The sequence below is a fragment of the Schistocerca nitens genome, chromosome 2 (assembly GCF_023898315.1).
Source record: "Schistocerca nitens isolate TAMUIC-IGC-003100 chromosome 2, iqSchNite1.1, whole genome shotgun sequence".
NCBI classification, from domain to species: domain Eukaryota; kingdom Metazoa; phylum Arthropoda; class Insecta; order Orthoptera; family Acrididae; genus Schistocerca; species Schistocerca nitens.
This window is the reverse complement of record NC_064615.1, coordinates 729,036,268-730,079,361: the sequence shown is the minus strand read 5'-3', so window position 1 is coordinate 730,079,361 and position 1,043,094 is coordinate 729,036,268. Positions and strand designations below refer to the sequence as shown.

The 1,043,094-nt window shown below is 40.2% G+C and overlaps 2 protein-coding genes, 1 non-coding gene and 1 pseudogene across 6 annotated transcripts; 2 read left to right on the top strand and 2 right to left on the bottom strand.

Annotated features, from left to right (window-relative positions):
• The first annotated feature begins 31,452 nt into the window (after positions 1 to 31,452).
• On the top strand, positions 31,453 to 31,525 carry Trnam-cau (transfer RNA methionine (anticodon CAU)). The gene has a single exon. It is a non-coding gene; the product is annotated as a tRNA-Met (tRNA).
• Positions 31,526 to 210,808: 179,283 nt separating this feature from the next.
• LOC126236931 (transcription termination factor 3, mitochondrial) lies at positions 210,809 to 263,273 on the top strand. The gene is made up of 5 exons (XM_049946612.1): positions 210,809 to 211,338; positions 231,377 to 231,559; positions 231,658 to 231,781; positions 258,323 to 258,413; positions 262,926 to 263,273. The coding sequence occupies exons 1-5, from the start codon at positions 210,854 to 210,856 to the stop codon at positions 263,204 to 263,206; spliced, it is 1,164 nt and encodes a 387-aa protein (XP_049802569.1). The 5' UTR covers positions 210,809 to 210,853; the 3' UTR covers positions 263,207 to 263,273.
• A 38,455-nt stretch (positions 263,274 to 301,728) lies between these two features.
• On the bottom strand, positions 301,729 to 982,732 carry LOC126236930 (obscurin). Of its 4 annotated transcripts, XM_049946608.1 has the most exons (66): positions 982,620 to 982,732; positions 960,704 to 960,773; positions 942,451 to 942,546; positions 788,993 to 789,085; positions 736,478 to 736,642; positions 733,252 to 733,389; positions 724,291 to 724,453; positions 706,161 to 706,787; positions 704,972 to 705,937; positions 699,592 to 699,792; positions 695,050 to 695,295; positions 694,513 to 694,654; positions 694,073 to 694,257; positions 689,124 to 689,251; positions 684,839 to 684,962; positions 677,683 to 677,818; positions 673,558 to 673,733; positions 666,228 to 666,333; positions 665,801 to 666,085; positions 665,396 to 665,680; positions 649,606 to 649,781; positions 644,501 to 644,606; positions 642,341 to 642,522; positions 638,171 to 638,365; positions 635,671 to 635,826; positions 623,193 to 624,248; positions 611,159 to 611,267; positions 610,245 to 610,417; positions 595,813 to 595,933; positions 586,994 to 587,174; positions 570,419 to 570,540; positions 555,129 to 555,307; positions 536,259 to 536,367; positions 529,355 to 529,472; positions 514,619 to 514,794; positions 492,897 to 493,072; positions 492,424 to 492,538; positions 491,977 to 492,267; positions 491,220 to 491,398; positions 481,239 to 481,432; positions 475,602 to 475,760; positions 472,573 to 472,817; positions 466,704 to 467,005; positions 461,405 to 461,638; positions 455,819 to 455,939; positions 453,605 to 453,745; positions 420,123 to 420,308; positions 419,730 to 419,967; positions 415,148 to 415,430; positions 414,906 to 415,062; positions 381,802 to 381,940; positions 381,586 to 381,691; positions 375,808 to 376,174; positions 364,202 to 364,429; positions 350,771 to 350,915; positions 350,486 to 350,680; positions 349,163 to 349,275; positions 348,901 to 349,056; positions 337,704 to 337,849; positions 332,800 to 332,964; positions 325,027 to 325,210; positions 322,498 to 322,786; positions 319,037 to 319,217; positions 306,183 to 306,408; positions 302,865 to 302,970; positions 301,729 to 302,769 (listed from the first exon to the last, which is right to left on the bottom strand). In XM_049946608.1, exons 1-66 carry the CDS (start codon positions 982,715 to 982,717, stop codon positions 302,629 to 302,631), a joined length of 13,497 nt encoding a protein of 4,498 aa, XP_049802565.1. In that variant the 5' UTR covers positions 982,718 to 982,732; the 3' UTR covers positions 301,729 to 302,628. The 4 variants fall into 4 exon arrangements, with proteins under 4 accessions (XP_049802565.1, XP_049802566.1, XP_049802567.1 ...); XM_049946609.1 differs by lacking the exons at positions 942,451 to 942,546; positions 960,704 to 960,773; positions 982,620 to 982,732 and adding an exon at positions 806,987 to 807,199; XM_049946610.1 differs by lacking the exons at positions 623,193 to 624,248; positions 635,671 to 635,826; positions 638,171 to 638,365.
• Positions 855,996 to 856,113, bottom strand: LOC126238373 (5S ribosomal RNA; annotated as a pseudogene).
• Positions 982,733 to 1,043,094: the final 60,362 nt, after the last annotated feature.

Here is a 1,043,094-nt window from a genome sequence, read left to right as displayed (position 1 = left end):
GTCTACAAGATATTATCCAATGTTATTCAGTCTGTACAATGAACAAGCAATAAGTAAAGGAGCTGGAGATGAGACAATGAAAATATACAGGTCCTTAAAAAATGAGATATTTTTACTGAATTATGTTTTAGAATGTGCTGATTTCAAAAGTGATGTCTATTTTTTCTATAACATAAGGTTTTTTTGCAATTTCAGACACAAAAAATTGGTAAAAGCACTTGTTTCTTCAAAATTATCAAACATAATATTTTTTTTACAACCAATGAAACATTATTTTGAGACATATAGTAACAATATTATACTTATTCATGTTTTTAATGAAACCTTTTCTTCTTTTCCTTGGTACTTTGCCGAGTCCTTTTCCGATTTCCATATTCAGTTTCCCGCTTAAGCACCCAACAGTAGTCAGCAAGCATAGTGACTTCCCATCTTCCTTGGTAGCATCTCTCGATATCACGGACATCCTGGTGAAACCGCTCCCCTTGTTCTTCACTGTAAGCTCTCGGGTTTTACACCCTTGACCTTTGTATCCTGCTAGCATCTGTTGAACAATGGTTTTGAAGTCAGGATCCTTAGTATTTCCCAAAAACTTTCGCACTACGTCCTTGAACGATACCCAATCTTCTTTTTCCACAAAGAGGGTGTCAGTTAAAAGTTTTCTTATGCTGGGGCCAGTGAAAACTCCCTCTTTCAACTTTGCTTCTGACAGCTTCGAGAATTTTGTACATAGATATTTAAAACAGTCCCCATCCTTTTGCAGCGATTTTACAAATTGTTTTATCAACCCGAATGTTTTATGGAGAGGGGGCAACAAAACCTTTTCTGGTGGTACCAAAGTAGTATTGACAACATTTTTCTCTCCAGGTTTCAAAGTTTCTTTGGGTGGCCAATCACTTTTAGTCCAGTGCTGTTCTCTGGCTCTACTATCCCACAAGCATAAGAAGTATGGGTATTTAGTATAGCCTGTCTGCTGACCCAAAAGCATTGTGTGTACTTTGAAGTCCCCACAGATGGTCCCCATTGATGGTCCTGATATTTGATTTTTTCCAGGATAATGGCCAAATAGTTAAAGTTTTCATCCATATGCACAGAATGTCCGATCAGAAGGGATACAAATTTATTTCCATTGTGCAATACTACTACTTTAAGACTAGTTTTGGAAGAATCAATGAATAGGCGCCATTCAGATGAGTCATACTGCATATGAAAGCAATGCATGAGTCCTTCCACGTCATCGCAAAAAAACCAAATTTCCTTCTTTTGGGAAAAACTAGGTAAATAACCTAACAGCTCAGCTACATCTTTTGAAAGAGGTGAATCAAGGTTAGGATAACTTGTGCTTCTTTTGTTTTTTGAATTGAATCCAATTACGTCAACTGAACAGAAGTAGCAATCAGTGGTATGGTTTTTCTGCTCACGCCATATCATTGGAATTCCAAATTGAAATGTTCTACATAGCTCATGCGGGACTCATGGTTAATCTTGATCACCAAGTTTTAATTTAAAGTAAGCAAAATAAAATTTCCTCATAAAATCATTTATGTTTCTCTGTTGACTTTTAGTAGTTTATTCACCACAGATATAACAAAACTGTTTGGAGAAATAACACAACATCTTGTAGCCATGACTAGACAGAAACAACAGCACTGTTCACGTGAATAGCAATATCTGTACTGTGAGTTTCTCTTCATTTCATGCAAGATACAAATCGTCATTTGACTTGTCGTAACACAATAAAACTGAACAAGAAGACCGTTTGCATTTGCTTCTGGCGCCCAGGAGTTCATGGTAAAACCTGGAAGTGGTAACAAAGAATAGTTAACATTGTAAATTTTTTAAATACAAGTTTATTTTATCAATTATAATGAATATAATTTTTAATAATTGTTAAATAAAAACACATAGGTTTATTGCTAATGAACATAAATACTGCAATATACATAAAACCCTTTGTGATAGAATTTTTTGAATATTATTCTTGTTTTTGGGAGGTCAAAATCTATATGAAAATGTTAAAAAATCCTATGCGGTTTTTTAGTCGCAAACCTGTGATATTACACGTTTTTCTGTTTGGGTAGCAAAATAAATGACCACGGCCGAAGACGAGAGGAAGTAAAATGTAAACTGGCAATAACAAGGAAAGAGTTCCAAAAAAATAAATCTGCTACAAGTGAATGTAACTATGTGTTAGCAAGACCTTCTCAAGGTATTGTTGTAGAGTGTAGCCTTGAATGGAAGTGAAATGTAAACGATAAGCATTCAGACAAGAAGAGAATATAAACTTTCGAAATGTGACGCTACACAAAAATGCCGAAGACTGGACGAATAAATAGGATAACTAATGAACAGATTCTGAACTGAACTGGGAACAAACGAAATGTATGGTAAAACTTGACTGAAAGACTGATGTGGCGAACACTGAGAAAGCAAGAAATTCTCTGTTTGGAAATCGAGGTAACTATGGAGAGAGAGAAAATGTAGAGGAAGACGAAGGCATGATTACACTAAACAGGTCAGTTGCAGCAGTTATGCGAGATGAAGCAGCTTGCACACAGTAGACTAGTTTGCGAAGGTGCATCAAACCAATCTTCACACAAAGACCAGAACAACAAACTGTTTTATAACTATTGGGCAATTACAACCCAGTGGTCAATTTACAGGTAGATGTATGTATGGTAATACATAGTCTGTTCACAGTTTGTATAAGAATTCGGAGATATAAAGGAAAAGCTGAGGTGTGTTCCGTATACATCATCGATCCAATTGAATATCAGCGACACCATAAAACATATCAGCAGATACCTTGGTTCATACCTGTTGTCAACTCAGCACTTCAGGATGATTCCGAAAACCACAAAAAAAAAAATCGGTGGTTATTGAGGAATATTTCCAGAGTATTTTGATGTAAATGGGCCACTAGTGTCTGGTGGCGTTTACAAAGTAATAATGTAATATGTTTTATTCTGTTTGTTATCCCCGTTGCCTTACTTCCTGCGAAAATACCTTTACAATCACCAAACGTACAGCACAAAACAGAGTGTAATTCAAAAACCTCCACAGAGATGCAGGAACAGCTCAACATAGCATCGTTGCACTGCTCGTCCACTGCATTCAGTGAACCCATACACGAGGTGCCACTGCTTCATCAGTAAACCCATCCACGCTGCTGTGCATCACTGTTAATGTTCAACTAACACTGCTGGAAAAACAAACCCGCGGCAGAACCCAGCCGTATTGAAAGCAGTTTTGAGGACGAAAAGTAACGTGGGCAGTAAGACTATCAGCACAAATACCATACAAGACACATAGCATACACCTGCAACATTTACGCTGTTGTGTAGGTACATTGCCAGAAAAATAAGACTCATCATGAAGGAATTATGCGAATGGGATGGAAACCGATAGATGTGATGTACAAGTAAAGACAAACAAAGAATTACTGTACCAGAAAAAATTGAATGATTTATTCAAGAGAAAAAGATTCACAAATTGAGTGTGTCCGTAATACGTAGGTCCATCTCTGGCTCTTATGCAAGCAATTATTCGGTTTGACATTGATTGATATACACTCCTGGAAATTGAAATAAGAACACCGTGAATTCATTGTCCCAGGAAGGGGAAACTTTATTGACACATTCCTGGGGTCAGATACATCACATGATCACACTGACAGAACCACAGGCACATACACACAGGCAACAGAGCATGCACAATGTCGGCACTAGTATAGTGTATATCCACCTTTCGCAGCAATGCAGGCTGCTATTCTCCCATGGAGACGATCGTAGAGATGCTGGATGTAGTCCTGTGGAACGGCTTGCCATGCCATTTCCACCTGGCGCCTCAGTTGGACCAGCGTTCGTGCTGGACGTGCAGACCGCGTGAGACGACGCTTCATCCAGTCCCAAACATGCTCAATGGGGGACAGATCCGGAGATCTTGCTGGCCAGGGTAGTTGACTTACACCTTCTAGAGCACGTTGGGTGGCACGGGATACATGCGGACGTGCATTGTCCTGTTGGAACAGCAAGTTCCTTTGCCGGTCTAGGAATGGTAGAACGATGGGTTCGATGACGGTTTGGATGTACCGTGCACTATTCAGCGTCCCCTCGACGATCACCAGTGGTATACGGCCAGTGTAGGAGATCGCTCCCCACACCATGATGCCGGGTGTTGGCCCTGTGTGCCTCGGTCGTATGCAGTCCTGATTGTGGCGCTCACCTGCACGGCGCCAAACACGCATACGACCATCATTGGCACCAAGGCAGAAGCGACTCTCATCGCTGAAGACGACACGTCTCCATTCGTCCCTCCATTCACGCCTGTCGCGACACCACTGGAGGCGGGCTGCACGATGTTGGGGCGTGAGCGGAAGACGGCCTAACGGTGTGCGGGACCGTAGCCCAGCTTCATGGAGACGGTTGCGAATGGTCCTCGCCGATACCCCAGGAGCAACAGTGTCCCTAATTTGCTGGGAAGTGGCGGCGCGGTCCCCTACGGCACTGCGTAGGATCCTACGGTCTTGGCGTGCATCCGTGCGTCGCTGCGGTCCGGTCCCAGGTCGACGGGCACGTGCACCTTCCGCCGACCACTGGCGACAACATCGATGTACTGTGGAGACCTCACGCCCCACGTGTTGAGCAATTCGGCGGTACGTCCACCCGGCCTCCCGCATGCCCACTATACGCCCTCGCTCAAAGTCCGTCAACTGCACATACGGTTCACGTCCACGCTGTCGCGGCATGCTACCAGTGTTAAAGACTGCGATGGAGCTCCGTATGCCACGGCAAACTGGCTGACACTGACGGCGGCGGTGCACAAATGCTGCGCAGCTAGCGCCATTCGACGGCCAACACCGCGGTTCCTGGTGTGTCCGCTGTGCCGTGCGTGTGATCATTGCTTGTACAGCCCTCTCGCAGTGTCCGGAGCAAGTATGGTGGGTCTGACACACCGGTGTCAATGTGTTCTTTTTTCCATTTCGAGGAGTGTAGTTGTTAGATGTCATCCTGAGGATTATTGTGCCAAATTCTGTCCAGGTGGTGCATTACATCGACAAAATCCCAAGAAGGTTAGAGGGTCCTGCCCATAATGATCCAAATAATCTCATCTACGGAGAGATCTGGCGACCTATGCTGGCCAAGGTAGGGATTAGCAAGCACAAAGACAAGAAGCAGAAAATCTCGCCATATGCGGGCAGGCACTATCTTGATGAAATGTAACCCCAGTATGGCTTGCCATGAAGGCCAACAAAACGGGGTGAGGAATATTGGCTATGTACTGCTGTGCTGTAAGGGTGCCATGGATGACAACTAAATAGGTCCTGTTACTAAAAAAACTGGCATCCCAGACCATCGCTCCTGGGTGTCAGGCCATGTGACAGGTCACAGTCGGGTTAATATCTCACCACTGGCCAAGGCGTCTCCAGACACGTCTTGGCTGGTAAAGGGGGCTCAGTTCGAAGTGTGACTCACAACTGAAGGCAATTATAATCCAGTCAATGAGATTCCAGGCCCCAATGACCAGTGAATATGTCTCTGGAGACACCCGCGACAGCCGTGGGTTACCAAATTAACTCTCATCCTCCCTATGGCTCGACAACCAGGAGTGATGGTATGGGGTGTCATTTCTTTTCATAGCAGGATCCGTTTGTTTGTCATCTGCGGCACCCTTACAGCACAGTGGTACATCGACGATATTCTACGCCCCATTTTGCTGCTCTTGATGGCATGCCATGTTGGGCTTCCTTTCAGCAAGATAATGCCCTCTCACAGATGGTGAGAGTTTCTACTGCTTGTCTCCGTGTTTGCCAAACCCTTAATTGGCGAGCAGAAATTGCCGGGCCTTTTCCCAGTTGGAAACGTTTGGATCATTATAGGCAGGGCCCTCCAACCAGCTCGGGATTTTGATGATCTAATCCATCATTTGGACATGAGGACATCCAACAACTCTATCAATGCCAAGCCGACTAACTGCCTGCATAAGGTCCACAGGTGGATCAACGCGTTATTGACTTGGTCAATTTGTGAAGCTCTTTCTGTTGAATAAATCATCCACTTTTTCTGAAACTGCAATTATCTGTTTGTCTGTACATGTACATCACGTCTATCGATTTTCGTTCATTTCGGATAATTCCTTTGTGATGTGTCATTTTTGTTTTTACTTTGAATGTATGTTGAGGTTAGTGCAGATACGAACGTAGATGAGGTTAAGGAATCAACCCAAATGCAATTACTCTGTAAAGATGTACTAGTGATCACACACTATCCGATCAAAAGTATCCAGACACTTAATAGTGGACGTCAGTAGGGGGTGTGTCCACTCTTCGCCTTTATGACGGCTTGAACTCTGCTGGGACACTTTCAGTAAGATGTGTGAATGTCTGTGGAGGATTGGCAGGACATTCTGCCACAAGAGCCAAAATAGAGACGGTAATGTTGTTGGACACTGCAGTCCAGGGTGAAGCCGACATTATGACTCACCCTAAAGTTGTTCCTTTGGGTTGAAGTCGGAAATCTATGCAGACTCGTACATTTCAGGAACGTTACTGTCCACAAACCCCTGCTTCTCGGATGCTGCTGTATGACTGGATATATTGTCATGCTGATACAGTCGGTTATCATCTCCTAACTGTTCCTGTGCCGAACAGAGTACACAATGCTGTAAAATGTGCCCATGTCCTTCCGCATTTAGCGTTTTCTTATGAGCAATGAGTGGATCATGATCCACATACGAAAAGCATCACCATAACCTAACACCACCGCCCCCATACCCAACTGTTGGCATTATACATGATGGCAAGTAAGGACTTCCACGCATTCACCAAACCCAAACTTTTCCATTGGATTGGCACGGGGTGTAGAGTGGTTCATCACTCGAAATCGCTCATTTACAGTTATCCACTCTCTAGTGGTGTGTCGCTCTTTACACCACTTCTAGAACTGCGTAGCATTGACTACAGAAACCTATGGCTTATAACGAGCAGTGTGACAATTGTACCTCATTCTTTTAACGCCCTACACACGGTCATGTATTAGCTGGACTATGGTAGCAGTTTGGAACACATGAGTGATCCTTTCCGCTGATGTCATGCTAATTTTTGCAATCTCACTTCACACTGCTCGACAGTCCCCGTTCGTCAGCAACTGAGGTCTGCCTGTTCTCGGTTTAGCTGTTGTTGTCCCTTCACATTTCCATTTCCCAATCACATCACCAATAGTCGAGTTGGGCAGTCCACTGACGAGGTATACATTCAAAGTCACTGAGCTCTCTGGACTGAGCCATTCAGCAATTACTGCCCCTCTACTGATAACACAATGCTCCTCGCTTCATTTTACTCTACCGGTTCCCTCTTTCTGACATTAGTGGTCAATAACGCATTATATAGGGACGTCTGGATACTTTTGATCGAACAGTGTAGGTTCTTTACACCAAAGTATTCAGAAAATACCGGTAAACAACCTCTGAAATTTTGTCAGTTCACTTCGTGTTCACCCTATATAGCATAAATAATACTGTGACGTCATATAGACAAAGACATGCTGAATGTACGCAGTACAAATTTCTAGACCACACGCTGAGGGGGAAAATTACCAAAGTGTAAGAAGTACTCAGTCCTTGCTAATCCAGCACAAATCGTTTCTTTCACTGTAGTATATTCTGAACCCTCACAGTACGACGAAAAATGTGTTAATTTGCGAGAAACAGTGTTGTCAAGGAGCAGATTGGCGGAAGGCAACTCTGAAGACGCATCTTTGCAGCTTTCTTTTCATTGTTTGGACCTCATCTGCCTTCAGCTTCCAAGAGACTGGGACCCCATTTCTCGCTTTGTTACTCGTTAGTTAAGTTTTGAATCACATTTTCAAGAGGTAACAACTACCCAATCACACCATTCCCGTTGATTCTTCTTGTCAGTCTACAAAAAATAAAAAAAAATCTGCTTGTCAGTTGGAATATTGCAAATTTTATCTCCGTATCTGTGTAACTGGCTCGAGGCCTTAAGGATTACCCCAGCAGTAAATCGCCACACACTAAGTGGGCGGCCCTGTGGGAAAAATATTGTTTTATCCTGGTGCTTATCAGAATGAGGAGTTGTTAACATCATCCATTTTGTACACCAGTATTGCCATCTGCAAACAAAGCACACACCACATGAAATAAAATCTTGGTTCTGTGAAGTTGTGTCATTTCTGAAGGTTTCTTCCACTGTTGGCGTTGTATGGCATTATTGTCTGGGAGACGTTTAGGGTGTATGGTCCTACAAGCACAGATGATTTATGCTGCCACTCTCATCTCCCCCTTATCAGCGATTCATGAGCCCCTCCTTCGCATCTCTATCCCAGTAAAGGATCCTTATCAATGATTTATTACCCTGATCTCTTCTCATATGAAACATCTCAAGTGGCTGGCCCCAGAGTGAACCTTTACGTTTAATTTTAATATAACGTTTGTTGAGTAGTTCTGTAATATTTTTGTAGGCAATAAGTATCGAGAGTGTCTTCGACTTCGCGCGTCTTCAGCACATAAGCATTGTTGTCAGTGCTGTGCAAGTTGGAAAAGGGGCAGGAGCTGTGAACACGGCATGGAAAGTTGAAAAGTTTGTGATATTGTTACTATTTCTGGTGTACAAATTTCTGTGAACGAGAGGTGAACAATAAATATCTTGAGTTGAAATTTAAATTTGAGTTGGATTATATTGCAGTATTTTTGTATAGAATTTTTTTCTTTTTTTTGCAGATTAATTATGTTGAATGTAGTTTTTCTGTGAGTTTTAAACTCTGCAAATGGCTCTTCCGTTGCTAAATTCACAATGTGCATTCCACCCTTTTACATACATTATTGCAATCGTTTTTAAGCAGAATCAAAGGGAATATATGTTTATAAACAGTTTTTGTGTATCTTTTCATATAGTAAATGTCCTTGAATCTCTCATTTTCTGCAAGCACTACAACATGTAACAACTTACCACTGCTGTTTATAGTAAATGCTGATATTTTGTATTCCCCAGCCATATCCAACTTTTTCCATAAACTGTTTTTAAAGTAATTTGTAGGCCTTGCTTGCAGGTCTGTAGTCTGCAGTGACCTGCTCTTTTTCCAGTAACAATTACTTTGTGGCAACTGATATTACCAAATGCTCCAGTTTTCTAACTTCGAATTCTTCCATTTTCCCTTTTTCTTCTGCACTTAAAGGTATAATTCTTTTAATGGACCATAGCTTAAATCTGTTCGATATGTTCATTCTTTTTCTTAAGATTTGGCGAATAACTTTACTCATGGGGACCAGTCCCAGTTCAGCAACATCTTTACCCGATGTTGTTGTGAAGAAGAATGTTCAGTATTGAGAAAAATATGGCCGGCCGCTGTGGCGAAAGGTTCTAGGACCTTCAGTGTGGAACCGCGCGACTGCTATGGTCGCAGGTTCGAATCCTGCTTCGGGCATGGATGTGTGTCTGATGACCTCAGGTGTTAAGTCCCATAGTGCTCAGAGCCCTTTGAAACCTTTTTTTTTTTGAGAAAAATATGTTCCTTCAGTTTTAATATAATACTTAGGTATAATACTTTTCTCGTCTTTGTTCCAGTCTGTATAAAAAAAATTCCAAATAGTTTACAGACAAATAATTGAAGCTATAGACAGAATATTGTTTGTAAAATTTCATTGGTTTTGATTGTCTGGAAGCTTTACTTGTACACCAGCCAACCTTTGGGTATTCTTATTGGCTCAGTAGACAAATTGTACTAAAACACTGTTAAACACAACACAACAGCTGTTTTGCATGTTGTTCGTTAGTTGACACAATAGAAGTGACTAGCACGGAGTACAGTGAAGCACATTGGAAATACTGGAGGTTGGTGTTTAATACACATAGGCAGTCCTCCACAGGATCAGACGAACTCTTTACTCTGTAGCTGTATGTCATAGCTTCCAGTCTACCACTTTCTTTACCTAAGGAAGACATAAAACTTTCTTAAGGTCCAATCTCTGGATGCTTTATAAAATCGATAACGTGGTTACTTAAAACTTTGTTCATTTTTGGGCTTGTGATATGAGATACAGAGTTAAAAAAAAAGTATAAAATATTTTGGAAGGTGGTAGTACCCACCAAAACACGATAAAAAGTCCAGTAAACATGGCCTATAAAATGCATAACGTAAGAGCTATGAGCACTTGTTCATTTTTGATATTATGAAGCACATGTCTTCTATGGCAAGCTCTTTCCTTCCCATATTTTGGATGGAGGAAGTACAGACCAAAACAAGAAAAATGTGTCCAGTAAACACAGGCTCTAAAATTCATACCTTAAGAACTAAGAGCACTTATTCAATAGAAAATATGTATTTCACAGTAGCGAAGTACCCATATCTCTTAAGATATGCGTTTTGGAGCCTATGTATATTGGACCTTTTTTCTTGTTTTGGTGGGTACTACCATCTATCAAAATATATGACACTTTAACACCTTGTATACATGTTATTATATGTCTTCATTCAATTGTATGAGTCAGCTACTTTAAACAATGTTCAAAACGTGTGTGAGTTCCTAAGGGACCAAACTGCTGCAGTCATCAGTCCCTAGACTGACACACTACTTAAACTAACTTATGCTAAGAACCACACACACACCCATGCCAGAGGGAGGATTCGAACCTCCGGCGGGAGGGGCCGCGCAGTCCGTGACATGGCGCCTCAAACAGCGTGGCTACTTTAAACAATCTATTCCAACTGTCTTATCATTGTTCACAATGACTTTGCTGTTTCGTTTGTAGTCCGCTTCCTCACACAAGCTGTGATTTGATAATTTGTTAAAAATACCAGCAGAATCTTGTGTTATAATACAGGTCCATAAGATAGTAGTCATTTACACAGAGCTGCTGCAATAACCTTGGCAGATGGTCCATCAGAACATCTAATTCCAGGACAGCCAACTCCACTCTTTGTGGTATAGCCACATGAGTTTTATTTACCTTGAAATGGTTGTCAGTGCTTCCTTACCTATCTTTTCCAGTATTCCTCTTGCTATAACGTTGTTCCTCCCATGCAGGAGAAATTGTAGTTTCACCTTGACATATGTCTCAGAGATAAACTTGGAGAATTTACCACATAGATAATTGTTAAACCCACTATAATGTTTCTTTTTAACATTACAGATCGTCCCTTCTCTAATCGTTCTTGGTAGAGCATGGTTTTCTAGTGGGCATAAGTACATTTACACGTTTCTTCCTATGGAACATCCCATTTTCGCCGTAATTTATGTTATCAGGGCCAGTGACAGGACTGTCCACGTTCATCAATAACAACCACAAACCAAAGTGTTCATTTGTTGATCTCATCTTCTTCCCCAATAACTGAGGGGTGTTTAACAGTTTGAAGACAGCCTTATTGACACTTCCTGCTACCACAGAAGTAGCTACTCCTTATATATTCTAAAGATTCAGAATAGCAGAACTTCCCGTCACATGATCATATCGTCACTTCAAATTTTCTTCACAATTTGCAATTTGATTCTGCTTGCAGTCCAATTGTAGGCTACTTTTGTGTGTATGTGGGGGGGGGGGGGGGGGGAGCATGTGTGCATAGCCGATACCCCCAAGGTCCTGGGTACAACTTGCAAAACATCTGCTGTTCTGTGTTTTGAGTGTTTCACATTTGTCTGGAAGGTTTACCTGTACACCAGCACACAATCAAGAACAAGAAAAGATTGTAATCTATGTTCTGTCTGCCTATAGTTTTAATTATTTGTCAGTGGACAATATCGAAATTGTTAATACGAACTTCAACAAAGATGACATAAATATCATACACAAGTTTTATAGTGAAGCTGGAGAAACATTTTTCTTAGTCCAAAAATTGTTTCCCTTAATAATGTCAGATACAGATATTGTCGAATGATGACTGCTTCCCATAAATGGCGTCATTTCACAGCTCTCAAGAAAAAGAACCAATGTCCCCTATTAAAATATTATTCCTTTAGGTGCACAAACAAACGGAAACTGGAGTATTTGGTGAGAACAATTGTCACAAAGGAAGACTATAAACCGTTACTAGAAAAATAATGTGTCTTTGAGAAACCTTAAAAAAAAGACAGGTATGGCGTCTTCTTGTTGTTGCTGCAACTTATTGCGCTGCAGACGCTCCCGTTTGTAAAAACCAAAATGAAGAACTACTACTCGCTTCCACTTTCTCGATCGCGCCGAACTTAACGGTTTTACTTACTGGTCGCTTGGTGCGCTGCTGGAGCAGCAGGCAACAAAATCACTGCGAAGTGCCGCGACTGTTGTGTTACACTGTGCTACGAAATCTTGTGATGAGGCTGTTTCGTCCACAGAGTTGTGGTGATGACTATATGTTTCAATCAGCATATGATGGATTTTATAAGGAAATAAAACAAACGTATGTGGCTCTCACACTTACTTCATTTATAAATTCTTATATATAGTTGGATACATAAACATGTTTACGCACGAACGTGGCTCAGAGCCTACAGTTGGGACAGTGGGCTGATACCTATTAGTATGTATTGATGCAAAACACGTCATAATATTGAGTGACGATTTCTTCTAACAGGTGCAGAGCTTGGCAGGCTAGCTCCATCAGAGTCCTTCATATTATCTCATGGAATCTGTACACACATAGTCGCCATCTTTGTCGTTTGTCTAAAGAATGATGGAGTGCGTAACTGACCTACATTAATTTTTTTAACATTTACCCTTGAAGATGAGTGCACTCTCTGTCATTAATAAGTTTAACTATTTGTGGGAAGTTCCCTGTGGAGATCGTATGATCACCTTATATTGCTGATGGAGTTTGAATACTTCTGCTGAACTTAGAAACAATTTGTATTTCAGTATCACATATGCAAATCCATTCATCCAAGTATAATGTCACTTTCGTAGCACTTCATTGAGGATTTTCGAAAACACTACTGGGTAGAACTCACAATTATTTTTATCTCAGATGGTTGTGATTACGTTGCGTTATTGGTACAAAAAATGCAGATATTAAATTACAAACAGATACAACTACAATCACCACCACAAATACTTACATGATGTGTACTTATGTTGCTGCTGCATTGAGAACGAGAGGAGCTGCCTTGCTGCTGCATGTTTTGATGTGTTCACCCTATGAGAATTCTTATGTGGCCCTTAAGACACTTCTATATTATTGTTTGTAAATATCATTTGCAGCAGTATATATAGCTGTAAAACACACATAAGAATATACTGCTATATCGTCTCTGTTTTGGGTGTCGAATGCGCAATCACTATAGTTTAGTTAGTTGAAGGGAGGATAGTAATGGAGCTTCTCTATTTTAAGAATTAGTTACCTTACTGAATGAGCTACAAAGATTGGGCATATTTATAAATTTTTAGAATCAAAGTTGACGTGGTGGAGTGAGATACAAGCACACTGCAACAAGACAAGCCAACTTGCAGAATGGAATAGTGGCTTATGAGGCTACAAAAGTGTGTAATATTCAGCATCTATAGTCTAGGGCTGGGAAATGGTCGATGACACTCTGCAAGTTCACGACATAGCCAGCCTCGTGGGGCATATAACAAAACGAGGGGTAGATAAGTCAGCAGTCTATGGCTTGAGATTAAAAGGTTTGATATGTTCCATTGCATCAAATCTTCAAAAACGTTTAAATAGACCATGCAATATGCATCTATTTAAAACACTTCAAGCATTCTATCTCAACATTTTACAGTTAGCACAGCGCTGACAATGCCCTGTTAATTAAATATTACTACACACATGCACTTAAAAGGTGCTATGTGTGTTATAAACGTCACTAAATATTTAAATAAAAACACAGTGCAGAATGCAAGGTATCTCAATTGGATGGTTTGCCGTTTTTATACTGGACTGCACTCATACTGGCAGACTTAAATGACAATTTACAGAGATAAACATGTATGGTTGTTGTTGTTGTTGTTGTGGTCTTCAGTCCAGAGACTGGTTTGATGCAGCTCTCCATGCTACTCTATCCTGTGCAAGCTTCTTCATCTCCCAGTACCTACTGCAACCTACATCCTTCTGGATCTGCTTGGTGTATTCATCTCTTAGTCTCCCTCTACAATTTTTACACTCCATGCTGCCCTCCAATATTAAATTGTTCTGAGGCATCAAGGGATCAACATGTCCTACCAACCGATCCCTTTTTCTAGTCAAGTTGTGCCACAAGCTCCTCTTGTCCCCAATTCTGTTCAATACCTCCTCATTAGTTATGTGATCTACCCATCTAATCTTCAGCGTTCTTCTATAGCACCACATTTTGAAAGCTTCTGTTCTCTTCTTGTCTAATCTATTTATCGTCCACGTTTCACTTCCATACATGGCTACACTCCATACAAATACTTTCAGAAACGACTTCCTGTCACTTAAATCTATACTCGATGTTAACAAATTTCTCTTCTTCAGAAATGCTTTACTTGCCTTTGCCAGTCTACATTTTATATCCTCTCTACTTCGACCGTTATTTTGCTCCCCAAATAGCAAATCTCCTTTACTACTTTAAGTGTCTCATTTCCTAATCTAATTCCCTCAGCATCACCCGACTTAATTCTACTACATTCCATTATCCTTGTTTTGCTTTTGTTGATGTTCATCTTACGTCCTCCTTTCAAGACACTGTCCATTCCGTTCAGCTCTCTTCCAGGTCCTTTGCTGTCTCTGACAGAATTACAATGTCATCAGCGAACCTCAAAAGTTTTTATGTCTTCTCCATGGATTTTAGTACCTACTCCGAACTTTTCTTTTGTTTCCTTTATTGCTTGCTCAATATACAGATTGCATAACATCGGGGATAGGCTACAACCCTGTCTCACTCCCTTCCCAACCACTGCTTCCCTTTCATACCCCCTCGACTCTTATAACTGCCATCTGGTTTCTGTACAAACTGTAAATAGCTTTTCGCTCCCTGTAATTTACTCCTGCCACCTTCAGAATTTGAAGGAGAGTATTCCAATCAACATTGTCAAAAGCTTTCTCGAAGTCTACAAATGCTAGAAACGTAGGTTTTTCTTTCCTTAACTTTCTTCTAAGATAAGTCGTAGGTCTTCCATTCGTCTGTATAGAATTCGCGTTAGTATTTTGCAGCTGTGACTTATTAAAATGATAGTTCGGTTATTTCCACATCTGTCAACACCTGCTTTCTTTGGGATTGGAATTATTATATTCTTCTTGAAGTCTGAGGGTATTTCGCCTGTCTCATACATCTTGCTCACCGGATGGTAGAGTTTTGTCAGGACTGGCTCTCCCAAGGCAGTCAGTAGATCTAGTGGAATGTTGTCTACTCCCGGCGCCTTGTTTCGACTCAGGTCTTTCAGTGCTCTGTCAAACTCTTCACGCAGTATCATATCTCCCATTTCATCTTCATCTACATCCTCTTCAATTTCCATAATGTTGTCCTCAAGTACATCGCCTTTGTATAGACCCTCTATATACTCCTTCCACCTTTCTGCGTTCCCTTCTTTGCTTAGAACTGGGTTTCCATCAAAGCTCTTGATATTCATGCAAGTGGTTCTCCTTTCTCCAAAGATCTCTTTAATTTTCCTGTAGGCAGTATCTATCTTATCCCTCGTGAGATAAGCCTCTACATCCTTACATTTGTCCTCTAGCCATCCCTGCTTAGCCATTTTGCACTTCACGTCAATCTCATTTTTGAGACGTTTGTATTCCTTTTTGCCTGCTTCATTTACTGCATTTTTATATTTTCTCCTTTCATCAATTAAATTCAATATTTCTTCTGTTACCCGAGGGTTTCTACTAGCCCTCGTCTTTTTACCTATTTGATCCTCTGCTGCCTTCACTATTTCATCCCTCAAAGCTACCCATTCTTCTCCTACTGTATTTCTTTCCCCCACTCCTGTCAATTGTTCCCTTATGCTCTCCCTGAAACTCTGTACAACCTCTGGTCCTTTCAGTTTATCCAGGTCCCATCTCCTTAAATTCCTACCTTTTTGCAGTTTCTTCAGTTTCAATCTGCAGTTCATAACCAATAGACTGTGGTCAGAATCCACATCTGCCCCTGGAAATGTCTTACAATTTAAAACCTGGTTCCTAAATCTCTGTCTTACCATTATATAATCTATCTGATACCTTTTAGTATCTCCGGGATTCTTCCATGTATACAACCTTCTTTTATGATTCTTGAACCAAGTGTTAGCTATGATTAAGTTATGCCCTGTGCAAAATTCTACCAGACGGCTTCCTCTTGCATTTCTTAGCCCCAATCCATATTCACCCACTATGTTTCCTTCTCTCTCTTTTCCTACTGTCGAATTCCAGTCACCCATGACTATTAAATTTTCGTCTCCCTTCACTACCTGAATAATTTCTTTTATCTCATCATACATTTCATCAATTTCTTCGTCATCTGCAGAGCTAGTTGGCATATAGATTTGTACTATTGTCGTAGGCGTGGGCTTTGTATCTATCTTGGCCACAATAATGCGTTCACTATGCTGTTTGTAGTAGTTTACCCGTACTCCTATTTTCTTATTCATTATTAAACCTATTCCAGCATTACCCCTATTTGATTTTGTATTTATAACCCTGTATTCACCTGACCAAAAGTCTTGTTCCTCCTGCCACCGAACTTCACTAATTCCCACTATATCTAACTTTAACCTATCCATTTCCCTTTTTAAATTTTCCTGCCCGATTAAGGGATCTGACATTCCACGCTCCGATCCGTAGAACGCCAGTTTTCTTTCTGCTGATAACGACGTCCTCTTGAGGAGTCCCCGCCCGGAGATCCGAATGGGGGACTATTTTACCTCCGGAATATTTTACCCAAGAGGACGCCATCATCATTTAACCATACAGTAAAGCTGTATGTATGGTTAGCCATACTGAATTCTAACATCAGTGAGGCTGCCATGTTGACCTGTGATGTGTTTTGAGGCGACCACCGCGACCTTGCAGCACATGGCCAAGCAGAACCAGCAGATAGCAGCAGCTCCTGCGGTAAAAAGGCTTGAGTTGTCAGTACAATTTTGTATGAACTAATGAACAGCGTAAGCTATCATATACAGGCTATGTAATCAGCAACTACACACATCAATAAAAGTTTTGCAACACCCCAGTTCCCAGAACTCCTGAACACAGACGCTGATTGTCGATATTGTATCACAAACACAGTCTCTCTAACTGTTCAGAGATGTCACTAAACCCGCCCAAAGATGTAAACAACCATGCATGAGCAGCGCCTATTAAACGGAGGGGGTCCAACAGCCGATCAGTTCCAATGGTTTAATCAGGAAGGAGGTACACGCCTTGTGTTGTCTGTAGTTAACCACGCCTACACGGTCAATACCGCGGTTCTGTCGCGTCCGCATTGTTACTTTGTGCCAGGAAGGGCTCTCAACAAGGAAAGTGTCCAGGCTAGTGTTGTTCAGACATGGAGGAGATACAGAGAGACAGGAACTGTCGATGACATGCCTCACCCAGGCCGCCCGAGGGCTACTACTGTAGTGGGTGACTGCTACATACGGATTTTCGTGCAGCCACAGGACGTCGTGTTACGACGTAAACTGTGCGCAATAGGCTTCATGATGCGCAACTTCACGCCCGACGTCCATGGTGAGATACATCTTTGCAACCACGACACCATGCAGCGCGGTACAGATGGGCCCAACAACATGCCGAATGGACTGCTCAGAATTGGCATCACGTTCTCTTCACCAATGGGTGTCACATATGCCTTCGACCAGACAATCGTCGGAGACGATTTTGGAGGCAAAGATAAAATTTTTCTTTGACAAGACGACAATCGATACTTAGGTTTTATCTTTGACAAGGATTATGTCTGTTACTTCGACCACGCCCCCTTTCCTACAGTATATATGGCGCTCTCGGACGTCCGACCAGACAGTCGGCAAGACTCAGTGGAGGAGTGCCTATGAGGATGTCCAGCACAGTCCTGGACGAAACGTCAGGAACAGAATGCTTTACCAGCAGCTGTGTCATCAGGTCGTGAAAGACTTCATTCTATGATATTGGGTAAGTTCAGTACCATAATTTCACAAATTTTATTCTTCTGCTCTTACTTCATGTTATAGCATTATAGAAGCATTTTCACACCACAAATATAAAAATATGGATTTTTTTCCCCGGAGTCTTCCGACTTGTTCTTATTAAACTCCCGATTTAATTTTTTCTGCATCTGATAGCACTACACTGGCAACCAATCCACTGTCTTGTTCTGTGAGTGAACTGACACACGGGACATGGCACACTTGGTTATTCACTTACTCTTTCGTCCTTGCTGGTTATATGCATGACTGTACGTGGTGTTGCGTTTCCTTGAAAGTTACAATACTGGCCATTAAAATTACTACACCACGAAGATGACGTGCTACAGACGCGAAATTTAACCGACAGGAAGAAGATGCTATGATATGCAAACGATTAGTTTTTCAGAGCATTCACACAAGGTTGGCGCCGGTGGCGACACCTCCAACTTGCTGACATGAGGACAGTTTCCAACCGATTTCTTATACACAGACCGCAGTTGACCGGCGTTGCCTGGTGAAACGTTGTTGTGATGCCTCGTGTAAGGAGGAGAAATGTGTAGTATCACGTTTCCGACTTTGATAAAGGTCGGATTGTAGCCTATCGCGATTGCGGTTTATCGTATCGCGACATTGCTGCTCGCGTTGGTCGAGATCCAATGACTGTTAACAGAATATGGAATCGGTGGGTTCAGGAGGGTAATGCGGAACGCCGTGCTGGATCCCAACGGCCTCGTATCTCTAGCAGTCGAGATGACAGCCATCTTACCCGCATGGCTGTAACGGATCGTGCAGCCACGTCTCGATCCCTGAGTCAACAGATGGGGGTATTTGCAAGACAACAACCATCTGCACGAACAGTTCGACGACATTTGCAGCAGCATGGATTATCAGCTCGGAGACGATGGCTGCGGTTACCCTTGACGCTGCATCACAGACATGAGCGCCTGCGATGGTGTACTCAACGACGAACCTGGGTGCACGAATGGCAAAACGTAATTTTTTCGAATGAATCCAGGTTCTGTTTACAGCAACATGATGGTCGCATCCGTGTTTGGCGACATCGCGGTGAACGCACATTGGAAGCGTGTATTCGTCATCGCCATACTGGCGTATCACCCGGAGTGATGGTATGGGGTGCCATTGGTTACACGTCTCGGTCAACTCTTGTTCGCACTGACGGCACTTTGAACACATTTCAGATGTGTAACGTTCCGTGGCTCTACCCTTCAATCGATCGCTGCGAAACCCTACATTTCAGCAGAATAATGCACGACCGCATGTTGCAGGTCCTGTACTGGCCCTTCTGGATACAGAATATGTTCGACTGCTGCCCTGTCCAGCTCATTCTCCAGATCTCTCACCAGTTGAAAACGTCTGGTCAATGGTGGCCGAGCACCTGGCTCGTCACAATAAGCCAGTCACTACTCTTGATGAACTGTGGTATCGTGTTGAAGCTGAATGGGCAGCTGTACCTGTACACGCCATCCAAGCTCTGTTTGACTCAATGCCCAGGGGTATCAAGGCCGTTATTACGGCCAGAGGTGGTTGTTCTGGGTACTGATTTCTCAGGATCTATGCACCCAAATTACGTGAAAATGTAATCACATGTTAGTTCTAGTATAATATATTTGTCCAATGAATATCCGTTTATCATTTGCATTTCTTCTTGGTTTAGCAATTTTAATGGCCAGTAGTGTAGCTTAAGGGCTAATGTAAGATGAGCCGTGCAAGAAAAATAACTGTTTAATCTACTCTCCTGCATCTAAAAAGCGAAAGCTTTTCAATGATACTAGTGTGATTAAGTCAGAAATTTCGATGTTGTCGGCGGATGATAAAAGTGAAAACAAACCTGAACATGAAACCCACACGTGAAGAAACAGTGAGCGAACGTGTGTGCTTGCAGCATATGAGTTAGGTACGATCTTCGTTTGTGAAAGACATGCATCTTGCTGCTGATACCAAAGGTGCAAGTTATGAAGACTACAGCAGCCATGAACTGCAGACAATTTGGAACCTGTTGTCATGCTAGATAAAGTTAATTACAATGAAGTTTTATACATAAGTACATAATCAGCTACACTGAAAACTTCAGTAATTGTCACTGCATTATATTTAGTGTGAGGATAGCCTGAAACGTTTGTTTAGAAAAAGAGTAATGCATACAAATATTTAGGAGTAACAGTGTCCACACATATTAAGTAAAGCGACTGCATGGGAGCAGTTTACTTAAATCACGTGGAAGGGCCGGCCGGGGTGGCCTAGCGGTTCTAGGCACGAATCCGCAGGTTTAAGTAGTTCTAAGTTCTAGGGGACTGATGACCTTAGAAGTTAAGTCCCATAGTGCTCAGAGCCATTTGAAGCACATGGAAGGCCACGTTTTACCTGTAAGATTGCAGACTTCCTACAAAAGAGACTGCATACTTAGCACTTGCATGGGCCGTAGTGGAATTCTGCTAAAGTGTACTGGACTCAAACTCAGCTGGACTCTCAGAGGATACGGAATGTATATCAAGAAAGCTGCGCTTTGTCACAGGCTTCTTTGGCGATAGTGTGTGAAAAAAAAGGTGAAAAACTATAATTGGCCAACTCTCGGAGGCAGACACCGTACGTCTCGCTGAAAAAAAATCCGAGAATCTGCTTTCTGAGCAGAAATACGAATATTATTCAGATCCCTACATAGCCTGTCTAAATCTTAAAATTCTTGAGGATAAAATTAGGCAAGAAACAGCGCAGAAATCAGTCATTTTTCCATCCCTCATTCGTGAATGGAACGGGAAGAAACCTTAACATTTGAATGGGTCTTTTTTTAAAAGGGCATAAATCACTACTTTGGATAAGTTGCGTTTTATAGTGGTTCATATATTATGAGGGTTTAGGCTATCATTTGCGTTTAAAACGGCGCCTCTAACACACTCGGTTGCCTTGTAACATGGAATTGAAAATCACAGTTTGATTCAAATGGGCGTAAGTCACAGACAGGCGCCCTTATAAAACTGAGCAATTAGCAAACGTGCGTTTAAGAGTTGGGTGCTGCGTGCATAGCGTCTTCCGAGTCTGTAGTATGTGTGGTGATGAATGTGTTTATGATGATTCTGAAGATAAGACGCGAAAAAGAATAGGACGAAATCTACTTTGTTAGAAGAGCATGAAAATAATCTCGCTTGAAAGGCGTCTGGACGTTTCAAACTTACTTAACAGTATTTCCACTGAGAGGACACAGCTTTTAGCTTCGACAGAATATATATGATATTCACTCTTCGCCAAATAACACAGCATAGTCTACATAGCAGTACAAAACCAAGAAAATTTATAGTTACAGAAGTTGACAAATCTGACATTCTGGATTTTAAAAGTTGGTGGATAAAATATTAAAGAAGATGAAGGCTTCTGAAAAAAACAAGGAACAAACCAAGATGTGACAAATATGACTTTGCAGTCAGTAGTTTCTTTCGCTTTGTGTACTCGAATGCCAGAGTTGGTTTTGACGTGTACCTACGGCTTAGTGAGTCACACATTCTTCCTGGCCCATTAGTGATAATTTGTTCCCCCACAAACAAACCCCACCTACCCAACAGGACCTTAAACTGACAGGTGATTCAGTCGTTTTACTGAAGGGTTTCTGCAAGAGAACTCACTAACAGTACTAACTTACTTTATAACTACTTACTTTAGCAGAAATTACGACAAGTACTGCAGATGATAGTCGCTCGCTGCGATGTACACCTGGCCAAAGGCAGTTTGTCAAATGGGAAATAGTCAGCAAAGTAATCAGTATTTTATTTTTTATTCTAACCTCATTGGTGGGCAGATATGGACAGTGGACAATAGATGCGGCCTATGGTTCGCACATATACTGTAATATCCTACTTTGATATCGAAGACACTCCTCCTCTTCCAATGATATATGATAGATCGCTTTGATGGCCACGCTAATCGAGTTTCTTGTGACATTTTCGGGAATTTCCCTCTTTTCCTTAAATTTTTACTGGCATTATCCTCAGAAATGCATCAGAGCGGGCTGCTCCACTTCATGAATAACTACTTCATTTGCACTTACATTGTTCATTAACTCAATCTCAAAGTTCATGGGGTTTATCCTTCTTCAGCACGATTAATTCTTCTTACACATAGAAAATAACTGGGAGTTAAAACTATTCAATATACTGTATTCACTAACATTACTTAGCAAAGACTTAAGTAAATCAATTTTTAGTAATAACTCATGCATTTATAATGTGACATCCTACAGTCAGCTGGAAAAACAAGGATTATAGAATATAGCAGAATTTTTATTTGCCTTTCAGTATGTTTTCCATACAACTGGGATCGTCAGTGTGTTCAATACATTTTTTTAAAATTACAATAATTATTATTGTACATAATTGTGCTGTGCAGGGCAAGCAGATATGCATGCTAAAGTAATATTGATAATACAACAATTATTCATTCACAATAGTAATAATAATAATAATAATAATACATCATAACAGTTACATATGCAATAGTATCAAGATATATTTATGGTACATCTTACATATCCATGTAAAAGTCTTTGTTGGTACATTACTGTCACAAACATATAGGTTGATTTCATATGGCAGTTTTTTGTTTCATGTAGCATATCTCTTTTGTGTCACTGTTTAGAAACTCATCAAGTGAGCCACACTTCTATTGTTTGCTTAAAGTTATTCATCGGTAGTTCGCTCACAGTCTTAGAGTTTATTATAAAATTTCAAGCTAAGGTGTTTATGGCTCTTTTGTGTTAATGTCAGCCTTGTGTATGGTAGGTCTATTTTACCATTATTTCGTGTATTACGAACATGCACTTCAGATCTTAAATTAAAGTCCTTTACGTTCTCTTTAGCATATATTAAACAATTATAAATGTATATACTAGGTAGTGTCGTTATCTTTAGTTCTTTGAAATGATTTTTGCAAAAAAATGGCTCTGAGCACTATGGGACTCAACTACTGTGGTCATTAGTCCCCTAGAACTTAGAACTACTTAAACCTAACTAACCTAAGGACATCACACACATCCATGCCCGAGGCAGGATTCGAACCTGCGACCGTAGCAGTCGCACGGTTCCGGACTGCGCACCTAGAACCGCGAGACCACCGCGGCCGGCTGATTTTTGCAACTTTGTCTTGGTGCTAGTCCTAAAATGCACCTCACTGCTTTCTTCTGCCACTTGAACCCACTGAGTTACCCCAAAGAAGTACCCCATATTGCAGTTGTGAATGGAAGAAAGCAAAGTATGTGGAGATTAGCAGATTTTTACTGATAACGTGTCTCAGCTTGTGTAATAGGAAGAGAGTTCGACCAAGTTTGCCACATAGATAATGTGTGTGTCTGTCCCATGTAAGTTTTCGATCTATATTTAAACTTGGTAACTTGACATTTTTTGTATTCTGTTCAATTGGTTTCAGGGTGAAGTAAATTTTTTCATTTTTCAATTTGTTTATCGATAAAAGGTTGACTCTGCACCTGTCACTGCTCACTTCAGTTACTACTTTGTTGTATTCTATAACATCCTTCAGATTTTCTCCATCTGTTATTAGTGTCATATCTTCAGCATACAGTACATTGTTGCACGGCATATAATTTGAGAAATATTCATTACATAGCAGTAAATATGTTGACTTGAGAAATGTAACATACTGATTACCCAGTTTTCATAGCAAAATGATCTTTTAAAGTGTACATTATGAGTGAACACACGCTTAAGTTGCCAGCCAAGACTTATTTTTTAGCCTTGCTTACTTTATTTATTAATTGCGAATTCCATTGTTCCATTTTCTGATGTATGACAAGGATGTGGAATGAATCACATTCACATCATTACACAATATAACAAACAAGGAAGACATGTTATGACTAACATTATAAATACAAAATTGTAAAATATAAATAAAAAGGACAATACAAATTTACAAAAACAATTATTTTCTTAATGCAGATTTAACTGTAGATAGGACATTAATGTGAACTTTAATATCCGATGGAAGAGAATTAAAAACTTTTAATGTTGTAAAGATTCTGATGTCGGAAAGAATCAAGAATTTTTATTTGACAGTGATTATTTTACTGTAAAACAGACTTCCTCATTGTTGTATAATAGAGGATGTAGTAATACGTACAAGTATATAATAATAATAAACTAAAGTGAACAGCTAGTGTACATAAGTTATACTCTGATGAAGTATGTTACAAACACTGTGCAATAATAATGGGATAGAAAGTACAGGACATAATTATACAGAACGTAGAAGCATAATTGTACAAAAATAAATGCACCATATAATGATACAGTCGACTATAGAAAAATTTGTTAAATGCTGATATGCTCCGCAAGCATCGCAAAGAATTCTTTAATGTGGTTAAATGGGTAATCTGGTACCCAGCTGTGCCATTTAATTTAAAAAAAATTTTAGATCCATAGACCGATCATAGATTGGTAATTTATTGAAAATTTTGAGTGGGTTCAGTTGTGAGAATTTCCAATTCTTGCTAACCTGTACCTCAGTATATCTAAATTAGCTTTAGCACTGATGTTACATCCGTGAGTTTCTCCCCGAGCAGCAAATTCTGAAATATTATTTTTAACGTAGATCATGGACACACAAGTATAAATTTGTAATTGTCAGTATTTTGACAGGAAAAAAATAAAAATAAAAAAAAGGACGACAGTGCTGTATGTGCGCTGTTTACGTCACAATACATGTAGGACTTTTTTTCGTATTTTAAAAATATTCTTGATATGAGGGTATTGTGCCCATACTATCAGACCATACGACATGTGACTAAAATAGTCCAAAGTACATCACTCTAAAGTAATCCAAGCTCACTAAATCCACTATCTTCAAAATGGTGTTTGACACCCAAGATATTTTTTCACATACATGACTGATATGTTCCTCCAGCAGATTTTGGAGTCAATGTAAATATCTGAAAGTTTTACTGACATATTTTCTATTTTGCTAGACATTTCTCATTAGGAGTGCCTGGATTTTATCGGGATTACACAGGAGTTCATTAGCTGCAAACCACTCCAAGATGGCATCAAGGGTTTCTTTTGTTACCTATTCAGATCAGGGATTCTCTGTGGTAAGTAGCGTTGTTTCATCTGCATAACATGGCAGAATGAGCTATGTTATTAGGAAAATCATTGATAGCTGCAATGAAGAAAATGTCTGAGAATAGATCCCTGTTAAACACCTGTGCTGATTTCCATCAAGGAAGAATTTACGTTTCTGACAGAGAAAAATTGTTTTCTGTTACCTCAAATTTCTTAAAGATAAATGTTCAATAGGCTGTTGTGAAAACAGTATTTCAATAATGAAATGTTGTTCAACTGAACTTAGTAAAATATTGAGTTACTTAAATAAGAATGCATCATAGCTAATGTGCTTCCATTCACCCCATGAAACTCCATCTTCCTTTTTAGTATGTCAACAGAAATGCAATCTAATGTTTTGCTTGGGTGACATAACAGCAGTGATACCATGCTTTTGTCTTCAAGAGCTGTAAAATTTTGATCCACAATTTCCAAAATGGCTACTGTTTTTCTCCGCTTGCAAAAAATAAACTGATTGTTATACAGGAGATTGCGTTTTGCCTAAAATATCTTTGAAAATATTGGCGCAATTGAGAGCACTCCACAGCTTTGTTCCCTTTTTTAAAATGTGGGATAACTTGATACCTTGAGTGATTCTGGAAATACTCCAGATTCTACACATTTATTACAAATAAAAGCTAGTGATATGGAGACAGAGTGTATTGTCTTTTTGACGATGTAATTCGACAACCAATAGCAGTCCATGTTTAAAGAATTTGAAAATTTGGAAACAGCTCTTATAATATCAGCAGATAGATGCATTAGTACTCCACTGAAATACCTGGTCACATCTAAGTGGGGCTCTAATCAAGTCCATTAGTGATGAACTTGTTACTTTAATACTATTTCCTATTTCTTTAACTGAGTTTAAAAAGTTGTAATTTAATTCCTCAGGACCCGGAGGAGCTGCTTGTGTGCATTTTGATGTGTCCCCTTGCTTTATTATTTGCCATGCAGCCTAGCATTTATTGAGAGTCCTTTCAATATAGCTTTCCACTGTTAGTTTTTTTGCCCAAAGGAGCTTAGCTTTGTAGATTTTGTTTCCTTTAAGATACTATCTATAAATGTTCTCTCTCTCTCCTGTGCTTTGAGTACAGGCATGCTTATGCATTTGGTGCAGTATGAGTATATTTTCTCTGATTCCTGTAAGTTCATCAGAAAACCAGTTCAGCTATTAATTTTTCGTTGCACTTTGAGATTTAATTTTTGTTACTGGTGGACACGAACACCATAAATCTGTATATTTCTTAAAAAGATCCACCGTGGTATAACAATCATGTACGAAAGGTACTACGGAAACAAAGAAAGCTTCATCATAGGTTTAAGAGTAGTCGAATCATAGCTGATAAGGAAAAGCTGAACGAAGCGAAAAAGAGCGTAAAGAGAGCAATGAGAGAAGCATTCAACGAATTCGAACATAAAACATTGGCAAACAATCTAAACAAGAACCCTAAAAAGTTTTGGTCATATGTAAAATCGGTAAGCGGATCTAAATCCCCTATTCAGTCACTCGTTGACCACGATGGCACCGAAACAGAGGACGACCGAAGAAAGGCAGAAATACTGAATTCAGTGTTCCGAAACTGTTTCACTGCGGAAAATCGTAACACGGTCCCTGACTTCAGCCGTCGCACGGACGCCAAAATGGAAAATATTGAAATAAACGATATCGGAATTGAAAAACAACTGCTATCACTAAGTAGCGGAAAAGCATCCGGACCAGACGAGATACCCTTAAGATTCTACAGTGATTATGCTAAAGAACTTGCCCCCTTTCTATCAGCAATTTATCGTAGATCTCTGGAAGAACGTAAAGTACCTAGCGACTGGAAGAAAGCGCAGGTCGTTCCCATTTTCAAGAAGGGTCATAAATGTTGTTGTTGTTGTTGTTGTGGTCTTCAGTCCTGAGACTGGTTTGATGCAGCTCTCCATGCTACTCTATCCTGTGCAAGCTTCTTCATCTCCCAGTACCTACTGCAACCTACATCCTTCTGAATCTGCTTAGTGTATGCATCTCTTGGTCTCCCCCAACGATTTTTACCCTCCACGCTGGCCTCCAATACTAAATTGGTGATCCCTTGATGCCTCAGAACATGTCCTACCAACCGATCCCTTCTTCTGGTCAAGTTGTGCCACAAACTCCTCTTCTCCCCAATCCGATTCAGTACCTCCTCATTAGTTATGTGATCTACCCATCTAATCTTCAGCATTCTTCTGTAGCACCACATTTCGAAAGCTTCTATTCTCTTCTTGTCCAAACTATTTATCGTCCATGTTTCACTTCCATACATGGCTACACTCCATACAAATACTTTCAGAAAAGACTTCCTGACACTTAAATCTATACTCGATGTTAACAAATTTCTCTTCTTCAGAAACGCTTTCCTTGCCATTGCCAGTCTACATTTTATATCCTCTCTACTTCGACCATCATCGGTTATTTTGCTCCCCAAATAGCAAAACTCCTTTACTACTTTAAGTGTCTCATTTCCTAATCTAATACCCTCAACATCACCCGACTTACTTCGACTACATTCCATTATCCTCGTTTTGCTTTTGTTGATGTTCATCTTATATCCTCCCTTCAAGACACCATCCATTCCATTCAACTGCTCTTCCAAGTCCTTTGCTGTCTCTGACAGAATTACAATGTCATCGGCGAACCTCAAAGTTTTTATTTCTTCTACGTGGATTTTAATACCTACTCCGAATTTTTCTTTTGTTTCTTTCACTGCTTGTTCAATATACAGATTGAATAACATCGGGGAGAGGCTACAACCCTGTCTTACTCCCTTCCCAACCACTGCTTCCCTTTCGTGTCCCTCGACTCTTATAACTGCCATCTGGTTTCTGTACAAATTGTAAATAGCCTTTCGCTCCCTGTATTTTACCCCTGCCACCTTTAGAATTTGAAAGAGAGTATTCCAGTCAACATTGTCAAAAGCTTTCTCTAAGTCTACAAATGCTAGAAACGTAGGTTTGCCTTTCCTTAATCTTTCTTCTAAGATAAGTCGTAAGGTCAGTATTGCCTCACGTGTTCCAATATTTCTACGGAATCCAAACTGATCTTCCCCGAGGTCGGCTTCTACCAGTTTTTCCATTCGTCTGTAAAGAATTCGTGTTAGTATTTTGCAGCTGTGGCTTATTAAACTGATTGTTCGGTAATTCTCACATCTGTCAACACCGGCTTTCTTTGGGATTGGAATTATTATATTCTTCTTGAAGTCTGAGGGTATTTCGCCTGTTTCATACATCGTGCTCACCAGATGGTAGAGTTTTGTCAGGACTGGCTCTCCCAAGGCCGTCAGTAGTTCCAATGGAATGTTGTCTACTCCGGGGGCCTTGTTTCGACTCAGGTCTTTCAGTGCTCTGTCAAACTCTTCACGCAGTATAGTATCTCCCATTTCATCTTCATCTACATCCTCTTCCATTTCCATAATATTGTCCTCAAGTACATCGCCCTTGTATAGACCCTCTATATACTCCTTCCACCTTTCTGCTTTCCCTTCTTTGCTTAGAACTGGGTTTCCATCTGAGCTCTTGATGTTCATAGAAGTGGTTCTCTTATCTCCAAAGGTCTCTTTAATTTTCCTGTAGGCAGTATCTATCTTACCCCTAGTGAGATAAGCCTCTACATCCTTACATTTGTCCTCTAGCCATCCCTGCTTAGCCATTTTGCACTTCCTGTCAATCTCATTTTTGAGACGTTTGTATTCCTTTTTGCCTGCTTCATTTACTGCATTTTTATATTTTCTCCTTTCATCAATTAAACTCAATATTTCTTCTGTTACCCAAGGATTTCTACTAGCCCTCGTCTTTTTACCTACTTTATCCTCTGCTGCCTTCACTACTTCATCCCTCAAAGCTACCCATTCTTCTTCTACTGTATTTCTTTCCCCCATTCCTGTCAATTGTTCCCTTATGCTCTCCCTGAAACTCTGTACAACCTCTGGTTCTTTCAGTTTATCCAGGTCCCATCTCCTTAAATTCCCACCTTTTTGCAGTTTCTTCAGTTTTAATCTACAGGTCATAACCAATATATTGTGGTCAGAGTCCACATCTGCCCCTGGAAATGTCTTACAATTTAAAACCTGGTTCCTAACTCTCTGTCTTACCATTATATAATCTATCTGATACCTTTTAGTATCTCCAGGGTTCTTCCATGTATACAACCTTCTATCATAAATCAGATGCGAATAATTATAGGCCTATTTCGCTTACGTCAATCTGTTGTAGAATAATGGAACATGCTTTGTGTTCTCGTATTATGACGTTCTTAGATAATACAAATCTCCTTCATCATAACCAACATGGATTCCGCAAACAGAGATCATGTGAAACTCAGCTCGCCCTATTTGCCCAAGAAATTCACAGTGCCGTAGACACTGGCGAGCAGATTGATGCCGTATTCCTGGACTTCAGGAAGGCATTTGATACGGTTCCGCACTTACGTTTAGTGAAAAAAATACGAGCTTACGGAATATCGGACCAGGTTTGTGATTGGATTCAGGATTTCCTAGAAGAAAGAACACAACATGTCATCCTTAACGGTTCAAAATCTGCAGATGTAGAGGTAATTTCGGGAGTACCGCAAGGAAGCGTGATAGGACCTTTATTGTTTACAATATACATAAATGACTTAGTTGACAACATCGGTAGCTCCGTGAGGCTATTTGCAGATGACACGGTTGTCTACAAGAAAGTAGCAACATCAGAAGACTCGTACGTACTCCAGGAAGACCTGCAGAGGATTAATGAATGGTGCGACAGCTGGCAGCTTTCCCTAAACGTAGATAAATGTAATATAATGCGCATACATAGGGGCAGAAATCCATTCCAGTACGATTATGCCATAGGTGGTAAATCATTGGAAGCGGTAACGACCGTAAAATACTTAGGAGTTACTATCCGGAGCGATCTGAAGTGGAATGATCACATAAAACAAATAGTGGGAAAAGCAGGCGCCAGGTTGAGATTCATAGGAAGAATTCTAAGAAAATGTGACTCATCGACGAAAGAAGTAGCTTACAAAACGCTTGTTCGTCCGATTCTTGAGTATTGCTCATCAGTATGGGACCCTTACCAGGTTGGATTAATAGAAGAGATAGACATGATCCAGCGAAAAGCAGCGCGATTCGTCATGGGGACATTGAGTCAGCGCGAGAGCGTTACGGAGATGCTGAACAAGCTCCAGTGGCGGACACTTCAAGAAAGGCGTTACGCAATACGGAGAGGTTTATTATCGAAATTACGAGAGAGCACATTCCGGGAAGAGATGGGCAACATATTACTACCGCCCACATATATCTCGCGTAATGATCACAACGAAAAGATCCGAGAAATTAGAGCAAATACGGAGACTTACAAGCAGTCGTTCTTCCCACGCACAATTCGTGAATGGAACAGGGAAGGGGGGATCAGATAGTGGTACAATAAGTACCCTCCGCCACACACCGTAAGGTGGCTCGCGGAGTATAGATGTAGATGTAGAAAACGTTATCAAGGGCCATTTTGGCTTCCCTTGCCGCGATTGGCAATTATATACGAAGTCCCAGTTTATGATGCCTAATTTCTCAATAAACACTCTTCCATTTGCCCTCTCACCAGTACCACTTTAGGTTCTTCGATTTTAATTGGTTGCCTCTTACACAGTGTAAGGACTCCTTACACTGAAGGAGTAAAGGCTCATGACCAGCCACACCTTCTCCAGCAACTATGCCTGTTAAGTCTTCCCTACGGAAATCATCACAAAACTGCAATATTGTCTATACAGGCATTGTACAGTATTAAGGTCCAATGACCCTGGCATATTTAGATATGTCCTTGTGACTTGCGCCTCTGTGTTTGTAATTTCTATCTCAAAATCGCCATATTTAGCAATTCTCGACTTATTCAGCAAGATTTTTTTTTATTATTAACTCGCGGTTTTCAGTAAACAAATTTACATCTCCATATGGAAATTCGAACATACTGTCCGTGCAGAGTGTGTGTGTGTGTGGGGGGGGGGGGGGGGCTAAAATTAGTTTAATGTGTTCTATACGTAATACCTCCTCTGTAAAGTATATTTTTTGTCCCAAAGAAAAAACTTACCGACAACTTGGGAACAATAAAAAAGAAACGATTTGCCTTCTTGGGAAAAAATATTAATGTTTGCTCAGTATATATCGCCTTATATACTATGTTTGTACGCGTGTAAATAGTAACCATAGCCGAAGATAAACCAGATACATAAATACAATTATTAACAAATACAGAAATAAAGGAGCAAAAATGCTTGTCACCTAATATGCATTCAGGTAGCCTTTAACACGCATAGCCTCGGTAGCGCAGTAGGCAGCGCGTAAGTCTCATAATCTTAAGGTCGTGAGTTCGATCCTCACCCGGGGCATAAATTTTTGTTAACGAAGGTTATTTTCGTGATGTCCGCGACGTAATTCTTTTTCTTAAACATGATGGTATGAAAGGTAAATTTAATTAAATGCGTGTGTGTCATGTGTTGTAAACTGTTCTTTTAATTTTTAATATTTTTTGGATTTAGTAACACAATTGGCAGCATCAGCCAACCGTAAAGCTCTCTGAATATAGAAATGAATTTTCAAAATAATTTTTTCGCGAGTAATTCACTGATGGATGCGGATTAAATGGTACTAAACCCTGGATGGCAGATGGGGTCACAATATCATACAAAACCACAAGAAGACTTACTGGCAACAAGGGGTAAGTGATGACACAATTAAATCACATTACAAATTGTACAGTACCATAAATTCAAGCAAAATCGTCAACATATCCAAATGTACGTACTTTCAAGAAAGAATAAGTTCCTCCAGCAACGCATAGTAAAAAATTAGCTAGGAAAAATTAATCAGGAAAATGAAGAAATTTCCTTAAACAAAACTTTCAGGAGGAGATCATTTAGGTTTGAGCACTTCCTTAGAAGATACTCCACAGTTCTGAAGAAACTCCTTTCAAAGCAAGCTTGAGAAAAAGTAACTACACCCAACGTCTCCAAAAGGAGTTTTCAGTTACCTCAAATTTCTTAAAGATAAATGTTCCACAGACTGTGATGAAAACAGTAGTTCAATAATGAAATGTTGTTCAACTGAAATTAGTAAAATATTGAGTTACTTCTGTAACGAATCTTGACAGCAGAACTTTCTCAAAGGGATATAATACGGTGTTTCCAAGCCACTTTACAAAAAAGGAGACAAAATGTTAGCAGACACAATATTAGTACCGAATTAGCAATCCATCTCATTACGTCAGTATTATGAAAAATTTTCGAGAAGATAAAACACTTAGTACAGAAAACGTACTCGGTAACAAACATCAGGTTCAAAAAGGGCTATCAAGTGAAAAGGCTGCGTTATCCTTGATAGACAATATACACAATGACACAAATCACATTACAAACTGTACAGTACCATAAATTAAAGCAAAATCGTCAACATATCAAAATGTATGTACTTTCAAGAAAGAATAAGCTCCTCCAGCAACGCATAGGTATAGACAATAGACAATATACCTTAACACAAAATTTAAAATATTACAGAATGTTAGGCATAGCAAGTTCGTGGTTTTTATATTATCTGAATTACACAAAGCAGTCAAATAGTGATGCTCAGAATTTGAAGCAATGACATGGAGTACCACAATGTTAATTTTGGGTCCCCTGCTATTTCTGAGGTACTTAAAAATGATATTTCGCTTGCAGTTTCAGAAGATGCAAATTTTGTAGTTTTTGCAGATAAAAATACAGAAAAACTAAAATAGTACCAATCCCCTTAATGAAAAGGCAGCTATTGAAATATTCGAGAAGTCATAGATGGCATAAGGCAATGGATAATCATTACATTTTGATAAGTCCTAGGACGTCAAGTATTTCTCAGAGCTGCGCAAGCTGTAAATATAAATTTCTCACTCAATGAAAAACTCGAACATGAAAGTTTTAAATTTTTGGGATTATTGCCGTAGAATCGTCTTGTTACACGTATCAAAGAAAATTACTGAATAGACGGTTCCTTCGGGGTCATACTGGATAGACGGTTCCCTTGGGGTCATACTTTTCAATATCGATTCCTGTATTCCAATAACAAGCCAACCTAAACAGAGAAATAGTATCCAGCCGAAGAACATTCTTTAAAATCTCTAATTTCTCTGAAATTTAGACAGTACTGGTAATGGTTTCAAGTTTTTCTACATCTCGGAATTTCAGTTCATAAAGCTGCAGGTTGATAGGACTCTCCAATGATTTATTTCTTCCAGAAACTTCTGAGACTTTTTGGTAACCTCTATCTCTAATTCTCGGATTTTCTCTTTAGCATTACAGTCCACTATTTCAATCTCTTCATTCACTGACTGGTCAAATGTTGAAAAAACTTCGACTTCATTGGCAGTAAGTTTTTCATTTATGTCTTTTATTTCACATCGACTTTGACCTCTAAAGAGTGCAGCCATCCCTCCACATTTTTCACACTACAATCAATGTACGAGTCTCACACATAAAACTCCCATCTCACTTCTTTAATAAATATGCTAAATTATTTCTTGATAACTGCATTTGAATCTTTTGGCATCTAACTTTCCGATACTTTTATTTCAGAACTGTGTGGGTCTACTTTACTGTTCCTTGCTAATAGTACTTTCATCAGTTCATCGATTTCACCGTTTGACTCGTCCCCGAAACAGTTTTTGCATTCAGTTCACATTTTTGATCCATTACTGAATTTTCAATTCTCTTTGATCAAAGTAGTCACTCTCTTGTTCCTTTGTTAATCTGTAAGCCAACCTATTTTGTAATTTACCTCTTTGCAGTTTTCTGTATCTCTAAAACCTTTTTGTTGTAGATCTATATCACCAGTTATGGCTGCATTTGTCCTATACAGCATACATACATTCTGCCATGCCACCTCCATTGACGTTATGCCAGACACTATCGTCGCAATCAGTTCATATTTCATATATTTGTTGTTGTGTAAATACAATAGTAAATTAATTTTTGTGCTGTCTAAACAGTAACCACTATTTGTAATGCGGCCGTTGGGTTGTTTGTTACTCATCTCCCATACTGAGTAATGCGGACTGGAGGTTGATGCAAATTTTGCAACTAACATACATGCAACTGCAAGCAGTAAAAACTGCTCTATTTTAAAAATGGTTCAAATTAGAAAACACGATTCAAGGTTGACTGAGGTGAGATCAAAGATTTTTATTATGCCTAACAACACTTCACTTTCATAATACAATACATGAAACACGGCAGTATTATGGAACACATTCAAACACAAGCACACAAAATATAAAAAGGGGAAGTTCATAAGCAATATAATATTTAAGATATTTTGTAGTCAAAGCGGTCCCAAGAAACGATTATGCTGACGTGAAAACACCGATTCTTTGAAAATTAATTTGGTGGCAATAGTTGTAGGCAAACCAAAATTTGAGAGCGAGATAATTGTAGAGAAATTCGGTGCATTGTCCATGTCCCTGACGCAGTTTGTGCTGGCGTAGTGATGTGTGTGTTTTGCTGAATGTTAACAAAAACATATAAATGAATACCGTCTTTAATGCTACGCATTTTTTTAAATTTCATATTATTTAAATCATTAATACAAAATCGTAAATTTATCATTGACAGGTAATAAAAATTGTAACTTAGAATAGATAATGCAAAACTTGGAACAGTTTCAAATGCCTTCAACAGGTGGCACAGGTTGTTATTCTCCTATAAGCTTTGACACACACACACACACACACACACACACACACACAAGCGTGATTAAATTAAATAGGGCTTTCTGCACTGCACAACACTCATTAATCCAAGTTCTTTAGCATCCTTTCTTTCTGCTTTTTGTGTCCTCGTTTCTGAATATAATGACCAGTATTTTTTCTTTCGTAAATTTATATTTGTTGATTAAAATGTTTTATTATTGCTTGAGCACTGTGGTAAAATAAATCTGTGCATTTAAATCGCAATGACAGATCTGAAAGGTCTGCCAGTAGCTATTGCTCTAGTCTACGTCCATATGTCCTTGCTGTCAGTAAAAAAACAAACTGAAGGAGATCACCAGTAAACCTAAGTACACATTTATGGTAGAAAATTAAATAAGAGACTGTACAGGAATACCTCAATGCTACAAGACATTCCTAGTGTGATTATATGGGACTGAAGAAGTTCGACGCTGGCGATTTACGAATCCAGCAGCAAAACGAAACCATAAGATCACAAACCGAATAATAAACCCAGATTTGTATTTGAACGAGAACCCTGTTATCAATAGCAACATTTAATTTGCATGTGTTACTGAGTATACGAGCATTTGCAATGTGACATCTACAGACACTCAGAATCTTCAAGAAACTTGCCATAAAAGCTCAAAACTTCGCAACTAGTTCCACAAAGCAGTTTCGGGTCGCTGTATCTTTCCTTGAGCAACAAGAAATAACTGCCACAGTACCATCAAATGGCTGCAATGACACTAGTTACGGGATACAGTGCCGACACGCTTTACAAGCCGTAGAACAAAGTAAACATGACTCGAAGCCGAGATCACGGAGTAATAAATGTTATCAATCACGCTGGACGAAAGAATGCCATCACAAAAAAATTGGCTGGCAAAAGAAGCACATATGGTAGCACATTGTTCCTGATCACAAAACTGACTCCAGTGTCCTGTGATACATCCCAGATCTTTGCGTATGGGACATCGGAGCGCTAGGTTTGGCAGCGTCCTCGGAGCTGTTCGTGAAGAATAGACTGACATGTCTCTCGGTTTTCACCTATTTCTTCCTCTTGTTTTGATAATAGTTTGTATCAGAACAAACACACCAATGATCTGAACAATGACAACCGACAACCGTCTTTCATAGGGCACGAACACAAGTTTGACGCAATGATTAATTTATCGCATATGCACTGTAACTGATACTGAAAATCCATCTTGGGGCCGTTATTGCATTACGTGGACGGCAATGCTCAAGTTCCGTATAAATGGCGTGCTTGAAACAACTCTGAAACCATTTTTGTGCCGTGCACTTAGCTTTATTATCGATGGGAATTTACTAGCTGGAAAAATCGGGACGTGGTGATCTTCGAAGCGTGCCCAGCAATTACCTAAGAATGGTGGACAGTTGCCTAGTAACGGCCGTTCTGTATGAGTCACTATCGACGTTTGCTGCTCTACTTGTTTTGAATTACCTGGGCTAGTTCGAGAAATGTGCATCGTTCGTTGTGTCGCCGAATGTGCACGGTCTTCCATCAATAAGCAGCACAGCGTTATTCATACAAAATTTTTAATGATAGGACGTTGTCAAATTAATATTATCACCTGTCGGGAATACACTAAGTCTGTTACCCGATCTACGGCGAGGATGTAAACTCTGGACCAAGTTTCCAGGGCAAGATGAATCCGCGATACTAGCCACGACTTTGACCAACGGCGAATGGTAACTGCTGATGCGAGTTCTTTCTTGGTGCGTATTTTGATTTGACATTTATTATACTGTTATTCATTGGCTAATTTTTGTTGGTTTCCGGAATTTTTTTTTTAAATGTCTGCTGCCTATAAGAAAAATATTATCTCTTCTGTTTCAGAAGAATGTTTCATCTATTTATCAGTCTTTCTTCTTTGTACTGAATATTCTATTTTTTTAACTCTTACTGTTTATCGTGGTCCCTATTACAGTTGTACGCTGCGAAATTCGATTTGTGTTCTTTCCTGGAAGTACACACTTATTCTTGTGATTATCATTTTGATTAACTCATGATATATAGATGTATTCGTAACTCTGTTCGTTTTCTTTCCGATAGATAATTAATCATCTTGTGGAAATCATTCCGATTTACTGTTGATACATATATTCGTTGCGACGTATCGCAATCTCCATTTGAACTATATAGCTTAAGTGCATTTTACACTACATCCGTTTGCTATATATATATATATATATATATATATATATATATATATATATATATATATATATATATATATATATTTGTTAGTTTGTTCCAGAGTTGCCAACCTTTCAGTATTACTGGATCGTACAACTACATGAAATTATCGTACATTTCGTTAGGTGATCATACATACACAACATGAAAATAGGGCTGTTCCAACTATTGCACATGAACTTCTCTGCATTTTAATGTCATTGATATTAAATTAGGAAATGATTTATTAAAATTAAATATCGTTCATAAAATTATTTTAAAATTACTTCGTTATTTGCTTACCTTGCAAGAAGACTTCAAAATGGAACCATCATGATCATCATTCCGAGCGTCAGGAACATAAGAACTGGAAGTTGATGGCCGGGAGTACAACTGTGTTTTTTTCAAGCTTCTGAGCTTATTTTCAGTACGAACAATATTTTTGTATGAGCTGCTGCTCCTTACACACTGGCTGACAAGCAAACATCCATTCACTGTAGAAGTAACGAGCCTATTCCTATTTTTCACTGTCAGAAGATTCACGTTACTTCAAGCTCTTTCGCAGTCAGCATTTGAAAAGGGATAAACACGAGAGTGCGAATTTTGGTAAAGCCTGGAATTCTACCTCCTGCCGGATAAAGTTTACGTGTTGAATGTGTACCCCCCAAAATACGCCCACTTCTGAACAGCTCTTAATATTATCGTCTATTTTTGCATTAGGAAGTTCCCTCCAGTCACCATCGATTTGTCTTAAGTGACTGTCACATCGGAAGAGACTATTCTTGGACATTTTGACGTAGGAATGAGAGAGGGAGCTTTTCCCTACCTTTGTTAGAAAGAGATATTTTAGGCGTTGAAACTGCAAGCAATGGGAATAATTGATCATCAAAGTTATACCTCTTTCTCAGCTCTGAAAATCCTGCATCCTGAAATCCCTACAATTGTGGTGAAAGTCTTTCACGGTATCCCGTTCATTATACATATCTGCTTTCTGAATGGCCTTCAGACCTTGGCAGCTCCTTAGGAGCTTTGGCTCTCAGGAACAAACTTCGACCTGTTGTTGGGGTCAATGTCAATCAGTGATTGATATACTGTCTGTCCATGTAGTACAGTAACATTTCTTTGTACCCTTCTACCATCTTTCCATGTTAGTCAATGATAACAAATTTACCATTCCGGAAATACTTTTTAAATCTATGAATTTAGGTAAAATATAGTCAAAAAATAAATAAAATAATTTTAAAACACTGACATTGAGAGATCAACGAATTGCTCCTGCCGCAACCAGCCTCTCTTGTAGGTACTTAAAATAAAAAATCAAAATAGACACAAAACGTTCCAATGTTCCACAATTCCCACTACAACGGTCTGCCAAGATAGCCATCTTGTCTTGGTGCATGGAAAGTTTTACGAATTTTGAGGTTTACAAAAGTTTGCAATTCATGCAGATGTGCCTCTTAGCGCTAGCTTCGAAATGGTTATAAATGTTCCTAGAAACGGAAGACATTTACGAGCTTAATTGGCACATGTGCGAAGCGAGTGACATATGCATTTGAGAATAATTGGTTCAAATGGCTCTGAGCACTGTGGGACTTAACATCTGTGGTCATCAGTCCCCTAGAACTTAGAACTACTTAAACCTAAGGACATCACACACATCCATGCCCGAGGCAGGATTCGAACCTGCGACCGTAGCAGTCACGCGGTTCCAGACTGGAGCGCCTAGAACCGCACGGCCACACCGGCCGGCTTGAGAATAATTAATCCAGGAAATTTTTCAGTTAACAGAGTAGCAACAGTTTCTTGATCCCCATCATAAAATTAAAACCGTCAGAAGCAAATCCTTTAATATTATTTTCACGAACACCGTACTCAGAAAATGGAAGCATTAGATCAGAGCAAAGGTGTTTGCTAATTTCAATTTAGCTACATTTATCACATTTACCTGGCTTAAAAATTTCAGTAAGATTTCAAAACTTACTTTTCAGTTTTGTTCCTTTATCAAAATATCTAATTACGATGTAGGACATTTTAAGAGAACCTGTATCTGTTGACTCATCACTAAGAACACTGAATTTTATGTGTCTCAGATTTTCTGTAGGTTCGATCTTACGGCTATCTCCAATCACGTTCTTTACGATTTGGGCACATTTAGTGCGACGCAGACGTATAGCCGGCGATTTTAGAATCGGTAAAGAAACTTTTAACTACGCCCTCCAGGTGATATAACACACTGGAAGGAAGACTGTCCTGTCACGGATCGTGGTAGTTTAATTTCTTCACTGTGAGCCTCATTATTTGAAGAGGTATCAGCAGCAGCTGATTTCACAAATTTGCTAAGAATATCTAGCTTTTAGATGACACTCCCTACATTTTTTGACATAATTTTCACTTTTAGAATGTTTGTAACGCATCCTAGTTCGTACACAGAAGTTAAGTTACAGACTCTACATCTAGCCCTTTCAGTGTTCGATTCATCAGCACACAACTAACCTTTAAATTCGGAGTTTGTTTCCCAGAATTTTCTACATTTTTGTTTTCGCCTCTTATACTGTATTTAAATACGTCCGCTGTAGATTTCTTGGGAACACTAGGACCGCTATCACTATCTTCTGTTTCCATTCTCACTGTTTTTCACTACCTCATTAACTGCTCACTGCCACTCACTGTCCTCACCTGAGACAAGTTACCTGTAATACTTTTAACATAACGTATAAGCATCGCCACGGTTAACGCAGTCTATTCGGTGAATCCCTACGACGATTCATTCCGAGGAATAACCTGAGTTATGCAGCTGCAGCGTAGGCCTAATGAAATTGGGGAATCCCACAGCTGAACAGACTGGCATGTAGGCTGCTCAAAATCGTATTTGTGAAATACATTGCCAAAGTTAAAAAACCATAAAAATTAAAATAATAAGAACGATGAAATATTAATAATAGTAAGCGTTTCATAAGATCGTACAATAGAAGTACGATTCGAGGTGTGGATGGTGTGTTCCCATCATCTTAAATGTACATGTACGATCAGATCGTACGGTTGGTCACGCTGGTTCATTATATGTATCGTGGTAGCTGGAAAGCTTTTAATGCAAATCTGGCTATTGAAACAAAGATGGCGACTTGCAATTAACGTCAAATTGACATTAAAATGTATTAAAGGCTTGGATGTGTAAATTTTCAGTATTTCAGCACAACCACACAGAGTAAGTAAGAATAAAATCATCTATATTCTGTATACAAGGAAAGATTACACAGTAGGTTTCTTATTCAGAAATCGGATCTGAATATTGTTCGTTATGCCAATGGGCGCATTGCAGTTTGCTACGTAAGACTGCACCCGCCATCTACCGGCAATATTGCACAACGGGTCCACAGTTGCACGTTGACGACGATTGATGGCAGCACTACTGTAATATTCATGGATTTAATTACTTGGTGACTGTCGAGAACATCATTTGAAACATCGTTCATTTTAATATGGTGCTCTGTACCTTGTAGTAGTAGTTGATAACCCGTGTTGATACAACTTCATACAGTCGTTAACCTGTCCTAGAGACGTAGTAATAGGGCTGCAATCCCCCAGTTCTGACTAAGGTTTTCGGGAGGTAATAGTAAGGCGTATGCCGGAACTGGTAAGCCCCTCCCATTTATTCACAAGCGGGATCCCCATTTTGTCCCGCTACCAGCTTGTCTGATAATTGGCTGAGCAGAACTGCGACTCTTAATGGGCCGGATTCCCATCAGCCGCTCCTCTCCTAGGAGTGGGGAAAAAAAGTTCTCTTTATCCATTCACCGCGTTCCTCTCCTCACTGTTACGGACTGTTTTGCCAACTAGCTACAACGTTTGTTGCTGACGCATTTGTCTCCACTCTTCCACGGCGTAGGGAAATTTGCAAATGAGGGCCTCATGTTTTGCCTAGACAGAGATAAGATTCGTTGAAACGTTCGTCAAGCCGTAAACCCACCCGAGCTTAGGAAGGCATGTCTGAGGACTCCTTGGAGTCACAGGAAGGGGACTCAGCAGAAAACCATAAAATACCAAATATGTTACGGAAATTGACAAAAAACTACGCGGCAACTAGCAGCCCTTCGAAGTAGCCTCGACTGCTCGCTGCTCTAGCGCGACACACTCACCTCAACCTGTGGAAAACCATCAGACAAATATTTTCGCAAGTCCACCACCATTAGTGACCAAAAGTTATAAAATTCCGCTAGTCATAGCCGAGTTTCTGGAATCGTACAAGGCTTTATATGACCAGGCAAAAATTTCAGCGCCAAATCAGCAGGGGAGATAGGACAAAACTCACCCTAAAATCTACCAAGGACTACATCACAGTGAAAAACGCGCTTCAAGAAAAGAGTATTCCATTTTATACATTTAAACTTGCTATATCTAAGCCAACGTAATTTTTAGAGGAATCCCACTGTCAACATTGGGAGAAGGTAAAGCTTGAACTGAGAGGGCAAGCGTTCGAAACATAGTAAGACTAGAGAGAAACAAAGGGCCACTCGTCACAGTGATTCTAACAGATACGCCACAAAAGAAGAAAATTTTTTAAGTAAAAAGAATAATGTCGCTGGAAGTTAGTCGAAAATCAGAGAGAAAAACCGTTTTAGGGAATGCTACATTTCTCAACTGGTATGCAGTGTAGCCAGGGACAATACCATGCATGCACACTGTGTGCACTGCGCAGGAAAACACGCCTCCAAAGACTGTCCCAAAAAGTCGGAGGGGGAGCGCAATGTTTTAATTGCATGGGCCTCCATCTAGAAAGCTTTCAGGGACGTCCCCTTGACAGAAGGCCATACAGTAGAGCGTCAGCAGCGGCAAAAACCCCAACAAAAGACCCTGTTTGGTGTCTTGACACTCATCTCAAACCAGGGGTGAGGGCCTCAGCACCAAACTACAATAGCTACCATATAGATAGTCTTACAGCAAGAGGTGTGGTTGCAATCTTTGTAAAACGAGGCATCGCTCGCCACCAGGTGAATCCTCACCAGATGTATTACAGACAGTTTTGATAACTATTGAAATACACATGGCTAACGGCCCCCTGATGTTTGCGGCAGCTTACAGACCACCCAGGAAAATCTTAACGTGAAGATGACGTAACGGCACTAGCACAGGTGAGAGGTAAGCTCCTAACTGGTGGAGACCCCAGCATTAAACGCTGAGACTGGTACTCAAGAATAATCAACAGCAATGGCTGCCAGCTACAAAGACCTGTGTGCACGTATCAACTCAGTGTGTGGTGCTCGAAGAATTCAAACACTTCCCTCCAGGTGGTAGGAGAGTTGATGTGCTAGACGTTTCTACGACCAAGCGGATTACAGGATTCGAGGCTGTGAATTCATTAAACAGAATAATCCTATACTTCTAGAAACAGATGTGGGAGAATGGCTCCCAATCTCCATCACCACACCTTGTTCAATCGTATAAATTAGGAGCAATTCCAAAACGAACTAACAGCAGAGATTGCCCTAACCCTACTACCAGACGAGGGTAATACGGGACAAGCTCTAAAACCGCTGATGCAAACAATCCACTAACCAGCAGAGGAGGCAACGCCCAGGCCTCCAGAAAGCGCTCTTCATAGCACTCGGCTCCCACTACATCTGCTTGTACAGCCACACTACCAAAATAGGATTGTGAAAGAGTGGAAGCTAATTCGAAGTCCAGGAACCAGGAGACTATTCAACAGATTGCTACGAGAGCTGAGAGCAGTATTAGACGAGCACAGAACATGGAATGGTCTGCTTATCTGTCTGCTATTAAGGTGGAAGACATCTACCTGTGGCTTGCGACCAGGCAGTTCTTAAAAAAGCACGCAAGAATGCCGCCTCTACACGGCGAGTGAGGCCTCACGTTTAGCATTGCTGAGAAGGCTAGTGCACTCGCAAACGTCTTTGAAAGAGAATTTCGAATGTGAGGGCCACAGGACAGGGCCCATGAAACCAACACCAGAAGGCAACTCAAGGTCTTTCTTGCCGCAGAAGATAATGAACATAACGCATCACCACCATTCACAGCAGAAGACGAAATAGGCAACAAAGCATTACTCACCAAAAAGAAGCTAGGCCATGATGTAATCATCAACGAGATACCAAATAAAATCTGTCACCTGCCGCAACTGAACACCTTGTGAATACCTTCAATAATATTACAAGAACATGTATGTTTCCAAAAGCATGGGAGCATAAAGAAGTGATCGTGATCACCAAACCTGGAAAGGACCCCCTATTCCCTAGAATCTATTCGCCACACTGAGCAAATTATTTTTTTTTGAGTGCCTTCTGTTAATCCCCATACAGTAGCACATCAGGAAGGAGCAAATACTACCCAAACAGCGGTTTGACTTCTAGGAGTGTCACTCTGTGACAAGGCAACTAATAGGGGTGATTGAGGCTGCCACCCTAGCATTCATCTTCAAAGGCAACTGTGGAATGGTACTACGAGACACAGCCAAATCTTTTGATGAAGACGTCTGGCACACAGAATTACTTTACAGGTTATGCGTCCAAGACTTCCCAGAGCTGATGGTAAAACTGCTGCAAAGCAACATTTCTGGGAGAGGCGTCGAGGGGAAGTAGATAGTGCATACTCCACTAAATGATACAAATGTACGGGAGTCTCTTGTAGATCAGTTATATGGATCATAGGCTATAACCTTTATCCAGCTGACACTACTAGAGATGCATATGTAAGAAATAGACAATACACACGCAATATCATGTTCTTTGCACTCAGAGGGAATCATAAGATCACTACCCTATTCCTTCAAGGCATCTTAAACAGACAGAGACATGAACAGAAGAGGGGGCAAATAATACTAAATGCAGAGAGAACCCAGGTTATCATGTTTACCAAACAGTTAGGCAAACAGCCCCCTCATCGCCAGCCAACACCAGTACTGACATTCCAAAGCAGAAATGTACGAGGGTTGCCCAGAAAGTAATGCACCATACATTTTTTTTGTCAGCCAAAAACAATGCTACAAATGTGAAACGTTAGATATGTATTATTTGAAGTCTCCTGAGTGAGTACACCAATTTTCCGTCACTTCTGACAGATAGCATAGCTGCAGGACAGTTTCAAAATGGCACCTGTATGTGATGCACGATACAACCCGTGTGTCATCATTGAATTTCTCACTGCAGAGAAGAAGCTGTGGGGAATATTCATAGCCATTTCTGCGAAGTCTACGGAGCATCTGCTGTTTACAGAAGTGTAGTTAGTCACTGGTCATCAGAAGGCGGTTCGGCAGAGCTCCACGATTTGCAGCAGTTGGGGAGGCCATCCACAACTGTCACACCTGACACATCTGACCTATCCTCCTCAGACTTCCATTTGTTTGGGCCATTAAAGGATGCCATTTGTGGAAGACATTTTGAGGAAAATGAGGAGAAGATTCACACAGTGAATCATTGGCTCCACCATCAGGACAAGGATTGGTACCGACAGGGCATACAAACCCTTGTTTTGCACTGTAGGAAGGATATAGAATGGGATAGTGATTATATGAAAAAATAGGGTGTGTAGATAAAACACCATATTTTTTTGTGTGTATTTCTCATTATGTTCAATAAAGAATTGTTGAAGAAAAAATGAAGTGCACTACTTTCTGGGCAACCCTTATACAATGGAGGTCAACACTTAAGTGTCTAGGTACCACAATGAATAAAACAACCTGAATGGCAGGTCCACATTGTGAATGGAAGAAAAAAAGCTAGTTCAAGGCTGAGTACACTTTATCCTATATTAAATCTGAATAGTGCATTATCTGCTGAAGAAAGAATTAAAGTGTACTGCAGTCTTATACAACCTATGTTAGAGTATGTGTGTATTGTGTGGGGATACACAGCGAAGACAAATATAAAAAGGCTCCAAGCCATACAAAATAGGACCCTATTGATTTCCAACAATTGATTTACATGAAGTCAAAGGAGTAATGAAACTGGAGGAAAGGTTTAAAGCGATATCAAAGGCTTGTTATGCACAGGCACATTGATCCCCAGTTCAACTGATCAATATGATCCCAAGCAATTCAGAAGCAAGTGACCAAAACTGATCATCAGGATTAGTAATAAAAACAAATAAAAGCAAAAAAAATAAAACAAAAATTAAAATATAATAAAACAACATAAGAAAATAAAACCAAGAGAGCAATATAAAAAGTTTATTTAATCGTGTCTGAGCTACATCTGTAATTAATTAATACGCTATATATGCTAGATTACAAATACAAGTAAATGATAGTTTTTCATTCATACATACATTCATGATCTTCACATATTGTAAGTCGTCATTATTGTCTAAAGCAAGGCTCATATCTCTCTCCAGTGTTCGGCACTCTTCACTGCAGCGTCGTTGGCCAACCACAGGTCTTGGAAAGTGCATGGGGCCAGCAAAGATGGACAGGTCAGCAGGTGTGTCATAGTTTGTTTTCCTCCACATTGGCAGGGCTCTTCTTCGGCGTATCCCCACTTGATCAGGTTATCCTGTGATCTTCCCATTTGACATCTAAGTCTATTTAGGCTCTTCCAGACTCTCCATTACAATTGTTATCCAGCAGGAAGTTTTTCTTTAATGTTCCAACTTTTCAGACTGCCTTTATCCAATTTCTGTTTCCACATTGATTCTCTAGTTGTAGACTTACTTTCGGTTAGTGGACGTTCAACTTTTATGAAGTCTTTCCTAGATTTAAGTCTTGCCTCCGCTGGCTGATGTGCGTACAGGGGATGTCTTCTATCTTCGCACTGCCTGCTTCGTTCGGCCATCGCCAACGGTTGCCGTCTGATCTGTGGGGGGGGGGGGGGGGGCTATTCCAGAACACATATAAAGGAGATCACGGTTTGTAGGCTTCAGGCATCCCATGATTAATCGACATGAGGCATTCAGTGCTGCGTCTAGCTTCTGGGCATGTGTCGATCTTCTCCAGACGGGGCATGCATATTCAGCTGGAGCAAAGCACAATGCCAGGGATGATGCACGTAGAATTTCAGGGTTTGCTCCCCAGTGTGAGTTGGTAAGTTTACGGATTATGCCGTTCCGTGTGTTGACTTTCGCTCTAGTTTTCTCTACGTGTTTCTTGTAAGACAATGTTCGATCTAACGTGACTCCAAGATAAACTGGGTTTGGGCAATGTTGAAGTTTAACTGAGTTCCATTCCAATTGCAATTCCCTGTTTGCTTCCTTGTTGTTTAGATGAAATAAACAAGTCTGCGTCTTTGCTGGATTAGGTCGAAGCTGGTTCCCGTTGTAATATTCAGTTAGTTCTTCTAAGGCATCTGTTAGGTTTCTCTCAATCTGTTTGATTAATCTAGATTGGCATGCAATGGCTACATCATCAGCATAGATAAAGCTTCTTGTCGTCGGTCCAACTGGTTGGTCATTTGTATACAGATTAAAAAGTAGGGGGGACAAAACACTACCTTGTGGGAGCCCGTTCTTCTGGTTCCTCCAGCGACTTCTTTGTTCTTGAAATTCCACATAGTATCTTCTGTTGGAGATCAGTGATCCCACAACTTCAGTAAGGTGGTAGTTTCCTGTCATTTTGAAAATTTTTCCCAGGAGGATTTTGTGGTTTATCGTGTCATAAGCTGCTGATAAGTCGACAAACACCACGCCAGTTTTTTCTCCCTTCTCAAAACCGTCCTCTATGTATTGTGTTAGGCAGAGGACCTGGGCAGTGCAAGATTTACCTGGTCTGAATCCTGATTGTTGTGGAATGATTTGCCTTTCTAGTTGTGGTGCTATTTTATTCAAGATAAGACGTTCATATAGCTTGAAAGGGCAGCACAGCAGCGATATTGGACGATAGTTCTTAGCATCATCTCTTGGTTTACCTGGCTTTGGGATAGCTACTACCTTGGCCTTCAACCATAGCTTAGGTATCGTCTTGTTTGACCAGCAGAGATTATAGAGTTCTAAAAGCCATTCCTTAGCTATGGGCCCTAGGTTCTGTATAAATTCATTAATGACGTCGTCGGGACCCGCGGCCTTCCTGGGTTTCAAGGAACTGATAGCAGCTTCCAGTTCTGTTGAAGTGAAGTATGGCTCAGGTGGTATTTCAGTCACTTGTGGCCTCTTATATGAGGTGGCAGTCTTACTGTTCCTGGTTGGTTTACCATTCAAAAGGAGCTGATGTGCGATTTGGTTAGCTATTACGGAAACCTGATCCTTGGGGGCTGCCGGGTCGCTGGACAATCGCTTTCTGAGGTTCCAAGCTCTTCTGCTACTGCTACTTCATGTCAAGACTCTCCAACGTATGTTTCCAGGACTCTTGTCTGTCTTTGCTTATAGTTTCAATTAGCTGATCCCCAAGTTTTATGGTTTCTTCACTGAAAGGGTCCATGCTGTACTGCTCCAGGTATTCGTTATATATTTGTTTCATATCGTTGGAAACTCCAGGAATGTAGAGTGTTCTGCAGCCTCTAGGTATGCTGAGTCTTGCTGATCTTTTAACAGCTTGGACGAACTTTCCGTAGTTTTCAGTGTTGGATGGTAAATTTACGATTTCCATGTCTAAGGTGTCCGCAAATTTTTTCCAGTTGGCCCTTTTGAAGTTAAAACGTCTTTTAAAGGGTACTTTTTGTGGCGGTATTACTGGTCTAAACTTTAGCATGATTGGTCTGTGTTGGGTCTTTGGGATAGGGCTGAGAACGAATTTGTTGCATGACCCGGACAAGGTTTTGGAAACAAATATGAGGTCTGGGTTATACCCTCTCTTCCATCTTGCACTGTTGAATGACGCAGGCTGTTTCTGATCATGGATGAGATTCAGCTCGTGTTCTTCTGCCCAGCTTTCCAGTAGTTCTCCATCCTCATTTGTGTCTTGATAGCCCCACACTCTATTGTGACAGTTAAAGTCTCCCATTATTAGCTGTGGGTGACAGACATGTTGGCTGAAAGCAAACCTTTCCCCTGACGGTTTATATATTGATGACACCGTAATGCTTCCGATAGTAACAGAAATGATTTCCGTGTTGTTAACGGTGTAAACTTGAATGTTGGATGCTTTGATTCCAGGCCGAATAAACAGAGCACTTCCATATTGGTCGTGAGGGCACTCCTTCACCAAGGTCATCCCAGGAATATTTGGACGGCGTTGTGATGGCCCTCTATGTGTCTCCTGGAGGCACAGGACGTCGCAGGAATGAAGTTTACATGTGTTGGATATAAGTTCTTCTTTTTCAGATGATCTGCCCTCGATGTTGAGAGATATGACTGTCAAACATGGCTCTGAAAAGGGCCTTTCCTTCGTTTTAGATTCTGAATACATGTCGTTTTAGACGTAGCTCAGTGTGTGGAAGGATCTGCCGGTATTTACCGTTGCCCAGGGGACGCCCGACTGTACTTGTACAATCTTCTGGGAGGCTCCTTCCTTGTCCCCCAATATAAAAAGTAAATGAATTAAACAGGCACTTTTGCCTGCCAATGTATATAATAACCAACACTTAAATGCCAGGACAACCCAATATAATAACAGTGCCAAACAGATTCACCCCATTAGGAAGGAGGAAATATCATTCAGACAATACCATCCAAAACATACAGGCACTTTAAAGACAAAGAGCCAAATATTGGTGATCAGCAGCCTCCACAATACAAAAAATTCAGTGGAATGTACAGCTCAAGAAATGCACTATTTTTCATTTTTATTTATTTATATATTTTCAATATTTTCATTCCCTACCCCAAAAGATAGAGGATTGTCCTAGTAATGACCCACCGAAGAGCCAGGGGGCTTACTTAACAGATGAGCTGGTAGTGGGGTGGTGGGAGTCCCAATTGAGAATAGATGGAGGGGCTTATCAGTTCTGCCATATGCCATACAACAAAAGGAAACCTCCCAGAAAAACCTTGGTCAAAATCAGGAGGATTGGAAATATTTTTATCTATTTCTGAAAAATCATCCTTCGCAGTTGACATCATCCCAGCCAAAAATTTAAATGTTGTGGGAGTGAACTGCATATTCACATTGTATATGTGTGTATGTGCTACTCAATGGCATGAAGTGTTGTGATAATAATGAGTTCTACATTTCACTAAACTTTATACATGGTGGAGGGTTTATACTGAGAAGTATCTGGGGCGGTAATGTACATAATGTGTTATATGGTCATGAATTGTTTTTATGCTAATGTGTCTTGACAACAATGGAAGCTTCACTAGTTTATAAACTGCCTTAAAGTAGGTACATCCAAGAAGTGTGAAATTTATGGCCTTGACAGATGTTGTAAACGAGAAAATGTATCAAGCCTTAAGAATGATATTTTGCTTTATTTTGTTGTCAATGTCAGCTTTGGAGTTGTGTGCTTAAGATCCTCCTGAGGGGCGAGTGGCATGTAAAATGTGAGCAGTAGAGCACAAATTATGGTTAAATATTTCAGTTTGAGGTGACTACTGCTGGCCACTGACCACACAGATTGACAGTGATAATGAAACAAAGGACCTAGGTGGAAGACTGGGAATACTTTAATGGCTAATTTTTCACGTAAAATAAGTAGTGAGTCAGTCATGAGCCATTATACATTGCAGGAGTATGAAACTGAAGAACTTACTTGCTTTTGTAGCATTCTGTGTCTGAACCTATGCTAAGGTTGCACTTCAGTCTGCATCTACCCATAATTTCCATTGGAAAATACTGGGGACCTCCCGAGCCCGGAAGTACTTTGGGTGGGCAGACGGTTTCAGCTGGAGCAATGCCTGAAAATCTTGAGCACGGCCAACGCCCGGTGAGAAGAGGTCCTGGAATTTCGTGCACAAGGTATCGACTGCCAGAACCGGAACCTGGGAAGACACCAGATGAACACTGTCGTCGGTGGTGAAGCCAAAGGCAGATCTGTTTGTTTAGAATTAAACAGTATTGTAATATGAAAATTAATTTTGAAGTTAAAAAATTCCTTCCCAAACTGAACTACCAAAAGGATTAAAAGTGTCACTGGATCAGATTCTTTGTATTCTAGCACAAAGAAAATTTAAAGTTGAATCATTCATAGTACTCTATTATTTTTGTGTCATCATCAACAGGATACTAAACCACAATGAAAAAGAGTAGACGTGTCTCCAGTTTTCATGAACATGAGAAATTTAATGTTTCAAGTGGCAATAAGGTAACAACATGCTGCACAACCTTACAATCATCCTGACGCATACCTGAACTAATTTAGGAAAACTTTTGATAATTTAAATCTGCATGACCAGACAAGGGCTTAAAAATTATTTCTCCCAAATGTGACTCCAACCAGCTTTCAGTATAACAGTTTCATTCCCCATAAATTAAAAGAGAAATTAGGAAGCAATGTTGCATGAGAAAAGGTAAATCAAAAAGGGAATTTGCTAAGAGAATTTCCCGGTAAAACAGGAAGATAACTAAAAAATGTGACAACAGGACGTTTAAGGACAAAGTGGTGAATTATATATGATGAAGACAGAGCAGAGTTCAAAGTTTAGTTGACCTGAACACAAGCAAATGCAGAGAACTGATGTTTATGCTCAGGATAAAAGGTGAATGAAAAAAAGTAAATCAGAATTTTAAGAGGACATAGATTTTAAAAAAGATAAAAATAAACTAGGTTTTTATTTCTGATGATAGACATGGCAGAAAGAAAACACGTGACCTAGTATAAAAGGTGCTGTCGAAAAGTTTCTATCCAAAGATAGTTACCGTAAATTCTCGCACAAGCACCACCACCTACTTTTATAGTGACCATTTGTGGATACGCAAGTCAAATTTTGCAGCTGGAGCTGTTTTAGGTTTGGCACTAGGATGCATTGCATACCATAGTGTAAGCAAAGTGGCGAATATGGAGAGAATCAAGAACTGTGTTGTGATTCAATATCTTCATTTTAAGAGAATGACACCCAAGGAAATTATTATGCAACAGTGAGTAACTGGGTGTCTGAATTCAAACATGGAAGAATGAGTGTGGAAGACGCGCCAAGGAGTGGAAGGTGTGTCATCATTGCCACTGATGAAACAGTAACTGCAACTCACTATATGATATTGCAGGATTGTCGAACAACATTGCAGCACATTGAAACCACATTTGGAATCTCCCATGAGTACACTCAGGATATTGTTGTGGATATTTTGGAAATGCGGAAAGTTTCATCTCGGTGGGTTCTGAAAGACTTGAATGCAGATCATAGTCGGGAGCATGTGCAGTGTTGTGGAGAAATCGTCTGGCAATTTGAAGCAGATAAAGATGGCTTTCTCACAAGGTATGTGACATGGATGAAATGTGGGTTCACTGCTATGATCCCGAGATGAAACAACAGTCACAACAATGGAGACATCCTTCATCCCCTACCCCAAAAAAATTCTGGGTGCAAAAATCAGCTGGTAAGGTGATGGCATCAGTATTCTGTGATGCAGAAGGGGTAATTAAGGTGGATTACTTGTAAAAGGACATAACTATCAATGCATCATACTATTGCACCCTCCTGCACTGTTTGAGAGAAATGATAAAGAAAAAAAGCTACACAAACTTGACACGTGGAGTTCTTTTGCATCAGGACAATGCACCAGTACACAAAGCCCTTGCAGCACTGGAAACTCTGTGTGCCCACAAATGTATTTGTGTACACGGGTAATATATTTAAGAATAAATTGGTATTATGAAATTTCTGTCATTCTTTATTTGTTAGGCTAGAAACTTTTCAATCCCACTCGTGTAATCAGAACCAAGCATGTCAACTATACTGATAAGGAAAATTTGAATTCCATCGGTGGTAGAGACAGAAATAACTCTTCTAACTATTTTCACAAGTGTTCTCCTCATAATTTTCTGATGATGTATTGAGGCACCATGTGACTCACCTTTATTTAGTATTTTACGCTCTGAGAAAAACTAAAGGGCCTCGCAGTAGAAAGAGCTCCCCACACATATGAGTGGGAAAAAGTTTTTTCAGGTATGTGGCACTTTACACTGTCAGTTAATAGTTGTCAAAAGTCTCTTAAGCAGTATGTTCTACTTGCCACCCACATGTACTTCAGTGAGTTCAGCATTATTATTTAAAAAATGGTGAAGACTACATGTGCAATATCATGGAAAAACATTCCTGCTTGCAACGATTGCACTGGTTGCCACAAAATCTAATGTCTGCTGATCTGCTATGATTCATATATTTTAAAAAATTCTGTAATGAAAATAAAAGGCAGACAAAACTTACTTTTATCAAGAATAAACAATCAAAAACAAAACAAATCATATTCTACAGAGAAATAACTGCCCAAGGAGATTAAAGAGTAGATTGAAATACAAATACTTTCTTAGTCTGTTGAATCATTTTAGTGCTTCTTAAATAACTCGTACTACAAAATCAAGGGTTATTTAAATAACACAATGTCAGGAATAATAAAAATGTAATATTATTTAACAATAAATGGCTGTCATTCTACAGGCAACTGTCATTGTGTAATGAATCTTACCACAAAATCTTATGCCCAATATCTGTGAGATAATTCTTTCCATTTTCTTTAGCTCAGCACCTCATTAATTGTGGTGAGGTGCTCACTCAGAGCTGGCCAGAGTGGCCGAGCGGTTCTAGGCACTACAGTCTGGAATCGCACGACCGTTACGGTCACAGGTTCGTATCCTGCCTCGGGCATGGATGTGTGTGATGTCCTTAGGTTAGTTAGGTTTAAGTAGTTCTTAATTCTAGGGGACTGATGACCTCAGAAGTTAAGTCTCATAGTGCTCAGAGCCATTTGAACAAGTTTGCTCACTCAGACAAGCCAAGGCGAAAACACCAAGAGAGAGAGAAATTGCTAACAACAAGTTTTCATTTTCTTGTTATTCCATCCTTGACTGTTTTCTTTTCAATGACTCATTTGAAACATGCAAATAATGAGTTCCTTAAAAATGGAGATGTACCTCTCTTCAAGGCTTCATGATACTAAAGCTGATGCACCCCCTACTTCCCTACTTTAATGGAATTCTCTGATACAGTAATGTATTTTCCACTCACAAATTATGGAATGTATCAATCTTTTATCTCAGGCTGGATTATGTGCACAATCTTGTCATTCATGTATGCAACATAAACACTTCCCTTCTGTGAATGTGGCCAGAAACTACATCAACAGGAACTGTTAGACCGGCTTAAGTAAAAATGTCGGTTAGATTTCAGTTTTGACAGCACTTTGTCACAACAGTCAAGATTAGGTGTTTTGTGTGTGATAAATTTATTAAAAGTGCATAACAACATTTTATTCTGACAATGTATTAATTCTGTAAATATTAGCAGTTCCAGGTTACTGTAATGTATTCACCTATTTTGACAATCTCCTGACAATTGATCAGGGTAGTAAGTGTTATATTCAAATGTTTTATGTCTCTTATGTTATAATTTCTGACATGTTCCACACTCACGAGCATCATCTCATTTTGGAGTCTATGGAACAAAAATTGAATCTAATCTAACCTAATCATTCCGACAGTCTTCAGAAAAGACATCCTGTATGTACACCACAGTGAAAACAGCATGAAACACGGTTTTGTTAAAGGAAGTTTTATTTTTGTATTCATGTTCAAGCCAGAATGAAAAATCACAATCTTCAAACTACATTATATGCTTGTTTTCTAGGGTCTGTATGATGACTCTTATACTAGGGTGTATCTACTTAACTAGTAATAGAGACTTTTGAATGTCTGAAAGAAATAAGATGCAGAAGTTGTAATTATATGCCAGTCCAGTGGTATAAATTAGATTTCTGCAAATTATGAAACCATTCAACTTTATGGATGTGAAGTGAGACTTCTGGAAATGTGAGACCATGAACCAACAAACAATAGAAGATAAATGTGATATTGAGTTTTCACTAGCATTATTGTGCCCTGAAGGATGAGACATTTCTGCAATGGGACTCTGAAATTTGGAGTCCATGTGATCTTTCATCCTATCAGTTTAACAATGATTTTACATCTGTTTAACTTCAAACATAGCAGATCCCCTGGGATATGCTGAAGAAATTTAATATTGGCCATATTATTTATATGTTAAAATGTTCTAAAGTATTTTAGGCACTGCACTTTGAAATTACCCATTTGTAACAATGATTAAATTTCCTAGAAATGAAATTTGTGACAAAAGAAGTAAACAGTATTTTCCAGTGTGTTATATTTTACAGTTATCTACAAAATGCAGAGGACGTACTGAACTTAACAATATGATACTTTTCAACAAAAATAATTTCTAGTAAAACCCTGTTTATATCATTTTTAGGAGGAGGAGGATATTAGTGTTTAACGTCCCGTTGACAACGAGGTCATTAGAGACGGAGCGCAAGCTCGGGTGAGGGAAGGATGGGGAAGGAAATCGGCCGCGCCCTTTCAAAGGAACCATCCCGGCATTTGCCTGAAGCGATTTACGGAAATCACGGAAAACCTAAATCAGGATGGCCGGAGACGGGATTGAACCGTCGTCCTCCCGAATGCGAGTCCAGTGTGCTAACTCATTTTTAGTCATCTGTGGGGTAACTTCTTCTGATATTGGTCCCCACATCAACTGACTGCTAATCTTAGTTACCTTTAATTTCTATCAAATTGAGAAGGGGGGCAGGAAGCAAGTGCACCCGTACCCAGGGGCAAGGGGGCTATGCACCTCCATACCCCCACCTCTCCCCAATCCCACCCCCATCCCCACAGCTCTCAGGGAAAGGAAAAAAATATAGTGTAGTCAGGTGTTTTTCTTTCAAGAAAATGATTGAACATCCATGTTTTGGAACTGCATCTTTTTTATGGCTGCTTACAAGTCGCCATCCCCCTTCCAAAATATTAAAAAAACTCCATACCCCAGTTCAAGACCCCTTGTGGGGTGGGGGATTCAATTGAATGAAGAAAAAAGTGACTTGGAGATTGATCTCACTTCATGATATTTTGCATGGTACCACATGTTAGACATTCTTCCCTTTCCAAATGCATATTAAGCACAGAAAGAATGACTGCTTAAATGTCTTATTAGGCTGATCGTCTCTTTACAGTCAACAAGGGAACATTACATTTGAGGCTGCAGAATATCTCTGGATTTTCCAGTTAATATTGGTTCTTGAAACTTTATAATTAGGCTTACACAGGATAACTGATATCCGTCTTCAACAGTCTACAGTTCAAATTTTTCATCATTTCCCTCGCACTCTCCCATGTATCAAACGAACCTTTTACTGTTCATGCCACCCTTCTTTCTATACATTCAATATCTTATTTTAGACATATTTGGTATGAGTCCCACACTCTTGAATAATCCAGTCACAAATTTCATTTTATATTGCATATAATTGTTAATTTTGTTAGTAAATTTTGCTGTGATACTGAGCCAAATGGTTTTTGTAATTCAGGAAATACTGAATCAGTGGACTGAGGATGACTGTGTGGCAAGAAGAATTGTCACTACAACACCACAAGAAGATCACAGCATTGTTTGACTCAGGTGAATGGACAGGTGGCAACAGCTGAAATCTGGGCACAGGTTACAGGTAATATGTCACAGACCATCAGGAAGAGATTACTGGAAGCCAGGTTGAGATCATGCATTGTTTACCACTGACAACACTGCAAATAATAAAGACATTGCATAGCCTAGTCAGGGTCATATGGGATACTGAATGGCATTCTGTGGTTTTCAGTGATGAGTCTCACTTCAATTTTTGGTGGTCATATAGATATCCAAGTGTCTACAAAAGAAGGTTCGAAATGTAAAAGGCAGTGATTCTTGAGACCTGTCTGCACCGCCTCAACGTCTGGAATGATGTTATGGGACACTGTTTGATATAACAGGACTGATTTAAAATATAAGAGGAATTCCACCTTATGCAAGACACTTTTGTAGTTTTGTTTTCACGTAGACAAGTTTCAGCACTTTTTATGCTATCTTCCGTGGGTCTGCTAATTTTCCTTCTCACATGGAGCAATTGCGTATTTGTACCAGTAGCTTTAGGCCTACTACACAATCTACAACTTGTCATAGTTTTTTTTTTTTTATGGTAGCGAAAACTCTGTAATTGGCAAGAAATCTTATAAAACGAATGTGTAAGTACAAAAACAAATTAAATACATGTGCTGTCTTGACTCAAAGAAGTAAAAACACCACAGCATAAAACAGCTGACAAGTTGTCGATTGCATAATAGACCTAAAGCTACTAACATACTTAATAAGCCCACTGAAGATAGCACAAAAAAGAGCTGAAACATATCTGAAGGAAAACAAAACTACAAAGGTGTCTTGCATAAGGCAGGATACCTCTTAAATTTTCTTAGCAAGTATGGAAATATGAACTGCAACATTCACACGATGATTAGGACTGATTTAGTAGTTGTCGAAGGGAGGCTGAATGGTCACCAGTATTACACATGAATGTTTGTTGTTTGTGATAAGATAGCATAATGCATCATGTAAGAAGGAGAAACTTCTGTCCCCGGTGTTAGAATTCGACAGTAGCAGGACTGTTGCCTGTAGATATTGCAGTTCATCGTTCCGTGTTCTTGCTTCTCACGTCAATAAGGATCCAGTTACTGTCATGAGAATATGGAATATAAGAGTCCAGGAGGGCCATAGCTAATGCCATATAGGATGAGGGCACAGGTATATTGTTCACTCAGCCATGCAGGATTGTACAGTCAGAAAATGGACTTGTTTACAGCACGGAAAGTATCCACATAGACAGTTCAATTTGATTCAATCTATTACCATAAATTTTAGACCTGTCGTAGAAACACTAAGCAAGTCACAGATATTGATGATAAAATACAATGCATTTATATTGTATATGTCATTATAAAGTATGTTAACAGTAATTATTGTTATTAATGTAGAAATAAAACAAAATCTTGAAAATATAATCTAATAAAAATGCAATGAAAAATAAAAGGAATTTAATTAAAGTTCTGAGTGAATAAGTTCAATCCTATATTATTACATCTGTTACTAGCAGCCTCAGATGAGCTTAAGGTTTGCTATCTAACTACAACTACACTTTAATCTAGACCTGTTGCTGCTACATTATTCTATATTGCCCCCAATGGTATGTGTGTGCCTCAGCAATCGTTGGGTCTACACATACCTATGTTTGTGGCCATCATATTTTCTACTTATTTTTAATTTTTATTTTATAGTTTCTCTTAGTAGATTTTATTCATGCCTGTCATTATTCTATTATGGAGGTAACACTTCTTGATAGTCTTCTAAATTTGTTCTTCTGATCTGTTGTCATTATTTTAATTTTCATAGTGTCCACTGAATCTTATACTAAAAGCTGAGAGGTTTCTTTTTAGATATTCAATGTGCAGTCATACTAAGTGTAGCCCATAATATTTTTTTCATTTACAATTGTTTGCAAACCACAGGCTAATTTTATGCATTCCCTATCTACTTGGAAATTGGAGGAGCTGAAAATGAAATGATCAGCAGAACCTTTTTCTCCACACTGGTGTGTGTGTCCATCCCACTTGACATAGATGTTTGGGATATGGACCACAATGTGTTAATAGGTACACCATATTTCGAGTAGGGTCACTGTCGGGCATACTGAGCCTGTTCTTAATTCTTGGGAATATGCTATATACCTGCCTAGCAGTGCTTCTAGTGTTCCAATCATACTGTGATTCATCTAACCAGCTGCTTTAGATTTTTTAACTAACATCTGTATCCTTAACACCACAGTAAACGTCTGACACATATGTCTGTCTTTTTACATCATATTTGTTATGGGTGTTTACAAAAGAAAGTCAAAGACTTTGTAAGGAATCCTTGTAGCAGGGGGAAGGGGAAAATATCAGTGACAAGTACCATGTCAATAACATGGTCATTCCAAGATTTTCATGCACAAATATGCATCACAAATCAGACATGAAGCAATTTACGATAGGTTTCAATATTGGCACCACTTAACATTTGGTGCTGAAGTCATTGTGGTGAGGCAAAACAAATAAATTACTGGGTTTGGAGCTTCCCAGTGTCCACCAAGAAAGGAACTATTTGTCATGGGGAATCAATGAACTACCGTTTCTGAACTGTGTTCTTACAGTGTGTCAGTTGCATGAAAGTTAATTAACTGAGTCGAGGAACAGTTTGTTATAAACACACTCATATGCCTTGCTGGAAGGCACAACTGATAGAGCTCCTGTGCAGCCTCATAGAAATGAAAGGCAAAGGCGTTTTGAGCAGTGGAAGTAACAAATGCAAAACAGTGTTTATGCAAATCAATCCTACTTTGAGCTGGGCACAATTAATGAGATACCTTCCTCCCCCTCCTTAAAAAACTAACGACCTAAATTATTTCGCTGCTTTTCAATGTCAATGGATAAAATAAAAAAATCTCTGCTTTTCACTTTCAGCCTCAGACCTTCATTTGGTACGGTCAGCCAACAAATTTCCAGACATTGTACTCTTTGTTGGTCCTTACTTCAGATACAACACAATCTACTTTTCATTATTCATTTGGACATCCAGTCAACTGTCATCCTCTCCATATGCCCTGATCAACATAGTCTCTGAGATTTTACAAATGTCACTATATCTTTTCCATGTACAAGCTGTTGTATTTCATGGTTGAGTCATACTGTCCAACCTTCTGCCTCTCTCAGGTCTATAGATTTTTCACAGGAGTTTTCTTTCAAATGGCCTTAGGTTTTTTTTATATCCATTTCTGTCATCCTACATGTTTCCTTATCGTATGTACAGCTGGTCATACAAGTGAATATTATACTCACAAAACTACTTTGGTGATTCACAAAACCTCTTTCCTTAGTGCCAGATGTCTTCCACATTATCCGGTGTCACACAAGAAGACCCATGTATGAAGCTGCTCATCCACTGGCACTGTGTTTATCGATTTTGATAAAACTTGGCACAATGAAAGATCACTGTTTCATGTGAAAACACAGTAGTGTACTACGTGCCATGACAATTAAGCTCGTTAGACAAAATACAGGCTGTATGAGGAGGAATGGTCAATATTTAGGAGTATGACAGGAAAAATCATTCAAAACAATAAAGCGTAGCAAACATGGACTCTAAAATGAATATCTTAAGAGCCATGAGCATTTGTTCATCTTCGATACCATGAAACATGTCTTCTAGTGAAGAAAGTGCTCATAGCTCTTAAGGTATGTATTTTAGAGCCTATGTTTATCAGACTTTTTTGCTCCAGATGATCATTCCTGTCATATCCCTGAATATTGACCACTCTTTCTGGGACATCCTGAATATTAGCCACCCCCTTCAAAGAGCACATTGGTTGTTATGGAGCACTGTAGATGGTATACGAAGGGTGGCTGAAAAGTTTCTAGCCCAAGGTAGTTACCGCAACGTCTCGCACAAACACCACCACCTACTTCTATGGTGACCCTTTGTGAGTAAGCAAGTCAAATTTCGTGGCTCCAGCATCATTAGTTTTGCTGCTAAGATACATTGCATACCACAGCATAAGCAAAATGGTGATACAGATTGAATCAAGAACTGTTTTGAGTGAATGTCTTCATTTGAAGGGAATGACACCCAAGGAAATTGTGGAGGACATGTGGAATACACTTAAGGATAGTGCTCCATCTTATGCAACAGTGAAAAACTGGGTGTCCGACTTCAAAGTGGAAGTATGGATGTGGAAGAAGAGCCAAGGAGTGGAAGGCCAGTCACCATTGCCACTGATGAAACAGTGACTGCAATTCATGATATGAGTTTGCAGGATAGCTGAACAATGTTGCAGCACATTGAAACCATATTTAGAGTCTCCCATGGGCATGCTCATGACATTTTTGTGGATATTTTGGGAATGTGGAAAGTTTCATCTCGGTGGGTCCCAAAAGACTTGAATGCAGACCAGAGTGTTCAGTGCTGAGAAGAAATCGTCCACCAATTTGAAGTGGATGAAGACAGCTCTTGTGCAAGGTATGTGACATGGACGAAACATAGGTTCACCATTTTGAACCCGAGACAAGCAACAGTCACAACAATGGAGACATTCTTCATCCCCTACTTGAAAAAAAATTCTGCGTGCAAAAATCAGCTGGTAAGGTGATGGCATGGGTAATTATGGCAGTGGTAATTATGGTGAATTACTTGCAAAACAGCAAACCTGTCAATGCATCACACTACTGCACCCTCCTGCACCGTTTGAGAGAGGAGATAAAAAAAGGCTCAGAAAATTGGTGCACAGAGAAAAATTCCTATTGGAATTGAATACAGGTGATCATGCCACTCTTATGACAATCAAGATGCAAATACACTCATGCTCATAAATTACAGATAATTGCAGAATGTGGTGCCACACAATATGGCACTACACAAAACTGGCACTAATAGCATAGGCACATAGGGAACACACATCACACAGATCTGTAAGTCCACAGTATTGGTGATAAGTTGAGAAAACTATCCCAAAACACACTTGCTACAAATGCCACTGTTTCCTGCACATGTAACCTGACATCAATATGGGACATGATCACCATGCACACGTACACAGGCTGCACAATGGGTTGGCATACTCTAGATCAGGTGGTCGAGCAGCTGCTGGGGTATAGCCTCCCATTCTTGCATCAGTGCTTGTTGGAACTCCTGAAGTGTCCTAGGGGTTTGAAGACGTGCAGCGATACGTCGACCGAGAGCATCCCAGATATGCTCGATGGGGTTTAGGTCTGGGGAACAGACAGGCCACTCCATTCGCCTGATTTCTTCTGTTTCAAGGTACTCCTCCACGATGGCAGCTCAGTGGGGCCATGCATTATCATCCATCAGGAGGAAGGTGGGAACCACGGCATCCCTGAAAAGGCAAACATACTGGTGCAAAATGACATTCCAATACACCTGACCTGTAACAGTTCCTCTGTCAAAGACATGCAGGGGTGTATGTGCACCAATCATAATCCCACCCCACACCATCACACCACGATCTTCATACAGGTCCCTTTCAAGGACATTAAGGGGTTGGTATCTGGTTCCTGGTTCATGCCGGATGAAAACCCGAGACGAGAATCACTGTTCAGACTATACTTGGACTTGTCCGTGACCATAACCTGGGACCACTGTTCCAATGACCACATACTGGGTTCTTGACACCAGGTTTTATGGACTCTCCTGTGACCAGGGGTCAGTGGAATGCACCTTGCAGGACTCCAGGCGAATAAACCATGTCTATTCAGTCGTCTGTAGACTATGTGTCTGGAGACAACTGTTCCAGTGGCTGCGGTAAGGTCCCGAGCAAGGCTATGCAGTACTCTATAACCGTTGCGGGCACTGACTGTGAGATATGAGGTATCAATCTTCTTGTAGTGTTGTACACTGTTGACATCCCATACTGTAGTGCCTGTACACATTTCCTGACTGCTGGAATCATTGCCATAATCTTGAGATCACACTTTGTGGCACACGGAGGGCCTGTGCTATGACCTGCTGTGTTTGACCAACCTCCAGTCGCCCTAGTATTTTACCCCTCATAATGTCATCAATATGTGTTCTCTGAGCCGTTTTCGACACACAGTCACGTCTGCAAACATCTGGACCCTTACTCGCTGCACCATACTCTGACATGCACCAACACATTTCTGCATATGGGGACTGGTGCCAGTGCCACATTGCGATGGCAGAAGGTCAAATGCACTGCATGGTCATACCCTGAGGTGATTTAAACCCGCAAACCACTCACCAGAGCATTGTTTCACCATGTATCAGCATTATCCTTAATTTATGAGCATGAGTGTATTTCCTGAATGATAAGTTTTGCACAGTACATACAAAAATTATTCACTATGATAGTACACATGTGAAGGGCTCTGTGTATGTAGTTAATGTTGCTGTCGAAGTTCACAAAGTACACTATTCATTGCCTCTATATGTTGTAAAGTCATCTGCCAGTTCTACTGTACTGGGGAGAGACTGGGTAAGATCCATTCCACTTAAATGGGACAATATTATCAAATTACATCAAGCTAAACAATTAGAAGTTTTACGCACACAAATAAATTCTGTAGAACAACTTGTGAAGGCCTATTCTGAGATTTTCACAAAAGAATCAGGGACCTTACAAGGTGACAAAGTTACCCTAGTGCTAAAAGAAGGGGCTCAATGTATTGCTCTTCATGCCTGGTCAGTCCCCTACCTCACCACTTCTTATAGAAAATAAAATACAGAACATAGTTGAACAAAACCCCTTTGTCAAGTTGTCAGATGAGGAGTTAGCCAAAGCCGGATGGACTACACCTGTTGTGCCTATCATTCAGCAGGCTAAAGGCCAAACACCTAAATTAAGAATTTGTGTGGAATTTAAGGTAACTGTGAGCTCAAACCTTGTCATTCCTCAATATCCCTTACCAGAAATTGATGAGACTTTTGTTAAGTTAGGAGGTGATCAGTTCACCAATCCTGACTTAGTGTATTTACAATTAGAAATGGATGAGCCATCTCAAGACGTGCAAACCATTGTTACTCCTTGGGGGTTGTATAAGCTTACTAGACGTGCCCCCAGCTGTATGGTAAGCAAAAATGGATAACATTAATTTTGTTCTTAAGAAAATACATTGCTATATTGATGATAGTATCATCACAGCCTTCCCCCAGCAGAGCATTGGTGTTCACAGAAAGGTATAAGATTACAGGACTAATTGTAAATATTGAGAAAAGTAGGTTTTTTCAGAAAATTGTGGGCATATTATTAATAAAAATGGATTGAATACTAGTGATAGGTATTGATAAAAATGTATTGAATGCTAGTGGTAGGAAAGTAGAAGCTGAGCAGAAACTCCCAAAGCCAACAACCTAAACTCAGATCTTGATATTTTGTGGTATGAGGAACTATTGTGGAAAATGTTTACCAAATTTGTCTACAGTTCTAAGACCTCTGTATTCATGTGCCAACCAACCAAAATTTGAAGGAATGCAAAACGTGACAAAGATTTCAAAGAAGATAAATGTTGTTACTGTCACAGGAAGTTTTGTGTCATTATGAGCCAAAATTGCCATTACTTTTAACTTGTGATGCTGCTGAGTCATGCATGGGTGCGTGTCTTCCTCATGTACTTCCTGATAGAACTGAAAGATCTTTAGTGTTTGCTTGTCCTACCTGGAGAAAAGCAAAAAAAATTATTGTCTCTTGAATAGGGAAGCTAGAGTCATTTTATGGAGTGCAAAAAAAGTATGATCTGTACATAAGAGGCATGTTATGGTGATGACAGATCACAAACCACTCATCTGTAATTCAGTCCCAAAGATTCATTGTCTTCCATTTGTGATAGGAGATGGCAAAGATGGCCTGAATTGTTAACTCAGTATGATTATGACATTACGGAGATGGCAAAGATGGCCTGAATTTTTAACTCAGTATGATTATGACATTACATATCATAAAACTGACGAAAATTGTAATTCTGACTGTTTATCAAGTCTGCCATTACCTGGGCAGATTGAACCTGACAATTGTGCTGTTATGTAAATTTCCTCATGCTTGATAGTGCCAGTGTTACAGCTAAAGAAATTTCCAAAGAGACAGTCACAGATAAAGTACTATCTATTGTGTTGAACTGTGTCAAAAATAACCAATGGCCACAGAAGGTACCAGTCATACTTAAAGCATATTCAGGGCATTGCAACGAGTAGCCTACTCTACTTGTCATAACTGTGTAGTTAGAGGGGAGAAAATTGTAATTCCAAGTAGTCTAAGACCTCAGATTTTAAAAGAAATACACTCAGGCCATTTGGGAATGACAAGAATGAAGTCTGCAGCTCGAAGCTTCGTATGGTGGCCTGATTTGAATACAGAAATAGAACAAATCACAGCTGTTTGCAGCCGATGTTCTGGAGTGAGTAGGGCACCAGCCAAGGCCCCTTACCACCCATGGGAATGGCCTAGAGAGCCATCATATGGATTTTGCAGAGTTTTGTGGCCAGAAGTAATCACGATACCCATTTGCTTTAGTGTATGCATTAATCGCTTCATTTGCTCGGATTGGTTCGCCTAAAGTGATTGTGTCAGACAAAGGACCCCAAAAAGTAAAGACTTTGCAACATTTTGTGTAACAAATAGAATTAGACGTTTAACCATTGCACCTTGCAATCCCAGTTCAGATGGCCAAGTTGAGCGAAATGTCCAAAGTTTTAAGCATGCTCTGAAAGCCAGTATGTTTGATGAAACAGCAAACTTTAATAAATTGTATACATGGTTACTTGCACATAAGAATGCAGAACATGCCTTTAAAGGCCAAAGCCCAGCCATGCTTATGTTTGCGAAGTATCTAAGGACTTCATTAAGCCTAACCAAATCATCTGACATCCAGGCCAAGTTCAGACTCAAATTAATACTTGAGAAGAACTGTACATCCTGTTATAACCTTTAATCACCAATAATTGCGTGGATATTCATATAAACTATCAATGAATTGCTTATGCATGTTGGTGAAGGCGGATCGCTCTCCAATTGTACCGCCTTCACTTTTCCGTTTTTTTAACAGGGTGTACCAAAGCTCTCCCGTCCGCACTGATTTTCGACGATGTTATAAGTTGCGCTAGGGACCGCATCTACCTTGTTTCGAAGTTAGCAGGCAACTACGCTGTTATGCGGCGGCTCGTTTCGGCCCATTCAACATCTGTCTTTCAAGTGTAACGAGTTTTTTTTTTCTTTATTGAATTTCAATTCCCCCCCGAAGGGGGCGGGCTGGCAGCAGCTTAGTATGCCGCTCTTCAGCCTACAGACTTTGTTAGAAAGATGAAGAGAATAAATAATAAAAACAGGCGATAAAATCGGAGACTTAAAGAGTAACATGGCGAAAAGAAATCGTGGAACTTAAAACAAAGAACAGAGGGATGATGATGCTAAGAAAATACATACAAAGCAGACAGGTAAAACAATAGACAGACAATTAAAAAAACACGGCGACAGTCTGGTTTCTGTTCGCAAAAGACATAAAATTCACACCCAGCGACAGCATGGTTTCTGTTCGCAACATGAGAAAGACGAACAACACTGAACAGTCACTGGAACACTGCACTAAAAAGTTGTCAAATGTGACAGACCACAGCCGAGAGCAGGTGGGGGGAAACTGGACAGATGATGGGAAAATAAAAAAGGGGGGGAGCCGGGAAAGGAGCTGATGGAGGATGAGGACCCATAAGATGGGTGGGGGGCGCTGGGCAGACGCGACAGGGAGTGGGGTAGGCAGAGGAGGGGAATACAAAAGGACTCGGGGGGGGGGGGACATGGGAGGTAGGGAGAGGTTTAGTGGGGCGAAAACAGGACGGAAGGGGGGGAAGAGGGAGCCCAGGGAAAGGACAGAAGAAAGGAGGGGGAGTGAGGATCAGAGTTGATAGGAGGGATAAATGGAGGGAGCGAGGGCATCATCCAGGAGGGGGAGTTGATGGAAGCCACCTTGGGAAAGGAGATGTAGGGTGTAGAGATGGAGGGTAGGTAGGACACAACGGTGAAGACGTGGCAGGGGGCGGGGATCGGAGAGGAGAGGAGCAACCTGTAACGAGCGAGTAACGGAGTTTATATTTCATACCTGCCACAGTAACTCCTGTGGACAAGAAGAAAATAGAAGCTTTCGAAATGTGGTGCTACAGAAGAATGCTGAAGATAAGGTGGGTAGATCACGTAACTAATGAGGAGGTATTGAATAGGATTGGGGAGAAGAGAAGTTTGTGGCACAACTTGACTAGAAGAAGGGATCGGTTGGTAGGACATGTTTTGAGGCATCAAGGGATCACAAATTTAGCATTGGAGGGCAGCGTGGAGGGTAAAAATCGTAGAGGGAGACCAAGAGATGAATACACTAAGCAGATTCAGAAGGATGTAGGTTGCAGTAGATACTGGGAGATGAAGAAGCTTGCACAGGATAGAGTAGCATGGACAGCTGCATCAAACCAGTCTCAGGACTGAAGACCACAACAACAACAACAACAACCTGCCACAGCAAATTTGTGTTCGTGGGGTCTCTATTCTAATTCGAACATTTGACTTACGCTATACGTATTCGTTTGGGAATATCGTTTCTACGTCTTCCGTTAACTATATATATATATATAAAATTACAAAAAACAAATACTAAAAAAAAAAAAGGTTGCATTGCGCGAGATTCCGGATTACGAGCCCGAGCGCGTACCGCTGCGCCACGAAGCTGCGGAAAACTGTTAAGCGTAGAGAGTATTTCACCGCAACGGTTTCTTTTAACTGCCGATTTTCTCGACAACGGCTGAGAAGTGCATCTTGGTGCTTTGCCACATTACACCTCTGGCCATGAGCTTTTATTATGCGCAGTATGAATCGAATCTGAATTTCACAATTGGCGGCCTCCCCTTGTTAGTGGTAATATTCGGAGAAAACATGAGAACCAACTCTTGTCATCCATTTCTGGTGATAAGAGTGGCATTTCTGAAACTAATGTAATGCCAAAAACTGCTGGCCAAGTAGCTGATTTCAACTCTGATCCTGAAATCGACAACATTCCTTAGAGTTAGACATTACCAACTTCAGTTGTAGCTGCGCCACCTGTAGGCACGCAGAATAATGAACCTTCTGTGACACCAGGACGTCTGAAGTTGCGCCGTAGCTCCCAGATTGTTAAAAAACCAAAGAGACTTTATCTTAAGTTGTCCTTGTCTTAGATGGGAGAATTGTTATATCTGCTATTTAAGATGTCAATGGTACCTTAGTGTAAGTTCCTTCCTATGTTCTTTGCTATGATATCATCTGTGTCGTAGCCTTTTGTGTGTGTACAATCATGTAGTAAGCAAGATGAAGCGTGTGGTTTTTGTATCTGTGTAATACTGGACAATCCAGTACAAAACGCAACAGTAACAGTAACAGTGGGGACTGTGCAACGTGTCTACAAGTAATGGTGTTCTCACAGTCATGAAACCTGGAGTAACAACAGTTCTCGCAAAAATATTCTAATCTACAGGGACCAGAGACAAGTGTCACCCCTTGTCTAAGACAACTAACTGGTTTCAAAATCGACAAAAACTACTGATGTCAGCGAATGCAGGTCCATTTCAACCAGTTTAGCAACAAACATTTTGAAGGGAACTGCATGTAGAAGACATTAGGAGTCGGATACATCACAGCAGGCCATTGCTGGCAAAGGCAAATGCAGCTGCATGTCTTCAATGGGCCATATAATACCGAAATTAAACAGTAGCTGACTGGAAGCGTGAAATATGGTCCTCCTCTCAAATCATGCAAGGTCTCAGCTGCACTGACAGCCCCATAAGGTGTTTTACCCATTTTGTGTGTGTGTGTGTGTGTGTTTGTGTACATGCGTGACATAGCAATACGGAAATGACGCCTAGCAAGCTGTAAAGGGGCCTGCACCGGTTCAGTATTTCTAGTGTATTTGTGGTGTCTGTCCTTACCGACAGTGCGGCGCTAGGGAAATAGTGTGCGACAAATCGAGAATTGTGGGTTGAATGTGAAGCATGCTCGGATACTTACTTAGTTTATTTGGCCCCTATGGTGACACAGGTCATCCAGGAGAACTCGCCATCCATCTCTGTCTTTCGCCATTTCTCTCAGTTCCACCTAGGTCTTCCACCGTCCTCTTCCACACACCTCTAGGCGTGCCTCTCTTTCTTGTTCCTTGCGGATTCCTTTCTAATAATTTCTTTTCGATTGCTCCATTTGGCTTTCTCAATGTATGCCCGAGTCATCTCCACTTTCTCTCATATATCCGTTTTTCTATAGGTATCTGCTTTTTTTTTGCAGGGATCCTCATTAATTATTTTTTCTGGCCACCGGGTATTCATTATGCGCTGGAGACACCTATGTATAAAGCTCTGCATCTATAATGTATCTTTTTATCTACTTTCCAACTTTCATTGATGTAGAGAAGAATAGCCTTCACATTTGTGTTGAAAATACGAATTTTATATCTACATCTGAATTTTGGTTTTGAATGTGATTATTCTGTTTCTCGATGTTGGATGCAGTTGTATGAAAGCAACTCAAACATTTTCTGTCACAACACTACCGAATAAAGGGATAAATTGACAATTTACATTTGCTGCTCCCCTACAAGCAACACTTCCATGTTCGCAGAATTTATTCTCATTTCCTTTGATTTACCTATATTTATCTTGAGCCCAACAGCCTCTGCTTCTCTTTTCAGAGAGTTTAATTTAGCTTTCATATGAGTCAGCCTTTGAGCTAGTAAAATTATGTCATTTGCGAAATCTAAATCCTCCAGACGTTCATGGATCCTCTGTTGGATTCTTCGTCTCCTGCCCGCTTTGACTCTTCTCATCACTGAGTCAAGAACAAGTAGGAAGAGTGTTGGTGACAAAATACAATCCTGATGCACTCCAGTTATTACCTCTTCTGGATCTTTGATATTTCCCTTGTGGAGCACACAACATTTGTAGCCATCATACAGATTTTTAGCCATTATACAGATCTTTGATGATGTTTAGAATCTTCTGTGCTATACAATACTTCCGCAACACCTGCCGCCACTCTTTGATGTTTCACAGAATCGAAGACTTTTTCAATACCAATGAATGTCAGTACATGGTTGCCTGGAATTCTTTGTTTTGGTTTAATATGATTCTAAGAGTATTAATAAGACCAACAACTGGGTTGTGCCCAAAAACCGGTCTGTTCTTTATGCAGTCGATTTTCAACTGAGTCTTTAATCCTATTTTAAATAACTCTGGTGAGGACCTAACTGGGCACAGACAGCAAAGTAATACCATGCTAGTTGTTACAATTCAATGAATTTCGTTTTTCTGGGAGCTTCTACTTTTACACTCCTTTGGGGATTTCTCTTCGAGCCAAATATGCTTAAGCAATGGGGTGGGCCATTTTAACAGTACTTCTGATATAGGCTGTTAATAGCTCCGATGCTAAGTTGCCTAGGCCTGTAGCCTCTGCATTTTTTAGGCTTCTCAAAGCACTTCTAATTTAGCCCATTGTGGAGTACTCCAGATTTATACCTTGATCTGCTTCAACTCCATCTGGAACATTCCTCATCTGTTCCTCTTGGTTCTCTTTTTCGTTTAACAATTTTTTGAAATGTTCCTCCCATTTCAGTATCTGTTCCTGTTAGTTTGTAATCATCACCCCGTCCTTGCTATTAATTGGTCCTTCATGTTTAAAGTTCTTCATTGAGAATCATTTCATGATACTATACATCTCCTTTATATTTCCCTTCTTGCTGTCCACTCATCTATCCATTTCCTTTTATCTCGCTGTATCCCCATTTTGAGTCTTTTTTTTTTTTGTCTTCGTATTCCTTATGCATTCCGATCTTCTGCTTGAGGTACACTAAGTGCCTGAGACGTCAGTCTATCTGACTTTGATTGTACCATAACATCCAAAACGAAAGTCGAATGGACGTGTCGGCCACTCAGTAACCGCAAGCCGATGCACCCTGATTTATATCTGAGTGCCCAGATTTTCCACCATTCTGTACAGAAGAGGGTGGCTTCAAATGCACTAGTACAAAGAGCAAAAACGGTTTCTGTCGAAGGCCACTTGGATTCCGAAATCAATCATCTGAAGTATGTGTTCCCTAAAAACGGATACATGTCATGTGTATCAAGTCAGCATTCACCAAGAAACGGAAACGTGAGAATGTTGAAGATTCACGTGATGAGTCGCTGATCGCATTCCTTCCCTTCCGCTCCGCTACATCCAACAATATAAGTGGGTCCTGGAAAACGAGGTATCAGATCTGTTTTCCGACTTCCTAAGATGATTAAGCAGATTCTACGCTCTGTTCAGAGCAGTCTCTGCCTCGGGATTCCTGGAATTAACAACATTCTATGTGAATGCGGAAGCAGTAACATCAGGCAATCCATCCGCACCGTTTCCGACCGCTGTGGAGAACACCAATGGCATATCAAAAATCGCGAGCTGGAGAAATCCGCAGTTGCTGAGCACAGCCGCAAAAGCAAACCTAAAATACTGTTTGACGGAACAAAAGTTTTGTCTCAGGCTCCCACTTACTGGGACTCTATAATTAAAGAGGCTGTAGGAATAAAAATGTGTGGGAATACCAACTGTGACGCTGGATATGATCTTAACCGTGCATGGAAGCGAACTATCAACGCAGAGAAGAGCCGTAGATATTCGTCGTAATGTTTACGCTACGGAGGGAGCGATAGCGCCACCATCGCTCACGTTGACAACATCTGTGGCAGCATGACGTAATACCGACGAATCTGAAGCCCTCTTTGGGCTATAGAACACCACTACAGCAGCGATGTTGCCAGGCTGTTGCTCCGGACGATGACGGTGGAAATCGTCGGAAGCTTGACGTTCTACCCCAAACTGAAGTGCCAAGAAGCGCGAGAACGTTATATACAAATATCCACATGTCGCCTTTTAATTATTTCAGTGTTCTCATGCGGCTGACGTCGCTATTTCTTCATGTTCAGTATTTACTAACAATAATACTTTTTAAACCTCACACCATTAATAACCATAATAACCAATAACCATATTGTCAGTTTGCAATGCGATTTTACACGGGTAAGATGTCGAACACCTAAAAGAAATGCGTGCCGCGTTTATATTAGCTATAACAACAGGAAACAGCGAAAAAGACGAAATTGGTCAGAAAATGACAACAAAAGAGTAGCTTGTCCACATGTTAATTTTCTGACTGAAATCAGAACCGCGTTGTAGCGGTTTAACCCCCCTCACTAAATAATTAACTCAGTTAGGATGAACCACTGAATATACTCCTCTTGGGACCCATTACTGTTTATGAGATGCTAACATCATAAGTTGTCCTTTGTGAATTGTTGTACGTGGAGGGCTATGTTAAGCCATTCATGAGGAAAACTCACGAGGTATCTTGTCGAGGTCTCGTTGCCTCCCTAACATGCGTACAATAAACAACGAATGATGAAATGGCTAGTGGGAAAGCCACCGTTGCTACAATGAAAGTACGAAATAAAAGGGTGCCGCCAAAATGTTTTTTTTTATTTTATCAATATTAAAAATTAGGAAAAATTGTCTTAAGCAGTCTAGCGGCAATACTTGCATCTAAATTCACGGAGTCTGATCTCCATTTATCGAGCAGCGTTGCAAGTTCACGATTATTGCCCCACGACTTCACTGACCATAAGAAACCGTACACGTGTGAGATCGCATATAAAAGTTTTCCGATGCACTGTTATTAACTTATTACTTTTACGTGGAAATAAAATCCACCCAGAGCACGTAAGTGTTGTCTCTCCAAAACCTAGTGCAAGACTGTGCAATAATCGTTTCCCAATGCTAGCTAATACTTTTCGCATAATCTGAATAATACTACATATCCTCTAACAGTAACGGTGCTAGCCTATGGTTTCGCGCCTGTCCGCACAGGACACGTTTGTGATTGGTCGGTTCAGTCGGCCAACGATTGACAAAATAGCATAAAATTCTAATATTTGAGCTTGATTTTGGATTTATTTAAATTATGGTTAGAGCGGTGACAGCTGGAAGCGTATATAAACATTTAAACCGTAAATATTAATAAGCGAAGTTGTGTGTTTGCCGCCAGCAGAGTGAATCACATACTGCAGCGTCTATACTCACCAGTACCGACGCGGCCACTACCCACACCTTCGTCCTCACACTTCGTGACAATCTGTCATTCTGTGGCATGGGGAGTGCTACTGAACTGCTTGTTGACTTGCAGTGGCGTGAACCTTTCTATCCTGTATGATGAAACCTGCTAAAACGTGCGTTCCAATGTGGCGTAAATACCACAACGTTCCCGAAAGGGAACCACTGTTCAGGAAGAATGCAGATTTGAACAGCATGTTATTGACGCTGGGGGAAACGCCATGGAACACAAAAAAATTAACGAAAATTTGACCAATAGATGGCGTTGTAAGCGTCAGAATATGCTAAATAAAGGCGTCAACCGATACCACTTCATTCTGCAAAGGCAACTGTTTGTTGCGGACTGAAGGCATCGTTTATGGGTGTAGGGCTGAAGTTTTTCGAGGAGGAGAAGAGTCCCGCGAGCCGTCTCACCTGTCCCGTCACTGGTGAACGCTATGAGAGTCTTTTGTGCTCCACCGTCATTCCAACCTTTCAATAGAGTGGATGTGTGGGTAGAACCGTTTTAATGCAAGATAGTGGCCCTCCGTACATTGCACAACCAGTGAAGCGGCTGCTGCAGAGGCGCTTCGGAAATGCTACGGTTATCAGTCGTCATTTCCCTACAACCTGGCCCTCCAGGTTACCCGATCTTAATCCGTGTGACTTCCGGCTGTGGGGTTATCTAAAAGATATTGTGTCCAGCGCTCCAATTACAAGCGTAACTGAAATGAGCGCACGCATTGTGCACCGCATCCTGAAAGTGACCTCTGAACACTCCTACCTGTTGTGGAACACGCTGTTTCTCGATTTCCAACTTATGGCAGGAAGCATATTGAACATGTCTTGCGCCAGCCTCACGGCAATTAGAAACCGATGTCGCTTTGTTTCTTATGCGATTTTTGGACTCAGGACAATTAAAAGCCGAATTTTCCTATCCGATGTGGTAAGACCTTACCGTGGTGGAGGGGCTTGTCTAACAGTGCCACAGTTGCTGACTGCCGAACTTGGGCACTCATGCACATTAAATAGTGTGGATGGTGTAATGTGCAACTCAAGCCATAGCCTTCGTGGTGCGATTCATTTGTCACTTGAAGCGGTCCTCATTTACGTTAAGACGCTTACAGCGCCATCTATTAATCAAATTTTCATTGTTTTCTCCTTGGCGTTTCCCTCTACGTCACGTTAAAAAAAAAAATGGTTCAAATGGCTCTGAGCACTATGGGACTCAACTGCTGTGGTCATCAGTCCCCTAGAACTTAGAACTACTTAAACCTAACTAACCTAAGGACATCACACACATCCATGCCCGAGGCAGGATTCGAACCTGCGACCGTAGCAGTCGCACGGTTCCGGACTGCGCGCCTAGAACCGCGAGACCACAGCGGCCGGCTACGTCATGTTAAAATTTGAAGTAATTATGACCCAGTGGTTCTCTTTCTACAGCGTTTTGAAACTAGAACTTTAATTATGGACACCCTGTATACATTTCGGTAGTTAAAGTAAAACAATTTCCTACTTTTTTTGATGATTTTGTGAGATGGACATGAATTCCGCGGATCTCTTACTAGGCATTGCAAATATATGACGTATGTTTCGAGGTAGAAGCATTTTTGAAACTGCTACGTATTTCATCAAAATATACGATATTTTCAAATTAACAAAGCAAGCAATGTCAGAGTATCCTTTACTTAGCATCCTAAAGTGGTATATGGACTGATCGTCATAAAACGAACTGCACTCAGAAGTACCCACCAAATCCACCGCTACTGGCTGGGTATGTTGCACACCATCAGCTATGCCAATGATTGCTTTTGCACGGTCGGCCGCGCACTTAGATAGCGAAAGTTGGGCCATGACGTTGTGCCTGTCGGTTGGTATAAGAGGGGCCACAAGGCCGTGCCAGCACGCCAGTACAACAGCAGGTAGCTTCATTGGAGCGTCACCCGCACGCGCACTTTGCCCAGGCTACGCGTTCCGCAACAGGTTGCCCATCTAGGCGAGCTCTGGAAGGGGCCGCATCCTGGGACTGAGGAAGGCTGGGTTGTTCTGTCGTCGCATTGCGCGCCGTATCGGTAGTAAGGACACCACCATTATTGCGGCAATGAACGCAGGAAGGCACGACATGTACGATCTGGACGCATGACGCCACAAGGAAGGAGGTCGACGGACTGTACACCACGCACGATCAAATCCTACTGCAACGACAGAGGCCATTCAGCGGGCTGTCCTGCCTCCTATGCAACATCCCGCAACTACATGCTTGGCAGCATGAAGCACGGCGCAGGGCTCCCAGCACGCTGATCATTACGACAACGCCTGCCTCTCGCATCCCCGTTATGTTTGCCGATTCGCCTGGTGTAGCTAATTTCGGACATGGGTGCTGCAGACTTGCGGTAGGTCATCTTTAGTGAAGAGCCCAGCTTCTGTCTTGGAGGCGACGACCACCGCGTCTGTGTCTGGAGGCGCAGCGGAGAGCGCCACAAAAAGCACTTCGTGGTCTCCCATCCCACGTCCCGCCAGCATAGGGATTAGTGCGGGGGGCGATATCGTATTGTGACCGTTCACCTTCAGTGTTTCAAACGTACTCTGTGACAGCCGCATACCAGGTCCCGCAACCTGTGGCTCTGCCATTTGTGAACGCCCACGCCCATGCCCTGCTTCAACAGAACACCGCTCGCCCCCATACCGCTGCCACCTCCGGAGTGTGCCGTGCAGCTACGGTTGCTGTGCAACGGCCAGCAGTAATGTCCCATCTTTCCCCAATGGCGAGGGGTTCCATGGAGTGTGCCGTCAGAACTACTACTCCACTGATCAGTCTGTGAGTATGCGCATTGGTGGAAGCTGCGTGGGATGGAATTATCACAAGACTACATTCGACACTTTTACAACTTCCTGCTGGGACGTCTGCATGCTTGTATTCACAACCATGGCGCCCGGCACCGTACTAATACTGTACATACGTTTCGTGGCCATGTAGCGCAACAAATGTTCGTGGAATAATTTTGTATGTATGGTACAATTTACCTACCTGCCAACAATAATCGCAATCCACCTTGACCTTACGGGTGCAGCTTTTTCATGACGATCGGTGTACAATGATTACTCTTGCATAGGCCTATTAAAACTGTTTTGTGTTAAAAGACTACTTGAACAATTGAACCTTAGATACAACACTGAAAACATGAACAGTACACACTAACGCCGTGTGGCTGGCTCATAGAACTGTGTCGACACCTGAGAGGAGCCGGCTGCTGTGGCCGAGCGGTTCTAGGCGCTTCAGTCCGGAACCGCGTTGCTGCTACGGTCGCAGGTTCGAATCCTGCCTCGGGCATCGATGTGTGTGATGTCCTTAGGTTAGTTTGGTTTAAGTAGTTCTAAGCCTAGGGGACTGATGCCTCACATGTTAAGTCCCACAGTGCTTAGAGACATTTGAACCATTTGAACCTGAGACGAGGATATTATCAAACCATCAATACATACCTTCAGTACGTACTGACAATACTGAGAATATTTCTGAGGCCATCAATACCGCTCATCAACACTTCTAGTATTGACAAGAAGTCAATACGCACCCTTACCATTGAAATAACATTCTTACACATTAGCATATTTCCAAAATTGCATCAGAGGATGATTTAAAATCAATAATTAGTCACCTAAATAATTAATTAAATAATATTTTATTTAACATATACATTACGGATTGTTCTCATCTTCCAAAGAGTAATTATTTCTTCAAGTGGTTTGACATTATTATTTTGATCCTTTATGTTGTCCAAGAGAGTTAGAGAGTGTATTTGATATATGAATGGCAGGGTGCAATCGAGCAATAACTCAAACTCATACTTGGCGCGATGTCCTCAATGTAATGTAGCCAGTGTAAGAACGTAGAAGCAAAATCTTTGCTTCATTCCTTCAGCTTCATACAGCTATGAATATTATTTTCAGTTCAAGTATCTTTCAGAAAGTATAGAATTTGTAAACTGATGAAAAGTAAATTCAAATTTACTTTCGTTAAGAAGCAGAGCAGTTCAGGAAACGATTGAGATCTGCCGTAAACACCATTTTCAGAAGTGTTGAGGAGTTTCGAGAATTTTGCGACTTTCTTCTAATGGGCTTAAAAATTCCGCATGGCGTGCTAAGCAGTCGTAATTGGGAACTTTAAACTACTGAATGTTGCTGAAGTGTGTAGTATTGAGCGAGCATACCAGAACTGGTAACCACAGATGAACTTTGAGAGCATTCACTGACTGTTTTAACCTGTAACTGGTGAGCTACTATATTACTTACGTAAATGGTGACATGGGGATTACACTTACTCCAACGCAGAAAATAGTTTCAAGGTACTGGAATACAATAAATGTGTTTTGGTGGTACTTAACAGTAATTTTCTTCGTTTCGTTTTGGGTTAACACAAAAAACAACTGTCAGGAGACACACTGGGAGGAGATCAAACTGGGAAACAAGTCGAGTCGAAGTCAACTTTAATAAAAACAATTTTTTTCCCTACAATATTCGTTTAATAAAGAATAATTCTCATACGTGCTCTGACTGAGCATTGGTATCTGACTAAAGTAGTGTTAATCACAGAAATTACTCTGGTTACAAAATTTTAGTGTTAGTCAGTTTCCACAGAGTCTCATTCACAGCAATTTTCGCAGACACGAACCGTACGCTGAGCACACATAGGTACCTTACAGTTTGCACAAAGGACTTCCGTTTTGGCGATCATTTCACCTTGGTCATATTCCACATCTCACTAACTTACCTGAATCAGTCTGGAGCCATACAGCTGGTACAGATACTTTCAAGATCCGGCTTAGCAGCAGCAGCAGCAGCTACCGATTGGCCCAACAGCTAGTGTTCACTGTACACTTTTTGTCGCTTGCGTCAACGCCTTCCTTAGTGTTGTTACAAAAGATGACAATTTCTGCCCTGCTGAATACGTATTTCCACTATGGCGCATGGATGATACTAGTAGAATTGATTTATTTGTCTTTCTTACAAATGGTAACAGAACTCTGATAAATCTCTAGAAGCTAGACATTTCCTTTCCGCCTCGTGCTGAGAGGAAAGCTATTCTCCGTCTTACTTTACCTAATGTTGCCGTCGCTATCTTTCCTCGAGTAAATATACCCATTCAAGAAGTAATACGTCTTGGAGTCGTTTTTTGGTTCGTTCACTTCATTCCGTACTTACAAGGTATGGACATTTACATTTTAAACCTGCAATTGCCTCTGAATCCCACCAGCTTGTCAGCAATGCATGAACACACTCCGATTGAGCAATAATTCTGTCCGATTTTTACGAAGCCTTCGAATAATCAGGAAAGTGGAGCTGTTGGTTCAGTGTTTTTGTTTCCTATCAACATTGTTGTCAACTCAAAGGCGTACTATTTATAGGACAGATATGCGCTTTCAAGCATATCTTATGAGGAGAATGTAATACTAACATTTTTTGTCAATTTCAAGTATAAACTGAATGTCTGTCAGAAGATTATTTAAACTGCCGATTGTGGATTGGGAACACAAGAAAAAAACATTATCTAAATGTTTTTCATGTTCTTAAAAAACAAAAGTAAGGAAGCGTGGACTTCATCTTCTGCTCTTTTCTTCTTGTGTTTCATTAATGAGCAGAGGTACGTGTAACTGCTTTGTGCAATTTGTAATTATTAATGAATAACAATGCAGTTTCTTAAAAATGTGTCTGCACTCATTCGTAGAATCGTTTGGAATTGCCCGCATCTCGTGGTCGTGCGGTAGCGTTCTCGCTTCCCACGCCCGGGTTCCCGGGTTCGATTCCCGGCGGGGTCAGGGATTTTTCTCTGCCTCGTGATGGCTGGGTGTTGTGTGCTGTCCTTAGGTTAGTTAGGTTTAAGTAGTTCTAAGTTCTAGGGGACTGATGACCATAGCTGTTAAGTCCCATAGTGCTCAGAGCCATGTTTTCCTTTGGAATTATGCATTTTAACCTGGTTTGAGTTTTAAACATTTCAGATTTGTGTATCACGACTGAGCACACATTGTTTGGAAGCAAAAAGGCCGATAGCTCATCGCACAGGGTAGTTTTACTACTACGTACATACAAAGTCGAACCCTTGCATCGTTTTTCTTCGAAGTCCGATTTCATACTTTTTTCCATTTGGTTACGCACGAAATATCAATATATTTTCACGGTAAATGAGTTCAAACAATGACGACGCACAGTAGCCACCATGGTCTGATACAGCGAGAGGACATCAAAATAGTGATGACAGAAGTAAGATACTATAGTTAAAACTTAACCAAACGATGATAAATTTTATGGCGTTTGTTAAACTGGTAACCACATCGTGCCGTCGTACTTGTTTCGTCTTTCGCGAAGCAAGCCTTTCTTAATTGCGCCTCATACATTTTGCTTACTGCTAAATATTTTTCCCAAATTTTATTCAGCCACTAAGGAAGGATACATTACAACTGGCGACCGTAACAGGACCGATTGCATGTACATGTTTTAGAAATATTTTTTCTGCTACATGTATTACCGTGAATACGATGCCTGACGACAAAAAATATAAAAATACGAATCCAAGGACAAAACGAAAAATGAAAGGAAATCAAAAGAAACACCAGTTTTTATGTACCGGTACTGGAATTTAAAGAGGAAAATATCCAATATAAAAATAAAATAGGGCGGCCATAGCGATGAGCAGCAAAAATACCAGGTGCGGGCATCCTTGAATAGCCGATTGCCTTTTAATGTTACGAATCTTGAGAGTTTGTCATAGATGTATCACAACCCCCCCCCCCCCCCCAAATTGGGAATTTTTAGTTTGCAATACAATGCGATGCACCGCAGTTACGAAATTATTTTGAGTGATATTTGAACAAGACGAGATATTGGGATAAGCCCATGTCCCTCAAAGACGTAATCAACCAGCTGAAGACTAAATTACCTGCAGATACAAAGGAGAGAGCGATACACACGCAGGAGGTGGGTCTGGAACAGTTCATGTTAGTTCTACATTCGCTAGACTTCATACAGCAAGATTTAAAGATAAATTCTGGCAACGACGCTAGCTAGCCAGCACCCAGTCAGCGACAGCCGGTAAAACTCGTAACAATCAAACTGAGAACGTCAGCTGGAGCGGCAACAGCTTGTAACCTTATTATCGATATTACAACTGTCTTATCTAACTTCTTTGTCTATTTTTACTTCATATGATTTCCGTATAACCGTGCTCTTTGATGTAGCATCTATATAAATGTTTTATTCATTATTTATAACCATTTATGTAATTAAGCCATGTAATCAATTTCGAAGTAATATACTGTAAAAGATTGGAAATGATAAAATTTTACTTGTAATATTTTTTCATGCATAGGGCATGTAGATTTGTAATCATGTAAAACATGGAGGGTAGCCCCTCTGCAACGACACTGGATTGGAGGGAATAGAAAAGGTGGATTTGGTTGTCGAACTGCATAGCTCCTGTGTGGCATCACTGGCATGAGTTAATCGGTGGCTACCAGGCAAAGTGTTCGTATCTTGTGGAGTAAATGAAGCAAGAAGAACGGTGCAACGCATGTGGACGTAATTTGGCTTATTATTCATGGCATACTTCGGTTAAGTCTGTACTACGCAATTTGGACGCTAAGAAGACAATTTTCAGAGTTTTTTATACAGCAAAAGCCATGGATACTTTTGCCTCTTCTTTCTAAATATCACGGGAAGATCGACTCTGCCACAATATTCATCTCAAATTAAATGCCGTGTGGCTAGGGCATCCCGTCGGGTAGACCGCCTGGTGCAAGTCTTTCGAAGTGACGCCACTTCGGCGACTTGCGTGACGATGGGGATGAAATGAAGATGATAAGGACAACACAACACTCAGTCCCTGAGCGGAGAAAATCTCCGACCCAGGTGAGAATCGAACCCGGGCCGTTAGGTACGACATTCCGTCGCGCTGACCACTCAGCTACCAAGGGCGGACTCATCTCAAATTAACAGCTGAGTACTATATAATTGCATGGACCAGTTATGTGGTTTCTTTTTCAGTAATAAGTTTGTGTTCTGTAAACTTTATGTTGAGCCCCAGTATTTTAACTTAGTCGTTTACCCAGACAGGGTTCTATCCCAAGTACTACGATAATTCCAAGTATTCTATTTTATTAAACCGAAAAGCAGTTACCTTCCCTGAGAAAAGGTAATCAACTTTGTGGAGTAGTTAAGTGCATAATTATTTAGTGCATTAAGCACGATAACAGTCAAGCAAGGATACTTTCACAAGAGTAACATTCTTGGTTTATTTCTAATTTATTAGTAGCCACTAGTGTTGAACGTATCACCGCATAACTCATCTTAAGCTTATTGCGCGGTAAAATACAGACAATAGCATACGTTCTAAGACAGAAACAAACAAATTGCAAATACTGAATGTTCAAAGTCACAACTTGCAATGAATTTATAAAAAAACAAATAACAGCAAATATATGGGAGTTTACAAAATAAATTGTAGATCATATTCTGTATTAAATGGACATAAAAACAACAGTAGATAAAAGCGAGCAGGACGAGACAGTATAGGGCATACCGACAAACAACATGGAGCCCAAAAGCAGTAACCGAAATGAATAAACAATAGCGCCACAGAATGGCAATAGACTTACGTAGTGTACTACGAGTATGTAAACGATCAGATTCTGATGAGGAGCCCGTCACAATGAAAACTGGAAGTAACGGACGGAACAAATGAAAAATATTACGTGGAAGATAGTGGTTATGCGACTGAATCGGTTGGTATGTTCAGTTCGCCACAAATCGAGAAAGAACCGATCGAGGAACATGAGGTAGAATCAGAACATGAAAATACGGTAGAACAAGACAGTGAAACATCTTTGAGCATGAATAATATGTTAAAAATTTTAGCCTATACAAATTATAGCACAAGGTAACAGCATTAACAGTCAAATTGAGGCACAAGTTAGTGGTCTTGGTAATCAACTCAAACCACAAATTAGTGGTCTTGATAATCAACACAAAGCACTAACAGGTAGCCTTAATAATCAGTTGAAAAAAAAATCGAGTTGAAAAAAAAAATCGAGTTGAAAAAAAATCGAGTTAAAACACAGAGTGTAAAGATCAGGAGACAGATAGAAAAAAGCAGAAGAAAAAGCAGTCGTTTTGGGAACTGCAATCAAAGACCTTAAACTTGAAATAAATACCAATGTGCCCACTATGCAGAGGCAGATCAGTGATCAGGTTCGATTTAGAAATCCTAAAGATACCAGAAACGGTAGAATCTTTAGTAGTAGCTGGCAGTGTTATAAGCTGGCAGCCATCGAAACAACGACCAGTACTAAAACAAGAGAAGGAAAAATGACCCCAGGCATAACCCTGTACACAATTATCCACGTGATAACGGAAATCCGAACTGGCAGAACAGAACAAGTAAAGCACGGAGGCCGAAACGAATAGATAACGCGTGTCAACCCGAATACGGAAGATAGGCGAAGGCCCAGTCATGGCAGGAACACGAACTGGTCACACACTGGCAACCAAAATTGGTCGCCGACTCAAAACCAAATCGTTCGGATGGTGGAAGTGGCGGATAGTCACGCTCCACGGGCCCCGAACGGATCAACAAACTAGACGCGGCTGTACCCAGCCCTCCGCTGCGTGTTGCAGGATTGGGCGAGGGCAGTAGATGCCATAAACAAGTTACGATACAATGATGGCTTAGATATTCGAGGATAATTATGTAGTGACACAGAGGATGTAAGGAACAAAGGAAGAGATAGTGCAAGCCGCTGTCAATGCGACAGTGAAAGGCATTCCGACTATTGTTATTGTGCCTCTGGTGCCATGACAAATGTTATGGACGGTAACTTGCATAATAAAATTAGAGAGACTACCAATGCAGGACGGCAGAATTTCTGGAGCTGTTGGCGCGAAATCCCAGAATGTTAAGTGGTAGGAGCAGTTCGAGTTAGATTCTGGGAACGGAGCAATGAAATGCACATCCCTATCAGTGAACGGACTATTCGTCCTGCATAATATGTCTACAGCTTTTGCGTGAAGAGAACAGTGTAACTGGCTCCTCACGCGGAAAGTGGATTTTGACAATTAATGGCAAAGAAGTCATTGTCGATCTTTTAAAAACGAAAGAGCGGCATGGCAGAAACTGCCATGGTGGTAGGTTGAGAATTATATAGAACAAATTGCTGTATATTGACTATCTACAATCTCACAATTTTGATGATGTAAAGTCAGACAGAAGTGGTGTGAATGTGGGATGTAAAACGAGTCGCATTCATAACAAGATAAAATAATCGCGGTGCCACAATCAATACAACAAAACGAACTAGCTGATTTGTTGACAAATTACATCCACATCTTTTCTGTCAAACTCAGGGTTGATAAAGATTATCAACATAGACCCTAGTGCTTATTTACTTGTCCCCAAACCGCGCTGACGAAACACCATAGTGTAAGAAGGACTATACCGCGTACAGATTTGAAAATATATGTGCAGTAGTGATAAGAGTTTTATTTTCCTTATGTTGTTTAATATGTTGTCATGTTTGTAGTTGTTTTACTGTAAGCTAAAGTAAACGAATCAGATTGGCAGTACTTTTGTGCCTAATGATTTCCCGTGCTAACAATGAGCAAAGGAATGATACAGGCATGGCAACGTACTAGTTACCACGAATAATGTAGAGACATTTTTCAGATGGAATGATTTTCAGTACAAAGGGGTACGATAATAAGAACTAATGTTCAAAGGAACCACTCAGATTAGTCTAGGTAAATACGCAGTTGAACAGTGTAGTTGCCGGCCGGTGTGGCCGTGAGTTTCTAGGCGCTTCAGTCTGGAACCGCGTGACCGCTACGGTCGCAGGTTCGAATCTTGCCTCGGGCATGGATGTGCGTGATGTCCTTAGGTTTAATTAGTTCTAAGTTCTAGGCGACTGATTACCTCAGAAGTTAAGTCGCATAGTGCTCAGAGCCATTTGAACCATTTGAACAGTGTAGTTACTGCATGTTATAATCTTCTTCTGTACTGTAATGAAAGATGAACTAAAGTAAGTGTACAAGAGATCATGAACTATGGGCAAGGTCTAACTTCACTGGGTATGAAGAAGGAACATCTGGTTCACTACTATCGGGAGTGAAATCAAAAATCGAAGCATATAAGCAGGGAATAACACAAGTGAACCAAATCAGAAATTGTCAAGGCAATGGACTATTAAGGACAAGTTAAAGGAAGAAGCAATTCTGAGTAATATGAAGCACAGAAAACTGTAAATACACTTATATATAAACTAAGTGGTTGAGTAAGAAAAGAAGACTTTCACAAGTAGCTAATAGGTTGTTTCTTGATTTCTATTATCGTGTAAATGCAATTTCGCATGCATACAACCAAACGGGCTACGATGGTCTTTGTGAAGCCTCGATTTCGGTGGCACTTGCCCTGCAAGTCCCGCATGCTTGTGTTAATGCGGTAGGTTTCGTCTGTGTTTTGCAAGGTGTTTGTTTACGTTTGTCAGTCCCGGGGAAATAAAACCGCTTGGGATGTTTGGGAACTAAGAAGGACGCCTTACTAGGATTATATGTAATATAAACAAAGATGTAGATACGTGCATTTAAAACAATTTAAGAATAAAAAGAACAGGCGAAGACAAAATACACTCGTGGAAATTGAAATAAGAACACCGTGAATTCATTGTCCCAGGAAGGGGAAACTTTATTGACACATTCCTGGGGTCAGATACATCACATGATCACACTGACAGAACCACAGGCACATAGACACAGGCAACAGAGCATGCACAATGTCGGCACTAGTACACTGTATATCCACCTTTCGCAGCAATGCAGGCTGCTATTCTCCCATGGAGACGATCGTAGAGATGCTGGATGTAGTCCTGTGGAACGGCTTGCCATGCCATTTCCACCTGGCGCCTCAGTTGGACCAGCGTTCGTGCTGGACGTGCAGACCGCGTGAGACGACGCTTCATCCAGTCCCAAACATGCTCAATGGGGGACAGATCCGGAGATCTTGCTGGCCAGGGTAGTTGACTTACACCTTCTAGAGCACGTTGGGTGGCACGGGATACATGCGGACGTGCATTGTCCTGTTGGAACAGCAAGTTCCCTTGCCGGTCTAGGAATGGTAGAACGATGGGTTCGATGACGGTTTGGATGTACCGTGCACTATTCAGTGTCCCCTCGACGATCACCAGTGGTGTACGGCCAGTGTAGGAGATCGCTCCCCACACCATGATGCCGGGTGTTGGCCCTGTGTGCCTCGGTCGTATGCAGTCCTGATTGTGGCGCTCACCTGCACGGCGCCAAACACGCATACGACCATCATTGGCACCAAGGCAGAAGCGACTCTCATCGCTGAAGACGACACGTCTCCATTCGTCCCTCCATTCACGCCTGTCGCAACACCACTGGAGGCGGGCTGCACGATGTTGGGGCGTGAGCGGAAGACGGCCTAACGGTGTGCGGGACCGTAGCCCAGCTTCATGGAGACGGTTGCGAATGGTCCTCGCCGATACCCCAGGAGCAACAGTGTCCCTAATTTGCTGGGAAGTGGCGGTGCGGTCCCCTACGGCACTGCGTAGGATCCTACGGTCTTGGCGTGCATCCGTGCGTCGCTGCGGTCCGGTCCCAGGTCGACGGGCACGTGCACCTTCCGCCGACCACTGGCGACAACATCGATGTACTGTGGAGACCTCACGCCCCACGTGTTGAGCAATTCGGCGGTACGTCCACCCGGCCTCCCGCATGCCCACTATACGCCCTCGCTCAAAGTCCGTCAACTGCACATACGGTTCACGTCCACGCTGTCGCGGCATGCTACCAGTGTTAGAGACTGCGATGGAGCTCCGTATGCCACGGCAAACTGGCTGACACTGACGGCGGCGGTGCACAAATGCTGCGCAGCTAGCGCCATTCGACGGCCAACACCGCGGTTCCTGGTGTGTCCGCTGTGCCGTGCGTGTGATCATTGCTTGTACAGCCCTCTCGCAGTGTCCGGAGCAAGTATGGTGGGTCTGACACACCGGTGTCAATGTGTTCTTTTTTCCATTTCCAGGAGTGTATGTGTGAATCAAACCCTTGGCTGCATACTGAAGCCACGACATTATTGTACAGATGGTAAATTATCAATGGAAATAATAATATTAAACTAATTACTTTAGAGTATTAATGAAAACTTCAAAATTATTGCAAATAAAAATAAAATTTCCAATCCGTTGTGGATATAAATTACGCAGAGCACAGTAGGACGAAACCAATAGAACGCGACGTGTGTACGAATGTAAGAAATGTGTGTCGCAGTGCGCACAACAGTACAGGTTAGGCATTCGTGTTAGCACGCGTAGCAAAATTGTGGATGCTCATGTGAGTGATAATCATGAATGATAAGAGGGCAGAGTAAAGCGAAAAAATATAGTGAAGTGGGTACTTACCTTCTGTGGTCGCGGACAGTGAAGTGTTGAGCAAATCTCATGGCAAATGACGCAGCGTAGGGGGAGTTCCAATAAAGTGAAGTACTTCGCAGATCACAACGTTAAGTCAGCCCGCAGAAGTAAACGTCGCGCGCGCGAATGGCAACGCCGGACCGAGGAGGGCGCGGATAACGGCAGCGACAATACGGCTTGCGACGACAGGCAATTGTCATTTTTAACATGTATGCAAATGTACAGTGTAGTTATGAATTAATGGGAGACCGTGATTAAATCCAACCATACAAGGATATTATAAAAAGTGCTAGTTTTGGTCATTATTGAATGTATAAACACCAAATTAAAGAGGTAACACCGCGTCATAGCTAAAAACCTCTCGATGTTAAAAGTGAAGACGAAAAGACATTGACTTTTAATATGTAGGCTAACTTTCATTAAGAAAAGTAAAATCCCCAGTAACTAATACGGATCGAACAAAAACAGCTATTTTAGACTATTGTAGAGCAAAAAACCTATATGTTAAAACTATTTTTCTTTGTGTATGGTAAGACAAACTGTAGAGAGCTAACACTGGCGTACCAATGTTGCATGAAACCAGCTCCGATGTGCAATCGTTCAAAGATGCAGCAGGGACAGACAGAAGACGGCGCCACCGTACTGAGGCGGCGATGCAACACCCGTCCCACCTAGGGTTGCCACAACTACGTCGGGAAACTCTGAGATGGTGGTGTAGAAAGGAAGTAAAAGAATTATTTGATATAATTACTTTAGAACACAATTACATTGAACGTGTTGCGGCAGAAGTTGTTGGTACACCATATTTCTCGGAAGGTTTAACCTTTTTCAGAAAGTCTTTTTTTTTTCACTTTTACGTATTTATAAAACTCCATACAAGTTAGCATGTAGTTAAACTGGCTCTGAAAGACTGATTCCACACTCCCTGGCAGCAGTCGAATTCTTTCATCAGTCCACTGGTTCGACATCAGCGGGAATACTCTTTCCAAGGTGTCGTTGTGTATGGGAATAGAAACCAAATACTCGCGTAATTTTAGCAGTTGGCATTTGCGTTCAGGATTTTCGGTTTCCTTAAGAAAGTAAATCCGCCTTTTTTACACGGAATGTTGAGACTTCCATTATTCCTAGTCACCCTTCGTTTCCAAAAAGCTCTTCAGACACTTATATTCTTAAAAACAATTTTCGCCTGAAATCTTAACACAATTTTTAGTCAGGTATATAATAGTGTTTTCAGTAGTCACCCAATCTGGGGTTTCAGATAGTGCCACCCAATCAAATACTTGAAATTTATTAAACTAAATAGCCCATTTCTCTATGTAATCAAAGTCTATGGTATAGACAGCCATTGTCTCTTCCTCAAATTTCGGAATCAAATTAATTAGTTCTTGGTTATGGTTCTCATTCCTTAATTTGTTCAAATTCATCTCGGTTTGTATGCCAATAAAACTGGTAGTCTTCCTTTTAATCAGAGTGCTTTGAGTGTCGATTAATATATTTCTTAATTAGACTAAGGAAAATTTATTCTTCTCAACGCTTTTTATATTTATTTCAAAGAGAGCTAGGTTTGACTTCTTCTTCTTCTTCTTCTTCATCTTCTTCTTCTTGCGCTACGGCAGGCCATGGTGGCAGAGTGGTTCTAGGCGCTTCAGTCCGGAACTGCTCGACTGCTACGGTCGCAGGTTCGAATCCTGCCTCGGGCATGGATGTATGTGGTGTCCTTAGGTTAGTTAGGTTTAAGTAGTTCTAAGTTCTAGGGGACTGATGACATCAGATGTTAAGTCCCATAGTGCTCAGAGCCATTTGAACCATTTTTTTCTTCCGTTACGGCCTCTGTAGGACCACGGGAGAGGGGGGGAGGGGAAGCTATCCAAACAAAATAAACAAGTGCAATCCCCCCTCCTCCCCCTCCCCCCCTCCCAAAACCTTCTCCACTCCCCACAGAAACAACATCTACATGACATCCCGAAAATTAAGCCTAAAAAAAATAATGTGAACTGAATTAAACACTCTACCCTCCACACATAAGTTCAGCTCACAACCTTTGGTCCATACATGTTCCCAGTAATTTCTTCTTCTTCTTCTTCTTCTTCTTCTTGCATTACAGCCTCTGTAGGACCACGGTTAGCCCCTTCGTGGACTGCATTTTCCTCTTCTTCTCCCAGAACCTCTTCATTCTTTCTTTTCTTCTCTCCCGCTCTTCTTCCGAGATCTTCAGTTTCCGTTTCTCCTGTCGGCTCCACTGGTGACACTCTAATCTTTTCCTGTATTCTTCTCTGTCATTGAACTCGGGCATATTGATCGGTGTATATTTGTTCCTCCAATTTTCCTTTCCTTCGACCTTGATCCCCAATTCCAACCAGTCCTTCCGAAGTTCAACAACCCACTTGGTTCCTGTCTTTCCCCTTGTCCTCCCTGTTGTTTCCCACACTCTCTTCGTCATTCTGCCCATACTCATCCTAACTACATGTCCAGCAAACCTTGCCCTTTTGAGTCTGATTTCCCCGGATATTTTTCTCATGTTCCGGTAGAGATCTTCCCTAGGTCTTCGCATCCCCCTCTCTCCACCTCTTTTGGGACCTAGTATTTTTCTCAGTATTTTTCTCTCTTCTTTCTCTAGTTGTTCTGCCCCATTTCTTTCTAGTGTCATCGTCTCAGCAGCATATAATACTGCATTCCTCACCGTAGCCTTGTAGTGGCGTAACTTCGCCTCTGTGGATATATTCTTTTTATTGTATATGTCCAAGTTTGAGTACAGAAACAGAAGTAAATTTCACTGGTAGGACAACTGAAAAAATGTGAAATTATATTAGGTGGGCTGTCTTCGGCGTCAAATAAATGTTTTAATGGAATCCAAAGCTGAAGAATTCTCTCAACTGCGGGCCTTAAAGATAGCCATCTTGTTTTTGAGTGAGATAGAAGAGTCTGATGATTGACACCAACGTAGAAGGAGATCTCTTTCAGCTTCCATGTTGTTGCCGTGTATATTGAAAAAACATTGACTATTTTACATCTACATCTTCATTTATACTCTGCAAGCCACCAAACGGTGTGTGGCGGAGGGCACTTTACGTGCCACTGTCATTATCTCCCTTTTCTGTTCCAGTCGCGTATGGTTTGCGGGAAGAACGACTGCCTGAAAGCCTCCGTGCGCGCTCGAATCTCTCTAATTTTACATTCGTGATCTCCTCGGGAGGTATAAGTAGGGGGAAGCAATATATTCGATACCTCATCCAGAAACGCACCCTCTCGAAACCTGGCTAGCAAGATACACCGCGATGCAGAGCGCCTCTCTTGCAGAGTCTGCCACTTGAGTTTGCTAAACATCTCCGTAACGCTACCACGGTTACCAAATAACCCTGTGACGAAACGCGCCGCTCTTCTTTGGATCTTCTCTATCTCATCCCTCAACCCGATCTGGTACGGATCCCACACTGATGAGCAATACTCAAGTATAGGTCGAACGAGTGTTTTGTAAGCCACCTCCTTTGTTGATGGACTACCTTTTCTAAGGACTCTCCCAATGAATCTCAACCTGGTACCCGCCTTACCAACAATTAATTTCATATGATCATTCCACTTCAAATCGTTCCGCACGCATACTCCCAGATATTTTACAGAAGTAACTGCTACCGGTGTTTGTTCCGCTATCATATAATCATACAATAAAGGATCCTTCTTTCTATGTATTCGCAATACATTATATTTGTCTATGTTAAGGGTCAGTTGCCACTCCTGCACCAAGTGCCTATCCGCTGCAGATCTTCCTGCATTTCGCTACAATTTTCTAATGCTGCAACTTCTCTGTATACTACAGCATCATCCGTGAAAAGCCGCATGGATCTTCCGACACTATCTACTAGGTCATTTATATATATATAACTGTGTGGTCGAGCGACACCCTCGGCTCGCTCTTCCTACATGATCGCTGCTGCGCGGAATAATTCCTAGCGCGCCGATGGCATCAGAGTTGGTCTTCTCGAAGTTTTCCTATCGCACTGCATTCCGCAATCTTTTCGTTATGAGTCGTGTGCTTCGGTTTCCCGACTTTCTTATGTTTAGTGCGTTCGGCTTCTCTTAACCCTTAGCCACCCTTTGCCGAAATTTCCACACTGTCATCTGTCGATCTGCAGAGCTCGATGAAGGCATCGCGTCCGTTCCTGAGCTCGTGAAACGGCCGAATGATAATTATTATTTCAATGTCGACAGCTAAGACTATAGCAGCGCTTCTTCTTTAATTTGGCGAAACACATTCCGCGCCGGCCGGTGTGGCCGAGCGGTTCTAGGCGCTTCAGTCTGGAACCACACGACCGCTACGCTCGCAGGTTCGAATCCTGCCTCGGGCATGGCTGTGTGTGATGTCCTTAGGTTAGTTAGGTTTAAGTAGTTCTAAGTTCTAGGGGACTGATGACCTCATATGTTAAGTCCCATAGAGCTCAGAGCCAGCCCATATTCCGCTGGCCGCGTCGATGGAGCTCTCCGAAGTTGGTATTGTCTCCACCAAAAGCGATTAATTTATCTAATGGAATTTGCAGTTGTCTTGAAGTGTCTAGACAAAACTTTGCAACTGCCTTCGATGTTTCGTTATTCAAAGAATCAAACCAACAGCTTCTGCTGGATTACTTCAGTTTCAGTAAAGAATTGAAAAACTAAAGGAAACGTCTTTTCAGCCTTGTGGTTCGACGCGTCGGTGCCCATGCCGTAAAATTGAACTTCTTGCAATTATTTTATGCATTTAGACACGGAGTGTGGTTCGGGAATATTTTTAACAATCGCTGTAGCCCTGGTCCTGGGTGCAGACTGCTGTGTCAGGATACACTGCGGCATTCAGTTTTACGGTACACTCAAGAGATCTGAAGGACTGATGATGCTTAACAACTTTATAAGCTGTTGTTAGTTCTGCAGCAGCAACGAGCAATTCTTCCTAGGTATCTTCTTTAATCATGAATGTAGAAATAGGCTTTGATGTTGATACTACCGCGAATCTGTTTCTATGATTCTCTGTAGAAATGTGGTGCCTCACATCTGCCTTACCTCCTTGAGTTTGAGAAAAGACCACTCCTTTGCATATTGACAATAACACTTCAGTCATCGAAGTACATTTCACTATACACTTCACGCCATACATACCCGCAGTAAACACTTAAAATAGTACTAATTAGCACTCGTTGTTCGTATTACTTTTAGAAAGACTCGTCTCATCAAATCGATGTTCGAGTGGTGACTGCCCGATTCTTACACCTGGCACTGCTTAAATAGTTCCAACGCCGTACTGCTGGAGAAGTCTGGTATTTTCTCCAATGATGGCGCTAGGTGTAGAAGGTGCTTGCATCGCCGCTACAGGATACGTAACATGCAACGCCATATGTGAGACGACGTTGTCAACACAAACTTGTTGACATAAATAAAACTGAGGCTGCATTTACGTGGGCACTAACAGATGGCGTTACTTCAGGACTTGAGCCAAACTCGGGACAGTATTTTGCAAAATCGTGTCAAAATTGGGTCATGTCGGGACAAGAAGACCCATAACGGTGACGGACAGCAACCGTAGTCCCACCTCGCTGAAGTCACTGCAACCCAGCTATCAACAACGTTCACCTCACAGCGATGATTTGAACTTTACACCACGACACTACTTTATCAAAAATTGTTCTACGAAAGTAATATTTATGTAAATAAAAACTAAAAGCAAACTTACGTTATATAGTCAAGCTGGAAAGAAACAAGTTAGTTAACCTTGCTGATAAAATATTACAAAAACCTTATGCTATGTAAGGACAATGTATTAGAAACCGTAAACATCGAAATGCAAGGAAATACGTTAAGATACTGTACAAACCAAAGCAAATGTGTCAAAAAGTGCCTCAGTCAAGCTTCCTTTTATTTGTCACAGCCAGAGCGTTTTCTGAAGTGAGAGTGAAAAGGTACCTCAGTTAGTGACTCTGGTTCCTTTTAACACTCAACCATTAGTAACGCAGGAAATTTTGGGGATACACGAACATATAAGCTCATTTGCTGTGTACAAAACGCAGTATGCATCTGATACAAACTTCACGTATCTGTCATCTGAACTGTCCATCAAAAAAATATATGACTCGTATAAGGTAAAACATCTTGGTGCAAATACGAAGTATGAGATTTTTAATACATATTTCAAAAAAATTTAATCTAAAGTTCCGAAAACCACAAAGTGACATCTGTTTTTGGCGAGGAAAAAAGAAGGTGCGAATATGTCGTCCTCATTCACAGGATACGGTGAAAAGAGTCGAGACTGCAGAATTAATGGTGCACATGAGGTGAGCTAAACAGTTCACATCTGCTCTTAATGAAACGACTTAAAAAGAGTAAAGAAAATGAAAACATCTTAGGCCCTGTATTTGACTGTATGTAAAATGTAAGTTTACCGAAGATTCTTGTTTATGAAATTTGTTGCTTGAGTGAACTTTTTTTGCATTTTCAACATTAAAACAGGTTCAGCCCATTACATCTACCTCGAAGGGCAGGCCCACAAGGGACCCGACGAAGCCGCTTCGTTCTGGTTGGACAACATTAAAAACCATGTACCCGAGACAGTTAACGAGTTAGACACGTTTTCAGATAATTGACCTAGTCAAAACAAGAACCATACATTGTCAAGAGTTTGTCTTACCCTAATCGATACGTGCAGTTTTTTCCTTTACGTGTACCTAATTGTAGGTCTATACACATATTTTAATACATAATTTTACCAAAGCACTATTTAATAACACACAAGAAAAATTAGTTATTTTGTTTTTATGAAAACTATGAAAAAGTGACTTAGGTACAATCGTCCTTTCATATACATGTAATACATATTACGTAAAGTACTCTTTATTTTTAACAAACTGAAGAATTATTCTGTATTGTTTATCATTTTATGTAACTGTATTATTTCTTAAAGAAACTTTGTAATAACAAATTATGGGTAATATGGAAGTCTGAAGCTTCATATGGGGGCTTTCCAGTCCGTTTTCCGCGATACTTAGCCTGAATGGGTTAATGACAAAAGTTATTCGGCCCACAGCTAATGCAATTCCGGACTTCCTGAGCGAGCCAGTAAACGTTCAAAACTGCTGCACCAAAGTCATTTCTATCAATTTGTGAATCAGAGTGCAACTGAAATAAAACATTCGTATTTGAATTAAACAACTATGCCTCAGTACTGTTAGTTAACTTCAGTTGTATTCTGGAAGTGAGGTTCCTGCGAACCATAACTTTCAGAATTCAAGAGGGCAATGAAGTGTAAGGAGAATGTAAATTTTTACATTTTTGTTGTAAATTTCAAAGATAAATTTAATGTCATTGAGAAGCTTATTTAGTTCTTAGATTGTGTATAGCGAAAACTGGGTAAGGCTGTATCTAAATATTTTTCATTAAAAAAAAGGAAGCATGGACCTCTTCATCGTTTCTTCTTGTAATGCAATAGCGAATAGAGGTACGTTTAATTGCTGAATTCACTTTCTTCTCCCTGAAGTTCTGCATTGACCCAGTCCTCTAATACTGCCACATCTCCTCTAATAATATCCCTCGAAGCAACTATAAGCTTCTGAAAGATTGAAAAGAACATTCAGAACTGACAATACCACAAGTGCCATAAAAATGTTTATAATACGAGACAACTCATCTTTCGCAATGTGATCAATGCAGCGTTCGAAGAGCAACTGACCTGCTGTGAGGTGCCAAAACGCATTAGTCCCTGCGTGTATCTGCTTCGCGCGGGTTTCTTTTGATTCACCAGTTACGGGTTAAGCTACTGTTCTATAGACAGCAGGCCGCAATTTTGGCTACTTTTGAGAGAATGAGCTATGTGCGTGAACGTGATAGTGCCAGCTGTGAGAAAATATATGATTGTGCACCAAGAATTGTGCCTTAGGGCGGATTTGGTAGTAGCGAGTGTATGATTCAAATGTGAGTATAGAGCAAACATTTTATGTCATAACCTGTTTCCCAGAGTAGCTTTAGCTGGAACTATGACAAAGAGCCCTCTCTGCAGCAGGAAACAGAACGTTTCACGCCGGCCGAAGTGGCCGTGCGGTTAAAGGGGCTGCAGTCTGGAACCGCGAGACCGCTACGGTCGCAGGTTCGAATCCTGCCTCGGGCATGGATGTTTGTGATGTTCTTAGGTTAGTTAGGTTTAAGTAGTTCTAAGTTCTAGGGGACTAATGACCTCAGCAGTTGAGTCCCATAGTGCTCAGAGCCATTTAGAACGTTTCACGTACCCCGTTCACACACGCAGTATAGTCTGCACTTCAGTTTTTCCAGGTTGATGAACGTTATATGCCGCTTGAGGGCAGACCGTGGCTCTATGGAAACTCAAGGAGGTAAGTGAATAATTTATAAAGTTGCGTTTGGAGGATATACTTCCGGCCTGAGACCGTTCTGCGATGTTTTGGGGCTATTTTTTGTGTCATGAGTAGGCTCCACTCATTGAGATCACTGCGAATGTGAACCATGATGTTTGCTCCAACATTATTGGTAACCAAATTTTGTCCAGTCTTCGACATCTTGAGGAAAAGTATATTGTGGACAGTCCAGTCCTCCAAGTTAATGACAACTGTATTGTCAGGGCTGCGCGCATACGTTGCTAGTTTTACGAAGACGTATCCTATTGTACTTCGACTTCCTCACTCAAAATAACCTGGTCGTAATTCAATATGGTGTACGAGATGTATGAGACATGCGAAATACCCTCAGACTTCAAGAAGAATGTAATAATTCCTATTCCAAAGAAGGCAGTTGCTAACAGGTGTGAAAATTACCGAATTACCACTTTGATAAGTCATGGTTGCAAAATACTAACAGGAATTCTTTACAGAAGAATGGAAAAATAAGTAGAAGCTGACCTCGGGGAAGATCATTTTGGATTACGCAGACATGTAGGAACACGCGAGGAAGTACTGACCCTAAGACTTATCTTAGGAGATAGTTCGAGGAAAGGCAAACTTACATTTGTAGCGTTTGTAGACATAGAAAAATCTTTTGACAATGGTGACCGGAATACTCTCTGTGAATCTCTGAAGATAGCAGGGATAAAATACAGGGAGCGACAGGCTATTTACAACTTGTACACAAACCAGACGGCAGTCATGAGTCTATGGGCACGAAAGGGAAGCAGTGGTTGAAAAGAGAGTGAGACAGGGTTATAGCCTGTCACCGTTGTTATTCAATACGTACATTGAAAAAGCAGTAGAGGAAACAAAAGAAAAATTAGGAGTAGGAATTAAGGTTCAGGGAGAAAAAATAAAAACTTTGAGGTTTGCCGATGACATTGTAATTCTGTCAGAGACAGCAAAAGGACTTGGAAGAGCAGTGTCTTGGAAGGAGGATATAAGATGAACATCAACAAAAGGAAATCAAGGATAATGGAATGTAGTCGAATTAAATCAGGCGATGCTGAGGGAATGAGATTAAGAAATGAGGCACTTAAAGTAGAAAACTAGACTTGATATTTGGGCAGCAAAATAACTGATGGTGGCCGAAATAGAGAGGATATAAAATGTAGACTAGCAATAGGAAAAAAAAGCATTTCTGTAGAAGAGAAATTTGTTAACATCGAGTATAGATTTAAGTGGTAGGAAGTCTTTTGTAAAGGTCCGGAGTGTAGCCTCATATGGAAGTGAAACATGAACGACAAACAGTTTAGATAAAAAGAGACTACAAGCTTTCGAATTGTGGTGCTACAGAAGAATATTATAGATGGGTAGATCACGTGACTAATGACGAGGTACTCAATAGAATTTGGGAGACAAGGAATTTGTGCCACAGCTTCACAAAAGGAGGGATCGGTTGGTAGGACACTTTCTGAGGCATCAAGGGATCGCCAGTTTAGTACTGGAGGGAAGTGTGGGAAGTAAAAATCGCGGAGGGAGACCAAGAGGCGAATACAGTAATGAGATTCAGGAAAATGTAGATTGCAGTAGTTATTCGGAGATGAAGAGGCCTTGCACAGGATAGAGAAGCATGGCGAACTGTATCAAACCAGTGTTTGAACTGAAGACCACAACAACAACAACAAAAATAATAATATCACAGAAAATATTAGCGGTTTCTTTGAAGCAGCGGGTGACACATAACAGTAAACATCCCGGCATTTTCGTAGATCTACGGGATTTAATTGTCAATGAGTGGCTACAGCTGGATACGGCATACCCGAAGAAACTTGTGAACTGTCTTCCTCTCTTAATTGAGTCCATTATAAAGGCTATAGGCAGTGTTACACGCTGTTAGTATGATGCTCTCTGGAGGTGAGGAATTTTCGTCCAACGTGTTCAGTTCCTTAATTAAAATGTCGACCACCTCATTTTTCTTAATTTTTTGGACTTAGTATGACAATCTTTCATTACACAAGCCGTGAAAAATGTTATTCAAAAAGAATACCACAACTTTAAAAATGTGTATTTAATGAAAGAAACATAATATAACCTTCTGTTGTACATCATTACAAAGAGTATTTAAAAAGGTTTTTTTTTCACTCAAAAACAAGTTCAGAGATGTTCAATATGGCCCCCTCCAGACACTCGAGCAATATCAACCCGATACTCCAACTCGTTCCACACTCTCTGTAGCATATCAGGCGTAACAGTTTGGATAGCTGCTGTTATTTCTCGTTTCAAATCATCAATGGTGGCTGGGAGAGGTGGCCGAAACACCATATCCTTAACATACCCCCATAAGAAAAAATCGCAGGGGGTAAGATCAGGGCTTCTTGGAGGCCAGTGATGAAGTGCTCTGTCACGGGCTGCCTGGCGGTCGATCCATCGCCTCGGGTAGTTGACATTCAGGTAGTTACGGACAGATAAGTGCCAATGTGGTGGCGCTCCATCCTGCTAAAATATGAATTGTTGTGCTTCTTGTTCGAGCTGAGGGAACAGCCAATTCTCTAACATCTCCAGATACTGTAGTCCAGTTACAGTAGCACCTTCGAAGAAAAAGGGACCAAAAACTTTATTGGCTGAAATGGCACAGAAAACGTTCACCTTAGGCGAGTCACGTTCATACTGAGTTGTTTCCCGCGGATTATCAGTGCCCATATACAGACATTGTGACGGTTGACTTTCCCGTTAGTGTGGAAAGTTGCTTCATCACTAAACACAATCTTTGAAACGAAAGGTTCATCTGTTTCCATTTGCCGTGCGGTTAAAGGCGCTACAGTCTGGAACCGCAAGACCGCTACGGTCGCAGGTTCGAATCCTGCCTCGGGCATGGATGTTTGTGATGTCCTTAGGTTAGTTAGGTTTAACTAGTTCTAAGTTCTAGGGGACTAATGACCTCAGCAGTTGAGTCCCATAGTGCTCAGAGCCATTTGAACAATTTTTTTGTTTCCATTTGAGCCTAGTCAACAGCGCCTCAAGCGAACAAATGTACAACTAAATGAAACTTTATAGCTCCCTTAATTCGCCGACAGATAGTGCTTAGCTCTGCCTTTTGTCGTTGCAGAGTTTTAAATTCCTAAAGTTGTGGTATTCTTTTTGAATCACCCTGTATAGTTTCAGCGCTACTAGAAAATGCACTGGCTGAGAAAAAAGTGAAGCATCCACAAGAAATGCCCGAATGTCAATGTAATTTCGTTCACACAGACACCATTCGACGAGTATGTTGCAATTCCTTACGACATGTAGAACGGCCACCAAAGTGCACGAGTATTTTTCGTGTTTAGTGTTGTTGCCAGGCTTCGTAGGGTATAAAAGTGGCATGAGCAACGTCACATACTGAGTGATCACTGTGAAGGATACGGAGACGGCACGTACTCAAGTGAGACAGCATTCTCAGCACCTGACAGAGTTTGAAACGGGTTTGAATGTAAGTCTCGATTTGGTCAGCTGATCGAATCGTGGAATATTCAGATTTGTGGGGCATTCGGATGTGGCCACCAGAAGGGAGGATCGCCATGTTGTGCAACATGTACATCATAGATCCTTCATATCTCCGCGTGCAAGCCACGAGGAATCTATGACTCCCTGCAACATTGTGCGCCATGCCGCATCATTGGTCAGGGCGTAGCAGCAGCCACACTAGAGAATTACAATTCCATGTGTAGGCTGTGTTAACACCACTACACGAACGTCTGCTTTTGGATTGGTGCTGTGATCATGAAGTATTGACTATTGATGAAAGGAGTGATGAGTCGTGATGCTTCTTTATCTGGAATAACCATCATTGGCGATTATGGTGGCGACCTGGGGAGAAGTCCCATTCATCTACTGCGTCATGGTATGGGGAGCCATCCGGTACGACTGTAGGACACGGTTGGTAGTAATGGAGGGAATTCTGACAGCACAACGATACGTCACAGACATCCAGTGGTCTTGTGCGTTGTCTCTTATACGATACTATCTTGGTGCGATTTTTTAACGGGACTGCGCTCATCTATACATGGCACTTGTCTCTATGGCCTATCTGCGTTACGATAAGGAACTCCTGTAGCCAACAGGACCCCAGATATGCCGTAAGAGAACTTGTGTCGACCATCTTGGACTACAATACTGTCCTAGTACCAGCGTTCAGGATATGAAGGACCATTTACAACACTTGTCGCTAGCTTGCGTCAGAAGAGGATACAATGGCTTCATGACATCCTTCCCAACCGAATCAGTGCACATCCAGGCCAGAGAGGGTGGAACGTCACTCTGATAAGTGGCCTTATACTGGGGCAATTTGTAAGTTTGACTCGATTTGGTAATCACTGAAATAATGTCACAGACGCTCTCAACCCATAAAGTTTCATTTCGTTTCCTTCTTTCATGTGGCTGCTTCACCTTTTTTGTTAGTCAGTGTATATACTTTTAAATGCGATTAGAGTTAATTCCTGTGTTAATGTTTTAATATGGATTTCACCGTATGTTTCCAGCATTCAGCGATTTTTAAAGTATAAACCAATATGGTCTTCCTGTCTGAGCAGACATTTGTCAACGTGTATGCAGTCCCTTCTTTGACTGTGTACTTTCTCCAGATCGAGGGGGCAAACTGCGGTTACCCACCGCCGATGATACAGGCGACCTATATCTCTTTTTTGTCATCGAAGACTTTGCGCTGGCAGAGAGCCGTGTCGTGGACGAGAGTGCAGCCAGCCAGCAGCAGCCGACAGACAGCTGGCCGGACAGGCGGCCCGCCACGGTCAGAGGTCGACGTCGGTGTAGGAGGAGACGTCGGCGTTGCTGAGCGAGTGCGTCAGCATGACGAGCACCTGCTGGTGCGGCAGCCCGCCGTCGTACAGCGGCCGCTCCAGGCTCATGCTCATGCTGAAGCTGTAGCTCCAGTCCGCCTCTGTAACACATCAGCGCTACATCACAGCATTGTGGTGGTCGTCAGTAGTAGGGCAACAGGGGCATCAGCGCACATTTCGGGTTGCCTACATTCAAGGGGAAACCTATTGTTCTTTTTTGATTGACAGGTCTTTCACCCATTGTTCTGCTATGAGGATTATGACCCCCTGGGGATAATCCAACTTTTTGATTGACAGGTCCTTAACCTGTTGTTTGGTTAAGTGGTTTTCTGTGTCACCCCTACCCCTCCCCACCCTCTTCGGAACCTGGCACCACTTCTGAGATATTATAATTCACTAATTACTGAAATTAATTGAAACAATTGGCGGGAAATAGCTCAATTGTACCGATTTCGGTATTCACGAGCTGCTTCAGGTTATTTGAAACAGCTTGTGAATGGTGATAGTGGTATAATTGAGCTAGTTTCCAACAATTTTTCAATCGATTTAATTAATTAGTCAAATACTTTGGTGTTTGTATGAGTCTGAATGTTATCACTTCCAACGAAATGATGAAAAGATAATAGTTTGCCATATAAGCTGCAGCAAACGAATGTAACAATTTCATAGTTTTCCTTGTGTTCCATCGAAACATATGTTTTTAAAGGTTTTGTAGTTTTCCACATGTAAACCATCAAATTCTGCTTACGTACATGCAAAATTTGAGCATTTCATGGAATTTTGGAGAGTGAAGTTGATTCTGTGTGAGAGCTTGAACTTTGATAGAAGACACTCAATCACATAAACAATACTCGTCTTTGTACCTGTGCAACTCTGCAAAATCGTAGAGTCTTTTTGCAAAATATTTCACTTCTCGAAAGCCAGACACATCTCACAGCTGCACAACAGGTATACAACCTGGAGGAATGGAATCATATCTACCTCTATGTCAAAACTGTACAATGCCTGTTTCTTCTGTCCTGTATAGCTGTCAAGGAGTGAAGCAAAATCTTTGTTCATGCAGAAGGATGATGGACATGTCAGTGGCTGGACGGACAGTTCATAACTTGTGAAAAAAAGAAAAAAAGATTGGGCATGACGGAGATATAACACGAATCTCCCACTTTACAGTCCAATGCCGTGGCTCTGCCTATTTGATTGATGTTGCGCATATTGTGCTGGGACCATTCGTTGTTTCCATCTTGCTTCTTTTTTCACAGTTCAGTACACCTTCTTCCTGTTTTCATGTTTGATTGGTGTTCAGTTCTTGATGGGCTATCCACTGGCCCATCTTACCACTAAATCTGAGGGGGTGGGGGTTGCGATGGGGAGATTCCCATGTAAGAGTGTTCTAAAAGATGTTCTGGACCCTACTTGCACATCAGTATCTCTTTAAAAAGTTTGTTCCTAATAAAAGTCAACAACAATTAACAAAATTTTGTTTTATTTTTTTATTTTTTGTTGTCATAAGTATCCTCCCCCTGCGGTAATAGACATTGTTCAAAATATGTTGGTATTGAGACTGTTAATGCCTAACTAAATTCTGGGATGAAAAAGAATTTTCTTTGAACTCTTTTACTATGTAGCATGACAGTTTACTCACAGTTGTTTTGGAAGGGCAGTCACTTACGCAATTTCTTTTAGACCCCCCCCCCCCCCCCAGAAAAAAAACCTGGCTTGAGAACAGGCGCCCTTGGAGATTAATGGTGTAATGCGTTCTCTATATGGCCGATCCATCGTTACAGCGGTTCATTGTTAAGAGATGCTTTTCTTTATCTTTGTTTTATTTCGCTGGTAGAGCTTGTACTATATTTATCCACCAAAAATCCAAGTTTTCATTGCATTCTTACTATGTGGAGAAAACGCATAGATGCACATTTATGGAACTGAAAGCTCAAGCTGTCAAATTATTTCCGCAGTTAATTTTTAACAAACAGTATCATAAGTAAACTAGACATTTTTGTGTTATCAATTCTCTCTATATCTTAAATTTAACTATTTGTGATACACAGAAATGAAAACGGTAGAGAAAAAAACGAGCAGCAGGCTGTAAAATGAAAACCGCTGAAGGGATCGTAATGTCATTACCTGCGGGAGAAGGTGTGGTCGCTGAAAGAGCGTTGAGGACCCAAACTCGCCACCAGAGGGACACGGGCGAACACCCATGCGACGTCAGAGCGAGCACTGGACTCGTCGACGGTCCACTGCACTCAGTCGTGCTGAAAGAATAGAAAAGGGGTGTAGCGCGTTTCCTTACAGCAGAAGAGGCGCGGGGAACGTAAATTGATCGAAGGGTGGCACAAATGTGTGGAGAGCACTGCATGTCCGTTGCAAGGGTCTACGCTCATGCACAAGCGATTCAAGGATGGACGGATGTGATTGGCACCTGACGCAGGTCTGGAACGCCACATCGCGTTCCTAATATCATAGTCCAGCAGGTGGATGCCCTTACTGTTGAAGACTGGTGAATTACGGGGCACCCATTACCCCAGAGACTGGAATGAGCGTCGGAATCGCGCCGGACATTAAGTTTTCTCCGTATATTTGTGCTATCCTTCAATGAGTTTCCTTTCACCGCACTCCTTACACTGTAAGGAAACACATTACGCCCCTTTGCTGTTGTTTTCAAGCCTCAGTTTTACTGTTTCCAGCCTACTGAGTGAAGTGGACCAACACCGAATGCAAGAGCTCGTTGTGTGCACCCGTGTCCCTCTAGCGGAGAGTTTGGGTCCTCAGCGCTCTTACAGCGGCCACACCTTCTCCCGTAGGTAATGGTATTATGATCCCTCCAACCATTTTCATTTTGCAGTCTCCCACTCGTTTCTTTTTGAATGAACTGAATATGAATACTATTAAAAATCACGGATTTTTCCCTGTTCTTAAGGCAATTAATTACTAAAGACATTCGCCTTCGATATTCACGGAAATCTACGTGTTGTCGTTTATCACTACACCGAGACGTTGCCTTTAGTAATCAAAATAAAAGAATCTGAAAGGGGAAGGTGGTATTCTATAATACCAATGACTACAAAAATTCCGATCTTTCCAGTCAAATTTGGGACGCGAAAACAAGATGTATTTTACATCAGCTTCTGACTCACCACTTACATGCAGGAGAAAAGTAAATGTCGATTCTTCGTACGTGCAGAGAAAATGAGGTACATTTAAAACAGAGTCTAATGACGGTGGAAATCGTTGATCAGTGCAAGTGAGTCCTCGTAATCCAAGGCCTTCTAGAAAACGAAAGGTTGTAATGGTGCATATTATCCACCTTTCATTTGTTGTAACACGTTCCACATTTCTTGCCATTGATGTTTTCCATGGCGCTACACATCGCGTAAGTAGACGGTATACGGCAATTTCAAATGGAGGACAGTTACCGTGGATGCAGCTTGCATCGCTAAGGCGCCAGCTTCAACATTTAGCGAATGCTAACGCAGGAATGTACGCACAGCAGATGGGGTGTCTGCTCTCTCCATTTACTGCGAACCTATTACAGTACCGCATCCAAAACCTAAAGCTGTTAGTTGTTTTATTCCATCTCCGGTGTTGATTATTTTCGTGCACACTCTGGGTGTCGGACAGGGTTAATATCTTTAAGAAGGGAGTTACACGCAAGTGCCAGCGCGGCAGTGTTCCCTCCTGTTGAAAAATAAAATGTTCGCCGCGTTCTTGCAGTCGAGCGAAGTGCCATATCTCCAACATATCGACGTAAATGATTCCTGTAACTATCTTTTCTGAAAAAAAAAGAACGTGTCGTAAATCTGTTTTCAGCAAACGGCACAAAACACACGAAGCTTTGAAGAATCTCTCTCTGGCTCGACTGTGATATGAAGCTGCTGTGTTCCGCGTGTTTTTCATAGTGGCGGTTCAGTTTTAGACTTAAGTGGAACGTAGCCTCATCGCTGAACACTAAACGGGAAATGATGTCGTTTCTGCCATCTCCGCGTCCAGAATGGATTCACAGAAATCTACGTTTTGCCGTTTATCATCAGCTTGAAGAACTCGTAAAACTTCAATCCTGTATGACGTGAAAGGCAAACGTCACCGGATAGGCACAGTAGGAATGCGTTGCTTGAATATGTTTGTACCATCGTCGAACGATTTGAACTGAGGAGATTCAGTGCGGTACTACCGAAAAAACACACCGCACAGGTGTAACTGAATTACACTAGTTGGAACGGAGAACCCAAAACGTTTTTTGTTGCTGTGTTGAGCGGCATCCTAGCTCGTTGCACACCCGGCGAGGCCCTACGTGCTGTAGCGGATAGGTTAGCCATCTGGCCGGCCGCGGTGGTCTAGCGGTTCTAGGCGCTCAGTCCGGAACCGCGCGACCGCTACGGTCGCAGGTTCGAATCCTGCCTCGGGCATGGATGTGTGTGATGTCCTTAGGTTAGTTAGGTTTAAGTAGTTCTAAGTTCTAGGGGACTAATGTTAAGTCCCATAGTGCTCAGAGCCATTTGAACCTTTTTTTTTTTTTTTTTTTTTTGAGCCAAACTGTTCCCGCAATGAACCCGCCATTTGCAGGGACAAATATGAATGTTAGCCTAGTGACTTGAAGGGTATGAACGGCAGCGAAAGGTAACAGAAGAACAAAATAAAATGATGTTCACTTCAAACTCCTACTGAATAATAAAGTCTGTCTTACATGAATGTAGTTTCCTAGCTTTCTGTATTACGAGGGCGCGCTGAAGAGTAATGCCTAACAATTTTTTATGTCAAAACACTTACAGCCTTTTTAGAAAAGCAAATATTATTAAAACTCTACAACTTTATTCCTCATGTCTACATACTCACTGCGCTTTGGCGCTAGAGGGCTCCGAATTACAGCTTGTAACATATCGGTGTGTTACGTAACTATATCGGCCCCTGAGAAACAGTGTGCTGTAATCGACTTTAGAATTCGAAAAGTTCGTTCACACATGGAGCACCCTCTCCTTCAGCATGACAATCCCAGACCACATACGAGCATGGCGACATCTACAACAATTCGCCGTCTTGGGTTCACTGTCATTGATCATCCTCGGTAGCCGAGCGGTTCCAGGCGCTTCAGTCCGGAACCGCGCTGCTGCTACGGTCGCAGGTTCGAATCCTGCCTCGGGCATGGATGTGTGTGATGTCGTTAGGTTAGTTAGGTTTAAGTAGTTCTACGTTCTAGGGGACTGATGACCTCAGATGTTAAGTCCCATAATGCTCAGAGCCATTTGAACCATTCTTCTGATCATTCTCGGTACTGCCGCGACTTGGCCTCATCCGATTTTCATCTGTTTCCAAATCTTAAAGAACACCTTCGAGGACTTCACGTTGACAGAGATGAAGCGGTACCAGCAGAGGTGAGGTTGTGGTTCTGTCAACAGTGCCAAACAGTCAACAGTGACGGTATCAACAATCTGGTCTCTCGTCGGAAGAAATGTGTTCATTGGCACGTTAACTACGTTGATAAATAAATATGTAGACATGAAAAATAAAGATGTGGAATGTTAATAACGTTTGTTCTACTTGAAAAGCTGTAAGAGCTGTCGCATAAAAATTTCGACGGTATTACTTTTCAGTGTGCCCTCGTAGGTCCACATCAAAAGACGGGAAGTTATACTGTAGATATCTGCTCAAGATTAAATGAGTCGTTTCTTATAAGTATGAGTCGCAATGCAGCAACTTAATGGTCCAAGATAGTTTAATGAAACTCACGAAATAGCAGATAGAGTATTTATCCAATCAATAAGTGTTCCACTTTCGCTTCTTGCTTAATATGCCTTGGAACACCCTCTTCCACTTATTTTCCAATTTTATTTTTGTACGCCACAATTTCATCTACCTTCCTATGCCCAACTTATCATGTTTTTCCTTCAACTAGTTTGGACTTGAATAATTGTAATCTTCAATATAATATGAATAATATGAATTTCATACTCACACTTGTTTTTTAACAGGGAAACAGAGTCCTCATAAACTTTGTTTGCATGCTCTGTATGCAACATTTAATCAGATATTCGACATAATTAACTAAATGCAAACACAATGTTGCCCTGTAAATGTCGGAATATGGAAATGCTACACTAGCACCAGTGAGAGGTCTCTTATTTTTACTAAGTCTATATGTGGGCAACGAACGAATGAGAAAACCAGCTGCGCTAGGGAGACCCCTCATGGCAACTGCATGAACCCGCAACTCGCGAAGAGAACCGAGATACACATATGGTTTCGAAGCTTTAGCTAAAATTCACCAAAGGTTTCTGTCTTCATTGGTGTACAAATCAAAAGGATCTTTTTGAAACAGCCTCCATTATTAATAAAGAAACACACGCCACTAAGAGGGTGAGGAGAAAATTTCTTGCGCTAGTAGTGAAAGACTGCTTTTTAGCTCAAGAAGACCACGTTTGGCACTGCGGTCTATTTTCAGACTCCAGACTTAATTATGACCGCCTTATTGCATCCTTCCTCTTTAATCGGCCATTCGTTGCCACCATTAACAACACCAGTTCACGCACCTTCCATACCACTGCAAGCGTGCCCAAGGCTCCGTCCTGTCTCCTCACCTCTGCTTCCTCTACACGGCCGATATGCCTAAGCCACCTCCACCAGCCCACCAGCCCACTCCTTCTGTACGCTGATGACACCACCTTTCTCGCTCTCTATCCTACACTCAGTAAATCCCAACTATCCCTCCAAATCCACCTCAATCAGTATGCTTCCTGGTGTAACCAACGATTATGCAACATCAAGTCTTCCAAAAGTTGGGCAATAATTGTAGAACGCACCACCTGCACCTTCCGTCTCCAAGACTTACTTCTACCTTACTGTTTACGACCGTCGTACCCAACTGACTAATACACGAAAATATCTTGGACTATCAATGGACCAGCATCTACTGTGGAAACCTCAACTACTACCTATCTAACAGAAAGCTCAAAATAGACTCTTCCTCTTAGACCATGCACTCCATCCCAGCGTTTCCCCAATCTACCAGCTATAAGTCCAGCCCACCCATTCCACTTCGTCAGGGCTATCTCTCTCTCTCCACTTCCTACATTTCCTTACCCCCTTTTTGTCCCCATCTGTCTTTCTTTCCCCAACCCCTGTCTCCATCAACTATTAGCCTCACCGTACTTCTCTCTACTCCATCCCCTTTTCTAATCCAACAGACACTCCTAACCCATCGATACTAACACCAGTCCTGCATCCTTATACCGCCGCATTCCTACCCACCTTACCGGCAAACCTTTTTCCCTTCATTAGCAGACACTTTATCCTAGGGCAGGTCCTTCCAGTTTTCCTGCCAGGAAAGCGCTTCTTTTAATCATAGGTGTTTCAGCTTCATGTTTTAAAATTGCACTACAAATGCAAGAAGTCATATCTCTTGAATATATAAAAACGTCCATTTTATATTCACCTCAAAGTTTGAAATTCATTGTAAATATCTCACTTTTCTGCTTCTTCTCATTTAGTTTTTTGTCTTTTGGCTGAACGCTGGTTGATTGTACCGCTGACAGCCCCTCCCCCACCCCCATTTGGGGAAGGGGTATGAAATTACAATAAAGGAAAAACATTTTATAAGTCAACGAACTTTGTACAGTCACGATCAAAACTATCTGTCGGCGACAAAAAGCTCGAATCACAACTTTGGACTGTCTTTATGCCTACCTGACCTCAAGAAACGCGAACTTTGCGGACTGATTACTAGCGACAGTGCGCCGAGAGATTTTCGTAATTATTACTTGTGAGTTGCGTCAACAGTTGCATAAAGACGAAGAAATTATAAACGCCAGATAGTCTGCACTACCTAAAAAAAAAGTAAAACACCCAGAAAATAGCCACTAGAGTGCATAAGTGTTGTTCGTGTTTAGTGTTGTTACCACCTTGGTACGGTGTGTAAGGGGCTTGAACAGCGTCAGATATCGAGCGATCACTGTGAAAAACAGGAGGTGTCGCTTAACTGGTGTGACACAGTGTTATTGGCACCTGACAGGAAGGTACATTTCCATTTCTTTGGCTGGTTGAATAGAGCAAAATCAAGATTTGTGAGGCATTTGTGACAGTGGCCCGATGTTAGACTGCGTGGGAATGTGAGGGCAGGTTCCAGTTGGTTGCGTCTGATCACCACAAGGTAGAATTGCCATATTGTGCACCAGGCACATCATAACCCACTCTTATCTGCACCTGCCATGTGAGAAAAAGTAATGGGCTCCACTGACTCCATTCAACGTTGTGTGTCATACCACAACATTGTTCTGAGACTAGCTGCAGCCTGACAGTCCCATGCGTACGCTGCCGTTAACACCACAGCACAAAAGGTTGCATTAGGACTGGTGCCGTGACCGAGAAGCATGGACGGCTGACGAGAGTCGTCACATTATGTTTACTGATGAAGCAAAGTCCTGCGCTACTTCGGATGATCATCACTGGCGAGTACAGTGATGGCTTCCAAAAGGTCCCAATTTTACAATTTTTTGGGGAGGTACAGCGGTATTACTCATGGAGTCATGGTGTGGGGGAACCATCAGGAATGACTTCAGGTCATGGGTGGTAATGATTGAGGGAACTCTAATCGCACAACGGTACGTCACAGACATCGTGCATCCTTATTGTTTGTTACCTCTCATGCGACGGTATCGTGGTGCCATTTTTCAACAGGATAGTGCTCGTCCACATATGACACATGCCTCTATGGCGTGTCTGCGTGACGATGAGGTACTCCCATGGCCAGAAAAATCGCCAGATCTGTCCCCAATAGAACGTGAGTGAGACAAGCTTGCATGAAACGCCATCTCAGCTCTAGTATCCAGGATATCAAGGACCACTTACAACAGCTGTGGGCCAGCTTGCCTCAGCAGATGACAAACCGAATCAGTGCATTCATCAAGGCCACAGGATGTGAAACGTCATACTGGTCAATTGGGTTGTAGCTAACATGCCCTTCGTAAATTTGCTCGATTTTGTAATCACTGAGCCGGCCGCTGTGACCGAGTGGTTCTAGGCGCTTCGGTCTGGAAACGCGCGACCGCTACGGTCGCAGGTTCGAATCTTGCCTCGAGCATGGATGTGTGTGTTGTCCTTAGGTTAGTTAGGCTTAAGTAGTTCTAAGTTCTAGGGGACTGATGACCTCAGATGTTAAGTCCCATAGTGCTCAGAGCCATTAGAACCTTTTTTTTTTTTTTGTAATCAGTGAAATAAAAGCACATACCCTCTAACCGTGAAATATCCATTTCGTTTTCTCCCCCCTCCCCCTCCCAAGGGTGCTTCGCTTAGTTTGTCAGGCAGTGTATTTAGGTCCTTGCTTTACTTATGTGAGGTAATGAGCGGCTACTTTGTCGGTATGTGGTCACGCGGTCGCCCGATCGCTAATACACCAAAGGCAACTGGAGGAAAAGATATCTAACGGAATCTGAAGATGATCTCAGTAGTCGTCAAAACGCTGGAACGCGTAAAGAGTTACTAGGGATCTAGTCCGAGATGGTTTCGATCCTAACTTTTAGAATGCATCCATATCAGTTTCAGAAGTGGGCAGAAACTTTGGTCTGCCAAAGACGCCAACGCCTGCTTGCTGCTGGCTTCTATCACCACAAGAACTCAAGTGAACAAGCTATTGGTTACATCTCGGCATCGCGACGTACGCGCAGCGTTCTGCTTCCAGGACCTCAAGACCGGAGAACTCTCGATACTCTGTGAACACCTTGTTGCTCCTGCGCAAAGTGGAAGAATGACTCCAGCTGGAGTGAGACAATAGGCTGCAGTTTCATCCTGCATGCACTCGGAGGAATACAGGCAAGTCTTAAGAGAATGTATGTTGCTGACGCTTCGTTTCTTTCAACAAAGTATATTAAATGCATCGTAATATCCAATGTAGGGGTTGGTAAGGAATCGAACCCTATTCGTGGGTAAGAAGAAACTCATCGGAAAGATAGTGTGCTCCATCCTCCTTATCACGAAATCCCTTATCCAGCCACAAATTTCGCTTGATATCCCACACATTCGTATTTTTTATGTTTGTGTGATAGTGAATCAAATCCTCTTCGGAAGCCAGGAAATACTGCATCTACCTGACTGCCTCGATCCATGGATTTGAGTATCTCATGTGAGAAAATAGCGAAATGGATTTACATGATCACACATCAGTGCTGGTTGGCATGAAGGAGTTCGTTCTTTTAGAATACTTCATTACATTTGTGGTCAGAATATGTTCTACGATTTTACATCAAATGGTCATGAAGGACACTAAACAGTAGTCTTGTGGATCACTCTCCTGCTCTTCTTGTAGACGGATGTGACCTATGCTTTCTTCCAACCAATGGTCACGGTTTGTTATTCGAGGCATCTGCTGTATACTTCGGTTAAAAGAAAGGCTAACTCAGCCGCAAATTCGATGATGAATCTGATAGGGATTTCATTGGCCTCCGGAGCTTTGTTCAATTTTAACGATTTTAGCTGTTTCTCAAAGCCACTGATAGTATATCTATTTCACTCATCGTTGCAGTGGTAAACGGCGAAGTCTGTGGCGCTCATCCCATGGAAGTGCAACTGGCCTGGCTGCAAGCAGAGTGCAGCCTTACGTTCGACGCGGCACTAGGAGGGGGAGGGTGGCGAGCCCATCGCCCGGCGGCATTTTACCCCAGAGAAAGATCCCCAGTACACAATCTGATAGCGGGCCGAGTGGATCTTGAGCTGTTCTGGAAGGACTGGAATGCGAAGAACGCCCGCTCCTACCCGGGACTGAATCGGGGACCACCATCGCGAGAGTCTAGCGCTCTACCCGCTGGATTCTCAAAGGCCAACTATGCAGTGCTGCGAAAATTAAATAAGAGCAATCCACCTGGATTGCTATCATTAATTTCAGTTTTTATCTTGTCCACGAGTGAGTGGCCACAAAATTTCGCGCCACTAACAGCCTTTACAAGACCAGAATTTCTTCGGGTCTTGTGAAAGATCTGTACATTCCCAGTTTGTATCAGAGTATATCGTGACAGTATATCGTGTATTATTTTGGAAGATAGACTGCCCACTAGGAAGATGGTCATTACTGACTGAAACTGGTCATCGTCGAAGCACTTTACATTGTGATCAAAGACTGGAATAGAAAACGTTTGAATGAACTATCGATAATACTCCGCTAAGGAAATCACTGATGGCTTCACGCATTGTCTTCTAACAGCCAAATGGGAAAAGGAATGTAGTTTATTTTCAGTTTCTCCTTTTAAATTTTTTATCATTATTTGATAATTTCGAATCATTAAAGTACACCCATGCAAACTATTTTATCTACTCGAGTTACTATCATAGCTCGAGACATCTTTCAACAACAACAAAAAATGACTCATTTTCTCTTTATAAATGCACACTTCATCTCACTAACTCTAGAAACCATTTGAAAGTTTCTTGGTCCAGTCTACAGGATTATCTAACGTGGAAAACAGGCATTTGATTACTGGAGAAAAATCCACCAACTAGTCACTTTTAAGAACTCTGTATTGTAAATGCTTTATCAGTTCTGTAGACTTTTGATCAAAAATGTCTTCTCAATTTCAGAAGTGCTTAAAATTTAAGAAAGTGTATCGAAGAGTCCACGAGTATACTGCCTGTTCTAACGCCCAGCGAGCACAAAATTTCGGCGATTAGACATGGAACCATCGTGAGATGCACTGACAAGCATTTGCACATTTGACGATGGCGTCGTGCCTAACAGCTGAAATATTGTGTTCGCTGGACACTGTGAATAGACCGTACACCGTGGACAGGTACACCACCTACTACTACGGGAGAAACTTAAGAATTGAAGAAAGATGTGTATATGAATCATAACAAACATATTTTCATGTTCTTTTTTCAACCCTGTTACGTCATTTTTTCTAAAAATCGTCTAATATAAAATAATGATATATTAAACTATATGCCTGAATTTTTATCTAAAATCTCGTAAAGCTTTTTAAATAAAACAAACGTCAGTTATCATTGTAGCCAAGATAGACACGAAGCCCACGCCTACCACAGTACGAAAAGTTTATATGCCAACTACCTCCACAGATGACGAAGAGATTGAAGAAATGTATGATAAGATAAAAGAAATTATTCAGATAGTGACGGGAGGCGAAAATTTAATAGTCATAAGGGACTGGAATTCGATAGTAGGAAAACTCTACCATCTGGTGAGCAAGATGTATGAGACAGGTGAAATACACTCAGATTTCAAAAAGAATAAAATAATTCCAATCCCAAAGAAGTCAGGTGTTGACAAGTGTGAAAATTACTGAACTATAAGTTTAACAAGTCACTGCTGCAAAATACTAACACGAATTCTTTACAGACGAATGGAAAAACTGGTAGAAGCCGACTTCGGGGAAGATCAGTTTGGATTCCGTAGAAATGTTGGAACACGTGAGGCAACACTGACCCTAGAGGAAAGATTAAGGAAAGGCAAACCTGCGTTTCTAGACTTAGAGAAAGCTTTTGACAATGTTGACTGGAATACTCTCTTTCAAATTCTGAAGGTGGCAGGGGTAAAATATAGGTCGTCATCGTAAACATGTCCCTGCAGATGCTGCTCGCCGACCGTGGCCCGTGTTTGTTTCAACACGCAACGTCGGAGGTTTCAAGCGTCAATTTGCACAGAAACCAGAGGGCAGTTATAAGAGTCGAGGGGCATGAAAGGGAAGCCGTGGTTGGGAAGGGAGCGAGACAGGGTTGTAACCTCAATTTGTATATTGAGCAAGCAGTAAAGGAAACAAAAGAAGAAGTTGGAATAGAAATTAAAATCCATGGAGAAGAAATAAAAACTTTGAGGTTTGCCGATGACACTGTAATTCTGTCGGAGACAGCAAAGGACCTGGAAGAGCAGTTGAACGGAATGGACAGTGTCTTGAAACGAGGGTATAAGATGAACATCTACAAAAGCAAAACGAGGATAATGGAATGTAGTCAAATTAAATCAGGTGATGCGGAGGGGATTACATTAGGAAATGATATACTTAAAGTAGTAAGTGAGTATTGCTAGTTGGGAAGCAAACTAACTGATGATGGTCGAAGTAGAGAGGATATAAAATGTAGACTGGCAATGGCAAGGAAAGCGTATCTGAAGAAGAGTATAGATTTAAGTGTCAGGAAATCTTTTCTGAAAGTATTTGTATGGAGTGTAGCCATGTATGGAAGTGAAGCATGGGCGATAAATAGTTTAGACAAGAAGGGAATAGAAGCTTTCGAAATATGGTGCTACAGAAGAATGCTGTAGATGGGTAGATCACATAACTAATGAGGAGGTACTCAACAGAATTTGGGAGAAGAGGAATTTGTGGCACAACTTGACTTGAAGAAGGGAGCGGTTGGTAGGACACATTCTGAGGCAAGAAGGGATCACCAATTTAGTATTGGAGAGCAGCATGCAGGGTAAAAATCGTAGAGGGAGACCAAGAGATGAATACACTATGCAGATTTAGAAGGATGTAGGTTACAGTAGTTACTTGGAGATGAAGAAGCTTGCACAGGATAGAGTAGCATTGGAGAGCTGCATCAAACCAGTCTCTGTACTGAAGATCACCACAACAACAACAGTTACTAACATTATACATTTTAATTCTTCGTGTCTACATACTTATTTCTCAAAGTAGCCACACTGACTACGAAAACATTTCTCCTAATGAGAGGCCAGTTTGGTGATAGCGTCACTGTAGAATGTTTGACTTTGTTGACGGAGCCACAACCTCACCTCTGCTTGCACCGCTTCATCGCCATCAAAGTGAAGTCCTCGAAGGTGTTCCTTAAGTTCTGGAAAAAGATGAAATCAGATGGAGCCCAGACCGGACTGTATAGAGGATGATCGGTCACAGTGAACCCATCGCGTCCTATTGTTGCAGATGTTGCAAAGCTCGTGTGTGTTCTGGGATTGTCATGATGAAGGAGAGGGTTCTCCAAGTGTAAACGAACTCTTCGAATTCGTACTTTCAGTTTTCTGAGGGTCTGTCTCGCATCGACTCTGTTACGTTACACACCGCCATGTTCGACGCTGCCCTGTAGCGGCCGAGGACTGCAAATATGGGTATATGAACGTAGAATGTTAATAACATTTGTTTTATTTAAAATTCTTGAAGAGTTTTCACACAAAACTTTCGGAGTCATTAATTTTCCAGCAAACCTTCCTATTTTGGAGGGCATTCGCCTGATAACCAAGTAAAACCTATCGAAAACCCCGCTCGAAAGTGGCGAATTAGTATTATTTTACTTTAATTCTAGAACAATGTTGTCCATTGTCTCAGCCAGCAGGTCTGAGGGCTGCACATTGCAGTGCACCAAGCCAAATGTGATTTAGGGGTTGGGTGTTTCGTAATGAGCAACCTACCATGAAATGCTATCCTCGAATGTCTGCAAAATGCACGGCACGGTGTGGCCCCTTTCTAGAACTCAAACAAAGCCCTATATTCTTTTAGGAGTGAAAATAAGTGCTAACAGGTGTCAAACCTAGTGAATAGTATGGTTGTTACGACAACTCATGCTTCAAATCTCCCAGATTTCCTATTGCCAGAGCACTTTACATTGTCATGAACAAATATGATTTCTTTTTCTTGTACAATCCAGGCGCCAATCACGTCCTTTTCAACCAGACGAGTTCTACAGTACTTATCACTTTTTTTTGTACCTTGTGCAAAGTAATATACAGGGTGAGTCACCTAACATTACCGCTGGATATATTTCGTAAACCACATCAAATACTGACGAATCGATTCCACAGACCGAACGTGAGGAGAGGGGCTAGTGTAATTGGTTAATACAAACCATACAAAATGCACGGAAGTATGTTTTTTAACACAAACCTACGTTTTTTTAAATGTAACCCCGTTAGTTTTGTTAGCACATCTGAACATATAAACAAATACGTAATCAGTGCCGTTTGTTGCATTGTAAAATGTTAATTACATCCGGAGATATTGTAACCTAGAGTTGACGCTTGAGTACCACTCCTCCGCTCTTCGATCGTGTGTATCGGAGAGCACCGAATTACGTAGGGATCCAAAGTGAATGATGATGGACCTTAGGTACAGAAGAGACTGGAACAGCACATTACGTACACATGCCAATACCTTTTTATTGGTCTTTTTCACTGACGCACATGTACATTACCATGAGGGGTGAGGTACACGTACACACGTGGTTTCCGTTTTCAATTACGGAGTGGAATAGTGTGTGTCCCGACATATCAGGCCAATAGATGTTCAATGTGGTGGCCATCATTTGCTGCACACAATTGCAATCTCTGGCGTAATGAATGTCGTACACGCCGCAGTCCATCTGGTGTAATGTCGCCGCAGGCTGCCACAATACGTTGTTTCATATCCTCTGGGGTTATAGGCACATCACGGTACACATTATCCTTTAACGTACCCCACAGAAAGAAGTCCAGAGGTGTAAGATCAGGAGAACGGGCTGACCAATTTATGCGTCCTCCACGTCTTATGAAACGCCCGTCGAACATCCTGTCAAGGGTCAGCCTAGTGTTAATTGCTGATACCACATACGTCGACGCGTTTCCAGTGGGACATTTTCGAGCAACGTTGGCAGATCATTCTGTAGAAACGCGATGTATGTTGCAGCTGTTTGGGCCCCTGCAATGAAGTGAGAACCAATGAGGTGGTCGCCAATGATTCCGCGCCATACATTTACAGTCCACGGTCGCTGTCGCTCTACCTGTCTGAGCCAGCGAGGATTGTCCACGGACCAGTAGCGCATGTTCCGTAGATTCACTGCCCCGTGGTTTGTGAAACCCGCTTCATCGATAAACAGGTAGAACTGCATTGACAGAAGTGCACTCGATGATTAAAGTCATCACCATGTAATTGCTGATATAGCGACACATGAAACGGGTGAAAGCGGTGACGATGCAGTATGCGCATGACACTACTTTGACTCAGTCCACCGGCTCTCGCAATGTCCCGTGTACTCATGTGTGGGTTCATGGCAACAGCAGCTAACACACCAACTGCACCCGCTTCTCCAGTGACGGACCTGTTACGGACTCGTTTGTGTGCTACGACCATACCTGTTGCATACAGTTGGCGGTAGATGTTTTGCAATGTGCGGCTCGTTGGATGCTCTCTGTCCGGGTACCGTTCTGCATACACCCTGCAGGCTTCAGCTGCATTTCGTCGACACTCGCCATAGATGAGTATCATCTCCGCCTCTTCAGAGTTCGAATACACCATGGTCACAGTTCCTACAACACTACACTATCACAGATGTCTTGTAACACGGTGTATTACAGTTGGTCTGCGTGCGGAGATGGCTCTGAGCACTATGGGACTCAACTGCTGAGGTCATTAGTCCCCTATAACTTAGAACTAGTTAAACCTAACTAACCTAAGGACATCACAAACATCCATGCCCGAGGCAGGATTCGAACCTGCGACCGTAGCGGTCTTGCGGTTCCAGACTGCAGCGCCTTTAACCGCACGGCCACTTCGTTCGGCCGGCTGCGTGCGGAGACGAATGCAGAATAACAATAGCAGCAAGCGCTACATGCGGACACTGCGACAGCTAGACCAAACCACAACAGTGCACTACAGCCACATTCGTAAACACGGTCGTCATCGTAAACATGTCCCTGCAGATGCTGCTCGCCGACCGTGGCCCGTGTTTGTTACAACACGCAACTGAACGTCGGAGGTTTCAAGCGTCAACTTTAGGTTACAATATCTCCGGATGTAATTAACATTTTACAATGACAAACGGCACTGATTACGTATTTGTTTATATGTTCAGATGTGCCAACAAAACTAACGTGGTTCCATTTTAAAAAAACGTAGGTTTGTGTTAAAAAACATACTTCCGTGCATTTTTGTATGGTTTGTATTAAACAATTACACTAACCCCTCTCCTCACGTTCGGTCTGTGGAATCGGTTCGTCAGTATTTGATGTGGTTTACGAAATATATCCAGCGGTAACGTTAGGTGACTCACCCTGTATAAGAAGATTCCATTTTCTATACAAGGAACAACTGGCCGTAACCATTGCAGTAGCAGCTGATTTTACCTATTCAGGTACTAGCTATTGTCTTCTTCTCGCTCCTTTTATTTACGAGTAGCCGGCCTAAGTGGCCGAGCGGTTGTAGGCGCTACAGTCTGGAACCGCGCGACCGCTACGGTCGCAGGTTCGAATCCTGCCTCGGGCATGGATGTGTGTGATGTCCCAAGCCCGGTTAAAGTTGGAGGGTTAATCATTGGGCTAACCATCCAACATTGTAAAAAACTGACGAGTTCCTATGCACTCACACCCAGCCTCGGGTTGGGATGGATCTAACGGAAAACGACCCAAGCTTATGAATAAAGGACTACGAATAGGTACATGGAACGTAAAAACACTCTACGCTGCAGGACAAACAAAGATACTTGTTAAAGAACTAACAGAGTACAAGATGGATATTACAGCCCTGCAGGAGATAAGATGGCCTGGACAAGGTATGCACGGAGAAAAAAACTACACTATCATGTACAGCGGATTTGCGGTTCATAATAAGATAATGGCCAATGTGATGACACTAGAAAATGTCAATGAAATAATATGCTACATCAGAATCAAAAGCAAATATAGAAATATCTCATTAATTAAGTGTTCATGCCCCAACTGAGGACAAGGAGGAAGACATATAGACGAATTCTGTGACACCTTAGACCAGATGTACTCCAGATTACCACAGTATGACATCAAAATTATCCTGGGAGCGTGTTCAGCCTTCACACTGAATGAAATGATAATGGCGTAAGGCTTATCAACTTCCCCACCGCTAGAAACATGAGAATAGCAAGTACATCATTCCTGCATAAACACATACATAAAGCAACATGGACCTCACTGGATAGATTAACTAGGAACCAAATAGACCATGTTTTGATAGAGAAAAGACATGAAAAGGCAATAACAGATGTTGGGACAATGAGAGGGGCTGAGATAGGATAAAACTATTGTCTTGTGCTAATAAAGATGAATCAATGATTACCAAAACCACCTAGTAAGAACAATAGTGGTAAAAGAACCCAAAGAGTAGATGTGAGTAGGCTAAAGGAGAAGGAGGTGAATAAACAAAAAAATGGTTCAAATGGCTCTGAGCACTATGGCACTCAACTGCTGAGGTCATTAGTCCCCTAGAACTTAGAACTAGTTAAACCTAACTAACCTAAGGACATCACAAACATCCATGCCCGAGGCAGGATGCGAACCTGCGACTGTAGCGGGTGAATAAACAGTTTAAGATTAAGCTTAAAAATAGATTCGCTGAATTAGAGAATGATAACAGTAGAAAAGAAGGTGAAAATATCAACAGAAAACGGAAGAAGATGAGAACAGTTATGAGGGAGACAGCGCATGAAGTACTAGGAGATAATAATAATAGCAATATGAAACGAAAGCATGGTTCAGTGAAAAATGTAGAAAAGTAGTACAGGACAGGAAGAGAGCCAGACAGGTAATGATGAACAATAACAACCACGAAAACCAAAGAACTCACAGGAAAGTCACGAGAGAAATGAAGATTATAATAAGACGAGAGAAAAGAGCATTCATGTATAAACAGAGAAGGTTGAGGACGACTATAACCAGAACAATAGTAAACAGTTTTACAGATCAATGAATAGCTATAGAAAAGAGTACTGAGCTAAGTCTGTGATAATGAAGGACGAGAATAGAAAACTTATCACTACGAATGAAGAAAATTTAGAGAACTGGAGGAAATACTTCATAGAACTGCTGAACAACCCGTTAGATACCTACAACTATGGAAACAAGGCAGAAAACAATCAGAACGTACAACAATTAGTTGAAGAACCAACTCTGATGGAGGTGAAGGAGGTAATAAAAAGACTAAAAAATGGGAAGGCCCCTGATGTCTATGGCATCAGCAGAGCTGATCAAAGAAGAGGGGAGGAGATACATGAAAGGTCAGCCGAACTGATAAAAAGAGGTTTGGAGAAAAGAAGCAACGCCGGAGGAATTGAAAACTGCTGCTGTATGTCCCATATACAAGAAAGAAGACAAAAGGCTTGCAGGCCGAAGTGGCCGTGCGGTTAAAGGCGCTGTAGCCTGGAACCGCAAGACCGCTACGGTCGCAGGTTCGAATCCTGCCTCGGGCATGGATGTTTGTGATGTCCTTAGGTTAGTTAGGTTTAACTAGTTCTAAGTTCTAGGGGACTAATGACCTCAGCAGTTGAGTCCCATAGTGCTCAGAGCCATTTGAACCATTTTTTTTTGAACAAAAGGCTGACGCAGAACTATAGAGGGATATCTCTCCTATGCACATTCTGTAATGTAATATCAAGAATTATACTAAGCAGGTTCAACCCATACATTGAGGAAATATTAGACACAGCACAAGCAGGGTTCAGAAAGGTAAATCAACAATCGACCAAATGTTCACTCTTAGACAAATATGAGATAAGAACTGGGAGCACAATCGTGATACCTTTTGCCTGTTAACAGACTTCAACAAAGCATATGACAGAATAGTAAGAGAGGAAATCTGGAGGATAAAGCTAACTAAAATGTGTGTGATGGAATCGAAGTGTAGAGTGAAAGTGCAGGGGGAGTTCTCAGAAGCATTTGAAGTAAAAATAGGAGTGAGACAGGGAGATATTATATCACCAACCCTGTTCAATTTTGCCCTCAACAACGACCTGAGGAGAGTAACATGTGAAAGTGCAGGAGTCGCCACAGGATAAAAGATAAATGTCGTGGCTTTTGCGGATGATATTGTGCTGATGGGAAAGAACGTGGAAGACCTGGACAAAATGGGGACTGTGCTAATGGAAGAAGCTAAGAAAATAGGTCTAATTATAAATGAAAGTAAAACAGAGTTCATTGTAGTAGGAAGAAGAGCTCATTTAGAACCAAACCGTCTAAAAACCGGAAATCTAACAATACAGAAGACAGACACATTCACGTATCTCGGTGTCAACATGAACCAGCAAAACCTTAAAGAACACGAATTAGTAACAAGAATTCAAGCTGGGAGGAAGATGTCTAGGAGCTATGTACAGTATCATAAGATCGAAGTTACTATCTAGGCAGGCAAAAATAAGAATATATCAGACCATCATCAAGCCAATAGTGTGCAATGCAAGTGAGAAATGGACCCTCACAAAGAAAACAGAGAAAAAACTCATCACTTTTGAAAATAAAGTACTGAGAAAAATATATGGTCCAGAGAAAGAAAATGAACAGTGGAGAATAAGGAAAAACAGAGAACAAAGACAATAATGCACACTGCCTGACGTCGTAGCGAGTGTGAAAATAAAGAGACTAAGATGGTACGGACATGTGAAGAGGAGAGGGGAGAACAAGGTAATAAAGGCTGTAATTGTTGGAGAAGCTGAAGGAAAGAGACCACTGGGACGGCCGAGAAAGAGATGGAAGGATAATGTCATGGGAGACATGCAGATACTGGGGCTGATAAAGATGCAGATGATAGGAAAGAGTGGAAGGCTGGACTGCGGTTTGTGTGGCCAGTATAAGTAAGTGTCTCATAAAGACACCATTTGATCTGCAACTTGTGTTGGAAACACCGTCCGTCGTGGAGAAATTACTCTCCCTATAAGACCGCCATGTAGCGTCCGGCCACAACCAATTTAAGAGGACTTGGGGAAACTGACCCATCAGCTTCAGCTGAACAGAAACCTTCTTCCTCCTGCAGCCCGATACCGGCCCAAGCGGCTACAAGCAAACAGGACTAGCACACGTGGGCGACCAGGAAATGATACATTATCTGAATAAAGGTACGCGGACATCTATTAGTGGAAATTAATATGGGCTGTGACCACCCTTCACCTTTATCAAGGCTTGAACTCTGCGATGGACACTTTGAATGATGTGTCTGAATGTCCGGAGGAATGGAAGTCCATTCTTCCTCAAGAGTCGAAATTAGAGAAAGCAGTGATGTTGGACTCTGGGATTTGGAACGAAGTCGATGTCCTGACTCTTCCAAGAGATGCTCCATTGGGTTCAGGTCGGAACTCTGAGCAGATCACATCATTTCAGGAATATTATTGTCTACAATATATTGCCTCGGAGACGCTGCTTTATGGCAGGATGGACTGCCATGCAGATACACGCATCCATTGTCTCCAAACTGTTCCTCTGCTGTACGCAGTACACAGTGCTGTAAAATAAGTTGACATCCTTCCGCATTTGACGTTTTCCTTAGCGCAACTAGGGGGGCACACCCTAAGGGAAAACATCCCCTTACCGCAAGGCTACGTCCTCCGTACTTCGTTGTTACTACACATGAAGGCACTTAACGTTGCCCAGGCATTCTGCAAACCCAAACCATCCCATCCGATTCGCATAAGATATGATGTTGTTTATCGCTGCAAATCATTCGTTTCCAGTCATCCACCGCCTTTTCAGTCAGTACACGTGGTCCGCGCGGTCTTTTCTTAGTTGTGGTTGTTACGTGATGGATTTGTTACTCATGTGACATCCAATAACTAGTCCATATACGATGTCACAGAGCTCTCTGGACCGACCAACTCCGCTGTTACTCCTTATCTACTGACAACACTATACCCCCCCCCCCCCCCCCAAACTTCATTTACGCTCGCAGGTCCGCCTTTCGTCACATTTAGTGGCCAATTCGGCGTTACATATCGCTGTCTGGATACTTGTAATCAGATTGTGTATACAGCTATGTAGTTAGGTAAATTAGCTCTAAGATATTAATACTTTATTAAAAGTTGTCTCATTTTTGCAGACATGAAACGCCTCTTAGTAGTACGACAGTGATAATTTGACTTTTTTTGTACTTGCCTTTGTAAAGCAGCTGTTCGTCTCTGACGTGCTTCGATTTGCGACTGTAGCAGCAATCATTCTTCATCGTTGCTAAAAAATAACTTTTTAAAAAGAGGAGAAATACGAGTCAGTATACAAGGCGAGTAGGACAAGGTAGCCAACGCAGTGCAGCCCCCTTGAAGACCTGTGTCTGGTGGTCTCTGCGCTGCGGTGTAGTGTGGCCAGAGCACTCACAGCACTCAGAACGGCCACTGGAGCTGCTGTGTCCGATCAGATTGTAAGGATCGGGTAAGAGGAAGGATCTTAAGACCCTGACGTCCTGCGCGATTACCCCGTTTGACAGAACAGCATCTTCGACCTCGCCTTCAGTTCAGTCGTTCCCACCTAAACTGATGACTTCATCACTGGTGAAACGTGTTATCCACAGACGAGTCCACATTTCCTCTGACGCAAGGTGATGGCCATGTGAGTACTCGGAGACGCTATGGTGAGCGGGACCTGCGAAATGTAGTCCACAAAATCGACGATTCGGCCGATGTCCTGTGATGGTGTAGGGAGGCGTCGGTGTTGACAGCTGTACGGATCTACTGGTTGGCCATGGTCTTCTTGCCGCTAGGCAGGACATCGAACAGATCCTGTGAGAGCGTACGATGTGTGCTTTGTACGGTGGTGGCCTTCACATGCACGGTTACGCCAGGACCATGTTGCGACGTCTGCACTTTGAAATAGTGGTGTAGTCAGCGGTGGGTGTCGACCCAAATCCCATCGAGCATGTGTGGAGAATGCCTGAAAGTCGTGTTCGTGGCCGCTGCGTTCCACTGCAGACTCTCCAAGAACCCCCATTGAAGAATGGGTACAGAGTAACCTCCATAGACTTACACGGAGCATGCGACGTATGTGTCAGGCGCCGATATATGCTCACGGAAGGCATACACGTTAGTGAAGCTCTCAAAGTCCACTGAAAAGCGCCCAACATGACGCGATGAATGGTTGTTCCCACTTTGTTTTCCATACCTTCCTGACAATTCATCCCTTGTTATGTAAATGAATGAAGGTGTAATGATATTTTGTCGAGTACTTAATTTGTGAAAGATAAAGGTATACTTTGGTAACATATCCAGTCCTCAGTTATTGCTCAATGGAGTATGGTAGACGTCATTCTACGATCCTAGCCTGGTGCTGTCGAGAGGTGCAGTACACTGCACTCACTGCATAGGCACGCACAGTACGCACCTGTGGGACAGCTGCTGACGCTGTCCTCTGAACCGGCAGACTGCAAGAGGGTATCTTCGAAGACCCTGTAGGCGCCGTCCATATTGTCGGTGCTACCGCCCAGATACAAGAGGTCGTTGGATGTCTGCACACCGACTTCTTCTGTGCTGGTTTCGTCTCCGGGAACGAGTACTGTGTCGAGCACCACGTCTGACAGCAGGCTGGCCACGACATCTCTGGCTACGGCGGCGCTCTCAGAGTCAGTGTAGGAGCCCGCGTGGCGAGAGTGCGCCTGCGCGAAGCACGCGATGTCGCCCTGCTCCTGCTGCGAGCGCGTGCTGTCCTCAGATGTGGCGCCGACCGACAGCCAGGAGGAGAACGGGCGCGCCGGCAGCTCCTCGCAGCTGCGGAAGGGGCGCCGGCCTGGCGGAGGCGGCGGGGGCGGCGCCAGCGGCGGCACGTCGCCCGCCAGGTGCTCCAGGTCGAGCGGCAGGTGCAGCCGCGCGTCGCCCTGCAGCTGCACGTCGCAGCACAGCACCGACCCGTCCCCCTCGCGGCTGCCCTCCCGCGAGAACACCAACCTGCCGGAAACACACCACATGCCATCTACTACTTGCTCCTACTGCAGCACTTACGCTGTTGTTGTTGTCTTCAGTCCTGAGACTTGTTTGATGCAGCTCTCCATGCTACTCTTTACTGAGCAAGCTTTTTCATCTCCCAGTACCTACCGCAACCCACATCCTTCTGAATCTGCTTGGTGTATTCATCTCTTGGTCTCCCTCTACGATTTTTACCCTCCACGCCGCCCTCCAGTACTAAATAGGTGATCCCTTGATGCCTCAGAACATGTCCTACCAACCGATCCCTTCTTCTAATCAAGTGTGCCACAAACGTCTCTTCTCCCCAATCCTATTCAAAGCCTCCTAATTAGTTATGTGATCTACCCATCTAATCTTCAGCATTCTTCTGTAGCACCACATTTCGAAAGCTTCTATTCTCTTCTTGTCTAAACTATTTATCGTCCATGTTTCACTTCCATACATGGCTACGCTCCATACAAATACTTTCAGAAACAACTTCCTGACACTTAAATCTATACTCGATGTTAACAAATTTCTCTTCTTCAGAAACGGTTTCCTTGTCATTGCCAGTCTACATTTTATATCCTCTCTACTTCGACCATCATCAGTTATTTTGCTCCCCAAATAGCAAAATTCTTTTACTACTTTAAGTGTCTCATTTCCTAATCTAATACCCTCAACATCACCCGACTTAATTCGACTACATTCCATTATCCTCGTTTTGCTTTTGTTGATGTTCATTTTATATCCTCCCTTCAAGACACTATCCATTCCGTTCAACTGCTCTTCCAAGTGCTTTGCTGTCTCTGACAGAATTACAATGTCATCGGCGAACCTCAAAGTTTTTATTTCTTCTGCATGGATTTTAATACCTACTCCGAATTTTTCTTTTGTTTCCTTCACTGCTTGCTCAATATACAGATTGAATAACATCGGGGACAGGCTAAATCCCTGTCTCACTCTGTTCCCAACCACTGCTTCCCTTTCATGTCTCTCGACTCTTATTAACTGCCATTTGGTTTCTATACAAATTGTAAATAGCCTTTCGCTCCCTATATTTTACCCCTGCCACCTTCAGAATTTGAAAGAGAGTATTCCAGTCAACATTGTCAAAAGATTTCTCTAAGTCTACAAATGCTACAAACGTAGGTTTGTCTTTCCTTAATCTAGCTTCTAAGATACGCCGTAGGGTCAGTATTGCCTCACGTGTTCCAACATTTCTACGGAATCCAAACTGATCTTCCCCAAGGTCGGCTTCTACCAGTTTTTCCATTCGTCTGTAAAGAATTCGCGTTAGTATTTTGCAGCCGTGACTTATTAAACTGATAGTTCTGTAATTTTCACATCTGTCAACACCTGCTTTCTTTGGGATTGGAATTATTATATTCTTCTTGAAGTCTGAGGGTATTTCGGCAGTCTCATACATCTTGCTCACCACATGGTAGATTTTTGTCAGGACTGGCTCTCCCAAGGCCGTCAGTAGTTCTAATGGAATGTTGTCTACTCCCGGGGCCTTGTTTCGACTCAGGTCTTTCAGTGCTCTGTCAAACTCTTCACGCAGTATCATATCTCGCATTTCATCTTTATCTACATCCTCTTCCATTTCCATAATATTGTCCTCAAGTACATCGCCCTTGTATAGACCCTCTATATACTCCTTCCACCGTTCTGCTTTCCCTTCTTTGCTTAGAACTGGGTTTCCATCTGAGCTCTTGATATTCATACAAGTGGTTCTCTCTTCTCGAAAGGTCTCTTTAATTTTCCTGTAGGCAGTATCTATCCTACCCCTAGTGAGATAAGCCTCTACATCCTTACATTTATCCTCTAGCCATCCCTGCTTAGCCATTTTGCACTTCCTGTCGATCTCATTTTTGAGACGTTTGTATTCCTTTTTGCCTGCTTCATTTACTGCATTTTTATATTTTCTCCTTTCATCAATTAAATTCAATATTTCTTGTGTTACCCAAGGATTTCTATTAGCCCATGTCTTTTTACCTACTTGATCCTCTGCTGCCTTCACTACTACATCCCTCAAAACTGCCCATTCTTCTTCTACTGTATTTCTTTCCCCCATTCCTGCCATTTGTTCCCTTACGTTCTCCCTGAAACTCTGTACAACCTCTGGTTCTTTCAGTTTATCCAGGTCCCATCTCCTTAAATTCCCACCTTTTTGCAGTTTCTTCAGTTTTAATCTACAGTTCATAACCAATAGATTGTGGTCAGAGTCCACATCTGCCCCTGGAAATGTCTTACAATTTAAAACCTGGTTCCTAAATCTCTGTCTTACCATTATATAATCTATCTGAAATCTGTCAGTATCTCCAGGCTTCTTCCATGTATACAACCTTCTTTTATGATTCTTGAACCAAGTGTTAGCTATGATTAAGTTGTGCTCTGTGCAAAATTCTACCAGGCGGCTTCCTCTTTCATTTCTTAGCCCCAATTCATATACACCTACTACGTTTCCTTCTCTCCCTTTTCCTACTGACGAATTCCAGTCACCCATGACTATTAAATTTTCGTCTCCCTTCACTACCTGAATAATTTCTTTTATCTCATCATACATTTCATCAATTTCTTCGTCATCTGCAGAGCTAGTTGGCATATAAACTTGTACTACCGTAGTATGCGTGGGTTTCGTATCTATCTTGGCGACAATAATGCGTTCACTATGCTGTTTGTAGTAGCTTACCCGTACTCCTATTTTTTATTCATTATTAAACCTACACCTTCATTACCCTTATTTGATTTTGTATTTATAATCCTGTATTCGCCTGACCAAAAGTCTTGTCCCTCCTGCCACCGAATTTCACTAATTCCCACTATATATAACTTTAACCTATCCATTTCCCTTTTTAAATTTTCCTGCCCGATTAAGGGATCTGACATTCCACGCTCCGATCCGTAGAACGCCAGTTTTCTTTCTCCTGATAATGACGTCCTCTTGAGTAGTACCCGCCCGGAGATCCGAATGGGGGACTATTTTACCTCCGGAATATTTTACCCAAGAGGACGCCATCATCATTAACCGTACAGTAAAGCTGCATGCCCTCGGGAAAAATTACGGCTGTAGTTTCCCCTTGCTTTCAACCGTTCGCAGTACCAGCACAGCAAGGCCATTTTGGTTAGTGTTAGAAGGCCAGATCAGTCAATCATCCAGACTGTTGCCCCTGCAACTACTGAAAAGGCTGCTGCCCCTCTTCAGGAACCACACGTTTGTCTGGCCTCTCAACAGATACCTCTCCATTGTGGTTGCACCTACGGTACGGCTATCCGTATCGCTGAGGCACGCAAGCCTCCCCACCAACGGCAAGGTCCATGGTTCATGGGGGTGGGGGTTACTTACGCTATCTAAGCGATATTTATTGTATTCTGGAGACTGTTCTCTTGTGCCTCTAAAGCACATCCCACAATACATTCACAACAATGAACATTCTATGGAGGGTGATTGAGTTGCCCCTAGCTATGAGTTTTCTGCAACCCGCAACACCTTCAAAGCCCACGCTCCAGATTTTCGTATTCTCTCGTTCGCTACTTGCAAACCATTAGTCCCATAGAAAAATGAACGGGACATTTTGTAGGAAATTTATTGTTGTTAAATTTTTTACTGGGATATGTTTTCGCTGGAGGTCATTGTTTTCGAGTTATTGGAGAAAAATGCAACTGAAGGTCATTTTTAGACGTTTTTCTCGAGTAATTCGAAAATTACTGCCACTAGCGAAAACATATCCCTGTACAAAGTTGGAGTACATTAAATCTGTTACAAAAAGATCCCACTCATTTTTCCTGTAGGACTAACATTTGTGTATAGTGTGCAGGAGAATACGAAAATCTTGCACGTGCGTTTTGGAGGTGTTGCAGGTTATATAGAATCCATTGGTAGGGGCAGCTGAATCACCCTGTATATACTGCTGAATGATTTCTCGTTGATATCCATACATATCGTAAAAGTATTTGTATGCATGTATCTTCCACATCTTCTCCTAAACCTGTGGGCCGATTTGCGGCAAAGTTGGTACACATATCACTTACTGCCTAGAAAGAATCACTGTGTCGATAAGAAACACCTGCCTGTCAAAAGGGAGGGGATAATGGTGAATAACTAGTGTAGGTCACGACGTGCGAATTCCCAGATTTTATTCATCCTGTGGTTGAGAATGAGAGCACTTAGTGACTTGCAAGAAACTTTAAATATGGTTTCAAACCTTTAAGAAACTTTTTCTTGCTGACACTCTGCACAAAATGATAAAAAGGAAAAAAAAACTTTATCACTTACTACATCTTCGCTGTTCAAGCAGTAAACTGCCACATCAGGCATGATGTTTTCATTTCTTTTTCTACTTTTTTGCTGCTAACTGTTGAATATACCTACAAAATTATATCATTGTATTACACATGCACTCATGCTCATAAATTAAGGATAATTGCAGAATGTGGTGCCACACAACGTGGCATTACACAAAAATAGCGCTAATAGCATAGGCACATAGGGAACACACACGACACAGATCTGTAAGTCCATGGTATTGGTGATAAGTTGAGAAAACCGTCCCGAAACAAAACGCCACTGTTTCATGTCCAAGTGCCCCAACATCAATATGGGATATGATCACCATGCACACGTACACAGGCCGCACAACGGGTTACCATACTCTGGATCAGGTGGTCGAGCAGCTGCTGGGGTGTAGCCTCCCATTCTTGCATCAGTGTCTGTCGGAGCTCCTGAAGTGCCTAGGGGTTTGAAGACGTGGAGCGATACGTTGACCGAGAGCATCCCAGACGTGCTCGATGGGGTTTAGGTCAGGAGAACAGGCATGCCATTCCATTCGCCTGATATCTTCTGTTTCAAGGTACCCCTCCACAATGGCAGCTCGGAGGGACCATTCATTATCATCCATCAGGAGGAACGTGGGACCCACTGCACCACTGAAAAGGCGGACCTACTGGTGCAAAATGACGTCACGATACACCTGGCCTGTTACAGGTCCTCTGTCAAAGACATGCAGGGTCGTATGAGCACCAATCATAATCCCACCCCACACCATCAAACCACGACCTCCATATGGGTCCCTTTCAAGGCCATTAAGGGGTTGGTATCTGGTTCCTGGTTCACGCCACATGAAAACCCGGCGACAGTCACCGTTCAGACTATACCTGGACACGTCCATGAACATAACCTGGGACCACTGTTACAATGACCATGTTCTGTGTTCTTGACACCAGGCTTTACAGTCTCTCCTGTGACCAGGGGTCAGTGGAAAGCACCTTGCAGGCCTCCAGGCGAATAAACCATGTCTGTTCAGTCGTCTGTAGACTGCGTGTCTGGAGACAACTGTTCCAGTGGCTGCGGTAAGGTCCCAAGCAAGGCTACTTGCAGTACTCCGTGTGCATCTGCAGGCACTGATGGTGAGATATCGATCTTCTTGTGGTGTTGTACACTGTGGACGTCCCGTACTTTAGCGCCTGGACACGTTTCCTGTCTGCTGGAATCGTTGCCATAATCTTGAGATCACACTTTGTGGCACACGGAGGGCCCGTGCTCGAACCTGCTGTGTTTAACCATCCTCCAGTCACCCTACTGTTTTACCCCTCATAACGTCATCAATATGTGTTCTTTGAGCCATTTTCAACACACATTCACCATTAGCACGTCTGAAAACGTCTGCACACTTACTCGCTGCACCGTACTCTCAAATGCGCAACACACCTCTGCGTATGTGGACTGTTGCTAGCGCCACCGTGCGGTGACCACAGGTCAAATGCACTGCTTGGTCATACCCTGAGGTGATTTAAACCCGCAAACCGCCCAGCAGAGCGCTGTTTAACCATGTATCAGCATTATTCTTAATTTATGAGCGTGAGTATAGTTCAGAAGCTATGACGTGATAAACAATTCCGAATTATGGGCAAAACCATGTAAATTTATAAACAATTAATTTACAAGACAGTTAAAATATAATCTTACATACTAAATGTTGTAGATGGTGTATAATCATGTCTGCCGACACATACTGCCTTGCTGTTAGTGTAGCTGTCTTGGATAAAATCGTATGCTGATTTTAATTAAAAGGTTTTCAGAGGTTAATTAATTATGTTATGAAACAAGTGACTAGCTCAGTGAGGTGCATTGATGGGTGCTACAAATTGATAACTCGTTCTCTTTTGTGTAATGAAATTTGTAAAAGATATTAGTTATTTACATGGTTTGCAGTTAAACAAATCTGCTCAGCTCTCTATCCTTAGAAAGAAATTATCCGCAAAGAATATCTGCTTATCGATAGAATCGTCTTTACTTCCCGTTTAACGTGCTTTTCTGTATCCAAATAGCTTATGCTTTGCATGCGCAAAAGTGAACTACATAAATCTGCTCTTTGTTCTCGCTAGTGGGAGGAGGATCTGACATCATGTCCAGAGGGTTCATATCTGACAGAAGCACATGGTGGGCCCCACGCCTCTCTGCCACGCCACACCTACAGCCACTTGTCAGAGGCATACTCGGCTGATCCCCATACCACTGTGTGTGCAAAGCAAATGCTGCGTCCGGTCAGAAGCGAACATCAGTATTCAGATGTGTCACAAGGGGATTGGAACTATTTTAGTTTGTTGCTGACACAACGTTGCCCAAGAAAAAAAGTAGGCCCTATGTAGAATAGTAACTATTGTTTCTGATTGTGTAGCTGTTTGTGTATGTCAAATTGTAAGATCATTAACCTGCTCAGCAAGTGCTACAGTGTACCTACCATGCCAGCCAACATCAAAAAATGAACCTGCGTGTCATTCGCTTCAAACGACAGTTTTGAGTGCAGGACATAAATCAGTGTGAAAAGACTGGCAAGTGAACTAGCAGAGGGAGTAGCTTTGTGTTTGCTTCATGAGGAAGCCTGCGTTAGTGCACTTCGTGAACCACTGGCTACAGCCAGTATTGTAAATAAATTTAAGTGTTCCTCCTGCTTGCTTCAATGACCTTGATGCCTTTACCCAAACTCTAGCATCCTTCCAGAATGAGGTTGTCTAATTACCAAAAGGACGAGATACATTTTTTATTTTTTGTACACTACAATCAGCTTAGTATTTGACAAAGCTGGTTTCACCAGCCAGTGGTCGTTTTCAGGCTATCACTAGATTGAAAGAAGACGCGAAGAACCATTGTAGCATTTGTAAAATCTGCTAAGAAAGTGTCTGTGTAATAATATGAAAGTTAATGTGCCAGGCTGGCGTGGTAGTCAGGGCATCTGCTTAGTGAGCAGGAGACCTAGGATCGAATCCCGTCCTTGGGCCAAAATTTCATTCGTCACTTCAGTCTGCATATATATATCATAGATGTTTGAGGCTTGAAAAGGTCTCTGGGTACGGTGGCAATATAAATGAAGGTCAATATCACACCTTACATAAGAGTTTTATACATCTTAATGGGAAGGTGAATACGACACCTAACCTGCTTTGGCAGTAATGAGCAGATTTGCCTATAAGTATCTAATACAAAAGGGATGACATTCGATCGACAGTATTAACACGCCGCTCCTATATAATGCATGTCACTGAGCAGAAGGTGAAACAAGTAGCGAGAGGAAACGTTTTATGTGGAAGCAGGTGCAGGCAGAAGCAGAGGTCGCACCAAGGGAGGCACTACAAAAAGCTCTTAGGGGGCGTCCCTCAGCGGGAGGCAGCGACCGGAGAGGTGACACATACTGGAGAGCAAGTAACGGGCCACCAGAAGTAGGACAGAAAGAAGCTTTAGAAAACTGCATTTCGGTATTCCAAATGGATATGAACAAACCCAGTGGCTCAGTCGATCACATGAACAGCGAGTGCTACACGTGATGTACACATGTAACTTTTAGGCGTCTGGAGCGGGCACAAAACGTCCGATTGGCGGAAACGAACTAGGAACGAGTAAAGTGATGAGATTTCGATGCAGTTTAATGGTAGGGCCCTTGTGATTGGCAGAGAGAGTTTCCACAAAATAAGAGGAACGCTCCTATTGGTCGAAAAAAGCCGTGACGTGGATAACAAAAGAACCCAGGTGGGGGAGACAGTTCGGCTACGAGAAAGACAAGAGTGAAATTTTCGCGGACTCTTCTCTGAACTGCCGTTAAGTGTAGAATGGGGCGCATAACGCTCTGTACGACGCAGAGGAGAAATTTGTATGAACACTGGGTTCACTGCAGCTGACAGTCAGCTAGATACTAGCTGTAGCGTCGTTGAGCTCCGACTATGGAGAAACGAAACAGCCAGTTAGGTATTTGTTCTTGCGAGGACTGAGAGGGCACTTTAATATGCATGCTGCTCCAGCCATGCGCGTGCATATCGCCATATAACAAGACTAGGGATGAGTACATGTTTTCTTGCATAACGAGAAACATAGGGAGAGTTTCTTCTCCAATAATCAGCAAAGGCTTAATTAGTTTTTATAGGAATTTCAGAGGGTGAGAGTAGGCCTGCAGATGACAGCTCATTGCAGCTAAGGTAAATACAGTGAGCAGAGGCATGAACTTGTTGGTTCAGCAGCTTGCGTCCACTGTAAACTCGAGCGACCTTGGGTAATCTTTCGCTCAACTTGTCACAAAACTAACCATCCTCTGTATTTATTTATTTATTTATGCATTTATTTTACCTGGCAAGATTAGGGCCTTCAGGCCCTCTCTTACACCTAACCAGGCATACTCAGATTCAACAAATTTCAGTTTCTACAGAGCATTAAGGACATATTACATGTTATACAGTATTAATGTTAAGAAAAAAATAGAGATTATAAACGTAGTACAATGATAATTATAACAATCAAAAATTAATTATAACAATCAAGAATAATAATAATAGTAATAATAATAATAATAAAATAAGAAAATAGAACTGAATTCAGGAACATCATCAAAAAACATAAATTTGACACCACAACACAGAAGAGAACAGGATGCAAATGGACAGCGGAGCGAAAGAAACAACACAGTGAACACATGAAGAAAATTTGGGCTCAGAAAAAACATAAACAATCATCATAAAGGAATTCAAGTTCAAACGCTCTCTTAAATGGGAATAATCGAAAATAATAATAATAATAATAATAATAATAATAATAATAATAATGACTATGTATATGAAAGTAAACATATTTTTCTGTTATGAATGTCAGTCCTATTGCTAGTTGGGAATTTTCTCGTTATATTCTTGCAGCTTGTGAGTTATTCTCATCAAGCAGAGACATAAGACGATAGAATGGGGTGAAAGAGATATAGAAGAGGTAGATAGGTTAGAGGAAGAGAAATAGAATGGTAAAATTCGAAGCTATGATGGAGAGGAGAAAGAAAGAGATGAGAGGGGCCCAACAATGGTGGCTATACCGTCCCTAATATGTAAGTCTTGAGTTCACTCTTGACATCCTCTGTAGACTTGATTGTCATCCTAAATAGTACCGAACTTTGAACTAGAATCAGATGATTTATCATAGTACTGGCCAACATCATGACGTAGTTGTAAGAATAATTTTGTAAGGAAACTTCTAGTTAAAATTTACCATTGTTGTGTTTAGGATTATTTCACTTTCTGAGGACGAGATGCGTTCGTTTGAGAACTGTCGTAACATTGTCACATTGTAAACTGTGTAAATGCGTGTATTTCTGTGATAAGATTGAAACATTAAATCAAAAATATTTACAGCTTACAAAGTTGTTGTCTCAAAACCTTACACCTGGAACCATCTAATTTCATTTGATTAAAAACACCCACGCCTAGATATCTGGCAGGATCCACATTTCGTTTGATGTTCAGGTACTTTCCAGTACAGTTGGAGAGCTTCTGCAATGCTGTTAGAACTTAGGGAGAATACCGAGTGGGATGAGATGTGACTGGGAATCTGAATAGAGGAGAGAGGCACTCTACGGTAGTCCGTGCAGGTGCACAAAGGTACAAATTTTCAATTGTCGCTTCAGTCTGCGTATATTGAAAGTTCAAAAGGTCTGTGGGACCATATAGTTTCATTTAGTTAATAATAAAGAATAAAATTATGTAATATGCTAATTGTTTAGTTTTTATTCTTTTTCATCATTACATGCACTGATGAACCAAAACATCACGAGATTGAATGGCATTGATGGCATTTCAGACAAATGGAGAAATCCACAGACATATTTTGGAAAAGGGCATCTCGGAACTGAGGTAGCTAGTCAGCTGTTCATATTCTACTGTCATGAGTACCTATGGAAAGTGGTTGAAGGGCGGTGAAACTATGAGTTGGTGACAAGATGTTAGACGTTCGCAACTTACTACAGAAAGGGAAGTCGGACATTTGACCCATATTTAAAGCAGGATAGGTGCCGATCTGTGACAGATTTGACAATGGAGTACAATGCTGGGTCAGGCACAACTGTAACATTGCTCAGCGCACTTTCTATAATACGGAGACCGACAAGGGCTACCCGTACATTTCCCATGTTGACCCAACGACATCGTCTATTCCGGTTGCAGTGCCACAGGATCATCGAGATTGGGCTGTGCATCAATGGAAAAATGCCGCTTGCTCGGGTGAGTCATGTTTCTTGTTACACCAGGTCGTTAGATGTGTGTGAATACAAAGGCATCTAGGCAAATGGCTGGTCTAAACGTGCACTGTATCAGAGACACAGGCCAATGTGTATAGTGTAATCATATGGCGAACATTCACCTGGGGTCACACGAGTCCTGTAGTAGTAAACGAAGGCACCATGACATCTGTTGACTGCATGAACATTATCGCAGACCATCTGCATACCTTCACATTTTATGTCTTCCCCAGTGGTGATGGAATCTTCCAGCAGGATGACCGCCCATATCAAAAGGGCAGAACCGCGCTATTGTGGTTTGCAGAGCATGATAGTGAACTGAGTTTGATGCCTCAGTCACCAAATTCGCCTGATCTGAACCCGATGGAACATGTCTGGGACGTTAAAGGGCGCCAGTCCCATGCTCACAAACCACCAGTCTGTAGACATCTGGTGCCACATACCTCTGGAAACCTAACAAGGAATTATAAAATCCATACTACGGAGAAACGCTCCTGATTTTGTTTCAGTGATGGGTCGACACACTATCAAGCGGGTTGTCATAATGTTTTGACTCATCAGTGAAGATAGTTCCATGGCAGATTTTGTTGATTCTATAATTATCTTGGTCTCCTCTTTTTAGGAGCTGATAATCTGCCAATGACCACTGACTTGTTGGAACCTGGTGCAGCATTGTAAATCATCATAGGGTTGTGTTCCGTAAACTTTTTAGTAAGAAAATAATGTAATTAATCTATCACTTATTATCCATGGTCATCGATAGTTTAATGTGTATATGCAGACTGAAGTGACAAATGAAAATTTGTACAAAGACCTGGATTTCGACACAGGTCTCCTTTTCATTTGATTCAAGCACCTGTGTCTGGTTTCAGGTAGCATCCCAGCATCCCTCGTTTTGGTCGATGCTAAGGTGCTATTCCAACACAGTTGCAGCACTGTTCGATTCTAGAGGGGATAACAAGTGAGCTGAAACGTAAATGAGAATTTGTATTGAGGAGCGAGGCATGCTAGGATAGTCCGTGCAGGTGTGCAAAGCCACTGTGGTATAGTGATTTACTGGTTAGCACATCTACCTAGAGTGCAGGAGATCCGTGTTTGAATCCTGGCCTTAGTACAAATTTTTTATTCTTCGCTTCCGTCTGCATATATACGTCATAGATGTTTGAGACTTGAAAAGGATTCTAGAACCATGTAGTTCCGTTTGATTACTTACTTTACGTTGGCAAGGGTCTTATCGACCATACGTCTGCTCTAAGAGCCCCTTCCATTGATTTCTGTCGAGTGCATTCCATTTGGTGTTGAGGTCCATCGTAGCTATGCCTTCCAGACGTTATCTTGCCACCTAATTCTGGGTTTCCTCTTCCTCTCGCTCCGTCTTTTTTTCTGCAGAGTGCTATTCTAGGTAGTCCATTCGCAAAGGACGTCATAAGCAGGTAAAACATTTTCTGGGGCAGGGTGCTCTGAGCTTAGAGAGGCCGAGCGAGAAACAGTGAGGCTGCCCCCACCTGATGGGCGTCCCTGGCGGCGCCGCGGCCGGGTCGAGCTCCGGCTGCGCCTGCCTGCGGTGCGCCTGGCTGTACGGCGGCAGCGGCGGCGCGGGCCTGCTGGTGCCAGCGCCGGCGGCGGCGGCGGCGGCGCTGCTAGCGGCGCCAGCCAGCTGCGCCGCGTCCTCGTGGTTCCAGAGCTCGCGCACCGTGCTCAGCACGTCGCCCCAGCCCACGCAGCCGCGCACGTACCGAGACACCGCCTGCAGCTTCAGCTCCACCGGCGCCGAGCTGCGGCACACCACGGGCGGCGCGTCCCGCACGCAGCTCATCTGCCGCACCACAACACGAGGCGTGCCCACCGTCTCGTAGCGTACGTGCACGTTCTATACCTACGATAACTAATCAGAGGTATCTGTACAGTGGACATTAATATGGCTTCTGTCATGCTGGGGGCACTGAAGCATCAGAATGTCTGTGGAGCAATGTGAGGCCATTCTTCCGCAAGAGCTGAAGCCAGAAAGGGCAGTGATGAGGACCTTCTACATCATGTCAAAACCGTTTCGCTGGAGTCAAGTTGGGACTCTGGACAGACAATTCAATTTCAGAATGTCCACCAACCATTGCTTCACAGGTACTGCTTTATGACGGGGTGCATTGTCATGATGATACAGTCAATCACCATCTCTGAACTGTTCCTCTACTGTACAGAGAACACAGTTATGTATAATGTGTTCATATCCTACCGCAATTAAGAGTTCTCTTTGGCGCAATAAGCGGACCACATCCTAACAGCAAAAACTACCGCCGGCCGGGGTGGCCGAGCGGTTCTAGGCGCTACAGTCTGGAACCGCGCGACTGCTACGGTCGCAGGTTCGAATCCTGCCTCGGGCATGGATATGTGTGATGTCCTTAGGTTAATTAGGTTTAAGTGGTTCTAAGTTCTAGGGAACTCATGACCTCAGAAGTTAAGTCCCATAGTGCTCAGAGCCATTTTGAACCGAAAACTACCCTCATACCGTAACACCACCTCCTCCGTGCTTCACTGTTGGTACTACATGTGATAGCAGATAACGTTGTGCAGGCATTTGTCAAGCCCAAACCCTTGCACCAGCTTTCCACAGCGTATAGCCTGATTCATCACTCCAAATCACTCGTTTCCAGCCATCCGCTATGGAGTTCCGGCGCTCTTTACACTACCTGGAACATCTGCTTAGCACTGACAGCAGATACGTCTGCCTTGTGCGGAGCTGCGCGGCCATTGTGCCACATTGGTCTCAACTCCCTGCGCACAGTCAGTGTGCTAGCTCTTCTGCTGGTAGCAATTTGGAAATCGCCAATGATTCCTTCTGCTGATTTCATCTGATTTTCTAGGACCAACAACTGCAATGCTCGACAGTTCCTGTCCACGAGCACAAGAGATACGCCTGTTTTTCGTGTGACTCTGGTTGTTTTTCCGCGTTTCCGCTTCACAGCTACACCACCAACAGTCGACTTGAGCAGCTTTAGAAGAGTTGAGATGTTCCTAATGGATTTCTTTCTCACGTGATGACCAAAAAAATGGTTCAGATAGCTCTAAGCACTATGGGAATTAACATCTGAGGTCATCAGTACCCTAGAACTTAGAACTACTTAAACCTAACTAACCTAGGGACATCACACACATCCATGCCCGAGGGAGGATTCCAACCTGCGACCATAGCGGTCGCGCGTTTCCAGACTGAAGCGCCTAGAACATCTTGGCCACATAGGCCGGCTCACGTCCCATGGTTAGTCCACGTTGGAAGACACTTCTCTCTCCTGACCGAACCATTCTTCTGTCTCTGCTTCTCCACTGACAACACAGTACTCCCCGTCACCTCTTGTAGCGCCTGGTCTTGAAACGTCCCCTTAGAAAAATTATACATGACTGTGCTTAAACTGACACACAATATTTTTAGCACAATGCAATCTGACTTTCAAAAATCCCTACAAAAGAATGGCCCTGACTAACATTAACCTATACGTTTCACAAATCACCTCACAAAAATCTTCGTTACTCGAACTACTGCAATACAGCGAGCGCCACTACTGCCAGCTAAATAAAAGATTCAAACTACTAAAGGCACTAACTACTGATAGGCATAGTTAGCAAATGAAAGATTTTGATAGAGAACAAACAATGTATTTACCTTAATAGTGTTCAAAAGTCATAATATATATATATATATATATATATATATATATATATATATATATATATATATATATATATATATATAGCAGTTCATGACATCCAGTCTTACAAATGTACTGTCTCTGATGGACACACGTCCAGATCACACGCTCTCACAATTCCGCCATCTCTCTCCCCACATCCACCACTGCTGGCAGCTCACCTCCACCTGCCCAACGCTACGCGCTGTTAACAGCCAACTGCCCAACACTACAATAGCCAACAACAATGCAAACTAGCCGCAGACTGCACACAGCACAGCCAGTGATTTTCATACAGAGCGCTACGTGGCGTTACCAATAAAAGAACCTAAACAGTCTACTTACATAGCCCCCATGCTCCCCACAAAAAATTTTACAAATTGTTTTGGGCACTGGCCAACACATATTTGTTAAAATTTTTTCACAATTACAATAACAAAGAAATCAAATGCACTCACTTATTGATACAATGTTGGTCAAAAGCTAAAATTTTCTCACAGTCCATAAAGACAGTCCTGATCGTTCATCACAGTAAAATAGCAGTGTTTTTCTCAAAGTTTGAGCAGTAAAAGAAAATGCACACGGAAGTAGTGGATTTCCATGCAGTCTTGAAGAAGTAGTGTTGTCCTTCCAACGGAAAGACAGTGCTGACTCTTTACATGCATAAAGGTAATGGGCCACAACAGAACAAACCCACAGCAGAGTCAGTCGAAGTTTTGAAGAATATTGGTAGGTAGGTCATCACAGAGCAGACCACTGTAGTCCTGTTAGAGATTACGGTACTGGTGGGCCACCAGAGGTGCAGACCCACTGCAGTCCCTGTAGAAATAATAGTATTGGTGGGCCATCAAAGATGCAGACCCACTGTAGTCCTTGTAGAGACGGCCAGCAGCCATTTGTTGCGACTGTGCAGGTGCACAATCACCATCGAAGAGTCTTGCGGACAATATATCAAGTCCATAAACCACCACTTGTGCACTCACAAAGTTTTTGGAATTGTCCTTAGAACCAGCAATGCTGTTAACCAGTCTCTTGCTGACTTATCAACACACGTGCAAACACGAACAGTGCCAACTTCTCACATATTGTGCATATACTATAGCAGATCAGAAAGTTCAACTACTTTCTCTGATAATGAACTAATTTCCTCCATGTGTTTTTCTGAACCAATTTTCAGAGTATCTACTGTGTCCTTTAAGTTTTCCTGAGTTTTTGCAAGTTGCGTAACCGAATCGGTAGATGCAGCTGAGTCAATTTTAGCTTGCAAGGTGTGATTTTCATAAACAATAGCTTGCAGTTCCTTTATGGCTGCTTCGTGATTCTGTAACGCATTTTCATGACGCGAAAAAATAGATTGGAAATGCTCACAAATTTGTGTTTTTACGTCATTACAGACTTTTTGACATTTAGATTCGATTTTATGTAACTCAGTAGTTAACTCTTTACGTGTTTCTTTAAGCGTGGTGTCTAACTTCCGCAGATTTTGTTCCATTGTGTCTAACTTTTGAAGCTTTTGCTGTGTTTGTCTCTGATTTTGTTCCATTTGTTGCATTAATTGTAATAATAATGTATTAGTGTCTGGAATCTGTTTCTCTATGCTTTTTGGCAGTGGATTTTCACCGGCAACATTTACATTTTGACAAGCAGAAAATGTGTCTTGACTCATTTGAGAAAACGGTGAGGACCCAAAACCTGAGTCTACAGTATTTGAAATATTGTGTTCTGTCAATTCGGATTCCTGAGGCGAGCTGTTGCCGACCGATCGATCGATAATGCTTCCCTGTTCACTACTTGTTTCATTGTCTACACCATTATTTGCCGCCCGCTCCATTTCCCTATGCACAGTTACCAAATTACTACTTCGAATGTCTGTTAATTCATTACACAGTGGTGCTGATAAGCTACGCTCGTCGTCACTATTATTTCTCAGTTTACTTTGGAGCCTAGTGTTACGTTTTTCACACGCCATTATTGTCACAATATTTCACACGATAACACAGAAAAGCACAATTTGAAGAGCAAAAATAAGAGAACACATTAACATAGCACTGAAAATAATATATAGTTAATTGCAAGCGCAGCTGCGAAATACTTGGTGCAAATCTACATGCATGCCACAACTGTTTTACTGTACAACAATGAAAGACTGCAACTACAAAGGAGATTCTCTCTACAATTACTCGCTAGCAATAAACAAAAGCTACACTAATAACACAAACTACAAGAAAAAATCAGAAGATTCCAGTGAGGTATCCTGGCAGGGTCGCCATATGAAACGTCCTCTTAGAAAAATTATACATGACTGTGCTTAAACTGACACACAATATTTTTAGCGCAATGCAATCTGACTTTCAAAAATCCCTACAAAAGAATGGCCCTGACTAACATTAACCTATACGTTTCACAAATCACTTACCTCACAAAAATCTTCGTTACTCGAACTACTGCAATACAGCGAGCGCCACTACTGCCAGCTAAATAAAAGATTCAAACTACTAAAGGCACTAACTACTGATAGGCATAGTTAGCAAATGAAAGATTTTGATAGAGAACAAACAATGTATTTACCTTAATAGTGTTCAAAAGTCATAATATATATATAGCAGTTCATGACATCCAATCTTACAAATGTACTGTCTCTGATGGACACACGTCCAGATCACACGCTCTCACAATTCTGCCATCTCTCTCCCCACATCCACCACTGCTGGCAGCTCACCTCCAACTGCGCAACGCTACGCGCTGTTAACAGCCAACTGCCCAACACTACAATAGCCAACAACAATGCAAACTAGCCACAGACTGCACACAGCACAACCAGTGATTTTCATACAGAGCGCTACGTGGCGTTACCAGTAAAAGAACCTAAACAGCCTACTTACAGTCTGTGTCACGAGACATCTAGAGCTTAATTTCGCATAACATTCGGGTGTCCGGATACTTTTAATCGGATAGTGTACACACATTGTGAAAAACGCAACTCTAAGGAGGATACATTGATGACAGTGTTACCCCATGGTCAGAAAGTGAACAGACGCTGAATGAAGTGGAAACGGGACAGCAAGTGACCATTTGCGCATCAGTTTCTTTTTTACGTTATTGTTATTTGAATTCCCCATGAGAGGGCGGGCTGGATACGGATAGCGCCACTCTTCAACCTAAGTATTTTATGTTTTACTTAGCTGTATAATTCGAAACGAACTCTAAACTGAGTTTAATATCCCCACCATCGGACATGCACATGGACTCAGTTGAGCTGGAGTCAGTCTCGTAGTGTGGAAAGCTATCAGGGACAGCGTAGGAAGAACATAATATGAATAGATTTGCTGATCCAGGCATTTATTTGCCGGCAGCAGTGTGCTTGGCGCAGTCGTCCCTTATGCTGAGAGCGACTCACATGGACCTAGGTTTCGCATCATGCCATACTCTCGGTTCTGCCTGTTAGTCATTTCAGTCATTCGTGCCAGTTGTGTCTTGTACTTCCCTCCATGCTTTTCTGTACGCGGTGTTCAGTGTCACTGCTTCCCTGTCGACTGATCCAAACGTTGAGTTTCCCCTCTTCCTGAATCCAGCTCGCCAGATTCCGAGTCATGCAACCACTGTCGGCTACAGTAGTGACATTTGTGCTCATAGAACAGTTTCACGGCGTTGTTGTGTTTGTATAGATACAAGGCAGGGGCAAAAGAGAAATCAGCAGCTGTACACAGACACTGCAGGGGCCAGTGAGCCGACATGTGAAATGAGGAAAATTGGCTAAATTTTGTCCGGCACATCCGTAGAATGTGCGACAGCAGATTGTGCTGGAGGATCTAGGAGTACATGAAGATATGCAATAGCATCATGACGTGGATGAAGGAAGCTATAAAAGACTCAAAGGGAGTAGGCGTAAGCATAGAAGACATGACGCTCAGGAACACATAAAGAAAAGTAATAGGCATTGCATAATTTAGGAAACTCGGGAAATAGCGAAGCACACTAAGTGACCAACAGAGGGGGGCTGGAAGTCGGAGTATAATAGGCAGGGAACACGAAAGCATAAACTAACCGTGGTCTACAGAAGACCTAAACGAAATGAACAAAAAATAAGGCGATAATTGAGGACTTACAAAATTTATATAGATGAAAATTTTAGGAACACTATACTTGTTTCAAACAAATTGGCAGTCTTTTCTGTGATCCACTGGAATTCCTCGTATTGTTATTAATTTGCAGGACATCATTCCCGGCCGCGCACATTTGCTCGTCTTGCTCGCTATTATGGACGCCAGAGCTGTTTTCCGTTATACAGGTCTTCAGGCTTTTGTCCAGCCAGGAGAGATGGGTCAGACATTCAGTAACACTTATAAATGGGCTATGGTTAGGGCTTATTATGCTGTTTCTTTGGAGAGCCGTTCTTCCATAGTGGCCGATATTTCCCGATACCTGTTGGAAAAAACTTCTGAAAGTTGTAGCAGGAACAGTCTTATCAGAATGGTCCTATTAGAAGCAGCAGGAAATGGTCAATGAAGGTGCTCGCATTCGGCTCTTCAAACTGGTTGGCAGGAAGGCTTCAATGTTGAAACAACTTCCTCACGAGTGGTAGGAGGGAAATCTTGAGCCTTCTGCGACAGAGGTATGTATTTCTGAAGACAATAGTCAGTGATCCTAGTATTTATATATTTTTCAAGCATGAAAAGCCTGCAAGAGTCTGAAAGTTCGTTCCCGTGCGTGGGCATGGAAATGTGATTGAGGCAAATGCTGTTTGCTGGGTGGGAGTAGTGTGATTTAAAGAGCATTCGCGTGCTCTTTAACCACTTCACGGATCCAGTAGCCAGCTGGATGTAGTGTTCAGTGAATGAAGCACGCTTGGCGGGATATAATCGAAACCAATAAACATAATTTGTTTCTCTGGAAACTGGAGTAAGATACACTCCTGGAAATTGAAATAAGAACACCGTGAATTCATTGTCCCAGGAAGGGGAAACTTTATTGACACATTCCTGGGGTCAGATACATCACATGATCACACTGACAGAACCACAGGCACATAGACACAGGCAACAGAGCATGCACAATGTCGGCACTAGTACACTGTATATCCACCTTTCGCAGCAATGCAGGCTGCTATTCTCCCATGGAGACGATCGTAGAGATGCTGGATGTAGTCCTGTGGAACGGCTTGCCATGCCATTTCCACCTGGCACCTCAGTTGGACCAGCGTTCGTGCTGGACGTGCAGACCGCGTGAGACGACGCTTCATCCAGTCCCAAACATGCTCAATGGGGGACAGATCCGGAGATCTTGCTGGCCAGGGTAGTTGACTTACACCTTCTAGAGCACGTTGGGTGGCACGGGATACATGCGGACGTGCATTGTCCTGTTGGAACAGCAAGTTCCCTTGCCGGTCTAGGAATGGTAGAACGATGGGTTCGATGACGGTTTGGATGTACCGTGCACTATTCAGTGTCTTCTCGACGATCACCAGTGGTGTACGGCCAGTGTAGGAGATCGCTCCCCACACCATGATGCCGGGTGTTGGCCCTGTGTGCCTCGGTCGTATGCAGTCCTGATTGTGGCGCTCACCTGCACGGCGCCAAACACGCATACGACCATCATTGGCACCAAGGCAGAAGCGACTCTCATCGCTGAAGACGACACGTCTCCATTCGTCCCTCCATTCACGCCTGTCGCGACACCACTGGAGGCGGGCTGCACGATGTTGGGGCGTGAGCGGAAGACGGCCTAACGGTGTGCGGGACCGTAGCCCAGCTTCATGGAGACGGTTGCGAATGGTCCTCGCCGATACCCCAGGAGCAACAGTGTCCCTAATTTGCTGGGAAGTGGCGGTGCGGTCCCCTACGGCACTGCGTAGGATCCTACGGTCTTGGCGTGCATCCGTGCGTCGCTGCGGCCCGGTCCCAGGTCGACGGGCACGTGCACCTTCCGCCGACCACTGGCGACAACATCGATGTACTGTGGAGACCTCACGCCCCACGTGTTGAGCAATTCGGCGGTACGTCCACCCGGCCTCCCGCATGCCCACTATACGCCCTCGCTCAAAGTCCGTCAACTGCACATACGGTTCACGTCCACGCTGTCGCGGCACGCTACCAGTGTTCAAGACTGCGATGGAGCTCCGTATGCCACGGCAAACTGGCTGACACTGACGGCGGCGGTGCACAAATGCTGCGCAGCTAGCGCCATTCGACGGCCAACACCGCGGTTCCTGGTGTGTCCGCTGTGCCGTGCGTGTGATCATTGCTTGTACAGCCCTCTCGCAGTGTCCGGAGCAAGTATGGTGGGTCTGACACACCGGTGTCAATGTGTTCTTTTTTCCATTTCCAGGAGTGTATTTTTGTGTGTAACTTTTCCTTCACCGACTTAAAACTGTCATGCTGTTTTCTTTTTGTGGAGACTATCGGGGAATGCTGCTAGGAGATAGCTGGAGGCGGTGCGCTGAACACTGAACACTGAACTCGCCTGTGTACACGTTGACGTCCAATGATCGGATCTCGGAATTTTTCTCAGAGCAGTTGAATAGCTACGCTGATTGGATTATTGAGACCGGAGTAGTGAGAAGTTTAACCCCGTCTCACTGGTCAAAGTGGTGCACTTGCTTTTACCGATTTAACAGTGTAACAGCACTGACGATTGATCCGAGTCCGCTAAGAAACGTTTCTGAGTAAGTCTGAGGAGCTATACGTCACATAATTTGTCTCGCACGCCGCACAACGATAAAGGTTCAAATGGCTCTAAGCACTATGGGATTTAACATCTGCCGGCCGGGGTGGCCGAGCGGTTCTAGTCGCTTCAGTCTGGAAGCAGAAAGGAGAAAGTGACAGAAACATATGTTAAATAAAAACGGAATCAACAAATGATACTGAGGACAAGAGAACCAAACGGTGTCGGCACTTTCTGAGGGTGACGCTCGCTCATTTCATGTACCCTTACAATTAAGCAAAAAATACCCATGTCCGAGACGGTATTACTGTAAGCCAGCCCCCGTAATTTTGTTTATGTTATTTGGCTACATGAAGTTCATTTGCACACATAAAGAATCATCAGTGCCAATAAGTCTAATCGTGATGAAAACGTGTGGAACAACGAAGTTTGGAACAATACACATAAATAAAGGAGGGAGTTCATATGTATTTAATGATCAAATTATAGTTATATTTGAGTCACAATGCATGCCTTGCCTTTGCGGAAAGTTAATGGCAACGAGGCACCATAGTGTTGGCTGCAGCTGCAACTCCTCTTTCCGTAGCACTGGTGCTTTTTTGAGTTCCTTTCTATAGTTCATCCGCAATGAATTTATCTTCGTTATTAACTCAAGCTTATCTGCGTCCGGATACATTCCCCTATATTTTTAGCACGTTACAGTTGACAGTAGCTGTTTGATGTTCTGTTGTTTATTATTATTTGAGAAACAACGTATAGCAGATTTACTACACAACAGCGTGCATTTGTTCTGCAAACATGGTGGACACATGACCATAATTGGAATGACGTTTGCGATTTGTTTGTGGAACGTTTTCCAACCATCCAACCTCCATCTTGACAAGATATTTGCAAATTAAATTAAAGATTTGAAGAGACTGGATCGGTAGCGAAGATCCTCTTCAGTTAAGCCAAAGTCCGCTACAACAGAAGAGAACATAACCGTTTTCGCGCAATATTTTGTACAACCGCCGATTAAACCTCAAAGAAAAATGTCCAAGGAGTATGGAATACCTAGATAAAGTCTACGAAGGATTCAGAGAAAGAAAAAATTCAAACCATATAGGTCTACTTCACTTCAAGGTCTGAATGAAGGTTTTCCAGACAGGTGATGGAATTCCCTGAGATGTATACAATCCGACAAGAAGGGATCCCAAGTTTCACAAAAGCATTTTTTGTTGCGACGAAGAGACTTTTAAGGTGAATGGAAGAGTCAACATACCACAACTGTGTCTACTGGTACTCCACCAATACGCACGTGAGTGTTTGGGCGGGAATTTCGCAGAGGGATAACCGGGCCTTATTTTTTTAACACTACCATCAGTTCTGTAAATTACTTATATAAGCGTTAATAAGTGTTGTTAGAACTGGAAAAGAGTCTACTTTCTCAGCATCTGCTGCCCGTTAAGGAAAAACTGATATGGCAACAAGATGGAGCACCCCTGTATCATAGAGTTATTGTCAGAGCCTTTCTAAACAAAAACTATGAGGAATCCATTGACAAACGGGGTACTATAGAATGGCCTCCGCGGTCCCCAGATATCACACACATGGATTGTTCAGACTGGGGTGTGCCGTCCGGAGTGGCCGAGCGGTTCTAGGCGCTACAGTCTGGAGCCGCGCGACTGCTACGGTCGCAGGTTCGAATCCTGCCTCGGGCATGGGTGTGTGTGATGTCCTTAGGTTAGTTAGGTTTAAGTAGTTCTAAGTTCTAGGGGACAGATGACCTCAGAAGTTAAGTCCCATAGTGCTCAGAGCCATTCCCAGTCTGGGGTGTACTTGAGTGACCGGACAAGCGCGAGTAGGACTCGCTCTCTAAGGGTTCCGTACAAACTAAATTATGCGTGTAGACAGTTCTTCTACAGGTTTTGATGAGTGAGTACGCGAGTCTCAAAATAGGTGGCTTAAATGGCCGTATCATTTGATTGCATTGTCTTAGAAGGTTACATTTCTTACACCGCCGAGGGACCATAGACCTTGTTGGTTGACATAAATTTCAACTTGATATCTCTAACCATTCCTGAGAAAAAGAGGTCTTAACAGACAGAGAGACGCAAACTCGGATGGCCTTACACGATCATCACTATGTAGATGGCAAAAGCATCGTTTTCACGTCAGCGGTCTTGACTTCATTGTAGTTCAGCCAGTTAACACGAAATATTTGTAAATTATACACACAATCCTTCCTTGTGAATTAATCTACCTATTGTCGAATACCAGATCATAATCCCTTCAGTAATTGCTGAAATATTAGACATATTACGAATGCAATGTAAGTCTGTAATGACAAAATAATAATAATTTTTATGTGATATAATAACAAATTAACAGTCTTCGGATTTTTTGCTTTTGCTTGTGCTGTGAAACTTTGCTTCTTGACAAATTTGATGATTTTAGGTCAATGGGAAGTGAGTGCGCGAGTATCAATAAATGGCCATATCTTTGGATTGCATTAAATTTTTTGCACGCCCAAGTGAGCGTAGGCGTTAGTATTTCACATAAATTTGAACTTGATACCTCTACCCGTTGCTCAGAAAAAGGGTCTTAACAGTCGGACAGACAGACAGACGGACGACAAAGTGATCCTATAAGGATTCCGTTTGAACGGATTGACTGCCGAAACCTAAAAAAACAAGGGTTATTCCGTCAAGATTCGTGATGTTGAGCATTTCAAGGAACGAATCCATTCAACATTTGAAAACCTACAGTCCTGGTCGATTTGCGACAAATTTTGGAAGTCAATTTTGGAAAGATGTAATGTTTGCTTAGAACAGCATGCAAACCACTTTGGACATCTTTTGTAGGTTAACTGACCTCTATATGTATTTCTGTGTTGAAAATAAGTTCGTGTTTTCATTTTTTTAGTATTACTGCACCAAACCCATTTTTGACAACTGACTTATGGTCTTTGCTGTATTGTTGACAGTCTAGGGACGAGTTAATTCCACTGCTCCACAGGTCTGAGGACATGTTTAAATGCGGCCCATAGGTTTTTCTGAAGTACTATTGAAATGTTTACCCATAGCATTCTGCCGATCTCTCACTGTTTCGGACGAGTTACTTCCGTATCTCGGTGAATAAAAAAGTTCTGTGTATTTATCATACAACATACGTGCTACCATCTGCAAAAAACCTTGTTTCGATATGTTGAACTGTTCATGAAATAGGACCACAAGATTCCCGATGCGCAAGAATGGAAATGGGCGCATCTGCACTGTTGCCTGCCAAGTACAAAAATCAATAAATCGAGAGTGAGTTGAGATAACGTTCTGCTCTCAATTTTAAATAAAATTTCAATACCTTATCTACATTTCATACACAGCAACGTGTGAACTAAAAGCGACCACACGGAAAGTTCATTGCAATGATATTTTACCCCCGCAAACCCTTTAAAATTTCGTGGAACGTTTTATTTAACTTGATGCAGCACAGTAACTATGTTGTATAACTAACAGACATTGAGTCCTCCATCGAGAGAAGGTATCATGCTGTAAGAAGTGCAAAAATCAATTTTTTTCAACTAGTAGTTTCCTTAAAATCGCATGACAAGTACTGACTGAATCAAAAAGAAACATCCGAGTTGGCACGTCTATATTTTTGAAACCCATAAACATATACAGTGAATTTTGTTTCTTGATGAATGGGAAACTCAAAAAGTTGTTTTTCATACCTTTTCATAGGTCTTCAGTATGATCCCCTTGAGACACACGACATATGTCAATGCCGTATGCAAATTGTTCCCGCACTGCAGCGAGTATATCTTTAGCTACAGCTTCCACAACTGCTGTTACGTATCAGCTCATTCATTGCTGTTGGTAACGGTGGCACGTAAACAGATTCTTTTATAAACCCCCCCCCCCACAAGAAATAATCACATAAGTCATTGGAGGCCAGCAATGTAAGGCTGAATCATTTTGTCCAGTGCGACCGATTCACCATTCAGTAATCCTTTGATTTAAAAATTCCCGCACTTCAAGATGCCAGTGTGATGGCGTCGCAGCCTGTTGGTAAATAAAGTCGTTCTAATCAGTCTCAAACTGTGGGAAAAGGAAGTTCTCAAGCATATTGAGATATGTGCTTCGTGTAACAGTGTTCTCGGCAAAGAAAAATGGACCACACACCCTTTTCCCATAAAACTGCACAACATTTTGGAGAGTCCCTCTCATGTTGTATAGCCTCATGTGGTTGTTCCTACCCCATATTCTCACTTTACGACGGTTCGTCCTTCCATTTAAAAGGTATGTTGCCTCGTTACTAAACACTAGGCGTGGATGAAAACTGTCATCCCCCATCTTGCCGAGAACGAAATTACAGAACTCCACACATTGTTGTTTGTCACCTTCATGTAGAGCTTGCAGTAGGTGAAATTAGTATGGTTTCATGTGTAAACGTGGACGCAACACACGCTAGACGGACATAGGGGGCATGTTGAACTGTCGATTTCTGCGGACTCCTTGTGAAACTATGGCGGATGCGTTCGACGTCTGTGTCAGACACTCTGGGACGGCGCGGGGATTTGCCTCTACACAAACTACCTGTTTCTCGGAATTTTTCATGCCATCGTTTAATGCTCTGTGCTGTAGGAGGATCCACATCATACCCAGTATGGTCAATCTGAACAGTTATTACTGAACCGAACTGCGCAAAACGTAGAACGCAAAACGCTTTCTGTTGTCCTGACACCATTTTTACTAGAACTGAAGTGGGTGCTCACTACTGCTACCTAGCGGAAACCGTGTAAAACTCGAGAGTTTGCTCTTTCCAACAATACGTTGTTCACGCACATATCCCAAATAACATAATATTATGATTTTTTTAAAAATCGGATGATTCTTTTTGATATACCCTGTATTTCATAGTAGCAAGAACGCCGTCTCTCGGCACAGGCAGCAGCGTTTCGCAAGCAGTGCAGCCACAGCAAAGTCGCGTTCAGCACAGAATGCCGAGAGCACAAACGTAAAGAGGAAACAAGCCAGACACAGGAGCGGGCAATCATCGTAGGTCGTACCACTCGCTCCTTCCGGTTCCTGGATTTCTCCCTTACCATCTGCGCCCATCCTGTCCGCCTCTCCTCCACCCTCACCTGCCTAGGCCTCACCACTGACCGTCACCTCACCTGGATCCCTCATCTCTGCTCCATCCAATCCAAAGCCCACAACTGCCTCCGACTCCTCAAACTCCTGTCTGGCCGGACATGGGGATTGAACCCCTCTACCATCCTCCACACCTACAAATCCTTAATCCATTCCATCCTCTGTTATGTCAGTCGCACCTGGATTCCCCCCCCCCCCAATATCTATACGTCCCTCCTGATCCTCGAGCACCATGCACTCCGCCTCGCCTTCCGTATACACCTCCTGTCCCCCACATGGATCCTCTACAACCTGGTTCCTTTCCCCCATCTGCTCCTATTCCTCGATAGTATCCGCATACTCTACAACTCCCGCCGCCTTGATCCCCCTCATTCCCTGGTTGCTCCTCTCCTCTCCAACCCCTGCCCTCTGCCATGCCTTCACTGTTGTGTCCCCCCTACCCTCCGTCTCTACACCCTTCATCTCCTTTCCCAAGGTGGCTTCCGTCAACTCCCCCTCCAGATAATGCCCTCTCTCCCTCCATTTATCCCTCCTATCAACTCTGATCCTCACCTCCCACTCCTTTCCTCTGTCCTTTCCCTGGGCTCCCTCTTCCCCCCATTCCATCCTGTTCTCCCCCACCTACCCTCTCTCTGCCTCCCTTCTGCCCCCCTCAAGTCCTTTTGCATTCTCTCCCTCTGACTTTCCCCTCTGCCTCTCGCATCTGCCCAGCCCCCCCCCCCCCTCTTATGGGTCCTCGTCCTCTGTTGACTCTTTCCCCCCTTCCCCCCACTTCGTTTTAGCTCCCCTTCTCCCCATTTTCTTTCCTATCATCTGTCCAGGTTCCCCCCGTCTGCCCTCGGCTGTGGTGTGTCATATTTGTGCGAACTTTTTAGTGCGGTGTTCAAGTGAGTGTTCAGTGTCGTGCATCTTTCCGACGTGTTGCGAACAGAAATCGTGCTGTCGCTGGGTGTGATTTTTATATCTCTTGCCAACAGAAACCAGACTGTCGCCGTGTTTTTTAATTCTCTGTCTACTATTTTACCTGTCTGCTTCCTGTGTATTTTATTAGCATCACCAACCCTTTGTTTTATGTTTTAAGTTCCACAATTTTCCGCCATTTTACCATTAAGTCACCGATTTTATCGCCTGCTTTTATTATTTATTATCTTCATTTTTTATAAGAAATTCTGTAGGCTGAAGAGCGGCGTACTAAGCTGCTGCCAGCCCGCCCCCCTTCGGGGGGAATCGAAATTCGGTAAAGGAAAAAAAAAAGACGCGGGAGGAAGTGAAGTTGGTGCGTGTGAGGTACCTGGTACCTGCCGGAGAGGAGGAAGAGCGGCTGGCCGGCCTGCCTGGTGAGCACGAGGTGGCAGGCGGCGGTCTGGCTGCAGTCGAGCAGGTCGACCAGCTTGACGCCGAAGGGCGTGCGACGCGCGGGCAGCGCGGGCTCGACGCGGCTGTCCAGGTGGTCGAGGAAGTCGTGCGCACGCAGCAGCAGCCGCGCCGCGTCGCCCGGGTCCACGTGCGGCAGCCGCGGGCCGCGCTCCACCGCCAGCGCCAGCAGCGACGACGCCTCGTCCAGCAGCGGGCCCGCGCCCATGCACAGCGGCCACCGCTCGCGACGCATGTACCTGCGTGCCCGGCACACCCAACGTAACGTTAGCGACAGCCCCGGACGGTGCACAAGTCCCGCCCAATCACCCCCCTCCACACCGATCCATATCCTAAGCCCCGCCCAAGGTCTGCCGCATGTTCCAACATCAAAGTTGTTCGTATCACAGATATGCCAGTCATAACAAGGGAGAAAATCAGTAGTTAGTACGAAATATAGTTTTTCCGGTACCATTGTGAAAAGAAATAGAAATATGTTCATTAATTTGCGAGTTGAAAAATCATCAATAAGAAAGAAAAATAAAAATGGTATCCACCCTGTCTTCTTTATTTGATGAGCTTTCATCTGCTCTATATCAAAAAATCTGATATTTGTTAACTGCAGTGAGCGCAAATTTCCGTCACGTCGCGCAGTGTAACAAATTCTGTTGGGAAATATTAATTGGTAGTATCGCCAAGGATGCTATCCATTATCTCGATTGTCTAAAGTCAATGTTGTGCATAAACAAGGCAAAGTCGATGTCTTGGTTTGTTTCTGATTACCTCATTAAGACTAAAGAATATAAGAGTGGGATAATGTAGAAATGCGTAATGCAAGCAGTCAGATACTTATACAGTGACATTCTTCGTTAATATTTGCCTGTGTAAAGGGTGAATTTTTACTTGTGAACTCTTATGACTGCTTGCTTATAGCAGACACAATATTACTTTGAGTTCTTCTTCAGTGTTTGAGAGCTTTAGAGCTGCCTATTGTTAAACATATGTACATAATTTCGTCAGTGTCATTCCAACACATCTTATCGTACTTTAATGTCTGTTAGATATCAGTTTTGACAGCAGTTGGCCACAACAGTCAAGATTAGGTACCTTGTGTATGATAACTTTATTGAGAGTGCATATCTATGTTTCATTTTGACAGTATTACACAAACTGCTAAGAAGTACTAACAGCACAACACTGCTAGTATGAACAACCCCGGTAAAACAAAAAACGACGAATAAAAACACGACAGCGACGAGGACTACCAAAGATCATATTGATGCGCTCTTGGTTGGTGTGGCGGATGGTAGGTGTGGAGGGGGGTAAATGGGCGGGGCTTGTGCAAATGTCCGGGACTGTCGCTAACGTTTCCTCACACAAAAACACGACAGCGACGAGGACTACCGAAGATCACATTGATGCGCTCTTGGTTGGTGTGGCGGGGGGGGGGGGGGGGGGGTAGGTGTGGAGGGGGGTAAATGGGCGGGACTTGTGCAAACGTCTGGAGCTGTCGCTAACGTTTCCTCACACCCACACTCAGCACGCCACGTTGCTCCACTGCGACGCGTATTAGACAGCTGAAGTCCATTTTGCAACGGGCGACTTTCAGGTCAAAATTGACTGCTCGAAGAGCCTGCACCTATCGCGCCTCTGTGTAAATCAGCAACCGACAGATGCGAGTGTGTCTGTGACGTCAGTCACTTACAGACTGTGCTCAATGTGGAGTTCTAAATTTCCGAGTATGTTACACACTGCGCATGCGCTGAAACGAGGGACTATTGGCGGCGTCTTGTAATATTTCTGGCTTAGTCAGCCATCATATTAGGCTCCAAGAAGCTGTTCCCAGAGCAGTCGAGATGCAAGAAGTATATAGATGACGAAATGTGATGTGAGGTACCTGTGACAGATGTTAGATTTGGTACCATTCCCGTGAGAAAGACCGCCTGCATAATGCTACTGCTCTGTGATTGGCTGCTGTGTTCGGAGCAAGGGCGCCAAAACATTAAAGTATAGTTATTATTATTACTTAAACTAATCATTGGAATGACTTCACTTTTTAATATAAATATCACTCAACAGCTGACTATCAATTAGTCATTTTAGAATTATTAAAAACAATTTAAATCAAAAACAAAAGACTGACGAAATTGCAGACGAAGCACTTCGGAAGCGTTCGGGTCACGCCTTTTCTGTTATGGCGCACGAAGTGTTTCGGGCTGTTCGTCACTCTGGATCAGGCAGTCGAGAAGAACAGACATGTTGTCTGTCGTAGGATGTGTTTCTAGTTTTTATTTAAGTTCCTGTTCGTCACTCTGGATTAAGCAGTCGAGATGTTCAGTCATGTTGTCTGTGGCAGGATGTGTTTGCCAGTATTCAGTATTAAAAGATTCACTCCCGTAGTCATGAGGCACAGACACGCGACACAAATAATGTAAAGATACATTTTCGTAAACATTGTGTTTGATCATGTACTTTGCTGTATCAGAAGGTGTTGTATTAAGATCATGTAGTCTTCTCGTGTGGCTATATTAAAATACGCGAGTGGCATCCCAAAGAAGTGATACATTATTTCAGAACAGAACCTCGCTAAAAGTCAGTTTCAGCCTCAAGATACGGAACCTACGACCTGCGTGCTGTTTTCTGCGCTGGGGACATCAACTTGAAGACAACAGGTTAGTGAACTATAGCAGAACCTTCGTATTCCACACAGTGTAGTGGAACCAACGAGGCACCTCACGTGTACTGCATGCGCAGAACAAATGTGTTCAGAGACACGTCATCTGCAGAGGAGGTAGAGGAGGATGATCGTTATTAACACCAACAATCAATTCATTCTTCCTTTCTTGCCGTAGTCTGCCAACATCGAAAGTCAACCTTTTCTGGCCGGGCCAATTCCTGTTATAGATATGCATTTCGTGGTTTCGTTTCTTCTTAATCTCTATTGTATTGTTTGCTTTGTCTTCCTGACACACTGAAAAGTTGCACAAAATCTTCGTCTTTTCTCCTACTAGTGTACTTCTACTGGAGAGATGAAACCTCTGATAGCAATGGTCCTTATGTTTACAGAGAAAGGCCTCTACTACGCATAACTAAGAATGTAAACAGATGCACGTGTTTTAATGAAAGTTATTTCAACAGTGGGAAAGTCAGAATTATTTGCGAGAAAAATAATTTTCGATGTACTTTGGCATTTAGCAAGGAATACACAAGGAGAAAGCAAAGAAAGGCGCTGTTTACTGTGTTCTAGGTACTGTTTTAAGTGTTTGAAGCATATATTTAATCAAACAAGTAAATGCATATGTTCTGAAATGTTTGGATTACACTTTTCCTATTCAATCGGTTCTCAAGAGTTAAAGAATTCACCACATAAACTCTGACAAGAACTTCCGCTATGAATTCTGCTATTATCATTATTTGCTCCCTCATTTCGTTATTATATTTCGATTTTTTCGTAAAAGGGTAGTCTGTCACAACCACACTTTCACAGTTCAGATGGCAAACTGCACAACAGACAGCTCTCAAACATGACGTTTTGGTGCTGACGTGGAAAAAAAAATCACCACCCGAAATAGACGAGACACAGTACTGGAACAAAACACCAGGGGCTCACTTGTCTCAAGTAGTCAGTTGAGACAAGAAAGACGATCGTGTAAAAGGGGCTTCACACTGATGGGCTCTAAAATTGCAACACCAAGAACGATATCAAATTGTAACATTATTTCCTATGTAAGAATACTTCGCCAGCCTCCTCCCTCTGTTAGCCACTGTGAACATCTTATTAATAACTCAGGCGATTTTATCAGCCGAGTTTATCTTCCTCGCCTGCTGTTTAGTAGTGTGCCAATCACTCCTCACACCTAATATCCCACTTTTTGAAAGCTACACGGTCGAGACATTTTGTCACACTCTTACGTCATCATATTTTTTTCTACAATGACCAGCCTTACGATCAGACAGATGGTGTTTCGATGTGAAGCCTGTTAGCTCTAGTGGTACAAACCTCTTTATACAGAATGTCGACGATATTGCCTTCCACACAGCACGACTGGAGCCTAGTTGTTTCTTCCGATATTTTGAGACACGTTCATTTAGCCCCATGGACGTCAAAAACTTCACTAATTCTTGGAACATATCAACAGTACTAATAGCAAAATCCAGTTCACTGTGAAGTGAAAAAGATGATGCACTGCCATTCCTCAACGTCCTCGTCTACTGAAAACGAAAGGGCTGCCTTGGGTACAGCATCTATAGCAAACCTTGTAAGGTGGCAGTCCAGTTTTACAATCTTCCATGGGCTATGGATAAGGTCACAGTCCATTCTACCACCTTCCGTGGGCATCTTATAGATGGACGATTCGAATGATACGTCACACGCCATACCCTGGGCATAACAGACTTGATTTGCATATCAAATGATAATGAAAGTGTACTTCATTGACCTGAATACAATACTAAGTATTGCATTATATTGTATTTTATGTTAACTGGGGGCCTAGAAACGACGGAGAGGCGCCATCCCCGCCGCAGCTGCAGTCGTCCACAACCCCACGACGACTACCGCAGTCCACTTCACCCCTCCGCCGCCCCACACCAATCCACTCTTTCAGGGTTATAGTGCGGTTCGTCTCCCTTCCGCCCCCCCACCCCCCCTCCCCTCGGAAATGTCTCACGCCAGACGAGTGTAACACCTATGTTTGCTTGCATGGTAGAGTAATGGTAGTGTACGCGTACGTGGAGAACTTGTTTGCACAGCAATCGCCGACATAGTGTAGCTGACATAGCGCTCTTTCGCGGCTCGTAGTAAAGGCTTATGGGACTGTGTAATTAAAGAAGCTGTCAAAATAAAAAATCAGTGAAAACAACCTTAATAGAGGAAGCGGCCTGCAGCTGAGTGCGGCGTGGGATCCAGCGATCGCGCGGTCGGAGCAGTTGCATCAAAAGCAGAGTCAACATATACCCGTATATGGCGATGCCACATTCAGTAGTGTCAGCTCACCCGACAGCTATAGTGTATAAAGGCATACCACTAGCCCATCAGCAGTTATTCTACTTGACAATTGCCAAGGAGTGCTTGGTCGAAAACTTATGGGTTTTAACCACTTCACTCGGCTGGACTCAGGGGAATGGGTTTTTCCTCACCCTGGAGCTGATAGTGTGGTCTTTCTCCAATCCCCTTTTTAAATGGGTTATGGCCAGAGCCCACATGCCAGGGTTAGGCGGAGACTAATTTCCCCTTAAGTGTTGGTATTTTCAACTTCTGTCGCAGAAAAAGTTCTTCATTTTCTGCTGGGAGGCAGCAGCTTACAGAAATTGGAGCAGGAAGTGGCCAATGAGAATGCCTACATTCTGCTGCTGGTTGTCTAAAAAGGCCTATACATGAAATAATTTCCTGGAGTTGTTGGAACTCGCGACAGCAAGAAGTCGGCCAGTTGCTGTCGTGCAGTGGAGAAATAGCATGCTCTCTGGAGCGGATTGAACACTAACCTTTCCGTTAACAAGATTGGTCACAGAACCTATTGGTGACTCATCGTCTGAACTCAGCGAGGTTCCTGATTGAGATACCCACTTCCGTCGTATCTTGCTGTAGGTACCTGAAATACACTGACCTGTGTCTTTCAGGTGATAGCGTCCCCTCTGCACAGTAGAAGCAATGGTTGTGCATTGGTTGAATTCAGGATCTGGATATTGCTGTAACGGTGTAGAACGACGCAGAGTCTGACAGGAGTTAGTGGCCGAATAATACTTTTGGTGGGCTAGCATTTTTAACTCTAGTAATTTCCTTTGTGGTGGTTTACAAAACACCATCTATCTGGTCCATATGCAGATTACAATGGTCCTGCACTCACATATCACGCCAAAAAAATGACAGTTACATTTAACAAACTCTAAACAGTACCACAATTTAACTGATAAGTCTTATTCTATCGTGTTGAGTGCGATCTATGTCTGACACGCAACCACTCACCTCTGCCATCTCTTCCCGACTCCCGCTTTGTTATCTTGACACAGGGTAGGAAAGTTCATCCTTGTGTTTTGGGCCAATCAGAGTCCTCCATTTTGTTGCCTATATATACACACATCAAAGAAAGTAAGTTTTACATCACCCCGATCTCAGAACTCCTGAAGATAGATGTTGACTGTGGATATTGTATCACAGACATAGCGCCTTTGACTGTTCAGAGATATCACTAAACCCGCTCAAAGATGTAAACAACATCAGCCGATCAGTTCCAGTCATTCCACCAGGAAGGAGGTAGACGGCTCGTGTTGTCTGTAGTTCAACCATGCCTCGATGGTCAATACCGTGGTTCGATCACGACCACATTGTTACTTTGTGCCAGGAACGGCTCTCAACAAGGGAAGTGTACAGGCGTCTCGGAGTGAACCAAAGCGATGTTATTCGGACGTGGAGGAGATACAGAGAGAAAGGAACTGTCGATGATATACCTCGCTCAGGCCGGCCAAGGGCTACTACTGCAGTGGATAACCCCTACCTACGGATTATGGCTCCGAGGAGCCCTGACAGCAACGCCACCATGTTGAATAATGCTTTTCATGCAGCCACAGGACGTCGTGTTACGATTCAAATTGTGCCCAGTAGACTGCACGATGCGCAGCTTCACTCCCGACGTCCATTGCGAGGTCCATCTTTGCAGCGCGGTACAGATGGGCCCACCAACATGCCGAATGGACCGCTCAGGATTGGTATCACGTTATCTTCACAGATGAGTGTCGCATATGCCTTCAACCAGAAAATCGTCAGAGACGTGTTTGGAGGCAGCCCGGTCAGGCTGAACGCCTTAGACACACTGTCCAGCGAGTGTAGCAAGGTGGAGGTTCCCTGCTGTTTTGGGGTGGCATATGTGGGGCCGACGTACGCCGCTTCCGTGAGGAAGGCACCGTAACGGCTGTACAATACGTGAATACCATCCTCCGACCGATAGTCATATCGGCAGGATATTGGCGAGGCATTCGTCTTCATGGACGACAATTCGCGCCCTCATCATGCACATCTTGTCAATGACTTCTTTCAGGATAACGACATCGCTCGACTGGAGTTACCGGCATGTTCTCCAGACATGAAACCTATCGAACATGCCCGAGACAGATTGAAAAGGGCTGTTTATGGACGACGTGACCCACCAACCACTCCGAGGGATCTACGCCGAATCTTCGTTGAGGAGTGGGAAAATCTAGACCAACAGTGCCTTCATGAACTTTTGGATAGTATGCCACAATGAATACAGTCATGCATCATTGCAAGAGGACGTGCTACTGGGTATCAGAGGTACCAGCGCGTACAGCAATATGGGCCACCACCTCTGAAAGTCTCGCTGTATCATGGTACAACATGCAGTGTGTGGTTTTCATGAGCAATAAAAATGCCGGAAATGATGTTTATGTTGATCTCTATTCCAATTTTCGTACAGGTTCCGGAACGCTCGGAACCGAGGTGATGCAAAACTTTTTTTGAAGTGTGTATGTTGCTTCTGGGGTCGACCAATGGCCGTCTTCTAACGTGGCTGATGTAATGCCATGTCACCAGGGACACTACGAGGGATACTCTCTGTCCCCCAGTCTATTTGCCACCTCTCCCTCACAATCCAGTGGCAACACATTGCCCAACATTGTGTAATTTTAGGTATAATTCACTGAGTACTCCCTGTCAACATAGTCATTATACAGAGGCAGTGTTTTATATTATGTATGGCACAAGTCCAGAGTAAGGGAACCTTTTGTGCAGTCAAGCTACTTAGACAGTGTGGACGACTGAGAGAAGTGGTTGTGTGTACCTGAGAGTGCGCGTGAAATCCTACTCAGCACTTTCCTGTTTCTCTCGGCGAGTATTGCGGTTTAAGGACTCTTTCTTAAAAAAAAAAAAAAAAACAGAGGTCTAAGATCCCAGCGTGGAGACATTAGTTAGCTGTAGGTGTTTTGATATAACTGATGGACTTGTCTAGGCTTAAATGATACCAATAAATTTCATTTCTTTCCTCGCAAATTTCAACGTGATTTTTTGAGTGACGTTTTCCCTTTTTGACTTCGAGCTGTGTATCTGTTTTGTTGTTATGGTAGCTGTGAGCGACAGTTGGTAATAGCCTGTTGAAGGCGGTGTACTGAACTGTTAACGGTGAACATATTGGAGTCCAGTGGTCGGATGCCAGAATCTTTCCTGGAAGTGTGAGGGGCCATCAAATAAAAGTCTAACACCCGACAAAACGGGACCATGGAATGGTTCCATGCAAAAGTAATCACCACACCTGTTAAGACATTTGTCCCACGGGGAGACAAGACTGTCAAGTCCTGTTTCGAAGAACGCGCGGCTGTTGGCGTATCCACAACCGCACCCACTCTTGCACTTTCTAGTCTGTCTGAAACCGACGTCCACGCATAATTTTCTTCAGGTTCCCAAAGATATGAAAAACACACAGTGTAAGATCCGAGCTGTGGGAAGATGTTTCCCAACCAAATCGCTGAAGCATAGCCTTCGTCCGATTATCAGTGTCGGGCCGTGCGTTACAGTGCAACAGGATGATTCCATCTGACAGTATTTCTGGACGTTTCGACTCTATGGCGCATCACAGTTTCTGCAAAATGTGTTCATAACATTGCGCACTGACTTTGGTTCCACGCTCGAGCAACTCGAGGAGCAGAAGACCCCTGCAGGAGAAGAAGAGGATAATCATGAGATTACTGAAACTTGTGTGAACGCCCTTGGATTTCTCTGTCCGGCAAGATGTGGGATGTTCCCACTGTTGGCTTTGCCCTTTGTCCTAGGTCCGTCGGAATGCTGAAGGACGGAATGATTTAGTTCCTCAATAAACGCTCAATGATACTACAAATCGGACGAAGGCTATGTTTCAGCTATTTGGTTGGGAAACACTGCAACATACTCCGAGTAGCCTAAAGCTTTGACAGTCTGATCTAAAGAAAGTCATGCGTGGACGTCGCTTTCAGTAGGACAAGGGAGAGCAAGAGTGGGTGCAATTGTGGATCAGTCAGCGGCCGACAAGTTCTACGAAACAGGAAGAGACCGTGTGCTAGACCGAGACTCGAACTCGGGACCTTGGCATTTCGCGGGCAAGTGCTCTACCAGCTGAGCTACTCAAGCACGACTCACGCCCCGTCCTCACAGCTTTACTTGTTGGTACTAGTTGGTAGAGCACTTGCCCGCGAAAGGCAAACGTCCCGAGTTCGAATCTCGGTCCAGCACACAGTTTTAATCTACCAGGAAGTTTCATGTCAGCGCACACTCCGCTGCAGAGTGAAAATCTCATTCAGGAAGAGACCGTCTCGTCTCCCACTGTGATAAATGTCTTAACGCGTGTGGTGATGACTTTTGAATGGAACCATTCCGTGATCTCGTTGTGGTGGCTGTTCCATTTTCATTTGACTGCCCCTCATAGTTGGCATTTAATTACGGACTTTTAGTGGTGAAGTTTAATCCTGCCTCGTGAGTTAAAGCGAGACTGGCGACACTCATTTATATTGAATTGGGAATGTGCCAGTATAGACAATTAATCAGGGTCTGCCAGTTAACGTTTCCAGTTAAATACGCGGAGCAGTGCGTCGCGTATTTCGCCTCGCGCACTGCACATAGCCAAGAGTACTGTGGGTCGATATCGCGGCCACGAGGGTGACTTCGTGCGACGTTATGGAAGCTCCGAAGGACGGACGAAAGGAACGTTTCAAAACGACGAGATTTTACTTATCGGGCGTATACAGTATAGGTGGAAGAATACACGACTAAATTTGTAGTTGATCTGGGATTGGGGTACATCCATTATGGAAGACAGTACACAGAGCTGCCACCTCTGCCAGCAGCGACAGCTCTGGACAACGAGACGAACTGAGCTTGGATGACGAATACGGGTGTGTCAATCAGTGCTACATCACCTCTATAGCAAAGTTCTTCAATCGTAGTGGCTGGCGGCGACTGGTCGTACAAATATGATTGTAACTGAACACTTTATTTGCTTCTAAAAAATTATATTTATTTTGCTGTCAACGGCCTTGCTCCAGTGGTAACACTGCTTCCCGCCAGATCACCGAAGTTAAGCGCTCTCGGGCTTGGCGGTGACTCCAATAAGCTGAGGATGACACGGCGGTCAGTCGGTACCTTTCAGCCTTCCGAGACCTGTTCGGACGGAGTTAAGTTTAGTTTATTTATTTTGTTACTGTTGTTAAAACTGTAAGCATCTGTGGGAGAGACGGTAACAATCTGTGATCCCTCCATGATACGAATCCCTTACCTGTGCCTGTCCAGACCTCTGGCGACTAGTCGGTAATAGAATTCCGGTCGTGGTGGCAATGTCAAGTTGCGCTGAATAATGCGACCCTGCTACTTTAAAACGTACACGTATGTCCTCTAGCATATGAACAACCGAAAGTCACTTGTAAAAGCTACTTCTGGAAAATCTGAAATGTGGAAACATACCCAGAAAGTGGACTTCCAGAAGCAGCTGCCGCAAGTTAGTGGGAACAGTTTCTTACATATTGGTGCAATTACTTGTCGAACTTGGCGATTGCTAGAAGCTTTTCTCAAATCTGCGGAAGTTTTGTATTTTCAATACCGGTATGAAATTATCTATGCGGCAGGCCGCTGTGACCGAGCGGTTCTAGGCGCTTCAGTCCGGAACCGCGCTGCTGCTACGGTGGCAGGTTCGAATCCTGCCTCGGGCATGGATGTGTGTGATGTCCTTAGGTTAGTTCGGTTTAAGTAGTTCTAAGTCTAGGGGACTGATGACCTCGGATATTAAGTCCCATCGTGCTTAGAGCCATTTGAACCGTTTATCAGTGCGGTAAAGTGAGATATACGTGTGGACCAACGAAATAACGCGACTGTTAATTTAGAAAGTGCAGTGATTTAGCGACACGAAGAATAGGTGATGCACTGGAAAACACTGCGGTAGATTTTGAGACAGCACTTGCCTATCCCACGCCGGGAGTCTAATGGAAACTTTTCAGCAAGTATTTACAGCGAGGTACTGAAATTAAAATTGACCAAACGATTTGAACACGTAATAAAAGGAAACAAACACAATCTACGTCTCTGTGTGGACAGGAAACTAATAAAGTGTATCTTGAAAAATTCAATATGCAGGCCTCTACATCTATTTCTTCACTTAAATACTTCTTTCTCTTTAACTTCTGGTTTTTTAAAATATTTTCCTTTGATAATAATCGTGCATCAAAGGTACCAACTGCCCTATTTCTTAAGAACGACGCTGTAAATTCGCCACTTGCGTATCTAGCGCTGCGACTCTAGTGGAAACACTTGAGCAAGAAGTTGTAGCAAGTTCCTCAAAACTAAATTGCCCAATCTACATGTTGGAAGCTTTTGTTGGACTATAAACTCCTGAGCAAGTACACTATAAAAAGGTATCCGGCCATTCGTACATAATACAAACTTGACTTCTAGATGTCACGAGAAGCGGATCCGGTGGTATAAAAGAAGGGGAAAGAAGGTTAATATATTGATCGTCCCATCGACAACAAGGTCATTGGAGACAGATCACAAGGTAGGATAAAGAAGGATGGGAAAGGAAGTCGTCATACCCTTACAAAGAAGTCATCGCAGCATTTACGTTAAGTGATTCAGGGAAATCACACAAACCTATGTCTGGATGGCAAGACGGGGATCTGAACTGTCGTCCTGCCCAGTGAAAGTCCAGTGTGCGCCACCTCGCTCAGTAAAAGTAGCGGGGGGGTATTGTCTTGTCATAGGAGGAGCAGACAGCAGAATAACTCTATATACTTATATGGATATGGTGTCTGTTCTTTCGGACATGTCAGAAAGAATAGACACCATATCCATATAAGGATATAGTTCTGGCAATACCGGCCATGACCTTCTTCTTCTGTGCAGATGCACACATATTCCCCGAGGTGAGAATGTGGGTCTCGCGGGAGGCGTGCACGAGATAGTCCCTGCAGTCGCTCCATCCTGTGTGCCCCCGGTGGCTCAAATGGATAGAGCGTCTGCCATGTAAGCAGGAGATCCCGGGTACGAGTCACGGTCGGGGCGCACATTTTCACCTGTACCCGTTGATATATATCAACGCCCGTCAGCAGCTGAAGGTATTACATTAATTCTAATTTCGCAGAATAAGTCGGTCACGAGAGCATAGTGACTTCGAAAGTGAAAGAGTCACTGGATGAGACCTGCGTAACAGATCCATCAGGGACGTTTCAAGCGTTCTGAAGTTGCCCAAGTCGACTGTTGGTGATATGCTTGTGAAGTGGAAACGAAAAGGGAGAACCACAGCTAAACCAGGACCAAGAATACCTCATGCGCTGCCGGACAGGGACCGTCGAACATTCAGAGGGTAGTTGTAAAAAGTCAGATGAAATGCGTGGAAGAAATCACTCGTGAGTTCCGAAGTGCTACCGGCGATACAGCTAGCACAATGACTGTGCTTATGGAGTTATAAGGAATGCTGCACAGTGGACGAGCAACCTCTCTTAAGCCACGTGTTTCTGTAGTGAGTGCTAAGCGACGCTAGAGGTGGTGTAAAGAGCGACGCCATTGGACACAGGATGACTGGAAACGAGTGATTTGGAGCGACGAATCACGCCATATGCCGTGGCAATCCTATTGATGGGTTCGTGTTTGGGGAACGCCTGTGGAAATTTAGCTGCCATTATGCGTAGTGCCAACAGTCGAGTACGGATGAAGTGGTGTTACGGCATGAAGGTGTTTTTCGTGGTTAAGGTGTGGCCCCCTTAGTGATCTTAACAAAATGCTGTTAGCAGAAGGATACGAACACATTTTATAGCGCTGTGTACTGGGTGCAGCAGAGAAACAGTTCGGAGATGATGACTGCAGCAGTGTGACAGTGCAACCTGTCATAAAGCAGCATCTTTGAGGCAATGGTCTGTGGAGGATAACATTCCTGAAATGCACTGGCGTGTACAGAATTCCGACCTCAACCCAATGGATCACCTTTGGGATGAGTTCGACCGTCGATTTTGCTCCAGACCCGAGTGTCCAACATCAGTACCTCCTCTAATTTGGGCTCTTTAGGAAGACTGGGCTGCCATTCCTCCATAGACATTCAGACAGCTTACTGAAATTGTCCCCAACAGAGTCCAAGCGCCGGCCGCTGCGACCGAGCTGTTCTAGGCGCTTCAGTCCGGAACTGCGCGTCTGCTACGGTCGCAGGTCCGAATCCTCCCTCGAGCATTGATGTGTGTGATGTCCATAGGTTAGTTAGGTTTAAGTAGTTCTAAGTCTAGGGCACTGACGATCTCAGATGCGCTAAGCCCCATAGCGCTTACAAGGGAACCTCCCCATCCCCCCCCCCCCCTCAGATTTAGTTATAAGTTGGCACAGTGGATAGGCCTTGAAAAACTGAACACAGATAAATCGAGAAACCAGGAAGAAGTTGTGTGGAACTATGAAAAAATAAGCAAAATATACAAACTGAGTAGTCCATGCGCAAGATAGGTAACATCAAAGATAATATGAGTTCAGGAGCGCCTTGGTCCCGTGGTTAGCGTGAGGATCTGCGGAACGAGAGGTCCTTGGTTCAAGTCTTCCCTCCCGTGAAAAGTTTAATTTTTTAATTTCAGACAATTATTTTCTGTCCGTTCGATGCGATCACTTTTTTGGGAGTGATTATCACATCCACAAGAAAACCTAAATCGGGCTAGGTAGAAGAATCTTTTTACCCATTCGCCATGTGTACAAGTTAGGTGGGTCGACAACATATTCCTGTCATGTGACGCACACGCCGTCACCAGTGTCGTATAGAATATATCAGACGTGTTTTTCTGTGGAGAAATCGTTTGACCTATGACCTTGCGATCAAATGTTTTCGGTTCCCATTGGAGAGGCATTTCCTTTCGTCTACTAATCGCACGGTTTTGCGGCGCGGTCGCAAAACAAAGACACTAAACTTATTACAGTGAACAGAGACGTCAATGAACGAAGTGACAGATAGTAACTGTCTGAAAATAAAAATTAAGCTCTTCCCTCGAGAGAAGACTTGAACCAAGGACCTCCCGTTTCGCAGCTGCTCACGCTAACCACGGGACCACGGCGCTCCTGAACTTTCATTCTCCTAGATGTTGACTATCTTGCGCATGGACTACTTTGTTTGTATGTTTTGCTTATTTTTTTCATACTTCCACACAACTTCTTCCTGTTTTCTCGATTGATCTGTGTTCAGTTTTTCAAGGCCTATCCACTGTGCCAACTTATAACCAAATCTGAGAGGGGTGCGATGGGGAGGTTCCCTTGTTAGAGCCATTTGAACCAAGACTCCAAGCAAGCGAAGGGTGGAGACACCTGAGGATTATGTCCACTAATACTTTTGAGCAGGTATTGTACTTGCGGACGTTTCCTGCTAGCGGACGCACACCTCAAAACTAGGTCGGAGCGAGTGGGGCTGGGCGTACCTCCAGCAGCAGGCGCGGATGACCCTGATGACGGCGAGCAGGAGGCGCAGCACGGAGTGCCGGCGCTGCACGTGCAGCAGGCCGCGGCCCGCCTCGCGCCCGCCGGCCAAAGCCGCCTGCGCCGCGCGCCGCTCCAGCGCCGACATCTCGAGGCGGACGGTGCGGCACAGCCGGCCCAGGCGCGCCCGCAGCGCCGCCGCCGCCGCGCGCCTGAACGCCGCCGACACCGCGCCGCAGCGGCTCAGCTCGGCCGCCGGCAGCTGCTCCAGGATCAGCGCCAGCAGCGGCTGCGGCACAACACTCCACTCCTGTCACGGTCGCCAACCGACTCCAGCCTCGTGGGCCGTCAACCGAAGCTCTACACCTGGGGACAGTCGCTACGAGCGACAAGCCGCGTTTCCACACCAAACTAAAATGACGTCACATTAAGTGACGGTTGACATGGCAGTGTCTGAGCAGTACACCCGTGTAAGCAGACAAGTAAATTTTTATCCAAAACACCACAACAGTACACAAGAATGACGACTTTGTAAATCCATACAAATACAAGACTAGATGTTTGTACATATACAGGGAGCGAAAGGCTATTTACAATTTGTACAGAAACCAGATGGCGGTTATAAGAGTTGAAGGACATGAAAGGGAAGCAGTGTTTGGGAAGGGAGTGAGACAGGGTTGTAGCCTCTCCCCGATGCTATTCAATGTGTATATTGAGCAAGCAGTAAAGGAAACAAAAGAAAAGTTCGGAGTAGGCATTAAAATCCGTGGAGAAGAAATAAAAACTTTGAGGTTCGCCGATGACATTGTAATTCTGTCAGAGACAGCAAAGGACTTGTAAGAGCAGTTGAACGGAATGCACAGTGTCTTGAAAGGAGGGTATAAGATGAACATCAACAAAAGCAAAACGAGGATAATGGAATGTAGTCAAATTAAATCGGGTGATGCTGAGGGAATTAGATTAGGAAATGAGACACTTAAAGTAGTAAAGGAGTTTTTCTGTTTGGGGAGCAAAATAACTGATGATGGTCGAAGTAGAGAGGATATAAAATGTAGACTGGCAATGGCAAGGAAAGCGTTTCTGAAGAAGAGACATTTGTTAACATCGAGTATTGATTTAAGTGTCAGGAAGTCGTTTCTGAAAGCATTTGTATAGACTGTAGCCATATATGGAACTGAAACGTGGACGATAAATAGTTTAGACAGGAAGAGAATACAAGCTTTCGAAATGTGGTACTACAGAAGAATTCTGAAGATTAGATGAGTAGATCACATAACTAATAAGAAGGAATTGAACAGAAATGGGGAGAAGAGGATATTGTGGCACAACTTGACTAGTACTGGAGGGCAGCGTGGTGGGTAAAAATCATAGAGGGAGACCGAGAAATGAATACACTAAGCAGATTCAGAAGGATCTAGGCTGCAGTAGGTACTGGGAGATGAAGAACCTTGCACAGGATAGAGTAGCATGGAGAGCTGCATCAAACCAGTCTCAGGACTGAAGACCACAACAACAACAACATGTACATATGTATGTCTCTATGTATGTAAATATATATGTGAATATACAGAGGGGTCCAAAAAAATGTATCCACTGTTTAAAAGTCCATAACTTGCGGAGTTGTCTCATTTTTGGTGAAAGTGTAGCTTAAAGTCCAACTTAAAGATATCACTGTAGGTGTTCGAAATGGCCACCATTAACATCCACGCAGAAACGATGCCGTCGAACTGCAGCACAAACTACTGACTCCAACGTGTTCAGTTGGATATTTGCACATGAATGTACGATGGATTCTCGAAGTTCATCCAATGTGCGTGTTCCCCACAGGTAAAAGTCCAGAGGAGTTAGGTCTGGGGAACGTGGTGGATACTCCACAGCACTTCTACGGCCTATCCATCTTCCTGGTAAATTTTCGTCGAGATACGCCCTAACACGATTTTGGTAGTGGACTGGGGCACCATCTTGTGAAAGTAAATTCTTCCGTCTCCATACAAGTCTTGGATGACAGATAAAATGGATGTCTGAAGCTTCTGAAGGTACACCTGACTGGTAACTGTGCCGTCAAAGAAGAATGGCCGGCCGGTGTGGCCGAGCGGTTCTAGGCGCTTCAGTCTGGAACCGCGCGACCGCGGCGGTTGCAGGTTCGAATCCTGCCTCGGACATGGATGTGTGTGATGTCCTTAGGTTAGTTAGGTTTAAGTAGTTCTAAGTTCTAGGGTACTGGTGACCTGAGATGTTAAGTCCCATAGTGCTCAGAGCCATTTGAACCATTTTTTGAAAGAAGAATGGCCCAATCAAGCCCCGGTAGGACAACCCATACCACACATCTACTCCTGGCAAATTCACGGCTTTGTCTACATGGACGTTCGGATTTTCGGCGGCCCAGTAGATGCAATTGTGGCGATTTACTGTACCATTGAGTTTGAACTCTGTCTCATCAGACCACACAATCATCTCTGCAAACTCTTCACCGTTGCGCACCATGTTAGTAAACCACTCGCAGTACTCCATTCTACAATCTGGGTCGTCCTCGTTCATTGCGAGTAGCAATCGTGGGATGTAGCACTTCCACTTCGCTGTCTTCAAAATTCGCCGAAGACTTGAGCGACTCACTCCAGTTTCACGGGCACACTGTCTCGCAGACTTCTGTGGTGAGCGAGTGAATTGTTGTAACACACGACGGAAGATAGCTGGACTTGTTACTGTCACAGGTCGTCCAGATCGTTGTTTGTGTACATCTTTAACACAGCCTTCGGCTTCAAAATTGTCTCGAATGCGACGAATCGTTAAACGTGTCGGTGGCTCTGTTTGTTACTCATGTCGCCATTGCCGTTGAACCTCATTAATGTTTTCGTACTTAAAATACCACTTAAAGGCTGACTTCCTTTCATCGAATGGAAGCCTTGCGCCAGCCATGTTTACCTGAGTAACTAGGTTGGCTCAAATGGCTCTGAGTACTATGCGACTTAACTTCTGAGGTCATCAGTCGTCTAGAACTTAGAACTAATTAAACCTAACTAACCTAAGGACATCACACACATCCATGACCGAGGCAGGATTCGAACCTGCGACCGTAGCGGTCGCTCGGCTCCAGACTGTAGCGCCTAGAACCGCACGGCCACTCCGGCCGGCTGTGTAACTAGGTGCAACTAAGAACAAAACACTGACTATCTGGCGACTGTCATCTGACAAAACAAAAAAAAAACGCAATACAACGCTTGTGTGGCGATTCCCGGAACTACAAACTATTACACTACCAAAGATGAGACAACTCCGTCAATTAGTTTGCCAGTTAAGGACTTTTAAACAGTGGATACATTTTTTGGACCCCTCTGTATATGTGTGTATGAATTTATACACTAGTGTCAAAAACTAAAGCGACAAACCACTGTCTCCCCATTCTCTGTTTAATTCACGTTATAATCATACAGACTGTCAACAGATGTCCGTACAATTGTGTGCTGCATGGGAGATGGCATTCTGGTCAATGGATAACCGTGCTGACGATTGCATCAGGGCACCGCTCAATCAGGGTGGTGTCTGCCAGGTAGTCCCACATCCATAATCGCCGTGTGCACAGTCGCAATCGCTGCAGTATGGCACAGAGAAGACGCCTACCAGACCCTCTGTGGTGGAAGAATGGAAAGAGGACAGTCGCACACTGATATAACCTGATAGCTCAATGTGAATCGTTATGTTGTTTGTCGGATGTGGCGACAGTTTAGAGAGACCGAAACTGTATCTCAAAGACCAGGGCAGGGCCGACCACGTGTGACATCAGAAAGACAGGACCATTATTTGGCTGTAAGGGCACGACGGTACCACTTTAGTACTGCACAGCAACTGGCACCTGACCTCGCAGCTTTCAGTGGATGTCTTGTATCGAGGCAAACGGTGTACAGAATGCTTCGGCAGAGTCGGCTTTATTGTCAGAGACCAGCTGTAAGGGTACCTCTGATGCATCTGCACAGAAGAGAACGTCTAGAGCAGAGTCATTAACATGCCCCCTGGATGGTCGAACAGTGGGCCAATGACCTTTTCACAGAAGAGTTTCGATTTTGTCTGTCGAGTGATTCTCGACAGATTCGCATCTGGAGTGAACGTGGAACGCGATTTCGGGAACCAGACGTTATGGGAACAGACCGATATCGCGGAGGATCCCTAATCGTACGGGCAGAGATTATATTGACCAGTCAAACACCTCTTCATGAAATTGTATGGGTGAATCAGCAAGGTTCAACTGCTGTCAGGTATCGTGACGAGATCTTGGGGCCTCGTGTGCAGTTGTTACGAGGAGCTGTCGCCCCAGACTTCGTTCTGATGGATGATAATGCTCGACCTCATAGAGCACGGAGGATGTTGCACACACGGTGTGGTCTGCTCACTCTCCCTGTTTGAATCACATAGAGCATGTCTGGGATGCACTAAGAAGGCGCTTTGAGTCACGTCAGCACGCGCCAACCACTCTCGAAGACTTGCGAGCGGCTCTGCAAGAAGAACGGGCGTTGTTGCCTCAACATGAGACTGATGACATCATTTACAGCATGCCCCATCGTTTTCAGACCTGTATTGCTGTCAGAGTTGGTCGCAACCCATACTGATCACATTAACCAGTTGTCAGAATGTGTGTGCAAATCTGACAAGCTGGAAAAAACAAAGAACATTATTGTCTACCGTTATGCAAAAAAAAATGGCTCTGAGCACTATGGGACTTAACATCTATGGTCATCAGTCCCCTAGAACTTAGAACTACTTAAACCTAACTAACCTAAGGACATCACACAACACCCAGCCATCACGAGGCAGAGAAAATCCCTGACCCCGCCGGGAATCGAACCCGGGAACCCGGGCGTGGGAAGCGAGAACGCTACCGCACGACCACAAGATGCGGGCTACCGTTATGCATGTTGGAGTTGTTTATGTTCTGTATTCTTACGTTGCTTCCATTTTACTATCACCTGTTTATACTGTCCTGCGGCAAAATAAACGTAACCTTGCAAAATTTCCATTTGTTGCTTTAATTTTGGACACCAGTGTATATAGTATGTGTATGTATTTGTATGTGTATGTTCCACATCTTCTCTTAAGCCACTGGACCGATTTCAACCAAATTCGGTACACATTTCACTTGTTGTCTGGAAAGAATCACTATTGGGTTAAGAACCATCTAACTACTGTATCAAATGAGTGGTGGTGAAAAAGCAGCGTAAGCCAGGAAGCGAGAACACCTATATTTAAACCATCCAGAATTTGAGAATCAGAGCAGTTACAGACTTGCAACGAACTTTAAACATAATTTCAAATCTTTACAAAACTTTTTGTCGCTGGCGACTCAACAAAATGATGAAGGGTTAAAAATGTTTATCGGTTACTACATTTTCGCTGCTCGTGCAGTAAATCTGCACATGAGGCATGACGTTTTAATTTATTACTTCCTCACTACTATCTGTGTCCATGACACATTTTGGATACAGTATTCACGTATACCACTGAATACACCAGCAAAATGACATCACTTTACGACACTTAGTTTAGGAGATACAATGTCATAAACATTGAGCTGCGTGAAAATGAAACTGCAGGTCGAAATTCGCTAGATAAACAGGTGAAATATGTACAAATCCACATGAAATATATTAAATATATGTGAAATAAATTTGACGTGGGTGGCGAACCCACAGGTAAAAAGCTCATCATAAACCTGTGGGACGATTTCAATTAAATTTGGTACACATATTACTTGTAGTCTGGAAAGAAAACTATAGAGATAAGAACCACCAGCCACCTATTGAGGTGAGATTGATAACATGCAGAGACAAGGAAGGACGAGTAGATGGACAGAACGTGAAGGGAAAGCGGGAGATAGGCACAGATATGACGTGAAGGAGATCGATGAAGATAGGGGGAGGGGGGAAATGGATAGAGAGGGGGGATACAAGGAGATGGACAGAGAAAGAAAAGAGGGGGGGAGGGACAGAGACAGGGGGAGGAAGGAATGGGCAGAGAGATGGGGGAGGAGTAAATGAACAGAGAGATGGGGAGAAGGAAATGGAAAGAGAAAGAGAAGAGAGGAGATGTGCGGAGACAAGGGAGAGGAGATGGACACAGAAAGGAAAGGGGAGGACATGAACAGGGGGAGGGGGAGCAGCAGATGGACTGAAAGAGTTTATGTATGCATAAGACCAATTTTGTTCATTTTCTGAGTTACTGACTTTTTCGTTGTTACATGTTGTTGTGACCAGACGAAACTACAATCGTCCGGCCATAACTGTCGGTTCTTTGACTGCTCTTGAAGATGACTCATTGGAACTACAGCGTATGAAATATTACTTCACTTTATTACGTGAATGATAAAAAGATTTACTTAACTTTCCCACAGAGGTGCTTGATAATTTACAACTGTTACTGACTATTAAAGCATAACTTGATATGCTAATTAACAAATTATTCTCTTGAAGTACAATGTTCAACATTCACAAAAGTATATTTCCAACTGAAACTTGCCTAACACTAGCATGTGTCTGGGACAGGACGTGAGTACAGTCCCGGTATTTATCTAGTTGGACGCCGGAGACCGCACATAAACCACATCTAGACTGGCCGACTCACTAGCCCTCGTCGTTAATCTGTGAAGTGGGTTCTATCCAGGGCAGGCTCGCCATTCCAAATCCCTGAAGCGAAGCGGTTGTGTCCTCGGATACGAAGTCGATTCAGGTTTTTCTCTAATGCAACAAAAGTGAGTTGTAGTAGGATCCTACTAAACTGTCCTACGGGGTATTGGTTTCCAGAACCTACTGAAAATAAATTTGTTATGAGCCCTGGCATGAAGCAGCACTTTTCAGACGAATGCAGCAGGCAATAGAGGCAAATGACCAATGAGAATACTTGTGTCTGCTGAGGCAGATTAGCTGAAAAATCTTTGTATCTCCATCCTTGTGATAGATGGTTACAAGGACTTCGCCTGTTCAATGTGAAATGAAAATTAAAACCCCTGTCTCCTTTTCATATAATTCATTTACTTTACCAGTTCTGGTGTTCCATTACACTATCTCCAGGTTCTTGACCAACGTCGGTTGGGAGGAGTCCAATCTTGTATGTTGTTACAACGGGAGCCAATATTAAATTAACTGTGTCCGAAGATCTCTGGTTTACACGACACTTCACCTAGTTCATCAGCTGACATGAGTCGTCAGTTTATGAACGAAAGGATTTCTACCATTGACTTTTACATTAATCTTAAGCTAACTGTAATACTTTTATATGTTGATTTGTACATGACTCTATGTGCTTGACTAGAGTCATTCATTATTTCTCTCTCTTTCCCTTTCACACACACACACACACACACACACACACACACACACACACACACACACACACACACACACACATATATATATATATATATATATATATATATATATATATATATATATATATATATATATATAATGGACCACCATATATATATGGTGGTCCATTGATCGTGACCGGGCCAAATATCTCACGAAATAAGCATCAAACGAAAAAAACTACAAAGACGAAACTTGTCTAGCTTGTAGGGGAAGACCAGATGGCGCCATGGTTGGCCCGCTAGATAGCGCTGCCATAGGTCAAAAGGATATCAACTGCGTTTTTTTTAAATAGGAACCCCCATTTTTTATCACATATTCGTGTAGTACGTAAAGAAATATGAATGTTTTAGTTGGACCACTTTTTTCGCTTTGTGATAGATGCTTATTTCGTGAGATATTTGGTCCGGTCACTATCAATGGACCACCCTGTATATATACGCCCTATCTATGTATATATTTGACGTCAAATTATAACGAAATGTTATCGGCGAAGGGGGAAAACGTATATATGTGTGTGTGTGTGCGCGTGTGTGTATTTGTCTGTCTGTCTGTGTGTGTGTGTGAAAGGGGAAGACAGAGAAAGAATGAATGACTCCACCAAGCACACAGTTTTTGTTTAAATTAGCATATAAAAATATTAGAGGTAGCTTAAGATTACTGTAAAAGTCAACGGTATAATGGCCAGTAGGCTGCTACATTTTTAACTAAGAAAATTTGTTACAGTTGTGAACTACTTGGCACAGCGTAACGAGAGATTGCACTAATGACTCACGAAACATGCAAAAAATTAGGAAAAGGAATAAGAAGAAGGGCAGGTAGTAGATGCAACCTGTTCTTCATAGCGGCATCTTCTCCACATACAGCACGTGGAACTATAAACATGGGTTTGAAAACAGGAGCCATCGCAGCCCTAATAAACGGCTTCTTACATCTCACGTTTGTTACTGCACGAGGACACCGTTGCGAACATGCCACAGTTGACAAATATTCCTTTCTTCGACGCCGCTGCAAAGGCACATGTAATCAACTTCCGTAACAACAAAAGTTGGACTCTGCACTGCAACATCCACATTAACGGCAGTTTAGTATAAGGGGCGATCAAAAAGTTTCCATTTGAGAGCATAGCAGCAGCGCATATGCAACATAGTGGGACTCTGATGCGGGTTATAAAGGGCCGATATGTAGACAAGAGATTAGTGCGCCATTCGTGTCTTTCCGAGATGTGTGCCGTAAATGCGGAAATGTGAACTCCGTCCGAACAGGCCTTGGAAGGCCCAACGGTACCGAACTATGGCGACGTTATTATCAAAGGCGCCCAAACAGGACCAACGTGCTGTTATTCTTTTCTTATCTGCTGAATGACAAACATCGGTAGACATCCATCGGAAAATGAAGAACGTGTCTGGGGCAGCACATCTGTTGAAAACCATCTTTGTGGAACTATGCGCCAAGTTCCATGCAGGTTGTGATTCGACACAAGACGCCAGTCGATGTGAGAGGCCAGTGGAAGGTACTCAAGTAGGAGATATTTGAGTTCCCGCCCTATAGTTCTGATCTCTCGCCATGTGATTATCCCTTAAAAACGTCTCTAGAGGGTCGACGATCTCTGTCGGGTGAGGATGGCAGCAGACAGTTACTGACTTTCTCACGCAGCAGGACACGCTGACTGTGGGGGGGGAGGGGGGGAGGGAGGGATGATTGACTCAATGCTCACGGCGAGTTTGCCTGATTGGCACACCGATTCTCGAATGTACAGCCTTCTTTTTGTTCAGCCCTTATATGTTGATATCCTCTGCTGATCAAAGTGATGATGGCGGATTTTCTGCTTGAAAAGTGTTACACTTCCCTCCTACCTTTCCCACACCTTTTAACGTCGACACCGAGATAATTAGAGATGGAGCACAAGCTTGGAATGTTTCAAGGATAGGGAAGGATATCAACCGTGTCTTTTAAAAGGAACCAACCTGTCATTTGCCTTGAGCAGTTTAGGGCTATCACGGAGAACTTAGATCAGGATGGCCGGAGGCGGGTTTTCTCCCGAATGCGAGTCCAGTACGTTCTCCGAGCAGGACACGTTGACCCATGGGCACAGACCAGTTTTCGTCCAGAGCTCTGAGCGAGTTCTTCCGTTTGTTCAAAATGGGAGGCCGACATTGTCTGTCACCTCTCGGCCGGCCGGCGGCGACAAAATCGAGGCACATGCCCTGCAGTCTTTCTCAACCGATTTTACGGGAACTATTTGGTAAAAAAAATTAATTTTTGCTTAACCTCTAGCTTTATATATCATATTCATGACGACACGACCGTCATTTCCTAATTCGTCGTCGTTATTGTGATATTTACGTGGAAATAAAACACTGCGCAAAATTAGAAAAATTTTGCAATAAAAAATAGTGGTCGCTACGAATTTGCGTTTGGTGCATATTACATAATATCTTACTGCTTATGAAATTTATCTAAAATATTGAATTTTCCTTTAGACTTGGGTGCCGGTCTCTATCTTTCACCATTCTCGAGAAAATTGATCTGATGTAGCAGACTCATTTGCGATCGCACCGCGCCAGCGATAATGCCAGAGTGAAATGTCCACAACATTCCTCGTATTTCATAAACGGTTTGAGATATCGAAGTGGGATTTTGGCAAATGGCAGCATGCAAAGAGGAGGGTATTTTGGTAATGATTATTATGCAAAACTTCATTATCTATCGAGTTATTCCACGAACTATAAACTTTTTCGTTGAAAGAATGTAGTTTTTAAGGGCGAAATGCTATAGGGTTTGTAACAACATAAGGGAAGATATCACAAATTTATTTTCTTGCTTGTGCACACGTTAGCGAAGTGAAACTGTATAAACTCTGCTGAGTTTTGGCAAAAGAAGTAAATTTTAACACTGCAACAAGAGATATGTGTAGGTTTTGCTCAAAATTCGCCACTTGCAACTCTGAAAGTCACACATGGTTAACAAGCCAAGTGAAAATAAATCACTGCATTTTCGGCGGAATTCTTTTTAGGTATTAACCAAAGCAGAGGTGACAGATCTTTTCGAATGGTCACATTGGAAGTGGGGGCATTGAGGGGCTCCGCTTAATATCAATAAAAATTGTGAGCATAGGCTTCAGTTTAGTAAGGTACTTCCCCTCCACCGCTCAGCATTTCCCCTGCAGCACCTACCCACAACCCCCATCACTACCGCTCTCCCCACACTTGCCCTGCGGTCTGCGCACTGAGTGGCCATGGTATTCTGTGCACACAATAACCACTGCACCACAGGGCAAGGTGGTCCAGAATGGAATTCTATATTCTGGTCAAAAGACTATTGCAGATTGCAAGCTGACAACAAAGAGGAAATTGAAAGACTCCCAAATATTTAAACATAAAGCAAAAGAGCAGTTCTTTAACTGATCTTCCTACAATAAGTCTGAATACTTGAACTCATAAACGTAAATTTTGCCCAACTCTAACACTCGTGTAAGATAGATCCTGATTTTACCAGTATACAAGCTGTCCCAGGAGAAATGGTCAATGTTCAGGGATTGGCTGGAAAAATCGTTTGAAGCAAAAAACTTCATCTGGCCATATGCCCTATTCTGCTTGGTTTTCGAAACAGAAAACGTTTAAAGTACATTGTTATTTATTTTCTATATTATTCAATACTTTGTCAGGTTTGCATATGTACAGCAGTTAGCAAACATTACAACACGCCTATAACAAAGTATCAATCGAAAAAATACACACTTTTAACACATCACCGCTGTGCATTGTCATACAAGTCACATTACAGCTTTTGAACAGTTCACAATAAATGTTCGAATATCCCACCGTCAAGTCCAATGCATTTATCCACTCCTGGAGGAACATGTTGTGTTCCTTGCCAGAGTGCCTCTACACATTTGCTAGTGAGGTCAGCAGCATCCATGAAGTTCACCTTGCACATTCACCTTTTGTTTGTACACCTCATACTTCATGCAACACCATTAACAGACATCTAGTGGCGTAAGGTCTGGCGATCTTGGTGGCCAGTTACTTAATACTGCGACGACCAATCTAGCGGTTAGGGTAAGTGCGTCTGAGGTGTTTTCTCACACGTCTGGTAAAATGTGGAAGGGATCCGTCTTGATAGTGGTACATTACAGTCAGCGTTGCTAAAGAAACACACTCTTGATGTCAACAAATGAATTTTCCAAAAAATGCGACTAATTCTGGCCTGTCATTCGCTTTTCTAAAATGACTCGACCCATCAACACGTTACCGATCATGCCGCACCAAACACTGGGCGAGAAACGAACTTGAAAATTCGGTTCCGCTGTAGTGAGCGCATTTTCCTGCGATCACCGATGATTATTACGTATGTTGTTGACACCATTCCGTGTAAACTCGGCTTCGTCAGTCAATAGGATTAATTGAAGCAAATGACAGTGTCGTTTAACTGCTGACAAAATTGAAGTCGTGTGGTATTGTCGCTGATGTGAAGATTGTGGACACGCTGTATGTGAAATGGGCACAAGTTTGCCGCTTGTAATGTTCCCCGTACACGTATTCGTGGGACAATAATATGTGCAGAAAGTCCCCATATGCAGGCAGTGGGACCACACTCCACCATTTCAACGATGTTTTTCTTGATGCAATAATTGACCATCAGCCGTATGTATTGTAGAAATTTATTTTATGAACTTCTTGTGTGCTACTAGTTTCGGCATTATATTGATGCCGTCTTCAGGCCCCACACGTCATAGTCGTAAAATCGCTCTACACTGAAGGAGCCTTATAACTGGATCCGTGAATCAAATCGCTATGCAACAACCCTTGGTGGCCAGGCGACACATGTTGCATCAAGAAATACATGCCAGCCTTTGTCCCATGGTCCGTAATGGATCAACGAAGATTTCAACGATGTGTTGCTGTCCCTGAACGGGTCGTCGAGCTAAACATTCAGAAGAAAAATGGGGACTTGGAACATTGCCTGTTGCACCAATGCGCTGAAAACTTTTGTGTACGCTCCACTATCAGGAATTCGACATGTCGGAAAGCGCCGACGGTATTCTTCGACAGCGGCAGGAGCACTACCATCTCACAAGCCGTAACCGTACACCATATCTGCATATGCTTCATTAGTATAGACGTGTGGCATTTCAGCCATCGCGTTGTAGGAACCAGTTAACCGATGCTTCTCTTTGACACACTCCCAGTCCCCCGCACTACTTCACTCACGACGCACCGCTGACAGCCGCGCGTTCAAGGGCTGGTTTAATGGCAGAAAGACGTTTCCTAGCGAAAAGGTTGAAACCAGTGAGGTACGTTGCGCTAGAATAAGACGTCAAAGAGGCCGTGATGGTAATACATACACGCGAGCGTCACTAGCCCAAAAACAAATGTGCATCAAATGTGTTCTATCACGGAAACCATTCGGTATGAGGCTTCTGTCCATGCAGTATTTTGCTTCAGATGAGCATCTGCTGTCGTATCCCTGAATACTGACAATTCCTCCCGGGACACCCCGTACAGAGAGCTAATATTATAACATTAGAATGTTTTCGTCGAGATATTAAATAATTATGGTAGTTGAGTAGCATAAAAGATGGAGACGTGGCTCTTTGGAAGTAACTGTTTTTCTCTCAACATGCGTATGTTCAGTAATCTAGAAGAAATTAACATAAGTGTGAGTTTACATTGATTTAAGTAAGTCACTAATTTGATGTTAGCACGCTTTACAGAAGTAATCAGTAGTTCAAAAATGGTTCAAATGGCTCTGAGCACTATGGGACTCAACTGCTGAGGTCATTAGTCCCCTAGAACTTAGAACTAGTTAAACCTAACTAACCTAAGGACATCACACACATCCATGCCCGAGGCAGGATTCGAACCTGCGACCGTAGCGGTCTCGCGGTTCCGGACTGCAGCGCCAGAACCGCGCGGCCACTTCGGCCGGCTAATCAGTAGTGATTGCCTCTGTTTGTAATATACACTGTCTGACAAAAAAGGTGAAGCGCCCAGAAGTGGAGGAGGAAACAAAGTGAAACTTGACTATTTGAAAGGGTATGCCATTCTATTTCTGCCATCCTGAAATCAAGTGTAATTTACAAAGAACTTGACAGTACGAGCTCACGTATCAGTCTACGTTTCACCTCATCTGGTCTGGATGTATGCAGTGGCGGTTGGAAAAGGTGTCGTCAAGCCGTTGTATTTATTGTCTCAGGAAAACTGTCCCACAGGTTTGTAAGTGGTAACTGGTATCCTGGATACTGATACTGTGACGAAGTTACCGTCTGAGCTCCTCGGACATACGTTCTACGTGTGACTGCTCTGGGGATATTTCTGGCCATGGAAATATCTAAACTTCTCGGTGACACTTCATAGAGACACGTGCCGTGTGTGGACGAGCATTGTCCTACTGAAAAATGGCATTACGATACTGTCGCATGACAGGTAACACACGAAGACGTAGGATGTCATTGCCGACAACTTGCCTCAGTCATTACCAGCCGTGACCATAAGTCACAGTTGATGGCTTCACACATTAAAGCGCCAAGAGCAAGACTGCTGCGTCTCTCCAAAACATTGGAAGAATAGGACCTCTCCCGAGGTCGCCACTTTACTCGCCGACGATGGTCATCCGGCGAATTGTAGAACAGTGATTCATTCTAGTACACACAATGCTCTTCACACGCCATTTATCAGCAGTCGGTGCTTCCTGATAGATGCACCACTTCAAACGCAAACGTTTGTGCACTCTGCACGTGGGAGTGAATTCCCCAGACCAACTGTTGTTAGTCGCGGACCAATGGCGGGGTGGTGGTAAGTTCCTATGGAACCAAACTGCTTAGGTCATCGGTCCGTAGGCTTACACACTACTTAATCTAACTTAAACTAACTTACGCTAAGGGCAACACACACACCCATGCCCGAGGGAGGGCTGGAACCTCCGAAGGGGGGAGCTGCGCAAGGCGCCTCAGACCGTGCGGCTACCCCACGTGGCCCAATGGTGCGGGATAACACAGAATGTTGCAGGGGTCCGTCATTTGTTCTCGCATGGCAGGCACGAGTCTGTTACAGTCCTCCCTTGCGGTAGTCAGACATTGTCGAGCAGATCCTGTCCTTACGTTGCGATGCAGTCCAACAACGGGCTACTGTTGCGTTCTAAAGCCCCCAAATCTGGATACTGCACGATTCGACCAGCCAACCAAATGGAAATGAAATGAGCGTTTGGCGTCATTGGCCAGGAGGTCCCTTGCGGGGCAGGTCCGGCCGCCTTGGTGCAGGTCTTATTACATTCGACGCCACATTGGGCGATCTGCGCGCCGGATGGGGATGGAATGATGATGAAGACAACACAACACCCAGTCCATGAGTGCAGAGAATCTCCGACCCAGCTGGGAATCGAACTCGGGCCCGTAGGACGGCAATCCGTCCACTCTGACCACTCAGCTATCGGGGTGGACAGCCAACCAAATGCAGACCCACAATGAGACCCTTTTCAAATTCTGTCTGGCGCTCGTAACGCTCTCACGCGAGTACGCAACATCTCCGTGCCCTTCACACCAATCACTCAACACCTGATGCCGTCTGTGCCTCTTGTGTACTCCGCGTGGTCTGGTAACAGCAGCCCGCCCTGTTGGCCGAGTGGTTCTAGGCGCTTAGTCCGGAACCGCGCTACTGCTACGGTTGCAGGTTCGAATCCTGCCTCGGTCATGGATGTGTGTGATGTCTTTAGGTTAGTTAGATTTACGTAGTTCTAAGTTCTAGGGGACTGATGACCTCAGATGTTAAGTCCCATAGTGCTCAGAGCCATTTGAACCATTTGGTAACAGCACTAAACGCGACCAGCGCTAATGCACTGTGGTCGCTCTTCTACCTACACAGCGAATTGCAACACTGAACGTATACATATTCACTGATAGCGTGTACGTGTACCAAGGTACACGGTCATCCGACCGTGCCTTATGGGCGCTACACTTTTTTGTCAGGCGATGTAAACGTGACTCGCTCCATACCCGTGAACGCTGTCCTTCTAACGGGACTGGCGGAACACGATGAGTGAACGACTGAGAGAATGAATGAGTGATTGCAGCCGTCACCTGTGGCAGCGCCTCGATGGCCGCGAGCTGCTGCGGCGCGCTGGGCTCCTCCTCCATGGCGGACCGCTGCAGCCGCCCGCTCGCAGGCCGGCCTCCGCGCGGTCGCCTAGCAACGAACTCGCGGCGAACCCGCTATTATCGTGCCGTAGGTCGAGGCTTCGAGTGATGGGACTACATCTCGTTACAGATTTCTGAAGAGAACGTCGACAGTAATGCGCCTTCGGAACATCTGTGTGAAACAACCTACACGACTTTGTCTGACCACTAGCAGCCTGGACTGCGCAGAACACAGCGTGCTATTCTGAACTGAGGGAAGTCTTCAGACGTTAAAATAACTTCGGCCGTGCCCCAGGGGAGAGTTACAGGACCATGACTTCTCACAATATGCACTCTCAGTCATAAGAAAAGAACGACGCACCACGAAGAAATTATTCGAATGCGGCGGAAATCGGTAGATGTGATAGTGTCAATTCTAGTGTCAGTACCACCCGTGAGCTTTGGGTCTAGCGAAGCTGGGGATACAACCCGTCGGCTTTGACCAATGACGTCAGAATTGGCCAGAGAGCAATTATTACACAGACGAAAGAGCTGACAAGACTGTTCGGAAACAAAGGAATACGAGAGACGAAAAATATAGTTGACATATATCAAGGCAAATAGTATTTTCACGTTAAGGATATCGCGTGTCTCTATCGTAATATTCCTGTGGAAAATGAAGGGGAAAAATTGGATGGAAATATTGGTAGCATAGAATATCTCACATGACAAATATATGGACTGTATCTCGAACCTCATTCGAACTGTATTGGTTAACTGCAGTACGGGATACTTAATACCCTGTTGTTCAGTTGAACTATATAGGTCAACTGAAGCACGGGACACAAATTTTACGTGTGTTGTTTCCTTCGCCTCCGCTACCAGTAATAGTCTGTCCTTGCGTAGATAGTAGTACTACTGAGGCCGGCCGAAGTGGCCGTGCGGTTAAAGGCGCTGCAGTCTGGAACCGCAAGACCGCTACGGTCGCAGGTTCGAATCCTGCCTCGGGCATGGATGTTTGTGATGTCCTTAGGTTAGTTAGGTTTAACTAGTTCTAAGTTCTAGGGGACTAATGACCTCAGCAGTTGAGTCCCATAGTGCTCAGAGCCATTTGAACCATTTTGAAGTACTACTGATGGCAGAAGGAACTACGTACATAATATTTGTATCCCATACTTCCGTTGACCTATATATATGTACACTGCTAATGAAAACGTTGAAATGGACATACGTTACATTTGCAACCTGTACCTCAGTTGAATTACGTGAAGAGGCATTAAGACGACACATATACAATTTGTATCCCATACTTCACTGTGGGGTATAGGTTTTTTATCGCCTTCGATGCTAACAGTATAGACTGAAAGACAAAGTTTTGATCACAGCAGCGACAATGATATCCCATTCTTTGGTTGAGCTATACAGCTATACATAGCATTTGTATCCTGCTCTCCAGTTGACATATATAGGTAAATCTCACCTATGTTACATATGTCGTTCTTTTCGAATGGGTAGTGTCAGTGTAAAAGTCAGCTGAAGGACGGGATACAAATTGGAGATGTGTCGGGCGTTTCGCCTTTAATATTGCTAGTACAGGACCGAAAAATCAAACTGATACTAGTGCTGGGAAACGGAAGAAGAACGACAGCTGCGAAATTTCTATTAAGTACTGGACTACACAAAAACATACGTAATGGTGTAATACAACAATGAAATACGTCAAAATAGTCAAATACAGTAAAAGAAAAAACGGAAAACTGAACTTACCACACGGGAACTTCTTAAAAGAACCGAAGCTCGCCTAGACAGATATAAACAAAAATCAACAAAAATCACATACCCATATAACACAAAACATTACTAAAACACACACACACACATACACACTGACACAGACACACATACACGCACATTCGCCATTGCTAACATATTTCGGACGTATACATTTGCCCAACCCGTGTAACAAAACATTTAAACGTGCAATATGTTTGGGGAATACTACCCCTCCACGAATATTCGTCTAAATGACTTTGAAGTGTGGGAATCCGGCGTTTCCCCTTCCATACAGGGGATTTCACAGCTGACCTATAACCGTCTATGCTATTTGTGCAAGCCCCTGTGGATAATGATTTGAACTCAGTATTGTGATTAACTACGAGATGCTGATAACGTCTTTCCCCTAAATCCCTATGTGAAGGAAAACCATCTGAAATTACAATAGAACCCTCTGCAACGTGATCTACAATTAAGCTGGTCAAAACTTCCTTCCTTCGATTAGGTACTATTTCAAACACTATATCGTCACATTCTTGGCCAGAAACTACAGCCCCCCAAACCCATAATCCCACCGGAGGTTCCCCCCTGTTGAACTTTCTTTTGTCAAAATGCGATTCGTCTATTTCGACCATAACACCCGCCCACCCGACCTCCTCCCCCCTCCCCCCCCCCCCCCCCCCCCCCGTCACGGCCCGTTATATTTAATGTATTCCCCACAAACTTCCCTACAAAAAGAGTACCAATCCACAACTGCACGCTTACTCACACGACATTCATGGACACACAGCCACACAGGATATGTGAAACACAAACAGTACATGATTTTCATAATGCCTCTCAAGGCTAGCTTCGATTTTTTGAACCACGTCCGTCGACTAATGGGCCACCACAACCGATCTTTGCTGCAGCGCCATACGAATAAGTCGTGAGTACGGTGACGAGATACACTTCTGAGGCGCATATGTTCGCCGCACTCACGACATCGAACATACTAAGCAACGAGACCACACATTTGTAAAAAGCAAATCGTAGCCAACATGTCTACGCCCATAGCGTCTCTCAAATCATCCATGTTCATCGGGACAGATAAATCCATACCTAAAAACGAAAATGAGATACTAAAAATCATCCTAAAACAAGAAACTTATACTCCAAATTGCCTCAGTATCACTAAGAATGAAATTAAGTACCGAATTAATTGCAAACAACCAATTGTTTAAATAAATGCACACGAAGAATATTTTGAGCAATACGTAGCGATCTCTTTTAAAATCACATTCAGTTATTTTAATGTACAATGATAGCGAACTGTTTTACTATCTATGGCTGAAAGTGAAGACATTGTTATCTATGAGTAATGTATGACGTCATTGGTCAAAGCCGACGGGTTGTATCCCCTGCTTCACAAGACCATGGGCTTTGACCAATGACGTAATGTGTGATGTTATTTTGTTTGTGCCACAGATTGCTGTCAATGAACGTTAAATGGTTTCTCTGGATTTCCACGTTACACGCGTATATTAAAAATCAGATGTAGATTGTTTTATTTTCATCTCGTAATTTGTTTTAGGCATGTTTTGTTAATGAAACTAGTCGTGATTTATAAGTAGTCGTGATTTATAAGGTCTTCACGCTGTTCGTTATGGTTGAGTCAGTTGTTTTTACTGCGAAAATTCTGCTTCAGAAAATGAGTGACTGTAAATCAACTATAAAATTTTTGCAATCATTAGGCGTCACTGCTGAATTTTGCAAGTGCAGTGTCTGCGGAAATTATATGGTTTTGACGAAGGTTGCGTTATCACGAACTTCCGACGAATACATGTGGAGGTGCAGAAATAAGAACATATGGAGATCCATACGCAGGGGGACGTGATTCGAAAGATCGAGGCTGAATTTGGAAGTAATTGTCAAGCTAACCTACTATTTTTGTTATGAATATTCTTGCAAATCTGTCATGCAGGACGCATGGGTTTCGTGTGGCACTGTAGTCGACTGGTTCTCGTTTTGTAGAGAAGTCTGCAGGGAATGTATAAAGTATAGGAGGTCATTGGGGGGAGCCAGGGGTTATAGTTGAAGTAGATGAGTCACATTTTGAAAAGAGAAAGTACGAAAGGGGGCACGAGGTTGTTGGGCTTTGGGTTTTTGGAGTAGTAGTTTCTGGAGCAGATTGTGCTGATGTTGTATTTAGGGTTGTACCAAATTGGACAAAGGAAGTATTGACATCTTTAATAGAAGAAAATGTGTAAGAAGGTCTGTAGTCATGTTGGATGGGTTTGCTTCGTACAAGAGGTTATCACCATTTGATCGTGAATCACAATATTCATTTTAATGATTATAAGACGGGGGCATGTACTAATACTATCGAGGGGTATTGGGGGGCTGTAAAATCTGTAGTCAGGAGGGGAAAGCGAAGGATTTCAGTGTTGCAAGGCCGTTTAGATGAATACCGTTGGAGGAAGAGTATTCCTAAACGTTATTGTTTATTTCTTGCATTTATGAAAGTAGTCAGCAAAATGTACAAACAATGGCTCTGAGCACTATGCGACTTAACTTCTAAGGTCATCAGTCGCCTATAACTTAGAACTAATTAAACCTAACTAACCTAAGGACATCACACACATCCATGCCCGAGGCAGGATTCGAACCTGCGACCGTAGCGGTCGCTCGGCTCCAGACTGTAGCTTCTAGAACCGCACGACCACTCCGAACGGCTCAAAATGTACAAGCCTCGTTTTGTTCATCTACATCTACATGGATACTCTGCAAATCACATTTAAGTGCCTGGCAGAGGGTTCATTGTTAGTTACGTGTTGGTGGGTTTGATACTTTTATCTTGTTTTACGTTGCGTTTTTTTATGTTACTGTATTGTGCGAATGCTACTTTTTCGGTTTCAATTGGGGAAGGTTTTTCTGTCGTTTTAATATTTCCTGGTTACAATTGTGGGCCGAGGGGTACTGCTGTGTCTTTGCCAGAGGGTTTATGTGATTGGCTCGTAGTTTCATTTTTTTAATTATTATTTTAAACTTTTGCGCCTGATTGAGGGCGGGTGGTAGGGAAAAACTGATTTGTGTGGTACCTCATTCGTACCTGGCAGTTTGTGTTTCTTATCATTTTTTTCATTAGTTATTCTGGATTTTTCTTCTTCCGTTACAGTTTGGCCTTCTAACATTATTATTTCTTGTTATGTCCTTATTTCGTTCTTGTCAACCTCGATCTTTGACTCCTTTGGAAGTTCATAAGCGGAAAGTTTCTTTTTATGTAGTCATTTTTATGCTTTTCTTTTCTATGTTTCTGCTACAGTTCTCTTATTTTTACTGTCACTCCTGGTATATCGATTTTACTGAGTGTTACTTGGAGCTACTGTAGCTGGTGTGACTTTCGTGTAGTTCAGTTATCGGTTACAAGGTTTGGGCACTTTGTGTTTTATTTCTTTGCGTGTGCAGTAATGTGTGTAAAGATTTTCGTTTTCTGAAGGTCTAGTTGTATTGTGTAGTTCACTAACAAGATCATTTTAAGCACGTTTCTGATGTGTTACAACATTTTTGCGCAACAAAGAGTGATATTGGAATCGGTAACTAGAAATGACCTCCTACATAGGTTGCTTCTAGTTACCGATTCCAGCTATTCGACGGTTCATTATTCATATCGTTTTTGCAGTACCTGTGGAAAATATAATATAATATATGCACTCGTAATAGTTCTCGTGTTCTTATTTATTTCAGTCATCTTCAACTCGTTTAAATGAAATTCGCGCGTAAATAATAGTCGCCTTAAATGTATTATTTTATGGAATGCTACATTCGTTTGTTTACGAGTATGATCCGTTCCATTCATAGATTGTCCATTGCAGCATGTTTGCCTCACGTGTGAGGTCATTGGTCAAAGCCGACGGGTGGTATCGGACACTAGAATTTATCCGATGTGATATACACGTACAGACAAGCAAATGGTTACAATTTCAGAACAATTGGATGATTTGTTCAAGAGGAAGAGCAATGGTAGAGTTTGGCAAGCACGAAGACAAGCAGTACAATCTCTCACGTGTGCAGACCGGCATTATAGTGCTGAAATATAAGCCCAGGATGGCTTGCCACAAGGGCAACGAAGCAGCGCGTAAACACTACGGGCCATTAAAATTGCTACACCACGAAGATGACGTGCTACAGACGCGAAATTTAACCGACAGGAAGCAGATGCTGTGATATGCAAATGATTAGCTTTTCAGAGCATTCACACAAGGTTGGCGCCGGTGGCGACACATACAACGTGCTGACATGAGCCAAGTTTCCAACCGATTTCTCATACACAAACAGCAGTTGAGCGGCGTTGCCTGGTGAAACGTTGTTGTGATGCCTCGTTTAAGGAGGAGAAATGCGTACCATCACATTTCGAACTTTGATAAAGGTCGGATTGTAGCCTATCGCGATTGCGGTTTATCGTATCGCGACATTGCTGCTCGCGTTGGTCGAGATCCAATGACTGTTATCAGAATAGGGAATCGGTGGGTTCAGGATGGTAATACGGAACGCTGTGCTGGATCCCAACGGCCTCGTATCACTAGCAGTCGAGATGACAGGCATCTTATCCGGATGGTTGTAACGGATAGCCACGTCTCGATCCCTGAGTCAACAGAGGGGGAGGTTTGCAAGACAATAACCATCTGCACGAACAGTTCGACGACGTTTGCAGGAGCATGGACTATCAGCTCGGAGATAATGGCTGCGGTTACCCTTGACGCTGCATCACAGACAGGAGCGCCTGCGATGGTGTACTCAACGACGAGCCTGGGTGCACGAATGGCAAAACGTCATTTTTTCGGATGATCCAGGTTCCGTTTACAGCATCATGATGGTCGCATCCGTGTTTGGCGACATCATGGTGAACGCACATTGGAAGCGCGTACTCGTCATCGCCATACTGGTATATCACCCGGCGTAATGGTATGGGGTGCCACTGGTTACACCTCTTTTTCGCATTGACGGCACTTTGAACAGTGGACGTTACGTTTCAGATGTGTTACGACCTGTGGCTCTACCCTTCATTCGATCCCTGTGAAACCCTACATTTCAGCAGGATAATGCACGACCGCATGTCGCAGGTTTTGTACGAGCCTTTCTGGATACAGAAAATGTTCGACTGCTGCCCTGGCCAGCACATTTTCCAGATCTCTCACCAATTGGAAATGTCTGGTCATTGGTGGCCGAGCAACTGGCTCGTCACAATACGCCAGTCATTACTCTTGATGAACTGTGGTATCGTGTTGAAGCTGCATGGGCAGCTGTACCTGTACACGCCATCCAAGCTCTGTTTGACACAATGCCCAGGCGTATCAAGGCCGTTATTACCGCCAGAGGTGGTTGTTCTGGGCACTGATTTCTCGGGATATATGCACCCAAACTACGTGAAAATGTAATCACATGTCAGTTCTAGTATAATATATTTGTCCAATGACTACCCGTTTATCATCTGCATTTGTTCTTGGTGTAGCAATTTTAATGGCCAGTAGTATAACAATGTATACGCACCGCTGTGCTGTAGATGTACCGCGGATGTCAACCAAATGGGTCCTGCTATGAAAAAAAAAATGGCACTCCAGACACCAATCCTCGTTGTCGGGCCATACAGCGGCCTACAGTCAGGCTGGTGTCCCACCGCTGTCCGAGGCGTCTTCAGACTCGTCTTCACTGGTCATTGGGACTCGGTTCGAAGGGGAACGCTGAAGACGATTCTGCTCCAGTCAATGAGACTTCAGGCCGAATGCGCCCGACACCACTGCAAACTGGCTTGTTGGTGTACGGAGGTGCACGGTAGTCGGCGCAAGGATGCCGTGAGGTCAGCCCCCTTTCTGTGAGCCGCCTGTTGCTGGTTCTTGTGGTCACCGAAGCACCACTTGCACGTTGTGTAACGTAGCACATTATTAAGAGTTGCGTTGAAAACGTAGCTTGCCGTGGAGCCGGGAGTACAGATGTTGGTTCTCACGCTCGCGCAGCTGGCGCTGGCTACTGGCCCGAGCGACCTGTGTGCTTGATGAACGCTGCGTGCAATACGTTACACATACTCTCTATGAATCTGAAGAAGTACTATTAAATATTATTCGATCTCTTTCATATTTTATATACCAAATTCTATGGATAACACAATAATGCTATTAAAATTTCTAATAAATAATTTCAATAGTTTTGGAGATATAAATTTTTATCCAAAACACATAATAACCGGGCTGGCATTGTAAAACTGAGTTAGGAATTGTAATGTATTCATCTACAGTATCAATTGAAATTACTGCCAAGAGGATAGGTTCTTTCGTGTAATCTAATTTTCTGGAATTTTCTTTAGTTTCGTATCTACATATTCCTGACATACTTAACAGTACATTGGAAAATTATTATTTCATTGCGTTTTCGTTGTGTGAGTGTTTCGAAGAGACTGATAAAGTGAATCGAGGACATACGTAGAGTGAGAATGTGAGATTTTATTAAAACTATGTAAATGTAAGCACGAGAAAGTTGTTGTGTAATGGAGGAATTTGTGACGTATGGCCGAGTGTGCTCGATTTTGTAAAAGGCAGCCAGAATGGCTTTGCTTATTAAATTTATTAATAATTTATTTTGTGGAAAGGAATCGAATTTTGTTTTCATTAAATTTTATATAGTCTAATTGACTGCTTGACGTCAGAAATACCGCGAGTATAGATGTGCTCGAGATGACCTGGTTGGCTGCTTAACATACAAGCCAATAGGAACTCAGCGACTGAATAGGGCTTTGTGCCTCAGCTCTATGAATCGAGATAGTCGCTCGGGAGCCGTCTCCTGGGAGACACTTTTGTTCAATCGCGTTGATCGGATTTGTACCAAAATGAAGAAATTCGCGCGTTTGATCGGTTACTGTGTGGTTGATGAAAAGTGACTACAGTTTTGAGTGTTTTGAGAAAGTTTGAACTTGGTGAGTAGTTTATTTTAGGAAATTTCGCGTGTGAACATTTCAAGTCGCACATAAACTCCACGTGCTGTGTTTCGTGCAAATCGAGACTTCGTGGCGAGCACTTCTTCAGAAGGCTAATGAATGTGTGAACTCTCAAGTAGTCGTGGATGAGTGACTGTGTAGGATCTTTAAAATATCGGGTCGGACTAAATAACTTCTGGTTGCTTTTGGGTGTGATCTTCAGAGACAGTCAGTAACATTGCGTAATTAGTATCTGAATATTAAATAAGAACTTGATAGCCATTTTCTGTGGTTTAAACACAATAAACCAGCTTACAGGAAATTTTAGACATTTTTCAAACGAGTCATGCAAGAATCCCGAACGCCCGATAGTTTAACTAACTTTCAGATGCTGTCCAAGGACTGGTGTTACGTGGCCTTTGAGTGGTAGGTATTTAGTCGAATTTTTGTCAACGCCGTTTTTGTCGTCTAAACCAGTATCTACCATCGCTGAGGGAAGGGGGAGACCAGCCTGAATCCTATCCAGGTAAGTGGACAGATTGTTTAAAGGATAGTGAGAGAGAGACCCGACCCTCGCAGTCGGACCAATGATAATGATGAATCCGAGGCTGTGGGAACCACCCTCACGACTCACGTTCTGTCATCCTCTGGATCGACCTCTTCCTTGTTGATGCTTTGTTCGGCCGTCCTTCATCCACTCCTTTCAATATCGTCGAATAGTGGCATCGCTCCTATTTAAAGGCGACATGAAATTCGCAAAGACTATATGCCCTGTTATCAACGTGTTCCCCGTTTACCATCATTGCCAGCTGCGTGGTGAAATCGCGCTGCAGCGTCACACATTCATCCATGGACCGTCAAAGTTCACAGTTTTGCCAACTCCAGTGGCAGACGTTACGAAAGAGGCTTTCTGCACCACGGTACGGTCTACTGTTAAAGCTCCGAGAGTGTATATCACCCGAAGAACCAGTGAATATATTGCTTCCTCCGCCGAATGTCTCGTGGAAAGATCAAGATACAGTAAGAGAGATCGGAGCCCAAGCGGAGGCTTACCAGTAGCTTTTCTTTTCGCGAACCATATGGACTGCATCAGGAAAAGGGAGGAAATGACAGTGGTACCACAAAGTGCACTTCATCACACACCGTCAGATGGCTTCAGAACTGTAGATGTAGATATAGATGTGGGTGTAAATTGGCACCGTCACTTTCTCTGCCTCGTGATGACTGGGTGTTGTGTGACGTCCTTAGGTTAGTTAGGTTTAAGTAGTTCTAAGTTCTAGGGGACTGATGATCATAGATGTTAAGTCCCATAGTGCTCAGAGCCATTTGAACCATTTAGCACCGTCACCAATACACCAGTGTGCCGGCTGGAGTGGCCGAGCGGTTCTAGGCGCTACAGTCTGGAACCGCGCGACCGCTACGGTCGCGGGTTCGAATCCTGCCTCGGGCATGAATGTGTGTGATGTTCTTGGGTTAGTTAGGTTTAAGTAGTTCTAAGTTCTAGGGGACTGATGACCTCAGAAGTTAAGTCGCATAGTGCTCAGAGCCATTTGAACCAATACACCAGTGAGAGGCTGGCATTGTCGGCTGCCACTGCTTGTCTGGTTCCGCTGTGCAGATTATTGCGCCTACCAGTTCTCAAGCAGGAAGCTTTACCACACGCGAAAACTTTTCCCGTTTCAAGAAGAAAATAACTCCGGTCCTAATTAACAGCAGTTTTTTTCATGGTTATTTCCGTTATAGAGGTGTAGAGGGGAGAGAGTTGTATCCGTGCAGCTGGAAAGGATAGTAAACAGGAGACATGACAACGCCAGGGCACAAAGTGTTTGCGAATTTCATTTCGTTCACTCAGTTGGACAGTAACTACGCCTCGCAGACAGGCGCGTGAACGATATACGCATGGGTCAGCTTTTGAAAGAGTACGTGTAGGTGGGCTCACAGTTTCCAGTTGGGGTAATCGGCGAATCGCTCGACTTTTGAATAGGGGCGATGCCACTATTTGACGATGTTGGCAGGAAAGTGTGAACCGTGGGCGAGCAGCGGTCGATCTACGGAGACGACAGAACATCTGGATCGAGCAGTCAAGAACAAGAAATTTATCATTATTATCGATCGAACATGCAGTGACTACAAGGTCCATAATACGCTTCTCACTGGAAGGAGGCTGAGCTCACGGTGTCCTTTGTGCCGACTCCCATTGACTTCTGTACATCATTTGCAGTGGTGTGTAGCACATTCGGCCCGGAGTAGAATTGTCTTCGGTGATGAGTACCACTTCGACAGAGTCCCGATGACCAGCGAAAACGTGTCTGAAAACGCCTCGGACAATGGTGGGATCCCAACCAGACTGTCGCCCGCCATACGGCCTGACAGCCAGGAATGATGGTCTGGGCCGCCATTTCATTTCATAGCAGGTCCCTTTCATCGTCATCCGCAGTATCCTTAGAACACGTCCATACGTACATTTCAGCAAGATAATGCCCACCCGCACACGGCTAGAGTTTCTACTATCTTCATGCTTGCCAAACCCTACCATGGCCAGCAAGGTCACAAGATCTCTCCCCAACTGAGAACGTTTGGAGCATTATGGGAGGGGCCCTGCATACAGCTCGGGATTTCGACGATCTAACGCACCAGTAGGACAGATTTTGGCACGATATCCCTCAGGAGGACCTCCAACAACTGTAGCAATCAGTGCCAAGCCGAACAGCTGCATGTATAAGGGCCAGAGGTGGACCAAGGCGTCAAAGACTTCCTCTTTATTTTGAATAAATTATCCAATTTTTCTGAAATTTTAATTATTTGTTTGTCTGAACATGTACAGCTCATCTACCGATTTCCATCCAGTTCGGGTGAGTCCTTCGTGATTCGTCGTTTTTTTTTTTTTTGTATTCTTACTCCACTGTTAAATGGTGATATTCAGTTTTAGTGTGCTGCAGTCTTTTTCTGAACTTACAAAAATTACAATGGAGAATTAAGGCTTTTGCAAATGTGAAATGTTCCAAGGTAGACATGGTCATGATGGTCATGTGCCTAGAAACAAATATTCGATTGTAATTTTAAAGTGCTGCAATTGAGAAAATCTTGTCGATACTGTAGTTAAGTGTGTTTCTTACATTATTACTCTTCTACACACCAATAATCAGTAAGTAAAATCAATTAACCAAAAATTTTTTTTCGAAAACCACTTAAAAATTAAATGCATTTTGAAACAGAAGCTATTGAAAACCAACACATATCTCCATTTTTAAGACAGGCGAAATTGTTAGGACATTGAAGAAACTCAGTTCATTTGCAAGCATCACATGTTCCATGTTAAACCCTTTTTCTGTTTCAAGATAAGAGATGGTGCACAATCGATGAGCTACACCTTAACTGTCCACATGTCACATAAGCAGTTCTAAAATTATCTAGCATTCTATACATATAATAGCTGTATAGTATACTAAAGCTATTTAGAATATATTGTTAGTTCCAGAGGTCCACAATTTTATGGTGGGTAAAATTATTATTTTATTTATTTTCTTATGAACATGTCAAGAGATGCGAAGTTTCTTGACAGTTTTGAGCCAAACGAATTTATGAGGACTTATATGAAGATGAACCAGATTATCACCAAAGAAGAATCAGCAACATGAATTCCTTGGGAGGAGTTTTCAATGATGATACAAGCACTGAATCAAAATCTTCATCAGGTGAACCATTCTACATATTTGAATAAGATGGATTTCCAGTACTACAGAGCAAGAATCCATCCCCGATGATTACTTATCATGTGATGAAGACAATAATTATTTAAGCATCACTCCTGCTCAACAGTTTGTGCCAGGTGTAGACTGATCAGATGTTTCAATTCATGATGTTAACTTCATTTCAAATGCAATAGAGGCCAATGCCTTTGTGAACCATATCATCAAGAGTGATTTGGGGCTATATATGACGAAAACAGATCGATGGTGAAAAATGATACCTGAGACATTGTAAACAGATCAAGAAATGAAGGGATGATTAACTGCAGGACTGTTTTGAGGAATAAGTGCAGAATTGATGGTCTTGGTGAGCAGAAAAGCAGGAATAGTTGCATGAGCATTACCTAACGACCTCGAGTTGCCTTTGTGGAAACATTCTCTCCAGTTGCACGAGCCAAATCATTTACATTACTCTTGGCTTTGCCAGTAAAATTTGACTTGCTTATCTCACAACTGATGATCACAAATGCATTGCTCAATGGTGAAACTGACACGGAACTACTCATGAAACAGCGGAACTCGCTGGTCGAATTCTTATAAAAGACGAAAGATGTGGAGAAAGTTAATTATATAGTCAAGAAAGCTAGTGACATGCCCCAGACACTGAAATCTGGTGATAAATTGTGTAAACTTCGAAAAGCTATTTGTGGGATGCGCCAATATGTTCGACAGTGGTGTGCTAAGTTGAATACAATTCTAGCATTAATTGGATTGCAATACACAAATCACATGCACGTGTCTTTTTGTAGATAGTGTAGGGAAACGCCCAGTCTTCCTACTCGTTTATGTAGGTGACACTATAGTCACTTCAGCAGACCAAGAAAGGACAGAACAAAACAAGATGATTATCTTCCAGATTTGATGTCAAGTATCTTGATGCCTTAAGCTTTTATCTGGGCTCCGAGGTAAATCAGTCTGTTGACAAAATTAAATTATGTCAAAGTGGTTATACCAGAGTAATTTTACTTAGATTCAGAATAGATCACTGTAAACCAGCAAGGACGCCATTGGCAATGAGTGGCAAGTTATATGCAACAGGTATGAATACCAGAAAATGGCACTCGTTGTCTAGTGAGGGAGCTGAAGGAGCACTGATGTACATCACCATCGGTACTCAACCCGAGTGTGCTACGCAGTCACTAAACTAAGCCAGTACAATAACAGTCATAATTTGGTTCACTGGCAAGCTGCTAAGTGAATCCTTAGTTATCTAAAAGGTGCCATAGACAAGAAACTGACCTACATCAAGGATAAGAATGGTATCATCAGTTCTGCAGATGCTTGATGGAAAAGTTTCGATGCTAATAGCTATCTACAGGTTACAACTCCAGTTTATCCAAATCAGCAATTTCATGATGTTCACTCCCATGAAGAGTCGTTGTTCTTTCATCAATCGAAAGAGCCTCACCAATGCAGTTGCGAACATGATCTACCTGTCAATATTCATGAAGGAGCTGGATTTAGGAGAGCTGTCATGCTTCACCTTATTTAGTGCAGTAATTCAGCTGCAAAGGTAACACATAACCCAGTTTTTCACTCAAATGCTCAGAATATTCATATAAAATATCACTTCATACATCAGTCTCAACAAAAGTGTCTGCTAAAACTGGAATAATGGCCAATAGAAGATGTGATAACAGACGAAGTCCCTCCCTGAACCAAAGCCTGAGAAATGCATTGAAGTTCGTGGACTTCTGTCCTAGAGCCACGAACTTAAGACACATTTTTTGTAAAATCTTTAGTGGCGGTATGCACATACAATACAAGTCTATTGTTGTTAGCTTTGTCTCATTCTCCACCCAGTGAGTTACAAAAAAAGTTGTGCAGTAATTCCATGTCGTGCTTATATTTTCAAACCACATCTCAACAGTGTTAATAGATCCACTCAATATTTTGTTCGAGAGAGATTCTTTGATAGTGAAAAAGTAAACATATTGCATTATTACATGCAAAATACAGCTGTCATGTTATCAGTATTATTATGGAAGCCACTCTCTTCAGTTAATCATCTGAAAACACATCCTCGCACGATTAAATCTAGTACATCAAATGAGTTAGAAAATAAAGATCGAAAATACAAAAATATTTTACCATATACTAACAATGTTAGTTGCCCAAAAATTATAAATTCGTAACACAGAAAACCTGAATGGTGGTAAAAATCTTGTTTTATATCGGTAAAAACAACCAGTAAATCGTTCCATTGATTAATACTGTTTAAAGTATAAATCTCTTCCTCAAATTTGATATGTGTAATACTGTGCCTGTTTACAAATTTTCACATTTGATTGTTTAATGGATGAATCTCGTTATTTTCACATCTTCTATTTTTTAAAATACAGTCCGGGAGAAAGGATAGACCTATATTAAACATAACACTAGGTAGGAAGCAGATGGTGGAAAATTTCGAGCACCTGGGAAGTATAATACTGTTTTGAAAAAGTTCATATCTGCTAGAAATCACCGCCGCAGCAAGTAAGTGGCTTAGTTTCCAGTGAACAGTCTGGCATCCAAACAAACACAAGTTATATCAGTGATCGCTGTTATATAAGTGATTGCTGCAACCAATATATTTATCGTCGCACTTCACACTAAAATCATAAGCGGTTTCATGACCTGAGTGTGGAGTATCCGCTTCATAAAGCCCTTTAAATTATATCGAATGCGTTAAGATTCAACCTCCTTTTGTGAACTAAAAGCAAGCCATCGTCACGTGTGCGGCCGTTAGGGATTGAAATCCCCAAGTGCGTTAGATCAGCTTCACCTACGATATCTCAAGTTCTTTATTTTTATTTTATATTTGCTTTAGCCACCGTGCTAGATTAGCTTCACCTATGGTACCTCAAGTTCGTTTCTTTGTATTTTATATTTATTTCAGTCACTGTGATAGTTTAGCTCCACTTACGATACCTCAAGTTTGTATATTTGTATGTTGTATTTTGCTATGACCACTGTGTTAGATTAGCTTCACTCGAGGTACGTCACGTTCGTTTGTTTGTAATTGTATTTTGCTTTGGTCACTGTGTTAGATTAGATACACTCAGAGCACCTCCAAGTTCATTTATTTTTATTTGCGTATTTTCTTGATCACTGTGGTAGATTAGCCCCATTTACCAAACATCAATGACATTAACGTCGTTTCTCACGCTGTCTTAAAAAAGCTGTGTAAACTGATTCTCCACACACAAACGATGGCCACCCCTAGAGTGTACTTGCAATGCCTTCATGAGTGGTGGGATTACCAGACTGACTTGACTGAGAGTTTTTGTTCATTGACATTTTTATAGCAACTTGCCTTTGTGAATGCTTTATCCATTTAATTGTGCCTGTTAATGTTCCAATAAAGGAACTGTTTTGTATTTGGACATATTTTTGGTACACCGTTTCCATGCTTTATCCATACCTTTTACCCTCCAACCACGGTATCCACCTACTGCGTTCAGTGAGGAACACAGTTCCCACAACTGCATATATACGATGCGCTTTTCGAAGTACAAGCCCTTTTCTACACTGTTTTGTAGTGCAAGAAGCTAATAGGCCTCCTATGTTTTCAAATTAATAAAGAAATCAGTGCCATAGCGAGTCCTCCTTTGGACACCCTAAAGTAGTAAACACAACGACTACCCCCATATAGACCAATTAAAACTCTTTAACGTTAAAAGATTACTTAGAAAACTGAATCGGAAGAATGATGTGCACAAAGAGGAATTGAAAACTAAACAGTGCACGCTGACGCTGTGGTATCTGTGTCGCGAAGCTCTGTTGAGATCTGAATGGTCAGCGTTGTCAAACTGTCAATTCTCGACATCAAACGCTCAGTACGTATCGATAAAATTGAGAATATTTTTAGGGCCAGTAATATTGCTCGTCAATATTTCTAGTACTGACAGTACATCAATATGTGCCAACAGATGGCCAGTATATTGCAGGTTTGACAGTATTATTCAAAATGTGAGGACGTCTTGTCACTTCTTCTTTTGACATAGTTGGATTTCAATTGACCACTGCTCTTACTAATAAATAATGCTTACACAGCTTTCTCTTCTTTCAAGACTAATTTTGAAATAAGTTTCCAGAGAAACTGGACTGGGACCATTCATGTAGGACCACTAAACATAATACCAGCATTACATCTGCATTAAGGTTTCCTGTAGGACTCTAAACAGTCTCAGTTCTCAAATAAAAAGTTCCGAATATATCCAGTTCATAGAATATGTAAAGACTTACAGGGGAGCGACATGAAGAGCAGGAAATTACACTTATAATTGCTGATGACAGTAATATTGGCCAAAAAGAACTGCCTTATTAAATAAATGATTCCCAAATACAAAATTTAAATCTCACCAATCAGGCTAAACTGAACTATCGTGTACTGCCATACAGTATGAGATTAGCTCCTATTAGTGAACATGAAGTACGAGGGTACTCCCAAAAGTAAGGTCTCCTACTTTTTTATAAGTACAGAACTTTGTTTGTTTGGCATTTGGTCACACTGATATGAAGAGTGCTTCACGCGTTGTGTGTAAAGATGCGCACGCCACGCCGAGGCGCTCAATCTTTGCTTGGTAGCCGTTGAGAATGGAGCTGCCGTTGGATGTTACCACCAAGTGAGAATTGCGCGCAGTTATTCGGTTTCTGAACGCAAAAGGGCACTGCGCCGATTGAAATCTATCTCCAATTGACGGAAGTGTGTGGTGAGTCGTGCATGAATGTCAAAAATGTTCGTAAGTGGTGAGAGAGTTTGCAGCTGGTCGGACCGAAATTCACGACGAACAAAGGAGCGGGAGACCGTCAATTTCTGAGGAGACAGTGTTGAAGGTTGAGCAAAGCATGCGTGAAGATCGGCGGATCACCCTGGAAGATATCTGCACGTCGGTTCCTGAGGTTTCCCGAAGCACCGCTCACAGCATTTTAACGGAAACGTTGAACTACCGGAAGGTGTGCGCAAGATGGGTGCCATGCATGCTGACTGAAGACCACATGCGGCAACTAGTTGATGCTTCTCGCGCATTTCTTCACCGACTTGCAGCCTAACAGGACAGCTTTCTGGACTCAATTGTCACGGGTGACGAAACCTGGGCATACCACTTTACACCTGAGACCGAGCAACAATCACGCCAGTGGCAGTATCCTTCTTCGCCAAAGCCACGGAAATTCAAACAAAAACGGTCTGCCGGTAAAGTCATGACAACCGTTTTTTGGGATCGGAAAGGGATATTGTTGGTCGACTTTATGCCCACTCGGATCACTATTAACGCTGACAGATACTGTGAGACTCTGAAAAAACTCAAACGGGCAATTCAGAACCGGAGAAGAAGAATGTTGAGCAAGGGCGTACACATTCTCCATGACAACGCTCGCCCACACATCTCTCGGCAAACCGTTGCTCTCCTGCAACAGTTCCAATGGAACATAATCACACACACACACCCTATAGTCCTGACTTGGCGCCCATTGACTATCACCTGTTCCCCAGGTTAAAAGAACATTTGGCCGGAAAGCGATTCAGCTCCAATGACGAGGTGAAAGAAGAGGTTCATAACTTTCTGAACAGCATGGCGGCGAGCTCGTATGACATGGGCACACAAAAACTGCCACAGCATCTACAAAAATACATCGACAGAAATGGTGATTATGTCGAAAAATAGCTAAATGTTCAAGTTGTAAACTGATGTAAACCATTGTAGAAATAAACAGGACTATGTACTTATAAAAAAAATAGGAGACCTTACTTTTGGGATTACCCTCGTAGTAAAGACGATAAAAAGCGTTAAAGTCAAAATGTCGCCAATTGTAGATGAAGTACCAGTGTCAATTATAATCTGTACTGTTTCACAAATTGTAAAGCCCTTGGCACACACTGTCACTTTATCATTAACTGATGGAGTGTTCTCTAACTGATTAAATATTTCAAAAGAGATATCTTTATTCAATAGTGGTAATAGGTATAAAACTGAATACTATCCACCCATATAACTTCTCTCAATACCCTTCAAAGAATCTTAGAGATTAATTAAACAACAAATCACCAAGTACTTAAACAACCATGAGTTGCTGTATAGTAGTCAACATTGTTTTTGAACAGGTAGAGTACAAAAACATTGATAATGGATTACACAGATGACATATTTAGAAATCTAGATAGCAGCAATAGCCTTGTAAGAGTTAATTTAAGTCTTCCTAAGGCTTTTGATTCTGTTAGCCACCAAGTTCTGTCAGTTAAGTTGTAAGCAGTGGGGAGAAATGGGTTGTAAACAAGAAGTTTAAATCACATTTGCAAAATAGATCATACGATGTGGAGCTTAGTTCAGCTCATTTTAATGACAACTCAGATTAGTATATGATGCAAAGAAAGTCGAAATAGGTATATTACAGGGTAGGATGTTAAGTCACTTCTACTCCTTACTTATGTAAATAACACAAAGAACTCAGAAAATTCATTTCAGATCATATTCATAGCGTGTAGGCTGTGTTTGTACACGGTACTAGTACAAGATTGTGTGACATTAAAGAACATCTGTGTGCAGCAACTAATCCATTCCTCATCTATGGTTCACTGCCTGAATGCTGATTGTAATATGAAGAAAATAAATTAGATTCGATTTGGAAAAATGAATCAAAACCAAGATGTCCAACTGGTATTGAGTGGAAATGACTTAGAAAGGCTGTAACAAACAAACATTTTAGGAATGTATGTTGGCCAAGACTTAAACTGGATGATCATATAACAAAATTGTCCCAGAGACTCTATTCTACATGTTTTGCTCTGAGAATCATTTCTAAAGTTATGTTCCTCAGAGGGTGCTAGAATGGTTACTTTTGTTACTCCTTGTCCCTTGTAGCTTATAGAATAGTTTTTCTTGGGTAAAACTAATAGCCATTTAAATGAAATTGTTACATTACAGAAAAGGGCTATTCGAATATTGTCACATAGCTTTTCAATGGCTCACTGCAAGTCCGTATTTAACAAGTTGTGTGTCATTAACTCATTACAGTACCTTCTTATGCATATACAAATGAGTATTTACGACAAGAGCTACCCTGGGGACCTGCAAACTAATAGTGGCTACTATAGCTATAATACATGCAGTTGTGGATCCCTCCATGTAGAGTGAGCAAAAACAACTCACTCTCAAGGACATGTCAAACAATTTGGTGTTTTTTGTATAGTGCATTGTCAACATATATAAAGAGGTAGGAGAAGGAACCAGATTTTAGAGCAGATTTAAAATGATTTCTTGTTGAGAAGTGTTTTTACAGAAACACTAAGTTCCTGTTTATTTGAGTACATTTTAATCGGTGTACAGATGTACTATCTCAGCTGTGTTTGTCTTTACACAAGAAAGCTTCTGCTATTTTCTTGCTGTTTTCTCCTTTTCAAGTCTGATGTAATACGTCTCTTCAGGGAAGATTAGTTGTGATGGAAATGATGTTGGCAGATGTTCATGTGTTACACTTTTCAGCAGTGCTATGTAATGTGTTCATGTGTTTCCATTATTGAGAATTGTATTATATTTGAGTTCATGTTATAGTTATAACAATGATTTGATATCTTGTGCATGTGGTAACTTTCCCATTCACTATGTATGAGGGGGATTTGAAAAGTCCATGCAAAAATAAAAACTACTTACTTTTTTGGGGTAAACCTTTTTTATTTTTCTACATAGTCTCGTTTTAGACTTATACACTTCGTCCAATGCTGTTCTAATTTGTTGCTCTCTTCCGAATAATTGGAATTGTCCAAGTCTGCAAAATAGCTATTAGTTGCTGCAATCACTAAATGGTTCAAATGGCTCTGAGCACTATGGGACTTAACTACTGTGGTCATCAGTCCCCTAGAACTTAGAACTACTTAAACCTAACCAACCTAAGGACATCACACACATCCATGCCCGAGGCAGGATTCGAACCTGCGACCGTAGCAGTCGCGCGGTTCTGGACTGCGCGCCTAGAACCGCTAGACCACCGCGGCCGGCGCTGCAATCACTCTTCAAATTGAGGAACAAATGGTAGTTCAAGGGAACCAAGTCTGGAGAATAGGGGGGATGTGAAACGAGTTGGAATCCTATTTCCATTTATTTTGCGACCACAACTGCTGAGGTGTGTGCTGGTGCACTGTTGTGATGGAAAAGGTCTTTTTTGCGGTACAATCGCCGGCGTTTTTCTTGCAGCTCGGTTTTCAAATGGTCCTTTCACGATGAATAATATGCGCCTGTAATAGTTTTACCCTTTTCCAGTTAGTCAATGAGCATTATCCCTCGCGAATCCCAAAAGACAGTCGCCATAGCCTTCACGGCCAAAGTAATGATCTTCGCCTTTTTTGGTGCAGATTCTCCCTTGGTAACCCATTGTTTAGATTGTCTCAGGAGTATAGTAATGTATCCATGTTTCATCCACAGTGACAAAACTACGCCTAAAGTCTTGTGGACTCTTCCTGAACTGCTGCAAGCCATCTTTGCAACACTTCACACGATTCCGTTTTTGGTCAAGTGTGAGCAATCACGGAACCCACCTTGCGGATTGGTTTCTCATGTCCAAATGCTTATGCAAAATATTATGCACTAGTTCATTCGAGATGCATGTAGCACTAACAATCTTACGCACCTTAACTCTTCTGTCATCCAAACCATATCACGGATTTTATCAGTGATTTCTGGAGTCGTAACCTCCACAGGGCGTCCAGAATGTTCAGCATCACCTGTGCCTATATGGCCATTCCAAAAATTTTGAAACCACTTATAAACTGCTCTAATCGAAGGTGCAGAGTCACTGTAATGTTTATCAAGCTTCTCTTTAGTCTCCTGAGGAGTTCTGCCTTTCATGAAGTAATGTTAAATCACCACACGAAATTCTTTTTCGTCCATTGTCTGACAATCACTTCACTTCCTTGATTCACACGAATGCCAAACACAAAGAAATAGACCAATATGGCTGAAATTTGGTGTGCGTTCTTCCCAAAGAAGCTACTAACTAAGCATGACCTCGATCCACACCGATGGTACCATCTCTCGGACTTTGATGGACTATTCAAACACCCGTCGTATTTCTGGTCTTCCTTTGTATCATGTACCAAGAGAGGAGGTTAAGCCAATGTTAGTGAACCAGACTGAATTTGGGAGAATGAGGGTTTGTACATTGTCCAGACTTCCTATCCTACTTTTCATTCATTTACATATACACATACTATTTCTGTAATTTCTCTGACATGTTCGATGTTGTTGTGCCAAATAGATGTTGTGCCAAATAGTCTAAGGGCGAATAAGTAACTAAAAAATGATAAAATAAATGAATGTACAAAAACATAGTTGGTAAGTGTAACATTAAACTTCCCATATCAGCGTAAAATGTAAGCAAACCATGTTTAATGAAGTCACATACAATTCTGACTTCTGGTTTGATGTTGGTCCAAGGAGAGTTTGGCCTCCTTGTGTTGATCACATGCATAGCAGAGAGCACTGGCAGTGTGCTTAACTTATTGTGTAGATCAGTAGAGGTCCCTGGATAGCGGCCAAAAAATTGGAATTGTGTGCGAAATTTAGAAGATATAAAAGAGAAGAGAAAATTACTTTTATCTTGATCTTTAAAGGACTATAGCGGTCACTCTATTAAGGATAGTGGAGACTACCTGAAAACCGTAAAACATTTTCGACTGTTGCCAACATTGCACAAAATGAGGTTAGAATAAAAGGAGATGGGGTGTTCTTTCCTCATAACAGCTGAACATTTTAATTTTTAGGCGAATTATTAGCTGTATTAGTCAACAGTACAAATGGCACAAGATTATTCTGATAATTTCACTATCAGAATGTACAATTTTCGTAGTTTAAGCACTGACATAACGTTTATTAATCAGGGGAACATTACAATATTGTACAAAAATGATTGACTGAACTTAAGTTCAATTAAGCATTGCCACTAAAATTAAAAGCTTACACCTAATGTCAGGTAAAAATTATCTTTGCCTCTTTCAGACGTTTTTCCTCTCTTCCAAGAATGTTTAGGTCATTCTACACACTGTCAGTTTCGTTTGATATTTTTAAGCAATCAGGAAAATATATTTCACTCATTGTTTTAACTTACTGTTGCAATCACTAGTGCACATATATTCTGTTATGGTGTCCGAAAAAAGGAGTCTTACGACAAATGGGCTATGCACAGAGAAGAGCAATTTTTATTCAACAGAATAAAGGTTATTTTTTTATTCAACAAAACAATACTCCAGTGCTTGGTGAAATTACCTTTTTTCACTTTCACAGATAAAACAAACTTGCAACTCATTAACCAGTGAATTTTATCAAAAATATAGTTTACTGTCCTCCAAAGGTAATTAGATTACTTTATTTGCATTCACTTTTATGTGAGAATAAGACTTTCAGAATTCTCATTGCATGAGTCATATTAGAGTGTAATATCAAGTAAACATTGATGTCTATCGTGAGCACTGAAGTTCATAAATAAAGTGATGATATGATTCTGAAATCAACTTATAATGCAGACAATTTGAAGGAATCAATAATCAGCAAACTAAGCTTGATCCATTAACATTAATTTTAATGAAGTTAGCAGAGAATGAAGAATGGGAGAAACACAAAGCCAAGGAAAGGGAAGAATGGAGAAAATTTAGAGAATAAGAGAAGGAAGAGCAGAGGAAACAGAAAGATAAGAAAAGGGAAGAACGAGATCAGAAAATCTTGGATGATCTAGCATATATGAACCAAAGGTTAGATGACATCAATAAAAAATATGAAAATCTGCCCAATCTAGTAAGTCAACCAACTATGTCAGTAGATGAGATCACAATGAAACAATCTAGTCTAAGTAAGACTGTAGAGTCATTGACTGAAAGAATCGACGATATAGGGTTAACTGATCAGAACCAGGTTGAGGCACACATAACAAAACAAGCTCAAAAGTGGGAAGAAGAGGTTTCTGATTGGTTGGAGGCAAAGAGTGGCGCAATAAACGAAAGAGTACACTCTATAGTTTCAGAATCAGTGAATAAAGTGTCCAGTGCTAAACCATCAGACAATGTCGATACGTTTAAAGAGGAATTTTGTAAGATTAAAGACAAGGTAATTTCAGAACTACCAAAGTGGCAGAAGGAAATTAATCAAAAATTAGACTCGTTGGCAGATGAAACATCCATTAGAAGTGAAAGAGGTGTTAGCTTTCAGAATAGAGAGAACAACATTAATGATTGAGTGGGGGCTTGTGAATCAGCTGAAGGGAAAAGTAATAGACATTATGTAGAAAATGATTCGATACATAGTTGTCCAGCATTATCTGTTCTAAAAATAGAACAAAGTATTATTAAGAAGCAACAGTTTCAAATGTACTCTTCAGAAAAAGATTTACCATACCCAGTAGTCTTTATTAAAAGCTTTAGGAAAATATTTCAAAGAACATGGAACAAAAGGCACAAAATTCAGATTGTGATTTCTCATATTGTAGGAAAGACAGCTTTGTGGGCATATGACACTGCTGTTTTCTGTGGTTCTTGTCAGGAGTTTGAGTATAAATTCATTAATAAATTTAGGTCATTTAAGAAACAAGACAAATTATGTAAAGAAGTTAGTAATCCAGAGCATTATGATCCTAAAAAGACTACTTTAAGAAAATACTTTGGGAAATTGTTAATAAAACTAGATATTGGGATGAATCCATTGCACCAAGAGAGTTCATTCGTGTTTTAAAACGTAAATTACCCCTTGGTATTAGAGATAAGTTAATTTATATACCAGAGAGTGATTTAGAATACTTTCTGTCAGTAATAGATTCTATTGGTCTTATACAGGAAGATATAAATCAGTTTAGCAAAAAAGGGAACAGGAATGGTTCGAAAGGGAATCAGTATGTAAATGGGTATTATATTAATGGGAATGCCTATCATTGATTTAACGGTAACAACGGGAAAAGAATTGGAAATGGGAACATTTATGGTAATGGGAATGGTAATAACAGTTATACCAACAAGCCAAATAATCCTGAAAACTTTGTTAATAGCATGAGAGACGATAATGGTCAATATCAACCTAATTATGTACCACATAACAATAATAGTAGTCATAAAAGAAAATATAATAATAACATATGGATCTAATAATAATTCTCAAAGTAATTGGCAATCCCAAAGTAACAAAAGAAATAACACAAATAATTGGTAGAATAACAGCCAGGGTGCTTGGCAGCCTTCTGCTGCAGTTATTAATAATGAACAGTATCCTCAGATGTCCAATCCCATTAATAGTCAGTGTGATTCAATGAGATATGACCAACTTATCATATCAAAGGGTGGTCAGGATAAAATCATTCTATTAGGATAATAGATGTTACCAATGAACCACCTAATGGGACTAACAAATCAGAAAACTTATAACGACCAAGCTTAGCCTTCTGAGGCTAGACGCACAGCAGGAGAGAGATAATTCACAAAACATGTTGCTATGCTGAGATATAATGACGGTAAAAAGATTGAAGACGAATTAGGTAAAGAGAATGTTGAGGATAAATCTGATAATAACATAATCCAAGCTGTAGTTAAAGCTCATATATATACTTGTTCACATTACTGTTGATACCAGTGCTACTATATCTTTGCTAGATTATGAACTATATAAGCAATTGAATACGCTAAGAAAGATTCCAAAATTGCCTGTTCAGAAATGTAATGTAACAGGCGCATTTCGAGGGCAGATTCAATTCACCAAGTTCCAGATCATGCTCAGCAATATAGTCCAGAAGTATGACATACAGTGCAACTTCTTGGTCATGGATAAATTATCAGTACCATGTATGTGGGGATGGGAATTTTTATGTAAAAATGAAAGCTATGATAGACCTAGGTGTAGGTACTATTACATTAGCTAATTGTGGTAATGTGATTACATTAAATCTGGTGAGCAATGTGGATTGTCTTTTAAAGTATGGTAATGGTATAAATATAAGATATATTGTACCTAATATTGTAAATTGGTACAGTGAAATGCATACTCAGTCCATAAATACAATGGACATACAGATTAGTGAACTTATGAAATACATACTCAGTCCATAAATACAATGGACATAGAGATCAGTGAACTTATTAATGAAAAAATAGCTGAGTATACTTATCTTATGGACATCAACGGATTGAGTTAAGACATTCATTACAGTGGTATATCAAGATTTTTGATAGTAAACCAGGCACAATAAGAGGCTGTGTCTGTTATCTGGAAATATATCCTCATAAAACTTTTTATAGGTCATCATATTCGATACTTGGTCTAAGGAAAGAGCCATATCTAAAAAAACTTCCTAAGGTATTGGGATGGAATATTATGGAACCATCAAATCCGCACCTATAGCAGTCCTTCGTTAGCTGTTAGCAAACCAGATGGCAGCATTAGACAGGTATTGGATGCTCGAGATATAAATTAAAATTATTGAGCCTGTTACAACCCAACCAGAGAACTTAGAAGAGTTGTTACAAAATTTTATGGTATAAAACATTTAACGTCCATAGACTTAGGACATGGTTCTGGCAAATAAATTTTGATAAGGAATCCAAAAAATATAGAGCTTTTATATTTTCTAGAAGAAGCAGCCAGTTTCTGGTAATGCCTTTTGGGCTAAATATGACTGGTAGAGTGTTTATAGCAGCCTTGGATACAGTGCTAGGACCTGAGTTACTAGACAGAGTTATGTTATATGTAGATGGTATTTTAGTCACTACAGAAATATAGGAAGAACATATCAAAGTCTTAGAAAAGGTATATAAGAAGTTCAATGATTATAGTGTAACAGCAAATTTAAAAAGTCTAAGTTTGGTAAGAATCAAATTAAAATTTTAGGTCACAGTAAATCAACTATGGGAATCCAACCAGATGTGAAGAAACTGGACACATTGAGAAATATGCTATATCCAAAAAGAATAGCAATTAAAATTGTTTCTAGGTTTGGCCTCGTTTTTTAGAAAATTCGTACCCAACCATCTATTGGATAACGATCATTTGTTAAATTTGATACGGAAAAATACTCCTTGGTACTGTCATTTATTTGAATAATTTCACTGACTATGTTGCAGCCACCTCTCTGACTTTAAGCGTGTAATCTGACCATAAAACTTAATAATGACGAATACAAAGACTTGTGAATAAACAATTTACGACGATGTCGAGCTATGTTACATCCGCTATTACTGTTTCAAGAGATTTTAATGAAGTTTGTGACTCATCCCACCAGTTTTAAATAAAAATAAATGGAACACGAGCCTATAAAGCGCAGACATCGTCACTCACCAACTTAATAAACTCAAATTTAGCACCCACAAAAGACTACAAGAAGGAGGAGGAACCACATCATGTAATTTTGAGGTTTTGCTTCACAGCTGATACATCCACATTGTCACATTCTCCACTTACATCAAGGAAGGCCACTGTTAGATATCCTTGTACTACAAATGTGTGTTTGATGTCCATTGTTAGAACAAGAGATTTTCCATGATTCATCTTCATTTCCATAAACCATATCTTCTCTGTAGTAAGAGGGCATATTTTTCTAGCCACCATTCCAAGAGAGTTTTGATAATCCATTGAAACGTCTTACAGATGCAAAATAACAAGGAAATCGATTGACAGAAAGAAGCCATATATGGATCCTTTCCCAGTTTCAGGACAGGAATAACTAAAAGTGTGCTCCGCCCCATAGGAAATGTAGCGGTACTCCACAATGCATCACAGATTTCGATAAGCAGTTTTTTAGTAGGTCTCAGTAATCTAAGGATCACTGAATATGTCAGGTGATTGATCACTGGTGGGGCATTATTCCTTTGCTTCAATGTTTGTTTGACCTCAGCTGTAGTGAATGATGTTTCCAATATTTGTGCTGGTTGTCTGTAGGTATTAAATAACTGAAATGTAGGCATCCTATAGTCGGTCATTGTGAGTGCAATTCCATCAATGAATTTCTCTCTACAATAGCTTAACAACGATGCTTATTTGATTTCTACTTCTTTGACTATAGACTGCATGTCAGACAAAGGAGTGTCTTTATTGATCTTCTGTGTGTAATCATGCCAACTATATCTCTTTAGCTGCGAAAATGTGTGTTTCGCTTTAGTATGTCCTTGTTTATACCTCATGAATATGAGGTTAGAATATTTTAACAGCTACTTCCCACTTTCGAGGAACGAAGTGTCAGTATTTATTCCACCTGGGTGCTAATGTTCCTCTTTGTATGTGGGGTGGATTAATTGTAGGAACTGATGTAATCAATGCATCACTGATAATACTGAACAATTTATAATAACCTTCAACAGTGAGGACAATGTTATTAGCATCTTAATCTGGTTCTCTATTAATTCTTGATATTTTACCCATTCTACTTTCTTAACCTTCCACATCCTTGAAGGGCTAGTGGGAGCTGACTGATACTCTTGAGGTGTGTTTATTTCTGTAGCATACTTTTCTGGTCCCAAAGGATAACTGATGATATACAATTGGTAAAATGGAAATGAGCGTTTGGCGTCATTGACCGAGAGGCCCCTTATGGGGCAGGTCCGGCTGCCTTGGTGCAGGTCTTATTACATTCGATTCCACATTGGGTGACCTGTGAGCTTGGTGGGGATGAAATGATGATGAAGACAGCACAGCACCCAGTCCCTGAGAGGAGAAAATCCCCGACCCAGCTGGGAATCGAACCCTGGCCCATAGGACAGCAATCCATCACACAGACTGCTCAGCTATTGGGGTGGACATATACCATTGGTGATCTGTAACTAGATTTGAAGAGCACAAACCTATGTCATTGAAGACAGTCGTTTATCTAGTTTCAAAGAGAAAGTTGGTGTTCCACCATAATGACTAAACACTGCAACATAACGACTAAAGTCATCTAAAATTTCAGGTAAAGCTGCTCTGTAGTCGCATGCAAGGTTGGGGCATTCAATTGGCGGTTGTATCTGGCTCAATAGATTGAGCCATTCCCTTTCTGAAACAACAGATCTCAGTGTCAATACAATGATACCATTGATATTTTTTGTCGATTATTCTGGCCCTAACAGCAACCACCGGCAGACCATTAAGGCCATCACACCATCATTTCAAAACATGTCAAAACGTTCCACAGTGCATTTCAAATGGCGCTGTTCACACTGGCCATAATGTTGTATCACAGCACTGTCAAAGTTTCGCGGGAACAAAGTTTTTATGGGTGAATCATGGTCCATTGTTGATAATGTAATTCTCAAACACATTTCCACTTGATACACAGCCATGCTCTATACTCCATACTTCATTGTGGCATTTACATTTCTTGGTTCATCTGTGCATAATCCTGACGCCATGTAATGTGGTAGCTATGTGACCTAGGCTGGTTTTTAGAGTTGCTGACAGTCTCGCTCGCATCATTTGCCGGTCTCTACACTGCCATGCCAGTGATTTTAGGGATGGGAATTTCGTGTAATAGTTAAATGCAAACAGCTTATTTAAGATTTCAGCTTATGTGGTCTGTTGTTGTAATGGATTTCTCACTACTTCTGCGATGTTAGCCTGGCCACTTTGTGTATTATTTCTTATTGGTGTTTGCAAGCTTGGAATCATTTGTTGTTGGTGAGATGTGGGATGCGACAATATAAACGACACTGAGATTCTTCCACACAAAAATCCATTCAAAGTGGCCCACCACATTTATTATGCCTGACACGGCATCTCCACTGCTAGGTCGATGGTTATACGAGGGTTGCCCAGTAAATAATGCCCCATATTTTTTCTCTCCAGAAGTATTTATTCCACAACAATCAAATTTACATATGTGAAAGACTGATGTTTTGTCTACTTGCTTTATTTTTCCACATAATCTCCTTCAAGTTCGACGGCCTTTTTCCAGCGAGACACAAGAGCGTGTATTCCCTGCCAGTAAAAATCTTTACTCTGCCTACGGAGCCAGGTTGTCACTTCGTGAATCACTTCTTCGTCATCGGCAAAACGTCTTCCACGAATGAAATTCTTCATTGGCCCAAACAAGTGAAAGTCTGAAGGAGCCAAATCGGGGCTGTAGGGTGGATGGGGTAACACTATCCAACCCAGTTTCGCGATGTGTTCACAAGTCCTCAAACTTGTGTGAGGACGAGCGTTATCATGCTGAATCAAAACATCCTGTGGGTTAACATGACGCCCAAGGCGCCGGAAGCGCTGCTTAAGTTTGTCTAATGTTTTGACATAAGCCTCTGAATTAATGGTACTGCCTTTTGGCATCACATCAATGAGAATTACGCCCTCGCAATCCCAAAACACAGTCATCATGACTTTTCCGGCTGAAGGACCTGTTTTGAATTTTTTCTTCTGTGGAGAATAAGCATGACGCCATTCCATCGATTGTCTTTTTGTTTCGGGCTCAAAATGATGCACCCAAGTTTCATCACCTGTCACAATCCGTGACAAAAAGGCCTCCCCGTCAACGTGAAAGCGTCGCAACAAATCGAAAGAAATGTCTTTTCTTTGGGATCTGTGATCGACAGTAAGACACCGAGGAACCCATCTTGCACACACTTTTGAGTATCCAAGCTGATTGATAATCACATCCACACTTCCTTTGCTTACTGACAACTCCAGTGCCAATTGTCGAGTCGTAATGCGTCGATCCCGTCGAATGAGAACATCAGCCCGCTGCAACATGTCAGGCGTGACAGCCGTGGGAGGCCTTCCCGACCGCGGCAAATCTCGGAGCTCCGCAGCACCGCCCTCTGTGCCCAGCGACCAACAGTACTCCTATCGACTGCAGATGTTCCGTAGACGTTGCACAAGCGTTTATGGATATTGCCCACGGTTTCTTCCTCTGCTACGAGAAATTCAATCACTGCACGTTGTTTCTGACGGATGTCACTTGCAGACGCCATTTTAGAACATTCCTACACCACCGCTCTCTGTCGGAGGAAATTGAAACTTTGCGTACACACGCGGGAAACTTCAAATAACTCGCACCTAAAGTTTCACATTTCTAATATTTTTTATTTCGGAGAAAAAAAAAATATGGGGCATTATTTACTGGGCAACCCTCGTATTTTAACCAATTCCTGCATTGTATTCCTGGAGTAATATATGGTTCTACAAAGCATCTTGTACCCAAGATTATTATGTGATGCGGTAATATTTGCGACCTAAATGCGGTGCTGCCTACTAGTGTTGGGACACCCCTTTCTGGGTTTGTACCAACTTTTCGTGTGTATTGTTTGATACTAATATCTGGGTTTCATTCTGTATTTCTGTGTAGATTTGTTTATCTGTCAAATCTGTATCAACATCATCTATGATCCCATATGTAAGTAATGAGAAATTGGTGCTGTACACATCTAGCTTTTTTTCTTTAAATATAGTTAATTCCAGTAACCTGTCACTATGATTACTGACTTCAGTTTCTATTTTCACTCTCTCCCTGTCTAACTGACTTTTATTTATATCCTTTTTAAGGTGGACATTGTACAAATACATGAATTACCTGTAATCATGAGATGTAACTTTCCGATAGTTTTGTCTAGAGTTTTCAGAAAAACAAGGAAAGGACCCAGATCTGTCCTGCTATATCTGATACTTCTTTTGAATTAATACATATTTTACACTGGGGAATGTCTCTGATCCCTCACCCGGTTAGTGACTTCTTGAGTGGGTTCAGCGGAATATGTATCAGTTATCTCCACTTGCCGTTTTTCTCCAGGTCTTTTATTTGATATCCTTTTTGTCGATTTAAAGTTTTATTTCAAAGTTTTCTTTCATTTGCTGTATATTTATAACGCCTGTTTTATTCATTGCATTAGAAGAAGTCTTCTCGCGCTGTGAATGGCCGATACCGTGTGCTTATCTGGTACAAGCTTTTTTCGTCTATCTTTTGTTCCTTGTTAACGAATACTGTGTTTCCATATTGAGGATACCCTTGCAGAATCTGTACTACATTAGTAACAGTTGCCAATGTTTCAAGATTTTGTGATAAGTCACGTTGGTTTCCCTCGCTGTAGACACCGCTATCCATATTGAGGATACCCTTGCAGAATCTGTACTACATTAGTAACAGTTGCCAATGTTTCAAGATTTTGTGATAAGTCACGTTGGTTTCCCTCGCTGTAGACACCGCTATCCATAGTGAAGTGTCCGCTATAGACCATTAGATGGCAAAACATAGGTAATTTCACCTTTTCTAGCTACTAAATTTCACCCACTCTTCGATTTATCGGTTGCTAACCAAAGATGGTACATAACCTATGGTTGGTACTGTGTATTGTATTGTATTGTGTAGTGTTGAATATCTCTACGGTGCAAGGCCGTAGTAATCTGTGATGTAAATATTATTATGATACATGTTGAAAATGAAAGGCGTAACTGGTTTGTATAGGAAAGTATATAAATGTATAGTGGAACAAAGTCGGTGTTCAGTTTGCTGTTCGCAAAATAATAACCAATGTTTACAAGTTCCTAAGTACACTCTCCCATTTTTATCAAGGAACATCAAGTGCTTTCCCTCAGCCAAAGTCGAACAACATACAACTTATGATGTTTTGAATGTGTGTGATAGAAGAGATGGGGACACTGGCGCTGAAGATTCTCCGTCTGAAGTAAACGGAGAAACTAGGTACACACTTTCGAATTCGTGTACAGAAGATCTCTCAACCTACGCACCATATTTCAAGCCAGCGTTTAACTTCGCTGCTTATGTCAACAAATCGCCGACGTTGCAGCAGTTAGTCAAACTCGGTGTCGATTTACATCGTATTGAGAAAAGCAGAAACAGCCCGGAGTACATACTGCAACTGGATTTTGAGAAAGATATGAGTAAGCATATAAGGTACAATGTTGAAATTTTTGTATGCCTTCTCCCGCCAGTAAAAGTTACTTCTATGGGTCTCTGTCCAAGATAATTTCTATGTTTTGATTCTGAGTAAATTGTCAGTGAATTTCGAGTGGGTATTTTTTATGAATGTATTTTCCTTAACAATAGTAGGTGGGGTTATGATGTTGAATCAGAAGCCTAACTGTTGTCTTGGACAGCTGAAAATGTAATATAACTCTGTAGGATCAGTTCTCCTGCCTTTTTTTAAGTGACCTGTATCAATTTACAGTCACGGCAACAATTTGTTCTCAGAAACTTCTGTAGTTAACCTAGATTTAGCTGCTGATCTGTCTCATTGTAATTATCTCATCAGTGTTTCAGTTCTATTGGCACTGACATTTACCGTAATGTAATGTGTACTGTATGCGTGGATTGTTCGTTTAAGGGACAAATTTTCCAAATCGCATGTGACTCAAAGTATTGTTGGTTTAGTGTGATTAGGGTTTGTTGATTTTAAGCTGATTAATTCTCGGCACATGGGCAGAATGTTAGTCAATTCCATTAAATAGTGTTAATTGAAATGAGTACAGCTCAGTGTTGACAAGTTGAATTAGTGTAACGGAAACGTCCGATTCCACCCGCCTGCTTTGACCAATGACGTCACCAATATGTCGGAAACGACCATTCACAACTACTCCCATGTCGCGACTATTACGTCATAACGTAAACAGGGTAACAAACACAAAAATAGATCGAAAAACCAAGTACATATTCCTCCAAAAATATAATGAAACTAACGGGACAAGCGAGTGAGATTGGGGGTAAAAATAAACACACGCCAGTAAACCAAACGACAAAAACGATAAAATAAAACGACCACAACCTTCCCAAAATCAACTAAAAACAATATCCACTGGAATCGAACACTTCCCTTGACCTATATAGGTCAACAGCGACTGCCGGTACCACACTATTAGCCTCAAAACTTTCCTAAAAAAAACCTTACGACATCTCCACATATTGCCGTCCCTGATCCGATACGCCGGAACTTTAGTAAACCTCATTTCTTCGCGACAGGCTGAACACTTCACAACTTCAGCCAACAGGCCGAATAGCTGAAGAAATTTTATTAGAGACAACGAACTGTCTGAACAGAAAAAAAACAAACTACAATAACGTTGACATAACAAAACCAAAATCATTAACTCACTGAAAAATATTTTGCTGAAAGCACAGTAACCACCGATACCACACACGTGCAATGCTACCACGCAAATAAACCCCATACGCCACATAACATGCTAACCATAGACACACCACCAGAGAGAACCACCGACCACAACAATACAACACTTATAAATACGCCACCCGCGCAAACTAAACCAACATCACCTAACACAAACACACCACCAGAGAGCACCACCGATCATATCAAAACGACAACCACAGATACGCCACTCTCGCACACTAAGCTCCGCACCATCGTGATGTCACACACCACAACAGTCTTACATCACGGGATGAAGCCGATGGTTGGAACTGGACGCTTCGGTTAACCCAGTTGCGTGGATGCGTCAAAGGGAATGTTCAAAACAAGTCATCAGCTTCACTGGCCTCACATTTTGATTCATATATTCACAGCCTTCTAGTTAGATGGCTGTTGTTGTTGTTATGGTCTTCAGACCAGAGACTGGTTTGATGCAGCTCTCCATGCTACTCTATCCTGTGCAAGCTTCTTCATCTCCCAGTACCTACTGCAACCTACATCCTTCTGAATCTGCTTAGTGTATTCATCTCTTGGTCTCCCTCTATGATTTTTACCCTCCACGCTGCCCTCCAACGCTAAATTGGTGATACCTTGATGCCTCAGAACATGTCCTAACAACTGATACCTTCTTCTTGTCAAGTTGTGCCACAAACTCCTCTTCTCCCCAATTCTATTCAATACCTCCTCATTAGTTATGTGATCGACCCACCTAATCTTCAGCATTCTTCTGTAGCACCACATTTCGAAAGCTTCAATTCTCTTCTTGTCCAAACTATTTATCGTCCATGTTTCACTTCCATACATGGCTACACTCCATACAAATACTTTCAGAAAAGACTTCCTGACGCTTAAATCTATACTCGACGTTCACAAATTTCTCTTTGTCAGAAACGCTTTCCTTGCCATTGCCAGTCTACATTTTATATCCTCTCTACTTTGACCATCATCAGTTATTTTGCTCCCCAAATATCAAAACTCCTTTACTACTTTAAGTGTCTCATTTCCTAATCTAATTCCCTCAGCATCACCCGACTTAATTCGACTACATTCCATTATCCTTGTTTTGCTTTTGTTGATGTTCATCTTACGTCCTCCTTTCAAGACACTGTCCATTCCATTCAGCTCTCTTTCAGGTCCTTTGCTGTCTCTGACAGAATTACAATGTCATCAGCGAACCTCAAAAGTTTTTATTTCTTCTCCATGGATTTTAATACCTACTCCGAATTTTTCTTTTGTTTCCTTTACTGCTTGCTCAATATACAGATTAAATAACATCGGGGAGAGGCTACAACCCTGTCTCACTCCCTTCCCAACCACTGCTTCCCTTTCATACCCCTCGACTCTTATAACTGCCATCTGGTTTCTGTACAAATTGTAAATAGCCTTTTGCTCCCTGTATTTTACCCCTGCCATCTTTAGAATTTCAAAGAGAGTATTCCAGTCAACATGGTCAAAAGCTTTCTCTAAGTCTACAAATGCTAGAAACGTAAGTTTGCCTTTCCTTAATCTTTCTTCTAAGATAAGTGGTAAAGTCAGTATTGCCTTGCGTGTTCCAACATTTCTGCGGAATCCAAACTGATCTTCACCGAGGTCGGCTTCTACCAGTTTTTCCATTTGTCTGTAAAGAATTCGTGTTAGTATTTTGCAGCTGTGACTTATTAAACTGATAGTTCAGTAATTTTCACATTTGTCAATACCTGCTTTCTTTGGGATTGGAATTATTATATTCTTCTTGAAGTCTGAGGGTATTTCGACTGTCTCATACATCTTGCTCACCAGATGGTAGAGTTTTTTCAGGACTGGCTCTCCCAAGGCCGTCAGTAGTTCTAATGGAATGTTGTCTACTCCCGGGGCCTTCTTTCGGCTTAGGTCTTTCAGTGCTCTGTCAAACTCTTCACGCAGTATCATATCTCCCATTTCATCTTCATCTACATCCTCTTCCATTTCCATAATATTGTCCTCAAGTACATCACCCTTGTACAGACCCTCTATATACTCCTTCCACCTTTATGCTTTCTCTTCTTTGCTTAGAACTGGGTTTCCATTTGAACTCTTGATATTCATACAAATGGTTCTCTTTTCTTCAAAGGTGTCTTTAATTTTCCTGTTGGCAGTATGTATCTTACCCCTAGTGAGATAAGCCTCTACATCCATACATTTGTCCTCTAGCCATCCCTGCTTAGCCATTTTGAACTTCCTGTCAATCTCATTTTTGAGACGTTTGTATTCCTTTTTGCCTGCTTCATTTACAGCATTTTTATATTTTCTCCGTTCATCAATTAAATTCAATATTTCTTCTGTTACCCAAGGATTTCTACTAACCCTCATCTTTTTACCTACTTGATCCTCTGCTGCCTTCACTACTTCATCCCTCAGAGGTACCCATTCTTCTTCTACTGTATTTCTTTCCCCCATTCTTGTCAATTGTTCCCATATGTTCTCCCTGAAACTCTGTACAACCTCTGGTTTAGTCAGTTTATCCAGGTCCCATCTCCTTAAATTCCCACCTTTTTGCAGTTTCTTCAGTTTTAATCTACAGTTCATAACGAATAGATTGTGGTCAGAGTCCACATCTGCCCCTGGAAATGTCTTACAATGTAAAACCTGGTTCCTAAATCTCTGTCTTACCATTATATAATCTATCTGATACCTTTTAGTATCTCCAGGCTTCTTCCATGTATACAACCTTCTTTTATGATTCTTGAACTAAGTGTTAGCTATGATTAAGTTATGCTCTGTGCAAAATCCTACCATGCGGCTTTCTCTTTCATTTCTTACCCCCAATGCATATTCACCTACTATGTTTCCTTCTCTCCCTTTTCCTACTCTCGAATTCCAGTCACCCATGAGTATTAAATTTTCGTCTCCCTTCACTACCTGAATAATTTATTTTATCTCATCATACATTTCATCAATTTCTTCATCATCTGCAGAGCTAGTTGGCATATAAACTTGTACTACTGTAGTAGGCATGGGCTTCGTGTTTAACTTGGTCACAATAATGCGTTCACTATGCTGTTTGTAGCAGCATACCCGCACTCCTATTTTTCTTATTCATTATTAAGCTTACTCCTGCATTACCCCTATTTGATTTTGTATTTATAACCCTGTATTCACCAGACCAAAAGTCTTGTTCCTCCTGCCACCGAACTTCACTAATTCCCATTATATCTAACTTTAAGTTATCCATTTCCCTTTTTAAATTTTCTAATGTACCTGCGTGATTAAGGGATCTGACATTCCACGCTCCAATCCATAGAACGCCCGCAGACGCGAGTGATGGACTATTTTACCTCCAAAATATTTTACCCAAGAGGATGCCCTCATCATTTAGCCATACAGTAAAGCTGCATGCTGTCGAGGAAAAATTACGGCTGTAGTTTCCCCTTGCTTTCAGCCATTCACAGTACCAGCACAGCAAGGCCGTTTTGGTTAGTGTTACAAGACCAGATCAGTCAATCATCCAGGCTGTTGCCCCTGCAACTACTGAAAAGGCTGCTGCCCCTCTTCAGGAACCACACGTTTGTTTGTCTGGCCTCTCAACAGATACCCCTCCATTGTGGTTGCACCTACGGTACAGCTGTATTGCTGAGGCACGCAAGCCTCCCCACCATCAGCAAGGTCCATGGTTCATGGTTAGATGGCTAAGGCATTGAATGTGGGGGGAAAAAAAAAGAACTAGTCATGGTCACAGACCGATCTGTAGGTTAGCCTGTGGTCTAGCGTGTTTGGAAGGTGACAGTTTCCATGGGGGTTGGCGAAGCCAACAAATGTGAATTTAAGAAATTGTGGTTGTCGTGACTGAGTGATCTGTAGCTTTGCCCATTTGAAAACATTGACGCAGATATCAGGTTATAGTTGCCATGTTGTTTATGCTGCTTCTCACATTTCCTATATTCATGTAGAATATTCCTCTGTAGCCGAGTGTTGTTGTTGATGTAGATGTGGTGTAGGTAATAATTACTGAGCCCCCTTTAACCAGGATAGATATAGGGCCCATTTTGCAATTGACTTAACTATGTGCATACAGGTACTGAGTGAGTTCATATATTGTGATCAAGATTTACTGACACAAGCTGCTGTTGATAGGAGGCAGTTCTGCAGGCATTTAAGTTTGTCTCAGGATGAGGAAGTTTTGATGGAGAACCCCTGGAGAACCCTGAGTTGTGGTTTGATAAGATGAATTTTAGACGCAGAATCAAAGAGACTGGGAAATGAGTGTTTGTAGTCATGGAGAAAGTGATGTATAAATACTTTTCTTGGGTTGTGTCTAGTTGGGCAAAAGCTGTTCAGTATTATCCACCAACACAACAGTAATTTTAAAATGTTGTGCAAGTGTCACTCCAATGTAGGTTTTTTATATGAGTGAGAACAATAAAATTACATTTAAAGATGCTGTCGTAGGTGCTCTCATGGACATCATAGAGAGCACTTGAACAGTCACTAAAAGATCACTACACTGCACATAACAGTCTGAATGCTTTTGGGAGAACATATTTCCAAAATGAAACAGATGTATCCACGTATTTTGTGAAGGCTGCTGCCTCCGTTTGTAATCATACTGAATAAAATTGCTTTCGCTGTCATTATTTCTTCCCTCATATATTGTAAACTGGTATTTCTAACAAAGATAGCTCACTGACGTTTCTTTGCAGCCCAAGTTGTGTTGATTTTGTGTCACAAATGTTCACTTTAACTTGCTACTGCCACAGTTTTCATGATATTTATACTGTGGTCCTTTTACCAAATAAATATTGATTGAATACCCAGCCAAATTACAGCCATTGTTGCTATCAATCATGGAATGTATGTGTGAAAAATTTGAGTAACATAGGGCATTCAGTACCACCTGTTGGCTTTGATCAGTGACATTACCCAAAGCCTCAGACACAACATGAACATGATTTCATAAATGTAATCGTGATGGGAAAATATAAACATAAAACTACAGAATCATACAAATTCTTAGCAATAAATATTGGAGTTAATGGGACTATCTCTGGAAAGTGGGGTTTTGGATGGAGACAAACTAAAATATAGCTTAACGGCACCAAAACCACATTAACAAAACAATAGTTTTAAAAAACACAGTAAGGCAAATCGAAAACATCTGTTGACCTATGTACCTCAACTTGAAACACTGATGCCACTACAGAAATAGTAAAACAGATTGCACTACAAAAAACAAGATGATGCGCATAACAAAAAATCTTGAAAACTATGAAAGACAGATCAGCAAGATAAATTCACCTATATAGCTTAACATGAAAGACCGATACTTATAGAAATATCGTACAGTGTGTAACAGTACATAAAGCCCATAGGCGAGACCAACACACACAGCTGAAATTAAGAAAAAGGCAGCATCGAGATCAGTTAACTTATCCACAGTACTACCAAGGATAGACATTGTTCACTCAGCTGTGGAGGATTGAACAGTAATGTCATGTACCTAATGGGGCAACCACAGTAATTAGTAGGTTCTGAGCACAGACAAACAATGATGTTAAAGATACACCAAAACAAAAACTTACTAAAGAATCTAGCAAAGGAAATCCAAAAAACCACAATAAACATAAATAAAAGAAATGAATTCTACAATACCAACAAAATAAACCTGCAAAGAACTGAAATCAGAAATTTCACTTGACTTGTACAGCTCAAATAATGTTCACGAACCACACATCATCATTCCAAAAGCTGGTATCAGAAATTTCACATTGCTTATATAGCTCAAATGAAGTCTACAATGCCTAGAAACCAAAACTCCTCATCCAGCTATCATTAAAAACCTAATCTGATTGAAATAGGTAGAACAAACTCCACGGTATCCTCCAGTCACAACAGTTGGTAGTAACTTCAACTAACAATACAACCCAAAGATTCATAAGGAATTACAGTAACATCAGTTTTGATATATAAGTAAAACACAGTTATGCACATAAAAACATATACTATACAAAAAAGAACAAATAAAAACATACTCACCAAACAAAGTCAGCCAATACACAAATCTGAGGCGATTCAGAGACAAACGCACAACAATCACCTCCAATACCTGTCCCCAACATAATATCCAGATAAACAGATAATTAACAAAAATTATTCATTTCTTTGGGAGAGGGGGGGAGGGGAAGCTATCCAAACAAAATAAACTAGTGCAATCCCCCCTCTTCCCCCTCCCCCCCCCCAAAAAAAACCTTCTCCACTCCCCACAGAAACAACATCTACATGACATCCCGAAAATTAAGCCTAAAAAAATAATGTGAACCGAATTAAACACTCTACCCTCCACACATAAGTTCAGCTCACAACCTTTGGTTCATACATGTTCCCAGTAATTTCTTCTTCTTCTTGCATTACATCCTCTGTAGGACCACGGGTAGCCCCTTCGTGGACTGCATTTTCCTCTTCTTCTCCCAGAACCTCTTCATTCTTTCTTTTCTTCTCTCCCGCTCTTCTTCCGAGATCTTCAGTTTCCGTTTCTCCTGTCGGCTCCACTGGTGACACTCTAATCTTTTCCTGTATTCTTCTCTGTCATTGAACTCGGGCATATTGATCGGTGTATATTTGTTCCTCCAATTTTCCTTTCCTTCGACCTGGATCCCCAATTCCAACCAGTCCTTCCGAAGTTCAACAACCCACTTGGTTCCTGTCTTTCCCCTTGTCCTCCCTGTTGTTTCCCACACTCTCTTCGTCATTCTGCCCATACTCATCCTAACTACATGTCCAGCAAACCTTGCCCTTTTGAGTCTGATTTCCCCGGATATTTTTCTCATGTTCCAGTAGAGATCTTCCCTAGGTCTTCGCATCCCCCTCTCTCCACCTCTTTTGGGACCTAGTATTTTTCTCTCTTCTTTCTCTAGTTGTTCTGCCCCATTTCTTTCTAGTGTCATCGTCTCAGCAGCATATAATACTGCATTCCTCACCGTTGCCTTGTAGTGGCTTATCTTTGCATCTGTGGATATATTCTTTTTATTGCATATCTTTCTCATCATGCAGAAGGCTGACCTCATCTTCTTTATCCTCTCTGTTATTCCCTCCTTGCTCCTGTTCCTTCATGTTATAAATTCTCCCAGGTATTTAAATTTGTCCACCATTTGCATGGTGCCTTCCAGTGTTTCCCGGTCTGCAGTGGTATTTAATGTCTTTGTCTTGTTATAGGCGATCCTCAGTCCCACCTTTCTGGCTACCTTACTTAAGTTATCGAGTTGTGTCTTTGCGTCTTCTTCCGTCTCTCTTACTATTGCTATGTCATCTGCAAAGGCTAGGCAGTCCACTTGAGCCCTGTTGTCCTTTTTGTCCCCCACACGGGTCTTTGGTATTCCCATTTCCTCATTTATTGCTCTCCACTGCCTGATCACTTCGTCCAGTGCTATATTGACCAACAATGGTGACAATCCATCTCCCTGTTTAACACGTCTTGATCTCAAATTCTTCTGACAGTGCTCCTCTGAATCTCACCCTTACTTTTGTATCTGTCAGAATTTCTTTTATGAGTTCTTGTGTAGTTCCATCAAGTCCTCTGTTCTTCAGGATCCTAACAAGAGTGTGTCTGTCGATGGAGTCATATGCCTTTGTGAAGTCCACGAAGGTTATTACTGTCTTTTTGTTTTTTAATGCCCTATGTTGTATCAGTTGCTTCAGGATAAATATCTGTTCTATACAACCTCTTCCCTTCCTGAATCCCACTTTGTAGTCGCCAACTGTAGTTTCTACCTGTTCTTCTACTCTCTTGAGCAATAGTTTTGACAGCACTTTGTATCCAACCTCTAGTAGCGATATTCCTCTGTAGTTGTATCTTTCTTGTCCCCCTTCTTATGTATTGATACTACAATTGCATTCTTCCATCCTTCTGGCAACTTCTTTGTTCTCCAGATCTGGTGAATTATGTTGGTCATGTTGTCTATTGCTTTGTTGCCTCCCAACTTTATCATCTCGACTGCTATACCATCTTCTCCAGTTGCCTTATTATTCTTTAGATTGTTTATGACATGTGCGACTTTATCCCTGGTTGGAGGGCGTGGCTCTCTCTCTTCTATGTCAGTCCCCAGTTCCAGCTCTCCTCCAGGTGGTTCACAGTTCAGCAGGTTGTGAAAGTACTCTGCAAAAATCCGATAGTTCTCCTTTGCACTGACAGCCAGCTCCCCTTTCTTATCTCTTATAAATAGTTCTCTACCCTTGTATCCAATCAGAGTCTTTTTGAATTTCCTGAAAAAGTGTCTGCTGTTGTTTTTCCTTAAGTTGGTCTCAATTTCATACAGTTCGTGCTTCATCTTCTGTCTTCTGGTCCATCTTATTGTTCAGGCCACTTCCTTTCTTGCTCCTAAGAAAACTTCCCATTTTTCCGGGTTGTTCTTGCTACTCCAGTCTCTCCAGGCTTTCCTGCTAGTCTCTACCGCTTCCTCACATTCCTTGTTCCACCACCAGTGCTTCCATTTCTTTTCTTCCTTTCCCCATAGTTAGCCTGTTTTGTCATATTTCGCTTCATGTCGTCCCATTCATTGAATGATTCAATTCCTTCCTCATATCTGGATCGATTGTGCCTTAATTTTTCTCTGTCTACCTTTATGTTTTCTGTTCTTCTATTCATCTGTGGCAGTCTGTCCCTGTTTGGAATCCAAAGGCACTTAATTTCTGTAAGATAGTGATCCGATTCTATTCTTGTGTTCTTCCTGACCTTTGTGTTCATGATCTCTTTAGCGTTTGTCCAACTGATTGCTATGTGGTCAATATGGAATTCCCCAAGGCAGGTGCATGGGTTTGCCCATGTCTTTTTCTTACACGATTTGGCCCTGAAGTGTGTTGTCATCTATCTCATTTTGTGTTTTCGACACTGTTCAATTAGTCTTTCTCCATTTTTGTTTGTCCGCTGGTGTGCAGGGCACTCGCCCACTACTCCTTTATGTTGCTTCTCTCTTCCAATCTGTGCATTATAATCTCCTACGAGTATCTCTACATGTCTATATGGTATGTTTTTCAGTGTATCATCTCGCTCTTCCCAGAAACTATCTTCAACTTTCTTGTCTTTTCTGTTCTTGTAATTTGTAGGTGCACGTCCATTTATTATTGTATACTTTTTGTTCCCTGCTTGATGTGTCCGTGTTGATATCCTTTCTGACCTGCTCTTCACTTCAGTTATGCCATCCTCGTATCTCTTGTCTATTATGAACCCTGTACCAAAGCATCTAGGTGCATGTCTTTCCTTTCCCACTTTAACTCCTGGTTTCCCCTTCAGTATTATGAAGCCTTCTGACTTCACTGTGTCTTCGTCAGTGTATCTTGTTTCCTGCATCACTAATATCCCAATGCTTCTCTCTTTCATCTCATCTATTACCTGTTTAAGTTTACTAGTCTTAATCATTGTCTGTACATTTATGGTTCCAATTCTGAAAGTCGTTTTAGTTTTAATCTTCTTTGAGGTTCTTGGGAGCTCCGACAGGCAGGTCCCCCAGAATCCGAATGCCTGCTTGCGTCGACCTTGGTCAACAGGGGGTTGTCTCCCTGGGGTAATCTCGATTCCATAGTGCGATCCATTCCATGAGCTAAAAAAATTTTTTGATGGGGCGGCTCATGTCCGTCCAGTTATACAACTGAAGTTGTTAGCCCCAGAAGATGTGTTCACGCCGCCCCTGATATGGGGGCACAGACGCCTTTGGTGCCCGCACGTAACATGGAGTACAGCCGCTACCTGATATATTTAAGTGGCTCTTCCACTCTCTCTGCCGTTGGGAAGCGACATTCCCCTTACACCTTCGAGATCGTTGATCAGGTTTCACCTAGTAACCCTAGGTAGGGGCCCTAACTTGGTGCTACCATCTGGAGCCAGATGGACCCAGGTTTTTTTACGAGGTTGTTACTCCTCCTCCTCCTTCCCCATGACTTCCGAGATGGGGCCCCGGGCTTGGAACCGGCAATGACTGAGTTATGTTCCCAGTAACCTATAATGAACTCTGATTCGGACAAAAACTGTCTGGTAAACTCTTCCTCCAACGGTACCCATCTAAAGAAGAATGCAGGGTCTACATTTCAATCAACACATGCAAAAGTTAGGTATTTGTAAGATAAAGTAGGCTTGTCAGATGCAGCTATGATTAGGAATGTCCAAAATTGATAAGTGTGTATTTACTAAGCTAAGTGGTAGTGTTTGAAATATCACTCTCAGGATCTGTGAAATGAAGAAACTTTATTTACTGGAATAAACACACTCAAATGCATAACTCTATGCAATGAACAGTTTAGGAGACACTATATGTGTTTAACATTAGCTCATAACAGGGAAAGCTATGTAACTATGTGCACATTACAATACAGGAAGAACATAACATGAAAAATCAAAGAATAAACTGTCAGTGCTTGTGCTGCATACATCATTACTGGTTGGTGCATAATTAAATCTGACAGCCACAACAACATACATAGCAGGTAATCTGACACTAAATCAGCCTCCTTGGTGAAACAGAATGTTGTTGAGAAAACATGCAAGGAAATTCATGTGATGTCCGTATCAAGTCATGCACCCTAGTTGCAGTTCTGCATTGGGCAGTGGTTGCAGTTGTGTCTGTGGTGCTGATAGTGAGAGACGAGGATGCTGGTAGTGCGTCCTGGAAGATGTACATTGGCTTGACGTGATTGAAATAAATGGTTGTGCTCTTGCCATTCGCTGCAGTGTCCGGCATCCATGCATCTCATCTTAAAACATGGTATGGACCAGTATAAGGAGGTTGTAATGAAGATTTCACATCATCCGTATGTAGCATTATGCAAGACAGTTGCCCAAATTGTGATGCACAAAACTGGGTGGTGTGCCACATCTGGAAGCTTTGCAAGGATAAATATGAGCAATGTTGTCCCCTAGATGAGGTATGAAGTGTGGTTGGTCATGAGTGTATGACTGCAGTGAACTGGCATCAATAAAATCTCCTGGGAGATGTAATGCTTCATCATAAGCAAGTTCCACTGATAAGGAATCTGTCTTGCTTGTACGTGTTCTGCAGACTAATTAGCGTAAATTGTATGTCATGACACATGAGTACAGCTTTAAGGGAATGGTGCCATCACTTGATCATGCCATTGCGGATGATGGCTGGTAGTCTTATGGTGCACATATCCATAAAACTTGGTGAGCTGGCAAAATCAAAATCAGATTAGCAGCTGCAGTTGGTAGTAATGTGCAGTGGGCAATCAAAGCCAGATAACCATGCCAACACAAAAGTGAAGATAGCCTTCAACACCAGGCAAAACGTTGGATGGGCCCCAGTGTGACACGAGTTATGTAGGGTATTGGAGGCTTGTCTATGAAATGCAGCTGGTATGAAAGGATGAAATGTTCCCTGAGAGACATTGGTGTACAGCTTGACACCTTCACCACAAATGTTGAAGAGCCTCAACTGTAATGCAGATGTAACATCTTTAGGAAACTATGGAACTCCTGGTTATCTTGTTGTGCCATGCGAGTTCTGTGAAAGGACTCAATACATTGTTTATGCATGAGATCAGTCAGCAACTACATTGTCAGTTCTGGAAATGTGCTTGATGTTCGTGCTAAATTGAGCTATAAGTTCTAGATGATTATACTGACAAGGTGAGCAGTTGATGCTGTTCTACTTGAAGGCGTAAATCAATGCTTATGATTTGTGTAGATGATAAATTCCTTTGCTTCTATCTGTGGCCAAAAGTTATCAGTTGCTATGTACACAGTAAGAAGTTCACAGTCATAGATACTCCACTTCTGCTGTGACAGTAACAGTATGTGAGAATAGTAAACAAGTGGTTACCATGAGACATCTGAAGATTGGTGTAACACGGCACCAATAGCTGTCTGACTTACACACACCACTAATGCTAAGGGTGTGTCAAGCTTATGGCATGTGAGAAGTGCAGCATTCACTGTACTCTCTTTTGTGGCACCAAAAGCAGAGGACATCACAATAGTCCACTGTATAGGAGTAATGCCTCTAACCTTCAGGCCAGTAAGTGCTGCAGTTAGTGGTGCCTGCAGTTTTACTGAATGTGGTACATGGCGGCGATAGAAATTCAGCATTCCTAGGAACTGGTATAATTCTTTAATGGTGTTCAGCTCCGGTATCTGCAGAATGGCTTCAACCTTTTCTGATAATGGGAGGGGATGTGCAGAAGATATCTGATGACTAAGGAAAGTAATCTCAGATTGCCTGAACACACATTTATCCATCCTCATTTGAGACCACACCATTCTGCTCTAAGCCTCTGAGCACTTCAGTAAGATGTTGTCAGTGTTGCTTCTCAGTGACCAAAAAGATAAGAATATCATTGAGGTATGCAGTACAAAGTGGCAGGCCTTGCAGAAGTGAATCCGTAAATCACTGACATGTCTGAGCAGCATTGCATAAGCCAGAGGTCATGTACATAACCTCAGATAACCCAAATTGTTGTTTTCGTATGTCTTTCCTTACTACTGGGATCTAGGTGTAAGCTTTAGCACAACTGTATAAGGTTGCACCTCACAAGTCATAATTATAGTCCCACAACAGTGGCACCGAGTAACGGTCTGGCACAGTTCTGGCATTTAGCATACAATAATGTCTACAAGGACACCACGCTTCATGCTTATTACATACTAGGTATAGATGGGATGACTTGGAGGCACCTGATGGTCGGATAATGCCTCTTTGAGCATGGTGTCAAACTTAGCTTTAGTGATAGCCATATGATCAGGTGCCAAATGTGTAGGCATGTTTTATACTAGTGGGACATCAATAGTTTTAATATGGTGCACTGCATTATGTAGCACTTGTTTTGGAGTGCCTGGAGGTCTTGTCAAAGTTGGGAATTGCTGTAACAAAGAGGCGAACTTACAGTCAGTCGCTTGTGTTTTGCTGTCACTGCTGCGCTGCGATAAGATCCTGTAGTAGTCAGGCTGGTGCTGCAGTTGTAACACTGGTTCCAGTCAAATCACAGAAGTTAAGCACTGTCCAGCTGGGCTAGCACTTGGGTGGGTAATCATCCCGTCTGCTGAGTGCTGTTGGCAAGCAAGGTGCACTCAGCCCTTGTGAGGCAAACTGAGGAGCTACTTGATCGAGTAGTAGCGGCTCCAGTCTCGTAAATTTACATACTGCCAGGAGAGCGGTGAGCTGACCTCATGCCCCTCTATATCAGCATCCAGTGACACCTGTGGGCTGAGAATGACACAGTGGTTAGTCAGTACTGTTGGGCCGTCATGGCCTGTTCGGACAGAGAGTAGTTTTTTAGTCAGGCTGGTAATGCTGTTGACAAGCCGAGTGTTCGCCACCTCTGGCAGTAAATTGTTATAAGCCAGAAGATTAGCAGCTATTACTGCTTCCAAGATGTCCCATACGAAGAAGCAACACAGTCCTAAATCCAGTTCCATTCATTGGGTTCCTTAGTTAGATATCAAAGAATTGTTCATTGCTGACAAATGAAATGCTGTCGACATCTGTAGTAATTCGCTGAAGTTGGTTGCAATATACTTTTGGCCTGATTTTCTATCGCTTATAAACAGGCACTGCAGCGTTGACAGGCAGTCGGTTGTGCCTCTGACTGATGGTCGCTGGTGTTCGGGAAGGAACATGATGCAGTACAGTTTTACACCTGCCTGCCAAACCTGCAATGGTACTAGCGTATGGAATGCTCTGCATTAGCAGATATAGTGTTAGTCAATAAATGACTCCTTGATCTTCTATGGTATTGCACTCTTATCATTACTGGTGCTCTTTTGAGGCAACAGCTTGCTAATTTGTGTACACAGTAAATCAACCTTTTGCATTGTAGCATCATAATCAACACACAAAAATGCTGCTGTCACTGTTGTACTGCTGCACAGCTCTGTTACTGTGCTAATGTGAGAAAGAGAAATGGCTTTTTGAATTCTGTCTGCAAGGGCATCACGCTACTATTGCCTTGGCTTGTGGTGGCAGGCGGCTGCTCCAAATGGTGCACAGCAAATTATCTGGAACAGTACCAGTCTCTACCTTGCTGTTTAAGTGTCAACGGTTCTGTGACAGCTTGTGGTCTTCAATAGCCTCCTTCATCAGCACTTGACAAATTATGGTTTCCTGTGAGGCTATGACCCTTAGAATTAATTCTGTCTTGATCCTGTCAAAAGAATTTGCTGCTGGTGGTGCAGTTGTGATGTCCTGTACTTCCACAGTGATCGAGCTGGATCACTACTAGGGCAAACTTTGTTGAATAAGCCACGATGGCAGCATGGAAGAAGCTCTCTTCAACTTCTGTGAACCACAGTACAGAGTTGATTGGCCAGAATGGGGGTAAATGTATTACTAATCTTGATACAGCTGGTTTGTCTTGGTTCTTGTAAATTTTTTTAAAATTATGGTTGTGCTTAAAATCAAGTTGTGGTCACCTCTTGTCAGGTACAACTAGAATAAGAGCTGTTTGAATTTTAATAAGCATGTATTTATTAAGACGAGTGGTAGTGCTTGAAATATTGCACTCGAGATCTATGAAATGGAAACTTTATTTATCAGAATAAACACACTCAAATACATAACAGCTCTGAGCAATGAACAGATTAGGAGATGTTATATGTGAAAGTAGAACTACCCTTGGATGTTGAGCATTAGCTCATAATGGAAAGAACTCCTTAACTGTGTGCACATTACAGTACAAGAAGTATGTAACGCAGGAAGTCAAAGAAAAATGGTCATTGCTGCTGCATACAGCATCATTGGCTGGCACTTAATTTAATCTGACAGCTGTGACAGCAACACACAACACATGTAGTGGATGACAGCAGTCTGACACCACAAGCCTCTTAAAAGCAGGTGCACAGTGAATTCCGTGCAAATGTGGCATGTGAAAAGACTTTTAAAGGTCAGTGAGAGGTGCAATAAGCAACAGTAACATACCCATCTGATACAATCAATAAGTCAGCTGTCTTTCAATATTGCTATTCAAAAATCCTGCATTTTGTGGTTTGCTTTTAAATCAATTCAGTAAGAAATGTATGTGCATCTGATTCATTTTGTGAACATCAACAAACAATTGTGACTCTAACTAGACTGAGGTGTTGTTTGTGTTGTATTGCTATTTGTATTATATCGGTGGTTCAGCTCAGGTACCCATCAAACCCTTTGAAATAATTTGTTTTTTTAGTGTGTACATCTGCATTCCATTAGATACAACCCTGTGCAACATGTATCGTTATTGATATTATAGATGAATTAAGTGTCAAGTGTAAAGCATTGCTTTATTTGACCTGTTAATCAAATTCTTTGACAGCCTTATTTCAATAGACCCATTGATTATGCTGTCAAAGAGGCTCGGAATCTGCACTTTGTTGCTGATCTTGTTACTTCGTGATAATACTTCAGGCAGTGTTTGGAGACAGCTGGTTTATAGACTGTATCAGTTGTATATGTGATTACTGTTTAATGCACCACTCATTGACTTTTATAATAGTGTGTTTACTTAAAACAAGCTACTTGACATGGAAAGCAGTATGTACTTGCTTTTAGGAGGCTTGTTCATCTTAAACATAACTAATTTTCAATTTCTTTACAGTATGTTGACTGACAGACATTTCAGGTAACAAAAGGCAATGCCACTAGTGACCAGAAGTCCCTTAACAATGGCTTTCATTGGACTAATATCCTAGTCAACTGAACATATACTTCAAGGGCAATTGCCTGGCTTGTAACAAACGTCCTCAGTACCTTGGAGTTATACTTGGTTGAACACTGTCAGTTAAGCAGCATCTAATAAAGATGGCAACTAAACTGATTTCAATAAATGATATGCAAAAATTGCTTGTTACAACATGGGACTCTGCAGCTTCAACCCTACAATCAGCAGCCCTTGGCCTTGTCTACTCAGGGGCAGAATAGTGCAGCCCTGTCTGGATAAACAGCAGCCACACAAAGATGGTGGCACAACTTAATCAAATAATGCAGACTGTTAGCAGTACACTTAAGATCACTCCGGTATTCTGGTTACCAACCCTGAGCTGTACTGCACCACCTAACCATTTTGAAGAGAGATAGGAAAATCTATAACCACCTCAGCTACCAGTTCATAAGACTCCACTCCAGGCATTCAGAACAGCTAGCTACCGGTTGAACCATAACTTCAGCCTTTGTGTTTGCTAGCTTGGATGTAATAAGCTTCATAGATTTCTCCCAGTCAACAACAAACCATAGCAACTTGATCTTCCCCGTAGAACATGGAGTGCACCTAGTGGGGTCCATACTAACTATGGCACATGCAGTGATCTATTATACAGGTGGGGAAAGGTTAGCACTGTGGAGTGCACCTGTGCCTTTCTAAGATGGGCTGACAGACATATTGCTGAAGAATGCCCTCGAAATTCATATCCTGGAAGCCCCTTGGCCTTCTTGGACATTACAGCAGATGTGATCAATTATGTAAATCAAACATTGGTAAATTTGTAACTTATGTACATATTTTATTTTTATTTCTAAAGTGAAGTGTAAATTACCATATGATTAATAACAATAATAGTAATAATAATAACAACTAACTTTTCCCTTTGTTGGTGGGAATGAACTGTATTGGATGGTGTGTTTCTGTGGGAATTAAAAGTAAATTGTTGGATATTGACCAGCATAGGACAGTTAATCAACCACGTTCTGTGTTAGGAATTATGCGTCCCATCTGGTGCTGTAGATTTTAGCTGCAACATTTTTATTGATTTATTGCTGTTGTACCAGTTTCTCTTGAAAACAATTTGTCAGAATTCTTGAGTGTAGCTCTATAAGTTTGATATAAAAAGGCAGTTGAAATGCTCAGAATACAGCTGACAAAACTATTATATATCTCAAGTCGTATGACATCAGTGTGTTATTCCAACAGAAGATAGATGAAAGTTCAATACACATCTTGGCATAACTATTGCTATATGAAAGTGATTGATGCTATATTTTTTCAAGTAATCTGATCCATAATCACACAGCTCAACCACCATTGACATGGACAAATATATTTTTTATACACCAGTGGAAATGTATTGGCATGAACTTAATAGGATCTACTGCCTTTGCCTCAGGATATTCCATGTATAGCATTACCATACTTTCAGGATTAGACTGAGCAATCCTGGTTTTTTAGTTATATCCAGGGTAATGTCTGGAGTTGCAAAAATGTACAAGGTTTAAGAATTTTATGACTGGTGAGGATTTTTTTAAATTTCTGACTTGTATATTCAACTTCATGCTTTTAAACATTCTCTTTCGGCTGTCCCTGTCTCGGTTGACCTTGGAGCAAGTGATGATGTCAATGAGGAGGTATAGCTGCAGGTTTCATTATAACTTTCTACTTAGTCAGTTCACAACACAACAGGTGCATTGTGTTTACATTGTTTTTGTGTGTGAAGTAACTCATCTACATGTTTTTCATTATTTTATCTCTATTTCTTTCCTGTCTCACCATTCTGCAGTGGGCAAAAGAAAGTGTTTATGTGTATAAAATGTTAACCTGGAACAGGAATATAACTTTCTTGTTGTGAATTGTATGATGTAATTAAAGGAAACAAACCATTTCTGAAGAGAGTCATGTCTAGTGAAAAGTACATCTGTTTAAATAAAGTAATATGTGAATAAATTGTTAAGACTTTTAAGTAATTTCAAAAATATGCCCTGGGTTGGACCCAAAAAAATATGGTAATATATTCTGTGTTGGACGTTAAAAAAATTTGGTAAGCCTATCCATGTATAAGTTCTGGTAACTGGCAGTAACAGCCTGTTCATTGCTTCTCCACTGATTTGTTCATAAAATGTTCCATTAAACAGAAAATAAGCTTGTTTCAGACACTGTGTGAAGAGTTTGGTAAAATATTTGTCTAATTTCCCTCTTAGCCTAGAACTCAAAAAGTGGGACTCCCGACCATGTCAGAACTGACCATAATATCCACGCTGTAGAAGCACAATTGATTGAAGCAGTGTACAAAGTCAGCGGAGTTGTGCATATCATGTTTCAACTTTCCCCACTTGTTGGTTCTGAGAATGCTCTTAATGTGATGCCAATTGTAAATACTGAAAGTTACTATGAAGTGAAGCAATGCTGCATGTGAAAATTCCAAGCTGTTCATAAGTCCTGTACCAACACTACAAACAACTATTCTACACTCAGTTTTAATGAAATTAAGAACTTGTCTCTTTTTATTTCTGTTTTACATCTCTGTTTTATTTCACTTGCATAGGTTTCATGCATTCTTTGATAGCAGCAGATAATCCCAAGGAATTCCAGCTCACTCTTGTTGCACTCATAAGGAAAACACAAATTTTGAAACTTCACACATTAATCACCACAGGACTCAAAAGTTTGTAAAGGTTTTCCTAGTTACAGTGTGCATTGGTCACAGTCCTTTAGCTCCAGTGATTTCATTTGAATTTTTGTTGTTGTAAAGGCCGTTTACTGTGCTATCTAACAGTAATATGTTAATGTTCACGTGATTGGAAACCTTTCCAAAACTGAAAGCCAACAATAAATTAAATTTCTGAAGTGTGCATGTGTAATGTGTAACTTGAGTGTCAGATGTTATCAAAGCAGTAGTGATTCTTTGGATGCAGTCATAGAAAAAAATATATTAAAAACATAAAATATCCAGCTTTTCAACAAAGCCTGATGGTATGTTATTTTCTTTAGTAACAGGTTTTGCCTACAGAAATTAGTGCTGCCAATTACAGTTTGAAAACATGCAAATAAAATAATAATTACTTTCCAGAAGAACAGTGAAATTAATTTTCTGAATTGCTATTAAGAATTCTTTTTTGTTTGTTATATCTTAGATAAAGCAGTTTCTTTCCACAGGTTTCTGCATGATGTGGGTGTGCCACCAGATGCACTTGGTGCATTCATAACAAAGAATCCATACATATTTAAAGAAAATCTTGATGATTTGTCTACAAGACTAAATTATCTGCAGTATAAAAAATTTACTGCTGATGGCATAGCCAGAATAGTAACTACAAATCCATATTGGCTTATGTTTAGGTAATTTATGAAGACAATTTTCCTTCTTGACACACATTGTTTTGTATAAGTGTAACATTCCTACTGAAGCTGTTTGTAACATTGTTTTCTTTCCAAAGCACCAAAAGAATTGATCGTCGACTTGGCCACTTCCAGAAGACGTATAATTTGAGTGGATCAGAACTACGCATGCTTGCTCAGAAACAGCCAAAATTAATCACGTACAACTTGCACAAAGTGAAGGTAATATTTATGTTGTTTTCCCTGCATTTCAAGACTTTGTACATCATTATGTTAGTTTGTGCGAGTTGAACCTGGTATGTCTAACGGGTTCATTATTCAAATCTCTTATCAGTGTACTTCAGTATCTTGTCAGGAAACCAACTGGCTGTCCTAAAATGTGACAGAAATCCACAGATATGAGTGATATAGTTGTTCCACTGAGACAAGAGATGAAACTTGCACCAGTAACAGTGCATTGTTCACAGTGAGAGCAATGCATGGAAGTGCGTTGTTGATACTAGGAGGCAACAAAGGATTGTGCACAGTACATCACATTGTGTAGAAGACATTAATGGTATGGGCAATATATTATCACTGATACTCATGTAGTCTCGGGTCACAGGGGCAACATTACATCATTTACATTTGTGGATTGATTTGGTGTATTAAGTGGAAAAAACAAACGGTAATATTGCCAGGAGCTTGGATTTTTATAACAATCTGATATGACAAGCTTGTCAAGAATATTCAGGACAAAAAATTCATTGTTATAGTTTCAAAACTAGGCACCTGATTTCATTGTGTTGTAAGCAACAGGTGCATGTGACAAAGGTATCATTTGAGTGCTATCTTGCCATGCTCTTTTTGATGTACAACATGTGTCGTATTCATATATACCTACTCCTCTGTTAACTTTATACTTACATGCAATGCATTAGTGATATTTGGACAGGGCATCATGAATGAGTGAACCATACAGAAAACACATTACCTGTCATTTTGACTCTTCAAAGAGAAGTGCATATATTTGTGTCAGACCATTGCTAAGCTGTGGCACTAGCAGTAAGCAGGACTTGTAGGCTTACTGTAAGCTCTCTACACAATAATGGCACTTCACTTATAAATTTCTCTTTTCCAGCTTTTCCAAAACTGGTACAGTCCGATTTTCACAGGGTAGTGGAAAAAAAAATAATGGTATACAGTAATTCCTGATACATAGAAAGAAAATATCAGCATTTTTGATATTGTTCTGTTCATATTTGTTCTTGCAACCAAGTGAACACAAGAAACACAGCACCAATCTTTTTTTTTTTTTTTTTTTTTTTTTTTTCTGACTGGTTTGATGCGGCCCACCACAGATTTGTCTCCTGTGCCAACCTCTTCATCTCAGAGTATTCCTTGCAACCTACGACCTCTCAAGTATATGCTGGATGTTTTCCAATCTCTCCTCTACAGTTTGTATCCTTTACAGCACAGTGTAATACCATGGAAGTTAATCTGTGGTGTCTTAACAGATGTCCTGCCGTCCTGTCCCTAATTCTTGTCAGTGTTTTCCATATACTCCTTTCCTCACCAATTCTCCAGAAAATCATCCCATTCATTACTTTCTCTGTCCACCTAATTTTCAACATTCTTCTGTAGTGCCACTTTGCCCATAGTCCACATTTTACAACCATACAATGCTGTGCTTCAAACATACATTGTCAGAAATTTCTTTCTCAAATTCAGGCCTATATTCGATAGTACCAGACTTCTCTTGGCCAGGAATGCCCTTTTTGCCAGTGCCAGACTGCTTTTTATGTTTTCCTTGCTCTGACAGTCATGAGTTATTTTGCTGCCTGGGTAGCAGAATTCCTTAGCTTCACGTACTTTGTGATCGCCAATCCTGATGCTAAGTTTCTTGCTGTTCTCATTTCTACTACTTCTCATTACTTTTGTTTTTCTTCAGTTTACAAGTCAGTGCATATTCTGTACTCATGAGACTGTTCAGTCCAATCAGTGAATGCTGTAATTCTTATTCACTTTCACTGAGGATGGCAATGGCATCAGTGAATCTTATCATTGATATCTTTTCACCCTGAATTTTAATCCCACTCCTGAACCTCCCTTTTATTTCTGTTATTGCTTCTTCAGTGTCTTGATTGAACAGAATGGCTGAAAGACAACATCCCTGTCTTACAACCTTTTTAATCCAAGTACTTTATTCTTGGTCTTCTTGTACGTACCATATATTACACATCTTTCCCCATAACTTACCCCTATTTCTCTCAGAATTTTGAACATCTTGCACCATTGTACATAGCTGAACACTTTCCAGGTTGATAAATCCTGTGAACATTTCTTGATTTTTCTGTGGTCTTGCTTCAATTATCAACCACAATGTCAGCACTGCCTCTCTGGTGCCTTTATCTTTCCTAAAACCAAACTGCTTGTCATCTAACACATCCTAAATTTTCTTTTCCATTCTTCTGTATATTATTCTTGTCAGCAACTTGGATGCATGAAGTGTTAAGCTGATTGTTCAATAATTCCTACACTTGTTGGCTCTTGCAATCTTCGAATGGTGCGGATGATGTTTTTCCGAAAGTCTGATGGTGTATCACCAGACTCGTACATTCTACATATCAGCTTGAATAGCCATTTTATTGTTAATTCCCCCAGTGATTTTAAAAATTCTGATGGAATGTTACCTAACCGTTCTTCATTATTCAATTTTAAGTCATCCAGAGCTCCTTTAAATTCTGATTCTAATACTGGATCCCCTATCTGTTCTCTGTTGATTCCTGTTTCTTCCTCTGTCTCATCATCAGACAAGTCTTCCCCCTCATAGAGGCCTTCGGTGTACTCCTTCCGTCTATCCACTCTCTCCTCTGCATGTAACAGTGAAATTCCTGTTGCACTATTAACAGTTATCACTCTTGCTTTTAATATCACTGAAGGTCATTTTGACTTTTCTACACGCCGAATTAGTCCTTCCGACAGTCATTTCTTTTTTGATTTCTTCACATTTGTGCCAACAAGTACACCTTAGCTTCCCTGCACTTCCTATTTGTTTTGTTCTTAAGCGACTTGTATTTCTGTATTCCTGAATTTCCCTGGAGTTTTCCTACTTTCTTCTTTCATCGTTCAACTGAAGTATTTCTTCTGTTACCTTGTTCTTAAGCGACTTGTATTTCTGTATTCCTGAATTTCCCTGGAGTTTTCCTACTTTCTTCTTTCATCGTTCAACTGAAGTATTTCTTCTGTTACCTTTTCGTACCTATGTTTTTCTTTCCAACTTCTGTGATTGCCGTTTTTTTGCAGATGTCCATTCCCATTCAATGGAACTGTCTACTGAACTGTTCCTTATCGCACCATCTATAGCCTCGGAGAACTTAAAGCGTATCTCTTCATTCCTCAGCACTTTTGTATCCCACTTCCCTGTGCATTGATTATTTGTGACTAGTCTCTTAAATTTGAGCCTACTCTTTATCACCACTAAATTGTGATCTGAGTATATATCTGTTCTTGAGTACACTTTATAACCCAGTGTGTGATTTCGGAATCTTTGCATGACCATGATGTAATCTACCTGAAATTTTTCTGTATCTTCCAGGCTTTTCCAAATATACCCCCTCCTCTTGTGAGTCTTGGACTGAATATTCACTATTACTAACTAAAATTTATTACAGAACTCAATTAGTCTTTCTTCTCTCTCATTCTTAGTACCGAGCCCATATTCTGATGTAAATCTTTCTTTTGCTCCTTTCCCTAAAGCTGAATTCCTGTCCCCCATGGCTATTAGACTTTTGTCTCCCCTTATGTACTGAATTACCTGTTCAGTATTCTCATTTCCTTTCTCCCTCCATCTTCAGCTTGCAAAATCGCCATGATTACCTGAACTATCATTGTTGGTGTTGGTTTTCTGTCAAACTTGATGAGAACAACCCTATCACTGAACTGTTCACAGCAATACGCTCTCTTTCCCCTACTTTCTTATTCATAACAAATTCTACTATTGTTATACCATTTTCTGCTGCTGTTGATATATAATCTATATTCATCTGACCAGAAATCCTTTTCTTTCAGTTTCACTTCACTGACCCCCACTGTATTTAGATTGAGCCTTAGCATTTCCATTTCCAGATTTTCTAATTTCCTTACCATGTTGAGATTTCTGACTTTCCATGCATTCAGCTGCCATTACTGATAATTTTTATTCAAAATTTAAGTAGTGACGGGATTTGAACTAGAGACCGAGCACATTTTCATTCTTAATCAAAACGCCATGGGTACAACAATTTTACATGAATTATATGAAACTGGTTGACCAACAGCTGAAGAGTTTAAGTGCTTCTTGTCAACACATTGCAACTTACGGAATGAACAGCAATACTGGATTTATAGTCGTGCTTCTGCAGAGAGACTTTCCTGCAATTTCTGTCCCCTCAGATGCTGTCACAAACCAAAGCAGTTTACTATGTATTAAGTTCAGCAATTGAGGTGAACAGACACCTACAAAAAGGTAACTCATTAATAAATTTATGTACAATACATACACTTCAAGACTGGGCTATATACAGTTTGATTTGCTGTGAGTTCTTCAGCAGTGTTGAGTTATACACAAGGAGAGCAATATTCTTGATGGAATCAAATAGTCTTGAATGCCGATAGAATCTAAGAAATCATTGACAAGTAATAATGCTTAGTAGCAGCATGCTACATTGATATACTTTTTCACTGCATTCTTTACATTAAGGTAGATACAGATCTGAAGATACATTGACTCTTCTGGCAAAGCTCTGAGTGTGGCTGCTTAAAAAGACGTGCCAGCCAGTCAGAGCAGCGAGATAATTTGAATTCAGCAATGTGTATGCATGTCGCTCCCATCAGAGATAGAGTGAGGGAAGAGGGAACTCGCTGGCGGCATGTTGTTGGGAGGTTTAAATGGCTCCGAGCACTATGGGACTCAACTGCTGTGGTTATCAGTCCCCTAGAACTTAGAACTACTTAAACCTAACTAACCTAAGGACATCACACACATCCATGCCCGAGGCAGGATTCGAACCTGCGACCGTAGCAGTCCCACGGTTTCGGACTGCGCGCCTAGAACCGCGAGACCACCGCGGCCGGCGGAGGTTTAAATGTCTCATCTCCTACGTAGCTGTGTGCAGAGCATTGGGTGCAGTTGATATCCTGACATTTTTCTTGCAAACTGTTGGGAAAGTATCCTCAGGATGCAGAAAGCTGTATGACTGATGCATTCTCAATGTCCATTACTGCAGTTGTTGATGACAGTGGATATGCAGGCAGGCAGGTTTAAGCTCCCCAGCAGAGGCATTGGAAGACCCATGCACCAGGATATTAAGTGCCAACAAGGGCTGCTGAGGGACAGCATGTTGGGTTGCAGGCAATGTGTCTGAAAAGTGAAAATCTTCAATGGGATCACTTTAATCATGGAAGCAAAGTTGCTTGTGATGCCGTCAATGGGTGCCTGACACACTACAATTGGTGTAATGAGCAAGGCCAGATGTCTTGAATGACTACACCAGATTACCAGTTATCAGGCTTGTTGTAGACACAACCTCATCCCTCATGTGGAACTTGGTTGCAAAGTTAGCATCCGAAATAGAGTGGCGAAGGTGGAAGAGATGCAGCAAGTGCAATGGTGATGACCATGTAAAAGTTCTGCTGGTAAAGTGGCGTGTGCAGGCATTGTACGGAACATGCTAAGGAACTACAATGAAGCATTTTCCTTGTATGCAAAGCACTAAGTTTGGACATCTGAGCCGTAAAAGTGTGAATGGTGCCATACTAATACATTGAATTCTGTTTTGTTGGAAAAATTGCTAAAATTCCAACAAAGAAAACTGAGGACCATTGTCCAAAACAATTGTTTATGGCAAAACTTCAAAGCAAACAACAGAAGCAAGTGCTTTGGTAGTGGTAGCACTAGCAGTCAAATGCATTGAAATAACAAAAATATATTTGCTACATGCACTGACAATAATGGGCCATCATGTTTCCATAAAGGACCGGCAAAATCAGTATCAATATGTTACCAAGGACATCAGGTGGAGGCCATTTGCGAATTTCTTGGCCTGGTTATCTGCACAGGTCTGGCAGCAGGTAGTCATTTCTTCTGTCTGTTTATCAAGCCCAAGCTATGAACAATGTTGGTGCACTAGCTGCTTAGTTTGAACGATTCCCCATTGTTCTCTTTGAAATAGTTTCAACACATGTTGTTGCAAAGATGTGGGAATCAGTACTCACATTTGTTCATTAGGGACATGGAATAAAATTACTCTCTTCTGAAGAGAAAGGCTGTTGCATTGTGCATGGTATTTCGGAACTGCTGCATTCGAGATTGATTTTGGATTATGAGGCCAACCCAAATGATTGTAGTACTTGAGCAATTATACTGATTGATCATGTGGTATCCACCAAAAATCAGTGTAAAAAGCTTGCAGTGCGTGCAAAGCAGAACGATCAGTTTGGAGGCAAGAAACTTCTGATGTGTCGAAATCTAGATCATTTCCCATAGGTAAGTGAGACAGAGTGTCTGATTTGCGTGCTGTGTCGTAGGATGATAAAGAGCTTAATTTTGATGATTGGAAACAAGTAATGATCAAAGTTGCTGTTTCTGTACTGTATGATCAGGTATCTCTACTGCTGGATGAAAAAGAGCAGCCAGCAGCTTATTATCAGTCAAGGTGTGTGTTTTTGTTAGTTTCTTTCTTTTTTCTTTTTCTCTCCCCTCCCCCCCCACCCCCCTCCCCCCTTTCCCACACATTCATACACACAGATATTCATGAAACCTGGTGACACTATAAATTATGGCTTTTCCAGCTGACTGTAGTTGTCATGGACCTTGTTCAACGTCTTAGATGTAAATGCTATACGTTGTTCCATGTTGCCAACCTTGTGAGATAAAACTGCCTCTGTTGCATGTGTGATGGTGCACCTGCTGCAAGCAGTACCAGTTTTTGTGGACGAAAATGGGTAAAATATGGGCGACTAAACAGCTAAACAGTGCTTATTTCAATTTCTGAAAAGATTGTTCGCATTCTCTAGTCCATTTGGAAGGAACAGTTTTACTCCAGAAGCAATGTGAAGGAGCAGTTATTTGTGCTGCATTTGGAATAAATCTTATGTAGTATGTCAGTTGCTTAAGAACAACTTGGAGTTCTCATACGTTTGTAGGAGAACATAATCTCCTTATGGCCTCTAAATGCTTAGTCAAGGTATGAGCACAGTGGGCATCAATGACACTTTCCAAATATTCAATTTCAGTATTGAAAAATGAACATTTCTGTAAACTACACTTGACCCTTGCATCAGGTAAATCTTGAAAAAGAGACTCCAAAGTTTTGAGGAGCTGTTGTGGTGTTTCTCCAGATACAGTGACATCATCTGAAATCATTTGAACAGGGCAGAACATCAGATATCACATGTTTGAGAAAGTGTTGAAATAATGCAGAAGCAGGGACCCTTCCAAAGGGAAGGTGCTGGTATTGATACAAGTTGATTTGCGTGTTAAACACCAGAAATGTTTTTTGTTACTCATCCAGGGAAAGCTGGAGATATACATTAAGCAAATCAATTTTTGTAAAGAATCACCCACCTGCTAGGCAATCCATAAGTTTGTCAGTACTTGGAAGCGGGAAAGAATCAGTCGCTGTTTGAGCATTAACTGTAGTTTTAAAGTTAGCACAAAGCCTGATCTTCCTGTTTGCTTCTCCTGTGATCATAAGGGGAGATGCCTATCGACTTGCAGAAACAGGCTGTAAAACTCCAATTTCTTCTAACCTGTTGAATGAAGAGGCTACTTCATTGCGAGTGGTCTGGTGTACTGGATGGGTGTTGTTAAGCTTAGGTTTTGATTATCCTTGAGTAACATATGCGTGAAAATTTGCCGCATGTCCCAGTGTGCTGCTCAACAAATGTCCACATTTTCACATGGCTGATGAACAGTGGCATGGAAAAGTTGCATATGAATGGCATGCACAGTGCTCTGAATATCTAAATAAAAAAAATCAAAAGCATACATGCTAAAAACAATGGGACTACAACATGACTGACCTACAGTTAAAGGCACTCATGTAGTCGAATTTCTTTATTTTGCTTGCAAAGTGCATGTTCCAAGAATAGAGATATTTTAACTGTTGTAGATTGTGAGGTCCAGGCATCAGCTTTGTAGTTGAGGGTGTTCCAATTGTTCATAATTATTTTGTTTAATCAGTGTGACTGAAGCACCATTATCTGACTGAAAAGGTACATATTGATTGAAAATCTGCTGAGAGACGAACAGTTTGCTGTTCATCCTCAGAATGTATTTATTTGTTCTGACTTGTGCAAGACTGTCTTTGTCTGAATTGTGATTGACAAAGTGTTTAAAAAAATGGTTCAAATGGCTCTGAGCACTATGGGACTTAACATCTATGGTCATCAGTCCCCTAGAACGTAGAACTACTTAAACCTAACTAACCTAAGGACATCACACAACACCCAGCCATCACGAGGCAGAGAAAATCCCTGACCCCGCCGGGAATCGAACCCGGGCGCGGGAAGCGAGAACGCTACCGCACGACCACGAGATGCGGGCACAAAGTGTTTAGCTGTACATCTATTAGAGGAGAGCTGGTGAGAAGGTAAGTTTTGGACTGTGTGATATGTTGTGCGATTCTGTTGCTTTTGCTGGTGATTCCAGTGTGGATTGCCAGGAGGAATGGGTACAGACTTAGACTGATAAATCATACAGGTTGTATCTAAAATGAATCTAGAAAATGAGAGGGCTGGTAGAGTGGGTCATAACAAGCATATTTCATGTAGCAGCCCATGTCCGCATCCCTTAGCATATGGTGCTATGTGTCACTGAACAGTGTCACCTACCGCCAAGAGGGTAGGCACACAACACGCCATCTGAGCCATCGTGGTAGCAGGTCTGCAGGGCAATGATTTCAATGTATTTGTGACATAAGGTAAAAAGAAACATCGGGTTGAAGTTTACGACCTTTATTTGCAAGTGCTGCTGCCAACAAAGTTGCAGATATTCCAGATGGAACAACACTTTGGGTTTTCTCCCTCTTACTGGGATATAAATGCATTGCTTTTGGCTGTGCAAATGCCTGTTTGATAGGTGTTGCATAGAGGGCAGCACCTGTCCACACTGCGGAGTCTAGTTTGCCCTGTGTCAGTTTGTCTGCAAAAGGGAACAATATTGTGTTTGTGCGGATAGAAAATATACCTCTCCCGGGGGAGAGGGGATACATGCACTGTAGAAGGCAGATGGAAATGCTCATGCTGCACAAAGTTTGTTCTTCCAGTAGTTTCCTAATCATTGAGTGCCAGTTCCATGCACATTTACTACCATCCACAGGTCCCTATGAGAGACAGGTTCACTTGAGGTACATTTTCCACTGCAAATCTCTTGTAATGGAACATGTGCGTTTGAGGCTTTCTTTAAAACCTGGTGTATGCGTTTTGTGTTGCATGGAAAATAAGTGTAAATCATTCCTCAATTTGGTGTGTGTGTGTGTGTGGGGGGGGGGGGGGGGGGGCAGGAAGGTGATTTGCATCCCTACCACCTACAGAAGGTTCACGCCCTTAACCCAGAAGATTTTCCACATTGAATTGGGTTCTGCCACTAGTTTTGGCAAAGGTGTGTCATTCAACCAGACTTTCTGAACTGTGTACTTTCTATGGATGGGGCATCCTTTACACGAGAGGGTATGATCAACAGTCACAATCAGCTCATGTGGACATTGGAAAATCTGCACACTGCCTTTGTTCATGGTCACCAAGATCACTTCGCTGTCAACTTTTGGTCTGGCTTGGTAGGCGATAACCTGGTTCGTCCATACATGTTTCCCCAGTGACTGAACGCAAACAAATACTTAATCTTTTTATGAGAAACTGTGCCAGAGTTGTTGGAACATGTTCCACTCAGTGTCTTTCGATGGCGAATGTGGTACCAACTCGATGGTGCACCTTTGCACTTTGTACATGCAGTACATGAAACCTTTTGTGGGAACTGACTAGGGTGCTGTGGGCCAGGTGGGGCCATCTGAAATCTGTTGTCTATGAATCACCCATTGAGAATGATAATGAGCTGATAGCGTGCATTATGGCAGCCTCTGTTGCAATTTCCAATTTGCCAGGAGCATTGGAAAGAATGCAACAGTCACTCCAACATCATTGCGCGGCATACGTACAAGTTGGAGAGCATAATTTTAAGCACTTTTTGTAACTGTTTTCAAATAAAGGATGCAAAACTTCAGCCCACTTCCCATTTACTTTGATGCCACAAATACATTGAAATGTTGCCATGCAGACCTGCTACCATGATGGCTCGGATGGCATGTTGTGTGCCTACCCTCCTGGTGGCGCATGACGCTGTTCAATGACATTTAGTGCTGTATGCTAAGGGATGCAGACATGGTTTCAATGACACCTAGCGCATATACTAAGGGATGTGGTGCGGACATGTGTTGCTACGTGAAATATGCTTGTTATGGCCCATTCTATCAGCCTCTCATTTTGTACATTCATTTCAGATACACTTTATATTTATTTCCATTTTATGATATCCATATGCATTTCTTTTGCATGCACACTTAATGTGTTTGTCCTGATTTATGGGGGTATCAGCATTGCACATTGTGGAGAAAGCAGTTTTTGCAGTCAAGTGCTACATAACATTTCATGCAAGACTTCGGAAAGTTTAAACTAGCTGAGGAAGTGGTGGAAGTGTTACGCTGTGTTTGTGCTGTTGCCTGTGGTTGCAGTTGTCTCTGGCCACATGAATCAGGGGCCACTCTCAGCTATTCATGGTCATTGTTGCAACAACAGCCATATTAAAATTAAGTTCAGTGAGTACTTACTCTTCCTGAATTTCGGTTACTTTAAGCATATCCTTGAGACCAGGTTTGCGATGCTTTAAAATGTTAGCCCATATTCTGTTATCAGCAGGTGTTTGAATAACGGGATCACGAAACATTTCATCTTGAAATGAGGCTGCACAAGAGTAGTTAAATTTACAGTTCGTAGTCATGACATTGAGTTAAGCAATCTATTCCTTGTAAGACTGATTATTACGATGACTCATACAAAAAAAATTGAAACACGCAGCAGCTCTATGAATCTGAGCTTTGAAGAAATAACCCAGTTTGCTAACAACGTCTTCATATGGCTGACACTCCTCCCTAAGAAAAAAAGAAAGAGCATCATAAATCACCTGATTTGTTGTACGCTGCTCAAGCTTGAGGTGGTAATCTGTTCATTCCTCTTGTTTTGTATCAAAACAATGGAAGGGAGGAGGTGGGACCTGGCTGCTGTCATTCTGTGCTTCTGTGATTCTTGTTTGCTGGATTTGTTGTGCGACCCTCAATCTCCAGTAGTTGTTATCAAGAAGTTAAATTGTAGGCTCTGAAACTAAATAAGTGCAGTGAGTGAGTGCTCTCCAGAAATTACCATTGCATACACAAATTAAGAAGAAGTAAAATATATTCCACATAAAAATTATGAAAATTTAACATGTTTCCAAGTGCCACACTCAAAAAAGCACCAGATGTATCACCAATGTCTGATGTGTCAGTAATTCAGGTGGCCAAGAAAGGCAATCGGACATCTGCAAAGAAGTAACATATTAATAAGTTTATTTACAATAACTACAGTTAATAATTGAGATATACATAACTTTGACTTGGTGAATGTTTTCCGGTGGTGCTGAGGTACATAGGCTGTTTCGAAAGTGATAGTCAGTGTTCAGAGATATGACAGGAATGATCATTCGAAACAAAGTCAAGTGAACATCTGCTCTAAAATGCATATCTTACGAGCTGCGAGTACTTGTCCATTAGAAGAGTTGTGTTTTAAAGTAGCAAGTGTTTCAAAGTAGCAAAGGTGAACAAGTGCTCATAGCTCTTAAGGGAAGCATTTTAGAGCACATGTTTACCGGCCAATTTTTTTTTCTTCTTTTGGTCCATACTGCCACTTCCCAAAATTTGGAAAGCAAAGAGCTTGCAGTAGAAGAGATTTGTTTCATAGTATAAAAGATCAAAAATTGCTGATAACTCTTAAGGTATGCATTTTAGAGCCCATGTTTAGTCGACTTTTTTGTTTCGAGTGGTCATTCGTGTCCTATCCCTGAATACTGACCATCACTTCTGAAATACCCTGTGTACAACGAGACTAACATTCTTGATAGAAACAAGTAGTCTTGAATGATGATGCAATTCAACAATTCACCAGCAAGTATTCATGCTTCTTCAAAGTATTTTCTCACTCCAGCCTTCCACGCTAATGTTGATACAAGTTTGAAGATACACTGATTTTGTAGGCAAAGCTCTGAACTTGCCTGCTTAAAAAGATACGCTGACCAATTAGAGTCGCAGGCAGTGAGGTCATGTGAATTCAGCATCTACTGTCTGGTGGTGTGTGTATATGAAGCCTGTTTTCAGACTGCCGCAATGTCTTGTAGGACTGTCAGGCAGTCTGTTTTATATGGGCCCTAATCAAAGGAATGTCCATTTCTTGATGCAAGGCTGTAGTTGGGTAATTTTGTGGAAGGCTCTAGACGAATAACTGGGCTCTATCTTGCGTACCTTGGAGCCAACATATGTGGCAGTTGGCTGCATTTCCACAAGCTGTGGATGCATATTCTAACACTGAACGGATCAGTGGTAGATATAATGTGATCCCACAGTATGATGCAAGCATGTATTTTGGGTTAAGTAAGGGGCAAAGTGCTTTTAAGTGGGCATATGCTTTTTCTTATATCTCTTGTATATCTGGCTTCCACATGAGAAGCCTATCGAGGTTTACCCCGAGGTGTTTCACCATGCAAGACCAACGAATGGGGACTACCATAATTCGCAGCAGCTGAAGGTCCCAGGGCACTCTACGTTGCATGATTATGGCAGCCTGGCTTTTCACAGCATTAAACTTAAGATGCCATTTTGTGGCCTAGGCTCCTAAGATATCACATGCTGTCTGCAGATGGTAACGAATAACAACAATACTTCGGGAGCATGCGTAGAGTACGGTGTCATCTCTCTGACTGAGCTACGTCGGGAGTACAGAGGGAGTACAACAGAGGGCCGAGAACAGACCCCTGCGGCACTCCCACTCATATAGGCCTCACAATTGAAATGCCATCATCACCACAAACATGGAAAATCCACTCTCAGAGGTAGGATATGATGGTTCTGATGTGTGGTCTTGAAAGCCCCAGTACGCAGAGTTTGTAGAGGAGGCTCTCATGGCACACAAAGTCAAAGGCGTAGGTTACGTCAAGGAGTACTGCTCCAGCATACTCCTTATTCTCCAAGGCTCCCATTCGCATCCTCAACAACATGCAGTAGCTGGTGTTGTGTGCTATGGTTGTGCTGGGAACTGAATTGCTCTGGTGGTAGTAGACCCTCTCTGTCCCCATGCTCCATGAGCCTGTGTGTGTGTGTGTGTGTGTGTGTGTGTGTGTGTGTGTGTGTGTGTGTGTGTGTGTGTGTGTGTGTGTGTGTGCGTGCCTTTGTGTGTAAGCCTTGCATCTTTTCCTTCTTTCAGGATATGTTTCCATGCAGAGGGGTAGTTGCCAGTCCTCAAGACATGTCTAAAAATGTCTATAATGGGCGGTAGTGCATCAGGTGGGAGTTGCTTCAGCATAAGAGCCTCCACCTGGTCGCAGCCACCGGCCTTCCTGGCATTGAGAGAGCGAAGTTGGAGTCAACTTTTTCCTCTGTGATTGGTGTGATAACAGCTCCTGCATCATCCACAAAGAGGATGGACAAATTTTGTCGTACCGTTTGCATGTGTTGTTCATCAGTGTCATCTGCTATCAGCATAAAGTTGGATTCAAAACTGTCAGCCAGGTTCACAGACAGTCACTCTGCTGACTTGCAGAGGAGGGAAAATGTTGCCCTTTCCTCAGTAGTCTTCTTGTGAGTTTCCGTGCGGAGCCATCTTCAACATGAAACATGGCTTCCTTGCCTGCCTAGTCCTGATTCTGGTGGTTTTCCACTGCCAGCTTTATTTCAAGGTGTAGCCGGTTTAGATGGCACTTGGTGGCAGGATGTCACATAATTTCCCACTCACTGAAAGTCCTATTTTTCTCAGTGATGGCCTGTAAAATCTGTCTGTAGGCCTTTGTGCTCCTCTAGGAGTGGCAGCATCTACAGCTCATAGTGTTTCTGCTGTGAGCTGCCACAACGATTCATCTGTGCCGATGGCATTGGGATCTGGAGTAACAGCAAGAGTGTCTCGTAGACCGTCTCTTAACTGTTCCCAGTTCACCTGTCCTAACTGGCAACATCTTTTAGGTGGCTCCGCACCTTCAAAATCCATGTCAAAAAGACCAGTAGATTGTCAGATGAAAGAGCCTCTCTACTCATTGCAGCAGTAGTGACGTGTATTGACCCCCATAATTACTATGATATTGAGCACATCAGGACAGCAGTGGACATATTAGGGTAATGTGTGAGGTCACACGGCCCCAGTAGGAACAGCTGAAACTCTCCGACTTAGGGGCATATGGTGTATACATTCTATGTGCATACTGTTAATCTGTGGCTTGCATTAAGAATGGCACATTGATGGTGCTGTTTGGTAATTGGCCACACTGGCCAATGCACTGCTATCCCAAGCACATGCAGAAGATTTTGGAGCAATTCTCCGATGATTTCAGTAGAGGGCAGAGCTCATCTGTGAAATCGTCTGCATTTGCACCAATTATTCGTTTACAGAGATGTTTGCATGACAAGGGCGTTCTGTCGTCGGTCCGCTCCTGTGAATGTGTACTGCAGCTGGCTGGGCAGCAGGGCACTCTGTATTGAGCCCATACCCAATAATGACTTCCTGATTGGCAGGGCATGCTGGCCAATGTTGTTTATGTCAGCATGCGACCCGTGACCGCTAGCACACTTTTCCACGTACAGCTGTACCAGTTTAGTATGAGGGGCGGACACAGCAGCCCTTCCTCTCGCTACATTACTAAAACTAGACTAGGTGTTACACATGTGGCCAGAGTATTATTGGTATACTGTTTAGTGTCAGCCTTTCAGAATACTTCACACCCATGATAGCTGGCAAAGTGTTTTTGCGTACAGTTACAGCATTTGGGCATCTCTTCTTGTTTTGTGCTGTAAGTATGACTTCCATGCAGCCTTGTACATTTCATGCATTTGAGTGGCATGGTGCAAAATCTCATGAAATGGTTTAAGCCTAAGGTGTTACATGGACAGACCCATGTAATTTCATGTAAACTTTGTCACAAAAACCACAGAAAGCACAAAAATGCGCACTCGTCTATTTATTTACTGTAAATAAATTCAGACCTGAATAACTTATGTAAATTAATTTTGTGGAATGTAATTATTATTTCCTAGATAATATTTCAAAAATATAGTGACAGTCAGCCTGTGACTGATTGCAATCCATTGTAATATGTTTTTTCTTTTTGGTTTTAGAAAGGAAGTGAAGAGCATTCCTGGTCGGATCTCTCTCTCTTGTTGTTAGCCTCTATTGATAGGATGCACTATAGCTGCACTCCTTTCGTGTCATTAATTAATCTTTCTTTCGCGTAGACAAATGTGATGTAAGTGTCATGTATTAGTTTTAGAACCATTTGCAATTAAAGTAATTTAAATTAATTAAAAATCTCATGAGTTCTGATTTTAATAGTTCTCCTGGTAGATACGTGATACATAAAATGTTTTAATGCTTTATTGTTATGACCATTGACTATTACAAGCTTAACGGATCGTGACGTGGAGACACAATGGCCAAATACAATTAGTATTCTGCCATTTATCCATTCGCAACTTGCTACTGCATTCCTGAGATTAATTGCCAATCATCACAAATCATTTTGCAAACTTCAGTGCAACCGTAGGACCTTAAATGATCTGGCAACAGTCTCCTAGCTATGATTCCATTTCACCCATCAATAACAGATACTGACCTTGCAAAACTAATGGGGGTATTTCTAAATCTTGTGGTATTATTCTGGAAGTCAATTTGGCCACTAACAAAGGTGCATCCATCATGAACAATGGCCATCTGCTCCAGTTAATTTTAAGTTTTCTTTCCAGTGATTAATTTAGATTTAAAGTCAAATTACCACACATTTTAATAATCTTGTGTGAGCAGATGCATCAGGCCATGGCACCAGAAACATTGTGCCTGTTGGCCCTTAATGTGAAACTTTTGTGCTTGAATACTGGTAAAACTCACAATGTCTTTCAGCTGGATTATTTTCCTATTCTCCACATTGTCCACTAGTATCACCATAAATAGTGGAGTTTGCTTGTTTTTGGGGCTTCTGCATATGAGAGACTGCCCTGAAGCCAAATCCCAGGCCCTCAAGCTCTTCTTTGAAGTGACCTGGGTCCATTTGGAAAGGTAGTTTTTCAAAGGACTGCCTTGAGTAATTTTAGTGGCCCAGATGAGTGTGTGTTGTATGGTAGACCGTGGTCATGTGCCACACCCATTACTGCATCATATTCCTCTTTCAGTTTTACTGCAGTCTCGTAGGTGTCTTATCCAACTGTTTTAATTGAAACAGAAGACTTTGACTGTACCCTACTATTTAAGAGTTTCTGGAAACTCTTTTAAAATCACTTGACCAGTGCATGACAATGAAAGTAGGTGTGGCCATCTCTAGTCTACTTAACTGTATATTACTGTCATCTGGCAGCACTTCTGTGATGCTGATGAAGCTGTTGGCTGTCGGTTGTGACTGAGCCTGAGCAAGCGCAGTTGCCCTGACAGTGTGCTTCTTGTTAGGCACTAGGAAGCCATTCCCATTGGGCAGCTCACACACGGAGGCCTTCTTCTATGTGCACACCCTGAGTGCCTTGCCTGTTGAGGCGGCTGGTTTTTTGGTGGAAACCTCACTGTAAGACACCGCTGGATGCTTCCTAGAAGATGTGTCCGTGTCAGGTTGACCCCTCGCAGTCGCACCTCTATTTCTGTCTGGTTCCCAGCCAGGATTAACCCCTTCAGGAAAACTGGACTTTCCTGACCACAGCTGTGGTCGTAGCTGCCTCAGGAACACCAGTGCAGATAGTAACTGCACCTTTCGCATGCAAAATAGGTGTTTCGCTGTGACGCAGCTTTTGCTCGCACTAGCGGCACAGGTGGCAGGTACCACTGGAAAACTGCAGGGTATGTCAGTGGCCTCCCCCCTTACATCAAAAGCGCATTCTACGGTGTTTGGGAGCAAGCCCGCGCCCACCACCCTCGCTGAGTTACGGTTCATGTCATTGGATGTGCACAACTGAAGCTGCGTCCGTCGACATAATGCCCCCCTCATTTGAATCCATAACTCACACTGTGTGTGTGTGTGTGTGTGTGTGTGTGTGTGTGTGTGTGTGTGTGTGTGTAAGTGGGGGGGGGGGGGGCTGATATGCTTGTGAGACTCTTCTAACACGTACTTATATCCATTATTTACTATTCAATGGGAAATAACACGAAGAAACTGACAGTGTAGTTATAGGCCACCCTTTGTCATCCTTGGTTGTCAATCTACTCATGGAGCACACTGAGATGACTGCTCTAAAATTGTTGGCATTGAAACAAGCTTTTTGCTACAAATAAAAAGGGTGAAAAGTGAGTCATCTTGTTTTGAAGGATGTCACCTTTTTCACCCTTTTTTTTGCTCTTTTTAAGAAGAAAATAAGTTATTTACTTTTGTTTTCAAGTTTCTTATTCATGAATTTTGCTCTAGTAACAAAACTGCTGCTGTGGTACTCTGTTCTGTTTCAAAAATAAACTTTTTGAGATGGAAAAATGCAAATTCCGAAGTGATTGGCGTGAAAAGAGTGTGAGTTTGAAAAGTAAAGTTTCTGCAAATGAGTGAAAGTGAACTATTTTGCAGTGTTTGTTCTTGCTCTGTTAGTTTTGAGACTAAAGGTTGTAGTTAATTTTTAATCAGTCACTTTCAACAAAATATCAGTACAATTTTGAAATTAAATGTGTGCCACATACGTTACAGTTAGAACTTTCAGATCAGACATAACCTTCAAGCTTGGTGCCATCGGTAAGAATGTTAATTACCAAAGATAGTTCAATAACCACTGAATTGCCTGATTTTAGGCCCAAAAGAAAGAATAAGGAGCAGAAGCTGCAGTGACATATTAAAGATTTGCAAAAATTATGCTTTTTGATGTCTGGCAAGATACTTATTAGACGAGTGGGAGGTTCTACAGTTTGAAAAAGATGATCCAGCTTTAGGTAACAAAGGTATTGACAATTACTGGCAGCAGCACATCACAGCAAGAGACTCATCAGCTATACAACTGATGCACCCAAATGTTTCAAGACTTGTTAAAGCTTCTTTTACATTGCCTCAATGGAAATATGAAAATAGAGAGAAGGTATTCATTCCATTTTGAGCACACATTAGGAGAAGACAAGGCAGCAATGACAAAAAGATTTTTAAACAGTGTTTTGACTGTGAAGGATGCTTTGGGAAAATACTCCCATTTTCTTTCTGTATCCATTGACTCACAGCGCTTAAGGTATGGACAGCAAACACATAAAATTTATACTGCTTGTACAGAAGAAAGTAAAAGGAAAAGAAAACCTGAATTAGAAGAAAAACAAACACATGAAACAAATGAAAGGCATCTTGAAGAGAAGATTTAAAAAAAAAAAAAAAAAAAAAATTGACTGTGAGACAAGTGCTCTGAAAGAAAAGAAAAAAGAACAACCACCATCCAAGAAGTCGCAAGAAGGCGTTCTCTCCGCAGCCTTCAACTAAAATTAGAGAAGCACTCAAAAAATGATTTAAAGGCAGCAAATGTGGCCCAGGGCATGCTTGAGGGTGCACAGATCATGAAAGTAGAAGAAAGAGTAAAAGAAAGGTAGGTGCAAGCCATTCAGAAAAATCTGTGTAAAGAAAATCCAGAAATGTAGTATGATTACTTCGTTTTTTGCTGAGACTCGTAAGCAACAGTAATCCAAAACTATTTTGTGATCTTATCCCAGTATTGAAATTTAGAATGTCATTAGCTGCAAAAATGTGATGTAAATTTTGTATGTGAATTATGAATACCAATACCGAAATACCGTTAGTGATGTGGGTTGAGTGGGGCCGCTGTGGTGTAGAGGTGTGTGGAGTGGCGCGTTGCGGAAGTGGTGGTGCTGGCCAGAGGTGGCTAGGAAAGCCCCGCTGCAAGACACAGTATATTTTATTTCATCTTGAGGTTCAATTTTGAAGTGCTGCCATGGCCCTGCACTGGCCCTGCATACGTGCCTGCAGGCACATAGTCCACTGGCAGGGCCGATGATGTCAGGAGATCGCAGCGGCAGAATGGCTGTTTGTTGTCCACGCCCTGCTTGGCTGACACTGTTTGCCCTACTCAGCAGCATGTGCCCTGAGGGAGCAGTGCCAACAATGTGTATGTCCACTGAATTCTTGTCGGCATCTCTTGCTACTGTGTTAGAAACTTGCCCTGGTGTGGAAGGATGGTTGAGTACCATCCTGACTGCAATCCCCTGCCATCCGAGGCAGACGTTTGGTGCTGCCGTGGAGCCTGGGAACAGCTCATCCATTGTGTCGTTCATTCTAAGTCCTTAGGTGTGAACTTAGAACAGTGAGCTGTTCTGGTGGAGCTGGCTGTTCAGACCATTGTTGGCTGCTGGTTGGCCCGAGCATGATGGAGACTCATCTTGACACACTGTCACAGAGGGTGCTGCCAGAGTATGCATAATTATGCTAGAATCAGAGGGTATTTATAGTGCTTAATAGCACACTTGTGCTGACACATTGCTTACAGACATGTTCAAATCAGCACCCCTGTGTCTCCATGCTGTGAAAATACTCTGCAGGTTGGCTCGTACTTGCACAGCACTTCTACAGTGTCACCATGATTGTGTGGCTTGGCTCATCTGCCTTGCAGTGTAAAACTAGACTTGTGTGTGAAATTTTATGTCAGTGTATCTGTGTCTGCCTACTTGCTTCACACATTGATGCAGTGGAGTTGCTTTTACGAGGGTTGCCTAGAAAGTAATGTACTGCATTTTTTTTCTTCAACAATTCTTTATTGAACATAATGAAAATTACACATGCAAAAGAATGGTGTTTTATCTATACACCTTGTTTTTCCACGTAATCTCCATCCCGTTCAATGGCCTTTCTCCAGCGCGAAACAAGGGTATGTACACCCTGTCAATACCAGTCCTTGTCCTGGTGGTGGAGCCAGTGCTTCACTGTATGAACTTCCTTTTCTGATTTACAGTTGCAGCGCCACCTGCTGAGTTGTAATGCATCTGCCCTCACGAATGACAACAGCACCTTGCTGCAACATGTCAAGTGTGACAGCCGTGGATGGTCTCCCTGACCACTGCAAATTGTGGAGCTCCGCCGAACCGCCTTCTGATGTCCTCATTCTCCATGCCCAGTGACTAACTGTACTTCTGCAAATGCTCCATAGACTTTGCACAAGTGTTTGTGAATATTCCCCACAGTTTCTTTCTCTGCAGTGAGAAATTCAATGACGGCACGTTGCTTGTAATGTACACCACCTATAGACGCCAGTTGACACCAGTTTGAACTGTCCTGCAGCTATGCTACCTGTCAGGAGTGACAGAAACTTGGTGCACTCACTCAGGAGACTTCAAATAATACATATGTAATGTTTCACATTCGTAGCATTGTTTTCGGCTGAGGAAAAAAATGCAGTGTATTACTTTCTGGGCAACCCTCGTAATTAAGTAACACCCAAAATTTAGCAGTGGACCTACATAGCTGTCCTCTGAACGCATGATCAGTTTGCAACAGAAGATGTCACATACAGAGCTACGGCATAGATTATTCACAATTTTCCTGTAACGTTAACCAAACATGGGGCACATAACCTCTACAATTCTCAGCCCATCAGCTTGTTCATCCATCCTTAAATAACTACAAAAACCTCCATTCTCATTTGAGCTACCTCTTAACATTAACCCCTCAAAAACACGAAACAACTGTTTGTATAGATATCCCTTCATCATGCCCTTATGGTGTCTCGTAGTGTCAACAACAGTGCTCGTTTCAACACCGCTCGAGGTTCTTTCACATCACAATTAATTATATACTACAATACCCTCTCTTATTACTATATCAAGTGTCTTGCATGCTTCATACCTTCTCATGTATCAGATGGACTGGAGAATCACATTGATGAGTGGCCATCCACTTAAGGCTGCGCAAAATGGAGTCAACACTGGCCTGGTGCTTATGATCTTAATCATGTGCTGCCACTCCTCCCAGCATTTCTGTACATATGAAAGCATTTGCTCTACCAAAACATGTCCCTCTTGCATGTCTGTTAGCAGGTTTAAAGATAGGACTACATTAGGATCTCATGTTTCATTCAGGTAGGTCAGATTTCTCACTGGAGGGATTGCTAGTGACTTCTCTGGCCAGTCCAACAGTGGTTGCATAGTGTTCACTTATAGGAGAGGCTTATAGGTGAAAGGTCTGCTCTGTTATGTCACAGTCTTCCATGTTAATAAGTATTCCATTATCATGGAGTTACAAAAGTTTTGCTCCCACGAGCTTCCTTGCTTGTAGCAGTTCACTTCTGTACTATTAATAGAACAAACCCCCTTACATCCCTACTTTCTGAAAATATGATCATAGCTCCAGGACATCATGTGGACAATCCTGGCCTACTTTACCTAAATATAATTGCATTCGCATGGGCCAGTACCTGTATGTTGTCCAGTATCCCTTGTTCCACACTAGTTAACTGTGTAGTGTGCTGTTCCATGATATCTTTTTCCTCCTTGCTCATCTATCCACTTGCTCTATCATATCATTCTGTTCCCAGATGTCACCAGCATCTGCAGTCCCAAAAACTGTTTTCAGTAACCTACCCTCCTACATCCAACGAACCTCGCTTATGTTGCTGTACCATTGTGGCACTACTTCCACTATCTGCCACATTTGCCCTTGCAGTTGCTCGTATGACGGATTTGAACCCGTAACTGGGTAAAAGTTGGAACAATTCATGCTGTATCTCCTTCCGCTGCCAAGCTCTACTTGATGTGCCTTATGGGAGCAAATAGGTGCATTAAAGTAAAGATATCATGACCAATCAAAACCATTTCCAAACTGTCTGTACTGTGCATATGCAGTTTTGTGGTTTTTGTGATCATGGTGACACCTTTGTCAAACCATATTTAGTGTATTTTGTTGTTTGGCCACTAGTAGAGCTAATTGACACCTTCACTCACTTTGCACCAATCAAATGTTTTAGCTTTAAATACAGTGCAAAATACGTAGTTGTTTCATGCTGATCAGAATGTATTTCAAGTATTTAGTCTCGTTCTGAAGTGCAGTATTTACATATGTACATTTTGTAATGTTTACAAACAATGTGCACAATAGTTTGTGTGTGTGTGTGGGGGGGGGGGGGGGGGGCACTTTCTATGTAACTCAGGAGGCACCATTACCTGATAATCTCAAGAAGATAAGTGCAGTGCAAGAGATGCAGAACTACACATATGCAAACACCACACAAAATACTCACGTAAATATTTGCGCTCAATAACGTGCAAAATTCTCTAAGCACGTAGTGCTAAACATGGAAAAATACGTAACTGGTGCAATGCGTCATTACTTAAATAATGAATGAGAGCTGCAGGCTTTTGAAAAATATTAATTATGATGTATGAAATTGAGTCAAACGTTTCTATTTCCCAGACAGTTCCAGTTAAATCAGCTGTTTTTATTAGGTAATAATCCTTATTAGATAACAAACAAGTCTCTGACAAGTATTTTGTTGGCTATTAAGTACATATGTAATACATGAATCGTGAAAATGCAAAGGGGTATCCCATATGTAACTTTTACAGCTAAAAATGTTATTCCCCACATTGTACACCACTTTTTGAAGTCCCTTGAAAATTGTAAAAGTGAGGTTTCACCGTACGTAACTTCTTGCAATGCAAAGTGACATTTTTCCATGCTTAGTGCTAAATTTGCTGCTTGTAATCTTCTAAAAGCATCTGATATGGTCTGTCACACACATAAATAAATAAATAAATAAATAAATTTAAAAAATGTAGTATCTAAATATACCATGCACAGGTAAAGTTTCAGTCTCCTCAACATTCCATCCAGCAAATGCCGAAATATTGCCAGAGCATTCCAAACAGCAACCTATAACACTGGAAATGGTCCCAGGGGACCAAGAAACCTGTTTTGAGATGGTCTTCGATGTATACCTTTATCTGCTGGTACCCTCTCCTCAGGTCTAAGGTAGAGAAGTACTTACACTGCCCCACATTGTCTTTGGTTTCAGTGATGTTTGGGATTGGTTATGCATTGGTTAGGGTTTTGTTGTTAAGATGTCTGTAGTCACAACAGACTCTACAGTGCTTTCCTCTGTTACCCCATCCCCCATCCACTAGCTGTTGATGAATGAGCTCTTCTAATACTGGTTGCAAATATTGTGGTGTACAGTAAGGTCTAGAATATACCAGTGACATAGTTCCTGTAGGGATACAATACTGTATTATAGGTGTTTCTGGTAAATGCCTTCATGGATAAAACTAAGTCTCACATTCAAACAACAATTTCTCCATCCCCAATCTATCTGTACCTCTAAGATGCTCCAACTTCCTGCACACTGCCCTGGTGCACACTGGCCTTTTCCTTGTGTCCCTAGCCACATCACCCAGGTCTTACAAATTAGCTACCAACTTTCATTATGCCCAATAAAAACTTCTGCTTTTTACCCTTCACTTTTCCCACTATACTACATTCCACCTCTACATCTTTATTAATTGCATCAAAATTTATTGAGAGCTCCGCACGGCAATCCTGGGGTTCCACTTTGCTTTTAACACCTGCTTAATTATCCCTGTTTGCCTTACCATTTCTATACTCAAGTTGGTGGTTTCCAGCCACACCACATCTATCACACTGAGCTTAGCAACATTGTCTCTGCTATGTCCCTTCCTCCCACACTTCATGTTAGCAAAGAATACTTCTCTTATCTTGCGTTCCTGTTAGTATATTGATCTCTTCATACTCCATGGCTAATCTGTCTGCAGATTATAAATACTCTGGGTTACCCATTCTCACTCTTCCATAGATATCAGATGGCAACCCCTTAAAAATGTGTCCACTGCCCAGTCCTGGTTGGGGACAATTTTTCATATGTTGCTTTAGGTAGTACAACTGTACCTATTAGAGTTGAATTTCCAGAATAAATTTCAATATTTCATTTCATCTTGTGCTACAATATTGGAGTTCTGTGATGCCCCTGGATATGACCTATGCAGGTGTAGTCCACGGACAGTGCTGATGATGTTAGAAAGTCGTGGCGTAGGGATGACAGTTTGACGTATATGCCCTACTTTGCTGTCACTGTTTATCTAGCTCAGCAATGCATACTTCTGCCAAGTTCTCTGAGGCGGCTACTGATACAGGGCTAGAAGTTTGCCCTGGTCTGGAAGAATGGTGACAGCATCGCCCTGGCCGTGAAACGCTGCCCTCCAAACCAGAAGTATGGTGCTGCCACAGAACCTGAGTGATGGCTCACCCAGTGTGTCATTCTAAGTCCATGGGTTTGAGGCTGCTGGCAGACTGTGCATAACTGTGCTAGAATCGGAGGTTATTTATTGTAGTTAGTAACACATTTGTGCCAATAAATTGCTTCTAGTCATGTTCAAATCAACTTTCCTGTGTTTCCATTTTGAGAAATATTCTACAGACCGACTTGTAGTTGCACAGCTTTTTTGCAGTGCCATTATGATTGTGTGACTTGGCTCAGCCACCTTGTGGTGTACAAACAGGATTGCTTGTGAAATTAGATATTGGCACTTCTGTGCCTCTATGCTTGCTACACACACGGTTGCAGTGGAGCTGCTTTTAATTTATCAACACCCAAAATTTATTGCCGATGTTACATACCATACCCTATCCAGGATCATAATAGAGAAATTTCTTTGGTCTTAACTGGCCATTTTGGTAGAGGATAATCAAAAATTAAAACAATTCATTTTTTTGATAGCTGTTTATTGAAATAATTTGTAACCTTTTAAAATACACCTTTCCAGAACACTTCATCACCTTTTTCAAATATTTTGTCACCTTTCTCACAATTTTAAAGTGCCACCATGGCTCCTCAGCCTGCAAAGTGAAATGGATCCACGTAAATTTTTTGGATCATCATTACTCTATACATTCTAAATCAGGTTCGCCATGGAGTATGGTAAAGACAGTCAACTACCATTTGTGGACATTCTGGTCACACACTGGTCCGGCAACAAAAAACCATGTATGTAGCATACATCATGCTCATGCTCAGGACCTATGTATGTTGTGACAAAAAAGTCTCTATCCAACATGAGTTGCAACATCTCAAAACTGTGTTCGAGAAAAACTGGTGTAGCAATCACCAGTTAAGAGGAACAGTCCTTTCCGGATCAAGGTGTCAAAATAATGTGTCACCACATGATCAACCCATCACACCACATCCTTGCTACCATATGTCAGCCCTACATCACAAGAATATCAAATGTGTGTGCCCTCTGGTCCCTTTCATACAATACTAATAGTAGCCTCAACCTTTTGAAAATGCATCAGTTTTTTATAATTAAATGCTGTCTGAAAAAAGTGCACAAATATTCAGTCCTATTTTGATAAGATTTGAAACATGTTCAGAGATTGGCAACCTGCTTTAAATATTCATAAATCAAAAATTTTGTATTTCTCGTAACAGAAAAAAACTTAGTATGCTGTGACTACAATACAAATGAGCCACAATTGGAAACAGTAAATTTATTCAAATATTTAAGTGTAACAATTTGTAGTGCTATGGAATCTGTTGTGGGTAAAGCAGGAGACAGACTTCAGTTCATGGGAAGAATACTACGTAAATGCAGTCAGTGTACAAAGTAGATTGCTGACAAAACACTCATGCAATACATCATAGAATATTGCTCAAGTGTGCAGGACCTATGTTAAATAGCACCAGCAGTGGACATTTTGTATGCAGAGAAGAGCAGTTAAAATGTTTACAGATTTGTTTAACCCATGGAAGAGTTTTATGGAGACACTTAAGAAATGAACTGGCAAATGCTTGAATACAGAACGTGAACTGTTCAGTGAAAGCCTATTTCCAAAGTTTCAAGAACCAAATTTAAATGACGAACCTAAGAATTTACTATGGCCTTCAACATATCAATCCCACATTGATTGCAAAGACAAAGCTTAGACTAATTACAGTGCACACAGAGATGTTTAGATAGTCATTTCTCCCATGCTCCATATGTGAATGAAACAAGAACAACACTTGTTGACTGGTACAGTGGGAAGTATCCCCTGCCATGCATTTCACAGTGGTTTTCCATATTATGGATATAGATCCAGGTGTGCTCCTTGCCACAGTTAAAGATGATCTAAAACTCCTTGCAGACAGACAATAAGAATAGTGTAAGAGAGACTGGATGAAAACATGCGCCATAATGGGCTGCCCCTGTCCAACGGATCAGCTGTTTCCAAACAAACACTCCTATTAAACACACTATACAGTCCCATGATGAAAATTCAAGGCACGTGTGTTCTGCTATTATGTCAATGTCCTCAGGGAGGCTGTGGAATTCTGCCTTTCACAAAAACTAATGACCCTGGCCAATGGTGATCACTAATAGCAATTTAACGTTATTTTTGTCAGCTTATAAACCCGGTACTCCTGCCCCCCCCCCCCTTTCCCAAAGCCATATGACAACACTTAAAACATGTAGTTACATTGTTTTTATAATGTCTCTCATTTGTGGTGCTTTCACTAACAATTTGTTTTCCAGGAGAGTACATTTGCGATTAAGGAAGAAATGGGGTTCAGTGATGAAGAATTAAAGAAAATGTTGCTTTCAACACCCAGGCTCTGGATTATAAGTAAGTTACTTGGCTTTCTCTTAACCCAATTGTGTAATTATTAATATTCTTATTCAAGAAGTTATACAATTTGAATTTTAATGTTATTCTTCTTGTGTAATATTAAACACAAGAAAAAGTTTTCCTCAGAAGTGTGCCAATAAGAAAAGGGTAGGTTCTCTGCAGAATCAATGAAGAAAGGAACATACGGAAAACAGTGATGAGGAGGAGGGACAGGATGATAGGGCTTCTGTTAAGGCACCCGGGAATAACTTCCATGGTAGTGGAGGGCACTGCAGAGGGTAAAAACTGTAGGGAAAGACAAGATTGGAATATATCCAGCAAATAACTGACGACGTAGGTTGCAAGTGCTACTCTGGGATGAAAAGGTTGGTACAAGAGAAGAGTTCATGGTGGGCCACATCAGATCAGTCAGAAGGCTGATGATTTAAATATAAGGAGGGGGAGGAAGAGGAGGAGGAGGAGGAGAAGAAGAAGAAATTGACCTCCAAAGAAGTTTCTAGAAAGATAAAATAATTTTTTACTTACAAAGGAGCCACAGATTTGGGCACAGACGTCAGCTTTCATAATGGAATTAGTTCCTCTGCAGACAAAAGGTAGGTTTGGAAGCAATTTAACTATTAGGGGATTAAATACTATGGCCACATTTAACTCTGGCTCAAAAGTGGCAATGCAGGACAGAGTGAGAGAGAAGTCATCAGTCAAATGCTATTGTGGAAAACATGTTATTTGATAAAATGAGATGCTGAAAGTGACATTGAAGGCAGTTCACAGGTCAGAGAGATATAAAAAAGATTGAAAATAGAAGAATCAGTTAAGAGATGGGGAACAGCAATGATAAAGAATGGTGTAAAAGCAGCACCTGAGAAAAGAAAACACAATGCAGGCTGCCTTATGACAACAGAGAGACAAAAAAAGAAGAAAAGTATGAGTGGAGAACTTTGAAATTGATGGCAGAAATAAAAGGAAGGATATGCAAAACAAGAGTTACCCACTGGTAAGAGTAATAAATACAATTTTAGTCTAGGTGGGTGCCAGGAAACTCACTCTCTCTCTCTCTCTCTCTCTCTCTCTCTCTCTCTCTCTCTCTGTGTGTGTGTGTGTGTGTGTGTGTGTGTGTGTGTGTGTGTGTAGTTTCAACTGATGGGGAGTTAAGTCAGAATCTGTCTGCCTAAGGGCAACTTGGTCGCAGCTATTAAGTTGCAAAGTGTGAAACTTTTTCCATTTCATTCCAGAGTTGGTACAGCAACCAGTATGTATGATATGAAGAAACAAGCAGTCTTGGTTGCAGTGTTGAACTTTTTTATTTATTTACTAATTGGGACATAATAAATGTAACACTGCAACCAGTATTTCTTGTTTCTTCATATTGCTGCAAAATGTGCTCTATGACAGGGTACTGTATGCTACCAGAAGAGCTGGCTCTATGTTTCTGTTCATTGTCACTGATAGCCTTTTGAAAGGAGGTATTTGACATGAGTTGTGTTTCAGTCTCACCGTGTGAAAAGTTTGTCCTGTCTTAATTGGAGCAGTATGTTGTTGAAGGGTGAATAAAATAAATTTACTACTAGTGGATACCAATGGATTTTGCTGTTGTAGATGGTAGCTACCGTGAGAGTTTTTCAGTGTTGTATTTAGTTAATATTGTTGTGATTTTGCTCAACTGCACTTGTGTCATGTGACAAGATGGATTTATTGCAGCATGTATAGTTGAAGGTGTGGCTCAGTGGCAGACTACGGATACACATGTCTCAGGTTTGATTCTCGGCCCATTCTAGGATTTTTATTCACTGCTTATCACTTCTTTCCCCTCTGCCAATATTAGCTAATGTGAAAAATGCTGAGCTGCATCTTGGTTTAGATTCCAAGATAAACTGTAAGTCACCCTGTAGCTAACTGGGTAAGTCAGTTCGAAGGAAGGCACGGGTGAACCACCTCCAATTATAGCGATGTGATGTTCAAACAGTTTTACCTTTTTACCTTATATGGCTGAGAGTAATTGTCAGAACTTTGGCTTGTGCAGCTTTAAATCTAAGATTACAAACCCATGTTAGTTCAGTATAAGAATACTTAAGTTTTCCTTCAAATGATGACAGAAGATCAATTACTAATTGAAGTAGTACAGTTAACATTGTGGGACTAGCAGAAAGATTTTGCAGTTCCTAATGCAACTGTTGCCTCTAGTGACAGCTCAAATGCATCTGAATAGTTAGTAATTTAAAATCCAAGACACTAATTGTTATCTGATGTAGTTTACAAGTTGATATGCCATTCTCAGTGAAGAGTACTAATCCAATGTTGAGTGATGGTGACTAATGGAGTTGCTGACAAGGTAGGTGTTCAGTAGTGACTCAGGTGAGTTGCAGAATAGAGAGCTTTTTGATAGGTGGTAGGCAACTGGAACAGAATCTCGTGATTGGTGTTGAATGTATTATTCGGTTATGTTGTGTGGCACCTCTAGGATTTGTTGCACAGTGACATTAAATACATTTGGTTTGTGCAGTATGAGTCCAGAAAATGTTAGTTGTGTGCTCTGTGTGAATGTTGCATTTCTCTTCAGCAAGTCCCAAGTTGAATGCTTCAGGGACCTCTCTTTTGTTGATATATAGCCTTCATCAATTCCACTGTCACTGAAATTTCATGTAATTGCTTGCTTCACAGTGGAGCAAATAGTCTTGAACTGAATGTGAACAACAAGGCCAAGCAGGACTTGCCAGAACATAATGTGGACAGTAATGGAACATTGAACTGACCAACATCCTGGTTAGAAAGAAGTGTCGTTATCTTATTAGATTTATAGATATACTTATACTGCATACAGTTTTTAAACACTTGTTTTATAGAAGTTTATATTGTTGTATCTAAACAGGAATACATTGCTGCTCTGTTTTACTTCTTGAAAGTTATTTCAAGACACACTTGCCTAGAGAACTTATAGTTTTTACAACAAATGATGAGAAAAATGTAGTAGATGAGATGCATGTACCACAGGACAACTTTCTCCACCTGTAGAGGTATGGAAAGGATGTGTCATTCTGCTGGATACCATGACTTCTGGAAATCACCTCACTGTTCAGGCAGAGGCACATACATGTATGGAAAGGGCATTGGCAGAGGTTGATTAACAAAAAGCAGGCTAGGTGAAGCAAGTGATTCCTCTATAGTGTTCATCTTACTGGCATCTGAGGTGACAAAATAATTCTTACTTGCCTATGGACATACCATAGTACTACAAGACGTGTTCCTGCTGCACCCAGAGGTTTTATTAGCATACAGTATATTTGTGATGTACAGTTATTCTTACTTGCCTATGGACATACCATAGTTCTACAAGACGTGTTCCTGCTGCACCCAGAGGTTTTATTAGCATACGGTATATTTGTGATGTACAGTTATCTTTATACATTTTATATAATGACAAGTGCAGGAAGTAGATTACCAGCTGCTCTAACCTCTATTTTTGGTGATAAAAAATATGGTATGGATTTTAGCATTTTACTTTTGGTTTGGCTATCTACCTAACTTATTAAGTAAAAGAGTGTAATGTGTTTTCTAAGTTATTGCCTCATCCTTTTTTACCCAATGATCAGCTAACTATAGTACATGTTACGGAATTTAGGTCTCTCTCTCTCTCGCTCTCTCTCTCTCTCTCTCTCTCTGTGTGTGTGTGTGTGTGTGTGTGTGTGTGTGTGTGTTACTCTTGAGTATAAATTATCATAATCATATTCATCTCAAAATATTTTAGTAAGGGTGCTTATATGCTATCAGCTTTGATTGTCTTAATCATAAAATCATTGTACCTCTGCCACCACATATTTGTGCTTTACAGAACTAATGTGTGCCTGGTCAAGGCAAATATGGCATAGCATGGAAACATACCCAGTCTGCCTGAGAATCCAATGTATTATTTGAACAGTGGAATAATGACAACATTATGAAAAGGGTAGACTGCTACTCGCCATATAGTGGAGATGTTGAGTCACAGACAGGCACAACAAAAGAATGCTAAGCATGTAAGCTTTTGGCCAAAAGGCCTTCTTCTTGCCCCCCCCCCTCCCCCCCCCTGCCCCACCAAACAAACATTTATCCAGGCCAGAGTCTGGCCTCAGTAACCAGAGTCAATGTTTTACTTCAGAAGACAGAAGAAGGCCTTTTGGCCAAAAGCTTACTTGTTTAGCAGTCTTTTTGTTGTGCCTGTCTGGGACTCAACATCTTAGCTATATGATAAATAGCAATCTAATCTTTTCATAGTAATGACAAAGTATTATTCAGTTTTTATGAATTATCCACTAAGGACTATCACAGTAAAGTGGCTGGTAGTATTTATATGACTCCATGGATTTGGGGAGGGGGTAAATCTTTGCACTTATGGAATAACTCTTATTACAGGCTAATAAATATTATATGTATAATGCTTCAATAATACCCTGAAACAAGACAGTAATCAAACTAATATTTGTTGTAAATGTGAAACAACTGTTTGTGTAAAAAGTAGCTTTTGTTTCATTTCAGGTCAAAAATCTTTACTTTCAAGATTCCATTTTGTACATAACGTGATGAAGGTTCCACATGAACAGATTGCTGCCTCTTCAAAAATACTGACATGTCGTGAATTTAGAGTACGGCAGAGGCACCTATTTTTAGTGGCTCTAAATCGGGCTCAGTACAACCCTAAAAAAGAAAGTTATGTTTCTTTGGAGAAACTAGTAACAGGCACTGATACTGAATTCTGTGATACTGTAGCAAAGGCATCTATACAAACATATAATGAATTTTTGAAAACATTGTGTTAGCAGAATTTTTTGTAAGACACTTTTACTGTCTTTGTGAATAAAGTACATATCTTTGTTTTGTTGCAAATGTGATTTTCCTTCCCATTGTTTTAGAATTTGACAGTGTTATTTTACTTTTTAATTTGTGCATTACTGTTACTTATTTTGCATATAAAGCATGTTTAGATATTTTACAATGTGGAGGCAACTAGGCTTTCAAACATGTTTCATTTTTTTTTAAATTCAAAACATAGAATACTGGTACATAATTTTTGACACTATCAGGGAAAGACGGTTTGGTACACAAAGATGAATCATGTCAATTTAATGTGCTAAAAGAAAATAAATAATGACTGTCTTCTTTGCCTTCAAAAAGTGAACTAAGATATTATAGGGACTGACTTCCATGTCACTCCTAATGTGCACCTATTTTGCATTTGGGGGTAATGCTTACTGCATCCACATTGTTCATTAAGTTACACAAGCCCCTTGGATCATAGAAAACTGGGAGCTCTTCAGGGAGTTCTGTCATTTTTGGCTGGGTACTGGTTTGGTTCAGTGGGAACATGAGAAATTAATATTTGTAACTGTATGTGTCTGCAGAATGTTTGACATGGTGATGCTGGCATAATAGCATTATCATCCTTGGCATTTAACAAAAAAAGAAAGTTGTCACTCTTTGGTTGTAATTCAGTTTTCATTGTGTGTGAGATAAATTATAAACAATTGGAAAGGTGCACGTTAAATTGAGTCTTTAATGAACTAAGTGTTTAACAAATTGGTGATCATGATGTGACTGGCAAGACGACAACATTTGCAACATAATTTGTGGCAAAATTTTAAACATAATTTTTATTTGATTTGAATTTTTCGTGTACTGTGTTTAAAAATACAAAGAGTGTCAACAGAAAATGAACTGGAAGGGAATAATGAAAGGTTTAAACTGGAAATTGGTAGGGTAAGTGTTAATCTGCCATCATTTTGGATTGAAAAGTGAGACATATGGTTCTGTCAAGCCAAAGTGCAGTTTACAGACACAGAGTTGACTACATTTAACTATTTGCTTGCCCAGCTGGAGCCAAAATTTGTTGACAATGTATGGAATTTAGTGATGAGAACAATAAATATTATTTTGCAAAAGGCTGTTTTTTTTTTTTTTTTTTTTTTTTTTTTTAACTGTATTTAAAGAAAGTGAAGAGTGTCAAAAACTTTTGAGTGGTTGAGAACTTGATGCTGTGAAACCTAGCCAGTTAAAATGGCTTGAAAAATTTCCTAGTAATATTCAAAGTATTTTAGTTATATCTGATGAAACAGCGGATAAGATAGCTCAAATGGCAATTGTATAGTCAAAATGAACTCTGTTGAGGAGGTTCAAATTGCATCAGTTCAGTCCATTCCATCAATATCATTGTCACTGTCAGTGTAAAACCTCTTAAGAATTGTAAAATGAGATTAAGATGCTTTGAAAACCAAGTGGGTGAAAATCACAGAGTAGAAGTAGAAGCAGAGCAAAATTCGATAAAAATGGTAAATACTGCTATTATCATCCAAATTTTGTCACATGATGTAAACCTGAAAAATGTGTTTAGCATTGCCAATGGCAAAATAAAAGTTGAAATGCCAGTCACATACAATTCTGAAAGGCCAGCCATTGTAGTAGATGTATCAAAAGGCATATCGCGGGCTGATTACCTTCATCATTATGGTTTACTCATTGATCTCAAAAATATAAAGTTGTTAGACAACATCACCAAATTAAAAATTTCAGCAGAAATAAACACTGTAAATGTCAAAGAGTAAGTAAATGTGCTCTATGCAACATGCCAGTTTTCCAGTCTCTTGGAGAAATTTCCTGAACTAACAAAATCATCCATAGTACCAAAAGTGTTGAAGCATAAAGTGCAGCATTGTATCACTATGTCTAGTGGCCCACCAATATATAGTTAAAGCTCATAGAGTGGACCCAAAAAAATTGCAAAATGACTGAAAATGAGTTTCAGTTTCTGGTAAATAATGTTATTATACGTCCATCACAATCGCAAGTTTGTGGAGATTATCACTGTTTGAATGACAAGAATCTCCCTGATTGGTATCCAGTTCCACGAGGTGATTTAAATTTTATGCTTCAAAATAAAAATGTATTCTCAAAGACCTCTTACCAAATTCCATTAGGCAAAGAAGGTAAACCAAAATCAGGTATTACTACATCTTTTGGTCTTTATAAATTTAATTTATGCCCTTCAAGGCTTTCCAATGCACCTAGCATATTTTAGAGGTTTATAAAGAGAATTAGATTTATGTTTCTCATATTTAGATGGTATTTTAATAGCATTTGGATCTCCAGAGTAGCTTGTTGAGCATCTGAATTTACTCTTTGAACTGTTGAATAAGCATGGCCTTATATTAAATGTTAGAAAATCAGTATTTGGTCTACAACAGCTAACAGTCATAGGACATTTAATTACACTTGCAGGAACAAAGCTGCCAGATCCAGGAAGGGTTGCAGCAATAATGAATTACTAATGACCCAAAACAGTTTGTGAACTTGGGGAACATGCTTCTGAAATCCAAGCTTTGCTGATGATTGTTTAAAAGACACACTAAACATGACTGAAGACATATTAACAGGACAGAAGAAACAATCGATCAGTTCCAAAAATGCAAAAAAGGTATTGCAAATACCATGGTTTTGACATTTCCTGGTTTGTACAGCCAGCTCACATTATTTATGGATGCACATTATTTTGCTGCAGGTGCTGCATTGCAACAGCGGCAAGGTAATCAATGGAGACTGACTGCCTGTATATTTTTTTCCAAAAAAAGCTCTCATCAGCACAGTGGTTGTATCCCATATAGGATAGAGAGCTCTTAATTTATACATGGCTGTCAAATATTTCAGGTATCTGTTAGAAGGAAGAGACTTCATTATTTATACCAAACATTCTCCCTCTGAAATACGCATTCAAGCACAAGATGAGAAAGCAATGACAAACCATTGATGTTAACTCAAGAATAGTTCACAATTTACTACAGATCTGCAACATGTATCTGTGAAAAGAGATAATGTTGCTGATAGCTTATCAAGGCTTAAAGAATTAGTTCATATTAACTATGAAGATACAGCCGAACAGAAGAAGATAACAAAGAGCTTCATCACCTACTGTCCAGTCGTCACACGGCACTTAAATTAAAATTCCATTTGACACATGGAGGAAAACTATATGCTCTTATATTGCTGAATCATTTAGATATCCCATTTTCCTACACTATCATAATTTGGCTCATCCAAGCATTAAGATGACTGGGAACATGATCTCATCAATGTTTGTCAGTATATAAAAGGATGTCCCATATTGGATGAAAACGTGTAATGTGTGTGAGAAAAACAACATATCATTATACATTTGTTGAAGCGACATTAGCACACTTTCCTATTAATGGTGAACACATCGAAATAATTCACATTGACTTGATAGGGCCAATGCTAATGTGGTAATGTTGACATTATCTTTATTATGTTATTATCTTGAGAATTTTACAGAAAAAGGAGGTTGTTACTCTGTTATTGTTGTTGTTGCAATTCAGTTTTCATTGTGAGCAAGATAAAACATGAACAAATGGAGAGCTACATGTTAAATTGAGTTTAATGACCTTAGTGTACAACAGTGCTTTGCTTTATCTGCAGTGTTGAAATGGTTGTAGTTGCTGGCTGCTGACTTGTAGGAAGCCAGTTCAGGTAAGACAAAGTAACGGCCATAACAGATCGTCTGATATGGCACATTCATAGCATGAGAGACTTCTACAGAATTTGCCTGTATTGCAGAAACTTGATGAAATAATGTAAATGGATGGATAAAAAATCTACTAACCAAGCAGTGGCAGGAAAACACGCACACAAAAGTGTTCGACTTTTACAAGCTTTCAGAGTCAGTGGCTCCTTCTTCTGGCAGAAGAGTTGAAGGGGAATGAAGAGGGATGAAGGAAAAGGACTGGAGAGGTTTAGGGAAAGGTGAACAGTTCTGAAAGTTCACCCAGAACCCCTGGTCAGGGGAGACTTATCGGACAGGATGAGAAGGAAAGTCTTTCCTTCACATCCCAGCTGGAAAGTCTCCACTGACCCGGGGTTCTGGGGGACTTTTCTGAACTGTACCCCTTTCCCTAGACCTTTCCAGTCCTGTGCATTTTCAACTTCTTGCAGCGTAATGAATAGCCCATTAAATTACAGGCATGCAGCTGCACAAATAAAATGTCCTCCACTGATATTTCGGCCACGTATCATCCGGCCATCCTCAGAGGGAGTCACAAGACTGACGACAAGATGCCAAACATTTGGCAGAAAAATACGCAGGTGAAAATATTTAGCTTCCTTATTAAAACCATTGGTAGGAAAATGTAGTCACCACATTTGTAATTCTATGGATTTTATTCAGAGACTTAGCAATGTCAGGCTAAATAGTACGGATGTGCTTGTTAGTTTTGATGTGGTATCATTATACACTAAGGTACCTTTAAAGGACTCTTTATCTCTTATCGGTCAACATTTTGATAAAAACATTATGGCCTTACTTGAACATGTGCTTTTATTATCTTATTTTCAGTGTAATGGTGAATTTTGTGAGCAAATTGACAGTGTTGCCATGGGAAGTCCCCTCTCCCCTCTGGTAACTAATTTATTCATGGAAGACTTTGAGGACAAGGCACTGGACTCAGCAAGTTTTAAACCAACGGTCTTCTGGAGGTACGTGGACGACACATTCGTGTTATGGCCCCATGGGATGGATGAATTACATCACTTTCTTGAGCAATTGAATTCCATCCATGCTAGCATTAAATTTACTATGGAAATAGAAAAAGATGGCTGCTTCCCCTTTTTGGATGTTGCCTTTCGCCATAAAGGTGATGGCACATTAGGACATGCCGTATATTGGAAACCAACACACACAAATCTGTATCTTCATGCCAGTAGCTGCCATCACCCTTCACAGACCATAGGTGTCCTTAAGACCTAAGTGCATCAGGGGCACTGTATATCCAATAAAGACAATTTGCAAGAAGAGCTCACATACCTCAAGAGCATTTTTAAATCGAATGGATTTCCTCCGCAACAAATTCGTAGAGCGCTCAATGCAAAACCTAAAATGCAGGTATGTGATGGGGAAGAAGATAGTAATTTCTTCAGATCTAGTGCATTTTTGCCATATGTGGGTGCTCTTTCCTCAAAGATAGGCTGTATTCTTGAGAAACACTGTGTTAAGTTGATCTTCCTGCCCCCCACGAAGATTGCAGCTTTACTCGGCTCTGTGAAGGACAATTTACAGCTTCGTAAAGTGGGTGTGTATCAGATTCCTTGCGGAAATTGTAAGAAGTCATAGATAGGTCAAACAACACACACCGCTCATGAGAGGTGTGTGGAGCATCGAAGATACACATTCTTATTACAGCCAGACAAGTCAGCTGTGGCCAAACATTGTGTTGATAGAAGGCATTCCATGAATTACAGTGCTGTGAAGATTTTAACATCCACGTCTTCTTTTTGGGAATCTGTCTTCAAGGAAGCTATAGAGATTAGGTTAGCTAATAATTTAATAAATAGAGATAATGGTTTTAATTTGGACAAAGCATGGAATCCGGCTCTTGGGGTAATTATACTGCATAGAAGTCGTCATGGTGTCACTGCCACACCGATCATGCATCGATAAGCAAATCGAATGTGTGTATGCCTTTGCCACAGGTGGCGCATGTGTAAACATATTTCTTTGCTGCCGACCAGCATCCGTAACCCGCATGCGCAGTACCACCACGGTGGAGCATATAAGACCGCGCTTGGCATCTTGTCGTCAGTCTTGTGACTCACTCTGAGGATGGCCGGATGATATGTGGCCGAAATGTCGTTGGAGGAAATTTTATTTGCTCGGTTGCATGCCTGAAATTTAATGGACTCTCCAGTCCTTTTTCTTCACCCCTATTCCTTCCCTTTTAACTCTTCTGCCAGAAGAAGGAGCCACTTGTGATGAAGCAAGCTGGGATATATTCGATCTGCTCTCTGCACGTCCCCCTCCTCCCCCTCCCCCCAATCTGCTTTGCCGCTTTTTGTATTGCTGAGACACTTGTTGAATTCCTTCATTGTAAAGAGTGTTAAAAACCTATTAGTTTCTGACTCTAAAATCGCGTTAATTTTTACTTTCTGTTGTTTTGTATTAGTCTTTCCATTCAGGAGCAGTTGACGAGCCACTTGATTAGGTGTTACCTCAGCACACTGTTCATCAGAGACAAAGGTATTATCAGGCGTGCCCCAGGGAAGATAGGACCACTATTATTTTCTATTTACATAAATGATCTGACAGATGGGGTGGTCAGCAATCTGGGGTTGTTTGCTGATGATGCTGTGGTGTACAGGAGGGTGTCATTATTGAATGACTCTAGGAAGATGCAAGATGATTTAGACAAAATTTCTAGTTCATGTGCTGCATGGCAGCTAGCTCTAAATGTACAAAAATGAAAGTTAATGTGGATGAGTAGGAAAACAATCTTGTATCACTAGAATAGAGCATTTGGAATGTGCTGCTTGGCCCAACCGTATTGATTAAATATCTAAGCGTATCATTGCAAAGCAATACAAAATGGAGTGAGCACATCATGTGGGGAAGCTGAATGCATGTGTTTATTCTATTTGGAGAATTTTGGGAAAGTGTAGCTCTATAAAGAACGTGGCATATAGATGGCTAGTGCGACCTATTCTTGTGTAGTGCTCAAGTGTTTGGAACCCTCACCACGTTGGATTAAAGGAAGACATTAAAGAATTTAAGAGGCATGATATTACATTTGTCACCAGTTGATTTGATTAGCCTGCAACTACTATGGAAATGCTTAGTTAACTCAAATGGGAATCCCTGAAGGGAAGATGATGCTCTTTTTGTGAGGCACTATTGCAGAATTGTATCAAACCAGCATTTGAAAATGACTGCAGATGAATTCTACTGCCACCAATGTACATTTCACACAATGACCACAAAGATAAGATGAGAAAAATTAGGGCTCATATGGATGCACTGAAAATCAATGAAAGGGGACATTCTATGAGTTGGGGTGTGGACTTTCAGAAGTTTGAACTAGATAGGAAATATAGAAAATACGAAAAGGGAAATGCAGAGGCTCAATCTAGATACAGTTGGGTCAGTGAAGTGAAATGGAAAGTTGGTTGGTTGGTTTGGGGGAGGGGACCAAACAGTGAGGTCATCAGACCCATCGGATTAGGGAAGGATGGGTAAGGAAGTCGGCCATGCCCTTTCAAAGGAACCATTTCGGTGTTTGCCCGAAGTGAGGACATAGGTTGCAAGTGGTACTCTGAGATGAAGAGGCTGACACAGGAGAGAGATTCATTAAAAAAGAAAAAAAAAAGTGAATTTTGCCTCTCTCTATGTGCAAGTGGAACAGGGAAAGGAAATGACTAGCACTGGTACCCTATGCCATGCACATTACAGTGCTTGCAGGATAGGTAAATAAATGTTGATAATTACAATTCTTACATGATATATCCAATTTAAATATCATGCTGCTAAAACACTGTAAGAATTCAGAATGTATTTTAACTGATGTTGATTGTGTTGACATAAATGAGGTATGATTAGTCAGGGAAATTTCAGGACTATTTGCACTTTTTGCCCAAGTAATGTATTGAGCTTAATTACAAAGTTATATTTTGCCCCAAATCTTACTACTGATTTAAGAATATTGCATATGATAATGTTAGCAAGTGGTAAAAGGAGTTTGTCAAAGTTAAAATTAATTAAGAACCTTTTGCATTCAACTACTAAACAAAACTGTTTAATGGTTGGCCATTTTTACAATTGAGCACCACATTGCTCATCAAGAACATTTAAAAGATGTAATAAAGAGTTTGCAAAACTGAAAGTAGGAAAAAAAGTATTTTATAGCAACGAAAACAACCAATTATTGACAAAATTATTTAACTGGATGGATAAAAAATCTACTCACGAAGCAGCAGCTGAACACACACATAAAAGACTGTTGTGATAGGCAAGCTTTCAGAGCCAGTGGCTTCTTCAGGCAGAAGGGTTGAAGGAGAAGGAAGAAGGATGAAGGAAAAGGACTGGAGAGGTCTAGGAAAAGGGGTAGATTTTGGGAAAGTCACTCAGAACCGCAGGTCAGGGGAGACTTACCATATGGGATGAGAAGGAAAGACTGATTGTTGGGGACTGCAATGCATGAGATTTGAAAACCTGAGAGCTTAAAGGTGGAAGACAGTGTATTATGCAAGACAAATTTTACTAAAATATGGTGCACGAGATAACAAATGTGAGAAGCAAAGTGCATTGTACGTAACAAGAGGTGGTAGGGGGCAGTGGAAAATAAATGAGAAAGACAGTGAAAGATGTAGAAAACTAAAACAGAGTGAGGCAAAGAGTAGTAACAGTGAAGAAAAGCTGAGATGGAAGAAATTAACATAAATTAAGGCCAGGTGGGTGGTGAGAATCAAGGACATGTTGTAGTGCTAGTTCCCGCCTGCAGAGCTCTGAGAAATGTTCTGGGGAGAGAATCCAGATGGTGCATGTGGTGAAACAGGCACTGAGGTCTCGAATGTCATGTTGTAAAGCATGCTCTACAACTTGATATTGCGAGTTGCCAGTATATACCCTCTGCCTATGCCCATTCATCCTAACTATAATTTGGTGGTAGTCATGTCGATATAGAAGGCTGAACAGTGTTTACATAATAGCTGGTATATGATGTTTTGTTTCACAGGTGGCTCTCCCTTTGATAGTATATGTTTTGCCAGTTACAGGGCTGTTATAAGTGGTGGAAGGGGGGGGGGGGGGGTGCGTAGGGCAAGTCTTGCAGCGGTGGTGGTCACAGGGATAGGAGCCATAGGGTAGTGAGATTGGTACAGAAGGAGCATAGGGTCTGACAAGAACATTGCAGAGATTGGGAGGGTGGTGGAAAGCTATTATAGGTGTGGTGGGCAAAATTTCAGATAGAATGGATCTCCTTTTAGGGCATGATTTTAGGAGCATAGGGTCTGACAAGAACATTGCAGAGATTGGGAGGGTGATGGAAAGCTATTATAGGCGTGGTGGGCAAAATTTCAGATAGAATGGATCTCCTTTTAGGGCATGATTTTAGGAAGTCATGGCCCTGATGGAGTAGCTGATTAACACATTCCAGACCAGGATAATACTGAGTCACCAAGTGTGTGCTCTGAAGCTGTTTTGTGAAGGGAACAGCAGTACCAGGATTGAATGGGATGGCCCGGGAAATCTGCTTTTTAACTAGGCTGTTAATTACGTGCAGTGAAGGCTGATGTGAGAATGGTGGTGTATTGCTGCAAAGAGTCTGCATCACAACAAATACATTTGCCTTGGATGCCAAGGCTGTATGGGAGGGAATGTTTGACATGGAAAGGATGGCAACTGTTGTTTTTTGGTAGGTTTAATTTGGACGGAAGTGTGTAGCTGGTCTTTGGTGAGGACGAGATCAACATCAAGGAAAGTGGTATGGGATTCGGAATAGGACCATGTGAAATTTAACTGGGAGAAGGTATTCATAGATTCCAGAAATTTTAGCAGGTCAGCCTCACCATGAGTTCATATGGTAAAGATGTCATCAATGTATCTAAACCAAACCAGGAGCTGAAGACTTATGGATACCAGGAAAGCCCTTTCCAAGCGACCCATGAAAAGGTTGGCATAGGAAGGAGCCATCCTGGTTCCCATGGCTGCACCCCTGATCTGTTTGTATATCTGCCCATCAAAGGTGAAGTAGTTGTTGGTAAGTACGAAGTTGATTAAGATGAGTAGGAAGGATGTCATTGGTTTGGGTGGGGTGAGAAGTTCTATGGATTGAGGTGTTAGTCCTTGTGCAGCGCCTGAGGTTTTAAGGTGGGACTGCAGGTCAGTTTGAATCACAGGGATGGGATCTTGATGACAGATGCTGTATGTAGAGGTGTCAGACAGCTGGCGTAGACCTTCACTAACATATTCCTTTCAGTCAAGTACTACAGTGGTAGATCCTTTGTCTGCTTGGAGGCTAATGATGGAGTCATCAACTTTTAGGGAACACAGAACCTGGAGTTATGCAGAGGACAAGTTAGGGTCATGTTGTAGGGACCTGAAGAAGGGTTGTGAGGCAATGCTGGATGCAAAGAATTCTTGGAAGGCTTGTAAGGGATGATTTTGAGGTGGTGGTGGTGGATCAAGTTGGGATCATGGTCGGAACTGTTTAAGGCAAGGTTCAATGTCAGGTTTGCTATTGGAAGGGTTTTGGGGTTGGGTTGCAAAGTGATATTTACAATGGATATTATGTGCGAAGGAAAGAAGGCCCTTTACCAAAGCAGCATGATCAAATGCAGGTTTAGGACTGAAAGTGAGGCCCTTAGACAATATAGATAATGCCAGAGGGGAGAGTGCTTTAGGTGAGAGGTTAAGGACACTGTGCTGTTGTGACTGGTTCATGGGATTATGGGTTGTTCTTGGTCTGGGAGGCAGTGCTGAAGGCTGTGGGATGTTGACGAGAGTTGCCATGCTGAGTTTGTAGGAGAAGAGTGGTGGTTGATGGTGTGGCTGTTTGGGGAGCTGCAGAGGGGCAGGAAGGGAAATACCACTGTTAAGGTAGTTTAGGAGTAGGTGGGGTAGCTTTTTGAGGCGAAGTCTGGCATGTTGTTGCAGTTTGAGGTTGGCTTGGCGGATGATACCATTCAACGAACTGTAGGATTTTGAGAGAGAAGTTTGGTAGAGTGTAAATTTGCTGATGTGGCATATAGGTCATAGATTAGTCAGGTAAGAGCAAGAGATTGCTGTATTTGAAACTGTAAAAGAGCCTGTTGTAGGATAGGATTGAATCCAGAAACAGGGACTTTCAACGTTCAGCCTTTTGGAGTAACTCCAAGGGGCAAGCATGTTTCAATAAACAGAATGTGGGACCTTAGTTTTGATAGTGAAAAGGTTTTTGAAAGGAATGGATGTAATGTGAGATGAGATTCATCATGGCAAGAGAGGACAATTTGGAGAGTTAAAAATCGTGAGAGTAGCAAATAAATAAACAAGCAGAGGGGGGAAAAGATAGAAAAACGGAAGAAAAGCAACGAAAAAAGTCGGAAAAATTAGAAAAATTCGTACTGAATCGTTAATAAGATGTAATGAATGGGCGATATATACTGATACGAAAAAAAAAGATAAGAGGAATAAAAGGATTAAATCAATCGGGAGAATCGTGAAAACAGACGAAATTTCAGAAAATGGGTAAACGGAAAGCAAAAGTCATACTACATAGCTTGGCAATTAAAGTGACGTAAGAGAAGGCAAAAAAGTGGATCATAGCGATTTGCCGAAAGGCGAAAGCACAAAAACTTGAAAGAATTACATATAAACAAGATCAGTGGATGGTGGAAAAGAAAACAGCTGTCAAATCTGCGAATAAATCAGTGAAAGATGATCGGAAGATGGCCATGCTGTGTAATGAACCGTAAATTGTTGTACGCAAATTCGTAAATAAAAATGGAATTGTTGTATGCAAATAAAAATGAAAATGAACCTGTCTACTACGAGGGTAATCCCAAAGGTAAGGTCTTCCTATCTTTTTTATAAGTACAGAACTCGGTTTGTGGCAGCCGTTGAGAAAGGAGCCGCTGTTGGATGTTAACCAACAAGTGCGAATTGTGCACAGTTATTCAGTTTTTGAACGCAAAGGGCACTGCGCTGATTGAAATCCATCGCCAATTGACAGAAGTGTATGGTGAGTCATACACGGATGTCAAAAATGTTTGTAAGTGGTGTAGAGAGTTTGCAGCTGGTCGGACTGAAATTCACGACAAACAAAGGAGCGGGAGACCGTTAATTTCTGAGGAGACAGTGTTGAAGGTTGAGCAAAGCATGCATGAAGATCGGTGGATTACGGTGGATGATCTCTGCACATTGGTTCCTGAGGTTTCCCAAAGAACCGCTCACAGAATTTTAATGGAAACAGTGAACTACCGGAAGGTGTGCGCAAGATGGGTGCCACACATGCTGACTGAGGAGCACATGCGGCAACGAGTTGATGCTTGTCGTGCATTTCTTCACCGCCTTGCAGCCGTACAGGACAACTTTTTGGACTCAATTGTCACGGGTGGCGAAACCTGGGAATACTGCTTTACACCTGAGTCCAAGCAACAGTCATACCAGTGGTGGCATCCTTCTTCGCCAAAGCCGCGGAAATTCAAACAAACACAGCCTGCCAGTAAAGTCATGACAACCGTTTATTAGGATCAGAAAGGGGTATTGTTGGTCGACTGGGACCACAATTAATGCTGACAAGTACTGTGAGACTCTGAAAAAACTCAAACGGACAATTCAGAACCAGAAAAGAGGAATGTTGAGCAAGGGCATACACATTCTCCATGACAACACTCGCCAGCACATCGCTCGGCAAACTGTTGCTCTCCTGCTACAGTTTCAGTGGAACATAATCACCCACCCATCCTATAGTCCTGACTTGTCACCCAGTGACTATCATCTGTTCCCTAGGTTGAAAGAACATTTGGCTGGAAAGCGATTCAGCTTTGACAACGAGGTGAAGGAAGAGGTTCATAACTTTCTGAACAGCATGGTGGCGAGCTGGTATGACATGGACATACAAAAACTGCCACAGCATCTACAAAAATGCATTGACAGAAATGGTGATTATGTCAAAAACTAGCTAAATGTTCAAGCTGTAAACTGATGTAAACCATTGTAGAAATAAACAGGTCTATGTACTTATAAAAAAGAGGGGGATTACCCTCATAGCATGGAAGTCGGTATTAGAAAGTATGTAGGGGTAAAGTGCTGATTAATCTTGGCGATATTGATAAATAAACGAATGGATTAGCACATAAGGTAGAAAACAGATTACAATTTGAACAAGACAGATGACAACAAAGACTGACAAGAGGGTTAAATAAGTAGGAATGATGGCCTCATGGGCTAACATAACAACAAAAACAATCAGTTATTGATAAAATTATTTACTTGGATAGATAAAAAAGCTACCCACCAACTGGTGGCGGAACACACACATAAAAGACTGTTGTGATAGGCAAGCTTTCGGAGCCAGTGGCTCCTTCTTCAGGTAGAAGGGTTGAAGGAGAAGGAAGAAAGGTGAAGCAAAAGGACTGGAGAGGTGTAGGAAAATGGGTAGATTTTGGGAAAGTCTTTTTGATATTGGTGTAATTGATATTAAGTTGTTTTCTTTTGAAAATAATGGCATTTAAAAATGTGAAAAATTATATAGTTAAAAATTTGTGGTTAATTATAGATATTTTTAATTAATTTCTACTATTTTGTATTGCTTGATCATCAGTTTTATCTTATGTTTTATGTTTCTTTCTAAATATATGATTTTATTAAAATTTAAATAAAATTATTTTAAATATTATTGAAAATAAAAAATATATATAAAAAAATGGTTCAAATGGCTCTGAGCACTATGGGACTCAACTGCTGTGGTCATAAGTCCCCTAAAACTTAGAACTACTTAAACCTAACTAACCTAAGGACATCACACACATCCATGCCCGAGGCAGGATTCGAACCTGCGACCGTAGCGGTCGTGCGGTTCCAGACTGTAGCGCCTTTAACCGCTCGGCCACTCCGGCCGGCAAATATATATCCATGTATGTATGTGTTGCCTCGTTGGAAGATAACATCATAGACATCTTGAGTATAGGGCACAATCACTTGTCTTACCAAGCCAGAAACATAAACATAACAGCTGCTGTCAAAATTACTGGCTATGTGAACCAGAGGCGAACGTATTGTGTACTCAGTGGCACCACACACCATCACACCAGGCAATCTCGCAATGTTTGTTCTTCTTGGAGCCTCCACAAATAGATATGTCATAACCTGACATTTACATCTACATCTATACTCCGCGAGCCACCTTACGGTGTGTGGCGGAGGGTACTTATTGTACCACTATCTGATCCCCCCTTCCCTGTTCCATTCACGAATTGTGCGTGGGAAGAACGACTGCTTGTAAGTCTCCGTATTTGCTCTAATTTCTCGGATCTTTTCGTTGTGATCATTACGCGAGATATATGTGGGCGGTAGTAATATGTTGCCCATCTCTTCCCGGAATGTGCTCTCTCGTAATTTCGATAATAAACCTCTCCGTATTGCGTAACGCCTTTCTTGAAGTGTCCGCCACTGGAGCTTGTTCAGCATCTCCGTAACGCTCTCGCGCTGACTAAATGTCCCCATGATGAATCGCGCTGCTTTTCGCTGGATCATGTCTGTCTCTTCTATTAATCCAACCTGGTAAGGGTCCCATACTGATGAGCAATACTCAAGAATCGGACGAACAAGCGTTTTGTAAGCTACTTCTTTCGTCGATGAGTCACATTTTCTTAGAATTCTTCCTATGAATCTCAACCTGGCGCCTGCTTTTCCCACTATTTGTTTTATGTGATCATTCCACTTCAGATCGCTCCGGATAGTAACTCCTAAGTATTTTACGGTCGTTACCGCTTCCAATGATTTACCACCTATGGCATAATCGTACTGGAATGGATTTCTGCCCCTATGTATGCGCATTATATTACATTTATCTACGTTTAGGGAAAGCTGCCAGCTGTCGCACCATTCATTAATCCTCTGCAGGTCTTCCTGGAGTACGTACGAGTCTTCTGATGTTGCTACTTTCTTGTAGACAACCGTGTCATCTGCAAATAGCCTCACGGAGCTACCGATGTTGTCAACTAAGTCATTTATGTATATTGTAAACAATAAAGGTCCTATCACGCTTCCTTGCGGTACTCCCGAAATTACCTCTACATCTGCAGATTTTGAACCGTTAAGAATGACATGTTGTGTTCTTTCTTCTAGGAAATCCTGAATCCAATCACAAACCTGGTCCGATATTCCGTAAGCTCGTATTTTTTTCACTAAACGTAAGTGCGGAACCGTATCAAATGCCTTCCTGAAGTCCAGGAATACGGCATCAATCTGCTCGCCAGTGTCTACGGCACTGTGAATTTCTTGGACAAATAGGGCGAGCTGAGTTTCACATGATCTCTGTTTGCGGAATCCATGTTGGTTATGATGAAGGAGATTTGTATTATCTAAGAACGTCATAATACGAGAACATAAAACATGTTCCATTATTCTACAACAGATTGACGTAAGCGAAATAGGCCTATAATTATTCGCATCTGATTTATGACCCTTCTTGAAAATGGGAACGACCTGCGCTTTCTTCCAGTCGCTAGGTACTTTACGTTCTTCCAGAGATCTACGATAAATTGCTGATAGAAAGGGGGCAAGTTCTTTAGCATAATCACTGTAGAATCTTACGGGTATCTCGTCTGGTCCGGATGCTTTTCCGCTACTAAGTGATAGCAGTTGTTTTTCAATTCCGATATCGTTTATTTCAATATTTTCCATTTTGGCGTCCGTGCGACGGCTGAAGTCAGGGACCGTGTTACGATTTTCCGCAGTGAAACAGTTTCGGAACACTGAATTCAGTATTTCTGCCTTTCTTCGGTCGTCCTCTGTTTCGGTGCCATCGTGGTCAACGAGTGACTGAATAGGGGATTTAGATCCACTTACCGATTTTACATATGACCAAAATTTTTTAGGGTTCTTGTTTAGATTGTTTGCCAATGTTTTATGTTCAAATTCGTTGAATGCTTCTCTCATTGCTCTCTTTACGCTCTTTTTCGCTTCGTTCAGCTTTTCCTTATCAGCTATGATTCAACTACTCTTAAACCTATGATGAAGCTTTCTTTGTTTCCGTAGTACCTTTCGTACATGATTGTTATACCACGGTGGATCTTTCCCCTCGCTTTGGACCTTAGTCGGTACGAACTTATCTAAGGCGTACTGGACGATGTTTCTGAATTTTTTCCATTTTTGTTCCACATCCTCTTCCTCAGAAATGAACGTTTGATGGTGGTCACTCAGATATTCTGCGATTTGTGCCCTATCACTCTTGTTAAGCAAATATATTTTCCTTCCTTTCTTGGCATTTCTTATTACACTTGTAGTCATTGATGCAACCACTGACTTATGATCACTAATACCCTCTTCTACATTCACGGAGTCGAAAAGTTCCGGTCTATTTGTTGCTATGAGGTCTAAAACGTTAGCTTCACGAGTTGGTTCTCTAACTATCTGCTCGAAGTAATTCTCGGACAAGGCAGTCAGGATAATGTCACAAGAGTCTCTGTCCCTGGCTCCAGTTCTGATTGTGTGACTATCCCATTCTATACCTGGTAGATTGAAGTCTCCCCCTATTACAATAGTATGATCACGAAGCTTCTTCACGACGTTCTGCAGGTTCTCTCTGAGGCGCTCAACTACTACGGTTGCTGATGCAGGTGGTCTATAGAAGCATCCGACTATCATATCTGACCCACCTTTGATACTTAACTTAACCCAGATTATTTCACATTCGCATTCGCTAATAACTTCACTGGATATTATTGAATTCTTTACTGCTATAAATACTCCTCCACCATTGGCATTTATCCTATCCTTGCGATATATATTCCATTCTGTGTCTAGGATTTCGTTACTGTTCACTTCCGGTTTTAACCAACTTTCCGTTCCTAATACTATATGCGCACTATTTCCTTCAATAAGCGATACTAATTCAGGAACCTTGCCCTGGATACTCCTGCAGTTTACCAATATTACGTTAACTTTTCCTGTTTTTGGTCTCTGAGGACGGACGTTCTTTATCAACGATGCTGATGTTCTCTCTGGTAAGCCGTCAGGTATTTTATCGTTTCGCCCAAGGGGGGGTCCCTCTAACCTAAAAAACCCCCGTGTGCACGCCACACGTACTCTGCTACCCTAGTAGCTGCTTCCGGTGTGTAGTGCACGCCTGACCTGTCTAGGGGGGCCCTACAGTTCTCCACCCAATAACGGAGGTCGATGAATTTGCAACCATTATAGTCGCAGAGTCGTTTGAGCCTCTGGTTTAGACCCTCCACACGGCTCCAAACCAGAGGACCGCGATCGACTCTGGGCACTATGCTGCAGATATTAAGCTCAGCTTGCACTCCGCGTGCGATGCTGGTTGTCTTCACCAAATCAGCCAGCCGCCGGAAGGAACCAAGGATGGCCTCAGAACCCAAGCGGCAGGCGTCATTCATTCCGACATGTGCTACTATCTGCAGCCGGTCACACCCAGTGCGTTCAATAGCTGCCGGAAGGGCCTCCTCCACATTACGGACGAGACCCCCCGGCAAGCACACCGAGTGCACACTGGCATTCTTCCCCGACCTACCCGCTATTTTCCTGAGGGGCTCCATAACCCGCCTAACGTTGGAGCTCCCTATAACTAATAGGCCCGCCCTCTGTGACTGTCGGGACCTTGCCGGAGAATCGGCCACTGGCCCAACAGGCGAGGCATCCTGTGGTGGCTCGGAAACGATGTCATCACCACTAGGAAGCACCCCGTACCTGTTGGAAAGGGGTAAGGCAGCTGCCACGCGGCCAGATCCCACCTTCGCCTTTCGGCCAGGCACACGCGAGCCCACCACTGTCCGCCATTCACCCTGGAGTGATGGCTGACCGGTAAGATGCTCACTGCCAGAAGACGCAGCGACATCAGGGGTTCCATGTGATTCCAAGGCCACCGAAGTAGGCATAGGTCTCACCACAGTTGCCCCAACGCCACTACGAGCCGATGCCTGCACCTCGAGCTCGATGAGCCTAACAGACAAAGCCTCCATCTGCCCCCGAAGAGTGGCCAATTCTCCTTGCGTCCGCTCACAACAACCACAGTCCCTACACATGACTATGTTTACCCTACTCTATACGGTGACAAATTCCCAAGATAATCTTCTGATGAGCTACTCTGATAATCAAGAAACATTCACTGAAATATGAGACGCGAAAACTACGCTAGGTTTTCCCAGAAAAACTATTTAAAAGCTAAGCGCAGCAAATAAGTACAAAATAAATTTCTCTCCTAACGATCAAGAACTGTTAGTTTCTATGCAGAGCAGATAAACACAAATAGAATCCCTTCCTTAGTGGAAGGTCGTAAACAAAATGCAAAATAAGGTGCTCTCGCTCTGGCTGTCACAAGACAACTGCTGATTCAAGTGACTAGTGGCTAACGGCCGCGAAACAAACAAAAGACGGTTTTAGGGCGCTTTCTATTCTAAACGATCAAGAAAACACTAAGAAATCTAACACGAAAACTACGTAAAGTTTTATCAAGAACTGTTAGTTATTATACAGAGCAGATAAACACTAATAGAATCCCTTCCTTAGTGGAAGGTCGTAAACAAAATGCAAAATAAACGCTTTATACAAACAGTACTCGCTGCTGCTGGTGTTCTCGCTCTGGCTGTCACAAGACAACTGCTGATTAATCACGACATACATTAGAAGCTCACTCTCACATCAGAGGTGACATGAGATTTTGAGATCATTCATTCCTTAGTATAAATAAAAGCTGTGTACAGAAGTGAATTGGGCATGGGGTCGTTTAGAGATTTTTCATGTCTCTGTGGTTCGAGACTATACTGAAAGAATTGGATGTCATGCTATAGGAGGTAGATACAGTGCTGATAGTGGAATGAGACACTGGGTTGACTTACTGGTCTGCTTTTTAATGCTTCTTTATGTGTTAGCAATCAACACGCAAAAGAGCACAGACATTGGTTTATGAAAAAACAGGCTTACTAGATTCTCCAAGCCCTTACCAGAACAAATGTCCACACTGCCCAACAATTTTGTTAAGATTCTGGTATACACAATAATGTATGGTAATACAGACCATAAACCATGAAAGTGCCTGATTCCATTGTTCCTTAGACTCAAGTACCCATCATAATGAAAGTGACACAAAGACCAGGTACATGAAGACAAGTGTATGATGGAAACCAGTAACCCCAGTCCAGAGGTATGTACAGGCAAGTTCTTTGCAAGTCTTTCTTAGTGCACAAAGTTGATTGATTATACTGCTTACTCACATAGCAATGGCAATAGGCTCATTCATCTGAGGCTACTGTCACTGGATCTCTTCTGTTCACTGACCTCTGCCTTGCTTAGCATACTAGGCCTCTATATATGGAATTTGATGCTGTTTGCTTATACACTCCTGGAAATGGAAAAAAGAACACATTGACACCGGTGTGTCAGACCCACCATACTTGCTCCGGACACTGCGAGAGGGCTGTACAAGCAATGATCACACGCACGGCACAGCGGACACACCAGGAACCGCGGTGTTGGCCGTCGAATGGCGCTAGCTGCGCAGTATTTGTGCACCGCCGCCGTCAGTGTCAGCCAGTTTGCTGAGGCATACGGAGCTCCATCGCAGTCTTTAACACTGGTAGCATGCCACGACAGCGTGGACGTGAACCGTATGTGCAGTTGACGGACTTTGAGCGAGGGCGTATAGTGGGCATGCGGGAGGCCGGGTGGACGTACCGCCGAATTGCTCAACACGTGGGGCGTGAGGTCTCCACAGTACATCGATGTTGTCGCCAGTGGTCGGCGGAAGGTGCACGTGCCCGTCGACCTGGGACCGGACTGCAGCGACGCACGGATGCACGCCAAGACCGTAGGATCCTACGCAGTGCCGTAGGGGACCGCACCGCCACTTCCCAGCAAATTAGGGACACTGTTGCTTCTGGGGTATCGGCGAGGACCATTCGCAACCGTCTCCATGAAGCTGGGCTACGGTCCCGCACACTGTTAGGCCGTCTTCCGCTCACACCCCAACATCGTGCAGCCCGCCTCCAGTGGTGTCGCGACAGGCGTGAATGGAGGGACGAATGGAGATGTGTCGTCTTCAGCGATGAGAGTCGCTTCTGCCTTGGTGCCAATGATGGTCGTATGCGTGTTTGGCGCCGTGCAGGTGAGCGCCACAATCAGGACTGCATACGACTGAGGCACACAGGGCCAACACCCAGCATCATGGTGTGGGGAGCGATCTCCTACACTGGCCGTACACCACTGGTGATCGTCGAGGAGACACTGAATAGTGCACGGTACATCCAAACCGTCATCGAACCCATCGTTCTACCATTCCTAGACCGGCAAGGGAACTTGCTGTTCCAACAGGACAATGGATCTGTCCCCCATTGAGCATGTTTGGGACTGGATGAAGCGTCGTCTCACGCGGTCTGCACCTCCAGCACGAACGCTGGTCCAACTGAGGTGCCAGGTGGAAATGGCATGGCAAGCCGTTCCACAGGACTACATCCAGCATCTCTACGATCGTCTCCATGGGAGAATAGCAGCCTGCATTGCTGCGAAAGGTGGATATACACTGTACTAGTGCCGACATTGTGCATGCTCTGTTGCCTGTGTCTATGTGCCTGTGGTTCTGTCAGTGTGATCATGTGATGTATCTGACCCCAGGAATGTGTCAATAAAGTTTCCCCTTCCTGGGACAATGAATTCACGGTGTTCTTATTTCAATTTCCAGGAGTGTAGATGATACATGACTGGAATCACTTTTCACCTCCAATTTGCGGTCAGTGAGCATTATATCAGTGGTTTCTCAATGTTGGGGGGGGGGGGGGGAGGTGAGGGGAGGGGGCGTGACAAGGGGGGAGGCTATAGCCCCCCCCCCCCCCCCCAATGGAGTAATATATTACACTGGATAAAATGACTTCATAAATATATTACTCCAGCAGATTCAATCATTTTTTATAATTATGTAACACTATAGGTTGCAATGTATTCCAAACACATTTTAACAAAAGAATAAGAGCGGCAAATAGCTTACTACCTAAACCAATAAATATCATTTAACTTAAAATAGGTGTCTTATTATTTATTAATACACAATTTTTACCCTGAACTCCAAAACAGTTACCAAAAACTCCAAAAACTACTGTAAGCAACACCAAATTTTACCAATTTGTTGGTAGAGGACCCCAACTCTCCTTTTGTTAAGTGATATTCCATTCCCCCCTCCCCTTGACCGACTTCTAGAATTGCCTCTATATGAAACTTGTTTTTCACACACACATTTTCATCTATCCTCAGTATTAACATCATGACTATGCTTGTCTCTATTACTTCATTAATGATCCTTCTAAGTTCTATTGTTTCGTTGCAGTTATTGCCCATCATAATCTTCAATGCTTATTCCTTTATTACATTCACTTGGGTGGCACTGTCTACAATGAAACTCATGGTTCCCACACTTCCCTGCGTGCATCTTATGTTTATAAAATTATTCCAGCTCTCACAGTCTACTGAATACAAATTTGCAGTATGTGTCAACAACATAATCCTGCCATTTCTTCACTACCCAGTTTCTGAGTCTCCATATTTACTACTCTAACAATGGCATTACATTTTCGGGCTAAGTCTTCTGGTTCCTTACAAACGTAACATATCACAGATCTCACTTGGTCACATGACTTTGGATGCCATTGAAGATGTAATCCAAAGTCCGTTTTGATTTATAGTTCTCCAGTAAAATTCCTTTCACGTCTGCCCAAGTGGTGAAATTGTGTACATGTAGTTTACTTTGAGCTGTACCCACAATCCTAGTTTTAACAAATTTTAATAGCACACAGTTGTGTATGAATTCTCTAAGATCATTTTTATTTCCATCAAAAGCTCTCAGGATTAACTGAAATGCATCAGATGAGACTATATTCTGAGAGGGGACCTCATTATCTTCCCAATTCATATTAGGTAACTTTTTTCATCCTTTTTCACAGCTGTAGACCTCATTTCCATACTATGTTGTGGTACCTGCCTCTGAGGTTAAGGTTGCTAATTCATTCTAGTGTGGTGGTGCTTGACCCAGGGGTAAGCAGGTTCGAATCCTGCCGGTGGAAAAAATCTGCACTGCCAGTATTTGGCCAGCAAGGGGAGGAGAGGTGGTAGTGTAAAGTTCTTGATCACCAGACTCTTACGCCAATGTCCTGGTTTAAATACCAACACACTCACACACACGCACACACACAGACATAGTATTACAAATATTGTAATTCAGCATGTTGTAAATAGATAAACAAAAACAGACTGTTGCAACCCATTTACCTCATTTCTCAACCAAGTAGCGGTGCTGTGTTGACATCTCATGTAGGTGTAAGTTTGTGCTGTCAGCACACACATACCTTGTTCTGTCTTGTTAACTGCCGTAGGCTGATCCCTGTGGTCTCATAATTCTTTGACGTTAGACAGTGTTTTCTTCTTCTTTCTTGCTTCTCTCTACTGACCACTAAAGAGGACTGGTCTGCCTGTGCACCACACCTGATCTACCTTGAAAGATCAAGTGGGTCCATCCTAAGATGAGGCTTACAAATTTTCCTAAGAGAAAATCCTACCTTCCGTACTCTAAGGCACATTACCTCTTAATAAAGATACTCAGCCAGGAATCAAAGCCCGGACCTCACATCTGTCACCAGTTTTATAGGCTGTAACCTGATGCAGGGGCAATAGTCTGGATGATTGACTGATCTGGCCTTACAACACTAACCAAAACGGCCTTGCTGTCCTGGTACTGCGAACGGCTGAAAGCAAGGGGAAACTACAGCCGTAATTTTTCCCGAGGACATGCAGTTTTACTGTATGGTTAAATGATGATGGCGTCCTCTTGGGTAAAATATTCCAGAGGTAAAATAGTCCCCCATTGGGATCTCCGGGCGGGTACTACTCAGGAGGACGTCGTTATCAGGAGAAAGAAAACTGGCATTCTACGGATCGGAGCGTGGAATGTCAGATCCCTTAATCGGGCAGGTAGGTTAGAAAATTTAAAAAGGGAAATGGATAGGTTGAAGTTAGATATAGTGGGCATTAGTAAAGTGCAGTGCAAAAGGAACAAGACTTTTGGTCAGGTGAATACAGGGTTATAAACACAAAATCAAATAGGGGTAATGCAGGAGTAGGTTTAATAATGAATAAAAAAATAGGAGTGCAGGTAAGCTACTACAAACAGCATAGTGAACGCATTATTGTGGCCGAGATAGACACGAAGCCCATGCCTACTACAGTAGTACAAGTTTATATGCCAACTAGCTCTGCAGATGATGAAGAAATTGATGAAGTGTATGACGAAATAAAAGAAATTATTCAGGTAGTGAAGGGAGACGAAAATTTAATAGTCATGGGTGACTGGAATTCGAGAGTAGGAAAAGGGAGAGAAGGAAACATAGTGGGTGAATATGGATTGGGGGAGAGAAATGAAAGAGGAAGCCGTCTGGTAGAATTTTGCACAGAGCATAACATAATCATAGCTAACACTTGGTTCAAGAATCATAAAAGAAGGTTGTATACATGGAAGAATCATGGAGATAGTAGAAGGTATCAGATAGATTATATAATGGTAAGACAGATTTAGGAACCAGGTTTTAAACTGTAAGACATTTCCAGGAGCAGATGTGGATTCTGACCACAATCTATTGGTTATGAACTGTAGATTAAAACTGAAGAAACTGCAAAAAGGTGGGAATTTAAGGAGATGGGACCTGGATAAACTGAAAGAACCAGAGGTTGTACAGTGTTTCAGGGAGAGCATAAGGGAACAATTGACAGGAATGGGGGAAAGAAATACAGTAGAAGAAGAATGGGTAGCTCTGAGGGATGAAGTAGTGAAGGCAGCAGGTAAAAAGATGAGGGCTAGTAGAAATCCTTGGGTAACAGAAGAAATATTGAATTTAATTGATGAAAGGAGAAAATATAAAAACGCAGTAAATGAAACAGGCAAAAAGGAATACAAACGTCTCAAAAATGAGATCGACAGGAAGTGCAAAATGGCTAAGCAGGGATGGCTAGAGGACAAATGTAAGGACATAGAGGCTTATCTCACTAGGGGTAAGATAGATGCTGCGTACAGGATAATTAATGAGAACTTTGGAGAAAAGAGAGCCACTTGTACACTCCTGGAAATGGAAAAAAGAACACATTGACACCGGTGTGTCAGACCCACCATACTTCCTCCGGACACTGCGAGAGGGCTGTACAAGCAATGATCAGACGCACGGCACAGCGGACACACCAGGAACCGCGGTGTTGGCCGTCGAATGGCGCTAGCTGCGCAGCATTTGTGCACCGCCGCCGTCAGTGTCAGCCAGTTTGCCATGGCATACGGAGCTCCATCGCAGTCTTTAACACTGGTAGCATGCCGATACAGCGTGGACGTGAACCGTATGTGCAGTTGACGGACTTTGAGCGAGGGCGTATAGTGGGCATGCGGGAGGCCGGGTGGACGTACCGCCGAATTGCTCAACACGTGGGGCGTGAGGTCTCCACAGTACATCGATGTTGTCGCCAGTGGTCGGCGGAAGGTGCATGTGCCCGTCGACCTGGGACCGGACCGCAGCGACGCACGGATGCACGCCAAGACCGTAGGATCCTACGCACTGCCGTAGGGGACCGCACCGCCACTTCCCAGCAAATTAGGGACACTGTTGCTCCTGGGGTATCGGCGAGGACCATTCGCAACCGTCTCCATGAAGCTGGGCTACGGTCCCGCACACCGTTAGGCCGTCTTCCGCTCACGCCCCAACATCGTGCAGCCCGCCTCCAGTGGTGTCGCGATAGGCGTGAATGGAGGGACGAATGGAGACGTGTCGTCTTCAGCGATGAGAGTCGCTTCTGCCTTGGTGCCAATGATGGTCGTATGCGTGTTTGGCGCCGTGCAGGTGAGCACCACAATCAGGACTGCATACGACCGAGGCACACAGGGCCAACACCCGGCATCATGGTGTGGGGAGCGATCTCCTACACTGGCCGTCCACCACTGGTGATCGTCGAGGGGACACTGAATAGTGCACGGTACATCCAAACCGTCATCGAACCCATCGTTCTACCATTCCTAGACCAGCAAGGGAACTTGCTGTTCCAACAGGACAATGCACGTCTGCATGTGTCCCGTGCCACCCAACGTGCTCTAGAAGGTGTAAGTCAACTACCCTGGCCAGCAGGATCTCCGGATCTGTCCCCCATTGAGCATGTTTGGGACTGGATGAAGCGTCGTCTCACGCGGTTGCACGTCCAGCACAAACGCTGGTCCAACTGAGGCGCCAGGTGGAAATGGCATGGCAAGCCGTTCCACAGGACTACATCCAGCATCTCTACGATCGTCTCCATGGGAGAATAGCAGCCTGCATTGCTGCGAAAGGTGGATATACACTGTACTAGTGCCGACATTGTGCATGCTCTATGGCCTGTGTCTATGTGCCTGTGGTTCTGTCAGTGTGATCATGTGATGTATCTGACCCCAGGAATGTGTCAATAAAGTTTCCCCTTCCTGGGACAATGAATTCACGGTGTTCTTATTTCAATTTCCAGGAGTTTATGAATATCAAGAGCTCAGATGGAAACCCAGTTCTAAGCAAAGAAGGGAAAGCAGAAAGGTGGAAGGAGTATATAGAGGGTCTATACAAGGGCGAGGTACTTGAGGACAATATTATGGAAATGGAAGAGGATGTAGATGGAGATGAAATGGGAGATATGATACTGCGTGAAGAGTTTGACAGAGCACTGAAAGACCTGCGTCGAAACAAGGGCCCGGGAGTAGACAACATTCCATTGGAACTACTGATGGCCTTGGGAGAGCCAGTCTTGACAAAACTGTACCATCTGGTGAGCAAGATGTGAGATAGGTGAAATACCCTCAGACTTCAAGAAGAATATAATAATTCCAATCCCAAAGAAAGCAGGTGTTGACAGATGTGAAAATTACCGAACTATCAGTTTAATAAGTCACAGCTGCAAAATACTAACGTGAATTCTTTACAGACGAATGGAAAAACTGGAAGAAGCCGACCTCGGGGAAGATCAGTTTGGATTCCGCAGAAATGTTGGAACACGTGAGGCAATACTGACCCTACGACTTATCTTAGAAAATAGATTAAGGAAAGGCGAATCTACATTTCTAGCATTTGTAGACGTAGAGAAAGCTTTTGACAATGTTGACTGGAATACTCTCTTTCAAATTCTAAAGGTGGCAGGGGTAAAATACAGGGAGCGAAAGGCTATTTACAATTTGTACAGAAACCAGATGGCAGTTATAAGAGTTGAGGGACATGAAAGCGAAGCAGTGGTTGGGAAGGGAGTGAGACAGGCTTGTAGCCTATCCCTGATGTTATTCAATCTGTATATCAAGCAAGCAATAAAGGAAACAAAAGAAAAATTCGGACTAGGTATTAAAATTCATGGAGAAGAAATAAAAACTTTAAGGTTCGCCGATGACATTGTAATTCTGTCAGAGACAGCAAAGGACTTGCAAGAGCAGTTGAACGGAATGGATAATGTCTTGAAAGGAGGATATAAGATGAACATCAACAAAAGCAAAACGAGGATAATGGAATGTAGTCGAATTAAGTCGGGTGATGCTCAGGGAATTAGATTAGGAAATGAGACACTCAAAGTAGTAAAGGAGTTTTGCTATTTGGGGAGCAAAATAACTGATGATGGTCGAAGTGGAGAGGATATAAAATGTAGACAGGCAATGGCAAGGAAAGCATTTCTGAAGAAGAGAAATTTGTTAATGTCGAGTATAGATTTAAGCATCAGGAAGTCTTTTCTGAAAGTATTTGTATGGAGTGTAGCCATGTATGGAAGTGAAACATGGACGATAAATAGTTTGGACAAGAAGAGAATAGAAGCTTTCGAAATGTGGTGCTACAGAAGAATGCTGAAGATTAGGAGGGTAGATCACATAACTAATGAGGAAGTATTGAATAGAATTGGGGAGAGGAGGAGTTTGTGGCACAACTTGACAAGAAGAAGGGACCGGTTGATAGGACATGTTTTGAGGCATCAAGGTATCACAAATTTAGCGTTGGAGGGCAGCGTGGAGGGTAAAAATCGTAGAGGGAGACCAAGAGATGAATACACTAAGCAGATTCAGAAGGATGTAGGTTGCAGTAAGTACTGGGAGATGAAGAAGCTTGCACAGGATAGAGTAGCATGGAGAGCTGCATCAAACCGGTCTCAGGACTGAAGACGACAACAACAACAACCTGATGATGGTCGCAACATACTAACTTTAAATGCTCACTCTCAGATTAGAGACGGCATTGGATTTTGAGGTCATTCATTTCTTGCCGGATTAATAGCTGTGTGCATGAGTGACATGGCAATGGGGTCAAACTGAGATTTTTCAGGTCTCTGCGGTTGGAGACAGTACAGAAAGACTTGGATATCAGGCTAAAGGAAGTGGATATGGTGATGATAATGAAATGAGACTCACGATTGGCTTACTGGTCAGCTTTTTAATGCTTCTTCACGTGTTAGCAATGAACATGCAGAAGAGTGCAAACACTAATTTATAAAAACATAGTTCCTATGCTCTTCAGTCATTTACCAGAGCATATTGCCACCCTGACCTATAATTTTGTTAAGATTTGGATATACACAGTAATGTATGGTACCACAGATCATGAATTGTGGAAGTGACAGATTCTATTGTTCCAATCGAGTCCTTAGGCTCAAGTACTCACCACAATAAAAGTGACACAGAGACACAGATCATGAAGACAAATGTATGATGGAAAACAGTAACTGTAGTCCAGAGGTATGTACAGGCAAGTTTTTTGCAGATCTCTCTTAGTGCACAAAGTTAATTGACTATACTGCATAGCATCAGCTATAGGCTCATTCATCAGAGGTTGCTGTTGCTGGATCTCTTCTGTTTGCTGTAACTCTTGAATTCTGTGTTGCGTGGCTTTGTAGCTTTCTATATATGGCATTTGGGACTGTTTGCTTGTAGATGATAATGACTGTATCACTTTTACATCCAATTTGCAGTCAGTGAGCATGAAATTAACTGTTTCTCAATGCGTATGACCTGTTAATGGGCTGACAAAAGTGGCGTGCACTGCGTGTCTACGTTACAAGGCTTACAGCTAATATTCATACTTAGATGATTTTTCTCTTTTTTCTGGCAACCTTTCATGATTCTGTCATTACAGAAATATCAATTGTGATGCTGTTTGCAGGAAAAGGCTTCTTTTAGAAAGATGCAATGGTACCATTCTTGTCTCCAGTGTTCTTGTTGCATGCACTGCTGTTTGTGAGCCTTTCCCTATTGCTACATTTGGGAAGCCACAAGAATGTTTTTTGTGTCAACGCCCTGATGCTCCAGTGTTGCTCTATCCATGTGATACTTCTCTTGCTGCAAACAAGCCCATTTCCTGACTCAAGGTACATGACAGTAGGTGTACACCATTGCATGGCCGAGAGAACAACAGGTCTGTCCTCTTGGGAGCTAGTCAGTTGGGGCCTTTGAGATCTTGCACAATTTTGGGTAAGGCCCTCCTGAACCATATCAACATGAGTGTCATGGGATCCAAAATAAAGCAAGTAGTAATACCAAAGAACTATAAAGGGTGGTCTCAATAGGTCATGATCCTGCTGCTGTAGAATTCCAACACATGCTTCCTACAGTGTACATAACGAGATCTCACAACCATCAATGCTCAAGTGCAATTTCTGAATGAAATATCCATTAAGTAATCTTTCCTTACATACAAAATGTAGATTGTGCTACTCCTACCTGCACTGTGTGGATAAGCTGCTATGCTAACCATTTGCATATTGAATCATGTAGTACACTTTATACTAATTTAACATTTCTTACATGCCACCACCTACATGATGTCACAATTTTAATGACCAGCATGGTCTTAGGTCTAAATGAGTAAAGTGAATGGTCATAGGAACTTCCTTGAATGCTATATAATTCAAGCAAAGTATCTGAATAAAAAAATTAATGAATTCTTGACTTATGCATAAACTACTAATGGAGTGCCCCTTGCCCATTATCCTCATTACTCGTGGCCTTTTGCCGATTCTCGTAAAAGTTCAAGTCTGATGGCCACCTGCACTGAAGAGATTATTGGGTGTCCTTGCCTGAATTATGTATACGTGGTGTCTATTCTTTTGGACATATCAAAGAGAACTCCTTTGTGTCTTAATTCAGGCCCGTACGGCCAGTGAACTTCTCGGTACAGATGCACACCAGGCTCAAACTCTTACAGGAATTGGCAAAATTCCATGAGTTATAATGATAATGGGTCAGGGGCACTACGTTAGCACTGTGTGTATAAGTTGAGAATTTGGGTCTGACAGGAGAAGGTCTAGGGTAGAACACGCAGTTGTGTTGACCACTGTGTCTGGATGGCTTAGTGGTCAGATCTTCTGCCTAGTATGCAGGAGATCCTGGTCTGAATCCCAATTTGGCACAAATTATCAACTTTTCTGTCCGAAAGAGGAGGTGCCAGATATATATAATTCAGGTGAGGACAGCCAATGATCTCTTCAGTGCAGACGCACACCAGACTCGAACTCTTATGGCAATCGGTGAAATGCTGTGAATAGTGAGGATAATGGGCAAAATGAACTACATTGATAGTATGTCGATAAACAGAGAACTTGGGTTTGATGAGAGGCATGCTAGGGCAGTCCATGCAGGTGTGATGACCACTGAAACAGGACGACAGATGTTGTACCTTAGTGTAATGGGTGGTAGCAGTAGTTCACCACAACAAAGTAGATTTCACTGCCTAGTTGTAAGTACAGCTAATAAATAAGTTATCTTTACCGAGGCAAAGTGCAAAGAAAAACAGATATGAAATTCTGTGTTTGTGCAATATAAGGAGAACAGTGACTAAGAAATAAGCATTTGGAAGAGGGGAGCAAATTTTAGGCACATTGATTAGAATTTCTGGGAGAGATTAATGGACTGAAAGTGGATGATAACGGCTTACAAGGAACCCTTTGAGTGCGAGGTCCCAAATTCAGTCTTTAGTAAGGCTCATTTGAAAATTTTGTGTTACCAATTATTAAAGGAAAAATATAAGCTACTAAGGACTCATCATGTGCATTAGGAAAGGACAGAAGGTACAGAGATCAATCTTCTATGGGATACATATATTACACTTCACAAAATGGACATTGTCAACATTCAAGAAATGTTCTAAGCAAACCATTAACTTGCACCATGAACACTGAACAAAAACTGTCACACCATAGTGATCAAAAGGTACATACTATTAAGATCGAAAGTGAGCTCCTTGTAAGCTACAAACTGTGCAGGACTTCTGCTCGGTATCCGCTCTTAAAGAATTCATATAGAATTATATTGGTGTAACAAGGTGATGAGAAATGATGTAATGTGATGACATGCACCCAAACGTGAAACAGCCTGTCATGGAGCTTATCATGAAACTGGCTATTCTTTAAGGCATAGCTGCAAATAGTTGGATAGTACGTTTTATAGGCATGGGAAAAACTAAAACACAGAGGCTAAATTTGTCCAGTGGTTCCAAGTGGTATGAAATGCAATGTCACACTTTTGAGGAGGGATATTTGATCTAAAGGAGTATGATTTTTATGCACAGATTAGGAATCAAGCAAAAGAAAGTTATTTTGAACAGATATTGGTTAAAAGCAGTACTTCTATCATAGTTGTAGTTCTCTTATGCCCATTTTCTCACTCTTGCTTGCTGCGACGTGAATATTCCCTACTGTAAATGCACACATGAGAAAGAATCACATGAGGTTGAGCTCCTCCAACTTCTCACAGCACAACGAATTCTTTTCCAGCCAATTTACCATCAAGGTTAGCAGTTGGCATAATTGTATACAAATTTGTTGAGGCACTGATGTTAGTTGATTTTGATACAAATCTCTTGGAACCTCTAATTTCCAGTCATTCCTTCATATGCATTTCCTGTTCTAATCCTTGTTGGTCTGAGTTGAAAACAAATTCCTTACTGGATGACAAGATAAGTTTATACATATCATCTACAAATTTTTGAGCTGGTTTCACAGTATTGTCAAGTTGACGCTTTGTTTGAAATTTTGTTATCTTAAGTCTTCCCATTCTGTAGCACTGTTTGAAGTTATGCATCCATCCACTGCTTCCCTTGAATTCACTGTAATCTGTGTCATGAAATTTAATGTGCATCACATAATAGGTAGCTATCAGGCAAATCCTGTAAACTGTACCAAGCATCCTTGAAATGCATACACACCAGTTGTCGTAACAAGTGCGCCTTATCCCTCCTTGAATATCCATAGTTTTTCTTGTACAATACATGATCATATTGCTGCAGACTTATTCAAAATCTGTTCATATTTTTTTTTTTTTACTGAGTTGTGGTTGATCTTCCATGCATGTAATTATGTTTCAACCTGCTCATTGGACAACGATTGTCCTTTCCTACATTTCATTGGAGACAGGATTTGTGGCTCCCTGTGTGACAAGGATGATGTACTACATGGCTTGACACCTGTTTCAATAGCACTTTCACTTGTTAAGCACGTATTGTCATCACTGTACTCCTCATGTACATTATCCACATAGTTGAGCTTATATGACACCACACATTCTGCTGGCTCATCTTGCAGAAATGCAGAAATGCTAACATTTCACTTGCCACTTCTTTTTCACTATGTGAAATTCCTTGGGTTCCTTTCTGATGAAATGTCAATATTGGAAATTGTTGTTGTCGATATAAGGCAATGCTTGCTATGTTTATTGTAGCCATTGCTCTGCTTTGTATCAACACCACTAGCACTGTACCACTGATGTGGGTTACTCATCGACTAAGTAGCACAATTGCATTCCATAGCCTCATGCTATGCTCACTGTTGGATACCTCACCCCATGCTGCCACTAGGAGCCAATATTGTTGTTGCTTGGTAGACAATATGTGGAGCCTTGAATGGCATGAACATTATTGGCCTTTCGCAGTCTCACACTCAAGTGGTTGCTGTGTGGGTAGAGACATATATGAGCTAGGGCTCATGAATTTTCAAACAGAGGATATGGGATTCTAACAACCCATGTACGTGTTGCCAAAATTAGATACAACTAATTTTCTAGGCTTAGACTGATTCAAAAATGAAAGGTGAGTATAAATTGTGAGTGGTGGGGGAAGTAAAACAATGCACCAACTCTCTGCAGAGCATTCCAGTCAACAAACTGGGACACTGTCCTGAATGGATAACAACAATCACATAAAACAATAATAATTGTTACTACTGAACATATGTAATCTAAACAGATGAGAACACATAAAATTGACATAATTTTCAACATGAAAGTAATTATTATTGCAGATATTTGCATTGGCATGGGCTTTTATCAGCAAAGTAGATTTTACTGCAGCCCAGGTTACCCGGTTAAGAAATACACCTTTTCTCCGATGAAAATACATTTTCCCCGTGTTAAGTGACAGTATACATTCCCATGGAGCTGTAAAACTTATCACTCCTAAGCACGGTTAATGTTTTTATGCACCAGCGTAGGCATTTTAGAAAACTGAACCCAGCAAAAAAAAATGTGTTTTGGGAAGATCTTTGATGCATGGCAATGTGTACACTGCATATTTTTGTATTACAAAAGCATAAATTCGACAGCATGTTATTTTCCGAAGGATTGAAATCAATTTTTTTCCCTTTATTGTGTTTCAATGCCCCATTTGGGTCAGACTGGCGGCAGCATATGAGCTGCTCTTCAGCTGAAAGACAGTAAATATTCAAAGAAGACATTTAAAATAACAGAATGGAAAAAGTAGGGCGTACACAGATGTGAAAAATGGGGAACAGTATGGAAGAGAACAGACAAAAAGGGGGGCGACTGTAAAATGGAGATAAAAACAGTAAAAAAGTAGTGCAAACCAAAAAAACCACACACTGGGACAATTAAAGAACACAAAGCGACATATGACTGGAGCAGAAGAGCATTGACGGATGGCGTAGCACATAACAATCACTGACAGTAACACTATGTACAAGACCAACACACAATTAAAATCACAGCTCTTGACGTATGAGAGAACAGCAACAAACACAACACTGACGTAGCACACTGGTTACGATGAGCATACTGAGAGGATCTGCCAGGGGCATAAAGATGAGGGAGGAGGGCAGAAGGGTGGGAGGGGTGGAGAGGGAGGGAGAAGGGAAGAAGGGACGGTGGAGAGACGGTCGGGGGGCACGTCATAAAAAGCCGGAGAGGGAAGGATGTGGGAGGGAAGCAGTCGAGGAGGGGGTGCAGGGACTCCAGGAAGGAAGGAGGAAAATCCACTATGCTGGAAGAAGGAGGGGAGAGGAAAAAGGGAAAAGGGGGCTGGGGGGGGGGGGGACAAGGCCAGGGGTAGGTGCTTGAAGTTTGAAATTGAGATTGTGATGCCCTTTTGTAAGCCAATCATAGATTATGTCATGTGATCTCGCTAGCCTATGACAGCAGAGATTCAGAACATAGGACAAGTGACGTAGTCATCCAATACCAACATCACTATTAGCTAGCCGTGCAGCGTAGCCGTGCGGTCTGAGGCGTCTTGTCACGGTTCACACGGCTCCCCCCGTCGGAGGTTCGAGTCCACCTTCGGGCATGGGTGTGTGTTGTCCTTTGCATAAGTTTGTTTAAGTTAGATTAAGTAATGCTTAACCCTAGCATTACCAACGGGGGGGCCTCGTAGGCCCACTGACTCAGTTTTTCTATGTTGTATCCACACCCTTTGATATATGAACTTGAAAGCAAAGGTAATTGTTCGTTATTGAATGTACTATTGAGTCATTACAGAATTTCGGAATAAAAATGTAATTAAAATTCATTTACTTGATTTAATTCTCTGTGGGCCTTAGAAGCCCACCCGTTGGTAATGGCAAGGAAAGATTTACGAGGTTGAGTCTCTCATTTCAAATTCTTACCATGAAACGAATTTTGGCATTGTTGCCTTCAGACATATTATTATGAAGCAGACAATTGTTATTTTCAGTGTTTCCGCTGCTGTTGAACCAGCAACATGAGTAGACATCGTTTACGTGATAGTTCCATTGAAAGAGTGCTAGAAGAAGTTTTGAACGAATCAGATTTAGAGGAAAGTGAAGTGGATGATGATGTGGAAGAAATTAGAACTGATTCATCGTCTGAGAATGAAGATGAGGTTGAAGCCAATCCACCAGATGATAATGATACGGAATGTGATAAATTCATTGCAAAAAGTGGACGAGAGTATATTACGAAGCCATCTCGACAATATCGGCGTTCTGTACAAAATATAGTGCGAGAAAGAATGGGGCTAGGACAACAAGGAAGAATTGCGTCTCCGAAAGAGGCTATAGAGCTCTTTTTTACACCTCAAATTATGAATCTAATAAAACTACACTCAAATGAAGAGGCTTCTCGACTAGGTATTCAGCACACAGATGAAGATGAGTTATTTTGTTATATAGGACTCTTGCTAATCATGGGTTCAAATCATGACAATAAGATACCTGTCCAAGATTTATGGTCTTTGCTTCAGGGCCGACAAGTGTACTATGGATCAATGAGTCGGACCCGATTTTTCGAATTGACTAAAATATTGAGGTTTGATGATAAGAACACAAGAGAAATTCGTCGCCAGACTGACAAGTTTGCTCCAATGAGGGAAATTTTTGAAAGCTTCAATTCTTCACTTCCATTGTATTTCATTCCTGGTCTACATACAACAGTGGATGAGATGTTGTCTTTGTTCCGTGGTCGCTGTCCATTCAAGGTGTTTCTAAAAGAAAAACCTGGAAAATACGGCATTCTAATTCGAATGCTGTCTGATTCTGAGACTAGATATGTGATCAGCATGGACATCTATACAGGCAAGTCAGGAAATACACAGCATTCAAATGGACCGATGGAAATTGTAAAGAGACTAATAAAACCTATTGAAAAATCAGGCCGTAATGTTACCACAGATCGGTACTATACTTCAGTGGAGCTTGCTGAGACTCTATGGAATGATTTTCACCTCACACTTGTTGGCACCCTACAGTCTAACAGACGACACATACCTGAAGAGCTGAAGACTACAACTGGCCGCAGTTTACACTCTTCCATCTTTGCTTATACTGACCCTCAGACACAGAGGCCACCAGTTACTCTTGCATCAACGCTAGTCCGCGAGAAGCCAAAACGACTGCTGTTGATGCTTTCAACTTATCACTCAGAAGGGGTGTTGAATGAAGACTCAAAAAAGACTAACATAAATCTTTTTTATAATTCTACAAAGGGAGGCGTGGACACCATAGACCAGATGGCAAGACACTACAGCACAAAGAGAGGAACAAGAAGATGGCCTTTGTCCCTCTTCTACACACTCATTGACATAGCAGCAATAAATGCATATTCACTCTTCCTCCTCAACTTTCCAAATTGGAAAAAGAATTTGCTAAACCGCAGAAGAGTTTTTATCACTAACTTAGGTCTCGAACTAATAAGATCTCAAGTAGATAAACGGGCACAAAATTTGTATGGACTTCAGAAGCCAGTAATAATGGCAATGGAAAGCATCACACAACGGAAGCTCAGCTGCTCTGTAGAACCATCATCATCAACAGCAGAACCAGGAACACGTGGATGGTGCCACCTATGCTGCCAAGAAGCTGCATCTAAAAAGATCAAGTACAACAAGCTGGGAAAGTCAACTGTTACCTGCTCTCAGTGCCACAAACACGTCTGTGGGAAACACTGCAGGAAGACAGTGTTGTGTGAAAAATGCGTTGCAGAATGAGACAGTAAATTTTGTTTGCTTCATGTAGTGTATCGAATTAAAAAAGTCGTTTTTATAAGAAAACACTATTTTGAAACATTATTCCAAAAAATATATAAACTGAATCTCATGATTTGTTCATTTTATTCCTATTATAATAACATCTTTTATTATCCAGTATACAAAAACAATGTCTAAGCATTTTGAATTGTTATTAGAGGTATCAGAAGTAAATAAACTTGATTTATGATAAAATAAATTGTGGTATTCTTTATGGGCCTTTGAGGCCCCCCCCGTTGGTATTACATGTAACAAAAAATACATTGGTAATGCTAGGGTTAAGCCTAGGGACTGATGACTTCAGCAGTTTGGTCCCATAGTCCTTACCACAAATTTCCACTGTTAGGTAGCGCAAACACACGAACAAGCAAAGTTAATGGTTTAAATTAATACACACAGTGCAGCTACAAGAAAAGCTCAGCTTTAACAGATAATATTGACCTCAAAGATTAATAAGCTACGAGAGTAACTAAGGTTTCACATGTAATATTGTTTTTTTTTGTGTGTGTTACACTTTAAGATACATCACACAAATGTGACAATTTAAAATAATGGCATAAATGTCTGGTCTTCTGGGCTGGAAATGATTTTAAGCCCCTGGTTGTTGAGGTGTTTAGTTTTAAATGAGAGTGTGATTTAAGAAATTCATCACACATTATCACATGTAACATAATTCATCTTGCTTAACAGGAAATTTACTTTGAAAGTAATGCTTTTCAAACCACCATTCACAATATTTTCCTGAGACCTGTTAGAAATAGGTTGGTTTCAGCAGTTGCCAGACCACACCAGAAAACAGGTGTTAATGGGCATATATAATTGTGTAGGAAGCCCGTATGTTAGTACATATAAAGCAGCAAGAGATCTCATTTCATTTATGACTTAGTGCACAAATTCTCTAAAATATGCATACTCTCATCATCAGGAAGTTTATGCTGCTAATAGACTTACACATTCGAGTCATTCTTACACAAAAGAAAACACCGTAACTCTCGGACATGCAGTGTAACTAATCACAACTATGTTGAATGCACAGTTTAATTTTCCATAATGAGCTTGATGTCTAAGACCAGTCTCAAAAAATGGCTTTGATTTCTTATGCAAATTTTATATCATTATTTAAAATGGAGCAGATTTCTAATTGATTGTTTGGCACCATATTCAGTAGTGAGATGGATTTCTCATTGTTATATTTCTATAGAGCTGTGGAATTCTCAAGCTATCATGGATTCTATAATGAAATACACTCCTGGAAATTGAAATAAGAACACCGTGAATTCATTGTCCCAGGAAGGGGAAACTTTATTGACACATTCCTGGGGTCAGATACATCACATGATCACACTGACAGAACCACAGGCACATAGACACAGGCAACAGAGCATGCACAATGTCGGCACTAGTACAGTGTATATCCACCTTTCGCAGCAATGCAGGCTGCTATTCTCCCATGGAGACGATCGTAGAGATGCTGGATGTAGTCCTGTGGAACGGCTTGCCATGCCATTTCCACCTGGCGCCTCAGTTGGACCAGCGTTTGTGCTGGACGTGCAGACCGCGTGAGACGACGCTTCATCCAGTCCCAAACATGCTCAATGGGGGACAGATCTGGAGATCTTGCTGGCCAGGGTAGTTGACTTACACCTTCTAGAGCACGTTGGGTGGCACGGGATACATGCGGACGTGCATTGTCCTGTTGGAACAGCAAGTTCCCTTGCCGGTCTAGGAATGGTAGAACGATGGGTTCGATGACGGTTTGGATGTACCGTGCACTATTCAGTGTCCCCTCGACGATCACCAGTGGTGTACGGCCAGTGTAGGAGATCGCTCCCCACACCATGATGCCGGGTGTTGGCCCTGTGTGCCTCGGTCGTATGCAGTCCTGATTGTGGCGCTCACCTGCACGGCACCAAACACGCATACGACCATCATTGGCAGCAAGGCAGAAGCGACTCTCATCGCTGAAGACGACACGTCTCCATTCGTCCCTCCATTCACGCCTGTCGCGACACCACTGGAGGCGGGCTGCACGATGTTGGGGCGTGAGCGGAAGACAGCCTAACGGTGTGCGGGACCGTAGCCCAGCTTCATGGAGACGGTTGCGAATGGTCCTCGCCGATACCCCAGGAGCAACAGTGTCCCTAATTTGCTGGGAAGTGGCGGTGCGGTCCCCTACGGCACTGCGTAGGATCCTACGGTCTTGGCGTGCATCCGTGCGTCGCTGCGGTCCGGTCCCAGGTGAATGGGCACGTGCACCTTCCACCAACCACTGGCGACAACATCGATGTACTGTGGAGACCTCACGCCCCACGTGTTGAGCAATTCGGCGGTACATCCACCCGGCCTCCCACATGCCCACTATACGCCCTCGCTCAAAGTCCGTCAACTGCACATACGGTTCACGTCCACACTGTCGCGGCATGCTTCCAGTGTTAAAGACTGCGATGGAGCTCCGTATGCCACGGCAAACTGGCTGACACTGACGGCGGCGGTGCACAAATGCTGCGCAGCTAGCGCCATTCGACAGCCAACACCGCGGTTCCTGGTGTGTCCGCTGTGCCGTGCGTGTGATCATTGCTTGTACAGCCCTCTCGCAGTGTCCGGAGCAAGTATGGTGGGTCTGACACACCGGTGTCAATGTGTTCTTTTTTCCATTTCCAGGAGTGTATGTGGCCCTTGTAAAACCACAGTAAATGACTTTTGTCTGTGTATGGTTCCTAATTGCTGCCACTTCACTACAGGATTATCCAATGCAATTAACATTTTAGTTACTTACCATAACATAATATTTTTTTGTGACTGTATTCAGAGAAGTGTCGACTGACACATTCTGCCATTACAAATTGCCACAAGTCATTGTAAGAAAGTCGAAGAATAAAGAAAATCCATGTAAATCATTATATATAACTAAAGTGCTATAGCCATTACTGACAAAAAAATGTATGCTAGGATTCAGTATGATGTCTTCTGATGTTCTAGTATTGATGTGGCACAAAATATTTTTGTGGAGAAAAATGAGAAAAAGAGACTGTTTTATTACACAAATATTTTATTTAAATAACTTTATACATGATTATGAAGCATTAGCGAATGCATTATCACAGTCATTTACCTAATTGCATCAGTAAACTATGAATATTGATTTACACTTTACATGTATAAAATTGTTCCTTCTATACAAATTTCTTTAGCTGTTACTTTTAATGTTCCCCTTGAAATACATATTTATGACAATATGTAGATAAGTAATAGATTTATTTACCCATTTCCACTCATCAGCATGGAGTGTAATTAACAAATCTTTGTGAATTGCTAGCATCATTTGATGTGTTTTATTATGTGATGGATTCTGTGAAGGATCCAAGGAACGCACAATACAAATTGAACCAAAAATTCCCTACTGATGAGAGCAGTAGGAAACTTTGGCACTATGTCCTTATGTGCATGGTTAAACAAAAGGAAAATTTTGTGCACTTAAAACTAAGAGGGATGAAAATTAAATATTCAGTTTTCCCAGTACATGCTATCACAGACTTGCACTTATCAAGGATGTGCTGAGATAACCAGCACTAGTATCGAGGGTCACATTCCTGAATGGCACATTTGGCAAATGAATATGAATTAGTACATCCCAGCAAGTCAGATTTGATGATGTGGAATGTACAGATAAAACAGTAATGCACACGAGTCTCACACTGCCACTTCGGCTCACAGTGACTACTGATGAAGGCTGCTTCATGAAGCCTCTATTTGTGTCTTACAAATGATTTTCATTATAAAAATATGACTATATTTCCCACAAAATGTCAAATACAATTTGCACATTCTGTTTAATTATTGTATATCAAAGGCAGAATAAGGGATGGTCACTCTCAAGTGTCTATCCCACTTCTCCAGAAATTTGTCCAAAAAACTGTAGCACTCGATGTACTTAAAAGGTGGTATACAATTCTTCTTGGATGCTGCTTGAACGAGTTAGGGCAGCTTTCCCACTGCCTCCAAATGCTCCTGTCAGGGAGTCCGACTTTATGGAGTCCTGAGTTTTCTTTGAATGATAAGCTTCCGAAAATTCCTGTGAAAAGTGCCAATGAAAATAATTATGGAAGTTTTTAAAAATGGATAAACAGACACATAACACATAATAATTAAACAAACATGGGAGATTACCTTTAATCTGTTTCCAAGAAACACAGCTCTCTCTCGCTTCTTGATTGTTATTTCGGAAGGTAAAAGCCAACGATGCTCGTGACATTCCTCTGCTGTTGGTCGTTTGCTGCAGAGAGACAAGAGATTTTTTTTTTTTTTTTAATTTGAGTGATTACATTATTTGGCTCCAAAGTATAAGGAAGAACCATGGACTAAAATGCTTTACATTGCATAAAATGAGAAATGCCTTTTTTTTTTTTTAAAAAAAAGTGAATAATGTGTGAGGACTACACTCCTGCAACCAATGCTCAATAAATAAGGTCTACTGTATACCTTGGGAAGTACAGAGATGAAAGAAGTCTGAATGGATGCATAGAACCAGAAATTTACAAAGATGACCTACCTGTTGCATATTACCAATAGTATATAAGCTGTTACTAACCACTTCTAGTATAAAGCCAATACTGTTGCCTTATATGGGGAGTGTACCAAATGGTTTGAGCATAACAAAAAATAGTGTAAACATTGTGATCCTGCTTGCCTATCAGTCAGATGTAACTGTAACTGGATGGAGAATGGCTGTAGGGAACATTACAACAAATTCAAAGAGACTGCTGTAAGGTACAAGGCAAAAATCACAAAAAGTTCTGAGGAGAATCATGAAAAAATTAGAACTCACTTGAAATTGAAAGTGAACAAGATGATAACTGAGAGTACATACAAATATTACATTCAAACAAGAAAATTCAACAATGAAGTTAAAAGCAAGATTAAGGTATATAAAAATACATCACTCACTCACACAAGGATCAAGCTCTCGCATCCAGTGCTAGAAACTAATGTAATGTATGAAGAAAGTGAACATGGTATATGCAAGTGAAAGCACTCAGATATCTAACTTAATATATTCTTTTGTGGAATGTCAACAACATACTATGATTCAGTTCTCACAACTCCAGTTACAAATAGGAAAAAAAAGAGAAAATATCCTATCAATGTAAAACATTAATGGTCAAGAATTTGTTAACAGAAAAGTTCATATAATTACAGTGGTTTCTGTGTTTTCAGGTTCAGGGATTTTGATTCATCAGATCATCAGGGAGGGGAGTATATGTAGGAAGATTTAGTGACATAAGAATTCTGTATTAAAAGGGATAAGTCATGAAACAGTAAACAAACGCAAGCAATGTATTGTAACAGACAACATTATAGATACACAATATTAATGCTAAACTGTAAATAAGATTTTTTACCACAAAATAAATACCAGTCATGTAAATTGGGTATTTAGGTAAATATAAAGAAAATGATGTTTAAAATAACTGAAGTCAAACTGACCAGAAAATGTGTATTGCTGGAAGAAAATAAATAAAATAGATAAAAGATAGCTAAGATATATGCTTTGGAGCTGTTGATGGCAGAAACTCTTGTGTACTGATCTCCAATGATATAAGCAGCAGTAATTTATCTGCTGTTGCATTGAGAGCCAGATTAGCAAGAGCATATTGAGTATGAATATCAAATATTATTTGTTTGTATCCATTCACTCTCAGAGTTCTGTGGTGGTTACCAGTAATAACAATGCTTGTACTGGCACTGACTTGAAGATAAGGAATATTATTCCTACCATTATACAGGAAATTAGCAATCTGGCAGAAAGCTGGTACATAACCTTTACCACAGGATATTGGTGGATCTTGAAGAGACTCTTCTTCTGACTCTTGGGTTATGACCTGTTCCAGTGATGTAGTGTCAAGATTATGCAAGAAATATAACCTCATCAGACAAAATATCAATCACCCATTAAAATAACATACATGTCACTTTGGAGCACTGTAGATGGTGTGGAACTGGTACCAGGCAGTCATATTACCATTCACCACTGACAAAAGGCAGGGCAGTGACGTGGAGTAAACTGTATGTGCCAATTGGTTGTATGGAATCAGCGCAGTAATTTAGGTTGACATGAAAGTGTGACAGAATAGCAAAAAGGAGGTGTTTTCTTTGAATGTGCTCATGACCAGGGCATGAATGAAGTTGCCTGGCTTGCTGCCTACAAAGAATGGTGTACCACTTGCCACATAATACAGCCTAAAAACAATGCTTGTAAAAAGATCTTAACTGACAGGGACTGGAGGTGAGTGTCATCACATCTTGTCAACAACAATTGGTTTCAAATCTGACAAGAATTACTGCTCTCGGTGAATGCAGCTCAATCACAACCAGCTTCTGAGTGCACATTGAAAATGAAACTGAATACAATGGACATTTGCAGCACCTTGCAAAAGACCATTGCTCACAGTGACACATAAAGCTGCTTGTGTTTTACTGGACCGAATGACACAGAAACATGACAGTAGCTGACTTGAGATGTGTATTATGGTCCTACAAGTCACAATTTTGCTTCTTTTCAAATGATGCAAGGCACTGAGTGCACTTATGTCCCAATGAGGCATTTAATTCACATTCTGTGGAGAGTATAGTTCAGGCCAGAGGTGGTTGGATGATGGGTTTTTTGTACTATGACTTAAGCCTGTTCATTCAGTTACCATGAACCTGAGTGAAGATGTTTATTTCCACGTTCTCAGTCACAAGTGTTGCCTTTCTTCTACATTGTCATTACATGGACTCTCCCACCTTCCAAGGAGATTAGGGCCACTTTCATTAGTGTGATGTCTCCTGAAGGTGACTATGTCTGGAATGCTCATGCACAGTACATTAATAATTACTAGAGAGTGAGTGCCAGATCAACTGCAAGTGATTGCATAGCACATGCCAGAGGTACCGTAAGTCAACATTAGACATTACCTCTCCTATGCTATTCACACATGGAGCAAGAAAAACATGACTGTGTGTACCCTAACGCTGTTGCCATCTGAAGTAGTGCACAGTGTTTGTTTTACAAAAGTGCTGATACTGACAAAGAATTGAGGCAATGACAAAATAAACATTAAAGTTTCTGAGGTTGTTAATTTCTGCTAGCAAATAAGATATTCATGACCACCTTAAAATACTATTTGTCTGGGGCATTAAAGGTGTAAGTGCTGCAATAACTGGCAAAAACTACCACAAGACCATATAAATTAAAATAAGTAGATGTCTGGAATGCTAAACAATGCATGATAGACGTTAAATATTAATAGCAATAGTACAAATGATAATAATAAACATTCCATACAAGAATTTGACAACGAAAAACTGAACAAATTATTTATTGTTTCCAGAAGATCACTAGAAATAATTTATGATGTGTAAAGTTGTTTCCTCTTATTAGGGGAGAAGGTAGTTAGATAACAAGGTAGTTAGTAACTATGTATGCTATACACTTTCAATTGTTACCTTGGTGTCCGTTTGAAGATAAGCATAAGAAATCTTGTGGCCTCTTGAGTAATTTCCTTATATAAGTGTTCAAATCGATATCGTACAAATGTGACATTTTGACGAGTCTCTTCAGCATCTTTACCCACAAATGGTGATACTCCAGATAAAAGAATGTAAGTAATTACACCCACACTCCAGATGTCTGACTGGGGATATGCTGGTTCATCATTGAGTATTTCAGGAGCTAAAATGACAAAAAGAATCATTACAGTTACATTTCAGGTACCAATACCAATGTGCAAGGAAATACAGTAGAAATTAACAGTAGAGAAAGTTGACATCACAGTTATGAATGAAATGCCTAAGATGTAAATCTCAGCTGTTAATATTCATAGTTATTCTTATATTTTCATTTGCATGTGCGCCTATGTTTTGTGTCCACTGCTGAGATGCAACTGAGACATTCCTTTATTAATATCAAACAGCTTGATGTATTATCATAATACAGTTCATCAACCATAGCCTTGTGGAAATAGTCTTTACATGTGTGTCAGATTTTGTACTTACTCTTTAGAAATGTCCGTATAAAAATACAAAACTACATACACAAATATGAAAGCTTCAATGGCACACATGCTAACCAGGAAAGGGGCATCTTCAGGGCAGCAATTTACCTCATTCTATGGTAGATTACCTATTGTACAAAAACCAGTCTGCACCTAGCTCATGACCTGGTCAGGTAGGAGTTCCAACCACTATTCTCTACATAAATTAAACTATCTACTGCCAAATATCGTCCTAAACCTATTTGTACCCAAAGAGTGGTGACCTCAGTGTGAGAGCAGAGACAAGACAGTACACAAGAAAGTACCAAAAATCTGCAAGACATGAGTACTGAAAATCCGCAATACACGAATACCAACAAGCTGCAAATCCACACGTTAAAAGTACCAACACTCTACAAGATGTTAACATTGAGAACCCATGATACATGAATGTAGATAGCCTGCCATCATCAAACACAAATTTGGAGCAGCTGAGGGCACAGCCACAACAGTTACAACATCAGTGCCAGAGCTACAAGTGCAGAAACAGCTACTGTACTAACAGCAAGAATTCTTCTGGGATAAAGTGTGACTGCTCTAGCCGGAGGCTGCTGCCTTATATAAGAAATACCACAAATGGCAACAGATGTCACTAGGACACGGTAAAATTTTTACAGTCCAGTAAACCTGGTTGCATCTAAGGAAACAATGCATTTTGATAATTGCAAGACTAGTCGATATAACAATTGTCCACTTGATTAAGCTGCTGCTTGCCTGCAACAGTAATGCCAATCCACTTTTTGGGGCATACAGGTGCAGGAGTTTGCTGTGTAGTTTTCAAAGCATCACTGCTGTAAGATAACTGCCCAATAATTTCATTCCTACCGAATAACATTTCTTTACATTAATACTTGTTGCATAGACCATGAATACAACATTTCGTAATTATGTGGTACACGTCATTTTAATATAAGGTAAGAAACAATAGGTATAATCTCCCTGTGGCACTTTCAAGGCAATGTGAGTGATGTGGTCCTGAAACCCAAAGTGGCAGACTTATATGAATGTCTGAAAGAAGAGATCATTGGCAACTATCACTCAAACACAAGCAACAACCGCAGCAGCTGCTGTACCAGGAGGGCCTGGGAGACAGAAAACCATCTCAATTCCTATGCTACCTCCACCTATTTGATGAGTTACAACTTGCTGATGAATTTCTTAATTTCATATGGAAGTTACACTAAATGGAAATGCACCACACATTATTGCAAATGGCACAAAAACTGGAGCTGAACAAGATTTTAGAGAACACAGACACAAATTCAGAGGTTTTGTACCAACATTTGTTTACCAAGTGCAGTGATTTCCCTGGCAAGTATGGGGTAGAGGGGGTTCTGATTGTTAAGTCCTGGTGCTGCCTGTCTATTGCATCTGCTGCCTCCATCACTTCTACATTAAAGTGTTCCTGATGGATTTTTGCCAGTGCCACATCCCAAGCAAAACTCAGTTGGAATCTGCTGTCCCAGTTGACGAGATTTTCATACACTCTTATTTCCACTACCTCTTTGATGACTGAATCCCAGAACCCATTGTTGGAGCGCAGCACCTTCGTCTGTTCAAATACAGAAGCAGAAACCAAGCACTTGAAATTTCTTCCTACATAGGACTGCCCACAACCAAGATTGCACAGATAATGGACAAATGCAACACAAAAACCCTCTTCCATTCAATGATTAAAATAAAGCATATGCTTGGGTCTGAGCATTCACCTCAGCCCAACTTACAAGTCTGCAGTGTCAGAGCGTAGTATCAATGAAGGAGACATGTTTGTTTTTTTAATAGATAAGGTGCTATGACACACCAATAGGTTCTGGGATTTGAACATCAAAGAGGCTGTAGAAATAAGATTATATGACGATGTTGTGAACTAGGACAATGGTTTCAAACTGAGCTCTGCATGGGATGTGGTATTACCAAAAATGCATTAGGAAGACTGTGACATGAAAGCAGCAGAGACAGTAGGTGGCGTAGACAGAGAGCAACAGGACTCAACACCTGGACTCCCCTCAAATGCGCTGGGTGGGATGGGGTGGGGGGGGTGGGGGGGCATCACTGGCTGCAACATTTCTTCCAGAGGCATGTAACTGGCCTACCTGGTGGGCATTTAAGTACAGGAGTTTGTGGTCCGGTGGCTATATAGTAATGAAATGGTTATGAACCTGACACTTTGTCTGCAGATGATGAATAGGAAACTCGTGGAAACATTGCCACAACATGATGCCATGGTTCAGCTGATAACCCTAGAACAGGGCCGGCCAGAAATTCTGCACGCGTACGGTGCTCCTGCACATGTGCAACATCCGGGTCACAGCGTGCACGCCGCAGCCGTCAGCGTTCACGTAGTGCATGTTTCTACACACAGATGTCACTTTATCCACTTGCTGGGATACTCTGTACCGGCGAATTCTAGTGTTCTTTCCACAGCTTGCAAGCCAACCATGGGAAGGTATTTCGCGTATTAAACATTACTGTCAGTGTCTGCTCATTGAGACGTCTACTTTTATTTTAACAGTTTAACCCAGTAAGACAAGCAATACAGTTAACAACCGTGGGTTTTTATTAAGGCAGCTTGACTGACGGTATGTAAATACGTGAAATGTTTTTGATCTAGTATTTAAGAAAGAGAGCATTTAGCGACTTCCAACGAACCTTATTCATGATTTCAAATAACATTAAGCTATTGCACCGACATAATTTCTCTCTTACTGATCTCTGAAGAGAATGACAACCGCAGACCTCTCGATGATCACCTGTTATTTCCATACTATTATTGCTATATCTTTCCTCAGTTCCATCTGAAATCTGCATAATAACCGACAATTAGATGAATGTTATGTTTTATCGACTTCAGCTGAGTGTAGGCCTTCACACATTAATAAAAACCTCTAAATGTAAGTATACATTGGAACAATCGGTTTAATGATGAATTTTCCTGATAATAATGTAACATGGAGCAGAATGAGGCAATAATGCACAATTAGTAAACAATAATTTTTAATTATGATAGGAATCAATCCGAACACATTTATCACCGGTCATGAGAAGTGATATAGTTAAAATCGTGCGCAAAAGCACGGCTCATAGACAAATGCAAGCAGTTGCGAAGATTTTCATCACTTGTGCTTGATCGAAACCTTGAGTTATTCATTTTCATCACCGAGAAAAATCTTTCACAAACAAGCTCTTGCTTGTACCACATAAACAGGGAAGTGGGGCCGCCGCCGTTCATTTAGGACACATGTCTAATAACAGATGTCGCTATCGCTCGCTGTCGCACACGTGCGCACATGTGCAGCACTTCCGCATGTCTGCACACTGTGCAGCGTTTGGCCGGCCCTGCCCTAGAAGATCTCATTAATATACAAAACATTTATCACTGTGCAGTTTGACCTATTTGAAACCCACTAAATGTTGTATGAGCTGCACAACACTGAACACACTGTCCAAAGACTTATCGATGACGTGCTAAGTGGCCTAGACTTCTGTTTCACCTACATTAATGATGTGCTGGTGACATCTTCACAATAAAAACATGAACGTCATCCACAAGAAGTTTTTCACCACTTTGCTGACTACATATTACTACTGAAACATGTCAATTGTGTTATCAGCACAACGGAAGCAATATTCATCAGATTCAAGATATCAGTGGTCAATGTACTCCCGCACAGAGCAGATTGCCACCCTGAGAGAGTATCCAGTGCTGATAACAGTGCAAGAAATGTTTCGATAACTAGGCATGATAAACTTCTATTGCTATTTTACACCTTCTGCTGAGGTCCAAGTGCCACTTCATGTATTCCTAGCTGTCCACACAGTGTGTGGTTCCACATTTCCCACACAGACTAATGACCTAAAGGAGGTGTTCCAAACATTTCAGGTGAGTCTCGTGTTGGTTGCACTGCTTGCACATCCTGTTGCTGAAGCCACTTCAATAATATTTTCAGATGGCTCAGTCCTAATCTGTGGGTGTGATTCTACACAACATGTCAATGGAGCCTGGGAAGCTTGGGATTGATCTCCACAAATCTGACAGAAAAAACAATGCTCTTGGCCCCCAATCTATACACAGCTTCTTGCTGCCTATACTTCAGATTTATGGTCAAAGGCCATGTCTTCAGCATATATACCAAGCAATGCTGCCAGTTGCTCACATTTTCACTTCTCTGGAGCAACTATATGCCACTTCACCTAAACCATCAGAAATTCACTGCCTAGTTCATGACTGACATATGGCACATCACTGGTGTCAAAACTGTCCAGAGTTGCAGCATATCGCAAACAACAGATTTCAGTGAGTTGGCAACAGGTCAAAATAATGACAGTCCTAAAGGACCACCTGCAGGGAACATCCATCCTCCAATTGTGGTGTTGTACGAGGGTGGTCCCATAAGTACTAGACCCCTCCCCCCCCTGCTACCCCAAAAAAAGTATTTATTTATCACCATAATCTTATTTCAGATCTGTACACTTTTCCCAGCGATGTTCAATAAGTTCAATATCCTTTTTATAATAAGAACTGTCGAACTTCTCAAAATGGCCATTCACTGTTGACATCATGTCTCCATTTGTTGAAAATCTTCGACCACCGAGCCATTTTTTTAAAGTTTGGGAACAGAAAATAATCCGAGGGGGCTAAGTCTGGTGAATAGGGTGCTTGAGGTAGCAATGCAAACTTTAATTCATTAAAATGCATTGTCCTGAAGAAACAACACATTCTTCTTGGCCAAATGCGGCAGTTTTTGCTTGATTTCTCCACCCAAACATTGCATAATACTTGCCGTAGATAGTTTTTTCTTTTTCAAGGTACTCAATGAAAATTATCCCACGTGCATCCCAAACAACTGACACCATGACGTTCTTTGCAGATGAAACGATCTTCACCTTATTTGGAGTCATTTCTATAATTTGTTTTCATTGTTTTGATTGTTCTTTTGTCTCAGGAGTGAAGTGGTGGACCCATGTTTCATCCATGGTTATGAAATGGCACAAACAATCAGCTTTGTTGCTGCAAAACTTCGCTAAACTCTCAATTGAAACACCTTCATGACACTGGTTTTGCTTGAATGTGAGGAAACACAGCACAAACCTTGCACACAGTTTTCCTATGTCAAAATTTTCAGATAATATGCAATGTACCACACTTTTTGAAATGGGTACTATGTCTTCTGGCTCACGCACTTTCAGTCAACTATTATACAGTACCGCTTTGTGGATTTTCTTCACCATTTCTGGAGTCATCACCTCATTTGATCATTTGGTTGACCACTGCGATGCTCGTCTTGGCAGCTCGTACAGCCTCATTTAAACTCAGCTACCCAATATTTTACTGTTGTCAATGAAGGACCATTTGCACAAATTCACTATTGATGGCTGCCAAACAAATACTAAACAATGTGGTGGCTTCAAACTTGAAACATATGCTTCATAGGTAATATACTTTCTAATCCAGTGATATATTTCAACAACAACTGCCATCTCTCGGTCAGGTCGGGTACTTGTGGGACCACCTTCATAAGGGTACAATGTTTCCCTTACATATGTCGATTTTATATCCATGTTGTGCAGCTTCAAATAAATGAACAACCCAGAATGAGTTGAGAGTCAGAATATTTCTTGCTAAGGAGATAACTATCTTTACTTTATTTTTTGAATTGTTTCATTTTTGTAGTCTGTGGTTGTTGTATTCTTGTCTGAAGTATTCCTTTTGAGCTACATGTAGCACCAAGAGCAGTCGGGCTGCCCGTGATGTCATCATTATTAGCAGCAAAGAGACCCCAGGCTGCGTGCAGCTCCCGAGGAATAGTGAAGACCAGAATGTAGAGCTGACAAGAAAGTCAATGAAAAATTCAGTTGTTCCTGGTTTGAGAACAAGATTGGTCAGTCTTGCTTGTCTGTATTTATCCACATTTGTGAAGAAATAATAAATTGTTATTCTGTATTTGAGGAATGGCGAAGTAGTGTTATACAAAATAAAAAAGGATTTTGTCAAGAGTTAGTCAATGTTGATCCACTAAAGATGCAAGACAGTTGAAGACATTTGACTGTGGCAATCATGACACGACTTTGTACCAGATGCCGTACCAAGATTACCTATTGGCTTACAATCAAACCAGGATGTAAAGGACAGAGGAACATTTGCTATATATTTCTTGACAATTAATAAATACGAAAAAGATCCTGAAACACTCTGTCATACATTAACAACTCTACAGCAGCAAGATAGTTGTTTAAATACACAGGTTTGAAGTATACAATAAAACAACTCAGATGAGGTTGGAAACTGGAAGATACACAAAGCAATTTTGTTTCATGAGAACAACAAAACAGGTAAATGGTTACTATGCATCCCTAAAAGACAGCACAGAATTACTTATGTGGTATGTACACTTAGATCATGCACACTTTGGACCAAAGAAATTTATCATGCATATGAAACAGTACTACCACTTTAAAAACATGAATTGACAGCTAAAGAAAATATTATGCTCCTGTGAGATATGCCAAAAGGTAAAAATAAATACTTCAGGAGTACATACTTGACTGTATCCAATTATTCCAGGAGAAATTTGGGAGTTAGTGGCATCGGATTTCTTTAGCTCAATGCCTAAAGGCCAGGGAGGAACTGGATACATCTTGGTCATTTTAGAATGTTAGTCAAAGTTGGTAAAGTTGTACCCTCTAAGAAAAGCTACGATCAATAGCATAGTAAATAAATTATGAGATCAGTATTATGAAAAGGAAAGTTGCTACTCACCATATAGCAGAGATGTTGAGTCACAGATAGGCACAACAAAAAGACTGTCACAAATAAGCTTTTGGCTGCACTGAGTGTGGCTTCAGTTGCCAGTGACTGCCTATTTTTGACAAAGGCCATGTTGGCCAAAAGCTTATTTGTGACAGTCTCTTTGTTGTGTGACTCAGCATCTCTGCTATATGGGAAGTAACAACTTTCCTTTTCATAATATTGTTACATTGCATCCAGGGTTTTCTATTGTTTGAAATTATAAGGTCACTGTTTTAAACAGGTTGGTAAACCTAAGAACCAGTTAATGGATAGCGGGAGCCAATTTATATAACTTCAGAGTTTTTGGCATAACAGAATGTAAACTATACTTTAATTTTGTGGGTTAAGTGGCCAGAAGAAAATTCTGCCCTCTAGACAACATCAACAAGGAATATTAAAGAAGAGATGACTAGGGAATCAGAAAAACAGAAAAAAAGATGGGAAAAAAGCACCCCTATATTATACGGAGTGGGAGATGTAGTCTTGTTCAAAAGTCACAAGAGAAGTGACAAGTGTGGAAAGACAACAAGCAAGTTGTACCCACTGTATGAGGGGCCATTCATGATAACCAGGATTCCACATGCAAAGGCAATAATACTAACTGAGCCAACAACTGGCAAAGAAAGGGGCATGTATAATACCCAGGATTTATTATCATCCATAGGAATTAAAGAGCGATTAAGTAACAGTCAATTTTTTTCAAAAATTGTTGAGTGTAAGAAGCTTATTAGGCAGTTACTAACAAATTAAATAATTCAGAAACAGTTTGCAGTTAGCGCTCAGCACGACTGATGTAATGATGGTAACCCACCGTTTATAATATTGGGGGTAAGAGGTAAGGCTAATGTATGCTAACACTACTATAGTTTTAATAAAATGATGTTTATTGTTTCAAGTGCCCTCATTGAGGGTCAGCAAGAAGAAGGTGATTACATTGTGAGTGGTGATGTTGAGAATGTTAGGATTGAACTGGTGATGTTGATAATGTTGGGGTGAATTCAACATGAGATATTAAGTTGGGCAGTGAACCCTTCAAGAAAAACAAAAATTTTTTTGTTCCCCATAAGTGTTTTCACACTGATAAAGGTATTTGATATTGTTGCACGTATAGAGTGAGTTAAGTAGCAGCTCCAAGATGAGGAGTCTGTTCTTGATAATGCTATAGGTATGTCAAAGGTGTACATTATAATGAAAAAGATGTATAATGTCTACATTAGTACTAATACTGACTGCATTATGATTGAGCAGAACTTAAACCTTTCCTTAGTTCCTCCACTTATAACCATGTTACAAGCCACTAAATATTATATTATCTTTCCTTCTCATCCTGTCTGGCAAGTCTCCCCTGACCTGCAGTTCTGGATGACTTTCCTGAAATCTACCCCTCCAATCGTTTTCCTTCATCCCTCTTTGTTCCCATTCAACCCTTCTGCCTGAAGAAGAGAGCCGCAGGCTCCAAAAGCTTGCCTAATTATAACTTCCTATTTGTGTGTGTTCTGCCGCTACTTGGTGAGTAGATTTTTTATCTATCAACTGCATTAATTATTATACCTGATGTAGAGAAGTTTATCAGGAATGGATTATGAGAAATTAATATTCACATAACTTAAACTGTTTATGACACATTATTCCCTTTTGTACATGACATTTTATTTGGTTTTGGTTGGGATTATAGTAGATCTTATATTGGAAACTAAGCTTCATAATGACACCCCAAAAAGTGTTATATAAATGAGTCTTTGCATACAAATACAAACTGAGGTCCTTGGGTTCTGACATTTGTTTAATGGGCTTATTAATGGTAATTGTCATGACTGCTGTACTATGCAACTATTTTAAGTGATATACTGACTGATCAACTTACATTGTAAATGTAAAAACATTTCAGACTGCAACTACAGCAGTTTGTTACTCCTTTAAGGCATAAAAAAGTAAAACACATAAATAAAAGGTTGACTTATTGTTTTACAATATTGTAAAAGTATTCTCTTTTATATATGTTTGTTTGTTTTTTTTTCTTTACTTCCTTTCCTGCTTGTTCATTTATAAGGGGCTGCCTGCATATGTAAGGGTACAAAGTCTCCCTTACATATGTTGATTTTATATCCATGTTGTGAACCTTCAAATAAATGAACAAGCAGAACGAGTTGAGAGTTAGGGTGTTTCTTGTTAAGGAGATAATTATCTTAATATCATTTTTTGAACTGTTTTGTTTTTGTAGTCTGTGGTTGTTGTATTGTTGTCCTGCCTACTTTTCTTCAATTGGCACCTTCTCCTGTCTGTTTCTCCTACTGTCACCATCTTCATTCCTTTCTCCCCCTCTTCCTTACCACTGTCTCCTTCTCTGCCTCTTCCACTGTCTCTCTGTCTCACTGCCATTATCTTTGTCTTCGTCTCATTCTTTTTATTTCCCATTGCCACCGTCTCTTTCTTTCTCATTACAGTCTGCTGTCTTTCTCTTCAACCATCATTGTTTTCTCTCCCTACATGTACTTGGAGATGGTTTGTTTCAGATTTTGACCCTCAGACTGATAAACTTAGGTATAGAGAATGGGGGAAAGTGGGCAAAATTTTTTATGTTGTACTTTGCTGGCCAGGGGCATGGAGAGTGGTGGGTGTGGGTGGGGGTTGCTGGGATCCAGACCCCCCCAAGGCAATGTACGGCCTCTACACATCTCTCTTTTTCATTTCCAGTGTCTTCTCTCTCTTCTTTTCTCCCACTGGCATTGTCTCCCCTCTGTTCCAGCACCACTGTCTCTCTGTTCCTCCCTTTCAACACAAAATAGTGCATATATGTTTGCACACTAAAATATTTGGCAAGAAATGCAGAATAAGGACTGAGGCAGCAGGTACTCCCATTTTCTGTCAGAGTCTTTTAACGAGGAGCATATTTGCCTTTTTTGTGCTTCAACAGGAGCGTTTTTCAGCTGGTTTCCTTGTTTTCCCTGTTATGGATGGATGTACTACTTACATAAAATGAATTCTGTAGGTCAATAAAGTTCTGACAACTTATTTGTATACTTTGACACTCATACTTTTACACAAAATCATCTCTCATCCAATACTAGTTCTCTTTACACTATTTTACATAAATATGCATAGCATTTTTAGGTTGCACCTACAGCTAATCAAAAAATATGATTTATGATTTAAAAGTACAAATAATTTCTTATGACAAAATAACATGCTTATACTGCCAGGTGGCATCGTCAAAATGGTCTGATAGATGCAAAGTGCCCACTGCAGAGAGAGTACCCCATAAAGTTTTATTGGTAAGAAAATGGTGATTAAGAACATAGTTTGAAGATATCAGAACCCTTGTGATGACCCCAGAAACCTTGGCATGTGCTCACTATGAGAGTTAAAACTACGTGTATGCCTCAGAGTGGATGTTAAATGCATATTTTACATGCATAAGTACAGTAAGTTTGAATCTCTGGATCTCAGTAATGGATAATGTTATTGAAAACATTTTCAAACTTCCCTCGGAAAATCATCTTAAGAACAAACAGTAAACATTTCGATGTTTTACCATGAATAGAAATTACAGAAGTGGTTTTCATGGCTTTTCCAAGAACCACTCATGAAGAAATGAGCTTTCATAAGCCTTAGACCACACTTAATGTGAAACAACCAACCAATCTGCTTAATTTGCTTGGACTGGAGGAGGTCTGTAACATATAAATTTTGCCATGTACCAAAGGATAACTACAGTATTCCCATTCTCTCGGTACATTTACAAATGATCACTACACCAAAGGCTGGACTGATCATTAATTTACTAATTGGGGAAGTGGGGGGAATAAAAATTTTAGGGGAGAGCAAAGCTTCACTACAGTAAAAATGTTCAAACAGATGGAAGTTAAGTTGCAGCAGTTATGCACAGGCGAAGAGACTTGCTCAGAATAGATGAGTGTGAAAAGCTGCATCAAATCAGTCTTTGAAATGAAGACCACAACAATAACATCCCCTCTAGCTTCTGCACCTAATAAATCAACAGCTAGTTCTGCCTGTAAAATACAGGAATGCTTTTTATGAGCCATAGCTGATAAGTTATGACCTTTTTCACAAGTTTTTTGGAACAAATCTGTATAAATAAACATGTAAATGTTGATTTGTTCAGGGTCTCAAATCTCCAAATGTACTTCACCAATTGTTTTGAAATTTTGATACAACTTTGCATTCAGATTTGCATGTGTTGTTATACACCTACAGGAGTGCTTTTTATAATATATAAAGAGGAAATATTGTTTCCAGAATGAGATTTTCACTCTGCAGCGGAGTGTGCACTGATATGAAACTTCCTGGCAGATTAAAACTGTGTGCTGAGATGAGGTACTGGCAGAAGTAAAGCTGTGAGGATGGGGCATGAGTCATGCTTGGGTAGCTCAGTTGGTAGAGCACTTGCCCGCGAAAGGCAAAGGTCCCGAGTTCAAGTCACGGTCCGGCACACAGTTTTAATCGGCCAGGAAGTTTCAGGAAATATTGTTAGCAAAAATCTTGAAAATGTCTTGATTGATTTACTTCAAATTTTTACACAATACACTAATAAACATTTGGGAGGACATAGCCTGCATACTTTTAATATAAATAATATATGACTATGTACACCAAATGAAAAAAAAAAAAAAAAAAAAAAAAAAAAAAACCACACGTTCTTGACCAAATTAATTAAAATTTGTGCCTGATATTCTAATAAAAATTCAGACTGACATTGGCTATATATTTTTTAAGCAACAATGTACAAATTTTGTGTTAAAACCGATCGAGAAAAAGAAAATGCTGTGCCGTAAAAATGTGCTGTTTTTTTTTTTCCCCTTGCAATTGGGTTTCACAGGAAACACAAATGTTGTATTTATGGCTTCTCAGCATATGATTAGAATACTAGTACAGAATCTGAATTGACTGAAACTTTGTAATTCTACCTGTTCACACTTTAAAACTATATGAAATACTGTCACTAAGCTACTACCCTCACAGATCCAGCTGCAGGGGAGTTCTCTCACACCCTGCATACAAATAATCCCAGCTGATTTACCTATTCATTTTAAGCTGCTTCAATTCCCAACTGAGGTTTTGTTGGCAATAACAAGGCTCAATCAAGATCAAAGTGATGGGTTGTGACAAATAGGCAGGGGGTGGGGGCAAATGGACATACAGAGGAGATAGATAGAGAGAGGGGGAAGAGGAGGTTGAGAGAGAGAGGAGGGAGGAGGATATGAACAAAGAGAGGGAGGGAGGAGGTGATGGACAGAGAGAGAGGGGAGGAGGAGATGGACAGTGAGAAGGGGGAGAAGGCGAGTAGAATGTATATCCAGTTCCTACACATATTTAACAACTGCAAACCATTGCCTGGTGCACTAGAACAATTAATAAATTTAATTCATATATTCCTTTTAACTGTAAAGTTAAGAACAGTTGGAAACAGATAATAGTACAAACAACTTTGTTAATATGTGGCACTGAATTTAAACATTTACCTGTATATTCTGTCTCACCAACTCTTTGAATAACAGTTCCCAATTTACTGACTCTCTGAGCTGATCCAAGGTCAACCAGCTTCACCTGTACACTTCTTACAGAAGCCATGACTATATTGTCAGGCTGGAGATCAAAATGACAGTATCCTCTCCAATGGAGATACTGAAGTCCATCCAACACCTGGTCACAAAAAAATTCAGCAGTGTTAAGACAATGGACAAATTACATAAAAATCGTTATAATCAGTTTGCAAGTCCATGGAAGATCAGTCCTCTACCACGCGTAAAGTTAAAAATGTACAGTGTATATATAAATGACAGTACACACAAAAGTAGTATATTGGGTTTTACTCAAATACTGTCATTCAGACACTGCTGGTCTACCTTCCACATTTGAATGTGAGATGACCCTAATGAAATTATGTCTCATATATTACGTAAGAAGCAGTGCTGAACAAGTGTATAAATAATACTTCAATAAATATCATAATTAATAACATGGAAATTTAAATTTTTATGGCAAAGAAGTGACTATGAATGTCATTAAGGTAGTAATCAGATTAACTAATTTGTAAAGTGATCACAAGTTCGAAGCTGTTTCAAGGATTTGGGGGTTTACTGGCACACAACTAACAGAACTATCTTGGGTTATTTGTTATGAATGCTAAAGTATTTTGTATGGATGGGGATTTGGGTGGTATATTATAGAGCTCACTCATCTGCAATAAGATCCAGTGACAAATTCACTGATACTGAGTGAGGTGACAGACTGGTTAGCACACTGGATTTGCATTTGAGAGGATGATGGTTAAAATCCCTGACTGGCCATCCATATGTATGTTTTCCTTGATTTCCCTGAATTGTTCCAGGCAAATTCCAGGATGGTTCCTTTGAAAAGGGCACAGCTAATTCCTTCCCCATCCTTTAGCAATCTAGAGCCTGTGCTTCCTCTTTAATCACCACCCTGTCAATGAGAGATTACAATCCCGTCTCCCTTCAGTTTTAAATTGCTTAGAAGAAATAAATTTGCAAGTGAATTCAGAGAAGATGCTTAAGTTGATATAAAGATCAAAACATTATTACTTACATCAGTTAAGCATTATTTAAGGAACCTTGTCCTATATATTGAGAAAGTTATCTGTAATTAAATGAAGAAACACAGAATATATACCTGATGGCACTTATGGATGTACTGTATAATACTTGAAAACACAAATTATTATTTACTTCAGTTGTTGTGTATTAAATGGTGATAACTATATAGTTTCATAATGAAACTAACTCATGTGGGTACTGAGGAAGTCAACATTTGGTATATGTAAATGGAAGTTTAGTTGAGATATCAACGGAATAATTTTTTTTCCTGTATCTTTCTACATCAGTTCATACTGTAACCATGATATTTTGGAAGGTGTATACTCTGATCCCACCTTCCGGTGAAGTAGCAAAAGTCCGTGGAAATTTTTAATATTTAGTGTGTTCTGGTTATGGGATATCCCATAAGAAGCACTACTGCTGCTGCAACACATTTTAAGGCAAATTATGAAAATAAATGATCACGAATGAAGTCAGTTCAGCCATAAATAAGAAAGTTCATGGTAAAATCATTAATTTTTGAGACTGAGAGGAAAGAAAGCGTCCCTTTATTTTACCCTGTGAAACAGTGTTTCATGAAGATAACAACATTAATTGCTCAAGACATTACTCTGCATGAGGTGAAACATAATGTAACAATAGCGCCAAATAATTTACCGATTGGTGTCAGGTAAATAACAGCAAACAGAGGAGATTATATTTATTTTAAATACTGTCAAACATGACAGTAAATCAGTGAATCTCCTTAGCTACTATGTTGACCACTGACTTAGATGGAATATTTATACAGATCAATGATGCACTAGATAATCTCTCATGTGATTGATTTATCCTACATACTGAGGGCTCATTTTGAGGGAAATATTCTTCCTGAATGGATAGTTTGCTTTCTTCAATTCCTTAATAGATTGTGTAATTCTACTGCAGGGGAAGTTCCACTTGATCAAAAATTGTGTTTCAATGCATAAAAAAATAAAATAAAATAAAATAAAAAAGTTAAATGAAAGCAAGAGGATGGTAGGGGAAATGAAAGCATACCGGACTCACACCATGAGTGTGTTATATGCAATACTCTAAGGAAATGAATATGGCAACAGTCTTTAGCTTTCAGGTTTATAATTGTCAATGCATTAAAGAAAATCTTAATAAAAGGGTGAACATAATTAACAAGACAATAGGTTAATCAAAAATCTCAGTGTTATGTGAGGGGATATTAAATACAGCACCAAAAGAGAAATGGTGTCACCTAAATCATGTATGTGTGACTGAGTCCTCTCATTCTGTTAAAAAAAAGAGAAATATGGAAGTGGACATACAGGTGCCAAGCATTGCTACCACATTTTAGTCACATGAAATAGAATTAGTTGTAACCCTTCCCCAAAATGGGAGTTACTTCCCACTGCACTTGCGTATACAAACAGATGAGCACTGAATTACGGTATTTCAAAACTAGATTATTGGCAGGGAGAATGCTGCCCCAAGAAATTTGTGATTAAAGCATATTACAGTGGTTTGGTGCAATGCTGAAGGTATTATTTAACACAACAAGTATTTTAAGTACAGTAACATTGCAAGATGGAAGTAATCTCACAAATGTTACATCTTATTTAGAGTGAGAGTAAAGAGCAATTGGATATCTTGCATGCTGTTAGGACTGAATGCCTTTTTTATTTTATTTCACCTACAGCATAAAGAATAACAACAAATTGTGAACAAGGTAAAAACATGAAAATCTTTTGTGGAAAAGAGAAATGTGTTGACAGCTTATATAAATTTAATGTTAGGATTTTTTAAATGAAGATATCTGTTTCAAAAGTAGCCTTATAAGTAAGTGAAATGTGGAGGATAAACAATACAGATGAGAACCTTTTGAAGTGTGGTGCAATAGAAGAAAACTGAAGATTAGGTAGGGCAACTGATGAAGAGGCACTGCAATGAATGAGAGGAAAAATAAATTATGGCAGAAAGTGACTACAAGAAAGTATGGGTTGACAGGACGCATTCTGAGGCATCATGAATATTTAAGTAAATGTGGGAAGGGGATAAAAATTGTAGACAGAGACCAAAGCTTGACTACAGAATGCACAATCAAATGGATGTGGGTTGCAATAGATAGGTAGCAATGATCTTCATCTGGATAGACTAACGTGGAGAACTGCAAACAGGGTGTTCATTTATGAGCTCCAGTACAGTACAAATCCAATAACTTTTGTTCTCCTGGAGGTGCACATGTTCAATGTTTTAACAAAATAGCACACTTCACAAGAAAGGTAATAAGTGACAAAAGTAATAACATTAGTATGTAATGCTACTATTAGTTTGATATCTAATCTATAACTGCAATTTCATGTCACTCTGAAACTTACTTGTGTTATTATTGTAGCAACTTGCTGCTCAGTATATTCATGTTTACTTGAGAGATATGTCAACACATCTGCTCCCTGAAGCTTTTCTTGAACAAGTGCAGCCACACCAGATCCTGAGATCTTGTATGCTGCTTCCAAACAAGCAATGCGTTCATGCCTCAATGATCTCAAAGCTTCAAATTCCCTGTTCACCTGCTCTTCTGACTCAGGCTTTAATTCTAAAAGTTTTGCAACAACTACCCTGTCAGAACTTTTCTCAATTCCCTTGACAACAATGGAGAAGCGCCCCCTGTCAAATTTTAGAACACAAAAAATAGAAATTGTCTAACATTCTCTCTGTAATAAATCTTCAGATTCTAATCTGACTATAAATAAAATAGCCATTAATTAAAAACTCACATTAGGTTTTAAGAAATGAAAGCAAGAACTTACCAGTCATAATATACAGTGTTGTCAAAAACAGCTCGAAAAGCTTTAAGGGTGCTACAAGATAAGTTGCGCTGAGAAATAATAGTTAAGAAAAAATTTCAATACACTGTGCCATTTCAAAGTTAATTAACACTGAAGTTAACAACCGGGCCACTGAGTACATAAATTCAAGGGGTCCAACACAGATGGTGTCACCAGACCTATTCTTCATTTGGCTTCCTCAAACTGAAGGAACAAACCCAAGCAAAAGGGTCAGCAGTGTTGTGTGGTATCAACTATGCTGTGAAAACCACTGACAATAAGCGTATTTGACAGGCTGTTTGAATTTGCGCATGCAACAGCCTGACTGACTAGCTACAGTGCTAATTAACTTGGAAATGGTGCAACTTACAGAATTTTTTTCTTAACATTTCTCAGCATAACCTATCTTGCAACATCCTTATAAGCTTTTCAGGCTGTTTCTGATCACCGTGTATATCGACTCCACCATTATAAAAAAACTCAGCCATATGTATATTCTCATTAAAAAATTTACTTCACTACGAATAAAGTAGTACAGAATGAAACACTGTGGTTCATTAACTTCTGCCCACATAAAATTTTTAGGATCATACACACTGCAGAGACAAGAAAATAACAAGGCATATGACAAAGCACAGGCTGCAAATAAAGCAGCGAATCATGAATGTAATAATAACAATGTTATGTATCACATGTGATTCAAATTCTATGACACACTGGATACTCTTTCTTCTTACTCTTAAATACTTTAAAGGAAGCTCAAGTTTTAAAGCTCATGATTTGTTAACTTTTATTTCCTCTCTGTGACGTTTCATAATGCGAAATTCACCACATACCTGTCTTTATAAGTTAATTGAAATGCCTACTGTCAAGGGTACTTTATTTTTAAACAACAGAAAGTACAGGCTGGAACATCAACAATGTTATGAAAATGACAGACAGCTATTCACTGTAAAGTTGACATGGTGACTTGCAGACAGGCATGATGATGCTAAAAAGGCTGTTACAAATAAGCTTGCAGCCAAAGATTTCTTTAGAAAAGAAAAATGCATACACAATGACACAAACAAGCATGCCTCACACACAAAGGACTGATATCTCTGGCTGTTTCGGCTGTTGTTGTGTGCGAGGTGTGCTTGCATGAATGTGCGTGCATTTTTCTTTTTTGAAGAAGGATTTGGCCATAAGCTCAGTGTGTAATAGTCTTTCCACCATTCCTGTGCGCAACTCAGTGTGTTATTTTTATGCTGGGTAGCAATTTATCCTTTTCATAATATTAAGCAATGGAAAACCCAGGATGGAACAATGACAATATTCTGAAAAGGACAGATTGCTACTCACCATGTAGTAGAGACTGAGTCACTGACAGGCACAACAAAAAGGCTGCTAAACAAGAAATAGAGAAAACACACACACACACACACACACACACACACACACACACACACACACACACACACACAGTGGTCATGTGTGTGTGTGTGTTTCAGAAGAAGGCCTTTCGGCTGAAAGCTTACTTGTTTAGCAGTCTTTTTGTTGTGCCTTTCTGCGACTCAACATCTCCACTATGTGGTGAGTAGCAATCTATCCTTTTCATAATATTGTTGATTTAATTTTTGTTATTAATGTGATGTATATCTGGTTGGTAGAAGTAGCTTGAAAGTAAGCAAGAGAATAAAATATTTTTTGTTGACTGTGCTTCCTAGCTTTTATAATTTGTAGAAATGACATTATGTAGCACCTTAAGCCAGTCTTCAATTCATTCTTTATTGAGCTACTTAAAGAATAACAGCAGCTTATGGTGTTACATAATGTGATTTCTACAATAAGCAAAATAAGACTGTGTTTCATGTCATGACACATTGTGTATACATAATACATTACTCAAACTATAGAGAATGAAAACATGCCAGTACTCATCAAATCATTTAACAACCATCAATTTTCTTTCAGTTGTAATTTCTGTCTCAGTTTTGATTTTTTTCAAGAAGTATCTAATCTAGCATGCTCTGTTCACCACAGATGGGGGGGGGGGGGGGGGGGGGGGGGGGGGAAGGAAGCATGCCCTTGCTTTCTTACCGGGCAAGTTCTGAGACAAAACTGTATTTCTCAGTCAGTGATCCCTCAGTGGTCCACTCGACAGGATTCTTTTCTATTGAGTAGTCAAGTTTTGGCTTAGAATCTTCAATTGTGATGGCCTGTCCTGATTCTGTGATTTGCTGAAGATGCTTCATTGCACGTGTGACTTGAACCTTTGGTGACCCTGCAATGGATTAGGAAATTAACACTGGTTGTCAATATAAGTATGTATCACATTAGTAGTCACAGTAACATCCTTTTTTATTTCTAAATCCACATCATACTAACTTGATAAACTGGGAGATTGAGAGATACTAAGCTAATGGTTGAAGAATAAAGTATCCCATTGTGTTAACAATGGGATACTGATAGAAATTTCTCTAATGTTTGGCTAGTGAAAATAACTATCAATGTTACAGAGCTCTTTTTTGATAAAGTCTGACAATTAATAGGTAAAATTAACTGATGCCTGGACAGATTATTAAAGCAGAAAGTTCAAATATACAGCTTTGCAATAACTATGTTACAGTGCCCCCCATGAACCATGGACCTTGCCGTTGGTGGGGAGGCTTGCGTGCCTCAGCGATACAGATGGCCGTACCGTAGGTGCAACCACAACGAAGGGGTATCTGTTGAGAGGCCAGACAAACATGTGGTTCCTGAAGAGGGGCAGCAGCCTTTTCAGTAGTTGCAGGGGCAACAGTCTGGATGATTGACTGATCTGGCCTTGTAACATTAAACAAAATGGCCTTGCTGTGCTGGTACTGCGAATGGCTGAAAGCAAGGGGAAACTAGAGCCGTAATTTTTCCCGAGGACATGCAGCTTTACTGTATGATTAAATGATGATGGCGTCCTCTTGGGTAAAATATTCGGGAGGTAAAATAGTCCCCCATTCGGATCTCCGGGCAGGGACTACTCAGGAGGACGTCGTTATCAGGAGAAAGAAAACTGGCGTTCTACGGATCGGAGCGTGGAATGTCAGATCCCTTAATCGGGCAGGTAGGTTAGAAAATTTAAAAAGGGAAATGGATAGGTTAAAGTTAGATATAGTGGGAATTAGTGAAGTTCGGTGGCAGGAGGAACAAGACTTTAGGGGTAATGCAGGAGTAGGTTTAATAATGAATAAAAAAATAGGAGTGCGGGTTAGCTACTACAAACAGCATAGTGAACGCATTATTGTGGCCAAGATAGACACAAAGCCCATGCCTACTACAGTAGTACAAGTTTATATGCCAACTAGCTCTGCAGATGATGAAGAAATAGATGAAATGTATGACGAGATAAAAGAAATTAAATAGGTAGTGAAGGGAGACGAAAATTTAATAGTCATGGGTGACTGGAATTCGTCAGTAGGAAAAGGGAGAGAAGGAAACATAGTAGGTGAATATGGATTGGGGGTAAGAAATGAAAGAGGAAGCCGCCTTGTAGAATTTTGCACAGAGCATAACTTAATCATAGCTAACACTTGGTTCAAGAATCATAAAAGAAGGTTGTATACATGGAAGAATCCTGGAGATACTAAAAGGTATCAGATAGATTATATAATGGTAAGAGAGAGATTTAGGAACCAGGTTTTAAATTGTAAGACATTTCCAGGGGCAGATGTGGATTCTGACCACAATCTATTGGTTATGAACTGCAGATTGAAACTGAAGAAACTGCAAAAAGGTGGGAATTTAAGGAGATGGGACCTGGATAAACTAAAAGAACCAGAGGTTGTAGAGAGTTTCAGGGAGAGCATAAGGGAACAATTGACAAGAATGGGGGAAAGAAATACAGTAGAAGAAGAATGGGTAGCTCTGAGGGATGAAGTAGTGAAGGCAGCAGAGGATCAAGTAGGTAAAAAGACGAGGGCTAATAGAAATCCTTGGGTAACAGAAGAAATATTGAATTTAATTGATGAAAGGAGAAAATATAAAAACGCAGTAAATAAAACAGGCAAAAAGGAATACAAACGTCTCAAAAATGAGATCGACAGGAAGTGCAAAATGGCTAAGCAGGGATGGCTAGAGGACAAATGTAAGGATGTAGCGGGTTGTCTCACTAGGGGTAAGATTATTGCCTACAGGAAAATTAAAGAGACCTTTGGAGAGAAGAGAACCACTTGTATGAATATCAAGAGCTCAGATGGCAACCCAGTTCTAAGCAAAGAAGGGAAGGCAGAAAGGTGGAAGGAGTATATAGAGGGTTTATACAAGGGCGATGTACTTGAAGACAATATTATGGAAATGGAAGAGGATGTAGATGAAGATGAAATGGGAGATAAGATACTGCGTGAAGAGTTTGACAGAGCACTGAAAGACCTGAGTCGAAACAAGGCCCCGGGAGTAGACAACATTCCATTAGAACTACTGACAGCTTTGGGAGAGCCAGTCCTGACAAAACTCTACCATCTGGTGAGCAAGATGTGTGAGACAGGCGAAATACCCACAGACTTCAAGAAGAATATAATAATTCCAATCCCAAAGAAAGCAGGTGTTGACAGATGTGAAAATTACCGAACTATCAGTTTAATAAGTCACAGCTGCAAAATACTAACGCGAATTCTTTACAGACGAATGGAAAAACTAGTAGAAGCCGACCTCGGGGAAGATCAGTTTGGATTCCGTAGAAACACTGGAACACGTGAGGCAATACTGACCTTACGACTTATCTTAGAAGAAAGATTAAGGAAAGGCAAACCTACGTTTCTAGCATTTGTAGACTTAGAGAAAGCTTTTGACAACGTTAACTGGAATACTCTCTTTCAAATTCTGAAGTTGACAGGGGTAAAATACAGGGAGCGAAAGGCTATTTACAGTTTGTACAGAAACCAGATGCCAGTTATAAGAGTCGAGGGGCATGAAAGGGAAGCAGTGGATGGGAAAGGAGTGAGACAGGGTTGTAGTCTCTCCCCAACGTTATTTAATCTGTATATTGAGCAAGCAGTAAAGGAAACAAAAGAAAAATTTGGAATAGGTATTAAAATTCATGGAGAAGAAGTAAAAACTTTGAGGTTCGCCGATGACATTGTAATTCTGTCAGAGACAGCAAAGGACTTGGAAGAGCAGTTGAACGGAATGGACAGTGTCTTGAAAGATGGATATAAGATGAACATCAACAAAAGCAAAATGAGGATAATGGAATGTAGTCAAATTAAATCAGGTGATGCTGAGGGGATTAGATTAGGAAATGAGACACTTAAAGTAGTAAAGGAGTTTTGCTATTTATGGAGTAAAATAACTGATGATGGTCGAAGTAGAGAGGATATAAAATGTAGACTGGCAAGGAAGTCGTTTCTGATAGTATTTGTATGGAGTGTAGCCATGTATGGAAGTGAAACATGGACGATAACCAGTTTGGACAAGAAGAGAATAGAAGCTTTCGAAATGTGGTGCTACAGAAGAATGCTGAAGATAAGGTGGGTAGATCACATAACTAATGAGGAGGTATTGAATATGACTGGGGAGAAGAGAAGTTTGTGGCACAACTTGACTAGAAGAAGGGATTGGTTGGTAGGACATGTTTTGAGGCATCAAGGGATCACAAATTTAGCATTGGAGGGCAGCGTGGAGGGTAAAAATCGTAGAGGGAGACCAAGAGATGAATAGACTAAGCAGATTCAGAAGGATGTAGGTTGCAGTAGGTACTGGGAGATGAAGAAGCTTGCACAGGATAGAGTAGCATGGAGAGCTGCATCAAACCAGTCTCAGGACTGAAGACCACAACAACAACAATGTTACAGTGGCTCCCACATGGAAGCTTTGACAGTGCAGGTGTCGATCAACGTAACACCTCTGCGCCTTTGAAATATATACATATGAAATTAGAATAATGTTCACACGCAACAGATCACTTTTATTGCCTCAAGTGTAGCATTAATGTTTTCTTGCCCAGTTTTTTCTCTATGGTGAACACGAAGAAACAAATGAGCTGTCTAGAAACCTACTGAATTACATTACAATTTAACAAATACTAACTTTAATATTGTCATTTTGTATAAACATACCAGACAAAAATTTAGTTAACTGCAGGAGGCATAACACTAATACCATGAGGCACCACCTCTGGCCTTTATACTGGCCGCAGTTTGGTGAGGAAAAGAGTCCACAACTGTTTTACTTATGCCAAATCCAGCTGCACCCACCCATCGATGACTACATCCAGCAGTGCTAAGTACGGGATGTTGATGGATAAATTTCACCTGATGGTCCAAATAGTTCCATGTATTTTCTATGGGATTAAATTCTGGTAAGTTAGTGTGTCAGTCAAGTTGTAATATGTTGCCTGTGTGTTCATCAAATCAGGAATGTATGCATGCTGCCCTGTGAATATGACTGTTGTCATCTTAGAAGATGGAAGTTTCCACAGTATACCCCAAAAGAAGATGCAGAATAAATGACAAAATCTGATTGCCAAAAATAGTTAAATATACTTCCTGGTTCCTGTTCACGATAACATGAATGAATGGGCCCATGTCATGTTACAAAACTCATCTCTAAAACATGCACAACTGATTCTAGCCAGAACTGTACTCTCCAAGTACTGCAGTTTAAACACCCCACAGGGCCATCAGTTCACTGGATGCCTTGCTGTGTCATTTTAAAGGAAGATATAATTTCACACTACATGCCTACAGTCAACTACTGTCCAGTTAGTGTTGTTTGATGCACTGAAGATCTGCCACTTTATATGCCACTGTGGGCAAAGGTCTTTTGCAGCATTCCCAGATCCAAAGGTCTATTACAAGCAGTTCTCATCCACATGTTAGCTCGGAAGCTGGATGAGATGGGCCATCATTCACTGGCTGCAGCAATTCTTGTGTGGTTTGAAACTGACTCTCATTGGCACTCTATGATACTTGTCTCTGGTCCCTGTTGGCTAGGATCTTTAAGCAAACATTGTTCTCCTGCCATGCTACATGGCTGCAAAAAGTACACTGTTCCTTGTAGACTTGCTGTACAGTCAACACTGATACAGCAGCAAATTGTGACACTTCATTCAGATGAGTGTATTAGCTAATTATAAAAGTCAGATATGATTAACACTAAATGATGTCTAATTGTCTACCTCAATTCTGTTTTTGATGCCTAATTTCATACAAAACATATAGTAGCAAACAACATTTTTATCTTCAGTGCCTGAATTTTACATTTCACATTGTTATTTGTTTCTCACTGTTGGGATTTACTACACTGCCAACACATAATTTTCCATTCCATACACATACTGTTTTGTTTTGTCTTAGAATAATGTGTGTTTGTATTTTATTTATTTGAAACAAATTAATGCAGGACACTATATAAACTGCAATATGCCTCAAATATCAGTGTGATGAAGAGTACCTTTAACATTTCATTATGACCCAGTTGTAATTTAGAAATAATGAAGTTAAAAAACCTTTTCCATTTTTAAGGTTTGTTGTCATAATGAATGCTGTCAGATATCAAGCAAAGTCAAGGCATGAGAAGTCTTGGACCAATAAATAAATGTGAAATACAAATTGTGATTTTGAAGATCTGTGTGTGTCATAAGGAATAAGGGATTTCATGGCACAGGAAAGTCAAAACAAAAAATATTTTCAACTGGCAGCTGTTCGATAATAAAGTATCATCTGTAACTATATTTAATAGTATACTTTAGTATTCAGCTGTGGCTTTGTTTCCCCTTTTTAACACACTGTTAAGCAGCGGTACATATAGCACACCAATGATCATTTGTTCTAAGATCATCCTATACATCTTGCAAACACTAATGATTTTTAGATATTTAAACCATATTCTTTGTTCACACCTGTAATATATTTTAGTAAAAGTGATTTATGTGCCTCTTTCTTACACAGTATTACCTCTGTTTCTTATTTACATATTGTGCCAGAAGCAAACAACAACATGGATACAAAACACTGCTCAGCCCCACATTCACAATCTCTAGACAGAAATGCCTTCTCTGGAAATTAGTTCTGTTCCAGTGACTCCAAAATTGAGTTGGTTGACTGACTTCCAAGCAATCAATTTTTCTTAAGATATAATTCATATTTTCAGGTGTTGTGTTTCAGCATTCTACATTTGTAGTCTCATTTCCTGTGGTGATGCTACGAGTTTCCTCAGTTGTCTTGAGGAAACTGTTGCTCAGCTTCAGACGTGAATGTGCTTGCTAGCAGCTAAACAGAAGATGAGCTTCTGAAATTGCTTAATCTTCTTTTACTGGCTACTATTTCTCATCAAATATTGGAAAGTATGGGTCTAGAGTAACAATGAAGCTTTCCTGTAGGAGTGGACTGTAGACAACCTTTACTGTTGCAACATATCTGATTATTAGTCACTCCTACAACTTTGGTGTGGTGGGATCTGTACCATGCTGGGCTTTTGTATTCACTTGTAGAGTAGAACAAAATTAGTGAAGAAGTCCTTACAGTTTCTGTTTGTGCTCTCCAGCTTGTTTCTATTGACTTTCACTCAACATTATTTTTAGCAGATACTTTAAAATTGGTATCTGGACAATGTTGCTTAAAACACAAGGCAGAGTACAGTGTAAACCCCAGGTATTTTGGAATTGCACAATGTTCCTGTGTTATCTTCTAAGTAGATTTTTAAACTATTTTATGCCCTCCCAGGTCCTCAAATGAACACATTAGCTCACATTTTAGTGGGTTCAATTTGAGTTGATTCTCGTCACAAAATGTGTAGCAGGTGTAAAAGGTTCTACTGTTTCGAATTTCCTGCCTTGTGCAGTGACAAATTAGTGTGGGTGTTAAACAAAAATGGTGCTAGCACACTTCCTTCATCTGCTTCTCTGGCCCTTGAATTCCATGCGGAAGATTCTATTCTTGGGGAGATTTGAGATAGTTCAGGTTCACAAATAAACTTTTGTGATGATGTAAACATTTTCCAATAAAAAACAATGGTTCACATGATTGTAAACTACTGTAAGCTTCTGTAGCAAATACAAATACACTACAATAGTAAAGAAACTTCCTGGCAGATTAAAACTGTTTGCTGGACTGAGACTCGAACTCAGGAACTTTTGCCTTTTGCGAGCAGGTGCTCTACCATCTGAGCTACCCAAGCATGACTCACAACCAATCCTCTCAGCTTTACATCCACCAGTACCTTGTCTCCTACCTTTCAAACTTCACAGAAGCTCTCCTGCAAAACCTTCAGAACTAGCACTCCTGGAAGAAAGAATATTGTGGAGACATAGCTTTGCCACAGCTTGGGGGATGTTTCTAGAATGAAATTATCACTCTGCAGTGGAGTGTGCACTGATATGAAACTTCCTGGCAGATTAAAACTGTGTGCCAGACCGAGATGGTAGGGCACTTGCCTGTGAAAGGCAAAAGGTCCCGAGTTTGAGTCTTGATCCGGCACACAGTTTTAATCTGTCAGGAAGTTTCACACTCCACTAATCACTGCATCACCTGTTCTGACCAAAATTGAGTTTCACATCAATGTGACAAGATTAATTTTGGTGCACTATTATCTGCACAGTTTATTAGAGAGAGAGAGAGAGAGAGAGAGAGAGAGAGAGAGAGAGAGAGAGAGAGACAACAAAAACCCTTTTATGTAAAGGCCACACTCAGTATAATATTCTGAACATCACTGACATTTGTTAACTACTGCAATAACATGTGCAGAAAGAATACATTCTCTTCTTTTTTAGAATAAACATTGCAGTTGTATTTATTAACCATGTGGCCTCTAAAAGAGAATTGTTTTTTAACCATGCAGCGTCACATGTTTGTATGGCATTTGTTGCCTTAATTTTTCTAATACTGTTTACACTACATTTACCTGATTCCTTTGTTTTAATTAGCTCTGTAGGAATGCCCTTTTCACTCCAACCAATGCGATTTCGAGCAGAGAGCCTAAATTGATAATTTGTTGTTGGTTTTAAGTCATGCACAAGGAAAAATTCATGATCAATGTTGTTTGCAACATCCAGCCACTCAACATTATCTGTAAAAGAATACACTGATGAAAACATATAAAACATCTTGTGTATAGAAAATAAAAAAAATGACAAAACATTTTCTATAAAATTCTTCTGATAGGTTGTCTGTGTCATATTATAAAATTATGAACAGGTTTGGCCACTATTGTAAGTATACTACTGAGGCAAGTAACTCTGATATACTGTTGCCACTCTTGCCCATTTAAAAGAAGCACAAATAAAATTCATTATATGATTGAAAGATATAGGAAGTGATTGAGATAGTTAAGTGACCCTCAAACATGAACTGCAAAGATAGTTACAAGCTATTTTCATCTTTGCTGCCAGTGGTAGCCACTATACCTTTAGCCACCATAAGGGTAGACTAGATTCGTAAGACTGCCACAACAGATGTGGCTGTAAACACTTCTATGGAAGGCACACAACACACTGACACATCCTAATTGTGATCAAACTCCATGGCATCATCTACACATCATGAAAGCAATTGCTCTTGATGGGCCAGTAAAAATCTTTCTCATCTTAGACACAATAAAACAATCAGCTTCCTTCATCTCCACTTGTGACATTCATTTATGTGATTACTCTTATCCACATTTCTTTTAAGGAATTAGATAGGGTTACAGGTGAAGATAGTACACTAGAGCTGAAAGTTTCATTTATTTAGTAGTATTACATATCGTGATGAAGGCTAGTTGCAATAGTGGTAGAAAGGTAGAGTCTCATTTTACATAATGTCACAGAATACAACCTACAAGAATTTTATGGAAACTGATTTCAGTCATGAAAAGCTATGAACATACATGAGAGAGCTTACAAGGAAGAAAATACTTTTGGGAACAAGGTAAGAATTGAATATACTATGTGAAGCAACACATGCCATAAACTTTTCGATATGAAACTATTTCCCATAAGCAACAGCATAAAAAATATTTTTTAAAAAATCTATAGTATGAAACATGTCAAACAGTCTTGTCTCAATAACATACAGTATGACCCAAAAGTCTGTTAACATTTGAAAATTCAATACTTCATGGAATAATGTAGGCAGAGTGATAAAAATTGATATGGGGTTTTGTTGAAACAAAAAAAAGTTAAAAAAAATGATCAACAGATGGTACTTCATATGATATGAAAGCTATAATTAGCCTAACAACTGATTTTTAGCAAAAATGATGTGGGACAGTGTTGTGAACAGCTCTGTGTAGCAGATCAGTAGGTATGGTGAGAAATTGCCTTCTTATGTTGCCTTTTATAATACCTAATGATGTCAAACTATCATGGTATACTAGTGACTTCAGGGTAAGTCCACAATCAAATGGATTGTGATCTGTGGATCTGGGAGGCCAAGCATGATGGAAGTGGCAGCTCAACATATGATCCTCACCAAACATGTGCACAAGAGATCTTTCATATGTGTAGCAATATGGGGTGGAGTGCCATCTTGCATAAAATTTGTACCTTCCAGCAGATGCTCATCAGCCAGGTTAGGAATGATGCAATTCTGTATCTTGTCATGTATTTTGCTTCTGTCACACTGATATTTTGAAAAGGAGCACCCCATATTTCCTTGGAGAAAAACGGTCCAATAATGAATGATGTGGTAAGTCCACACCACACCATGATTTCTTGTCATGCAATGGTGGTTTCCATGAAGGTTCTAGGATTCTTGGTAGCCAAAATTCAGCAGTTGTGGCTGTTGACAGATCGTAGGCATGTGAAACAGTCTTTATTGGTCCACATTATGTTAGCCAACCAATTGTTATTTTCCCCCATTTTTTGAAGTGCCCACACTGTAAATGTTGTGTATGAAAAAAATTGGTGACTACCAGTTACCTTATGCTCTCCAAATGGTAGTGCCTGGAATGCTGGTGCAATGTGCAACTTCACTATATGGAGATGAGCCTGCTTATGTCTCCATTTCTATCCAAGCAGCAGGAGCACTTGTGTCTGATTGCCCACTATGGGGCCAATTGCGTTATCAAACCTTAACTTCAAATTTCATCATCATTTTCTTCACAGTGACACTTGTCACAGGACCTTTAGCTGTTAATATAACTTTATTATGGTGATGGGATCATAAAGCTGCACTAGCGGATTCTCCATTCTTATAGTAAAGCTTCACTGATAATGACTTTTGTGGTAAAGTCAACTTGTGATGATTTTGCTGGCACATTTGACTCTCACTACAGCTCATTTTATGCATAATTCTTATGTGGCATCACCGATGTGTTACTGTCCAGCACCATCTGTTGGCCAGTTTTTGCAGTCATTTTGATTTCAATAAAACTTCATGTCATTTCAGGCTTGTGTGTCAATTTTCACCTCTCTACTTACATTATTCCATGAATTAGTGCATTTTCAAATGTTAATAGTCTTTGGAGTCACCTTGTCTTCTTAAAAATTATTTATGAACTAAATGCACTCTTCTTATTTTCAGTCTACAATATTACATACAACTAACAAAAACAAAGAAAAATGTTATTAAAAGGAAGCAATGTAATATTACTATTTCAGGACATAATTAAAAATGCTTACACATGAACATTCACACTTCTGGGCCAATCTAGTGATGGCTTTGAAAACTGCAGTAAAGAGGTAGTTCAAAATTAAACAGAAAATGATATACTGTGAATGGTGAGCATCTCAGAGAATTTTGTAGGTGTGGGATTTGAGTAGTGTATACTGGAATGTTCCCAGAATGATCTTTCAGTTAAAAACCACAAGCACTATCTATTACACTCAAATGTGCTATACATTATTCCTTTCTAAGTGATTGTCATTTTCTCTGGTGTCTATTCTTCAATGTGTTTCTTTTTGTTGCCACACCTATCACTGTCAGAGAATGGAACAGTGTGTAGCTACTATGTTTTGCTCTAATATGGGGAATGTGTTTTGGAAATATTTGAAATGATGAAGAGGAAAATAGTGATGACTGTTTGTTGTGGTGTAAAAATAATTTTGTGAGGGACCACAGCTGTTCATATTGGCCTAAGGAGTGGTCATCAACCCACAAAAAACAAGAACACGCACTTCTGAAATGTGCAGGATCTTACTTGGCAGGACTAAAATTTGGCATTCCACATAATAGAAAATCAGTACAACATTAAGAAAACCCTTGTTAATGCCATTTTTCTTGACGTCCTAGGGAAGCAAAATATATATGTGAAAAATTTGAACAACATTTCCTCACCAATGAACAGAGACAGTTATGGATGAAGGTGTGTGCAAATTTTATTGAAATGTAAATATGATGAATCCACAAAATGTCAAACGAATAGCAAAGTTGAATGAATAAAAGTTTTTGAAGACTTACATGTGCATTTTATTCACCTATTCCAGAAAATTCCTGATCAGACTGTGTATGAAAATGAAGATTGCTTTAATCGTTTTTACTTCAGACTTTATTTTTTACTTCAGACTTTTGATGCCAAAAGAGTGCTTAAAAAGACTTGGTAAGGACGTGGGCTTTGCATTTGGGCAAAGGAGTTCACTTGCACTCTCTGAATGATTTATGAAAACAAAAGGAAATACATGAAAGCACAACATCAGATCCTCTCTGTGTGGCATATACTTTTATCATAGCACAGCAAGATGGCAGTGTTTGAGGAAAGACAGAATATCTCAGTTCTGGAGATACTTACAGAAATTGCAGGAAGGAAAGCAAAAATAAATTAGACTGCCCATGTCACACATAAAAATAATATATATATGGTTTTGTAAATCAATTTACAGAAGTCTTTTCAGTTCTGGGTTGTGTAAGATCCCTTTACTTGTCATTTTGACACAAATCTCTTTTCCCTCAATTGCTTACCAACTTATGGATAGAAATTTGATTAGTATGAAGATGAATCAAATATAAATGGGATCTTATTAAAAACATATTGTAGAACAAAAGGCAGTTACAATTTATTTTTTGACATAGTGCCTCATTTTAAAAACACATTTAACACATTTGCCCTATGAGAAGGAAGGTTTTCTATCACAGCATCATAGAATGAAGCTGGTTGCACCAAGAGCCAACTGCGCAAGAATTCCTCCATGCCCTCATCATCTTCAAATCAGTGCCATCCTAGAGCTTCTTCAAGTGGACCAAACAAATGGAAATCGAAGTGAGATAGGTCCAGGGTGTAAGGAGGATGATCAAGTTGAGTCCATCTGGAACACATTTTAGGGAACTGCAGTTCATTTGTGATAATCACTTGACAGCTTCCATAACTTGCACTGACATGTTCTGCAATGTCTGATATTCTCACCCATTGATCACCTTCAAGAATGTCTCGAACCACATCAATGTTTTTGTCTGTAATGCTAGTCTCAGTACGGTGATCATACTGCTGATTTTCCACACATTCTCACCCTTCCTTGAACTCTTCATGCTATGTAAACTCACACATCCTTGACAATGTATGGTCACCGAACTGTGTAGGCAATCTCTGGAAAATTTCCATGGCTTCAACTCCTTCATGAGCAAGACATTTTATAATTATGCATTGCATAGTGGAGAGGTGCACCTGTTGCTCCAACATTGTTAGGGTTTCTGACGAAGCTGATGGATGTATGTAACAGCTGGCTCTCCCCACTTCTAACAGGCCCACCCAACAATACTAGAAGCAAATGTTGAGCCCTACCAACTGTTGATGCTCAGGAACAAAAATCCCATTTATATTTGTTTCACCTTCATATTTGATGATTTCCATCTTTTATACTTTTGTGATAAATCTGGAGAGTATGGTCATCTCACCTGCTTCTTTGTACTGTAGGCTGTAACATAAAACAGCAGAATTTCCATCATCTTTCGGCTGTTTCCACCTCAGCAATACCTCTGTGTCAGATACTTCTGATGCTTCAGGAGAATCTGGAGAGGATGGTATGCTCGCCAGAACAATTCTGCAATAATAAATTTACAGTTGATATGACAAATATCATCATGATTGTATACATTGTTGGCTTTAGTAACATGTGCACTTAATTATACTTTCTACTGCATTACATTGTATTTCTTTGTCTGTTACTCTTACATGCCTGCAACGCATGTGTGTTCCAGGTGAACCAAGCGTCTATGCTGGACAACCTGTCCAGCATTGCAATAATAAATTACATGCACAACCCTTTCCTTGTGAATTTACATATTAGTGAAAAACGTATCAGAATCCCTACAGTAGTTTCTGAGGTTAGCCTGAATGTACAGACAAAAAAATGCCTTGGGGAACTTTGTGGCATGATGGCCTGAAGAAAGTCTTTCAATGGAATGCCACATCAGCAACCTGCCCCAGTTATCCAACCAGGGAAGGAGGACCTACAGTTTAACAAGGAATAGGAACCATGTACTGCTTCTGGCAATCTTCACATCATTGAAAGATGAATGCAAGTTAAAAGACAGACTAAAAACCATGGTCCAACTGGGATTCGATCCTCAAACTTTCAATTTCCATGCATGTGCTTTACTGATAGACCACCAGGCCTGACACAGACTCATCAAGCTTCACTGCTCTCTGAACTTATGACAACTCTTTACTACTTTTCCTGATAGATACCATTTGTAGCTGACCAGCTCATAGCTCTCATCATTACCACAAGATGTCACTGCAAGTGCCAATTACATATGGAAAACATAACAATACCAATATTACATCCTCATCATTACTTAGCAATAAAAATTACACACACAAACTTTCATCGTGAATCAGTCTACCAACTAGAAAAAACTACATCAAAATCCCCACAGTAGTTCCTGAAATTAGCCTGAACATACAGACTGAAACTGTGGTAGATGGCTTTAATTTATGATACATAAAGATGCTTGATTTTTTTTATCACTGGGTTACTGAGATGCGCTGTCTGTTACTAATTGTGGTGGACATGGGGATGCAAGGAAATAGTTGGGCAGGAGTAGAGTAAAACAAAGAAGGATAGGAAGCAGCTGGTCATATGAAAGAAATGAAAGAATTTTAGTCGAGGACAGAGCAATTTAATATACTGTACTGTAGTTTCTTTACAGTAGGAAAGATCTGATAGAATGTAAATACTTTAGGAGTAAAGTAGACCACTTACCAAAAAGCACAAGTGCTGAATCACTGACAAGCAAACACAAAAAAGAAAGAAAACCTGCTAATTTTTGGAATGAACCTTTTCTTCAGCTAGAGTACAAATGTGGACTAGGGTAGGTTGGGATAAGGTGGATTTTATGGGGTGAGGTGTGTAGAGGTAGTGACAGGCAGGAGGAAAGGAGAGGGGTTGGGGGTGGGGAGCTAGCAGTTCAGAGAGAGACAGCTGATTTGCTGCATACAAATGCAGAAGAGAGAGGTGGCAGGCGCACAGGCTAGGCATGTGAAACATGGATGTCTGAGCCAGTCAGGAGCAGAACACGATGAATGTAACATGGAGACATGAATTGGGAGGGGGTGCCAGGACAGAGGAAGGTGAAACTGTTATGTGGAGAGTGTGGCACAGTTGGTTAATGGAGACTGAGGCCAGGAGGGTTGTGGGAGCAAAGAATGTGTTGCAGGGATAATTCCCATCTGTATAGTTCAGAAAAGATGGTGGTGAAAAGAAGGCACCAGATGGCATAGGTTGTGAAAGAGACACTGAAATCAAGCATATTTGTGCTCAGCTGCATGTTATGCCACCAGGTGGTCTACTTATTCTTGTCCATAGTTTGGTGGTGACCATTCATTCTGGTAGACAGCAGGTCAGTTATTATGCTGACATACAAAGCTGTGCAGTGATTGCAGCAGAGGGGATATATGACGTGACTGCTTTCATAGGTGGCCCTGCCTCTCATGGAGTAGGATAAGCCTGTGACAGGACTGGTGTATGGAAGTGCTGTGTGGCTCGATTGGGCAGGCCTTGCACCTGAGTCTTTGACAAGGATATGTCTCCTGTGGCAAGGGGTTGGGAGTAGGTGTGGTTCATGGATGGACTAGGATGTCGGGTAGTAAGTCCCTCATATCAGGGCATGATGATAGATAACCAAAGCCCTGGCAAAGAATATGGTTCACTCATTTCAGTCCAGGGTGATGAGGGGTTGCTCCTTTGTGGCTCACTCTTGGGGGTTGCATGAGGAATTGTGGGGTTATGCCTGTCTGTGAAGGCCCTCATAAGACCTTCAGCATACTGAGCAAGGGAATTTCTGTCACTGCAAATACGTCATCCAGAGGTTGCTAATCTGAATGGGAGGGATTTTTTTTCAGTACTGAAGAGATTACAGTTTCATGATACAGGTACTGTTGTTGGTTAGTGGATTTAAATGTGGATAGATGTATGGATGGAACCATCAGAGAGCTGGAGGTCAATGTCCAGGAAGGTGACACGTTGGGTTGAGGAGGACCAAGTGAAGCGAATGGGAGAGAAGGTGTTGGGTTGTGAAGCAGTGCAGACAGATTGTCCTGTCCATGAGTCAACATCATGAAGTTATCATTAATGAACCTCAACCAGACAAGGGGTTTTGGGTTTTGGTAGGCTAGGAAGGTTTTCTCTAAATGACCCCATTAAAAAGTTGGCATAGGAGGGTGCTATGTGGGTGCCCATGACTGCTCTGCAGATTTGCTTTAACAAGTGATGTTGATGCATCCAGTCTGCTTGATCCTAAGGAGAGAAGCGCAGAAAGTTGTGGCACTGGCTGTAGGGTGTGCCCACAATTCAGAACAAATCTTGTATTTGTATATGGAGTGCAAACAAATTTCTTACTGCTGCTTAATGCTTATGGTAATCTTATTGTTATACCAGATGGTCCCATTTTTTATTTTTCCTTACTGATTCATGTTTTTTTTGTGTTATTAAAGAATCAGTTTGAATAATCAAAGGACAGGTTCTTTGTTCTAGTGGTTACATAATTCTTATGTATATGCAGCAGTTGTCACATTTTTTCAGCACCTCTGTTTAAATTGGAGCGTTGGTGCCAGTCTCTCATTAATCTATATTGAATTCATTTTAGTAGTTTTCCAATGAGTTAATTGTTTGTATCAAATAGTTACCTTATATAAATGTGTATCTAAACCTGTGTGTCAACTTACATTCACGTGTCACCACAAGTACATATCACCAAGCATTTCTGCATTTACTCAAGTATCCTTTTATATTATTCCTGTATCATGGACAGGTTTGCTTATGAAAATAAATGGATAACTGAAGTAAAAAGATGTTTAAAATAGTTTATTTTTCCGGCAGGTTCCTTTGATGACTTTCCAATTGCCGAAGTGAGATACTACTTTTTTCGAAATTAGAATTATATTAATACCATCAGCTGCACACGGGCATTGATGTAGATCAACGGGGACAGGTGAAAATGTGTGCCCTGACCGGGACTCGAACCCGGGATCTCCTGCTTACATGGCAGACGCTCTATCCATATGAGCCTCCGAGGGCACAGATGATTGTGGGACTGCAGGGAGTATCTCGCGCACACCTCCCGCGAGACTCACGTTCTCACCTTGTATGTCCACACACTACATTCGTCGTGTCCCACCCCAACACACTCATTACTCATGGAAGACATTCTTCCAAGTCCCGTAAGAGTTTGGGGAATTTGTGTGCATCCGCACAGAAGAAGAAGGTCATGGCCGGTATCGCCAGAACTATATACTTATGTGATGACCTGCAGCCATCTAGAACAAAATTAGAATTATATTAATACCATCAGCTGCACATGGGCATTGATATAGAACAACGGGGACAGGTGAAAATGAGTGCCCCGACCGGGACTCGAACCCGGGATCTCCTGCTTACATGGCAGATGCCCTATCCATCTGAGCCACCGAGGGCACAGATGATAGTGCAACTGCAGGGACTATCTCATGCATGCCTCCTGCGAGACTCACATTCTCACCTTGTATGTCCACACACTCATTACTCGTGGAAGACATTCTTCCAAGTCCCATAAGAGTTCGGGGAATATGTGTGCATCCGCACAGAAGAAGAAGGTCATGGCTGGTATCGCCAGAACTATATACTTATGTGGATTTGTCAAATTTTGCAAATACTCTCTGTTCTAGTGTCAGTTCCTTCTCCTATGAAGTAAATTTCTTTCCAGCAAGCATGACATACAGAATAACTGTGTATTATGAGAAGAAGGTGAATGAGAGATCAAACTAAATTTCAGTGGATACGCTGTTACAATTATCAATGATGATGTGTTGTTTAGGATATCTTCTTCATGAAAGAAAGCTATTCTTGTACTACTCCTTGACATTTTGCACCCTACTTCCAAATAAAACTATTTATTATGGACAGCAACACAGACCAGTTATCATTTTGTCCAAATAATCTTTGAGGTTTATACCCAGAGTATCTGGCAAAACAGTGACCATGGGTTTCCAACAAATGAAACTGTTCTTTGGTGAACTCTCAATCATCTTTGCCCATGATTTTGATTACTGTTTGTGTTTGGACTTTCGCGTGACGTGATGGCACCCACCAAAATGGAGAACTAAATATGTGTGATGCAAATGATGTTTTACATAGTAATAAGTGTAGGAATTGCAGAAAAAGATGATGAAAAGATTGAAGTGTTCACAGTGCAGCATTTGGCTGCATGAAAAATGTGCAGGAGTCAACCTTAAATACCTGGAAGAAACAACAACCTGGCTGTGTGCTTTGTGCACCATGGAAGCCACATTGGTGCAAACTAGACTTAGAATGGAGAAGTGAAATAATTAAAAACATTCAAATGCAGTTGCACCTTGAAAAACAAACACATGATCAAACCAACGAGCACTTATTGAGTATTGGCATGAGTGATGATCTGCTGGTGTCATCAGATTTGAATGAAATGAATTCTCAAAATGACAAGTCTGATTTTGTGTTCCCTAAAAAAAAATATGGCAGAGTCAAATCCCAGGAACATAACAATATCTTACTTTCAAATAAATTCAATATCTTACTTTCAAATAAATTTGAGGTGCTAGTCTTTGCTGAAAATAGCAAAAACAGCAAAAGTCTGTTCCAGGAAATGTGTGTTGTGGATAACAGACATACAAGTATACAATCTAAAAGTGGTAAAAATTGTGAACAGAGGACTAAATGAGTGCAATGGCAGATGGTCATGGTTGTGGATTTACTCATCTTCTCAGTGAACAACCCACAGTAAATGCATATGCCTTCATAAAGCCTGGTGCATCTATGTCCGAAATATGTAAACACACATGGTTCACTGATGTAGCAAGTTTTTCCCCACAGGATTATGTTGTGCTCTGCGGTGGATCAAATGATGTAAACAAAAACACAATGCAAAAATCAAAACTGGAATTAAAAAAGTGCTTAGCACAGCTGACGCACACAAATGTTTCATGCTGAACATTGCACACCAATATGACTTACTAGCGTGGTCATGGTTAAACAAGGAAATTAATGCTGTCAATGAACAAATATCAGCATTATGAAAATATTTCAAAAATGTAAAAATCCTGGATGTTAGCAACATCAGCTGCAGATTCCACACCGCACATGGGATACACCTTAATAGCCAAGGGAAAAAACTGATCATTAAAAATATAAATGATAATATCAACAACAGGAATCAAATAAGCAAAAGCACAATCCTCTTAAGCTGGCACCCTCACAGCACAGCTGAGACAACACCAACATGTCCATTTTTAATACGAAGAAACCTCAGAATTTTTATGGTGAATCACACAAGGGAAGTGCAGCATAAATCATGTGATACATTTTACCTGGGGCAGCCAGATGACAGTAGTCAAGAATTGTGTGTGTCCAACCAGCCAGACATCAAAACAAAAAGTGTGTTTTTCTTGCATATTAATATAGAGTCAATGAAAAATAAACTTGAAGAAATTGAATACTGGTTGGAAGAATTAAATTGTGATTTTTTGGTAGCAAATGAATACTGGGTAATTCATAGTGAACTTTAATTAAGTGTACCTTATTGATACCAATTAGCAACATATTACTGTAGAACAAATTTGAAGCATGGTGGTGTTTCAATCTTTATCCAAGAAACAAATAATTTGGAATCTGAAGTGATACATATAATTTTTCTATGTGTAGAAGCAGTTTTTGAAATTTCATCAATACTGACAGCAAGTCAAGAACTAATAGCTGTATCAGTGTACCTCTCCTCAAGTAATAATGAAGAATTATTCATAAAAATACTGAAAAACTGATATTAATGCTCTTAAAATATAAAAATTGCAGAGTTCTGATATTTGGTGATATAAAATAGACATTAGGTAAAAGATCACAAGCATCTATTACACACATTAAGATCACTTAACTTCTGTTGTCTAAATGATACACCCATCAGGCTCAATGCATGCTTAGATAATATAATCTGCAACTTTCAGCTACATAAAGCTGAATTTGGTACTGTAAACTTCATATATCAGATCACGCAGAACTGTGGCTTAGGCAGCGTCTAATCAACAAACCAGACAGTTCTTCAGCTGAACTAGGAAGAGTAATCAGGCCACTCAATTAACATAAACTGAATCAGTTAAAAACAAATCTTAATCACATAAACTGGGATACAGTACCCATTTATGATGTATCTGCTAATGAATCAACAAAGAAATTTCTAGAATTGCTAGTAGAAAACCTTGACCCAGATTGTCCCAAATATAAAAAAAAAATACATAAGGCAGCACCAGAGTAATAAACCTCAGAGTGCAACAAATCAAGCTGAGAAGAAAACTCACACAGCAGTGAGGAGATAGTATTGATCTGAAATTAGAGCAGCCAAGAGGTAAACCAATGACAGTTACATAACAAACTCGACAAATAAGTGTAAAGCAGCACAGAAAGTTATCAAAGCAGAGATAAGCTTTGAAAATATGTACAACAACATTCCAATTCAACCAAACATCTTGAGTGCACACTTTACCAGTTCTGGCTCAAATTACAAACTCACTGAAGATGCAAATAAAACTGAATTTTTGCTTCCAGCTCTAGACAGTAAGCAACATGACAACTTCTGCTGGTCTCATGTAACCTACAGACAAGTTAGTGAAGCAACTGCTAAACTTAGCAACCCAAAAGCAGAAGACTTCTATGAACTTTCAAGTTATGTAATAAAAAAATTTAAAGAAAGACATTATAGTGCCACTAACTAAAAACATCAACCAAATGCTACATGAAGAAATCTTCCCAAATTGCCTAAAAATTACTATTGTAAAACCTATCCATAAGAAAGAAGATGAAACATCTCCTGATAACCACATCCCAGTTCACTCATACCAATCATATAAAAAATAATAGAATATTGTATGCACAAACAGATTAACCAGGTCTTTGAGAAAAATAATCTACTTAGCTCCTCACAATATGGTTTCAGACCTCATCTTTCCATTGTCAAAGCAGTTGAGACTCTCATCACAAAAGTATATGATTCTTTTGTGGCTAAGAAAACAACCTGTACAAATTTTCTAGATTTGAGGAAAGCTTTTGATATTGTCTCCCATAGTATACTTATCAAAAAGCTCCAGTACTACAGAGTTGGAAAAAAAGTTCGTCACCTTATTGCATCATACCTAAGCAACAGAAAGCAGATGGTAACTGTAAACAACCAAAGATCAGACTTATTACCCATTACAAAGGTATTGCATAGGCTCAGTAGGGGGTCCATTCCCATTAATTGTACATAGAAATGTCTTACCCTTGCCATGTCAGGCAGTATTATATGCGGATGAAACAACTCTAATCACAGTTGATGATCTAGAGGAGCTGTGACATAATGTAAATGTAATAATGAACCAATGCACTAACTGGTTCCAGGCAATTTATTTACAAACTAATATCAATAAAACTGAACGCTATTTTTGATTTGAGTGTTTCCAATGAAGATAAATTCCAAGATTCTCTTGGAGTAAGTGCGACTATACACTGATTAGCCAGAACATTATGACCACTGACCTGCTATCAGTGTAAACCCATCCAGGTGATGGCAGCGTTATCTGGCAAGGAATGACTGCTAGTCAGACACAAACACGGCGCATGTAGTATCAATGAGTTTGGTGTCCGTGTGTAGAATGGGAAAGGCATGTGATGTATGTGAGTCTGATCAAGGGTGATTGTGATGGCCCAGAGACTTGGCATTAGTGTTTCAGAAACTGCACAGCTTGTCAGGTGTTCCAGGAGTGCTGTGGTGAGTATCTTCGGCATGTGGCAAAACCAAGATGGAACCACGTCCAGACATTGTGGGGTCGGGTGCCCACCCATCATTACAGATGTTGGACATTGTAGGCTGGGCAGACTGGTTAAACAGGACAGGCTGTGAACTGTGGCAGAATTAACATTAGACTTTAATGCTGGGTAATGATGGGCCTCCACAGCCAATGAGCCATGTGTGTGCCAATATTAACACTATGACATCAGCAATTATGATTGAAATGGGCACCTGACCATTGGCACTGGGTGTTGGTGCAGTGGTAGAGTGTTGCATTGTCTGATGAATAATCCTGATACCTTCTTCATCATGTCGATGGGAGGATGCAAATCCATCATCTTGCATGGGAACAGCTTCTTCACACCTGTGCTGTGGGATGGAGACAAGCTGGCAGCAGTTTCATTGTGCTATGGGGAACATTCTGATGGGTATCTATGGATACAGTGGAGCTCATGTAGTGTACCATGATGGCCAAGGAGGATACACTTGCTCCTACCAAGGCTTCTTTGCTTCTATGCCATGACATGTCACCACTGTTATCCATGCCAAAGGTGTACATACCGACTATTACGTAGGGGTCATAATGTTCTGGCTGATTAGTGTACATCTGATAGCCATTTTTTTGCCATTTCAATACAATGTTTGAGCTGGGGCACTTACCTCATAGAAGAGTTCCATAGGTAAGGTGGGAGTCAAAAAATGCAAAATGTGCATATACTAACAGGGTTTTGCTTACATTATTCCTAGGTTTGTACAGCAAATAAATCACTAAAGACAGTTTTGAGCACAAATCTTCTGTGTGACCCATCCAGCCAATTACACCAATAACATTTAAAACATTTGAAGACGAATAAATTGCATTCTATTCTATTTATTCTACTCAGGTTTCATTCACATTCACAAACTGCACAAAAAATCCTACAGACTGCACCTAAATATCTGTTTGTCAAAAGCCTGTAATTTCATGTCTCAGCATAAACAAGTTTTTTTCATGTGCAATTTCTTCTTCTTCAAAAACAATCACATGATCAAACCAACGAGCACTTATTGAGTATTGGCATGAGTGATGATCTGCTGGTGTCATCAGATTTGAATGAAATGAATTCTCAAAATGACAAGTCTGATTTTGTGTTTCCTAAAGAAATATGACAGAGTCAAATATCTTACTTTCAAATAACTTTGTTTAAATGAAGTGAACTCATTCCACTGTGATGTCTACAATACCAGCACACTGCGTACATTCATCTTATGATCTTCTATTAGCACATCATGTTGATCTCTTAATGGTGTCATTAATAGCAGAACAGAGATTACATCAACTTGTGAGATAGTGCACCCATGTTTAAGATCACTAACTCAGAAGTACGTATTTTGCAGTATCAGGGCAATGTTTGTATGAAATTGATTTAATTAGATTTTGATTTGCACAGCTACTAAATCCTTCAAATGAAAATGTTTAATTACTACATGGCATTCAATTTCCTCTGTTTTGTGTGTTATCAATCACACTAAAAACTTCAGATTCTTTCCTCTTGAAACTTTCAATACAAGCATTACAAGAGATGAGGTTACTAACTCTGAGATGCAGTTTAAGAAAATTTCCACATTTGCTTAGTAATTTACTTCATTTATCCATTTGTACTTGTAAGCGAGTAAAAATGCTTACATGTTATAGTATACATGATGATTATGAGTGAAAGTATCACCAAATAAAATTGTTATGCAATTATAACATATAAACAGTAAAATAAACTTGAAGGGTTTGGACCAGAAAATCCCAATGAGATATGTCAGTGCAATGGGCTCCCCAAAATTAAAACCTTGTATGTAATATTCTGATGAAAAGTTAACTATTTGTTACTCTTCACTGAAGAAACAGTGAGCAGAAAGATTCATTTAGGTATGTTACAATTGTGATTCCATGCCAAAGTTGAACCAGAGAACATCATTTGTAACAAGATGGTGCACCTTCTTAATGATATAATTCTGTACATCACTCAGTACATGAAATGTTTTCCTGTTACTAGGTTGGCCATAATGAACAAAATGAAAGGCTAATCTGTTGGCTCACAAAGATATAGTTGACTAAAACACACGCAGTTATAGATAACCATTTGTATATGGAGCTACAATGCAAACGCTCATACCAAGATACACTTTGTTATTGTGGGTAACTGTCTGTTTGTGATTAACTGGTTTCATCCAGCATGCAACACGTGAAATGCTCTTAGAGCTTCATCTGTTGTTAATGAAGGAGTCGGCACTTCTGTCTATCAAACACAAGATACATCTTGAGAATGACTGAGCACCCCATTTTGGACACCTCTTATTCCACAGTTCTCTCCCAGTAGTTACAACGATATCTGCACCAAATACAGGACTCCCAGATTTCCTTCCACAGTGTGAGAATACTAGATGTAATTGATATCTCTGATCAATGTCCATAAATCCCTAGACTTCTACCACTTTCCTGGTAACTTTGTTCATCATTATCCCTTACACATTGCCTTCTTCTGTTTTGCAGGCACATGTTTTTATTGATGCCGATTCAGTTTTTTCACATGGTTATGAGTTTGTATCTCCTCATTCACTATTATTTTGGCCTTTTACCTGACTTCTTTTACGATGCCTTGATATTTATATATTCCGATTTTTATTTTTAGTATTTCTTACTATGTTGGATACCAACACTCAAGCTATGAATATTTAAAACTGTGTAACATACAAGGTTTTTTGACATTTTTTTAAAAGCCAGCAACAAGTACAGGAAGCAGTATTACGAACGTGTGCCAACAGCAGAGAAATATTATGATCTAATACCAACCGTGTCCTGCTGATAGCTTGTCCTACTCTGTTACGAGCAACAACTTTGTAGATTCCCACGTCAATATGTAATGCAGGTTCTAATCGCAAAAATGAACGTCCTTCTTCATCTTCTCTCACCTTAACACGGTTGCTCTCTAATACCACCTGATCATTCCTGGTAACAAAACATAAAAATCAAATTGTAGAATGATTCTACAACTACTACTAAAATTTTTATAATATTTTCAATGAAAATAATTAATAACAAGCAGGTGACATACTTGAACCACTGAACAACTGGTTTTGGATCGCCAACTACAAGGCATGATAATTCAGCTGGCTGATCCTCAAGAATTGGCAGAGGAGTCTGTGGTTTTTCTCGGAAGAATGGAGGCTGCAAGACATACCAAAATTACCATTACTTTAAAATACTTACTTAAGTTAGTAAGTGTTATAAAGTAAAATTGTTCTGTGGCTGTCGTAAATCTCTCACCAAATCCAGTAAAATATACATATGGCAATGGAAAGTCCTAGGTGGAACACAAATAATAGGAATGAAGGTCACAAGTTGCTGTATAGCTGAGGTGTTGAATGTTTGGTAGGTACACAAATAAGACTGAAATTCAGTTTTGTGTATGTGCTTATCAACCACTCAATGTCTCAGTTACATGGTACATTGTTACTTTTATTTCTTGCATTCATTATATTTCACCACTACAATCTATTTCATTTTAATTAACCAGAGAATTATTTTTCTTACTCCTAAGACTTCATAAAGACATTATCAATTGGTGAAATCAAACAATAGAAAGTGTAGGATCAAATATCAACAATATTATGAACAGGATAGATTGCTACTCACAAGACATGTTGAGTTGCAGACAGGTATTACGAAAAGACTGTCTACTTGTCATGGCTGCCTGCAACTCAACGTGTCATCTTTATGGTAATAGTAATCTATCCTTTTCATAATATTATTTACTGGTGAATTATTTCCAAGTGAAAATAAGAATATCCTGAGGACTACTGGGCAAAGGTAGTAAGTAATGTTGGTATTTCAGTTGCTGTAACTTAGGGAAACTTGGGAGTCAGAAAAAGATGGAAAAACTTGAAGCCACATAAATGTTTCCTTAGTTACTTGGCATAATGAGAATGTTGTAAGAAAAATATAAGAAACTGAAAGATTCTACCTACAGCTCTAACTTGCACAAATCAGTTAGTCTGTTAGGAGAAGGAATCAGGATGTAGGTAAAATGAGCAAGAAAATTTTGCTAAATATAAACCTCGAGAACATACAAACAAATCTTCTGTAGAAAAAGTATTTATTTATTTTTCAGGAAAGCAGTTCTTCAGAAAAGATAGGTAAAAAGTTCCTTTCACTTTCAAAATGAATCTGAAGCATTTGCCACCTGATGAAATGGTAAAAAAGGATTTTTAAACAATTATGGAGAGTTTTAGAGAACAGACCACTTAGTGCAAGTGATAATGGCAAATATGTACACAATGAACAAGGAATATTTTTCCTATCCCTTTTAAGCTAACAGTCACTAACCTCTCTAATTATTAAGCAAAAGCATGCTAAAGGTAGTACTTGTTTTAGCTACCTGTCCTTCTCTCTTGTATTCAATTATGGCCTCTGCTTCTGCATGCCCATCCAACCTTGTTCCAAGCTCATGTCTTAAACGCCGAAGTGAATACACTTCCCCTGAGCCATATTTATTTATGCGTTCTTTTCTTTCATCATCTATTTCTTCATCCATAACATCAGTGAAACGACGCCGTTCTCGTATTACAGGTGTCTGTGAACAAAGATTATTTTTTTATTGTTAACAAATATGAATATAAAGGGACTCTTTTTCTTACACATCTATAAGATTATAGACACTGACCCTCCAGTCATATGGAGCAGTTTCTGTCAAGTGTGCTGAATAACCTGGAGCCCTGTTTGCTGCAACTTTCATGTATTCTCGCAATCGCACGGGAAAGTCGACATCACGCAACTGAAGCAGATATGTATCAGGACCATACTGGTAGCTGTAACAGACAATGTACATAAGCAGGAATGTGGAAAACCATGCAATTTATGTATGAGTATGAAAGTGAAGCAAAATGAAGGTACACATGGCCCAGTAATATTCATATGTAGGTGTTCTTGGTGAGTTGTAACTTTAGATTTATTGACACATTACTTTTTGTACAAGAATGCACAAAAGCAATTCTTATTTGGAAATCTAATACAGAAGCGAAACACTAAGCCATTTGCAAAATGTCCCTGTAGTCTGACTCTTTGTATTTCCATCTGAATCAGTAAACACCATGGAATATCAAAATTTACAATGACATGCTTAAAATGCCACAGGTATTGACAGTCAACATGAAGTGTGAGGCCTAAAGGATGATGGTTACTTTTTTCAATGATGCTGCATATGGAGAGAATTCAAGCTTTTAAATGTGCACAAAATTCCATTCTCTTTGGTGTTAGTCACCCCCATGCGTATGTGCATTTGTCGTGCTTTACATTTCACATTGTTTTTGTGAGATACATTGAAGTTGCAGGGTTCAGTTTTAGCATGGTAGTGCAATGGGAGATACAAATTTAGCTACACTGCAAAACCCGCACATTTCTCATGTTTATACTTATACTCATGTATATAAGGTGACTCCCAGCATTTCCTTTGTCATCGAGTAAAATTAAGTGCATCACATTTTGAAAACTTAGGTACAAAAACTTCACACAAAACTTAAACATGTTTTTCATGTTATGTGATAGATTGTGTAGTATTGAATGGTCAGTTGTCAACATAGCCTGTGCTTTTCAGGAATGTGATAATTATATTGTGTACTGTAGTATTATATCACAAATTGTAAACTTAACTGTGCTTTTCAGAAACTATGTCTGTAGTATTCTCATTTACAACTAGCAGTTCCCAAATTTTGTAATATATTTATCTGAGAAAGGTATATTTTTTAGAAGTTTCAGACACTTGCAAAAATTTTGGTAAGTTATGAGTGTTTTGCATAACTCTTTTGTAGTAAATTTGTGTTCGTGATTTACAGTTACTGAAAATAAGTAACATCTCATGTCACACCAGTTTCTCTTTTAATAGGAGAGTATATTGTCTGCATTTGATGTAAATTAATGCTACTGTTGAATTTTGTTAGTGAACATAATCTGAAAATCATTTCAGAGAAACAGTAAAATTTGTACTCATCTGGACCCACTGAGTTTATATCTCATATCGAAATACTATACCAAACTTTTTACCTTCCAGAGATAACCTGAAGATGGCAGTCACACTGAAAGAGGTCTATTGTAATAAAAAATATAATCAAACACATTAGTGTCTTGATCTCATAGCGTAATGGTAAAATTTGTACTAAGATTTCTGTTGTCATAATTGATATCTTGGTTCTGGCCATGAATCAGAAAGCTACTGGTAATACTTGTAGCATATCAGACTCATAGATTAAGAGAGAATCAGCAAATTTAGTATAAAGTGATTTGTTTACTATTCTATAAAATACTTGTTAACTGCCCTGTAAAATATTACACCAGGCATAATGCAGTCCCATTGTGTCTGCTGTTCTTGGGCAGGGGAGGAATTGGTTTCTATTTGTAAGCAGCTGGAAATCACCCTGCCTACTGTCAAGCAATTAGAAGCAGCTGCAAATGGGTGTTTTGGAAGAGCTACCAGGAGCTGTGCACCAGAGATACCAAAAGTACCTCAATTACTATCCTCTATGTGGACATTGTCTCTCCTGCAGAAAACACAAAACCCATCATTACTTGTCCTCTTGACTATGGTGGGTCTAGGCCTCCTCTATAGTGGAGACAGAGATCAGGAAGAACTCAGGATGTTGCACCCACCCAACTAACCAATAGGTTCACAGTGCTGTCTTCCACTGAAACTGAAACTGGGCCAGCGAGACTTGCGTTACCTGTTAGGAACACTTGCTGTGTTCTGTGTCAAGGGGCAGTGAACATAAAGGGGTTTGGGTCTATTAATAGTTGGCAGTTAAAACGTTTGTTGAATAATTGTACGTCTTAGGGAAATGATAGCAAGGGATGGGAAAGAACACTGGCTGCACTTAGTGAGTGTGCCTGTGGGCCTCATTCAGCATTTTGAAGAGGATATTTCAGCAGTCATTGAAAGAACAGGGTGCAACCAACTGCAGACTGTGTTGTGTCTTGGAAAAAATGATGCCTGTTGTCTGAGCTCTGAGGTCACACTTAGATCATTCCAGCAACTATCAGAGAAGGTTGAGTATACCAGTGTTCCTCATGGAGTTTCAATAAAGTTCACATTCTGTGGTATTGTCCCCAAAACAGACTGTGGCCCCTTGGTTCTGAGTGGAGGGGAATGCTTTAACCACAAACACCAAAAGTTCTGTGTCAAGCTAGGCTGTGACTTCTTAGACTTGTGCAACAAGGTTAAGAGTTGGAGGGTCCCCCTAAATAGTTCAGGCATGCAACACTCATCAGAGGCAACTACCTGGAGGGGGTGGGGGGGGGGGGGAGGGTGCATACAAGACTTTTTTTTTAGATTAGGAGACTCTTCATCCAATCGAGATAAAAACAACTACAGGAAAATGTAGAAGTATTAGGGTAAGACCAAATGAAATGCCTCCCACAGATCGGAGTATCAAAATCCTAGTGCTTAACTGCCAAAGCATTTACAATGAAGTGGCAGAGTTTGAACTACTCATAAAAAGCATTGAAACTCATATAATACCAGGCACAGAAAGGTTCTTAAAACCTAAAGTTGACAGTAGTGAGATCTTTGGGGAAAATTTAAGCATACACTGAAGGAAAGGGGAATGGGGAGATGGAGGTTATATTTGCCATAGTAAACAAGACATTGAAATACATAGAGAAAGTAATTAAAGCTGCATGTGACACGGTTGGGGCAAGCCTTGGCATCAAGAATGGGCATACAATAATAACAGGATCCTTCTATTGACCACCAGACTCACCTCCTGACGTAAGCAAGAACTTCAGAAAAACCTCATTTTGTTTGTACATAAATTCCCTAATCATACTGTAATCACTGGAAGAGACTTTAATCATCCAGTGATCAATTGGGATAATTATAGTTATGTTAAAGGTGGGTGTGACAAGACATCCTGCCATGCTCAGCACATGTCACACCTGTCTACAAGAAGGTTACTAGAAGTGGTCCACAAAACCACCCTCCATTATCCTTGACATACATTTCTTGTAGAATCTTAGACCATATTCTGAGCTCAAAAATAATGAGGTTTCTTGAATAGAACAACCTCCTCCCTGGCAATCAGCATGGATCTTGAAAACACAGATCATGTGAAACCCAGCTCGCACTTTTCTCATGACATTCTGTAGCCAAGGATCACAGCAGTCAGGTACATGCAGTATTTCTTGATTTCAGAGAAAAATTTGACTCAGTACCATATATATACACTTATTGTGAAAAGTACAATTGCATAGGGCATCAGGTGAAACTTGTGTCTGGGTTGAGGATTTCTTGGTAGAGAGGACACAGAGTGTTATCTTGGATGAAGAGTCATCAACAGATGTAGAAGTGACTTTAGCTGAACCCCCTGAAGGAAATGCATTGGGTCCCTTGGTGTTCATGTTGCATATTAATGACCTTGCAGACAATATTAATAGTAACCTCAGCCTTTTTGCAGATGATGCAGTTATCCACAATGCAGTACTATCTGAAAGAAGCTGCACAAATATTCACTTAGACTTTGATAAGATTTCAAATGGTGCAGTGTTTGGCAACTTGCTTTAATTGTACAGAAATGTAAAATTCAGCAGTTCACAGAATGAAAAAAAACATGGTATCCCATGAATACAAAATAAGTGAGTCACAGTTGGAGCCATTAAACTCTCCAAAGTGTAGGAATGTGAAATGGAATGATCACATAGTCTCTCCACCATGGCTAAAGCAGGCAGCACACTTCGGTTGATCAGAAGAATACTTGGGAAATGAAATCAGCCTACAAAGGGGATTGCTTACATATAATTTGTGTGACCCATTCTATAATATTGATTAACTGTTTGGAGCGTGTTATCAGATAAAAGTGATGGGGGATACTGAACATATATAGAAAAGGGGAGCACAAATGGTAACAGGTTTGTTTGACCTGAGGGAGAGTGTCACACAGATGTTGAGAGAACTGAACTGGCAGACTATCTCAAGACAGCCTTCTTACAAAGTTTTGGGAACTGACTTTGAATGATGACATTAGGAATATACTACAGCTCTTTACGTATTGCTCCCATAGAGATTGTGAGGAAAAGATAATACTAATTACAGAATGCATAGAGGCATTTAAACAATGATTCTTCCCACATTCCATAAGTGAATGGATCCAGAAAAAGGTCTAATAACTGGTATGTTGGTGTGCACTCTCTGACATGCACTTCACAGTGGTTTGCAAAGTATAGATATAGATAGGTAAATTTGCCTTAGAGGGAATGAGAGATTACCAACAGCCGGCCAGAGTGGCCGTGCGGTTCTAGGCGCTACAGTCTGGAGCCGCGAGACTGCTACAGTCACAGGTTCGAATCCTGCCTCGGGCATGGGTGTGTGTGATGTCGTTAGGTTAGTTAGGTTTACGTAGTTCTAAGTCCTAGGGGACTGATGACCTCAGTAGTTAAGTCCCATGGTGCTCAGAGCCATTTGAACCAAGATTACCAACACTTACTTCCTTATGTAGTTTAAGGGGTATAATTAAAATTATTTAAATGAATACGGATGAAAATAATCATTCAGAGATTACACAGCAGTTGCAATCAAATCTTTATCAAAGATCGGTTTTAAAAATTTAAGCAAATAAAACTTGAGATGATGTCAAAAACAATACCATAAATACACATGGCTGATTGATTGCACACAATATAGATTAATTACACACAATGTACTCACATCAAAAATCGTTTTGCATCACCCCAGTTCCCAGAACTCCTGAAGATGGACGATGACTATGGATATTGTATCACAGACACAGTCCCTTTGACTGTTCAGAGACATCACTAAACCTGCCCAAAGATGTAAACAACCATGCATAAGCAGCGCCTATTAGATGAAAGGGGTGAGACAGCCGATCAGTCCCAGTCATTCCACCAGGAAGGAGGTACATGGCTCGTGTTGGCTGTAGTTCAACCATGCCTAGACAGTCAATACCACGGTTCGATCACGTCCACACTGATACTTTGTGCCAGGAAGGGCTCTCAACAAGGGAAGCATCTCGGAGTGAACCAAAGTGATGTTGTTTGGACATGGAGGAGATACAGGGAGATAGGAAATGTTGATGACATGCCTCGCTCAGGCCACCCAAAGGCTACTACTTAAGTGGATGACCGCTACCTATGGATTATGGCTCCAAGGAACCATGACAGCAATGCCACCATGTTGAATAATGCTTTTCATGCAGCCACAGGACATTATGCTATGACTCAAACTGTGCGCAATAGGCTGCATGATGCGCAACTTCACTCCCGACATCCATGGCAAGGTCCATCTTTGCAACCACGACACCATGCAGAGCATTACAGATGGGCCCAACAACATGCCGAATGAACCACTCAGGATTGGCATCATGTTCTCTTCACCAATGAGTGTCGCATATGCCTTCAGCCAGAGAACCATTGGAGTTGTGTTTGGGGGCAACCAGGTCAGGCTGAATGCCTTAGACACACTGTCCAGAGAGTGCACCAAGGTGGAGGTTCCCTGCTGTTTTGGGGTGGCATTATGTGGGGCCAACGTCCACCGCTGGTAGTCATGGAAGGCGCTGTAATAGCTGTAAGGTATGTGAATGCCATCCTCCAACCAACAGCACAACCATATCGGCAGAATATTGGCAAGGCATTCGTCTTCATGGATGACAATTCATGCCCCCATCATGCACATTTTGTGAAATACTTTCTTCACAATAATGACATCACTCGATAAGAATGGCTAGACATGTTCTCCAGAAATGAACCCTATCGAGCATGCCTGGGATAGATTGAAAAGGGCTGTTTATGGACAATGTGACCCACCGACCACTCTGAGGGATCTATGCCGAATCACCATTGAGGAGTGGGACAATCTGGAACAACAGTGCCTTGATGACCTGGTGGATAGAATGCCACAACGAATACAGGAATGCATCAATGCAAGAGGATGTGCTACTGGGTATTAGAGGTACTGGTGTTTACATCAATCTGGACCACCACCTCTGAAGGTCTCGCTCTATGGTGGTACAATGTGCAATGTGTGGTTTTCATGAGCAATAAAAAAGGTGGAAATGATGTTTATGTTGATTTCTATTCCAATTTTGTGTACAGGTTCCAGAACTCTTGGAACACGGTGTTGCAAAACGTTTTTTGATGGGAGTAGAATGAATAATCACCCATAAAACATATTTAACAGTTCTATAAAATCAAATTAGGAGCCAACCCTAGTAACAAAGAAGTTTTAAAAACTCGTGTAATCAAACACAGTGGATACACTCTTTGTTATGGTAAAGGTTTTCCTCTTCTCCTCATTTCCAGGCATGATGAAAAATGGGCAAAGCTCTCGCAAGGTATGAAACCAATTGTTCCACTCCTAGACTGGTAAAATTTAATCATGTTCTTGTGAGTCTTCTGACTATTTATCATTGTACCCAGAAATGAGGAACATCCTACCCACAATTCTTCTACCCTTCTTCAATTGGTATTCCATTGCTCAACTAATTTACACAATATCCTGGTCCCTTATTATGCCACACTCCATGCCAATCCCTTTCCACATGGAATGAGAGATTACCAGTGCTGGCAAACTGGGAAAGCAGTCATGTCACGTATCAGCTATGCTACAATTTCTGCACTGCATTTTATGTGGGTTTGACCACCAAATAGCTGTCCACTTGAATGAAGGGTCACTGTCAAACTGTGGCCAAGAACAAAGCTGACCACCCAGTGATGGAACACTCTGCTGGGCAGAATATGCTTGATTTCAATGGCTGCTTCACAAACCATGCCATCGGGATCCTTTCCAGAACACCTGGATCCTTTCCAGAACACCTGGTTATTTGAACTATGTAGATATGAGTTGTCCTTGCAACACATCTTTTGTTCCCATAACCCTTACAGCCTCAATCTCCGCTGACCCCCTGCCCACATTCAACTTTACCTTGCCCAAGGACGCTAATTTCAATAATCCTGCACCCACATACATCTCCCTGTAGTTTCAATCCCAATTCACTCATCCACATCATCATCATATTGTGTACACTTGGAGCTGCTGGTGCTGGTATAGTAGTCCTATCCTGAAAACCTGCACCCTCTCCCTCCTGCATTCTTATCCCCTGAACCTGCTGCCTCCCTCCCAGGCATTAAACCCGTCAGCTGCCCTTCTCCAACCTTCCTTCCCACTCCCTGCCTTCTTTCTGCTCTCAACCACCCCACCCGACACAACCCCACACACCAGTCATGCAACAGAATTGCAGTCACAAGACGAGTTCTGTAACACAGCAGTAGATTATGGCGCAAGTCAGTGTACTGAGAGATAGTGTCTTCTTTAATTGAGAGCTGTGCAGCTGGTGCTATTCTGACCACATTACCATGTCTGTAATTTCAGCATAGACAGCAAGGTAGAACAAAAAATGAATGAGACATTTCATGTGAAACTGGGGAAGCCCTCCATAGTGACACTTGATGTGATTCAACAAGTGTACAGGAATGCTGCAATTAGTTGTGTGAAGTGTTTTGAGTGGCATGCAAGCTTCAAGAACAGAAGAACATCACTGAAAGAAATGAGAGGTCAGGACGAACTTCTCCAAGCAAAACAACTGAAAATGATGAAATAATTCAGCAACTTGTACATGAGGATCATTTGAGAACAATCCACAACATTGCTGCCAGTGTCAGTGTGTTGTATGGAACAGTTTCAAGCAATCCTCATGTGTGATTTCAACATGCAGCATGTTGCTGCCAAGTCCAAGCCCAGGCTGCTGACACAGGAACAGAAGTCTGCCACAGACTCTGTCAGCGTGCTGTCTTTCATATCAAGGATCATTATGACTGATGAAATGTGGATGTACAGCTATGACACTGAGACAAAGTAACAACTTTCACAGTCAAAGAGTTCATCATCTCCGTGACCAAAAATAATGAGACAAGGCCGCAATGCAACTAAGTGCACACTTATCATCCTTTCCAATATTTGCGGCATTCTGCATCCCAAATTTGCCCCTATGGATCAGACCACCAGTAGCGAGCTCTACTCCAAGATTTTAAGGTGTTTGAGGAAAACCATACAGTGAAAGCAGTCAGACATGTGGTGCATGAAAAACTCACCACTCTGTGTCAACAACATAGCCTGTCACCACATTTTTATTCACATATGAGTGTCACTCCAAAAACAAAATTATTGTACTTCAGCACCCAACTTATTTGCCAGAATTTGCTCCTCTGAGCTTTGCCATCTTCCTGAAGATGGAGATCCAGCTCAGAGGTTGCCTTTTTGCCAACACTGCAGAGATCATGAGTGAATCGCATTATTTGAAAAGAAGACTTCCAGGGTGCATTTCAGCAGTGGAAGAAATGCTGGAATCACTGATTGCCTTACAAGGTGACTATTTTGAATGTGATAAAATGTAAATGTAGGTAAGTAAATACAGAACTTTCTTGTAAACACGGCTAGTCCCAAAACTTTTTGATGCCTCCTTGTAGCTCACAAAGGGTTTCATGCGAAACCTAGCAAAATTTTCAGTCTTGTTTATACGCCTGTTGGTGACTCAGTTCCCTTACTATTTAGTGACTTGTTACCTTTAATCCTGCATTATTTACATTAATTACTTTAAATGCTTTAAGGAGTAAAGATAACAACTCACAAAGCAGTTGTAGTCTGAGTTGTCATGAGGCAAATAAATAAGACTGAAAGTTTTTCTAGCTTTTGGACAAATCCTTCTTCAGAGCAAGGGGTATTTTCCACACCTCCATTAACCATTTTAAGGCAGCTAGCAGCTTTTGTTGGAGAAATAGATATTGCTAGGCTTCTGAATTCTTGTAGTGCCTCAAGAGATTGTAAGGTAACAGAAGAATTAAATTACGTGAATGAAGAAAGTGAGTGTGAGACGGAGAATCCTTTGCCTTCAGAATGTTGCTTACCCTGTTTGACATTTTCCCTATAAAAGGTAATCTGCACCATTTCTTTTCCAGTTTGTCTGTGTTGTTCATTGGGGACAGTACAGACCTGGCTTGCAGAAGCAAGCTGGCTTGTTACTTAGAGTTTTGTCAATGATGTTGGGGTCGAATTCATTATTTGTGGCCATTCAAAGTCTTCCTGGGACACAGGGACAGAAACCAGATGGTTGATCATGTGGTGGAATGCTGCATGTTTATAGGCTATTGGCAAGAAGCTGGGACAAATGCATCAGTGAAGTGTCTCTTTGATAAACTTTAAATTTATGGTCGTTGTCTTCTATCTTTAAGGTAATGTCCAGGAAATTTATGCTTGGTACCCCTAACTCCATGCTGACCTCTATGTTAGTGTGCCACTGATTCATATTTAGGAAGTTGAAATGCATTTCAGTTTATTCCAAGCTTTTTTAATGTGGTTATCACTAAATTTCATGCTTATGCCAATTTGTAAGAGCAGTCTTTTAAATTTAACTTTTAATGAAGAGCCACAAACACCTTTTTCATTTCCATCTTCTACCAAAAGCTTCCTCAACAATTGCCTTCTGTAATGTCACTTCATAGTGTCAATAAATGATTAGTCCATTGGCTGCAGGAAGAGTGTTTTGAAATGTCTATTTTCTCCACAAAGAAGGATTTCTATGGAGTGTGTGAGTGTGTTGTCCAGAATTGACAAAACTTTACTGCTTTCTTCTCCTGTGGCTTTATGGCACTTTTAATTTCAGGTATGAAACTTGAATCATGCCATTTGAAAAGAGAAAAAGAAGAAAAAAAAGAAGAAGAAGAAAGAAAGAAAGTAGCTGTCACTAAGACCTTTGAACCTATAAAAGATATGAAGTTTTGTAATAGTTTTGAAAGCCTGAGGTTTTTGTGGCTTTCCTACCAACATAAGAGGGTTTCCTGTAGAGTTAGCACATTTAAGTAAGGTAACATGGTCTTTCCTAACCTTATGGCCAGAAGCACTAGTTTCCATTTCAGAAGCTAAAGTTGTTTCAGGTAAAACCTTCCAAAGAAAGCCGAAGTACTAGTTTCCATTTCAGAAAGTAAAGTTGTTTCAGGTAAAGCCTTCCAAAGAAAGCCTGTCTCTTTTGTGTTGGATAAAAATTCATGTTCATAAGGCTTTGCTTCAATTTTGACATTCTCAATAAATTTTCAGCTCCTTTTGGGTGTGCTGACAGTTTATTACCACTTAACTCCAGCTAACGAATACTGTGGCCTGGCTTGAAATTATGTAGCTGGAGATTGCTTGGTTTAAATGAAGACAAACTTTCGATTTTCTTGGCTAAAAAATTTGCTTTTCGCAATAAATCAGTTCTAAAAGAGCGTTTCCCAATGCTTGCTGTTGCAAAAACCTCTTGAATATGGGCTCTGCAAGCTCTTTGTTTACTGTTTTTTTTAATGCCTGAAATTGTTGATATTCCCATGCTAAACATCTAAACTAACTGCTTACACCCACTATAACTATTGAACAAAACCAACATTTTTTGGCATACAGTACAAATATCTTTTTTCTCCAAGCAATCCAATTGCTGATCCGGGTAGTTGGAGTTTAGTTAACTGGAGTTCTACTTTTATACATTGTTCTCTTGTACAGTAAATGATTTGAAAGTTGTATTTTGCATCATCATGAATGCCAATAAAATATGATACCAGGATATGAATCATTAAAATACACATAAACAACATTTTTCTGTATAGAACTTTATGCTGCTTAGGTGGTAGCTGATACATGTGAGACAACTGGCTACATGAATTAGAGTAGCATCTATGAATAAATCTATGAATAAAAATTTCACTGGCACTGATCTGGAAGAGCAATAGGCCTAATATGAAAAATAGCTACACTTTGCACACAGTAGAAAATAAAAGAATTGTAATTCAGCGGGTCAAGCACTATTAGTGTTGTGAGAAATGGCCTGGCACGTGCCAAACTACAAGACTTGCATTCAGTACCCTACTTCAGTTAAGAAAAACACAGCTTAGTGGTGTGTTCTGATTGGTATGACACTATATGGCTGTAACCAGTGGTATGTCATCTCACTGCCAGGCAACTGTTCCATGCTCCACATATTCCAAATGTCGGGTCTGTTCTCCTTTAATTGTGTGAGTATATCTGTGCTAGGAAGATGAGAACATATGCTGAGTTCAACACCAATTTAATTCATATTGTGGAGAAATACACCTGTATTTATGATAACAAGAGTGCTGAATACAGCAATAGAAATGCTTCACACAAAGAAGACAAGTGACTGCTGGTGAAATACCTGAGACAGATATTTTAATATATTTGCACAAGAGAAAGAAGGATTAGAAATAAATAGAAATATTATTCTGGAGGCTACAGAAAACAGGCCCCACCTTTGTGCAGCATCATCTGGAAATTACACACAATTATGTAGTAGGTGCACAAATGCAGAAATCTTGCTACAATGGGCAGAAACTGTCACCATTTGAAATACTGGATCTCATGAGGCATTATAAAAACCATCCTGAAGAGATACTGAATGTACAAACAAGCTACAGTTACTCTTCACTTACTGACACTGCTCAATCTGACTAATTACCAATTCAAATTTTCTTAAATTGTGTCCCAGTTTACCAATTATTGATTTATTTTAGCGTCCTGTAATTATGAAAGTATTATTTTGTATACATGGTATTAAAAATTAATTTATTTTATTAATGCAAATTCTTTGCTGTTGATGTTTGTGCCGTTATGTGCAACAATATCTTTGTCAGCAGCACTAGACAATGGGCTAATAACCTCAAAACTTGATTTATTTTAAAGGGAAAGAAAGAAACAACAAGGTGGCAAAAAAGTGTGGTTTTCCATATAATAGTGTTTCAAGAAGTACACAGAGTGAAATCAACAGAAATTATAATTAATGCTAGCCAGGAAACTCTCATTGTGTTATATAAAAGAAATATCTATTTTTTCTGTTAAACACTGTTGAAAAAATGTTTACAGATTTCTGTGATTTAATGCAATTTCAGATCATTTCAGTATGTAATTACGCATTCAGTTCAGGTGGTTCTTCACTTCAACTCTGAAAAGAATTATATACCTGACTCCTTAACTTCACTGTCTCAGCTGGTTTCCTGGATTTTGATGCGAGTTCATAATAGGGTGCTTTACATGGGTCTACATCACTCGCATTCCAGGGATGTGCAAGAGAAAAGCAGAGTGAGAAACAGAACAGAAATTATTGTCTCTCTACCTCAAGTGTTTTTCACTTGTCTTTTGAGTAGGGTGCTGTAATCTTTACAAGAAATATCATAGCTGGAACAGTAGCATACTGCATGCATTCACTAACATTTCATATACCACAAGTGATAACATTAAGTAATAATTTATTACTTACACTTCTAAATGAAGTTCAAATGAAATTCATATTCTACACATTAGGGGGGCCTATGAGTAGGATTTCAAATGCCAATTATGAATAAATTTTAATATTTTAATTATGAAAATACAGACAACACTGTAAGCTAACCTTTTTCCCATGGTTCAAATAGCATCAAACTAAGGAGAATGCAGCATCTGTAATAAATTTTGAAGTCTCTTTTCCATTTACATGCTTTAATGTGACCAGAAGAGTACATAAATTGCTGTGATTATATTTGATACAGACAGTGTATATTCGATGAGCATCACCAGTCACTGTTCTGTGAGTGCCAACGAAGGTGCTGCCCTCTGCTGCAACTAGATACTTCGGGTCAGCTGCCACTGCCCAAACTGCAATGCCCCATAAAGATGATCCAGTAAGCTTTCTTCAGCCAGGTGCTATCCGAATGCCATTAGTAAACCATTCTTACTGTGACTATTGCCATGGAAGTGTTTACAAACTGGACATTGATTCTGGCTGGACATGCTCATTGAAACTGTTGGTGACCTGGCTATTGTATGGATATCAGTGTTGGTATACTTTAACCAAAACCTTCAAATGAATTTTTTCTTGTGTTCAACAAATTGTGTTACACTGGCACCACTACAGCATAATTAACTGTTTTAAGAGAATGGCTGGTGAACATAATTTGCCATATATCATCAAGGCAACTCATCTTTTTGTGATACCAGGCCATTTAGACACTACAAAGCTCCATGAAGAGCATTAAAATCAATTCTGAAGAACAGACATAAAAATATTGTCACCCTCATACTTACTGACTCTCTGACTTAGGCATTCCAATCTCATAATCAATTGGCTCTCTTGACGGTACATGGTCTTCCCACGTTCGGCGCTCCTTGGATTCTCTACGCTGCGGTTCTGGGGTTGGTTCTGGTGTGTATATGTGTCCTGGAGGATACACCATACGTGATGGATGCGAGAAAGCACCAGCCAAAGGTTTGCGCCGGTACCAAGTACGGCAAGAAGCATTGTTGTACCAATCCCTGAAACACCAACCATATTTTATGATACAATTGGACTGATAAAAAATTACTCTCCAAGTGGCAGTGGCAGAAAACACATACAAAAGTTAAGAAAACATGCAAGATTTCAGAGCTTGTGGCTCATTTTGTGACATAAGAATTGAAGGGGAAGTAAGAGGGATGAGGGGAAAGTACTGGTCAGGTTTAGGAAATGGGGAGGATCACGGGAAAAATCAACCACAACTTCGCATCAGGGGAGACTTACCAGGCAGGGTGAGCAGGAAAGTTCTGAAAATCCTAGACACTTTGTCCACACACCTTGCAATATAATTACAGAAAAAATTACTTTACATATAGACAATTTACTTAAAATGACAAACATTGTACTGATGAGTATAAGGGCAGTTTCCCTTTTATGAATACTGTGTCATTTATCATTATGAATTTTGTATTGGTATCACAGAAGCAGAATTTTAGTGGGATAGAAAATAAAAATTAATGACAGATATACATAACAGAGGAGAAAACTGCATAAAAGCAATTCCTGCAATTATAGCAAAGGCAAGTAGGCTAACAGAGATGAAAAGCAAAAATCAGGCAAGTGTGAGTAGGACTTGTGCTTTATGTGCTCCCTAGAAACTTAAGTACATACACAGAAAATAATAATAATTTTATGTGACTCAATGACATAGTGAAAGTCTTTTTACTGGATGCCACTTTTTGACCTGTCCCCCCCTAACCTACCCCAATTATCCAAATGGGGAAAATGGACCTACACTTTAGCATGGAATCTGAACCATGTGTTGTTTACGGCGGCTCCTCATATTGTTCAGAGGCGAAGGCAAGGTTACAACAAAGACTGAAAAATCTGCAGTCCAACCAAGGTTTGATCCTACAACCTCTATGTTTCCAGGCATGTGCTTTATTGCTGGACCACATGGGCCAACAGGTATAGAAGTACTTAATCTTGTGAAAAGGAAAGTCGCTACTCACCATATAGCGGAGATGCTGAATTGCAGATAGGCACAACAAAAAGACTGTCACAAATACAGCTTTTGGCCAGGATGGCCTTCATGAAAATTAGTTGCCTGAGACTGCAACTATTTGTAAGCAAAAGAACTATGTATAATGATGATATCGACAGACTGAACTGCATGTGAACACACATACCATGGTTTGAGAATGACAGCTTTTCTTATGATAGTTTTGCTGCTGACTTCCAACTACTCTTGTTATGCCACATACCCAGTTGGAACCACAAAAGTTAAACAAACAAAAAAATTTAAACAAAAGCATCTGGATAAATAATGGGGTCACAGAATCACAGGAAAAATTAAAACTACACCTTAGTGCAATGTTAAATAATAGAGAAAACTTCAAGCTAAAGTAGGCCTTCAAAATTTATCAAGAATACTATCAAGATTTATTGACACAGATCAGGAGCAATTATGATGCAAAAAGCTTCAGGCTTCACACAATGTTACAACTGGTGTATGGGGAGTGATAAACAGTTTTAGAACAGGCAGAGACAAATCGTGTATGGACATTACTACTGACATAGTGGGATGTTCATAAAAGACCAACTTGAAGTTTCAAATATTTTCAATTAATATTTTTCCTCAGTAGCGGAAGCTATCAATGACAAACACAATAACATACAGTATAATTTTAAAGGCAATCTATCTGGGCATAGCATGTATCCAGCCCCCACAAACTGCAAAGAAATAATAAACATCATTAGCTCATTAAACTCTTCCAGTTCTGCAGGGCATGATGGCCTCAGTACTAAAGTATTAAAATGTCTATGCACCTTTGCCTGTAACAGTAAGTAATATAATAGACTCAGGCATCTTTCCAGATGGACTAAAAATAGCTCAGGTAATGTTGATCTTTAAAAGAGGTGACAAATACAAAATTGAAAACTACAGACCAAGCTCAATAAATCCTGTCTTTTTCAAAATAGTTGAAAAAGTCATGTATAATAGAATTATAACCTTTCTCAATAAGCACAATGTAATGTTTGAAAATCAAAATGGATTCTTAAAATGTAAGTCAACTAGCATAGCAGCTGTTCAGTTAATTGAAGAGATAATAAGTGGCATCAAGAACAAGCAACCTCGACCTCAAGAAAGCTTTTGACTGTGCAAATGCTACTATCTTATTATATAAGCTATGACACATGGGCATCAGAAGCACTGATCATGACCAAGTCTTACATGAGTAACCAAAGACAGTTTGCACTGCTTAAAACTGAAAATGGTTTTCACAAATCGAAGATCACTTATATAAAATACGGAGTACCCCAGGGCTTGGCATTGGGTCCTCTTTTCTTTTTTATTTCTGTAAATGACATAAAATTTTGCATTCAAAGTTCCAAATTAGTTCTGTATGCAGATGATATGTCCATTGTGTGTAAAATGGAATCATTTAATGAACTAGAGACCCATTGTAATAACACAACAAGTGAAACTGTTCAATACTTTAATGAAAGCCAGTTAAATGTAAGCATCAATAGAATATGTCTTATGGAGTTTAACAATAGTGGTTTTAATGCTGAAAGTAAACTATACATTGGTAATGAATTAGTAAAAACAGAGTTTAAAGTAAAATTCCTAGATTTAATAATTCAAAGCAATCTCAAATGAGACACACATGTTGACACTCTAGCATGTAGGAAAATGATGAGAAAGGAAGACAACACTTTTAATTGCATGGAACTATGTAAGATAGAGCAACAAAGCAGAAAGGAGAGAGACTAAGTGGTAGAAGCATCACATGCAGCTTCCTCCACACCATTATGCAACGAATCAGCAACCTCAGTGGAATAAATAAAGGAGTCCGTTAATTTTTCTGTTACTTCATTTGATGTGGGCAATGACTTGCCATGACAGGGGAATGCAGTGATGCAGTATTCAGAACCGCTGAGAAGGAAACACGAAAAAAGGGATACAGGAAACTAAGATGCCAAACAGTGGAAAGTACAGGATGGAATAATAACAATATGGAAATGAGAGACTGCTTTTCATCACCTAGAGGAAGTGCTCAGTCACATACAGGCATAATGAAAAAGAATGACAGCATTCTTCTTCACTGACTTGCCTGCGACTAAACGCCTCCTCTGTATAGCAAGTAGAAATTTGTGCATTCTGTTCTTGTCATTTTTTTAAAAAAAGCACAGGTTTCATACTGTGTGTTTCCTGTGCTTTCAGCAAAACTTTGAAAGAAATTTAAAGGGAGAAAACAACACAAACATAGTATATTGTAATTTTCAAACGTTTGAAATTACGTAAATGGTATGTTGGAAATCAGAAAAAACTAAAAGAAAGTTTAGAAACATCTGTATACAGAATTATAGTTCAAAGAAATGATGTAATCCTTGAAGCTCACTTTCTGACAGTCTTTTTGTTGTGCCTACCTGCAACTAAGCATCTCCACTATATGGTGGGTAGCAACTATCCTTTTCATAATAATCACTATAGATAATGTCTTCAGTATATGATAAATTACAAAACACTGTAATTTAATTTAATTGGTTAAATAAAAAATCTACTCACCACGTAGCCACTGCTTGGCGATTAGATTTTCTTATCTATCCAATTACATTACTTTGTCAAAAATTGTTTACTTTTGCTGTTATAAAATACTGTAACTCCCCCCCCCCCACCCCCACCCCCGCCCACCCAAAGAACCATGGACCTTGCCGTTGGTGAGGAGGCTTGCGTGCCTCAGCGATACAGATAGCCGTACTGTAGGTGCAACCACAACGGAGGGATATCTGTTGAGAGGCCAGACAAACGTGTGGTTCCTGAAAAGGGGCAGCAGCCTTTTCAGTAGTTGCAGGGGCAACAGTCTGGATGATTGACTGATCTGGCCTTGTAACATTAACCAAAACGGCCTTGCTGTGCTGGTACTGCGAACGGCTGAAAGCAAGGGGAAACTACAGCTGTCATTTTTCCCGAGGGCATGCAGCTTTACTGTATGGTTAAATGATGATGGTGTCCTCTTGGGTAAAATATTCTGGAGGTAAAATAGTCCCCCATTCGGATCTCCGGGCGGGGACTACTCTGGAGGATGTCGTTATCAGGAGACTGGCATTCTACGGATTGGAGTGTGGAATGTCAGATCCCTCGATCGAGCAGATAGGTTAGAAAATTTAAAAAGGGAAATGGATAGGTTAAAGTTAGATATAGTGGGAACTAGTGAAGTTTGGTGGCAGGAGGAACAAGACTTTTGGTCAGGTGAATACAGGGTTATAAATACAAAATCAAATAGGGGTAATGCAGGAGTCGGTTTAATAATGAATAAAAAAATAGGAGTGCGGGTAAGCTACTACAAACAGCATAGTGAACGCATTATTGTGGCCAAGATAGACACGAAGCCCACACCATTTACAGTAGTACAAGTTTATATGTCAACTAGCTCTGCAGATGACGACGAAATTGAAGGAATGTATGATGAAATAAAAGAAATTATTCAGATAGTGAAGGGAGACGAAAATTTAATAGTCATGGTTGACTGGAATTCGGTAGTAGGAAAAGGGAGAGAAGGAAACGTAGTAGGTGAATATGGATTGGGGCTAAGAAATGAAAGAGGAAGCCGCCTGGTAGAATTTTGCACAGAACACAATTTAATCATAGCTAACTCTTGGTTCAAGAATCATAAAAGAAGGTTGTATACATCGAATAAGCCTGGAGATACTGACAGGTTTCAGATAGATTATACAATGGTAAGACAGAGATTCAGGAATGAGGTTTTAAATTGTAAGACATTTCCAGGAACAGATGTGGACTCTGACCACAATCTATGGGTTATGAACTGTAGGTTAAAACTGAAGAAACTGCAAAAAGGTGGGAACTTAAGGAGATGGGACCTGGATGAACTGACTAAACCAGAGGTTGTACAGAGTTTCGAGGAGAGCATAATGGAACAATTGACAGGAATGGGGGAAAGAAATACAGTAGAAGAAGAATGGGTAGCTTTGAGAGATGAAGTAGTGAAGGCAGCAGAGGATCTAGTAGGTAAAAAGACGAGGGCTAGTAGAAATCCTTGGGTAACAGAAGAAATATTGAATTTAATTGATGAAAGGAGAAAATATAAAAACGCAGTAACTGAAACAGGCAAAAAGAAATACAAATATCTCAAAAATGAGATCGACAGGAAGTGCAAAATGGCTAAGCAGGGATGGCTAGAGGTCAAATGTAAGGAAGTAGAGGCTTATCTCACTAGGGGTAAGATAGATACTGCCTACAGGAAAATTAAAGAGACCTTTGGAGAAAAGAGAACCACTTGTATGAATATCAAGAGCTGGAAACCCAGTTCGAAGCAAAGAAGGGAAAGCAGAAAGGTGGAAGGAGTATATAGAGGGTCTATACAAGGGCAATGTACTTGAGGATAATATTATGGAAATGGAAGAGGATGTAGATGAAGATGAAATGGGAGATACGATACTGCGTGAAGAGTTTGACAGAGCACTGAAAGACCATGGTCGAAACAAGGCCCCGGGAGTAGACAACATTCCATTAGAACTACTGACGGCCTTGGGAGAGCCAGTCCTGACAAAACTGTACCATCTGGTGAGCAAGATGTATGAGACAGGCGAAATACCCTCAGACTTCAAGAAGAATATAATATTTCCAATCCCAAAGAAAGCAGGTGCTGACAGATGTGAAAATTACCAAACAATCAGTTTAATAAGTCATGGATGCAAAATACTAACACGAATTCTTTACAGATGAATGCAAAAACAGATAGAAGCAGACCTCGGGGAAGATCAGTTTGGATTCTGTAGAAATATTGGAACACGTGAGGCAATACTGACCCTACAACTTATCTTAGAAGCTAGATTAAGGAAAGACAAACCTATGTTTCTAGCATTTGTAGACTTAGAGAAAGCTTTTGACAATGTTGACTGGAATACTCTCTTTCAAATTCTGAAGGTGGCAGGGGTAAAATACAGGGAGCGAAAGGCTATTTACAACTTGTACAGAAACCAGATGGCAGTTATAAGAGTAGAGGGGCATGAAAGGGAAGCAGTGGTTGGGAAGGGAGTGATACAGGGTTGTAGCCCATCCCCGATGTTATTCAATCTGTATATTGAGCAAGCAGTGAAGGAAACAAAAGAAAAATTCAGAGTAGGTATTAAAAGTCCATGGAGAAGAAATTAAAACTTTGAGGTTGGCCGATGATATTGTAATTCTGTCAGAGACAGCAAAGGACTTGGAAGAGCAGTTGAACGGAATGGACAGTGTCATGAAAGGAGGGTATAAGATGAACATCAACAAAAACAAAACGAGGATAATGGAATGTAGTCGAATTAAATCGGGTGATGCTGCCAGAATTAGATTAGGAAATGAGACACTTAAAGTAGTAAAGGAGTATTGCTATTTGGGGAGAAAAATAACTGATGAGGGTCGAAGTAGAGAGGATATAAAATGTAGACTGGCAATGGCAAGGAAAGCATTTCTGAAGAAGAAAAATTTGTTAACATCGAGTATAGATTTAAGTGTCAGGAGGTCGTTTTTGAAAGTATTTGTATGGAGCGTAGCTATGTATGGAATAGAAGAATGCTGAAGGTTAGATGGGTAGATCATATAACTAATGAGGAGTTATTGAATAGGATTGGGGAGAAGAGAAGTTTGTGGCACAACTTGACTAGAAGCTAGATTAAGGAAATCATAGAGGAGACCGATGAATACACTAAACAGATTCAGAAGGATGTAGGTTGGAGTAGGTACTGGGAGATGAAGAAACTTGCACAGGACAGAGTAGCATGCAGAGCTGCATCAAACCAATCTCAGGACTGATGACCACAACAACAAAATACTGTAATGGGGACATATATGTGCGTGCATGATCAAAATGCCATGATTACTTGGGTGACAGTTTATTTTGACTGTCACAGGGGATTCTTTGCGATTTTTCTTAAAATTTTTCAGAAGTTTGTGATTTTTTTCAAGGTTCTGTATAAGCAGGCATTGAGTGTGATGAGCCACTATCAGCAAATTTCAAAGCCGGTAAGTTGGCACATGACTTTGCATCCTACAGCTGTCTGTACTGGGGAAGATTATGTTAGATTGTGAATCAAAAATTTTGACAGGGAGAACATTAAAACATAAAATGTTAGTTGAGATTGTTCAAGTTGCAAAAGGAAAAAACAATATGTTCAATAAAAACTTAAATTTCACCAGTTTTCCATTATGGTACTCTGTAAGAATGTTAGCCTAAACATGGTCTACCCAGAAGTGGAACTATCTTTTTTGAAAATGTTTAATGTGTCTTAGGTTTTTGGTGTCACTGATACAGAATAAATTTTTATCAGCTGCTGCACCATGGGGCTACAAACCACTTGCGTTATTCCAGCCCTGTTACACAGCAATGCAGGTATGTGGGACTTGCAATTCACAGAAGAGGGACCACATGAACATGTTTTAATTGGTATTTTGGACCAAGACCAGCAGTAGTTAAATGGTTGCCGTATGAGTATTAACCACAAGTTTCAATTCAACTGACATTGCCAATTGTGGACACAATTATTAGTGATATAAATTTATTTATGAATGTCTAATGTGAAGCAAAATCTACATACAACCTGAAAAATTCAGTAAATGAATCATGGAACAATGGCTTGTGATTTTTGAAAGGAATGTTGGAACAGTGGAATATTCTTAACTTATCTGATTTTAGAGAACACCCTACTTTCATTTTTGAATGGCAAGACATAACTCTTCTATTATTTTTGCTGAGGTACATTGCTTTTTGAGTAATTCAATGAGTTTATTAGAGCAGGCTTCTCATATTTAAAACTGAAAACAAAAGCTGTTTGATATAATGCAAACACAGGTCAAATTCAGGAACTGAAGGCTTAAGTGAGCAAAGTTTTAAATATTAAAATGGATGAGTGCTTCAATCAAGTAAGTGGCTTGGTGGATAGGAATTGTTAAGAGTTGCTTGAAAGGGGTTTTAGGCAAGTGGAACAACCAAATGACTGAATATATGTTACGGCAATAAGGTTCTTTAAGAGCTACAGATGTTGCATAGGAATACAGAAACACCAACACAAATATGTGTTCAAACATAAATGTAGATGCTAACCAAGCCTGAATATATGTTACGGCAACAAGGTTCTTTAAGAGCTACAGATGTTGCACAGGAATACAGAAACACAAACACAAAGACATGCTCCAACATAAATGCAGAGGCTAACCAAGCCTGCAGGTGGCACTGTTGTATTCCCCACTCCACTCTACTATTTGCTCCACCCCACCCCCCTCCCTGCATCACTTCCCATACCTCCTCGTTACCACAACCACCAACCTGCTGCTCCTATTAGGTACAGTTATAACTCAGGTGCAGTGATCAGAGACAGTAATTGACTATGTGCATGTTGTGCGTGTGTGTATGTGTGTGCGTTTTCTACTTCAGAAGAAAGTGATAATACGTGTAGCATCTGTTCATTATAACTGTGTGCAGCTCAGTGTCTCTCTATACAGTGAGTAGTAATCTATCCTTTACCTAATACTGTTGATGTATTACTTTAACATTCTACAACAGGAAAATACAACTTCTTTTCAATTATTGTAATTTTCTAAATATTTGTTAATTTTAGGTAAGGTTCAGTTCCACATGAAGTTTGGACAAAAGGGGCTGGAATTACGAGATATATCCAACTGTGATCTACAGAGGATAAGAGGGAAGAGGATGCAGTTGTTTGTGAGAAAATGTGGTGGTATTGTAGAGAAGGTTGATTTATGTGATGTAACGGGGAAGATGTATCTGTGAGAGCAAAAATCTGTTTTTTTTATTACAAATGTGATTAGTGTAGCTATCAGAGAGTAATGTTATTAGTGGTGCAGAGCGAGAAAAATTATTGAAATGACCCTGAAAAAAACTTGATGTTGAAAGTTATCAGTATAATAAACTATGGATATATTTATAGAGAAGTAACTTTGAGTTAAGATTTGGCCACAGCATTGTAGGAGGGGTCAAGAGGTTGTGTGCAAACATGCTGTGCAAGGGGAATTGCCCAAATGCTACTCATGAGCACGGTGCATAAAATCCTACGAAACATCCTGCATTGCCATCCATACAAAATCACCAATGTCCAGGAGTTGCTTCCTGCTTATCTGCCAAGACAAACATTTTCTCTAGAATTTCTTGCTAGCATGGATGTGGACAGTAATGTCCAAGGAACATTCTGTGGATACACGAAGCCCATTTCAGCCTCCACAGACATGTCAATATGCAGATTTACAGAATGTGGCATACCAACTGGTACCACTTCATTCTTCAAACATGACCGTATTGTGTGAGTTGATGGCATTATTTATCGTAGTGCCATATTTTTTGAGGAAGTGAATCCTGTTACCTGTACTGTTACTGGTAAATGCTGTGAGAGTCTTTTATGCACCAATGTCATTCAAGTCCTTCAACAGTGTGGATGTGTGTGTAAGATCAGTTTAATGCTCCTCCACACATTGCACAGCCAGTGAAGCAGCTACTGCAGAGGTGGAAATGCCAGACTGATTAGCTGTCATTTCCCTGCAGCCTGGCTGTCCAGATCACCTGATCTTAATCTGTGTGGCTTCTGGATGTGGCGTTATCTGAGAGATGTTGTGTTTAGTGAATTGAACCAACACATTCTGAACGTGATCGCGAGGCACATGCTGTTTCTCAATTTCAACTTGCACCAGAAAATGACGGACAGCACATTGAACATGTCTTGTACTAGAACCATGACAATTAGAAACTGATCTCATTTTATTTTTTATGCGGATTTTGGCCCCAGGACAATAAAAAACGAATTTTATTTTTTATGCAGTTTTTGATTTGAGGACAATTGCTTTTTATGTTGAAACTTCCTGGCAGATTAAAACTGTGGGCCCGACCGAGACTCGAACTCGGGACCTCTCTACCATGTGAGCTACCGAAGCACAACTCACGCCCGGTACTCACAGCTTTACTTCTGCCAGTATCTCATCTCCTACCTTCCAAACTTTACAGAAGCTCTCCTGCGAACCTTGCAGAACTGGCGCTCCTGAAAAAAAGGATACTGCGGAGACATGGCTTAGCCACAGCCTGGGGGATGTTTCCAGAATGAGATTTTCACTCTGCAGTGGAGTGTGCGCTGATATGAAACTTCCTGGCAGATTAAAACTGTGTGCCCGACCGAGACTCGAACTCGGGACCTTTGCCTTTCGCGGGCAAGTGCTCTACCATCTGAGCTACCGAAGCTCAGGAAGTTTCATATCAGCGCACACTCCGCTGCAGAGTGAAAATCTCATTCTGGAAACATCCCCCAGGCTGTGGCTAAGCCATGTCTCCGCAGTATCCTTTCTTTCAGGAGCGCCAGTTCTGCAAGGTTCACAGGAGAGCTTCTGTAAAGTTTGGAAGGTAGGAGACGAGATACTGGCAGAAGTAAAGCTGTGAGTACCGGGCGTGAGTTGTGCTTCGGTAGCTCAGATGGTAGAGCACTTGCCCGCGAAAGGCAAAGGTCCCAAGTTCGAGTCTCGGTCGGGCACACAGTTTTAATCTGCCAGGAAGTTTCATATCAGCGCACACTCCGCTGCAGAGTGAAAATCTCATTCTGGCTTTTTATGTTGTTTCTGGCCTCAGGACAATTAAAAAAAGATTTTTCCCATCAAGTGTGAGTGGGTTTACCTAACTAACAGTGCCAAAATGGTTGACTTCCAAAATTGTGCAGTTATGCTCATTGAATGGTACAGATGGTGTAATGTGCAACTCAAATCATAGTCACAGTATTGCAATTCAGCTGTCATTTGTGGCAAGCCCATTTACATTACAATGCCATCTACTGGTAATTTTTTTTTTGCATGACATTTCCCACTGAGTCAATAACATGCTGTTCAATTTTGACACCATCCTGAGCAGTGGTTCTCTTTCTACAGTGTTTTGCAACTGGATTTTAATTCTGGACACGCTATAAGAACCAGTCTCTATCATATGCACAAATGGAGGGAGGTGGGAGGAGAAGGAGGAGGGGGAGGAGGAGAGATGTGGGGTGAGGTCTTAATTTATTATTATTTTGTCATTTCTTTGCATGCATCCACCAAAATGCTGTTTTCAAATGTCTTTCTGATTTATATCCAGTTACTTTTTTGTTTTTTACTATCTGCAATTCATTATTATTACTGTGTTATGGGAAACTTATAAGTTACATATGTAGCTACTTCAGCCCTAGTATACATAGTTTTTGTGTTTGTGACTGACTTTAATTCTTTTCACCAGTTATCCCCTTTATCTTTTCCTCTCTTTCTATTTTTCATTTTGCTGTCTTTCCTTTCGTGTTTCTGCCCTACTCCAGATACTTCAGTTTTAACACTGATGGTTAAATTTGTCATTAGTAATCAATTAAAAATTATGAAGTAGGTTGTAGAGTCTACCTGTAGCTGTCATAATATATTTTGAGACGGTCTGTTGTTATCTGATATTCATCTGCTGGCATTTTATCAGCACGCAGAAGCCATGGATGCTTGAGAGCAGCTTTGACGTCCATTCTCCCATCAACTTGATAAACTAGCAGCTTGCTGATGAAATCTCTAGCTTCCATGGATAACTTGGAAAACCACTCTTCAATAAATTCCCATTTTCCTTCTTTTATACGTGTCAGAGTCTCCCGATCATTAACACCTCTGAATGGAGATATTCCAGAGAGCAGAATGTATGTGATAATACCAACAGACCACATATCGGCACTAGTACTGACACCATCACCATTCACAACCTCTGGTGCAACAAATTCTGGCATTCCTGGAATTGAAAGATACAGCTATTGCAGAAAAAAGAAAGAAAAAGTAGATCTTATATTTATTAGCTTTTAATATACTGGTGACATACACTGCATAACATTTTGTATAATATTAAATTACTACAGCAATATAACAGAATACTTATGTAACATAACTATAATAACCAGCTGCGTGGATCCCTGTTCAGCTTGCAAATGTCACAATAAATGGGGGGCATAAGAACTTTTATATTTTGGTTCAAAAATAAATTGTGTGTGAATATTCAGCAATTATTTCCAGTAATTATTTTATTATGGTGTAACTGAAATTATAAAAATATTATCTCCAAAAGTTGGATGCTGCTCTCACAAATTATCAGACACACATAACTCAAGAAGTTAGAGATCATAAGAACAAAAGACAGTTTTCCACAATTAAGGCTTTCAGCCCATAAGGCCTTTGTCAAAAATAGATGACACACACACACACATCACACATACATGACTGAAGACTCAGGCAACTGTAGCCACACTGTGAGCAGCAGCACCAGTGGATGATGGGAGAGGTGACTGGGAGGGGTTAAAGAGAGGCTGGGGCAGGGAACTGGAGGATAGTAGGTTAGGGGTGGTGGGCAGTGCAGTGCTGCTAGGGAGTGCACAGGGATGAGGTGGAGAGAGGGTAGGACAGCTATGTGCAGTCTGGAGGATAGACAGAGTGCAGGGGACAGATCTTTTTTTTTTTTTTGAGGGGGGAGGGGGGTTTCAGAAAAGGAGAAGAGTAAAAACATTAGGTGCGATGGTAGAATGAGGACTGTATAGTGCTGGAATGGGAACAGGGAGGCTGAATGGGTGAGGGCAATGACTAATGAAGGTTGAGGCCAGGACGGTTATCGGAATGTAGGATATATTGCGGGGAAAGTTCCTGCCTTCACAGTTCGGAAAACCTGGTGTTGGTGGGAAGCATCCATATGCACAGGCTATGAAGCAGTCATTGAAATGAAGGATGCCATGTTTGGCAGTGTGCTCAGCAACCAGGTGGTCCACTTGATTCTTGGCCACTGTTTGTCGGTGACCATTCACGAGGACAGACGGCTTGTCGATTGTCATGCCCACATAGAATGCAGCGCAGTGGTTGCAGATTAGCTTGTAGATCACATGACTCATGTCAAAGGTAGCCTGCCTCTGTTGGGATAGGTAATTTTTGCAATCGGACTGGAGTAGGTGGTGGTGGAAGGATGTATGGGACAGGTCTTGCATCTACGTCTGTTATGGGAGTATGAGCCATGAGGTAAGGGGTTGGGAGCAGGGTATGTGTAGGGATGAATGAGTATATTGTGTAGGTTCAGTGGGCAGTGGAATACCACTGTGGGAGGGGTGGGAGGGATAGTGTGCAGGACACTTCTCTTTTTGTTGTGCCTATCTGCGACTCAGCATCTCTGCTTTATGGTGAGTGGTAACTTTCCTTTTCATAATATTGTTACATTCCATCCTGGATTTTTCATTGTTTGATTTCAAAAGACAGTTTGGAGAGATCCGTGAAGTATATCACAGTGCAACATTAGTACAGTTTCCTAGCTGAAGAGAGCATGTCCAATGAGCTGGGAAACATGTCAGCAACATGAGATAACCCTTCATCAGCAGGATATTACTGACTAGGATTGCAGAATTATTGTGAAAGAGAGCACTGCCGCCACAATTTGAAACAGATACAACACATGAAAATCGTGCAGCTGTAATGGAATCATCCACAAGTAGTGAATGCCAACGGCGACAGATCATAAAATTTTCACATCGTCTATTGAATCTGATTAGCAACCAATGATCGAGATTCTTTCAGTGCAGTGCAGAGAATTTCTGCTGGAAGTTGGTTCTCCTTACCCTTGCAACCTGGAATCTGATTGATCTTTCGCTCATTTCAAACCTTCCCCAACCAATCCCTCTTTCATCCCTACAGAAGAAACATATAAGTTCTGAAAGCAGTGTTTTTTCATTGTCAGTTCTTGGAATTTTGCCTCCTGAAGGCAAGAAATGGACAGCCACTCTATTTCCTTACAATTTATGGTATAGATTTCTCAACTGTATTTTATTTTCGTTACAAACTATTCTGTATGTGTGCTTACCCCTTAAGAAAATATTGTCAATGAAGACAAACTATTGTAGATAAAGGAAATATTAAATTTTTTAGTGACCACAAAGAATCAAGAAATATGGCAAACAGTAAAACACAATATTCCACCAGCTTATTTCAGTCTCTGCTTTCCAAATAAATCTGTGTAATAAATTATGCTTTTTGTTTCACTACTGCATTTTCTTCAACATATTCTGAATAATTCCTCACTTCCACACGGCTCTGACTGTGGAACTCTTACTAATTTTTCTTTTATAGTTGTTCATGGCTGAACTCTTGTTCAATAGCAAACCACTTAGTTATTTATGTTTAATTCTTCCCACTATTACCCATCTCCTGTCACTTCTAAGAATAGTTCTCTAAATACCAGTCTACAAAAATGTGTTGGTATTAAAGACTATAAAGACAAAAGATGCACAAGTAACACAATGGTCATCAGATTACCATCCTGTGACTGTAAATAATCCAGATAAACAACGAAATAAATGTAATAGTCATGACTTTCAATGTATGTAGCTATGTTACAGAAATATTCAGTGAGATGAAAGAGCAGATGATAAATGGTGAATCAATACCTTGTAAAAAGCTGCTTACAAAATATTTGAATATTCAGTTGCTGATGAGGAAGCAATATTACATCAGTCTCAGTGATTATGTTGAGAATGATGATAATAGAAAACTGTGAGGACAGAAACATGTTGTTTATAGTGCCTGTGCTATAACTGAAATACGAAGCTTAGTATTCACTCAACAAGAACTATTTAATTCTGTGGTGCCCACAGTGAATTATGCAGTAGCAGTGCAGACAGATTCAGATATAAATATCAAACAGAATCATCTTTCTTTAAAGAAATCATCTCTGCAGGTAAATAAATCATTAACTCAAAATACAAGAAAAAATAATTTCTTTCTGCCAATCACAATGGTGACAGCAACATATCAGATGACTACACAAGTGTTTATGTCATGTGAGCCAGATCTTGCATACAGATACATAACCCTAATTATGAGTGATATGGATAGTTCATCAGTGTATGTAGTCTTCTGTCATGTGTTTGTCAATGACTGCCTTGTTGAAGGAGCTTTTACCCCCTAAGTTATGTACCCATCAATGTGTGCTTAACTTTGCTGTTATCATGATTTTTTGTAATGCTGAAACACTCAAAAAATAAAGGCAAAGATAATCTGATAAACTGTTAGAAGATGAACAACGTTACCAGTCATGGTTTGTTTCAGTATTTTGTGTAAGTTTGGGTTATTGTGAGGCATGGGGACATAACTTCTATTAAAGTACTGGATCCTAAGGATAAGGTAATAGAGGAGTTTGAGTACCTCATCAGCATGTGATTGTTTTTGCCACTTATCAAAGAGCAACGAACTATGTCAATCAGTGAGAAAGACTGCTAAACACCACCAAAAATAACTGATTCATTGAAAGAAAAAATTAAGGTGATGCATACTAATCAGAAGTGTCAATTACATACAACTAATAGTTTGAATACATAGGACAAATAAACAAATAAAATAAATGTATGTGATTGTGATGTTACACAGTAAGATAGAAATACAGTATCTTGGAATCATACCAAAGAGGTTGTAAATTTTCCCAAGTACATCAACAGTTGAAAATTAACATTGGTAGACAGTGATGTCACATAGGTGCCCAAATTTATCATATTCTATTTAATTCAGTTTTAAAAATCATTTGCATCATTCATAATAAGAATTAACAAAAACATAGACTGCTGCTCAATGCTATCTTTGTAACAAAACCAATTCTACACTCCTGGAAATGGAAAAAAGAACACATTGACACCGGTGTGTCAGACCCACCATACTTGCTCTGGACACTGCGAGAGGGCTGTACAAGCAATGATCACACGCACGGCACAGCGGACACACCAGGAACCGCGGTGTTGGCCGTCGAATGGCGCTAGCTGCGCAGCATTTGTGCACCGCCGCCGTCAGTGTCAGCCAGTTTGCCGTGGCATACGGAGCTCCATCGCAGTCTTTAACACTGGTAGCATGCCGCGACAGCGTGGACGTGAACCGTATGTGCAGTTGACGGACTTTGAGCGAGGGCGTATAGTGGGCATGTGGGAGGCCGGGTGGACGTACCGCCGAATTGCTCAACATGTGGGGCGTGAGGTCTCCACAGTACATCGATGTTGTCGCCAGTGGTCGGCGGAAGGTGCACGTGCCCGTCGACCTGGGACCGGACCGCAGCGACGCACGGATGCACGCCAAGACCGTAGGATCATACGCAGTGCCGTAGGGGACCGCACTGCCACTTCCCAGCAAATTAGGGACACTGTTGCTCCTGGGGTATAGGCGAGGACCATTTGCAACCGTCTCCATGAAGCTGGGCTACGGTCCCGCACACCGTTAGGCCGTCTTCCGCTCACGCCCCAACATCGTGCAGCCCGCCTCCAGTGGTGTCGCTAAAGGCTTGAATGGAGGGGCGAATGGAGACGTGTCGTCTTCAGCGATGAGAGTCGCTTCTGCCTTGGTGCCAATGATGGTCGTATGCGTGTTTGGCGCCGTGCAGGTGAGCACCACAATCAGGACTGCATACGACCGAGGCACACAGGGCCAACACCCGGCATCATGGTGTGGGGAGCGATCTCCTACACTGGCCGTACACCACTGGTGATCGTCGAGGGGACACTGAATAGTGCACGGTACATCCAAACCGTCATCGAACCCATCGTTCTACCATTCCTAGACCGGCAAGGGAACTTGCTGTTCCAACAGAACAATGCACGTCCGCATGTATCCCGTGCCACCCAACGTGCTCTAGAAGGTGTAAGTCAACTACCCTGGCCAGCAAGATCTCCGGATCTGTCCCCCATTGAGCATGTTTGGGACTGGATGAAGCGTCGTCTCACGCGGTCTGCACGTCCAGCACGAACGCTGGTCCAACTGAGGCGCCAGGTGGAAATGGCATGGCAAGCCGTTCCACAGGACTACATCCAGCATCTCTACGATCGTCTCCATGGGAGAATAGCAGCCTGCATTGCTGCGAAAGGTGGATATACACTGTACTAGTGCCGACATTGTGCATGCTCTGTTGCCTGTGTCTATGTGCCTGTGGTTCTGTCAGTGTGATCATGTGATGTATCTGACCCCAGGAATGTGTCAATAAAGTTTCCCCTTCCTGGGACAATGAATTCACGGTGTTCTTATTTCAATTTCCAGGAGTGTATTTCACACAATAGTAATTATTAGTGCAAGAAAAAAAGGAAATCTAGTACAAGTATTTAATATAATTAATATGGTGATTGATGCACCAACATTTCATCTTACCATAATCAAGAGATGCTAGTTTCCCAAAGTTTATTCTCCTGCTCAAACCAAAATCACAGATTTTTAAATCATCTCCACCTTGATGTGATATAAGGAGATCACCCACCTGAAAAATCAGAAATTTTCTAGGTGATAAAATACATTGTAAAATTGTACATAAAGCTATAAAAGAAGAATTTGGATTTTAAGATGTAGAAAGTACTATCCTGTACTTACAGTCAGCCCAAGATGTGCAATGTTTTGGTCGTGCATATGTTCAAGCCCCCATAGCAACTGTCGAATGTAACCAGCTATGTCTGATTCTGTTATATATCTTTCCTTTGTTAAGTTTGTCAGTAGTTCTCCTCCTCCTGCTCTGTGTATTTAGTTAAGGGAAGTACAAGAGGCATTTAATATTTACATTATATTATCAGCCACTTAAATGAAAGGTAAGACATTCAAAATTAATAATAATGTTGCTCAAAAGTACAGAAGTTGTTGACAGCACTGAGCTTGTTGTATTGAGTTTTTTTTTAGTGGTTTCATTTTCAGTTTTCGTGGTGTGAGTGTGCCAGATATTTATGTTCATTCCGTATGTGGCCATGTTCCATGACATTACAAAATTATATCTTTGTTTCCTGTTTTGTTGTTACAGTTACAGTGTAACTTTGGTAATTTGCTCTGTGATTTTCTGCCAAACATAATGAAAGACCTCAGTTTATTGGACAATGCAAAAACATACATACGGTATCTGTTTCTGTTCTGTAAATTCATTGCTTTTGATCAGAGTTTTATTCATGTGAACCATGAGCTCAAGTTCTGGAACCATCGCATTTTACTGGTCTATTGTGGAAAACCTTTGTTTTTGTTTTGAAGTGAGTATTGTTAAGTTTGACTTACATTCAGCCTACACAAAGATGGATAAACTGAAAATGTAAAGTATCCACAAATTGATGGTAAAAATTTCCAACTGTGGAAGTATCAGTTGCAAATTATTTTTGTGCTGAAAAAGTGCTCGATATTGTTGAGGGGAAACCAAGGCCAAATGAAGCTGGTGAGAGTCAAACTGCTTGGGATGACTTAAATGCGAAGGCGATGCTCATTCTATCTACTGTGATGGAATTTGACAAACTGCAATTTGTTATGATGTGCACAAATGCGGCGGAAATGTGGGCCAGACTAAAGACTATTCATGAACAGTGATCTGTAGTTAATAAAATGGCCTTGAAGCAGAAATTTTTCGATTACAGAATGTCGCTAACAGACACAGTTGCACAGTACATCAGCCAAGTTGAGTCCTGGGTACAATCATTAGCTGATATTGGGGAACCTGTTACAGAAGTTGACAAAATGGCTAAAATTTTTGGTAGTCTGCCAGCAAAGTCTGCAATTTTTTCAACTGCCTGGGACTCATGTCCTGAAGATCAAGTTATGGTGTGATATATCATGGCAGAAGCTGTGCCCGTACATTCCACAACAATTTCGTAAAGTGGCAGTGGCATTTATGCTGCTGACTTTCTGGTTTTGTGCACAAAATCTATTTAAAGAGATAAATAGAACAGTATTACAAAATGTTAAAATATAACATTATTACATTTCTGATTTTGGTATAAAAGACAAGAAAAAGTAAATATTACCTAAACATATGAGGCAGAGACACTGTTTAGTTTAAATATTGTATAGATATCTTTAAATTGACACAAATAATTGTTCTACAAGTTTTGGCATGTTCTTGTACCTACAAAAACACAACAAGAATTTTCTGGGAGTTAAATTAATTGTGATTTAAATATTTCATGATCTAAAATCTGAGCACCAAGCTTTGAGAGTGAAACATGCTTATGTTTTTGCTCCAGGTTGTGAAAACATTCGGTTAGTTGGCAGTGCTGTGTCAAAACATGTGATGATCCACACAGAGTGATTCAACACATTTAAGCCAATTCAGTCGGATGACGCATTTGTTCAAATTGGAGACAATTTGATCATCAAAGCAGAAGACATTGGATCAACTGAAGTACTGTCATTAGTTGAGGGCAAATGGCAACCTCACACTTTGGAAAATATATTACATATTCCTAAGTTAAAGAAAAATTTATTTTGAGTGGGAGCAGTCACAAAAAGAGGAATGAAAGTTATTTTTGATGACAAGAGAATGGAAGTTCACAGTTCAGGTCTAATTGCAGCACAAATTAAGATGGGCAATCAGTGTTATCAAATGTTTTTTAAATCTCCAGATGGACTACAAGGCAAATCTTGCTTCCCTGAATTGCACCATGATCTGTCATGAGAGACTTGGGCATATTCATTTCAGTGGTTTCAAGAATATGGCTGATCTGAACTTAATACCTGGTTTCAATATGAAGAAAGTTGAAAATCTTCATTATGATCCATGTCAGTATGGAAAGATGAAAAGAAAAGCTTGTAATTGAAATTTGGAATCAAGATCAAAAATTCCTGGCAAATTTATTCATGCAGATTTGAGTGGATGGATGAGAAAACCATCTCTTGAGGTGCACATTTGTACATAGTTTTCAAGGATGATTGCACCTCATACAGGTTCATGTCTTTTCCTAAAAGTAAGCGTGATACTTTCTCCTTGTTTTTGGAATTTCAGGGACTGATTGAAAGACAAACTGGAAACAACATCAGAGTTCTGAGAAGTGATTATGGAACCGAATTCATAAATAAGCAATTTGAAGATTATTTCAAACAAAGTGGTATAATAATGAGAAAACTAGTCCCTATACACCATAGCAGAATGGCTGAATTGAACGAGAAAATAGGTCAATTGCTGAGTGTGAATGCACTATGTTATTAAGTACTGACTTGTCTCTCAAATTGTTGGCAGAGGCAGTAAATTGTGCTGTATATATCTTAAATCGCTGACCACATAAAGCAAACGACAGCGTTATGCCACATGAAAAATGGTTTGGAAAACCTCCTTCTTTAGGACACATGAGGAAGTTTGGATCAGCAGCATATGTATTCCTGATAAGTTTAGATGAAAATAGGATAGTAAATCAAAGAAGTTGATGATGGTTGGCTATGATGGGTATAGTACCAATTATCGCCTCTACAGTCCTGTCATCAAAGAAAATTACAATCTCCTGCAATGTCTCTTTCAATGAAGAACAAATCCATAGCTTAAACATAGAACAAAGATATACTGAATTTTATCTGGGAGACCATGCTGCAGAAGATGTTCAAGAGAAATCTGAAGAGGATAATACTGGTTAACAAATGAAATAAAATCAAAAACATGTTCGAGAGGAATCTCTAGAGGATGATACTGGTGAACAACAAATGAGAGGACGAATCTGAGAGATAGGTCAAATCTGTGAGCACATGCTCGTTTTTGGGACCAAGATATAGCTTGTTCTCCATTATCTTTGAACCTCAAACTTTTGAAGAAGCAATGGCATCGAGAGAGTCACCAAACTGGAAACAAGCAATGGAAGAGGAAATGACATCCTTGAAGAAGAACAAAACTTGGGATCTAGTACCATTACCACACAACCACAAGTCAATTGGATGTAAGTGGGTGTATCATGTGAGGCGGAATTCTGAGGGAAAAATTGACCACTTTAAAACTAGATTATGTGCAAAAGGTTATTCAAAACAAGAAGGTGTAGATTTTGAAGATACCTTCTCTCCTGTGGTCCAATATGATTCAACCAGAGTCTTAATAGCCATAGCAGCTTCGAGAGATATGGAAATTAGGCAGTTTGATGTTAAGACTGCATTTTGAAAGAAGAAGTTTATGTGGAGCAACCAAAAGGTTTTGTTGTAGAAGGCTCAAATAATGTTTGCAAACTGAAGAAGAGTCTACATGGAGTCAAACAATCACCACGTTGTTGGAACCAAAAATTTGTTCAGTTTCTGACAATGTTTGGCTTTATGCAACTGAATGAAGAAAAATGTGTTTCCCATGCTTTAACAGATGACACTGATGTTTACCTGTCACTTTATGTGGATGATGGCTTGCTTATTTGTAAGTCTCCAAAAATACTGGAAAATGTTTTGACAACATTGGGATCAATGTTTGAAATTACTGTGGGTAATGGAAAATACTTCTGTGGATTGGAAATTGAACAAAGTCCTTCTACATTTGTTGTTGTGGTCTTCAGTCCTGAGACTGGCTTGATGCAGCTCTCCATGCTACTCTATCCTGTGCAAGCTGCTTCATCTCCCAGTACCTACTGCAGCCTACATCCTTCTGAATCTGCTTAGTGTATTCATCTCTTGGTCTCCCTCTATGATTTTTAGCCTCCACACTGCCCTCCAGTACTAAATTGGTGATCCCTTGATGCCTCAGAACATGTCCTACCAACCGATCCCTTCTTCTGGTCAAATTGTGCCACAAACTCCTCTTCTCCCCAATACTATTCAATACCTCCTCATTAGTTATGTGTTCTACCCATCTAATCTTCAGCATTCTTCTGTAGCACCACATTTCGAAAGCTTCTATTCTCTTCTTGTCTAAACTATTTCCCATCCATGTTTCACTCCCATACATAGCTACACTCCATACAAATACTTTCAGAAACGACTTCCTGACACTTAAATCTATACTCGATGTTAACAAATTTCTCTTCTTCAGAAACACTTTCCTTGCCATTGCCATTCTACATTTTATATCCTCTCTACTTCAACCATCATCAGTTATTTTGCTCCCCAAATAGCAAAACTCCTATACTACTTTAAGTGTCTCATTTCCTAATCTAGTTTCCTCAGCATCACCCGACTTAATTCGACTACATTCCATTATCCCTACATTCCCTTCTACAAAAGTAATCTATATAGGCCAGTAAAGATACATCAATTGTTTACTTCAGAAATTGAACATGGATGATTCAAAACTGAACTTCACTCCTATTGATGTTGGAACCATGTTGCACAGCAGGCAGTCTCCTGCAAACCAAAATAAGGTATAGGAGATGGAAAGCAGACCTTATTGGCAGGCAGTCAGCAGCTTAATGTTTGCAGCAACAGTCTCACGGCCAGACATCATGTTCACTGTGAGCATGGTGAGCCGGTTTTTACATAATCTGGGTCTTGATCCTGGCATTCTGTTAAAAGTATTATGAAGTATTGACAAGGGACCAGGGTCCTGACCATAAGGTACAAAGCTGACTCTACTGGACTGGTGGTCTCCTCAGATGCCAACTTTGCTGGTGACTGTGACACTCTTTGGTCAACAACAGGCTATATGAGCTTGTTAGCAGGTGGGTCTGTGACACAGTGTTCACATCGGCAGTAATTTGTAAGCAGATCAACAACGGAGGCCGAATACATAGCAGCTTCAGATGCTGCTACTGAAGTTGTTTGGTAGTGTGGTTTCCTCAGTGAACTTGGTTTTCAGTTAGACAAACCAACAACACTCCATTTTGACAATCAAAGTGCTAAATAATTTGCCTGATTAAAAACAGAACATCACAAACATACCAAGCACATTTACATTAAATATCACTATATACATGAACATATTGAAAATAATGAGATAGAAGTTTATTATGTTTATTCTGATAAACAGTTGGCAGATTTATTCACAAAACCTTTAACTAGAGACAAATTCATATCAAACAGGAAAGCTCTGTCAATGATCTAAAAACTGAAGTATTGTTCTATGTATGTTAGCCCAGTACTTAGCCATATCTGTAACTTTTCCTTTAGGAGTGGTTGGTTTCCTGACCGATTAAAGTACTCGGTAGTGAAGCCACTTTATAAAAAGGGAGACAGAGATAATGTTGACAATTATAGACCTATTTCTATGCCATCGGTGTTTGCTAAAGTTATCAAGAGGGTTGTATATACAATGTTACTGGAGCATTTAAATTCACATAATTTGCTGTCAAATGCACAGTTTGGTTTTAGAAATGGCTTACCAACTGAAAATGCTATATTCTCTTTTCTTTGTGAGGTTTTGGATGGATTAAATAATAGGTTACGAACGTTAGGTGTTTTCTTTGATTTAACGAAGGCTTTTGACTGTGTTGACCACAAAATATTACTGCAGACGTTGGACCATTATGGAGTAAGGGGAGTAGCTTACAATTGGTTCGCCTCTTACTTTAAGAACAGAAAGCAGAAGGTAATTCTCTGCAATATTGAGAGTGGTAGTGATGTTCAGTCCCAATGGGGCACTGTTAAGTGGGGCGTTCCCCAAGGGTCGGTGCTGGGGCCACTGCTATTTCTTATTTATATAAATGATATGCCTTCTAGTATTACAGGTGATTCAAAAATATTTCTGTTTGCTGATGACACAAGCTTGGTAGTGAAGGATCTTGTGTGTAATATTGAAACATTATCAAATAATGTAGTTCATGAAATAAGTTCGTGGCTTGTGGAAAATAATTTGATGCCAAATCACAGTAAGACTCAGTTTTTACAGTTTCTAACTCACAATTCAACAAGAACTGATATTTTGATCAGACAGAATGGGCATATTATAAGTGAAACGGAACAGTTGAAGTTCCTAGGCGTTCGGATAGATAGTAAGCTGTTGTGGAAAACCCATGTTCAGGATCTTGTTCAGAAACTAAATGCTGCTTTATTTACCATTAGAACAGTATCTGAAATAAGTGACATTTCAACACGAAAAGTAGTCTACTTCGCATATTTTCATACGCTTATGTCATATGGTATTATTTTTTGGGGTAATTCTTCTGATTCAAAAAGAGTATTTTTGGCTCAAAAATGGGCTGTTCGAGCTATGTGTGGTGTAAGTTCGAAAACCTCTTGTCGCCATCTATTCTATAGTCTGGGAATTTTGACATTGCCCTCACAGTATATATTTTCTTTAATGTCGTTTGTTGTTAGCAATATTAGCTTATTCCCAAGAGTTAGCAGCTTTCACTCAGTTCATACTACGCAGAAATCAAATCTGCATGTGGAATGCACTTCCTTGACTCTTGTGCAGAAATAAGTGCAGTATTCTGCTGCATCCATTTTCAATAAGCTACCACAAGAACTCAAAAATCTTAGCAGTACCCCAAACACTTTTAAGTCTAAACTGAAGAGTTTCCTCATGGCTCACTCCTTCTATTCTGTCGAGGAGCTCCTGGAAGAGCTAAAAAATTAAGCAAATTCCAATGTTACATTGTTGATTTTCTTTATTTAAACTTACGACTTGTCGCCTGAATATGTTTCTTATATTTCATTTTACCTGTTTCTACAATCGTGTTATAATTTCATGTATTGACTCATTCCATGACCACGGAGACTTCTCCTTAATGTGGTCCCATGGAACAATAAATGAATAAATAAATAAAACACACAAACTCAATAAAACAAGAGTGGGAGTGTTGACAGCAGTGAGCTTATTATATTGAGTTTTTTTATTGTTTTCATTTTCAGTTTTCATGGTGTGAGTGTGCTGGATATTTATGTTCATTCTGTGTGTGGCTGTGTTCCATGACATTACAAAATTATATCTTTTTTTAATTTGTTGTTATGGCTACGGTGTAACTTTTGGTTGCAATAAAGAAAGGAGCAAGAAGTTATTTTTAGTCAAATTTAGCATATTTCACTATCTGATTTTCTGCCAAACATAATTAAAGACATCAGAAGTACACCATGAATATGGTGTTCTCAGAACTCAATGTTCAACTAGAAACAATGCCAGTTAATTACTACAAACTTTCAATTTCTAGGGTTAGAAAGCATTGTGGAAGGAAGGAAAAGAAGGAGACAGGCTCAATGAGATGTTCATGTTTCAAATGACATCTTGCACTGCACATATCTAGAGTTGTCAATCACATTAAGAGCATGAAAATGAAAGTACATCTGTTACCAAAGTATTTTGATGAACATTTATCATATTAGCAGCAAATGACCATGACTGTTAAACAATTTATCTTGTCTAATGTATACATGTCTGAACATTGAAATGAAACTGAGGGTTAATGTAATGACAATTTCAGAAGATACAAAACACAATGACAAAGTATGCTTGAAATATTTAGTCATAGGTTAATTAACCTTCAAGTTATCAGCTGACCCATTCTCAGATGATGACTTTTTTGGTAGTTAAAATGCGAATAACGTGCACTTTAATATAGAAGTTTAGTTGTTCCACAGATGTTCTATGCCATCATTACAATGATAATGATATTCTGAACATTGTTTACATTGTAATTTATGAAAATCAGTATCTGCTGATGAGCCTGCTGAGGCTTAACAGCTAACAGGGGAACAAACATTTCAAGCAAAAATGTTAAATTCATTTAGTTCAATGGAAGACCAGGCAGTTAGCATTTTATTACAGAAATCTACCAAAAATGTAGATGTCACACAGAAAACAGAGAAATATCTCATCTGCAAGATATATCCCTCTCATTGTTTTTGTATACTAGCTTTTTAGAAAAACCAGATATCACTTATTCTTGTATTTCCTAATTAATCGGAAATTGTTTTTAATGAATTGATTCTTTCAACAATATCTGTATATAATACTGATATGATTGTAGTTGGTCCAGTGGTGGTCAACCTGTGATCTAAGAGCAGACTTACAATAATTCTTACAGGACATGAGAAGATAAAATGGTCAATGATTACTGACTACCGATTTATAAACTATGGTCCAGTATTACAATCCAAACATATCTACAAGGTCTTGCAAAGTAACTAAATGTGATATTATTAATGTTTTATCAATTGGGTTGGAAACATAAGCTCCAAAATGTTCTTAAAGAAGAACTACAATATGAAAAGGGTAGACTGCACTGAGTGGCAGACTGCCGGATATTATTAGAGAAAACTAAACGCGCATGCATACACACACACACACACACACACACACACACACACACACACACACACACAGCCAGCCACTGACTATTGTCTCCTGGTGCTGCGACTCAACTGCAACTATGTCTGAGGTGACCAGTGATCTTTGCTGGGATGGCTAGTGGGGTACAGAAATGGCATGGGAGGGGGAGAGAGAGCAGTGTAGGGGTGGGGGAAGAACTAGCACTGCCTGTGGGAGTATGCAAGATCAGTAGAAAAGCTGTTGCCGGTTTCCCGTGGGAAGAATCCAGATGGCACAGGTTGTGAGACAGTCGTTGAAATGCAAGTGCATTGCACTGGGCAGCATGGCCAGCAAATGAGTGGTCCAACTGCCTCTTGGCAGAGGCCATTCATGTGGACAGACAGCTTGTTAGTGGTCATATCTGCATAGCTATACTGAAAAACAGCCAACAATGGAGTGGAGTGAATAGTAAAATGTCCACATAGAATGTGGTACAGTGTCTGCAGCAAAGTTTGTTCATCATGTGGTCGTTTTCACAGGTCACCTCCCATTTGATGAGATAGGAGACACTAGTGACAAGACTGGAGTAGGTGGTAAGGGGAGGACATATGGTTTCCACTGTCTGGTACTGCTAAGTGAAGAACAAGTATTTAGTGAGAAGGCTTTACACTCTCCATTTTCACTAATTGCTTCACTTATATACTTTAAGCAGATTAAATGGTAGAAGTGGTTGACATGTGACAAGGCAGTATAGCCCCACTTGCTATAATCTGACCCCTTACGTAATTAAATTTTTTGTTTTCTATTTTCTATTTATTACATGAAATACGTACTTAAAATATATGAAATCTCTCAGTTCTCACATAAGATGTGTTTTTCAAAATTTTATTATTCATTATGTAGTTTAAAGTCTGCTGATAACAATAGCATAGATACTTCTGGTACAAACATTTTACTAAAATATATATTCTAAATTTGTGATTCACTAAAACCATGTGCAAGTCAAAATTTGTCCTTGTTTTGTGACTGACATGTCTTTCAAACATACACTTTACTTTTCACAAAAACTTAATATTCCTAAAGTTATTTCTATTCAAAATTATCATATTCTAGAATATTCAAATCTTATAATACGAGGGCCGTTCAGAAAGTAACCTCCGGTTGATTTAAAAAAATACACCAAGTTAAATAAAAATATTTTAATATATACATCTTACAACTACATCTTTGCACTATTTTTCTACATAGTCTCCATAGCGATTGAGGCACTTATCGTATCTCTTCACAAGCTTTGAAATTCCTTCTGCATAAAAATCACCCGCTTGTGCCTGGAGCCAGCCTGTGACCGCATTTTTGAGCTCTTCGTCATCATCAAACCGCTGTGGCCCGAGCCATTTCTTCAAATGCATGAAGAGGTGATAATCACTTGGCGCCAGGTCTGGGCTGTAAGGTGGATGGTTGATAACGTCCCACTTGAAGGACTCAAGAAGGGCCGTTGTTCTGCGAGCAGAGTGAGGACGGGCGTTATCGTGCAAAAAAACAATACCGGAAGTCAGCATACCACGGCGTTTGTTCTGTATAGCCCGTCGTAACTTTTTTATTGTTTCACAGTACACGTCTTGATTAATGGTCGTACCACGTTCCATGAATTCAACCAACAACACCCCTTTGGCATCCCAAAACACCGTTGCCATCAGTTTTCTGGCAGAAAAATCTTGCGAGGCTTTTCTTGGTTTGGTAGGCGAATTTGAATGTGCCCACATCTTTGATTGTTCTTTTGTCTCAGGGTTCACGTACTTAATCCAGGTTTCGTCACCGGTCACGATTCTGTTTAACAATGGTTCTCCTTCGTCCTCATAATGTGACAGAAAGTCTAATGCAGAGGCCATTCTTTGAGTTTTGTGGTGGTCGGTAAGAATTTTGGGCACCCATCGTGCACAGAACTTATGGTAACCCAATCTTGCTGTCACTATCTCATACAAGAGAGTCTTAGAAATCTGTGGAAAACCAGTAGACAACTCCGACATTGAGAAACGTCGATTTTCACGAACTTTTGCATCTACTGTCTGAACGAGTTCGTCAGTCACCAATGATGGTCTACCACTCCTCTCTTCATCATGAACATTTTCTCGTCCACTTTTAAATAAACGTACCCATTCATGGACAACTCCTTCACTCATAACTCTTGGTCCGTACACGGCACAAAGCTCACGATGAATAGCTGCTGCAGAATATCCTTTGGCTGTAAAAAACCTTATGACAGCACGCACTTCACATTTGGCGGGGTTTTCTATTGCAGCACACATTTCAAACTGCCACAAAAACTAAACTAGCGCAGGTACGATGTTCACTCGACCACGGCTTGATGCCGACTGACCTGTTGAGTGCGTGAACGCACAGATGGCGTCGCTACTCCCCCCACAACCCGCACTGTGACCAATCGGAGGTTACTTTCTGAACCGCCCTCGTATATACTTTCAAAAATTCTTTGTTACTGGTACTGTTTTGTAGCCCTATTTGATTCCAAAGTTGTACAATTTTACTAAAACAACATTTTAGATCATGAAATATTTAAATCACAATTAATTTAACTCCCAGAAAAATCTTGTTGTGTTTTTGTAGATCCAAGAACATGCCAAAACTTATAGAACAATTATTTGTGTCAATTTAAAGATATCTATGCAATAGTTAAACTAAACAGTGTCTCTGCCTCATATGTTTAGGTAATATTTACTTTTTCTTGTCTTTTATACCAAAATCAGAAATGTAATAATGTTATACTTTAACATTTTGTAATACTGTTCTATTTATCTCCTTAAATAGATGTTGTGCACAAAACCAGAAAGTCAGCAGCTAATACCGAAAGATGCAGTTCATTGTTGGTCATGGTTGAGGGATCAAGAGGTATTTTCACTATGTTAGTCATTCCACGTAATTAACTTTTGTTTCCATTGAGTTATGACCTTATTCTCTTGCTCATGAGTCAGTCATCTGTGTAATTTTGAATGGCAATTTGTGAACATTTGCTGGACTACTAATAAACCTAAATAAATCATTGCCAGCAAACTAATCATCAAGATTGTCTAAGAACAATAAATATGAATGAAGTAAAAACTAAAATCAACTGTGTAGGAAAGTTATGGTAGAAAGAAAATAATTTAGGAGTAAAGGAGATCACTCAGCAAATAGTGAATGAGTTTGCCAACAGGTGCATACAGACAAAGGGGGGAAGAGGTGGGGCTTTACATTGTACTGGTTGGGCAAACAATGCTGGGATTGGAATTCAGCAGGTACACTAGGATTAGGATGGAGTGTGGGCTGTGTCAGGTGAGGGGAGTAGAGGGAGAAATGTGGGAAGCAGGAAGAGATGTTGAGGTTGGGTAGCTAGCAGCTCAAAGGGAGGCAGCAGGCTTGCTGGCTAAGAATGGTGGTGGGGGGGGGGGGGGGGGTAGGTGCACAGTCTAGGTATGTGATGCATGGGTACCAGAGCCAATGGGGTGCAGAATATGAGGAAATAAATGTGGAGATGTGGATTGGGACAGGGTGACAGGACAACATGGGGGACGTGGAAATTGTTGTTTGGAGGGTGTTGGGTAATGGGTTAACTGGAGATTGAAGCCAGGAGGATTACAGGAGTAAAGGATGTGGTGCAGAGATAATTCCCATCTGGATAGTTCAGATAAGCTGGTGTTGGAATGAAGGATCCAGATGGCCCAGGCAGTGAAACACTCACTGAAATCAACCATGTTTCGCTCAGTTGCATGTTGTGCTACTTGGTGGGCAACTCTGTTCTTGGCCACAGTTTGGTGGGGGCCATACATTTTGTTAGACAGCTGTCACGTTGTTGTACCAACATAAAAAGCTCTGTAGTGACTGCAGCAGAGGTGGCATATGACATTGCTACTTTCACACGTGGCCCTCTGATGGGGTAGTATAAGCCTGTGACAGGACTGTAGTGGCTAATGATGGGTGGGGAGATTGGACAGGTATTGCATTGAGGTCTTCGACATGAAGGAAGGAAGATTAGGATTTATGCACCATCAGCATGGATATCATTTAGACAGAGCACATCCTTGGACTATTTAAAGGATGAGAAAGGATGTCAGCCATGCTCTTTGAAGGAACCATCTCAGCATTTGCATGGAGCAATTTAGGGAAATCACAGAAACCTAAATGTGAATGGTCAGACATGGATTTGTACTGTCATCCTTGCAAATGTGAGTCCAGTGTGCTAATCACTGTGGCACCCCGCTCAGTGGTCTTCCGCAGGGATATGATTGTTGTGGCATATGGTTGGGAGTGAGAGTGGCATAGAGGTGGACTAGGATGCTGTGTAGGTTGGGTGGGCTGTGGAAAACCACTTTAGGAGGAGAGGAAGGATCTCGGGCAGGTTTTCCCACTACACCCAACAGTCAGCTATGAGGGAGTGCCCCAATATCACCTTCCACTGGAACAGCTGAATCATTTTGTTTTGCAGGAATTTGATTAACCATCAGCATGACTGGAAACTAGGGACATCCTACCTAATATCCTTCCCACTGCTTCTAAAGTGGTATTCCATTGCCTACCAATCCTACACTACACCCTAGTCTACAAGCCATATCATCTCTGCTGCAACCACTGCACAGCTTTCAACAACCAACCAGCTGTCCACCAGAATGAATGGCCACTGCCAAACTGTGGCTAAAAGCAATGTTGATCATTCAATGGCACAACACTGGCAGATAGGAGTTATCCTTGTGTCCCATCCTTGACCCCTGCAATCCTCCTGACTTCAATCTCTTAACCAATAGTTTACCCTTCCTATGTCCTGTTGCCTCCTCCCACTCCATATCGCCTCCACTGTGTGCCATATACTACTGGCTCCAGTACCTCTTCATCAAAGTGCCTAGCCTGTGCACCTGCAACCATCCCTCCCACATCCCTAGCCAGCAAACCTGCTGCTAAACTCAAAGCAGCTAGCTACCTACCCTCATCCCCTTTTCCTGTCTCCCACACTCCTAGCCAGCAAACCTGTTGCTTTCCTTGGAACTAGCTTCCTACCCCCATCCCCTCTTCCCGCCACCCACTCCTTCTACTCATCTCATTCAACACAACCCTCACTCAATGCTAGTCTACCAGCCAAAATGCAATCTCGGCACTGTGTGTCTAGCTGGCAAAATGTAGAAGCACAGGTGTGTGTATTTGTACTCTAGCACAACGAAGGATTGATTCCGAAAGTTAGAAAGTTTTTTGTGTGAGCCTGCCAACAACTCTTAGCTTCTGCTATTCCATGAGTGGTCTCCTTTACTTCTAAATTATTTAAATTCAATGTGTCAGATATAATTACTAGTGAAACCAGCAATTCCTCGCATAACTAAATGTTGTTGTTGTTGTGGTCTTCAGTCCTGAGACTGGTTTGATGCAGCTCTACATGCTACTCTATCCTGTGCAAGCTTCTTCATCTCCCAGTACCTACTGCAACCTACATCCTTCTGAATCTGTTTAGTGTATTCATCTCTTGGTCTCCCTCTATGATTTTTACCCTCCACACTGCCCTCCAATACTAAATTGGTGATCCCTTGATGCCTCAGAAGATGTCCTACCAACCGATCCCTTCTTCTGGTCAAGCTGTGCCACAAACTTCTCTTCTCCCCAATCCTATTCAATACTTCCTCATTAGTTATGTGATCTACCCATCTAATCTTCAGCATTCTTCTGTAGCACCACATTTCGAAAGTTTCTATTCTCTTCTTGTCCAAACTATTTAGCGTCCATGTTTCACTTCCATACATGGCTACACTCCATACAAATACTTTCAGAAATGACTTCCTGACACTTAAATCTATACTCGATGTTAACAAATTTCTCTTCTTCAGAAACACTTTCCTTGCCATTGCCAGTCTACATTTTATATCCTCTCTACTTCGACCACCACCAGTTATTTTGCTCCCCAAATAGCAAAACTCGTTTGCTACTTAAAGCGTCTCATTTCCTAATCTAATTCCCACAGCATCACCCGACTTAATTTGACTACATTCCATTATTCTCGTTTCGCTTTTGTTGATCTTCATCTTATATCCTCCTTTCAAGATGCTATCCATTCCATTCAACTGCTCTTCCAAGCTGTCTCTGACAGAATTACAATGTCATCAGTGAACCTCAAAGTTTTTATTTCTTCTCCATGGATTTTAATACCTACTTCGAATTTTTCTTTGGTTTCCTTTACTGCTTGCACAATATACAGATTGAATAACATCGGGGAGAGGCTACAACCCTGTATTACTCCCTTCCCAACAACTGCTTCCCTTTCATGTCCCTTGACTCTTATAACTGCCATCTGGTTTCTGTACAAATTGTAAATAGCCTTTCGCTCCCTGTATTTTACCCCTGCCACCTTTAGAATTTGAAAGAGAGTATTCCAGTCAACATTTGTCAAAAGCTTTCTCTAAGTCTACAAATGCTAGAAACGTAGGTTTGCCTTTCCTTAATCTTTCTTCTAAGATAAGTTGTAAGGTCAGTATTGCCTCACGTGTTCCAGTATTTCTACGGAATCCAAACTGATCTTTCCCAAGGTCGGCTTCTACTAGTTTCTCCATTCATCTGTAAAGAATCATGTTAGTATTTTGCAGCTGTGGCTTATTAAACTGATTGTTCGGTAATTTTCACATCTGTCAACACCTGTTTTCTTTGGGATTTGAATTATTATATTCTTCTTTAAGTCTGAGGGTATTTCGCCTGTCTCATACATCTTGCTCACCAGATGGCACAGTTTTGTCAGGACTGGCTCTCCCAAGGCCGTCAGTAGTTCCAATGGAATGTTGTCTACTCCGGGGGTCTTGTTTCGACTCAGGTCTTTCAGTGCTCTGTCAAACTCTTCACACAGTATCGTATCTCCCATTTCATCTTCATCTACATCCTCTTCCATTTCCATAATATTGTCCTCAAGTACATCGCCCTTGTATAGACCCTCTATATACTCCTTCCACCTTTCTGCTTTCCCTTCTTTGCTTAGAACTGGGTTTCCATCTGAGCTCTTGATGTTCATACAAGTGGTTCTCTTATCTCCAAAGGTCTCTTTAATTTTCCTGTAGGCAGTATCTATCTTACCCCTAGTGAGATAAGCCTCTACATCCTTACATTTGTCCTCTAGCCATCCCTGCTTAGCCATTTTGCACTTCCTGTCGATCTCATTTTTGAGACATTTGTATTCCTTTTTGCCTGTTTTATTTACTGCATTTTTATATTTTCTCCTTTGATCAATTAAATTCAATATTTCTTCTGTTACCCAAGGATTTCTACTAGCCCTCGTCTTTTTACCTACTTGATCCTCTGCTGCCTTCACTACTTCATACCTCAAAGCTACCCATTCTTCTTCTACTGTATTTCTTTCCCCCATTCCTGTCAATTGTTCCCTTATACTCTCCCTGAAACTCTGTACAACCTCTGGTTCTTTCAGTTTATCCAGGTCCCATCTCCTTAAATTCCCACCTTTTTGCAGTTTTTTCAGTTTTAATCTACAGGTCATAACCAATAGATTGTGGTCAGAGTCCACATCTGCCCCTGGAAATGTCTTACAATTTAAAACCTGGTTCCTAAATCTCTGTCTTACCATTATATAATCTATCTGATACCTTTTAGTATCTCCAGGGTTCTTCCATGTATACAACCTTCTTTCATGATTCTTAAACCAAGTGTTAGCTATGATTAAGTTGTGTTTTGTGCAAAATTCTACCACGCGGCTTCCTCTTTCATTTCTTAGCCCCAGTCCATATTCACCTACTATGTTTCCTTCTCTCCCTTTTCCTACTACCGAATTCCAGTCACCCATGACTATTAAATTTTCGTCACCCTTCACTATCTGAATAATTTCTTTTATTTCATCATATATTTCTTCAATTTCTTCGTCATCTGCAGAGCTAGTTGGCATATAAACTTGTACTACTGTAATAGGTGTGGGCTTCGTGTCTATCTTGGGCACAATAATGCGTTCACTATGCTGTTTGTGGTAGCTTACCTGCATTCCTATTTTCCTATTCATTATTAAACCGACTCCTGCATTACCCCTATTTGATTTTGTATTTATAACCCTGTAGTCACCTGACCAGAAGTCTTGTTCCTCCTGCCACCAAATTTCAGTAATTCCCATCATATCTAACTTTAACCTATCCATTTCCCTTTTCAAATTTTCTAACTTACCTGCCTGATTAAGTGATCTGACATTCCACGCTCCGATCCGTAGAACGCCAGTTTTCTTTCTCCTGATAACGACATCCTCTTGAGTAGTCCCCGCCCGGAGATCCGAATGGGGGACTATTTTACCTCCGGAATATTTTACCCAAGAGGATGCCATCATCATTTAATCATACAGTAAAGCTGCTAATAATCCTAAATAATGAGGATAATTGATTATATGTCTTAATCTCCTTCTGCTGATTCCCTCTGTCCATCTCCTAATTCTCCCTTTCTCTGCCTATCACCCCTTTCCCCCCTCTTTTTCGATGCCCTCCTCCCCTTCCCTCTGACAAGCTCATCCTTCCCCCTCTCTATATTTATTCCCCCCCCCCTCCCCCCTGACTACCTCCTCTTCCACCCTCCCTCTGATTTTGACCCTTGTTAATTGTTATTGCAAATGAAATCTTGACTAGGAGTTGAAGTCACCTATAATGCGGTTGGTGCCATTTGTATATGGTGTATGAGGGACCTCTCCAGCTCCTGGATCTGTGAAGGTAGTAGCTTCAATGACAGTATTTCACATAGTTTTATCTGCAAATGACTAGGGCTGTAATCTACAATACTGTGGATGATTCCAATTCTGTAGTAGTACAGTAATCATAAGTCAATAAGCCATAAGTACTACCTTCCTACTTTCTGTTAAAACTGACTGCGTGGAATAGAACAAAACAGTGCATTTTTATGTACACAATTTTTGTTTAAAATTATAAATACAGAGGGAGAATATATTTGAGAGAAATAATTTGTCTAATAATTTAAATGCTCTGCTATCACAGTTAAAACAGATGGGGAAAGTTGACAAACTCACAGACTTTCACAGCACAGAACAACAAAACACTGCATTTTTTCTTGCATTTAGTTTTAACAGAAAACCAGCACACTGTTGTTTAAAACATACATAGCCCATGTCTTTCTGAGTTTTTATTAGAGTATTTTGCATTTTTGCTGAAAAGAATTGCCCTTTACAAGGCATGCGCATGCATGCGTTCGTGTGTGTGTGTGTGTGTGTGTGTGTGTGTGTGTGTGTGTGTTTGTGTGCAAACAAACAAAGATATGTAGCCTACAGCCATCCTAATGTTTATTAGAGTATTGAGTATAAATTTGAAGTAAACTGGTCCAGAAATTTTCGAGATTTTTGTTAACAATGTTAATGACGACTTGTATTTATAATGTAGTATGGATAGAGATTTAACAATTATCTAAAGCAGTGAATAACCATCAGAAGAAAACCTGCAATACTTATGACGTGTAAAGCAGGTTGGTAGGCTTAAGTATGGTAAGCAGTTAGGCTGTCTGTGATAAAGAGTCCTAAACATTTAGTTTGCTTGCATGCTACATATTCATCATTTGGATTTGCAGCTCCTTGTGTTTACTGTTTTTGCAGTTAAAATTGTAGGCTGTGAGGTCTGCCAGCTATGCAAAACACCATTTCTTCCAAGTACCCAAACATCTTTCAGCACCACTGTGCCATCAGTGGGTTTCCGATTTATTTAAACTGTGATGTAGACATTTTTACTAAATGATTACAAAAATTATGTGGATATTTAGTTCAAACAATAGTTTGTTTCTTTTTGTTAATGCCTTTACATTTGGTGTGCATGATTTTTCAGGACCACTTGTGTATTATTTATTACAGGTAGCTTGTCATCTGCAACCAACTGCCAAGGACAACTCCCACCAAAATTTCTCATCAACATCATTTGGTTGCAGATGACAAGCTACCTGTAATAAATAATACACAAGTGGTCCTGAAAAATCATGCACACCAAGTGTAAAGGTATTAACAAAAAGAAACAAACTACTGTTTGAACTAGATAACCACATAATTTTGTAATCATTCAGTAAAAATGTTCACATTTCAGATTAAATAAAATGTAAACCCACTGACGATGGCAGTGTGGTGCTGAAACATGTTTGGGTACTTGGAAAAAATAGTGTTTTGCATAACTGGCGGACCTCACATCCTACAATTTTGCATGCTACATTTTGGAGGATTAGTAAGTCAGCAGTTCAATGGATTTTGCAAAAAGATCTTCATTATTAGATATAAAAAATGCCTCCAGGCACAAGGATGGGCATACAAAAACTACATAATTCAGGTACATCAATAACTTAGTGAAGGTTAATATGAACAGTGTCATGCCTTTTGTGAAATCAAGCCTGAAACCGTGACCAATTATGAAAACATGGTCTTATCATGAGTGCTGAATCCCATTTTTGTTTAAATGGGTTCATTAACAAGTAAAACTATAGATACTGGCTTAATGAACATCCTCAGATGCTAAAAGAATCTCCTCAACACAGCACAAAAGTAACTGTATGGTGAGAAAGGCATTACCGGCCTGTAATTCTTTTTTTTTCTTTTGGAAAACAACATTACTGTGGCAGTTAATTCAGAGTGCTACATTACAATGCTCCAAATCATCTTCTTCCCAAAACTTTGATGTCACAGATAAACACTGAGGGGAGTATGGTTTCAATAAGATGGTGCAATTGCACATGCACCTCATAGTTCAATGTCTATCTTAGAGGATCAGTTTCCACATCACCTTATCTCTAGATATGGCAATCTTCATTGGTCTCCTCACTCCACAGAACTAAGATTATGTAACTTCCTTTCATGGGAATACCTCAAGTCTAGTGTGTATGTTAATAAATTAAACTGCCTTGAATATCTGACTAGAACAATATAGGAGGAAATCATTTGTTTTCACAACAGAAGTTAATTAACATTATTCATGAGTTTTTGGGACCTGGTACAATCGTGCATAAATATATATAGCCAACATTCGAGAGATGTGACCTTCAAAACATAAATGAAGCAATGAACTTCCCAACATACACAATGTACCATCTTAAATAAGAATATTTTTTATAAGGAAGTAATTAAATACATCTTATTTAAAAACCCATGACACCTGGGATGGGCCATGTACATGTGTATTCCATAACACCAGTGAAAAAGACTGATGGCCTTAAGATTACTGAGTGGCACTGAACAATACTGAAACAATTGCAGAAAAGGGTGGCAGCATATTAGACAGTAGTACTTCAATTATTTGTGGTGTTTATTAGTGAAGTAGCAAAAAATATGGTATTTGGAAGCAAAGCAGCCCACAAATAGGAAGTGTATCAAAACCAGTGCCAAGGTTAAAGCCAGCCAATGAGAAAGCATGACATGTCAACAGACATGTCTGAAGGGAAACAACCAATGAGCAGCCTCCAATGATCTGACAGCAGGTGAAAATCATGGAACAGAACATCAAACACTAGTTTCAATATGGACTCAGAATACACTGGAAAGGAACTATTTAATGTAAATATTAACAATGATTTGTTACTAAAAATATTTGGTGAAATGAGTAATGAAATCAGTTGCAACATTAGTAAGATGGATTAAAAAAAAGGTACAAAAATTGTAAAGACATAAATTAGGAAACTAATAAAAAAATTACAGTTCAGAACAGATGATTAGTTCAATGAAAAGTTGTCTAGAGAATGAAGTGAAAAATGTAAACACGGGATTCTAATGATGATAAAAGTAATGAACTGATTTCTGAAACAGAGCAAACAGATACTGATGATGTAAGGAATGTAGAATTAGAGACCAAGGAATTCATTAATGAGAAAATTTATGATATTATGACAGAAAGCCAGACAGAAAAGAAATGTATAATTTTGAGTCATCAATAAGGTGAATGAAGTGCACCTAACTGAAAATAATATGAATACAGTTGATGCAAAGTGTACAAAGCCAAGTCACCAAAAATTTGATACAATGAATGCAACTGTGACAGCACCCCAATATTAAATGTAGTTAAATCATTTAATGCAAGAATTAGATAAATATAATGTGAAAGGTAACTTTCAATATACAGTAAAACCACATTTTTACATTTTTCAGGGGACTGGCCCAAAAAAGAGTAAAATGCGGGGAAGTGTAAATTACAGGAAAGCATACGAAACACAACAAGCTGGTAGATTTCGTGCCTCTTGTTCTCTGTTTATGAAGACTTCCAACTTCAGTAATTTAACCAAGACTGTGTCACACATTTTATTTACAATAATTTTGTAATTATTATCAATAATAAGTCTCACATTGGAAGACAAATATCTTTTTAATGTGGTTTGATGAAAGACTTTTGCTTCCATGTTTTATTTACACCACTGAACATGATTGGAACAAAGAGGGGAACCTGTGCACATGTTTGTGTATTTCAGCACTCACTCACTGCCTTTGTGACTATGATGAAGGCAATGGCTGAGTGCTAACACACATAAACACACATTTCCTTCTTTGTTGGGATCATGTCCTATGGTGTAAATAAAACACGCAAGCAAAAATCTTTCATGAAACCACATTCATGTTCTAATATGCGATGTATTATTGATAATCATTATAAAATTACAGGAAATAAAACTTGTAACACAATACTTTCTAAAACACTAAAGTTGGCAGCCTTTGTAAAAAGAGAACAATAGTCATGAAATCTACAGCTTATTGCCAACATGGAGGTCACTCTGTTCAGGGATGTCCTGCGTGAGAAAGATGATGGAAATTCTCATGTTGTGGAACATTTTGAGGAGGACTGTCTATGTCTGACATCGGATTGAACCAACCTAAGACTGTGCACCTAGTACGGAGTAGCATACTTCATGCAGAAGTAACGATTCTGAAAGCCCATTGTAGGGATGTCAGTCTTCAACATTGGTGTTTACTTGTAGAAATGACTGTGAAATTATATTAAAGCTGTTGCATTTCACTGCAATGAGCAAAAGGGAGATAGCTACTTGAGTCACCATCGTCAGATGGCATTTAACATTAAGGCAATTACTCAGCATAGTTTCGCACCCTTCCAAAAACTATGAACCGATAATACAGTTGACCATAACCCAACATGCTGACAATGAAAATCTTGCTTACCACAGTAATGCTATGTTAAATGATCTGTAACTGTGTGTCTAGTCTGCATTTTCTGCTTTGTTCCAAGGCTGCTGTCATCATTTCCATGTCTGCTCACAGAAAATGCTGCTGGTGGAGCTGTTTGGATCTTGGAGCATTTTCTGTGAGCAGACATGGAAATGATGGCAGCAATAATTTTTTGTAAGATATCTGCACAGAATTAGTATCAGACAATGTCCTTTGATTGTACTAAATAACATAGAATTTCGAAAGTTCCTGGGAAAATATTCCAAAAGAAAAGTTCCTGATGAAACAACAATGGGAAAAACTACCTTAGCAAAGTTTATGAAGAGGTAAATTCATCTAATTAAATTAGTTTTGTGTCAACTAACCGCTAATATTTTGAATTTTATAAAACTTGTCATTTAATTAAAACTTTAAAACATATTATACAAAAATATGTTAAAATGGGAACACAAAATCATGTATGGCCTGCAGAGCCACGAGGTTTGATTTAGATCAAGAAACATGTTTTCCATAAATTTTTTAAACTTGTTCCTCACTAAAGTGAGACCTCAAAACAATTACACCACTGATCTTTACTAATTTTCAATAAAATAAATCTTTTCAAGTAAAGCAAGAAATAAGAGAAGACATCGGCGACTCCAACTTGTGGTTATTTGTGGTTCAAAAAACTGACCTGTGTGGGAGATTTATTGACAATGTCATCGTAGGAAAACTGATGGAATCTGAACAGGAAACACCCCATCTTTGTCTCCAGGGTACTAGTAGATACTAACCATTCAACGATTGTTAGGATTGTTCCCGATGCATTATGTGTTTTGTGGCTTGCTAAACAAAATGAGGAAAAACTCTTGTTGGTAGTTTACAGGTGCAACAACATAGATGATTAAGGGTGCTAAAGCTTTGCAGGTATTTTATCCTAATACTGTTCAAATGAATTATTTAGAACGTGCTCTTCACTGATTGGAGGAAATCTGAGTGAATTTTCCTTAATTTCCTCTGTGAAAAAAGTGTTTGTGAAGGCAGCATCAAGAGTGAAATTACTTACTGATATGACACATGACGCAAAATACTTGCCCCCCACCCCCCTCCCCTGCAAGCTAATCATCATGAGATAGCGAACACTGAAGCAGTTCTATATTACAGTAATCATGTAGAAGATGTGAAAAAGGAACGAGAAGCATCTCCAGAGAAAATTAGCATTTATTAAGACTTATTTTTGTGAACTCTCAGGTGCAGTCACACATTTGGTAGGAAAAGGGATACTTCTATTTTCTGTCCTGCAAGTATATGACACACCTGTTGCTGAAGACATTACAGGAAAAATAGGAAAGTATCTTCATCACAAAATTGAGAAAATAGAAGCAAGGAATACAGGTATAATGTTTCTTCAGGATATGAAAAGGTGCTACAAGGAAAAAACTGAAAAACAACTTAATGGTTACTCTGTAAGTCACACAGCCTCTTTTCAGTACTGTCCTGTGACTTTGTGTGATGTAGATCTCTCTCTGTCTCTCTCTTTTCTTAAAAAAAAAGAAAGAAAGAAAAAATTTAAGTGACAAAAGGAAATTGTTTCTTCCAGAAAGCTATGAAAAATAAATTTACAATTAGATTACTCCAACAAAATTAATAAATGTGAGAATGTTAAAACAATACATTCATTTTTATGCATATCTGAAAGTTTTTAGAGCATATTTATCACATTATTTTATAGCATATTTTATAGTGTATATAAGTTGAGCTCTACTGATGACTACTCCAGTAAAGTATTTATATGTTGTTGTTGTTGTTATCTTCAATCCAAACACTGGTTTGATGCGGCTCTCTATGCTACTCTATCCTGTGCAAGAATCTTCACCTGTGAATAGCTGCTGCAACTTACAATCTTCTGGACTTGCTTACTGTATTCATCTCTTGGTCTCTCTCTACACACACACACACTTTCCTCCAATACTAAACTGATAATCCCTTGATGTCTCAAAATGTATCCCATTAACTGACCCCTTCATCTAGTCAGGTGGTGCCACGAATTTCTTTTCTTCTCCGTTCTGTTCAGTAACTCCTCATCAATTAAATGGTTTACCCGTCTAATCTTCACCTTTCTTCTGTAGCTACTATTCTCTTCTTGTCTCGTCTGTCATCCATTATTCACTTCCACAAATGGCCCCACTCCATACAAATAATTTCATAAAAGACTTTGTAACACTTAAATCTATATTTGATGTTAACAAATTTTATTTCTTAAACAATTTTCTTGCCATTGACTGACTACATTTTATATCCTCTCTACATTGGGCATCATCAGTTATTCTGTTGCCCAAATAATGAAACTCATCTACTACTGTAAGAGTCTCATTTCTTAATATAATTCCATCTCAGAGATCATCTGATTTAATCTGACTACATTACATTAACTTTGTTTTGCTTTTGTTGATGTTCATGTTATATCCTTCTTTCAAGACACTGCCAATACTGTTCAACTGCTCTTCCAAGTCCTTTCTTGTCTTTGACAAAATTGCATCATTGACAAACCTTGGAGTTTTTATTTCTTCTCTCTGAACTTTAACATCTACTCGAAATTTTTCTTTTTTTTCCTTTACTGCTTGCTCAATGTACATAACAGTGGTGATAAGCTACAGCCCTGTCTCACTGCCTTCTCAATCACTGCTTCCCTTTCATGCCCCTTGACTCTTATAACTCAATATTGCCTCTCATGTTCCTACAACTCTCCAGAACCCAAAATGACCTTTCCTGAGGTCAGTTTCTACCGGTTTTTCCATTCTTCTATACACAACTGGTGTCAGTGTTTTGCAACCATGACTTATTAAACTGACAGTTCGATTATATTCACACCTGTTAGCACCTACTTTCTTTTGAACTGGAATTATTACATTCTTTTTGAAGTCTTATGGTATTTTACCTGTCTCCTACATCTTGCACATCAGATGGAAGAGTTTTATCATAGCTGGCTCTCTCAAGGCTGTCAATGGTTCTGACAGAATGTCATCTACTCCTGGAGCCTTGCTTGGACTTCAGTGTTCTGTCAAATTCTTCTCGCAGTATCATATCTCCAATGTCATCTTCATTTATGTTCTCTTCCCTTCCCATAATATTACTTTCAGGTTCATCTCCCTTGTATGGACCCTCTATATACTTCACTTTTCAGCTTTTTCTTCTTTGCTTAGGGCTGGTTTTCATTTGAGCTCTTGATATTGATACACCTGCTTCTCTTTTCTCCAAAGGCCTCTTTAATTTGTGTATACTCTCAAAAATAAAAAATCAAGTACCACAGCTGATTCAAGAATTTAAAAATCTAGATGAAAGAATTGGAAAAAGGGTCTACACTCTAAGAACAGATAATGACACATAATACGTGAACATATTCTAATAATTTTTTCAGACAAGAAGGGCTGTGACAACACACTACAGTGCCTTATACACAAGAACAAAATGGAATAGCTGAGTGTTTTAACTGTACAATAGTAGAAAAAGCAAGATGCCTACTCTTCAAAGCAAATAAATCCTGGGGAGAAGCAATCTACTTCATCAAAAGCTCTCTGACTACAGCACTTAAAAGCAAGACTCCAGAAGCAGCTTGGACAAACAAGAAGCCAGATCTTCGACATATTATAGTCAAGTGACTCTGAGCCTTTGTCACTGGAATAGGCAATGATGTATGATAGTGCTGAAAACTGGTTGAAAGCAATACAAGAAGAGTTACACTCTCACAGAGAAACATACGACCACGCATGGGAGTCTGCTGCTTTACCTTCAGATGCGAAGGCAATAAATGTGAAATGGGATTTTAAAATGAAGAAAGATTTGAAATGCCACACTGTACACTATAAAGCATAGCTAGTAATGAAAGGTTGTGTTCAGAATCAAGGTCTGAATTCTGATTATTTATTAACATATTTACTTGCCATGTCTGCAAAATGTGATCTTGACACTGTTCATCTAAATGTTGTCACAGCTTTATTACAAAGTCACTTACATGAAGCGATTGGTGTGAAAGTTCCAGAAGTAGACCCAGTGGCAAAGATTAAAACAGGTATTAAAAGATGGAAACAGGCAGTGTATGGACTGAAGCAAGGTGGTTGCTGCTGGAACTTTAAATTAGACACTACACTGTTGAATCTAAATTTCACACGGTCACCAGCTGACACAAATACAGGTACAGACATTTTAATGGTCGCTGTTTATCTGGATGATAAACTAATTTTCAGTAAAATTTTATAAGAGAGAGATATTTTCACAAACAGACCAAGAGAAAAATTCAGTCCGAAAGATCTTGGTGAATCTACAAACTGTTTAGGTATCCAAATTACTAGGAATTTCAAAGAAGGTTATTTGTGGGTGGACCAGACATACCATGTGAAACAAATTCTCTACAATTTAATATGAAAGAATGTAGCCTGATATCTTTGCCACTGGACAATAACCAAGTGCGTACTTATGATATGAGTCCAAAAACAGAATAAGAGCGAAGAAGGTATGAAGAATATACCATGTTATGAAGCAACATGAAGGTTAATGTATGTTTTAGAAAAAAGCTGGACTTAGCTAATCTGATAGGTATTGTCAGATGTTTTTGTAATTATCTGGGCATCCACTTCTGGCAAGCAGTCAAAAGGATCTTTAGATGTCTAAAAGGTACCAAGGACATGACGCTTGGTTTAGATTTGAAAGCAGTATATATCCGCTCAGCTGCTGACTTGCTAGGCTTAACATAGGTGTGGATTTTCTTTCAGGATTTACTCCATTAACTTTTGAAGATCTCTCTTCTCCACAAGGCAGTGGCTTTATCTTCTAATTATCCCCAGGGAGGACTGGTTGCCTCATTTGCCATTTTGAAGGTCTACTCTGCTGAAGGTGCTGTTAAGGTCTTCACCCGTAACCATGGGTATGGGTACCAAATTATCCCCTGTGAATGAGCCTTCACCACTCTGTTCAAAAAGGGCAATTGATGAAAATTTGGAAATTATAAGAGTCATTATTCTGCTGTCACACAAACTGAAGCTGTTAGGAAAGCTCACAGAAATGAGACTTAGAATGACAGTAGAACCTTTGCTTGAGGAAGAACAACATGAATTCAGGAAAGGCTGACATACTGTGGTTCTTATTTTTGCAGTAAGAATGCGGACAGAAAAGTATTTGGAATAAGGAATAAATCCTGTGATTGTATTTGTGGACACTGAAAAAGCATATGACAGAGTTCCTCGAAACAAGATATTGGAATATTTGGAAGACCTAAAAGTGCCAAGGTACTTAAATGATAAAGTCAAGATGCAATACCAAAAGTATTACAGCTGTGTCCAAATAGGCAATGCATGATCAGAATGGTTTGAAACCAAGAGGGGTGACCAACAAACAAGAAAGTGCCCTTTCACCACTCCTGTTTGTGATAGTAATGGACAAGATCAAAAAATCTATCAAGAACATAGACTGAAAACCAAATGTCCTGATTTTTGCTGATGATTTGATACTATGGGGAAAGACAGGCTGTAGCCACATGACTAACGACATAAGGAGGTTTGGGTTTGGCCACGGGTAGTGCTCAGATAGCCTGATGATAAGGCGACCACTTGTGATAAGTGGAAGATCTGGGTTTGAGTCCTGGTCTGGCACAAATTTTCATCATCATCAGTCCATTATACAGCTAATGGTTGTCCATATTTACAACTGTGAATACATTTCATGCATATCCAGAGGAACACTGTATTGTAATTGGGAATCACAAGGGCACTGCAATATCATATTTACACATTGACACCGTACAAGTGACTTTCAAGTAAAATGTCTCGCCTGTATTGGAATATACATAATGGATGTATGAGTGCAGGACGACATATGGAAGTATGGGACTGGCCATAAGTCATGCTCAGATAGCCTAATGCTAAGGCGACTGCGCAATAAGTGGGAAATCTGGGTTCTAGTGCCCCCCGTACAAATATTCACTCCATTATACAGTTGATGGTTGTTCATATTTGCAATTGTGTATACATTTCATGTACTATAAAATGGTTTGCACTACTGTTCTAGAGGTATATGCACTCCCCTTTACAGATGAAACATACTTTCCTAAAATTCATCCAGTAAGCAAAGTCGACCATTCGCCTTCCCCCTACAATCCTTATATGCTTGTTCTATTTCATATTGCTTTGCATCGTTACATCTAGATATGTAATTGATGTCACTGTGTCAAGTAGCACATTACTAATGCTTTATTCAAACTTTATGGTTTGTTTTCCCTACTGATCTGCATAACTTACATTTTTCTACATTTAGAACTAGCTGTCATTCATCACCCCAACCAGAAATTTTATAGCATATTTTATGCATATTTTATAGTGTATATAAATCTGAGCTCTACTGATGACTACTCCAGTAAAGTATATACATTTATCACTCAATGATGACACTTTCCAGTAAACCACAGCTTCATCAGCAAACAATTGCAGGTTGCTGCCTACCCTGTCCATCAGATCATTTATGTATATAGGGAATAAGAGTCAGCCTGTAACACTTCTCCGAGGCATTCCTGATGATACTCGTGTCTCTGATGAACACTTGCCATCCAGGATAACATACTGGGTTCTATTACTTTGTAAGTCCTTGAGCCACTCAAGTATTGGCAAACCTATTCTGAATGCTCTCGCCTTTTCTAACAGCCTTTAATGGGGTCTTTTAGGAAAACTACGAATATGGAATCTGCTTGTTGTCCTTCAGCCATAGTTTGCAGGATATTATGTGAGAAAAGGGAAAACCGAGTGTTGCACGAGCAGTGCTTTCTAAAACCATGTAGATTTGAGGACAGAAGATTTTCTGTCTCAAGGAAATTTACTATATTCAAATTGAGAATATGTTCAAGAATTCTGTTTAAATTTCAAGGAGCAGTGATATCCTGGCAGAATAAGAAACACCGACAGTATCCTTATCCACAACTGAGGCAGAATTTATGGTCATGTCCCCATGAGGCTCCATGGTTTCAAAGGGTGGGAAGTGAAATATCTCCAAACCCCACGAAAGATTCTATCAGACTGTTATGTGACTACGAAGCAGCAGTTGAATTGTCTAAGACTAGTGGTTACAAGAGTCAAACCAACCACACAGACATAGAAAAAATAGTCAGCCTAAGTTACTTCGGAGCATGTACCTTCAGATGCTGACAGACATGCAGACAGACCTCAGGCAAAGTGTCTCCATCATCTGATGCTACAAGTTATTGGACTGAAAATTTAGTTTTTTTTGTGTATGTTTGTTTTTACATGCATAATTTAATGAGAGTGATGGAATTTAGAATCTGTACTTTGCTTGTGTAAATATCTTTTGCATTGCTATGGATGCTATATGTCTTTATTGTGAGTACTGAATTGTACAAGTGTTCATGCAACAGTTTTTAACTTGTAAATCTGTATACTAAATCTTATTGTTCTAATCAGATACTGCGAGCAAATTACTGTGCTAACAATTGCTGTCTACGGCATAGTTTCCACTGGCTTAATTCAAATTTCATGGTTCAAATCGCTTTGAGTACTATGGCACTTAACATCTGAGGTCATCAGTCCCCTAGAACTTAGAGCTACTTAAACCTAACTAACCTAAGGACAGCACACACATCCATGCCCTAGGCAGGATTCGAACCTGTGACCATAGCAGTCACACGGTTCCAGATTGAAGTGTCTAGAACCGCTCAGCCATAGCGGCCGGCTGTAGAAATTCATTACATATTGTTAGGTACACTCTTAATTAAGGTACTTTACATCATTTACGCCCCCCATGAACCATGGACCTTGCCGTTGGTGGGGAGGCTTGCGTGCCTCAGCGATACAGATAGCCGTACTGTAGGTACAACCACAATGGAGGGGTATCGCGTTGAGAGGCCAGACAAACATGTGGTTCCTGAAAAGGGGCAGCAGCCTTTTCAGTAGTTGCAAGGGCAACAGTCTGGATGATTGACTGATCTGGCCTTGTAATAATAACCAAAACGGCCTTGCTGTGCTGGTACAGTGAACGGCTGAAAGCAAGGGGAAACTACGGCCGTAATTTTGCCCGAGGGCATGCAGCTTTACTGTATGATTAAATGATGATGGCGTCCTCTTGGGTAAAACATTCCGGAGGTAAAATAGTCCCCCATTCGGATCTCCGGGCGGGGACTACTCAAGAGGATGTCGTTATCAGGAGAAAGAAAACTGGCGTTCTACAGATCGGAGCGTGGAATGTCAGGTCCCTTAATCGGGCAGGTAGGTTAGAAAATTTGAAAAGGGAAATAGATAGGTTAAAGTTAGATATAGTGGGAATTAGTGAAGTTCGGTGGCAGGACGAACAAGACTTCTGGTCAGGTGAATACAGGGTTATAAACACAAAGTCAAATAGGGGTAATGCAGGAGTAGGTTTAATAATGAATAGGAAAATAGGAACGCGGGTAAGCTACTACAAACAGCTTAGTGAACGCATTATTGTGGCCAAGATAGATACGAAGCCCACACCTACTACAGTAGTATAAGTTTATATGCCAACTAGCTCTGCAGATGACGAAGAAATTGAAGAAATGTATGATAAAATAAAAGAAATTATTCATTCGAGTGTAGGAAAAGGGAGAGAAGGAAACGTAGTAGGTGAATATGGATTGGGGCTAAGAAATGAAAGAGGAAGCCGCCTGGTAGAATTTTGCACAGAGCACAACTTAATCATAGCTAACACTTGGTTTAAGAATCATGATAGAAGGTTGTATACATGGAAGAACCCTGGAGATACTAAAAGGTATCAGATAGATTATATAATGGTAAGACAGAGATTTAGGAACCAGGTTTTAAATTGTAAGACATTTCCAGGGGCAGATGTGGACTCTGACCACAATCTATTGGTTATGACCTGTAGATTAAAACTGAAGAAATTGCAAAAAGGTGGGAATTTAAGGAGATGGGACCTGGATAAACTGACTAAACCAGAGGTTGTACAGTGTTTCAGGGAGAGCATAAGGGAACAATTGACAGGAATGGGGGAAAGAAATACAGTAGAAGAAGAATGGGTAGCTTTGAGGGATGAAGTAGTGAAGGCAGCATAGGATCAAGTAGGTAAAAAGGCGAGGGCTAGTAGAAATCCTTGGGTAACAGAAGAAATATTGAATTTAATTGATCAAAGGAGAAAATATAAAAATGCAGTAAATGAAGCAGGCAAAAAGGAATACAAACGTCTCAAAAATGAGATCGGCAGGAAGTGCAAAATGGCTAAGCAGGGATGGCTAGAGGACAAATGTAAGGATGTAGAGGCTTATCTCACTAGGGGTAAGATAGATACTGCCTACAGGAAAATTAAAGAGACCTTTGGAGATAAGAGAACCACTTTTATGAACATCAAGAGCTCAGATGAAAACCCAGTTCTAAGCAAAGAAGGGAAAGCAGAAAGGTGGAAGGAGTATATAGAGGGTCTATACAAGGGCGATGTACTTGAGGACAATATTATGGAAATGGAAGAGGATGTAGATGAAGATGAAATGGGAGATGTGATACTGCGTGAAGAGTTTGACAGAGCACTGAAAGACCTGAGTCGAAACAAGACCCCCGGAGTAGACAACATTCCATTGGAACTACTGACGGCCTTGGGAGAGCCAGTCCTGACAAAACTGTACCATCTGGTGAGCAAGATGTATGAAACAGGCGAAATACCCTCAGACATCAAGAAGAATATAATAATTCCAATCCCAAAGAAAGCAGGTGTTGACAGACGTGAGAATTACCGAACAATCAGTTTAATAAGCCACAGCTGCAAAATACTAACATGAATTCTTTACAGACAAATGGAAAAACTAGTAGATGCCGACCTTGGGGAAGATCAGTTTGGATTCCGTAGAAATACTGGAACACGTGAGGCAATACTGACCTTATGACTTATCTTAGAAGAAAGATTAAGGAAAGGCAAATCTACGTTTCTAGCATTTGTAGACTTAGAGAAAGCTTTTGACAATGCTGACTGGAATACTCTCTTTGAAATTATAAAGATGGCAGGGGTAAAATACAGGGAGCGAAAGGCTACTTACAATTTGTACAGAAACCAGGTGGCAGTTATAAGAGTCGAGGGACATGAAAGGGAAGCAGTGGTTGGGAAGGGAGTAAGATAGGGTTGTAGCCTCTCCCTGATGTTATTCAATCTGTATATTGAGCAAGCAGTAAAGGAAACAAAAGAAAAATTCGGAGTAGGTATTAAAATCCATGGAGAAGAAATAAAAACTTTGAGGTTCGCCGATGACATTGTAATTCTGTCAGAGACAGAAAAGGACTTGGAAGAGCAGTTGAACGGAATGGATGGTGTCTTGAAGGGAGGATATAAGATGAACATCAATAAAAGCAAAACGAGGATAACGGAATGTAGTCGAATTAAGTTGGGTGATGCTGAGGGTATTAGATTAGGAAATGAGACACTTAAAGTAGTAAAGGAGTTTTGCTATTTGGGGAGCAAAATAACTGATGATGGTCGAAGTAGAGAGGATATAAAATGTAGACTGGCAATGGCAAGGAAAGCGTTTCTGAAGAAGAGAAATTTGTTAACATCGAGTATAGATTTAAGTGTCAGGAAGTCTTTTCTGAAAGTATTTGTATGGAGTGTAGCCATGTATGGAAGTGAAACATGGACGGTAAATAGTTTGGACAAGAAGAGAATAGAAGCTTTCGAAATGTGGTGCTACAGAAGAATGCTGAAGATTAGATGGGTAGATCACATAACTAATGAGGAGGTACTGAATAGGATTGGGGAGAAGAGGAGTTTGTGGCACAACTTTACCAGAAGAAGGGATCGGTTGGTAGGACATGTTCTGAGGCATCAAGGGATCACCAATTTAGTATTGGAGGGCAGCGTGGAGGGTAAAAATCGTAGGGGGAGACCAAGAGATGAATACACTAAGCAGATTCAGAAGGATGTAGGTTGCAGTAGGTACTGGGAGATGAAGAAGCTTGCACAGGATAGAGTAGCATGGAGAGCTGCATCAAACCAGACTCAGGACTGAAGACCACAACAACAACAACAACAACAACAACAACAACAACATCCTTTCATGAAAATATGTACAACTATAACGTGAAAGTACCTGAGTAGCATTATAGTCGAAGTATGAGCATAGTTCCTACTGTAGATTTTTCTATTATATTTTCCTTGTGTGACAGAGAAAATGAATACTTGCATATGTTAATTTTGTTAAATATTTGCATAGCAAGTGCAAGAAACTAACAGAATATCAGTTCATTTTGCAAACCTTTGCCATCAACCATCTAAAAAAACATTCAGTAAAACAGTAATCATTATAAGTGTTAAATATATCTATGAGTATGTGAGGTGGTTGAATTATGTTAACTAAAAACACACTTGGCTGCAAGGCAACTTTCTAAACTGATTTTTCTTGATAAATAACAAGATGAACTACAATAGCAGTAACAGCTTGTCTTAATGAAAGGATACAACTCTGTCACCAGAGTCAAGGAATTCCTTGCTTCATAAGCATCGTGCAACCGAATTATCTTTGGATGATTTAACACATTCAGTATATCAAGCTCATTGTTCATAAATGGACGAAGGTCAGACTTTCCGTGCATTATTTTGGCAGCGTAATTTCGACCTGAGAAATATATTCAAAAGATGCATTAGAACCACCAAAAGTAAGAGCTGTTATTAGAGTGCTGAATTAAGTAACTCATTATTACCTGTCAACCGCTCAACTGCATGATATGTAACACCTTGAGTGCCTCTTCCAAGCTCATTCCCAATGTCATACAGATCCTCAAATGGTTTTGCCTTTGGCTTGATGTTCCTACCTTTGCTATACGTGAGGTAACCATATTCTTGTTCACTTTCCTCTATGCGTATCATGGCAGAGCTTGACACACTTCCTGCTACATTACGAGCACTGATTGAATACAGCCCCTCATCTTTGTTGATGGCATCATTAATAACAAGTATGCATGTATCTGGCTCGCGGAACTGTATCTGTTAGAATCAACAACATAAATTATAAGGTACATGAGATTGATGTCAATAAACAAATTTTCTATATATGCTTAACATGCTATATTACAGAGCAAAAAATACAACCATAAATTTAAGCTATTTAGTGTGAGTTCCTAACAGGAACATATTCAGTTGTAAACACTTGAAATGCATTCCATGTGAACTGCATTTTTATTTCCCTTCAGTTTTAACTTTTTTGCAACAACCATTGAGTAGCAAATAAAAACTAATTTTTAATCATATACAACACCTGCATTTTTGGAATTACCTATTTTTAATACAAAAAATATGCAGCATATCCTCAAAAAGAAACATTTCAGAATGCATGTTATTTGTCTTGGGTAGTTAGAATTGAATACAAAGTATGCTGATAACTAAATATTTCTATCTAAAATGTTTGGTTGATGGTTGTCAATAATTCTTTAATTATTTCAAAATGGCACAGGAAAGAACAACAGCAAACCTAGAATGAGTGCCAATATCTAAAATTCCTTTTCTTATGCTATGTTAAAACATGCTCAATATGCAGGATGACTGTGCAGAGACAGAATTCATCTGAAGACTGCATAATTCAGGATGTAAATCTGGTTATGTACTGATATGCAGTAATTGAATGTCAAAACTAAGTTGATTTTTTAATATCTACATTGAACAGAATATTTTCATAACACTATATATTTTTTTCTATAGCATAATATTGTAAGTTAGGCTCCTCATCTCTATGTAACGTTACTGATCAACCAGAGCTCTCAACACAAACAACAAAAATTTCTTGTTAACCCAAAACTTTTATATTTAATATTTTTGCTTAACGCTATTATATTTAATGTATTCTTTCACTGGAAGCAACAGTAGCTAATACACAGGAAATGTATCCATACATGGGAAACAAATTTGGCGAACTGTAACTACATTTTTAACACTTAAAAATAAATGCTGAAACCAGAAATGAATCTTATTCTTTATACACAATCACAAATCATGCAAAATTCTTTAGTTGGAGTATTATATGAAAAATATGTGAATATGACTGAAACAAAAGGTGTCCATAAAATGGTTCAAATTTCAAAAATGCTGCAGAAAGACACCATGACCAGAGTGATATAAAAGTTTAACGGCATATTATTGATGCATGGGGACACGTCATGGAACAAAATAACATTAGATGAAAATCTGACATATAGATAGCACTGTAAGCATCAGAATATGCACACCAACAGATGCGCAGCATATAGCTGTTCCACAGTTTGCATGTGAGATTGTTAACATGGCTGTCTCCATGAGGAATTGCCCCCTTCTGGTATAGTTTTTTTTTACAAAAATGGTGACTGTGTGCCAGTAGCCCTGCAGAAGTTCCATAAACTCGAGGATATGAAAAAAGGCACTGGTCTAATTTTTGCTATGGCTCTGGAGAAAATGATTACAAAATTTGAAAAGACGGGTTCTTTTGAAGTGCAATATGGCAAAGGGAGGAAAGCAATTGACCCAACATCTGTTGAAGATATGGCTATAGCATTGCAGGAGAGGTAGAGTGGTGGTTTGCACACATGCAGTGCATGAGGAATTGCCTGAACGTTGGATGAACCTGTGAACACAGTGTGTAAAATTCTACAAAACTTCCTGCATTGCTGTCTATATAAAATCACCCAAGTTCAGGACTTGCTTCCTTCTAACCTGCCAGCAAGACAAACATTTGCTCTATAATAGCTTTCTTGAATGGAAGTGGACAATGAATGGCCATGGAACATTCTGTGGACAGACAAAGCCCATTTCCATCTCCAAAGACATTCAATACACAGAACTGCAGAATACGAGCAATGGAAAATCCACATGCACATCAACTGGTACCACTTCATTCTGCAAAGGTGACTGTGGTTCAGATTAATAGCATCGTTTATCATAGGGCCATATTTTTTTGAGGAGATGAGTCTTGCAGGTCCTGTTACCTGTACTGTCATTGGTAAACGCCCTGAGAGTCTTTTGCACACTAATGTCAATCCACCCCTTCAACAGAGTGGATGAGTAGGTAGGATCATTTTTATGCAAGATGGCACGCCTCTGCACAGCCAGTGAAGTGGCTGCCGTAGCAGTATATTTGAAATGCTAGCATTATCAGCCATAATTTCCCAACAGCCTGGAGGTTCACATCATCTGATTTTAAACTGTGAGGCTTCTGGCTATGGGGTTATCTGAAAAATTCTGTGTTCAATGTTCCAATTATGAAAGGAACTGAACTGAAGGCATGCATTGCACAATGCTTTCTGAACATGATGCTTGAGACACTATGGTCTGTTGTGAAACACGCTATATCTCAATTTCAACTTCTGGCAGAAAATGTTGGACAGCACATTGAACATATCTTGTGCCAGTTTCACAACAATAAGAAACCAATGTTAGTTTGCTTATCATGTGATTTTTGGTCCCAGGACAATTAAGAATCAATTTAATTATGTTTTGCTTGTGGCTTTTGGCCCCAGGACAATTAGAAACTACTGTCATATTGTTTTTTGTGTGCTTTTTGGCCTCAGGACAATTAAAACAGATTTTTCCCGTCCAATGTGGTGTGATCTTGTCATTGTGGATGGGCATATGCCTAACTGTTGACTACTGAACTTCTGCAATCAAGCACATTGAACATTAGAGATGGTATAATGTGTAACTCAAACCATAGAAGCAGTTCATCTGTTACTTGTAGCCGACCCATTTATGTTAAGATGTATATTGCACCATCTACTTGTAAAATTTTAAACTATTAAATTTTTTTTGTTCCATGATGTTTACCACTGCATCAATAAAAGCTGTTCAAATTTGACATAATTCTGAGCAGTAGATCTCCTTCTACAGTGTTTTCAAACTGGAACTTTAACTATGGACACCCTGTATTATGATATGGAAACTCCAGAGTGAAAACAATAAGTTAATGTGAGGACAGTCCACCAATTACTTGGCAAAGAATTAAAGACAGAGAGAGAGGAGGGGGGAGAGAGATACAGGATGGTATTTTTTTTTAAAAGAAAGAAACCATAGTAACCGTCAAAACAAGGAAAAAATGTAATAAACATGGGCTCTAACATACATACCATAAGAGCTATGAGCACTTATTCATCTTTGATACTGTTGAGAAGAAGAAGAAGAAGAAGAAGAAGAAGAAGAAGAAGTGCAGTACACACTGGCTCTAAATTGCATACTTATTCAATAGAAAGGTGATGTTCCAAAACAGAAAAGCTGAACAAGTGGTCATAGCTCTTAAGGTACACAAAGCACGTGTATACTGAACATTTTTCCCTGTTTTGGTCCATACTACCTCCTCCCAAAACATGGAAAGCAAAGAGCTTACAGTAGAATAGATGTGTTTCACATTAATGAAGATGAACAAGTGCTCATAGCTCTTGGGTATGCATTTTAGAGCCCATGTTTATTGATCTTTTTTCTTGTTTAGATTGTTGCTAACACCAAAACTCAAAATATTTGCCACTTTTTAAAACATCCTGTATGTATACATTTCTGTAATATAATGACTGTTTTTCTTTCATGCAGTTCCCATGTCCTAAATGTAATTATTTAAGGATAACCACTTTGCACAGCCACTTAAAACAAGAAATGAAGATAAGGTTATGCTCTCATCATTTAAGTTATATACTCACATCTCCAAATAAATATCAATGATAATCTATAACAAATTAAAATGTAAGAAAGAATATTCAAAGCTAGGTGCATAGAAAAATGCTACATAACATCATGCTTTAAAGATGCTACTACTCAATAAGAGTTTGAGCATGATCTAGTTCATCATTATTTTCTGTTGCTGAGGTAACAAAAAAGTCACACTTACTAAAATACTGCTGCCTAACATTAGCTATAGTTTTATACTAATGAACTTTGTTACACATTTAATGCATCTCCTGTACCCTGATCATATGATCAGTAAATGTACATTATGAGATAAATAAACAAATAATAAAATATCACTGCCTTGCCCCTTACCACTCACCTGTATTCACTTATTCACTATTGAGACATTCTGCTAATGTTGGTACCTAAATGATGTATCACCATCTTCATTCTTATCATATATTTGTGACATAATTTCAAAAAATTATGACTACATACCACAGTTATTTTTCATTCACAGCAATGAACATTTTTCATGTAGTCTATGATACATCTCTGTAAGTTTAACTGAGCAGAACTTCCATGTGATGAACGAATATGCCTATCATTCAAATATCTGTTTGGTATCAAACACAGAGACTTGTCACTTTTCTAACATCACTTTACCTTAATTCTGCTGGAAGCTGTGAGAGGTTGCCAATCTTTGTACCACTTTATTTCAGGATATGGTACTCCCGTGACCCTTGCTTCCAATCGACCACTTTTCCTTAACATAACAATTGTTTCCTCTGGACGTTTTATGAATGTAGGATATTCTGCAATATCAAGCCGAACTCGCTGTCTTGCTTCACCATGTTCATTTGTGGCTACAGCTTCATACATCCCTACATCACGATCTAACATCCTTCAATCAAAGAAATAAAATAATAATTAATGTTAAAACATTTCAAGTGCAATCACTTTTAATGGTATTAATCTCATTACAATATTAACTGATATAATAACCTTTAATATGTAACAAAATTTGAGAGGAATAATTAAAAATACACTTTCACTTACCGATTAATGAAAAGCGTAGCTTGTCCATTCCGTGTGTAGCTGCTGTCGTACCGTCCTCCCATTTCTATTATTTCATCATTGAAGTAGTATGTCATTTTGGGCTTAGGATAACCATATACAAACCAAAATAAATTGCAGTTATGATTTTTGATACCATATTGGGTATCATGCTCTTGTCGAAGGAATCTGTAATTTTGAACAATAATCGTTAATTAATTTTCAATTTAAAATAAAATGAATGACTGCAATATTTGAACTATAACTGATTTCATGCTATCTGTAACTTGTAATTACATCACAATGAGAATTTTCAAGCACTACTAACAAAGTCATTGGTTAAAAGTGAAATAAATGTTGTCCTTTCTTTGGTACAGAAGAATATATCTTTTGGTTAACAAGGAAGATGTGGTGTGTGGGATAAAGTAGATCAGAATTCAACAATCAAGATTTAATCACCAGAGTTAGGAAAGTCTTTCCAGAGAATAAATTCAGAAATTTCAGTGACATTTGTGAGCCAGAACAGTTAAGCCAAAAAACTGGCAAAAATACTGCAGTACTGTGAAGACTATATTAACTCACTTGGACCAGTAATAATAAAAACATGTCTATCTCAGAAGGCTAAACGATGGCAAAATTACTTGAATATATTGAAATTAATTAATACATCTGAAACTAGACAGCTGATAGTAGATATTAAATCAAAAACATCAAAAAACAAGAAAGAATAATTCTGGAAAATGAATTTCATTGGAGAAGAAATAAAAGCAAATCTATCAAGTTGTAGAAAATATCACAGTTACAATAATGAAGCAACAATTACAATTTTATGGTTTATGTAGAAAATATCACAGATACCATAATGAAGCAACAATTAAAATTTTATGGTTGCTTAAATAGAAGGACTATACCAAGAGACTCACAAAGGAATTTAATTATAAAAATATCAGACTTCTAAAAACATAAAAGTTATAAACACAAACATACACACAAAATTCAAGCTTTCGCAACCAACGGTTGCTTTGTCAGGAAAGCTTGCGAAAGATTGAATTTTGTGTGTATGTTTGTGTTTCTATCGACCTGCCAGCGCTTTCGTTTGGTAAGTCACATCATCTTTGTTTTTAGATATATTTTTCCCACGTGGAATGTTTCCCTCTATTATATTCATAAAAGTTATAAATTTAACAAATTTGTTGGAACCCCATCGACAAGCTAAGGGTGGACATAAAAATGGAGGATACACGGTTAACGGATCAAGAAGTAGTGAGAGAGACGGACAGATAGATAGATAGATAGAGAGAGAGGGAGAGAGAGAGAGAGAGAGAGAGATAGTTCAAATGTGCTCCTGGGTTGGGCACAACGAATAAAAAAACAAAAACAAAATCGCAAGGTGGACTGATGCCGATGCCAAAAATTGTACAAAACTGTCTTGGGAAGGTACATTTTCTAAATGTACTTAGCTGGGAAACATAAATTAAAATAACAGTAAAATCTTTAGTGAAAGGAGGATTGGCGGAAAACTCAAGGTGAAATAATTAGGTCAAGGTCACTGACTGAATCTTACAATCCTCTGTTCACAAAGCCAGTATCAGTTATTAGCAAATAATGACCACAATGTTGTTTGTATAAGAATCCATGGCCAAAGAAGTAGGTCAAGGTCATTGACTGAATCTTTGGCGTTTCCCAAATGATCAGATATATACTGAGAAACAGTCCAAATATCTGGAGGCATGTAATGAAGATGTCATTATTGGCATAAATAGCATGTTTATGTCAATAATCTGTTTAATATGATAGGAATTTATTTTTGAAGTGATTTTGAACCTAGTGCCTTTCAAAGAAATCTTGTGAAAATCATTTTTCGGTTCAGAGGCAGTAATGATATCAACGCATTAGATGAGTAGATTGTTGGCTTCCTAAATGATCATACCACACCAATAGAATGTTTAAGTTATAGGCAGGCAATTTTCAGTAATACATTTATGGTATGTATGAATCCTGTAATGCTCATGCAAATATACAAACGCGATTTTTCTCAAGCAAAATAAAATAGAATGTATATTTCTATCATCTAGATATGCTACCAAGTGAGAGGGCAAATTGCTCCAGCCTTAAACAAGGATGTGATGTGTCTTTGTCCTTGGCTACTCTAAAATCTGGAAATTAAATCCAGATAAAATTATTTAGCATGGGAAGACACTTCCCTAAATCATCAAGAAGAATTATAATGAACTGAAATATGACTATATCCCAAAATCTATATTCATAAGACTTTATAAATCAGTAACTGGTGGCTCTGATCACAATAACATTCAGTCAAACAATAAGATAATTATTTTTTCACAGAGTATTGGGCCCAAATGAAAGACTGTGTCCTTTGTTGAATGCTCTCCCTAAGATGGGTTAGGCAGCTGATTCCAGGAATGAATTTGTAACTTTTGCTGATTGTAAGGGTGAGGATGTTCTGGTATTCTTTGTAGTCTTATGTTGAGAACATTGCCCCATTGCTTTTAAGTCTCAAAGATTCCGCACTTATCAGTCAGGAGGTTAGTTTGAGCAAGAGTGGTGCTACTTAAAATTCTTGGCTCATGAACATTAACCTGAGTACAGAACAGAAACTGATTTTATAGCACAATTTTCTTAAATAGCTAGGGAAATTGTGTGAAATGGATATTTACAAAATTTTATTTATGAGGAAACTTAGGGTCGGTTTTTGATTCATGGGAAAAACTATGAACTAATTGTGGTTTATCTACAGGTGTCATCTCACTTTAGTACCATATCTTTTATATAACTGACTGAATGAGTGTAAGGTAGGAGAGCACCTTTTCTTAGATAACTCTCACTGATAGATTTTTCTATAATTTTATTCCATAACTATAAATACACATCCAACAAAAGATTTAACTGAATCAGAAGTTTTGCCATGTCTGAATTTCATAAGTCACTATATGAATTTAGATGAGGTAACATGATTAAGTCTGGATGCAAAATCAGGCAACATTTGAAAATCAATGCTTAATCACAAATGATGTGATACCATCTGAAGTAGATTAAACAGTGCTTTAGGCTAAGGGTATGTCACATGCTCAGTTATGGGGCCACAGGATTCCATGATTGTGTGTTGACACTAGCAACTTGTAGGCAAGAACATCCATGAAGTTGACAAGTATTTGCTTTGTGAGTAAGAGCATGTACATTACTTTCCCCACCAACTATCTCTGAACCCTGACAGTTAGTTGATTGGTTGATCTAAGCACTGTGGATGATGTAGTGAGTAACTGCTACATCAGGATATAAAAATGCTGTAATAAATATACAGTTATCATAGGTCATCATCTTTAGTGGCACTGTCCCTACATTGACCCAAGGGTGCATCAGTGTCAATGCAAAAAGTCAGGTGTAGCCACTTAAGTATCTTCTGCTAATGTTAACTAAGACCTGCATGAAAGTATACATTTTGTTTCTGGTCTAATATCTAGGCGCTCAGTCCGGAACCGCGCGACTGCTACGGTCGCAGGTTCGAATCCTGCCTCGGGCATGGATGTGTGTGATGTCCTTAGGTTAGTTAGGTTTAAGTAGTTCTAAGTTCTAGGGGACTGATGACCACAGCTGTTAAGTCCCATAGTGCTCAGAGCCATTTGAACCATCTGATCTAATATGTATGCTATGTTAAACAAACTGAAATGTAATTGTGTCATGGATTAACAAATCCTGGAGGAGTATGTATTATGAAGATTAGAGACACCCTACAATATACGAGAACTTCAACACTTTAGCAGAAAAAATGTAAATGACAAGAAGAACTTAACATTATGTATCACTACAAGTGTTTAATATCTTAAGAGAGCTGATACCAAATATCAATACTGAATTGCATCTATTGCCCATGTGATCAGGTCTGAACAAGAATTAATAATCATACTTCACGAATCAAACAGTAGAAACTCCAGGTTGGAATATCAACAAATATTAGCAAAAGTATAGGTTGCTACTCACCATAAAGATTGAGTTACAGACAGGCACAATGAATAGACTGTTACACATTATATCTCTCGGCCACAGCCACCTTGAGCAAAGAAAATACACAAGTAAGCACACCTCACACACACACATGGCCACTACCACCAGCAGTTAAATCAGAATCTGTTTGAAGGTTTCAGTGGTGGCAGCCATGTATGTGTGAGGTGTGCTTGGCTGTGTGAATGTGTGTGTGTGTTTTTATTAGGGAATTTTGGCTGCTGTGAAGCACAAGTATTCTCAACAATCACATTTCATGATGCAGTTATAGAAACTAAATCAGTATGCTTCCTTCATGCTTGCATTTGTGCTCTAACTGGATAGTGATAATCTGCATTTTGCAAGGGACACAGTCATGTGCTGTTTGATTTTATGTGTTGATGTGTAGAGAGCGTATTTATCAGACAGTAGGAGAAAAGTGGTTGTATCCTGTTACAGTTGTCATGGTTGTAAAGAAATAAGCAATGTCCAAGTATAATCAGATAACAGCATCACTTGTCTGTTGTGCTAAATGACATTTTCAGAAGAGATGAAGAGTTTCCATGCACATTCCGTGAAGAAGATTTATCACCATGCAGTAATTCTGACAAAGCTCCGCACTTTTGTGTAGAATGGTGGATTTAATTCTTGAACAATGTTTGCAATTAAAAATAGATATTAGTGTAGGATACTTTATAAAATCTGCACTTTAATCAAAATGTTAAAATATTTTCTACAGGAACTCCAGAGTCAAGTCTAATTTTCTGAATGATGTTCTGTGCCCTAGACAATCTTTTAAAACAGCTGTTTGCCATTAGATAAATATAAGAAAGGAAACTTAGTATGTTTGACATTAAATTAAAGCAGCACTCTTTAAATATTTCATCTAAGATAAATCTGAAGTTTTGAAAATTGGAATGATAATTAGAGCTTCCTTCTACCATTTGAATGTGTGAAATACGTTTAATGAGTGTCCATAAGCAAGAACATTCGCCCTTAGCTTCCTTTTGCTTCCTTACATATCAATGTGTGAAATACACTGATGAGCCAAAACATTAGGACTACTGCACATTGTGAGACTGAATAGCAACTGTTGGGATCACTGGCAGGTGATGCAGTAAGAAAAGTATAAGTGGAACTGAGGCAAGTGGGAAATCATTCTAGCAATGATATGGTTCACAAATGGGGAAACTCACTGACATAATGGAGTTTGACAAAGGCCAGACTGCTGTGCCCTGGAGTCTGTGAAAAACCATTTCAGAAATGGTGAAGCTGACGAGGTGCTTGCGTGCTACTCTCATGAGTATCTATGGAAAGTGGTTAAAGGACAATGAAACACAAGTAGGTGATGGGGTGTTGAACGTTCACACCTCATCACAGAATATGGATATCAGAGGCTTGCTTGCTCTGAAAAGCAGGCTACGCAGGAATTTGGGTCAAATTTGATGGCAGAGTACAATGCTGATGCAGGTAAAAGGGTTTTGGAATGCGCTGTTGAACATGAGGCTCTGCAACAGACAACCCCTATGTTGACCCAATGACATTATCAATTATTACTGCAGTGGGCATGGGATCATTGATATTGGACCACGAATCAATGAAAACATGTCACTTAGTCAAGCAAATCATGTTTCCTGTTACACCAAATCGATAGTTGTGTCCACATATGACACCATCCAGGTGAATGACTGCTCAAAAATTCTCCACGAATGTACAGTGAAAAACAAGTTCTGAATACATCAAAGTATAAGATAAAGAAGGCTAAAAAGTAAAACACACTAAGTTTTATTTCTGTTAAATACTGGATAATACACTAACAGTGTTGATTAAACTAAGTATCACCCATTTCAGTCAATTCTATACCTTTTATATGTTCTTTTATCCTGACCTTCCTCTCCCCTATCCACTCCATCAAATAAATCTGGATATTTTTGGTGATTTCTGTTTTACTAGCTTTAGGCAGAAAAATTATGTAGTACTTACATTTTCATTGTCTTACAGTAGGCTTGGTTATTTCAGTAAAAAATGGTATGTTCTCCAACAATAGCTTCCCGTTAACAATTATAATGCTGAATGAACAGTTCATGGGAGTACTGCTAGTTCAACACATAGAACCAACAGTACACCTGCAAACTGTTCAATCAACTAATAAACCGAGATAAAAAGAAGAACCGCAATTAACATTTTTATTTATATGGTTAAAACATGATTTTTTACGCTTGGTGTCACATTATATTTTGTTAATTTTTTCATGTGAATAATCCTAATTACTTTTCCTTGACCAATGAGTACAATTTACTTAATGTATAACAGCTATTCTGGAATCACATCTGTGTACAATATTAAAAAAAGAAAGAAAGTGATGAGACTTACCAAACAAAAGCGCTGGCAGGTCGATAGACACACAAACATACACACAAAATTCTAGCTTTCGCAACAAACGGTTGCTTCGTCAGGAAAGAGGGAAGGAGAGGGAAAGATGAAAGGAAGTGGGTTTTAAGGGAGAGGGTAAGGAGTCATTCCAATCCCGGGAGCGGAAAGACTTACCTTAGGGGGAAAAAAGGACGGGTACACACTCGCACACACACACATATCCATCCGCATATACACAGACACAAGCAGACATAATGTCTGCTTGTGTCTGTGTATATGCGGATGGATATGTGTGTGTGTGCGAGTGTGTACCCGTCCTTTTTTCCCCCTAAGGTAAGTCTTTCCGCTCCCGGGATTGGAATGACTCCTTACCCTCTCCCTTAAAACCCACTTCCTTTCATCTTTCCCTCTCCTTCCCTCTTTCCTGACGAAGCAACCGTTTGTTGCGAAAGCTAGAATTTTGTGTGTATGTTTGTGTTTGTTTGTGTGTCTATCGACCTGCCAGCGCTTTTGTTTGGTAAGTCTCATCACTTTCTTTCTTTTTAGATATATTTTTTCCACGTGGAATGTTTCCCTCTGTTGTGTACAATATTAGATTTATATGCTCCATTTGTAGTCTACAAAGGCATTTTCCACATCATTTTGACTAAAATTGTGCAAGTAATCTATGGAACGTGGAGTTAGGTGGTGAACTATAATATTCTGGCATGTCTTTGGATGTAATACGTCCTTGGCTGACACTTCCACTCTGCCAGAGTGGTCTAGTGCACATCCAATATACCAACAATATGTTGGATTAGTGTCAATATTAAGTTCTAGATCCTTTATATTCTGTGAATGAAAGTTAAAGACAATACATCACACCAAGGGAATGAGAAAGTGCCTCTGCCAATATTGTGTCCAGACCAAAAGTGTTTAAATGGGGCAATTATTATGGCTCTTAACATTCATTAAATAGGCATTGAATCAAACCTGTATCTTCATGTTGAAGAGTAACATGAAAAACTGGCATAAATAAGTGTGACTTTGTAAGAGACTCCTTGTGTAGCCTTTGTAACTTCTCGAAGTTCCTGTTCATTCCTCACTACTGTGACAGAAGACACAGCATTTTTAGCATTATTGTCAATTTCTTTATTTGGGAGGAATTAATCAAGTACTGTTTCACGTTTTGTTGGGAATGTCTTTACTGCTAGTAGTAACAGTATTTTGCAATTATCTTAGCTCTCTGTTGACTGATAGCAACCACTCAGATCTAGTAAGGCAGTACCATGATAAGGCAAAGAACTTAAACTCAAGAGAACAGCACATCAAATCCCTATCGAACCATCCAGATTTACGTTTTGCATGATTTGCCTAAACTGGTCAAATAAATAGTGGGATGGTTGTTATGAAAGGCTTTTGGTAATTTCCTTCCTAATCCTTCCCTAATGCGAGTTTGTGATGGGTCTCTAATGGTGTCACCATCAACGGGATGTTAAACCCCAATTGTCCAATGTTAAGTCCCAATCTTCCTTTCTATTTATATATGATATTTTCGATCCTGAAAGTAAAGTTAGTTGAAATCTATACAGGAGCATCTACTTACCAACTGCTGAAACAGAAACAAGTGGTGAAGCAAGCCAGTCTTCGGGGTAACCTTCCCCATACTCCAGTACCAGTACATAGTTTATTCATTTTTACATTGTTTTTATTCAATTCTTAGATGAAGAAATTTCTTAAAAAGTTTTAAAATCTTGAGAGAAAAAAACCAGTCTCTTCATGTGTGTAATCCCTAGCTATTGTCCAGTTGTTCTTATTTTGGCATTGGATAAGTAGATGCTCTGTCCTAATTCCATATAGAAAGTTTAATATCTAAAAATGTATGAGAAGCAAATTGATATGAATGTTAGTTACATCTACATAAAATTGCAGGTAAATACAATAAGTACAGCAACAGCCCAGTACTGTTGAGTTGCTGAAATCTGGAACTGGGCATCAGCAGTAGATTGACTGTCAAACAGTTTGTTTAAAATTAATTTGCAGTCAAAGAGAAACTCAGTTTTCCAGCATAAATCTGAACACTTGCACTGGAAATGCATCAGTGATAACCTTATCTCTGTGTTTCCATGAAGGGTGACCATCAAGATAAATTTTTTAGGTGAGGGCTCTAATAGTTTAGTTCAGTCATTAACATTGTTAAGTATCTCAAACCCCCTGGGAAAACCTGATAGTTTTCACTATAGTTAAGAATGCACCATTACCATGCAATTCAAGGTTTATATAAACTTTCAGACACCGCCATTGTTTAGTCTGCTCCTATTTCCATGAGAAAGTCTTATAGGATCAAATAACACCAAATAAATGTTGATGAAGTCATATGTGTGTGTTTGGCACTTATGGGCACTCACCGGTAAAGTTATCAGTATCCTCACACTCATTAAAACAAACAAATGTGGCTAAAATACTGAAAATTGTTCCACACTCATGCACTCAAATCGGCCACACAAGTACTCTATCTCATATGCTCCAAAACAATGGAGAAAGAGTAAAAGTAGCTGTGCATGAGATTAAAACACAAGTAAAATGACAAAGGAGGTAAAAGAAAGATACAGGCAAATGTCACTGGCTGACTACTTACAGAAAAATATGGGCGAGCCAGTCGCCCTGTTAACACATTAAAACCATCTCCCTGAAATCTTGGGAAAAATGTTGGACAATTCACAAAACTTTAAAACTCTAACCACATTCATTTGAAAGTTATTTATAATAGATGACAGGTTCACTGCTAAATTTGCCAGAACCCACTGGTCAGAAAATAAAACACAGTCCAATAAAATGTGATAAGCAGTGGTCTGAACACCACAAGCACAACACACTGGAAGGTGCTCTTGATGGAGCAAGAAACCATGCTTCCTATGGCTGTGGTCTATGTGAAGACACGTAAGGAGGGCCTTGTCCCTTTAATGTGGCTGAAAGAGGTACACAATGGCCATGCTGTGGGCTTTACTATATGGAGCTTACAGTCTGTTACTTCCCACCATTCATACACCCATCGATGCATGACTTTGGAGCCCAAAAGCGAGACTATAGCATGCAATGGGATGACACACTGAAATATCGGCAGAGCACAACATGCCTCACTGGCTGCTAGATCTGCCCTTTTATCCCCTGCAATACCCATGTGTCCTGGTACACAGCAGAAAGACATCTCATTCCCCAGTCATTGTAGTTGGATGAAGGCATCCTGGGTATTTTGGACTACTTTATCTGCTGGGTACAATGGTTGTAGAGAGTGAAGGGCACCCAGAGAATTGGAACAGACAAGAGATTTAGCACAGGGAAAATGCCTCGTCTGCTCCAGAGCATACAAGATTGCATATAATTCTGCGCTGAAGACAGTAAAGTCTTGAGGCAGTCGAACCTTGAGGACACAATCCGGGAAAACAAAGAAGCAGCCAACAGAGCCCCCATATTCTATTCTTCTATCACAAGATTTTTTAAATTTATTCTGAGAGGCGCCTATTTGAAACTCCAGTAAATAGCTGCACTGAATATGACATCTACCATGTCAACCACTATAGGTTAAATGTATAACAAAATCATCAGGAAGAAACAACGTGTAAAGAAGTAGGATACAGAAATATTGAGGGGTGGTGAAGTGCTTTTAAAACTCTCTGAGGCTGAAGACACTGTGATGATGAATACTACAGTAGGCAGTGCACCTGAAGGGCATGGACATCCTTAAAAAGGGCAATCGTTGAAGTTGGCCTGACAAATACAAGTAAGAGTAAGCAGCTGCGAAGTAACATTGGGTAACAAAATAAATACTTCAATTGATTAAAAAGAATAAAACATAATTAAATGTTCAATAAAAGAAAGAAATACAGCAATATAAATATTTGAGAATGAAATAAATAGGAAGAGCAAAGATTATAAATTGAAGTGACACATGCAAAATGTGCAGCAATCCAAAAGAAAATGGTTATTGGTACGACAGCTGCAACTTAAAGAAAAGTCAAAATGATTTTTGATGGAACTAGTAGAAAAAACATCAACATTGAGTGTTAAAGGAATTCAACTGATAAACAATGAAAAAGGAACAGAGAGATAAAAAGAGCATTGAAAGCTATTGCAAGGAGGATAAACTGTCTGCCGATGTGATACAAGAAGATATGACTGGCAATTTGGAAGTGGTAGGGGATTCAGTTTTAGAGTAAAAGTTTGGCATAGGTTTTGAAGACTTGTAATGAAAAAAAGCAGAAGGAATAGATAACACTTCTTCAGAACTTCTAAAATTATTGGGGGAAGAGGTAAACAAATAATTATTCAAGTTAGTTTGTACAATATTTGACACTGGAGACACAACATAGGACTTTTGGAAGTATGTGATCCACACAATCATAAAGATAACAAACATAGATATACAGTAACTACCACAAAATCAACTAAAAGTTCTTACATCTGAGGTTCTGACAAGAGTAATATGACAAATAGTAGAAAGGTAAAATGTGGATCAGTTTGGCTTGAATAAGGGTAAAGGTACCAGAGGCAGTGCGGCTGTTGTGCTTGATAACAGAGGCAAGATTCAAAGAAAATCAAGACACTTTCATAGAAACTGACAATGTGTAAAGGTGCAAGTTATTCAAAATTCCCAGAAAAATAGGTGTGAATTATAAGAAATGATGGGTAGTATACAAAATTTTCAAGAACCAGGAGGGAAGAATAATAAAAGAAGGCCAAAAGAGATCTTGGATTAAACTAGACATAAGGTGGGACTCCAGTCTTTCTCCCACATTGTTAAACTTGCACATCAAAAGAAGCAATAATGAAAATAAAGGAAGGTTCAGGAATGGAATTAAAATTCAGGGTGAAAGGATACTGATGATAAGATTCACTTACGGCATTGGTACCCTCAGTGACAGTGAAGAAGAATTACAGGGCATGTTGAAGGGAATGGCACATTCTGAGCACAGAATATGGATTCACAATAAACCAACAAAGTTTAAAGTAATGAAGAGTAGCAGAAATGATAATGACAATAAAGTTAGCATCAAAACTGGAAACCTTGTAGCAGAAAAAATGAATGAATTATGCTACTTTGGAAGCAAAATAATGCATGATGGATGAAGCAAGGAGGATATAAGAAGCAGACTAGTGCAGGAAAAAAGAGATTTCCTTAGTAAAAGACATCTTCTAACATCAAACAAAGGCCCTTAACTCGAGGAAGAAATTTCTGAGAGTGTACATTTAGAACACAGGATTGTATGGATGTGGATAATGGACTGTATGGGAATGGTAAAAGAAGAGATTTGAACATTTGATGTGTGATGTTACAGAAGAATGTTAAAAATTAAGTGGTCTGATACGTTACAACAAATCCATATAGGAGCAAGTAGGACTGATGCATCAAGAGTTCTGTACACATTTAATTAAGTGTATAGATAGTGCATCCATCCTTAGAATTGAGAATCTCAATGATTGTTGCCTATTATCGATATTTATACTGGTCAGATATCAGTCTCAGGTATTCCAATACTTTAGAGAATGTTTTAATTTTTAAGTTTAAATTTTTTGTGTGATTTTGCATTTGCTATTGTAATTTTTCATACACTTTATTTATTTTGGAGTTGTGCAATCCTGCATCAGTTACCAGTATTATTCTGATTTGAAACATTACAGATGATGTATGTGCAGTAGATATAGACTGTCAGAGCGGTAGTTGGGCTGCCTTTTGCATAACACAGCTACATGGAAAAGGTGTGGTTTTCACAGCAGTTTGCTATATGATTCTATATACTAATGAAAACTAGATCACAATCCTTAGAGTAGTGTCCGAGATTTTTGACAAGTTAATGACTGGAATGTAAATTTTGAATAGCAAAAAAAATATTTTTATGTGATCTAATTACAAATTAACTATTTTCGGATTTTTCCTTTAATTGTACTGTGAAACCTAGCTTCTTGCAAAATTTCATGACTAAGTCAGTGGGAAGTACCCTGTAGGTGTTGATGTGTGTTTGCAAGTAAGAAAAAAATTGCTTATCTTTTGATTACATTGAGTTAGAAGCTTAAACATTTTACACCACCAAGGGGTAACAGACCTTGACATAAGTTTTAACTTGATACCTCTTCCTGTTTGTGATATAAAAGAATCTGAACAGTCAGACACACAGACTCACTGTGAAGTGATCCTATAAGGGTCTCTTTCTCACCAACTGACATACAGAACCCAAAAAATGAGGAGTTTTGACCAAAAAATTGGTGAGGAAAGGAATATGTGGAAATCACTGACTAGAACAAGAGACAGTATTTAGGACACATGTTAAGACATCAGGGAATAATTTCCATGGTACTATAAGGACCTCTAAAGGGTAAAAACTACACAGGAAGACGGTGATTGGGACATATCTAACAAACTATTGTGGATATTGAGTGAAGTGCTACTCTGAGATGTCAGAAATATGGCAATGGAATTCAGAAGAACTGAAATAACCGGAATATTCTTCAAGCTCAAAGACACAAAGTGACCTGACCTGGTGGAAATCCCAAACACTTGAGCAGGACTAAAGAATGGGTCCTATTAGTCATCTTAATGTGGTCTACTTTACAGGTGAACCACACTTCCCTAAAATTTGCATCATAACTGGAATTGACCATTTGCCTTCCCTACTACCATCCTTACATGCTCATTCCATTCCATATCACTTTGCAGTGTTACACTTAGCTATTTAATCTATGAGCCTGTGTCAAGCAGTACATACTAAATGCTGTATTCGCACATTACAGGGTTGGCTTTTGTACTCATCGGCACTAACTTATGTTTTTCTACATTTGGATCAAGCTGACACCAACTAGAAATTTTGTCTAAGTCATCTTTTATCTTCCTACAGTCAATCAATGATGACATATTCATGTACACCACAGTATCATAGGCGAACAGCTACAGATTGTTAGACAACCTGTCCATATGGTCATTTACATATTCAAAGAATAAGAGCGGTCCTATCACATCTCCCTGGGGCAGTATTGATGACACCCTTGCCTCTGGTGAGCACTCACCATTGACAACATACTTTTATTACTCAAGACCTCTTTGAGCCACTCACATATTGGGGAATATAATCAGTATGCTCGTACCTTCATTAACTGTCTACAGTGAAGCACCATTTCAAATGTTTTCTGGAAACCTAGGAATATATAACCCAGCTACTGCTCTTCATACTTGGTTTGCAGGATGTCAAGTGAGAAAAGGGCAAGCTGAGATTCACACAAGTGATGGTTTCTAAATCCATGCTGATTTATGGGCAGAAGCTTTTTCTGTCTCAAGGTAATTTGTTATATTTCAACTGAGGATATGTCCTAGAAATTGGGAGTAAAGCAATGTTAAGTATATCGATCTGCAATTCTGTGAGTCCATTCTTTTAATCTTCTAACATAAAGGAGTCACTTGTACTTTTTCCAGTCACATGGGACCCTGCACTGGGTGAGAAATTCATGAACCATGTGATTTACATCCATCCTTAATGCACTTACTCAGCATATAATTCTCCAGAGTGCAATTTACAATCCATTTAAAACTGGCCCATAATTGCTCTACATCCATCACATTGGAACTGCATGATATTCATTCACTCTGTAAATGGGATGCCAACAAAAGCTTATATGCTCTTTCCATCAAAAATATTCTCCTACCCTTCTTGATGCATTTATTAACTTTAGTATCAATCATTACTATGATGATATCATCATCACTAATCCCTGTGTCTATACTGACGCCATCAATAGGTCTGTTTGGAGCTCGAAGGTCCAGAACATTTCCATTGCATGTGGGCTTTTGAAGTAGCTGATCAAGACACCCAGCTGAGTTCCTGTAACTTATTTGAAGATGTTCAAAAGTACTTCACAAGACTGGCTGTTTATACCACCTGCAATGAATCCATAGACATCCCAGGTTGAAGTCATCTCCTACTACTTTGCATGAACTAGGTATTTCCATGCTACTGAGTGTACTTTATTCGAATGATTCTAAAACTGTCATGGAAGAATCACGTGGGTAATAAAACATCCAATAACTAATTTAAGCCCAACTAGATCTATTATATGTGTCCAAATTACTTCAAAGTCAGACTCAGTATCGATCTCAACAGACACAATATTTTTGTCGACTGTAATGAACACTCACCTTCCTAAAGCATCTAATCTCTCTTTTTGACATGATCCACACTTCACTAAATATTTCAGAGCTTTCTACTTAGGGATTTCCAGCCAGCTACCAGTTCCAAAAATAATTTGAGTGCAGCAGGTTTCTTGGAGGGCAGTAAATTCAGAACTTCGTTACAAATACTTTGACAATTTACTGTTAAAATTTTGACTGTCAAAGCATTTTTAGTTTTTATGCAATCTGATTTTGCTCTCTGTATATCAACTGGTAAGTGTTCATCAGAGGACCTCAAAACACTGTTTGGTCTTAAAAAACCACATGCACTTCAGAAATACTCTGCTAACCATGTAACTGTTCCTTCGTGTAGTGCATCCCTGACCTATCGAGGGGAATCCTTCAGTTCTTCACATCCATAAAGCAGGTCCAGAAATCTGCAACCAACAGTGTCACAGAACTGACAGAGCCTCCAGTTGAGACCCACCACTTGGCGCCAAAGCAAAAGACTGATTCTGGGAATGATATTGCAAAACGTGAGTTCTGCTTGTACCACATGCACGTGGCCAGCTGTCTTTACCACTTATGCCACCCACCTGCATGAACTAAGGATGGCCTCAGCACCCAAGCAACATTCATCATTGGTGTATGGATGAGGCTCAACAGCCAGGTCCACATACACACTCTATTTCTAGTGTCGTGAACATATTAAAACCCATGTTAACCCTATGGTGAGGGCGGATACACAGTATCAGGTACACTGAAAAGTGCTTCAAAAGCAAAGCCCGAAGATGAGGAAAAGCAACACCTGAGGTATCCCATGCGACAGGCCAGAGTATTTCCACCACTATACCCTGAGGCAGTGGCCTGAAGATGGCTGACAATGGCCAATACTGTCTTCAGCTGTTTGTAACTGTGGCCAGATCATCCTCCAGATTACTGTATTCTGTCCAGAATGTGTGTTTGGTCTTCAGTCCAGAGACTAGTTTGATGCAGCTCTCCATGCTACTCTATCCTGTGCAAGCTTCTTCATCTCCCAGTACCTACTGCAACCTACATCCTTCTGAATCTGTTTAGTGTCTTCATCTCTTGGTCTCCCTCTCTGATTTTTACCCTCCACACTACCCTCCAATACTAAATTGGTGATCCCTTGATGCCTCAGAATATGTCCTACGAACTGATCCTCTCTTCTAGTCAAGTTGTGCCACAAATTTCTCATCTCTCCAATTCTATTCAATACCTCCTCATTAGCTATGTGATCTCCCATCTAATCTTCAGCATTCTTCTGTAGCACCACATTTCGAAAGCTTCTATTCTCTTCTTGTCCAAACTATTTATTGTCCACGTCTCACTTCCATACATGGCTTCACTCCATACAAATACTTTCAGAAACGACTTCCTGGCACTCAAATCTATACTCGATGTTAACAAATTTCTCTTCTTCAGAAACGATTTCCTTGCCATTGCTAGTCTACATTTTATATCCTCTCTACTTCGACCACCATCAGTTATTTTGCTCCCCAAATAGCAAAACTCATTTACTACTTAAAGCGTCTCATTTCCTAACCTAATTCCCGCAGCATCACCAGATTTAATTCAACTACATTCCATTATTCTCGTTTTGCTTTTGTTGATGTTCATCTTATATCCTCCTTTCAAGACACTGTCCATTCCTTTCAGCTGCTCTTCCAGGTCTTTTGCTGTCTCTGACAGAATTACAATGTCATAGGTGAACCTCAAACTTTTTATTTCTTCTCCATGGATTTTAATTCCTACTCCAAATTTTTCTTTTGTTTCCTTTACTGCTTGCTCAATATACAGATTGAATAACATCGGGGATAGGCTAGAACCCTGTATCACTCCCTTCCCAACCACTGCTTCTCTTTCATGCCCCTCGACTCTTATAGCTGCCATCTGCTTTCTGTACAAATTGTAAATAGCCTTTCACTCCCTGTATTTTACCCCTGCCACCTTCAGAATTTGAAAGAGAGTATTCCAGTCAACATTGTCAAAAGTTTTCTCTAAGTCTACAAATGCTAGAAATGTAGGTTTGCCTTTCCTTAATCTAATGTCTAAGATAATTCGTAGGGTCAGTATTGCCTCACGTGTTCCAACATTTCTACAGAATCCAAACTGATCTTCCCTGAGGTCGGCTTCTACCAGTTTTTCCATTCATTTGTAAAGAATTCGTGTTAATATTTCGCAGCTGTTGCTTATTAAACTGATAGTTCAGTAATTTTCACATCTGTCAACACTTGCTTTCTTTGGGATTGGAATTATTTTATTCTTCTTGAAGCCTGACAGTATTTCGCCTGTCCAGAATATCTTATGAATATGATGTTGGTTCTAAAACATCTTGCAGACATATCTTTAAAAGGTTTGGTATTTTGACAGCTGATTAATAATAAACAAATATGCTACTGGCCATTAAAATTGCTACACCATGAAGATGACGTGCTACAGACGCGAAATTTAACCGACAGGAAGAAGATGCTGTGATATGCAAATGATTAGCTTTTCAGAGCATTCACACAAGGTTGGCGCTGGTGGTGACACCTACAACGTGCTGACATGAGGAAAGTTTCCATCTGATCTCTCATACACAAACAGCAGTTGACTAGCGTTGCCTGGTGAAACACTGTTGTGATGCCTCGTGTAAGGAGGTTGATAAAGGTTGGATTGTAGACTATCGTGATTGTGGTTTATCGTATTGCGACATTGCTGCTCGCACTGGTCGAGATCCAATGTCTGTTAGCAGAATATGGAATCGGTGGGTTCAGGAGGGTAATACGGAATGCGGTGCTGGATCCCAATGGCCTCATATCACTAGCAGTCAAGATGAAAGGCATCTTATCCGCATGGCTGTAATGGATCGTGCAGCCACGTTGTGATCCCTGAGTCAACAGATAGGGATGTTTGCAAGACAACAACCATGTGCATGAACAGTTTGATGACATTTGCAGCAGCATAGACTATCAGCTCAGAGACCATGGCTGCAGTTACCCTTGACGCTGCATCACAGACAGGAGCGCCTGCGATGGTATACTCAATGGTGAACCTGGGTGCACGAATGGCAAAACGTCATTTTTTTCGGATGAATCCAGGTTCTGTTTACAGCATCATGATGGTCACATCCATGTTTGGCGACATCATGGTGAACACACATTGGAAGCGTGTATTTTTCATCGCCATACTGGTGTATCACCCAGCGTGATGGTATAGGGTGCCATTGGTTACATGTCTCGGTCACCTCTTGTTCGCATTGACGGCACTTTGAACAGTGGACGTTAAATTTCAGATGTGTTATGACCCATGGCTCTACCCTTCATTCAATCCCTGCGAAACCCTACATTTCAGCAGGATAATGCAGGACCGCATGTTGCAGGTCCTGTACGGGCCTTTCTGGATACAGAAAATATTCGACTGCTGCCCTGACCAGCATATTCTCCAGATCTCTCACTAACTGAAAACATCTGGTCAATGGTGGCCGAGCAACTGGCTCATCACAATACGCCAGTCACTACTCTTGATGAACTGTGGTACTGTGTTGAAGCTGCATGGGCGGCTGTACCTGTACACTCCATCCAAGCTCTGTTTGACTCAATGCCCAGGCGTATCAAGGCCGTTATTATGGCCAGAGGTGGTTGTTCTGGGTACTGATTTCTCAGGATCTATGCACCCAAATTGCGTGAAAATGTAATCACATGTCAGTTCTAGTATAATATATTTGTCCAATGAATACCCGTTTATCATCTGCATTTCTTCTTGGTGTAGCAATTTTAATGGTCAGTAGTGTATACTCCTTAGTATAGTATCAATTTCAAGTGGCTCAATGGTATGGTGCATGTCCTTCAACTGGATGCCACTTCAGCAGCTTGCTTGCCCCTAACATACCACAGTCGTCCCACTGAGAAAAGGGGGACCTACAGTTTAACACTGAATCTCAACCAGGTGTCGTTTCTGGTGAATCCACTCATAATCATTGAGAGGTGAGTGCTAGGTTAAAAGCAAACTGAAAAATCCTGGGTATGACCAGAATTCCTTCCTGCAACCCTTCAGTTTCCAGGCATGTGCTTTACCACTAGATTACCATGACCAACTATTAATGAACTTTGTCAATTTTTATTTAAAGTATAATAACTTTTGCCCATTTTTATTCACTACATTTTAAACATTACATACCTATAATGCAGAGCATGTAGCAGAAGAGGAACAGATTTGTGTCATGGAGTGCATAAACCAACTGGGCAGACTTACTGTACAGGGTTATTTAACATGACCTTTGACACAAGTTCCTAATGTCTGTCATCATCAACACCACCTCTGTCTGTGAGCTCTAACATGTTGTGCAAGATCTTATAAAGTGAAGCAACGATATTTTTGTTGATGACTGTATTTTGAAGTTTTGAAGGATGTCAAAAAATGCAAATGGAAATCTCAAAAAGATATAGAGATACACAGAGAGAGTGCTGTAATTTTAGCTTTGATATAATCTTTACAAATGCCCATGCTCTTCATAGTGAATGGACAAAAGATGTAGAGAATGAAAACCGTCATGATGTTAAGCTACTGACTGACAGTGAAGGCAATAACAATGAATCACAGTTCTATGTTCAAACCAGAAAGTACCTCATCACCTTACGTAGGTGGGGAAAGAAATTTGAAAACTAATAAATCTGTTGTCATGAGAAGATACAGATAAATACAAGTACATCTTCCAGTACACAATCACTGCTAAGATATTGTAGATTACCAAGCCTGATCACAGAGCAGGAATTGGAAACCAGGAGTGGAACTTTCTAGGCTTACAATGATGATAAGAAGTGAGAATGTATAATTCTAAAAGGACAATGATGCCATGAATTATTCACACAAATGACAAAGACAAGACAGACTCACCAAGCAATGTTACTTGGAAGGTTTTAAAACACACCCAGCAAGTGAAATGTTGTCGAAAAGGGTTTAAAAATAGAGTCCTAAACTGGTTTCATAATAACTTAAATTCAATTACAAGTGATCATTTTTGTGTTGTGCACTATATTAAGAAAACCAATATATCCAATTTCATGATTTATTGCAACACTATGATTGTTAATATAGAAATTTCTGATACATATAATACGTTGCAGCATGTAAAAGTAAGTACTAAAAAAATTGTGTAAGCAGAATTTAGCAGTTCCAAAACGAATTTTCACTCTGCAGTCGAGTGTGTGCCAATTTGATACTTCCTGACACACTAAAGCTATGTGCAAGACTGAGATACCCAGGCTGGGAATTAGAATTTAATACTCTCTTCAGCTATCCAGCAAAAGTCATACTTTATAATTGAATTCTGAAAATAGCCTTTGACAAACAGGAATTTAACACCACTCATTCTTCTTCCATATGGCTCATTTGTCAAATCACACAAATAAAATAACTAAACTTCTAGATTTTGATTTAAGTTGATAAGAATATGAAATAAAAGCTCTTCACAGAGATTTTCTTTTATTACTGAGTTATTTGTAATAGTGAAAACTGGATTCTCTGTTTCTCTCTGTTTGGGGAAGTTCTCTTTTTCAGTCAAATTTTTGGCTCAAAAGGCAAAAATATGTTTTTTTCATGCTTCTAAATTTTTTAGAATAACTGTTTTTCATTTTTTTCATGGTATTCCCCAAATGAAAAGCCCCAGCTTTCATGCTGATAACCAGTTGCCTATATTTCTGTGATGTCTAATCATATAGTAGTGGCTTGATATTACAGAACAGTTTTTTGTATGAGGTTTAGCACACCCAAGCTCAAAATAATGGAAATTGCAAAAATTTGTGAAGTTAGTAGCTGCAGCGAGAATGTGATGACAGTAGCAATTAATAAAAAATATGAGCAGAAGATAACTGAGGATTTAGAACAGTAACACTGAAGCAGGTAATTTGTATAACAACAACACACAGCCACAAAATAAGAATACAAAGAAAAAAATCATTAAATAGTAATTATTATTACTATTATTATTACGAGGGTCAGTTTTAAAGTAAGATCCAATTTGTAATGGAGTAAGAGAAACTTTATATATGAACATAAGTTGTATCACAAACTACAATATGCACATTTTTTCACTTTTCAACATAGTTGCCATGAATACTTAAACATTTATCAAGTCATGGTACCAGCTTTTGGATCTCAGCAGCAAAGAACTCTGCCGCCTGACCATCAAACCTGTTAGTAACAGTTTCTTTCAGCATGTCATCATTTTACAAGTTCTTTCCACAAAGAAATTCCTTCAGTTTTTGAAACTGATGAAAGTCTAATGGATGTAAGTCAGGGCTGTATGGTGGATGATCCAGTCATTCCCAATGAAACTTGCCCAGTTGCATCTTTGTTCTTGCCGCAATGTGAGATGGATGTAAGTCAGGGCTGTATGGTGGATGATCCAGTCATTCCCAATGAAACTTGCCCAGTTGCATCTTTGTTCTTGCCGCAATGTGAGGCAGAGCATTGTCATGAAGTACAACGATGCTGCTAGACAGCCGTTCCCGTCAGCGATTTTGAATAGCACACCTAAGCTTTAATAATGTTTCACAGTACCTCTCAGTATTTATTGTCATTCCTCTTGGCAAAAATTCTAATAGAAGAATGCCTTTCTGATCCCAAAAAACTGTGGCTATGATTTTCCGTGCTGAAGGTTCTTGTTTGAATTTTTGTGGTTTTGTTTTGGGATTTTGAATTATGCTACTCACTGACTGATGTTTATTCTCTGGAGTGCACTGTGTAATCCATATTTCATCACCAGTCACAATGCTACTCAAGAACTCATCACCATCCTTGTGATAATGTTCCATAAAGAATGTGCCATTCGCTTCGTTCAGTGTTTGTCTGTCAACGTTTCCGGCATCCATCTCACACACAATTATTTTGTTGTTGTTGTTGTGAAGTTTGTCACAAACAATATGAAAAACCACTGATCTTGAAATTTGTGGAAATTTCTTATTGAGCTCGTCAATAGTGAAGTGCCCGTTTCGGCGAATTGCCTCATCAACTTTTTGTGTAAAGTCTTCATCAATGATAGTAGGCTGCCTAGATAATTCTTCATAGTGAACATTTATCCTTCTTTCATTAACAGCCTCTACCATTTATGCATACTTCCATCATTCATTACACCTGTACCATAAACTTCAACTAGCTGCCATTGAATTCAGCAGGACAAAATTGTTTTGCATTTAAGAATCGAGTAACCGAGTGTGCTTCACAATCAGCATGATTACTGAGTAACATGGTGATAAACGAAGCAGTATAACCATAGAACCAACACTGGCAGAAGCATCAAACATAATGACGGTGAAGTGAGAGACTGACCAAGAGTGGCCGACCATGAATGGACATCACGTGACAGGATGCACAGAAACGATGCGCCATCAATTCTTACTTTAAAAATGACCCTCATATGTAAGTAAGGGATATTGCAAGCCTGAGGTACATTCACAGGCCAGATAGAAAATTATGTTAATAGCAGGTAGAACGTCTCAAAACATATTAATAGACAGAAAAAATCAGAGAGAGAATATACGCAACAGAATAAATACATGTAATAATATAATAGTAATAATTGACGGAATATCTGTAATAAGTTGGTTGCACACTAGAAAGACTAAAGTGTTCAACCAAATGAAGGAGAATGTTTGAAGTTGGCCCTGAAATGAAAATAAGACAATTATCCTGAAAAGATTAAAAACATAGAATTATTGTAAGATTTAGTTGTTTGTTGTATAGAAGACTATAAAAATAAAATCAACACTGTCAAGAAATTTGAAAGGGTGGGATTGTGCAAAAAAGTTGAATTTTTAAAAATTAAGAAACGAAAACAAAGGTTGCAAATATTATAGAAACAATTTTTCATTAATTCTGCATAACAACAGAATGGAAATGATAGATTGCTACACACCACATAGAGGATGCAATGAGTTGCTGATAAGCACCATGAAAAAAATGCTAGAAATATTCAGGTTTTGGACAAAGTCCTTCTTCAGAAGTTCAAAATTCTCACACGTTCACACAAGCACAGCTCATACACTCATGGCCACTGTCACCTCTGGTTACTAAGGCTTGACTGCAACAGCATCTGAGATGAACAGCAATCTAGTGAGGTGGGCAGTGATGGAATGGAAAAGGTATGGCACAGGGAAGGGAAGGGATAGCAGGTAGTGGTGGGGGAAGAAGAAGAAGAAGAAGATGATGATGATGTTTGGTTTGTGGGGCACTCAACTGTGTGGTTATCAGTGCCCATACAAATTCCCAACCTTTGCTCAGCCCAGTCTCTCTGCTTTCGTGAATGATGATGAAATGATGAGGACAACACAAACACCCAGTCATCTCGAGGCAGGTGAAAATCTCTGATCCCACCGAGAATCGAACCCAGGACCCTGTGCTTGGGAAGCGAGAACGCGACCACGAGCTGCGGATAGGGGGGAAGAGTTAATACTGCCTGTGGGAGTGTGCAGGCACATGGTGGGACATGATAGGGCTGCTAATAGGTGCAGCATCAATAGTAGTGATGCAGGGGGGGGGGGGGGGGTGAGGAAAGAGGTAGAAAGGAAAGAGAAGACCAGTAGAGGTAGGGGGGGATTAAGTAGATGTGTTGGCAAAATAGAAGGTTATGTGTAGTTCTGGAGTGGAAGCAGGGAAGTGGTAGGTAGGTGGAGGTCAGGAGTTATCGAAGGTTGAAGCCAGGGGCATTAGGGAAACAAAGGATATGTTGCATGGAGAATTCCCACCTGTATAATCCACCACATAAAAACTGATCAGACCTTATAATCCTACCTGGCAATAGAGGCTCCACTATTGTGCTAATGAACTGCAGCAATTAACTGGTGGAGGTACTATGCCAGCTGTCAGATGTGTCCATCAACAAACTCTGCCTGGTGACTCTGTTCCAGAAATTCACCTGGTCCTCCAGTCCCTCCTGACATCCTTAGGTCCTCCCAGAGTCTCTTTCTTGAGTCTCTCTCTCTTCTTACCTCCATCACTCTTTGCACACCTACTTCCCACATGCTTCCTGAAGCAAATAACCCAACCACACAGGACACAACATTGTGGTTCGTTCCTGTGCCACCCACAAAGAGTATCACTGTCCTTGAGGATCAATAAGCTTCAGTCTATCACCTGTAACATATCCTTCTATATAAAAGACACCAACCATTCCCTCCAGTGACTTCACAGTTCCTGGTTCTTTACCACCTGCTGCCTTAGTTGAAGCTGTCAGTGTCAGCTCCCTCTTCACTAACACACCCAATGACCATGAGCTTGCTGCTAGTGAACACCACTGTTCCAAACACCTGACTGACTGCAATCCTACAACCATCTTCCTAGTCATCATGACCAGCTAAATCCTCACATACAATTATTTCACCTCTGAAGGCATCACCTGCAAACAAATCTGCAGTATACCAAAGGCACCCCATGGCACCATCGTATGGTGACTAATTCATTGGCTACTGAGAGGAGTCCTTCATAATCACCTAGAATACCAAACTCTTCTCCTGGTGCAGATTCACTGATGACATATTCACGATCTGGACCAAAGGTGAACACATTCTAGCCAAATTCCTCCAAAATCTCAAACTTGCTCCCCCATTTGCTTCACCTGGTACTCCTCAGCCCAAAAGTCATTTCCTCAATGTCAACCTCTACCTCAAGGACAGCTACATCACTACCCCTGTCAAAATAAAGCCTACCAACCACCAACAATATCTCCACTTTGACAGCTGCCACCTATTCCATACAAGAAGCTGCCACATCTGTAATGACAAGCAGTCCCTCTACAAATATGCCATGAGTCTCACCAATGCCTTCACAGACCAAAATAAGCCTCTTAAACTTGTCCAGGGCCTTGTCTCCCCACTCATCTATCATCTCCACATACCCACTGTCCGGCCACAAATGAACATTCCTCTTGTAACTCAGTACCATCCAGGACCAACAGAATCACATTCTCCACTAAGTTATTGAAATCCTATCATTGTGCTCTTAGTCAACCTGCTTAACTGGGTAGTAATGTGCTTGCCTCCCATGCACTGGGCCCAGGTTTGATTCCCAGCTGGGTTGGAGATTTTCTCCACTCAAGGACTGGGTGTTGTGTTGTCCTCATCATCATTTCATCCTCATCATCGGCCGCAAGTCACCTGATGGGGCGCTCACTGAAATAAGACTTGCACTTGGTGGCCGAATCTGACTCAGACCTCCCAGCCAACAATGCCAAACGATCATTTCATTTTATTTCATTGTGCTCTTAAATTAAAAATATCTGCCCCCCCCCCCACCCCCATACACACACACTGGTATTCCATTGCCCACCCTACCTAAACAATATTCTTGTCTACCCCTACTCCACACCTATCCCAACTACTTGCCTCATGGCTCCTATCTCTTCAATAGACCTAGATGAAAGACCTGTCCCATACCATCTACTCCTAGCACATTAAAGACAGCACCACCTGCCATGTGATCTACCAACTTAACTGCTACCACTATGCAGCATTTAACGTGTCCATGACAACTGACAAGCTGTCTATCTGCATGAATGGCCTCTGCATTTCCCACCAATTTTTCTGAACTGCACAGGAGAGAGCTCTCCCTGCAACATATCCTTCATTCCCGTAACTCCTTGGCCTCAACCTTCAACAGCTTCTGTCCTCCACCTGCCTACCACTTCCCTGTTCCAACTCCAGTACTACACATGCCTTCTATCCCACCAATGCATTTACACTTTCGCCTTCTCTACTTTTGTCCTCTCTTCTTTTCCCTCAAACCTTCCTCCTCCCTCCAGCACAGCCTCCAAATGCTGCACCTAGCAGCCCTATCGTGTCTTCAACATGCCGTTGCATGCTTCTACAGGTAGCAGTAATTCTTCTCCCACCCCTACCCTGGTATCATTTACCTTCTCCACCCCAGGCCTCTTCTGTACCCCACCTACCCGTAACAGCTAGATTGTTGAAGAAGTAGTCTTGTGTGTGTGTAAATTGTGCTTGTGTGAATGTGCGTGTGTTTTCTACTTCAGATGAAGGACTTTGTGCAGAAGCTGAATATTTGTTACATCTTCTTCATCGTGCCTGTCTGCCACAAATCTATCCTTTCCATATTGTTGTTACTCCATCATGGACTACATTATGAAACAAGTGAATCAAATTAATTTTAGAAATAATTACTGGAAGAGGAGTACATTGGAAACTGAAAATGGTATACGAGGGTCATCCAAAAAGTAAGTTCCATTTCTATTTCTATCCATGGCAGTGCTATGATTGCAGTTCTGAGCATGTACAGCAGTTACTCTGACTCAAGAAGAAGATATGTATGCCCTTTTCAGATCACTGCTCCAACGTTTGCTTTGTACTGCTTCTTTATAATGTCAGCTGTAATTCAAAATGCCACTGTGTGTGAAATCAGATCTGTGATTCATTTCCTAAATGCAAAGAAAGTTAAACCAAAGGAAACTCATCAACAAATCTGCAAGGTTTATGGACAAAATGCTATGAGTGATTCAATGGTTAGAAGATGGGTCAGACTGTTCAACGAAGGACGTGATCATGTGCACGATGAAGAACAAAGTGGACGCCCATCTGTGGTTACTGATGAACTGGTTCACACAATTGAAGAGAAGATTAATCACAACCACAAATTTACATTTAGTGCCATTGCTATGGAAGTTCTGCAACTCTCATGATCACTAATTCATGAAATTGTTACTGAAAAACTGAAATTTCAAAAGCTTTGCTCATGTTGGGTACCCAAAATTCTTACTGAAAAATACAAAAAACAACGGATGGACGGTGCACTTCAGTTTTCAACACGCTACAATGAATAAGGTGATGGTTTTCTTTCTCAGGTAGTCACAGGGATGAAACCTGGGTATCCTACGACACCCCTGAAACAAAATGGCAATCGATGGAATGGAGGCACACTTTATCCCCAACAAACGTCAAGCCTAAGCAAATCTTGACACGTTAAAAAGTCATGTGCACCATTTTTTGGGACAGAAAAGGCATTTTGCTGATTGATTTCCTACTGCGAGGCCAAACAATCAGTGCCTACGGTTACTGTGAGACCATTACAAAATTGTCCCATGCAATAAAGAACAAGCACTGAGGATTACTGTCAAAAGGTGTTGTTTTCTTCCACGATAATGCATGACCTCACACGGCGAATGTGACCAAACAACTCTTACAGGAATTTCACTGGGACATGTTTTATCATCCTCCGTACAGCCCGGACCTCTCTCATAGCGACTTTCATCTCTTCTTACACCTAAAATCTGTCCTTGGTGGCCAACACTTCAACGATGATGATGAGCCGAAAGAACATTTTATCACATGGTTGAATACACCTTCTATGAAGAAGGCATACAAAACCATGTGCCACACTATGACAAATGCCTACAAAATTTTGGAAGCTATGTAGAAAAGTAATTTAAAAGTTGTAGATTTTTGTACAATAACTATTTTTTCTGTATCTGTACATGTTTGTTTTATATTACCAAATGGAACTTACTTTGTGGACATACCTCATATATTACAAGAGGTTATGTAAAGAAAGACTGGAATTTTATACAACCATAGCCTTCATAAAATTTATCTAAATACTCTATATTTTTTCATAGGACTTAGCTTTTGCCAAGAATAATAAGTAATAGTTATCCTAGTAATATTATAATGACCATAAACAAAGTGCATGGATACAAGTATCACAACTGACACCAGCAAGAGTTTTGAAAATATAGGACAAAAGGAACAGCCTTCGGGGCTAGATTCAGTCTAAAATATGCAGATTTATATAACTTGTTTTCAGATCATTTATAATTACCAATCTACTTGGATTACTAACCAATAGAAATAATGAACCAGAGACTAAACTTTTCTGATGTGGGCATACATGAGGTATCACTATATAATACAGAATGCATCAGACTAGATGCTAGAATAAAGTTCTATAGAACAATTATTCTCTTAACATACTTAACTCGATATACAGGGTGTCCTACTTATCTTGACCAACCTAAATAACTGTTTCTCCAGATGCAAACTACAAAATGTTTCAAGCAAATGTTCTTTAGCCATCAGGGGGACATCAATCAGCATGATTGCCTTCATTGTAGCTTTTACAAAGTTATGAACAGTGGTATGACTTTTTTAAATGGCACCCTGTATTTTTCATTCGGTAATTCATTTTCTCTCCTAAATACCTATTCAAAAATATATCACAGTGTACCATTAACAGAAAGTTATTAATTATATAACACAACTTTGATGTTGACATTCCCATGGCTTAGTGCATGTACTCGGGGTTATGGAACACATCCACGTGCTGGCATTGACAGACGACAAATATAAACATAAGTAGAATACACACCCGTCATTTCATCAACTATCGTCAGTTGAAGAGTTGTGCGAGTAGAATGTACACCAACAAAGAAAAGGTAAAATGATACTCATCTATGGGAAATGTAAGAACAGTAATTGCAGTACTGTTTTCTTATGTATGGGTACATTTAGTACAGTAGTTTAGAACTTTTAAATACTGTTGTGTACAGTAGGCATACAGTAAAGGCTGTCCTTCCTACAATCTACATCAATATAACGTTTGTATATCTAAAAACAAAGATGATGTGACTTACCAAATGAAAGTGCTGGCAGGTCGACAGACACACAAACAAACACAAACATACACACAAAATTCTAGCTTTCGCAACAAACGGTTGCTTCGTCAGGAAAGAGGGAAGGAGAGGGAAAGACGAAAGGAAGTGGGTTTTAAGGGAGAGGGTAAGGAGTCATTCCAATCCCGGGAGCGGAAAGACTTACCTTAAATATGTCTGCTTGTGTCTGTATATGTGTGGATGGATATGTGTGTGTGTGCGAGTGTATACCCGTCCTTTTTTCCCCCTAAGGTAAGTCTTTCCGCTCCTGGGATTGGAATGACTCCTTACCCTCTCCCTTAAAACCCACTTCCTTTCGTCTTTCCCTCTCCTTCCCTCTTTCCTGACGAAGCAACCGTTTGTTGCGAAAGCTAGAATTTTGTGTGTATGTTTGTGTTTGTTTGTGTGTCTGTCAACCTGCCAGCACTTTCATTTGGTAAGTCACATCACTTTGTTTTTAGATATATTTTTCCTACGTGGAATGTTTCCCTCTATTATAATCATATCATTAATTTGAACCCAACAATTACGTTTGTTATTGTCGCTGTTGCATTTCGAAATCTTTCCTGTCGTCTTATTTTCTCTTTCTGTTTTTACCAATAGTCTCACTTTGTATTCACCTTCCCCTTTTTACCATAATCTACTATACAATTTTATCCCGCCTATATATACTCAATAATACGTAACCCACTTCCAAACCATTACCAAAAAAATTTATTTTCCGCTTTCAACACTACCGCTGCTATTTAATCCACCGTTTCTAGTTCAAAAACAGTTGCTTTCACGTATTAAACAACCATTTCGGCTAGTTCTAACAACTTTCGCTTTATTTCCACTTCCGTTTTTCGCACATCACTGATCATTTTTAGCCGCTCTAAAAAAGGTCTTTAAATATGTCTGCTTGTGTCTGTATATGTGTGGATGGATATGTGTGTGTGTGCGAGTGTATACCCGTCCTTTTTTCCCCCTAAGGTAAGTCTTTCCGCTCCTGGGATTGGAATGACTCCTTACCCTCTCCCTTAAAACCCACTTCCTTTCGTCTTTCCCTCTCCTTCCCTCTTTCCTGACGAAGCAACCGTTTGTTGCGAAAGCTAGAATTTTGTGTGTATATTTGTGTTTGTGTGTCTGTCGACCTGCCAGCACTTTCATTTGGTAAGTCACATCATCTTTGTTTTTAGATATATTTTTCCTACGTGGAATGTTTCCCTCTATTATAATCAATATAACGTTTCTTTTATTGTTGTCGTTGAAGGTAGGTGAAATGCTACACAGGCAGCGGAACAGAACAGAGAGTGATATCCTGATGAGAACCCCCCTCCACAATGGATGTTTTCTCATCTTGTTGCAACAGCTCAGGAAGCGGGAAGTTTCAACCCACGACAACGTAATTGTCGTAGCACTTGCACAGTCGAAGCTGTCGAAGTTTTCTCTTCCGTTGCTATGAATCCACATGTGAGCATACCAGAGCTTGAACACCAGATTGGCATTCCGAAAACCACTGTACATCATATTCTTACACATCACCGGTTCCATCCTTACCATGTACACCTACACGAAGAATTGCATGGGAATGATTTCCAGAATTGTGTACAGTTCTGTCAGTGGGCACAGCAGCAAATCCTTTCCAACCCGAACTTCTTCTCCAATGTTCTATTTACTAATGAATGTTCCTTCTCAAACAAAGCACAGGTAAATACAAGGAACATGCATTATTGGTCCAGTGACAACCCACAATGGCTCAGACAGGTGGAACATCAGCATCAACGGAGAGTTAATGTCTGCTGTGCGATGCTTGGCACTACAACTATTAGCCCTTATTTCATCAATTGTAGTCTAAATGGCACAGCGTATGCCAACTTCTTCAGATAAATTCTTCCTCCTCTGTTGAATGAAGTGCTGCTAAGAACCAGAATGCTTATGTGGTATCAACACGGTGGATGTCCAGCACATAATGCCTTGTGTGCACGTAGTGTTCTGAACCGAAGCTATCCTGCCAGATGAACTGGTCAAGGAGGGACAGTTACTTGGCCTGCTAGGTCTCCTGATTTAAATCCTCTGGACTTTTTTCTTTGGGGATGCATTAAAGATGTTGTCTATCGCAATATTCCAACAACCCCAGAGGACATGCAGGAACGTATCATGCTTGCTTGTAATTCCCTTCAGCAGGCAACACTGGAAGCAGTAAATAATTCTTTCATTCAATGAGTGCACCCATGTATCAGTAACCAGGGTCACCACTTTGAGCACCTTTGAGTTTTCTATCCAGGTGCAAATTTTGTAATTTTCATCTGGACAAACAGTTATTTATGGTGGTCAAGATAAATGGGACACCCTATATAAGCTAGGAGGCAACAAGAGTGCTTTATGGTGAATCTCTGAAAAGAAATAAGAATTATCTTACAACGTATCAAATGTGAAATACAAAAATGTGAAAAATTGGAAGATGAAACTACTGAAATTATAATGGTTTGAATCATAAGCACTGCTATGAAAATACACAAAGGAGAAAATGTAGGCAATTTGAACCCTGTATCTCAACAACAGAAACAGGATTTCAACTCTGAGATTTCAAATTGTTTCAACAAATATCAAGTGAAAAGTTAAGATTTGGTAGCCTAGCACAGCACACACATTTTAACAATTTTGTTGGTGAAATTACAGCAACATGAATATGACACAACACTGTCACTGAATAAAGCTGAAGAATTAATGTATTAAAACCAGTCTTTGTAAGAGGAAAAATCATTACACTATAATGATAATTCATGAAATAAAAAAGTTAATTCAAGCATCCAAGTTATCATTACATACATGCAAAGCTGGAAAGCTGGATTATATAGGAACATGCTTTTGAGATTTCTGTGATTTAAAACACAACATTTGGAAGGAAGTCTTTATGTTGTTATAAGAATGTGAGAACCAGTGCGCCCCCCCCCCCCCCCTCTCCCCCTCCTGATCAAGTGCAATACAAATAAATTTCACTGTTAGTTAGCAAGAAATTCTTTCTAGACAAATGAATGATCATGATTCCAGTTCCAAATGGTATAGTGATTTTAAACATATGAAAATTGTACAATGCAAATTAGTCTTTACAGCAGGAAATATCCTCTCTCATTGGTTCACAAACAGATTTCCCATGCTATTTCTTCTCATGATACAAACAAACTCATTGCCACTGTGAACCAGTCCCCAGTCCCATAGCAGTACCCCCCCCCTCCCCCCTTTTTCGCCCTCCTCAAAACACCAATGTCTTGGAAAACATAACCACATTCTTTGCCAATCTGTGATTGCCTCATGTCATCTAAGATCAATGATATTTTACACAAAATCCTCCAGTCTTCCCGTAACACAGAACTTGGTCATCCACTGCACCTATGCAATATCCTAGTCTATCCAGAAACCCTTACTGTTTCCAGCCCTACATCCTCAAGTCATTTATCTTTGATTGACTCAGGTGCGAAACCTGACCTATGTAATGATCTATTACCTCCTACTGCATTTCCAAGTGGCACTTCCTACTCAGTCAAAGTTAGTGCCACATGTGGAAATCGCCATGTCACATATCAGCTGTGTTGCAGTTACTGTGCAGCGATCTATGTGGCTATGACCACTAACCAGCAGTTTATCCACATGACTGGCCATTGCCAGACCTTGGCTAACTGCATATTCAGTCACTATATTGCAGAAGAGGCAAACAAAAACACTGGCACCTCCTTCAATATCTACACCATTTGGTCCTCCTGCCCAGCAAGAGCTCCTCTGCACTATACAAGGAACTGTTCTTCAAGCACATATTATATTTTTACAATTCCCGTGGCCTAAACTTTTACAAATTTCAATTGTCACGTCCCCCTTTCCACACTCTTTCTACTCCATTACTCTGTCACTTCCACATTGCATGGCCTTTTCCCTTGTATCTCTTTCTTTCATACTCAAGCTGCAAATCAGCAGCTTTGCTATTGTTAACATAATTAATCCTAATTTTGCCACTGTCAATGACAGCCACTAGTACCAACATCTCCTGTCTTGCAGTATTTTCTATAGTCCTTTCCTCTTCCTTGTCACACACCCATCAGTCCGGGAAAAGAGTCACTGCCTTTTCTAATTTTGTTTGTTGAAAATGTATATTAAATCAGACATAATTATTTTGCTGCAAGTAATAGAGTTAAAACTATTTTCCAAAACAATCACAGAGAAAATCAGTGTGAATGATTATTAAGAAAATTGGAATGGAGAATTTACATACAGACTGACCACTAGTTCTCTTCAATGATGATGATCCAGCTGAATGTAAATACTCTAATAGCTCATCTGAGCATATTCAGCTGATTTTTTTACATCTAGTTACAAAAATGTTAGTGTATGACAATAAAAAATGGACAAAAGAACTATAATCAAGGTAATAGCATATGATTTGGTTCAGCATAGTAACACTGTACGTCCAATAGAAGGATAGGGAATTTTAAATATCAGACCAAGATTTCTGAAATAAAGGACTGCTGTTCAATATTTTTTTTAAAAAAATTAAATGCTGTGGAGTACTACTGACATTGGTCCAACCCTTTCATATCATGTCTGTCATATTAAATACATATGTGGGGAGATCTTAAAGTTTATATACAGCGGTATGTTACACTTCTTCAAAAAATCCTAGCTCTATATACGTAGAGTGATATGATATATTTACTCCTGAAATAACCAGGGTATGTTGTTGCATACAGCTGTTGATAAAGGTTGAAAGTGAACAAAAACACAAAACCAAAAGATAAAAATAAAAAAGTAAATTCAAAATATGCACAAAAATCAAAATGATTGATAAAAGCAAAAACATTATGCATATTTACAACTACAAAAATCAAACATTAAGGAACAAATAATTAATTTGTTAGTCCCAACAATCAAGAGCACTATTAAATCTTTTCTGTGGTGCTGGAGCTCTCTAACAGAATAAATTTATTTCTTGACTTATATGAGTCTGCAGATATCACTTTCAATTTAATTTTCTTCACGTGAAAGAGTATAACCAAATAATAATACTGTTAAATCATTAGTGTTATACCAGAGTACGAAGAGACAAATCTACAATACTGAAATCTTTGTGAAATATTTCATATGTATGTTCTAGAGGTGTGTATATTTTCTTGATTGGACTTTTACCATGCAAGAGAACATTTAATAATTATTTGTTCCTCTTATTGCAATAATGTGTGTTGTGTGAGATGTTTTATATGAGATATGAGTGAAGAGCTATTGAGTCTTTTACAAATGGTCACATTACGTGTCTACAGAAATGTGCTCTTTATTACAGGCTTTTTGTCGCACCTTGGGGCTTGAGCATATCCATCATGCGGTGGCTTCTCAATGTCAAAGTCCTTTGGAAAGTAGGGGGACGTCTCAGGACGGAAGTCGATTCCCGGCTCCAAGTATGGGAAGAACTTCGGGGGTTCCGGTTCAAGACGTGCTCTGGGAAAAACAATCAGCAGTAAAAGTTTTCAAGTTTATTAGCTAATAAGTTTACATTCACCTGAACTTCAATTACATGTTGTAACACACCATACAGCTGCTTTGAGGCTATCTAACTTACAGTTTATGACTCTCCTTGGGATACATATTTTCATCTACTTAAGAAACAATTTTATATATGTTGGCATATACAAATTACTTAAGGATTTTATAAACATGATAACTCAGTTTATAAAGCTATGTATAAGCCTTTCCTTCACATGTAACACACTTGACAGCCACAAATACAACACAGTGACAGACAAAAACCAATGACAGGTAACATATAACATCTTGAAGCAAGACTTTTGGGGGCAAAATACAGCAGTTGCCATGCGCGTTTGTGTACATAGAGCATTACTTATCTGTATGAATAATTTTCAACACATCATATTTGCAGACGTCATCTGACCATTCAGTCAGTTTTGTAATGTAGTAGAGATGACATACAAGTGTAAACTGAGGTCAAATTTACATTTTCTTCAAATTATTTTCACTTTTCTTAACACAGAAGAGTTTACATAAGTTTTAATTTCTCCCAAAACTCTCTCAGAATGATAGATGAAGTACAATATTTATCAATGACTGTTGCCCCACAGTATATCTTAAATTTTGTCTTTCAAGAGAGCTTCTATGGAATGCTAGTCTTCATACACTTTAATTTATTTCACATATGGTATTTCAAAATACCACTTGGTTACTAAATGAATTCAATGATAACTTTGCAGTTACAGTTTTTCTTTCTGTAATTATGACATATTTAAAAAAAAACATAAGAACAACTAAAAAATAAATACAACAGCATGAATTGCTTTCTCAATAACTGCTACAGGCAGCTTTTAACTACATACTAGCTGACGAAGCAAAAATGGTAGTTTGCAGTATTAATCTAGTTTTATCCATCTGCATACAAATCATTTTTGTTGAAATGTACATTATGTATAATAACGTTAAATTTTTTACACAAATGAAAGACATCACATAGAGTATACAGCAACTAGATAAATACTAGTTAAAGAAAGAAGCAATATTACTGAGAAAAGAGCTAAATGCAGTGTCACACAGTAGATCTTTGAGTATCTTGAAGCAGTTACAACTCAGGAATTAGCAGTATCTACAGATATAATAATATTCCATTAGGAATTTCCTGCGTTACAGCAGATATACATAACAGAAATAATGCAAGAATACAACTCACAACAATATACAGCAAGTATATATCTTTTGTGCTTCTACCATTGCTAACAATATATTGTTAAACTCTACTCCAAGCACTCTACAGCACAAAAATTTTAAAAAAGATTACAACAGCAAAAAGTGCATGCTCCTTTGTAATTCTCAAATGTTCTATGTTTTGTGATTATTATTGCTAATAATTACATCTACAGCAGAAAATTACTGTACTTTACTTACATGTTTGCAATTTCATTTAGAAATTTTACACTGTGACATTTATATTTTGTTTCACACTCTTACACAAAAGTCTAAAAGTTGCTTGAATGATAACAAATCTACTATGCATCAATCTCCTTTCATAATTAAATCAATTAATAAAATGACACAAACAAGGAAGAATATGCATGTAATGTATCCTATTAGTTATTCAGGATTGTGGTAGGCATAGAAACAGGCAAAGGAAATGAGAAAGCAAACATAAGCTATTGCCAAGGTTGGAGCAGCAGTGCTCTAAGTGTAACTTACCTCCTTTCATCATTACACTCAAAAATAATTTAATATGGATATTGTGATCAAAACTGATACTATTTTTTTATACTGTAAGCACATCTTTCAAATTTTAAGCATGTGTAACTATAACTATTACTTCAAATGCTGCTGAACTTTATCTTGATGTACACTACAATAAAAGAAACTTCAAGGTCATACATGAATGACAATAATATCATTTATGTGTCCTAAATTTTATGTTTTTATTTGTAATAACTAAATGTAAAACTTTAAAAATCTGCTTAGATGACCACTGAATTTTCTGTAGAGATTTTCAGCTTCTGTCACCTGCACAACTACTCATCATACCTGTAAGTTACAGCATATGGTGAAGGATCACTGATGCCATATCTGTTCTCCACCCGAATTCTGAATTTATAATCTTGGAATGGTTGCAAATTGTGAATGTCACAAGCACACCCAAGAATACCTAAAACAGATTGACAAACAAGTTTTAGTCTGCCACGTATGTTACCTGAGAATTAAAATTTTTGAAACTATGCAAGTCTATATTTACTGAAATATTGAAAACAAATACAGAAATTGTGTTCCAACATCTAGTAATTCCAAGAAGTATGCATCTATTTAAGAGTCAACTGATGCGTAAGTAATAATATCAGCAAGTACTGACTCTGTCAGTCATGCATTTTAAACTATATTGTATTTACTTGATCATCAGTTTCATTACTTCGGGACTTATAATATTTGTCTAACTGAAATATTAATACAATCTGCAGGCAGACGCTGTTGTAAACTGGGAACGCAAACAAAACAACAGCTCAGATAACAGTATGTACCATGACTATTGAGAAACAAATTTTTGTATGTATCACACTTTACTTTGCTTCTGCGAAATCACTTCATTTTGATGGCAAGGAATGTTACAGTAAAACACGGCTGTTTCAAAATATCATGATTCAGTATTACTCTAGTGTTTATCACATATTGATACTGGTTTAGATTGCACTGTGGTTTTGCCTTTTCTTCCTTACTCTGGAAATTTTTACCTTCACAGATAAAACATTTATTCAGGAAGCTGATGATAACCAGAAACTGAACTCTAGTCATCTTATGATCATTCCAAAAATAAGACTTTAAGTGTATATTCTTTCAGGGTAAGTTAAGAGTCTTATATCCCTGTTAAAAATATTATGATAACAGAACATTTAGAATTGTGACCATAAACAAAGATCTGATGGGATACCAGTTCAATACTACATCAGGTATGCAAAACAACTGTCTCTCTTCTAGCAGCAGATTACTGTAGATCTCTGGAGGAGTGAAGCATTCCAAATGATTGGAAAAAAGCATTGGTTATTCCCATTTTCAGAAACAGTCATCAACCAGATGCATATACTATAGGCCTATACCTCTGACTTCGGTCTGTTGTAGAATTTTGGAACAAGTTTTATGCTAACATATTATGACATGTTTGGAGGCCAAAAATCTTGTCTGAAAGCAACAAGTACTCAAAACTTAGCTTGCTCTCTTTGTTCATGATAGCAGTAGATACAGGCACCCACAGAGATGTCGTGACCCTTGATTTCGAAAATGCATTCGATGCAGTTACGTATGGAGGATTTACTCTTGGTGTAGGGAGAGGCAATTGAGGTCAACACAAACAAATGTAACATACTCATATTAGGAACACATAGACAGAATTATCGTATGGTTATATGATTGCAGAACGATCACTGGAGGCTGTTACTTCCATATATTATCTCGGAGAATGTGTACAGAGCAATCTGGAGTCAAATGACCACATAGTCAAGGGTAAGGCACTGGAACCAACCGCAGGAAATGTAGTCCATACACATTCTTCTCTATAGATCTGACCACTCTTGGGACATTTCAACTATCCAGAAGTGTTACACAGTTTTGACACATTAGTCAAGAGAATTAAAAACATATTTCACTCCCAAATCATTATGATGTAACACTGACAAAATTCAAATTACAATTCCCCCTCCCCCCTTAAATGATGTGTTCTTATAATTTTGTTTAATATGTATTAATTAAATTTTGAATGTAGTAATGTTCAGTTCATTGTTCTTTATGCAGCTGCATGGTTCAGAATAACTTCTTCTTATTTGTATCCTTACTGCTGTGCTGATAATTACAGTGTTTTTTTCCCTTCCTTTCAACTGAATTTTAAATGATGAAAAGAGGCCTTTTACAAATTTGTGCTTTCTGGAAATGCTAAAAATTCAGGTATCCCTTTGCTGGCAATGATCTTTAATTTTTGCTGATGGTGTTTTTCATTCTTCAGATTCAAACTATTTAAATCCATTTATCATCTAATCTAGTAATTGCAATCAACTTGCTTCATTGTAAGTTTCTCCCTTGAAAGTATCTGTAGTACATAAGTGGACAAATGCAATAAATAAAATTTATTTTTCTAATTTAGTTCCGTCAATGTGGTCAACAACTACAAAAACACAATCAGTTTTTTAACTTTTTATTTAGATGTGAATGTTTGTTTTCCTAATTGAGGAGCTTTTTTGAGCTTTTTTTCAAAACTCAATAAAAGCAATAAACACAGTTTTTAATAAAATGAGTTTTTCTATTTTCACATAGATAGATATGTTTCAGCATTTGAATTTTTACATGATTACCACATCTCATTGACATTAGTAAAGCATTTTACGGACATGTATTAAAATTTAACTTTTATAACAGTATATTAAGGTGTGATAACTTCAGACTTTTTCAGAAGTCGATAAATGCTTATATTTATTGCTGGTATCAGTTGGACTGGCTTCTTTAATTCTGTGTATTTTTTCCACAACTAATTTTCTTATGTGCTGTAGTGTTTATTACATGTCTCCATTGTTGCAAAATGCATATTTTTGCTTGTATTATTATTCTACAGAATTCTTTAAATTTATCGTTTTTGACTTTATTGAGAATAAAAAATAAAAATAGTGACATAATATAATGATGATGATTTATGGAGGAGGGCACTTAACATCAAGGTCATCAGCACCCCATAATATAATAATAGCAATGATAGTATTATGAAAAGGATAGTTGCTACTTAAGATATAGTGGGGATACTGAGTCGCAGATAGAGACAACAAAAGAACTGTCAAACGTAGCTTTCAACCAAACAGGTTTTCATCAGAATAGACAATGGATTTTCCATTATTTGAATAGCAATGAGCTGACTATTTTAACACAATCATCGAGCTTGTATCGTTATCAATACCAGATGAAGAATGAAATGAATAATACAAAAAGTATTGCAAGTTACAATCACACTATTATTATCAAGGTTTTCCACTTACATTTATACATTAGTTTTCTAGGACATCTTTGTAAAACTCCTTTGCATCATCTGGAATTTCAAAATACTTTAGCAAGGCAGACACATCTTTTTTCTTTTCTTTGATTGCCATATTTTGTTTTGGTAAAGGGCTAGCATAGTTTCTTTTGTCTCAGGATGTCAACTTGTATTCGATCTCCAGAGAATATATCATTTACTATCAGACTAATAATTTTCTTTGCTTTGTTGTGATTGCTGGCTTTTCATTTTGAATGGTAGCTTGGATTTTAATACTTTCTGTGCACTATATTTTAGATTTTTAACAGTCCAGCCTGTGTTTAGAACTTTGAGAGTACTATGCTCTTCTAAAATATTATAATATTCTTTATGAGACAAGATGCTTTCTTTCTCTCTGTAAGACATCTCAATTCTACCACTTGGTCTGGAGGCTTATAGCTATGGCCACGAACAGGGAAGAAGTGATGAATATTATTGAATTTTGTGCTCTTTTACAAGAACACTGTAAGCATAGCCATCATACAACTGTTTTTATTTTGGCTGCTGCAATAATCTGACAAGAGCTGACAGTATTGGTGCTGTCATTTGGTTGTTTTTTATGTAAGTCAGAAAGAAAGTCCTGCAAAGCTGTCTCCAACCAGGTGTAGAAATTGATGTTTTACTTTTTTTGCTCCTTAGCATGGATTATTATGCACAGACTGCATATCAATATTTGTCTAGCACAGAAAACCTTACTTATGGGCTTGGAATAAGCTGGTTCTGCTGCATGTCGAAGCAAATCTTAATGACAGTTGGATTGGTATCCTTCATTATATCAGTATGAGGTATCCCAGATGATAGAATTGTTTCTAAAATATGTGCTTGTATCTTGATAAGGAGCATTGTTTCAGTCCTAAAATTTTTCTTTCTTCACAGAATCTCTTGAACATTTTACTGACTGTGAGATCTGAAAGCAAATAAGCTCTCATAGCTTTCCCCCTTCCATGGTGGCTTCCTCTCCGCATTTATATTTTTATATCATTCCTAACGACAAAAGTTACCTCCTTATGATCCTTTCCTGACCTCTTTATGGTCCTTTACTGTTGTGTTGCCTTCTCTCCTTTCCTTTGGCAAAGTTTCTTACTCATGGAGCCTGCTTGCTAAATATAGTAACTTATTCTCTGACATGCCAGATACTACTTGGAATCTGGCAGCACAAACAGACACTACTTCACTGTTCATTTTTCTGATAGTATACTCCACTATTACTGTTTTCTTCTTTTTTGCATTCTGAGTATCTACTACTCTGCACTGGAGTGAAGAAATATTAGGAAATTAACAGAAACTTATCTCGATCCATTTTATTTTATAATGTCTCGTGAAGATGAACGTGGGATATATCTTTGTAGCAGAGTTCAGCAGCTTTGAATTATTTCACACATTTAGCTTCTGAAGCTGAAACCTCAAATCTGTGATTACATTTAATGACAGGTTCCCTTTAACAATTTTTTGCTTTGCATTTCAGGTCAATGTAATGTCTTCTTGAATCAGGATTTTCTCCCGTTGGAACATTCCTTGACCTGTATGCCATTTTCAGAATCACAAGAATCATCACCCATTCTGCTTCTGCTTGCAGCACTTCTTTGTTGACGCAAATGAGAGCATCACAAGTAAATACTTGTCTAATAGTAAACTGCAAATATTCTGACAACAATGAAATCTGGTAGAAATACTATTTCTACCACTAAATATTATTACAACAATGATTAACACCACTTAAAGCAACCAGTATACTCCTTTATTGTTAAGTGCTTGCTGCAGAAAGAGAGCTGAGACTCTAGAGGGTAATTATATTTCATTTGTCAACTTTTGCTGTAGCTGCAAGAATGCATGTATCATGCTTTGGTGCAACATTGTGACATGGAGTATTCATACACACAGCAGCAGTTGACTTTTACTAAAACTTGTTTGAGGAATTGTTGCAAAATGTCACCATTATGCCAATACTATTTCTGACTCAATTTTGAAATATTCTGCATATATCGAGTTTTGAAAAAAATGCTACTAAATTACTCCACTGATACTGTATTAATTTCACTCTGTAGATCTTTTGTCTGTGAACTTTAATTTCATCTATTTTTTAAATACTAGTTGCATAGAGCTGTAGATGAGTTCTGATATATTCTTGTCAGTCTCTATACAAATAGATTTTGTTACACTGTTGACAATAGTTATCAGCAAAAACTGAGAAAAATATACTACACATTACAGTAAAGTGTTTTGAAAATAAGTCTTCCTACCAGAACTCCTTTCCTTCCCAAAGTTACAAATCTTTTTATTGTGAAAACAGCCTTCTCAAACCATTGTCACTATTATCCTTGATAAATGGCAATAAATTAAAAGAAATAGGTTCGGATCTTCCAAAATACTCAGTATAATGTATTCTGAAGATTTTTGATTTCAAAGGTGCTTGTTAGTAAGAGAATTTTCTCTTTGATCTGCTTTGTTTTTATTGTAAATGCTATCTGCTTATTTTTCTGAATTTATTAGGATTTAAAGACTAGTTCACTTGACTGAATAATACCATTAATCTATAATATTAACAAAAGTATATGACATTAAATTTCACAAACCTGTTCTGGCAGTAAACCATTCTCCATCAGGTTGTTCACTCATTTCAACACGATATGTGACTGGCAATGTCGGACCTATGGGTATCGATGGTCGCCACGACAGTGTCAGTCTCCTGTCACTCATTCTACAAATAATGGGTTTATCTGGCAATGGAAGAGGTGTTGCAGAACTTTGATATTTATCAAAGTCAGTGTACAAGTAGCCCAGTGGACGCTTTGGATGTGTATCCAGTGCTGAAACAATTGTACAGTTTATAACAAACAAAATAATTTAAATTTCACTATACATTTACAAATCTACAGTCTGTTACATAGAAAGGTTGTGCTCAGAAGCCTTCAGTAGAAATGACCCCAGATGGACTTGAGTAACTACTGCAGATGTCACACTTCATTACATTATCAGAGATCTGAGAGGCCACTAATAGTTGAGTCACTATCATCAGCTCTCCTAATAGAAGTCATTTGGAATTCTGCAAATGGGAATAATTCATTAAACGGTATTCTAATTTCAGTGAGTCCTATTTCCATACTTACAGAATTTTCTTCCTTGATGCACACCTTCATTATCATTTACCTTCTTTTCATTAATTCCCTTCCAAATACTTTCCACTGTGCTATAGCTGTTTTCACCTTAGCGTTTCCCAAGTCTGACACCTTTCTACACCCTGTTATGTGCAGTTTTTATATTTGTTTCTAACAGTGAAAAGGATAATAATAGCCATTCATAAGCTATTATGGCTCTTGATTATGGATAGGCATATTAACAAGGACTGGGATATAGTAACAAATCTTAAAAATATTTGTTCTTTTCCTAAAACCCACTAATTATACACAAGAAAGTACACTGTTTTGTTCTTAAGATCAAACTGAGATGAGAACTTTTAGTGAGTGGAGGGAGTAAATAGAATAAGAAGTATAGGAAAGAGAGAAGGAGGAGCAAGGGCTAAGAGAAGGAGGGGACAGTCAGGGAAAGGGCTAAGAATACAGAATTAAAGGAAGCTCAGACTGGTGCAAATAGGGGCAGTAGATTGAGGCACATAATAGTATAAGCGATAGGGTTGAGAGACAAGTGGAAGACCATAGTGGAGGAGATTGGAAGGGAGTAAAGAATGATATTATTCATTTCAGGTGCAGATGAAAGGAATGTGAAGCTCATAGAGGATGTGATTTGGCTGTTTTCTTGAAGAATGATATTGTATCGTAAGGGGAGTAGGGAGTAGGCCTTTGTGGTTAAGTAGTGTGTGGGTGGAGTATTAACAGTATGGTGTGGTTGATACACTTGCGAACAAAATTTTGTGAAAGTCTGTTCATTCAATTTTAATTTTTCATGCCTGGATTAATCATGAATTTGTAATTTAATGTCTAACTGGAGACTGGTCAGATTTGTCATGCTGAAACACATTTTGATTTTTTTACCTGTGTTAGTTATTTGTGAAAAAGGTCTGCACACAAAACTGTACCTGTCGACATGCACTAAAAGTCACCTACATAAAATCACAAAAATGGCTGTTTTTCTTGCTTGATTCTTGCAGTGAAAGGTGACCACCCATGGAAATCATGAATCACAAGCTATTAGTATGGTGAGCATTTCGTGCATGTTAGGGAAGTGCAGACACCTTAGTGAAGCATTTGCTAAAGAGGAACATCATTGCAAGGTTTTGGTGAAAAAGGGAAGCTAATATTTATTTCTTTGGGATGCACGTTCTTTTAATTTCTGGTACATATTTAAAAAGGTATCATCCTGATGCTAATTTGAGTTGTGAAAGATATTCTGCACATTTACATCTATACTCCAGAAGCCACTTTATGCTGAACATTCAGTCTGCCCTCGCATATGATGGCAAACCCCGTAAACGTTTTGCTGCTTGCTGTGGAGATAAACAACAGATGCCAAATGAAGCTATAAACAGAAAACATGTGTAAAGACTATGTGATGTGTGAAATGGTAGAAAAGCTTCCGCACAAGCATGTAAACAGTGCAGACATGTGGCTAGAAATTACTGAAACATTTGATATTGCATGTTGCAAATCCACAGACAATGAAGAAACTGAAGAATGTTGTATCTGTGAAGACTCTTCAAGTGATACTGCCAACGTATAATTATCAATTATCTCCAAAAGCAACACCAGGAACTGAAATTACCCTATCAGCCAAAGAAAAAGCAGTGATGTATTGGCTCAATGAAAGTGGTAAGAAATGCCTATGTGTCAATACTGCTCGAAATAAATATCACTTTCTCTGTTCTGAATGTGAATTGTATAGATGGAAAAAGGAAGTTGCTGGATGACACAAGAGACGACTGGATTTTGAGTTAAATGCATGTTTTATGAGCTATTTATCAAAGCCAGACAAAAATCATTTAGTGTCAGTGATGTAACTTTATGTGATTGGCCATTAGATATTGTCATCACAATAGGTGCTGAAGAATTTACAACTTCTCAAAGTTTGATCAGTCACTTCAAAAGCTCACATAAAATTGTGGCACGAAAAATAAAATTTGTATTGAGAAACAGATAAGTAAATGAAGTGATTCAAACAGATCAGTAAATGAAGTGATTCGAACAGATCTGTAAATGAAGTGATTCAAACAAACATGATAGAAGCATTTACTACGAATGTGAAGCATAAGATCACTAGTTTTAGTGAATCTTACATTTACAATGCATATCAGTCTAGTTTTCAAAAAGAAATGTGTGCTAAGAGAAGACTGTCATTCAAAGGGAAAAAACATACAGAGGCGACGGCACAGTCCATGACTGCACCCGCACACTCATATAAAAAAGAAGTGTGTGCTAAGAGAAAACTGTCATTCAAAGGGGAGAAACACATAGAGGTGACTGCGCAGTCCATGACTGCACCCGCACACTCATACACTAATGCCCATAATTAGTCTGCTGCTTGAACTGTATGTGTTTTCAAGGATCAATTGAACGTTTTGGACCACTTGTCAAAAGAACAATGTTCTATACAGACAATCTTGTGGTAGATGCATCGAGGGCAGGAAAAATAGGAAATGAAACATTATGGTTTCATGCATCATGCTTTCTTCTGTTCTGGTGGCAACAAGTCTCTTCTCCTTCTAGATTCATGGTCAGTTAACAAAAGTTCTGATTCACTGAAAGCTGTATTTCGAGCTCACCCTGACAAAGAAGTAGAGATGCTTCAGATTACACCTGGCATAATGACTGTAATTGAACTGTTAGACAGAGAATTTTTATGTCAGTGGAAAGCATTTTACAGAAAACTTAACAGAGAAAATTATTGTGAGCAGGTCACTGCAGTTTCTGGTCTGCCACTGTGACAACATTCTCATGCTGCAATAAGACAGGGGATCTAGATAAAGAGACCAACAAAGGAATTGTACAAACAGGCAGAGACAATTACAGATAATATCAGAAAAAGAAGGGCAAAATTCAATGGGCACATTCGTAGGATGAATGAAAATAGGCTTACCAAGAAGATTTTTAACATAGTGGTGACGAATAAGGTGAAAACTAACTGCGTGAAGGAAACCATGGAAGACCTCAAAAATCTAAACATCTCCACAGAAGAAATATCAAACAGAGGAAAATACAGAGAAAAAATCAACAAACAGAAATTTGAAGAAACACCAAAAGAGAAGAAATCAGGAAAGAAGTGGACAGAAGAGAGGAAAACGAAACACAGTGAATTTATGAGAGATGTTTGGGAAGAGAAAAGAAAGAGACAGAAAAAAGTGCCATGAATTTGAAATGTACCAATTTATGTACCATATTGTCATTGTGAATATTGATTGTGTTTTAACGCTCTCCTTAATGGGGAATTAACAATAATAATAATAATAATAATAATAATAATAATAATAATAATATATTATCAGTTTTCCTGTATATGGTTTCAAAATTTGATTAAATATGTGGGACAATCCTTGAAGTATACTTATATTAGGCCTCACCCTGTTTTACCTTAGGATGTCTAATAATGTCTGTAGCTCGTAGGACTGTCATACGTTGTCATTACCTGTATGTTCTTGGTGCACAAAAATGTATGTTTATTGTTTCAATATTTTGCATTTTTGCAGTGGTTACAACAAATAAAATTAATTTCGACATGTTCTAAACCATGTATTTAATTGTGTCTATTCCATAGCAATTTGGAAAGAATTCTGTAGATAACATATCAGTTGTACTTCTCAATGATTTTAATTACCCTACAATTGCAGTGACTGGGTGAATCAGCTCTCTCATTATTGTGCCAAGAGATCAGCACATAGGTAACATCACCTTGTCCCAAGATGGCACTGGAATATCGTAGCAAAAAAGAGGCCAAGGCTGTGCAATAGGCAGTTACAAGCACTGAAACCATGCAGCAAATGTCTTACTTCATGAAGTTTTTGTAAAGACTTTCAGGTTATTCTCACAGCTAAAATATTGTGTAAGGACTTTTTTCAATATTAACTCACAGTGGTAGAAAAAGCAACACAGATTTCGACATGATAAGTGTGACCATTCCTTTGTAAGTGAAAATTATTTTGGACTACTTGATGTATATATTTGAATTTTTTGATAGGAACCTCAAGTTATTTCTCAATATGTGCAGAAGTTATGGCCCTACCGTTATCTATATATTTATATCTTGATGTCTACAATTGCATAACAATTTTAACTCGTATTGGAAGATGGGACAGAACATACAAAAAAATGTAATATCGGTTTTCTCTAATATTATAGATGGACCAATAAAATACTAGCTAAACTTCACTGAATACCAGCACTGCAAGATGTAAGGTTCACATTTCTGACAGACCAGCTTCTTACTACACTTTTCTACTTTACATATACTCCAAGATTACATGTTTTATGTTACTGATTATGATCATTGATGATGTACATAAGCAAATTGATTCACTCTTTTCCTTTTATACAGTTAATTCTGCAGGTCTAGTTTCGAAGGCTCAAGATTTCAAATTAGTATAGCATATGTCTGCACAGCATTTTAATGAGACTTAATGTTCAGCTCAATTTTGTTAACACCTTCATTGTGCTATTACATAATACAATGTGTCTTCTACAACAACATCCCACTAAAGGCTTCTTATAGTATAAATATTCTTGGAGATGTTTAAAAAGATTACACTGACAATTTTAATAACAAATGGCTTTAAAAATTTAAACTGCCTATTTGGCAAATAGAAATATGTTGTCTAGCTTTTTGAACTGACTGTAAAGGTTCTAAAATAAACTCCTGATAGAGAGCTACAACAAAACTCTTTCTGTTCCTTATAGAGTGTCTTCATAATGACAGAAAAATACCACTTACAATCAAATGCAAGTTCTGCTTCACAGCTTGCTTCTCCATGGGGGTTGAAAATTTTAAGACGGTAGCGTCCTATGTCAACAGGATCAACAGAGTCTATAATAAGTCTCAGGAGTCCAGAACCTTCTCGCTCCATTCTAATGCGATCACTTGGAAATAGACGCTCATTGTTGCGATACCATTCAAAATCAGGTTCTGGAATGCCAGCAGCACATGCAGTAAACTTTGCTGTCATGCCTTTGTATACTTCAGTGTCACCTATTTTCTTCATGAAAGAAGGTGGTTCTGTTCTCTGTGTTTCTCCACTAGAATATAAAGTATTTTACAAAGTTAGTGATACACATATCATCATAGGTGAAGAAGTACCTGAAAATATCAACACAATCATCATATACAAGATCACCTTAAGAGTGCAACTACTTAACTACCATAAAGGGAATTATCAGAAGAGGAGATGCTGAGCTGCATACAGGCACAACAAAAAAGAATGTTAGCAAGTAAGCTTTCAGGCAAAAAGTCCTTCATTGGAAGTAGACATACACTCAACAGCCAGAGACTGTGGTCTCGTGTGTGTGTGTGTGTGGGCGCGCACGCGCATGCGTGCGTGGATGTGTGTGTGCATTATTCCATCCAGGATTTTCCATTGTTTAATTATCAGAAGAGGAAACACAGGTGTAAAAATAGTGAGGGAAACACTAACATTGAAAACCGACAAAATTATTGAGACTGTCATGGCCACTTGTTGACATATTGCCTGCTGACTTCTGTCTCAGGTTCTTCTGTTGGCATCTGTATGACAATTTTTCTGATGTTTTGCCAATATGATTTGCTGGCATTGTTGAAGTTTCACCCTTTACTGTTGGTGGTAGAATGGACTCTAGCCCATGCCCAATTTCTGAGGGCTTCTCCCCAGTCATTTCCGCTGACTCGGAATGGTCATTTACCACAGTATGAGAACCCAATCCATTCAGCTTGGAGCTTTCCTGCTTCCTATTGAAGCTGTTGTCATGTTTGAGGATTTATGTGGCTTCCTCAAATAAGCAATGGTGATAGCTCTTCTCCACAGCATGTCAGCAAATTTTATTTTGGCGATGTTATAATGCAATGCATGTTCCACTGTTCTGCCATGGGCAGTTTGCCTGCCCCAATCTGCAATGCCATTTATGTTCAATGATCCTGGTGTTGATGGATAATCCAGTCATTCCCAAATAGAATTTTCTACGTGCACTAAGTATTCGGTATATTCCTGAATTGTAAGTGGGTCCTTTTTGTCCTCTGCTGATGTCTGAAACTCTTTAATCTTCTTAGTTGGTCTGAAAATTGTCTTTACCCCAAGTATGTGCAGTCACAACATAAACATGATTTACAAGTCAAATGGTATTGCAATGTGGGGCAGGTGGTGAAATCAGCCATGGAAGAGCACACAATGTTTGTGACTGACCACACAGAAAATTTGCCCACACAACATTTCTAGCTGTGGATAAGAGCTACCACACCGACTTATTCAAGGAAGTCATAAAAATCTATAAACATAACAACAGCTTCAATAAGAAAGAAGAAAGTCTCAATGTGAATGGATCTTGGATTCCCGTACTGCAGCAAAATACTGAAAAGGAAGTGAAATGTGAGCTGGATGTGTCTACAGCATGCAATTTTCCCCTTACATTGCTTCAACACATAAAATGGATTTTATTCACCTATTTAAGCCTTCATTTCCTAACTTTATGCAGCAGTTATAATATATATAATAGAGGGAAACATTCCACGTGGGAAAAATATATCTAAAAACAAAGATGATGTGACTTACCGAACGAAAGCGCTGGCAGGTCGATAGACACACAAACAAACACAAACACACACACAAAATTCAAGCTTTCGCAACAAACTGTTGCCTCATCAGGAAAGAGGGGAAGGAGAGGGAAAGACGAAAGGATGTGGGTTTTAAGGGAGAGGGTAAGGAGTCATTCCAATCCCGGGAGCGGAAAGACTTACCTTAGGGGGAAAAAAGGACGGGTATACACTCGCACACACACACATATCCATCCACACATATACAGACACAAGCACCTTCTAATACCATGTCACCCTCACAACACCCCCACAATGACCCCATTAAGTTTTATTTACATTCCCTCCGCAAACATGCCTTCACCCTAGCCAGATTACGCTCGCATATTTTATTTTCTCAGGCTTGTCTGACATTTGGCATAACCCCCAAAGACCTCACACTTAAAGTTCCCATCTCTGGCTGCAACCCTTCTTTCCATCAGTCCCTATACCAGTTCCAAACTGAACAATCCATTGCCCTCACCCACCTAATCCTTCACCTACACATCAACTCAGCCAATGAACACACCCGTCAACTCCTATCCTTAATAAAAGTCCTCAATCTTTCCTCTCCCACATCCACACCGGCTATTCAGAGCATCCTCCTACAGGCCAACCGCAAATTAGAACAGCATGCCACCCTTAACCTCAAAAAACTATCCAATCTCCTGGTTTCCCACCTCCAGAAAGGCAACTCACTCACCCTTCACAACCTTTCCAGCAAACCTCAACTACCTCTCATTGCACACAAACCCAGTCTCTCCCATCTACTCAATCTCCCACTTCCAGCTCCACTCCCTCCAAAACCTCAAAATTCCAATCAACACAATTTGGTACCACAACACCCTAATTCAGTAGTTAACCTTTCCTCCAAACCTCTCTCCCAATCCGAAACCTCTGTCCTATCCAAAGGCCTCACCTTCAGCCCCACTCCCAGATTCATCCAAACAGCCCTCGTCAAAGATTTACTGTCCTACACTCGTACTCTCTGCTGGAAGTATCACTTTGCCACGAAGAAAAATGATCCTAATCCTACCTCTAATGATCCAACTCCCCAAGACACTATCCAAATTGAACCCTGCCTGGAACAGTTCCGTCCTCCGTCACAGCGGGACCCACCTCCTCTTCCTCAAAATCACCCTCTCCAAACCTTCCAGGAATTTCTGACTTCCAGCCTTGCCTCTCAATCCTTCTTAAAAAACCTTAATCCTACTCCCAACATCACCACTGCTGAAGCCCAGGCTATCTGTGATCTGAAGGCTGACCGGTCCATCGTCATTCTTCCGGCGGACAAGGGTTCCACGACCGTGGTACTTGATCGTCGGGAGTATGTGGCTGAGGGACTGCGTCAGCTTTCAGACAACACCACATACAAAGTTTGCCAAGGTAATCCCATTCCTGATGACCAGGTGGAGCTTCAAGGAATCCTCAGAACCTTAGGCCCCCTACAAAACCTTTCACCTGACTCCATCAACCTCCTGACCCCACCGACACCCCGCACCCCTACCTTCTACCTTCTTCCTAAAATTCACAAACCCAATCATCCCGGCCGCCCCATTGTAGCTGGTTACCAAGCCCCCACAGAGCGTATCTCTGCCTACGTAGATCAACACCTTCAACCCATTACATGCAGTCTCCCATCCTTCCTCAAAGACACCAACCACTTTCTCGAACGCCTGGAATCCTTACCCAATCCGTTACCCCCAGAAACCATCCTTGTAACCATTGATGCCACTTCCTTATACACAAATATCCCGCACGTCCAGGGCCTCGCTGCGATGGAGCACTTCCTTTCACGCCGATCACCTGCCACCCTACCCAAAATCTCTTTCCTCATTACCTTAGCCAGCTTCATCCTGACCCACAACTTCTTCACTTTTGAAGACCAGACATACCAACAATTAAAGGGAACAGCCATGGGTACCAGGATGGCCCCTTCGTACGCCAACCTATTCATGGGTCGCTTAGAGGAAGCCTTCTTGGTTACCCAGGCCTGCCAAACCAAAGTTTGGTACAGATCTATGTGGGAATGACCAGCAACAAACTGTCCATTTGCATGAATGGACACAGGCAGACAGTGTTTGTTGGTAATGAGGATCACCCTGTGGCTAAACATGCCTTGGTGCACGGCCAGCACATTTTACACCGTCCGGGTTATCTGGATACTTCCCACTAACACCAACCTATCCGAACTCCGGAGATGGGAACTTGCTCTTCAATATATCCTCTCTTCCCGTTATCCACCAGGCCTCAATCTCTGCTTATTTCAAGTTGCCGCCACTCATACCTCACCTGTCATTCAACAACATCTTTGTCTCTGCACTTCTGCCTCGACTGACATCTCTGCCCAAACTCTTTGTCTTGAAATATGTCTGCTTGTGTCTGTATATGTGTGGATGGATATGTGTGTGTGTGCGAGTGTATACCCATCCTTTTTTCCCCCTAAGGTAAGTCTTTCCGCTCCCAGGATTGGAATGACTCCTTACCCTCTCCCTTAAAACCCACATCCTTTCGTCTTTGCCTCTCCTTCCCTCTTTCCTGATGAGGCAACAGTTTGTTGCGAAAGCTAGAATTTTGTGTGTATGTTTGTGTTTGTTTGTGTGTCTGTCGACCTGCCAGCACTTTCATTTGGTAAGTCACATCATCTTTGAGTAGATTATTGCATATGGGGGTATATGCAATGTGTCAAGCAAATGAAAGTCCAGGATAGAATAAATAACAACAATATGAAGAGGCTAGATTGATATGCTAGAATAAATAACAATAATATCATGAAGAGGATAGACTGCTATGCACCACACAGGGAGGTGCTAAGTCACATACAGGCACACATGGCCACTGTCTCCATCTCAGACCACACCAGCCAGAGACAGTCGCCATTTTTGTGTGAGTTGTGCTTATGTGAATGTGTGTTTATGTTTTCTATTTCTGGAGAAGGCTTTTTGTCTAAAAGCTTAAGTGTTCAGCAGTCTTTTCATTGTGCCTGTCTGTGAATTAACACATCCTCTAAGTAGTCAGTAGCAATCTAACCTTTTCATAAAACTGTTGGGTGCAATATTTTAAAATTTATACTTTTAAGGGCTTATCATTTCTTATCAATGCACAAATTGCATATTTTACCAAATTTGTCTCATTTTCATAGAGAACATGGAAACAGGCATTGTGTATGAAAGGAAACTAGCTACAAAATGCCCTTGATGTGGACGCAAGAGTGAACTACTGCCATATTTAGTTATATGAAAAGAACCTGTTCAAAACTGGAAAAAGTTTTGGCAAATGGAAGGAAGTCATTTATTCCACAGAATTTGGACACATATTTAGAAGTATGGAAACACAGGCACAAATAATGACAGTCAGCAACAAAAACTGTTGATGTTAGAAATTTCTAACTGTCTAGCTCTGTAAGGAGTTCCTATTTTGCCTTGGTTTGTTCCTTTTAGGTGTAAAACTGATGTAATTTTAGTGTATATTTCTGTAACTTCTAGTTCATAAATGCATGCACATTTTGATTGTTTTTAGTGCATATCAATCTGTCATATACCGATAGCCTACAATTTAAACCCTTCCGGGGAACAATGTTACATTAACAAACAAATAACAAATAAAATAGTCATGTGCATTGTTATCTTAGGAATCCACAAATAAATTTTTTCAGCTGAAAATTCAATTTAAAAAACTATTAAAACTACAAGCAGACAGAATGATTCACCACTATTGATCTCCAGGAGATAATATTTCTGAAGTTAAATGCCTTTGTTTCCTGTCACTCACAATAAATAGATCTCTCTCAACCCTTTTACAATTTTCCCCAATCAGTCCCTTCTTCCTAGATAAAAAAGGCAAATATAAGCTCTGAAATTTAGAATTACTATCTTCCAGCTCTGAAAGCTAGGGCAAATCTTTTCTATTTTAAATGTTCCTATTATTTGTAGTGGGGATTTCACTTTGTGAAAGTAAGTATAGGGTTACCACTCTGCCACCTCTTAATGTTAATAGAATCTTCTAGCAGGTAATTCATAAATTATAAGTGTTGTTAAATGCTTACATCTTCTCGACTACATCCAAATTTGCTTCACATGAGTCTTCACCATCTCTGTTTATTGCCTTGCATTTGTATCGGCCAGAGTCAGTAGGCTGACAATCTTTCACAAACAGACAACACGTTTCACCATCCCTTTTAATTTTGTATTTATCTGATTCTTGGATTGGTTTATCATTAAAATACCATGTAATATCTGGCTTAGGAATACCTGTAACCCGTGCTGGAAATCTTGCATCAAACGTTGGTCTCTGCAATGTAAAAGTAAAACAATTTTAATTTTCAAAGGAATAACATGCAAAAAAATTATCAAGGTAATAAGTTCACGAATGGTAATTATGAACAGCCTCCCAGAGCATCACTTATGATGAAATCACAGAAATGCAATGCAGAAATGATCTATTTCTTAAAATAGGACTTGTAAATTAAGAATCTAAATAATGAAATTTATCTGGGAGTGGAAACTGATAACAATAGTATAGTTAGTTCACTTTCTTTAAAGAAATATTCATAGTATACTGTGTATGCAAGTCACATGAATGTGAAATTTTCATTGAGCTAAATGTTGTTTGTTTCAATATTAGTTGTGTGTTTGCTGCTGTGGTTTTCAGTCCGAAGACTGGTTTGATGCAATTCTCCACACTACTCTATCCTGTGCTAGGCTCTTTATGTCTGAATAACTACTGAAACCCACATCCATTTTCCCACTTACTATATTCATCTCCTGGTCTCCCTCTACAATTTTTACTCCCTACACTTCCCTCCAACAATAAACTGATGATTCCTTTATTTCTCAGAATGTGTTGTATCAACTGATCACCTTTTCAATCAAGTAATGCCACCAAATTTATTTCTTCCCCAACTGCAGTAAGTGCTCTCTCATAAGTTACACATTCTATCCATCTAATCTTCAGCCCCCTTGTTGCACCCCATTTCAAAGGCTTCCTGTTGCTTCTTATCTGAACTGATTATTGTGCATATTTCACTTCCACACAATTCTTCATTCCAGACAAATATCTCCAGAAAAGACTTTTTAACACTCAAATTTATGTTCAGTGTTAACAAATTCCTCCTCTTCACAAACACTTTTCTTGCCAGTACCAGTCTACAATTTATATCCTCTCTACTTTGGCCACCATCAGTGTTATTTTACCGCCCAAATAACAAAACTCATCACTTAGTTTTAGTGCCTCATTTCCTAATCTAATACCCTCAGCATAGTCATTTGACAAAAGTCCATTACACTTATTTTCATTTTGTTGATGTTCATCATATCCTCCTCTTAAACTGCTCTTCCAAGTTCTTTGCTGTCTCTAACAGAATTACAAAGTCATCATCAAACCTCTAAATTTTTTATTTCTAAAAGTGGATGATGACGCATGGTCTGCACTGTGTCATAAACTGGTTCTGTAATACATACTTCTGTTCAGCCTGTCTGGTCTCTCTGTACCTGGCTTGTGGTAACTGGCCCATCACATCACCCTACTAATATGATGCCCCCCACCTCTTACCCATGCTCCATTGCATGTAGAAACAAGTGTGTAAAACCCATGTATGATGCACAATTAGATTAAAAAGAAATAGTTGCTATAACGTCAAGTTTAACAAATATATTTCAGAACGACACAACACATATAAGTCACAGAGTAAGTTGACAAGCAAGACATGTGTACATGTTAACATTCGAATGAGCACTGAGTCCCAGTCTAGCGGCCACTGCTCGGCTGGCCGCTTAGGTGGCGCAGCTGCTGCATGGCTGGCAGACAGCGCTGCACGTAGAGGACGCGCGTAATTTCATGGCAGCGTTTTGAATGATCGGCGAGTCACAACAATAGTGAACAAGGAAAAAGGAATGTTTCCCAAAAACTTGTTTGATCACCAGTGAACTAGTTCTCAAAGATAAATATGTTTGCCCATCTCTAATTCCCTTTCATATGCTTCATTGCTGTATTTTTACATTTTTTTCATTAATTAAATTCAGTATCCAGAGTTATTCTGTTAGTATTGAATGGACATCTTCATATTTATGAATTTTCACTTTGTGCACAGTTGTAATGAATATTGTTCACTCTTTCATACCAAGATGTTGGTTTATGACCAGAACTGCTAGTAATAACAAATGAATACATTACAACTCTGTGTAATGCATTTCTTAAAACACATTACTGCCGTTGGCAATTGTCTGAAGAATATGTTTCAAAATTTAATAGTCACTTTTGCCACATCCACTATAGAGTTCATATCTAGTAACATTTGATTTAATCTCTTGTGGCCATTTTGGAGTAAACACTTCTGAAATAGTAAGATGTTTAAGTTCATAATACACTAGTGGCAGAAGAAGCAGAACTTTCATCGTGCCACAGCCTAGTAGATAATAGAATGTGATTACTTGATGTCATGCATTCAAAAACAAAGTTCCCACAACATTTCATGTAAATTCTGCTTACACTTCTTGTAAGTTAAAAAATATAAAAATGGCACAATACTTTTTAACCGATGCTAAAACAGTGGCATCATTGTAAGGTCTTTCTTCTAAGAAAACAGTGCTACTTTAAAATCTCCTCTTTTCTTGGTAGATGATATGACCTGTTGTCTTCTAATACCATATAAAAAAACCTGTCTCTTTACATTTCAAGCAAGATTTTGCAGTCTGGTTATCTTCTTGTGGCATACACTCAAAATAAAGCAGCATCTGTTGTCATTGTGATATGAAATAATGGGACAAAATAGCTAAACAAAATTTCCATGCAAGTTAATGAGTCAAATTTCACTATTTCTGCATTCTAGAAATGTCATCACTTACATTTAAGTGCAAACTGCTCAGTGGGCTGCAACATAACCAATGCAACTTTCTGAGATACACTCAAAGCTGCTTTGTTTCAAGTGCCAGAAGTAAATTAAAAGTTCTTAAAATATATGTAAAACTGTGTAGTAGACTTTGAAACAATTAGACAGCGGCATTTTGTTGAACTGCACGAAATATAACTGGTTATTAATAGTAATTACAACAATAAAAAAATATGTCTCGTAATTACCTGTTGGAGATCTGTGAATCGCTGAGTGAAATTTGGCTTTTTATAGATCTTTCTAACTGTTGCAGTGCCTGTAGTTTCATCTTCACCCAAAGGATTTACTAGTTTGCACGTATATTTACCACTATCATCAAGGGATGCTGGATTTATTTCCAAACCAACCTATGCAGATCAAAGAATGCACAAAATATGTGTATGTATTAATCATCATCTATATTATAAAGGCTGATCAAAAAGTTTCCATTTGAGGGCATTGCTGCAGCATATATACAATGTGCTGCAATTCCAATACAGGTATATAAGCAATGACACTTAGCCACGGGATAAGTGTGGTGTTCGTGTCTTCCTGATGAGCATGCACTTAATGCGGAAATGTGAACTATGGTGACGTTATAACCAAATTGGGTGAAACGGGACCAACAGGCTGTTCTATTTACTTGGCTGAAGAAAGACAAACAGTTGAAGACATCCATCAGAGAATAAAGAATGGGTATGGGGCAGCATGTCTGTCAAAAACACCACCATTGTGGAATGGTGCAACAGGGGAGTTGCTGCTTCATAATAATGCAAGTCTCCATATCAAAAACGTAATGCAGAAGTCACACAAACCCAAGAAAGAGACACTTGAGTGCCTGGTCTATGGTCCTGATCTCTCCCTGGATGATTATCATGCATTCCATTCCTTAAAAGAACCCTTGAAGTGTCAATCATTCCTGTCAGATGAGTATGTGCAGCAGACAGTTACAGACTTCTTCACACAACAGGACATACTGTTTTACCAAACAGGTGTCTTCAAACTAGTTCATCGATGGGATGATTATCTCAATGGTCAATCCAGTTTTGCCTAATTGGTATACTGATTCTGGACTGTATGGCCTTCAAATGAAAACTTCTTGAATGCACCTTATAAATGTACCACATACACAGTACATGACCATTTATATTCTTGTTGAAGTGCCAGTTCTTTACATGCTGGTCACTCAAATGGCCTTTTGTTAATTTTTATAAAGATAGCATATCAATATAAGATCTCTGCACTTAGAAAACTGGATTTACACATGAATATTATTAAATAATAATTTTATCTAAAAACAAAGATGATGTGACTTACCAAATGAAAGTGCTGGCAGGTCGACAGACACACAAACAAACACAAACATACACACAAAATTCAAGCTTTCGCAACAAACTGTTGCCTCATCTTTCCACTCCCGGGATTGGAATGACTCCTTACCCTCTTCCTTAAAACCCACATCCTTTCGTCTTTCCCTCTCCTTCCCCTCTTTCCTGATGAGGCAACAGTTTGTTGCGAAAGCTTGAATTTTGTGTGTATGTTTGTGTTTGTTTGTGTGTCTGTCGACCTGCCAGCACTTTCATTTGGTAAGTCACATCATCTTTGTTTTTAGATATATAAATAATTATTTTGTATGACATAATGCTTCTGGTTGCTTACCTTTCTTCTAATGACAGCCACAACTTTAAGAGCAGCAACATATAATTTCTGGAGATTTATACAGATACTTTACATTAATTTGAAACTTAGGGTCCTATAATATCAAAAGTTTAATAGTGGTTTTAATGACAGGTATTAATACTTGATACTAAAAATCAGAGGCAGCCAATAATTATCCCATTAGTATTATACAGTCCTACCTTTATTACAAAGTGTTCAGCACTCTATGTCACCATTAGTTGTCTCTCAATACCTCAAAAGCAATTTATTCTGGATGCATCGCTCCTGCAGTCTTCTAATAACATTTACAACAAAATTTCACCTTTGCTTGGAGTTCCTGAAACCTGATTTCATATTTTGTCAGATTCATTTCATTTTATCTTATGTTGTAGCATCAGGTTTCAAATGCACCTGACACGACTTTTTTGGGTTCAGTTTTCTCTGTATTTCATTTCATATATCGTTCTTCCAGTTGCAGGGATTCACAACCTTGCTAACACTGTCTCCCTCCTGCCATGACATCACAAACCCAGAACACTGTCTATCCTATGAAACGTCACTGCAGTCTACGGTGCCAGTGAACTTAAATTGAAAGTGATTTGTATTATCAGTAACAGTACAATATTTTTGTAACTAGCTAGTTTTATAATGGAAAAAATAAAAGGTATTTACATGACATGGGCTATAAATTGAAGGTAACAGCATATGCAGAAGAACATGGAAACAGAACAACTGAGTGGTATTTCGGACCTTCACAAACAGAAAAAGCCATTGGCAATTGGTGGGCTAGTAAAGAAGAACTGAAAGAAATGAGGATGACAAATATGAAAATAGAGGACTGAATGCAAAATGGCCAAAACTAGAAGAAGATGTATTGAAATGGATTCAAGGACACTGTCAAAATGGCTTTGAAATTAATACAAAAATGATTCAAATACATGCTCGTAAGCTAGTGCTACAGTGGAATTTAACAGACTAAGGGTGGAGTTGGTTGGTGCTACAGGTTTATGAAGCGTCACTGATTTAGTATGCCAACCAAAACCAAAATATCTCAGAAAATGCCAAAAGAGTATGAAGAGAAAATATTATCTTTCCAGCACTTTATTATTCAATATAGAAAGAAAACCTGTTTGGAACTAAGCCAAGTAGAGAATATGGACAAAAGTCCGCTGACATTTGATGTGCCGAGTAATAGAACTATTGCCATGAAAGGTGCTAAAACTGTAACTATAAAAAAAAAAGTGGACATGAGAAAATGCACTGCACTGCTGTCCTTTCATGTTGGGCCAGTTATCATTTTCAAGCACAAAACAATACCAAATCCTTCAGAAATACTGCCAGGTGATGTTGTTCATGTACATGATAAAGGTTGGATGGATGAGGCTGGAATGAATTGAAGAAGAGTTCTCGTCTTGTGCTAGCTCAGTTTAATAGTTATATCAAAAATTCTGTGAAAGAGAAACTGAGACAGGGAAACATAGAGCTTGCTGTTAAAACTGAGACAGGGAAACAAAGCTTGCTGTTATTCTGGGATGACTTACTTCACACTTGCAAACTCTTGATGTCATGATAAATAAACCATTTAAAGTGTCTATGAGAGAGGAATGGAACAAATGGATGACAGATGAAACCCGACATGAATTCACACTGAAGGGAGCTTTAAAACGATCTACCATCAAACAAGTATGTCAGTGGATAACACAGTCATGATCTAGAGTGAGAAAAGAGATTAATGTTAAATCTTTCAGGAAGTGAGGCATAAGTAATGCTCTCAATGACCATTTTATATATGAAGAGGAAAACAATGATGACAAAGAAGAAGAAGAAAGTTCAGGGATTTCAAAGGTCAGTTCAGTTTTATAAACTAAAAAAAAATTGCAAAGATTTACAATCTAATAATAAAAATGGTAAAAATGTTATTTAAAAAATGCTTAAAAATTAAGTTGCATCTTCAGAGTTGCTACTAGTTTTCCCAAATGAAATTTCTTGATATTTTCCTGATTCCCAGACAAGGTTTAGCACTGACACGTTTGAGGTCTCAAGGGTGAATAAAGACTTTTGTTGACAAAAAAATAGAGGGACTTTTGTATAAATGAAAGATGTAGAAAACTAAGATGGAGTGAAGAGAGGGATAACTACTGAGAAGAAATGCTGAGCTGAAAGAAATCAATGTAAATTAAGCCCAGATGGGTGCCGAGAAGCAAGGACATGTTGTAGCACGAGTTCTGAGAAACTGGTGTCTGGTGGAAGAATCCTGATGGCATGTGTGGTGCAACAGGCACCAAGGTCATGGCTGTCATGCTGTAGCACATCCTCTGCAACAGGATACTGTGTTGCCAGTTGCCCTCTGCCTACATCCAATCATCCCAACTGATAATGTGGTGGTAATCATGCTGATGGCCATCAAATTTTCCCTTCAGTAGTAAATCATAAGATTCTTTTCCTTCACCTTCCACATTAGAAAGCTGCTGTCACTATAATGCAACAGGGCATAAAATTTCCATGAAGATATTAACAATAGTGCTACATTACTCCTGCCCACACCTGTTTCTCTAATCAGCCAATTGCACATTTCTTCATTAGCATATTACAATATGCATAATTAATGATTAACACAAAATGTATTGTTTATTGTTCAAATGGTTCCTTCTCATAAGATCAATTCAAGCCACACTTTGACTCAGTAAAATCCCGTATGCCCCAACATACAATGAATTTGAAACTTCCTGGCACATTAAAGCTGTGAGCCAGACTGGGATTTAAATCTTTTATCTTTCACATGTAAAAGATCTACCAACTGAGCTATCCAAGTGCGATTCATGACCCAAACTCACAGCTTCACTTCCATCAGTACCTCATTTCCTACCTCCCAAAATTCACAGAACTTCTTCTGCATGTCTTACAGGACTAGCCCTCTTGTAAGAAAGGGTATTGTGGAGACATGGCTGATCCACAGCCTGGGGTATAGTTTACAGAGTGAATTCTCATTCTGCAGTGGAGTATCTGCCAATTTGAAACTTCCTAGCAGATTAAAATTGTGTGCTGGACCAGTAATCGAACCTGGGATCCTTGCTTTTCATGGGCAAATGCTCTGTGGATTGAATTACCCAAGCATGACTCATGACAGATCCTCACAGTTTGACTTCTGCCAGTACCTCAATTCCTTGCTAGGTATTCTGGATACCTTCTGTTAAGTTTGGAAGGTATGAAATGAGGTACTGTCAAAGGAGAAGCTGTTAGGGTGAGTTGTGAGTCATGCTGGGGCAGCTCAGTCGGTAGAGTATTTTCCGTGAAAGGCTAAGGTCCTAGATTCAAGTCCATGTCCAGCACACAGTTTTAATCTGCCAGAAAGATTCAAATCAGCACACATTTTGCTGCAGTATGAAAATTCATTCTGGGCATAATGAATTTCTTCACAGTGAAACTTCAGGTATGTTATAAACATGGCACAAATGATTAAACATACCATAATCTCAAGATGGGTGAAATTTCATCCCTATTATATTTCCTTCTCATCCCATCTGGTAAGTCTCCCCTGACTAGGGGTTCTGAATGACTTTTTCAAACTCTACCTCTTTTCCTTAACCTATCCAGTCATTTTCCTTCATCCCTCTCCCTTCCCCTTCAACTCTACTGCTGGGAGAAGGAGCCACTGGCTCTGAAAGCATTATATGTGTCCTCATGCTGCGACTTGGTGAGTAGATTTTTTATCTATCTGCTTCCATCCTATTTTATTGAAACACATACATCACAGAATCTGCATCTCAGAGCACTGTTGACCAAATGGGTGTGTTAGTTTAACTAGCTGTTGGTGTGTAACTATTAATACCCAATATGGAACCAAACTAAAAAAAAAAATAAGCCTAGAAAATACTAAATACAGTAAATAATATGATGTGTGAAAATACAGATCCTCACAAAGCCATGGTCCTATATGTGATAGGTCTAATAAACCACATCTTACCTGGATGTAAAAAAATAATAAAAAATAAAAATAAAAAATAAATAAATAAATAAATCTTGTTTCTGCATCTTACAGCAATCTTTTCACATTAGCACAATGATCATAAGTGAGAGAACATGAAAATGTATGTTGTTTTCATGAACTGAGTTTAATGTACAGCATTTTATAATATGCAGTTTTTCCAAGTGTGGGATGACATAGTTGGATCAAAAGTTCTAATTACCTTCCTTCCATCACATGTTAACAGAATGCGATCGGATGGTGAAAGAGACGTTCCATCTTTGCTCCACGCCACATCTGGTATTGGATTTCCAATAAATGGAGCAGTCAAAGTGAGACTGTCACCTTCCTCCACTGTAACATCTCTCAGACCATGTAGGAATGCTGGTTTTTCTTCAGGTGCATCTCTTGCTCTTGCTACAAATAATAAAGCCCAAAAATGGTTAATTCTTTGCATGACATGACTTCCAAAATGGAAAAGAGGATAAATATATATACAATTGAATGTTACATCATATTTGACTTTATTTATAGGTTTTTGGGGAACTGAATCTTCATATTGTTTTGTAATGAAGGTACATACATTATACTCACATCTATTTTCTATTTTAAAAGGCTGAAAAAAGGATGTGGATGTGCACATATACTGATGGAACATATGGCATTAATATTTCTGAGAGGTACCACATACCTAGTAAGCTGCACATAAATACTTAATTTCTGCACCAGTTTTGATAAAGATATCTGAACATGTCAGTAACTGCTTAGCTTCCTGAGTGTGGCATTTTTGCACACTCTGTCAAATGACTGACCTATTATAGCATCATATTTTGTGAAACACAGTAAGTAATTGCATTACAATATCAATAAACTTGATTACATACAAAATTGAAATTAATAATATCAATAAAAAAACTGTATCCCTACTGACTGTGATACACCCAATGAATAATTTATAAATATTGCCAGGACCACCGCTCCTCTCAATAATTCTGCATTAGATGCTCAAGCCCTGTTAACTTATGCAAAACAAACAAGTGAAAATTTACATAGACCCCAATCACTTTAAATGACATTCATAAATCGATGCATAAACTAAGCAATTCCAAAACAGAAGATTATTTTGGAGTCAGTAATTTCATCATAAAGTGTATAGCAAAGGAAAACAAAATGCCACTTCTTTCACTGTCTAACAGAGTACTAGATGAAGGAATTTTCCCAGAATGTCTTAAGCTCACAGTTGTATTATCTGTAAATAAAAATGGTGATAAAAACTTCACAAATAACTGCAGAGCCATTTCAATAGTACCAATCACATCCAATATACTAAAAAATTATATGCATAAACGTCTATCAACCATAAAAGCAGTCAAAGCTTCGGTAAATAATGTTTATGAAGTGTATGAAAAAAAGCTATCTATATTTTGAGCACTTATTGATTTAAGCAAAACATTTGACTCAGTGTCACATGTCATAATCATCAGAACGTCTGAATATTATGGCACAGAAGGTAAATCACTCAGTTTATTCGAATCTTATTTAGCTAATAGATTATAGATTGTATATGCAAGTAAGCAGAGGTTAGAAATACTCCCAATAAAAAGAGGAATACCTCAAGGCTCTGTTCTTGGGCCTTTCCTGTTTGTTGCCTACATTAATGACTTTTCAAATTATATACCATGTAAAAACGTACTGTGTGCTGATGACATGACATTAATATCAAAAGGAGAGACTTTACTAAGTGTACTAGCTGAGAACACGAAAATGATGCAAATGACTAATCACTGGTGCCATGCCAATCAGCTGCAGAAAAAAAACCCTCCCTCTCAGACACACACACACACAGCAGAAATAATTTTTAATTTAAACGTAACTGAAAATGAAAATAAAACAGTAAAACTGCAAGGGCTAACTGTTTGATGTATCACAGAGAAAATCTGGAAAAATTCAACATAAGATGGGATGTGCATGTACACAACACCAGAAATAAACATTTATTGGATTTGCCTTCCTCAAGACTTCCTGTGGTCCATACTAACTATAAATACTTGAGTATAAGGTTTTTCAATAAGCTACCATACTCAGCTCATACAGTACTATCAAATAAATATAAGAGTGTATTACAAACTTGGCTTAAATACAGTGAATTCTATTCAACTGAAGAATCCCTGGAAACTAATCACTGAAGTATACATTTTCCCTAACTGATGAAGAAAATCTTTCAGTTCTTAAATAAGCTTCCTATTTTCTGTATATGTAATTGATTATTGCATAAAAATTGACACCACTGTGAATTTTGAGAAAGCCAGTTGTGTGAAAAATATTGAAAGGCAAATAGAAATATTATCCTCTATTCTATTTTCTGCCCTGAAAAGACCTAATGGGTTGATCCATTTCATGCTACAACTACAATGAACAGCATGTTAAAATTTACTGGGTTGAAATACTTCAATGTGAAACAAAAAGCAGCACAGCTTCTAAAAGGCCATTAAGGCCTTTGTCAGCAATAGCCATGGTTCTCTTGTTGCCTTACAGACTCCACTGCACTCTCTACTTATGAGCCACACCGTATCAACTGTCTCGGCCGCGCGCAGCAGATAGCTTCAAGATCACACTGATTGTTAGTGCAGCATCTTAGGTCCCACAATACTCCTGCCGATATAATGAAGCCTACACCTTCAGACTGATCATGCTCCCTGTGTTAATTACCGAATTTTTGCGTGTTATCTCCTGCACTTTTCCAGTGCCACATGATCTTACATCTCTACCTACGAACCTCTCCCCATCCCCCACACTTTCCCCATTCTATCCCTGTTTGCACCCACTAAATCCACGTCATCCAGTCACATCTGCCGTCCCCCTTACACTTATTGGCCCTCAAACCTGCTACCCACAGTAATATACATATATTTATTATTGATTAGTAATTCTCTACTTTGACCCTTGCGACTTCTCACCAATTTTAGTGAGTTTTTGCTTTCCACTATCGTCGTCTTCCTCAGATTTAATCTCGTTTTCCCCCCCTTGTGCATCCATTTCGTCCTTTTTGTACTTTTCACACATATTTGGGTGTATTTTTGCGTAATTTTTCGGACGTAATTCTACTTTCTTACGTAATTTTTCGCATTTTTTGCACCACCATGGATCCTTGCTCCTTCCATCTGCGTCAATACAGAAAAGATTCCTTATCCCTAGCCAGATCCCAGTCCCACATACTGTTCCTGCATTGTTGCTTGGCTCACGAAATCCCCCCTAAAGGCCTTACCATCAAATTACCTATCTCTGGTTGCCACCCCTCCTTCCACAATGACCTCCAATTGTTCATATTCCGCCAATCCTTAGCCCTCACCAACGTAATCCTGCAAAACCATGTCAACCAAGACCAATCCTTCTTTCAGTACCTTCTCTCCATCCGCAAAATTCTCCTGATATGAAATCCTAAATTCCTGGAACCCATAACACACATTGAAACTCTTGCCCTGCAGGAACTTGAGCAACATGCACAACGCCACCTCAAAAAGCTCTCCATCCTATTCACTTCCTATTCCCGCCTTGGAGTACCACTGTCCACCACTTCTACAACAACCTCCCCCATTCCCCCTCATAGCTGACAAACCCTGTCTTGTAGACCTACTACACTTACCTCACCCTCCAAAACTCCCTCCCAACACCACACAGAACCAAGAACCTAAACGGACCCGCAACACTGTTATGAACCTTTCCTCCAGAAGCCTTAGTCCCACAGAAATATCAGTCCTTTCCAAAGGCCTCACATTTGCCCCACTCCCAAATTCAACCACGCTGGACTAGTTAAAGACCTTCTCTCCTTCTCCCAGTCCCTACAGTGGAAACACTTATTTGCCAGCAGCCCGACCAATCAGGCCCAACCAAAGACCAATATTGAACCTTGCCTAACTCAGTTCAGTCCTCCATCCAACTGTGATCCACCCCCACTGTCTCTAAACCACTGCCTGTTAACTTTCCAGAATTTCTTAACCTCCAACCTTGCCTTAACATCATTCCCCAATCCCCCAATATGCAAACTAACCTTACATCCACAGTCCACCATCTAAAAACTGATCCTGACCTTATAATCCTACCTACTGAGAAAGGCTCCACCACTGTTGTTTTGAGCTGCAAGGATTACGTGACAGAAAGACCCCATCAGCTGTCAGATACTTCCTTCTACAAACTATGCCACAGTGATCCCATTCCAGTAACCCAGCAGGATCTCCAGTCACTACTCAAATCCTTAGGCCCATCCCAAAACCTCTCCCCCGAGTTCATCTCTCTACTTACCCCTACCACTCCCCACACTCCCACCTGCTACATGCTTTCTAAAGTCCATGAAACCAACCACCCAGGATGCCCCATTGTGGCCGGTTACTGTGCCCCCACTGAGAGAATCTCTGCTCTCGTAGACCAACACCTTCAACCTATTACCCGGAACCTATCCTCCTATATAAAAGATACCAACCATTTTCTTGACCAACTGTCCACAGTTCCTGCCCCTTTACCACATGGTGCCCTGCTCATCACTATTGATGCCACCTGCCTGTACGCTAACATTCCTAATGCCCATGGCCTGACTGCTGCCGAACACTACCTTTCCAGACGCCCTATGGATTCCAAACCAACAAACTCCTTCCCAGTCTCCATGACCAACTATATCCTCACCCACAATTACTTCTCCCTTGAAGGCATTACCTAAAACAAATCCACAGTATGGCTATAGGTACCCACATGGCACCATCCTATGCTAACCTATTCATGGGACACCTAGAGGAATCCTTCCTAAAAGCCCAGAATCCTAAACCCATCACCTGGTTCTGATTCATTGATGACATCTTTGCTATCTGGATTGAAGGTGTAGACACCTTATTCACATTCCCCCAGAACCTCAACAACTTCTCCCCCATTTGCTTCACCTGGTCCTACTCAACCCAACAAAAAAATGGCTCTGAGCACTATGGGACTTAACATCTGTGGTCATCAGTCCCCTAGAACTTAGAACTACTTAAACCTAACTAACCCAAGGACATCACACACATCCATGCCTGAGGCAGGATTCGATCCTGCGACCGTAGTGGTCGCGTGGTTCCAGACTAAAGGGCCTAGAACCGCTTGGCCACCTCGGCCGGCCAACCCAACAAGCCACCTTCCCAGATGCTGACCTTCACCTCAGAGATGGCTACATCATTACCTCCATCCATATCAAACCTACTAACCACCAGCAATACCTCCACTTCAACAGCTGCCACCCATTCCATACCAAGAAATCCCTTTCGTGCACCCTAGCCACCAATGGTCGTTGCATCTGCAGTGACGAGCAGTCCCTCTCAAAATATACCAAGGGTCTCACAGAAGCCTTCACTGACTGTAATTATCCTCCCATCCTTGTACAAAAACAAATCTCCCGTGCCTTATCTTTCCAGTTTTCCACCATCTCCTGAAGGCCACAGAGGAGCATTCCCCTCATAACTCAGTACCATCCAGGACTGGAGCAACTGAATTACATTCTCCGCCAGTGTTTTGATTACCTCTCATTGTGCCCTGAAATGAGAAATGTCCTGCCCACTATCCTTCCCACTCGTCCTACTGTGGTATTCCACCATCCACCAAACCTACACAATATACTCGTCCATCTTTACACAACACCTGTTCCCAATCCCTTACCTCATGGCTCATACCCCTGTAATAGATCTAGATGCAAGACCTGTCCCGTACATCCTCCTACCACTATCTACTCCAGTCCGGTCACTAACATCACCTATCCCATCAAAGGCAGGGCTAACTGTGAAACCAGACATGTATTGTTAATGAATGCTAGTTGCAGCAGTTGAATTTTGCTACAGTGCTCAAAAACTTTGGTTACTTTTTGCTGTTTCACATTTCTCTCTGTGGAATGAGAGAACAGAGAGTAGAATAGTGTAATAAATTCAACATTACAACATGAACTTTCACTACAAATTGGAATTAATTTGTTTAACGTATCATAGCTTCTAAGACTGTTACATCCCAAGATGTATATTTTAATGCTGTTAGCTATTATGATTCAGGTCATAGGATAGAACTGAATATGTGCTGTTGTAAATTAAGCATGCAGCAATAAGTCTTCTACAAGTACAAAGTGTGAATAAGGGTAAACTTCTTTGTACAGGGTGAAGCAGAGGAAACGCATGTTTTTTGAACCAATAGTATGCAGCAATGAGAGGGGATATTGACCTAGAATTAATGTTGGCAGACTACCCATACAATGCAGTTCAGTCACTATGGAGTGTTGGAGCATAGAGCATCATGTGTTCGTTGTCGAGCAGTACTTTAGAAACAATGATTCCATAGTCACAGTGCAACATAGTTTCCGTCAAAATTTTAGAGTTGGATGTTGAAGTGCAGTGCTTGATCAAAATACTGTACTCCAATGGGTTGCACCGTTTAGAACTACTAGATCTGTGATGAAAAAGAAACTACCAGGTCTTCCCCATTCAGTTCGTAGACCGAGTGAGAATGGCAGTTTTTGCTAGTCTTAAATGGTCGGCTAGACGACAGGCTGTAGCGCTGAGTATGTCACGTCGTTCGCTTCACTGCATCTTATATGATGATCTTAAGTTTCACCCGTACAAGATAATGATCATTCAGCAGCTTAGTGAAGGGGTTATGTGCAGCGCAGAGAGTTTTGTTGCGTAATGGACGAAATTTTTATGGAAGATGCAGATACTACAGTCTTCATGAGTGATGAAGCACATTTTTATGTAGACAGTTAGGTCAATGTTCAAAATTGTCGGTACTGGGCGCTGGAGAACCCACATGAATTACACCAAAGACCTCTCCACCGTTTAAATGTATCAGTGTGGTGCTGCATTTCAAAGATGGGGATTGCTGGACCCTATTTTTTTTAAGAGGAAGGAACTGCAGTTACTGTGACATCAGCACGCTATGTTAAAATGTTAAACAACTTTCTTTGTCCAGAACGTGAGAGGTGTCAAGTGAACATGAGAGAAATATGGTTTCAGCAGGACAGTGCCACAGCGCAGATGGTGAGAGCATTCATAGAAGTGCTTCAACAAATGTTCCCAGGACATGTTATTTCAAGATATGGTGATGTTTACTGGCCCCCTCACTCACCCGATTTGTTGATATGCAACTTCTTTTTGTGGGGATGTTTAAAATCAAAAGTCTACATGAACAAGCCTCACACAATCAATGACCTAAAGAATTCCATTCGTCAGGAAAGTGAAGCCGTGGCAAATGAAACCAAGATATTATTTTTCGAACCTTTTTTCAAACCTAATTAAAGTATGTTTACTTCAAAACTGCATTAAAAATCTATCACTTAATGATTGTTTTTGTTATTTTTATCAAACCAAGTCCCAAGCATTCAATAGTGAAAAACATGCATTTCCTCTGCTCTACCCTGTACATAAAGACTAATGAGGCCCAATTTCCTTTGGATACAGGATGTGAGTAAAAGGGATGGCATAATGATTTTTTTAAAAAAAATCTGGTATATGGACAATATTTGTGCCTTTGCTGAAGTTATTATATTGAAATATCACATAAGAGAATTCTGTAAAGCTACTAAAATGCCACACATATCAAACAGCACAGTTCATGAAAGCATTCAATGTCCAAATATGTAAAAACCAACCTATATGATAATTATGAAACTCAGGATCACTGTTGACATATAAATGCAGAATTTAACAGACTGCCATGAAAATCCCTTTCAAAGGACTCACCTTCAATCCCTCACTCAAATTCTATCATGCTGTACTACTCAAGAATATACTCTCTCCCACCTGTTCCCTACAGTGATAACACCACCTATCTCATTTCACATATAGTATACTACCAGTATACCAAAGTATTGTTTTTATCTACCATGGCCCAAAATATTGTTGAAGCATGTAACCTCTTTAAAACAAGTCAAAGGAGATATTTCTACAGAAATAGAACAGCATTATGTTTCCTTTTACAGTTTCACTATAAAACATGTACAGATAAAACAGAAATGTATACTGGAAAGACCACATAGAAAATATTGTGAGCAAGGTGAAACAAAGACTGCATTTAACTGGCAGAACTGTCAGAAGATGCAAAAAATCTACTAAAGAGACTGCCTACATTACACTTGTCCATCCTCCTACAGATTACTGCTGTGTGGTGTGGGATCCTTGGCAAACTGTATCAATAGGGACACTGAAAAAGAGCAAAGAAGAGCAACTTGTTTTGTGCTACCACAAAATAGGGAAGAGAGTGTCACAGATATGACACACAAGCTGAGGTGGAAATCATGAAAACAAAGGCATTTCTCAAAATCTTCTACATGGCTGCACGTTCAGAGACCGTGAATAGTTACAACTGAAAGAAAATCAGCCCTCGGTCACTATTTTTAACAAATTAACCTGGTTTCGACACTGCTAGGAGGGTCTTCCTCAGAATTTAAAACAAGGACTTGTCTATATTCTATAACATGGTCACAGAATTATGACTAAAAATGAATGATAGAGTGTAAGTACAGAATTGTTGTGAAAGACTGGCAGTACTTATATGTCATTTATAAAATAATAATTATGCCAAAAGGGCATTAATCACAAAGATATTTAAGATAGAGAAAACTGTGATGGCGAGCCACTAAGGGCTGCTTGTTATTTGCGTGGTGCAGGTTGCGAAATGGACTCTTAGAGAATGAAATTTTCACTCTACAGCAGAGTGTGCGCTGATATGAAACTTCCTGGCAGATTAAAACTGTGTGCCAGACCAAGACTCGAACTCAGGACCTTTGCCTTTCGTGGGCAAGTGCTCTACTGACTGAGCTACCCAAGCATGACTCACGCCCCATCCTAACAGTTTTAATTCCGCCAGTACCTTGCCTCCTACCTTCCTAACTTCACAGAAGCTCTCCTGCAAGGAGAGCTGTGAGGACGGGGCGTGAGTCGTGCTTGGTAGCTCAGTCGGTAGAGCACTTGCCCGCGAAAGGCAAAGGTCCTGAGTTCGAGTCTCGGTCCGGCACACAGTTTTAATCTGCCAGGAAGTTTCATATCAGCGCACACTCCGCTGTAGAATGAAAACTTCATTCTAGAAACATCCCCCAGGCTGTGGCTAAGCCATGCCTCAGCAATATCTTTTCTTCCAGGAGTGCTAGTTCTGCATAGTTTGCAGGAGAGCTTCTGTGAAGTTTGGAAGATAGGAGACGAGGTACTGGCGGAATTAAAGCTGTGAGGATGGGGCATGAGTCGTGCTTGGGTAGCTCAGTCGGTAGAGCAATTGCCCGCGAAAGGCATAGGTCCCGAGTTCGAGTCTCGGTCCAGCACACAGTTTTAATCTGCCAGGAAGTTTCATATCAGCGCACACTCTGCTGTAGAATGAAAACTTCATTCTAGAAACATCCCCCAGGCTGTGGCTAAGCCATGTCTCCGCAATATCCTTTCTTCCAGGAGTGCTGGTTCGCAGGAGAGCTTCTGTGAAGCTTGTAAGGTAGGAGACGAGGTACTGGCGGAATTAAAGCTGTGAGGACGGGGCGTGAGTCATGCTTGGGTAGCTCAGTTGGTAGAGCACTTGCCCGCGAAAGGCAAAGGTCCCGGTGGACTCTTAGAGTCCGTTTCACAAACTGCACCACGCAAGTTACGAGCAGCCCTTAGTGGCTTGCCATCACAGTTTTCTTTATCTTAAATATATTTGTGACTAATGCATATTTATTATTTTATAAATGACATATAAGTACTGCCAGTCTTTCACAACAATTCCGTGGTTATACTCTATCATACATTTTTAGTCATAATTCTGTGACCATGTTATAGAATATAGACCTGTCTTTGTTTTAAATTCTAAGGAAGACACTCCTAGCATTGTTGAAACCAGGTTAATTTGTTAAAAATAGTGACCGAGGGCTGATTTTCTTTCAATTGAAAGGCATTTCTTGTTGCGACAAGATCTTTCCACAAAGTTTTAGTCACCACGAAAATACTTTGTTGAGTCCCACTCACTTACAGAGAAAAGGCCATCATAATACAAAGTAAAAGAAAAGAAAACAAAGTTTGTATGGAATGACTTAACTGTTTGTTTTTTCCACAAACCATTCAAGAATGGAATGAAGGGAAACAGTCTCAAAGCAGTAGAATGAACCCTCTGCCAAGTACTTAAGTGTGAATTGCAGAGTAGTCAGGTAGATGTACATGTAATACACACATGCTTCAGTACATACCAGTAACATCTAACTGAGCTTTTGATGGGACAGATCCTTTCTCATTTGTTGCTATTACTTCATATTCTCCAGCATCTTCTGGTTTAGCTTTGTCAATAATTAGAGCACTTGTTCCATCAGGCAGCTGCATTATTTTTGCATGTTGTCCATCAGGTACAAATTCTTTCCCATTGTGTGTCCTATAAAACATGCAAAAACAATTATCTTCAGAAACAGTGTTAAACTGTACCTCTTAAATAATACCTAATACACAGCTGAAGGTTATATGACAGACTGAGACCAAAATTTTGTGGAAAAAAAAAGATGTGCCTATCATGTTCCCATACAATGACTGGCTATAACGAAATGATCAGAAAACCTATCTAATATTTATAAAGCTTAGTACTAAATGGTCCAATCTTTTCTGAATTCAACATGTGAATTATTGAAAGTGAATGCTGCCTCAATTCTAAGGATGGTGAAAGAGTACAATAATTACAGTACACCAATGCCTGCAACAATAATTATGAGCATTTGTGTAATGTATATCATGCTTGTAGATCTCTAGTGTCACAAAACTGTCTATTAAGAATCTAAATTTAAAGTCATTCCCAGAAATATGTATGAATAATTTTATACATTGATGAGTAATGTGTTGTATTTAACAGTTGCTGTGTTTTAGAATTATATTTAACAGTTCCCAAATTAGTTGTTACTGTGTGAGTGTGAAATATAAATATATGGTGATATTAAAAGACATTCACACTTCATTCCTTACCATTTCAATGTAGCAGGTGGATGTCCAACCACTTTAACTTCAAATCTAGCAGGAAAACCTTCAACAACAGTTGCTGGCAGCAGAGGTACTTGGAATGTTGGCTTTTTCTCACGTGGTTCAACTTCAACCTTGGCAGAGCCAGTTATATCACCAAGCCTATTACTTACACTGACAGTGTAAACACCAGCATCTTCAGGTTTTACAGAATCTATATGTAATCCAATTATACCACCAGGTTGGTTCACGAAATTAACTGCCTGAGATGGACGAACTGGCTGACCATCTTTGAACCTAAAAATTAAATATTTTCACATTAGACATTCCCCCTGCTTCTCATCCTGAACGTATCATTTCAGTGGTTCTAATCCACTATAAGTCTCACAAATGGAGACATATAAAAATTAATATTATATCTGCAATTAATGAAGAAGTAAAATCCAGACTTACCATTTAACCTCAGGTGCTGGAAATGCTGCTACTTGAGCTTCCAGCTTCAGTGGCTCACCAACTACACATTTAGCACCTTCAAGTGGCTTTGAGAAACTAGGCTTGCGGTTATTTGCTGGAAAAAATAAACAAAGGGGTACTGCTAAACCTCAAAACTTCAGTAAAATTTCTTGGCTGAAAGAAATTAACATCTGAAATAAAGCATTGAAATATAATCCAAACTAAGATTTATGAGATGAGTAGTGCTGTTTGCAGCCTACTGGATGTAATGTTCCACAAGAAAACATTAATTAATTTCATCTGTTGCATATCTGCCTTACTTTTTATTTATTTTAGTATCAAAGAAGGGAAATGAAGCACACTAAATAACCAAATAATAAATCAGATTTAAATTGTAGTAGTACATCTCACGAACTAAAAATGAGTTTAGTGTTCATAGTGTCATTACATACAGAGGTGGGAGGGAGACTTACGTTTAACAGCAACAGCACATAATGCAGCATGTTCTCCATTCTTGTTTTTGGCTACAAGTTTGTAAGCACCACAGTCAGTAGGCTTTACACCTTCAATGAGTAACCGCACAGTCCCATCAGGAAGAGCTGTCAATTTCACATGATCATCTGCATGTAGAGGCTGACCATCTTTGAACCTAGGTAAAGACAGAGTATGTTTTTATAAATTTATAGATGGAATATTGAAACATACATCGATAATAAGTGGAAGACCCTCATGGATAATTTCTCTTATGCAAATACAATATATGTAGCCAGAATATATAATAATTCAATTAGGCAACTATTTACATTCTACCTGCCTGAGGGCATTTTGGATAAGACATTATAACACACAATAAATACACACATGAAGTATTGTGCAGCTAGTTGTGTATGTATGTTGGTACTTTGTGCAGATTACATACATTATTACTGCTATTGAATATGTGTAACAGAGCAAAAAACTTGGCAGCTAACAATAATGTGAAGTAAGTCAAAATTTGGAGAAATTTACTGCATAACAATGAAAAAGAAACCCTGACATTGTTGAACACCATGAGCCTTGCCCGAGTAAAGATTGCTGATGAAGACCACAACAAGTTAGCTGGCTGGCTGGATGGTTGGTTTCAGTCATCTTCAGTAATCTTTTAAAGTTTGATTCCTCTTTATCTATTTTGTCTCAAATAAAATGTGATACATCTTATACTTACTCCATTAACTTAGATTAATTTTGTCAAGTTAATGTTCATACAACCAGTAAATAAGTAGGACAATGAGCCAACAATCACTTAAAATTGTGAACTTTGACCTGAGAGAGGTTGGCTTGAACATTGGTGGTGAAATATTTTTCATCAATGGCAAAGGTCACAGAAGCGAAGGTGTTATGTGGCACAGTCCCCAAATATTATATTATCTACAAAATCTTTCAGTCACCCATGAAATCTTTTTGCAGTATCAGGCAATGAGGGCATATGAACTATTGTTTTCCAGTGAGAGGTGGGTGTTAAGCCTAGTGATCCTCTGGCATTTCTGAAATGCCATGACTTTCCTTCTCTTCCCTCTTGTTTCCATATTCACAGACACTATACTAATTTTATACGTGCTTATGGCAGCCATCAAAACAGTCAACAACATACTATACGCAATCATTACGGCTGTCAAAACAATGAAGTTATTACTTTATGCAATCAGGTTAGAGGAAGGTACTGACAAATCATTAAACTACCACTGTGCCATGATAGTAGTATGCCACAATCAACAATGATCTTGGACAAATTAAGTAAATAATATAATACTAGTACTGCATAATTGTAATGGCAAGAGAAATATTTTCTAAAATCTACTGGACTGTGCAACAGATAAAAAAACAGGCAGAATAGAAAAAAAATCAGATTATTCAAATGTATAATTTTTGAAGAGTGAAAAGCTACTTTTCAATTATGACTCTCATTCTGGGAAAGTTATTTTTTCACACATATTTAGGACAGATATAAAGAAAAATTAAAATGTAGAAAATTTGATGCCAAGCCCACCTGGGTGGATGGAGGGAGGAAGTATTATGGCCATTTCAAAAGTTTTGCGCACTGTAACACAGAACTGAAGAAAATAATTTATTTTACAAAATACTTTACAGGCCTTCAATGTAATCTCCATTCTTGCTTGTGACAGCTTCCCAATGCTTTGGTAACTTCCATATTCTAGACAACGTAACTCCATTCCTGAGTTGCCTGATTACTCACGTCACCTCACTGGAAACTTCAACAATTGTATCAAAATGTTTTCCTCGGGGTTGTTCCTATAATTTGGGAAATGAATCAAAGTCTGATGGCCTCATATCAGGACTGTATGCTGGGTGGAGAAGTATTTCCCATCCATATTTGTTGAGTGTTTCTCTCACTGGGAGGACAGTATGCATTCTTGCATTATCATGCAAAATGAGATCACTAGCTGCAAGCATGTCAAGCCATCTTTGATTAAATTTCAGGTACAAAACATTCTGCAGAAACAGCTTGTAATATGCACCTGTTACGAATGTCCTCTGGGGCACTGTATTTGCAGCTATGACTCCATTTATGTCATACCAAAGACCATCATCAGTTTTACCTGTGATTGTTGGTGGTGGAATTTTTTCAGGCACAAAGAGTCGGAACTTTTAAATTGTGATGACTGAGACTTCAGTTCTGGTTCAAAATCTCGTATCGAGGTTTCCTCAGGTACAACAATCTTTTTCAGAAAATGTTGCCCTTCTGTTTGATAATATAGTGAAGAGCCAAAGAAACTGGTACACCTGCCTAATATCATGTAGGGCCCCTGCGAGCATGCAGAAGTGCCGCAACATGGTGTAGCATGGACTCAACTAATGTCTGAAGTAGTGCTGAAGGGAACTGACACCATGAATCCTGGAGGGCTGTCCATAAATCTGTAAGAATGTGAAGGGATGGAGATCTCTTCTGAACCACACATTGCAAAGCATCCTAGATATGCTCAATAATGTCTGGGGAGTTTGGTGGCCAGCAGAACAGTTTAAAATCAGGAGAGTGTTCCTGGAGCCACTCTGTAGCAATTCTGGATGTATGGAGTGTCGCATTGTTCTGCTGGAATTGCCCAAGTCCATCAGAATGCACAATGGACATGAATGGATGCAGGTGATCAGACAGGATGCCTACGTATGTGTCACCTGTCGGAGTTGTATCTAGACATATCATGGGTCCTGTACCACTCCAACAGCACACACCCTACACTATTGCAGAGCCTCCACCACCTCGAACAGTCATCTGCCGACATCCAGGGTCCACAGATTCATGAGGTTGTCTCCATACCCATACACGTCCATCCACTCAATACAATTTGAAACAAGACTTGTCTGACCAGGCAACATGTTTCCAGTCATCAACAGTCCAATGTCGGTGTTGACGAGCCTGGCAAGGCATAAAGCTTTGTGTCATGCAATCATCAAGGGTACACGAGTGGACCTTCGGCTCCAAAAGCCCATATAAATTATGTTTTGTTGAATGGTTTGCACATAGAGACCAGCATTGAAATCCACAGCAATTTGCAGAAGGGTTGCACTTCTATCACATTGAACAATTCTCTTCAGCCATCGCTGGCCCTGTTCTTGCAGTATCTTTCTCTGGCCACAGCAATGTCAGAGATTTGATGTTTTACTGAATTCCTGACATTCACGGTACACTCATGAAATGGTTGTATGAGGAAATCCCCATTTCATCACTACCTCGGAAATGCTGTGTCCCATTGCTTGTGCACAGACTATAACAACACATTTAAACTAACTTAAATCTTGATAACCTGCCATTGTAGCAGCAGTACCTGATCTAACAACTGTGCCAGACACTTGTTGTCTTATATAGGCACTGCTGAAATTTATTGTCAAGAACAGAGACATCTTGCAGACACAATTCAGGAATGAAGACCAGGAAGACTGTGTGAAGTGATGCTACCCGATGATAATGCTTGCCCACATTCTGCTAGACTTACAGAAAACACTATACAGCAGTTCTGTTGGGATGTCATTCCATACCCAGTTTATTCACCTGCTTTTGTACACTCAGATTTTCACACTTTCCAGTCTTTTTCAAACAACTTTCAAGGAACTTCATTTCTGGATGTAAATGCACTCCAAAAAATAGCTCAACATGTTCTTTCCCTCAAAACCACATTATTTCTACAGTTGTAAAATTGAAAGGTTACCCCAGCACTGGCAAACTGTTGTAGATACTGAAGGAGAATATATTATTGTTGACTACAGTGTCTGTTATGTGTATCTTTGCATCCATTAAATCTATGGAAAAATGCTATGAACTTATGCACCAACCCAATTCGTGGGGTTTCAATTCACTATAGAATCGGGTGTGAGTAAGTTACTGGTAATAATATAAGTGATGAAAATGCCTGTCTTATTGTACACATGTAATACATAAACAGAGTTGACATGGGAGTGGTATCCTCTTGAAAGGATTGACGCATTGAATACATTAAAATGCACTGATACCCTCATTGGTGAACTTCTACAGCCATTTGAGTTAAAAAAAAAGATTTCCAATAAATGGTATGGTTATACATTCAGAGCAGCATTAACAGTTGGACAATGCACTGTATTGTACAGCCAGCACATATGTACTGATCACACCATTCTGGCACCAGACGAGGGTTACACACTGAACAGTTAAAAAGTTGTGTCCCGTAATTGGCATGTACCTCCTAGCTGACAGCAACAACATCAGTAAAGAAGAGATCAGAAACTGAAATATAGTGAACTGAGTACTGAGGTTAGCTGAGGTCATCCTTGTCATAACTTTGACCTTGGGAACAGAATAGCTCAGAGTTACTAAAAAGAATTAATGAAATTGCCTCATGCATAGGACAAGAGCTGCAGTAGAACACAACTGAATCCAACAAATCAGAGTAATAACGATGATAAAAATAATAATAATAATAATAATAATAATAAGGATGAAATAATAATAACAACAATAATCTGCATAGGTATCAAGAAAGATAAAAGCTCCAGTCAAGATAAGAACTTATGGAACCAATGATAAACGATGATAAGGTGTTTTACAGGGAAATTAGACAGCAAAATCATCATCTGTAGCTGCAACATTCATAAACCCTTGAATGTTGAACTACACGTAATTTTCATTGAGTCATCAATAGACACACACAAAAGGAGAACTTGCTAGCTTTAGGACATATCCTTTGATAAACTGGAGCACGTGTTCACACATGCACACGCGCCCCCCCTCCCCTCGTGCGCGTGCGCACACACACATAGATGTGCCTATCCCGCTACATTGTGCCTTTAAGACAACAATGAAAACTGAAAGGTGCAAAGTAGTATAGTGGTACCAATACATCAGTGACAATTTTCTTGTAGGTAAATAACATGTCCATATATGAAAGTTACTCAGACATGTCAACAAAGCCTAATTTTCTGATAGAAGTTTTACATGAGAACACCTATGTTGTATAAAGCACTCTGCATTTATTGTAGATCTGTGACTGAACTGGATACAGTCTTACAAACAACATAATGTAGTCTAATGGTAATACACAATCAACAAACATATGTAAGCATAAAATGATTTAAATGTCTTGAAATAAAATGAATGGATCAGTGGGGATGAAGTTAATGGCTACACAATGACATGACATGATATCAGGATGAAGCAAACAAACAAACAAACACACACACACACACACACACACACAGACTGCTACAATGGCAGTGAAATATATTTGAATGAGGACAAACATATGTTTGTCTACTGCTAGGAGATGAATCCTGTTGATCGTACACAGTCTTAGAAAGATCTAAAAATATGCCTGTGACACACCCATCTTTGTGAAGAGCATCAAGTACCGCTTTTGTTAATTCTACTATGGCTGACTCAATACTTCTACCACCTTGGAAACCATGCTGTGATTCAGTTAAAAATTTGTATTTATTCAAGTAATTCATTAATCTGTCTTTCATGACCAGTTCATTTAGTTTTGAGAATGGTTACAGCAGAGAAAATGACTGGTAATTTTCTATGTCTGCTATATTACCTTGCTTTAGAAGGGGTACAACTCTTACCTGTTTCAAATACTCTGGAAATTTCTCTGACTTGAAGGATTCATTTTATTATGTTTGTTAAGGAAGCTCGTATACTATCTATGCATTGCTTCAGTATACACACTGGTACTTTATCTAAGCATTGTGACTTTTCATTTTTTTTAGTTTTTGTACAGTTTCACTGACTTTATGCTCTGTGATTGATAGTAGCACTGTTGTGTTTAGTGCATAATAATTTACAGGTGTTATATTTGTTTTTGGGAACTTTTGTTGTTGTAACTCATCTGCAGTACTTGAAACTGCTCACTCACAAAATTTGCTAGGTGGTGTGGATGATTTACTACTTTATCCCCCTTCCCATATGAGTATGTTATTATGCCTTTGTTTCTCTCTGCCCATTTTCTTTTTTATGACATCCCTGACTGCTTTACTTTTATTCTCTGCATTGTGTATTATTTTTTCATTGAATGACTTTTTTGCAGCAATTAGTACCTTCCTATAAATCTTTTTGTACCTATGACAGAAATTAAGAACTCTGGCTCATTATGACTCTCTTTTATGGAACTGCAGTACTTGAGGGTACAGGAGGACTTCTTAATACCTTCTGTCATCCACTTGTTTTGGTGAGACATTGCTTCTGATGTGAATACTTTTGGAAAAGTCTTTCAAAAGTTCAGTTTAAAGAATGTTAAGAATCTGAGACACTTAACAGTTCAGGAGGACTTCGTATTATCTGCTGTTATCCACGTCTTTTGTGTGACATTGATACTGATGTGGTACTTACGGAAACATATTTTCAAAGCTCAATATTAATAAGGCAGAGAATTTAGAAAATTTCAAATTTACATCCACACACTTCATCCCACCTGTGGTTTGGTAGCTCTTTTGAAAAATCTTCCATTTTGATTTCTGATAAATGTCTTTTGTAGTCCTGCAGATTAGGGAATTTTTCCATATGCAATTTTACTGTTATTATTTTCCAGAAATGATCTGACAGTCCAAGATCTTTCACAGTTACATCACACTTTTCCCCGTCTACAGATGTGGTCACATGGTCAATTACTGATGCAATAATTGTAGTAACACTTGTTGCACTATTGAGTATGCCGTAACTCTGAAGGATACTTATGAGTGTGCTATTATTTCATTTGTGATATTTATGCTTATGTCCATGTCTCCACACAAAATTATGTTGGTTTTTGTACTTGACACCTTATCTAGAACTTCTGTTAATTTATTGAAAAATGTGTCAACATTACCACTGGGAGACTGATACACACACGAACAGATTAATTTCTTGGTGATATCATGCCCTGTTAACTCAACAGTTAGTATTTCATAGCATTTGTCTTCAATTACTGAACTAAGGTCATGTCCTGATTTGAACTGCGTTCCTTTTTCCTTTTCTGATATAAATGCATTTTCTCCCATCCTTTGAAGTAGTATTACAGTAAGAGTGTGCTGTTTCATATAGTGATAATACTACATGTTGGATTTTTATGTCTATACTCCAATGCTCAGTGACACAAACTACTGAGCAGTTCAAAGATTAGAGCTCAACTTTAAGTTGCTGTATTTTATTTTTTATTGATTGCATATTTTGATGACAGATTGCTAAGTCTGTCAAATGTCTCATGACACTTTTTCTGATGGTTTCTTTTGCTATATGACATGTAGTGTATGTGTAACTCGGTATGTTAGAATCTATCTTATGAGTGATTGTTTCAGAATTTTTTAAACAGCTGAAGATATCCTTTAGAGAGGGGATCCCATTGTCTGGATTTGTCCCATAAAAACCTACTTCTCCCACCCTTGCCAACAGGTACTTGAACATGCCTGGCCCTAGATCCATCCCTGATACTTTCATGAATCAACTGTACCAATCCTCCTTTTCAGTCCTGTTTAGGTTTAGGCCTTGCCTAGAAAGACTCTACCTACTGACAGTCCCAACAGGTGCCACAGCAACATGTGCAAAGCCAGTTGCCATTAGTTCCATCTCTAACCCCATATCAGTCCACCTCACAATTCTATTAAGATGTGGCTGATCATGACTCTGAAACAGCTCAACAAAGTTCACAATGGTGCCATGAGTCAGGGAAGCTATCTTGTCCAGGTCACCTCCTATGTCATATGTCCCACCCCCATTCAAGCTGTTTCCTGCCCCACCCACTATATTACATGATCCTGGTTTGAAAAATACACTAAGTCCTCTATCACTTGACTTAGTCCGGCATTTGACTTGAAAATACTGTTGACCTGGTACGCTGTACTTAAGCTTTCCTGTAATTGGGAAACTACACCTCGCTCATAGCTACTACCTAGGAGCAGCACCTTCTTCTTCCTAATACTCTGCACATTCCTTGGCTTCCTGATCTCACTTGAAATGTGCTGCTCATTTCCTGCTCCTAGTCCTATGTGAGGCTTTTCTCCACTTAGCCACTTAACTCTGGCAGTGGTATATACTTATTTTTAGTGTTGATAATAAAAATATCAGATCATGTTCTCTTTCTCCTTATCTTCCAATCAACTCCCAGGTTCCAACTACCTCCTCCCCTCTATCTCACTTGATCCTGATTAATTCCTTACTTGTTTCCTCCAGCTGCCCTGAAAGACACCCCCCTCCCCCTGCCACCTCTCCCCCAGTGAAAATATTTCCTGCAAGACTGGCAACAAATTCCACTACACACTACCCTATAACAGCTCTCACATATCTCAATCATAGCTTTGAATGGAATAATAAGTTTAACATTACAGAATGTATCAAGTTTGTCAGAAATACAAGATTAGCTTAAAGTAAAAAAAAATGACATAAAAGTGTTCTGTGCTGTTGCTGTTGTTTTGGTGCTGATTCAGAGTTACAGTGACAGAATAATGGATTGGTAGTCATTTTGTTTTCCGCGAATTTGTGTTACCAATACGATCTGTTTACATTTCTAACTATTTATAACTTGGAAAATTTAGGCATAGATCACAGCTATCTGACTAGTAAGCAATATGAATCAGCTGCCTTGTTTCAATGAAATTTATGCTATTAAGAAAACTTAAACAAAGTTTCAATGTTCATATCATGCAAAATTTCAAACAAGAGTTTTATTTTGAGAAAAAGCGTAATAAGAATGTTACATATTCAATTGTGTAACAAGAACAGACACTACAGCAAGTATACAAAACAAAATAAACTTAAATTTAGCACTATTTACTCTTAAATAAGTACTTTATATGGAAGAAATATACCTGTGTACCTCACTTGGTGGCTATTTTGTATTGTGGAAAAGTTTTTGAGTCAGGAGTGGTATCAAAGCTAATTTCATGTTGCGATCTACTCACAGGATGACAGCTGCCTATCACCCACAGAAGGATGGCCTCACACAATGCTTTAATAAGACACTGGCAGCTATTCTCTCAATGTACATAGATATCAAACAGAGAGACTGGGATATAATACTGCCTGTTGTGACATTTTCATCCAACACAGGGATGCAAGACATTATATACTTCACTCTCTTCTTCCAGCTCCATGGTCAAGGGGTTGAAATGAAAATGAATACACTACTGGTTTTTCAAACAGATGATACTCAGGATGACTTTGAAACACGTCATTACCAGAATCAAAGTAGCAAGACACCTGGCTGATATATGGATCCTGGAGCCCAAGAGCAAGACTGAGAGCACTATAACACCAAGTGCCAGCTAGTGAGATACATTATGGGAGACTTGGTATGGATTTTTGCACCTGTGCAGAAAGTGGGACTAATGGAAAAGTTACTAAAGTGCTCTGTGGGCCATATTGTACCCTTCAACATTTGTTGGACATCACTTAAGAAGTTAAGCATTCATCCATGTTCTCCCTACGAAGCCCTATTACAGATCTGAGGTGCAGATCGATGATGTGGGCTGCTCAATCAACAAAAACGAAGACCAGTTCAATGACTGTGAATCTCTGATGGGAGGGGTCATCTGCACTGCAAACCATAGTGAAGAGGATGTGACAATATGATCAGACTGTGAAGATCCGCTAGCACTGTCATACAAATGATCACTGACAAGATCTAGATCCGGGATGCTGCAAGCAACTCCAATGAGAACTTACTAAAGAGCAGATCACTGTTTTCCAGAAGAAGGAGCAATTCCATGAGCTGTGGTGCATGCAGTATGGCAAACGGGTTAGCATCACTGGCTGGTGTGCTGTGTTTTGACAGTTCAGACCTGACCACCATCAATAATTTGTTATTTAGTATTTATAATTTCTGGAAGTTTCTTGAAATTTCTTATGTTTGTGATGTTTTTGTACTCTGGAATACTTGATGTATGTATAAATAGCAGTACTCTCCATCCAGGAATTCAGTTCTGTTCTGGCTGTATGTTAGTCTTGGTAATAAACTTGCTTTCAGTGTTAAGTGTTGTACTTCACTGATGACGCTACTTACAGATCTGGACTTAAGTGTGGTTGTGGTGTGACAATATGTTCCTTTCAACTGTGGGTTTATGGAGGAATTTCAGAAATCTTTGTGTAATCTGATGTTCTTAGATTTTTGTACTACTGAACATGCCCAATTAAGACTACGGTTAAATATTTCATAAAAACGATCCCATTTTTTATTAATACCATATGATTTGTGTGCCTGCTGCAAGTCTCTGTGTGCAAAGTGCTACTAAAGCCTATATTGGTAAATTTTTCCTTTATGAGTGAGCATGCCACTACATGGAACTATTTTGTGATTTGTGTTAATCTCTATGGATAGAGAGAGCTCTATGGTTCAAGGGACAGTTTTCTATAGGTCTTACCACAAATTATTCTCCATTCTAACCTGTAACAACATGATTAATGCAAGACTGTGAGTTTAGTGTTGTTCTGGTAGGTAAATAATGTATTTAAATGTGACTACAGCATTGTAAGAAGTCAGAATAGTTAAGATATTTACATTATATGTCAGAGACTATGTTCACATTTCCATTATTGTAACATATCTTTTGTTTCTTCGTGGTTTATCCAGAAATTCTTGTAAAATAGAAGAATTCATCTCTTTCATTATTTGGGGATATACTCAATGTTGAAAATATCATTCCTGTATAAGTACTTTTAAGCCTGCTTGTTGTGGCAAACTGTTCCATGCAATGTAAACATCATTTCAGCAGAAATACCATGACAACTTCCCCTTTCACACATTACATCAATTTTTGTAAGATTATGTAATTTCTTATTTTGTATGTTTATTTTATGGTTATTTCAACATTGTGATATTTTACATTGATTCTCTTCTTTTAAAAAGTTAAGAATATACTATATATTTTGTAATCATGTTAACTGACACAGAGGTTGAAACAATAAATAAACAGATAAATGTGTCCCCTGGGAAAAACACAAACGTCTCAAAAATGAGATCGACAGGAAGTGCAAAATGGCTAAGCAGGGATGGCTAGAGGACAAATGTAAGGATGTAGAGGCTTGTCTCACTAGGGGTAAGATAGATACTGCCTACAGGAAAATTAAAGAGACCTTTGGAGAGAAGAGAACCACTTGTATCAATATCAAGAGCTCAGATGGCAACCCAGTTCTAAGCAAAGAAGGGAAGGCAGAAAGGTGGAAGGAGTATATAGAGGGTTTATACAAGGGTGATATACTTGAGGACAATATTATGGAAATGGAAGAGGATGTAGACGAAGACAAAATGGGAGATAAGATACTGCGTGAAGAGTTTGACAGAGCACTGAAAGACCTGAGTCGAAACAAGGCCCCGGCAGTAGACAACATTCCATTAGAACTACTGATGGCCTTGGGAGAGCCAGTGCTGACAAAACTCTACCATCTGGTGAGCAAGATGTATGAGACAGGCGAAATACCCTCAGACTTCAAGAAGAATATAATAATTCCAATCCCAAAGAAAGCAGGTGTTGACATATGTGAAAATTACCAAACTATCAGTTTAATAAGTCACAGCTGCAAAATACTAACGTGAATTCTTTACAGACGAATGGAAAAACTGGTAGAAGCGGACCTCGGGGAAGATCAGTTTGGATTCTGTAGAAATATTGGAACACGTGAGGCAATACTAACCTTATGACTTACTTAGAAGAAAGATTAAGAAAAGGCAAACCTATGTTTCTAGCATTTATAGACTTAGAGAAAGCTTTTGACAATGTTAAATGGAATACTCTCTTTCAAATTCTGAAGGTGGCAGGGGTAAAATACAGGGATGCGAAAGGCTATTTACAATTTGTACAGAAACCAGATGGCAGTTATAAGAGTCGAGGGGCATGAAAGGGAAGCAGCGGTTGGGAAGGGAGTGAGACAGGGTTGTAGCCTCTCCCCGAAGTTATTCAATCTGTATATTGAGCAACCAGTAAAGGAAACAAAAGAAAAATTCGGAGTAGGTATTAAAATTCATGGAGAAGAAGTAAAAACTTTGAGGTTCGCCGATGACATTGTAATTCTGTCAGAGACAGCAAAGGACTTGGAAGAGCAGTTGAACGGAATGGACAGTGTCTTGAAAGGAGGATATAAGATGAACATCAACAAAAGCAAAACGAGGATAATGGAATGTAGACAAATTAAATCGGGTGATGCTGAGGGAATTAGATTAGGAAATGAGACACTTAAAGTAGTAAAGGAATTTTGCTATTTGGGGAGTAAAATAACTGATGATGGACAAAGTAGAGAGGATATAAAATGTAGACTGGCAATGGCAAGGAAATCGTTTCTGAAGAAGAGAAATTTGTTAACATCGAGTATAGATTTAAGTGTCAGGAAGTCGTTTCTGAACGCATTTGTATGGAGTGTAGCCATGTATGGAAGTGAAACATGGACGATAACTAGTTTGGACAAGAAGAGAATAGAAGCTTTCGAAATGTGGTGCTACAGAAGAATGCTGAAGATTAGATGGGTAGATCACATAACTAATGAGGAGGTATTGAATAGAATTGGGGAGAAGAGGAGTTTGTGGCACAGCTTGACAAGAAGAAGGGACCAGTTGGTAGGACATGTTTTGAGGCATCAAGGGATCAGAAGTTCAGCATTGGAGGGCAGCGTGGAGGGTAAAAATCGTAGAGGGAGAACAAGAGATGAATACACTGAGCAGATTCAGAAGGATGTAGGTTGCAGTAGGTACTGGGAGATGAAGAAGATTGCACAGGATAGAGTAGCATGGAGAGCTGCATCAAACCAGTCTCAGGACTGAAGACCAGAACAACAACAACATGGGAAAAATGCTAATGAAAGCCATGGACCTGTGTTCAATTTCTGGTTTGATACTGATTTAATCAAATCTTTGGAGTGGAAGGTAAAAGGAAGATAGGGTTTAATGACAATGAGTTGATTATTGTAAGCTCAGATTTTTGCAAGGATGTGGAAGGAAATTGGCCATGTTCTTTCAAAGGACTCTTCCTGGCATTTGCCTGGAAAAATATGAAAAACCGAAATCAGTATGATCGGATGTGAATACGAATATAAATTCAGAGTGTTCAGCATTGATGTTTGCAGTACTGACAACAATGATCAAAGGTTCTGAGCACAGTATGCGGAGTATGTGACCGACATCCAACATCAAATGGAAACATGCATGTGATGCTGGCATGACACTGTTGTTACATTTTGCACTATGACACGAACATTAATATTCCACATATTTACTCTGTTTTCACATATGTGCTTATTAGTAACAGTAATTGAGCTGAATTGTTTCTACTACACTGATGCAATTCGAAATTTGTCAAAGGAGGATAAGTTATTTATCATAAGTTAATATTGTGCCACAAAGTCCTCAGTCCAGTTATCATACTAATATGAGCAACTTTGTGTGCTGATTACAGTGTGCGATTTGCAGGGTGGTGGTGGAGGGGGGGGGATGGGGGGGTTTTCACCCCCTCTGCATCAGACCATCCCCTCATCTGGTTTTAGTTTATGCATCCCAACCTGGGATGTTTATTTCCCATGCACTGGAGTAAAACTTTACATATAATTTAAATTTGTGGAGCCGAACACTGAAAGTTTTTAGTAAGTCTTACTATTAATACTATTAATATGTTTCAGTTTTCTAACATCAGAATAAGTACAGCTTTTCACAAATGTGCCTCTACTTTTTGAATTCCTCTCGTATACCTGTATGTAGATGGTTTTGTAAACAAGCTTTATCTATAATGTACTTTTAAAGATATAACAAGGGATGGCTTTTCTGATAGTGCATACGCGTGAATAGTGAGTTTCGACATTAACATATATTTATAAATAGCTGTTTAACCATGCGTAACGCCACGGCCCAAGCTAGCAACATATATAATTCTACTAACCCCGTAAGACATCCCCCCCACTGGTAAAAGCACAAATCGCACCCTGGCTGATTAATATTGAGACGTGGTGTAATAAAGAGCTAAAACCATAAGGCTAACTTATGTGACCACATGGCCACAGATTTAAGAGACAAAAGCTAGACCAATTCTGTAGTGTGGGATTTTGTACCAGTCAATCTGTTGAACATATACACATTTTCAATAATTTTTACTGCAGGTAAAAATAACATGAGTCTGAACCTCCAGGTTATAGTGGTATCCAAACCACTGTGCTTCTTTTAAAGCAGTCACAATAGACAAATGTAGTACTGGTGCCTATGGCACGGAGAGGGAATATATACCACTAACATGTTAGTTTCCCTATGACTGAAGGAAGACTAAAGATGTAAAAACACATAGAGAGTAAAAACGGAGTAATTTGATGAACATCGTAATTCCAAAGTTGATGTTTTCAGGACAAATAAAGATGGTGTTTAAAAATGCTGCTGCAGCATAACTGATCAAAACAGATGCACACTAATATGATAAAGTGTAGTGCAAACCTAAGAGTAATTGGCTCTCCCTTCCTTTCTTATAACAAAAAAAATAGTGACACTTGTAAACTCTGACCTGGGACACTTGTCACAAGCAAGCAAAATGTTCTTGCATTTATCTGTTAAATGCACAATGATTAGTCCATTACAAATATCAAATGTGAATTATTAAGATGCCAATGACCCATAGGTACAAAATAGAAGATACTTCTGAGCAGGATCTGAGCAGGATCTGTCTGTACTAGTGATATACACTCTTCAGCCAGAACATTATAATCACCTAGCTAATACCTGGTATGTCCACCTTCGGCATGGTTAACAGTAGTGATGCATCATAGCATGGAAGCAATGAGGCCTTGTTAGTTCGCTAGTGGAAGCTGCCACCACATCTGCACACACAGGATACCTAATTCCCATAAATTCCAGGGAGGAGGGCAATGAGCTCTGATGCCACATTCAACCGCATTCCAGATGTGTTCGATCGGGTTCAGATCTCCGATTTTGGGGGCCAGCACATCAATTGGAACTCACCAACATGTTCCTCAAACCACTCCATCACACTCCTGATCTTGTGACATGGCGGATTATCTTGCTGAAAAATATCACTGCTGTTGGAAAACATGATCATCACGATGGGGTGTACATGGTCTGCAACCACTGTATGATACTCCTTAGCTGTCATGGTGCCTTGGAAGCCCATGGAAGCCCACGTAAATGGTCCCCACAGCATAATGGAGCTGCTGCTGGCCTGTCTCTGTAGTTCAGTGCCATCCATGAGTTTCTCCACAAGTGCAGTAGACCATTTTAATGAAAATTTATTATACTTTAATTTTTGACAATACTTGGTTGTAACAGCCAAGTAACTACATACTTTGTGAATGTTGGATGTATGGAAAGCAGATGTAAGTCTTAAGTCTGTAAATAGTGGAAGTTTAATTTTAAATCTTGTACATAATCTGACTGTTCTTAACTGAGGATCACTGAAATGAATAATTTACTTTAATTTTTGACAATACTTGGTTGTAATAGTCAAGAAACTAGCAAATATCTGAATGATGGACTTAATGAAAGCAGATGTAAGTACTAAACCTGTAAATATTAGAAGTTTAAGATTAATTCATGTACATAATTTTACTGTTTATTGACTGAGGATCATTAAAATTAATGAAACTCAAGTTTTTCTAATTACATTTTTGTAATGTGTTTATCTGATATGTTCCACACCCAGGAGGATTCCCTCTTTTATGGGTCTATGGAATGAATAATTAATCTAATCTAATCTAATGGTCACAGGCCCATTTCAGTCATAGTTGCTGTTGTTGTGGTGTTAACATTGGTACATGCATGGGTCGTCAACTATGGAGGTCACCATTAGGAGTGTTTAGTGCACTGTGCGTCAGTGCGTTGTGAGTGTCAAGAAAAACGAGGTAATGGACACGATAAAATCAAAAGAAAAATAATAAGTGTGCTTACAGAGGATTTCATGACTATAAATACGAAATATGAAGAACTTTGGCAGAAATATCAAGAACTGGAAACGAAATACAAAGAGATAGAGCGAGATCATCGTCTAGCACAAGACAGTGTTGTTAACCGTCGTTCTGCGCAAAAAACGTGGCGTTTGCCGAAAAAAACAAACAAACAGACAGTGAGTACAGTTCCGGCGATACCGCTAGCAAATAAATTCACAACACTAGACAAAGACTGTGATAAGACAAAGAACAATGACGAACAAAAATCAGTGACGAAACTTCCAATCGAGTGCGCAGCCAAGAAAACATCTAATACGAAAAATAAACCAGTGAACATCAAACGGCGAGTTGTTGTACTTGGTGATAGCCACGCCAAGAAAATTGCCGAAAAAATAAATGAGTACAGTACGTTATTCACGGCAACAGGTATGACGAAACCCAGTGCACCTTTGACTGAGATAATTAAGAGCAGCAACTCACTTAATGAGCTATCTAAGAATGATGCCGTCATAATCATGGGTGGAAGTAATGATGTATACAGAAATGAGAGTAAACATGCGACCCGGTGTTTAAAAACTACATTACTTGATCTGAAAGTTCCGAACATCATAGTTACTAGTTTGCCTCACAGATACGACCTGCAAGACAATTCCATCGTAAATCTAGAGCTTGCAAAAGTAAACAGACAGTTCTACAAAATATGCAAGTCCCAACAAAATGTAACATTTCTTGATCTTCCAGATGCAAGAGATTTGTTCACGAAACATGGACTACATTATAATAATGCTGGCAAGTCATACGTTGGCAAAATGCTAGCGAAATTAATACAAAAAGATGACGACGTTGCAAGAAAACCAATTACTGTGCAACCAGTTTCGACCAAGGAAATGGATAAACGAGAAAACAATTTCAAAATCGCAGCCACAGCGCCAGCTCAAACAGGAACATCACGTCCAGAAGATGAGACGGTGCCAGAACCAGCCTCAGAACATACAGCAAAGACTGAAATTATCGTCAAGAAAACTGTACCTACTCATCATCCAGATGCTCACACACAGGGAAACTGATGAAGGGGGCCAGTTCTATCCGAATTTGGGCCAATACAACGAATCCAGAACAAGCAGTCAACACTCAGGTGGACGTTCCGTTACTTTATAGTCAAATTAGTTTTAAAGACCCTCTACCTAATAATATATGCAGTAGTAATTTCATTACACACTTGAACATAAGAGGTCTGTCTGAAGGAATGATCAGGAAGCTTTATGATATAGAAATTTTGCTAGAAAGTGTGAAACAATCTGTGAAAGTAATATGCCTTAATGAACATTGGCTAAAATCTGAAAATATCAGTCTCCTAAATAAACTTACAGGTTATAAACTGGCTACCAGCTTTTGTAGGACCAATGGGTATGGAGGCTCTTGCATATTAGTTCATTCCACGGTAGACTATGATATCAGACAGAATTTTAGCCATCTGAATGAAGAAGGCACATTTGAAAGTTGTTGTATAGAACTTAAAGACTATAACACACTAATTATCAGCATATATCGCACCCATGGGTACCATATAAGCTCTGTATTTTTAGATAATTTTGATACATTGCTACATAAATTAAAATGTGACAAACTGTACAAGAAAGTGGTTATATATGCTGACTTCAACATAGATGTAAGGACTGATGACAAATTTTCTTCACACTTAAAGAACCTGGTAGCCACAAATGGGCTAAATCTCAATTTCGATCAGTATACAAGAATTACAGCAAGCTCTGCAACATGTATTGACAATATTGTAAGTAGTTATAATTATTATGTAAAAGAAAAGTTTCTTCTAGATTTAGGAGTATCAGACCATAAAGCACTATTTGTATCACTACCGAAGCAAAATTCAGTCTGCACAACAAAAAGATGTAGGAATTTCAGTCAAGAAAATGTGGAAGTATTTTGCAAAAAACTAAGCCAAACCAAGTGGACAGTCAGCAAACACACTTCCACAAGTGACAATTACAATAACTTTTTAACTGAATTCTTGGGTATATTCAATGAATGCTTCCCTTTTGTAACAGTGAGGACCAGGTCCCAAAAAAGTAGATCCTGGGTAACAAAAGGAATTAGAGTGTCTAGTGCTACTAAGAGGAAACTGCATATGGAGGCAAAAGTAAATCGAAGCCCTCAATTTCTTAAGTATGTAAGCACATACAAAAAAAACATTTGACAAAATAGTTAAACTAGCAAAACGTACTGCAAATAACGACTTCATTTCAAAAGCAAAAAACAAATCAAAAGCTGTTTGGTCAGTTATAAGAAGTGAAGTCGGCAATGAGGCAGAGAGAAAATGCCCTTCTAAAATAGTGATAAATGGTAGAGCTGTTACAGAACCCAGTGCCATTTGTGAATCATTCAATGACTTTTTCATAAACTGTAACAAATTTGGTGACTGTTCACCACCAAATACAAAGCCCAATATGACAGATAGCAATTGCACATGTTTTAAGTTTTCTCATGTTTCCATCTCAGATGTCATCAAAATCATAATGTCCCTAAAAAATTCAAAATCTGCGGGGTGGGATGAGGTCCCCACTGAAATAATAAAAATAGTCCGTCACAGTATTGCATATCCACTCTCTTTCATAATCAACCAATCATTTGATGAGGGATGTTTCCCAGATCGATTAAAATATGCAGAAGTTCGGCCCATGCATAAAAAAGGTAAACAAGATGAATTGGGCAACTATAGGCCAACCTCACTGTTACCAATTTTCTCAAAAATATTTGAAAGAGCTGCATGTGATCAGATTGAAAATCACAATTCATCTAACAGCATTATCTTAGGCAATCAATATGGTTTCAGAAAAGGCCGCAGCACAATCCATGCAATAAATGAATTAGTCACAAAAGTCAGCTGATGTCTTGATGATACAATGTGTGTGTCAGGCATCTTTTGTGACCTGTCCAAAGCCTTCGACACAGTAAATCATGACCTGCTTCTCCAAAAATTGGCACGCTATGGTTTTCGAGGCAAATCTCTTAGCTGGATGTCATCATACTTGGCAAACAGAAAACAAAGAGTACTTATTAACATCAACGGCAAGAAATTTCTCTCTGGCTGGAAAAACACTCAATTAGGTGTTCCACAAGGCTCAATATTAGGGCCACTGCTTTTTCTATATTATATTAATGATATGCCATGTCAGGTCCAGTCTGATACTATCCTCTATGCAGATGACTCAACAGCTGTAGTCTGTTGTAAAAATGAGGTAGACCTAATTCGTCATATTGAACAAACACTTGGGGAAGTGGAGGCATGGGTCAAAAACAATAACTTGACATTAAATTTTACAAAAACAGAAATTGTTCATTTTACCACAAAACAATCTGCACAGTCTATAAGTGAAATAAGGTATATGGACAAAAAATTAGAGACTGCAGACTGTGTCAAATTCCTTGGCGTGTTAGTCAATAAAAACCTGTTATGGAGTCGCCATGTGGACAACATACTGGGTCGACTGAATAGCCTTGTATATATTATGAATATCTTGTATAGTATTACTGATTTAGCTGTAAGAAAAACTGTATATAATGCATATTTTGTTTCAGTCATTAGGTATAGTATAATTTTCTGGGGGTCTGAAAAAACAAATTTACTTAGAGCTTTTAGACTACAAAAAAGAATCATCCGAGCAATGGTGGGAGCAAAACCAAAGCAACACTGCAAACCTTTATTTGTAAAACTGGATCTAATGAGCATTCCAAGCATATACATCTATGAAACTCTCACTTTCACGAAAAGAAACCCACAACTTTTTGAAGGCAACTTCTTCTTGCATCAATATGATACTAGACATAGAACGAGCTACATGTTACCTACCCACAGTTTAAAATCATATGAAAAAACCCCATACTATATGGGCATGAAATTTGTAAATAAAATATGGAAAGATATGGATGACCCAAATGTAAAAGGTACCAAAAGAGACCTGGAAAAATATCTGAAAGATAAATGTTACTATAGTGTAGAAGATTTCATGAATGGTAACAATGCATTATAATTGTAATTAAAATACCTCTTTGAAGATGTTACACCATGTATATTATTAGTTTATTGTCTATTTTTAGTATTGTTATATATAGTGTAAAACTGACAAGTCACCTATGTCACAATCTTTGATTGTATAAGGCATGTTATGTGATAATAAAAATTGAATTGAATTGAATTGAATTGAATTGAACAGACAAGTACTCTACCAAATATTAAAGACTGATGTTAGTTCCACCACAGTTTCCCACCTGTCTTGTTTTACCAGTCTGCCCAGCTTATGACATCTGACATCTGTAATGAGGGATAGCCAGCCCACGATGTCTGAACATGGTTTCACTTTGGTTTCACCAAGTGTTGAAGATAGTCCTCAAACACCTGACAAGTCATGCAGTTTCCAAGGTGCTCGTGCTAGGCCTTGGGGCCATCACAATCTGCCCTTGGTCACATTCAGATAGATCGATACCTTCCCCATTCTACACATGGAAAGTATGCTCACTGATACTACATGCACCATGTGTGTATCTCATTAGGAATTATTCCTCACCAAGTGACACTGCTATCACCTGCACACATTTATATTGATAGCAGGTCAGTGGTCATAATGTTCTGACTAAGCAGTGAATTCACATTCAGGAACTGAAGAGCACTTACAGGCAATGCTTATGCCACACCATGATCTCATGAGTGTTGAGGTCATTGCATGTTAGTGAAAACAGTTCTTTTCCTGCAGAGCTGAATGCTCACTCCACATATATTCTATTTCTATGGTACTAGTTATTGTGTTTAAGTAATTCAGTATGTAAATACTGAATGATTAATAGTTGCAAATGAAACAAATAAGTGTTAGTATGATGTTTTGTCAAGAAGTTGTACTAGAGAAGTGTTGAGAGACAAGATAAGAGCAGAGTATTTCAAGTATTGTAACTACAACTGATTATTAAGCACAGAGGCGCATTAGTACTTAAATATTTATTTTCTGAAGTATTACTCTTAAGTGATAGAAGATATTAAATACGTGGTCTTTTAGTAAAGCATCTTTGGCTGAATAGTAAATTGATTTTCTTCTTAGACTTAATCCTACAAGACAGTTCCATGTACTGTGCTCAGTACTGAACCATGTGTTACAACTAACCACATATATTTTCAAATAGTATTGCAAATCAACTACATAATGTAAATAGTTACTCCCATTATTAAAAATGTTGTTGTGACATATTTCAACAGTGAGTGAGAGCAGCAACTATTTTTTCATGTTGCAGTGAAGCTGTAACCTAGCTTTTCTTATTTCATCTGCTAAATTATCATAATTAAATGAACTATATCATATGGAAGAAAATAAGAACAAAGACACAAGCGAAGTTTAAGATAATACATAGGACAGATAAATTTATATTGCATATGTCCTATAACAGTCCCTCTATTCCTTGTTCTTACTGATTAATTGCTAAATTCAATTTAGAGAAAGTAAGTATTATTGTATTGTACATATGTAGTTGCTGGCCACTGTGGCCGAGTTGTTCTAGGCACTTCAGTCCAGAACCGCGCTGCTGCTACGGTCGCAGGTTAGAATCCTGCCTTGGGCATGGATGTGTGTGATGTCCTTAGGTTAGTTAGGTTCAAGTAATTCTAAGTCTAGGGGACTGATGACCTCAGATGTTAAGTCCCATAGTGCTTAGAGCTATTTGAACCAATATGTAGTAATTACTAAATCAAAGTGTGTAAAGAGTTACTTAAATTCAAAATTCACATAGTTACTTTATACAGCAACCATTCTGTGTATAATTTCTAATGATACTCACCACTGGACAGTTGGAATTGGACTACCATCAAGTTTGCACTTCAAGTCTAGAATGTCTCCCTCATCCACTTCAGCAGCTCTATCAAGAGGACGAGCAAATGATGGTGGTAGCTGTGTCATTGAAAGTTTGGAGCTGCTTTCTGCTTCTCCAACAAGGTTTGCAGCTTTTACTTTGTACTGAAAAATTAAGTATATGCTTTATATACAGAACAAAATAACAGAAAACAATGTTTGAAACTGAACAGTTCATTACATAACAATGAAATGTTTTAAAATTAGTGAGATACACAGGCATGTGCATTTGGGAATCTGTGCGGTTGCGTGTGTATATGTCAACTAAAGAAAGAACAAGAGCTCAAAAGCCAGTATAAATAGTGTTCTGTTGCATGTTTCTAATGCCACAGTCAGCTATTGGTGAGCGGTTACCGTTCCATTATTTCACATATTATTCCATCCAAGAATTCCACTGTTGTTAAACAACAGAGTAAGATACTCAAAAATAAACATTTCTTGTTAAAATTGGCATAAGTATGTATTTGATTACATACTAAATCAATACTAAACAAATAAGACTACTCAAATTACTAAATATCTTTTTATCATGGTAGTGTAGCAACAAAGATCATCAGTTACTGTCGGCGGCTGTGTTTATGCGAACTGTTAAAGAGATCATGCTCTGGCTGCCAGACGTGCTGGATTTTGGTTTGTTCACTGTGAGCAGTGTGAAGTTTCAAGAATGTTACAGAGGACAGTAATTTTTTGGTGATTATAGACAGATTTGTCAGGCTCTTCTCTAGCACTAACCAGTCTCAAGTACTAGCAAGTATCTTTTCTGTGTTTATTAGCTGATAAATGTTATTTGTTCCTGGTACACTGGAGTTCATATTTCATACAATTGGCTCAGAATATCAAATGCACAGTTACAGTTGTTTGGGTTGCTAACACCTAGTTGTGCTGACATTGGTGACCCAAACATGATCTCAGCCTGTGTGATCAGTCTACATAATCAGAAGAAGCAGGCCTAACTTTCAAGACTGAATAAAGAATATTCACAAAATGAGAGACAGACCAGATGTTAAAGTATTATCAGTATTATGACTCACTGTGCAACTGCCTTATTCTGGCCTCATAATCCTGTCTTATGACTCACACAGTTAGAGGTAAGCTTTCATGACACTACTCAGCCAAATCTGCCTGGTGGTCAGCCAGGTTGATCATCATTACGTAGCTGAAGCCAAAGATATAACTGCATCTCCTGGGTGAGATACCTGTGACAAACTCAAGGCGAAATTAATTTGCAGGGTTTTCACCTAACAAGGAGGGCATTTATGCCAAGTCCTAATGCAAGAAAATGTTGGTGACAGAAAACTGTAACAATATCTCAGGCACTTATGCAGTAAAGTAGACACAGGCACTGTGTCTGATACCTTACTACATACATTGTGGAGCAACCATCTTCCAGCCCAAGTGAAGGCTGCAATAGTGTGTCAGATGGAAATGCCATTAGACGCTACCACTGATCTGGCCTATAGGATACAAGACACAATGATGCTGACTTTGATCAATACAGTGGCAGCACCAAGCAATAGTACTTTGTTATCAGTGGTAACTCACACAGATTATAATTACCCTGCACACAGGTTTGACAGTCTGACCAAACAGACTCGACAACTATTGTCTCATCACAACTGCAGCAACAGCAGGGGACACTACTGCAAGAGATCGTGTAGTCATTCCTCATCAAACTTCCTGCCCTGAGTGGTGCCAAATCCCAGCAGCAATCTGACATATGCACCTCTGATTGCCAATCACAATCTCAGCCATTCATTATCAGCAATCGAAAGACGGGACAAAAATTTGTTGTTTAATCTGGTTCAGACTTGTTTACTTATCAACATACCTTAAAGTACAACTGCTGGCCACAACCTTCATTCTGCCTCACTGTAGCAAACAATTCACCATAGAGACATAGCATTCACCAATTTGTGTTGGACAAAGGACTGTGCTGTGCCCTCCTCTGGAATGTCATTGCCACTGATGTCACAGAACCCATTATTGGAGCAGATATCCCGATGTATTACCATTTGCTACTGGATTTGGTGAATGTAAGACACATCGACAGTGTAATAGGCCTTACAACTGCTGGCTTTTGATGCAGTGCAGCGATACATGGTGTCAAGCTCATACTGTCCATTCCATTAAAATGACTGATGGCCCACCAGTTTCATGCAGACATAAGTGATTAGCTCCTGACAGTCTGGCTATTGCAGTAGACTCTTTGGTCAAAGAAAATATATTTTACCTTCTAGCAGTCTGTGGTCATCAACTCTCCATCTAATACCCAAGAAGTATTACATGTGGCACCTATGTGGTGATTACCATGCACTTAATGCAAGGACAGTGCCATATAGATACTCAATCTATACAATGCTACCCAGTCTTGCTGGAGGTTTACTTAGTACATGCCACTGCAGAACAGCACCAGCACCAGAAGTCTTTAAACACTTTGAGCAACAAGGTGTGATTTTAATAATGCTAAGTGTGTATTTGGCCAACCACAGATTATCTTTTTGGGCTATATGATTTTGTCAGCAGGGTCACTACCACTTTCTGAGAAAGCAGAAGCTATAACGAGATTTCATGGTCTGAAACTATCAGGGAACTACATTGTTTCCTAGGAATGCTAATTTTTATTGGTGTCACCTGCCCCTCTTGGCCAAGATGCGAGAACCACTGACTGAAGCACTTCCTAGACCTAAAATTAAGGAAAATTCACTGATCCAGTGGAAAGATGCTGGAAAGCAAAGCACAAAAAATACCACACTCCTGGCACACACTGCACTGGACGCATCTATTCCATTTGTGGTAGATGCTAGCCAGACTGCTACTGGCGCAGCATTGCAACAGTTAGTTGATGTTTGCTTGACAACCACTTGTCTTTTTTTCATACTAACTCACACCTATGCAGCAAAAATGGAGAGCTTACGATTGAGGACTTCTTGCTGTTTATGAATCAATCAAGTACTTTTGCACCTAGCTGGAAGCCAGAGAGTTCACAATTTTTACCGTTCACAATCCATTTGTCTATTCTTTTGGATACAACAACAACAAATGCTCACACATTAGTACAATCATTACAAATGCTCATCACATCAGTAAAATCATTTTAGAGTTCATTGCCCAACTCAGCACTGACATCAGTCACATTTCAGGCATTGACAATGTGTTAGCAGACTATCCATCTCGAGTTAGCAATGCAAACAATGTTACTGACTTTGCACAATTTGCAAAGGCACTGAAATCTAACCAGAATCTCCAGAATCTACTGAAAGATGCATCACCCAACCTGGTTGACATTCCTGGTGCAGATATGAAGCTGTATTGCAATATTTGTAGTCAAAGGCCTTGTCTTTTTCTGCCACCCGCATTCTGCAGCCATGGTTTTGATAGCCTGTAGAATTTGTGTCACCTTGGTTTAGATCATCAATTCACCTGATATCAAAATGTTTTGCATGAAGTTGCACATGCTTTCAGTGTCAGCACGGCAATGTATCTTGTCATGTGCATGCACCAGTGGGAGATTTTCCCAGTATGAACACATGATTTGTGCATGTGCACATCAATATAGTAGCTCTGCTACCTCTGTAAAAATGGTTGGCACTATTAATTAACTGCAATCAACTGTTCACTAGTTGGCTGGAAGCAATACCAGCTGACAATATTTTGACAGAAACCCTAACCTTTGACTTTGTGTCGAATGGGATTTCACACTTAGGTTGTCTGCTGCATATCACCACAGACCATGGCTAACAGTCTGTATCAGAGCTATTTGTGTCATCACACTGGTTGGTCAATAATCTTACCCATGGTCCTGCTTGGTTCCGTGAAAACATTTAAACCAGACTGATTCTTCATCAGTGGAGCTCATGAATGGTGAAGCACTATGACTCCTGACAATAACCAAACAGACTTTGTTTGTCACACGAAGGAACATATTGCTTGCATTCACCCTCATGAAGCATCCTGGCATGGCATGAGACTAACCTATTTGCATCATGATTTACAAACACACACACGTCACGCTACACACAGATGTTGTAAGACCAATACTGGACTGCATTGTGTCATCAAAACAGGAGCACCTACTCTGAAAATTCTAGTGAATTACAAAACTACCACAAGACAATATATGAAGTAGAATCATCTTACAAGTCCCCAGAAATACCAGAAACACATTTACCACAGAATCAGCCTCAGCCACATGCTCAAGCACAACTGCCCAAATGCAGAACATGCTCCGGACATCATGTCCACTTCCAGCAAGATTTTTGGATGACGTTCTACTTCCCCAAAGGGAGTTGATGTAATGACCAAGATCATCAGTTACTATCAGCTGCTGTGTTTAAATGAGCTGTCAAAGAGTTCGCACTCCAGCCACCAGAGGCGCTGGGTTTTGGTTTCTTCTCTGTGTGCTGTGTGATGTTACATGACTGTTACAGAGGACAATAATTTCTTAGTAATTGTAATCAGTGTTGTTGAGCTCTTCTCTAGTGATAACTGGTCTCAAGTATTATCTAGTATCTTTTCTATGTTTATTAGTTAATAAATAACTGGCTGCAATTATAGTTGTTCAGACAGCTAACACCTAGCTGCACTGACAGTATGTTACCTACCAGCAAATAGAAGTTATACATTATTGGAATTTGCTGACAAAAACAGTATGTTTCCCTTCATCCAACGAGTGCCTATGCTGTTATTTTGTGTGTAAAAATTAAGTAAGTTTTTGAGCATTATAAAGATACGTAGTCATAAATTGGCATTCTGTCTAGTTATGTGACTGAAGTTTTTAGCATCTGATCTGTATATTTTAAAATACTGTGTGACATTTGTATTGTGTGTATACATTTATGACACTTTTTTTCTGTACAAACATTTAAAAATTTTCATGTAACAGAATTTCATCTGTCCTGACACTATTGACTGTACAGGCAACATACCATACAAATTAAATGTGTCTTGTGATCTGTTGTACATAAAGATTAGTTTCTATTAACTGGCTCAGGTTTCAACATTGCTTATAAAGAAATAATATTGTGAAGCATTTTAGATGTTATGGAAAAGGTAGTTCTGGAGTGCTATTCAGTTGGGATAGATGGCTTCATTGTGATGGATGAAGTGACACGGGGAAGAATGAATAAAATGAGACTCTTCCATGGCACTGCAGAGTTTGTCAACAGGTGAACAGCAAGGCGGAACTGATGGTTCTAGGATTTAGCAATAAAAGTATTGGTGAAAAGAAGGGTAGAGAGAAGTGAGAAATGTCAGCAGCAAATAGAGGCCACAGAAATTTGACAATTTTGTCGTTGGCACAAAATATGGCTTTGCCACATTCCCTCAATTAGATACAAAAGTGTCTCGGGTAGATGTAGTTGCACCCAAGGCTCAACATGCATTCAATAAGGAACCACTGCTTTCAGAGGAAATAAGAGCAAAGTTCTGCTGTCAAATAGTAGTCACAGAAGATGTGCCTGACAGCAAATCCAAGCAGAATGAGGAAATAAATATCAGGCCACAAACTTCAAATCAAGTGCATGTCTTGGTCAAATGGAAAATGGAATAGGCTCTTTGTGCAAGGATTTTGGAAAGGAAGCTCATGTTGTGGTAACAGGTGAGGCAGGAAATAATATTGATAGAATTGGGGCTACAATATTCAGTTATACATTGACCATTACATACAGATTAACAGGTATTTACATACAGGTGTTAAACCAATAAATATCAAACTGAATGAAAAGCCCAATAATCTGCTGTAGCTGCATTTATTTAAGTCGATTGGAGACTCATACAACCAGTTTCACAACTTTTAAGTTGCATTTTCTGGTGCATATAAATGGTAAGTCATATGGCACAGGAAGTTGTTATAGAATACCATAGAGTAAATAAATGGTAAGTCATATGGTACAGGAAGTTGTTATAGAATACCATAGAGTAGCAGTTGTCGTGGCTAGGCCATGTTCTCATCCTCAATTAAAATATGTTTCTGTGGGCTGTACTGGATGCTCTGGGGAGAACAATGTTTATTCATACAGAATTATGAATAGTGCAATGAATTAAGACTTTTATGATTCTTGAAGAATGTACATAAAAATGTACAGAAAAAACATTTATCATTCAATATAACTGTATTTAAAAACAATGTTTACTTATTGTGTATATTACTCTTTGTTATATGTTAAAAATATTAATAACTATGAAATAGTTGAATGATTTTATGTAATTACTTACTATGGTCTTGATCTTGGATGAGGATAGACGTGAGAGATGTTGTAAGTGTACTTATGTTGCATTTTGGTTAAATAGGTGTGTTCATTTCCTCTTAAAACCTTTATTGGTCCACCTTTAGTATCCCTACATGTTAGGAAACTAATGACTTTTTTTTCAGAGTATCAGAACACGCAATACAGTGTGAGATTATGCTTGATTATTGTTGGGCATTTGCACAACCGCAACACTTTAATTGAATATTGCCAATATTAAATGGCACAGAGCCAGAGAAATAATTTACAAAGTTTGCACTTCAATTATATTACCTAACTTCAATGTCTTTTTAATTTATTTGCACAGATTAAAAGCAGTTTTCATTAAATTCTTGTGGTTGCCACATAACTGCTATCTTCTGTTGCAGCTAAGTAAATTCACTGAAATTGACTTACTCACAAATTATGTGTGATAAATATGCCACACAATGATATTTCTCTATGTGAACCCATGATATTAAACCAGTATTAATTTCAATGAAATTGCAATGCAAAAGCTACCCGAGAGATTTTGTTAACAAACGAGCTAGTACGGTGCTTCACACTGCTCTTTGTGTGTTTCGTATTGCGGGCATAAAAACATTCAATTAATATTTCCATAACAAAAATTACTGTAATTTGCCAGTGATAAGTTGTGTCGTCACTTTAGTGTGTGTGACATCATTTGATGTTTTCTTTCATGTACCACGTCAACTACAACAACGAGATAAATACTGATTGGGAAGGATTCTACAAGAGAGTAGGAGGCATTACTAATCTATTTCTGAGAAAATTCAAGATAGGGAGATGGTTGTATGCCCACCAAGTTTCAAGGATACATGCATCTAGTGTCTTGGGGGCATGCAATAAGTGATTTGTGTTTGCACATTTTTTCTAAAAATATTTCTTGTTGCTGGACATACTTCAGTGCTGTGGGAGATAATTTAATTCACAGATTTGTTCCAATAGATTATAGTAAACAGGTTTAGTAAGGGAGGAAACAATTTTTATTCAGTTTATTGTAACATTTTCAGTGTCATACAATTTTTTGTGTTTTGTGTGTTATATTTGAGTGTATCTAGTGCGTACTTTGTACTTAGTCATCAAAGGTGGAGGAAGGTGACAGTATTACAGATTTAGAGGAGACTGAGAATATCAGAGAGTTACTGTGTACTGATACAGATGATATTAGCCTGGAATTCCAAGCTTTGGAAACTGAAGGGTCTGAATTTGGGAATTTAACATCTGGTTCTAAAGTGGAGACATTAGAACCACTGAGAGGCACCAGATCAGCTGACTCCAAGGTCAATACCGAACACACAGTAAGGCAGGAAATGTGATACGGTCTTAGGAAATGACACTCTCTCTCTCTAAGTTAATCCATTCTGTAAAGGAAATGCTAGATGATAAGGAGCTGGAACACAATGAGAAAGACAAGCCAAAAGAAATGGAAAGAGAAGAAAGGGGAAGGATTAAGGAGATAGAACATGAAGAGAAGGAAGAAGCTAAGGATGGAATACAAAGAAAAAGAAAGGCTAAGTGAAACAGAAAGAGACAAGAGCTTAGTAGAACAGCTCAATAAGGTCTTCGAAGTCTAAGATAAACAAATTGTTGACCATACTGAACATGAAACAGATAAAATGCACACCCAGGTAAAAGATTTACTCAATAAAGTGAGGGAACTAGACTGACAAGCCACTACTTTAGGGGAAGCACATCAACGGCTTGAAGAACGAGTTAAAAAGTTTACGATGACTGTAGACAATCAGTCTATCAACTTAGACAGAAAAAGTGAAACCAAAGTAGCTGTGACACTGCAGCATATGAATATTGCAGTGAATTGCAAGGAAAACAAACATAGTACACAGTATGGGCATGAAGTACTGCAGCTTAACTCTCAAGTAGAGAGCATGTGAACAATGACAATAGGTATCAACAAATTACTGAGATTCCTAGCACAGGCTGTCAGTAAAGAAATAGTCTAATCAATGCTATGCTTTGCAAGAATTTTAATTGCAATGCTGCTATTATGTATAGCTCATGTAGCGAAGAACACACTGTTGGCACAGTGAGCACTGGATCAGCGGTGCCAACATTGGCACATATAAACCATGAGGAATCTTTAATAAAACAATGCAAGTTCCAAACCTTCTCAGAAAAGAAGAAAATTTCCGGAATGTACTGCCTACACATGGACTGAAAGGCAAAAGATCCAATTCCTGATCTCATTTATGCCTGGCAATGGAGCTCTGTGGGTGATGGAGATTGCTGATACCTGCCAAATATTTTTCGAATTTGAGAAGGCATTCATGTGTCACTTCTGGTCGAAGTGTGCACACGAACACTTATGAAAACAAGTTTATAAACCTGAACCATACAACCCAAAACAATTAAACCTGTGCAAGGACTCTGAAAAGCACTTGAACAAAATGCAGTACTGGGATGAACCCATGTCTTTGTGTGACATGTTAAGAACTTTGAAAGGTAGATTGCTGACTGCTATATGCAAGAAACTATTCCATGTCGCTCGACATGGAGCTGGAATTGTTTATGGCCACAGTTGACTCGCTCAATCTTATCCAAGAGGATGCAAAGCAGAGTGTAGCAATGAACAGTGGTCAAAACAACCACAATAAAAACAAAAACCAAAATGGCAATAGCCTAAATAAGAATGGTCAAAACGGAGGTAATGATTACTGTAAATGGAATAACAGTAATCAACCAAACGGACCTGTAAATCAGCCTAATTATAACGACAATCATAACAACCATTCAAATGGTAATCAGTTTTGCAATTAAAAGGTAATATTAACAGAAAAAGGTGGTGGAGATGGTTATAAAGTTCAATTTCAACCTAAAAACATGCATGAGATGAATGACCCTGGACAAAGAACAGGCCCAATAAACTGGCAGTCAAATCCACCGCAGGACAGAAACCATCATGTAAATGATGTCAATGTGATACCAAAGCCACCTCCTAACCAGTAACAACAGTGGATACAGTCACAAACTGAGATGCCACCGCACATGCGGCAGCAATCTCATAGCGTTAGGATTGTTGACGAACCCCAGCCCAGCATGTCACAAGCATCAAACTCCACACAAACCGTGTAATCTCTGTGCATGTGGTTGTGGGGGCACAAAGGGGGTGGCAATTATCAAATAAATGTTTCCATGCTCTGGTACAACAAGTGGTTGGACCTGAAGGAGAAATTGTGTGCTGATACACTTAAGTATGGTCAGCAGAACACTTAATTGGTGCAGGCTGCGATTAAGGGAACTATTCATGGAATGCCCATGAGTATCATTATTGACACTAGTTCAAGTGTATCTGTGATGGATTATGACTAATTCATATACATGTTGTTGTTGTTGTTGTTGTGGTCTTCAGCCCTGAGACTGGTTTGATGCAGCTCTCCATGCTACTCTATCCTGTGCAAACTTCTTCATCTCCCAGTACCTACTGCAACCTACATACTTCTGAATCTGCTTGGTGTATTCATCTCTTGGTCTCCCTCTACGATTTTTATCCTCCACGCTGCCCTCCAATACTAAATTTTTCATCCCTTGATGCCTCAGAACATGTCCTACCAACCGATCACTTCTTCTAGTCAAGTTGTGCCACAAACTTCTCTTCTCCCCAATCCTATTCAACACCTCCTCATTAGTTAAGTGATCTACCCATCTAATCTCCAGCATTCTTCTGTAGCACCACATTTCGAAAGCTTCCATTCTCTTCTTGTCTAAACTATTTATCGTCCATGTTTTTCGTAACCTGTTAGTTCATCCCTATGAAATCCCCAAACCACTTTCCCTACCCTCTGGCTCCTACCCTTGTAACCGCCCCCGCTGTAAAACCTGTCCCATGCACCCTCCCACCACCACCTCCTCCAGTCCTGTAACCCGGAAGGTGTACACGATCAAAGGCAGAGCCACGTGTGAAAGCACTCAAGTGATTTACCAACTGACCTGCCTACACTGTGAAGCTTTCTATGTGGGAATGACCAGCAACAAACTGTCCATTCGCATGAATGGACACAGGCAGACAGTGTTTGTTGGTAATGAGGATCACCCTGTGGCTAAACATGCCTTGGTGCACGGCCAGCACATCTTGGCACAGTGTTACACCGTCCGGGTTATTTGGATACTTCCCACTAACACCAACCTGTCAGAACACCGGAGATGGGAACTTGCCCTTTAGTATATGCTCTCCTCTCGTTATCCGCCAGGCCTCAACCTCCGCTAATTTCAAGTTGCCGCCGCTCATACCTCACCTGTCTTTCAACATCTTTGCCTCTGTACTTCCGCCTCGACTGACACCTCTGCCCAAACTCTTTGCCTTTACAAATGTCAGCTCATGTCTGTGTATGTGCGGATGGATATGCGTGTGTGTGCGAGTGTATACCTGTCCTTTTTTCCCCCAAGGTAAGTCTTTCCGCTCCCGTGATTGGAATGACTCCTTACCCTCTCCCTTAAAACCCACATCCTTTCGTCTTTCCCTCTCCTTCCCTCTTTCCTGATGAGGCAACAGTTTGTTGCGAAAGCTTGAATTTTGTGTGTATGTTTGTGTTTGTTTGTGTGTCTGTCGACCTGCCAGCACTTTCATTTGGTAAGTCACATCATCTTTGTTTTTAGATATATTTTTCCTACGTGGAATGTTTCCCTCTATTATAACTGTTCATTTACATAATGAGAGCTTCCTGCACATTACAGTAAAGCTTGGCACAATGCAGCCAAGTCCTGTATGTGACAGTATTTTGCAGAATGAATCAGTACCAAATGGTCAAGTTTTCTGCATGAAGGGATGTGATGTGATCATAAGTAACGAAAGCTCAAACCATTGTAAATGATAAAAGTAACATGTAAATGTAAGTCACATTTTGTGTATAAGCTCATGAACTACAGAAATTTATGTACTTATAGTGCTTCTTTTTCATGATGTACACTGTACTGACTGAATAATGTGGAAGACATTTTAAGTATAAATTTGTGAATATAAATTGTGATTTAAAGGCAAGAATGCTCTATATGAGTGCTGCACTGTGTGTGCAAAAACGGACAAAAACTGTGTAATCACAGAAATCAAGTGACTGATATAATTATCAGTGAGTTCAGTTAAGTATTTAGTTGAGTAATGCTTCACCTTACATGCATGTATCCTTAGAATTGTTCATTATGAAAAAGAGACAGGCACTGTGTCACGTGAGTGGAAATGAGATGTGTTTACTCACAAGGCAGACAGTATCAGATAAAAATAATGCACCTGAATGCTGCAATGCCAGGTGCACCAACCATGAAAACTAAAAACACTGCAACCCGACAAGCCTGTGACGAATACTCATCACAATGCCTACAGACGATGTGGGATGTTAGAAATGTTGTACCACAATAAAAAAGTGACGCTTTGTGTAGTTTCTTGAAAACAATGAGTGCCTACAACCAAAATATGTTCAAAAACTGGACTGACATATAGCTTCATATTACGTACAAGAAACTTCACATACAAGGATAAATGTGGAATTAATGCAAACTAACAAAACTTCTTTACAGCTAAACTGCCATTGCTGTAACATATTAATCCTGTATTTTGTGCTATTTCATGTACTCGTGGTAATCATCATGGTAACAAAGTGAGCATGCAGGACCATACCAGCTGACCACCTGCGGGGCGGAGCCAGATGCAACAGCTGATTGCCGAGGGAGGTGTGTACCTGACCTTGAGCCAACGCACTGCACCAACCAACCACATGTTGAACCATGGACTTCTGTTGCAGTGTACCACACGCACATTGCCACCACCAATGCAACTAATGAAGAATTAGTTATTTATTCACATACTAAGACTGTGAAAACTTTGTACTTCTGCAAACATTATCAGCATGACCTGTTTATCAAACCTTTTTTTGGCAAAGACTTCTGAATTAATTCATGTTTCTGATATACAAAAAACAATCTTTCAAATGAATGTCGTAATGTTCTTTATGTAACAAATATGTTTTTGTCAAAATTATTTAATTGGATGGATAAAACCTTCACCCCTCTTCCTTCCCCTCCAACCCTTTTGCCTGAACAAGGAGCCACTGGTTCCAAAAGGTTGCCAATAACAACTGTCTTTTATGTGTGTGTTCTGCCGCCACTTGGTGAACAGATTGTTTATCTATCCAATTAAATAAATACGTTTTTGTGAATTTCATAATCATAACACAATAATTTTGATTTCTAACTACATTCTTCGTAAGTGGAGTAACATAATCCGTAAAGGACTTGGTAACAGTCTTAAGACTCTGGGCTTGGTTTTTAGGAGTATCTGGTTTTTCCCAATGCCTTTAACTGGAATGGAGGAGTCAGTCAATATCTTTCCAGGGAATGTAAATTTGCCAGACTGTTTTCAGTAATTGTAATGTATAAGTTGGCCAAAAGTCAAGAATATAGTGCCCATAATGTCATCTGATACCTAAAAACTTTCAACACTCGATTAATGTAATCATTCTTAACCAATCATGAGCGTTCTGAGAAGGAGCTGATACATATTGTAATCATGAACTCAAACTAACGTAAAGTGTCTCTTTCACAAGTGTGAACAAGGTGGTCAATTGTGACAGTGCAGACCCAGTAATAGTGTAATTACTGTCCACAAAAACGATGTGCATTTGTGGGCCAATGATCCTTGGAGGCCATTGGACTGTTTGCCCTGGGGAGAACAATATATATTCATATACAATTATGAACAGAGCAATGAATTAAATCTTTTATGATTCTTGAAAGACATATGTAATAATGTACAGGAAAAATATTTAAAATTCAACTTAATTGTATTTAAAAAGGATATTGCTTTATTATGTATATTATTTTTTGTTGTATGTTAAAAAAATTAATAACTGTGAAACAGTCAAATGATTTTATGCAATTACTTATTCTGGTCTTGATCTTGGATGAGGATAGACGTGAGAGACATTGTAAGAGGTACTTATATTGCACTTTGGTTAAATACATGTGTTTATTTGCTCTTAAAATGTTTATTCATGTATATTTAGCATCACTATATGTTACGAAACTAATGACTTATTTTTCCAGAGTATCAGAACATGCAATACAGCATGAGGTTATAATTTATCGTTGTCAGCCATTTGCATGTCCACAATATTTTATTTGAATATTGCCAATATTAAAGGGCACAGAGCTGTGAAAATAATTTACAAAGTTTGCATTTTAATTACATTATCTAACTTCATCATTTTAATTTATATGCAAAGATGAAAAGCAGTTTCCATTAAATTCTTGTGGTTGCCGCATAGCAGCTCTTTTGTCTCAGTTACATGAATTCACAGAAATTAACTTACCCTGAAATGATCAGTGATAAATGTACCACACAATAATATTTCTCTACGTGAACCCACATATTAGTTTCTATGAAACTGCAATACAAAAAGAACCTGAGATATTTTGTTAACATACGTCTTATTATGGTGCTTCACACTGCTCTTTATGTGTTTCATGTTACGGGCATCAAACCTTCGAATAATATTTACATTCAAAAAAAAGAGACCGTGTAATTTGTCTGTGATAAGTAGTGTTGTCACTTCAGCGTGTGTGTGGTGTAATTTGATGTGTAATCATATGTTATGTGCCTAAAATCATACAGTTTAATGAACTGCACATGTACACAAAATTAGAGCACACCAATTGACACTCAGAACAGAACACAACAACATACACATTGAAAACAACACAAGGCCTATGTCAAGCAAGAGACAACACTTGTGTTATCAGCTGCTATGATTACTATTATGTTCGTGACAAACACACATAAGCGTGCTGGCTTGTTGACTCAATAGTTTCCTGGGTAAAATTTACATTGGGCATCATCTGTTGCCTGACATAGTACCACAGGAACATGTAAAGAGGCCAGAATGATTCAAGCCTAAGCCACAAGAAGGAAATTTTGCAGGACAGCAAGATAAAGCTTTGGAAAAATCTATAAATCAAGTTAATAAATAAATCATCTGTACAGTATTGAGAGTGACTTGAGAAAGACTTCCTCAGTAATAAGCAATACAAATGTTGAGCTTGTTCTCTCCTCAGGCATTATGATTGCCCCAAGTTGAGTAGCTCCATGAATAAGTTAAAAAAAGAGTAGGTAGATTATAGCAAAATCTTTAAGTGGAGACAATGACTCTTATGGAATTGCCCCTGTAATGATTTAGTGTGAGGGCAGCAACTGTTTAGACAAACTTAGATTTCTTGTTAAACATTATATAATTCATTTTCCAGTTGTAGTAACAAAGTGTACTGTATAAAAATAATGTAACAGACATGCTCCAAATCAGTTTACCAGAAACATTTTAAGTGTTGTAAGTTTCTGGAGTCACATGAAATATATGTAGAAATATGAAAAAAATGACCTGGTTCTAACTAAAAGATGCTGAAGCATATTAACTTACCACACCAACATCAGATTCCTGAAAATGCTGAATACTGAGACTGCTTACTACCAAAGCCTCTGAATCTGTTTCTATCACAATATGTTCACCACTTTGCAATTCCTTTCCATCTTTGTACCTGGAACACAAGCAACTTATACATGAAAACACAGCTGTAAGAGAGAAGATTATGTATATAAAGTTTAACTTACAAGTGTAGGGCAATTATTGTTGTAATATGTGTAGCAAAAAAATCAGTATTTAGCATTTTTTTAAAAAATCTTCAAAAGTTCCAACACAATCTAAAAGTAGACAAATTACTTTTAAATTCTGAGGGTTCAAAATCTTTTGTTAAAGTGTCTGTTTGGTTGCTTTGGTGTAACTATGAGCACTCGGTGTTTTTTTACTCAATGTTATAATTTGAAATAGAAATTTCATGTAATAGTTTTATCTTGTTAACATCTGAGCAATAAATGTCTGTTCCAATCAGATACCATCTGTAAAATTCTCTGCTAACAGATTATGGGCCCAGACTGTGTACTTCAGTATAATATTCAAAAATCCTATTAGCCGCTGGAGGAAATTAGTGGCAGGATGTGGCACTTTGATATAACATAATTCCTAATACAATGGTTTCTCTGAATACCAGTTCATTGCTTCCTCAGCAGAAGAACTATAGTACATGCCAGTTTGCTGTGGAATTGTGCCAATGGCAAAATAATGGATGTAACTAAAGTATGCACAGGAAGAGCCAGAATTGTGATCTCCATGCATCTGTTGATACGTGCTCATTTTCAAGATATCTCTATGGGACAATACACTGTGAATCATCAACTGATTAAAAATATTGCTATCTCAAGAAGTTTGAAAACATGCATCATAAAGAGATATGTTGCACAGGACTATTATAACTGGCAATTTGAATGTGGCTTGAGAGAATACTATTTTGAATTTGTTGGAGAATAAATGCCAGACATGTTGAAAGGGATATGTGGTTCCATTTTCCAGAAAAAATTAGACAATGGATTTTAGAAGATTAGTTAGCGATAGTATAACAACTGAAAAAGCTGAAACTTGCTTCTTTATGACTGTTCCAGAGTACTTTCACAGAAAGGAGGGAATCTCTTGTTATGTTAGCATTTAACAAGAGTTGTCACATGCAAAAGAACAATATCTAGGTAGGAGAAAGGGCTAACTATTTATTGCCTTATAAAGGAACTTTCCTATCATTCAAATGAAGCAGCTTCTGCAAACCATACAAAGTCTTAGCAGCATGTTCAACAAATCCAGAACTTGAATCGGTTAATATTGGTTTCGAACAACAAACAGGAATGATCAATTATTAGTATTTTATAGCTTTGATTACAAAAATAGTGATTGGAAATATGCCGAGAGTTTCACAACTGCAACACTATACAGATAAATTACGTGTATTCTGAAATATACATGAGAGGCCATCTGTTTTCTTAATTATGCTGAAAAAAAAATACAACAAAATTTATGGAAGGTATCGCAAATCACTTGTCCACCCAAAAGAAAACACTTTAATTCTTAGTTTAACACAGCAGCTGTTTCATTAAATAAAAAATTAATGAAGTCCAAAATTAATGAAGTCCTGAAGAAAGAAGTAAGAAGGCTACGAGTCAAAGTGTAAGGTAATGAGAATAATTCATTAGAAACAAAGACTGGCACAAGTTAGCTACCAGTGATCAAAAGCATGAAAATTATTAAGAGCATATCTTCATTGCAGAGGGAAGAGTAAATATACGTACAACAGTCTCACATAAACTCTTCTTTCTCATGAATAGGTGAATACTTCAACTGGTATAATCTGTATCACTTCAGGCAGAGGGGTTGCCTTCATAGTCTCGGATGTTATTGAATTTAGCATATGTTAAAATTTGGGAGTAAGTAAGAAACAAATATTTTTTTGTTTTCTCTAAAAAATTTGTGCCCCGAGATACAGGCCTCCAAAGATGACACAGCGAACACCATTTTGAAGTTGTGAATTGAATGCTGTATCTCTGTAACAGTTCTAGATATTTTGTTAGAGTTTTTTTTTATTTGAAAGATAATTGCTTTATCATTATAATGGTAACCTCCATTTGGACATATATTTCAAAGTTCTTTTACTGTCACCTTTTTTTTTTTTTTTTTTTTTATCATTTACAGAAATTTTCTTTTCAAGAATGCCAATCCAGAAAAGTTAGATTATTATCTGTTAATTAGTACCATGTAGTACTATATTCTCTGTAAAGGAGAGCTACCACTTTTACGTTTATTTTAATTTTAAAAAATAATTTTTTTTAACTTTCAATGGTAACGTATGTTTTCAGTGAAGTTGTTTCTTACTCATTTCTGTGTTATAATGTTTATTTCTATTGTCTTTGTTGCTGTTATTTCTTATCACTTTCTTTGTTACAGTTATTTCTTTTCACTTTCATTGTTGCAGATATTTCTTACACTTTGTTGTAGTTTCTTGTCAGTTTCTTTGTCATGGTTGTTCATTGCAGGTTTTAATTTGTTTACTGAAGAGGCTTCTAAGAAATCTGAGAACACCGAGTGAGTTCTGTGTTCTTGTGAGGAATTTACCAGTTGACACAGTTGTAGTGTGTTTTGTGAAAAGGACTGTTTGGAATGTCTTCTGACTGGGGCCACAGGAGAGTGAAGTGTGCTGACTATTTGCATGTCCACAAAAAGAGTGATATATAAGACAAACAAACAAAAACAGACTTTGTTCAGGTTGGGAATGACTGTTCTCATTTGAAGATGCTGTTTCAAAGTGAAAATGTTTCCAGTGATGACTTTTTGTGTTCTTTATGTTTTGACAGAATAACAACGATAGTACCTGAACAAGGTGAAGCCTTCCATGGTGCAGATGATTACCAGATTTTGCGTCAATAGAGGAAGAATTAAATACCTTGAATCAGTCAACTACAGAGGTAGGTGTTAGTCCTGTTAAGAAACTGCAGTCAGTGAAGTCCAGTCATAATCTCTATGCATCAAGAAAGTGCAGAGAAATTACTAAAGCTATGGATGAATACACTACAGCAAAACTGACCACACTTTCAGAGTAGAAATTACATTTTCAGAGGAAAATGAACCAAAGCATTCTCACACCTCTTGCCAGGAATTTATCACAAATATTAACTCAGCTGTTGAATACTGTGCAGTGAAAAGGTGCAAGATTTAACTATTATTCCAGAGAAATTTTCAAAGAAAACAATTTTGAACCATGCTCCATCACTATCAAAGTACATAGTAGACAAATCAAGAAATGTGAGGTCTGTTAAAGGAGTCTTTGGAAGACCAGATCCCTATTATGGCCATCCTGTAGAAGCAGCTCAAGTTCAAATATCACAGTCATTTCATCTGGAAGATAAATGGGACTGTTCTCATCAGAGTGTCAACAAAAAAGACACTATAACTGTAACTGTTGAAGGTCAAAAAGTTGTGAAAGTGAAGTGGTACATGATTTGCAGCATTAAAGAAACTTTTGCAAATTGTAAGAGCAACTACGGTATACAACTTCACATATTGGAAGATCAAAATTTTATGTACTACGACCTAAGTGGATAGTTCCACACCCACCTAGAGATGTCTCTTTATGTGTCTACTGCATGAATTTTGAACTTTGCATGGTAACTTTGAAGAACATACTGTAGCATGCAACATATGAAACCTCCACTGGTCATGTGAAGTCATTAGTAGTCTGTGACAAAGTGAGAGACTTGTTTGTTTCAAAAATATGGTGACTGCCCTGGAAAGGGAGGACTGTCTTTGTAGACATTTGGCCTGGAAGATGTAGCAGATAACTCTGCAGAAATTACATACACGACATGGGAGGAAAATAAACTGATTATGAAAACTGTGACCTTTGACAGTTTCATTGATGAACTTGGTAAATGGTCAGTGAAAGCACTAACACCAACAAATGAATAAATTGCAACAACAACACATTGCACAAGTGACAGGGTGTGTACAGACCGAAGAACTATGTTTAGTGCTTCACTGTGATTTTCTGAGAACTGGTCGGTAATTGTCCCACAAGAAGTACAAGGGCATCATTGGAGTAATGACTAGGTTTCAAATTTTACAAGAGTGACATATTTTCAAAACTAGATCACAAGTGTTGCAGTTATAAGTGATGACGCGGGACATGACTCAGCACATGCTTTGCTAGCAATGTGCAAAATTCTTCAACTGCAAACAGGGGCAGAGAAGATCATCATTATTTCTGATGGTGCTCCTACTCATTTTACAAATTGCTACCAGATGTTTGAATTGAGTAAGTCACTAGTGCCAACTGACTGGGTATACAGTGCTACTGGTTACAGGAAGGATCCTTGTGATGGTGTAGGAGGCCTGCTGAAGCACCGTGCTACAAAACATAATCTTTCCAGACCAAATACAGCTACAATTCAAAATGCTGGGGATTTTATGAGAGTCATGAAACTTACACATCCACAGCCCTCATTCTTTTGTCCAAAGAGAAAATAGAAGAATTCAGTGAGCAGAAAAGAGAAGAATGGTTCAAACAGCTACTCCTCCGAGGGAATTGAGAAGACACATTTTTGGACTCAAAGTGATGGGTGAACTCATATTACATGCACTTTAAAGAGCAGGAAAGAAGAAATTTTGTTCGTTTGGCCAACACTTCAGAAACAGCAGGATAATATTCAGATTCACAACTTGAGAAGGGGGATGTTCGTGGCATGCGTGTATGACTGACTGGTGGATTGCAGAGATTATAGACACCAGTTAAGAGTTAAATGAAATTGCAGTGAACTTTATGCTACCACAGGGACCAGGTGCTGGATATAGGTTTCCAGCTGAAGGACAGCAACAAAGCGATCACTGCTCACATCCTGTTCACAATGTTTTGAAGACTGTAAGTGCTCCAGTTCCTGTTGGTCAACAGGAAGGCATCACTCTATATCAAAGGAAGATACTGAAGCAGTGGAACACGTTTTTACTTCACTGAATGGCTAATTTCAGTACAAAACAGAGTGCACAGAAGTTGTGTAAATTGAAACCTTTAAGTCTTTGGACCTTTCACATACTTTTGGAACCATTTAAAATGCTTGAAAAATGGGTCTCTTACTCACCTTTCAAAACTAAAATGATTTTAAATAGGCTAGGTTTTGATTTTTACGTGCCTGTTGTGTGATAATGTGGTAATAAAACAGATTTTATATATGGCAAAAATTTCAATTGTTTATAAAACTTGTTAAACCTAAAAGTGAAAGCTCTCCTTTTCAGGGAATGTAGAACTATATGGTATTAATCAACAGAAAAAAATCAAAATTTTATGGATTGGCATTTTTTTAAAAAAAATTTTCCATAAATTATAAAAAAGTTCAGAGTGCTATAGTAAAAGAACTTTGACAGATAAGTCCAAATGGAGGATTTCTCTGTAATCATAAAGCAATTACCTTTTAAATAAAAAAACCCAGAAAATATCTAGAACTGTTCTAAAGGTACAGTATTTTAAATTTTTTTCCAAAATTCACATCTTCAAAATGGTATGTACAGCGCCATCTTTGGAGGGCTGGATCCCGGAGCAGAATTTTTTTGGAGAAAACAAAAAAAGTACATGTTCCTTACTTGGTCCTTCATTTTAACATATGCTAGATTAAAATATCATCCAAGCCTATGAAGGTAAGATTGTTTCCTAGCCTGTCTGAACTGATATGGACTATGCCAACACAAGATGTCACTTAAGGCATTAGTAACAACAAGAATACTGTAAGTACACGTGTAGTTGCACAACTAAGTGTACCACCAACTGGACACACAGTGACCACATTGCAACAAAATTCTTTTATTATATTTCTGAGCCTCAGATTGCACAAACTGTTCCATTACTGGTTTCACCTTGGTACCGGGTCATCATTGGGTGAGCTGTTTAAAAAGAAAGAAAAATCAGGATAGTAAATTACTAGGATGCGATTTGTGTGACCCCAGACAATAAAAGAATTTAGCCAGAGCAAATAATGATACATAGAGAATCATTTTCTGTGTTTAAAACTCACAAGTTTTAATGTAACAGAAGATACAGAAAAGTTAATGCTAAAGGAATGAGTTGACTTAATGCAATAAAATTTTCTGCTCTATAACACCCTGTGATGTGTTTTACATAAATTATTTTAAAAAATCAATATTATGGAACAGAGTTTTAGAACATCCTTCATTTTCACTTTGAATATCCTAAAGTCTGTTAAACATAAAAATACCTAAATGTTTTGGAAATAGTGAGAAAAACCAAACCATCAGAGTGTTAAATGGCTGCTTTCTCAGGACTGTTTGACATTATAACACAATATCATCATTATCAGGTCATTACATTTTGTCCAAGTAACTGTAAAGTTCTCAGCATATCCTTTTAACCATACAACTAACATTACTGAAATTAATGTCACACAGATAGTCAACATTAAATATATGGACAATACCATTATTCTTGTGGGAAGAAGCTAAGTAACCTTACTGTTCTTGTAGTAGAAAGCTAAGTAACTTTACCATCAATAGAAAGTAATAAAACATGAGTGAAGGTAAGTGAAAAGTTGGTATCATCAAAATGTATAGTTTAACAAATGTGTTGAATCTTCATTGACTGAAGTTTACTTCTTCAGTAGCTACAGAGAAAACCAGGAAGTCATATCCTATGTAAAGAAGCACAATATTTAGAAAGCGAAACTACATTTCTTTTCAACTGAAAGCAAAGAAGCTACAATCATTTTTAAGGAAATGCGAACAAAAATAGGAAAGCCAATTATGGTGGAGAATCTATTGCACACCTTTGTAACCTATGTTAGTAGTAAGATCAGTGCAACATTAATATTAATTTTTAGTGTAAAACTTCTTATTACATAGTCCATCATTAACTTCTTAAGACTATAAACTTGATTTTGCAGATACTTACCATGTTATCTTTGGTTTTGGTACACCATTGACTCTGACTCTATATTCAACTTCTTCGTAGTCTTTAACTGAACGATCTTCAAGATTTTTAACAAGGGATGGAGGCTCCGCTGCAGGAGAAACAAGACAAATGCAATCATGAAGAAATTGTAAAAAATGAAGAAGTCATGGAATGCACTATCAATGGTGCTTTATATTGATGGTGATAGGTTTGTGTAATGTAATTCAGTTTTTTCATGTTCAAAGTTACTTTAGCTGTATTTTAACCTACTCTAATGTTTTTGGAAATCCTCCAAAATGGTAGAAAACCAAACCATGATAGAACCATGGCTCCAATTTGCAATGTAATGCATGATACTAATATTTTTATATCTTTCTGTACAATTTATTAAGACAGTTGACACACTTATCTGTCATTTGCTAGTGAATACCATCCTCCGACCGATAGTGCAACGTTATAGGCAGTACATTGGCGAGGCATTCATCTCCATGGATGACAATTCGTGCTCAGATCGTGCACATCTTGCGAATGACTTTCTTCAGGATCACAACATCACTCAACTAGAGTGGTGAGCATGTCATCCAGACATGAACTCTATCGTACATGCCTGGGATAGATTGAAAAGGGCTGTTTATGGATGATGTGACCCACCAACCACTCTGAGGAATCTACGCTGAATCGCCATTGAGGAGTGGGACAATCTGGACCAACAGTGCCTTGATGAACTTGTGGATAGTATGCCATGATGAATACAGGCATGCATCAATGCAAGAGGATGTGCTACTGGGTATTAGAGGTAACGGAGTTTACAGCAATCTGGACCACCACCTCTGAAGGTCTCGCTGAACGGTGGAACAATGTGCAATGTGTGTTTTTCATGAGCAAGAAAAAGGGTGAAAATGATGTTTATGTTGATCTCTACTCCAATTTTCTGTACAGGTTCCAGAACTCTCAGAAGCAAGGTGATGCATAACTTTTTTTGATGTGTGAAGTATGGGAGAGTGTTAACTCTCAATGGTTAAATGCCTAAAGAGATAGCCATGCCTGCAGATCACATGGAGGTCACATTGCATGGATGAAAACATATGACGCAGGCCACTGGCAGTGGGATTACGCAGTAGCCCAGAGCAGCAAAAGTAAAATGGCCAGTCATAAGCCACAACAGGGCCACATGCCGGCAAACAGAATAGCAAGGGGCCGGTCAGAAGCAACTGAATTGTTGGTTCATGAGGAGGCATATAATTATTCAAAAGAGAATTAACTAGTAAGTTAATCGATTATTTAACTAATATTGTTCACAATGTTTGCCACAGAGCAGTAGCAGCACTTGTGTGATAAACTGTAAATTAATTTAGCCTCTGTTTTTTGTTCACATACTTCTGTAAAGAAGTGTAATGTATGTGTGTATTTTACTGTGTAGAATAGAGGTTAGAAAATTAATTGTAGTTTTTGTTGTTGCATAAGTCTTCTGAATATCCTTGTGTAGGGCAGCTTCCTAGTGTCAATTTTCCGTGTAGAGAAATTTATTTCTGTTTAATATCTTGCAGTCTCAGAGTACAGTGAGAAATCTTCAAACCAACTTTTAGTGTTACTTTATTCTCCTTTGATATATTTTCAAACTCAGTAGTGCCATTTGAGACCTTATATCTATTTTATACACAGTATGATATGGCTACTAGGGACTGCTTGTTGTGAGCAGACACAAGGAGAGTTGGCTGCTGTCCGTAAACAGCTGGAAGATGTGTTGGCTACTGTTGACAAGCTTCTAGCTAATGCTAAAAGTTGTGGTGACGTCAGGGCGCGAGTGCAAGACCTGTGATAACACTGGTGCCACTGGAATCCTCTGGTGATCCGGACATCGCTGCAGCTTCCGATATGCAACATCTGACCGGTCCGTCCTCACTCCAGAGTGGGTGGCAGACAGTGGTGGGTTCACACGTCACTGGGCAGAAGGGAAAAGAGGCAGCAGGCTGTGTGGCTGGTTCCCTACATCTTAGCAACGGGTAGGAGGTGCTTCCCATTGTTGTTGATAACTATGAGCCAGCATGGGATGCCTCTCCTGTTGGGCCAGCAGTCAATTTTCCTGCCCAGTCTGGAAAAAAATAAGTACAGAGGGTGGGTGTGATAGTCATTGGGAGCTCCAATGTTAGGTGGGTGATGGTGCCCCTCAGGGAGACAGCAGGCAAGTCAGGAAACAATTCCAGGGTGCATTCAGTATGTTTGCTGGGAGGTCTCATCCATGATGTGGAGGAGGCCCTGCCAGTGGCTATCGAGTGCACTGGGTTCAACCGGCTGCATGTAGTGGCACATGTTGACATGAATGATGCCTGCTGCTTGGGTTCTGAGACAATCTTTGTCTCCTTCCAGTGGCTGGCTGATTTGGTGAAGGCAACTAGCAACTCACGCAGGGTGCAGGCTAAGCTGTCTATTTGTAGCATCGTACCCAGGGTTGATCATGGTCCTCTGGTTTGGAGCATAGTCAAAGATCTAAACCAGAGGCTCAGACAGCTCTGTGAGAGTATCGCATGCAAATTTCTCTACCTCCACTATCGGGTGCAGAATTGTAGGTTTCCATTTAATAGGTCAGGCATGCACTACATGCAGGATGCGGCTACTAGGGTAACGGAGCACTTGTGGTGTGCAGATGGGTCTTTCTTAGGTTAGAGGACCTCTCCCTTGGGAGCAAAGATGATTTGCCTGATCAATCAGCCACAGTGACCTCAGAGGATCTTGGTCCTCACAGATCAGAGACAGAACAGATTGATATGATTTAAGTAAACTGCAGGAGCATCCAAGGAAAGGTCCCAGATTATTATCACTTACTGCAGGTTATAATGCATAGATAGCATTGGGAACAGAAAGCTGGTTGAAGCCAGACGTCAATGACAACGAAATCTTAAGTTCAAACTGGAATGTCTGTCGTATGGATAGGTTAGTCACCGATAGTGGTGGCATGTTAATTGCAGTAAAAAATTCGATAAAATCTAGTGAGGTCATCACGGATTCTGAATGTGAATTAATCTGGGTGAATTTGAGTATCAAAGAATGGTCAAAAATGGTGATCTCATGCTTTTATAGACCACCTGGGTCAGGATCTGTAGTTGTAGAGCACTTCAGACAGAACTTGCAGAATATCATTAGTAATTTTCCTGACCATGCCGTTGTAATAGGGGGTGACATCAACTTGCCAGGTATGTATTGGGTGTGTTATGCCATAAAAACTGTGGCATTGTTCTGGATGTCTCGTCCAAAAATTACCTTGAGCAGATAGAGAACCAACTTGTGAGGGTAAAGTCTTAGACCTCTTGGCAACAAACAGACCTGAACTTATCGACTCAGTTAATGTAGAAGAAGGTATCAGTGATCATGAGACTGTGGCATCATTTATGATGATGGGTACTACAAGTAATGTTAAGAAAGGTTGGGAGATATATTTGCTCAGCAAGGGTGACAGGATACAAATTTCAGAATATCTCAGCAGTCAGCATCAAACATTTAGTGATAAGATGAAGATGAGGAGAACAAATGGAAAAAAATTCAAAGGCATTGTTCAATATGCCCTACACAATTATGTTCCGAGTAAATATTTAAGGGGTGGGAAAGATCCACCATGATTTAATAGTTGTGTTAGAAAAGCACTAAGCAAACAAAGAGCACTTGATATCAGATTCAAGAGAAGTAAAAACCTAGCTGACAAACTAAAGATGAATGAAGCCAAAATGAGCATAAGGAGAGCAATGAGAGAAGTTTCAATGATTTTGAAAGTAAGATGTTGTCAACCAACCTGAGTAAAAACCCTACGAGATTTTGGTGTATGTAAAATGAATAACTGGGTCAAAATCAACTATTCATTCTCTCAGTGACTACACTGGCATGGAAATGGGAGATAACAGAGAGAAGGCCGAAATACTGAATTTAGTCTTCTGAAGTCGTTTCACTGCAGAAGATCGTAACACTATCCCTCCTTTCAATTGTTGTGCAAATGTCGAAATGGCAGATATTGACATAACCGATCATGGAATTGAAAAGCAGCTACAATTGCTTAGTAGTGGAAAGGCTTCAGGACCAAATGAGATACCTATAAGATTATGCTACAGAACTTGCTGCCATTCTAGCAACGAAAGGTACCTAACAACTGGAAAAAAAGTGCAGGTCATTCCCGTTTTTAAGAAAGGCCATAAGACATATCCACACAATTGTAGACCTATATTGTTGACATCAATCTGTTGTAGAATTATGGAACATGCTTTATGCTCAAGAATTATGATGTTCTTGGAAAATGAACATCTCAACTATAAAAATCAACATGGATTCCGCAAACAGAGATCCTGTGAAACTTAGCTCACTCTGTTCCTCCATGAGATACACAGCTCAATGGACAATGATATACAGGTTAATGCCATGTTCCATGATTTCAGTAAGGCATTTGACACTGTTCCACATTGCCATTTAACAAAAAAAAATATGAGTTTATGGAGTATCAGAGCATACCTGCAATTGAATTCAAAACTTTCTTGCAGGCAGGACACAACACGTTTCTCTTAACAGAACTAAATCGACAGATGTAAAGGTAATATTTGGAGTACCACAGTGAAGTGTGATAGGAACGTTGCTGTTTACAATATATATAAAAGATCTAGGAGAAAGCATGAGATGCTCTCTAAGACTATTCACAGATGATGCAGTTGTCTGTACCAAAGTAGCAATGCCAGAAGACAGTAAGAATTTGCAGAACAGCTTGCAGGGAATTGATGAATAGGACAGACTCTGGCAGCTGTCGCTGAAGGTAAATAAATGTAACATATTGTGCATACATAGGAAAAGAAATCCACTACTTTACAGCTACACTATTGATGACAAACAGCAGGAGACAGTTGTTGCTGTAAAATATCTAGGTGTAATTATCCAGAGCGACCTTAAGTGGAATGACCATATAAAACAGATAGTGGGACAAGCAGACACCAGACTCAGATTCATCAGAAGAATCTTAAGGAAATGTAGCTCATCCACAAAAGAAGTGGCTTATAAGGTGCTTGTTTGCCTGATTCTTGCATACTGTTCTTCTATCTGGGATCCCTATCAGGTAGGACTGATGGAGGAGATAGAGAAAATCCCCAATGAAGAGCAGTGCATTTCATCACTGGATTGTTCAGCTGGTGAGAGAGCATTACAGAGATGCTAAACAACTGGCAGACATTACAAGAGAGGCTTTGTGCATCATGTAGAGATTTACTATTGAAATTTCGGGACAGCACTCTTCAGGAGGAGTCAGACAACATATTACTTCCCCCCACATACGTCTTGTGTATTAACCATGAGGAGAAAATTTGAGAAATTAGAGCCAATACAGAGGTTTACTGACAATAATTCTTCCCACACACTATTTGTGAGTGGAACAGGATTGGAGGGATAAGACAGTGGTACCGAAAGTACCCTCTGCCACACACCATTAGGTGGCTTGTGGAGTATGATGTAGGAGTTGATGTTTGTCAGGTAATTTGCAATGTGACAGATTATGCTACATAAATGGAAAAATTGCTGGTCTCTTGGCTGATAATACTTTACCATAAATGTCTGACTAGCTAAAATAAATATGGATAGACCGAGGGGAACTCACAGAGTCTCCAACTGAGTTGTAGAGAATTTCAGATGATACTCTATAAAATAAATGTCTATGACAGGACATAAATGGCTATGAAAATTAAACTCCATGAACGCATCAGATATATCTAATTGTCTTACTTTTTTCTGCAATTCTGAAGACTGATAAGCAACTAAATCTGAATTTTTCCAACTGAAATTGCTTGTTGCTTTCATTATTATGTATAAATTGTGTAACCACCTTGAACACCTTGCGTACTTCACTACTGCTCCCAACACCTTGTCTCATGGCTCATATCCCTGCAACAGACATAGATGCAAGATATGTCCCCTACATCCTCCCGGCACCACCTTCTTCAGACCAGTCACATGCATCTGCTATCCCATAAAAGGCAGAGCTACCTATGAAAGCAGGCATGTGATCTACAAACAAAGCTGCAACCATTGTGCTGCAATCTGATATGTGCATATCAATTGGACCCTTCTGTCAGCTGTGTAGTTGTATTGATGTGTCTTAAGTCAGAGTCATACTTGTTCTGAGCATAGAAAAAGCCCTCTGTCCATGCGCTTGAACAGTGAGCTGTGAGCTGTCAACAGGAGAGGTTCCTTGTGACACAGTTTGATGGAATCGCATGAGGTGGACGTGACCGCACTTTGGCAGTCAGTATTTGGCAGCTGTTTTGATGTACTGGAGAGCAGTGGAAGGGGACAATGACATGTCTATGTTTGACTGTGAGCACACCACGAGTGCTTGAGTTATTACTGGGTTCTACTTTGATCCATCGCATTAACTGCATGTCGAAAATTTTGTTTGCTCATGCTTTGAGAAGTGTGATGGGTGTTGTCTTTCATACTCCAGTGTGGATTAACATTCCTTTCTGTTATCTCTTGCAGAACTGGGAACTTAACATGTAATCAACAAAATGTCCTGAATGTGATACTTGCTTAACATTATCAGCTGATGGCTTGTGCTTACCAACGGCTGGTTTCTATGCTGACAGCAAAATGCACCATAAACTGACTGCAATGGAATGGATAATATAATTTTGATTCCCTAGTGCTGAAAAGGTGACCATCGGCTCAAGGTATAGTAAATGATCATGTTTTCTTGGTCTATTAACCTGTAGTTCAAACTGGCCAGTGCCAGAGTTTGAATAACCACATTGTGCCATAGATCTGGGCTACTTTGGGTAAAATTTCAAGAAGGGCTAGAGCCTGAAGTTTAACTCATTTACAGTCTGCATCTAAAACTATGTGTTGTAGTTTGTCCTGGTTCAGTATGGGTCATGTATCTTGTAATTTTAAAAGGGTTGGATCCCAAGTCATTTTGGAAAAACTTGCTAAATTTGAGATTTAAATTTTAGGTTGTTAATTTCCAAGGACTAGTGTTAATGTTCATGTAATTTTGGTGTACAAATTTTATTTGCCATAATCCACCTATCAGCAATGTTAACTGTTTTTTTCCTTTCTTTTTTTGTTGAGTAAAACAAGTTATGATTTGGAATCACGATATAAGTAATCCTGTTGGATACCCTAAGTTCCAATGTATGTTCATTAAATGAAGTTAATAAATTTTATAAATCTATCATCAAGTGGCTTTACACTCAAGGATTACTGTATCCAAGCCATCCCACCTAAAGCTAATGATCGTTAGTTGCAAAGTAATTCCGTCTACCTTCACCAGTCTCAACCCACCCCTCCTTCTTTCCTACCAATCATAGGAGTTAGTGTGGTTTTTGTTGAATGGCTGCATACCTTGGTACTGGCATTCAAAATCTGATTTTAACTAAATATTTATGCTAGTGAAGTACTTGTATATTTTATGTATTATATACTGGTGTGCTTTCAGTGTTCTCAACCATGATAACCAGGCCAGTTTTCAGTCTTAAGTATTTACGCAAGGACATCTTACAGTATGAGCTACACATACACAGAGAGGTGGAGGAGGGCAACAGCATGGTTGAATTGTGTCATTGGTTACATGGCACGTTAGATAAATCTGTCACTGTCATGACTCAAACTGTGGGAGAGGTGAATACCACTTCCACTGCAGGTACTGTCCTGCTTGGTGTAGAGACAGAGGGTGTTGAATTATTAGAAGGTACTTAGCCATCTCAGGCTCAGTTACTGCATCTGCACACGATGATGGACCATGTTGCCAGGAAGAAGTCATTTCTGTGCAAAGGCAATTAGCAGCCTTGAAGTGGCAGGAAGGAAGTGAAGGTGATGGAGAGGTAATACCTACGGAGCAAATAGTCACAAGCAGAGTAGATAATTTGTCAAGTCAGTCTAATATCCAAACCCTCTGCTGGCTGTAATTCTAGGTATTAGAGTTCTGTCAGTTAAAGACACTGTACATATTAAAGAAATGTTGTGGCTCACCATTAGATTGTGAGAACAAGCCCATGTGTTGGAAGTATCATATGAGCTGAAAGGCAATTAAGAAGGTTAATTATTGAAGTAATAGAGGGAGAAAGGGCCTATTTTTTGTCGAAGAGAATGTATTTTAAGTGAATGTTTGGGTCAACTGAGGCAGAGATATTTGGTTGAGGAAGGCTTTTATAGGGTGCAGAATGAACATGAAGTATTAGCCGATTTATGTTGAGCAAGTAAGGATAGCTATGTTAGCTTTATGCATGGATATTTCTGAAAAGGAGGCGGGGGGGGGGGGGGGGCAGTGGTTATCATGCTTGAAGGAATGCGTCTGCAAGACTGATCATGGGTCATGTTTATGGATAAGCCAAAGTCAAATGCTGATCTTTACCATTTGACAGTCAGTGTAGAAAACATTTTGCAATGAAATGAATTAAGACACAGGGTTTGCTTGTGCACAAAGCTTAATCAAAGCATGGTGACTAACCAGGCTGATCATGGTGGGAAGTGAGGCACGTGCTTTTGGTGTGGGAGTGAGCACTATTTTGTCACGGATTGTAAGGGACCATATGCAAATGGTACAGATAGCAGATGCCGAGGCCACTCGCAGGAACAAAGGGCTCACTTGTCACCTCACAGCTGCTGAAAGGTATGTGCAGTTAACACAGGTCCACTGCAATTCATATGCGCCGCCATAGGAACAGAAATGTGTGTGGATTGGTTGATTCCAGCAGTAGTGTGTCATTGCTTGACTATGACTGGTATCATAAGCATAAGGGTATTGCCAGCCCACTGCCACTGCAAAATGTTAAAGAGGAGTGTCATTCTGTCACAGGTGATATGTTGGAGGCCAAAGGTCAGTCCAGGGCAAATTAAGGGTTGGAGAATACATTTGGCCATGGAAATTTTGGGTCGGTAAGAACCTCATGGTGTAATTGTTGCTGGGGTGTGATTTTTTGGTTCACAGTCACTGTGTTTTACATTACTCTAAAGGAGAACTGTGTTTTAAGTTTTCTCCTTGGGTCAAGGTAATATTCTGTTGCCACCTGGTTTTTCCCAGTGTTGGTCATGCTGAGAATTGTGATGGAGATTTGATGTTAAGCAGTTGTCAGTGGATAAGGCTAAGCCAATAATGAATTTGTTGCAACAATTTCCTGAGGTTCTAACTGAAAAGTGTGTAATGGACATCTCAGGGAGGTTTTGACTCAGCTAATCAAAGCAGGTCTCACTGTCAAGCATAGCAAGGTAACATTAACCAGGCAGGAAACATCCTTTTTAGGGCACTTAGTGTCTGAGCATGGATAAAAATCGACCAATCAAGGACTAGTGGTTTACCTAACTTTCCTGTATCTTGTGAGAAAAAGGCTGTGGCTCATTTTGCCGGTACGGCAATTTTTTTTTTAGAAATTTATTTTTAGAAAATTTGTGCTGGATTAGCCTTGTCCCTTAACCAGCTGAGATATAAAGGAGTGAAGTTCAAGTGGGGTGAGAGCCAACATGCAACTTTTGACTCAATTAAAGAGACTTTTTGTAAGGCACCAGTGCTGGGAATTCACGATTTTAAGTCTCCATTTGTTGTCCAGACTGATGCGTCAAACTTGGGCACAAGAACAACATAGGGAATGTAGATCTTTGGCCTATATTTATAGGGCAATAGAAAGTCCTGAATTGAGGTAGTCTGTGTGTGAAATGGAGGCATTGGCTGTGCTATTTTTATTAGAAATGTTCAAATGCTATCTGTAACATCAACAGCATTTGTTAGAAACTGATAATCAGTCCCTTAGCTGGGTACTGAGGCCTTGTATAACTGGTAGAACAGTGTATTGGGTGGCATGTATATCAGCCTTAAAATAGATTGGGGGTACACAGAACCAGGTGGCACATGAGTTAAACCGTATGTCCGAGCAAGGAGCTGAACAACCATCTCATGTCAATCTGGAGGCACTGGGAGCTATTGAGGATGAGGAAGTTCTCCCTAGTTACGTGGCAGTGGCTGTCTTAGGCAAAATACCGGCATTATTTTCAGTCATTAAATAAGATCAGGAAAAGGATGATGATCTCTGGGACATCCTGAAGGAGTTGAAAGAAGAGCGACAGGTAAAGGTATATTTTATCAAATTAGGGGTACTGTGCTATCGAACCAGGTATGACGAAAGATTAAAATCTGTTTGCCTCACAGTATGGTGCTGGCAGATTTAAATATTTCCATCAATCACTATGCAGAGATCATCTGGGGGTACATAAGACCCATGTGAAAATCGAAAAACAAATTGACATGGAAGGGAATGGTTATGGAAATCAGGCAATGGTGGGCGAATGCCAGAAGTGTAAGTGGTGTAAGCCCAACACAACCATGAAAAAGGAACTGTTGCATTCCATCGGGGAGTTCGGCCATTAAATAAGCTGTTCATTGATTTTATTGGCCTCCAACTGTGCATTAGAGAAGGCAACTGATTTTATCTGGTGGGGGTGGTGGACACTTTCATGCATTTTAATTGGTTGATTATGAGTAAAGGAATCACTGCTGAAATAAGCAAATGGTTGTACTCATCAATATTTATGAGTTTTGGTCCCTCTCAGGAAATGAAATGTGATAATCGGTCCAGGATTTACTTCCCGAGAAATTCTGCAGATTTTGTTTTAATCAGGGCATAAAACATGTGACCACTTCACCATACCATACAAAGCCATCATTTGCTGAATGCATGTCATTATCTGAAGTTGACTCTCATTAAATATCACTCCAGGGATCAGAGGAGGTGGGATCAATCCCTCAGCTGAATGTCTTTAGCATTTAATATGGCCTTACATGAGGCTCATAAGACAATGCCAGCTAAGTTCATGCTAGATTACCAAATTAATACCCCATTGAGCAATGCATGGTCCATGAATGATCTTTTGCCTGAGGGCTTAAATGTGGATGATCTCAAGTACAAGTGGAGGGCTGCACAAAAGAATATTATCCATGCACCCATCAACGGGAAGCTCAGAAGTACACTGAAGGGAGACACGAAATATCCTTGACAGAGGGGGTATGTCCAGAATGTTTGGGGCCAGAGCAAGAAGTAACAGGGGATGACAGAAAAATTACTGCCACAGTATGTAGGTTCATAAGCTGTTGTCAGAGTTCTCTCCCGTGTCAATTTCTTGGTTTAGGACTTGCAGTTGTAGCGGTGGATTAGACCTCATTTAAACCAGATTAAGCTTAATGGAAATGAAAAGGTGGGGCGCAGCAGGCGAGTAATGCCAGGGGTGGTTCTTACACCTTCCCCGCCCCTTCCAGGGCTTTGTTTTTCAGAGGGGGGGGGGGGGGGGGGCAGATTGATACGTGCATATCAAATGGATATGTCATTCAGCTATGTAGTTGCACCCATCTGGCTAAAGTCAGAGGTCATACTTGTTCTGAGCATAGAAAAAGCCCTCTGCCCATGTGCTTCAACAGTGAACTGTGTGCCATCAATATGAGATGTTCCTAGTAAGAAAGTCTGATGGAATCATGTGCGGTGGATGCAACCACACCTTAGCTGCTAGTATTCAGCAGTTGTTTCAATGTACTGGAGGTGGAGGAAGTGATCTAGTGAGGTGCCTGTGTTAGACTGGGAGTGCACCAGGAGTGTTTGAGGTATTACTGTGCTCTACTTTGATTCACCACATTGACTGAAAGTTGAAAGTTTTGTTTGCTCATGCTTTGGGAAGTGAGGCAGGTGCTATCTTTCATGCTCCAGGGTGGATTAATGTTTCTTCCTGTTATCTGTTGTAAAATCAGGAAGGTTTATATGTTGTTGCTGTTGCGGTCTTCAGACCTGAGACAGGTTTGATGCAGCTCTCCAAGCTACTCTATCCTGTGCAAGCTCCTTCATCTCCCAGTTCCTACTGCAGCCTACATCCTTCTGAATCTGCTTAGTGTATTCATCTCTTGGTCTCCCTCTGCGATTTTTACCCTCCACGCTGCCCTCCAGTACTAAATTGGTGATCCCTAGAAGCCTCAAAACATGTCCTACCAACCGATCCCTTCTTCTGGTCAAGTTGTGCCACAAACTCCTCTTCTCCCCAATTCTATTCAATACCTCCTCATTAGTTATGTGATCTACCCATCTAATCTTCAGCATTCTTCTGCAGCACCACATTTCAAAAGCTTCTATTCTCTTCTTGTCTAAACTATTTATCGTCCATGTTTCACTTCCATACATGGCTACACTCCATACAAATACTTTCAGAAACAACTTCCTCACACTTAAATCTATACTCGATGTTAACAAATTTCTCTTCTTCAGAAACACTTTCCTTGCCATTGCCAGTCTACATTTTATATCCTCTCTACTTCGACCATCATCAGATATTTTGCTCCCCAAATAGCAAAACCCCTTTACTACTTTCAGTGTCTCATTTCCTAATCTAATTCCGCCAGCATCACCCGACTTAATTTGACTACATTCCATTATCCTTGTTTTGCTTTTGTTGATGTTCATCTTATACCCTCCTTTCAAGACACTGTCCATTCCATTCAACTGCTCTTCCAAGTCCTTTGCTGTCTCTGACAGAATTACATCATCGGCGAACCTCAAAGTTTTTATTTCTTCTCCATGAATTTTAATACCTACTCCGAGCTTTTCTCTTGTTTCTTTTACTGCTTGCTCAATATACAGATTGATTAGCATTGGGGAGAGGCTACAACACTGTCTCACTCCCTTCCCAGCCACTGCTTCCCTTTCATGTCCCTCGACTCTTATAACTGCCATCAGCTTTCTGCACAAATTGCAAATAGTCTTTTGCTCCCTGTATTTTACCCCTTCCACCTTCAGAATTTGAAAGAGAGTATTCCAGTCAACATTGTCAAAAGCTTTCTCTAAGTCTGCAAATGCTAGAAATGTAGGTTTGCCTTTCCTTAAACTTTCTTCTAAGATAAGTCATAGGGTCAGTATTGCCTCATGTGTTCCAACATTTCTACGGAATCCAAACTGATCTTCCCTGAGGTCAGTTTCTACCAGTTTTTCCATTCGTCTGTAAAGAATTCGCGTTAGTATTTTGCAGCTGTGACTTATTAAATTCATAGTTCGGTAATTTTCACATCTGTCAACATCTGCTTTCTTTGGGATTGGAATTATTATATTCTTCTTGAAGTCTGAGGGAATTTTGCCTGTCTCATACATCTTGCTCACCAGATGGTAGAGTTTGGTCTCGACTGGCTCTCCCAAGGCTGTCAGTAGTTCTAATGGAATGTTGTCTACTTCCGTGGCCTTGTTTTGACCTAGGTCTTTCAGTGTTCTGTCAAACTCTTCACGCAGTATCGTATCTCCCATTTCATCATCTACCTCCTCTTCCATTTCCATAATATTGTCCTCAAGAACATCACCCCTGTATAGACCCTCTATATACTCCTTCCACCTTTCTCCTTTCCCTTCTTTGCTTAGAACTGGTTTTCCATCTGAGCTCTTGATATTCATGCAAGAGGTTCTCTTTTCTCCAGAGGTCTCTCTAATTTTCCTGTAGGCAGTATCTATCTTACCCCTCGTGAGATAAGCCTCTACATCCTTACATTTGTCCTCTAGCCATCCCTGCTTAGCCATTTTGCACTTCCTGTCAATCTCATTTTTGAGACGTTTGTATTCCTTTTTGCCTGCTTCACTTACTGCATTTTCGTATTTCCTCCTTTAATTCAGTTAAATTCAATATTTCTTCTGTTACCCAAGGATTTCTACAAGCCCTCATCTTTTTACCTACATGATCCTCTGCTGCCTTCACTATTTCATTCCTCAAAGCTACCCATTCTTCTTCTACTGTATTTCTTTCCCCCACTCCTGTCAATTTTTCCCTTATGCTCTCCCTGAAACTCTGTAACACCTCTGGTTCTTTCAGTTTATCCAGGTCCCATCTCCTTAAATTTCCACCTTTTTGCAGTTTCTTAAGTTTTAATCTACAGTTCATAACCAATAGATTGTGGTCAGAGTCCACATCTGCTCCTGGAAATGTCTTACAATTATAACCTGGTTCCTAAATCTCTGTCTTACCATTATATAATCTATCTGAAACCTTCTAGTATCTCCAGGGTTCTTCCATGTATACAACCTTCTTTCATGATTCTTGAACCAAGTGTTAGCTATGATTAAGTTATGCTCTCTGCAAAATTCTACCAGGCGGCTTCCTCTTGCATTTCTTAGCCCCAATCCATATTCACCTACTATGTGTCCTTCTCTTCCTTTTCCTACCATCGAATTCCAGTCACCCATGACTATTAAATTTTCATCTCCCTTCACTGCCTGAATAATTTCTTCTACCTCATCATACATTTCATCAATTTCTTCATCATCTGCAGAGCTAGTTGGCATATAAACTTGTACTACTGTAGTAGGCATGGGCTTCATGTCTATCTTGGCCACAATAATGCATTCACTATGCTGTTTGTAGTAGCTTACTCGCACTCCTATTTTTTTTTTTTTCATTATTAAACCTACTCCTTCATTACCCGTATTTGATTTTGTATTTATAACTCTGTATTCACCTGACCAAAAGTCTTGTTCCTCCTGCCACTGAACTTCACTGATTCCCAGTATATCTAACTTTAACCTATCCATTTCCCTTTTTAAATTTTCTAACCTACCTGCCTGATTAAGGGATCTGACATTCCACACTCTGATCCGTAGAAAGACAGTTTTCTTTCTCCTGATAACGATGTCCTCCTGAGTAGTCCCCATCTGGAGATCTGAATGGGGGACTATTTTACCTCCGGAATATTTTACCCAAGAGGACGCAATCATCATTTAACCATACAGTAAAGCTGCATGCCCTCGGGAAAAATTACGGCCGTAGTTTCCTCCTGCTTTCAGTCGTTCGCAGTACCAGCAAAGCAAGGCTGTTTTGGTTAGTGTTACAAGGCCAGATCAGTCAATCATCTAGACTGTTGCCCCTGCAACTACTGAAAAGGCTGCTGCCCCTCTTCAGGAGCCACTCATTTGTCTGGCCTCTCAACAGATACCCCTCCGTTGTGGTTGCACCTACGGTACGGCTATCTGTATCGTTGAGGCATGCAAGCCTCCCCACCAACGGCAAGGCCTGTGGTTCATGTAAGCAACGAAATGTGCTGAGTGTGGTGCTTGCTTTACGGTATCAGCTGATGGCTTGTATTTAGCAACTCTCTAAGTGGCTTAGTGCCACCAATCAATAGCATTAATTGTTCTTGTTTATTTGAGTAAAACATGTCATGATTTGAAATCACGATATAAGTAATCTTGTTGAATGATCTAAGTAACAATGTATGATCCTTAAATGATTTGTAAATTTATTGTCCAGTGGCTTTTCACACAAGGATCACTGTATCCAAGCTATCTGACTGTACAGGTTTTAATAGGGTCGTTAGCTCCAAAGTAATTCCATCTACTTTCACCTATCCCCCAATCCCCATCCTACTACTTTCTACAGGGATGTGGTAGCTAACAGGTTATCTGTTCGCATGAATGGCCACTGACAAACTGTGGCCAAAGGGTGCCTGAACTACCCAGTTGCTGAACATATTGCACAACTTGATGTACTTCACATCAATAACTGCTTCACAGCCTGTGCTGCTTCACAGCCTGTGCCATCTTCCTACAAAACAATTTTTTTCTGAATTGCAGAGGTGGGAACATTCCCTCCAATATACCCTATGTTCCCATAACCTTACTGGCCTCAACCTTTGCTAGTCCCTGTCCTCCACCTATTTATCCCCATCCCTGCTCCCATTCCAACACTATACAGTCTCCAATTCCACTAGTGAACTCACTATTTTTTTCTCCCCTTCCCTACTTCTCTCTATTCCCACACCCCCTCCCTGCTTCCCTTCCCCACCCAACCAAACCTCCTGACTGCACTTAGCAGCCCTACACTGACCACACCACTTGCATGCACATTCCCACAAGCAGCACCACATGGAGGACCACCCTACACTGCTATCGCTTCCTCTTTCCTCTTTAAACCTCCTCCTTACCCCCAACACCCACATGAGATTGCTGATCATGTCAGGTACAGCTGCAGTCCACAGGTCAATCAGAGCCAGTGGTTCTGCGTAAGTGAGTTGTGCTTGTGTGAATGTGTGTATGTTTTCTATTTCAGAAGAAGGCCTTTTGGCTGAAAGCTTAAATGTATAGCAGTCTTTCCTTTGTGCCCACCGATGACTCAGTGTCTCATCTGTATGTTGAATGGCAATCTACCCTTTTCATAATATTACTGGAATTTCATCCTGGACTTGTTGTCAACTTTGACTGATTTCTCACATGCTGTGAATGTTCGTTTATTTTCTTAATAACTTTTCTTTGCAGTTTTGAAGAGTTTTTGCAGTGTGCAACTACTGTAGGATATTTATTTGTTTTTGTCAACAGATATATTTCCCTTTTCCTTTCACAAGATAGTTTTATCCTTCTTATGATCCATGGTTTGTTTACATGGGTGTTTAATTTCCTTTCTGATTAGTAAATCTGGTACACTCTACCTAAATGAAAATTTGAATTTATCATGGAATATATTAAATTTCACATCAGCATTTGGTTCATTACAAGTTTCATCACAGGTCAACAGCCTTGCTGCTATTGAACACTTCTTTACCAACGCCTGACAGATTCCAGATCTACAACCTCTTTCCTGGTCACCATGAGAAACTTTATACTCACCCACAATTACTTCTCATTTGGAGGCATCACCTATAAACAAATCTGGGGTATGGCAATGGGCACTCACATGGTGCTGTCCTACGATATCCTTCTCATGGGTCACCTACAGGAATCCTTCCTAACCATCCAGAGTCCCATACCCCTTACCTGGTTCATATTCATTGGTGACATCTTCATGATCTGGATCGAGGGTGGTGACACCCTATCCACATTCCTCCAAAACCTCAACATCTTCTCCCCCATTCTCTTCACCTGGTCTTCCTCAATCCTACAAGATATCTTCCTTGATGTTGACCTCCACCTCAAAGATGGCTATCTCAGTACCTCCATCCATATCAAACTTAGCAACCACCAGCAATACCTCCAGTTTGACAGCTGTGACCCATTTCATACCAAAAAGTCCCTTCTATGCAGCCTAGCCACCCATGGCTGTTGCTCTCTGTAGTTATGAATAGTCCCTCTCAGAATATATGAAGGGTCTCATTGAGGCCTTCACAGAGCGAAATTATCCTCCCAACTTTGTAGAGAAACAGATCTTTCATGCCCTATCTTCCAGTCACCCAGCACCTACCAAAGTCCCATCGTCCAGCCACAGAGGGGTACTCCTCTCATTGCCCCAGTCTGGAGCAACTGTCCACCAGGGTTTTTTGACTACCACTTGTCATGTCCTGAAATGATGAATGTCCTACCCATTATCCTCCCCACCCTTTCAAAAGTGGTACTCTGCCACCCACCGAACCTGCACAATATTCTTGTCCATCCCTACTCTACTCCTGTCTCCATCCCCTTGCCTGATGGCTCATATCACTATAATATACCTACGTGCAAGACCTGTCCCGTGTATCCTCCCACCACTACTTACTCCAGTCTGGTAACAAGTATCACTGGTCCCATAAAAGGCAAGGCTACCTATAAAAGCAGTCATGTGATCTAGAAGCTAAGCTGCAACCACTGTGCAGCATTCTACATGGGCATGACAGGGGCAAGGCAACCAACACCTCAGATTGCTTCTCTCATCAAGTGCTTTTGCTCGCAGTCTGACCTCAGTAGCCAGAGTCAGTGGTCATGTGTGTGTGAGTTGTGTTTGCATAAATGTGTGTGTTATGTTGTCTAATTCAGAGAGAGGCCTTTCAGCTCAAAGTTTACTTGATTAGTTGTCTTTTTGTTGTGCTTGTCTGCAACTCAACATCGCCACTATATGGCAAGTAGCATTCTCATAATATTGCCATTATTCCATCCCGGGTTTTCCACTGTATGATTGTGTAATCTTAAAAATATTTGTCATGGAGCTTCATCAAAGAAAACCTTGGTTAGGATCCTGCTGTGTTTTTATATATAGGTGGGTTGGAGAGAGAGAGACTGGATGGCAACAAAAAAAATCAACAGAAGAATAAAAATGACATGGATTGCTTTCTTGTAAACTAAATAAGGTTTTCAAAATGAAGCATCCAATGTGCTTGAAAAGGAAAATTTACAGTCAATGTGTATCACAAGCTTTTGACTTAGGATAGTGACATAGGGACTGTTAATGCAAAAATCATTCAATGAGCAACAGTGAGATGTTGGGAATTACTAAGACAGACACAAAAAGTCCATGAAAATGGGCAGTAGATGGCCTAAATGTGTTCTTTATTGGGTTCCAAGTGATAAGAAAAGACCCAGATGATGACCTAATGGGAGATGGGTAGATGACATTTTGGGAACAAGTAAGAGCTACATGGATACACAGGATACACCTGAATACCAAACTTTCTGAAATGTTCTGCAGGACACCTTTGTCCAGCACCGGATGTCAAATTGCTGATGAACCCCACAAAATTACTTCTCCCAAAATGTGGACTGGAAACTACAGAAAATAATTTTACATGTAACTCCAAGTAAATGGGAACATATTGAAACACATTACCATATATCATTAATATGTGTCTGAAAGAAAATGATGAAGTTTTGCATGTGAATGGAGACACAAGTAATGTGCTCACTGAATATTTTTTTTACTGAGGACAAAACAGTGTCTTTACAATTTCTATATAATTTCTTGTTTTTTTATTTTTTTATTTTTATTATTTATGTCTCTTTATAAGCTGTAAATTTAATGGGGGAACAGAGTCTTTCATGCTGTAACTAAATGAACTTGTGTAGCCTACCAACTTGTACAACAAGATTTATCAATAACTCTATTAAGTTTCCGTGAACATTTAAAATTATAAAAACTTCATAGGGTTTAATTATTTCATTTTATATAGCACATACTTACTGTGCACTGTCAGTTTGGCCTGCTGACTACGTTCACCTTGGCTGTTACTTGCAGTAACCACATACACACCATCATCACCAAGGCCAATATTCTTGATTTCTAGTTTATAAACTTCTTTTTCCACATTCTCTGAAATAGTTGTGTGATCTGAACTGGATAGCTTTTCACCATTTCTTGTCCTACAGAAAATACAAAATTTTAGACTCACAGTTCTTAGCATAACCTATTATAAATACCATACCAAACAATATCTTTGTTTACTAGGCTAAAGGGCCTGGATGCTGATGTCTTACGTTTGCTATTGTGCAGTTCAAAAAATGAAAACATGCAGTATAGTAAGACTACAATGCTCATGAGGTACAACTGGAATCAGTCAACTTTTACAAATACCTGGCTTTAGCAGTGGGCAGTTATTTGAAATGGAATGATCACAAAGGCTCATTCATAGGTAAAACATGTGGCAGACTTTGGTTCATTGGCAGAGTACTAGGGAAATGCCATCAGTCTACAAAGGAGATTGCTTATGAAACATTCATGCAACCCATCCTAGAATATTGTTCAAATGTATGAGACCAATACCAAACAGCACTAAGAGATCATACTGAATGTATACAAAGAAGGAGAGCATGAAGGGCCACAGATTTGTATCACTGTGGGAAAGGATAATTGAGCTGATGAAGAAACTGAATTGCTAGGCAGCTGAAGATAGATACAAACTATCCTGAGAAAGCTTACTTATATAGTTTCAAGAACCACCTTTAAGTGATGATTCTAGGCATATATTACAACCCTTATGATCAGTCCCATAAGCATCACAAGGACAAGATTAGACTAATTGCAGTGCACATATATACACTGAAGCAATAATCCTTTCCCCCATACATGAATAGAAAAGGTAAGAAGTACTAATAAGTGGTACAATGGGTAATACCCTCCCCTACGCATTTCACAGTGTTTGCAGATTTGGATATACATGTACACATAGTCAACAATTGTTGGAGATAAAGCTTTTCATGTTAATCCATTTGTCATCTTTTGCCTTCCATATATAATTATCAAGAAAAGTAAATCAGAAGAAATATTCAATACATCCTAATTATGTTTTTCTTTCTTATTTCAATCAGTCAGCATAATTTATCAGTTGAATGAAGGAAAGTACTGGGTGGTTATAATTAAACTTTCTCTATTTAACTCTTTATAATACAGAAACTAATTATTGTACAAGTACCAAACTTGGTAGCATTAATGTCTAGACTATAGGGTGCATGATTTGCCTGCATCACAGTGCCACCATCCAGTTCCAACTAGGGCCACAGGTGCCATGGTCAGTCAATGTGATTCATAGTGTCATACACCTGACCAGTCACAGTGCACTTGTTGATGTGTCAACATGAGCTTGGACAAAAGGAGGACAGCACTACTGGTGAATCTCTATTATCAAAACAACAGTAATGCTGCAGCTGCAGTTCGAGAATATTGCTGACTGAAAGGATTATGGAAGGGTTCTCTTTCTCCACCTGCTGTGCCGAGCATGAAGAAGTAGTTCGAATCAACAGGAGAACTGGGTGTCACTCTGGGAAGAGGCCAATGACCAGTTACACCACAGGTGGTTGATGAAATGGCTGTTGCTATGGCAGACAATGCTGCACACAATTCCCGATCGTCAGGTAGTGTGAGTACTATGTACCGACAGTTGAACATCCCGTGGCCACTGTATGGAAGGTGATTCAAACAATTCTCAAGTGATATCCATACAGGGTACTTATCATGCAGCAGCTTGCACCAAATGATGCAGAACGATGTGCTGACTTCACTCTCCACTTTCTCGCAAGGACTGAAGTTGACGAGGGCGGTCCCTAAACCATCCTATGAAGCTCTGTTTCCTTGACAAGTGAGGTGAACATACAGAATTGCCAAGTGTGGGGATCTTCACCTCCAGTCACTGTGCATTAAGTTCCTCTGTATGCTGAACATGATACCGTATGGTGTGGCTTCACAGCTATGCTAATCATTGGCCCATTCTTTTTTGAACAGGTCAGCACGCAAAGCCCAAAGATGTGCAACGTGACTGGCCAGCGTTACTGTGATATGCTTTGCCAGCATGCCATACCCACACTACAGGAGAGAGATGCATTGAACTCAACAGTTTTAATGCAAGATGGGGCCCAACCGTACATCATTCACGAAGTTCACCTGCTTCTCAGAAACACATCTGGAAATGATCAAATAATCAGCTGATCATTTCCAAATGCTTGGCCGGCATGATCACCTTACCTCACTCCCTGTGATTTCTCGTTGTGGGACAACCTGAAGCACAGGGTTTACGAGGGGAACTTTCACACATGTGAAGAGAGGTAGCCAGCATACCTACAGATATGCTTCATTCTGCTGTGCAGAATGCAATCCTGCACTTTCAGACTCGTCTGGACACTGGTTGATGCTCTACTGAGCCCCTTTTGTAGCAGTAATGGTACTGATATGTAATTGTATGATGTACTGTAGCAACTGAATTGATTCTGCATTATTTCTCTTCCCCATGTTCTTGACATTAATGCTACCAAGTTCAGTACTCATATGGTAATTAGTTTCCATGTTATAATGTGTTAAATAGGGAAAGTTCAATTATAACCACCTGGTATTTCTTCTGCAACAGTCACCATCCATTTTCTTGTCATCTTGTCTTAGGTTCAAATGATGTTTAGTCTCACAAATCTCTCTCTCTCTCTCTCTCTCTCTCTCTCTCTCTCTCTCTCTCACACACACACACACACACACACACACACACACACACACACACACACAAATGGCAGACAGAATAGGCAAGGGAGGTCAGGCCTCCTAACTTTTCAGTAGTGGTGGTGGTGGTGGTGGTGGTGGTGGTGGTGGTGGCGGTGGTGACAGTAGTAATAGTAGTAGTAGTAGTAATAATTATTTTTAAAATAAACCTTTATGCACCTTTGTCAATGAGCATGAAGGACATTAGCTTGTGTTACTTCCTCTAAACCTCCAGCAGTAGACAGTGGCATGAAACATATGATGAGGAGGCCACACACATACCAGACCACCTGTAAATATTCTGTTGCTGAGGTAATCATGACATCACTACTAGGAACAGAAATGGGGGTACAGGCTGTTGTAGCCATGTTTCCATGCACTTCCATGGCAAGGGAGACCAGTAGTTGTGGTGCCATCTCTCTAGGCTTCCTGACATTATTTGCCCAATGTGCAATGAAAAGGGATGAAGCCCAGCCTTGTACCGATATGGATGAAACAATTTTGACTGAGGACATCATTACTCCCTTGCAGGAACTTTCATTTTCATAGAGATGTGAAACTGAACAACATTACATCTTGAAGAAAGGATATCCAACTCCAGCACTACACTATGCATTCCTGAGTTCGTTGTATAAGCATCACAGGTGTTCATGGGCTTACTCTGCAAAACGAGAATTTTTCTGCTGGACATGTTTGCTCTTAAGCACAAGAAAATTTGTATAATCTGCTAACACTTTCAGCAGTCTCAAGAATCTGTTAGAGGTGTAGCACAGCATGCTTCTACTAAAGATCATCTAAGTAGTTTATTTTGTATAAAGAACTATTCAAATAATTGTTTAGTATTTCAGAGCTACTTAATGAACATTACAAACTGATGAAAATCAGACACAATAATGAAGTGAAGCCTAACAAAGACATCATTAAAAATTTTAATGAGATCACAAATCTTTTATGCAAGCAGGAGGTCATGATGAGACAGAATCCTGGAAATTTTAGAACCATTTTCAAACATGTGCTGAACAAAGATGAAGATCTGAAAGTATGCCCGAAGAAAATGTGCTATTTTCAAGGATTCTCAAAAACTATACAGAATGAACTGATTGAATATATCAATTAGGAGATTTGTGAATATATACCTTCAAATGTGGATAGAATCTCATTTTATGCCTGTAGTGTGGACAAAGCAACAGATGTTTCAGACGATCACAATACACTAGTGCTGTGAGACTAGTGGACTCCAGTGGCAACATTCAAGAACATTTTCTTGGTTTACATGATGTTGCTGCTATATTCACTGGGCTGAGTGGTGTGCTTTGAAATTATGATGAAAACAACAAACCAGTCGCCCAAAGCCTGCTCTGGCAGGAAAATTAAATGCCTTGCAGGCAAAGGTTTATGAAATTCTCTCCTCCTAAGTTCCTTTTACTCACTATTTTGTTCATTGTTTGAATTTAATTTTGCAGCAGAGAAGTTCTTGCATAAAACTGTTAGGGATTTTTTTTCCTCCACCCTTCAGGGCATTTCTGTTTTCTTCCACGAATCTTCCAAACACGCAGCAGTTCTTGACAGTATTGTTGGTAAACACATTCCTTTGAACAGTGAAATGAGATAGAACTGTAATACCAGAACGATACCTAGCATTCACAAAAACTGTCTAGGGCTAACTGATGTTTTAAATGAAACATCTGACAGTGCAGACTCTAGTGCAACAACCACAAGAAAGGCCTATGGTTTCAAATATACCCTCCTAGACTCTGACTTTGTTTTTCTCTCTCTCAATTTTCAATGCATATTTTTTAAAGACTGAACTGCTTTTCAATGTTCTTCAGAAAAAAACCAATGATGTGCAGTTTTGCAACAATGCTGTCTTAGAATGTATAGCTTCCATGAAAAACTTAAGAAATGAAGATAAAGTGATCGACTTTTTACGTTCTATGAAATACTTGACTAACTTTCAAGCTGAAGCTTCCACGAATAGAGCTGAAATTATGGATGAATACATTGGCAATCCACTGATGGTAAAATACAAGCAGATGTAATTTGAGATACTGGATAATATTGTAAAACAACTGGAAACAATATTTTCACATTGTGATAAACTGCTCTTCCTTAAATTAGGCAATACTACACAATCTGTGAATAAGGAAGTGGAGCAGACCAACAAGGAGTACAAAGCTATCTGTAAGCACTTTAAGAACATTTCCTTAATTAACACCAGTAGTTGTAGCAGAGAATGGCATAGCAAGCAGGGTCAACATTTCAGTAAGATAGGTAAATGTGTTTTAAGTGATACAATTCTCGGAATAGTATTGGATAAGCTAGAGAAGGAAAAAGACCAGTAATGTGTTTGGATTATGTTTCAACTGAGATGACAAAAAACTTGTATGTATAGACCAGGCTGGGTGTTCTAGTAACATAAGGACACAACCTGCTCAACTTTCATGTGGTAACATTAGGTCATGTCAACTAAGAGAATATGCAAAAAAAGAAATGCCTAAAGTAGAGTTTAAAATATGCTACCTCAATATTCATGGTATGGCAGATAAAAACTTAATAGTCAACGAATTTTCAAATGAAAACGTGGTACATATTCTATGTTTAAGTGAACATTGGTGTAAAGAGGATGAGCTTGGGTACAAAGTATTGGATGATTACACACTACTTAGTTGCTATTGCAGAAAACAGCACTTACGTGGTGGGGTAGCAATATATGCAAAAACACCTCTTGCACCAAACTGTGACAGGATGGATCTCAATACCCTTTGTGATGGAATGCATTTTGAAATATCAGGTCTAGTAATTGAGAACGTTAAGCTAATCATAGTAGTAGTGTACAGGCCACCTGGTGGTGGCCCCCATATCTTTCTGGAGAAACTTGAGGAACTCTTAATGTACATATGTATACTTAAATGGAAAAAATACAATATTGTCATTGGCGGGGATATTAATTCAAGTTTTGATGTCCTGAAGGACAGAAAAACTGTGACAGAGCTCAAAAATGTGCTTCGACAATTTAACCTGTACTAAGATAACTGCAAACCTACCAGAGGCTCATCCTGTCTAGACAATATATTTACAAATATTAAGAGAACTTGTATGTCCACTGATGTAATTAGTTTCCTTTACTCAGACCATGATGCAGTATATCTTAGTGTTAATAATGTAACTTCAGACTGCGCCAAACCAGAATCTAAAATTGTGATTACTAGACCTGTAAGCAGAGAGAGGATGGATAGTTTTAGACATGCCCTCACTTATTTCAGTTGGGACACACATTTTATTAGGCTTCAACACTGTTCACCCAGTTTTTCTCCATGTTTTTAAATACATTTAAAAATAACATCCCTCTGAAAAAATGTACAGTGAATATTAGTAGTAATTACAAGAAAAGGAAAACGAAGGAATGGTATACTCCACAGTTAGGGCAACTGAAAAATACTGTTATGCTGTATTCTAGTCTGTACAAAACCAGAAAATCAGAACTGTATAAAGAACTGTATGCTCAAGCCAAATACAAGTATAGGAAGGAAATAAATGAAGCAAAGAAACTGCATAACATAGTAAACATTGAAAAATCTAACAATAAATGCAAAAAGGCCTGTAGTGTAATAAACGCCATTGCTCACACTAAACACAAACAGGAAATTGCCATTACTCCAGAAGAATTTAATAAATATTGCATAAGTCCATTGAAGAAATCAGTAGCTCAATACACAAACCCCCTGAAAATGCACTTAGTATTACGGACAGCTGCTTTGAAAAGTTTCCGCCAAGCACCTTCACTTTCACAGAAGTGAGCCCAAATAATATCCTAAAAAAAGTGAAAAATTTCAAACCTTCAGTTAGTGTTGATTATTATGATATATCATGTAACTTGATGAAAGATGTTATTGATTGTGTGATTTATCCCTTAACTTTTTGTATTAACAAATGCCTAGTTGAAAGTAAGTTCCCCGACATATTAAAAATTTCTAGAGTTGTGCCAATATATAAAAAAGAGGAAAAGAACTGTCCCATTAGTTACAGACCTATATCCATAACCCCAGTTTTTTCAAAAATTTTAGAAACAATTATGTATGAGCAAGTTAGTGTCTACTTGGGTAACCTAAATATAATTAGTGATAAACATTTTGGATTTAGGAAAGGTAAATCCACAACAGATGCAATGGACTCCCTCGTAAAATTAGTATTAGATGTGTTCGAGGCTAGGGACTATGCCCAGGCTACATTTTGTGACCTCAGCAGAGCCTTTGACAGTGTAGAGCATGACACTGTGCTGAATAAGCTAATTTAATATGGTTTTGATGACAACAGTATAAATACACTCCTGGAAATTGAAATAAGAACACCGTGAATTCATTGTCCCAGGAAGGGGAAACTTTATTGACACATTCCTGGGGTCAGATACATCACATGATCACACTGACAGAACCACAGGCACATAGACACAGGCAACAGAGCATGCACAATGTCGGCACTAGTACAGTGTATATCCACCTTTCGCAGCAATGCAGGCTGCTATTCTCCCATGGAGACGATCGTAGAGATGCTGGATGTAGTCCTGTGGAACGGCTTGCCATGCCATTTCCACCTGGTGCCTCAGTTGGACCAGCGTTCGTGCTGGACGTGCAGACCGCGTGAGACGACGCTTCATCCAGTCCCAAATATGCTCAATGGGGGACAGATCCGGAGATCTTGCTGGCCAGGGTAGTTGACTTACACCTTCTAGAGCACGTTGGGTGGCACGGGATACATGCGGACGTGCATTGTCCTGTTGGAACAGCAAGTTCCCTTGCCGGTCTAGGAATGGTAGAACGATGGGTTCGATGACGGTTTGGATGTACCGTGCACTATTCAGTGTCCCCTCGACGATCACCAGTGGTGTACGGCCAGTGTAGGAGATCGCTCCCCACACCATGATGCCGGGTGTTGGCCCTGTGTGCCTCGGTCGTATGCAGTCCTGATTGTGGCGCTCACCTGCACGGTGCCAAACACGCATACGACCATCATTGGCACCAAGGCAGAAGCGACTCTCATCGCTGAAGACGACACGTCTCCATTCGTCCCTCCATTCACGCCTGTCGCGACACCACTGGAGGCGGGCTGCACGATGTTGGGGCGTGAGCGGAAGACGGCCTAACAGTGTGCGGGACCGTAGCCCAGCTTCATGGAGACGGTTGCGAATGGTCCTCGCCAATACCCCAGGAGCAACAGTGTCCCTAATTTGCTGGGAAGTGGCGGTGCGGTCCCCTACGGCACTGCGTAGGATCCTACGGTCTTGGCGTGTATCCGTGCGTCGCTGCGGTCCAGTCCCAGGTCGACGGGCATGTGTACCTTCCGCCAACCACTGGCGACAACATCGATGTACTGTGGAGACCTCACGCCCCACGTGTTGAGCAATTCGGCGGTACGTCCACCCGGCCTCCCGCATGCCCACTATACGCCCTCGCTCAAAGTCCATCAACTGCACATACGGTTCACGTCCACACTGTCGCGGCATGCTACCAGTGTTAAAGACTGCGATGGAGCTCCGTATGCCACGGCAAACTGGCTGACACTGACGGCGGCGGTGCACAAATGCTGCGCAGCTAGCGCCATTCGACGGCCAACACCGCGGTTCCTGGTGTGTCCGCTGTGCTGTGCGTGTGATCATTGCTTGTACAGCCCTCTCGCAGTGTCCGGAGCAAGTATGGTGGGTCTGACACACCGGTGTCAATGTGTTCTTTTTTCCATTTCCAGGAGTGTATGTTCAGGTATTTTCTAGAGAACCGTCAGTTGTGTGCATTGGTAGGGAGAAACCAAATTTGGTTAATGTTAGGTACGGAGTGCCTCAAGGGTCAGTGCTTGGACCTTTGCTGTTTATACTAATGATTAATGACCTGCCCTTGTTCATAAATTCTCACACAATATTGTATGCTGATGGCACAACTTTTATACATAAGAACTCTGATCTAGGTACACCGAAAACACTGACCGAAAATACCCTTGCTCAGTCCTCATTATGGTTCAAAGCTAATAGCTTCTTACTAAATGAAAACAAACACCAGACACCTTACTTTAGCCTCAAAGAGATTCTTAATGACCAAGAACTAGAAACTGTCAAATTTTTAGGTGTTACTATTGACAAAAAATTGACATGGGAACCACACATTAAAAATATATTGGCTAGGCTTTCAAGAGTTATTTATCTAATTAGAAATTTAAAAAGACATGTTCCCAATGACTATGTGAGATCAGCATATTTTACCTTCTTCCAAAGCATCATTTCTTATGGAATCTTAGTGTGGGGTAGTAGCTGTCATGTAAATGACATTTTACTTTTACAGAAGAAAGTAATAAGAATAATAACAGATTCTGATAAAATAGTACATTTTAAACCTCTGTTTATTAAATTGCAGTGTCTTACAGTAGTAAACTTATTCATCTACAATGTTTTATTGTACATTAGAAACAATGTCTCTAATTTTGTGTTGCGAAATGATATTCATAGCCACAATACTAGAAACAGAACGTCTGTAGACATGCCATATCATAGATTTTCAAAATCGCAGAACTCCTACCTAGTTCTTGGACTAAGGATGTTTAATAGACAAAGTGCTGACTTTAAAGAACTGCCTGTAAATATGTTTAAAGCTAAATTATACACGCTACTAGTGAACAATCCGTTTTACACCACTGATGAATTTTTTGAAGATGAAAATACTGCATTCTAATGTGTACCTATTTTAAGTAAACCAATTTACATAAATATTGTAGTTTATGTAGAAATATATGCTCTTGACTTTGTCTATTACTGTAATCAGCCGAATGACAATAAAATTTTATTATTATTATTAATACACCAATTATGGTCAGTATTTCCTTCAAGACAGTGTGGATTCATCATTACAAATGTATGATGCATCCTTCAGCCACTTGCACTTGGTTATAGAACTGGAGACCATATTTCCTCCCCAGCATAAAGAGACATTTCACTCTTGTCAGTTTGGGTCATGTTATCAAAGAATGATTCAGAATGGAACAAACCAATTTCCTCCACAAGCTTTCAGACTATTTTGTCTAATTTTTATCATTCCTGCAACAAGTGCTTCATTTGAAAGGAGTTTTTCTTGTCTTAAATGCATTTTAGAAAAAGTATACATGGATTGCTTTTCAGCTATTGCTTGTACCTCAACTGAGAAACCAGTATGTAAACACTTGAAAGCTGAGGCACATGATGCCATAAACAGATCGAGGAAGAAGAAGGATCATTGAGTTAAACTTGTTTTACAAGTAACAACGCTGAAATGACTATCTTCTAATTTGTTTGTCAATCAAAGTAAGTGTCTTTAATATTATGATTATTACCATTATTATTATTATTAGTAGTAGTAGTAGTAATAGTAGTCTCCATCGTCATTGTTAACATCATGTTAGTTGAACGATTAGTGATGGTCATTAGGAACACTAGGTATGTGTACATTAAAAGGGATTTTCCAATATGTTTCCTGGCATCCGCAGAATTTAGGCCCATGATCCACCACTGACATATGCACACATTGTGCATATGTCACTTGAAAATGGGTAAGCCTAAAATTGGCAAAGAGTCAAAAATGAAAGCAATGCATATACAGTGGGGACATGGAGATATCATTTTATTACTGACGACCCAACATTGTGGTAACATTACATAAGGCTATGGATAAGACAATATTAGCAAAACAGAAAAATATAATAAAAAATAAATGCTACTCTAAAAATAAATATTTACTTACAAACCTAAGGATAAAAATTTTCGAAAAATATAATAAAAAATAAATGCTACTCTAAAAATAAATATTTACTTACAAACCTAAGGATAAAAATTTTCTGAAGATGTCTTACAAAACATGTTGATAACTTTTATATTTTTATTTCCTGGGATCATGCTCATGTCACAGTAGAAATCAACGTATTAGCAATATAATATAATGCAACTTAATCTTGAATAACAAATCTAAAAATGCACTGCTGTTCCCCACACTTACTTTGCATAAGAAACTCAAGTGAATGCTAAATATGGAAATTGTGTAGAAGAAGGTAAATGAAATATTTCTTAAAAACTGTCAATAAACAAAGTGGGAAGAATACATGATCAAATGGACTTTAAACAAGGATGTTCAATACTTACAGAAAGTTTTCTGGTGGCATGTCATATTGTACAATAACTATCACTGTATGGCATTAATTCCAAGTTTTAGGGCATGATTTAATCTCAATATAGTTACACCCACTGCTAAAGCTGCGCGTGTTAGAGTAGACAGACAATTTACCACTCCACTATGACATATGGTCAAGACACCTAGACCAAGATTGTGGGAATGTTTCAGTCTGTAGGAGACATTGTCTTTGAGCTACTGCATATCACAGAAACTCCTGTAGAAAATTGGTGGCACTATGCAGAACTTCAGATGATAATAAATAATAAATAACTTATTAAAATACCAAGTTGGCCACACTGGAATCCTTACCCATATTGATGTTTCATTATTTATTAAAAATTACTTTCGAGAGATAAATAAAATCAGATTAACATAACGAATGTTGGCAGAAATGGCTGATCTATGACCATAATGCACCCTGCACAGGGAATTGAGAAATGGTTATGAGTGGTCATGAAGCAGTGCAGCTCGGTGCACAATGATGTGAATATGTAACTTGTTATCCAATCAATCACTTATACTTTTGTAGTTCAAAGTAAAGTAAATGTTAAAAGTGCCTCAGGTTATGTTTGATTCAATGTTAAATGACTCTTAAGAAAAGACTGTGACATTAAACATAATAGCTGCAGTGCTCAGTCTTGACATTAGGCACTGTGATCATAACATTGCCTCATGGGTTTTTGTTGGTACTTACATGGCATTTATTCTACCACATCTCATCAGATATAAGTGTTTTCTTATTTTCAGTCAACTGCACAAATAAGAAAGGTGATGCCCCCCCCCCACCTCCCCCCACTCATTTGAAAAACTAAAAATAGTGATAAAAAATAATTCTAAGTGTTATTGTAGTGACAATACTACAACCCCATTGACCCCCCTTCATTCACTGTTGTCAGAAATGACAAACTATAGTGAATAGTTACAACTAGAAAAATGAGATGTTTTGAGAAGACATGAGGTAAGTAGGCCTCTCTTCCAATAATCAGTGAACTATGGAGTGCAGTCTGCTATGATTTATTTTTACAGGTTACCCAATGCAGCCGTCCAAATACAACTTTAAAAAGGGGACGACTTACCGAGTTAGCATGTTCAAATGCAGAATTATATTGTGGCAGAGAGATTCCATTTTATTTTTGCAAGAACAAGGAATTGCTACAACTGCATAAACTGATGTTTCAGCCACAGTTACAGTGGCCTCCTTCTGTACCTATTGACATATTTTGCTGTTCATGATACATTATATTTCACCATTATTGCTCTATTAAGCATATTAAGACACAATTTTAAAACCATTGGTACATTGGCCTCTTGTGCCACAAGAAGTGGTAAACTACACTGAAGAACCAAAGAAACTGGAAAACCTGCCTAATGTCATTTAGGGCACTTGCGAGTCTGCAGAAGTGCCACAACACGACATGGTATAGATTTGACTAATGTCTGAAGTAGTGCTGGAGGGAACTGACACCATGAATCCTGCAGGGCTGTCTGTAAATCCACAAGAGTGTGAGGGGTGGAGATCTCTTCTGAGCAGCACATTGCAAGGATTCCATGATATGCTCAATAATGTCCATGCCAGGGGAGTCTGGTGGCCAGTGGAACGGTTTAAACTCAGAAGAGTGTTTCTGGAGCCACTCTGTAGCAATTCTGGAAATCTGGTGGAGACTCTGTAATGGTATGGGGCATGTGCAGTTGGCAGGGTCCATGGATTCATGAGGTTGTCTCCATACACATACACGTCCATCCACTCGATACAATTTGAAATGAGACCCATCTGACCAGGCAACATGTTTCCAGTCATCAACAATTCAATGTCAGTGTTGATGGGCCCAGGTGAGGCATGTAGCTTTGTGTCATGCCATCATCAGGGGTACACGAGTGGGCCTTCAGCTCTGAAAGCCCATATTGATGATGTTTCGCTGAATGATTTATACCCTGACACTTGCTGATGGCCCAGCATTGAAATCTGCAGCAATCTGCAGAAGGGTTGCATTTCTGTCACATTGAGTGATTGTCTTCAGTCACTGTTAGTCCTGTACTTGCGGGATCATTTTCTGACAGCAGCAATGTCAGAGATTTGTTTTTTTACTGGATTCCTGTTATTCACAGTACACTCATAAAATGGTTGTATGCGAAAATCCTCACTTCACTGCTACCTCGGAGATGTTGTGTCCCATCGCTCGTGCACCAACAGTAACACCATGTTCAAACTCACTTAAATCTAGATAACCTGCCAGTGTAGCAGCAGTAACTGATCTAACAACCATGCCTGACACTAGTTGTCTTATATAGGCATTGCTGACTGCACCACTGTGTTCTTCCGGTTTACACATCTCTGTATTTGAATACACATGCCTACACCAGTTTCTTTGGCACTTCAGTGTATACTGTAATTTGTTTCCTGTGGTGCGTGGGGAGGGAATGGGGATCTGCTTTTGCCTACTGTCCATGCAATATGTGTTACCACTGGTAGCCTTTGGCAAATGTGGTTGTGATCTTTATTTTCCTTATGAAGGGCTGGGACCAAACAGCTTCCATTTCTCAAAGGTAGCACTTGCATCTCAAGTTATTTGTGTGGTCTATTGGGTTATGATGGCTGGCACCCAACATGGTGCAAGGCCAATACCATCCTCTCTATTCATGTTATTAAGATGGTTTAATATTTCAGTGACCTCTCTGAACTTGCTTTTCACCACACCTATATTGCTGATGTTTAGCTTCTGTTGATTTGATGTGCCACCGAAGTTGATTGTAGCACTCAAGCTCCTGGGTGAATGTTGCAACTTGACTGCAGGTTTTGCTGATGTGGACTTCTCACTCGAAGTCCACCTTGTACGTGCCCACAGTGTGCTGAGCATCTACTGTGGCCTTGTTGCAGCTTAACACATTCTGGATCTTGTGGGTGCTATAGACGTTGGGCTGGACACCAGTCCAGTGTAGGTATTACCATTTCAGTCAGCGACAATCTTCACATAAGGTAAGAGTGCTGCTAGCTGTGGTTTCCCAATATCCCGCTTGTCTCACATTCTGTTAGTCATTGCCATGGCTGTGAGGATTAATATGTGGTGGTAAACATTGGCCAAGAATGTTGTTCACAACCTTTCAAGATCATATGTTGTACTGTGAGCATCACTTACATGTTGCATGTGAACAGTCACTGAATGGATGATGGATCTCTTCTGCACTGGTTGATGGTGGTATTTGGCATGTAAATATCTGTCCATTGTGTGCTCACTTCTGATATACTCTGTGTCCTTGTGTGCCATCCTTTGTTGTATACATTTCCACTTCTAGAAATGGAATTTCCCCATTCTTCTCCACTTCGAGTGTCAACTGGATCTGCATATACATCTTATTGAAATATTTGTGAAATGTGTGTAGGTCTGTCTCACCACATAGCCATACAGCAAATGTCTCATCTACATCTGAGCCAGCAGTGTAGGCATAAAGAATCTGAACAAAGTGCAGTTGCTTCAAAGGTATCCATGACTATGTGGGCTGCTAACAGGAATATGTGAGAACGCATTACTATGTCATCTATCATTCCATAGTCTTTTTCCTGTCATTCTAAGTATTTAGTTGAAAAACACAGATCAATAAGGTTGCATATGTCTGACAGGACAGTCTCCTGGAAGATGTGAACAGTTTAATTTAATGGCACATTTGTAAATAATGACTTTAAGTTAAAATTGACTTTGGTACATAAAACTGACTCTCCCTTCTGCAGTCCATAGAGTGGCAGAATAACCATGGCCAAAATGTTATTTTTATCAACTGACACTTATGATGTGACACCTTACCCAGGAAACATTTTCCTAACTTAGTTGGGTTGGGTTGTTTAAGGGAAGAGACCAAACAGCAAGGTCATCGGTCTCACTGGATTAGGGAAGGATGGGGAAGGAAGTCGGCCGTGGACTTTCAAAGGAACCATCCCAGAAATTGCCCGGAGCGATTTAGGGAAATCATGGAAAACCTAAATCAGGATGGCCAGACACAGGATTGAACCATCGTCTTCCCAAATGTGATTCCAGTGTGCTAACCACTGCGCCACCATGCTCGGTTTTCCTAACTGAATCTGGCTGCAAAAGCCTACACTGTTATTTCATGTTTAACATTTTTTTTTTTTTTTTTTTTTTTTTTTTTTGAGCAGACATTCTAACACAGTGGTAAATCTCACATAAATTATGACCTCTTACTTTCAGAAATATAGGCGCTCTTCTAGGAAACAGCCACTGACCCATATTATCTTCTGGGGAATGTGAATGCATTATGCAAAAAGTAAACATTGATATCTGAGTTGTGTTATTTCTCGATTTATATGGTACCAAAGTGGCTTACCAAGTTACTTTTGGCTTTGGATTTGCCAGTATTTGAACTTCAAAGGCAGTGTCTTCATATGGAATCTTGGTAATATCACTCAAAGCATCAATCTCAGGAATCAGCAGAATATCCAAGCGAGCCTGAAAACAAATGAGTAGTGTGAATTAAATCACTACTATAAGAAGGCATAAATTAGGAACTCCACCAAAATCACATTCATTCTGTTAATTTATTTTTTAAAAAAAGGTAATTAGTTGGGAACTCTGTTAAAATTACATTCACTGTTTTCCACATTTACAGGGTTATTACAAATGATTGAAGCGATTTCACAGCTCTACAATAACTTTATTATTTGAGATATTTTCACAATGCTTTGCACACACATACAAAAACTCAAAAAGTTATTTTAGGCATTCACAAATGTTCGATATGTGCCCCTTTAGTGATTCGGCAGACATCAAGCCAATAATCAAGTTCCTCCCACACTCGGTGCAGCATGTCCCCATCAATGAGTTCGAAAGCATCGTTGATGCGAGCTCGCAGTTCTGGCACGTTTCTTGGTAGAGGAGGTTTAAACACTGAATCTTTCACATAACCCCACAGAAAGAAATCGCATGGGGTTAAGTCGGGAGAGCGTGGAGGCCATGACATGAAATGCTGATCATGATCTCCACCACGACCGATCCATTGGTTTTCCAATCTCCTGTTTAAGAAATGCCAATCATCATGATGGAAGTGCGGTGGAGCACCATCCTGTTGAAAGATGTAGTCGGTGCTGTTGGTCTCCAGTTGTGGCATGAGCCAATTTTCCAGCATGTCCAGATACACGTGTCCTGTAACGTTTTTTTCGCAGAAGAAAAAGGGACCGTAAACTTTAAACCGTGAGATTGCACAAAACACGTTAACTTTTGGTGAATTGCGAATTTGCTGCACGAATGCGTGAGGATTCTCTACCGCCCAGATTCGCACATTGTGTCTGTTCACTTCACCATTAAGAAAAAATGTTGCTTCATCACGGAAAACAAGTTTCGCACTGAACGCATCCTCTTCCATGAGCTGTTGCAACTGCGCCGAAAATTCAAAGCGTTTGACTTTGACATCGGGTGTCAGGGCTTGTAGCAATTGTAGACGGTAAGTCTTCTGCTTCAGCCTTTTCCGTAAGATTTTCCAAACCGTCGGCTGTGGTACGTTTAGCTCCCTGCTTGCTTTATTCGTCGACTTCCGCGGGCTACGCGTGAAACTTGCCCACACGCGTTCAACCGTTTCTTCGCTCACTGCAGGCCGACCCGTTGATTTCCCCTTACAGAGGCATCCAGAAGCTTTAAACTGCACATACCATCGCCGAATGGAGTTAGCAGTTGGTGGATCTTTGTTGAACTTCGTCCTGAAGTGTCGTTGCACTGTTATGACTGACTGATGTGAGTGCATTTCAAGCACGACATACACTTTCCCGTCTCTTGTCGCCATTTTGTCTCACTGCGCTCTCGAGCGCTCTGGCGGCAGAAACCTGAAGTGCAGCTTCAGCTGAACAAAACTTTATGAGTTTTTCTATGTATCTGTAGTGTGTCGTGACCACATGTCAATGAATGGAGCTACAGTGAATATATGAAATCGCTTCAATGATTTGTAATAGCCCTGTACTTCGAGTCACATGTACAATCATACTATCAGTCTGACTGTAAACATAGTCTCTTTGGCAAAAGCTGTTAAAGACCCAGGTAGGACAACAAAGACAAGGCTAAAATAAGAAAGATAAATGTATTTTAACAGAGGGCAATTCATTCTGGAATCTAATTTCTGCACTTTTCATCAAATATAAAGTACAGTCAATTAATGATTTGTGTCCTGAGCTCTAGTAAAAGAACTTATACTTAAAAAGATGGGTGTTTTTACCATAATTTAAAAAACTGGAAATTTTGGAAAAGAATATTCTTTGTAGTCTAAAGTGGTAGGTAATAATTAGTTCTTTAATTAATACAAAATTTCATAAAGTGATTTATTATAACTGGTTCTAGGTATGAGGGAAAAATTGGTCTAGGATTTATGTACAACTTCAGAATTCAATTTTATTTTTACAGGGAGATTTATCCAGTGATGAAGTGCACAGCGATCATTTTGGAGAGCTTTACCACACAATTTTCAGCTTTGTGTGATACATTTGAAGCACTTTAATTTTCACATTGCTATTGTGTTCACTGTATTAGTAGCTCATGTCTTTTGCCTCTATAAAAGAACACAATATATTTTTTTGTTTCTCTTTCAGCCCTGTTACTATCTCAGCAGCTTTCAGGTAAGATGGTTTCAAATCAATAACCTGGAGAGTTCAAATACAACAGTGATGGTTTGTGATCTTTGATTTCTGCAAGATCTCCACAGATGCTTGCCACTAACTGAAAGGTATCTGGATATTTAACTGTTACCTTATTATAAAGCATGCTGTAGTTTATAAGTACTGGATAATTATTTGGAAAACCAACTTCCACCACTTCATAGTTTGCTGCTTCAGTGCACTGTAGGAAAGCTGCTCATCATGCAAAACCAACACCCAGCTTTCATATACAAGGTCTCTCCCTACATAGGCTATATACCAGCCTTAATTGCCAGGAACGTTCACATTCACTGTGAGGATCTTGCTTCAATTTTACTAGTATCCATGCAGATGAAAGAGAATTCATACAATATAATGTTTTCTGTTTCTAGAAACATACTGTCACGTGTATATTCCTTCGTCAGTCAAAGACCAAAACTTTGTGAAGTCCTTAATATTCACATAATATAGCCACAAGTCACATTAAATTTGGTTTAATACAACTGGTTTTGCTCATCATGTATGAGCATCATCAAATAATCATTACTCTGGTGACAATGTTTAGCCCATTAACAGTATTACTGAGTACCAGTGTCAAACACAATACCATGAAGCTGTACCTCGTCCATCCTGAAGACAGAGACAGCAACTGAGGGTCAAAGTTCATGCTCCAAAAGTGCATTTCTCCTTGCACTTTGCCAATGCATCTGCCACTAGTCTCTAAATGCCCAGTGTGAGGGCACAGATATATAATTATAAATACAACAGTTTTTTGCATAAATCACTTATTTATTTTGTCAGTATTCATTTTCATGTATCACACCATCATCTTCACATGGAGAATTGTTCAGTTACATAGTTGGTGTCAGTGAAGACCACAGATGCCTTTCCACAAAAGCAGACCAAATGCACGACACATTATGCATCTTTTGAAAGAAAGTAGAGTCGAAAACTGGATGCATGCTGCTACTTGTTGCATGTGCTCTCCAATGTACATTATGTTTACATAAACATTACATTATGTTTACCTAAACATCAATGTCAGGCTGGTTGTGTTAAAAGTTTCATCTACATCTATATTCTGTACATCACTGTGAAGTGCATGACATAGGGCACTTCCCAGTGTACCATTTATTGAGTCTCTATCTTTTCTATTCACATATAGAACACAAGTACATGGGAAGGATGATTACTTAAAAGCCTCTCTATGTACTATAATTAGTCTAATATTGTCTTCGTGTGCCCTACAAGAGATATACATAGGGGTTGTAGTCTATTCTTAGGTTTATCACTTAATACTGGCTTTTAATGGATGGCTGCCAGTTCAGGTATGACAGCATCTCCTAGTTGCTCACGTATGAGTTGAACACACCTGTGACCATGAAAGCTGTCTTTCCTTGTATGGGTTCAATATTCCCTGTTGGTCCTAATTGGTATGGGTCCCAGTCAATTGAGGATTATTCTAGGATGAATAGTATGTTGTAAGCAATCACCTTTGTAGACTAACTGGTAAACTACAAAGGTCTGCCACCTGTTTTACCTATGACTAAGACTATGTGATCGCTGCATTTTATGGTATATACCCACAAACTATAACACTCAAATACTTGTGTAAGTTAACTGATTTCAAAAATGTCTCACTAATATTGTAGCCATAGGATACTAATTTTTTTCATTTTGTTAAGTGCACAGCTTTACATTTCTGAACATTTAAAGCAAGCTGCCAATCTTTTCACCACGTCTGAATATTTGTGTAGATTTTTACAAACATTACTTCATTAAAGATAACGGCATCATCTACAAAAATCTGAAGTTACTATCAATATTGTCTACCACGTCATTAATATACAACATGGATAGTAAGGATCACAACACACCTCCCCGGGAACATCTGACTTAATTTCTACTTCTACTAATTACTAACCACTTAAGATAACATGCTCTGTCTTCCCTAATAAAAATTCCTCATCCTATCAAAAATTTATTTTGATTTCCATATGATCATACCTTCAGAAATATGTACTAATATGATACTGAATTAAAGGGCTTTTATAAATGAAGAAATTATGTATCTACTTGTCTCGATTCATGGCTTTCAGCAAGACACGTGACAAAAATTTAAGCTGGCATTTGCATAACCATTGTTTTCAGAATCCAAGGTGGTTGGTGTGCAGGAGGTCATTATGTTCATGATACTTCCTTATACTTCAGCTCAAGATATATTCCAGGATTCTACAACAAATGGATGTCAAGGAAATTGGTTGGTAGTTTTGTGGATCACCTCCACTACCCTTCTTGTAGATAGGTGTAACATATGCTTTCTTCCATCTATTGGACACTGTAATAGTTCAAACACCTTCCCCCACAGCAGTAGGAATCAATTTGTTATAATTTTATTATTGTTATTGGGAGAGTTAGTTTCATTCAGTGTATCATTTGTATAATTTTAAAATCCCTGGCTTCCTCTGATGAAACAAATGATATAATATCTGATTGCACATTTCTTCTTCATCTGTTGTTATGTGATGTAGAAGTGTCTTGTAATGTAAAAAAAAATATCTGGGAAGCAATAATGATAAACCAATGTTTATAAAAGAAAACTAATAATAAAAAAAGAGTGTGTTCAAAAAGGCTGTCTCGGCTAAATTATGCGTCTATTTTATGTTTAAGGCACCACCCACCTAGTGTTGTTAATGTAACACAATTGTAGGAGGAAGCTGTGATCCTATAAAAAATAGTCATAGTTGTTTAAACCAGAAAGGAATAGAACAGCAATCCTGGAATGTGAAGTTTTGTGCAAGTTATTTATACATATATACAATACTTGTATGCATACTCTGATGAGGATGGAAAAAAACTGTAGAAGGCCACAAGTTAAAGGAAGTAACCAAAAAACCAAATGCACTATAGAGAGTGGCACCACCAAAAAACACACAAGTGATGATAACTTTACTTTCATAATATAGGCTTTCGCAGGGCAGTACTTATTTGATATTTTATTAGTAGTTTAGTTTTTTTCTTTTGATTTATCTCTGGAGTATGATTAATGCCTGGAAAGCACAACTTTATTTATTTATTTAAGTTTATGTAAATGCGTAATGATGTACCTGTTATACTAGCAAGCATGTGTAGGAGAGCAATATTGGATTGTCTGTCATAGTATAGCATCGGACTGGTCAAGTGAGCACTTATGTACAGTTGGTTGCTGCTAGACTAGCCAGTGTAGTAGTGTTTCTATGCCCACAATTTCTTAACCAGGTGGTGTATATTTGGATTATTAAGTATTATAGATTTTTTAAATTGTAAACTTTTGGTGTATCTGTAATAATGGTCCATAGCAGTTATCAAACAAAATCTAATTAACTGGCCATCAAACCAAGCTGAAAAATGAAATCATAAATTTAAAGAACGAGGAGATAAGCTTTTATTGATGAAAGATTAATTGTCAAGTTGTCAAACCTGGAGTTAATGAAGGTTAATGTAAACAAAGTTGTAGCTGGTGAAGTATGTAAGGTTCAGTGCCAAGCACAAAGTGAACTGCACACTATGCAAATTGACGTTAACAAAATGAAATTACAATATGACGATGTTGGAGGGGATAATACCCCCATTGTCGGATCTGTAGTGAGAAATCTTCATACAGAATTCACAAATCTTTGCGCTCAAGGTGAGTGAGCAAATTCCATGCATGCCAATATCATCACGCTACTACAAATAAATAAGGGTGGAGTTAGCTGGAGAGGTCCTTGTAGAAGATACACTCCCGGAAATTGAAATAAGAACACCGTGAATTCATTGTCCCAGGAAGGGGAAACTTTATTGACACATTCCTGGGGTCAGATACATCACATGATCACACTGACAGAACCACAGGCACATAGACACAGGCAACAGAGCATGCACAATGTCGGCACTAGTACAGTGTATATCCACCTTTCGCAGCAATGCAGGCTGCTATTCTCCCATGGAGACGATCGTAGAGATGCTGGATGTAGTCCTGTGGAACGGCTTGCCATGCCATTTCCACCTGGCGCCTCAGTTGGACCAGCGTTCGTGCTGGACGTGCAGACCGCGTGAGACGACGCTTCATCCAGTCCCAAACATGCTCAATGGGGGACAGATCTGGAGATCTTGCTGGCCAGGGTAGTTGACTTACACCTTCTAGAGCACGTTGGGTGGCACGGGATACATGCGGACGTGCATTGTCCTGTTGGAACAGCAAGTTCCCTTGCCGGTCTAGGAATGGTAGAACGATGGGTTCGATGACGGTTTGGATGTACCGTGCACTATTCAGTGTCCCCTCGACGATCACCAGTGGTGTACAGCCAGTGTAGGAGATCGCTCCCCACACCATGATGCCGGATGTTGGCCCTGTGTGCCTCGGTCGTATGCAGTCCTGATTGTGGCGCTCACCTGCACGGCGCCAAACACGCATACGACGATCATTGGCACCAAGGCAGAAGCGACTCTCATCGCTGAAGATGACACGTCTCCATTCGTCCCTCCATTCACGCCTGTCGCGACACCACTGGAGGCGGGCTGCACGATGTTGGGGCGTGAGCGGAAGATGGCCTAACGGTGTGCGGGACCGTAGCCCAGCTTCATGGAGACGGTTGCGAATGGTCCTCGCCGATACCCCAGGAGCAACAGTGTCCCTAATTTGCTGGGAAGTGGCGGTGCGGTCCCCTACGGCACTGCGTAGGATCCTACGGTCTTGGCATGCATCCGCGCGTCGCTGCGGTCCGGTCCCAGGTCGACGGGCACATGCACCTTCCGCCGACCACTGGCGACAACATCGATGTACTGTGGAGACCTCACGCCCCACGTGTTGAGCAATTCGGCGGTACGTCCACCCGGCCTCCCGCATGCCCACTATACACCCTCGCTCAAAGTCCGTCAACTGCACATACGGTTCACGTCCACGCTGTCGCGGCATGCTACCAGTGTTAAAGACTGCGATGGAGCTCCGTATGCCATGGCAAACTGGCTGACACTGACGGCGGCGGTGCACAAATGCTGCGCAGCTAGCGCCATTCGACGGCCAACACCGCGGTTCCTGGTGTGTCCGCTGTGCTGTGCGTGTGATCATTGCTTGTACAGCCCTCTCGCAGTGTCCGGAGCAAGTATGTCGGGTCTGACACACCAGTGTCAATGTGTTCTTTTTTCCATTTCCAGGAGTGTAGCATCTTATGCCACTAGCAATTCCCTTTCTTCATGCCTAGGGGGAGGATAACCACCCAGCAGTTTTTGTCAAATCATTTCATTGTGTTCTGTCTACCTGCTGGAGTGATGAGCAATGAATCCAGTCTCTGCAGGTCCATTCCAAAGCAACACCCCTCTGTGGGTGGCAGATGCTGCACAAAGAGTGGAAGATGCTGCACAAAGATACCAAGATTTTGCAACCTTTCAACAAGAATTATCGGTTAAATATTGGTTGGCAGGGATGCAGATGTGTCTCTGCAATCGAGTATTACATATAAAGAAATATAATAGTCGGATTGGTAGTTTTTGAAGGTACTTTGAGCAATATCTGAATAAAACGAAGTGCTGGGACCACCAGACATTTTTCAGAAAGTATGAAGCAAATTACCAATCGACTTTTGTAAGACATTGCTCACAGTACCAAACAATGATGTTGAGATATTTCTGGCTGTAGCAAACAAACTCAGTTTGTTATTAGAGAACTGATAATTGGTGCAAAACATGCACCCACCTGACAGAAACAGTGACAACTGATGTAACTGAGGGTGTAGGGCACCTGTTCATGAATACAACAGAAATACCACAGAGGTGAATGACACTTTGCGCTTTGGGTGCAATAACTGATGTAATGAGCAGTGGTGTAACAATTGATTTGATGTGACCCATCGAGGCAAGAGGTGCGATGGACATTGCAGTAACTCCAATTGATTGAGAGCAAGAACTGAAAGTGCAGCTGACACAGGTGGAGCACCAGCTAATCAAACAAATGAGATCCAGTCAAACTGACACAACCATCAGATGTTCAGAACAATTGGCCAGTGGTGAGAGAAGGGGTGGCTCCAAACAGATTCGATTCACGCAATACCAGCACAGGACTAATCTAAGTGATCAGCTAATCAATGAGACTGAATGAATAAATAATCTTTCACCATACATATTGAAGGAATATCAATGGAAGCAGTAACTGACATGGGCACAGACCTTATGTTAAGTGTTATGTTGCCAGAATTGTGCAGTTAAGTAAAGGAGAGCCAAAAGATTTTAATGCTTTTCATAAGTGGTTTGAAGGTGTTAGGCACACTGGGGGTGCAGAGCTAACTTGTGAAGGAGCTGTTTCACCTAGAAATGGTTGTAGGCATAGCTAATGTGATGCATACTTTATTGTGGTCCCAGGGTTTGATTGCATATTGTGCTGAGTCCAGCTACTAGTGCCTGTGAATATGAATGCATTGAGTGTAATGTTGCCATGCACGTGTACCGAAATCAACTGCTAATTGTATCAGCATGGGCCAGCCACTAGAGGCCACCTGTAGGAAGCAGGCACATGGCACGGTCTCTGCTGCATAGTACTCATGCCTATACATGTACAGAGCAATGCAGACTCACTCTTGCCATGTTTTTTACCTTGTACCACTCACATCAATTGTACTGTGTATTGTTTATGTTGTGCCTGCTGTACGATTCTTTGGTCTTGCTAAGTGTGGTGTCATGAGAGGCTTATTTCAGTTATTGTTCAGAGGTTTATGACGAAAGTCAAATTTGTGTTATTTGGATCAGTTTCATGTATTACTTGGTTAGTACATGTTTGGTGACAAGTTTGGACTGGTTTCAACGTGTCTTCTTTAAGTGGGGTTTCATCAGGTTTAGTCATTATGGATGCTGTGCTACCAGCCCTGGTTGAACAGCTTACTTTGGCACTGACCACTTTGTCGGCTACCATTAACAGAGAGGGTACTGTTCTACTGGTCTATCCACCCACTTTCTCGCATATAATGATTCAGCTGAGGATTGGGAAGCTCATGAAAAAAGACTCAGACAGAATTTTTTGGCTTTTGGTGTGACCGCATCAAATTTGTGCAAAGCCTTATTCTTCTCGTGGATTTCACATAAGGTGTATCAACTACTGTGTCATTATACAAGAACTGGCAGCTGTTACTTTTGATCATATGTGCAGGTTATTATCCACCTCCCATTCCAAAGGAATGCATGTCATGGAGGCACAAGTGGAATTCTACTGATGCCGCAAGAAACCAAACCAATCATACAGGGCCTAGGCAGCCGAATTTCATGGCTTTAGCCGTAAGTGTCAGTTCATTACCTATGCTCATAATGACTCCTGGAGCATGACACAATTACCTTTTAAGCTCCGGACAAGGAAGTGCACCAGTAAGCTTTACTCTGTGAAAACATCCCATTGGCAGCAGTTTTGCAAATAGCACAATATTCTGAAGTTTCTCTGGCAGCAGATGATCAAATTGCAACATGGAGAAATGTGGCAATAGTGTTACAAGATGTGCCCTCTAGGGCAACAGATAGCTTGCATGAGGAAGGGGCAGTGTTGGTGGAAAACAAGCAGTCCCAGAGCCGAGGAGACCAAGGCTGGCCCTAGCAGTCATGACTGCTTCAGCACTAGTGTCAGCATTCTCTGTTTCTGCCTCGACTTTTTTTTTTCCTCGGCTATTTGTAATGCTTGCCAGAAGAAAGTCCACATCATCTCCATCTGTCATTCACCAAGGGTTGCTTAGGGTATGGACATGGACACAAACTGTGTCATTCCAACACTTGTGACTTCTCCTAAGTTGTTTGTTGAATTAAATGTTTTTTGCCAAGTGCTCCAGCTACAGGTCAACACAGGTACTGCAGTCACATTCTCAAATCTATGTGAGTTTAGACTCACAACCACTGCCACTGGACATGCGGAAGCTGATTAGTTATAACAAACTGAACATTGTGCTGTTGGGACAATTTATGGCATCTGCCTCTTACAAGTCAGTGGTTCATTCGATTACATTTCTGTTGGTTGCTGATGCTGGTGTTGAGAACTTGTTCTGGATGGATACATTCAGGCATCTGGATTTTCTATCACTGATGCAGTTCATCTTGTGTCCAATCAGGTACTTTCAATTGGAAACAGCATGTGAGAAGGTTTTGGACTTGATATCAGAAGGTAAAGGGTGTGCTACAAACTTTTCTGCTCATATTTGTTTGAAATCCATGGCTCGGCCTTGTTTTTGTCCTGCACATTCTATTCCTGTCAACCTGACAGATCAAGTGAAAGCAGGATTGGACAGACTTCAATCTCTCCGTGTGGTAATACCTGTTATGGCTAGTGAGTGGTCATCTCTGCTGGCTGTAGTTGGGAAGCCATTGGGTAAATTTTGCCTCTGTGGCACCTTTGGTACTACTGTCAATGAACAGTCAATCTTGGTTAATTATCTCCTCCCATGTCAGGAGGAACTGTTGGCAAAAATATCAGGTGGACAATACTTTTCTAAAACTGATTGTCCGAAGCAGATCTGCAGGTTCCTGCAGATGAAGAGTCTCAGTGAGTTCTGGTTTAGAATACTCCCTCTGGTCTCTATCAATATTTGTGCCTTCCTTTTGGTGTGTCTAGTGCCCTTGCTATTTTCCAGCAATTTTTAAAGCTACTGGATATGCCTGTTCTGGGTTGCATTAATTATTTGGATGATATTGCTCTCATGGGCTCCTCCACAGCTGAACACTTGAAAAATTTGTGCACTTTGTTTTTTGTTTTGTTTTGTTTTACACAAGCTAATGGTGTAACATCGCAAAATCTCAATTTTTTCAACCTTCTATTGCTTATTTGGGATTCGAGGTCTTGCAGGACAAGGTTCACCCACTGCCAGACCACACCTCTGCTGTCACATCTGTGCCTGACTCCTCATCCACAAAAAAATTCCTGCCAGGGTTGCCGCATTGGCCAACCTGTCACTTGCCTGGTATACAAGAATGTACCTTTTTGCTGGAGCTCAGACCAGCACATAGTTTTGGCAACTGACACCTCACATTATGGCGTTGGTGCAGTCCTAGTCCACCGATATCCTGACAGATCTGAATGACCTGTTTCTTTCACCTCTCGGTCTCACAGTCTGACCCAGCAGTGATACTCTTAGGTAGCCTCATTGTCTGTCAGGTAGTTCAGTTTGTTCAACAGGGATGGCCACATAAACCACTAGAGGCTCTTGCCACAGTCTATGCTGTCCAGAAATTTCATGTTTCTTTGTATGGCTCAAATTTTCACCTTATTGACCATAAACCCTGGGTTTCCTTGGTCAACCCTCACACTTCCTTGCATGACAAAGCAGCACGCTGCCTCCAATGCTGGGCACTGTTCTTGTCTTGATAGAATTACAAAATCCATTTTTGACCTATGTCCAAATGTGCCAATGTGAACACCTTGTTCCACCTTCATGTGTGTTCTGATCTCAACTTTGATTGCCTTGCTTCCATCTTCATACTGAAACACAGGCCGCAATTGAGGGTTTCGCAATTATGAGCTCGCACTTAGCAGCTGCCGTTACCACCAACTTGGTTCTCCGCCAGGTGGTTCAGTTTGTTTAACAGGGCTAGCCAGATAAATCACTAGCTAAACTTTGGACTCCCTGTGCAAATATTTTTCCTTATGTACTGCCTCTCTATTTTTTGCAATATTTGTTACTGTCCATGGAAGACCTCTCCCCCAGAGTAGACATTCATCCAGCATTACAGCACGAGGGTCTGTGCCTACTCCACCAGGGCCATTGGGGAGTTTCACGAACTCAACTGTTAGCTAGGAGACATATGTTTTGGCCACAGACTGAAGGCTCATGAACAGTGTGCCCAACAACAGGCAGCTAGGCAGCTTCCAGAGCACTTCTGTCCCCCTGGCCCACTCCACATCAATCATGAGAATGCATTCATGTTGCCTTGTACCTTAGTTTCCGATAATGGGACCAGTTCATTTCTGATATTTTTTAATTATTCTCTTCCCGTCATGGTGTTCATCATGTTATGGCTATGCCATTCCATATTCAATCAAATGGCAGGGCAGAATCACTAGTCCAAATGTGCCAGTCCCAAATGAAAAAGTTTGTTGTGGATTCTTTGCTGGATGATGGGTCTCTATTTTGTGAGTATCTGTCACTTCACGCCAACAGGGAAGCAGAGCCCGGCTGAATTGCTTCACGACCAGCAGGCACGCATACACCTCCACCTTCTGCAACCTGTGTTGCACCTGCCATGATGGGGTTCATCTGGCCGTTTCACAATGGGATTGTTGGTGTGGGCACGAGGTTTTGGTTGCTGTCCCAAATGGATTATGGCCACTGTTGTCTGCCACCGGGGTTGCCATCTTTGTGACATTCATACAGGCGACAGGCTGGTGGCGCATCAGTTTGATCAGTTGCGCTCCCCTTGCTGGCGCAATCCTGTCACTGCAGCCAACCCTGCCCCCCTCCACATTGAGCCCATCATCGCCTGCTATGGCTGCGTCCTCCATTTGCAGCATTCTGGGGTTCCAGCACTCTGGTGCTGGGCACTGAACCATCTCTGGTGCGTTGCATCAGCCTCCTGTTCCGGTTGAGCTGCCTCCACCAGTTCCCTTGCTATCATCACCTCAGCCATCATCACAGATGGGTCCAGTCCCATCTCCTCCACCGTCGGACCTGCCTGCTGATCACGATGCAGAAATGGCGATAGCACCCTCCTCCTTGGTGTTGTCGTCGGGCACCACATCCAGCCCTATGCTGCAGTGCCACCCAGGCACATCGTAGCACCCTTGTGGTCGGCACTGGCTGCCGCAGCTCTGCATCCAATGGATGTGTCTCTTGTTGGGCCACTGATGTCTCCTCCATTGCCTGGGCACCCTCTTTGCATGAGGGAGAAGTGTGCTATATCCTGAGACTAGAATGTGTTGTGAGAGTGAGTGCACTGAGTGTAGTGTCATCACTTGTGTGTACTTACATTAATAACCAACTTTATTGGTGAAGGCCAGCCACTAGAGGTCACCTGTAGAAAGCATGCGCATGGCACAGTTTCTGCTGCACTGTCCACCGGCAACTTGTGCCTATATACATATGTTCTTTTAGTTTGTATTGCTCACATCAGTTGTTCTGTGTATCACTTATGTTGCACCTTCTGTATAATTCTTTGGTCTTGTTACATGTGGAGCCACGCAAGAGTTATTTCTGTTGTTGTTCAGAGCTTTACGAATAAAGCTATATTTGTGTTACTTGGATCAGTTTCATGTATTATTTACTTATTGCAGATTGTATCTTTGATACTGATTTTGTGTGGGAGGTGGATAGAATAACCGACTTCCCCAGGTGTAGATTTTTGATGCAGGTAGAGGGCTATGAGGTCACAACAAAATTAATTAAGTCACCACTTAGGTACTATAAACTTTATTGAAAATTAGAAGTATGTATGGTAGGTGCCAAGTATGGGCCACCACAAGAGATAGGCAGCACATGTTCCATGAATTTGACGCAAGTAATTGTCAACAAGATAGCGTAATATAGTAGCCTTACCATGCAGAGTTGAGATTCTTATTGCTGCAGTATACTCATGTATTTGAAGAAAACTTGGAATCACGAAAAATTTTGTTTGCAAGTTGCAAGTGAAGTTTCATTGACCATTTTGTTTAAACCATAAAGCATAGCACTGGATAAAAGCTCAGCAGTTGACAAGAAATAAAACAATACCTCGACTCAGGTGTCACTGAGCTGTCCACCATTGATGAAAGACATTATGCAATACATATATACATATTCTGGTAGATATAGGTATTTGTTTGACTGTTGGTCATATGTTTGAATTGTTGTAAAGGGAATTACGTTAACAAACAATCAGTAAAATTGATAGTGATTCAATAGTATGTAAAGTGCTAACTATTTGCGTAAATCACATTCACCATAAGCATGTTAAAACAACAACAAACACATACAAGCACAAAGATGGAAAAATATTAATATGGCAATGTCCTGGAAATTTACAGTTTTTATCTGTAAAAATGGATAATTATTTCTGTTCAAGAATTCCTCTTTGGTACAAAAGAAGTTGTTAACGAGAAACATCTGTTTCTTAGATAAGTACGAAACTAGGTATGAGATGCACTATATATTCTATAAAAACTTACCTTCTCTAATAGAATATTATGACTGAAAAAATCAAATTTCTTTAATAACTCACACAGGCTCCCAACTGCTGATATCATTTAAAGATTTTATTATGTGCTCAGTAAATGTATAAATAACTAACTCAGTAGTGTGGCCATTCTGGAACCAAAATTGTGATTGGCTAAGTATTTAATTACTACGTGCGTGTATTACAATCTGGAGTACACTAACTTTTCAAAAATTTTTCGAAATTGTGTAAGGAGTGACGCTGGATTGTAGTTATTGACATCTGAAGAGTCATCCTTCTTATAGAGGAGCCTAACAACGCCCTACAAAAGCGATTAAGAACATGACATATGACAGGGTCACAACTTTTTAGTATCGTGTTAGCGATAGTGTCCACCCAACTCTGGCACCCCAAATGAATTTTTACTGTTTAGACTAGAGGTAGTGAACCTTTTTTACCTATCACTCACTTTTATATCTCTGGTAGTAGTAAAATTTTCTAACCGCCCACCAGTTCCATAGTAATGGTGATTTATAAAGTAGGGAAGTAAATTTATACAGCAGGGTTAAAGCATGTAATAATATATCCTTACCAAATACTTCACATCAAAATTTTATGAAAACACAATGAAAATGTTTCAAAACACTTACCACCTATGGACAGACGGGACCATGTTGATTAACTCTGGTTTAGAATCATGAAAATCTCCCTTATTTCAGGTGGGGATGGGAGACTAATTTTTATTACACTGAATGTCCTCCATATGGCTTCTTCAGTGAATTGTTTTATTGTATTTTCTGAATTATTTGCACAAAATTTTATCTACTTTTTTAAAGTAGTAATTAAAAATATCTGCTACAGCATTTACAATGCTTCTATTCAGCTCAGCAGAAAGAATATCATTTTCTATAGCTTCTTTAACTGCCTCTCTTTTGACAATATTCCATGTTGATTTTATTTTACTATCTGATATGTCAATTTCAGATGATTATGAGCAAACTCCTGTATTTTTTAAAAAAACGTTTCTTAATATTTTACAGTATATACAGTTTATAATATAGAAGTATGTTTGGATTATTACTTGTTGTGGCTCTTTTGTACAAGTCCTTTTCTCATTGTGAAGGGATTCTAATATCCGTAGTGTTCACAAGTTTCTTTAATGACTTCCCATTAATACAGATAATTATATTTTCAGGACAGTTACTTTCAAAAATGGATACAAACTCTTTCATAACACAGAGGGGATTTTAATTTATAATGTATATGGATGATTCCAACAAGGAGTTGTGTGTTTCACCACTAAATGACAATGGCATCATTTTCACAGCAGTGGGGGGACTTTAATTCATCATATTTCAGCCAATTTGCACAAAATATTTTTATGTTATGCACAGAAACCTTTCTTGTGAATCAATCATTTCTATTTGTGGAAACCATATCAAAATCACTGCAGTGGTTCCTGAGATTAGCCAAATACACTGAGGCGACAAAAGTCAGGGCAAACCTCCTAATATCATTTCGAACTTCCTTTTGCCTGGTGTATGCAGCAACTTGATGTCGCACAGACTCAACAAGTCACTAAAAGTTCCTGCAGAAATAATGTGCCATGTTGCGTCTACAGCTGTCCATAATCGCAGAAGTACTGCTGGTTCAGGTTTCTGTGCACAAACTGACCTTGCTGTCGTGTCTCATAAATGTGCATTGGGATTCACGTCAGGCAATCTGACCAGGCCATGGTCATCTAAGGTCCAAACAATATGGGCACAAGCCCAGGAGAGGCACTGCAGGTGATGCTGTGCTGTTACCAAAGGCATTCATGCAGGTTGTCTGCTGTCATAGCCCATTACTACCAAATTTTACCACACTGTCCTAATTGATATTCACTGTATGCCCCACATTAATTCCTGTGGTAAAATCAGGGAGTGTTGCTTGTCTGTTAGCACTGACAACTCTACAAAAACATGCTGTTGTTAAGTGTAGGCCATCAGCCACTGTGTTATCCATGGTGAGAGGTAATGCCTGAAATTTTGTATTCTTGGCACACTCTTGTCACTGTGGAGCTTGGAATATTGAATTCCCTAACAATATCTGAAATGTAATGTATCATGGATCTAGCTCCAATGCCCATTCGCCAGTCAAAGTGCTGTGTATCTACATATTAACAAAACATTAATACTTACACTGCTTTCATCTTCTCCAAATTTGTTTGTAGCCTTGATTTTATATTGGCCTGTGTCACCATGTTGGCCAGATGGAATTTTAAGGGTAAATGTAGTCTCTTTTAATCCATCTCCAATGTCTTTTGTTGCAGCAGTAAATATGTGCCTCTCATCTTCTGTTACTTTTTCTCCATTATGGAACCTACAATAATGGAAAATCCAATTTAGAAAACCACTGTAACTTGAGTTTCCCAAGTCCCTACAATGATGTGTGACAAAGTATTTTTACTACCTCCATTTTATGTCCAGTGACTAATTTTTAAAAATTAAATTTTAATAATATTAACATTCCCATTATTAAACTGTAATGGAGACACTGAGGTTCATCATGTGCTCATTCGATTGATATTTTTGTCAGTAGCTATTCCTTACAACTTAAACCTCATGTAATAAAGACAAGAAAATTTTTTTAAAAAATTGATATTATGGGTTATGAAAAGGTACCTCATTCATAAATGGGAAAATAGAGAAAAATTACTACGTTGCACAGTGTACCGGTATCTGCCGTATGCCACACTGCAGCTTGCAGAATACAGACTTAGAGAGAGAGAGAGAGAGAGAGAGAGAGAGAGAGAGAGAGAGAGAGAGAGAGAGAGAGGATGTGATCATTTAAATATGTTCAGTATATTAAGTAAATTCAGTTTTAGTTTAGCTGCACTGTTTTCATGTAGAGGTGAATACAGCCTGAAGCACAGAGAATCAACAATTTGTAAAGTTTTAATAAACTATATTATCTCACTTTTCTGTGAAGGCACCTTATGTTTACATTGTGCGCTACATTTGCAGTAGTTACTTATTTTCTGCCTCAAGATAGATATATTTGGAAAGTATGTTCATAAAAAGATGAGTATTAATTTATCTGAACATTGAATATTCTTTTCCAGCTAAAAATTTGAAAAGGTTTTGTTGAATAGTAGGTTATACTGCCAAATATTATATGCATGCAATCTCTGATAATATGTGGTTTTATTTGGATAACCATGAATGGCCTGAAACTATTTTGTCAGTGACTTCAACTCCTGTTCTCCTTTGAACTAACTTTATGAGAAGGGGAAATTTACTTTTATTGTGTTAACTGGTTTTTGGGTTACAAGGCCATCTTCAGACATTGGTTAAGTAAAAAGGGGGAATTTATTTTCAACATAAACTCAGTTTTATAAAAATTATTTTATTGTATTTTTCCGTCTTTGGTCACACACATTATGTCATAACTGGAGTTGACATCTTAAAAAACCATCATTAGATTGTCTCTTTCAAAATAATGAATTATACAATATTAAGAAATTTACTTAATAATGCAAACTAACATCTGTATACACCTAATTGTAACTGAACCATGTAACTGACTGTAGACATTAGTCTAGGCTGTATGCCTATGCCAGAGACATATTAAATTGTATGGCCTAAAGAAAGCACCATGACTGTCTTGTGAATAAAAGTCTTGTGTGTGTGTGTGTGTGTTAAAACCAGGACAATAGGATTAGTAAAATGCAAAAAAACTAAATTATAAACTCAAATCAACATCTGTATACACCTAATTGTAACTGAAACATATAACTGACTATAGACATTAGTTTGCATTTGCAAGTCAAATTAAATATGTTCAGTATATTAAGTAAACTCAGTTTTAGTTTAGCTGCACTATTTTCACGTAGATATTGTGCTAAAGAAGTGAATACAACTTGAAGCACAGAGAAAATATAAAAATGAATGAACATGGCAATTACTGAATCATTCACAAATGTTTACTACCTATTAACAATATCTTAATAAATACTCTCATTGCATTATTCTGTGAAATGCTATTAGTGAAACTGATATATATGTTTTAAAATCTCTACACTGTCGCACAGACACCAGTTTATTCAAATGTATTGAAACTAAAATCTATGATCTTCAGTATGACAATTTACTTAAATAGTTCAACTTCAGGTGTATTTAATTTTTCTCATCACAATTTTCCAAAGTTTACATCTTTTTGTTCCAGTAGCACACACAACTGTAGCTTGTAGTAACCTTGTAATACTCTGACCTATAATTAAACATAAAACACACTGACCTGCAAATAGAATTATTCTATCAATTGATTTGGTGAATAATCAAATGTTGGTGGTGTTTCTCATTAATATAATAAATGTTTTACTAGTGTCTTCATTCTTCAAGGGTCTCCAAGTATTTAACTGTTTGGACAGGTAAGAATCACATGATTTTTGACAACATACTGTGCCACAATGATCAATGTGATAACACTCATTGACATACAATATGTGTTCACATATTTCCATAATGTGTATCAACCACAATGGTGATAAACCCATTATCAAGACCTGTTACTCAATTTCATTCTTCTATATTGCTAATTTTCAAGTCACGGGATGTGTTTACTGGCTACATTACAAGCCTTCCAATACACATCTCGAGTAAATGATGACTGTCATTCACGATACACTGTTGGTTCATCTGGGCCAATGGTTCCCAACAGGTGGTCCATGGACCCCCAGGGGTCCGCAAGCTATGCCAGAGGGGGTCCGCAAGATGCTATTAGAATAAAAAATATATTTCATATGATAACAGATTTTTTGTTTTGACAGCTTCCTGCATGAGCAGAGCTTTAGCGAATGCTAACTTCTGTGTCTAGCGTCTTCCTAGAGCCAACTGACACTAGCACACTCTAGCGCTAAACTAGAATTAGATAGAGGCAAATAGTTCTGCTGTATGCTGTTAGAGTACGCTTGCTGCCTCTTTGCAGCTGATTTTTCAATAATGAATATGTAAATGTTTTTTCTAAGTACCAGAAATAGAAAACGTATAAAAAGACTCTTAATTTGGCTTTTTTAGGACCTTGATACTGTGATAAGACAAGGTACCAATCATGCTCGATGAGAGGGTCCTCAAGAAAATATTGTTGGGAACCCCTGATCTGGGCAGTCTGTTGTTCAACAGTTGCATGTACATTTGCCCATATACAGCTTCGCAGCCATTGTTCACCCCTATCATCTATGGACCAATGTGCACCATAGTCGTCCCAGCACTAGCTTTGGATAGCACTATTTTTCCATGCACAATACACTTTAACTATGGCAGCACGCAAACAGTTTATGAACTATGCCATTTTGGAAATGCTTCCACCCTTGACCCAGCAGCCAACAACCATACCCTTTTGGACGTCAGATAAACTGATCTCTTTCTGCATGATGACAATTACTGCACTGTTTTCCATGTCCCCCAAACACACTTTACATACCCTTCACTACCATCTGTGAGTGGTTATTGCGTGTTAAAGTCAAACACAGGTGGTGGTCACATTAATGAGACTGGACTGCATCTCAGCTAGCATAGTCACTCATCTGTCTAGTGAGACTAACTTTATGTATTGGGTTCTTTTTCAGTTTTTTGTCAAATTATTTATCGTCTTGCAAATGAGGAACACAAACTTCAAATGTCACTAATTCAAGAGTGATATTTCTCATATTACATTAAGTTTGTTGTTTTGTTCCCTTCATCAGGCATGCTTTTTAACCTGTTATTAAACTGTTCTATGATATCTTCTTTAATGTAAAGTTTTTTTGACTTATTTGAGTCAATAACTAGACTGAATGTAACTTAACACTGTGCATAAAGGCCTGCCACTGCAACAGTTGGCACTTAAGTAATAAAATAAAGTAATAGATTATGTACTATACTGCCAATCACCAAAAAATACAATGAAATTGAGCTAATTATTAAAGCTATGTGAAACAATAAAAAAAATGAAATTAAATGATCATGTGGCATTATCAGCTGGGAGGTCCCACCCAGCGAAGTTTGGCCGCCGGGCTGCAAGTCTTATTTCAGGTGATGCCACATTGGGCGACTTGCGTGTCAGTGATGATATGAAATGAAATGATCGTATGGCATTGTTGGTCTGGAGGCCCCATTTGGGAAGTTCGGCCGCCGTATTGCAAGTTGTTTTTAGTTGACGCCATTTCGGCGAGTTGTGAGCCAATGATAATGAAAATGATGATAAAGGACACACAACACCCAGTCCCCTGCTGGGAATCAAACCCGGGCCCCCTGCGTTGTAGGCGGTAACACTACCGGTACACTACGGAGGTGGACATCAGTGATGATGAAATGAGGACAACACAACACCCAGCCCACAAGTGGAGAAAATCTCCAACCTGGCTGGGAATTGAACCCGGGCCTGCTGCATGGTAGACAAACACTTTACCATTCAGCTAAGCGGGCATACTTGTGAAACAATGGTTTATTAAAATTACGACCATTAAACTGGAAGCTCTCCAAAATGGGTAATGATGAAATTAAACAGTTATCAAGACAACAAGGGGCACATCAAATATGTATTTGCAAATAATTAAAACTCTAGATTTTAAAATGGAGCTTGCTTCCTTAAGTCTCTTTCATACTTCTTTGGCATAGTTCACCAAGACTGAGTTAATAGGTCTTCCTCACCATCACAAATCATAAATTCTGTATGTTTTTAGATGAGATGGGTTACAAAAATTACAGAAATTCTAAGACATTCTGCAAAGACTCTGGTATACATGAGAGACAATACCACAATAAATATGTGTAAAGACACAATGTACCTTGAAGGCTGGTGTCCAAAACACAACATATTTCCAAACATTGTACACAAACTTCATTTTATTTGACCATCAAATGAGAAAAATACTGACTTCACAAAGGAACATAAGTTTGAAGGATCACACCTACTCTCTATGAGTCTTGTGGGGTGCAAGGAAAGAAAAAATCCTGGATTTTTCCAGGATATCTCGGCTAAAAAATACACTTTTAAGTAACAGTAGATTTTCCCTTGGAACTGTAAAACTTATCAGTCCATTGAATGTTAACATTTTGCACACTTGCACTTTAGGAAATGGGAGAAAAATGACAATCCAGAAAGACCTTTGATGTGCAGCAACATATATGCTGCATATTTTCGTATTACAAAAGTCAAAATTAGAATTCCACCAAACACAGCATGTTAGATTCTGGAGTATTGAAATCAAGATTGCCCTTTTGTAAGCCAATCATACATAATGTCACATGATCTCCCCAGATGACAGCAGATATTCAGAGGATAGGACATGTGATGTACTCAGCCAATAGCAAGATCACTGTTAAGTAGTGTGAATAAACAAAGAGGAAAAGTTAATGGTTTACATTGTTATGCATAGTGTAGCTACAGAAAAGCTAAGCTTTTACATATAATATTGGTCTTGAAGATTAGTAAGCTACAAGGGAACCTAAGCTTTCACATGCAATACTGATCCTTTTCTTTTTGCATGTGTTGCACTTTAAGATACATCCCACAAATGTGCCAGTAAACTTTAAAATAATGACATAAATGTCTGGTCTTTGGGCTCAAAAGTCTTCTGAGCGGCTGGTCCTCACAGTGTGAAGTGCTAAACAAGAGCCAAATGCTCTGTGATTTAAGAAATTCATCCCACATTCTCACACGTAACATAATTCATCTCACATAAAACAAAATTTACTTTGAAAGCCACTCTTCTCGAACCACCATTCACAATAGTTTACTGAGACCTGTTAGAAATAGGTCCATTTCTGCAGTTGCCAGAGAGCGCCAGAAAACAGGCGTTATTGTGAATGCACAGCTGGGATGATGTAGGAAGCCTGTATGTTCATATATATGTCACCGTGAATGACCGAAATTGGACAATGTCGACTTTCACCGGTGAATGTCAACAGATACAAAATACGTTGGTGAAAGAACGAATATTTCATTACATTGTTGTACATTCGGACCCTCTCTGGTGTGTGTCGACAATCACAGATATGCTCTGGTGGAGGTCCAAAACAGTAGAGTCAAAAAACAAGCGACTGGCTCTCTCCTGCCAAATCCTTTGTTCTGCTTGGAGTCAATCAGTTTTGTCAGTCTTATGCAAGCTTTGATAAAGCGAGCAACGTTTTCTTAATTTTTTTTCTGATACCCTAATTAATACTAAATGGATACTGCAGTAAAGCGTGATCTTTTTCCTTAAAAGTTAAATGCATTAATTGCGGGTAAACAAGGAGACAATTGTTTTTATTTTTCTCAAGAAAAGTATTCCAAAATACTTTCTGAAGTGGTTTCTGCTAAAATTAAATGCAACACACCTTTGGATTGCAGACGATTAAAACATTTTGATGTTTTAAAAATTAATAATGAAAAGAAGTTAATTTTACCATTAAAACCAGGGGAAGCGAACATACAGTATTATGTTACCAATGAAGAATTGTACAGTATACTATATGAAACTCACATCAGAATAGGCCATGGAGGAAGAACACATATGCTTGAAGAGTTGCAAGTTAAATACAAAAATATCAAATATTAAGTTGTAATGTTGTATTTCAATTTATGCAAACAGTGTCAAATGAAACACAGTGCACCTAAGAAAGGTATTGTTGTGAAGCCAATGGTTAGTTCTGAATTGAACTCAAGATGTCAAGTTGATCTGATAGACCTGCAGTCAAACAGAGATGGCGAATATAAGTTCATAATAGTGTATCAAGATCATTTAACTAAGTTTGTCCAGCTATGACCTTTGAAAACTAAAAGAGCTGAAGAAGTAGTGCATCACATTCTTTCATGCACCAGCAATATTTCAATCAGATAATGGTAGAGAATTTAGTAATCAAGTCATATCCGAAATATGCGCTATGTGGAAAGATGTTAAAATAGTTCATGGAAAGCCTCATCACAGTCAAACACAAGGCTCAGTTGAAAGGGCCAATCAGGATATACAGAATATGCTAACTGCATGGATGAACAATATCGATACAAATAAATGGTCAGATGGTTTATCCTTTGTTCAATTTGCCAAGAACACTACATACCACGGAGGAATATGCCAAAGTCCTTATGAAAACATGTCTGGTGTTAAAGCAAAAAGAGGCATAGCATCATCTTTTTTGCCTGGCATACAAATTGCAAATATTGAAACTGAAGAACAACTCGAAGAAATTGCCAATACTTCTGAAACTGAAGAAGAGCTTGAAGAAACTGTTAATGCTTATAAAAAAATTTGAGCAGTTGTCATACCAAAAACCATTTTCCAAAGAAAAATATTGAAGAAGACCTACAACCTACAATGTCTTCACATCAAATTCTGTCTGAAAAACACGAGTTGATTTCTACAAAAAGAGCGGCCACAAAAGAAAATTTTCTACTGGAAGCAACAAAGATGTTACAAACCTCACAAAAACAACTTCCTTCTGCTCAGATTGGTGATAATGTACGAATACAAGTCCCTGATGTCGAGCGTGGTCGTACAGAAAGCCAAAATGTGTTAGCAGTTGTTGTTGAAATAGAAGACTCTGACTTCTATAAACTGGCAAATAAAAATGGTACCTTCAAGCAGCTTTACACACCTAATTGATAAAAGCCAAATTCCTTTAGCAAAGTGACAAAAATAATTTCATTGTTCTGCATGGTGATTAATGCCTAACTGCCAAAAATGTGGAAATAAAATCAGAACACTGAAACTAATAATATATTTTTGCCTTCCGTAATTATGTGAATGTATTTTAATTCACTTGATAGCTCCTAGCCACAGAAATATGTTTTATTTTCATTTGATGTGGGAGCCATAAATGAAGAGGAAACATCAAAATCACTAAACATACACATGGGTCTATCCCTCTCCCCACTGCAACTCGAAAAACTCCGTCGTGCAAGAACGAATCTGGCAGCTAGAGCATGCCAAAAAAATTTTGCTCTTTAGCATCTGGCTGCTTGCTGCTACTACCGATACACCTAACAGCCACACTTCAATTAGTAGGGAATGGGAGAAGATACTGCTCATACACAAATCAACTGTGCATGTGCCTCAGCGCACTGGCAACTGCTCAAATGAACCTAATGTAAACAGTTCTGATGTAACGCTCATAGAAACCAGTTTATTGCTGCAAAGTATTGCATAGTCTTCGTCCTAAGGCCTTTGACACATTTTGCTGTTGGCAGACTCTAGTGGGTGCACCATGTTTTGTTGTTGTAAATGGTGCATTGCCTTTGCAACTGAAGTTTTATTTTGTGTTTTTTTCTCTTGTTTATGTTTTATTGCTGCAGTAATATTCTGCAGTAGTGGGATACAGTAATATCCCTTGTTAGAGTATCAGTTTTTACCAGTCAAAATTACAAAAATTTAACTGAAAACTACAATAATGAAAAATTAAATTCCCATTTCTTTTTTTTTTCTTTTTTTTTCTTTGCTTTCTCCCGGATGAAAAAATTTGCAGGTTTTTTCCAGCTGTCCTGGGGCATATAAACCATGTTGCCAACAGAACTTGAAGATATGAAGTTACTAGCAGTGGGAAATCCTACGCTACCTTAAAGAGAAGATCAGAACAAAAATATATCAGCTATGCCAGAGAAGCTGGTTGCATCTGACAGAGGGTTAAGTGACTTTTAAATTGAATTGTAAATAATATAATACTGATTCTTCTGATGCACCACTGGACCACATTTTGATCCATATTAAGAGTGTCTCATCCTAGTCTCTAGAAGCTATTCAAGTGTAACAAAGATTATTATATTTTTAATAGCTCAGCCTTCTTATGCCTTGTAAGCAAATCACTCACTGAATGACAAACAAATGCTACCACTTAGTGGGTAACTCGTTTTAGAGAAATGATGGTCTTAAAAACTGAATTTCGGTTTAAATGAAAATATTATCCATAGCAACTCTGCTTAACACTATTCCTTTCATCATTAAATACTGTAGTTTGAGAAAGAACAGTTTCATACTTTTTCTAAGTATAAAAGTGGAAATTACCAGGTCACTGTTGGTACAGGATCACCTATAAATACACATGTTAGTTCAGAGTCTTCATTCTTGCACACTGCTACATCTTTGAGTGGAATCTTAATCTTTGGCTTTCGGAATTCATTCACAGCTGAAAAAATTAAGACACAGACAGTTTTAATTTATGTGATTACAAGTTTTATAAACCACATAAAAATAACCTCACTGAAAAATGAAAGGAATTAATAGCATATTGACCTGTAATCTATTACACAAAGAAGTTTACAGGTATATCATAAAGTACTCAAATATTGAATAAAAGGCTTTCTTAAAATCAAATAGTGGTATGAATTTTAAAATGGGTAACATTCTATAAGCAATATCGTTTAACCAGATCATTGTTGTCTGATAAAGAAAATATTTAGTTCATCTCGTAATGGAAATATTCCAAAACTCAATACTTAAGATATAGAATAAACTAAGCCAGAAAGTGGTCATGACATTATTCATGTATTAAGTAATGTATGGGTAAAGGAACAACCTGTTGAGTAGCAGAAGCAGGAGGCATACACAAAACTTGCCTCTTTTTTTCTACACAATCCTCCAAACTTCTCAGCCATCTATCCCCTGGTCTTCCCCTTGGTTGTTTCCTTTGCATCTCCATTTTGTGTATCTTCTTGGGAATCCACTTGTTTTCTGTACTCTTTAAGTACCCATACCATCTTAGCCTTGATGTTTCTACTCTGCTCTGCCTGTGTTACTCTTTCGGTAAATCCTTTTATCTTTCATCCCTCATCCTATGTTTTCTTGTTACTCCAACCTGCTTCTGTGGAACTACATTTCACATGCCTGTAATTTTCTTACATATCTTTTCTTTATTAACCATGTTTCGGGTGCATAGGTGAATACTGGAATGTATAACTTCTATATATTACTTATTTGCTTGAATTCAGATGCCTCTGTTCCAAACCTAGCTTCTAACATTTCACAGGAGTGCTCCTGCCTGCCTGCCACATTCACTGATCTCTTTCTCATTTCTTCCATTTCCCTCTGCCACACTTCTCAAGCACTTGATACTTTCCATCTTCTTCAACAGTTCACCTCCAATCCTTACTCCACTAGTTGGTCTATCTTTCTTTATAGGTGCACTGGATGATTTCACATTTGTTGACATTTAAATTTCATTCCGTACTGTCTCACAGTTCCTTCCAAAGCATCCACCTGTTCCTGAATCTCCTCCTCCCTATTTTCCAAGATCATCAAGGAGGAGGAGAAGATTATTGTTTAACTTCCCACTGACAATGAGGTCATTAGAGATGGAGCACAAGCTCGGACTGGGGAAGGAAACAGGCAGTGCCCTTTTAAAGTAACCATCGCAGCATTTACGTGAAGTGATTTAGGGAAATCATGGAAAAATTAAATCACGCTGGACACAGGTTTGAACTGTCATCCTCCTGAATGCAATTCCAGTGTGCTAACTATTGTGCCTCCTACCTCAGTCCAGATTGTCACCAAGTCATCCACGAATGCTTTGCTTTTGTCTTATCTTCCTCAGTTTTTTCTGCTGCATTAGTCATCTGCCACCCAAGACCATAATGAAAAAGAGAGGTGATAATGCACTGCCCAGTTGGAAACCACTTGTTTTTTTTGCTTGAACCAACCCATCCTTTCATTTCCCACTTTCACACAGGTCATGCTTCCACAGTACATCTCCTCCACTCTGTTTATTGTCTCTTTTTCCACTCCCTTCTTTTCTAGTGCTTTTCAGACCTTGCTTCTACAGACACTATCAAATGCCTTCTCTGTATTGAGAATGGCCATCATAAGGTCTTTCACAAATCTGTAGTAGTACTGCAAATATGAGGTCAACAGTTAACCTCCTATGTCTGAAGCCACTCTGTTACTCTCTCAATTTGTTCTTGATCCTTGTTCAGATTCTGCTCATCAGGATCTTTTCATATACCTTGGCACAGTATGGTATCAGTGTGACTCCCCTGTAGTTTCTACAATCCTACCTACTCCCTTTCTTGAATGTAGGGACAATATGTACCCTTCCAATCTTCTGGAGTCTTCTTCTGATTCCACACCACCCTCGTCACAGGATACAGCCACTGTTTCCCACGTCCCCTGCTGGCTTTGCCATTTCAACACTTACTTCATCCATACCTGGCACCTTCCCTCCTTCCATCTTGTCCAGTGCCATTTCCATTTCTTTCCATGTCAGTTGCTACCCCCACCCTCCTGAGATTACTTCTACTTCCTGTAGTCTGTTATCCACATCTCCAAGTCCATTTAGATTTAGCAAATACTCAAAGTACGCCTTCCACACATCTTCAGGATCTCTTTGTTATTAACCTCATTACCATTTCTATCCATCATGTTTGCTCTAACAAACCCCTCCTCTTACTTCTGACCATTCCACGTAGCACTTTCTTACTTCCTCTGCTATTTTCCTCCATCAAACTCTCTAATTCCACCATGGTACCTCCTTCCACTGTTTTTTGCCCCTTGTCCTTCCACATACAGCTACTGCAGCTTCTACCATAGCATTTTCAAATTGTCCACATTCTTCTTCTCCTTTTTTTGGTTTATCCTTTGCTAACCTTTCCCTTGTAATCTTCTAGTATTCTTCTTTGATTTCCTATTCCTTGAGTTTCCATATTCTAATTTTCCTCTACTGGTTTTCTGTTTTCTCCCATTTCTTTGTGGTTCTTGTACTCATCACCAAAGATTTCTGCACTAGATTCCTGCTGTGCCATGTTACTTTGTGGCACTCTTTCTTCGAGTAACCTATCACTAAACCATTTTTCTTGAAGAATTCTAGCAGTCTCTTTCTTTCTTCATTTCTACTTCCCCATCCTCCATCTCCCAGTACATTTTCATACCCTTGTCCTTCACTCACTACTTCTGCGTTCAAGGCTACCACGTTTATTATCCTTCGTTCATTTAATTGCGTTTGTAGTTCTTCCTCAAAGTCCTCCATCTCTTGAAATGTACAGCCCAATTTAGGAGCATACACCAGAACCACCTCTATATTTCTTCACATTGTCATTATTCTGACTTTCATCAGCCCATCGCTTATCCTCTGTAACTATTCTTTTAGACCATCCCACATCAATTATGGAATTGTTGAATAAATGAAGATATGATCAGAGGAGTTGGTGGGGAAGGTGTGGGTGAGGGGGAGGGGGAGGAGGGGAAGAGAAAAAGAAAGAGAGAGAGATGGAAAAGTAAGAGAAGATGGTGTCAATGATGAGTGTCATTAACTTTATTTACTTCAGTTGCACTCATAGTTGTGGCCTGTTATATAGCAAACATATTGCAGTGAAAACAAAGTGCAGTTATCACCTTGGATATCTTCAAATAAAAATCAATAGTACCAGAATGTACACAAGACAAAATATACTAATCCATCAAGATAATAAAATGAAAATTATAATCACCAAGTAAAATTAACAAAAGGAATAATGACTATGTAAAAAAGAATGCTGACATTACAGCATTTTTATTTACACTGCAATCTAGTATAATGAATGTTACAATTGTTTATATTTCCTGGGGCTATCAGAAATTAATATGACACTATGAACATATTTCACTGACCTAAGTCTCACATTATGTTCGACAAGCTAATAGGTAAGGAATGGCAACAGACTACTTCATTTTTGTGGATGATGATGTGCGACTGTAACAAACAGAGCATGTGCAGGACCTCTTGCAATGAGAGGATATTCGGCAAATGGACTGGCCTGCTAGTTCTCCGAATTAAATCCCATCAAGCATGTGTGAGGTGCATTGGGGAAATGCACTGCAGCATGCCCACATGCACCAATGACCATCCAACAGTTGTCAACTGCACTGGTGGATGGATGGACCACCCTACCACAAGGACACCTTACCAGCCCTGTGGCCAGCTTGAGAGCACATTACAGAGCATGCACTGGCATTTGTAGTGATCGCACAGCATATTAATAATGATCTACCACCATTTCTAACGTCCAGAAGACCACGATGAATTGCAGTGACTTCTGTGTAATTATTGTCTTTGAAAAAAAGTGTCAATGAGTACTTCTTCCAGTTACTTTGTATACTATCTGTAGCATTTCTTCTGTGCATGGTCCAAGTTTCATTGAGCTATGTTGTTTGGTAGTGCCACACCATGCAAAAGTTGATTTCATCCTTAAGTTTTATGTCTCTTTGTGTGTGTGTGTGTGTGTGTGTGTGTGTGTGTGTGTGTGTGTGTGTGTGTGTGTGTGCAGAAGACTATAACGAGAATTCTGAAGCTTGTGACTAGATATGGCAAGTGTTTAAATGAAGGTGGTGATTATGCGGAGAAGTGGAAGAAGCTTTACATATGTAACTGAGCTGTTTTTCCAATAAATACACTTTTTTTCGCTTTATATAACTAAAAAGTCTTTATTTTCTGGATGAACCTCTTATATATGTTTTATACCCCCACATGAACTATGGATATTGCCAAGGTGGGGTGGCTTGTGTGCCTCAGTGGGACAGTCTGTTTTGTAGGTACAATCATAACAGAGGGATGTCTATGGAGGGTCCAGACAAACATGTCACTCCTGAAAAGCAGTCAGTCTTTTCAGTAGCTGCAATGGCAACAGTCTGGATGATGGACTGATCTGACCATGTAGCACTAGCCAACCTGGCATTGCTGTGCTGGTACTGCAGATGACTGAAAGCAAGGGTAAACTACAGCCACAGTCTTTCCCAGGGCATGCTGCTCTATGGTAGGTTTGTATGATAAGGGTGTCCTCTTGGGTAAAAAATTATGGGGGTAAAATAGCTCCCTAATTCAGATTTCTGAGCAGGGACTACCATATTTACTCGAATCTAAGCTGCACTTTTTTTCCGGTTTTTGTAATCCAAAAAGCTGCCTGCGGCTTAGAATCGAGTGCAGAGCAAGTGGAAGTTCTGAAAAATGTTGGTAGGTGCCGCCACAACTAACTTCTGCCGCCGAATATATGTAGCGCTACACAGGCATGCTTTGTAGGCACAAAGATAAATACTGGCTCAAAAACCTTCGCGTCAGTAAATAAAATAAAAAAATAAAATAAAAAAAAGGTGAAAGACGAGCTTTTTTTTTCTCCGCCCCGAGTTTCGACCACTGCATTTTCATACATTATCCAACGAAGTAAATACAAATTCCGTATTGTTCATCTTCGGATGTAGCAGAATTTCAATGTACTACGAAAATCGGACATGCAAGACTGTTTGGGATGGTTGTCAATATGGCCAACTCTACTTTCTGAATTTTTTCCTACCTGTGAGAAGAGATGGTTGCTAACAGGAACCTGATGAAATGTGAATCACATGCAGTATTCTCTTCACCATAAGAATAATACGAATATCAAAATTTTGCCATGTATTCTTTCATGTTTGCTGCTATCTCATTTAAATCCTGTCTGCCTAATAAACTACGAAACTAGAGTGAGACAACACAGCAAACACGGAAGAATATACATATCATGTAATGTTTATATTCGTATTATTCTTATGCCTAATAGTGATACAGTCAGAAATGAAGCACGGCAACTGACTAGATTTTTAATTCTAAGATGACTCTAATTTCTGTGCAGAATTTGATGTACTAAAGAAGTGGCCGCTAAGATTTTCAAACAGAGAAACATTTTCGCCTAACTCTCGTTCAGAACATGTTCTATCATACGCAGTCTATTATTTGGTACTTGTTGATCATTATCAAAGAAAGCAGCAGTGTAAGTAACAACAAATAGCAGTCTCTTGCCATTGTTTCGCTAATGAGACGATTACTCTCTTTTCTTTTAATTGTAAACGGTGGTAGCGTGCACAAAAGCAAGCCATGCCGCGAGCGGCGACAGGCCGTAAACACGCACTATCAGAATGCAACAAACAATGCGTGACACAGTACAGTAATGCATTTTCAGCTTAGAGTGACGTAAACACCTATAACAAAGAAAACAGCACTTATCAGATCAAAGCAAAATAAGCAATCGATTCAAACCAGACGAAGCACGTGAAAAAGGAAGGGTACCCATATAAATACGGACGGAGCTTCTGATGCATAGCAATGGCTACCTGGTAAAGCTTAACTACTAAGCTTACGACTCGAACCAAACTACTGTAGCTGTATCGTCATTCATTCGACCTAAATTGTGTCTCATATTACAATGGACCAACTTTGTTTCGATTTGGAGGTGCGGCCTAAAACTTTACTCTCCCCTTGAATTTCGAGTCTCAAATTTCCGGTGCGGCTTAGATTCGGGAAATTTTATTTCCTTTATTTCGAGTCTCAATTTTCAGGTGCAGCTTAGATTCGAGTGTGGCTTAGATTCGAGTAAATACGGTACTCAGCAGCATATCATCACCATGAAAAACAAAACTGGCATTCTATGGGTTGGTGCATGTAATGTCACAACCCCTAGTCAGATAGCTAGGTGAGAAAGTTTAAAAAAAGGAAATGGATAGATTGGAGTTATATATGGTGAAATAGTTAAGGGGGATGGTAGGAAGAACAGAGCTTCTGGTCAGATGAGTACAGGGTTATCAACAAAAAATTTAATAGGGATAATGCAGGAGTAGGTCTAATAATGAATAAGAAAATAGAAAATCTAGGTAATATGCAATGAACAGCACAGTGAACACTCTGTTGGAGCCAAAATACACACAAAGCCAATACTGTAGTGATTAGAGAATTTCTGTGTAAATTCTAGAACCACTCAACCTTCTACCACTTCAAACACATGAAATTATGGATATGAGTGTGGGATGATAGAATCCTACCTACTGCTCATCACATGTTTGTGTGTGCAGGTTTAAAATCAATCGCGGGAAGAAAGAAGACGCGGTGGTCGGACGGCACCGACAAGTACCTTGGGCAGTCCATAGAGTGTGTAAGGAAGAACCATGGAGTTTATATGCAGCTCTGTGCTTATTGTGTCATTGACTATTGTTATTAAAACAAGAACAGTTGAAAAAAAGTACTCTTGTAGACTCTTGATGCAACCTTGTTGGAGGAATGGCTCATTTTATGATTCATGATGAGAAAGGTCATGGTATCCAAACCAACTTTCTTTTAACTGTAACTCAATTTGTTTCTAATATCCGACTGTACAAGATATGTGCAGGAAGTTACATATTCATGTGGAAAGCGAAATTTTTATTGTGTACGGAGGTCAAATACGTCGTTAGTTGACAAAAAGTAAAGTTTGTATGTCTACTTATTTCATAAGTAGAAAGAGTCTAAAAATTCCCATACCTAGTGTTATTCGGCGGAGAAGAATTCAAGAGGGTTTCCAGCAGCTGGCTATTCAGTAATGAAGAGTGGCTGCAAATTCCAAGTAAATCATCTCGTAAAGAAGTGGAAGGTGGTTTGGAGGAATAAGCCGATATAACCCAGATCCACACTCACACTTTAAGTCATCCGAATATTGGAATACCCACCACAATGCTACAAGTTTATATGCCAACAAGACATAGATTGCGGAAACAGATTTTGAACTGTAAGATGTTTTCAGGAGCAGATGTGGACTCTGATAATAATTTACTGCTTATTAACTGCAGGTAAAAACTGAAGAAATTGTGAAGATGTAGTAAATTGAGGAGACAAGATCTGGATATGTTGAAAGAATCTGACATTACTGAGAGTTTCAAAGGGAACTTTAGGCATCATTTGGGTGAAAAAGTTGAAAGGAAGACACTAAAAGATGAATGGGTCATTTTGAGAGATGAAATAGTGAAGTAAACACAGGGTCAAATATGTAAAAATATAAGAGCTCGTACACATCCTTGGAAATCATAGCATACACTGAACTTAACTAACAAAAGGAGAAGATATAAAAATGGAACAAATGTAGTAGGAACAATGAAATACAGGAATCTACAAAATTTGATTGACAGAAAGTGCAAAATGGTTAAGCAGTAATGGCTAGACGGCAAATGCATGGCTGTAGAAGCATGTATAACTAAGGAAAAGATAGACCACCTACAGGAAAATTAAAGATATCTTTGGAGAAAAGAGAAGCTGCATTACGAATATCTAGAGCTCAGATGTAAAGCAATAATAAGCATAGAAGGAAGAGCTGAAAGGTGGAAGGAATATATAGAGGGACTATACAAGGGAAATGGACTTGAAAGTTATATTATAGAAAGAGAAGAATTTGACAGATCTTGAAGATTTGATTCAAAGTAAGGCCTCTGGAGTACATAAAATTCCCACAGAATTAATGACATCCTTGAGAGATCCAGCCATGACAAAATTATTCCACCTGGTGTGCAAGAAATATGAATGAGTGAGGTATTCTCAGACTTCAACAAGACCGTAACAGAATGTAATAATTCAAATGCCAAAAATGACAAATTCTGACAGTTGCAAATGTTATCAAACTATCAATTTAATAAGTCAAGGTTGCACAATATTGAGATGAATTATTTACAAAGGAATGGACAAACTGACAGGTGCCTGACCTTGAAGAAGAGCAATTCAATTTGGATTTTGAAGAAATGTAGTAACGTGAGACAATACTGGTCCTACAAATCACCTGAGAAGATAGGTTAATGCCAGACAAACTTATATTTATAATATTTGCAGATTGACAGAAAGCTTTGGACAATGCTGAATGGATACACCTTTTGAAATTCTGAAGACAACAGGAATAAAATACAGAAGGCAAAAAGTTGTTTACAATTTGTGTAGAAATGATATTGCAGTTACAGAGAGTTGAAAGACATGAAAGGCAATAAGTAGCTGAGCAGGGAGTGAGACCACATTGAAGCCTATCCATGATGTTATTCAATCTGTACATTAGTAAATCAGAAATTTGAAAAGGTAATTAAAATTAAGGGACAAGAGATAAAAACTTTGTGGTTTGCCAATGGAGCTCTAATTATAAGAGCAGCTGACTGGAATTAATAGTGTCCTGAAAGGAGATAATATGATGAACATCAAAAAAAGTAAAACAAGGGTTAATGGAAAGTAGTCAAATTCAATTAGGTGTCACTGTGGGAATGGGATTAGGAAATGAGACACTAAAAGTAGTTGACAAGCTTTTTATTTGGACAGTAAAATAAATTTTTGGAAAAAAAAACAAGGTGGCTGTTCAAAAACTGAATCTTGAGGCTCATCAAACATCCTATCTTCTTAAACTCTGGGTAAAATGGAAATAAATAGAGTCCTTTCTGTTGCCCAAGGACTTAGCAACAAAGTCTTTGAACAGTATTCAAGGGTCTCTCTCATTTACAGTCATTTTTGATTCAGAGTTGGATTTGAACAAGGACAGATGAGGAAAATCTTACAGGAATACTCGGAACTTTCTTCATCTGTAGGTATGGTATTCTCAAACTGTTTCATTGGACCCAATTTAATATGTAGAAGTGGCAACATAATTTTTTTCTGCTTCACAAGGTTTCTGGGAAAAAAAGAAGAAAATTCAAAGATCTTGTCATAATATTTATGAGGTATACTAACCAGTGAACCACTGCTGCCAAAATTTCAACTTTGTATTATTATTGATTGAAATAATGTATAAAACAGTACTGCAACTAACATCCATTTGATTCTTCTTACTATGTTCACCCCTTGGTCTCACTCTACAGTTTTTAGCCCCCCACTCCTATCACCCACTTCCCTCCAGTACCAATTGTATCCTATCAACTGATCTCTACTTTTTGTCAAATTTTGCCGTAAATTCCCTTTCTTCCCACTTCGATACAGCACCTCCTTATTAGTTATGTGATTTACCAATTTAATCTTGAGCATTCTGCCAAATAGAGAGGATATAAAATGTAGACTGGCACTTGAAAGAAGAGCATTTCTGAACAACTGGAATTTATTAAGACTAAACATAAATTTAAAAGTTACGAAGTCTTTTCTGGAGGTATTTATCTGGAGTGTGACATTGTTTGGAAGTGAAATGTGGACAACAAGCAGTTCAGACAAGGAGAAACAAGAAGTCTTTGCAATGTGGTACTATATAAGAATGCTCAATGGCACAATTTGACCAAAAGTAGAGATTGGTTGATAGGATACAGTTGGTATTGGAGGTAAGTGGGGGATGGGGGTGGTGGGCTAAAAATTATAGAGTGAGACCAAGGGATGAACACAGTAAGCAGATACAAATGGATGTAGGTTGCAGTACTTATACGGAGATTAAGGGGCTGGTGCAGTATAGACTAGCATAGAGTGCTGCATCAACTCAGTCTTCAGACTGAAAAGCACAACAACATGTTTTATATAATATTTCAATCAATAATAATACAAAGTTGAAATTTTGGTAGCAGTGGTTCACTGGTTAGTATACATCATAAATATTATGACAAGATCTGTGAATTTTCTTCTTTTTTCCCAAAAACCTTGTGAAACAGAAAAAATTATATTACTGCTTTTACATATAAAATTGGGCCAGTGAAACAGTTTGAAAATACCTTACCTAAAGATGAAGAAAGTTCCAAGTATCCCTGTAAGATGTTTTCTCATCTGTCCTTGTTCAAATCCAACTCTGAATCAAAAATGACTGTAAATGAGAGAGACCCTTGAATACTGTTCAAAGACTTTGTTGCTAAGTCCTTGGGCAGCTAAAAGGACCCAATTTTATTTCCATTTTACCCAAGATGCTGGAAAAGTTAAAGAAGATAGGATGCTTGATGAGCCACAAGATTCAATTTTTGAGCAACCACCTTGGCTTTTTTCCAAAAATTGGGTGCTGTCAGTGAAGAACACAGTAAATACAGGGTGTTTCAAAATGAATATACCGGTTTCATCACTTTGTAGGATTTATTATATTCAACTAACAACTATAAATTGTACATCAAATGAAAGAGCAACTCAAACAGTTTTGTTTGTATATCTTTGCAGAAAGGGAAGAGTATGGAATAACTAAGAGTAACTGAAGAACGCATTGAACGAGTGAGATTCTTTGACGTGGAGACACAACACACCCCTTCGGAAGGCTACTCATGAATTAGCAATTCCAGTGAGTCTGTGTGGGAACTTTTAATGAGATGCTTAAACTACATCATTACCATTTTCAGTTCTTACAAGTTCTAAAGCCTATAGATTATAGCTTACATGACAACTTTTCAAATGAAATGTTGCTGCATGATGATGAAGATCTTCTGGATTGTGTCGTCTTCAGTGATGAATCGACACTTCACCGAAGTTGAGTTGGAGAAACATACACAATGTGCGCAACTGGATGAATTGCTAATTCACGACTAGCCTTCCAAAGGGCTTTCTTGAGTCTCCACATCAAAGACTCTCACTCGTTCAACATGTTCTTCAGTTACTCTTGGTTATTCCATATTCTTTCCTTTGCGCAAAGATATATAAACAAAACTGTTTGAGTTGCTCTTTCATTTGACGTACAATTTATAGTTGTAAGTTGAATATAATAAATGCTACAAAGTGGTGAAACACCCTGTACTTTCATCAAGACATGAAACTGATGAAAATATCATGTTAGGGCTGTTTGAATACAGATATGGTTGGAAAGTAGCATTGGTATCCTCATAGATATGAACAACAAGCAATTACTTGTATAAAAAGCTACATAAGATGATCTAATGATATGAGTGAAAGGAATTAAAAGCCAATTGGCACATAAATCTTATGTAAAAGGAGGTGTTTTCATGTTTATACTTCAATAAAATCTTTGTTTATACCAAAATAATTAAATTACTTTTCATTTCAATTACATTTGCAGTGTTACTTTTCTACTTTATAGTGAAATCAAATTGAGCCAAAACTATACATAATAGAAGAACAACTGAATTCAGATATGGATTCAGTGTTCAGATATCACAAGATTAAGCTATAACTGAACAAAAAGTATTCAAAAATAATATTTGATTGGCATGCATAATTTAGTTACACAGTTGCAGTATGTGCTGTACCTTCAGAAATGCAATTAGAGATTATTACATAATTACACTCTGCTGATATATCACAGTGCAACAATCTCGTTATTGTGGTATTGTGGCATACACGTAGAAGAGTTTAACAAAGTATGTAGAAACATGGTCATGCTCATGTTTCAGTTAAGTTTTAGTTCTGAACAACTTTTTCTGTCATGAAAATCATAATAACCATAAAATGGTCCCAGCTTCATAATCATACAATGGAGACCATCTAGAGTTTTGTGGCAACTTTGAATATAACACAAAATAGTTCAGCACTTGACACTGGACTCACATTCGGGAGGACGACGGTTCAATCCCATCTCCAGCCATCCTGATTTAGGTTTTCCATGATTTCCCTAAATCGTCTCAGGCAAATGCCGGGATGGTTCCTTTGAAAGGGCACGGCTGATTTCCTTCCCAATCCTTCCCTAACCTGAGCTTGCGCTCCGTCTCTAATGACCTCGTTGTCGACGGGACGTTAAACACTAACCTCCACCACCAGTTCATCACTTGCAAATAATAAGAAATTTTATGTTCCACAAATGCAATAAATGTTAGTATTTTTTACCTGTATCAAATGTTTCTTTCAAACACATTCTTTAAAAATCAACTATGCTTAGTCATGGCCTGCTCACTAGTGCTGTTAGTGCAACCACATCATTACCTGACTGCATGTGCACCTGACATGGATAACATTGTTCCTGATGTGATTGACATAATTCTGAATCAATGTCAGTCTACACATATTTTGTGAAGTCCAGTTAATCTCATTGCTCTTCTTTCAGGTTCCCCTGTTGCATTCTCTAACATATTGTTGTTGTGGTCTTCAGTCCTGAGACTGGTTTGATGCAGCTCTCCATGCTACTCTATCCTGTGCAAGCTTCTTCATCTCCCAGTACCTACTGCAACCTACATCCTTCTGAATCTGCTTGGTGTATTCATCTCTTGGCCTCCCTCTACGATTTTTACCCTCCATGCTGCCCTCCAATGCTAAATTTGTGATCCCTTGATGCCTCAAAACATGTCCTACCAACCGATCCCTTCTTCTAGTCAAATTGTGCCACACACTTCTCTTCTCCCCAATCCTATTCAATACCTCCTCATTAGTTACGTGATCTACCCGCCTTATCTTCAGCATTCTTCTGTAGCACCACATTTCAAAAGCTTCTATTCTCTTCTTGTCCAAACTAGTTATCGTCCATGTTTCACTTCCATACATGGCTACACTCCATACAAATACTTTCAGAAATGACTTCCTGACACTTAAATCTATACTCAGTGTTAACAAATTTTTCTTCTTCAGAAACAATTTCCTTGCCATTGCCAGTCTACATTTTATACCCTCTCTACTTCGAGCATCATCAGTTATTTTACTCCCTAAATAGCAAAACTCCTTTACTACTTTAAGTGTCTCATTTCCTAATCTAATTCCCTCAGCATCACCCGATTTAATTTGACTACATTCCATTATCCTCGTTTTGCTTTTGTTGATGTTCATCTTATATCCTCCTTTCAAGACACTGTCCATTCCGTTCAACTGCTCTTCCAAGTCCTTTGCTGTCTCTGACAGAATTACAATGTCATCGGCGAACCTCAAAGTTTTTATCTCTTCTCCATGAATTTTAATACCTACTCCGAATTTTTCTTTTGTTTCCTTTACTGCTTGCTCAATATACAAATTGAATAACATCGGGGAGAGGCTACAACCCTGTCTCACACCTTTCCCAACCACTGCTTCCCTTTCATGCCCCTCGACTCTTATTACTGCCATCTGGTTTCTGTACAAATTGTAAATAGCCTTTCGCTCCGTGTATTTTACCCCTGCCACCTTCAGAATTTGAAAGAGAGTATTCCAGTCAACATTGTCAAAAGCTTTCTCTAAGTCTACAAATGCTAGAAATGTAGGTTTGCCTTTTCTTAATCTTTCTTCTAAGATAAGTCGTAAGGTTAGTATTGCCTCACATGTTCCAACATTTCTACGGAATCCAAACTGAGCTTCCCCGAGGTCCGCTTCTACCAGTTTTTCCATTCGTCTGTAAAAAATTCGCATTAGTATTTTGCAGCTGTGACTTATTAAACTGATAGTTTGGTAATTTTCACATCTGTCAACACTTGCTTTCTTTGGGATTGGAATTATTATATTTTTCTTGAAGTCTGAGGGTGTTTCGCCTGTCTCATACATCTTGCTCACCAGATGGTAGAGCATAACATCATAATGTAGAGCATAACATAATAATAATAATTCTGTGTGGCCAAATCTTTCAACTGGACATTACTTTGGCAACTAGTGTGCACTGAACCTACCACAGTAATCTTACCAGGGAAAGAGGACCTATAGTTCAATGTGGGATCCAAACTAAATGTTGTCCCTGGCATATCTACATTTCATTGAAAAGTGAATGCTATGTTAAATGCAGACTGAAAAATTGTGTGTTCTTCCTGGAATTCAACAACACAACCTTTTGATTTCCAGGCACACACTTTACCAGCAGAGATTCAGGCTCAACTAAGGTTCTAGAACATAATGGAACACTTGTTTTACAAGTGGACACTGATCTGGATCTGTAACTCACGTTTCAAGCTGAGCTTCGCTTCTTGTGTTTTCTCTCCGAGCCTGTTTGTAACCTTCACTTTATAAACACCTGCATCACTTGTCTGTGCATCCTTTAACTCTAATTTGTATGTGTCTCCATCTTCAGAAATGGTTATTCTGTTTGATGACTTTAATTCTTCTCCGTCTTTGTACCTGTGATAAAATCAGACAATTGTTTTTGAATAAAAATACTCTAAATATGAATTCTTTTGTAAATTACACAGAAATTGTACAGCCTGTGCCAGCCATATAGAAGAGGGAAGTGCTATTACTGTAACATAGTGCTACAACTCATCAGTTAATATATAGAGAAAATATATTGAAAGAAAACGAAGGGTAGAAATAAATTTTGTAAATGTGTCAGCTTATAATAGGACCTTAAATCATCCATCACAAACAACAATTATATTTATTAAATGATTAGTTGTTGCAGAATATTAGCATCTAACTCTAGAACTTGAAAACAGATGTACTTTAAATGTGGCTGTCAACCGCTCAACACATCCCCTATGTGACAAGCTGCTATTCCATCCCAGACTTTCCTTCATACATGTCAAAACATTGAGAGAAGTGTAGTAAGTCCTGAACCCCTGACACACACACAGATACACACACACACACACACAGAGAGAGAGAGAGAGGGAGAGGGGGGGGGGGGGGGAGCAGGGTTGGGAGGTGAGAGAAACAGAAGAAAAATTTAATATAACGAAACAAAATATTTGTGCATGTGTATTGCAAACATAGTATCGACATGTCACTGTTGGTGTTGGTGTGTGTGTGTGTGTGTGTGTGTGTGTGTGTGTGTGTGTGTGTGTGTTTGTTTTAATTATGAGTTAATACATTATTTGTAAATAAGACACTATCAATAATTTGCAAAGAAACTGAGCAACTCACCATTTCACATCTGGTTTCGGAATTCCACTTGCCTTTACTTCAAACACAGTTCCAAGTGACTCATATATTTCTCTGTCTTCCAAATTTGACGAATTTATCTCTGGTGGAGCTATAAGGAATAGTAACAATTGCTATATGAATTACTTAAAAATTGTAAAATATGGTAACTAACAATCAAAATTAGTCAAAAATTAGTGACAATACATAACTGGATGTGACTTATATTCAAATTATGTATTATGTAACTTTGTAAAAGGAAGTGCATAGCTTTGGGACACTTTATCACTATTTTTTCATTCTGTATTTCATAATGCATATTGAGGGTCAGATGTCTACGTTTCATAAATCAAAGACATTTAATACAGAAATTAGCTTAGAAATAAAAAATGTTTCTGACTGTTTTCCACAAAAATATATAATGAAACCTGATGAGATTTTGTATACCATACATTAACATATTGCTCAAGGTTAACACTTAGCATTTTTCAACAGTGCTTGTCTTTATTATTTTCAAACATGTGTTCATGTAACTCTAACAAAATATGTATTCCTAAGTATTTGCAATTTTCTCCTTTTGTAGTTTTCACCTTATAAAGGAAGAAGACATACAAATGTGGAACCAGATGACTGTGAATAGTATTTATTGTCTCAGATTTGTGTTATGTGCTGAATGTCTCACACAAGGATTGATTTGCTGTTCAAGGGCAAAAGAGTGGCTTTAATATGAGCTGATGTTTCACCTCACTGTTTAAAACACAAAGCAATACTTCTCAAAGGTTTCTAGATAATGTGTAAGGAGTTCCTGATAATTTCCAGATCAGCCACCATTATTTATAATACTGTCCATTTGGAAACAATAATTCAATGAGTACTAGATAAAAATATATATTAGCCATACAGCAAGGAAGTCTCCATGTTGAACTAATGATCAACAATATCACATACTGGTAACTCTGGTGGTGATTTTTGTGTAGAACCTACAAGTATGGTCTGTTTGCCCTTTTGTATCCTGCATGCCTGTAATCTGAAAAATATAACACAAATAATATGTTACAGCAGGCATGAGAAGAGAGAGGGAGAAATGGACGAACCCTGAACCTTTTACTTAACAGCCATTCAGAACTGTAAAACAATATTTATATTCCAGCCAGTTAAAAAGTCTCTCCTGCTTAATTTCAATGCATAGTATGGTCATTAGATTCTCTAAATAACACCCATTACAGACACTATAGGGGTACTTCCTACAGTTTTCACCAGATACCCCTTTCTATCTAGGTAACTGTCCTAAGATAGATCACCTTTCAACCTCTGTGCCCCAAGATCTAAAAATTAACAGTCCTTCAGATTGCAGTAGATTTTCATCACACACACAATTGCTTCTCATTTTGCAAATTTCTTTTAATATGTTGTCTCAATTCTGAAAATTAACCAGACAGTTTGGAAACTTATCAATGACAGAAACATATTACATGGGAGATACAATTATCTTGAATTCACTGCTCATCAATAATTGAATGTTAGTAACAGGCATTCAGGCAATATTGAACTGATTGTTTCTAACTGAACCTTGTTTGTTTCTGTACCCTAAATTTTCAGATATTAATAGCTGGTGATAATGCAATATAATTAACTTCAAATACAACATAAAACTGGTTGAAATTTCCTGTTTCTTTTGATACCAATCATTTTACAGAAACTTACATTATCACTTTTCATTGTATGATTCAGATTTTCTTATGCTTATATTGTTAATATTAAATGAAAGTCACGACCACTTGATTCTAGGCACTTCCCACAATCATTACCTTGCAGCCAGTTTCTCACAAAAGAATTAATTGCACTTTGTTGAATTGGCATGTACCTGATTTCAGATTTATAATCCCAGATCATATGTTACTGATTACTATATGAAACAATACAATTCCATTAAATTTTTATTTTGGTAATATTTGTGGTAATTGTTTTTAGCACTTTCATCTTCATGTCAATGTTGTTCAATTGGTAATTATAAATATTATTTGTGGCATTCTATGAGAGGCTCCCATCTCTATTACAATACACATATACATACAGAAAACATTTTTTACAGTTTACATCAACTATATTTAGAATATATAATGAATAAGAGAGTTCTCATCATTATGACACATGGCTCCCTGAATGCTCTGACAATGACCTAATGAGTCATTATGTTAAAAAAAATAGTCCCAGAGCTGAAGATGATCAGTTATGTGTCAGTCATGACTAGGCTGACATATAATGTGTGCCACATGTGCTACATCAGCACATTTGTTTGAGATAATTTTTTAGTGGCAACATAGATTTCAGATATCTTAATTTTCAGCCACTGTCCGTGTCATCATAGTTGTGATCTAGCACAGAGGCCAGAAAGATATGTGTATCACTTTTCAACTCTTCTTGCTTACATTTATAAGAAGCCCTAATGCTTGCCAAATAAGTTTTAGGAACATCACAACTTATTGGAAATAAGCATACATGACCTCGTTGATGATGTTCAGGCACAAAAGGTTCAGTAAAATGGATAGTGTTACCCATTTCTCACATCAGATAAAATCATTTCATTTAGGCAATATAGAGAGTTGCTTAAGTTTGCTGGAATGATCTATCACACACATGTGAAGTACATAACTAGCATAATGATTACAGATGAGAGAGAGCCTATGTCCCAACTCCCCTTGGCACACAAACAATATCAAAAATAAAAATGAAGTAGAGGTGTTGGTGATCAAAATACATCCTTCCAAAAGTACATCTGGGCTGTGATATGTATTATATAAAATGGAGCAGAACATAACAGAATAGAATATTGGAGTTCAGAAGTAGCTGAAATCACTAAAACTCCAACATGGGAACATTGGAGTTCAGAAGTAGCTGAAATCATTAAAACTAAACATGGGACCTTAGTCCAATGAAATTCTATCTACTTCTATATAGGAACTATAATAGATTTAGCTCCACTGTAGACTCTTAATTTACTGAAGATCCCTTGAGCAGATAAAATAAATAAATAAAAAAGGAATTAGAATTGTTTCACAGAGAAGACTTCCTACAACACTCATATCTGCTTGTAACAAAAATCCTATAGCATAATCCAATTTTAAACATACCTAATAGCTTACCTGGTACAACATGTCTTCCATGGAAATTTTAAGAATAAATGGCCTACTTAGAACAAAATGACTGCCTTGGACATTTTAAACATAACAGTCTATATAGAACAAAATTACTACCTAGAAACCAGTATTCTGATTGCCATGGATAAAGATAACTAAATTCTATCAGTTCTTTCTAGACCTTCAATTTTGATCCACTATCATAATAACGTATAGCAAAAAGTTTGTAATTGAGTGAAAACTTTCTTGGCAGTCAAAAAGGGCTATGTAATTCTCACTGGAGAGTCACAGGCTGAGACAGAAGTTTTAATTGCTACACCCTGGGAAGGAGTATAAGCACCACTATCACTCATCTGGTATACTATTTACTTGAGAGATAGTATTATCTGTATTTTCAGAATTTTTGCTGATGATCCAGTTATCAATATTAACAAATAATATCTCATAAAACTTCCATAAATATCCAATTATACTCATATATATAAAAAATGCTGCCTGGTGCAAAGACTAGCATTTAGTCTCCACAGAGAGAAATGTGAAGTAGTACACTTAATGAAATGTAAAATTTGGTACTCTTTGACAACAGGCTTAATGACTCATAACTAGCTCTAGTCTCATCAAAAATCATTGGGAATCACAATCTGTAAACACATGAATTGGAAGTCACATAGGCTCAACTGTACACAAAGCAAATAGCAAGCTTCAACTTATTGGTAGGATAGTGGGAAATTGGAGAGTCTCTACAGAAGAGATTGCGTAAAAAAATCTGTATGCTCCATACTTGGCTGCTGCAAGTGTTTGAGACAAATATCATGTCAGACTAACAGGGGGTGTGGAGTGTACACAAAGAATGTCAGTGTAAAATGATAACATGTTTCTTTGACTGGTGAGAGAGAGTTCACATGAGATTTTGAAAAATTTTAAATGCCAGATGCTTAAAGGATGACACTTCCTCTGAAGACCTGCTACAAAATTTAAAAGATCTGGTTCCTGTTCAGCAGACTTGTAGGTAAACCAAATAGCAGGCAGAGAGTTATTGGTATGGTATTGAGAAACTACAGTTTTGTCTACAAGACTGCTTGCAAAACATCTGTAAAGTTCTTATTGGAATTATTGCACTTGTCTGTTGGGCCCATATTAGATCTGATTACCACACTGATCGCCACGAGGCATCCAGCGGTTACAGCACAGCTTCACACTTGATGCTGTGTACCTTATGGTGGTTACATGCTCCGCTCTATTTAGTGAAATAGGTACTGCAATACTATGCATTAATTTTTTTTTGAATAAGCTAAGCCTGTGAACAGGAAATCAGGTAAAAAACCTTGTTCAACAATTTTAATTTTGTTTTTTTGCACATTACTTTCAACAGAGTTCTTATTACTAATTTTTACAAAATTTCAGCAATGTACTACATCCATATAAAGTAATTGTTAATTTATATTATGGACTAAACAGTGAGATTTTCTTTACCATACATCAGGTATAAGGAAATAAGAGTGAATTGAATGGTCAGACTTCTTTGATTGATAAGAGGCAAATTAGAAATGCACTCTAAGATAGACCCTGCACACCTTGTGGAAAAACTACCTGGACACAACCAGGAACTGGACATTAAGGCAGACACTACACATAAATTCACTAGAGAATATGAAGGTACTAATGAGTCTGATAGGATTTTGGCCAGTACTTAGCTTTAGGAGGCTAAATAAATAGTACTGCTGATAGACACATATAAAAGTGACACACCATCTAGCTTTCAGAAAATGTAGTTGCTTTGTTGGGGAGGAGAAATGCCTCCATGTTCACCTTCGTCTACCATCACTCTCACAACATACAAGTATCCCTCTGAGCAAACTGCCCGTCCTTTTTTTCCCCTCTCTCTTCCTTGATGAAGGAATGATTATATCTGAGACACAAGGCAGTGTGCCCCTTTTACTTTTACATGCATCCATTGGCAGTACTACGTATCTTGCCTCCTGAAAGTAGTACTAGGAAACAATTCTGTCTCTTAATTAATCTGTTTTCTTTATTGAATTTGTCTTTGATACAACAGTCTCTTTTCTTTCATATTTAAACAAATGGCTATTTTTTCTTATTGTTCTTTCATATTTATAGGTTATTTGTTCTTTCATGTCTCTCTTCTCTCCTTGTTCTTTCTCTACATGGGGAACTACCCTTATATTAATTTGCTACACATTTATACTCTTTGCTACATTCCACCATATTCCTCATCCCTATTCTATTTGCCTTATACCTCCACATTTCCATTCCCTCATTCCAATTAATGCACAAGATGTGGTCATACATGCACATATTTGTGTTAAAATTCTTGCCCCTGAAAATAACAGTATTTCGAAAGGCACAGAATATTAACAGCTCTAAATTTTAGGTACAGATTTACCATTCACCACTTCATTTTAATGAAAGCCGCAATCTATCTTCTAGAGCATTGCTCTTCAAGTTATACATATTTTGAAATTAAACAAGTAAAATTTACGGTAAGGAGCTGACATGGCACTGTCGAGGCATCCCATTCACTGGCCAATGATATAAGGTCTAATTATGTTCCATGGTGTTTAAAGTAAAATTTACTTCTGCTCTCTTTTGTACTATAGATTATCAAATTACAGGCTACTAAAGTTAACATAAACTGGTTAAAATTAAATTTCTAAACGACATTGACAGAACTTACCATGTATCATACCTGCTTCCAGAAAATATGCTTGTCTCCATCACTGAACAGTCAATAAAAATGAAAGGCAAACTGTTAGAACATGCACTCCGAATACATGAGTCTGTTAGTATCAAGCATTCAAGGAAATTAAATGATGTCAAAAAAACATTCACTACACATTATGATACACGATTTCATTCTTTTGCATTTTTGGATGGGAACATTACAAACACAAAAAATTCATGGCAGTGATATATTAAAAATTGATTATTCATTTCAAAATAAAAACTACAGAAAAAATACCAACACAAAAAATAGACTTTTCTTTTATTATACATGGAAAACAAATTAGCTTCTGATTTTAAGTGAAATATCCTATTTGTTTCATAAAGAATGGCAAACATATCATTTTACCGGATCTTTTGATAGGTCAGACCTGAAGCATTATTATTAATGGCATTAAAAAGTCCATTTTTGATTACTTCAGTGCTCTATTGCAATAGAAGTACTGCATTAATACATTTAAAAACGTAAAAACTGCTGCAAAACAGCTCTTGTTCTCCTGAAGTATTCCCTTTATTAGTAGAAATGAAGTGTAACATCACCCCATACACCAAAAAACTGAAACTGCAGAAAACTAAAAAGAGAAATATAGACATTAAAATCTGTTTGTTTAAAACAAAAGAGATAATATTTATTTCACACAGCAAAAATAAGAACTGCTAAACCCTTACAAATATATGTGTTAAATAATGCTGGTTAAATGTATAAATGAAATAAAAGCACAGCATAAAAAGCAAATAATAATAATAAAATAGCACTTGCATTATTAGATCTTTACTAATTTTCTAACATGTCTAATAATTCTGAGAACATGTTAGTGGATAGCACATCTGGTAAATAAAACAGAATTATATTCACGAGTAACTCACTTTACAACTATTAATCAGTTATTTCAAATATTTTAAAGTATCTGAAGCAGGAAATATACTTGTATAAGAGTAAACTAAATTTAGAAGAGTATAATTAGACCAAAAATCACATACAGCTCTTATATTATCTGATTCCAGCCTCTTCAAAGTCCGACTACTTGGATGCCGTATTTAAACATATCAGTAGTTTTTGTATCAACTTACACATTTTGAAATATATGAGAAAATACTTTATAATTAATCACCTTTTATAAATCAATCAGTCAATTAAAACCAGTACAGATTTCCTAGTAGTGCAATGTTAAAAAAATAGACCTGTTTCATTACATGAAAACATAACATCTAATTATAAATGTAAAAAATAGATGTCTTCTGCATGTTAGTATCAGTCGATCAAACACATGAGATTTTTTTCTCGTTTTCACAAGAGTTTCAAATCCTATTGATAACAAGTGTATTAAGAAGGAATTTGTAGCTCAGTTTCAGTAAGGATCAGGGAGTGAAGTGCTTCTAGTTTCGTTGAAGAGCTCAACTAATTATTTGTTTATATGACTGGAACAAAGATATAAATCTGGATCTTTAACATATATCATCTTAATGTTTTAAGGACTCTACTAACTGATTTAGAAGTTTTCAGGAATGAACTATCAAACCTGAAATAATTCTTTCTCTGGAAGAAGCTGTTCCCTCGTTTGAGATGGATTTTCTGTTTACTTTTGCATTCTGTGTATTCTGCCTCACTTTCCTTCTGTACAAATTTCTCTTGAAATATGTACCATGTAAATAGATAAGTACACTTTAGTTTTCTGGAACACAGTGCTAATAATTCATCAGCATTCAAAATCTTTGTTTCTTTTTATTTATCTGCAAAAAATGGTGACTGTAAATTTGAAAACATAGAACGGAACATTCATTTTCTTGTAGCTCCCAGTAGTATGATATATTTTCATATATAGTTGTGATTCACATTTAAATTATGATTTCACAGACGCAGATCATCAGAAGATATGACTTTAATGTTTTGGACATTTGCAATGGTGGTTTTCAAATCACCATACTTTTTCATTCTTGTAGTTTTTACAAGAAAAATAACATTTTAAACAGAAACTATAAATGAAGCAGCACACATCCTATGCAAGTTTAAGGAAGGATTCTATGTTATGATTGTAGTACAGATGAGAATTTTTGTGCTTTGGAAAACTACAGCATATGCATTGTATGGGACAGAGAAGCAGAGCTTATTACAGCATTACTCAAGAGAAACTAATATAAATTAGTCTACTCTAGAAACTTGAAGCTACTGATCTTATTACATAAAACACTTACTTATTTTAATAGGTATCAACTTTTCATTATGACAGATCTCCTTTTTTAAGGCTACAGTGAAGGACTACACAACAGCATTAAATTAAGAATCCACATGGAAACTAACTGAAGACTCTACAGAGGGAGCTAACAGACAAACTGACAAAAAGTGTGAGAAATTCTTAGAAGGAAGTAATGCAGATATAAAGTAAAAACATAAACAATGAAGTGAATTTGCCATTTCTTGCTTTTAATGGTTATGGGAGAAAGAAATGAATTACTGTTGTTGTTGTTATAGACTTCAGTCTGATGAAAGGTTTGATGCACCTCCCCCCAATGATTTATCTATTTTAAGTCTTTCCATATAAGCATGGAAACTGCAGTCTACATCCATTAGAACTGGCTTACCATATTTAAATGTTGGTTTCTGTCCACAATTTTTATCCCTTGCACTTCTCTCCATTGCCACATTAACTATTCCTTGATGCCTATCAACCTATCAAGCTTTTAGTCAAGTTGTCCCACAACATTTTTTATTTCTCTTAATTTTTGCAGTAATTATTCACTTCTTATCTGATTTACATATCAAATCTTCAGCATTCTTCAGTAACACCACATTACAAAAACTTCTATTCCAGTGCTCCTTGTGTTGTTTGTCAAACACATCTCACTTCCATTTAATGCTAACTCTCCATACAAATACTTTCAAATACTTTCTGTTGGCACAGAGTGGGAAGTATGGTATTCTTTAAAATGTTTTCATTGACAGCAACACTCATTTTGCCATCCCTATCATCTCATTTTACAACACTCTCAGCTAAATACTACTTGCTAGGGATCAAGCCCAAACATGACCATTTGAGTGACACATCATTACTGTGACTCATTTCTCCATAAAACTGCCTTTAATTTCTCTGTTGACTTATGATGGTATTGCTTGCACCACTATGAATCACAAAACATATTTATATCTCTGACCAATGACTTCTGGGCAGCAAGATGATTCAGAATGTCAAGCTCTAACACCCATTAATGATTCATTGCGACTGATCTCTGTACGTGAACAGCAATAGATTCTCTCTCTCTCTCTCTATTTTTCCAATAGTTGCCAAGGATATTGGACAATTAATTTCTACTGTATATAACAGAGTATGACACTTACTGTCAATACATTTCTTAGGTTACCCAGAGAGATGATTTGATTTAGTGTTTCCATGACACTTCTATCTGTGAGGGGTCCACATCTTTCCTATTGACTTCACAAAACATCACTAACAGTGGAGTGAAGCACATGTATCTGCTATGGAATCTCTGTGACAGAATACTGAACTCATAAAAGTCAAGCCCTGTTGCAACTAAGCCAATAATATGAATTATTTCTGCACTAAGATATGTCTATGAAGATGACACATTGTGCCTGTGCTTACACAACCTCGGCTAAGAAGCCTGACATCACAATAGGTACAGCCAGTGACTTGTCTTGAGGCTTTTGATATCATAGTACACTATATATTACTTTATATACATTACCACATGAGAGGGAAGTATGGAGAAAGTAGTGCAATTCACTGTGGTGAGACTGTCAAATGAATTTTCCACCTAATAATAAATAAAAATCAGCCAAAGACACTCATTCGTATACACTCAATGTAACCTCATGAGTCTGTAGCAAGACAGTAAAACAATCCAAATTATAAGCAGTCCAGTGAATTATCCAATCAGTATGTCTTGAAGACTATATCAACCTCCCCAAAATTCTGCCAGTTTTGATATGCATGTCAATTTCTTGCTAAAAATGTAACAGGCCTCTGCCTTCCTATCATCAACATATATTTATGAAAACAGTTATTTTTCAAGTATAAACATACATCATGATGTTTTGATGCTAGCCAATAATGAATATTTAAATATATTAATTATTAACATGGTGATGGGTACCAGTTCAGATGGTAGATGACATGCAATCAGCTGTCACTTTTGTAAATACTTCCAAGCCAATAACATAAGTTTGAATATCACTATAAGGCATACAAGTTGAAATTAATGTCTATTATTAAAATAATAATAATAAAAAAATGATAGCTGAATTTAGACGGCTTTCAAAGCAGAAAAAATAAGAAATCAAGAAGAAAGAAAAAACAAGATGGACATAAGGTGAAGGAGTTTTGGTAAAACAGGAAGCATGAAAAAAAAAAAAAAAAGATGATGTATTGAAGTTATGTGGTCCGAGCTGTCAATATCAAGATTCAACAACAACAGTAATAATAATAATGAGAGATGCTTCCACTAAACCTGTGTCAGACAGTTAAAACAGAAACCACAAACAATGCCCACTTTCAGTGATACACTCCAACCCAACATTACATGTTGTTGTTGTTGTGGTCTTCAGTCCTGAGACTGGTTTGATGCAGCTCTCCATGCTACTCTATCCCGTGCAAGCTTCTTCATCTCCCAGTACCTACCGCAACCTACATCTTTCTGAATCTGCTTAGTGTATTCATCTATTGGTCTCCCTCTACGATTTTTACCCTCCACACTGCCCTCCAATACTAAATTGGTGATCCCTTGATGCCTCAGAACATGTCCTACCAACCGATCCCTTCTTCTAGTCAAGTTGTGCCACAAACTTCTCTTCTCCCCAATCCTATTCAATACTTCCTCATTAGTTATGTGATCTACCCATCTAATCTTCAGCACTCTTCTGTAGCACCACATTTCAAAAGCTTCTGTTCTCTTCTTGTCCAAAGTATTTATCGTCCATGTTTCACTTCCATACATGGCTACACTCCATACAAATACTTTCAAAAATGACTTCCTGACACTTAAATCTATACTCGATGTTAACAAATTTCTCTTCTTCAGAAACGCTTTCCTTGCCATTGCCAGTCTACATTTTATATCCTCTCTACTTCAACCATCATCAGTTATTTTGCTCCCCAAATAGCAAAACTCCTTTACTACTTTAAGTGTCTCATTTCCTAATCTAATTCCCTCAGCATCACCCGACTTCATTCGACTACATTCCATTATCCTCGTTTTGCTTTTGTTGATGTTCATCTTATATCCTCCTTTCAAGACACTATCCATTCTGTTCAACTGCTCTTCCAAGTCCTTTGCTGTCTCTGACAGAATTACAATGTCATCGGCGAACCTCAAAGTTTTTATTTCTTCTCCATGGATTTTAATACCTACTCCGAATTTTTCTTTTGTTTCCTTCACTGCTTGCTCAATATACAGATTTAATATCATCGGGGAGAGACTACAACCCTGTCTCACTCCCTTCCCAACCACTGCTTCCCTTTCATGTCCCTCGACTCTTATAACTGTCATCTGGTTTATGTACAAATTGTAAATAGCCTTTCGCTCTCTGTATTTTACCCCTGCCACCTTTAGAATTTGAAAGAGAGTATTCCAGTCAACATTGTCAAAAGCTTTCTCTAAGTCTACAAATGCTAGAAACGTAGGTTTGCCCTTCCTTAATCTAGCTTCTAAGATAAGTCGTAGGGTCAGTATTGCCTCACGTGTTCCAACATTTCTACGGAATCCAAACTGATCTTCCCCGAGGTCGGCTTCTACTAGTTTTTCCATTCGTCTGTAAAGAATTTGCATTAGTATTTTGCAGCTGTCACTTATTAAACTGATAGTTCGCAGCATTACATGTGTCTTGTATATTATATGACCTCTACTTTCACTTTCCTTTGGTCTAATTTTGCAAATGAAAGTAAACACTGCAGCCACATGTGGTTATGTATTGAATCATAAAAGTGTAATTGTCAACAAGTCTTTCATTGTTGTACCTGTGATAAAAATTTCATAAGGAAAAATGCCTTTTAAAAGATTCAGAGTTTTTGTGGGAACATGTGCAAAACCCAAGATATATTTTTATATGAAACACACACTTAAATATCTATGAGATATTAAAATTTATCTGCCAACTTTGCCTGAGGAGTGCAAATCTATTTGCAATCCGAGCATTAATACAGTACCTTCAGTTTTTCGCTCTCCTTCTTTATCCAATATTTCTTCCAAAACACTGCGCTGCTTTTGAATACGTTTCAGGAGTGCTTCTACTTCTGGATCATCCTCACACGTTGCTTTTTGAGCCTTTTCCTCTGACACAGTCCTATGTAACTGATTTTCTGGAACACCATTTACAATGTCTTCTTTGGTGCCTGAGATAATTTCTTTACCTGTCTGTGATTTTGGCATCTCATTTATCAGATGCGGCTCTGTCGCCTGCACTGGATATATACCATCTATTTTATCAGAATCCAAAAGCTGACCTTTCTTTAGAGCATTTTTTTCTGGTGTGTCTTCATTGCCTGTAACATCTTTTGGTTTGCTTTCAATTATACTTACATCTTGTTTTTCATACATTTTTCCTTTATCTTTCTCTGAACCAACATCAGAAATTAAAGTTTCCTGCTGAGAGTTAGGAACTTCAACTGCACCTTCTGTTTCCCACAGTTTTCCTTTCTTAGTTTCGTTTGGAATATCCTTTACATCACCCTGAAACACGCTGCCAATTTCAATTCTGTGTACTTCCAAGGTTTCTTCACTGATAGCCCCTGGTGACAAACTAGCTCTGCTGGTAGCCTCATCTTCAGAAAGCGACACAATGGACACACCTCTACTGACATCTATCTTCAATCGTTTTACGTGCTGCTCTTCACTCTCAGGTTCTTCAACTGTTGCTATTCCTCCCCTGTGACTAATATCGTGAATATCAGGTGTGTTTGGCGAGCTGTCTTCTATTTCCTCAAATGTAACACCTGACATTGGTCCTCCCCTTTTTAACTCTGTAGGATGGATCTTTTCTTTAGAAAATTCATATCTTTCAGAAGATTTCTCTTCCAACAGTTTCCCCTTGTCTGCATTTTTTGGTTGATCATTTACAAATGGTGACTGAGGTCCTTGTATTTCTTCATGTGTAACGCTATGCTTCTTAAGGAAAACACCTCTCTCACTTTCAGGGCCGTCTGATTCTTCGCAGACAACTCTGGTGGATTTTGTTTCAGAAATAGAGTGTACTGCAAATGGACCTGTAAGAAAAATATGATTCATTTAAAAATATACCATGTAATTAATAGATGAACTCAAGCAAGTTATTACAAAATTAAGAGAGGCATAGATTTAAAAAAAAATTGCTTTGCCTATTTCGTCTTTCTCGTGCAATTATTATTATTTTAAGGGTAAACATTCTGTTAAACACTTATAAGAACCAAAACACATTTGTGTAGAAGTTCCTTATGATGACATTTTGGGACTAATACTGGTCATGATATACAGGGTGATTATAATTAATCTTTCAAAACGTTGGAGAAATACCACCGCTGGTAAGAATGATGTCAAATTGCAATGGAATATCATCAGAGAAGGGGGAAAACTTATGCCACAAGAAAAAAAAGTAATGTGAAAATTGATCAATAGATGGTGCTGTATGTGTCAGAATATGTAAATGAAAACAACTGTCCTGCACAACCCATTGAAGTTGGTATAAACATGCTGGATACATGGCTTTGCCCCCTTTCATGTCTGCGATGTTCACCATGACAGTCTCAAAGCAGGCTCACGCTCTGCTTGTATAAAGCTGTAGTACAAGGATGATGACTGTGCCCACACTGCTGTGCAGAAGTTCCAGATACTGAAGGGTTTGAAAAAAGGTGTTGGTCTGATGACTGCCATTGGTCTGGAGAAAATGATTCAGAAATTCGAAAAGACCGGTTCTTTTGGTGTGCAACATGGTAGAGGGAGAAAACAAATTAATTCGACATCAGTGGAAACAGTGGCCACAGCAATGCAGGAGGAGACAAGTGGTGGTGTGCAAATGTGTAATACACGGGGAATTGCCTGAACATTTGACATACCCATGAGCATGGTGCATAAAATTCTACGAAACATCCTTCTTTGCTATCCATTCAAAACTACCCATGTGCACGAATTGATTCCTGTTGACCTGCCAGCAAGAGAGGTCTTTGCTTTAGAATTTCTTGCTTGCATGAAGGTGGACAATGATTGGCTGTGGAAGATTTTGTGGACAGATGAAGGCCACTTCCATTTAACAGGATATGTCAACAAATAGAATTATCGAATACGGGCAACAGAAAATCCACACGCAAATCAACCAGTACCACTTCATCCTGAAAAGGTCACTGTGTGGTGCAGGTTTATGACATCATTTATCATAGGGCCATATCTTTTCGAAGAGACAGGTGCTTCTGGTCCTCTTACCTGTACCATGACTGGTAAGCGCTGTGAGTGTCTTTTGCACTACCATGTCATTCCAGCTCTCCAACAGCGTGGGTGTATGGATAGGATCATTTTTATGCAAGATGGTGCACCTCCACACATTGCAAATCCAGTTAAGCAGCTGCTAAAGTAACATTTCGGAAATGCTAGAACTATCAGCCGCCATTTCCCTACAGCCTGGCTGTCCCGATCACCTGATCTTAATCCAACTAACTTCTGGCTGTGGGGCTATCTGAAAGATGTTGCGTTCAGTGTTCCAATTGCAAACATAGCTGCACTGAAGGCACACAATGTGCAACACATTTTGAACATGACCCCAGAAACACTTCGTACAGTTGTGGAAACTGCTGTTTCTCGATTTCAACTTGTTGCAGAGAATGGTGGACAACATATTGAACACGTTTTGGGACAGTCACACAGAAACTAGTAATCCGATTAGATTTTTATTGATGCTTTTTTGCGATTTTTGTCCTCAGGATAATTAAAAACTGATGTGATTGATGCTTTTTATGCGGTTTTTGGCTTCAGGACAATTAAAAACCAATTTTTCCCATCTGATATGACATGACCTTGTTGTGATTGATGGGCTTACGTAACTAACACCCAAACACAGTGAGTACTACACTTTGTTTAATGTCAAACGTACATCTTAGGCATTGTTGTATAATTCATTTGTTGTCGACCACTATTAAATTATGATGCTTACAGCACCATCTATCGTTATATTTTGTAACTATTTATTTTTCTTCTGTCATACATTTTCCCCCTTCCCCGATAATATTCCATTGCAATTTGACATCATTCTGACCAGTGGTGTTATTTCAACAATGGTTTGGAAGTTTAACTTTAATTATAAACACCCCGTACATTGATGACCTGCCAACATAGTCAGTCACAAAAAAATCTTTATGCTGATTACAACAACACTGAAGTCACTAAAAAACAAGATAACAAGCAAATTAAGAAAGTTTACAATTTCTCTATATGTGATACAGCTAAATTCAACATAAAGAAAACAAATGCAATCAATTTCAGTTTGAAGAGGGAAAGTGACACTTTTACATTTAACGTAGCTGTGTAATGAACATAAAATCTCTAGGAATGAAAATTTATTCTCAGCTGAAGTAGTGTGAACAAACAAAGATACTTTGAACAGAATGACATCAGCATGTTATGTCCTTAGAGACATCTCAGCTTGCAATAGCCAATTCTTTTTAGTTTCATACTATTTACGCATACATTTATTTCTTAGCTATAACTTTTCATCTGGGATGAATGCACGAAATATGTCACAGTTTTTGAGCTACAAAAATGGGCTGTAAGAATTATAACCCAAAATGGTAGTTGAGCTCCTAGTAAAGTCTGCTGAAAATATTGAAGATTTACCAGTCAAGAACATAAAAATACCCTCAAGAAGTGCAGCATGAACAGCTTTATCCATGACCATGGAATTAGATCTAAAATGAATGAAGGAGTGAATGTAAAGCTCGTAACAGCACTTCCTACCAAGGAATAAAACTGTACAATCAACTGCCTAAAATGTTAAACAGATTTCTAAAACAAAATTATTTTAAAAAGCTTGTTAATCAACACATTTTATATGGCATTCGTCCATCGTCAAAGGATGATGGTGTAGCATAGTTGGTTCAAGCTCTGCGACATCTGCTATGGCTGAAAAGCCCCACTCAAGAGTGGCAGTCTCTACTGCAGGTTGGGCACTTGAAATGTGAAGGACTTCCACCAGAGACCATTCTCTCCTTCTGTCTTGCCCTCTTCCTGATGTCTTCTTGCATGTGTTCATTCTCTGCAGGCTCAACCCCATTGCGCACAGCTTGTCACCACTTGACACGGTCACCAGCTGTATTTTCCCACTGACTTGGATCGATGCTGGCCTTTATTAGATCCCTGTTGCAGACATCCCTGAAGCGAAGGTGAGGTCTTCCTACTGACCTCACACCCTCCTGAAGTTCTCCATATAGCACTTTTCTTCTGGATTTGCTCAGGATCCATGCATCTGACCATGTCCCAGCCACCTTATTGGTGGCTCAGGAGTGCATGAATGCTGGTTGTGCTTGCGAGCCGTAATACTTTGCTGTTGAATACTCCTTCCAAGAGATCTGAAAGATCCTCTGGAGACAATGGAGATGGAAGCTGTTCAATTGGGATTCGTGTTTATCAAGAGCTGTTCACATTTCACAGCTATACAAAAGGGTGCTGAGAACATAAGCGTTATATACTTGCTATTTAGTTTTTAATGTGAGTAGTCAATTTTTTTATACTCTGTTTTTCTATCTACCCATGACAGCTGATGTTTTTGAAATTCTGTTGGTATTCTCAGTGTTCACGGAAAAGTTGCTACATATTGTAGATCCCAAGTAGGTAAAGTCAACTACCTGGAGAGGATTGCCATCAATGCTGATGGATAGAAGGTTGGTGGTTCCCTGCACCATGATCTTTTGGAGGCTGATGGTAAGACCAAATTTTCCACTTCATATAGTAACTGAGTTTGCAAACAGAGCTGCATTATATGCATATAACAACTCATGAATAACAACCGTATTGGTTTTGGTCTTGGTCTTGAAACGGGCAATGTTGAAGAGATTTGCATCAGGCTTCATAGGTAAATACACTCCCTCCTCACAGTCTTCAAAAGCAAATCTCAGCAGAAGGGAAAAGAAAAATGCCAAACAGACTAGGAGCTAACACACACCCCTGCTTTACACCACTATTTACAGGGAATGATTCCGATGTTTTGTCACTGAAACAGTTTGTTGCTTGCATTTTCTCACGGAAAGAGACAGTTATTCATAGCAGAACACATTTTATACAGCTGAGAATTACTAACACAGTGTAGCTCCACCATGTTTTGAGATATTTAACAGAACATGCCCCATATTTTTGATCTATCACTCACAAATATACAATAGTATTTATATGACTGGTGCCATGTTGATCACTTGTGTGCATCTTAATAAGCAGGGTACCATAAACGCCAACAAGCAGATTGTGTCCATTAAGGGACCTTTTTATTGTAACATGACCAACAACTGAGCAGACTCCATGTCATATGCTATATGGTGTTTGTGCTTCTATGAATTTGGCAAACTTAAGATCAGGGAGCAGATTTGAATCAGTAGCAATTTGTCACAAGCTCCTCTCACATGACCTTATCAGTTCACTGATCTTTATGTCCCCAGAGGTCACCATGTGTAAGTGGAACTTACTTTCACTCTGCAACACAGTACAGTTAAACATGTATAAAGTAATCTAGAAGTAGATCAGCACTATAGTCTTACTGAAATTACTTTATATCTAAAAACAAAGATGATGTGACTTAACAAACAAAAGTGCTGGCAGGTTGATAGACACACAAACAAACACAAACATACACACAAAATTCAAGCTTTCGCAACCAACAGTTGCTTCATCAGGAAAGAGGGAAGGAGACTGAAAGACGAAAGGATGTGGGTTTTAAGGGAGAGGGTAAGGAGTCATTCCAATCCTGGGAGTGGAAAGACTTACCTTAGGGGGAAAAAAGGACAGGTATACACTCGCACACACACCCATATCCAACCGCACATACACAGACACAACAGTTGGATATGGGTGTGTGTGCGAGTGTATACCTGTCCTTTTTTTCCCCCAAGGTAAGTCTTTCCGCTCCCGTGATTGGAATGACTCCTTACCCTCTCCCTCAAAACCCACATCCTTTTGTCTTTCCCTCTCCTTCCCTCTTTCCTGATGAAGCAACCGTTGGTTGCGAAAGCTTGAATTTTGGGTGTATGTTTGTGTTTGTTTGTGTGTCTATCGACCTGCCAGCGCTTTTGTTTGTTAAGTCACATCATCTTTGTTTTTAGATATATTTTTCCCATGTGGAATGTTTCCCTCTATTATATCCATATCATTAATTTGAAATTACTTTATAGTTGACACTTCACACATTGGGGCTGCCTTCCTCCAATCAGAGCACTCAACATCACACCCAAACTGCTTGCCACTGGCAAACTTCCTTATCAAATGCTCATTTCACTTTCATTGTATGGCTAGTGCTGTATAAGAAATGCGTGGATATCAGCAATGAAAGCCTGGCAAGGAAATTGTGAGAACTTGTGTGCAATGTGTGGGAATTCTTTGAGAGGGAGGCAGAAAATGGGAAACCTCTCGCAATGATTTTCAAAGCAGTCGCGTGAACCGCAGATGTGGCTAAGGTTAGTGAACCACCATACTTCATATTGGTAAAGAAAAATACGAGAAGCAAAATACGAACTGAATCCTCTTGTCTTCATACACTGGGCAAGAACAGAAACATTCAAAAATGTGAAACAAATCTGACCTCTTTTGCACAAGAAACAATTCCTTGTCACAGATACAATTAGTATCGCAACAGAGATCAGTCTACATTAGATAAGCTTTGTATGACATTGCACAAAGCCAAACTTTTTGAAGGAAGCAAATCACTGTTGTGAGTGGTTCTGAAGTACAAAAATAATTCAGGCAACGAAATGTTGATGAAACCAGAAGACACAGTCAATGGTCATGCAGTTTTTCATGTGAAATTAAAGACCTTAATTTCGAGAAGGTTGTTTGGTCCAATGAAATCTGGAAGAATACAGGTTACCCTGTTACAAAAAACTAGAGTGATGACAAAGGAGAAGGAAAGGTGGCAGAATTATTCTTTTTGGATGCTGATGCTGGTACCTACCATAGCTTTACTGCTGACTGTCCACTGATTTTCAGATGAAAGAAAGCGACAGAGTACCATTAGAATATAAATCACAAAAATTTTTTAATTAGTTTGAAAATACATTGTTACCAAGTTTAGAAAATTCAACAGTAATCACTCTTCACAATGCTCCATGCCATTCAGTTTTAGAGAATAAGACTCTAGCCCTGTCCTCTTGAAAGAAAGACATTATTTAGGTGTTGCAACACAAAGATAATATGGATGACACACTGAAAAACGCAGACTTATTAGAAATCACTCCATAAGCAACAATTTCCAACGTATGTTGTTGATTAAGTAGTTCATAAATACAGACATAAAGTTGTAAGACCTTATCACTGCCACTTTAACACAATTGCAGTTACTTGGGAGCAAGTGGAGTAATATGTTGCTCGCAAACATAAAAAGTGTACTGGGAATAACACTGAGAAACTGACTAATCAGGGCCTTGGAAATGTCACTGAAATGGACTGGAGGGCTGTTGTAATAATTACAAAGTGAGTAATTGATGAAGCGTGGAATAACGAAGGTCTTCTTGGAACTTATTGCTGCTTCCAGCTGTTCATTCATTCAAAAAGTTCCAGTGACTCTGAAATGAGTGATATTTACCCTCTTCTGGACACTGCAGCTGCCTGCAGCTAGCAGTCAGAGGAGGTATGTACACAAAGAAAACTTCCTTATTTTTAAGCAGTATACTTTACTTCAATGTGCTGTGCATGTGTCGCTTATAACCTGTAACCTGTACCGTATCAGCTCCTGAAGGCAGTGTGAGAATAGTTTCATGTCACCAACGTGAAATTACAGTTTGCTATTAGACCTTTTTTCTCAGACAATTGGCACATCTTGAGATTGTGATTAAGTTAGCAGTTCCATCATTAGTCATTTCAAATAAGCTGTCAAGAAATCATCTCATGTTCCTGTCATATCTCACAGTGGCTGCTGTCAAAATTGCTCTGCAGTACACATAAGTAAAGAGGACCCTCACACATTCAATAATATTATTAATCTGGCAGTATATTCACTGCCTATGGGCATGTGTCGATGTACTGTCAGTGCTAGAAATGTCGACAAGCAGCACTATTGGTCCCAAAAATATTCTTCATACTGTCAATATGTACTGTGTGAAGTTGAGCATTGATGGTTTGACAATATTCACAACTTAGAAGCTGGCAGAGCTTTGTAAACCAGCCACACAATATTAGTGTGCACTGTTTATGCTTTCGGTTCTTCTTTGAGCAAAAAATCTCCCAGATTGAATTTTTCAAGTAGTTCTTCAGCACAAAACAGTTTTAATTTAACAATGCAGTAGCAGTTCTATTTATCACTTTATGGTGGTCAATGAAGGATTTACTATGGCATGGCTTTCTTTATTAATTTGGAAGCATGGAAGCCTCATCATACATATATACAATGACTGCAAAATATATGTCAGCCTCACCCCACTATCATAAAATGTTGAAAAAGTTAATTACCTGAGTAGATATAATTACTTCACAGAATCAAAAACATTTTTGCTAACTGTGTATGCTGAATTTAGAGCGCTAAACTTCCAGCCTGTTGCCAGATTTCTCAGTTACATCTAATCTGTCATCAACTGTGGCTGCCTCTCCCATTAGTGAATTTTGCTTCTCAATTTTATGTTGTGTCAACTTTAATAATTTGTCATAAGACGTAAGACTGCTCAGAAAATAGTTTATGACATCTTTCATTTTGTGGTTATGATTCTTGTCAGCAAATAAACATATGACAAGTTGTTTCTTTTTTTAGTCGCTCTCGGACTTATTTCTTCTTTTCCATTGTTTTCCATTCTTTATGAGCTATAGCTACAATAACTGTGGCACATGCTTTCTTCAAGGCATTTGACATCTTCACTTTGTAAAACTGTGTTGCCAACTGACAATATTTTTGATGGTGTGAAGGTAATTTCAACATACTGAAGGTATGGCAAACTAGTATGGTCAATAAAAATTAAATACGTGAAGGCCACTTAACAGCACTTGTGAAGCGACCGGCTGTGTGTCACCTATACTCAAGCAGCAGCCAATGTGGCAAAACTGTAGTGATAGACAACAACTACTAAGTAATTTTAATCAGCCTGTATTCATGACTTATTGTTAGTATGCTTTACAGATGTTACTAGTAATAGCTACTTTTCCCTGTCAATGAATAACTTGACTTTTTCCACATTGCTGAAGGCTCTCCTTTATGATGGGATTTACAGTGAATGAAAAGTGTGTGAATGAAACAATCAATCTGCTCTAAAGTCACATTGTTCTCCTTTGGGCAAGATGAGACATGACACAGAGTGTATAAAAGAGCTTCTTGTTGCAGCCTAGTACTTCAAATGAAGGTGATAAGCAGGAGTCTTCTCAAAACAGTGGTTAAAATTCACACAAATTTTATGTAACAAGTTCTGTACTTGGTGTGTGTAAATCCAATGTACAGCTAAATGAAAGTATACGTGGAAATTGTAAATAGGATTCTTGCTTCATTTTTTTTTTGTTTTTTTATAAATTTATATACTTTGGAGTTCTATAAAATTTACCTTTAATGATTTTAAAAAGAGTGCTTATAATGTGGAGATGAAAAACTTAAAATCAATGGTAATCAAATTTGAAGTTTTAAACCTTAGCATCTAAAAATTTTATTCATTTTCTTATGCTCTTTGGCATCATTCACATTTTACTGTAATTGTTCAATTATATATTCCTGGTAAAATTTCAAAAGAACACTTCAGTTATTTAACATAATGGAGTATTGCAACTGAATTAAATTTTCCCCATATTTACTTGTCTCCAAAAACAATATGGTGATTAAAATTTTGTGCGTCCATTAAAGGTCTTCGATTACTTAGCTATAATACGCAGATACAGCTAAGGTGATTTACACATATAATTATATTGAATATAATTGGCAGATGTGAAAAGTGCAATTGTTGTGACCATCATTAATGTAGATAGGGTACCATGAAATGTGGAACCAGCACTGATTTTTACTGACAACAAATACAAAAGAAGAACATATCACAAAGGTAGGCAAATTCACATAGAATGTTTGCTACAAATGTGTGAAAGTTATGTCACTAAGAGGGCTACCTCTTGCAATGGCACATATTAGTACTAATGTGCATCAGAGCTTGTGCAGTCAGGTGACTGTGGAAGGTAGGTCTTGTATTCATGTAAAAATCCTCATTAAAAATGAACAGGCATATTCTGTACAGTGATGACAGAGAATGCCCTGGACATTTGTGTGTTTTTCAGGACAACAGTATAAAACTGGATGTCAATGTGATTTTTTCAATGTTCCTGATTCATTATTATGTATTTTGACTCTTGCTATTATAATAATTTTTGTTATGAAATGCTAAGCTAGATGTGTTGGGAAACTGAAATACATACAATTCCTAGCCACCAGGTTGTGAAGAAAGTCACTGCTATTCAATTTACACCACTCAGTTGTTACACCACTCAGTTGCTGTTTTTATTTATTATTTTATACTATGTATTTATGCAACTTTACTGACCTCACAGTCTATGTGGTGGAAAATATAAAACTTGGAACTTACATTGCAAATATTCTACTAAATTATTGAAGGTGTAGCTAATAAAATGTTCTTTTAATTTGTTCTGAATGTTTTGGGGTTTCCTATTTCTGGCCCGATGTCTACCAGCAACCTATTTAAGACTTCTGCTGCAGAATATAAAACTTCATTTTGAACTCTAGATAGGAATGCATAGTCTAAATGAAAATTATTTTTACTCCTAGTATTACAGTAGTGAATTCCACAATTTGTCCTAAATTCGCTCTAATTATTATGTACATCTATGGAGTATATGTATTGACATGTAAGTGTAAGAATCCCAAGATCCATGGAGACACTTCTGTATGATGTTCATTTATCAGTTTTCATAATAATCTTTACGGCAAGCTACTCTATAATAAATACAGTAGTGTCTTTGACTTCAGCTGCACTGCTCCCAAATGGCAGTATTAAATGAAAAAACATAAAGTAAGCTAGAAATCCTGTCTGCAAGTTAACACAGTGAGAGAAATTTCCATGTTTGTTTAGTTAACGAAGTGCTGGTGTCACCTCAGTTTGTCAATCATATGCATACCTAGAAATGTTAACATAGTGTTCAATTTGGTGAGTGGCCACTGATCTGTAGTTGTGGTACCCGTAAGTCATTCTTATTTGTTTGGAACTGCACAATACAAGTCTCCATAATATCAAGGGTTGAGCAGTTCACTGTGAACCAGTTGTGATACTGTTGTGAATCACATCACCATTTCTGAACAGTCCTCTAATGTCTCTGGTAGATCATTTATGTAGGCCATGCACTGAACCTTGTACAAACACATATTTAATGTTTCCCTTCTTTAAATTCAGTTTTATTCCTGTGATACCATTTGTCGATGTGACCCCTTCCTTTCTGCTGTTAATATATGACTACACCATGCAAAGGGAATGTCTATAATGCCACAAAACTTTAACTCCGGTAGTGTAGGTTTATGATCTACACATTCAAAGGCCATGCAAAGATCACAAAAAATGCCAACAAGGAAATGTTTCTTGTTTAGTTCTAACAGGATGAAGTGTCCTATCCAGTCGTGATACATGTGTAGTGGAGGGATGAAACACTGACTCCTGGTGCAGCCGCTCCATACTGTCTGGTGCCTATGTCACTCTCAAATAGATGTGTTAATCTAAATGTGTTAAATCTGTGATGATGGAGTGTGAACTCATGAGGAAATTGAGGCCAGCTTGTCAAGCTCATCATTTACCTCCATTGCTACCAGCTCTTTTATCACAGAGTCCCTAAACACAATGACATACCCCTTTGTTTGTTCAAAACAGAACATGTGTTCTTTGTTGATGCTATGTTCTGCCAGCCCAGACTTGCACTTATGATGCACTCCATGCATTGCTGTTTAATGACTTTATGTATTTGTTGTCACACTTGTTACTAGGTATTAGTAATCCTAGTGAGTTTTTGACAGAGATCAGCATGTCTTAATCTTGTGTTTTGGATGGTCTGCAGTTTTTAAATAATAGGCAATAAATATGTGTCAGCATTTTTAATATTCATTTCAAGCATTTACTACCAGACAGTTAGTGAAAATTTGTTTTCTGCAACTAACTCTAGTCATGTTGTTGTTCTTAATATCATAATTCTTGAATTTCCCAAACTTCATTTTAAAATCTGTGTTGCACAAGGTCCCTTGTTAAACAAAGGTGTAAAATGTTCCCTTTCACCTTAACCTGACATCTAGCGTCATTTTTTGACTTGCATTGGAAGATCTTATGTAAGGAAATATACATGATAAAAGAATCATTGGGTTTAATTCTTCGCATCTCCTAGTAACAATTCTATATCAGAACACCTTGAAACTGCTGTTCTCAATGATACACTACAACATTTCACATTCTACTTCATTACAGTATTTTAACTTCCCTTTTTTAACATAATGTAAAGTGGGAGCAATAGTCATACCTTCCAAGCCATTATCTGAAATTGTTGTTACTTCATGATGTGTTGTAGATGCTACAGATATTGTTACAGTATCCCCGTCGCCACGAGAATATGTAATGCTCTGTCTCTCTAACATCACCGATTTTCCACTGTCATCTGGAACACTGTCCCCTGCACCTGTACAGAGTAAAATTATTGTACCAAACTACTAATTATTTCTTAGTAGACAACAAACAGTAAAAGGAAGTTAATTACTCTACATTTGATGGATCATTTACACAATTTCTACCAAAACAATGTGGATTGAGTCAGTTTATTAGCTATGTAGGCCCCTATAAGTGATTTGTTAGTCTTTCTAGAGCAACAAATTGGCCATTTACAGATTACAAAATATTAAATTTACTACCCATCAGTTTTTCTGAATCATGCAGGTAGGCCTCTCCTTGCAAAATATCCTATGTTCCTGTAACAACTCTGGCATCAACCATCATTAGTCCTTGTGTTTTACCTACCTATCTCCTTTCCTGCTCCCATTCCAGCACTACACAGCCTTCTTTTCCATGAATGCACCCACCAGCATTTTCACCCTTCTTTACTCCCCCCCCCCCGGAAAAAAAATAAAAAGAAAACTCCCTTCTGCACCTGGTGGCCATACCCTGTTCCTGTATGCTCCCACAAACAGCACTACATGTTCCCGTGTCTCTATCCTGCTATCCCTCCCCCTCACCCTCTCCGTCACAGCCTCCTCCTTAACCCCATCACCAGGCACATCAGATTGTTTCTCCCATGAGGCTCTGTTGCAGTCCACAGTCCAGCTTCTGTGGGCTAAGACAGTGGTCTATTGTGTGTAAGTTGTGCTCTTGTAAATGTGTGTTTCCTGATCAGAAGAAATCCTTTTGGCCAGAAGCTTAAGAGTATATCAGTCTTTTAGTTATGACAGTCTGTAACTCAACATCTTCTCTATATGATGAGCAGCAGCTTATCCTTTTCATAACATAAGAAATTTGTCTACATAATAGCGGTTTCAAAAAACTAAAATATTTTTAAAAAATTTAAAAAATTATACACTGGATTTAAAATTTACTGTGTACATTATTAAATATTTTTGTCACTCCATATTTCTGAGACAGTGATGGGTACTGAAGGCAATTTTTTTTCACCTAATATTGTAGTTGTGGACATAACAATGGTTAGATAGCATGGAAACAATGAGGGAAATAATTTTTCTCAGCATGCCTACGAAAATATTATGAATCAGAGTCTTACTACTGTGCTGAACATTAGTTGGAAAACCCATTACTGAAGTTCTACTGTAACAGGTGAATAGCTGTTAAAACTAATTTTTTCTGTTGAAAACTTTACTTTATTTTATTTTATTTTATTTATTTTTTTAAACTGCATTGAAATGTCCATAACCTATTAATGGTTTCATTAACATCTGTCTCTTCAGAAGATCTATCTCTTCAGAATTATGCAAATTATATGGACAGACAAGAATCACACCTGCTTGTTTTTCAATCCCTCTACATTTTGAAGGAATAAACTAATTTTACTTTTCTGAATACAGTTAGATATTTTGTGGTCCTCTTCTATTGTTATTTCTTTAAACACTGCCTGCCTGCAACATTAATCCAGGAGAAAGAGATAAAAAACATGTATAAAACAATGCTTGATCAGTGTATAATTTCAAAACAAAAAGGTTTTTGTTGCTTCTGGTGATGCACTAAGCTTACTAAGTCACCGACCTGTAAATCTGCATGGCACAATAAATTACCACAAATGAGCATCTCCTAACTTTAAATCTGCGTGGCACGATAAATTATCACAAATGAGCATCTCCTAACTGTGAACCCAGGGAAAGAACAATGTACACAACCTAGCACAAGCCTGCAGGCAATACATATGCTGTCAGCAGATAGTGTGAGTTCAAAAAATTCAATGATTTGTTTGTGTAACTAGGGACAGTATGTGAGTTTGCCCAAATACTGACAACTGTGAGCCAAAACAGGCAAACAATGAATTCTGTATGTCTCATCAGCACTTCTAACTGGTTTGTATGGGGTGAGGGGAATAAATAAAATAAAAACAACAAATGGACAGCCATTGCACCATGTTTCTGAAAAGTGACTGTAGGCCTAGGAAGATTTATGTGAGGTATCCACAATATGGCTGTACTAAAATGCCTGATATCATATGTATTGCTCACCCTACACTTAACTACCATGCTGTCAGCCACTAAAAGGTTTTAGCAAACTCCCTGTCATGCAGTCATGTGAAATTCTGAACTATTCCCTTTGCTGTGGTGACAGTAGCATTTTCTCTCCAGTAAACCAACTAATTTTTATTCAGTTGCTCATGACTGTACACCATTAAGATTTCAAAGGGAACATTCACATTTAATATTTGCATTATAAGAATTTTTTTCACTTCATTTTCAATGAAGATGTTATTCTCCAACATATTTCAGAAAGCAGTCTCAAATTTCACATTTAAATACACAAAATTTATGTTCTGCCATTACCTTTGCTGTGTACAGCATTCAATGGTGTTCCCCTTTCTTCAAAAATTTCTTTTGTTTTAATTGATTCTGGGGAGAAGCCCTCCTCTATTATTTCCTCTTCAATCTTCAGTTTGTATTTTTCCTCAAGAGTACCACCTTTAGTTTCTTGAGTTTCTTCTTGAGACTTATCCTTGTAAAATTCTTCTTCCTTTTTTTCTAAGTTAGAATTTTCATATATAATACAAGTTGAAACAAGTGCACTTGAATTACAACTAAATAATGGACTAACACATGGCAAATTCATTATTATCTACATGATACTACTCAATTCCTAGAAATTACATGGTGTTAAAACAGTAACACAAAGGGGAAAAAAACTGCCATTCACAGTCCACAAACTTCACGAATCAAAACCTTCCATTGGTTGCAGCAAGCAAAGTGCAATTTAACAGGCACATGTGAATATAAAACATTTTGGTAAAGCCATGACAATTACTAACATCCTTTTCAAAATGTGAAGCATACGAACTAATTGAGGTCAAGTAAAACTCTGTTCTTTGTCTCAGATATCAAAATGTTGAAATACAGATTCCACTTCACTGAAGAAACTACTGTTTATCATTAAAACTTTAAACAATTACTTTGACATATAAGATCTGGACAGTTTTCAGTATATAGCTTTACCAAAGAAAGTCATAATTCTTTGTTTAACAAATAAATGATGCAGTCGTGCCAGTAATAAAATTCCAGCAGTTCATAACAAGGAAGATACTACATAACAATCAAGACACATAAAACAATGACAGGTAACTCTAAAAGGAAGAAACCAGTTCTTGTGGCTTTCATTATTTTGTAAGACATCTAGAAATGCAATATGCAGTTACTCCTGTGTTCTCCAGTTTACCAAATACAAATCTACAGTGTAAAACATCAACAAAAATTTCAACTTATTAGACTAGGTCACATAAGTGTCTAATATCAAAATTATTCCCTTTGTAAACAGTAATTAATATTTTGGAAAACACAGGAATAAGATAAGTATTTCCATGCTTAAGTGATCTCATTCCATAACATCTATAAAATGTTTCAGTCACTTTCAGCATTCATTGGTGTCTTTTAATGTGCCATTCATGACATCAGGACAACATTTAACATAGTCATTACAACATTACTTACTGAATGATTACTGAGGACAGAGCGTTGCCTGGTATACTTCTTACTATTTTCACACAAAAAAATTAAATTATTAAATATGTTAAAGTAAGATTAAACTGATGTTAACACCTATGTCTTTAATTAAAAATTATTTGTTAATGTATTTATGTGGTAGCGATCCTCAAGCAATAAAGGGTACCACATCTGCCTGCAAGTCAAAAAAACGAATGCATTATTACAGTACCAACTGTTCAACATGGTCTAAGTATGCCTGTCAAAGTACTCAAAGGTGGTCCACTTCTAAACGCCAATATTATGAAAAGGATAGATTGCTACTCACCACATATAGTGGTGATGTTGAGTTGCAGACAAGCACAACAAAAAGACTGCTAAACATGTAAGCATTTGACCAGAAGGCCTTCTTTGATGTGTACACACACACATTCATGCAAACGCAGCTCACACACACATAACCACTGTCTCCAGCTTGCCTTGGTAGCCAAAGACAGTGATCATGTATTGTGTAAGCTGTGTGTGTGTGTGTGTGTGTGTGTGTGTGTGTGTGTGTGTGTTTTGTCTGTATCATAAGAAGACCTGGCCAAAAGCTTACATGTTTAGTAGTCTTTTCTTTTTTTTTGTGCCTGTCTGTGGTTCAACATCTCCACTAGATGGTGAGCAGTTGTCTATTCTTTTCATAACATTGCCATTATTCCATCTAAATGCATCAAAACATACAAGTATTGTAATAACATAGCATTTTCAGGCATATGTATCTGATATTTCTTACTGATGTGTAACAAGAATGATATAATCATTCATATGATAAAATCCAAGAATTTATCATCTAAATTAAAAATAACATTCTCCCTTATAAAATCAGAGAATTCAGATGTCTAATTTACCATTTTTGTGATCTCCATAGTGAGCTCCATATTATATAACTGACAACTTCATGAATCATAATACTAACTTCCAGTAATTTCTCTTTCATTTGTCATAATCATGCTACCTTGATCAGTGGAACAATAGATCTTATTGCATGAATGGTATATTTGCATTCCAACTCCATGGATGAGGTGCCAAAGATACATAGTGATGTAATATAATTCAATGTCTAATATACTTCACTTTCTTGACTTGGTGTAGACACCTTGTTCTGTTGCTGGTATTTGTTTACCACATTTTTGCACTAAATAATCCCAAATGTCATAATATTGCATTTAACTATTCTACAAGGAAGTTATTTCAATTGACCAGAGCTGGTGCAGATGTTTCATTTCACAGAAACCACTCAGACCTCAAATATATAATACCTAGTTTCTGTCTTTGATACTAGAGTAGAAGTACTCACATCCTTTCCTCCATTTGCTTTCTCTACACTGTATTTTCCCTTGTGCCTTTATGTCCTCTGTATCAATTAATTTTGCTTTCTCCATGTGTTGCTTATTTGCAGCTCTTTATTCCCTCCTCCCCCAATCAGACCGTACCCCCACCCATCAATCCATACTCTCTCTCTCTCTCTCTCTCTCTCTCATCTCATCGATCAATTACCCCCCCCCTTCCCCCCCACTGCCCATATCTCTCCCTGTCTTATACACCTAATCTACATCCACATAGGCGTGAGTGCCTTTCCTTTGGGGATGAGGGATGAGGTGTAGAGAACTAAAGCTGGCAATAGAATAAAAGCTTGTAAGCTACTGTAATATTTTAAATCTTTTTATTACGGTTTTGTTACAAACATGGTTTGTATGGTTGTCTGTTCATGTTTTTGTTTGTTTCTTGTTTACATTCTTGAACGCCCATTATAAAAATACTGGTTTCCTGTCCACAAAACTAAAGAAGGGCAAAAACAGCCACAGATTACCAGAGAGTGAGCTGTTGGTAACTGAAAGTTAAACTAAAAATAAATCACAGGCTGCCAATGGAAATAAATGGACTTGTGAATCCTGGGTTACTTATGAATACCTTTCTGTATTTCATATGCCTTCTGATTGAAAACATGGAGCTATTTTCATTTACAAAACTGAACTGCTCTGTCTGTTTATTGATTTCTGATGTGTATTTATTTGCATTGAGTCATGGTAAACACAATTTCATTCATGATGACATCCACAATTTGCATAGCTTTCACTGATGTCCTGAATAAAATACAAATATCATTCCTGAGATAAATGTACATCACTCATTTGTAATTTTGTGGTGTAGTTTCACTGATTGCCACTGAATTGATCTGGCCTTCTTCTTGGCAGTCTCACAAGGATCATGTTCATAATCTTCCTACAAAATGGTCAAGGCTACAGGGTACACAGTGGGACATTATCTTTAACAAGCATATTTCATAACTGGGTGACAGCTGTAATTTTCAGCATTTTTACTAAATGAGGTTTTTATATGTTCTGATGCATGGAAAATAAATCCTACAGTATGCAACTAAATACAAGACAATAATTGGTCAGATGAATTACGAACACTGTTCTGCTTATAAAAGATCTAGAAGACTTCAAGGGAGGTTCTTGAGCAAATGCACAGAAACAAAAAAGGTCACTGGAGTGGACTCTGATTTTCCCCTTGAAGGTTCAATGTAAGGTTTCTGAAAGATTTCAGATGTTTCTTAACAAATAATGCTGCTCATGTAAAAATTAATTTCTCTTGAAAAACTGTGTGTTGTAATATATGACCGAGCTACACAAAAAGATTGAACTACTTTATGAGGGATGTTCTGATGTATGACAAAGATTATTTTGTGTGTATGAGGGATGCTAGGAACGTATGTGCTATCAGTAATAACTATCTTAATAATGAAAATGTTTGAAGGAATTGTTTCAAAATTGTAAGCAACTGGTGTCAGCATACTCCAGGGTATCATTCACTGCAAAAGCAGCTTGCAATAACTTTGATCGAATAGTTTTTGGTAATGTATGTTTCCTTGACATAAGTTCAGAATCAGAATTCCTTATATCATCTCTTGTGTGTCCCAAGTATAGTTTCATTTTCCTTAAGAGGCAAAAATACATAAATAACATGTTTTATACTTACTGCTCACTTTTACAGTACTCTTTGTTGAAGAAGTTCCCATTTTATTCTCTGCTCTGGCTTCATATTCTCCTGCATCTGAGCTCTTGACCAATGTGAAACTCATACTGTAACTTTCTTTTCTTGTGGAATCCCTTGTGATTTTTATTCGTGCATCAGCACTTACTTCATTGCCATCCTTATACCTGCAATACCAGTGTTTCATATTATGTATTTAATGTATCTATGTAGGTCACATACATTTTTCTGTTAAACTATGTTTTCCTGAAACATGAATAACTTTAGGTGATGTCTAGTATAACTGGTCCTATCAGAGTGCATCATGACTTGTATTCATATACAACACTATTAAGCCACAGAAATGCACTTAGAAATCTACAGTCTGTAATGTAACAACACACTTTGGTCTGTGAACACTGATAAGTGCATCTGTAAAGTCATGGTGCAGTTATGAACGTTTGTTATGGCTAACAGAAATGACAGAAAAGGTGGAAAATTGTGCTACACTGGCCAGTATGGCAAAGAGTTTCTGTAGTATGATGTTCAATGGTGTGAGTGTACAGGTGACGACACAACACAACAAATTGTGTAGCAGCAGCAGATTAGGCCATGTCAGTCAAGATGTGGATGGTACAGAGGAAAGTTCATTGTGTTCTGTGGTTTGCTAAATTCAAATCCGTAACCAATGTTCAATGTGAATATTGTTGTGTGTGCAGCTAGGACCCACTATGTAGAAATAACATTAATAAGTTGGATAAGCAGTTACAGAATACTGGCAGTTTATTGGAAAAACCCAATTCTGGTAGGCCTTTGGTAAGTGACAAGCCTGTAGAAGCTATACGGAATAGCTACCTAAGGAGACCCAAAAAATCAGTGAGCATATGTGCTCGAGGATTAGGTCTATAAAAGACTGCAGCTGATAAGGTTTTAAACAAAGTCTCCATTTTCGAGATACAAACTGAGTTGTTGCATGCTATCAAAAGTGACTGATAGACTCAAGGAATGCACGTTTGTAACAACTATGCTTAATGAGGTCAACTTCGATGAACGATTTAAGAAGAAGATTGCATTTAGCAATGAAGCCACATTCCATGTCAGTGGTCACGTTCATAACATCAGAATAAGGGCTTCTGAAAATCCTTGTGCCCATGTTGAAAATGAATGTAACACCACTGAGCATCCTTGTGAATCAGCCTTTGTCGTAAAAGAACTACCTTGACATGTTACAACTGTATGAGGTGCCACAATTTCCAGGTGTCATGTTTCAACAAGATGACTCTTGAAGTTATTGTCTCTCCTTACCTTTAAAGCAGGTGCATGCCTCTCAGCCCGGGGACTGACTGACCTGCCCTGTCTTTCCAACATTACCCACCTCCTCAGTCCTTATCCCTCAAGGAAGGAACTATCAGTTGCAAAAGCGAGAAAATTTGTTCTACTTTTATATATGATTGTACGCAGTATTTAGAATTTTGTCCTCTGGAGATAAGTAGTTGATAAGAATTCTGTCTCCTTATAATTTTACAGACAGAAGACAATATATATATTTTTTACTTTTTTTTTTTTTTTTTTTTGACAGTACATCAAATATACCTTAGTGGAAAAACAAAGCAACACCACAGCAAAAATTCACTATTTTAAGATTCTCAAGTTCAAAAGATAAAACTGGGCTTGAATTAATTTACTGTTGTTCAGATACCATCTGCTACCCAAAGTGGGAAAATGATATTCTTTGGTTTCAAGCTACCACTTAATGATATTATGCTTAACCAATGTATCATATGAAACTACTGAAAACCTGATTTGTGCTTACATAAAAAAGGCCATATCAGCTTCACACCATTTTACAAATAACTGGATGCATCAAATGTGAAGCACTTATTACAAATCTGTCAGAAGTTGGTATTGTTAAGAAATTACATTACAGTTGGGAAGCTTTTAAGGTTAGCATAAAATACAACAGTAGATTACTACGATGTATTTCTTCACTTATTTTGCATACAAAGTTTTGTATTCTTGTGTCACTATTTGGTAAAATAATTTTGTATTCATCAATGAAAACATAAACTGTAAATGTTCTGCAATAGTCAAGAAGGTAATATAGAGGTAATATTAATTGGTCAAAACTTCAACTTAATTATATTATAGCTTTAGTTGTAAACTCACCATTTCACATTTGGCTCAGGATAAGCATCACATTCTATTGTCAGAGTCAAGCTGTCTCCTTCATCCACTTCAACATCTTTCAGAGGTTTTTTAAATTTTGGCTTGACTGAAAGAAGGAGTCAGATGATTTATCAATTAACCCTTTCATATTATGGAAATAAGGAACATGTGCCTTATTTGAGCACTTAAAATAAAATCACTACAAGACAATATAATGTTGTTGTGGATATTCTGCAGTGATTTATATATTCAAATTTTCTGAATGACACAGTCTAGATCACAATGTTATTTATTTTCAGTTATCAGATTCAGACAGTAAAAACCATCTTCAGATCTACAAATTAATATTCAAAATTAAAAATAGCAATATGCTACATATGGACTATAAATATGTCACACATCAAACTAAATACAATATACTATAAGTAAATCACAAGGTTACCTAAAAATGATCACAGCAACTGTTGGCATCGTCAATTGAACTATTAGCAGTACCTGAATGATGTTGTACAACAGTTATTGCCATGAGTCATTAGGTAACCCGATGCATTCGCATATAGTCTATTGTATTTACTTTGCTGATTAATGTATATGTTGTATGTAGCATATACCTAATTTTAATTTTCAACACTAATTTGTAGACCTTAAGACAGCCTACAAAGTTTGTGTGGAAAGTTATGTACCGGTGCTAATCTCATGCTCCTATTGGTCAGAGAGAAATCTAACAAACCAGACTGGGTAATGGGTTGTTAGCTTCCCAACATGACCAACCCCTGTTTCCTCCTAGCTCCCAGAGAGTATGGCCATGTCTCTATGTAAACCCATGTTGTGTGGTCTGGTTGGAACTGCAACGCAGCATTCACTCTAACAATGGTATGCAACCAAATTGTGTGTAACTCTTGGAAAATCTACTGGAGAAATAACTGTAATGTTGAACAGCCATTTGGAAATGAATGTGTCAAAACAGCAGGTGATTCAGTGGCAAAAGGCTTTCTTGGAAGGCTGGATGCTGATGATGAAACTCACTCTGGATGCTCTTCAGCCTTTATAGGTGAAGACAGTGTGACTCATGTGCGTGATTTTTTGGACACAGACATTAGAATTAGTGTTCATCTGATAGCTCAGTAACTGGACAAAAAAAAAGAAAAAAGGGTGTCACAGTTGCACAGTTGTCATACCACACATTGCCAGTTCTTGGAAACTCCACCAAGACAATGCGCTCAGCCACATCACATTCTTGGTTAGCCAATACGTGGTAAAAAGAACAGAGTGCCAGTGCTGCCCCAGCCCAACTATGGTCTTGATCTCACTCCACTGCTTGATACACCCTTCAAAGGACATCATTTCGAGACCATCAACAACATGAAAATTGCTGTTATTCGAGCCCTAAAGAACATTCCAACTCTGGGTTCCAGGATGTCAAAAATGCTTAGGAATCTTGCTGGTATAAATGTATTGAAGCAGGAGGGTCACACTATGAAGAATTTTGATTTTTGTACCATTCTAATAAATAAATTAATTTTTATGTACTTGGTGACATTGCTTCCAAGACAGTTTTTGAATACTGGTTGAAACTGGTAATAATAAGTAAAATTGTGATGGGCAAATGGCAATTAAAAGAAATAATAATAAATAAATAAAATTGTTATCCAGACTGTGTTATTTGGACAATTGTCATCTAATTGTTGGAAAGCTTAAAAATCACTCTTAACCCTTTCGATGCTATGGGCATGTATACATGTCCTGCTACACCATTCCTCAGTTGCTGGGGTTTTCCTACAGTGCAATGGATGTCTGTAGGCATCCTGAGCTGCCAACCTCTCACTGATGTAGACAAGTTACTTTCATATCTCAGTGAAAAAAAAAAAGTTTCGTATGTTTATCATACAACACATGTGCATTGCATCCTATCATTTGAAAGAAACCTGTTTTAATATCTTGAATCATTTATGAGATATGATGATTGCTATGACCATATGATTTGTGATGCACAAGAAGGCGAATGGTCAGGTCACACCTGACCGTCCTTTGGATATAACTTGAGGCAGAAATGAGATTCATCCTCCTCTCAAATTTAAATAAAATTTTAATACCTTATCTACAGTTCATTCACTGCAATGTATAAGCTAAAATCAACAATATGTGAAGTTTACACAATGAATTTTTACCTCTGCTAACTCTTTAAAATTTCATATAATGTTTTACTTAATTTGATGCAGCACAGTAAGTATGACAGATAATTAAAAAAATTCAGTTCTTTATTGAGTGAAGATATCAGACTGTAAGATGTACAAAAATACAATTTTTTCACCTGATAGCTTTTGAAAAATTGGATAAGTATTTCATATTAGCTGGAATGCCGTCTCTCAGCACAGGTCCCAGCATTCGGCAAGGAGTCAGCCACAACAAAAGCCACCTCAGCATAGAATGCAGAGAGAGCATCTGTAGCAGTGGAAGGGTTAAGAAAGCTATGGATTAATAAATGAAGAAAAAATAAGAGGTGGTGAATTTTTAAATATGCTGCCTGATGTGCACTCCATCAGTGGGTGTGTATAAAAGAACAGCCACCAGGGCATGAAGAACTTCAGATTTTGAGTGGCCACTGTGAAGGAGACAGAGATGCTCTGTACTCATGTGATACATTGCAATCAAAACTTAAGAGAGAATGAAAGGGATCTCACTGTGGGTCTCCGTTTGACCAGCTGGTCAAAGCGTGCAATACCCAGATTTGAGGGGCACCTGAATGTGACTGTGGCCCAATGTTGGACTGCAAGTTCAAAAGTAATAGCAGTGTGGATAGCTATAACACCAGGAGAACGGATGATCTTCACTATGCAGGGTTAAATCTGACTTTGGCACAGAAAGGGGTAAATTATGCTGCCACAAAAGTCTTTGGTCACCTACCGAACAGCGTCAAAAGCCTGACAGATAGCCAACTAACATTTACAAATAAATTAAAAGAATTTCTAGATGACAAATCCTTCTACTCATTGGCTGAATTTTTAGATATAAATTAAGGGGGGAGGGACAACTTAAACATTAGTGTCATGCAATATTTTGTGTAATGTAATATCTTGTACAGACATCTTTAATTAACCTGACATTTTCCACATCATTACAAAGTGTCGTATTCATGCTCTGTCATCAATATTCCACTCGACCATGTCTGACCACTACAAGGGAGGATAGCCAAATTGTGCACCGAGCAGATTGTAATCATTTCCCATCTGTATCTGCCATTGGAGGACAAGTAATGGAAACCATTACCATTCTGCATCATCCCACACCATTGGTCAAAGACTAGCAGCAAGCTGGACTAGGGAATTACCACTGCATGCACAGGCTGCCATTAACACCACAACACAAACTGATGCATTTGGAGTGATGCCATGACCGGTAAGCATGTCCTGCTGACGAATGGCAGCACATTGTGTTCAGTGATGAATCATAGTTCTGCATCCCGCCACCCCATGACCATTATCGGCAATTATGGTGGTGACCTGGGGAAAGGTTCAATTCTCTCAATGTTGTGGTGATGCACAATGGAGTTACCATTGGCATTATGGTATGAGTTAGTTTGCTGCATGTTCAATGGATTATTTGTATGATAAATCATAATCAAGTGGAATGAGTCATGTTACATTCACATCATAAATTAATTTGTAAATATGATGGCATCATGCTGCAAATTTATGAAGTTAGTATTAAAAAATAAATTAATTAACAATATTATGAGATGGAAAGTTGCCACTCACCATATAGCGGAGATGCTAAGTCGCAGACAGGCACAACAAAAAAACTCTCACAATTAAAGCTTTCAGCCATTAAGGTCTTCATCATCAACAACACACACACACACACACACACCATTTGCCTGAGACTGCAGGTGTGTGTGTGAGTTGTGTTTGCATGAATGTGTTTGTATGTGTATGCGTATCTATATATATTGCTGACGAAGGCCTTAATGGCCAAAAGCTTTAATTGTGAGAGTCTTTTCATTGTTCCTATCTGTGACTCAGCATCTCTGCTATATGGTGAGTGGCCTTCTCATAATACTGTTACATTCAACCCTGGATTTTCCATTGTTTGATAAATAAATAAATTAGGCAGATACAGGTTAGTAATGCTTATCCATCATTTCCCACACATTACAATAACAGAAATTCTTCTACACAATAGAAGGAGTTGTCAAAGAGAAACTTTATCAGTTCGTTTTCAAATTTTACTTTGCTGTCTGACACACAGTTTATATCAATGGCTAAGTTATCAAAAATTTTAGTTGCAGCATTGTGCATCCCTTTTTTTGCTAAAGACAATCTTAATGTAGTGTAATGAATATCATTTTTGCTTCTGGTATTGTAATTACGTACATGTTTTTGTGAACTGCAGCAGAGGGTGAAAATGTTTATAAACAGTATCTTATAGCAACCATCAACTGACACATGTAAGAAGATCACCAGACCTAATCTAAGCACATGAAGTCAAGGAACATCTATACAGAGCAATCAAAATCGCCCAATGTACCCTGATATTTCATTGTGGATATAGTTTCTGCTGCATCTGAATCTAATCAGCACTTTGAAACAATTGGTAATATGTTTTAATTTCTCTGAGGTCAACTATGTGACACTAGGGACTATTAATCAGCTCCCACTTATGCTTTGTTTGGAAAGGTACATCAAATATTAAATTCCACTCCCTTCTCCATTCCTGCTCCACCTCTCTCTTTTGCTTCAGGAGCTAATGAGTGCTTCACCATCCAGTCAAGTGGCAGCTACTGATTTGATATGTTGCATATAAGTAGTACACATCTACAAAAATTAATTCATAGGTACCATGTAACATAATGCATATTGATATGGCTAGCTAGTTAGCATCACTCAGTGTAAAGAAACAGGTGAAACATGTATTCAGATTTACAAACCACTGCGCCAAGTATAGATCTGATGGCACTGTCTTGTGGTTGTTATCCAATGAATTTGTCCAGTCTGTGTAATCTAGTTTGACACAAAATATTGGTCTAAAAGTATGTATAAAATGAACTACTATTGTTCTTACTGAATAGCTAAAAATGCATTAAATGGTATTATAAAACAGTAACTTACAATTGACAGTTAAATTAGAGCTTGATTCACTGGTGCCTAGGTCATTAACCACTTTACATGTGTACTTTCCAGACAACTCTGTTGTAACTTCCTTTATAACAAGTTTATAAGTGCCTTCCTCTTCAGTACAAGTGAACTCATTTTTCTTTTCTGTTATATCTATATCACCAAGAAACCTGAAAAAAAGAAATGTAAACAAGTCTTTTATACAGAAAAAAAGATAATGCGCAGAACAGAAATGCTGCAAAAAAAATCATGCAAGTCATGTTCATGATCTGTCATCAATATTCCACTCGACCATGTCTGACCACTACAAGGGAGGATCGCCATGAACATTCCTACAAGATATTTAGTATGTGGCATTGCTGTGCAGGCTGCAATGAACTGACAAGTAGTGCATCATGTTTATAAGACACATCATATGTGTCTATGGACAGCAAGTAGTTGGTTATACACTGAAGAACCAAAGAAACTGGTATAGGCATGTGTTCAAATACAGAGATACGTAAACAGGCAGAAGATGATGCTGCAGTTGGCAACACCTATATAAGAGAAAAAGTGTCTGGTGTAACAGTTAGATAGGTTACTGGTGCTACAGTGGCAGGTTATCGAGATTTAAGTGAATTGAATGGAGTGTTATAGTCAGCGGACGAGCGATGGAGGCAGCAATGAAGTAGGTATCTTCCCATACAACCATTTCACCAGTGTATTGTGTTATCAGGAATCAGGTAAAACATCAAATCCCTGACATCACTGCAGCCGGAAAAGGATCCTGCAAGAACAGGACCAATAACAACTGTAGAGAATTGTTCAACATGACAAAAATGCAACCCTTCCACAAATTGCTGCAGATTTCAATGCTGGGCCATCAACAAGTGTCAGTGTACCCTTGATGAGTGCACAACTCAAAGTTTTATGCTTTGCCTGGGCCCATAAACCCCGACATTGGACTGTGACGACAGGAAAAGTGTTACCTGGTCAGATGAGTCTTCTTTCAAATTGTATCGAGCGTATGGATGTGAAGGGATATAGAGACAACCTCATAAATCCATGGACCCTACAAGTCAGAAGGGGACTGTTCAAGCTGGTGGAGGCTCAGTAATGGTGTGAGATATGTGCAGTTGGAATAATATGGGATCCACGATACATCTAGATGTGACCCTGGCAGGTTACACATACGTGAGCATCCTGTCTGATCAGCTGCACCCATTCATGTCCTTTGTGCATTCTGACAGACTTGGGCATTTCCAGCAGAACAATGTGACACCCCACACATCCAGAATTACTACAGGGTGGCTCCAGAAACAATCTTCTGAGATTAAACAGTTTTGCTGGCCACCAGACTCCCCAAACATGAACATTATTGAGCATATCGGGATGCTTTCCAACGAGCTGTTCGGAAGAGATCTCCACACACTCATATTCTTATGGATGTATAGATAGCCCTGCAGTATTCATCATGTCAATTCCCTCCAGCACTATTTCAGACATTAGTCGAGTCCAGACCATGTCGTGCTGTGGCTCTTCTGCATGCACACGGGGGCCTTACTCAATATTAGGCAGGTGTACCAGTTTCTTTTTCTCTTCAGTGTATTTCTTGTGCTGGGTATATTATTTGATTATGTGTGCTGTCTGTTCACTTCAAACATTTGAATTATATATAAATGTTCTTTGCAGTCTACTATGAGATGTAATAAACTACTGTATGTAGTATTAAGTAAATAGTGTTTTCATATGATCAGGGAGATAATAGTTTTCATAAAAAGTTAGTCTGGCCTTTGCAAAGGGAAAGATCCAGTTCAGCTGTCAATAGCCTGAAAAACTGTGCAAAATTGAATATTTTTAGCTTCATTTCACAATAATTTATTGACGATATGCTGCCAGAATGGACGTGCAGTAACATTTCTAAAAGACATGGTCCCAAGCAACCACTCCCTCCAAAATACGAAAACACATCACAATTTATATACAGCAGTGATCAGTATCTTCAGCATGTAGTGCTGACACGACAATGAAATGAGACAATTTAACATTTCAACTGGTATCAGTTCTCTTTGCTGGGCTCACTGGTACTACAGAGCTGCCCATATACATACATCACAGTAAAACCACTGATCAGAATGAAAACATAAAATATACAACGTACTAGCCATGGGAACTGAACAATGCTGTGAGACATCATAACTAAAACTGTTATTTTAAAAGGTATGCATAGGACCAACACCACAGGGGACTGGACTTCATATTACAATTATATGACAGCATCTGAAGCTATATGACTGAACAATGATTAAAACTCACTATTGTGATAAAATCAAAGTTTCTGCAAAGTGAATGACTGTTGTCAGAAAATTGTGCTATAAATCTGGCAAAACATGAATAAAGAAAATCTTGACCTAATTGGGTTAATTTGTCAAAGTGTGAAGGGTGTAGCTACACCTCTACAAATCTTTCATAATTTACTCTTCAAATAATTTTATCAAAATATAAATGATGGACAGTAATTACAGGCACATAAGGCATTTCAAAACTAATTCCAACAGCACTGGAGCCACTAAGTTCCCAGAAATAAGCTACAGCTGCAGAGGATGTAACAGGCATCAAGTGGTTGTTAATGCGTAAGTACATATACCTAATGATATCAGTTTTGAATTGTCAGAACCATTTGATGACACTGTAACAACTGTCTACAGAAATAAGACAATGTTAAATGATGTAGTAGTACACACTAGAGTACCTATGGCATCAATTAGTCATATTTGCAATGAAATAAGAGATTTCTATCTATTCCACTGCTAATTATACGGAGTGAAGTGAAATTCATTTGCTTGGGATTCGCAGTGTGACTCCTCACATGCAGCAATAAAAAAATGTCTCCTACAAAATTTCGTCTAGCAAGTACATCCAGCAGATAAAAGGACGTAAAAGAGTGGCAATCTGGCAACTTAGAAAGAAGCCCTTCCCACATCGTGGGTATGAATTTATTCACACCATTGGTCAGCTTTGAAAGAAGCCCTTTCCTTGTTGTGGGCATGAATTCATTCGTACCACTTCATCTACTAGATGCAAAACCTGTTTTTCTTCTACCCTCCTCCAACAGTCCCATAGATTAGTACCAACTATTATTCTTGCCTCATTCAGGCCCACAACATTTCATTAGGGTCTTATGTTACCAGTAGGACTAGCAACATGGTTTGCGAATAATGTCCGATCTTGGTTACTATTTAAATGTGTTATCACCATTGTCCAACTAATTATGCCTTTCAACATTGGTCTGGGTAATCGCATGCTATTTAGTACATATCTAAATGTATTATTATTATTATTATTGTTTCTTTCTTTTCTCAGACCATATGTCTGGTCAAAAATGGAAAGTCACGCGGACCTTGATCAAGCGTGACTTCCTTTTAACTGTACGGTATATGTTATATTGCATTTAGGAACTTTCGGGTAATTGAACATGTATCAATAATTACGGATTTCTGTAGTTGTATATATAAGTTTGGATGTAGCTGTATTGCATTGATGTACTGGTGGATATTGTGTGGTATGACTCCTGTAGTTGATAGTATAATTGGTATAATGTCAACTTTATCCTGATACCACATGTCCTGGACTTCCTCAGCCAGTTGGATGTATTTTTCAATTTTTTTCTCCTGTTTTCTTTTGTATATTTGTTGTATTGGGTATGGATATTTCGATTAGTTGTGTTAAGTTCTTCTTTTTATTGGTGAGTATGACGTCAGGTTTGTTATGTGGTGTTGTTTTATCTGTTATAATGGTTCTGTTCCAGTATAATTTGTATTCATCATTCTCCAGTACATTTTGTGATGCATACTTGTATGTGGGAATGTGTTGTTTTATAAGTTTATGTTGTAAGGAAAGCTGTTGATGTATTATTTTTGCTACATTGTCATGTCTTCTGGGGTATTCTGTATTTGCTAGTATTGTACATCCACTTGTGATGTGATCTACTGTTTCTATTTGTTGTTTGCAAAGTCTGCATTTATCTGTTGTGGTATTGGGATCTTTAATAATATGCTTGCTGTAATATCTGGCGTTTATTGTTTGATCCTGTATTGCAATCATGAATCCTTCTGTCTCACTGTATATATTGCCTTTTGTTAGCCATGTGTTGGATGCGTCTTGATCGATGTGTGGCTGTGTTAGATGATACGGGTGCTTGCCATGTAGTGTTTTCTTTTTCCAATTTACTTTCTTCGTATCTGTTGATGTTATGTGATCTAAAGGGTTGTAGAAGTGGTTATGAAATTGCAGTGGTGTAGCCGAAGTATTTATATGAGTGATTGCTTTGTGTATTTTGCTAGTTTCTGCTCGTTCTAGAAAGAATTTTCTTAAATTGTATACCTGTCCATAATGTAGGTTTTTTATATCGATAAGTCCTCTTCCTCCTTCCTTCCTGCTTAATGTGAATCTTTCTGTTGCTGAATGTATGTGATGTATTCTATATTTGTGGCATTGTGATCGTGTAAGTGTATTGAGTGCTTCTAGGTCTGTGTTACTCCATTTCACTACTCCAAATGAGTAGGTCAATATTGGTACAGCATAAGTATTTATAGCTTTTGTCTTGTTTCTTGCTGTCAATTCTGTTTTCAGTATTTTTGTTAGTCTTTGTCTATATTTTTCTTTTAGTTCTTCTTTAATATTTGTATTATCTATTCCTATTTTTTGTCTGTATCCTAGATATTTATAGGCATCTGTTTTTTCCATCGCTTCTATGCAGTCGCTGTGGTTATCCAATACGTAATCTTTGTGTTTAGTGTGTTTTCCCTTGACAATGCTATTTTTCTTACATTTGTCTGTTCCAAAAGCCATATTTATATAATTGCTGAATACTTCTGTTATCTTTAGTAACTGGTTGAGTTGTTGATTTGTTGCTGCCAGTAGTTTTAGACCATCCATGTATAGCAAATGTGTGATTTTGTGTGGGTATGTTCCAGTAATATTGTACCCATAATTTGTATTATTTAGCATGTTGGATAGTGGGTTCAGAGCAAGGCAGAACCAGAAAGGACTTAATGAGTCTCCTTGGTATATTCCACGCTTAATCTGTATTGGCTGTGATGTGATATTATTTGAATTTGTTTGGATATTAAGTGTGGTTTTCCAATTTTTCATTACTATGTTTAGGAACTGTATCAATTTAGGATCTACTTCATATATTTCCAATATTTGTAGTAACCATGAGTGGGGTACACTATCAAAAGCTTTTTGGTAATCGATGTATGCGTAGTGTAGAGACCTTTGTTTAGTTTTAGCTTGATATGTCACCTCTGCATCTATTATCAGTTGCTCTTTACATCCTCATGCTCCTTTGCAACAGCCTTTTTGTTCTTCATTTATAATTTTGTTCTGTCTTGTATGTGTCATTAATTTCTGTGTAATGACTGAAGTCAATATTTTGTATATTGTTGGTAGGCATGTTATGGGGTGATATTTTGCTGGGTTTGCTGTGTCTGCTTGATCTTTAGGTTTCAGATAAGTTATTCCATGTGTAAGTGTATCAGGGAATGTGTATGGGTCTGCAATGTAACTGTTAAATAATTTAGTTAGATGTGAATGTGTTGAGGTGAACTTCTTTAGCCAGAAATTTGCTAGTTTATCTTTTCCAAGGGCTTTCCAATTGTGAGTAGAATTAATTGCTTGGATGACTTCATGTTGCAAAATTATCACTTCAGGCATTTGTGGTATCATCTTGTATGTGTCTGTTTCTGCTTGTATCCACCGTGCATGCCTGTTATGTTGTACCGGGTTTGACCATATGTTGCTCCAGAAGTGTTCCATGTCTGTTATGTTTGGTGGATTGTCTATTTTAATGTGTGTGTTATCTATTGTCTGGTACAATTTCTTTTGGTTTGTGTTGAATGTTTGGTTCTGTTTCCTTCTATTTTCACTTTTTTTGTATCTTCTAAGTCGTTTGGCCAATGCTTGTAATTTCTGCTTCTTTTCACCTAATTGCTCTATCGCTTCTTGTTGTGAGATTTTACCTAACCTTTTTCGTTTGTCTGATATTTCATTTCTTATAAATTGTGTTAGCTGACCGATGTCTTTTCTCAGTTTTTCTATTCTGATCTGTAGCCTGTGTTGCCATGCTGGTTTTGTGGGTTTCTTCTGTGTGTTGGTTGGTTCTGACCTCTGCCTGGTGTGTATATTTAGTGTAGTGAGGCTCCTATATAAACCAGTAGTTGTAACTCTTCCATAGTTGTGTTTTCATTTATTTTGTTGTGTATGATTGTGTTGATAGTTTTTATTGTTGTTTCGACTTGTGGGTTATTTGGCGGTCTACGCAAGAATGGTCTAATGTCTGTATTTGTGTCTTTGTATTCTACATATGTCAGCTGAAATTTTTCTTCTATATGTAACATGTGTGTTACTTCGAGTTCTGTATGTGCTTGTTCTGGTGGCTGTCTTAAGATTTCGTTTTCCTCTGATTGTTTAATTGATGCATGTTGTTCTTTGTTTGTTTGCTCTGGGATGTTTGAGTCCATTACTGTATTTTCTTCTTCTTCTGATTGCACATTATTTTGTTCCAGTATTTGTTGTACTTGTTGTTTGATGTTTTCTAATTCTGACTGGGGTATCCTGTTATTTTTTATTATTACACGGATCTGATCAGCTAGTCGTCGTTCTGTTAAAAATTTTAATTCCGGGTATCTGATAATAAATGTTGTGTATACTTGTGATCTGCATCCAGTTGTGTTGGTTCCTAGGTTTGTTGCTTGTTATTATTATTATTATTATTATTACTCTATCAGTGGGATTGTGGAAACATCATGTCTATTACCTTTAGGGAAACGGTGTAATTCAAAACCGAACATTTCATAATAAGCGGTGCTGGGATGAATAATGCACAACAATATCTATCAAAGGGGTAATGCATGTTAGGTGGAACAGCGTGCAGGACTGACAGCATGTTTATACTGTAGATGCTGTCCAACAGACAGGCACTAGTTGTCAGTGGAGTAATGCACCCATGACAGAATCCAATGTACATGTGTACACATATCGAATTTTCACATTGTAAACCTCTAAACCAATGTGGCAGACAAATGGCATACACAAATGATGAATATGTGGATATGCTTCTGGTTCCTGGTGCATCTAATACCCAGGCTGGTGTTGCCACTCATGAATCTGCTGCTAGATATCCTTGTTGACGCAATCCACATAAAAATGTGTTTTGTCATCTGGAGCTGCAGCTTTGGGAATCATGTTCTCTCCTTCCACCATGACGTGGCAGAGGTTGTCCACAGACTCGCCGTACTTCAGCTACTGTGGAAGCTATTCTGCAGATTATACACCAAGAACCTCAGGAAAGTACAAGTACCATAGCAAGGTAGCTGCTTGTCTCAAACGCACGGTCGTTAACATGCTGCACGAGCATGGGCTCCACCCCTATCATCATGCTTTCATGCAACACCTGCATACTGCAGATCGCCATCAGTGGATGCAATTCTGTGAATGGTTCCAACAACAACAGGAAGCCAATAATGATTTTGTGGACACTGTAATATGGTTGGATGAAGCAGCGTTCACTTGTGAGGATGTCTTCAATATGCACCTTGCCCACCACTGGTGTGAGGTTAACCTGGACAACACCCGCAACCATGGATATCAAGTTCGCTTTGGTATCAACGTCTGGCCTGGAATATTTGGCGACAGGTGCTTGGGCCCATACATGTTGCCTGACAAGTTGACTGCATGAAGGTATCATGCATTCCTCTCAAACTATTTGCTTCATGCGAAATGTTGCACTACATGTTTGGCAGAGGGTATGGTTCCAACATGATGGTGCATCTCCACACTCTGGAATTAATGTGCGACAGTATTTGGACAGAACATTTCCAGGGAAATAGCTCGGACATGGAGGTCCAGTTGTATGGCCACTGCTTTCACCTGACCTAAATCCCCTGGATTTCTTCCTATGGGGACACCTGAAGGAGCATGTGTACTCTACTCTGCCGATGAATGTGGAAGAACTGATAGCAAGTGTTTGTGCTGCTCTTGTTACTGTGGGCATGGCTTTGCTGTGAAGGGTCCAGAGCTGTATGATTCGGCAGGTTGCGCAATGTCTAAATGTGCAGGGAGGTTGCTTTGAGAATCTGTTGTTCTGAAGACAATGTATTCTATTCTGAAGGTCATGCAGTCATTAATATAGATTATTATTGTCACTGGTTGCTAATGTTATGCAATGTTTGGACAAGCAGGGGTTTGAGCAACCTGTTGATCTGAGGATAACGTATTCTGTTGTGAAGGTCAGACGGTCATTAATTTGGACATTATTATTGTCACTGGTTGCTAATGTGATCATATTACATGTAATATAAATGACAAGTAGATGTTGTGTTACTGTACTGTGCTATCATCTGTAGCATCTCAAAATTGGTATTGTTTTTGTAGTTAATCTGTCCTATGACAGGCCATTTGTTTCAACTGTTTATTTCTTATTTGTCAAACCATGTATTTGTTACATTCAGCATTACAAAATGTTGTTAATTTAGGATACATGTGAGCTAAGAAACAGTGTATATTACAGGATGAAATGTCAGAATGGAATCAGCAAATAAAAAAATGTGTCCCAACCAAGGATCAAACCCTCGACCTCCTGCATGCTAACCCAAAACTATTCAGTGCACCAACTGTACTGCATGACTAATATGTGCTGACAGAGGTAGTTACCATACATGAGGTTACAGTGTTGCCAGATTGCCACTCTTTAACACCCTTTTTCTGCAGAATGTACTCGCTGGATGACATTTTGTGACAGACATTTTTTTATTGCTGGATTGTGAGGAGTCGTGGTGCGAAGCCCGAGTGCGCAAAATTTCAATTCACCCTGTATTTAGCTTAAGTCTCATCTTCCCACTGAATAGCTCTTAACCACATACAGCATTATGGGACTTCTGGAGTTTATCATTCCAATTACACAGGATTATTACAAATTACTGAAATTGTTTCATTAATGTGCCATGACTGTGATGCTTTTCCATGGGGTTATGAGAAAGATTGTTTTTGTGCCAACAGATCTACCAGAACTTCAATCTCACATCAATAATATCTTTGAATACACTGATATGAACAGGTTTGCTCACTATGAAATAAATAATAATAATTAAATTACAAAGAGACAACACTTTACATCAGGAGGCAAATTTCCAGTACCGCTAGTAGGCTGATACACACACTTAAAACAGAAAAACCTGTCCAAGGTTTTGGAACCTTCATGTTCTTTATCAGGGAGGAAAAAGGTACTGATTGGAGAAGGTTGAAAAGGGGGGGGGGGGTGGATCACTTGAATCCCACTTTGAAAGAAATCCACCTATGTTGGAGGGACAGAGTGAGATGTAATGATGAATTAAAGAGGAAGAGAAACCAAAAATGGAAAACAATTAAGAACAAGGTGAAAAATGTGAAAATGAATTGGGGCAGAGAGAGAGAGGGGGGGAAGGGGGGGGAGAGGGGAGTGGCAGATGGAGACAGAAGAGCAATTAAGTAAATAAAATTCAACCACAGGAGAAGGGAAAAAAATAAAAGTGGGAGGGGGAGGTTGTTAACAGTTGTTAAGATCAGGAAGGTGACAGGATGCAAGGCAATGTGGGAAAGCAACATCCCATTGCCTCGGCCCTGGAAAATTGCCCATGAGGTGATATCTCAAATCATGCTGTACAGCATGCTTAGCAACTGGAAACTGGTTATGTCAAGGTGGAGAGATCCTCTGTGTCCATTCACATACCCAGTTTAATGGTGGTCATTCCAATGTAAAAAAAAACTGTAAAAACAGTAGATATACCATATTTACTCGAATCTAAGCCGCACTCGAATCTAAGCCGCACCTGAAAAATGAGACTCGAAATCAAGGAAAAAAAAATTTCCTGAATCTAAGCTGCACCTGAAATTTGAAACTCGAAATTCAAGGGGAGAGAAAAGTTTTAGACCGCATCTTCAAATTGAAACAAAGTTCATCCATTGTAACATGAGACACAATTTAGATATAATGGATACAGCTTCAGCAGTTTGGTTCAAGTCGTAAGCTTAGCAGTTAAGCTTTACCAGGTAGCCATTGCTTTTTCACGTGCATCATCTGGTTTGAATCGATTGCTTATTTCGCTTTGATCTGTTAAGTGCCGTTCTCTTCGTTATAGGTGTTTATGTCACTCTAAGCTAAAAATGCATTATTGTACTGTGTCATGCATTGTTTGTCACATTCTGATGATGAGTGTTTACGGCCTGTCGCCGCTCGCGGCATGGTTTGCTTTTGTGCCCGCTACCGCCGCTTACGATAAAAAAAAAAAAAATAGAGATGAACTGTCTCATTAGCGAAACAATGGCAAGACACTGGTATGTGTTGTTACTTACACTACTGCTTTCTTTGATAATGAACAACAAGAACCAAATAATAGACTGTGTATGATAGAAAATGTTCTGAACGAGAATTTAACGAAAATTTTTCTCCGTTTGAAAATCTTTGCAAACGCCTCTTTAGTACATTACATTCTGCACAGAAATTAGTCATCTTAGATTCAAAAATCGAGTCAGTTGCTGTGCTTCATTTCTGACTGTATCACTATTCAGCATAAGAATAATATGAATATAAATATGACATGATATGTATATTCTTCCGCGTTTGCTGTTGTCTCACTCTAGTTTCGCAGTTTATTAGGCAGACAGGATTTAAATGAAATAGCAGCAAACACGAAAGAATACATGGTATAATCTTTACATTCGTATTATTCTTATGGTGAAGAGAATACTGCATGTGATTCACGATTCATAAAAGTTCCTATTAGCAACCATCTCTTGTCACAGGTAGGAAAAAATTCAGAACGTAGAGTTGGCCATATTGACATACATCCCAAACAGTTTTGCCAGTCGGATTTTTGTAGTAGATTTTTAGTGATGACTTCAAATGCAGAGTGTTGTCTTCAGTCCGTAGGCTGGTGTGATACAGCTCTCCACTCTTTTCTATCCTGTGCAATGCAGATTAGAAACACTTATAAAATAAGAATGAAAATAACTTAGTAATTAAACACTGAAATTTAAAACACAATTTTATTAGGTTTGTAGTACATCTTATACGAAACGTTTAAAATATCAGTCATGATTCGGAATCACTATCACTCGATTCTTTGTTGCCCATTTCTTCATAGAGAGCATCATCCTCCGTACCATCTAGTGCATTGGATATCGAACATTTTTTAAATGCTTGTTGCACAGTCTGATTTGGAACACACTTCCATGCATCATAAATCCATTGGCACACTTGCAACAAACTTGCTCATTTTACACGTCCTGTTGGTGTCAGTTGTCTGTCGCTTTTCAAAAGCCAGTCTGTGTACATGCGTTTAAGCTTGTCCTTAAATTGTTCAATTATTCAAACAGAGGTCAAGTGGTTGTAGAATTGACGTCATCCCGCCAGGAAATAGTGCCAAGTCCATTTTGCTTTCCTCTAATTTTCGTTTAACTGCAGGTGTCGTATGGCTTGCGTACATCTAATACCAACAGACAGCATAAACAAAGCATTGCGCCAGGACGACGATTACACACACACATACACACACACACACACACACACACACACACACACACACACACACACACACACACACCTAACCCATTCCAACACCATGTCCTTCAAAAACCACCCAGTTTCGTTTACTCATACAATTACAGTTTTTGGAAACACTTCCGATTTCGGTAAAGTCTTTCGCTTGAAAACTATGAATGGGGGTAATTTATGCCCATCTGCTGTGCAAGCAAGCATGACGGACATCCGCTGTTTTTCACCCCCTGATATAAGAACACTTATGTCTTTCTTTCCTTTAGCGTCAACCGTATAATTTGACGGCATGTCAAAATATACGGGAGTTTGGTCAGCGTTTCCTATCTGACCAAGAAGGTATTGCTTTTCTGTGCGTTGCCTAATTATGAAGCGCTGAAATTCCCCAAGTTTTTCTTCATAATTTTTCGGCAGCTTCTGTGCAACTGAAGTTCGCCTCCGAAGTGAAAAACCCCAGCGCTTCATAAACAGATCAATCCAGCTGTGACTAGCCTAAAAATTTTCGATTTTTTGCTCTCTAACAATTTCATGTGCCTTAATTTTTAAAATTTCGGCATTCACGGGCAGGAATTTCTGATGCTGTTCCTTAACAAATTCATTTAAAATCACTTCTGGTGCATGATATCGGCCACACTTTGGCCCACTAAATGCTTTCCTGGTACTTGAACATTCAAATAATTTGTCTCTCTGTAGTCGCCATCGCCTGACGTTGCTCTCATCAATCCCGTTTCGCAGACCTGCAGCACGATTAGAACTTTGTTCCGCAAAAGAAATAGCTCCCCTCTTGAGTTTGGCACTATAATGAAAGCCGTTCATTATGGTTCACTAACACCAACAAGCACTTTACAAAATGCCACGAAGCAATAGGTGCGCTACGTGAAATCTTAATGGGCCTCAGCGTATCAACTTGTGCAACAATCCTAAAGTCTTGTACATTGTTGGTATTTTTGTGTTAAGAAATTTATTTTCCTTGCTACGAATATTTGAAAGGCCGCTACATTCGAAGATGACCAATACAAAATTTCTATTTACTTCGTTGCTTAATGTATGAAAATGCAGTGGTCGAAACTCGGGGCAGAGAAAAAAGCTCGTCTTCTACCTTTTTAAAAAATTTATGTACTGACGCAGAGGTTTTGGCGCCAGTATTTTTGTGCCTGCAAAGCATGCCTGTGTAGCGCTTCATAATTCAACAGCAGAAGTTAGTTGTGGCAGACCTACCAACATTTTTCAGAACTTCCGCTTACTTTGCACTTGATTCTAAGCCGCAGGCGGATTTTTGGATTACAAAAACCGGAAAAAAAGTGCGGCTTAGATTCAAGTAAATACGGTATGTATATTTGAAAACAACACATATTGTTTCACATATTGCTCTTCTTCCTATGATACAGGATTTTTGACTGGTGGAGCTGCACTAGGTTGTAGTGGGTTGGTGAATTGGGTAGGTTTTATAGCAGGCACAACTGCAGGGGGAAGGAATCTTGGTGTATGTATAATGGTCTGGGAACGTCATATAGTTTGACAAGCATATTACAGAGAATGGCAGAAGGTGACAGTTAATGATATGGGAAGGATATCAGGGAGACAATCTCATTACAGGGCTAGACTATTACTAGTCATAACACTGATGGAATAATGAACTGAGGCACTTGAAGTTTAGATGGTACGCAATGATAACAATGATGATGACTCCAAGTCTTTTGGAAGCGAGAGCTGTGTTCACTGAAAGATGAGAAGAGAAGAAGACTTTCAGAGATTTCTTTGTGGTTAAATTCTGTGGTGTAGTTGCAGGAGAAGAAAGACTGAGAGAGGCCTTCGATATACATGTCAAGGGATTTGGTGTTGCTGTCTTATGTAGGAGGAGAGGCTGTTTGTGGTAGGTCAGAGGTGCTGGTCTACCAAAACTGGCACACTTTTGATAGGAATGTTCTTATCTGCTACAATGTAACAGGCATGCTGATCATTTTTCTGAATTTTCGAAAGTGGTAGAAGACTGGGATGTGGGTCAGGTGGAGTAAGTAGTTCTACAGAAACACCGGCGAGACTTTTTGAGGGGCCTAGGGTTTTAAGGATTATCTACACCTCAGTCTGAATGGAAAGAAAGGTGTCTTTACGAACAGTTACTGTATGTATGTTGTGGCATATGAAACTCAATGGCTGCCCACAGTCATGTACCACAGTAGTGGAGCCTTTGTCTCCAGTGTGGATGGCAATATATCAATCTGCCACTAGATCACAGGTAACTTGGAACTCACCTTGAATACATTCTTCAAGTTTTGCTGATATTCTTCAGGAATCTCTTTGGGATTTGTGCTTGAACTGTTCTAGGCAAATATTGTTGCTCATTATATTGATTGTTGGGTGGAACTGAGGTTACGGGTGAATGAGAGAAGGTCTTTCACAAGGGCAGTTAGACTGAATTTGGGGTGTGACTGGCCATTGCACTATTCAAAAGAGTAGTATAAGAGGCATCTGAATAAGATATTTGGGACTAAATGTGGGCTGGGATTGTGAGGTGTGAAGAGTGAGATTATGGCTATAGTTGGGCTTCAATAGGAGATAAATAAAGATTCAGTGTTTCACTAAGAAGGCCAGGTTGGCTAGTTGCCTAAGGGATGGGGAGGTGATGGCTTGTTGGATGCAGTGTTGCGAATGTTGATGGACAGTTTCCTCAGGCAGTGTGAGGTGTTTTGTTCCAAGTTTCTGGCAGGTTTATTCTAGGTGTGTTTGCAAACATAGGACCTAAAAGGTGAAGCATTTTAACCAGGAGTAGTACATGGCAATACAGACACTTTCCTGATGATTTAGGTTATGCCATAAGAAATCAAAATTGATTGAAAAATAGACGTTAATAACTAACACAATCTCATATGAATCATGTAGAATTCAACACAGGAGATATTTTGTAAAGAATACTCTTCCTCATTATGCAACAGAATTATTACATAGCCTGTAAATAACACCATGCACCATGTGGCTGAACAGCAGAGAGCATGAAAACAAACAAACAAAGATTTGTGTAAGGTCTGCCATAAAGAAATTAAGAGAAAATATGAAAACAATGAGAAACAATTACAAAAATGTTAGTCAACCAGATAATGCAGAAAGGGACGTAAATATGAAATAGCAAGAAATGTTAACAATAAATAGCAACAGCATATCTTAAATTATTTATCTGGTGCAATATATTATACTGACTGTAAAATACGGGGGACGTATAAAAGGTAATGCAGTATATCTTTTTGTCTTGTCCAATATCGGTTTAAAAATACAGAACTTGTGGGACATTGTGGAATATTCCTGCTTTAGCCCCTACAGTTTCATGAAGTTCCAATTGGTGGTGCCACTATATATAGCCCTCAAAGTGGCATCTGTAATAGAGAAGCATTCCCGGCAGTAAACAAAAGCACAGTGAGGTGTCTGTCATAATCGCAACAAGGTCGCGCAAACCTGTCTGAACTCAAAGTTGGCACACATATCTGTGACTCCTGCAATGTTGTTACATGCATATGACTCCTGCACTGTTGTTACAAGCAGGCATTCTCATTCAAGGTCATCAACAGTCACAATCAAACACATCACTGCACAACTAGACATTGTCATTGGTAGTGCAACAGTCATGTGCTAACCTCAGGAGACTGAAGAAATGACTTCAGCATGTTCATCAACACAAAAATACAAATGAACTTCTCCTTTTGCATGACAATGCAATGCCTCACACAAGTCTGTACAACCAAGAGGAACTCATAAAACTTCATTGGACTGTTCTTCCTCATCCACCCTACAGCCCAGATCTCACACCTTCCGACTTCCATCCATTTGGTCCAATGAAGGTTGCACCTACAAGAAGCAATACATGGGTGATGGGGACATTATTGATACAGCAAGATGCTGGCTCTGATGTCAGCCAGTAGAATGGTACCATGTGGGCATACAGGCACTCCCAATAAGCTGGCGAAAGGCCACAGCATTGAATGGAGATTATGTTGAAAAACAGTATTTTGCAGCCACAAGAGTGGGGAATAATATAGTGTATTGTACAGCTGAACAAAACCAACATGATTTCAGAAAAACATATGATGCATTGCTTATTGTATGCCACTTGTATAAACATACCTCACATTTACATAGTATTCTATCTTCTCCTTACAGCTAACACACACACAACAACAACAACAACAACAATAATCTTACTGCTTTTATTACATAACTTACCATTTCACTTTAGGCTTGGGGTATGCATCAACCTTAACATTAAACTCAATATTTGTATCGCCTTCATTTGCTTGAAGGTCAGACAGATCTCTCTTGAACTCAGGAGCACAACGGACATTTAATACTCCTTCATCTTTTTTCCAGCCATGATCATTTATCACTTCACAACTGTAGGTTCCTGAATCATTTCTTGTAGTGCCTTTGATTGTTAAAGTGTGTGTTGGGCCATCAACTTCAGTTATAATGTGCTTGCCATCTGCTTTGAGCTCTTCCCCATTCTTAAGCCTGTAATGTAACAAAATAAATAACAAAACATTCCATTAATCTGCACATGTTCATGGAAGTAAACTAAAAATCTAGAACAGAAATAAGCAATTAAATTGCATAATTGAGCACAGTGATTACCATTTCACATCTGGTTTAGGATCACCCTGAACCTTGACTTCAAATGTTATTGTATCATCTTCCCTTGCTTCCACTGACTTGTTCATTGTTTTAAGGAACTGTGGGCCAGAGTGGACAACAAATTTCCAAAATTCAGAAGTCTGGCTCATTTCATTGGTTGCCACAATTGAGTAGGACCCAGAATCCTCTAATTTTGTGCTTGTAATGGAGAGGGTGTATGTCTCTGAAGTTTCCTTGATTATTTTTATACGATCTGTCTGTATAATTTGTTGGCCATCTTTGTACCTGTTAACCAGAAGTAACATTGTATTTAATTTTTGAAACAGGGCAGGCAGAAATATAAATAAATATAGTTCCTCTCTAAAGATTTTGCTACTGACAAATTTTTTTGAGGACTGAAATAGAATTGTCTTTTATTTTTCCTTACCATTTGATTTCAGGTTCTGGAACTCCTTCCACTTCAACAGTCATCTTAAATGGTTGATCTGTCATGCATGATGCATCCTGCATTTTGGTCTTAATTTTTGGTGGTGCTGGAATAAAAAATTCACACAATTTTTGTATGTGATTCAATTCATATTAAAAATAACTAGGCCCTACTTAGGAATGTACTTGACAATTATGAATACACAGTAACAATTTCTTTTAGGTCTATTTAATGTTTATAAATAGAAACTAGTATCAACTTGACAAGCTTCTGCAAGATAAGCCACCATCAATTATTTTTGAAACATTAAATACTGATAAAAATCACCACATCGCACCGCAGCCCACTGAGTCACTGCTCACTTGATAATAAAAGAGGAAAGCAACAAACAGCACCCAGTACATTCATTGTCAGTACCTCTGATGGAAAAGTGAAAAGAAAACAAATGGGTTGCTGCAACAGACAGTTGAGTGATTAAAAATTTCAGTTATTTCTGAATTTAATATGAGAGCAATGAAAAACTTTCATTACGTTTGTGTCTTGTGTGCAATACATGAGTCAAGTGTGAACATGATGTGTGAAATAGGTTTGTTTGTAAAGCTACTTCCAATTGTGCATTTTGATGAAATAGATAAACGAGAATTTTGAGCCACCACAAATGTCTATCTTGAAAAGTTTTTCTGCGGGAGAAATTCGTCCAAAGTTGGAGAAGTTTTACAGAAAGCCAACTTTTTCATTTAAAACAGTTAAGAAATGAGTGACTGATACAAATATGATTCTACTTCTCTTGAAGATTATTCACATGAGGGGATGTTACAAAATTATATTTAAAAATTTAAATATCAAGAAACTGGACAATAAAAGGTACAGGTCATAGTTTACACCAAAAGCATATTAGAAGAAAGAGTAAGGTGGTATATTTTACATTAAGAATTAATTTTGTGCAAAGATGGGTGCATTAGTGGATTTATTAACAAATAAATTTATGAAGGAAACCATGATGGTGTTTAAAACACATATTTATGTCATATTCTGACCTGGTGTATTATTCAATATTTTCAGTTGATTGTAGTTTTTGCTATATTAATAACAAAACTGGAAAACCACCATACCTGTCTGTTTGAACATGCTAATCTCCGAAACTTCATGACAAAATTTCGTGGGGTTTCCACAGGTACCTTGAGTGTAGCTTGGAGCTACATAGATGCTTTATTTCATCAAAATTGGAACAAACAGAAAAAATTATAATTTAAAGCTGTACCTAAATTTGTCTGCTCAGCTTAGTAGTATGTTGACCAACAGATAGTCACAACAAAAAGTCTGCTACGCATTTGAGCTTTTTGACAAAAGGCTCTCTAATGTAGAAAACATGTGATCACACAAACACAACTACTCACACACACCAGACCAATGTCTCTGGTCACAGAGGCCAGACTGCATACAGTAACTGCACCTTATAGGAGAAGCAATATGTGGGTCCTGGGGCAGGGAGAGGGAGCGGTAGCAGTGTAGGGGTGGTGCAAGGTCTAGTGCTGCTTGGAGGAGCATGCAGCAACATTGTGGAGAAAGGGTAGAGCTACTAGGTGCAGTTACAAACTTTGGCAGGAGGGGGAAGAGGGCAGAGAAGGCCTGAAGTTGAGGAGAGAAAAAAGATTAGTGGCCACATTGTGAAACTTAACAGGTTAGAATGGAAAGCAACTTGAACAGATGGTTACCACAACTCTTAGTTCATTGAGGGCTAGCCACTATCCAGTTTCCAATACTGTAATGGACCAATTTTGTATATTTCCTTACTACACTAATTATATCATAAGCAACCATTCCAAATTAGACAAATAACAAGATAATGTCGGAAACATAAACAAAGTAGTAATCTCTACGTAGTAGGTAATGTAATATGTAAATGATGATAAAGTACTAATATACCAAACCCATAAAGTTCAATCAATTGGTACGAACATCTAAAACTGTTACATTCAGTTTTAATTAACATATAATGAAAACATGTTATACTAAGTTGCTCATTTTTGTTTATCACTAGTCTTATTCCTTCATCCCTCTTCCTTTCCCTTCAAACCTTCTGCCAGAAGGAGTCACTGGCTCTGAAAGCTTAGGCATTTCCATATATTTTATATGTATTTGCTCCTGCTGCCACATGATGTGCAGATTTTTCACCTATATTTTCAAATACTGATTATTTTCACTGATATAACTCAAAAGCTCTGAATGGCGTGATTTGTTGTCTTTTTTCCATTTATTATCTAGCTAGGTTTTTTAGAAACTCCTAAATATGAAATATGACAGTAAACACAGTTTGTGTTTCTGTCACCCTCACTCTGTCCACTCTAATAGCAACTGGAAAACAAATTATGTTATACATCAATATCTGCTGAGCTGCTTTCTCCCCATGGATGAGATGAGCATTACTGGTAATCTTCTTATTGATCACAAGGAAAAGATGCAACTTATATACAAGTCAATGTTTGTAGAATTGAGAAATAGATTCCATAAATCAACAAGTTCAGACCTTAATAAACTACACCAAAATGGGAGAAATTAAATCATGAAAACCTTAGTCGAAAGTATTACAGTACAAACTTAGACTAGAAACACACGTGGATTGTCATCACAGAAGCATCCACACTGAGACAGAATCACAGGCCAAGGTCATAGGAAATGATGATGGTGACAGTAATAGAAATTGATGAAGACAATAGTCTTGTATGGAAGATGCCTGAGATCCAGATCTATCATATTTAATACGGATTTTTTATAGAATTGTGCCAGAAAAAGGAGACACACAGAATAATGTGGACCAACTCTACTTCCTTATCCTCATTGTTACTGTAAAGATACTTTGCAAATTTAAGCACCTGGAATGTGAACGACTCAAAATGTTTGCTGACAACCTAATGGAAGTGAGACATGACAGAGACCAGAGCCACAGAAAACTGATTAATGCATTTCACACAAACAAAATCAAATTCAAAATAAGTTCAACATGCAAATATTAGTCACACCGCAAATGATCACTGTAGGTGGTGCAGAACTGGACCAGGTGTAATGTGACCCTGCAGCACTGAAAGGAACTATTGCATTTGATGTGTAATGATGATCTTACTGTGAGTGAAGTTGCCCAGAGTGTTGGTGTATCAATGCAGACTGTCCAATGTGTCTACAAGCAATAGTGCACCACTCACAGCCATGGAACACAGCATAAGAACAGTGGTATCTAAATAAAAGGTGGTGAGCACCAATCAGGAGTGAGTGAACTAAAGTAGTAAGTTACTAAGAGAGAAGAAAATCAGTGACTTCCCGTCAATAGCACTGAACTAAAGGAGTGAATTACTCCAGGAGTAAATTTTTCATTTACTTCTGAAGTAAATTTATTTCCTCCATTACTGGTGGAGAGAATCATTGAAGAGTATGCTACTATGTTAGTAACATCAGTGGGAAACAAAGCCAAAATTTACTCCTAGGCAGTAGTAGGAGTAAAGTAAGACAGTAAGGTGCGATTTTTGAGTTCTGTGTTCTAAGTGCTGAATTCTATGGATTACCTGGACTAAAAAGAATATGTGGAGATGGAGGAAGAGGTGAACATCCCAAAAATGAGGGTTGTACTGGAGAGAAGAGACACTTTTGTAATGCTTAGTGACAGTGATTTCAAAGAGCAGTTTGGATCTCGTAAGAAATATTTTGAGTTGCTGCTTGGTATGCTGAAGCCATTACTGCAGCATAATTCTGACTGGAACTGTGCTTTGTCTCCAAGGCTGCAACTTCTTTGTGGATGCAAATCTTTCATACAGGTACTTATCAAATCGTAGCTGGGGATCTCATAAATATCCATCGTACTACTGCTGGAAGAGCTTTCAACAGTGTGATAAACAGTTTAATTGCCTTAAAGCCACTGTATGTGTCCATGCCACAGAGCCAAGAAAATATATCAAAGAACAAAAGGCAATTCCATCGAAATGGTAGATTCCCAAATGTCACAGGGGCCATAGATTGTGTACATATACCCATACTTTATCCTTCTGGAGCACAAGCAGAACTATACAGAAAATGCAAGAATTTCTTTTCTATCAATACACAAATCATCTATGATGCCAATATGAAGATTCTGAACATGGTAAGCCATTGGCCGCATTCCATGCATGATGTACATATTTGGGACAATAGTAGAGTTGCTGCAGAGTTCAAAAATGGACAACATGATGGGTTGCTTGTTGAAGATAGTGGATATTCACTCTAAAACATCTTATCATGCCTGTATTCTGAGCCCACACAGGAGCCAAACGGTGCTACAATAGAGCCCATATTGCTACCAGATTTGTAACAGAGTGAGCATTCAGTGTTTTAATGAAACGTTTCCAAATTCTCACTAAAACAATGTGATTTAAACCAAACAAGTGTGGGAATGTTATTGTGGCTGCTGCAGTTCTACACAACATTCTTATTCAGTCACAAAAACCCACATTTCTCGAGCACATTGGCTGAAGAACTGGAACCTGAAGTTTGCTCCATTATGTTCTTCATCTTATTCATAATTTCCATTTAAGGTTATGCTCTTCTTCCATGATTTTTCTTCATCTTTCTATTAATAACATTTTTACATTATATTCCTCTCATATTAAATGAATTTTTTAAGGAATGAAGCTTGTCTGCTTTTTTCAACAACTCTCGGCTCTTCACCACAACCACAGGTTGTCTCCCTCTTTTGCTGGGCACATCTTCTGATAAGCTCCCACCAAAGAATGCAGGGCGAGGTTCATGAATATGGGATCAAGTTTCACCTACAACAGTTATCATAGTCAAAGTTGCTTGAAAGTATCACATTATCTTCAGATGCGTCATTGTCGTGAACTCCTGCTATCCCTTCAAAAACTTGTGAGATCGTATCAACAACCATTTGGCTTATATCATTGATCTTTGTCTCACCTACTCCACTGCCAGTTTGAAATTGTTCTCAATTACATTTAGCTTTCATTTTCTTTGCTTTTGTTTTCATCTCTTTCCAAATTACTTTAAGCTGCTCTTGTGATTTTTGCTTAAGAGCTTCTGCGTTGTATTCAGTGTGTAATTTTTTTTCCTTTTTTTTCAAGCATTCTTTTTCCTTTTTAGCATGTTGATATCATGCTTTTTAGATTCAATAGCAGTTATGTACATTTTCATTACTTCAGCAATCCATACTTTTTCATTTTCTGGTATGTTTTTTGAACGTTTCCCAGCTACCTCCATGTTGCTGCGAGCTCGTATCTCAAATTGGCGCATGTGTTAATAAGTATCACCAACCAACAATGGATGTTAGTAGCTTTAGATGGTGGGGTTAACAACAAATTCATCCATTAATAGCACATTTCTTTTTTATAATACAGGGATCTTATCATTAATTAGTATGACTGGATTTATATTTTCCAATTTTAATAATTCAGTTTAATAATCCTTTTTAGCTTCTACAATTATAGCGATGAACATAAATCATGCAATAAGTGATGCAATAATGTCTGCCAGCAATCAATATTTTCTGGGAGGGAATGTAATGCACGTGCCAGCAGTCTGCAGAAATGGCTTACTTCTTTAGTAAAACTACTACATTAAAAACAACTAAAGAATTAAATAGTAATCGAGCTCTCCAACGGTTACTAAAGGAGTATATTACTGCAGAAGTAGCTTAATAAAGTAGTCCAGACTAAAGAAGTAATTTATACTAGTTTGGTGCTTGCCACACAAAATTTTGTGATGGAAGTAACTCTTCTTCCAAATTCTTTAAAAGAGGAGAATTTGGCTCCCCTGACAGCCATTCCCATGATGTCCCAATGACATCAACTGCACAAGGCTTGAGATCATTCAGATTAGTATGTGAATTAATGGAAACATGTCACCTGGTTGGCAGAATCAGATTCTTGTTACACTAGGTTCAAAGGTTGGGTGTGGATATGCCAACATCCAGAAAACAGTTGCTCAGAATGTGTGTGTGTGTGTGTGGGGGGGGGGGGGGGTACTATGTTATGTGGATGTTCTCCTTGGTTTCCATGGGCCCTGAGGTAGTAATCAAAGGCACCAGGATATCTGTAGACTATATGAACATTACTGTGGACTAATTGCACTCCTTTATTCCTGATGTATTCCCCAACAGTGATGGCATCTTCCAACAGGATAACTGCCTATGTCACAAGGCCATAATCATGCTACAGTAGTTAACAGAAAGTGTGGCAGTTAACTCGCATTAATATCCTGGCCACCAAATTCACTTTATGCTAGCCCAGTAGAACACATCTGGGACACTAGCAGGTGTCAGTTCCGAGCCCACAACCCACTGGCCCTTAATTTATGGGAATTGTGTGACCTGCGAAAAAACATCTGATGCCATATAACTCCAGAAACCTACCAAGGACTTTCAAAACCTGTATCACGTATGATCACTGATGTATTGCATTCCAAATTTGGATCAACATGTAATATAAAGTGGTAGATTTGTTAGGAATGTATCCAAGGCTTATGTATGACCTTCAACAAATTTTTGTAGTATACATCTGTATCTCATGTGCAATATTCTAAAATGGAAATTATCACAAAAAGTGCATATCGAAAGTATAAATGAAGAATTTTATTCTTATGAAGCATCTGATACTTCTGAGAACTTAACTGCACATGTCTTTTTCTGTTTGTCTTCCAATCAGCTCTACTCCAGTAGCTCCTCTTTCAGCAACTGGCAAATAAGTGCATCATTTTTGTCTCTCATATTATTATATTTGTTATAATGATAACAATAATGAATATTATTATAATAATAATTGACAACAGAAGATACAAAGTATAATATCCTATGGCATTATCTTGTGGGGTAACTGTAGTCATATATGTGACATCCTATTATTGCAGAAGAAAGCATTAGGATAATTACAAATTCTTCACGTAAGGCTCACTGCAAACCCTTACATATACACACCTTACCACAGATTATCAAAATCAATAAATAGCTATGAAGTCACAGGGCACTTAATAAGCTGCCACATGCTATACAGGATCTTCCTGAACATACATTCAAAGAAAGACTGCATGAATGGTTTATTGCCCACCCGTTCTATGATATCAATGAATTCTTCAACTGTAAAATGCAGTAATCCAACAGATGACCCACTGCACATTTATTGTAATATAAGCTAAAATATTTCAGTAGTCAATACCTTATCACAATGTATTATAAACTGTATCTTCATTTGACGTTGTCAATTACTGTAATGGGCTAAAGACAATAAAATCTTTATTATTATTATCACTAATTATATGAAAACCATATGATTTGAAAATATGTGTAGTATAAACTAACCTTTGACCATCAAATCTACTTCAGCAGAATCTTCTCCCAGGTCATTCTTTGCTACTATCTTATATTTTCCAGCATCATCTGGTGTAACACCTTTAATAATAAGGGAGATACTTTCATCATCTTCATAAAGAAAACGAACCCTGCCTCCTGCTGTTACTTCCTTGTTGTCCTTGTACCTGGATATGACAAAGTGATCAAAATACATGTTTATTACAGAATGACATTTGCCACAGAAACGAAAAATATTGTTTCATAAATTCATTTCATATATTAAGAATGTTAAATAAAACTAATGACATCGAAAATGTGTGTTGTACAAGCCACTGATAAACATACACTAGAACAGCACAGGAAATTAATGGTTGGTATTGGATAATTCTTTAATTTTGGATTTAATCAGAAAACTGCACTAGATAGACCTCCGACTGAATTATACATGGACAAAATAAATCTATTATTATTATAGTTAAGCTTGTAGAATCAAAAGTAGTGGCTAGGCATTTAATAAAATTGATGTAAAATTTGATATCAGATGAAAATTATTACTAGGAGGTGAAATGACTTCACAACAATTGTCATCTAGGACATGAGCTCCCAAGCGTGTGTGTGTGAGAGAGAAAAACAATATTCTTCTGGAAATGCCCAGGTCTAGCCTTCATGTAACTAAGTTCTAACCATTTCTTCAACAGTTAGTAGCCCTCAGTAAGGTGTAATAATGTATACTGAATGGAAGAAGCACCTTCAAATTCTGAAAATATATGATTTTGTTGTACAAAAGTGGTATTGATTTGGCATTCAAAAATAGGAACATTACTTCAACAAGCCCCTTCCCCGCCCTTATGAACAGGCTGATATTCACAAAAACTGACTGTGCTGCAAACAGCACACTATCTTATCATACTGCAAAAGATGTGGCAGTACAAGTATGTTTTATCTGGTATTTATTTTAATACAGTATTCTGTGTTTTAAAATGTGGACTTCTTTGAAACAAAATAATTTATGCTAAGTATAATTCACTGTATTTAACTGAGAAGATAACATAAGTGTCTCAAGTTGTGGTTACTGGTATTTTCATGGCTTTCATTACGAAGCACCACATAGAGCCACAAAATACTAACAGAAATATGTTATGATAAATGGGAAATCTGCATTCAAGTCCCAGTCCAGCACAAATTTTTGTGCGCCAGTAATATATTGTATATCTATAAGCCCTGCCTAGTGAAGCTGACATCCAATGAATTCAGAAGCTGTGATTAAGTTTGATATTCATGAAATACACTGACAGAAAAGAAAATTCCAACACCAAGAAGGAGTTTTGTGTCATAAACGAAAGTTGATAGGCGTGTTGCTACAGCTGAAAGATTATATCTATTGAAATTGCGTGCCAGTCACATAAGAGAGGCTCTAGTAGTGTCACTATCAGGATGCGAAGTAGGTTTGCTCTAAATATGTGCGACAACAGTCTTGAACTTTAGTTACCTTTGAGATCGGACATGGTGAGTTGATGTTAGTCAAGAATGCCTTTAAGGTGACAAAGACATCATTATCAATATGTCACTGAGCTTGAACGAGGTCATGTATTAGGGCAGTGAGAAGCTGGATGATCCTTCTGCGATGTTACAGAAAGACTTGGCAGGAATGTAGCCACTATACACAATTGCTAATAGTGGTGGTCACGGGAATGTATGGTCACACGAAGACTGGGTTATAGATGACCATGTGGTACTACTCAAAGGGACAATTATAATGTTTAGCATATGGCTCTTGTACATCATACTGCATCTGCAGCAGCAATCTGAGCAGTAGTTACCAGCACAGTGACACAACAACTCGTTAAAAATTAGTTACTTCAAGGACAACTTTGAGCCAGATACCCTGTAGCGTGCATTCCACTGACCCCAAACCACCACCATCTGGTGTTAAATGAGAGCTCATTGGAAAGCAGGTTGGAAGTCTGTTGTGTTTTTTGATGAAGACTGGTTCTGGTTCAGTGCAACCAATGGCTGTGTGTTGGTTAGAAAGAGTACAGTTGTGAGCCTGCAACCGACATGTCTGCATGCTACATACAATGGACAATGGTACATCAATCTCATGTGCCAACATTTCTGAACAATATTCCAGGGGGTGATTTGCAACAGGATAACGCTTGCCCACATTCCGCTGTTGGAATCCAATATGCTGTTCAGGGTGTCGACATTTTGCCTTGGTCTGCTCAATCATCAGATCTGTCTTCAACTGAGCACATAAGAGATATCATCGAAAGACAAATCCAATGACATCCACAAGCAGTATTAACTGCTCATGTTTATTTCTTTTATTTATTTATTTATTGTTCCATGGGACCAAATTAAGAAGAAGTCTCCATGGTCATGGAACGAGTCAATACATGAAATTATAACATGATAGCAGAAACAGATAAAATGAAATATAAAAAACATATTCAGGCAACAAGTCGTAAGTTTAAATAAAGAAAATCAATAATTTCACACTGGAATTTGCTTAATTTTTTAGCTCTTCCAGGAGCTCCTCGACAGAATAGAAGGAGTGAGCCATGAGGAAACTCTTCAGTTTAGACTTAAAAGCGTTTGGGCTACTGCTAAGATTTTTGAGTTCTTGTGGTAGCTTATTGAAAATGGATGCATCAGAATACTGCACTCCTTTCTGCACAAGAGTCAAGGAAGTGCATTCCACATGCAGATTTGATTTCTGCCTAGTATTAACTGAGTGAAAGCTGCTAACTCTTGGGAATATTGTATTGACCGACCAACAGCAACAGGCACAGAATTCCATTCCACAAACTGATATCCAGCACTTGTACAACATTACGCATGCTTCTTTGCAAGCTTGCTTTCAACATTCTGATTTTATTTTTTATGTTGTGATTTTCTTTCCGCCAGTGTACTTTTGGTTTGATTTTTATTGAACCTAAAAATCGTGCTGTGCATTGTTACACTTGGATATGAAACAAATCACAACTGTGATATGTAGCTTATACTTAGAAAATTAACAGTTACAACACTGAAATTAAATAAATCAGCTAAAAACATATGGTATATAAGAAGCCATTTACTAGTATTAAGAGAAGGGAGGTTGCTACTAACCATATAACAGAGATGCTGAGACACAGCTACACACAACAAAAACACTCTCACAATTGTCACACACACACACACACACACAGAGAGAGAGAGAGAGAGAGACTAGCATACGCAAGTCACACACACAACTGCAATCTCAGGCAACTGAAACCACACTGCAAGCAGCAGCACCAGTGCATGATGGGAGTGGTGACTGGGTTGGGGTAAGGAGGAGGCTGGAGGAGGGATAGTATGGTGGGGATGCCGGACAGCGAAGTGCTGCATGTTAGACTGAGCCTCCTTCTTACTGCCCACCAGTTGCCACTCCAATCATTCCACTGGTGCTGCTGCTTGGAGTGTGGTTTCAGTTGCCTGAGACTGCAGTTGTGTAAGTGAGTTGCGTTTGCATGCGTGGTTGTGCGTGCGTGTGTATGTCTGCTATTGTTGGCAAAGGCCTTAACAGCTGAAAGCTGTAATTGTGAGTCTTTTTGTTGTGCCTATCTGTGACTCATAATCTCTGCTATATGCTGAGTAGCAACTTTCCTTCTCATAATATTGTTACATTCCATCCTGGATTTTCCATTATTTGATTTAAAACCATTTACTAGGTTATTTTAAACCAAAATAACAATGAAATAATAAGAAAACAAACTAACATGGATATTTTAGACAATTATTTATACAACAGTTATATCTGTACAATGAACTACAACTTGGTGTATAGAAGGAAACAATTAACTTGGCTATTTTACACTGGTATTCATAAATTTTTGCTATTATATAGAAGCAGTTCCTCTGAAATAAAGTTTTCATTTCTGCTTTCAATCTTTTAATGACTCAAAGCTTTAAGGTATCTTTAATGACAGTGCAAATACTGGGTGGTTTTAGAATAATGTCAAGGGAATAAAAGAAAAGAGAAAGGGAATAAACTGATATAAGATTAGGAAAATTGAGGAAAAAAAAATTAAAAATGGGTACATGGGGTATACTTTCAACTATGGCTTTAGCCTAAAAGTACATGTGTTTTGTTCTCAGCTGCATGCTCACCATTTTACATCTGGTTTAGGGAAGCCATTTATTTTGAGTTCCAACATAGCTGATCCACCAACACTCACTTCTGTTGCTTTAGTTTCAGTTACAATTTTAGGGGCTTCTGGTTCCTTCAGGAGCTGGTTTACAGAACCTAAAAACAATGAAAGCTTGCAAATATCATTTTCTTCATACATTTCAAGTACATGAATATGATAGCATATACGAACATTACAAATAAAAATGAAAGTATCAGACATGAACACAGCTGTCATGGCAAATACTCATGACTATGCTCAGACCAAATGTAGAAGTTACGACTGAATGTTGAATCTGAATTGTTAGAGAGAGAAACATATGAGGAGACAAATAAAAGGTAGGCTAAGGTGTTTAATATGCTATGCCAAGAAAGGTATATCAAATGAGAGTCAGAAATGGAATGAAAGCAATGACAGTAATTATTAGCCAAAACAGATGTAATTATGAAGAGTGATGATTGTAATCAAACAGAGACTGTTCTTCCAGAAAAATGGGAAATTTTACTTCTTGGATATTATAATTTATACAGCATATGGCATATACACTGTATAACAATAAGATAAAATCAATCTATAAAAATAATGTTTGCATCAGTGGACACTACAACCAATAAATGAAAAAGCAAGTCTAGAATCCACAAAAGGGAAGTGCAAGGACCCGTTATGATACTGATTTACACTGTAGTAGCATTTGCTTGGTTTATGATGTTCTGATTCATATCCATAACCATGTGAAGGCCATTATTCATTTTTCAAATGAACATCCATCACTACTTTTCATCTGTTTATAACAACTGATTTTGCATGGCTGTCATTGCAGTAGTTGTTGTTCGGGTTTAGGCTGCTCAAAGTAGTTCTGCACAGTGTGCAATTATCAGTCTTGACAGTGCCTTGTATCAGGCAAAATTTACTTGTTGCTATTAAGCTGTACACGAAGTTACAAAATGCAATGGTCATTTAATCACATCAGTACACAATGTTCAATTATGCTGTAGAAAAAAAAATGACTAACAGCACTTCAGTTCTGTATTGTGTCCAAGTTGTACTGTATAGCTTGAAGGTAATATTTCTCATAAATATCTGTGCAGTTGTGCTCTGTAGTCATATTTTGAATAAAAGTAACATTAAGTGAATAAATATGAGTTGCACGCACAACTTGTATGTCACTCAGATTTTTAAAAAAAGTAATCAGATTTACTAGTAGTGGCAGATATCAGTCTCAAAGTTTGTGGTATGATTCTGATTTTTCACACCTTTGGTTGAAAGTTTTCTGTGTTAACCAGTGACTTAGGATTTGCAGTAACAGTCAAGTCATTAACTGAGATAAATATGTGTGATATTACTGGAGATACCATGCAGTGCTGGAACATCAAACTCAATATTACGTTCTCAACGGGCTGTAACATCTTCACATGCTGCATCCTTGTGTAATAAGAAAAGAAAAAAGTTTGTTGTTTTGCCTAATTCACATCTTTTGACGAGTCAGATTTTATTTCAGAGCATTGAACAGAAATGTCTGCTTCACAGAGCTTTACAAAAATTTTGGAGTATGTTATGGATTAAAAAGTGGCTGCTGCTATGTAACAGACAGCAGCACTGATACATTGCCTGCTTTTTATGCCTTTTGCACCTCAAAACAGAACACTATATTCCACAAGCATCCATGAGAGTCATTTATATGAGACAATTGTACATCTTACACAATTTACCCAGGTTACACAAAGACAGTGGCAATGCACATCCACTAGGATACCACCAAGGGAAATATTAGCATTATCTTCAGTTATTACTACAGATCTGAGTTAGTCATCACATTCAGACAAGCCATACAGAGGTTACAACCTCATCTCTTTGTGACTTGACCATAGCAATTATTAACTGCAGTAAGGTTGCCTTTGCCACATTTTCCTTCAGAAGTCTGCACCTTGCATTTGTGCTCACTTCAGTTGGTTGGCACATGTGATGGGAAATTCCAACAGATGAAAAGCAACTATGTCTGACTTTGTCATGCTTGTTTGGGCATTCAGTGTTCAAATGATCAGCCTGAGTAATTACTCAATTGCTGATCAGTTACTCACTGCAGACTCATATCAAAAGAACATGAGACCAAAGGATGTGTAAAAATGAAACTAGATTCCAAAGAATATGTACTTAGTGTGGAAGACTGTGATCATAGCAGTACTTGGAAAGATCTTCATTAGTGAATATTCAGGACATAAAACATGTTGATTATGTGTACTGCGGCATGTGCTTTGCTCTTCTCTTCATTCAGTTTCACAACAATGCATGTGATGGCACATGTTAGCAGAATACACCAAAATATAAGTCCTAAAGCATTACCAGCTTCCATAGTTAATACTATCAGTAAAAGGTATGCAGAAATGGAGGCCAAAGATCTACATGCATATAAACCAGTATAAGATGGAAGGTTTTAAGGGGTCAGTGGAAGAAAGTGCTAACCGTCAATTTTGTAAAATAAGTCTGGCCACATTATCTCTTGTGATTTCAGCTACATGTTGATAACGTTTCTACAGCTGGAAAGAGCTGATAACTATATGTATTGTTTTGTCTTATCATATTTTAGTTCTCATCTTAGGATGAAAACAGTGTCATCCAACATATTACACATAGCAGTTATGTTGAAATCTTGTAATCAAATAAAAAGACGGTTGTTTAACAATGATATTAATTATGGCTGTGATTCATTTAGGATGCAGTGATGCGAATACTAATTACATGTGTGGAAATACATCAGTTGTTGAAAATACTGTAAGTTTGGTTTAGCAGTATATTTTCCATCAGTCTAACTTCAAATGGTTTGGCATAGCATTTATTAAAATTTTGGGGAAATCATTAATGATTTGAATGCATACATTTAATGCAAAATATATCAGTGAATTCTTACAAAGTTATAACTTTTTCATTTCGCTTTTTAGTAACAGAAAACCTGTTACACACATATTTGAGGGTTAGCACTATTTCAGTCCTAACATTAAAGATATTCTTATCCAGCTTCAGTTCTCTACAATAATTTGTACATTTTTATTTATAGAAAGAATCAAAATTTACATCCAATAGCAGAGAAGAAGGAAGCAGCAGGTCACTACATCCTACATCGAATATGCTACAACACATCAAAAAAGAAGTACTACTCAGAAAGTAAGAAAGAAGCAAAAAACAAATGAAGGCAGGCTTTATAGAACCTATAAATGAGAATCAGTTCCTGGACACACCATTAGGCAACTGTGTAGCTGTCTTCTGAAGTGTGCATAAAAACTGCCAAATGCCAATAATGATATTTCTAACTGCTACTGGAATCTGGCTGACTTTGACAAACAAAATTTATTTTTATTGGTTTTATAAAATCATATCCTGTAGAGAGGTTTAGTGGTCAAACCACTCCACAATATTATCACAAGCAAAAGCCCTATAACTTTAACATTGAAATATAGATGGACAATGCAGAATGTGTACAGAAAATCTTTTTTGGTGGCCCATATTAAAACAAGTGGAAAACATGAAAATCATGTAAATTGTATTCCTGAAGACAGAATCCAGGATTTCCACAACTATATCTGAAACATATCTCCACACCAGACAAATTATAGCCTAATGCAAAACCTGTATAAAGTGTATTTTAACAGTGATTTGAATACCACAGCATTATATCATGATTAGCTTGTTAAGTACTGTGAAGAAAGGAACATTCAGTCTGACTGTGAAGACAATACAGGCAGTTTCTTTGTCATTCATTTAATATTTGATTTCAGTCACCAAAGTCAGACACTTGCAAGATTTGTGATGAGCTGCACGTTATACTCACAAATCTGATTAGTACCATACTGAATGAGAAATAACAGAGGCCCTTAAAGAAAAACAGCTGCATCTGAGAACTGCAAAGAGCTGCAGCTTTGAGAAAGAAACCTGAAGAATTCAGTTGCAAATCAAAAGAAAGCCCAGAAATCTGACTTGCAACAAAGGCTACCCACACCAAAACATTCCTTCGGTCCTGCTTTTATTTGCACAAGATTTGGATATAAAAATTTGAGCATTCATGACCGCACTACAGATGTTGGTTTTATGTTCATGAAGGACAAGAGTGTTGCTACTGAAGGCAGTGATGAGGTAAGTAGTTGTTTATTGAAGTATGTCTGCTATATGAAGATAAAAAGTAGGAAGTTGGTCATATTTTCAGAAAACGTTGGTGGCCAAAATAAAAATTGCAACATGGATACATTACCTATTCTCCATATGTATCTCTGAAGAAATGTAACATTATTTTCTGACACCTGGCTACAATTTTTTTACATTTGAATTGTGAATGTTTTAAGGCTATTACAGTAATAGTTTCACTTTCTAAGTTTGGCAAGTACTTTTTGATGAAGACAACAATAAACCATAAAAGTATTAACAATGTTACAAATATAAAAAGTTATGGGACTGTCCAACAATTTCTAATGGATATACAATATTACTTAGCTAAACATATGGTGGAACAATTTGTAGAAAAAGTTACAAATAAGTCTATTACAATTTAAGATTTACGGATTTAACCAAATGTACAAAACGCAATAGCTTAAAACTATGCTCTTGTGTGTCAGCACTTTCTTCCATTGACCTCTTTGTTTCACACTTCATGTAAGAAGTCAGTTTATAATTTGCGGAGCTTGAGACTGTGAACATTTTGTCTCATATTACAGTAGTGTCAAGCAATGTCAAAAGACAGAACAATGTCCAGCATCGTCCAGGCCATATGAATGAATGCCTTTTCATCTACAGCATGCTAACCTCTCATTGGTTAAAAATGTTTGCTCAGACTCCTCATTATATACCCATGAAAATAGACAACACAATAAAAGGATGTGGCATAATGAATATGAAGATAACTATTTTAAAAAGCAAGTTACATGATTTTCTAATTGAACAATGCTACTGCTCTGTGGATGATTTCATGAAGGACAAAGTGATACTTTGAGCTGGATCCCTAAAATTGAATAAAAATTTATGATAGTTATAGTAGATGTGAATACTGTAAGTGTGACAAATTGCAGGTAAGTAAACACTCCATAAAGTATTATTGTAAGTGTGACAAAATTTTAAATAAGCAAATTGTAACCCTGACATGTCTCCAATACATCATACATATGTTCTGAAATTGTGTACATTATGAGATGAATAAAACACACATCACACACACATAGCAGGTATGTTGACCTACCTGTCTCACAAAATGTGTTATCTCTCTATAACTACACAGATTGTTGACAAAAATTGAACACTATTGGAGAAATTCATAACAAAAATTTGGGTTCATTATTAAGACTCATACTGTTAAAACATTCTGCAATTTAGAAATAAATCCTCAGCATATTAATTAGATTTTATTTGTTACCGACTCAGGTACTAATATATACAAGGCACTGTTGCCATTTTGCCATCATACATTACACATGTTTTGAATACTGTCTCTTAACCCATTTTTGGTGGTGGTTACACAAAAAATGAGCCTGCAATGATTTTTTCCATGATTTTTGCTGCTAATGATGTGGTCCACTTCATGAAGAAGATAGGTGACTTGAATTTGTTTGTGCCAAGCTTGAACCAAGAAATGGAAAGTAGATGGAACAGCCTATTTATGGTGATGCAATCTATGATTCAGTAGTATGACCAAGTTGTGGAAATATTTGCAAAGAAGAGGTTCACTGAAAACTTCATGGTTAAATAGTGACTCTGGACAAGAACTCGTGGCATATTTTGAGCCATTCAGAAATGCATCAAACCTCTGAAGGCTAAAAATATCCAGTTACTCAATTTGTTTTGTTGTGGATGCATAAACTGAAAAGTCACTGTGCCACAAGGGCCTGATGATATAGGGGTATGTTCCTTTAAATTAATTTAGGTGTAGATTTTTATTTAATACCCACTGTGCACCCTACAAAGGTAAATTTTGATTTGTTTCAAAATGTCAGTTTCAATGTCACTGGCATTTGGCAGTGCTGTCATCTCTTAGCTCTTGATAACATGAGTATTGAAAAAAGAGTTGTCTCCTAACACTGACTCCGTCTCATGGAGGAGAAACAATAGCAACACTTCTGTAGCCATCCATCCAAGACTAAAAACAGGAATATCAGAAGTATCACCAAGATACAGGCACAGAGTTATGGTTACAACAAGAAAGTAGTGAGTGTGCAAGACCAGGTGGCTTTGTCCATGAGATATTGCCCAGCTCGATCTAGGGATGGGTGCTCTCAAGCAAATCTCCTATTTGAAGACTTCTAATAATGTCCATTGTTGACAAGTTTCAGAAGATTAATCTTCCATATTCAGGCCTTTGACTTTATAATTATGGCATAGGATGGGCTACCCACTAACTGGCCAAGTGTGGGTAGTTATTGTTTTTGCGAGGTCATACAGAATGTGGCACAACAAGCCTTGTGTATAATCTCATAACACTCTTATTGATGCAGCAGCCCATATTATTGGAGGTTGGTAATTCATTCTATACCTTTAAGTTATAGCTGTCCATGTTTAAATTCCTGAAAACAGAAAGTTAATAACCAAAACAATTGCCCTTAATATACGACACTGTGGCAGAGGTAAACTATATTTACAGTAAACAGAAGTTGTTGGGGACATTAACAGTTATGTGAACAATTATTATGTGCTTTTCAGTAAATGGCTGAGTACAGTCCAAAAATGATAAGGAATTTGTTATGGACCTTTTCTGTATTCAGGTATGAAGGAATTGCTAAATTTCAGTGTTATTTAATTCCAGGTAGAGTCTAGTTGTTTACATAGCCTGTAAGGTCAGTCTGTTAGTCCCATTCCAGTTGTTCCAACTGTAGCTGGTAAGCAGAGGTTTCTCTTGGGTCTGAAAAATATTATTAATATTCGGTTTTAGTTATCATTATCAGTCAGTAAACAGCAGCTCCAAACTGAACTAAATGTACTGAAAAGCCATGTACATTTCATAGTTCTCTCAGCACCATCCCATAATAGCTACCATCTCTCTGCATGACAACTGTTTGCTTCTCTCTCACTTGCTAGGTCAATATAAGCCACACCAAGCACTAAGTGAACAGTTTAAACAAACCAATGTGTTACTCACAAGATGGGCTATACTGTATGTTACATACCTTGAACAGTCAGCTCAGCACTGCAGGATATTTTTCCTGATGTAGTAGAGGCCACACATGTGTATAGACCTGCATCCTCTGGTTTCACATGTTGAAAAACAAGTGCCAGGGAATCCTCTTCATCCTTGAGAAAATGACAAGAATCACTGACATTAAGACAAGAATTCTAACAAAAATATCAATATAATATGCTTATAAATCTCTGCTGCGTCATATACAGCATGCTGTTCCATCTTTTCCCCATATGGTTTGGGCTCTGTGAGTCATTGTCAGCTCGCCCATAGGCAAGCACAGCTTGTATAGGCTACCTGCCAGGCAGCCCTGCTTCACTATATTCACAGTCTCTTCTGTCACACAGGTCACTTGCCCACTCTTGCCAGTAAGCACTTGGTCAAGCCAAACAGTTGTGCAGGCTACGGCTTGCCTGCATCTGCTTGCATGTGCCCATAAGCACTTGGCTTTAGTTAGTACTACAAGTCATCAATTATTTTGTGTGTGCGTGTGTTTGTGATTGCGAGAGAGAGAGTTCTGTAAACTGTCTTCCTCTAGCATTTAAGTGAATGCTAAATAGTTTCGTCTTTTCACCTCATAAACAAGGTGTCTAAGCAAAAGAAAGAAAGGACCACACTAACAATCCATTGAAAGCACTTTCAAAAGGAATAAAACAAATCAATAATTTAAAACAAAATCAAGTTAAATTCATCAAAAGGCACAAAATTAAACACCTATCTACTTCTGGATGCACTGAACTCTCATAACAATTCAGCCATCTGAAATGTTTCTGCTACAGAATCTCTGAAATAATGTAGATAAATCAGAAAATCTTGATGAAAATGACATATTTTCAAATTTGAGTATTAAAAAAACTAACAGCAACTAAACCTGAACTTTCAGATCACTACCCTTATTGAAAATTGAATTGAAATACCTCATATGAAATCAGTGTTTCTTTTCTGTCAAATAATAGTGAGAAACAAGTGCAGCATAAAGAGTAAACTTGTCATTCATTACATATTCTGCACCAGGAGCATTACTGGAGTGAACCTCATTTTCTAAATTTTTATTTTTTGATATGAATGCTTTGTCAACTCATAACCATTTTTTCTATTGTATTTGAAAATTTTAAATTCATCTGTGATACTCAATTTTTGTAACTAATGAACTATTCTCTTTATTCCATATATATTATTGTTAAATGTTTAATATTTATTGATCAAACTTCTTTTGTATAGTTTGCTTTCTTGGTACTAATACTCTATAATTGTGGTAACTCTGATCATATTCCTCATGTCTGTGATCTCCAATTCAAATTTTTTATACGTTCACATAAATTTAATGGAGGCATGAATATTTCACTTATTTTCACTGTAAAGTTATAGCAGACACTGTACCCAATGGTGATTGAAGCATGCCACTGAGTTCTTAGGCTTTTTATTCTCACCAGCGATAGTTGCAGCACTGGATATATGACAAGAGGGCATGCGAGGTCATGAGGATGGGGTTTTAAGGTGGAGATTGGTACACAATAGTGAGAGGAGAAGCGGACACATCAGTACACCACATGTGACACGCTGCAGTGGAGACGGGTTGTGGACTCATGGAGGGCATGAGTGAACCTAAATTGAGAGCAGCAGTGCCTCGCACTGTACTGTTTAGTGAGGATGAAACAAGCCACTGTGGCTGGCATCTCAAATATTTGGGAGTGCAGAGCAGGAACTACTACTCCTAGATTCATGATAACATCATCGTTAAGTACGTTCCTGGAGAGTTTATCAGCTATTTTTTATTAAACTCAAGTTGTTGTGTGCTGAAAAACTTGGTTTGTGCGAAATCTTGTGTGGATTTGGCTAGAAAGTGGCAGTCTTGGGGGTATGCTCCAGGGTTGTGTCTTAGTGGGCAACTGTAAAGCATTGTGATTAAAATTAACAGGTGTTGTACATCTGGGTTATTACTTAATAGCCATTTGCTATGTACTTAAACTTATGTGTGCTTAAAAGCATCTAAAGTGCAGAGTGGCTAAAGGCCCTTAAACTGTCTGTTGTGTGGCTGTAGTAGTAGCCCAGTGGTTGTTATATCTGATATTTTTCAAGTTAAACATTTGGGACCAACACAGGCTAGTGAACTATTTTACCAAAGGAAATTCTGCATATGAGCTATTGGTTGATATGTGAATGGCTAGAACCCCCTAGTTCAAATATTCTCTCTTGCTATTATTCTTACTGCCATCTTTAACATGTTCTGGCTGTATTGCCATATGCATTGTTTTAGAGTAATTTGTGGTAATAAAATGGTTTATGTCTTGCCTCCAATTGCACCTTTATGTTTCTATGTTTAAGTTGTCATCACAGAGTAATTTAAAAACCTTCCACCTGTTATATTGCATGATTAGAGGGCTTATTCATTGACAAGTTGTAAACTTACGTCTGATTAAGTATTAAGCAGCTAGTGCCCACATCATTTCGTGTGACTGGCTGTACTTACGTGTAATCGTGTGCATTCTCAGCACTGAAGACACCTGTTAATGCAAGTACTATTTTCGTGTTCTGCGTCGATCGAGGCCTATGTTTGAGAATGTCCTGTTAGACAATTAGCTTCATTAGTCCTTTAAATTGAAACTCACAAGTGCCCGTCATTGCTCAGGAAAATTGTTAACCTGCTTAGTTTAGTGGCAGCTAGAGCTGTGAAGCTGTTTTTTTTTTTTTTTTTTTATTTTATTTTATTTTTTTTTTTTTTTGAGGCCAAGAGCTGGATTCAAAAATTTTCTGGTGTATTCCTGAAGTTAAAACGACTATTGTCAATTTAAATTGCTGAATTTATTCGAGAATTTAAATAAGGTTAAGCACAAAGCTAAACTTCAAATCTAATTGGTTTGTGTAAGCTATTAAAATGGTTAGCACCGTGGGCATTTCAATATTTAACTTTTGTGTAGTTTGAAAATTAAAACAGCTAGTGCTGATTCAAACTGATTCATTCATTTGAGAATTTAAAGACAGCTATGTGCAACTTAAACATAAAATTTAATCTCTTTGTGTGAGCTGCTCGTGTAGTTTCAAAACTTAAATGGCTAGTGCCAATTCAAATTGATTCAATCCATTTAAGAACTTAAAGACAGCCAAGTTAAACTTAAAATTTAATTTGTTTGTGTCAGCTGTTAAAACAGTTGTTGCTGCAGGTATTTCAATATTAAAAAGCTTGTTTAGTTTGAAAATTTAAATGACTAAGTGCTGAATCAAACTGTGAATTCAAAGTGGCCAAGCACCAAGTTAAACTCCATGTTTTGTGCGTCTGTGCAATCTTTATACCATTGGTAAATTTATCTTCTTTTATATTGTATATTCACAATTTAAGGGGCTACTGTCGTTTCAAGCAGGGAAGTTGAGTTAAGTTTTTAAGACCACTACATGCCAATTAAAATTTTAGTATTTTGAGTGCTGTGCAATCATATGTAGATGGTTAGAGCCAATGCTGATCTGAATGATTCTATGGCTTGTATGGTTATTCTGATAGAGCAGCTAGTGCCTACAGAAACCAAGAATCATAAATGATTCTTTTAGGTGAAACTGTTGAGAACCACGAGGAATATTAAGTTCTTGTAACAATTTAGCAATGAAAGGGCTTTTGAATTTGGGTTACATGTTAGCTTGTGTCATTTGTTTTAAAGGCAGGTTGGGCCAGTTGAAACTTAAGAATCTTAACTGGTTGGGCCTTGTTGAATTAAAGTGAAAACTGGATGTGTTGTTATGTAATGAGGCCAATCCCAGTGGTATTTTGTTTTTCTTAATAAGTATGTGCATTACATAATTGCTGAAGTACAATTTTGTCAATAACACAATAAGATTGATATCCATAAAAAGTAAATTTCATTTTCTGTGCCTAGTACCTTTTACTTCAGGACCCTCTAGTCCTAGCTACCCCTGCTCCAAAGGGTATCCTCATTCCTTGTTTCCGTGGTAGGGCAAAGGTTGCGGGGAGGTTTCAGTAATGACAACAGTTTCATCAGAAACTCAAATCTTAGATATACACTACATTAACAGGAAAAGAAATCACTATGAAAGCAAAAGGTGTTTCTCTAAAAGGATTATAATTATCTGTGGCAATGGCTTACAAAGAAGATTACAGTTCATCCAGTAACACCACGCAAAATATGGTTATAATAAACACAGTGCCAGCAGTCATGACATGTATTTTTTTGCAGCAAAAGTTATCAAACACTGAAAGGAAGGAGAAAATTATTCCGTGAGGTATTTTGTGAACATTTAGATACTAAATAAACTACATTCATTACCTTGAACAACACGTTAAATCGTTCTTCAGGATCAAATGGTTTTCCATCTCGTAACCATGTAAATTTTGGTTCTTCTCCAGGCTGTAAAAGGCCTGCTGATTCTAATCCAGCAAAAATTTTCTTCTCAGCTATTGGAAAAAAATATATTTTTGTTAATTTCTCTTTTTTCCTTGAAAATGATAGATTTTACTATGAAAAATTTAGCAGCAAATAGCTGTTGATTCTGTATCCATTGATCCTTACGTACATCTCTAGAATGTAGAGTTCAACAGGGTAGGATAAGTTCTTCAGATGGGGTAGTTCAATTATGCAACCAGGAAATGGCTTGACATAAGTACAGAATATAACCTGATGAAATTTACGTCCTTATTTACTTATTTCACTTTACTATGATTCACATTGTTGTAATGTCTTCCATAATGGTATCTGTCTAGAAGAATTTCTAAACAACACTAACTTCATTATGTGGTGTCACCGCTAGACACCACACTTGCTAGGTGGTAACTTAAATCGGCCGCGGTCCTGTAGTACATGTCGGACCCGCGTGTCGCCACTGTGTAATCGCAAACCTAGCGCCACCACATGGCAGGTCACAAGACACGGACTAGACCTCGCCCCAGTTGTACGGACAACATAGCTTGCGACCAGACGTACGAAGCTTTCCTCTCATTTGCCGAGAGACAGATTGAATAGCCTTCAGCTAGTCCATAGCTACTACCTAGCAAGGCGCCATTTGTATCAGTGCTTATAGATAACGAATATTCAAGAGAGATGTATTCCAAGGATTCATTAAAGTTAAGTATAAAAGAAGCTCCCTTCTTTTCTTTATAGTTTTCATCCAGTATCCTGTTTCAGACTTCACGCCCGTCTGCGTTAGTTTAGCGTGCACCTAGCTACCTCATTGTGTCTATGCTGTAGGAGCTAGACACAACACATTACTACTAATACAACTTATGTCACTGAAGAGAGAGTAGCCTATGACACAGTCCATGCTATTTACTTTATGAGACTCAACTAAAACCTGTTAACTCTTTTCTAGAGCATTCGGTGCTACAGTCCTGAAATGGAGTTCCAGGTGGTAGTGTTTTTTGCTGACCCATTTGTTACCTTAGTGACTTAACAATACTGTGTGAAGCATATGAGGAGGCAAATCTGTTTCATAAAAATAATTTCCCCAAGATTTACTAGTTTTCCCAGGTTGAAATTTCAGATTTCTCTCAAACAATATTTATTCTGTGAGAGCAAGTTTTACTTTAATAGTTTTCATAATTGAAAATAAATTTTATTTTTGTTGCTAAATCTCTTTTTTGTGGTTACTCCATGTTCAGCTATGATTTAGAAATTTATCAACTATTCTACTACTACTAGTAGTAGTAGTAGCTATATTTGTCCACAGATCTCTTTTTACAAGGATATAGGACATGTCAAAGTATTTACAAGTTTAGACCAATTTAAAATAAGGTATACTTCTAGTTAGAGACAATCATTAGATTTACTCCTGGTATACAATACCTTTTTATGGATAACTTATTAAATAATGTAATGCCACACTGTTCACTCATATCTCACTATCAGTCACTGCACATACTACACACATATTGTTTCATAACATTTCACTCACTACACACACACACACACACACACACACACTGGTGATCTTTGGGCCATTTTCCGTGCCGCAACTTCCCATTTGCTATCCTGAAAAACTGCGTAGGCAACCCTCTATAATGAGTGACATTATGATCTCAGAAAGAGGAAGAGGTGTTAGTGCGTAGCTTAGGGGTAATTTTTTCTAGAAAAGGAAAAAAGAAGGAAAAAAACATAGTGTGAAGGTGTTATGTGGAATGTTGGATGTTTTATAATCATTGTTATTATTTATATGTATAACATATTTTTTTACCAAACCCCTACTCTGTTTTATCTAAGTAATCCTTCAATGTCATACTACATAACAGGTACTGTTTAGCTGCATCTTAAAATAAATGTATTTTTATAATTTATTTAATCTCTTTTGGTAATTTATTGTACAGTTTTATTCCTTGGTAGAAAATGCTGTTTTGAGTTTTATGTTTATTTTTTCTTGGTAAATGTAAGTTGAGTCTAGAGCTTGTTCCATGATCATGGACAGAGCTGTTTGTTATTTTTGATGTGTGCAACTGACTGGTAAATGTATGCACACAGAGCAGTTAAAACCCCCAGTGTTTTGAACAGATCTTTATAATGGGCCTGAGTACTATTTTTGGTTATTACTCTTATGGCTCTTATCTGGAGTTTAAAAATTGTGTTTATATTTTGTGCATTTGTTCTCCAAAAAAGAATGCCATAGCTAAGAACTGAGGGTATATATGACTACTATGTAACTAAAGGACACTGTAAGTTATAAGATCATGTTTCCCTGGACATTCCAGGGTTTTGCTATGGCCAATCTACAATCAAAACAGTGTAAGATATTACATGGCCAGACTTACAGTTTTAACTGAATCAGCAAACACATGTCACACTGATGCTACATCTTCATCTATGGGTACTTTCCACTGTACAACATATTAGGGCTTTTTCTGTTTCATTCACATATTGAGTGTGGGAAGAAATATTGTTTAAATGCCTATGTGCGTGCATAATTAAACTAATCTTATCCTCAAGATCACAGACACAAGCAGACATTTACAAAAATGTCTGCTTGTGTCTGTGTATGTGCGGATGGATATGTGTGTGTGTGCGAGTGTATACCTGTCCTTTTTTCCCCCCAAGGTAAGTCTTTCCACTCCTGGGATTGGAATGACTCCTTACCCTCTCTCTTAAAACCCCCATCCTTTCATCTTTCCCTCTCCTCTCCTCTTTCCCGATGAAGCAACAGTTTGTTGCGAAAGCTTGAATTTCGTGTGTATGTTTGTGTGTCTGTCGACCTGCCAGCACTTTCGTTCGGTAAGTCACATCATCTTTGTTTATATATATATATATATATATATATATATATATATATATATATATATATATATATATATAACAAAGATGATATATATGCTTGAAGATGATATATATGCTTGTGTCTGTATATGTGTGGATGGATATGTGTGTGTGTGCGAGTGTATACCCGTCGTTTTTTCCCCCTAAGGTAAGTCTTTCCGCTCCCGGGATTGGAATGACTCCTTACCCTCTCCCCTAAAACCCACATCCTTTCGTCTTTCCCTCTCCTTCCCTCTTTCCTGATGAGCAACAGTTTGTTGCGAAAGCTTGAATTTTGTGTGTGTGTTTGTGTTTGTTTGTGTGTCTATCGACCTGCCAGCGCTTTCGTTCGGTAAGTCACATCAAAACAAAGATGATGTGACTTACCAAATGAAAGTGCTGGCAGGTCGACAGACACACAAACAAACACAAACATACACACAAAATTCAAGCTTTCGCAACAAACTGTTGCCTCATCAGGAAAGAGGGAAGGAGAGGGAAAGACGAAAGGATGTGGGTTTTAAGGGAGAGGGTAAGGAGTCATTCCAATCCCGGGAGCGGAAAGACTTACCTTAGGGGAAAAAAGGACGGGTATACACTCGCGCACACACACACACATATCCATCCACACATATACAGACACAAGCAGACATATTTAAAGACAAAGAGTTTGGGCAGAGATGTCAGTCGAGGCAGAAGTGCAGAGGCAAAGATGTTGTTGAATGACAGGTGAGGTATGAGTGGTGGCAACTTGAAATTAGCGGAGATTGAGGCCTGGTGGATAACGGGAAGAGAGGATATATTGAAGAGCAAGTTCCCATCTCCGGAGCTCGGATAGGTTGGTGTTAGTGGGAAGTACCCAGATAACCCGGACGGTGTAACACTGTGCCAAGATGTGCTGGCCATGCACCAAGGCATGTTTAGCCACAGGGTGATCCTCATTACCAACAAACACTGTCTGCCTGTGTCCATTCATGCGAATGGACAGTTTTTTGCTGGTCATTCCCACATAGAATGCGTCACAGTGTAGGCAGGTCAGTTGGTAGATCATGTGGGTGCTTTCACACGTGGCTCTGCCTTTGATCGTGTACACCTTCCGGGTTACAGGACTGGAGTAGGTGGTGGCGGGAGGGTGCATGGGACAGGTTTTACACCGGGGGCGGTTACAAGGGTAGGAGCCAGAGGGTAGGGAAGGTGGTTTGGGGATTTCATAGGGACTGCCTCGACTGACATCCCTGCCCAAACTCTTTGTCTTTAAATATGTCTGCTTGTGTCTGTATATGTGTGGATGGATATGTGTGTGTGTGCGAGTGTACACCCGTCGTTTTTTCCCCCTAAGGTAAGTCTTTCCGCTCCCGGGATTGGAATGACTCCTTACCTTCTCCCTTAAAACCCACATCCTTTCGTCTTTCCCTCTCCTTCCCTCTTTCCTGATGAGGCAACAGTTTGTTGCGAAAGCTTGAATTTTGTGTGTATATTTGTGTGTCTATTGACCTGCCAGCGCATTCATTTGGTAAGTCATACCGAACGAAAGCGCTGGCAGGTCGATAGACACACAAACAAACACAAACACACACACAAAATTCAAGCTTTCGCAACAAACTGTTGCCTCATCAGGAAAGAGGGAAGGAGAGGGAAAGACGAAAGGATAGGGTTTTAGGGGAGAGGGTAAGGAGTCATTCCAATCCCGGGAGAGGAAAGACTTACCTTAGGGGGAAAAAACGACGGGTATACACTCGCACACACACACATATCCATCCACACATATACAGACACAAGTAGACATCTCAAAGGCAGACATATTTAAAGACAAAGAGTTTGGGCTAGATATATTTTTCCCATGTGGAATGTTTCCCTCTATTTTATCACACTTTAAAACAGTCACAAGGATAATTTACAACACTGAAATTGACATGCTTTTCCTCTGTGGTCTTTTTTCTATGAATACTTATGGAAAGAAATGTTGTGAAGTTATCATAACACAAAATACATCTCCAACTTACTTGTAACTGTTACAGTTGCTTCACTTGACACTTCTCCATATTTGTTTTTAGCAGTGCATGAATATTTTCCTGCATCATTTTGGTGGACATCAGTAATAACAAGTTCATAATATCCAGACTCGGCTTTATCTCTTACAACTTGAATATGGTCACTTCCTTTTTCTATAGGTTTCCCATCCTTATAGCTGAAATGTATGAAAGGAATATTATCTTTAAAAGGTAAGTAGTGTGCATATATGCAGACATAAAGGTAGAGCAAGAGGGATACCTGAAACAAAGTCTACAATCTATTTGGTACTTGCTCAAAATATACTGTATCTGTGTTTAATTCCTAATAAATTATTAATTATAAAATATAAACACACATTTATACATTTGAAATTAAATTACTTTCATGTTTTCAGCATCTTTAATAAATATTCTATCAAAAATATACTTACAATGTTACTTCTGGGTTCGGTGTACCTTGAACTTTTACCATAAATCGCAAATATGTATTTTCTAGCAGTTCTGTGTCCTTAAGCCGAATTAAGAAACTCGGACTATTTGCTGCAGCACGCCGTGCCCTTTCTTCTTCACTAACTGTGAAACAGAAATGAGTTTAATTTCAGATCAACTGTTTCCACAAAACTTAAAAAACCTATAGCTAAGAAGAGTTACTGCCAGTAATAATAGTTGCAAATAATTCTGAAAACTACTACATTCTTGTTTGCAACATACCTATACATTACTTTCAAACTAAATTACTATGTGCAGTTTTCATTCAATTTCAGAAATTTGATCTATAACTGAGAAGAAATGTGTTCTTTCACAAAATCTGAGCTCCAATGAATACATTGCTCTTAACATTACCATACGTCCTTCATGGAAAATGTTATTCTACATGAAACTCACAATATTTCTTTATGAAAGTTGCAAGTGGGAAAAGGTATTATTGAATGTGCAAATAATAAATTTTGCATTTTTTAAAAACTTACTGTCCTGAACAACTAGTTGTGCAGTACATGTGGAGCTTCCAATGACATTGGATGCTTTAGCTGTATATATACCAGTGTCCGACTCACGACAGTGTTGAATTTCCAGTTTGAAACTGCTGCTATCTTTAGATTCCATTTTAACTCTGTCTGCTAGCTTATCATCCATTGGCCGATTATCTTTCAGCCATGTCATATTAGTTGGTGAATCAGAGGCAACTTTGCATTGAAATATAGCATTCTGTCCAGCTGAAACAGTTTGAACATCAATTATTATTTACACTGTATTTACCATAAACAATGATAAAAACATTAACCTTAGTTCCAAAGGGCATTCAAGTGAAATAAATGTTTGTCCTGAGTGACATCTCATGTAATATTAACTGAATACTCTTGCTGCAAATTCAACATTTACTATGCTACAGTAGCTTCAAATCTGAGTACAAGCATTTTAATTTCTATAATAACATGACATTTTGTGTCACTTTTATTCATACAAAGAATAAACAGCTACAAAAAATTATAAATTACATTTAAGTTTTTGTCTGAATAAAATTTACAACCAAACCATCAGCAAAAAGAAATGCCATAAACATATCAAAATGACACCATGATATAAATGCAACTCAAAAACATTAAACTGGCACAACTAAAAAAAACTGCATTTCAACAATGAAATAATTGTGATAATTTACACTGATGGGGGAGCAAATGAGTATTTTTAGAGTTACTACAATTAACATAAAACCTATGTTGATTCAAGCATTTTAAACATATGACACTTGCAAATGTGAGTTATTTTTATTTGAATTGAACTGTGCATGATTTAGTTCAAATACTTTTCTCAAGACTAAGGAATATTTCTGCTCAATTTTTTGGTAATATACACATTAAGCCAAAATAGCCACCAGATATCTACTACTGCTGGCCGCACAAATGCTGGTTCAGCAACAAAAAGAATGCCAAGCCCTATATTTCTTTTATAGGAACGTCCTTTGGGTCAGTCTTCACAAATAGGGGAATAAGCTGGCAATAAAATTTGTTTCCCTTTTTCCTGTTGCATAATCACAATGTGACCGACTATTGTAATAAATGTCACTCATTTGTGACAACAGTGAGTAATATAACAGACCACGATCTGATATCGTAGCATCCAATACATGCGACTAATAAAGCATAAGATACACTTGTATATTTCACTTTTTGCAGTTAATCTTTCAATACTAATAGTGATTCATAGTATTATCTGAGTGTGCTCACCTTTCTGTAATTTTCCTTTTATTTATACTCGTTATTCTGTAAATGAAGTCAAATAACCATAAGGATATATAAAAGGCTGTGAGACCTGACCAGATAGATGTGCAATGCTAGCACATCCCTTCCCAGATTTGGGGGCATATGTCAGCCCCAGATCGGATCCGCTTGGTGAGTTAACGGTGAAGGCCAGTATGCCAGCCAGCCTGGATGTGAACTTTAGGTGGTTTCCACATTCGACTAAGTGAAAATCAGGCTGGTATCCACATACAACCTCAGTTATATGATTTGCAAACACTTCAGAAACATTCTCATACTTTCATGTGTGGCAACACTTAATGCAGACAGATGGGGTGGTTACATAAATCCGGCCTGCGGGGCAAGGGGTGATGACAGGAAGGGCATCTGACCACCCTCTACCACTCACATTTTGAAATCCAGATTAACATGCTGACCCCTTGACGATATGGGTTAAGGCCAGGAGAAAGAAAGGTACATAAAACAGTGAATTGGTAATAACAACTAATTCCTGTAATTTCAAGATAGACACATAAATTTTGAGGAGTTATATTTACTGGAAAGATGACCATATTAATTAAAGTTCTAGTTCTTGTGGAAAAATGTTAAAGCCCAAAGTAAATAAGAAAAAATGTTAAAATAATGCAGATGTGGAAAGTCTGGTAATTGCATCACAAAAAGGAAAAAGTTGATACAAATAGTCACTGTAATTGTGCAAGTCTAAATTGCTGAGCAAATTTTAATGTCAATCTTCAAGGGAAATCATTTTGGTTATAAAACTGCAATTGTATCAAAGTCATAACAAAGAATTAACACTAAGCTCATTGTTAAAAGGCTATATAAGTGGAAGTGGCTGTGACTATGACTCAGTAAACAGTACAGATACATCTCAGTTTTGGCATAGTCATTAGCAATGTCTGCTCAGTCTAAGGAAATGAACAGTTTTGAAATGGAAGAGTGAATGGTGAAGAAATTTTAAATAAATTATGACTTAAAAAAATTGGTTCTGAGAAAAATATTTCCAATGATGTAAGACTGCAGCATATTCCAAGAGAAATCACTCCAATGCTCATGGCAGCAAATGAAAATGAACATGCTAGTAGGACCAACAATCATCGGCACCTCCAAATCAGCAAAATAAGGATTTAAAATATTAATGAATCATTTTCTGCTCCAAAACCTTTTATCTTTTAGAAGAATCACTGTAAAATAATGGGAAGTTTCCATCTTAATTGGTAGTGGAAACATGCTACATCATTTCTCAATATGTTTGCAAAACTCTCTACTGGATGGCAGTTCTGTTGTTTCCCCAGCCAAGGAACTTAGTACTGTGTTTAGTGGTAACAATGTGAAAGCAAAGCATAAAGGGAGGAAATATAACATCTAAATATTCATAATTTATACACCACTGAGAAGTGTGGCTGTGAGTACCATAAGTTAGGATTTCTTCTCATTCCAATTTTGTATGGAACATGAGAATAACAACTGATTATAAAAAAAAAAATCTTGCCTTTGCAGTCACTATGGGAGTGGTATGTGGGAGGCTTAGGCATATTTCTAGATCATTCACTTAAAGCTGCTTCTTGAAACTTTGTAAGTAGCCTTTTATGGTATAAATGGTCTACATCTTGAAGCGTCTGCCAGTTCAGTTTTTTTCAGCATTTCTGTGATACTCTCCGGCGAGTCAAACAAACCTGTGACCATCTGTGGTGCCCTTCTTTGAATACATTCAATATCTTCTATTAGACCAATTCTGAGAGGGTTCTGCACATTTAACCACTACTGACACATGTTTCTGTACATTTAAAATAAATGTCTGCCAAGTCATTAATAAACAACACGGGCAGCAAGGGTCCCAATACACTTCCCTAGGACACAGAAGTCAATGAGTACTGTAGCCACTAGATTGCCCTGATTCATGGCTTTCAGGATGCCAGTGAGAAAAGCATAAGCTGAGTTTTACATGACCATTGTTTTCAGAATCAGTGCCACTTGGCTTGGAAACAAGATTAAAAGTAAAGGAGATCTATGAGACCTAAAATGATGGAGGTTGAGAACATAGAAAACAGTACATATCAGATTGCAAAGTTCTGAAGATCTGGTTCTGGAAAAGAATTGAGCTGAATTTTGCACTGTGTTGCATATTTTACAATAGAACACTCTTCATCAACTGTGTGCGGTGTTTATGGTTTTCATTTTGTATTAAGCCTTGTTCACATGCCACCCTAAACTATTGCCAACTGTAACAGTAAACAGATAGCTTTTTTTTTGGAGCATCACCTGTGACCAGCTTTGCGAAAGAAGCGGCAACACTTTCTGCGCAACCCACCCATCATTTTGCACGACAATGTGTGGGCACAAACAGCGCAAGCTGTGTCTGCTCTGTTCAGCCGATGGGACTGGGAAGAACTGTACCATCCACCATACTCCCCGGACTTAAGTCTTTGTGACTGATTTGATTCTGAAGATGTAGGAAACACTTTGTGGCATTTGCTTCAGAACTGTTCCAGAGATTCAACAGGCAGTAGACCGGTCCATTCGCACCATCAACAGAACAGACTCTGCTAATGATACACTATGCCTTCCATATCACTGGCAATGGGTTCTACACAATGCTGGTGACTACTTTGAGGGACAGTAACAGGTGCAAATGTGTAACTCTTTTGTATCTGTTGTGAATAAATAGTTGCCACTATTGAAGTTCCAATCCTCATATGTTACCATCGTCTTTGTTGATCTGCTTCATCTTCTTATATCTTTTCTGTGTATCTTTATAGATACAGTTATTGGCAGCACATCCTCCTGTCATTTTCTCACACATTCATGGTGCCAACTACTGAACAATAACAATGTTCCAAAACTTCTGAGGTTATTTTTATGTTTATTGGCCAGATACTGGAGGTACTTCATTTAACAACTTAAAAGTAAGTAAATATAGAGAAAATAGTCTGGGCTGAAACTTCACAAACTGGATCAGACTGATAACAATAAAAAGAAGCAGCAAGTTTCATAGCATGTATTCTGGGGATTAGTCTAGAGAAAGTAATCAAGGCAATTTAAATGTAGAAGATATTGGAGAGACATCAAGAAAGGTACAAAATGCAGGAGAAAATTGAATTCGAACAACAAGATGCTTTAATTAATATGTACTTACGTTTTTTGTTATTACAATGAAGTATTTCAAAATAATATTGGTGTAAAATATGTTTCCTTTCAAAATCCATCTATCAAATTTCTTCTAACTTCTTTTTATGAAAAATTACATCAACTTACGTTCTACATTGCAGCCTTCAATAGTTTCAGTGAATACTGGACGACCATCACTGGAAGTCAGAGCAAGTCTGACTACTGTATCACCACCACCAACAGATTGTGTTGTACTTGATGCTACCCTCATGGACTCAGAAGATGATATATTGCTTGACTCCACGTAGATCTCCTCACTGAGATGACTACTTGACACTGAAGAATATTCTGAGGGACAGACACAACATATAACAGCAAAAAGGTAAAGTCTTACCAGAGAGATGCCACCCTTCGTGTTCTTGCCACAATGACTGTGAATAGATCAGCTGTCAGTGTTATTAAAAGTATGTTTAGAGAAGAGCATTATGAAGATGTGATTAATATTTCCATGTTACTGCATGTTTTAGAAAAATAAATAATTAAATTAATTTAAGCAAAGCTCAGTAATATGAGAACTACTCTGGAAATTAGATACTAGATTAACTTCAAATTACAGTACAGTTTATCACATATGGTAATCTGGTACTAGTACTATTGTTTAATGCTATGCTACTGTTTAATGGAAGGAACAGAAACATAAAACTACATTTAGCTATGATTTTCATTTTTTGGAAGTTTAGGGTAGTATGAGAGCTATCTCCTGAATTGTCATTGACAACATTTTATACATCTGCTTATGTTGTGACTGAAAGACTGAGTGTACTAAAACTAAAAATAAAATACTCAGACTTTATTTCAAATAAAATGAAGTAGTCAGAAAAGTGACACTGATATGCGATTTGTCACAGTAGCTTCTTGACAGATTAAAATGGTACACTGGAATGGGGCTCAAATTGAACCCTTGCTTTTTGTGGGCAATGTCCCTACTGACTGAGCTACCATGGGACAGTTTGACGCCCACCTCACCATTTCAATGTGCCTATACTTCCCTTCTACTGTCCAAACTTCAAAGAGATTTTTCTACAAGCCTTGTTTCACTAGCATTTAAGGGGAGCCACTGTTGGAAAGTAGGATGGAGGTACTGGCTAACAGAAATGATGCAGGTTATAAGGCAAGCCTGGGTAATCCATAGGAGGACTGCCCATAAAAGCTGAAGGTTAAAGTTTGAGTTCCAGTCTAGTACGCTGTTTCAACAGTTCAGGAACTTTTCTAACAGCACCCCACTGTAGAATGAATTATTCATCCTGTATGTCTTATGGATTTGCCATTATCTCCGGTGACCTATTTATATTCAACAAACAAAGGAGTGGACAAAGGATTAAATTCAAATCAATGACACTGACAGTCAGACAAGGCAGTTTGCTGTGATGCATGTTTTATTCACCTTTGTCACATCACTCTTTTATTTCAGACAATATTTACCACATTCAATTGCAGACAAAGCTTGATTTCAGTAATCTAACTGTTGTGATTTATTTTCACTGTGTGGTTTGTTTCTCTGTATGGCATGTTTATTGTTCATTACAGACTGTCAGAATAAAACAGTAAAAGTGTGCAAAAAATGATGAACCTAATACAGTCCTGGAAACTGAACTAAATAATGCACTTCAACAGACAGTATGTGAATACGTGGACCACCACAGCCATTGTTGTTATAATCAATCCACAGAACAGACAAAGTTGCACATGAGTGTCAGCTACTTTGTTAATTTGATTCAGATATAGTGCTGACAATATAACATTGCAGTTGGCTGTGAACAAACAAGAACCATGGACAACAGAGGAGCAATAGAGTCAACGGAGGAGCAGATAGGAGCTGTAGGGGAACAAGCCCCACCTCCCTCTCACATGGCTGACAATCTACACTCATGATTTATGCTTTTGCGAAAGCAGAACTGAAACACTGTCATACGCATTGCAGAGCCCTCCTAGTGTTTCGAGACTCCTACTTGAGACTCAATATAGACCAGAATTAGCCTCCTAGAAAAGAATGAGCTATTTGCAACCCAAAGCAAAGTACACAACATGAAGTATTTGGTAACAGCTACCATGCCTTTTCTTGCTTAGGTTGGCAGTGTTGTAAACATGGTAGTTCAGGTGCAACCCATACTGGTATCTTACCTAACCATAGTCCAAAACACCCCTCCCCTAAAACTGCCATGTTAAAGTGTCCATGTTATACACTGCTGTTGTTTGAGATCTCATTTATACATTACTACTGTTTTTACTGCCAGTTTTCCATTTATCAGATGTTTGTAAAATCGTAAAATCTGATAGAGTGTTTTGCATCTGAATCATTAAGCATTAGGAGTTGACAAGTACCACATCAAGACTTTAGTCATAGTTTCTAGTGAATTTGCATGAGCTCAAAAGCTTGGCTGGAAGCCATACCCATCAGATCTATGTCACAATAACAATTTGAGTTCCCAGTATTGCCAACACAAACAGTGACTGAATATGAAACATAGGTTTCTAACATCATTCACTTTGTGAGGAAGGAAAGGTAGAAATATAGAGTTCTGAAACTTATAACATTAATGAAACTTCAGCATGAATGAACTGATCAGATGTAGCACAAACAGTGTAGCAGTTATGTTCCTAGATGACAAAAAACAAGAATCCTGACCAAGATAGTCTTAGAGTGTGCAACAAGGAAATGCATACTCTGCAAATGTGTCTCTATGTATGCATGTAAGTGAATAGTCAGTCACAAAGTGTGTGCCTACTTTTCTCTGTCAGTTTTCTGCTAGAATTAATCAATTTTGTAAATATAAATCAAACAAGAAAAAACTACTTATGTGAGAACTATTACTTATCGCAGCAATCACAATGATATGCATTTGAGGTGACAATTGAAATTTTTTGTTAACACCAGTATTCAATCCTGGATTTCCTGCCTTTTATGAGCAATTGACTTAGCACTGTCCATCCAAGCATGTATCCTGGTCCAACCCAAATCTGCCTCAGCTTCCTTTCCTTTGTCATTTACTATCACTGGAGAAACCCTGTATCTGCATCCCACATACAGAAACATTGCTCATACTAAAAATTTGTGTCTGCTAGTAGGTGTGTTTGGATAGCCTAATGGGAAGGTGACTGCTTACGAAATGCTGAAAATACAGATTTGTGTCTTAATCCTAGCAGGAATTTTCTGCAGTCACTTGTGGTGACTAATTAATCTGTTTTTCATAAAACTAAAGTGTAAATGAAATTAAATAATAGATTAATCACAGATTTAAAGTTATTTAAATTTTCTTTTTATTTAGAGACTCAGACAGACTGTTAATCTCAGTGATTATTATTTATTTAATGATGAAATTAGAAAGTGCTCTTTTACCAGTGTGTTGCACCAAACATAGTGCTAATCCATAAATCATGTTTGTAAGACAAGATGTGAGTAAATTATTAAACAAATAAATTAAACAATGAAGCTGAAGACACTATTTTGATTTTGCTGAAGGATGAAACTGGATACCATATTAAAGCCAAAATTGTAGTCATAGCTACAGGAACATCATTCTCTTCTTAGCTTCCCCCTCCCTCCACCCCAACACTCAAACAGCAACATAACAGTATTATTTATACAACTCTGAAGTAAGTTCAGAGATACAGCTACTCCGAAGATAAAGGGATTTGCATTATAAAAATACCAGAATTTACATAGGAAAAGCTCAGCAATAGTTCAGAACTTAAAAGAATATGTGAATGACAGTAAATATGAAGCACATATTTGGTTCTAATAATACCAGTGAAGACAATAATTGAAAATATTATTGTGTATAGAGATATAGACAGTAAATTCTCAAATTTGACACGAAACTCAGTAAGTCATTGTGCAAGCATTTCAACATGCTTCCATCACATAAATTATTAATTGTGGATCCCAGATAGACACTCAGAAGATACAAATGTGCTGAACTCATTACTATCTGTTAGTGAAATCAGGCTATTCTGGCAATGATTGAAAACTGCCAGTACAGCTTAAGCAATTTCAGAGATGCTAAGTTGCAGATAGACACACAAAAAGAGTCTCACAATTATAGTTTTCGGCCATTAAGGCCTTTGTCAACAATGACACACACACACACACACACACACACACACACACACACACACACAGGGGAGAGATTTGGGGGGCGGAGTATTTTTCTCCTTTTCCAGTACACCCCTCCCCCTCCCTACCTCACCCCTTCCCACTATCTAACCTGCAGCACTTCGCTGTCCACCAGTCCCACTATACTATCCCTCCCCACCCCCACTCATGCCTCTTCCTTAACCCAACCGGTCGCCACTGCCATCACGCACTGGTACTGCTCGCAGTGTGGGTTCAGCTGCCTGTGACTGCAGTTGTGTGAGTTGCGTTTGCTTGTGTGTGTGTGTGTGTGTGTGTGTGTGTGTGTGTGTGTGTGTGTGTGTGTGTGTGTCTATCTATTGTTGACAAAGGCTTTAATGGCCAAAAGCTATAACTGTGAGAGTCTTTTTGTAGTGCATATCTGCGATTCAGTATCTCCGCTATATGGTGAGTAGCAACTTTCCTTCTCATAATATTGTTACATTCCATCCTGGATTTTCCATTATTTGATTAAGTAATTTCAGTTTATATCAATACAGCTAGCACCACTCCAAATTAGACGGCTGAATGCTTCAAGGAATAATGCCACATCAGAAGTGGGAGTGGGCGATGGCACATCCTAAATATATAAAGCAAGGGCACAATTACTGGTGGTATACAGGACGAATTTCACAAACAAATGTGGAAATAACAAAATGCGTATATGTATTCAGATTTGTTTTCATTTATAACAATATATATTAACTTTTTACTTTTTCCTTGCCTTTATTCTGTAGCTTCTTTTAAGGTAGTAATTTTATTGGCTTAAACCAGAATTTATAAAGATGTTTTAAAGCCATTTGTTAAAAGCAGATGTAAAAGTTTTGTTCGTGGAACGTTTAAAAGGCATTTTAACACATTGTAATTATTAAGACAATGTTTGGTTGAAGAAATGACCACTGATTATTTCAAATACACAGATGTGACTTGAACATAATTCAACAAAGAGTGGCACTACACTGTTTGTCATTAAAATGAGACATGATAGCACAACCACAGAATTTTGAAGTTGCAAGAAAAGACAAATTTACAATGACAAATACAACAAATACTCAAAAGACAATAGAAAGAAATACTATTAGTTAGCTATGTATGGAAATGTTTAAGAGGCTCAAGAAGAATAGCTACAAAAGTTAGACTGCTTACAGAGCACACAGCAAAATAAAACTGCAAAATCTTAAACTTCATACTACAGTGTTAATGTAACAGACCTTCAAGGTATTTTTATTCTATCAGTTTAACAGTAGTTCAGATACTAGCAAAATTTCGGAAACAGGTCCTATACAAAAGCTGAATGCTTTATGGAAAAGTTTTTGAAGATAACCTCCATATTTTATGCATAATATATTTCCTTACCATGAACACTTCTTGAAGATGAGGACATACGTTTTGATTCAAAACTCATATATTGATCCATGTCGTCTTCTTTGTTTTCAGAAGCCTCTTTCTTTAATTTTGAAACTTCAGCTGTTTCTAATGTCTTTTCTTCTTGTGAAGCAGGCTTTTTAGTGGCAGATTCTGCAGAGACGGAGTCTTCTATATGTCTGATTTCTGCGGTAATATCAATGGGTTCTTCAGTTTTTTCTGAGGCAGGACTTGTAACACTCGCGTCAAAAGTTGTCCCTGATTTATTTGTAGACTGGGCAATGGAATCTGTTGACTTTCTCTCTGTTCCTGCCTTCTTTTCTTCAGATTTCTCTAATGCAGTCCTTCCTGGTAAAACACTTACAGGAGCTACAGTAGATTGTTCTTCTTCCTTATTTGCAGATTCTGTGACAAGTGTTGTGGGCTTGTCCTCTGTTTCTGCCTTCTTCTGTTCAGACTTCTCTATCACAGATGCTGCTGATGCACTGCCTTTGCTAACTGTATCTGAGATTCCCTCTTTTCTATCTGATTTATTTGTAGACTCGGTTGATTTCCTTTCTGTTTCTGGCTTCTTTTCTTCAGACTTCTCTAATGCAGCCCTTGCTGGTAAAGCACTTACAGGTAATGCAGTAGGTTGTTCTTCTTTCTTATTTGCAGATTCTGTGAGAACAGTAGTGGACTTGTCCTCTGTTTCAGCCTTCTTCTGTTCAGACTTCTCTATTGCAGACCCTGCTGATGTACTGCCTTTGCTGACTGTATCTGAGCTTCCCTCTTTTCTATTTGTGAGTTCTGTATGAGGAGCTGTGGGTTTTTCTTCTGCCTCTACTTTATTTTTCTCGTTCTGTCTGTCCAATAAAGTATTTGCTGATGTTGTTTTATTAGTTTCTACTACCTGTTTCTCTGCCTTTTCTAATTTTTCTGCAGTCTTAAGTATGTTGTGGCTATTAATTCCTTTATCTGTAACAAAATATTCAAAGTTATTTTTTTTCTTTTCTATAATTGGAGAAATTTAATAAAACAATTGATTTAGAACAACAAATATTAGTAGAACAAAATAAAATCAGTTTAATTTTCACTTTCAAATATGAAATTGTTCTAACAAGAAAATAATATTTAGAAGATTTGGAAACTTATTCAAGAGTAAATATGAAATGAACTCTCAATTTTGTAAGTTTCTTACCTTTTGTGGAAACAGAATTGGTAATATTATTTACTTTCTCTGAGCTTTTCACAATATCAATATCAGACTTGAATTCTGTTTTGCAGGTTTCTGTGTTTTCTGGCAACTGTTCCTGGTCTTGTTTGACTTGACTTATGTTATTTGATTTATGAGAATCTGCTACTTTTTCTGTTTCAGATATTTTTTTTATCTCAATTTCATGAAGCAGTTCTGGACCATTAGTCACTGGTTGTGAATCTTTCAATTTTTGTGTCACTTGTGATTCTTGTTTTGTTGGTTCTTCTCTCTCCTTTTTTTCAAAAGACTGGTGTTGCTGGTCTGTTTTGCTCTCCTCCGCTAAAATATTTGTAGTTTTTTGCTTTTTTGGTGGCCCCCTGTTGTCTTGGTCTGCAGAATCTAATGGCTTCTTTACTGTTTCTTTTCCTTTCTTATCTGGTTCACTTTGATTTTCTTGTGGCAACTCTTTTGTGTGTTCCTTTATGATGCCATTCACTACTTTTGATTTTTCTGAAACAAGTTCTGTTACAGATGTCTTTTTAACTGTTTGTTCTTGGCTAGTGGTATCAACTGTATCTTCAGTATGACTCTTTAACTGCAGGTCATCAGCAGCATGCTCAGCAAGAGCAACTGTAAAGTAAAACAACAAAATAAATAAATAAAATTGAGTAAATTACCTGAAAAATAAGGAATAGTCAATATCAACTCATCATAAAAATAAGAACAATGACAATTAGCGTGATGCATGTAATTTAATAATATTTTCATCCATTGTGTACTACATAACACTTTTTATTGTCATTCAAATAAAAGTAAAGTTTACCTTCATGTTTTATAGCAGCATAAGTATCATATAAAATGGAAAACTAGACGGATGAGGAGCATATGTAAGCGCATAAATTTTCTGAATATTAAAACATACAGGAAATGTCAGATGGTTGATAGAAATTTATGTAAGGTTACACAGGCCAATGAAAAAATTATTTTTATTTTTTTTATTTTGGTAGCTGATATTTATAGATTTTTATGAGCTGAATCTAAATCTAGCCTTGGTTTTTTGTATCAGCCACAGTTTTCGAGCAATATGCTTTTTATTATATAGTATAAAAATCCTATGCTATATGGCAAACGGGGAAATTAATGAAAAGCTTCGTTACAACATAAGCATGGTTTGTATTTACAGTAAGCTACTTAAAACAATGATACGTGTTAATAGAGGTTTCACTTGTCAGCTGGAATTGGTTTGTATTTTCTTTCTCTTTTTTTCTTAGTAGCTTCTTGTGTAGCTTTTCCTACGATGAGTTGCTTGCTGAACTTCTCGGTGAAGTGACCAACAGTAGTCCCCCACCATGTTGGTGTTCCCAGTGGCCTTGGTAGTGGTTTTCCATCACTTTAATATCCTGGTGGAAATGCTCTCTTTGCTCCTCACTAACATCTCCCAAATTGTCCGGGAAGTGACTGTTCAAAAAGTGAACTTTCAGGCTAATTACACATCCTAAAGTTTTAAACTCCTTTAACATTGTAGCTATAATAGAAACATATTCTGGGTCTTTTTCATGTCCTAAGAACTTTGTAACGACTTGCTTGAATCATATCCATGCTTCTTTCTCATTTAAGGTCATTGTGGATTCAAAGTTAACATCAAACATCAATTTTCTAATGTCAGGTCTGCCAAGGACACCTTCTTTTAGTTTAGCTTCTGGAAGGTGTGGGAACATGTGGCAGCAATACTTAAAACATGGTCTATCTTTAGGTAAAGCCTTTACAAACTGTTTCATTAGGCCTAACTTTATATGTAGAGGTGGTAGGAATACGTTTTTTGGATCTACAAGGTTTTTCCGTAAAATGTTCTTCTCACCAGGTTTTAAAGACTCTCTCACAGGCCAGTTCTTTCTGCACCAATGTTGATCCATAACCCTACTGTCCCATGCACACAAGAAACATGGAAATTTGGTAAAGCCACCTTGCTGACCAAGGAGCATGCATGTTACTTTTAGATTGCCATGTATCTTCCAACCATGAGCAGAATAGCCTATTTTATTTAGCACTAATTCTAGGTTTTAACAGCTTTCTTTCGTATGCACAGAATGTCCAACAGGTATAGATGCACACATGTTACCATTGTGTAATAAAACAGCCTTTAAACTAGTTTTGGATGAATCAATAAACAGCCTCCAGTCTTCCTTTCTGTATTCAATATCAAGCTCATTCATCAGACCAGGAATGTCTGAGTAGTACACTAAATCATCTTCTTGTTGAAAAAACTTGGAAAATTGCTGCTCTCTCTTTCTATACATGTATATTCTGGTTCCAACTGCCAATAAGTTCTTTTCTTTTAATCTGGAGACAAGCAATACAGCTTTTTGTTTTGTTAAGCCCAGATCCCTAACCAAATCATTAAGCTTGGTCTGGTTCAGGAACTGGCAAATCTACACCATGCCGTACTGGTCGGATGGCAGACGGAAGGTTAGGGTAGCTTATTACCTTCTTGTTTTTCAAATTATGACCAGAAATACCAACACTGCAAAAGTAGTAATCATCGGAATGATTTATTGGGTTCCTCCATATCGTAGGAACAGCAAATCTAAAGGCTTTTTTTCCCTCCTTTTTGAATCATTTTCTCAGATCTTCAACACACACATAACATACCTTATGCAGCACCCAAGATTTATCTTGATGACCAAGTTTAGATCCAAAGTATGATAGATAAACCTTTTTCACAAAGTCTGTAATGTTTCTCTGGTGTTTTTTAATCACAAATTTGCCACAAATATAGCAAATATAGCAACAGAGTTTTTACCACCACGATTAGACATTGTACTGAGCACATGTACAGGAAACAGGAACGTGAGGTTAGATTGACAGTAAACAAAACACCATCTGTTAACACAAAAATAGAATTGACCTTTTTTGCCAGCAAATGTTTTTCAGTAGTGCTACCAGCATCATCTACATTCATCACACCTCCTTTTTAAATTATTTTAACCATATAAAAACTGTTAAATTCTTTAAAAATCACATAATTTAATAAATTTAACTGTAAAATGTGAAGAAATAGTGGGTGATACAGATTTTTAAGTATCATATTTGGATTTCCCACCCTAAAAAACATAAGAATAAGGTACTTCCAGGAAAAAAGTTTTTCCATCATTCGTCTGTGTTATTAAAAGGAAGTCGCAACATGGCAAATACATCAACACTCAAAACTAATAAGAAGAAAGCACAATTAAAATGAAACAAAAGATGTAACATATACTTTATTCTCAGCCTAATTAATTAATGTAGATGGAGACAAGAGCTCAGATTGTGCAGTTGGGGTATTAAATAGATACCAATAAACTGGTCAAGTGTAGATGAACCAAAGCAAATAAGTAATTAATTTTAGCTGCAAATGAGAAAAAAATTGAATATTAAAGCAGGTTATCTGTATCAATATTAATACTAAGTATTTAGTATTGGAGGGAAGCGTGGAGGGTAAAAATCGTAGAGGGAGACCAAGAGATGAATACACTAAACAGATTCAGAAATATGTAAGTTGCAGTAGGTACTGGGAGATGAAGAAGCTTGCACAGGATAGAGTAGCATGGAGAGCTGCATCAAACCAGTCTCAGGACTGAAGACCACAACAACATTTGTATCAAAGTGGTATAGTAATAAATATGAAATACACGAAAAGTATTCACAGTTGTGAATATAAACAACCTTCATCTGTATAATGGAATGATGACTCTGAAAATTTTTGCCGGACTGGGACTCAAACCCAAATTTCCCAATTGTCACCAGTAGTTGCCTCAACTGTAATATCATATTTATATGCTGACATTGGGAAAGCAACTTTCAATTAACATGTCTCCTCTGTATGGGAATGTGCACAATTAATGTAGGATTCAGGTTGTAGACAAATGGATGACAATGTATGAAAGTTTGGGTCTGGCCAAGAAGTATGCTCGTGATAGCCCAAGTTGTTGAGGCAACTCTCGCAACAAATGGGAAATGTGGCTTAGAGTCCTGTCTGGAAGAAATTTTCAATGTCATCATTCCATTATCCAGCTGAAGGTAGTTCATATTTTCAGCTACGAATACATTTTATGTATATCATTATACTAGAGGTTCAAAATACATCTTCAGTTGTAAATTTGTTTTATTATCATACCGGTTTCAGGCTCTCATAAGCTGTTCTGAGCTCAAGCCGGCAGGAGTGGCCGTGCGGTTCTGGGCGCTACAGTCTGGAACCGAGCGACCGCTACGGTTGCAGGTTCGAATCCTGCCTCGGGCATGTCCTTAGGTGTCCTTAGGGTAGTTAGGTTTAATTAGTTCTAAGTTCTAGGCGACTGATGACCTCAGAAGTTGAGTCGCACAGTGCTCAGAGCCATTTGTTCTGAGCTCATAGGTAGCAAACGTGCCTAGTACACAACCACCGCAGCACTTGGGGGCCACAGCACAGTTGTGACACCTGAGGATGGGCTTATGAGAGCCCAAAACCGGTCATGATAATAAAATAAATTTACAACTGAAGTGGTATTTTCAACCTCTAGTATAATGACCAGTTGTGGATGTTCACCCAACAGGGCTGTTTGTATATCATAACAGCTGTAGTTGCCACAGTGCATGTTCCTTTTGACATACATGCACTGCAATATCATAAAAAACCATCTGGTAATATTACTTGCACATGCTGTTTTGATACAGGAATTTGCTTTCCTAGAACAACCCTGTACATTCAATGTGCATCTGAAAGTTCTTGCAACAAGTTAAACTCCATCTTGGACAACCTTTCACGAACTATAAACAGTAGTGAAGTCCATTATGAACACATCACAGGTCATTGTGTATTGTATTTAGAGGTGGCACCACCAACGCTGATGCAATAGACTGTTGTTTACTATTAAATTCAAACAGATTAAAAATATGTGCCTCAGCTGCCTTGCTTATTAAAGGCCTTTATTTCTAATCACTGGTTCCTTCCAGATTGTATTTTCACTGTACAACAGAGTGTGTAGATGTGGAACTTCCTGGCTGATTGAAACTGTGTGCCACACTGGGACTTGAACTGTGGACCTTCGTGTTTAGCAAGCAAGAACTCTACCAACTGAGCTACCCAAATATGACTCATGATTTGTCCTCCCATCTAGTTAAGGCAGTATCTCATCTCTTACCTACCAAAGTTCACAGAAATTCTCCTGCAATATCCTTTCTTCCAGAAAAGCTAGTTACACAGGAAAACTTTGAAATCTGGAAGGTAGGAAATGAAGTACTGAAGGAAGTAAAGCTGTGAGGATGGATCTTGAGTAATGCTCAGGCACCTCAGCTGGTAGAGTACTTGCCCATAATAGACGAAGGTCTTGACCCTGAGTTACAATCCAGCACACAGTTTTAATTTGCCAGGAAATTTCATATCAGTGCATGCTACACTGCAGAATGAAAATTCACTCTGGCTAAGCCACATCTCCATAAGATCATTTCTTCCAAGAGTTGTCTGTCCCCAAAGCTATGCAGGAGAACTTCTGTGAAGTTTTGAAGGTAGGAGATGAGGCACTGGTAGAATTCAAGCTGTGAGTATGGGTCATGAGTCATGTTCAGGTAGCTCAGTTGACCGCTGATAATGCCTGGGTCTAGGATCTTGTGGTCTTTTCTCCTCCCCCCCCCCCCCCTCCCATTCTATTGATGTGATTTCTGGGAGAGTTGATCCACAGCTGACTAGCTGTGAAACGCAAAGGTCCTGTGTTTGAGCTCTGGTCCAGTATGCAGTTTAATCTGTGAGGAAGTTTCACTGGTTCCTTATGTCAAACAGTTTATGATTTTCTACTCTCTACATAATTTTGACCCAGATGTTTTGAAACAAGGTTTATACACAGCCTGACAATAAAAATGTAGCACCCAGAAGCAGAGGAGTAAATGAAATGAATCTTCACAGGTTGAGAGGATATGTGATGTTATTGTATTTATTACTAAATCATGTCAAATTTACAAAGAACTTCGCAGTATGAGCCCGTATATGAATACGACTCTGCATCATCTCTGGTCCAATACAGGTGCAGATTTCATTGGGAAGGGTGTCACAAAGCCATTATATCCTCTCCTGAGGCAAGCTGGCCCATAACTGTTGTGTCAGGTCCTTGACACATGGATACTGGCACTGGCACAGAGTCAACATCAATCTGATCCCATATATGTTTCATTTGCAACTGACCAGAGATTTTGTTGGCCATGGGCTCGCCTCAGCATCAAGCAGACACATGACATGTGTGGACAAGCCATATCTTCTTGAAAAATGGCACCATGATACTATCATGTAAGAAGTAATGTGAGAATGCAAAATGTTTGTGATGCACTGTTGCGCCATCAGAGTTCCCTCAATCACAACCGGATCTGAGCTGAAGACATACCTGATGGTTCTCCAAACCGTAACACCAGGAGTAACACTGCTGTGCCTCTCCAAAACATTGGAAGAATGAGCCCTATCTCCTGGTCACCACCATACTCACTGACAATGATCATCTGTGGTAGTGTATAATGTATAACTATGATGCATCACTGCACACATTGTAACACAATTCATCAGTGGTCAATTCTTTCAGTTCAAGCTGCCATTCCAAATGTAGCCATTTGTACTGTGGTGTTAATGGCAGCCAATGTGTGATATGATAATTCCCTAATCCAATTGCTGCAAGTCTCCAACCTATTGTGCGGGATGACACAGAATAGTGCAGGGAGTCCATAACTTGTCTTGCGATGGCAGGCATAGATGGGAAGGGGTTACAAAGTGCTTGGTGCACAAAATATGGAAATCCTCTCTTGTGGTAAAGCACAGATGACCAGAAGCTTAACAGCAAGTTTGCCTGTCCTCATGTTCCCACATAGTCCAAGATCTGGCTGCTGTCATGTATCAATGCTCCAAAAATCTGGATAGTATATGATTGGAACAACTGGCCAAATGGAGAACATGGAGCCCTCTTTACAAACTGCCAGGTGCTCAGGTACTGTCTCAGATGAGTGAATGACATCTCCATGTCCTTCACAGGTGTCACTTAGCATCTGACACTGTTTATGCCCCTCAAATAATCATACCAGGCCTGGTAACAACACTAAATATGAACAACACTAATGCACTCTAGTGGCCATTCTATATGTCACAAAGAATTGCAGAATTACATACCTGCCAATGATGTATATGTGTATAAAGTTTCACCATACCAAACCTTGTCTTCTGCATGCTTGACTTTTTTTGGTAGGTTGTGTATATGAAAACACATGCATTGTATAATAAGATAAGTGGAAGTATATCACAACTAGCATTTCAAAAGGGGGTGTGTAAATACCTAACTGTTTAAGTATGTCAATAATGTAAAGGTATGGGGAATAAAATATGTTCAGTAACATAGTAGTCTCCATAGAACATTAAATCTGCCATATTCCTTGAACCAGAAATGATTTACTCTATCTGTTCAGTTTGGGTAACCTTAATACTAATAAGATAGCAAACTCTGTAAGCATATCATGAAGGTGAGACCACAGTGTTCAAAATGGCTCTGAGCACTACGGGACTCAACTGCTGAGGTCATTAGTCCCCTAGAACTTAGAACTAGTTAAACCTAACTAACCTAAGGACATCACAAACATCCAAGCCCGAGGCAGGATCCGAACCTGCGACCGTAGCGGTCTCGCGGTTCCAGACTGCAGCGCCTTTAACCGCACGGCCACTTCGGCCAGCCACAGTGTTCCTTCAGAAAGTTCCATCCATAAATACAAAGTGCCACATTCATTGTTTACCAAACAATTGTGTATTTGTTTTGTCATTTTCAGCAACATTTGTTAAACCTTGCTGACAATAGAAAACGATATTGCTCCAGTTTTTTGACTTCTGCATATGTGTAAAGGTCACAGCTCTGTGCCCTCCTCCCATGTTCTGTGAACAGCTTAACATGTGTGATTCTGCCTTACCCACAGTGCTGTAGACATAGAGGATGAGTCAAAAAGGACTTTACAACTTTGGAGTGATATAGAAATTTGCTGAGATAACTTACAGAATTGGTAGATGTGTGATTTTGTAGCAAACAACCTCAAGTTTCTCAAAAAAAATTTCAACTGTCATTTTGGTTCGATGTGACTACCATTTCTGATGCAGCAAACATCCCATTGGTAATCAATTTCTTCCCACACTCATTGCAGCAAATCAGGTGTAACTTGCACAACAGCAGTGTAGATTCAATTTTTCAGTTCAGCTAAATTGTTTGGTTGGGGGAGGAACATACACATGGTCTTTAATTAAACAGTTATTTCAGAGTTCATTTAATGAAACCAAAACACGCATAGAGCACACTCTGCATCAGAGGAAGTAGCCATTTTAACTGTGCACTATGCTGGCACTCCTGGTGATGGAATGGTGTACTGATGCACTGAGAATCAAGCTTGAGGTTGACATCTACTGGGCCGTAAATTATCACTTAATCACAGAAGGTTATTCTAGAAAGGAAAGCAAAGAAGTGCATCCCTTTTATAAACACAACTAAACAGAAACATTAAGAAGTATTTTTCCTTTGTGAATTTAAGAATATCTCTATCCTGACCTAGGTCAGAACATGAACAAAAAAATGGATACCACTGTGATTGAAACCATTGGAAGGCTCACTGCTGAATGTGATTATGATGAGAACACCTGTCATTGTTCCCATCATGCATGTACAGACAATTTTGCTGCTAGTATTAACCCTGTAACTCTCTCGTGAGATTACAGACAATTTGACATTTTGAAAGGTGAACAGTACAAATAGCGACACAAAATACTGTCATATGCATTCAGTCTTCAACACCCATTTCCTGCTGAAACTTTCTTCTGAATTTCCACTTTGAAAATACAATATAAAAAAACATAAATTCTTATCAAATGAGAAAGTCATTGCTACCATGAAGGAATATTTTTTAGGTTCTGACACTGTGCATATTACTTTAAGTTGGAACACAATCACACAATTCACACAGAACTTGATGAAGAGGGCACCTAACAAGAAGTTATATCTTTTAGATGGTTAGATGTCTAATTTTCAATTTTCAAACATATAAAAATACTTACACTGCAGAGAAGCAGACAATTATATCAACAGATTTTTTAAAATATGATAAAATGTACCTCATAGAAAATTATTCTGATATTCGCTCTTTTGTTTCTTTTTATCCTCCAATGATTCGACAGGTGGTAATACATGTTTAATTTCAGTATCTAGTCCATTTCATTATTTTTTTACAGATATTTGCTTATAAATCAATGACATAAATCTAATCCACTGAACTTTCCAGATGAGAAAAACTCTGATTGCGCTGACCAAGTACCAAGACAGAAATCCACAGACACATACAAAAAACTGTAATTTTGCAAAGATGTAGCATTTCTTAATTGGGGACATCCTCAATACATCTTCGTATTTTAAGGAGAAAAAAGCAAACTTGCAAGATATCAACACTGAAACTCAATCTTGTGCCAAAATATGGGCCATAATACTGAAATTTCACTGTTACGGCCATCTGAAAGTAAAGCTTTTAAACCTTCACACACGTTGGATGTTTGTCATTCGCTCTGCCCCACTGTAACTGATTAACGCCTAGTTGTGAAGTAGTTCTCAGTGTAGAGACAACAAGAATCCTCATATTTCCAGGATGTAAATGAGGAGAGAAGAGGATGTGGGAGGTGGACACACCTGCCCAAGGTGTTTTCAAATCTTGTTTGAGAACACATTACTCTACGAATCATAAGTAATATGAGTACATAATATATCAACCTCACGCACATATATGTTCAATATTATTTTAACAATATTCTCGTAGTGATGTCCTACAGCTATATATATATACAATCAAAATTAATAAAATTAAGTAGTTCAAGAATTATTATGAAAAGAAGTTTGTGATTTCCAGTTTACAATTTAATCATGCCAATCACATAAAAGAATAGCATATATCATGCAAATGTACTTCATTTTAATGACATCAGCTTTAAAATTCAAACCAAGTCTTGCACAACAGCAATGTTAATGATCAAACAGTGCTATGCTACTTCTTTAATAACACATTCATTCATTTCATTAATTTACATTGCATTAGTGAATTGCAACATAACAATGTTCAAAGCAAAAATATCTCTAGCATCAACTAAAAGTTAGAAACTGTGGACTTAGACACAATGAACAAAGCACTCACTCCACTGTACAGTACTTTGCACTTGGCCATTAAGTGAATGCAGTGGGGCAGAGTAACTGACAAACCACTTGTGTGTGTGAGAGTTTGAAAGCTGTACTTTTAAAAGATTATAGCTGCAGACTATCAGTATTATGACCAAAATTCTCATGCAGGACCTTTGATGTTGATATCCTGCACATTTTCTTTTTTCTCCTTAAAATATGCAGCCGAGTTGGTGATCATTCCTTCTTAGACAAGACATTATAAGTAGTAAACATTACTTCTAAACCATGTAATAAGTTTCAAATGGAAAATACTATAGATAAATTTCAACAGTGTCTCCCCTTCTTGTCAAAATAGGTGGCTCTCTCTCATCTTGGAGTTTCAGTGGCCTGTGCTTTCTTTTTAACCTCTGCAACCTATCCCTCTCCACTCTGAGGAAGGAACTAACAGTTCTAAGAGCTGGAATAGTTTTGTGCACATTCATATGTGCCTATTGATAGCACTAACATTTCACCTCCTGAAGGTAAGTACTGATCAGTAATTCTATTTCATAACTTTATAATAAACAGCTGATAAGCACACATTACATATTATGTAACAAGCACAAATGACCACACAATAATTTATACATCAAAGCTATAATTACAGAATATGAGGCAATGTACCAGCAAAGAATTTTCAGGCAACAAAATGAAATCTACTTTGTGGCTTGACATCTACATTACAAATCTCTCATGTATGATAGAGATTACATGACTGATAACATTATTTTGTGATGCTGACAATGGATGAGTACGCAGTTTTTATTATTCTGGAATAAGTTTTAGTAATAATGTTACAGCCTTCATCTGTAGACATCACAAAACAACAAACAATAGAAAACACATAAATAAACCAAAAAGTTTCAGTCCCAAGCATTTTTAATAAAAGATTTCTTACAAGTGATAAATCAGAGTAAGTTTTGATTGAAGATACTCAAAAGCCAGCACCAAAAGAGGTGCAGTAGAGGAATTACATGAAAATACACAATTCTTGTCTCAGGGTAACAATACAGATTCATTGTAATTGTAATTTATTAATCCTGTAGATCATACATCATGTGCAGAGAACCACATGACGATATAAGACAAGTTAAAAATGGAGATGAGATGATACATGGCTAAAATGATTATGGCAGCGATCTTATAATGATAGAAGTGTTCATATAATACATGTGTAATGCCAAGATACAGGAAAGTGTGTAGGTGGATATTTTGTGAAAAATTCAGAATTGCCCACTATTTCTAAATAAGTTCACATTATTAAGAGAAAGAAACATAAATAACATGGAAATTCAAAAGTACCATACCCATTACTAAAGTAAAACAGTAAAGGTGACACACTTCTGAATTAAAGTGTTCAGATTTACATACAAAGTACAGAACATGGACAGAACCAATTTTTTGTAAAAAACAGTGAAAGATTTGTTTAGTTAGTCTGTCAGGTTTCATTCAAAGTATGTATCCACAGAAATCAATCCTCCTTTTCCTTATGGTTTCTGAGAGTCTCTCCAACTTTGCATGGATGGCTTTGTTTCTACAGAAAACTTGTTTGCTATTTTGGAATTTGGGACCCCTGATCTTCCTAAAAATTTTCCTCTCCTTGAGTTCCAATTTTTCCATTTGCCCTTTCCTCTCCATGACCAGTGTCTCTTCTGCATACAGTGCTTCCAACTTGAGTTATAATGCCTTATTTTGGTGTTCCAAGAGAGGGCTTTCTTATTGTATGTGTTTTTGGTTTTCTGGAAAGCTTGTTTCATTTTGGTCCTTCTTGCTTCCATTGCTTTCCCTTCAAGGTTGATCCATTCAATCCATTCCCCTAGGCACTTGAAACTCCTGACCACCTCTATGTGTTGAGCTCCTACTTTAACTCTCTTACGAGTGTCTAGTATATTCGTCCTAATCTTGGTTTTTTTGTAAGAAATCTTAAGTCCTATCTCCCCTGCCTGCTCTTGTAACTTGGTAATTTGTTCTTTAGCTTCCTCCCACATTTCCATGAGCAGTGCCAAGTCATCCGCAAATGCTAAACACTTAATCGTGATTCCTTTGTTTTTTGTTCCAAATCTTATTCCTCCTCTCGTTCTTGCATTCCATATACTCACAACTTTTTCGAGTGCACAGTTAAACAGCAGGGGTGAGAGACTTTTATATACAGTTTTTCAGTTATTTTGGAAAAACCAGATAGTAGCAAAATTGGCCTGTAGTTTGATACCTCTGTTTTTATCCCATTTTGAACAGAGGTTTTACTTTTGCCATCTTCAATTTTTCTGAGAACACCCCTTCTGATAGAGAACAGTTACAGATTTCAGCAAGTCACCTGGATATGAGGGGAGCATGTTTCTTCAAGATGTAGACAGGGATATTTTCAGTACCAACAGAGAAATTGGGCTTCAGTTCTTTCATTATAGCAAGTATTTCCTTTTTCATTGATGGAGTGTAGAAAAATAGATTTATTATTTATACAAAGGTGAGTCAAATGATAACCTTAAATTTGTAATAACAAATCGAAATTTCACGCCGTTATCCTGTAAGTTGGTAAGCGTGCTACAAACAGCGTACAGAATGGCCTGTAGGTGGCAGCATGGTGCTGATGCACACATACCATCGCAGTATCAGTATAAAGATGGCTGCCCCACTTGCGACTTGCACCAGGGAAGAACAGCGTTCTGTTATTCAGTTTTTGCATAGTGAAGGTGTGAAACCCATTTAAATTCATTGACGAATGAAGATTCAGTATGGTGATGTATGTTTGTCACAGCAGCAAGTCTACAAATGGAGTAGGAAGTTTGCAAATGATGTGACTTCAGTGAAAGATGCTCCTCATCCAGATCAGGCACAACAAATTGTGACTCCACAGAACACTGCAGCAGTTGAAGCCATAGTGAAGGAAAATCGCCAAGTAACACTGAATGACATTGCAGCACGTTTACAGATTAGTCATTGGTCAGCATACCACATTGTGCGTGATGTGCTCCAGTTTCACAAAGTGTCTGCAAGATGGGTGCCAACTCCAGAAATGAGAGAACGACGTGTTGATGCTTGTAAAGAACTTCGTCGGCACTTTGAATGAGAAGGTGATGGCTTCCTTGCAAGAATCGTTACTGGGGACGAAACCTGGGTTCACTTCCTCCAACCAGAAATGAAGAGAGCGAGCAAGGAATTGCGCCATTCCTCATCACCAGAGCCAAAGAAGTTTCAAACAGAACCATCAGCAGGGAAGGTAATGCTGACTCTCTTTTGGGACGAAAAAGGCGTCATTTTGGACCATTACATGTCTAGAGGGACCACTGTCACCAGTGCATTATACACAGATCTCCTAAAAAATCATCTGTGGCCTGCAATTAAATCAAAGGGACGTGGATTGCTGTCAGCAGGTATCCCTTTGCAACATGACAATGCAAGGCCCCACATTGCCCGTACAACAGTTGCAACAATCATAGACCTGCATTTTGAGTGTCTTCCTCATCCACCATACTCACCAGACCTTGTCCCAAGTGATTTCCATATGTTTGGACCACTCAAAGATGCAATGGGAGGAAAGAAGTTCTGTTCTGATGAAGAGGTACACCAAGTGGTGCAAGAGTGATTGCGCAGCAGACTACCAAAAGAATTTTTTTCTAAAGGAACTTATGCACTTTTTAAGCACTGGAGGACTTGCATTGAGCATGGGGGAGATAATGTTGAAAAGTGGTACAGCTTTGTATCACTCCTGCACAATAAATAATATTTTAAAAAATATTTAAGGTTTTCATTTGACTCACCCTTGTAGCACATCTGGATTGATTTCTGGGAGTACACTGTAATTTTGATTTATAACATGTTCAGCTATCTGTGTAAAGTAGGAATTAAATTTATTTGCCATTTTTGTAGGTTCAGTTATTACGGTTGACTTCACCATTAGGCAGTTAATATTATGGAAATCTGCCCTGCTGCAGTTTTCTTCCATATGGCTTTCATCTTAGTGCTGGAATTTTCTGTGTATGTGTCATTTGCAATTATTTTTGCTTTGTTTGACAACATTTTTAAAAATTTTTTTATATGTTGTGTAATAAGTATCAAATTCAGGTTGTAGTGCTTCGAGAATTTTGGAGTAAATTCTAGAACCACTTGGCTTTCCACCATTTTGAACACCCGATATTTTAGAGGTGAGTGGGAGTAATGAATATGCCCTACTGCACATTGCCTAGTTATATGTGCCAAGCAAGATCGTAAGAGATAGGAAAGAGCCACCGTGGTACAACAACTGAGTTAGAAAACTGCTGCAGAAGCAAAGGGAACTTCACAGCAAACATAAACATAGCCAAAGCCTTGCAGACAAACAAAAATTATGCGAAGCGAAATGTTGTGTGAGGAGGGCTGTGCGAGAGGCGTTCAATGAATTCGAAAGTAGGGTTCTATGTACTGACTTGGTGAAAAGTCCTAAGAAATTTTGGTCTTATGTCAAAGTGGTAGGTGGATCAAAACAAAATGTCCAGACACTCTGTGACCAAAATGGTACTGAAACAGAGGATGACAGACTAAAGGCCGAAATACTAAATGTCTTTTACCAAAGCTGTTTCACAGAGGAAGACTGCACTGTAGTTCCTTCTCTAGATTGTCGCACAGATGACAAAATGGTAGATATCGAAATAGACGACAGAGGGATAGAGAAACAATTAAAATCGCTCAAAAGAGGAAAGGCCGCTGGACCTGATGGGATACCAGTTCGATTTTACACAGAGTACGCAAAGGAACTTGCCCCCCTTCTTGCAGCGGTGTACCGTGGGTCTCTAGATGAGCGTAGCGTTCCAAAGGATTGGAAAAGAGCACAGGTCATCCCCGTTTTCAAGAAGGGACGTCGAACAGATGTGCAGAACTATAGACCTATATCTCTAACGTCGATCAGTTGTAGAATTTTGGAACACGTATTATGTTCGAGTATAATGACTTTTCTGGAGACTAGAAATCTACTCTGTAGGAATCAGCATGGGTTTCGAAAAAGACAGTCGTGTGAAACCCAGCTCACGCTATTCATCCACGAGACTCAGAGGGCCATAGACACCAGTTCACAGGTAGGTGCCGTGTTTCTTGACTTCCGCAAGGCGTTCGATACAGTTCCCCACAGTCGTTTAATGAACAAAGTAAGAGCATATGGACTATCAGACCAATTGTGTGATTGGATTGAGGAGCTCCTAGATAACAGAATGCAGCATGTCATTCTCAATGGAGAGAAGTCTTCCGAAGTAAGAGTGATTTCAGGTGTGCTGCAGGGGAGTGTCATGAGACCGTTGCTATTCACAATATACATAAATGACCTGATGGATGACATTGGAAGTTCACTGAGGCTTTTTGCAGATGATGCTGTGGTGTATCGAGAGGTTGTAACAATGGAAAATTGTACTGAAATGCAGGAGGATCTGCAGCGAATTGACGCATGGTGCAGGGAATGGCAATTGAATCTCAATGTAGACAAGTGTAATGTACTGCGAATACAAAGAAAGATAGATCCCTTATCATTTAGCTACAAAATAGCAGGTCAGCAACTGGAAGCAGTTAATTCCATAAATTATCTGGGAGTACGCATTAGGAGTGATTTAAAATGGAATGATCATATAAAGTTGATCGTCAGTAAAGCAGATGCTAGACTGAGATTCATTGGAAGAATCCTAAGGAAATGCAATCCGAAAACAAAGAAAGTAGGTTACAGTACGCTTGTTCGCCCACTGCTTGAATACTGCTCAGCAGTGTGGGATCCGTACCAGATAGGATTGATAGAAGAGATAGAGAAGATCCAACGGAGAGCAGCGCGCTTCATTACAGGATCATTTAGTAATTGCGAAAGCATTACGGAAATGATAGATAAACTCCAGTGGTAGACTCTGCAGGAGAGACGCTCAGTAGCTCGGTATGGGCTTTTGGTAAAGTTCCGAGAACATACCTTCACCGAAGAGTCAAGCAGTATATTGCTCCCTCCTAAGTATATCTCGTGAAGAGACCATGAGGATAAAATCAGAGAGATTAGAGCCCACACAGAAGCATACCGACAATACTTCTTTCCACGAACAATACGAGACTGGAATAGAAGGGAGAACCAATAGAGGTACTCAGGGTACCCTCCGCCACACACCGTCAGGTGGCTTGTGGAGTATTGATGTAGACGTAGATTTACGAGAAAAAGATGGACCCTGAGGCCGAACGGCAGCAGACAAGTACCTGCTGTATGGTGCACAGATTTTTGTGTATGTGTAGAGAAGAATGAGAAACATTTATGAAGTATTCTGTGCTCTTCAGTGTCTGTGTTGATTGTAAAGACACTAATGAACAACTGAATATAGTTTTCTATGTACATTCATGTATTGGACTCGCTTGAGCCGAAGAATGTTAGAAGGTGATGTGAGCTGTTTGGACAATCTGTGTAGTAATCTTTTTTTGTTTGAGGATACCAGAGTCCTACAAGTCATCCATTTATTTTTTGTTTTCTTGTGTATATTTTCCTCTGTGTTGAAAGGAAGCACAATTCAATACAGTGGAAAAAATTACTGATAAATTTATTATATTTTCCATCTGTGTGTTTGCAGTTATAAATCTCTTTCCAGTTTTCTTTGCTCAAGTGATGCAGAAAGTGATTTATATTTTCATTACTGTATTTTCTACAGGTGGTAGTTAGGTGGTGTTTAAACTGCAGCTCAGTTTTTGTACTCAGAGAGAGTTTTTGAGCTGTGTGATCCCCAAAGCCTGTGTTTAGTGTTTTGATTTTCTAGTTCATTTTTACATTTACAAATATCTGATTAATGGTGGTAGATGAAGTCTTTGTGATATGGGTTGCTGTTTCTACAGTAGATTTCATCTTAAATGTTTGCAAGAGATACAGTAATTCATTCCTTTCTTTGGCGTCCTTTGCAAAGTCAATATTAAAATCACCACAGAGAATAACTCTTTTGTTTATTTGTGTTAGCCTGTTAAGTGAATATTCTAAACTTTTTAGGAAAGTATTTATGTCACCAGCTGGAGCTTGGTATAAACAAATAATATCAGTTTAGTGTCCACTAACTCAACTCCCGCTGGCCGCGGTGGTCTAGCGGTTATCGGCGCTCAGTCCGGAACCGCGCGACTGCTACGGTCGCAGGTTCGAATCCTGCCTCGGGCATGGATGTGTGTGATGTCCTTAGGTTAGTTAGGTTTAAGTAGTTCTAAGTTCTAGGGGACTGATGACCACAGATGTTAAGTCCCATAGTGCTCAGAGCCATTTGAACCATTTTGAACTCAACTCCTGATAGCTCTACATATTTTTTCTTCATTTTTTCAAGAGGAACTATATTATGAAGAAAGGGGCAGAAACACTCTACAACTGTAGTTTTAACTTATGACAGTGAGATAAGGACTTTAAAAACAAGGAACACTCATCACCTGAGGATTGATCAAAACTCAGTAGATATGAGAATCATGAGGATGGGAAAACAAGTAGTGGAACAGAATGGGAACAGACTAAAGAAGAAGGTATAAATATAACTGTAATAAAATGGAATGAAGGTGTCTGGTGCAGTTAGTCTAGTGCATGGATCACACATGGATCATGTTCTTCACTGGATTCCACAAAATAAGATACGACAGAGACCACGACACAATGAAAAGTGGATAATGTAATAACCAAATATGTAACAGCATGCGTACACATTGCTGAAGACATAATGCTCAGGGAAGTCTAGGGGAGGCTAGTATCCAGCAACTGATGTGAAACGGTCGGTTCATAATCAAGCAAACAAGATGGTATTTCCTGTAGTTCACAAAGAAACAAATAAGTGAGCAAATTTATCTGTAAATGGATGAATGAAATAGTTATTTATGAAATTTCATTGAATGTCAGAATGTCTTTTCATAACTGAGGCTTTTCACAAATTTCTAAATACTTCTCTTTTGGTAATGTAAGAAAATGCTACACTTACATTTATCCGTAGAATATTGTCTTATTTCCTTTAACCAGATGTCCTTAACAGTGTCTGAATGTGCAGCAATAGTTAGTGGAAAATTTCCAAAACCAATGGATTTATGATGTAGTTCAAACACTCTTAAATTATCCTTATGGTCTTCGACTTCTACGTCAGGCAACTGCAAATCATAATATTCATATTAGTTCATATTTTTACAGCTAAATAAAATCATTAAACAATGATAGAGGCATACTCAGTTATAACTGATGTCATTTATGAAGACAAGTTATTAACTTTCTTCCATTTGGATTTGGGTTTAATGTCCCATAAGTATTAAGATGATGCCAATGAGGACTAGAACTTGTAGCTACATAACATTATTAAATAAAATGACAGCTGTTCATATCTATTTTCTTAAAGTTTTTGACCAGCTGGAGTCCCATTCTATCCACAAGATGAACTGCAGAAAATTGTTATAAAGAGTTTTCACATACAATTTTTGTATACACTTTATGCTCATGGTGGGACAATTTTTCCATAATTCATATATAGATGAGCTTGTGCTTGTTATCTCATCTCAGACAAGATTCAAACAATGTGTTACATACAGAAAAGATTTTGTCATTTCTGGGCAAACATTTGTTGTTGACATTTCCCATCTGTAGACTCCTTATTTTGCGAGTGCGTATGACTGGCAGTGATGTTGTGTCCAAGCATTCAAAAAGAAATTCACTACAGATAACAACAGGGGCTAGTTTAATTATTTTCATTTCCAGTGGATGATATTTGTGACAACTCACTAAGATGTGGAGTGTGTCAGCAGGTTCACAAATGTTATGCAGTTTCTTCGTGAAGAAATGGGTATATGTTCACCAATTACATAATTAGCTCTCATTATAATCTTAATGTATGAAACAACTTTAATAAACATAGCCCAATTGTATGCATATATATTCATAATTTCACCTTACAGTAGAAATTATTTCAATTTGTTCTTAAAACTGTCCTCTTGTTTTGTCAGCATCTTTAATTCACAATAGAGGTAGTCACAAATTTTTATGGCTGCACACTCTTTCCCTTCTAGTGCAAATGTCACATAAAGCTCTTGACAGAGGAGGTCTTTTTTGTTCCTAGCGGTGCATTTCTGAATTTTTATTTTTATCTTCAAATTGTGATTTGTTCTTCACAGCAAACTTCATACAAGATTAAATGTACTGTGAGGCTGTTTGAAATATGGCAAGGTGGAGCAGATCTACTTGCTGCAATTACAGTCCTTAAATAAGGTTTTTGTTCCTATTCAGTTTATATTATACATGTAATGCATATTACCACAAATACTTAAAACTGCATGTATAGTTTTCACACCTCTGTAAAAACAGTATAATGACTCATGAGTAGCCATATATTCATAATAAGATTTAATAGCAATCCAAGAAATATTTATTTTGTTATAAATTCAGCCATGAATCACAAAAATTTATTAACCAGGTAATTAATTTGGGTCTTCACGCCTAAATGAATCCAGTATATTATACAATCTGTGTCATTCCATATATAGATAGTACAGTCACCTTAACCAGCCACACAAATTTCGTCACAATAACTTTTGAGCCAGACATGTTTACATTATAAAGACATGAGGTATGTAATTACCTGATTAATAAATTTTTGTGATCCATGACCGGATTTAAAACCAAACAAGTATGATCAGATCTTGAGGAATTCACTAAAACCTTGAGCTTGTTGTGGAAAGCTCATTTAGTAAGTCAGTTGGCATTTGGTAAGCACCAACTAATGTTCTATGTTAGTTGTCATTAAACATTCAGAGAGTGAAGTTACAATGTTAGGTATCCACAGGCAAAATGAGTTGCTGATCTATGTTATACTATCTCTCAAAGGTACTAACTACAAGCTGATCATCACAGGTTTCAAACAATAAATATAAACGAATTAAACAAATAAACTCGACTCTGTTGAAGTGAATCATTATTAACTGTTTAAGTTACTCAATAATCACTGGAAGAAGACCAATATATATGAACATCTGTGAGATTTAATAGGCATCCAAAACAAGACAGTAACATTAAATGTTGTTAGTGTGACTATCCTTACAGAATGTTTCTGTACAATGAATACTTTTTTCAGAGAGGGAAATTGTCTCAGAAAATGATACCATGTGAGATGAATGAATGGTACTATGCAAAGTAAGATAATTTTCTGATACTCTTATCACCAAAATCAACAACCACGAATAAGAATGTCGCTGAATTCAATCAGCTGAGACCTTAAAAAGTGATTTTCAATTCTAGTTTTCATCAATGTGCACATCTAGGAATTTTGAACACCAGAGAAGGGAAGTTGCTACTCACCATATAGCGGAGATGCTGAATCGCGATAGGCTCAATAAAAAGATGCCAACCATTTCCTCGACCGACTCTCCACAGTTCCTTTCCCTTTACCACATGGTGCCCTGCTTGTCACTATTGATGCCACCTCCCTGTACACTAACATTCCTAATGTCCATGGCCTTACTGCTATCGAACACTACCTTTCCTGACGCCCTATGGATTTCAAACCAACAACCTCCTTCCTAGTCTCCATGACCAACTACATCCTCACCCACAATTTCTTCTCCTTTGAAGGTATTACCTACAAACAAATCCGCAGTACAGTTATGAGCACCCACATGGCACCATCCTATGTTAACCTATTCATGGACCATCTAGAGGAATCCTTCCAAAATCCCAGACTCCTAAACCCTTCGCCTGGTTCAGATTCATTGATGACATCTTTGCCATCTGGATTGAAGGTGAGGACACCTTATTTACATTCTGCCAGAACCTCATCAACTTCTCCCCCATTTGCTTCACCTGGTCCTACTCAACCCAACAAGCCGCCTTCCTAGATGTTGACCTCCACCTCAGAGATGGCTACATCAGTACCTCCATCCATATCAAACCTACTAACCACCAGCAATACCTCCACTTCGACAGCTGCCATCCATTCCATACCAAGAAGTCCCTTCCATGCGGCCAAGCCACCCATGGTCATCGCATCTGCAGTGATGATCAGTCCCTCTCGAAATATGTTGAGGGTCTCACAGAAGCCTTCACTGACTGTAATTATCCTCCCATCCTTGTACAAAAACAAATCTCTCGTGCCTTATCTTTCCAGTCTCCCACTACTTCCCAAAGTCCCACAGTCCAAACACAGAGGAGCATTCCCCTTGTAACTCAGTACCATCTGGGACTGGAGCAGCTGAATTACATTCTCCGCCAGGGTTTTGATTACCTCTCGTTGTGCCCTGAAATGTGAAATGTCCTACCCACTATCTTTCCCACTTCTCCTACCATGGTATTCCGCTGTCCACCGAACCTACACAATATACTCATCCATCAATACACAACCCTTGCTCCCAATCCCTTACCTCATGGCTCATACCCCTGTAATAGACCTAGATGCAAGACCTGTCCCATACATCCTTCTACCACCACCTACTCCAGTCTGGTCACTAACATCACCTATCCCATCAAAGGCAGGGCTACCTGTGAAACCAGTCATGTAATCTACAAGTTAAGCTGCAACCACTGTGCTGCCTTCTATATAGGCATGAAAACCAACAAGCTGTCTGTTCGCATGAATGGCCACCGACGAACTGTGGCCAAGAAACAAGTGGACCACCCTGTTGCTGAACACACTGTCAAACACGATATCCTTCATTTCAATGACTGCTTCACAGCCTGTGCCATGTGGATCCTTTCCATCAACACCAGCTTTTCTGAATTACGCAGGTGGGAACTTTCCCTGCAAAATATCCTACATTCCCATAACCCTCCTGGCCTCAACCTTTGTTAGTCTATGTCCTCACCCATCCAGCCCCTTCCCTATTCCCATTCCAGCACTACACAGTCACACCCAGTCTTTCTATTTCTCTTCTCCTTTTCCAGTACTCACCCCCCCTCCCCCCCCCCCCCCCCGGTCCCCTGCCCAGTATCTAACCTGCAGCACTTCATTGTCCACCAATCCCACCATACTATCCCTCCCCCTCCCTGCCCCAGCCTCCTCCTTACCTCCACCTAGTCGCCACTCCCATCATGCACTAGCACTGCTGCTCACAGTGTGGTTTCAGTTGCCTGAGACTGCAGTTGTATGTGGGAGTTGTGTTTACAAGTGTGTGTGTGTGTGTGTGTGTGTGTGTGTGTGTGTGTGTACAACTCAGCATCTCCGCTACATGGTGAGTTGTTTCTAGTGAAAAAGGTTGATAAATATTAATAACTTTTCTAATACAAAAACATTAATTGCATCAATTATTTTATGTACCATATGGCTAATACAGACATATCATGAAATTAAATTATATATACATATGTACATATGGACACACAAAAAACTTAAGTTTGTCTTTACAACTGAATATCCAGTCCTTCAATCCAGCGCACTGCATCTGGAGTTGTTAGCAGGAAGTCCTCTTCGGTGCCGTGATAGGCTGGAATCCTGCATCCACTGACAATGTGGTGAACAGTCTGGTATGGAGCCCCACAGTCACAGGCTGGATCAGGCAGCGTCTTCCACTTAATGAGAGCATCCCTGCATCGGCCATGGCCAGTACGGATTCTGTTGACAGTAGTCCAGGTCTTGCATGGTAGGTCGAATCCACTTGGAAGTTTAGCACCAGAGAAGATGCTTTGCAGGTGCAAATCTGTCACTGCTTCCCACCGACCTTTCCATTCATCAAGAGGTATGAAATCCTTAGCAACCCTGTCAGCTGCATTGCACAGAATTGGATGGCATGATTTCAGTCTCTTACGATTTAAAAGTAGCAGGTCACTATGCACGGGTAGGTTAGAATTCCTGGAGATCTTGTGGAATTCTCTCATAAGGGCAGTACATCTGCACAGATCAGGAGGCATTATACCGGTTAACAGTGGAATCCAATAAACTGGAGTACACCTGATTGTGCCAGATATTATGCGCATTGTCATATTCAGCTGGGTATCAACAAGTCTAGTATGATGACTGTTCGTCCAAACAGGTGAACAGTACTCACCACTTGAGTACACCAAGCCCAGAGCTGAAGATCACAGGGTGGTTGCTGAAGATCCCCAGGTAGTTCCACATAGCTTATGGAGGATGTTGTTTCGAGTCCTCAACTTTTGAGCTAAGTTAAGAAGGTGTTGTTTGAAGCATAGTGTACGATCCAGGATTACACCAAGATATTTTGCGTTCCAATTATGACAAAGAATTCTGCCTCTGAAACTTACTTCCAGTTTTACGTTCACCAACTGATTATTTAGATGGAAGCAACACACTTCTGTTTTGGGTTGGAGTCTCCAGATTTTGAAGTAATTATCTAATGCAGACAGGTCATTGGTTAGAATCTCTTCTGTGTCTTCATTTCCTGGTGTTTTATGGCTAGAGCCAGGTCATTGACATAGCACTATTTTCTGGACGAAGTGTCAGGTAGATCGGATAGATATAGGTTGAACAGTAATGGTGAGAGGACTGATCCTTGGGGCAATCCATTGTTCAGCTTCCTCTCCATACTTATGTTGCAGTGATTACCTGGAACTTCCGATCACTTAGCATGCTGTTAATCAGTCGAGCCATTGTTCTGCAGGGTATGATGTGGAGAAATTTGTAGATAAGGCCTTCCCTCCACACAGTGTTGCTCACATCCATAGGTTTAACCTTAAAATACCCTACACATGCCTCCTGGGTGGTGCTAATAGAGCAACAGTGATTACAGGCAGCCAGACTATCCATAGAATCTTCTGGCAATGACATATCAACTAAATAGCAGAAACAGTTCTTTTCAGAGGCCATTAACAAGAAACAATGGACCAACTATCAGACTCCTTCAACTGAATATCGAAAGCACTAGCAGGTCAAAGTGTGACTACCTGTCAAAATTTTTGCTGGACAACAATATCAATGTTGTCGCCATCCAGGAAACTCATGTTTCCAGCGAAGAAAATTCCGAAGCCGAGGTCTAATTCCTGGATATTCTGCACTTGGTGTAACTTACCATGAGGTGTATGGAATTGCTATGTATGTCTGTAACAACATAAACGTAGCTTCACTGATTTCTGTAAGTGTGGAGGCAGATATACATACAGTTGTCATACAATTGCATGGTATTACTATTACAAATGTTTACAAACCACCCAAAAGAATATGGCCCAGTTTTGTCCTACACACAGCAGAACCTCCTGCAATTTACATAGGAGACTTCAATAGTCACCACGAACTTTGGAAGTACTCTCAAAATGATGAAAATGGAGCATATTTGCAGAATGGGTTGAAGAGAATAATCTTCATCTAGTGTTTGATGCCAAAGATCAAGGCACTTTCAGGTCAGCTGCTTGGGACAAGGATTCAAATCCTGACTTATGCTTTGTTAGCTGCAACGAAAGTGGCTTTCCCATCAACGCCACAAGGAAAGTGATAGATGCCTTTCCTCACAGACAACACATACCTGTAATAATACAAATTGGCTGCACGGTTCCTGTCATATGATCAACCCCGCATGCTCGATGGAATTTCCAGAAAGCTGACTGGATGAAGTTTTCAACAGAATTGGATAAGACCATTCGCTGGATACCTCTATCACATAAGAACTATCAACACTTCATTGGTGCAGTAACAGCAACAGTTAAAAAGTGTATGCCAAGAGGATACCGAAAAGAATATGTTCCAGGATGGAATGATGAAAGTGAAACACTGTACCACCACTTCCAGCAAAGTGGTGACCCAGAGATAGCTACAGAACTACTGTCCAGCTTGGACATGTCTCGGAGGCAGAAATGGGCAGAAACAATCGAAAATATGGACTTTACCCACTCGAGCAGGAAAGCATGGAGTCTTCTGAGAAAACTAGGAGGAAGTGCACCAGCATGCAGAAAAAATTACGAAGTAACACCAGACCAAATTGCTTCCCACATCATTACTACCTCAAGAGTGCCTCCTGACAAAAAAACATATGAGACATATCAGACGACAGCTTCGTGACCTGAAAAAGAAGGCATCTCCCTCATCTGAGTATACCAGTCTTTTCACAGTTTCAGACATTGTCTCTGGACAGAAGGATCTCAAACCTCTTAACGCACCTGGATTCGATGGTATCCATCCAGAATTCCTGATCCATATGGGAGGAAAAGCTAAGAAATGGCTGACAGAATTCTTCACTGACATCCTGTGACTGGTCAACTTCCATTGGAGTTTAAAAAGGCGGAGATAATATCTTTTCTGAAACCTGGCAAACCCAGCAACATGGTAGAAAGCTATCGCCCCACTGCCCTACTTAGCTGCTGCTACAAGGTTTTTTTGTTTAATTACATCAATAGTCGGACACCTAACAGACATAAAAGTTTTTGTCATTACATTGAAAGCTATACATGTCATTGATTTGATGTTATCATCTACTGAACTGAGAGTGAAGACAACCTTGTTCACTGCCCTTTCGAGAAAAAGCAAAACCAATTTTTCCAAGAACACATTTAAAAGTAATCATCTTAATAGCTCTCAAGATCTATATTTCTTCCGATTCTTGTGTAAGGTATTTTATACCAGATCCTCACAGGCATGGTCCTCCATGTCAGCACATGCAATGAGAATTGTGGTTAAAAATATTCAGCTACTATTTTCCCATGACTATGCAGAATAAACTCAGACAAACATGGAAGAACATGATAATTAACCTATGTAACATACTCTGATACCTTTGAGTATTCACATGAGATTTTCCAAAGTTTTGACACAACGATCTTCCTACAAGTTAGTTTATCAGTTTAAAAAAAGGCATGATAAGAGTGAGATCTCACTGAGTGGCATGATTGCCATATATTTCTGAACTGTCTTACTGTGACGATTATGCTATATTTTTGTGTTCACTGAATGACTGTACATCATATATATCACTTGTCACCAATATTCTGTCATGTATTCTCCATTATTTAGATTTACAAATATGCAGTGTCTTTGTACAATAATGAATTGTAAGTTTTTGGTAATTAGTAAACTTTAAGCCACACGGTAGAAGAACAGTTAGTTTTGAACCTTAATAAGTATTTTTATATCATGATTTTGTAGTAATGCAACCCTGCTAATTAGTTTCATCTTGTTGTGATTGTAGATTTTGAATTCTTAATTAAGGTATACATATCGCAGTTCCTTCTATAGACCTTGGGTTGACCACAAACAAATGCTGAAATTAGGTCCATTGCTTTCCAGCACATTGAGGTTGAAAATCATTAAACAGCACACTTGCCAATGATTTCTATATGCATCATTTGTAATTTATATGGAATTCTGTTTCCATTTAACCATAGAATAAGGGTATAATTCAGGAATATCATAAGCTGGATGCCCAGTTATACCCAGATGCTGTGGTCCTGAATATAAGTGTACTGGTTACCAGAAAGTGAAATATAATTTACTGGTAACATTAGTTCTATTTAAATAATTATTTAAGACCATCTCAACCATTGAATTATAAAACAACAGAACAGCAAGCTAGCACTCACTTTCAGGAGGAAAAATGCTAGTACTGCCAACAGAAATATAAAAAAGTCAACAATCTATTCCTAGCTTTCAGGACTATTAGTTCCTTCCTCAGAGAGGGAAGAAGGATACAATGGGAAAGGCTAGAAAAAAATGAACAGAATGAGAGGAGATAGTCTTCACAACAGATGTCCCCCTCTCATCGTGGACTCTGAATGATTTGACTCTCATTTTCTCCTACCTCTCTTCCATCGTGTAGCAAGGAACTAATAGTTTCAAAAACTAGGAATATGTTTTTCACCTTTATATGCACCAGTTGGCAGTACTGGAATTATACCTATGATGGTAAATGCTGACAAGCTGATTGTCTCTCTGTAATTTTATTATTTTCTCAAATCACCTTTCCTTAATTACTATTCATTTCAAACTTTCATTCCTAATCTTCTTTGTAACATACACATAACATATTTTACTTACTTTGACAATATCCTTCAGAACAAAAACAGACCGGTCTTCAGATATCCGCCGAACCTTACAGACCAAAATGCGCGCCTTGAACAAAAATAAGTACCTCTCTTTATGCTTTCCTTCTTTATCTGTTACTGTGAACCAGTCCTACAATGAAAACATTATAATATGAATAACAATTAACAATTGTTTTGAAAAATTGATTCTCAAATTACTAAACTAATTAGCATATTTGGATTTTCACTAACTACTAATTAAACATGGAAAATCCAGGATGTAATGTAACAATATTATGAAAAGGTAAGTTGATACTCGCCATATAGCGGAGATGCTGAGTCGAAGATAGGCACAACAAAAGGACTCTCACAATTAAAGCTTTTGGCAATTAAGGCCTTCATCAACAATAAATGACACACACACACACACACACACACACACACACAAATGTAACTTCCACACACGATTGTAGTGTCAGACAACTGAAATCACACTGAGAGCAGCAGCGCCAGTGCATGCTGGGAGTGGTGACTGGGTGGGGATAAGGAGGAGGCTGGGATGGGGAGGGGAGGGATAGTATTGAGGGTACCACACTGGAATGGAGCAATTGAATTACATTCTCTGCCAGGGCTTCAATTACCTCTCGTCCTGCCCTGAAATAGGAAATGTCCTGCCCACCCCTTCCACAGTGCTATTCCACTGTCCATCAACCTTACACAATATACTCATCCATCCTTACACAACCCCTGCTACGAATCCCTAACCTCATGTCTCATACTCCTGTAACAGACCTAGTTGCAAGACCCCTCCCACACACCTCCCACCACCTCCTATTCCAGTCCAGTCACTAACATCACCTATCCCATCAAAGGCAGGGCTACCTGTGAAACATGTCGTGTTATCTACAAGCTAAGCTGCAACCACTGTGCTGCATTCTATATAGGCATGAAAACCAACAAGCTGTCTGTTTGCATGAATGGCCACCGACGAACTGTGGCCAAGAAACAAGTGGACCACCCTGTTGCTGAACACACTGTCAAACACGATATCCTTCATTTCAATGACTGCTTCACAGCCTGTGCCATGTGGATCCTTTCCATCAACACCAGCTTTTCTGAATTACGCAGGTGGGAACTTTCCCTGCAATACAACCTACGTTCCAGTAACCCTCCTGACCTCAACCTTTGTTAGTCACTGTCCTCACCCATCTGGCCCCTTTCCTGTTCCCATTCCAGCACTACACAGCCGTCATTCCACCATCACACCCAGTCTTTTTATTCCTCTTCTTTTTCGCTACTCCCCCCCACCTCTCTCCTGCCCGCCATCTAACCTGCAGCAATTCACTGTCCGCCACCACCACCATACTATCCCTCCCCCTCCGTGCCCCGGCCTCCTCCTTACCCCCACCCAGTCACCACTCTCATCATGCACTGGTGCTGCTGCTCACAGTGTGGTTTCAGCTGCCCAAGACTGCAGTTTTGTGTGTGTGTGTGTGTGTGTGTGTGTGTGTGTGTGTGTGTGTGTCTGTCTGTCTGTCATCTATTGTTGATGAAGGCCTTAATGGCTGAAAGCTTTTAATTGTGAGAGTCTTTTTGTTGAGCCTGTCTGCGACTCAGCATCTCTGCTATATGATGAGTAACAACTTTCCTTTTCATAATATAGCTACTAATTAATTCATTTGAACATACAGGGTGAGTCACCTAACATTACCGCTGGATATATTTCGTAAACCACATCAAATACTGACGAACCGATCCCACAGACCGAACGTGAGGAGAGAGGCTAGTGTAATTGGTTAATACAAACCATAAAAAAATGCACGGAAGTATGTTTTTTAACACAAACATAGTTTTTTTAAATGGAACCCCATTAGTTTTGTTAGCACATCTGAACATATAAACAAATACGTAATCAGTGCCGTTTGTTGCATTGTAAAATGTTAATTACATCCGGAGATATTGTAACCTAAAGTTGACGCTTGAAACCTCCAACGTTCAGTTGCGTGTTGTAACAAACACGGGCCACGGTCGGCGAGCAGCATCTGCAAGGACATGTTTACAATGACGACCGTGTTTACGAGTGTGTCTGTAGTGCACTGTTGTGGTTTGGTCTAGCTGTCGGAGTGTCCGCATGTAGCGCTTGCTGCTATTGTTATTCTGCATTCGTCTCCGTACGCAGACCAACTGTAGTACACCGTGTTACCAGACGTCTGTGATAGGGTAGTGTTGTAGGAACTGTGACCATGGTGTATTCAAACTCTGAAAAGGCGGAGATGATACCCGAAAATGTCCCACTGGAAACGCGTTGACGTATGTGGTATCAGCATGATGGTGCTCCTGCACATTCCGCAATTAACACAAGGCTGACCCTTGAGAGGATGTTCGATGGGCGTTTCATAGGACGTGGAGGACGCATAAATTGGCCAGCCCGTTCTCCTGATCTTACACTTCTGGACTTCTTTCTGTGGGGTACGTTAAAGGAAAATGTGTACCGTGATGTGCCTACAACCCCAGAGGATATGAAACAACGTATTGTGGCAGCCTGCGGCGACATTACACCAGATGTACTGAGGCGTGTACGACATTCATAACACCAGAGATTGCAATTGTGTGCAGCAAATGATGGCCACCACATTGAACATCTATTAGCCTGACATGTCGGGACACACTCTATTCCACTCCGTAATTGAAAACGGAAACCACGTGTGTACGTGTACCTCACCCCTCATGGTAATGTACATGTGTGTCAGTGAAAAAGACCAATAAAAAGGTGTTAGCATGTGGACGTAATGTGCTGTTCCAATCTCTTCTGTACCTAAGGTCCATCACCGTTCCCTTTGGATCCCTACGTAATTCGGTGCTCTCCAATACACACGATCGAACAGCGGAGGAGTGGTACTCAAGCGTCAACTTTAGGTTACAATATCTCCGGATGTAATTAACGTTTTACAATGCAACAAATGGCACTGATTACGTATTTGTTTATATGTTCAGGTGTGCTAACAAAACTAACAGGGTTCCATTTTAAAAAACGTAGGTTTGTGTTAAAAAACATACTTCCGTGCATTTTTTTGTGGTTTGTATTAACCAATTACACTAGCCCCTCTCCTCACGTTCGGTCTGTGGAATCGATTCGTCAGTATGTGATGTGGTTTATGAAAAATATCCAGCGGTAATGTTAGGTGACTCACCCTGTATTTTGCAGGACTATGAATGAAAATTAATTTTGCTGTACTCACGTGTTTTAATAGCCTACCAAGCTTGTGGATGTTACCGTGATACCCTTCAATGTTACTAATAAACTTGATGTCGTCTGCCCGATGGGGCACAGCTAGCATCAAATCAAGAGCTTTTTGGAGGTCGCTAGTGTCTTCGCCAAGTCGAGAAGAATACTTCACCAGCTCCTGCAAGAAACAAAAAACAACTGAGACTGCAAAGTGCAACAAAAGTAAATTGACATTTGAAGTACATAATTTTGCAATAATAAAATTGCTCCACTGTCATTTTAATTATCTGAGTATGTGGTTAAAATGGGTAAAGAACTGGATATGTACAGTACTGAAAGTTGTTGAACAAAGAAACTGTATGAGATATGTATGTGACTGATGTTGCAGAAAATGAAAAGTTATTGACTGAAGATGAAAGAAATGGCAGAACACATGAAGAACTAGTGTAAAATAAATTTGAGGACAATGTCAGAATGACGGGCCTCAGAAACAGAACGGTGGAGGGATTTGGGTGAAAGAGAGTTTATTGTTCAGAAAAGATGCCTACTGTAAGATATAACTGACTGGAGATATTCCCCAGAACAACTTGTGCAAAAGACCAGATATTGTGTAAAGGATCTGTTTTTCATAAGCCAATTAGGAGAAACTGGTCAGTTTGTATTTCCTCAAATGATCAATAAGCAACATGTTATTAGCAGAGTACTGGAAACAGCGTGCATACATGGCTGGAAGTGAAATCATCTACTGAAGGTCTCCACTGTTTATTAGGAAAGATAGGATTAAATATTTTTAAGTGTATGAAAAATGTGGACTCAGAGACAAGGAAGTTTCATATCAAGGTCTTCTGCAAATGAGCAAGAGAATGAACTTAAATATTTCTATGACTCAGTAGCCATTGCATATGATACACAGGGTGTTTCAGTAAGAGTGTGCAAAAATGTAACAGGACATAGAGAATGGTGCACTGTGTTTTATTCATCTCATGACATACATTTGCAATCCATTTGGTATACGTACGAGACATGTCAAAAAATTATAAAACAGTTACAATGATCTTTACATTAATAAATAATGGCATTATAATAAATAATAACATTGTAAGGATATTTCTTGGAATGTGTAACACATTGTATCCAGCTCAAATTTCCAGTTTGTCCCACATGAATTCATCCACTGAGTAATAACACTTCAGTGTGGGTACCTCATATAGTTTTCTTTTAAGTGAACCTAAATTCATCTTCCCTTTTAATTTATTACAAATTTCCATTCCCATATATTGAGGTCACTGGGAATTTGAGGTAGGGAACTTGGGGCTGGAGAAACCAGCTGAAGGAGATATGGAAATAAACTTGTCTATTGCTTTGTCTAACATTACTGTTTTCCAGCTTATTTACAACTAGCGTGCCTATAAGTTTGCATATATTGTGCTGTTTATTTACATGTACATTCTTTATTTCCTGCAAGGAAACAAGGAGGATGAGCCTGAGTATTAGTAAGTCATGACTTCTCCATAAGGTGGTCTGTTATATCACATTCACATCGTCCCATAACTGAATGTGCTACGAATCAATGACAGGCCCATTCATTACTCAGTGCTATGGAGAGACGTACAGTATGGTATGATGGAGCAGTACTGGTACAGTTTCGCAGAACTCACTGACATGCATTTTGTGTGTGGGGAACTACATTGCAATGCTCTCGGTGCTGAAAGGCTGTACAGGGAACGATTCCCTAAGACGCATCATCCATCACAATGAGTGTTTATTTCTTCCAATCAATGAATGCGGCAGACTGGTTCATTGGAAGATAGAAACAATGGACCTGGCAATATGAGGACCACTCACACACCCCATCTCGAAGGAGAGGCCTGCGAGGTCACGTGACCTGAATCCCCTTGATTATTTCCTATGAGGTTATCTAAAGTCACTTGTGTATGAGACCCCACAGAATAGAGACATGGAATTAGTTGCCAGAATTGTAGCTGCCTGTGATTTGATTTGAAACATGCCAGGGATATTTCTCAGTGTGTGTCAGAATCTTGTTTGCCAATGTCATGCTTGCATTGAAGTTAATGGCCGCCAGTTTCAGCACATTTTGTGTGATACACTACAAATGGTATGTTCACTGTGTCAATGATGGTATTTGTGGTTAACTGTAACTAATGTAAGTAAAAAATTAGACAGTAATGTGATTTTATTTCAATTATTTCCAAGCTGTCTTCTCTGACCCCAGGTTCCCTCCCTCAAATTGCTCAGTGGATCAGCCCCTATCTCCTGTTAAATTTTTGCATGTTCTTACAGAAATACCCAGTACATGACATCAAAATCTGGAAGAGCTTCCATAAAAGATCAGTACTTAGTGGGCAGTATAAATTTTTATGACAGTCATGTTTTAGACCCTATTCACTGTGATTCCTCTGCCAAAATATGTACATTAGTCAAGCAAAGTTTGAAATATTGGGTGGACTGGGTGATACAGATGCCTATATTCATGTCCATACAGGTCTCCAGGAATTCTAAAAATCATGGCAAGTGGAGCCACTGAACTGTGAGGATAAAAGTTTTCAAAAATGACAGCTAGCAGATGTCTTTCGTGATAACAGAATTTTATTTTCCCATTATTGGTTTCAAGTCACCTAGTGACTCATCATAAGTTGCTCAGGTATATACAAATATTTCACTAACATACAACAATGATACATATGATAAGAAGGCAGTTGAAAGTCTAGAGTCATATCCTATCAGCTCACTGATGTTCCATTTCCCTCTCACCAGTTTGTGTGACATATTATTTGTATGCTTTATAATTTCACACATGATAAATCCTGGTGCACTCATTAACCTTAATCTTGCACTTCAACTTTCATAAACACCACATATCCTAATGATGGACTTTTTGCTCTGACTGTACAGATTTGTAGAAAGCTCACATTTTGAGATATATTAACACTGTATATTGTATATTGTCTCCAATGATTTCTGTTAAATAACAGGAATAAAGCTAGAGAAGTAGATATAGCCAGAAATATAATAATCAAAAACATAACTGGAACACTCAAAAAAAGATTTCTGCTGGCAGCAGACTGATAAAGACATACTGGAGGTGAAGCACTGGCATTCTTTTGGAATTAGATGTCCCATCACATGGAAAGAGAGAGAGAGCAAAGTATTAGAAAGTCATCTAAGATTTAAGGAGCGGTGAAACAGAGCTGAAATACACAATTTGGAAACTGACATTTGAGGTGCATGATTTTCCTGTCTAGCACTCCAAATATTCAGGAACTGATTGATATTTTTGTAAAGTATGTCTTTTCACATGCATTTCGATGACATCTAAGGATAATGTCTTCCGCAAACATCTCCATGTCTACAAGGTAAGCATACCAAAATTAAATTGTTCACTGAAGTGTGTCTGCAGAAAGTGTATGGACCAAAACATTGCAAAATGCAGCAGTAACAATATTTATCTGCATTAACTTGTTCCCTTTTAATTTATTACAAATTTTCATTCCCATTTATTGATGTCCCTGGGCATACAGTCTGAGGCAGTGGGTGGGGAAAATAAAATTTTCTTCGTTTCTAATACAATGTGAATGGAGAAAATGGTTGCCCTCAAATAATTCATGTCTGGTGTACAAGAAGATAATAGTCTCATACATATATAGGGATGGCAGAGTCGATATTTTAAATGTTCTAAATAATGGATGATACAGTTCTTTATCGTTTGCAGTGCACATATTACAAATAATTTTTTTCTGTTTTTTCTGTTTTTTTTTTTTTTTTTTTTTACTCGCACTATGTTTGTCGAGTTACCCCAAAAAAACAACACCATACCTTTTTTTCATGTGTCATGTTAGTTGTAGTTGATAATATCTGCATTGCAAATGTAAAGCTGCTCAGTTTGTTTGCTAGGTATTCAATGTGTGCCGGCGAGCTCAAATTTTTATCAACATTTAAACCTAAGAATTTGACTGAGTCAACTTCTTCTTTATCTTGGTTATTGTGAACAGCCTTAATCTGGTCACATTTCGACTGTTTGGTTTTGAATTGCATCATGTGAGTCTTAGATATGTTTAGATTCAACCCATTTAGCTGATACCAAGTTTCTAAGGTACTGACAGTACCAGTCACAGATTTGGGAATTTTTTTCCGAATCCTGATTTTCAACTAAGACAGAAGTATCATCTGCTATCAGAACTGATGGGGAGCTGATATTTAATGATACACCATTAACATAGAAGAGAAATATGACTAGGCCTAATAAGCCTTGTGGGACACCCTGAGATATTTTTTTCCAGACAGAAAAATAATTTGTGCCACTTAAAGAGATGCCAAATCTTTGCTTTCTGTTTGATAAGTTGGATTTAAGCCATTGTAAGGCACTGCCACTATATCTGTACTTTTCATGTCTGTAAATAAGCAATGCAACCTTATTCCTCTTGCCTAATGATGCACTTATTTTCTCAATGAAACTGTTTACTGTATCTATGGTGTTTTTCCCCTGCTGGAAACCAAAGTGATTGGTTAGAATAGTTGAATATTTTGCAATGAAGTTTTGGATTTGGGCAACAGCAAATTTTTCAAATATTTTAGATATGACTGGGAAAATTGAGATAGGACAATAATTTCCCATGATCTATCTTGATCTCTTCTTGAAGTGTGGTTTGACTTCAGCACATTTCAGTACCTGTTGGAAACAGCCCTCTTCAAAACATTGATTTATTATCTGAGCTAGTGGGCTTGCAATTTTATTGTGTACCGCTTAAATAACTTTGGGGAGTATTCCATCCCAACCTGCAGATTTTTTGTTTTTTAATGTTAGGATAGCATTTTCTACACCCTGCACAGAAACTTTAAAAAATTTTGTAAAGTTTTCAGATTTTTCATTTAGGCCAAAGGGATTTACTTTATTGTGATTATCTGTTACATCCACAGCACACTTTGCTACATTTATAAAATGTTTATTAATGTACTCTGGTATTTGAGTTAGATTGACAATAGTATTTTCTTCAATGTCAATTTTTGAAATTTCTTGACTGCAGGTTTTAACACCTAACTCAGATTTAATGACTGACCACACAGTCTTTGTCTTATTTTTGTGGCTTAAAATTAGCCTGTTACTTGCCAGTTGTTTTGTTGCCTTGACAACTCTTTTAAATTTGGTTTTATAGAGCCTAATATTTTCAATGAAATCAATATCTTCATTATACTTTCATTCTCTATGCAGTTGCCTTTTCCTTATACTGGAAATTTTTATCCCCTGGGTAGTTCACTTTCATTTGTCGTTTCATTGCTGCTGAGTCTAGGTGGAAATGTTTCATTAAAGACACCATGAAAACTATTTAAGAATTTCTCAAAGTTTTCATCACTTGTGTTACAATGATCAAAAGGCCATTTTTTCTCTTTTAGCCTCTTATTAAATATTAACAAATTTTCCTTGCTAAAGTTCCTTCTCATATGGTCTCTCATACATGAAATGTTCCTGTCTGTCTGTGGCAACTCAATGAACAATGCACAATGATCTAGACAAAATTTATACAGATGTTCATACACATAATTAGTTAGAACATTGTCAATACATGTAGCTGATTGGCCGTTGTCTCTAAATTCGTGTGGCTTTCTGACTTTTCTGTCACTTTCAACAGTAAATGAAACAGAAACTCTTACACTGAAATCTTGGAAAATACAGGCATCTCAGCCTGCAGCTTTTGGGATAATGACATAAACAAACTGTTACATTTTTTATGTAAATGTTTTTTATGTGAGCTGACCATATGCCACACTCATTTTAAGGAAAAAGTACAATTGATTGTCAAACAGAATATAAATACAAGGTGTACAACTTTGCTTCTGCTGCTTTTTCCTCAACATTTGAGGCTTTAATGAAACAAATTGGTTACACATGTATCATTCAAAGTATTTCCCATTGCTGACCACTACTTTTTCCCATCTTTTGGCAGTGTATGAATCCCGTGTCGAAAAAATTGTTCATCTTTTGAAGTGATCCATGAATTGATACAATATGTGACTTCTTCATGAGATCAGAAGTGTTGGTCAGCCAGGCCATGTGCCATTGATCTAAACAGGTGATAGTCAAAGGGAGCAATATCTGAAGAATATGGTGGGTGGGGTAGGACTTCCCATTTCAACATTTCCAAGTACGTTTTGACCTCTTTTGCAATGTGGTGTCAAGTGTTGTCATGCTGCAAAATCACTTTATCGTGCCTCTCACTGTATTGCGGCCATTTTTCTTTTAATGCTCTGCTCAAACACATTCACTGCATTCAATAACGAGCACCTGTGATTGTTTTACTTGGTTTTAACACCTCATAGTACATGACATTGAGCTGTTACCACCAAATGCTGAGCATGATTTTGCAGCCATGAAAATTCGGTTTGGGCATCGACGTGGAAGCATGGCTGGGATAGCCCCATGATTTCTTGCATTTAGGGTTATCGTAATGAACCCATTTTTCATCCCTGGTCTCAATGCGATGCAGAAATCCCTTCCTTTTTTGCCTCTGAAGCAACTGTTCACAGACACACAAATGCTGTTCAGTGTCTCACACGGGACCCAGGTTCCTTCTTTCTGAATCATGCCCATAGCTTTGAGACGTTTTGAAATGGCTTGCTGTGTCACTCCCACTAATCGTGTCAATTTTTCTTGAGTTTGATGCAGGTCTTCACTCAGCAGTGTCTCCAATTCTGCATCTTCGAAAACATCCTCTCTTCCACCACTATGCCAGTCAACGATGTCGAAAACACCATTCTTGAAGCATTGAAACCACTCCCAGCATGTTCTTCCACTAATAGCATCCTTACCATACATACTTGAGAGCATTCAATGAGACTCAGCTGCTGTTTTCTTCATACTGAAACAAAACAGTAGCACCTCCTGCAAATGATGACAATTTGGCTCGTAGACAGATAATTTCAGTCAAGAATAACTTAATGATGCAGACACAAATCGACTAATGTATAAATGAGGTTATGTTGACTGAGGTCCAAGCTAGCTGCCTGACATCTGCGATCTGTTTCTTTCAACTGCTACTTACCGTTGTTGCCACCTATTGGCAAAAGGTGGAAGCAAAATTGTACACCTTGTACTTATCTCTCCAGATCATGACACATTCAATGAAGTCAATGAGCCCCCTTGAGAAGCTTATTTTGTTATTTCAGTAATTCTTCATTGACAGATAATTGGTTCCAAATGCACAAAATTATGCCCACAATGTTTTCTTTCTCCTTTGAGAAATCAAATCAGGCCAAGCTTAACACTTTCAGGGATGTTACAGAAGTGTTTGATTCATGACTCCCCCAAAATGCTAGTGCTTTGATCCCTGTGTGATCAAGTATGTGTTATACCTTGAGCCATTCCTGAAAAAGCTAAGGAAGGCACACTAGATCAATATGGACACCAAATGGGATTGCACTAATATTTTCACTAACAGCAAAGAAGATGCAAATGATATTTTAGCCAGAATCCTTGCATTTAAATTGTGTTGGATTAAATATTGCAGAATATGCTGGTTGACGATTGCTGCTGTCAGTGTTGTCCAACTCTGACGCAGGTATGTAAACACTGACAAGTGGGTATGGGATTAGGGTGGCATTCTTGTGTTTCTATTGTGTGTGTGGTGAATGTAGCACAGGAACTATGGCAATGTTATTACCAAATGCACCCTAACAGGCCCAACAAGCTGCTATTCTTTTCTTGACTATTGAAGGAAAACCGCGGGTAGACATCCATTGGAGAATGAAAAATGTGTCTGCGACAGCATATCTATTGAAAACCAGTGCTGTGGACTGGTGTGTCAAGTTCCATGGTGTGACTCACATCACTATGTCATAATACAGAAGTTACGCCAACTCAAGTGGGAGCCACTTGAGTAGCCCCCCCCCCCCCCTCCCACTCAATCCTGATCTCTCCCCATATGACCATATGATTATCGTGCCTTCAGTCCCTTAAAAAAGACCTTAAAGGGGCAACGACAGGACTTATTCATGCAGCAGGGCACAGTGTTTTACCAAACAGTATCTTCAATATAGTGCATCAGTGGGATGATTGTCAAAGTGCTCATGGTGATTTTGCCTGACTAGCACACTGATTCTGGACTGTATGGACTTCAAACAGAAACTTTTTGATCATCCCTTGTATAGCATTTGCATAGTAATTAGATGGTGTGCTATCTATTGCCAGAAAATGTCTCTAATGTGAAAACTCCCCATCACTGAAACATTCTGAGCTTGTGCTCTGCCTCTAATGATCTTGAGATCAACAGGACGTTTAACCCGAATCTTCTTTCCTTCAAATAAACAATTTTTTTCAGCCTTCAGTTGCAAGGTAATTTTTTTTTTAAAAAAAAAAAAAATTACCTTGCAACTGAAGGCTGAAAAAAATTGTTTATTTGCTGTACATTTCACAGTTGCTGACATGCTGCAAATGTTAAAGTCTTCTTTCCTTCCTTCCTTTTGGAATTAATTGAACAAATGACAGATCTTGCCATGGAAAGAGAATAATATGCAGACACCAAACTCTAGAATTCAGTTCACTGATTCATACTGAAAAATGCTGTGAAACTGTAGATTTTCAAATGAAAAACCCCCTACTTCAACTCCTTGACTGATAGTGTCTAAGTATTATGTGAAATGTGATGCTGGTTGTCCTGCCACTGCCTCCATTAGCCCCATTTAGTTGAAGTTTGCAATTACAAAAATTGTCGAATACTGCTGTGGTGTTGCTGTAAACATGAACATACTTACCCTTGTACATTACAAATTGACACTCTTTTTTTCCCTTTAATTTCCTTTTCAGACAATGTGTGACATATCCAGTCATTAATTCCTGCTAACTTCCAATGTTCACAGTTACGATGATGCAGTTTTCTATCGCAACACACTGTAAACCTATAAGGCTATACAAACAAGTATTGCTGTTGGCTGATGCCCATTTTTCATTACATGTGAATGTTTTTCTCTGCTGGCAAAATTATTCTGTGGTTTGTTGTTCTGCATCAATTAAGGAGCAAAAGTAAAAATAATGGCATTAAAATAATTTGATTTATTGCTAACCATCATAATTAATTATTATCTTGATACGTAACTTTACTCCCAAAGTCTTGTTTTCCTTCTGGATGCAGCTACATGACCTTTTACATTTAGTTTTTAAAAGGAATATCCATCGCTGTTTAGGTGCAATTCACATTATAGCTGAAAAAGTTATATCTCATTAATTAACTCATTGTGTGACTATGAGCAGGCATATTCTGTGATGCATGGTGGTCTTTATCACCAACTCTGCATTGCCCAAGTGTAACATTGCTATGTTTTTGACTACATGGTTTGTCTTCATAATCATGTCGTATGCTGCCAGTACTGATTAGGGCAGGTTGATGACACTAATGTCTTACTGGCTTAGTTTCCAACACACAATTCATCTTTGTTGAGTTTTTTTAAATATATTCATTATACTTATGTACAAGAAGTCTCTACATAAATTTCAGAATAATAATCAGAAGCATTGTGTACAGGATATTTGTGAGTGACAGCTATGTACAGAGAATAAACAGCAATATTAAAGAACAGTGCAATAAACTAGGAGTTTTTTTCATTGATACCAACAAATTTCCAAGTGTCTTGTAAAAGATGGTCTCCATCCGAATATGTTGGGCTCAAAGATATTCAGTAAGATGTTTGTAGATACTTGTCAGGTCATAAGAAAGTAGGGAAAGTGATAAGTAGTGATGGAAGTGAAAAATCTTGTGTAGAATTAAGAAAGACAAAATCAAACCATTATGCGGCAAGAAATGTGCTGAAGCCTATAAGTAATATTCTAAGTAGATATGTTATCTACTGGAATATAACTAGTTTAAACACTGGTGCTTCGAACAATAAAAGATCAAAAATAAACGAATTGGAAATCATTTGGTCTGAATGTGCAAATATTAGAGTTGTTTGTTTAAATGAACACTGGTTTGCCGAGAACACAATTAAAATTTTAAACAAAATAGGGAACTTCAAGTTAGCAAGTAGCTTTTGCAGAAAAAACAGGTCATGTGGAGGCATCATGTACACTTGTACAGAGGGATATAAATTAGGAGACCAGGAATTGTTTTAATTATGTAAATGAAGAATATGTGTGTAGAAATAGTGGACTCACTACCGTAGTAGTTGTTATTATAATCTCAGGATACAGAAGCCCAGGGACATCAGCAACAGAACTATTCTGATCTGAGCTTCAAATTATTCTAGAAGACCTTTGTAGAGAAAAAAAGAAAAAAACTGTTATAGCTGCTGATTTTAATATTGATATCACATGTGATAGTAGCTACGCTTCAAGACTCACTGATCTTTTTGTTGGTAAAAAACCTAAAACCTGTAGAAATTTATCATGAACTGTGTGAAGCGTGCGGAAACAAAATAATGAGTGAATGTTCCATCCGGAAATGGTGAATTCAGTTTAAAAATGGCCGAACCAATGTTCATGATGAAGAGTAGAGTGGATGCCCGAGCATTGTGACTGACGACCTTGTCACTAAAATTGATGAAACGCTTCGTGACAACAGTCACTTCACAATAACGGAGCTTTCGCTTTCTTTTCCACAAGTTTCATGGACTTTGTTGTCTGAAACTGTCACTCAAAAGCTAGGCTATCACAAATTTTGTGGGCGATGGCTGCCCAAAATGCTTACAGAGCACCATAAAGAACAGCGAAGGGGGCAATGTTGACTTTTCTGGAGGCCTACCACAAACATGGGGATTCATTACTGGATCGAATCATAACCGGTGATGAGACTTTGGTGAAACACATCAATTGCAAGACAAAATTACAGTCCATGGAGTGGAGGCACACAAGGTCCCCCCAAAAACCAAGAAAATGTTTGCAAATCTCATCAGCAAGGAAGTTGATGGCGACAGTGTTTTGGGATAGGCAAGGTGTGCTCCTTATTGATTTTCTCGAACGTGGAGCAACCTTAAATTCTGCCCGGTACTGTCAAACTTTACACAGCTTTAGAAGAGCAGTTCAAAACAAATGCCAAGGAAAGCTGACATCCAAAATTTTGTTTTTGAATGACAATGCCCGACCTCATGTGGCAAACTGCACTAAAGAACTCCTTAATTCATTCAAATGGGAAATTTTCCCTCATCCGACCTACAGCCCCGATCTTGCACTAAGCTACTTCCACTTGTTTCCCAAGATGAAGAACTGGCTTGCAAAGCAGTGCTTTGATGACGACGTGGAACTCCAGGCGGGCGTGACTTACTGGCTGAAGTCTAAGGCGGCAGAATTTTACGACGAAGATCTTTCAATGCTTGTCCACTGCCATGATAAGTGCCTCAATGTGTTTGGTGACCATGTGAAAAAGTAGTATGTCAGTCGCTCTTTCAGTGTATATAATAAAATGTATTTCTTGTATTTAGTTTTTTTTTTAATGCCAAAACGTTCCCTACTTTCTGAATAGCCCTTGTATGACCAAAAGGACAATAAAAATTAATCTTGGCAAAACTTTGTGCTGATTTCTGCTGTATAAAATACTCAACAGTCATATGGACAGAAGCACAGGTTCTGTGATGCAGTGGAAAGTGCATGTAGCTAGGATAAGAAGTATGCAGGTTTGAATCGTAAATGGGACAAAATTTTTTAAAAAGTTTTACATTAAATATGAAAACAGAATGACTCTTTCAACCATCTGTCAAATTGTCTGCCTTTACAAGCTTGGCACTGAGTACAATCCACCATCATGTGACGTTGAGTCCAATGTCAGAGCATCCCCTTACTAGCAGACTAAGAGTGAAGGAGCTGACATGCATCAAGGACAGGACGTGACAAAGTGAATGCACCCTACGTTCACAGTGTAGAGTCTGGATGACTGACTGATCTGGTCTTGCAACATCAGCTAACATGGCTTTGGTATGTTGGTACTGTGACATGGCTGAAATCAACAAGAAACTGTAGCCATTATATTCCCTGCATAATTTAGCTCTACCATACAGTTTAATTATGATGGCATCCTCTTGGGTAAAATACTCCAAAGATGAAATACTCCACCAACAAGGTCTCTGGGTGGGAGCTACTTAGATGGATATAGTTAGAAGGAAAAACAATGTCATGAATCTGGAGGTTGGAGTGTGAAATGATAGACTGTTTGATTATGGATGTATATTAGAGACCTTGAAAAGAAATGTGGGTCAGTTGATGTTGGATACAGTGGAAACTGATCAAGTTCAGTGGCAGGAAGAACAGGACTTTTGGAAAGGTGAGTACAGGGTTATCAACATAACACTGATAATGTCCACCAATATTAAACAAACAAGACTGGATGACACCCTGAGATCTAATGCTTTCTGAAAACGTGCAAGTTATCACATGATTCTGAGTAAGAATGGGCTAACTATTAATTACAAGTAACAGGTCACAACATTCCAGTTCCTGACAGGTAGAAGGTTCCAGAAACCAGTTATTTATTAAGCAGTTTCAACATAGGCCATGAAGTATACTGAAATCCTTGAAAAAGTTCATGTTACTCTAGCAATATCTTCTAAATGTTCTATGAAGTTGAGGAAATTATTTTTAATTTTAGTTATTACGATATGCAATCATACTTTGTTCATGAAACAAGAACCCAAATTTTAACAAAATCTTGTCCTGATGAAATTTCTTTCTTTCATTTCTTGTTGATCTCAAATCGGAAGCACTTCAAGTGGGATGCAGGTTGAGTTAAACTCAAAGATATTTATAAAAAAATCATGGTCTACATTATTGATCTTTGTTTCTAAAAATTTAACATTACATGTATTGCATGTACCTTAAGCCTTCTTTAAATATTTATAAAAGCAATCGTCAGTACTACAACTTTGTGTGTTGTAATTTGGAAAAACAGCAAAAATACATGACCACAAAGAGTCACCTGAAGAACCATGGACAGAAGATTTTACAAGATAAGTGTTCAAAGTACTTCACCAAAAAATAAAGGTATTGCATATCTATAAAAGACAACCATTTAACTATAAATAAATTAAATAATCTATTACAGCTGAATAATTTGTCATGGGGAATTATTTAGTTCTTTCTAAATGTAAGTCCCCTCTTTATAAATAAAACTCTTTTAATGAGTTTATGTACATATCTAACAAATATTCCTTTAATTTAGCTTTAAACAGAGTCACTGTCTCTTAAAAATCTTATCTGTTCCTTGAGAAAATTGAAAATTTTGGCGCAGATCATTTGGCACCTGTTGGCATCGCTGTCACGTTCTCAAGTTGATAAAACAGATTTTCTTTCCCTTTTGTTTTACAGTTATTATGGTTTCTATTACAGTCATATAGTGCAGGGCTCTTAACTACAAAACACACAAGTGAATATGTGCATTGGAATGCAGTGGTCACTATTTGAAGCTTTCTGAAATGGTTATGGCATGAAATCCTAGGGAGCACTCCACATATAATTCTAATATTCTATTTTTGGGCCAAAAGCTGAATTCCCCCAGTAGATAATTCTATAACACATAATGGACTGAAAATACCCACAGTATGTGGACTTCATAGTACAGCTGAGCACAATCTCTTTAGTATCGGTTGCATACGAGAGGACCGGTTCATTTTACTTTCAATGCACTCCGAGGAATTTACACACTTCCAGTCTTTCTATCTGTTGATTTCCACATGTCATAGTAAATTTAGTGGAAGACCATTTGCATTGAAACAATTAACCATTTCAGAGAGTACATTGTTTATGGATCCCCGAAAACTCTCATCTGATAGTCCACTCATGAAAATGGTGGTATCATCAGCAAATAGATTAAATTTACAGGGCTGCCCTGTATACAAATGTAGATCATTTATGAAGATAAAAAAATAGTGAACCTAGAATTGAGCTTTGAGGCATGCCACAGTTGATGGGAGTCTGTTCAGATTATTGAGCAGAGGTATCCAATATCCACTTGAGCTGTTTAAAATTATCTTTTCTTTTCTGTCCTGGAGATATGACTGCAGCAAATTACCTGCAACATCCCTTATTCCAACTAACTTGGTTTTCTGTGTGAGAATAAGGTAACTGACAGAATCAAAAAGCTTTTGATAACTTACAAAAGACACCAACTGCATTCATTTCCTCATTTAGAGACTCAAGAACTTCCTTTGCATGTGCACAAACTGCATCATCATCTGTTGAATAGCCTCTTTAAAAGACAACCTGAATCTTGCTGATACCTCTGTACTTCTTGAGGTGTTCAGTAATTCAAGCATGCATTAATTTTTCTAGAATTCTAGAGAAAACGATTAATAATGAAATAGGATAGTAGTTAATGAGCTCAGTTTTGACACTCTTCTTGTAGAGGGGCTTCACAATGCATACTAGAGTCTTTAGGGTACAATGTCTTGTTTAATTGAAGCATGAAAAATATGGAACACAATATCACTTATCCATACACCTAAATTATTTCAATAAATTATTAGACAGATTTTCCACTCTTGCAGAATCATTACTTTTTTGAGACCCGGTAACTATTCAAATTTCTTCTACAGTGACAGGATCAAGGCGCACTTTAGGGATTATGTTGGAGTATGTAGCTTGACATCAACAGAGAAATTACAGCCACTTTCCTGAGTAACTGACAGGAAGTATTTGTTAAAAATTTCAGCTATACTTTTTGGAATGCAGGTGTACAAGAAACACCCTGACTGCACAGAGCTATCTGTCCCCCAATAAGACAAACAATGGAAATTCTAGGATAGAATCTAACAATATTACCAAAAGCATAGCTGCTACTCACCATATACTGGAGATGCTGAATCACAGAAAAGCACAACAAAAAAGAGTGTCGTAAACTTAGTATTTGGACAACAAGGCCTTTGTTAAAAATAGACAACACACACACCTACAAACACGCAAAAGCAAGGCACATACATACATGACCACTCTGTCTGGCAGCTGGAGCCAGACTGTGAGCAGCAGTGCATTATGGGAGTGGCAACCAGGTGGGGGTAGGGGGTTAAGAAGGAACATGGTGCAGGAAAGAGGAGGGACAGCATGGTAGGGATGGGGGACAGTAAAGTCATGCTGGGACTATGCAGGGATGAGGTAGAGTGTAGGGCAGCTAGGTGGCTAGGTGCAGTCAGAAGGTTAGACAGAAGGTGGTGGAGTGACAGGAGGGGGGGGGGGGTAGCGGAAAGGAGAGAAGTGAAAAGACTGAGTGCATTGGTGGAATACAGAACTGTGAAGTGCTGGAATTGGAACATGGAAGGGGCTAGATGGGTAAGGACAATGACTAACAAAGGATGAGGCCAGGAGAGATGTGGGAATGTAGGATATATTGCAGAGAGAGTTCTCAAATGTGCAATATAGAAAAGCTGGTGTTGGTGGGAAGGATCCACATGGCACAGGCTGTGAAGCAGTCATTGAAATGAAGAATGTCATGCTGTGCGACATGCTCAGCAACAGGGTGGTCCAGTTGTTTCTGGGCCACAGTTTGTCACTGGACATCCGTGTGGGCAGAGAGCTTGTTGGCTGTCATGCCCACGTAGCACAGTGGTTGCAGCTTAGCTTGTAGATCACATGACTTGTTTCACAGGTAGCCCTCCCTTTGACAGGATAGGTGAGGTTGGTGACCGGACTGGAGTAGGTGGTGGTGGGAGGCTAGGTCTTGCATCTAGGTCTGTTACAGGAATATGAGCCATAAGGCAAGGAGTTGGGAGCAGGAGTTGTGTTGGGATGGACGAGGTAATTGTCTAGGTTCAGTGGGCAGTGGAATACCACTGTAGGAAGGGTAGAAATAATAGTGGGTGGGACATTTCTTATTTCAGTGCACATCGAGAGGTAGTGGAAACCCTGGTGGATAATGTAATTCAGTTGCCCCAGTCCTGGGTGGTACTCAGTCATGAAAGGAATGCTCCACTGTGGCCAGATGGTAGGGAATTGGGAGGTGTTGGGTGAATGGAAAGATAAGGCACAGGAGATCTGTTTTTGTACAAGGTTGGGAGAGTAATTACAATCTGCAATGGCCTCAGTTTATTTCAAGAGGGACCTCTTGTCACAACAGATGTGACGGCCATGGGTGGCTAGGCTGTATGGAAGGGACTTCTTGGCATGGAATGGGTGGCATCTGTCAAAATGAAGGTAGTGCTGGTGATTGGTAGGTTTGATATGGACAGAGATACTGATATAGCCATCGTTGAGGTGGAGGTCAACATCGAGGAAGGCGGCTTGATGGGTTGAGTAGACCCAGGTGAAGTGAATGGGAGAGAAGGTGTTGAGGTTCTGGAGGAATGTGGATAGGGTGTCTTCACCCTCGATCCAGATCATGAAGATGTCATCCATGAATCTGAACTAGATGAGGGGTTTGGGATTCTGGGTGTTTAGGAAGGATTCTTCTAGATGGTCTATGAATAGGTTGGCATAGGATGGTGCCATGTGGGTACTGGTAGCAGTACCATGGATTTGTTTGTAGGTAATGATTTCAAAGGAGAAGTAACTGTGAGTAAGGATATAATTGGTCAAGACAACTAGGAAGGAGGTGGTTGGTATGGAATCTGTCAGGCTCTGGGAAAGGTAGTGTTCAGTAGCAGTAAGACCATGGGCATTAGGGATGTTAGAGCAAAGGGAGGTGGCATCAATAGTGATGAGCAGGGCACAGTGTGTTGAAGGAGCAGGAACTGTGGAGAGTCAGTGGAGGAAATGATTGTTATCTTTTATATAGGAGGGCAGATTGTGCATAATACGCTGAAGGTGTTGGTCTACGAGAGCAGAGATTCTCTCAGTGGCAGCATAGTAACTGGCCACAATGGACTCTGGGGAGAAGTTATGGGATGGGCCTAAGAATTTGAGGAGAGACTGGAGATCCTGCTTGATTTCTGGAATGGGGCCACTGTAGCAGGGTTTGTAGGTGGATGATTCTGACAGTTGGCAGAGTCCTTCTGCCAGGTAATCCTTATGGTTCAAAACAACAGTCGTGGAGCCTTTGTCTTCATGAAGGATCATAAGGTCAGAATCAGTTTTTATATGGTGGGCTGTAGTTCTTTCTGTGGATATAAGGTTAGTTTGCATGTTGAGGGATCTGGGCAATGACAGTGAGGCAAGGTTTGAGGTTAAAAAATTCTGGAAAGTTAACAGGATGTGATTTGGGGGCAGTCTGGGTGGGTCACGGGGGAATGGAATAGCAAACTGAATCAGGCGGGGTTCAACATTGGTCTTTGGTTGAGTCTGATTGGTAGGGTTAGTGATGGAAAAGGGTTTCCATTGTAAGGGCCAGGGGCAGGAGAGAAGCTCTTTAGCAAGTCCTGCATGACTGAATTTGGGAGTGAGGCAAAAGGTGAGGCCTTTGGAAAGGACTCATACTTCTGTGGGGTTAAGGCTTTTTGTGTGGGAGTTACATTTGCATGAGTGTGTGTGTGCGAGTATGTTGTCGATTTTTGGCAAAGGCCTTGTTGGCCAAAAGTTAACTTTCCAACAGTCTTTATGTTGTGCCTTTCTGCAACTCAGAATCTCCACTATATGGTGAGAAGCAACTGGCCTTTTCATAATGTTGTTACATTTCATCGTGGATTTTTCCATTTTTTGCTTTTGCCCGACAGCTTTTCACCCATCTAACCCAGTGCTGTTTTCCTCTGTTACTATTTTCTGATTCACTACTATACTTAGTGATCATCCTTCTTTCTCTTCTTTCCTGTGTTTCTCTTGTCATCTTACAAACCGCACTGCATGCTCTACTTATGAGCCACAATGTATCAACTGTCTGAACCGTGCACAACAGATGGCCACAAGACCACGCTGATTGTTGGTGAGTTCCCTTTCCTGTGCCACATGAACTTGTATTTCATCCTACCAACCCCTACCCAACCTCCATTCCTTCCACTATCTATTCCAGTTTGCTCTTACTCATTTCATCTAATCAGTGATGGCTGATGTCCCCCTTCTTTACGTTTATCCACCTACAGACCTGCAACCCACTTTACAATCATTTTTATTTTTTCTTTGATCTCATTGTGACTTCACACCAATTTCAGTTTGTTTTCGCCTTTCACTATCTGCCTACACCCTCAGATTTCATATTGTTTCCCTTTAATTCATCCGTTTTGTCCTTTTTGTGATTTTTCGCACTTGTTTGAGTGTGTTTTTGTGGATTGTTTTGGATGTAATTCAGCGTTATTCATGCATTTTTACGATTTTTTTCCCACTTACCAATCACCAGCAAAACCTCCACTTCGACAACTGATGCCCATTCCATACCAAGAAGCATAATACTGTTGCCTAATAAGTTGTGAGCCTAATAAGTTGTGATAGAGAAGTCAGAGGCTTCCTTTTACAGTGACAAGGCATGAATGGTACTGATTTGTTTAAATTATTGAAATTGTAAGAGCAAGAGAAAAAAACATTATCATAAAAACTAAATGTTTTCTCACTGCTGTCCCAAAACAAGTAAAACCATCAAAACATACTTTTTTGTTAATGAATGCTATCCCATTAAAAAAGTCTTATGTTCCAGCATGCAACATATATTTTGGTTACCGTATTTACTCGAATCTAAGCCGCACTTTTTTTCCGGTTTTTGTAATCCAAAAAACCACCTGCGGCTTAGAATCGAGTGCAAAGCAAGCGGGAGTTCTGAAAAATGTTGGTGGGTGCCGCCACAACTAACTTCTGCCGTCGAATATATGTAGCGCTACAAAGGCATGATTTGTAGGCACAAAGATAAATACTGGCACCAAAACCTCTGCGTCAGTAAATAAATTAAAAAAAAAAAAAGGTTGAAGACGAGCCTTTTTCCTCCGCCCCGAGTTTCGACCACTGCGTTTTGGTACATTATCCAACGAAGTAAATACAAATTCCGTATTGTTCATCTTCGAATGTAGCTGCATTTCAATGTACTACAAAAATGCGACTGGCAAGACTGTTTGGGATGTTTGCAATATGGCCAACTCTGCGTTCTGAATTTTTTCCTACCTGTGAGAAGAGATGGTTGCTAATAGGAACTTTTATGAATTGTGAATCACATGCAGTATTCTCTTCACCATAAGAATAATACGAATACAAACATTTTGCCATGTATTGTTTCGTGTTTGCTACTATCTCATTTAAATCCTGTCTGCCTAATAAACTACGAAACTAGAGTGAGACAACAGCAAACGAAGAATATACGTATCATGTAATGTTTATATTCGTATTATTCTTATGCCTAATAGTGATACAGTCAGAAATGAAGCACGGCAATTGACTAGATTTTTAAATTTAAGATGACTCTAATTTCTGTGCAGAATGTAATGAACTAAAAAGCCGCCTGCAAAGATTTTCAAACGGAGAAAAATTTTCGCTAAAATTTCGTTCAGAACATCATCTATCATACGCAGTCTATTATTTGGTTCTTGTTGATCATTATCAAAGAAAGCAGTAGTGTAAGTAACAACAAATGTTTCGCTAATGAGACGATTCCTCTCTATTTTTTATTTGTAAGCGGCGGTAGCGCGCACAAAAGCAGGCCATGCCGCGAGCGGCGACAGGCCGTAAACGCGCACAATCAGAATGCGACAAACAATGCATGACACAGTACAGTAATGCATTTTCAGCTTAGAGTGACGTAAACACCTATAACAAAGAAAACGGCGCTTATCACATCAAAGAAAAATAAGCAATCAATTCAAACCAGACGAAGCACGTGAAAAAGGAAGGGTACCCGTATAAATACGGACGGAGCGCCTGACGCATAGCAATGGCTACCTGGTAAACCTTAACTGCTAAGCTTACGACTCGAACCAAACTACTGCAGCTGTATCGTCATTCATTCGACCTAAATTGTGTCTCATATTACAATTACACGAACTTTGTTTTGATTTGGAGGTGGGACCTAAAACTTTTCTCTCCCCTTGAATTTCGAGTCTCAAATTTCAGGTGCGGCTTAGATTCGGGAAAATTTTTTTTTCCTTGATTTCGAGTCTCATTTTTCAGGTGCGGCTTAGATTTCGAGTGCGGCTTAGATTCGAGTAAATACGGTAATATGTACAACTCAGTTACAGTACTATTTCAACAGGTAATCTGACTATTGCCCATCCCTATTTTAAGGTATCTACATCAGATTCATTATGCTGATTGACGTGTCTTCTGCAAAGGCATTATGAGGAAAACAGAGGAGTAAGTGCCTTTAATCTAGTTTGAGTTGATTCAGACAGTTGGTAAATCAGACAGTGAGCAGTCAAAGTGAACTCCCCTTCAGCTAGCAAACACTTAGAGCTCAGCTATCGAGCACTTAGAGCTGCAGCAGTCCACCCTATGGATAATGTGAACAATATAAATCGCAATCCTGAAAGGAGACATTTCCAGTCCCTTATGAAATTTTTCCAAAGTCTATAATGTTAGTAGAATCCAGTGCATTTCAATTGCACCTATATATTTTTCATTTGACTCAGAATGTTTCCAATTACAAATTTCTTTAGATGTGGTAGTAGGTGGAAGTCAGAGGATGTCAAATGTGGTGATTGAAGTGAATGTACCAGTTCGTACTTCAATCCTTCATTATTCGCACTGCCAATGCATCTTTGCAAGCTAGTGGATTGTCTTGATGAAAGATGAATTATTATCCATTTTCAATCTGGGCCTCACCTCACACACTTTTCCAATATCTCTGGGGACTTCTTTAACATCTGATCTTTATTGTTTTACCCTTTGAAAGGCAATCAATAACAATAATTTTTTTTTAATGTAAAGAAAAGCTGGTCAAAAATCTGATTTCAAATAATCGACTTTGTCTTTTATTGTGCATGGCCACGCAAGCTCCCACCCATTGCTTTCATTCATTGAAGTGCTGAAGGGTAGACTCATTCTAGACGCTTCATCAACTGCAGCAAATCAAGCTACAAAATCAGTTTAATCCTTCTGGAAACAATTTAAATTTCTCTGAGAATATTTTATTTTGGCCATCTTTCTATAGAGGCTTGTACCAAGCTTTCTTATGGTTAATTCCTAATGCAAAATGTATCATACTTTTTTTTCTGATGTATTGTACCACACTCTTTCTTTCTGTATGTCTACGACATCATTTATTCCACATATATAAATGGTCGGTCATCTGATACCATGTTGGTACTTTCCAGACATTTTCATTTGTGATTGGAGTTCTGCAATGTCCTTCAACTAGACCATCTTGAAGAGCTGTAGGGTTATGTTAGTAGGTGTTGGCTCATTTTTTAAGAATTGACAATAGAGCAGCAACTGCTTTATAAATCTTCACCAATGTAGAATGAATTTCCTTTGGCAATCCAAATTTTATAATAGCACAGTATTCCACATTATCCATTTGATCAAAAGACACAGAATATGATAAGTCTGAAAACAAACCCTACATGCAGATCATGCACGACTCACTTTATTAATCAACATGTACCAACATAACAATACCAAAATTTAATTTATATTAATGTGATCTCTGTTTCAAGCTGAAAACTTTTTGCTGTTCCCCCAGAGGATTTTTGCATCCAGTTCATGGGTCAATGCCTGCCAATGACTTTTTTAATAATTTCTCATGGAATTTGATGCATATAATATGCAGCCAGCACCATATGACACATCTGGTACATACAGAGTTCTCTGGGAAAATATGCTCACTTATTTAATAAGTAAATCTGTCCTCGAACTGAAGGTTGGTTTGAATGTCACAGTGCTTTACTAAACATAGTTTTACTGGATGTGGTATTCATCTGCAGACATCTAATCTATGAACTGACTAATCAAGCCAGTTATAGGAGGTTCCACCGTTCAACGTGAAGTCCGAACCACAGTGCAACTTAACATTTTCAACATTATCAGCTCATTGCCAGAGGTCAAAGCAGCAATAATTAACAGATAAAATCTTGAGACTGACCAGGGATTGAACCTGTGTCTAAGGTTTTTCACTGGTGCCAGTAACAACACACCACAAAACTGCACTATTTACACACAGCTGGCCGTTAAAACTGCAGGACCACAACAGATAGCAAATAACAACACTTTACTTATTGTGTGTTTACTGTATAGTAGGAAGAAGGCATGATTCAGTTTGTAGGTGAATTAGGGTACACAGAGTGTGAAGTTGAGTACACAGATCTGCCACCTCTGGTATCAATAACAGCTCTAACACAGTCGGGCACCAAGTCGAACTGAGCATGGAGGGCAGATTCAGATATGTCATCAGTCATAGTTCCTAGTGAGTGGTGGCTTGCCAGTCTTTCAACATCCTACGACTAGTTGTTTTCAGCAGGCGAGAGATCTGCTATAGGTGCTGGCCACAGCAACAATAAAAAACCTGTTGTATCAATGCATGTAAGAACAGCATGAGCAACATCTGACCTTGCATTATCTGGTCTGGGCACAGCCATCAGCCTCAAAAAGTCAGAAATGTAATGCCTCTTGTGAAAATTACCAGCTATGTGACTCAGAGGTGATCATGTTATATATCCAATAGCAACCAGTATCATCACACCCTGTGCTGGGCCTGTATGATGATAATGAAATAAATATGGCAACATTCATTTTTTTTCAGTGACTCCACACACAGTTACATCCGTCATGAAGCTGTATGCAGAAAAGGCCTGAAAAGATGTCACAGCATCCAGTGTCATTGGGTACATCATTGTTTGCATGCTTCTTTGCTGCCATGTCGAGGGAAGCTGCAACAATGATTGCTACGTTGACGAGGCCTCAGTCTGTGTGGATATTTGTGTCACTGCAGACAAACTGCAGGCAACCCCATTTCCTGACAAAGTACACTACTTGACTGTATGACCCTTCTTGGCCGAACAAACAATATGGTTGTCCTCTTGGTACGAGTCACACAGTGCTGCTGGGATCCTGCATGGTATTGAACAAGGCCCTCCTGAACCTACTGACTGGATACTGATTGGCCACAATACCACTGCTGTCGAGTTCTGACACAACCTGGTAGACACTTCTTGTTACATGAGGCATAACATGATCTTGCCACAAATAACCAATATTCAAATGCAATTCTTGAATGAAAAATGTGATGCATAATTTTTCCTTAAATAGAGAATGTTAATCTTATCTGTTTAATGGGGTTGGGCTGAAATGCAAAATGTCTGCATATCCAAGCATTTAGTACATTTCATGCCAATTTGACGTTTGTTTCTTGTCTTCTTTTTTGTGTTGCAGTTGTAATGGCCCATTACTGTCAACATATTGACATTCTGATTTGGCCTAGGTCTATCACTGATAAGCAGAATTCACCGATGTTGTAATGCTTAAGCACTAATTGTGAACGTTAATGAATATTGTGCATTGAGATTGTGCATTACTTTAGTTGTACCCTTCTGATACATGTGTCATTATGACAGTAAATCTGTTGCAAGACTTCAAGAAATTCTGAAACTGAATACAATGATTTTCTTAAAAAGAAAAATATTGTCTGCTAAAACTGGGAAAGACTAAGGAAGCCTCACTTAGGTCAAATGCAACTTGTGTTTTCCACGTACAATACCTGACACTTTTATGGGTGTAGGCTTGTATACAGACTATGCCTGAAAATCCATTCGAGATGGTGTGGGCATGACTCATTATCAAGGAAGGGCATAAGTGTATAATTTAATCTTTCAATCAACCACCTAACTCACCACCAGATGTAACCAAAAACTTTAGAGAAAACCCAAGTTCACTAGTACGTGTGGTTCCCCAATTACACTGCCATCTCTGGGAAGACTTAAGTCATCCAACAATCAATTGAAAAATTATAGTTTTGTATTTGGCAGGCATGACAAGATGTCCTGCAAAACATTACTAAATGCATTCTCCGAGAACTACCTATAACAGACTGTCTGGAAGTCCACTCATGATGGAGATATATTGGATCTAATAGCAACAAACATACCTGACTTCTTTGAGGATGTCCACACAGAAACTGGTATCAGAGACCATGGGGCTGTAGTAACAATGATTACCAAAGTACAAAGAGTAACAAATAGAAGAATTTGTATTTTCAGAATACTTGATAAAGAGGCAGTAGTGTCTTAGTCCAACAAAAAACTCAAGACATTTAGCACTGGAGAGGGACATGTAGAAAAACTGTGGCACAGGTTTAAAAAAATAGTTGACCATGCACTTGATGGATATGACCTAGTAGAACAGTTCAGTTCATGATGAGAGAGACCCTCCATGCTACACGTTCACTGTATAAGAAACTTCTAAAGAAACAGAGACTACTGCATAATACATGTAAAACAAAGCAAAGAGCTATAGATAGGGAGATGCTAAATGAAACGTGTTTGGATGTCAACAGAGCAATGCATGAAGCCTTTAACAACTACCACAGCCGAATATTAATGAATGATCTCTCACAAAACTCAAAGAAAGCACAGGAGGAGAGCTGCATCAAACCAGTCTCAGTACTGAAGACAACAACAACAACATGAAGGCTGTTAATGGTACCAGAGCTAGTGTCCAGACGAGACAGGGATTGAAACTGAGTGATGCAGTGGAAACGTCTAAAAGCTGCACTCAGTTTTCAAATGTTCCTTTACAAAGGAAAATCTGGGGGTATTGCCCTAGTTTCATTCTTGCACCATTGCAAATATGAGTGATTACTGTCAATGGTGTTGAGAAACTGCTGAAATCGCTAAAACTGAACAAAGCTCCAGGGTCAAGACTGTCCCCAATAGTTGCAAGAAAGCACATATCACACCAGTCTACAAGACGGTAGAAGTCATCCACAAAACTAAAGTCCAATATCCTTGACATTCATTTGTTGTAGAATCGTACAACATATTTTGAGGTCAAACGTTACGGGGTATCTCGAACAGAATAACTTCCCTATGACAACCAGCACAATTCTGAAAACAATGACCATATGAAATGCAACATTGATCATGTGAAATGCAAGTTGTAGTTTTCTCACATGACATACTGAAAGTCATGGAACAAGGCAGTCAAACAGACACAGCATTTCCCGATTTCTAGAAATCATTTAACTCAGTACCCACATATGCTCGTTACCAAAGGCACGATGGAAAAGGGTACCAAGAGAAATTTGTAAATGGTTTGAGGTTTTCTTGGTGAGGAGGACGCAGCTTGCTATCTTGAATGGAGAGTAACTTAGGGTGTATTCCAAGGAAATGTGTTGGAATCTTTGATGTTCATGTTGCATATTAAAGATCTTGCAGAAAATATCAATAGGAAACTTCAAATTTTCGCAGATGATGCAGTTTTTTATAATGAAGTACTGTCTGAAAAAAGCTGCACAAACATTCAATCGGTTCGTGATAAGATTTCAAAGTTGTGCAAAGATTTGCAATTTGCTTTAAATCGGGGCTTCATTTTGGCTGGAATGCGCCGGAGCGGTTTTTCAACTCACAGGGAGTTTTTAACTCACTGGAATGAATCGACACCAGGTATTTAAAACCGGCATGTGTATTAATTGCTTATTTAGATTTCGTGTAGTTATAAGTAATGACTACAATACAATACTCCTTTTTGCAAGATACTGATGTTTAAAAAAATTAATTTCAGAACAGTGCTCTGCAGAAAAAAATTTAGTTTCATCAAAAGTTTAAAAAAAATTGAAATGTGGTTTTTTTGGTTGCGCGCGCGCTTGTGTGTGTGTGTGTGTGTGTGTGTGTGTGTGTGTGTGTGTGTGTGTGTGTAAAGGAAGGGGGTGTATTGTATGGTTGATGAGGTGTGTTCAGACACCTAAAATTTTAGAAGTTAAGCATTGATTTAAAGCCCGCATCTCGTGGTCGTGCAGTAGCGTTCTCGCTTCCCACGCCCGGGTTCCCGGGTTCGATTCCCGGCGGGGTCAGGGATTTTCTCTGCCTCGTGATGGCTGGGTGTTGTGTGCTGTCCTTAGGTTAGTTAGGTTTAAGTAGTTCTAAGTTCTAGGGAACTGATGACCATAGATGTTAAGTCCCATAGTGCTCAGAGCCATTTGAACCATTTGAACCATTGATTTAAATGTTCGGGAATGTAAAATTTTGCACTTAACACAATGGAAAAACCGTGATGTTCTATGACTACCATATCGACGTGTTGTTTTGCAACCCACAGAAACATGTTTATCTCGTGACACGGCACAACAGGTTGTCCCACCTCGCCGGCCAGGGAGGCCGAGTGGTTCTAGGTGCTGCAGTCTGGAACCACGCAACCGCTATCGAATCCTGCCTCGGGAATGGATGTGTGTGATGTCCTTAGGTTAGTTAACTTTAAGTAGTTCTAAGTTCTAGGGGACTGATGACCTCAGTAGTTAAGTCCCGTAGTGCTCAGAGTCATTTTTTGTCCCACCTCGCTCGCTGTCTGTGCGCAGGGCAGAGACACGTATTATGCTTCCCACCACGCAACCTCATCACATCATGGAGAGAAGCTGGACCGCACTACGGTGCCAAACTAGTGCCGATTGAAAGGCTTTCTGCAAGACGTGGGAAGAGCATTCGGTACCGATAGCACATAGGAGATAGACGTTCTCCTTCTTATACAAGGCACAACATGACTCTCTTACAACTATAAATATTCAACTGTGATTTCTGAATGAGAAACCCACTACGTAATCTTTCTTTATAAACAATTAATGTAGATGGCATTATTCCGACCTCCTTTGTGAGGTTGCTCTGAAGTGCTGGTTATTAGCATATCCAACCCTGTAGCACACTTCATACCAATGGTACGGTACCTTTGTTGTGTACCGACTTAATGACGCTGCAACTTTAATTTTCAGTGGTGTATGTACAGGTATCTTAAACAGCCCATGATAATTTTGTAAGTTATTCCATTAGGTGATGTACTGAATTATTTCTATGGCTACAAACGAAGACTCTGGGTAACCAACGAACAGATACATGGCAATCAAATTATGTGTTTCTCAGAAGAATAGTGCCAAAAGAAAAACTAGACACTTTCAATGGCTCACTGTCCAGTATAAACTGGCAGCAATTAATTACAGAAGCAAAACCCAATGATGCCTTAAATGTTCTTTTCCAAACGCTAAAAACCAAATTTGATGAGATGATGTTCCCATTGATACCAAAGAAAAGCCACACAGGTAAAGCACAAGGAAAACAGAAAATAGTAAATGCAAGAACATGGTACACACCTGAGCTAGCCAATCTAAAAAACATTGTTCTAATGTGGAGTGACTGCCAAAACAGCCACAGATCCAAATAGCAAACAATTGTTACACAGCAGTTACTTAGAGGTCAAGAGATTTTATAGAAAAAAAGTAGAAGAAGCTAAAAGTAGGATGAATGATAGATGCAAAAGAGAAGCCTATAATCCGTGCAAAGCAGCATGGACTCTAGTAAACGAACATTGGAAGAAGCCTACTTCCTCTTCTAATGCCTGCAGTCCTGATGACTTCAATCACTAATTTATCAAAGTTATAGAAAACACTGATGCTAAAATCCCTGACTCAGTTATAGATCCTGCTGTTTACTTACCAATTAAAACTCACAGCAAATTTGTAACATGGAAAAAAGTACATGCAAATGACATAGTGAAAATAGGAAATCTTACAAAACTTCAGAGAGTCAAGATATCTACGTGATGCCCTGTACTGCCCTAAAGAAAATTATTGGAGAAATAGCACAGCTATTAGCAACAGCTATAAACAACTGCCTATCTGCAGGAGTTTTCCCGGATTCCTTGAAACTTGCAAAGACAGTACCAGTTTACAAAAAAGGAAACCCAGATAATGTGCCAAGTTTTAGGCCAATATCAATCATTCCTATACTAGCAAAAGTGATTGAATCCATCATGAAAGATCAGATCCTAACTTATTTTGAAGAAAACAATCCCTTCAAGGATGCACAACATGGGTTCCGGAAGTGAAAGTCCTGTACCACTGCAGCATTAGACTTATTAAGAAAAGTAATGCAGGCATTCGAGGATAGAGTGTTTGTGGCACTCACACTGTGCGATCTAGACAAAGCTTTCGACTGCATTCTCCACAAGATCTTGTTCAAACAACTAAAATGCTCTGGGGTGCGAGGTACAGCCCTAGCTACACTTCACTTGGAAAACAGAAGGCAAATTGTTTCAATCCAAGGAGCAGCACCCCAGGAATAGAAGGTAGAACATGGCTTGCCACAAGGTTCGGTCATAGCCCCACTCCTCTTTCTCATTTTTGTAAGTGGAGTTGGTGAGACACTACAATTTGCGGACGACACCACTCTTATTGCCAAAGGAGAAAATTCTGCCCAAGCAGTCATGAAGTCTGATGTACAGTTCGAAAATGCTAAAAAATGGTTCATCGCCAACAAGATGAAAGTAAACGAAGAAAAAACCCAGTGTATGGTATGCAGCCTCGGAAAAAAACACATATTCTGACCATATTGAATCTGTGAAACAGTTAGGCTTCACCACAGACCACACACTGGAATGGGCTGGACACACTGTGCATGTATGCAAGAAACTTTCTCGTGTAATATACCTCCTTTGGAGATTAAAAAAAGTGATTACAGACCAGTTTCTGATAACTGTCTACTATGCTTTGTTCCATAGACGCATTTTGTATGGATTACAGCTATGGTGTCATTCTGCAGGCTGCAAGGATGTGCTGCTACTGCAAAAGAAGGCAATAAGAATTATTACATCGAGCAGCAGCCAGGAACACTGCAGACCGTTATTCAGAACATTGGGAATAATGACTGTTTATAGCCACTATGTATTATTATGCCTCATCCACATAAGGGAAAACCTAGACACCTACAGCAAGAGGCAAAACATCCATAAACACAATACCCACAGCAAAGAAGACATAAATCTACCAACCTGCCGACTGTCCAATACAAGAGACAGTTTTCCGGTGATCGCTGTGAGGATGTTCAACAAACTACCTGTTGAATTGCAGACCCTGCCGCTGAACAACTTCAAGAAACAAATTGCTGAAGGCCTAAAACAATGCCCACTATACTCGGTCCACAAATTCTTTGACTGTGAAGAAAGCGAATGGACACAGTGAACATGACATAGTCTACATACATTACCTGTATAAAGTTTAGATGTTATTCTGTAATTCATTATGTTATAAATCATTTGATTGTAACTTTGACGCAGTCTGTCCAGCCATGGCTGGTGAATGACCAAGACCTGATAATAAATGGTAATGAATGGTATTACGCTAACTCGCTAATTTTCAATGCACAATTTTGCATTACGAAGTGAAGGCGAGCTGCCTGTTCCGGGGGTACGGTGGTAAATACCAGGCGACCGGTCTACCCGACGGGAGGCCCTAGCCACACATTTCATTTCACCTCTGAACGATCGGCAATTAAGTGCGGAGCACTAGATGATTTGGACCGTGATGGATTAAAAATATAGCGACTCGGGCCTTTCCAAGAACTCAAAAAGACATTTGCATCTAGTGTTAACATAAACCACCGCTAACAGCACTGCCAAACGGGGATTTGAATCGAGTGCGAGGTCCTCTCGAGCAGAGTTCCAGCGTGCCGCCTGTGTTGCTTACAAGCAATACGAGGCTGGTTTGAAAAGTTCTGGGAATCATCACGAGAGATCAGCGCTAGTGCAACGAGTTGTTCACGTGATATTAATTGGGCTGTTGCTTGTAAACAGCTGTGGCGGTGGCGTGGTTCTGTTGTAGTTCCCGCGTAGTGATTTGCGAAGATGAAAAAAAATCTAGATTCGAGCAGTGATTAAATATTTCGTGAAGAAAGGTATGAAAGCAAAGGACATTCATTCCGATTTCCAAAATACACTGGGGAACTCTGCTCATTCATATTCAACTGTTGCCAAGTGGACAAATGAATTTAAATTTGGTCGGGAGAGCTTAGATGATGATCCGCGCAGTGGTCGGTCAATATCTGTCACTACTCCAGAAATCATTGCAAAAGTGCACAAAATGGTCATGGAGCATAGCCGATTGAAAGTGCGTGAAATTGCTTACACTTGCCAGATGCCATCTGAAAGGATATATCACATTTTAACTGAAGAATTAGAAATAAAAGAAATATTTGCAAGATGGGTGCCGCGACTTTTGACGCTGGATCAAAAACATGTGCCGTCGCCGTGGCAAAATTACGCGAACTAAGGAATAATTGTTGTCACATACGCCTTATTCACCTGATATGGTTCCGTTAGACTTCCATCTCTTCCCAAAGCTGAAAATTTTTCTTGGTGGACGAAGATTCACTTCAAATGAAAAACTGATAGCCGGGGTTGACAATTATTTTGCAGACCTGGAAGAAACTCACTTTCGAGATGGGATCAAGGCATTGGAACGTCATTGGACCAGGTGCATTAATCTACAAGGAGACTACATTGAAAAATAAAAAAAAAAGTTTCAGTGATGTAAGTACTTTTTTTCTATTCCGTTCCGCGAACTTTTCAAACCACTCTCGTATATTCCACCTTCATCGCCACTCGCTCCCGACTGCTATGTCAATAGGGCGAAAGACAAAATGAACGAGTATTATAATGAACAGTGAAGTAATAGAGATCAAACAACTTCAGATATTTACGATGTGAAATAACGTAGACTACAGCACAGACGTCGAACTAAAAATAACGCAAAATAAATAAATTCAATTAAATATGTGGAACAGTTACTAAAAACGCACGAAACAAAGGTGGGAGTAGACGTTAATGATATTCTATATGATGATGGTTGACTCCACGATCATATACAGAAGCGAATAGTGGGTTTTTACTACGAAAAAGAAAAAGAGAGAGAGAATACATCTACGAGGGCCGTTCAGAAAGTAACCTCCGGTTGATTTAAAAAAATACACCAAGTTAAATAAAAATATTTTAATATATACATCTTACAACTACATCTTTGCACTATTTTTCTACATAGTCTCCACAGCGATTGAGGCACTTATCGTATCTCTTCACAAGTTTTGAAATTCCTTCTGCATAAAAATCACCCGCTTGTGCCTGGAGCCAGCCTGTGACCGCATCTTTGAGCTCTTCGTCGTCATCAAACCGCTGTGACCCGAGCCATTTCTTCAAATGCATGAAGAGGTGATAATCACTTGGCGCCAGGTCTGGGCTGTAAGGTGGATGGTTGATAACGTCCCACTTGAAGGACTCAAGAAGGGCCGTTGTTCTGCGAGCAGAGTGAGGACGGGCGTTATCGTGCAAAAAAACGATACCGGAAGTCAGCATACCACGGCGTTTGTTCTGTATAGCCCGTCGTAACTTTTTTATTGTTTCACAGTACACGTCTTGATTAATGGTCGTACCACGTTCCATGAATTCAACCAACAACACCCCTTTGGCATCCCAAAACACCGTTGCCATCAGTTTTCTGGCAGAAAAATCTTGCGAGGCTTTTCTTGGTTTGGTAGGCGAATTTGAATGTGCCCACATCTTTGATTGTTCTTTTGTCTCAGGGTTCACGTACTTAATCCAGGTTTCGTCACCGGTCACGATTCTGTTTAACAATGGTTCTCCTTCGTCCTCATAACGTGACAGAAAGTCTAATGCAGAGGCCATTCTTTGAGTTTTGTGGTGGTCGGTAAGAATTTTGGGCACCCATCGTGCACAGAACTTGCGGTAACCCAATCTTGCTGTCACTATCTCGTACAAGAGAGTCTTAGAAATCTGTGGAAAACCAGTAGACAACTCCGACATTGAGAAACGTCGATTTTCACGAACTTTTGCATCAACTGTCTGAACGAGTTCGTCAGTCACCAATGATGGTCTACCACTCCTCTCTTCATCATGAACGTTTTCTCGTCCACTTTTAAATAAACGTACCCATTCACGGACAACTCCTTCACTCATAACTCTTGGTCCGTACACGGCACAAAGCTCACGATGAATAGCTGCTGCAGAATATCCTTTGACTGTAAAAAACCGTATGACAGCACGCACTTCACATTTGGCGGGGTTTTCTATTGCAGCACACATTTCAAACTGCCACAAAAACTAAACTAGCGCAGGTACCACGTTCACTTGACCACGGCTTGATGCCGACTGATCTGTTGAGTGCGTGAACGCACAGATGGCGTCGCTACTCTCCCCACAACCCGCACTGTGACCAATCGGAGGTTACTTTCTGAACCGCCCTCGTACATCTGTACTCAGCAAGCCACGTTACGGTATGTGGCGGAGGCTACCTCTAGTATCAGTATCTACTACGCCCCCCCCCCCTACCCCCACCTTTCCTGTTCCATTCATGAAAGGCGCGTGGGAAAAATGATCGTCGGTGAAGCTCCGTTTGACTTATAATTTCCGTAATTTCTCTCATCGTTATCATTTCGCAATATGTTTGTGAGAAGAAGTAATATGTTGCCCGATACTTCTTGGCATTTCAATACTAACCTCTCCATGATGCACTACGCCTCTCTTGCAGGGTCTGTCAATGAATTTTGTTGAGCATCGCCGTAACGCTCTCCAGCCGAGTAAACGATCCCTTGACGAAACGTGCCGCTGTTCATTGAATCTTGTCTATTTCTTCTCTTAATCCAAATTGGTAAGGGTTCCAGACTGATGAACAGTACTTAAGATGCGGTCGAACGAGTGTTTTGAAAGCCACTTCTTTCGTGGATGAATTACATTTCAATATGGTTCTCCCAATGAATCGCGATCTACCATCTGCTTTTCCTACTATTTGTTTTACGTCATTCCACTTTAGGTCGCTCCGGATCGTTATTCCTAGGTATTTTACGGTAGTTGCTGTTCACAATGACTTTTTCTCCTGTAGTATAATCGAAAAACACTGGCTCTCTTCACTTATTTGTGCCCAATACGTTACATTTATTTGCGTTCAGGGTCAACTGCCAGCCTGTACCAATCATCTGCAGGTCTTCCTGCATTTCGCTGCAGTATTCTGGCGTTGCAACATTCCTACACACGACAGAACCGTCCGTGAACAGTCTCAAGGAGCCTCCAACGTCATCCTCCAGATCATTAGTATCAGCTTTAAATAGTAGCCACCCGTGGGGTGCTCCCGAGATTACCTTTGCATTTGTTGATTTTATTCCGCTAAGAACGACGTGTTGAGTTCTCTCTGCAAGGAAGTCCTGTATCAAATCACAATGTGGTCCGATACTCGGTAAGCTCTTTTTTTTTTTTTTTTTTTTTCACTACACGGCACTGCGGAATTGCATCGAATGCCTTCAGAAAATCAAGAAACACCGCATCAGTGTCATTTTCTAGGACGCTCTGTATGTCATGGGCGCACAGAGCGAGTTGAGTTTCGCAACATCACTGTTTATGGAATCCATGCTGATTTTATAGAGGAGATTTTCGTTCTCCAAGAACATTAAATGTTTCTCGCACAGCTCTCCCCACGGACATTTTGGCTTCATTCAGCTTCTACTTATCCACCAGGCTTTGACATCGTTTAAAGCGGAGCTTAATCTCTCTTTGCTTTCGCAGCAATCTTCCACGGCTATTGAACAACATTGGACTAAGCACAAGGAATGATATTGCCAAGAGTGAAATGCTGCAGAGAACATATAGATTTAGAAATAAACCAAAAAGAAAAAGCTACACATGTATAACCTTAAATAAAAGAGCAGACCAGAATCATCTGAAGCAGAATGAATATCTGAAAAGAATGTAAAGTGAAAAATTACCGAAAAAAGGTACGAATTATAAAAGACGACGCAGAAGAAGAAAGGTAAGACTGGGCAACAGCTGAGCACTATAATTTATGTTGTCTAGTACTTGAAGTGGCAGGTTGTTGATACTATGTATCTCACCTTAGTACGTTCAAAACCCTAAACATAAAGTCTACTACTTTGGGAGAGACAGAAAATAAAGAAAACAGTGTCAAGCAGTCGTCAAAGTATAAGTTTATACAGGACATTCCAGAACTAACATCAAAAATAAGCCTTACAACACGTTTATGTATTCTCAAAATGTTAACTCTCTGCGTCGAGACTTCCCAAGAAGTATCACTATGGAAATATACCTTATTCACAAACTTCTAAGGAAAACAAAGCGAGCCGTTCAGATGTTCCATATAAGTACGGAAGCACATTCTATGCATCACAAGTGAACGACCATTTGTGATTTTTCTTCATTTGAAACAATATGTCAAATTTTTTATGCCACATAAGGAATGTACATCACACAACCTGAAATTTATGGTCAATATGTTCGCTAGGACAAGGATTCACAGTTGGATACATTTCACATCTAATGTAAGCAGTCAAATTCTATTACAATTCCTGCAAATACTACTGCATGATGCGTTCCAGTTCCGTTGGAAGTCTGTTGCAAGTTGCTTATGCGATATACTTTAAATGTAACCAGCATAATGCCGACTATTAGTTCTGTAACAAGTCACTTATATTTCGTGGTAAGTGATTTTCGAGCAGGCCATTCACCCCAGTCGAATGATACAACCGTGCTGTGGTTATTATCAAAAATATTTGTCCTTTTCAAGTGTGACTCTTACAGATATACAGTTATGAACGAAACTGTAGTCAGTATCAATCTTTCTTGATCAGCTCTCATATGCTACGTGATTAAAAAACTTCTTGTTATACCGGGCTAAAGTTAATGGTTGTATGCCAGTAACTGATTAGGAACAGCAGAATCAATCGTAGTTGACATGGCAGACGAACATAGGTTTGATGTTCTTTCAGATATGACACATTTTCTAGCTATTGAATATTCCTGTGACGTCACCAGATAATGATAGTGGAGACTGTTATACCGAGGGGGCATTGTACCTAGGAACACACCATTTTTTGTTGGTCGGTACTTCAGTCTAGCGACTGATTTTAGACTCAAATGAATGAATGCGCACTAGAACCCGTCACAACCAGTTTCCGCCATTTTCTAGTTTTCGTTGTTGCTAGACAAGAGGTTGTGTTTTGTATAGCATCTGGAAGTATTTCGCGTCTTAGTGCTGTATAAACACAGTGTGTTCCAAAAAAAATGTGTACACTCCTTTAATTAAAGGAGACAGAAATAAAATTTTTATGGGTAATAATTTAGAAGGCGGTGAAAAACATAACAACGCTTTATTTTGTTTCAGGATTGTCAGCAAACATGGCACAACGGAAATGGGTGCTAAAGTGTTACTGGAAAACAGAGAATGTGAGTGCAGTACGCTGACGTTGGGGAGTTGAATTTGGAACACCACCACCGACAAGAGTAACAATTACAAGAATCTGAGAAAAGTTTGAGGTCGAAGGAACGGTTCACGATATGAAGAAGGGGCATAGAGAACGAAAACAAATTCAACAGACAATGAGAGTGTTGTTGCAGTAATCCAGGCATACACACGACCCCCAAGAAATCTGTGAGGCAATGCTCCCTTGAGACTGGGATCTGCAGAAGCAGTGTTCATAGAATTTTGCGGTCTCAGTACTTTAAGCCTTACATTCCAAGACTTCTCCATGCTCTTAACGAGGATGATCCCGATGGGCGAAGCGAATTTTGTGAGTGTTTGGCCGGCCGGAGTGGCCGTGCGGTTCTAGGCGCTACAGTCTGGAGCCGAGCGACCGCTACGGTCGCAGGTTCGAATCCTGCCTCGGGCATGGATGTGTGTGATGTCCTTAGGTTAGTTAGATTTAATTGGTTCTAAGTTCTAGGCGACTGATGACCTCAGAAGTTAAGTCGCATAGTGCTCAGAGCCATTTTTGTGAGCAGATGTGAAGAAGAGCAACGTTTCCAAAATCGAATTCATTGGTCAGATGAAGCGACGTTTAAACTTGATGGAACAATTAACCGCCATAACTGCGTGTATTGGGCCAGGGAGAATCCATACGTAACGAAGCAAAGGCATGTTAATCTACCAGGAGTAACAGTCTGGTGTGGTCTGTCTTCTAGAGGGTTAATCGGGCCGTACTTCTTTGACAACTCCGTCACGGGCGACTCGTACTTGGAAATGTTGGAAATGGTAACTCCTAATCTTAGCGTTTTGTTTGGGAATGAAGATTATTACTTTCAACACGATAGGACGCCACCTCACTTTCACCTGGATGTGAGGGCATTTCTCATCCCTGCCAGGTAGGTAGGACAAAGAGGGAGTGTGGAGTATCCTGCTCGATCTCCAGATTTAACTGCTCTAGACTTCTTTCTGTGGGGTGCTCTCAAGAACACAGTTTACGCTGCGAGACAACACACACTGGATGTTCTTAGAGAGCAAATCGAGTAAGCCTGTGATGCTATTCCGTTGGGAACAATAAAGTTGGCATGTCGCTCAGTCGTATGTCGTTGTCGACGGTGTATTTCGATGGATCGACAACAGTTTGAACATTTACCACCTTAAGTCGGATCATAAGGCACCTAACGCCACTAAAATTCTATTTCTAACCCCTTTCATTAAATAGATGTTCAATTTCAAAGAGTGTATACATTATTTTGGGACACCCTGAATATTGCAGGTACTTGGAATCTGTTATTGATTTTTCAGGTACAGAGTTTTACGGCGAGTAAAATGCTATTTATTGTACCACGAAACGGAAGGTCTTTCACCATGAAACATGTGATACATACAAGTGAACTGAGTTTCTCTAATGTAGTTACTGTGGTGTCTGTATTTGAGAGTCTGTACAGTTCGACGCAAATGTCCTTCAGGCGTGTATCCGTGTCTGAAGGAATAGACACTGCTGACGATCTACAGCTGTATTTCACGCCACAGCAAAGCAAACTGTCGAGAAAAACATTGTCTCTCGCTATGCAGGAATCACACGAACGGTGTGCGAGCACTGTGAGACGTAGACACTATGAAATATGGAAGTTTCGGTAAGTCCAAGAGGCGTGTATGGATAGCCGACATGATTAAGGCGACCTCTCGCGATAAGCGAGAAATACGTGTTCGAGTCCCGGTTCGGTACAAATTTTCATGTGTTTATAGTAAACCATATAGCTGATGTAATACCATATTCGCAATTTGCAAGTAAATTTCATAATTTCTTTAACGTCTTGACAATTTCATCTGACTTAAAGATGGAAATTTGTGTTAGTTTCCAATATATTTTTATTTAACTTGTAAGAGGTTTTGATTACACTTCTCCTGAATTTGTTTGTAGTTAACAATTATTGGTGTGTAGTAGAGTAATAATGTAACAGACAGACTATTAAATACAGTACTAACAAAATTTTCTCAATTGAAACGCTTTAAAATTTCAATCGAATATTTGTTCCTAAATACGTGACTATGTTCTATCTTGGAACTTGTTTTCACATTTGGAAAAACCATAATTTCCCGGAATAATTTTTGTAATTTCAGCAAAAGACCGAAGCACTTACAAAGTGAGTGCTACAATTTAAAAATGGAATAAGGAATTATATTAAACTTCTATTGCACGGTTAGAGGCGAAAGTCTGAAAAGAGTACAAAGGTACAAGACTGCACCGTGCGGAGTAGATGGCTGTGATGAGCTCACTATAAATCTCTATTGCCTGTTACTCAGGTAAATTGCCGAAGAAGCTGTCAGCGTTGACGTCGACATCTGCAGGATGGGGTTAGTGTTTAATGGTTCAAATGGCTCTGAGCACTATGGGACTCAACTGCTGAGGTCATTAGTCCCCTAGAACTTAGAACTAGTTAAACCTAACTAACCTAAGGACATCACAAACATCCATGCCCGAGGCAGGATTCGAACCTGCGACCGTAGCGGTCTTGCGGTTCCAGACTGCAGCGCCTTTAACCGCACGGCCACTTCGGCCGGCTAGTGTTTAATGTCCCGTCGACAAATGACGGGGCCGGCCGATGGAGCACACGCTCGGATTAGGGAAGGATGGAAAGGAAATCGGCCGTCCCCTTTCAAAAGGACCCCCGTCATACAAATGGATTACTCTATGTTAGCAAATAACACTCACGTTGCTGCGACGTGCTCTAGGATTTCATCCAGAAAAGTAGGGTGCTGTCTGATGGTCAGAAATTGTAGCCGCTATTTTCCTACCCTTGGAATGTATATTCTTCCAGGACACAAAGACAGTACTTAACAGCTGTCAGTTCTTCCTGTCATAAGTGCGATTACAGCTGCGAAGGCCGGCCGCAGTGGTCTAGCGGTTCTAGGCGCTCAGTCCGGAACCGCGCGACTGCTACGGTTGCAGGTTAGAATCCTGCCTCGGGCATGGATGTGTGTGATGTCCTTAGGTTAGTTAGGTTTAAGTAGTTCTAAGTTCTAGGGGACTAATGACCAAAGATGTTAAGTCCCATGGTGCTCAGAGCCATCTGAACCATTTGAACAGCTGCGAAGAGAGAATATGCAGAAGCATTTTAACGGAAGTTTTCGTTGTCTTTCATGCTGTGTGACATGCCATGTCTAAAGAACTTGACTACGCACTGCTTCAGTAATTTGCAAAAGCTGCAGTTTGTACCGTTCATTTCTTTTCTTGCTTATTCGTAGACAGTATCGTCACAGACACTACGCCCAGTCAGAATTCATTTAGTTTAAGAATATGAAAACGCAGCTACTCAGAAAATTAACAATAACAAGACCTTAAAATTTCGATAAAATGAAGTAAAAATTATATATGAGGGCTAATCGTAAAGTAAGCTCCGATCGGTTGCAAAATGTAAACCACCGTGAAAATCAAAATGTTTTATTTACAGCAGTTTGCTACACCTTGCAGCTACTTCTCTACACAGTAGCCTCTCCACTTCGACATCTGTCGTAGCGCTATACAAACTTTCCAACACCCTTGCCGTAGAAGACAGCCGCCTGTGCTTTCCACCAGTTCTCTACGCTCGTCAGCAGTTCGTTGTTCGTGCAAAAAAGAAATCTCCATAGCCAACGGTTCATGTGAACGGAGATGAAAATCAGAGGAAGGCATGTCTGGGCTGTATGGTGAGTAATCAAACACTTCCCGTCGAAAAAGCTGCAGGGGCCTCCTCGTTGTCCCTTCAATGTGCTGCAGAGGATTGTCATGAAGAAGGGAATGCACGGCAGGTACGTTACGTGCAGTTGCATGAAATCAGGCGAAACCCTGCAGCGGGCACCCACACTTGGAGGAAAAACTATTTATTGTTCTGGGCACCTTCATGTGCTGTGTGTGCTCAGAAATGAAACGAGCGACGTGACGCGATCGACAGACATAGAAAAGGCACTGGCCCACAAACATGAGTCAAGCTTCATCGGATTTTCACTGTCATTTACATTTCGCGACCTATCGGACCTTACTTTTCGAATAGCCCTCATAAAAAATATTTAAGTGAGTTATAAAATGTCCTAGAGTAATGAAACACTTCATTGGAGGTTGGAACTAAAATTACAACAAGGATCATTAATTTAAAATCGCGATGTGTTTAAAAGCTAATTGTCTGAATATGTACAGACTGTTGTATAACTATCGTGAAGCTATTACAGTATATAACAAACAGAATGCAGAGGTTTTCGAAAGCGTGGAACGTATGTTGTCGGGCAATACCTGCTTATAGTTTGAAAATCTTGAAAGTCGACACACGAATGTCGATATTCGCCAATGTACGTTATGTTTGGTACAATATCAATATTTTTTGATTCAACAGCCATATCTGTTAGAAGTTAACGAATGGGACACGACAGTAATGGCAGATGAACCATTAGTTTATTTACAACATGATCGAATGCACTCTTGAGCAACATTATTGCTTCTGTCGTAGAGACCTCGTTCTTCTCAATATTAAAAAGTGAATTGCTGTGTCATAAACGGACATTAAACACGAACAGGTAAAAAATGAAGTTAAGTCTTAAAAAGACATCATCTTTGAAAAATTGTACACAGTGTGCTAACTATATAACGAAAAACGCAAAATTAAATTTACATTTCTATAGCCAGAATATTCGCAATTTTAGTACTTGTGAAGAATGCGTGGCTCATACGAAAAGAAAGTTTGCTCCTGTGTGAGAAGGCGCGAAACGAATTAGCAGCAACACTCAAAATCCGCTGCCACGAGCTCCAACAGATTCCTGTCTCTGCTGAAATTTGGTCGATAGTTTGGCGACGATCCTCGTTGATCCTTTGGCGGACCTTTTTAATGTTCTCGTCATTTCGCGATGCTGAAGGGCGTCCAGAACGAGCTTGGTCTTCAACACACATCTCACCACGTTTAAAGCGCCCAAACCACTCGAAAACCTGTGTGCGGCTCATAGCGTCCTCCTGCAAAGCTTCCTGAAGCATTTGGTGTGTCTCCGTTGCAGATTTTTTAAGCAGGAAACAAAATTTGTTCTTTTAAAGTTGCCATAACGACTTCGCAGAGGTAGCCCGCCAACAGTCAGAGAAACACAATACCACACTTGCACGTTCAGCTCTTCACTGACGCCGTCTGCACAGCTGTTTCATGAAGGTCTCTAGCGTGAGAACCCTGCACTACGTCTACGAGTGGCAGCGCCCTCGAGTCCGGTTTCGTTTGGGTCCCCCCTCGTACATGTCAGCAAACTACGGGAATTACCAACAAGCTATAAAAAATGAAATGACGCTGCCGATCGAATGAGTGACAAAACTACTACATGTGTACGCTGTCCCATTACAAAGAATAGCGTTGGGTTCAGTTGACTCTCGGAAATGCTGCCTTCCTAGGAAGGGCTGCCATACGTCAGAGCTTCCCCGGATTTGCCCAGTATTGAGGGCGTCCTGTCTGACGCAAATCGGATCTCTTATGCGCTTGGAGAAATTCGATTGACTGGAAATAAAATGGTTCAAATGGCTATAAGCACTATGGGACTCAACATCTGAGGTCATCAGTCCCCTAGAACTTAAAACTACTTAAACCTAACTAACCTAAAGACATCACACACATCCATGCCTGGGGCAGGATTCGAACCTGCGACCGTAGCAGCAGCGCGGTTCCAGACTGAAGCGCCAAGAACCGCTCGGCCACAGCGGCCGGCTCTGGAAATAAATAGACTTAAACAATTTTTTGTTAAAATTCACTAAATAAGGTCTGGCGCGTAGGAACTTTATTTCGTTTTATATTTAAAAAACCAGCGGCAATGACGGTTAGACGCTCTTCTAGGAACACAATTTCTGTACTTCTGTATCAAGAACAATGAGACGCTGCCGTCACTCGACGGTTGCAAGCATCGTGCCGCCGCCTTGATCGCCAGACAGTTGTCCATCAACTCTGTCTCCAGCGAACTGCGCCAGTCTACGTTTCACTCCAGACCTCCGTGTAATATCTCGATATTACATTACACCGACTTACGTAAGTTTGTATCTTTATAGTCGTAATAGTTTTTTGGCTCATCATGGTTTTACTTGTATCGGCCAACTTAACATCGACAGCATGTATGTCGAACAAAAATACGGAAACATCGCGTGAAATGCAAGCTTAAACACAAATGCAGATGCCAGTCAAGCCTGAAGGTCCGCGGGCCTACGTAACCACGAACGACACAAAGTCCTGTATCTGTTGCAAGTGTCAGTCGCGGTCAGAACAGTGTTCCGTGTACTGAGTCAGGGCTAATTGAACTCAGATGTGGCAAATTGTTGTTGCTGGTATGGTGGCTGCTGCCGTAACCATGGGAGTCGAAGTGTTTGGTGTTTCAAGAGGCACCGTATCGAAGGTTTATACTGCATACAGGGAAAGCGGTGAAAAATCGTCTGCTATGTCACGACGCTGATGAAACTGTGCTGAGTGATCGCGATAAGAGGACGACAGCTGCAAAAGTCTCTGCAGAACTGAACGTCGCACTCGTGAAACCTGTCAGTTTCAAAACAACACGAATGCAACTTCATAAGCAGGGAATTACTGGGCGAGGTGGAATTACAATATCACTTATCAGTGATGCAAATGCCCGAAACAGGAAGACGTGGTGCAGAAACCGTAAATACTGGACTATGGAGCAATGGAAGAAAATCATGTGGTGGGATAAGTTTTGATTCACACTGTTTCCAACTTCTGGCCGAGTATATATCCGAAGAGTGGAACAAGTCAGGAGCTCGGTGATGATTTGGGAAGCCATATTGTGGTACTGCAGGGGCCCCACGGTTACTCTGCAAGGTCATACTACTACGAAGGATTGTGTGACTAGTTTGGCTTACCAGGTCCATCCCATAATACAATGTTGGTTCCCTGTTCCAAGACGACAGGACCCCTGTTCACACAGCTCGCATCGTCCAGGACTGGTTTTGGAACGCGATGATGAACAGTCGCATCTCCCCTGACCGCCACTGTCACCAGATCTCAATATTATTGAGTCTTTGTGGTCTACTTTGTAGAGAAAGGTGCGTAATCGCCCTCTATATTCATTACCTTTACTTGAAGTTTCCAGTATTTTGCAGGAAGAATGGTAGAAGATGCCTTTGAGAACTATACAGGGCCTGTATTTATCCATTCAGAGACGACTGGCATGGTAATGTGTTGTGTCTTTTGTGTTTCGATATTTCTGTTGTAAGTAGGCTGTTTAGGTTTTTATATTGGTAACGCCACGTAGCACTCTGTATGAAAATCACTGACTGTGCTGTGTGCAGTCTGAGGCTGGTCGGCATTGTTGCAATATTCGCCATTGTAGTGTTGGGCAGTTGGCTGTTAAAAGCGCGTAGCGTTGCGCAGTTGGAGGTGAGCCGCCAGCAGTGGTGGATGTGGGGAAGTGAGATGGCGGATTTTTGAGAGCGGATGATCTGGACGTGTGTCCGTCAGAAACAGTACATTTGTAAGAATGGATGTCATGAACTGCTATATATATTATAACTTTTGAACACTATTAAGGTAAATACATTGTTTGTTCTCTATCAAAATCTTTCATTTGCTAACTATGCCTATCAGTAGTTAGTGCCTTCAGTAGTTTGAATCTTTTATTTAGCTGGCAGTAGTGGCGCTCGCTGTATTGCAGTAGTTCGAGTAACGAATATTTTTGTGAGGTAAGTGATTTGTGAAAGGTATAGGTTAATGTTAGTCAGGGCCATTCTTTTGTAGGGACTATTAAAAGTCAGATTGCGTTGCGCCAAAAATATTGTGTCAGTTTAGTGTTGATCAGAATAGGTAAAGAGCGAAATGTCTGAGTACGTTCAGTTTTGCTCAGCTGTTTGAAAATCAAATAATGTAAGAGATTTATCAGCACAGTAATTCAATAATTTTTCTATGGGGACGTTTCACTGTGTAACACCTGTATGTGCCTGGGAAGCTAACCCGATATGACCCAAATGTCCTGGGTTTTTCAAAGTCTTAGTCCGGAGTTTTCGAAATCTATGTCCACGGTCGGTAAATTAAAGAAATGGCAGGCCTGTTCCTAGGGAACGAAAAAGTCACTCTCCCGCTTCCCGCGACATTAGGTGAAGATATCTTCATATACTTCAAATGGATATTGCCAGTAAGCATTTACTTCAATATTGCACACCAGGGTACGGCGTTAACTATCCAGGCACTGATCGACATGACATGACAGTAACTAATTAGTTACTGATGATTACTGAAATAATGTACCTGCAAGGGTAGCCGAGCGCGCTAACGCGCTGCTTGCTGGACTCGGGTAGACGCGCCGGCCCCGGATCGAATTCGCCCGGCGGATTAACGAGCCTGGATTTGGTTTTTAGGTGGTTTTCCACATCCCGCTAGGTGAATACTGGGCTGGTCCCCACGTTCCACCTCAGTTAAACGCGTCGCAGACATTTGAAACACGTCGGCACTATTTCACGATTTACACTAGACGCAGACAGTTGGGGTACACAGATTCCGTCCTGGGGGATACGGGGTAGCGGCAGGGAGGGCATGCAGCCATCCCTCACACTAACACTGCCAAAACCGTTGTAACCACGCAGACCCTGCGATCGCTGCGGGACTATGGCGTCAGCGAAAGAAAGAAAGATTATTGAAATAATGTCGGCATGGATTTGACAGCTGAAATGATATTGACATGGAATTGAGTGGTTTGCAGCCACCAGGGCGACCTCTGTTTCCAGGCTTCGTTCCTGTCATACGCCCCGGATGTGCCAGTTTCGATCTTAGTTTAACGCCCCGTCGACATCATTACACCCCGGTTTCGAGACGTATGACAGGAAAGATAACAAGTGGTTGCCAGCGCCTCCTGTCGCTGGAGAAATTATGGGATGACTGCTTGGGGGAAATTAGTAACCCTGATGAAGTTCGAGGCATGTAACGCTCCCTGCAGGGATGTGTTCTGTAGCACTTGCAGCTTCTTATTCTTGTTTGAAGCAGCGTAGGCCCGCTAGGAACAGGACAGGCATACTCGAATCCTACACAATGCAATTGTTGAACACTAATGTTAGATGCATTCAACGAAACTTTCACTGCATTGAAAATAAAATTGACCAACTTCACACAGTTGAATGTAATGACCTGTTTTTTCCCAACTGTTAATTTAAACCCAATTGTTTTCACTGCACGATCAATGAATGTAACGCAAAATAGACGTTAAGATTTGTTTCTAGAAAGAGGAAAAATTGAAATGGCACGAAAACATTTTGCTGAGGAAATAGGGCCCAACACAAAGTATCGTGAAGGATGGAAAAACGAAAAATCTGGGAATGTAAAACAGGTTTAAAATGGTTCAAATGGCTCTGGGCACTATGGGAGGTCATCAGTCCCCTAGAACTTAGAACTACTTAAACCTAACTAACCTAAGGACAACACACACATCCATGCCCGACGCAAGATTCGAACCTGCGACCGTAGCAGTCACGCGGTTCCGAACTGAAGCGCCTACAACCGCTCGGCCACCGCGGCCGGCTAAAAACAGGTTTAACTATATACGGTCCAGTCACATGAATTTGACCACCGTCTATGTTCGACGTTAACGTGCGATAACCACTCACAGAGGGCAGGTGGCCGCACTAGCAGTGCTGATATAGAAAGTCTGTCGGGCAGACGAGAAAAACAGTGCAGTTATTATCGCAGTGTTGAAACAGAGCGATTTATCTGACTTACAAAGGGGATTATCATTGGCATTCGGGCCAAGGGTGAAAGCATTTCCGAAACGGTTAAGTTTGAAAACAGTTCGCATGCCACTGTGGTTAAAGTATACCGTGCACGGCGAAACGGTGCTACCAAAAACCAACGCCGAGCCAACTGTGGTTCACCACATGCCGCAGACGACGGGGTGAACGGCGGCTACGGTGATGTGTAACGGACGAATAAACGTACAACTGTTGAGCACGCAGCAACCGACCACTCATATGAACCAAGGGGATACCAACAGCATCTCCTCAACGGCGGTTGAGCGAATGTTGCTGCATTTTACATTCCGCAGGAGAGGCCTGGTTCATGCACCCATGCTGACTGCTGTTTATCAGCAACGAAGGCTGGAATTTGCACGCCAATACGGCAACTGGATGTCCACCGAGTGGCAACAGGTGATCTTTTCATATGAATCCCATTTTTCGCTCCAATGGACAAACTGCCACTGTCGTGTTTGGCTCTGCAACAATCACTGTAAGGGCCCAGGCCAGATGAGGGAGCGTTATGGTCTGGGGAATGTTTTTGTGGCATGTTCTCGTCATTCTGGAAACCACAATGGATCGACAGAAGTATGCATCTATCCTTGGGGACCATGTCCATCCCTAGATGCAGTTTGATTTGCCTCGGCACGAAGGCATCTACCAGCAGGACGATGCTACATGTCACACAGCTCACAGTGTACCTGTGTGGTTCGAAGACCATCAGGATAAGTTTCCCACACTGTACCGGCCAACAAACTCCCCGGATTAAAACCTAGTCGACAGTGTATGTGTGTGTGTGTGTGTGTGTGAGAGAGAGAGAGAGAGAGAGAGAGAGAGAGAGAGAGAGAGACAGAGACAGAGAGAGAGAGAGAGAAATCTTATGGGACTTAACTGCTAAGGTCATCAGTCCCTAAGCTTACACACTACTTAACCAAAATTATCCTAAGGACAAACACACACACCCATGCCCGAGGGAGGACTCGAACCTCCGCCTGGATCAGCGCACAGTCCATGACTGCTCGCTTAAGACCGCTCGGCTAATCCCGCGCGGCCCTAATCGACAGTCTGCGGGACTACCTTGATCGGGCTGTTCGCACCATGGGTCCTCAACCGAGAAACCTACACCAGCTGGTCACGGCGCTAGAATTAGCATGGCTCCGCAACCCCATCAGTACGTTCCTGAACCGCAATGACTCTCTTCCCACATGTTTGGTCTTTTGACAGGTGGTCACATTAATGTGTCTGGAAAGTGTATACATATGGTGTGACCCTCCTAAGAGTCGCCAGGCGCATTTTTTCTGGTGATTCAGCAGATATCTGCTACTTCGCTTTCGCAATTTGTAGCTGTAGTCAGCCCAAAGAAATACTGCTTAATCTCACATGCGATGCCTAGTGTCGAGGGAAAGCATCGGTTTGTTTCTCGATACAAAAAAAAAAAACTTTTAAAGACGAAGTTCACGTGTTCTTTCGATAGAGTGGTCGCATCTTAGTCTAGTGTGATATTAGTTTAACTTATATATATTAACAGTGACAGTAAAACACGAAGAATAATCAGTACTCCATCAGCGCTGACTGGTATTGCCATACAGCGGTGCTGCTCAGTTGCTGATGGAGTGCTGATTATTCTTTATGTCTTACGGTTTCTGTCAATAGAGACTGACAAAAAAATATCGCTGGAGACTAATTTTAGACCGCTCTATAGAAGGGGCATATAAAATCCCGATTAAAAAGTCATTTGGGACCGCTCTTTCGAAAGGATACGTAAAATCATTTTGTTTGCAACGGAAAACAAACTGACACTTTCTGTCGACAATGGGCATCACATGATGTTATGAGCAACATTTGTTTTGGGCTGTCTCCACCAACACATTGCACAAACGAAACTGCAAGTATCTGCTGAAATATCAAGGAAAATGCGCCTGGCAACTCTTAGGAGGTACACCACATATGTAACATTTTCCCCCTATATATAACCGCTCTATAGAGGGGGCATATAAAATCCCGTTTAAAAAGTCATTTGGGACCGATATACAGGGTGTTACAAAAAGGTACGCCCAAACTTTCAGGAAACATGCCAAAACTTTCAGGAAACATTCCTCACACACAAAGAAAGAAACTATGTTATGTGGACATGTGTCCGGAAACACTTACTTTCCATGTTAGAGCTCATTTTATTACGTCTCTTCAAATCACATTAATCATGGAATGGAAACACACAGCAACAGAACGTACCAGCGTGACTTCAAACACTTTGTTACAGGAAATGTTCAAAATGTCCTCCGTTAGCGAGGATACATGCATCCACCCTCCGTCACATGGAATCCCTGATACGCTGATGCAGCCCTGGAGAATGGCGTATTGTATCACAGCCGTCCACAATACGAGAACGAAGAGTCTCTACATTTGGTACCGGGGTTGCGTAGACAAGAGCTTTCAAATGCCCCCATAAATGAAAGTCAAGAGGGTTGAGGTCAGGAGAGCGTGGAGGCCATGGAACTGGTCCACCTCTACCAATCCATCGGTCACCGAATGTGTTGTTGAGAAGCGTACGAACACTTCGACTGAAATGTGCAGGAGCTCCATCTTGCATGAACCACATGTTGTGTCGTACTTGTAAAGGCACATGTTCTAGCAGCACAGGTAGAGTATCCCGTATGAAATCATGATAACGTGCACCATTGAGCGTAGGTGGAAGAACATGGGGCCCAATCAAGACATCACCAACAATGCCTGCCCAAACGTTCACAGAAAATCTGTGTTGATGACGTGATTGCACAATTGCGTGCGGATTCTCGTCAGGCCACACATGTTGATTGTGAAAATTTACAATTTGATCACGTTGGAATGAAGCCTCATCCGTAAACAGAACATTTGCACTGAAATGAGGATTGACACATTGCTGGATGAACCATTCGCAGAAGTGTACCCCTGGAGACCAATCAGCTGCTGATAGTGCCTGCACACGCTGTACATGGTACGGAAACAACTGGTTCTCCCGTAGCACTCTCCATACAGTGACGTGGTCAACGTTACCTTGTACAGCAGCAACTTCTCTGACGCTGACAATAGGGTTATCGTCAACTGCACGAAGAATTGCCTCGTCCATTGCAGGTGACCTCGTCGTTCTAGGTCTTCCCCAGTCGCGAGTCATAGGCTGGAATGTTCCGTGCTCCCTAAGACGCCGATCAATTGCGTCGAACGTCTTCCTGTCGGGACACCTTCGTTCTGGAAATCTGTCTCGATACAAACGTACCGCGCCACGGCTATTGCCCCGTGCTAATCCATACATCAAATGGGCATCTGCCAACTCCGCATTTGTAAACATTGCACTGACTGCAAAACCACGTTCGTGATGAACACTAACCTGTTGATGCTACGTACTGATGTGCTTGATGCTAGTACTGTAGAGCAATGAGTCGCATGTCAACACAAGCACCGAAGTCAACATTACCTTCCTTCAATTGGGCCAACTGGCGGTGAATCCAGGAAGTACAGTACGTACCGAAGAAACTAAAATGAGCTCTGACATGGAAATTAAGCGTTTCCGGACACATGTCGACATAACATCTTTTCTTTATTTGTGTGTGAGGAATGTTTCCTGAAAGTTTGGCCGTACCTTTTTGTAACACCCTGTATATGCCCCACACAACGAGCAAGGGCGAACAAGGGAGATCGCAGTGGTGGCCGGTTATCGTGTGCTAATGTGCTACAGCACACTGTAAATTGCACACTGAAATTAAACTATTCCACCCTGTATGCGAGTCAGAAATCGCAGTAAAATTACACCATTTCTCTTTGAATGCGTGCTGGTATGCAAATAAAACGGACCGACACGTGTTTTGTAACGGGGTGCTCACTCCATGATAACTAGAAACTAGTGTCGAGCGCTGAAATGACGTCAGCCACACTAAGATCAACTGACAGGAAGTGGTCCAATAAGATGTCTTACCCAGAAATTTTTTACACATGAAGAAGGCAACGAAAGAAATGTACTGTCAAAATTTTAGCTGCTAAGAGACACTGCAAGTATTTAAATAATAGCTAAAAATTGCAAAATTCGTAGAGCGCTAGGCGGCGACGGAAATGTACACCCCTACTGGCGCTGTAGCAACTGGGCATGAGCAACTATGAGCGCCGAGGTCGGCGATACATTAAGTAGTAGTAGTAGTAGTAGTAGTAGTAGTAGTAGCTTTATTCATCCGTAGATCTCTTTTAACAGGGATATAGGACATGTCAAAGTATTTACAAGTTTAGATCAATTTAAAATAAGCTAATTCGTATACACATATATTTACAGACTTCTAGTTAGAGACAATCACTAGCTTTACTCCTGGTATACAACACTTTTTTTACAAATAACTTATTAAATAATGTAATACCACACTGTTCACTCATATCTCACTGAACACACTATACACACAATGTTTCGTAACACTTCACTCACCGTACACACACACACACACACACACACGCACGCACACACGCACACACATACCCCTCACTGCACACTCATACCATTTCACTCACTACACACACACACAAACACACACACACACACACACACACACACACACACAAACGCACACACACACACACACACACACACACACACACACACACTGCTGATCTCTGGGCCATTTTCTGTACCGCAACTTCCCATTTGATATCCTTAAAAACTGAGCCAGCATCCCTCCATAATGCGTGAGATATTGAGCTCAGAAAGAGGAAGAGGTGTTAGTTAGTATTGTGCTATGTATAGCTTGGGGGTAAGTGTTCCTACAAAGGAAAAAAGAAGGAAAAAAACATAAAGTGAAGGTGTTATGTGGAATGTTGGACGTTTTATAATCATTATTATTATTATTTATTCGTATAACATTTTTTACCAGACCTCTACTCTGTTTTATCTAAGTAATCCTTCAATTTATAAAATGTATTTCATAACAGGTACTTTTTACCTGCCTTTTTAAATGAGTGTATTTTTGCAATTTCTTCAATCTCTTTTGGTAATTTATTGTACAGTTTTATTCCTTGGTAGAAAATGCTGTTTTGAGTTTTATGTTTATTTTTTCTTGGTAAATGTAAGTTGAGTCTATCTCTTGTTGCATGGTCATGGACAGAGCTGTTTGTGCAGTAATTACCAATGTTATTTTTGATGCGTACAACTGACTGGTAAATGTATCCCCAGTGCTTTGAACAGATCCTTACAATGAGCTCGACTAGTATTTTTGATTATTATTCTTATGGCTCTTTTCTGAAGTTTGAAAACTGTGTTCATATTTTGTGCGTTTGTTCCACAAAAAATAATGCCATAGCTAAGAATTGAGGGTACATATGAATAATATGTAACTAAAAGACACTGCATGTTACACACTGATGATAGGATTCTAAGGGCATAACGTGCTGATGACATTCTATTTGGATGTACCTTTGTGTGTTCACTCCACTTCAACTGAGAATCAATATTCGTTCCTAGAAATTTTGGATTTGTTACACAGCCTATAGAGGTGCCATCTACATTTAATTTAACATTGTCATTTTTCCTCTTCAAACTGAAATTAATGGCTTTAGTTTTCTTTACGTTCAATGTCACTTTATTGGTTATTGACCAATCATAAACTTCCTTGAGAGTTTCATTTGCTTTCTCGGCAAGGAGTTCTCTGTTTTCTCAGTGACTATAATATTGCAATCATCAGCGACTATAATATTGCAATCATCAGCGAAGAGAATTTTTTCACCATGAGTGACACTTCTGGAGAACTCATTGATGTGTATCAGAAACAGTATTGGTCCTAATATGCTACCTTGCGGAACCCCTATATTAATGTATTTTGATTCTGATAAGTGTTTTACTAAACGTTTAGATCTATATGAAGTACGTGTTATCTCTACTCTTTGTACCCTATCTGTTAGGTATGATCGAAACCAGTCATTAGCTACCCCTCTTATTCCTAACGCTTCTAATTTATTTAATAGAATTTTGTGGTCGACTGTATCAAACTCCTTAGAAAGATCCAAAAATATTCCTGTGATACACTCATCTTTATCAAGAGCACGAAGTACAAAAATGGCTGTGAGCACTATGGGACTTAACTGCTGAGGTCGTCAGTCCCCTAGAACTTAGTACTTAAACCTAACTAACCTAAGGACATCACACACACCCATGCCCAAGGCAGGATTCGAACCTGCGACCGTAGCAGCCGCGCTGTTCCAGACTGAAGCGCCTAGAACCGCTCGGCCACTCCGGCCGGCGCATGAAGTACAACTTTTGTGATTCCACTATGGCTGACTCCGTATTTTTGCCACTTCGGAAACCAAACTGTTATTCGCTTAAAAGATTGTATTTATTCAGGTAATTCATTAATCTGTCTTTCATAATTGCTTCTATTATTTTTGAGAACGCTGACAGCAGGGAAATGGGTCGGTGATTTTCTATGTCTTCTGCATTACCTTTCTTAAGCAAAGGTACAGCTCTTGCCTGTTTTAACTGCTCATGAAATGTCCCTGATGTAAAGGATTCATTTATTATATTTGTTAAGGGGTCTTGTATAATCCCTATGCATTGTTTCAGTACACACAGGAAATACGACACAACCCAATCGTAATTTGTAAGGGACGTTTCAGGTTACCGTTCGTTGACAGTTTCTCTCACAATACAGTATAAAGTTTCTATCCTCTCGAATTAGCCACTCCAGTAACATCTCTTACAAATTATCCGTTGCTTTTTGCAGCATTGGTAAGTATTGACAATACAGATAAAGCTGAATTAATATTTATAGTGCTTTCGTAAGGCATGCCTGCTAATAGTACCCTTTTTTCGTCCAGTTTCACAGTAATGTGGAAACCAATTAACGTTCTCAATTTAGCAATGATAAAATATGAAGAACGCGGTTTCCAGCCGAAATCACCTTCTTCTCCTAAGGCCATCGTCACGATAGTTCATAGGCGAAGTACTGATGCTAAGTTGTGTTCGCATCGACCCTCTGTCCAGAATCATGTTGTATAAATGGAGATGATGTTTTAACTATTGACGACGCCTTTGGCAAAATTGTTTTATTAATCTCCATTGCAGGATGTAATTTTAGGTATTTTATTTCTGATGAAGGTATATTTATATATACCGAAACCGTGGTAAAGAATTTTTATAAATCTTTATCCTGCAACTGTTTTGGCTGTCATCATTTACCGTGTAACATATAAGTGGAAACGCTTTTGTTATGTCAAGAGCTGAATTGTCAGACAAATGCCACAGAGATGCTGAAACTGAAAATTACGTTCATGATGGTTAAAGAAGTTCTCAACCAACCTGCAAAAGTTGTTCTTATTGTAGTTATATATACTGCCGAATGTTTTCGAGCAGTTTGTAAAGTGGTGGAAGTACAGAAGGTGGAAATGTTTGGAGGGGGAGGTTGAGGGAGGAATGGCGGAGCTGTGGGGAGGAGAACGAGAATGCGAAATACGGAGAGTAGAGGGAAGGGCATTTCAGTTTTGTAAGAGAGGCGATTCTGTAGAACATGTTTCAATGCCATGGTTAATGGTATAGTGAGATAAGTATGGATAACTGTTAGTACTAGCAATCACACAACAGGTAAATAGATGTGTACGAGTGTTACATAATAGTAAAATCTTTAATGACCTCGCCGTCGATTGGACAAAACCGAAATATTTATTCCTTCCATGCATATAGCAGCTACTTAATTCTTTAGGCTGTTCTTCCAATATCCACTAGCGAAATAGGACCTTAATAATCTACCTCCTATGATATTATTTCTCTTTTCGACGAGGTAAATAATAGAAATGACTATAGCAAATAATTCCTTACCTTTAGTAGGAGTTGGTAGTCGTTAATTCGCTGGATTGGAAGCTTCAGATGCTCCGACAAGCTCTTGTCGTCACCAAGTTGCTGGCTAAGCTCCTGTAAGGACAATAATACACATCGTAAGCATAAGAATAAACAGTGTAGTGATAAGCTCTATAATTAGGTTTGTCATCCGTCCCGATATATCAGGAGCGTCACCGTTATGAACCCTCTTGTCCCAACATCCCGAAAAGACCCAATTTTGTCCCGAATTTGCAAAATCCTGTTAAGAACTTGGCTCAAGTACAGAAGTAACTCCATCTGTTAGCGCAACATGTAAATGCAGCTTCAGTTAGTTTTATTAATGTCAACAAGTTTATGTTGACACGGTCGTGTCTCAGATGGCTTTGCATGTCGCGGATCCTGTATCGACGATGCAAGCACCTTCTACATCTAGCGCCATCTTTCGAGAAAACCCCGTATTTCTACAGCATAACGGGACTGGAACTATGGAGCAGCACCACAAGGAGGAATCGGGCAGTTTCCATTTGAATAGCGATCTCATAAGACTTGCTGAAAAAGGTGAAATATTCCGAAAAATATGGTGTAACAACTACTTCTGTCCCAACAAGTTCCATGTGGGGCAGGGGAATGAAATTACAATACAGATTCCAAGTTAACACGAATCCGAAGGGACCGAAAAAAAAACCCGTTCTAAACAGTCCAAGGCTGTAAACATCTCCTGACGGGTAGGTGGAATGGTATCTGTATTCTCTTCCTCTAAACTTTCCTCTGATGGCCCTTCTTGCACCTCGTTCACAGCTTTTGGCACATCCGATTCCACAGAAGCACATACGGCAACATCGTCGTCTACACTAATGAATTCTTCGAAACTAATCCCAGGGTTCGCAACGTCCTGCAGAACTGACCATTCATCAGGTGAAGTGGCATCTTCTAACTCGTGGACATCTGCAGTGTTGCTATGTCTCCAGGCTCTGTTAAAGCACTTCCCTACATGATGTGGCGGTACTGAGTTCCAGGCTGCTGCGATGGCTTTTATTGCGTCAAGCAGATTCCAATTTGGGGTTCCACTAGTGTTTTCAGCAGCACGAATTGCAGCTCTTACAAGTCGCTTACGATAAGCTCTCTTTATGAGAGAAATTATGCCTTGGTCCAAAGGCTGAAGGCGGCTCGTGGCGTTGGGTGGAAAAAACTGAACCTTTATGTTGGGAAGGTTCAGATCATGAACGTTGTGGGCAGTACATCTGTCCAATGTAAGAAGAACATGTCTATTTTGAGCAGCCATTCGACTGTTGAAACGAAGAATCCACTTGCGAAATGATGTGCCATCGATGCAAGCTTTCTTGTGGTGAAAGTAGATGCGAGGTAAAGTGTCCATATTTATGTTTTTAAAATAACGTGGTTTCTCGGATTTACCGATAACCCAGGGACTAAACTTCTCACTGTCGTCAGCATTACAGCACAGTACAACAGTCACACGTTGTTTGCTTCGTGCTCCACCGTGACACTTACCAACTTTTATCCCCAGGGTGTGATATGGAAAAAGATTGTAAAAAAATCCAGTTTCATCCATGTTAAACACATCACACGAGGCATACTTTTTCCTCACTCGGTTGAATTCATGCAACCAGCTGTTCGCACTTTCTTCGTCAACTTTATTTGCTTCACCACAAATTTGTACAGATGAAATTGAATGTCTCTTTTGGAACCGATACAACCAGCAGAACAACGGAAGTCTTCGATGCCCATATTTTTAGCAATATCATTTGCTTTTGACTGAATCGAAGGGCCAGTTAAAGGTATGTTGGATGCACGCATATGATTGAACCATTCTAGCAGTAACGTCTCGATGTCTTCATACTTGGCGGTACGAGGTCGTTTAGATATGTTTCCAGAACCTGATGCCACAGCATTAATAATTTTTTTCTCGATTCTTAATAATCGTAGATAAAGTAGATTTAGGTACTACAAACTGCTCTGCAATTGCTGTTTTCTTGGTACCACGGTCCACTTCTAGAATCTTAAGCTTTAACTGAACATTTAGAGTTGTCTGTTTCCTCTTTGTCATTTTCGCGTGCTACGGTACCGGTTCTAACTGTAATTTTTATTCAGTATTCCAACTCGAGGCGGTTACGACTAACAGAACACGTGTCAAATCTGGCACTGAGTACATTCCTAAATGCTGCTGCACACATTATTGAATGTTTTACAATGTACAGCATACGCTGATTGTTGAGGTGATAATCGCGGCTACCGACCTACAATACATTAAAAACGAGTCAACAATAAGTATAATTAGCTTTGCAGCTACATTTACTACATTCATTTCGGAAAAAAATAACGCTTTAGAATACTCTAAGGTCGGAAGTTTGTGTTACAGTGAAATTTAATTACGCTAGGAACTGAAACAGAGTTCGTAATTCACCTTAACCGAAATTCGTGTTAACCGATAAAACATGTATTCCTGGTAGGACAAATATTTTTTTCGCGTTAACGGCGAGTTCGTCTTATGCGAGATCGCGCTAACGAGGTTATACTGTATAATGGATTGTATGTTTTGTATTTGACTACAGATAATTCTCAAATGAACACTGCTGCTCGTGATTGCTTTTCAATTTATAGATCATTTCAGAAGACGCTACGTCAGTTCCCTTCTAAGTCGCAATTCATCTACATCTTAGTCTTATCTTCACTGTCGAATTTATCTGCTTCTTAACTTACAAAGTAAACGTGAATCATAGCCAGAATACGCTATATATTACCACAACAAGCATACATTGGTATCGACCGAAACTGGAGTTCCTAGGTTATAGCAAACTTTTTAAAAAAATATGTACTCCACTCGCGTTTTGTACAACATTACGTAAGTTTAACCCGATGTTCTTCCCTTTATGCTCCTATCCAGATGAAAGAAGAATAATCATACACTTTATAATTATGAAAAAATGTATATTCCTTCATGAGAGTGGGTGGGGTGATTTTGTCCATACCCACGAATGGGTGGGTGAGGATCTCATCGTAAACGGAGGTAGGATCTGAAGAGGGTGTGTTTACTGTTACACTCATGTAAGAGCGGTAAAACGTTTAGAAGATGATGTGCTGCTATCTGTAGGACAAAAAGGTACACTATTTGTTAGGATGCACCTGAATAGGATGAAAAATATCTCGTATCTTACAGCCATCCTGATTTAAGCTTTCCATATTTCCCCTAAATCACACGAGATGGAAGTTTGTGCTATTCCTTCAGTTAGCCACTACTGTCTATCAGAGTAAGAGCCCCATCTGCAATGGTTCTGCCGCCGATGGCACAGTAAATACCAACACAAAGAGAAAAAGGTCCGGGAGAGAACTATCGACAAAGTTTTCCCGAAATATTCTACATCTCTGCACCTTGTGTGGTTGTCTCTCTGTCATTCATTCATTCATTCCCTCTCTCCCTCTCTTTTTCAGCCGAGGTACCCAAGTGAATTCTGGATTTGAACTGTCTCGACAGCCTGTGAAATTTTGGTAAGTACACTATAGTATTCCACTAAGGGTTGGAATGAGAGTGGCTGGAGAGGCATCCGGAAAAGTATAATTAAAAGCGGAAAAAGATGCCCTGGTTAGCTAAACGGAAACCCGCAGCATTGAGTGACAGCTGGGTGCAACACAGCGGATGAAAGAATTTAATAGGGAAGCGCAATTAGGAAATGATGCTCTGTGAATGCCTTGCAGAAGAAATAGAAGGCAGCGGTGCATTTGGGAGAAAGAATGAATATGCTGACCAAATGAGTCATTTGTCACGAAAGATATTGAGCGCCTTAACCTAACTGGAGATATAGTTCTGGGATTCCAACTGACATAATTTCTAGTTAGCGTGATTTTATTTTGAGTGTGCTCAGACCAAACTGTATTATATCTTCAGCACGAAATAAAATGCAAAGAACTGAGTAAATAATTGGTCATTCTGTGTAACCAACGTGTTGAGAAGAAAACTAAAAACAGGAATATTTCGTATTATGCATATCTGCAGTTTTTGTTACGTTCCTCAGCGCCCTGATAAGGAATTAGTCTCCCCCCCCTCCCCCCCCCGCACCACCACCAGCACCATTTAGCGTCTCAGCGCCGTGTTCTGCTTCTGCTCTCCGAAATCTCTTCCCGAAATTAGCATTTAAAATTGAACGTTTCCACATCATTTATATGACAACTGATATTAGGCGAAAATCCACTAAATGAGCAAAATTATCTCTAACCATAATTCAAATGGATGATACGCTTAGCAGCCTACGTGGTGCGGGACGATATCGGAAAACCATTTTTAGGCAAGCTTTGTTGACAATGTACAGCAAACAATCTTTGTCGACAGTACAATAATGCAAAGCAAACCAGAGTGGAACAGTTTTAAAAAACTCTTGTTCCTATTTGTAATACCCAAAATGTAGTTAACAGAGTAGAACTGCGACAAATATACTCTTGAAAATTTTGAAAATACACGCAATTTTATCTCAGTTACCTATTACTTCTACTTCTTTAAAAATACCGTACTATTATGCTCACATAATAAGGTGGGTTAGACAGGAGAGGTGAACGAAGTGTGTACGGCGGATGAGGTGGATGACACATGTGATGTTACTGAGGTGGTTGAGATGGACGGCGCGGATAAGATGGTGTTGTAGGATATGTGTCGTTCATTCGTCAATGCCAACATAGTTGTCATAAACAAATCATAAACCGTTATACACCTACGAAGAACGAATTCTTGTTGGATTAAAATTGAAGAAGCAGGATGCTGAACGCACGCACAAGATAAAGCATTTCTATAGCTGGTATAATGTATCTTTAACAGAGCCTTAAATCCCACTCTTTCTTTTCATGTTTTATTGTTTTAAAATAAGAGTTTAGAGGAAGGTCACTTATTTCCATCCTTCCGCAACAGCCGATGTTCCAATCAAATTAGTGTGAACATTATTCAGTGCGACAGCACCACAGACTGTCTTAGGTGCTTCGAGGAGTTACCAACCCGGGGTAGTGTATAGTGGTTTCCGAAGGAAAATAAACAGCGTTGTTAATGTTAAACATGGATGTCTTGTGTTACAAAACAAGGTTTACTAGCGTGATCACGTTTCTTCAATATGATCTATATTCGCTGCTCGTGGTTTCCATTTCTGCAGTGTTGCCACATCTCCTACTTTACCAGAAGTATTCGTGCGGCAGTGGATCGTGCAGCATTTTGACTAATAGTATTTTTGTTTTAAAATAGAGTGCTCCATAGCAAGGTGAAGAACACAGTGCCAGTCCTGAAGTCGTTCATGCTAGACTGCGGTTAGAAAACTGTGACTGTTTATAACAATAAAAGTTAACTTAAAACAATTATCTGTGTCAGTCATTTTTTTATTTACCCCCAAGGCGCGTTTCGGGACTTAGACCCTCGTCTTCAGGTGTATAAGTGAATTACATTACATTTTTATTTGCTGGACATAGCCAGTTGCCTGCTTTGAGTTTCATTTAGAATATGTTCCAGCAGAAAGAGCTTTGAGGTTCGTTATAAATATGCAGTCAAGATATTGAATTTTATGTTATTGGTTCATGTTTGAGTGACATCTAATGATGAAAATGTGTATTTATAACGAACCTCTCTGCTGGAACATATTCTGAATGAAACTCAAAACAGACAACTGGCTACAAAAAATGGTTCAAATGGCTCTGAGCACTGTGGGACTCAACTGCTGTGGTCATCAGTCCCCTAGAACTTAGAACTACTTAAACCTAACTAACCTAAGGACATCACACACACCCATGCCCGAGGCAGGATTCGAACCTGCGACCGTAGCAGCAGCGCGGCTCCGGACTGGAGCGCCTAGGACCGCACGGCCACCACGGCCGGCCAACTGGCTACAGCAAAAAGAAAAAAAGGTAATGTAATCCAGCGATCCACCCGAAGATGAGGATATAAGTCCACGAAACGCATCATGAGAGTAAATAAAAAATGAATGATACAGACAGTTCTTTTAAGTTATCTTATTATGATCGCTGTGTAGTTGTGTCTTCATTTTGAAGAACGATTCGTTGCAGCTGCACGAAATATTTCAGAAGTACTTCCAAGACTCAATATTATATTGGGTGTAAATAAACTTCTCTTTTTCAGAAGCACTTTAATAAATATTCCAGGTCTGTATTTTATTGCCTCTTCACTTTGGCCATCGTCAGTTATTTTACCGCCCAAACTCGTCTAGTGTTTCATAATATCAGTCTAAATCCCTCAGTACCAAAGAATTTAATTAGAATACACTTAATTTGGCTCGTTTCAGTTTTGCAGATTTTCATCTTATAACCTATTTAGAAAACGTTATTCATCTCGTTAAACTTATCTTCCGAACAATTTGCCGTCGTCTAATGACAATGTCATCGGCAAATACAGTTACTATTTCTTCTCTCTAAACTTTAATTCCCTCTCCATACTTCTCTGTAGCTTCCTTTACCGCTTGCTCGGCGCACGGAATAAATAACCTGGGGAACAGACTACAATACTTTCTCACTGGCTTCTCAACTAACGGCGAACTTTCATGGTCTTAGCCTCTTAAAAGTGCAGTCTGGGTTATGTACAGGCCTTTCACTCCTGTATTTTTTCCAGATGACTTCAGAATTCAGAGATAGCCGGAGGAGGAGTGGTGACGTTACGTCTTCAATAAACTGACTGAGCCCATGTCCTCAGTTGAACCGCAAAACTTTGAGCAGTACCGCAGAACAAGTGAAGACATGTGACGTTGCTGATCGAACTCATTCTTCGGATGGGGACGTTAAGCTTAGTGGCCTTTTTGTGCCATTAGAGAAGAACGTTGGTACCCTTTTCGTACACTCTCATCGTCATAATGAACAAAGCAAACAAGTCCCAAAAATTCCACCGCACTCATTACGACATCTATGTTCAATACCAACATTGACAAACCGCTTTGTCTTTATAGGTCGTGGTACTGAGTTAAAAACAGTTTAGCTCCAGGGCATGCCTTCCACACATCAATTCGAGCACGTTTTTCATTGACAGTGAAATCTAGAAGACGACAACGGGTCTAGTGAAAAGTACTCATATCGTGCGTATGTGCTGTCGGTGACAATTCACACCAACGTTGACCATGTTGCAATGAAGGCTTCCGTAATGTCTACGACGTCTACAGGATGATGTCCTGTTGAAATCTGTTGCAAAAAGAGCGCTGTGAACAAGCGGTTGGACAACGGCCTCTATAGCGTCTGCTCTCGAGGGTGCAGAGAAAATTTTGGTCCTACGTAAAATCGCAAAACAGTTCGAAAGAAATACAATCGTTCGTTGACCAGCTGGTGCGACAGTACAAAAGCAAAAGGAAAGATGAAGTTTTAAATTTCAGATTTAAGAAACCATTCATCCAGGAGGATCGTACGAAAATAACATCATTTTCCTGTCGTGCAGATCCAGTACGGAGGGCATAGTAAAAGGCATCCCTAATGTAGAGAAGGAACTGAAAAGGTTAAAAACAAATAAATCGCCAGGTGATAGAACCCCAATTCTCTTTCACGAAGAGTATTCTACATCTACGTCTAAATCTATATCTATACTCTTTGAATCACTGTGAAATGCATGGCAGAGTGTGTCCCATTGTACCACTTATTAAGACTGTTCCCCGTCCCATTCACGTATGGAGCTCCGGAAGAATGATTGTTTGAATGTCACTGGGTGTGCTGTAAATAACCTAAACTTGTCCTCATGATCCCTTTCGCAGCGATATGCAGGAGATTGCAGCATATTCCTAGAAAGTCTCCATTTAAAGTCAATTCTTAAAACTTTACAAGTAGGCTTTTTCGGGATAGTTTCCGTCTATCTTCAAGTGCCTGACAGTTTAGTTTCTTCACCTCTATGTGTTCTCCTTCGTGGCAAACAAGCCTGACACCATTCGTGCTGCCCTTCTCTGTACACATTCAGTATCCCCTGTCAGTCTTTCTTTTTACGGGTCCACGGATCCCACACGTTTGAGCAATGCTCCGGGATGAAGCGCGTGAGTGATTGGTGGGAGGTATCCTTTATAGAATGATTGCAATAATAGTATCCTACCAATAAGCCGAAGTCTGCTACCTGCTCTATCCACGCCAGAGTCTATGTGATCGTTCCATTTCACGTCCCTACTAAGTGTTAAAATGTGGTATTTGTATGAGTTTAGTGATCTCAACTGTGACTCACTGGTACTATATCCAAAGGATACCATGTTCTCTCGTTTTGTGAAGTGTACAGTTTTACATTCCTCAGCATTTAACGCAAGCTGCCAATCTCTGCACCACTCTGAAAAATCTTATCCAGGTCTGACTCAATATTAGTGTAGCTCTGTTCAGACTGTAATTCACTGTAGATAACCGCACGATACTATTGTAGGTAGTTGCGCAGTATTATCCCTTACTTGGCTTGCATTTATCGCGTATCTCTTGCCCAGCGCAAGGTCCCAATCGATTGGCAAAAAATGCAGGTGAGTTCTGTATACAAGGGGGTTACAAGGATGGACACGCAATATTACAGACCAATATCCTTAACACCGTTTTGCAGTAGAATTATTGAATATATTTCTCACTTCGTATATAATAAACTTCCTTCAGACGTGAAAGATTTTTCCCGCGAATCAGTATGGTTTTAGAAAGCATCGCTCGTGCGAAACTCAGTTGCCCTTTTCTCACATGATATCCTGCGAACCATCAATGAAGGGCTACAGGGAGATTCCAAATTCCTAGATTCCCGGAAATCGTTTGACAGTGTCCCACTGCAGACTGTTGACAAAGATACGAGGATACGGAATATATTTCCAGATATGAGAGTGGCTCGAAGACTTCTTAAGTAATAGAGGTCAGTATGTTGTTCTCGAAGGCGAGTGCCCTGGGGAAATGTAATAGGGCCGCTGTTATTTTCAATATACATCAAAGATCTGGCTGATACGGTGGGCAGTAATCTGCGGTTCTTTGCTGATGATGCTGTGGTGTACAGTAAGGAGTCGGAGTGAGTGTAACAGGATACAAGGAGGCAGACAAAATTTCTAGTTGTGATGAATAGCATCTGGCTCTAACATGTAGAAATATGTAATTTAATGTGGATGAGTCAGAAAAACAAACCCATAATGTTCGGATACAGCATTCATGGTGTCCTGCTTGACACAGTCACGTCGTTTGAATTTCTCGGCGTAACACTGCAAAGCGATGTGAAATGGAATGAGCACGTCCGATTGGTAGTGGCATAAGCGAGTGGTCGACTCGGTTTATTGGGAGAATTTTAGAAAAGTTTGGTTCTTTTGTGAAGGAGACCGAGTATAAAACACAAGTGCCACCTATTCTTGAGTGCTGCTCGAGTGTTTGGGATCCCCGATATGTCGGATTGAAGAACAACATCGAAGCAATTCAGAGGCGGGCTACTACATTTGTCACCGGTATTACGGATATGCTTCGTGAATTCAAATGGGAATCCCTAGAAGGAAGACTACGTCCTTTTTGCGAAACACTATTGAGAAAACTGGCGTTTTAAATAGCCTTCAGAACGACTCAATAGCAGCCAAAGTACATTTCGCGTAAGGATCATGAAGATAAGAGAAATTAGAGCTTGTACGGAGGGTTATAAACAGTAATTTTTCTCTCGCTCTATTTGAAAGTGGAACAGGAAAGGAAATGACTACAATGTACCCGCCGCGCAAATGGCTCTGAGCACTATGCGACTTAACTTCTGAGGCCATCAGTCGCCTAGAACTTAGAACTAATTAAACCTAACTAACCTAAGGACATCACACACATCCATGCCCGAGGCAGGATTCGAACCTGCGACCGCAGCGGTCGCGCGGTTCCAGACTGTAGCGCCTAGAACCGCTCGGCCACTTCGGCCGGCCATCTCTGTTTGCTTGCAGTCAAGTGACTGGTGAACAACACCGACTATTCCTATCCTGTATCGTTACTGGTGACGATAAATGGTGTTTTAATGTTAACATAAGGAAAAGAAAGGAGTGGATAAGCCCAAACAAAGCAGCAACTCCCCGTACAAAGACCTACGCGCATCCACGAAAGATAATGTTGTGCTTCTAGTGGAAGAGCGACGGTGTGGTGAACTACGAATTTTTCCTCGAGGTGTAACCATCTCTACTGGCATTTATTTTCAACAACGTCTTGCAGACGCAGTTCACGAACAGCAACCAAGAAGACAGCGTTAAGTGCTGCTTTTCCACGATAACGCCAGCCCGCATTCTGCTAGACTGACAAAATACGCTACGCAGGAGCTGGGTTGGGAAGCCATTCCGCACCCACCTTATTCAACTGATCTTGCGACCTCGGATTGTCACCTTTCCTGCTATCTAGTGAAACGTTCAAAGAACTCCCTTTCCGGATGAAAATGCGCTCCGAACATGGGTCGACGAATTCTTCGTCTCAAGACCACGTGACTTCTACAGTCGTGGAATGGAAAAGTCACCCCAGCATTGGTAGACATAGAAGGAGAATAAATTATTTATGACTATAGTTTCTGTTATGTGTATCTGTTGTGTTTATTAAACTTACAGAAAAACTTTACGAACTTATGCACTAACACAGTAATGTAACATCATCGGATGGTAATGTAAGAGATACACGCCCCTCTAACTGGGTCTCAGTTTGCAACAATCTAAGTCGGCAATAATAGGCAATAATGATTTACGTTACTTCACCTGCGACATGTACAAGGAATGTCAGATCACAACGCCCATAACGTTATAATCCTATATGCGAACGACTGGAGCTGCAAGAAACAGTGTGAGCAACACTGAAGTGAAAAATGTAGAACAAAGTACAATCGACACAGTCACGATGCACTTTCAAACTTAACCTAAGTGTACACTTGTGCTACTTAAGCCAATGTATGGTGTGTCAGAGTACATTCCGTTAACTGTGTGATATACCGTCTTTCCTATTGCATTCACGAACAATGTACTGTGCGTGGGAGGAGCTGCTGTCGGTGCAGCTTCGTATAGTACATTTGTCGATTCATCTTGAAACATCTGCTTTTGGAATTTCTAGACTGGAGACTTCTGTGATGCCCTTATCCTTCCTGAAGTTTTTCAGCATTTCTTTCGCACAGCAAGGCAGTGATCAGAGGAGTGCTTATTTGAATATCTTCTATCCCTTACTGAACTAGCGAAATGCTCCAATCTAACGGACACAACTAAGAAATGGGTGGATGAGAGTTTTGTAAGCGACATCCATCATGTATAAATACACTTTCTTAGGAAAACTTGAGTGAATCTCAGTCTACTGACAGTCTTCCTCACAATGTTAAATGGTTGTTCTACTTCAGAGGATTACAGAAGTGTTTCCACAGATATTTAATAGTTGTGACGCCTGCAGATGGTGGAATCAAGCAAAACCGCATCTGTTCGTGTTTTCCGCGCATTCCATTACTTTTCTTACACTGGGGGTGTTGTGTGCCAGGCCTAACGGCACACAATAAATACCAGGAGAGACCACCAACTCACAGGCATAGTCACTCTCCTGGAAACTCTCTTCCGAGCAGGAGCCTTCAGATGGCGCTCACAAATTCGGGACCCTTCCTGCTTCCGCACCACGTCCACCTGCGTATCTAAAGCCGGCCGTTGTGGCCGAGCGGTTCTAGGCGCTTGAGTCTGGAGCCGCGTGACCGCTACGGTCGCAGGTTCGAATCCTGCCTCGGGCATGGATGTGTGTGATGTCCTTAGGTTAGTTAGGTTTAAATAGTTCTAAGTCTAGGGGACCGATGACCTCAGATGTTAACTCCCATAGTGCTCAGAGCCATTTTTGCGTATCTAACTTGTCCGCCGATAGTGTTGCCAGCCACTAAATGGAGCGCTGTCAACCGGAGATGGAAATTCATCTGTCGACAGGCATAAAACACGACGCGCTGCAGAGTTACGCAACTGCTCTAAGAGATCCCCTGAGAAGACAACATTCCAACGTAACAGTTACAATTTACTGAATAACAGGACAATCACCACTGTCTGCATAACTACTTGTACGGTCAGTGACAGTGACGATATCATAGATTACCAATAGATAGTAAGGTTATTTGGATTTCATTGTATCAGGCGTAGGACCTCAAGTGCCACACATAAAACTGTGCCAAAGTTAATTACTATATTGTACCATAACTCTTAATCAATATTATCGGTTATTTCTAATTGTGTTGCCACATTTGTGTTCCAGTGCCGTCCTGTCAAGCAAGTGTTTAATTAGTTCGCGTGCAATCTGTCACCTAATTTATTGGATCGTAGCAGGAATTAAGTTTTCTGCTGCTGGGAATGTTTGGGCTGACCTAATAGTAATATGCAGTTACAACATTTCCGACAGACGCTCAGACGCCGGCCTCTGTAACAACCGTTAATCACCAGAAAGTCATCCTTCACTTCACAGCAACTGCCTAATAACGCCTACTCCATGTCTTTGTCACACTATAGCCTATAAGCGTTGCGTTAGGTAAGTGACTGGAATATAGTTCTCTAGTAAGTATTTGGAATGTAGGTGCCTGTTAAATGAGTAGCATTTCTGGGGCGGGGGGGGGGGGAGGGGGGGCGGAAGTTTTGGCCCAGTACATGCAGGCATGATGGAGGTAGGCATTTTGTAACCTGCTTTGGCTGAGGGAGCTTGCGTACGTCGGAAGAGCGACGAGTTGGCAGTACTTAATCACAACACTTTTTTTTAATAAGATTCAGTGCTAGTGGAAGGTTAAAAAATGGTTCAAATGGCTCTAAGCACTATAGGGCCTTAACATCTGAGGTCATCAGTCCCCTAGACTTAGAACTACTTAAACCTAACTAACCTAAGGACATCGCACACATCCATGCCTGAGGCAGGATTCGAACCTGCGACCGTAGCAGCAGCGCGGTTCCGGACTGAAGCGCCTAGAACCGCTCGGCCACAGCGGCCCGCTGCGGAAGGTTCGTGTTGGTACGAGGCGTAATCATAACGTTTTTATTATTGCCTATTGGATTCTGTCTCGGGTTCTTCGGCCGACGTTCATCTAATGATTTTTCTGACGTTTCGCCAGCACGAGTGGCTGGCATTGTCAAAGCTTCACCCTCCATTGCCGGTGGTGAACTGGAGCCGAGCTCGCGGGCGCAGGCTATATGTACCTGGCGCGCCAACGTCCGAGGGCTTCTCCGCGGTCATTTCCGGTGCGGTTCTCCTCTTGCTACCTGCGACGGTCGTTCGCTGCAGTACGGGAAGCCAGGATCCGTTGACCTTAAGGCTTTCCTCTTTCTTGTTCAAACTGTTCGCGTGTTTTTGTATTTCTACAGCTTCTCTGAACAGGCGCGTGTGATAGTGGTTCTCTATAGCCAGAACTTCCGTGTCGGCGAATTTTATTACGTGGTCGGTCTCATTCAGTGCGTGGCAGAACACGCACTGAATGAGACCGACCACGTAATAAAATTCGCCGACACGGAAGTTCTGGCTATAGAGAACCACTATCACACGCGCCTGTTCAGAGAAGCTGTAGAAATACAAAAACACGCGAACAGTTTGAACAAGAAAGAGGAAAGCCTTAAGGTCAACGGATCCTGGCTTCCCGTACTGCAGCGAACGACCGTCGCAGGTAGCAAGAGGAGAACCGCACCGGAAATGACCGCGGAGAAGCCCTCGGACGTTGGCGCGCCAGGTACATATAGCCTGCGCCCGCGAGCTCGGCTCCAGTTCACCACCGGCAATGGAGGGTGAAGCTTTGACAATGCCAGCCACTCGTGCTGGCGAAACGTCAGAAAAATCATTAGATGAACGTCGGCCGAAGAACCCGAGACAGAATCCAATAGGCAGTTTGTCAACAAGTGGCCACGAAAGCCTCAACAAGTTTTTATTATTACCTAGAAGGAACTTAAATAATTAATTTTTTGTTTACTTGTAGATAGATCTCTGCAGTCCTGATACTTCATTGCAAACCGCACAACACAATATCGTGGCATGCCGCTAGAGCAGATAAAACAAAATGTCACAGCTACTTATAAAATATCATGCCCTACATATCGTGCTGTTTCCGGCGTCATCGGAAATGTTCGAGGGGTTTTATGCCAATCCAAAAGGCTAAAAATGTAGTCTGGATCGGCCTGAAACCGCTGCAACATTTCCACTGCTGACAGAAACGAATTACAGCAATACAACTCGTTTAATCAACGGTCTGCGCCAGTTTGTTTTGGATTCTCTAGCGGTGTGCTACAGTAAATCTGCGCGATGATTTCAATGCGTACCAGGAGTACAGACATACACTGAAGCGTCAAAGTAACTGGTATAGGCATGCGTATTCAAATACAGAGATATGTAAACAGGCAGAATACGGCGCTGCGGTCGGCAACGCCTATATAAGACAACAAGTATCTGGCCCAGTTGTTAGATCGGTTACTGCTGTTACAATGGCAGGTTATCAAGATTTAAGTGAGTCTGAACGTGGGGTATAGCCGGCGCAAGAGCGATGGGACACAGCATGCCCGAGGTAGCGATGAAATGGGTGTTTCCCCGTGAGACCATTTCACGAGTGTACCATGAATATCAAAAATTCAATAAAACATCAAATCTTGGATATTGCTGCGGCTGGAAAAAGATGATGCAAGAACGGAACCAACAACGATTGAAGAGAATTATTCAGCGTGACAGAAGTGCAACCTTTCCGCAAATTGCTGCAGATTTCAATGCTGGGCAATCAAAAAGTGTCAGCGTGCGAACCATTCAACGAAACATCGACATGGGCTTTCGAAGCTGAAGGCCTACTAGTCTACCCTTAATGACTGCACGACACAAAACTTTACGCCTCGCCTGGGACCGTCAACAACGACATTGGACTGTTTATGACTGGAACTATGTTACCTGGTCTGACGAGTCTCATTTTAAATTATATCGAGCGGATGGTAGTGTACGGGTATGGAGACAACCTCATGAATCCATGGACCTGCATGTCTGCAGGGGACTGTTTAAACTGGTCGAGGATCTGTACTTGTGTGTGGCGTGTGCAGTTGGAGTGATATGGCACCCCTGATACGTCTAGATACGACTCTGACAGGTGACATGTACGTAAGCATCCTGTCTAATCACCAACATCCATTCGTGCCCACTGTACATTCCGACGTATTTGGGCAATTCCAGCAGGACAGTGCGACACCCCACATGTCCAAAATTGCTATAAAGTGGCTCCAGGAACACTCTTTTAAATTTAAACCCTTCCGCTGAACATTATTAAGCATTCCTGGGATGACTTGCAACGTGCTGTTCAGAAGAGATCCCCAACCCCTCGTATTCCTACGGATTTATGGCCAGCCCTGCAGGATTCATGTTGTCAGTTCCCTCCAGCACTACTTCAGACATTAGTCGAGCCCATGCCACGTCGTGTTGCGGCACTTCCGCTTGCTCGGGTGCTACACAATATTAGGCAGCTTTACCAGTTTCTTTGACTCTTCAGTGTATACTTACGTACAGAAATCAATTAATTACGTAACTTCCTTTAGTCGAGGTAATAACAACAATTTTATGACTACCCCTCGTACTGTATAATGTCTGGACGAGTTTGAGCATTTTGGTCGATGTTCCAACCATCGATAGATTAACATTACCCTGAGAGTGCAATAAACGATTGTCTGAGCTAAGAAAATTGTGTTCGGCGATGTCAATTGGTAACTGAGTCCACCTGAAACAGTTTCATCTGCACTATATTGTAGACGTAGCAGATGGTCGTGAGATTTTTGGACTCGGTGCGAGGAACCGTGTTAAACTCTAGGCGGCTGGTCCGTCTGCGACAAGCCCTTCAAAGCTATCTACGAAGTCATTAACATATAAAGTGCACAAAAAATCTTTCGCACCACTCTCATGGCTTACATGCTTTATATTTTAATTATTTACTTTTTATCGGAAACCTCTCCCTCAGTATTCTATTGACCATAGGAAATCACTATGTACAGTTACTTTCGTAAAGGAAGTTATAGTAAACCTACATTCTCACTGCAGTTCAGTTCAGTCATCAATATGACTCGAAGGGTCTTTTTAAGATCAAAGTTTTCGAGCATATTCACTTTACGGCAAAAAGAGTTGTCGGCACGGATTGTTACCCAGAGCATTGACGTACACCACAGTGTCATCATTCTAACACCGTCTCCAGAATATCAAATTGACTTGCAAGCGACCATTGGGGAACGACAGTGCAACCCGCTCAATACTGGGGTGCGCGAAGTAGGTGTGATTAATGGCGTCGGATTCTCTGTCTGAAGCCTAAAGACCGCCGAAGAATGTAGATGCAGCCTGGTATCAATGCGCATCTGAAGCATATATTCAGCAGGGAGATGGATCAGTCATATTTTCGGCCTGTAAATCGGAGGCAACTCACCGCCATTGAGGTGATTTGAATAATGTTTAGCGTCGGGACAGCCTATTGTCCGGCACTACAATCAACATGTCGGCGATGGGAACATTCTTTAAAACTACAAAGCACGAGATCACAACAGCCATCTAGTGAATAGCTTCCTGTGAGGTTCAGGAATCAACAGAATGCAATGGCGTGTGGTTCGTGCTGACAAGAATCCGATTGAGCGTGCTTGGAGCCATTTGAAACTTGCAGAGTGTCGTAGCAGGAGTCGTCCTCACGCACGGGATGTCCTCATGAGGGTCGTCACAGAACAGAGGTACAAACTTTAGCAGCAATGTCTCGACCACTTTGTGGGTAGCGTGAGAAGGAGGGCCGAAAGGATCAACGCATGTTATAGTGCAGGGGATGAAGCAACGCGGCACTGAATGTTACTCAGCACTATATTTGTATTTTACAGATACATAAAGACGTGTACTTCGAAGAGATTGCTTGTGTTTTGGTTATTGTCTGTTTTTATCTCTCAGTACAGTCTTTTAATTCTGAGTTTGATGTGGCTTATTATTTCATTGCTTGCAGGCGGTGCAACATTTTTCGAGCAGTTTATACGTAATATGTACCAACTGAGGTACACCCGACGCTACATTAGCTTCTGGCAACGTGTCACCTCTTTTTATACAATCTCTTTAACGTAATCTCATATGCGAACTGACATTCCATAAAACATGTGTTTTGTTGTCAAAGTGTCAGTGAAGTGAAGACCTCCATCGAAACTTTCTGGAAGCCTACAAGCACAGCATCAACGAGGACACTGCCCTCTACACAAAATATGCACGCTGACAGACGTCTATAGGTGAAAACTGTAGATGAAGTCTGATTTAGATTACTCTTTCCACTCCTTTCATCGTTTACTCGGTGAGTAGCTTCCATACCTGAAACACGATTCTGGATGGTCAACTGAAAACCGATCTACTGCTATAATACTGTCAACGATTGTCATAACCTCATGATTTGCATGAAAACGATGTTCGACCTGAAATTTCTTCAGATATGTAAATAGGTGAAGTCAGCAGCTGCCAAATTCGGCGCATCGGATGGATGTTTTAACGATTAGTACTTCAAATTCTGTGACGTTACTTGAACTTTTCCCGTGATGTTAAGAGGGATTTTTTTAATCGAGTTGGTCCAAAAGATTTTAGTAGTATTCAACAGTTTTCAATATAATCACAAAGAAAACTCCTTTTGCTATCCTACAAAACACTGGCCATAATGTATTTGGCAAATGAAACCGATTTCCCCCTTTTTCAGTGAAAGGAAATTGGCTTCTATCCACTGTTTTGATTGCTGTTCCCCTTTTTGATGTGAAATAATGGACATACGTCTTGTGCACAGTAACAAACCGGCGCATAAATTCACTTCGACTGTTTAATAAAAAAAATCAGTTTCCATTTTGTCTTCGCTTATCTGTTTGGCCGAAACAGACACTTGATGGCAACTTTAATAAGGTGGATGACTAAAATTAATGCGCAAATCAAGTTGACACTTTCCGCTATTGTGTATCAACGTCGCGAATTTCATTCATTATCTGTACCAGATTGGGGAATTTAGTCTTTCCCCTCAAACGGAAACAGAAGGTGCAACAGAGAACGCGATATGACGCAAAACTACTGAGACGAGCGTCGCACTTCACTTACAGGAGAGCTCACTTCACTGCACTGTCGGTCGCGCTCCAAAGAGCGCAGTCCCCGGGCTGGTCTGCTTGCTGGGAAGGCTGCGGTGTGCTTTCGGCTGGCAGTAGAACCGAAGACGCGCTACGGCCGGCACGAGAGGGATGCGGAAGACGGCACACGTAGCCGGGCAGTGCGCTGCGAGCGAGCGAGGCGAGACACTGGGAGTCGGCGGTTCGGACGGAGGCTCAGTGCTCTCCTGGCGACGGCGGGGTCTAAGCGCAACTGGCCGGCCCCTTCTCCAAAATTAGCCGCCACTGGCCCGGTCTCCGTTCCCCTCGGCGCACGCGCACGCACCGAGGTCGGCCAGAGGCGCCTATTACACCCCCAACAGGTGGCTGCCCAGTCGTCACAGCCGTACGCTACAGTGCGCAACACTGGCTGTATGTCTGGAGTAATGAATCAGTGTGTGCGGCGCCACGAGACATGAAACCTTCACATAACTGCATGCCTCATTATTGCGAGCCTGTAGTATTTTGTGGGCTATACGCTGTAGAGAGACGTGTTGAAAGTGACTCAAGCGGCTGCTGATACCTGTCCATTGGCGTCTAGTGACATCTGTACTGCTTGCCACTATTGTTGAAAGTTGCGTCAGGCATAACTCAAGAAATTCCATCCGATCGTTAAAATTCACAATATGTACAAATGACTTGGCCAAACAGCCTTTGTATCTTTCAGACTGTTAGTAGACGATGCCGTTACGTTAATGGAGGCAACGTCGTTAAAATATTGTTACGGTATGCTTGCAGAGAATCGTTATTTGCTGTACAGATTGGTGGTTCACCCTCAACACAATTAACATAAATGCAATGCGCAGATTGTTTACACGATCGCTTGCCAGTCTCTGGAATCGGGTACGATTGCCAAGGATCTAGCAGTATCTATCCGGGATGATTTAAAATTCCACTATCACATATACCTAACTGGGGGGCAAGGGGGGCGGGGGGGGGGGCACGAAGATGGCAGATATATTTGTTGGAACAACCCTGAGGAAGTGTAGTTCACTCACGAACGCGGCCATTTAGAAACCCTAGTTCCAAGAGTTTCTGAATATTGTTCTTTTGTATGTAACCCATACTAAGTTGTATCACGAAAAGAAATAGAGCATAATTGGAAAACAGGTAAGGAATTTGTCAATGATATATTTAGGCAGTGCGGAGGCACTACAGAAATGTCTGAAGATCTCCAATGGGAGCCTCTACAAGAAGTTGTGGGGCGGCTGGTGGAATTTAATTGCTGTATAAATGTTTGTATGTTGAAACATTTCCCGGCCGATGCACCAATTGTGGGGCGGCTGGTGGAATTTAATTGCTGTATAAATGTTTGTATGTTGAAACATTTCCCGGCCGATTAACCATATGTGCGGCGGCGGGTGAAATTATTGTTCTTAAAAATGTTCCTATTATTTTTGCTGTTGTTTGCCGTTCTCAACACTGGCTCTCTAACTACAATATTGGCTACCAGAAAGTGATTAGCAAAACGTGAAGCCTGTAATTAGAATTCCTAGTGCCCACTTCATCTGAGAATACACTTATAGTTACAGCTTATAGCTCTGAGGAATTAGGAGATTGTCCGGGGTTTATAATCAAAAACGATTTTCTAAAATAGTTGAGTATATTCTGAAAGTCACAGATGAAAAACAAAAGAATCCACACAACCTAACTAACAGAGCAGTTCAGAGTCTAATGCGTTGATGCAACTATAATTGTCCAAATTGAATATTTAAATGAATGCTCGCCATAATTTGATGATTAGTTTCATCAAACGCCACGCTAAATAATGGTAGAATGTTTGTCCCGCGGCGGCACGTGAAAATACGACAATACGCAAACTGAAGATCGATAATTAAAGTCATCCCAGAATTAACACTTCACTCGAAAATGATTTCATGGTTACACGTATCCCGAGTAACTTAATACGGCATCCGAGGCTGTTTGTAGCAATGATACCGACGCGACGCGACGCGATTCCCGACACATATGGCGTGCTATTCAGTGTCTGGAGAGAACTGGGGCCTTGCTTCCTCGCGCAGCGTTCTTATATATAAAGCCGCGGTGCGGACGGCTAAGGGAACGCCTGATCAAATCGGCTCTCCCGACTAGCCGCTGGGCTAGTAATGCACCACTTTAAGTCATTGAATAAATCATAGCTTCTCTTGCTGATGGCCGATGAAGCTCTTAATTTACATGTGCACTCAGCACGCAGGTAAGTATTGATAATAAAATTTTGATGTGGCTAAGTTAAATATTTTGGGCGAGAGAATTAATTTAATTACACTACACGCAGTAGACGAGCTCTGAACTGGCCCTTTGGAGATACGCTATCGCTGTAGTTTTATAGGTATTCAAATGAAACTTTTCACATCTTTATAGTTATAGCGGATCTCCAACCTACTTAAATATAAACATCCTAGCCTTATTTATTAGCCTACTTAATCTATCTTGCTTCCTTAAGTTTTAAGACGAAAACCAGAAAATCATGAATTTCCACTAAAATTTTAATTTGTGTAATCCAAAGTACTGTTTTTATTAAATAATTATGAAAATGAATCTAATTATAAATTTTGAATTCTCTAGCTCTTTTCTGTTGCGCCAATGATTTTTACAGAAAACGTCCAAATTTCGAAAATAGCTAAAGTTATCGAACTGATATTTAACACACATTAACTTAGTATTACTCCTGACATGCTAGAAATGTTTTAGGTTATTTGCTTGATTTTTAAAGTATTGCGCAACATTTATGACGTCAGAGCTAGTTACAGCTGACTGGCTGGCACACAATGGAAAGACTGATGTGAATTTAATACGGCATGAGTAGGCTGCTTCCCTACAAAGTCGCTGAACAAATAGGGTGAGTGTTAATCGAAAAAGTGAGAGCGCTTATGTTCCAGTAAGAGTGAAGACGCACATTACATTCTGCAACTCGCTTATTGACCGCGTGAGCACAATTAGAGAAATCCTAGCAATACAGTACACATGGCCAATTGTAGCTGGAGGGCAGCGCAGTGCATTGCAGTACAGCGCAGTGCACGCATGCATGCGAACAACCGACTTCTATGAGCAGCCCGAGTGGTCTAATATTTTACGTTCTTAAAAGAAAAATATAAATATCAGTAAGTTTTACCAACAGTGCGATCACCGACTCATGGATAACTTGGCAATATTAACAAATATTACTGTAACAGTAACTATCCTTCACATTTAATCGTATGCGTCTGATAAAGCGGTTAGTAAATTTACAAAGCGTATGTAACCAGCCCATCGTTTGTGAGGCTGCCGCAGTCACTGAAGTCAATGACAGCTTATTAAATCTAAACAAACTACTACTTTAAGCCTGTTCAGGTTTTCCCTAAGTGCTACTCACGCCCTGCCGCACTCATTCTCTCGCCATACTGTTACTAAAGCAGCTTTCGCATAACAAAGGGTAGCAACCATGAAGAAAGCATTGCTGTATCTAGCACGAAGAAAAACATAAAAATGATGTTGTCAAATTGGGAGTCCGAATGAGCTATCCAGTTTCTAGATTGAGAAGGTGTTTTGGTTCAACTAAACCTACTTGAATGTTGTGTTATGATGATGTTGTTGTACGTAACATCATGTGCTCGCAAACAGAAAGAGAACATAACACTGTCAATATTCCTTTTGCATCTGTATTAGTGTTTGGAATGCAAATTCCGGCGACAGACTGATCTGTAGCGTAGGCCGAGTTTAGGTTAGCAGGAGAGTGAAAGTATGCTTACTGGCATTGGCGCAGCGCTATCTAACTCTTCATTTAATTCAGTTTTTTTCTCACCGTTATTACTATATTTTTAATAATGTGGTGGCTCTGTACCGGAGGGGAGTGAGAGACTAGAAGTCATGGAGTACTTATTAAATCTCATAAGTCTTATACGAAACCATACACAGTGGAAGGCTCATCTTCTGGCATATGGCACAGTATTTCAACCCTCTATGGCGGTAGGGAGAGAGGTGGGATGGTACCGGCAGAAACTCAATGCCTACAGTACTTTTTATAAACAATGAGTCTGTCAAGATGAAAGCACATGCTGGGTAATGATGATGATGATGATTATTATTAGTGTTCTAGGGCGCACAACAGCGAGGTTATCAGCGCCCGTGGGTAATGAGAGAGAGAGCGTGGGGGGGGGGGGGGGGGGGAGGTGAAGAGACGGGCGGAAGGAGGAGAAAATATTTTACATACGCTAATGTAAATGGTAAGTTTTACATCACGAACACTTAGAAATGATGGCAACTTGATACTCCAGTTTTTACACTGAAGCGCCAAAGAAACTGGTATAGGCATGCGTATTCAGATACAGAGATATGTAACCAAGCAGAATATGGCGCTGCGATCGGCGACGCCTGTATAAGACAAAAACTGTCTGGCGCAGTTGTTAGATCGATTACTACTGCTACAATGGCAGATTATCACGATTTTAGTGAGTTTGAACGTGGTGTTATAGTCGGCGCACGAGCGATGGGACACAGCATGTCCGAGGTAGCGATGAAGTGGTGATTTCCCCGCACGACCATTTCACGAGTGTGCCGTGAATATAAGAAATCGGATAATAGGTCAAATTTCGGACATCGCTGCTGCCGGAAAAGATGCTGCAAGAACGGGACCAACAATGATTGAAGAGAATTGTTCAGTGCGACAGAAGTGCAACCCTTCCGCAAATTGCTGCAGATTTCAATGCTGGGCCATCAAAAAGTGTCAGCGGCGAGCCATTCAACGAAACATCATCGACATGGGCTTTCGGAGCTGAAGGCCTACTCGTCTACCCTTGATGACTGCACGACACAAAGCTTTACGCCTCGCCTGGGCCCGTCAACAACGACATTGCACTGTTTATGACTGGAACTATGTTACCTGGTCTGACGAGTCTCATTTCAAATTGTATCGAGCGGATGGACGTGTACGGACATGGAGCCAACCTCATGAATCAATAGACCTGCATGTCTTCAGGGGACTATTCAAGCTGGTGGAGGATCTGTAATGGTGTGTGGCGTGTGCAGTTGGAGTGATATGGCACCCCTGATACGTCTAGATACGACTCTGACAGGTGACTCTTACGTAATCAGCCTGTCTGATCACCAACATCCATACATGTTCATTGTGCATTCCGACGAACTTGAGTAATTCCAGTAGGGCAATGAGACACCCCACATGTCCAGAATTGCTACAGTGCGGCTCTAGGAGCTCTCTTCTGAGTTAAGCACTTTCGCTGAACATTGTTGAGCATATTTGGGACGCCTTGCGACGCGCTGTTCAGAAGAGATCTCCACCCCTCGTACTCTTAGTCGAGTCCATGCCACGTCGTGTTGCGTCACTTCTGTGTGCTCGCGGGGGCCCTAAACGATATTAGGAAGGTGTGCCAGTTTCTTTGTCCGAATAACTGGTCGCTGAGATGAGGGCCATGGCAGTATCATACCGGCAGATTACACAGACAACTGACTGTAGTGCAACGACTGCGTAACGAATGGTGGCGAAGTGGTCTCAGCACAAGATTGTGACAAAAAGCGTTATCACCGACTCTTGCTGAAGGAATACACTACGAAAAGCGCGTAGGACTGTTTCACTGGCTTTGACGAACGGACAGTAGACGATATACGGGCAAAGGTTACAGGCAGGAACTGATGGGAATGATTACTGGAAGCTACGTTGTGATCTCGAGTTCCCTTGCTTCGCTTACCGATGACACCATACCAGTGAAACAGAGACTTGCATGGTGTAGAGCCAGATTCAAAATGCAACATTGTCTGCTATTCTTTGGCGTCCAGCGAATAGTCTGCCTTCTGTAGTGGTCAGATCGGTGCCAATGTGTCCACAGACGACCTGGTCACAGTAAGTAGCTATTTTCGAGACTCGTACCTGTCCAAAACCGGGAATCAGAGTGTGGGAAGCTACTGGATATGGCACCAGGACTGATTTAATAACTGTTGAAGGATGGCTGAATGCTCACAGGAATGTAAAGAGAATGGTAAACACACTCTGTGACCAGAGTAACAAAAAGGAATATTTCAGCAGGATTATGTGAGAGCCCACACTGCAGTTCACATCGCAAATGCTTTGAGGAATGTATGGATCCTACACGAGCCTCACCTATCCCCCGATTAGCCAATCAAAGCATGTCTGGGAAGCGATGATATGACGTGAACTTTTATATCAGCCTCCTGCCAGTAGTTTTCATGAACTGACACAGCACGTATTTCCGGCATGGCAAGAAATTACTCAGGACGAAAATCGGACTCTATTTGCTTCCATGCCATAACGAATACAAGACGGTATTAGTGCCCGTGGGGGACCATATCTCGTGTTCATGTTGTATTAGTGCCCGTGGGGGACCATATCTCGTGTTCATGTTGATGATGGACATCAGTTCCGAACTGAAGGAAGGTCATATCATCTAACGAATATTATGTGATGAACATCTCCACAAAACTGGATAGATATCGAACTTCTGTTCTGGGGCGTAGCTCTTTCCATTTCTGTTAATGTGTTTTTTTCGCCTTCACTTTTGAAATGCGGTTTAGCTCAAGACGTTGGTCATGAGAAGTTATGCAAGGGCTTAAATCTCATAGATTCTACACGCCGCTAACAGGTGTTGTGTGAGACGTTGCCAGTTCCAGACTTGGCCATCTGTGGTTGACGTTCGCCAACATCGCGTCGATGACGTAGCGCGCCTGCTTTGTTGACGTGCATTCCACAGCATCAGTCCCGCCCAATGACGGTAAAAATGCATTAGCGCACACAATTATAATGGCCTGACTTAGTCTAAAACTGCAAAAAAAGAAGGTCACTATACGACATCTAGTTCAGGAGATATGTCGTCATGAACATGAGATGCGTGAAAACGAAACTGCTGCCCGAAATACAGGTGAAATACATGTATAAATACGCTTGAAATATGTTAAATATACGTGAAATATTAGTGACATGTGCCTATAGGAGCAGAGCCATGAGTAAAGAGTTCCTCATAAACCCCCAGATCGATTTCAACCAAACTTGTTATGCATATTTCTTACTATCTGTAACGAAATACTGTGGGTTTAAGAACCAGCAGCCTCCTATTGGGGTGGGAGTGTTAAACTGGAGAGAGAAAGGAGGAGGAGGATATGGACGAACATAGGGAAGGAAGGAGCAGATAGACACAGATAGGGAGGAAAAAGAGATGGCAGGCAGAGGGGGAGGAAATGGAGAGACAGGTCAGAGGAGGAGATGGACAGAGAAACGGATGAAAAGGAGAAGATGGTCAGGGAGAGATGGAGGAAGAAATGGAGAGAGAGTAGGGGAAGGAGGAGATGAGCGAGGGGTGAGGAGGAGATAGAGGGAGGTAGGTGATGGAAAAAGGGGTAAGGCGCAAATGGACTAAGGGCGGCAGCAGATAGACAGAGAGGCACAGGAGCAGATGGGTAGCGAGTGGGGGATGGAAGAGGTGGAGAGAGAGGGAGATGTGTAGGTGGACAGAGAGAGGGGGAGGTGGAGACAGACAGAGGGGCAGGGAAAGAGGGAGGAGACCGACAGCAAGAGGGGTAAAGAGATGGATAAACTAACAGAAGATATGAATAAATACGGCTATACACCCGGGCAATACTGAGAATTCAGCTAGTGAAGTATAAAGGCCATCAACTTAACACTTTGCCGTCCGCACGTCTCCTACAAATGTATTCGCTTGGCGCCGGGAGCGATAGTTCGTATTACTTGGCTTGTCGCCGGCCGTTCTTGACATTATCGGGAGATTACAAATTGTTAAGTTTTACTAATCTCGTTGTTAGTTCTCATAATTTCACAACCCCGTTCCCCTACTTTCATAAAATTTCGAAGATATACATACGTAAATAACTACAAAATTTGTTTGTTTCGTATATTTGTTTATTTGCATTGTCTTTGGTACTTCGTACCTCTCGTTCGTATGATATGCAGCAAAACAGTCTCCATGATGTAATGCAACTCAACAAGACTTGCACATTAAGTTTGTTGTTCTCCTTTTTTTGTTTTTGGAATATACACGGCAGTTCCTTCGTTTCCGTTTATTCGTTTCGTAAATAAGTATTAGCTGGTGTTGCTTTATGTGACCGGAAAGATTGTCAATCGGATCATGATGAGACGTACGCGATGTAGTGGCAACCCCCAAGTTTTGCTCAGAAGCAGGTACATGGTCTTTTATCCACGAATCAGACACTTTCAATAAATAATCCTGAAATCGGAGACTCTTGTGGTCTGTATTGAAATATTGCCTGTACGTAACGCATTAAATAATGAGCAATTAAAGAGGTACAGACAAACCTTTTTTGACCATTTTATAGTTTTTCTGTATATAGGGTAATAACTTAAATATTGGTCTGCCCGATCCACTCCTTTCATGTATTTGTTGTAGTCTAATACACTTTCAGGTTTTCTAATTGTATAATTGGTTTCTCTACATTTTGAGTTTCAGTCAAAGTGGCATTATGTATTGTAGAGATCATTCGTATTGTTTTCGTTTTCGAAGTTCTCCATACCTGTGCGAGAACATCACCTTTCCGTTGATGACAAGCTTCAAACACATTTACTTTTGCGCGCTTTAATTTTTCCGGAAACCCTATATTTCGCCGTGTCGTTCCACGAACTCGAATTTTCTTTTCAAGTAACTTCTCTGCAAGTTCTTCACTGTTATAATAATTATCCATGTAGAGGTGATGCCACTTTCCATAAGAAGGTGTCAACAGTTCCAGCACTGTTTTTGCTAAACGGTGTCCAGCGCCGCTATACCAGGTGTTACAAAATGGTACGGCCAAACTTTCAGGAAACATTCCTCACACACAAAGAAAGAAAATATGTTATGTGGACATGTGTCCGGAAACACTTACTTTCCATGTTAGAGCTCATTTTATTACTTCTCTTCAAATCACATTAATCATGGAATGGAAACACACAGCAACAGAACGTACCAGCGTGACTTCAAACACTTTGTTACAGGAAATGTTCAAAATGTCCTCCGTTAGCGAGGATACATGCATCCACCCTCCGTCGCATGGTATCCCTGATGCGCTGATGCAGCCCTGGAGAATGGCGTATTGTATTACAGCCGTCCACAATACGAGCACGAAGAGTCTCTACATTTGGTACCGGGGTTGCGTAGACAAGAGCTTTCAAATGCCCCCATAAATGAAAGTCAAGAGGGTTGAGGTCAGGAGAGCTTGTAGGCCATGGACTTGGTCCGCATCTACCAATCCATCGGTCACCGATTCTGTTGTTGAGAAGCGTACGAACACTTCGACTGAAATGTGCAGGAGCTCCATCGTGCATGAACCACATGTTGTGTCGTACTTGTAAAGGCACATGTTGTAGCAGCACAGATAGAGTATCCCGTATGAAATCATGATAACGTGCTCCATTGAGCGTAGATGGAAGAACATGGGGCCCAATCAAGACATCACCAACAATGCCTGCCAAAACGTTCACAGAAAATCTGTGTTGATGACGTGATTGCACAATTGCGTGCGGATTCTCGTCAGACCACACATGTTGATTGTGAAAATTTACAATTTGATCACGGTGGAATGAAGCCTCATCCGTAAAGAGAACATTTGCACTGAAATGAGGATTGACACATTGTTGGATGAACCATTCGCAGAAGTGTACCCGTGGAGACCAATCAGCTGCTGACAGTGCCTGCACACGCTGTACATGGTACGGAAACAACTGGTTCTCCCGTAGCACTCTCCATACAGTGACGTGGTCAACGTTACCTTGTGCAGCAGCAACTTCTCTGACGCTGACATTAGGGTTATCGTCAACTGCACGAAGAATTGCCTCGTCCATTGCAGGTGTCTTCGTCGTTCTAGGTCTTCCCCAGTCGCGAGTCATAGGCTGGAATGTTCCGTGCTCCCTAAGACGCCGATCAGTTGCTTCGAACGTCTTCCTGTCGGGACACCTTTGTTCTGGAAATCTGTCTCGATACAAACGTACCGCGCCACGGCTATTGCCCCGTGCTAATCCATACATCAAATGGGCATCTGCCAACTCCGCATTTGTAAACATTGCACTGACTGCAAAACCACGTTCGTGATGAACACTAACCTGTTGATGCTACGTACTGATGTGCTTGATGCTAGTACTGTAGAGCAATGAGTCGCATGTCAACACAAGCACCGAAGTCAACATTACCTTCCTTCAATTGGGCCAACTGGCGGTGAATCCAGGAAGTACAGTACATACTGAGGAAACTAAAATGAGCTCTAACATGGAAAGTGAGCGTTTCCGGACACATGTCGACATAACATCTTTTCTTTATTTGTGTGTGAGGAATGTTTCCTGAAAGTTTGGCCGTACCTTTTTGTAACACCCTGTATATCTTTAATGAGGCAATGTATCCCGTACTCGAATCTCGCAGCATCCGAATGAGTATGCCATATTTCGTAATTTTCGACGGATTTTAAACTTTAAAATTTAACCATTCACGCCTCGGTATCATTCCTTCATCAATTGAGCTATTTTGACTTGAATTAAAGGTTTCTCTAAACTTTTTGGAAAAATAATCAATTACGAATTGAACTTTGAAAAGCTGGTCGGCATTATCCGGTTTATTGTTGTTGTCGGAAAAATGTAAAAATGATAATATTTGTCTCAATCGGTTGCGGGACATCGTTTTGAGAAATGGGGTGTGTCTATGAACGGATTCGTTGACCAATAATCATGGATTCTTGCTTTTTTTACAATTCCCATAAGGATAGAAAGCCCAAACCATTTTCTAAGTTCGGATCCCGTAACGTCCACAAATTTGGCATTTTTTGTATCCAGTTTCTTTCTATTGAAATTTTGACTGTAGTACTTGTTGGTTTCGTTGCTAATATATTCAAATAGATCGTTCCCAATATACAATTCTAAGACATCCTCGACGCTCTGCATATCTTTGGGAAATATGTCTGGACCTGGAGATCCTTCAAATTTATTATTGGTCCTCGGTAAATCAAAGTCTGACTACTGTGCACTGTCGTCTTCTTCTTCTGATTCATCCGAATCAGTTGACAACCGTAGCGTTCGCCGAATTCTTCTTGGGCGTATTTCACTATCTTCCGACGATTCTACTTCACTTTCATATTTTGGATATTCATTGTCTTCTTCCCACTCGGTCAAGTCGTCCGAAACGTCAGACAAGACGTCCGCGCATTCATCGTAAATAATCGTATCGTCTATTTCGTCTGCCATGATGAAAGGGCACGTACTTGTTTACGTGTGTAGCTTATTGTTACATAAAGAAAACACCAACAGAATGCAAAAGATATTAAAATTCTGTCGCCGGCCACTGAGCGATATTATGCACACGACACCACCGTGGTGTCGCCGACCGTTGACCGCTATTTCGCGCACGACACCACTCTGGTGTCGCCGGACGGCATAGTGTTAATAGAACATCGATTTTATTAAAAAACGTTTCTTTACCTGTTGTTTTAGTAGAGTACCTGTGTTTCTTAAGTTTGAAATGAGTAACAGAAGTAAAGTTTTAGATGTGACCCAAAATCAAAGTGTCACATTAAGTAATATCAAATATAGCCGGTACCTGTGTTCGATTTCTGGACTGCAAGAGCTCATCCTTTAAAACATCAGTGGCTACCGCCGCACTCCTGATCACATATTTCGTAGTTAATTACTCATTACTAAATCTAAATATTTAATATGTAACCTTCCTCACAACAAAGCCTGCTAGTGTGCTATATCGGGTAAGTGTACACGACTTCGATTACTGCACAATGGTATCACGTGAGTTGTTGCAGCGAGAAACTCAGCGCTGGTACACAGAGGCTTACTCTCGAATAGCACTAACGGTGGTCATCGGCGTTACTATTCCTAGTCGGTTGACAGCTCACTATCAACAGTGTCACACGCATTCACTGTACGAGATCCTGGACAGGTTTAGGGGTTAACACAAGCCATCAGTGTCCAGTATGGCAGTCGGGACGCATAGATCAACACCTATTACTCCCAGGCATGCCAGTTTCTGGTGATGAAAATTTCTTCCACCGGCAAGATTCGAATGACTATCTCCCAGTTGAGTGTCACCACAATACCGTGCATTGGTGAGATAGCAGTTACAGTGGGAGCAGCTTGATCACTTGTCCCTGGAAGAATTAGTGTGCAGGTCAGATTTAAAATGGTTCGTACACAGAGGACAAACTTCATTCACTGGTAGCTGTGCTCCGTAACAGTCCTGACACACCTGCAGTAGCATAACATTTTCTTTTTGCTTCATGGACGTAGTTACTACAGAGGTGTTTATTACTGATGCCAAAATGTCTAGCAATAAAACATGTTTCTTATTTGGATTCCTGCTAACACCAGGGGACGTACATCACTCACAGACGATGACAACGTAAGTACAGCAGGTGGTGGATGTTTGCCATTGAGTAAGCAAGTACCTTGTTAGCAAGTCAGTACTTTGCCGTCCACAGTAATTGACTCACGTGCCACAGTTCTGTCCCACGTCATTTGGAGCACCTTGAGGTCATCACTAAAATAGGATTGTGAGACCTTAACCACATTCTTCAGTACGTTTAGCACACGCAGTAGTGACTGTAATAGCGTAAAGACATTATTACGAGTGCCAAGTAGGTTCTGGATCCGTATCAAGAAATGTAAAATACGTCGTAAAGACCTATGACTTGATGCAACATCTTCGTGAATATTTTGTTTGTGTAACGACTGACTAAAGAATGAATGCAAGATCTTAAAGATTTTTCGTACATCACACATCAGCGACAGAGTTAATTCGGTAGTAGACACAAAGAAATAAATTGAACAATACAAGGAGTAACATTGACGGTAAACCTTAGCTAAGACAAGATATCTGCAGATATGTGATCGGTTTCTCTTGATCAAGCAGGTGACCCTTGTACTAACGAAAAGAATGGCTTTGTAGTAGTCACAAAAATATGAAGCGCTGCTAAGGAACAGTAATGATCCTCCCGCCAAGATTTTTCCCACAGGAAGAAATTGTGCAGTACGAATTCACCACTATCGGAATCGAGTACAGACGATAAAATGCGTATATCGGAGGTTACAGTTTGGGAAAAATACTGGCACTTCAGTAGCCAGTGTGCTGAGTATTTTATATGTTTTGACGATACCATTACGGCCTTATCACTTTAGGACATGGTGTAGAAAAGAACTGAGGATGGTCATTACTGACTGAAACCAGTCATCGTCAAAAGAATTGATATTGTGATCAAAGACTGGAATAAAAAACATTTGAGTTTGCACTACTGATGTTGAGCAAACGGGGACTGGTCAGTTGAAGCATTAACATTACTTTGAATGGGTTCGGTTTGCTATGCTCTTTGGTCTGATGCTAAATGGCGCAATGATTTTCTCAGATTTCTTTCCAAAGTTGCTCCTGAATTTGCCCAAATCGGTACAGCCAATACGCCACCGGTTACAGCCCGAGGAACGTACCGGATCGTATGCGGCGATCGGAGCCTGCTTCGCCGGACCCCTTGCAAAGCCGGACATAGTTCTGTATCATACGTGAAATAGGCTGCAAATCAGATTTGGAGCGACAGCGCGAGCTGGGTGAGTCAACGGGGTGCGGGCCCGCAAATAACAGCCACCGGACAGCGAGAGCTGCCCGACAGGGAAGGCAGTCGCGAGTTTCGGCCTTGCCTATTCAGCCAGTATTTATAACCGGCGCGCCACAGCTTCCCAACGGAGTCCACGCCCGCCGTAAACAATGCTGGCTGGCATACCTGTCTCGCGTCCCAGAACCCACACATGAAGGTACGGCCTCTGTTCTGGGCGAGACTACGACTTCCAAAGCGGCGGCTCTGAGTAAGGTGCATTTCAGACGAAAGGAAGATATAAATTTTGTTGTAGAGTGAAAGGCTTTCAGGCGTCCCCAATAGCTAACCAAGCATTTATTTGTAATGGTGTAAAGTAGAATCCAGTGAAATGCTGAGCACGAGGCAGCGGTTGGCGCAGCGTAAAGGGTGCAAAATCGTAGTTCGACAGTTGTGGGATCGAGGCCCTACCTGGAAATTTTTTGTTTTCAGCTTTTACTTTACTTACATTGCACATCAACCGCTCAGAATATTGTAATCATTAATACTTTCATAAATGGCATGGAAATGAATGGTCAAATAAAAATCAGCGATTATGAACAAATTTCCAGAAAGAGATTGTAAAGAGGACACGAGAATTAATACATACAGTACACTGAGCAATATTTCGGTTTATTTGTCGTGTAAGTAAAGTAAAACTTGAAAATAAAAAAGTTGCCGCATAGGCAATCGATCCCAAGGCCCTCTGATTGCCGTTCTGCACTCTTTCCGCTGTGCCAATCGCTGCCTGGAAACTACACTCACATAAAAGGCTCATGCTTCACCTGACCCCGACAAAAATTGATATTTTTCTCCACGCTTGCTCATCTGGAGGTTCCACTTCTATTATTTTCATTTCTGGCCAAGTCCTTCATATAGCGTAAATTTGGACGATATCAGTGATGACGAATAGGCGCGGCCGGCCGGAGTGGCCCGGCGGTTCTAGGCGCTTCAGTCAGGAACCGCGCGACCGCTACGGTCGCAGGTTCGAATGCTGCCTCGGGCATGGATGTGTGTGAAGTCCTTAGGTTAGTTAGGTTTAAGTAGTTCTAAGTTCTAGGGGACTGATGACCTCAGCAGTTAAGTCCCATAGTGCTCAGAGCCATTTGAATTTTTGAATAGGCGCAGTCCTCTTTTTAGTGTAGCAGTGGTTGTCCCTTCGTTGTTTCCAGTTCAAAATCACATTACTAACAGTCGACCTGAACAGCTTTAGAAGGGTTGAAGTGTTCCTGATGGATCTGTAACTCAGGGGACATCATATGCCTGGTCACTGAGCTCTCCTGACCGACCCATTCTCTCGTTACTGCTTTTCTACTGACAGCACAAACGCCTCGCCTCCTTTTATACTGGCGGATCCGCCTATCTTAACAACTAGTGGCTAATTCCGCATTACAAAGGAGTGTTCCGATACTTTTGATCCGATAGTGCGTTTGTCGACTTTGCTGTATACGTTGTTGTAGACGGTTTCTTATTCGACGTCAATACTCGTGGTTAACGGCTTGTTGATGAATTAATGGGATTTCTCGTTTATGACGCAAGCGATTAAGTAGGAGTGTGTGTATGTGTGTGTTTTGAGGCGTCTTCTGTAGCTTACAGAGCATGGAAGGAAAGTATACAGGGTGGTCCATTGATAGTGAACAGGCCAAATATCTCACGAAATAAGCGTCAAACGAAAAAACTACAAAGAACGAAACTTGTCTAGCTTGAAGGAGGAAACCAGATGGCGCTATGGTAGGCCCGCTAGATGGCGCTACCATAGGTCAAACGGGTATCAACTGCGTTTTCTTATATAGGAACCCCCATTTTATATTACATGTTCGTGTAGTACGTGAAGATACATGAATGTTTTAGTTGGACCACTTTTTTCGCTTTGTGACAGATGGCGCTGTAATAGTCACAAACATATGGCTCACAATTTTAGACGAACAGTTGGTAACAGGTAGGTTTTTTAAATTAAAATATAGAACGAAGGTACGTTTGAACATTTTATTTCGGTTGTTCCAATGTGATACATGTACCTTTGTGAACTTATCATTTCTGAGAACGCATGCTGTTACAGCGTGATTACCTGCAAATACCACATGATGTCCTTCAAACTCAATGCATTTGGCAATACGTGTAACGACATTCCTCTCAACAGTGACTAGTTCGCCTTCCGTAATGTTCGCACATGCATTGACAATGTGCTGACACACGTTGTTAGGCGTTGTTGGTGGATCACGATAGGAAATATCCTTCAACTTTCCCCACAGAAAGAAATCCGGGGACGTCAGATCCGGTGAACGTGCGGGCCATGGTGTGGTGCTTCGACGACGAATCCACCGTCATGAAATATGCTATTCAATACCGCTTCAACCGCACGCGAGCGATGTGCCGGACATCCATCATGTTGGAAGTACATCGCCATTCTGTCATGCAGTGAAACTTGTAGTAACATCGGTAGAACATTACGTAGGAAATCAGCATACATTGCACCATTTAGATTGCCATCGATAAAATGGGGGCCAATTATCCTTCATCCTGTAATGCCGCACCATACATTGACCCGCCAAGGTCGCTGATGTTCAACTTGTCGCAGCCTTCGTGGATTTTCCATTGCCCAATAGTGCGTATTATGCCGGTTTACGTTACGGCTGTTGGTAAATGACGCTTCGTCGCTAAATAGAACGTGTGCAAAAAGTCTGGTCATAGTCCCGTAATTTCTCTTGTGCCCAGTGGCAGAACTTTACACGACGTTCAAAATCGTCGCCATGCAATTCCTGGTGCATAGAAATATGGTACGGGTGCAATCGATGTTGATGTAGCATTCTCAACACCGACGTTTTGAGATTCCCGATTCTCGCGCAACTTGTCTGCTACTGATGTGCGGATTGGCCGCGACAGCAGCTAAAACACCTACTTGGGCATCATCATTTGTTGCAGGTCGTGGTTGACGTTTCACATGTGGCTGAACACTTCCTGTTTCCTTAAATAACGTAACTATCCGGCGAACGGTCCGGACACTTGGATGATGTCGTCCAGGATACCGAGCAGCATACATAGCACACGCGCGTTGGGCATTTTGATCGCAATAGCCATACATCAACAAGATATCGACCTTTTTCGCAATTGGTAAACGGTCCATTTTAACACGGGTAATGTATCACGAAGCAAATACCGTCCTCACTAGCGAAATGTTACGTGATACCACGTATTTATACGTTTGTGACTATTACAGCGCCATCTATCATAAAGCGAAAAAAGTGGTCCAACTAAAACATTCATATTTCTTTACGTACTACACGAATATGTAATAAAAATGGGGGTTCCTAATTAAATAAACGCAGTTGATATCCGTTTGACCTATGGCAGCGCCATCTAGCGGGCCAACCATAGCGCCATCTGGTTTACCCGGTCAAGCTAGACGAGTTTCGTTCTTTGTAGTTTTTCCGTTTGATGCTTATTTCGTGAGGTATTTGGCCCGTTCACTATAAAAGGACCACCCAGTTTAAGTGACACATTAAGAGGATTGGTCTCTTGTCCTGCGAGCGCTGTCGGCGGTCATCCATGAAATACGGTTTGATAACTAAGCGATGTAAAGTGAAATGAACGAGCTGCCAGCCAGGCTGTGATAACTCAAGGGATGTCTACCGGTCGCCGTGTCATCCTGTGCCTTGCGGCGTCTTGCGGACTCGGTAGGGAGGGGCATGTGGTCAGCACACCGCTCTCCCGGCAGTTTCGCAGACTTTCCAACTCGTGGAGCCGCTACTAGTCGGTCAAGTGGCTCCTCAGTTGGAATCACGGGGCTGAGAGCACCCTGTACCAATCCTCCCACCAAGGAAAAATCCTTAGCAGTACCGGGAACCGAACCCGGGTCCTCCGCATAGCAGCCATTTACGCTGTCCACTTGCTACAGCGGCGGACCTTATAGTGATATGTCGACGTATAATTAACTGCGGGAAAAGCGGTTGAGATCTCCAGTTCATTGATTGTATTCAGTCAGAGATCTAACTACTATGACCACGTACCAGCATTATTATATCGCTATAACTCTTAACTAATGATCCGAACTTCTCAAGCTATGAGTTTCATAATAAGTTTTGCCATGTGTGATTGGGGGAATTCGAAGGTGCTACGGATTTCTGTATGAGAGCGTTATACAGATTATTATTGCTCCCAGATGGGAAAGAATGTCAAGCGACAGTCTTGGGAAAGCGTATTGAGGATTTCCGTGAAGCATTATCTGAGTGCGACTGTACGATAATATGAATCCCGATGCGTTCTGATTCATCGAGATATTTAGTTTGTAATCATTCTTTTTCCTGGAGTGGAAACGAAAATCGTGTGAACTCCATTGTACTGAATCCACTTCTGCTTTCGCCAAAGACTGGCTCGTAAATTAGTATGCGGATGTTAGTAAAGAACAAAAAAAAATGGTTCAAATGGCTCTGAGCACTATGGGACTCAACTGCTGAGGTCATTAGTCCCCTAGAACTTAGAACTAGTTAAACCTAACTAACCTAAGGACATCACACACATCCATGCCCGAGGCAGGATTCGAACCTGCGACCGTAGCGGTCTCGCGGTTCCAGACTGCAGCGCCAGAACCACGCGGCCACTTCGGCCGGCCAGTAAAGAACAGCTGCTGTAGAAAGTTGTAGCATTTACTTTTAGAATTGATTTAGCACTGAAATAGTTATATACCGTAAAAGCCAAGTTACTGAAAGTAGGCATGATGCCAGACTACTTAAAAATCGAACAGAGGCCTGCAGTGCGGTAGGAACGCAAAGTGCTGCTCGGGGCCTGTTATAAGCTTGTACCTCGACAAGCGAGCTTGTGCGTCACGTTCCTTAGTTCACGTCTCCGAAATAAAGTAGGAAGCGCGCGCACACGACCGCGGCGACCACAGCCGCCGCCTGCCGAGAACTAATTTCGGTCCGCGTAAACGGATCTCTGTTGGTCCCTCTCTCCCGTTCCAGTGTATAGCCCCACATCCCTCGTTACGCAAAGCAGTAAACGCACAAAGAACAAACTGCGCCTGTACTGCTCTGACGGTCTACGAACAACTGTCTTGGCCAAGTGTAGATACTGCCCTCCTCCTACCCCGCCCACGAACCATAAACCTTACCTTACACCAAAACAAGATGAAGAGTATGGGATGACATAAAAAAATCAAGCCGTCACTTTTTACTATTACGCGTACAGATGAAAGTGGAGAGTAGAGACAAATGAAACAAGCAACTAATCCTAATAAACACACGCCGGAAGCGAATGATTTCCCCGATACGACGTATTACGAGTGAGTACATGAACGTCTTATAACAGAATACCCGAGGATCCAAAAGCAGATAAATGCATTTGAGGACAAACAAATTACAACATGAGTTCCATGCCCACCGTTCACCTGAAGGCAGGCTATATCACGTCTCCTCGTCGATGCCCGCATACGCTCAAAAAATCGCTGGCGGGTACCGAATACAATGACATCCACAAAGAGTTTTCGTAGTCCATCGGCGCTATCAACAGGGCTAAAATACAGTAAAGCTTTTAAACATACTCACACGAAAAAAAAAAAAAAAATACAACGGGTTCAAGGAGGGGGGGGGGGGAAGGGGATGAAGACCTGGGAAGCCTTGGTACTGAGAAGCCACCACCGATACATTTGTTGTCGAAGATACGTGCGATGTCACTTATTCCCAAAAAGGCAGGTTAAAGGATGTCCGTGCACACCATCATGCATGACCACATACACATCAATTCACTGTAGGAAACATCATCAAAATACATTTTTTTAACAAGGTGTTATGTACTCAGTCATGAAACGTGATCTGAGAAATCATTGGCTTTTGATTCTATGTATGTTACGATTATTTGCTTATTTCGTTGCCCTTCCCTTACTAGCCCCTTTCCTTCGTATCTTACTACTCAAACATTCTGTATAAGATACTGTCTCAACATAAAATACGTACGACTTATTTAAATACAAAGACATTTCTGCAGCCAGATACAGCTGCGATCTGTACTTCACAAGCCTCTGTACAGTGCGTAGCGAAAGGGACTTCACATGCAAATAGCAAAGATTTTCTGTCTTACTCCATTCAAGAACTAAGGGATAGCCGGCCGGGGTGGCCGAGCGGTTCTAGGTGCTACAATCTGGACCCGCGCGACCGCTACGGTCGCAGGTTCGAATCCTGCCTCGGGCATGGTTGTGTGTGATGTCCTTAGGTTAGTTAGGTTTAATTAGTTCTAAGTTCTAGGGGACTGATGACCTTAGTAGTTAAGTCCCATAGTGCTCAAAGCCATATGAACCAACTAAGCGATAGAAAGAAAGGCTATTGTGTTTTGTAAGGTTGACAACGTTACCACTAGTTCGTCTTTGACCTATACTTTCTTGTTGTTAATTGTATGTGTGTTATTCTGTTTAACGTGACATAAAATGGGGTGGGAGGGGGGAGAGAGGAGAGGGTGAAGGATGTGAAAGGCTCTTTCCTTTTCCATGAGATTTTTTCAATTATTTTATATAGTTTCTGGTTCCCCAATATTTATATGGTCACGGAGAAACTGTTTATTTAACTGAAAAAAAAAACCACATGAAAAAGGAAAGAGCCTTTTCCACCCTTCACCCTCTCCCACCCAACCCCAACCCCCTAATTCCATTTCACGTCTTGATCTTCGACTTTTCCTCCATCTCACTCCCCATCACACTACTATGCTTTTATATCCACTCATCTTTGCTTTTCTTTCCCCCACATATTCACCACACACACAAATACCTCCATCACTATTCCTTGATTACTCTTACACAGTATCCGAATACACAGCAACATAACTAAATAGGATAACACACGTATAATAAATTACAAAAAAAAGTATGCGTCAAAAACGAACTATTGGCAACGTTGGCAAACCAACAAAACACAAGAAACACTGAGAAGTATACAGATAAACAGTAGACAGTGACGTACGAAAACGTGTGCTCTGTAAAACGTAATAAATGCATAGTTCTGCAAAGCAGAGGAAAATTAGACGACAAGAATCAGTGTCTAATAAAGAAAGAAACGAAGCGCGTGCTACCAGATGGTATTTCCTGCTGTAGGCGAGAAACCAATCAGAAATTACATTAAGTAAAAACCTACAAATCGTTAATTGTTTTTCGATGTTAAAAACAAATCAAATTGTAGATGCCTTTAATTACAGATCACGGATGAAGTGATGATGCTTTACCTCAATAAAGCGAAACGCGTCTGGTGAGAAAAACACGCATTTTCCTGTAGTTGTAGCGGGGACAAAAATACCCACAGGAATCTAAAGCAACTACGGTCAATATGGCAACATAAATGAAATTGGACCCAGGAATTGTACCATGCTGACTTGGTTCTGTAAGACAGAGGTGTGACGAAGAGAAGCAACACGCTTTTCACACCAAAGATTCGATTTTGAGTTCAATTCATTGTACATTACTGTAACAGTAGTTTTCTATTAGAAATCAAACATGTAAAGATGCCCCAACAATACATCTCCAATGGAGACAATCTGTGACCTAATAGCAGCATCGCAACCGTACCTTACAAAACCCGATAGGTGTAGCGATTTTAAAGTGCAAAATTTCTTGGCCAGGCCGTGAAGACTGCTTTTTATATCTTCTTAAGTCGAAAACTGCACATAGCTGTTCGGTGTATTCTAGGTCAATGCATGTTGGCCATCGTTCTTCCGATGAGAAGCTGTAGTTCCTGAAGGGCTATTCCGGAAAGTCTGTGACCATATATCTACAGTTGCAGTAACCGCTACAACAGACTCTGAACGTTTAGCGGTCAATAACTTTCTTTATACGTGGGAATAGATGGCAGTCGGTGCCAAATCTGGCAAATAGCATGGACTTCTCTTGCACTTGAGTTCTCGTCGCCTTTTTATTCCACTTGGTCCAAGAGGATTGCGTTTTGCAGCGTAACTAATGAGGAAAATTTCTTTTACATACCAGAAAACAGCGGCTTACACCTTCTAACAGATAAAATCGACTTCCGCTTTTTCGGTATACCGGGTAGTCGTTACCAAACATTACTTTGAGCACTGTTTCGCGTCTAGCGTGAAATGGTTGACCCAAAATCAGTTGTCAGTAACAAAACCACGCACAAAGTCAGCTGGATTAAAAAGTGAAGTGTCCAATATTACTATGTAAAAAACTTCATATTTTCTTTTCTCATTATTCAGAAACTGCACCACCCGTCTTATATGAGGACCTCTTATAGTTGTTTTTTATATGCATAAAAACCACCGTATTAAAATAAAATACCAGTGGCACTCACCAACTTTCTACATTTTTCGTGGCTAAGTGACAACTCACTTCATGGCCCTGCACTAGAACAACTGCAACACGATTTGTACAACTGAGTTTGCACGTCTTAACCACATAATGTACGAGATACTTACCTCTCCCTTTCACTCACAAAACTGTTCGTAAAATGCTACGTATTAAAAATAAAAAGAATGATGGAAATAATACTGCTCACAAGAAGCAAGGGACGCTGAACAGCGTTCGTACTCCGCAGGTTCTGAAAAGTGTTTAATTGTAGAGCGACGACGAGGGCCAAATGGAAACCGCAGGAACTTTGCTTCCTTGTGCCAAGTCTATTGTTCGGCGATCTACGCCTCATTTGCCTCCGTCTTTCACTCGCGGCTGTCGGTGTAAACAAGGACACAGCGTAAACGATGTAGAACTAATCTCAATTTTTCAGTCGAACCTTCACTGCGCTCAATGTACTTGCTGATTCAAACAGAAAATCTATAGTTTAAACTTTCAGATTTGCTTTCTTTGTTTACCAGTTCTTGACATACCGATTGTCGGTATTTTGCGAATGACTATTCCGTTATCGAAACATCATCTTCAATGCTAATAGAAAACTCTCCTAATTGTCCACAAAGCTGCGCCTCCTTTCTTTATTGCCGGCCGCGGTGGTCTAGCGGTTCTAGGCGCTCAGTCCGGAACCGCGCGACTGCTACGGTCGCAGGTTCGAATCCTGCCTCTGGCATGGATGTGTGTGATGTCCTTAGGTTAGTTAGGTTTAAGTAGTTCTAAGTTCTAGGGGACTGATGACCACAGATGTTAAGTCCCATAGTGCTCAGAGCCATTTGAACCATTTGAACCTTTCTTTATTCTGGAAACATTTAGTGGAAAGATGTAGAATGTGTGCCCGCATCTCGTGGTCGTGCGGTAGCGTTCTCGCTTCCCACGCCCGGGTTCCCGGGTTCGATTCCCGGCGGGGTCAGGGATTTTCTCTGCCTCGTGATGGCTGGGTGTTGTGTGCTGTCCTTAGGTTAGTTAGGTTTAAGTAGTTCTAAGTTCTAGGGGACTTATGACCACAGCAGTTGAGTCCCATAGTGCTCAGAGCCATTTGAACCATTTGTAGAATGTGTCAAAATACTCTAGTATTGTTGTCATGCGTGTAGCACCATTAACATATATGCTATGCTTGCATATTTTTTCAGAGTGAACCTCAGATGGTTACAAACTACACTCCTGGAAATGGAAAAAAGAACACATTGACACCGGTGTGTCAGACCCACCATACTTGCTCCGGACACTGCGAGAGGGCTGTACAAGCAATGATCACACGCACGGCACAGCGGACACACCAGGAACCGCGGTGTTGGCCGTCGAATGGCGCTAGCTGCGCAGCATTTGTGCACCGCCGCCGTCAGTGTCAGCCAGTTTGCCGTGGCATACGGAGCTCCATCGCAGTCTTTAACACTGGTAGCATGCCGCGACAGCGTGGACGTGAACCGTATGTGCAGTTGACGGACTTTGAACGAGGGCGTATAGTGGGCATTCGGGAGGCCGGGTGGACGTACCGCCGAATTGCTCAACACGTGGGGCGTGAGGTCTCCACAGTACATCGATGTTGTCGCCAGTGGTCGGCGGAAGGTGCACGTGCCCGTCGACCTGGGACCGGACCGCAGCGACGCACGGATGCACGCCAAGACCGTAGGATCCTACGCAGTGCCGTAGGGGACCGCACCGCCACTTCCCAGCAAATTAGGGACACTGTTGCTCCTGGGGTATCGGCGAGGACCATTCGCAACCGTCTCCATGAAGCTGGGCTACGGTCCCGCACACCGTTAGGCCGTCTTCCGCTCACGCCCCAACATCGTGCAGCCCGCCTCCAGTGGTGTCGCGACAGGCGTGAATGGAGGGACGAATGGAGACGTGTCGTCTTCAGCGATGAGAGTCACTTCTGCCTTGGTGCCAATGATGGTCGTATGCGTGTTTGGCGCCGTGCAGGTGAGCGCCACAATCAGGACTGCACACGACCGAGGCACACAGGGCCAACACCCGGCATCATGGTGTGGGGAGCGATCTCCTACACTGGCCGTACACCACTGGTGATCGTCGAGGGGACACTGAATAGTGCACGGTACATCCAAACCGTCATCGAACCCATCGTTCTACCATTCCTAGACCGGCAAGGGAACTTGCTGTTCCAACAGGACAATGCACGTCCTCATGTATCCCGTGCCACCCAACGTGCTCTAGAAGGTGTAAGTCAACTACCCTGGCCAGCAAGATCTCCGGATCTGTCCCCCATTGAGCATGTTTGGGACTGGATGAAGCGTCGTCTCACGCGGTCTGCACGTCCAGCACGAACGCTGGTCCAACTGAGGCGCCAGGTGGAAATGGCATGGCAAGCCGTTCCACAGGACTACATCCAGCATCTCTACGATCGTCTCCATGGGAGAATAGCAGCCTGCATTGCTGCGAAAGGTGGATATACACTGTACTAGTGCCGACATTGTGCATGCTCTGTTGCCTGTGTCTATGTGCCTGTGGTTCTGTCAGTGTGATCATGTGATGTATCTGACCCCAGGAATGTGTCAATAAAGTTTCCCCTTCCTGGGACAATGAATTCACGGTGTTCTTATTTCAATTTCCAGGAGTGTATTTTGAATTGGTTTTACCAGTTTGTCGCGAGAAACAAAAGAATCTTACACGTTTCCGATATTGGCAGCACATCACTGATATTATTGAGGTATAATAAGAGACAGTTTCTCAGTTAACGATCCATGAGAACGAAATGTTACACTACGTGTGATGTCGTTTTAGAAATAGTACATGTTTCGTTTTGCGAAACTGTTCAATAACTCACGGCGTTCTTCTCGGTGCCGGGAACATTCTAAAGTATAGACTTTAGGAAGTACACACCAGACTGCATATAATTTCATGATTGTAAATTTATTTTATGCTGCGGCTAACATACGTTTACGTCTATACACTGCAACCAAGTCCAAAATATATAACAGAAATTCCCTGTCAGTGAATTACTTTGTCGCTGGACGCTTCACAGAACACAAAAAAGGAAGGAAGGTTACATCTTAACGTTTCGTCGGCTTTGAGGGCTGTAGTGACGGTGCATTAGCTTTACATACATAGTAGCACTTGGGCAAAAAAATGATAGAAGAAAGCGATAACGTTATCGCCGTAACTGTTGTTCGCAGTGAAGTTTATGTACATGTGATGTACGGCAACATTGCGTGTTCTGTATGAAGTATGAAGGAGTTGTAGGGGAATAGTATGTTGCCATGACGCCAGCTAACCGAATGTTTTCTGCAGTTTTGTTACTGAGGAGAAGAACGGAAATGCTCTTGAGCTAAGAACAACAGAGACGAGCAGAAGAGGCAGATTTCGTTGTATGCAGCTTATGTTGCCTCGTACCAATATTGAGAGAGAAACGATAGCAGAAAGCAAGAACAAAATTGCTGTAGCTAGAGTTCGCAGCTAAGTTTCTGTCGAATATTATGCGTCAGTAGATGCATCTCTAAAACAGCGAAATACCAAAATACGCTACTAAAAATATTTTGGGACTTGAGCGATTTCTATTTCAACGTCAGTAGATCGCTACTACAGTTACCTTACTCATACTCGGCCACGTGAGAACTGAACGACGAAAGGTTCAAATGGTCAAATGTGTGTGAATTCCTATGGGACCAAACCGCTGAGGTCATCGATCCCTAGACTTACACACTACTTAAACTAATTTATGCGAAGAACAATATATATACACACACACACACACACACACACACACACACACACACACACACACACACACACACACACCCATGCCCGAGGGAGGAATCGATCCTCCGGCGGGAGAACGACGAAAGGAGAGGGTGTAAACACAGGGGAGAGTGTAAATGTGTTGGCGCTGCAAACATCGCACGAGCTACCTGTCTCATTTATAAAATGGTTTGAATGTTGCCTGTAACGTTTCTACATTCAGTAAATTTAACAGTAAAATTAAAATTGTAGGGACTTCGGGACGGAGGTTTTCGGAATCTATGGAAACTAGAATACAGTGGAAAATTTATTTCCAAGTTTCTAAAATCTGACATACACATTATGTTAACAAGGTGGGTTAACGCCTACCAGCTACTTACTAACATCTATAATTTTTGGGCGTAAAAACAGCAGGTGTTCTAAGATCCTATGGGATTAAACAGAAACCCCAATGACGAGTTATGAACCTGCAGGGTGAGGCAGTTGAAAAAGGTGACAAAATATATGAAAAACGTGATAAAATATTTTAAAATCGTGAATAAAATGTGACAAATTATTTCAGTAAACACTTAGGCACAAATAAAGTATTTTCATTTTTGATAATACCACACCAAAAACGCTGGTTAAGACTATAATAAATTTCGTTGTTATGTTACTGGCTGGTTAAGACTATAATAAATTTCGTTTTTATGTTACTGGATGGGCTATGACCAATTTTTCCCTTCATAAAAATTTATTGACATACGGAGGTACACTAGTAATTCGATATTGGCAGCCTTCTTGTAATTCACAAACAAAATCTACATCACATTTTTACAACTAAAGACAATCTACAGTTCAATATTGAAAAAAGATCAACTTTTTTTATTACTATTTCTTGGGAATCTCAGCAAAAAATAAGGTAATCGAACCAGATTTTCTTTCCCCAAAATTTTTCTGAATTGTTTACACCTCTTTCTCTTTAGCTCTTTCTTGTAATTCCATGATTTGTGCAGTCCCGAGCATACCCTGGGATCGTTTTGCTGCCTTTAAATCACTTTTTCGCGTGTTTTCTTCAGTTTAACTGAAGCTTGGAGACAAGTTCTTAACGTGCCTCGTTAGACAGTTGCTGTTATTTTCTCCTTTCGCCGGCCGGGGTAGCCGAGCTGTTCTAGGCGCTACAGTCTGGAACCGCGCGACCGCTACGGTCGCAGGTTCGAATCTTGCCTCGGGCATGAGTGTGTGTGATGTCCTTAGGTTAGTTAGGTTTAAGTAGTTCTGAGTTCTAGGGGATTGATGACCTCAGAAGTTAAGTCCCATAGTGCTCAGAGCCATTTTTCTCCTTTCTTTCAGAACAGCTGTCGCTTCTCCTCTTAAAGATGTGTTTGTTTTTGATCCTCTTCTTGCTTTTCTTCTAAGTTTACATTTCCTTTCACATTCTTCCGTACCAGCAGCACAATAGCTGTCCATACTTAACGGTCTATGAGTCTATGGGCACAGAAGGAGAATGAGGGTATTATTCTAAAGCAACCCTGACAATATGTCCTTCGAAATGGAATATATTCTCTCATGTCCGCATTTCCAAGGGATAATATAAGAGAAGCTTTAACAAGTTCTGAAACATGTAGATACTTTAACTCTATGGATAAAGAGTCTGCTTTGGAGAAGTCCTGCTGCCAGTAATTGTCAATAACTTTGTTTTCTAAAGCTGGCTCCTCTTTCTCGAACTGCAGAACCTTACACTCTTCTAATAAGTGTTACTGGCGGATATCAAAAGGACTTCATTTTTGCAACCTTTTAACATTTTACCGCAGCTTCTGCTCTTTAGTCTTTCATTGGCGTCTAAAAACCTAAAACTTTTCAGTGGTGCACTTCATAAGCACGTCTCTACCATCACGTTTACAAACTATGATGTACTGCTTCTGAGAATTCTTTAGAAACCACAACCTGTCACGTTCTTCCAGTTTACTAAGTTCTTCGGTCACTTGTACACTAACAACTAGTTGTTCAGGAGGAAGAACATTATCAAAAGTAAAGAGTTCATTACCACGAACTTCTGAAATACTTTTTACTTTTCTCAAAGCAGAAGTCTTCAAAACAAGAGACAACATGTTTGAAGTATTTCTATTCTGTTTTCAACTTGTGGATCAAACGTTTTTGGCTTTGAGAACGTTGCGTGAACTTACTGAATGGTTTTGCAGATGAAATTATGAAATGAAGTTCGAATTTCCTTGAAGTTTTTTTTAAAGCATTCACGACAGCACTGTGCGTTTGGAGTGAACAGTAGCAGAATATTTCAGAGCTATATGCCTAAGAAAGTAATATTGAATACCCTCTCAATGTTCCAAATCCTGTTGGCTGAAGGTCCTAAAGTAAGAGAACTTGTGACTGTATGCCTCAAAATTTGTGACTTGGAATCTTAGACTGAATTCATTCAAATTTATCCCAGCCAACAGGTCTAGCGTCAAAATAATTGTAAACTGACCAGAAATTCGGATTCTTCTTAACCTAAACGCTCGAAAACCTACACATAAGCATTATGCAATGTTTGAATGTTTTAAGTTCCGATGTTTCTAAGTTGTCAGCCTCGGGTCTTCTTGACATCACTGTCTAAAAGACTAAACACTTTTTCTACGGCGTTACGTCCGAATGATCCCAGCATAAAGCGTTTATTTAGGGACAATTTGGCTTCAGAAAGTGCTTATCATAATATCTGATGTAACGTTTCAACTTCTGCTTTGCCGATAAACAAAATTCTTAGGTGACGCGTTGTTGCGCAACGCTTACTGTCTGACCAATAAGATATGGTTTGCCCGTAATTCTTTTTTTTATCTTTAACATTGGTAGCTTCACCGAAACTCAATGTGTAATATGTTGAACATGCTTTTTCTACACTCCTGGAAATTGAAATAAGAACACCGTGAATTCATTGTCCCAGGAAGGGGAAACTTTATTGACACATTCCTTGGGTCAGATACATCACATGATCACACTGACAGAACCACAGGCACATAGACACAGGCAACAGAGCATGCACAATGTCGGCACTAGTACAGTGTATATCCACCTTTCGCAGCAATGCAGGCTGCTATTCTCCCATGGAGACGATCGTAGAGATACTGGATGTAGTCCTGTGGAACGGCTTGCCACGCCATTTCCACCTGGCGCCTCAGTTGGACCAGCGTTCGTGCTGGACGTGCAGACCGCGTGAGACGACGCTTCATCCAGTCCCAAACATGCTCAATGGGGGACAGATCCGGAGATCTTGCTGGCCAGGGTAGTTGACTTACACCTTCTAGAGCACGTTGGGTGGCACGGGATACATGCGGACGTGCATTGTCCTGTTGGAACAGCAAGTTCCCTTGCCGGTCTAGGAATGGTAGAACGATGGGTTCGATGACGGTTTGGATGTACCGTGCACTATTCAGTGTCCCCTCGACGATCACCAGTGGTGTACGGCCAGTGTAGGAGATCGCTCCCCACACCATGATACCGGGTGTTGGCCCTGTGTGCCTCGGTCGTATGCAGTCCTGATGGTGGCGCTCACCTGCACGGCGCCAAACACGCATACGACCATCATTTGCACCAAGGCAGAAGCGACTCTCATCGCTGAAGACGACACGTCTCCATTCGTCCCTCCATTCACGCCTGTCGCGACACCACTGGAGGCGGGCTGCACGATGTTGGGGCGTGAGCGGAAGACGGCCTAACGGTGTGCGGGACCGTAGCCCAGCTTCATGGAGACGGTTGCGAATGGTCCTCGCCGATACCCCAGGAGCAACAGTGTCCCTAATTTGCTGGGAAGTGGCGGTGCGGTCCCCTACGGCACTGCGTAGGATCCTACGGTCTTGGCGTGCATCCGTGCGTCGCTGCGGTCCGGTCCCAGGTCGATGGGCACGTGCACCTTCCGCCGACCACTGGCGACAACATCGATGTACTGTGGAGACCTCACGCCCCACGTGTTGAGCAATTCGGCGGTACGTCCACCCGGCCTCCCGCATGCCCACTATACGCCCTCGCTCAAAGTCCGTCAACTGCACATACGGTTCACGTCCACGCTGTCGCGGCATGCTACCAGTGTTAAAGACTGCGATGGAGCTCCGTATGCCACGGCAAACTGGCTGACACTGACGGCGGCGGTGCACAAATGCTGCGCAGCTAGCGCCATTCGACGGCCAACACCGCGGGTCCTGGTGTGTCCGCTGTGCCGTGCGTGTGATCATTGCTTGTACAGCCCTCTCGCAGTGTCCGGAGCAAGTATGGTGGGTCTGACACACCGGTGTCAATGTGTTCTTTTTTCCATTTCCAGGAGTGTAGTATGTTGTTGTTGTTGTGGTCTTCAGTCGAGAGACTGGGCTGATGCAACTCTCCATGCTACTCTATCCTGTGCAAGCTTCTTCATCTCCCCGTACCTACTGCAACCTACATCCTTCTGAATCTACTTAGTGTATTCATCTCTTGGTCTCCCTCTACGATTTTTACCCTCCGCGCTGCCCTCCAATACTAAATTGGTGATCCATTGATGCCTCAGAATATGCCCTACCAACCGATCCCTTATTCTAGTCCAGCCACAAATTTCTCTTCTCCCCAATTCTGTTCAATACTTCCTCATTAGTTATGTGACCAACCCATCTAATCTTCTGCATTCTTCTGTAGCACCACATTTCGAAAGGTTCTATTCTCTTCTTGTCTAAACTATTTAGCGTCCACGTTTCACTTCCATATATGGCTACACTCCATACAAATGCTTTCAGAAAAGACTTCCTGACATTTAAATCTATGCTCGATGTTAACAAATTTCTCTTCTTCAGAAACGCTTTCCTTGCCATTGCCAGTCTACATTTTATATCCTCTCTACTTCGACCATCATCAGTTATTTTGCTCCCCAAATAGCAAAACTCATTTACTACTTTAAGTGTCTCATTTCCTAATCTAATTCCCGCAGCATTACCCGATTTAATTCGACTACATTATCCTCGTTTTGCTTTTGTTGATGTTCATCTTATATCCTCCTTTGAAGACACTGTCCATTCCGTTCAGCTCCTCTTCCAGGTCCTTTGCTGTCTCTGACAGAATTACAATGTCATCGGTGAACCTCAAAGTTTTTATTTCTTCTCCATGGATTTTAATTCCTACTCCGAATTTTTCATTTGTTTCCTTTACTGGTTGCTCAATATAAAGATTGAATAACATTGGGGAGAGGCTACAACTCTGTTTCACTCCCTTCCCAACCACTACTTCCCTTTCATGCCCCTCGACTCTTATAACTGCCATCTGGTTTCTGTACAGCTTGTAAATAGCCCTTCGCTCCCTGTGTTTTCCCCTGCCACCCTTAGAATTTGAAAGAGAGTATTCCAGTCAACATTTTCAAAAGGTTTCTCTAAGTCTACAAATGATAGAAACGTAGGTTTGCCTTTCCTTAATCTATTGTCTAAGATAAGTCGTAGGGTCAGTATTACCTCACGTGTTCCAACATTTCTACGGAATCCAAACTGATCTTCCCCGAGGTCAGCTTCTACCAGTTTTTCCATTCGTCTGTATAGAATTCGAGTTAGTATTTTGCAGCCGTGGCTTACTAAACTGATAGTTCGGTAATTTTCACATCTGTCAGCACCTGCTTTCTTTGGGATTGGAATTATTATATTCTTCTTTCTAGCATATGCTCCTGCAAATACGAGGGAGCTCTGTTTCGATCGAAAAAAATGCGTAATTTGTTATTGGCCATCGTGGAACATTCCCGCTTCAGCCCCTGTGGTTTGAAGAAGTTTCGATAGGTGGCGGCGCTATACGTAGCCTTGAAAACAGCGACTGTAAAGGAGATGCGTTCCAAGCAGAGAACAGTCATTCAGTTTCTTTTGGCACAAAACAAGAGCACTACATACGTTCACAGACGACTGCAGTGTCTACGGAAACCTGGTAGTGAATAAAAGCACCGTGAATCGTTTGTAGAGGCGTCTGTCATCATCGCAAACCTGTCCTATCTCCCGCGTGCTGGCCATACGCACACCCGTTGTGACTCCAGCAATGTTGGAATGTGCAGACACTCATTAGAGGTGATCCACGGATCGCAATCAAACATCACTGCTCAGCTGGACGTCTCTTGGTAGTGCTGACACACTCGTCCACCAGTTGGGGTACTCACGTGTGTGTACCTGCTGAATTTACCGCCGCCTAACAGTGACCATTAAGAGCAACGAAAGGCCATCTGTACGGAACTGCTGCGCAGTACGAGGCTGATATGACAATTTTTTGTCGAACATAGTCACGGGCAATGAAATATGGGTTCATCACTTAGAACAGGAAACAAAACGGTAACCCATGGAGTGGCTCCACACCGCCACTCCTCTGAAGAAAAAGTTCAAAGCCGCAGCCGGTAAAGTCAAGCCGACGGTCTTCTGGAACTCCGATGGGACTACTCTCTTTGAAGACCTCTCTCATGGTGCAACTATACTACTGGCCATTAAAATTGCTACACCAAGAAGAAATGCAGATGATAAACGGGTATATTGGACAAATATATTATACTAGGACTGACATGTGATTACATTTTCACGCAATTTGGGTGCATACATACTGAGAAATCAGTACCCAGAACAAGCACCTCTGGCCGTAATAACGGCCTTGATACGCCTGGGCATTGAATCAAACAGAGCTTGGATGGCGTGTACAAGTACAGCTGCCCATGCAGCTTCAACACGATACCACAGTTCATCAAGAGTAGTGACTGGCGTATTGTGACGAGCCAGTTGCTCGGCCACCATTGACCAGACGTTTTCAGTTGGTGAGAGATCTGGAGAATGTGCTGGCCAGGGCAGCAGTCGAACATTTTCTGTACCCAGAAAGGCCCGTACAGGACCTGCAACATGCGGTCTTGCGTTATCCTGCTGAAATGTAGGGTTTCGCAGGATCGAATGAAGGGTAGAGTCACGGGTCGTAACACATCTGAAATGTAACGTCCACTGTTCAAAGTGCCGTCAATGCGAACAAGAGATGACCGAGACGTGTAACCAATGGCACCCCATATTAACGGATGAGACCATCATGATGCTGTAAACAGAACCTGAATTCATCCGAAAAAATGACGTTTTGCCATTCGTGCACCCAGGTTCGTCGTTGAGTACACCATCGCAGGCCCTCCTGTCTGTGACGCAGCGTCAAGGGTAACCGCAGCCATGGTCTCTGAGCTGATAATCCATGCTGCTGCAAACGTCGTCGAACTGTTGGTGCAGATGGTTGTTGTCTTGCAAACGTCTCAATCTGTTGACTCAGGGATCGAGACGTGGCTGCACGATCCGTTACATCCCTGCGGATAAGATGCCTCTCATCTCGACTGCTAGTGATACGAGGCCGTTGGCATCCAGCACGGCGTTCCGTATTACCCTCCTGAACCCACCGATTTCATATTCTGCTAACAGTCATTGGATCTCGACCAACGCGAGCAGGAATGTCGCGATACGATAAACCGCAATCGCGATAGGCTACAATCCGATCTTTATCAAAGTCGGAAACGTGATGGTACGGATTTCTCCTCCTTACACGAGGCATAACAACGTTTCACCAGGCAACGCCGGTCAACTGCTGTTTGAGTTTGAGAAATCGGTTGGAAAATTTCCTCATGTCAGCACGCTGTATGTGTGCCACCGGCGCCACCCTTGTATGAATGCTCTGAAAAGCTAACCATTTGCACATCACAGCATCTTCTTCCTGTCGGTTAAATTTCGCGTCTGTAGCACGTCATCATCGTGATGTAGCAATTTTAATGGCCAGTAGTGTCTGTGAGGAGATTACTAGTTCCGGCATTTGCCTTACAACCGAGGCAAACCTTATCGGAATGAGTTGATTGCAGTTATTTTTAATTTATTTCTACGTCCCAAATGAAAATATGGATGCCTTTGTATTAGGAGTGTTCAAATGAAAAGGTACGGCGTTTGAAATTTGCACGGGCGTTTTGGGATAACGTTCCAAGACATTTAGCGACGCGAAGCATGCGTAGTCGTCTCCCCCCCAAAAAAATTCAAACATGTGCCACCGGCAGGAAAGGTGATACCCGCCTCTTCTTCGATGAACGAGATCCGATATTCACAGAATTCCTTGAGCACGGAGAAACCGTTAACTGTGCCGTTTACAAGAGCAAGCGGCCTGGACTGCTCACGGAGGGAGCGATTCTGCTCCACGATAACGCGTGTCGCCCTGCGAGTTCCATGTGTTTGGTCGGCTAAAAAAAGATAGAGAGAGAGACGAAGTGAAGGACACAGTGGAGAAATTATGGAAACAGGGAATCTTTCGGCTGGCGAAAAGTGAGATAGTTGTGTTCAGGACCCTGGTGATTAAAAGCAAATAAAGATTTCAGTTATACCTTTTCTTTTCAACGTCCCTCATACTGTGATGCGCCTGTTACGTCTATTTGTGTGTATGTACAATGATTAAGTCGATTACTTGCTCGGCATAACAAATGTATCTAAAGCCAATATGGAAATAGCATTTTCTTTTCTCGTTTTTGTTACTTTTCGTTAACTACTTCAAGGAGTAGCGGGCCATTTGATTTCCGGCCTGTTATAAGGAATCGGTCTTCTCGGCCAAAAACCGGGCGAGACTGCAGTGTGTGTGTGTGTGTGTGTGTGTGTTGCAGTTTACACATGAAAGATTGATAGAACAACTGCGAGAAAACCCTTAAATATATCCACAACAGATGTGGAAGAAACATGAAGATATAATAAGTTCTATGACCATTGCCAATAAGTCTGGAAAATATTTCCTGTTCAGACAAATAAACAAACCGACACTTGCGAAAACAGAGGAAGGCACTGAGTTTCAAGAGTCTTCAAAACCATTAGTGGAAAAGTGAATTACGTGTGATAGAGGAACGGTGCCGCGGCGCACCCTAATGCTGTGTAACGCCTCGTTTCTCAACTGCGCTTTGGCTCTGGCAGTGCCGCTGGCAGACGGCCGCACTCACTGTCACAACAAACCGCTGCTGCAGTCATGGCGGATTTGCGGGAACGCGTTTACTGGACACCGCGACAGAAATACGTCGGCAGCTCTGAAAAGCAGCGTCGCTGTAATTGAGAAGTTGGACACAGAATTTTGCGCTCACCTGTGGCAACCTGCTAAGGTGAACTACTTTATCGCCACGTTTGTACATTTTCATTGCTCAAGTAAATAAAGAGCCCAGAGTCAAAAATAGGTGCTGTCTTATTTGCTCCTAAGAGAAATGCAAAGAAAGAAAAGAGGTATAGACCGGACCTCTAAAATCTTGCCAGACACATTGCTGGGCGTAGAGCTGGAGCTATTTGATGTAGTATCGGATTAGTCTGTGGACGCAAGGCATCTGGAGAAACATTGAGGCATGTCGTTCCAGCCTCATCCTACATTTGGTCGGAATTTGTATGTGGGTGGTCTTGATTCTAACCGGTTTCTCCTACACGTCCATAATTCTTGAAATGAGTTCGTATTGCAGGAAGGTAGTGGTTAATCCACTGTTTGGAATTTTTCCAGAATGCTCAACAACTATGGATATTTGTTGTTCCATGCGCAGGGTATTTAATCTGCTAAGAAACAACGTTTTTTGGAGTTCGAACTGCGAGAAGTTTTTGTCACCGTTTGACAGCCGCACCATCTCGCAAATGGATGATATTACAGCAAGTTTTTCAATAGGAACAGAAAGAATTCAAAGGAAGAACACAAGCTTCTAGGTCGCAAGAGCCGGCCACGGTGGCCGTGCGGTTCTGGCGCTGCAGTCCGGAACCGCGGGACTGCTACGGTCACAGGTTCGAATCCTGCCTCGGGCATGGGTGTGTGTGATGTCCTTAGGTTAGTTAGGTTTAAGTAGTTCTAAGTTCTAGGGGACTTATGACCTAAGATGTTGAGTCCCATAGTGCTCAGAGCCATTTGAACCATTTTTTTTAGGTCGCAAGAAATTCTTTTTCTAATTTAGTCACTTACTCTGCTCTAATTTATTGAGAATCTGTCGTGAAGCGGCTGGGAAAGAAAGCAAGTCTCTCCCATTTATAAGAATAATAACAGAATTGATGCACAGGTTAACACATTCATATCTGCAGCGTCTCTTTGTTTCAGTACGCTACAGCCTTACTCTAAGTCTGAATGTTACGGTATACTTCAAGGCAAAGCTGCTTCTCTCTAAAATTTGGGTGGGTCTTCCAAAATACCACTCACGTTAAACACAACTCTCTTTTGTTATTTTCTGTACCTTGCCAATAACAGACGCACGCGGAATAGGTACATTCCATCTTCCTTGCTTTCTAAAAGGAGTCCTTCACTATGTCACAGTACCCAGTGATAACGAAGAAACTATCATACGGAGTATATTCATGCGTATATGATTGGCTCGAAGAAATGTTGACCAACAGGTCATTCTCCTTGACGACGAATGCTGCCGGCCGGAGTGGCCGAGCGGTTCTAGGCGCTACAGTCTGGAACCGCGTGACCGCTACGGTCGCAGGTTCGAATCGTGCCTCGGGCATGGATGTCCTTAGGTTAGTTAGGTTTAAGTAGTTCTAAGTTCTAGGGGACTGATGACCACACAAGTTAAGTCCCATAGTGTTCAGAGCCATTTGAACGACAAAAGCTCAACAGAAATGAATGAACATCGGGCGTGTCACAAGGACGCAAATTTATCAGACTGACAGCAGCAATCAGACTGTCCGCTAACTGTGCTGTAATCTACAGGGAAGTCCCATCGTCAAAAGATTATAAGGAAATGCGAAACGATAGTTACTTCCTATGGTGTGCTCATTAAATGTGGATAGATGCACGATAGTGTCAACACACAAGAGAGGGAACCTGACAGAACTGCTGGATTACAGCATTAGTGGTAAATGGCTGGGGCGTATTATATTGTTCAAATGGTTCAAATGGCTCTGAGCACTATGGGACTTAACTTCTGAGGTCACCAGTCCCTAGAACGTAGAACTACTTAAACCTAACTAACCTAAGGACATCACACACATCCATGCCCGAGGCAGGATTCGAACCTGCGACCATGGCGGTCACGCGGTTCCAGACTGTAGCGCCTAGAACCGCTCGGCCACTTCGGCCGGCTATTATATTGTCTAGATACCTGCTAGTAACACTATCTAACGATTTGTAATGGAAGGACAAATGATATCACTAGGAGGCAAGGCGAAGCCAATATTTAGATGGTTTGGAGGGATTCCAGACCAGTGCTTGGCAGGAAACTATCTAAGGATTTATGAAGGGGACTTAACTGACTACGTCGAAGAAATTCAGAAGCCTACTGTAAGATCATAACAGGTCGGCACAACATACATATAGCGTTAACGGAGATGTTTGGGGGAACTGAGTGAGAACCGTCTGAGAAAAGATGACTTTCTTGCAAGACTTTCCTTAACGTAAATGCAAGGAAGTAGAAATAGATGATTTACGATGATGATAGTGATTGGATTCTGGTGCGCTCAACTGCGCGGTTATCAGCGCTCGAGATGATTAAGAGACTCACTCTTCTTTACTAATGAAAGAGTATAGGGTATCAAAAATGCACGCACAGCTCGAACAAGTGTGAGGATCTCCTAAAACTAATGCCTTCTGCGTCATTTCAAAGGAGAGGCTTATTGGGCTGTTTGTACTTCTAGAGCCTATGGTTAAAGGAATAATTTTCTAGGATGAGTTGAAAACTTGGCTAATGTCACAACTGAATGTCTGCTTTGGGCAGTGACGGCTCTCTGGCTGACTACCGCAGACATGTAAGAGGATATCGCAATAGCGATTTGTCACAGAACTTAACAGACCGCAGATGACAGGCAGGCGTTGCACTGTGTAGTGGCCGCTCGTCCGCTGACTTAGCTCTTTGAATCTTGTTGCTCTGGGACTACGTGAGAGACGATGTCTTCGTGCCAAAGTTGTTCGCAATTTTGGAGACTCTTGCAACCGTGTCATTGCTTATGTGGCCGCGATACGATACGACGTGTCTGTTTACAAATGATTTCTGCTGGGATGTAAAACCAAACAGGGACCCAATGAACATTTGTAAAACATGTTACAATACATTACGATTATTTCCTATTTACTTATGTCCATAGTAATTTCGTTATTAAATATGTTTATTAACAATCGCGACTTTGGCTGTCGTTCCAGTCTCAATTGACAGCTCCCTATGAAGTGCATCAATACGCTTTTGTTTCCCTTAAGAGTATTAAGAATACGTCATATTCGTAATAACGCAAGATTCTACATCGTTATTACGCAAAGTGTAACTGTGTCTTATTGTCCACATGAAATGTGTAAACAGGGTTCACACGAGCACAATGTCCTCTTAAGAGAAATTATCAACAAATAATACCCATATAACATAAGTGTCGATTAGCACGTGAAGTCATGAAGACGAGATGGAACAATGAGGACCTGATTATCAGTAACATTATGAAAAATAAATAAAAAGGGATGTCCTGTCAACAAAAAGGTACTCATACATGGTTTAGTCATATCAATGTGACCACCGTCTACGTTCGTCGTCCAAGTCCAATAACCATTCGTAGACGGAAGGTGGTACTACTGGCAGTGAAGGGTATATAAAGCGTTTAGAGGGTTCGCGGAAAACAATGCAGTCGTTGTCGCAATGCGGCTACGTGGCGATTTTTCTTACGTCCAAAATGGTGTGACCGTTGGCTTTCGAGCCAAGGGTAGAAGCATTTCCGAAAGGGCTAAGTTTGGAAACTGTTCGCGTGCTGGCGTCACTGAAGTACACTGTGCACGGTAAAATGGCGCTGTGCAAAACCAGCACCGACGTAACTTTGGTGGACCACAGGTCACAGATGACAGGGGTGAACGACAGTTGTGGCAATGTGTACGGACGAATGGACGTGCAATTGTTTAGCAACTGACTAGCCAGATCACCCAAGGGTCTACCAACAGCGCCTCCTCAAGGACAGTTCGGCGAACGTTGCTGTATATGGGCCTCCGCAGCATACGCCTAGTTCATGCACCCATGCTGACTGCTGTTCATCGGCGACGAAGGCTGGAATTTGCACGCCAATACCGGAACTGATCGTCCACTACGTGGCGACAATATCCTTTTCAGACGAATCACGTTTTATACTCCATCGGACGGATGGTTGTTTTGGCGTTGACAGCCTGAAATATCTGGGTGCAGGCCGATGGAGGGAGCGTAACGGCGTTCCCTGTGTGATCTCATCTTTCTGGAAGGCACATTTGATCAACACTAGTATGCATCTATACTTGGGGACCACGTTCACACCCACATAAAGCTTGTTTTTCCTCTCCACTATGGCCTCTACCAGCAGGACAATGCAGTGTGCCACACGGCTCCCAGTGTACGCGCGTGATTTGCACAGCAGCAGGACGAGTTTGTCGTGCTCCCCTTGTCACCCAACACCGTCGATTTAAACTCAGTCAAGAATATGTGGGAGCACCATCGATCGTGCTGTTCGCGCCACGTAGGTCTATCCTCAATCGAGAAATCTAGCGCAACTAGCCACGGTGCAGTATCAGCATGGCTTCATTTCCTTATCAATGCTTTCTAGAACCTCAATGACTCTTCCTGCACGTCTCGCAGTGGTTCGCGCTGCAGAAGGTGGTTATTCAGGTTTTGACAGGTGGTCACGTTGATGTGCCTAGACTGTGGAATTGCTTCTCTCCAAAACGAACAATACTCTGCAACGACCGTTCTCGAAACACTGAAGTGGACTCACATCTTCAGCTTCAAAAGACGACTGATGACTTATCTCCTGAAAAAGGATTTATGCATTTTCATGATACTGAATGCGATCATTACGGCATTACATCTGATTGCCTTCCTTCACAACCTAGCTTCCGATATATACTAATGACTGTCAGCGTTTTTCTTTCTTGCAACTCATTAATATCTTAACAGTATTACTTTAGTAACTTTCCATATGTTGACTTTCTTATTTTCAACAGTTATTATCATAATTATTATTATTATTTCTTTTTCCATTTATTATTACAAGTATTATCAGTTATTGATCTGTCAATGGAATTAGTGCAGTTGTTTCTGTGATAGAGATTCTCAAGCCGACCTACATAACATTTACCGTGCAATTATTATAAGTAATCACTGTGATTAGAAAAAGAGAAGTACGTCTTAACGTTCCATAGACGACGTGGCTATTAAAGACCGAGCAAAACCTCAGCTTGGACAGAGTTGCCGGAGGATATCGGAAAAGTTCGCTTCAAAAGAATAAACCCGTCTTTTGCGTTAAACAGCTTAGTGAAATCACGAAAATCTGACCAGACGAAGATTTCAAAGCCGCTTCTCATGAATGCAAGACTATTTTAACTAGTCATTCGATTTATGATTTTATAATCATGATATTTCGTTGACAAGATCGCCATGTACGCTCATGTTTACTATTTCTTTCATGACTGAATCCTAGAACCTGCTGCATAGCGCCTTTGTCTGTTCAAAAACAAACATGTGTCCTTCGTTGATGCTGCGCTCTATCCTTGTAGACTTGTCGGTTTGGCCGAAACAAAGGCTCCGTACATGTTCTGAACAGTATTGCGAAATGCATCACTGAGTCTGGTCGATGCAATGCATGCCACACTCACAACTGATGCTATGGACGCCACGTGCCTCTGGCCGCACTGTTTACCGCCCCCCCCCCCCCCGCCCCCCGACCCGCTTTATATACCCTTCACTGCTAGTGCTACCACCTGCCGTGTGTGAGTGGTTATTGCACGTTGACGGAGAACATAGGCGGTCACATTAATGTCATTGGACAGTGTAAAGAGACGGTGCGCGATGGAGCGGGATAGAAAGGCTTTGGTTTCATGGAAACGAGTATCATACAATGCTGTTCAAATTAGTGTATTAAGACAGAAACAAATACTTTAAGGACAGACAAAGAGGAGGTTTTTATAGGACTGCAGGATAACATGACTGCAGTCAACAATGATAAGTACAGGCGTTTTTTTTATCTGGTTAGTTTTATGTATTTTTGCAGTGTGTGGAAACCTAATGGTAGCAGAGTGTTCATCCTACATTATGTTTTTATTCAGTACTACTGCTAGATTTTCATTTATTATCTCTTGGATTAATGACAATGAGGCCTCCTTTACATCAAGACAAGTATTTTTTATTACACGGGGTCTTCAAAACATAAATTACACATAACTGTGGCAGGTCAAGTAACTTGTAGTGGACGGTGCACTACACTTCATAGTGACAGAGATACATGCCACCGTATTTCAACAAAATCAAGAAAAGTCGAACACCCTACCTACCTATCGTTCAATTTCTCGACGGCATAAATCCGCTCCTTGGTCACGGAGCCATTCGACAACCGATGTATGAACGTCGTCATCGTTGGAAAATTTGCGATTGCTGCGAATTACTTCCTCGACTGACCGGGGATTACCGTCTTTGGTCGATGTCAACTGCCGTTTTTCTGGTTTCCCGATTATCTTCACTATGAAAACAGCACTTTTCAACTAGCATTTGGTTCAAATGGCTCTGAGCACTGTGGGACTTAACATCTGAGGTCATCAGTCCTCTTGAACTTAGAACTATTTAAACCTAACTAAGCGAAGGATATCACACACATCGACGCCCGAGGCACGATTCGAACCTGCGACCGTAGCAGCAGCGCGGATCCAGACTGAAGCGCCTAGAACCGCTCGGCCACCGCGGCCGGCACAACGATCACTGTTTCGCTGTTTAACAAGTGACACATTGCAAGTTTAAGCGCAAGACCCACAGCATAAGGTAACAAAAAGGAAAATTTAGAAAACCACATAACGTTGTAACTTGAGGGAAACACATCTTGGTGAAAGAAGTTGTGTTTTTCAAGGAGGATCCTATCCAAAAACAAATTTATGAAGAGTTTGATTTTGGACAGTTTTCATATGAGATAATCATTATCGTCGCCGAATTAACGCCATTATAGAGGCGGTGTTTAATGGTGTTATAGTCATGCCCCCTGGGATGTCTACTACTTTGTCCAGTGTGCATATTTTTCCCTTGTGGACTTACTGTTTAATAGATAATGGATCCTACCCGTGGTAGCGGCCAATATTTTCGGGGAGCTTCCCTTGGTTGTATGGGAAAGCCCGTAACTGGATATTCCTAAGGTTTCCATTTGGAAACTATGCCTGCTGCTCTACTACTAGTATTTTGCTGGAAGGAGCTGGCCTCTGCAATGGTTCGGATCTCGAACAAACCGCAATACTCTTCCGAGTTCAGAATGGACGTATTTAAAAAGAAAAAAAAGGAAAAATGTGTCGTAGCTCTGATGCAGAAGACAGGGAGAAAGAACCTCAACGCGTTTTTTTCCCGAGGAGCAATACTGGCATTGGCCTGACCTTCCCAGAATGGATGGACGAGGATTTCAACTCTCCCTCTTTCCAGAATGCGAGTTAATGGTGGTGCATTAAAATGGCACGCGGCTTGAACAGGAAACCAAAAATTCGACGGGAATGGAACAAGTTCAGACTCTGTCTTGATAAACTGATGTTGACACGAGAATTGATGCTAGTCACGCGTTCTGAGAGCCAAGATGTACCTCGGGATTTCATAGAGTAGCGTTTTAATCTATGCGGCTCATGAGGGTAGTGCGTTAACTCCCCGCTCTCTACCGCTTGTCCCCAGGGTAGTTATGACACGACTACTAGTGGGAGACGACGCGACGAGGGAATAAATACACAGGGGAGAAAGTCAGTGAAGCGCTGAGTGCCACCAGCATGTGGCTAGGTGGTCAGCTAGCGTGTGAAATGTGAGAAGTGTCCCAAGTTGGCAACGTTCAAGGTCGCGCCGGCCCGCTAAAAGCGGCGCTGTCTATTTGCGGCCGCAGCCACAGCCACTGCCTACGGCGACGACGCGGGCGCCACCGCCGCCTGCCGCCTGCCGCCGCCATTCAGCGCGCAGTCCCCGCGACGCGATAATTTCCCGAGACGGTCGGCGGCGCGGAGGGCTCCGCGAGCACTTCTGCGCAACCGCCACGTACGATGCTTCTTCGATGTGATGATCAGTTCATAAATGAGTGTAGTTTCAGATGGCGCAAAATATTACACTACTGGCCATTACAATTGCTACACCACGAAGATGAAGTGCTACAGACGCGAAATTTAACCGACAGGAATAAGATGCTGTGATGTGCAAATGATTAGCTTTTCAGAGCATTCACACAAGGTTGGTGCCGGTGGCGACACCTACAACGTGCTGACATGAGCAAAGTTTCCAACCGATTTCTCATACACAAACAACAGTTGACCGGTGTTGCCTGGTGAAACGTTGTTGTGATGCCTCGTGTAAGGAGGAGAAATGCCTACCATCACGTTTCCGACTTTGATAAACGTCGGATTGTAGCCTATCGCGATTGCGGTTTATCGTATCGCGATATTGCTGCTCGCGTTGGTCGAGATCCAATGACTGTTAGCAGAATATGGAATCGGTGGGTTCAGTAGGGTAATACGGAACGCCGTGCTGGATCCCAAGGCCCTCGTATCACTAGCAGTCGAGATGACAGGCATCTTATCCGCATGACTGTAACGGATCGTGCAGCCACGTCTCGATCCCTGAGTCAACAGATGGGGACATTTGCAAGACAACAACCATCTGCACGAACAGTTCGACGACGTTTGCAGCAGCATGGACTATCAGCTCGGAGACCGTGGCTGCGGTTACCCTTGACGCTGCGTCACAGACAGGAGCGCCTGTGATGGTATACTCAACGACGAACCTGGGAGCACGAATGGCAAAACGTCATTTTTTCGGATGAATCCAGGTTCTGTTTACAGCGTCATGATGGTCGCATCCGTGTTTGGCGACATCGCGGCGAACGCACATTGGAAGCGTGTAGTCGTCATCGCCATACTAGCGTATCACCCGGTGTGATGGTATGGAGTGCCATTGGTTACACGTCTCGGTCACCTCTTGTTCGCATTGACGGCACTTTGAACAGTGGAAGTTACATTTCAGATGTGTTACGACCCGTGGCTCTACCCTTCATTCGATCCTGCGAATCCCTACATTTCAGCAGGATAATGCACGACCGCATGTTGCAGGTCCTGTACGGGCCTTTCTGGGTACAGAAAATGTTCGACTGCTGTCCTGGCCAGCACATTCTCCAGATCTCTCACCAACTGAAAACGTCTGGTCAATGGTGGCCGAGCAACTGGCTCGTCACAATACGCCAATCACTACTCGTGATGAACTGTGGTATCGTGTTGAAGCTGCATGGGCAGCTGTACTTGTACACGCCATCCAAGCTCTGTTTGATTCAATGCCCAGGCGTATCAAGGCCGTTATTACGGCCAGAGGTGCTTGTTCTGGGTACTGATTTCTCAGTATGTATGCACCCAAATTGCGTGAAAATGTAATCACATGTCAGTCCTAGTATAATATATTTGTCCAATAAATACCCGTTTATCATCTGCATTTCTTCTTGATGTAGCAATTTTAATGGCCAGTAGGGTAATTTTTCCCTCAAGAGAGCACAATGGTCGCTTTAGAGCGCTGTAGACGATATAGAACTGGCACCAGGCAGTCATGTGGCTCCCCACCGCTGACGTAACTCACGGTTGTGAAGTGGTGTACATGTGTCAGTCGGTTGTATCGAACCAGCGTAGTAAGATCGTTCGGCTTGTAGTGTTGCTTGGACACGTGGCAAGATGGCAGAAAGGAACTACCGCGTTTAGACGTGCCAATGCCCACACCGTGAATAGTTGCCGAATTTGTTGATGTATCAACGAGGACTCTCCATCGAGTCTACAAAGAATAATACACTACTCCCAGCCATGTAACAATGCTTAATAAGAGCGAACGCAAAAATATCCTAACCGACAGGGATCGGAAGCAAGTGTCACATCTTGCCAATGTTAATCGGTTTTAATGGAACCACTGCTTTCAAAGAACTCAGGTCCAGCTCAACCAGTTTCCGACAGAACATTGCGGACGGAACGGCATGTAACGGACATCTGGAGTCGGGTATGTTGCAAAAGGCCGTTGCTCACAATAGTACATAAAAAAGTGAGTTTTCGAAGGGCCAAGAAACACGACAGTAGCTATTGGAGGCGTGTAGTGTGCTCCGACGAATCACGATTCTTTCCCCAAGTCATGCACGTCGCTGAGTGCCCTGACTGCCCAATGCCCAATGAGGCGTTTAACCCGTGGTTTGCGGGGATTGTAGTTCAGGCCGGAGATGGTTATGCTGTGTCGACGGAAGTTTTTCCTTTCATTACTTTGGCCCCTTTCCGTCACAGATAACGTCTCATTCGACGGCTGCATCAATAACTACAGCATCTCAGACTCTCATTCCCGAGAAAGCGCGAAATGACTGGTGACATATACAAAACACTAGTTCAACATCTTCTACTTCCCGTCAGGTTGACAGTTTCATCTAGCGCGAGCACTCTCCAAATGGTTCAAATGGCTCTGAGCACTATGGGACTTACCATCTGAGGTCATCAGTCCCCTAGACTTAGAACTACTTAAACCTAACTAATTTAAGGACAACACACAGGATGTGAAATCGGAGTACTGGTGTGTAGTCAAACTTCATGCACAGTGTGCTTGCGTAGGGATGGTGGGGACCTCAGCAGCGTTACCTGTTCCTATTATTTGCAACTGCCTGAGATGCGGAAAACAACGTGAAATCCATATGTCACGAAATTGCGTAAATATTCTTCAATGTGTGCAGATACTTTTTTTGCTTAAATGTATCAGAGCTAGAAGTAGGAGGACGCATCTTCATTCGACTGAAAGCACGGTGACTGAGCGTGAAAAGAGCACGGCTCCCGTACACAACTGGTGCACTACTTAGGCAGGATTCGAACCTGCGATCGTAACAACAGCGCGGTTCCGGACTGAAGCGCCTAGAACCGCTCGGCCAACGCGGCCGGCTGCGAGCTCTCTGACAGCAATCTCAGCGTTCAACGTCACGGCACTAACAAGTCAAAGCTATCTCAAATAAGGAAATAAAGATTAAGGTTTGACGTCGTGTCGAGGACGACGACATTAGTGATATATGGGAAGATAGATCTGGGGAAATAAATCGGTCATGTCCTTTTCAATTAACCTATTCAGGCATTTGCATTAAGCGATTTAGGATAATCACGGAAACCATAATTCCTTATCGCCAGACGGGGATATGAACCGACGTAAACCCAAATGCGAGTGCAGTGACTTATCAATACGTTACATCGCTTTATTCAACTAAGGAGCAGGATTCAAATGAATTATCGGTCGGTTCATTACGAAATAAATAAATTAAAACAATGTCCTCAATAGATCTGGCACACTAATGACTTTGTGCGTCACTCTGTTAGTGTACGTCCAGAAAAAAAAACGGACTGTTCTCTCAGTAATTTTGTGTCCGTAGTCAACGTAAAAAATGTTGTGTGTTAAGATCCCAATTTTACCTGTGTTATGTTTCGGTTCTCAAACTAAAAGAAACCAGCGAAACACTAAACGAATATCTTTTGTTGTACGGGATTATGATGAGACACGGAAAGTCATCTGCAGTGAGTAGATGTATATTCACTTAAACGAATTTTCTAGCAAAGAAACTTGATTTTATGTGGAATACGAGACCCTAGAGCCATTCGTGTATGAAAATACACCCGCTGCGAGTAACGGTACGTTTGAATTGTGTTCGGGCAGTATCATAGGCCTATATTTTTTGTAGGGCGAAGATATGAATGTTCTAATAGTGAATCAAACAGTTTTTCGTGCAACGATTTCTGAGGGTCTGTGAGCAAAGAAGTATCATTTGGTTAGAAAGAATTCCTAGTTTCTGCAAGAAGGTGCCATCTGTCACATAGCAGTGGAGACATCAACTTTTAACCAGGATACGGTCTACGCCCAGCATATCTGTCTAGCTTGAATTCCAGATTCACACCTCGCAATCTTTATTTCTTTGACCGTACGTTAAATCGCAGGTACCTGGCAACATACCTCGAACACTGAGTAAACCTCATCAGGGTACTCGATAACTGATCGGTGAAATCGAAGTACTGGTGTGTAGTCAAACGTCATTCACAGTGCGCTTTCATAGGGATGGTAAAGATGACAGCAGCGTTACCTGTTCCTATTATTTGCAACTGCCTGAGACGCGGAAAACAACGTGAAAGCCATATGTCACGAAATCGTGTAAATATTCTTCAATGTGTGAAGATACTTTTTTTGCTTAAATGTGTCAGAGGTAGAAGTAGGTGGATGCATCTTCATTCGATTGAAAGCACGATGACTGAGCGTGAAAAGCGCACGGATCCCATACATAGCTCGTGCACTACTTAGGAAAACGAAAGCGCCCTGAACATTAAAGAAATAGTCGTACTGCCTAGTACACTTATGAGCAATTGACGTGTTCGGTATGTTGTGCATAAATGACATTGTGATCCGTGTAATCTTCCATCATTCTGTTTGGAAGTAAATTTATCGAAGCTTCGTATTTTCTTATGTGTTTTGGACACCCTCCGTCTCCAGAATGGTAGAGACTACACAGCATCTAAACAGCCGCCAGACGATCCCAGCTTCTTGTATTTAACAAGAGTTCTCACATTTCTTCAAAGTAAATTGGTGCTTTCTCCAGCACATTAACTTGGAAAAAAAAAAATTTCACAGTGGATAACTCAAAACTACTTTTCTCTTTATATATTTCTAAAGTTTCTAAACAAATAAACACCATAGACACCTATTTCTGTTGATTCCTAAGGCACGAAATAGTGACTGGGAGGATGGCGTGTCAGCATTTGTTTTCAAAAAAATGGTTCAAATGGGTCTGAGCACTATGGGACTTAACTTCTGAGGATATCAGTCCCCTAGAACTTAGAACTACTTAAACCTAACTAACCTAAGGACATCACACACATCCATGCCCGAGGCAAGATTCGAACCTGCGACCGTAGCGGTCGCGCGGTTCCAGACAGTAGCGCCTAGAACTGCTCGGCCACTTCGGCCGGCCATTTGTTTTCACTAGGCCGTTTATCTTTCGGATAAGTAATCCATTAAGCTCTGGTAAACTAGAAGGAGCAGTTTATTTCTAGTGACCTGTAGCAGAGTAAGTAACTGACGTCTAATTCTTGCCTTGGGGGAGTTTGGCAAGCAATTCGAGAACCATCTCATCCCACAAATTTTCAGCTAAGTCGAACTGTTTTCCTGCTACACCATAGTGGCGTATGGGAGCGAGCAGGACCTCCTTACATACAAATGATCAAGTAGATAGCCTCGGATGCTCTTTAAGGCTGTTTGCAGATGATGCGGTTGTCTGCAACAAAGTAGCAACGCCAGAATATAATAACGATTTGCAGGATGAGCTCCAGAGAATTGATGAATGGTGCAGGCTCCGGCAGTTGACCCTGAACGTAAGTAAATGCAACATATTGCGCATTTATAGGAAAAGCAATCCGCTACTGTACAGCTACACTATTGATGACAAACCGATGGAAACAATATCTACCATAAAATATCTCCGAGTAACTATCTAAAACGACCATAAGTGGAATGACCACACGCAGCAAACAGTGGGAAAAGCATATGCTAGACTCAAGTTCACGAAGAAAGTAGCTTATAAGGTGCTTGTTCGACCGATTCTTGAGTACTGTTCATCTATGTGGGACCCCTACCAGGTAGGACTGGTGGAAGAGATAGAGAAGATACAAAAAGAGCGGCGTGTTTCGTCATGGGATCGTTTAGTCGGCGCGAGAGCGAGAGCTTAAACTCTATTGGCAGACGTTGCAAGAGAGGCGTTGTGCATCACGGAAAGATTTACTATTGAAATTTCTAGCGAGCACATTCCGGAAGAGTCGGACAACATACTACCTCCCCCCCCCCCCCTCCTCCCACGTACATCTCGTCTAATGATCACGAGAAGAAAATTCGAGAAAGTGGAGCCAACACAGAGGTTTACCGACACTCATTCTTCCCCCACGCTACTCGCGAGTAGAAAAGGGTTGGAGGGCTCACAGAGTGGCCACATGTTTCCTGATATTTCCCTGATTTCCAGGCCAAGTTTTAGAATTTTTTCCTGAAATATTTTGAGATCTCAAGGGTAAATTAAGACTTAAGTGACAATCTATCTTTGTAGCTACGGTAGTGCAAACGAGGAAATACCTAAAAAAGAAAAAAAAAACTTTCAAGTAGATGTGAGCAAAAATCTTAAGTACTAAGATCAACATCTTTTGTAATGAACTGTTTTTAGATGGAGAAAACAAGCCAAATGGTATATGTTTTTCATTAAGAAAGCACTCTGGCTTCAGGCCACAAGTGGCCCATCGGGACCTTCCGACCGCCGTGTCATACTTAGCTGTGGATACGGATAGGAGGGGCGTGTGGTCAGCACACCGCTCTCCCGGTCGTTACGATAGTTTTCTTTGACTGTAGCCGCTACTATTCGGTCGAGTAGCTCCTCAATTGGCAACACGAGGCTGAGTGCACCCCGAAAAATGGCAACAGCGCATGGCAGCCCTGATGGTCACCCATCCAAGTGCCGGCCACGCCCGACAGCGCTTAACTTCGGTGATCTGACGGGAACCGGTGTATCCACTGCGGCAAGGCCATTGCCCACTTCCATTAAGACCACTGATATTATTTTATTTCAATAAAACGAAACACATTTGGTCACAAAATATGCGTTTCCTTGGAGTGACAAGACAGATTTATAAACCTTCACTTATTTCAGAAATAACATCAGAAAAAGTAGGCCTCTAGAAAGAAGTGTATATTGCGGCGAAGAATTGTGCAAAACAACACACAGATTACCACCTATAAAATGTTGGTCTCTAAGTTCATTACTGTTAGTTATTACCCATTGTGTTATATCTATTATTTTACAGGTATTTTGCGATTTTTCTTTCGAGAAATGTATGAGTACATAGCGTACGAACCGTCAGCGAATGACACAGTTTTCTTCTTCTTATCGTCCATACTTTCTGACATATAAACTACTTTTGAAGTGCCAAAATGTACAAAAACAAATAAAATGTCTGTAAAACTCCAGACTGTACAATTCAGTTGCGGTGAGACAGTCGCAATTCCTGAAATCCATCGCCCATGGCCTCTGGCCTGCTGAAGGGCACCGCAGTCCTGGGCCCATGGATAAACCATGAGAATTGGGTGCATTACGCCACACACCAACAGACCCGGCAGATCGGTGAGACTAGATCCGACGGGCAGGGCCTTCGCATCAGCGGGAACAGAATGGCTTCAGAGCGGCACGTCCGATCTATTGCAGATACCCGCAGAAACGGCGTGCGGTTCTGGCCCGCTGCGGAAATAAGCATGTGTCGTCAGCTATTCACGAGCCACAGATAACATGTTGATGAAATGAGACCGCGGCGAACAATTCATGCAACAGACAACTTGTTCAAATACTCTGAGAATCGTTGATAATGAGGATACGTAGCAACTCACCGTAAAAGTAATTACAGTCGGAGACGGGCGCGTAGAAAAGACAATGACACACAATTAAATTTTTATCCATAGCTTTTCTCAGAAAACGAGAGCACAGATACATAGTCATACAATCACTCATACACAACTCACGCACACGAACCGCCGTCTCTGGCCGCTGCGTCTACAGTATCTGAGAATCAGATCCAAACAAACCATTCCTCATGCCTCCCTGCCTCTCGTCGGCAGCTGCTAGGCTAGCGGCAAGAAGTGGTGGCAGCTCCGACTGCAAGCTGAGATGAGTGGTACGTGGGAGAGAAGCAGTAGTAATGAGGGAGTAGGGAAGTGGCGCACGTACTCAGCCGCACCCAGCCAGCGACGATGCATGCCACTTCAGTAAACAAACCATTTCATCTACTGAAACAAAACAGAGATTTTTTCAGGTTTTTTTTTCAAATTTCCATGAGGTGTTTGAAATTTCCCGATTTCCAGAACCTGTGACAACCCTGGCTCAATCAGAGGTACAAGAAGTACCCCTCAGTTAGAGGTCAAGAAGTACACTCCGCCACACACCATTACGTGGCTTGCGGAGTATGATGTAGATGTAAATGTACTGTACCCATCTTCATACCTTAGGTCGCTCAACCAAGCTAGCGCAGTGATACTCGGCGAGGAATTCACCCACTTGGAAGACAAAGAAAACAGTTCAACTCTGTAGAACATGTGTGGCACGATATGGTTCGTGAGTTACTTGCAAAATCCACCAGGACAACGAATTACTCATTCTGCTAATGAAATTTTTCGCCTCTAGTCTTTAGCCTCCAATGAGAGGAGGAATAGTTGAACTACGTGACTATGTCTTGGATTATATCCTGAACTTCACACCACAGCGTCTCATAAAGTGAAGGTATGTGGCACTGTTGACGGTAGTTTGACCGTCACACGGCACATTAAGCTCCGCGTCTCTCTTGTAGTCATTGGAGTAGTGCAGACTATAATCGCAGTCATCAACACGAAACTGTCAAATATACCTGCATAGACACTAGCATTTCAATCTTTTTGCCTGGGACGTATTGTCCCAGTATTAAAGCAACCTAGGTTAATTCTCACAAAAAAGTAAAAAGAGCGGCAAGCCACTGTTAAAATGCTATCTGTTAAAAACCGGTTGCGAACCAACACGTTTATCCTCCTCAGACGGATGTTCACATTTCAACCGCATTATATTTTGCTCTACATACGATTTGGGTTCCTTTACGTTACAGCGAAAGTTCCTTAGGGTGGGAGTGCCACACAGCAAAAAATATGTAAGATAAAGGACTACTTTACTGTGTATAGACCTGAAGTTAGTGGCAAGAAAAGACTGGAGACGCACAAGCTTATGAACTATTATAACGTAAGAACGGACTACTCTCATCCACACGAAATAAACTGATGTTCCAAAATATTGTAACGATGTGCTTAATAGCGTGTTGGCCCACCTATGGAACGCAATACAACAGCGATTCTGCGTTGTCTGTATTGGACAAGTCGTTGGTGGATTTCCGGAGGTTTGTAGCACCAGACTTCTAAGGCACGCTTCGCACGATTACCGTAAATTAATGGCCGGCGGTTTTTGGGCGTAGTGTTGGCGCCCGGTAGCGTCTCATCGAGTTTATATCTGACGAATCTGATGGCCAAAACATAAACGTGAGTCAACTATCATGTTCCACAAACCAAGGTAGCACCATTCTGGCTTCATGACAAGGACAATTATCCTGCTGGAAAATGACACTGCAATTGGGAAAGACATCAAGCATGAAAGGATTCTGGTGGTCCGCAATAATGTTCATGTAGTCCACAGCTATCATTGTGCCTCTGTTACTACCAAAGGTCCCATGGAAGCACTGGTGAATATCCACAAATACTCTTAACATTATACTGCCTCCACCGTTTCTCTGAATGAGAGCGTATCCTGACATGGCCATCGAGAAGGTGTAAAGTGAAACGTGATTAATCCGGCCATGTGACAGTTTCCACTGTTCCAGTCTCAACGAGCAGTGCGCACTGCAATTATAATTGAAGATGTCATTGGGTCAACAGCGCAACACACAGGGGTTTTCTGCAGACCGTCTTGTTCAGCAATGTGCACTGAACTATTTTCAACTCGTACCTGCATCAGCATTGTATTCTGTCAGCATATTTGCCACAGATCGCCGCTTATCCTGATTTACAAGGCGGGAAAGCTTCAGGCAGCCACATTCTGTGACGAAAAATGGTCGTCCAACATCTTGTTGCCTACTCGTAGTTCTACCGTCATTTCACTACTTTCCATTGATGCTCACGACAGCAGCACACGAATAGCCGAGCAGCTTCGCCGTTTCCGAAATGATCGTTCCAAGTCGACGAACCATAATAATCTGCCCTTTGTCTAAGTAACTTACGAGTTTATGTACTTTACTTACCATTTCATAAGCGTGCGATGCCACAAGACCACGGTCGGTCTCGTCGTGTGCACATTACACTCACATAAAAAAATGAATCCTGTCTGAGTATTTCGCACTGGCTAACAAACACACATGGAATCGTGTGAAATAATTCTAATGACCTTATCCGAAAAGTGCACTGAGCAGAGAACCGACTCGTGAAGATAACATCTTTAATCTCCTGGTTACCATCAGGAGCGAATTCTGCGACTAAGTTAACACAGAACGGTGTTTCAGTTATCATAAAGCCGTAGCAGCATCACTGAATATGGCGTGCAAAGAAAGGTAGAAAGATATTCCTGCTTAGCAAGTGCGGCAAGAAACAGATTACCAGAGCAATCAATATGAAACGTTCGCCACCAAAACTGAAACTGTTGAGCAAAAATGGACCAAGTTCAAGAATATTGTACAATACGCCAGAGACCGATATGTGCCCAGTAAAGTTGTGAACGACGAGAGAGACCACCTGGGTTTCGACTGCCTGCACCGGAATCATAGAGAGCTTCACTGCCGAAGCCTCACAGATAAAAAAATATTGAACGAAGCGAAAATCACCATAAGTACAGCTATTCATGAAGCATTCAACGAATCTGAAAGTAAAATTTTACAGTTCTGACAGAAAATCCTACGCCGTTTTGATGTTACATTAAATCAGAAAACGTATTGAAGTTATCTGTCCACACACACTGCGAGTGCAATGACACTGCAACAGAGGATGACTATATTACTTTCTCCAGTGCTGTTTTACTTACGAAGATCGTACTGCAGTTCCTCCTCTAAATCATCACACGAACGTCAAAATGATAAGATATCGAAGTGACACGGGATATTTCATATACGAGGCGCAGAAAGCAGTAGATATCGACGCGTAGATTGATGCCGCGTTCCTTGACTTCCGAAAGGCATTCGGTACAATTTCGCACAGCTCACTGAGAAAAATACGAGCATATGGAACATCAGACCACTGTATGATTGGATTGAAAAAGTTCCTACTAAACAGAACATAGGTTGTCATCTTTAACGGAGAGAAATCGTCAGACGTAAAACTAACTCCGGGCATACGTCAAGGGAGTGTTGCACGATCATTGCTTTTCACAATTTACCAGGCATCTATCCTACGAGACGTCAGGGGCATTTTCTCAGATATTTCGGCAGATATCTGTGATTTCGTTATTGCAATGTGTAGCTTCAGACATCCCAAACAAATACTGGCTCATCATACGTCTCATGTGACGCCAAGTGTCGACGGAAACTACCGGTTTGTTTCCCGTTACAAACAAAATAATTTTTAAAGCAGAATTTTACATCCCCATTCGATACAGCGGTCCAAAATTAGTCTAGTCCGATATTCGTTTTGTCGATGTATATTGACAGGGACAGAAGAACACGAAGATTAACCAGCGTTCCAGCAGCAACAGCGCCGTACTGGGCCCCTCTGACTGCTACCGCATGCAGGAGTGCCGTCACTGATGGAACAGTGATTATTCTTCGTGTTTTTCTGTCCCAGTTAATACGTACCGACAAAAAGAATATCGCATCATACTAATTTTGCACCGCTCTATATAATGGGCACATAAAATTCCGCGTTCAAAATCACTTTGCTTGTAACGGGAAACAAACTGCCGCTTTTTGTCAATGATTAGCATCGCATCAAAGGCTTGATGAGCAGTATTTGTTTGGATCGACTCAAGCTACATTTCTGAAAAACATCCGAAGTACCACGAGGCTTTTTGGCGATTCTACTGTTGTACACAGAGAAATCGCAACGCTAGGGAACGGTAGCAAAATGCAGGAAGGCTTGCAGAAGTCCGACACTTGTTGCAGAGACTGGCATTTGTTTCCCACATAAATGTAACGTATTGCGCTTAAATAGGCTGGAGGCCCATTACTGTACTGATTACATGACTGCAGAAAGATCGCCGAAAGCCGTCACATCCATCAAATATCTAGGAGTATGCGTGCGGAGCAGCTTAAAGTGGAACGATCACATAAAACTAACGGCAGGTAAGGCAGATGACACAATGAAATTCATTGGCAGTATCGTCAGGAAATGTACACCTCTCAGAAAGAAGGTAGCTTACGAAACCCACATTTGAACAATACTTGAATGTTGGTCAGTCTGGGATCCGAACCAAATAGGAGTGATAGACGAAACAAAGGCGATCGAAAGATCAGCTCGTTTCGCTAGAGGTTCGCTTACAAAACGTGAAAGCGTCACGGAGATGCTGAGTCAGCTCCAGTGGCAGACAATACAAGACAGGTGTCGTGCATCATGGTATGGTTTACTGTTAAAATTTCGAGAGCATACATACTTAGATGAGTCAACCAATATATTGCTTCCTCCTAAATATATCTCGTGGAAAGGCTGTGAAGATATAATTAGAGAGGTTAGAGGTTACAGGAAGTTTTACCAACAATCGCTCTTCCTGCGTATCATTCGCGACTGGGACAGCAAAGGGAAGAAGTGACAATAGTACACAAAGTACTCTCCGCCATACATCACGAGTTTTGTGGAACGTACATGTAGAAAAAGCACGATTCTGAATAATGTGTGGGAATCAGTTAATGTAACTTACTCCTAAGCTTGAAATCATTACAAGCGAAATACCACGTTACGCCTACCCCAAATATAACAAAGTGTTTGCTAGTAATTGTCATATGGAGCTCGTACGCCAGCCTCTACTTCCGACCCAATGACCGGTTCACACAGCAGGTTGTCTGAATTTATCAGCAGGTTGTCTGAATATGTGCGTATTAACAGTCCACTCAACGTTGGACTCAGTCTCATCACACAGAATATTTTGCCGTCAGAGGTGGGAATGGAAAGAGCCAGAGAAAATGATATGGAGAGTGAGACTTACGTCAGGAAGTCTAGTGGAAACCGAATAATCTGTTTGCACACATAAAAATGTGTACTTGCGGAGAAATGAAGCAGCGTTGGGTTGTACTATGAAAAGCTTCTCCAGAGGTTACTACCTTCAGATATCATTTGTGTGTAGAAAATATGTGAGAAAGGACAAAAAAAATGCATAACTGCGACCGCATAGGACTCAGAGTCAAGGGGAGCAAGAATGAAAGAATAAGCTTTAAGAATGAAAGATATCTTTACTATAAAACAAATAAATAGACGAATTGGAGGCAGTCAGTCCGAAGGTTCACGTCTTTGCACAACTGTGAAATCAAAATCTCCTTCTAAATAACATCCAACACCGTATTGATCTAACCCGTGCACTGTAACATGTTTGGATCCTCCTTTTCATGATGTTTACAAATGTTCAAAACGTTGCTGCTAAAGTGGGTCCCACTCTTCGACGGTGGCGCGTCCGAGATCATCCACCATGTGAGGACGATTCCTAATATGTTGCTTTTCAAATTTCAACTGTCCCAAAAATGCTCAGTCGGTTACATTTCAGAGACACCACAGTCTGAAACTTCCTGACAGATTAAAACTGTGTGCCGGACCGAGACTCGAACTCGGTACCTTTGCCTTTCGCGGGCAAGTGCTCTACCAACTGAGCAACTCAAGCACGACTCACGACCCGTCCTCACAGCTTCAATTCTGCCAGTACCTCGTCTCCGACCTTCCAAACTTCACAGAAGTTCTTCTGCGAACCTTGCAGAACTAGCACTCCTGGAAGAAAGGATATTGCGGAGACTTGGCTTAGCCACAGCCTGGGGGCTATTTACAGAAAGAGTCTCGATCCGGACAAAGTTTTAATATGTCAGGAAGTTTCATATCAGCGCACACTCCGCTGCTGAGTGAAAATCTCATTCTGGAAACATCCCCTAGGCTGTGGCTAAGCCAAGTCTCCGCAATATCCTTTCTTCCAGGAGTGCTAGTCCTGCAAAGTTTGCAGAAGAGCTTCTGTGAAGTTTGGAAGGTAGGAGTCCAGGTACTGGCAGAACTGAAGCTGTGAGGACGGGTCGTGAGTCGTGCTTGGGTAGCTCAGTTGGTAGAGCACTTGCTTGCGAAAGGCAAAGGTCCCGAGTTCGAGTCACGGTCCGGCACACGGTTTTAATCTGGCAGGAAGTTTCATATCAGCGTACACTTCGTTGCAGAGAGAAAATCTCATTCTGGAAACACCACAGTCTATTTCGTTCGGTAGATTGCTGCCTCCCGGAGGAAGGTGTTCACGAAGTAGGCACGATATGCCGTGTATTGTTGACTTGCAAGATGACCCTTTCGTTGAAATTTTGACTATTGGGCTGGATAGCAGTATGGAGGATCCTGTCCCGACGCTGCACTGTCCTGTCGTTAGACAAGCAGTAACAGCAAAATAGGTCCTCAGAAGAGCCGAGTGTCTTCGAACGTGGACTATAGTTGAATGTCATCCGAGAAACAAATCGAGGTGGAACATTTCAGTTCTTCTAAAGCTGCTCAAGTCGACTGTTGGTGATGTGACTGTGAAGTGGAAACGCGAAGGGATAAGCACAGCTAAACCAATGCTCATGTATTGACGGACTGCCGAGGATTGCGCAGGGTGATTGTAGAATTTGCATGAAATTGTCTGAAGCCATCACTCGTGAGTTCCAAAATGCTACCAGTAAGGCAGCTAGCACAATGAGCGTGGTGATGGAATTGAAAAGAATAGCACATTTCTGTAGTCAATGATAAGCGACACTAGAAGTGAAGTAAAGAATGGCATCACTGAACAGTGGATGACTGGTAACGGGTGATTTAGAGTGGTGAATCACCCTATACCCTGAAGCAAGCAGATTGTAAGGTTTGGGTTCGACGAATTCCTGGAGAACGTTACCTGCCATCGTCTGTACTGCCAACAACGAAGTACGGAGGATGAGGTGTTACACTATGGGGCCGTTTTTCGTGGTTATGATGTGGTGCTCTTATTGCGCTTAATAGAAAGCTATATGAGGAAGAATATGAACAAATTTTACAATATCGTGTACTACATACAGTAGAAGAGCATTTTGAAGACGATGCTTGATTATATCAGCACGACAACGCACCCTTTCAGAAAACAGCATATATGAATCAGTGGTTTGTGGACAAATACACTCCTGAAATGATTTGGCCTGCCCACAGTCTCGACCTGAATCTAACAGAACACCTTTGGTATGAGTTAGAAAGTAGACTTCGCTCCACTCCCCAACATCCGACATCACTACTTGCATTGATTTCGGTTGTTGAGGAAGAATGAGCTGCCATTCCCATAGAAATAGACATCTCTCTGAAAGTGTCTCCAGTAAATTTCAAGCCTTCATATACGCGAGTGATGGGCACATCCCATATCACGTCTACTAGTAGGTGTCCGGATACTATTGCTCAGAAAGTATAACTGACCCAACTCCTGACTGAACACATGGAACTGCATGCATAACTCGTGCACTGCCACCTGAGCACGTGCTCACTCGTCTACGAAGGTGGTCAGCATACCACAAATCTTACATTCATCGATGAAGAGAACCCAAAATCACTGATTTCTATAACACTTCATGTGTTCCTTTGCATACCTTCATTGGGCACAACCGTGCTGACGGATTTGCATTGTTGATCGCAATGGATGCGTAGAAGCCAAACTGATGGTATAGAGACGGTGACTGCCTTAACAATTGCCTCCGTTAAGGTTCACCCAGTTCTGTTGCATTCCTCTCGGGTTACCTGCGAGCTATAATTTGTAGGTAGTGGTCATCAGTGTTTGTGCTGTACATCGATTCGGAGGCAACTTCCACTGCTGGTAACCTATTTTCCGTAACCTGAAAATAAGCGCTGGGCAAAATCTTTTTAAAATTATCCCTTGGAGACATGCTGACAGAGTGAACAGTTTACACAAGGCGCACTCTCCTACACTCCTGGAAATTGAAATAAGAACACCGTGAATTCATTGTCCCAGGAAGGGGAAACTTTATTGACACATTCCTGGGGTCAGATACATCACATGATCACACTGACAGAGCCACAGGCACATAGACACAGGCAACAGAGCATGCACAATGTCGGCACTAGTACAGTGTATATCCACCTTTCGCAGCAATGCAGGCTGCTATTCTCCCATGGAGACGATCGTAGAGATGCTGGATGTAGTCCTGTGGAACGGCTTGCCATGCCATTTCCACCTGGCGCCTCAGTTGGACCAGCGTTCGTGCTGGACGTGCAGACCGCGTGAGACGACGCTTCATCCAGTCCCAAACATGCTCAATGGGGGACAGATCCGGAGATCTTGCTGGCCGGGGTAGTTGACTTACACCTTCTAGAGCACGTTGGGTGGCACGGGATACATGCGGACGTGCATTGTCCTGTTGGAACAGCAAGTTCCCTTGCCGGTCTAGGAATGGTAGAACGATGGGTTCGATGACGGTTTGGATGTACCGTGCACTATTCAGTGTCCCCTCGACGATCACCAGTGGTGTACGGCCAGTGTAGGAGATCGCTCCCCACACCATGATGCCGGGTGTTGGCCCTGTGTGCCTCGGTCGTATGCAGTCCTGATTGTGGCGCTCACCTGCACGGCGCCAAACACGCATACGACCATCATTGGCACCAAGGCAGAAGCGACTCTCATCGCTGAGGACGACACGTCTCCATTCGTCCCTCCATTCACGCCTGTCGCGACACCACTGGAAGCGGGCTGCACGATGTTGGGGCGTGAGCGGAAGACGGCCTAACGGTGTGCGGGACCGTAGCCCAGCTTCATGGAGACGGTTGCGAATGGTCCTCGCCGATACCCCAGGAGCAACAGTGTCCCTAATTTGCTGGGAAGTGGCGGTGCGGTCCCCTACGGCACTGCGTAGGATCCTACGGTCTTGGCGTGCATCCGTGCGTCGCTGCGGTCCGGTCCCAGGTCGACGGGCACGTGCACCTTCCGCCGACCACTGGCGACAACATCGATGTACTGTGGAGACCTCACGCCCCACGTGTTGAGCAATTCGGCGGTACGTCCACCCGGCCTCCCGCATGCCCACTATACGCCCTCGCTCAAAGTCCGTCAACTGCACATACGGTTCACGTCCACGCTGTCGCGGCATGCTACCAGTGTTAAAGACTGCCATGGAGCTCCGTATGTCACGGCAAACTGGCTGACACTGACGGCGGCGGTGCACAAATGCTGCGCAGCTAGCGCCATTCTACGGCCAACACCGCGGTTCCTGGTGTGTCCGCTGTGCCGTGCGTGTGATCATTGCTTGTACAGCCCTCTCGCAGTGTCCGGAGCAAGTATGGTGGGTCTGACACACCGGTGTCAATGTGTTCTTTTTTCCATTTCCAGGAGTGTATTTCCGTTTGGAGAGTGCGCGCTCTGCCGAACTGCACTGAGAACCCAGCTTTACTTTTGCGTCCGTTGCACAGTTGGTTGTAAACAGGGATTTCGCTTGGTCAAAAGTATTGGGAAATAGAAATTCTATACAAAATATATCTATTATGCAAGTCGCGTGAGTGGTGTAAAATTTTTTATGAGCACTTTGTATTAGATGCGTACTGAACAACAAACGATGTAATTCACGATACAACGTACTGTGTACTTCCACGGTGGATTTTATTCGACTCTCTCTAACGACACGAACCACATACCCAGTTTAAATTCTGGAATAAGTTAAAAATCTGCTGTTTGGCACTGAAGTGCAGAGATTATATTACAGCAGAATCCGGTACTCGAAGGGACTGCCAGCAACGATTTGCGTAACAGCAGGGAGATTTCATGGAACGTACGTAACCAAGTTCAGGTGGAATAAATATGCATGCTCCGTCCACATTTAAACACCGGGCAAGCCCTGTGCTAAAATTAATCGGACGGAAAAATCTTTGGCGCCTGCGTATGGGCGGACGCCGATTTCACCAACGAGGTCTCAGTGTTGTCAAAAATCTGTAGCTCCCGCATGTAAGATTCAAAAATATCCATATTTTGTTCCCTTTTTTACGTTGCTCATACTAGCGACGTTGTACCAGGTGTCATTCGCTTACTCACAAATTCTTATAAGACTAGCAAAAGAAACTTACGCTGGACAAAGCAATTATCTCCAGAAGTCTTGTCTTTTCTACTGGATGATAAGGAGATATGATTACATACTGAACGTTTTCTTAGTTGATGCGAAACTGGCTTACAGTCTGCATACAATGTTCAAAAATTTATTAAGTTAAGCAAATTAGAAATATGCAATGTTTTGGTAAAAGGACTGAAAGATATCATTACGGGAATTGTGAAATAAGAATACAATTCCGATTTTGTTTTTGTTCACAAGCACACACGACTGTTTACACTATTAACTCCCGCTTCATGTACGTCTCGAGGTAATATGAAAATCACATCAAATCTAAATCATTTGGATGAAGAGGCACGAGCACTTCCACACTTCCTATGCAACTTTTTTTGACCGGGTTTTTGCATAGCTTCAAATACTTCATTTTTTCCGATTGCGTTCTTTATATGCATTAACTTCGAAGTCCCACGGCTCTGGTCGTATATAAACTGCACTTATAAAATTCATAGTTTTCTCGTCTGTCGCCATCTCCACTGCCGTACACAAGAAACATGTAGCTACACTAAGTCCGCAAACTTTCGAACAGAACCGAAACAATATTGTTTTCGCCCAGACACGTGACTTCAGCGCTTTCGGTGAGAGAAGTAGGAAAAAAAGGTGAAAGTCAAAGGGAAGCATTTACAGACAAGGACAGACAGAGATATTGTGCAGCAATGCGAAATATTTTCCACCCTTTGTGATAGCGCCGCCAACCCTCCTGCAATATCTCGGCAACTACGCGCGGTGCAGCCTGCAATATCAGTAATATTTCCCAGCCATACCATTAAATTGCCTTTTATTACAGCAATGTTGACGGCGGCCCCTTTGCCGCCAAATATAGCCCATCTGAACGCATCTTAATGATCTCGTTGTCAACACGGAGTTTAACTGTTCGTCCTTCTTCGAATCGCTTAGGGCAGAAAAGAAAAGCGACTGTTCCTTGCTGTAACACTGTGCGCATGGTAGCAGATCTTCAAGGCGCAGGCATGTTTCACTCAACACGTTAGCTCGATTCGGCAAACACACACAAGCGCGCGCGCGCATCTGAAACACCTTAAATAGAGCAGTACTCTTGTAACACTGTTGTTACGGCACTGCAGTGACGCCCTTAGCTAATATTAATAAATACATTTCAGTTAAATGCTCACGTAGATGCTTTAATGACTAAACAGTTTGTATTGAGGTATACTGGTACAGGGTTGGAGTCAACGTTCCTTTCTGCCTCATTCGATCTTGGTGATATGGTGATAATTAATATGTGATTAAATTAATTAAAAATACTAATTACGGAATATAAAGATGATGGTGGATTATATAGACATTCTGGAACTAATCCTAAATAAGCACCAGGGAAGTTACCATTCTATTCTGGTGGCCTATCAGGATGTATTACGTCGAGGCCAGCTCCAGCGTCGGCGCAGAGTTGTGGCAGTTGATGTAATACCGTCCCTTGGTGTCAGAAATAGCTAAGCAGCTCCACAACTTACTTCATCTCACATGTAAGCTAGCGCTTCGTGTTTGCAATTTTTAACGACAGTTACTTATTGCTGATAGCTGCTGGGTCGCGATTAAGTTGACAGGCGAGACAGAGATACACAAAAATGTACTCCAAATGGATAGTGTAAAGGTGAGCGTGTCTGGAAATGTAGGCACTCGGCATTATTTGGGTCAATTTGGCTCTCCTTACATCAGTACCATGCCCAGCTGTAATTGGGGAAGTGCTTTGTTCTTTATGCACTATTTTTAGGAACCCAACACGCTTGTTTTTAGGAACCCAACACGCATGTAAGTAAACTGCGTTTCATTTTAAATGATAAATCTGTTCTGACTGCCCCACCGATCAAAGTCACTCCTTAACGAAGCAACTGGTTTTTCCTTATTGGCAAATGTAATGGGAAGTATATTAGGCATGATCGCTTTTGCAAAGAAAAAGAAGCAGGTATGTGTGTTGCAGAACTCCCGCCTCAAGCCAGTTGGGCGACACGCAATGTCAAAATAAGAACGTTTAAGAGGGGATTCACTGGCACACTATCTGGGCACAGGGAAAAAGGTCGGGTGTCTTAACCACTCGCCCTACCTCAAGGGACAAAGCACGCTACGATGCAGACTGACCAGTCCATACCAATAGCCCGTAAATAGTTCTTGGCCGCTGGCTGCGTCAGAACATGCTAGGAGTCGACATTTCCATGAAGCTGTTATTAGAGAAGTCGGCCGTCGGCCAAGAGGTATTTATGGACTATTGATATTGATTAGTCAGTCAATACCGGTTTAGACATTAAAGAATTTACGTTATTTTTTGACTGAAATAGAATTTACTGTCAAAACCAATAAGATCGCTGAAGCTCTGCCGATAACATGACAAACAGGAATATTCTTCGCTAAATCTAAAGGCCACGACTGTCCACATAGCGCAGTTTTGCTTGGTTTTCCACGTGAACATCAGATAATGGGCCGACATTTTGTTAGATATAAACGTCGGAAGAACTGACTTTACAGCAAATTATTCGATCCTTTACGTACTACGATCTTATTTCGGTATATGGATCTCGAACTTCCTTTCATAGATTCGACTTAGCATTGTGATATCAGTGTGGATACATAAAAAAAATTTAACTGTAATGTTATACGTACAAAATTCCTCGCTTTAAACGAGATAAATTTAGGCGAAAATAAAGTAAAATTAGTTTTTGTGATAAAATCAATATTTCTTTCAGCTTGACATGGTTTACAAAGAGAACAATGTAAAGCTCTACCCAGCGAAAAAATGATATGTTGAAACTTCCTGGCAGATTAAAACTGTGTGCCGGACCGAGACTCGAACTCGAGACTCGATGTCGGGACCTTTGCCTTTCGCGGGCAAGTGCTCTACCAACTGAGCTACCGAAGCACGACTCACGCCCCAAAAAATGTCTCAAATGGTTCTGAGCACTATGGAACTTAACATCTCAGGTCATCAGTCCCCGAGAACTTAGAACTACTTAAACCTAACTAACCTAAGAACATCACACACATCCATGCGCGAGGCAGGATTCGAACCTGCGGCCGTAGCAGTCGCGCGGTTCCGGATTGAAACGCCTAGAACCGCTAGGCTACCGCGGCCAGCTACTCACGCCACGTACTCACAGCTTTACTTCTGCCAGTACCTCGTCTCCTACCTTCAAAACCTCGCAGGAGAGCTTCTGTAAAGCTCTGCAGTCACTTTAGCCGCCGTAGTTTTATGTTATTTTGACACAATTTATTTTAGCATACGAAGATCCCTGTCATTTATTTTGATTTGCGCCCACTATTACGTTTACGCAATGACTTCTTTCCATGTTTTGTGTACGCTGTCATGACTGTTGAAACAGTTGCTCTTGAAACACTCAATAAGTTGTCTGTCTTAGCTACTGATGCTCCAGCCAATCAGGCCCCCACAATCCGCGCTCCTTGGAACTCTGTTAGGTCTTTCATTGCACGTGAACTTCGGCCTCTGAATGCAAATAAGAAGTGTGAACTACTCGTAAACAACGTGCACTGATGCCTAGTCCGTACCGAACACACACAGTCCAGCGCCACACATGCCTTACCTGCATTGTTGACCGTCAAACGCAACCATCCCATTACTACTACTGTTCACATTATTTTGCCTATCCCCTGTACACACGTGCTACTTGTCTATGCACAAGCAGAGCTGACACATTGTCATAGGGATTGCCGAACCCATCGTCTGTTGCGAGAGTCGAACTCCATCCCCATGACGGACCAGGATTAGTCTCTTCACTCTTTTCAGAATAAGAAAACAACGAGCAACACCCAACACTTAACAAAACAGAGTGCACAAATCATTCGGTAATGGCTACCAGTAATTATTGCTCAATTTGTCAGTGTCGTAAACTAGGTAGTTCAGTGCTGATCACTGCTGGTGTCTTAGACAAACCATACCTCAACCCCGACCGCCGCGCCAACCTCATCTAAAATTGTCACGATAAACTTTCCCCATAATACCAAAACTTTTGCTTAAAAATTCCTATCCAGTAGCGGCCGATCCGAGTTGAAGCGGTAATATGTTTCACTGACAATGCCATAGCGACGCTGTGGATTCTCGTCTAGGAGTTTAATTGAACCAGTCCTTTTGGAAAACAGAGTAAGTACGGTAGTCATATCTATGTGAACATATTAACCATCAGTACGTACTAGGAAAATACGGAATTTCACATTCTACATGATGGCGCACCGCATTACCACCATTAATAACTTTCCCCGATATCAGTATTCCAAAGGACTGAAAAGGGCGAGAGGATGTGATTGATTTTCCTCCAGATTCAGTACGTTGAACTAGCAACCAACACAAAAAATCAGGTACTGGCAAGCCTTAAGAAAAAAAATCGAAGGCGTGTGAAGTTATTTTGCAGTTCACACGCCAAAATTTGTTACTGATACAGTAGATCAAAAACAGATCTGTCTAGACTGCAATGGTAGTGACTATTAGCAATTATAATAACCGTGAAAAACCAGAGAATAGAAATAGCTATGACTGTGCATGCCTCCAAAATCAAATCAGAACTGGCGGATGACTTCGATATAATGCTGTTTGTCTACATCTTGCTCTATGATCGAAACTTTAAAATTACACTTGTCTGCCCCGTTTTTATACAGTTATTTATTAGTAACAGCAATGATATACACATACAAATCGCAATATGTCACAGGAAGGAACATTATTTTTCGTACATACGTACTACAAAGGTCTAATTATCATTTAGCAAGGGGCGCTTGATTCTTTGAAACACAACGAGGCACGTGTAAAGAGTTAATAAAGTAGGGCTAATTTCTCTGACTGCATCGTCATGTATTTTTGAGACAAGTGTTAGATAAATTCGGTGCTATTGGAGCGTGCTGCCAGTCAGTCCGTAGAATGCTCACACATTTCAATCAATTTTCAATTACAGATAGCATTTATACATGACAGCCTGAGATTTTACTCCCTCCCTCCTCCCCAGATTATAAAAATCACCAAATAATTTTGCTTATATCAAAGAAATGAAAATAGGAAACGAGTGATTATCATTCTGACATGGAGAATGAGTATTACTGATTAATATTTCAATTTCCACAAGGACGGAAGACGATTAAGCAAATGACATCAGAAAGTAAAAACGGAGGAATTTCGTACCTAAAAGTATTTCAGAATACGATAAATCGCTAATTTTCTGCATGTAGTAGCTACAAATTCGATGTTTCATGAGACACTTTTACTCACAGGGTAATTTATTAATAGGTTACTGGTAAACCTGAGGACGAACCGTAGTCACGTGACCTTAGAGGCTCGTATGTTGGCGACAATACTTCTGTTCTGCCCATCTAAATGCTCAATCCATAGATATTATTACTCTACCTGAAAAAACGATTACTCTATCAAATTCGTACTACTGCACAGAGTTTACACAGCTTTTTAATATTCCTAACTTTCCGATAGTCACACGACATAGCGGGAACGGTATGTTGTGAAGTAGAACCGATGTTGTGTGTGTTTGTGTGAAATCTTATGGGATTTAACTGCTATGGTCATGAGTCCCTAAGCCTACACGCTACTTAAGCTAAACTATCCTAAGGACAAACACACACACCCATGCCCGAGGGAGGACTCGAACCACCGCCGGGACCGATGTTGTCGCTAGAACGGTAGTGTGCGCCCCCCGTGTCCCGGTTGGCGCAGCGAGTGTTGTGACTGGCGGTCCGCCCACCTCAGCCTGCAGCCGGCATCATGTCGCAATGTTTACGTCGCACCCTGCCCCAGCCAGGCGCATGGCACATTCTGTGTCTCCTGTCCAACAGGCTGCGCATTCCTCTCGTAACGTGCTCTAGAGACCGACCGTCCCTAATGATCTCGTCGTCAACGGGACGTCAAACCCTGGTTAGCTCCCAAAATGGAGTGTGATGCGCTTTCTACTGCCCATTTACTGAAACATACGACAGATATGCTCTTCCTCAGGAAGCCTCCGATTATTCAGCTGTTGTTTTGGCAATAAGACTGTTATAAAATACGAAATGTAAAGTTTTCGAAACTTCTGCTGGTAAAATATTGTAAAGGTGAGTTACAAAAACTGGAACATCGTAACAACTAGACAAAAAATAAATATTTAATAGATACTTTTAATGCCATCTGGACTGCCAAAGTCAAACATGACAATTTAACGTGAATTGAGGCTCGCCGGCCACTGTGGCCGAGCAGTTCTAGGCCCTTCAGTCCGGAACCGCGCTGCTGCTACGGTCGCAGGTTCGAATCCTGCCTCGGGCATGGATGTGTGTGATGTCCTTAGGTTAGTTAGGTTTAAGTAGTTCTAAGTCTAGGGGAATGATGACCTCAGCTGTTAAGTCCCATAGTGCTCAGATCCATTTGAACCAATTAAGGCTCACACTGGGACCAATCGTAAAGAAACAGTGGATGCTTTAGCGAAGCACAGTACTACAAAAGGCAGATCCCACAGCATTGTTCTACCATATATTGATCCATTCCTTATCCGTGAAACGTACTCAAAGGGAATGGTCCACGGCTGCGTGTCTACACAGACAAATGGTTCAAATGGCTCTGAGCACTATGGGACTTAACATCTTAGGTCATCAGTCCCCTACAACTTAGAACTACAGACTGAAGCGCTTACAACTGCTCTGCCACACTGGACAGAGTCTACACAGACAGATAGGGCAAGATTTTATACCCAGTCCAACTTATCCTAAGACAACCATGGTTCTTTTTAACTGAGTCTCATACTACATTCATCATTTGGATGTGCCTAGGACATGCATATTCTCGGAACCATCTCAACAGCACAAAATTTAAGGGCGATACATATTGTTTCCAGGAACCTTCCAAATAGCATCATTTCGACAGGCAAAAAGTACAGGAAGAATGAGAAAAGTAATGTAAAGAACTCTGAAAACAAGGAGTGGCATCCTTCACTTCAGCATCTCCTTTATTGGATGGAAACAATGACATCATTTACAAAACTTTGGCTTCCTATTTATGTCAGGGAAATATTCTTTTATAAAATAATAAATAATCTAACATTACTCGAATATTAATCCATCTAAAAATGAACGTAAAAAACTGCAGTGATTACCGCTGCTAAAGTAACACTATGTTTCGACACTTCTCTGTACTACTGTACTTTGGTAAGTGTATTCCATTTAACCACTGCTATAATTTTTGTATACTGCATCAAAAATTGTTAAAGACGTTGACTGTATAGTTTTATTCACAGAGAAAACAAGTAAGCAGATAAACTTTATTTCTCCTTCGGTTCGAAAGAGCGAAGCGTCCTACCATCAGTAGCTACTTTCGATGCAGTGTTGACGCTCCAGCGTCCAAAACCAGCACGGTTTGCTGTTTCTCGCTTCTTATGGGAGTGAGATTCTGTAAACGATCACCAGAGATTGCATACTAAATAATTTGCTTTTATTTACGGTCTTTCTGTCCCACGAAAATTACCTCGACAAATTTGGTTCTACCGTCAAGTCAGTGGGAACATCTATTATAACACGCAGCTGTGAAGGATTGAGTAGAAATTTCGAATAAAAACGAGTCCTTAGTGACCTAAGAACATATTTTCGTGGAACAGTATACTGGTGAGAAGTGAACTATAAAGGCCAAACTGAACTAACTCTCACGTGCGACATTTTATCAAATTACAGTTGGGCATATATATATATATATATATATATATATATATATATATATATATATATATATATATATACCTTCATTTAATTGCTAACACCGTGTAGTAACAATCCTTAAGTAAGAAAAGAAAATTATAAAATGACACTTGTATCTAAATAAGTCTTAATGACTGATGAGTATGTTTACTATTACGAAACCTTGAGCGTAACAGACTCCAATCCATTTTCATCGGGTCGGCTTAGAATGCTCGTCTCGTCACTGTACGTAATAATCAGTTTAAGAACGCAGGAGACCGAACACCGTGTGCTGAAACGCACAACTCTGAGCGATCAAATCAACAGATTTGAGATGACACATCTGCGTAATTGCAAAGTGATAAAATGTCGAACGTGATACCTGAACCAGAAACTAAATGTTCGTTACTCATTATGGACTTGATTATATTCCAGGTACTTACTTCTTAAGTTTCACGAGTGTGTAGAGAATTATAATCACTATTTCTGCACAAAACAAATGAATCTGACCTCTAACAGGCTTGTAACGTCACAAGTTATACAAGCTGAGAACTGTAAATGGTTCAAATGGCTCTGAGCACTATGGGACTCAACATCTGAGGTCATCAGTCCCCTAGAACTTAGAACTACTTAAACGTAACTAACCTAAGGACATCACACACATCCATGCCCGAGGCAGGATTCGAACCTGCGACCGTAGCGGTCGCGCGGTTCCAGACTGCAGCGCCTAGAACCGCTCGGCCACACAGGCCGGCTGAGAACTGTAGTCACATGCCACGAATGCAATATAAATATTCTGTGGTGCCATGAAAGTCCTTTTTACATCCAAGGCGTTTATCCTACTAGGAGACGGATTCGCTCGTTACGAATTTTTAATTTGTTTTTGTGGCCGTATCCCACGTCTGACGTTGAAATATTGCCTTATCGCAACCTACTGAAAATACTTACCTACGGCAGATGTCCATGAGTAATAGAGATCTTGTTGTGCGTGTTTTCGTATTCAGCTATTTGATCATTGTGTGCGAGAGTCTTAAATGGTAAACCGGAGGAATACTGACCGAAACGAAAGAGAACCCACACAGGAGGTCGGTGAGCCACACCGCCAGCATTACAGCCATCGAAGTCTTATGTTTAATGACAAATTCTTATAAACTATTCCCAGAACGTTATAATATATTTTAATGGTAGTTGCACTGGTAGTAGGCTTCGATTAATCGAAAACTTCTATTCTTCTCTTCCGATCTCTTCACAGTGAATACACATGCTAAATCCTCGTTAAATGTTCGACGAAATACTGGTAGAGCACTTGAGAACTTTTAAAAAGAGGGTCTGAGTGCTTTAAAAACATTTGCTTCAACTTATAATTTCTTTCTTAATCTGCGACAGACTGCTCAAGATTTCAGGATGATACGCGCTACACGAGAAGTCGCAACAGCTTGTAGGCATGTCACATGACGCCGACGCTACAACTTAAAACTGCCGCCGGCCGGTGTGGCCGAGCGGTTCTAGGCGCTACAGTCTGGAACTGCGTGACCGCTACGGTCGCAGGTTCGAATCCTGCCTCCGGCATGGATGTGTGTGATGTCCTTAGGTTAGTTAGGTTTAAGTAGTTCTAAGTTCTAGGGGACTGATGACCTCAGATGTAAAGTCGCATAGTGCTCAGAGCCATTTGAACCATTTAAAACTGCCATTGTATGATGCCTATGTATGTTGACAACTTTCCAGTAATGTATCAGATATTGGACCTTTATTATTCTCAGCCTCGTTTCTCTCAAGAAGTTTTCGTGAGTGATCTTTGGCGCTCCTTGATCCAATTTTTCATCCACCTTTTTTTCTGCTTGCAACAAAGTAGAGCAATTATCACAACAGCTGCGTCTTTATCGTCTACATTCCGTTCAAAAATGGCTCTGAGCACTATGGGACTCAACTGCTGAGGTCATTAGTCCCCTAGAACTTAGAACTAGTTAAACCTAACTAACCTAAGGACATCACAAACATCCATGCCCGAGGCAGGATTCGAACCTGCGACCGTAGCGGTCTTCCGGTTCCAGACTGCAGCGCCTTTAACCGCACGGGCACTTAGGCCGGCTCTGCATTCCGTATCACAGTATTATTGACCGTCTAGGGGCAACTTTACGGTGTATTTACAATTGTGCGTCTTGCGCTTGCTCACGCGCAAGAGCTGGTTCTAATGGCTCTAAGCACTATGGGACTGAACATCTGAGGTCATCAGTCCCCTAGACTTAGAACTACTTAAACCTAACTAACCTAAGGACATCACATACATCCATGCCCGAGGCAGGATTCGAACCTGCGACCGTAGCAGCCGCGTGGTTCCGGACTGAAGCGCCTAGAGCAGCTCGGCCACAAAGCGGCCAGCCGCGCAAGAGCCGCGGTAGTACGTTGAGCATGTGAGCATGCGTGGTTCCATTCACATCTAGATGAAAGCAAGCACGCTATTCCAATTTGCTAGCAACAGCTGCGCCGCAGCCTTCGTCGAAATAATAGCAAGAAATTGGGGGTACCACGGATCTTCAAAGAACTCTTCAGAAAAGCCAGATCTGTGGCAAGATCGTTCCAAGGAAAAGTTATGAATTACTTTAGATCTGATAACCGACATGACGTGTGGCAAGATAAATCTGAATAGCCTTGCCCATTGCAGTAATTTATGTTTTATAATGAGAAGAAATAAGTGCATTAAAATGGAACAGTATTATTAAATTCTCTTTTAAGAAAAGATTCTGCACGTCATTCGCAATGTCTGAGGTACCAGTTCTAAAAATTCTGAAACTCCTTGTAGAATTCAGTTGATAAATATTTATCACGAAGGCGTCCACAGCTCGTGGTCTAGTGACAGCCGGCACGGTAGCTCAGGATGTTCGGTCAGAGGGTTAGCTGCCTTCTGTAATAAAAAAACTGAGTAAACGGATGAACGAACACCCTGAACGAGTGTCATCGGACGTCCGCCACGAACAATATAGAACAAAATGAGATTAAAAAAAAAAGTGGCTAGCGTTGCTACCTCTGGATCAAAGGGTCCCGGGTTCGATTCCCGACGGGGTTGGGGATTTTCTCTCTACGGGGAATGGGTGTTTGTGTTGTCCTCATCATTTCATCATCATCCTCATCATTCGTGACAGTGGCTACATTGGGCTGTGAAAAAAAATTAGACTGTGAAAGAAAAAACTGGGACTTTGTACGGGCGCTGATGCCCGAGCAGTTGAGCGCCCCACAAACCAAACATCATCATCTCGAAGGCGAATTACAATGCAGACTGGTATGTATCGGCATGTGAGAGGCTATGACGTTTCACAGTAATATTCATTTTATATTTTGTTGTGAACCAGATCTCGGCTGAACTGACTACCAGAGTAACTTAGAATTGAACGGACAGTCCACACAAAATCAGTATGAGCTTGTAGCTGTATAATGACTATTACTTCGGAAAGTATATGACATTTGAAGATAATACACATATAGGAACAACACAACGTTGAAACATTTAAATAACTGTCTTTGCTATATCCATATTGTACATACGTGTGAGCCGCGCGGGTTAGCCGTGCGGTCTCGGGCGTCTTGTCACGGTTCGCGTCGCTTCCCCCGTCGAAGGTTCGAGTCCTTCCTCGGGCGTGTGTGTGTGTGTGTGTGTGTGTGTGGTCCTTGGCGTAAGTTACTTTAAGTTAGATTAAGTAGTGCGTAAGCCTAGAGACCGATGACCTCAGCAGTTTGGTCCTATAGTCCTTACCACAAATTTCCTACATACGTGTGAGAAGCTGCAAACAGCCATTTCGTTTCTTTACGTCTTTATAGTCGCCAGAACTGACAATCACAAAAAAGGAAATGCATAATAATACACCACAAATTCCATGTGTTTCTCATCACACCAGTCAGCCAAAGTCCTAATGCAAAGTTAAATTTGTATGCAAGCAAAAAACATAGTCTTTTACGAGTGACAAGTAGTGAAACAAAGGAACAGAGCCGTGTACTGGGGCATGGCGGCCGCCCTTTTCTGCCCGACTTAGAACTGGGAGACTCCTGTGCTTGTACACGGGGCACATACGCACGAACTAGATGCATGCGTGACTTTGCATCATTGTGTGCGCCTCCTTGCCTCTTCGTGCTACAGTCTCATGAACCTAGTGCACACAAGTCGCGCAGGCGTAAATGTACCTCTGTCGATCGTCTTGCAGACAAATCGTGGCCCGACTTATAGTATTTATGCTTTGCATTTAACAATTAGTTAACTTCTGGTGAAGAAAACACGTCCAAACGGCAAAGTACTTCGCAGTGATAAGGAAAACGCGGAACTCGTGTAAAGTGGAGAATATGTTGGGACGTGGCTGTGGAGGGCGAGAGGCAGGTGGCCCCGGCTGGCTGTCGTATTCTTAGCCGCCAGCGCCGCGCTCTGTCTGAGGACTAACAGCCTTTCAGCACCGGGAATGGGATGACACCTACCACCAGTAATATAGTCCTTGGAACAAGTACCACTGTCAGTAATTCGACAGTTTATTCTTGGCACGCAATTTGAAACTCTCTCCTACAATGAAACAGCACAACCAGTAATTTCGAATGACAGGTTACAAAACTGGATGCCAATCTCGCAAAGCAGTTACGTTATTGTCGACATATTTTTACTACATTTTTCGCTTATGGATTTACTTAAGAGTGGAAGACACTCTGCGTGGTGTCAAGCAAAAATTAATGCATAGGAACTTATTGATCACTTGCAAATAGTTCTTTGCGAGTATGCTTTTTCAGATTTTCTCGCGATTCGATACAATGCGACGTGGGAGCCAGGTGTTCCCTAGTGTCTTCGATCCCGGCTAATGATGTTAGGGGACGAATTGTTTCTTGTTGAGTTCTGTAATGACCTACCGCTCCCATGCCACAAATGCTGACGGAGATCACTTGACCAATGGATCGCTAGACAGGAGGTAATATCAATGGCACTTACTGCTATTAGTTTCAAAATTAGTAATTAAATGTCTGTTTTTCTCCACGTATTTTTTGTTATTTACAAATGAAGTATCAGCAATTATTTTTGTTGCAGTTCCATTTAAAAACTTAGTGACTGACTGAGAAGGAGCGATGTCGGCATGCTCTGAACCACGAAGAGCGCTAATCACTTTCAGGCAGTAGCATCGTTTAAATTCTGTATGGCAATGCCGTTTTATTCCGGTCCCCGGTACCAGTCACGAATTGGTGACTTGCTGGCTAGTCCTTACTGTTCGAGCCGCTCATATGTCAATCACAAAGTTGTCTTCAGGAGACTATAACAAATTTTAGGTATGTGCTGCAAAAATTATTGCACATCGTAGGAAATTAGATTCACGTTCCAACTTGGAGTGATCCTGTTAGGCAGATTAATCAGATTTTCTTTAGACTACAATGCAGTCCACACCCCTGCGTAATACAGAACTTACTAATAGACATCACCCGAGGCAGACCCATTAGTATATTAGGAGGCGGAAGTATTGTGTTATCAATAGAGGAGTGGTAACAGCAGGGCGGACCGGTCAGTAAAGTTCAGTGACTTCGAACGTGGGCTAGTCATCGGACGTCACCTGCGTAACAACTCGATCAGGATTACTGTAGACCTCATGTACTGACGGACAGTAAACGTCGAGCATTGCGGAGGGCGGTTTTAAAAAGTTGCGTAACATGAGCGAAAGGAATCACTCGTGAGTCCCGAAGTGCTACCAGCAGTCTAGCTAGTTCAGTGATCGTGCGCGCGGAGTAAAAAAAGAAAGGAATACGATGGTTCAGTGGCACTTCTTAAGTCATATTTTCTCGCCAGTGCTAAGTGAGAATGGAGGTGGTGTAAAGTGTGACGCCACTGAACACTGGTTACAGAACGATGACCGATTTGAAGTAATGAATCACGCTATATCCCGCAGCAATACGATGGAAGGGCTTGGGATTGGCAGATGCCTAGAGAACGTTACTTGCCATCATATGTACTGTCAACAGTGAAATACGGAGCAGGTGGTATTGCGGAATGGAGGTATTTTTCGTAGTTAGGATGAGGTCTCCATATTTGTTTAAGAAAACGCTAAATGCGGAAGGACAAAACACATTTTACAGTATTCTTTACTGCGTACAGTAGATAGATAGTTCAGGGACGGTGCTTGTTTCTATCAGCATGTTACCGTGTCCTGTCATAAAGCAACATCTGTGGGACAACGGTTTGTGGACAATAACAATCCAGAAATGGACTGAACTGCCCAGAGTCCCAACCTGAACCAAAAAAGAACACCTTTGGAAGGAGTTCGAACGTGGACTGAGCTCTGGACTCCAGCGTAAAACATCACTATCTTTTCTGGTTTCAGCTGTTGAGGAAAAATAGTCTGCCATTCACCCATAGACATTCAGACATATCTGTCAAAGTGTACTCAATAAAGTTCAAGCCGTCACAAAAGTGAAGGGTACACAGGTCCCATATCAAAGTCCACAAATAGATGTCCGGATACTTTTGATCAGATAGTGTTTCTCGTTCTGCTGGTCGGAAAGTGGAACGTTAGATCCTTAACTTACTACTAGGAATGTTAGCGAATTTAAAAGGAGAAATGGATAAGTAGAAGATGGATATAATGAGGATTAGTGAAGTGAGGCGACAGGAAGAATAGGACTTAGGATCAGCTGAGATCATGGTTACAAATACAGACTCAAAGATCGGCAATGCATGAGTACGTCTAATAATGAATACGAAAATAAGAATACCCGTAGGTTACTACGAGCAACATAGTGAAGGCATTATCGTAGACATGAAGCAAACACATACTACGGTAGTAATAGTTTATATGCCTACTACCGCCACAGATGAGGAAGAGACTGAAATAATGTATAATGAAAACTATGACGGGAGACTGGAATTCGATAGCAGGAAAAGGAAGAGAAGGAAAAATAGTAGGAATATGGACACAGGGAAAGGAATAGAAGTGGAAGTCGCTTGGTATAATTTTGCACAGAGTGTGATTTAACTATCGGTAACACTTCGCTTAGGAATCATGAAATAAGGTCGTAAACGTGGAAGAGGCTTAGAGACACCGGAAGGTTTCAGATAGATTATGTAACAGTTAAAACGGAGATTTCGAAAACAGATTTTATATTGCAAGACATTTCCAGGGGCAGATGAATCAGACCGTAGTTCACTGATTATGAACTGCGTATTACAACCAAGAAATTGCAGAAATGTACGAAATTAAGGAGATGGGACTTGGGCAAATTGAAAGCACGAGGGGTTTTGAGAGTTTCAAACGAGGCGTTAGGAAACGAGCGACTAAAACAAAGGAAAGAAGCACAATAAAAGACGAATGTGTTTGAGAAATGAAAAAGACGTCGGAGGATCAAATAGGCAAAAAGATGATAAGGTCCGGTAGAAATCCTTGGCTAACACATGAGATACTGAGTTTAACTGATGACAGGAGAAAACAAAAAAGGTCAGTATCATGAAGCAGGTAGAAGGGAATACAGACTTCTAAAACATGAAACTGATAGAAAGCGCAAAATAAGTACGCAGGTATAAGGCTGGAGAAGCATACATCACTCGGGGAAACATAGACGCCGCCTACAGAAAAATTGAAGAGACCTTGGAAGAAACAGAAAAAGATGTACGAATACTGAAAGCTCAGTTGGCATGCCAATATTATGCATAGAAGAGAAAGTTGAAAGGTTATAAGAATATACACTTACAGAAGGCTGCTTAAAGTGAAATGAACACAATGTTATAGAAAGGGAATTGGAAACAAATGAAGAGTAGACGACATTCCCTCAGATGTGTCAAGATCCTTGGCAGTATATACAGTACTATGTAAAAATTATCCCAACTGGTACGCAAGCCATATAAGACTGGCGTAACAGTCTCAGATTCGAAGAAGGGTGCAATAATTACGATGTATAAAAAAATGTACCTGCTGACAGGTGCGACTATTATCGAACTATCAGTTTAATAAGTCATGGTTGCGAAATACTGATACGAAAGATTTACGAATGAATGGAAAAACTGGTAGAGACCAAACTCGCGGAAGTTCACTTTGGGTTCAGGAGAAATGTAGGAACACAGGCAACACTGGTCCTACGACTTATCTTAGAAGATGGGTTAAAGAAAGGTAGACCCACATTTACCGTGTTTACCGATTTAGAGAAAGTTTTTGACAACACTGACTAGACTGCACAATTTGGAATACTGAAGGTAACAGAGACAGAATAAAATACAGAGAGCGAGAAGTTTTTAAAAACTTGTACAGAAATTACGCTTCAGTTATAAGAATCGAATAACATGAAAGGCAAATCTGTCTCTCCCGTTATTCAGTCTGCACAATGAGCAAGCAAGGAAGGAAGCCAAGGAAAAAGGAACAAATTTGTCAATATAGAAAATAAATTTAAATGTCAGGAAGTCATTACTCAAAGTATTTGACAGGCATGTAGCGTTTTACGGAAGTGATTCATGGGCGATAAACAATTCTGACAATAAGAGAATACAAACTTTTTAATTTTGGTGCTATAAAAGAATGCTGGAGATTAGATGGACAAATCGTATAAATAATTCGAAGGTACTGAATCGAATTGGGAAAAAAAGGGATTTATGATACATCTTGACTAAAAGAAAGAAACTATGTCTTTGGTAACGGAGGGAAGTGTCAGAGGTGAAAAACGTAGAGGGAAACAAAGGCTTAAACACAGCAAGCAGCTTCAAATGGACGTAGGTTCAGTGGATATACAGAGATGAAGAGGCTTTCAAATTAGAGACTAGCGTACAGTGCCTTAAAGGCATTCATGACTAACATCAACTCACTACATCCAATCTCAAAGATAACTAAGGCTCACAACCACTACAGCGTGTATTTAAAGCAAACCTGATATGCATCCTCATAGTGGCGCTAGCAGCACCACTTTTTGCGATTGGTGCGAAATTTGAATAGACGTCTTTCAGATGAAGAAACACGCCTACCAACTTCCATTTATGTTGTGCACCTCCTCCTTGATGTTTCGATTTTCTTTCCGTCAGTACAGGATATTTTTAAATGTGGAAGATACATTTTCTCCAATAACGTGGTCAGCTGGGGACCCACAACAATTTTCTCTACAAAAATGGTGAAGCTGGTGAAGAGTGTGCAATACTAGATGTAACTGTGGCTTTCATTTTCACATTTTGCGTCCTCCTTTATAACTGCTCAGCTGTATATAGATGATGAGTATCTGATGACCAGGCTTTATCCTCGTAACTGTTTATAGTAAAAAAAACTAATATACAGGCGTGGAAGGCTCATTTTTTTAAGTAAAACAAAAGCATTCTTGCTAACTATTGTCACAGCATTTATTTCTTCTTCTATCTCCACGATACTTCACCATTCCCTCATTTCAGACTTGTGCTACCAAACCCGCCTGTCATGAGTCCTAATCGGTGACCTCCCGAAGAAACTGACAAAAATGATCTCGGACCATCAGTATAAAATAATCGCACTACGCCATCGGGAACCCATTCTGCCGTTTCCTTTCTTAACACATGTCAATCAAACGAATAGAATATGTACAGCAACAACTGCACCACTATTGTACGGGAAATGGTGGAGCTACCAGTGTCGCACGAATCCACTACTGTCTTCTGCTGTAATGATTAATTACCTGCTCCAGAACGGGTTGGAATTCTACATACCGTCAACACTTGAAAATATAAGTAATATCAACACACACAAAGTAGAATCATTCACTGTTCTCTTTGTACTGCTAATAATTAGAGCTGTTAAATTACTGACTGGATTAACTTTGTCAATAAGCCACAGAATGCACTACGTTTAATTGTGTAAGACTGGAGGTTTAGATCACTGGATTTACAGATACTCAGTAATTTCGAAGAAAAATGTGAGATCGACAACGTTCGAAAAACGAGCATTCAATTGCGAACAGAAACGTAGAAATTTTGTGGGTGCACACTACATACTTTTGAATCTCGCAGATCTGTCCACTGAATCACTCTGACACTTAAATTTACATTACCGCCCAAAAAGTTCCGAGACTGATTTTATTCCTGGCGTACAAGCGATGCCAGCGCAGTAACTACTGTGACAGGTTTAACTACCAACTGCAAACAGATGCGCATTCGACCAGCCAGTTGCGATTATGCAATGTTAAGTAGTGAACGGGCGACCGTAGTATGCCAACGATGTTGTATCGCAAATCTAGTGTTCAAGACGTTCTCCAGAATGTTTTGAAGAAAAAAAAAGTGTCTGCAAAGGTTGTCTCGAATGCGTTGACTCCAGAACAAAAACAACGACGCGTGGACATCTGCCGCGACTTTATTGAGATGCAAAACTCACACAATTATTTTCTGGGAAAATAATCATCACAGCTGACAAGACTTATAAAAATGTTATCAATACGAACCTACCACCAAAGGACAAAGTGCAGAAATTCACATGAAGAGGCAAAGCTTTGATGGCATAACCGACATTCATGTGTAATGTTACTAAGACAATGTGTTCTCTTTTACGTCTTCAGTCCAGTGCTTTTACTCATCCATTAAATCACCTTTCAATCAAGAGATCTATGAAGATGGAAAACTTATTCACATGCACAAAGATTAAGATTGCGAAATCGCAGTGGTGTTGCTACAGATAATACCTCTTTATTTACCTAAAACGGCATTAGGCTATCAATGTAACTGTATCATCCGAAATTATGGTGATGAAAGGGAGGTTTGGAACATGACTTCTCTCAAATGCTAGCCTATTGCTCACACCACTTATAATATGTCATGGTTATTAGCCAAGAGGCATAATTATCTTAAAAATGGATTTTCACTGGCCGGCCGGGGTGGCCGAGGGGTTCTAGGCGCTTCAGTTTGGAACCGCGCGACCGCTACGGTCACAGGTTCGAATCCTGCCTCGGGCATGGATGTATGTGATGTCCTTAGGTTAGTTAGGTTTAAGTAGTTCTAAGTTCTAGGGGACTGATGACCTTAGAAGTTAAGTCCCAAAGTTCTCAGAGCCATTTGAACCATTTATTTGACTTTCGCTGAAAAGTTATCCATTGAAATACATCCTATAGTTCCACAAACGTTCTTCCTATGCCAAGTATTTAGTCACAGACAGCAGTTCTTTTCATAATTGAAGAATTTCCTGTATGAGTACAATTAAACTGCTCAAAAAGGGTTTTGCGTAACCTGTATGCCCGTGAACGGGTGTGCCCTTAAATTTAGGGAGAGCATCTAATGATAAAGAACAGGCCATCTGAAACTTAAAAAAAAAGTACTGGGAATTAAAACCTTAACAACAACAAACATCACGTCACTTTGTTCGAAAATGCACATCCATGCACATTTGTAAAATCAAAATCATCTTATGGTTAAGTTCCAAGACTATGCAGTTCCGCCTCGTGAAGTGTAACATGCTTAGATCCTCCTTGGTATGTTTTCCACGTAATGGATGAGACGTTGGTCCTAAGTCTGTTCCACTCTTCGACGGCGGCCCTCTTGAGTCCATACAGTATGTTATGTAGGTTCCTGCGACGACTCACTGAAAGTTTCAGTTCGTTTCAAACATGCTCAGCCGGGTTCGTATCACCAGATACTTCAGGCCGTTGCATTCTGTTATTCTGGCCACCTAGCAGAAGGTGTTCAAGAGTTGGGCGCGACACGCTTGAGTATTATCTCTTTGAAAGACGACGTCATCTCCAACGTTGACAGCTGGGCTGATATGGGGTTGGAGGCTACAGTCTTGAAACGGCACAGAACTCAGATTACCCTTGACAGAATGAGAAGCGTCCAACGTCGGTAAGCGATGCCAGTTCTCAATTCACTGCCTTACAAAAGTGTAAGACCCGAAAAACATGGTCGGAAGTCAGTATAGCTTCGTACGCGTACGTATCACCGGCGGGTATGTAAATTGACGGAGTTGCAGTTCTCTGTGGCAGGCACAGAGTCTACCAGACTGCATTAGTGTGCCCGCATCTCGTGGTCGTGCGGTAGCGGTCTCGATTCCCACGCCCGGGTTCCCGGGTTCGATTCCCGGCGGGGTCAGGGATTTTCTCTGCCTCGTGATGGCTGGGTGTTGTGTGCTGTCCTTAGGTTAGTTAGGTTTAAGTAGTTCTAAGTTCTAGGGGACTTATGACCACAGCAGTTGAGTCCCATAGTGCTCAGAGCCATTTGAACCATTTGAACTGCATTAGTGCAACATTGAACAGTCACTGTGAAGAACATGTAGAAGTCCGGAACTTGTGTGAGGCAGCGTTATCAGCAACGGATAGAGTTTGAAAAGGGTCTCATTGTGTGTCTCTATTTGGACAGCTGGCTGAATCGTTCAATATTCAGATTTATGGGGCATTTGGTTGTGACAATGGGCCGATGCTGGACTATATGGGCACGTGAGGGCAGGCGTACTTGTCGTCAAGATTCCTATCGACTACACCTTGTCATCACACGGAATGATCGTCATATTGTACACTAAGCATATCGTACCTCCTTCACATCTGCGCCTGACCTCCGAGAACAAGTAAAGGACTCCCTGCAACATTTTATGTCACCCAACACCACTGGTAAGAGACTAACAGCAGCTGCACTAAGGAATTACTGTCCCACGCGCAGACTGCCGTTAACACTACAACCCAAACGGCTGCATTTGGAGTTGTGCAGCGACCGGGAAGCATGAACTGCTGACGAATGTCGTTCCACTGTTTTCAGCGACGAATAGCGGTTCTGCACTACCCAGAATGGCCATCGTCGGTGAAAATGGCGGATACCTACGGAGAGGTCCATCCTTCCTATGTTTTGCAGTGGTGTTACCCCTGGCATACCGACGCGGGAAGCCGTCGGGTATGACTTCAGGTCGAGGCTGGTAGCGACTAAGGCGTCTCTGGTGGCACAACGGTTAAGTCAATGTCTAAGTCATTCTGCATGTTCAAGTGTTATCTGTCATGCAACGGTATCAAAGTAGCATATTTTAACAGAATATCGCTCGTCCACATATCGCACGTGTCTACGAACTGTCAGCATGATCCCTAGATCTGTCTCCGACAGAACATGTGTGGGACAAGCTTGGATGTCAACACAGTCCCAGTGGGAGTATCCGCGATATCGAGGACCAGTTACAATAGCTGTGGGCCAACATGCTTCAAGAGAGGATACAACTGCTTTATTACCCGTTTTCCAACGAATCAGCCATGCATCCAGGCCACAGGTGGTCCATCGTCATACAGATAAGTGGACTAATTTCAGTAAGTGCTTTGTAAGTTTGATACTATTCTGTAATCCCTAAAATATTACACGCCCTCTCAACCGGAGAAGTTTCATTTCGTTTCCTTCTCCCCTTGTGGGTGCTTCACGTCACCCAGTGAATTACTTGCTGAAACCGAGGGACTAGCATTTCTAAGAGACATGTTTCGGCACCTGGCTGTCTGCACTCTGTTCTATGACGATCGTCGAGCGTCAAAGAAATTCTGCACTCGTCGGTTAAGATAAGCTGACGCCACTGATCCAGGTTCCTTTCTAAGTATTCGCTTGCCACTTGAGAGTTTGCGCTATTGTTCGCGACGGGACGCATAGAGTCTAGACTGATCGTGAGGAGAAGGTTGCGTACTGTCTGGGTTGACACATTACTCGCAGCTAGCTCCAAAAAAGTAGCACGCAATGGTGTTGCGTTTTCTCGGAGTATCTGAGAGGGACAATTTGAACTTCGCAGTCCTCACTTGGTGGTGCTTACAGCAGGTGATCACTACTAATCAGATCTTCAGAAAATCTTTTACATGTCAAAATGACGGTTTTGTAATGTTCACCATTTCGGGGGCGCAACTTATGCTGCTGATAACCCTACTTGTTGTCACGCTGACAGACTCAACAGTATATTCAAGAAGAGTATACTTGGTTGTAGGACACCTGCCGTCTGCTTTGACCCGTGACGTAGTTGCGCAGTGCCGCGATGTGCTGTGACGTCATCGAGCCATGGTGTGTATGTTTTGGAGTGGAAGTGAAATTCTGCTGTAGAGGGCGCGGTGAATGAAGAGGTGGCGTGCTCTAGCGGTTTAATTATGTGGTGGCAATGTGTTTGTGAGGTATGTTATCATTTAGTCGTCATGATGTGGAGTACATGAATTTACGTGGTGGCACAATGGAATATATTGTGCACAATGTTGCCATATAAAACAGAATATGTCGCAAAATTTAAACTGTACTCTTAGGTGCCTGTGTAACCACTGAGTAAGTGGATCAATGTTTTTAATTAAATCGTGCGAGTAGGTAAGTGTTTATTAATATATCGAATGTGCGACTCTATTACTAATAAACATTGATCTACCTACCTTCTCCCACGATTTAATTGAAAACACTGATCTAATTACGAAGTTTATCGAAACCTATGTTTTTCATGGATTCCGCCATCTTGTCCTACCCGACTCATCATACACCAAGGACGCAGTTACCAACTGCAACACGCAACAGAAAAGCCGCTTACACCGTAAGTGCACTTTTACTCTAGGATTGAGATGTGTAGGTGAACTGCAGACTGGGATACCGGCCTTTGCAGTTATAGAGGGGGTACTGGTATCCTGGTCTAGGGCTAGACTCTCAAACGTCATTGCCCCGCTTACTATTGGAAACACGGGGCGCTCTGTTGAACTGCACTGAGAACTCATGTCCACATCTACCTTTAATACAAACGTCGTTTTCACAGCGATTTTCTGTGGTCAAAAGAGTACTGAGAAAGAGCTTTGCGATAAAACAAAACTATGCAAGTAAGGAAAACGGTTCAAAACTGTTTCTGAGCAGTTTATTTCACCGACACACACACACACACACACACACACACACACATACATACATTTTGGTCTTATTATTATCGCTGGAGAATATGTTTCGCTACAACCTGATGCAGCATGGAATCAGATGTTATTAGCGCTCAACCTTCATGCGATTGTGGCGAAAGACATGGAGGGAGCTCCCTGATGCTTCCGGTCTGGAATTAGAGCAGGTTGTGCTGCTGGACAGCCCGCCATTGTGTGAGTGACGGGAATACCGCTGGCAGGCGCGGGGCTCGCCTCTGGGCGGAATCCGGCCGGCTAAAGCGGGACCTGACTAAGCCGCGTGGGCGGCCGCTCTCCGTGGTTCGGGTGACCACCGTGTGTGAGGAAACGCAACGCTCGCACCTTTCTCAACGCTCACCGCTTCCAGCCGAGGTGCGGCGCAATCAGTGACGCCAGCCGCCACTACGAATGGAATGACTGACTCACCGCGCGAAATGTGACACTGAAAACACGCTATTCACATGTTAGGTTTGTCCTGTTTGCGTATTGATGCAGCTTTTTGGGTCTATAAAGAACAACGTCTCTAATTCCTCCTGATAACTGTCCCACAGAGGCTCGTGTGCGTTTATAATTAGTTTTCTTATATACAGTCGCAAAAGTACAGCCTAATCGAATTGTTTGCTACGAGCCACCTGAGCGAACGACCAATCAACAAACCGAGAAAAATTTCTTTCTACAAGCAAATTGTGAATCTTGTGATTGGTGTCTAAGTTGTTACTTACTATTGCATGTAGAATATGTTGTCATATTTGTGGTATTACACCAATTAGTTACGATTTTTCCAGTAACCTTTCCAATAACCAAGGTACCATGGAAAGAACCAGCATTAAGATTTAATGTCCGTGAGAGATCACGTACAAAATATGACTGAACACGGGTGATACTGGAAACAGGCAGCGCCATGTTTAAGGAATCATCTAGGTATGCGTCCGAAATAATTTAGGGTGGCGGCGAAAAGCTAAGTCTGGATGACGGGGTAGAGATGTTAACTCCTTGCAACCGTGGAGGTGTTGATCAATGAACCAGTCCGTTCGGCGCTTCCTCCAGGTCGAGTGTCACTACGTTAGTATGCGTCACCGACCTCGAGAGGCTGTAGTCTCTGTAGATTGGAAATGGAAATTTGCGGTAAGGTCTTATGGGACCAAACTGCTAAGGTCAGCCGGCCGGAGTGGCCGTGCGGTTCTAGGCGCTGCAGTCTGGAGCCGAGCGACCGCTACGGTCGCAGGTTCGAATCCTGCCTCGGGCATGGATGTGTGTGGTTTCCTTAGGTTAGTTAGGTTTAATTAATTCTAAGTTCTAGGCGACTGATGACCTCAGAAGTTAAGTCGCATAGTGCTCAGAGCCATTTGAACCATTTTGCTAAGGTCATCGGTCCCTAAGCTTACGCATTACTTAACGCTAAGGACAACTCACACACCCATGCCCGAAGGAGGACTCGAACCTCCGACGGGGGCAGCCGCGCGGACCGTGACACGACGCCCCAGACCGCGCGGCTATCCCGAATGGCTCTCTGTAGATTCCCTCTGGGCAGATTTGGTCCACTGAAATGGGAAATTAGCAAAAGTAATAGCAGAGGAGGAGGCGGCGGAGGAGGAGATCAGCGTTTAACGTCCCGCCGAGAACAAGGTCATTAGAGACGGAGCACAAGCTCACATTAGGGATGGATGGGGAAGTAAATCGGCTGCGCCCTTTCAAAGGAACCATCACGGCATTTGCCTGAAGTGATTTACAGAAATCACAGAAAACCTAAACCAAGGTGGCCGGACGCGGGTTTGAACCGCCGTATTCCTGAATTCCAGTGTGCTAACTACGGCGCCACCTCGCTCGTTAGTAACAGCAGCCTAGCAGAAGCAGAATGAGTGTCACTTCTTTACAAAAAAAGCAAGGAACTTAACCATTAGAAACCAGCGGTGTAAATGACATTAAAAAGCTAGCAAGGAACTTTACCATTTGCAACCAGCAGTATAAATGAAACATAAATTGTAAAACAGAACGGTCTGTAGCAAAAGTACGACGAACAAAATAAGTTGCAAGAATCATTTCACAATCATTGTTTTTAGTATTTGTGCTGTAGAAGGCCAGAGTGTGTTGGAATAGTTCTTTTCATTTGGAATAGTGAGAAAATTACTTGTCTGGAATAGTGCTGACATGCACCAATGAAGTTCTATAACTACATCTGACTCAGGTAAATAACAAAATTGTTAATCATTCTGACGAACGATGGTACTGGTGCTGTAGAAGGCCAGAGTGTGTTGGAATAGTTCTTTTCATTTGGAATAGTGAGAAAATTACTTGTCTGGAATAGTGCTGACATGCACCAATGAAGTTCTATAACTACATCTGACTCAGGTAAATAACAAAATTGTTAATCATTCTGACGAACGATGGTACTGGTGCTGTAGAAGGCCAGAGTGTGTTGGAATAGTTCTTTTCATTTGGAATAGTGAGAAAATTACTTGTCTGGAATAGTGCTGACATGCACCAGTGAAGTTCTATACTACATCTGACTCAGGTAAATAACAAAATTGTTAATCATTCTGACGAACGATGGTACTGGACAAAATCCTGGCAGAGGCTGCAGGCAGTGTGTCGTTACAAATACACCGGGGTCCAAAATGAAAGCAACAAACAGACATTTTGCAAGGCTGCGTTTATTTTGCCACAAAACCAGTATAAACAGGTGATAGTAAAGTAGAAACAAAGTAAAGAATACAGAAGTAGGCAACTGCAGCATGCATAACGGTAGACAAAAGTATTCTTCGTTTTTTCCAACTTAACGGATTTTCACACACATTCTGACAACTGGCTAATGTGCTCAGTTTGGGGTGTGACCACCTCTGGCAGCAATACAGGCCTGGCAAACGACGGAGCATGCTGTGAATGATGTCATCAGTCTCACGTTGAGGCAATAAAGTTCATAACTCCTGCAGAGCTGCTCGCAAGTCTTGGAGAGTGGTTGATGGACGCTGACGTGATGCAAACAGTCTCCTCGTGCACCCCAGATATGCTCTATGGGATTGAAATCGGGAGAGCGAGAAGGCCATGCCATAGTTGAAATATCTTTCGCCTCCAAGAGAACATCAACCACTCGTGCTCTATGAGGTCGGGCATTATCGTTCATCAGTACGAAATTTGGGCGCACAGCACCTTGCAACAACAGCACAAGAGGTTCCAAGATCTGGTAACGATACCTGGCAGCAGTTAAACCTTACCGATTCACCCTTACGATTGCGTGAACAGGTGTTCGTGAGGTTAACGTAATCGCTGCCCACACTATTAGGGATCCTCCTCGATATCGGTCTTTTTCCATAGTGTTTGCATCCCGAAACCGAGTTCCACGTTCCCTCCAGACGCGAATCCGTCGAGAATAACAGTCCAAACCACACCGGGACTCACCTGTGAAAAGAACATTGGCCCACTGTTCGACCGTCCAGGTGGCATGCTGACGACTCCACTCTGGGCGTTCGCTTGTGTGAAGACGTGTCAGAGGTACGCACACAGCAGGTCTTCGACAGTGAAGACCACTCTGCCAAAGCCTTCTGTACACCATTTGCGTCGTTATAACACGTCCAGTGGATGCTGCGGGGTCAGATGTCACGTGCCGTCATGCACTTACAGCCAAATAACCGTCCTCTCTTTTTGATGCCACAAATGGTCGGCCTTGCGCAGGTCTTCGGAATACAATTTCGGTCTCTATAAACTGTCGCCACATCCGAGAAGCAACAGAACGATTCACATTAGGCCATCGGGCCACATCATTTTGCGACTGTCGTCCTTCCATTCTTCCTATGGCTCTCTGCTGCAGAGTGCCCAGTATGCGTCTTCTTTGTGCTGTACTGCACCGTCTATGACCGTGTGCGCATCAACTGTGGATGACAGACTACCCTGCAAACACTACCCCGTTTGATAGGTGCCCTGGCGTCATCGTTGGCGTGGTTGGCCGCTGACCGGAATGCCACCTTCCGTGCAGAACACGACCGTACGGACATCTGCTGACAGCTTGTATTAATACATCGTGAATTAGACACAGAACGGGGCAGTAGCGGTTTGTTGCTTTAATTTTGGACATCACTGTAGTTGGGAAAAGTTTACTAGAATCTGCGTTCAGATCTGGACTCGCCATGGGTTGTTTATTGTTTACACCAATGTCTTGCATACAGTAGGGCCACGTCAACTGGGACACCTAGTGGCGGCTGTGATATCCAGTGTTCAGTCTCACTTCTGTCTACGACGGTCAGAGCGACCTCAATGTGTCCGTAGACGCCTTGGTGGAAGACCACAAGAGCAGCGATTCTGAAGGTGCAGACCTCGTCAAATCCTTGACTCGTCCTGAGGGGAGCTATTGGATATGACAACAGGACTAATTTGGTAATGGTTGAAGGGAGGATGATTGTATGGCAAAAATTGTGAACACTCTTATTACAATTTTAATGAAAATTGCTACACCAAGAAGAAATGCAGATGATAAATGGGTATTCATTGGACAAATATATTATACTAGAACTGACATGTGACTACATTTTCACGCAATTTGGGTGCATAGGTACTGAGAAATCAGTACCCAGAACAATCACCTCCAGCTATAATAACGGCCTTGATACGCCTGGGCATTGAGTCAAACAGAACTTGGATGGCGTGTACAGGTACAGCTGCCCATGCAGCTTCAACACTATACCACAGTTTATCAGGAGTAGTGACTGGCGTATTGTGACGAGCCAGTTGCTCGGCCATCATTGACCAGACGTTTTCAATTGGTGAGAGATCTGGAGAATGTGCTGACCAGGGCAGCAGTCGAACATTTTCTGATCCAGAAAGGCCCGTACAGGACCTGCAACATGCGGTCGTGCATTATCCTGCTGAAATGTAAGGTTTCGCATGGATGGAATGAAGGGTAGATCCACGGGTCGTAACACATCTGAAATGTAACGTCCACTGTTCAAAGTGCCGTCAATGCGAACAAGAGGTGACCGAGACGTGTAACCAATGGCACCCATACCATCACACCGGGTGATACGCCAGTATGGCGATGACGAATACACGTTTACAATGTGCGTTCACCGCGATGTCGCCAAACACGGATGCGACCATCATGATGCTTTAAACAGAACCTGGATGACGTTTTGCCATTCGTGCACCCAGGTTCGTCGTTGAGTAGACCATCACAGGCGCTCTTGTCTGTGATGCAGCGTCAAGGGTAACCGCAGCCATGGTCTCCGAGCTGGTAGTCGATGGTGCTGCAAACGTCGTCGAACTGTTGGTGCAGATGGTTGTTGTCTTGCATACGTCCCCATCTGTTGACTCAGGGATCGAGACGAGGCTGCACGATCCGTTACAGCCATGCGGATAAGATGCCTGTCATCTCGACTGCTAGCGATACGAGGCCGTTGGGATCCAGCACGGCGTTCCGTATTACCCTCCTGAACCCACCGATTCCATATTCTGGTAACAGTCATTGGACCTCGACCAACGCGAGCAGCAATGTCGCGATACGGTAAACCGTAATCGCGATAGGCTACAATCCGACCTTTAACAAAGTCGGAAACGCAATGGTACGCATTTTTCCTCCTTACGCGAGGCATCACAACAACGTTTCACCGGGCAACGCCGGTCAACTGCTGTTTGTGTATGAGAAATCGGTTGGAAACGTTCCTCATGTCAGCACGTTGTAGGTGTCGCCACTGGCGCCAACCTTGTGTGAATGCTCTAAAAAGCTAATCATTTGCATATCACAGCATCTTCTTGCTGTCTGTTAAATTTCGCGTCTGTAGCACGTCATCTTCGTGGTGTAGCAATTTTAATGGCCAGTAATGTATATCCTTTGTAAACAGGGCACCAAAAGACACATTCCAGCAAAAAACTATAAGACCTCACACTGTAATTCATACATCAAATACCTCGAGTAACTTATTAATCCTAAAGTCACTGCCCAGACTTCTGATTCTTTATACCAGAACATGCCTGAGGTGCCGTGGGAAGGCGGATACTTTTATACCAATCTCCAGCCAGCAATCTGCATGAAATGATACGCCGTGTGTGTCAGGCAAGAAAAAAATTCCTCTATGTATTTTGAGGGTGTTTATTTCCACGCCACAACGAATACAAGAGTGAGTTCAAGCCCTTGGGTAGACATCAGTTGCGAATGGAATGAAAGTTTGATCATTTAATATCCGTTATGTGGCCGGTAATTTTCTAAATCTCGGACTGATGCTTCGTGATGTAACATTTTCCATTTCCGTCAGTGTAGGAAAAGAGAGAAGCGAGGCGCTGTCGGTGTTTTTGTTTGTCCCTCCACGGGTGGGAGTGAACAGACGAGCAGCGCTAAAGAGGCAAGCGGCAGAGGAAGGCGACCGTACCTGCGGGTTGCGGGGCGAGAGGCGGCGGTGCGTGCAAGCGGGGCGCGCGGGTCCAGCCAACTGGCGGCGCCGCCCGGCCAGCCGGCCAGCCCGGGACGCCGGCGCACGCCGCCTGCCCGCCCGAAAAAAACGCCGCCGGTCGCGACGCCAAACAGCCGGGGCGACGACCCCTCCTCGGGCTCCGTATCCCGTCGGCTTTCCTACTCATTCAACTCACACCGTCCACTACGTGGTACGTTTACATGGACCGTAAAAATTGCATATTGCCGATAATATCGTCTGGCAACATTGCGGCCACATGTAAGTCATTACCGGCAACTCTTGCCCAGCAATGTTTGCAGCCGTACATTCGGGGCCAGAAGAGTTCACACGGGGCCCACTATTGTCACAACAAGGGCGAATGTGAACTAATGGATGTGAGGGCGGCTCCAGACGGGAAATGAAGTTACAAAGAACACGAGATTGCTGAAGCCGATAAAGATGAGTGTATACCAATTACAACTGGCAATCACTCTTCGGTTTATTTGAATACTGTTGACTCGTAGTACAGAAGTTGAATGTATAGAGGAAAGGTGCCTATTATGCGATAGTTCCCTAATATGAGACACCCCAACTGTGCTCATGTTAGGTTTTGCACTCTGGTGGAGAGTTTCTTAAACACGTCTATTGTGTGCCAGACGACGACACAGCGAGTAGGACGCCATAGTTGAGCCGGACACAGTACGTAGAGGTTGATATAAAATTTCTTGTGTTTGGAGTTTCTGCGACATAGGTGTTGAGACAATATTTCAGCCTAAAGGTGACTGGACATTACTACACTCTTTTATTGCTGCTATTTGTAACGGTATTACCTATAATTATTGACAATTAGGTTCATTTTCCAACGAACGTTGTTAGCAAGTGCGTGATTCTTTGTGTAAGATGGCGAAATTCCTAATATGCGATAGTATTGGGATCCAAATATACGACAGTGTCACATATTACGATACCTATCGCATATTGGGGGAACTCGTTCTCTCACGATTTTTTATATGTAATTTACGCAATACTATCATGAGGTAACAATATTTCATCATTTACTGTAGTAAAATTTTGGCAACAGCGTTTATTTTAATTCGATTAAATTAAATTATCATAAACAGGGATTACTTTGACTAGTCTTATGATCAGAAATTGGAATGTTTTCTGGAACTTTATGGACGGTGCACCTGCAGGATCAATATCAGCTTGTCATCCAAGTGGCTGGATACGAACTCACATTTTTACTCTGTGGTTTGATCATTTTGTGAGTCATGTAAAGCCATCTTCAAATGACCCTGTCATTTTGATTCTTGATGGGCATTATTCCCACACAAAGAATCTCGATGTGTTAGATAAAGCACGTGAAAATAATGTTCATATTGTATGTTTGCCACCTCACTCAACGCATAAAATGCAGCCACTTGACCCCTCGGATTTATGGGGCCTTTGAAAACCGACTATGTCCAAGAGATAGAAACATGGTTGACAAGTAACCCAGGTCGTGTTATCACCCCATTATTAATATCCAAGTTATTTGGGGCAGCTTACAACCGAGCAGCAACAATGGAAGCATCTGTGAATGCCTTCAGAAAAACAGGTGTCATCCCATGCAACAGAAACATCTTTCGGGAACATGAATTTTCAATTCATCGCCATGCTAACGCTCTTCAAGAACGAGATGCCAAAAACGAAAATGAAATTACTGATGGTGATGGTCAAGCCGTCAGCCCACCAGACATCAGACCTCTCCCACACATCGCAAAACCACCTGGAGTTAGTCAAATAGGTCAAACATCGCGTTCGTGCTCTGCTGCGTTACTAACTTCAACTCCTTATGTGAAGCCTTTGAAAGAATCTAAACAGAAGAAATCAGAAGCTGAAGCTAAGAAAGCAGCGAGAAAGTTATTTGGGGAGAAGAGTGGAAAATCTTCCAATCGTTGACCTAAAGCAGAAGAATCGTCTAGTGACTCGGCATCCGATGTCCATCTTGATGATAGTGGGGATTCAGACAGCAGTGATGACGATGACGCAGTGTCTGTTCTGTACTGGGTGCTTTTCTGAAGGCAAACACGGGGAGAAATGGGCACAGTGCACGAAATGTTATCGCTGGGCTCATGAATATTGCGGTGTCACAGAAGACAATTTTGTTTGCCCCGGATGTCGTAAATATAAACCTAAATAGTGTGAAATGAGTGAAGGATAACAGAAATGAATGAACATGTAAAAATTGTATATTCATATGTCATTATTATGTAATAAAATAATTAAAGCAAAATATTATTACTGTCTCATATTAGGAAACCTTGATCTCATTTCTACGAAATGCCTTGTTTATGAAGATTTAATAACTACTCTGAAAGATTGTTTGTTATTGCAAATACGATAATTGTATGATAAAATTAAATAATGCAAGATCTTATCACCATCATAAAAAATACAATTGCACTTACTTTTAGGTCTTTCAGATGGGTTTACAAAAGTGTATCTAATATTAGGCACCTTTCCTCTACCTATGGGCATTACTCATCAATAAGAGCCTTGGTACAAGATGTATGCAATGCTTTGGCTAAAGACTGAAGGGGTCCATTAAGGTAAGTTTCAAATACGAGGGTGAGTCAAATAAAAACCTTAAATTTGTAATAACAAATCGAAATTTCGCGCCGTTATCCTGTAAGTTGGTAAGCGTGCTACAAACATCGTGCAGAATGGCCTGTAGGTGGCAGCATAGTGCAGATTGCACACATACCGTCGCAGTATCAGTATAAAGATGGCCGCCCCACTTGCGACTTGCACCAGGGAATAACAGCGTTCTGTTATTCGGTTTTTGCGTAGTGAAGGTGTGAAACCGATTGAAATTCATCGACGAATGAGTACGGTGATGCATGTTTGTCACAGCATCGAGTCTACGAATGGAACAGGAAGTTCGCAAATGGTGTGACTTCAGTGGAAGATGCTCCTCGTCCAGGTCAGGCACAACGAGTTGTGACTCCACAGAACATTCCAGCAGTTGAAGCCATAGTGAAGAAAAACCGCCAAGTGACATTCAATGACATTGCAGCAAGTTTACAGATTAGTCATGGGTCAGCGCACCACATTGTGCATGATGTGCTCCAGTTTTACAAAGTGTCTGCAAGATGGGTGACACGGCACGACGTGTTGATACTTGTGAAGAACTTCTTCGGCGCTTTGAACGAGAAGGTGATGCAGTCATGGACTGTGCGGCTGGTCCCGGCTAAGGTTCGAGTCCTCCCTCGGACATGGGTGTGTCTGTTAGTCATTAGGATAGTTTAGGTTAAGTAGTGTGTAAGCTAAGGGACTGATGACCTTAGCAGGTAAGTCCCATAAGATGTCACACACATCTGAACATCCGAGAAGGTGATGGCTTCCTTCCTAGAATCGTTACTGGGGACTAAACCTGGGTTCACTTCCACCAACCGGAAACCATACTCACCAGACCTTGCCGCAAGTTATTTCCATATGTTTGGACCACTCAAAGACGCAATGGGAGGAAAGAAGTTCCGTTCTGATGAAGAGGTACGCCACGCGGTGCGCGAGTGGTTGCGCGGACTACCAAAAGAATTGTTTTCTAAAGGAATTTATGCACTTTGTAAGCGCTGGAGGACTTGCATTGAGCGTGGGGGAGATTATGTTGAAAAGTGATACAGCTTTGTACCGCTTCTGCACAATAAATAATATTTAAAAAAATATCTAAGGTTTTCATTTGACTCACCCTCGTAATAATACAATTTTTATTTATATTCTATTTTTGTTCATCAGTATACACCACTGTTTAGACGATCAGTTCCTGCTTCAGGAACATCTCGAGATAGTGCGATATTCATGGTATCAAATGCAAACCACGTCGATGAAGAGCCACCTGCACTTCCACTCTTGCTGGCTCCTTGCACCGTTTTCTCTATGCATCTGACACAGGCTCGAAGACTTCGCAATTTTTTGTATGCTTCATCAAGAATGACTGGGAGCTCATCGGCAACAATTTGCCAACTGTCCTCTTCCAGATAGCGATTTTCGATACATTATTTTCGACATTCCATCCTCGGGTCGTAGATGAACCGCATTTATGAAATTCATAGTTCTCTCATTTGTCCGCTTCTCCATCGCTGTGAACAACAAACTCACAACTTTAACAAAAGAGGTGGCTATATGTACCCGCACAAACTTTCGAACAAAAGCGACGACGAAATTGTTTTCGCTCAGACACGTTACTGCAGAGGTGTCGGTGAGAGAAATAGGAAACTAAGATGAGAACGAGAAAGAAGCTTCCACAGATAAGGACAGAGATAGACGTTACCCTGCAATAAGAAACATTCTCCACCCTTGGTGTCGCGCAGGGCAGCCGAGCGGTCTAGGCGTCTTGCCGCGGTTCGCGCGGCTACCCCCGTCAGAGGTTCGAGTCCTCCCTTGCACATGAGTGTGTGTGTGTGTGTGTGTGTGTGTGTGTGTGTTGCCCTTAGCGTAAGTTAGTTTAAGTTAGGGTAAGTAGTGTGTAAGCCTAGGGACTGATGACCTCCCAACTTTGGTCACCTAGAACTTCCCACAAATTTCCAAATTTTTTCCACCTTTGGTAGAAAATACCGGCAACCTCTCGGCATTACGTCGGGAACTACCGCCAACATCAGTAATACCTCCCGGCCATACGTCAGACTTGCCACGTATTGCAACCGCAATTCAGCAATGTTGCCGACAACACAACTGCGGACAAATATTGCCGTAAAACATGGCCCATGTAAACGCACTTTTTCAGCTTAAGCCATTTGAAAGTTTTCTATGGTGCTGAGCCACAGTCACGCAGTATTTTTTGAAAGACTACACCGCCATTTGAATATATATTTCATTATATTTCCTGTGTACAGTCTATATTTTGGCTTTCGCATCATTATCGAGTACAACATTAGAGAACATTAATTTCATTTTGCTATGTACTGTGCAGGACGTCAAATACACAGTACAACACATCTGCTTAACGTGATATAAATGGTGCAAAATTTACGCCTTGTAGGAATGCAGCGTATTATCCTACAAGCACATCAATCTGGGAAAGTCAGCCCAAAGTAGGTAAACACAAGACTAGTACATGCCTTTAAGACGTAACTATCACGTTACCTCTTAAAGGTATGTGCTAGACTTGCGTTTACCTGTCACTTTATGTCTTACAGACTTGTGCTAGTCTTCTATTTACCTGCTTTGGGCTGACTTTCCTAGATATGGTGTGCTTGAACGATAAACGTGCTGCATCCCTATAAGACGTTACTATTGCACCATTTATATCAAGTTAAGCAAATATGTTGAATTGTGTATTCGTCATCCTGCACAGTACACAGCAAAATGATGTAAATGTTCTAAGAACATTTTACTCGGTAAGGGCGTGAAAGCTGAACTCTAGATTGCACACAGGAAATACAGTGAAATACACAGCCAAATGGCGGTAGCCATTAAAATTGCAACACAATAAAGGACAGCAAATAAGGAAAGCCCATTTACTGTGCGTATAACTTTAGTAAGAAGAATATACACTCCTGGAAATGGAAAAAAGAACACATTGACACCAGTGTGTCAGACCCACCATACTTGCTCCGGACACTGCGAGAGGGCTGTACAAGCAATGATCACACGCACGGCACAGCGGACACACCAGGAACCGCGGTGTTGGCCGTCGAATGGCGCTAGCTGCGCAGCATTTGTGCACCGCCGCCGTCAGTGTCAGCCAGTTTGCCGTAGCATACGGAGCTCCATCGCAGTCTTTAACACTGGTAGCATGCCGCGACAGCGTGGACGTGAACCGTATGTGCAGTTGACGGACTTTGAGCGAGGGCGTATAGTGGGCATGCGGGAGGCCGGGTGGACGTACCGCCGAATTGCTCAACACGTGGGGCGTGAGGTCTCCACAGTACATCGATGTTGTCGCCAGTGGTCGGCGGAAGGTGCACGTGCCCGTCGACCTGGGACCGGACCGCAGCGACGCACGGATGCACGCCAAGACCGTAGGATCCTACGCAGTGCCGTAGGGGACCGCACCGCCACTTCCCAGCAAATTAGGGACACTGTTGCTCCTGGGGTATCGGCGAGGACCATTCGCAACCGTCTCCATGAAGCTGGGCTACGGTCCCGCACACCGTTAGGCCGTCTTCCGCTCACGCCCCAACATCGTGCAGCCCGCCTCCAGTGGTGTCGCGACAGGCGTGAATGGAGGGACGAATGGAGACGTGTCGTCTTCAGCGATGAGAGTCGCTTCTGCCTTGGTGCCAATGATGGTCGTATGCGTGTTTGGCGCCGTGCAGGTGAGCGCCACAATCAGGACTGCATACGACCGAGGCACACAGGGCCAACACCCGGCATCATGGTGTGGGGAGCGATCTCCTACACTGGCCGTACACCACTGGTGATCGTCGAGGGGACACTGAATAGTGCACGGTACATCCAAACCGTCATCGAACCCATCGTTCTAGCATTCCTAGACCGGCAAGGGAACTTGCTGTTCCAACAGGACAATGCACGTCCGCATGTATCCCGTGCCACCCAACGTGCTCTAGAAGGTGTAAGTCAACTACCCTGGCCAGCAAGATCTCCGGATCTGTCCCCCATTGAGCATGTTTGGGACTGGATGAAGCGTCGTCTCACGCGGTCTGCACGTCCAGCACGAACGCTGGTCCAACTGAGGCGTCAGGTGGAAATGGCATGGCAAGCCGTTCCACAGGACTACATCCAGCATCTCTACGATCGTCTCCATGGGAGAATAGCAGCCTGCATTGCTGCGAAAGGTGGATATACACTGTACTAGTGCCGACATTGTGCATGCTCTGTTGCCTGTGTCTATGTGCCTGTGGTTCTGTCAGTGTGATCATGTGATGTATCTGACCCCAGGAATGTGTCAATAAAGTTTCCCCTTCCTGGGACAATGAATTCACGGTGTTCTTATTTCAATTTCCAGGAGTGTATGATTGAACTGGCAGGTGATTTGGGAGTATACAAGGCTTGAAATTTATTACAGACCTGCCACCTCTGACAACGGTGGCTATAACCCGGCTGGGCACTGAGTCGAACTGAACTTAAATGACAGATGAGAGTCGTACGTCATCCCATCATGCTTCAACGCTATGTCGCAGTCCATCAGTCGTAGTGGCAGGCGAGTGGAGGCGTGCCAATGCCTCGGCATCCCTTGACACGATGTTTTTCAATGGTTTAGAGATTTGGAGAACGTGCTGTCCAGGGCAACAGTCGAACGCCCTCTGTATCGAGGTACGTCAGGAAAGCATGAGCAACGTGCAGCCTTGCGTCATCTTGTTGAAGATAACGTCAAAGAGAGCTCGAAGGGAAGGCACAGCTACTGACATTAAGACGTTTGAAATGTTGCGGCTGCTGTCCAAATTACCGATTATGAGAGTCAGAGGTCATCGTGTTGTATACCCAATACCAAGCCACACCAACATACCAGATGTTGAACAACCAAAATTCAAGTGCCATTTCTGAATGAGAAATCTTTTGCGTAATCTTTCCTTACACACTGAATGTAGATGGAATTACTCCTAACTACTTTGTGCGATCGCACTGAAATGCTAATCATTTGCGTGTCCAAACATGTAGACACCCCATGTCTACTTGACTGTCAGTGTACGGTGTCTTCATCGCACTGCAGTTTTAATAGCCAGCTGCTTTATCTCTGGAGTATTGCATCATCGTGAGAACGGCAACACGGCGTAAATGTCAGGATGAGAGATTGAGATCTACTCTCCGTAATTTCCCGAATCCTCACTAAAATATAATCCACATCTGTGCTCCATAAGCGACCTTACGGTGAATTTCGGAAGGTACTTTGGGTACTACTATCATTTCCCTCCTTTCGCGGTCCATTTCCTAGCAAAGTGCGAGAAGAACGACTGCACGTAAGCCTTCTCATAAGCTCAAATTACTACCAATGTACGGCCATTATTACTTTCTGAGAAGAGTATGGGAGAAGGTAATACTCGCATGTTGCTTAAGACTGGTTGGAAAGAACGGTCTCTGAATTTCAACAATAAACCTCTCCACGATACGAAAGTCCTCTTCTGTAGCGTATTTCACTGTAAATAAGGGCTCTCCTCAATTCTTAAGAATCTCGTTTTGCAACCCATAGATACATGTGTGTCCCCGGAAGGCACTCGTGACACCACAGAGCACGGTATCCCACCTCTGCCCCTTTGGGTCTAGGCCTGTAGGGTCACTCATCGCTCTCACAGGGGATGCGCGTGACCACGAACGCTCATTCGCTATGAAAATGTGCTCATACTGTAACATCCCCAAATCACTGTTGTCAACTATTCACGTGCAAAGCTAAACGTCTCACCATGAAAGACATTATAATCACAAATTCAAGGTCTAATAGAGAAAGTCTGGTAACGCGAAGAAACAATACAGGGTTATTACAAATGATTGAAGCGATTTCACAGCTCTACAATAACTTTATTATTTGAGATATTTTCACAATGCTTTGCACTCACATACAAAAACTCAAAAAGTTTTTTTAGGCATTCACAAATTTTCGATATGTGCCCCTTCAGTGATTCGGCAGACATCAAGCCGATAATCAAGTTCCTCCCACACTCGGCGCAGCATGTCCCCATCAGTGAGTTCGAAAGCATTGTTGATGCGAGCTCGCAGTTCTGGCACGTTTCTTGGTAGAGGAGGTTTAAACGCTGAATCTTTCACATAACCCCACAGAAAGAAATCGCATGGGGTTAAGTCGGGAGAGCGTGGAGGCCATGACATGAATTGCTGATCATGATCTCCACCACGACCGATCCATCGGTTTTCCAATCTCCTGTTTAAGAAATGCTGAACATCATGATGGAAGTGCAGTGGAGCACCATCCTGTTGAAAGATGAAGTTGGCGCTGTCGGTCTCCAGTTGTGGCATGAGCCAATTTTCCAGCATGTCCAGATACACGTGTCCTGTAACGTTTTTTTCGCAGAAGAAAAAGGGGCCGTAAACTTTAAACCGTGAGATTGAACAAAACACGTTAACTTTTGGTGAATTGCGAATTTGCTGCACGAATGCATGAGGATTCTCTACCGCCCAGATTCGCACATTGTGTCTGTTCACTTCACCATTAAGAAAAAATGTTGCTTCATCACTGAAAACAAGTTTCGCACTGAACGCATCCTCTTCCATGAGCTGTTGCAACCGCGCCGAAAATTCAAAGCGTTTGACTTTGTCATCGGGTGTCAGGGCTTGTAGCAATTGTAAACGGTAAGGCTTCTGCTTTAGCCTTTTCCGTAAGATTTTCCAAACCGTCGGCTGTGGTACGTTTAGCTCCCTGCTTGCTTTATTCGTCGACTTCTGCGGGCTACACGTGAAACTTGCCCGCACGCGTTCAACCGTTTCTTCGCTCACTGCAGGCAGACCCGTTGATTTCCCCTTACAGAGGCATCCAGAAGCTTTAAACTGCGCATACCATCGCCGAATGGAGTTAGCAGTTGGTGGATCTTTTTTGAACTTCGTCCTGAAGTGTCGTTGCACTGTTATGACTGACTAATGTGAGTGCATTTCAAGCACGACATACACTTTCTCGGCCCCTGTCGCCATTTTGTCTCACTGCGCTCTCGAGCGCTCTGGCGGCAGAAACCTGAAGTGCGGCTTCAGCCGAACAAAACTTTATGAGTTTTTCTACGTATCTGTAGTGTGTCGTGACCATATGTCAATGAATGGAGCTACAGTGAATTTATGAAATCGCTTCAATCATTTGTAATAGCCCTGTATATCGCGAGTTCTGGACCACGCACTTCTGTTGTCAGTCGGTGCACCGGCGGAGGCATGTTCTAGACTGCCCGCCAAGAAATTTGGTTACGTCATAATGGTAAGAGAATGTACAGCGACAGGGTGCCAAATCAGCGCCAACACAACAGGTTTTTGTACGACGTGGGGATATCATATGCTGGAATACCTTACCATAGAGCGAAAAGACGACCTATTAAACACCGCAGTTCGCGACATACCCTTTACGATTCGGGACACCGTCGCACTTTTTTTCGTTTTTTCACATGAGACAACAGAGTTTCGAGACAAAATTTCACGTCATGTGTAGTATACAATATAAAATTATTTAGTATTCTGTTCCTCATGAAAAGCAAAACGATGTAACTGATTAAAAATATACTCTACCACTGGCAGCTACTAAAGCACTATAAATTTGCTACGATTATATCGTGATGAACCTGTGGAATAATTTCCCAGTCTACAAAGAAGTGTGATCGAAAGGATGCATGTGGGTTAACATTTCTTGCCATGAAAGTAATAAAAATGCAGAGAGATCCAAAGTCACTATCCAACACTGAAGAGAATTGTTTTTGCAGCAGTTCGTGATCTGATCGAAATATATTCTCATTTGGAAACATATATGTGTCACGTTTCAGAAATGTATTTTAATAATTGTCTTTTCCACCTAGTTTGAATTTTTGTTGAACACAGCGTGTTGCGACATTTACTCTGTTGCTGTTCTGCTGCTGCTGCTGCTGTTGTTGTGGTCTCCAGTCCGAAGACTAGTTTGATGCAGCTCTCCACGTCACTCTATCCTGTGCGAGCCTCTTCATCTCCGAATAAGTACTGCAATCTACATCCTTCTGAAGCTGTTTACTGTATTCCTCTCTTGGTATCCCTCTACGATTTTTATCCCCTGCACTTCCCTCCAGTACTGAATTGGTGAAATCTGTCTCAGAATGCGTCCTATCAACCGGTCCTTTCTTTTAGTCAAGCTGTGCCACCAATTTCTTTTCTTTCCAATTCTATTCAGTAGCTCCACATTAGTTACATGATCCACTAACCTACCTGCAGCATTTTTCTGTAGCACAACATTTCAAACGCTTCCATTCTTTTCTTATCTGAACTCCTTACCGTCCACGTTTCACTTTCATATAAGGCTACACTCCAGACAAATACCTTCAGAAACGACATCCTAACACTTAATTCTATGTTCGATGTCAACGAATTTCTCTTCTCCCGAAACACTTTTCTTGCGGTTGCCAGTCTACATTTTATATTCTACATACTTCATACATCATCACTTATTTTACTGCTCTACAGATTTAAGTGTCTCGTTTCCTTATATAATTCCCTCAGCACAGCCAGGTTTAATTCTTCTACATTCCACCCTTTCTTTGCTTTTGTCGATGCTCATCTTATATCCTCTTTTCAAGACAATGACCATTCCGTCAACTGCTCTTCCAAGTCTTTTGCTGTCTCTGATGGAATTACGATTTCATCGGCAAACCACAAAGCTTTTGTTTCTTCCCTGAACTTTTTAATTCCGTCGCCAAATTTTTCTTTGGTTTCCTGCACTGCTTGCTCAATTCACACGTTAAATAACATCGGGGGTAGGCTACAACGCTCTCTCACTCCATCCTCAATCAATGCTTCCCTTTCATGCCCCTCGGCTTTTATAAAACTGCCATCTGGTTTCTGTACAATTTGTACAAAGTCCTTTCCTGCCTGTATTTATCCCTGTTACCTTCTTCAGAATTTCAAAGAGAGTACTTCAGTCAACACTTTCAAAGGCTTTCTCTGAGTCTACAAATGCTATAAACGTAGGTTTGCTTTTCCTTAACCTCTCTTCTAAGATACGTCGTAGGATGAGTATTGTCTCACGTGTTCCAGCATCTCTCCAGAACCCAAACTGATCTTCCTCCATTCTTTTGTAAAGTATTCGTGTTAGTATTTTGCAATCACGACTTATTAAACTGATAGTTCGGTAATACTCTCGCCCGTCAGTACCTGCTTTCTTTGGAATTGGAATTATTACATTCTTCTTGAAGCTGGGGGTATTTCGCCTGCCCCACGCATCTTGAGCACCAGGTGGATTAATTCTAATGGATGACGTCTACATTTCCTTAGCAACCGATATCTAGTGTACAGCTAGAATGTTCTCTTCTCACGCGTGGTCTGCTCATTATCTGCCCTCTTAGAACAGCCTTCTCCGGGGGGCAGGGGGGGGGGGGGGGGTTAGCGGTTATTTCCTTGTTTAAATTTTAAGCACAGTGCAGAAAGTCTCACCAGAGAACAATGTTCTATGTACCTCGGTCATTGCCTTTAATAACAGCCAGTCTACGCGATTTGATACGGTGGATACGTACCTTCCTAATGTTGATCCTCCCACAAGTTATGTCTTAACACAACCCATTATGTGTAGATGACGGTGTGCGTGCATGGAAGGGAGCTTCTGTGGAGTTTGGAAGGTGGGAGAGAGGCACTGGTGGAAATAAAGCTGTGAGAGTGGGTCATATGCCGGTACGAAAACTGCCTGCAGAAAGAGAAGTTTCTGGGTTAGACTCCCGGTCCAGCATCAAATTTCATCAGCTACGAAGATTAAAATTCAGCGCACACCGCTGCAGGGTGAAAGATTCAGTCTGGACTAAATTTTATGTTTGTAGACCTAGTCACATAGTTTGAAATAACTCTATTACGCACAAACTGTTGCTGCAGTCAAACTTTGATACTGATCTGAAAGATAAAAAAAAAAAAAAATAAGAAACAGCCTTATGACATTGTCGGATGGGAGGCGCCCATTCATTGTTAAGTTACGTAACTGGAAGTCCCTTCCCCTTAGGCTATAATTACATCCTTCTTTCATTACATGTGAGCGTCATCTCTTATGCCTGCCTATCCACAGAAAGTAGATGACGTGTTAATGATTGTACTGACCATGAGGGAAATGATAAGTTGAAAGCAGATTAAGCACACAGCACACATTTCTAGAAAAATCATATGGCACGCCGAGCTTCAAATCCCCATCCCACAGGTGGATCACCACTAACGTGCTCTCACTCCACGTGACACTGCAATGAGATTTGGAATCTAATACAGGTGCAATGACCAGGACCATACGCAACTACCAATTCTCTCTTTTTTTTCCTTAAAAGACATAGTCGCCGTTGACTGTATGAAATATAACATGAGAAGTTAATCAATTCTCTCTTTGTCGGCCAAATACCAACACAAGAAACGTTCTTGGATCACCTTGTTCCTAACCGGCTGTATCCTGTCCCAAATGAGAGCCAGGGTATTATAGTGTGTTGGCAGTCTTATTAAAGATGCAGATTTATCTGCAAATGGCTATGCACCGCAGTTCTGTTTTCGAAACCCGTCATAGTTTTCTATAACACCGCTCTTCTTCTTTTCTTGCTGCGGATAAAAAAAATTCCTGGTAACTACCGTGGAGCTGTCGTCAAGCTTCCAACAAACTGACTACAATAATAGAACCTAGAGAATCCCCTTAAAGTGACGTATACAGACCTTCAAAGTGTTATGTAATAGACGTGATAACCTAGCGAAAGAATGGTAGGAGAAAAGGGGCATCCGGTAAGAAAACAAACGGTAAAACTTAAACAACACGGGGTATTTCTCACACATACAGTCAAACGATTACATACATATTCTTATACAATATACCAGCCGGCCGCGGTGGTCTAGCGGTTCTAGGCGCGCAGTCCGGAACCGCGCGACTGCTACGGTCGCAGGTTCGAATCCTGCCTCGGGCATGGATGTGTGTGATGTCCTTAGGTTAGTTAGGTTTAAGTAGTTCTAAGTTCTAGGGGACTGCTGACCACAGATGTTAAGTCCCATAGTGCTCAGAACCATTTGAACCATTTTGTACAATATACCAAGCACGCTTCCACCTGCACGGGCGGTCAAACGCTTGAAATCTGGTATCAGATCTCTATTAAAAAAGCTAGATGACCATTATTGCTACTGCACTTTGAATTTTAAATGATACATCCAATTACTCGTTGCCCAGGAGACTGGTTGCTTTGCTATAGAATGACATTCGACCCGAGCATGTCAAAAGTTGTTTGGAAAGTGGAGATACTTGTCCAATAGAAATTGAGAAACATTAATTTTTTCACGATGATGGCACTTTTATTTCCCTTACTTGTGCACGAAGTGGTCTAATTCGCCGGACCTTCCCTGCAACACTACTGAGGTCGAAAACTGAATTTAAAATTGCCATCTGAATTCTGAGACATTAGTAGGAAAAGACCACGCAAAAATCTGAGTGAAAGCCAAATTCATCAATATCCATAACCATCCTAAGCAAAACTGTTCACTGCCCCTACTATAAATTGATATGATGAAATCCAGAATGCTCTCTTGGCTTTTGCATAAAGAAGTTGAGCACAGACAGCAGCCCACACAGGAAATGCATAAAACACAAATGTTAAGACACCACGGTGAAGCGATTCTTGAAATAATGCAAATGTCATGCCAATAAGTCGTTCTGTACCTCGATGACGTGCGATGCTAATGTGAATGACATGGTGGAAAGTCAAGAAGTTAAGGAACAGAAAATATGATGCACTAAATCTTCCCGCTGGCAAAAATGGTTCAAATGGCTCTGAGCACTATGGGACTTAACTTCTGAGGTCATCAGTCCCCTAGAACTTAGAACTACTTAAACCTAAATAACCTAAGGACATCACACACATCCATGCCCGAGGCAGGATTCCAGACTGTAGCGCCTAGAACCGCTCGGCCACTCCGACCGGCTCCCGCTGGCAGTATACCATTCGCACATCTTCAGAATGACTCGACAGACAATAGGCAACTTAACTGGCCGACAGTCTGTCGACTCACTCTGAAAATCGCCAAAATTTTATGAATCAGTCTTTGCGCCGCGAAAACTGTGTCCTCAATTACTGGCGATACAGTCTAAACCTTGAAACACAATTTGGCAGACACAATCGCCGCAACATTTGTTAACCCTCAACACTTTTCGGTTGATCTCAACGTGAACGATCAGTTTATGTGCACCCCCATTACAACGAGTTCACTTAAATTGGCAATCAAGCGACTTCTAACACGGCTGCTCGCAGCGAGACATTCGTTAGCCGATAATCCCATATTTGTCGCCAGAGGCATTAAAATATCTGCTACGACAATACACAAGCTCTCAGTATTGCAATGCCCCAGAAAATTGTGGTTTACATAATGACGATGTGGCAGTCTATGTCCAACGGCAATAATAGGGGTGTGCTTCCATGACGGAAATTTCCCCCGACACTTCCACAGGGTAGACATTAGCGATGCACCAACTTGTTCGGGCGACTCAACACCGGAAACAAATTTGAAATATACACTCTTTTTGTATGATTAGAATGGCATACAACTAGTAATTTGTGCAAGAGATTGGTACCTGAAGCATCACTTCCTCACTAATATCACCACTATCTTTGCATCGTAAAATGCAAAAATTTACTAAATAATCACGGACCTTTCAGAAATTGCAGCCTAGACATATAATTATCGCCTACTACGTGCTCTGTACGGACTAACATAAATTTGTTGTAATCATCAGATGTTCTCCTAGCGTAATACGGTGTTGGCAGCACGGTACGTACACAAAACGCAAAAAAAAAAAAGATTAAGAAAATAATTCACCATGACAATACCTGATGGTAACCCCTATTTGACAACAAAATAAGAGATTGGAAAAAGTGTTAGTCCGTGGTCCTCCGTCGATCATACAGCATGGATGTGACATCTTCAGACCACACACTGAGACAATGAAGGACCTAGAGGGTCAATAAAGAAATTATTACCTCTTTTACATTAATTTTTGTACAGGTCTAGTAATACATCTCCCTGATGTTCGTAGTCGGCGTAATACAATATCATCGAGCTACAGTGAACCACACTGGAGAACCAGTTACCTCCTCCAAGAAGGTACTTTCTCAAAGAAATGTAACTTCTTCTTTGAGAGAAATGGTCTCAAATCCCACCCCATTGACCATCAGGTAGGATTCAAGGTTTTAAAACAGCAAACGCTACGCTAGTGCGTTTTAGGGAAGTGTTCGTGTTACTTCGTCCCACCCCTGTGCTTGGCGTACGATCAGAACGGCACCAGACCTGGTACAACCTAGACCGCTGGGGTTGGGCCTGGTGGGCGCACAGTTGGCATACCGCTCAAGGCCGGCCTTGCAGCCGCTTGTTTTCGCACCTGCAGCCGCGCCGTAAATACACGCCGCCTCGGCGTCACCTTGCTGTTCCACGAGCGTACTTTCTAATTAGACTTGCCCCATTGGGACGTTTTCCAGCGCACACTTGCTCACCACACCCGCTCCCCTGCCATGTCTCGCGAAAGGAAGGGCAAAGCGACCCGGGCGACGCCGGCTGTAGACATCTGTTACTGAACAAAAGTGAGAAACTAAATGTCGCACACAGCTGTCGTCCACTCATTAAGAGTGCAGACAGCGCGTGGAAGACTCTTCCTCGGTCCATTCCCTTCAAATAAACCACAGTGATCTCTTGTCTGACTGGTCTGTGCTACGCAATAACACTTGGTAACTACCAGTAGTTACCAAACTACACAAGCAAAAGGGTCTTTCAAAGTGTTCATAAAATAAAAACAAATAGCTTAAATATAGAACAAGAATTAAAAGGGCTCGTAACGTATAGAGCTTCTAACAGTATACGATGACTCAAATGGCTTCTGGGTACTGCGCCAATCCTTATGGCCACCTGGTGCCAGGAGATACACAAACATTACGTCGGCCATGTCCGTTAGTGTGCTTCTACGTCAGAACGAACGGTATTTATCACAACTGTCGCTTCACTGCGGGGCGAATAATCGTCTCCACACTTCCCAGATCTCTTAATTGTTATTAAGCGTGGATGGGATGGTCGTAGAACTGTAACAACTAAGCAAAATATCGAGCTTATGTATTTTTGAACAGCGTTGAAAAGGTACAAGTTGCCCACCTTGCCACCTAAAATAAAGTTACTTTAATGGTTTATGTACAGCATTTTGTCATCCCTCTTCAAAAGGCTCCAACATTAGAGAAATCAAGCTTTGAATTCTGCTGGTTGTATGACGACCGAAAAATATTTTTCGTCGAACACAGAATTTATGAAAGTACTGTAATTTTTGTGCTCTTCTTCGATCTTGGAGCAAAAGGTTCGGCCTTATCTTCGACGTTTTCTAACAAAAAAAATGGTTCAAATGGCTCTGAGCACTATGGGACTCAACATCTTAGGTCATAAGTCCCCTAGAACTTAGAACTACTTAAACCTAACTAACCTAAGGACATCACACACACCCATGCCCGAGGCAGGATTCGAACGTTTTCTAACATATTTACCTACATGAATGTAGGTAAATAAAATGGTGCTCAATAGCGTTATTCGTTGTATACTTCGATATTTCAAGAGAACTCAGTAATAATTTCAAATACGTTAACTGTGCTTTCCGAGATAAACAAGACTAGTTCAAATGGCTCTGACCACTATGGGACTTAACTGCTGAGGTCATCAGTCCCCTAGAACTTAGAACTACTTAAACCTAACTAAACTAAGGACATCACACACACCCATGCCCGAGGCAGGATTCGAACCTGCGACCGTAGCGGTCGCGCGGTTCCAGACTGAAGCGTCTAGAACCGCTCGGCCACAACGGCCGGCAAACAAGACCAGTGCCTTGTGACAAGATTACTTCAACTTTATGAATCTGTCATTATATGATATCGACCCTAGAAAGGAAGACTAACACTTAAACGTGTGTAACTCGTTGGCTTAGTGCCAGCTAACAAATCCGAAAGTACAAAGTTCCCTCCTAAGTCAATCCTACGATTTTTTTCTGACACTAATAGTTTACTTTTGCCTCTGACAGTGATTAGTACATGTGAAAAAAAATGGCTCCGAGCACTATGCGGCTTAACTTCTGAGGTCATCAGTCGCCTATAACTTAGAACTAATTAAACCTAACTAACCTAAGGACATCACACACATCCATGTCCGAGGCAGGATTCGAACCTGCGATCGTAGCGGTCACGCGGTTCCAGACTGAAGCGCCTTTAACCGCACGGCCACACCGGCCGGCTAGTACATGTGAAAAAACAGTGCCAAGAAGCACACTGGTTTGGAACCCACGTTAAACAGTGTATCCCCCTATAACTTGCTCGGCTAAGTCAGTTCAAAGATGGAAGGCAACGGCATACCATCTCCAACAGGACCACGCCTAGTGAAGCAGTGCGGTGTACAAACAAAATATCGGCTGATGACAGTTTTACCGTACTTCCCCGCCAGCAGCCGAGTAATAGCATAGGCAGTATGCGTCTGCCATTCTCGTTTAGAGTGCATTATTCGTACGAGTACTGTAAGGATAGCTATGGACCAACCTTGCACCTGAGAGTGGGTGGTTTCCACCTCGTAATTAACCAAAACAGAGGGCAACTACTAGACCACGCGCCAATCAAAGGTTACACTCGCGCTCTATCAATGAGTAATGAGGCACTTGGTTAAGAAGTGGACAACAATGCAAATCCTCATCCGACCAGTCAGATTTACTTTGTCTGTGGTTTTCCAAAATCGCTTAAGATAAAAGCCGGGATGTTTCCACTGAAAAGGGTATGACCATTTATTTCCGCAATGTCTCTAATGACCTCGTCGTCGACGGAACTTTAAACCCCAATCTTCCTTCCCTCGTTCGTCCTCTTATCATTCACGTGCTTGAAACTCGCACTATAGTAAGTGCAAAGGATTCAGTGTATGAGAAGAATCCCCAGACATACCATAGCAAACACAAATTTGGCAGAACATTTCATCTTTGGATTTCATTGCGTTCAAATGTAAGCGTAGGCTTCCGCGGCCTTGTCACAGTCAGTAAAATTCTGGGTTTTTGACTGCATTATCAATGTGTAAAACTTCCGACGTTTCCGCCACTGTTGCAAATCGTCTTCCTTACGGTGTTCTCGCTAACTGCTGAATGAGAGCCTCTTCCGTCTGTAAATAAGAACCAAAGCTTTACTCATTCAGCAGTTAGCAAAAACACCCTGAGGAAGGTCATTTGCAATAGTAGCCGAAACGTCTGAAGTTTCACACATCGAAAATGCGGTCACTTATTCAGAAGACTTTTGCTTGTTTGACATAACTTCAAGAAATACGTGTCTGCATAATAATTGTAGGGCAAATTGTTGGGACTACCGAAGTTCTTCCACAATTTTCTCGATAATTCGTATTTATGCATAAGCGCATATCTTAAATCATCATCTTTCATTTTTTATTGTTATGAAAATGAGTAAGAAAGATGCCACCATAGACAATTTTTCAAGTATCACAATTAATATTGTACAACTAACAGCGATTGGTATATCTTTTTATGTTCGCAACTTGGAGCAAAGCCGATTTACTAGAAGTTTACTGCTGTCCCCATATTTTTTCCCAAGCGACTTGGAAGAATTCGCCGATGGGATCTAATCAAACTTTCGAATGGTTTGACACACAGTAGCGATACCTTTCACAATGGCAGAGATCATACTAAATTTACTCTTTGTAAACAAAGCTAAACCTTTTACGCACTCCCTAAAATTTTCTTTTGTAAGGTGGTCTATCGCATTAGTCAATTCTTACAGCTCGTATCGAAGCGAGCACAATTTCTGGTTGTAACTGTCGCTTGAACGTGTATTATGGTGCAGATTCAATTCTATATGGTCTGTAGCACGTTAGTGTTATCGTTGTGCTGTGTCTGTCTCAAGAACGAAGAAACCTCCTACTTCATAGACAACACAGACACCATCAGACATTTTGTTGATGAGCGCAACATGCATGGTGCACGCCGTGTACGCAAGATGTGTTGTGAACAATGTACTCGGTAAACGTTTTAGCAGCAGAATAAAATCGTCTCAGTATACAAATAATAGGAGGAAGTTGGTATTCAGAAACTGTTACGCCACAGCTTCAAAAGTGAGCATACGGTACCAGACATGTAGATAAGAAAGTCGTTTTGCTGAATCCATCCGACAAATGAGTGGCACTTTGGGCCCTATCTCAGTTCGCAGTTACTCTAAGTATCTTAATTCAGTTAAGTCCATGTTTTTCGACAAGTAGCATGTTCAGTCATATACGAGGGAAGATCAGAAAGTAACGCAAAATAATTTTATTACCAAAAAATCACAAGTGAACTTACATCTTTTCCATATTTTTCTACATAATCACCAACGTTCTCGACACATTTCTCCCGTCGTTTCAATATGCCCTGTTCGTTAGAAGTTCGTTTGGAGTATTGCCATATGCAGACGGCTGATTTCACTTCCATATCTGTTGCAAAGTGTTGGCCGCCCAGGAATTTTTTCAAGGGACCAAACAGATGAAAGTACAATGGTGCAAGTTTCGGACTGAATGGTGGATGCTGGAGCACTTCCCACCAAATTTGGCGATTTTCTCACGAATTGGAGCAGCAACGTGGGGGGCGAGCATTGTCATGAAGAAGTCTGACACCGTCAACATTAATGTTGTGGCGTTTGTCATAAAGAGTATGAGGCAAATTAACCAAATTTGTAATGTAGGCTGCAACATTCACAGTGGTCTCATCTTCAGCTAAGTCCACTAATAACACACCATGCATATCCCAGAACAATGTCAAAGCACTTTCCTAACAGACTGAGTCACTTTGAATTTTTTTCGTACTGGAGAGTCAGCGCATTTCTACTCCATAGAGGCCTGTTCGGTTTCCGTTATGTAGTGGTACGCCTATGACTCATCACCAGTCACTCATCAAAAAGTCACGCCCTTCTGCGGCGTAACGCGTGAAGTGATCAAAGCTTGTCATTATTTTATTGCCGTTGTCTGTCAGATTCTTAGTCACCCAGTGAGCATTAACTTTACGAAATTTCAACATGTCATGAATAATATCGTACACTGCGTCATATGAAATGTTACGCTGCTGCGATAAGGTACGCAGTTGCACTTGCCGGTCGTTCAAAATTGCTGCCTCAACGACTCCGACATTCTGCGGGGTTTGCGGCTGTTACCGGCCGCCCCGAGAATGGCGAATCACTAACGTTCACGCAGCCTTCTTGAAATAATGCGCACCACCTGGAGACATTGCTACAGTCCATACAGCGACGCCTGTACCTGTGAATTTCATTCGATTTATTTCCTTTGGCCCACAAATATCGAACTACACATCGCCGCTCTTCTTCACAAGTTGACAACAGTAACATGGGTGCCATTTTTGTTTCGTTATTCGTAGTTCAGGTTTCTCTCGCTAGATCTGCACATGAAAACAAAATACCCTCAGTAGCGCAAACTTCAAACTCATCGTCGTGAAATATCAACATTAGGCTGCAATACCAGGGAAGAGAAAAATTATTGTGTGTTACTTCCCGACCCTCCCTCGTACTTGTCGCTGTATCCATACCAAAGTTATAAGAGAATTTTCTCCTAATCAAAACCACTACAGCCTGATTGTACGTGGGAGACGTCACTGTGGTGCCCTCGCGCAGCCGGCTGACGCCTGAAAGTTCGCGAATATCGACAGCGCCGTGGCAGAGGCGCCAGAGAATTACACGGCCGGGCAGGGCGACGCATTAATGATGGAATGCAGCCAGCACCGGCCGATAGAAACGGGTCTAATCTTAGCGACCAGCGCGAGGGGCCGCGCTGACGAAACTAGCCCACATTCTCGCAGCTGCAATAGCCCCACGCTGAAAACGCAGTATTTACAACACCTCTGGGAATAGCAGCCAGATGGCCTCTGCGTGACACAGTCTCCATCGAAACAGAAGTAATGCTGCCACGGCCGGGCCCGGCGTTCACATCCCCACCCAGACTCAAGTTTTCTGTGATTTTCTAAATCACTTCAGGAATATCGGAATATTTATTTAGAAAGGGCCGAAATGTCGCTTCATTCCTGGAACAAGTGCTCTGTCTCCAACAACTTTGGCCTCAGCGGGATGTTATACTCTAAACTTCCTTTTGCATGCGCATCCTTCCATTAAAGTCTGCAAGGTGTCTCTCCTGCTCTTGTATGGACGTGCAAAAAGCAGTCTTTTGCAAACTCCATGAATTATCCTCAAAATCCTTTTTCTCATTCCTTGTCCGTCCATAAGATATTTTCATCACCTACAGTGTTGGAAACTGGTTCGTTTCATACCTTGTCAAGTTAACATTATGTAAATGTCTATAGGAACACGTTTAAAAAGATGCTCTTGACGCAGTTCTTAATTTTCCTATGTAGCTATGTAAGACAGTCAACGAGTGTAATGCTCTACATATTGAAAATTTCTGCCGGCCAAAGTGGCCGTGCGGTTAAAGGCGCTGCAGTCTGGAACCGCAAGACCGCTACGGTCGCAGGTTCGAATCCTGCCTCGGGCATGGATGTTTGTGATGTCCTTAGGTTAGTTAGGTTTAACTAGTTCTAAGTTCTAGGGGACTAATGACCTCAGCAGTTGAGTCCCATAGTGCTCAGAGCCATTTGAACCATTTTTTTGAAAATTTCTGTTAACTATCATCAGCATTCAGCAAAAGTAAGTTTCTTTGAACTGAAAACGTGCTTTTCCTTGTGCGAGGACACACATTCATTTCACGCTTTCATTGCTTTATTTCTCTTGAAGACACTTATATGTTATTGTACCGTTAATGACTGTGCTCTACTTTCACATTTCATTGGTTTCAATTCAACGATTTTCTCTAGTTGTTTTTTTTTCCTTTTTCAAGTGTATTTATAACACATCACCACCATTTAGTTTCTTATGTGCCTATAAGAAAATGAATCTATCAATGACATCCTGTACTGTATTACAAAATGTTCTCTAATTCTCCTTCTTTAAGAGTTACCCTTTCTGATTTTATACAATCTTCATAAATTCCTCATTTTCTTTATCACATAGTTACCCTGAACAAACTATTCTTTTAACATTATAATCTCATCACCGAATTCAATCTCTAGCTCTTGCATATAACTTGTCATTATGGAGCCATACTGACAGGTTGTCTCCTATGGTCACCTCAACATTTAGGTATGAATATGAGTATGGGTTTCATACTCTCACCCACTTTAACCCTAGAACAGGTAGAGACTGTGCTTCTTAGAACACTATGCACAATGAAATGGTTATGTGGAGTACAGAAACTACCTCCGTGACTGGTCCTCTGTCTACCGTATCCGTGGTACAAACAAATGGAGTTCACATCTATTGCTGATGACACATAAACTGCAGCAGTGACTGTAATGTGGTAGTGTGTGTGAAAGGGGTAGTGATATGTCTTTTATTAATGAATACTTCCACTTCTTCCTTGTTTCCTTCATCAGTTAAATAATTTTCTATTTTTTTCTTGTCTATCATTAAAAAAACAATAACTAACCCATATTTCACAAAAAGCTATATTTCTTGCGTCATTTCCCATCCCTCAGTTCTGACCAAATAAGGTTTTTTCTGCTCTTGGGGCACTTAATTGCCTCTTACACCTCTTTCATGCTACAATTTACCTAAAATGCTTTAAATGACCAGATTCTTGGTTCATCTTTGCTGGGCTCTGCATGATATTCATTCCCAGAGCTTGAAGCAGCCTTAGAAAGCAATGGACCTCATACATAGTAGATGCAGAAAGATGGCTAAAACCCAAAATTTGCATATGTAAGACTTTTGTAGTAAATTTAATTGTATGTCAAAAAGGATACGCTAATGGGAATTGGAGGTCTCATATTTGTCGCAGTAGACTAGAAACTCAAATCCATCAAATTATACATTGAAGCTCCATGCAATACTGTTTGAGCAAGACAAAATATCAAAGACGAGGATAAACTTGGATTTTTCTATTGACCACTAGATTTATCTGGGACGTAACGAAAAATTTGAGAGAAAACCTCAGTTCACTAGTACAAATATTCCCCAATCATACTGTCATCATTGGAGAAGAAATTAACAATCCAACAATCTACTGGGAAAATTACAGTTTTTTTTTAAGTGGTGGGGCTGACAAGACATCTTGCAAAACATTACGAAATGCCTTTTAAGAAAGCTGTTTGAAAACTGTTTATTACAGATAGTTAATGGAAAGGTATGTCATCAGAAGAGTTACAGCTATTTCTACATTATGTTTTACATATCAAAATATTACATAGTAAAAATATAGCATTTTAAGTATTATAGCTATTTGTACATTATGTTTCATATAACAAAAATATTACATGGAAAAAAAAGACAGTGTTGTACCCTATTAGCTTATAGCTAGCTGCCTCTACATCCATAACTATACATAACAGTAAGCCTAAGTTTATCAATAAATTAGATCATCTTTACAACTATTCTGAAATTCTTCTACACTGTAGAAAGTATTTTTCTTCATCCACACTTTGGTTTTAGTTTTGAAAATATCCATAACGATTACTAAAGTATTAATGACAACTAAAACAAGTAGGAAGATTTACACACTTAATAAATTAGACAAAGAGGCACCTGTGACGCACCATAGAGGATTCAATGTTTACCTCTGGGAAGAAGCATGTAGAAGATATGTGCTTAGATATAAAAGAATAACTGACCAAAGACTGGATAGATAATATGTACCTATTAGAACAGTTCATAATGGGATGAACACTCCACAGAATATGTTGTTGCAAAAAGTGCATAAAATCGCCTGCAACTCGTTAAACTCTAATTTGCCACCAGAAATGGAGGGTGAACCTTTGACAATGCCAGCCACTCCTGCTGACAAATGTCAGAAAAATCATTAAACAAACATCAGCTGAAGATCCTAGGACATAAACTAACAGGCAATATGTCAACAAGTGGTCACGAATGTCTCAATAATTTTGTTATACTGTCATAGTAAAGAAACTTCTGCAGAAACAGTGACTTTTGCACAATACATGTAAAAGAAAGTATAAAGCCATCGATAGATGCTGACTAAAACACATCTGACTGTCAAGAGGGCAAAGCACATAGCCTTGACCCACTACTATAGTAGAATCTTACTTAAAGATTTTGGTCATATGTAAAGTCACCATAGTTAGTGTTCAAACACTCATGGATGATATAGAAACAGAAACTGAGAACAGCAAAGCAAAAGCAGTAATACTGCACTCTGTTTTCTGTTGTTCTTTTACTAACGCAAATTAAGTTGCACCGCCCCAATTAACTTCTCAGACAACTGCAAAGATGAGTGATACTGGTACAGATATTAGTGTCAGTGGGGGGGGGGGGGGGGGTTGAGAAACAGCTAAGCTCCATAAAACTAAAGATGACTCCAGAGCATGATGGGATCCCTCTCAGTTTCTACACAGAATCTGAAGCTGATTTAGCTCCCATTTTAACCATAATATACCATAGATCACTTGAACAAAAAAACCTGTGCCCAGTCACTGGAAAAAAGTGCAGTTCACAGAAATAATCTGCAAAAATTAGAATCCAATCTCTCTGACATCCAACTGTTGTATAACGTTTTCTGGGCTCAAACATAATGATAATAATCTCAAATCCTTACCTTCTCTATAACAACTAGCATAAATTGTGGAAACATCAGTCATGTGAAAACCAACCTGCACTTTTCTCACATGATATCCTGAAAGTCATGGATCCAGGAATGAAGGTAGATGCAGTATACCTTGATTTCTGAAAAGCATTTGATGCAGTACCACACCAACGTTTGTTAACAAAAGTACACTATATGGCAATACCAAGCAAAGTTTGTGGCTGGACTGAGGACTTATTGGTTGGCATAACAGACCATGTTACCTTGTATTGAGAGACATCAACAGATGCAGAGTTAACTTAAATAATGTGCCAGGGAAGTGTGTTTGAATCCATGTTGTTCAATATTAAAAGTAACTTCACACTTTTTGCAGATGATGCAGTAACCCCCTATAACGAAGTACTGTCTTTAAGGCCCTGCAGAAATATTCAATTAGATCTTGAGAAGCTTTCAAAGAAGTGCAAAGATTGGTAACTTGATTTTAAATGTACAGAAATGTAAAATTTTGCACTTAAGAAAATGGATAATAATAATATAATAATAATAAAAGCAACTTATTATTATATAACTGCAGTATTGTAGATTCATGATTGGAATCGGATACACATATAAATACCCGAGTGTAACAATTTGCAGGGTTATGAAATTGATTGATCATATAGTCTCAGTCTTAAGTAAGGAAGGTGGTAGACTGATTCATTCGCAGGATACTGGGAAAGTGCAGAAGTCAACAAAGGAGACTACTGGTACTTACCAAACTGTTTCACACCCCATCTCCGAATACTGCTTAAGTGTGTGGGATCCATACCAAAAAGGACTAACAGAAAACATCGAGCAAATACAAAGAAGGGCAGTATAAATAGTAACAGGTTTATTTGATTCACAGGAGAGTGTCACAATAAATGTTGGAAAACATGAATTGGCAGACCCTTGAAGGTAGATGCCAAGTATCTTACAAAAAAACTACTTACAAAATTTCAAGAAACAGTACTGAGTGAAGAATCTAGAGATATTCTTTGGGTCCCTATTTTCACTCCTATAGGGGCAATAAAGGCAAGATTAATCTAATTACAGCATGCACAGAGCCATTTAAGTAGCCATACTTTCTGTGCCCCACATACAATCAGATCAGAAAGAAACCCTCATGGTATATACCTTCCTCCATGCAGTTCATAATGGTTTCCAGAGTATGCATGTACGAGGGTTGGAACTTAAATAGTGAAAACTTTTTATTGACAACCGATACAAAAGAGTTACATGTTTGTACCTGTTACTGTCTTTCAAAGTAGTCACCAGCATTGTGTAGAACCTGTTGCCAGTGATGTGGAAGGTGTAGCATACCGTTAGCAGAGCCTGTTCTGTTGATGGTGCAAATAGAGCGGTCTGCTGCCTGTCGAATCTCTAGAACAGTTCTGAAGCAATTGCCATGAAGTGGTTCCTTCATCTTTGGAATCAAGTCAAAGTCACAAGGACTTAAGTCACCTGTGACTAGCATTGCGAAAGAAGTGGCGACACTTTCTGCGCAACCCAACCATCATTTTGCACGACAATGAGCTGGCGCATACAGGGCAAGCTGTGGCTGCTCTGTTCGGTTGATGGGGCTGGGAAGTACTGTACCATCCACCATACTTCCCCGACTTAAGTCCTTGGGACTCTGATTTGATTCCGAAGATGAAGGAACCACTTCATGGCATTCGCTGCAGAACTGTTCCAGAGGTTTGACAGGCTGTAGACTGCTCCATTCGCACCATCAACAGAACAGGCTCTGCTAACGGTATATTACACCTTCCACAGCGCTGGCAATGGGTTCTACACAATGATGGTGACTACTTTGAAGGACAGTAGCAGGTACAAACATGTAACTCTTTTGTATCTGTTGTGAATAAATAGTTGCCACTTTTTAAGGTTTCAAATTTTTCCACTCGCATCTGACAGAGACAAAGGCATAAAAATAAGGCATCAATTACCAAAATCAAGTTATGGGAACTTCTATTGGCAGGTAATTCTACTCTGATGAGTTTAGTAATTTGAACTTATAAATTACTAATATGAACTTATAAATTACTAATTTGAACTTATAAATTACTAATTTGAACGTATAAATGACTACTTTGAACTTATAAATTACTAATTTGAACTTATAAATTAAACAACAGTTATAAGCAATTGTGTGTTTTTCATTATCATAATTAAGTAGTAATTATGTATGGTTATCATCAATTCTGATCACTGATGTGATTTGTATAGATACATACAACAACACTGACTTAACTAGCTTCCGAAGTACTACTCTTCTTTAGTACACACATCAAAAGAAGTTTTTCATGAACTCCTGAAGACAGATGTTGACGTGGATATTGTATTACAGACACAGTCCCTCTGACTGTTCAGAGATGTCACTAAACCCGCCAAAAGATGTAAACAGCCATGCATGAGCAGCGTCTGTTAGACGGAAGGGGTCCGACAGCCGATCAGTTCCAGTCATTCCACCAGGAAGTAGGTACACGCTTTGTGTTGTATGTAGCTCAACCATGCCTAGATGGTGAATACTGTGGTTTGATCACATCTCTATTCTTACTTTGTGCCAGGAAGGGCTCCCAACAAGAGAAGTGTCTGGGCATCCCAGGGTGAACCAAAGCAATGTTGTTTGGACATGGAAGAGATACAGAGAGACAGGAACTGTCGATGACATGCCTCGCTCAGGCCACCCAAGGGCTACTACTGCAGTGGATGACCACTACCTATGGATTATGACTTGGAGGACTCCTGACAGCAATGCTACCATGTTGAATAATGCTTTTTGTGCAGCCACACGACGTGGGGGTTACGACTCAAACTGTGCGCAATAGGCTGCTTGATGTGTAACTTCACTCCCAACGTCCACGGTGAGGTCTATCTTTGCAACCATGACACCATGTAGCACGGTAGAGATGAGCCCAAAAACATGCCAAATGGACCACTCAGGATTGGCATCACATTCTCTTCAGTGATGAGTGTCATATGGCTTCAACCAGACAATAATTGGAGACGTGTTTGGAGCCAACCTGATCAGGTTGAATGCCTTAGATACACTGTCCAGCGAGTGCAGCAATGTGGAGGTTCCCTGCTGTTTTGGCATGGCATTATGTGGGGCCGACATATGCCACTGGTGATCATGAAAGGCGCCGTAACAGCTGTACAATACGTGAACGCTATCCTGCGACCGATAGTGTAACCATATCAGCAGGATATTGCTGAGGCATTCATCTTCATGGACGAAAATTCACGCCCCCGTCATGCACATCTTGTGAATGACTTCCTTCAGGATAACAACATGGCTCCGTTAGAGTGGCCAGCATGTTCTCAAGACATTGAACCCTATTGAACATGCCTGAGATAGATTGAAAAGGGCTGTTTAGGGATGATGTGACCCACCAACCACTCTGAGGGATCTACGCCAAACTGCCATTGAGGAGTAGGACAATCTGGACCAACACTGCCTTGAAGAACTTGTGGATCTATGCCGTGACGAATACAGGCATGCGTCAATGCAAGAGGACATGCTACTGGGTTTTAGAGGTACTGGTGTGTACAGCAATCTGGACCACCACCTCTGAAGGTCTTGCTATAATGGTGGTACAGCATGCAACGTGTGGTTTTCATGAGCAGTAAAAAGGGCAGAAATGGTGCTTATGTTGATCTCTATTCCAATTTTCTGTACAGGCTCCGGAACTCGCGAGGTGATGCAAACCTTTTTTCGATGTGTGTATCTGTACATACTCGAATACTTAAAAACAAGTTACTGATCAAAGTTGGGTTATGACTCTGCTGGTGTGTGTGTGTGTGTGTGTGTGTGTGTGTTAATGTTCTATCCTGGAATTTGCATTCTGAAGTACATTAAAGATCAACCATTTTTTAAACAATCTTCGGGATTATTTCCCAGATGAGGCTTAGAAGACACATCAGTGTTCACAAATTTAAGGATATCATCTTAAAAGAAGTACAAAACTTAGGATGTATGAAAATAAAAGTTTGGAGAAAAGGGGAACCAAAAGTATTACAGTGTAATCAACAAATATGTTGCATATGTGTTGATGTAATTTTTATGCTGTGACAACAATCACTCAGTCAGATTAATTGTTAACATGTTTTCTGATTTTTAATCAATGCCTTCCACTCAGTAACTCCCGCTCTTGACTAACATTGTTAATGGGTGAATACTGAACATTCTGCTTCCTTTACGTTTCCAGTCTCATCCCTGAAAAAACATCTGATGATCTTGGGAGCCTTCTAAAGTAAAATTTCTGAAAACACATCTGATGATCTCAGGAGCATCCTAAAGTAAAGCTTCAATGCACTTGCTGTGCACATGACAAAAATCATTGTTCTGCATAGAACTCTACTCATGTACTCTGCAAATCATTGTGAACTGTAAGGCTGAGTACCCTTAGCATGGTACCATCCATTATAGTTTCTTCCCACTAGAATTGCATAAGGCAAGTGGGGAGAATGACTGCTGAAATGCCTCTTTGCATGTTACAATCAGTCTAATGCTCTCTTCAAAATCCCTAGTGGAGTGATATGCAGGTGTCTGAGGTACATCTCTAGAGTCTTCTCTTAATACCTAATCTTGAAATTTTGTAACTAGGCTTTCATGGAATAATTTGCATCTGTCTTCAAGAGTCTGCTAGTTCATGTTCTTCAAAATTTCTGTGACGGTCTTCCATGAATCAAACAACCCAATGCCCACTCCTGCCGTCCTCCTTAGTGCATGTTGAATATCTGTCATTAGTACTACGTGGTATGATCTGCATGCATTTGAGCCCTCAGAAGGGATGCACAAGTGATTTTTTAACAGTCTAAATTGTAGACTAAATGTAATTTCCCAGTTTTCTCCAATGAAGCTTGCCAGCTGTCTTATCTATCATTTCACTTTACATTCTTACTAAATGTTACACAAATACATTTGTATACTTGACTGATTATAATTTTTTATCATTGTTGTGGTAGTAACAGAATACTATGTTTTTTCATTTACTGATGTGGATAATTTTACTTTTCTGAACATTCCAGGCAAGATGTCAATCTTTGCAGCACTCTGAAATTTTATCGAGATCTAACTGAATACTACTGCAGAATTTTTCAGAGTGTACTTTATTATAAGTAACTTTATCATCCTTGAAAAACCTCAGGTTGCTATTAATAATGGCTGCCAGGTGATTAATATCCAATAAGAACAACAAGCATCCCAATACACTTCTCTGGGGCATACCTTAAATTACTTTTGCTTCCGTCAGTGACTCTCCATCCAAGATAACACACAGTGTTCTGTCAATCAACAAACTCTCACCCCAGTCACAAATTTGTTTGATACCCCAAATACTCATACTTTTGTTAACAAACATTGGTGTGGTACTGAGTCAAATGCTTGTCAGAAGTCAAGACATACTGAATCTACTCAGTTTCCTTGATCCATGGCTTTCAGGATATCATGAGAGAAAAGTAAACTTTCCTTTCGGCGACACACATAAGAGTCACTAGTACCTGAGAATCTATTGGGGCTAAGACATAGTCTCTTGGCAGAACATGATTTGACCAACTTAGAGCTGGCTACTCTCTCAGTGGTGTCACCAGCAGTGTATGCTTCCCCGTTGTGACCTGTCAGTAGTTTTATAAGTGCTGGATGATGGCTAAAAGTGCTCTACTTTAAAACATCTGACCCTTTAACATAGGCTGTTTCAATGCAGCCTCATTGAGCAAGGGTGCTCTCAGACTCCCATCAGTTCACCCATGGGTAGCCACAGGTTGGATAGGCAACTTACCAGGCAGTCCTACTGCACTGTGATTGTGTACTGTTCCTGCTGCGTGCAGGTCTGACACTTGGCATCACATGATTTATTACTGCTTCACATTTCTTAATGAACACAGCTACAACAATGACTTCTTGAAATAGCTCACTGCCATTTTCCACTTGTTGGGTAGATCAGTTCTTGTTTGTTGAAAAAAATAAATGCAAGGAAGCAACACATTGCCACACTGAAGGGCAAAATACAGCAATTGGTAATTTTGAGGCAGAAAAGAGTCATGACATAGACTGTCTCTGTGTTCTTCAAACGCATCAGTCCCAATTATTACTAATTTTAGATCACCGACAAGGAAGAACATTTGACTGATACTACCTTACGAGCAATGTACAAACTGGCACATGTCATTGCAACTAGTGGATGGCCATATTCAGTGGGGTCTCTGTTCGAATTGTGGCTGTCACAGAGGGCTTAACACAAAGAGATGTAAAGAAATATAAAGGAGTTTGACTTTCCAAGCAAACAGTTTCTCATCTTATCTGAGGTGTGGGCACTGGTCTGGGAAACCAACTGGAGGAGATTATACATGTTTGACATTGTGTCAACTGCTCGGGGCAACCTGAATTGTCATATTATTCTGAAATATCAGGTACACAATAATCACTTGTAAGACATTTTATTGATTACTGAGTTCGACAGATCTGTGCTGTCATCACTGGCTCTTATAACACATTAGCAGAAGTTCACGATCTTTACAGACTTGCAGTTCACATAGTGATGCTACGTTGCTTCACAATGAAAAGTAGCAAGGAACACCAGCATGTCAAATGTAAACTACCACAAATGTAAAACACACATCATGCTGTGCTGATGTCCTAGCACATCGTTAACTTAACACCACGAGAGTTGCTATTGTGGTGTTAAGTGAATGAGTTGGCTATGAATTCAGCACAACATGATGTATGGTTTATATTTGTGGTATTTTACATCTGACATGTTGGTGTTCCTTGCTACCTTTCATTGTAAAATGATGCAGAATCACTATGTGACTTGCTGGTTTGTAAAGACTATGAACTTCTGTTAACACATTGCAAGATCTGATGATGACACCACAGATCTGTCAAAACCGCCAATCACCAAGTGAGGTGGCACAGTTGTTAGCACACTGGACTCACATTCGGGAGGATGACGGTTCAACCCCATGTCCGGCCATTCTAATTTAGATTTTCCATGATTTCCCTAGATCACTTCAGGGAAATGCCAGGATGGTTCCTTCGAAAGGGCATGGCCGATTTCCTTCCCCATCCTTCCCTGATCTGAGCTTGTGCTCCATCTCTAATAACCTCATTGTCGATGGGACGTTAAACACTAACTTCCTCCTCCTCCTCCTCCAAAACTGGTAGTCAATAAAAAGCGTTACATGTGATGTCGGTGTACCTGGTATTTCAGAATAATATAACTGAAGGAGTGCAGGATGCACTCCAGAAAAAAGATTGAAAATCTTCAAGAGACACATCATATATAGACAAGTTTTCAGTGCATTGTCTGGAGACAGCAGCTTACTATGGTACATTTCTATTGTGACAGGCATATAGTGTGCTCATAGACTACAAAGAAGAGCTGAAGAATCATGTGGGACTGCAATTTTTAAACATCCACATGAGGTAGCAATAGCATTTGGTTTAATACATTACTAGTGCAGTTAAAATTTATAAGATTTCACAGAAATTAATTGTACTGTTTTATGTTTGTACAAACCATTGTAAAACTGTAGTGCTAAACAATGCTTGCCTGCGATAGTGATATTTGAAATTAGGTTTACTATCTTAATTCATTCAAATATATTTCTGTGTACCTTGTATGTCATGTCAGTCTTGAGTTTCACATAATTTTCCCTGGAAGAATATGCTTATGAACAAAATAGAATAGTTTTGAACACCACCAGTCTGCACTCATCAGAAATTCAGATAAATGTAAACCAAGTTTTAGCAAAGTTATTAGTACTAATACATACTCTGCAGCTCACTGCAAATACTACAAAATAATCACTGTCAAAACATTTGTCTATTCCATTACAACATAATTTTACTTTTCTCTTTGCCATTGTTTTCTGCTGTCAACAGCTTGCTTATGATATTAATTGATTAGTTTCTTCCTCCTTGTCTTCTGTATATTGTACAGCCTCTCTGTAATTTTCCCTTAATTAATGATTCCAATTTTCTCCACAGTGATTTCAAATAGGTATCTGTTGTGCCCTCTGTTGTGGTGAGATTAGGATATAATTTCATACTGAGAACACAACACTTTTAGGAACAATGGAACAAGAAGTTGAGAAAAACTTCACAAAATCCCTAGCAGATGTGGAAACACTTAGAACATTATTGGTGGAAATAGAAGCAGCTGTCAACTCATGATTAATTACACAGGGTGACTTGGAAATACTGACATCAAGCCAGTTCTTAACTGGAGGGTAGCTAACTACATTATCAACTGGTCGCCAACCCAGTATATTGAAGGATATTCATAGAGAGGCAAAGTAGAGAGAACATCAGTGAAATTACTTCATGAGGAGGTGGAAGAAAGAATACCTTCTGGAGCTCTGAAATTATCAGGAAATATAGTGTCCTAACAGGAAACCTGTCAAATGCAAGTGACATATTGCACTATTACAAGAAGAAACACTGCCCAAGCACTGCTGGAAGAGGGCTGCAGAGGGACAGAATAGTGCTCAGTCGATTAGTGCAACTGGTCACATCACTTGAGACTGAGCAAAGAGGTGGGGATGTTGGGGAGTGTAAATAAATACTGTTGCTTTTCATCTCTGTATATAATATCTTTGACCACTTACATAATATCTTTGACCACAGAAGTAATAATAAATGTAATGAAATATATGCTGTGTCTTGTGCATTACTCCATGACATATAACAATATGTACAAAAACAGCAAAAGTTACAATTACTGATACACAACACAATAATACAGTCTTCTGAATACACCTTAGATTAAAACCTGATAAGGCTCCCACAAATTGTTTGCTGCTTATTTATATCTTTTTTTTTCTCACAAACACTTCTTATTCTACATATGTTTATGAGATTCCTCTAATGTGTAGGAATGATTTTGTAGAAGTACTCTCTTGAGCTGAAACTTAAGCTTTACTTTGGGAAGAGTCAAAACTATCTTGGGCAGAGCATATGCTAATTTGAATCCTGTGTACTGCAAGTTCTTTTCACAGTGTGCTGTTCTGTGGCTGCTGATTAAAATTTTTTCTTAATTTCTAGTATGAAACAGATTCAAATCGGAATGTGTGTTAGGATCAATCTTTTAACAAGCAACATATCTTTTACAATATACCTGATTATTTTGGTCAGCACAACAGTATTTGAACACATGGCATGACATGAAACAATTCCTTATATTATCTCCACACAATTCATACAGGTTTTTTGAAGAATCAGCAGCTTGCTGAGATTTGCTTTGGTTGTTGCTCCCCAAATTTCTTACCATTGTTCAGGTGTGAGGAAAGTATAGCATGGTATGCAGTCTTTATGGCAATAACATCTTCGTAAAACTTAGTAATCACATTGACTGCAAATATACTACATATTCTTATGTAACCTACATGCTAAAGAGTCAAAATGCATGTCCCATTATCCTTGAATGGTTAAAACAACAAATTTTACGCTAAACTCTTTTTTTACCATTTAACTACCTGTGTACACTTTAATTTCATCATTGTGTCTACTGTTGTTGCAGTCCATGAGACATGTTTTATTGGAGCTTACATTTAGGTCGCTTTCATTAAATGCTTGAGCAATTTCATTTTTCACATTTTTGTAATGGGTCTCTAGCTTATTAAATGACTCCTTTTAACATGCAAAGGGCATATCATCTGTATACAGAAATACTTTGGAGCCTAGACAACATACTGAATGACACTGACACAAATCAAATAAAGAGAGAGCCAAATACAGGGCCCTGTGCGCCTCCCTTGTTTTATATCAGCAATTTTAGATTTTTGAACACCACCTTCCATTTTAAGTAGCACAAACTCTTTCAGTTACTCATTGGAATTGATTAGGTCATAAGCAGTGTCTCTTATACCAATGGTCCATTGCTTTTCTAATAGGAAAATAATTTTCACAAATTCAAAAGCTTTCTAAGGCCTATGTGTATATGTGCAACATGTCCCTTAGCTGCACTGCTAGTTGATTTACAATTTAGAAATGCATTATGGTTTTCAAACATAAGATTGCATTTGTTGAGATATTTTATAACATTATTATAAATGACTTTTTCAGAAGATAGCAAGTACTGAGATTGGTCCATAATTTTCAGATTTGTATTTGTCACCTTTTTTAACAATTGGTGTCACCAGGGTTATTTTAATCTATTTGGAGGATGTCTGACTCTTATATGATTTACTGCTTCAGAAAGTGGTAAGGAGACAATTTCTCTACATGCTTTTAGAATGCTAACATTGGAAGATTTTAGAGAGCCAATGATGTTTATTATTTCTTTGCAATTTGTAGGAAATAGGTATATGCTAAGCTTAGATGAAGTGTCTTTAAAATTATACTGTACTTTTTAAGTTTGTCACTGATGGCTTGCCCAACCGAAGAAAAGTAGTCAGTGAAAATGTCTGCAATTTCAAGTTGGTCTTTTATGTAAACCTCACTGTAGTTAATAATAAGTCCATACAGGACTTCTCTTTGCAATTTCTAAAATTGTTTATCTCTACCCTGACACTGGTAGTAACATCATGTGAAGCTTAAAGCTTGCTTGCAACATAGCTGCCCCTGGCCTATGTTAGTAAATCTTTGCAGTACTGTTGATGAAATCTTCTCATGTTATCATCCAAGTCATAGTATCATCTTGTCACAACATTTAGACACATTTCCTACATCTCATTTACAGCTGAAGTGTCAGTACTGTTGATGAAATCTTCTCATGTTATCATCCAAGTCATAGTATCATCTTGTCACAACATTTAGACACATTTCCTACATCTCATTTACAGCTGAAGTGTCAGTACTGTTGATGAAATCTTCTCATGTTATCATCCAAGTCATAGTATCATCTTGTCACAACATTTAGACACATTTCCTACATCTCATTTACAGCTGAAGTGTCAGGTTCATGTCCTGTTCAGACTTCCTTTATGGCCTTTGGACCACAGACTACCCTGTCATGGGCTCAAAGGGTAAAACCAACTGCATGTCTCCCCAAGAGATGTCTCAGCTGATGGTGTGATTATGTTACCTGGTAGGGTGGAGGGGTGTCTGCACATCCAGGACTACTCTGTCATGGGCTCAAAGGGTAAAACCAACTGCGTGTCTCCCCAAGAGATGTCTCAGCTGATGGTGGGATGATGTTACCTGGTAGGGTGGAGGGTTTTGCACATCCAGTCCTGGTCCTGCCCGTCTATTCCACCAGCTGCCTCCACTGCTTTCACATCAGAGTGTTCCTGACGTATTTTTGCTAATGCACCTTGAGTTCCTTCTGTATGCTGGGTGGTTCACATCCAAGGTTGCCATGATAATGACGAACCACAGCAAAAAAATCATTTTTTTCTCAAAGGTTAAAATAAAAAAAAAACTGCTTTGGTCAGTCAACGATCAACTAGAACCACAGACACCTGGCATCTGCAGCAGCATCAATTGTGAGTGTGACATGCAGTACATTGGCCTGACACAGCAATGCTTCTCAAATCACTGCTCAGACCTGGTGAGTAGCATTCACCTCAGCCAAACAGACAAGTCTGCTGTGACAGAACACAGCATCAACAAATGATGTGTTTGTTTTGGGAAAAGAATGGTGCTGTACCACACCAACAGGTTCTGGGATTCAGTCAGCTAAGAGGCAGAGGAAACAAGTATACACAACAAACTTGTCACTGGGACAGCAGTTCCTGACTAAGCTCCACATAGTATGTGGCATTAATAAAATTACATCAGGAATGCTCTGATGTGAAAATGGGTGGAATAGAAAGGCGGGACAAGGACTCAATGCCTCAACCCTCAGCATGGTGAGGGGGTGAGAGGGGGAATGGCAATACTGGTCACAATGTCTCTTCTGTAGGCAAGCATATGGCCCACTCATTGGATCCTCAACTAAGGAGTTATGGTACAGCAGTTATAAAAGAACAAACTGGACATAAAAACCCAACACTTTGGCTGGAGATGACAAGCAGAAAACACATCAAAATATTCAACAAGACAACACCATAACTTGCTTGATGACATGAGATGCTTTCATTAATAAAATTTGGCAGGAATGCCTGCATTCCCTTTATAGTAACCATGATAAATTTTGAAGGCTTCATATAGCTTGAAACATCCAACACAACAGAATAATTTTAATTTTCCACTTTGTTACTATTTATCTACATACTTTTTTATGTTTATTGCACATTTCACTTTTGTGATTACAACTGGGCATATGGCATCAGAATAGCAATAAAAGTCAGCAGAAAAGCTATCACAAGAAAAGTTATCCCTTTAAGATCAAAATATGTGTGCTAAAATGCATTTCAATCTATTGATTTTATCATCATGCATGATTCTTTTGCTTACCTTTTGTTTCTTTTAATGACAAGGAGTGTCAATGGCTAGCTTTAGAATTGATACAGTTCCAACTGAGCTCAGCTGATACACGAATTACTAAGTGAAAACAAACAGCAGAGATGCTGAACTGCAGATAGGCACAACAAAAAGATTTTTTTGTTGTGCCTATCTGTGACTCAGCATCTCTGCTATATGGTGAATAGCAACTTTCCTTCTCATAATATTGTTACATTCCATCCTGGATTTTCTATCGTTTGATAAGTGAAAACAAATACTCTTTTGGATAAGAAAGCCATAGCACCCATTAGGGTAGTGGTGGAGATAGGGAGATGGTGTATTTAGGAGGATGGCAGTTTCAATCCCCACATTGCCTTTCAAATTTAGGTTTCCCGTGATTTCTTAAACTGCTTAAGGTAAATGCTAGGATGGGTTCTTTGAAAGAGCATGGCTAATTTCTTTCCTCACCTTTCCCAAATCCAAGCATGTGCTCATTCTCTCTCAAATGACCTCATCATTTACAGGACAATAACCCCTAATCTTCTTTTCTTCCTCACTAGACGGTGATACGTATGACAGATGCTAATGCCAAATCCATAGTATTCAGAGTTGCTATGCTTACTGGTGACGGTTTTAATGACTGGTTCAAGTTTGATCAGAAAGAATGATTAGAAGAGTCTGTAATCTTTTAGATGGCCCAAACGTGTGAGAAATTATTTTCTCATGAACTTATGTTTTAAGTAATTTGGATGAGTGGGCAACATTGGGTAATCAGTGACTCTTGTGTAAACCAGAAAATATAATGCAGCCACTAGATTTTATAGGTGTTAATTATTTCAATGGTCAGTCTTCCATGTACAAAAATAACTAACATATTTCTATCCACATTTCAAAGTCTCTTACAGAAACTGAGAAGATGATAGCTGCAAATTTAAGTTAAGTACCTTGATCCTATGTGGCATCAGAATCTATTGACTCTAACCAAGAAGATGGTTCCAAGCTAATTTGCACAGATGTCACTAGATATGAAAAAGGAAACAGCTACCTGTATCTACAGCATTTTGATGAATTACAGACACAATACAAGAAAATTCTGCTTTCATTTTGGAATATCTGACCATACTGTCATACTTACTGCATCATCAAAAATAAATGAAATAGGCAGCAAACCAATGAGTATTGAAAGGTAGTTCTGCTGTGTAATAAAAGACTAAGCCTTTAAAATTTCTGTGTAATTTTCAACTGAACATTTCCCCCTGCACTTTGCCATAAAAAATTACAAGTAAACTGAGGTAGATAACTACTGACATAAAAGTGTAAAATATTAAAAAAAACAGCTAGACATTGAACAGGAATGTAAGAAAAATCTGGAATATTCATATCATGTTACATGACACAAAAACATATTTAGAAGATAGCACGGGCAGCAAAAGACATGGTAAAAAAACGCTCATTCCTGATTCATAAGAACCAAAGGCAGAAAGATCAACTGTGGCCCTTGAAGTCAATATTTCAACTGGGACCACAAAAACTTTACAATCAAAATTGGTGAAAAATATTGTAAACCCTTCCAAAATATTAAAATATGCCAACAAATTCCTCATTACCACTGGATGTTAATATTAGTTGCCTCCAGGGAGTTTCAGTTAAAACAAGCTACAAAATTTGGAAGAGTGATAGAAAACAGTGATGAAAAATAATATTATCACTGAAAAATTAAAATTTTACTGGCCAGAATATGAAAAAACATAAAGCAGTTTTTAATACAATATCAGTGTCCTGTTCACAACAATTATTTTAAATAGGATTATTTTCCAGATTTACTGAATACGCAGAGGTAAAGATATTATTAAAACAAGTCTCAAAGGAAGTCTGGACAACAAATTCCTAGTATTCTTCTTGCAAGGTTTCCAGAGGTGTTTGAATTCAAATTATCATACAAAGATTTAATAGCATCACAGTTATCAGTCTGACTTCCAGAAATACAACCATTTAATATCTGCCACTGATGAGTTTGCAGAAAAACTTAGCTTCTCTTTAGCTGACTCAAAATGTCCCAGGAATCTGCTGTGACATTACAAAGCTGTCTGACTGCATGAACTGCTCTAGCATTCTGTATGGGAAGATGCAGAACCTGAGCAATGTTTTGGCATGGTTGATATCATATTTTTATTTATTTACTTAAGCTGACCATATCTGGGTCCTCAGACTCTTCTCACACCACATCAAGATTTCACGCATAGTGTTTCTGGACAAAGTTTCTTAAGAAATGATGAGAATTTTAATATGATAAATAGTAACAAAATGGTATTAACAGATAAAAAATGGTTTCGATGTTGACAATGTGAATAACAATACTGACTTGTAAGAAAGAATAACACAATGCTAGCAGCTGTTACTGTTGCTTCTGACACTAACAATAACAACAACAATGACAATAACAATAATAATAATAAACAATCAACATCTACAGCTACACACATAACCCACAAGCATTGTGATGTGCAGGGCAGATGATCCTTTGTATAGCACCACATTTTAGGGTTTCTTCCTGTTCCAACTGCTTATGGTACACAGAAGAATGATTGCTTAAATTCCTCTTTACATGCTACAATTAGTCTAATTTTCTCTTCACAGTAGTAGATGGTGATCTGAAGTACAAGGTGAGCGCAAAGTCTTGCCCTGATTATAACAATTTATTACAGAGTAACTGTTTGACACAATAATGTACATTTGATGCCATTAAGTAGGTTAGTGTTACTAGTTTTTAAGACCACTTATGTTAGCAAGCCTCAACGTGTGCTCCCTTGATAGCTCAGAGAATGTTGAGGTGGTGTTCCAGTTCCCACCAGGTGTTTCGTAAAATGTGTTCTGTCACAGTACCCACAGCACCTTGTCTCCTAGCCTTTAGTTCATCAACGTCAGCAACTGGTGTGACAAAGGCTGTCCTTGATATAGCCCCAGAAAAAAAAGTCAAGGGGTGTAATGTCTGGAGAGCAGGGTGGCCAGGGTGTTGGACCATTCCTTCCAGTCCACCAATCCGGACATTACTCCCCTCTCCAGACATTACGCCCCTTGACTTTTTTTCTGGGGCTATATCAAGGACAGAGTCTGCGTCACACCAGTTGCTGATGTTGATGAACTGAAGGCTAGGATACAAGCTGCTGTGGGTACTGTGACAGAACACATGTTACGAAACACCTGGCGGGAACTGGAATACCACCTTGACAATCTCCGAGCTACCAAAGGAGCACATGTTGAGGTTTACTAATGTAAGTGGTCATTAAAAAAAAAAAAAAAAAAAAAAAAAAAAAAAAAAAAAAAAAAAAAAAAAAGTAAAACTAACCTATGTAAAGGCATCAAATGTAACTTATTATGTCAAATGGTTATTCTGTTATAAATTTTTGTAATCAGGGCAAGACGTTGTGCTCACCCAGTATATCTCTGCACTCTTCTCTTAATACCAGATCTTGAAATTTGGTAACTAGGCTTTTATGGAATACTTTGCATCTATCTTCATAAGTCTGCTAATTCATATTTTTTAAAATTTCTGTGACTGTCTCCCATGAGTCAAACAAATCTTTGTCCATTCCTGCTCTCCTCCTTTGTATTCATTCAACACCTTGTTAGTACTAATTGTTATAGGTTATTCGTATCTGAGCAATATTCTATGGTGAGATGCACAAGTGACTTGTAAGCAATCTAATTTTTAGACAGACTGCATTTTCCCAGTATCATCCACTGAATCAAAGTCTGGCATCTGCCTTACCAAGAACTGGATCTACACGATCGTTTCAATTCATATTCCAACAAAATGTTACCCCCCCCCCCCCAAATATTTGTGTAGATAACTGATTCTAATCCTGAATCATTGCTGTTGTGGTAAGAGAATACTACTTTTTTTCATTTAGTGAAGTGAATAATTTTACTTTTCTGAACATTTAAAGGAAATTTTCAATCTTCACAGCACTTTGAAATTTTACTGAGATCTGAATGAATATTACTGCGGCATTTTTAAGAGAGTACTTGATTACATATAACAAGGGTCCCAGCACACTTTCCTGGGACATGCTTAAATTACTTCTACTTCTGTCAATGACTCTTCATCCAAAATAATGTACTGGGGTTTACCTACCAATAAATCCTCACTGAAGTAACAAATTTTGTTTGATACCCCAAACTCATACTATTGTTAATAAACACTGGTGTGGTATTGAGTTAAATGCTTTTCAGAAATCAATAAATACTACATTTACCTGACTGCCTTGATCCATAGCTTTCAGGATATCATGTGAGGAAAGCACAAGTTGGATTTTGGAATAACGAATTTTTTCAGAATCTATGCTGTCTGGCATGAAGGAAATCATTGTGTTCAAGATAACTCATTAAGTCTAAGCTCAGAATATGTTCTAGGATTCTACAACAGATGAATATAAATGAGATTGGATGACAGTTTTGTGGTTCACTTCTGTTATTCTTTTTGTAGAGAGGTAGATGCCATATAATCATTTTATTTTTATTTTATTTTTATTTTTATTTATTTATTTATTTTTTGTATCACTCATTTTGCTGTGGTGAGAGAAGTAAACAACGGCAGTACATCCATATGATCTGAACATTGGATGCGTGCAGTATCTCTGCTTTTGATTTGCTTGCCGGCCAGGGTGGCCAAGCGGTTCTAGGCGCTACAGTCTGGAACCGTGCGACCGCTATGGTCGCAGGTTCGAATCCTGCTTCGGGCATGGATGTGTGTGATGTCCTTAGGTTATTTAGGTTTAAGTAGTTCTAAGTTCTAGGGGACTGATGACCTCAGAAGTTAAGTCCCATAGTGCTCAGAGCCATTTGAACCATTTTTTATTTGCTTCCCTCGGTTTCAATTCCTGTGTCCTCCCTGAGTGTCTAGCCACTAATTTTAGTGACACTGACAGCCTTTGTATGTCTAGATATTGTTTACGTTTTATGAAAAATCTTTCAATAATATTCTGGTATTGTCATTGAAGTCATTGATAGCCTCACATCTCACTCTCCTGACAGCCAGATGCTTTTCATTTAGCAATAGGTGTACAAAAGTGTGTGTTTATAGCTGTACAAAAGTGATATTTTCTGAGATATCTAGTGATGAGGCAAGAAATTTAGGCACGCTGTTCTAGTTGAGAGGTTTGTGAAACAAAAAAAATCTTGTTAAAAACAAGAATTCTTAATTTTAATGGGATAACAAGTGCATGTTGTTGTGGACTTCAGTCCAAAGACTGATGATGCAGCTCTCCATGCTACTCTATCCTGTGCAAGCCTCTTCATCTCCAAGTAACTATTGCAATCTACATACATCTCAATCTGTTTACTGTGTTCATCTCTTGATCACCCTCTACGATTTTTACCTCCCACACTTCCCTCCAGTACAAAATTGGTGATCCCTTGATGCCTCAGAATATGTCCTACCAACCAATCCCGTCTTCCAGTCAGGTTATGCCATAAACTTTTCCTCCCCCCCCCCTCCCCCCAATTCTATTCAGTAGCTCCTCATTAGTTACACGATCTACCCATCTAATCTCAGCATTCTTCTGTAGCACCACATTTCAAAGCATCTATTCTCTTCTTATCTAAACTGTTTATCATCCATGTTTCACTTCAACACATGGCTACACTCCATACAAACACTTTCTGAAAACACTTTCTGACACTTAAATCTATACTCCATGTTAAAATATGTCTCTTCTTCAGAAACACTTTTCTTGCCATTGCCAGTCTACATTTCATATCCTCTCTACTTCGACCATCACCAGTTATTTCGCTGCCCAAATAGCAAAACTCATCTACTACTTTAAGTGTCCCATTTCCTAATCTAATTCCCTCAGCATCTTGTGATTTAATTTGACTACATTCCATTATCCTCGTTTTGCTTTTGTTGATGTTCATCTTATATCCTCCTTTCAAGACACTGTCCATTCCGATCAACTGCTCTTCCAAGTCCTTTGCTGTCTCTGACAGAATTACAATGTAACTGGCATACATTGAAATTTTTATTTCTTCTCCATGGATTTTAATTGCTACTCCAATTTTTTCTTTGGTTTCCTTTACTGCTTGCTCAATATACAGACTGAATAACATTGAGGATAGGCTAAAACCCTGTCTCAATCCCTTTCCAACCCCTGCTTGCCTTTCATGTCCCCCAACTTTTATAACTGCCATCTGGTTTCTGTATAAATTGTAAATAGCCTTTCGCTCCCTGTACGTTAGCCCTTGCCACGTTTTGAATTTGAAAGAGAGTATCAGAGTCAACACTGTCAAAAGCTTTCTCTAAGTCTACAAATGCTAGAAATGTAGGTTTGCCTTTCCTTCAGCTATCTTCTATGAGAAGTCTTCTTATGATCAGTATTGCCTTGTGTGTTTCTACATTTCTCTGGAATCCAAACTGATCTTCCATGAGGTTGGCTTCTACCAGTTTTTTCCACTCTTCTGTAAAGAATTCTTGTTAGTATTTTAAACTGTGACTTATTAAACTGATAGTTCAGTAATTTTTACACCTATCAACTCCTGCCTTCCTTGGAATTGGAATTATTATACTCTTCATGAAGTCCAAGGGTATTTCATCTGTCTCATACGTCTAGCTCAGGAAAGAGTTTTGTCATGGCTGACTCTCCCAAGGCTATCAGTAGTTCTAATGGAACATTGGCTACTCCTTGGGCCTTGTTTTGACCTAGGTCTTTCAGTGCTCTGTCGAATTCTTTAGAATTCTTTAAGCTGCATCATAGCTCCCATCTCATCTTCATCTACGTCCTCTTCCATTTCCACCTTTCTGCTGTCCCGTCTTTGCTTATGACTGGTTTTTCATCTGAGCTCTTGATACTCATACACGTGGTCTTCTTTTCTTCAAACATCTCTTTAATTTTCCTGTAGGCAGCATCTATCTTATGTCTCATGATATATGCTTCCACATCCTTATATTTGTCCTCTAGCCAAGTGCACACATGAAGAAATTTTTGTTGCCTTAGTAGGTATGTCATTAACTAGTAGTTGATTAGCTGGTCATGGACTATTTATTCTAAGGCTTTGGAAAGTGCCAGAAGAATACAAATAGCTTGGTAATCAGAGAGTGCTGTGGCAATATTCTTTTTTGGTAATGGCTTCACAAGTCTCTGTTGCCAGGCGTCAGGGAAAACACTAGGGGTCAAGGAGTGATTGAAAGTATGAATTATTGTGGGCAGTACAGAGTCAATAATAAGCTTCATTATCTGTACTTTGATGCCATCATCTGTAGTAGATGCTGATCTCTAAAATCATGTAGAGGACTAGATGGAAGCTTTCTAGGGTACCCCATGTTCTTCCAGGTCCAATCATGCATTATTTCATAAAAATACTTTGTCCCCAAATATAATATCCACTTCATACAACAATAATGGAAATTCAGGATTGAAACAATTTACAAAACTGAGAAAAGGAAACAACTCATCTGTACGCAGATACAATTAACAGCACAGAGACAGAATAATCTACAGTTATTTTCTAGTGTAGGCTCTCGTTTTCTCTTTCTTTAAGAATAATGTGGAAAATTTGTGATGGAGACTGTAAATTAAGGTTAACCTACATATTTAAAGTTTATGTATTATGTCATATTAATGAGTGCTTCCATCACTCTTGGCAGAAAAATTTTGTTTTCATTTCAACCCTGACACTTACCTTTAAAATACACTGTAACTTGATGAATCACCTCTGCTTCAAATCAGTTATTTAAATTCATCATTGAAATAGTAAAATACTGATTCTGTTTGCATTTCTCCACTTAAAAACTTACTGAAGTCCACATTGTCTTCAGTTTGTTCTACATACTCGGAAACTAACACTGTCCAGTTATGATTCAAGCAGAAACCACTTTAGTATCTTGTTTAAAAAATAAGCAGTTAATTTAAACTTTTTAGGTAAACATTTTTTTACCCACAGACCATGAGGTTAAAACCAAAAAATTGCATGAAACATGAGAAAAGTTTAAATCTGTAAAGGCTAAAGATCTTATGAAATGTTCCCTTCAGAATGACTGACAGATGCTTATATTAAGATCAAAAACCTATTGACTTATCAATTGCAACTAGTTTGGCATTTCTGACTGTGTCAATATAATGATAATTTAGGCTAAGATCAGTAAGAAAAAAAGGTACATGTATGAGTAAAACAAACCACGAATCACGTGATTGTCTAACTCATTATCATTCCATGACAATCCTCACTTAGTGTGCATACTACAACATTTATTAACATGTTTTCATGAGTTTCAGTTAAACATTTCACAGTTACTTCTATGACAGCAGAAGGTATGCCATCATTTCACACGTAACAAGCAACAAGTAACAGAAACGACAAGGGAAGAATGATACAACTACACAGGAAGCAAGGGAATATGCCATCACTTATTCTTTGTTCTAAAGTATTTTAAAATGAACTGTAATTTACTGCTCTCTGCTCAGTCAATTACTTTGTGCCAAGAGCTTATCAGAGACTCCAAAACACAGACATATAACACAGAAGAACACAGTTTACATAACTTTAGTTGTAAAAATATTATTTTCACATTATTAACAAGGGAACTAAAAGTATTGGAACTGATGAATGATTCTGCTTCTTATTAAAGCAGAAAGTAATTACCTTTTATAGTGAGTACTTACATCAAAATAATCTCGGACTTCATCATTTTCTTGCAGTAGTTCTTGTGCAGCTGGTTCATCACGGCAGTAGGCAACATGCTTGTCAAAGTCACGTTCCTACAATAAAATTACAGAATGAACAGCTTTTATTTATTTTTTTGCATGTTACTATTTGTGGAAGAAGGGCTAAGTAAGAATTTAAACTATTATGTAAATAATATAAAGCTCTGTTTTCCACTCGACTGATGTCACTGAAATGTCATACCATTCTGATGAACATACTCAGTTGAAAACCTGAGAGCTTCATATTAGTTCAACTTTCTGAGAAAGACAATATGATCAATTTTTTATCTCAAGCATGTTGCATTGCACCACTTCTAAATATTTAGTAACTCCTATGGTTCGTGATGGGCTAAGTTTTTCTAAATAATTAAATGCACTAAGAGAACATAAATTATATTGAATAATATGGTGTCTAACTTTGGACAAGAGGACAATATTTAAATTTTAGGTAATAGAGGTGCTTATCCTCTACTTTAATTTCTACATCACGCCCCTTAGAACAAAATTTCATGGTATTCACAAAAGTACAAAAACATTCCCAAAATGCTGAAAGCTAACCAGTATTCTGTGATTGCCATTACACAGTTTTCTCTGTGACAAAGGAAAGCTGCAGACAGACTTCAGTTACTATTTTAAAGTTTATTTGTGTTAATATTTGCTGCAAAAATAAATTGTTAGTGCATTTTCACTAATCTCAGTCTTTCTTCCTGTGTTATTTACTCAAGTGGTCTGTTATTCGTGAGTGTGCTTACGTCGTTTGTCTAAGCCTCATGCTTCAGTAGTGTGCATGCATTTTGTGGCATGCACTGCAGATTTAGTGGTTATAAAGCTAAGTACTGACAAACTTATTTGTGCACTGTTATACAGCTATTAAATTTAATAGTTTTCAGCAGTGTTTCATGCTGTTTGTGGCAAAATAATGATTTAATATACTTTTGGAAATGTTTGTTTGCTGTGTTTTTTAGAGTTTTCTGTGTGTTGAAGTCATTTAGCAAATTTTGTGCTTTAGTTTTAAGCTGATGTTTCTTATTGTTTCTACTGAAATAATTCAGTAAAAGTTTCATTCATTGTTTTAACTTCGTTGAGTGTTCCAGTGGCTGTTTGAATTTTTGGATTTAGTCAATAGTTTTGTGAAGTTTTGTTGGTATTGGTATTAGGTATGGTGTAGTAGTATTAATACAAGTAGTTTTCTTAGTAGATAGAGAATTTCGAGACCACTATTGTTAGTTCTATAAACAGTTCTACTGGTGTAACTGAACTTCGGTAACGTAGATGTATAGTTTTTTTCAGTAACTGTAAAATTTTACCACGAGTCAGAAGTGTGGGCTCTGTCATAGGTTTGTGAGTAGTGGGTTATGGTGTGGGATTTGTTCAAAGTATTTTCATTGGTGGAGGTGGGGGGGGGGGGGGGCGGAGTGCAGTGGTGAAGCCAGTGGGCGTTCTAGGAAGACCCTCTCCTGGGAATGCAGAATCTTTAGGAGAAATAAGTTGATAGAGGAGCAGGAGTGTAAGATCTGTGCCCTTCAGGTGCAGTTACAATGCACAAAAGAGGAACTACATAGGGTGAAGGGGGTGAAAGGTGGTGGGGAATGGGAACTGGGAGTTGGCAAGAAGACAGCTACAAACAGGAGGTATTCAAACAGTTATGCTTTGTGTATATGCTATAGATTTGACCAACTGTCAGAGTTGAGTGGAGAGGAGTCTCGCGCAGCTTTAGGCAACACACAGCAGTCCTCAGTAGTTAGGAGGCCTAGGTCAGCTGCAAAGTCTAACAGAAAATGGTTCTGCTGCTAGGTAGTTTGCACGGTAGAGGAGTGGGCCAGCAGTTGCAGGAAGTGTTGGGGAGTGAGTACCAAGTCACCAGCATTGTGAAGCCTAGTGCAGGGTTGGCTCAAGTGGCTGACAGTGTAGGGGAGGTATGTTGGAATTTTTCGGAGGAGGATCAGGTAGAGATAGTGGGTGGATCAGGGAACAGTCTTGATAGGGACAGGGAATATGATGCAGGTGGTGACCTGGTGAAGGTACCTATTCAAACTGGTGGCACTAATGTACATTTAGTGCAACTGTTTCGGCATCACGATCGGCCTCATCAGGAAGGGGAAACTGGCAAAGCTTATAGGTGGTAGTGTATTGGTTGGTGGTGGTGGTGGGATAATTCATGGGAAAATTCCTAGTAGTTGGTGTTATAGCTGCACCTTTTTTAGACTGAAGTCAGCTGATAGGTATACCTGCTTAAAGGAAGTCCCTCTAACTAAGGGCTCACCTTCTGAGGATGTAATGTTTCCAAGTAGAGAAGGAATTAGCATATTTCATCAAAATATAAGAGGTATTAGAAATAAAGTTAGTGAAATGCTAATAGATGTTGACTCAGAAATTATTGGTATATCAGAGCACCAGTTAGTAATTGGGCAATTCAGAGGCTTCCTTTACCAAGATACAGATTAGCTGGCTGTTTTTCGAGGAGTTTCTTGCGGGGTGGACGAGTGGCTATGTACATAAAAAACAATATTCCATTTGAGTCTATAAACATATCACGGCACTGCACTGAACAGATATTTGCATGTTGTGCAGGCTCTGTTGAATTTAGTGAAACTAAACTTCTAATTGTTGTTGTTTATAGGTCCCCTAACTCTGACTTCAGAACATTTCTGCTCAAACTAGTGAGGGTTATTGATTCACTTTGTAGGAAGTATCAGAAATTAGTCATATGTGGTGACTTCAATATTAATTTTATATATGATGGTGCAAGAAAAAGGATGTTGATAGATCTCTTAAATTCATACGATCTGATGCAGACTGTTTTTCTTTTTTCTTTTCTTTTTTTTTTTTTTTTTTTCAACTAGGGTGCAGTGGAACAGGAAAGTTAATCCAACAGCAATAGAGAGTTTTTTAAACCTTGTCAGGAAACAAGAGTGGTAGGATGTTTATAGTGCCGATAATATAGATGATGAATATAATGCTTTCCTTAACACATTTATCATGCTCTTTGAGAGAAGCTTTCCATTAGAACATTCTCAACAGGGTACTAGTAGTAATAGGGAGCCCGGGTGGCTGACTAGTGGGATAACAATATCTTGTAGAACAAAGCGGGAAATATATCAAAATGTTAGAAGTAGTCACAATCAAACTACAGTAGCTCATTACAAACAGAATTGTAAGGTTCTTAAAAATGTTATTAGGAAGGCAAATAGTATGAGGTATGCAAATAGAATAGCTAATTCACAGGATAAAATTAAAACCAGATGGTCAGTTGTGAAGAAGTGTCTGGTCAGCAGCACAAGGTCAGCAATATAAAGTCAGTTCAAAGTAAAAATATTTCTGTTACTGATAAATCAGATATACGTATAGTATTTAACAATAATTTTCTGAGTATTGCTGGTGAATTAAATAAAAATTTAGTTTCTACAAGGAAACATATAACTTTCTTGGCAAAAGCCTTTCAGAGACTGATGTCTGAAATACTCCTCTGTGATACAGACAAGAGGGAGATTGAGTCAATAATTAAATCACTGAAGACTAAGGACTCTCATGGTTATGATGGAGTGCCTAGCAGAATATTAAAGTACTTTGCTGCACTTGTTAGCCCTGTATTTAGCCATATTTGTAATTTTTCCTTGAGGAATGATCAGTTTCCTGAATGATTAAAGCACTCAGTAGTAAAGCCACTTTATAAAAGAGGTGAAAGGGATAATGTAGACAATTTTAGATCTATTTCTATGCCATCAGTGTTTGTAAAATTTATCAAAAAGGCTATGAATGTAGGGATAAGTGATCATTTTATATGACACAATTTGCTATCAAATGTCCAGTTCGGCTTCAGAATTCGTTTAAAAACTGAAAATGCTTTATTCTCTTCTCTCTGTGAGGTACTGGATGGGTTAAACAAAAGGTCTCAAACACTTGGCATACTTTCTTTATTTAACTTAAGCATTTGATTGTGTTGATCACAAAATATTGCTCCAGAAGTTGGACCATTATGGAATATGGGGAGTAGCTCACGATTGATTCACCTCGTGCTTTAGCAACAGACAGCAAAAGGCCATTATTCACAATGTTGAGAAGGCTGTGATGTGGGGTCTGAGTGGGGTACGTTCAAATGTGTTGTGCACCGTGGATCAGTGCTGGGGCCACTCCTGTTCCTTATTTATATAAATGATATGCCCTCTAGTATTACAGGTAACTCAAAAATATATTTCTTTGCTGAGGGCACTAGCTTGGTAGTAAAGTATGTTGTGTGCTACAATGGCTTGGTTTCAAATAGTGCAGTTCATGACCTAAGTTCATGGCTAGTAGAAAATAAACTAACACTAAATCACAGTAAGACTCAGTTTTTACAGTTTCTAACACACAATTCAACAAAACCTGACGTTTTATTTTCACAGAATGGGCCTATGATTAGTGAAACTGAACAATTCAAATTTCTAGGCGTTCAGAAGGATAGTAAGCTGTCGTGGAAAGCCCACATTCAGGATCTTGTTCAAAGACTTAATGCTGCCATTTTTACTATTCAAACGGTATCTGAAGTGAGTGATCATTTGACATGAAAATTAGTCTACTTTGCTTATTTTCATTACTTATGTCCTATGGTACTATATTTAGGGGTAACTCTTCCCATTCTAAAAGGATATTTTTAGCTCACAAGCAGGTGATTCGGGCAATAAGTGATGTACGTTCACGAACCTCTTGCCGACCCCTGTTCAGGAGTCTGGATATTTTGACATTGGCCTCTCAGTGTACAAGGGTTGGAGCTTAAATAATGGCAACTTTTTGTCCACAACTGATACAAAAGAGTTACATGTTTGCACCTGTTACTGTCCTTCAAAGCAGTCACCAGCATTGTGTATAACCCATTGACAGCCATGTGGAAGGCTTAGTATACCATTAGCAGAGCCTATTCTGTTGATGGTGCAAATGGAGCAGTCTAAAGTTATGGTGATTCTCATGTATGACTGTGATGGTGTTATCCTAATGCATTACATTCCTCCACAGCAGACCGACAATGCACAGTACTACTGTTTGTTTTTGGAGCATCACCTGCGACCAGTTTTGGGAAAGAATCGGTAACACTTTCTGCGCAACCCACCCATCATTTGGACGACAATGCGCGGCCGCATACAGCGCAAGTTGTGGCTGCTGTGTTCGGTCAATGGGACTGGGAAGTATCATACCATCCACCATACTCCCCGGACTTAAGTCCTTGTGACTTTGATTTGATTCCGAAGATGAAGGAACCACTTTGTGGCATTCGCTTCAGAACTGTTCCAGAGATTTGACAGGCAGTAGACTGCTCCATTCGCACCATCAGCAGAACAGGCCTTGCTAATGGTATACTACACCTTCCACATTGCTGGCAATGGGTTCTACACAATGCTGGTGACTACTTTGAAGGACAGTAACAGGTGCAAACATGTAACTCTTTTGCATTGGTTGTGAATAAATAGTTGCCACTATTTAAGTTTCAACCTTCGTATATATTCCTTACTGTCATTTATTGTTAACAGTATTAACTTATTCCCAACAATAAGCAGCTTTCACTCAGTTGATGCTCGGCAGAAATCAAACTTACATGTGGATCGGACTTCCTAAAATCTTGTGCAGAAAGGTGTGCAGTCTACCGCTGCATCCATTTTCAATAAGCTACCATGTGAATTCAAAAATCTTAGCAGTAATCCACGCACTTTCAAATTGAAACTGAAAAGTTTCCTCATGGGTCACTCCTTCTATTCTGTCGAGGGGTTCCTTGAAAAATTAAACTGATTCTTGTTGTATTGTAGATTGCGTTTACTTAAACTTGTGGACTGAAGTTTTTTGGGTTCATAAACATTTATTTTTATCTGTTATTACTTTATGTTGTAATTTCATGTACTGACATATTCCATGACCATGGAAATTTGTTCCTCAATTTGGTCCTACGGAACTTGACGTATACATAAAAATAAAAATAAAACCATTCTGCCAGTATTCCTTACATGTAAAAAGTGCAATTTCCTATTACCCAATATTTTATGGGATTACTAGCTTAATTCTTGTCATAGGGAGAGTATGGTATCAGTCTATGAGAATTCCAACATATGTATTATTGTCAAGATGATTAACAAGTGCATGTAGATAATATTGTACTTTTGTGTTTGTGGTGTCAGTGTTGCATGGAGTGGATCAAATCTGGTAAAAATACATAAGATACAGCTAATTATACAAATTTATTCTTACAATTTGATAACTTTTATATAGACCTATGGCACTGATTCTGACAAAAGTACTACTGTACACACAGAATGATATCCGCTATAAATAGCTCCTCTTATTTTTTATGAAGAATACCTTGAGAAGAAAACTGTATGAAGTCAAAAATCCTTATTTCATCAAGGACTTCCCATTTTTTAAAATGAATATATCATATACATTAAGAGAAGCAACTCTAAAAACTTAATATGAATACCATACTTACAACAAGCAATTATTATCCTGTTACATACTACCTGTGCATACATTAGCTAAATGTAAGCTAGTAAATTTGCAAGACAGTCACTACTTTGAAAAGTGCTGCTGCTTCCTCAGTTATATTAAATAGCAAATGTTTATTTCCTACTGGTAGCTTAATATTCATCATAGTATGTAGATCCTATCAAAGTGAGAACCTACAGAGATGTGGAATGAATCAGGTTGTTACTATAAATCCTTCTTCTCCTCAATTTGACTCTGTAGTCTGTACTTCTTCTCCGGGTGGGGACTACTCAGGAGGACGTCGTTATCAGGAGAAAGAAAACTGGCAGTCTACGGATCGGAGCATGGAATGTCAGATCCCTTAATCGGGCAGGTAGGTTAGAAAATTTAAAAAGGGAAATGGATAGGTTAAAGTTAGATATAGTGGGAATTAGTGAAGTTCGCTGGCAGGAGGAACAAGACTTCTTGTCAGGCAAATACAGGGTTATAAATACAAAATCAAATAGGGGTAATGCAGGAGTCGGTTTAATAATGAATAAAAAAATAGGAGTGCGGGTAAGCTACTACAAACCGCATAGTGAACGCATCATTGTGGCCAAGATAGACACGAAGCCCACGCCTACTACAGTAGTACAAGTTTATATGCCAACTAGCTCTGCAGGTGATGAAGAAATTGAAGAAATGTATGATGAAATAAAAGAAATTATTTAGATAGTGCAGGGAGACAAAAATTTAATAGTCATGGGTGACTGGAATTCAGTAGTAGGAAAAGGGAGAGAAGGAAACGTAGTAGGTGAATATGGTAGAATTTTGCACAGAGCACAACTTAATCATAGCTAGCACTTGGTTCAAGAATCATAAAAGAAGGTTGTGTACTTGGATGAAGCCTGGAGATACTGACAGGTCTCAGATTAAATTGTAAGGCATTTCCAGTGGCAGATGTGGACTCTGACCACAATCTATTGGTTATGAACTGTAGATTAAAACTGAAGAAACTGCAAAAAGGTGGGAATTAAAGGAGATGGGACCTGGATAAACTGAAAGAACCAGAGGTTGTACAGAGTTTCAGGGAGAGCATAAGGGAACAATTGAGAGGAATGGGGGAAAGAAATACACTAGAAGAAGAATGGGTAGCTTTGAGGGATGAAGTAGTGAAGGCAGCAGAGGATCAAGTAGGTAAAAAGATGAGGGTTAGTAGAAATCCTTGGGTAACAGAAGAAATATTGAATTTAATTGATGAAAGGAGAAAATATAAAAATGCAGTAAATGAAGCAGGCAAAAAGGAATACAAACGTCTCAAAAATGAGATCGACAGGAAGTACAAAATGGCTAAGCAGGAATGGCTAGAGGACAAATGTAAGGATGTAGAGGCTTATATCACTAGGGGTAAGACAGATACTGCCTACAGGAAAATTAAAGAGACCTTTGGAGAAAAGAGAGCCACTTGCATGAATATCAAGAGCTCAGATGGAAACCCAGTTCTAAGTAAAGAAGGGAAAGCAGAAATGTGGAAGGAGTATATAGAGGGTCTATACAAGGGCGACGTACTTGATGACAATATTATGGAAATGGAAGAGGATGTAGATGAAGATGAAATGGGAGATATGATACTGCGTGAAGAGTTTGACAGAGCACTGAAAGACCTGAGTTGAAACAAGGCCCCGGGAGTAGACAACATTCCATTAGAACTACTGACAGCCTTGAGAGAGCCAGTCCTGACAAAACTCTACCATCTGGTGAGCAAGATGTGTGAGACAGGCGAAATACCCTCAGACTTCAAGAAGAATATAATAATTCCAATCCCAAAGAAAGCAGGTGCTGACAGATGTGAAAATTACCAAACAATCAGTTTAATAAGTCACGGATGCAAAATACTAACACGAATTCTTTACAGACGAATGGAAAAACTGGCAGAAGCCGACCTCGGGGAAGATCAGTTTGGATTCCATAGAAATATTGGAACACGTGAGGCAATACTGACCCTACGACTTATCTTAGAAGCTACATTAAGGAAGGATAAACCTACGTTTGTAGCATTTGTAGACTTAGAGAAAGCTTTTTACAATGTTGACTGGAATACTCTCTTTCAAATTCTGAAGGTGGCAGGGGTAAAGTACAGGGAGCAAAAGGCTATTAACAATTTGTACAGAAACCAGATGGCAGTTATAAGTGTCGATGGGCATGAAAGGAAAGCAGTGGTTGGGAAGGGAGTAAGACAGGGTTGTAGCCTATCCCTGATGTTATTCAATCTGTACATTGAGCAAGCAGTGAAGGAAACAAAAGAAAAATTTGGAGTAGGTATTAAAATCCATGGAGGAGAAATAAAAACTTTGAGGTTTGCCGATGACATTGTAATTCTGTCAGAGACAGCAAAGGACTTGGAAGAGCAGTTGAAAGGAATGGACAGTGTCATGAAAGGAGGGTATAAGATGAACATCAACAAAAGCAAAATGAGGATAATGGAATGTAGTCAAATTAAGTTGGGTGATGCTGAGGGAATTAGATTAGGAAATGAGACACTTAAAGTAGTAAAGGAATTTTGCTATTTGGGGAGCAAAATAACTGATGATGGTTGAAGTAGAGAGGATATCAAATGTAGACTGGCAATGGCAAGGAAAGCATTTCTGAAGAAGAGAAATTTGTTAACATCGAGTATAGATTTAAGTGTCAGGAAGTCGTTTCTGAAAGTATTTGTATGGAGCGTAGCCATGTATGGAAGTGAAACATGGACGATAACTAGTTTGGACAAGAAGAGAATAGAAGCTTTCGAAATGTGGTGCTACAGAAGAATGCTGAAGATTCAAAAGGATGTAGGTTGCAGTGGGTACTAGGAGATGAAGAAGCTTGCACAGGATAGAGTAGCATGGATAGCTGCATCAAACCAGTCCCAGGACTGAAGACCACAACAACAACAACTTCTTCATTAATTACTTTGAGAAGCCAGAATGTGCTTAAATTACATAAATATGCATGCCTCAGCTGGAGGAAAATAATGTGCCTGAGGCACATTTGAGGAACCTTTTATGTAACGCATGCTGCCAGATGTACCCGAGTACAAGATGACATGAAATATAAGACAATGCCCCCCCCCCCCCCCCCCCCACTTGAGTTCTTAAAAATATTTTTAACAGACTCTAACTAATCAAAATTACAAACTGTTCTTTTGATACAGTATAATGTACCTGCTTACAAAAGTTAACATTTTACCTATTGTAAACTTATGCCGTTTACTCATTTTTCAACATTCTGATAATACCAGAAGAAATAAAAAACAAAAAGAAATTGTTTACATTAATTTCTATCTTCATTTCCTTTCTTGCTTACTATCCATTCCAGTCGTATCTGTGATACCAATCTGTGGTATCACTGTTTTTAATTACCGTCACCACCACCACCAACAACACCACTGGTATTAGTAACTGGAATGATAGTTTCATTTATTCCAAGAGATGGGAGGGAAGAGACAATGTGTTTCTATAAACAAGCAGCAATGCAAAGAATAATTTTGAATGTCACAAATATTTGCCTGTTCCTTCTGCATGTATCACAATTTCCAAAGTGGAGCACAGCTTTGAATGTGTGAGTGAAATGGACATGTATAAAATTTTAACCTTGGTTATCATAAATATTTGGCTGTTTCTTCTGAATGTGTTGTGATTCCCAAGGTCATGGATACAGAGGGACCTGAGAACAGCTGTTTTTCCTGAATACATAGAGGATTTCACATATATATTGACGCAAGAATGTGACAAATTCCTTTACCTCTTGTTCCAAGCATGCCATCTGCCTGCTGCTCTCTCTCACTGTGTGCATAGAAACAACAGCGGACACCCCCCCCCCCCCTTTCTCATTCTCATTGTACCTCATCTAGTGAGCATTGACAACACTGCTGTGCAAAACATGTAGATATGCCACTGGTGCCCATCTAGACATTTACTGTCTCCTGCAGAAATAAATACTGTTGTTGTGTACTTTCCCATTTTTAAAATCATTTCAGTTTTGACTGCAAATGGATTCAAGCAAACTGCATTTTAAACATGGTAGATCTTACCTTAGGGGGAAAAGACAGGTATACACTTGCACACACACCCATATCCAACCAAACATACACAGACACAAGCAGACACTGAAAATGACATTGAAATGTCTGCTTGTGTCTGTGTATGTGTGGTTGGATATGGGTGTGCGTGCAAGTGTATACCTGTCCTTTTTTCCCCCTAAGGTAAGTCTTTCCGCTCCCGGGATTGGAATGACTCCTTACCCTCTCCCTTAAAACCCACATCCTTTCGTCTTTCCCTCTCCTTCCCTCTTTCCTGATGAAGCATCTGTTGGTTGCAAAAGCTAGAATTTTGTGTGTATGATTGTGTTTGTTTGTGTGTCTATCGACCTGCCAGCGCTTTCGTATGGTAAGTCACATCATCTTTGTTGTTAAGATATATTTTTCCTGCGTGGAATGTTTCCCTCTATTATATTAAAGATTAGATTAGATTAGATTAGATTAATACTAGTTCCACAGATCATGAATACGATATTTCGTAATGATGTGGAACGAGTCAAATTTTCCAATACATGACATAATTAAGTTAATATAACAACATTTTTATTTTATTTTATTTTTTTATAATTTTTTGTTTGTTTTTTTCTTTTTTTCTTAATTTATATCTAAAAATTCCTCTATGGAGTAGAAGGAGTTGTCATTCAGAAATTCTTTTAATTTCTTCTTAAATACTTGTTGGTATAAGAGAGTATATATACTGGGAAGCTACTGTGAATATCCCTAGATCCTGTCTGCAGGATGATCTTGGGTGGACTCCAGCTATTATTCTGATTACACGCTTTTGTGCAATAAATACTTTATTCCTCAGTGATGAATTACCCCAAAATATGATGCCATATGCAAGCAATGAGTGAAAATAGGCGTAGTAAGCTAATTTACTAAGATGTTTATCACCAAAATTTGCAATGACCCTTATTGCATAAGTAGCTGAACTCAAACGTTTCAGCAGATCATCAATGTGTTTCTTCCAATTTAATCTCCTCATGTAGTTTTCCTTTAAAGGTCTTCAAAGTCTTGCTTAAATCCATAGAAAATGAAGAAGCTCATGCTTCTCGTGCAGAGATTTTTTGCCACTGTATGGATGCAGCTGGTTCTTTTAAATAAGATTAGGTTGTCAACAACAAAGCTTATGAGGGGGCAGTTGTACTGCATCAGTGAAAGAGCCTTCAGCTTGTACAATAGTAGCTTATAGGAAATATGCAAATTAGCACCATGTTATGATTGCAGAAGAAAAATATCCTTTGTGTATGAACTGAGCTGTCCCAGAATATTATTCCACAAGTCATCTTGCAACAAAAGTAAATCAGTTAAATGTATAACTAGTATTGAGAGGGGACTATTTTTTGTTTGTAAAGACAGCTGTGTTTAACTTTCTGAAGAAATTATAAATATCTGTCTTCTGAAAGTGCTTCTCATCCACACAAATCTCCAGAACTCTTATGTCTTCTATTTTGCATGCTACTATTGCAAGACCAAGTGAGGTGGCACAGCTGCTAGTACACTGGACTTGCATTCAGGAGGATGACAGTTCAAACCCACATCCAGCCATCCTGATTTAGGCTTTATGAAAAGGAAAGTTGCCAGTCACAATAAAGCGGAGATGTTGAGTCACAGATAGGCACAATAAAAAGACTGTCACAAATAAAGCTTTTGACCAGTAAGGCCTTCGTCAAAAATACATGACAGAAAAACACACACACACACACACACACACGCACGCACCAATCTCTCTCTCTCTCTCTCTCTCTCTCTCTCTCTCTCATCCAGTGTCTGTCAACTGAGGACTGCAGTGAAAACCTGATTTTTTTGTGTGTGTGTGTGTGTGGTGGTGGTGGTGGGGTGGGGGGGGGGGGGGGGGAGAATCATGCAAAAATAATGGAGTAACCATTTTCATTACTTGCTCCTCCAGCTGTCAGTTTTGCAGTTTTGATGTGAGGCTCAGCTGAAGGAAAGGAAGTGACTAAGGCATGTGTGAGCGACCATGGTGGAATGGTCGTTTAGACTGAGGGTAACCACAGGAAAACAAAATCATAATGTTCAGAAGAGAATCGCTGTCCTTACAAATACAAGGCAAGTGTTTTGATCACCACACTACTTCTAGTATTACTGCAGTGTACTTGATTCTTTTGTAGTCTGTATTTTATTCCATGTGTTAATTTGCTGGTTCCAAAAATTCCCTTCTGATATTCTTAACTTTAGTTTCCTAAAATATATATTGTTAAATTTACATGGCTTTCATTTATTACTTTTACATATATTTCACATTTTATAAAATTCTCTGAATTTTATCACCTGTACTTGTCTCACCTCTTACTGTATTTTTATGGCATCAGTGACCTTTGAATCCAGTTAATATTGTCAACTTTATGGGTCATATTTCATTTTCACCCTTGGTTGCTACTTTACAGATTTTATGACTGTTGCATTCTATGAGTAACTGCTCTCAAAACATGTTTAGGCAGTGAGAGAAAGGAAATATTACTGTTTTCATGAAATACAAAAGATAGAAACAATAAAACAAACATGAACAAAAACACACAGTATATTATGACCATTATAGAAGATACACAAAGAAGATAATTTGAGACAATATGAAAACTGAAAAATATTATGAAAGGGCAGGTTGCTAGTCACCATAGAGCGAAGATGCTGAGTCACAGATAGGCACAAGACTGTCGAACAAGCAAGCTTTTGGCTCAATAATATCTTAATCGAAATGAAATTAGGTAACACCATCCCCATCCCCCCCCCCCCCCCCCCCACACACACACACTCATACACACACACAAAAATGCAGCTCACACATACACAAATGACCATAGTCTCTTGCAGATGAGGCAAGATTTCCTACATTTTTTTATTATTTTTCTTTCAATTTTTTTACATATATATAGTATCCAGCTACCGAGGCCAGACTGCGAGCAGCAGTGCATGACGGGAAAAGCAGTCTGGGTGGTGGGAGTAAGGAGGAGGCTGGAGCAGGGAGGGAGAGGAACAGCAGGGTAAGGGTTGGGAGACTGGCCTCAGCAGCCAGAGACTGTGGTCATGTGTGTGTGAGTTGCATTTGTGTGAATGTGTGGGTGCATATTACCTAATTCCAATGTAGGCATTTTTGGGCTAAAAGCTTACTTGTTTGACAAATTTTTTGTTGTGCCTATCTGTGAGTTACCATCTCCATATACATGGTGAGTAGCAATCTATCCTTTTCATAATATCACCCTTATTCCATCCTGGATTTTCCATTGTTTGAAAACTGGGAGAAAGAGACAAAGCTTAACAGCACAAATACCTCAAGAATAACTCAAAAAATTTTCAAAAATATATTTTAAACTCACCCAAAGCCATTGCTCACAGCCTTAGCATTCCAATTGCCATTGGAATTAATGAGAGCCATATTACCAGCTGATAATGAAAGTGAATCTATACAGTTCATTTTAATAACATTCTTACACAATTCAATAAAATTATTCCTCTAAAATTTTTCAGAAGTGAGCACTGTGTGCGCCACAAAGAAACAGAAGCATTAGATAAATTTCTTACAATACACAACAAGTGTTACAAAAATGAATGTGTGTTTCCGACAAATTCTTGTTTTTAATAACAATATTATGAAAAGGATAGTTTGTTACTCACCATATAGAGATGATGCCAAGTTACACATACATGGCCATTGTCTCTGACTGCTGTGGCCAGAGACAATGGTTCAAAATGGTTCAAATGGCTCTGAGCACTGTGGGACTTAACATCTATGGTCATCAGTCCCCTAAAACTTAGAACTACTTAAACCTAACTAACCTAAGGACATCACACAACACCCAGTCATCACGAGGCAAGACAATGGTCATGTGTGCATGCGATGCGATTTGTGTTAGTGTGAATGTGTGTGTGTTCTTTACTTCTGAAGAAGGCCTTCCAGCTGAAAGCTAAAATGTAGGTTGTGTCAAATATTTCAACTTTTTCTTAAATGAAGAGGGGCATAAAGTTGAGTTTTGGTTATCAATTCCCAATTATACTTACCAAAATGGCAATTGCATTCTTTTGCTTGGTAAAAAGGTACTTAAATTTTGGGATATTCTGATGTTCCATATAAAATTTGCAGCAAACTGTTTTCTTCTGAGAAGTGGCTTCTTATCATTATTTCTGTCTGTACTTCTGCTTTATAGTTAAGAATACACTATAAAATCAGTTAACTTTTTTATACCATTCATAAAAGTGTCTTTTGATTAACATCATGCAAATAGCAACTTTTTCCTGGAAGAAATAGTTTCTACCACTTGCAAACTCAGAAAATTGGGAACTGTGGCTAGTAAAAGGAAGACAAGAATGACAACTACCACTCACATGAGTGACTTCAATGGAACTGATTGAGAAATACTGCATTCTGAACGCCCAGCTCTGTATGGTGTTCTGAGATACGGGCTTCTGCTAAGAGACCAGGCAAGGTGGTGAAGGGGTAAGCGTACTGGGCTTGCAATTGGGAGGATGATAGTTCAATCTTGCGTCCGACCATCCTGAGTTAGATTTTCCATGATTTCTCTAAATCGAGTCAGGCAAATGATGGGATGTTTCCTTTGAAAGGGCACTGCAGATTTCCTATCCCATCCTTCCCTTACCCGATGAGACCGATGATCTCGCTGATTGGTCACCTCCCACAAATCAACCAACCAAGCAATCTGCTAAGAGAGCAGAGTGGAGAGATCGTCAGAAATCATCCAGTAGCCGCTCTTGCAAAGGACATTCATCCAAAAGTTCTTCAAAAATAGGAGCTAGTGAAGAGTTGTTTTGTGGTGCCAGTTTTAAATTTGAGAGTCACAGTACTGAAGAAAATAGAAGAAAACTGGGAAAAGACCAAAAACATATCACTTGGCATAGGAAAACGAGAAGTGATAGAGACTTTGATACCAATGTCAGACAAGCTCTTTGACATCCTCAGTTGCAAGTCTGAGGTTAAGCTAAGTTCAGAATTTGGTGGTGCTGACTGCAAATATAAAATGCACATCTCCTACTCCTAATCAAAAGATATGAAGATCACTATAAAAAACTAGTGTTTATTAAAGGTCAAGGAGAGAAGATCCGATCTGTTGAACTGCATCAAACTGGGTTACCAGGTGTAACTGAATGGAAGACAAATTAAAACGCAGAAGAGGCAAAAAGATGAATTAACAAGAATTTCTGAATATAAGCAGCAAAGGAAGGAACAGTTAACATTACAACCAAGTAAAATTCTTTTCTCCAAAGGAGACACAGAGACAACTGATGTTAAAGATGAAGATTCTGGAGATCCTTTGCTTATACCATGTGACGATTCTGATATACCTCTATGTCCAGTGGAAGTTATTATAGTACATTACGAGCGATGTTGCATTGCAAAGTATTAGGGTGGTGTTGATCTACGTGCTGCAGCTGTCATTACAATAGCTGCATATTTGGATGCTAGATTACTTGCTGAAGGAGACAGAAGATTTTTGGTTGATCACAATAAAGTAAGAAGGGCACAAGAAAAAGTCATGAGACCACTTGATGAAGAATTTCATGCTCAATGCACGATATGCAATATTAAATGTATCTTCTGTGATGGACTCCAAGATCTGTTACAAACAGATAACTAAGGTCATCAATTTCCAAGTATTGTGAGAGGAGAGTTACACTGTTTGCATTGAGCCAGCTGGAATGTATCTTTGCCATTTTACTCCAGAGAAAGACAATCTCGTGGATTTTTTAAAGAAAAACAGTGCTGATAAAAGTTTGCAGGCTACTGGTGGTGACTCAATGAATATAACACTGGTTAGGAAGGAGGAGTCATGCATTGGGCCAAGACAAAGCTGAATTGTAAACTCATCCAGTTGATTTGTGCTCTTCATATACTAATGAGCCACCTTTGCACCACTTAATCAAACAGTTGGAAGGGAAAACTTTGTCTAACAAGAAGCAAATTGATGAATGAAGATGATGACAGATCAGGAGACCTGTCTATTTGATCTAGAAAAACACCTGGAGTAAATCCAAATGCAACTTCACTTTTGGAATTGATAGACAAGTCAGAAAAAATAAATGAACTGTCACTTATTTTAAACCAAATATAACAGGAATAAGAAAGTTTGATTAAGAGCCAATGCAAATACCAAAATGACCATGTGATGGACAGTCCACAGAGAGAGGTGTGAAACAAATAACGGAGGATTATGGCGAAGTGTATACTCATGAGAAACAAGGATATATTAGAGGCCAGGAACCAAGCAGAAGAATGATGTCTAGGAATGAACTGAAACAAGATTTGATGAAAATTGTTGGCTGAAGCATTTTACATTTTTTATGAATTGTTTTCTGTGTTTCATAGTCAGAAACAAGCTATAAAGAAAATTGTTTGAGTTCATTAAATCATTTTTTGAGATAATTTTGTTGGCATTTATATTAGTTTAGGTACTTTTGTCAGAAATTTCAATATACATTATAATCAAGTGCAAATTTACCCACCTAAATGCTTATCAACAAAGAAAAACATTACAAATTAGGATATTACACATCAAAACACACATTTTCAGGCCCCCTCTCACAAAATTTTAGTTTTGTTCTCCAAAATGACACATTCTAATATAGCAGTATTTCCACTGTGCCTGTCTGTGACTTAGCGTTTTATCTATGTGTTGAGTAGTAAACTATCTTTTTCATAATATTGTTGTTATTCCATCCTGGACTTTCCATTCGTTGATAAAGACTTGTTCTTAAAATTTTGAGGCTGTGCAATCCAACATAAGTAAAAAATATATAACTCAAATTTATCCATTTTGGAATTGGGTAAGGGAAGGGACTGTAATGTAAATACAAAATATTACTTACTACAAAGTCTCTGGAAGTATTATGATCATAAATTCAGTAAAATTCATCCTTACAAGTATATGGATTGGTGTTGTCTTCCCGTGCAACACTGGTGGATAGAATATTTGTCTCCATGCAATACCAATGGGTAGAATAATATAAGATTGAAGATGAAACTGGTGCATTTTTAAATACCATCTAACCACCATAAAGCAGTTTTAAGTGTACAGATAGCTTGGCTAGTTTAACTTACCCTTCTTAAATTATGTTATTCCAATTATTTCAAAGCATGAAAACTTCTGGAAGTTTGGAAGGCAATTTTATCATGTGACTGGATTCAAGAATCATACATCTGAGATTCCTATCTGGTACTTTACAGTGGTGATAGTGAAAAACCAGACAACTACGTGTATGGTTCACACTCTGTGTACAAATATTTCTCTGTAGTTTTAGAAGATCAAGTTTGTGAGTATCAAAATATGTGACATAAAGGGTCACATCTTTTAATTGCACTGACTTAGAAGCATAAATCTTTCACATCACCAAAGGACATTAGATCTTAGCATTTGACACACATTTTAACTTGAAACATCTATTTGTTCCTGAGAAAAAGGCATCTCAACAGAGGGACTGAGACACACATGGGCAAGAAAGTGATCCTGTAAGAGTTCTATTTTTATTGGTTGAAGTACAGATTCCAAAAGCCAGAAACAAACAATTTTAGAATTATTTCCACATCACAATTAGACTCTTCTGGCTGATGAATTAATATTATTCATCATAAAATTTATCTCAAGGGATCATCTGTTAATATGTTTTATTAATTAGACATATAATAGAGAAAATCAGACCAATCCAATACTAAATAAAAAGTGTTGTATTTATCGTACTTACTAATCTCAGGAACGTACGTCCCAACATTGTTGGCTCACTTGCATAGTACTTCACACCTTCAATGAGGATGCTGGAAAAGCAAAGGAAGATTTGAGTCCTTTGACAATAACTACGAATATAATGTGAAATTAAATAACAACTACTTCTCAAATCATATGTCATCAAAATTTACATCAGAAATTTCTGGTTTTGCTAATGTCACAGTACATACATAAAACAAGTGATAAGAAGCAATAAAGATGAAATTTATTTTTTACATTGGTTGGTTTTGTATTAACTGGCTCAGGAAAACCATTCTATCTTAGATCAGGGTAATGTTCGTTGTGTATGACACAAGTTTCAAAATTTGTTGATGGTATGGAAAAAGGCCTGCCGAATTAAAGACTATGGCTATATCTGAGAGAGTGATCCTCTTACCACAGAGAATAGAATATCACATGCATCAATGGATGAAATTCTAAAGTATTCCCCATATTTGTCAACTTCAAACTTGGTTATCAGTGAAGGTTAACCTGTGATGCGTTCAATGTAAACATGTTCAAACATAATGCACATTCTGCATTCATAACTGATCTGCATGTTCTGTGAGTCAGTGTATTAAAGGCTTTTAATCATGTTACATGTATCTGCAAATGGTAACAGCACACTGCGTTATATTATGTAGTGCCAAGGAAAGTACATTCATAGTGGAGGAAACTTCATAACAATGCAAAAAATTCTAACAATGTTTCCAGATGTGTACAACAAGAATTTAGAAAGAACAGAGTATTATATTTTACAAAAATGCACCATTTTTGTAATTTTGGTGTTCTGCTTGTTCAAACAGATACCACAATGACGATCTATGCCCAAAACTAGTCAAACAAAATAAATACTCATACCTTTGTGATTAGTATCTGATGGTGATTTGCTTTTCCTGCCTAGCATGAATATTCATAGGGAGAACATGTCAGAGATACTTTGGCTCCATGTGATAATTATGGCTTGTGGAGCAGCCACAGCGAGCATGTCAGGTGCAAGTGTTTACCATTAAATTCCACAGGCCAGCTATTGCTGGCCAGTGTCTCGTAGTCATTGAAGACTTTAGTTACACGCCATTGAAAAGTAAAGTTTTGTTCTTGCCTGGTTTTTGTTTGTGGTTAGGATTGCTTGCTGGATTGCTTTATATGTTTAAGATGACTCTGCTATGCTCAGGACTTGTTTTGGTTATTTGTTCACTTTGTGATCTCCACTATCATTTACCTCTGGAACTGCCTGTTTCATTCCACCAGTCTCTATATCACCTAGTTATCATAAACTGTGTTCTACCTGCGCAGGGTAGGATAGAAGGGTTCAGTGAGAACTTCCTCACCATGCAAGTACTCCAGTGTGATGTGGATCTCAAATTTCTCAAGTTGTAGCAGTAACAGCTACAACAATAAATGCAGCCACAATAACAGCTAGAAGAACAATGAGAATACCAAAAGCAATGGCAATCACAGCTGTTATAGGTTCTTTAAAACCAACAACAGTCAGCAGCTGCAGTTTGCTCGCATCCCCCTCTCCCATTTGCTTATTTCGACATGGCAAATGAGATCTGGGAGGTCCATTTACATTGTTTTGTTCTTCACTGTAAGGCAAGTCAAATAACTCACCATGAATGTCACTGAGTGCTGCTGCTGTCTTCTAATAGTAAACTGTCAAAGTTCTGCAAAAATTACTTTCACACTTGGAGCCTATTTGTTTGACTTTTTCTGATGTTTGTTGTTTGCTAACTGACTATTACAGTCATCAAACTCACGATGTTGCAAGTAGGCTAAAGTCTAATCAATGTGTAAAGCAACATAAGCAATCCTACACAGCATGGACTGCCAACTTACAGGGCTTGGCATGCAAGTGTGATTTTTGCTGTAAACAGTGTGACACATTGTGGGTTGATTCATTTATCTGTGGTGTTATTATCTGTCTTGTTCCTGATTGAGAAATTAATCTACAGATGTCAGAGGTGTCTGATCCCACCCTGAGTGCCACGCTAAATCTTACCAAAGCTTACAAAGTAGCTGCATCAGCGCAAGATACGTTTCACAATTCCTCTGGTGTTGACATTGTGTTAGTCACAGATGTGCTCCACTATCAGCTGATGACTTCCACTGAACATAATCATCCAATTTACTGAACACCTCTTCATTCAGTAGTCTGGCAACACGGGATTCAGTAGTTCATGCAGTAGTTAGCGAACCCCCACATGCACAAATGAAAGTGTTTTATTCGTTGTTAGCACTTCCAAATTGAAAACACAGGCTCAAGAGCATTTTCTTTCCCAGCATTGTTGAAAGGCATTTTAAAAAATTTTCTGAAATTCACATCTCCAAAATAGTGTTTGCAGTGTCATCTTTGGAGGCCTGTATCTCGGGGCAGGAATTTTTTTGCAGAAAACAAAAAAGTACATGTCTCCTACTTACTCCTGAATTTTAACATGTGCTAAATTCAATAACATCTGAGACTGTGAAGCTAGCCCCCCAGCCTGAGGTGTTACTGATTATGCTAAACATATAATGAAATATTTCACTGGCAAACTTGTTGAAAGAGGTTTAATAAACATGCATTACTGTGGCTTGATGGTTACATTCCACAGTAAGTTTTCATCAAGTACAATCAACACTTTTCCACTGGAGTTGCCTCACAGCACAAAAAGGTATATCGAATGCCACTTCTGGTAACAATAAATATGTCTCTGTACCTTATTCACAGAGTGCTGCATCTTATTTGTATGCCACTGTTGTCAAGAATTAACCCCACTGTCTATCTACAGACGTATGCTTCCATTGTTTTTCTAGACCTGTAAACTATAATTTTGTTACATGCTTCCTCTATCATGAGATTGAATTTCAAAGCAAGTGGTATCTCTAGGAAACTAGAATCATTGTGATGTATTCCAATTAATTCTGGAAATATTGCAGTTTTTCACAAGAACTGCAAAAAATGTATTCTCATCACAGTAATCTATTACCCAGTTTCACTGTCATACATGATAATCCCCTTTTTGATACATTTATTGATTTTTATGGTACAGGTCAGTGCACTTCACATCTGATATTTCCGAATGATAAATATTTGATAAAGCTGATGTTTTTTCTTTGTAGTGGAAATGAAAGTGTTCCATTTCTGCTATATAGTTCTCAGATTCAGATTCACTGCTGTCTCAAATGTTAATTCTTAACTTGGTCACATTCTGCATCTAATGCACACTGGCAGACTATCAATGAATGCAAGATTAGGAATAATTCCTTATTCTGTATCATCTCACATATTACTTTAATAGTGACTAGGCAGTTTTATAACACTTAAATGGTAAATATTTAACAGATACATAACTATATGTCATCGTGATCCAGCATTGTCATGTTGAAAAATTACATTGTAGAAAATATTTCTCAAATGAAGAGCTCTAGGAACCAATTACTGTTCATGACATTAAGCACAAAATCAGTAAATCTCATGGTAATTGAAGTGTACATGCCTAGGCCCACGAATTTGGCCATGAATTGGAGATCACTTATGAAAATCTAAGAGATTTGGTGTTTTGGCAAGTGAAAGATCTAGTCAATAATAATTATGTTATAGGAGATCAAATGGTAAATTAAATTGTGCAATTGTTTGGATTAGGGACAAGAAATGAATGAGACAAGGCACATGTTAGCTTCTATAATCAAATTGTTTTGGTACTGGTGAATGCTTCATTCAATACATGCAAAATGAAACTGTAATCATGGAAAAGTCCTGGGAATGTAATCACTTCCAATATGATTACATACAGTACTGATCAGAGGTTCAGGAACAGCAAATCTGATGGGGAAAACACCACCAGCAACAGATAAATTAAACCACAATCTCATAATGACAGAGGAATACACAATATTGGAATCAATCAACACACTGGGGCCAAAAGAATGGAATTTGGAGAAACTAAGAAATAAGAAGGAAGTTTAACAAATAATGTAAAATGAAATCTAAGGAGATACACAGTACAAAAGATATTGGGAAAATCTTTTAAAGAAAATTAAGAGGCTCCTCTCTCATATGCTCAACAATAAGGTGCAGAAGATAAATAGGAAACCAAAAATTACAAGCAATGGTATGCAGAGAAATACCAGAACTTCAGAAACAAGAAAGGTATGACATGATATACCAAGAAGCCAAATAACCAGATGAGAAATTTGAAAGAAATAGGTGCAGTGGCATAAGAAATGAATAAGATCAGTTAATCACTGATGAACAAAATAACATTAAAACTCAGGTAGAAATACATTTATCACAATCTATATGGCTGGATGATTTATTAGACGACTGCTTGTGTCTGTATATGTGTGGATGGATATGTGTGTGTGTGTGTGAGTGTATACCCGTCCTTTTTTCCCCCTAAGGTAAGTCTTTCCGCTCCCGGGATTGGAATGACTCCTTACCCTCTCCCTTAAAACCCACATCGTTTCGTCTTTCCCTCTCCTTCCCTCTTTCCTGATGAGGCAACAGTTTGTTGCGAAAGCATGAATTTTGTGTGTATGTTTGTGTTTGTTTGTGTGTCTGTCGACCTGCCAGCACTTTCATTTAGTAAGTCACATCATCTTTGTTTTATATATATACACACACACACACACACACACAGGGTGTTTCAAAAATGACCGGTATATTTGAAACGGCAATAAAAACTAAACGAGCAGCGATAGAAATACACCGTTTGTTGCAATATGCTTGGGACAACAGTACATTTTCAGGCAGACAAACTTTCGAAATTACAGTAGTTACAATTTTCAACAACAGATGGCACTGCGGTCTGGGAAACTCTATAGTATGATATTTTCCACATATCCACCATGCGTAGCAATAATATGGCGTAGTCTCTGAATGAAATTACCCGAAACCTTTGACAACGTGTCTGGCGGAATGGCTTCACATGCAGATGAGATGTACTGCTTCAGCTGTTCAATTGTTTCTGGATTCTGGCGGTACACCTGGTCTTTCAAGTGTCCCCACAGAAAGAAGTCACAGGGGTTCATGTCTGGCGAATAGGGAGGCCAATCCACGCTGCCTCCTGTATGTTTCGGATAGCCCAAAGCAATCACACAATCATCGAAATATTCATTCAGGAAATTAAAGACGTCGGCCGTGCGATGTGGCCGGGCACCATCTTGCATAAACCACGAGGTGTTCGCCGTGTCGTCTAAGGCAGTTTGTACCGCCACAAATTCACGAAGAATGTCCAGATAGCGTGATGCAGTAATCATTTCGGATCTGAAAAATGGGCCAATGATTCCTTTGGAAGAAATGGCGGCCCAGACCAGTACTTTTTGAGGATGCAGGGACGATGGGACTGCAACATGGGGCTTTTCGGTTCCCCATATGCGCCAGTTCTGTTTATTGACGAAGCTGTCCAGGTAAAAATAAGCTTCGTCAGTAAACCAAATGCTGCCCACATGCATATCGCCGTCATCAGTCCTGTGCACTATATCGTTAGTGAATGTCTCTCGTGCAGCAATGGTAGCGGCGCTGAGGGGTTGCCGCGTTTGAATTTTGTATGGATAGAGGTGTAAACTCTGGCGCATGAGACGATACGTGGACGTTGGCGTCATTTGGACCGCAGCTGCAACATGGCGAACGGAAACCCGAGGCCGCTGTTGGATCACCTGCTGCACTAGCTGCGCGTTGCCCTCTGTGGTTGCCGTACGCGGTCGCCCTACCTTTCCAGCATGTTCATCCGTCACGTTCCCAGTCCGTTGAAATTTGTCAAACAGATCCTTTATTGTATCGCTTTTCGGTCCTTTGGTTACATTAAACCTCCGTTGAAAACTTCGTCTTGTTGCAACAACACTGTGTTCTAGGCGGTGGAATTCCAACACCAGAAAAATCCTCTGTTCTAAGGAATAAACCATGTTGTCTACAGCACACTTGCACGTTGTGAACAGCACACGCTTACAGCAGCAAGACGACGTACAGAATGGCGCACCCACAGACTGCATTGTCTTCTATATCTTTCACATCACTTGCAGCGCCATCTGTTGTTGAAAATTGTAACTACTGTAATTTCGAAAGTTTGTCCGCCTGAAAATGTACTGTTGTCCCAAGCATATTGCAACAAACGGTGTATTTCTATTGCTGCTCGTTTAGTTTTTATCGCCGTTTCATTCAAATATACCGGTCATTTTTGAAACACCCTGTATGTGAAACATTCCACGTGGAAAAAATATATCTAAAAACAAAGATGATGTGACTTACCGAACGAAAGCGCTGGCAGGTCGATAGACACATAAACAAACACAAACATACACACAAAATTCAAGCTTTCGCAACAAACTGTTGCCTCATCAGGAAAGAGGGGAAGGAGAATGAAAGACAAAAGGACGTGGGTTTTAAGGGAGAGGGTAAGGAGTCATTCCAATCCCGGGAGCAGAAAGACTTACCTTAGGGGGAAAAAAGGACAGGTATACACTCGCACACACACACATATCCATCCACACATATACAGACACAAGCAGACATATATATATATATATATATATATATATATATATATATATATATATATATATATATATATACCAAAGATGAAAACAGCCAAATAATTTCTTTCTCTTAGGTGTAACATGTAACAAAGATTGCACTACCAACAACAGCAATGGCAAAATTACACAAATAACAGTCTTATTTCACACAATGGGAAAACTATTGCATACATAATTTCTAAAGGTTTGGAAAATAAAATAGAACAGGTTGTGGAGGTAGACTGATTTAGAAAAGGTGCATTTTCACCCCTCGGGGCGCGGTGACTCGCCTGCAGCAATGTGCCACATTTATTCCTAGAAGAGCTGAGCAACTACTGATGTTTGAGACATTCTATTACTCTTATTAAAAACAATGCCTGTGGTTTTGAGAGTTAATAAATCTGTTGAAGTTCCATCTTGATTTGATTGAATGGAAGTTCAAGTGCGGGATACTCTCATATAATCATACATCATGTCAAGATGTTTGTCTTTAATGCAGTGGTAAAATGTTTTCGACCAAGTCTATTGGATGAGACTCCAGAAAAAGTAAAGTAAACTGGAGTAGACAGGTGACCAATTCACAACATACTCTTGGAGCAAAACTCAAAATTATGTCTGAAGGTTGGAGACATCATCAGTTTTAAAAGTGGAAGTGAGGAAACAGTTGATCCTTGCATTCTGAAGTATTCACTATGTATGGAAAGAATGTGATGACAGACTCATTGGAGACTGTATGGTAGGAAGGCAAATTATTATTAACATGAAATATGCAGATGCACGAAGTGATAGATGGGGTATATGACATTTGGATAGAATATGTCATGGATATCGTAAATGGAAAAATAAAGGGCATGAGAAGACCTAACAAAGACATGGCCTTTAAAAGTAGTGGGATTTACTGATCTGGATGTTGAAAAACTCGCTCGACGCACATCAGCTGTAGCTTACATAGTTTTTGTAGGCCAATTTGAGGTAGTTTCCCTACTTGGTAGACCACAAGTGTCCCATATCAAACTGTTCATCTCTACTTGCTGCCTCAATATTTACCTCAAATTGTCCTACAAAAACTACACAAGCTATAGTGCATGCGCGTCAAGTAAGTTTTTCAATATTCTCGCGCTCTGTTTGCACAAACCATTAGTTCTAGAAAAAAAATTGAACAGGACATTTTTTGTAGGAAATTTAATACAGTTTAATTTTGTACTGCAACACATTTTCACTGGAGGGTGTGATTTTCAAGTTATTCAAGAAAAATGTACAAAAGTAATATTAAATGTGTTCTATCTCGGAAACCATTCAGAATAGGGTGCATGTTCATATGAAGTTTTTTATTCAGAATCACTAATACTATCATGCCTCAAAGCATCTACCTTTCCTTCTGACTCACCCTGTATCTGAAATGTATAAATGTTTATTACTGGAGAGGTCAGAAGTGCACTGAGTGTGATAAAAAAATTAAATCATGAACACACTGATATTAAAAGATAAGCTGAGTACATTAAAAGATGTTACACTGACAGTTACTTTCAGTTATCAAAAACTGGTTTGAAAACATCAAAAGCAGTAATAATAATAATTAATACGATTTTATCACACCAGTCAACTGAGAAAATCACCTAATTTATGATACTAGTCTCAGGAAACAAGGACTTGAGACAACATACAGCACTTCTTATTAAATAAAACAGTAAAGCAGTGAAAAACTGCTTTTAATAAACATTTTAAATACAAGAATGCACTTGTACAATCCGAGAAAACATGCAGCATTTTTTATTAAATAAAACAATAAACTACTGAAAAACTGTGAATATCTTCTAGAGGGGGGCAGCTGCCCCCCCCCCCCCTCCCTGCCCCCAGCTGGGTACACCCATGCTGGCACATCACTCCAACACATTAACCAGTCCATATACTCTAGTTTGGATGCTCCCTCCATCAGTGTAGAACAGGGGTAATCAATCTCTTTTACCTACCAGTCAATTTTGTGTCTTTGTTACGAGTAAAATTTCCTAATTTCCACAATAATGATCACTTATAAAGTAGGGAAATATCTTTACTTTATAAAATTTGTAAAGCAGAGCTACAGCAAGTTAAAGCATATAATAATAGTTACTTACAAAATTCTTTATGTCAAAATTTTATGAAAACATGATGAAAATGTTTTTAAAACCCTTATCGCCTATCGCCCAACATGACACAGCTCGAATGCCCGCTACTGGGCAGTAGGGACCAGGTTGATTGCCACTGGTGTAGAACAATCAAAGTTGTCAGTGTACAGCCACCATCATTTGTCACTTCTAGGTCATATGATTGAGGCAGATCCACTGGTCTAGAGTATATTTGCTCTCAATGCATATTCTGGTTCTGAATTTTCAGAGTATCATACAGTACACCCTCTCAGCTCATCTGTACCAGTTGCTATCACTGAAATGCTTCATAACCACTGTGCCACCATTTGAAAATGGTTTGGAGAAAGCAATGGACTTACAGAGCCACATTGTCTTCCTGACAGCAAATCAAAGATTTTGCAAAGCCACCAAATTCCACTGTGCATTAACGATGAGGTTAAAATTGAGCTTAGTCGACTTGAACAGCAATAAGTTATGTTCCCCAATTCCTACAGTCAGTGGGCTTCACTGCTAGTGGCGGTCAGCATACATGGCAGCTCTCTTCTGTTGTACGGAAACTTTAAGCCAACCCTAATGCTCAGGCAGACATAGATCCTTATCCCTTGCCTTCTTTGGATGACCCTTTTACTATACTTCCAGGTGGTAAACTGTTCTCCAAAATCAACCTAGATGAGGTGTATCTTGAGATTCCTATTGACAAAGACTCGAAGATTACACCATTTGGACTGCATCAATAAAACAGGTTTCATTTTGACGTCACTAGTGCTGCTGCCATCTTCCAGAGGTTCTTCAACAGACTATTGTCAGCCTTCCATATTGTGTAAATTGCCTTGATGGAGGTAGACCTAGCACAAACTGGTAATGTAGTTGTAAATTGTCATAACTGTGTTGGGAAAGAACAGAGCTCCAAGCACAAATAGCAAGCACTGAAGCTCAAATCGTTATAGATGCAGAAAGGTGGCTAAAACCAGAAATAAGTTGAGCCAAATTTTTTACAAAAGACCTAACCATGTTCAGGAAGGATAGATTAAATACAGTTGGTGGTGGTGTTTATTGCTGTCAAAAGCAGTTTCCCTAGAAGTGAAAGTGAAGTAGATAGTTTCTATGAGTTAGTATGGGTAGAAGATATACTTGACAACTGTAATAAATTAATAATTGATTCATTTTACTAACCCACTGAAACAGATGATACAGTTGCTGAACAGTTCAAGGAAAGCTTGAGTCTTATTTAAATAGGTACACCACTTATACAATTGTTGGTTGTGGTGACTACAATCTACTATCCGTATATTGGTAAAAATACATGTTTATAGTTACCAGTAGGCACAAAACACTGTCTCAATGTACTGAATGTTTTCTCAGAAAATTGTTTTGAACAATTAGCTCAGCAGACCACTCAACATATAATGGTTACGAAACCATTTTTATCCTGTTAGCAACAAATAATCCTGAGCAAATAGGGAGCATCATGATGGATACAGAGATTAGTGACCATAAGACTGTTGTAGTGAGACTGAATATGAAACATCCAAACCTACCAAAAATAAATAAAAAAGCAGATAAAAATTAGCTTGGCTTTTTTCTAAGAGACAGTCTACTCCTTCTGATCTGACTATGGAAGCATAGACCAAATGTGGTTTGAATTCAAAGAAATAGTATTGATGGCAACTGACAGATACCCCCTTTGTCTGAAAAGTTCCACGACAGTTTTTTTTTTAAAAAACAGAAAATTGCAATTACCAAGTAATGATTCTATCTCGTATCGAAGTAGTCCCCTTGGCTATCTATAAACAGTTATGAAAGTTTCTGGAGGTCTTGGAAACAAGCATGGAAATTTTCAGCTTTGAAGCTTGTAAGCTCATTTGACATGCCTGTTGGATGTCTGTGATAACTTGATGAAACTTTTCTTTCAGCCACCTTTTCACTCACGGAAACAAGAAAAAATCACAAGGTAAAAGATATGGCAAGTATGATGTATGTGGGATGGCAACAACAGAATGTCTGACCAGATACTCAATAACGGATAAAGCACTATGTGGTTTTGCATTGTCATGCAGTAAGAACCAGTTCTGAGAATGCTGCAAATCAGAAAGGTTATGTCGAATTGCCTATCACAAGCATTTCAAGACTTCGATGTAAAGAGTCAGGTTCACTGTTTGACATGCAGGAACATACTCATGATGAACTATCCTTTACTATAAAATAATATGGTCAACATTGTCTTTGTTCTCGATGATTGTTATTTGACTTTTTATGAGGCTGGTGATCCAGGACTCGGCGATTCAGAACTTTGATGCCTCATGTGAGGGTCGTACTTGTAGCACCATCTTTCACCTCTAGCAATAATCTTTGACAGAAAATTGGCATCATGTTTGGCTCTATCCAGTTGCTCAACAGAAATTCTTCATCTTTCCTCATTCCATTCATCTGTTAGTGTGTGAGGGACAAGTTTTACATTAAAGTTTCCATTTCCCTAAATGGTCACATAAAATCTGATGACATGCATCATGAGTAAAATTAAGTTCTTCTGATATCACATGCACAGGCACATGACTGTCTTCTTGCAATAACTGTCTTACATGCTCCAAGTCTGCATCAGTATGTGCTGAAGAAGGGCGACCAGCTCTGGGATCGTCTTGCATTGAATGTCTGCCTTCACGAAACCTGTTGTGCCACTTGAAAACATTACTCCTTGAAAGTGCCTGGCCTGCATATGCATACTTAATCATTGTCCATGTTTCACTAGGGGTTTTCTTCAGCTTAACACAAAACTTAATGTTCATTCTTTGTTCATAATCAGCATCCATTGTTTCACCGTAACTAATGTTCCAAGGACCTAAACAGTGTGTTGCCAAGCACAGCTCTGCTGCCCAGTGAGTTTGCACAAAAACACAGCTGAGGTCATTTCAAGGATCCACACATAACAGGTAACATGAAAACATTTGTTCCTTTTTACTATTGCAAATTCAGAAATTAAAAAAAAAAAAAAAAACTGCCCTGGAGCTTTTCTAACAAAGGGAGTACATACCACATAAATTAATAAGTGATGGCACTGGACCCCCATGACACACAAAATGGGTCAGAACAATGTTGCAGAAGGAATTACCCAAATTTAAAAGAACACAAACTCTCCAAGATTGGCAAAGTTTTACAGAACTAAAAATTTAGCATGAACTTCATTGCAAGATGCTTTTATGTTTCCATAACAAAACTCTGTCTTGAAGTCTGGAAGAAAACCCAAAGAGATTCTGGTCATATGTAAAGTATACCAGCAGCAAGAAGCAGTCAATAACTTCACTGTGTGATAAAAATGGTGATGTCACTGTTGACAGTGCCACAAAAGCAGAGTTACTAAACACTGTTTTCAGAAACTCTTCACCAAATATGACGAAGTAAATATTTCATAATTTGAACCTAGAACAATTGCCTGCATGAGAAACTTACAAGTAGTCATTCTTGGTGTAGCTAAGCAGATTAAATCACTTAATAAGGGCAAGGCCTCCAGTCTGGACTGTATGCCAGTCAGGCTCCTTTCAGAGTATGCGGATACAATAGCTACATTAGGAGTTATCTATCCCTTAGTCTTGCTTCTGTTATGTTTCCTTTGGAGTAAATCGTGACCCAAAGCACTGCAGTAATATTTTTATGAAAGAGTTAAGTTTTCCACTTAGAGAGTCTGCTTTTCAAATCTTTTCTGAGCATTCTCTCCATAATTTCTCTACAAAAACAATAAGTCACCGCTAATGATTACAGTGATCAGTATATTTTACTGGTAACACACGACCACCATGGCCAGATAATCCACTGAAAGCTGATTTTATATTTAAAGGACTAAAAATTGTTAGGTTTAAAAACAAACTGCCAATGGCTGCTGCACTATGTGCTTCTATACTCATAAGGAAGTTTGCTAAAGTGCATAGTAAACAGGTGGGGGCCAACAACTGCCAGTGTCTTTGATCAGTAGTTTTGTGACAGAAAATCAACATTAAAGTCCCCACAAAGATTTGCATAACCTTCCTAAACCTGTTACTAACAGCTTTGTGAGCTTCGGATATTTCCTGCTGGTAGCCCATAAACTGTCACTACTGCAAGCTCATGTGATTCCTGATCCACTAACATGCCAAACATTCAACGAGCTGTTCAACACAACATTAATTAATCTAAAGGGACCAGGATTTAATTTCATTTTTTGCATAAATTGGCACACAGCCTTTCTTGTTACTGGTTCTACAGTAGTGAGACTTTAGCTTGAATCCATGAAAATCGTTATGTTGAATTTTAGTAATTTCCATTTGATGTTCAGATTTGCACAACACATTTGCACACATTTCATCAAGCCATCTATGAATATGAGATGGTTGGTTGGCTGGTGAGTGGGAGAGAGGGGTAAGGGATCAAATAGTGATGCCATCAGTCAGTCGATCCAAGATCGTGGATATGAGATGTTCATCCATTTTATTAATGAAGCTTCAGATATTTTTATGGAAGATATTACATGTGTTTTCTTCATGATTTTCAAACTAGAATGAGAAGCATTCATCATACAGAATACCATCAGATCAGAAAATTAGGAGTTTCATGACAAGTGCAATTGTTTGAAACAGCCAGAACAGCAGCTTGGAAGAAATGACAAAATTTGATCAACAAACACCATACAAGGATGCATGCAGAAATTCAAACAAAGCAAATCTGGTTAAACAAGATGGAAAAAAATTGTGCCTAAAACTGGAAGTTCTTTTACTAAGTGACAGTCATAGTAGATAGTCCACAAAGTTTCTGAATAATATTCTAGAAAAGAATTAAATCATAACTAAAATAAGGGAAAGGTAACCACTCACCCACAGTGGATCAATGCATGGAGCCCAGAAACACATAACAGAAGACAGGAGTCACACTAGCTTTTGAGTCCTAAGGGAAAGGGCATTTGGGTGTCTGTGTTGTTATCTTTGAGAATGTGTACTTTTGCTAGAAACAGAGCCAGTGCTCAAAAGATAGTGAGAAAGCTGTTTTCTAGTATGTGTTTCTGTGCTCCATACATCAATCTGTTATAGGTGAGTGGCTGCCTTCCCTACATCCAGAAATTTCTATCATTATTCCAACATAATGTCACTGCACATTATTTCAAAAGTAACACAAAATGTTAATGAAAAAAAAATATAGCAGTAAAAATTAACAGCCTTATTGTGATTGCCAGAACAAATGACAGCTACAATGAAGAAAAATCACACTTATTTTGAAAAGCTGTTTATGAAATAACACACCATACAGTTCTGACAAAATTAATGTTGTGTACAATCGCAAAATTACCAAACAATCAGTTTAATAAGTCACGGATGCAAAATACTAACGCGTATTCTCTACAGACGAATGGAAAAACTGGTAGAAGCTGACCTCAGGGAAGATCAGTTTGGATTCCGTAGAAATGTTGGAACACGTGAGGCAATACTGACCCTACGACTTATCTTAGAAGCTAGATTAAGGAAAGGCAACCTACGTTTCTAGCATTTGTAGACTTAGAGAAAGCTTTTGACAATGTTGACTGGAATACTCTCTTTCAAATTCTGAAGGTGGCAGGGGTAAAATACAGGGAGCGAAAGGCTATTTACAATTTGTACAGAAACCAGATGGCAGTTATAAGAGTCGAGGGGCACTAGAGGGAAGCAGTGGTTGGGAAGGGAGTGAGACAGGGTTGTAGCCTATCCCCGATGTTATTCAATCTGTATATTGAGCAAGCAGTGAAGGAAACAAAAGAAAAATTTGGAGTAGGTATTAAAATCCATGGAGAAGAAATAAAAACTTTGAGGTTTGCCGATGACATTGTAATTCTGTCAGAGACAGCAAAGGACTTGGAAGAGCAGTTGAAAGGAATGGACAGTGTCTTGAAAGGAGGGTATAAGATGAACATCAACAAAAGCAAAACGAGGATAATGGAATGTAGTCGAATTAAGTTGGGTGATGCTGAGGGAATTAGATTAGGAAATGAGACACTTAAAGCAGTAAAGGAGTTTTGCTATTTGGGGAGAAAAATAGCTGATGATGGTCGAAGTAGAGAGGATATCAAATGTAGACTGGCAATGGCAAGGAAAGCATTTCTGAAGAAGAGAAATTTGTTAACATTGAGTATTGATTTAAGTGTCAGGAAGTCGTTTCTGAAAGTATTTGTATGGAGCGTAGCCATGTATGGAAGTGAAACATGGACGATAACTAGTTTGGACAAGAAGAGAATAGAAGCTTTCGAAATGTGGTGCTACAGAAGAATGCTGAAGATTAGATGGGTAGATCATATAACTAATGTGGAGGTATTGAATAGGATTGGGGAGAAGAGAAGTTTGTGGCACAACTTAACTAGAAGAAGGGATCGGTTGGTAGGACATGTTCTGAGGCATCAAGGGATCACCAATTTAGTATTGGAGGGCAGCATGGAGGGTAAAAATCATAGAGGGAGACCAAGAGATGAATACACTAAACAGATTCAGAAGAATGTAGGTTGCAGTAGGTACTGGGAGATGAAGAAGCTTGCACAGGGTAGAGTAGCATGGAGAGCTGCATCAAACCAGTCTCAGAACTGAAGACCACAACAACAACACAATCCCGTACAGATATGACATTCCAGCCAAAAACAGATACATTTATAGATTAAATAGCTAAATAATGATAGCAGCAGATGGGCAGAATCTCCTACAGTAATGGACATAAACACCTTTCTCAGTGGAAATGATTTTAAAAGGCATTGACTGAAACTGGTGTCGAAAGAAAAAACAGCTTTGTGTACAGATTGAAAGCAGAGCTGGTAAGTGAGACAGAAAAAAATCATCATTAAGAGTAAAACATATCTACAGAAACCAAAATAGTTACTCAAAATTTATCTGGAAATAATTAGTTGAATGAGATCTCCGGAGTAGTAATGACAAAATCAAATCAAAATCCAAAATCTGCTCCAGAAGAAGAACTAATACCACTGCAAATTAATCCAAAAAGAAAAACCAGTGATGAAGACAGCAACATATACTAGACCTAATGAGACTGAGCTGAGCTGTAATACCTCCACAACAGAAATGAAAAAAATAAACAAAAATCCAAAATCCATTGCAGAAGAAGAGGAACTGGAACTAAGCCCAATTAAGTGAATGAGCAGCACCAGGCAACAGTTGTACAAAAGAAAAAAAGAAAAACCAAATGGAATAATGCCTACGAGAACTTCAGTAAGGAAAAAGATAACATGTCAACATCTGGCTGGTGATATTTTTTATGATACAGTCAAAGAAGTAAAAAACCTGGAAGTTACTATTAGTGGCAAGAAATAAAAACATGATAATCAAATAGGGAATGAGAATTGTATCATAAAGAAAAAGAAATTAAGCTTAGAATTCAGTATCAAAATGTGTAATACATGGGCAACAAAAAATTAGAAGCAGAAGACTTACAAATGAAACACGACCAGACATAGTGTGTAAGTGAACATGGATTAAAAGACAAATGAAATATGAATTTTTACCATAAAATTTTATATTCTTGTAAACTATTTCTGCAGATCAGAATTTAAAAGTGGAGGAGCAGCAATATTTGTTAAAACAGGCTGAGAATTATGATAACATTATGAATGATACATACAAAAATGTACCCAAAAGTGAAGAAAAAGACTTTGAAATTACAGGTATTCTTACAGTGATTTAAGAGTATTCAGTTTGTAAATGTCACCAAGTGGTAAAATAAATACTTTGCTCATAAATACCAAATTTTCAGAAAAACAAACAAACTGAAAGACTATGTAATATATGGTGATTTTATACTGGTATGGGAACAGAGACACAAAGAAAGCAAAAATTTGAGGAGCTGCTAATACTATATGAAAGCTACTGTACTGGAACCAAAATGAGTGACTTTGGAAACTGAGTCTGTTATTGGTAATATTATACTAACATAGTTAGCAACACATATACAACAAAGGTTCTACAAACAAGACTTTCTTATCACTTTGGGCAGCTATGTGAAGTGTATGGAAGCCTGAACTCAAAACAGAAAATAAAAATGAAGAAATCAATGAAACACCAACATATTTAAAGTTATGTTGAGAAAAGAACAGTGGCCATACACTCTTCAAGCCCAGTGAACAAATGAAAAATGCAATGCTTTTCAAGAAACATTAATATACTGCTTTAACAAAGCATTTCCAAATACCAAGATGAAAAGAAAAATTCTTCAAAGCAAGCAGTGGATCATGAAAGAAATAATAGAACTGAAGGCTACCTAAAGAGTAATAAAACAGAGGTGAAGTACTGAAACCTATAAAAAGCACCAGAAGTAGTACAGACAATTGATAAGATAAGCAAATGGCAAATCGATTAATGAAATTATTTCAAAATCATCAATAAAATGACAACAGCATGAGATATAATTAGCTCTGGGAGGGGCAACAAAAAATATGCACAGAAAATAAATGAAACAGAAGAAGTATGAAAGTGAGTAACAAAATCGAGACAGGTAAAACAGAAATTGCCAACATCCTGAAGAATCACTACATAGATACAGTAGAAAACCTAAAACATGGATGTAATAACCAAGGAAATCACCAGACCACAGTAACAGACCTTCTGCCCTATCCTCACCTAATCCTATCCTGCTTTATTTTTGTTTTATTTGTATTTGTTTCCTTTATATTATTTCTGTAATTTATCCGACATGTCCAATACTATTGTAGCAAGTGGTCTATGTTCCTGAAATCATCATCTGAGGAGGAAGTGAGAAGAGTTATAAAAAAGCTACAGGCAATGAAGTCTGCTGGACATGATGAAATGTGAAACTACCGAATCAAGCAGGTGGCAGCATAAATAATTACACCACTACTGGATATTGTCAACTGACCATTCCAAGAAGGAGTGTTTCCTGATAAACTTTAATTAATTAAAGTAGTGCCTGTGCATAAATTACAATTACCTTTAGTATCAGACTTCTCAAAAAATAAACAAATAAATAAATAGAATAGAAATGCCCATAGTCAACAGAGCAACTGATTACCTGAAAAAGCACAATGTAATACCTCCAGCAGAGCCTGGATAGCAGAAAGGGAAATCAACAGAAACAGCAACTGAATCATTAGCAGAATTTATTGTAAAGGCCTTGGATAACAGGATGGTAGTGTCTGGAGTTTCTTGAATTATTCAAGGTGTTCCAGCCTGAGATGATGGAGTTGGCCAACTGTGCATGAGGTGTGCTTGCTTGTATATATGAATGGTATGTGTTTCTCTTTTGCTAATGAAGGTTGTGACTGGAAACTAAGTAATGTTTTTTAATTGTGCCTGCCTGCAACTTAATGTGTCTTCTTTACAGTAAGCAGCAATCTGTCTTTTCCTACATTGTTCACATAGACTACAGATTTTTCAGAAAATGGCTAGATATTCTAGTATCAAGTTACCACATGCACCGCCAAGAGAATTACAAAACTTCAAAACTAAGGTGGTCCCTGCAACCTTAAAAATATTTCTAACAGAAGAAGAATATAGTGTGGCTGAGAATATGAGTAGGCAGTGTGCAAAAGTCCACGCTGTTAGCGACAAAATTTATGTACCATGTTAAGGGAAACTGACCTTAAGAATTAGAGTTAGAAAGTAACATAGAATTAGAACCACTCATTTATTATCAAAGATAATATTATGACACAAAACTGTATTTTTTTTAAACCCTGGTGCTGTAAATCATTATGAATTGCACATCATTGTGTGTTATGTAACATTACTTATATACTGTGCAACTTGTTACATGTACTCACTTTGTCTGCTTTTATATGTATATGCATAATGACATGTCCTTTGTTACAAGTACATAGCTGTATGAAAGGTAATTTACTTGATGAATAAAAATCACAATCACATCCTCAACAGAATGCTGACTGATGCCTGCACCCACTACTATTATTGCACACTCTTTTCCACGCTCATTCTCTGAAGAGCCTAAATCATAGATGACATCTCTTATTACATTTCTACACACTTTTTGTGATCCTTGCTCTGCTATTGATGGAAGCCGTATGGTACACCAAGATCCCACATACCTGGAAGTTTTAGGCACTGTTTGGTATGAGGGCATATTCTTTTAAAAGTAATTCTACAACCAGCCTCTGTGGTGAGGCATGTGAGCATTCAGTTTACATCTTGCACCAAGCAAGGTGGTGCAGTAGATAGCACACTGGACTCTCATTTGGGAGGACGGTGGTTCAAACCTGCGTCCATCGATCCACATTTAGGTTTTCCGTAATTTCCCTAAATTGCTCCATGCAAGTGCCGACATGGTTCCTTTGAAAGGCCATGGCCAGTTTCCTTCTCCATCCTTGACATGATCCAAGCTTGTGCTCCATCTTTAATGACCTCGATGTCAGTGGGACATTCAACGCAATCTTCCTTCCTTCCTTAAATACTGCAGTAAATCTTGACTGCATGCCACGCAAACAGTGTACTGCTTGTTCCACAAGTGCCAAGCATTCCATATTGCTGCTGACCTTCCATGAGCAATGAGGTAGGTATTTATGATCCACACAAAAACTGACATCACTCACACATTCACTGAAACAAATGCACACTCATCTTCAAACGAAAGACATCACAGAACTATGTGCAGCAATTAGCAAAACTAGGAAGATGGAACAGGATAATGACAAAACTGAACCAACTGGAAAAAAATGGGATATTCTCCTCAATTAATTCATATACTTCAATACAACAAGTGATGCGTAACTGCAACAAGGTAGCACACTTGTGAAATAGGAGCACTGTAAGTAATAAAATCACAGCAAAATATAGGGATTTGCTGCATAGTGCAACTATTTTTAATATACAAATACAATATGCTGATTCAAACATTCTGAATATGTAAATGTAATATAGTACATTTATGGAAATAATTTCAGTTAACTTTTGATAATTTGAAATTTCTAGAGTATTTAGAACAGGCAAGAGTTGTATCTCTGCTAAAGAAAGATAATGCAGAGGACAGAAAATTACTGATCCATTTTCCTGCTGACACCATCTCAAAAATAATAGAATCAATTATGAAAGACAGATCAGTAAATTACTTGATTAAATACAACCTTTTAAGTGAATCACAATTTGGTTTCCAAAGTGGCAGAAGTAGGAATCAGCCATAGTAGAATTCACAAAAGTGGTACTTGAGCCGGCCGGGGTGGCTGAGTGGTTCTAGGCGCTACAGTGTGGAGCCGCACGACCACTACAGTCGCAGGTTCGAATCCTGCCTCGGGCATGGATGTGTGTGATATCCTTAGGTTAGTTAGGTTTAAGTAGTTCTAAGTTCTAGGGGACTGATTACCTTAGAAGTTAAGTCCCATAGTGCTCAGAGCCATTTGAACCATTTTTTTGGTACTTGATGCCATTGACAACAATGAGTGTATCACAGACATATCTGTAGATCTTTCTACGGCTATCAATGTCACTGACCATAAGATTCTACTAAATAAGCAAGAAATATTAGCAATAAGAGGGGTAGCTAATAACTGATTCCTATCATACCTAGCAGATAAGGTACAAAGAGTAGAGATAACACATACCTGAAAGACATCTAAACTTTTACTAAAACACTTACTAGAAGCAAAATACATTAAAATAGGAGTTCATCAAGTTGGATATTAGGACCAGCACTATTTCTAATATTCTCAATGACTTCCCCAGTAGTGTTAGTAATGGGGAACAAATTGTTTTCAGTGATGACAGCAGTGTTATAGTGACTGAGAAAACAAGAGAACTCGTTGCAGAGAAAGAAAATGAAACTATCAGGGAAGTTTATGATTGGTCCATAAGCAATAAAGTCACACTCAACATAAAAAAACAAATTGCCCTGTATTTCAGTTTGAAGAGGGAAAATGATGCTGTTATATTTATAGACGTTGTAACAAATGCAAAAGTTCTATGAATGAATATTTATTCTTAATTGAAATGGTGTGAATACAGAAAGACACTTGCAAACATATTGACATCAGCATGTTAACCCCTTTGCATCCTATCATCAGTGTGTCAACAACCAGTCTCTTTTCAGTTACATACTATTCATATGTACACTCATTTTTTAGGTATGACATTATTTTCTGGGGAACATATGCACAAAATATGAACCCAGTTTTCAAAATACAGAAAAGGACCACAATAATAGTAACAAAAAATAGTAGCCGAGCTCTTTATAAAGAACTGTTCAGGCACTGGGGATTTTAACTGCACAGTGTGAATACAGCTACCAATTAGTTTTACACATCAAAGACGACACTGATAATTACTGTGGAGACAGCAATATCCATGACTATGGAAGAAGATCTAAACTGGATTTACATTTCCCAAGAACAAATAAACATAAAACTCAAAACAGCATTTTCTATCAAGGAATAAAACTGTACAATAAATTACCAATGGAGATAAAAGAACTTGCAAAAACAAACTTAGTTAAAAAGCACCTCTTAACCCAAACGTTCAAGAGTTATTTAGACAACAAAGACTGTGGTTTGCTAAAATAATGTAATACAAATAATAATAACAATAATGAAACATCTAAATCTCCACCTGGCACATGCAAATCATATTTATTCTTCTTCTTTCTCCTTTTCTGAAAAAAACATTCTCCTAAATCTATGCAATGATTAACCCTAACACCAAATCCCCTTTCTGGGCTCAACACCTCATTCATTATAGAGGAATGCTGACTAAGTATTTCAGGCTAGCGAATGGGAAGTTACAGTGCATGACATGTTTCTGACATCAGCTGATGGTGTTGTAGTGTCATGAAACAAGGAGTGAGGTATGAATTAATAGTTCAGCAGTGGCCTTTCTCATTATTAAAAAACTTATACGTAAAACAGTGTTGTACACTAGAGGTAAATCGAATGAGGTAGCACTGTTTTAAACAGAGTGGCCTTGTATTAGGGAAGGTGGAGGCTCCAATCTTCACCCAGGCATCCTGATTTAAGTTTTCTGTTGTTAATCTGAATTATTTCAGGCACATGCTGAGATGGTTCCTACTATATGGCCAGGGCCAATGCCAAAACCAACAATACAGGCTCCGATGCTTTTGAAGTCTGTGTGTCATAGAGGACTTCATAAAGGACGAACAAAGTCAATCTGGTGTACTGTGTTGCCACATAACCACATACCAAGGGAAAATTAATCTTTAAGGAAAAGCTGGAGTGTTAATATGAACATTTAGGTCTCTCACACAAGCTGTATTCACACTAAACATTAATGCAGCTGGACACTGGAAGATTGAAAAACTAAATGCACAACTTACGTGTTGTGGAAATCAGCAATTTGCTTGAGGTTGCTGAAGAGGACATCTTTGTTATCCCGCACAACTCGTGGCACAGCAGGGTTGTCGAGTGGTTGCATGTATCGTTCCACTACTTGTCTTAGGTCTCGGCCAAATTCCTCTTCTGTCTCCACCAACTCTCGAACAACTGCCCTGAAAAGAAATGTAGAATTGTTTATATGAGTTGTTTGTACAAACCTTTCCTAGACTCTAAGAAATGCAAAAATCAAACTAAGATGAGTTATTCATGGACAATTTTATAAAACTGTTTTATTATTTTAGCATTATTAATGTGATTAAAATTTCCTTTTAATTACTTATCCTTCTAAAACAAATTCAACATCATTGTTGCACATTAATTGTATAACAAAAAAAAAAAAGAATATAACATCTGTTCATGCTCTTAGTTTACTTTTTTTGGTCATTATTCACACTATCAATTTAATTACCCAGTACAAATCTTGTGTACTTATATGGCAAATGGTAAAGTCAAAGAAATTACAAATTACCATGGCCGTGTATAGACAACTTGTCAAGTCAATCAGTGGAAGCAATAGAAGTTGAGGTATTGCCAGAAGATGAGAAAACACCATAAAGTAAAATGTGTAGCAAAAAAAGGATGTGAAAGAGTTTTTAATCTCAATCACAAAGAGGAGGAAACCATCATGATACAGGCAACTAAATGTTTAACAGAGTTCCACCAAAACATACAATCTATAAAAACATAGTTCAGCAACTAGAAGTAGACATGCAAACACTAGACAATTCAACTGTACTTCTTACTGAACACTTGTGTGAAAGGAATGAAATTTTGTATATAGCTTTAACCTCATATGAACTTGCTTGTTTCTGCACTAGACACTCCATGAAAGGTGAGGGTTCATGTATTTATGTGAAAAGTGGTTTCATTTGAAGTCAGAAATGACCTTATTACATTAAGTGTAGATAAATATTTTGAACTATTAGCTGCTGAAGTAAGAGAAAGTAAATAAGCAAAGCAGTTGTCAATCTGAAGATTGTTTTGAACACCAGTCAATCTGAAGATTGTTTTGAACACCACAGTGCTTTAGTAAACATGGTCCTGTTGGAGTGGTATGCTGTTGCCTTCCTCTGAGTTTTGGACTTCCTTACCTAGCCAGTTACAGGGAACCTACAATTGAATGTGGACTCCATACCATGGTGCAAGTTGGCATTTTTCACATCAACGAACATTGCCAAAGATGAAAGAAGTGATGAATGACATATAAAAATCCTAGGATTGACTGGGGATCAAACTCAAGGTCTTTGGATTTGTAGCCTGTCACTTCACCACTGAGATACAGGAGAACATAGCTCGTAGGCTAAAAAGTTAAGTGTAGTCTTTGTGTACCAATCCTCCAGACCTGATATGGACATTTTTTTGTCAAGTCTAAACCAGAGTTTAGATAAGGTATTGTGTTCAAAAACAATCATCTGTGGGGATTCAAATATCAATACAGTGAAGTCAGCAATGCCTACTTAAATATTCTGTACAATTATGGTGTGTCTTCACTTCTTAAGTTGTCCTAGTGGAGTAATCAGTCTTCAACACTGATAGACCATGTATCAACAAATATAGAGAGGAAAAAATGCTGTATGAAGGCTAAAAATCTAGACCTATCCGTTCATCTATCTCAGATATTAAAAGTAAATATTTGTGTAGAAAAGCCCCTAAATTAAATATTTGCAAAAGGGTCTTCTCATTGCAGGAATTAATTTAAAGAATCATTTGGCAAAACACTGCATTCTTTCAGAGATAAAAAAATCCTCTAAAACTCTTAGGCGTCTCAATTCCACCAAAAATAGGCTGACACATTCTTTTTGAAATTTTATAAAAACAGTTAAAGAATTTACAGAAAGTACTGCTAGCAGCTAAAACCTTACAAACCATAAAATACTACTGAAAGCAGAAAACGAAAGCAAAGCAGCCTGGAATATAATCAAACAACAGACATCATACAGTACATTGCATAAAAACACAAACATTCATAACTTAAAAACAAGGACAGTCAAATAATCCATCCAAAAGGAATGGCAAACATCCTGAATGTTTACTTTAACAACACCAGCCACTAAACTCAACTATCCAGAGAAAGAGAGAGACAGAGACAGAGAGAGAGAAGGCACAAGTTATATGCCTATTTAAACATTGACCAGTCTAGATGAAATACCAGTTTGTGTCCTTAAAGCATGTGTAAAAACGATAACACCCCCATTGACAAAAATGATCAATGAATCATCCAAATCTGGCTGTTCTCCTGGATATCTAATGTGAGCATACCTTAAAATGGTGATGCAAAAAATGTGGAAAACTACACACCAATCTCTTTACTGTTCACCACTTCCAAAATTATTGAAAAGCTAATGAAAAATAGATTACCAAAGTACTTAAATAAATTTAACCTTCTTTGCAATGAAACCAGGCCCAGAAGAGATACAGAATCTTCTACAGCACTGCTTACAAAAAACCATTCTTGAGGCACTGGACAAAGGTGATCACGTGAATGGAATTTTTTTAGATTTCACACCACTGACCACAAAATTTTATTGTATAAATTAGAGCTACTGGGAACAAAAGGTTAAAGTCATACCTAGAAAACTGGGTGCAGTGAGTTGAGATCTCACATACTTCAAAAGGATTTTTAGTGAATCAGACCCAAAATATATTACATAGCCATCCTAGAACTGGTTATTGAAAAACAAAGTAAGCCTAAATGTAAAGAAAACTAGCTATATGTAGTTCCGTTGGAATAACACACACTATAATGCTAGATTAACAATTAACACTGAGGGTATTAGAATGCGTAATGGACACCATCTTATTGAAATTGAATGTAGACTGCCATCTGAAATGGACAGAACATGTACAGGCTTTCAAAGAGACTATCTACAGCATGTTATGCTCTGCAAATTCCCTGCACCAATGTGCAATATTTCATGCCTCATAGTGACCCTGTTGTGATATAATCTCGTTTTGGGGAAAAGTTTTGTCACTGTACTGATTTATGCTAAAGCTAGAAATTCTGCTGTCCCATGGGAATGCATCTTCCAGATTATAATGTACCCAAGAAAAAGAAGTCTTCGTCAGTACACTACAAACAGTGCAATACATATCCATGAGACTAGATCCAGTCAGTAGTTACATACCTGATTGGGGGAGGGGGGGGGGGGTAAAAAAACCGAAATAGTGTGCCATAAGTATATAAAACTGTACAACAGGCTGCCACAGGAAATTATAGGAGTAAATGATCACCATACCTTTAGTCAAGGGCTAAAAACATATTTAGTAAGTAAAAGTTTTCAAACTGCAAATGATTACCATATTTAAAATAACTGTAGTTTTCCACTTACTATTCATTAATACTCTATGTTTTAAACATTACAGTATAAGCGTTAAGCGTTGCAGTATATGACATACTGTAATTATAAATATTGCAAAACTGATTATAAGAATTGTAAAAGCTGTAAGAATCTATGTATATTTATTTAATAAGGAATATTGTATCAACAATTGACAACATCCATGCAATTTGTATTGTTCCACGGATGAATAAAAATATCTTCTATCCTCTCTTTTTCTGATTGTTAACTATCCAACAATAAGATGCCGCAATTCAGGTCATGGCGTATTATAACTGTAACCTTCAAAATTCTGAAATAACAGTCGTTCTAATAAGGGCTTAAGTGTTAAGTGTCATCTTGAATGATACTGCAAATGCACGATTCCCTAACGGCATCTTCTATCCTTCAACAGGGAGTCTGTGAGAATTATAATGTCAATCGGCGAGGGTTGAAAATCCATCTCCAGCCAGTACTACGATCTTACTGTAGAACTGGGTACTTCAGTCGCTTACCGGTACCTCTTTTTGCGACTTGGTAAAAGAAATGGGATAAGAAGCGTCTCTGCACGTGCAGTGATGCCGACAGAGCACTGGAAGTATGGAAATCACTTTTTGTACTTTATGAGCAACATCTGCCGATGTGATGTCTGAAATATGGAGCGTTATAAATTGCTGTAATATAAATATCAATCGCACAAAAGCAATAAATCAAAAATAAAAATGACTGGCGTTGATGCTTCTGAAATACTGTTTGTGCTAGTGATCCAGGTAAGGAATTTGGCCATTGTTATCGAACTTTACAATTGAAGAATGCTCAGTCACACATGTAAGAAAGTTTCAATAGTAAGCATCGCGTTATCTTTCTGGTCCAAACGAATATTACCCAAATGATTTGGTTTCTTCTCGAAACTCATACCCTATGGAAAATGCTCTTTCTTCTATGAAGTGTCAGTGTATTTGCTAAATAAAGAAAAGACTTTTTTTCCTTCAAACGAGTCGTTAACTCATATTACCAGAAAATGACGAACTGCCAGTAGGTAGGTAATTGACCTTCATTTTTCTTTAATACTGAACACATTCCTTTCTGGATACTGGTAGTGGTATTAATAATTTCACATTGCGAACAATTATTAATAAGCATGAATTTTGTCAGGTACTCTTCAAATAGATCAAAAGAGACAACTGAAGCTATGGGATGTCTTCCCTGAAAAGGTTGTACGGTTACGCTATTTACACGTTTATTTCCGGCCCTGATAATCTAATTCATCTTTTTGTTTGGCGCTTATAATACTTGCATTGTACATACATAAAAGCTTTATAAGCAACTTTTTTGTACACCGTACAATACGAAGTCATTCAGTATTCCTAAGCTAGACAGTTAACATTGGGAATGTGATAACAGTCCAACTAAAATATCGCAAAATTGCAGTTTTCTTCGGATAAGTAATAGGTGTAACGGAAGCGGGCGCCGTGAGTAGCGGTGTATCCAGGGTTGCTGCAGCATTGTATAAAGAAGTTGCTCCCGCTGTATTTGCAGGCTCGTACAAAAATTATATTTTCATTATCGATACTTATTGTAACACAAATTTACAACTTCCTATGTAATGGACGAGCGTACCATTCTTTAACATTTAATTGTTTATAACTAGTACAGGAGGATTCACGAATAACGGACGCATTTATGAAACACAACGACAGTGTTGTCCGTCTTGTTACATTTAAATCTGATTTGCTAAGTTCTCTCGGATATATCTCTTAAGAGAAGCTTGATTATTGAATTTCTTTGTTCCTGTTGTTCTTTTGTCATCGCGAATCACATTATCTTGCTGATACACAACGCGTGTGAAACAGTTTCGTTGTGCTGAATTGTAAACAGTTTTGGTGACCCAAAAAGTTCGAGTCGTCTTTCAGGCTTTAACGCGAAACCGTGTCTCTTTATCATACTGCATTCAGGCAACCTGGCTATGTGTCTAACGAAAAAATACCTCGAGGACATCACATGAAACAATGAATTGGTGAAGGCAACTTTGCAGTGAATTCTGAGTAAGTTCACTCGAAGGTTTTCATTATATCTCCATACAAATCGCAGAATATTAAGATCTCCTGAGTGATTATGCTTGGTAATTATACATAGTGCGTAGGGTACGTTGTAAATGTATAGCAATTTGTTTCACTCGAATGAACATAGCGGTGAAAAAGTGTGGAATCTAGCGAAGCCCTCTCCCGGAGATGCAGTACATGTAGGAATAGATTAATAGCGCAGCGGGAAGTGAGAATATGTGCCCTCCTGTAACAGTTAACCAGTGCTGCTTGCGTCTAGTCGCCATGAGCCTGTACTTGCACTCCAAGCAAGAAAGGCACTCATACAGGTGCGTGCCTCTTTCTCAATGTGTGCATGAGTGATTCTATTCACAATAGAGGCACGCACGCTACTCCAGTGATGAAGTTGCAGGTTCATTGCGTCTCCGTGGCTGGTCAGTGGCCTGTGGGTTGTGTATGCTGGCGATGTGAACCAGCGAGGCTGCGGCATAAACGTGCCCACTAAAGACAGTCTGACGACTACTTCTTTTAGTGTTCAACCCTGAGGTTGGTTTGCAGCAGAGCGCCATTCCTCTATTCTGCCTGCCTTCCTCTTCATTTCCATGTATGTGTTACATCCAACGTCACTTATTAACTGTTGCATGTATGATATCCTTGGTCGCTCCATCCGATTCCTTCCCACAGTAGCTCCTTCTGCTACTGTTCCAATGATGTTGTTGTGTCATAATATGTGCCCTACAAGTTTGTCTCTTCTTGTTTGGATGTGCCTCCACAGAGATCTGGTTTCCTGTACTCTTCTAAGCACCTCTGCATTTGTTACTTTGTCTCTCCAGCTGATCTTCATCATCCTTCTGTAGCACCACATCTCCAGGGCCTCTCTTTTCTCTTCCAATTGTCCAAGTTTCACATCCGTATAGGGCCACACTCCAAACGAAACCTTTCATGATACGTTTCCTTATTTTCAGACTGATGTTGTTGCTGGTGAGTAAGTTCCTTCTCTGATTAAATGCAATTTTGGCCTTTTGTATCCTGGTCGCAATTTCTTTCCGGCTTCTACCATCTCTTGTGATTTTGCTTCCCAGGTAAGTAAATTCCTCTGTCACTTCCAGCGCCTGTATTCCAATTCTCATTCTCAGAGATTCATATTCTGCTTCTGTACTGCATACCATTACTTTAGTTTTTTTCTTGTTTATTCTCATTCCATACTGATTGTATAGAATTTTTTCCAATGTTCTGAGGACTTCCTCTAGATTTTCTTTTGCCTTTGTGACTATGGCAATATCATCTGCATAACGTAACATGTCTATTTTCTGCCCATTAATTTTGATCCCCACCTCAGTAGTTTCTCGAACTTGGTCTATAGCTTTTCTAATATTTGCTTCTTGTTCATGGTGACAGTTCCTAATCACTGCCACCTCATTCTTATAGAAACTGAGTATCACACTTTTCCTCAGCACTCTGAACATCTCTTGCCAGATAACGTTATCAAATGCCTTTTCCATGTCTACAAAGGCAATGTAAATTTTTTTTTTTCTGTAATCGCTTTTCGATAACGAGTCTCAGTGCCAGAATCGCCTCTCTTGTTGCCAATCCCCTTCTGAAACCAAACTGATCTTCACTCAGCATATCCTCCATCTTCTCTTCAATTCTCATCAGAACTATTTTTAAGAGAATTTTTGATGCATGTGATATTAGGCTTAGAGTTCGGTACTGTTCACATTTTGTAGCTGCTGCCTTCTTTGGTATAGGAACAATGATACATTTCTGGAAGTTGTCGGTATCTCTCCTGTGTTATAGATGGACCTAATAAGTTTAAGCAGCAGCATTTTCATGCTGTCACCAGCATTCTTTATTAGTTCTGCAGGGATGTCACCAATACCCGTTGCTTTGTTGTCCCGTAGCTCTTTTAGAGCTCTGTCAAATTCTTCTTGCAGAACGTCATCTCCCTTGGCATCTTCGTCTACTTGCTCTTCTCTTCCTATTACTTCCTCCGAAAGAAGTGTTCCGGCATACAACTCCTCTATGTATTCTTTCCATCTCTTCACCATGTCTTCACTAAACAGCATTTTCCCCTCTTTATTTTCTATTGTGCCTGAGAGTGTTGTTTTACGTTTGTTAAAAAACTGATTTGCTGTTCTGTAGGCTAAATCAGTTCTTCCGTTTTGCATATTTGCTTCCATTTCTCTGCACATTTCTTCAAGAAAATTTTCTTTTGCTTTCCTAGCTTCTCTGTTAACTAAATTCTTTAGTCTTCAGTATTCAGCTTTTCCTTGTTCATCAGTTGCATTTTTGTATAATCTCCTGTTTTCGATAAGCTCAATAATATCTGCTGTAATCCATTTCCTCTTGTTTTTGGGTTGAGTTCTTCCAACTATCTTTTCTGCTGCTTTGTATATAACAGATTTAATTTGATCCCAGTCTTTATTTACTCCACCATGTTGAAAATTCTTAGCTAGGTTGTCTGTTTCATGAGCATAGCGCTTTGCCAGTCCCTCAGTTTTCAGTTTTCTAGTTCCCATTTAAGTTTTGCTGGCTTCTTCTTCAAACGTTTGAATCTCAGTGAACTTTTCATTAGGACCAGGTTATGATCACTGCCTGTGTCTGCAGATGGATAGCCCCTGCAATCTTTTATCTCGTTCCTAAAACGTGCTTTCACTAGAATGCAATCAATCTGTTGTCTCCTCAGGTCTCCATGGGCCTTCCGTGTGTATCTTCTTCGTTTGTGATGTTTGTAAAATGGCCGGCCGAAGTGGCCGTGCGGTAGCCGGCACGGTGGCTCAGCGTGTTCGGTCAGAGAGCTGGTTGGCCTCTGTAATAAAAAAACTGAGTCGAAAGATCAACAAACGAACTTTAACGGATGTCATGCTACGTCCGCAACGAACAGACACAACGATCAACAATGAACAAAAATGCAAAAAAACAAAAAAAAAAGAAAAGAAAACGCCGGCACGGTGGCTCAGCGTGTTCGGTCAGTGGGTTGGCTGCCCTCTGTAATAAAAAAACTGAGTTAATGGATCAACAACGAACTTAAAAGGGTGTCTTACGACGTCCGCCCCGATCAGATGCAACGAACGAAAACGAACAAAATGAAATTAAAAAAAAAAAAAAAAGGCGCTGCAGTCTGGAACCGCAAGACCGCTACGGTCGCAGGTTCGAATCCCGCCTCGGGCATGGATATTTGTGATGTCCTTAGGTTAGTTAGGTTTAACTAGTTCTAAGTTCTAGGGGACTAATGACCTCAGCAGTTGAGTCCCATAGTGCTCAGAGCCATTTTTTTGTTTGTAAAATGTGTTTGCAACAACTAATTGGTTCCTCGAGCGGAACTCGGTAAGTCGATCTCCTCTTTCATTTCTTCTTCCAAGTCCATAACAATTCCTTCCTCCAGTTCTTCACCCACAATTGCGTTCCGGTCCCCCATGGCAATCAGGTTTTCATCTCCCTTAACATTTCTCATCGCATTACTTGTTTATTCGTATATTTCGTCAATGAATGCATCTTCTTCTTTGGATGTTGGCATGTATATTTGTATTATCACAGTGTCCTTTGGTTTAGTTTCAAGTTTGACTAGTATTATTTGAGAGCTGTGTTGCACATATCCCTTGACACGTGAGCCATAGTTTTTCCTCAAAATTATTCCAACTCCCCCCATTCCTGGTCTATCTTGGTCAGTTGCGGTGTGAATGACTCTGTATTCTCCACACCAGAAATCACCTGGTTGGGGCCATCTCATCTCCGATATGCCTAAGATATCGATTTCCATTCGTTCCATTTGAAGTTTTACTTTTTCTAGCTTGCTACACTGAAGCAGTGTTCTCATATTCCAAGTGCCTATGTTAAAATTGGGATTCTTTTCCTTCACCTTGTCTGTATCTTTTGCAGTCCCCACCCGGAGATCCGATTGGGGGACTATTTCATCTCCGGAAAATTTTACAGAAGATACTGACATGGTTTACTGCTGATGCTTGGGATAACCGTAGTTCTTTAATGTGGTGGTTTCCCGTTGCCTTCCACATCATATGCCGTTGACCATCAGCTGGTTCTTCCGCATTTGGAAATGATTTCTCATTTCCAGGGCAAGAGGGTGCCCTTTCCAGCAAATGCTGGGGTGATGACTTATCCCGGTCATCCCTCGGTCCCTGTCTACGTTAGCCATCACATGAAGTGACGTTGCCCACTCTCTACCGCGTGGAGGTGTAGATCAGGAGTTTCCATTCATCGGGTCTAGGACCTTAACGGCATTTCCTAGTCCCCTCCAGTACTTTAGAGAGGACTAGCTATCATTAATTATAAAACACTTGCTAGATTATTTACATTACAATGAATGAGGTCAAAAATATGCAAGTAAGTGTACTTTAACATATGTTTTTGGATGGGGTCCGCCTTTAGCACAAGACAATTTTGTTTTCTGTCCCAGACACGTTTCACTGCAGTTGCAGCATCATCAGTGTTTTTTACACTATTATAATGGCTTTTCCTGCTGTATTATGTTCTTACGCTGTCTGTTTTTCTTTACAGTTTGGCAGCTGCAAGGTTTCATTTTTCGTCATCTTCTTCATTGCCAAGTTATGTGTATTGAGTTGTAACTGTGACTGTCTCTGTTTACCAGCTGGTGGTCTTGCGGTGGTGTTCTCGCTTTCCGCACACAGGGTCCCAGGTTCGATTACCGGCGGGGTCAGGGATTTTCCGTGTCTCGAGATGAATGGGTGTTGTGTCGTCTCCACCATCATCATTCATCCCCCCCCCCCCCCATTACGGTCGGAGGAAGGCAATGGCAAACCACCTTCACTAGGGCCTCGCCTAGTATGGCGGTGCGGGTCTCCCGCATATGATAAAACGTTCCTTCATCCCTGTGAAGAACATGTCGTTTTCCCATGTCAAGTGTCCATAAAATTTACCTATGTGTCTTTTTGTTTTATCATATCTGTTTAACAATAGCCTTTAACATTAGAGGCGATAATTCTCTTTTGTAGAGCGTAGTGAAATTGACCCCTGTCCATTGATAGAGTATAAGGGCGATGAAAGGGCGTTGCACGTCCGTTTACGCAATTACCATATTTTTTTTACACGTAAAACATAATTTGACCTATGCTGGTCCTTTGCTATTACATGGCGATGAAGTGACGTTGTTCGTTCACTCACGCGTTATTTTTAGTAATAAGGTAAAAAATTAATCTTGATAATATTCTTCATTCAGTGCGTGTCATCAATAAGAATTATATCTACATCAACTGATAAAAACACCTACGCGACCATCTGTGTACAGGTTAACCGAGATTATTGCCTTATGGCGTTTACATACTACAGTTCCGTTGTTTTGTGTCCTATGTCATCTTTCATTAATAACGATGTGTGCGTTATGCAGCATTCGTTGTGGAAGGGTCGATATATTCTAATAGTGTAAGTAGGGGTAGTGTGTTCGAACTTATATAAATCCATGCATAGTTTGTTACATTTTAGTCATAACTTGGTGCAGAGGCTTTATGTTTACGATTTTCAACCTTTCTATAAGTTATTTGTTTTATGATATAACTGCGTTGGTCTTTTATCTTTGACAGTCATGGTCTCAGTTAGACATGCGCAATGTTCCCCGCCATGCTGATTTACAGCGCGTTATCTAGTCCTACTTAGTTTCACGTGAGCTCCAGAGGCCGACCGAACGGCGCCCATGGAGACGAGGCGCGTACCATAGTTCAAGTTAAGTCTTGGTGTTGACTTAGTACTTATGTACCGCATTTTTAAAATGTGAGTACGCCTATTCAGGCTGTTTTAGTTTTATTTCTAGAACATGCCCTCTTAGACAAATTATAGATTCAGTTATATCTTCTGAAGGAGGCTCAATTATTTGATCTGAAACCAAGGTAAAGGTTGGTTCCATTACCGCAATCGGGGCTGATAGTTTCTTATATATCTCAAATTATTATTAACTTTCCATCTCTTTTGCAAGATGAAGATATACGAGGCGTGTTTTTTTTTCGTAAGTACCGTTTTGAAGTTTAAAAAAAAGACGTGCTAAGATATCTCAATAATTTCATTTTTACATGAAAGCCTGTACCTTAATTTACTATTCTACATAATTTCCGTCGATATTGAGACACTTGTCAGAACATTGTACCATTTTTTGAATACCCTCCTCGTAGAAGTCTGCCGCCTGACTTGTTAACCACTGCATCACTACTGTTTTGACTTCGTCATCGTCTTGAAGACGCTGACCGACCAGATGTTTCTTCAAGTGCAGGAACAGATGGTAGTCACTGGGCGCTAGATCGGGGCTGTACGGAGGATGATCTAGAGTTTCGCATCGAAAAGCTGTAATGAGATCTTTGGTCTGATTCGCCACATGCGGACGGGCATTTTCTTGCAGCAAAACGATGCCCTTGCTCAACTTCCATGGACTGTTGCTTTGATTCTGGTGTGACGTAGGCCATCCACGTTTCAATCGCCCGTAACAATTTGGCTTATGAAATCATCACCGTCGTTGTGGTACCGCTCAAGGAAAGTCAATGCACTGTCTAAACGTTTGGTTTTGTGCACATCCGTCAACATTTACGGTACCCAACGTGCGCACAATTTTCAGTAATTCAAGTGCTCCGTCAAAATGCCATACAAAACACTACGAGAAACTTTAGGAAAGTCATCCCGCAAGGAGGAAATCGTAAAGCGTCTGTTTTCTCTCACCTTATTGCCCACTTCCCGCACCAAACTTTCATTAACGCCCGAAGGACGCCCACTCCGTTGTTCATCATGCACATTTGTGAGGCCATCTTTAAATGCTCTCACCCACTTTCTTACCATTCCATCACTCATAATGTTTTCTCCGTAAACTGCACAGATCTCGCGATGAATATCGATCGCTTTTAGGCCTTTAGCACTAAGAAATCTTATAACGTCCCGTACTTCACAGTCGGCGGGACTCACGATTATCGGAGGCATCTTAAACACTCAGTACACAACGTAAACAAGGAACAATCAGACTGAAATGGCGTCAGTGCGTAGATTAAGGTACAGGCTTTCATGTAAAAATAAAATTATTGAGATATCTTAGCAGGTCTTTTCTAAATTTCAAAACGGTACTTACTTAAAAAAACACGCCTCGTATCAGAGATTCGTATGCAGCGGTGTGAATATTATGAACAAAAATACCTAATTGTACTGAACTGAGATTGAAAAAGTTGCAATTATTAATTCCTTTTTTTCGAAATTTGTAAATATGAAAACTGTGTAACTCTATTAAAGCATTACAGAACAACTCCTATTATCAGAAAAGGTTTGTAGTGGCATAAGGGGAAAATGGCTGTAATCGTGGTCTTAAGACGTGTAGTGGCCTTCCACCTGCAAGCTCGCCTACTCACTCCCTCCTCCGGCAGGCGACCTCGGCGCGCAGCTGGCTCTCTGGGCCGACGTCGTCCGTGGCGCGCACCAGGAACTTGGCGGCCACCCAGCCCTGCGTCGAAGGGTCGTCGCATCGTCGCACTAGCCACCTGCACAAGGCGCACAAATAGAGTTAATACCGGGGCCGTACTCGGCCCGCAGCACTGACCAACAGTACAGCTTTATTCAGAAATGTTTCCTCAAAATTTGTTTGCAATGTATTGTTTTGCGTCCATATAATAGGTTAAGACAAAAATTGAAATTCTTTCACTAATTTAAGCTCTAACAAATGCAATGAATCTTGAATTTTTACACATTACCAGTGTAACACAATCAATATTACTCAGTACATTAAAACTATACGTCTCAGTTGGCTCTATTTGCCTTTATGCATATAGCTAGGAAAAAAACACCGTTTATGAGCAGTAAGTCTGTCCATCACACATCTGAAGTAAAATGTTTTGACCTACTTCGTTTCATTGTATACACAGCCTGAAAATGAACAGAGCGCTCTTACTCTTGTTTACAATACACGGGAAGAGTACCGTAAGCACTAAATATATAAAGTGTAGTTGCATGAATAGAACTAAAAATAATAATGTGTTCATTGAAATGATATGTCGTGTGACGAGGGCCTCCCGTCGGGTAGACCGTTCGCCTGGTGCAAGTCTTTCGATTTGACGCCACTTCGGCGACTTGCGCGTCGATGGGGATGAAATGATGATGATTAGGACAACACAACACCCAGTCCCTGAGTGGAGAAAATCTCCGACCCAGTCGGGAATCGAACCCGGGCTCTTTGGATTGACAGTCTATCGCGCTGACCATTTTTTTTATTTATTTTTTATTTTTTTTTGTGATCTCATTTTGTTCGTTGTTGTTCGTTTCAATTGTTCGTGGCGGACGTCACCTGACGCCCGCTGAAGTTCGTTGTTGATCCATTCACTCAGTTTTTTTATTACAGAGGGCAGCTAACCCTCTGACCGAACACGCTGAGCTACCGTGCCGGCATACCATTCAGCTACCGGGGGCGGACATGTGTTCATTAATGATAACACTAATCACGTATACATATCCTGCAAACTGACTCGTTCCTCATAATTTCAAATGATCCGGCCGGCCGAGCTACAGTCCGGAACTGCACGACCGCTACGGTCGCAGGTTCGAATCCTGCCTCGGGCATGTATCTGTGTGATGTCCTTAGGTTAGTTAGGTTTAAGTAGTTCTAAGTTCTAGGGGACTGATGACCTTAGAAGTTAAGTCCCATATTGCTCAGAGCCATTTGAACCATTTGATCAAATGATCTATGGTTCAAATGGCTCTGAGTACTATGGGACTTAACATCTGAGGTCATCGGTCCCCTAGAACTTAGACCTACTTAAACCTAACTAACCTAATGACATCACACACATCCATGCCCGAGGGAGGATTCGAACCTGCGACCGTAGTGGTAGCGCGGTTCCAAATTATCTGTGCAAAATGTAACTAACTAACTGACCCATATTTATACCATCGCTCGAATTACCGTCAACTAGGCCCGCAAAACTAATGACTTCAATGTAAACTGTATGTATTTCGTAATATCGAGCCATCTACCCGTTACAAAGTATTTCTTGCTTGTTACTTTCATTAATAAGAACTCAAATCTACGTACTGACTATTTTCCTTCATAAATAAATACTCTCCTGCGAATTCCTACTTTGAGGAGATGCATCAAAGACAGCACCAAATTTAACGACCATTTCCGTTGCGTAAATACCCATTACCTTCATCCAAAACATCTCCTTCTTTATATGCTGCATATGTTAATTGTTGAATCAAACAGGTACATTAAGACCTCAAATTAAAAAAAAATCATATTACCACTACTATATAAACACTGTTGCAGCTTACAAGTGGCAGAAAAGAAATAAGATTGAAAGTTAGGGACAATTTTTTGCTATATGATATGCGCACTTTAACCGGTATTACGCCAGATGCGCGCATCGTCAGAGCGAATTCGCGGGAGTAAAGTGTAATAAAATGGGATACGTATTCGTGTCGCTACCAGCGTGGCCAGAGTCGGGCAAGAACAGCGTGCTTTGTGCCATCACTCTTTTTCACCTACTCGTCCCGCTGAGACGAAGTGGTGTTATACGAAAACTACTAATTCGAATCGATTCAGGCATGAAATGTGTGCGCGAAAGACCAAATGCGAATTAGCAAGAAACAAATTGGTATTTCGAGTCGCGCATATTATTTTCCACTCAGTAACGATTACTTGCGATTTGCATCCGATCTGCTGTGAAACGAAACCGATAGTTGCCCGCCGTTGTAGGCACTGACATGCGCAGACTGTTTCCAAATTGATTATAAAATAGTTCAGCTGACAATAAAAAGTGAAATGCGTCAAATTATAATCTTATATAGTTTACATATCTGACAGAACAAAATTTCACGACTCGAACAATGGCATAGGTAAAAAATTGCGAACGCCAGTTAACGAAGTCTGAACAAAGTTGCGCTCACCAATGGGAGCTGCGACATTACCAGGCGAGGTGGTGCAGTGGTTAACACACTGTATTCGCATTCGGCAGGCCGACGGTTCAAACCCGCGTCCAATGATCCTGACTTAGGTTTTCCGTGATTTACCTAAATCGCTTCAGGCAAATCTCGGGATGGTTCCTGTGCACCGGCACGACCGACTTCCTTCCCCATCCTTCCTTAATTCATGGTACCGATGACATCGCTGCTTGGTCCCTTCCCCTAAATCAACCAACCAATCAGCTGGAGAGAACGAGCAAAGTGGTGTATATGGATGGGTTAAACATTGAATCACGCGGAAAAACAGAATTTGATGAAACATCGTAGACAATAATACTACACAGACACAGTGTACCTCGTGGCCGAGCGGTTCTAGGCGCTACAGTCTGGAACCGCGCGACCGCTACGGTCGCAGGTTCGAATCCTGCCTCGGGCATGGGTGTGTGTGATGTCCTTAGGTTTAAGTAGATCTAAGTTCTAGGGGACTGATGACCTCAGAAGTTGAGTCCCATAGTGCTCAGAGCCATTTGATCCATTTTGAACACAGTGTACCTCAACTAAAATTTAATGTACGGAACGTTAAAAGTAAATCGCAGAACAGCTCAAAGTGAGATAAATTGTCACTAACCTTAATTAAAACGAATAGCTGTCAAACTTTGATCTTATTCTGGTTGTTCGACTGTTTCGCAGTGCGGCGCACGTCGTTTGGTGCAAGGGTACACAACAAATGCTTTGTAGGCGAGCCTTAAGAAAAATGTAAAGCAAATAACCCTGTCGACAATATTCAGGTGCAAGGTCGTAATAATGCACAGTAGACAAGTGAGGAACAGAATATGTAATTCAAACTCTAGTGCCGCTTTGTAATACGTAAAATGTTAAATAAAATAGAGCCATGTCGAATGTATTCTTCCAACATTCGAAAATATACTCTAATTCTATGTTACTGACCCACTGCTTTAAAAAACTGCCTATCTTGCGCTCACAATCGTAAACAGTGTTAATACTTTGAGTTCAAAACTGCGGTTAATTTTCCCCCGAAAAATTGGACAGAGTGATGCGACTCCCCCGACAATGCGTGGGCTGTCATTTCGTTTTCAATAATTACGAAAGAGTGGTTGCTTTTTTATTGCACAATCACTAATAAACTCTCTTTAGAATTAATTAGCAACTCTCAAGAGTGAGTCGTAAATACACACACAAAATTTGAGGGTAGGTTAATTACATCGAGAAAAGCGAGAAATGTTTGTAGATACCCGTCCAGAAATATCTAATGTATAAGCTAGACGTGTAGTCGTGTCGCAACAACGGTACTACTGATGGGATATACATTGATATCCAAAATTGAAGCAACAAACCGAAATTTTGCAAGGCTGAGTTTATTTTTCCACAAAACAGTATAAACAGGTGATAGTAAAGTAGAAACAATATAAAGAATACAGAACGTTAACAACTGCAACACGCATATCGGTAGACAAAAATTTTCTTTTTTTCCAACGTAACAGATTTACATACACCTTCCGACAGCCCTGGCAGCAATACAGGCCTTACAAACGACAGGGCATGCTGTGAATGATGCCACCAATCTCATGTTGAGGCCATAACGTTCATTCATTCTGCAGAGCTGCTCGCAAGGCTTGGAGAGTGGTTGGTGGATGCTGACGTAATGCAACCTGTCTCCCTGGTGCATCCCAGACGTGCTCTATGGGATTCAAATTAGCAGAGCGAGTAGGCCACGCCACGCATGCAATATCTTCCGTTTCAAGAAAACATCAACCACGCGTGCTCTATGAGGTCGAGCATTATCGTCTAGTATGTAATTACGCTGTTTATGTGTCTGTATGTTGGCAGCGCCATGTAGCGGTCTGCATTAATAACTCTGACAACGATTTGCGCACTCTGTAAGAGACTCTGTGGCTGGTCGGACTGGCAGTGGGAAGTTAACAGTCAGCGGTGATGGCAGTTGGAGGTGAACGGCCAGTAGTGATGGAGATTGGAAGTGAGTAGTTAGCATTGATAGAGGTTAGAGGTTTGAAGTGTTAGCGAAGGCGGATGATCTGGACGTGTCCGACTTGGAGATTGAATATTAGGGCCTATTCACGATTACATAATACACTCCTGGAAATGGAAAAAAGAACACATTGACACCGGTGTGTCAGACCCACCATACTTGCTCCGGACACTGCGAGAGGGCTGTACAAGCAATGATCACACGCACGGCACAGCAGACACACCAGGAACCGAGGTGTTGGCCGTCGAATGGCGCTAGCTGCGCAGCATTTGTGCACCGCCGCCGTCAGTGTCAGCCAGTTTGCCGTGGCATACGGAGCTCCATCGCAGTCTTTAACACTGGTAGCATGCCGCGACAGCGTGGACGTGAACCGTATGTGCAGTTGACGGACTTTGAGCGAGGGCGTATAGTGGGCATGCGGGAGGCCGGGTGGACGTACCGCCGAATTGCTCAACACGTGGGGCGTGAGGTCTCCACAGTACATCGATGTTGTCGCCAGTGGTCGGCGGAAGGTGCACGTGCCCGTCGACCTGGGACCGGACCGCAGCAACGCACGGATGCACGCCAAGACCGTAGGATCCTACGCAGTGCCGTAGGGGACCGCACCGCCACTTCCCAGCAAATTAGGGACACTGTTGCTCCTGGGGTATCGGCGAGGACCATTCGCAACCGTCTCCATGAAGCTGGGCTACGGTCCCGCACACCGTTAGGCCGTCTTCCGCTCACGCCCCAACATCGTGCAGCCCGCCTCCAGTGGTGTCGCGACAGGCGTGAATGGAGGGACGAATGGAGACGTGTCGTCTTCAGCGATGAGAGTCGCTTCTGCCTTGGTGCCAATGATGGTCGTATGCGTGTTTGGCGCCGTGCAGGTGAGCGCCACAATCAGGACTGCATACGACCGAGGCACACAGGGCCAACACGCATCATGGTGTTGGGAGCGATCTCCTACACTGGCCGTACACCACTGGTGATCGTCGAGGGGACACTGAATAGTGCACGGTACATCCAAACCGTCATCGAACCCATCGTTCTACCATTCCTAGACCGGCAAGGGAACTTGCTGTTCCAACAGGACAATGCACGTCCGCATGTATCCCGTGCCACCCAACGTGCTCTAGAAGGTGTAAGTCAACTACCCTGGCCAGCAAGATCTCCGGATCTGTCCCCCATTGAGCATGTTTGGGACTGGATGAAGCGTCGTCTCACGCGGTCTGCACGTCCAGCACGAACGCTGGTCCAACTGAGGCGCCAGGTGGAAATGGCATGGCAAGCCGTTCCACAGGACTACATCCAGCATCTCCACGATCGTCTCCATGGGAGAATAGCAGCCTGCATTGCTGCGAAAGGTGGATATACACTGTACTAGTGCCGACATTGTGCTTGCTCTGTTGCCTGTGTCTATGTGCCTGTGGTTCTGTCAGTGTGATCATGTGATGTATCTGACCCCAGGAATGTGTCAATAAAGTTTCCCCTTCCTGGGACAATGAATTCACGGTGTTCTTATTTCAATTTCCAGGAGTGTATTTGGAACTGGATGTCACGGACGATTATATATTTTGTTGAAGTGGTTGTTACATTATTAAGGTAAATACGTTGTTGGCTCTGCAACAAAATTTTTCCTTAGCGAACCACATGCCTATCAGTAGTTAGAGCCTTCATTAGTTAGAATCTTTTATTTAGCTTGCTGTATTGGCGCTTGCTGTATTGCAGTAGTTCGTGTAATGAAGATTTTTGTGAGGCAAGTGACTTATGAAATGTATATGTTACTGTCAGGATTTCTTCTAATTCAGGGCCATTCTTTCGAGTTAATTTTAAAGCAGGCAGATCGCGTTATTCTTGAACATTGTGAGTAATTAATGAATAGGAGAAAAATGGTTCAAATGGCTCTGAGCACTATGGGACTTAACTTCTGAGGTCATCAGTCCCCTAGAACTTAAATTACTTAAACCTAACTAACCTAAGGACATCACACACATCCATACCCGAGGCAGGATTCGAACCTGCGATCGTAGCGGTCGCGCGCTTCCAAACTGTAGCACCTAGAACTACTCGGCCACTCCGGTCGGCTAATAGGAGAACTTTGAGTTGTGATTGTCTGGGCTAATTCTGTACGTCAGTGTTTAAATGATTAAGTCTCGCAAAGTGACACTTGCATTCAATTCCACTCAGCAATATAAGCAGAAAATTTAAATAAAGAAATTTCACCTTCCCAGTTATTTCAAAATGGCTCTGAGCACTATGGGACTCAACTGCTGAGGTCATAAGTCCCCTAGAACTTAGAACTACTTAAACCTAACTAACCTAAGGACAACACACACATCCATGCCCGAGGCAGGATTCGAACCTGCGACCCAGTTATTTCAACTTAAGTAAAAAAATCTTTATTAAGAAGTTTCAAGTAATACGCCGTCTGGACCCACAGCACCTCGCAACAACAGCACACTAGGTCACAAGATGCCGTCACGATACCTGACAGCAGTTAAACCTTGCAGAATTAACCGCACAATTTCATCCTTCCCGACACCGCCAGAACTTCTCCTCGATATCGGTCTCTTTCCACAATTTTTGGATTCCGAAATCGTGCTTCACGTTCCCTCCACATGCGAATCCATCGAGAATCACTGTCCAGACCAAATCGGGACTCATCTGTGAAAAGAACATTGGACTACTGTTCGACCATCCAGATGGCATGTTGACGGCACCACTCCAGACGTTTCCTTCCGTGAAGATGAATCAAAGATGCACATACAACAGATCTCCGACAGTAAAGGCCACTCTGTCGAAGCCTTCTGTACACCATTTGCCTCCATAGAACAGTGGATGCTGCGAGGCCAGTTGCCGTACAATACTAAGACGGTACCGTCGTGCCCTTACAGCCAAATAACGGCCCTCTCTTTCTGATGTTACACGTAGTCGACCACGCACTGGTTTTCGGGACACAGTTTCGATCTCTATAAACTCTCGCCAAATCCGAAAAACAAACAGAACGATTCACATTAAGCCATCGGTCCCCATCAGTTTGCGACTGTCTGCTCCCATTCTTGCCATGGCCCTCCAACGCAGAGCGCCCGGTAGGCGTCTTCTCTGTGCCATACTGCACAGTCTGTGTGCACAGCGACTGTGGCCGTGGGACTCCCCGGCAAATACTATCCCGTTTGACAGGTGCTCTGACGTCATCGTTGGCGTGGTTGTCTTTTGACCAGAAATCCATCCTCCGTACAGGACATGATCGTACGGACATCTGTTGACAGTTTGTATTAATACATCGTGAATTAGACGCAGGACGGAGAAATAGTGGTTTGTTGGTTGAACTTTGGACACCAGTCTATTTGTGGAAGACAGTGACTGTTGAGATAGTCAGTTTCTTCAATTTCGGTGGCGAAATGCAACAAATGTTCAGAATGCATTTAACCTGCTTCAAGGCATTTTCGGACACTTCAAACGATGGATTGTCGCGTTCGTACAAATATTCCAGGCTCGTTGCGAATCGTTTTGCAGGCATTTATGTAATATTTTTGAAGTCTGTATTTATTTACACTCCCTTTACACAAACTCAGGACCTTAAATTTCATCGTAAATGAAAATCTATTAGGAAGTCTGTTGATCGTGCAGGCCATGAAAATGGTTCGCCTGAACCTGTGATGATGAATCACAGTTAACACAAATGAAGCATCAAGAAACAGTCAGATTCGTTTGAAGAGAAGGAGGACGACAATGCAGTTCAAACACGGCGGTCGGAATGAGCCGGAGCTCCATCATGCATAAGCCACATCATTGATATACGCAGGAACATAGTATAGAAAACCCTGAAGAAGATCCTATACAAATTACTGCAGAACTGCTTAGAACATATGGCCCTACAAAACAGTCACCAGCTGTACCAAACCACATATTAACGACGAATCGTTGGTGATGTCTGGTTTAGATAGATATCATGTGGCTTCTCATCTGCCCGCAGACATTAATGGTTTGTGATACCGCCTCTACCCAGCGTTGCCTAATCTGTACAAGAGCAGGGGGTAAACAGTGGGTCAGCAGCTTGTGGACGAAAGCATGGACAAAAGCGATTAATAAATAGGCCTGAGACCCCGCCCACATTTGATGTACACTACTGGCCATTAAAATTGCTACACCACGTGCCACAGACGCGAAATTTAACCGACAGGAAGATGATGCTGTGATATACAAGTGATTAGCTTTTCAGAGCATTCACACAATGTTGGCGCCGGTGGCGACACCTACAACGTGCTGACATGAGGAAAGTTTCCAACCGATTTCTCATACACAAACAGCAATGGACCGGCGTTGCCTGGTGAAACGTTGTTATGATGCCTCTTGTAAGGAGGAGAAATGCGTACCATCACGTTTCCGACTTTGATAAAGGTCGGATTGTAGCCTATCGCGATTGCGGTTTATAGTATCGCGACAATGCTGCCCGCGTTGGTCGAGATCCGATGACTGTTAGCAGAATATGGAATCGGTGGGTTCAGGAGGGTAATACGGAACGCCGTGCTGGATCCCAATGGCTTCGTATCACTAGCAGTCGAGATGACAGGCATCTTATCCGCATGGCTGTAACGGATCGTGCAGGCAATTCTCGATACCTGAGTCAACAGATGGGGACGTTTGCAAGACAGCAATCGTCTGCACGAACAGTTCGACGACTTTTGCAGCAGCATGGACTATCAGCTCGGAGACCATGGCTGCGGTTACCCTTAGTCCTGGACTGTGCGGCTGGTGTCGGCGGAGGTTCGAGTCCTCCCTCGGGCATGAGTGTGTGTGTTTGTCCTTAGGATGATTTAGGTTAAGTAGTGTGTAAGCTTAGGGACTGATGACCTTAGCAGTTAAGTCCCATAAGATTTAACACACTTTTTTTGCGGTTACCCTTGACGCTGCATCACAGTCAGGAGCGCCTGCAATGGTGTACTCAACGACGAACCTGGGTGCACGAATGGCAAAACGTCATTTTTTCGGATGAATCCAGGATCTGTTTATAGCATCATGATGGTCGCATCCGTGTTTGGCGACATCGCGGTGAACGCACATTGGAAGCGTGTATTCGTCATCGCCATACTGGCGTATCACCCGGCGTGATGGTATGGGGTGCCATTGGTTTCACGTCTCGGTCACCTCTTGTTCGCATTGACGGCACTTTGAACAGTGGACGTTACATTTCAGATGTGTTACGACCCGTGGCTCTACCCTTCATTCGATCCGTGTGGAACCCTACATTTCAGCAGGATAATGCACGACCGCATGTTGCAGGTACTGTACGGGCCTTTCCGGATACAGAAAATGTTCGACTGCTGCCCTGGCCAGCACATTCTCCAGATCTCTCACCAACTGAAAACGTCTGGTCTATGGTGGCCGTCCGCAGCTCGTGGTCGTGCGGTAGCGTTCTCGCTTCTCACGCCCGGGTTTCCGGGTTCGATTCCCGTCGGGGTCAGGGATTTTCTCTGCCTCGTGATGACTGGGTGTTGTGTGCTGTCCTTAGGTTAGTTAGGTTTAAGTAGTTCTAAGTTCTAGGGGACTGATGACCATAGATGTTAAGTCCCATAGTGCTCAGAGCCATTTGAACCATTGTAGTTCTAAGTTCTAGGGGACTGATGACCATAGATGTTAAGTCCCATAGTGCTCAGAGCCATTTGAACCATTTTTCAATGGTGGCCGAGCAACTGGCTCGTCACAATATGCCAGTCACTACTCTTGATGAACTGTTGTATCGTGCGGAAGCTGCATGGGCAGCTGTACCTGTACACGCCATCCAAGCTCTGTTTCACTCAATACCCAGGCATATCAAGGCCGTTATTACGGCCAGAGGTGGTTGTTCTAGGTACTGATTTATCAGGATCTGTGCACCCAAGCCGGCCGCGGTGGTCTCGCGGTTCTAGGCGCGCAGTCCGGAACCGCGCGACTGCTACGGTCGCAGGTTCGAATCCTGCCTCGGGCATGGTTGTGTGTGATGTCCTTAGGTTAGCTAGGTTTAAGTAGTTCTAAGTTCTAGAGGACTGATGACCACAGCTGTTAAGTCCCATAGTGCTCAGAGCCATTTTTTGTGCACCCAAATTCCGTGAAAATGTGATCACATGTCAGTTCTAGTATAATATATTTGTCCAATGAATACCCGTTTATCATCTACATTTCTTCTTGGTGTAGCAATTTTTTAATGGCCAGTAGTGTACTATGAGTGGGGAGACTGTCCACCTGGTGCCCTCAATGCGGTATTTCGACTGACAGGAAGTTCTGCAGCTAATGATCTTTTATTGCGGCCTGGGTCGTTAGCAATACATTACAAAATCTACTCCAGGTTCAGTATTCAGAATATTTTTGTTGTCCCTTCACACAAGTCGCCTGTAAACGGCCGCGGATGCAGGTTCGCGTGTCGTTGAAGGCGCTTCGACACAGCTGCGCTGCCTGCGTTCAGTGCCACCAGTGTCTCTGCACTCTAGCGCTGCTCATGTTGCTCGCACACAAGAAACTTAACATGTCAAAAATAAAGCGAATGCACACATCGGTACATGTAATACCATCGTCGTCTTTGAGTAAACGTCTTTGCCTGTAGGCGGTGCACCAGACAATTCCGGAAGTATGTATATATGTGTGAAGGGTAAAGTTTCTCTTTGTCCTGATGTGAGCAGATATGCACAAAGTTTGCTCACGTATTTCAGATTCAGCCTATGGGACACAACTTACTGTAGATATCCATTTCGTAACAGGTACGCTGCCTATCTATTTGTATCAATTCTGGACGTTAATAGTTATGACAGCTGTCGTAAATGTAGCCTGTAGCCGAAATGGTAGAATCATCTTAATTTCTAGTGGCACACGTAGATGAAAATTTGAAGTGGAAGAAACACATTCTGAAGCTTATTAAACAGCTAGGTTCTACAACGTTTGCATTAACCGACCAAAGGAAGTTCAGAGACAAATAAATCGATAAGCAGTTGTCGTGGCTCCCAGCGTGTTCCAGATTTTTCGCCCTTACTTCGCTTCGGCGGAATGAGCATTTTTTCGTTACTTGTATACATAAACAGCTCCTTATTTACCATTGTGTAGCCGCGTGGAACTTGTTAAAGACCTTTGCGGGACAGAAAAATCCGATAAATAGTGACTTTTTTCCCACAACGAATTAAGGCACACAGTAACTGCGTTGTATATTGCCAAGGAAGAAATTGCAGGACCCAGCCACTTTTCATATTATCAAGTTTATTTTATTACAATTTTGACAATATGAATAGTGACTGTTGGCTGTATTTCTTCATCAGTACGAGGCCCATTCAATAATGAAACATAAAAAATGGCTGATTAAATCAGTATACATTTTGTTTATTTTTCCACGAAATTCCTAACAACTTCTACGAAACGAATCGTCTTATCCTCTCAACAAAGAATACTTTAACTAGATCGAAGGAAGATTTGTGCTTTTTTCTTTATCTTTTTGTTGCTGTTGAATTTGATGGCATGCAGATCTTTCATCGGATCAAACAGATAAAAATCCAAAGGGGTAACGTCAGGGCTGTAAGAAGGATGAGGTAGGAGCTCGCAGTATGAGGTGGAGATTCGTCTTGAAAAAACACGCCTGCCACTCCAATCCAGGATATTTTCCCTTCAGCGCGCGCTGGATAACATTCTCTATAATGCACGAGTAGTATACGCTGTTGACAGTTCGCAGCTTTCCCAAAAAATCACAGAAAATCGGACCACGGACAGGCCAAATGTTGGCTGACATGACCTTTTTACCAGCCGATAGCTGCGTTTTGAATTTCTTACGGAAAACCGACTCAGGGTGTTCCCACTGCATGCTTTGGTTCTTGGACTCCGGCTCAAAATGATGTAGCTAAGTTCCATCACAGGTTAAAACCATATCCAAAAATATGTTACCTTCGCTAGTGAAACCATTTTCGAGGTCGGTGCAAATGCGAAATTTCTGTTCGTTTTGCCGGCCGCGGTGGTCTCGCGGTTCTAGGCGCTCAGTCCGGAACCGCGGGACTGCTACGGTCGCAGGTTCGAATCCTGCCTCGGGCATGGATGTGTGTGATGTCCTTAGGTTAGTTAGGTTTAAGTAGTTCTAAGTTCTAGGGGACTGATGACCACAGATGTTAAGTCCCATAGTGCTCAGAGCCATTTGAACCATTTTTTTTTGTTCGTTTTGATAAACGGTAAGCTCTCTCGGAACTACTTCACACGAGTCTTATGGTAGTTCAATTTATTTCGAATGATGTAATGTGTTGTGCCAACGTCATCGGTCTTCTTGAATAAGTGAATCACTACAACCTTGCAACGCCGAGGTCGATTTCTGATGCCGGACTCCCCTAAAAGTTCGCACGGTTCATGCAACTGCTACCGTATTGTTTTCTTATGCAAGAGAATATCTCTGATAATTGATTGTACACTTTCGGGAAGTAAAACTCGTATAACAGAATGCTGTTCTTCGAAAGTCACACTCGCCATCGTAACGAAGAGCTTAGACGTTAAGTTAATATTCATCGAATAAATGACTAACACTCTTCGCAAAGTTGTAAAGTAAACAAAACTTTCAGCTTCCTGTTTTAGGCGTCGCCTTCCCTATTTACTTATTAACTCTCCCTCGTAAATATGACTGTTAAGTTAGCATTTACTGGTAGGTAATCAGCCAAAATAGCAGCCTTATAAATCGCTGATTATATTGTGATATTCGTTATGTTTTCTTCAGGGATGAGGCTCTAATGGTCCAAATGGATCTGAAGCTAGTGTAAAAGTTTTCATTTTCTTTTTCCAACTACTTTGTAGAGTGCGGATTGCATTTTTAAAATTGTATACGTGCAAGTGTATTCAGCTGGCCGGTCTGCTTCATTCTTCCAGAATCTTCTCATTTCCTAATCGAACTTTCGGCCCAGGTTTTATATTCAGTTTTTCGTAACTTTCAGCGAGAGGAAGAGTATACTGTTTATTTTGATCTGTCTAGATTTGTTCACTCAAATAACATCGTCCTGAGTGTCAGAAATTTTCTCAAACATTTGATTCAATGCGTGCCGTTTTCTCTTCTTCAGCTTCCCTCAATGCAGACTGAGACTAAAGTTCTTTTTTTTTTTTTTTTTTTTTTTGCTTTTCTGTACCATGATTAATGACCTATCTGTAGTAATCAAATTTTCTGATGTTTTTAATGCGTCATGCTTAATGCTGTAATGCTTTAATTGTGCATCACACAACTGTTTTTATCGTACTTGTTCCAATTGATATGTTTTTTGTAATTTAGATGTTCTCTCTCCATTTGCTACACGAATTATACATGGTGATTAAAAGATTTCTCCTAGGTATTTGAAGCTAAATACTTGAAGTATCTTTCTAAATTCGGTTAATACAAGTTACCTACCGAGACGTAGTGAGGATACGTCTGTGTTTTGAGCGCTGAGATGTGGAGCTTTCTTCTAATTTGATGCTGCTATCAGGGGACTGTACTGTGTCTTGTGTGTTATCGAAAAGTTTGCCAAAGCATCTGCAAAGGCCAAGCAGTGCGAATGACTTTTAGTTTCCGGAAGTCTCTCAATGTCAATTCTTTTTAACTGTTTTTCCAGTGAAAGATTAAACGACACAGGAAAAGACTATCTCCTTGTCGTTCTCCGTTGTGCGTTTATGAGAGCAAATTTCACGAGACCTCGCTAGAAAATTATACCTAATGCTATGTTCCAGAATCCAGAGCTGCAGTGGGCGCGATATACAAGACGTTCATTTATTTCTCTTAGTAATTCAAATTTTGGAATGGTGTTGGTTAATGTTTGTTTAATAGTTTCTCTTGCTTTTGAATTCTTCTAATATACTAGAAACTGTCTGTCCTATTGATTCGTGTGCTCTGTTAAGGTGAATGAATGCGCTCAGTACGTAACTGCCTTTAGGAATTGAATGCATGCTCTTAGTACTTAGGATCTGCTGTGAACAGGATATCGATTCACATGTTACTTGCCTGATAGTTTTCAGTTGACTGATCTGCCTATACTTCATATCTGTTGAGTAATAGCTCCAAATAATTTTATAAAAATACTATCAGACATGCTTGTATTCGTACGGGGTGGTCAGAAACAGTTTGAAAAGCTTGTAAGGGTGTTGCAGGGTAGGATGAGCTGAGCAGAAACTTTAAGAAAAAACTCTATACGTTGTGCTTTGTCCCATTTTATTAACAGTGAAGTTAGCCAATCAGGCCGTTGCGCGCGCAAATTCAAGCGTCCCGCCAGAGACGGTGTTGCCAAAAATTGGATATGGGGCAGTAGTAAGAAGCGAACCCAAGCCAAAGTGTGAGCAGTCTCGTGCGCTATCATCTACGCCTACGAGAGCAACTGACACAAACTGTATTTGGCAGGCCGCTTGAATTTTCGCGCACGACGGCCTGACTGGCTAACTTCAATGTTAACTCGGAAACGGCTTAAGGTATCGAATTGTTTTCTTCTCAGTTGTTTATCAGCACAATGAACCCTGCGACATCTTTACAAGCTTTTCAGACAGTTTCTGATCACCCTGTATATCAGTTCTATCCTCTTTTTACAGCGTGGATGAATTACAGCAAGTTGTCAGTCTTCAGGATTTTTTTTTTTTTCACTCCATTCTGATTGGCACTGAATAAGCAAAATACGCGATTTTGGGTAACCCTTCTTTGGCAATAAGATTTGAACATCTGTACCGTAAAACACTTAATATGAGCCGGCCGCGGTGGTCTAGCGGTTCTAGGCGCTCAGTCCGGAACCGCGCGACTGCTACGGTCGCAGGTTCGAATCCTGCCTCGGGCATGGCTGTTTGTGATGTCCTTAGGTTAGTTAGGTTTAAGTAGTTCTAAGTTCTAGGGGACTGATGCCCACAGATGTGAAGTCCCATAGTGCTCAGAGCCATTTGAACCACTTAATATGAGGTTTTTTTTATTTGCGTCAGGATATGCCTCTGAGACAGAAAAAAAGATACAACGACCGGAAGAATTCGACTTTTGACTTGAGTGTTAAATGAGAAATGTCTCAACAGTTCTATGTTCAAAAGGCTCTGAGCACCATGGGACTTAACAGCTGAGGTCATCAGTCCCCTAGATCTTAGAACTACTTAAACCTAACTAACCTAAGGACATCACACACATCCATGCCCGAGGCAGGATTCGAACCTGCGACCGTACCGGTCGCGCGGTTCCAGACTGTAGTGCCTAGAACCGCATGGCCACTCCGTCCGGTCTTCTATGTTCATTTATGACTCCAATAACCTGCTTGAAAAATATACTAAGGGCTATTTTCCTGAATTCATCGTCGGAACGGTCCGCGGTATAAATTAATGGGATTCGCTGTAGACATAAAATTGACTGTATCAGAGCACCACTTTAGTGCGAGGGGCTATATTTATTAGCAGGGCTACATTCGCCTGCGGAAGACCCTAAGCATTCATAAAACTGCAGCCACCATTTCCCTATTTCCATCAGAATTTGCAAATTGTAGGTGATATTTTTGGAACGATAAAATTAATGTAGACGCTCTGACGATCTTTTCGTGATAGAGGTGTCACCTGAATGTGTCGATGGAAACAGGATTAAACGAAATAAGTAACACTTTTCCTAAATCGTTTATTAACGATTCTGTCAGCTGTTGCTTATTTATATTAGGCGACTAGTTTCGAATCTTACAGGTTCATTTTCAAACCCGGCACATTGAGGCTGCAGTGACAGTGCCTTATCTTATTAACTAACATCAGAGTGGCAACACATGCTTTATAAACGTTTGCAGAATGAACGCCGCAACCTTAGGTTCCCTAAATCCCACCCATATCGTGACTTTCCCGTCGTGCAATGGAGTTTCCACGACAGTTCTAGGATTTTCGGTAGCCCAAATTCTGCAGTTGTGGGCGTTGACAGACCCTCGGAGCGTGAAATGAGCTTCGTCGGTCCACAACACGTTACTCAACCTACCGTCATCTTCCGCCATCTTTTGAAACGCCCACACCGCAAATGCCCCCCGCTTCACTAAATCGCCAGGTAACAGTGCATGATGCCGATGGATTTTGTACGGATAGCATCGGAGGGTACGCCTAAGTGCCAACCAAACAGTAGTGTATGGAATGCCGGTGCGACGTGCGACTGCACGAGCGCTGACTTCCCCGTGCATAGACGAACCCGCTGCAGTCTCCATTTCTTCCTGAACTGTCTCAGCAGCATTACGCCTTGTGCTCGGTCGGCCACTACGGGCTCTATCGTCTAAACAACCCGTGGCCCCGAACTTCGAAATCATTCTCGCCACAGCTGCATTTGTCAACGGACCTTTACCCGTTCGAATTCCCTTCCTATAGCGATAGGATCGTAACGCTGAACTAGCACATTCCCCATTCTGATAATACAGCTTCACTAAAAGCGCCTTTTCAGGTAACGTCAACATGCTGCGACTGCTGGCGCATCTGATTCTCTCTCTCTTTTTTTTCTTTTCTTTATTGTTATTTTAAACACCTTGTACAAAGGTGGGCTGTCAGCAGCATAGTACGCTGCTCTTCAGCCGCGAGTGGTACAATATATGACATAAAGGAGGTACAGATAATACAAGAAAAATGGCGGGCAAAAACTGTAGACACGGAAAACAATATACACGAAGCCGTTCACGCTGGACAAGAAAAAACACTAAAACCTGTTGACACGGCGCACAAAACACGGACGACTGCGACGGCACAGGTGAACGGTTGATTCTCTCTCTCATCACAGCTCCTTTTATACACGATTGTCATGCGCAGTCACTGACGTTTTGCTGTCCAGCGCCATCTGTCGGACATTTTGTGAATTTCTTTTTTTTTTTTTTTTTTTGGTTCTAATAAAACTCCATGTCATTCCAAGCATGTGTGTCAATTTATACCTCTCTATCTTCATTAATCCGTAGTTTATTAAGTTTTCAAATTTGTACTGACTTTTTGATCGCCCGGTAAATACTGCAGCTGTTGACAGAATCGTTGATAAACGATTTAAGAAATTTAATAAAGTTGCTCGTTCCCTGTGAACAAAATGTTGAAGCTGAAAAAAATAACGTTTTATCCTGACATATGATGACCCCTCGTGCTGAAGGTAGAGACGGTCCTGAAGTTACTCAGTTCAAATAGCAGTCTAATTGCTGGTTTCGTGATAGAGCGTGGTAACTTGAACCATATTCTTGAGAACTGAGTTTACCCATTTGATTTGCCAAGAAGAACTTCATTCGCATCATTTAGCTGGTTACTTAATTATTTGTCGTCGCAGGTACATGTAACAAAGAATTGCTCCCGCTTAGGGGTTTTAGGAATTAAAAAATCATAAGTTTTGCAATGTACGGGAACGAGCTATTCACATTACAGGTCATACAACACGGTTGCCAATATATGTGTGTCTTCGTGCTCCATTCTTATTGTGTATGGGCAGTTCTATGCAACGTGCGCCCCATATGTCGCAACAGGCGCACACGATCGTAGGAAACACCTCCTCAGCTTGTACACGGCAACCTGGCCGTCCCGGAGTGCAAGTCGAAACCTTGTGCCGCCGGTCATATACCTAAGTGAAATGAAATCCATAAAATAAAGAGAAGAAGGACCTATCACATTCCCGTCAGATCATCGAAGTTAAGCGCTGTCGGGCTGGGCTGTTGGCAAGCGGGGTGCACTCAGGCCTTGTGAGGCAAAATGAGGAGCTACTTGATTGAGAAGTAGCGGATCCGGTCTCGTAAACCAACATACGATCGGGAGAGCGGTGTGTTGACCGCATGCCCATCCATATCCGCATCCAGTGACGCCTGTGGGCTGAGGATGACACGGCGATCTGTCGGTAACGTTAGGTCTTCATGGCCTGTTCGGACGGAGTTTAATTTAGTTATTAGGATCTCTCACAACTGGCACGAAGTACCGATACATGGCCACAGAGCTTGACACGTGAAAAAAAGAACGCTGACAGGTGAAGGTCATTAGATTATCCCTGCGTGCAGCAAATCACGCGCAGAAAGAGAGAGAATGCGTGTTCTGGCCTGCTACGTTGCTCTGCAGCGCGTGTGGCGCGAAGAACCCACACAGAATTCCTCCGCCGCCCTTCGCCACTGACGCCATTGGCGGAGGGGGCTGTCTGTATGTACGAAGCGAGAGGCGTGGGAGCGGCCTCCCTTTGGTTCCAGGAATAGCCGCGTGGGCGCAGACGGAGCGCCTGCGCCTGCGATAATAATAACCCCGTGATTCAGGAGCGGACCGCCTCTTCTTTCACGTCCCCTCCCATTCCTCATACCGGGGCGATCCCGGAAGGTACAAGCGTGTCATAAGGCCACTTGTCAGTCATGCTGGGTGTTTCAACCTTACCACGCCATTCCTTTTCCTCCAAAAGAGTGCTTTCCAATGTTTACTGATAAAAAAATGCCTCTTATGGAAAAGAAAACGAGGATTTATTAGACGACGATCAGTTTTGCTTTAGGAAAGGTAAAGGCACCAGAGAGGCAGTTCTGACGCGGCGATTGACAATGGAAGCAAGACTGAAGAAAAATCGAGACACGTCCATAGGATTTGTCGAACTGGAGAAAGCGTTCGACAATGTAAAGTATTGGAGGGTGTTCGAAATTCTGAGAAAAATAGGAGTAGGCTATAGGAAAAGACGGGCAATATGCATCATGTACAAGAGCCAAGAGGGAACAGTAAGAGTTGAAGAGGGAGACCAAGAACGAAGTACACGGATTAAAAAGGATCTAAGACAGGGATGTAGTCTTTCACTTCTGCTGTTCCATCAGTACATCAAAGAAGCAATGTCGGAAACAAAAGAAAGGTTCAAGAGTGTTATTGAAATTCAAAGTGAAAGGATATCAATGATAAGATTCGCCGATGGCATTGCTATAATCAGTGAGAGTGAAGAAGAACAATAGGATCTGCTGAATCCAATGAACAGTCTAATGAGTACAGAATATGGATCGAAGAAAGACCAAAGTAATGAGAAGTGGCAGAAATGAGAACAGCGAGAAACTTAACATCAGGATTGATGGTCACGAAGTAGATGAAGTTAAGGAATCTGCTACCTAGAAAAGTTAAGGAATTCTGCTACCTAGGCAGCAAAATGACAGACGGAGCAAGGAGAACATCAAAAGCAGACCAGAACTGTCAAAATGGACATTCCTGGCCAAGAGAAGTCTACTAGTATCAAACATCGGCCTTAATTTGAGAAAGATATTTCTGAAAATGTATGTTTGGAGCAAAGCATTGTATGGCAGTGAAACATGGACTGTGTGAGAACCGGCCAAGAAGAGAATCGAAGCATTTGAGATATTGCGCTACAGAATAATGTTGAAAGTTAGGTGGACTGATAAGGTAAGGAATGAGGAGGTTCTCTGGAAAATGGAAGAGGAAAGGGATATATGGAAAACACTGACAAGAGTAAAGAACAGGATGATAGGACACCTATTAAGACATCAGGATATAACTTCCAAAGTACTAGAAGGAGCTATAGAGGGTAAAAACTGTAGAAGAAGACAGAGATGGCAATACTTCCAGCAAATAATTGTGGACGTAGGTTGCAAGTGCTAGTCCGAGATGGAGAGGTTGGCACAGTAGAGGAATTCATGGTGAGCCTCATCAAACCAGTGAGAAGACTGATGAAAAAAAATTAATGGAAATCCTTAAGGACAGACTGAACTGTAAAAGTTACATTACTTCGAAACTGGAGAACACGAGATCAGAATCAGAATTTCGAATGGAAATATGGACAAAGCCACACACTTGATTAAAATTCGAATATGTCACCAAAACAATATTCTTAATCTGACGCGTTGAGTAATGCTGAAGGAAAATAACATGAGATATGTAGGATGAAGGAGGTTTCATCTTTGCATAATCGAAGCTCACTGCTTGCGAAGTCCGAACTAGTGTTGGTTGATGTCTACTTCCGACGTGTGTAAATGTCTGACCACTCTACTGGCCTCTGGGTTCATCGTGATAATTTATCAACACCGGTGGTTTCAAAACAACGCCGCTGTCGCTCCAGGCACTACACCTCTAGAGAGCCTCTATGAATGGAGGGAGAAAGACCAACAGCAATGTTGACGATGATTGGTTGAGAGCTCAGGACGCCCTTTTCTACCTATCTTTAGTTTACTGTGGCTGGAGTAGTAGAGTGCGCGGTGCTATTTCTAAATTTCAAAGACCTATTCCATGGTAAATTATTTGCAGGTAGAATCCTAGTAAATCTTTCACAGATCTTATGTCAGGTCATTTTACGTAATTTCACATCGATAAAAGAATCAGGGAAGCCGAAGGTGAGCCGGTATTCTTCGGCTTACATTTTCACATCGATTTTCGTAGACTAAATTTTAATTGATTGTGATTTACTGTGTGTGACTAATATGGCTTACGTAATTATACATGACAGTCAGGAGCAAGGTCATGTTGTTTGTCTATTGACTGTAAAAGTTGTAGCGAAGACAGCTTGATGTCAGAAATACTTCAAAAAAATGAAAACAGACGCAAACAATGGGCAGTGAAAGACAGGGGAGACAGCAATCACATAGGGGACTTTTGGAAACAGACAAAATATTCCATGTGTACGAAGTGTGTATTTTGTGCTATGGTATGTCATTATTATATTAGTAGTGTCTAACATTTCTTTGTATCCACAGTTGTTCAAAGGCTTGGCACTGTTGCAGCATACAATTTCTATGTTGCTGTCACTAGATGAACAGAAAGCAACATTTTTATTACCAAACAGTTATCACTATGATTTCAGTTTTAAGGCTACACTCATCGTTGAGAATTATTCATTTGGTGCATCACACACTGCACCTCTGAGTAACTAATGCGTGCGTTAATGGCTAAGTGGCCGTATGCTTGATTATCGATATAATAATCTCGGGCTTAATTCACAGTCAAGTTCACTTTTTTCTTCAGCTATCGCTACCTTCACATCTGCTGATACTTTCTTTGTGTGAAACAACTGACTAACGACTTGTGAGATACGTCTGTTGAAATACACTCAATTTAGAGACCCGACATTTTTATTTATAGACATTTCTTAAACTGCTGTCTATCCACATACACAGGGCAAGCTATTAGTTACAGAAAATGAGGTACAAGGAACATAAATCTGCTAGTACTGATAATCATTTAACTGCTATGCAATACTGTTACTTTGCCAGGTAGAAACTATAGATGTTTCGTTTTCGAAAATCCGCTACTGTGAAATTGTCTAATTTTTTACGTCTTAGCTTTTCTAAAAGTGAGTACAGCAATTAAGTTTTCTGAATTTCCCCGACGTAAGAGAAACGCATTAAATTCACAATGATTCATCGAAAGTATATTATGCACGGAATAAGAAAGACTTTTAATGCTTATATTTCAGTAACTTCAACGATGAATAGCTCAGCAGAAAAAAATGAAATTGTTTCAGGGCCGCTGAAATACAACAAATGAAACTTTCTCCTGGTCGGTTTTTATTATCTCCAGGGCCCAAGGAAATTGTTAGAAATGGCTAATATTTCATTACACCCAGCGTTCATCAGACGTATACACCACTTCATAGTGGATTGTTCGGTTCACATCACATTAAATGTATAGACATACAGGAATGGTATTTGTTTCAGCCACATACCAAGTAACATGTTAGAAGCGCTTCTTTGGTGGCACTTGTCAGATAGATGTCTTGTTGTTGTCGTCTAAACGTGATTGCGTTTTCCATTGTGAAGCTACCTAATTGTAAGCCCTCATAAAGGCTACCTGAGGATTGTTTATGTCCTCCACTCATAGCTGGTTACCGCAACCGAGCTATCTTTTCTTTATCCTCCCAGCTATCCCCTTTGTCGCTCATACCGTGACGTCGAATTTGTCTGTGGTACGGTAATATTAATAAGAGTCTAGACTGCAGCCAAGGTAGTGTTTTAGAATACATGGGAGCGACAAGTTTCCGTGTCTGAGCACGTGCCCTCTACAAAAAACCAAAAGAGAGCAAAAGTCGAGTTTCTGTTTTCCATTCAGATGGGGAACGTCACTTCCTATTCTGTACCGGTGTGACTATCAGGTGGTTTTCCGCACTCATTCGGACTGACAACGGGCTTGTTTCCAACTTTCCTGTCATCTGAAGTTACGAGGGTCACTCCAAAAGATATGCACACTATTTTTGTAAAAATACAGTTTTCATTCTGCATGTGTGAAAGTTTTACAGTGTGTAGATACATCCTTCCCGCTTGTTTTCAAACTTAGTTCAACCTGTTCCCGTGAGTGGCGCTGTCACAGCATGTCTTCAAGGTGGCTGCTACACTTGACGTTCGTCAGAAGCAACGTGCTGTCATAGAATTCCTGTGCTTTGAAAACGAGACAGTGGGAAACATCCACAATAGATTGAAAATGGTGTATGGAGATGCTGTTGTCTATCGCAGTACAGTTAGTCGATGGGCAAGCAGGTTACGTGATGAAAGCGGGCACGGCAATATTGAGGATTGTCCTCGCAGCGGCAGGCCTCGTACTGCACACACTCCAGACAATGTGCAGAGATTTAACGAATTGGTGACTGCTGACAGACGCGTCACAGTGAACGAATTGTCACGCTACGTTGGGATAGGGGAAGGAAGTTTTTGCAGAATACTGGAAGTGTTGGCGTTAAAAAAGGTTTGTGCCTGGTGGGTTCCCAGGATGCTGACAATGGCTCACAAAGAAACAAGAAAAACGGTATGCAGCGAACTTTTGGAACAGTACGAGAATGGTGGAGATGAATTTCTTGGTAGAACTATGACAGGTGATGAAACATGGCTCCATCATTTTTCACCAGAGACGAAGAGGTAATCAATGGAGTAGCATCATGCAAATTCACGCAAGGAAAAAAAAAAATCAAAACCACACCTTCTGCTGGAAAAGTTATGGCTACGGTGTTTTTCGATTCCGAAGGACTCTTGCTTGTGGACATCATGCCAAATGGAACCACCATAAATTCTGACGCATATGTGACGACACTGAAGAAACTTCAAGCTCGACTGAGTCATGTTCGACCACATCGGCAAAAGCAGGATGTTTTGCTGTTGCACGACAATACACTGCCACATGTCAGTCAAAAAATCGTGGAAGCGATCACAAAACTCGGATGGACAACACTGAAACACCCAACTTACAGTCCTGACCTGGCTCCGTGTGACTATCATCTCTTTGGGAAACTGAAAGGCTCTCTTCGTGGAACAAGGTTTGAAGATGACTCCCTTGTGCACGCTGCCAAACAGTGGCTCCAACCGGTTGGTCCAGAATTTTACCGTGCGGGTATACAGGCGCTGGTTCTAAGATGGCGTAAGGCAGTTGAGAGGGATGGAAATTATGTGGGAAAATGAAAATATTGTCCCTAAAGGATGTATCTAAACACTGTAAAGCTTTCAAACACGTAGAATAAAAGATGGATTTAACAAAAAAAAGTGTGCATTTCTTTTGGAGTGACCCTCGTATTAAAAAAATCTTTACTCAAGCTGTCATATATTTTCCATCTTTAGCAACTTGTATTACTTTTTCATCAATCTCCTAGACTTACTATAAATACGACAACAGTGAACTTTTGCGAGTTTATGAAATTTCCTGCTCTCACAGGTGGGTATAATTCGTTTCGTTCTGTTTCTCGGCATTAGTTATATTCTCATCCTCACGATGTTTGCTTAAACTCCACGATGTGCTATATTTGGAAAATGATTTTGCGCTGTCAACCTTAGGCAGTGGCCGCGCGGGGCAGCCGCGTGATCTTAGGCGTCTTGTGACGGTCTGCGCGGCTCCCCCCGTCGGAGGTTCGAGTCCTCCCTCGGGCATAGGCGTGTGTGTCGTCCTTAGCGTAAGTTAGTTTAAGTTAGATTAAATAGTGTGTAAGCTTAGGGACTGGTGCCCTCAGCAGTTTGGTCCCATAAGACCTTACCACAAATTTCCTTATGCAGTGTCAACGTCTACTTAAGGTTTTCGGAAATTTTTGTCCACGACGAATAATTTCTTACAATTACAGTGTGACTTGTCGCGAATTTTTTCTGTGTCCACGTGCAGTAGTAAATGCGGTAGACGTAATTAGTATGGGATCGGCCCACCTCGAATTCATAGTCAGGTAGTCGATATCCACGGAGAAATGATTATAAGAATTGGCATCGGCGAAACTCAAGGTTTTCCAAGTTTCCGAATAGACGTACGTATAGGCAATCGTTATTAAAATATTAATATCTTTTTTTTTGTTTTTATATTTTATTATCGTTTTGTTCCAAATGCTGTAGTGGTGCATGTAGTTCATGTTATGTGTAAATTTGCGTGCTACAGTAAAGTACTCTTCAGATAACGTGTCCAACTGGGTAAGAGTGAATGTGGGAACTTAGTACTCAGTCACTCATGAAGGGCGTTTAGCTGATCAGGTGGCGTAAGATGCCAGGTATTTGGAATTTTGTTTCATTTTTAATTTTGATGCCTATTATTGCTGTAAAGATTACAATACAATTGCAGCGGTGACGTTACAACAACGACACGCCATAGCTTCCCAGACAGCAATGTCCACTATGCAACAGTAATGAAAAATATAGCCGGCCGGAGTAGCCGAGCGGTTCTAGGCGCTTCAGTCTGGAACCGCGCGACCGCTACAGTCGCAGGTTCGAATCCTGCTTCGGGCATGGCTGTGTGTGCTGTCATTAGGTTAGTTAGGTTTCAGTAGTTCTAAGTTCTATTTTTGTTTGTTTTCCATTTACTTCGTCTTTTCTGCTTTTACGTGTTGGCGATACAGTTTTTAGCGAATATTACTCAAACCGTGAGCAAATACGGCATACAAGAAATATAATTAACCGTATTCGAGAGTAGGAGTCGATCATAGCTCGTCCAGCGAGCTGGGATGCTTCAGATAGACAGTGTCTTTCAATGTGCCCCACAAGGAATCAAATCGGGTGAATATTGAGGGCAATCCAGCTCTGTGCTAATAAATTTGCAATAATCCAACGCAATGATTCTACTTCCCGAAGTATTAATGAAGAAAGCGAAACACCTGTTCGGTGCGATGTTGTCTGTCCCCAGATTTCATGAATCATTCGATGCCTGGTCTTTCCTCCAACGATAGCTGTGTGACGACTAGTTGTTCCAAAATTCCAATGTAACGTTCGCTAGTGGTCGTTGCTCACATGAACAAAGGGCCAATAGTGCCTCTTCGGCACACCACAGCCCAAACAGTAACTTAAAGAGAATACCGTGGCATCGCTTTGCACACAAGGTGATTTTCGGAAACTGAAAATCGCCAGTTTTGTTTATTCGCGACTCCATTCAGGTTGAACTGTGCTTCATCTGTGAACCGGATGCAGCCAACATCAAATCATCCATTTAATACGTGGTTCGCAAAGTCAGCTCTCTGTCCCACAGTCAGCATGGTGACGTAGGCTCTGTCTCTGTATTTTTTGTGTGCTGGAACGCTTCAAACCAGTCTCTGCTGCAATTATTCCTTGAATTTTGCTAAATAATTCCAGAAACCACGGCGACATTTTCGGGAGTGACTGTAATTTGCCTGGGACCAACAATCCCCACTAGATTATCAGCCACGCTGCCTGTCCGTTGGAATTTTGCGAAGAGCTAGCGAATGCTTTTCTCACAGTGACCTTTTGGTACATTAAATCTTATTTGAAAACTGCGCTTTTTTGCCGTAGTGCTGTGTTCTAACCTTTGGTATTCCATAGGCATAAAAATGTCATTCTTCAATGGAATGCACGATTTCAACCTATTCCTTCGGTACGCTAACCTCCTTTCACGTTTCATCGATGGAACTGATCGCTGTGAGCTGCGACGCACTGTTTATAGGCACTAAGTATTGCGATTACAGCGCGATCTCTTAGCAGCTTTTCGGAATATTTCGAAATTTCTACATAAAATTCTTACAGCTTTCAGAATAAACTTACTGTTCGTTGCACTTGGCTGTCGATCTTAGTTTACGAGATATTTAATTCTGAAATCATGGACTCCTTCGCTGGGCACCCTGTATGAGAGACGTTGGATGACCAACGGCAAAACGGTGTTCATTTGTACATCCTTTTTTATGCAGGGTGTATTATAATTAATAGCAAAAGTTGCAACGATATACGATTCCAGAAGCAAAAACATTCAAGTAAACATCTATACGGAAATAGCTGTGTCAAACTGGAGTCAGTAGTGGCTCGTAGTAGTGATGGCGGTTATCGCTGAAACAACCAGTTTTCCGATATATTGTCTCTTTTCCATGCGAGTTTAACCTGACCGTTAAAACCGTTCAAAATAACCGGTTTCTGAAATAAACTGTTTTCAACTTTTTTATTTCCATTATTTCTTATAATAAACAGAGTTGGAACAAAAATTGAAAAATGTTGCCTGTTTCAGTTTCAAAATAAATTGAATCAAAATATTAAAACTAAACAGGTAAATAAAGAAAATTTGGTCTGTCCACTGTTCGCTGCTTTTCTCGAAAAGTGATAAGCTGTTGAAACTCTGCTCAAAAATCATGTTGTAAACGGGGTCATACTGCTGTTTGGGTACCACGAATAGTCTGTATTAAAGGGTGAAAACTGAGGTTGAAGACTGTTTTTCATGTTAATGTTTCTGTTTACATGATCTACAACGAGGTAAAGGTGTATTTTATAGACACAGGCGGCAGATCAGCTACTTTCTGTTTTTATTGTATACTATGTATGAATTGTTGTTGAGTTTTTAGTTTATTAATGTTACCATAACTTCCATTCTCTTTTATTATTTCGTAGAAATGGCATACAACTCTTAAATCTTAGGAAGCAAGTGAAACATTGTACTTTATTACTACGTCTCTTCTTAAAAATATTTCCAGACTAGGGTTGGTGCTATTCTACAATATAATGGATGTCTGGCGACGACGGCGAGAAACTGCCGTATATACCAGGCCGGGACAATTTTGCACACTGCGCGTAGACTCAAAACTTAAGCCAAGACACACGGCAGCAGGGACATTATTGTGCCAGCAATGTTGTACTAAGTCTTATGCCATGTCTTTGTTGCTCGTTTCTGTGGGCATTGTTATTAAAACGCCACTGATGGCTTTCCTCATTTTCTATAATAACCCAATGTTTCAGACCAATGCAAATTTTGGGTATAAAAAGTACTCCTTTCATAAAATAGGCCTATGTTTATTTAAAAACGAAAAAGTTTAGCCCTGCTACTATGGTAATTGATATTTCGTTTTTTCACTCGGGTATTAGTAAAAAATAAAAAAAACGCCTATTATAACCGAGACCAAACAAATAACTAAAAATACTGGTTATTCAGAACTAAAATACCGGTACTGGTATCAGTTTTAACCGGTCGGTTTTTCCCATCTCTAGCTCGTTACACATGTTCGCAGTTATCTCGCAAACGCCTTGTTTACCGACTCATGTTTGCTGGTAAAACTTTACTTAGATCTTACTTACATTTTCGAATACTTCCATTTCTATCATTTTTCTTTATTACTTACGATACACCTTGTATACATACAGCAGTGTAACGCTCGATTTTGTCACACTAAAATGAAACACATATTCGCCAAGAAAGATCCTCTCAGAAAGAATTTCTTCGTTATGGTGAGATACGTTTTATCCAAATGCCCCGTTGACGTATCCATTTGTCAGCTCTGTCCCGGAAGCTTTTGTTATTGAGCAAATGTTTAAAAAATTGGCTCTGAGCACTATGGGACTTAACATCTAAGGTCATCAGTCCCCTAGAACCTAAGGACATCACACACATCCATGCCCGTGGCAGGATTCGAACCTGCGACCGTAGCGGTCGCGCGGTTCCAGACTGAAGCGCCTAGAACCGCTCGGCCACATCGGCCGGCGCAAATTTCTACATCCCCGTAACTCCACATGCCGTTTTACGATAGAGCCTCGGTGTGGAGGCACTCCTGTAGCCGCTTTCTCGATTTATGGTTCCAGGCAGCTACGATTTTTTTTCGGTCTCGGGGTCAATACATTTCACACATTACATTACATACCCCAGTATTTATTTTTTCAAAACATCTTGTAATGGAAGTTAAAAGTATTTTTTTTTTCAGTCCTGAGGTGGGAGAACGAAAATCTCGCACTACCTTCTTGACTATATCTTAGTGAAAATACTCTCTTACCGACAAGTCATTGAAGTGTTATTACGTTTGGCTCTGTATCGCATGCGCGATTGTGATGCCGTTTATGCGGCGTAGTGTTGTGTTCGTGATGTGACAGACATGAAATGAATATGTGTGTGGAATGAAAGAAAGAGGGAGGGCGAAAGCCGGTGTCGGAACATACTCTCTTGAATAACAACTAGGGAGGAACCTGCGTTATTTTCTTATCGATTGACATACAGCATAAACATGTCCATGAGATTGACGACAGGTCTGCGGTATAACCTGTGATACACTCAGGAATCATATACCATCACCCCTCTGCCCGTACAAAATTTACTGAAATAAATTTCTTACGCCACCAAAATTTGAATTGTCGTACTCCCGTCACTGTGCGTTAGCGGCATCGAAGAAGAGACTAAATGTAAGTGTCTCGAAACAATATACGTTCTGCATTTCCTGAATATCGGTCAGGAACCGCAGCCCTTGATTGACATTAAATACGAACGAATGACTAGCAGTGGTATAAATGCTGTGATTGCGACGCTGAATATGCGTACTTTGACTAGGATATGAAAGACAAATAACACATTTGTAGACTCATTCGTTCATAAACTACGAAATTCAGTAAATCGTATTAAAGGATTACACATGACTTACTGTGGGAGTTTTATCTAAAATTAAAATAGAAAGAAATGGCTAGATGAAGTCCTCAGTTCGATACATTTAAGCTGCTTAGGAAGCCTACGATCATTGTATGAATACTGAAAACGTCATTGTCACCGCTTTTTGACCGAAATTAACGAGAGTCTTTCTCTAAAATGGTGTTGCCTAGGACACGCTAGGTTCATACACTATGTGATCAAAAGTATCCGGACACCTGGCTGAATGTGACTTACAAGTTTGTGGCGCCCTCCATCGGTAATGCAGGAATTCAGTATGGTGTTGGCCCACCCTTAGCCTTGATGACAGCTTCCACTCTCACAAGCATACATTCAGTCAGGCACTTGAAGATTTCTTGCGGAATGGCAGCCCATTCTTCACGGAATGCTGCACTGAGGAGAGGTATCGATGTCGGTCGATGAGGCCTGGCACGAAGTCGGCGTTCCAAAACATCCCATAGGTGTTCTGTAGGATTCAGGCCAGGCTCTGTGCAGGCCAGTCCATTACAGTGATGTTATGTCGTGTAACCACACCGCCACAAAATGGTTCAAATAGCTCTGAGCACTATGGGACTTAACATCTGAGGTCATCAGTCCCCAAGAACTTAGAACTACTTAAACCTAACTAACCTAAGGACATCACACACATCCATGCCCGAGGCAGGATTCGAACCTGCGACCGTAGCAGTCGCGCGGTTCCGGACTGAGCGCCTAGAACTCCGCCACAGGCTGTGCATTACGATTAGGTGATCGATCGTGTTGAAAGATGCAGTCGCCATCCACGAATTGCTTTTCAACAGTTGGAAGCAAGAAGGTGCTTAAAACATCAGTGTAGGCCTGCGCTGTGATAGCGCCACGCAAAACAACAAGGGGTGCAAGCCTCCTCCATGAAAAACACGAACACACCATAACACCACCGCCTCCGAATTTTACTCTTGGCACTACGCACGCTGGCAGATGACGTTCCCCGGGCATTCGCCATACCCACACCCTGCCATCGGACCACCACATTGTGTACCGTGATTCATCACTCCACACAACGTTTTACCACTGCTTATTCTTCCAGTGTTTACGCTCCTTAACACCAAGCGAGGCGTCGTTTGGCATTTACCGGCGTAATGTGTGGCTTAAGAGCTGCCGCTTGACCATGAAATCCAAGCTTTCTCACCTCCCGCTAAACTGTCATAGTACTTGCAGTGGATCCTGATGCAGTTTGGAATTTCTGTGTGATGGTCTTGATAGATGTCTGCCTTTTACACATTACAACCCTCTTGAGCTATCGGCGGTCTCTGTCAGTCAACAGACGAGATCGGCCTGTACGCTTTTGTGCTGTACGTGCCCCTTCACGTTCCCACTTCACTATCGAATCGGAAACAGTGGACGTAGGGGTGTTCAGAAGTGTGGAAATCTGGCGTACAGACGTATGGCCCAAATGACACCCGATCACCTGACCACGTTCGAAGCCCGTGAGTTCCGCGCTCCATTCTGCTCTCTCACTATGTCTAATGACTCCTGAGGTCGCTGATATGGAGTACTTGGCAGTAGGTGGTAGCTTAATCCATCTAATATGAAAAACGTATGTTTTTGGGGGTTGTCGGATACTTTTGGTCACATAGTATAGGTCCATAGAGTTATATTCTGAGCCGTAACTTGATTATGGTTAGCCATAACGAAGTGCTATGTTCCTACGAACTTCTTTTATTTCCAATACCTTTTACTGTGACGTAAAAATGTGAACCAGAATGAGCTATTTTAAGTCTATGAGATATACCACGATTTTATTAGTGCGTGTGTTATTTGGCACAACCCATAATCTCTAGCGAGCGGGCAGTGGCTATTTATTGTGCAAACATCAAAGCCGAGCGATTAGGGATAACAGATAGCGCGGGAACCGGCAGGCAGCCAACAGCAGCGCTTACAAAGAGCAAGTGCGGCTAGCAACTGGCCGCACAATGATGAATTAGATGGAACCCCACGCGAGAGTTAATGAATAGTATAAGATATTCACCTGAAGTAATTGGTTTCAACAATTAAACTGCCGTTAACATATTTTCCGCAGTTAAGTGCCCAATTCGTTCGGTCTAAGTCGTTATCATTTCATCTCTGCTTCACTTCTACTATCATCGAGTCTTCCTTAATCTAAAAAAAAAAACTACGATAGTTCATTGTAAAGTTTTAATACATAGCCGTTATATGCTACCTACTCCACCAAACGAACCTGGTACAGCTGATAGCAGTTACATTTTCTGTAGGTCACTTGCATGTGATAAAGTAAGGACGTGAAATGAGACAGTTTAAAAGTTATTAATATAATTTATTTTTAAATGCGGCTGTATGGTGGCTATTTGCAGATGAGATGACACAGTAGAAAAGAAGAGTTAGTTTAGTAACAGAAATAATAATGTAATACGTTTGTACAAGTTTCTAAATAATAACTTCTATGGAACAAGAGTTGTCGAAAAGCAGTTTTTTTAGCTTTCTTTCAAATATAGCATTGTTATGGATGCCGTTATTTCTTCTAAACTGAAGCGGATTGCTTGTAACCAGTTTCATGAGAGGAAATACATACTGCAATGCCTGTGTTAATATTTCTACGTACTTTGATATCTGGAGCTAATTGTCGGAAACTGATATTTAGTTTTTTATTCAAATAACCCGCTCACACATTGTGGCAAATACTTTGAGCTGATAGCAGCTGTTCGAAGCGACAATTGCCAGTCTCAAAACATATGTCAAAACGCAACATAAAATTTTGCCACACCCTGTAAAATATCTTCGATGATTGTTGTAGAATGAGACAGATAGATAAAACCCTACCAACAAAGCCTCTTTCATTTTTAATGGGGTTTTATACACCTGCGACTTTATGTAACTCCATGAGTGTCCGAGAGGTGAAGAGATCAACCTTCTATGGGATAAACATAATACACTTCACAAAATGGACATTACCGACATTCAAAAAATGTTCGAAACATACCATTAACTTGCACCATGAACACCAACCGAAAAGCGGCACGCCACTGTGACCACAAAGTTTAACACCATCAAAATTGGAGACAAACTCCTTGGGAGGTAAAAACCGTGCAGGACCTTCTGCTAGGTATCCACTCTTAGAGAATACGTATTGGCGTAACGGGGTGATGAGAACTGATGGAATGTGATGACATGCGGCCGAATGTGAAACAGTCTGTTACGGAGCTTATCGCGAAAGGCGTAGATGCAGATACTGCGATGATATGTTTAATAGGCGCGGCGAAAAAAACAGACATCAAGAGGTTGAATTTGTCCAGTGGTTCCAGGTGGTATGAACTGCAATGCCACGCATTTTTCAGGAGGAGCAGCTAGCTGTAAAGAAGTATAATTTTTATACGCAGGACAGGAATCAAGCAAAAGCAGGTTGTTTTGACCATTTATTGGCTAAAATCAGTGTCCATACCATAGTTGTAGTTCTCTTACGCCCATTTCCCCACACTTGCTTGCTGTAATTTAACCCTTATCTACTATGGATGTCGACAGGAACACAATTACTATGGAGGGTGTTCTCAGACCAAGTTTTTATTTTTTACATATAAAACCACTGTTTTCGTGAACATGTATTTTTGTGATTTCGTGTTCGTTACGCTTCTGGGAAACAGGCTTTTTGGGAATTTGAATTTTTTAAACAATCCATAATTTAAAACACTTTGAAAACTAAAACATAGCAAAATTTTCAACTTATTTTTATTTTATATACTACTAAAATAACAGCATATAGTTGCCTTCCTACTCACCCATAGATTCTCATCATGGAGATAGTATTACAGATTTTCTACATAACTGTATGGAAAAAAGCATTTCAATTATGACAAATTGTATTTGGATACAGCTTTGAGTTTACTACTCCTCATTTCAGCCTTATAGCGATTATTCCACCCCATAATTCTATCAAGGGAGAAATTTTGCCAAATTTTTATGTTAAAAATCAAGAAGGAAGTAATTATTTAATGTATTCTTCTGAGGCCCTGAATCAAATTTTAATTGCTTTCAGCCTGCATGCATTTCTCGCAGGCACTCGTGTAATTATCTAGCCAAACCGGAGCAGCACGCTGTTAACACGGCTATCTTGTTTTCCACTTGAAACAAGGACAACAAAAGGCTGAAGTTTTTCCTTTTTAAAAACATTATTTCTGTAATCGAGCCTCATATCTCCAAAACAGTAAGTTTTTTCTGAGACTTTCCGGAATCTGTTGCAGTCCAGGCAGGTAAAAGACAATATTGAGTTGCCTTGCTTTTACGTTAGTTACCGGCTTCTGTTTTCTCCAGCTTCTGTTTTCTGCATCTAAAATATCTTTCTGTTCTTACTGAAGAAGTGTGCTTCTCCTTCGTCACCACCAGTCACATCTTCATCACGTTCAGTTTCCTTCTCTGAATCAGTATTGTGATCACTAAATGCTCGAAATCAGGATAATTATCACTGTCATCAAAGGTTCCATCTGAGAATTCACTGAGGCATTCTTGAAGATCCACATCTCTATCGTATAGAAAACGTTGCAGAGAAGGTCTAGCTTTCCTCACCACGGAGAAACGGAAATGTTCAACAAAAACACGACACGCAAACACTATGGAACACCTGTGAGACCTTCCATGGCAGAAAAATAAGAGATAAATTGCAGCAACAATGCCAGATTCCTGCAAGTGCGGCTTGCCATCCGATAGGAAGGTACACAGAAGAGTCAACTTCACCTGACAGAGGCGTGTGAAATATCAGAAGACAAAAAACTGTGGCTATCTGAGAGACCATCCGTAGTAGTTAAGGGTTAAATACTCGCTACTCCCCTTGCTGAATCTGCATATGAGAAAGAATCGTAGGGGGGCAGAGCACCTCCAACTTCTCCCAGCACAATAAATAACTTTCCAGCCAATTTAATATCGAGATCAACTGTTGGCGTAATTGTATATTAATGCCTTAAGGCATTGATGTTAGCTGATCTTGGTACCTTTAATTTCCAGTGTTCCTTTCACATGCATTTCCTCTTCAAATCCCTATTGGTGGGAGTTGAAAAAAAAATTCGTTACTGAACGATGGGATACATTTTTTTACCTCATGTACAATTTTTCAGGCCGATTCCGCTGATCGCAGTGGATCGACAAATTGACGTTGTATTTGAAATTTCGTTATCTTACGTCTTATAATTACGTAGCACTGTTTGAAGTTACGCAACCAGCCACTGCTTCCCTTGTAATCTCTGTAATCCATGTCGCGCGCAATTTGATGTGCATATCGCTGTAGATCACTATCATGCACATCCTATAAATTGTATCGAGAATCCTTGAAACGAGCAGACACGTCTTTATAAGTGTGTCTTATCCTCCCTTGGATATTCGTAGTTTTTCATATGCACTATACGGTCATATTGCTGCGAACTTATTCGAAATCTGTTCATAATTGTTTTTCTACTATACTGCGGATGATGTTGCATGTACGTAATTATGTTTAATACCCGATCCTTGGACGATACTTGTCCTTTACTACGTTGCACTGGAGACGGGATTTGCGGCTCCCTGTAAGACAAGGATGGTGAACTACATGGTTCGATACCTGTTTCAGCATCACTTTCACTTGTTAAGCACTTATCGTCATTATTGTTGTCCTCATACACATTGTCCGCACAGTAGAGCGTCTACGACACCACACATTCCACTGACTCATCGTGCAGAAACTCTAATATTTCATCTGCCACTTCTTTCTTACTCTCCAAATTCCTTGTGTTCCTTACTGTCATGTTGCAGGTATTTATCATATACAGTGCCACACGGTAGTAACTGTATTACAGCTTGTAGATCACTTTTGCGGCCATACCATGATGATGGCTACTTACAAAATTGGCCGAAACATTGGTTCACCAATTTACTATGTTGTTCAAATGGCTCTGAGCACTATTGGACTTAACATCTGCCGGCCGGATTGGCCTAGCGGTTCTAGGCGCTACAGTCTGGAACCGCACGACCGCTACGGTCGCAGGTTCGAATCCTGCCTCGGGCATGGATGTGTGTGATGTCCTTAGGTTAGTTAGGTTTAAGTAGTTCGAAGTTCTAGGGGACTGATGACCTCAGAAGTTAAGTCCCATAGTGCTCAGAGCCATTTGAACCATTTGAACTTAACATCTGAGGTCATCAGTCCCCTTGAACTTAGAACTACTTAAACCTAACTAACCTAAGGACATCACACACATCCATGCCCGAGGCAGGATTCGAATCTGCGACCGTAACGGCCGCGCGGTTCCAGACCGAAGCGCCTAGAACCGCTCGGCCACACAGGCCGGCCCAATTTACTATATGCCACAGACTACTAACCAAGGGAATTCTACGGAATAGGTTAGTATTCTCGCACGTGGCACTGCCTCTTCAGGTGTACACGCTGCTAGTGGCGAAGATGGATTAGATGGTTGTAGCTCGATTATTGTTGGTCGGAAATCATCGTCTGGTGAGTAGGACACACTTAGTATCACTTCCTTCGCATACGTCTTCTTCCTACAGCGTCTCCCTCCCCTGTTCAGAATCGGCGGCGGCCAGACAGAAAGGGAACAATGGCGGCGACGTTGAGTAAGAGCACCTGGACGTGTTTGTGGAGCGTGCCAGAGGCTGGCAAGCGGCCGCGTATCGGGGTGTGCGGCGACGCACCGGCTGGCAAGCGTCATAACGAGGCACAGAGGCCAGGCCGCTCCTTACGCGGCCCGGCCCAGTTGGCAAGCACGGCAGCGGCGCACCGGGAGCACAGATCTTAGTCACGGCCGTCGTACCTACATTTATATTGCAGCAATGCCAGCCTTCGGTGGATCCCAACTTTCTCTCTTCTAGAAATTGCGCACATTTGTGTACACGCGCAGACCACACAAGTGGCAACAAGCCCCAGATAAGCACAAGAAATCTGTTTTTAAAAGAATCACGAGAATAACTAATTAAAGTATTTTTTGTAATATACTCGGTAATATCTTCACTAGTCTGATAGCTATGTAATATTCTTGAATTAACACAAGTAATCTGTTGCTACGGTTAAGACACTCTACACACACAGTGTCTGCAATTGTGTGAGCTGTGATATCCATTGGGCAATTTTTTTTTTTTTAGATTATCCCTGATAATTACCCTAAATAACTGAAGGTGAATTCTGTAATGTTTTCTTAAAAGAACCTGGCACTGGTCCTCATTGTCCACTAAAACGTCTCTTTCGAGACTAAAGACCGCGAAATTGACAGGACATTATATTCGTGTCTTCCTTTATTAAACAGACTCCTGGCCAGTTATTAGCATATTTCGTGGATCTTAATTGGGACCTCTAACACGGAACGCGTCAGTTTTACAATTAGTGGACACATACTCACAAGGGAACCTCCCCATCGCACCCCCCTCAGATTTAGTTATAAGTTGGCACAGGGATAGGCCATGAAAAACTGAACACAGATCAATCGAGAAAACAGGAAGAAGTTGTATGGAACTATGAAAAAAATAAGCAAAATCTGCAAACTGAGTAGTCCGTGTGCATGATAAGCCACATCAAGATACGTATACACCGAGGAGCACCGTGGTCCCGTGGTTACCGTAAGCAGCTACGGAACTGGAGGTCCCTGGTTCAATCCTCCTTCGAGTGAAAAGTTTTAATTTTTTATTTTCAGACAATTATCAAAGTTCATGCACTCAGACATGATCAACTTCGCTCTCCAAAATTCCAGGACATGTTCAGATTTGCTTGGACACATGCAGGATTTGACGGTCTACACACGGAAAAACTTGAAAACGTTAAAAACGTATGTTTTGACAGAGCACAGGGAAAACTGTGCGACTGTGAAACTGTTGCATTCATTTGTTGCCGTTTATGTGACAAACTCTTATGTTTTCATCACTTTTTTGGGAGTGATTACCACATCCACAAGAAAACCTAAATCGGGCGAGGTAGAAGAATCTTTTTACCCATTCGCCAAGTGCGCAAGTTAGGTGGGTCGACAACATATTACTGTAATGTGACGCACATGCCGTCACCAGTGTCGTATAGAATATTTCAGACGTGTTTTCCTGTGGAGGAATCGGTTGACCTATGAATTTGCGATCAAATGTTTTCGGTTCCTATTGGAGAGGCACGTCATTTCGTCTACTAATCGCACGGTTTTGCGGTGCGGTCGCAAAACACAGACACTAAACTTATTACAGTGAACAGAGACGTCAATGAATGAACAGTCAGATCGTAACTTTGCGAAAACAAAGTAAGTAAAATTTTTACTCGAGGGAGGACTCGAACCAAAGACCTCTCATTCCGCAGTTAACTCTAGCCACATGACCACGGTGCTCCTCAGTTTATAGATATCTTGATGTTGCATATCTTACACTTGGACTACTCAGTTTGTATATTTTGCTTATTTTTTCATAGTTCCACACAACTTCTTCCTGTTTTCTCGATTGATCTGTGTTCAGTTTTTCAAGGCCTATCCACTGTGTCAATTTATAACTAAATCTGAGGGGGGTGCGATGGGGAGGTTCCCTTGTCAGTGAAAAATGGCAACACGCTGACCATTTACATGATTACCTTAAACTGTGCTTTTTTTCATTCAGAGGTTTCTAGTTAACTACTCCTCTCTCTCACTCTCTCTTAATTCACATATACACACACAAACACACCAATATTACTACACTTTCACGAATTCTTCTATGCCGCAGGAATAGTTCTCATACAGATATTATTGCAGTTTTCTTTATCTATTAAATTCTTAGTGGTTGACAAATTATTCTTTCTTCCGAAGAAGATGTTTTGGGAGTTTCGCGTAGTGTGTTGGGATTTTAAATAACCTATCACTTATTGAACCGTCGTGCGCATTCCATCTCTACTATGAGGACATTTACACGAGGCATAAACCATCATCTCACAAACAAAGAACATTCAACTATGACTTATGAATGAGAAACACGCCGCGTGATCTTTCCACTCATACAGAATGTGGATGGTTTTACCTACTTTGTGGGATTTTGCTGAAAAAGGATTTCTTTGGGATTTGTGAAAGGTCTTTCGATAAGATTCCCTTACACTAGTAGTTATAGTCTCCATGCATTGCCCCTTTTGACGCCGAAAAGTGTTTCATTTAACATCTCTCTATCCGTAGCCTATGGTTTGCTTACGGTGCGTTCCCCGGCTACCCCTACCGGACAGCATCTTTGTGTTCCGGGTTGCATGAACTGCAGGCGAGGCCGTGAGCAGCACAATCCTCGGCAGCTGTACACAGAGGTCATCTACAACGGATGGGACTACTTTGCATGCACTCCATGGATGCTAACCAGATGTGTTGAAAGTTCTTCAGTAAGCATTAGACAATGTTGGACTGAAACAGGGGACAGGAGTACAATAGAAGACGAATCTGTAGCTCTGGAAGATGAAGTAGTGAAAGCAGCAAAGGACTGCATAGATAAAAAGACAAGGCCTAGTGGAAATCATTGCATAACACAGGAAGTACTGAACTTAAATAACGAAATGAGAAAATATAGAAATTCAGCACATGAAGCAGGCGAAGGGGATTAGATAACAGGAAATATTGAACTTAAATAACGAAACGAGAAAATATAGAAATTCAGCACATGAGGCAGGCGAAGGGGACTTACAGACGTCCAAAAAAATTAGAGCGACAGAAAATTCAAAACGGCTAAACAAGAATAGCAAGAGGATAAGTTTAAGGCTGTAGAAACATGCCTGAATAGGGGCAAAATGAAGAGACCTTTGGTGAAGAGAGAAGTAGTTGCATGAATATCAAGAGCTCAGATGCTAAACCTGTACTAAGCAAGGAAGGGAAGGCTGAAAGATGAAGGAATACATCGAAGGACTCTACAAAGAGAACAAAATGAAGATGGAAACGGAAGAGAAAGTAAATGAAGATGAGTTGATACTGCGAGAAGAATTTGACAGAGCATTAAGAGACTAATGTCGATACAAGGCACTTAGATTAGACGAAGTCCCTTCAGAATTATTAAGATCTTGTGGAGAATCAACTATGACAAAATTATTCCATCTTCTGTGTAAAATATATGGGACAGGCGAAATACCCTCAGACTTCAAGAATAATGTCATAATTCAAATTCCAAATAAGGCAGGTGCGAATGTGTGTGAACATTACAGAACCAACAGATTAATAATTCCTTGTTGCAAAATACTAACAGGAATTATTTATAGAAGAATGAAAAAGCTGGAAGAGGTCGAAACGTAGGAATGCACAAGGCAATACTGACCCTTCGACTTATTTAAAAGATAGACTGAAGATGTTCTGCCCAACATTTACAGCATTTATAGATTTAGAGAAATCTTTTTACAGTGTTGTCTGGAATGCAATCTTTGTTGTGAAGTAGCAAAGATAAAATACAGGAACCGAAAGGTTATATACAATTTTTCCAGAAATCAGAAGTGAAGCACGGATTTATCCGAAGGAGAAACGGTAGTTGAGCAGGGATTGACGGCGAAGTTATTTAATCTGTACATTGATAAAGAATTAAAGGAAACCTAGGATAAATTTAGAAAATGTAATTAAATTTTAGGAAGAAGAAATTGAAGTTTGAAGGTCTGCTGATGACACTGAAATTCCCCCAGAGATTAAAATTGCTTTAGAGATCATTTGAATAGAAAGGATAGTGTCTTGAAAAGATGTTAGAACATGAACATCAACATTAATAAAATCAAGGGAATGGAATTTAATTTAATCATAGCAGACTTTGTTGAGAGGATTAGTGTGGGAACGGAGAGACGAAAAGTAGTAGATGGCTTTTGTGATATTGCGGACCAAAATATATGACAGTGGCGAAATAGAGAGGTTATAAAATGCAGACTGGCAGTAACAATAACATTATTTCTGAAAAAAATACACATTTGGTAACTTAGCGTATGAATTTTAAGTGTTAGGAAATATATTCTGAAGTAATGTGTATGGGTTATAGTCTTGTGCGGAAATGAAACATGTACTATAAAAAGTACAGAAAGGAAGGTAATAGAAGCTTTTGCAATGTGTTACTAAATAAAAATTCTTTGTATTAGATGGTTAGATCAGACAACTAATGAAGGAGCATTGAATCGAATTGGGGAGACAAAGTATTTATGGCACAGCTTGACTATAAGAATGGTCTGATTAACATCAGACGTTTTGAGACATCAAGAAATCGCCAGTATGGAAATACAGGGAAATGCAGGGGGTAAAAATTGTAGACTGAGATCAAGGTTTCTGTATAGCAAGCGATTTAAATAGACGTTGGATATAACACTGTTGTTATGCAGAGATGAAGAGTCCTGCACAGGCCAGACCAACTTGGAGAGCTGCATCAAACCAGTCCTTGAACTGAAGACCACAACGACAACAACAGCATCAGGAAGTTTCAACACTGGTGCAGGTCTAGGGAGTTGCAAGATACCTTGTCATAGAACTATCAAAGCCTTTGGTACAAATCTTCCAGTTGACTCATAAATAAGGGGCCAGGATCAATCTGGGGACAATGCTGCAGATTGTGACAGTACAGTTGCTTCCAGCATTCGCCATAGTCTACAGCTGTTTTCTCGCTGTTCCCTCAACGGTTGCCGAAGCAGCTTTTTCAGTACTTTGAATTAGGTCCGTAAGCATAAACAATGAGTACACACCATGATCCGTCTTATCCCTTGCTGCTGTTTCCGATGAGGAAATTAGAAAAACATTAGGAGAGCTATTGTCATAGTGACATCGTCGTAATGGAGTTCGGCCATCTATAAAACATGTGTACTGGAGTCAAACTTCTGTAGCTTGTAAAATGTTTTATCAGACGAAATAATAGCATTTACCCCTCAGAACTTGGGAAAATAATAATAAAGATTGCTAATGAGTCTTTGTGCCTGTAAGGAGGTCATGTTTTGTATTGGTTAGCTCTTTTAGTGTGGTTATATGTATTTACAGGGTGTTTCAAAAATGACCGGTATATTTGAAACGGCAATAAAAACTAAACGAGCAGTGATAGAAATACACCGTTTGTTGCAATATGCTTGGGACAACAGTACATTTTCAGGCAGACAACTTTCGAAATTACAGTAGTTACAATTTTCAACAACAGATGGCGCTGCGGTCTGGGAAACTCTATAGTACGATATTTTCCACATATCCACCATGCGTAGCAATAATATGGCGTAGTCTCTGAATGAAATTACCCGAAACCTTTGACAACGTGTCTGGCGGAATGGCTTCACATGCAGATGAGATGTACTGCTTCAGCTGTTCAATTGTTTCTGGATTCTGGCGGTACACCTGGTCTTTCAAGTGTCCCCACAGAAAGAAGTCACAGGGGTTCATGTCTGGCGAATAGGAAGGCCAATCCACGCCGCCTCCTGTATGTTTCGGATAGCCCAAAGCAATCACACGATCATCGAAATATTCATTCAGGAAATTAAAGACGTCGGCCGTGCGATGTGGCCGGGCACCATCTTGCATAAACCACGAGGTGTTCGCAGTGTCGTCTAAGGCAGTTTGTACCGCCACAAATTCACGAAGAATGTCCAGATAGCGTGATGCAGTAATCGTTTCGGATTTGAAAAATGGGCCAATGATTCCTTTGGAAGACATGGCGGCCCAGACCAGTACTTTTTGAGGATGCAGGGACGATGGGACTGCAACATGGGGCTTTTCGGTTCCCCATATGCGCCAGTTCTGTTTATTGACGAAGCCGTCCAGGTAAAAATAAGCTTCGTCAGTAAACCAAATGCTGCCCACATGCATATCGCCGCAATCAATCCTGTGCACTATATCGTTAGCGAATGTCTCTCGTGCAGCAATGGTAGCGGCGCTGAGGGGTTGCCGCGTTTGAATTTTGTATGGATAGAGGTGTAAACTCTGGCGCATGAGACGATACGTGGACGTTGGCGTCATTTGGACCGCAGCTGCAACACGGCGAACGGAAACCCGAGGCCGCTGTTGGATCACCTGCTGCACTAGCTGCGCGTTGCCCTCTGTGGTTGCCGTACGCGGTCGCCCTACCTTTCGAGCACGTTCATCCGTCACGTTCCCAGTCCGTTGAAATTTTTCAAACAGATCCTTTATTGTATCGCTTTTCGGTCCTTTGGTTACATTAAACCTCCGTTGAAAACTTCGTCTTGTTGCAACAACACTGTGTTCTAGGCGGTGGAATTCCAACACCAGAAAAATCCTCTGTTCTAAGGAATAAACCATGTTGTCTACAGCACACTTGCACGTTGTGAACAGCACACGCTTACAGCAGAAAGACGACGTACAGAATGGCGCACCCACAGACTGCGTTGTCTTCTATATCTTTCACATCACTTGCAGCGCCATCTGTTGTTGAAAATTGTAACTACTGTAATTTCGAAAGTTTGTCCGCCTGAAAATGTACTGTTGTCCCAAGCATATTGCAACAAACGGTGTATTTATATACCGGTCATTTTTGAAACACCCTGTACATTGCATATTTGATATCAAATGGCATTAATATATATAGAATATATTTTGATTTTGTGTAAAATGTCAGCACCAGTTGCACTTTTCTTTTTATTTTAGAAATGACTCGTTTTGTGTTCCTTCAGGGCGCTGACATACCACTGGACTAATGGCTTGAGAGGCCTTAACCGCTCGTGATTTTTAAAATAAAAGGGCAACTAGTGCTGGTGTTTTATTCAGAATCAATACTACAGTTGTGGAACCTGCATAAAGAAGCTTCATATGCTGGACGAGAAATTATGTTGACTACCTGTTTCAGAAACTAGCAATTATGCAAGAAGCACAAGCTTATGCAAGAAGCACTTAGCTATTTGAGAATCTCAAAATATGTTTCTTATGGTTCAAATTTTTATCATTATGTGCGAAAGAAGGCACCTATCCACTCAGATTACTAGCTAGGTCACGCAGTAATTCCAATTGATAATTATTTTAACGTGGTGCCGCACGATAGTGCTACGTTTGATTAGCAATATGCAATAGCTAATTAATGTGTGACATTTTTTGGTAAACCGTAATGAAGATTTCAGATCTGAAACAGATACAATAAGAGCTATTTCCTCTTCTTGCCTGGTACAGCCTTAAACGTAATGCCGACGAAGTTTCAGGAAACGGCTCGAGCGTTAACTAGAAGCGTTTCGGTGCAGTGCATCTATCTTCTTTCATTTGTTTTTAATGGGTCGTAGAAGGCAGCAGTCGTCGAGCGTAGTTAGGAGCAAGTTTGTGAAGGCTAGCCATTACAGTGCACGCGTACACGTGTTGCCGGAAACGAACTTGTCTTTGGGTACTAGGAGCAGCTGTGACGTCTAACGAACCGAGACTGGAGATTAGCCGACAGAAGCCTCTAAACCCATCAGCGGGTTACAGCTTGCTTTGAAGTAAAGCGATAAAGCTTTTTACGTTCGAAGCTCTCAAGATTCGAAATAACTTTAGTGCTTCAGTCTGCCAGCATCCAAAGGAAATATGCGCTTGTCAGATTCAGCGGTAAGTGCGTAAGCTCGCAACACACACACAGATGGAGATCATAAGTAATTCCTCCTTCAGAGACCTAGACAGTGCAACTGATTCGAATCAGTTTACGAACGACGGTGAAAATGAGGCAGCGTAAACCACGTGTCTGACAAGGTCCAGCAGAAAGAAATTACACCCGGAGAAGGGGTGGAATTAATGACTGACCGATTCATTTAATTGGCAGTCTTAAATTTAGGTTCTCCAGGATCTTCGTATGCCATTATGGTGGAGTCCTGTATTCTGGACAATGAAATCCTGTTGTTCCTCCTTCGCTGTGGATTGTGACATTAAGAAACGTTATAGCATGTCTCTATGAAAGTTCTCCAAGCAAATAACAATAGAGGAAGCAAATTTAGTTTCGATCCAGTACAAAACACTGGTCTGCGTTTTTTCGATTGATTTTGGTAACGACGCAGGGTTCTACTGATTCTCCGAGATTTGGGTCACTGACCATGGGTCGTGACACACCTTCATCACGGTTGGTGATAGCCATAAAATTAGAAAAAACTCGTCTCTGTACGGTGTCATTAGGGTGCAGATTGTGTACTACTTGGAATATGAATGGGATCCGTAACTGCTGGCTGCCTTTCAGTAATATACAGTTTACCGTCTCCACAATCCTCGTTAAATTCCAACGAAAACTGTTCAAACTGGAGGTATAATAACGCTTACTACTTTAGGAAATTTACAATTCGGAGCATCAATTTCATTACGTGCTCCTTGCCTGCAAATTTATCACAAAGTAAATGCCGGCCGGGGTGGCCGAGCGGTTCTAGGCGCTACAGTTTGGAACCGCGCGACCGCTATGGTCGCAGGTTCGAATCCTGCCTCGGACATGGGTGTGTGTGTGATGTCCTTAGGTTAGTTAGGTTTAAGTACTAAGTTCTAGGGGACTGATGACTTCAGAAGTTAAGTCCCATAGTCTCCGAGCCATTTTGAACAAAGTAAATTTTAATGTACAAACCAATGAAACCTGCACAAATCATCTGTTAATCTTTGTAATTCTTTCATCTTTCATCGCCAAATAAAGCTTTAAATTTTTTCCCATGGTGTTGCAATGCCGCTCTATAGCAAATATGCGATGTCCGTCGATTATGTAACTGCGTAACAGATACTAAGAATTCTTATCCTTCTCTTAGAAAAAGAACTATGATTCCCATTCACTTTAAAGGCTTGTGATGACAGTTCGCTAGACAGCCTCTTTTTGTGCAAAAACCGCTGGGCTTATGAACTTCACGAGTAAAGAGCGAGGGAAAACAGCGTTGTCACTACACTACTGCCGAACAGAAGAAATTCGCACCGACCGAAATATTATATACCAAATGACAGAAAACACAGTGTAGCATCACACTGTTAAGAGAAATGTTGCGCTGTACTCAGCAATGCCGAGAAGGTCCGAGCCCTGGACCACAGGCGTACAGCAGCACACTGTGGACGCCTGACGCTTTGCACGGCGTGCCCGAGTATGGCTTCTACGGATTAGAGAAAGACCAAGCCATCAGAGCATGAACTTGTGCCGGCCGTAGTGGCCGAGCGGTTCTAGGCGCTACAGTCTGGAACCGCGCGACCTCTACGGTCGCAGGTTCGAATCCTGCCTCGGGCATGGTTTAAGTAGTTCTAAGTTCTAGGGGACCGATGACCTCAGAAGTTAAGTCCCATAGTGGTCAGAGCCATTTGAACCATTTTTTATCAACTTGTGGCGCGACTGAGAATGGCAAGTGACGTCATATTTAATGTGCTGTCCACATACAGAAAGTAATTTTCTTTGTTGCTGAAGTCTGCGTCACAGCTGGGTGGTGTATAAAAATAGGTCATTGCTAACACGCTTGATTTTGACCTAATTCGTTTCCCGTCACATTATTGGTAGCCGGTGGGGGTTGGGAACGTTGCGGCCAGGCCTCGGGTTGTGATCCCTGTCCGCTTCGCCCTCTTGCCCTCCCCGCCACTACTGTTTTTTTTTTTTTTTTTGTGGTCAGGTAAAGAAAAAAGTGGCCAGCGCGGCAGAGTGCCATGCTAGGGGCCGGGGTTCGATTCCCGCTTGGGGACTAGATGTTATGTCGCCTTCACCATCATTTCATCCTAATCGACAAGCAAGTCGCCGAAGTGGCGTCAACTAAAAAGACTTGCAACAGGCGACCAAGTTACCCGATGGGAGGCCCTAGCCACACGCACATTTCATTTCATACTGCTTCTCATTCCTAATTGTTTAGTTTAAATTATATCTAAACATCGCTTTGGTTGCTGTTAGTCGGTGCTAGATAAAACACTGCTATTCGCTGCTGATCCCAGCCGGTCGCCGTTACTCCACTTGGTCACTGCAGGGAGCATCACAGCTTTTTCAACTTTCGATAGAATGCTCGGTGTTCTGCTAATTATCTAAGACAGCAAGTTGCCGTCTCCGTTTATCACGAATATGAATATGACGAAGAACTAATGTTAATAACTGTTCCCTTATTAATATAAGAAATAAAGATAATTTAGTGTTACGACTGACTTCATATTTTAATAGACGGAAATATATATCGTCTATCCTAAACTTCATGGGTAACGCGCGTACGTCATAACGCGGAGGGGTCTCTACACAGGTATCGCTCTGAAAGAGAAGAAAGTATCTAAAGCAGCAACTCACTGTTGCGTTAAATCCTATTCTAGATATACCCGGAACAAGGGGAATGACCGAAACGAAGTTTGCGTCACTCTGACGTCTGCGAGGCTGCAACCTTCTGTCGAGTAGTACCGGGTGATCAAAAAGTCAGTATAAATTTGAAAATTGAATAAATCACGGAATAATGTAGATAGAGAGGTACAAATTGACACACATGGTTGGAATGACATGGGGTTTTATTAGAACCAAAAAAAATACAAAAGTTCAAAAATGTCCGACAGATGGCGCTTCATCAGATCAGAATAGCAATAATTAGCATAACAAAGTAAGACACAGCAAAGATGATGTTCTTTACAGGAAATGCTCAATATGTCCACCATCATTCCTCAACGATAGCTGTAGTCGAGGAATAATGTTGTGAACAGCACTATAAAACACGTCCGGAGTTATGGTGAGGCATTGGCGTCGGTTGTTGTCTTTCAGCATGCCTAGAGATGTCGTTCGATCACGATACACTTGTGACTTGAGGTAACCCCAAAGCCAAAATCGCACGGACTGAGGTCTGGGGACCTGGGAGGCCAAGCATGATGAAAGTGGCGGCTGAGCACACGATCATCACCAAACGACGCGCGTAAGAGATCTTTCACGCGTCTAGCAATATGGTTTGGTTCTAATAAAACCCCATGTCATTCCAAGCATGTGTGTCAATTTTTACCTCTCTATCTACATTATTCCGTGGTTTATTACGTTTTCAAATTTATACTGACTTTTCGATCACCCGGTAGTTCTGAATCCTACACCACAGACTTAAGCTTCCTGATTTGTATGAGCCTAAACAGAACTTCGTAGATTACGCTGGTTTTTCGGAATAATAGTGTGTGTAACTTTCTATAACACGTGGAGGGAAGTCATTCTCCTACGTAGGACTTCTTTTACAATCACTTTATTTCATACTGTAGCTATTAGCTAATTTCGTCCTCTTAGGTATTTTCGACCTACCTCTGTTAGTTGTTTTCTAAACCCTCGTCGCCAGTTTTGTAAACAGTCGTCGATACTGCTGTGGAGGCTGTGTTGCCACTGTTGTTACGGCAGGCCGAGTTTGTGAGTGCGTGAAACGCCTTCTGGTGCAGTACACCGCTAAGACAATTTACCCTGCCATTATTACACAGCTATGCCCCAGGGTCAGGTAACAGTATAGGAGAACGAAGAATATAACACAAAAACGGCTTTCAATGGCTAAGTGCAAGTAATCGTAGGTAAACTTCACAATACATAGCAAATGCAGTTCAGGAAAACTGTCTGTTCACTTCTAAGAGTTCACTAAACGACGTACGCTATCTAAGTCAGCCCTGTACGATGATCTGTTATCAAGAGGGCGAGAGCTGCTCTTCCGTCTTCCGAG

Excerpts from the sequence above, each read along its gene's own strand:
- LOC126236931 (XM_049946612.1), top strand. The coding sequence starts at position 210,854 with ATGTTGAAAATGAAAGGCGTAACTGGTTTGTATAGGAAAGTATATAAA. Across the intron at positions 211,339-231,376 it reads GATATGAGTAAGCATATAAG|GTTTCTGCATGATGTGGGTG; the intron begins GTACAATGTTGA and ends TTCTTTCCACAG. Across the intron at positions 231,782-258,322 it reads ACAACTTGCACAAAGTGAAG|GAGAGTACATTTGCGATTAA; the intron begins GTAATATTTATG and ends TTTGTTTTCCAG.
- LOC126236930 (XM_049946608.1), bottom strand. The coding sequence starts at position 982,717 with ATGCAACCACTCGACAACCCTGCTGTGCCACGAGTTGTGCGGGATAAC. Across the intron at positions 493,073-514,618 it reads CCAATTCCAACTGTCCAGTG|GTTCAAAGATGGTCAGCCTC; the intron begins GTGAGTATCATT and ends GTCTTTACCTAG. Across the intron at positions 381,941-414,905 it reads TTGACTCTGGTGACAGAGTT|AGCAGGAGGAGGAGAACTAC; the intron begins GTATCCTTTCAT and ends CTAAATACACAG.